General features: G+C 36.6%; 2 protein-coding genes across 11 annotated transcripts; both read left to right on the forward strand.

Moving 5' to 3' along the window:
- Positions 288,775-363,945, forward strand: XIRP2 (xin actin binding repeat containing 2). Of its 3 annotated transcripts, XM_005671902.2 has the most exons (9): positions 288,775-289,047; positions 317,276-317,418; positions 322,514-322,651; positions 344,865-344,975; positions 345,336-345,408; positions 346,335-346,465; positions 347,133-356,487; positions 358,803-358,936; positions 362,078-363,945. In XM_005671902.2, exons 2-8 carry the CDS (start codon positions 317,362-317,364, stop codon positions 358,895-358,897), a joined length of 9,960 nt encoding a protein of 3,319 aa, XP_005671959.1. In that variant the 5' UTR covers positions 288,775-289,047; positions 317,276-317,361; the 3' UTR covers positions 358,898-358,936; positions 362,078-363,945. The 3 variants fall into 3 exon arrangements, with proteins under 3 accessions (XP_005671959.1, XP_020932171.1, XP_013839673.1); XM_021076512.1 differs by lacking the exon at positions 288,775-289,047 and having other exon boundaries at positions 317,272-317,418; XM_013984219.1 differs by lacking the exons at positions 288,775-289,047; positions 347,133-356,487.
- On the forward strand, positions 395,732-962,959 carry B3GALT1 (beta-1,3-galactosyltransferase 1). 8 transcript variants are annotated; one of them, XM_013984223.2, is made up of 5 exons: positions 395,732-395,854; positions 591,720-591,790; positions 921,310-921,429; positions 955,246-955,336; positions 958,011-962,959. In XM_013984223.2, the coding sequence occupies exon 5, from the start codon at positions 958,240-958,242 to the stop codon at positions 959,218-959,220; it is 981 nt and encodes a 326-aa protein (XP_013839677.1). In that variant the 5' UTR covers positions 395,732-395,854; positions 591,720-591,790; positions 921,310-921,429; positions 955,246-955,336; positions 958,011-958,239; the 3' UTR covers positions 959,221-962,959. The 8 variants fall into 8 exon arrangements, with proteins under 8 accessions (XP_013839677.1, XP_013839674.1, XP_020931089.1 ...); XM_013984220.2 differs by lacking the exon at positions 395,732-395,854 and adding an exon at positions 527,031-532,291 and having other exon boundaries at positions 921,310-921,442; XM_021075430.1 differs by lacking the exon at positions 395,732-395,854 and adding an exon at positions 547,839-548,188 and having other exon boundaries at positions 921,310-921,442.

Raw genomic sequence — 1,014,952 nt, forward strand, 5'->3', positions numbered from 1 at the left:
TCTTTCTTTCTTTTTTTTTTTAGTGCTGCACCTGCAGCATATGGAGATTCCCAGGCTAGGGGGTCTAATCGGAGCTACAGCTGCCAGCCTATGCCACAGGCACAGCAATGCCAGATATTTAACCCACTAAGTGAGGCCAGGGATTAAAACTGCAACCCCATGGTTCCTAGTCATGTTTGTTTCTGCTGCACCACGACGGGAACTCCTAGCTCTATTAATATTATCCAATGCAATAAATATAATAAAATAGTATAAATATACAAAGGTGGGAAAATTACTTTTTTTACGTATGGTATAATTGTACTTCTAAAAATCCAAAAGAATAACCTGAAGCCCTATGAAAATAAAGAATATAGTAAAGTAACTGGTTAAAAAATAATACAGCTTTTTAAAATATAGCTAAGAAATATTTAAACTACAGTGTTTATTTTTATCAGGCATATATCCAAAATGTCAGTATACCTTTAAAGATATTTATTTTTATGTACACACATATAAAACATCCTAGATATCATTAAGTAGAAATGCAAGTGTATATAATGTGATTTTATTTTTGAAAAAGAATTTCAGCATTCTTTCATTTTATTTACAAAGAAGTATTCTATGAGTCCTGAAAATCTCTGGCAGAACTCATATTAAATTTTTTAACAGTTGTTCTCTCTAAATAACGTAATGAGAGTACAATTTTTTCTGCTTTAAAAATTCGGATCTATGTATATACTTTCCAGTACATATTTTCACAGACTACAAAATCAAGTTAATATTTTTGTTGCAATTACTAGTGTCATCTTTATAGCCTTTTCCAAATCAATGCTTTAGACATTTAAAACATATTTATGGGAAATATTCAACTCTTCCAGGGTAAAAAATAAGATAATATAAAAAAGAGAATAGTCGTCTGTCTCTACAGGTCTCCCATTCTCATACAGACTTAAAATGATAGCCATTGCCCAAGGAAAAATGAGTTAAATGAAAATTTCTTTGAATTGTTTATGAATAAAACAGTGGAATTTCTTTGAATAAATGGGTCTATGTTATAATGATCTATATTAAAATATCTCCAAGCCTTAGAACTGCCAAAATGCTGCAAGGTCATAGTCTCAAAAGTATTTTGATTAATAGAGATATTTATATGCCCAACTAATTACCTTTCCTAAGTGAACAAAATGTAATGATGGTAATTTTCATGTTTTTCTCACTTTGCCTTTTATTTTAACAATAACTTTTATTGCACTAACTCTTAGTCCAATTGTTCCAGCTTCAGAAACAGCGAAAGAAAAAAAAGCCACATGTTTCTATAAATGAAGCATAAATTTCAATTCAGAACTCATTATTACTTAAAAATTCTATACTTTCAATATAACTATTGGAAATAGCACTTATAGATTTTAACAGGCATTGGGTGCATTATTTCAAAGAAAGTCTTATGTTTGCAATGAAAATTTTATTATCAGTTCATTCAATATTGCACTTAAAATTTTTGAAATTGAATATGTATGTGTTTGTATGCCTCTTGTGTGATTTTAAAGATCTGGTTTAAATTTCTTCCAAGGGATTTATTTTCTAAAGCAAGGAAAACAAAACTAATGACAACCTTAGCCATGGTTTTCAAAGATATTTAATAGCTAATTTATTCTGCCAAACTATATTCTTTTTAAATTATTTGAAGCAGTTATTTTACAATTATTTAATAAGCACATTTTGTCAGAAATCTTTGAACAGTAAAATTTTCCTCCTATAAAATGTGCAAATTATTTGAGAATGCATATTTCTTTCATACCTTGTCATGTGTAAAACTTATTTGCAAAGGACAGGTGTCATATGCAAAATGCATGAATAAATTAAAAGAAAAAATCATCAGATGCAAGTAAGAGCCAAAAAAAGGAAACTCTTTTCTTCCTTATTCAGTTAGTGAACTAAACTCAATAAAATTATTGGAACAGAACCGTCAGCAGTGAAAAAATGAAAAATGTTCTTTGGAATGAAATAGTTCTTTCAAACTGAGAGAACATGCCATAAACTCTTGCCATAAACTCTTGAGCCACTGTCAGTAGATAAAAATTTAATCCAATTTTTCTTTTTAATCAGTAGATGAGAAATATCTTTCATAACATTGATTCTTAAACCAGAGAAGACTTCCTAACTACCATACCATAGGCGAAGGATGGAAATCTCACAAATTACTGAATCTAGATAAGTTATGTGGCTGAACTGCAGAGAAGTATAAAAATATGCACCAGTTACTCTGTTGATACTGTTGCCAAAACTTGGCCTCTGTCCACCAGTGCCAAATAGAAATGGGGAGACAGAGTTTTCGGTGAAGGAGAACTAAACAGCTTTTATTGTTTTTCCAGGCAAAGGAGGGCACAACAGGCTAGTGCTTTAAGACTGTGCCCTCTTGTGGGTAGGAATTGCAGGGAGTCTTATATGGTCTAAAAGTACAAAAACAGGATTTCAAATAGGAATCAGGATAGGGTCAGGGGAAATATGCATTCTTCTTTTTTTAGGGGAATCTTAGTCATCAAAGATGCCATCAGGAGATGTTGGCATGATCCTGGTGGTGGTCTTCTGGGTTTTTGCCTAAAATAACAGTACTTGCAAAAAGGGCGTATTGATCAGAGATTAGAAAAAAAACTAAGAAATTTCCTGAAAATATGATGTGCTAAACTTTACTCCACAGCAGTTGTGCTCAGGGTGCCTAATCTTTAGCTTATAGGCGACCGTGTTTAAGGTGCAATCAAATGAGGGTGAAGCACAAGGAAGGGCTCCACGCTGTTCAATTTTAAAGTATTCATTCCTAAAAGAAGCATAAGGAATATAACTTTTCTTTTAGGTGTGCAAGATACCTACGTCATTATGTGTATCCCTTGAGAAAAAACCTGAATTGTGCCCCGAATTTTTGCTTGACTGTTCCCTCTTGTCTTTGCATCCCCTTTGTTCCCTGATCAGAACTGTCTGAACCCGTCCTTAGGAACTCAGAGAAGGCCAGGGAGGCTGAATGAGGCCCATTTCTTAAAAACAAGAAATGGGGCACACAGAAAGGCTTTTGTGCTCAGGAGACCCACAGGTCCTGTTCAGTTATACAGAAGAAAATAAGCAGAATTGGACAAAGTTTTTGAGTAATACTCATATTCCTCCAATCTAATAAGATATAGTTGGATCCCCATATATAAGGATGTGGAATCTGAGGAAAATTGGAGAGGGGGTCAGACTGTACTGTTTCAGTTTATATAAGAGACTTGAGCATCCTTTGGTTTCGGTATACAGGAGTCCTGAAACCAATCCCCTACAGATATGATGGAACCCCTGTATATTGTTAACATTCACCTTAGTTCTTAAAAAAATACTTCTATTTAGGTTAATAATTATTAGTCATTTTATAATATGACCCTTCTTTCACACTACTTGGTGTGACCTTGGACAGAGAAATTTACCTTTATCAATTTTGGCTTCCTTATTTGTGAAAATGGGGATAATGGCATTTCTGTTTTAGAACATGTAATGATTAAGCAGAATCAAGCATATGAAATCCTTTAACCAGGCACCTGGCAGACAGAAGACAGGAGGCAGGAGGAATAATAAATGGAAGTTACCTTATTTACTTACAGAAATCTTGTGCAATTTAAGTGTTAACACAATTTTGCATTTTCAAAAGAAAATGTATACCCTGTGGAAAAAAAGGTGTGAATGTGTGTATTTCTCAGAGGTTAGGGATAGGTAATGGATGAAGATTTCATGTTCAAAGTCAAATTCCTCTTTTAAAAATCCCCTACACAGTGTTTTTAAGAGTAGGCAGTTATTAGAATGATTATTTGGGAGCTAGGTCAGAGAGTTCAATACAAAGGAGAATAAAGCTTTTCATCCCCAAGTCACTTAGTCAAATATCATTTCATCCTATTAATTGTACCTAAAAAGAAAAAAGACATTGACTGTTGAAAAAAATTCAGGGTCTTCCATTTCCTTTCAGTCTTTCATGCCTAACTTTGCATATTTTGAACCTGAATTATTATTATTGTCAAACTTGAAATTCTTAGAGCTTTTCATAAATGGAAAGATTAACATTTAAAACTACAGTTGATTATGGTCAGAACTGTGGAGGAAATTTAATTCATCATTCCTGACAAATAGAAAAGAAATATACAGTCAGTAACATCATGAAAAGTACATCTCTCTTAAAGAGCGTGAGGAGATGAAGGAGACCCTAAAGTTGAGGCCAGCAAAAAAAAAATGGGAGAAGAGGCATTGGGAGAGGTCAAGTAAGGACAGTGGAAGAAGAAAGGAACCCGGGAAAACAAAGGTCTGTCTGACATGGGCACCTGTAGCTGGAGCGGAGTAGAGGGAAGGGTGAGGTCAGGGGGTGAGCAGAAGGCATAGAAGAGAGCATCAGGTAACTCTCAGCGTGACCCTTGCTCCAGGGAAACCTGAACTCCAGTGGGAGAGCTGTATGTTTAAGGTAGTCCAGGGAACTTAAAAAAAAGGAATTGGATATCAGAAAACATTTTGTGATACTGTAACAAGAGCTCTGTTGATAGATTCATGCCCTAAAGAATACAATGCAAGTCCTGTCATTTGAAACGTGTTGAATTAGAGGGAGAAATCTACTGGAATATTCTCTGTAAGGGGTCACTCATATAATATCGCATCATTTATTTTATGGTTAAATTCATTTTTTAATAAATTCTGTTTCATTTTGTGACTCAGTAGCCCACTAGACAGAGGTACTTGAAGTTAATGAGAGATTATTTGTATAAAACTGGTCTTTTGTTTGTTCACTTTGGGTTTTGTTTTAAGATGTGATAACTCCACATTTCCTTTCTTTATCTAAACTTACCCAACTGTGAACTCAGAATCCCTCAGATTACCAGACCATCCTATCAGGGCACTTAGGTAGGTTGCATAAAGCTCTTGGGTAATTGGCCCTTTAGTAGGACCATGTAAGGGAATGGAGTAAAAATAGGAAATAGACACTCTCGGCTGCTTCTCATTGTTGACTTGTGATTTTCCCAGCTCTCTGTGGTGCCGGCTGTTACTTTGTGCTAGCTGTCATACTAAATCCGGACATGTTTGTCACTCATGGCGGTGAAATATTTCGTCTTCCTAGGGATGCAGAGTTCTCTAGCTTTGCATTAACAAAAGGAAGCATTGTTTGCAAATAACCTAATATTTTTCTATGGAGGAAAAGAAATAGATCAAAGCACCTAAGCAACACTCAATTTTTCTTAGCAAACTGAAGCTACTGTGTTTTATTCTGATAAATGACGTTAATGAAGCTTGGGGACTTTTACAGGTGTGTAATTCTTCATTTCACAACGTTACTGTTTTCCATTATTTTCTGTTAAAGCACCTACATGCTTTTAAACAGTCTGTTAGACAGCCAGCTTGCTCACAGCATTGTTTTTAGCACAATATATTTAGAAAATGAATAATCAAAGATGAATGTATCCCAGATTCCCTTTATTTCCATAGTGCCTCGCATCCTCAATTTTACTGTTGCAGACAATGAAGCAGGGGGCTTTGTCCTATTCCCAAATTGCTGAAATTAGCAAATGTGAATTAGTTTCTTTTAATATTAGCGTCCATGTTTTAGGGTGAGATCGCCTCTATTGGCATACTGGCAAAAAAGAGGAAATGAAAAAATATCCTGTTAGCATAACCTACCATGGCAGTTTAGTCATGAGGGTTATTACTTCTTGAAACTCTATAGTTTATCAGTTTGTGACAGAAACATTTCACAAGGTCAATCTGTAGAGGTCAAATGAGGTTGAGTGTATAACATCTGGGAGTCAACATGGTCTTGATCTTGAAAGGCAGTTTCCCAAATCTTTAGGTCTCTTCATTTTGAAGAAATGGAGAACCTATCAGAAAAGGCTAGCTTAAATTAGCACTTTAGACTTAGAGATTATTCTAAAGATAACCAAGCATATGGACTGGGCCTGAGATAGGGGTTCCATCCCTCTTTTTTTCCTTTGTTTGCATTTCTCGGTCAGATGGAGGATATTCACCACAAATAATACCAAGATATGGCCACATATAAGTGCTATAACTAATCTCTTAAATATGTTTCTTTATGTTGTTTGTGTAGAACTATATGAATATTGCCTACTGATTTAAAAAATTCACGGAGTTGTGACAAGAATGAAAATCACCCATATTTTCTTTTCTGCCCTCTATCTCCACAAAGGTAATTGTTTGGAATATATCCTCTCAGAAATGTTTTAGGACATACATAAGCATTCTATTAGAGACAGTATCATGGTGGTCATATTTTAGCCATATTTAGGTTAATAATGTACTCAGTCTTTCCTTTACCTTCTAATAGATTTCTTTTATAACCTGTCAAATTTTCTCATTCAAAATAGAAATGAGATGAATTTGTCAACTTATTTACACCCCTTGGTGGCAGCTGAACACAGAATAGACCCTGTTACTTTTAAACTACCTTCCAGGTTAGATAATATGCAATCTCCCAGGTGAGGCTGAAAAAGTATGGTGATAGAATTTTGTCTTTTTTTATATTATATAAACCATAGCTTATTTGGTTTATATGTAAAAGTTAGAGTCGGTTCAATATACAAGTTTTTCTTTATTAGATCCTTCGGCATTTCACTGAATCACAGAACAAGAAAGAATTGTAGCAATCATATAATGCAACCTCCTCCTTTTACAAAGGTGAATGCTGAAACACAGAACCATCAGGAGACATGTCTGAGGTTACACAGCTCATTAATGAGAGGTCTGAGATCAGATCACTTAGTCCAAGTGATGTCTAAATACATGTTATTGTCTGAGATGAATTGATAGCTTTCAGATTGATAGTTTGGGGCTATAGTTTGCCAGTATTGCTTTTAAAATCTACTTTTTATCTTTTTTCTTCTTAAAGGAAAATTCCATAAATTTACCTTGCTTCTACAGCAGCTGTCAAGACCAGGTGAAATATCTAGTTCTGCCCACAGTAGACCTTTGATTGCTGATGATAAAGCTTGTCTACAAATCCTATGAAATTTCATTTCTTCTGTGCTTAATTCCCTTGTTGGGATATGATAGTGGCTCATTCTAATCCTACACTTGTCTCTTAGTGTTATTATTCCAACAACTCCCCTTTGTCCCATTGTCAAAATGATACATAAACTTAACCCACAGATTATATAAAATTCATTTCTTCACAAATTCAAAGGATTTAACTTGCTTCAAAAATCTTTATGATCTAATATTTGCCAAGCTCCAAAACTATGTTTTTATAAGAAATGTAATCCTACTTGATAACAGTTTTCTTAAAGTCTCCATGTGTTTCTGGCTCTAGACATCAGGCAATGTGGCTTTCCTTATATAAACAGTATTCAGTGCTTCTGTGGTAATGCCTAGAGTCTGTATATACAGAGGGCACAAGAAAGGAAATTTCCCAAGACCTCATGAAAGCTCCCAGGATATCATGAGTGGACTTTAATGTATCAAAGCTTTCCTCTTTATCTGTAGAAACTGGGTGACATTGTTGGGCTGAGGTCATCTTGAAATAGTGACAAGAATGAGCTGTGTAGATTCTTGTTCTATCAGGTAAGATGTTGGCATTTTGTTTTTCAGAATGTTAAAAAGATTTTACTCTAAAGAGCCTGGGAAGTAAGGTGTATATATTTTATTTTTGTCAATCACAGACTTTTCCTTTCAGGCCTGACTATATGTTTGTACTATTTGCTGGCAAATTACTGAGGCCTGAGGAGTAATGAAGACTGAGGGTATGCAAATCCCTGTTTATCTTTTACCTTTTTTTTTTTTTTTGGTCTTTTTTGTCTTTATAGGGCTACACTCACAGCATGTGGAGGTTCCCAGGGTAGGGGTCTAAGTGGAGCTACAGCTGCCCGCCTATGCCGGAGCCACAGCAATGCCAGATCTGAGCCGTGTCTGTGAGCCATATACCACAGCTCAAGGCAACGCCTGATCCTTAACCCTCTGAGTGAGGCCAGGGATTAAACCTGCAACCTCATGGTTCCTAGTCAGATTCATTTCCACTGCGCCACGATGAGAACTCCTATATTTTACCTGTAAGTATGGATGTTTTATCCATATGTAGTATCATGACTGACAATATCAAGGCAATTGTAGACACCAAACTATTCATAGGCAATTATCCTAAATGGAGACTAACTTGACACCAATTGCTCTTGTTCTTAAGTTTGAATTCTTTTTAATTAATAAAAAATACTTATCATTTAACTCACCTCTGCATATACTTCTGATTTCGTATCTCCAAAACCCATATGGGAAGTTCACCTTCCCAAATGTAATTCCAAGAAATAAAACTGGTTGGTTTAATGCTGTCTATGAGAAGAGATATAGTCTGAGATGTCCTCAGAGGCTGTGTCCTCTTGGCTTCAGCACCAGTTATCCCCAACAAATCTGAGGGGCTTATAATCATGCCTAGAACATCTGGAAGTTTATAAACTGGAAGTAGATTCATTAAGAACACTTGGAGCTTCTCTTTTTTTCCAGTTTCTTATGCATTCAGGTAGTACATACAATACAGGGCATTAAAATATGTACTGGTGTTATTTCCACAAAGAATATAATCATTTTGGAATCAAGTTTATGAACCCAAATTTATAACTTCCATTTCCTGGAAAGTATATCTGTTTTAACACAAAGCAATATCAGTGGAAACTGCAAAGTCAGAAAAACATCAACCTCCTTACAAGGGGATTTGTAAAAGTTTAAAAGACTTTAGAGACAGTGGTGAAGTGCTCAGAGAAGTGAGGTAAGGTGAATAGAAAATCTCAAGAGACTACATATACATGAAGTGAATATGACTCTTGAAGAAGAGGCTCAAAGCAGGACAGTGAATCTGAGGGAGAGAAAGCATCATTTCACTGCTCTTTCCATCAGGTCAATTCTTCCACAGCCATGTAAAGAACAAGATATGAGAGGTCCAGGGAAATATTCCTTTCTTCACTTTTCCTTTTTCTTTTTTATTTCTATCCTTATTTTCTTCTTCATTAGAGTACATATTTGTTTTCAAGGTAAATTTCTCCAAAACCTATTTGGAATAAGCATGATAATCTGAGCATATAAAACTGAGAAGAGGTAGGAACTTAATGATTTGAGAAGAAACCGAGAAACAAATGGTAGGTGGGAAAAGTTACATCTATGCTTCTCCACCCATTCAGCAATTTTGTTGAGGTTCTGCTTGTGTTGTACAGTTCCCTGAGCATCCCAAGGTAGACAATACATTGTCCCCTGTTCTAAATAGTATATAATCTAAAAGGAGGAAGACTGAGATAACCAAGGTCTGTAATTGAGAGATATACCTATTACAGTGATCGGAAGGAGGCAAGATGACATTTTTTTCATGTGGATCAGAGAAAATCTTATTAAAGCTCTCTTAGTAGACAGTACATGGGAACAGGGAGGTAGAGAGAGAGAAAAAAGAATTTATAGAATTTCTTTTTGTAGGAATACCTGCAAATGGAATGGAGTCATGGGCAATTAATAAAATCTTGAGTATTTTTGTATTCCTGGACAGTGGAATCAGAATAGTGTATGAAATGAGATAGGACTGGAGTGTTGCAGGGGCCTTGTAAAGGACCTTGTTAGCAAACCAAGAGTTCGGTATTTATCTTGTGAGTAATAACTGATCATTTTAAGGGAGCAGGATAGAATTATGTCCTAGAAAAAAATCTTTGGCTGCATTATGGAGCATGGGTTGGCACATATGACAGTAGATATTACTGGTAGATAAAATATCCCTCAAGGTGATATAACAATTCCAAAGCAAAAGGAGATGGTGATTTTTAGCTAGGGTAAAAGTTGGGATGTAGCTGTGCAGAACTAACACATAATTAGGAGTTGAGAGGACTAACTTATTATTCAAAAGTGGGAGGTTAAGCAAAGGAGAGAATCAAATATGATATCTAAGACTCTTGACTTGAAAGATTGGGTAGCTTGTGCCTCAATGCCCTGAAACAGAGGTAACAATAATAGAAGTAGGTTTAGCAGAGAAAATCACGGGTTTAATTTTGGATTAATTATTAAGGTATCTGTAGGAGAAGTAAACGTCAGTAAAGATGACTTATAGGCAACTAATACTCCAAAGAGACATTTAGTGTGGAGATAAAAGATTTTGTCATCATCAGCATAGATGTGACTCTGATGTTTTAGGCCAAAATGTGACTGTCAAGGAAGACAGTGTGGAATAAGAAAAGAATTCAGACAAGAGAGGCAAAAGATAGGGGCCATAGAAAAAAGATTTCTAGAATTAATAATCATGTCAATCTGGAAGATGTCATTGCACTTTTTTTTATAGACTTTTCACCACCATGCACATAATTTTAAAAAAGGTCATGAAATTCTCATTCTTATCTATTCAATTATAATATATAGTACAGAAATAAACATAAATTATAAGAAGAACTTGCACTTGAATATCATATCAATGGTATAGGTTATACTGTGCCTCTCTGAGTTCAAAGGCTGAATTTGGTTACTTGGGAAACGTACTCTCAAAGTTGTTTTTCATCTTATTTTATTCTACCTTTCACTTACAAAATGAATGTGTAAATTATAAAAAAATGAATAAACTCGATGGCAGGAAGGCAGATACTGAAAAGAAAGTTGCTCTTTTCAACCTGATCTTAACTCTACAGCTCTTACAGGAAATAAAGATGTGTGAATAGATTCAAAATCCTGAATGAGGAAAATATACCCATATGAAGAACTGAAGAGTAGAATCCAGGTAGGTATCAGTAGCTGAGGGTCTCCTGTGGAGTACATATTGTACTCACATTAGGATTGAGATACTTCTATGGAGACTATAGGACCATCAGGAGTCTGTTTCATGTAAGATTAGGAAGGGTTGTGAGAAAGGAATAAGTCCCAAGTGTGGAAGGAGTTGGACATATAGCCTTGGTACAGGGGACACTGTCTCAGTATTGATAACAGAGAAGATCAGAAGATGAAACTTATCACTCTTGATTCTTCACCTCATCACAAGGGACTACTCTTTGTTTAATAAAGGAAGAAGACTTAAATAAAATTAAAGAAATACATAAAATATTAGAAATATTGAATATAGGAAGCATCATAAAAAAGAGAAACTCAAACATAAAGGATACATACTAAATGACACCACTTATATGAAGAACCAAAAAATAATCAAACTCATGGGAGCAGAGAACAGAATGGTGGCTTCCAGAGGCTGGGGGCAGGATAAGATAGAAGGTATTAGTCACATGTACAAAGTTTCAATTATGTGCAAAGAGTGAGTCCTAGAGAGCTATACATGTTAGAATCTATAGTCAATAGTGCTGTGTTGTATACTTAAAAGTTTGCTGAGAGGGTAAATTTCATGCTGTATGTTCTTATCACCAAATGATAATACTAATAATAAAAGGGCAGGAGGAAACTTAGAGATATGTTTATGGTACAGATTGTGCTTATTATTTCATAGATATATGCTTCCAAGTTGTTTACAAAAATATATTATAGAATTTTACTTGTAACTCATACTTTAATAAAGTGGTTTAAAGGAAAGGAAGAAGAATTCTTATTAATGAAGACCATGGTGCAGGATTTCATCAGAAAACACTTTGGTAGATCTCAGTAGGAATTGCAGCAAAGTGGATACTGTTCATTACATCTAGCAGCCATCCCTCCATTATTGTCAGAAGAATGCCTATATACATTTTTTTTCATTTTAAAAAAATTTATTGAAGTATAGTTTATTTACAAGGTTGTGACAGTTTCTGCTGTACAGCAGAGATTCAGTTATACATGTACATATATCCATTCCCTTTCACATTCTTTTCCCACATAGATTATCACAGAATATTTTTTTAAATAATAAAATACATATATTTGAACACAATTACATTCACAAGATTATTATATCATGGATCTTAAGAAACAGATTAAATATCTCCCTCTGGAGAAGTGGAATGGAAAATATGCTGAGACAAATAGGAAATTTATTCTATGCTTTATCCCATTTTGTATGGCTTTCATCTTTACTATTTAGTATTATCTATTACATTTCAATTTTTCTTTAAAAATTAGCATTATATTAAAATTGTATATATTATGCAACTAAAATTTATAAAGAAGAAAGCCTTATATACCATTAAATATTTTATATAGCATAATAAAAATAATAACTGGTAGGAATAACAAAAATAATACACCCTCTGAAAATAAGTAAAATATAAAATGGATAAATTGGTTAAAAAACAGTGTAACTATATAAATATGTCCTCACAATTTGTTACATCTTATTGATTCTTCAATAAAGGCATTGCACCATTCTAGGTGATGTGATAAAACAAGACTTTATAGACCTTACATTGTACCATGGAGAGAAATGGTTATTAATAACACAATTGTAGAACTGTATTATTTAATTGTACAGTTGCATTATTTAATTATAATTATCATAAATTCTTTGATGGAGAGGAAATCAGAATCAGTTCTAAGAAGAATTCAGCATTCCAAGAATGATGTCAAATAACCCCCTTCATGGTGGATTACGCACTTATTTACTATGAGATATATTTCTTCTGCAGAGATTCCTTGTTTGTATATCAGTTGTAGATTTTTGGTTTGCAGTTATTCTGAAGTTTTGATATGAGTCTATATGCATATGAGATTGTTTTAAGTTGTTGTCCTCTTAATTGCAAGTTCATCTCCAGTGTCCTGCATTTGTACCCACCTCTTCTCATGATTTCTGACTTTGGTGGTATAATTGTGCATGGATGATTTCATATCTTTACTGTATATATACCTTTACTGGTGAGCCTTGTCATTTGTGGAATTTTTGTTTCCTGTTGCTTTCTTTTCTTTTGTGCCTAGAGAAGTTCCTTCAGTAGTTGTTGTAAGGCTGGTTTAGTGTTGCTGAATTCTCTCAGCTTTTGCTTCTCTGTGAAGGTTTTGATTTGCCCCTTCAAATCTGAATGAGAGCCTTGCTGGGTAGAGTAATCTTGGTTGGAGGTGTTTTCCTTTCATCATGTTAAGTATACCATGCCCCTTCCTTCCGGCCTGCAGAGTTTCTGCTGAAAAATCTGCCGATAACCTTATTGGGGTTCCCTGGTATGTTACTTGTTTCTTTTCCCTAGCTGCTTTCAAGATTTTCTCTTGGTCTTTCATTTTGGTCAGTTTGATTAATATGTGTCTCAGTGTATTCCTCCTTGGGTTTAATTTATATGGTACTCATTGTGCTTCCTGGATTTGGATGAGTGGTTCCTTTCCCATGTGAGGGAAGTTTTTGACTATTATCTCTTGGAATATTTTTTCTGTCCCCTTCTCTCTCTCTCCTCCTTCTGGCACCCCTCTAATATGGATGTTGGTGTGTTTCACGTTGTGAGTCCCAGAGTTCTCTGAGACTCTCTTCATTTGTTTTCAATCTTCTTTCTCTTTTCTGTTCTGCATCCGTCATTTCCACTAATCTGTCCTCCACCTCACTTATTCGTTCTTCTGCCTCCTGTATTCCGCTGTTAGCTGCTTCTAGTGAGTTTTTTATTTCAGTGATTGTATTTTGCATCTCTTCTGGTTTAAGTTTTATATCTTGTATCTCTTTGGTCAGTGTTTCCTGTAAGTTATCCATCATTGCCTCCAGTTTATTTCCAATGTCTTGCATCATCTTCAGCTTCAACGATCTAGTCTTTTTCCTAGAGGCTAAGAACCTCCTCATGGCTTAGCTTATTTTCTGGGGTTTTTCCTTTCTCCCTCATCTGAGTTATAGTTCTCTGTCTTTTCATTTTTATCGGTTTTTGGTGTAGTGACCCTTTTACAGATAATAGGGTTGTAGCCTCTCTTACTTCTGGTGTCTGCCCCCCTTGTGGCTGAAGTCGGTATGGCGGGCTTGCTGTAGGCTTCCTGATGGAAGGGGCTGATGCCTGCCCCTGGTAGGTGGAGCTGATTCTAATCCCTCTGGTGGGTGGGGCTTAGTTTCTGGATGGAATTAGAGGCAGCCATGTGCCTAAGGTTTCTTCAGGTAGCCTGTTTACTGAGGGGCAGGGCTGTGATCCCACCTGGGTTGTTGTTTGCCCTGGGGCTTCTCAGCACTGACTGATGGATGGGGCCAGATTTTGCCAAAATGGCCACCTCCAGAGAAAGGCAGCTGCTGAAAATTCCCGAGAGCTTTGCCTTAAATGTCCCTTCCTTACAACAAGCCACTTTCACCCCAGTTTTCCCAGGATGTCCTCCAAGAACTGCAGTCAGGTTTGACCCAGATTCCTATGGAGACCTCACTCTGCCCTGGCACCCCCTGCATATGAAAGTTCATGTGTGCATTTTAGGAATGGGGTTTCCATTTCCCCCAGTCCTGTGGAGCTCCTGCACATGAGCCCCACTGGCCTTCAATGCCAGATGCTCCAGGGGCTCTTTTTCCTGGTACCAGATCCCAGCACATGAAGGTTTGATGTGGAGGTCAGAACTCTCACTCCTGTAGGTGAGTCTCTGTGATCCAGTTAGTTTTCAGTCTATGGAGCTTCCCACCCTGGAGGTATGGGGTTGTTTATATCATGAAATCACCCCTCCTACCTCTTGATGTGGCCTCCTCTTTTTCTTCTGGAGTAGGGTATCTTTTTTAAGGTTTCCGGTCCATTTGGGTGGAGATTGCTCAGCCTTTAGTTGTGAATTTTGTTGTTTTTAGGAGAGAAGTTGAGCTCCAGTCCTTCTATTCTGCCGTCTTCCCTATATACATTTTTATTGGAGCTAAACACAAGCTGGGAAGATAATTCATGATGGACTAAGTCAATCAGTGTTCCTTGTTAGCACCTGCTAATCTAATGTGGTTATATGATCCAGTTCTAGTCCATGGGATGTAATGAGAACTCAGCATAGATTTATGTGAAAGATACTTGTAACAAAAAAAGGCGAAGACCTCTTCTGCCTGGGTGCTTCCTTCTTTTTCTTACCACTGAGAATATTGTAATATGAGGTGGTCTAGCATCCAGGCTGTGACTATATGGAGCAATATTTTCAACACATTGAAATGGACAGAACAGAAACAAACAAGCAAAACTAGGCCCTTGAAGACAGCATTAAGCTACTGCACCACCTTGATATCATTGACTTCAAAACTTTTTGTCATATTAGATAACCTACTCTATTTACTGTTGCAGCTACTGTGAACCAAGTAGTCTTGTTACTTTCAGTCAAATCATTACTGACTGATACATGGTAGCAGAAGTAAGGCACCTTTAAGTGGCTTCACAGGATCAATAACCTGGACAACAGATGTTTCAAGCAAATATTTCAGGAAGCAAAACTAGGTAGAGGGGGATGTATAATGACAGATGACATGTAGTAAGGGAGAGGACCCTGTGAAAACAATCAGGACATCCCTTCTCTTCATATCTCTGCTTCAGTGGCATTTTCAGAAGTGAGATTTCAGGTCTGCTCAGTACTCTGTGCATAACTAAACCTTTTTTTGGTTTGTTCTTATTGTGATATTGTCACATGATGGTTAAAACCTAGAGAAACAAAAGTTATTAATTGAATGGATGAAAATCATAGCAAGCTATTGATGAAATTGTACTGTAATTAGGCTATGAGAAGAAAACAGCATGCCAATGAACCTAGTAAAATGTCTGCCAACTACTCCTTAAATATTTGTTGAATCTCAGCAAAGCCTAAGGTTCCACATTTCCTGAAGAAGGTGCTACTGATAAATGGATCTTACCAAGAAATTAAAAAGAGATTACCCAAAATTATCTCCTAGATGTTAGTGATACAATAATTTCTTCCTTGTTCACTATCTGAATTCTGTCTTAGGGACAGAATTGGAGACATGGACCCCAGTGCATAATAACTTATTTGGGAAATCAAGGTAACTGGTAGTGTGGAAGTGGCTCTGGGGAAGGAAGATAGTCAATAAAATGTACCCAATCAAGCCACCTACCATAGTAGGCTACCAGACCTTAAGCCCATGGGAGAATCCTAGGAAAGGTACAAAACCCTCATCTCAAAATTATCTCATCCAAGAAGACAGGGAGTCATTGTTGAGGAACATTAAGAAGGAAGGAGAGGTGCATTAATTCCTAGATATTTGCAGTTTCGGGAAGAAAAAACCCTCAGGCACTAATGAAGATACCAATAGTTGTCAATCAGCGTGAAAAATCTGAGGGGTGACAGGGGAGAGTCAGTATCTGCTACAAATACCTTTTCATTATATCCTGATCTATCAGCCCTTTGTGCCTTCCCCCACTTCTCTGGAAATATGTGATACATTTGGAAGGAGGAAGTGTTGGAATTGGTACAGAGATGAATGATATTGAGCAGATGCATAGGAAGATTTTTGACAAGTGTACCCATCCTACCTTCTATTGTCTTTCTTCTCGGAAGATTAAAACTTAATGTAGTAGAAGTCATATGCCTTGAACATAACCTCTGCCATCCCCTGATAGATGTAATTTGTGGCTTACAGCTTTCTCATTTTCCCTTTGGCTTTTTTCTTTCACTGCTGGGGAACCTATTTACCTGACTACTGCGTACCTAATGTCCTCATACTGCTCTCTGGCTGCCATTAAGTTTTTTCTGCCAACCTGACCATCTCGGATATTCCCAGTGTTCTAAAATTATGTTGTTTCATGCCTTCTTCCCTCCTCTCTAATCCCCTATTCTATCATTGTCCTCAGCTAAGAAACAAACAAAAAAAACCAGGCTGACTAATATTAAAGTGCAAAGAGACAGCTACGTTAAATCTAAATATCTGCAAACTAACTCTAATCAGTTCTCCTCTGAGACTGTATGAGAGAGCAGAGCAATAAGCCAAGGGAGGAGGTAGTTGGGGAAGAGAAATTGTTCCAGCATCTCTCAAAACATCCCATGAAGCCATAATTCCTATATACTCACACATGATTCTATTTAGTCCTGTATCCTGATATTTGAAAATGGCCTAGGTTAGAATTTCAGGGAGTAAAACATAGGCTCTTGTGCTCTCCATTGTAGAAGTATCTGTTAAAAACCACTTTAGGTAATTTATTTCTTTGTAAAATATTATTATATTCCAGCAGTGCACCCTTGTGAAACTATGCTTTTATAATGTTAATTATTCATTTAAAAATGATTCCTGTGTCCCAGTTTGCCTTATAGTGTAGTTCCCAGAAGGGATAACAAATTCTGTGCTTGAATCTTGCTTAGTCAGCATAGTATGCATGAGGTTCAGTAACTTAACCCTTAAATTTCCATTCTCTTACAAAAAGAGGAAAGGGACATTATTTGCTTTGTAATTTTTAGTTCTCTCAGAGAGAAGTGGCAACTGGAACTACATTGATTCCATCTCCCTGACCTCTGCTATCTTCCTGCTCACTTCTTGTTTCTCCCCCAGAGAGGGAATGTCATACCTTTTCAATCTGGAAAACTTCTCTGTCAATTTTTCTCTTAAGAAAGCATTTAAAGATGAATAGGTAAACACAGGGGAATTTCTAGGGCAGTGAAAGTGTTAGTATGTAATGGCAGGTACATGTCATTTTACATGTGTCAAAACTCACAGAATGTGTAATTCAAAGAGTGAACCCTAATGTAAACCGTGGGCTTTAATTAATAATGATGCATCTATATTGGCTTATCATTTATAATAAAGGCACTACACTAATACAAGATGTTAAAAATAGGGGAAATTGGAGTTCCCATCGTGATGCAGCAGAAACAAATCTGACTAGGAACCAAGAGGTCGTGGGTTCAATCCCTGGCCTCTCTCAGTGGGTTAAGGATCCGATGTTGCCATGAGCTGTGGTGTAGGTCACAGATGCAGCTCAAATCCCACATTGCTGTGGCTGTGGTGTAGGCTGGCATCTGTAGCTCTGATTGGACCTCTAGCCTGGAAACATCCATATGCTGTGGTTGAGGCCCTAAAAAGCCAAAAAAGGGGATGGGTATTGGAGAGGCTGAGAGATATATGAGAACTTTGTATACTTCACTTTTTTTGTGTGTGTGTAAACCTAATAAAATGCTCCCCCCAAATCTGTTATATGTGAACGTTCATAGCAGTTTCATTTCTAATAGCTCATGCTGGAAACAACCCAAATAACCATGAACAGATTTGAAATTGTGAAAAATACAGTGGGATACTACTCAGTAATAAAAAGAAATGAACCATCAGATAAATCTCAGAATAATTACATGGAGTAAAATATACCAAATGAGAAGTTCCCACTGTGGCATAGCAAGTTATCTGGTGTTGTCTCTGCAGGGACTTGGGTCACTGCAGATATTTGGATGGGATCCAGTATTGCCACAGCTGTGGTTTGGGTCACAGCTGCAGCTCAGATTCAGTCCCTGGCCAGGGAATTTCCATATGCTGCAAGTGCACCAAAAAAAAAAAAAAAAAAAAGAGATGAGATGAGAAATCTTTTGGTATTGATGGTTATGTTCACTGCCTAGATTGTTGCGATGGTTTCATGAGCATGTGTATGTGTCCAAATTTATCAGATCATCTACTTTAAATATGTTCAGCTCACTGTATGTTAGTTATATCTCAGTAAAAATATTTAAAAATTCATAGAACGTTACAGTGTTCCTCCACTTTCCCTCCCTACCTTTGTTCTTCCCTATATTTTCATTTTCTACACTTCCCAGACTGTACACTACTGGCTGAGATACAGATGTTGCCTATCAATGTCTGGCTTTATCAATTAGGTAATTAGGTGTTACAAAGCACAGAGAAAGATATCATCCTTTCTTAGCACTTGGGAGTTAAGTGAAGACTTTTACTACCTTTTGAATGTTTTTGACAGTCATTGTTTCACCCTACGATTACTCTGTGAGGTGAGAGAAAGAGGTGCCTGAATGTGCTGCCCTACTCTAAATGTCAACTACCACCTTGCTGCTACATTTAGAGTTTTGTAGACAAAGGAACTCTACCACTCAAGGAAAAGTTCAACAGGAAGATAAACTTAATCAAAGGAGACTTTTTTTCCATAGCACTATGTCTCAGTATAATTTCTTATTGCATATCACTAAGATGTTAATGTTACTGTCCTATCCTTTAGAAATCAAACAATGTAAAATATCTAAGACATCCATCACAATAAATTGCACTATTTTTTTGGAAAGTGACAGCCAGAATAGATCAGTATAAGTCGAGTCTCTTCCTATAAACTAAGCGGGAATTTTAATCTTCTTATTAAATTTTAATCTTCTTATTTTTTAATTAATTCTCACCTTCAGAAGTAATCAATTTCTTTGGATATTACCAGTGAGAAATAACTTGCAGAATCTAACAGCATTGTGGAATTTAATGCTAGTTAATAAAGACACAGTATAGCAGCTAAGAGACCTCTCCGGAAGTAAGCTGCCTGGATTTAAAGAATAGCTGACAGTCACCAGGTTAATATCTTGTCTAAATTTTAGTGTCTTTATCTGCAAAATGGAAAAATTAGTAGACATATCATAATTGTACTGTCCATGTTGTAAGGATTAAATGAGATACTTGGAGCACAGTTTCAGGCACATCATAGCCATAAACATAATATTTAGCTAATGTAATTATTATCTAATCATAATGACACATAACATTTGGCTATTCGTGCTTGAAAGACATAATGAAACTATTTCCTATGATAAAGTGTTGATTAAAGGCATTCATCTCTATTACACAAATGCTAAGCAATAAATAATATAATTTCCCAAGAATTTAAGGTGAAATTATAGTAAAAACCAAATTGCACAATCATAAACTGAGGATTCACACATTCTTTTATGCAAGGTCCAATTTACACAGTTGCAACCTAGCATTACCTGAACTGTGAAACTTGTGATACATCCTAAGCAATCTGCCCACTTATTAGAGACTTGCTGCATAATTGTTCAGTTATTTATTTGTTTAAGAAATAGATTGAGGATGTACTGTATTCCATGAATCATTCTAAAAGCTAAAATGCAGCAGCAACAGCAATGTGTACAGCAAGGAGGGAGGCAATAACAAGTGATTATTTAATTGCAATTGCAGTGAGCCAATGAGAAGTACAGTGTTATAATGGGGTAAGTAATAAGAGATCTGAACCTACTCTGTGAGGGTGATATGGTTAGAAAAGACTTTGCCTCACAAAATGTGCATTTAAAACCTTTACCTCACTAAATCATGTTTAAGACAATACTTTTCAAACTTGGCATCCACTAGCTTTATGATTTTAGCTAGTAGCTTAAATTCTCTGAGCATCAATTTCTTTGTTTATAAGTGGAGATAATATTCATTTTAAAGGGATAATGTAACATTTAGGAAAAAAGTATGTAAATACTGGTCAATACTAATTATTGTGTCTACTTATGTGTCAAAAACATAACTGTTGTCTACCCTTGGAATCATATTTTTAAAATATTGGATGTTATTGTAATTTTTCAAAATTTTATAAAGATAAATATTAGATGCCTGTAAAGTATACTTCTCAGGATGATGAGAATAGAGGTGCCCATTTGTGCATACACATGTGGAGGTGGCTTCTGTTTCCCTTAGTGTAGAAAAGGATTCTAGAATTGAATGTTCTAAATTTTGGCCATAGTAAATGAATTAGCAAATAACAATAAGGTGAAATGTGGTTAAGCTCTTGAACAAGGAGACTTGGTTAATCCTCATGTATATATATACACCTCTCTAGGCTTTCAGCTTACAGGAAATCGAGAAAAACTGTTTTTCCCAGGATGAGCCTTTGTGTCTAAAAGTACACCCAAGACTCTCTTTTATATTTTAAAGATTTATTATCATTATTTTAAATAATAGACACTGATCAGAGCAGTCAACTGGAACAAATAGTATCTACATAAAATAAAATTTGTAGTGTTGCGAGTTATAGGGATATATATTTCTTTCTAGGTGACTAGATCATTATTCATATCTTTGAACATAATATAAGCTTAGGTGAATTGTATATGGGTTATAACTATTAACTAGAAAATCAGATATTAGAGTATCTAGTCCCTATAATTTTAAAATTTAATTTTAGTTAAATAATTATGATATATTTTTCATGAATTCTAAGATATGCCTACCCATCTTTTTTGTTGTCTTACTGAACACTTTCAAATTTTCTTGACTTCCTTTGCCACACCTGAGTCCTTGATTAATATTACTATTTTTTACTTTTCATCTGCTTAAATATAACCAGATATTTTTCCAGATTCTTCTTTTGAGTCCATAATTAAAAAGCCATCAGAAGTTAAGAAAATCCTGATGGCTATGGGAAAAGGCAAATGCTTAAAAAATAAAGTCTATCCATGTATATTTTTTTAAAGGAAAAAAGAGCAAATTTATTTTAAAGTTGTGTTTACTCACTAATGTTTAAAATAATTAGCGGAGCAGAAAGAGTGATTTACATCATTTTACTTTGTTGTAGTGTTTAACTTATAAACATCTTAAAGAAGCTTACCTTAAAATGATATGTAGAAAAGCTCTATCAGAATATTGTTAATCTTCAATTTGTCTTAAAAGTCAAATTTAGAATCATAAGCCATTTATTTGGAAATTAGACACAATGTGGTTACTAGAAGAGCATTAAATGATCCCATTATCAGCCTATTTAGGCAAGTTATCTAGACAAGTCTAGATAAGTCATTTGAATGTAGCAGAATACCTTTATTTATTGCCATATAATTAATTAGGGCATTTGAGCCAATATGAATGAGCCCAATTCATAGAGAGTGTCAATTGCCATTTAAGCATTTGCTGAATCTCAATGTAATATCTAGCAGAAATTATTAGTATCAATAGCTAACGTAGTGATCAACCATTTACAAAATTATTTTACACATGTTACTTTAATTAGTGCTCTGAACAAGTTGATGAGATTGGTACTTTTACCCACCATTGACCTGATGTGGGAATGGGCAATCATTGATATTTAAGGAACTCTTCTAAGAAAATGTTAAACTATCAAGTATCAGAGTTAAGATTCAAAATCACATCTTCTGTTTCTATGCTTAGTGTTTCATCCAGCACAAAAGATCTGACTAGTGTACGAAAATAAGATTTTTTCTTGACAATCTCATAAAAGCAAGAAGATACAAATGAGAAAATTTCTACTACTGTAAGGTTGAGATAGTTCCCATGTCTTAAATTATAGACTAACCAAATATTTGAATGAACTTTAACATGACTTTAATAAAAAGTCTATACAAAATAAAGCCATTTTAAATGTATACTATCTATAATGGTTATATTAGACAAAGAGTAATTATGCTGAAAGTTGTGTGTAGTATTGTAGAGTTTCCACCTGCAGAACCACGAGTTGCTTTCACTTTGCCCCATTTAACTTCTGCATTATAACCTTGCTTTCACCTAGGTACATTTTGAAGATAGATTTTCAAAGTAAGTTGAATGAAAGTGGCAGATACTTCAGTGTGTCGCAGAATTTATGATTCACAGAAATCAGCAAGTGTACCAAAGTGATGGCAGAGCAGAAAGTGTCAGAAAGGATTAAAGTCATTGTAAAAAAAAAAAATCCTTGAACCTATTTGAGAGGAAACATCTTTATTAAGAATATCACCAAAATATAGATCTAGCTTTTTTTGAGGAGATATGAGAATGAGTGGGAAAATTGGAAATTACGCAATCAATGGACAGTAAAAATAAAAATCTAACATTTTTATTTCACTTTAGAACCTTGAGAGCTTCATTGACATAGACATTTCTCAGCTCCTGTAGGGCTAGATCATTTACATCCTTCTTCTTAATATCTTCTGCCAACTAACCATTTCAAAATTACAGCTAAATTAAACACATTGCCTGTTTTTGCTGTATCCTGGAACTCAGATCTCCCCTTGGAGAGCTCTGAGCTCATTCAATGAGGCGTAACACTTAATTTCATTTGCAGGGTTTCTGCTATTCAACTTTCCACAAATTAAATGAGATCATGCATTGCTTCCCCTGTAGGCTAATGAGACTTATATTGTTTGTCCACACTTAATGTCCTAATATCTTAGTTTCATGGTCTAATGTTTAATAACGAATTGGTAATAGGATTGAATGTACTGAAAAAAAAATTCTTCAGTTTATTACCTTCTTATGGCTCTAAGGAATGCCGGACCTCTTCTAGCTCAGAGTTGCCAACTTTGACACCTACAGGGACCAGGCAGGCTTTAAATGTGTGAAATGAACATGACATAAGAGAATAGAATGAGTTGGATCCTATCATAACCTAAAGAAAAAGATTGCTTATTTTAAGGAGTTAAAATTAGCAATAAGAAAAAATAAGGCACACAAACATGTCAAGTGTCTATGGTTGGACTGTGCCCAAAGCTTTACCAGTTTTTAAACCTGACCTAACCCACTTCGCCTATTTTATGTTAGAAAATAATAAACAAAGAAACCAATGTAAAGCTTAAGTAATTGCCAGATTCATTCATGATCCCTAGTATAGAGCCTGAAAAACTAAACCAATATTTTCTGTACCTGAGAGCAATTGCAAATATTCAAAATTATGACCTGAAAGATGCATTAGAGGAAGGAAAGGCTGGCACTGAATTAAGGTAAAGAATCAAACAGCAGGAATCAGAGTGCAAGTATATTAATTAGCAAAATAAGCACCTAATAGAAAGCAAATACATTCATAAGGCTGGTCAAGACAGCAAATATGGTTTAGATGATTGAACTAATTAAGGTAGAAATGTCGACTATATAAAAGAGGCCACGCATATGCTAGTTTGAACACTAGATGGACAGACTTGGTTATTTTATTCTGTCTTGATCTGAAGCCTAAAGGCTTCAGCTTAATCGACATTTTCAGGCAACCAAACTACAAATAGATCTGGTACAGAATGTGTACCTATACACTGCATGTAGCTTCTGTAATTAATTGGAGTCTGAAGTTTCTTTGTAAATTTAGATTTAGAAAAGAGTTACAAGATGCTCATGTAAGTAATCTGAAACAGTGGAAAATATGGGAGACACAGGAAAATACATGATGTATATCAAGTTTCTGTTTCCTAAGCAGGAGAGATGACAAACCCAAGTATGTTAGCTCACATGAGCAAAATGTGAAAAAATAGCAGGGATCCTGGGAATTCACCATAGGTTTACATTCATGGGAAGATTTTGTGTATGTTAGTTCTTCTGGTTTGAAGTTATACCAATTCCTTGTATTTGGTGAAAAGGGAAAAATACTAATAAAATAAGTTGCTTCATATAGTGCTTTTTTTTTTTTTAAGGGCTGCACCCACAGCATATGGAGGTTCCCAGGCTAGGGGTTGAATCAGAGCTTTAGCTTCCAGCCTACACCACAGCAACACTGGATCTGAGCTGCATCTGTGACCTACACCACAGCTCATGGCAGCACTAGATCCTTAACTCACTGAACAAGACCAGGGATCGAACCCACATCCTCATGGATACTAGTCAAGTTCACTAAACACTGAGCCACGAAGGGAGCCCCTAGTGCTGTTTTCGAGTTCTGTGTTTCAGTAAGAGTTAAGAAACCTCTTAGGAAACTTTTCTTTCTTTTTTTTTTTTTTTAACATATTCCCTTTGCTGCTTTAGAAATAATATACTCTTTTGGCCAGTGTAGTACTTCAGCAATTAAAAATGTGTAAAACATTTTAGAAAGGTAACATTTGACTGGATTGATTTTTAACTTGAGATGTTCTGAACAATGTGTTTCTAGTTGTCCTATATGAAACATTTTATTGAATGAAAAACCAAACAGGAAAAACTCTTTCATATCTGACATTGTATAAAGAAGTTTTCTGGGGGCAGATTCATTATGTATGAATGAAGAGACATTTAAAATGGGAAACTCTTGTTTTTTTAATGTAAAGTTGAAGAAAATGAATGAAGTTCTGTTACAAAGCTCGGTAAAGGGAGGCAGGTAGCAGGTGTAGTTTAAATGAGTAACTAATTAAGAAAGAGATGTTTCAGAGGAAAAGAATGTTTCAGATGAAAGAGCTCAAATAGAAGGAATTAAGTGGGGCTGGAATCATAAGTCATATTGTCAATTTCTCCTTCAGAAGGTTGTTCAGAAGGAAGAAAGAAGCAGATTGATCTATCTTAGAAGTAAATGTCCAGGGAGCTGAACTGAAATTCAGAGATTTTAAGAGCTTCTCAAGGGACTTGATATTAAGAATAATGGGGAGAAAAACAACTTTAATATATTCATTATCTACACTTTAACATCTGAATATAAACTTAAAACAAGCTATTTTAAATAAGTGATGAAAGTGACCCCAAGCAAGGCAAAACTGGGAGAAAATTGTGACATTCAGAGTTCCAACACCAGATGCTCTGTTTGAATTTAGGGTTACTGGTGTTTGATTTTTGGTGATACTTGCATGACAAAGATGATTTTCAAGGGCAACTCTTTTCTGTTAACCTGGTGGATTGATTGCTTAATATGCCAGTCCAAGTTCTCCTCTCTTGATCTTTAGCCGAATGAAAGTATTTGATGAGGTAATGCCCTGAAAAATGTCTCAACCCATTTCACACGTTCCCAAAGCACCTTTCCATGCATCTTTTCCCTACATATTTGTTGTTGCAAAAGTAATATTTCCACTATTGAGAAAGTAATTAGATTCCAAAATATGCAATTAATTATCAATAGATTTAAACTTTCTACAATATATTTATACCTTCAACTATTATATTTAAGTTGAATGACTTAGTTGTTCAAATAAGTGAGGAAAGCAAGGAAACACATTTTCAAGGGGAGAAGAAGGAAGGTTTGCTTGTTCAGGACACCATAGTCCATTACAAAAATGCCAGAAGAAATGGGGTCAGTGATTTGGAACAAATCATTTAAAACACTTTTCACATGGGTTTCATACTTTATATTTTAAATTTATTATAAATATATATAAACTTACAGTGAATTGTAAGCACCTCAAAGTCAGATTTCATGTCTTATCTCCCACAGTAGATCTGTTCCTAAGCACAGTCCTTCATAGCTAGAATATTTCCATAAATATATCCTGAATAAGTTAATAATTATATTTTGTAGCAAGAAATGAATTTGGATCAATACACATAATTTTATATATTATCAATTTATAAAATCTGTTAATTAGGTTTGAAGATGTATAGATATAATACATTCAGTAATTACCAGGCTTTCTGGGGCAAATCTAGAAAAATTTACCTAAAATTTCAATATAGTTCAAGTGACAGACACATCAAACTTGGCAGAGATAAATCACCTTGACTCTCTACAACCACTGGGGAAAGGGTAAAGATAAGCAATGGATATTCGTGGTCTCTTCAATGACCTACATAGTAATTTTAAATAATATGTTAATAATTTAATCACATTCCTCCTCCTGAGTGATATTTTACTACAATGGCGATGGTTGCTTTATGTTCTGAGTAGAGATCCATTTTTTTCTGTATTTAAGGGAACAGTTTTTTCTCTATGAAAGTAACACTAAAAATAATTTAAAAAGCCAACAAATACTAATTAAACTCCTACTCTAGATGCCCTGGGGCTACAAAAGAACCTCAATCCTCTTTCTTTAAGATTCTGCCATATGATTGGGAAACCAAGATATACAAATTTACATTGCTAATGAAAGTACTGGGATATACAAAAGACCCATGAAAGAAGAAAGATTTAACAAATATGACTCCTTAGTCTAAATGAGTTTTCTGTTTTTAAAATCAGGTAGAAAGTTCTCATTCCATAATACTGGAATGGAATCAAAGATATGTTACTTGGTTTTTCAAATAGACCATAGCAGACATCAAAATATTTTAGGTAGGAAAAAATTTTTGAAGACAAAAAAATGCCCTACTTAATCTAAGTTAAATATATTTATTGTAATAACTCATATTTAAAAATTTTAAAGAAAAACAAACAACTAGATTTCAGCAAGGCTCGAAAACATGAAGCTCCAGGGAGCTCATCTGTAGAAGTTCAAGGACCTTTACTCTAATGATCTGCCATTACCTCAGCTAGCAATTTATTAGGTTTCCACATATCTTAGTTCACATTCTCAAAAGGGAACCTGATTAATTCAGATTGGTTTATGGATTAGTTCCTCTGGGGTTGGATAGCTCCTCTTGGCTCAATCAGCCATGTCAGGGGAATGACATTGCTAATTAAGGATAAGCAAGAGGAAATGAGATTTCTCTGTAGCAGAGATTTTTACAATGCCTGTAATATTTATTTATACATAAATATATAATAGAAGGCAGACTATATGGATATTAATAAAGTTAGTTATCTTATTCAAAGGAGGCATATTTAATGACTAGTTGTTGGCAGTTCTTAACTCTTGTGTATTCATCAGCAACACATCGCTCACAAGCTACACAATTGCTTAAAACCCAAGTGTCTTTATTGACTGGCCCACTTACCCCACACATCCACTCATCAAAACCTAACTCATCTATATTCTAAACAACATTTTATTCTGAAATCATCTACCTACGGGTGCAACTCTCCCATTTTAAATGTAAAATTAATGGAGGAATGGATTGTGTTCATATTTTTCATATTTCTATCTCTGTACCTAAAACAGTGCTTGGCACCAGCAGCCTTAGCTGATATACTCATGTGGCTTTGTGGAACCGCACAGTAGAGGACTTAGCTAAATAGCACCCAAACTGTGAGATAGTAAACATATCTCGTTCAAGTTGCTAAATTTGTAATAATATTGTTATACAACAACAGATAATATAGCCATTTTTTTCATTCTGCATTATTTAAAATGATTAATGACAAATTATTTTAAATTTTGATCTATGATTTTATTTTCTACAGTGATCTAGTATTTAGCATTTAATAACTATTTTGTATTAAGTTGGCATAGAATCTGACATGGTAGAATGAGTCAGCAAGATGAGGATCAGATGTAGGTAAATCACTAATATTTTTTCTTTGGTTCTTCCTCCTGGCCTCCCCTCCATTGTCTGGGACTGACATTGTAGGCCATGGCCCCAAAGTATTAGGGTGCAAAAGACTTTGTTATTTTAGTTAGGAATAATAGCTGAGTATTTATTTAGCTTCTGTATCAGACCTCTGTACCGCTTAATATTTCCTATAAAATTCCATGAAAGTATCAGGTGCTCTGTTTTTGTCTCAAGTTCAGATCAGTCTGCCATAAGTGTGTCTCTATTTCAGGAACAGAAGTAACATTCTACTCTTATTCAGAAAAGAATATACAGTTATGGTTCTTAATCTATAAAGTTTTATATAACAGGCATAATTCAAAATTATCATTTCTATTCATAGTTCCAGGGACCATGATATCCATCCTGAGACAACTAAGAAATCCTGAAAGAAACCAATTTTAACCAATTAGCTTAATGGTTTGTGTGGAAAAAATGAATTTTACAACTCAAATACTCAAAAGAAATTACAAAACCACATGAAGAATCTTGAAATAAAACTAGAGGAGTGGTCTTTTTACATATATAGCCCTCATGATTATTCATTCATAACTGTTGTTCCTGAGTAGGAACTTTTGAAGCTATGTGTTAATCTTCCCTCCTATCAGGAGACAATAATCTAGTTGGACAAGTTCTTCCTCTTCTTTCTCTCTTCTTGGAGTTACCTAAGTCTACTTTTACATCAAGTTCCCACATGCTTCTAGAATTCCTGCTTCTGGGAGCATTAGGAACCCCTCAGATTGCCCTAGAATATGACTGAGGCTTTGAGGCATCATCACCAAAACCCTTGAGCTTTGTGATATTTGGTCTCTAAAATTAAAGGACTCAGAACACCCAGGAGAATATTTGGCTGTTTAGGATAACACATTCTATTAATTGGAAATTGATTAAAATGGAATAATTCTCTATTCAGATTAAGCCTGGACGGTATAAGACATGAAGGCAGAGGACACATGCTTTAAATTAGGAATCCCAGTCTAAGAGGAGACACTGAGTGGATCCTGAGATTTCAAGATGTATACCTGTAAGCAACTCTGCTTTTACAAGTTAGACAATCTTTGTTTTAGATATTTTTAAAAAAACAAACACAGATTTCTTCCCTTAAAAGTGGCTACAGCTCTGATTCGACCCTTAGCCTGGGAACCTCCATATGCAATGGGAGCAGCCCAAGAAATTGCAAAAACAAGACAAAAAAAAAAAAAAGAAAAAAAAGACACTTTAACTTTTTAAAATTAGTAAGATAGGAGTCTCCTGATGTCCTAGCAGTTAAGAACTTGGCATTGTCACTGCTGTGGCATGGGTCACTGCTGGAATGGGTTTGACCTCTGGCCCAGGAACTTCCACATGCCATGGAGGTGGCCAAAAAAAAAAATAATAATAATAAAGTAAAACAAAATGAGTAAGATAAAATAATGTATCAGAGCAGGATTTTACAAAGTTAAAATTGTGAACATGTGAAATAAATATGTGGATTTTAATATTATTTGAAACAACATAGAAGACAGGATTATTTGGCTCAGCCTGAAGTCATACATATGAATCATGCATATAATCATGCATTTAGCCATGGCAGATAGACCAGATGGTGGCTAAATGAAACACTTTATATAGGGCTTTAGAGATTAAATTGCTGATTTTTTTTTCTTTCCTCATCTCATAAAATAGACTGATAGAGCTGATTCTGCTGCTACCAGAATTTAAATATTAACACCTAAAAATGAAACTTTTGAAGAATATGGAACTGTCATCTGTTGAAATGATAACACCCTCAAAGTTAAATAAACTGCAATAAATTCACAAGTAAATACTGCTGTGGCCATGTAGGATGAGTTATGAATGACTCTAAAACAATGTAAATTGTATACATATGCCTGTAAGAATGCATACTAGAAGCAGAAAGGTCTATAAGGAAACATTGAACTTATTACTTCAGAGTTTTATTTTTATATTAAGTCCATTTTGTTATTATATTTAGATTTAATTATTGTTTATGATTATTTTTCAGAAATATTCAGACTATAAGTAAAAAAAGAGTATAATTATTTTTCCACTTAAAGTTAAATAGAAGTACCATAGTGTTATATAAAAGTATAAATATCAATAGGAAATACTCTTTTAAATAAATCCAAGTGTTTATTTTGTATCTCTGTACACCCAAATGACCTAGGAGCATTGTTTCCCCAGCAACATTAACCACCATTGCTCTTTGATTATGATTTGTAATACCATTGTCAAAAAAAATCCAAGGTGTGTTTGAGCAATGAAAATTCCATTCTGGGTCAGTGATGATACAAGAGTGGGCCCAGTGTGATCACAAGGGTCCTTGGTTTGCTGTCATGACTTCATTTTAGGCCTGTGTTTTTCTATTTAACACTTTGATGTATAGAGGGTAGGTCAGAAGCAAAAGTGACAACTTAGGCAGGTGATTGGAATCTGAATTGTGTGTGTTGGGGGTGAGGGGGCAGTCTTTTATGACTTAACCTTAACCTGTACCCCTTAACCTGTGGAGTCTGATGCTATCTCTTGGTAGACAGTGTCAGGATTAAGTTGATTGTAGAACACCTAGCTGGTGTTGAAGAATTACTTGGTGTGGATGAAATTACCTGCCTCCATGTACTGGAATTGGGTCCAGGAACCCAAAATAATGACATATACGATAGAAGTTTTTGAAATAAAATAATAATATTATAATGCCTCAAAAACTTCCTAGAAGATATATTGCCAAACCTGATGGCAGCTAGATAGACAGATATAAAACTATATATACATAGCTGTGTGTGTGTGTGTGTGTACAGTTCTGACTCCATATATTTTTATATATAGTACATATATATGTCCAGTATTCCATTATTATATTAGTTCTGTTTCTCTGAACAACTCTGATACTAATACCTTCTAGATAGAAAGGGAATATATTTGATTTTTATTGAAAAAAATCAAAATAAAAACACAAAAGTTACCTTAGAGACTTAGGGTCACATAGATGTCATTGTGGACCTTGGTAAGAGCAGAATTGTGGAGTGCTGGGGACAAAAGCATGATTAAAGAGGGTTGAAGGAGAAAAATGAGAGTGAGTAAATGAAAATAGTGACTATGAATAACTTCTTCCCACTGGGTATTTATTCAGTGCATGTGTCTTATCTTTAGTAGGTTTTGCTTGCTGAGGCCAGGATCACATATTTGTATTTTACACAGTGCCTAATAAATCCATTTGAACAGTGTAGATACTATCTAAAATTTGTTAAATAAAATGTCATATGATTTTTGCTGAGAAAAATGAATCCTATTGCCAACTGGTAGAGAGAGAGCCATTCCAAGGTTTGGATAAGGGTGGGGTAAGAACTCTGTATAGGACACATAAGATTTGTTTTGAAAACAGTGGACTAGTACCTCCTGCCCTAGGTTGAATAATGAATCGCCTCTAAAGATAATCACTTCCAAATTCCTCGAACTTGTCAACATTACCTTATGCAGGTCTTTGACAATATAATTAAGAATCCTGAAGATGGTAAGATTTTTCTAGATTACTGAGTGGGTCCAAAAAGCAATCACAAGTTTCTTGTAAGAGGAAAACATAAGGAGACTTTACCAGAATGGATACAACAAAGTGAAGATGGAGATGAGAGAAATTTGAAGATGTGCTGCTAGCCTGGAAGATGGAGGCATGGAAAAATGCATCCCTAGTAGCTGGGAAACTCAAGGAAGCATTTTCTCTCTGAGACCCTTTGAAGGGAGAGGGGTGCTGCTCACACCTTGCTTTTAGCTCCCTAAAGTTCATTTTGTACTACTAGTCTCCAGACAGTAAAATAATACATTTCTGTCATTTTAAGCCACTAAATTTATGGTAATTTGTTCCAGCAGCAATTCTAATACATCCATCTTCCTGGTATCGGGGTTCACACTGAAGTAGACTTAAAGTAAGATTTGATTGACTATGTAGAATGATGGGTTATTTGAGTAATTCTCATTTAGAATTTTGATAGCTTTAAGTCTTGGTCTTAAACTTTGAGTCATATGGGGGAAATAATAGTTTTTACTTGGAAACTTAACTAGCTAAAGAGTGTTCTAGGACATTTTTCTGATAGCAGAAGGAAAAAGAGAATGGGCATGGAATTTTTGGTATTTTGATGAATCCATGTGTGACATGATAAGGATTTAGGTAGGCATAGAGAAAATATCAAACAGAAAAAAGTAATGGTTAAAAGGCATTCTTGAAAATAGGAGTTGTCATGATAACAACTCCTGGGTTGAGTAACTGGGGGTAAAAATAAAAAGCTTAAAATAACTCACCAATGCTGTAAAGAGTAGACTAGAAGGATAGTACTCTTGACAGAATTAATAATTTAAAAAAAACCATTTTGGCAGGGGAGATCAAATGAGCCATGATTTCATTACTGTATTCCGTATTGAAAGGTCCAGTAGACAATAAGAAATCTGAAATTGCTATTTTTTATTTTATTTTATTTTATTTTTTTTTAGGGCTACACTTGTGGTATGTGGAAGTTCCCAGGCTAGAGGTCCAATCAGAGCTGCAGCTGCCAGCCTACACCACAGCCACAGCAGTGTGGGATCCAAGCCGTGTCTGTTATCTACTCCCAGCTCACAGCAATGTTGGATCCTTAACCCACTGAGCGAGACCAGGGATCAAACTCATGTCCTCATGGACACTAGTCAGATTCGTTACCGCTGAGCCACAACAGGAACTCTGAAATTGCTATTTTGATGAATACATTAAGACCACAGATGGATATCTGACTATAGATGAGCTGTCTTAGAATAAAAAGGCAAACAAAGTTGAAAATGTTGATTAGAAGATGAGAGGTGAAAGCAGGAACTAAGGATAAAGAATAGCTTGGGGACTATCTTTCTTAGCAGAGAAGTTTCCAGATGTATGGTATCTGCTTCATTCTGACAGCCAAGGCATGCATCAGATTTCATAGGCAGGTGAGAAGAAATAAACAGGTTACATCTACATGTTTCCTCTTTATGATTTCTTTAGGTCCAAAATAGCTTTCAGACTGCTTAGTTTTAGGGACTTCACAGCTAATGTCATGATGTATTTCCTTCTCCAGGCATGGTCTCTGAAGGCTGGTCATTAACTTTTGTGGCTAATGAACTTTAGGGCTTGGCTCAGTCATTAAAGTGAATTGCAGTGTTGGTGTTTCACGGTCCTAGCTTATCATCTGTGTCTTGGGAGCCCAAAGGACTTACGCATTTTTGCCTGGTTTCCTTTATCCAAACTTTTAGTCAGGGATTACTATTAAGGCTAGATGTGTTGCTATTCCCAATACCTTTGCATTTTATTTGGAACAAAGCACCTGTTGAAGTTAATTTTGGAATTCAAAGATTACAATACAGGCTATAATGAAAGATTCTATTTCCTTCATTTCCATTTCCCTTTGTCTTCTTTTATTCATTTTCTGTTCTTCTCTTTTCTACTTGATTGGAGAAAAAAGTAACACCCATAACATCCTCAAGAAACACTCCACAGTTGGCCAAATCAGATATCTCTAGAAAGGTTAATTTCAGATCTTCTGGAGTCAACAGAAGATGGAGTGATGCTCCATTGACCATCTTTCCATTTGCCAAAATAACAGTTTCATTTTAATTGTGAAACTGCCAGTGTTGGGTAAGGTGCAAAATGAATCACTATGTAGTTTAATGCATTTTTGCATTCTTCTGCTCAAGCAAAAATAGAACAACAGATGGCCATAAATTTAGAAAAGCTTAATGAATTGGCAAGTTATGGCATAAGTAACTTGGAAGGGAGTAACTTAAATGTCTATTAACAAAGGAAGAAAAATCTTCAAACACATTATTTTGGACAACAGAATACATTATCATTTCTGTTTTCTTTTAATTATTTCTTGGATATGATTAACTTAAGAAAATCAGATTCAGACAATTATAACTCCTTTAATTTTTTAAAACATGGTATTTTTTGGCCAAAATTGTTGGTGTTCAGTTATACCTGAACTGCAGATTACCCCTCAACTTTCTAATTTCACTTTCGAGAGGCACAGTGCCATTTACTTTCTAGGCACCCTGGAAAGTTTAGGATTCTGTAATAAACATTGACGAGGAGATCCTCTGGGGCAGAGAACACATTCCCTAGGATTGGACTGAGTCATATAAATTCCCTATTGAATTTTTCTGTATACCATAGAATAACTATAAAACATAATTTTATATGCACATACCAAGTACATAGAAAATAAGAGAGTATTCTTCGAGGATTAGGTGATTTTATTAGGTGATTTTATGAGTATTAATATCTTTTACTATATGCATATATTTTTAATATTATATTTTCTCACATTAAACATACATTATTGGCAGACCTTTCCAATATACAGAGAGACTAAAAAAAATGTGATGTTTGTTCTATAACATATTTTAAGCAAGGTCTTGTATCTTTCTCCATAGCCAATCAAAAGCAGGTTTTTTTTTTTTCAGAGCATGGATATGAATATAATGAAAAAGCAAAGTTGAATAAATTGCCAAGAAATTTGGTGGGGATGTTGCTTATCACAAATCTATGCCAAAGTTGGTGTTAATCCTTCCAATGCAAAGACTCCAAAGAGAAATCAGTAGAGATCATCTTGTTCTTCACATCAGGGCTATATGCTAATACATTTATTTTAAGCATAGATACTTTGCATTGTTTAGTAATTAGCATGAATGACTCAATGCCTGGCAATTTGTAGAGCATTATTCAAAATTATTTTCAAAATAAAAGTAATTAGATCTTAATCACTGAACTTAAAACTGTTCTTTGGTTCTACAGGAATCAAAGTAGAAAAAATTAAGGACTGCAAGCTTCAATAAGATAAAGACTGCAAAGTGTCCATAGGGTAGTAAAGTATAGATATTAGTTTGAATTTGTGAGTCAGTTCAGCGATGTGGCAGGGCCAAAGTACAAAATATGGAGGACTAATGAGAAAATGCCAACAATTTATTGTAGACCATGAACCAGACTGCTTTTTTCAGCGGGCTTAGTAAGAAATGGCAGGAGAAGAAAGAGATGAAAAGACATTTTTGGAATCAGACTTTAGTGTATTTTTTGGTAGAATGAGCTTTTTAAAGGGAAGAGACTATTAGTAAAATAAGATCTCACTTTATGTTATGTATGACTAAAATGCTAAGAAGACTATCACCAATTGCAATCTGGGGAGGGATTCCTTCCCCCAGCTTCCACATTTTCCTTGAGGTCTAATTTTACACATATTCCAACAATGTTAGATACAATATCCTTGAGCTTTTGTAATTGTGAAAAATATTTTATAAATAATTTATAAATCTATTCAGGGCTGGATAAATAAGATAGCCAAGCCCTCTATAAAATATTCACTTTAGAATCTTAGAAATATATTTGACTATTCTCTGGAATTAGAATTAACCAAAATCAAAGTGTCATATGCACCTCCAAACTCTTTTCCCCCACTCAAATAAGGAATCACTTTGTAGATGAACTGTTAAATGTCTAAACTTAAATGGTGTAAAACAGAAGAATAATAATTAGAAAGTGAAATCATTAAGTATATTCATTAGAAAACAATCCCTAATCTACAGAAACCAAAGGAGCAATAATATATAGCTTGTGAGTTTCTAAACATCTTTTAGCCTTTTTTTTTTTTTTTTTAAATGGCCGCACCTGTGGCATACGAGAGGCCCAGGGCCAGGAGATTAATCATAACTACAGCTACAGCTATGCCACAGCCATGGCAACAGGGACCCAAGCTTCATCTATGACTTATGCCGCAGCTTGTGGCAAGGCAGGACCCTTAACCTGCTGAGCAAGGCCAGAGATCGAACCTGCATTCTCACAGAGACAATGTTATATCCTTAACCCACTGAGCCACGGTGGGAATTCCTCTTTTAGGTTCTTAATTGGAAGAAAGTAGATTCTTTTACTTTATTCAACCTTCAGCATAAGTTGGATTTAACTACATATTTTTTTTAAGACTTAGAACTTTCTTATAGTACACAGGACAATGGAAAGTGATTTTTTTTTCATATTTTTCTCTTTGATGTCTGGCTTAAAGATTACAAGGAGATACCAATAAAAATGTATTTTTTAAAAGTTGGAGTTGATCAAACCTCTAAGGATAATATTGGAAAACTTAGAAAAACATACTAAATACTTTTATTTAGGCAAACCTTATTTTAAAAAAAAGAGATTTTAAATTTACAACATTCATCTAAAGATTAAGGTGTAGAATATAACCCTATTAATAAACCATCTAAAGTACATGGTTTTTATTGTTAAACATTCATAGATCTTTTTAAAGTAATATAATACATAATTTCAAACAGTCTTTGCCAAACATTCTCTGTGGCCCTATGATTAAAGCCAAAATAATTGTGTTCTATTCTTTTCCATCTTCTATTATTTGTGTTATAATTAGATATCACTAATTATCACTGTTCTCATCTGCAAAATGGAAGAGAATACATTTTCTTAGAAGGACTGCTGTGAGAATCCAATGAGAAAATATGTGAGAAACATATTTGCAAATTGCACTTGAAATATAAGGCACTACTATTATTACATTTATTATTTTCACACCCCCCTAAAGTTCTTAAATCATTCTCAAATTTATGAAGCAGATCATATTAAAATGGTGGTCTTAAGCATCAGATTTCCATGAAGAAAAACATATATATTGGAAAAAGTTCAAACAAAAACAACCGTCTACACGACAAGTATTCATGGAATGCCAAGAGCTATGCTGGTGACAAAATTGTCAACAAGATACAAATAATCCCTTTCCCTTATCAAGCATGCAATCTAAAACAGAATCTGTAGCAATAATTATTTGATGCATATCAAAATATATATATTTCTGGCCCCACCACAGTTCTACTGAATCAGAATTGCTGATAATGGATCTTGGGAATCTCCACTCTCAAAAGGCATCCTGAGAGGTTTTTAGTCACACTAAAGTTGGATATCAATTACTCTATAGTTTTCAAAGGAGTGCCATGGAGTGTGATTTGTATTACAGTCAACCAAGAGAGTGGTAGCTGTCTTTCTTTTCCCTATTGTATGATAACTTCACTTACCAACTAGAAAGAGTAGGTATCATAGAAACAGATCAAGTCTGAAGATATGGGTTCTGTGAAAGAAATACTGCACCAGGCAAGTTAAATAATCAAGGAAAAATGTATAAAAGACTACCACAATGTGGGAAAGAAATTGGATTCAGCTTCACTAGGGGCAAAAAATGGGAGAGTTTAGGTACTGGCATGAGCTAATACTTAGGACTTGTGTGGGGAGGTTGGTTAGTGTGATTCAGCTATCTGTGTTTACTAAGGGGTGATTTTTGAATTTAGGTTCCTAATCTTTCACAGACACAGGATCACTTAATGATTACATTTCAAAGGGATGGCTCCTAGGTCTTTGAAAAAACTAACATTCCTTGAGGTGTACATCAGGGGAGATGCTGGGAGAAGATTTACATGTCAAAGGGGCAAAGAAATAATTTACAATCACAAATTTTCCAAAGTAAATGTGCTAAGAAATGGGAGGTTAGGGAACTAGAATCAATAAGAAATCTAATGTCTTGTCAAGCTGAGGATAATGTTAAGGCTTTCCTTGGTCAGTTTTGCCACTGTCTCTGTCACTAACTGTGAATTTGAGTAGGCAGTTTCCCCCTTTATGACCAGGACAATGAGAGCTTTTGATTGCAGAGCTTCTATTAAAACCTCTAATGCTGAACGTCTATGTCTCAAGGTCTGTTATTTAGCCACTATCCACTACTTTTGCCTTAAAAGATGTTTAAAATATTGAAATAATTTTGAAATTGTTTTTGAACAGCCTCTGGCCCTCCCCTAGATTCCCAGACCTAATCTAAAGCCAGTGTTTCCAGGACCCTGCTTCAATACAAGGGTTGTGTCCATCTGAAATTATTTATTAAATGTGTTGAATATAATTGACGTTACAGCCTATACTTAGCCAGAAAATGGCTCTAGTAAAAACACAGCATTAGCAAAAAAGGAATTCCTAAGATTTCAGTATGTCATATTTCTCAAAGAATCTATACCAGCCACTATAATTGCTGTATATTCTCAGCAAGTCTATGACATTCTTTTATATTTGTTTTCCAGACATTAAAATGTTTTTCCTTTATGTTTATTTAAAAGCTATTGATTTTGGCCCTGTGTAAAATGTGCAGGAGAATTACAAATGAATCAAAATCTTAACAATATTTTAAGATTTTTCCATCTACTAAACAAAGAGAGATAAGTGATTTATCTACAAAGGGCTAAGAGAATATATGATTAATTCTGATTGTAAGTGATGGATGGATTAGAGCTGAGTGAGATGTTTGGAAGAATTAAGATCATTTCTAGTAAGGTACATTTCGAGATGGTTTGCTTGGATAGAAGATGATTTATGGGGCCTGTTAGAATTTCTTCAAAATTTTAAAGTCTTTTCATGCAGAGGAAGTATTAGCCTTGTTCTTCATGTTCTCAAGTCTTAAAATAGGCTCACTGGGGAGGGGGTTAACACAGGAAATAATTTTTAAAATCAAAATTAATGCAAATGTCCTGCTCTACACTTTCATAGCACCACTACCAGAGCACTTTTAACAGTGAGTTAAGTCTGATTAATTCCTTGTAATCTCTCACCAGGGTCTAAGATTCTAGTCAAGGATAGCATGGGATTTAATCCAATATCTGTTGACTTTTTCAGCACATATCAGTTAGTGTTTGCCAAATGAATGAATTAATTTTAAGAGGGAGTTTTCTTTTAAATAATTGTCCAGCCAATTTTGGAGTGCCTATTCATAGATGCATTTTAAAAGAAATCTACGCATCAAATAGTTGTTTAGATTGGATGAATTAGCACACCCCAACAGAAATAAGTTTTGTTAAAACAAAATGTCCTAAAAGGTCCTGGTTACCTATTCTGCAAATTAGCTTCTTGATTGAGCAACCAGGTAGAGTTACACAAATCAGGTATGAAAATGACATTTAGAAGTCTTTAGTTCATGTGACTTGAGACTTGTGGTTGCCTGATGGGAGGGGGAGGGAGTGGGAGGGATCGGGAGCTTGGGCTTATCAGACACAACCTAGAATAGATTTATAAGGAGATCCTGCTGAATAGCATTGAGAACTATGTCTAGATACTCATGTCGCAACAGAAGAAAGGGTGGGGGAAAAAACTGTAACTGCAATGTATACACCTAAGGATGACCTGACCCCCTTGCTGTACAGTGGGAAAATAATAATAATAATAAAAAAAAAAGAAGTCTTTAGTTCATGTCCTAGTAAACACAGTAGTGCCTAGTTGAAAATGAATAAATGGATATTTAAGAATGATAACTCCCTCTAGACTTATTGTACAATTAAATGTAAATACTATAGTTAATATATGATATAAACATGCAATCTTTCTCAGTATGGGAAGAGGAGAAACTCTTCTACCCCTAACAAATCGAATCGTTAGTACACTTCAGATTCGCTTACTGATCATATCACTCTTTAGAGTAAGCCTAACTGCTACAAATTAGAGTTGTTATATAAGATGAAAATTATTTTCACATTCTGGTCTAAGGACACACTGAGTCTGCTCTGTTCTGAGTCTTGCAACAGTCTCCCATACTGTTATGAACTTAAATTGTCTAGGTTGGGATATAGTGCACTGAAATCAGGTCTTTTAGCACTGTTTCCAAATAGCTACTAATATGATTCCTCCAAATTCACTTTTAAATTGATTTTCTTTTACTAAATGGTTTAATATTTTAATACACATTCAGACTCTGATTTCCTGCTTAGGAACTATTGTTTCCCAAATATAGGACTCTTTCTCTGGTTTGAGAAAACTCTTTTCATTTTGTTAAATATCCTGACTCTTCAGAGATAAGAGGGATGCATTAAACTCTTCTGTGGAAAGAAACCTTTGTGGCCATACATAAAAAACAGATCCCTCACTGGGCAGAAGTAGTGATTCAATGGCACATCTAGTTTCATGCCATTAATCTACTCTACTCTCCTGGGCCTCCAAACCTCAGAGAATGATACCACTGCAACATTATATGGACTTTATGATTCTTTATACTTTCTTATTGCAAATCTTTAACTCAACATTCGTAATTTAACAAAGCGATCAATAAAGTCAAGAGGAGAGGCATGATGATTGAAAAATGTATGATGATTTTTGGAAAAGAAGCAGCAAAATGATGGTGATTTCTATTTGGTTTGAATTCTACTAATACTTTCTAAATCTTTGTAAGAAATTCATCAGAATCATTCCTGTCACAATTTGGTCTTGGATAGTTATATTACTTATCCAAAATTCCAAATGAGTATCATTTCTAGATATATCATTAATATGGGTTCATTAATGAAGTGGCGGCCAACTGTATTTTTTTTCAATATTATATGTAACTATTGCTAAATTTTTACCAAAGTCAGAATATATTTTGTCTATCAAGTTCTCTGTGTCTACTGTTCTTGTCACTTCTGTCATAAACGAAAATTAAGTTGATTTGACAGGATTTATTTTTCACAATGCCAAACAGATTTTACCCGGTAACCCATGATTTTCTAGTGCTCGCAAATTGATTTTTTTGATGATATCTTTCAGTAAGTTTCCAACTAAGTTGTGATGATGACAGGCCTATAATTTTTAGGGTTATCTTTATATTTTTTTTTCAATTTTCACAGGGTGGGAAATGAAACACAGTAAGATAAGTACTGCATTTATTTTTTCCAATTTAGTTGAATCCCCAAGTCCTTTTTAAATTGAAAGATTTGGGGTTAATTTCTCATCATTGACTTTGGCAAACTCCTGAAAAAGATATTAATAAGTCACTAGGACCTGCATTTCAGAATATAACCAGTTTACAAAATTAGTCTTACATTAGAATCTTTATTCTCACCTAAATAGAATATCATAGCTGTTTTATATTTTAAGCTTCCAAATGATGAAACTTATAATTTGAAGACAGGCTAAACTCTGCAACTATTTATGTGATTTATAGTCCTTTTTATGTAACAAAACTCATTAGTTAAACACGTAAGATTTAAGATGCTATGCTAAAATGTATCTCCGCCATTAGATTCATTTATCCAAAAAATAGGTGATATTGTCCTAATTAATATATCACTCTTAGCAATTATATGTGAAATCCCTAGACTGGAATTACATCTATTAGAAAGACCAAATAAAAATCAGATGGTTAATTAGATTTTGTGAATAAAATCTCTGAGAAGAAAGACTTTTAATAAACTGAATTAATGTAACTCACAGTTTAAAGTATATATAAAATAAAATCGAACTATCTTAAAAACTGTGGTATTCCATAGTTTGTAGAAGAAGATATTTTTAAGCACTTTTGGGGTGCCAAGCACTACACTTAAATACTGGTAATAAAAGCCAATATCCACTGAACACTTACTCCATAATAGAAACTATATTAAGTTCTTAATAAACATTATATCACTTACTGTATTAATCTCACAAGAGTTCTGTTGAGAAATATTATTACCACCATATTTTAGGTGAGGAAATTAATGTTTCAGTCTGTAAATATTGAATATCATATAAGTACTAGTGGTTGAGCAGGTATTTGAAGCCAGTTGTTCTGAAAGTGGACTCCATGTGCCTGACCATTTCATAACCTTGCCAAATGTCTCAAACCTTCACTAATGTTTTTGAGTTGGATATTATATTCATTTTTATACACAAGGAACTCAAGACACAGTGATGGTTCATATATAGTTCAGTCATGTAATTCAAAAATGCTACAACCACGATTCAAATTCACACTCCATATTTCTGGAAATCTGCAGGGAAAAAAAATGGCAATAGGTAGCTTGATAATATTCATTAATTTATCTGCAACAGTTTCAACATATTAGTTTCAAAATAATGAAAGAATCTGGTTCTAATGGGGCACAAGGAAAACAGATGCTTCTAGAACTCAGTGTGTCTCCAGTGTATGCAGAAAGGCAGGGTTATTTGGAGTGATCCAGCAGCTTCCTAGGCAGCTAGGAGGAAATATCCCATAGGGAAATTGGAGCACCTAGAAAAAAAGTGAGATCTTCCTAAGATCTTGCAAAAATTTTCTACACAAGCAGAATTCTCTTTGGATACTTATGTCAGGACACTTTATTTTCTCTCTATATATTTCTTTTTAGTAACACACAAATTTAGCATGGAACCACAGCATCATAGATGTATTTGGGCTAAAACATGGTGACAGACATTCCTTCTAGGCTATCCAATTATTCGTTTTTCTTACTAAGAGATTCACAATTTTATTTGGAATATCAATATAGGCAAGAAAAATATTTGATTTCCCAGGCTCCCTTGCATGTTGGACTGGTTATGGGCATAATTCTGGATACTAATAAGTAGCCAGGGGTTTCTGGACGAGCAACCTAATGAAAAACAGCCTCACCAAGAGAACATTTAACTTTTCTGTGTTCTTACTTCTGAAAAAGTGAACCTAATTTTTAGGGGTGGCAGCTTTCTTGTAAACTTGAAGATAAAAGCCACATGCTAAGCATGATGAGGAGAGACTAGTGACATAACCAATCCTGGGCTATTTTTGAATTCATTTGTGTATAAAACTAACATGGTATGGTTTTCTGTTTAAGCCACTGTGTCAGGAATTTCTGTAATTTATAGTCATGTAAAATATTAATAGACTCCTAAAAGTTAAGGAGAGAAAATTTGTTTCCACTAAAAATTCAAATATTTCAATTTTATAAGTTTAAAATTAATTGACAATCTTTGAGGAAAGCTTTAAATATATTTTGATGGGTCTTTGTGTAGTACTCAAAATAATTGTCTCTACTGAATGCCATTATTCTGATACTGAAATACTTTCTAAGTCCCACGTATTTCTTGTAAGACATGATCTATACATCTCAGGTCAGAGAATGTATTATGAGTCCCATTTTATTTCCAAAGGACTGAAGCTCAAGGCCATGTGAATAGAAACACTAGGGCAACAGTCTCTAAGAGCTCAGTCCCAGATCTGCATTCTTTGCTACTACACAAGCTGCATGTCTACATTATCACAACCGTGCTTATTACAGTGTTCAGTCCTCTTGGCATTCACTTACTGAATAAGAAGGTGATTTTGATTTTCTTTTTATTGTTCTTTGTGTCCTTCATTGTCAAAGGATAAAAAGCAAACAAACAAACAAACAAAACCCTTATATATCCAATTCCCTCCTTAAATACAGAATTTAAGCAATGTCTGATTCTATCTTCATGTCTCAGATGGGCTAATCTTTACATTGTAAGATGATTTGCCAAGTTTCCATTTCCCCTTGACATGTTTGCATGTGTTTGGGGAGTGGAGGGTGGTGCACAGAGGGTGGAAGCAACAGGGATTGAGGCCCTTTGCCTTCAACACTATGTGCAAAAATTCTCTTTACCAAGGTTCCTTTTGTGGTTCATCAGGTGAAGGCCCCAGTGTAGTCTTTGTGATGATGTGGGTTTTCTCAGTGGATTAAAGATCTAGCGTTGTATTGCTGGTGGCATAGGCTGTAGCTGTTGCTTGGATTTGACTGCTGGCCAGGAACCACAAGTGCAGTCTTTAAAAAAAAAAAAAAAAACAAAAAACAAAAAAAAAAACTTCTCTTCACCAAGAAGTCTATTTTAATGTATTTTATCAAAACAATCAGTTATTTACCAGTCTACTTTCTACACTTTCTGATTAGTGTTTGCATGATATTCAATGACATATTTTTCTTGATTTTTTTATTGTAGCAAACATATATATATATACACAAAATGTACAATTTAGCATTTTAACAATGTTTTAAAATGCCACAGTTCAGTGGCATTAAGTTCATTCACATTATTGTGCACCATCACCACCATCCATCTCCAGAATTTTTTCATCCTCCTCAAATGAAACTCTGTACCCATGAAACAATAACTTCATTCTCTCAAGCCTTGGTAACCACTATTCAATATTGTCTCCATGAATGTGACTATTCTAGGAGCCTCATAGAATTATATACTATTTGTTCTTTTGTGACTGATTTTTTTTTTCACTTAGTATAAGGTCTTCAAGTTTCATACAAGTAACAGCATATATCCGAATTTCCTTCTTTTTAAAGGCTAATTAATATTCCATTGTATGCATATGCTACATTTTGCTTATCCATTCACCTGTTGATGGATATCTAGTTTGCTTCCACCTTTTGGCTGTTGGGAATATGCTGCTATGAAATAAGTAAACAAAAATCTGTTTGAGTTCCTGCTTTCAATATTTTAGGTATACACTCTGAAGTGGAATTTTTGGATCACATGGTAAATGTACCTTTTTGAGGAACCACCATACTGTCTTCCAGAACAGTTGCTCCATTTTACATACCATCCAGCAATATACAAAGGTTCCAATTCTTCTATACTTTTACTTCTATTTTTATATGTTCTTTTATAAATGCTTTACAACTATTTGTCATTTTACCTTTCCTAAAGTAGGCTATTCATGGGCATTTGTTCTTTAATGTTTCTGTTGATGTATCAACGTATTTTTAAAATTTGGGGTCCATGAGAGTCAGAATCACTTGCGGTGCTTTGTAAAGTTCAGATTTCCAATGCCACATTCTAATCCTATTGACTCTGGAACTCCCCACTTGGGGTTTTAGGACTCTGCAATGTTAACAGCATCTCAGAGGGTGTTGGTACACAATAAACATAAGAGGCAGTGCATTTGACCAGACTGTAGAGGGTAGGACTGATTCTTTCTAACCATTCCCAAAGTAAACTTTAAATCTTTGTTTTTCTTTTTGTTATTGACATTGGCAAATATATGGTAAACCTCACAAGAGCATGTTTTGGATGGTTGTTTTTCTTACAGATGTACTCTGTATGTGAAAGTGGTAAAGCTTCCCTATGTGACAGAACTTCAGCTTTGTGTTAAATAGCAGGTATTGTATGATACCCAGCCTGCTTGGGATAATCCATAAAACATTGAATCTTTGATCTTATTTGAATTAAATACTAATTATCCACATCCTGCAGACAGTTTCCTGGGATGCTGCAAGATGGGTCCTTTGACTGAGGGTGGGTTTTTTTTCTATAGAATTTGGAAACAAAAGCTGCTTCAATCAGCCTTTACCTGGCAAACCTTGTAAGCTGAGTACCCAGCACAAGCAGGGGTTATGGTCGAAAGTGCACTTCTCTCTTCCATGACTTACTAAATAATGTAGCTCCCAGAGCTAGCTGTGAGAGATTTGGTGTCTTGTAACCGCTATCTAGCGACGTATGTCCATCATGCTTGATGTTCATTAGTTAGATGAGATCAGTGAGTTAAAGAACTGTTAAATTTGTGTTTTCCTTTAATGGATATGTAACTGTGGTAGCCGAGTCACAGGACAGGAACTTAACAGAAAAGGACATGGCGGTAAGATAAGCTTATTGTAAATATACAACTTCATAAATTCTTCTAATAATTTGTCTTAGGTGCTTTGTCAATTTGCTTAATAAAATGTGAATGAGGAAATAAAGGAAGGAAAAATAAACAAATGCATTATTTCTATCTTTTTTCTTCACCTATATGAATTATGCATGTATCTTATTAGTGGCAAATTAAGTAATGTACTAATTTGAGGTACATTTTCAGGAGGAAGACTAATTGAAAATTTGTTTGCTAAAGTTAGAATAGCCAAAAAATTTAATGGAATTGGCAACATCTAATATTAAACTTTAGATTTTTTTTAATATTATCTGAAAAATCAATTCATTTCTTTCAAGTTCTTATCAGGGAGACATTCAGCAGCTATTTGCCAAAAAGAATTAAAACTCCCTCTCCAAAATAGATCAATTAATTTTTTGATGAACACTTTTAGTCATTGCCTTTAGGATTTTTTTCCTCTGGGAAAAGTGCAGTCTGAGTATATTTCTTAATCACAATAAAAATACCAAATGCTTGTTAATAGAAATGTAAGCAAAAGAGAAAAACGACACTAATATTAGTGCTATAAACTTAATATGTGGGATATTACCTTTTTTGGAAGGTGCTAATTTAGCATATTTCCCTAACCTTAGCTTACTTTCTACAGTTGCAAGACTGAGAATTTCCTTGGCAGAGAATCTGGCTCAGTGACAACAGAAATTTGGCAGGTTCTCGGAAACCTTTTGTTTTGTAGTTTGAAACTGCAGTTTGCTGATGCTGATACACCTCACAATCTTCTTATGTTCTGTCATCTTATTGGGATCATTAGCTACTGTTTTAAGTGAGGCTAGCATTATATTGCAAAATATTTTCCCCTTCCAGGCATATATTGCTATAGTTACCAAAGACGAGACACCACTAAGAAAAGTTCTATCACACAATATATTTTTATTTCACTCTGATGTCTTTTTAATTCTCAAATTGGTAGAGACTTCATTTTAATTAACAAAAAGTTTCCTAGCTTTGGTGAGTATAAAAATTTCTAAAATATATCTGAGAAATATTTTTATGTTGTAGTCATATTTTAGGCGTTCAGGAGTCATTCTGACCTCTGAAATTCAATGTTCAAGAAGATGTTAGGAGAAGTTTGGGATGTAGAAACCAGTAGAAATGATAGAGTGGAATCAGGCATTCACCAAAAAAGCAACTGATTTATGACAGAAATTGTTGTACGAAACAGCTTTGTCATGTAATCCAGGCCCTCCGCAGCAGGCTATGTTTTCAAAACATCAAATTAACACTTATTAATTGGATAGAGTGAAACAGGGTTTAATAACCCACTGAAAAACTCCACCTTCCTGCATTGGGCTAAAGGCTTTCCATCCAGGTCTCCACAGGAAATATGTTGAAAAAGCCTCTCAAGTTCCTGAAGCCCAGTCTGTATTCTTTTACATAATAACCTTTAGCTGATTATTGACATGGAGTACCAGGACTTTGGAACAGTGGAAATAACATCACTTGCAGTCAAGCTCAAGCATCATTTCATAGAACCAATATCAATATATACACATAACCACCAGAAGGGAAAAAGGATGGGATTGCCTGCTGATTCTGGGGAGGGTTTGGTAGTGCTGTAATTTAAAACAAGAGATGACTGCAGTAAATTGACTCTTGGGTTTAAGTTACCTTCAATGGCTATTCTCTGCTTAGTGAAAACTGAGAATGTTAGAATTTGATGCTATAAATATTAGAGTAATGGGTGGGAAGTTTTTTAACATGTCAGAAAAATCTATAATCGTTTCCAAAGGCATTATTTTTTTTCTTCCGCAGAAGGAGATAGGCAGTCTAAACTTACCCTACTAAAGACAATGTTCTTTTTCTTTGTGTAGGAAAGCCAATTTCCTCAAATCCCATTACACTAACATAATTATTTTCACTTTTAAAAATGCTTTCACTTCTTGAATATATGTAAGTATTTAGAAATAATGAAATATACTTCACTTTCATGTATTATTTGCTTAATGTTATATGGTAAATTTATTTCAGTATTTTGATACTGTCTTGGTATTTACTATTTCAGATGGTCATTGGTAGCTAGATTATAATTTATTAAAACATTCTTCATGCTTTGAAATTTAGCATTTTATTTTTTAATGACTATAAAACTGCTGTAAGAGATATTTGCATATAAAGAGGGTTCTATTAAATTTTTATCTTAGGATAATTTTTTGGGGGGGCCACCCCAGGGCATATAGAGATCCTGGTCCGGGGACCAGTTCTGAGTCTCACTTGTGACCTGTGCCACAGCTGTGACAATGCTGGATCCTTAATCGACTGTGCTAAGCTGAGGGTCAAACCCATGTCCTAGGGCTCCAGAGATGTCTGTGACCCCTTCAAGCCATGGCAGCAGTTCCTAAATTTTCCTTTTTGGAAATATAGGTCAAAATTATCAGCACTTTTGTCAACGTTGCCATATATCAGCCTTGAAAATTTTTCAATTTTTTCTATAATAATCATATGTATCTTAGATCTGGAAATGTGTTTCAAATTGATAAATAACTCTGCTTTGAAATTGAAACACTCTTAGAAGAAAATTATACCAAAGTATGTTTTTAAATACAAGAAACAAGAGTTATGATTTAGAAGAAGTCTCAGTAAATCAACCGTATGAGACTATTTACAAAGCTTGTTTAAAATTTAACTTCAGGGAATTTCAGTGGAGCGGGAAAGCATTTGGTAATTTTTCTTCTCACCAAGAATTACTCAGACTTAATTTTTCTTTGAGCAGATTGGTGTGCTTGACAGGCAAAATCATTGTTGTTGTTTTATGAAATGGGCTTCAAACCTTATGTATTATAATTATAAATAATCTCAATGTTACAATAATAGAGGCAGGAGATAATTCTTACAATTACAGAGATTACAAAGTATAAGAACGCTTTTCTAAGAATCCAGTTTTTAACACATTGACAAACTTAGTTCTCCTTCTACACACCTGATGTTCTTTTACATTATATAGCAGATCACTTGGCAGCAACATGAACTAAAGACTTTGGAATGCTCATGTGAATTTTAGTTCATGTGTACTATATACTAAATTTTGTCAGGTTTTTATCTCTGTGAAGCCATGTAAACAATTACCCTCTTTGTTAGTGTTTCTCAAGTACAGATTTCAGATCATCTTCCTTACAACAAACTCAGATGCTTATTCAATAGTGAGCCACAATATTTTTGATAAGTTAGGGATGATTCTCCTGGAGAGTCATGCCATAAGTTGAAACCAGAAGCATAATAAGGAGGTGGTACCAGGACACATGCAAGAAGAGTACAGAGTCAAAGGGAATAGCATTTGGAAAGGTCTTGTGGGAAGGGAGAAAATAGGAATAAATGAGAAAGGACACAGTGAGTAAAATCTCAGAGAGAAAGGAAGATAGATGGGAATCTTGGTTGAAAATCTACTAAATTATCACTAAAACCATCCCCTAGCCTAGGAAAAATGCAGAGTCCATTTACTGAGGTTAGACCAAACCATTTTATATGTCATATGTGACAGTACAAGACAGCACACATTTCTGTGGAAATCCCAACATCAGATGTGTTATGCCCTACTGGTTTTTTTCAGCTTATCAGTTAGTTGTGATTCTGTACACATTTTTCAGTTTTACTCTACCTCAGTCTCCCTCAGTAAAATCTCGGTCTCAATGACTCAACATAGTGATGCCTAACTTAGGGATGACATTCACTTGACAGAGAAAACCAAAGTCCCAAAATTCTGAATTCAAGCTGTTCTTAAGCCTTGTTCACCTGGGGGATCTAAATAGGTGGCAGATAGGATCCACCACAATCCACAAATAGACGTCTGGATATGTGAATATTAGTAAATCTCATGTGAATCAGAGTTCGCCTCACTGAATATGAAAGAAGAGGATGGTGTGACCAATTGGCAATCTTTGCAGCATAGTCGAAGGGAGATCACCTACATAGCTCCTTGGGATCTTCATTTCAACTCAGTTTTTTAAATTAAATTTTTACTTAATTTTAACTACATTTTAATTCAATGATTTTGTTATTATAAAATATACAATTGTCAGAGTTCCCACTGTGGTTCAACTGTAATGAACCTAACTAGTATCCATGAGAATGTGGGTTTTATCCCTGGCCTCAGTGCATTAAAGGATTCGGCATTGCCGTGAGCTGTGGTGTAGGTCACAGGTGTGGCTTGGATCCTGCATTGCTGTGGCTGTGGTGTAGGCTGGCATCTATAGTTTCGATTGTAGGCGTGGCCCTAAAAAGCAAAAAAAAAAAGAAGAAGAATTATCTTCCTTTGTTCATACATAACCAGATTCTGGTTTATTATACAGTTTACTTACTGCTGAGAATGCCTTCTCAGGTTATACATATATGTTGTAGCTTGTATGGTCTCTAACAGATGCCAGCTATTTTTTAATAAAATAAAGATATAAAAATGTTATTTGTTAAATGTAGTAGTTATTAACACAAATAATTTTTAAAAATTTGTCAATGTCATGACTGAAATGAATAATTAATCAATTTCTATATATACATCTCTATCTTTATACTGAGAAAAAATGTGAGGCTTACTTTATATAGTTAGTGATTATTGCCTTACATCAACATTTTTCAAAATGGTTTTGATGAAAGAAAACACTTGAGGATGTTACAATTTATGAAAGAGCTTCTCATTAAGTAGTTTAGAACAACCCTGAATTACTTGGACTTCTTTTTGTCTCAAGGATTTTTCAGCAACCTTTAATTTGGAACACATGGTGGTTCTCTCAGAATGATTCTCTCAGAATAGTTATACAAATATTAAGTTTTTTATACTTATTTGTTTAGATAATGCTGGCTATAATGTATCTGAAAAATGTTGTGGAAAGACTAGAGTTCAATGGGACACTTTAAGGGAAATGCTGCCCCCCTGCTGTGTTGGTTGTCCTTTCCTGACTGGAGAGTATGAGAAGAAGAGTTATGCCCAGTCACACATCATATATCAGCACACTTGGTAGTGAGGGAAACAGTGATGCATCATCATGACAATACTGAAAACACATAGTCTCATGACCACCTGTTGGAATTGGAGAGTAAACCTCTCTTACTTAGAGTATTATGGCAGTGTGGGATCAATAAACAGAAAACACGTAACAGGTTAAATAGGAGAAGCTTAATATAAAGAATTAACTACTACAATAAGAGTGTAACCATAATATATAAGGAAACATTATAGGGTACCCTCAGGTTGAGGGAGAGTAACCAAGGAAGTACAAACTCACAAAGGGTTCAGACTTCTTTGGAGAAGGTATGGATCAGGCCCTAGAACACAGAGAAGCTTGCTGGCTTAGCCAGGATGGGGTGCTCTGGAGTTTCTAGATAATCAATAGGTTACCCTCCAGGGCACAACCTGAACAAATGACCAACAACTGGTAGCAAGGCCATGCAGTGGAAATCAGAGTGTCTATCTGGGCAAGAAGACTTCAGAGGATAAGGACTATGCAGGGGCTGGCAGAGGGAGCAGCTGATTATGTTTATCTCCTGGGCCACAGGCAGGTATGCAAGCTGCTTAAGGGCTCATAGAATCAACAGCTGCTCCCTGTGTGACCCTCCAGACTACGGGCAGCTATAGGATTTTTTTTTTCCACGTTGAGAGGGCTGTGGAAAGATTATCCCCAGGCCGTGGCTATAAGATCACGAGCAGTGGCATTCCGTGTCTGTGACTGCATAGGTTCCACTGGGTGTTCTTACATTCTTGTAAGCCCTGACACTGCTCCAGGAAGGAAATTGCTCTAAGCCTTTCCTCCTGAAATGTCCCTCTGGTGCCCTCTACTGAAAAAGCTAAACATTGTAAAGGAGAAATGCTTAAATGGATTTAGCCATTTATCAAGGAGCATATGTTGAAGGGTATTTGGAGGTGAGAGGTAGTAAGTTGACAAATGACACAGGCATGTCCCTTACCAGTCATAACGGTGGTCTATGTAGCAGAGTGTGTACCTTATCACCCTCTATCACTGTACAAAGTGAGTGCCGGTACTACTTTCTGCCTCACCCTCCCCTCCAAGAGGAATAAAATCTAGAGGAGTGACTACCAAATCATTGATTTATTTGTTTGATTTTTAACATTTTATTCCGAAATAATTCTAGGATCACAGGAAGTTGCAAACATAGTGCAGAGTGACCTCGTGTACACTTTACCCATTTTCTTCCAGTAGTTACTTCTTACATTACTGTAGAAGATTCTTAAAACCAGGAAACTGACATTGGCACAATGCGTATATATATTTTCCTGCCATTTTATCACATGTGTAGACTGTTGCACTTTCATGGCAGTTTTAATTCTCTACAACCATAGCAATAAAAATACAGGACTTATTCACCCCACACAAATCTCTCTTCATAGTCAAATCTACCTGACCCCCACATATCCATAACTCTTAGCAACCACTAATCTGTTTTGTATATCTATAATTTTGTCCTTCAAGAATGTTATATAAATACAGTCATACAGTATGTGAATGTTTTTGAGGTTACATTTTTCACTCAGAATAATCCCTTTCATATATATATGTATTAGTTAATGATTTTTATCTACTCTACAATCTATGTCTTTTATTTAGTCTTTTTAGACCATTTACATTTTATGTAATAATTGATATTATTGGACCTACCCTTTATATTTTGTTTACCTTTGTTCTCTGTGTTTTTTGTTTCTTTCTTGCCTTCTGTGAGTTATTTGAATATGTCTTAGAATCTATTTTGATTTATCCATAGTGCTTTTTAACTATCTCATGTGATAGATTTTTTTGTGTTCTCTCAAGGTATCACATTTTACATATAAAACATCACAGTCTCTTGGCATCATTATTATGCTATTTTGAGTGAAATGTAGAAACTTTATCTCTTTTATCCCTTTATCATCCCTAGTTTATAATAAATCCTCTGCACATACTGAGTACCACATCAGACAGTGTTGTTCATATTGCATCAAGCAGCAACATAATTTAGAAAATCCAAAAGGATAAACTCTAATGTATTTATCCATAATTTTGCTCTTTTTATTATTCTTCATTTATTCCTGGTATTCAAAAATTCCTTCTTTATAATTTTCTTTGTATTTCAAGAAATCCCTTAGTCATTCTTTTAGGATAAGTTTGGTGGCAGTGGAATTCTCTTAGTTTTTCTTTGAGAATGTTGTCATTTTACCTTCATTCCTGAAAGTTAATTTTGGTAGAAATAGAATTTGAGGTTGACAGTTATTTTCTTTTAGCACTTGAAAAATATTGTGCCACTTCCTTCTGGACTCCATCGTTTCTGATAAGATATCTACTGTCATTCGAATTGTTTTTCCACTATAGGTAAAATGTGTTATCTTTCTCACTGCCTTTGAGATTTCTTTTTTTCCAAAAAAATTTTTTTCTGAAATTTCATTTACATGTGTCATAGGAATTAGCTCAGCTTTTTACTATAATTTCATATCTTTCACTAAATTAAGAAATTTTCAGCTATGATTTTTTTGAATGTTTTTTCAGCACCATCATCTTTTCTTCTGGGATTCCAATGACATGAGTGCTAGATATTTTGTTTATGGTTTCATCAGTCCCTAATATTCTGTTTTTTTCACTGTATTTTCTTTATGTTGTTTACATTTCACAATTTCTGTCATTCCATATTCAAGTTCATTGATCCTTTTTTTTTTCTTTTTGTATTGTCCATGCTGCTGAGACTATATAGTGAGGTTTTTGTTTGTTTGTTTTTGTTTTTTCCTTTCTTTTTTTTTTAATTATATATCTCAATTCTAAAATTGCCATTTTGTTCTTTTTTTTTCTTAAATCTTCTATTTGCTAAGCCTTTTCCATTTAAACATTTTCCCAAGAAGTTTGTAATTGTTCGTTTAGCAATTTTATGACTACTTTTAAAATTCTTGTCAGATAATTCTAAATATCTGAGTCATCTAAATGTTGGTTCTGCTGATTTTTCCTGGCTCATGGTATGACCAGTGATTTTCATTTGTATCCTGAACACTTAAGCAATTAAATCTGTTTCAGAAGATGAGGGGAGGAATTGCTTCATTATTGCCAAGTAGGGCAGAGGTCCAGTTTCTCCAATTAGCATTCTTGGTCTCCCTGAAGAGGGGTGATCCACTGCTGTTAGGTGGAGGTAGGATTTCACTGATATTACACTGGATGGCTAGGCATGGGAGAGCCCCCCCACACACACACTTCATTCTCCACTATTAGTGGCTTCCACTAATACCACTACTGGAAGTGAGGCCTCACCAGTGTGGATGATGGTAAAAGTGCTAGCTGCCAATGCTGGGTCCTCTGATGCAGGCAGTGAAGGGGAGAAATGTCTCATTACCAGATGGTGTAGAGGTGCATGATCCTTACATAGCCTCCACTGGTATCTTAGAGAAAAGTCTTATTGCTATCAAGCGGGCATGAAAATCCTAGCTCTCTACCCTGTTTTCTTTGATACCATGGTTGTGGTGGGAGGGGAGTCAGTGAGGGGCAAATTCACTAGTGTTTGTGATAAATATATATTTGGTCTTTGTCCGTAGTTCCTGGTGCACAGCTGCTAAGCCTCTTGGAATGTATGCTAATGAGATGACTAGTGGCTGAGAGCCCTAGATAGCTTCACAATGAGCATTGCTCACCAGAAATACCAAAGTGTGATTAGAAAGTAGGAACTTTTAACCCCACTCTCTGACATCCAAGGAAAGGAGAGGCCTGGAACTTAAGTTAATCACCAGCAGTCAATGATTTAATCAATCATACATATGTAATCCTTTATTAAGACTCTTTAAATGATGGAATTGGAGCACTTCTTTGTTGGTGAATATATCAAATTGCTGGGAGGATGGCATACCTGGAGAAAGCCTGAAGACTCCACACCCCTTCCCTATACTTGCCCTGTGCATCTCATGCATTTTTCTGTCCACATGTTGTATCCTTTAAAATAAACAGGTAAACTTAAGTAATGTACCTTTCTGAGTTCTGTGATTCTTCCAAATTACCAGACCTGAGTGGGGATATCATAGGATCCTCTAATTTACAGTCAATTGGCTTAGAGGTGGTCACATGGGACCTGCCCCTAGCCTCTGAAGTGGGGGCAGTCTTGTGGGACTGACACCTTCACCTTAGAAATATATGGTAAAGCCAGATAATGTCAGAACTGAATGAATTGTAAACACCCAGTTGGAGTCCAGAGAGTTGGGGAATTGGCATATATGGGGAAGAAACTCACATATATTGTGGGTATATTTCATTATATGTCTGGGGTATGGCAATTATTGTCTAAAAATTTTGTCTTGCTAACTTTCCCCTTACTACTTCTTTGGCTAGAGATCAGACTTTTCTTGGAGAATTGTCTTTGATACCATTGGAGTCTTTGGGTAACTGGCTCATTCAGCAACAAGTTCTAGATGTATAAGGCTAAAAGAAAACCCAGGAATTCACCACCATCTTGCTTCTCAACGCCAAAGTCCCTAGGCTGTCTCTTCTCTCTACCTTTTAAAGTCTTCTTATTTTTTATATTTTTTTTCTAGGAGCTTTAGCTATATTTAGGAAGAGGAATAGAGAAAATTCCTCTATTCCATTTTTATCTAGAGATAGAAGTTACAAATCAGTTTTGAATTTTAGAATCTCCTTTTCTATATGAGAAAAATAGTTTTCCTCCTCCATTTACCAATTTTTTCATCCTACCTTTCCTCCTAGCTGTGCAAGGTTGGCTCAGAAACAATTCTTTCATTAAACAACCTCATGGGGTCACTATTACCAGCTGTGACAATATTTCAACCATTCCCCTGTTAAGATCTTTTCTGAAGTCCATTTACACATGAGACACAGACATTTCCAGCATATGTTGATTAGATTTTCAACATATGCTGATCGGTTTCCTAAAAAGATATTCAGGTCTTGTTGAGTGCTACTGTTTTATTGAGACTTTCTATAATAAGAGATTAATCCAAACTTACTAATTAGCAATATTATTAAAGCCAAATTTTCCAGTCTGTTCAGTCTATGGATTTTTGGCTTAAAATATCCTCTTTCCTCTTGAAAGCTTTCCTATCTAGGAGGCTCCTGATTAGCATAAATAATTGAGTGATTAAAATGATTTAGCCATAGACAGGGTTGGGAGTGGAATTAACAGCTACTGGGGGGTCTAATTCACACTAGAAGTTTTAAGCATTATCTAATTTATTCCTCAAAATAAACCCATAATGTATATAAATCCATTTTAACAATGAAGCTTTTGCAAGGTCACAGAGTTAGTAAAACCCAATCTAGTATTAAACTCTGACTGTATGTATAGAGCCAACCAGCAGTCCATAAACCTTTAGTAGACCATTAAATCAATTTAGTGGATAGTAAACATATTTTTTTAAGTGAAGGATATTAGAGTAAAAAATATAACAAGAGATTTCATATGTAAGGGAAAGAATTATTTAATGAAAATTAAAGTTTGTTTCTTTTATACACACACAAACACACACACATAAATGTTGTATGCAAGCTGAGTCCCAAAGCATAAAATGTTTTTCATAATGTAGTTGGTAGTCAAAGAATTGTAGAGCCATTGTATTAGGTGACCTTTTGAGATACTTTCACTTAATCTAAGTGATGTTATTTACCATACCTGCTTTGCTAATACTTTTCCAGGAAAATGCATTGTCCCTTATGAGCAAAGTTTATTTTTTGAAGTCTCGAATTTGCTGCGTAGAATCCCTGCCTTAGAACGGAAAGTACCTATTTCTATGAAAAAAAATCATACTAGTGTGTAACTCTTGATGCCTATGATTTGTGTGTGTGTTTCTAAACACATTTTGGGATTTGATTTTTTTTTTTTTTTTTTTTTTACTAATCACCATAAAGCTCTAAAACAAAGTTAAAATTTAATCTATTTCATAGTGAAATATGAATTGGACACTTAAGATACAAAAGAGGCATTACACTCAAGTGCTTAAAAGGGAAGATTCTGGAGTCACACAGATGTATTTCAAATCTAGGCTCTATATAACAGAAAGCTGGGAGAATTCTAACATCTCAATTTTCTTGCCTTGCAAATAGTGTTCAAAGTAGCAATTAACTTATTCTGAGAATGGTAAAATTAAAATGAGATATACATATAAAGTTATTATCAAAGAGATTTTCTTACAGCAAAAACTTAATAGCATTTAGCTATTAGTCTTTAACTTTTAAAGTACTGCATTTGTGGAAACCAGTAATTTCAAAGGAAGACCTGAATGGTTACAGGCAGGAAATAAACCCTTTTCTGTTGGACTTGTTTCCTGTTGCTCTTTTCTCAGAATATACTAAATGATAAGTGAATATTGCTAGGTTTTACTTTGTAAATAATTATTGGCTGATTTAACATAGAAAAGCTTATTTTTCTAGTTTTGTCTCTTTATAGTCTCTTTATAGCCAAACATCCACAGCTGTACAAATCAGTCCTCTCCATAACCTGTCTAATTCTAGATTAACAGACATAACTTTGGAGGGTCAAGTCAAGAGCTAAAATTATATAGCAAAGCTGGATTTCTACCCTGAAACACAAACCCCAAGAGCTGGCACTCCTAAACACAGTGCTTAGAAAATGACTCACACACATAGCTTTGATGAAAGGACTTTTGATGTTGCAGGACAACCTGGAATCCTCCATATTCCCGATGCAGAAGGGCTTCCTGAACCTCCTGAGGCAGAAATGGGAGTCCAATGACTACCAGAACAGTGAATGTAATCCTGGAGGTAGTCGTTGCAAGCTCATCCAGCCTCAAGAAAACAAATTGCTTGAACCTGAAGGAGAGGTAGTTTCAACACCTGGCCCTCCAGATCCCCCAAGCCTGCCCTACAGTGTCAGAGAAGAGATGTTAATCCCAGAGCCTGAAGAGAAGTGTTCTGAGGACAAGAGTGACAATTCCAGGGACCACAGACAGCCAGAAGTGCTGAAGGGGGACTCCTTGAGTGGTCGGCGCAGGATTGAACGCTTCTCCATTGCCCTTGATGAGCTGAGGAGTGTGTTTGAAGCTCCTAGAAATGGAAACAGACAAGCTGGACCAGCTGAGCATGGCCAGAAGGTAAGGAACCATTGATTGAGGGTCCAAATTTATAGTTAACAAACTAGGCAGCTTGCCTAACATACCATTTATTTCTAAGCATGTGATTTTTTTTCTTCCATCACCACTATTCTAGACAGATATCCTGAAGCAACCATCTAATACAGTGTGGAATATGGCATCCTCTATTATTGACTTCCTCTGTGGTCTGTTCCAATGGGGACTCAGCCTTCTTTCACTGTTCCCAAAGCAGGTCTGATAGGCCCTTTTATATTGATGTTTCTTTAGGTACGCGCCTTGTTTCTACAACTAGGTTTGTAAGATTCTTAGAGGCAAGGACAATTTCTTACCACTCTTTGTACCTTCACACATCTAACAAATGATGCTGTATTTAGCTAAAGCTCAGTGAGGATTTATCAGTAATGATGGTGAAATGGAGCAAGTGAAAGTTCTGGAACCACAGTGACCTAGATTTTAAACCTGAAACCTTACTTCTCTATCTGCATGATACTCAACCTCGTGAATACAAATGTCTTAATCTGCTACTTTCCAGGGATTTTGTGAGAATTATTGATAATATATTTAAACCACTGAGCATACAGTCTGGAATATTTAGTGATAGACGGTGAATATGCCTCGGTGATTATGGCATGCTATAATGTCACACATAAAATATGTCTGTTAGCTAAAGAGAACATTTAATCAAATGCAGGAAATAGGATTAGCAACATTTTTCATGAAAGCCACATTTATACTTCTGTTGCCAACTAAAAGCAACTACTGTTCAGGCTGGAGTTGCTTGGATTTATTACACTCATTAGGACCCCCTACCATAGATTATAATTGAATTTCATAAAGAATTAATAAATGATCTCAGGTGTTCCATCAGGAAGCAAACTCCATGCTTTGTTTTTTTTTTTTAACCTAATGACAGTTATCAGGGAGGCATAGTCCTATTCTTGTTAATGAATCATTATCCTGCCTAAAAGTCTTCACAGAAATAGAAAAATTTTTTAAATAAATTATTTTGCTAATACTTGTTCCCGGTTTTTGTGTTGGGACATATATAGAAATTATGATGAGACAGTTCTTGTGTATCAAGTAACACAAGAGAATACGGTTTAATGAGAATGGGAATATGAAGTTATATTTCAACTAGCGAATTTCACAATAAATGCTACCACTTGCCAATCTCCAATTTGAGGCCATTGTTTCCCTCTTTTTTTATTCTATAGGTGCAATCATTTTTGTTTATGGCTTTATGATGTCTTTTAGTTGGATATTGCGGTACACAACTTAGATATTTACAATGTCATTTATTTTTATCTTAATTAAGAAAAGTCAAGTCATACCATTTTCCATCCAATCTCTGTTGACATTAGTGTAACAATTTTGAACATTTACCCAAGATAATTGACAAAAGACATGGAGAAAGGTAGAAAAAGTCATCCTTGTAACTTATGTAATGTAACTTATCCTCATTTGGAGCAAATGTAGCTGCTTAAATTCAACAGTAAAAAAATGAAGCATTAATAAGGGTTTCTGGTTGAAATATGAGATTTACTACTATTGGTATGGTATGTGATTTTGGATCTAGTACCTATTAACATAATTATGGAAAGAAGTCAGATATGTGCAATCACCATTTGGCTTGCAAAAACAAAATCGAGTTAACATATTTAATATACTGTGTTCTAAGTCTTCTAGGGTATTATGTCATAGTATGATATTTCCCTAAATGTATGACACATGGATAGTGCATTTAGAAATTTCTCATCTGCAGCAACACACATGAATTTTAGAATCAATTTATATAAATGAAGGTTAAGAGTGTTTGCAGAACTTTCTGTATAAATTCCATATGACTTCTAGAACAAAGAGGAAAAAAGGAAAAGAAAAATGAGAATCCAATGAGGAATTAAACTTCTTCCAATGAATTATTTTGTTATGTTAATAGGCATATGAAAAGAGTCTTAGTTCAACTCAATTTAAAATTATATATTTCATGCCAAAGTTTAGTAATTACATACAATTTAACCCTTAGTCCTTTTTTCTGCATATCCCTTGCTTCTTTCTCCTGTCAATACTTTGTTATTATTATAAATTAATGTCATAATATTTATTTGCATAAATTATCCAAAAATATTCTAGCTACTTTATAACAATGACACATATTTATGGAGACTATTGATATATTGGTGATGTGGGGAAAGATTTCAGTAATTATGATATTTAAAGCAAGGGCAGAAAATAATTTCAGATAAAAATTCTCACAATTAGCAATATGACTCAAGAATAATTAACAATGAACTGCATTTTAATGGTGTTATAGAAAGAAACTCTTTAGCAATAGGCACTTGTTAAGAAAAATTTCATAAAATTATTGAGATTCAAGCTTTGTAGAATTTTTAAAGGCATGGAATCTTTTATATATATGTATATATATATTTATAGATGCACACACATGCATTTATTTGAAGTGCTTTCAGTGAACATAGAAGAAATATGTCTATTAAAAAGTGTCCATTTACAGATCATTAATCAGAAAAAGGAACTATGATTATTTTATATAAGTATGTAAACTCATAAAAGAGAGATACGCTCAACCCCCCAAAATATTTACTGTATGCCAATGCTTTCGTTACAACTTATTCTAATATAGTTGCAATATAAAATTGAGAAATCTTAAAAATAATTTTGCCTGCTGACATTTTATAATTTCTAAAGAGAGACATGACCTATTGTTATCATTTCTAAAACACCTTATAAAATCAACTTAGAATGAGCTTTTAAACTGAAGATTTTTATACTCATGAGGCAGATTGTAATTCAAAGACATAACTTCACACAGGCATTATCCCAATTAAACGGTATGGAACATGGTTTTATTTTTTATTTTTATTTTTTTTATTTATTTTTTGTCTTTTTTCTTTTTAGGGCTGTACCCGCAGCATACAGAGGTTCTCAGACTACGGGTCTAATTGGAGCTGTTGCTGCTAGCCTACACCAGAGCCACAGCAAGACCAGATCTGAGTCACATCTGTGACCTACACCACAGCTCACGGCAACACTGGATCCTTAACCCAGTGAATGAGGCCAGGGATCAAATCCACAACCTCATGGTTCCTAGTCAGATTTGTTTCTGCTGCACCACAACGGGAACTCAGGAACGTGGTTTTAAAAGAGTTTTGAAGAACTTACAAGAATCTAAGATTATAAATTTTGGAGAGAATGGCATACCCACTTATAACACTAAGAAATAAATTGTTACTGTGTAAGACAATATATCCATTAGCAAATGCTGTGTAACAAACATCCCCAAATTAGCAGCTTTAAACAATAAGTCTTTATGATTGATTACAAATATCTGGTAAGCTGGGAAGTTTAGCTAGTGTCTTCTGTGTCTCATTCACACATCTATGATCATCTGCCAGTTCAACAAGGTCTGGCAATTCTAGGATGGTTGCAGAGCTGGGTCAACTCAGCTCCACCCTGTGTGGCCTTTCCTCCTCCAGTAGATTGCCCAGATTTGTGCTCAGGTCATAGAAGTTTCAAAACAGATAGTAGAATTTCCTGAGGCCCCTGAAGTTCTCTTCTTAGAACTTGCACATCACTTCTCCATATTCTGTTGGCCAAAATAATAATGATACAAGCCAGATTTATAATGCACTGACATATACTTCACCTCTTGATGGGAGGAATTACGAACTTATTGCAAAGGAGAGGAATTGGAGCTACTTTGCAAACAATCTACTATAGGTAAGCTTACTTAAATACATTCAAGAATCAGAATGGTTTACTACATGATGAATTAATACAAACATCAGGAAGAGGACCCTACACAAAAGAAATCCTGCTGACAACTATTCGTGGACACAATTCATATCTTATTCTTCTCTTAGATTCAGTTAATTGACTATATGCCTGATGATAATTACTGTGGAAGGCAGAATAATGGCCTCCCGAAAATGTCCACATCCTGATCCCCAGAACCTGTGAATATGTTAACTGATGTGGGAAGAGGACTTTGAAAATGTGATGAAGGATCTTAAGATGCAAAGATTTTCCTAAAGTATACCAGGTAAAAGTAGGTTCTTTATAAGAGAGGCAGGAACATCAGAGTGAGAGATAATGAGAGGAGATATGATGACATAGCAGAGATGGGAGTGGTGCAGGGACATGACCCAAGCAATGTGGGCAGCCTCTAGAAACTGCAAAATGTGGGGAAACCACTTCCCTCCTAGAGCATCCAGAAGAAATGTTTCCCTAAAGACATCTTAACTTTAGCATAGTGAAACTAACTTCAGATTTTGTTCTCCAGTACTATAAGGTCATAAATTTGTGTTGTCACTAAGCTTGTGGTAATTTGTTTCTATATCTGTAGGAAACTAACACAGTTATATTGTAGGCTCTCTGAACATTGTTTAAAATTGATTAGTATATGATTTTATTTTCCTCTGTTCTTCTCTAATGAACATACTCTCATATTTCAAGACCAGATCTTTGACTTTCTTCTATATGTAGTTGATGATATGAATGCTTGTAACTTTAAGTGACCAAGCAACATTAATAAATCTTAGCTCTGGATGATCTATATTTGATATGCAACACATAGTCACCTAAAAGGGTAAACTTCTCAGGAGAGGAACTTTGGCAAATAATAATAATATAAAAGAAAAGAAAGAATATTATAAAAGAGGAAATAAACACAAAGTGCTTGTGAGACACACTTGCTTCAGGTTGTGTTTCTTTTATGGGTGATAGAATTTATGAATGCATTTTTAAATAAAATCAACTTGATCCTGGGTAATAAGTTCTGAATAGCAGTAGTTTTTAGACTAATCTGGAGTGGAACAAGGTCACACAAGTTCTTCCTTGTTTTTTCAAGTTCCTAGTTGCGGTTCATAGAGCTGGGATAGTGATTCAACTGAACAAGCCTGCCTAAAGGATCACTTTAGCCTTCACTATGATCCCAGCATAAATAAAGGGTTTCTTGATTCAGTTCATCTTTAATTGCACTTTTGTTCCATTCATGTCTTTAGATTACAAATAGTAAATGATCTGATTTTCACAGTAGACTACTTAGGACTTACTTATGTTTTTAAGGTACTGTTATGATCTTTCTCAAAAACCCGACAAACTTGTACAATCAGATTGGATTTACCTAATGTTCCAACAGAGACTGTTTCTATAATTTACTTTGGCCATACGTTGACAAAGAGCATTCAAACATGAACTGAACTAGATCAAACCCAGGAAGTACAATCACCCTATTCTAGCTCATGCTGCCTCAAAATGCATTTATTCACTTTATTGTGTGATTGGAGGCTTGGAAAAGGACATGAAGATAGGCTGAGACTATAGACCTGCATGAGCATCAATGATTAAACAGGATATAAATAATTAAATATGGGATATTTTCCAGAATATATGATTTTCACTCCCTCCAATAGTCTAAGCCTCTGGTTTTTCATTTAATGACCAATTTGTCATTTCCTACATTTTAGTTCAGCATAAAATCAGATTTTTTAAACACAGGTGCATCATGGCTTGCAATTTGGCTTCCACTGCAAAATCACTTCATTAGATGCTTGAATTTAGGTTTGCTTCTTAGACTTGGACGTGTGGGGACTCAGGGATTAATTTTTCTCTAATCTCAGAGAGTGGAAGCACTGCTTCTTTGCAGGCAGTTACCTCTATCACAGCCTCCGATCCGCAGTCCCCCACCCTCCTCTCTCATTAATGTTTCTGAAATAATTTCTGTCAAGCATGGTATATTTTGTAAATGCATTTAACAAATTGGAGGTTATTACAATCTTGAAAATTATTGCTGAAAAATCTGTCCATGAACTCTCAAATGTAGAGAGATAAATATATATATATTTTTTCAATAGGAAGAGTTTTAAAGACCTTTGAAGAAAGAAAATATGTTTTTCTTTGCCTGAAAAAAATGGGCAAGTTGTTTTTGTAGAGCTGAAGTAAATAATTTAATGATAAAAATCACTTTTTTTATGGAGGATATGTTATATGGAATCATAATTTTCATTTTAGCATAGCATCTAAGAGCATTGTATTTGGTGACAAAGGGTCAGTTGGAAATCTTGGCTCAGCTACTCCTTCATTGTATGAACTTGAATGAGTTATTTCACCTCATTAATTCTTAATTTTTATATCTATAAAATAAGGAATTAATACACAGGATTTTTATGAAGATAAAATTATATAACATTTATGGAGAAGAGGTATTTAGGAGGTAGCACCAATGGAATTTAAGAAACAACACCAAATTACCAGCAAATGAATATTTCTTCTCTTTTCGTCTATGCCATTTGTGTAACTCAGAACATGTCCTTGGGGAAAATATTTAATCTCATTGGGCTTTTGTTTTCTCATCTACAAAGGCAAAGGCTTATACTCTATGGTTTCTAAAATCAGAAAGTTGCTTTGGGCAAAGAAGCTTTTATTTCAGTCTGACAATACCTCAGTCTTTTACAAAGGCCCCACTTAGAAGGGCCCTTGTTGAATATTCAGTGGAGCAAATGCTAATGAAACTTTCCAATATGAGGTACAATCCCATTTTGCGATGAAAAGACAATTTGTTAAATTACATTTTCAAAGCTTTATTAAGACCCTAGACAGAGATATGTCTGCCGCCTTCCTGTCCTTTTTGATTAACCGAAGTCACTGGTGTTTTGTCAAAATCCAAATCTAAAAGGGATGAAACTTACATAGTATAAGAGTGTTCACTATATTTACACACAGAATAAATTAAATTTAGACTTCAAAGATATCACAAAGATGGGCCATAATGTTTTGTCTCATTTTATGCTGATTTTTCTTAGTAATATAATTTGTTTTTTTCAAATATTGTTAGTATTCTTTGTTTGTTCTTTCCCCTCATTTATATGTTTATTTTACTGCTTCCTGTCCAGTGTTTTATATTAGTTAAAGAAAAAATTGCTCTGTGATGGTGACTTTCCCAACTGAGCACATTTGCATGCTCTTATAGACTTTTCAAGGACACTGCCATAGCATCTCATCTTTGTCTCCCAGTGATACACACAGTCACAATATGACACTGTTAAGAGATTTTAGTGCCAGTAACCACTGAAAGATGTTAAGCAATATTGACTCACCTTCAACTGGGAAAACTGCTGTCAGTTCATGGTTTGGCATTCTTTGACATTTTCCTTGAAAGACTAGTGAGGATTTTCACCCTTGTGTTTAAGAATATTGATACCAGCTCTGCTGCCTCTGTTGTGAACCCACTTATTCTACCCTTTTGTCTTCCCCAGATGCTTATCCAACATTTCTACTTACTGGATTAAGTCTGTGAGTCCCACACATGTTTCTTTTTCCACTTTCCTGTCTTCTCATTGCTGATTTTCATACACTACCAGGTTCTTTTATCATAAGGATAAGCTAAAAGCAGAAATTTAAAAAAAATACCTTTGGAAGGATGGTTATTTAGGGAAATTTTTGGTTTTTATTCAGGGCTTTTGACTGCACCAGGAGCCAGGGGAATGATGTTCCAGTCACTGAACCAGCAGTCCAAAAGCCATCTCTTCCTTGTCTTTTCTCTTTCACCCTAGTCCATATTTGGTCACCTTCAGAGGTTGTCTCAAAGCAGTTTTCTCCAAACTGTGTTCATGAGATGAACACTTGATCTGGCATCTCAATACATGAAGCTAAGTGCTGGCAAGCCCATGATGGACAATTGGTCCACTAGGCATTATAGTGCCTCTTCCAGACTAGTCAGTATGAAGTTTGGTTCAAGTCATTTATCTTTTTGCTTTTTATGGCGGCACCTGTGGCATATGGAGGTTCCCAGGTTAGGGGTCTAATTGGAGCTACACCTGCTGGCCTACTTCCACAGCCACAGCAATACATGATCTGAGACGCAGCTCACAGCAACACTGGATCCTTAGCCCACTCGGTGAGGCCAGGGATTGAACCCACTACCTCATGGTTAATAGTCCAATTTGTTTTCACTGAGCCATATTGGGAACTCTATGGTTCAGGTCATTTATCAAATAAATTCTAGCCCCAACCTCACATTCTGAGTCACACGGCAGTGGTGCCTTGCCCCACGGTTCCTGGCCAGGTGCTGGGAAACTGGCTCTGCAAAATAGGGACCACCCTAAGCCAAAATAGGACAGTGAACTCACACATGAGGGCTGGAAGTCTGTAGCCTTTCAGGAGGAGTGTGGCCCCAGGGCAGCAACTGGGGCTTCTAGCATGGAACCCTATGGCCCCAATCTGACATCTACTATGGTGCACGTCTACAGCATCCTGAATGCACCATTCCATTGCACATCCTTAGGCCCAGTTATTCCTTTTAGCATTTATGAGGTGTCTAGAATTTATCACAGGAAACCAATGATGTCTATTCCTGCATCCTTTGCCTTAAAGACCAGCCTCAGGGCATTGCCTCTCTTTATAACAACACAAGAATTCCTTCTATAACATTCTGAGAGATAAAGTTCCATGTATTATGGAGAAGCCTGGAAAAAGAAAAAAACAACAACTATGAGATCAAAGTTAATATCACCAGTAATAATATTTATTGATATCCTGTAACCCCAGATGTCTCTAAAGGGCAAAACACTACTCCTGTGGTATTCCTGTCAAAAAACACATAATATCAATTTAATCATAAAAAAACATCATTTAAACCCATGTATGCAGGGATGCTGTAAATCAACTGATCATTCATGTTCAAGAGTGATAAGGCCATTTTGGACAAATACTGAGAAACTCCCATAGATTGTAAGAGACTAAAGAGACATGGCGATTAAATTGAGTTTGGGATCTCCTATTAAATCTTGGGCCAGAAAGTAGGGCATTATTGAAAAGTTGGTGAAATTCTAATAAAGTCTAAATATTTCCTGGTTTTGAAATCATACTATGACTAAAAAAAAATGTTAGATTAGGGAAGTTGAACAAATACTATACGGGAATCTCTTATTCTTGCAACTTTTCTATAAATGTGATATTACTTCAAATTAAAAAGATTAAATAATTGTTATGATCATTCTTAAGGCGTTAGCACTGAAGAGTGATTTTCCCAAATCTCATGGATTTATTATTTTTATATCCCTCTATAGAATGTGATTCACAGGTCCCCACCACTACACTTCTAAAACTTTGGAAGTTTCAGCCATTTAATCTCTGTTTATAATCTCAGGTTCTCTGAAATTAATTGATATTCTAGCAAGGGGAATTTAAGGAGCCTAATCAGTAGTTCAGAAACTGAGTATCTAGATCTATGGTTAGAGTAGCTTTAAATTTATAACCCCAGTTCTACTCATTGTGTTTCACTACATTTTCAGAAGCAGAGTGCATTGTTTTTATTGTAGTTGTAGTAGTTGTTGCTGTTATTTAAATTGGTGGTTCTGTCTCTTTTTTTGGCTTTTTTCTGGGCTTTTTTTTTTGGCTTTTCTAGGGCTGCTCCCACGGCATATGGAGATTCCCAGGCTAGGGGTCTAATCGGAGCTGTGGTCGCTGACCTACACCAGAGTCACAACAACGAGGGATCCAAACCGCATCTGTGACCTACACCACAGCTCACGGCATCACCAGATCCTTAACCCACTGAGCAAGGCTGGGGATCAAACCCACAACCTCATGGTTCCTAGTTAGATTCATTAACCACTGAGCCATGACGGGAACTCCTGGTGGTTCTGTCTTGATGAAAGTCCTTCCAAGTCATTGCCTCACATTCAAGAAACTCAAATTATCTCTTAGACTCAAAATTCAGGAGCTATTACTATCCATTGTCCTTCTGATGCTGATTTGACAGCAAGCTTCAATCTTTATAATACATTGCCAGCTCCTCCAAAATGCTCACCCTCCTTTTGGTGGATTTAATATATTATTTTTGATAGATTTCTCAATGCTCCTAAAATTTATTCCTTCTCTTTGGGTCTCACCCCTTTGATGCCAATTTCCTTAACTTCATTGTCTTCCCTATCTGGTCTGTCTTACTGAGTACCAAGCCCCAGTGTTGAAAGAGTAAATCCTTCTTTAATGTAGTTGTACTTTTTAATTCCTGAAATGAAGTTCTTTAATTGAACTTACAAGTCTGTAATCTTTTAACAGGGTTGAAATTCAAGATATTTAGCATGGAGTTCACTGTAGGCCCTGACAATTCAGAATGGATGTTGTTATTACAATAGGTACAGTCATCCTGGTACCCTCTTCCTGGACATCAACCAGTCTTTAGACACCAGACCATACCCTTATTTGAGTATCTGTTTAGAGCTCCCCTTATAGTGTATGGAAAACAAATGGTTAACACATTGGAAAGATATTTCTTTATCTGTTTAATGTGTAGTGGCGAGTGAACACAATGAGTTCCAAACACCTGAAACAAATTCAAGCTCCATTAATGTTTCTCATCTACACCACTACCAAATATGATGATTTGTGGTACTTAATAGTATACTAACTTGTTTTATGTCAATGTAAAGTCATTTGTTGGATGCCATGAGACAAATTGCTTTAAAGCATGGTAATGCATCTTAATGCATGCAGTTCTCCCCACCCTCATTTGTGGAAACATGTTAGGAGCATACATTTAAATTAATCAGAATGTTCTGATTTCAACCTTGATTAGCTATCAGAATCTTTTATTAATGATAAAAATGATATAAAACATTTCCATTTTCTGATCCTAATGATTTTATAATTTAAGATCTAATCTTTTTCCCATTTACCTTATTTTTGAGTGTTAGGAGAAATTTTTTCCTTGTGTCTTGAAATGTGTTTGAAATTCTGATAGGAAATTCAAGATATAAAAAACAACAACAAACAAACAATAACCAGAAGTTCCACAAACATTCTCTCTCTCCCCTAACCCTGTCTCTGTACATATACACACACTAGACTTTAAAAAATAGTACATGTATAAAAGTAAATTTGAAAGGTTCCAGGACCTGTGTCAATGTCTCTAAAAAGGTTTATTTATCCAGGCCTAGCAGTTGTGTTTTCTCTGAGATATTTTTCAAGTTTAACTCTTTGATTTTATAGGTATAGGTCTTTTTTCAGTGTCCATATATTTTTGAGATTATACCTAAATTCTCACTTCATTCTAACATTGGTGTGCCCCTAGATCCCCAGAGGATGAGGCACCGTGCTGTTGTTAATGGCTAGCAAGTAGTAATTTTTGAGCATTAAGTATTTGCCAGGCACTTTGTTGAAGGCTTCTTTTATATTGCTGTCATTTAATAGTCATATCCATCTTAGAAGGTTGAACTATCATTATTCCCATTTTATAGCTGCAGGATGGGGAAGTTAAATAACAATCAACAATCAAACACCATTGGTAAATAATAGAGCCAGGATATGAACCCAAGTCCATATTAATCTTGAACTCACAATATTAAATTACTGCTTTCTGAATCTTCTCTGAATTTGTATTGTCTGTTTTCATACAGCTGCATTTCTGGTATGAATTGATTCTAGCCAGTCATAGAAATCAGAGCAATTCTTAAACTTTGAATGCCATAAGCAGTACTATATACTCAATTCTAAGACATATTTTTTCATGTATTAACATCTTTGATAATGGCATGCGTCTTATAGTCAATGGCATTTCATGGTTTGCCAGGATTTCCCTCATTTCCTAGAGGTACATCAAATAGTGATGTCATCTTGCTTGATAGAGTATGGCATAAATAAAATCTGTACTTTGAACAAATACAGCTGAAAAGTCAGTGAACATTCATTGTGTGCCTTTTAATTTTCATAGTAGCCAATAAGTTAAGTTAGGACAATACCATCATTATTCAGATAAGAAAATAGATGTGTAGTAAAAATAAACCCTTTTTGTCTAAGACTCCTTTGTGAAGAAATGGTTGAAAAAGTAATTGCCCAAAGAGGCTGAGTCCAGGGGCCTTATTCTTAAAGGCTGAGGAAGCTAGTTTTTGTATTATGTCAACTTAGCTAATAGAGTTTAGACTAAGCTGAAATTTTCTTGTCTAATGAACAAGAAACATGCAAAATGACTTTCACTCTAACAAGGACCGTAATAAAGAAGTGAAAGCAATCAACAGTGGCTTACTTGGCAAGAAATATAAGTGTTGTATTTAACTTATTTCCTTCTCCTTCAGGGACTGGGAGTAGAAGCAGAGAGGAATTTAGTACAACTTGACCCAAAGAAAGATGTTTACAGATATTTGAAGGAAAAGAGAGAAAAAAAAGAGAGATTTTTTTCTTTTTTGTTATATTCACTAATTAGTTTTAATTTTTAGATTCCACATATAAGTGATATCATGCAGTATTTGTCTTTCTCCGTCTGACTTACTTCACTTAGAATAATACCCTCCAGTCCTTTCATGTTGCTGCAAATGGCAAAATTTTATTCTTTTATTTTTTTTTTAAAGATGCACCTGCGTCATATGGAAGGTTCTGGGCCAGGGGTCAAATCAGAGCAATAGCTGGGCCCTACACCAGAGTCACAGCAACACTGGATCCGAGCTATATCTGCAGCCTATGCTGCAGCTTATGGCAATGCCAGATCCTTCACCCACTGACCAAGGCTGGTGATTGAACCTGCATCCTCACAGAGACAATGTTGGGTCCTTAACCTACTGAGACACAAAAGGAATTCCCAAAATTTTATTGGTTTTTATGGCTGAGTAGTATTCAAGATATATTTACCACATCTTCTTTATCCATTCATCTGTCAATGGACACTTAGGCTGCTTTCATATCTTGGCAATTGTAGATAATGCTGCTGTAAACATTGGGGTGCATGTAGTATCTTTTTTAATTAGTGTTTTTTTTTGGATAAACATCCAATAATGGAACTTCTGGATCATATAATAGTTCTATTTTTAAGTTTTTGAGAAACAACCATACTGTTTTCCATAGGGCTGTGCCAATTTATATTCCCACTGACAGCGTAGGAGACTTCCTTTCTGAGATTTTTTTTTTTAAGAAAAAATAAACTTTAAGTTTACTTTAATACTCATTAGAAGGCAAATCCTCTAATTGATAAAACCAAAATCTAGGGAAATAGTCTAACTGTGAGGATTTTTAGAAGCCTAAACATTTATGGAGAAGGCAACTAGAGAGGAGAAAGATAGCAGATAAAGACTAAAATAAAATTTTTTAATGTAATAAACAGGAATCTAGTCTGCTTTTTCTGGTTTTGGTGCTTCTTTTTAATTCTCTAATTACTTACTGTGGACAATCATGCAGATTCATTCTTCTCTTTCTGTGATTTCAATTTTTGACCCTAAGTAGATAATACTGACAGTCTTATTTCAGTCTTACTCTATTACATGAGTTCTGTCCCCAGATTTTTAACTCATTCTGAAAACTTCCACCTGGATATTCTTCAACTACCTCAAAGTGTCCAACTCTGAACTCATTATTCTCAACTGAAATCAACTTCTTGCTCAAAGCCCATATATTTTCAATGACAACACCTTGTGTGCAGTGACCAAGAGTTCTGATAGTTTAATTTATCCTGCTCATTCGCCTTCAGCTCCACATTTCTCAATTTTTCTTTTCACTTTTCATTTATCACCTAGCACTTGTCACTTTCTTACCTGGGTTATTAAATTACCTTCCTCTCTGGTATCTTAGTCCTTCTAGAGTAAACCTTTTTTGGCCCACCCTTGATCTCAGTGATATAATCACAGTATACAGCTGTGGGCTTGCATACTATATCATATACTTACATATGTCATGTACACACATTGTTATAGCACTACATAGTCAATTATGGAGTCACTAACCACATGTGGTTATTCTAACTACAATTAATTATAGTTAAATTCAAAATTAATTTCCTTAGTCACACTACCATATTTCAAGTTCTCAGTGGTTAATGTGACTAGTGGTTACTGTATTGGACAGCATGGCTATAAATCATTTCCATCATCTCCAAAAGTTCTCTTGGTCATTGTACTCTAGTAGCTCCTCTACCAGACTCTGATGTCCCCATTAAAGATGCTCCTGGTAGTTTTGTGTATATAGAGTTCTTTTTGTTTATTCTAGTCTGTAGCTGTGCCTTTCCACTTCATACTAATGCTTCAGGTGGACTATGCCTGACTTTCTCTTTTTTAAAATTTTACTCCTGAATGCTCAACACATAGTATTATTGGAACCTGTCCAAGGAGCAATGTCAAGGGAGGAAAAGCCAATGCAACCTGAATCTGCCTACAGTAATCATGAATGCTGAGCATGATATTGGGACTAATTATAAGCCTATATAAGGCACAAAAGAATCTTCTCAAGCATGCTTGGATAAATTTTCTTATTTAAAAAAAACTTTTAAAAATAAACTATTTCATTCCTTCTAGCTCTTCATTCCATGCAGATACCTGTTCACTGATGTTACCTTGGGTCTCTTTATACCTGTAGAAAGGTTCTTCAGTATCCTCCAACTACCCATGTCATAATATTTCAGATGTTGATACTCACTTTTACTTTTAATAATAGACCTTCTGTCTAGAGGAAAATAATGAGTGGAAAATACAGAGTTACTACATCCCCTCTTCCTCCAACCACCAGTGTCCCCTATTATGAACATCTTTAGCATGGTACATTTGTTCAAACTGATGAGCCATTGTTGATACATTATTATTAACTAAAATCTATAGTTTACATTGAGTTTCATTCTTTGTGTTATATGTTGTATGGGTTTTGACAAATGTGTAATGATATGTATTCACCATTATAGTATCATACAGAATAGTTTCTTTGTCCTCTGTGCTCTACTAATTCATACCTCTTTCTCTTCTCTTGATCCTCTGGCAACCTATTTTTTACTGTTTCCATAGTTTTGCCTTTTTCAGAACATCATACAGTTGGAATAATATATTTTGCCTATTGAAGGACATCTTGTCTTTTTCCAAGTTTTTGCAGTTATGAATATAGCTACTATAAACATTTGTGCACAGGATTTTGTGTGGACAAACATTTTCAACTCATTAATAAGGAGTGTAATGGCTCAATTGTATGGTAAGAGCATGCTTAGTTTTTAGAAGATTGCCACACTACCTTCCAAAGTGGCTGTATCATTTTGCATTCCCACCAGCAATGAATGAATGTTTCTGTTTAATCCACATTCTTGCCAGTGTTTGGAGTTCTCAACATTTTGAATTTTAGCCATTGTAATAAGTGTATAGTGAGTGGTTTGATTTTTTTCGTATTTATTATGTCTTGTGTTCATTAGTGCTAAATTGGCATGCTTAATTTTCACTATTCTTGGGTGTTTCTAATTTGGGAGTATAAGCCTTATTTATGACAAGGTACTCTTTTAGTGTTATTTTATATTTTATTTTAATCCATATAATTTCAAATTCCATTTCCCAGATATTTTATTATTTAAGCATGGATTACACATATCTGATCTATATGGCAAACATATGCCCCATACTCTGTAGGAACACTGCTGGTTTATTTATGGTGACCCAACATAATTATTAATAGAATAATGAATCACTTCCATTCTCAAAAGTGTCCCAGTTTGAATGATAAATTATTTCATTACCCTTTGAATATCTACCTGAATTATAAGGCAGGAACACATTCTCTCTTCCTTTTCCTTCACTCCATTGTTTTTAACAGAGTGCCAAGCATTGTTGTGAGTGTACATTAAGTATCCTAGGAATGGGTGATGGAAAACCCTTGTTAAAATGAGCTGACTTCTCCAGGTCATGTGCTTAATCATTTCATCCTTAGCACTCAGATTCATGGTAACCTTATAGCAATTCTTCAGCCTGGACTCCTTACAGGTGTACTCCTTCTGTTCAGTTGACAGTAGGTGTTTGATAACCTCATGTCATTTGTCCCTTGCATATGGTCAACCTACTCTAAGTAATCTTTTCAGTGGATATCTGCCAATTTCTCTGGGCTGGACACCCTATGTTAGTATTCTATGTGCCTTATATAGATGACAGTAGTGAAATTGTGCAAGAAATGGAGATGAAATTAATGCTCCTTTTATTAACCTTTTCTATGCCTGAAGTCTGATGTTGCTTTGACATCAAGCTATGTCTACCAGCCTCCCAAAGGATAAGCCATCATCCTGATTCATATATATTCCATTTTCCTGAATGTGTTATTAGACAGTGGCCTGGGATATGCATCTAATTTCATAGATAGCTTCCATCTCTGTGTTACATAGACTCTCTCTACCTCATAACTGCTGACCTACACCCAACCTGCTGCCATCCCAGCTCGGGAAGCTCCTCATATTGGACCATGGCTTGCTGTTTGACATGTTTTTTCTTTTCTAGAAAGTGTTAAGTAATAATCAGCTATTAACTATACTTTTAAATTATGATATATTTTGGCCATTAGATAAAGGTATATGAAGATATACTACATCTTCCTCAGTAGTACTGAGCATAAAGAGACTCTCATGTACTGGGGTCCTTTAAAGTTTATACCACATGGAGTTCAAAGATATTTTTTGTTACCAAAAAGCTTTATTTTATGATAATATCCAAATTCCTTTTTCCAAAATATTTGAAGATTTCTACATATAACAGGATAAACTTAGCCAACGCAGAACTCAAAATAAATAATAATTATATTCTGCTCCACACACATACATGTGCATACACAACATTAAAGGTAAACCAACTAGAAAACCAGTTACCCTCTATTTTTTTTTTTTTTTGATGAAAGGTAACCATGGGTCTATAGCCCATATACCTAAGTGAAATGGTTTGTAATATTCAAAGTGAAATGTTCATAATTGTGCTGAATCATCATATTTTCTTTCTTATTATTTATCAGCGGGTCAAAAAACAAGGTTTTGGTTCCTGAGATGGTTCAGCATCTAATTTTCGTTGCTGCTAAAAGAACAAAAATGGAGGTTACATTTCTATCATTTAAAAAAAAAAATGAGGGGGTGGAAATGAAGGATGAATAAACTGCTAAGAAGGACCGATCCTATTTTCTTGCAGTGCCACTAATAATAACTTCAGTGTGGTAGCTGGAGTATAGATGCTGTATAAGTAAAAATAAACCTATACTAAATGGTTTTTAATGTTTGAAAGGAAAAAGTAACTGCAAAGTTAAAAATCAGTTTGCTCTATATACCTTCTCCATAGCAATGTATCTTCTCAGAGTTCTCCCTAAAGATTTTTGACATATGGTTTTAAGAGGCCTCAACAGAATATATCTAATGAGATCTTTCACATTCATAATTTTATACTGAGAGATGTCTTTCCAATGTAGAAATTTAAAACTATAAATTATTCCAATTTCAATATGAGCATTACTTATAAGTCCTCTCCCAGGATGAAGAGAGTATACTGATTTTTAACTAACAAGTGCAGTTCCAAAATAAACGATTATTAAAAACAAGACAATCCAGTTTTTATAAAAATATGGCAAAAAGTGATTGAAGTAGAAGGATAAGAATCTTAAAGGAAAAAACTGCCCTCAGATCTCATTGAGTCAAACTTTATACCAAGGTTGGAATCCATGTTATGTCCCTGATGCATGGCAACCCATCTTCCCTTTAAATACTTGAAGTTTCAAGAAGTGCATGCTTTTGCAAAGCAGTCCTTTCATTTGTCAGATGGCTGTCTTTTGTAGAAGGTTAATCCCCATGTTGAGTAGAATGTCTCCTGGGAACATCCACATTTTGAATCAAGTTTTGCCCTTTGAAGCAACATTGAATATTCTTCATTTGTCACTGTGGGAAATGACAGGCTATGTCTACCCTTGGGGACTCATGACCCAGCTTAGCAGTAGGAGGTGAGGTTTAGATATTCCTGAGTGACTTAGGAAGAGTTATGGTCAAACCTGTGTATGACAAGGGCATGATATGACTCAGCAGGTTCAGATGAAGGAAAGACAGATGCCCTGAAAACAAAACCACAAAATATTTGGACATTAATTAAGGAATCTGTACTGCAGATATCAGCCAGTATACTTGAGTATCTTGCTTTGGAGATGTTTAAAAAAATCTTTGGGAGTTTTGTGCTTATTTTTTTAATAGACAAATCAATATTTGTAGACTCACTTGGGAGTGTCAGCAACTATGACAGAGACAAATGTCATTGATTTTTTTTTCTGATCATCGCAACAAGCACTTGGGTTAGGAAGCTAGAGAATTTGACAACTGTGGGATCCATCCAGCATTTTTATTGTATTTCTGGAGTGCAGTACATACTCTTCAGAGCTGTTAGTACTCTGTGGTGGTGATATAATATGTCTCCTTTGAGGCTTTGCTTTTTCTGGTTAGGCTTCAAACCAAGGACGGATAGCAGCTTTATTTGTATAGATAGATACAAAATATGTTCTTTTCATCTTCTTTCCTGCTAATTTTTTATTGAAAAGAAATTTCTTCAATTATAGCTTAGGTCAAAAACATATATACTAATTCTTCTTTTTTTTTTTAAACTGATTATTCTTACAGACAGACTCTTCCTCTTATGATAGTTAGCTCTGTCATTACAAGCACACTAAGGACAGGGATTAAAGAAGAGGGTCCCTAAGTGCTTCTGCCACTAGAATCCTTTTTTTTGGTAGAATGCCACATAATATAACCTTTTCTCCAACCTACCTCAGTTAGCCTGTGCATTCACAACTCTGTCTCAGCATTCATAACTATGATACTTTTTTTCCGGCATTATTGAGGTATAATTGACAAGTTAAATTGTAAAATATTTAAAGTGTACAATTTGATTTGATATATGTATACACTGTAAGAGGATTTTCTTCATTGAATTAATTAATGCATCCATCACCTCACATATTTTTCTTTTTGTTTTTGTAAGAATGCTCAAGTTGTACTTTCTTAAGAAAGTTCTATTGTATGATACAGTGTTATCAACTGTAGTCACCATGTCATACATTATATCCTCAGACCTTATGCATTTCATAACTAAAAGTTTGTATCCTTTTTACCAGTCTCTCCTTATTTTCCCATTCCAGAGCCCCTGACAACCACTTTTCTTCTCTCCATTCCTATGAGTTTGACCTTTAATAAATTCCACATATAAGTGACACCATGGAGTATTTGTCTTTCTCTGTCAGGATTATTTTACTTATCATAATACCCTCCAGTTTCATTCATGTTGTCAAAAATTACAGAATCTCCTTCCTTTTTAAAGCTGAATACACATACACACACACACATACACAAACACAGAAACACGCCCTATGTTTTCTTGATATCTTTATCTGTAGATGGACATTTGTTTCCTTACCTTGACTATTGTGAATATTGCTACAATGAATATGGGAGTACAGAGACATCTTTGAGATAATAGTTTTATTTCCTTTGGATATGTACCTAGAAGTGGGATTGCTAGATCATATGATAGTTCTTTTCATAATTTCTCAGGACACCTCCATACTCCTTTTCCATAATGGCTGCACCAGTTTATATTCCCACCAACAATGACAAAGTGTTTCCTTTTCTACACATTTTTGCTAGCATTTGTTATCCGTTTGTCTTTTTGAAAGTAGCCATCCTAATATGAGCGATACCTCACTGCGGTTTTGATTTGCATTTCCCTGATGATTAGTGATGTTGAGCACCTTTTCGTACCTGTAGGCCATTTATATGTTCTTTGAAAAATGTCTCTTGAGGTCCTTTGCTCATTTTAAATTGGTTCATTTGTTTTTGCTATTGAATTATATGGATTCCTTGTATATTTTGAATATTAAACCCTTATCAGACATGTGCTTTGTCAATATTTTCTTCTATTCCATCAGCTGTCTTTCATTTTGTTGAGCAGAAGCTTTTTAGTTTAATATGGTCTCTTTTATTTATTTTGGTTCCTTTGGTTTTGGTGTCAAAGCCAAAAATCATTGCCAAGACTAATGTCAAGGAGCTTACTCCCTAGGTTTTCTTCAAGGAGTTTTATGGTTTTAGGTCTTAGAGCCAGGTCTTTAATCTATTTGGGGATGATTTTTGTGTATGATAAAAAGATAGTGATCTGGTTTCATTCTTTTGTGTGTAACTGTCCAATTTTCCCAATACCATTTATTGAAGAGACTGTGCTTTTTCCATTGAATATTCTTGGCTCCTTCGTCAAAAATTAATTGACCATATATATATATGAGATTACTTCTGAACTCTCTAATCTGTTCCATTGATCTATGTTATCTACTTTATGCCAATACTAGACTGTTTTGAGTCCTATAGCTTGTAACATAGTTTGAAATCAGGAAGTGGATGACTCCAGATCTTGTTCTCCATCCTCACGATTGCTGTAGCTATTGTGGTTCCATGCAAATTTTAGGATTTAAGAAAATTTCTCTGGAAAGTGCCATTTTGATAGGGATTGCATTGACTCTATAGATAACTTGATATTAGTTGTGGTTTATGATATCAAGTTTAAGAGTGATGGGAGAATAACCTCACTGTAAGATTTAAATGAACCATTTAAACTTCAAAAATTATTGAGGCTTCCACAAAGCTTATATTTAAATGCTGACTTCTTTTATCCTTACTGCAAAAGGCAAGATGATAGTTTATCTTGTTTTGATCAGAAAATAAATCTTCCAGTCTGATTTTTAATATTAAGGATCACTACAACTTTAATAGCATGTAGGCTTTTCTCCCACCTTCCTCCATCCCCAGTAACTTGTTTCAGGTCTGCTTCACTACTTGTGTTTTTCTCTATACTAAAATAATTACAGACTATACTTTCACATATAATTGATAGAAGCTATATTTATCAAAAAGCTTGTCATCTCAGCAGTTAGACAGCTGTCAGCCTATATTCAGTATTGTTCCGTGAAGCATCTGAGGGAGGCTCAATATTAGGCATTTAGTACTTTGTATAAAAGGTTTCTACAGTTTTCATTGCACCATTTAATACAGTTTCTAAGTCAGAATTTCAACTTCTGAGATCACAAATTCACCAGTCCCTGTAATTACTGAATGACTGGGCATGCATTCAGGGATATTATCTTTCCCATTGTTAGGTATGTTCTGCAAATTTCGATCAAAAAGGACACCCAATTTATATTACTTTTTTTGGTTTACGGCAAAATTTTAATTTCTTATCTATTATGAATGAATAGATACTTCACACCTAATCATCTCAATTCATTTGATGTAACTAGCTATCTTTGCATAAATGCATAGCCTGATGTCTATACCAAAAAATATCTGTGTATATGTCTGATCCCTTTCCACTTTTCTCATGGGTAAGGACTGTGTCAAAATTCATCTTGGTGTCCCCAATGCTTAGCAGGGTGATCAGCACAGGACAAGTGTGCCATCAATGTTGATTGAATAAATAAATCCATCTTGAAGCAATTCTGTGCCTTTGACAATTACATGTATAAGATTTGAAGGAAAATTACCCAAACTTACTTGGTTCTCTGAAGAACTTTTCTATTATCCTATTTATTGGAGGGTTATATATTTTCGGATTTAACATGGAAACACAATTCTCAAATTTGTAATTTTTTTTCCTGCCTACCTACCTTCTTCCATTATTACAACAACAATAAAATAATCTATCATTATTGAAATATGGCCAGAACAACAATCTATACATCCATTCCCACCTAAAGTGTAGAAATCTGTTTCAATTTAAAATAGCTACCATTCGGAGTTCCCGTCGTGGCACAGCAGAAACGAATCCAACTAGGAACCATGAAGTTGCAGGTTCGATCCCTGGCCTTGCTCAGTGGGTTAAGGATCCAGTGTTGCCGTGAGCTGTAGTGTAGGTCACAGACACAGGTCAGATCTGGTGTTGCTGAGACTGTGGCATAGGCTGGCAGGCACAACTCTGATTAGACCCCTAGCCTGGGAACCTCCATGTGACGCAGGTGCGGCCCTAAAAAGACAAATAAAATAAAATAAAATAAAATAGCTACCATTCTAATCTGCTGCCACCTATCATTCTCATCATCACTGTTTAAAAGAATTTTGAGCACTAGTGTATACTTTATTGTGCATTTAAAAGGCATAAGAGACCAACCATAATAATCTCTGTTTTCATAACAAATATCCAGATTAATCTGCCTTACATAATAAAGTCATCTTATTTGGTGGCAACTCTGTCTTCTAAATCCCCATTAGCACTAGTGTTGTATTTGGCAAAACAGAGTCATATTTTCAGTTGGCATCCTTTTACTATTCAAGCTTTGTGCAGAATTTTTCCCTGACATGAGTTCTTGAATGTTTACTTTCTGCCAAAGAAATACAATCTCATTGTCTAAGAATTTACTCAGAAGACAGACCATAGAGCAGAGGAAATATCATCCCTGCACAGTGTTTTGCATTCTTAGAATGTAGCCCGGGAGTCTACAAATAAATAAAATAGCAGCTGTCCGTTGACCCAGCAGGCACAATGCACCAGTCATAATATAGGCAGCAGTAGCTCAAAACCCTGATGTCATTGTTTATTTTAGTCAACTCTCATTGTTCCTGGTAATGGGAGACAAAGATGGGCATGGCTCATTGAGTTGAGAATATGGTTTTAAAAGACTCATGTGTACTATTAGTTTGAAATGTTTTCCTCTTCATGTTATTTTTTGGAGTTATTTTCAAATAGGAAGACTAATATTTTAGTCTTTGTGTTGATCTTCCCTAGTCTAGACTTTAAATTTAAGGTTTACAATTATTTATTAAATAAATGATCAGAGTAGAAATGGCAAGGGAAGAAAGGCAACTGAGGGATGCAACAAAAGCTACTTTAGGTTTATCAGTCACATTTCTAATTTAAATAGCAATATTGGTTTCATAATGGCTGCTGTAACAAGTTACCTCAAACTCATTAGCTTAAATAATACAGGTGTATTTGTTTACACTCTATAAGTCAGAAGTCCTACATGAGTCTCATTGGGATAATATCAAAGTATTGGTAGGGCTACAGTCCTTACTGGAGGCTCTAGGGAAGAGTTCACTTATTTTGGCTTTCGCAGACTCGAGAGACAGCCCATATTCTTTGGTTCATGGCCCCTTCTTCCATCTTCAAAGCCAACAACATTGGGTTGAGTCTTTCTCATGTAGCATCATTCTGAAATCCTCTTCTGCCCCCTTTCCACTTTTTTTTCTTTTTTGGCCACACCTGTGGCATATGAAATTTCTCCAGGCCAGGGATTGAATCCAAGCTGCAGCTACAATCTATGCCACAGTTGCATCAACACCAGATCCTAACCCACTGTGCAGGGCTCGGGATCGAATTTGTGCTTCAGCAGTGACCCAAGCCACCACAGAGACAACACTGAGTCCTTAACCTGCTGTGCCACAGCAGGAACTCCCATTTCCACTTTTAAGAGCTCTTTTATGCTGGGACAACCCAAATAACACCAAATAGTCTCTCAATTTGAAGGTCATATGATTAACAACCTTAATTCCACCTGCAACGTTCCTTTTTCCTTTGCAGTGTAGCCTAACATATTCTCAGGTTCTAGGGATTGGAACATGGACATCCTAGGGTTCATTATTCTGCCACCACCATGATATAATAAATACCACATTTCAACTCATGAATGTGCTTTTTTCTTTTATCTTTTCTAATATATTATCTTCTTACCACTTGGCCTCTAGCATTCATCTAGTTATAAAGGAAACTACAAATTTTAAAGAATGCAAAAGAAAGATTTAAAAAAAAAATCCAGCTTCTGACATTCAGAAGTGGAACTGTTGAAAAGAATTTAAAAATTTATTTTATCTCTGCCTTTAGTATATCAACGTCCAACTCTAAAATAACCAGCCCAAGTAGTTCTCTCATATTATAGAGAAGACTCTCCTTATGCCTATGGCAGAAAAGCCATGAGGTGTGTTGGTTAGAGTAGAAGTCTAAAAAAATGAGAGTAGTTAAAGAAAAGTTGTCCATTCCCCAGATCCAAGTGAGGTTGGAAAGAAAAAAGGAAAAGATGAGATACAAAAGTATGGTGAGAAGGTGGCATGTAGGTCACAGAGAGGGCGATTGGGAGCCAAGTCAAATGTTGTTAGCCAGCAGTCACTGGTAAGCTCTGAAATAGCTTCAAGGAGGACAAGAATTTGGATGACACCAACCCCTTGTGGTTAGGGAATAGGATCTAGTGACAAGAGCAGCCAGGGCACACTTTGCTTAAAGAATTTTCTCTGACAGAAAGCTTTATGACACATCCTTTCCTGTGAAGTTAATGCCAAGAAAGTAAAAGAGACTAGAGGAAAAGGAGGCCAAATATTGTCCAGAAGAGACAGCATTACAAAAAGGATACATCGGATTATCCTAACAGACCACTTTAAGTTAAACACTGCTAAGGTGCCTGTGAGGCTTGTCACAAACATCAGATTGGTTAGGGACAAAACAACAACTTGTTTTTTGGTCACACCACATTCATGCCTTCGGAAAAATGTATCTCCCTGAATTTTCCATAACTTATGTAATCTTTATCCCAAGTTCCTGTATCTTGGTTACTGGGAAGAGAAGTAGGCAGAAGAAAGTACAACTTAATTTTAAATCTATTGCTTAAAATTTATCCTGCTCTAATCATGTAAGCAATCTCTCCTGGGACATAAAATTCAGCCTCCTGGGTTCTCACTTCTTAATCCTCCAGTCTCCTTGTCTTCCTTTCAAGATTGTGTCTCTTCTAGAGGGAGAAGAACAACTCATCATGCTTGGTCCTCTCTTTTCCAGAAAACAACCCTATCCTTCCTGATTGCCCTTGAGTGCTCTACTGGTCTCTTGATACCATAGTCTTGGCTGGGTTACTTTACAGTCCATACTTTTTGGCTAAAATAATGCTCAAAGGAAGCAATAGTCACAATTCTCTTTTTGAGTCCACTCACCTCCTAAGATTCTGTTCAACTCAGACGTTTGAGTCTCTTCCTATTTCCATCCAGGCTGTGTGACCAGGTATCTGGGAAAGGATCGTGTTTTTCTCATTACAGAAGTCCTATGGCAAATCCACTGACTTGCAACTAAATATCCATATCTAACTAGAACTAAGAGAAGTTCAGGAGGGCTAACAAAAGCTATTTTACCCCTGTCCATATTCTTCTGCTCCTTAACTTGTTTGATACGTACCAAGTTGGTGCACAATGCTCTATATAATCATCTTCCCTAATGTCTCAATTATGGAACAGTAAAGGGCCCTATGCTGCTATATTTTTCCTCATTTATCTCACACTCACCCATAGGCTTTATCCTAGATGGAGGAAACACACAAATACTACCCTGTTTTCCTCTTACTGTTTTCTTTCTACTTTTCCCCACTATCTCCAAGAGCTTTAACTTAAATGGCTTTCTCTTTTCTAAGCAGCATCCTCTTGACTTAAGCTTAATAACAAGAAAAGCCACTTGAATTAAATTAAATTTCAAGTAATGGCAACCAACTCAAAAAACCTGAGGAAATTGGGTGCAAAGAGAAGGGTTAAAATCATCAGCTAATAATCTGGGAAATTATGCAATTGAACATCATGAACTGCTGTAAATAGATCATTGTACTCTGCTGGGTCTCCTCTCTCATTTCCTACCCCTTCATACCCAAATATTTTTCCTTCCCAATAATGTCAGTTCAATTTTTTATCAGTGCAAACCATCTTCTACCACATGCTGGGGAATATGACATCTACCCTGTTTATCATGACCATCATGCTGGGAAACACAACCTCCTTTTCTCAGCATCTGGGTTTTACATTTTACATTTTCCATCATAGAAAGACTGATTTGCAGTTCCATTTAAAAATCTAGAAATATCTACTGGTCTGACTTTGATTAAGTGTTCACTACAGCACTAATCAGATGTGACTTGGGAGAGCATGAGATAAGAGCATGGCTACCAAAGATCCATTCCTCTTTAATGACAGGCCATTCCCAGAGAAGAAGAAATCATTCTAAGAAAAGTTAACCCAAGATCATTGCTGTCATTTAAGAATCTTGCATAAATCAACTATATCCCAATTTAAAAAACAAACAAAAAAAATCCGGTTGCCCTTGGTTCCATCTCCTCATAGAATTAAAATGATCTTCTGAAATTTTTGCTCTCTCAAATGTTTAACTTATATATTCTATTTACACAAGGAAGAGAAACAACTGATGGTATAGAATACTAGTAAACATAATAATCTTTCATCTTCCAGTCAAATATGAGTACAGGTCAGTAGGACTCTTCATGAATTAGAGCTGCTCTGGATGGTCAGCATAAAGCAGTAGGTTGGGAGGGAGATCACTCCTGGGAGTCTTTATTATCTTGCATCAAGTTCCTTAGAATTGTGGAAGTAAAATAGTAGAAGTCCCTTAGAATTCCACTCTTTAGTATAAAAAGACAGTGGAGAAAGTTGTTCTAGTTCTCAAATACTAGAGATCACCATGAAACCTTTGCAAATACTCTTTATCATGATTCTCATAGTTATTTCCCAACCAGTGGCTACAGATCACATGTGAACTTGTTAGAAATACAAATTCAAATACAAAACATACCTAGATAATATTTAACATAAAATATCTTTTATTTTTAACTTGATACGTAATAGTACATTTCAGTTTCCCACTGCGCATATTTCAGAAGTAAAAGCAGCCTGACCACCACTTATCATCAGTCTTGAATCTACTGATTAGCTGGCCATATTCCCTTCCTAAAATGAAATACTGATCAAAAAAGAACTTTTATTGTCATTGCTGATATATATCTACTGTTGATAAGGGAAATCAATTGCAGACATGTTGGATTTCTCTTTATAGAATATGTTTCAGTAAATTCATGGAAGACACATACTAGGTGCACAATAAATTGTTGAATGAGTAGTTTAACGATTGATACATGTTGATATTGAACTTGTTTTGAAATAGAGAAATTCGATTGCATGAACTTAATGTTGTACTGTTTTGTTGTTTGGATAGATCCATTTTGAATCCATGGAAAAATAATATCTTAATACACTTTTTGACTGACATTAATATAATTTACTGATAATATTAGTAATTCATTTTAATTTCTAAATGTCAGGTTCCATATCTCTAAAATGATGATCTCTTAAAATTGCAGCAGAAATTTTTCCACTTTGCTTATACTACTGTTGCTCTCTTTTATTCTACTCCATACTTTATAAACTAGAGTTGTATTATCTCAGGACCTTACTGTTGAAAAAGATATGTCAAATGAGTTGTGGGTGTTATATATACATTTTGAGGGCAGTTTTCTGTGTTACTTTGTGTTGGTTGTGTAAGCTTTTAGACCTCAAATTTCATAGCTGCTGAGTAGAAAGAATGGAAAAGATGATCAGACGATTGCTAATTTCAGAAGCCAGAAAGGATGTGGGCAACAGGGGCATGGCCAGGATAAAATATAATGCAATGTTTCTTTGCCAGGCAGGGAAAAGCAAATCATAGTATCATGTTATAAACTCAGCAAGGAGAACTGAAATTCAGAAGCTAGCAAAATATTGAAAAAAAGAAGATATTTTAATGAAGGAATAGGACTGGTGCAGGTCAAATAACTACCAATGTGAAGACTAAGCAAAACCCCTGGTTCTTGTAATTGTAATGCAGTGATATTGAAGATAGACATGAATGGACAAAGCCTTGCCCTTGGTGTGCCTCGTATTTTGAGATGGATCATTTACATGCAATAAAGTGTACAACTTTTAGATGTACATTTTGGTTGCTTATTACATGTGTATATTTTCGATTCACTCATTCAATCATCACTCAGACCAAGATTTCAACTCAAAAGCTTCCCTCATACTCCTTAGCAGTCAGTAACACCCTCCCCAGAGTTACCAGCATGCCTATCTGTGGCAACCCAGCATGCCATGCCTAGGTTTGCACCTCAGTTCTCCTTGCTGATACATATCCTGCTAACGAACCCTCATAAACCCTTGGGGCTCTGAGGCTCATCTTCCTCTTATTCTTAAGAGGACATATCATGCTGTGCAAATGGCATGCCTATCTGACCATTGCATTATGTCCTCACTCAGCTGACCATATGAATAACTTATGCCTGTAGGTCTTTGTTCTTAAGCTTAAGTTACTTACTAGCACTGCAACTGGTTTTTAAGCAGGAATATGGGGTAAAGTAAAGCAGGACAAGATAGAGTTTTCAGCATAGAAAATAAAAACGGAGGCTAAGAAAAGATTGTAGAAACATGTCTCCTGACAGACTTCTATCATAATAGGTTAGTTTTCTGTGTTTTTAAACTTCATATAAATAGAATCATACAGTATGTATTATTTTGTGTTTGTATTTTTTCCCTCCACATGTTTTTTCTGAGCTTTGTCCACATTGCTTGTGTAATAGTGGTGCGTAAATTTTTACTGCTGGTTTGCATTCTGTTGTAGAAGTATTCTGCAGCTTGTTTGTCCATTCTCCAAATTGGTGTACATTTAAGTTCTTTTCATTTGTGGTTATTATGTTTTTGAATAAAAAACTGCTATGGATATTTTTATAACATGAATTTTGATAGATATATGCATATTTATCTTAGATAGGTGTGGAAATGTTAGCATATTCACCAGCTTATGTTTAGCTTTAATGAATTCAGCCAAAGAGTTCTTCAAAGTGATTGAACTCATTGACATTTCTACTTTCTAACATATGAGAGTTCTAATTATTCAGTATACTTGCTATCATTTATGTCTTTCAGTATTTTTAATGTTATCCAATCAATGGATGCATACTACTCTAATTATGATGTTATTTGCAATCCTCCAGTGACTAATAATTATGACCACCTTGTCAATGTTGATTGACCATATGGAGATCTTATTTTGTGTAATGTCAATTCAAGCCTGCTGTCCATCATTTTAAGTTGGTTTTTGTATTTTTTATTTATAGCATTGTTTATGTATATACTAACATGTCATTTGTCAGATTACTGTCTCCCATTTCCTATTTGCGCCTTCAATATTTACATTATTAACAATATCATTTGCTCATCACAATTGCTTTATTTTAATGAAATCTAATCTATAAATTCTTACTTTAGTGTTCTGTTCAAGAAATATTTGCCAACCCCAATATTATAATGATGTTCCAATGCTTTCTTCTAGAAGCATTGTCAGTTTCACTTTTAGATACATGTTCAATTTGAATTAATTTTTGTGGTATGAAGTGGAGGTAAAGACATTTTTTTCCATATGGGAATCTATTTGTTCCAACACCACTCCTGCCCCCTCACACACTGAAGTGTTGTGGTACATTAGACAAAAATCAAGTTATCCTCTATATATGAATCTATTTCTGGATTCACTGTTTCATTCCTTTGGCCTATTTGTCTTTCCACACACCAGTATCACTTTCTTCATTTTCATAGCCATACAATAAATATTAGAATCTGGTGAACTTCCTCAAACTAGTTCTTCGATTGTCTTGGCTATATTGATTCCTTTATATTTACTTTAAGTTTACAGAATCAGCTTGTTAATTTATACACACACACACACACACACACACACACACACACACACACGCACCCCTTCTACAATTTTAATTGATATACGTTAAAATTATACATTAACTTCGGGAGAATACATACCTATCAATATTGAATCTTTCAGTTCTATAACATAAAACATCTCTAGTTATTTAGGTCTTTTAAAATTTCTCTCAGTAATATTTTATATTTTTCAATGTAAGGATCTAACATATCATTTGTTAGATTCACTCCTAGGTATTTGATACTTCAAGCTATCTGTGAATGGTACTTCTTAATTTCATTATCATATTGATAAGTATTCCTTTGTTTTAAAGATACAAGTCCCTTTGTTTTGTGTTGTTGTTGTTGTTGTTTTTACTATTTTCATATTTATTGTAGGATTTTAAAATCCCCAAAAAAGTGGGGACAGATCTTAAGGTGACCCACATAATCTCTGTCTTCTGGGGTTCAAACCCTTTGGATGATGGTAGAACCTGTGATTTGCTTCTAATCATTGAATGTGGCAAATGTCAAAGATGTCACTCCCATGATTATGTTATATTAATAAGATGCTATCCTTGGAATTCCCACTGTGGCACAGTGGGTTAATGATCTACCTTGTCTGTGTGGAGGTGCCTATTCAATCCCAGCCCAGCACATTAGGTTAAGGATCCTGTATTGCTGCCGCTGTGGCATAGGTCACAGCTGTGGCTTGGATTCGGTCCCCTGCCTAGAGAACTTCCATATGCCATGGATGTGCCCCCAAAAAAGGAAAAAAAAATAAGATGTTGTCCTTCTAGAAGACTAGTCTGTCTGTTGCTTGAAGAGGAAAGCCATTATGAAGTAAGTGGTCATATCAGAAGAGCCCTATGTGGCAAGGATCGCTGAAAGTCTCAAAGAGGAGGATGGCCTCCAGAAAAAAATCTAAAACCTTCAGTTCTTCAACTTCAAGAAAATGAATTTTGTCAACAAACTAATGGATCTTGAAAGGAGATTTTTTTCTCAGCTGAGTCTCTGATGAGAACGCAGTCCTGACTGACATCCTGATTGCAGTCAAATGAGACCTAGAAGCGGGAACTCAGCTAAGCCTGCCCAGACTTCTAACTTGCATAACTGTGAGATAATAAGTGTGTGCTGCTTTAAGCTTAGAATTTTATGATAATTTGTTATCTAGCAATAAAAAATAAACATAAAGAACATACAAATAAAATATAAATATCAATTCCTTATAATACAGCTTTGTTACCTGAGGCCACAGCTTCTTGCACATTCCTCTTAATAATGCATGAGTTGTGTGTGGATACTTCAAAGTCAGTGTTTATCGAATATGAAATAATAAGTAAGTATCTCAGAGTCAGAAATGTCTCTTTTGAGACATTTTCCCCAAATTACGAAGGGTTATCTTAAGACACTTCCAGAGGAGTTCCATTATAATTGAGGACATGAATGACATTGAAATGATTGTGCTAATGAAGTTTTTTGAATTTATTATGAAATATTAAGAAATGTCTAATAGTAATAGCAACTATTCTAATAAGTAAATGAGTCTGTTATGTGGAGGAATTGTTGAGTACATATGTAGAATGTTACATAAAATAGCATATAATATCTATTTTCAACTATGCAAAATAATGTCAGTAGATAAATAGCAGATGGAAATTCAGATAGCTAGAAAGAGAGAGGGACTGCAAAGAATAATATTGATGTGATAATCATATTCGTGTCTCAGTCTTTGAATGTTGAGATTTTTTTAGTGATTTTTTTTGCTTTTTTAAAGGGCCATACCTGTGGCACATGCAGGTTCCCAGGCTAGGGGTCAAATCAGAACTGCAGCTGCCAGCCTACTCAACAGCCACAGCAAAATGGGATCTGAGCTGTGTCTGAGACCTACATCACAGCTCATGGCAAAACCAGATCCTTAACCCACTGTGTGAGGCCAGGGATAGAACCCACATTCTCTTGGATGCTAGTCAAGTTTGTTACCACTGAGCCACAACGGGAACTCCTCTAGTGATTTTTATATTATTCCTTATGTTTATCAATCTTTAAAAAATTTTAATACATGTTTCTTATATGCCCACATATAATTATTTGAAAAAGAAATGATCAACAGAATCCATATTCCATAAAAAGATGAGATCATGAAAACATACCAGTTTAAATTATTTCAGGACAGTTATATATATATACGGCACTTGTCTGGTGATAAAGATATAATAAAGGAGTGGTAGTAAAACATATTTCTCAGATTCTGCTCTCTGTCTTCTCTGTGAACATTCTAACCCTTCAGTTTCCTCCCAGTTAGTATGGAAATTCTTAAGAAAAATATATCATTCTCTTCAGTGTCGGTAGATCCTCAACTTGCTATATTGAGGCGCCTGTAAAACTGCTGCAAGCTCCCATGCCCTAGCAAAGCTTTCAAAGCCCCATGGACCAAGAAATAGCAAAAAAAAAAAAAAAAAAAAAAGGAGTTCCCATCGTGGCGCAGTGGTTAACGAATCCGACTAGGAACCATGAGGTTGCGGGTTCGATCCCTGCCCTTGCTCAGTGGGTTAACGATCCGGCGTTGCCGTGAGCTGTGGTGTAGGTTGCAGACGCGGCTCGGATCCTGTGTTGCTGTGGCCCTGGCGTAGGCCAGTGGCTACAGCTCCGTTTCGACCCCTAGCCTGGGAACCTCCATATGCCGCGGGAGCGGCCCAAGAAATAGAAAAAAAAAAAACAAAAAAAACAAAAAAAACAACAAAAAAAAAAAAAGCCCCATGGAGATGCCCTAGCAAAGTTTCCAAATCCCTCTTCATATTACTTCTGTTCTACATGAAGCTACCCTGACCCTACTGGGCATTTTAGGACAAACATAGCTTTAGGAGCTATGCAAATAGCCCTGCAACAAAACTGTCTTTAATTTCTCTAGTTCTTAAATTATAAAGAGTGATTTCACAGATACTGTCTTGCTTTGTTTTCATGGAAAACTTCAAAAGGCACAAAAGTGCATTGCCTAATATTATTCTTTCCATCACATATATAAACAAAATGAGGTCCTCTGCAACTATAGTCAGTCCAAGGACACATACTTAGTAAGTGATAGAACCAGAACTCAAATAAACTGCCAAGTTAAAGTGGGTTCATTGTGCTCTTGCTATAAAAATATTGTACAATCTAGCCACAAACATCGAATTCTATGTATTATTTACAAGGCATTGTGATTATGCATATTTCATAAACGGGTACTGGTAAACAATTCCTGAGAGGAGAGAGGAAATGTTAAAATCATTACTTTCAAAATATGATCTTTTCATTGAAAAGTTCTGTTTTTCACTTGTATTAGAAAAGATACTCAGTGTCAGGTGTTTTTAAATTGCAAAATAAGTGCCTTGAAGAGGTATTGTTTTGAATGTTAAACTCTACATCATCAACCAAGTTGCTGACATAAGTGTTAAAAATAATTAGCAACATCAAAATATTACCAATTAAATTGAAATTCTCAAATGACATCCCTTGTGTTATAATGAAAACATCATAATATACATGAATCATGAAGAATAATATCTAAGGAAAATAAATACAGTTAAACAATGTTTTCATTAAATTCAAATTCAGTACCATTATATACAAATTAATGGCTATCAGAAGAATTAAATGGTTATAATTGAAACATTTTTATAGGAAGCACAGTTTCCTTAGTTATTTACCATAAAAATATTTTCTCTTCAAGATTCACAGGAGAAAAGTAACAAAAACATTCTAACTACAGATCTTTACCATAAGACCAGTAGCATAATGTAGATATATTTGTATCACTTTTCTCTGAATATATTTTTTAAGTGAAAGAAAGATGGGAGTTCCCTTCATGGCTCAGCAGTTAATGAACCTTACTAGGATCCATGAGGATGTGGGTCTGATCCCTGGCCTTGCTCAGTGGGTTAAGTGTTGCCATGGGCTGTGGTGTAGGTCACTGTGGCTGTGGCATAGGCTGGCAGCTGTAGCTCCAATTCCACCCCTAGCCTGGGAAATTCCATATGCTGCAAATGCAGCCCTAAAAAGCAAAAAAAAAAATAAAAGTAAAAGAAAGATATCTCAGGAGTTCCCGTCGTGGCGCAGTGGTTAACGAATCTGACTGGGAACCGTGAGGTTGCAGGTTCGATCCCTGCCCTTGCTCAGTGGGTTAATGATCTGGCGTTGCCGTGAGCTGTGGTGTAGGTCACAGACGTGGCTCGGATCCTGCATTGCTGTGGCTCTGGCATAGGCTGGCAGCTACAGCTCCGATTCGACCCCTAGCCTGGGAACCTCCATATGCCATGGGAGTGGCCCAAAGAAATGGCAAAAAGACCAAAAAAAAAAAAAGAAAGAAAGAAAAGATACCTCAGATGATACATAATTCCATTTTAATGTTAAATATAGTAATTCAATATGTTAAAGCTTGAAAGCTGGCCAAAGCTTTGAAAGGTGAAACAGTTTTCAGAAACTGTCATGAAACAACTCTTCCTTTTCTCTGTCCTTGCTCTGCTGAGAGGATTCTTTTGGTTTCCACTCTAAAGCTGTCTGGAAATATTACTGCCTTCATAGGATCAAAGTATTGATTCTTTCTAACGGTGGGCGTGTAGAGGTTTTAGTCACTGCCTAACTACTTGTCTTTATATCCACTTGACTTCTTATGGCAAACAATACTCTTCTACTTCAGTTCACATGAGGCTGGATACCTTCTCAGATGGGTATGTGACTAAGTCTGGAGTGGGGGGGGAAGCATGATTTTCTAATGTCAGAGACTGGCTGGTGGTAGGCACATGACTGGGCCTCACCAGGCCAATCAGATTAGTGGGTACCCTGTATTGTGTGCTTGCAGCTCACATTCGAATACTTAAAAGTCTTTGAATTCCTTCTTTTTCACTTTTTCTCTAGCTGCTATTCCAAGACAAGTTGGGTCATTGATGTGATCTTTAGCCTGGACTTTTCTATCAAGATGATTTTCCTCCAGAGTGTGGACTCCTATTCCATAGTGGGTTTGATTTCATGTCCAGTTCAATTATTTCCAGTTCAGAAATACTCCTCATAAGGAAACCTCACACATAAAATTGTCCTGGTGCATATAATTGGGTAAAATGGCAAATAATGAGAAGTGAAATATGTATAATGGCAGTTTTTCTCTTTGACCCTCTGGATTTTTTTCCAACCAAAAAATGAATAATTGGTACAATTAAAGTTGGCATGAAACTTACTGATAGTTTTTAGGGCACACTTTAACCATTAATTTTTCTTTACTGGGATATTCCAGTTTGTTGGTTTTAATGTATTTTTATTTTCTCTTTTAGTTCAAATCAATGTGTACTACTAATAATTAAAGTTTTTGTTGTATACCTGTCATCAGTTTATTCATATTTCCTCTAAAAAATAAAGAACAATTATATTTGTTACATATTTGGTCAGATCCCCGAAGCAAATAATTTGACCTCCTATCTATAAATTCCATGTGAGAAGTCAATCTGAGGTGGACACCTTGGAATTTTAAAAAAGAATATTTCATACCTGGGCCAGAGATAAGAGTTGCCAGCACCATAGCCATTCTGCAATCTGGGATAGTCACTACATTGCGTTACTTTTCAGAAACAGCTATCTTCCAGGAGAGATAATGGGAGTTAATATCCATGTCATATAGGAGGAGGGACAAAGAAATACCTTTAATAATCACAGCCATGTCCATTGCCTGTTACAAGAGTCTAACTCAAATTAGCTTAAGAAAAACAATGTATTTGTTCATGTAATGATAATTAAAAATAACAACACATATTCAGTATATGCTGGGCACAGTTCTAAGTGCTTTATATGCTATAATTCATGTCATCTTCACAAAAATCCCTATGATCTAGGTGTTACTAGTATTATCATCACCGTCCCCCTTTTAGTTTTGAAGAAATCAAACCATAGAGACATTAGGTAATGTGAATGGGACACAACAGCTAATAAGCAGCAGAGGCAGAGTTTAGTCTCAGGCAACCGGGCTGCAGAGAGCATGTGGTGAATCCCCAGTCTAGAGTGACTCAGAGGCTCCTGGTTTCTGAGGTAGCCCACAGAAATGGAATGCTGTGGGAACTATAACCATAGACTTGACAGCAGGACTCCCTTGTTCATCCCTGTCAACTATGACCATCTCTGCTTCTCTCAGTTTGTTGATCATATTCTCTCCTGCTTAGACTGACCTTTCAACCTAGCAAGGGCTCCATCCTCTAGCAGGTGCAAGTTACTGAGCCCTAGGGATCAAAGCTGTCTGGACCTGGGTTCCCTGCCCACTTCTACAACTTGAAATAAGTTACTTGAGGGAGAAGTATTGGAAAGCTTGACAGACAAAAACAATCAGTGCCCTTTCCCCTGAAATTTCTACCTGTGAAAGGCATGGAGTTTTACTCTGTTTTTACTCAGTAAGTGCTGTCATTCCTGAGAGAGTATAAAAATAGGACTATACGTATTATATGGATTTCAAAATATGTAATAGAATGCTTTAAGAATAAGTTATTCTAAGAATATTATTTAGGATCTATCAGGTGTTCAAGAGTCAAGAAGAGTTCTAAAATCTTTCCCCCAAAAAATGGATTTAAAGTCAAAATGTATAAATATCTAATTAAATGTTTACAAAAGTAACACATTAGAAAGACAATTATAACCCTATTCTCCTCATATACAGATGAATTTTAATAGATTTTGTATAAAAAGGACTAAGTTTTCCACAAGTATGAGGGTCTTGAGCCTGTAAAGGATTTAGGAAGGCACTGTTCCACTAAAGTACATCTTGGATGGCCAGGGTATCCAGAGGGATCAGACAAAAATCAGATGTTTTCACCATCCAGTGAACTTCATTTGCCACCCATGATCCATGTCACCTCAAAACAAATAGAGCTATTTAAGCTTTGGCAATCTTTTTATTTTTTTTTAATGGTTTTTATTTTTTCCAATAATGCCATTTGCAGCAATATGGATGGAACTAGAGACCCTCATACTAAGTAAAGTAAGTCAGAAAGAGAAAGACAAACACCATATGATATCACATACATCTGGAATCTAATATATGCACAGACAAACCTTTCCATTGAAAAGAAATGCGTGGACTTGGTTATCTTTTCTAAGGTTTGTGCCAAAGCCCTCACAAATGAGAAACTCTCATCTTTGTTTGTTCACACAGTATAAAAATGATGATTATGATTTCTAAAGCTATTAACTATATTTATGCTTTTTTACTATTTTATTTTACTTTGTTTTCGACTACACCTGCAGCATATGAAATTTCCTGGGCTAGGGATCGTATCTGAGTCATAGCTGCAATGTACACAACAGCTATAGCAACACCACATCTTTAACTCACTGCATAAGAGAGGGAATTCCCATTTGTGTTTTTAAATGAAAAATCTTGATCTAAAGACAAAGTATCCTGATTATTGTGGTAAAACCTAGAGCTATAGTCTGTACCATTTAAGTAAAACCTAATTTTGAAAACGATGACTTGGTCTTTAGTTGTTGGACATAGTTATGCCATAAAAGCACTCTGTCCTCAGGCCACTAACCACATAAACATCCCTTTGCTTGTCCCTTTTCATACTTAACCTACACAAGGAGAATCTCCTTTTTCTTTTATTGTGATGATTTATTGTGTTACTCTGCTGCAGAATTTTTGCGTGTAGCCTGGATATCTTATTTAACATAGACGTCTACTTCTTCATGGAATTATGAATACAACTAGATATGCAGCAATAATGTGTGAAGTCACATAGTACATGTGGCCCATTTTCATGAAACATAATCTTGGGGCGATTTTTATAAATAAACTCATAAATATTTATCTAGAGAGATGCTTTTCTAAAAAAAGTAAAACCATAATTCTCATACTTATAAAAGGAGTGTAAGCCAAATATTTTATTCACCACATTAATTAAAGGTGAAATCAGTAAGATGTTACAACCAGTTCAAAGAAGAATTTGAAGTACCATATGTTGATAAACAGATTAAATGCTTAAATTAATTTACAAATAGATGCAAAGCTGTTTAATATTCAAGAGACAATACAATGAAAGGCACAGCATTTCCATGGAATCTTGTTAACACTAAAGGGTTTGCTAGATGTCTAGTTTTCGTGGCTCCATTTCAAGTATTTCATAATTTTTATTGGAAACCTATTGTAAATAGATTCATAAATAAAGAAATTATATATTTTAAAGGAAAATATCAAAAATGCCAGTATCATATTAATTTTATTTATAAAATAGGTGACATCTAAAGCATTTGACTTTTGGCCATGACTGTTGCCTCATGTGTGTGACAGTCCCTTTAAAATAGGGGTTCTTAACCCAGGATACATCAGCAACATTTATAAGGAAGAAAACTATTGCTTTCATCACTAAAGCAGTGTTTGATGCACAGTGGTTTGAATTTAGACCTTTAGAAGACAATTCTATAACATGAACTCATCCATTCAAGTTTTCCTCAAATATAGAATACACAGTAGTCTACTTCCTTGGTCTAAAATATCTTCATATGCTTAAAAACAGAATCTTATTTTCAAGAAGAAAGGAGAAAAATGACTTTTGATATTTTTTCATATCTTCAGTTTTGACATTTGTGTTCATTTTGGTTACTTTTCTGTTTTAGTTATTTCAACTTGCACCCTTCCTGAACACATAAGCTTGCTTAAGTGTGGTGTTCAAAAGTCTGCTGTGTATCAGAAGAACACTAGGATACTCATCTGTCTCAGCTTAAAAAAATGAGAGGAAAGGAGTTAAGAATTTGAGAGAAGATGATGTTTCAAGCCCAGTTCAGTTCCCTCAGGCAGGTTATTTTTTTGTAATCCTTTCAATAATTCTTAGGTACAAAGATATTACTCCTTTTATAGACAATGATATTGATATTGAGGCTCAGAGAAGTTACACATTTGCCTGTATCTGTACTTGGTCCCGGGTGGTCTAACTCTAATAACCTGCATATTTTTACTTCTACACTATGATGCCTCTTTGTTTCAAAATTTCCATTTTCTAATCTGCAAAGAGAAATTTATAAAAAATATTTTAAAAATGTAAAAATATATAGTGCCCACATGTCAAAGATTAATTTCACTAATTAGGAAACCAACAAAAAGAGAAAAGAGCTTGTTCCAAGAGTATTTGAAAGACAGTTCTGTGTAATCAGTAAGGAAAGAAATGCCAACCTAAGGTTGTTAAATTAAATACAAAACTAGTTATTTTCCTTCTAGGGAATGAAATGATAACTTTTGGAGGTATCTTTCCTACCAGTCCTCCACCCTAAAAATCATATCTCATAATTTTTTTCCTCTGCTGATTAACCTCTAACTGTACAGGTATATCAAATACTTGGGCTCTTGTTAGTTAAACAGAACTACATCCTCCAAGACAGATGAGCGTTAAACAGGTTTAGTAACAGGTTATGATCCAGCATAACACTAAAAAATCAAAGTCAGCATTTTACTTTATTTCTAATTTTGAAATATTTCACTGAGTATACTGATTTGAGAATGCAGGCTCTGGAGTAGACTGCTTTGATTCAAATGCCATGACCTCCCACTAAGCTTTGTGTCATTGAGCAACTTCAATTCTCTGTTCTCTTATTTTCTAATCTTTAAAATGAGGGAAATAATCATGGTGTTTACCATATATTTATGAGAATTAAGGGAGCTTGTGCATGCCAAGTAACTAACCAGTCATGGTTGATAATTCAAGGTGACTTCTCTTCATCTTTTTCATTGTAGCCATGAGGTGAGTTTTCAACAATCATACTTTTTTCGGGGTATTGCTTTGTTTTGTTTACCATTTTCACTTGTTCCTAGACATTCTTTCATTACCTTGTTTTTATTTCTCCATGTCAATATCACCTTGCACTTAACGCTATTAAATTTTATGAACCATCACTCCATTTGGCCAAATTTATATGCAGTTATGTTCATGTCAGATAGTCTATCAGCAAGTATGATTAATGTAATGTCACTACAAATGGGATAAGCATATTCATGATTCCAGGACCAAGTCATCAATCAAAGATTATAAAAGATTGGTTCAAGAACTAATGCACTAACATAATATGAAATTCCTCCAGTTTCACATTAAAATGTGCCATACATTGTGTTTATATCTAATACACATCTATAGTTTCTTTAAACTATAAAATTACTTCATCTGAAGTGTGTACTTTTAAAGTCTGGATGATTCTGTCTTGAATCTATGCTTTTTATTCTTTTTCATTTTACTTACATTTCTAATTTGCTGTCTTTTAAGGAATATAAACTGAACAGCAGACTTCATGTTTGGATATAAAAGGATATTTCATAAATACCAATAGTAGTTAATTACATACAAATAGTTTTACAAATGTGATGTCTAGCACTACCTTAAAATTCTAAAATATTATTCCACAATGAATAATTTAAATTAGAAATGCAAACCAAATGCTAAAGGTAGCATTTGGCAATGTTCTTGATTAGAATATCTGCATGTAGTATTTGTTTATGCAGCAACTGAAGTGCCCTCCCTGGTTGTTTTGCTATTTGAAGAATCTTCATAGAATCTCAAGTACTTGTTGTCACTGAGGCAAAAACTAATTTGCTTCCCATTATAATATCTGCCTTTCCAGTCGTGTATTTAATTGTGGTAAGGTCTTGGGAGTAGTTTCTGACTTTTATACAAGGAAAAAATGAAAGTAGAGTTGTTACTTTTGACAGCTCACAGATTAAAAAAAAAAAAAATGATGGAAAATAGGTTGAAGGCAGAATTAAACTCAAACTATAAAAGCCTTAATTAGTAGAAGCATAATTACAGGGAGCTACTGTAGAATAAAATCTAAATTGTATTAAAATATTTTCTCAACTGATTCGAAGATGGAAAAAGCATGCTTTATACTACAAGCAATTTCTCTAAATTACTGCCCATCATTGAATTTCATAGATTAAAACTGAGTGCTAAAATAAAAGCTTGTTGGTACCATTCTTTTTGCTTAGTTCAGTTTGGAATGATTTCCTAAGGCATTTTTAGAGCAGTAATATTGTTTTTTCCTTTTGTGTATGGTGAAAGCTGTCCAATCATTTTCAAGGCTAGTGATAACAATGATTATTAAAAAATATAGATGTTATAACTCTCCATCCTTAAGAAGTCATTCAATCATTTGATCAATAATAATTATTATATACATTCAGAGAGCAGAATAGGCACTCAGCATCACTGTTGATATAAGCAAGGATGACTAGGATAGCTAAAAATGATGCTTAGATTTTTTTTTTTAATGTCTCCTTTCTTTGGTCCCAAACACCATCCACATAGTCATAAATAAATAGGGAATACAAAAGAATGAATAGTGGATAAAAGAAAACTAAATATTGTAAGTTATTATTACTATAAAAATTTAAACACAAATATACATATATTTAAATATTTATAATATAATATTAATTAAGCTTAATTATTAAAAATTATCATGTTAGCTTCTAGAGTTCCTTGTCTGTAGTTGAGTCGCCTAGATTTTTAGATTTCATAACATGGTGAAATATCTGTATCTATATCTATTTATATACACACACATATATATGTATATATATTATTTTGACAAATGGTAATGTTAAAAAAACAACTGCAACTCTCTGTTCTCTCCATTGTTTTATAAAATCAGTGTGTTTTTAAAATTTAAGAAGGACATCACTGCAAATGAAGGGAGAGTTCTTGTGTTAGAGAACTCAGGTCCTGCTACTTGCCACTCAAAAATCAGTACCGGAGAGACATCGGTGGAAAGGAAAGGTGCTTTTAATCAGAATGCCAGCAATCTGGGGAGATGGTAGACTCCATGTCCTAAGAAAACAACTCAGAAGATTTTGCTTGGCCGTGAAAGTTTTTAAAGGGAAGAAGGGAGGTAATCAGTTAATCACTGAGATGGGGGATGAGAATCATTGCCACCCCCTCCTGTATGTAGGCTTGTCGACTTCTTGTGACTGTTCTGTAGATTCTATCTTGTTCACAGTTTACTTGTGAGATTACTGAAGGGGAAACTAGGGAAGAGCTCTGGTCGTCTGTTAAATACTTATTCTTCATTTCTGTCTCTTTGATCTATTTAAAGAACCTACAGATTAGGCAAGATATTATGTGCTCAAAAGATATGATAGGTATGGTAGGGCTGCAGATGAGTAGAGCATGGGGGCACCTGACTTTAATTTAGTAACATATAGCTTTGTGAAACTGACAAGAAAAGGAGTTTCCTGCTGGGGGTGGTTTCCTCCAAAGAGCTGCTTACCCTTGAAAGGGGAAATAGTGAGTTGGCAATCGGAATCTGTCGTGTACTGAATATGTTATACTTTTCTATATTTTTTGGTCATTTGTCATGGATTGGTCAACATTCCATAACTGATTAAGGTTTGGGAATTACCAGACCAGCAGTTGAAATATGATGTATGGGCCTTTCACCATGTAGCTCCAACTTACATTTTACTCTCATCTTCCGCACATTTTACCCATGAATTCATTACCAATGATTTTAGAGGTTAAACTTTCTAGGGTTTTTTTTTTTTTTTTCTTTCCCTGACTTGGAAAAATGAAGCTTTGAAAAGAAGTTTTTTCTAAAGTAGGACCTACAATGTCAAGGAGGTAGACTTCCAAGCTTAATTTTGTGGAGAACTAATTCTAAAACATAGTTAAGTATCTTTTGCAGTTTACAATTCACTGTTATACAAAAGATTAAACCACTAAACCATTTACAAAGCCTCTCTTTCCTGCCAATCCCTTATCTTTCTACAAACTTACCTTCCATACCAAACCTCTTTTACACTATTAATGTTCATTCAATTTAAAAGAACAAAATTTAAATTATAGCACATTTTAACTTAGGTATATCTGTACTGCTGAGGTTTTCATATGCCAGTATTTAACTTCATAAAGTAAAAGATTTAAGAAACACCCTGCAGAGACATAAGAAAATCCATTCTATTGGGATTTTTGCAATTAGATCAAACAACATGTCTAGAATTATACAAATTTCACACCTCTTCACATCCAGAGAATAGGTTTTTATCACCATGAACCTCAATTCCCTTAGGTGATTAATATTAATTTTACCATACAAATCCAGAAATAATGAAATGTTATTAGTCTTCCAAAGGTTTAGTTTCTTGCTATACCAACTTTGATCACCTAATCATTTTTTAAAATATAGGAGGTCCCACTCTGGTGCATTGGGTTAAGGACTTGGCATTGTTTCTGTGGTGGTGCAGGTTCAATCCCTGGCCCAGCACAGCAAGTTATGGATCTCAGGTTGCTGCAGATGTGGCATAGGCCATAGCTGTGGTTCAGATTTGATGCCTGGCCCAAGAACTTCCATATGCCATGGGTATGTCAAAAAATTAAATAAACAAACAAATGAAATGATAGCAAGAGCAGTCTGAATAGTGATGGCCTTCTTCTTATCCATGTGTCTTACTTTTATGCCTTGATAAATTGTCATTCTCCCATTCTAAGCCTGAATTCACTTCCAGGATTTTATCCATTGCACTATCAATATCATAAATATTTCTGAGTGTTCATTTAATGTGAATTATTTTGGGGGGGAAGTGGTTCCTAGCACAATTTCCTTTGGGACATCTTTATCCTTTTCATCACAACTGCTTTCCTCATTTACATCCCTAATTTTCTCTTTACTAAGTTCCTCTGGCTGCATATATTGAATGTCTCAAATGGTCGCAATGTCAACATTCCCATGCTCAGTTATTTTTTCTGTAACTTCATTTCCTTTGATAATAGAATTTTACTTCCAGCATTATCTCTCTTCATTTCCATGCTATATTTTTGTTGTTATTGACTAACTTCCTCTTTCCGTATTCATCTTTGAAAAAATGTCACTTGGATTTATCACTGGAAAATAACACAACCATACTCTTTGCTGTCTGTGTGGAAAAAATAACAGATATGTGGTTACTAATAACCCACAGACCTTTGAAGTAATGATGTGATTGGTTATCGATCACAATGAGCATCTGGTTTTTTGAGTGTAGCGATTTGTAGACTGAACAGCTAGTAGTGGAGTTTTTACATACTGCAATAATTCACTGCTAATATTAAGTAGTAACTGGAATTTGAACTGCAGTTTTAGAGAACCAGTGTCATTTAACCAGACTATCGTATTGAAATATACTTATATTGAGACCGTGTAAAGCAAGGTCTGCCTGAATTGCTTTGTGCATGTGTGTGTGTGTGTGTGTGTGTGTGTGTGTGTGTGTGATCAGTTTCATATAATTTATTATGTCAGTTGTAGAAAGCATTTGGGCCCAAGTAACCAAAGCCAAAGAAAGAATGATTTAAACATATTCGTTGTTTTCTTTTTCCCATAAAAAGAAGCCCAGAGCAGATGGTAATCAGGTATCTAGGCTCCTTCTCTCTCTTTTTTTTTTTTTTTTTTTTGCCATTTCTTGGGCCACTCCTGCGGCATATAGAAGTTCCCAGGTGAGGGGTTGAATCGGAGCTGTAGCTGCCAGCCTATGCCAGAGCCACAGCACAGCAGGTTCCCAGCCATGTCTGCAACCTACACCACAGGTCACAGCAACGTCAGATCCTTAACCCACTGAGCAAGGCCAGGGATCGAACTCAACCTCATGGTTCCTAGTTGGATTCGTTAACCACTGCGCCACAACGGGAATTCCTAGGCTCCTTCACTTTACAGTCAGCTGTCCTTACCAGATTTTTTTTTTTTTTTCACAAACCCTGTCTTATGCCTTCATGATGGCTGCTCTGTGTGTAGCATGAGACTGGAGTAGTAGATAAGAAGAAAGAGAAAGGCCAAGGGCCAAGTGTATACAAACAGATTCTGTCCCACTTTAAATGCATGTCCTTGATATAAGTGATATTATATGGTATTTGTCTTTCTGACTTAATTTCACTCAGTGTGAGAGTCTCTGGTTCCATCCATGTTGCCGCAAATGGCATTATTTTGTTCTTTTTTATGGCTGAGTAGTATTCCATTGTGTATATAAAAATACCATATAATATCACTTATATCTGAAATCTAATATATGGCACAAATGAACCTTTTTCACAGAAAAGAAAATCATGGGCTTGGAGAATAGCCTTGTGTTTCCCTAGGGGGAGCGGGAGGGAGTGGGATGGATTGGGAGCTTGGGGTTAGTAGATGCAGACTATTGCCTTTGGAATGGCTTAGCAATGAGATACTGCTGTGTAGCACTGGGAACTATGTCTAGTCCCTTATGATGGAGCATGATAATGTGAGAAAAAAGAACGTATACATGTGTGTGTGACTGGGTCACCATGCTGTACAGTAGAAAATTGACAGAACACTGTAAACCAGCTATAATGGAAAAAAATAAAAATCATTATACAAAAAAAAAAAAAAAAAGTGTGTCCCTGGAAGATCCTCCCTTTGACTTGCACTTACATCTTAGCAGTTGGAAATGTGTCATATGGCCAGCTCTAGCTGCCCAGCTTTATTTATTTTGAGTCTAGTTATATGGTTACTTTTCAGAAACTGGAATTTTTCTATTAAGAAAAAAACTTAGATTGAATATGGAATAGGTAACTAACAATACATAAGTATTTTTGCAAGTTCACTTTGTTATGTCATTAAGCATTTTATACAGTTTAGCTATATTTAAAAGCAATGTGCTGCAATATTCCATAATAGTCCAAATAGCATATATTTTTATTTAGTTGTGTACCCCGTATTTATTGTTGACTTTTCTCTTTATTTAGAGATTTTCCTCAATTATTGCTCAAAGGATATTAATATTTTATGATCTTAAAATTGTCAATTGAAAAAAATCACTATTTATTAAAGTTAAATTATACAAGGGAAAAACGTAGGAAAATGTCCCTCTCAAACTTCATATTTACCTTTTCTTACTCCTTTGATTAAAACAATTTCTTCAAATATCAAGTCACTCAAGATTAAAAAGTATCATTTTATTCCTTTTTTGTTTTTATTTGCTAAAACTTGGAAAGACTCATTTCATACTATTTTCCTAGACAAATATACATTGATTTACATTTATGATTCAATAAATGGTCTAATCTAGGGCTTAACACCAATAATTATCTTTGTTTCTGTGGATTTTATGGTTTCCACATAAAATGAATATTTTTTGCATACATTTAACCATACACAATTTCCAAGGATGAGGGGTAGGATTTTTTTATATAATATAGCTCCTGAATGTAAGCCAAGAGTTGTATTTTATGCTCATTTTATGGATATGGAATTGCGGTCTATTCCTGAGTGAAGGAAACACTAAGCATGTAGACCCTATCGAAAGACAGCTCTGTTTAAAACAAACCATGTAGACAAACAAATGTGAGTGATTTAAGATGTCTTCCAGGATAATTTTTTGTTTAGTTCACTTTCAAGTTAATCACTACCTTTATAACCTAACCCCATGTAAGATACAATTGCCCTGAAAAGTGTTCTGCATCGTATACAGCTGATTTCCTTTTGAAATTTGTTAGAAACTTTCTGTTATATCTTAAATCCTTCTTTTGATGTGATGACAGCTACTTGCTAAGTGTTAATGAAGTTGAATATAATTGCAAAATAATGAAGAAGGAAAAAAAATCTTCAGAATCCAATATGATTGGCAATCTTGGAATCTACGAGTCATTTCTTAGATTAAAGTAATGACAAGTTTCAGTTTGCTGCCTGGGCATTCCCTAGGAATTCACTGACAGACAAGACCCATGGGTTGTGGGTCAGGTGACTAGATACAAATCAGACAGTTGTGGAGGGTAGATATCAAAAATGCTTGAGAAATTATATAAATTAGATATTAAGCAGCAGTCACTAAGCTGACTCAATTGCATAATGAAAGCAGTTATTAGATTTAATAGAGAAACTAGGGCAGATTTTATTTTTCTTTGCTAAATGATTTTCAACTTTATGAAGGGCTATTGAGGGTTCTCCCCATATGAACACAGTCAGACTAGTGATTTTTAAGCAAATATTCTCATGAATGCATATTTGTTAACAGCTGGGATCTGGAGCCATGTTGCTTATATTCCTGTCTCAGCCTTGGCCCTGAAGTGTATGGCCTTGGTGAATTACTGAACCCTCAATGCCTTAGTTTCTCTATGTGCAAAAGAGTAAAAGGTTAATAATAGTAGCTGCTTCATAGGGTTTGAGGATTCAATGATAATACATAGAAAATACTTAGGATAGCGCCTGGAGTTGGATGTGCTCAATAAATGCTAGAAATATTTTTACTGTTATCATTATTATTATTATTAATTTTTACCTTATTGCTTAACAGAGCATCAAGAGTAAGCTATCCATCTTTCTATGATGAAATTGCTTCTTGCTATGTCTTTCTCAATATATATTTTCTTGTCCTGTTATCTTAAAGTTAAATTATCTGCAACATAAATGTATTCCTAACCTTTCAGTCACATCATATGCTCATGGAATTTCAATGGCAACAGGGATTTTAGAGGACATGTATTCCAGAACCTTCTTTGTCACAGAGGATCAGGAAGACTCCTGCATAGGCCCCTCTCCATTTACAGTGATTGTTCCACATCCCAAAATGCTTTGGCAGCAACATCTCCATTTCTTCCAACTTCTTAAAATAGAAACATTCCTGAAAGAAAGTGGAGAGTCTCTGTGGTGACTGTCAGCTCTCTGGACTCAGGAAAAACTATTTTTAATGTATTTTTTCCTGGTTCTTCTCTTGCTGTTGTCTTTAACATATATCAAAATCAGTTTAAAAGCAAGAAAGTGCAAATGTCCCTGTTGTAAAAAATAAATCTAAGCCATTTCCTCTGATCAAACCATGAAAAGTTGCCCCTGGAGAGAACCAGATAAAACAAAGGCTATGGAGACTCTCCATGGTCCAGTGTAATAACTCATTTTTGTGCATTTGTAATGCTGGGCTTTGCTTTGCGGTTCTGCAGGTACAAGCCAAGAGCAGCAGTGTGATTAGATTTTTAATCCCATTAACTCTAATTGCTTCTCAGAAGCTGTATACTTACAGTATGTGTCTGGTTTTAGAAATGCAGGGGAAAGGCAAAATGATGAAATGTTTCCTTCATTCGGGATGGAAAAATCAAAAAGCAAGGAAAACTGCATAGGCAACCAGTTATGGAGCAATGCTGGCAGGGATTTGTGAAGACTGTATTTATGATGATTAGATATGCTTTTGGATATAAAAATCCTCCTGACTGCTCTGAAATTTCAGTGTAGGAGGGCTCATTTCCCTGTGTTCATTCCTTGGGATTGGATTTTCAGACTCTTATTGTGCTTTTGATAGTGTGCCCACAAATTATTGCACTGACGAGAATGAGGCTCTGAGGTTAAACATCTCCTATTTCAGAGGCTATAGTCCCATCGACTGTCTTTGTGATTCCAAACAAGGTCTATTAAACACAAAGCTGACCTAGTGGAACTGATAAACACAATTGCTTTAAGGAAATTGAGATGAATTGTAGCTGAGGTTTAGGAAGATAGGAAAGCATAAATGAGTAAATTAAAAATAATTTTAAATCACAATTATAATAGTGCTTCATTTATTTTTTTACCCTGCCAGTTTTGTGTCTCATGGACTGTAATTTGAGAATGTTTCAGTGTAGCTAGACTTACTGTTGAAAAAATGAGATTATTAACAAGAAAATCCATTTTGTTCTGCAGAATGTCTATTCATCGTGAGAACACTGGGCTAAAAGTGGGGTTGTTTTTTAACTAAGGAGATTACAGCCTTGTAGGATTCAGCAGTTGGTGGAAAGAGGGGGTATGTTAGTTGAATGATGAGAGAAAAGAAATGAAAAATGAGTGGAAAAAGAATGCCAACAACAAAATCCTTCCTACCTAGAGCCCAAAGGGCAAGTAACAGAACAGGAAAATGAGGGGAGAAGGAGGAGAAAAGGTCAAATATGTGAATGTGTCATTTTAGTTAGAACAGTTGTACTTGTGAAAAGGGCATGGGACTGTTTCAAAAATAAAGATACTGGTTCTTCCACCAACATCAGCTTGAACCCATGTTTGCACCCTCCTGATATGATGGTCATATTCCTGGATATTTTTACAAATGCAAAGAATGTTAGAAAGGAATGTGCTTCCTTCATTTTGAGTCTGAGAGTCTCTTGAGAGGACTAATTTACAAGGGTTGAGGATTTGCTTCAAACAGCCTTATGAATCTCAGATTAAAAGCAGCATATATTATTGCGGTAAGCTTAGTGTGGCATCATCGCTTCCTTTGGGACTAAGGTAGTTTATACACACCTATAAATCAGAGAATTGGGATCAATATCACTTATCTCAATGGTAGGAGGCATAAGCATAATTAATATTTGTAAAATTCTTGATAATAAGTCAAGTCAGGAGCTTTTATAAGGACCCTATTAGAGAGACTAGAACTGGCTTTATTCCAAGCCTCCTACTTTGAAGCACTTACTGGCATCTTGTAACCATCCTCGACCTTTAACTTCTTCAGGCGTGGATTAAGCTTATTGGCAGGACACTGACTTGTGCCCTTTGAGACACGTTATTGCTATTAGAAATCTCAGTTTAAGTACCATCATTGCATTAGATGGCTCTACTTGCTTAATTAGCATGACATGAATATGAAGAGTGCTGTTAATGTAAAGTGTCACTGCACAGCCCCCCTCTCTAGGGCTCTCTGTGGTATTCCATGGATTTGCTGGCAAACTTGCAGCCTGGAGAATATTTTGCACAGAGCAGAGTTAACCCTCACTTCTGGGTGAGAGGATCAGAGACATGAACAATGATGATTGAGTCATTTTGTATTAATTGTCATGTAGAGCTTTTTTCTTCCCTTGGACAGAAAGTGACCTGCCCTGCATCAAAAAGAGGTATGCCAGAGAGCATTTAAACATGTTTCATCTAAATTCATCAGAAGGGCATCAGATTAAAGCCTCAGAATATTTCTCAGAGACCTCAAAATTGATGGTCCAGTAAATTTTCAGGGCCATAGGGTTGCTTTAAAGTATCTTAATCACTTTGAGTCTGTGTTATCAGTTTCTTTAAAAAAAACGGGAATAACTTCAAGTCTGACAGCTCAATTATCCTTTAAACAGCTAATATTTCTGTTTATTTATTTTGTATACTATTTAGAAAGCAAGGAAATGAAATGTGCCATATGCCACAAGGGAATGTAACAATAATCTTGATCAAATATATTTCCCTTTTGGTCAATTTTTTCAGGAATAGATATGAGAATTTTACTGTCCCCTTTCCAGGCCCTCACGTCTTAAACTTGAATGATAAAATTCTGTTTTAGATGACTAGATGGTTATCTCCTTCCCACCTTTATTTTCTCTTTTTGCTTTTTTTAGGGCTGCACCTGCAGCATATGGAAGTTCCAGTGCTAGGGGTTGAATCAGAGCTGCAGCTGCTGGCCTATGCCACAGCCACAGCCACAACCACAGCCACACTGGATCCACATCTGCAACGCTGGGTCCTTAAGCCACAGAGCAAGGCCAGGAATTGAATCCCCCTCCTCATGGATACCAGTCAGGTTTGTTACCACTGAATCATGATGGGAACTCCCCATCTTCTCCCTTTTCACCTCCCTAAAAATTATCTTCTCTTTTTCTCATGGAGCAGAACTTTAATCCAACATACCTGACATTTCTACCACTAATTTTGCTATTTTTGGATTAGTTAACAAATATAAATGTGTTGTGGCCAATGAAACACATTAAAATATGTACAATCACCTACATTTTCAAAAAGCATTCATTGAACACTTGTCTGGTAGGGAAGATAAGTATGGATGAGACATACATCCATGGGTCAAGGCATCTTTCGTTTAGTAGAAACATTATAATATTCCCCTGAATGATAAATGGAGGCTGAAAAGGGAAAATGGAGAGCCTTGGGAGTTTAAAGAGGAACAGAGACTTTTAAAAATTTTTTAATGGGGATGCTATCAGCTTCTTGAGCAGAATAACATTGTATTAAGAATCCCTGACTCCCTGTCACCCACCACTCTCATAATTTTAAAAGTAAAAATATCCGCATACTTCCAAAAACCATCTAAACAGCCTGAATCGGCCTTTGTTGAAAATGAAATATTTCTAGAGTATTCAAAGGATATTTTTTGGAAAAGATAGATCTTGGACTGAAGATGTTCTAAGCGTGGAAAAGTGAGAGGAAAAATCCATGTAGGTCTAAGCAAAACCATATAGGCAAAATTCACAGAAACTGTATGTAGGAAACAGTGAGTGGACCATACAAAGGTTTATAGGAGGGTAACATTGTAATGCTATAGGATACATTGAGGGCAAATTTATGTCATTAGGTTTGATTTGTTAATACTAAATCTAAATTATTTGAAGCAGAAACAATGCATCTATAACAAGAAATTCTTAAAGCAATTGATTACAATCATATGTTCAAATTTATTGCAGCATGCTATAAAATCTTAAAAAAATCTATGAAAAAGCAATTTGAAGATTTTTCTTGGCTGAGATAAAGAAAAAAAGATAATACAATAAAGGGCTAGCTTGCTAACGTTTATCAGTTTGTCATGGGGATGATTCAAGGTCAGTACTTTGATGGAAGATAATTCTAACTTCCTAAATGAGGTTCTTAATCTTATTAAATTATATTAAAATTATTCATTTTACCAGGAATATTTGTCACTTTCTAGAAGGAGTTGTAAATTAGAACAACCCCAAAATTCCTGTCTCAGAACCAGTTTATGCCAGTTTTATATCTTACATCTAATGTCCTAATGCAGTGCATTGCCAACCACTCAAAAATAAAAACGTAAAAAAAAATCAATAAAATTTCTTAAGTAATTCATAAGCAACATAACTCTAAACTAGCTGTGAATTCCTATTTGGTTATTTATATTTCATTTAACAGGTTTTCTCCCTTTAACCTCTCATTTATTCATTTGTTCATTCACTCAACCTGCTGGAAACTCATAGATGACAATTCTGTCATTTCTATAGAGTTATACGTTTAGGAAAGAGCAGACTACAGCAAGTAAGTAATTAAGATAATTTTAGATAGCAAGCAATAAATGAAGGCAATAAAAAGTGTTAATGAAGAATAAAGATATGGGGGAGGAGAGAATGTTTTCAGTGGATGGTCAGAGATGACATGTCTAAGGAAGAGATATTTCAACAGATACCTCAAAGATAAGTCATCAATGCAAAGATTTTGGTTAAGAGAATTCTAGGTGGAGGGATAAGTTATGGGATGGCTCTAAAGCAGACGTAGGATGGATTTAGGAGCCTAATGGACAAAGGCCAGCTTGGTTATAGCAGAGCAAAGAAGAGTACACATGGAACCAGAAAGAAGTCAGTACTACATCATGTAGAATTTTGTAACAGACAGTTAGGGGATTTTTACTTTATTTTTAAATCATTGTAAAGTCCTTGTGAACTTCTCAGCAGAGGGAATTTGTGATTATTCTGGCTACTCTAAATAAAATGGAAGCAACAGTGATGGGAGGCAATTGTGACTGTCCAAGTGAAGAGAAGGAATGGTCTAAAGTTAGGGAGAGAGAAGTGGTTGGAGTCAGGATAAGGTTTTTAAAATATATCTGACAGGACTTGCAGATGAAGTGGATGTAGGAACTTAAGGAAGAAATAACAACAACTGGCACGTTGTTCTGAGGACATAAGCAGGTTGAGGTAAAGGTGGACATTGTTAATTACATAGTGGCATTGTAAATACACTGTCTCTAAACACATGGATAAAAATTAATTGGTGTTTGAACTTTTACTACAGCAGCTATTTTAGAGCAATATCATTTAAAATTATATTTTTAACATTTTCAAATATTTAATTATATAACAGTCATGTTATATAAATGTATGGGTAAATTGTACTTCTTATAAAGTAATGTGAGAGGATGTTATAATCAGTGAAAGTTAAAAAGTTGAAATTCTGTTTGACATAATGTTAAGGCCAACTAAGCTACACTTTTTATAAAGAAATGTCAGTGTTATAGACTTAAATATGGATATCTGGTATCAATACTGCCACCTTAAAATATTTTGAATTTTGATTACCATAAATAGAAAGTTTTAAATGACTTTTAATAAAGAGCAAAGCTTACTTACACACCAAAATGCATTGACAAGTCACTTGAGAATGTTTGTTCTTGATCTCTTTTTACCATTTTTTCATCTAAGTGACTGCCTGCCTGTGGCTCTGTCAACCTTCTTTTCACATGTTCATATTTGTAAGCCAGTTGGACTGAGTGAATCTTTTGTCACCTCTGATTTAGCTGATTTAGCTGTGTTTGTTTGGATGTTTACCCTTCATATATATTTCAGGAATGTTGGATGATATTTCGAAGTAAGTTAAGCTTGTTTAGGGCAGCCATCATGAACTCACTGAAGAGGCCTCTTCTTTCTAATAGCCTTTTCTAATCTACAGCTCATCTACCCAAATCATTCAGAGTATATTTAATTGTTATGCCATAGCAAAACCAATTCTTGTAATCTAAAGGTTTGGATTTTGTTCATGGTCATGCTATATATCCACCCTTGGTCACCTGGGAGGTTCTGTTCATTGTAGTCCTTAAGAGGCATGATCTGTCGCATCAGTAACTACCCTAGACCTTGCCAATTGACCATCATGGGAAAAGAATGAGAAAAAGTCTATATAAGTCATTAAGTACTGCAACTCAAAGGTGATGCATGTCACTCCTCCTTACTTCAGCAAACAGAATTAGTCATGTGGCCCAACACAATACTAAGAGATAATTCTAACATGTGCTTAGAAGGCAAAGTCAGTTTTATTGGGTGAATGATTACCACACCTACTAACTCTCTGCTTGAGAAAATAATGGAATTGCTGATGCATGTCTGGAGACACATTTGTCTTTCACAAAATATTACTTTGTGTATGTATGTATGTAGGTATGTATGTATGTAGGTATGTATTTATGTGTCTGTCTATCTAGCTAGCTATCTGTCATCTGCCTACCCACCTACCTATCTAGAGAGATAGAGCCACAATTAACTTTCACATAATTTTACCAGGATATGCCTAAACTTCGCTTGGCATTGACTGTCCCTCACATGTACTCTAGCGGTTTATTCACTTTTCTAATTCTAATTCTTTTCTAATTTCATATAAGCAGAAATGAATGGATTAGGATTTCCAGAAAATATCGACAGCAAAAATAAAAGGCAGTACAGGACTTCATAGGTGCTCAACAATGATAGAAAATGATACTATGTCCCCAGAAATTGCATCATTTTGAATTCTACACAGAACTACTTAGCATCACAAGTTAATGCATTAAAGGTCTCTGATTTATTAATTTTTGGCATTCACAAGTTTGAATGTGTTTTTTAAATACATTTTAAAAGTGGGATAAATAATCTCAAGAATATGGAACTCAAGGAAGGGAGATATGTATATTTTTCAAGAAAAAGAGCCTTCTCCTTTCTTGTGGGATTGTTTAGTCAGTCCTTTACTTAGAAGTCAGTTATTATAGTTTGGGCAGTATATCAGAGGTTCAGGGTTGTATCCTTGATCCTAGCTCAACTCGGAAATATGATACATCAACTGAATAATTTCAAGGTGTACCTTTTGGCTGTATACTCAGATGGTGTTCCTCAGGGTCCTCTGCCTCACAGGTATACCCTTTTTACTTTCCTTTTCTTCCGCTATCTTACTTTTTGATACTTTTAACCCTTTCATTTTCCTCTATCTTATGGTTCCATTCCATGTTCAGCCAACCTCTTGAGTTGGTTATTGGATTTTATTTGTTCTATTTACTTCTGCTTTTGAAAATAGACAGATGTGGGACTTTGGATCAGGAAGGAAGGTGATGGAAGAGTAAAGTTTCTCTAAATGTTCTGATGTCAGGGTAAATTATAGATAATCAGACCATTTGCAAACAAAAGTTTATCTATAGTTTGTATATTTTCTAGCTGGTGTATATTCTAGCACCTTTGTATTCAGAGGGTGGTGTTTGGACCAGCAGCATCAATATCACTTAGAACCCTGTTAGAATCTCAGGCCCATCTCAAATCTACTAACTCTGATCCTGCTTTTTGACAAAGTCCTTGGGAGATTTGTGTGCACCTTGAAGTTTAAGAAGCATTCCTTTTAGTCAGGATATTACACTGCTTTTTGTTTCTCTCCTTTCTATTTTGAGTTGCATTACAAAATGTCACTTTCCATTGCCTCATCCTTGGTAGTTGTCAGAATCCTGATAACTAGGGCAGTGGAAAGAAAAACTTCATTTCATCACCCTAGTTAAGAAATGATTAACAATAAATAAAATGAAATATTTGTAGAAACTTACCCCAGATTTAAGGAAAACAGATTACTTTCACACATTTAAAGTCTCCTTTGGTAGGAAAACTAAAGTTTCTTAAATTATGTGAGATTAGTTCAAAGCAACTTTGATGAATCACTTATTTCATATAGAACCCTTAAAGCACAAGTTATGTATTGCTAAATCATACTGATGCAGATATTGATTCTGATTTTCAGCACAAAGTGGTCTAGGCTCTTCTGAAGAAGTACTGGAGAGATGCTTATATTACTTTCTCTAGCATGACCTTGGACTCTATAAATGATCAAAAAGCTGATGTGAAGGTTATATAGTAAAGGTAGACTCCTCTATTCTATGCAAGGATGACAGGGGCCTTAGGCTCACACATGACATATAAGCCTGAAGTTTCCACTATGAACCACATTACATACTCTTCCCAGGACTATGACTATAACCAGTGAAACATTTCATTTCTGAAAAGAATAGTTTTACAATTTCAACCATATCCCACATAATATATAATAGTAAGTACAAAGTATTTCATACATGTGATTATAAGGACATTGGTGATTTTTTTATTGAAGTATAGTTGATTTACAATGTTGTGTTAATTTCTGCTATGCAGCAAAGCAATATATATCCATGTTATTCATGTTATTTTCCATTATGGTTTATCATAAGGCATTGCATATAGTTCTCTGTGCTCTACAGAAGAGCTTTTGTTGTTTATCCCCTTCATATACAATAGCTAAACCCAACCTCCCATTCTATCCCTTCCCTACCCTCTACCCTTTTACAACCACAAGTCTGTTCTCCTTATCCATGAGCTTAGTCTGTTTCATGGATGGGTTCATTTGTGTCATATTTTAGATTCCACATGTAAGTGATATAATATGATATTTGTCTTTCTCTTTCTGATTTACTTCACTTAGTATGATAATCTCTATTTGCACCCATGTTGCTGTGAGTGGCATTATTTCATTCTATTTTATGACCAAGTAGTAGTCTATTGCATATATGTAGTACATCTTCTTTATCCACTCAGCCATTGATGGACATCTTTGTTGTTTCTATGTCTTGGCTATTGTGAAAAATGCTGCAATGAACATACAGGTACATGTATCTTTTTGAATTAGAGTTTTGTCTGGATATATGCCCAGGAGTGAGATTGTTGGATCATATGGTAACTCCATCCTTAGTTTTCTGAGGAAACTCCATGCTCTTTTCCACAGTGGCTATATCAATTTACATTCCCACCAACAACGTAGGAAGTTTTCCTTTTTCTCCTTATCTTCTCCAGCATTTGTTATTTGTAGACTTTTTAATGATGGCCATTATGACTAGTGTGAAGTGCTACATGACTGTAATTTTGATTTGCATTTTCCTAATAATTAGTAATGTTGAACATTTTTTCATGTGTCTATTGGCCATTTGTATATCTTCTTTGAAGAAATGTCTATTCAAGTCTTCTGCCCATTTTTCAAGTGAGTTTTTTGTTGTTGTTGTTGATGAGTCATGTGAGCTGTTTGTATATTTTGGCAATTAAGCCCATGTCATTTGCATCATTTGCAAATATTCTCTCCCATCCTGTAAATTATCTTTTTTTTTTTTTTTTTTTTTTGTCTTTTTGCTATTTCTTGGGCCGCTCCCGCGGCATATGGAGGTTCCCAGGCTAGGGGTCTAATCGGAGCTGTAGCCACCAGCCTATGCCTGAGCCACAGCAACACAGGATCCAAGCCGCGTCTGTGACCTACACCTCAGCTCACGGCAACGCCAGATCGTTAACCCACTGAGCAAGGGCAGGGACCGAACCCGCAACCTCATGGTTCCTAGTCGGATTCGTTAACCACTGCGCCACGATGGGAACTCCTCTTTTTGTTTTGTTTATTGTTTCCTTTGCTATACAAAACTTGTCTTGGGAGACTGTCCTAAGAAAATATTGGTATGATTTATGTCAGAGAATATTTTGCTTATAATCTCGCCTAGGAATTTTTTTTTTTTTAGGGTCCCACTTGCAGCATATGGAATTTCCCAGGCTAGAGGTTGAATCAGAGCTGCAGTTGCTGGGCTACATCACAGCCACAGCAATTCAGGATCCAAGCCATGTCACCATAGCTCACAGCAACACCAGATCCCTAACCAACTGAGCGAGGCCAGGTATGGAACCCGTGTCCTCATGGATGCTAGTCGGGTTTCTAAACTGCTGAGCCACAACAGGAACTCCCTAGATATTTGAGTATCTACTTCTTTGTTCCTTCCTGGCGCTTACTCAGACTTAATCACTGCAAGACAGTCGCTGGCCACAGACACTGTGTATTATGGGCTGGCTAATATTGTCTACCCAAAATACATATTTTGAAGCCCCAACATCCAATGTGACTGTATGAAGTCTTTAAGGAGGTAAATTATGGTTAAATGAGGTCATAAGGGTGGAGCCCTAATCTGATAGAACTGGAGTCCTTGGAGTTCCCTTGTTGTGCAGTAGAAATGAATCCAACCAGGAACCATGAGGTTGCAATCCCTGGCCTCACTCAGTGGGCCAAGGATCAGGCGTTGCTGTGAGCTGTGGTGTAGGTTGCAGATGCAGCTCAGATCTGGCAATGCTGTGGCTGTGGCATAGGTCTGCAGCTGGAGCTCCAATTCAACCTCCAGCCTGGGAACCTCCATATGCCACAAGTCAGACCCTTTAAAAAAAAAAAAAAAAAAAAAAAAAGAACTGGAGTCCTTATAAGGAGATGAAAAGAGGGAGCTCCCTTCATCATCTTTGTGGCTCAGCAGTAATGAACCTGACGTATCCATGATGATGCCGGTTAGATCCCTTGCCTCACTCAGTGGGTTAAGGATCCAGCATTGCATGAGCTGTGGTATAGGTCGCAGAGGCAGCTTGTATCCTGAGTTGCTGTGACCATGACGTAGGCCATCAACTGCAGCTCTGATTCAACCTCTAGCTTGGGAACTTCCATATACTGCTGGTGTGGCCAAAGAAAAAAGATGACACCAGATGCACAGATGAAATGCCATGGAGGGAGCAGCGGGAATTTGCCACCTGTAAGCTCAGTAGAAAAGCCTCACAGGAAACCAACCCTTGTGGAAACTTGACTTGGACATCCAGCCAAAAGAACTGTGAGAATAGAAATGTCTGTTGTTAAAGTCACCCAGTCTGAGTAGAGAAACATATAACCTTTTAAGGGAAAAAAAAATTAATGAAATGAGATAACTGGCCAGGTTGATAATTCACAGAAAAGTAAATTATCAGTGTCATGTCTTATGTTTAAGACTTTAAGCCATTTTGAGGTTTTTTGGTATGTGTGTATGGTGGGAGGGTGTGGTATAATTTCACTGATCTACATGTGGCTGTCAAGCTTTTCCAACACTACTTGCTGAAGAGACTGTCTTTTTTTTTTTTTTTTTTGGTCTTTTTGCCTTTTCTAGGGCCACATTTCTGTGGCATGTGAGCATGTGGAGGTTCCCAGGCTAGGGGTCAAATCGGAGCCTCAGCTACCGGCCTACTCCAGAGCCACAACAACGCGGGATCCGGATCCGAGCCGTGTCTGCAACCCACACCACAGCTCACTGCAACACTGGATCCTTAACCCACTGAGCAAGGGCAGGGATTGAACCTGCAACCTCATGGTTCCTAGTTGGATTTGTTAACCACTGCGCCACAACGGGAACTCCCATGAAGAGACTGTCTTTTATCCCATTTTTTATTCTTGCCTTCTTTGTCAGGGATTAAGTGACAGGAGGTATGTGGATTTATTTCTAGGCTCTCTATTCTGTTCCACTGATCCATATGTCTTTTTTGTGTGACAATAGACAATGATGATTTTTAAATTTTTGACTGTAGACTGATGAAATAACTTATATAGTCATAAGACACTAACTTCTATGTAAATGATTGCTTGTTTTTAAAATATCTGACAGAAATAGATAAAATTTGATGACCAATATAGCATATTTCTCCAAAATAATATATTTAGCTACAGTTACAATAATATGTCAGATGATGTTTCTAGAATTCCAAGGAGTATATGAAGGTTAAATACATGGATGGCAGTACTATCATTAGAATTGTATGAAAATGGAATGAACTTCTTAGGAGCTAATGAGTTTTTCACCAACAGAGGAATTCCAAAGGAGGTTCAGCGATGACTTGGAGGATATGCTGTAAGGATCCATCCAATATGAGGAACGTTCTCTACTTCTAAACCTTTTAGATTCCAAGTTTTCAAAAGTTTTAACATCAAATCAGTGTTATTTTATTCTTATAATTGGATACATAAAAACAGTTAATAAAGAATATCTGATCATGAAAAATATAAACATTATCATCAGAGTATTTTGTGCAAAACTGTGTAGAGAACAGACACAGAATCTATCCCTTGAGAGCTTAAAGTAGTAAAACAACAAACCGTTTTATAAAGGACAGGAGGATTCCAATTTTCCTGATGATCTCCATGTGCTACATATATCAACCACTTTCCCCTCAAACTCCTAATATGTCTCATTTGCCAAAGAATCATAGGACATTAAAGCTGGAAGGAAAGTTATCAGTCATTTGTTAGAATGTCTTTTTTTTTTTTTTTTTAGGGCTGCACTTGCAGCATGTTTCCATGCTAGGGGTCGAATCAGAGCTGTAGTTGTCAGTGTATGGCAAAGCCACAGCAGCACCAGATTTGAGAAGCATCTGTGACCTATACCACAGCTCACAGCAACACTAGATTCTTAACCCACTCAGCAAGGCCAGGGATCAAACCCTCATCCTCATGGATGCTAGTTGGGTTTGTAACCTACTTACTGAGCCACAATGGGAACTCCCTGGTTAGTTAACTCTTAAAGATAAGAAAATTGATTTAAATTTTTTTCTTTTTTTTCTGAAGAAACTAGATAGCATGTATGAATATTGTTGACTGACAGAAACAAAGCACCCAAGGTGTTATAATAATAACTTTTCAAAGACTGATCAATATCCAACTTTTTGTTATTAACAAGGTGGTTTAGTATTTTAAATGTCAGCTTTAAGGGTCTGAGCTATCAGAATAGTTCATATACATCTAAGCCAAGCAACTAAACAATCTGTGCTTTCAAATGGATAAAATTAGGGCAATGGTACTTGCCAAAGATAGTATATGTCACTCTTAGACTCCATAGTCTTAGTTTCAAAGGAGCTTAAATAATAAACAGAACTTATTTTCTCACATAAGACAAAATCTTGAGGCCACATCACATGTCAAGAAGAGTTTTATGAAGCTTTGGTTCCTCTTCTGTGCAATTTTCACAACTGTACAACTCATTGTGTCCACTTTATCCTTAGTCCTCTTGGTGAGGTAATGGCTTCCAGAAGCATCTGGGCCAGTGCTTTTCCTCATCTCCCTCTAGAAAGTGAATGGAATCATTGAACAGAAGTCTCAAGCATCTCTTTATTTAGAACTAATGGGCTTTGTGCCAACAAAAGTCTTGAACATCGCTTTGATGAGAAAAAATAAGGTGTATGCCAACTTCTGAAAGAATCGCAATAGCAAGGGGATGAGATCAATTCCACCCAAACTCAAAACTATGACACCTTGAGCAGATATTTAATAGAGTTGGGGGACCAGTACAAGTTCACTATGTAAATTTATGTCCAATATTCACCACTTATAGAGATTACATATTTCCACGTGTGAGAGTATTGTATAAGAGCCCACAGCCTCTAAATGTGATAAATAACTACTTATTAATATAAAATGTGATAATCCATTAAAATAATCCAAAAATCCTGCTGGGTTTTTGTAATGTCTTCTGCAGTATGATTGAAAATAAATCATATTGCAATAAAAAAAAACTTCTTTTCAATCATTGTTCCTTTTAAAATGGTTCAAATTTTAAGGCTTTATATATGAATCTTCTAAAACTATTTTAAAGCATCCCAACTGGGAAAGCAATTTCATGCTTGCTTTTTAAAGAATCTATTCAAAGAACTCATTAAAACCATTCATTTAAATAATCTTGTGTATGTTCATTATGCTATGTCCTTTGGGAGGGAAAAAAGAAGTATGAACTGCTGCCAGAAAGCAAATGAAGGGAACAAATGTTAAGTGTAAAAGGTTAGTCCTTCATTAAAATTGTTTAAATAAGCAGCAACTCCCTTATAAATTCTTCCAAGAAACATTTGTACACATTTAGGACAGCAAATTAAAAGCAGAGACAACTAAAAAAATCTGTAAGTCAGTTTCATGAACTGTTAGCAATTGGGTAATTTTTGCTTTTCATTTTTGGTTCTAGGTGACTGCAGGGGACACAGTCTACCCATGTAATGTGAAATGTTCATGGACAACATGAACCTGATTATTATGGGGGTCCTGTAAATAGCAGATTTTAGAAATTTCTGTTTTGAAAAGTGTGTTTTACTTAATTTTTTTGCTTACTGTATAGACTTTCAGGCTTAACTTTTTTACCTTCATTTTTGACCTCATCTTCAGGATTTGAAAAAGTCTTGATGAGGGAGACATGAATAATCTAAAATGACTTGATATACCTTTTAGGTTTATAATATGGCGTTTCTTTTACCCTTGCTTCTTACCTAAGTATGAAAATCTCTATAATTTTACCTGATTGTTACATACGTCTTAAATGACATAAGTTCTTGGCAAGATTTCTTGCTATAATTTTTGTGGTTGTTTTTGTTGTCATCTTCCCACTTGAGTTCAGTTGCATATTTGTAGTTCACAAAGTAACATGACGGGTCGAACTTAGTATCTCATTCTCTAGTCACTTTTTTCTCAAATAATGGGGTGAACTATCCTCTACTCTAGACTAAATCTAACGTAAAGGAGCACATTCTCAGTATGGGTGAAGGACTTATGGAAGACGTGAACAAATGAAAAGATACACAAATTCTGATAGGAATATTTAACCATGGGGAGATGTCAATTCTCCCAAATAAATGTATAAATTTAAATTGATCCCAATACAAATGTCAATAATATTTTCCTCCAATAGCATATAGAACTGATTCTGAAGTTCATATTTTAAAATAAATATCCTGTTACACATACTGTTAAAATATTATAAGGCCTTAATAATGAAAACTGTTCATACATGGAGAAATGAAACCAAATAAAAGCTCTAGAAATAAAGCCAAATATATGTCAAGGTATCATCCATATTTTTAGAGGGAAGATGGATCATTTAATATAAATTTTGGGACAATGCAATGGCTATCTAAAAAATTCAGTAGCCTGAATGAGCAAGGAACTAAGGGGAATAATAAAGTGTATAAGTCTATTGAGATTAGTTTTCCATATCACATACACTCTTTATAGTAAATCTCAGAGTTCCCATAGTGGCACAGTGGAAACAAATCCGACTAGGAACCATGAGGTTGAGGGTTCGATCTCTGGCCTCACTCAGTGGGTTAAGGATCTGGCATTGCAGTGAGCTGTGGTGTAGGTCACAGATGTGGTTCAGATCCTGCATTGCTGTGGCTCTGGTGTAGACTGGCAGCTGTAACTCCGATTGGACCACTAGCCTGGAAACTTCAATGTGCTGCAAGTGCGGCCATAAAAGTGAAAAAACAAAAACAAAAAAGTAAATCTCTAACTATTACCATTTAATACAATTGTAATTTTACATTATTTTTTAAATAGTTCAATAGTCTCTTCTATTGGAGTATATGCTACATCAGGGCAGGAACTGTGCATGCTTTTGCTAATTATTTTTTTATAAACTAATACTCTGCCTGACTCATTGCAGGAAATCATTAAATGTTTGTTGCATAAATGAAAACTAATGTAAAAAAAATCCAAATGCTTCTAGGAGACAGTTTGAAGAGAAAATAAAGTGTATAAATTTAAGTAATGAATTGTGCTCAGATGATATTAATTTGGGGAAGATGTTAAAAATTCAAATATTTTGGTTCATTAGAGCACAACCTGGATTAATTACTTTTGATATTTTGGGTTCCCTCTTCAGCTACTCTCTGCCACAAGCTTGTGATTTACGTGGTAATAAATGAAAAACATTTCACTTGCCAAACATAATTCATTCTCTTTTAAATGTACATTATTATTTTTTTCAAGGTGGCCATTTTGCAGTGGCTTCTCTAAGTCATTGTACAAAATCAGACATTGACCTACAAGATTGAATATAGGACCATATTAGAAAATCTAATGAAAATATTTTGTACCAGAGATATTCTTAGGGAAATGATTTTAGATTTTCTCACCCAAAGGAGGGATATTTGAAGAACATGACATACATAATAATGCATAAATTGTGAACAAATTGGGTGAAGAACATTGCTTCTGTACCCATAATGTACCCATAAGATTTGTGTCCATAATTAGCTTAACATTTGCATAACACTTTTAAATATAGTAACAGAAAAATACATAGTGTAAATGGATGCAAACATAAAGGACACTTGCTATGTACAGAACGTTTTTGTTCTTCCAGAGTTCATATGTTGAAACCCCAGTCCTCAATGTGATGGTATTTGGAAGGGAGGCCTTTGAGAGGTAGACCTTTGGATGAGGTTATGAGAGTGGAGCCCCCAAGATGAGATTAGTGTCCTCATAAGGAGAAGGAGTCAGACCCCTCTCTATCTCTGCCATGTGAGGGTACAGCAAGAAGGGTCTCACCAGACACTGAATCTCCCAGCACCAAGACATTGATCTTGGACTTCTCAGCCTCCAGAACTGTGATTAATAAATGTCTGCTGTTTAAGCCATTGAATCTATGATATTTTGTTACAGCCACCCAACCTGATTTCTATAACTTATTTTCTTACATACTATGTAGCAGGTGGAATAATCTTTTTATGTGTATGAATAGTCAACATCTTAATGATGTTAACAGGAAAGCAGATACTAGTTACTGATTGGTTTAAACTAATCAAGATCTATTCCTGTTAATGGATCACCTTCCCAACTTTGCTTGAAAAAGAGTCTGCTAAGAAGGAAGAGGGAAAAGATGGATTCTGGTAAGATGTTGGAGAGCAAGCAATAAAACACAGTTAATGTTCTATAATCCCCACCTATAAAATATTCTTTGATGAAAAAATATAGATGATAGTAAAATGAAGGCATTTAAAAACTTTATTTAAGTATTAAAGCAAGCAGTTATTACCTGACAGAGAGCTTAAGGACTATAGACAGTCAGAAGAGGTTTTCAATATCAGTTCTAGCATGCTTAATGGGAGTAGGAAACATAGGGACAGCTGTTGCCAGGGGGCTGTTATAATCTTTATTTCACTAGATTGTCATTTAGACTTAAGGTGTAGCTAGTTATAAAGTGGAGGGATACATTCCAGACTAAAACATGACTTGTCAAAGGAGTGGCAATTTTTATAATCAAATAGATCATGTTCCAGATATTTTAATGATTCTTCCTAAATTTACCATCATTTTTCTGACATGATGTGAATTTTGAAAGCACATTTCATGTTCCAAAAAGATTTTGCTTTTTTTTGTTTTAGCTTACCTTTTCCTACCAAATCTTTTGAAGGGATGAGTGAATCTGGCTTGAATTACTGCCTCATATCACATGACTTTCATTTCATAGGCCATTTTCCTTTTCTTTAAATTTGCCATAGTTTGGCAAATGAAAATTTCTTTGGAAAAGTGACAAGTGATTGTGAATTTCACAGGGAATATAGTATCTTAAGAAAGAAATATTAAGTGAAAAGAAACTGTTTATACAGGACTGTGATGTTTATTAGAAAATTTCAGGAAATATATTTCCTCATATATTTGACTAGAAGATCATGATAAGATTTTCTATTCACTGCCTAATTAAGTCACATTTTAAAATAGAAAACAGCATAGATTGAAAGTAAAAATACTGAAAAAATTCACCATACTACCATGAGACAGAAAAAGCTAGTGAAAAAAATGTGTGTGTGTGTGTATATATATACATATATATAATGTATATATTAATGGCAGACAAGACTTCAATATAAGAAGTGTTGGCAGAAAACAAAAGTATAATTTCATAATGATAAAAGGTCAATACATAAGTAAGACATAATAATCATAAATATACATGTACCTAATAAAAGAGCTTCAAAAACATGAGGCAAAGACTGATAGAATTAAAGAAAAAATAGAAAGATCCACAAAAGTTGCAGATTTTAGCACATTTCTGTCAGACATTGATAGGAAAGCTAGAAAAAATTTAGGATTTAAGAAGATTAAACAACACTGTTGAACAGCTTAATCTAATTAGCATTTGTAGAGCAATGCATCAAACTCATACAGAATAAGCATTCTTTTTGAGTGCATATGGTATGTTCAAGATACATCATATAGTGTGGCCTTACTTACATAATATAAATTACCATAACTTCTTCAAAAGCGTAAGAAAATACAACTCTCCTGATATCTATAGTATACATAGAATTTTGTTTGTATCAAAAACCCTTTCCATATATAAGACTTTCAGCTGAGATGCTTTTGTTTGTGAATTCTATCAAACATGTAGTAATAAGATAACAATCAAACAATTTTAGAAGATAAAGAGAAAACATGTATTTTACAAAGCCAGGATGAGCTTTTATTTTAAAACAAATTTGTTCTTTATTGACGTATAACTGATACACAATTACTACATATATTTAAAGTGTATGATTTGATAAATTTTGATATGTGTGTGACCTTTTGTGATTTTTACTCCTCATGACAGCCCTACTCCATCACCCCATGCAACCATTTATTAGCTTTTTGTTGTTATATGTTAGTTTGCATTTTCATGAATTGCATATAAATGGAATCACACAGAATGTACTTCTCTTATTTCACTCTGCATCATTATTTTGAGATGAATCCATATTGTTGCTTGTAGTAATACTTAATTCCTTTCTATTGCTAAGTAATATTCCATTACAGGTTTCCCCGCTATGCTGTCAGAGGTAGAATATTCCTATTAAAGCTTTTGAAAAGTAAATATAGCATAAAGTGAAGAAGCAATTACCTTAGGACACATCTTGCTAATGGATGCACAGAATAAATCAAGATAATGCACAGATGATTACAAACCCAGTTCAAGGCTATGCTGGCTTGGTATTGAGATACAGTGTAATTCCCTTGGGATGTGGAAGCTTGGCTGTGCCACTCTCCCTGCTAGTGGTACACACTGCCTCTTTGACATCTCACTGCAAAACACAGTCTGAACACTATTTTTGCTTTTCACCTTTTTTCTCTTAAAGGAAAACAGTCATCTTTGGATCTCTTTCAGGTAGCCCAAACAGGTATTAATGTAGATCCTTGGAAAGCAAACTTTTGTAAAGCTGAAATATCTGAGTATGAATATACCACTTTGTTTATTCTTTCACCTTTGATAGATATTTGGATGTTTTCCAGTTTTTGACCTTTATAAATAAAGCTGCTGTGAACATTCATGTAGAAGTCTCTGAATATAATCTTTCACCTCTTTTGGGTGAGTAAATAATAGTACACTAGCTAGATCATAAATTAGATGCTTTAAAGAAACTGTTTTCCAAAGTGACTTTGCCATTTTTACATTGCCAACAGAGAGTACAAGAGTTCCATTTCCTCCATAGTCTTGCCAACACTTAATATGGCCAGTCATTTTAATTTAGACATTCAAATAGTGAATATTAATATCATAGTGATCCAATTTCCCAAATGATTAAAGATGTTGAGAAGTTTCCTTAAGGCTCAGCGTTTAAGGATCCTGCATTTGTTACTACTGTGGCTCAGGTTGCTGATGTGGTTTGGTTCCATCCCTGGCATGTGACCCAGGAATTTGTGCATGCCCTGGGTGAGGCCAAAAAAAAAAAAGAAAAGAAAAGAAAAAGAAAAGTGCCCAGGTTTTAAAAAAAAAAAAATGTTGGCGTTCCCATTGTGACTCAGCATAAATGAATCTTACTAGCATCCATGAGGACACAGGTTCAATCCCTGGCCTTACTCAGTGGGTTAAGGATCTGGCATTGCTTGAGCTGTGGTGTAGGTCGCAGACACAGCCCAGACCCCATGTTGCTGTGACTGTGGTGTGGGCCAGCAGCTACAGCTACTATTTGACCCCTAGCCTGGGAACTTCCATATGCTGAGGGTGCGACCCTAAAAAGACAAAAAAAAAAAAAAAAAAAAAAAAAGATATTGAGCATCTTTTCATATGTTTATTTGCCACCTGTGTATTGTTTTTTGTAAAATGGTTTTTCAACTCATTGGCCCAATTTTTAAATTGAGTTGATTGTTTTCTTATTGAATTTTGAGAACTCCTTATATATTCTGGATACACATCTTTTTCAGATAAGTGACTTGAGTTGATTGTTTTCTTATTGCAATTTTGAGACTTCCTTATATAATCTGGATACACATCTTTTTCAGATAAGTGACTTGCAATATTTTTCTCAGTCTGTTTCTCATTTTTTTTCCCTTTAATTGTGTCTTTTGAAAAGCAAATTGTCTTAATTTTGATTAAGTCCATTTTTTTCTCTACCTTGGTATAGGTCAAAATGAAAGTCAAACAATAGATATAAATATAAAAGGCCTTGCATAAAGAGAATAAAAAGGACTTTTGCAAATCAAAAATTGAAGAAAAAACAAGTCAATTAAAAGTGGTGAAAGATTTAAACACATATTTACAAAAGATATTGAGATACAACTATATACTTTCCAGAATGGCTAAAATTGATGACTTAAAATACTAAATGTTAGTAGAGATGTATAGCAACTTGATCAATTACATATACAAAGTTAACCACACACCTTCCCTTAGAAGCAGAAATTCCACTCTTAGGTATTCCACACATCCAAGATAAAGGAAGACGCATGACAACAAAGATATTTATGGAAGCTTTGTTCAAAAGTGTCCCACACTGAAAATAACCCAAATACTGTCAAAATGGAATGAATAAACAAATTGTGGTCTCTTCATATAATTGAATGCTACTCAGCCAAAAACTAAAGTACTGATACACACAGCAACATGAATAAATCATATAACTATTATGCTGAACAAAGGAAGGCAGATTAGAAAGAATATGTATTAAATTACTAGTTTTATATGAAGTATAAAAATAAGCCACATAAAGTTATAGTGATAGAAATCAGAATGGATGTTGCCTTTCGGTCAAGAAAAGATTGTAAGAGGGCAACAGTGAACTTTCTAGAGTGATAGAAATGTCTTACATCATAATTGGTGGTTACATAGGTGTATATATCTATGAAAACTCTGTAAATTCATACTCATGCATTTCAGTGTATACTCAAAGTATTGTTCCATGAGTGTTGTAGACAGAGACTTAGATGTCCCTGGATAGATATACTTGGAATGTGGAAACTGGAAGATAAACTTTCTAATGGTCTATTACTATACTGTGCATAGTAATTTATATTCAATTCTTGGAAAATAGGGGAAAAGGAGTCAATAATTTGTTTAACTTCTCAACTAGAGTAGACATTTATTAAGACATGTATTATTTTTCTGTAACAGACAACAGCCATTCTTTCTTTAAACCTTTCCTGAGAGAAGCAATTTTCTTGACTTTCTGATAAAATCGAGCTGTTGCTTTGAAAGCGTCACTGCATGATGATGAACATATTGGTGAATATAACAGGGAGATTTTCCTAGACCATCATAAAAATAGCACCATTGTTTTGATCTACTATTAACAACTGTTTGGTTGCTTCTCCTCCTCTAAGTCTATAATTACCTCCCATTCTCATATCTGCAATAATGCAGTATTTTCTATCATATAAAACAAATCAATATCCTGATGCTGTCATTGTTCATTTTCTCCCTCTTACCAGTTATCATTTCACCCTCTTTTCTGTTATATTCAAAGGCATGTCAATTGTTTTATTGAAGGCCAACTTCCCAGCTCTGTGGCATTTCTTTTACTCTCACACTCTGTGTTATCAGGTTAAATTTATTTTACCTATACTGTATCTGAATTACTTGGCTACTGCTTTTTGCCTTTTTGGAAGGGGAATGATAATGTTTTCTATTATTAGCTTTTTCCTCAGAACTTTAGCTATAACTCTTTTTTCATATTTTAAAGTTTTATTATAGCTGTTTTACAAGGTAATGATAAATTCTGCCATACAACAAAGTGATCCAGCCAGTTAGCTGGTATCCAGCTGCTTTCTTAGAAGGACACTAATCATATTCATGAGAGCTTCATGCTCATAACCTAATCAGACCAAAATGCCTCACCTTTGAATACCTTCACTTTGGGATTAAGAGTTTCAACATATGCATTTTGGGGGGACACGAACATTCAGCCCATTGCAAAGGTACATTTTGTAACCACTCCAGCAGACACTGAAAATATATTTGAAAGAGGAATGGATAAAAAAGATGTGGTACATATACACAATGGAATATTACTCAGCCATAAAAAAGAATGAGATAATGCCATTTGCAGCAACATGGATGAACCTAGAGATTATCATGCTACATGAAGTTAGTCAGACAGTGAAAAACAAACATTAGATGATGCCATTTATATGTGGAACTGATATCTTTAAAAAAAGACACAAATGAATGTATTTTCAGAATAGAAACAGACTTATAGAGCCTGAAAAACTTATGGTTACAAAAGGAGACAGGTTGAGGGGGAGGGATGGACTGGGGGTTGGCAGTCATATGCACATTGTGGTATATGGCATTATTGGCCAACAGGAACCTGCTGCATAGCACAGAGAACTCTAGTCAATATTCTGTGATAGTCTATGTGGGAAAAGAATCTGAAAGAGAATGGGTGTGACTAACTTTCACTTAGTCATGAATAGGATTAGTGTCCTTCTAAGAAAGCAGCTGGAGACCAGCTAACGCTTTCTGTTTTATGAGGATACAAGGAAAAGTTGGCAGTCTGTGACCCAAAAAAAAGCTCTAACTAGAGCCCATCCTTGCTGGCACTCCGACCTCAGATTTCCAGCTTCATAAATGTGAAAAATAAATTTCTGCTGGTTAAGTCACCATGTGTATATCATTTAGTTATAACAGCCTGAATGGACTGAGACGACCCTAAAAGGTTCACATCCTTAGAATTTTTCACATCCTTAGAATCCATACCTGTACCACTTTCCACTTTTCACCTATTGCCTGACAAACCCCACCTTCCACCTCACAAGTCACTTTTGACAAATATAAGAGCCTAATTATAACATAATTCCATGCATGGCCTCCTAAACTTTGTGCTGTCATTGTCTTACTTTTCATTTCTACATATGTCATAGCCCCCATATTACAGTGGTATTCTTTTTTTAAAAAAAGTCATTTTCCTTGTAAGGAACTCAAGGGAAGAAAAATAATAATCTTCTCTCTATACCCACATATGTATACTTTCTGAGGTTCTCCATTCCTCCCTCACAATTTGAGTTAGAATATTATTTCATTATTTACAAGTTTATTTTCCTTTTGTTTTTGAACTTAGTTAAAATAGCTGCTTTAAAATGCTTGCCTGCTAATTCCACATCTGTATCATCTCCCTATTCCCTTTCCAGTGACTATTCTGTGGTTTTTTTCAAGCCAACAAGACAGTGAATATTCCACTGTAGTTGGAGTCTTTCCTGCATGGCACAGATTGGGCTTTCCTGCTTACTAACCATTATTAAAATATGAAGCTCCTCCAGGGCTATCCCTTCTACCAAGTGCCAACTTACCTCCAGTTTCTGCCTATTTTGATTCACTCTCTGATTCTTCCAGTTAAGTTTTTTCATTGTCACTGTTAATTTGTTAAGTTTTTCTTCTTTGTGTTTATATAGAGGGTATATTTGTTATCTCTAGGAAATCTGATTCAATAGAACTTGCTTGGCCATAATCCAAATTGGGTGGTTTTTTTGTTTGTCGGTTTTTTGGGTTTTTTGGCTGGAGGCCAGCTCCGGTGGCCAGGGAGTGCACACTTTTTCCTGATCAGAGAGGGACATGGTGTCGGCGAATGTACATATGGAGACAGCCTCTTTGTTCCTTCTTTCAGGGCGCTGGACTGCTCAAACTTTATTGGCAACAGTGGTTGATTATATAGACAGTTTTTCACTACAGATTACATCACAGTGTTAAAAGTACATTGGTTAACTACTACATGGTATAGCAGCTATACATCATGTTTTAAGATCTCTGTCTTAACTAAACTTAGTGAGTACTTTGAAGAGGCCATAGACACAAGAATTTGGCATTCACAAACCTTGTTTGTAGACTGGTGCTTATCTTTAAAGCGTTATGGCAGGGAGATAGTATAAGTAAATATAAACCAACTTAACTAAACTAGCTATCACTTAAAAGCTTTTAAAATCAAAGACAAAACTCACAGCTAGGTTTTTTGGATAATACATGTCTAACTTTTATGAACCTCATTAAGATCCTAACTCTAAAGTTTACTATATAACTAGTTAATAGATAAACACTATGTTTTAACTAAGTTGGATTAAAATAGGGGAAAGTCCTTCAGGATGAAATTCTTATTATATTATTGTTGTAACTTTGTTAAATCACAAATCACCACAGGAAAATAAGAATGGAAAATAAGAATAATAAGTAAATAATCAGGAAAGACTGAGGAAAACTGAATAGCAAATAAAACAACAGGAAAGACTAGGTCACCTGAGAAACAATCCATGCTCTCCAGCACAAACACGGAAGTTGTTTTCCCAGGAAAGCCCCAATTCTTCCCCATCAACATCAAAATGAGAGCTGTGTAACCTGAGGCCTGCCCTCAGCTTGTACCATATAGGCAGGCTTTCATCCTGACCAGAAGCCCACCTTTGGCATGTACCATTCAGGTGAGTTCCCTTCCTTGTTTAGGAACCTGCCTTCAGGTTTTTCTGCTGTCAGGCAAGGTCCTTTTTTCGAGTTTCTGCATCTCCTCAGCTCCCCGCTTTTTTTTTTTTTTTTTTTTTTGCTTTTTTTTGTTTTAGTGCTGCACCCACAGCATATGGAGGTTCCCAGGATAAGTGTCAAATTGGAGCTATAGCTGCCAACCTATGCCATAGCCACGCAGGATCCGAGCTGAGTCTGTGACCTACACTACAGCTCATGGCAATGCTGGATCCTTAACCTGCCAAGCAAGGCCAGGGATAGAACCCAAAACCTCATACTTCCTGGTCAGATTTGTTTCTACTGCACCATGATGGGAAATCCCTTGGTTGTTTTTTTGTTTGTTTGTTTGTTTGTTTTTTCAATTTTTTCTCTCAATTTTTCAGATTGGATAATTCTATTGATCTGTTTTTAATTTTATTAATTCTTTTATCTGACCTTTCCAATGTGATTTTTAAATCTCTGGAAAAATTTTACTTCATTTGTTGTCATTTCCCACTCAAGAATTCCATTTGGTTGTTTTCATAGATTCTATTTCTTTCCTGAGGTCCTTTTCTTTGTCATTCATTAAGACTTTAAGATATTGGTCACACTTTTTAATAGCTGCTTTAAATTCTTTGTTAAATCCAACATCCAAGACATCTTTTGATCTGTTTCTGCTGCTGATGGATTGATTGATTGATGATGTATCTAATAAGTTTTTACTGTATAACTAGATATTTTGTTTGGTTGATATACTGTAGATTCTTAATTCTTTTGTCTTCTTCTGAAGAGTATTATTATATTATAGCAGAGAGTCAATTGGCATCTGATCCCCTTGAATTTCTGTTCTCTTGACTTTATTCTTTGCTTGGCTTAAGTCCTGAAGTGTGTACCAATCTCCCTGAATTTGATGGGATTCACTCTAAATTATGTCTTCTCTGTGGAGAAGCTTGTAAATTACCCTAAGACAAAGAGCTAGGCAGACATGAGCCTCTTCTCACGAATTTCCTTCTCACAGATAGTGCAATGTTTTGCCACGTGTTGTAGAATGTCTGTAATCAATTGTTGGAAATATTTTGTACATGACTATAATTGTGTATGACAGGAGATAGTCTAGTGTTAGTTATGACCAGATGAGGAAGTCCTTCTCCTCTTTCTCTCCCAGTTCCTTCCATCAACTTTACATATTGACATGTCTCTTCCAAAAAGAAACTAGCAAGCACAGATCTTAAAATTACAAGTTTCCTTTTACCTACTACCCTGTTTCTTCACTTTACTCTCTGGACAATTTTATTGAAGTATTGTACAGTATGGTCATTTCAACTCTCTCAATTTCTGTTAGTTTATTTTCATACTGTAATCTGACTTCCAACTTCTCCATGAGTCTGCAGGAAGATATTTATTGTTGTCAGTTACTTCCAGATATTTATTGTTGTCAGTTACTTCCTTGTCATTAAATAAGAGGGAAATTATTTCCCCAAATATTAAGAAAGAGAATTTTGACATGTTTGAATCTTTACAAGCTCCCTCGTATTTGGAGGACTTATTTGAATTATTTTATTTAATCAAAAATACTCCCTTTGAAGAAGACACATCAGCCTGAAATAACTCCATTTTATGCCAGTTTTGGAGGCTTCTAGGGATAATGTGATTTAAAAAAACAGTTTAGGAGTTCCTGTCATGGCGCAGTGGTTAACGAATCTGACTAGGAACCATGAGGTTACAGGTTTGATCCCTGGCCTTACTCAGTGGGTTAAGAATCCAGTGTTGCCGTGAGCTGTGGTGTAGGTTGCAGACGCAGCTCGGATCCCGTGTTGCTGTGGCTCTGGTGTAGTCCGGCGGCTACAGCTCCAATTAGACCCCTAGCCTGGGAACCTCCATATGCCATGGGAGCAGCCCTAGAAAAGGCAAAAAGACCAAAAAAACAAAAGTTAAAAAAAGAATAAACATTAATATGATTATTAATTATATTATTAAAGTACTATTTCTGGAGATAGTCTCATAATATTAAACTTGGAATATTTGGAAATGCCTTTTAAGTATTATGAAATAATATTATAAGATAGACTACAGAGATCAGAAATATATATTTACAGGGGGAAAGTTTTTTTTTTCTTTTTAGGACCATAACTGCAGCATATGGAATTTCCTGGGTTAGGGGTCAAACTGGAGCTGTAGCGCCAGCCTATGCCAGAGCACAGAAACAACAGATCTGAGCTGTGTCTGTGACCTACACCACAGGTCATAGCATTGCCAGATCTTTAACCCACTGAGTGAGGCCAGGGGTCTAACGTGCATCCTCATGAATACTAGTCAGATTCCTAACCCTCTGAGCCATGACAAGAACTCCGGGAAAGTTATATTTTTATTTAACACAAATATTACTTTAAAGGTTTTTTTTAAATGAGCATTTGAGCATCATAAACATATTTTTTGTCTTTTTTTTTTTTTTTTTTTTTTTGTCTTCTTAGGGCCTCACAGTGGCATATGGACCTTCCCAGGCAGGGGTTGAATGGGAACTGTAGCTACCTGCCTACACCATAGCCACAGCTACATGGAATCAGAGCCACATCTGTGACCTCTACCATAGTTCACAGCAACTGGGGATCCTTAACCCACTGAACAAGGCCAGGGGTCAAACCTGCGTCCTCATGGATGCTAGTCAGATTTGTTTCCGCTGAGCTCTGATGGGAACTCCCAGAAATATATATATATTTTTATTGTGCTATATCTAAAATAATTCAGAGGGTAAGTATTAGAGAATTCCTTTTTTTTTTTTTTTTTTTTTTTTTTTGTCTTTTTCCAGGGCTGCACCCGTGGCATGTGGAGGTTCCCAGGCTAGGGGTCTAATTGGAGCTGTAGCGCCAGCCTATGCCAGAGCACAGCAATGCAGGATCAGAGCTGCATCTGCAACCTATACCACAGCTCATGGCAAGGCCAGATCCTTAACCCACTGAGCGAGCAGGGATGGAACCCGCAACCTCATGGTTCCCAGTTGGATTCATTAACCACTGAGCCGTGATGGAAACTCTGGGAAGTCTGTTTTATTCAAAGGAAAATGTGGTTCTACGAATATGAAGAAATTGGTGTCAAAGATGCATGTAAAATCTTTGAATAAAATTGTCTTATGAAATTAAATTAAAGTTGGGTTTCTGCTGATCAGCAGGGGTCCTGCCAGTGACATTAAAGAATTAAGCTGAGTCCAAATCTTTCCTCTGCTTTATAGGCTAGTGAAGATTCAACTCAAACTTCACTTTTTAAAAATCAGTTCTAACTGTTGTGCCTTTGACCCACCTATAAACCAGGTGTTCTTGTGTAATCGTACTTATTCTATTTATGCTCTTACTGTACTGAGTTGTAATTATTTGCTTATGTGCTACATGTACCTTTCAGAACTCCTATTGCCAGATGTGTTACATAATCCTTTGTTTTCACAACTTGCATGAAGTTTGGTCCTTTAATAGTGGTTGGATTTAAGAGTTCCCATTATGGCTCAGCAGGTTCAGAACCTGACATAGTGTCTGTGAGGATGCAAGTTCAATCCCTGGCTTTGTTCAGTGGGTTAAGGATCCAGCGTTACTGCAAACCATAGCTGATATGACTACTGATAAGGCTTTGATCCCACATTGCTGAGGCTGTGGCATAGGCTGGCAGCTGAAACTCTGATTCAACCCATAGCCCAGGAACTTCCATATGCCACAGGTGCGGCCCCAAAAAGAGACACGCACACAAAAGTACCGGTTGGATTGATTCTGAACTCATGCTACAACTCTTTTTCCTCCTTTGTCTTCATTAAAAATGGAAATCAATTACAATAGCAATTAAAGCAATTACCAGTACAGCTAAGTGACCCTAGATAATAGCCAGGTGAGAAAAAGAGATAAGAAAAAGGAAAAGTAAGCTATACGGTTACAGGACCTTCTACCTGTGTGTATCTGCTCAAACATGTAATTGTTTTTCAATTACTGGCTAACATTGCCAGAATGTTTTATTTATGAATACTATTTTAATTGTATAATTACTTCAATATCTTTACCTAAAAAACTTGTCTAACAGTTACTCTTATAGTTGGCATGAAAGTGAAGAGATGTTAAGAATTTCTGATCACTCTGGTCTGAAAATAACAGTGGTAATACTCTCAGGGTTCAGTCCACAGTAGACAGAAGCATTGTATTTCTAAATTGGGGAAGAGAAGCAAGATGCCTAATGTTGGCATAGCTTGGTTCTAAATTGAGAGAAGGCACTGATGGAGCTTGGAAGCTACATTCATCTTTCTTATTAAGGCAAGAGGAGAGAGGCAAGGCACCAGGTTGTGCCACAGGGAGATCACTTGTTCTATAAGGCCACTTAGCTTCATCTGTCATGTCTAGATATGATAGAAAAAGCTTGGGGAATAAGAGAGACAGTTTCATATGTTCGAACTGACACGGTTATTTGTAATGACCAGAGGAGTGCTTTGAGATCCCTCCTATGGTATGACATTTTAACTGACCCTGTGATTTTGAAGACACTTACCCTGTGTCCTCAGACCTTTATCAACATAGGGTGGGGGTCTTCATAACTAATACCTTAAAATCCCCATGCCACTAATTTATTTTTGCTCCCGATAGAGGATTACTATGAAATATTTGCACTTCCTTCAAGAGTGAATAAAACACCTATGCTCACTTCAACTGAAACTCATTGCATGGTATTCATTTTGTTGGCAATCACGTATCCATGATAGATAGGTACATGTCAAAAGTGTGAAAAGCACTGCAGCATAAATAGCACCAAACAAGTCACATACACCTTTAGCATCTGCTTCCTCTTGAGATACTCATCTCACCCAGTAGTTACTAGTTAGCAGGGAACTGCAGACTTTGCATCAATTTATCAAAAGGTACTTTATGATATTCTGAATGTAAATATGTGAGACCAGTTGTGAGATTGTTTTTTGTAAAGGCTCATCTGAGGTCTCTGTATTGAATTACTTTAACTTTTTTGTACTGTGAAATGGTGTCATAAAGCATACGTTTAAGTAAATGAGGCTATGCCAGATTCTGCACTGCATAAATATGCTGTACTGGGATTCTGACCCTTTTTTTTTCACATGCTCAAGAAGAAGCAGCATTGTTGGAAGTTAGAATTATGTATTCTGAGGATCTTATAGGAATTATCACCCAAAATATTACCCATGCTTCCCAAAATGTTCCCCCTACTTTATCAACAGGCCTGGAATTCACTGAGTTAATAGTTGGTCTCATTTACACATCAAATAAAATTTGAAACCCTCTATGGAGGGCGGATGTCAATGATACTCAACCTAGTGTGACCATGTTCAACTCCAACATCTTGCCCCTGCTATCAGTTCTGAGAATTCAGAAGCTTTTACTTGGGCAGGAAGAGGACAAAATCATTTAATACTGTGCTGTGAGGCACAGTAAGCTAACCTGAATCACCTCTGTGTTGGTTCTGAGCAGTCAGGAGGCAGCAAGATGACAGCATCTGCCTGAGGTAGGACTAGGAATGGAGTAAGTTAAGAAAAAAGGCCCAGAGATAAACCAATCTTGGTAAAAAGACTCAGGAAACAACAGAAAGATTAACTAAACTGAAATAGGAAGACCAAGGAAATGGCAAGCACCACTGGAGCCATCAATCTCCAGCCATCAAAGCATAGAACATCTCTGCACAGAAGTCTTCATTTGCCAACATCTATACAAACAAAGGGATAACTGAAATAAATATTAACAAAATACTGTAAAAAATGGCATGTGTCTTAAGAACAGGTTCTTTGCATCTGTGAATAATGACTTCTCCTCTGAATGATATATAGATTTTTACAACTGCAAATCTTTATTCTACAAAAGATTTTAAAAGTGTAGATTCAACTGGCACTCAGATCTTTATTTTTAAAACCCATTCTCTGATTAAAGGAATCAGGACTTCTCATAGATATGTTTGGTTCCAGGGTTTGGGAAGGGAAAATACAAGATGTACCTGGAACATTTTGATGTGCCATAAAGTAAATGCTCAAAATGTGATGGGAACATATGTAAAGTATGTAGGACACTATTTGAGGGTGCTCCCAATGTCCAAATAAAAGACAACTTAAACAACAAAATAAGCAACAATAGTAACACATTCCAGTTAATAGAATAAAGCAAATATCCATACATGAGTCCTTATTAATATAAAGAATTGAATATATTAAAATGGAGAGGAATATATTCTTCCGTACAATAAAATTCCAATGAATAGAAAGCATAGTGGAAATGTAAAACAACCATTAGACAAACTCTATAGCAATTGTGGCAGCTAAGAAATATTTATGAGGAGTTCTCTTGTGGCACAGGTGGGTTAAGGATCTGGCATGGTGGCGCAGATTCAATCCCTGGTCTGGAAACTTCCATATGCTACAGGTGCAGCAAAAATAAATTTAAAAAAAAGAAATATCTATGAGTTCTAAAGCCAGTGAGCAAAAGTAATATGAGAAATACTATTGTTTGCTTAGTCTCAAAGCATCTTCCTATAAGATACTGCTTTAATTACAAAGGGAGAACAAAAGGGCAAAAGAATAACTTCACTTCAGCAGTAATAAGACACATGGACATCAAGTACCTCCTGCTATGGCACACTGAAAACAACACTGAACCATCAATTCTGTGGTACTTTTGCCAATTATATGTATATAAACTCAATCTAATCATGAAAAAGCCTCAGACTAACCCACCTTAAGGAACCTTCTACAAAATAGCTGCCAGCATTCTTTAAAAGTGTCAGGTGACAAGGGAAGTCTGAGGGACCATTACATATTGGAGGAGACAGAGGAGATGTGACAACTAACTGCAATGTGGGATCCTAGATTAAATACTGGACCAGAAAAAGAGCATTAACCAAGAAGATGTTAAAGTTTGGATAAAATCTGTAGATTAGTGATTAGTATCCTGTCAATGTTTATGTCCTGGTTTCAATCATTGTACTATGGTTATGTAAAAGATGCTGTCACTAGGGGAAACTGGTTGAAGAGTTTACAGAAATTTTGTACTATATTTACAACTTTTCTTCAAATATATGAATATCATAAATTATAAAGCCTAAAAGTAAGAAAAATGTGTATTTTTTATTTTAATAAAAACTCTATTGCTTCTAGGAAACAATATATATGCAGTGATAGAAGTGACCATCTGGCATTTGGATATATGATTTGTTGCATGGATGAGTTTAAATTATTAAATTTAATTTTTTAGGAAAAAGCATTAATACCTGTTTTCTCTTAATGATGTTTTATCACAAGTTCAGCTTCTCTAAATTACTGGCTATACCCTCAAGAAATCTTGGCCAGAATCAATTAGGATTGATAATCAGTTGTGATATATCTGAAAAGATGCATGATCAATAAGAAATTTTTCTGTGAATTTTGTGACATCATCTATCAGATTCCTGACAAAGACTGAGAAAAGGTCTCTTCTGAGTCGACTATAAAATTAAGGAGACTATTTAGATCCTTCATCTCTTACAATGTGGAGATAAAAGCAGCAGTAAAAACAATTACCATAGAGCAGTTTTGCTGTGAAAGTGATTTTCAAATATAAATTTCTCAGCAGGTGTACCATATTCCTGACCTTTTGGGCTGGTATGAAATTTGTAGCAGACTGAGCATTGAGAATTTCTTCCCATGAATGTTTCCTTGAAGAGAATTGGCATTAGCCCTCAACTCATTGAACTCTGATTCCTATACAGAACCTATGCTTACACTGTCCTGAAGTTTTCATTCCTGTCTTTACCAGACTGACTTGAATCATTCTTTAATTTCCAGCTCATCACCTTCATTAACTCTCCTTGATAATCACCCTTCCTCTCCTACTCTTCTGACCCTCACCTTTTATATGCTCCTTGTATAGTATGATCAAGGGACCAATCACAGTGATTTATAATTACTTCATGTCTTATGCTCCTGCACTAAGTTGTAAGCTCTGACTCTCATTCAAGGACTGACTCTTATTCTTTTAATATCCACTCTCTTTCATATTAAGAGTTGCCTGGTACATAGTAGATATGCAGGAATTATTTGTCAGAGAATTGACTGAACAAGTGAATGACCTGGGAGAAAAAAAGACAGATGGTAACTGTGAGGTGATAGATGTGTTCATTACCTCAATTGTGGTAATCATTTCACACTGTATACATACATCAAATCATTGTGTTGTACACCTTAAATATATGTAATTTTTATTTGTCAATTATACCTCAGGTAAGCTAGAAAAAAAATAAAAATCTGTTCTGCTTTATACAAGCAGTAATTTTAAAAAGAGAGAGAGAGAAGAAAAGACAAATGATTCAAATACAGCAAAGAGTAAACCAAGCCCAAGTTAAAAGCACATAATATTTCTTAACCTAAGCAAAATTCTAAAACATCTCCTTGGGCATATTTTTGAGTATTTTCAGTATTTTCCAAGTCTCTAGTATAATGCAGTAAGATTATAATCAGCCTAATCCAAAATGATTTGTTTTTGTTCTTAGTTTGCCACCCCAGTTTACAGGAAAACACACACACACACACACACACACAGAGAAACTCACCTCTCAAATTTAGGAATTCTCCCAATCTAATTCTGGCCAGATCTCAACTTCATTTTAAAACAAACCTTGCTCCATTCCCAAAATAATAATTAAATTACTTTAAGAAGGAGTAATATTTATCCTTTCTAAATAACCCTTAACCCTTAATAGAAAGGCCATACATAAAAATGCACCTAAGATAAAGTTTCCTAGATATGACGAAAAAAATGAATGAAAGTGAATTTGCTTTGTTTTGCTTGTACTAGGAAGGAGGATGTCTCTTGAACTAAATATAGGCTCATCTCTATCTCTGATGATGATCAGAACATGTTTAACACTGATATATTTCAAGAACATGAGAAGTTATCTTCAAAGGGTTTTGAATAATTTCTAGTTTTCCAAAATTGCCTTTTATTTTTACCACATTCTTAACTTCATTCTCTTCATATTTCTTTGAATTGCATATTGCAACTTATAAGACATTTTTATTTTTTGTTTACTTAAAGATCCTCTGCTTATAATTATGTAACATTTTCCAGGTCCCAGCTTAATCCTTGAGAGCAAATTAATAACCAGTATAGCTTTAAAAAGCTACATAAAAAAGTTTAAATCAGGAAGTAGGTTAGTTGCTAAGAAAATCTAGTTCAATATGTCAGTCACATAGGGAATGGGTTCCATTTAACTACTTATTTCATTTGCAGTTTTTGTCTCTCCATAAATGTAAGTTACTCAGAAATGACATGTTGAGGTGACTTTTGCAGAAAATGTATGCTTTGACTTTGCACAAAATGAATTTCTGTATGAAGTTCAACTGAACAGACTGAAGATTATTGGGAGACTTTTTGGTTTAGATGTTGATTTCCATAGGTCACACAAAAGAGTTTCAGCTTGAGAAATAGGGAGAGATAAAATGTGTTTCATTATGAAGTTCATAAATGGCTTCATGCATTCCTTAATAATTATTTCATCATAGCATTAAATGCATGTGACTCTGAACTCCGTCCTCTAGGATTCACTCAAAACTTAAAATATATTCTTAGTTAACTTCTAGAAAACAACTATAAAATCTCTTTTATATTCAAAATCAATTTTTAAAATTGATTTTGTTTTTTTACTTTCAGTGAATTTTTGAGAAAATGGGCATCTGTTCTAGATTTTAAGTAAATAGGTGATTAAAAGTTACTTAACTATAAAAAAAAAATCAAACCTACACACACACACACACACACACACACACACACACAGTGAAACATGGCTAATTTTTATTATAAACTCAAAGTAAAAAAAATGGTTTATTTTACTCAATTCTGAACATAGCAGTTTTGTGATAGCTACATATATATATATATATATATATATATATATATATATATATAAAATCTCCCATTTAGGTGCTATATTTGCTTGCTCAGGCAAAGTCATATGCTTTACTGAATTGGAAGGACTTAGACACAGAAAACTGTTTTGAAAATATTTAATAGTAAGTTTTAAACATTTAAAATATCTTAAAGATAATGTGGTATTTGAACACATATTGTTCTCAAAGCACAACTCTTCCATCTCTCCCACTGTCACAATGTCAACAAAACTAGTCCAGAAAATGTACATATAAGGGAAAAGTCCAATCTTCCCTTTTAACTAAGGAAAACAGCTATAAAATTATCTACAACATGTCTCTTTGATGCCTTATAGATTACAATAGGTTACAGAAGGGCATTGTCAATTTATAATCTCCTCTTAGACCCTCGTTTTATCAGAAGTAAATAAATGAAACCATGGACCTCTTGAACAATGAATTTGAAATATCAATAGCTAGATTTGGAGTGGATGTGGTTCATTAGATTGGCTGAGAAAGCTCAACTTAAATCATTTTTGTCTCTGTAGATCTCTTTAGTCACAGGACAGCAGCAGTCAGGAACCAGAAAACACTAATGAGCAGAAAACCTAGTGGCCTTGATTTTGGTTTAGAGAGGATTTTTCCCTGAAATAGTGAAGCTCTTTTTGACTGCTTGATTTAAACTTTCCAGTTGATGGGAAACTAATACTGATTGCAGAAACCAATACTGAATACCATATTCACGGCATGGAAAGTTTAGACAGCTGCTGTGGTGGCAGAAGCACTGGGGGAGTAAGATCTCTGGGAATTGCCCATTTGGGGTGATACTGTTATTGACTCCCTTGTGAAATTGAATTTGGATACTGTGCATACAGGCTCTGCACTTATTTTACCTATCATCTAAGTCCAGGCACTTTTAAGGGTGAAAGTGGGTGCTGTTAATATTAGACAGGGTTAGCTGGCATAAACAGAGACTTCTGGGTAACCAAGCTATATTTTCCCTCTATCTATATCAGACTATGGGTCCTGTTCTTTGAGTAGGTCAAGGCATAGTAGCTGCCCTCACAACAAGCAGTCTCCTGAAACACTGAGCTTCTTTGTTCCCTTGAATCTGGTGACATTGTACAAAATATTTTTTTAAAGAACTGTTACTTTTCAATCAAGAAAATTGTGTTATATTGTGTTTGGCACTTTGGACAATGGATTTGCCCAAAGAAGAGAAGAAACTGCACAAAGATGAATTTACTTCCTAAAGATTACTCATGACCTGCCAAATGCATATTCTATTTTATTAGATATTTAATAGATATCATATGTGTTAGATCTCAGAACCAGCAAATATCTGTGAACCTTTGATGCTGAGAGAATGTCTCTAAACCAGTTTTAAACATGAGGGCAAGGGTGATGGGGGAATGCAGGGAAGACAAGAATGCCCAATTTCTGTAATATAATTCTAACTTTAAAACAATTTAAAAATTTCATTTTAGCAATTTTAGGATGAGGTATCAGAAAACAAAAAAAGTGGTATCTATCAATCCATATTCAAAATAGGAATATATATTATATATACATATATGACAAAATTATGTATATACACATATACATAATAAAGGCAAAGGAACAAATTCTTGATGTGTCAGTCTCTTAGTTGTATGAACAACAACCTTTCTCTAGCTGAGAGAAAAGTCTCAGGGTTTTTGAAGGTTATGTGGTTTACAGAACTTGTGAAAATGCTGCAGAACCAGTCCTGGAAAATAGGCAGGAGATCTACCTACTAAGGAAAAAAGAAAAAGAAGAGAAAGGGAAGGCATAGCTTTATATGGAGAGGTGGAGGCTTGTCTCCCACTAAGACCCATAAAAGGTGGATTTCCATTCAAATAGGAAGAATGTTAGGAGTTAGCTTCCAAACCACCAAGGTCTTTATAGCATGCATGCAAGGAAAAAAAAAAAAAAAAAAATGGCTAACTGAAAAAAGAAAAATCAAGTTGACCTCAGAATTTTCTGAAACACAATAGAAGGTAATAAGTATAGAGCTTTGGGATGAAAAGCTTGAAACCCAAGATTTTTATAAACTCAGTCCAAATTGTTATTCACATCAAAGACAGCATAAATAAATTTTAAAGTACGAACCTATCTAGAAACTGTATAACTATGTACCCTTGAGAAACTACTTAGAAAGTACTCTAGCCTAGCAGGAGATTTTAACATTATGAAATGGTATCAGTGCTGAAACTTATGTTAAGCATGGAATTACCTTCCTGATTACCATAAATATAGCCTCAAACATATTCAATTTGATAGTTTTAAAAGACAACACAAATAATGTGCAATACTAAGATAATTTAAGATATATCAGATTATAAGAGAGGTGGGAAACGTGACAGAGTGGTAGGACATGAATTCACCTACACGCACAAATACATCTACAAAACATCTACATGTAGAATGATTCATACAAAAAAACTGCAAAAGACCTCAGGATTCTGATAGAGCAAAAAATCTTCAGGTAACCAGGTAGGACAAAAGATTTATAAGATTATAAAAAGAATAGAATTTGGGAAGCAAGAAGGAAGATGAATGCTAATTTTTTTCAGATAAGACAGGTGGAGTTTAGTTATTTTTGAAGGAGAAAATAAATACATATATAACATATATTTATACTTATTTTTTTGAAAAAAATGAACTTAATGGCTGGAATAAAAACAGATTTTTTTTCAAAAAACTAGAAAATGTAAACAAAACTATAACAGGCAGTGCAAAAGCTAATTGTAAAAAAGAATCAGCAAGATAAATAAAATTTATTACAAAATAAAATTTGCTGCAAAATAAAATTAAATAGACACTCTGAGATTGGGGAAAAAATGAACTCAGTGTTATTTTAGAAACACTGTATGAAGCAACTCAGTATGTTTTTAAATAAAATATAACTCAGCCAAGTTAAAACATAGGTAAGTAGGAGTACAGTATTACTATTAGCAAATCTTTCTTAAACAAAAGAAGTTAATGGAATAGGAATCAACATTTTATATGAGTCAAGTGCATCATTCTCAACATGATGAATTAACATAAAATATATAAAACACATTAAAGAAAAATGACAAAAACTTACTATCAATGTAATTTAATATACCTCTATCATTCCATGGGAAAATAAGTTAGTAAAGAACAAAATATAAAAGATTAAAAATTGAAAAATATAATAGGAATCTGACAGATATTGAACTGTGTCCTAAAAAGAGACATGGCGTCTTATTTTCAATTACCTAAGCAAATATTTTTCAAAAATCACTAATGCGTTAGATCCCATATATATATGGGAAATGATGTTTTATTAAAAGCTAACCATTTTTTTCTTAAAAGATGACCTCTCCTAAATAACTCTTGCTTCAATACTAAAATAATGTGGAATTCCTTTTATAGCTCAGTAGTAACGAATCCAATTAGTATCCATAAGGACTTCAGTTTGATTGCTGGCCTCACTTAATGGGTTAAGGATCCGGTGTTGCATGAGCTGTGGTGTAGATTGGAAATGTGGCTCAGATCTGGTGTTTCCATGGCTGTGATGTAGGCTGGCAGCTGTAGCTCTGATTCAACCCCTAGCCTAGGAACTTCCATCTGCCACAAGTGTGGCCCTAAAAAGCAAAAAAACAAAAACAAAACAAAACAAAACAAAACAAAAAAAACAAAAGTATAAATAACAAAAAAACTAATGTATGATTTATATTTTTATAATAATGGGAGAATTTATCTCCAAAATTTTTGAAAACTTATAGGAAAATTCATAGCCATAAATAGTGCTATTATCAACAGATTATATGACAATATAGTTAGAAGCACAAGAGAAGCAAGTGAAATATTAAGAACTAGTGTGAGATTAGTATAGGAACATGAATTAAATATTATCCTATATGTCAATGATATTCAATACAGTATAGACAGAATCTTTTTATATTCTATTTCTCATTCAATGTTTAAATTCAATGTAAGTGTAGATTTATTATTATCATTTTGATTGACTCAAATTTATAGTAGCTTGTTTCATTTCATTCTTCAAAATTTTTTTAGTAAGGTAATATTTCATTGAATTGATTCTGGAGAATCCTGAGGCAATTGGACTGACAGTATTTTGCTTCAAGTTATTTTGCCTTTTCTTTTTCTATATACCTAAGAATACTATGACTGTCTGGGATTCCTTATATTTATTATTATTATTCTCTGCTTTCTTGCTTACAAAACCCTTCATAGCAGTAATTCATACTTATGCCCACAAGGAGGGAAGCCAACCATTAGAGATCCCAAAGGTCTAGATAGGATTTCTAGTAGGTGTCATTGTCATATAATACTTAGAGTTACAACATACACAAGCACACAATATTTCATAGAAACGAAGGCTCATTTAAAAAAAAATATATAATTGGTAAATTCTATCCCAAATGAAAAATTTTAAATATAAAGAAATAAACATAAAAATAAATATTATGTGTATATGATGTATTTTTTTTTCTTTTTATAGCTACATCTCCAGCACGTGGAAGTTCCTGTGCTAGGGGTCAAATTGGAGCTGCAACTGCACGCCTATGCCACAGTCACAGCAAGAGCAGATCCAAGCCATGTCTACAACTTTTATCGCACTGTGGTATTCCACAGATCCTTAACCCACTGAGTGAGGCCAGGGATCAAACCTGCATTCTTATGGGTATTACTTGGGTTCTTAATCCTCTGAGCCATGAAGGGAACTCCTATGATGAATATTATTGAACTAAATAAAGAATAACCTTGAGAAAGCATGAATATATGGAGTGTAACAGCCATGGCCCTAGATAAGATGTCCCACTATTTCAATGGCGTTATCCTCTGCAAATTAATCTACAAACTATGAATATCAAATTAAGACCTTAAAGAAATTCTTTTTATTGTTGTTATTGTCTTTTTAGGGCCTCATCAGTGGCATATGGAGGTTCCCAGGCTAGGGGTCAAATCAGAGCTATAGCTGCCGGCCTATGCCACAGCCACAGCAACACCAGATCTGAGCTATGTCTGTGACCTACACCACAGCTCATGGCAATGCGGGCTCCTTAACCCAATGAGCAAAGCCAGGTATCGAACCTGTGTCCTCATGGATACTAGCTGGGTTCATTACCGCTGAGCCATGATGGGAACTCCAAGAAGTTCTTAACATTCCAGTAAAACTCACTTTTATTTAGAAGAATAATTAGCATTCAGGAAACTACCAGGAAGAAAGAAAGAAAAGAATGCTGCACAGGGGTTTTACCAAGGATGTAATATACATTACAAAACACATCAAAGGATGTAATATACATTACAAAACACATCAAAGTGAATTTACTAAGTGATAGAATATTTCAGATATATTTAAAGAAAGAAATCTTCAATACATAATGCTTAATTTATTCCTCATTATCAATTATTAGAGACTTAAATGAAAAATGAAACGATAAGCAATAAAAATATTTGAATGTTAACATAGCCACAAGGGTGGAAAATGTACTTCAAAGCATGTTACCCAAGGCAGAAATGATGAAAAAAATGACCAAAAGTTGATTACAAATAAATTCATTTTTCTCTCTGTTACAAATAATAAAATCAAAAGGCAAACAGCATACTAAGAACAAAAATAGGAATAAAGAAAAGTCCATTTAAATACATAGGAAAAAGGAGCTATAAATAGAAAAACTGATGGAGGACATGAATAGCTGATGCATAAAGGAAGGAAAACAAAAGAAAATTATGGAAATATTCAATGAATCATTATGAGAAAGGAGAAATTAATATTTGCATACCTCATGCAAAGCAATATAAACTCAAAAGACAAAGGGGGAGTGGAGGACAATTTGCCAATATATTGTGGAAATTGTATTTTTAAATGTAGCTCGTGATCCAATAATTTGGCTTCTAAGAATTAATAGACATACATAAAAGTGTGTGTAAGAACACTCAAAAGTTTTCAATAACATAGAAAAACTATAAAATACCTAAATGTTTAAACTATAGAATTTGTTAAAAATATAGCACAATACAATGGTATGTGTGAAGCTGTGAAAAATTACATGGATGCATATTTATTTAAATGTAAGGATGTTTAATGTATTTATGTACCAAGAAAAATCAGTTTGAGAGATAGCTTTTCATTGATCCCATGTAATATATGCACATCCCTTGTAAATATGAAAAACCTGAAAACACATAGCCTAATAGAAACCATGGCAATCTTTAAATATAATGACTGTAAGTAATTTTTATTTTTTTCTGCGTATTTTTCTCAAACAGGGAAAATTTTAAATCAAATATATATTACTTTTCTAAGTTAAGAAATGAAAAGTTTTTAAAAGGAAAAGAGTGGTATCTCATGTATAACTGTGTTTAGGTGCTTGTTTCTTTTAACTGTGGCCAAAAGCAAAGATACCATGGCCATTGTGTGTGCAATGTATAGCCAAGTTCTTATATCATATTCTACTTGTAAATTTAAAGTTGTAAAAATGTAAGATATACATTTTTTACTCTTTCAGAATTCATTCAAGAGCCACCACTTCTGTTTCTATCTAACCCAATATTTTAAACTACCATTTAGCCCTCATTTGATTCTCACTTAAATAGATGACTTAATTTCAAATCTACAGTTATAGGGAAACACACAGAATTTGATAAACTTTAGTAAAGGGTAGTTAAGTTGTCAACAATATTTTCTCTTCCAAACACAGGCAACTGAAAATTCAGGAGCATTTCAAATCATATATGGAAGTAACTGTTTTCTTAGAATTTAGTGCTGTTCTTCAAATTGTTATTTTCTTCCTGTACCTGAAAGGAAATTATTTTAAGAAAAAATGTTTATTGTATAGTGAGCTCAAATAGAGCTATAAATGATTTTACATTAACTTAAAATAGAATGTTTGGCATAAAGTAGGCAAATGTCTTGGATAATTAATTCCCAATTGAAATGTGTGATTACAAACACCCAACCCTGATAATAGTGTAAAACGTAAATTGCCCACTGACTTTTCTGTTATTAATAGGAAAGTACTCCAGGATGGAAAGGTAAAAATTATATTTGCTAAGAAATATCAGAGACCATGTTAGAGGAACATCACTGACGAAATTGAAAGTATTGCTTTTGCAACTTTGCTAATTTTTGCTGTCTTTTTCAAAAAGGAAAAAAGGGAATGATTTCAGTTTCTTCTCAGTTTGAGATCCACAAGGCCCACATGTTGTGATTATTTAACGAATTTCATAAGACACTCTGATCTCTTTTGTTTCTTTGCTCATTATTTAGTTGTTTTTGGCTTTGTTTTTGTTTTAATTTTATGGCCGCATCTGCAGCATATGGAAGTTCCCCCAGCCTGGGATTGAATCCAAACCACAGCTGTGACCTAAGCTGTAGCTGTGGCAATGCTGGTTCCATTAACCCAGGCTGAGGATTGAACCTGCACCTCTGCAGGGACCCAAGCCACTGCAGTCAGATTCTTAACCCACTGTGCCACTGTGGGACTCTGTGTTTAGTATTCATCTGTTGAAGAAACAGACAATTTTACTGTAGATTTTCCCTAGCAGTTACATTTTAGTATTGTGTCCACGTTCCTCTGATCTCTGAAAGTCCTTTAAATTTGTAGTTGGGTCTAGGGTTTGGTCAGTCAAGTTTGATTGTTTATTTATTGTTTGTTTTATGGCCAAGACTACTTTTTAAATGGTGTATGTTCTTCTAAGAGGAGAAATATATGTCACTTTTTGTTATGTAAGTGGCCATCAGTGTTCAGCTTCATGAATTCATCACAGGTTGAAAAATTGGATATAAGGAGACACATCTCCTCATGTGTCTGTTTAGACAGAGATATAGTTTCTATAAGAAAGCTGAATGAAATTTCTTTCTTTATTTTTTCCAAAAAAATAAGTTGTTTTCTTAACAACCTTTGATTTTGAATGTAATAGTTAAAATTATTCGCCACAATTTCTCCATCTCCAGTTACCCATGCCCTTTGCCATGTGATTTTATAATTTCTCTCAATAAAAGCAAAGTGTATTCTCTTACACCTTGACTTGACTCTAACCATGGGATTTATTTATTTATTTATTTGTTTGTTCAATAGAATATCAGTAAAATTTAAACAATGCTGAGACCTAAAATGTATGTGCATAGTTGGGCTTTCTTTTTTGCATTTGTCATTATCTTAAGAACATACCCCAAGAACCCAGCTAACCCAAGGAGGCTGAGGAAGATATGAAAAATGCTAAACCAACCTATAGCTTCCAGCTAACCCCAAGCAAGTCCAGACTAGATCAATCATCCTCCTCCAGCCTGAATATATGCAAGAAAGAATAAGTATTGTTTTAATCCACTGAGTTTATATATGATTTTTATGCACAATTTTTCGGCAACAAATAAGCTTGCCAGTAGTTTTTTTTTTTTTTTTTAATTTGTAGTTAAGGACTGTGAATTAAACACACATTATGTGTTTCTGTAATTTGCAGTTGTCTTCTTGAATTAAGTTCCAATTTTCTCCAAGTTGGACATCGGGGGTGCCTTCACATTGATTACTGTGTCCTTTTTACTTAATCCTAATGATTTTTGATAGTCTAATACTTAAAAGATTATGATTTCAATACCATAGCATATTCAAATAATGGAAATAGTAAAGAATGAAAAGAATATAACAAAGTCTAGACAAATTCTTGTTTTCTATGATTACTTCAGTATTTTCTTAAAAATTATAAACTGAATTCTTTCAAAGATATTTTGGTGGGTTGGATGAGTTAGTTTTGGAAATACCCTAAGCATTGCTTTCTGTGCCTACTGGGTAAATAACTTCAACACAAAGCACTATAAGTGCCAAAAAAGTATCATCAATATCTGTGTCAACTCCACATCCCCTCCCCAAACATAAGTGACTACATCCCCCTCAAACAACAAGCATGTACCTCACTTTCCTGAGTCACTTCTAGAAAGCCACAAAAAAAAAGGAAAATTCACTGATTCAGAGAGATTCTAGCCATTGTACTGAGGGTTAGATATCATATTTAATAAGCAGTTATTGTTTCAATTCAAATGATGTCTATAACACACGGTATTCTCAATATATCTTTTATTACTGTTTTATGTGTACAATAAGTCTTATGCTCAGAATATAGAATTAACATAATAGCATAAGATAAACTAGAAAACTAGAAAAAAAATGTGGTATTGGAAATAACACCATCACCCAAAGCTCACCTAATCATTGCTATCAATGAAATCTTTACCAACATAAAATTTTCCTATTGAAAATAACCTGTTAGTTAGTCAACTGTTTAAAATAGAAACAAAATTCATAATGTAAGTATTGAAACATATCTTTTTATTTTCAGGTATATATCTGCTTAGTTTTGATTTATTATGTTTATGATAATTATCTTTTTCTTGAGACTTTAAACTCTCAAAATGTAATGCTAGCTAAAGAATCATGAAGGTAAGGAGTTCCTGTTGTGGCGCAGTGGTTAACGAATCTGACTAGGAACCATGAGGTTGCAGGTTCAGATCCCTGGCCTTGCTCAGTGGGTTAAGGATCCGGTGTTGCCCTGAGCTGCGGTATAGGTTGCAGACACGGCTCAGATCCCATGTTGCTGTGACTCTGGTGTAGGCCGGTGGCTATAGCTCCGATTAGACCCGTAGCCTGGGAACCTCCATATTCCGAAGGAGCAGCCCTAGAAAAGGCAAAAAGACAAAGAAAAAAACACACACAAAAAAAACGTGAAGGTGAGATTGGTGGAGAACATGTCCATTCTTTTTGATATTCCTAAAATGTTATTCAGCACTTTGACATTTTTAAATTTCTTCATTTTACCTTTGTTTAAATCAACTACTGTAAAAAATATTCTTTAATTCCAACTGCTTTATTTAAAATACTTTATTGTTACTTGAAACAGAAAAAATTTTACTAACCTGTTCACTAATGTAATACTCTAATTCTTTGCCAAATAACATTGAGAGAAATACAAATAATTGTCAGAAAACCTTTTTAAGTTCACACAGTCTGTTTAAGGTTGAATGTGGCCCAAATATAATTGGATGCCCATATAGCAATATTATTTTGTGGGATTTGTATTAGATCCCATTTATCTAAAATAATCCAGATAAAAATAACTGAATAGCCCCAGCTAGAGAGAAGATCCAGACATGTCTGGACAAATGTGTTCAAAATCCAATTTTAATAATCCACAGTTAGACAAATCAATTACCCTTTGACTCAACACCTAGTATTCACACAGTTATTTTCATCATGATGTCATAATGTTATTCTTATTGCAATTTAAGTAAGCCTGAAGTGATTATGAGAGTTCCTGCCATGGCTCAGCAGTTAACAAACCCAACTAGCATCCCCCGCCTGGGTCAAGGTGTTAAGGATCAAGTATTGCCGTGAGCTGTGGTGTGGGTCACAGAGGTGGCTCGGATCCCACGTTGTTGTAGCTGTGGTGTAGGCTGGCAGCTACAGCTCCAATTAGACCCCTAGCCTAGGAACCTCCATATGCCGCAGGTGCAGACCTAAAAAGACAAAAGACAAAAAAATAAAGTGATAATGGTAGGCTTTTAATATCAACGCACTTTTCCTTACCAAAAATTTTAAAAAGAACAAACATTGGACAATTGAAAGAATCGTAATTTTCTGTCATCACATGTCCAGATGTTTTAATGTCTTAAGGTACAGCTCAAAATTTTCTTCTCTATTTCTAAAAGAGAATTATCTTTTCTTACATTGAACTTTTATTATATTTCATTATTACATCATATCATTTATCAATATCTGGCTTTTCCATATGCATGTCTTATCTCACCTCCTATATTTTAAATTCTTTGAGAGTAAGAAATATTTTGCAGAGCATCAGGTCTAGTGTCTTGCACATAGTGATATTTGTTAAATATTTGTTGAATGATGAAAAATTAGTTACTGCAATTGCATCAGTAAAATGAAAGATGATAATATTGTCTTTATCTGGTAAATAGTTTCTTAAATATTCAAATGTGTTAAATGTGATGTTAATTTATTTCAGGGCATATTGTGCATCCCATGCGTTGCTTGGATTGTCAGATGCTTGTGGCTTATTAACTCTGTAGCTCACAAAACTTGAAAAAGTCACTAGTGTATTTGCATACAGGCATATCTCAGAGATATTGTGAGCAGGTTCAGTTCAAAACTACTACAATAAAGCAAATATCACAATAATGTGAATTACACAATTTTTTTATTTCCCAGTGCATATAAGTTATGTTTATACTATATTGTAGCCTATTAAGCATGTCATAACATTATATCTAAAAACCCAATGTACATGCCTTAATTAAAAAATACTTTATTGCTGGTAATTCCTGTAGTGGATCAGTGGAAATGAATCTGACTAGCATCCATGAGGATGCAGGTTCAATCCCTGGCCTTGCTCAGTGGGTTAAGATCTGGCATTGCTACGAGCTGTGGTATAGGCTGCAGACGCAGCTCAGATCCAGTGTTGCTGTGGTGTAGGCCAGCGGCTACAGCTCCAATTTGACCTCTAGCCTGGGAAACTCCATATGCCATGGGTGTGGCCTTAAAAAGACCAAAAAAAAAATCTTTATCGCTAAAAATTGCTAACCATCATCTGAGCCTTCAGTGAGTCATAATTTTTTTTGCTGGCTAAAGGTCTTGCTTTATATTGATGGCTGCTGACTGCTGCTTCGTTGTTGCTAAAGGTTGAGGTGGCTGTGTCAGTTTCTTAAATAAGACACTATGAAGTTAGCTACATCATTTTTCTCTTACTTTCACAAATGATTTCTCTGTAGCCTGCACTGCTGTTTGGTAGCATTTTACCCAGAATAGAACTTTTTTCAAACCTGGAGTCAGTTCTCTTAAGTCTGCCACTACTTGATCAACAAAGTTTATGTAATTTTCTAAATTCTTTGTTGTCATGCCGGTAATCTTAACAGTATCTTCACCAGTAGATTCCTTCTCAAGAAACCACTTTCTCTGCTCATCCATAAGAAGCAACTCTTCATCCATTAAGGTTTTTTCATGAGATTGCAAAATTCAGTCACCTTTTCTGGCTCCAATTCTAATTCTAGTTACCTTGCTATTTCTACCATAACTGCAGTTAATACCTCCATTGAAGTCTTGATCCCCTCAAAGGCATCCATGAAGGTTGGAATCAACTTCTTCCAAACTCCTGTTAATGTTGATACTTTGTCCTCTTCCCATGAATCACTAACATTCTCAGTGATGTCTAGAATGGTGAATCCTTTCCAAAAGATTTAATGTTGGGGGAGCTTATATGTCTGAAGCAAGGTCCTAGAGTGACACACCAACATGTGTGGCAAATGGTAGGGCAGGACATGGCATCAGTCTTTGCTCCTGGGAGGAAGGGGAGATTACCAGTTATAGGGGAAATTGATGTCAGGTTGGCTCATTGGTTAGCAGGGAAACTAGCAGAGCAGCACACGCCTCACTGCCCCTTTGTTAAGAACAGTCACTAGCTGGGACCTGGGGAAGGTATGTAGGAAGATCAATCATGTGAGTAGTGTGTAGGTGACAGGCACTGGTTGAGCAGGGGGATGTTCAGAGAGCAAGAAAACATCCATCTTGGGTGGACTGATCACACAGTAAGACTGCAACAGGTAGAAAGGAATGATAAAGAAAACACTTTCTTTGAAGACTTCTCATCAAGCTAGAAGATTAAAATATAAAAACCTAAGTACAAGATTATGAATTAAAAAGTTCTGGAAAGAGATGTCTGGAAAGTGAAAAGGAATACAGAGAAGGACAGAGGCTATTAAAAACAGTTTGTGGGGTGGTCAGTAAACTTCAAAGAAGAGGGGGCATTTGAGCTGAATGTTAAAGCATATGCTACCTTTTATCTAAGTTTCTGTGTGGGGAAAGGCAGTGAAATGTATGCCAGACGTAGAGAGCAGAAGTGCAAATCTATGGAAGTATGAAGTATGAAAGATTTAGGGAACCGGATATAATTCAGTACAGTTGAGGTATTGATTATGAATAAATATTTTGGAGTAGATGGAGAGTTTGCTCTGAAAGAAAGTGACTTAGAGTAGCATCAGAAAAAAAGATTTTAAAAAGTTTCTAAATGTTAGACTTTATCCTCAAGGCAATGGAAAATTGTCAGAGGATTTTAGGTAGCAAATAACAAAATGAAATTTGCACTTAAGCCAGTAATTCCACTTGGTATTACAATTGAAAGCGAAAAACACAAGATTGTGTTTTGATAACACCTTTATCCACACTGGAAAATAGAAATCAAAAAAATTATAAAATGTTTGATTATTGGATTAGCAAAGCCTAAATTAGGATGTTCTTTTTGTTGTTGGAAGGATTTAATTATGATTTTCTAGTTAGGGCCAAGAAATAATTTCTTTGTTCTTTGATTCTTTAATAAAGTTGTTAAATCTCTCCATTTCAAAGACTACATAATAAAAGAAAAAATCCATAGGATACTTTTATTTGTGGAGAATTATTAGGAAAATCAAGACTCTTTTATCTATGGGATATTATGAGAAATGAAAATAGGCAAAGGCCACCATCATTTACTGTGTATTGTGTGTCAGTCACATTTGAGGGCTGCATTTATATACATGAGTTCATTGATTTTCTTTTAAATCTTTGAAATGTGTAGATGTGGAATTTGAGGTCAAGAGAAGTCTGGTATCTTCCTTGATTTCATCACAATACTAGTGGCACTTTCACCTGACATACATACATACATACATACATACATACATACATACACATATTTATTTATTTATTTAGCTTTTTAGAGCAGCATCCACGGCATATGTAAGTTCCTAGGCTAGGGTTTGAATCAGAGCTGCAGCCTACACCACAACCATAGCAAAGCAAGATCTGAGCTGCGTCTGTGATCTATGCTGCAGCTCATAGCAATCCTGGATCCTTAACCCACTGAACGAGGCCAGGGATTGAACCTGCATCCTCATGGACACTAGTTGGGTTCATTACCACTGAGCCACAATGGGAATTTCTCATCTAACCTTTAAAAATATATCAATAAACAATCTTTAACTGACATTTATTTTCAAGACATTCTATTAGTAAATTTTATCTGCTACATGTAAATGCAGCTAAAACATTTATAATATATTAGACTACAAACTGGATAAGAACACAGTATAATTTGTAAAAGGAAAATGACCATTATCTAGAATAAAATGTGCAGATAGATTCTCACAGGAGTAAGAGAATTGAAAGCCCTGAAACTAGCCCTCTACATATAAATCCATTTATAATTAACATCTGGAACAGCGAATCTTTGTTTTACATGTGAATTGAAATGCTCTTATATTACTTAGCATTGATGGAGTTCCTACGTAGCATCCAGAAAAAGTCCTATTGACAAAAAATGATAAAGTCAAAAATGAAATATTTTAAAATAAAAATAATGTTGAAGGGAAATATTTTATCATAATTCCTTATTGTGATACATTTACAGATAAGTTAAAACCAATTTTGGAGCTTTTCCAATTTTTCTGGAGTCATTCTACATATAATATGATAAGGAATTGAGTTACTTTTATCCTAAGTACACATACTCTTCCCATTTACTCTTTAGAAGAAACAACAGTGAATTTTATAGTATTCTTCAGAGACTAGATCAGCCAAGATCTTCTATCTATTTTGTTTGTCAGTGTAGTCACCACAGGTGATGAATCAAGGCTTGTTCAGCAGAAGAGAACCTTTGAGATATTCCTATATTTCAAGCCTGTCATGCACGGGTGAAGGAACTAAGGCATAAATAGCTTAAGGTCACCCAGCAAGTTATATATGTTGAAAATGTTGAGATTTAGAGCAACTGAGAATTGTTTAGAATAATTAAAATTTCTAGGACAATTATAGAGATCACGGATTATTTGAAGTACAGAAGACATTAAAGTAGAGAAGACTTTAGAATGAATGAGAAAACAAGAAACTTCTAGTTCTAAGGATCACTCACTAGAAGTTATGTAGTTGTACTACTTTACCCAGATGTTAGAACAGGATGAATTTAAACTGACAAAGCAGAGCATTTGGAAAGCACTGGCCAAGTTTTATGTCTGGCAGGAAGAATTTCTTTATTGAAACAACTGAGCAGTTATACAACTGGTTATTTCCTAAGCCAAGATTACAATCAGCTAAAAATCTTTGACTTCCTGCTAGCTCTGAGTTGGTGTATATGTGAGGGTAATAGTGCTGTTTATTTTGAATCTATTTGGTCTACTACATGCCACATCAGAATCCTAACTTGTCTCAATTGTAACTTTAGAAGTATTTATGTATCTGTTGTCTTTTTTATCTTTTTAAATTTTTTAAATGATTTTTATTTTTTCCAATATAGCTGGTTTACAGTGTTCTATCAATTTTATACAGTACAGCAAAGGGACCCAGTCACACATACATATATAGTCTTTTTCTCACATTATCCTCCATCGTTCTCTATCATAAGTAACTAGATATAATTCCCAGTGCTATACAGCAGAATCTCAATGCTTATCCATTCCAAAGGCAATAGTTTGCATCTATTAACCACAGATTCCCAGTCCATCCCACTCTCCCCCTCCCCTTTGGCATCCACAATTCTGTTTTCCAAGTCCATGAGTTTCTTTTCTATGGAAAGGTTCATTTGTGCCATATATTAGATTCCATATATAAGTCATACCATATAAAAAGGACACATGCACCCATATGTTCATTGCAGCATTATTCACAAGAGCCAAGACATGGAAACAATCTAAATGTCCATCGACAGATGAATGGATTAAGAAGAGGTCATTTATATACACAATGGAATACTACTCAGCCATAAACAGAACAAAATAATGCCAATTGCAGCAACGTGGATGGAACTAGTGATTGTCATACTAAGTGAAGTAAATCAGAAAGAGAAAGACAAATACCATATGATATCACTTATATCTGGAATATAATATCTATTGTCTTAGTTAGCTAGGTATATAATAACAAAACACTACAGACTTGGTGGCTTGAACAATTATTTTCTCACAATTTTGGTGACTAGAAGTCCAAGATAAGGTGTTGGCAAGTTTGGTTTCTTTTGAGGTTTTCCCCCTTAGATTTCAGATGGGCACCTTCTCACTGTGTTCTCAATTGGTCTTTCTTCTCTGTGGTCACAGTCATGGTATCTCCCTATGTATCCAAATTTCATCTTTTAATTACCACTCAGATTGAATTGGCGTACCCTAAGGGCATCATTTTAACTCATTAAGACCCTGTCTCCAAACATGGTAATGTACTGAGTTATTGGGGGTTATTATGGCTTCAACATAGGAATTTGAGAGGAAAATTTCTGCCTATAACATCTGTCTTCCCTTTAGAATGTAAAATTCATGAGGCTATGTACTATGCTAATTTTATTTCTCACCATATCCCAGGACCTACCACTGTGCCTGGCATGTTTTAAATGTTTAATGTTATTTTTTAATGAATGAATGAATGGAGATACAAAAACATCTTGAGGAGATATTTCAAAGATCTGGCAATAAAAGTGTTGAGAAGCCTGTTACTTATGTTTTCCACAAACTGTGTATGATGTTACAAGCTGTCAAGGATTTTTTTTTTTCTGAGAATTACAAAGGACAGTGTATGTGGCAAATAAATGCACAATCCCATGGCGGCGGCGGGCGGGGCGGGGGGGAAATGAAGGCTGTAGAAGATCTAAATTCTTTGGCAAAAAAGAAGGGAAAAATTGTGGTATTGCTCCTTGTGAAAAGTGAGCTAAAATCTTGTCTATGAACTGCTGCATTATTTTTTTAAAGACACTTTTCACCTATTAACAGAAGAGGAATATTCTTCTCTGGGAATAAAATACGTTTATGTCATTTCTGCTTTTATGCTTTACCGCATGATGTTATCGTGGGGGTGCTCAGCTAGCTGATGGGCAAGACAGTCCCCTCTAAAGTTGAAAATGGCTCAGTGTTTTTAACAGTTAAAGCGAAGTATGTATGATCCTTTGGGTGCAAAGGAGACCAAGCGTCTCAGAATAATGGACATGACTTTCCTGTCAGTAGTTGGATAAAAAAAATCCTTTGGGTAAATTGAAAGCATTGTTAAAATTACATCACATCAGTAATTTTTTATGTTGTTAATATTTTTTCTTTGAATAAGTCTGATCATCATAAAGATTTAAGTTTTATGTGCTTCACCTTTCTCATCCTTCTCATTGTCTCATTTTTTTCCATCCTTCTTTAATGTATTTGCTTAAAGCTGTTTGTATTTCACTAAAGTAATTTAGAAAAGGAAAAAGAAAATCTATAGAAACAATAAAGAAGTCTTGGATTACAGAATTAAAACAACTGAATGCAATATATCAAAGGAAAATCACCTGAAACAACTTAAGAGAAACAATGTTTTACTAAGAACACTTTTTCTCTAATTTGTGGTTCTTTGGATTTTTTTTTTAAAGATGTTGGCAATAATTTCAATGTTACTATAAGAAGTACCTAATTATGATCAAAATAGACTATTTTTTCCATAATAAAGATACACCTGGAAACCATACTCAAGACTAGGAGCTCCAGTGAATTTAGAAGGTATATAGTCACAGATTCAGAAATCTCAGACTTAAAAGAAAAATGGCATTACCAGTAATGAGTTGTGAAGTTAAAGGAAACATTTTTAAATCATCATCTTAAAAATACATTAATCAATATTATCAGAAAAAAATGATTTAATTTCTTTAAAAATTTTTTTTCCATTATAGCTGGTTTACAGTGTTCTGTCAATTTTCATCTGCACAGCATGGTGACCCAGATACACATACCTATATACATTTTTTTCTCACATTATCATGCTACATCACAAGTGACCAGACATAGTTCCCAGTGCTATACAGCAGGATCCCATTGTTTATCCATTACAAAGGCAATAGTTTGTATCTATTAACTACAAATTCTCAGTCCATCCCACTCTCTCCCCCTCCCCTTGGCAACCAAAGTCTGTTCTCCATGTCCACGATTTTCTTTTCTATGGAAAGTTCATTTGTGCCCTATATTAAATTCCAGATATGTGATATCATATGGTATTTGTCTTTCTGAGTTCCTTCACTCAGTATGAGAGTCTCTAGTTCCATCCATGTTACTGCAAATGGCATTATTTTGTTCTCTTTATGGCTGAGTAGTATTCCATTGTGTATATAAATGACCTCTTCTTAATCTATTCATCTGTCGATGGATATTTAGGTTGTTGCCATGTCTTGACTATTATGAATAGTGCTGCAATGAACATGTGGGTTCATGTGTATTTTTCAAGGAAAGCTTTGTCTGGATATATACCCAAGAGTGGGATTTATGGGTCATATGTTAGTTCTCTGAATATTTTTCTAATGTATCTCCATATTGCTTTCCATAGTGGTTGTACCAACTTACATTCCTGCCAACAGTGCAGGAGGGTTCCCTTTTATCCACACCCTCTCCAGCATTCGGTGTTTGTGGACTTATTATTGAAGACCATTCTTACAGATGTGAGGTGGTACCTCATAGTAGTTTTGATTTGCATTTCTCTAATAATCAGGGATGTTGAGCATTTTGTCATGTGTTGTTGGCCATCTGTATATCTTCTTTGGAGAAATGTCTGTTCAGGTCTTTGGCTCATTTTTCAATTGGGTTGTTGGCTTTTTTTGCTGTTGACTTGTATAAGTTGTTTGTATATTCTAGAGATTAAGCCCTTGTCAGTTGGATCACTTGAAATTATTTTTTCCCATTCTGTAAGTTGTCTTTTGGGATATTTTTTATGGTTTCCTTTGCTGTGCAAAAGCTTGTCAATTTGTTTAGGTCCCATTGGTTTATTTTTATTTTTATTTCTGTTGCTTTGGGAGACTGACCTGAGAAAACATTTGTAAGGTTGTCATTGGAGAATGTTTTGCCTATGTTCTGTTCTAGGAGTTTGATGGTGTCTTGTCTTACATTTAAGTCTTTAAGCTATTTTGAGTTTATTTTTGTGCATGGTATGAGGGTGTGTTCTAGTTTCATTGACTTACATGCAGCTGTCCAGTTTTCTCAGCACAACTTGCTGAAAAGACTTTTTCCCATTTTATATTCTTGGCTCCTTTGTTGCAAATTAATTGACCATAGGTATCTGGGTTTATTTCTGGGTTCTCTGTTCTGTTCCATTGATATGCATGTCTGTTTTGGTACCACTACCACAGTGTCTTGATGACTGTGGCTTTGTAATATTGCCTGAAGTCTGGGAGAGTTATGCCTCCTGCTTGGTTTTATTCCTCAGGATTGCTTTGGCTCCATATAAATTTTTGGAATGTTTGTTCCAGTTCCATGAAAAATGTCACGGGTAATTTGATAGGGATTACATTGAATCTGTAGATTACTTTGGGCACTATGGCCATTTTTACAATATTAATTTTTCTAACCCAAGAGCATGGAGTATTTTTCCATTTCTTTGCATCTCTTTAATGTCCTTGATTAATGTTTTATAATTCATAGAATATAAATCTTTCACCTCCTTGATCAGGTTTACTCTTAGGTATTTGATTTGATTTTTTGGGGTGCATTTTAAAAAGTATTATATTTTTGTATTCCTTTCTACCATTTCATTGTTAGTACACAGAAATGTGACTGATTTCTGAATGTTAATCTTATATCTTGCTACTTTGCTGAATTTGTTGATCAGTTCAAGTAATTTTTGGGTTGAGTCCTTAGGGTTTTCTGTTTATAGTATCATGTCATCTGCATACAGTGACAATTTTACCTCTTCTCTTTCAATTGGATAACTTTCATTTCTTTTGTTTGTGTAATTTCTGTGGTTAGGACTTCCAATATTTGTTGAATAACAGTGGTGAGAGTGGGGAATCCTTGTCTTAGTCCAGATTTTAGTGGAAAGGCTTTCAGTTCTTTTCCATTGAGTATTACATTTGCTCTGGGTTTGTCATAAATGGATTTGATAATGTTAAGGTATGTTTCCTCTATACCCACTTTGTTAAGAGTTTTTATCATGAATGGATGTTGCTTTTTGTCAAATGCTTTTTCTGCATTATTGAGATGATCATGTGGTTTTGACTTTTCTTTTTTTTGATGTGGTATATGAAGTTAATTGATTTGTGTATGTCAAACCATCCTTGTGAACCTGGGATGATCTTTTTTAATATGTTGTTGGATTTGGTTGGCTAAAATTTCATTGGGACTTTTTGTGTCTGTATTCATCAAAGATATTGGCTGATAGTTTTCTATTTTGGTGGTGTCTTTGTCTGGTTTTGCTATTAGGGTGATGGTGGTCTCATAGAATTTTTGGGGGAGTGTTCCGTCTTCTTAAACCTTTTGGAAAATTTTAAGAAGGATGGGTATAAATTCCTTTTGTATGTTTTGTAGAATTCGCCTGTGAAGCCATCTGGTCCTGCACTTTCATTTTTAGGGAGTGTTTTTTATTACATATTGAATTTCATTTCTAGTGATCAGTCTGTTCAGTTGATCTGTTTCTTCTTGGTTTAGATTTGGCAGGCTGTAAGTCTCTAGAAAGTTGTCCATTTCTTCTAGATTGTCAAATTTGTTAATATACAGATGTTCCTAGTATTCTCTTATGGTTTTTTGTATTTCTGCAGTATCTGTTGTGATTTCTGTTTTTTCTTTTTGTTTATTTGGGTTTTTTCTTTCCTCTTCTTGGTGAGTCTGGCCAGAGGTTTGTCAATTTTGTTTACCTTTTCAAAGAACCAGCTCTTGATTTTATTGATTTTTTTATGGTTCTTTGAATCTCTATTTTATTGATTTCTTCTCTGATCTTTATGATTTCCTTCCTTCTGCTGACTTTAGGTTTTGTTTGTTCTTCTTTTTCTAATTCATTTAGGTGATTGGTTGTCAATTTGGGATTTTTTTTCTGTTTTGAGGAAGGCCTGTATTGCTATGAACTTCCCTCTGAGCACTGCTTTTGCAGCATCCCATAGATTTGGAGTGGTGGTGTCTTCATTATTATTTATCTTGAGGTATTTTTTAATTTCTTTATCAATTTCCTCGGTGATCCACTGGTTTTTTACTAGCATGTTGTTTAGTCTCCATGTAGTAAGTTTTTTTCTCATTTCTTTTCCTATGGTTGATTTCTAGTTTCATGACATTGTGGTCAGAGGAGATACTTGAAATAATTTCTATATTCTTAAATTTTTTGAGGTTAGCTTTGTGCCCCAGTATGTGATCAATCCTTGAGAATATTCCATGTGCACTTGAGAAGAATGTGCACTCTGATTTTTTTGGATGTAGTGTCCTGAAAATGTCAATTAAGTCTACCTTTTCTATTGTGTCCTTTAGGATCTCTGTTGCCTTGTTGATTTTCTGTCTAGAGGATCTGTCTATTGATGTGAGTGGGAGTTTAAGTCTCCTATGATTATTGTATTCCCATCAATTTCTCCTTTTATGTCTGTTAGTATTTGTTAGAGGTATCTGGGTGCTCTTATATTAGGGATATATATATATATATATATATATATATATATATATATATATAATTTCATCTTTTTTATTACTCAAATTTATCACATCTGTAGTTGTATAATGATCATAACAATCTGATTTCACAGGATTTCCATCCCACAGCCCAAGCACATCCCCCCAATCCCCAAACTGTCTCCTCTGGAGACCATAAGTTTTTCAATGTCTGTGAGTCAGCATCTGTTCTGGTAAGAAGTTCATCTGTCTTTTCAGATTCCACATGTCAGTGAAAGCATTTGATGTTGGTGTCTCATTGTATGGCTGACTTCGCTTAGCATGATAGTTTCTAGTTCCATCCATGTTGCTAAAAATGCTGATATTTCATTCTTTTTAATAGCTGAGTAATATTCCATTGCGTATGTGTACCACACCTTCTTGATCCACTCCTCTGTCAATGGACATTTAGGTTGTTTCCACATCTTGGCTATTGTAAATAGTGCTGCAATGAACATCGGAGCACCTGTGTCTTTGCGAGTCATGGATTTCTCTGGATAGATGCCCAGGAGTGGGATTGCTGGATCAAATGGGAGTTCTATGTTTAGTTTTCTGAGGAATCTCCATACTGTTTTCCACAGTAGTTGCACCAATTTACAATCCCACCAACAGTGTACTAGGGTTCCTTTTTCTCCACACTCTCTCCAGCACTTACTGTTTGTAGACTTTTTGATGATGGCCATTCTGGCTGGTGTAAGGTGGTACCTCATCGTGGTTTTGATTTGCATTTCTCTAATAATGAGTGATGTTGAACATCGCTTCATGTGTTTCTTGGCCATCTGCATGTCTTCTTTGGAGAACTGTCTGTTTAGCTCTTCTGCCCATTTTTTGATGGGGTTGTTTGGGGTTTTTTTGTATGGAGCTTTGTCATGAATCTTTGATTCACTTGCAAAGATTTTCTCCCATTCTGTGGGTTGTCTTTTTGTGTTGTTTAGGGTTTCCTTTGCTGTGCAGAAACTTTTAAGTTTGATTAGGTCCCATTTGTTTATTTTTGTTTTAATTGTCAATACTCTTAAGAGGTGGATCTGAGAAGATGTTGCTGTCATTTATGTCAGAGAGTGTTTGGCCTATGTTTTCCTCTAAGAGTTTTATAGCATTTGGTCTTATATCTAGGTCTTTAATCCATTTGGAGTTTATTTTTGTGTATGGTGTTAGGGAGTGTTCTAACTTCATTCTTTTCCATGTGGCTGTCCAGTTTTCCCAGCACCACTTATTGAACAAGCTGTCCTTTCTTCATTGTATATTCTTGCCTCCTTTGTCATAGATGAGTTGGCTGTAGGTGCGTGGGTTTAATTTTGGGCTTTATATCCTGTTCCACTGATCTATATTTCTGTCTTTGTGCCAGTACCATACAGTTTTGATGACTGTTGCTTTGTAATATAGTGTGAAGTCCAGGAGCCTGATTCCTCCTGCTCCATTTTTCTTTTTCAGGTTGTCTTTGGCTATTCTGGGTCTTTTGTGCTTCCAAACAAACTTTAAAATATTTTGCTCAATTTCTGTGAAAAATGTCCTTGGGAATTTGATAGGGATTGCATTGAATCTGTAGATTGCCTTAGGTAGTATTGTCATTTTGATAATATTAACTCTTCCAATACAAGAGCATGGTATATCTTTCCATCCCTTTGTGTCATCTTTGATTTCTTTCATCAGTGTCATATTTTTCAGAGTATAGGTCTTTTTTCTCTTTAGGTAGGTTTACTCCTAGGTATTTTATTCTTTTGGATGCAGTGGTAAATGGGATTGCATCCCTAATTTCTTTTTCTGCTCTTTCACTGTTAGTGTATAGAAATGCCATCAATTTCTGTGTATTAATTTTGTATCCTGCGACTTTGCCAAATTCATGGATGAGCTCTAACAGTTTTCTGGTAGAGTCTTTAGGATTCTCCAGGTATAGTATCATGTCATCTGCAAATAGTGATAGTTTTACTTCTTCCTTTCCAATTTGGATTCCTTTCATCTCTTTTACTTCTCTGATTGCTGTGGCTAGGACTTCCAAAACTATGTTGAAGAGTAGTGGCAAGAGCAGACATCCTTGTCTTGTTCCTGATCTCAGTCGGAATTCTTTCAGCTTTTCACCATTGAGAATGATGTTAGCTGTGGGTTTGTCATATATGGCCTTTATCATGTCGAGGTAGTTTCCCATTATGCCCACTTTCTGAAGGGTTTTTATCAGAACTCGGTGTTGGATTTTGTCAAATTCTTTTTCTGCATCTATGGAGAGGATCATATGGTTTTTATTCTTCCATTTGTTAATGTGATGTATCACACTGATGGATTTGCAGATATTTAATGCTTGAGTACCTTTCTTCTTGGCTTTTGTGAAGGTAACATTTGGTTTTGATTTGTGGTTGCCCTGTTTTTTAAGTTTGTGATCCCCTTCCTTTATCTGCTTGTTTTAGCCTAATAGTCATATAGGCTCAAACATATTATTAAGAAAAAAAAAAAAAGAGACAGACTATATTTTCTTTGGTTTTCTGTCTGCTGTCCTGATTGGGCAATTTCCATTATTCTATCTTCCAAGTCACTAATTCATTCCTCTGCATTATTCATTCTGCTCTTTAGTGTCTTTAGCACAATTTTCATCTCTGCAAATGAATTTTTTAATTTTTCTATGTTCCTCCTTATATTTTCTAGTTGCTTTCTAAAGGAATATGCATTACTGTTCATATCTGCTCTTAATTCCTGATATTCAGCCTTAATTCCTTCAGTATTTTCACTACTTCCCTTTTGAACTCAATGTCTGTCAGACTGCAAAGTTCTGTTTCATTGTTTGCTGTTTTATGTGAATTCTCCTGTTCCTTTAACTGGGAATGGTTTCTGAGCTTCTTCATCTTGCTTATGTTTTTCTTTTTCTGTGAGTTTGGGGAAGCCAAACTGTAGTCTTGGAGGACTATTTCTGCGCAAGAGCACTCCTTTGTATTCTGTGGGGGGTTACTATTTATTTTTGGCATGGGAGTTTGATTATTAGCTATTTCTTTCTTCAGTGTGAGCAGGGTGTTATCCCCAGGGTGCTGAGTATGTTTCCAGGGAGAAGCAGGAAATGCCTGGTTTCTGGGCACTTAACAGCAGTAAGGACCTGCAGGAGGGTGGTGCAGGCTACTCCTAATGGCAGCAGCATGGCCAGTGTGTTCCCAGGGGTGTGAGAGCAACAACAGGTGGTGTTTGGTCACAAGGCCCTCCTCTGTGGTGCCCTTGAGGTGATTGGGGCTGTGAGTGGTGCTTGTTTAGACCCCTAGTGGTGGAAGGCCACACCCTCCTCTGGAGTCAGAAATATCTGTGGTGTTTTGCCACCACCTCCTGTAGATCATGCAAGGAACACCTTGTCCCACTTAGCCCCCACAGAAAGTGCTGCACCAGCTGCTCCTAGTTGTAGGTTCCTGGGAAGGGACAGTGATCAAGCATCTGGGCACTGCCCAGAGCACTTGTCAGTGGCAGCAGCAGGGCAGGTGTTTTCCCAGGGGAGCAGGAGCAACAATTGGTGGTGTTCTGTCACAGTGTCCTCCTCTGTGGTGCCCTCTAAGGTGGTTGGGCTGCAAGTGGTTCTTGTTCAGGTATCCCCAGTGGCAGTTTGCCATGCCCACCTCTGGGATCAGAGATAACTGCAGTGGTTTGCCCCCACCACTTGCAGACCATGCAAGAAGCATCCTGTCCCACTTAGCCCATGCAGGAGGAGCTGCACCAGCTGCTCCTAGTTGTAGGGTCTTTGAAAGAGAGTGATCAAGCATCTAGATGCTGCCCAGAGGGATTGGCAGTAGCAGCCACAGGGTGGATGTGTTCCTAGGGGAGTGAGAACAACATGTGGTACTTGTTTTCAGTGCCCTCTTTTTTTTTTTTTTTTTTTTTTTGGCAGACCCCTGAGGTGACTGGGGGCTCAGGTGGAGCCCACTCACAGGCCCCAGTGGTGGCAGACCATGCCTCCCTCTGGCCTCCGTGACTACTGTGGCAACCATCCCTGCCACCTATAGCTCATGCAAGAGGTCCATGTCACACTTAGCCCCTGCTGCCCTTAGCCCACACAAGAAGTGCCCAGCCCTCTGAGAGCCTTAGCTGCACAAGAAGCGCCCAGTGTCCTGTAGCCTGAGCAAGTGGCTTCTCACTACCTGTAGCCTGCACCAGAGGTGCCCCATCCTCTGAGAGTTTGTGTGCATGTGCAGGGAGATTCCTATAGAGGTCTGCCCCTCCTCCTCTCACCCTCCCCAACAATGGTACCTCATTTCTCCTGTGGGCCCAGAACTTCTCCCTAGTTCTCTTTTCCATGACATTCCACTCCCCAGCCCATAACACATTGCTTCCCTGCCCATTGCACAGTGCTCCTTAGCTTCTCATGTTGTCTCCACACAGCCAACCCTAGGCCTCTCCCCAGGACTGACCTCTGGAACCCAAGTCTCAGCACTCAGCCCCTGCCCAAGCATCTCAGGCTGTGGTGTCTGGGGCAGTGGTGCAGACGATCTGTGTGGCTCTCACTTTGCTTCGCCCTCCTCAGTCCAGCTGCTGTGCTTTTCTCAACAACTTTGAGGTCCCTCTGCCTCAGCTGATACCCCTGTCAGTTAGGTGGGTTCCCAGGATGTGGGTTCCTTTTCTCTTTCACAGCTCCTTCTCAGGAATGTTGGTCCCATCCCGATTCCTTTTTTCTCTCTCTCTCTTTTTCTTTTGCTCTCCGCGGTTATGTCAAGAGTTTCTTGCCCTTATTGGAGGTTTAAGTTTTTCTGCCAGCATTCAGTTGATGCTCTGTGCGAGTCATTTTACATGTAGATGTGTTTTTTTGATGTGTTTGTGGGAGAAGGTGGGCGAGATGTCTTACTCTTCTGCCATCTTGATCTGCTTCTGATTTTATTTCTGATACCAAGAGAAAATGATATCACAGGATTATTATCCAAAAGATGTTATCCAGAGCTCTCTTGAGGCATAGTGGGTTAAAGGACTCGGCATTATCACTGTAGCAGCTCAGGTCTCTGCTGTGGCATGGCTCGATCTCTGACCCAGGAATTTACACATGCCTTATGTGCAGCCAAAAGAAAAAAAAAAAAAAAAAAGATGTGATCTAAGTATATGCAGTCAAAAATAAAGAGATAAGTTTTATATAAATATATCAGATACTTAACTAATTTAAGTGTTAGGCTTTTTCTGGACTTTGTAAAGTTTGTAGTATTTGATAGCTTTTGAAAATGCGCATTCTGTTGGATATTTTCTCACTTTAAAAATTTACCTCTGCACCTATTTTAACATTGAAATCATATGTTTTTGTTTGTTTTCTTAAAGACAGTCCCCCAAATTGCAAAATCTTCAGTCCCTATAGAGCCAGGAGCCATCCTTGGATTGAACTGACTTTATCTCAAATGCCATCCTGTCACAGGCCATGTTGCTAGAATTTTTTTTTCTTTATGTTTAACTCAAACTCATCAACCTATGTTTCTCCCTATAGACTGAGCTCAGTCCTCACAAATCAAAAACAACAACCTTAATTTTTTGTTTTCCAAACTAGACCTATCATTCTCTATTCTCTTATTTTTGCTGGATAATATCCAGTTTCCTCGATTATTTTTCATATGGAAATAGTACACTGGTCTTTTTTCTGTTTATGCTTCATTTACTCTTAAAGTGTTGCTAAGATTGTGGTAACAAGATATGATATGATAAATTTGTAATAAAGTCATAAAATATTGTTACAGTAGAATTTCTGCTATCTCATTTTTAGATACTATTCATAATATAACTGAAAAAAATCACCTTTTGTTGTTGAGAGATAGCCTCACAATTAACCTCTCTCCAGGGTTATATTAACTAATTAAGCAACATCCTTTTTTGAAAATAACCTTACCCTTATTAAATCAGGTATAAATCCACTATTATATACTATTCAATTTTCTGTGAAGAAATCTTCTAAAATTCAAATATACTGTGCCTGCTAAATTTCTTTGCTCTGCAAAATAAATAAATAAATAAATAAAGCCCTTTCCAAGAGGAAACTCTTAACTCTGTATAGCTTATCATTTTTGTTTTTAATAATCTTTTTGAAGTGCTCATAAAATATATTTTAATAATGCAATATGTAACTTTATCCTGGGATGGCATTGTTCACATTTTTTGGCATTTAACAAAATTTGCTCTGTCCATAATTTGAATGTCAACATGACACTCTTGGTATCCACTCTTCCATGGATCTCTCTTGCTCCTGCACATCTCACTAAGGCTGAGTATATAAAATGTAAGGTCCGAACTGCTTTTACTGAGGTAATTTCTCAGGATTGTGTTTGCAGCAAGTGACTTTTAAAGATGAATTAAGTCTTCTCTTAGAACAAAGAACAGGCTTGCTTGCTGGTGCTATAAAGTAGTATGTTTCTTAGGCTCGGTGTTCCTTACATGTAGCATAATTCACTGTGTGCACTGGAGTACATGCAGGCCTGTCTGCACCTCTGTTGGGAATGGGGCTTGGGAAACTGACACAAGCTTGCATCTGGATACACCTCGTGCTGTTGGTAATCAGGTCTTCTGTCTCTGACCTAGGAAACTCATGTGTTTCACTATGTATAACACTATAGCAGGCTAACTTAACAGCTTGTGAGTAGGTCAAATCTCAGGACCACTAAAGTTTGTGACAGACACCTTTCCTGATATTATCTTCATTTCACAGTTTCTCAAAAAGGTTAATCATCTCAGGCTTCTAGTATAAAATGGCTGCATGAGCCAACACTTTCTTTTTCTTGTGTTCATCCAAGTTGAATATGTATATTTTGATAACTGCTTTTACCTATTGAGTCAGGGGGGGAAACAACTAAAGTTTGATAGTATATTTTCTTGGTTCTGCTATGGGGAAAATGTACATTCTCATGACTTGCTCATGTGACTTCAAGTTGGCACACCCCCATGGAGGGTCATTGAGCAATGTTTAACAAAATTATAAATGTGTATATCATATGACCAATTCAACATTGGGCAATTTATGCTTAATATATATTTGTACATGTGTTAAACACCATATATATATATATATATATTATTTATTATAGCATTACATGGTATAACAAAAGATCAGAAATAACCTGGATGCCCATTGGTGCATCCATTCAAGGGCATTACATTGCCTCTTTTTTAAAAAAGATAACATAGTCAAATGATGAATACAGAAGCATTAAAGTTTTATTTAAAGAATTATGATTACAAGAAAATTAAGATATATAAAAATAATGAGGTCAAAATAACAAAAAATACCCCATCAGTCACTATTGCAGGATGCTGGAACACCAATTCGTTACTACAAAAAAATAATAACTCTCCAGTTTTTCCTGTATATATTTTACAGTACCCAAAAAGTTGATGAATGAAAGTTTGTTTTCAGAGAATTATATAAAATTAAAGAGAGATGATAGAATTATAAAAGTATCATTTTGCAATTCCTTGTAAAAAAAACAAATCTAGGCAAGAATCATCAATGGCTGCTAAAAGCATCAGGGAATCATTGAAGGGGAATTTTGTATTGAATGAACTGGGCTGATATCACCTAGACCTACTGATTAATCACTACAAGTGAACTATCCCATAAGTGCATCCTGCTAAGATGCATTAGGAAGAAGATGGAATCACTTATGAAGGATGCTTGTAAGTAATTACACCTCAATCTAATAAAGCACCTGATGCTACTAAGCCCTCTAGTTCTAACTATCCTTTTATAGGAAGTAGAGTGGAAAAAGGACCATGTTAAATACCAGGAGGATACAGTCAATTAAATCTGAATGTGGAAACTACTAAATCTGAATGTGGGAAATTCTACAAGACAAATGACCCTTAGATTTAAAATAATAATAATGATAATAATAGTAATAATATAATAATAACAAAAGTCCAGAGGGAAAGAGAGGAAAAATGCTGTAGATTAAAAAAGACTTTAAGATTTCCTTTGCTATGCAAAAGCTTGTAAGTTTGATTAGGTCCCATTTGTTTATTTTCTTTTTTATTTCTATTGCCTTGGGAAACTAACCTAAGAAAACATTTGGGGAACTCCCATCATGGCTCAGTGGTTAACGAATCCAACTAGGAACCATGAGGTTGCGGGTTCGATCCCTGCCTTGCTCAAGTGGGTTAAGGATCTGGGGTTGCCGTGAGCTGTGGTATAGGTCACAGACGCGGCTCGGATCCTACACTGCTGTGGCTCTGGCGTAGGCCAGCAGCTATAGCTCCCATTAGACCCCTAGCCTGGGAACCTCCTTATGCCACAGGAGTGGCCGTAGAAAAGGCAAAGACAAAAAAAAAAAATAAAAGAAAAGAAAACATTTGTATAGTTTATCCATTAAAAACACAAAAAGACAATCTATGGAATGGGAGAAAATAGTGCAAACGATGCAGCAAACAAGGGTTTAATCACCAAATTTACTCATAGAACCCATACAACTCAGCAACAAAAAAACAAACAACCCAATTGAAAAATGGGCAGGAGATCTAAACAGACATTTCTCTAAAGAAAACATATGGATGGCCAGCAGGCACATGAAAAAATGCTCATCATTACTAATTATTAGAGAAATACAAATCAAAACGACAATGAGGTACCACCTCAAACCAGTTAATAAGTCTACAAATAGCAAATGCTGGAGAGAGTATAGAGAATGTAAATTGACACAACCACTATAGAAAACAGTGTGGAGATTCCTCGGAAAACTAAATATAGAACTACCATATGATAAATAAAAATTTTAAAAAATAAAAAAAGAACTACCATATGATCCAGTGTTCCCACTTTTGGGCTTATATCCCAACAAAACTACAGTTCAAAAAGATATATGCACCCCTATGTTCATTGCAACACAATTCACATTAACCAAGGCATAAAACAATCTAAATGTCCATAGACAGATGAAAGGATTAAGAAGAAATGTATACCCAATGGAGTACTGCTCAGCCATAAAAAAGAACAAAATAATGCCATTTGCAGCAACATAGATGTAACTAGAGATTCTCATACTAAGTGAAGTAAGTCAGAAAGACAAATACTACATAATGTCACTAATATGTGGAATCCAAAATATGGCACAAATATCCATAAAACAGAACCAGACTCACAGGCATGGAGAACAGACTTATGCTTGCCGAGGGGGAGGGAGAGGGATGGACTGGGGTTAGTAGACACAAACTATTACATTTGGAATCAATAAACAATGGGGTCTTACTCCATTGCACAGGAAACTATATCCAATCAATTGATAGAAGAAAGTATGAGAATAGGAATATATATAGATATAGATAGAGAGATAACACACACACATATATATGACTGGGTCATTTTGTGTACAGAAGAAATTGGCACAACATTGTAAATCAACTATACACTATGGGGAAAAAAAGGAAAGAGACTTTAAGAGACCTATCAACCAAATGCAGTATTAGACTTGCTTATAGCAATTCAAATAAACGAAGTGTGAAAACTAATTTTAAGCAGAGTTGAAGAGAGATTTGAACATGATCTGAATTTTAGCTTATATATGAGTTATTAATTTAGCTGGGTGTGATAGTGGAATTGTGTTTAAATAAATAAATAAATGTATTAGAAATACAGTCACCAATTGAATAATGCAGGTGTTAGGGGCACTGACCCTTTGCGCAACTGAAAATCTGTGTATGACTTACAGGCAGCCCTTCATATACAAGGGTCCTCTGGGTCCGATGTCCCCCATCCTGTGATTTCAACCAACATTGAACCTTGTAGGACTGCAGTATTTAAAAAAAAAAAAAAAAAACTGTGGATAAATAAACTCTCACATGTCAAATCTGTGTTGTTCATTGGTCAACTGTATATACCAAAGTATTCATTGATTAGATAAAACACTTGAGATTTTATTATGTATTATAAGAAAAAATTAAAATGGGGATTTGATAAAACAAGAATATTTATAATTATTGCTGTAATTTACACTATTTCTACCTTTGTTTTGAGAGTTCCTGTAATAAAACGTGAAAACAGACAAAAACAAAAATCTCTTCCTGTACGTATGTGGAAAGATGACCAAAACACAATGAAGTTAGGAGACACCAAATATTGTGCATGCTATGCTACCATTTGTATACAAATGAGGGAAAGAGGAATTAAAACGTAGATTCATATTCATGTAGTGATACATAGAGAAACTATGAAAGGTAACGTAAGAAGCTAATACTGAAAGTGGTTTGCTATGGAAGGGCATAGGGTAGGAACTTAAACACAATATAAATTTTAATTTCATCATCCAAATAAGTAAAAGTAAACAATGATTTATTAATATACACAATTGTGAAAACTGAAAACTAGTTAAACATAATCAACATGAAAAGTATACATTTAATTATGTACCTGGGTACATTCCCATATTTTTACTATGTTCATATAATATCTATTCAAATATAAGCAAGATGTATAGAAAATGGCAATTTGGAGTTATATATTTTGTGTTTTCTAAATCATTTTGGATCCATTTTATCAAGAACAGGATACTTACTTAATAACCTTGCTCTCTGAGTTAAGTAGAACTTCCAATTTACCTAGCTTATAGTTCTATAAAATTCTAAAAAGATTTAGTTATCATAATACATTTTTAAAAATGTAAATAATAATATTTCAAGAGATAACTTTTTTTCTTTTTAGAGCCACACCAGCAGCATCTGGAAGTTCCCAGGCTGGAGGTGGAATGAATCTGAGCTACAACTGCTGGCCTATGCCACAGCCACAATAACATGGGATCTCAGCCATGTCTGTGATCTACACCACAGCTCATGGCAACTCTGGATCCTTAACCCACTGCCACTGAGAAAGGCCAGGGATCAAACCTGTATCCTAATGGATACTGTCAGATTAGTTTCTCTTGCACCACAATGGAAACTTCTGATAATTCCTTTTTTAATAGAAGTTGTTGCAACTCTCTGTTAATCAGTATTTGTTCTTCTTTCATTCAACAGGGTTGACTGAGTTTCTACTTTAATAAATTTCTACTTTATACTCTACTTTGGTAATATCAGAATTAACCAGACTAGTCTCTGTCCTCAACTTATTAAGTGAGACAGATGTGAGAAAATGATTATAATATAAGTAAAAAGAAACAAAGTAAGAGTTGAATTATCTGGTTTCCTTCAAATAGCTATTAAGATTACACCACAATCTCCACATAATAATCTGCACTTAAGGGTCTATGTCTATCTATTTTGAATTTATCCTAACATAACAAAGCCACATGCTCATTCACGTCTCCTCCTCTCTGTCTTCCCCTGTCTTGTAAGACTTTCTGGTCAGCTCCAATGGTTCTTGATGCATCAGCTCTCTTCTTTCTTGCTAAAATTGTGAGTGACTTATTTTGAGTGCCCCTCCTTTGACTATTTTTCTTTTAGAGACTTAGACTCTGGGATCATATCCAACATTCTTTCAAATTTTTTGAAAGTTAACTTTTCATAATCTGGCCTGTCCATCTGGCCATGCCTAAATTTCCCTTATTATCACAAACTCTTTTTTTTTAATTTTTTTATTATAGTTGATTTGCAACATTGCACCAATTTCTGCCGTGCAGCAAAGTGACCTAGTTATGCATATATATGCAATCTTTTTCTGTCATTATTCTCCATCATGTTCCATCACGAGTGAATGGATATAGTTCCCTGTGCTATACAGCAAGATCTCATTTCTTATACACTGCAAATGCAATAGGTTTCATCTACTAACCCCAAACTCCCAGTCCATCCCACTCCCACCACCTTGGTGACCACAAGTCTTTTCTCCATGTCTGTGAGTTTGTTTCTGTTCTGTAGATAGGTTCATTTGTCCCATATATTGGATTCCAAATATAAGTGATACCATATAGTATTTTTCTTGTTTGTTCTGACTTACTTCACCTAGTATGAGAATCTCTAATTCCATCCCTGTTTGCTACAAATGGCATTATTTTGTTCTTTTTTATGGCTGATTAGTATTCCATTGTGTATATATGTACCACATCTTCTTAATCCATTCATCTGTCCTTGGACATTTGGGTTGTTTCCTTATCTTGGCTATTGCAAATAGTGCTGCAGTGAACATAGAAGTGCATGAATACTTTTCCAGTGAAAGTTTTGTCTGGATATATGCTCAGGATTGGGATTGCTGGATCATATGGTAGTTCTATATATAGTTTTCTAAGATACAGCCATACTATTTCTATAGTGGTTGTGCCAATTTACATTCCCACCAACTGTGTATGAGGGTTCCCTTTTCTCCAGCATTTGCTACCTGTAGACTTACTAATGATGGCCATTCTGACTTGTGTAAGGTGGTACCTCACTGTAGTTTTGATTTGCATTTCTCTGATAATTAGTGACATTGAGAATTTTTTCATGTGTCTGTTGGCCATCTGTATGTCTTCTTTGGAGAAATGTCTATTTAGGTCATCCGCCCATTTTTCAATTGAGTTGTTTGTTTTTCTCCTGTTGAATTGTGTAAGTTATTTATATGTTTTGGAGATTAAGCCCTTGTTGGTTGCATCATTTGCACCTATTTTCTACCATTCCATAGGTTGTTGTTGTTGTTGTTTTTATGGTTTCCTTTGCTGTGCAAAAACTTGTAAGTTTGATTAGTTCCCATTTGTTCATTTTTGTTTTTATTTCTTTTGCCTTGGGAGACTGACCTAAGAAAATTTTTGTACAGTTTATATTAGAGAATCTACATTTTGCCTATGAACTTTTCTAGGAGTTTTGTGGTGTCTTGTCTTATGCTTAAGTCTTTAAGCCATTTTGAGTTTATTTTTGTGCACGGTGTGAGGGTATATTTGTTTCATTGGTTTACATGCATCTGTCCAGTTTTCCCAGCACCACTTGCTAAACAGACTTTTTCACATTTTGTACTCTTGCCTCCTTTGTCAAAGATTAATTGATCATAGGTGTCTGGGTTCTCTATTTTTTTCCAGTGGTCTGTATGTCTGTTTTTGTACCAGTACCATACTGTCTTAATTACTGTAGCTTTGCAATATTGTCTGAAGTCTGGGAGAGTTAAACATCCTGCTTGGTTTTATTCTTAAGCATTGCTTTGGCAATTCTGGGTCTTTTATGGTTCCATATAAATTTTAGGATTGTTCTAATTCTATGAAAAATGGCATGTGTAATTTCAAGGGATTGCATTAAATCTGTAGATTGCTTTGAGTAGTATAGCCATTTTAACAATATTAATTCTTTCAATCCAGGGGGTATGGAATGCCTTTCCATTTCTTTGACTCCTCTTTAATCTCCCTGATTAATTTTTTATAATTCTCATTATATAAGTCTTTCACCTCCTTGGTCAGGTTTACTCCTAGGAATTTAATTTTTTGTGTGGAATTTTAAAAGGAATTATAATTTTATATTCCTTTTCTAATATTTTATTGGTAGTATACAGAAATACAACCAATTTCTGAATGTTAATCTTGTATACTGCAACTTTGCTGAATTCATTGATCAGTTCAAGTAGTTTTTTCTGTGGAGTCCTTAGGGTTTTCTATATATAGATAGCATCATGTCATCTAAATACAGTGACAGTTTTACCTCCTCTTTTCCAATTTGGATACCTTTTATTTCTTTTGTTTCCCTGACTGCTGTGGCTAGGACTGCCAATACTATGTTGAATAACAGTGGCGAGAGTAGCATCCTTGTCTTGTTCCAGATTTTAGCAAGTCTTTCAGCTTTTCTCCACTGAGTATTATAATGGCTGTGGGTTTGTCATAAATAGCTTTTATTATGTTAATATATGTTCCCTCTATACCCACTCTGGTAAGAGTTATTACATGAATGGATATTGGATGTTGTCAAATGCTTTTTCTGCATCTATTGAGATGATCATGTAGTTTTTTACTTTTATTTTGTTAATGTGGTGTATGATATTTATTGATTTGCTTATATTGAACCAACCTTGTGAACTTGAGATGAATCACACTTGGTCATGGTGTATGATCTTTTTTATATGTTGTTTGTTTCAGTTAGCTAAAATTTTGTTGAGAATTTTTGTGTCTGTATTCATCAAAGATATTGGCCTGTAATTTTCTTTTTTGGTGGTATCTTTGTCTTGTTTTGGTATTAGGGTGATGGTGGCTTCATAGAATGTTTTGGAGAGTGTTCCAACTTCAACCTTTTGGAAAAGCTTAAGAAGGATGGTTATAAGTTATTCTTTGTATGTTTGGTAGAATTCACCTATGAAGCTGTCTGGCCCTACTCTTGTTTGTAGGGGGTGTTTTTTCACATATTCAATTTCATTTCCAGTGATTGGTCTGTTCAATTGATCTTTCTCTTATTGATTCATTTTGGCGGGCTGTAAGTCTCTAGAAACATCCATTTCTTCTAGATTGTCAAATTTGGCATATAATCATTCATAGTATTCTATTTTTTTTTGTATTTCTGCATTATCCATTGAGATTTCTCCTTTTTCATTTCTTATCTTGTTTAAGTTCTTTCTTCTTGGTGAGTTTGGCCAGAGGTTTGTCAATTTTGTTTATCTTTTCAAAGAACCAGCCCTTGTTTTTACTGATTTTTTTCTGTTGTTTTTCGAATCTCTATTTTATTGATTTCCTCTGTGATCTTTATGATTTCCATCCTTCTGTTGACTTTAGGTTTTGTTTGTTCTTCTTTTTCTAATTTTTTTACGTGGTAGGTTAAGTAGTTGATTTGAGATTTTTCTTCTTTTCTGAGGAAGGCCTATATCTCTATGAAATTCCTTCTAAGAACTAAAACCCATTGATTTTTTTAGTAGCATGTTTAGTCCCCATGTGGATAGTTTCTTCTCGTTTCTCTTCCTGTGATTGATTTCTAGTTTCATGCCATGTGGTCAGAGAAGATGCTTGAAATAATTTCTATACTCTAAATTTTATGGAGGTTAGTTTTGACTTGCCCCAATATGTGGTCAATCCTTGAGAATGTTCCATGTGCACTTTAAAAGATGTATGTTTTAATTTTTTTGTATGTAATGTCCTGGAAATATCAATTAAATCTAACTCTTCTATTGTGTCATGTAGGATCCCTGTTGCCTATTGATTTTCTGTCGAGAGGATGTGTCCTCTGATGTGAGTGGGGTATTAACCTCTCCTACTATTATTGTATTTCCATCAATTTCTCCTTTTAAGTCTGTTAGTATTTGTTGTTTGTATTTGGGTGCTCCTATATTAGGGGCATATATATTGACAGTGTAATATCCTCTTTTCGAATGGATCCTTTTATCATTGAATAATGTCCTGCTTTGTCTTTCTTTATGGCCTTTGTTTTAAAGTCTATTTTGTCTGATATTGAGTATTGCAACTCCTGATTTCTTGTCTTTTCCATTCCATTGAGATATCTTTTTCCATCCCCTCACTTTCAATGTATATGTGCCCTTTTCCCTAAGGTGAGTCTCTTGTAGGCAGCATATTGTAGGCTCTTGTTTTTTTGTCCAGTCTGACACTTTATGTCTTTTGATTACAGCATTCAGTCCATTGACATTTAAGGTAATTATTGATAAATGTGTGTTTATTGACATTTTAAACCTTATTTTTCAGTTGATTTTATGTTTCTCCTTTGTTCCTTTTTTTCTTTTTTCTTTTGGCTCGGTGATTTCCTTTTTTATGCTTGTGTCCTCTTCTTTTTCAGTTTTTGTGGATATATTGTCTGGTTTTCATTTGTGTTTGCCCTATTTTTCAAGCGTATTAACCCCTTCCTATACCTGCTTGCTTTAGCCTGATAGTCATATAGACACAAACACATTAAAAAAAAAAAAAGAGTCTGGATTTTCTTAATGTCCTTCCCCACATTTTATGATTTTGATGTCCTTTTTTAACATCTTCCTGTTTATCCTTTTGCTCTTCCTTGTGCTTATCATCACTTCTACAATAGTTTTTTTTTTTTCCTTTTAGATCTGTATACTAGCTTATTTAAGTGACTACTGCCCAATTGTAATTTCCTCCATCTTGTATCTTCTTACTCCTTTTTATTTAGAGGAGACCTTTCATTGTTTCTTTTAGAATGGGCTTAGTATTGCTGTATTCTTTTAGCTTTTGTTTGTTGGAGAAATTCTTTATTTCTCTTTCTATTTTAAATGATAATCTTGCTGGATAGAGTATTCTAGGCTGCAAATTTTCCCTTTTATAAGTTTGAATATATCTTAACAATCTCTTCTGACCTGTAGTGTTTCTGTAGAGAAATCAGCTGATAGCCTTATGGGAGTTCTCTTATAATTATTTATCTCTTACTGCCTTTAGAAACCTTTTCTTATATTTAACTTTTGCCCTTTTTTTGTAATATGTCTTGGTATGTGCCTGTTTGGGTTCAGCTTGTTTGGGGCCCTATGTGCTTCCTGTATCTTGATATTTGTTTCCTTTAAGTTTTCAGTCATGATTTCTTCAAATATATTTTCAATCCCCTTTTCTTTTTCTTCTCCTTCCAGAATCCCTATGTGTAGATTGGCCTGCTTTATATTATCCCACAGATCTCTTACATTTCTTTCATGATTTTCCATTTGGTTTTCTGTCTGCTGTCCTGATTGGGTGATTTCAATTATTCTATCTCCAAGTCACTTCATTCATTCCTCTGCATTATTCATTCTGCTATTCAGTGACTTTAACTCAGTTTGCATCTCTGCAAATAATTTTCTAATTTTTCTTGGCCCCTCCTTATATTTTCTATTCCTTTCTAAAGTAATATTCATTACTATTCACATCCACTCTTAATTCCTTCATATTCTCTCTTAATTCCTTCAGTATGTTCACTGTCTTCTTTTTTGAACTTGGTATGTGTTAAACTGCAGAGGTCTTTTTCATTGTTTGCTCTTTTAGGGGAATTCTCCTGTTCTTTTAACTGGGAATGGTTCTTGAGCTTTTTCATTTAGCTTATATTTTTCTTATTCTGAGAATTTAGGGAAAACAAATACTATAATCTTAGAGGGCTATTTATATGTGAGAGCACCCCTGGGTAGTTTTATATATAAAACTATATATACACATACACACACATACATACGCACACACACATATAATATATATAATATATTATATATATAGGCATGAGGGTTTGTTTTGGTTTGGGTGCTTGCTGTCTCTTTCCTCAGTGTGTGCAGGCTGTTAGCTCTGTGCTAGTTCACAGCTTGCACTTGTTTACATGGAGATGGAGGCATTGGGCCAGACTAGTAGCCTGGCCTGGTTGCTGGGCCCATGACGGTTGTCAAGACCAACAGGGAGTGGCACAAGCTCCTCCTTGTTGGAGGGTCCTGGAAAGTGGAAGTGACCCTCAGGCAGGTGTTGGCAGTGCCCAGAGCATTAGACAGTGGCAGCAACAGGATGTGTGTGTTCCCAGGGGAGTGAGAACAACAACAGGTGGTGCTCAGTTGCAGTGCCTGCCTCTGTATCACAGACTCTTAAACAGATAACTGTAATTCTCCAATGTCCTATCATTTCCAGTTCATCAATTAGCTCTTCCACGATGGTAAAATTAGGATAATAATAGTAAAACTTCTTGTCACTTGCTTTTCCTTCTCGGTAGAAAAGTCAACATTAAGTCATCAGTTGAAGTGAAAAATTTATCAGCTACCCTGCTTTTGCACTGAATCATCCAGAAACTGTCTACCTAGCTAAAATATCTAGTATCAGTACTGTATCTTCTCTCTTAATCAGTTTGGTCATCTCTAATACGACCTTTCAAGCTATTTTCTCTTTGCCTTTATTTTTACTAGAGTTTTTCAGTATATTTCTTCTGCTGAGTACATGGATTTTCACTGAAATATATGACATTAAATGCTACTCATTACTTTTCTCTAAGCTTCCCCCACCCTGAATGTATTATACCAATGCTTCCAAAATTTTGAAGTAGGATTTTCAGTATAAAGTATATCATAAGGGAAAACTAGTTATCCCGATGAGCATAAAAATCATCTGGGAACCTTATTAAAATGCGGATTTTGATTCAGTAGGTCTGGGAGATTCTGCATTTCTAACAAGGTTCCAGATGATAATACTTTTAGTTTTGTATCTCTCTTTTTGTAGCAAAGCTCCTCCTCATATTAAAAGCATATACAAATACATTGATTTTATAAGGTGCATAAACTAATATAAAGACTGCACATGTGAAAATATAGAATATACTAACTATGATATTATATTTGTTAAAGCAAATTTGTCTGCCATTTTAGTACACATTCCTAAGGTAAAGCTATTACTATTTAGTTAATAGATCAAAAAATCTCTTATAGCCAGAAATACCTGGATATCTTAAATGTTTTACTCCAGCTTATGAATACACACTCAGACACAATCTTTTCACATAGTTTTAAAGTTCATCTTTTGAGGACATTATTTAATGTACTTTCTGACCCCACCACACCCTAAGGCTGTATATGACCAGTCTGTGTATGGACTAAGGCAGTTTCTGTGAAAGAACTAATTTTCATAGAAAAAGAAACCAGTCTTATTGTGCTTAAACAGCATATATGTTTTAGTCTTCAAAGGAGACTGGTGAATGTGCAAAATTACAGTTGATTGGACAATCCACCCAAGTAGATGAGATTAGGAGGCAGTAAAATATGACCTACAGTGTTTTTTTGTATCATAACAATAAAAGTTAATATCTACGTAGTGCTTACCATTCCAGATACCTCATGGTGCCAGTGATTTTGTATGTACATATCTCCTCATTGTCCCCTGGAGGATGTATTTCCCATCACATCTCCATTTCACAAGTGGAAAAACCAGAAACTTAGATTTAGATAGCTTAAACACATTTTCTAAGGTCATAAGAATAGAAAAATCAGGATTAAAATGCAATTATTCCTGTTCCAAATACTGGTACTAATTGATATTATCTCCAGTAAAGTGATTTTTTTTAGATGATTATATCAATATCGTAACATGAAGTGGAACTGTAGGAAGAAAATTTGAGAAGATGTTCTGGGGAATGCTATTTACCCTGGAAAAGGCAGCTGGTCATTTATAAGTATTTCTAAATAGAAACGATACAACTTGTTCCTTTTTTCAGCTATCTTCTCTTCCACTCCATATATATTCCCTGGGTAATCTTAACCACTTTGAGATCATTTATTATCTATATAAGTTAACATTTACTATATTTCTACCAACTCTCTCTTTCCTGATCTTCAACCCATGTTTCTATTTCTTACATAACACTACTTGCATTTTTCCCAAACTCAGAATATCTGATACTCCTCACCTCCTATTCCAACCCTCCATGTTCACTGTCTTCACTATTCTTTTATTTATTTCGTCTTTTGTCTTTTTTGAGGATGGCACTCACAGCATACGGAGGTTCCCAGGCTAGGGGTCAAATCGGAGCTGTAGCCACTGGTCTATGCCGCAGCAACACCGGATCCAAGCCGCATCTGCGACCTATACCACAGCTCGCAGCAAACTGAGCAAGGCCAGGGCTCAAACCTACAACTTCATGGTTCCTAGTAGGATTCATTTCCGCTCTGCCATGACGGGACCTCTGGTCTTCGCTACTCTTTATCAAGTCAATCCATGATTAATCCTTGTCAACTTCTCCTCATCCAACTCATAGTCTGTGATCAATCAAACTAATTTTGGTTAATGATCACATAATATCTGTTACATTTGTCTGTAACATTTCTCTCCATCCTAACAGTTTCACTAGGTACAGACCATCCTCTGGCCTAATTTAACACATCTGTGTCTTTTTCTTGACAAAGCTGAGTGAACCTTCTAAAATACAAATTTTATCTAACAGTCCCCTTTGATGGATCCCCAGCTCCCTATGCAAAGACGTAACTCCTCAATGTGGCAAGACAAAAAATATCTATATATCATAATTCAGCCACATCTCACCCATTTTACTGCCATCTCTTTACAATTCATACTCTCCTACATACTTGCACGTACAGCGTTATAATAAAAGAAAACAATGACTTGGTCAAATAGGCTGTGCTTTTGCTTCTTTAGTCTTTTGAGAAGCAGCTTCCAAGGTAGAATTAGGTGAAAGATATTTATTGGAGTAAATGCCTGTGAAGTATGAAGGGAATGGAGCAGGTGCAGTAGGCAGGCAGAGCCTTCAGGTCTGGCACCTGTGAAATGAGAGAAGTAAGGAGGGAGAATTAAGCAGGACTGTTAGCTTGCAACACAGTTCAAGCAAGTTTCAATCAAGCTGATGGCGAATACTTGAGCCAAAATTACCCATTAAAGGAGTTCAATGACCCTTACAAATGAGAGTTCACTTGTACCCCTATTATGCTCAGTCACTGGCTAGGAATAAAACAGGGGGAATGTGGCCTTGATGTGAACATGGTGGCTAATCCAGCAGGTTGACAGTCCTTCAGCTATATTCTCCACAGTGGGAGAACCAAGCAGTGCATTCTCAAGACTGCCAAAGTCCACGCCTTGTACTACATAGGGCTACTTCACTAAGTGGTTTAGGGATTATCTTCTCCATTACTTCTCCATTGTTACCATGGACTTTCATGAGAACTTTGAAATGGGAAATGGGTGGAACAAATTTCAGCTGCCATTGCTGAAATTGATCTGAAACCTACATGTGGTAGGTAGGCTACAATCTTTTCATTCCTTTACTAACTATTCCAAATCCCCCTTATTCTTCACCTATTAACAGAGCAAGTCTTGGGAGTTTTCATTCCTAAGGTTCTGAACCAAGAGGATAAAAGTGTATCACATGAGTTCCACATGTTTCACAGGCGTTACTTATCCCTGCTGAGGCTTACTCTTCTCACTTGCTCAACTCTAGATCCAAGGAATATGACACTCTGGAAGCATCCATATGTTTCAGGTTAACTGAAAATTTTATGGAAGCCAATTTCAGGAACCTCGAAGAGCTAAGAGTTATGAAGAGAGGAATGACAAAGGACCCCATCATTGGAAAGGAAATTAAGTGGGGCCATTCCTGCTTTTACCTCTTGGTTCCTGGATCATGTACAAGTCCTATGGGGGATGAAATGCATAAAGAGGCCTCTGATTTAATTCATCCTGAATGATGGCCTCCTATATTTTCAGAGCATAACCCCTAAGGGTTGCTTCACCTGGTCATGTAGAAGGCTTTTATGGTGCTCTTATAAAGGCCACTCATTTTTGGAACTGAGCAGCATTTAATGAAATTTACTTATGGTAACCATCTTCAACATTTGCTCTTCCATTCTTCCTTTTTTCTTGTAGATGGCCAGCATCATCCTTATTAACTTCCTGGCTAATTTATCCCACAGTCATCTTGCTCTGTTGAGCATGTCCATGATTCCCTTTTGCATCACCCCCACCCCCGTTTCCTGTTTGACCTTGCATATTTTACATTTATTGCAATCTTCTGAATTCTGGCAGTTATGCACTGCCACCTTGACTCTGATAGAGTGAGGGAAGGGTCAATGTTAATGTTAATGATCCCAGTTCTGTGACGGTCTCCCCTAACATTGTCCTTAACCTGCAGAAGAAATTCAACACTGAACTGCTTGGTGATGCTGGTGCCTCTCTCAGTGCATTCCCAATGGTCATATTATCTGCTGTGTCCTCTGGGCCTTCCTATGGAGCATAATCCCCTGTTGGGTCTTATGACCCTATATGTTTATTCTAACAATTCCCTCACCTCCTTGCTTATTCTTCTACCAGGTGCCAGTGCAACTCAGGTGTTTCCACTTTGCTCAGTGTGGGGCATAGCTTCTTCAGGCCTGTAAGAGCCACCCTAGCAGAAAATTTTCATCACCTAGGGTAATGCTAGAGTGTTAAATTCTGTGTCCCTCCCCCCAAGAAAAAATTGTTCCCAAGTGGATAAATTCTTTATTATCTAACCTTACATTTCACCCCATTGATTAGACACATTCAAAATTCAATCCAAGTTTTACTCCTCTTGCTCCTTTCAGTGCATGCTAACTAACTAATGCTCACATCTCCTTTGGTATATTCTCTTTCTTGTCTTAAGCACATCCTCACCTGGATGATGTGGGGATATAAATCATGTTCTCAGCCTGGCAGCCAGGGGAAGAAGTAGGCACAGCTCCTGAAAGACAAACCTGTTGCCATGAAGGGGAGAAGCCTTTATAGCTTCCTCCAGCACAACAGATGTCTTACCTCTTACTAAGAAGGATTCTGCTCTGCAAGCTGTGATGGCTCAGGGGTTCTTCAGTGCCAGCATCCTCAACAGCATTGATCCAGATATTCCCATCACAAATCTGAAAGTCCAAGGTTTTCTCAGCCAGAGCCTTGAACTCAGCATAAAGGACTTGCTTTGTCTGAACACTGGACATTTTTGGAGGTTTATGAATGAATATATCAGGTCAGCTGAGTTACTGCCTCAGCTGTGTTCATAATTCCACTGAAGAGATAAAATAGTCTTTGTAAGCTACCAAAGAGAACCTCTGGCTCTCTCAGCCTTTCACTGCTTGGTAATGTCCCTCAGTTTCTCATTATCCCTCTGGCAAGAAGTTTATTCAGTGTAGCATTAACCAGCCAACTCCGAGGTGCCTATGTGAATTGTTGCCCCCATAGTTCTAAAGTGCCTGAATTTTAACTAATAAAAAATTATTTTATTTTTAAGTGACATATAATTGATTTATTATATTAGGTTCAGGTATAAACATAGTGATTCAATGTTTTTATACATTATACTTAAAGTTATTATAAAGTATTAGCTATTTTTCCTGTGCTGTAAAATATATCCTTGTAGCTTATTTACTTTATACATAGTATTTTTTTACCTCTTAATCCTCTGCCCCTATCTTTACCCTTCCACCTCCCCTCTCTCCAGTGGTAACCATGAGTTTGTTCTCTATATCTTTGAGTCTGTTTCTGTTGTTGTATTCATTTGTTTTATTTTTTTAAGTCCACATATAAGTGATAGCATATAGTATTTGCCCTTTAATGATTTAACTAAGCATAATACTCTCTAGGTCTGTCCATGTCATTGAGACTACAGAATTTCATTCTTTTTTATGGCTGAGTAGTATTCTATTGCTTATATATATATCTTTTTTATCCACTCATCTGCTGATGGGCACTTATGTGGCTTCCATATTTTGGCCATCATAAATAGTGCTGTGATAAACATCAAGGTGCATATATCTTATTGAATTAGTGTTTTTGTTTCTTTAGCTGTATACTCAGAAGTAAACTTTCTGGATCATATGATAGTTCTGTTTTCAGTTTTTTGTGGAACCCCATATTGTTTTCCACACTGGCTGAACCAATTTACATTCTCACCAGCAGTGTACTAGGGTTCCCCTTTATTCATATCCTCATCAAAATGTGTTGTTTGTAGACTTTTGATGATAATCATTCTGACCAGTGTGATGTGATATGTCCCTGTGGTTTTGATTTGTATGGCTCTAATAACTAGCAATGTTGAGCATCTTTTCATGTGCCTGTTGGCCATCTGTATGTCTTCTTTGGAAAGTGTCTATTTAGGTTTTGTGTTCATTTTTCAATCAGGTTACTTGCTTTTTTTTTGATATTGAGTTGTATGAACCATTTATATATTTTGGATATTAACCCCTTATTGGTCATGTCATTTGAAATACAAAATGGCTCATTCTTTGCAACTGCATGGGACTTTCTCTGTTCCAGGACATTTTCCCAGGTTACCCCGAGTGAAATTTTCAGCAATCAGGCTAAAAATACCCAAATACCATTCAGGATAGTATCTTCTTACTTACCAGCAAGAGAACCAATCCCCAAACCTCATTTTCATTGTACCATTCTTGGTACCACATGTGTTAATTTATATTTAAAAAAAAAAAAAAACTATCCAAAACAGAATTAGTCATGAAAGAGAGATACACATACTGAAGAGAAAAAAGAGGAAATATAGAGAGAAACCATTTAGTTCATGATAAGAAATCTGATCTGAAAAAAGAGAAAAGGAAGGAAGGAGGAGTTGGACAGAAGATTCTCAGACCTCAGCACAATTCTAAGAAAGCTTCATCAGGTGAAGAGGAATGGAACCAAAATTATCCTTTGGAAGAATCTCGCATTCCACAGGAATGGGCCTTTACAAATATCCTGCAGCTCTCAGTTTTTGACCCAAAACAGGCTGGGGGAAGTACAACCTCTGCATGAATAGAGTGGTGAATCCAGCTGGGATTGTCAGTCAACTGTGCTTCCTGCAGCAGGAGACCTGAGTGGTACGTTGTCTCTGCCAACAGAGACCTAAAGTACCATTTTCCCACCACTTGTTGACATTTACAAGTTCAATTAAGCTTGTGTTTATTTCTAGTGCAAAAACTTTCCTATCCTCTTCCCTTTCCTTTCTCTTTATCCTTATGACATGCAAAACTTTAACCTATCCCCCAGGATCCCAGTGTACACCAAATGTCTATTTGCTTTGATCTTTGACGTGAGCACCTGGAAGGCATGGATTTTTTTTTTCCTAATTTTTGTGTTCTGACTGCCTCACACAGTTCTTAGGATGTGGCAAATTCTGAACAAGAGTTTGAAGAGTGAATAAATGCATGCACAAGTGTCCAAAGGAAGTCTACTTAGGTTAGATGTTCAAAAACTGGTATATGACATCAGTGAAACAAAGTGCCAAGATAACTCTACAATGTCTCTGTAAATTGTGAAATATTTTTAACTTACTGGGGTGGTTTGGAGACTTAAAACTGTGAAGTGTTTTAAGAAGTAAATGACTCCTCAAGTTGCCATTTCAGTCTCTGCTGTTATCAAAATCTGTGTTAACCTATTTTTAAAATGTGTGCCTTAAGCTAATAAGATATACATTCTGATTATAATAACTAGTGACTCAAGTAGTAATACCATGAATAAGAAAGGTAAGTAGCTTATATAAGTTATCAAAAAGAGGGTAAGGAATAGCTAATGTTACTGAAAAAGATGAGAATTTAGGAGAAATGTAAATGTAGAGAGAGTTGACCTCTTTGCTACAAATTTAATCTCTGGGGCAGTGTAGTTGTAAAGAATTTTGTCTTCATTAAAGAATATTTTCAGAGTGAAAAAGAACAAGGCAAAAAGGCAAATGTCAAACATGTCCAATTAGCCAGCTAGGGTTAAGACCTACAATCTTGAATTTTAAACTCAGATATTCACTGTTTGCATTCATTTGTTGCCTTTTTTTTTTTTTTTTTTTTTTTTTTACTGCCAATATAGTCAGAAGATTTTTCTATTGATTAAGGGAAATTTAATTTTTAAAAGATTTCCATAGCCTTGAATTTTATCAAGACATTTGGCCAAAATATAAGGAAATGAATTACATACTTCAGGGGTTATGAATTCCTCAGTTTATTGCACTTTCTCCATCTGAGAAAAAGATCACATTTTTAATACCTTAAAACCTAGATATATTCTATAGCAGTCATTTGTATTGCCATTCTAAGTCCTTCTGTTTGTACCAAGGTGACATTTTTAAAGCTTATATTTTTATTTTCTGTTTTCAATAAACATATGGTGTGGCTCACAAATGCATTATTTGCTTTTACAGGGTAGGTGTTAATATCATTCATTTTTTTAGCATAATGAAAATAATAATAAAAAGTCCACTAATTAACTTGTTTCCATCTCTATTAAAGCATTTACTTCAATTTTCATGGCAATTGCATTCATCCAGAATTGAATGTAAAGAGACACATCTAGGATGAAAGAATATGTAGATGATCCTAAAAATTAATACTAAAATCTTCACTTCTATTTCACGTACCCAGATCTTTCAAGTCAAAGTTTATTAACAGATTTTTTATTACTTACATAGTAGCTTTAAAATGTTTATGTAACATTCAAATAATAATGAACATAAATAATAACCAATTAACAGATTTTAAAAGTATATTCTAAATCGATATCCTTCTACCATCAGCAAAGGCCACAGATCATTAATATTTTAAAAATGGATGTGTGTGTACATATGTGTGTAGAGCAATAATATACTATACATATATATATTACATACAATATATACTATTATATATATGGCATCATATATAATATACAGTACCAGGTATTATGTAAATTGTGTGTATGTATTCTAATTGGAATTTATTTTTTATGATTTCTTGAGAGTAGGAATCAAGTCTAGCTCCAAGATTCTCATACTGGCCAATATAAATTTATTCATTGGCTGATGCTTTTTAAGTCTCTTTCTAACTGCCTCAAGTGATGGAATTTTTTTCAGTAGTGAGTGGCTTCTTTTCCTGTCTCATAGTTATTTATCACTGTCTGATATATTTAATATGATCACACCCTCACCTGCCCTAAGAACTAAGTAAGATTTACTATTTTTATTCCTGGACTTTTATTAAAATACCTATGACACAATATAATTTACTTATGAATAGTCAATTAGAAACAATCTGCTATCCCAATGGTTTTCAAAAATCTATTTCCTGGATTCTTCCATTGTCAACAGTTGTCCAAGGGAATGGGCCTCCAGGTTACCCTCTAATTCTCTGAAAGCCCTCGTTCTCACCCTTGGCTGCATGTTAGATTCACTTGGGAAGAATATTATTTTTAATTATCTGTAATGAGGTTTAATCTGCATGTTTTTAAGCCTTCCTAGGTGATTCTTACATATAGTCATTTTAGACATCTATCATTCCAGAGAAGTTATGGTTTCAGACGTGTTTTTAGAGTGATTACTCATAAAGTTTTGCTTAAGTAAATGGTCTCATAAAAATGTTGAATGTTATTCTTTATTGCTCCACTTGAAATCTAGTTCCTTCATCAATAAATTTCATAACTTTTGCAGGAAAATTTTTATGATGGTACAACTATTTAGTTATTATTATCTATGCTTTCAAATGATATTTTAATTATATTGCTATACTTGAAAAATATATTATTAGTAATACTAAACTTTATTAAGACTTTTACTTTTGGAATACCACTTTCAGGCTCCATTTCTTATTTTTTATGGGTGGTTTCTTAAATTCATTGAAGGTTTTTCTTTTAAAAATTGCTATTATGAGTTAATTACTTATGTAAATAAATCTATAAAACTAGTTTCTTAATTATTTTTAAGTTTATTTTCTGTACATCATTACTGCCTTTTAATTTTGAAAGCTATCATTCCCACAAAAGATCCAAAATATGGGATAAAACTAAATTGTAATAACTTATTCACATTAATATGTTTATGACTACTACAAAAGTTTGCAATGCTTGAAGAACTTTTCAAAGCAGCTCTAAAGTTCTGTAGTCAATATTTTAAAATAATCCTTTGATTTTTTTCTCTTAGAACACACACACACAAATGTTCAGGTGGAATATTCTTATAGATAATGGAATACTAACATATGAAATTATGAAGATAGTAGTATTTGGGGTTTCTGAGACAACATTAAAACTTTCCAAGTAGAGTGAGTAATAAGCATCATAAAAATTTAAAAGGAAGTAACCTCAGAATAATTTTTGCAATATATGGAAAAGACATATGTTTTTTATTTAATCAATACCAACTTTTATTTATTGAGTACATGTTGCTGTTTCTTATTCTAATCATTGAATCATTTCATTTTGCTACAAACTATTGATCACACAATCGTCATCCATTTCTATAACTAAGAAAACTGAGTTCTGAAAATGTTAAAAAACAGTTTAATTCAGCTAGTCATTGATGGAGCTGGAGTTTGAACCAACATGCTTTAGTTCATCATAATCCTCAATGCAAGGATAACAGATAATCTAAGAATAGGCATTTAAAAGTAAACATATAAATCTTGAGAAAAGAACTAATGACTCTTAAATTTGGAAAAAAATCCAAATTTAAGTAGTAAGTCACATAATTACAAGTTAAAACACCATGTTTTCGTGTAATAGCAAAGCTGTCTAGCAAATGTTAAAAAATGATGGTAAATGGAGGTTGCGGGTTTGATCCCCGTCCTCTCTCAGTGGGTTAAGGATCTGGCATTGCCACGAGCTGTGGTGTAGTTCACAGATGCAGCTCAGATCCTGAATTGCTATGGCTGTGGCACAGGCCAGCAGCTGTAGCTCCTATTGGACCCCTAGCCTGGGAACCTCCATATGCCGCAGGTGCGGCCCTAAAAAGCCAAAAAAGAAAAAAAAAAAAAAAGATGGTAAATATACAGTGAAATGAACTCTTGCATGCTGCTGGTATGTGAATAAACTGATACAACTTTTCTGGAAAGTCATTTGATACTTTAAAAAAGTTGTATTCTTTCTTACATTAGCTTTACTTCTATAATCATATTTAACATTGTGATAAAACATATTTAAAATAGTTTTAAGATATTAAATGTTTTTAAGGCACAGATGTCCAACAGTAAGGAAATGATTAAGTTATGGTTGCATTTATTTCATGTCAAGCATTTTATTAAGTGCTGTATTTGCAATATCTCATTTATTTTGCTCAATAAACATGACTTACTACAACTGTAGATGAAAAACATAAAACTTCAAGATATGTTGTATAAGTATAAAAATGTGTCAGTGACATAGGTAAATACTATAAACATTATTAAATAAGGAATAAGGATACAAAATTGTAACTCCATGAAAATACAAGAAAATCTTTAATGACTGCAATAAGCAAAATTTTTAATTACATCAAAATAGTAAGGATTGTTATTTCTAATGTTGAAATCATTAATGGTTTTTCTTTTTTATAGAATTTTTCTATATTTAAAAGTTTCCTTCAAGAGTTTCCATTATGGCACAGTGGAAACAAATCCAACTAGGAACCATGAGGTTGCAGATTTGATCCCTGGCCTCGCTCAGTGGGTTGGGGATCTGGCATTGCCATGAGCTGTGGTGTGGATTGCAGACACAGCTCAGATCCTGTGTTGCTGTGGCTGTGGCATAGGCCAGTGGCTACAGCTCAGATTAGACCCCTAGCCTGGAAACCTCCATATGCTGCAGGTGAGGCCCTAAAAAAAAGACAAAAAAAAAGTTTCCTTCAATCACTTATATTTTAATTGTTGGAGCACATAGCAACCAACATTAATAGGACAAAGGCATTCAATATGGACATATGGCAGGATCAAAATGTATTGCTATAGGAGAGATATATGGAGACATCATCTCAGGTTATAGAAAGGGCATGATGAAGTCTAATAAAGGGCAAGAATGATCAAACCAATGACAATAGAAAGGGTGGGATGGTAAAGCGACCAACCCAAAGAAATAATGAGATTATATTGGAAAAATAGGAGATGAGCTCTATTAGAGAAAGATTTAAGTGGTTTATAGATCTTGTAAATAATAACAGCAAAATAGGCCACGTTGAGGAACAGCCTGTGCTGCAAACCCTTTCCTCCTTCACAGAAATCTGAGGAGAGGTTTCTTAGCAGTATTTTTGGAGTACAAAATTTCCTTGGAAATACATCCTTCTATAAATATGAATCAGAGAGAGAAAATGTTTGCTGTGCATCTTGTATGGAAACCATGTATTTCTGCCTAATTATCTATTAGTAGTTCTATATCCACATGTACTAAATAATATGCAATCTTTAAAGAATAATATCCTTCAATCAGATTTATCTTTACTATGGCAGAAAAATAGCAAGGTAAATTAAAATAGAAAAGTGAATGAAACCTTATGTTTGGCAACATAAAGAAAAAAGAGTTTTGCTGAATTGTTTCAATCTTGGTACTTTGTATAGAAGTATTTTATTTATTTATTTATTTATTTATTTTTTTTTTTTTTTTTTTTTTTTTTTTTTTTTTTTTTTTTTTTGCTTTTTAGGGACGCACCAGCAGCATATGGAGGTTCCCAGGCTAGGGATCTAATCGGACCGGATTGGATCCATCTAAGCTGGATCCGAGCTGCATCTTCTACCTACACCATAGCTCACGGCATCGCTGGATCCTTAACCCACTATGTGAGGCCAAGGATCAAACCCGCAACCTCATGGTTCCTCGTCGGATCATTTCCGCTGTGTCACGACAGAAACTCCCCAGAGGTATTTTCGATAACCTTTCCTTTATTTAGTAAATCTCAAGTCATTGATGTCAACCATATGTTTGTATTTTTCGTGTGGTTTTTTTGTTCTTTAAAGTTTTATTGAAGTGTAGTTGATATACAATGTGATAATTTCTGTTGTACAACAAAGTGATTCAGTTATACATGTACACACAATCCCTTTCAGATACTTTTCTCAGACAGATTATCACATAATATTGGGTAGAGTTCTCAGTGCTATACAGCAGGTCCCCATTGGTCAATCATTCCATATACATCAAAGTGACAGTATTTTTTGAGTTATATGAATTTTTTTTTTGGCCACCCCACAGCACATGAAGTTTCCAGGCCAGGGATCAGATCCAGTTGTTACCTATGCCAGAGCTGCAGTGACTCCTGATCCTTAACCCACTGTGACCTGATGCTCCAGAGAAGCCACTGATCCCATTGTGCCCCAGTGGGAACTCCAAGTTTTATGGATTTTCAAAAGAAAAATTTTAATTTCTTGCTTTGGTATCTGTATAGTTCAAAGTTGTTACTTATAAATTTCTTGATTTGGGAATATTTAAATTCAGTAATTTTCTCATTTTTATCATCTCCTCAATTGTTGATGAAGCTTTAAAAGACCATAAAAATTAGTAAAAAATGCCTTACTTAAGCTTACATATAGGCTCTATAGCATATACTTTAATAGTATCTTTTTCTAATCAATAGCCATCAAGATTAAAATTCATTAAATAATCATTAAAACCTGTGAATAATGGATGTAAACATGGTCCTGCATATTGAGTTTAAGCTCTTGACCCAGAAATTCTATTCAGAGCAATTTTAGTTTAGGAATTTTTATCTTCATTATTGAAATAAAATGTAATAATTAGAAAAATCTCCTTCTTTGCTTTTCTTTCATTTTCCACTGTACAAATAGTAAACCTGGAATAATATAGGCTAATATTTGTTATTTAAATTTTTCATACAGTCCTCACTATATTTATGCTAATATCTTTAAATGTGACTTCAGTGATTTATAAATAATTGTGTGGCATGAATCTCATGAGTCTAAATGCTGTTTTTGACTAATCTGGTTATAAAACCAAGAAAATTAAAGCAATAATAAGGGTTTGAGAATTGCATATGTAATTATGTGCAGGCACAGAATAAATCCACATGGGACCACCTAAATAACTATTTTAGTCAAATCCCTAAAAACAAAACTAAAATGTAGTGATGTGTACAATCAAATTTCTAAGACCAAATTAGCTGAACACACCAACTTATTTTCCTAACAAAACTTGTTTTCAGTATAAAAGTATTCATTCCTTTAACCACTTTTGTGTAATACTTCTCCAGAAACTTTACTGTATTATTTGACTTAATTTTGACAAATTTATATCTAATTCAGAAGATACACATATGTACATATCCACCCAACTCTATTGAAGAGGGATTTGTTGCATCATAAAGGCAATTCTAAAGAGCCACAATGAATTTTACTTTGGCAAGGCACAACCTTTGCATGAAAAATACGTTTGTCTCAGTGATTCTACTTTCGTTGTGTATGAAGTCCTCTAATTTTCCTTTATTCATTCATTCACCTAATCAATTATTCACTCATTTATTCAACAGTATTTGCTGTATGCAAGATAGTGCAGGCCATTACTGTGGAAAAAAAATATTAAAAAATGTAGAATCTATGAGTTCTGCAGGAACTTAAGAAAAAATAATAGGAAACAAGGCTTAAAAGGCTTAAGAGGAAACAAGGTCAAGGAAACAAATAATTATGAACAAGGTCAAAAGAAGATTACAGAGAAAACAATAATCAAGTCTGTCTAGATGGAGTCCAGGATGACATCTCATTCCTCTAGCTAAATGGTTATGAAAAGGGGATTCCAAGAAGATAAAACATTGTGAAAGAATACACGAAAAAAATGTGGTATAGGGAGAATTTAGGAAAGGGAAGGAGTAGAATAGTGAAAGTCCAACAGAACAAATGCTGGGGGAAAAATGTAATTGTAATGTATACATGTAAGGATAACCTGACCCCCTTGCTGTACAGTGGGAAAATAAAAAAATTATAAAAAAAAATTCTTCCATTTTGTAAAAAAAAAAAAAAAAAAGAATAGTAAAAGTCAACATTATTCATACTACGGCAGACTTGGATGGGTCTCGTATAATTTCACATTGATTATCTGAGCTTTTTCCAGTAGGTAATTGGAGTTATAAGAAAAAGTATAAACATTTATGTTATATTCTCATTTACATACTTGCATATCTGCTAATTTTAAATTGTAACAAACATATTAGAGAAATTTGAAACTATATATTCAATTGGAAGATGCTCATAACTTGTTACCAAACAGTTTCACGGGTACATATACAGTAAAAACTCTTACTTGCACCTAAAAAGACAAACATAAATGTTAACTACAGCACCCTTTATAGTAGTAACTGTGGAAACAATCTAAATATTTTTCAATAAGTGGATGATGAAGTGTGTTATGTTCTGCGAAATGAATTGTTATCTATCACAGTCAAATACACTACACGGGGATAATCATATTATTATTTAAATAAATTTTAGAAAGCATTTAATAATGTAAAAAACCTATTTAATATTTTTAAAATTCAGCAAACTCTAAACAGAATGGAATTATCTAATTATTGAAGAAACTCAACACTTAATGAAAACTATTAAATTCCTGTGAGACTAGGGAAACATAAGGACATCCACTACTTCAATTTAACATAGTATTAGAAATTTAAACAAATACTCTTTAGAAAAAGAAAAGTAAATCAGAAAAATAGAAAATAAAAAGGAAGTGAAAAACTCATGTCCTGATGATATATGTTCATTTACCTAAAAATATCAATAGAATCAACAAATAAACTAGTAAAGGAATTCAACAAAATTTCAGCATATAAAAATCAGTAACATTTCTCTACACCAGCTTAGTGATTATAATCACTAAGAATATATAATAAAAATGATATAAAGAGAAATACAGGAAATATCTATTAACTCACTTCACCAAGATTGTATTACAAAAGTCTTCTGTGGGAAAAACTTCAAACTTCTAATTAAAGGATGAAAATGTTATCTGAAACAATAGAGAAACATGCTCAGCTGTGTAACGGTATACATCAGTTCTTTTCCAAATAATTTATAAATTCAATGCAATCCAAATAACATTTTAGATGTGATTTGGGGGCCTAATGAAATTACTCAAAAATATAGAGAATTTGAAGTTCATATACATCTAAATAATTCTCTTTAAAAGTAAGAGATTTGGAGTTCCCGTCGTGGCGCAGTGGTTAACGAATCTGACTAGGAACCGTGAGGTTGCAGCAAGTTGGATCCAAGGCCTTGCTCAGTGGGTTAAGGATCTGTCGTTGCTGTGACCTGTGGTGTAGGTTGCAGACGCGGCTCGGATCCCGCGTTGCTGTGGCTCTGGCGTAGGCCGGCGGTCACAGCTCCGATTAGACCCCTAGTCTGGGAACCTCCATATGCCGTGGGAGCAGCCCTAGAAAAGGCAAAAATAAATAAATAAAAAGTAAGAGATCTCTTATTAGACCAATATTTATTACAAAACAGAGCTTAGAGTAGTAATTAGCAGCAGAGCCCTACCACTTATTTATGGCTAAAGTTCTGACTTGCCAGGTATTTATTTTCATAGGTTCATGGCCATGCCAAAGCATTTTGAATTACCGCTAATATGGTTACTCCTAAAAAGTCCAGTAATGAAGGCAGTGGGGTAGAGTGAATTTGGAGAGGTGCATAAGTGTAAACTCAAACCATCATGACTAGAAATGTTCTTTTGTTTAATAGTTTTTAAGGTTAATTTCACATTCCCATCCCTAGATAACCAAACTAAACACATCTTAATACGACTTTACCATAATGATACATTCAGAACTGTAATGTTATGACTCTGAATGCTAAAATTTCTAAGACATTAATTTATACTTTTTATGTTACAAAATTAGCAGATCTTGAGCTCTGATTAAATATAAACTCCAAAATGGAATCATTTTATTGTAGTTAGTGATACCAAATACTTTTATACTATGTCCTTACAAAAAGCACATTTACTTAGTTTTCATCTGGTAATGATTTGATTTTAACGGAGCAAATGCAGCTTACATTGTGGAGCCAGTACTACTACTACTAATAATAAAATAAGCTCTCAAAAATTCTACTGAGCATTAACAGAAAATTAATTCATCATTAAATATTTTTATTGAGCAACTTCTGTTTAAGTAGTATTCTACTGGGTGTTAATGAAAGATACAAAGTAATACAAGATTTGGTCTTTACTATTAAAGGTTGTGTAATTTGAGACAAGCCATATACATCTGAAGAGTTAAGATAAAATGTGCTAAGGTACTCACTGAATGATCCATGTATTAAATTCTGTGGATTTATTGGAAAGAGATTCTTTGTAAGCCAAAGGGGTTGGGGAATAGATGAAACAAAAGAAAACCTTGATCATTATAATAAATACATTGAGTAAACCCTTGAAACATTCCAGTAAGGACACTAATCTGAGTAATATACTTACTCTGAAGATAGAACACTTGAAATACTGAGGACCTTGTTCTACTACTGGACACAATTAAGCTTAACAAAAATATGTGAAATAGGTATTGAAACAGAATAAATTCTGATATAGTCTACCTTCCTACAGGTGTTTTCAACATTTTTTTTTATAAAAGCTTAGAGAAAAAGAGTCTCAGTAGTACATAGGGGCCATAAATTCAGCTGAGTCATTTTTCATAAGTCTCATACTTTTGAAACATTTCTTTAAAAATAATGTAGTATTTTTAATCTAATAAAAGGCTTGAGACATCTCATCTTGTAGATGAAGCAACAAAGAATTTATGTGATTTTCCCAATTTCACTCAAGTATTAAGTGGTAAAATTTGAGTTAGATTGCTATGTATTAACTGTCTAGTGTTGCATAATAAATTGCCTAAAAACATGGTGATTATAAAAAACAAATATTCATTCTCTTTCTCTCTCTCTCTCTCACTCTCTCTCACACACACACACAAACACAAACACATTCACATGACATGATAGGAGTGTTTTGAATATTAAATTTAATCTGTATCAATTTAGTGAGAATTTATATTTTTATACCACATTATAAACATGTATATATTTCCTTTCACTTGAGTGTTCATTTCTTGCAATAATTCTATGCAGTTTTCTCGATATTATGCATATTTTGGTAGAATTATTTCTTGGTATTTGACAATTTAAATGCTATTATAAATGACAAGTTTATTTAAATTTTCTTTTCTAATTGTTTAGAAATTATTATATAATATTAATTTTTGTATATTTTGCATATCTAGAAAGCTAAATTTTAAGCATTAATCCATAGATTTTCATTTTTTCTACATATATAATTGCCTAAGAAAAATTACAGTTTTCTTCAATTCCATTTTTATACATTTTTTCTTGCTTTAAAACCCTGACTAGAACCCCTAACACAACATTGTGTAAAAGCGGTAACTGTCATTCTTATCTCATTCCTGATCTCAAGGAAAGTCTTCAAATATTTCACCATTTAGTGTAATGTTTGCTACAGGCTTTTTGGTAAATACTCATGATTAGTTTATGCTATTTGGTCATTCATTCTTGTTAAGATGTTTTGTCATAAATGGGTTTTTATTATATAATTTTTCTTTTTATATTATTATTTAGTCAACTACATTAATTAATATGTGAGTGCTAATGCCTTTTGCAGCAACATGGATTGAACTAGAGACTCTCACACTGAGTGAAGTAAGTCAGAAAGAGAAAGCCAAATACCATATGATATTACTTATTTCTGGAATCTAATATATGGCACAAATGAACCTTTCCATAGAAAAGAAAGTCATGGACTTGGAGAATAGACTAGTGGTTGCCAAGGGGGAGGGGGAGGGGAAGGGAGTAGTGTGGATTGGGAACTTGGGGTTAATAGATGCAGACTATTGCCTTTGGAATGGATTGGCAATGGGATCCTGCTGTGTAGCACTGGGAACTATGTCTGGTCACTTATGATGGAGCATGATAATGTGAGAAAAAACAATGTATACATTTATGTGTAACTGGGTCCCTTTGCTGTACAGTAGAAAATTGACAGAACACTGTAAACCAGCTATAATGGAAAAAAAATAAAAATCATTATATATAAAAAAAAAGTGAGTGCTAAACCACCATTTAATTCCATGAACTATTTATTATTTTTAACATACTAAGTTTTAACATACATGTATTTTAACACCATGTCACTATTTTTATTGACTTCAACATTAAATATTCTTTTTTTTTCCCTGTTAAACATAAATCTGAACTTTTTCTTTGCATTCTCATGTTTATGTCTAAAATAGTTGTTTTGTTTTTTTTCCCCTGAATAATTTATCTTGGTATCACTTTGGGGTTTGACTCATGGTAACAAATTGTTAGGGTTTTATGGGTGAGGAAGTGTATTTGGGGATATTTTTAATTTTCTTTCATCACTGAAAAACATTTCCCTGTGTATTTATTTCTAGAGTGGCCATTATATCCTTTCAGTATATTAAAGATACTGTTCCACTGCCATCTGTTTTTCATTGTTTTATTGGGAGGTCAGCAAAAATTTAATGAGTCTGTAATTAATCACTTTTTTTAGCTTAATTTAAAACTTAGCATTTGTTTTTAAGTAGTTCTACTGTGATATTCCTAAGTATGGTTTTCTTCTTATTAATACAATTTCAATTTCAGTTTCCAGAATTTCTTAAATCTTTGTTACATCTTTTATCAATTATGGGAAAAATTATCAACTATTTTCTCTCCAAATATTGCTTCTGTGCCATTCCCTCTCTCCTCTCTTGCTGGCACAATTATACAAATGGTGTGCATATTTACTCTGTTAATATGTCTCTTTTGTGTTTTTTCTGCCCTTGGTTATTGTTATTTTCTGTACTCCATTCAGATTATATTATACTTGTCAATACTGATGCAAAACGTAGAAAAGAGGAGTTCCCATCGTGGCTCAGCGGAAACGAATCTGATCAGCATCCATGAGGATGCAGATTCCATCTCTGGCCTCACTCAGTGGTTTGGGGATCCAGTGTTGCCATGAGCTGTGGTATAGGTCACAGACAGGGCTTGGATCCTGTGTTGTTGCAGCTGTGGTGTAAGCCAGCAGCTGGAGCTCCAATTCGACCCCTAGCCTGGGAACCTCCATAAGCTGCAGGTATGGCCCTAAAAAAAGACCAAAAAAAAAACCTAGAAAAGAGCCTTATCTCTATGTGCCTCCCTTTTTTCCCCCATAAGCTTGGCATGAAATGCTGGCTGCTTTTTTATCCCTGAATACCATTTTCTTCCTCCCTAGCATTTTGAGATTTCTGGGGGCCCTATTGATCTCCCAGCCTCTTAGCTGCTTCCCTCTGTTCAGTTTCTCGGCCTCTTGTCCCAGACTAAAAGTAGACAAATGCCTGGAGGGTAAAGTATTGTGCAAAACTGTGTGCTTACTTCAGTGAGTTATTTTTTCCTCTTTCTCTCTTCTTGGGAATTTTCTTTATTTCTGGTTCTTTGTAAGCTCTTAAGATGTTTTCAGGTAGACATTTTTTTTTTTTTTAATGGGTTTGTTAGTTTTTACCAGTTACCTTTATTGATCTGGTATAAACCTTGCCATCTTGGCCAGAAATCAAAGTGCCTTTTGTTTTTTAAATTTTTTATTTTAAAAACTTGCCAAGGGGGAGGAGGGTGGGAGTGGGATGGGCTGGGAGTTTGGGGTTAATAGTTAATAGTTTGGGTTTTACGTTTAGAATAGATAAACTCTGAGGTCCTACTGTATAGCACAGGGAGTGATATTCAATCTCCTGGATGATGGCAATGGTATAAAAAATGTGTATATATTTGTATACATGTGTGTATATATGTATATATATATATATGTATATGTGTATATATTTGTGTGACAGTCACATTGCTTTGTCGCAGAAATTGGCACAGCACTGTAAATCAACTACACTTTAATAAAATAAACAAAATTTCATCTATATTTAGCTTACTAGCAAATGAAAACCAACATTATATTCATCTGAAGAAAAAGATATCCTTTGCTTATGCGTTAGAAAAATAAATCCTTAACAGGAGAGAATTCCATAGTTTGTATTTCTTAACTGCTTTTGTTTGTTTCACAGATATATTTTTCAAATACTGGAGATTCTACCCAGAAAAGTGCACATAATTAAGAAATGTACAATTTAATTTTTTCTTTCCTCAGTTCAAAATCTGTTAAAACCCTTCCATGAATCCTAAATTTATAGCCTCAGTCCATGTATTGAAAATACTTAGCATGGAAATTATCTTAACACATCCACCATATATAAAAGGATATTTGAGTTAGCTTTTTTGCCTTTTTATCTGGTATTTGTGCTGGACATTTTTTTGAAACATAATTCTTTTCAAAGTATCGATTCATTTCAAAGGAAGAGAGAACCAGAATTAGAAGACAAATGAAAAATGATAGTGTGAGATAAAGCAAAAATAGTAATGGAAACTATATGTTAGAGAGTTTCCTGCTGGGAGCCCTGATGAACGAAGTAGTCTTTATTTTGCTTCAGCTCTGGCTGCTATTTACAAGATGAAAGATTGAAGATTTCACCTCCCCTCAGGCTTTGATTCAGAAAAAAAAAATCTCAAGAATGAGTTTGGGATAGTAAGTTGCCACAAATTCCCTGGTTATAGGGAACTTTTCTACCACTTCAGTACTTGGAATTTTAACTGCATCCACGGAGAACAGGATTCTATTCACTTTGAAAGCCCATTGCCAATTTGCTAGATATTTTCTTTTCTTATAGTTCCCCAAAGTAACTAGTGATGGGGTAACTGCTGCAAACCTGAACTGCTGGTTTGAAGTAGAAGCTATCTTTCAGCTGGTATATATGGCAAAGCACACTCCAGTGATGTAGATGGGATTTTAGCAGTGATTCAACCTAAATCTACAAATGTCTCCAGACTATTTTGTTATCACAGATTTACAGGACAGTCTTATGAACTCTATGAACACAGGAGCTCTGATGAATACATATGTGAGAATTTTAAGCAATGTAAATGTAGTTAGTGCCATTATTTATCTTTTTTATTTTTCAAGTGAAACCAAAGCAATATGAAAACCCAGATTATGCAAAGTGAGTAGTGTACCTGGGAAGTCACTAGAAGGCAAAATGGTGTTAGTAAATAATATTTTGGCATAGAGTCTTTGAAATCGAAGTTACACATACGACCTGATGGCATCAAGCAGGGAGCACTTAGAGAGAAATGTCTAAGGGAAGAAAAGTCCTGGGGACTGCTTCCTTTAAGTCATATCTGCAAAGAGAAAAGATTGAGAAACTGGGAAAATTGAACCGAAGATTTGAGTCTGGTAGAGTCTGGTAGAAGTGAATTTTTAGTGGAATCAGAAGGGTTAAGCAGAGGAGGAAGCAGAAAAAGAAGAAACAGCAACAAGCAGATGTAAGTGGAAAAGGAGAATAATGGGTCAAGGCTGACACTATAAATATTGAGCATCTGCCAGCACATTTCTTGTATAATTGCTCTCACTGCCTCATTTGACAGAGGGGAAGAAGCCTAAAGAAGATGCTCAGGGCCACTGAAATGATGCTCTCTTGTCTACCACAATGAGTTCAAGTAAACTATCCTAGAATTCAAACTTCCCCAATATATAGACAAACCTCTTTTGTTTTTCTAAATTCACACCAATCCTCCTCAAGCATCCTAGGCATCATTTAAACTGCATTGTTGTCTGTTCATGGGAAACATCTGCCTTCTTCTTTTAGGGCTGTATGTATTTTATACTGGTCATTTCCCTCATCCTCATATGTGCATGAACCAGATCTCCTTTAAATCCCAAGCAGAATCTCATCTCTTCTACCAGATAATGTGGAAATTTCTCTCACACTAGCCGGAAACAATACATCAGATCCTAGAATCTTTAAGACATTTATTTGTGTCTTTGCATACCTATTCTTCTTCTAAATTGTCTTACCATTAAGAGTGTATGGTAGTGTCCCCTCCCTAACTCCTTGTAAATTCTTTGATAATAGACCCTATCAATTATACATTTTGCATTGCTCATAGTATTTATAAAAGTAACTTGAATCTAGCGGACACTAATGAAATGATTTTCAAATGAATAAATGGACAGTTAAATCAACTAAACACAATAAACTATTTTGTTATGTTTTTTTAAATTACATACATATATACACACACACATATATATATACATTACATTTGCTTTTACAATTTTCTCCTTTCACTTAATATTTTTGAAATGTATCTATTTTTATAAGAACCTTTAAGACAATAAAGCAAAATGTTAATATCTGGATAACTAATGCTAATGGTACATAGGTATATTATGATCCATATCTACCTGTTTGGTCAAAATATTTTGTAACAAAATATTTTTTAAATACACATAAAGGTGTTCTACTTAAAAGACTTTGGCAAACACCTTTGAAGAAATTTTCAGTGATGACCATCTGAGTCATAAATTATACAGTTTTTCTCTAGCAGTGAACTTACCTTTAGTAAGCAAATTGTGACATTAAATATGAAATTAGGCAATCAGGTTAGAATCTATTTCTTAAAAAGTTGTTACTGCAACTTCTTACTCTGAAGTGATTTTATCAGTTTGATTCTTCATAAGATGAAAATTTAGGGGCTATTATTTTATTACTAAGAAATGAAAACTAGAATGACCACTATAAGCTAAGACCATAAAAACACTTCAGAAAAAAAGAGATGAGCAAGATATAAACCCTACCCTCAAGGATATTAGTTTCTAGTAGGGAAAAAATAAATTAGAGTACAATGGGATGACAGAATTGATCCTCAAAAAAGCCTTGGAGTGTAAATTTTCTTATTCTTCTTTTATATAAATAAGAAAATGAAAGCCCAAGTTGTCTGTGGCTTATGCTCTACAACAAAATTCCTAATATTTAAAATTTCTTTTTTTAACATTAGATTTTATTATGTACAAATTTATGTGAACAATTTTTATGTTTTATTTTTTGTCCTTTTTTAAATTAAAGTGTAGTTGATTTTCAATGTTCCTTCCATTTCTGCTGTATAGTAAAGTGACCCAGTCACCCATACATACCCTTTTTATTTTTTTCCATTTTCCATCTACTTCTTACCCAAGAGACTGGATACATTTCCCTGTGCTGGATGCAGGGCCCCCATCCCCCATCCGTTCTGAATTTAACAGTCTGTATCTCTCAACCCCAAACTCTCTTTCAGTCGCCCTCTCTTCCCCCCGCCCCCAGCAAACAAAAGTCTGCCCTCCATGCCCATGATCTGTTTCTGTTTTGTAGATAGATCATTTGTGCTGTATTTTAGACTCCACATATAAGTGATATCATATGGTGTTTGTCCTTCTTTCTGACTTACTTAATCTGAGAGTCTAGCTCCATTCATGTAGCTGCAAATGACATTATTTTGTCCTTTTATGGCTGAATAGTATTCCACTGTATTTTTGTACAAGGTGGACAGTTTTTAAACAATGGAAAGATACTACCTAAATTTTGTCTAATCAAATTAAAATCTGTTAGTTTCTGATGTTGCATATTACTTAATATATTACCCTTGCCCTATGGTACATAGGATGAAGTAGGAAAGAAAACAGATTTGTAACTAAGTCACTGCTTTATGTAAGTGGTTCATTCAACATCCGATCCTATCCAAAAATACAAAAAGATTAACTTGAAGTAGTCTACGAGATCACATTTGGTATAAAACACCTATGACTTTCTTCCATCAATATATATAATATTACCTTTTAATTTATAAAATTATGATTTATTTATTTCTGAATCATAGGGCCAGACAGGAAATTAGAATAAATTGGGGAAAATTCTGTATACCATTATAGAACAAAATAAATACTTAGATCCAAAAGCCATTCTTAAATAAATGATAACGTAAACATTAGAAAACATGTTTTGTGAGGTCCTGAAGATAAAATCATTGTTTCTACCCTGACATGGAAATAACCCAATTACCAGAGATAAGGTATTGAGTGGAGCTAATCTTGTTAAAAGACCTGATCAAAAATTCTCCTTTCCATGCTAGGTTGTTAAATTACATTTTGGTCTAAGTGGCCAAAAATTAGACCAGACATTCTTTTGGTGATGCCCTGGGTCTTATATTTACACATTGAGACCCTGTGTGAAACACCCAGGCTAGCAAAGCTATTGAACAATGGCTCAGAAAGATGCTGCCAGTGATGTTTCTGCTCAGACAGCTTCTCCCTCACCCTGTCTTCTATACCAGCCTTCATCAATCCTTACTGCATTTATACTATCAGTGCTTTTCATGGAAATGGGTGAATTCTCTGTTTTATTTTGTAAATTTTTCCCAAAGTGTGGCTCCTCCTGTATACCTAAGAGATATATCTAAGAGAATCCATGTCTCCAGTGTGGTATAGGGCATATTTAAAGATTTAAAACATTGATGGTTCTTTATTTTCCTCTATGTGTACACATGCGTGTTTATGTCTCTCTCTCTCTCTCTCTCTATATATATATATATATATATATATTTGTGTGTGTGTATTTTATTTAAACTTAATTTTTCTTTAATAAAATGGGATGCTCAATTGTGTTTCAATCTGTCATTTAACATTGGGGTCTTATTGATACGTTTTTTAAATCCAGTCCTTATGAGGACAACACTAATAGATGGTTTTATGAATCTGTCTATGTAAGCATCTTGCAGGAGGCAACTGTGAATATCTAATCAAAAGTGGAATGATGCCCTCTCTGTATCAGAAAACTAAGTGTTAAATTATTTCCTTGGAGATATAAGTCCTACTGCTGTTATATGCAATATGGGAAGAAAAAAATTTTGTGCTTATTTTTTTGTTTCCGCTTATAGTGATATTTCATGCAAATTTTGATAATTTATATTTTATTCTAAGTAATTCTGTATAGTAGTAGGGTCATTAAACATTTAATTTGAAGTTTCCAATTGCCGACCTTTGGCATTTTTTTTACATTTTTCCTAGTTCTCAAAACACCAAACAAAAAAAGCACATTGCTTAAGACATGTTCATGATAATAATAATTTGGAAAGTCAAATGTTCTTGATAGGATTAGGCTGAGTGAAGAGACACCAAAAATTATGACATTTTGAATAGTTTTCTGAAATTGTATTTTAGGGAAGTGTTCTATATTATGGCTTAAGAGTTGCCTTAATTTTGTCTTTAAATTATCCTAAACATATTGAGAATGTTACAGTAGTTTCCACAAAGTTGACAGATGAAAATTCAGTAGTGTTACGACCTCTTAATATAACCAGATGTCCAGCATAATGCTTTGCATAACTACTTTCAAAAACTGGAGTTCCCTGGTAGTGCAACAGGTTAAGGATCTGGTGTTGTCACTGCTGTGGTACAAGTTCAATCCCTGGCCTAGGAACTTCCTTCTACCTGCCGTGGGCAAAGCCAAAAAAAAAAAAAAAAAAAAAAAAAAAAAAAAAAAAAAAAAAAAATTGCTAGTATAGTTTTAATCATAATTTCAACTAAAAAATGCAAAATGCCCAGATAGCTATTCTTATTGTATCTCTATTTTCATCACAGTTGATTTTTTCTACACCAACTACAACAGAGGCTTTGTGTTTTTTGATTGTTGATGATTTGATCTTTAATAGAAGGTACCTAACATCTTTGATTAATGCTTTAGCAAAAATAGTTGTTAGATAATAAAATCAACACACTAGTGATTTGAACATGTGTTCTGAGATCAAAAGAGATCAGGATCAGATTTTATCCTAAAATCAACTTACCATACTGGAATTAACTTGTATTGGCATGTGAATTTAATTTTGTATCATAGCATATGTGATTTTCCAGAGCCAACTGAAAATTTTCTGTCTCTGTCTCTGCCTCTGCCTCTGTCTCCCTCTCTCTCTCATCCATGTGTCCATAGAACCCCAAAGATATTGATATTTAAATTCACCTTCAAAATAGATTATTTTGAACCATAATACTTCGTTTTGGTTACATTAAACAAAGTAGCTCTCCAAAACTTAGTTCTTAAAACAACAATTGTTTATTGAGCTCACAATTCTGTGGGTCAGAATTTTTACCTGAGCTAGTTGTAGGTTCTTCTGATGTCTAGGCTCAGTCAAACTTACTCATACACCTGTGATCCTAAAGGTAAGCTAGTTATGGTTGAGAATGTCATTTTTATTGTACTTTAGAATTGATAAAATCTTTGAAAATTCTTTCCCTTTTCATCCATGCTGAGGACAACAAAGAGAAAAACTCTGTGTCCATTCTTGCATGAGAATTTTAGAAAAAAATTTGCAGTGTGTTTCTAGGGTAATAAGAGTAGGGAATACAAAATTCAAGGCAACATATGTGAAATAATTCAGTCCAACTGCTTTCCTCTACCTAGTTATTATCCTTCTCTGGGTAGAACATTGAGGCTTTTATATGTTTATTTTAAAGGAGGTGATTCTTTTCAAGAAGTTGTTTTTATCGAGAATACTATGTGGCTCACTTTACATAGAAAAAAATCATCAGGGACTTCCCACTGTAGCTCAGTGGTAATGAACCTGATTAGTATCCTTGAAGATGCAGGTTTGATCCCTGACCCCGCTCAGTGGGTTAAGGATCCAGCGTTGCTGTGAGCTGTGGTGTAGTTCACAGAAACCGCTCAGATCTAGCATTGCTGTGGCTGTGGCTGTGGCTGGCAGCTACAGCTTCAATTTGACCCCTAGCCTGGGAAAAGTTTGTGTTTCATTTGCTGAAGTTTATCAGAAATATAAGGCTTTCTTCTTTATGGTTATAAAACGTCATCTTTGTCTTGGTTCAGACGGCTGTAAGAATGTCCCTTAGACTGAGTGGCTTATAAACAGAAATTTATTTCACACATTTCTGGAGGCTGGAAATCTTAGATCAGGGTGCCATCAAGGTTGAGTTCTGATGAGAGCTCTCTTCTGATTTCAAATTACCAAATTCTTATATTCTCATATGGTGGAAAGAGGGCAAGAAACTCTTTGGGGTCCCTTTTATAAGGGCAGTAATCCCATTCAGTAGGGCTCAACACTCATGATCTAATCACCTCCCAAAGGCCTGACTCTTAATACTGTCACACCAGGGAGTTAAGATTTCAACATATGAATTTGAGGGGGGAGAACACAAATATTTAGTCCATTGCACCCCTCCTAGCTAAACAAGTGAAAAGATGAGGCCTCATTTCTGAATATGCTTATTTTACCTAACATTAGGAAACCTAGGAAAATGAATAGATTTACAATACTAGCCTAGTATATTAAAGAAAATATATTGGGAGACTATACAAAAAATTTTAATAAAAATTTAATTAAAATGTTTTTAAAGTGGTCAATTAATATAATCTAAAAATTACTACCTGATCTCAGACTAGATTGCTATCATCTCTTATGAATCTTTATTTATGTATTTTTAGAGGAAAGAATAAAGTTTTATCTGCTGCCTTGGACTGTACTCTCTTAGGATTCAATTTCTATATGAAATGCATCAACACATTAGGCATTTGCCAGTTTTTAAGTAAGACCTAATTTCACAGTTATATAGTGTACCAAAAGCTTTTTCTACAAAAATATCCCAGGTTCAGTAAATACTTTCTATTTCATCTTAATTTATTAGCTTCTATGCTAATTTTATTTTGAAAAGTTAAGATGTTCCTTAATAAGTATATAATAAAAATTAAGCCAGTTCTCCTTAGAGAGAACACAAATCTTACCTGTATTAGAAATATTTTGATATGAAAAATAAGCAACAGCTTGGGTGGTATTTACTAAGGAAATTGAGTACATGCAGTTTTCTCCTGGCATGGGCGTCTAAGTCATTGGGGTGAAATAAGAGAGGGCATTCCTCTCATTTCCTGCTGGAAGCCTGAAGTTATAAAATCAATTTTCGAACATAAATGTGAAATGACTTTTTTTTATGGATATAAATCTGATTGATTTAAGTGGTTACTTGTTCGTGTCTGCATGTTATCTCTCTCTACATTGAACACCTCAACAGAGATCTCTAGCTATTGAAAGTCCCTTCATTCAAATAGATAGCAAGAAATATAAAGTTTCCTCCTAAATAAGTATTAAAGATTCCCAGTTTATGTAAACTCTTTTCTTATTTTCCTAAGGCCTTCTCCAGGAGATATTATGGCAAATTTATTATGGGCTCAGCATCCAATCCTAATCACTTTGCTCCTAATCACATGCTCCCTTTGTAAGCATGGGTGGATTGTTTAAGGGTGCTGAGTGTTAGTTTCCTTAACTATGAACCAGGAACAAGGTTAACCATCTTATATATTTTATTCGTTGTTCAGAATAGAAAGTTAATGCAGGTGTAATGGCTGCTTTGGGTTGACTGAGTGAGATACACATGTTAAAGCAGGCAGCTCCTCCATATCCTCCTTCCCTGTGTATGTTTTCATTCTCTTATAAGGGAAGAGCTTTGGTTACAAAATCAAGGTGGTGGAATTAGGAATGGGCTGAAAGTGCCTGGTGGCCATCAGACCCGGCCAAACAAATAAAATGGTACCTGACACCCATCAAGTTCCTCGAACTGAATTTGTGTTCCCATGATTAGAGGAGTGACAGACAAAAATGGACACAGTTTCTTAGAAACTTGTCTGATCTGGGGCAGTTAACCTCTCTACATCTGCTTATCCAGCTGTGAAATCCTGGTGATAATAATACTATTTCATAGAAGTGCTGAGTGTATTAAATGGAATTGTGGATAGGAAGTAAAGTATTCAGACAATGATTAATAAACACCTATTATTATTGCTTTCATCATCTATGAGACTCTCTATATAAGCTGTCCTGTTTTAGCACCCAGATGACAAGCATGGGAAAGAATTGGGTAGAAAGCTGCTTTCCCACCCAGGATCTTACATCTCAAACCAGTTAGTCCCATATTATGGGAACATAGGGAGACCACAGTCCTGGTGTAGACTGGAATTTTCATGATGGGAAATGACACTATGAGATTTCACCAAGTGGATTTGTGAGCTGAGACATAAATAAGTGAAATCAGAACAGTGGTAGAATAACATGGTAGCTTCTAGATGAGGACCTTCTTTGGTAAGCACAAAATGCTGAGGTCTGGAACACCTGGATTACATATTTAAACATCTTAACACGGTGCAGCAGGCATTCAAAAAATGATTGCTGTAATTATTATCATTGGGTCCATTTTCCACTTATTGCAAGAGCCAGATAGCTGAAAAAGAAAATGAACTCCTGAAAAAGCTTCAATCATCTACAGTAGCAGTTTTCTTGGCATGTCGACAGTTTACAATCACTTGGGTTTAAAATAATAACACAGTGTTGTAGTTTCGCCTGGTTAATGAAAATAGAGACAACCATAAATCCTGGGGGATTTTCTGCTTGGTGAGAAGTAAAGAAAGATAAGCCAAAACATATTAGAAATACAGGATGCTTTTATCACTTTGCTCAATACTTAATATCCCAACATCTTGAAGGATGTGTAGGATTTCAATAGGCAGAGAGGCATACACATTCTAGAGGGAAGTAAAAACATGAGAAAACCATAGAGGAGAAAAAATGAGAAAGAATTTATGGAAAATGTGAGTAGTCCAATTCATCTGTGGATAAAGCTTTCCTTTGTAATGATTCATTGATTTATTGCTACATAGCAGAACACCCCCAAACAGTGTCTTAAAATGTGATTTTTATCTCTTGTGATTATGAGTTTGACTAGTCAGATCTTTTAATCCACAAAAGTAGATCAAGTGACTAGGGTCACTTGAGTAGCTGCATTCACTGGGGAGTCTCCTTGACATGTTCTTTCAATACATGAAGTCTCATCCACCAGGGCCTCTTCATATGACCTCTCTTCAGCAGAATAGCCTAGACTACATTATAGCATGGCCCATAGATTCCATCAAGAACATTTCAAAAGGGTAACTCCCAATGTAAACACACACACACATATATGCTTGAATCATGGTTTCTAATATTCCACTAACCAAAGTAGGTCACGAATCAGACTCTAGAGTAAATATGAGAGGTATAGAAAGATATGAATACTGGGAGATGTGGCTTGTGGGTATATTGAGAATGGGGGAAGCTGGCAGTTCTAGTAGAAAGAATTCAGAGATAGAACCAGCTAGAGGTATTTATTTCCTCAGAACATTATGGTGGACAGAAACTATGCATCTACTTTCAACCATAAATCCTAGAAAAAATGAATAGAAAAGATATTTGGGGAAAAAAGTAATAAAAAACCTATTACAGAAAAGAAAAATGACTGTAAATTTAAAGTTTGAGGGAGTTCCCTTCGTGGCTTAGCAGTTAACGAATCTGACTGTGATCTATGAAAATGTGGGTTCGGTCCCTGGCCTCGCTCAGTGGGTTAAGGATTCAGCATTGCTGTGAGGTTTGGTGTAGGTCACAGACACAGCTTGGATCCTGTGTTGCTGTGGCTGTGGCGTAGGCCAGCAGCTGTAGCTCCGACTTGACCCCTAGCCTGGGAACTTCCATATGCTGCAAGTTGGCCCTAAAAAGCAAAAAATAAAAAATAAAAATAAAGTTTGATAGATATCACTAAAAGATTTAGATATAAATAGGGTTAGATTGACTTGAGAAAACTGTGGTCAAAAGAACCTTGGAAAATATCTCTGCAGAGCAAAAAAAAATCCTTCAGAAAGACTAGAATCCAAGGGAGAACAAGTAGAATTATCAGGATTCACTTTGGGTTAAATTTTCAGGGAAATATCTCCTTTCCTACTGACACAAAATCTAAATAAAACAAGTAGGCAGCAGCAGGAGTCTGATAAAAGAGAACTAATTACTTAGACAGGGCTCCCAAAGTGTGGCAGACTGTTATACTGGAGACCCCCTAATGAAACACATCTCTGGGATAGACATACCTTGTGTCCTCCCCTCAAAACTGAATCTGGTTATGAGATGTCAGCAAAGGTAATACTAACAGAGGCTTTACAACAGCTTACCCAGTGAGGTATATTCACATGGGATAAGCATCCTGCTATAAGCATCCTGCTGCCGTCTAAGGAACTCTTGTCTAAGTATCTAATGATAAGAGACCACATGGAAAGAAGCCGTGAAGCACTAGCAGACATCTCGAACATTTCCTTCCCAACTGAGCTGCCATGTGTGGTGGTCCCAGATGATGTCACATGAAGTCAAGATAACCAGATCCCACCAAATACTCCCAAATTGCAGAATTTTGAGTTACATAGACACTTGATTTATAAACCACTAAATTTTTATTTTATTTATTTATTTATTGCTTTTTAGGGCTGCACATGTAGCATGTGGAGGTTCCCAGGCTAGGGGTCAAATCAGAGCTGCAGCTGCTGGCCTATACCATAGCCACAGCAATGTGGGATCCAAGCCACATCTGCAACCTACACCACAGCTAACAGCAATGATGGATCCTTAATCCAATGAGCGAGGCCAGGGATCAAACCCACTTCCCCATGGTTACTAGTCAGGTTCGTTACCACTGATCCATGATGGGAATTCCTACAAAGCACTTAATTTTTAGATGACATACAATTATATGCATACAGCTTGGTAAGTGAAAACAACAGATGATAAAAAGAGGATAAAAAGACCAGAAATGTATGTAATCCCATATGTATAGAACCTTCATGGTTGGGGCAGGAGGATATAAAGGGGAAAGAAAGAAGGGAAGCTACCTCTATCAGGGAAAAACACCAAAATTCCCACAGTCCCTCCTTAATGTGGAAATTTAGTGGAAGTGGTATTTTTATGCCTCTTTATTCCACAACTAAAGTAAACTCTTCTATAAGTATGTCCTCCCCACTGACAACTAAACCTGTAGAAAGGAGCAGTGTTTTTCCCTAAGTTTTCTTCTTTATGTTTTATTCTTTTAGCACTCATGTTTATGATTTGTGATTACTTATATTTATGATTCATTTTGAGATATTTTTGATATATATAGGATAATGTAGCACTGAGTTTCAGTCTTTTAGATATAAATATTCAATTGGCCCAGCACAATTCATTGGAATCCCGTAACTAATTTCTTTGGAACTTTTCAGAAATCATTGATTATACACATGTGGGTCTAATACAGAGTCTGTTCTGTTTCATTAATCTATATATTTATCTTCATGTTAATAAAACACCACTTTAATTACTGTAGAGTAATAGTACAGTTGACAACAAGGATCCAGTTATATGTGGATTTTTTTCAATAGTAAATACTACAATACTACCCAATGTAGTTTTAGTGCATGGATACTGAACCACAAATATGGAGGAAGCCAGGATATGTAGGTAAGACTATAAATTATACTTGAATTTTCAACTACAGGGGAGGTCTGCACTCCTAACCTGCTCACCATTCAAGGGTCAACTATAATTCTTTAAATCAGATAAAGTCCTTCTTTCAAAATTTTTTTTTCAAATTTGCCTTGATTATCTAGATTTTTCTATTTTCATATAAATGTTAGAATTAGCCTGTCAATTTCCATAGAAAATTTGAAAGAATTTTGATTGCATTGCATTGAATTTTTAGATCACTGAGCAGAATTTACATCTGAACTATATTAACACTTCTGATCTATGTTTCATGCATTCTCTCTTTTGAGGTGTTCTTTAATTTATCACAATATTATTTTGCAGTTTTAAGCATACAATATTGAACATATATTAAATTTAAATGTATCCCCAACTATTTCATGTTTAATATAATTTAAAATTGATTTATTTTATGTAAAGTTCCAATCGTTGCTGGTATATAGAAATACAGTCGACTTTTGTAAATAATCTGGTATCTGATGACAATGCTAACCTCTTAAATTAGCCTTAATAGTTAAGATTTTCTACATGGAAAATCAAGTTTTCTGTGAATAAACACAATTTTATTATTTTTTCCAATTTATATTCCTTTTGTTTCTTTGCTTTATTGCTCAAGTTTGGACTTCAAGTAAAATGTTGAAAAAGTTGTGGGATGGGAAAACTTTGACTTTTTTTCTGATCTTAGGGGGAAAGCATTTGGTCTTTTAAGTTCAAACTTGTAGTAGATTTTTTGTAGATGCCATTTGCCCAACTTTGTTCAGTTTTATCGATTGAATTGAATTTCCCCAAAAAGATATGTTGAAATTGTGACCCCCAGTACCTATGGATGTGACCTTATTTGAAAGTAAGGTCTTTACAGATATAATTAAGATGAAGTCATACCAGGTTAGGGTTGTCCTCATAAGAAGATAAGAGAGACAGAAAGAGACACAGGGAAGGCCATTAAAGATGGAGATAAAGATCAGAGTGATCAACAAGCCAAAGAATGCCAAGGATTTCTGGCAACCACCAAAAGCTGACAAGCTGCAAGGAAGGGTTTCTCTTAGAGGCTCCAGAGAAAGCAGGGCCATAGCAACACCTTGATTTTGGCTTTCTAGCCTCTTGAACTGTGAAACAATAAATGGTTGTTGTTTTAAGCCAGCCAAATTTGTGATTTGTAATAGCTTCCTTAAGAAATTAATATACTCACTTTTTTGATATATTTGTGTTGAATACATTCAAATGATTTTTTTCTGCATCTATTGGAAGGATCATAATTATTTTTGTCTTTTACAGTCTGTTAATATGATGATTTATTTGAATTGATTTTATTTATTTATTTATTTATTTATTTATTTATTTATTTTTGTCTTTTTAGGGCTGCACCCACAGCATATGGAGGGTCCCAGTCTAGGGGTCTAATCGGAGCTGTATTTTTAAATGTTAAACCAGGAGTTCCCCTCGTGGCGCAGTGGAAACGAATCCAACTAGGAACCATGAGGTTGCAGGTTCAATCCCTGGCCTCGCTCAGTGGGTTGGGGATCAGGTGTTGCCTATGAACTGTGGTGTAGGTCGCAGATGCGGCTCGGATCTGGTGTGGCACTGGCTGTGGCGTAGGCCAGCTGCTATAGCTCCAATTAGACCCCCTAGCCTGGGAACCTCCACATGCCTCAGGTGCAGCCCTAAAAAGACAAAAAGACAAAAAAGACAAAAGAAAAACAAAAACCCAAAACAAAACAAAACAAAAGGTTAAACCAGTAGTATCCCGATTGTGTGCATTTTCCAACTCTGCATTCAGTAAAATGAACAGTGAGAGCTGGAAGGAAATTGTCCATGGTGGGAATTACACCAAGAAAATTGGCAAATGCTGCAAACTAGTTTTTCTTTTCCCCTCTTCTGGAACCTGTTGTTATACATACACTGACACATCACTGTTAAATCGACCTAGCATCACTCTGATAAATCTGTTAGTCACAATGTAAGCATGTTTTTGTTTTCTGGAATTCCTAAAAATTTGTTAAGGAGTTTTGTTTATTGTTAGTCTCCCTGTTCATGAGAGTCACTGTTGTACGGTATTCTTGTTACCCATTGTCTGGTTTTGATAACACATAACACAGGCATCCTATAATGTGTTGGGAATTTTCACCTTCTCTTCTATTTCTGGAGAAGATTGTGTAAAATTGCATACTATTTCAGCCTCAAATGTTTGCTGAAATTCACTAGTGAGGATACATGGGCCTCAACTTTTTCTTTGTGGAAAAGTTTATACGATGTTGTCTATATTTTTAATAGATATAAGATTATCCAAATTACCTTTTCCTCTTAGGTGAGTCTGATAGCAGATGACATTTCATCATTGAACTATGCATTTCATCTAACTTGTTGAGTTAGTGGGCATAAGGTTGTTTATAAAATTCCTGTATAATGCTTTCAATGCCTAAAGGTGTGATATATACCTTTCATTCTTATTACTAGTGTCCTCTCTCTTTTTTTCTTCATTAGTCTGGGAAGAAGTTTATCAACTTTATTTTTTCAAAGAAATAGCTGTTGGATTTATTGATTTTTATTGGTTTTCTTGTTTTAACTTTATTGATTTCTGTTATCTTTATTATTTTCTCTTTTTGTTTAATTTTATCTTCTTTTTTTTCTAGTTTGCAGGTAGAAACTTTTAGCCTTGATTGGAGATCTTTCTTATTTTCTAATGTACACATTAATTGCTCTAAATTTCCCTCCAAGAAATGCATTAGCTACATCCTTCAACTATTGTTTTTATTTTCAGTCTTGAAAATACTTCTAATTTTTCTTGTAAATTCTTTTTAGCTAGTTTTTTTTATTTCCAAATGTTTCAGTGTTCTCTAGAAATATCTTTGTTATTGTTTACTATTTAATTGCATTGTGTCAAGAGGCTATATTTTGTGTAATTTTAATCCTCTTATACTTGTTGAAACTTGATTAATGACTTATAGTCTATCTTGGAGAATGTTGGGTATTCACTTGAAAAGAATATGTTTTCTTCTAGTTTGGGATGGACAGCACTATAAATTTCAATTTGGTTGAATGGATTAATAGTGTTATCCAAGTTGCATCCTTATTGATTTTCTTTATACTTATTCAATCAATCATAGAAAGAAGAAGGCTGAATACCCACACTGTAGTTGTGGGTGTCTATGGGTGTGTGTGTGTGTGTGTGAGATATAATTTATCTGCTTCTTTTAATTTTATCAGTGTTTGCTTCACATATATTGAAGTTCTCTTATTAGGCATATACACATTCAAAATTATGTCCTTTTGTAAGTTTTAGAAAATTCTCAGCTATTATTTCTTGAAGTGTGCTCCTGCCCATTTTCTTTCTTTACTCTCTCAAGGATTCTGATTTAAGCTCATTCAATCATGTTTATTCTGCTCTCCATGTCTCAAACACTTCTACATTTTTCACATTTTTCCCTTTATGGCTCAATATGCATAATTTCTAATGTCCTGTATTACACTTCACTAATACTACCCTAATGTTCTTTACCCCAGATTTTCTTAATAAAGATTTCCATCTCTAGAATTTCCATTAGATTCTTTTCTCTGGTGAAAATCTCCAGCTCACCTTTATGGTTCCATCTTTTTCTCTAACTTCTTGACCATATTAATCATAATGATTTTAAAATCTTATTCATATATATCTGAGTCGCCTCTATAATCTGTGCCAATTGTTTGATTTTGTTCTTGTTTTTCAGTCATGTGTCCCTTTCCTTTACAAGAATAGTTTTTAACTGAATGATAAACAGTACGTATAAATAATTATAGGAGATCTAGAGAGGAGAATTGTAAACATTAGGTTGGTGGGCTATGTACATTCTCTATCTCATATTTTTTCTTTTTCTTGCTCTTTCTTTTTGGCAACACTTGAAAAACATTTTAGTTCTTTTGCCCATTTGTCCATTGATTGATTGGCTTTTTTCAATGGAAAAATGGGCAAAAGACCTGAATAGACATTTCTCCAAGGAAGATATACAGATGGCCAGCAAACACAAGAAAAAATGCTCAACATCGCTGATTATAAGAGAAATGCAAGTCAAAACTACCATGAGATAACACCTCACACCAGTCAGAACAGCCATCATTAGTAAGTCCACAAATAACAAGTGCTGGAGGGGGTGTGGAGAAAAGGGAGCCCTCCTGCACTGTTGGTGGGAATGTAAACTGGTACAGCCACTATGGAGAACAGTTTAGAGATACCTTAGAAATCTATACATAGAACTTCCATATGACCCCGCAATCCCACTCTTGGGCATATATCCAGACAAAACTCTACTTAAAAGAGACACAGGCACCCGCATGTTCATTGCAGCACTATTCACAATAGCCAGGACATGGAAACAACCCAAATGTCCATCGACAGAGGATTGGATTTGGAAGAGGTGGTATATATACACAATGGAATACTACTCAGCCATAAAAAAGAATGACATAATGCATTTGCAGCAACATGGATGGAAGTAGAGAATCTCATCCTGAGTGAAATGAGCCAGAAAGACAAAGATAAATACCATATGATATCACTTACAACTGGAATCTAATATCCAGCACAAATGAAGATCTCCACAGAAAAGAAAATCATGGACTTGGAGAATAGACTTGTGGCTGCCTGATGGGAGGGGGAGGGAGGGGGAGGGATTGGGAGTTTGGGCTTATCAGACACAACTTAGAATAGATTTACAAGGAGATCCTGCTGAGTAGCATTGAGAACTATGTCTAGATACTCATGTTGCAACAGAACAAAGGGTGGGGGAAAAAAAAATGTAAATGTAATGTATACATGTAAGGATAACTTGATTTCCTTGCTGTACAGTGGGAAAATAAAATAAAATAAAATAAGAAAAACATTTTAGCTTCTGGGATGTGTAAAAAGAGTCCATCGCAGAGTTGTCTCAGCAGCCATGACTTTCCAAGCCCCTGGTGATAGACACCATATTGGTAATTTGTTCAGTGCTGTGAAATCTTGAGAAGCTAGACTATAGGAGATGGAAATGGTATAGCAAATAGAATGCCAGTGGTACAGATATAGACATCTTTCTAAGAGCAGAGTTAAAGGAGAGGCAAGAAATGAGTTGGTATTAGCTTCTAAACAATTTACTGCTCTCCAGCTTAGACTTTTTTAAAGAAGACAGTCCAGGAAAAGGTCAAAGGTAAAGGTAGGGTTAAACAAAATAAGAATCAGGTTTCATTATTTCTTTGATGAAGGTATCTGAAAAAAAATCTTCTATGACATTTATATTGGGGCAGCAAAGCATAATTTGTAAACAAATTTTCAAACTGCATTCTAGTAGATAGTATATTTGCGACTTACTTGTGAATACCTGACCTACCCTTAGATTAGTACTGAGGAAACAACACCTCTTTCATCATGCTTTGGTACAAAGTCAACCAAATGGTAATATGCATTTTTAAATGATTAAATATATACTTACATTGTAGACTATTCCCAAACATGATAGACTAGTAAATAAGTAATGATGTTCAAAAGTCAAATACACATTCATATAGTTTTATATAGTACAGTGGTATTATCTTCAATAGATTAAATAGTATAACTTCCCAACCATGGTCCTTTAAGCAGTATCTGTAACAGCTTAAATAGATATTTACTAAACCTAATATTGAATATGTATAGAAAAAGTCTTTATCTTTCTTATGTAGTAGTTGTTGTGATTAATACATAGCTGTTTTCTTGGTAAAACATTTTGGCATTGAACACTATTTTAAAATACATTTATTGCCTCACTCGAGAGAGTCTTCCATTACAGAGAATTCACCCTTCCTTCTTGATGGCAGATAGAACAGTGCTTGATTACCTTATATGAACAGGGACTGTGCAGAGTTGAAGCTGGGTGGAAGTCTGATAATGTTATGTTTATCTCTGCTGTGACCAGGGCCATCCAGCATTTTTAATTAAGAGCATGATGTAATCTGTGGGTCCTTCCCTCTAATGTGTCTGACACTCTAATCACTGTCTTGTCAGAATTCCAACATTTATACTCTGCTCTCCAGAAGTTTTCTGCTCAGATTTTTTAGTCTCCCAGTGCAGGTATCCACAGTCTTTGGAAAATGTCCTGAGGAGAAACTGTCCTTGTGCTTGAAACTGCCCAAGCCTTTTCTTTCCACTGCCTGCCCTCCATTCCACAACTGCCTTCCCCGCCACTGGGATTCCATCAAGCTTGGTCTGGATTCTCAGCACCCTGCCCATGCCCAGAATTGGCCCATATGCCCAGGGCAAGCTGGCATAAGTCGGGTCACTTTTTTAGGTTGATTCTTTTTAATGATAGCCTTTCTCTTTATCATTGGCTTCTGTAATTCTCTATCTCCTTCAAACAGATGATTTCTGTATTTTACTTGGCTTTCCTAATTTTTCTGGAAAGGAGTGCTACTCTGCCATGAGCTACCCTATCCCACTGGAAGCAGAGACCTTTACGATGGTTTAATATTTAAGCAGCAAAGAGCATCAGCATAGCCTTCCACAGTTTGACCTTAACTTTTATTCCACTCATATCTCAGCTACATGCCTCAGTGTGAATAATGATTCATTTCTAACCTGCTGGATGCTCCAAATATTCTCTTAATATTACCCATAAAGTTCCTTAATCTAACTTCTCTGAGTCTCTGGTTATAGAAGTCATAACTACTTAACTCTTCTCTATAGACATGTGCTCTTTGAATTTAGGGACTGAGCCTTGCTTATATTTGGATTTTCTGTTGTCTCATGGTTAAGAGCTATACTCATAGCAGGAACAATTAGTATTTGATTTTCTTGGATGAATAGCCTTTATTTAGTTTTTTAATACCCTTTGCCCTTTTTTCCTATGACTCCTAATCTAGGAAAGTTCAGCTCCATGTAAGTCTTTTATTAGCTAGGTTTTTTTCCTTGGTGAAATCATAAAATTTTGAGCTCACCAACTTTCTGGTTAGCCATATAGAACCAGATAAACAGGAAATCCAACATCAAAATGAATTCTAGTAACTGGATAGGCTAGTGAACTTGAAATCTTTATATTTGACATATTCTGAATTTAATGACTAAATATGGTTTGGAATTTAAATTTAGATACATTGTTCTTTAAGATGTCCATAGGACCCCAGATGGCTATTTTTTATCAGCCAAGAAAAGTAGTTTTCTCATCACTGCTTTTGTCTATTCTGTCCCCTTATGAGCTTCTCTTATAGGAACAGACAATATAGTGCCTGGTGGAAATTCTGCCATTAAGACTTTTAAAGATTTAAGATGGAGCAAACTAGGTTAGAAAGTTGTTATATTCATACCATGATTTTGGCATTTTCCTTTAAAAAGTAAGTTCTTCTTGAGGCCCTTTGGTTAAATTTATAGAGAAGGAAAAATATCTTAAAGAAACAAAAATATGCAATGGCAACAACTATTGCTTCTTAGAATTATATTACTTTTGGCATCTCTCTACTAAGCATTTGTCTAGATCATATCTCCTTTAAAATTCACAACAACATCATGAGGTGGGTACCTTTATAACCCTCATTGTGTTATTGAGGTTTGGAATAATTAAGTAGTTTGCCCAAGACCAACGTCTAGCAATAGCCAGTATGAAGGTTTTGCCAAATTTTATCTGAATTCCAGTCTGCACACTTAGCGTATGAGCTATTAGCTCTCTATCAAGATATAGAAAGTCACTATAATGACTTATTAGGGGAAGAGGCACATTAAAATAATGAACATGGCATGAACATGTGTGATTTAAATTGTTGACCTGAATTGGGTTGATAGAATATAAATAATTTGACCATAAACTGGTGTCTATGGCTCCATTTTACCTAGAAAATTTTATGAATTAATAAAACAGAAACATTTTCCTGAAACTATCTCTACCTCTAAAATGCCCATTATTAGGAAGTAATATATGCCACACATATAAGTCCTTGCTGTGATTCTAACATATCTGAGCAAGCATGCCTGAGGAACTGAAGAGGACTGTTCAGAAGTATATTTTATTTAGGATCTAAAATAATCCAATTGGAGCAAACTTATAAGAGAAGCTTGGGGGAGAGTGCCATTAGCCCCATTTCTGCCGGAAGACAGCAGGCCTTCATAATAGGGGTAGCTCCTGAGAATGTGGTACTTTGCCAGAGTCAGTCTCTGATAGGCTTGGCATCTCCCATGAGAAAACAAAGCAACAGCCACTCTCAGGGGGCAGAGTACACAGGTGAAGAATCAGCACCTAGATGAGGAATATCCAGTCACTATCAGCACTGCATTTGGTGAGAAACTTTGCTCATAAATAGTTTTGAAGCATGATATGCAGAAATAATTAACAGGAACTTAGCAGTGAATTGCCATATGCCATGCATAGGATGCAGTATTTAAAATCATGATCATTTAGTATAGCAGCACAAATAAATATTTTTAAAATATATAATATAGATATATTTAGATATACGAATACTATATATACCTATATGTACAGATGTATAGGTGTGTGTGTATATATATATATTTATATATATATGCAGATATACAGATGTGTGTATATATGTGTGGGAAGAGTATCTCTGCACGTGTGAACACATACATACACACATATATACATGCATTCATATTGTCCTATTTATAGAAAGTAACATTTTACTTCACAGAACACTGTTTTATATATAGGTTATTTTCTGAGAAACTGTATATATAAAATAATAATTCATATATCCTATGTTTTGCATATACCTGGCAAAAACTTGAGAATCTTAAATAAGTAAATATTTAATCCCTGACTGGATTGCCCTTTCTGCCTTGTCTACTCTACTTTTTCTTCACATGATAAAATGCTCTCTAGTCTTCATACTAGGTCAGATCTCTTTGTTCTAGGATCCTCTGGTGCTCTGACTTCCTTTGTCATAGTACTGATTACACTTCTTTAATATGGCAATGCTATGTCACACTATTCAGCATACATAGACTAACTGTATATTACTCTATATCCTCAGCCCCAGTAGAGTGACAGGTGCTCAAGAATTGCATTTGAATTACATGTCCTCCCAAATCAAAAGCTTCCCTCAAGATGAGTATTTAACAATGACTTATACATGAGCCTAGTTTATTATCAGGTCACCTTTCCAATCAGTTTTTGCACTATGAACATCATTGCTTATATAAAAATGCTTATATATAAACAATTTAAAATTTTCTATCCTACGAAGCAGAGAGGCGATATTTGAGGATCCAAGAGAGGCTACAGTAGCCTCCTAAGTCAGACCACAGAGAGGGTTATGTACTCTGCATAAATAATATTTACATTTTATAGCATACTTTTAAATATGAATTCTTTGAAGCATTCTGCGTTTTCCACTTGAGTCTTGTAGTTAACCAAAAATGAAAAGGTAAAAGGAAAACAAAAAAAACCTGATTCATTCCAAGAGCCAAAATTGAAGACTATTACAATTCATTTTAAATACATGTCAAGTGATCAATGAATTAAACCTCCCAGACTTGAATCATTACTTCAAAATGGTTTATCTTTTTTTAAGTCAAATTCATTTGTAACATAAAAAAATTATCTTTCATGAACTAGTGAAAATGCTATTAAACAAATAAACTTTAATTCATTCAAGTAGGGTCAATGTTCCTGTTTTATAAGAGAATTTTACTGTAGATTATTGGTGTGTCCCATAATGCATTGTGTCCTTTCACCTACTTTACAAGATCTGTCACTTAACTTTATTTCAGTCTTCATCTTAAGCTTTCAAGTCCTGGCAAGCACATATCAGTGTCATCCCAATTGTTATTTAGTGCCTCATTAAGAACCAGTTCTTTTGTAGCAAATGTCTACCTGTCTAAACCTACTGGTGAAATTAAAGGTTTGAATAAGGAACGAATAGATAAATTAAATATAGAAAAGAATTTCTTTGAATATATCAATCTGAAGCTTTCTATTCTGAAAAATATGGAATACTTCCATGTATATGTGGCTCTAACTAGAGGGGAAGTTTTCCATTTTCTATTTCTAAAACTAAATAATGACTTTTATATCAAGCAGGAAAAAAACCACAAGTTTAAAGAGTAAACATCTTAAATTTAGAACTTCATCTTTGAATATCAAAGTGAGTTTAAGTTTTTAATAGTATAGTTCAGCTTAGCATTTTTTAAATCCTTTCTTCACTTTAAACTTTTGTTTGGCTATTTAGTTAAAAGGTTTATCCTCACTGAAAATCAGCATGCTTTAGGAGAGAAATTAATTGGACCAGGTACCAGAAATCCTAGTTTCTAATACCACATTTTCACCATTTCATTAAAAGAGTGATCTTGGACCTTTAATTTTAAGAGGTTATGAAGTTAGGATTGGATGAATTATATTTATGTTTGCTCCTGGTTTTAACACCTACAATTTGTTCGTGTTTGTGTATGGGTATGTGGTACGCAATATAAATCCTGTCAATATTTTTCATTTCCATAGTACCCAGAATGCTGCCTGATCCCCACTGTTACTGTATTTTTTTTTTCCGCCTAAGAGTAGAAGGTAAAATGGAGGTAGGAAGGAAAAAAGGAAAGGAAGGCAGGAAGTGGGGAGAGAAGGAAGCAGGAAGACAGGCAAAAAGGAAGGAAGGAAGGGGTGTTAAGAAATGTGGCATTAAAAAAAGACTATTGCCTATTTAGTAGAGCTTTCAGCCTAGGCACACAATATCAAAGAAAGACTTGGGGAGATATTCGATTTTTTACAATCTAGCCTTTCCCCCCCACATCTGGAACAATTCACTCACATCCTTTCTAACGGTTTCACAGCTGTTCCATCTAGGTATTGTCATCGTTTCTTAGCAAGGGACAATTTTATGCGCTTGTTAAAGGTTTTGCTTCTTAGTACTCTGGTTTTTATTTTCTCTGTCCGTCTTTTAAAAAATCTTATTTACATCCAGGACCAATATTTTAAAAGAGATTTCAGTCTCATCGCTTTTAGTAATACTTGTCTTTGAATGAGTTCTGATGAATATTCACTTTGCCCATCCTGCAAAGTAGGCAGTTCTTTATTGAGTTCTCTCTGAAGGGAGAATAGGTCCCTAGCATATAATCTTCGTCATATGCAGAGGATGGTATCATGGGAGTGGCAACAGATGTTTACTAATTATAACAGAAAATGGTGGCTCACTTGTCTAGCTTCTATTTTCTGAAATGTAAATTATCTTAAATTATTAGGTGTTCAAATCATAGGTGAAAGTTAAGGTAACATTTCCAAAGAAATTTAGAAGCGATTTATATGGCACCCAGGCAATTTCTGCCTTTGAGTATCCTCAATCTTTTATTTTAATGCTGACACCTCAAGCTGGAAGTCTTTCAGTTACTGTTGAAGTTAAAATAACACAACAGAGGTGGTGAATAAACTGTTATAAAATACATGATGAATGTTCAGAAAACATTATCTATTACTTGCAAGAGAAAACCCATAGAAGAAAAGAAAATGAACTTGCAAAATGAGTGGAAAAAAAAAAGACACAGCTAACATACAGAAAAATGAATGTAGACTGGAGAACAAGGACCACATCTTCTTCCTTAATTACAGTTAATACACTTTAGAAATATCCTTTCTTGACTTTTAGCAGTAGTTTGTTAGACTACTGCTAACAAACAGTAGTTGTTGTTGACTGGTCTAGGTGAATTGATTACATGGTTAAGTTGTGAAAATTATTTTTGAAATGGAAGATTCATTGCGTACATAAACATTGAATATATACTCACCTTGCGGGAGGGGGGGACAGTGGAGGTAAGAAAATGTCCATTTTAAGTAACAGTTACTATGATTATTAATTTATTTGTTTGTGCTCTGTTTTCCTAAATTATTTGGGGTAGAACAATTATTCAATGAAGGAAAACCTTTGGCACAGTAAACAGAATAAATGAGCTTTGTCAGATTACATTTCAAAGCTGGCAATACAGTCATTTTAATGGAAGCATTTGCTTCCCTAGTATACTAATTCTTCCTGGGTGTCTATATTGAATCATTTATTTAACAAATAACTGTTAGGAGCATATTTTGTGGCTGATGCTAGCCTAGACTGAAAATGGAGGAGTTTAAAAAAGGCAAAATTTCCCCCATTTAACCTCTGATTTTTAGGTGAGGAGACATGAAATAAATGCATTCATACATAAGTGTGAATGTATTGCATTCATACATGAATGTATGCCCTAAATGCTATGGAGAGAGAATAATAAATGGTAAGGGCATAGGGATAACAGAGATGGAGAGAGGACTGTGACTTTAAATAATGTGACCCAAGAAAGTCACTGAAATACATCTGAGTAAATATCTGAAAGCCATGAAGAAGTAAGCCATAAAGATAACTGGGGAAACAATGGGTCAGCCATACACACATAAAGTACTAAGTTCTAAAGGCAAGAACACATCTGGAGTGTCACAGAAAAGACCATACACCTCTGTTAGGGTCTGGCTCTTACCCACAGAGAGATGAGAAGCTATGGAAGGTTTTGAGAAAAGCAGTAATAGTCAGTTTTAAGTTTTTGCAGGATTATTTTGGCTGTCCTATGGAAAATACTTGTTGATGTCCAATGAGAATAAAAAGGTGACCAGTTAGGAAGTATTGCAACAATCCAGGCAAGATAGAATGAAGGCTTGGACCAAAGTGGTAGCTGTTTGCTGCAATGGTGACATAGATTATTTAGACTGACTCTAAAATAAAGATATGGGGACACCAAAGTAAAAATGGTTCTGTAAAAGCTTTGAGGAACTGACAGTCTAGCAAAGACTTTCAGAGTAAATAATCCTCAGAAACAGCAAAATCCCAGAGACATTAAACAGGACACTTAAGGTGCATTGGCCCAGAGGGCACTTGCTGATACTGCTAGACTAGTTTATATGGTGATGGCCTCTCAAGCAGAGGGAGAAGAAATGAATGCCAGGGTGTATGAAGGGCAAGAATGCAATGGGATAACATGCATAATAAAGTAGGACCCTAAAGAGAAAGAATCTTATTATGGTAAATTTGGTCTAGAAGTTAAGTCCATCCCTTTCACCCTCTGGGGACTGACTAGAACAGAGATGGAAGGAAGGTAAATGGAAAATTCTGACCTCAATTAAGGAGCTGAAAAATAGAAATATATTTTTGATTAAATGAATTAACTTATGAATGTGTTTACTATATGAATATTAGTTTCTACCTTGGAGGTCTAGAATAAAATAATATCTCTAAGTTAGGATTTCAATGGAAACTTTTCCTGCATGAAAGAATCACTTCTGGAGAATAATTTAGCTGTTTCCATAATCATAATTTTTTATTTAACTCCAAATTATATAAAATTTTAATAAATATAAGTTTAAGAGTATATTAAGGAAATTTTTTAAAATTTCCCAAATTTAGATATGAAAATTTTAAGGTATTAGAACAGCAATATGCCATGACTTTCTGATCTGAGTATATAATATATAATTTAATTACTTTAAAAAAAATAGTGACTTAATTGAGAAATAACATAGGATTTGTTTTGATTCCACTTTTAAATTTATATCAGGGCATGTAGTTCCTGTTTGTAGCTCAGTGGAAACGAAACTGACTAGCATCTATGAGGATGTGGGTTTGATCCCTGTTTCCAGGTGGGTTAAGGGTCCGGTGTTGCTGTGAGCTGTGGTGTGGGTTGCTGATGTGGCTCAGATCCAGTATTGCTGTGGTTGTGGCCTAGGCCAGCAGCTGCAGCACCAATTCTAGCCCTAGCCTGGGAACTTCCATATGCTGCAGGAGCAGCCCTAAATATATATATATATATACACATATATACACACATACATATACCCCAGGGCATATATATATATATATATATACACACATACATATACCCCAGGGCAAAAAAAAGTTCTAAATGAGATAACTACATATAACTTAGATCACTTAGTACTGTTATAGCTTCAGAGAATACCCAAAGAAGCTTCATTCCTTTCAGTTAAAAGGACTCAAAATATATATATATTAAATGGTTACCTTCAGTAAGAAATAGTTTTATATTGTTAAAATAGTCAAATAATGGACTGAAGACTCTTCATGCATAAAGTGTTTTCAGTTTCTGAGAATCTGAGCATTAACCTTTGTTGTTCATCTAAGATTAATAAAATAAGAGATCTCTACTGGGTAAGAAGACAGAAATTATTTAAATATAGACCCTTTAATTTATTATTAGAATAAAGCTATTTAAGAATTCACAGAAACAAGCACACAAAAACATAGACCCTGCTTGGATATATTGTTTCCTTTAAGTGTCAAAAATATTCAAGAGGTATCAAGTCTGGTACCTTATGTGAGAAAGCATAGAAGCTTAGCTAGCTAGGAGGAGTTGAATCATGCAGTTACACCAATTTAATCATGTACTTCGTCAATTAAATTTAGCCACATGAAAAGATATGTTTGTAAATCATGTGTCCTATGAAAATATTTCATTGGGTACTATTACATTTCTGGCAATAGAGACCTTAAAACTCCTCCTTTGGAAAGAATGGGAAATATAGACAAATGAAATCTGGGATGTATGAAAGCATTAAACATTATGAAGTTAGATAAAAAGCACAGAAATTTTTATCTGGGACTTGTTCTATAGCATTTTACTGATGTTCTCTCCCTGCTCCAACCCCCAAAAGGAAAGGTGTTAAGAATTCACTCTATCCTTTATCCTTGCCAATTCCTAGGCATCCTTCAAGTGTCTGCTCAAACCTCACATTCTCACCTTCACTGCCGCTCTGACTAGCTTACCTTTCCCTGTTTTAATACCACTGCCACTGCCCCACTGACCACCACTCCCTCTCTCTCCTCCACTGCTTTATGCCTCTTTACTGAGGCACAGACTTCCAATTCAGGCCCAATCTAATTCATCCCCCACATTACAGCTAGAATGACGTTTCAAAAAAGCTGAACTGAACATATCAACCCCCAACTTTAAAGCCTCAGTCAATTATCATATCTTTGAGGATTAAAGTCTAAAATCTCTAATGTGGTCCTTAACCTAAGATTGCAGGATGACTAACCACTTCTCCAGCCTACATAACAGCCACACATTGTTCTTTATGCTCCAGGCATACTGGCTTCCCTTAACTTTGTACCATGTGTTCTCTCATACATTATCATCAGTTTCCTTTCTGGAATCCCATCCCTATCCTTTATCCTAGCCAGCGCTTACTCAACCTTCAGGTGTGGCTTATACTTCACATTCTCTCAAAAATTCATCCATTGCTTCCCAGGACTACATTACATTTTCATAGAACTCTGTGAATTCTCCTCACACATCTAAGTACAAGTTTATCCTCTGTCTTCCCTATTACAATTTAACTTCTAGGAGATGGAGGACTCTGCCATTTTGCCCTGTACTTGGCATATAATTAGGATTCAATAAATGTTTGGTAAATAAATGGATAAATTAATGACCTGACAAAAGTAGAGTGGTAGCCCTTGTATTACAATCCTGTCAACTCAGTATACCAGTAGTAATTCACTTAAGATACTGTTGGCTTTGTCATCAAGTAAGCTGCTTTCTACCTGATTAGATGTTTGTCACAGTTCTGGGTATCACATGCAGGAAGAATAATGTCCAGTGGAGCAGAAACAAATATTAGGGTGTCTTTTTTAATAGCAAAGACAGCTTTTTTCCACAAACCCCTTGTAAGAGTTACCTTTGTGTCTCATTGGCTAGGCTACCAAATTTCAATATATATATATATATATATAACTATAGTTCATCTGTTAATTGTTCTTTCAAGTAGCAATGGTATTCCATGAAGAAGCAATAAGTTCAGCTCACAAATGATAGTCACATATTTACATTTCCTTAAGACAATCATCATAATTCAGTATGAAGACAATATGCTTTATACTTGCTTCCCATTATGTCACAAAGAATACTAAAAAGATGTGTACACAAGGGTCAAGCTTTAATAAAATCAATAATTTCTACTGCTTCAGCAAAGACATTCCTAAGTAAACCTGTGTGTGTTGTTTTTACACAAATGTGAGTCATAGAACAGAGGTCAGCAAATTGTGGCCCAGAAGTCAAATGTAACCTATAGCTACTTTTTTAAAAAAGAACATTTTATTGGAATAGAGCCATACCCATTTATTTTTTACATTGTCTATAGATGTTTTTGCTTTTAAATTTCACAGTTTAGTAATTAAGATAGAAACTATATGGCCTACAAAGTCTAAAAATTTCCTATCTGGACTTCTACAGAAAAAAAAAAAATTACTGTTGACCCCTATTGCAGAAAAGCAAAATGAAAACTAGTAGAGTTTGGTGTCACTGCCCTAATTTGGGCTAAGAATCCAGCAGTTTTTCTTTTCATGGCTTCTGCATAATCAGATAAAATGCCAACTCAGTGAAAAGGGCAAAGACATCACTATGAAAATAATACTGTTTTCATGGAACCACTAGAAAGTCTCTGGGACCCCTTAGACTGGTATACCACACCTCGAGAATAATTCTCCAGATTACAACATGCATTCTTATCAAAATCTAATATAAATTACTAGTGTTACCTCTTCATAGACAATGCAGAATTCTAGAATATTTGAACTCCATTTCACAATTAATACATTATTGTTTCAATACGAATCCTACCTATATTTAAATTCCATAAGACATTATTATTTTTATTTTAAGCAGATACTGTCTCTCAAATATCTTTTCAAATATTGCTTCCTGAATCTACAGCCTTTCTCAGGGATCACTGGCCATCCATCTGAAAAACACTTTATTTTGTTTCATCTGTGACTGGTGGTAATATATACAGTGCCTGGAAAAGTAACCAAAATAAAATGCTTTATTAATTTCTTATAATAACATGATTGTACAATGGATGTTAAAGCAAAATATATTTGGGTAAATAGTTGTAAAAATGAGAATTGTTTTCTTATTTTTTAGTGTCCCAGCTTTAAAATGTACCAGAAATTTGAGGTCTAATTTAAAGTTTTGGTAATAATAATGTAATATAAAAAATTGATTTAATTAATTAGCATAATAGTTTTATAATAAAATTAATACATTTAATATTAATGAAGTAGTAAATAAATAATTTGATAATATATAAATTTTATATATTTGATAAATATTTAGATCAATGATTTTTTAAATATTTTTAACTCAACGAAACTCTTGTACATATTACTTCATTTACTCCTCATAACACTACAAAGAAATGGGTGGGACTAGGAAAAACGTCACAAAAATGACTCAGCCAGTGAATAGTTGAACTGAGATATAAGCGCAGGGTTATCTGATCCTCCAAACTATATTTTTCTCACTGTACCACATTGTCAACTAGGAAAAAAATGCAAAATGAGACTTCATAATGGTGTTTACAAACATATACATGCATATATATATATATAATTTATTACATATAGTGCAATGACTTTTGGTTATGGTTAGGATGGTTAATTAATGAAAAGTTTTGAGAAATGTTTATTTCTTTAGAATTTTTTCAAATATTTTATCAAAATGCGTAAAGCTCAGGATTTATATGAATAATACATAAGGTAAAGTTGCATGGAAAACATAGAACCACATGTGATATATTAGCCTTTCTAGATTATTATCCTGAGCAGATAAACTCCCATTTAGTAGCACTAAATTCTCTTTCGTAGAGGCAGACCACAAAAAAACTACAGTATTTCCCCTTGGCCTAAAAAGGAAGCTACACATACTGTTAATATTTCCAGCAGACTCTTTTAGCAATTACAGTCTATAATCACTCACCTGGGACTGAACATATGTTGTGCTGAATTGTCATTTGTCTTTCTAGATTAAAAGCAAGTAAGCATCTTGCCTGCAGTAATCACTCAGGAAATAGTGGTTGACATGAGATCAAAGAGCTCCATCTTGTCAGGTCTGTGTGTGCTGCTTTGATCTTCTGTCCTCTACCTCTCTCCTTAGTCCTTCCATCATTATTAATTCCCTACTCCCAAGCTCTGGATAGAATTGTGTTTCAGCTCATCTCCTCATTTCTTACCAGAAAGAGGAAGATAAAGCAGACATTTATTTCTTAGAGGTTCAAATAAGAAAGGATCCTTTTCCCCTACTTTTGGTTTGATTTTACTGTTGTTTTTTATTCTTTTTTTTTTCAAATATCTTTACCCAGGGGCTCAAGGTCACTTGAAGACCAAGGAAAAAAATCTATTGAACACTTCAAGTTTTTAATTTTGCAAAACAGAGATTTACCTTCCCTTCCCTGTAATGCTATAAGTACAATTAAAAAACGTTAATATATTTCATTCACTGGGATACAACCTAGTTATGAAAAAGAATGAAGAAGACCTATATATATATGTGTGATGATATAAATAATTTACAAGAGTTATTGCTAAATAAAAGAGGTATAGGACTGTGTGTATAGAATAATTTTATTTATAAAAATGGTAAAATTGTCCCAATATGTACATATGTACTTTTATATGCATTGATTATGAGTGGAAAGATATATGAGAGTCTTTCTAAGTTCTGTGGTGGGAGGGAGATTTACTTTTTACTCATAATTTTGTACCATTCAAAATTTGATGAAATTCTTCAGGTAATTTCAATTTTAAAAGTTAATACTATGACACAATTCAAGATTTCTCAAAATAAGATTATATAGGATATAATGCATGTGTTCATTCATTCTTTCATCCAAAAACCATTTATTAAACCTCCTTAGTGTGCTGCCTATTAAACTTAAGTTATTGTTGGCAAAGAGGGTAGAAAGTAGGAGAGTCAGTGTGCTTCCAGAGCACAGCAAATAGAGGGGATAGTGTCAACATTTCTGAAAGTTAGAAATGAACAGTTATCTGGCCAAGATGAAATTCATACTCTATTCATATTAGGTTGCCCTAGTAAAGATTAGAGGTCTCAGCTGAAGAGTTTAGTTGCCCCTACAGTAAGTGGTTACCCCTATAGAACTGCTGAACCCTGGTATTAATTGGTTGATTTGGATTAGCTGGGATAGCAATTACTAGGGAGCCATCTAGAAATCTTGGAAACAACTGTCCAAATCAGAGACCTGGAGGGGCACTGAAAAGTTGAGGTGCTAGCAGGAAGCAATCTGAATCCAAAAGCAAAGGAATCCTTGGGGATGGTGGCTTTTAAAGCTCATCCATTCTCAATGACCATCTTTATGTATCTTAACGTGGCCATTTATGAACCACTTTCTAACCAAAAAATAACTGCAAAAGTATGCATATTGGCATTCATACAAACAACATACAAATAAACATTGTAGAGAAGCAATTAGCTTCAAGACAACTAAGAATTATAGTTAAATCTTGAAAGCATGCTGTGTGAAAACTATACTTACTCTATCTAGATTTATTGCTATGAAGTTTCATTGTAAATCTAGCATTTAAAATGATAACAATACCATTGCCTTTAAACAGAATAAAAATTGTAATATATGGTCTCCTTTAATTTTCACAAAATAACTATCTTCAGAAAGATCAAAAAGCTGAAGAGACCAACAACTCAGTTTTCATTGCTCACCTCCTCTACATTGGAACATGGTCTTATCAGTTCCATATCACATTTATCCACATGATTTCCTATTTCTCTACAGCTTATAGCAGTCTTTGTTGGTAGCAAATTGTTTGTTCTATCCCTATTTGGTTTCCAAATGAAAAACTTTTCTCTTTGAGATTCAAGTCTTATTCTTATCTCTTGGGCCATTTTATTACAATATAATCTTTCTAGAACTGGCCTGTCAGGCAAAAGATTAATTGCTATAAATAACAAAGAATAAAAATCCTTTGGAGTTTGCTTATTGCAATCTACCAGATTAATTTTTTACTGTTATTACTTTCAAAGAAGGGATTGTATCCTCTTTTGGTACAGTTCTTGAAGAACTGGCTCTTTTCCAAATTGAAAATCATCAGTTATGATATTTGAAAAGGATAAAGGTCTATCACAAATAAAATTTGATTTAGCATTTTCTTTTTCTTTGTTGTTGCTCTTTGAGATTGGCCTCTTCTGGATTTGCACAGTAAAATCTTTTTTTCCTACCGAAACAGGCTTTTCCTACAAATCTCGAGATTTAGGAAGTCACCGTTGCTTCCAGGAATTTATGTTGCCCAAAGTCAGCAAACAGACTTAGCCGATATTACAGCAATGCTCTAGGCTAGAGGAAAGCTGTTATTTGACCAGATGTTATTATAGAGAAGAAAAACAGATTACTCTTTATATTTTTGGTTCTACAGAAACCTTTCATAGTTATACCTAAGGAAATACAGAAATTCATTTGTCAGAAAACGCTTTAGCTAAATAGAGTCAAACACTAGTTATGTCCTTGCCCAGCTTTATAAAAATGCTTGCTTATGACTTCACTTTATAGAAAAAAAAAATAGTTAAGTGCCAAGGCCAAACTGCAGCTAATTTTAAATGTAGCTACTCTTATCACTAGACTCTATTAAGTTACTGCATTATTACCAGCACCAGTGATTGTTTTTCTGTCCTAATCTGTATTCCCCCTGTTGAAAAAGGAGCCAGCTGTCTGAAGCCTTGCATGTTACAGTTATTGTTAGGGCTTCTTCAGAATTTCTCTTATAAATTGTTCACTTGGATTTTGTATGAGAAAAAAAACTAAACTACCAGAACACCAGTTGATATGAACTAATGATTTTCTGTGATTAAGTCACCTTAACAAGATAGTATTGTCTTTTATTCTCTTAGTCTTTCTCATAAAGTGTTTTAGTATTTTCACTTGGTTGGAATAACTATCTTAATTCTTGCAATAGAATTTATTTGGGTATTTTTCATGCCTTATTTTTATTTTCCATTTTATTCTTTTTAAAATTAGGAAATAAAGAAATTAATATTGGTAAAAAGTTCCAAAATACCAATGTGTGTAGAATAAAGTTTATAAGTTCCCCTTTATACTTTCATCAGCCCTAGATAGCAATTTGATTCCTTCCCCAAAATAACCACTATCTTTGCAGAATATTCTCAATTTACATTTATATACTCTCACAGATTCTAATTTTCCACTTCTAACACATCAAATAACTAAGCTATTTAAATTTTTTTCTGAAGTAAAATTAAATGAATAGAGTAATGACCTGAACCAAATGTGTGTGCTTCATTGTGTGAACTTTGTGACATCACATGGCTTCTTAGAAATATTTACTTGTTTTTATGTGCCTTCCTGAATTCTTAATGGTTAGTAGCCAAATAAGTAACCTCTGGGTGAACCTCAGTTTTCATAGCTTTATTTCAATGTTGCTTAATTTATTTCTTCCCACATAAAATGGAGTTTTGCTGTCATTACTAGTGTTAGATATATTCATGATTCAAATCAATTGCCCCATAGCCATAGTAATGATGGATTTATATCATCAAAGCTACTTTCAATTTCCTTTCTTGATCACGCACGATATCTATATATAATGACATTCAATTATCCTCATTCTATATACACTTTTGAGCTCATTTGAGCCACTACTCCAGATGGTGAAATCATCCAATATAAACATTTACTAAAAGTAAAACCAAGTTCTTCACAATTTTTCTGCTAAATTGATCTATATGTTGTGTTGAATTAATATATTTGAATAGCAAGATCTACCTTTAATTAATAAAACTACCAAATGAGTTAGTTTTTTGATAAAGCTTTATTTTAAGATAATTGTAGGTTTACACACAGTTGTAAGAAATGATAGAGATCCTCCACACCCTTTACGTAGTTTTCCACAAAGTAACGTCTGGTCAAAAGCTAGCACAGTATCACAACCAGGATATTCACAGTGATACAAAATACAGAATATTGGAGTTCCCATCAGGGCTCAGCAGAAATGAATCTGACTAACATCCATGAGGATGCAGGTTCAACCCCTGAACTCGCTCAGTGGGTTAAGGATCCAGTGTTGCCCTGAGCTGTGGTGTAGATCTCAGAAGTGGCTTGGATCCCACGTTGCTGTGGCTGTGGTGTAGACCAGCAGCTATAGCTCCAATTCAGCCCCTAGCCTGGGAACCTCCATATGCCATGGATGCGGTCCTGAAAAGACCAAAAAAAAGTACAGACTATTTCCAACACCATGAAGATCTTTCCTATTCCCTTTCATAGGCACTTCCACTTCCGTTCCAGCCCCACCACTTCCTCAACCTTTGACTACCACTGATCTAGTCTCCTGCTCTATAATTTTGTCATTTCAAGAATATTCTATACATGGAATCATGCAGTTTGTAACCTTCTAAAATTGGCTCTGTACATTCAGTCTAATTTTCTGGTGATTCATTTATGTTGTTGAGGATAGTTGCAAATAGCTGTTTCTTTTTATTGCTGAAGAGTAATTCCATGAGGCACCAGTTTTCAATTCACTCATTGAAGGACAAGTGTTGGTTGCAGTTTGGGGCTATTACAAATAAAGCTATTATGAACATCCATGTACAGGTTCTTGTGTGATCATGAATTTTACTTTTTTTAAGATGAACTCCCCAAGGTGCAGTTGCTGGGTTGCATTTTAGCTTCATGAATAGCTTTTTAAAAAAACTTCCAGATTGTTTTCTAGAGGAGCAATACCATTTTACATTCCCCACCAAGAGTATATAAATGATCCAGTTTATCCATATCCTTGCCTGCATTTTTGGCATTGTCACTATTTTTCTCTTAGCTACTCTAATAGTTATATTATGCTATCTTATTGAATTTAATTTGCACTTCCCTGATGGTTAATGATGCTAAACATCTCTTCATGTGCTTATAAGATAAAATACCTCTTCATGACCTTTTCCCAATTTTAATTACATTTTTGATGTTTTGTTTTTCCTGTTGAGTTTTGAGTGTTCTCTATTCTAGATACCAGTCACTTGACATACATGTGATTAGCAAATACTTCTTCCTAGTTTTTTGCTTACCTTTTCACCTTCTTAATAAAGTCTTTAGCTGAGCAAGTTTTCAACATTGATATAGCCTAATTTAATGATGTTCTTTTTACAGATCTTTTTTTTAATGTTAAGCCTAAGAACTCTTTGTCTAACTCTAGATTCCGAAGAATTTCCCCTATGTTTATTTCCTAAAAGTCTTACAGTTTTACATTTTACACTTAAATTCATGATCCATTTTGATTTAATTTTTGTGTAAGATGTGAGGTTAACGAGTTTATTCTTTGTTGTTGCCTTTGGAGATCTAGCTGCTCCACCAATTGTTGATAAGGCTAAAAAGCTATGCTTCCACTATTGAGTTGCTTTTACACATTTGTCAAAAATTTGTTGAGCATTTTTGCATGTGATTTTTTTTTTAATCTTTTGACTTTTTTGGGGGGGGGCGCTGCACCCATAGCATATGGAGGTTCCCAGGCTACAGGCCTAATCCGAGCTGTTGCTGCTGGCCTACGCAAGAGCCACAGCAATTCGGGATCCGAGTCATGTCTGCAACCTACACCACAGCTCACGGCAATGCCAGATCCTTAACACACTGAGCAAGGCCAGGGATCAAACCCACAACCTCATGGTTCATAGTCGGATTCGTTTCCACTGTGCCACGATGGGAACTCCTGGGTAGTTTTTTTTTTTTAGGTTCTATATTCTGTTCCATAAATCTATGTATGGATCTGTTAATATCACACAGTCTTCATTACTGCAGCTATTTAATCCTTCTTAAAATCAAATTGATTGCTTTGTCCCACTTTATCCTTTTTCTTACAAAATAGTTTTAGCTATTCTAGTTTCTTTGATTTCGTATATATTTTATTTTATTTATTTTATTTTTTTTTATGCTTTTTTTGAAATTTTCTTTTTTTTTGGAAAATAAAATACATACATTTAAACACAATTACATTCACACATATTATTATATCATGGATCTTAAGAAACAGAATGACTCCCTCTGGAGAAGTGGAATGGAAAATATGCTGAGACAAATAGGAAATTTATTCTATGCTTTATCCCATTTTGTATGGCTTCATCTTTACTATTTAGTATTATCTATTACATTTCAATTTTTCTTTAAAAATTAGCATTATATTAAAATTGTGTATATTATGCAACTAAAATTTATAAAGAAGAAAGCCTTATATAGCATTAAATATTTTATATAGCATAATAAACAGAATAAATGGTAAGAATAACAAAAATAATATATCCTCTGAAAATAAGTAAAATATAAAATGCATAAATTGATTAAAAAACAGCATAACTATATAAATACGTCCTCACAATTTGTTACACCTTATTGATTCCTCAATAAAGGCATAACACCATTCTAGGTGATGTGATAAACAAGACATTATAGACCTTACATTGTACCATGGAGAGAAATGGTTATTAATAATACAATCGTAGAACTGTATTATTTAATTGTACAGTTGCATTTTTAATTATAATTATCATAAATTCTTCAATGGAGAGGAAATCAGAATCAGTTCTAAGAAGACTTCAGCATTCCAAGAATGATGTCAAATGACCCCCTTCATGGTGGAGTATGCACTTATTTACTATGAGATATATTTCTTCTCCAGAGATTCCTTGTTTGTGTATCAGTTGTAGATTTTTGGTTTGCAGTTATTCTGAAGTTTTGATATAAGAGTCTATATGTATATGAGATTGTTTTAAGTTGTTGTTCTCTTAATTGCAAGTTCATCTCCAGTGTCCTGCATTTGTATCCACCTCTTCTCATGATTTCTGATTTTGGTGGTATAGTTGTACATGGATGATTTTGCATCTTTACAGTATATATACCTTCACTGGTGAGCCTTGTCGTTTGTGGAATTTTTGTTTCTGATTGTGGCCTTTTCTTTTGTGCCTAAAGAAGTTCCTTCAGTAGTTGTTGTAAGGCTGGTTTAGTGTTGCTGAATTCTCTCAGCTTTTGCTTCTCTGTGAAGGTTTTGCTTTCTCCTTCAAATCTGAATGAGAGCCTTGCTGGGTAGAGTAATCTTGGTTGGAGGTGTTTTCCTTTCATCACATGAAGTATATCATACCACTCCCTTCTGGCCTGCCGAGTTTCTGCTGAAAAATCTGCCAATAACCTTATGGGGGTTCCCTGGTATGTTATTTGTTTCTTTTTCCTAGCTGCTTTCAAGATTTTCTCTTTGTCTTTAATTTTGGTTAGTTTGATTAATATGTGTCTCGGTGTATTCCTCCTTGGGTTTATTTTATATGGTACTCGTTGTGCTTCCTAGATTTGAGTTAGCAATTCCTTTCCCATGTGAGGGAAGTTTTCAGCTTTTATCTCTTGGAATATTTTTTCTGTCCCCTTCTCTCTCTCTTCTCCTTCTGGCACCCCTATAATATGGATGTTGGTGTGTTTAACATTGTCCCAGAGTTCTCTGAGACTCTCTTCATTTTTTTTCAATCTTTTTTCTCTTTTCTGTTCTGCATCCATCATTTCCACTAATCTGTCCTCCACCTCGCTTATTCGTTCTTCTGCCTCCTGTATTCTGCTGTTGGCTGCTTCTAGTGAATTTATTATTTCAGTTATTGTATTTTGCATCTCTTCTTGTTTAAGTTTTATATCTTGTATCTCTTTGGTCAGTGTTTCCTGTAAGTTATCCATCTTTGCCTCCAGTTTATTTCCAATGTCTTACATCATCTTCAACTTCAACAATCTAAAGTCTTTTTCCTAGAGGCTAAGAATCTCCTCATGGCTTAGCTTATTTTCTGGGGTTTTTCCTTTCTCCCTCATCTGAGTTATAGTTCTCTGTCTTTTCATTTTTATAGGTTTTTGGTGTGGTGACCCTTTTACAGATAATAGGGTTGTAGCCTCTCTTACTTCTGGTGTCTGCCCCCCTTGTGGCTGAAGTCAGTATGGGGGCTTGCAGTAGGCTTCCTGATGGGAGGGACTGATGCCTGCCCCCTGGTAGGTGGAGCTGATTCTAATCCCTCTGGTGGGTGGGGCTTAGTCTCTGGATGGAATTAGAGGCAGCAGTGTGCCTGAGGTTTCTTTAGGTAGCCTGTTTACTGAGGGGCAGATCTGTGATCCCACCTGGATTGTTGTTTGCCGTGGGGCTTCTCAGCACTGACTGATGGGTGGGGCCAGATTTTGCCAAAATGGCCACCTCCAGAGAAAGACAGGGCTGCTGAATATTCCCAAGAGCTTTGCCTTAAATGTCCTTCCCTCATAACAAGCCACATTCACTCCTGTTTTCCCAGGATGTCCTCCAAGAACTGCAGTCAGGTTTGACCCAGATTCCTATGGAGACCTTGGTCTGCCCTGAGACCCAGTGCACGTGAAAGTCCGTGTGCACCTTTTAAGAATGGGGTCTCCATTTCCCCCAGTCCTGTGGAGCTCCTGCATACAAGCCCCACTGGCCTTCAATGCCAGATGCTCCAGGGGCTCTTTCTCCCATTGCCAGATCCTCACACATGTGGATTTGATGTGGGGCTGAGAACTCTCACTCCTGTAGGTGAGTCTCTCTCTCTGTGAACCAGTTAGTTTTCAGTCTATGGAGCTTCCCACCCTGAAGGTATGGGGTTGTTTATATCACGAAATCACCCCTCCTACCTCTTGATGTGGCCTCCTCTTTTTCTTCTGGATTAGGGTATCTTTTTTAAGGTTTCCGGTCCATTTGGGTGGAGATTGCTCAGTCTTTAGTTGTGAATTTTGTTGTTTTTAGGAGAGAAGTTGAGCTCCAGTCCTTCTATTCCACCATCTTATTCTGTCTGATTTTGTATATATTTTAGAATAATCTTGTCTATATCTACAAAATTTTGCTGTTATTTTATAGGAATTTGTTAAACCTACACATCAGTTTGAGTAGAATTAGCATCTTTGATGTCTTTTAATCCCTGAACACAATATACTTCTTTGTTTATTTAGATCTTCTTTTATTTATTTAATCGGTGTTTTGTAGTTTTTAGCATATGTACTGTTTTGTTATATTTACATCTAATATTTTATTTTCAAATAATTGTAAATATTATTGTACTTTAATTTCAATATGCAAGTACTCATTACTAGTATAAAAGAATTCAATTTTTTGTGTATATACATATCTTATATCCTGTGACTTTGCTCAACTTGATATTTATTTATTTGTTTGTTTGTTTTTAGGGCTGCACCTGATATTTGATTTTTATTTATTTGTTTGCACTTGATGTTTGTTTGTTTATTTGTTTTTATGTCATATGGAGGTTCCCAGGCTAAGGGTCAAATCAGTTCCATAGCCACTAGCATACACCACAGCCACACCAGCGCCAGATATGAGCCACATCTGCCACCTACACCAGAGATCATGGCAATGCTGGATCCTTAACCCTCTGAGTGAGGCCAGGGATCCTCATGGATGATAGATTCATTTCCACTGAGCCATAAAAGGAACTCCCAACTCAATCTTTAATTCTAGGAAGTTTTTGGTAGATAACCCAGGATTATCTGCCTAGACAATTATTTCATCTCTAAATAGGAACAATTTAATTTTCCCTTTCCAATCCATATCTTCTATTTCCTTTATTTGCCTTATTGCACTGGCTCTAACTAACGGTACTCTGCTGAATCAGACTGGTGATAATAGATATACTTGGTTTGTTCCTAGTCTCAGGAGAAAAATATTCAATCTTCACTATTAAGTACCATGTTAGCTCTGGATTTTTTGAAGATGCTTTTATTAAGTTAAGGAACTTTCCCTCCATTTCTACTTTTCAGAGATTTTTTTTATCTTGAGTAAGTGCTTAATTTTGTCAAATATTTTTTATGTTAAATTGTTTGATCCTGAGATTTTTATTTTTCCATATATTAATGTTGTAGATTTTCTGGGTTGATTTTTATATATTAAACCAGTCTTGCGTCCTTATCATTGCTCATGATGTAAAGTTCTTTTATGTATTATGAACTCTGTTAATATTTGGTGAAGAATTTTCGTTCCTATATTTATGAAGGATATTGGTCTGTAATCATTATTTTTTGTTTTGTTTTGATACTATCTTGTCTGGTTTTGATATCAGTGTAATACTAGTCTCATAAAGTTAATTGGGAGATATTCTCTCTCTCTTTTCTGGAAGAGATTCTATACATCTTGTCCTAATTCTTCATGAAAGATTTGGTAGAGCTCTGCAGTGAAAATATTTTGTGTTCGAGATTTCTTTTTTTGGGAGTTTTAAAATTACAGATTCAATCTCTTTAATAGTTATAGGCTTATGAAAATTATATGTTTTATATTGGGTAAGTTTTGATATTTAGTACATTTCAGAGAATTAATCCTTTTCACCTAACCTATCATATTATGTGTAGAGAGATGAACAGAAGTATTCCTTTTTTATTCTTCTGATGTCTACAAGATCCATAAGGAGTTAAAAATATATAGATAGCCTGATATAGGGAACCATATCTAGTCACTTGTGATGGAACATGATGGAGGATAATGTGAGAAAAAACTGGATATATACGTATGACTGGGTCATTTTGCTGTACAGCAGAAATTGACAGAACATTATAAATCAACTGTAATAAAAAACTTAAAATATATATATAGACAAAGATAGAAATCATGAAGATGAGATTACCTAGAAAAAAAAAATAGAGAGACAGAGAGAAGAGGACTATGACAGAAAAAGAAAGAAAGAAGGCAATAATTGGCCATAGAAATAGGAAAATCAAGAGAGGGAAGTGTCACAGGAGCCCAGGGAGGGAGAGGATTTCCCGTGGAGAAAGGAGCCTAGAGTGTTAATTGAGTAAAAGACTGAGACTTTTCCTCTGATTTTAGCAGCAAGGAGGATATAGGAGCATCGCAAGATCAGTGCAGTGACCCACTGGACAGGTTGAGGAGTACGTGAGAAGTAATGAAGTGAAGGCTTTGGCAGTAAACAGGTCTTTCAAGGATTTTGGACGAGGAGGAGGAAGATAAAGAGCTTTTGAAAGGGAACCAGGAGAGAATTTTGTGGGGGTTTTTTGGTTGTTATTTAATTTTTAACATTAGATAAACATTGGCATCTTGGAATGTTCTTTGAGAGGAGTGTATTAACTGGGGAGAAGTTACAAGTATTTAAATATAATTTTCAAAAAAGTCAAATCATAATAGACAAATGGAAATATAAAGTGAAATCAAAAAGATTTTATATAACTCACTAATTTATGAAGGAAACTGTGATATGGTGACCTGTTTCTTCAGTATCTGAGAAGCTGAGATTTTTATAGGCAATCTAACAAAGATATGTTAGGATAAGATTATTGGATTAGATATAAAATTTGTTCACATCCAACAGGCCATAAGTCACTGGAGTCATCAGTTCCACCAGTCAGAAATTATTTGCATTTCTATTGGACAGGAATAAACATTAAGATGTGTCTTCTCTAAGTCTCACACATTGAACTTCTGATAAGTAGTAAACAGGTGAGATGAATTAAGTACTTCCTCCAAGATAATCACTGTATGCCTTAGCTCCAACATGTTACTGAGATGTGCCACCCACCTTTTTGGCCTTATTTTCACATTTTAGCTAATTTTTTCTGACAAAGTACATAGATAATTATAGAGTAAGATCTTCAAGAAGATAAGAAGACAGTTTTCTCACCCTGGCTGCACATTTCAATCTCCTGGAAAATATTTTAAAAGTTCTTAAATCCTGGCTCTACACTGAGAGATTCTGACTTAACTAGTGCAGAGGGGGGCCCAGAAATATCCGGAGGTGAGAACAATGGCAAAAGGTGTGGTAATGGGGCATAAGTGAGAGAATTAGCCTTAGGAAAAAGGAGGATACCACTTGATCTATAGGTAAGAAACAAGGGTGGACTGGAGATGCAAGCCCATAGATTTGTTTTTGTTTGTTTGTTCTGCTTTTTTTAGAGCACACCCACAGCACATGGAAGTTCCCAGACTAGGGGTTGAATCAGAGCTTACATCTGCTGTCCCTTACTGCAGCCACAGCAATTCAGGATCCCCAACCCATTGAGTGAGGCCAGGGATGAAACCCACATCCTCATGGATACTAGTTGGATTAGTTTCCGCTGCGCCACAATGGGACCATAGATTTGGAAGAAAAAAGAATACCTCTTTCACTTCATCTGGTAGTAAAAATTCTGTGAGAAAGCAGATGCGATTTCTTTGAAATAGACTAATAATTTAATGGGATTGAATAAATTCACCACTCTTTCTTTGTAGTTTCCTTATGTGCATGGACAGAAACAATATTTTAGGGTAAATATAATGGCTCTTATAGAATTTTATTTATTAAATTCACTCTCTTTAATTTAGCTTCTTAGGTGTTCTTCATTGACAAATGTGATTTCTTAAACAACAGCCAGTTTTGAGAACACAACACATCCACTGAGAAATGACTTTTTCAACTCTGTGATGTGAGACTAAGTAGTCTACATGGCCTAATTTCTAAATGTACACAATAGACAGTGGTCATAGGAATGACACATCCTCCTAAATAAACTCGGGGTTTTCTGCTGCAGTGGTTGGGCTTACATCCCCCCACCCTGTTTTTTTCTTTTGGTCTTTTTGTCTTTTTTAGGGCCGCACCCACGACATATGGAGGTTCCCAGGCTAGGGGTCTAATCCAAGCGGTAGCCGCCGACCTATGCCAGAACCACAGCAACGCCAGATCTGAGCCACAGCTCATGGCAACACCAGATCCTTAACCCACTGAGCGCGGCCAGGGATCGAACCCTCAACCTTATGGTTCCTGGTCAGGTTCGTTTCTGCTGTGCCACGATGGGAACTCCAAGAACCCCTTTTTTAATTAAAGTAATGCTGTGAAATGTAGAGAAACAATAGAATACTATGGGGATCATCATGAAACAGAGCAAAGAGGGACTGTATGAGTTTTACTGGCAAAGTTCAGTACTTTGTGGGCACAATCTCATTACTCACTGCCTCTGAGAACAAGGGCACCACCCTAAAGTTGCTTCTGCCAGGCTGGGAGCTCTTAAAGGCCAAGCTTCCAACTCTTCATCTTTCTAAAATTTCAGTATTTGATAAAGATTTTGTCCTTTGATAGGTGCTTAATAATATTTGCTGAATGAACAAATGGATTATACTTATGATGCCCACAATTGTTCCAAAGGCTACAGAGATAATTATAATTCAAAGCACACAGTTTCAGAGTTAAGAAGATTGAAAATTTCTTAATATGGCACATGCTAAAGTTCAGCAGTTTATTTATAGGACAATTTTGTTTCTGCTTCTCTCCCTCATTGCTGCAAATGTTAAACATCAGTCTGTCACGCATGCAAAGTGCTGATCTAATTGGCCTATAAGAGCTCTCTTTTCCCTTTCAGCATCGTAAAAATGTTATATGGATAATCCACTTAGAGCCTCCCCTTCTGTGCTACTATTTTTAAAATAGCTTGTTGTGTTGTTCATGGGGATTTATAAAATGAGTTTCTAAGAGATGAGACATGGTGGAGTGCTAGTATGCTTTCTACTTTTCACGGAGCCTTTGAAAGGATTTACCTCAGTCACAGTGGGGCTGATTTCCCTTGACATTTTTTGACCATCTCTAGTGAAGTAATATAGACACAGGAGCTCTCCCAGGAAAAGCTTTAGGAAAGATGAGGTCCTTTCTGTGCTTCTTCGGTGCCACTCAATGAACTTCTTCTCTCTGGGGCCGCATTTGGCAGCCTTAAGCTCCACAATGTTATTTCTAGCAGAAAGCACAGTCCCCAAGGAGTGAAGGACTTGAGCAAGCTTTCTTTGCCATCTGGTCCTCCATGGTTTGAGTGTTGTATTCCCTGGGAATAGCAAATAACCGTGCTAGGGCGTGTAATACCTGCACAGGTCTCAATATTTCTACCTCTTGGTTCTCAACAAATCAAACTTTGAATGAGAGCACACTGCCTTTGAAGCTTTTAAGGTGTTTTATAGGCGTTGTTTTAAGTAATCATTCTAATCCTCACTACAGCAAGTCTCAGTTTTCCTTGCCTTCAATTTATAGTAACAAAAAATAGTTACAGAGCGTTGATGATGTATCAAGTTCCCATAGATCATAAGAGATGAAAAAAGATAAAAGTCCATCTTTTTCTGATAATTAGATTCTATCTTCTTAAAAACATAGACTGCCAGAAGCTTCATAAGAGCATATATCTCAGGCTCTCTTCTTGATGAAATCTCAACATGGCATAATTAGCCGATGAATATAAATATTTATACCTTATGAGGATCAATTTTTTCTGAATATTCAACTTTGTGTCTAGACAAGAATTCATAGCTAGAAATCACATGCATACCTCAAGAAACCTTCTCCTAAGTGTTTCTTTGACTTTGGAAAACTCAGTTTCCTTCTTAGGATTTCAATAATGATCATCAAAATCGTGTATTGAAATATATGTGGAGTAGCTACCGGGTGTTGGATGTCTACTCTACCCACTGCCATATTTTGTATTTACTTCAAAGGGAGCATTATTGTAATTTTACAGGTGAATTAATGGTAGTGTAAAGAGATGAAATAATTTTGTCAAGTTCACAAAACTATAAAGTGGTGAAGTTGAAATTTAAACGCAGATCTAACTAGCTTCACCATTTTCCACCTTGTCACCCTAACTCCACACAATTGGGTGAATGTTCTGGCTGTCAAGAACTTTGCCCTCCTCAGGAAACATAAATAATTCACTCTGAGCATTGTTAGATCACCATTCACACAAAGATACTTTTTTGCATTTTGTTCTTTTGCATTTTTTAGTATGATCATTTGAATAAAATTTAACTCATTCATGCAACTCTAGGGAATATTGTTGGGTTATCTCATTTTCAAAAAGTTAAGAGGAAATGAAATAACAAATGAATGTTAAGAACAGGGAAAGAAAACACTTTGCATGCGAACACCTAAATCTCAAATGGCACATCAGTTTTAAAATGTTTTAAAGCAGATTAGCTTTAAAGGGTTTCGCCATTAGGGAATTTTTCCATTGCGAGTAATATGGTCAATTGAAAATAGTTAGAATATTTTAATAGAAGTTTTCTTTTCATTAGAATTATTTCAAGCCTGGATATAGTCTCCAACTAATAAAGATAATCATAAAATACATTAGGGGTCTATTTAAGAAAATGAGAGCAACTGGGGCAAGTTGCAGAATTTTATTCTTGACTGAGAAGGAAAAGAAGGCAGTATTTCTGCTTTTTATGGAAAATTAACTGCCTAAATGGGATGCCAGCATGAAAATAAGGGTACATAGCGCTAAAAATCTGCATCTCAGGGGGAATTTGTTTTCTGTTCTCCCTGAGCACAAAATGCCACAGGCTTTCTCAGGCACACAGCAAGTCACATGAACATGGTCTCTAAGGAGTTGAGAAACAAAGGGACATAATGATAGGCACTGCCACTCAAAACTCAAATAACAACACAATTTCTTTTTGCACATGGGGAACTTGAGTGAACTTCGAACATACCTCCTTCAATTTCACAGCATTCTTTCTGTTAGGTCAGTAGCAAATAGCAAAATAATCATGTACATGCCCAGCTTCTAAATGAGATCAGGTAAGCTAAAGAAATGAGGAAACACGCATACAAGACCTGAATTAAGTTATCCCATCCCTGAAGTGTCTTTCTTCCAAGAATATCAAATAATTGTGTGCACACACATGCAGAATATTTTCTTTACAAAGTTGGGACATGGGAGTTTTAATTGTGGACTTAACCAAAAATGGGGTTATGAACCAAGACTATACTTGTACTTAATTTCCTCCACCTAGAAAATGAGGATAATAATGTCTAACTAACCATGTAGGGCACAGCACAAGGTTTCACACCAAGAAAGTAAGTTTTTTATACCCATTTGCACATTCTAGGACAGGGGAGGGGGAACAGGCTCATTCTGCAGAGAAATAACAACAGGCATGGGAAAGGTTGAGGGTCTACCCTTAGTAGATGAAGTCTACCCATAGCAACATTGTTTCCAGCCCCAGAAGTAAAGAGACAGTGTTTACTTGGCTGTGATAGTGTTGGCTTGGCTGTCCAGGCTCACTGCCATCTCTGGCAGAGCACAGGCACCAGAGAGCATCATCTGAAGGGACCTGACTCTGGATGCAAGGAGACCTGAAGTCCCAGTGGCTGAGCTCTCCAGAGTCCTGCAACCGTGTGACTGCCCACTAGTTGCATTTGAGAGCAAAGGCCTCTCTTTGAATTTATATATTTATAAAACTCTTTGATACTATAATGAAGATTGGTAGTTGGATTACATTAGATGATCTACAGAAATTCAAGAGATTCCTATTTTGAGAACATTTCTTACTACACACCTTCTCTATTCCTAGCCCTGTACAGAGCACTCAGAGGAATAGATGGAAGAGACATAACCTTGTTCCTGGGGTCATAGTATCTACTTCAGGAATTCTTTTTTTTATTATTTATTTTTTAATGGTGGCACTCATGGTATATGGAAGTTCCCAATACCAATGTCACAGCTGCAGCAACGCTGGGTTCTCTAACCCATTGCACTGGACAGGGGATCAAACCCATGCCTCCACAGCAACCCCAGTGCTACAGTTGAATTCTTAATGCACTGAGCCATGGTGAGAATGCCCACTCCAGGAATTCTAAAAAAGAAATGTTGGGGGGAATTTTAGTATACTTCCCAAGTTTGGAGATAAAATTCAAGATGCTTTTATTGCTTTTATATCATTCTGGAACTAAAGTCAAAGTGAAGAATGACCTTAAGTGGTGAATCTAGCATTTAAGAAACAAAATTAAATGTAACATAAAACACAGAAGAGTGATCTTGAGGGTCAATGCCATTTATGAATGTATAGTTTTCTGCCTTAGGTCTTTCTGCCAGAGAGTTCTATGGGACCTTGTGCCTTAATTTGTGCTGGCTTTTCAACGGTCGGATCGGGCTTGCATTTATTTCACCTGAGGACCTAAAAATCTGTCTGAATTTAATAACTTTGACTAGAATGCAGACAGAGTCACAGTGGGAACTTATCTGAAAAAGTCAGAATTTCAGTAATAATTCTCACTTTGGTCAGGAGGTTATAAAATAGAAAAACTTTTGCTTGTAGCTTATCTTAGAAGCAAGGCCTACAGACCTTATATCACATGTGAGCCTTACACCCTAGGCGGAATAAACATGGTGAGGTAAACACAGTCAAAAATTGGGGTGCACAACTACTGTGATAGTTGTCTTGTTAATTATATCCAGTAAATGTGGTTGAGAGACCACCTTAGTGTAGCTAGTAAGGAGTTTTCTGTCTGGCTGTAGCAACACAACTAGTTAAATAAATCTATTGTTAAAGCTACTGAGGAACTTACTTTAATAGATATGTTCAATGACCAGTTATATCCTTATTGCTCAAAATGTATTATATTAGTTTGCTGGGGCTGCCATAACAAAATACACATGCTGGGTGGCTTAAACAACAGGAATTTATCTTCTCAAAATTCCGAGGCTGAAATCCAAAATCCACTTGCTTTGCTGACAGGGTTGGTTATCTCCGAGGCCTCTCTCCTTGGCTTGCAGATGGCTGCCCTCTTGCTGCCATTTCACATGGTCATCCCATCCCTCTCCATGTGTGCACCTGATATGGATTAGTGAGTCCGAATCTCTTCTTCTTATAAGGACACTGGTCCGATTGGAATAAGGCCCACTCTACTGCCTCATTTTAACTTAATCACTTCTTTAAAGGCCCTTTCTCCAAAATACTATCACATTCTGAGCTGCAGAGCATTCAGACTTCAACATTTTAATTGGCGAGGAGAGGCAAACAATTCAACCCATAAGAGTAGTTAAGTGAAATGAATTCATTAACATGGCTGGATGTGCTATCCGTGTGGTGGTAGTGGAATAGGAGACCTGACTACTCAGGAAAAAGTCCCTGTAAGAGTGACACGAATGATGTTGATTTTATGGCTGTACAGTCAATAAAGATTGATAAAAGCAATTTGAAAATTATAAAAATTATTGATGCATTTTCTTCCCTGGAAAATGGTAGCTTCTGTTTTGTTATTTAATGTTTAAACCCATTCTGGAAGGAGTAATAGAAATACTGGGAGAACTGGATCCATTTTTTAAAAAATCAGAAATTGTTTTATAGCATTTCAGCAAAAAATGCACATAATCTTGCTTATAGACAATAATGTTAATACTTAATTTATTTCTATTTCATGGACTTTTTTAAAAGTTTTTTAAATTGTGATAAAATTGTTTTGCATTAGGAAAACTTAGATGCTGAGCTGTATCTAAAGGGATATTTTTAAATTATGGGGAGTAAAGTTTAGAGTTAAGTGTAGGGTATAAATTTTATTTTTCCTTCTTTCTCCAAGGGAGTTAATTACCATGTTTTATTTGGTTTTTGTTTGTTTGTTTTTTAATGTCTGCCCTTTCTTTGGACATTTCTAGATTGTATTTAGTTCTGAATTTTTATGTGAATATAAAATTCAAAAATTATTTGAACCCATTCAACAGACATTTAGAAAGCATCTGCAGTGTTCAAGGAAAGCACTGTGTTAGATTCTTTGTGGGCTATATAAATGAATAAAGCATATCCTTAATGAGCTGACAGTGTAATAGGGAAAACAAGATGTGTCAAAAATGACTAGAGTTCAAAGCAGAATGAAAAAAAAAAAAAAGATATTTAGTAGACTGCAAATACTGGAGGAGTTCTGGGAGGGATTGATTTTCACTGGGATGATGGAAAAAGCTTACTACAGCAAGTGCCACTTAACCCTCATGCAAAAAGACAGTTGGAGTCTCTATAGAAAAATGTGAATAGTACGGGCATGGGAGAGAGTGTTCTTTAGACAAACATGGGTGGAGAAGCAGAAGTGCAGAGATGATTTAGGAAATAGCTTTGAGGACAGCCAGAGGATGGCCGAGCACAGGCTAGTGGGATCCAGTGGAGCCATATTAAAAAGTTCTAAATGCCAAATTACTGAGAAGTTACTGGGAAATCATGCAGCCCAGGTAACCCACCTGATAAACCCAGCAATGAAACTGTTTAAGTGTGGTTAAATGAGGGTGCCAGCCACTGTTTCTTTTGACACTTCGCAAGTGGTAGTGTGCAATAGAGTATGATGATGTAACAATTGTCACGTTCACCCATCTAATTATTGAGTTTGTCTATTTCCTTTACTTCTGTTCCAGGATGCTATGTGACTATAAAATGTCATGAGATTTTGAAAATTCAGCTCAGCATTTATTACATGTCTGTAGTGTATAAGGTATAATACTACAAAAGGTATAAGGAAGACTAAGACATGTTTATTGCTGTCAAGGAATTGATATTTCACCTGTCACCCCCTTCTAACCTGTATTATTTCAGTTTCTGGGATTGATTACTGAGTTATACTAGGAAGATAGGTTTATGTAGTAATTTAAAATATCAACTAAGAATCAGACAGATTAGCATTGGAGGCCTAAATCTACCACTTTCCACTGTGTGGGCTTGGGCAACTTACATAAATTGCTTAAGCTCTCTAACATTAGTTTCTTTGCTGTAAAATAAAAGTAACTACCTCAAAGTATTATTTAGTGGATTAAATAAAAATATGCATGTAGAGCAGAGCACTTGGCACAAAGTAATACTCAAGAGACGCTTGCCTTTAAGATTTTCTTTTTTTAATGGCTGCACCTGTGGCATATTGACGTTCCCAAGCCGGGGATTGAATCCAAGCCTCAGTTGCTCTGTAGCTGGGGCAATGCCAGATCCTGTAACCCACTGTACTGGACTGGGGATCAAATCCGTGCCTCTACAGCTACCTGGGCCACTGCATTTGGATTCCTAACCTACTTTGCCACAGCAGGAACTCTAGATTTCTTTAAGTAGTATTTTTTTCTACAGTTTTCTTATTTCTGAATAGAAAAATGAGGGCTACAGAAGCTGAACAATAGGATATATAGTCTGTGAGAATAACATTTTCTGGTTATTTATTACTGTATAACAAGCTAGCCCCCAAATTTGGTGACTTTATACAATTTATTTTTGTCTGTTATGAGTCTTTTGGTTGACTTTACTCAACTGGGAAGCTCTTAGAATCTTTCATATACTTTCAGTCTTCGGTGGGCTGGGGCCGTACTTCTCTGAAGACTCACAGCACTGAACATCCAAGATGCCTCCCACATGCTGCAGCCATTGATAAGTCCACTGTCCCCTGGAAAATCCATGGGAGCTATAGAAGGGAGCACCTACAAATAATCTCTCCAAGTGGTTTGAGCTTCTCAAAGCATAGTGATGGTTTCTGAAAGAAAGCATCCAAAAAGTGAGCATTCCAAGAGACTTGGTTGGAAACTGCAAGATTCTTTACTTGGGTATCTAAGCACTATGCTGCTTGCCATCTCCCTCTCTCCCTCTCTCCCATCTTGTTTTCCAGGGCCTTTTACTCCACCGAATTCTCAGTTATAATCACACCTGCCGTATTCACTGGGAAAACTGCCCCAAGGCCTACCCTGACTCAATGAGACCTTACTTCTTGGCAGGGTTGACCAGGGAGTAGAAGGTAGCATCTCACAGGAGGGATGCTGTTGCTGCTTTGTGGCAGAGTCTTTAAAAGTACAGTAAAAATAATAGGGTAAACAGAAGTTGTCTTTATTCTTCTGATGAGGAACCTGAGACTCAGGGACATTGAGTTACCCAAGGTAACTTCATTCTTAAATGGAACAGCTTGACAGTGAATTTTAGCCTTCTGAATGCAAAATGAGTCTTCTGGGAAAATGGCCCTCTGCTTCTTCTCACACAATCCATCATGAGTTCCTTTCAGAGATGGGAAAGACCACTGGGTCTCCAAGCTGTGATCTCCTTCCAAACCCCTACACACCTACATACCCCCACTTCTGTATCTGTCCCCTACCCTCCACCCTATGAGCCTCAGTTTCATCATCTTTAAAATCATAATTGTACCCTCTCACAGAGTTGAGATGATGATTAACAGACATGAAATGCTTAAAATGTAATGAATGTTCAATACTTTCTAACTATTCTTATAATTGCTATTATTATTATTATTATTATTATTAAAATTCTTCAGGATTAGGATAGAAATTTATATCATGTCACTCTCCTCATTATCAGTTCTTCCCAAACCAACTGTCTTCCTGTCTTCTACCAGAATGGTTTTTACCTAGGCCATCTCCTAATTGCCCCAAACATAAAATATTATTTATTGCTTCTTTTCTCTAAACTCCCTGCTGCATTTAAAATACCCTACTGTTGTTCTTGACTCTCACTCTTCCTTGGCGGCTTCTGGCAGCCACATACAGTTGTGCAGGTTGTAAGCTGTTCAAGGTCACACATCTAAGGGGAAGAAGCGCCCAGCAAAAATAAGATGGTCAGTCATGTATGAATTATGACAGTTTTCCAGCAGGTGGCAGTAACATGCTCTGGTCTAATAAAATTAGTATATCATGACAACTTTCTGACAGGTGTAGTGTCTTAGAGTGGAGGCATCTCTTTTTAATTCACACAAGGTACCCTGTGGACTGGGAGTGGTCCTGCTTCTGACTATTCCTCCTCTCCTGCTTTCTCCAGATCTTCTTTTGCCTATATCCTAAATTCCACTGAGGTTCTTTCTCAGCTATCTGCACTTATTCTACATACTCTAATTGGGTAATTTAATACACTCTTACTAATGTAACTATCACATTCTTGCTAACAAGTCCTAAATCTTTCACTGCAGTACAGACTTCTCTTTTGAGAAATCTAGCTGGCTCCTGGGTATCTTCATCCAGATGTTTCATGTAAAATTCATATTCAATATGTCAAAAACTTAATTCATAGAGGAGACTGAACCTACCAGACCCCTCAAAAATAAAACCCAGGCATCATATTTAAAGCAAGATCATTCTATTTTTTTATAAATATATTCATAGAAAAATTCAACCTTACTTTCATGTGTAAAATGTGTATTGGGAGAAAAAATGGTGTATATTTGTAGGATTTCCCTTGTGGCTTCTATCCAGGGTAATATTGCTTCCAAACTGAGGGGGCGTGGTCTATGCCTGATCCCCAGAATTCCTCCTACATCCCCTCACTTTCTGTTGTAGGTCCAGAAAGAAACTTGAAATTGGCCTTAACCTCTCTGAAGCACTGATTAGTTTGGAGAAGAGATTCATCCTGTTTTATTAATTTCATAGAACCATCCAAATTTAAATATCCGTGAGTTATGCTTGGCTTCATTCACTCATCCAACACCTTTATCTTACAAATTACTTATCTTATGCCTAAATATTTTTAATGTGCTCTCTTTTAACCCCCTTCTCACTATCCTATAGAAGGTGTGTTCTGTCCCTCAAATGGAACTTTTAATAAACTTGTTACTATACTTACTATATGAGATATTGTCATCTTATTCCATTATTACATATTTTTCATATAGCTGACATATATATCTATCTGAAGTATGAATCTGAGAGTTCCCATAGTGGCTCAGTGGTTAACGAGCCTGACTAGTATCCATGAGGACATGGGTTGGATCCCTGGCCGCATTCAGTGGGTTAAGGATCCAGCGTTGCCATGAGCTGTAGTGTAGGTTGTGGATGCAGCTCTGATCTCACGTTGCTGTGGTTGTGGCGTAGGCTGGTAACTGCAGCTCTGATTTGACCCCTAGCCTGGGAACCTCCATGTGCCACGGGTGCAGCCCCAAAAAAAGATAAAAGAAAGAAGGAAAGAAGGAAAGAAAGAAAGAAGGAAGGAAGGAAGGAAGGAAGAAAAGAAAGAAAGAAAGAAAGAAAGAAAGAAAGAAAGAAAGAAAGAAAGAAAGAAAGAAAGAAAGAAAGAGAAAGAAAGAAAGAAAGAGAAAGAAAGAAAGAGAGAGAGAAAGAAAGAAAGAAAGAAAGAAAGAAAGAAAGAGAAAGAGAAAGAAAGAATTTAGTCTTGTCACCTCTATTTCATTCACTTTCCAGGATTCCTGTTACATACAGGATGGAGTTCAATTCCAGCCCATGAATCAACTCTGACACAACCTTCTTTAAGAAGCTTTCTCTGACCATATTTTAAAGGAATCTTTCCTCTGTGTGTGTACAAGGTCCCTTCATTGCTCTATTATTACACACTGCTTTTTGTGTTATAAGGTCCAATTGATGTATTTTCTCTGACACTGACCATGAACTTCTTGAAGGCCCAACCTAATTCTTAATCGTATTGTATTCACTGTGCCTAGAACAGTGCTTGAGACATAGTAAATGTCTCAAGTAATATATATATTATGGTAGAACCTGTAGCATACAGAAATTCCCAGGCCAGGGATTGAAGCTGAGCCATGGTTGTGGCAACATCAGGTTCTTTAATCCACTGTACTGGGCCAGGGATCCAACCCACACCTCCACAGCAACCTGAGCCACTGCATTGGGATTCTTAACCCACTGTGCCACAGCAGGAACTTCCAAAATATTTTGAATGAATGAAAGATGCTTGTTGAATATAACGATTGAAGGAGCTTCATAGAAAATACTGCACTGAGTTTGGTTATAAAAGAAGAGATATTTTTAAGACACAGAGGGAGGAGGTAAAACCTTCCTTGAAAGGGGCTGGGGGAAAAGGGATTATAAACCTTCAAGAGAATTGTTCCTTCATGAAGTCTTCAAACTGTGATTGGAGTTCTCCTTTTCTCTCAAGTCAGAAGAAGTCATCATGAGGTTTCTTGTCTCTTGCATTTGGCCTTTCTGGCCTTTTCTTTATATCAGCATAAAACTTCCTATTTTTATTTCTATAAAAGTAAGAACCCAGTGAGTCTGGGAATGCACATGAGCCAGCTCAGCATTTAAAACAATAGACAAGTCCGAATATTCTTCTTTTATTAGTCTATGCTCATCTTCCACCCCCTCCCACCGTAGTGACCTCTTCACTCATGTATCACACTGAGAGGAAAATATAAAGTAATAGGGCAAACCACTTTCCTTTGAAATGCATGGTAAGATGTTTTGACCATTTTAGGTGATTGTGTATGGTCTCTTGTGAGGTAGTTGCTAGATTGTAATTAAAAGTTGGCATTTCCCATTCTCATATGTTTAAATGTATACATTTTATCTTCTAAGATTATAATCACACACTATATCAAAGAAATAAATGTATATAAATGACAAAAATTTTTCATTCTCTTTTAAGCTTAAATTTCTCCTATTTCCCATAGCATTCCTGTTTTCAAAGTGTTTAAAGATAGAAAAGATTGTAAATATGATTGAATGATTTTGTTTGTTTAGATATTATGTAAACCACAGCTTCCACCACTGTTTATGGTATGCCCTCTCTATAATCAGCAACCTCCTCTGTACCCTTAACTCTACCCTCAACCTCTTCCACAAATGCTTTCTCTACCTTCTTTTTGTTTTATTTTGGTTTTTTTAGGGCTGCACCGGTGGCCTATGGAGGTTCCCAGGCTACGGGTCGAATCAGAGCTGTAGCTGCTGGCCTACGCCACAGCCACAGCAATGACAGATCAGAGCTACGTCTGCAACCCACACCACAGCTCACATCAATGCTGGATCCTCAACCCACTAATCGAGGCCAGGTGTCAAACCTGCATCCTCATGGATGCTAGTCAGATTCGTTTCCACTGATCCATGACAGGAACTCCAACCTTCTTGCCTTAACACAGGTATGGTTCTCCCCTGAAAAACTGCCATTCCTGAATCCTCCTCTTGGATTTTGAGGAAAATGTTCTTTCTGACCACCCCATCCCACTCTCTCGTTAAAAAACCTGTTCATCTCAGGCTCAGGGCAGTCGGGTGTACCCAGTCATCCCCCTTACTCATTATTATTTATTACATTTCATTTAAAGTTCCCTTGGTTATCAGGGATGTTGACCCTGAGCTTACAGTCTTGTTCAGCCTCCCAAGCCCATCCATTAACCTGAGACATCATCATAGCATCTGATTTCCTAGCTTTCCTCCTATTTAACAATTTTCTCCTCCCCTTTAGCTTCCATTTTCATGGTCACAGCTGCATCCTAGCTATTATAACTCTTCTACTTCCCAAATCACTACAGCAAACATCTTGTTCACCTTTCTTTTCCATTTGCTTTACCAAGTATTCATAGTACAAGGGTCCTTTAAACTCACTAGGATCCTAGTTGGTTGATCCTTTTTCTGTCTTCTGATCCACTCTACATTCTTCCTTTTGAATTCGTCTTACATCTCTTGGTGCCTCATTTCAATCACCTTCTTATTTCTCTTGATGGGAAACTAAGTTCCCTTATACCTCTCCCCTCCCAAATCTTTGCCTACCCTACAATGCACACTGTTTATTTTTTCCTCACAAAATCTCTACCTAGCTGAAGTCAGTTATCCATTTTCTCATTGCCTACAGTAGAACCTTGGAGAATTTTTCAAAGTCACTCAACAGGATCTATCAATAGCCCTGCAAACTTGATATTACCAACATCAAATGGGCATCCAGTGCTGCATTATCCATGGTCATCTCTGCTCACCTCATTTCCCTGTTCCCCACAGCAATGAGATTAAACTTCCCACATTCTCTTCCAAACTCCTCCCACTTTTATCAGACCTCACATCCTAACAGAGAAAATAGACGATATCGGACTGGGATGTACTTATCAAGATAGCAAGCATGCAAATCATCTATATGTACATTAATTTCACCTTCCTTCCCCTCAGTAACCATGAAAATGTTTTATATTCTTCTATCTTTGGGTTATTTTTGATTCCATGCTTTCGGTTTCATCTTCTTGCCCCTCTCAGGAATCTTACATCATTGATTTATTTTCCCTTTTCTCTTCAGCAAAGCCAACCTCTGCATCTTACTAATGCTTTCAACTGAATTTTTTTTTCCCACTGTACAGCAAGGGGATCAAGTTATCCTTACATGTATACATTGCATTTTTCCCCACCCTTTGTTCTGTTGCAACATGAGTATCTAGACATAGTTCTCAATGCTACTCAGTAGGATCTCCTTGTAAATCTATTCTAAGTTGTGTCTGATAAGCCCAAGCTCCCGATCCCTCCCACTCCCTCCCCCTCCCATCAGGCAGCCACAAGTCTCTTCTCCAAGTCCATGATTTTCTTTTCTGTGGAGATCTTCATTTGTGCTGGATATTAGATTCCAGTTGTAAGTGATATCATATGGTATTTGTCTTTGTCTTTCTGGCTCATTTCACTCAGGATGAGATTCTCTAGTTCCATCCATGTTGCTGCAAATGGCATTATGTCGTTCTTTTTTATGGCTGAGTAGTATTCCATTGTGTATATATACCACCTCTTCCGAATCCAATCCTCTGTCGATGGACATTTGGGTTGTTTCCATGTCCTGGCTATTGTGAATAGTGCTGCAATGAACATGCGGGTGCACGTGTCTCTTTTAAGTAGAGTTTTGTCTGGATATATGCCCAAGAGTGGGATTGTGGGGTCATATGGAAGTTCTATACATAGATTTCTAAGGTATCTCTAAACTGTTCTCCATAGTGGCTGTACCAGTTTACATTCCCACCAACAGTGCAGGAGGGTTCCCTTTTCTCCACAGCCCCTCCAGCACTTGTTATTTGTGGATTTATGAATGATGGCCATTCTGACTGGTGTGAGGTGGTATCTCATGGTTTTTTTTGATTTGCTTTTCAACAAGTCTCTCTCTTTACACAAAACTAAACAAAACACATCTCTCAAATTACTGCTCTATTTCTCCCCTTCACTTGAAAGTTAAACTTCAAGAAATTGTCTTCACCTGCAACCTCTCAGTCAACCCTTCATTCACTTTAATCTGCCTTCCAATCTTTTGATTTCCACCAAAACAATTTTGCTCAACAGTTTACATCCATGTTGCTAAACTCAAAGGATATATTTAAGTTCTTATCTAATGTATACTCTCAGTAAGAATTTAATATTGTTAAAGATATTCTTCTCTTCTCATTTTCTTCCATCCTTCTTGTCTGCTTTTGCTCCTCTGCCATAATATTAATTGTCAGCATGTTTCAAGGCTTAGTTCTGGCTGTTTTCCTCATCACACTTGAATCAAGTTCATTCACACCTACTGTTTCAATTACCAACCACAATAACACAGATGACTCACAAATTACTTATTCAGTTAAGACCTTCTCTAAGCCTCAGGGCCACAAAACCAACTGCCTTTTGGACATCTTGGTACCTAACTCATCTATATTTTCTCCAAAACTAGGCATCTTCTGGTACTCTGACATTATTTAATCATACTACAACCCATTTAGTTGTGTACACAAGAAAGAAAAATGAAATTCTCTCTCTGTTGTTCTCAAACCTCAGATTCAATCCATTATCTAGCCTTGTTAGTTTTCTATCCTAAATAGCTTTCAGCTTAGTTAACTTGTATCTCCATCACCATCCTTTGTCCAAGATGGTCATCTCTTGCCTAGAGCATTAATTGATCATCTAATTAATCTTCTCATGTATATTTTGTCCTTCCTTCAGTTCAGCCTGCTCTGCAGCAGTGGCTCTCAACCATGCATGACTTTTCTCCCCATGGGAGATTGGGCAATGTCTGAACAACTTGATGGTCACAGCTAGAGCACTGGGCAACTGGCATCTAGTGCACAGAAAGGAGGAAGGATGCTAAACATCCTACAATGCACAGAATAGGCCCCTCTCAACAGAGAATTATCTGGCTCAAAATGTTATGGGCACCAGTGGAGGGCAATACTAATTATTACGGTCTTAACTGAGTGAGGAGTTACTGAAGATTTTTAAGCTATTGTATGTGTGTGTGTGTGTACATGCATGTCTGTGCATGCACACATACATGTGCACACATGACAGAGTCAGTTTTGCAGTGTAAAAAGCTCAGCCTCCCTCTAGAGTATGTTTATCAAAGTAAGATATTTACTCTTCAAATATCAGCTGGAGATCTTCTCCCCACCCTGGTATGAGGGGAGGCTTTGCATGACTTTTCTCACTAGGCTAATTCCTCTATTTTAGACACTCAGAGTTTATTTATCTCTCCTTCATGATCTATACATAGTGGCATATTTACATTGATTTATGTGATTCACCACATTTTCTCTCCCTCACCAGGCGGGAAGCTACAAAAAGTGAATAATACTTCTTTATTTCGTTTTATTTCAAATCAAATTGCTCTATGCGTGGTTGGTTGTTGAACATTAGATGTTCAGGGACTAAATCTCGTCCTATAACATGTGAGAAAACTTAGTCCTAGATATATCAAGTGACCTGAACAAGGCCACATAGCTAATAAGCAGTGAAGGAAGGGCCAGAATCCAAATTCCTCATCATCAAATGCCGTTTCTCCCCCCTCTAAATGGGTGTTGTGTGCATTTGGTTACACCTTTAGATTTTCACTCAGAGTAAATCTTTTGTAGAAACATAATGAATAAAACAGATTTTAAAAGATTAAAGCAGATCACTGCTTTGTATAGAGACAGCTCAATTCAACCTCATCTAAGAAATTCCTTTCTGTCTCTACACAGGCCCTTCCTTGCTACTTACCAGGGTGCTAAGAAACTTGCAGCAGCATGACTTGGATCTGATGATCGAGGCTTGGAAATGAGCCTCCTGTGTTCTTATGTGGACTGGAGGGACCACGGGGTCCCCACTGCTTCAGTATATAATATCCTCTTGCTCTTTGTGAATTCCAGGTTGAGACTACCAATATAGTATATGTTAGTGTCATCACTGGCTGAAATTTGCCTAAACAGTTTCAGCAAATCACCTTTCATGACTCTGTATAAAACAGAGAGGTGGTCCTTTCATATCATTGGTCAACTCCATGGACCATGTTCAGCATTCTGCCCTTTGTGAAATCAAAAATTTTCTGAATAAGAATCACTACTTTTTTTAGACATCTTCTTTTTTCTTTATTTATCCTAGTTTATTCTTGCCAGTGCTAGGAGTTATATTAAACTGCTGAAACAAGAGCAAACAAACATACTGCATCCATTTCCCAGAGCAGTCACTTACTGTGACAGTGGGAGAGGACACCAGAGTAAACTGAGGTAAGGATTCTGTGCCCATCCACTAGCTAAGGAGCTCACATCACATGGCCTGTCTGATGCTGTGTCTCAACAACATAAAACATATTACTGTTATGAACCCTTGGGGTTTTGCCAATAGTTGGAAACACAAATGTTAAAGGCAATGCCTTGAAAAAAAGGAAACTTCTTTCCTTTCGTTTTTCTCCTATAAGTGTTCTTAGTTCCTGTTAAACATTCATAGTAATAAAGATAGTATATCTCATATATTGGGGAAGGCATATAAAGATGAGATGATTAAACACATGCCAGTACTTTCTAATTATATTTTGTATATATGTAGTATATGTACATATATATACTCACTGTTTGTGTGAAAATTAGAAAGCATAGCACACTGAGAAGTTAAGAGGTTATTTTTCCAAAAGCCTTGCATTTCCAACCATATCATAGACAAAGAAAATGTACCTCTTCTAGGAAATGTTTTGAAGTTTTTAATCATCTCTCAAACTTGACTCATTCAAGCCAGTACATTCAAAATGTAACAAAAGTGAAGAGCAATTCATCGCACCTATGAATGGCTGTTGTTTAGAAAATACAATCTCATGTTCAAACACCTAAAACAATGACTAACTACTGAAAATTTTTCAACACATTATTTGATTTAAAAAAAAATACGCTTTTGCTTCTCAAGCTGTCTTGGCTTATTTACTTACTTGTCACAATTTTTTTATTCAAAATAATTAGTCTGACTGACGTGGTTTGTATTATTGGATTTTATTACTCTATCTGTAAAATAAGGAACACTTGACTCCCTATATTCGAAATATCCTTTCTACTTCTTTTCCTTTGGGAAATTTTATCTCTCTAATTTTGAGTTACTATGTGAAAGAAGTAATTTCACAATCTTTATGAATTGCCAAACTATACTTACTGTATGGTGGCTGAATAGGTTTGTAATTTGGGAGCTCTGCAATTACTAAGATTATCATTACAGGGTGAGCATGACATTAAAAAAAAACTCATTTCCTTCTGTCTTAAGCATATAATGTTAATATATTGCTATTTTTCGAAATCCCTCTTGGACATTTCTCAAGGCTTGGAAAGTTTCATCTATTAACATACGTTTTATTTTGACCCTTATTTTCACTCTCTCTTTTATGAGAGAAAAAAAAACATGAAAGAAAAGCTAATTCAGAAGTGAAATTAGTGGCAGAAAAATAAACTAACCATCAGACATGTGTTTGCAGTTCTTGGCTAAGTTGTCAACATTTTACCCAAAGCATCACTCATAGAAACCCCCTCCCTCTCTTACTCCTGCTTTCTAAACCCCTACAAACCACATCTGTTTCCCACTGATAGCTTTTAACACACATCCCTTTAATGTCCTCTAACAGGAAGTGGAAATGGAAAGAAGTTTGTGTTCACCAACATTTAAGAGTCACCCTGGGAGCCAGTCTGATGACTCTGTGAAAGATTCAGACAAGAAAGGCAAGGAAACATCTTTTGACAAGATGTCACCTGAACGTGGTCACAGGCACATCTTTGAAGGTTAGCAACATATTTTGATGTGATTTCTTGGGATCATACCTTGTACAGCATGAGTGGTTAATAAATAAAATCTTAAAAGTTTGTGCTTAAAAATTAGGAAGGAAAAAGATGACTGAAAATAGCTCAAGAAGCACAATTCAGGAAAAATAAAAGTGTATTTAAATACGTCTATCTCTATCATATTTGCTTTCATTTTTAAAACTAAATATATTTTAATTGATTATAACCAATACAAGAAGCATTTTCAATGTTAGGCTTTTTGGAACAATGCATATGACCATCATATGGCTTTTCCTTTTGTGAAAGAGAGGAAAACATATTTGTCTCTCTGTGGGAAATAAAACATAAAATATAAGTAACTGTCAATGGCAAAAAAATTAATGCCTTCAACATCTCTTTTTCAGACAATTAAACTAAATGTGCTTAATGAATTTGGAATAAAAAGTGACATGAGAATGTCATAATTTAGGGGAAAACCTCATAAATTTGATTAATGTTTTGCAAACGTCATTAAAAAGTTAATAGCTCATATGTTAGAAATTACACTCTCAATATAATTTCAACTATGACAGAAGTGCAAAATATGAATAATTTATTGTAAAATACAGATATCATTTATCATTTCTGATTAGTCACATTCTGGGTTTTCCTGTTTTCACCAATGAATGCATATTATAGTATTTGTGATGTTTGTTGACGATCATAATTAGTACAACTTTTAGGACAGTCTTTGATATATCTATTTATATGTATGTCCAACTGTCGAGTTGCCAGTCAGCATGAGCAATGTGGAACAGTCTTCTGGAATTTGATAGATACATCACAATTTGGGAAAGCAAATGATACCCTGCTTTAAAACTTTGCTATTCAAAGTGTGTTCTGGGAATCAGACCATAAGCATCACCTGGAGACATATTAGAAATGCAGAACCTTGGGCTGCATACCAGTCCTACTGAATCAGAATCTGCATGTTAACAAGATCCTCTGATAACTGCGCACACATTAAAGCTATCATCTATGGCAGTACACCCTGAACTTCAGGATAATTCATATATTCCTTAACCCATTCTGTTTCCAATTGGTTGAAGTATGTAATTTGGAGTGTGAGGTGGTGTGGGAAGAATAAAGAGCAGTTCTCTAATGATGGGCTAGGCATGGATTTCTAAATACCTTCAAATTGGGATCTCCACCTCTATTTTTCATTTTCAATTCATTTTGGTATGCCCAATTGATAGCCTAATGTGATTAGTATCAGTCTTGAAGAATTTACTCTGCATATTTCTGGCCTTGTGATTGAGCTTTAGATGCACTTGGCTGAATGCAAAAGAATTAGATTAGCAGAGGCCAAAAAAAGGGAAGCTTTAGGGAATGATTTATGTTCTGATAATGCTGGCCTGTGGAGATCTTAGCTGAGGGCTGCAAATATGATGCTGGTGAACTGATCAAAGTTACTTGAGATAAACAACTCCCTCATCTCACCTTACTTATCCTCTCCTGTGCTTTCTTTGGTCTCCATGCAAAGCTTTTCAAAAAGTGCTTTATTTGACAAGCTTAGAAAAGGTATTCTGGAGGGTAACTATGATTTAGCATTAAGATAGGACTTAAATTTAAGAATGACCACAGTTTTAAATTTCCAAGTATATTGAAAAAACCAAGAGCTAAACTAAAAAAAACAAAAACAAAAAAAAAAAAAAAAAGGGAAGGGAGGTTGTACTAAGGATGAACACAGCAGCTAACTTTGTTTTTATTTTATCTCCTCATTGCATAAGAACTCTAATTCCTATGCATCACTACCAAACAAAAGAAACTTCTTTCATTATGGGATGCTTTAAATTCTTCCATGATGCCCACAATTTTTCTCTCTGATGGAACAAGTCTAAGCCATTTTAATACTTATAATTAATTTGGCAGACTTCGTGTAAGCTTGACAGAACCTATACGACTGAAGGCTGTAGTGATGTTATTGTTCTCCTACAAAGAGATAGAATTTATTCTGAGAAACACAAGTGTCTAAATGAAATGTGATAACTAAAAGTTGTCAGGTATGACTATAATGGCCTTACATATGAGTTAAACCTAAGTAGCCTCAAGTGTTTCAGACTTGAAAGTAGTGTTTATTTATAGCTATTTCATAAAGAGTAGAATCTTTTAAATAAACTAACAATAGATCATTAAAATGTAGCTAACTAATGCCCTGCATTGGTAGAATTTAGTAAAAGGAATGTAAATTGAGAATTCCATCTCAGGATTTAGGAATAGTGTACCTGGTGTGGTGGATAAGTCCCGCCCCTTAACCTCAACTACAGGTCCTAGAGAGCAGCATGGAAGAGCACCAGGATTTCCCTCAGACTGCTTTCAATGCCTGAGGACCCCCTCCCTGGTTGTGTTTAATTGCTCTCGCCATCCCTTCTTAGGTTTGCTCCGATATCCTCACTGATATATTGGTATCAAATAAAACAGTGCAGTGTGTGCACATTCCTGCATTCCATTCACATTTTCTGTGAGATGTACTCTAGTGGTTAGTTGTTCAGTGATTCTGGGAAGACTTGGCTCATTTGAAATTAAATGTCAAGCCTGATGAATCCATAATTTGACAAATTTGGGTGATTTGACAGATATGAGAAAAAAATAAATCCATATAAATGGTTTTGACTGAAGTATTGTAGTCATATAAAAAATCTGATTTGTAGAATTTCCTTTAGATATTTAAAAACCAATGAGTTGGAAAGAGAATACTGAGAGTCTTAGGTACTGATTTACATGGTTTGATTTGCTTAAATTTGATCTGCTTGTACACAGTATAAAATATCTACTTTTTCTGCTGAAAAATTCTGGATCAAGGGATCTGCAAATATCACACATGATTGGGTAATGTTCATCCAGTTAAAATTATTTGGGATTTTTTATATGACAATTACCTGCTTTTCACTTTTATTCTCTAAACCATCATTTTAATATTACTTTTCTAAGTCATCAACATATGAAATGCTAACAGATAAAATATACTTTCTAAAGTCACTCCTTCAAGGCTTTTGTTACAAACCTTAAAAATTACCCACTGTTGGAGTTCCTGTCATGGCTCAGTGGTTAGCGAATCCTACTAGGAACCATGAGGTTGTGGGTTCGATCCCTGGCCTTGCTCAGTGGGTTAAGGATCCAGCGTTGCCCTGAGCTGTGGTGTAGGTTGCAGACGCAGCTCGGATCCCAAGTTGCTGTGGCTCTGGTGCAGGCCAGTGCCTACAGCTCCAATTCAACCCCTAGCCTGGGAACCTCCATATTCCATGGGAGCAGCCCTAGAAAAGGCAAAAAGACAAAAAGACAAAAAAAAAAAATTTACCCACTGTATTTCTCTTTTTATTATGCTCCATTAAAGCTAAATTCATTCTTTATTATTATAATGGCCATTATTTTGTTTGACAGATTTTACAAAACAGACTGAGGGTTCTGATTTTTCAAACTTTCTACTACTCTTTAAGTGGTGGGATGCTTTCAGTTATTAATGTTCCTAAAATATTGATGCATGTGCCATATATATATTTGTATGTGAGTGATTATCATTTATATATCTCACTTTTTGTTTATAATTAGATATTTTAGAGTAATATTTTTGTGATATAAAAGTGTTCCTCATGTGTGCTGTCCAGTGTGGTAACCACTAGCCAATAGCCAATAGCTTAATAGTGGCAATTAAACACCTGAAAAGTAGCTAGTAAGACTGAGCAACTGAATTGTGAATTTTATTGTATTTTAGTTAATTTAAATACAAATAGTCACTGTTTTGGGTGTTATAGTTTTGGTAGATGTCATTTCGCCAGGAAACTCATTGCTACACTTCCCATGGAAGGGATCTAGATAATAGATATTCATTTTAAGTTACCCTTTTTCTGCAAATTCATTCTTACTAAAAGGTATGTGGGTAAGTATAAAGAAAATTCACAGCAGCAAAATGAACAAATAAGTAGCAATCACCCACATAGTAAAAAGATTATCTTCAAGATCTAGTGAGTCTCTTCTGCGCAGTATTTCCCAGTGATAAAATTAAGAAAAACATAGTTTTACCTGTGTTCCCTTTGCAACACACTAACAAAACAATGAATGGTTTTATCCTTGGAACAGAAATACCTACTGTGAGTCTATGCATTTTTCCATAATATATTTTCTAGAGCTTAGTTGTCTTGGGAATATCAATCCTCTCAGGTCAGGAAGCAAACCACCCTCTAAATACCTAGGGTCAGCAAAGTTAAATGAAATGTGGTAACAGGATACTTTAAAATTAACAGAATCATCCCTTTAATAAAAGAGAGCTTCATTTGGAAGCTTATATATAAACTGACTTTAGTCACAGAGCAGTTCCAGCGACAGCCATCAGCACCATTTGTTCTGCTCTGACTGATGTGTTTGCTCTAATAAATCAGAGCACAGACTTTTAGATCTAGTATCTGGACGCACCACAGTGGACCTAAGACAACCAACACTACCTTCTGCTCCCAAGCTTGCTTCCTCACCCACTCTTGCCTTCTTTCAAGGCCCAGGAAATCTCCTGTAAAAGAGCCTTGTGATTTTAATTCACACAGGAGACATTTCATATGTAAAAATCTTGTCAGTGAATCACCATTTAAAATAATCCTGAGGCGACGCCCTTTGCAAAGTGAAGAATCCTTTTGTCATATCTGTTTGATCTGTTTACTCAGTTTGGGCTTGTTTTCTCACTTCCTTGAAATGGGTTTCACCTGCAGTTTTCAATGACTCCCACATGTTCTTTTTAGTCCCTTTTATAGTCAGTGAGTCAAAACAAATTCCAGAGTTAAATCATGGGCTCTGCTGGAAGGGGCAGCTGGGAGTTTGCTATTCTGAGGAAATTGTAATGAAAGGTCTATTCATGAGGTCTTTCACATGGTAGCTATAAATCAGCACCTTGGAATGCTGGAAAATTTCCACTGATTAAAAATTAAAATCCCAGGAAGCCATTTTGAGCTGGTACATGGTCATACTTAATTTTAAAACATGATGCCATCAAAGAAAGAGAACAACAAATATAAATATCCCTCTTGAAAACCATGCATTCATTTTACCTTGGGAAGAACTAAATATTATTTTTAAATATTCTGAGTGTAGAATCAGAAATGTATATCTATCCCTAGAGAACATTTTGATGCACTGTTTTCATTTGTCCATTCTTTCACTCATTCATTCTGCAAATCTCTTTTGAGTGTTTATTTGTGCCAGGTACTATGCTAGGTGTTTGAGAACATCAATGAATAAAACAAAGATGAGAAAAAAAGGGAAAACTCTGCCCTGTACAGCTTGAATTCTAACAGCAAGAAACACATAATGAACACTAAAAATAGAAATAGAGAAGGAGTAAGCTACATATCAGAAGGCAATAAATACTACAGAAAATATAGACAAGGATATAATGGATGAGGTATGGTGAAGGTTTTTGCAGTTTGAATTAGGATGGTTAGAATCAACCACAACAGAAAGCCAACATTTTGAAAGCAGAGACAAATACAATGTTTCCTCTTTTTCTTCATTCTTAATGGTATACAAAGATATTTTTATGTGTTTTAGACAAATATACCTATGAAAATTTGAGGCAGAATCCTCCCTGGGTTGTCCAAGGCCCCATGATCTGAGTTGACTAGATTGCTGGTTTCTATGCAGTTACTTGAAACAGAAGAAAGATATACATGGCAGTAAAACCCTTATATGTACCACTGTCACCAATGCAAAGTGTGTGACTATTCCTCCTTTTGTTCCTCATATACGTTTTTTCTACTTGGGGTACTTATTGCTCTTTTTGGTCTCAGGGGACAGCCCAGATAGGAGGCAAGGGGATCAGGCAGAATCACAGGGCTGGCTGAAAACTTGGAGCCCACATCTGGGAACTGAACCAAGAAGTAGTTATTCCAGGGAAGGGGACATGAGAATTGTGTTACCTAATAGGTTTCAAATTAGATTGTCTGTACAAAGGTGAAACATAAGAACCCTGCATCTTAAACTGAGTTCACGATTCCACGTGTCTCTTCAGGTTGGCATGGCTCAAATGAACAAGCGTCAGTGTTTCAAAATAAAGGCAACGTTAGGGGTTCATGAATGCGAACCCCTAACAGGTGTTGGTGATACATTCCAAGCCAGGTTTAAGCAAAAAAACTAGTCACTAAGGATTAGTACATGACTAAGAAAACTTATTACAGCAGTGATTTTGAAGGAAAGGGAAGAAGGAAAGAAGAATGGGGAAGAAGGAGGGAGGAAGAAAAATGGACAGAAACAGAAGTAGGAATGGAAGGGGAGAGGCAGGGAGAGACAGAAGGGAAAAAGCAGTTCTAAAAAAGCTTTTGAGAAGTAGTTATGATCCAGTTCTTAACTGTTTTTGGTGTCAGAGACAAACACAGATTGGGAGCATCAGTAAGATTCACAGATTCAGCAAATGTTTACTGAACACGTACTATGGACCTGCTCCTGTGTTTGGTACTGGGGAGTGGGGTATGTGAAGACACAGACCGCTCCCGTGTGACTTTTAAAAAAGAAAGGAGGGTCATAAAAAAAAATCAGCATTAAAGGGTGAACAGTTCTACAGTAACCGGACAAACAGAAAGCCATGTGTCCTTGGACCCAAGATGCTTGGTAGAAGTGCTGATTTTCTTTTTTCTCTTCTCTTTTAGTTTTTTTTTTTTTTTTTTTTTTTGGCTGATCTTGAAGTGTAATTGGGATTTGACCAAGAAAAGAAAGAAGGGATGTTTGAGACGGAGGAATAGGAGGAAGGGTGGAAATTCTAGGTAGACCCAGCAAAATCATGAAGGGACATTTGAAGAAAAGAATTTGGGTGTGATAGGGAGCTTCACTACATTTGATACTTAGCAGTTACTTAGTAGTTCATTTCAATGATTGATCTTATACCTCATGAGTTGGGGCCACAGTAGGTTCTAGACTCTAAAATAAAGGTGAAATATTTCAGGTTGAACTTAATTAGACTCAGTTGCTAGGCTGAGAAAGCTGGTTTGAATGAACAAGAAAAACAATTTTTATACTTTCAGAGTTGATTAAAATATTCATTAATAAAAAAAATGTATACATGTATGTGTAACTGGGTCACCATGCTGTATAGTAGAAAATTGACAGAACACTGTAAACCAGCTATAATGGAAAAATATAAAAATCATTATATTAAAAACAAAACAAAACAAAATTCATTGACTTGTTTTAACAATGTTTATAAAATTGAAGGAGTTGAGTATCTATTTTTTACAACAATAAAAAACTAATGTTCTAGGAACCACTCTAAGTTCTAGACATCCTAGATATGGGGAGTGGGTAAAGAGCCACTAAATATAGTAGCTAATTAGTGACCCCAAAAATTCAATTTTCAAAGTATGTACTTTTTTATATATTTGTATTTTTAGGTTTTGAGTCAAATACTTGTATTAAAAATGTATATTTTCTCTACACAGTTTGTTATGAACATTTAATATTAGAAATATCTCATTTATTGGAAATAAAAATTAATTAGAAATATTTAACTTTTAAATTTAATTTCTTATTATTTATGCTTAATGAAGCTTTACATGCCCTTTAAAATATATACTGTCTATGATAAAGTATAAGAATAATAATGTAATAAACATAAAAACAAATAATAGCACATGAACTTTTCTCTTTGCGAAGTTACATTTATGAAGAGCTTCATGTTTCTATATTTGGCTTTTTTTGCACATCTATAAATATGGGGATAGGGCTAAAATAATGTTCTATGAATAAATTTTGCATGTCACCGTTATGTTCTTTATTCGCAACTTCCAAAGTGATGATATACTATATGAGGCCTCAATTAGATGAGTACACAAAGTCCCAGTCAGAGGGTCTCGGGAATCCTTTAAGAATAACGCATCACTTTGTATTGCCTAAGACAAAAGCCAGTTGTACACTTCTTGAAGTTCATCTATTTAAAAAAATAATGAGTTCTTGCCAAATGCAATAGGAAAATCATCCTTTTTAATGGTTTATTAGCTCTAATATTTCAGTATGTATTGTTCTAGTTCCAGATTTGTTGGGGGAGGTTATGTACTGATTCTCTAGTGACTTGGTAAGACAACTGCCTTTCATAAACATCAGGAAGGAATTTGATACACCATCTCCAAATCTATTTTATATCATTATGTCACAGACCTTTTGACTCATTGCTTAAATATCTTCACTCTCCATCCCTAGCAATGACATACTACCCTGTGGGAAGATGGTGTCAGAACATAGTGCCCATTACTTTTAGTTATATTACAGATAGGAAAATATTAAGGAAATTAATATTAATGTATAATTGACCTAGTTTTGTAAACAACTGTTAGGACAAAATATAAATCCTCTCTGAAGGAATGTACTTTCAACTGGGGCCTCAATAAAATCCAGAGAGGAATAGAGTTCCAGTGAACATGAGCTCACAGTCAAAAATCACGATATTGACAAGAAACTAGGCTAAGAGTCAACATGTATAATAAAGCAGAACTATACCTACATAGATATCAGGTATGAATTAAGAGATTTTTATAGACAGAACTCTGTATACTACAGAATCAGTTTGTAATATATCTAGCATTCAGATTCATTGGAAATGAATGGACTAGTCTTGGATAATCATCTGTCATTAAAAACAAAACAGAAGTTCCTGCTGTGGCTTACTGGGTAACGAATCTGACTAGCATCCATGAGGATAAGTGTTCAAACCATGGCCTCACTCAGTGGGTTAAAGGATCCAGCATTGCCGTGAGCTGCGGATGCAGCTCGGATTCCACATTGCTGTGGCTGTGGCATAGGCCAGCGGCTACAGCTCCAATTCAACCCCTAGCCTGGGAACCTACATGTGCCACAGGTATGGACCTAAAAAGACCAAAAAAAAAAAAGCCTCTGTCTTTTATTATACATAAAAGAGCTAAACATAAAACTCAAAACTCTAACAAGCTAAAAAAATTATAGAAAGATATATTTATGACTTTAGAGGGGAAAAGAAACACATACACACAAAACTAGAACCTGAAAGAGAAAACATAAGAGACCTGACATAAAAGTATTTAAACTTATGTTTACTGAAAAAAAAGCACAACCTAAAAGTTGAGAATTCTGTTTTATTTGGAGCATTATTGAGGACTTAAGCCTGGGCTACAGCCTCTCAAATATCTCTGAGGAAATGTTCCAAAGAGGTAAGGGAGGGCCGAGATATATCAGAGTTTTTGAAGAAAAAACAACAACAAAAAGCAGATAGTCAAACATCAAACGATTACTGCTAATTAAAGAAAAAAACAGACATCTTAATTTAGTGAATTTAGCACGTTTTTATGTATGGGAAGTTGCAAAAATCTGGGCTTAATTAAATTATTCCTTTGATATGCATCTAGGCCCCATCTAGAGCCAGCATCCTGTTTTTCTCTATTCTAAATCCCCTCAGTGTGCAACATTGGAGGTGGTTACAGTGGCTGATGACTTAGCCCCGGTGTCCTTTGTATACTGATGGGAAGAAAATAGTCTTTGTCCACAGTTCTATGAACAATATACTAACTAATTAAAAGACTAGAAAAAATAGGGAATATTATAGCACATGTAACCAACAAAATATTAATATCCAGGATGTATAGGAAGCATCTACCAGAGAAGAGACAATCAAATGTAAAACTAGAGAAAGTGTATGAACCAAAGCAAAGCTATAAAAGATAAAAATCATAAAAACATGACCAGCACTACTAACAATTGGGAAATAAAAAGATTAACATGATAATTAGATATAATATTTTCCATCAGACCATCAGAATAAAAAAAAAAAGTTGTGCAACAGTTTTCATTTGTAGGATATATAAAGAAACAGACCCTCTTAGAGTTCCCACTATGGTGCAGTGGGTTAAGAATCCAACTGCAGTGGCTCTGGTTGCTGCAGAGGTGCAGGTTCAATCCCCAGCCTGGTGCATTGGGTTAAAGGATTCGGTGTTGCTGAATCTGCCATGTAGGTGGCAGCTAAGGCTCAGATTCAATCCCTGGCCCAGGAACTTCCATATGCTGTGGGTGTGGCCATAAAATTTAATAAAATGAAATAAACCCTCTCATATATTAGGGGTGGTAGTACAGAAATATATGATCTCTTAGACAACTTAAAATTTTTAAATAAAATTCAAAATCTCAATGAAAAAAATTCCTTATCAACTTTTCTCTATTTATCGAAAAGAAACACTACAGGCAAGTACAATCACCAGTGATGGAGGATATATATTGCATTATTGATTTTATTAGAGAAAATTGGATACAACTTATATGCCTAGCAATAGGGGAATGATTCAATAAATTATAGTTCACTGATATTATGAAAAAGTATATAGAAGTGATAAGAATGAGATAGTTCGGTGGGTACTGACACAACGTTTTCTGAGATGTATTATTAGGTTACTGTTCTGTTTTAATGTTTTACAGCAAGAAATTAATTTTCATTTATGACTAGTATGATTTTTAAAATATAAAAGTCCTTAAGAGTGTGGCAACTATTTTATTAAGTAAAGATATATCCATAGTATTGTGGTTGAAGCCAAGTTTGTATGCCTGACACACAGTGAGGTCGAACTAAATTGTCGGAGTTTAGAGCAGAGAAAGGTTTATTGTGAAGGCTGATCGAGGAGAATGTATGGCTTGCACTCAAAAAGCCCAGGCTCTCTGATGATTTTCCATAAAGAGTTTTGATAGGCAAAATTTGGGGGGAGGTCTGCAGGGTGTGTGTCCTTCATCTGTTGGGTTGTTGGTAAGATTGTTTGGGTGGTGTCGCCAAAATCACAGTCATCAGTCTTCTGGTCCTAGCCAGTGTGGGATCCATGTGCTTGTGTTCAGCCTGATGTTACCATTCTTCACCTGGGCGGGGCCTTAGGTCCTGTAGAAGATGGTTATATATACCCCTTGAGGAGCAACCAGGGCACTGCCCCATCACTGTACTATTGTCTCATGACTCCCTTTCCCTTGTTTCTGCATTCCCTCACTCCTCTAATTAGTAACCATTTGAATTTGCCCTTTGGAACTCAGGGAAGGTCCAGGAGGTTGAAACATTTTTCCTACAAACAAGAAATGGTGGACATGTAAAGTCTTTTGTATCTGGGAGGGCCCCACGAATCCTGCTTGCTTTCAGTACTGTGTGTGGCATATCTATGTGCTTAAGAAGCAGTAAGAAGTTTATAATAGCAATATAAATGAAAAACCATTATATTAAAATATGACAGTTTGGGCACTGAAACTGGCCTTTTGTTGCTTATATGATTCCACATTTTTTTTAAAGCCCACTGTTATTTCAGTTTCTTTCCACTTTGTTGGAAATTTTCTAGAGATTTGAAAGTTTAACAAATATTAGTAATTAGAGCATTTTAGAAAAAGGTTAATATAAAATCCTGTAACTTTAAATAAAATCTGCTTTAGAACACAGCTCAATTTATGACACTACATTGTTTGAAGAACAAAGTCTATCTTCTTTCACAGGCATGCAAAGGAATGAATTCAATGTCTGTCACTTATCACCAAGCAATCTGGATCAAGTCCCAATGGCTACAGGACATTGCTTAAGCCGTTTGCATTTCAACTGGCTCTTAATAAACAATTCTGTTATCTTAAGTGACATTGGAAGTTGTTAGTGGCATAAAAGTCCTCTTTAAATGTAAACCAATAGGCTGAATTCCTGTTGAGGCCAGGCCATAGCACAGGATAAGAAATAATAGGAAATGAATTCTGGGGCAGAAAAAGGTTAACAAAAGAAGACAGATCATGAGAAAATCAATATTCTAGGAAGCATAGGCATCTACACTTTAAGGAGGATGTTAATACCAATTATGTGTCAGGCATAGGCCCTGACAATGTGAACTCTGAAGTCTTACAATTTGCGTTTCTTAAGTCAGCCTGCTAGCATGGTTATTAAAATGCATATTTGGTACATCCTACAGCTTAAAGCAAAATGTATCTTCTCTCTTTGATTGAGACTCTGGATATCAGTGCATTTTAATAAACTCCCCAATTGATTTATTTGCATTCTGGTCTAGTTTGGTAAACTAAATTATCTTGGATTTTTGTTTGGTAAGGGATACCATTGAATTCTAGCAGCTCATCCATTACCAAGATCCATCCTATATTTAGAGAGAAGCAGGAATCAGGCTGTTGGGTTCAAAGTTTTGAGTTTGGGGCAGAGGCCAGTCAACATGAAAATAGCTAACGATACAAGGCACAAGAACACAAAAAGTACTGTAAATTTTAGCCTAGCAAAAATTCCCTGTAGACTGAGAGAAATAGGAAAAACTATTCTCAAGTGGATCCTGGGATCCTCCCTCTCTCCCATTATAGTTACTTAAGGAAATTATATGTCAGAGTTGTTTATATGAGTGGAGCAGTCTTGCAACATCTGGGTTGAATTAAATCATTTAACAAGTGACAGATGAGCATCTCTTATAGACTAGCCTCGGATGACACAAATATGAATTAAGACTATAATCTTGCTGAGCATCTCTTATAGACTAGCCTCGGATGATACAAATATGAATTAAGACTATAATCTTGCTCTCAGGGAGCTCACAGTTTAAAGAAGATGGGTATGGATGTAAATATATTGAGGTATATGCTAATAGAGCAAGATAACTCACTATTCATTTATTCAAGCAACAAATTCGTGGAATGACTCCTGGATACCAGGCACCAGATATATCCTGGTGAACAAAAATGTGGTTCCTGTCCACATGAGTCTTTCATTCTGGTGGAGAAGGTAGAAAATAAATACATAGGAGTTCTCTTCATGGCTCAGTGGTTAACGCAACAGACTAGGATCCATGAGAATGCAGGTTCGATCCCTGGCCTCGCTCAGTGGGTTAAGGATCCTGTGTTGCCATGTGCTGTGGTGTAGGTTGCAGAAATGTCTCCGATCTGCGTTGCTGTGACTGTGGTGTAGGCCCGCAGTTGCAGTTCTGATTCGACCCCTAGCCTGGGAACTTCCATATGCTATGGGTGCTGCCCTAAAAAGCAAAAGCAAAAAAAAAAAAAAAAAAAAAAAAAAAAGGCAGAAAGAAAATAAGTATATAAACACACAACAAAATAGGTAATGGCAAATTATAAGAGTAAAGGAAGAAAACTGGGTGTATGGGGTTGCTAGGGAATCACTAGGGACAAAGGAACCATTTAAACATAATCATTAAAATTCAGTTTCCAACTAGGTTTCAAAAGAATTAGCTCTTGAGTCTGATAAGATATTTTCTGAACTATTTTTGTGTCAGTAGGCTGTCATGATTGTAGAGGTGGTATCAACTCTCTTTTTCCGTTGTCATATTTGTAAATCAATTTACAGTTATTTCTGTGATAGGAATGTTCCAACCATGTATTTTCATTTCATTCAGATTTAGCTTACTTTTTTTTTAGACCAGCTGGATATCATTGCTTATGTTTTTCACAGTCTTCATCCATATATACATAATCATTTACTTCTTCACAACAATAGATTTGCTATGTCTCCTATGCCCAACCTGAAGAGCAAGAAGACAAGTCAAATCAGAGTGGATCAGGACTAGAAAAACAGTATAATAGAAACCTGTGCTTTAGATATGTGAATAGCTATTTCAATAAGAGTAAGCAGACCCATGGAGAATTGTTCACTACATTGATGGCCCCCTGTGTAATCACTTTGAGAAGTACAAGATTCTACCACACATAAAATTCTTATGTGGTATAGTGTTTTGAACCACTGGCAATAGAATAACAGATAAAGTCGGGGAAAAAAAGGAAAATTAGATAACTGATCCCAGGATGTCTTCTTCAGATGATCCCTGACATGCAACCCCCTCCCCCAGTTGCATAGGCCACCTTTGCATACATCTATATGGTGATTCTGGCATGTTCTACACTGTGTTATGATTTATTTGTCTATGTTATTCACAAGTACATAGCAATATGCCCTGTGTGGATTATATATTTGAAATATTTATTGAATTAATTAGTTAATTTTGAAATACTAAAAATCACTGAAAATAATTAGAATTGTGAGCATATGAGAATATGCTCTTTCACATACAGACTCGTGATAAAATAGTTGAACGTGCACTTTGGTGACAGGCAAGTCGATGTTAAATCCTGTTTTTCAGGCACTTTAAAATTGTGGAACCTTGAGAAAGTTGCTTAACTGCTCTAAGCTTTAGTTTCCTACACTTTAACATAGTAAAGTTAATAATAGCTATCTCTTAGGCATGTTGTTGGTATTACCTAGAATATTGTATGAAAATAACATTAGAGTGGATAGCACTCAAAAGTAGCACAGATTTTGTTTGCTAGCTAAAGAAATTGTATCCTATAAGATATATTTATAATTAGAGTGAGTTATTTTAAAGAATCTCTCTTTCCAAGTTCTTTGCATCAATAAACAATTGTAAGTTCACTGATGCAAGGCAAGTTGTTCTTGCATATTCAGTGCCTAGTAGACATTCAAGGAATATTATTTGTGTGAATACATGATTTTTCAGTTTTTGAGAAGGTGGTTGTCTATGGATTGCACTTCTGAGGCATAAATTTAAATGATAAGTTCTGGGGAAAAAAACTTCATATCAAATAGAGTCTGCCATATTCATGTTTTTATGACCTGTCAATAGAAAAATATTTTTTAAACGACTGAGGCTTGAAGAGTAAGAGAAACTGACCTATCAGCCTAAAATGACAATTGAAGCAAAACATAAATGGCTCTTCGGTTAGTCAAAAAAATTGGATGAGGAAACTCAAGTGTCTAAAACTTAAAAGATAATGAAATTGTTCATGATTTTCCTCTTCCAAGCTTCACTGAATCTCTTCTTTTCACATTTTTAATTTTCATCTTGCTTATATTTTTTCCGTTCACAGTCAAAAAATGCCCATACTAAATCATCTTTGTACATTGTCCCAATTCCTAACATAAACAAATCAAATGTTGCCTTAGAAATGTTTACTATGCTCTGTTACTTACAGCAACAAAATGCTTTGAGTGTGACAAAGGCATGGAAGCAAGCATTCCAAACAGACACACAAAGCGGTTTGTGACATCCAAACGGTATTCTTGAAAGTAAAAAGTGGTTGATTCATGAGAAAGCTCAGTGGTCCTGGTTTTGTATTGCTAACTCCATCTGTCGCATCTCAACTTTCATTTATTCATTTGTTCATTCATTTATTTACCTATCTATATTTCATAAGTCAAATTGAAGTTTTGGATGTGCTTTCGATTTAATTCATTATCTTTGCTTAGGATGACATTTGATCCTACTAAGTTCAATGGAATATTCCCATGTCACAAAGTCAGTATCTAATTTATATGAATAGTGTTCATCATTTATATGAAGTAATAAAAGGAAGCTTACATATCCTATACACATGGTATATAGCTTCAGAAGCTATCCTTTTTCTCCATCTTTTTTAGAAACAATAGACACATATGAAGAGAAGGACATCCACTAAAAAATAAGCGATTTTTGTCTTCAGTTTTAGAAAAAGTTTAGGGAATCCACAACCCTTGCCTTTCTTTCCTTTCTATGTTCAAAGCAGCTTGTGAAATGTTATTAATTCCATGTTCTTAGAAAAAAAAAATTAACTTTCTTAACAAGGCTGCTGGAGATCATTATGAAAAATGTTGCTATAGGAGGAACAAACAATGTATGTGTATACAGGTCTATGTACTGATACAAGAAGGAAAAATTGTACACCTTCATCTTGACTGTAGTGGCCTATTTTAGCTTGATTTCTGCCTAGGTTTTTTGGCGAAAATATTGTAGGAGAGACTAATGAGTGAAAAAAAAAAAAAAAAACCGTGAAAGCCATTTCTCTTCTCCCTGAAATTAAAGGGCATCAAATGTGAAGTTATTTATCCACTTAATAAATGCCATAAAACAGTGTTTGAGTTCTGCTGTAACACAGACAATTTGGCATCAGAACCTATAATTTGTTTAAAGATAACAAAAGAAGCATCATAGTCAATTATACGTGTCTTACCAGGTTGCAAAGAGCAAATAGCCTTACAAAAATCAGCTTAGGAGTTCCCGTCATGGCGCAGTGGTTAACGAATCTGACTAGGAACCATGAGGTTGCAAGTTCGATCCCTGCCCTTGCTCAGTGGGTTAACAATCTGGCGTTGCCGTGAGCTGTGGTGTAGGTTGCAGACGTGGCTCGGATCCTGCGTTGCTTGGCTCTGGTGTAGGCCGGTGGTTACAGCTCCGATTCGACCCCTAGCCTGGGAACCTCCATATGCCGAGGGAGCGGCCCAAGAAATGGCAAAAAGACAAAAAAAAAAAAAAAAAAAAAAAAAATTCAGCTTAAAATTGCTAAACAGCACACCACAGTTTTAATCACATTTGTGTTATCCACTTCTTATCATTTGTTTAAACATTTGTGTTAGGTACTTACATAGTTTTCTCCATATTTTCTATCTTACTTACAACTACAAAGTGAGGCAAGAAGCTAGAAGATTTTGAGATATAGTTGAAGGGTACTAAGTATATTCTGTGGTATGACAGTTACTTTTTACAAAGTTGAAAGCTCCAGATTTATTTATCTGACATTTTTGAAATTCAGTTCAAATGGACTTAAACATGAAATGGAGTAATAGAGATGTGTTCATGAATCTGTTTATCAAACCATCATTTATGAAGCACCCATAGTATACCAAGCCTTGTGAAAGGCACTGGATATTCAGGAATGGCAGGACAGAAATGACCTGCCCTCACAGAGTTAACCAAGGAGTAATAACAACTTATATTTCTATTGTGTTTTCACAATATGTAAGGCATTTATATAAACATTTTTGTAATCTACTTCTTATCCTTTGAGATAGATGTTATTATTCCCAGCATATAAATGATATTATTGAACTGGAAAATATTAAGGCTAGGAGGTTCAGAGATAACTACAAATACATATGGAGGATATTCAACCACAAAAATAGCTGTTTATATTTTATTGCACTTAATGGCTCTTTCAGTAAGATTTCAATCAGGAGAAAAGAAACATACAGTAATTTAAACAAGAAAAGTTTAAAAGGAATCATTAACCTATTACAGGAGATGGGAACAACAGGGTGTTGGATATAAAGGGGTAAAGAAAACCCTTAGGTACATGGAAATAGCAGCTATAGGCAACAACCTCTAGGGGTAACACAGATCACTTAATAAAAAAAGAAATATGGAAATGGGCCCCACCTATAACGCTGGGAACCAGACCACACTAGAGAGGGCACTGCTGTGGCCCGCCAGATAGCAGAGAAGTTCATCAAGGGGCTGCACTGGGAAATCTGAAATCACCTTCTGGGATGCTGAGGGAGGTACTAGGGAGAGGTGCCATATCCTGCTGGCCACAGAACATTACAGGAGCCTGCCAGGGGAGAGGATGCACAGAAACCAAGAACTGTTTCTCTTCCAGCATCCCTCCAGGGTCCTCTACTGATGAAGCTTATCATCTTGCCAACTGGCAAGGGAGAAATGTTCCAGTATCACAAGCAGAGCCAGAAGGTAGATTTGGAGCTTAGAGGAATAAAATGATAAATGACACATTGGTAAATCAAAAAACAGTTAGATTAATTACACCAAATCATTTACTTGTCACTATTCACAAAAGGGATACATATTTTATTCTTATATCGTGGGTGAAATCATTTAAAATATATTCTATGGGAGTTCCCGTCGTGGCGCAGTGGTTAACAAATCCGACTAGGAACCATGAGGTTGCGGGTTCGGTCCCTGCCCTTGCTCAGTGGGTTAAGGATCTGGCGTTGCCGTGAGCTGTGGTGTAGGTTGCAGACGCGGCTTGGATCCCGCGTTGCTGTGGCTCTGGCGTAGGCCAGGGGCTACAGCTCTGATTCGACCCCTAGCCTGGGAACCTCCATATGCCGTGGGAGCAGCCCAAGAAATAGCAAAAAGACAAAAATAAAAATAAAAAATAAAATATATTCTATGTCATTACTTCTAAAAAGGCAAGAAATTTTGAGATTAAATATTTTGCCCATCCTTATAGAAGGGTGGAACTTACAACCTGGTAACCAAAAGCTTTGAATTTGGCACCAGACTATTTGGATACAATTTCTGACTGTTAGACTTTGGGCAAATTACATCAGGAAAAGTATTTAACCTCTCTGTATCTCTGTTTCTTCATTATAAAACAAACAAAAAATGGAACTTCATATATTTCTTATGAAGATTATATCAGATGATGTTTGCAATATGTTAGGAATGTAACTGGCACATAAATAATACTCATTTGTAAACTACTGTTGTTATATGTTATTAAGTTACTTCCTCCATTAAAAAATCTCAAATATGTTAAATCAAGCGTAAAAATCTATAATCATCCTGGGAAGAAAATCACCTACAAAGCAGCACTGTCAAGCTGCACTTAGTTTGTCTCCAACCTATGCAATGGTAGAAAACAGTAGAATGGCATGTGCAGATTTGGGGAGAGAAGATTTTTAATAATTCTATAAGCAATCTAGTTGCTTCTAGCATATATAGGCAACAGAAAAACAAGATATTAAAAATAAGATATAAAAAATATGGCTTCAGGAAGTTCTTACACTTGTAAATATGTATTATCCAATGGCAAATGACGACATGTTTCTTATTTGAAAAAAAAATTTAATGGGGTTTATTGTTTTGTTCTTACTGTAAATATAATATGTGATTTTTTCCTTTATGAGATAAAGTTTAAAAAAATTACTGATAATCCTACCCAGAGAGAAACAGATGTGTTTCCTCCTAGTTTTTTTTCTCAGTAGCTGTACATATAAGTAATAAGCATATAGAAATATACAGTTTTAGGAATTGGTGTTCTACTAACTGTGTAGTGGTATTTTACATTTTGTTGGATGTGTGATGGTATTTGATTGTGTTTTTATTAGTTATAATAATTTATGAAGGTTTTTAAATATATAGTAATGCTATTTGAGTAATAATAGTTGGACTTCTTCCTTTCTAATTGTTATACCTCACATTTCTTTTTCTTGCCCTATTACACTGGCAAGATATTCCAGCATGATGGCAAGCGGAAGGGATGAGAGGAGACATCCCTCTCCCTCTCTCTCTCTCTTTTTTTCTTTTCCATTTTTGGCCACTCCATGGCATGTTGAGCTCCTGGACCAGGGATCAGATTCAAGCCTCGGTCATGACCTAAGACACAGCAGTGGCAACACACCATCCTTAACCCACTGTGCAGGCTGGGATGGAACCTGTGTCCCAGAGCTCCCAAAACACCACCAATCCCCTTGTACCACAATGGGAGCTCCCTCTTCTCATTCTTAATAAAGACCTCATTAGTGTAATATTGACTATAGGATTTTTTATACATACTGTTTCTGAAGTATAAAAAGCTTCTTATTATTCTTAGTTTGTTGAAAATTTTTAATCACGAATGGGTATTGAATGTTGTCAGGTATGTTTCTTCAGTTACTGGAAAGACAAACTACTTTAAAATTTTTTAATCTACAAAAATGATGGATGAATTTATTTGCTTTGCTTTGGAGGTGGAAATGGATTTGCATCATTGTTCACTAAAAAATAAAGTAAATGCAGACCATTGGGTATATAATTCTGTTTGTTAAAAAAAAAGGAAAGTTTAGGTATTTATATGTATAGGTATGGATATATATGAACACATGTGTTTTATGCATATATTATCACTCACATATATATCCTTTTATATACAGAGGACATTTCAGGATACATGAAAAACTTAACAGCTATCTGTTGCACATATGAAAAAGGTCTGGATGTCTGGGCTAGGAGAAAGATTTTATTTTGTGCCTACTCTCTTCTGCTATGTGAAATGTTGACTATATGTGACTTTGAAAAACATATAAGCTTCTATTTCTTACAGTTGTTTATTGCATTTAGACTTGTGTTTTATTATCTTGGAATATATTTTGAAGTAAAGTATAAGGTGAAACTTTGAAATAATTTTTCCGATTGTTTAGTTGAGTTCTGTAATCTGGAATACTAATTCCATTTTGTTATGTTACTAAGCACTGTGTTTGATTCAGAATGAGTATTTTTATTCCACTAAAAGTAGAACGTTGACTTCAATGCCAGTTTTACTACATTTGAATTAATGTTGCTTTGTAAATTATAGTTTTTGTCGGAGCTAATGTGCCATATTTGTTTATCAAGTTTTTTTACCTCACTCTTTTGGAAATTTTTGTATTTACTTTTCTGAAGTAATTTGAAATTTTGCCACCACCTTGAGGTGCTTACCTTGACCACGCAAATTAGTTTTTTCATACCACTGATTCATAAATTTATCCCACTTTATATAGTGTACCTTTGTGTATTTATTAAGGCTCGTGGATGTTTTGTTCATCCTATAAACACTATATCTAACATACTACTTGATATACAAGTATTCCATAAATATTTGATGAGTGACCTACTCAATGAATGAGCACATGAGTCATCGAATGTTTATCGAACTTAAAAACAATACACTTGATTTTATTTCCCCTGCTTTTCTCCATTCTTGACATTTAATATCACCCTATTTATTTTAATATGTGATTAGAGCTCTAAATTAGTACATTATTAAGATATCATGGGAAGTTCCCATTGTGGCTCAGTGGTAACAAACCCAGCTAATAACTATGAGAATGCAGGTTCAATCCCTGGCAGTGGGTTAAGTATTCAGTGATGCCATGAGCAGTGGTGTAAGTCACAGATGTGGTTCAGATCCTACGTTCCTGTGCCTATGGTGTAGGCTGGCAGCTGCAGCTCCAATTCAACCCTTGGCCTGGGAACTTCCATGCCAAACATGTGGCCTTAAAAAGCCAAAACAAACAAACAAACAAACAAACAAAAAAAACCCCAGATATCATGAATCCTAAAAATGTATTAATTTTCCATATGCATTTTTAAAATATTGGGGCTTTACATTCAATTTTGTAACTGCAAATAATATTTGCAATATTTGTTTGCTTTTAATTCAAGTAATAAGCCTTTTATACATAAATTTCTCATTCCTTTATTCTTGATTTTGAATCATCTTTTGTAGGCTTGCAGATGTATATTAGTTGCTTCCCCACTGAGTATATATTAACCATTTTCTTTATCTGAGAAATTTTTTATATATTGAAAATCATATCTCTATATGCCTGATACATAAGTAATAGACACTTGTCTATAAAGAGAATTCTTCGTTCAAATCTATGTCCATCATAAAAACAAAGACAAAACCCCTCATATACACATTCCACTCTATCATCATACGTAATGTCTTAGTGTAGAACTCTGATGCCAGCTTGTCTTTTTCTATATTTGTTATTTTTTATCTTTAAAATCCAAATATTTATAAGGGCATATCCAGGTATCTTGATGAGTCTTTGGTTTTGTCCTCTCAGATCTGTCTTCAGAAAACTTTTTCTTTGAAAACATTTTCTTTTCTTTTAAATTTAATTATTCATATCCTTGCTCTTTTTCTCTTTCGTCCTCTGAAAGAGTTGTTTCTTTGATCATACCTCTATCCTTCATATCCATCATTATCTAGGCCATCATTTTCATCTCTTTGATTTTGTTCCTGCATTCCAGAAAAAATTCTCAAATCTTCCCCCACTTCACTGTTTGAATTATTTTTTTTCATATGCGCTCTTTACTATCACAAATGCTGCTTTAATTTTCTGTTGAATTTTGCATTTTCTTGTAACCTATTTTAGCCTTTACTTTTTCCATTCTTTCATGTCATCCTATTCTATCCTTAATAACACCTCTGATGGTTTTGTAGAGACTTATTTTCCTGAATTTTTTGAGCACACTGAAAGTATAAGTGTAAATTTTACAGCTCTTTCAAAAACAAACTAATTTTTTAAACTATGTTATCAGCTGACCTCATTAAGTCAGTGCCCTTTGCTTCCTGCAGCAGTACCTCTTTCTGATATCTTGACTTAATTTACTTGCTATGTATTGAGATTGATTCATGCTTGGCATTTCCTTCAGATAGGGTGGATGAATTTTTCTTATTCTGCCATCTGAACACTTGACACTTAAAATTTCTCCCATATCTTTTTTTTCCTTTATTTCCCTCAACTGTAGCTAAAGTCTTTAATTTTTGGTCCTATCCAAATTAGCTGAAAAGAGATTGAAACTTCTATGCCATACCTTGCAATATTAACTTAGATTATCAGATACAAGAGTGTAAACTTGCTTTGTATGGTGCAAAGCATGAAAAATTACACAAAGTTCCACAATCTGCCCTCTAAAGTGCTTCCTCAGGAAGCTAACAACCCATCCCATCTTCTTTCTTCTGTTCTGAAAGATTAATGTAAATGGAGAGGGGAATGGGTGGAGATGAGTTAGGACTATAGCTTGGTTTGGTGCAGAAGGTATTTTAAATGGTACTGGGGGAAGACCTTCCAGTTTTGGTCAAGGTAACACAAGACCATGGAGTGAGTCAAAAGTCTTTCCCTCTTATCTGGGGAAATTATGTCTTCTTCTGATCCAGAGGCTTCACTATGCAATGTGTCATCCAAAAATGTGATTCATATTTGTCACTCTCAATGATAACACCTCTTAGAAATTCTATAAAAATGTCAACATATTTTCTCCTCTTTCTCCTTTTTTCTTCTTTGTGTTTTTCATCTTCTCCTTTACATAAACATAAAATCACATTGATACTCTCTCATTACTAACAATTCATGATATTTTGTTCTACTTTTCCTTTTTTTTCTTTTTTACTATTTTATTTGATAGTTAATAAGAAGGTTTTTGGGACTGTCTAGACCTCTGTTATTTTTTAATGATAGCTCCCTAATGATAACTTACCTTCTTCTGGATCAAATCTCACTGATGCCCTAGAGTTCTTTAATTCATCCCGGAAACAGTTTAATCCATATTACATTTAAAGAGTAGGGATGATTCACACCATGAAATACGTGGTAAAGAACTTTTTTCTTTTTTCTTTATTATATTAGGAGCCAGGTCACTAGACATGGCCCTGCATGCAGACCCCAATTGTGAGTCATGAGGGCCCATATTTGGCTTATTAGTTGGGTGATCCCACATCCCTGTTTACCCTGGACTGCTCCAGGTTGTGCTGTTGTGTTAGCATAGTTATTAATAGTGCTCCTTTCACTCTATAAATCACCCTGGTTTGCATGATAAATCACATGACCATTCTACATAATGGTACCTTTATAAATGTGAGTCATATATGCCTGAAAACTTTATTTATGCTTCCTTAATATTGTGATGTAGTTTTAATGGAATTAAACTTGGGCAGGTGAAAATTACAGTTAATTAAATTTAGCTACACTTTAGTTACTAATTCCCTAATCCTGCTTGCATGACAACAGAATGGGTCATGCCACCAACAATTGTCCAAAGCAGATTTGTTAAACCCTAATTGGTGGACTGGTACTTCATGTATGCTAGATAACAATGTAGAATTTGAGAGTTTATATATTCAATTTCTTTCATTCTAAAAATTCTAGACTTTTGGAGTTTCTCTCGTGGCTCAGCAATTAACAAACCTGATTAGTATCCATGAGGATGTAGGTTTGATCCCTGACCTCGCTCAGTGGGTTGGGGATCCAGCGTTGTTGTGAGCTGTGGTGTAGGCTGCAGATGTAGCTCAGATCCTGCATTGCTGTGGCTGTGGCGTAAGCCAGCAGCTGCAGCTCTGATTCGAACCCTGGCCTGGGAACTTCCATATGCCATGGTTGCAGCCCTGAGAAGACTGACCAAATAAATAAATAAATAAAAATTCCAGACTTTTTGTTCTTTAATTCTAAATATCTTAGATTGGACCCATTGGTCCAGGGATAATATATCAGGTGACTGAAGTATAGTTGTCCTAGCTTTAAAGTTCTTGCTCATACACTCTTTTTGTCTTTGGAGTATCCACTGATAGTTCACTTTGCTGCCTTGCACAAAAGGGCCTTGCCAGAGCTTACCAGATTTATAGGTATACTCTGTGCCTTAGCTGCAGTTTTTATTAGTATGTGAAAGAGTTGATCCCTCTCAAATCATGTCATCCAGCATATATAATAGTGAGTGGGTGGGATTTTTAGATTAAGGTCAGGATAAATAATGTATCCCAAAGAATGTAAACAAATGAAATCAAAGGAGTTGAGTCCGATCCCCAGTTATGCTGGTTATTAACTTTTGTCTTCGGAAAAGTTACTAAACTTCACACACCCTCAGTTTTCTTCTATGAAATGGTGATAAAACCAAAATCTTGGGGTTGCTTTGAGAATAAAAGAAAATAAATGCAAATCATCCTGGTACAATTCATTTATAAAGTATAGATTTATTATTAAAAGAAAATTAAAAGCAGAAGAAAAATGCAGGGCTCTTCATGGAAAGTTTTCATGTTCATGAATAAGAAAAGAAAGTGGACCAAGTGAAGCCATAGATGGTGTCTATCTATTATGTCAAGGAGAATAGGTTTCAACCAACAAATAGTACCAGCAAACATAGGAAAGAGAAGAAATTCAAGATTACTAATGTTCTAGGAAAAAGCACATTGAATTTTGAAATCCCCAAATCAGATACATTTTTATTTGTAGTTATCAAGAACACTTACAAATGTGGATTCATACGTGGACCTACACTCATACATCAGTTTCCCCTCAGAGGGAGAGCTTTAGCAGGAATATGACTATATATATGTTAGTGACTCCGTTCTGTTAAATATTCTTTATCATTGATTTAGATAAGACATATTGCAGTTGTGAAGAGAACAACTACGCTAGATGGCAGAAGCAAGCTGGAATAATGGAAATACCATTCACAGGCATAAACTAAACAAATATAAGAGAATGTGCATGTGGCTTGTCAGTAACATATGCAGAAAAGACTTAGATTTTATAGGACTGTAGTTTTATGATTCTAAAATGTCATATTGCTGCAGAAAATCTTGTGAGCACACTTTGACATTCAATACAAAATATGCAAACCAGAACTTTCTATATTTTATTCACCTGTCTTCCAGATTACTAATCTTGTTTTTAACTGTCCCCCATCTGCTGTTAAACTATCCCTTGAGATCTTAATTTCTGGTACTGTATTTTTCAATACTGGAATGTCCTTGTCATTATTATTTTGTAGTTTTAATTTTATTGTGAATTCTCCATCTTTTTTATATTCTTTCTATGTTATTTCCTACATTTTCTTAAATTTATGCATCATGCTTAAAGTCTTCATCTGCTAATTCACACATCTACAGCATGTGCTTTTTTTTCCCTGTTTTTTTTTCCCCTCTGCTCTCCTAGTGATAGTGTTCTGTCTCTTTGCATGCTTAGTATTTTTTTTTATTGAAAGTCAAGTATTGTGTTTTAAAAAGCAAAGGAGAAAAATCTCCAGATGACATACTTTCATCGGAGAGGTTCAACTTTTCCTCAGCTAGGCAGATTGAGTCAAGGGGGGTGAGCTGTTGAACACTTAAAGGTTTCATTGAGAATCTGTTGGATCCTAACTCTGCTCTACTACTCAGAGGTCTTCCTCTTAGACATGGAGCCTCACACCTTGTGAAGCTTCAGAATTGGGCAAATGTCTTGAGGGGGAGACTGGCTATGGTTGAGTCTCCCTCAATTTTATCACCCCAGTCCTGATCAGGTCCCCAAATCTTGGCTGTTTCACCTGTCTCCCACCTTCTAAGGGCCAAGACAGGATTCTCACTCAACCTCTAGCTAAATCCACACTATCAGGCACCTCCGAGGACAAAGCAGTTATTACAGATTATTTTTGAGTCAATTCCCCTTTCCTTTGAGAACTTTCAGTTGTTACCTGTCCTCCTAATAGACCTTTATCTCAGAGGTATCATGAAAATGTGGGCTATTTCACTTTACTTTTTGATGTTTGGGCTTTCAACTGTGGCCTGCTATCCTGTGAAATTTTGAAACTTGGCAAATATCTTGGGGAGAAAACTGGATTTGAGGTCCTACTACTCTCCAGTCCCCGCCAGAAGTTTCACTGTTCTTTTGTCCCCCAGCTGCAGTGCTCTTCCTGAGCTGAGCTTGAATTCTCAGCCTCTATCTATAACCATAAATGAGAAGTAACCTCCAGGGACAGTCTCAGTTTCTTAGCTCACATTTGAAAAGTCTTGCATTTCTTTTTTTCTTTAATTTTTCTTTATTTCTTCCTTTCTTTTCTTTTTTTTCTTTTTTCTTTTTTTTTCTTTTTTTTTTTTTGCTTTTTATGGCCACACTTGCAGCATATGGAAGTTCCCAAGCTAGGGGTCAAATCGGGGCTATAGCTGCCAGCCTACACCACAGCTCACAGCAATGCCGGATCCCAAACCCACTGAGCAAGGCCAGGGATTGAACCTGCATCCTCATGGGTACTAGTTGGATTTGTTTCTGCTGTGCCACAGTGGAAACTCCAATGTTGCATTTCTTGAATTGTACTCCCTCTGGTCCTTATAATTTGGCTGATCCTTGATGCCTTATGTATATTGTTTTTGTAATGATTCAGCATTTCCGATTGTACTCAGTGGGAGCATTGGTCTGGTTCTAATTACCCCATCTCCCTAAAAGCAGTAGGCTTATGTAAGTTCCAGCTGAGAACAATACAGATTTTAATAGGTAAAGGTATCTAGGCACTGTGAAGATAATTTCTTTTTTTTCTTTGCTTTTTAGGGCCACACTCATGTCATATAGAGGTTCCCAAGATAGGGGTCCAATCAGAGCTACAGCTGCCAGGCTACGCCACAGCCACAGCCATGCCAGATCCAAGCCATGTCTCCAATCTACACCACAGCTCAAGGCAACATCAGATCCTTAACCCACTGAGCGTGGCCAGGGATCAAACCCGCAACCTCATGGTTCCTAGTCAAATTTGTTTCCACTGCACCACAACAGGAACTCCTCCAAAAATTTCTTTTTTTATTACTCAATGAATTTTATTTTATTTATAGTTGTACAGCTATCATCACAACCAAATTTTATAGCATTTCCATCCAAAACCACCAGCACATCCCTCACCCCCCAACCTGTCTCTTTGGAAACCATAAGTTTTTCAAAGTCTGTGAGTCAGCATCTGTTCTGCAAAGTTCATTGTGTCCTTTTTTTAGATTCCACAGGTAAGTGATAGCATATGATGTTAGTGTCTCACTGTCTGTCTGACTTCACTTAGCATGATATTTTCTAGGTCCATCAATGTTGCTGCAAATGCCGTTATTTCTTTCCTTTTGATGGCTGAGTAATATTCCATTGTGTATATGTACCACATCTTCTTTATCCACTCATCTGTTGATGGACATTTAGGTTGTTTCCATGTCTTGGCTATTTCATATAGTGCTGCAGTGAACACTGGAGTGCATTTATCTTTTTGAGTCATGGTTTTCTATGGATAGATGCCCAGGAGTGGGATTGCTGGATCAAACGGTAATTCTATTTTTAGTTTTCTGAGGAATCTCCATACTATTTCCCACAGTTTTTGCACAAATTTACATTTCCACCAACAGTGTAAGAGGGTTTTATCCACACTCTCTCCAGCATTTATTGTTTGTAGACTTTTTGATGATGACCATTCTGGCTGGTGTAAGGTGGTACCTCATAGTGGTTTTGATTTGCACTTCTCTAATAATAAGTGATGTTGAACATCTTTACATGTGTTTTTTGGCCATCTGTATGTCTTCTTTAGAGAATTGTCTGTTTAGATCTTCTTCCCATTTTTTGACAGGGTTTTTTGTTTTTTTGGTATTGAGCTGCAGAAGGTGTTCATAAATTTTGGAGATGAATCCCTTGTCAGTCACTTCATTTGCAAATATTTTCTCCCATTCCATGGATTGTCTTTTCATTTTGTTTAAGGTTTCCTTTGCTGTGCAGAAACTTTTAGGTTTAATTAAGTCCCATTTGTTTATTTTTGTTTTTATTGTCATTACTCTAGGAGGTAGATCTGAGAAGATAGTGCTGTGGTTTATGTTGGAGAATGTTTGGCCTATGTTGTGAAGATAATTTCAAGTGTGCTTCTGGATTGGATAGGGGACAAAATTTTCCACTTAAACTTTCTAAGATTTTTGATTCAAGTAATAATCATGGATCTTTCTACCTGTCTATCTAGTTAGCTGTAATCCATCTACACACCCATCCATCCATCTTTCAGGGTAATTTCATAGTAATAATTAGATTGTTACTAAACAAAGAATGAAAAATCAATGTCTGAAACAACTAAAATAGCAAATGATGAGAACCTAGGCACTGATATTTTAATTGTCTTCATGACTGAAATGAACAAGCCAACTTGTATGATAGCTAATTAATTCTATAACTGAAAATGTTACTTGATCTTAAATTAGTTAATTAATGCATGCTACTATTATATGTAACATTCATTGCTTTTAATGTATTACCAAATATTTTATAATGTTCCAACAAGGATTTTTGTTCTGTATATTATTGTTTTCTCTTAACAGTGTATATTCACTGAGTTTGGGGGTGATTATAAACATTAGAAAACTTACAATGAGAAAATATGAAAAATTATTTTATTTATGTACATGCAAATCAAGTATTTCTTTCCTGAAAGGGCAAAAACCAGAAAGTTTGTTTACTTTTCTTTTCATGACTGTACCTGTAACATATGGAAGTTCCCAGGCTAGGCGTCTAACTGGAGCTGCGCTGCAGCTGCTAGCCAAATGCCACGGCCACAGCAATGCCAGATTGGAGCTGCATCTGCAACCTATGCCCCAGCTTGCAGCAATGCCAGATCCTTAACCCACTGAGCAAGGCCAGGGATTGAACCCTCATCCTCACAGACACCACGTTGGATTCTTAACATGTTGAGCCACAATGGGAACTCCAAAAACAGAAAGTTTGACAAAAGGTTATCATGAATGAAACTTAGAGAAACAAGTGAAGAAACCTATCATTACATGGAATGAGAAAGCAGGCAGTTTTGAATAAGAAGAGAAAATGTAGAAGCTGCAAGTCATCTCTTTGAGTAATTAACAATATTTTGAAAGACTAAAACCACCATAAGCATCTTTAGCACATATATGCCCATGCAAGAGTAAGGTTGACTATATTTACATTGTAGGATCAGTCTCTTCATGATTTAAACTGAATTATTGTGATTTTTAGATCTAGTGCCATTTTCTTAACCAAATATCAAGATAAAGTAGTAGTTAACAATTATACTAATTTTAAATAAATACTTTGTCCTAGATTTAGACTTTCATGAGTATTATATACATATTATGTTATTTAATCTTAACAGCCACCATTTAAAGTAGATAAACTTAGTCCCTTTTAGTTACAGGGAAATAAAATGAATCATAGACAACATATGAAACTTGTCAAGTCACAGGATTTTTTTTATTAAAGTTGTGTTGAAATCTGTGCTCAAAATCAGCATAGTCCTTTAGAATTTCCTGAATAATGGAATATTCCATCACTGCACTAATATATAGCTACTAGCCACATGTAGAAATTGAGTACTAAAATGTGGCTAGTGCAATTGAGGAACTGAACTTTTAATTTTATGTAGTTTTAATCAAGTAAAAATTAAATGGTCGTGTGTGTCTAGTAGCTACCACACTGGACTACACAGATCTAAAATAGTTAGACTACATTGACTTCTGGCCCTGAAAAATCTCATGGAGTGTACAAGAACACTTTAGAAGCTTTTTCTTAGAGTTAATCAGCTGGAATATCACTCCTTGACCTACATTTAATAGAAATCCATATTATATTTGAAAAAAAAATAGAATGATTTTTAATTATTAATAATATCATAAATATTTTACTTGTAAGCATTTGTATGAAATTAACAGTGTGTAAGTCAGGTGCTTCCCTTGTGTCAATGGGCAATTTTCTGTTTCTTTATTTGGGCTTGCTGTGAGGTGATTAGTATATACTCTTAACCCCTCACCGGGAAAATAATAGAGAGGAAAGACAGGAGAAACTGGTTGTTTTATATTTACTTATGATGTATTTGATGTCAGCATTATGAAGCTAAGTGGCAATTCTAGATGAATTCTCCTACTTCCTCCTGGTCAGATCTGCAGGGTATGCTGAGTAAGGAGGGTGGCAGCAAAGGACACTTAATATGATTCTCTCAGGAGCATGTGAGGTGACTCTTTTCCCTTGCCTGCTGTTCCTCCTGCCAAGTGATTTTAAGCTAATATTAATGGGCAGGAATCACACAGCAGGTGTGCACTTTATTCTCTCTAGAATGCCTTATCACGCCTTCCTCGCTCACTTTTTTGTCCAAAAGAGCACTTTCTTTACTTATATAAACATCACAGTAGAGTTTTGCTTTATATGTGAACCCTCAAAAAAGCAAAGTAGTATTTTCCATACCTAAGGACATTTTGGAAATAAAAGCAGTGTTTCCACTTCCTGAAAACCCAAATACCATCAGAATATATTGGAACATTTTTCTCTGTGATTTATTTTCATATCCTTGACTCTTAGTTTGAAATTATTCAAACAAATGCAAGTACTTCAAGGGCTTTTATTCCTCCTTTTCCTCATTGGTGCTGGTTATTTTTCAGGCTTTGTTCACAAGCTGAGAGTTGGCCTGATGTTCAAGGCTGCAGAAGGGAGTTTGATTGACTGCACATGTGTTAATACCATGCATACATTACTGAGGGTTCTATGAGGCAGAGGGCCCTCAGAGAGACACTTCTGAAAAGAGTAGTTGACTCAGGCCCCACCTATACAGAGCTCATTTCCTAAAAATAGGTGCTAAGTTGCATCCTTTAGACACAGGGCTAAAATAAATTCAGCCGTCCCATCTAATAGCTTGATAGACCCTTCAGTGGAGCTGGCCTCCACTCCACCAATTGCTTTCAGGGGACTGGGAAATTTGCTGTACAGAGGAGGAAACTTAGTCTGTGAAGAACTCTAAAGATACTTGACATTTCCACGAACTTGGGGTTAAGTCTAAACATTACAAAAGGTACGTGTTATATAGTCATTGACAAGTGTCTGCTTCCAGAGTTGTAATGTGTTTTTGCTGGTTGCTTAAAGGTCAATGAAAACTGCAAGTCAGATTGTAATTGTTAGCAAAGTAAATATTCTCAGTCAGATTTTGTTTTTATGATAATAGTTAGCATTACTTAATATTATTAAATTCAGGGCTTCATCTATTAATCTCTTTTGCAGAATAGTTAGCATTTTTCATTTTTAGTGTTGAAGAATAAGGAGCCAAACCTGATAAACTGTCATGACTGAAAATTATATTTGAATTTACAGCTAAAAGGGAGAACTAGGAAAAATTAGTTTATCTTTTATGAGCATACATTGATAATGTGTACAATGAATACGTTTAAAACTCTAAACTATATTTCTTTTTTTTGTTTATAATGATTTTTTTTTTCCATTATAGCTGGTTTACGCTGTTCTGTCAATTTTCTACTGTACAGCAAGGTGACCCAGTTACACATGTATACATTCTTTTTTCTCACATTATTATGCTCCATCATAACTGACTAGATTGCCTTTGGAATGGATAAACTATATTTCTTAAAATTTGCTGAGTTTAAGTCTCAACTGTTGCCACTTGCTCAGAGAAATGGATGAAATGTATTCTTTCTCCAGCCTTCAGTTGATTTTTTACTCCTAGCCCCAGTCACAATCTCATCTCCTCTGGGAGTATTACTGGAGTAAAGATTAAAGAATCAGGTTCTTACATGTTTTGCAGAATTAAGGAAAGCACTGCCAGTTGGATCTGCCAGCCCTAATTATAGTAACTACAAACGTAAAGAGAGAAGACTGAGATTTTACTTTAAAAGTAGCATGCCCTATATACTGTTTCAAATGAATTTTTTTTGTCTTCGATTGCCTGTGAACACTTTAATTTGGTCCTGTTGTGCCTTAAATGTTTAGATGTTAGAGACTGGTGATTTGGAAGAGACATTATAACAGAATCTCAAGACACCAACTGAAAGCAAGGACACTTTAAGATTACATAATACAGGTTTTAAATTTAGCCAGCTGGTGCTGAACTGAAAGATGTTTTATTTTTACCAGAGCTCTATTTGGTCACTGCGAGCTGGAGGTTGTTTGAATTATTTTAAAATTTTATGGGCAGGGTGCCAAAGGACGAGTAAAATATTTACCTCAACTACATTGAGCCATGAATTTTAATATGAAGGTGCACCTGTTTTAAGTTATAGAAGATATTACCATTGAGTGGCAAAACTATTAGATCAAAAATGGGAAAGTCTTGAATTCTATGCTTGAAGATCTCTCTACTTCTATGCCTAATCTTTGAATATTTTACCTTTAGTGCTATTAATATATAAATGAACTAGATCCATTTTTAAAAGTCAGTCAGCATTGAAATGTCTACAATATGGCAAAGTGCCAGCTGTTTGGGGAAAGTGTAATCTGGAGTTTGGAGTAAATCTTTCTGCATGCAGTGCTGGGCACTTTTAAGATACAACTTCCCTCAATCATCTGAAAAATAGAAGTAGACATTGTTTAGTGATCACAGAGGGCTTTGCTTCAGGAAATGTTCATGTAAAAATGTCAGCTGAGCTGGTCCTCAAGTCTTCTGTGATTACAGAGGAAGGGAGGGTTGGTTGTCTTTCCTCAGGTTTACTTTAGGGTAAAAGACTACAAATTTCATGATATTTAGTGTTGCTTACCATTGATGGCTGTCTGCTCTTCAATGATTTCGTCTTTTGCTCCTCACATTTACCACAATTGAAAAACTTCCTCATCACATCAGTATTCTTTTTATTTGTTTGGTAAAATAGTAATTATGATGAGGAAGTTTGGGGTTGGACTCCCCTGGTAACACTGGTTTGGGGAACTGATATTTCCTCTTTTTTCTCTCTGTTTCTCTAGCTCTCTGTCATGTACACACGCAACTCTGGGCAGTAAGAGACCATTTTTTTTAAGACTTGCTTGTTAGCTCAGAGTTGTGTTCAGATTCAGTAATTTATAGACCAGGGTAGACACTTAAAAGTGCCTGTTAGTGTAATTCTAAGATCTCTGATTGAACAGTATGTGTAGGACAGAACTTAATTGACATGACTTTGTCCTTTTTATTTGCTTCCCATCCCCTCTTGGAAAGCCTTCAATTTACACTTTGAAATTTAATTAAATTGTAATTTGTTTTTTCCTGCTTCTGAAACAAACAGTCATTCAAATCACAGGTTTATCCCTTGCAGAGTGTGGTGAACTTCAGACTTTTCTGATTCAGGAATACCTTTTTTAGAACACTGATTTATTTAATATAGGCACATGATCTTCATGGGTCTGTGTGATATGTTGTGTTGTCAGGGTTTCTTCCTGACGCCAAATGCATGGTGTTTTCCAATGCCAACCGATTCTCCAATTCTCTGATACCAACTGGGTATACAACAATTCAGTTTGATTCTCACACTAACTTCCAGAGTTAGAGCAGAACCCACCGATTGCCTCTACTTCAGCTGTTAACTTGGGTTACTACTCAGGAATAGCCAAATAAATGGAAGAGATGCATAGAGCAAGGTGGGCCCATGGCTGGCACAGAGCTTCCATGCCATCTCTAGGCTCACCACTAATTCTCACATTCACCAACCTGGAAGCTCACTAAATCTTGTTGTTTGGGAATTTTATAACTATTTCGTTATGTAGGATGATTGACTGACTCAGTGGCCATTGGTAATGGGATTCAATCTCTAATTTGGTAATGGGGTTCAGTCTCTAATTCCACTCCCCTTTTCTGAAATGGAAAGTGGGGCTGAATATTCTAATTCTCTAACCGCTCAGTTGTTTTTTTCTGGAGACCAACCATCATCCTAAACATATCACTCTTTCCCCCCAGCCCTTACATGAGCCCAAGAGTTATTTTGTTAGCTAGTATACCAAAGACCCATCACTCAGGAGATTCCAAGGATTTTAGGAGCCCCATGCCAGAAACCGGGACAAAGACCAAATACTTATTTTTTATTATATCACGTATGTCCACAATGTTACTTCTCCGTCTGTGAAATGCTACCTATGAACTCCAGAGTAAAAATTTCATACTATATATTTTCCTAATCATTGGGATCCTCCTTTTGCAAATTTAACTAGCTGTTTTTCCATTTGTACAATTGAATCAGTAAAAGCACAAAGAACAAAGACAGTCAGACAGCCAATGAAGAGAGCAAAGGTTTCATTCTCTTTTAAAAAGTTGACAGTCAGAAAATTCAATGAGTTATTTGTATCGGTTTGGATACAACAAATGACAATGTGGCTATATTTAATAACCCTTGGGTTTCATGGGCCTAAATGATGGCATAAAAATAATCTGCCAGTGAGCAGTGCAATAGGTAATCCAAATTCCTGGTAGAGTAGCTGTAGTTCTTAAAATGTCACAAAAGATAAAAGGAATTCATTACATAGATAACACAAAGAACTGCAGTGACTATCTGATTTAACACTTTTAAGTTCTAGATTAAAAAAAAAAAAACTGAGGCACAGAACATTAACTCATAAGATTTAGGCAGAGAGAACTTGAAACAGACTCTCTTATATTTCAGTGCTGTGATGCCATTCTGCAAAACTTCATGCCATAATATCGCCCCAACCCCATACCACCCCTATGATTTGGAATACATTTCAGAGTACACTTTGATAAAGTCTTTTTTCCAGCAGTAGGTTTTTTTTTACTTTTTATTTTGCCTTTTCATGTTTCTCTTAAATTAAGGATAAATGATGGAAAAGGAGATCTGATACACATATTCATTAAAAAAAATTTTTAAATGGTGATTGGTTTATTTTTACCTTGACTCAGCATTTAAGTTTGCTCATCGGTGCTGGAGGGACACTTCCTCCCCCACACCCTCACCAGTACTTTGTCACTGGACACATCATTTTTCACTGCTCTTTTTGGCAGACCTTCAAGTAGGTTTCGTCTTCTACATTTTTCTAATTATATGCAGAATAGCCTGTTGCCTGGTGAGCTGAATACTTCAGATGTGTCTGACTGTTCAAAAGTAAATCATTGCCAAACTGCTCCAGGCATACATATGACTTAAATTAATACTAAGAGAATTTATTTGGGGAAAATTCTGTTTGATAAAGATCCAATAGCATAGCCTCCCCAATTCTGATTGTATCAGCATGTATATTTCTAAATGCATTAACTTGGTAGTTGCCAACATAGAAAAGCTAAAAAGAAAAAAGAAAAAAAAAGTCATATCACCATTCATTTTAAAAGTAAAGTCCAGTATTATAAATGGTTTCAAAACATGTTCTCAATGCTTCTTATGTAAAGTAATAAGCATGAACTGAATATAAAATAATGTTCAAATAATAATCATTTTATTGTATTTTTTTAATTCATAGGAACTTAATTGCATTGAAATAAAATGTGGGCAGACATCACATTATAAAGTTGTGAAGTTTTTTTTAACCATATATATTTAATTTTGATGAATGGAGTCATATTTCCCCATGGAATTGCATTATAAATTCAAGGGTGCTTTATCACCATCTCTGTTGTTGATTCTGTTTGTTTATTTTTAGTCAGCACCATCATAATAAGAATTCAGCTTCATTTTATCTAACCATTAAGCCTTTTGTCAAGTAATTAGATGTTCATAAGTAACTATAGTAAATAAGTGCTCAGGGAAAGAGTGAAAAATCTTTTTGTAAAGTTAAGGATCACTTTTTAATTTATTGGTCTAATAGGTTACAATTTTTGATTATCAACCCAAGGATCTTCCTGTCAAGTTGGAAAATTATGGAAAGGAGATAAGAATAAAGTGAGTTTCTTCAGGTTATTTATGGGTGGTCAATTTCAGTTACAAGCTTTGTTTAACATTCACTGCCTCTACTTCTGTTGGATCCTGAGCTATTCTCCTGAGTGCTGTATACGGTCAATGTCTGATGTTTGGATGCTAGGATGAAGCCCAGCCCAGTTTCCAGATAGAACACAGGGCTAGAGCTAGAAGTGCCAAAGGAAGAGCAACTGAGCAGCTTGGTCAGCTCCTTCTGCCCTCTATGCCATCCCAAGGTGCTCAGAGTGGCAACAGAACTTCATCATACCCTGACTTCTTCAGTAGAAATCATTCTAGCCCTCTGAGTCCCAGAGGACTCTAAGCGTTTATTTTTAAGAATGTAGCTGTATTAACTCATGTGTGCTTCAGTCACTGACTCATTGTGGAATGGGAATAATTTCAGGATTCATCATCCAGTCGTCATCATCATCCAGAGCTGGATAACAGCCCCAAGTTTAACTCTGTAAAATAGAAAGAAATGAAATTTGAAAGGAAGGCACATGTTTGTATTTAAATTGCAATCTTTTTTTATGCAAAGATCTAGTCTAGCTAGATCTTTAGTTGGCAATAGTTAGCTCAAAATTACTATTTATAGTTTCTAATAGTCTACTCTTTAAATAGAGCAACAAACTACCTCAAACTTCAATTTTCACCTCTTTTAATTTAATTCACCATTTCAACCCAACTGATCCCAGCTTCTCAACTATGTCATTATGTTATATTATTACCATCTCTTTCAACTTGTGCTCCTTTATGCCCATATGAATACACTTATATGTTTATGTATATTTGTATACATTATTTTCTATAAAGCACAATTTTACCTATGCCTCCATATTATTCTCCATTTCTTTCATGTTCTCAGAGTCATTTAGATGCTCAAAGAAAAAAGAGTAGTCCTTAACAACAATAATTACAGTATCATCCATAATGGCACTCTTTTTACCTTTTGTATAACATTGTATAAAGGGCCTGACACAGTTTTGTAGATATTTGTATTAAGAAAGTTCCAAGCTACACATTTTTATGATAGAAATAATAAACATTTTCTACAGGATTATTTCCCCATAGATAGCTATATTAAAGGAGTTCCATGAGTTGATACATAAAATTTCACTATTGATCCCATCTCTTTTTTTTCTTTCTTTTCATTTTACAGCCACACCTGCTGCATATGGAAGTTCCCAGGCCAGGGGTGGAATTGGAGGTATAACTGCGGCCTGTACCACAGCTCATAGCAATGCTGGATGCTTAACCAACTGAGCGGGGTTCAATCCCTGGCCTCACTCAGTGGGTTAAGGATCTGGCATTGCCTCGAGCTATGGTGTTAGATCCTAGATGTGGCTTGGATCTGGCATTGCTGTGGCTGTGGCCTAGGCCTCCAGCAGCTGTAGCTCCAATTCAACCCCTAGCCTGGGAACCCCCATATGCAGCAAGTGCAGCCCTAAGAAGCAAAAAAAAGTGAATGGTCAATTAAAAGTGAATAAAACAATTGCTGGGTATTAGCATACATGCAAAACCACAAAGCTTTAAATATATGTATTCAAATATATACACAAATATGTATACATAGGCAGTTGGCTTTTGATGAGGTAGATTTAGCCCAAGAATGAATGAGAAAGTCAGTGAAGGCTCTACTGTTGCATCTGACAATGGGGCCTGGGTAGGAATAGGGTCTTGCATGGTTTCCTTAAGCTTTAGACCCATCTCTGAAGCCTGCAGCCAACAGCCCACCAACACTCCTGAACTGTTCTTGGCCTAGTTTGAAATGTGCGCCCTGGTTTCTCCCAGATTCTTTCCTGTCTTGTTCCTAATTCTCTTTACTTCTGACCTTGTGATTTATTTTCCTGTTAAAGCATGATTTCAGCCCTCAAATCTGATGCACTGTACCATTTCACTGACTCATCCACTTTTGCTTCCTCTTCTACTATTGGATTCTTCTTGGATTTTTCTGCTTTAGAGTCTATTGATAAACAGTCTGGTCCTCACAGCTCCATCTTTCTGTGCCTCCCTGCTAAGTAAGAGTTTTCCTTCCATCTTTACTCTGACACTGTGAGTGGCTCTGAGATGCTGACAGATGAGGCAGAAGAGGCAGAGGGGTTGACAGGCAGGATGTGTTGAGGATGGGAAGACTATGTTGTTGGTCAAGATTAGTTTTAGTTGAAAAGAATGAAAACTGTGATCTAAAGGAGTATTTTGAGGGTCCAAGAACTAAGTCAAAGTATTGACAGAGTCTAATGTGTGGCTATGAGCTGCTCCATCAGAAAAGAGACAGGGTCATTAGGGTTGAGGTGGTTGAAGAGTTCATTTTCTTGAAGTGATGTGATGCCAACATCGCAAAGGATAACTTAACCGAAGGCTATTCATTTCAAGTGTTGGAATGATTATAACAGAAAAAGTGTACTCAATAGCTTTCTACAATTCTGGGGAGGACGGAAACTTAATTTGAGCTCAAGAGTGTACCTCTGAAAGGTATGGATGCCTTTAACAACAGAATAACCTATTAAATCAGGTAGGTAATTTTTTCTCTTAAAGCTTTCATTTAGTACGGTGTTGTTTTGAACCTTAAGCATCTAGGATAACTGGCAACTTTGTATTCTAATCTTGCTATTAGGGTCTGCCTCAGTTGCAAAGAGTTGCCTGGCCCAAGACTGCCTTTCTTGAAGCAACCCACATCAGTCACTGAGTGAGCCAGGGGTATAAAACCATAGTCATTTGGGTCTGACATGAGACAATCTGATGGGCAATACTCATCCCAGAATTTTCTGCTTGGTAGGCTAAGACTTTGCTGGGTTCCTTCACTATTTGTTTTCCTCTTTCCAATACAGTTTGTTCTCCCTCCTTGTTTAATTGCTGATCCCTAATAAGGACCTTACATATCAGACTCCATGTTAGTGTCTCAGAAGTGATGGTTGTTTTCAGGAATAGCCTGAGGAAGTAGGCAGTAAAATTTTCTTTCTTTCTTTCTTTCTTTCTTTCTTTCTTTCTTTCTTTCTTTCTTTCTTTCTTTTCTTTCTTTCTTTCTTCCTTCCTTCCTTCCTTCCTTCCTTCCTTCCTTCCTTCCTTCCTTTCTTTCTTTCTTCCTTTCTTTCTTTCTTTTTTTTTTTTTTTGCTTTTCAAGGCCACACCTTCGGCATATGGAAGTTCCCAGGCTAATGGTCTAATTCTAATCAGAGCTACAGCTGCTGACCTATACCACAGCCATAGCAAGGCAGGATCCCAGCCACATCTGTGACCTACACCACAGATCATAGCAACACTGGATCCTTAACCTGCTGAGCAAGGCCAGGGATTGAACCCTCATCCTCATAGATACTAGGTGGATTCGTAACCTACTGAGCCACAATGGGAACTTCCTGACCATTCGCTTTTAATTGTTACCATTATTCCTGACAATCCCAGATGTTCTGCATTCTAATACACAACTGGAGAATTTGAGGATGGAAACAAGTTTGCAGGAAATAATTTTTTAAAAAGCCGTGTTGAATTTTAAAAGGTTTCACAAGGTAAGATTCGGGCTTAAATAGTTACCACAGATATACATTGATATAATATGGATGAAGTTGAGAACTATGGAATGTATGTGGTTAGACAAATACCAAAGACTGGAAATGAAGCCCTAAAAATATTCATGGCTGGGTGTTTAGAACTGTGTGTGTGTGTGTGTGTGTGTGTTTCAGGAGACTGATCATGATAGATGAATGTTATTTCTGTCTGGTCTAAGCTACTCGGCAACTCCACAGTCAGTTTTGAGATTTTATAAAAAACGCAACGCACAAAACAACAACAACAACAACAACAACAACAACAAAAAAAAAAAGAGTTCCCGTTGTGGTGCAGTGGTTAACGAATCCAACTAGGAACCATGAGGTTGCAGGTTCAGTCCCTGCCCTTGCTCAGTGGGTTAACGATCCGGCGTTGCCGTGAGCTGTGGTGTAGGTTGCAGACGCGGCTCGGATCCTGCGTTGCTGTGGCTCTGGCGTAGGCTGGTGGCTACAGCTCTGATTCGACCCGTAGACTGGGAACCTCCATATGCTGCGAGAGCGGCCGGAGAAATGGCAAAAAGACAAAAAAAAAAAAAAAACCAAACAAAAAAAAAAAACAATGCAGAGAGTGCTACAAAGCATTAGCATTTTTAATTCCTCCGTCTACGATATTTCTTGTAATGGCAAGTGTTAGGCTTGGCATGTTTTATGATATTTTCCTCAAGCCCTGCACTGTTGGTAAATGGGACCCAGAGCTTTCTTCCACATCTGCTTTCCTTGGCAGGCTTCCAACTCAGAACTACACTGGGACACACTGAAAATCCACTGAGGCCTTCCTCCAGGATCTCATAAAACAAATAGGATACTACCTGTGATTAAATAGTCCTCCAAAGAAAAATGTGTGTGTGTGTGTGTGTGTGTGTGTGTGCACACATGTGCATGTGTGTGTTATTAGTGTTTTACATGTTCTATCTGTAGTCCAGTACCTGGCCCACCGGGCTGAGGAAGCTAGTAGTTTTTCTTCGGGGATGAACTGTGATGGAGACATGAACGTATCTGAAATTTTTTAGCTGTAACACTTTTCAAATTTCTTTCTTCAGATATGTAATAACAGAATTTCTGGCAGAAATTAAACTTGGCAGAAAGCCCAAATTTGACTGGTTTCACTTTCCAAACAAACATTTTTGTGCAGCTCTAATTTTCACCTGCTCATGTGGTGTCCTGCTGAGCATTTTTGGTGATGAGCTGGATTTCCTTGTGGGAGACTCACAGGTTCACAGGCAAGCAGTTTATTTTTGCTCCCTCCTGGAGGCTCTAATCCCAAATTTCACATTACTTCTCTGCTTAAATAACTTCTGTTACAGAATTTGGAACTTGTTTTCTACTCTTTAAAAAGAAGGAGCAGAGAGAAGTTAAAATCTTTCAACAGGAATCATAAAAAGATGGGGTAGTGAATTTTGTAGTATTGTTTCAAGGCAAATTCCTTCAATAAATGCCTAATGGGCATCCACTGTGTATAAGTCATGATGTTATATGTTAAATACCTGTGATGTTGGCCATATTAATCTCAACTGTCAGTCTGCTTCTTGATAATCTAAGAATTTTAGTTCCAGGTAGTAATAAAAATTTAATTGCCAGTTCTGCAAAAATGTTAAGAAAGGCTCTGCCATTCATTGTTAGGCAAAGCATAAGCATGTCATTCTTGGAAATGAATTATATTTCTCCTACCCCCACATAAAGGCCCACAAGGAGCATTCCTGTCCAGCCTTTTATATTCACAATGTAGGTGTTGCCATTTTGTAAACTGATGAAGCTTACAGACTGACAGATATCATGGTAGATATGTATGGTTATGTGGGCTACTAGACAACTTAAGAGGTGGAAACTGTTACTGAGTTCCTCACTAGTGGGTGGTAAACTGTAGTTGTAGTTAAGTGACTAAAATTCTTAAAAAGAAACAAGGAGGGAGTTCCTATCATGGCTCAGCAGTAACAAACCAGACTAGTAACCATGAGGATGTGGGTTCTATCCTTAGCCTTGCTCATTGGGTTAAGGATCAAGTGTTGTTTTGAGCTGTGGCTCAGGTCCAGATATGGCTGGGATCCCATGTGGCTGCGGCTGTGGTGTAGCTCAGCTCTGATTGGACTGGGAACCTCCTTATGCTACAGGAGTGCCTCCCCCCCCCAAAAAAAAAGGAAGAAGGAAAGAAACAAGAAGAGGCTCAACTTTATAGTCTGAGATCCCTTTCAGGTAAGTTGTCTTAAACCTAAGGAGGTCACACTAAGTTGAAGTGACTTATACACTGCCTAAGGCTTTTGGTATTTAAAAGGAGTAGTCTTGGAAAGTGATTCCATTTTAAAGCCACAAAAACCTGGCTTAATGTGGAATTTACAAAGAGGCCCAATATATAATTTTTAATTGCCTTTTACATTTCACTGCTCTCCCCCAACTTTCTTTCACCTTCTACCACACTTCATTTTTAAATACCATTGGTCTAGGAAAACATTTGTTTTCAAGTTTTAATTAAATTCTTTGTTGTTCACAGATGTTACTGTCTTAATGCACATGGAAAAGAGCAAGTTTCAATCTGAATAACATTAAAAGACCGATTTTTACACTTTGCCCTTTGCAAACAGGAGGGAAATAAGCAGCATGAATTGAGTTCCTCTGCTTATGGTGCATTTATAGGATTAAGTTTTGAATCTGAGAGAAAAGAAACAAACACTAATGCCAGATTTTTAAAGATAAGTAACTATAAATAAATTAAGGGGTGATGAGATGATGAACAATGTATCCCATGTGTATCTTAAGCAGGCAAGACTATTAAATTACTTCCACTCTTTGGACAGTTCCTAGCACCAGTACATTGTTAGGAAACTGACATCATCTCTTTCTTTTGAACTGGCAGTTTGCATTGCTATGCAGAGGGTATTTAGGGCACGTTAATGGTGACAGGGAGAGTAACCCAGTAAATCAGTAACTCGGCACTAAACATACACACACACACACACACACACACACACACAAAGGAAGGAAGCAAAGGGGAGGAGGGAGGGAAGAAGGAAAGAAAGGCAGTAGCTGTCATAGTACCAACATTTGACAAGTACTGATTACCTTTCATTTGAGAGCATATTATAGAACCTATAGCTTTGGTAAGAAAAACAGTATCCTACATGGATTCTTAACATTTCTGCTTGACATTCACAGTTTCATATTTTTCCCCAAGAAACATTTAAATGATTAAATATCACATCATTTGGAAAGTGTTTACTTTTTTAGGTAGAATTTTTCTCAGTACTACTCCGAAAAAGTGAATTTACTTCCAGAAGCGTGTGTTGTTCGGCAAGCAAAATGTTGCATTATTTAAGCATTTTCACTTTTCTCCTTGATTGCTTAGCTTTTCCAAATAATATTCAGTAAAGAAAGTATATGGAATTAGTGTAGGTTCCTTTCTTTGATCAAGTCTATCAGCCATTATGTTCAAAAGAAAACATATCAATGTATGCTGTTATTTGTGAACTCAGGCAGAGACAGCATTTTAAACAAAGACTTACTTAAGGTCATTGAAAAGAGTTTGTATGAATTCAGAGAGTGAATTTCTCTAAGACAAGAGGAAGATTGAATTAAATACATTTTATCACTCAAAGGAGAAGGATGACTAGTAGGAGAAAAGCTTCCACGGCATCAGTCGTCCAAGTGGACGAGAGTCAGAATTTAATGATTTGGGCTTTCCTTCAATATCCTTTGTCAGAATAAATCTCAGATGCTAACCTTAACAGAGAGGTGAAAGTTGAAACGAAGGTGAAGAATTGGAGTTTTCTTAAACAGATCTGGAAAACTCTGGCTTGTCCAGATCATAGAAGTAGCATAGGATTAATTTAGAATAATAGTAACTTTCCTACCTTGCCTATGCTCCAACAGTTTAGAAGTGGGCACGCTGGAAGATGTTTTACAAAGTTTAAAATTATTAAAGTTTTATCTGCAGTATATTACCGTTGATTTTTTTTTGATCTGTTGAGTTACAATAACATTCTTGAAACTAAACAATAAACAGTTCAGTACACATAGACTAGCTTTGTATGGGATGTTACAAAGCCTATGAGAAACAAAAGAGGGTGATTTAAGACAAATTCTAAGCTAGTATGCAGTAGGAATAAGAAAGAAGTATATGAGGAAATAATGGGCGAGAGAAAGAAGTTATATCAGAGAGGCAACAACTTAGGGAGAGGTGAATAATACAGAATGATACCAACTTTGGGGATTTTCTAGAACAGAAACTTAAGGAAGAAAGGAATGGAAATCAATTTAAATAGAATGAATACTCAGATTAAATAGAAAGAATATTATAATCAAACTAACCAAATATAAAAACACCTCTACCTTTCACAGTTATCAACACCTAGATAAGTTACTTGGTAGAGGTACTAGCATAAGCACCTAGCAATGCAGAGATACTTAGCAGAGCAGCAACAGTGGAATGGATCTTAAGTGAGGAATCCATGGTCCTTCCCTTTGTCTTTGGGAGGCAGAGACAAGGGCAGCAGAGACTTAGGGACTGGACCAGTCGTACAACCTGACTAGTCCAGGCCAGGGTTCACTGCCAAGCCCACTGTTCAGAGCCCCCACAGAAAGATGAAAAATGTGAAGAACTTTGAGTGATGGTTTCATGATTTTGCCTGAGAAACATAGAGTAGGGGAAATCATGAGGAATCATTTGCCAGGAGAAAAGGAGCAGATCCATCCCTGTGATATACTAGGAGCAGATCCATCCCTGTGATATACTAGGGAGATTTTCATGTACTTTACATGTTCAGGGGACTGCCCCCATGCTTTGCTGGTGAAAAATTGATGATTCATTGGCTAATGCCAAAAATACAGATAAACTATTGCTTCAGATACTATGTACTTTGATATTCTTCTCTTTTGTATATTTTCTCCATTCCTGTGGCCAAAAGAGCAGGACTATGTCACCTTATTTGCCCCATCTCTTCCTATAATTATCTATTCTTTCTTACTTCTTTCTTTTTTTATTTTTTTAGTTTTATTTTTAGGTGACACACCTGCGGCACATGGAAGTTCCCAGGCTAGGGGTGGAATCACAGCTACAGCTGCCAGCCTACGCTATAGCTACAGCAACTGTGGTATCCCAGCCACATCTGCAACCTACACCACAGCTCATGGCTATGCCGGATCCCTGACCCACTGAACAAGGGCAGGGATCGAACCCACATACTCATGGATTCTAGTCAGATTAATTTCTGCTGCTCCATGAAGGGAACCATCTATTCATTCATAGTCTTGCTTTCTCTTTGTTTCAAGTGATATGGTAGATACTTGTCTTATCAAGAGGAATGGAATATTCTTATAGCCTTTAGATTCATAGGGGCTGGAGTCAAGTCCTGTCCTTTCTACTTACTAGCTTTGCGATTTGGGAAAATTTCATAAGTTTTATTATTCTCAGATTTGTATCATCTCAAATCATCTGGATAATAGTACCTAGGATGAATAATAATACCTAAGGTGAACATTTAGTATTTACTGTGTGCAAGATGCTTTGGAAAACTTACTTTAACAAGGTCTCCCTCAGTCCTCACAGGCAATCCTTAGGTTCTGATATAATTCTCGTGGTAGAGAAGAAAGAGGCTTCAAGAGGCTAAACAATTTGCTTAAAGTAGCACGTGTCAGAGATAGAATAAATATTGGGCTTTCTGAGTCCAGAGCGGATCATTAATCTCCCTGCAGGGTCTGCATCCTGCAGGATTAAACCAAACAGAACCTGGTGTAGAACAGGTTTTTGGAAGGAGTTTAACTTGGCTCTTTGCTTAAGGAACTTGCATGCAGGTGGAAGGTAAAAGTAGGGAGGATGGAGAGATTCAAAGATATACTAAAGGTAATAAGTATCACAAACAGAAGTGTACTTTTTAAATGTTGGTAGAACACAGCAGAGGGAGCCACTCACGGCCTAGGTTAAGGGGGGGAAATCTGGAGAGAAATCAGACCACTATGGTGATATAAGAAAGGGTCTTTTCAACCCCATCAAATCTGATTAGGTGTGATCCATTTTAACTCATTTTGATCTCAATATAAATGAACATGGTTTGGGGGGTGGGGATGTAAAGTGTGTGCCACCAAATTCCTCAGGATTCCCCACCGAAGGAAAGCTCCATTTGGTGTGTCTTTTGATAAGCCCACTTCCTTAGCAAGGCCAGCCAGCTGGGAATTCCTTTCCTGCATAAGTCAGCATGTTGAAATGATGCAACCAACATTTTGTATTTCTGTTTTTAAAGATAAGGCCAGACCAACACTTCTTAGAATGCTGTATTTCTTGAGGATCTCTCTGGTATTTTTCTTCTCTTTTCGGGTAGAACAAGACTAAATACAACAGTGATTAAATTGTGCCCAGTTCTAGACACTATGTTCAGTCAACAGTAGATGGGCAGTAGATGTTTACTGAATGTTTGCCTAAAGCATTAAGAGGAGAGTTTATCAAATGCCCTTATTATATAGCTGGGATGCAGATCGAAACAAGAGGAAACTTTGATGGAAGCATACTGGGCACCTCCCATGCCCCGAGGCAAAAGCAATCAATAGAAAATGAGAGTAGTGGACATGCTTTGCATTTTCCATCCATTATAGTGAAGTTCATCCCTCTCCCTGCTTGCTTGGATCAATACTTAACCCCATCTCAAGTTTTATCTCTGTAGTGACCGAAGAAATATAACTGAAGAATTTTCTTTGGTTTCTAATTCTAAACTCATGCTTCTAAGGACAAAAAAGGATTCACTTAGAGCCAAAGAAATTCAACTTATTGATTTCCCATTGATCTATCCCTAGATACACTGAAATAAAGGATTTGCATGTAGATTTTTAAGAAGTAGAAAGGAGGAGTCACACCCTTAATTAAGAATTTACTTTATCATGTTTTTTTTAATTGTATTGGAGTATATTTGACTTAGCAATACTATGTTAGTTTCAGGTGTACAGCAAAGTGTATCAGTTATACAAATCCATTCCTTTTTCAGATTCTTTCAACATATAGGTCACTACAGAGTAGTGAGTAGATTTCCCCCTGCTATACAGGAAATCCTTGTTACTATATATAGTAGCATGTATATGTCAATCCCAACCTCTCATTTTATCCCTCCCCTTAACATTTCCCCTTTTATAACCATAAATTTGGTTTTGAAATCATTGAGTCTGTTTCTGTTTTGTGAATAAGTTCTTTTGCATCATTTTTATTAGATTCCATATTTTAGTGTTATCACATGATATTTGTCTTTCTCTGACTTCATTTGGTATGACAATTTCTAAGTCCATTCATGCTGCTACAAATAGCATTATTTCATTCTTCTTTATGGCTAATATTCCATTGTATGTACGTGTGTGTGTATATATTTTATATATAGACATATGTTCCTCTTTATCCATTCCTTTGTCAGTGGATATTTAGGTGGCTTCCATTTCTTGGCTATTGTTAATAGTGCTACAATGAATATTGGGGTGTATGTATCTTTTCAAGTTATGATTTTGTCTCACTATATATATGCCCAGGAGTGGGATAGCTAGATCATATGGTAGTTCTATACTTATTTTTTTTTAAGGAACATCCCTACTGTTCTCCATAGTGGTTGTACCAATTTACATCCCCACCAAAAGTATGGGAGGGTTCTCTTTTCTCCACAACCTCTCCAGTATTTGTTATTTGCAGGCTTTTTGATGATGACCATTCTGACTGGTATGAAGTGATAATCTTATTGTAATTTTGGTTTGCATTTCTCTAATAATTAGTGATGGTGAACACCTTTTTTTTTTTTTTTTAATTTTCCCACTGTACACCAAGGGGGTCAGGTTATCCTTACATGTATACATTACAAGGAGGGAGTGGGAGGGATCGGGAGCTTGGGCTTATCAGACACAACTTAGAATAGATTTACAAGGAGATCCTGCTGAGTAGCATTGAGAACTTTGTCTAGATACTCATGTTGCAACAGAAGAAAGGGTGGGGGAAAAATTAATTGTGAACACCTTTTCATGTGTTTTTGGCCATATGTCTGTCTTTGGAGAACGTCTATTTAGATCTTCCAATCTTTTTTTTTTTTTTTTTTTTTTTTTTTTTTGTCTTTTCTAGAGCTGTACCCACAGCATATGGAGGTTCTCAGACTAGGGGTCTAATCAGAGCTGTAGCCATCGGTGTGCCAGAGCCACAGCAACACGGGATCCAAGCCGCGTCTGCGACCTACACCACAGCTCATGTCAATGCTGGATCCTTAACCCACTGAGCAAGGCCAGGGATCGAACCCACAACCTCATGGTTCCTAGTCGGATTTGTTAACCACTGCACCACGACAGGAACTCCTCGATCATTTTTTGAGTGGGTTTTTTTCTATATAAAGTTGTGTGAGATATTTGTATATTGTGGAAATTAATCCCTCATCAGTTGCTTTGTTTGCAAAGATTTTCTCCCATTCTGTGAGTTGTCTTTCAATTTTTTATGGTTTACTTTGCTGTGCAATCTTTTAAGTTTAATTAGATTCCATTTGTTTACTTTTGTTTTAATTTTCATGACTCTTAGTGGTGGATCCAAAAAGATATTGTTGCAAATTATGTCAAAGAGTGTTCTGCCTATGTTTTCCTCTGAGACTTTTATAGTATCTAGTCTTATGTTTATGTCTTTAATACATTTTGAGTTTATTTTTATATATAGTGTAAGAGAATGGTCTAATGTCCTTCTTTTACATGTAGCTGTCCAGTTTTCCCAGCACCACTTATTGAACAGCCTATCTTTCCTTCATTGTATATTCTTGCCTCCTTTGTCATAGATTAGCTGACCATAGGTACATGTGTTTATCCCTGGGCTTTCTATTCTGTTCCGCTGATTTATATTTCTGTTTTTGTGCCAGTACCATACTCTTTTTATAACTGTAGCTTTGTAGTATGGTCTGAAGTTAGGGAACCTGATTCCTCCAGCTCCATTTTTCAAGATTGCTTTGGCTATTTAGGTTTTTTTGTGTTTCCGCACAGATTTCAATATTTTTTTATTCTAGTTCTGTGAAAAATGCCATTGGTAATTTAATAGGGATTGCCCTGAATCTGCAGATTGCCTTGGGTAGTATAATCATTTTGACAATATTGTTCCTCCAATCCAGGAGCATGATATATCTCTTTATCTATTTGTGCTATCCTCAAAGGAAATTTGAGGAAAGACCTCAATTTCTTTCATGAGGGTTTTATGGTTTTCAGAGTATAGGTCTTTTGCCTCTTTAGGTGGGTTTATTCCTAGGTATTTTATTCTCTTTGATGCAATGGTAAATGGTATTGTTTTCTCAATTTCAGTCATGTTATATATATGTTTGTATGTGTGTGTATATGTATAGATGTGGATGTGCATGTGTACATGTGTATATTTATGCTCACCCATGGGATATGGAAGTTCCTGATCCAAAGATTGAATCCATGCAGCAGCTGCAACCTGTGCTGTAGCTGTGGGAACTCCAGATCCTTTAACCCACTGCAACAGGCCAGGGATCAATCTTGTGGCTCCATAGTGACCTGAGTTACTGCAATCAAATTCTTAACCCACTATAGCACAGTGGGAACTCTCCTATCATGTTAAATTTTAATGAAAAATATTTACATAAGAGACTATGTAGGGTTAAATATCCTTATACCCAGAAATATCTGAACTTATTTCCAGGAGCAGCCACTTACTATATGATTTTATCCTTTAAATGTTACTTTTGTCATCAGTAAAATGGAAATAATACCACCCATCAGATTGGGTTGTTAAAAGATTAGATGTAAAATGTAGATGTATAAGAATACATGTAAAATGATTAACACATAATTGACACTCATTAACAGTTATCATTGTTATAATGTAATTTAAGTCTGTACTAGGGAAACTAGCAAGAGACTTACGTTGTAAAAATATGCATCATCTATAGGCATTTAATAGTTTAAATTTATTTGAACATTTCAAAGAAAATTAATTCTTTTTATTCAATTATTGCATGTTTAATTGGCCAGTTCTTTAACTAAACTAAGCAATTAACTAAAAATAGTTAATAGCAATATTATTAAATCTTCAAATATACCCAAACTAGCACTATTAATGTACTAATGATTATTTAATGTCGATCTAAATTCTATTCATTTATAACTGCTCTCTTACCAGAAGCACTGCTTGTGAGATGATAGAGGCTGCAGAAAACAGGAGACATGTCTAGAAAAGAAGTTATTACAAATAGAGGAAGTTCTGTTACTTGGAGAGATTAGAATCTACATGGCCATTTATGCTGAGTCTTATCTATAAGGTGGACATTTATTCTTTGGGGCAGAAAGAAATTCAAAGATGTTGCTTTCAGTGTGGTTTTTATATATAAATTTATGAGATGTATTTTTGTGCATAAATTTATATAAATTTATTTGAGGGGAGCTGGAACTAAAATATGCCTTTAAAAGAATGAACTGTGTAGTAATTACTGGGTCAAGTGTATGTATGTGTACAGTGGATCCGTGTATTAGTTTCCTATTTCTGCTGTAACAAATTACCCAAGCAATTCCATTATATTATAGTTACAGAAGTTCAAAATCCAAATTGAGAATTGCTGGGGTCCCACTCCTTCTAGAAGCTCTAAGGGGGAACTTGCCTGCTTCCTTTCTTTTCCAATTTTTAGAATCTGCCTACATTCCTTAACTCATGCAACCTTTCCTCTACTTTTGAAGCCAGTAGCTTAGCTTTGATTCTGTGCTGCATATTTCTCTTTCTCTCTCCCTCTCCCTCTTTCTCTCCCTCCCTTTCTCTGTCATTCCCTCAACTTTCTGACTCTGACTCTTGCCTCTCTTTCACTTTTGAGGACTCTTGTGACTACGTTGAACACTTGGACAATCTAGGATAATCTCACCATCTCAAAATCCTTGACTTAGTCAAATCTGCAAAGTCCCTTTTGCCACATAAAATAACATATTCATAGATTCTGGTGATAAGGATATGCACATCTTCAAAGGACCGATATTTTGTTTACCACATTGCTAAATTTTGTCTTTTTCATCTATCAGGCAACTGGGTGTACAGGATGTCTTCCAGGATTTAAGAGAATACTGGTTAGGGAACAGTTAGTAAGGAAGCAAGAACTAATCCTTTTTATTATCCTGAGAAATGATCTGTTTTTGTTAGTGTGTAAATCATGCTAATCAAATCAATGGATGGATTTTTGGAAGATGACAGGTGTGCCCTCAACAGCACAATGCATTTGGGAGGAATGGAACCACGGGGATGTTAGTTTAATAGGTGGAATCTGACTGACTATATTTGTAGGCTAGAGGGATGCCATAGTATAGGGTTTGTGCTGCCATGGCATATGCTTCCACTCATTCCACTCTTTGCCCTTCCTCTCCATGTTTTTTAGAACTATAAATTAATGCAAGATTGTGCTATATAATTGCTCTTTCATTTTGGTCTCCATCTACTTCTTGGCTTTATAATAGTCAAATGAGTGTAAAATATACAAAACAAATTGATTACAGCAGCATTCTGAATGTTTAAAAGAGATACATTTTATTATTAGCTGAGAAATATGCAAATATTAAGAATTACAGAAGACGTATCCATCCTAATGGCTCTAAGTCTGTGGTATGTCCATCAGTATAATATCCTGTACAAAAATCCAAGCTGGGTTATAGAGCATATATTTTCATTTGATAGAATTTAGTTCATCACTTCCCAATTTAGTTCTAAATCAATTTTATGAGTACTAAGCAGTTGACTTCTTTATAATAGGTCCAGGATATAATAGCAAGGCTATCAGTGTGATACCAAAAGCAAGCTTGCCTTCTTGAAGCTAATGTCTGTATTTGTGTCAGCTCTGGGGCTTCCATGTGGCCCCACACTTTGTTCTCTGCCTGGCCTTTAGTCTGTACCAAATAAAGGTGTCTTGAATTGATTTTAGAAAATTTTGTAGAAAAAAATCTGTACATTTTCATTTTTCTGCTCGAGAGTTCAAATTACAATTAAACCTTAGAATTTCTTCAGTCATCACTATACATTGGATTAGCTATCTAGGACTCTTTGTTTATTGTATATATATTTACTGCATGTGCAGTGAATCAGTTAACAACCAAAAATGGCATCTCTGTTCTTTGAATTTTCCTTCATCTGCTTGCTTGGGAAGGTGAATGTTTGAGTATGTCTTTTGGTTTTTAGAAACTTGTACTTCTTGAGATGTAGCATAGAATTGTACTTAAGTCACAGAACCTGAAGCCAGACTGGCTTCCCTTCCAGCTCTGCAATTCACCAGCCACCTGATCTTGAGGAAGTCTTACAATCTTTCTGTATCTGTTTCCTTATCTATATGACAGTAATTAAAAATAAATACAATCTTGGAGTTCCCACTGTGAGGGCACAGGATCAGCAGCATCTCTGCAGTGTCAGGATTCAGGTTTGATCCCCAGCTTGACACAATAGGTTAAAGGATCCAGTGTTGCCACAGCTGTGGCATAGGTCACAACTGCGCTTGGCTCAGATCTGATCCCTGGCCTGGGAACTCCATATGCCGCAGAGCAGCCAAAAAAGAAAAAAATAATAAATAAATAAATAAAGTCTCTACCTCACAAGGTGTTGAGAGCATTAAATAATTAATATCTGACACATAGAAAGTAGTTTAAACATATTTGATTTTTTTTTTACTGTAAATCATTCTTTTGAGTCCTTTATTGGGTTTTTTCAACAATGTTAGGTTTTTTCCCCAACTAGTCAATGTTCTTTACAGAAAATTAATATTTCAGCCTATTTATTGTAATTGTCCTTCTTCTGTTTTCCTCTGTCTTATTTTTTACTTTGAATTTCTATGCTTAGAGGGCAATCATTTTATCAATTACTTATATCTCTCTAAGGATGGTTCATCATTTTTAAAATCATTTAACTCTTTATCTACTACTCCATTTGTAATGTACAGTCTGGTAAGGAAATGATATTTTCCTCAAAATCATTACCTAATTTTCACAACATGATTTGTTGGTTATACTGCTGTTTCCTCTCTTTTCTGCATCTTCCTCTCTTCCACAGTCACATGGCTAACTTCTTCATATTTCAGAGCAGATGTTTCACCTCTTGGGCTGTCTTCCAGCCACCTAGCTCACTGACACACCCACATGGATTATGTTCTGCCCTGTAGGCACCCAACTCACCTGGTGCAAAACCATTAACTCATAGTCTATAATTGCCCATCTCTCTTGTCAACTATTCTGAAAGCTCTGGAGCATAGTGAATGTGTCTTAGTGTATTGTAGATAATAATATTTGTTTAATAATAATGAATAAATATATTAAAATAAACCTTATTAAATATAATTCATATAATTTATTTTTGAAGTTTCATATGGCAAAGATGGAAGAAGGTCAAAGTCATCCACAGCAATTATATACCCATACAATTCTCCTCCTTGCTTCAAATGGTCTTTATGTACTATGCTAGTCAGCTTGTAGAGGCCCACCTTTGTTACAGCTTCAGAGGAGGTGGGCATCTTCTCTCTGTAGAATGGTCCTCTAATTTAATTTTTTAATGCTACTTTGCATGAAAGAAATATAGCCATGGTAACTTCTCTTCAATTATTTTTGACTGGTAGTTTCTTACTCAATATTTTCTTTTTGTCTTTTGTGTCTTAGGTGGCATGTAGTTGGATTTATTTACCTTTGTCTTTTAGTGTGAAGTTTGAGACATGTTTGTTTCTGTAACTATTACATTTGGTTTTATTTGTCAAGTCATTTTGTTTTCTTTTTGGCTGACTTTTGCTACATAGACTGTGCCTGACTTTTTGTTGACTTCTCACATGGGTAACAACTTCAATACTTGCAGACTCTAGTTCACAAAAGTAAAACTTCAGTAACCAGTAATCAGTTCTCTATTTCCTTTTAGTGTTAAGTATTATAAAAGGATCTCTGGATGCCTGAGTTTTATTTCTTCATCACATAAACTCTTCATGTATTTGGATGATTGTAGAACTTTTCCCTCAAATCTGAAACATTTTACCAGGAGTTGCTGATATATTGGCATTTTAAAATTGTTTATTCCTGGAATATAATGTTAAGTATTTTAAAATCTATGCCTAAATTTTTTTCAGCAAATTTTTATTCTGTTTATCTCATTGTTCCCTCATTGGTCATTGTATTTCATTTGTTCTGTCTACTCCCCTACCTTCCCACTGAAATGCTATTATTTTGTAGCTTGAATTTTGCTGTCTGTTGTCTACCTCTGTCATCTTCTTTCACATGTTTGTTAGTATGTTACTGGTTTTCTTCAGCATATATATTATTCTATTAACTGCCTTCAATGTGTATTTTAACTCTACTGAAAATCTCTAATACACTTAATTATTTTCTCACATCTAACTTTCCTTTCTTCTGATTTTACCATAGCTTATAAATCAGACATAATTACTAAAAATCAGACACAACAAATATCACCTTCACAACTCAGACACCAGCAAGTGGTCTCTGAGTAAAATATAGGTCTTAGTAAAATAGGTCAAAAAAATTTTTTTTTACTTTATTCTACAGACTTTCACATAATCCACACTGGGTAGGCAAAAGAGAGAAGTAATGAGGTGGCTCACTAAAAATGTACACAATACTTTTGTAAGCTAATTTTAAAGTACCTGGTGCTTGGGAGTTCACTTTGTGGCACAGTGGAAACAAATCCGACTAGAATCCATGAGGATGCAGGTTTGATCCCTGGCCTCGATCAGTGGGTCAGGGATCCAGCATTGCCGTGAGCTGTGGTGTAGGTTGCAGATGAGGCTTGGATCCCACCGTTACTGTGCCTGTGGCATAGGACAGCAGCTGTAGTTCCTATTTGACCCCTAGCCTGGGAACTTCCATATGCCATAGGTGTGGCCCTAAAAAGCAAAAAAAGGAAAGAAAAAGAGATAAAGTACCTGGTGCTCAATATCTATCTTTCATCCCAAAGCATCCATTGACTCAGTCATCCTTTCCTTAAAGTATTATCCAGGTGTTCCCCAGGTTCAGTGGGTTAAGGACCTGGCATTGTCACTGCTGTAGCTTGGGTTGATACTATAGCACAGGTTCAGTTCCTGACCCAGGAAATTCCATATGCTGCAGGCCCAGCCAAAAAAAAAAAAAAAAAAAAGAAAGAAAGAAAAGAAAAGAAACAAACAAACAAAAAACCATTATCTGCAACAACAGTTTGGGAATGTGCCTCTCATATTTTGAAAATAAGACATTTAAATTTAGAAAATCTTACTTTAGAAATAAGATCACGACAAAGCACTTGGCCTTATAAATCCTGCCATGTTAGCTATTTTCTGAATAAATATTTTTCTGACTTTGACAGTATTTTTGAGTAATGCATTGATCCTAGCACTCTGTATCAATCCATTAACCTTTATTTTCAAATCGTTACTCTAAAAGATTATATTTATAATTTGTTCAGATTTTTAGACAATTATTTGTTTAATGGGGAATGATAAGTTTGTCATCTCTTAATGTTATGGGAACACATCATTTTTATAAACCACTAAATTCCATCTTTGAAATTTCCTGAACAGTTAGTTAGAAGAATAGTCCACAGCAAATGTCTCATTGACCATTTTGAAATGCCTCTTGATAATAGTCTATATATATTTCTAAGAATTCTTCACTGAAAATAGAAACTGTGAAATTAGGAGAAAATTCCCAAGTATATTAATTACATTGACTATTCCTCATTGTTTTCTTTATCTAACACCTGACATCTTAAAGCAATTATTTTATCACCTCAAAGGAAACACAAAAGTGTGACTATGCAATCCCTCTGTGACTGACTAAGGCAGATGAGTAATTGCTCAAGAAAGGAAGGTATTCACAGAGTTCCCATCGTGGCTCAGCAGTTTAAGGACTGGACATAGGGTCTGTGAGGAGGCAGGTTTGATCCCTGTCCTTGCTTAGTGGGTTGAGAATCCAGGGTTGGGGCAAGCTGCATAAGTTGTAGATGCTGTTTGGATCTGGTGTTACTGTAGCTGTGCTGTAGGCTCCAGCTGCAGCTCTGATTTGACCTTTAGCCTGGGAACTTCCATATGCCAGAGGTGCAGCCATAAAAAGAAAAAAAATTAAAAAAGAAAAAAAAGAAAAAGAGGAAGGTCTTCCGCCTGACATTGTAGTACTTTGTTTTTTTTGAACATGCTTTCCTTTTCAACAAAGACTCTCCTCAGAAAGTAAAAATCATAAAGGTATATGAATTTTGTAACCTCCGTAAATTTGATTTTTGATTGATTTAGTCAGTTTCTTCATTTTTAAAAACTGCAGACAAAATGCTTATGTTTGGGGCTCATGAAAAATAGATCTGTAGTTCACGCAAACTCTCATGATTTAAGGAAATAGAAAGTAGACATAAGTTGGATCTATCTGAAGTATGTAACTTCTTATATTACAAAAGATAATATTTTTTTCCCTTGGAACTTCAGAATTCTTTTAAACGACAGAACAGTCTTTTTTTTTTTTTTTTTTTTCTTTTCCTTATTTAGAGCCACACCTGTGGCATATGAAAATTCCCAGGCTAGGGATGGAAATGGGCAGCTGCTGGCCTACGCAGTAACACCCATAGCAAAGCGGGATCCAAGACAGGTTTGGAACCTACACGACAGCTCATGGCAACGTTGGATCCTTAACCCACTGAACGAAGCCAGAGATCAAATCCACATCTTTATTAGATGTAGATTTAGTCAGATTCTTAACCCGCTGAGCCACAACGGAACTCCCTAAAAGACATTCTTATCTTTAGTTTCTAATAGTCTTTGGGGTAACAGCTTATATTTGTTAGTAGTTTATTTTCTTCCAAAGTGCTTCTCTATGTTCTTTATCTGCTTTATTGGGGCTTATTCTACCACACAAAGAATTAATATTTTGTGTGGATTAGCAATTATTTTTTATCAGTAAGTAAAATATCCCATATTATGGGTGCAGTGGATTCTAGGCCAAGCTATGTCATTAACTCTGGAGATTTTGGAGAATTTACTTTTAAAAAATTTTATTTACTCATGTGCACAGTGAATTACCTCTAAACCCCAGAGATAAGTGACTTCTAGTACAATGGTTTTGTGATGTTAATGTTTATAATGCTTTCTAACAGAAATAATCATCTGCAATTTTTTATGTTTCCCTTTCTCTTTTTCACAGATCACTTTACCCTTATAGCATGTTCCTCCATGGTCTGTTTTATATGCTTACAGGTTCTAGTATTCCTTTTTTTCCACAGGTATTTTATGACAGTAGCATCTTTTTTATTCAGTCAATTATTAGCTTTTTAAAAATTTTTATACAGTTTTTAAATGTCATTTTTCACTACAGTTATTTAAAAATAGTAATTATATTCCCCTTATTGTGCAATACATCTGACAGTCTAACACCCAATGCATTCTTCTGTGTTACCTTTCTCTTTAAAGTTACCTTAAACTCGTTTCTCACTCCAGGTCTCCCAAAATAGCACATCATGAGGTCAGGCAACCAATGATCCTATTTCTTCCCCACTCATCCCTGGGAAAGGGGCTGTCTCATCAACCTTACAGCTCACATCAAGTATCATCAGCATCAAGATCAGAGCAGATAGGTACACTGCCCTGTAGTACCATGGGCAGGAAGCCTCACCTTGCCTTTCAGATGAAGAAACTGAGACATTGATTTAGGAGGTTAGGAAAAAATCTGGACACAGTTTGTTAGCTCAAGGTAGGTTTTCTGCTCCATGACCCAACTTTCATAAGCAAAGTTACTTATGGGAAAAAGAGAGGGAGAGATGGAAAAAGAGAGGGAGATATAGAAAAATGTAGAAAAAAGGAGAATGATTAAAATGTAATGTCTTTTCTGTGATCAGAATAAAAAGTCATAAGGAAATGGAATCCAGATCTCTTAATGCTCAGGCAACTGATTTCCTGACCACTAATCTTAGGCATTTCCCAGTACAACAAAAAATGATAAAAATTGAAATATTTGGAAAGTAAACACTGTCTGTAAATTTTCACAAAAATAAACTGCTAACTTTTTGTTAAGATTAATAAAAGAATGACATCTTTATGAATAATGTACAAAATGAAACATATCTTAATATGGAAAAATTTTAGTGGTTCATGTTCAATAAAATTTATATAGTGACCATTTACAACAAAGTAAGAAGAGTACAGCTGAACATAAAAGGAATTCATCTGTGCAAATAGATAATCCTCAGAGAAAAATAAAGATATATTTTCTTCAGCATGCGAAAGACTTTCAGTAGTTTGTGGCAGTCTCTTTTTATCAGGATCAACTGGAGGAGTATACTTTTGTGTGGATATGAGGTTTTGGAAGGCAGCTGAATTTTTAAACATAATTGACATTTATTGTGATAGAACAGTGGTGTACAATCACAGCATTCATATGATACAAAAGTCTTATTCTTTTAAATTTTGTTTCTTTCTGATACATGTGAAAGAAAAGATTAAAAATAAATATTAAAATTTTTTAAAATATATTTGTAACTTTAATTAAAATAAATGAAAATTTAATTGACTAGGAAGTCCTTATGGAAAATGAAATACTCAGGGAATCAAAATACAAATGACATTTAATTTTTCCTGGGTCACAGAAGTTGTGTACATAAACCTTAAAGAAGCTCATAGAAAAGCAAACAATGTAATAAGATGGTTCAGTGTTGAGGCTGGGAGAAACAGGGTAGGAAGGGAATAGCTTGGTGGTCTGTAATGTGGGGTTGTTGGGCCTTGGTTCATTCTAATTAAATCAAACTATTTCAAATCACAAAGTATAGCTAAGACCCCCCTCCCCAACCCTATGAGTCCAAAAAACTACCAGCCCTAAGGTGAAAGGCAGGAGGTATATAAATGAGTGAAACACACACACCACATTGCTTGATCCCAGAAAGAGCCCTTGAAATGATTTTGGAATTACAATTCTTTAAGAGTGAATAGTAAACCAACAAGCATAGAGATAACAACAAAGAATGCTGGATTAAATATAAAAAACTAGCTTTGAGACAAGCACACATAACTAAATGACCATGGAGAATCATGTTAACCAAGGAGGGTCGTTATGTTCCTTGTACATAAGGAAAGATTTAGATGTGTTTCCTTAAACCTCAAAGGAGGTTGTGAGACTAGGTAGACAATAGCATCTCTAAGACCTTTCTATTTCTAACAATTGTTATTTTGTGATCATGCAGTGTTTTGCTCTGTTTGCAAGTACGTAATTCCTAAATACCCTATATTTTTGTCAGGTACAGCTTACATGGGAAAATATCAAACTATCTAAGATGACTGACAGAGCTTTTTTAATGGCACTATTGTTTCTTTTTTTATAGAACACAATCCTCTATGAATAAAGGAAAAAATGCACAGTCTGAAATTCTTATAGTATTCACATGTTTTAGCAAGATCCATATCCTTGAAGAGATAAAGAAGCAGTTTTGGGGCTTGCTAAATATTTAATCAAACCACTTACTAATTGTGTGACTATGGAAAAGTTTTTTAACTACTGTGATGTCTGTTTTCTTATCTATAAATTTTAGAAAATAATAAGACCTACCTAATGAGGCTGTTAGAGAATTAAATGAAATGATGCCTTTACACCACTTGATAAATCCAACAAATAGTCAGTGCTTCAAGAATATTCATTAATATTATGTATCTCTTAATAAATACCTATTGTTTATCATAATAATTCCAAGAGTAGGAGTGGGGACATTATTTTCTTTTGATAGTTGTATAAGCACAGCTTCTATACAGGTATTTTGTAGCTTTGCTTGAAAGTTGGGAAAAAAGAGCATGACCATGAAACATGGAAAATACTGTGAAATGTTATGGTCTGTTTTCTGAGACCAAATATTTTAAGTGCCTTCACTGCTCTTCAGGTGATGATATTTTCTTTTCAAAACCTGAAATATATCTAAGCATGCTACATTTGTTTACAGGGACTGCTGGCCCTAATAAACCTGCGAGTGGATTTGCCGAAGCCAGTGTATCAGACCTCCAAGAGGTGGTGTCCTTGAAGGAGCGGATGGCACGGTACCAGGCTGCTGTAACCAGGGGTGACTGCCGCAGCTTCTCTGCCAACGTAAGCTGCTCCTAGTGGTTCTGAGTTAGGCAGGCTGCTTGTACGCCTTTCACACGCCCTCCTTACATTGCTATCTAAGAATACTGTTAGACAAATACTACTGAAAACTATTGGGATAATGTAGCAAAAGCACAGGAATAGTATCAGATTTAGAGAATCTGAAATTAAACTCAGCTCTGCCACTTATTAGTTGTGTGAACTTGGGCTACTATCTTAACCCCCTCTTTGAACTTCAGTTTCCTTAACCGAAAAATTTAAGGAAACTACAAAGGAGTCTCCGTGAAGAGGCAAAGAGATAATTTATGCATATGCCATAAGGCACCATATAAATGTGTTATTATTGCCGTCATTATCATTTAACCTATAGCCATTCTCCTCAGGAAGATTGGGAATTAATTTCAAATTTTAATAATGTGGGTCTACATGCCCGCCCTCCTTGGTCTCATATATAGTTCATTTAAATTCACTGGCAGTATAATTTCTTTTGCTTTTCTCCTTTCTCTGTGTGCACTAAATCCATTAGGAGTAGCTTAATCAACATAGAAATGAGGGAGATTAGCAATGCAGGCACTCTGCTAAACCAATTATGATTAGAGGAAACAGCAGGATTCAGTAAGACCACCAATTTTTAGAGCCAACGCATCATAAAGTCATATTCAAAAGAATTTGTTGGGTTCCATATTCTGTGGCCTTCAATCCACAGGATTTGATAAGTCATTTTATCAGTAGCAGCTTTATAGCTTAATGGAATGTAAGGATATTACTTTTATAATCTCCAAATTAGAAAAGTTGTTCATTTAACCAAAAGAGAAAGAGAGCAAGAATAGCCAAAAAGGGTGGTATTCTAAAATAGCTACTCTGAACATTTTTCTTTACAAATTATTCAGAGACAAGAATGACTGTGCCAAACTCATTAACAATATTGCAATTCTAGATGACATTTAAGTTTTTACATAGTCATTAAAATACATTTCAGATGCAGCATAGATTTTGAATGAATGTGCAGAAATGCCTTCAGCAACTAGATCATTTCCAAAACACGTAGTATCCCGCCAGTGCCTCCTCCCAATCCTCTTACACAGCACCCCCTGCTGGATTCTTAAGGAACTTTACTACAAGTTAGTGTTCTAAATTAGAGAAATGTTTCTTGAGGAAACAAGCTGACTTTGAAGATACTTAGATAAATATTGTTTATTTCATAAAAAGTCTTTTTTCTTGGAAGTCTCTTATCTTGCCAGGCACTAGGAAAATATACCATAAAGCAAATTTGCATAAGGCATGATCTATATTTATAATGTGCTGAAAGTACAATATTTAAATTGGGTATATAAGGAAACTAAATCATCTCACTATTTAATATAAAATTGTTAAACTTTAATGCTATTCTGAAGAAAGTCTACATATAAGGAATTTAATAATCCTTTTACTTCCTGCCACTTACAGATAAAACAATCTGAGGGGTAGTGATTTATGGGAGATCATGCAATTAGAACGTGGCAAAGCCAGACTAGATTCCAAGTCTCTTGACTCTAGTACTCTTTTATCTATATTCAACCATCTCCTCTCATACACAAAAGCATTTTTGGTTCAAAAAATGTCCTACTATTTGGTTTGGCCCTAAGTTAATGTTGTGAGAAAAATTAGCATATGTATTATCTCAGAGAAATCCTGGTAAATATCTAGAGTAAAGCAAAATAATTTCCTTATTTGGTCAGTTGCATTAAATGCTTGTTCAATGAAAAAATCATGGAAACTGCTTATAACAAAATTTCTGTCTGCACAAATAAATCAAATATTTTATGTGCAAAATTTAGAAGTCACTTATTTGGCCACCAACCAAATCCATTACATTTCAGTCACATTGAGATAGTTTCTCTTTGTTCCAGATCAGCTTCTCTTTGTCTTAGACTCAGACAGATGGCATTTTGTTGAACCTAAAAAAAAGGCTTGCTTGTGAAAAGGTATCAACCCTCAGAAGACACCTAGAGGAGAAAGGAGAAGTAACATTTGCTAAGCAACAAAGCCAACAGATTCTGTTGTGTGCAATTTTATTTCCTTTACCTTGTTTAACACTTGCAAGAAACCTATGAGAAATATATTGCAATTCCCAGTTTATAATAAAGAAAACTGAGGTTTCAGAGACTCTAGCCCAAGGTTTTAAGTGTCAGAAAAGGGATCAGAATCACTGTTTCCAACTCCCCAAATTATGTTATTTCTATTATGTCCTAGAACCCAAGAAGGGTTCTTTGTAAAGGAAATTGGTGATTTTGTATATAATATACTTACTTGGTCTGGCCCAGTCCTGACATAACCCTGGAAGCCTTGAGGCCTGAAAGTAAGTAGATGCCTGAGAGCTGAGGTTAAATGTTAGGCATTTAAAGTAACTTATTAAAATAATGGTAGGTAGGTTCTGTTTTAGGCATTTAAATTAACTTGTTAATAAAATAATTATTATCACATTCCCATTAAATTCCAAATCTTATTTCTGAGTCCAAGAAAAAGTAACATAAAATAAAGATAAACATTTTTAAAAGGTTCAATCCAAAGAAATCTAAGTTATGTGATCATTTAAAATAACATGAATTAGTTGGGACGTTAGCACAAGATAGTAAACAAAGCAGTGATCTCTGTCTAAATGAGGAAACATCACTCCAGCTTGTGGCCAGAGGCTGCTCCTAGAGTAAGTCCTGGCATCTTATATATGTAAACCTGTATCTACAAGCTGAGCTAAACAAGGAAACCTTATCACTTCCACTGAACTACAGCTCAAAGGACTTTCTGCCTTAGCCAGGCAAGCAGCCTCAGGAGTGCTGGGGTAATGATCGAACTACTAGTAAAAATAATCAACTATATGCATTTTTGCATACATGATGTGGTCTGATCCCAAAGAACAGTGCTAAAGGAATGGAATGAATAGAACTATATTTTAATTCATTTAGTAGATAAGAGGTAACCTGTTCAGTATAGGAAATGATACTTTTGGGCAAATGCACATACTAGGAAAGTATCCATTCATTAGCATAATTAATGAGGCTTACAGATTAATCTGCACATGATTTAGACACTTTATGGTTGTTGGAAAGAGTAAGTTTCTTAACAAAATTTGCCTTAATTTCTATAATTTAATATTTATATATTATCTGTATGTATGATTGATTGAAGGCTATTTATGTAAATTAAATGGAAGAGAAGGTAAAAGAAATACTGTAGTCTTAATTCACCCTTCCCTTTCTTTATCTTAAATTTCAAAAGAGATGCCATACTTTCTTATGATTTTAACATGTTTCAAATGACAGTAATTGACTAGGCTTTACACCTGAATTTTGTTGCAGAATGTGATAAATACATCCCTGCTTCTCATAGAGCCAATGTGCATATTCTTATATCTTTGACAATGCGTGTAATTGGGGAAAGGTTATAAACTTGATAAAGCAGCCGCTTGAGTGTTTGCTAGTAATTCAGATAATCCTTCATATTAATTCTATTTCCAATATTTCAGAGTATGAAAAACCCAATATAGTAGTTGTACTTTTAGGACGCTAGTTGTATTTTGAGAAACTACATATTTGGGTAAAGATTTCAGAATCCCAGTATTCCACAGTCCAGGGTATGGGAACCTCAGCTCTCAGGCATCTAGTTACTTTCAGGTCTCAGGCCTTCCAGGGTTATGTCAGGACTGGGCCAGACCTTAGGAGACCTGAGCATGAAGTGTCACTGAGTCTTCTCCCAGTTTCAAATGGATCTGGAAGCTTCCTGGAGGAGAGTGGGTTGGCCTGGAGCCTCTTTGCTTGACAGTTGTCATCCCATCTGGGCTTGAGTGCCCACTGGCTGAGGAGTATACTGAATCATCAAAACCAAAGACTTCAAGTTACTGCACTTCCCACAGAGGCATAACATCTGACAAGACTCCTCAAAGTTATCCAGGTTGTCCTAAATGATACCTACTGAGGTAGACTGTAAAATGCCAATGGTAGTCAAGAATTCTTCTAAATTTAGACCGCCCTGATTCTCACATACCAGTGCTAAGAGCTGAGTCCTAGCATGTGCCAGTCCTGGAGTAGCTGTTTTTCAGCCTGTTTTTTTAAGGCTGGTCATTATACAGACAGCTATGATTAAGACAGACAGATATGAGTTCAAACTCCAGCTCCTACACTCACACCCTAGCTGTGAGAACTTAACAAGTTGCCTTACTTCCCCAAACCTCAATTTCCTCATTTAAAATGAGGATAAGGGAGTTCTCATCATGGCTCAGGGGAAATGAATCCCTCTAGTAACCATGAGGCTGAGGGTTTGATCCTGGGTCTCGCCCAGTGGATTAAGGATCCAGCATTGCCCTGAGCTGTGGTGCAGGTCACAGACACGGCTTGGATCCTGCAGCTGCAGCTCTGATTTGACCCCTAGTCTGGGAACTTAAGTATGTCACATGTGGCCCCCCCAAAAAGAAAAAAATAATACAATAAAATGAGGATGATAAATGTCTGTATCTCACAGAATATGGAAACACATCAAATGACAAAATATATGTAAATATGTAGAAAATCCCTCAGCATATATGTATTAAGTAGTCATTATTTTTACTAATATTAATAATTTTGCACATTAATAAAAATATGCCCCCCAATAGATCCAGAGCTATTCTATTCATCTTTAATTATGTAGATACATTTTGGAATGAATCAGTTCTTAATAATGTCTTATCTATATAGATATTTGGAATTTTAATGACAACTTTATTTTGGGTTAAAATTGAAGTTATTATTTTAATTTCTGCTAGTTCATCTGTGTATTATGAGAGAAATACATATAGACAAGTCTATTCTCCAGATATCAAAATCTATCTGAGATGGGGAAAATTAACTCAATATTTTGAAAATCCTTCTGACTTTATTTTGAAAGACCGATACATGAAAAACAACATGGGGACATTATTTTTATTAAGGTTTGCTGTAATAAGGGGACTACTGAAATAACTGTGGTGTATGTCAATATCTTTTTAATATACCACCCATTAATAATTGTCAACTATTTTTTTAAATAGCTTGAGAATCCCATCCTGAGAAGATGTAAAGTTGAATTTTCCTTTTTCTTGTCTTAGATGATGGAGGAATCAGAAACGTGCACATTGCCTGGTGGTTTGGCCAGAGTGAAGAAGCAATTTGAGAAAGACAAAACTGCCTCTTCCTGTAATACCTTTTCTCAGTATCAATACCAGCACCAGAACAGATCTGAGCAGGTAATATTCCTGTAGGTAAAGGATAATTTGTGTCTGGTTGAAATGCTCTCATTTCAGTGCCAATATAAAACACACACCCCTGGCCCTCTTTGCTGCTATGTTTATTTTCATTACTCATTTGCAAGCATTGTAATTTTTAAATTTTTTTTAATTTAAAACATATTTAGAAAATTATCTTTAAAGCATATCAATGTATCGATTTACTGGAGCATTTCGCCATGTTTCTAGGGAATCATACTGGAATATTTTTCCTCACAGCTTCTAATGTCTCAAACATAGATGAAAATTAAATAGCTTAGGTTAGTCGGCAGGTAAATAGAAATGTTGAGAACAATGTTTATATTGAGCTTCTGCCTTCAGGTTATAATTCATGATAAACTATCTGCTGTTTGTTTGCATAGATTAAATCTGAAACATTATTTAGCTGCTTATTATGGTGAGTTTTCTGTTTTTTTTTAAATCATCAAAAATTGAATAGTAGAACACAGATGTTGTATAAAACTGCACAATGCAACTTCTAGATGCTATCTTATATAAGAATTTTTTTCCCATTTCATTACTCCATTATCATATATCACCAAATATTGTCATGGGTTATAATGATTTTTGAATGTGAAATTCTAAGTAATAAAACTCATTAGACTAAGCCTGGCACTTTGAAAAATAGTAATTGTACTGTAAACAGCTGTACTTAGGCCCATGTTTTCCAGGAGGAAGAAAGTAACTAGGGTAATTCTGAAATGTACTGGGAGATAAAAGTGGGTTTTGTTTTGTTTCATTTTTTCAGAAAAATCCCTAGGATAACTAGAGTCATCTAAGTTTTAAAAATTAAGGTCTTTGGGTGTGTATGATGGTGGTGGCATGGAAGGTATATTAAATAGATTGATTAAAAATATAGTATGTGTGGGAGTTCCCTTTGTGGCTCAGCAGAAAGGAATCTGACTAGTATCCATGAGGATGTGGGTTCGATCCCTGGCTCGCTCAGTGTGTTGGGAATCCAGCATTGCCGTGAGCTGTGATGTAGATCACAGATGTGGCTTAGATCCTGAGTTGCTGTGGCTGTGGTGTAGGCCAGCAGCAGTAGCTCCAATTTAACCGCCAACTCCAACTTCCATATGCCGCAAGTGGGGCCCTAAAAAAATTTTTTTTTAAAAGGCAAAAAAAGTGTAGTATTTGCTTTCTTTTTTTGACTTTGAAAGTAAAAAATTGCAGTATAGGTAGTTCAATAAGTTTATAGTAAGGTTTCTTTTAATTTGGCCTAAAGGAAGTGTAAATAAAGATTGGATGTATCTGTGATCTAATATATAGCTCTTGCAACAAAGGAATCTAAGTGAACCAAGTATAAATGTCTACTTGAAATTGATCAAAACATAGTGTATACTCATCACTAATAATATAAATAACTTCCGTGTAGAAGTATAGGTAAAGTTTTTACAATTCCTTTATTTTGCAGGGAAGCAGCATGATAGAATGTAAGGGCTATAGGGCTTGCAGATCTGAGTTTACACTACCTCTGGCACTTACCAGCTGAGTGACATGGACCCAGGGCCACCTTCTTGGGCCTATATATGGCTTGGGCCATTGTACAGGTCTCCATGCTTAGAAGGGCCCTGTACTTAGTTTCATGCTCTGCTATCATCTTGAAATTCTTAGTAATTTTTGAACAAAGGACCCTGTATTTTCTCTTTTTTTGCTATTTCTTGGGCTGCTCCCTCAGCATATGGAGGTTCCCAGGCTAGGGGTCGAATCGGAGCTGGAGCCGCTGGCCTACACCAGAGCCACTGCAACGTGGGATCTGATCCGCGTCTGCAACCTACACCACAGCTCACGGCAACGCCGGATCCTTAACCCACTGAGCAAGGGCAGGGACCGAACCTGCAACCTCGTGGTTCCTAGTCGGATTCGTTAACCACTGCGCCACGACGGGAACTCTGACCCTGTATTTTCATTTTGCACTGGGTCTGGCAAATTATATAGCCCAGACTACATAGTCCAAACTCATAACACCCTCAAGTCTCAGTTTCTATAAAGATGGGAAAACTGATGAGTGACTCATCTATGTCATAATTGTGGAGGACCGCTATTGACAAGGAGCAATTTCCATAAAAGTATTTCATCATTTGTGAAACTTGGTATCAATTAGGACTCTTTAATATTGCAAAAGACCAAAACCCAACCACAGTTATCTTAAACCAGTCAAAACATTACAGATTCATAAAAATGTGGTCTTGTGGAAGGGAAGTTAGATGTAAGCTCTAGGGATATATTTGAGCAGCTAGCTTGTACCATCTCTTCAATTATTAAATTTTTAGGAATTTTGCAAACCAGATAATGCCATGTTGATAGCTTGAAATCAGCCATATTGAGACTGTTTACACCAAGGGAATGGTAAATGCTATGGATTTATTTATTTATTTATTTTTGATTCTAAAGGTTTTTAAAAATTTTTTTTATTAATTAATTTATTACAATTATAGATTATTTCCTTCCTTCCTCCCTCCCTTCCTCCTTTCCCCCTTCCCCCCTTCCCTTCTCTTCCTTTACCTTTCTTCTTTCCTTCCTTTCTTCCATCCCTCTTTCTTTCCTTTTTCTTTTTTTTGAGAACCCATTGCTAAGTATGTATAACTTCACCATTGATGTAATTAAGACTCAAATTATGTCCCTTACATAGTGGCTAAGAGCACTGGGATGCAGCAAGGTCACTTGGTCCAAATCCCTGCTCCTTCACTTATTAGCTGTGTGGCAATAGGCAAGTTTCTTAACTAACCTGTGCTTCAGTTTCCTCAATTTTAAAATTAAGATTATAATAGTATCCACCTCATGGTTTTGTTAAGAGTATTAGATGTTTTTGTAAAGTGCTTGAGATTGTGCCTGGCCCACTGCAAGCACTTCACAAGTATTTGTTTAAAAAATTGAGTATCACCTTGATCATATCTCTTGCTTTTTCAACCTCTCAGCCTCACTTCCTCTGAGCTGGCCCCATTCCCACCTGGGTTTTCTCCAGAAAGTCATGAAAAAAGATGCAAAGAAAGAGTAAGAATCCTTTTCTCAGAGGTCCCAGGAAAAAGCTTTACCACATCTAATTGGCTCTAATGGAATACACATGCTCCTCGTAGAACTAAACTGCTGTAGCCAGAGGCTGCTGGTTTGCTGAGGCTCTGTATCTGTTTACTTAGGTGGACATTCTCAGTATACCCTTATGAACAAAATAAATGAATGCTGGATAAAAACAAAACTAACCAAGCCAACAAAGAGATACATAGCTATAGCTATATCCACCATAAGCTCCTTGCAAATATAGTTTATTATTATAAACTCTTGTCCTTGCTCTGTGAACCTGAAATGCTAAAGTATGTGAGTAATAAAACACCTTGGTCTTAAGATCTGAATATCTGCATGACTCTGGGCCTGTAGCGACCTGTCTGAACTTGTTTCATCATCTACCTTAGACATACTAATAATACCTGTAATTCCATGAGGGATGATTAAATCTAAGTCATAATGCAATATAAATAAAATATGAAGGAAATACATAGGAGAATAAACTAGTAAATACCATTTATTGAACTATATGCAGAAGCCTGTAGGAAATGAAAGAAGAAAACCAAATGACTAATTTATAATCCTTCATGGAAATTCGAGATACATATCAAATTTGGTTATAGAAAGGAAAAGGTAGAAAAATCATGTCTTAGATATTCACTTAAATGTTCAAATCTATCTGAATGCATTCTAAAAATCACTTCTTTTATCAGCAGGGATTGAGGATGAAACATTACTGGTAGACAGACAGTTAATTCTATCTTACTCAAGGTATGGTCAACTCTGAGAGAGTTTGCAATCTCTTTGTTCAAAGTACTTGAGATTTACCTCTCCACTAAGTCTGCCCCTGGCCAGCAAAATATTTATTTTGCTGACATATAAAAATTAGCATTAACTTAGAAATCAAGTTTAATTAGAGTTAAAAAAGAGAACATTTGTTTTGGATTTCTGACAATATTTAATATCACAATTAGTAATAATTTCATAAGGTATAATAATTAAGTCCATTCTGCCTCTTTTCCTCCTAATGTATTGAAGTCAGATGTTTCAAGTTAATTAGCTATTTGGAAGCAATTTGGGAGATCAGCAACGGGACTAAACAAGTTTTGAAAATTAAACTATCTCTGAGGTGAAATGTCTCTCTGTTTTTAATTGATTATTTTACACCTATTGAAAAACAGGTTCTGAAATAGGGAGGAAAGGAGGTTCAGGATATAGGAATATTCATTGATGCCAAACATTTTAAACTTGGATAATGTCCTACTTATGTACTCTAGACTTACGCTTTGTGGTTTTGCCAGTCTAACAGTTACTACATGGCTTCATGTATCCTATATGAATTAGAAAAAGGAGCCTCTCTGAAGAGTTAGGGCCCCTGGATGAAGGGAGTTTGGGATAAGGGTTCAGCTTCTTAGAAGTTTGGGAAAACATTATTAGGTGGCTTTAGTAGTTTGTACTAACCATTTGTAATATTAACCATTTATATTTTATTTCGAAACAGCTATTACTGATTCCTATAGATATGAATGACATCCAGCCCTCTTTAAAGGATTATAAATCATTCAGCATGAGTCCTGCTGATATTTAGTCCAGCATGAGTCACTACATTGTTTCTGATTTTGTCTTAGGATTGAATTCACAGAATTACATGCCAGTGAAAATGATGAGTAGGTTTTTAATGCTAGGAGGGAAAGGACCACTTAATAGGGATAGTTTTAATCCACTCACTGTAACAGGCACCCATTTAGGAAAAACATTCTGAATAATCCATCCCCTCATCCTTAAAAGAGGATCTTGAAGTATGCTGGGGCAAATAGGATAAATGTGTTTGTTATTGGTACAAAATTGCCACTGTCTCTTTACAGAGTTGATTTTCATTCACCTATGTTTTCTGGGTTGATTTTTTGTTGTTGTTTTTAAGACTTTCTTCTGCTCTTCTTTTTTAACAGCTTTATTAAGGTACTTTGCATACCATAAAATCCACCCATTTTAAGTGTACAATTCAGTGGCTCTTTAATATAGTTACAACATTGTGCAGTGTCACCACAACCTGATTTTCAAACATTCCCGTTCCTCCAAAAAACAAATATTGGACCCATTAGCAGTCTTGAAATATTCCTTCTTTGTGCCATATTCTCACACACGTTTTGATTTTCATCCCCTCATGCTTATTTATTCTTTATTTTCCTTCTCTCATATTTACACAGCACTGAGCAGCTCTTTGCATAGTAATTATGAGGTCCTGAAAGCCTCTTCTCTTCTGGAGTTGCTTTCCCCCTCTCCCCCTGCCCCCATTTTAAGTGGCTTAAGTAGGTAAGAGCAGATGGATCTCCAAAAATCTGGTGAGTAATCAGTGCATTACAGTGCTTAGGTAATTGCTCTCATGTGAAAATGGCTGCACTGAATCTATGTCAAGAGTCTAAAGTATTCCTGACCTTCACTCCCTGCCGCCAAGTCTGATGTGGACCAGTAGGGAGTACAAGTATGTGTCTTCCTGCATATATCTGCTGTTGCAAAAATCCTCCTGTAAACATTAGCCCTTTGTAAGATTATGTGGATTTGGAACAACCTCTGGACAATTTTAGGTTGACAGAAAACATTTTTGACAGCTTGTGACAGATATAATCTGACATCTGTGTGTTTTAGACTCTTTAAAGGTGACCCATAATTATTTTCTAGCAAACGAAATATATTTTTATCAGCTAAATATCTACATTGCAAAGTATTTCCCATATAAGTGTTTTAAACCTACCTTTAGCTTTCTGCCACATACATAATTTTTCAAGGGCAAAGATTGCTATTGACAACCACAGTTTAACCTGGATTTCTATCAGCACACAAGACCATGACCAAAATTGTGTCTTGTTTCATTTTTCAGTTGTGTGCATGGTTTTAAAATGACTATTATGGAGTTCCCGTCGTGGCGCAGTGGTTAACAAATCCAACTAGGAACCATGAGGGTGCAGGTTCGGTCCCTGCCCTTGCTCAGTGGGTTAACGATCCGGCGTTGCCGTGAGCTGTGGTGTAGGTTGCAGACGCGGCTCGGATCCTGCGTTGCTGTGGCTCTGGCGTAGGCCGGTGGCTTCAGCTCCGATTCAACCCCTAGCCTGGGAACCTCCATATGCTGCGGGAGCGGCCCAAGAAATAGCAACAACAACAACAACAAAAAAGACAAAAGACAAAAGACAAAAAAAAAAAAAAAAAAAGACTATTATAACTTAAAGTAACCCCATTCAAAATGAGGCAGTTGAGAGTAATGGTTAGGTTTGTTGACTCCAGAGACACACAACCTGGGTTATGATCCCCTGAGTTAACCACTTAATCTCTTCTGTATATTGAAGATAAAATAATAGGTATGTGCTAAGAATAAAATGAAGTGGTTCATGTAAAACTCTTACTGGAATGCCTGACAGATATTATTCAGTAAACACCAGCTATTATCATTAGTAATATTGCCACTAAAGCATAATCCAGTGCTAATTATTCTCAAAGTAGAATATAATTCCTACGCATTTTATGCATATGTAAAATGACAAAGAAGGATGACATTGTTCTCTGCCTCACACCTTGCCTGTCCTTTTGGTTTTTTGGCCCAAGGACAGAGACTCATGTCCTAGGAGCTCATTAGGTCATTAAAGATTAGTTTAAAATGAACATCCCTATATGTGCTTTGCAACTGGTGACCTCCTGCTACCTGATCTTCCTCTGTGTCTCCCCTCTTCCTACCTGTGTCCACTTTCTTATAGCTCTGTAGGTCTTGGTGGAATCCCATACTTTTTTCTACAGAAACTGAATGGAAAAGAGTTATATTTGGTAAAAATCCCTTGCTTGGACATGAAGTCAATTAACTGTGTGTAGTAATGCTTTTCCCAACTATGAGGAAAACCAAAGCAAAAAAAAAAAAAAAAAAAAAAAAACGCAAACTAAACTCCATGAGAACTTGTATTTCCAGGATGAAAGGAAGAAAACTTTTTTCTACCAGTCCCAACAAACCACTGCTTCTTCCCCTGCTTCCATGAGGCCTGTACGTGTCTGGTTTGTTCATAGTCCTTACAAAGCCCCTCCTACGTGCTTCTACCCCAGGCTTCCCAGGGTTGAGGTACAGGAATGTAATAGGAATGGGTTTCAAACCTCTGTCTGCTGGTTTCCATATCACTCTGGACCTGAAGCAGACCTTTTCAGAGTACCTCACAGGTCTCCTCCTACCTTCTCTCAGACTGGATAAAGGTTTAGAACTACAGGAAATCTCAGTGGGAGCTCTTGTCACCTAAGTCACTTAGGCCCTCAGTCAGGTGGTCCTCAACTCTGGTCATACCTGGGAGTCCCTGGGCAGCACAGGTAATTCTGACTTTTTTGTTCTGGTGTATGGTCAGGGACTTTTATAACTTTCCTGGGGATTCTAATGCACAGCAAAGAATGTGGCAGTGCAGACCTGAGCCAGGATTTGTTAACCCAGAGATGACTGCTCCCTTCCTAGTTTCTCATCTGCAGCTCATTCTTTACTCTGATAGCAAGGCCCTTCTATTTCTATGGAGATTTCTCTTGAGATGCTTATTGCAATCAAAGAACAGAACAGGGGCTGTGGAGAGCAGAGAAAGCAAGGGCTTAAAAAAATCATGGTCAGTATAATAAATGTCAATCAACCAAACAACAAATTTACTGGTACCCCTAAGCCCAGTAAACTCCTTTGGTAATGGCAGACAGTGTTAAAATGGTGGGGGTTTTGCATATATACAAAGATATATTCAAATATTAAAAATAAACTAAATAATGAAATGGTATAAATGAACTAAAGGAAGATATATGAAAATATTTAAAATAGGAGTTCCTGCTGTGGTGCAGTGGGTTAAGGATTAGGCGTTGCCACATCTGCAGCACAGGTTGCAGCTGTAGCTCAGATTTGATCCCTGGCTCAGGAATTTTCACATGCCACAGGTGTGGCCCAAAAAGTTAAAAAAAAAATTAAATAAACCAATTAGAATAAAAAACTAGAAAAAATGATTTATTAGGTTACATTGATATGTCAATAATTAATTAAAACTGAAATTTAACTCCTTATAAATATTGCCATCTTTCATGAAAAACCTTTAATTTTACAGGATTATACAATCTATATACCTAATGTCTCTTGACTGTACCTTTGATATTTTTATACAAATTATATTAATTTCTGAAAGACATAGGACTTGATTATAAAGTGCTAAACCTTAAATCATGGAGTAACAGGCTCATAGACATTTGGATCCTTACCCAACGAATGTGTGGACTCCCCCTGGGATACAAGGTGTGCCCATAAAGCACAATAAGGCTGTCTTCTGAGATCTACTGGCATTAGTCACATTACTTTAGAGCCACAAACTATACCTCTCAACTTCAGCTGTCCCCAGATGATGTTGATGACTGTCTGCTGAGGTGTGACCATAAAGTCTCAGTCCGGGTCCCTTTGCAACTTGCAGTTCCCAGCTTCTTTTGCAGAATCTGTGAATAGATGCTAGAGCACAGAGGGATTCACTCCTCTCTCCCCTGTGACTACACCACAGGCCATTCCTGTGCATCATTATAAAAGGAAATGTATTCCAACCCCACACTGTGAAGCTGTGAGCAAAGCATTTGGTTGGGTCTGTGGTAGAAACCCTATCTTCTTGATGAAATGGCGTAGACCATCCAGTGAGTGCATAACTGCCTGGATTGCTTTTACTGGGCTGAAAATGAGCAAACAGACTCATCTTCTGGGTGGCTTAGAGGGGTTTAGAAACATCATCAAATAAGGAGGCCCTGGCACTGTTCCTTAGGCAGTAAGAGGCTCAGTGGATAGTGCAAACACTCAAGTAAGACAAGTACAGATTCAGTGCTTTCAAAAAGTCTTAAATTGTTTGCTTTTCTTTCTATGATTCATCTTATTCTCCAAAATAAAATTTGTAGGAGCAATATTTACCCCAGTTATTGGGAATATTACACTATAGCTCCTCATCTTCTTAATGGTTCTGTGAATTTTCTGTTTCTGTAAACCTATTTGTTCTAACAGAGCCCATTTTCAATTTCATTTACAGAAGACAACTGCAATTACAGATATACCCTCCACTCCTTTAAAGTAAAAGGAATTGGGATTGCTTTAGGAGAAAAGGAGTGGTATTTTTGTTATCACAGGACCTGGAGTTGTTGAGAGAGTGTCACCTGGATCCTTTCCTCAAAGACACAAAGTCACAGCACAGAGTTTCATGTTCTCGGTACTTCAACAGGCAATCTCAGAAACTTTTTGATGGTGATAAAGATGTAAAACAGATGTTTTAACACACAATCAAATTTTATGTCTTCTTTTATAGGAGGCAGTAGATAAAGTTAGAATTAAAAAAAAATCATTTAGCCCATTTTTCAATCTGAAGTCTCCTATTAGTTTAGAATTATAAATGGACTTTTTGAATAATTACATTTAACAGAATTCTCAAGTATATAGATAATGTTATAGTATACTAATTAAATTTACTTTCTTTAAAATTTTATAATAGAGTGACAAGATACAGAATTATTATTATTATTATTATTATTATTTGTCTTTTTAGGGCTGCACCTGCGGCATGTGGAGGTTCCCAGGCTAGGGATTGAATCAGGGCTGTAGCCGCCCGCCTATGCCACAGCCACAGCAACGCGGGATCCAAACCACATCTGCGACCTACATCAGAGCTCATGGCAATACCGGATCCTTAACCCACTGAGTGAGGCCAGGGATCAAACCCGAAACCTCATGGTTACTAGTCAGGTTCATTAACCACTGAGCCACAACAGGAACTCTAAGATACAGAATTTTAAGTTCTGAGATTTTGCTAGTTTGTGAGGGGCAAAGGAAATTATAACAACAAAAGAAACCATGAACATTACAGAATCATTATGTTTGCAGAACTTAGTAAAATCTGCAAAATGTTTTTTCTACATAGTTACTTTTATGAAAATTGTGTTTTCTATAAGCACTTGACATCAGAGGGTATTATTAGAACTTTCTGCTGCTTCTGGGTCTGATAGTTCTCAAAATAAACCCATCCTCATGGGTCTCTGAAAATAATTGGATTGAGTCAAGCTTGTCTATTCTTTTGAATGTTCATTTCTTTATCAGTTTACTTAATTACAAGTGGATTATAATGCTAAAAAATCCTAGAAGAACGCAAGGTCTGATCAAAGGAAGGGGCAGTAAGAAATTCTGTCCTTAGCACCATGTTTGTGTAGAGATATGTTTAGGAAACTTCATTTTTTTCCAGCTTCTTGATGAATCTCAGAATAAGATTACATCTTATTCAGAACCCAGAATAAGATTACCTCTCTTTCTAACAGCCTCTTCTTAAACTCTGTCCTAAGTGATCTACCCTAAAGACCTAAACAACTCTACTGTATCTCCAACTGCATTAGGACAAGGTGTTATACACCAGCCACCAGATGGATACCAATAGGGGGAGCTAAGTGCTCATTCCATCTTCCTTATCCTTGGGTAAATACCGGAGCCTTCTGAGACAGCTTCCTGCTGGGGCATTTGGAATTCCTTCCTTGAATCCTGCAATTCATCATATTCCACTGTGCATAGAATGTTTGGGGGGAGGTTTGGGGGCTTCAGTGAAGTCAGTCTTTTAGGCTGGGGTTCAGTTTGCCAACCTTTTATAGTAAACATTTTGTATCATTATCCTAAAAATATCAACAGCCCCCCAAAATCATATTTCTTTGTTGTTGTTTTTTTCTTTTGGAGGATCAAAAAAGGAGTTTTACTTTTTTTCCCTTTCCTTTTCCTTCCTGGCTCTATTATTTTCAGGGTTTTCATTACTGGAGAGGGGATTATGAGAATGAGAAAGTGTACCATCAAGTCTGGGGACAGAAAATAGAACAGGAAGGCACTAATGGGGTGGGGTTGGGGGAGGGGCATATGAAGAATCTATGGATAAGGGAATTATAGACACATACAAAATGACTTTTTCTATATCAGGATCAGATGCAAATATGTTCATTTCCTCCTGTAAAAAGAGTGGTGAGAGAGACAATATCATTGCACACAAAATAGAGATTAAATTACTTAAATATAACAATCGTAGGCTCTGTTTTGGGCATCTTGCTCTGTATAATCTCTCAAAATTTTGAGATGTGTGATCAAGTGGTTTTTTTTGTTTGTTTGTTTGTTTTTTACTATTTCATAGACCACTATACTTGAAATAAGTTTTAAAGACTATCACTTTTTCTTAGCAAAGTCTGTTGGAATCTCATCTGCCCTGACCCATCCTTATAGAACAAACTTGATCTTCAGTCATGAGTCTTCAGCAAGTGGTGGGTATTGTGTCCTTTACAGTGCCCTGGAATTGATAAGTGTAATTGAAAGCAAATCCAGTACAGACCAAAGAGTATGTCCCTAAATTTCATTTCATCTGATTTGTTTCTATAAATCTGTAGGAGTTTTGTTTTTTTTTTTTTTTATCAGTTGTTGATGTATATTTTAAGATTAAGTGAAACTATTTAAGTATCTACTTAAAAGCAAATAGTTCTTTGGACTTTTTTTGAAGAACCTTATTTCAATTTTGAGACTCTAGCTTTTGACACTGATTTTTGTATTTCAGAATCGTTGCACGTGATGACCAATATTATATCGATAGAAAAGACATTTCACTGAGTCACCAACCCCAAAAGAAATAAAGAAAATTGTGTAGTTACCTTATACAGTAGTGAAAAACATATTATGGTGAAAGATTCAGTGTTTTTTTTTAAATTATTATACCATAAAACTTACTTCACATGATAATTTTTTTTTTTTTTGAAGGCATTTCTGTGCCTTTCTTCAGCATAGTTAGCTGCTTGAGGATAAGGATAATGACTCACCTTTTTTCTTGTCCCCACTTTAAACTCACTGTAGGTACTCTAGAATTGCATGCTGAGCTCGTCACTTACTGCTTTTAGGTGTTAAAAACATTGATTCAAAACAGCTGGCTAGTGGAATTCTTGTTAATCTCTGTATTTATGGTATACGTTTGGAGTTTTTAGATCTTGTACAGCATTTTTCCTTCAGCTCCTTTTACTGATTAAGTCCATGTGTGATCAACATATTGAATTTAAAAATGGTAGAATTCTAAAGAAATTAGACGTTAAAAAGAGTAAAGGGCTTTGTATATTTCCTGACACATACTAACTCAATCAATGGTAGCCCTTTCTATCTCCTTCAATACTTCCCTGCTCTCTGTTTCAGCAGATTACAAATGAGGAATCTAAGTGCGACTGAAATTAGCTGTGAATCACTTACCTGATTTCTCACTTGAATTGATGATGAACTCCAGCCCATAGCTCAACATTCCTGACTCCACTTCAACCTCTTTCCATTCCCCATGTTACTAGTAGGTACATTCCCTAGTGAAATTGCAATTAATTACCCTTTTATTTTTCCCCAATTTTTCCTCATTTAGAAGAAAACCCGAGTAATCAGAGTAATTAATTTGCAGTCATAATTAATAATTACCCTGAAAAGCTTTGTTTGCACAGATTACCTTAGAATGCTTAGATCAGAGCCAAATATGTTTTATTGTGCTTCTTCCATTTGGATTTTATATGAAGATTTAAAATGTATTGCACTGAGTAAGACTGATGGCCATCAAGATTCAGAGGGACGGTAAAAGAAGGAGCGAGGTTTGTATAACAGGAACTCTTCATAGCCCTCTAAGCAAGCAAATTGTACTGTCTCAGTCTTGCTAGAGGAACTTGTAATGTCACATGGAAACATACATTGCTAAGAAATGTCTCAATTTCATCAGAAGGCACAAAAATAGTGTTTTCTACTATGTTATCTGTTGTCAAAAACAAGTGGCATTCCCTTTATTGTATTTTTAACTGGTTTCAGTGTGGTTAATAAGACCTCAGTGTTCTTAAATGATACTTTCTTAAGAAAGAGAATGTGCACTTTTCATTCTTTTGAACATCTGAACGTCCTTCTATACTTGAGGACTCCACCACCTGATTAGGCAGAACCAGCCTCCACCAGAGAGAAATTGCAAATACCATACACCCATGCCCCTGGCCTTCCTGGTATCTAGGATCTGGGCTTAGGAGCTAGACTGTGTGAATTAGACACCTCCAACTCAGACTTTGCATAAAGAAGTAATGAAATGGCATGAGAATTGGGAACTAGGAAGAATCAATTTTGGTGATAGCTGGTGTACATCAAATTTCAAGAAATGAGCATTCTAGAAGCAATATCCATTATATAGTTTTGATGACTTTGGCAATGACTGTCCAATGTCAACAGCCACGTTTACCAGAAAGTTCTGTAGCTTTATTCAGCACTGTTCCCGGCTACAAAACCTCCAAGTCTTATTCTCTGGGATCCTGGAGAGTCTGTGAAATACACTTCTGTTATGAAATGTCTCTTTAACAAATTATCTTTCCTGTTTAAATCAATTAGACTCTGATGCTTGAAGATAGGAGAGCTGTGACTGATTAAAAGATACATAAATTATAAATATTAACATTCTTTATTTATTATCTAGATGAGAGTCATACAACAGGACCTTTTAGGAAAAAGTGTGAGAATTGTATAAAAGTAGATTAAATCCCTGTTAACTGACTCTTCACTGGGTATCAGTTCATGAAAAGATGAAACAAAGGAAAACTGAATAGGTGAACTTGAAAGCCAGGCTCTGGCTATGCCTCTCTAGAAATTTCCATGTCTTAAGACAGAATGATTTAGAAGGATCATAATATTCACAGACAACTTTTTAATTCTCTTGCTTTGACTAACCCCCATAAATCCATTACTTCTCTGGTGGAAAAAAAATGTAGATAGTGAAATTTGTTTTTTCTTTAGTTTCTGGGCTAATTTTATAATTAAAAATTCATGGCAAAATTCATAGTCACAGACATCTACTTTCATTCAACCTGTTTTTTTTTTTTTTTTTCCTGCTGAGGGGCTTATTTACTATGTATCCTGAGTTACTGGGAAAACAGCTGATGCAGAGTAAATGTGCAATGAATATTTGTCAAGTAAAGATAGGAAATACTAATGTAGCACTTATGAGCCATGTTTTCACATATGTTAACTGACTGCCTCTCTGAGATAACCCTCTGAGATAGGCACTATTATTATCTCCTTCTCTCCCCACTTTTTTTTTTTTTAAACAAGAAATGAACTCATGGAAGATCTAAATAACTTGTCCAAAGAAAGTGAGCAAAGGTGATCCTAATCCAGGCAGGTGACTCCAGAGTCTGTGCCATACACACACCCACACACCCACACACCCACCCACACACACACATATATATTTGTCTTTTGGGGACCGCACCCACAGCATATGGAGTTCCCAGGCTCAGGGTTGAATCAGAGCTGTAGCCACTGGCCTTCACCAAAACCACAGCAGCATGAGATCTGAGCCACGTCTGCAACCTACATGACAGCTCATGGCAACACCAGATCCTTAACCTACTGAGCAAGGACAGGGATAGAACCCAGTTCCTCATGGATACTAGTTGAGTTCACTAACCACTGAGCCAGGACAGGAACTCCCATGTGCCTTATATTTTTTTATCAAGCTGATTGTCATTAAGCTCCAGCCATATGTCAAGCACAAATAATTTAACGATGAGTATGATATTATTTTACCTTCAATAAGCGTACTTTATCAAAAAGATAGACATATCACAATAATTACAAGTGCAATATGTTAGATTCTATGATAGAAAAATATGAGGACGTTAGGACAGAAGGAGGTTGTGATAAACTTTACTCTGGATGAAGAATGGTCGAGAAGGATTTCTGAGGATGGAGAATGCTTCAGCTGAGACTTGAAATAATTTTTCATACACGCAGAATGACATTCTAGGTGAAAGGAACTACTTATATGAAAGGTAAAATAGCATGATATGTCTGTGAATATAGTAGGGCATAATTGAGGCATAAAGCTGGAGATGTAGCCAATGGCTGGACAGTAGGAAAAAAAAATATGTTATCATAAAGACACTGTACTTTATTCTAAAGCAATCAAAAACCATTGAAGAAACAAACAAGGGAGTAAGAGGAATAGATATGCATTAAAGAAAGGTTTTTCTGGCTGTAAAGGATTGATATCACGGGGGTCAAGTTTAGATGGAAGAAGACTACTAAAATAGCAGATTAAATACATGAGGACTTGGGTCAGAAATTCTAGAGTAAAGAGGACATTGACTCAAAAGATAATTAAAGATAGAATTGGCTGGGCTTATAAATCAATTGGATATTGATGAGGGAGGAGTAACTCTGAAGAAGTAGAATTCTTCTGTTTCTCTAATTTGGTTTGCATTAATTAACATAAGATACATGGCACTCCTGGTTTTTTCTTGAAAATATTTTCATTCTTTTGCAAGGTTTTTATTTGCAATTTCACTGCTCCTTGAGACTCTAAGTTTTAGACTCTTTTATTGTAGTTTTGTGTTTATTTATATCTAAGTGCCTCTTTGGTTTTAAAATGCCTTATGTCTATGTTAGGTTGAAATGTTGCATGCATATATTGTATGTGTATATATATGTGTGTGTGTATACATGTTATATATTTAACATACATCTACATAAAATTTCTAGAAGGTGTTCTTTACCAAAAAATTGAATGTTTTTATCTATCCTGTTTTTTTTCAGTTTGTCAAATAAATATTGTTATTTATATAACTAATATGTTTTGATGGCCTAGTTGAGAGTGCATCTTTTATATGTTCTTTTTATGAATCTTCAGCATTCTTGGACACTGGGCTATATAGCTCTATAAATAGCACTTTGGGAAAAATAGAGAACAGTTTTAGCAGTTAAAGCTGGCATTACTTATTCAGAAACCTCTTTTTTTGAAGTCAAATATTCCTGCTTTTAAATTAAGTATTTTTATTAAAAAATGATGTTTTGCTCTTTAACGCTAAACATGACCAAAGCTTAATTATTTTGAGTCAAGAAAGTTGAAATTAACTGAATGATAGCACTTCTCTCAGAGATTTATAGAACAAACTAGTATAATTCATATATGTGTATATATTACAAATCTTGTCTCAAGAGAATTTCAAGCTAAGTAAGCTGTTTTTATTCCATTAGAAATATATAGCAGATATTTTAATATATTGCATAGATATAGAAATAAATGAATAGTTGATTGGTAGGTGGATAAAACTTTTATCAAAATAATACCGACAATGCCTAGAAAAATGCTACAGAAATAACTGGTGCTTCATAGCTGTTGGTTGAATAAATAAATGTATAGGTGAAGCTATATAAATTAAATTTAGGGGCACAGTGATTTCAAAGGAAAAAGTTACTGCCTTAATTTTTCTCCAAATGTTTTGCATTATTAGTCTCATAGGATCCAGCAGACCAACTAGGACATGCTCATAGTTCTAGTTGTACAATGACTTTAGGCAGCACTGCTACTGAACCAAGTAAAACTGGAGTCTTTATTTCTGGGTACATTGGGTTATACAAAGGATCATGACTTACATTTCCCTTGATTCTTCTTCCCCCTTGATATCAAAAATAAGGATAAAATACTCTCTTTCACTGTCATCATAAATATCTCAACTTAATTTTTTGATGTCATAGTAATTTTTCCCAGTGCATTCTACTGCTATTTCTACATGATGCCTGACAACACATCAGATTAACCAACTAAATGAATAATAATTTACTTTTTTAAAAAAGAACATATAAACTAGTTTGTTTAGCCTCATGAAGATCTTTTATAAAAAGACCACTTAAAAATAAAACTTCCTATTTTGAAAGGTTCTTTACCTTTTTGTATGAGTTTGTTGCCATTGTGTATTTTCTTTTCTTGGTACAGGCTTCTCCTCCCTCCAGCTACTCTTTACAGCATCATAGCACTGCCCATATTCTCCCATAAATGTTCTGATCACTTGCAATGTTATCAAGAGGCCTCTTCTGAGTACACTGTCAGTGATTGACTTGTATGTGCAGCAGCTTCAGTAACTCCAGCTCCCATTCATTATGAAATGTTCACTATCAAAGACAGTCAGCCAAAATACCAAAAAATTAAAACCATAGGATTATGTGGGAAAAATAGAATCTTATTCTTAAACTATATTTTTACAAAATCTTAAAATTTTCACAAAATCATAAAATTTTCATACTCCTAGTAAAAGAGTGACTATTTTCCCATGTATTCAACTTTTGATGTTTTGAGAGGCATCTACTGTCTACTAGGAATCTAGACACTGGGAGTGAGAAGTAAAGGAGAGGGTGATATTATCAAATTATGACTGTGAAATGTGATAGGGTAGATAATAGTGATGTCTACTGACACTATAGGAATACAACAAAGGAAATAGGATAAGGTAACTCTGTATAGAAAAATCAGGAAAGGATTCAAAGAGCAGAATTTTCAGCCAAGACTCAAAAGTGTGTAACAAATGAGGAAAAGCCCTAACCTGAAGCTGAAACCCTAGGGATGTCAAATTTTATATTGTAGAATTTTAAAGTAGATTTTTTTTTTTTTTGTCTTTTTTTTTTTTTGCTATTTTTTGGGCCGCTCCCGCAGCACATGGAGGTTCCCAGGCTAGGGGTCGAATCGGAGCTGTAGCCACTGGCCTACACCAGAGCTACAGCAACGCTGGATCCGAGCCGCCTCTGCAACCTACACCACAGCTCACGGCAACGCCGGATCGTTAACCCACTGAGCAGGGGCAGGGATCGAACCCGCCACCTCATGGTTCCTAGTCGGATTCGTTAACCACTGCGCCACGACGGGAACTCCAAAGTAGATTTTTTTAAAGTGCAGAGAGAAAACTCAGGGCAAAAAAGTAAATATGTTTGAATTTAAAGATGTCCAATTCTAGACCAACACAATATATCAACTATGAATTTTTATGTTCATCCCTTAAAAGAAAGAAATGATTATTCTTTCAAACCTTGAATCAATTGACATTTTTGCTAACATAAATAGCACATTTTTGGTATTGTTTCTGTCTGTTTAACAAAGATGCAAATAACATTAATACATCATCACCCTTTCTAGTTTTATTAAAAATGAGTTTAGTGATGGGTAAAATTGCTGAATTACTGGTATTGAGCATGAGCTGTTTTTTCCACTCCAGTAAGGCAGCTATCATTTACTATTCTGCCTGTCTTTCATCACATTTTTTTCTATTGGATGTACTTCTAAGAATCACCATAGAGCAAAATATAAAAGTCTGTCCTTTTCTTTCCTTACTCATTATACTAGAATGAGTTTGGATTTTTATCAGTAGAAATGCACCATGTCTTATCCTATAATGGAATTAACAATGGTAAACTGGGTACGCAGAATGTGGATTCTTTCTCCTCAGAAGTGCATCAGTGATAGGCTTTTGTAATATACTTGAGTAATCTATGAGTTGGCATCTGATTAGTATTGAGTAATCTAAACCTGGCATCATATTGGTGTGAGCTAACAAACATTATAACGTTGTTTTGTGGTTGTGCCATATTTGCTCCTTTAGATTCCAAAATTAGAGCATGTATATCAACTATGTTTCTTTCTCTTAATGGTTGGATGGTATTTTAAAAAAAGTTTAAGTATAATTTAGTAACTTACCCAAGATTATGGCATATCTAGTATAAAAGAAGTGAGTACTAATCCCCATTCTTGACTTTGGTTAATCCACCAGTGAACTAAACTGCATTTATCTTCTTGCAACCTGATCTATATATGAATTTATTTTTTTTAAGTACAATTCCATGAATTGTTTCATGTGAATTTATGTATGGTGTTCTGGCCAGAATTCTTTTTATTATATATAAAATCACATTTTATTTGTGTAATTCGATTTTTTTTTCCTGAGCATTCTAATGATCTATTCTTTTATCTAACCCTACACTCTATAGACATCAACAACTGGGAAGAATGAAAGCTTTAAAATTCAACTAAACTAGGTGCAAAATATGAAACACAGTAAATGATGGAAATGAAATCCTGGAGTATTTTAAGACAGGCTTTATGTAAATTGCAGAGAACCAGGGGCAATGAAATTGATGCATTGATACTGACATACCAAAGTAGTGTAGCAATTACAGTTCTATTTAGTAATAGCACATAAGTGCTGGAAGTAAAAACTTGTAACTCCAAACTAAGTTTATGCACACTTGTACTGTTTATGTTGTGTCATCTCACACAAGAAAATATATTTAGAGATGATAGTCATGGATTGTTTTTATCCAAGTAGATACATATTAAATATAAAATGCTTGCCTCAGAACATGACAATTTTTAAAATGCATGTCAAAATACTTTTATTTACTATTTTTCTACTCCCAATATTTTGCATTTGTCTTTCTCAAAACACAGATTCACATTACTAACTATTCTTTCAGCCTGACAATTAGCAGTAAGTATCAGAAACTCACATTTCTATGGTTCCAGGTCTTTGTTCATTTTTTTTTTAATATCAACTCAGTGTTAAATATTAATGAGGGGAACAGTGATCAACTGAAAAATATATGCCCCAGCTAAGATGGTTGGCCACCACTTTGTTCCAGCAAGCCACTGCCATGGCGGAATGTGAACCCAGTGTTGCCAGATAGTCAAAGTGCTCAATTATAAGCAGAAATCTTAATTTTTGTAGGTGGCAATTAGTTCAAAATTTTAAAAACATTTCTGGGTCAAATAAGCTTCATATGGCCTCTAGATAGAGACATGATTCTATAGTAATGATCACAGTGCCCTCAGGAAGGATCTTGGTATTGGTCAGCTTCCCGCTGTCTTTTGCTCTTTCACTATCTGTTTAATCAGTACCTCCTATTTCTCAATGTGTCATAGGAAAGCCATAAAAAATTCCTATTATATTCCTATAGCTAGAAAGACTTGGCAGCGTTGTAAACAGTTACAATGTCAGGAGTTGTTATTTTTGCCTATACAGTTGTTCCATCTGTGGTCTTCAAGGACTATAACTGTTCCCTCAGCCTAATGTTATTTATATCCTAAAATAAAACATGATAATGCAAAACTTCTTATTACATAGGATGATGATTCTTGGAACTTAAAGAATGTGGATTATTTATTTTTATACTTCCTCTTGAGAAAGTAAAATAAGCATTCAGCTCATGGTTCTATCCCTAGTTTCTAGAACATTTCAGGCAAATTAAAAGTTGAATGAAATTAATTTATTAATAGGAGTTTGCTATTCTAGTCATTCATTCATTAAGTAAACATTTCCTTAGCACAAACTGCATGTCAAGCATGTTAATAAATATGATTTGATACATGTGGATCATTAGCTAGGGCTAGAAGTCCATTCTTCTTGGGAAAAAATTACACTGGCCTTTAATTTAATGAGATAAAATTTATATTTTTTCAGTTTTATTGAAGTATAATTGAAAAAAATTTAAGATTATTAGGGTGTACATTGTGATGATTTGATATACATATACATTTATGAAAGGGTTCATTCCATCCAGTTATTTAACACATCTAATAAAATATAATCTACATTTTAAACTGAAAACCTATATTTTGGCCTCGATTCTCTGTAGGACTTTTGTGAGGGTGCCAACTTTTTTTCTTATTTCTCCCTCCTTGATAATGTAATATGATCAGATCACTTAAAGACTGTATATCTTTAAGCAAATGTCTAACTGCCACTTGTTTAATCAGAACTTTTACCTGTATACCAAATACCCTTGGGGGAAAAAAGATAGACACTACAAATCTGCTAGAAAAAAAAAATTACAAGTCAAGATCTCATGAATTAATTTTAAACTTATTCTTGGTTTAAAAGATTAGAATTTGATAACTTAAAACTATTTAACTCCATGTCAAAAAAAAAAACTTTAGTGCTCCTATTTGATTAATAATAATAATATATCTTTGGTCACCTGACTATTCTCACTAAAACAAAATTTTTAAATCCTATATCAAAAACAGTAACTGTTAGATATCAAAAGTAAAACACCCAACTAAAAGAGAGTTCAAACAGATATGTTCTTGGAGAATCATCTGTCTGTATTCTTATTTTTTGATGTTAGGATTTTTAGCAGTATGCCAACTGCTTCATCATAGCAATCAATCAATCACCTACTTGTGTCAGATGACATTCCATAGTAACAACGGGGCTCAGTCACCAAAATTAACAGAAGCTTCGACTTTCCAATTCTGCCAGGATCACCTGTGCTAACTTAACCCAAATCAAAAGTAGTCCCATGTGTGAAGACAGCGATACACACTAGCATAATATGGTCTTTTTATATTGACTATTATTAGTGGTTATATGCTTCAACTGAACTCTGGCTATGTCATCAAGCCAGATGGCCAACTTGAAGACAAGAGTGTCTTTCTGTAACATGAAAATGTGGTTTGTAAACAACAAAATTTATTTCCTTTTCATCAAGGATTTGCATTTTTTTTGAGGTTCATCTTTCTCATATTAGGTCCGAGAGGCCTCAACTTTTGTTGATTTCTGAGAGTAGTAGCTGGAATAATGGCTTCTCAGAATTTGTGAATATGTTCAGATAAGTGACAAGGAAGAATTAAGGTTGCAGATGAAATCACAAATGTTAAGTAGCTAACTTTTTGACAAGGACATAATCCTAGATTCTCTGGATTACTCCAGTATAATCGCAGAGTCCTTAAAAGTGAAAGAGGGGATCCTAAGAGAGAATCAGAGAGATAGCAGAGAAAAAGTTCAGCGTGATAGAAGAAGGGGGCCATGAACAAATGAAAGTGGGTAGCCTCTAGAACTGCAAGAGGCATGGGAATAGATTCCCCCCTAGAGCCTGTAGAAAGGAATGCATACCTTCTAACATGCGCCAACACCCAGGGAGACCCATTAAGGGCTTACTGCACTGTAAGATATTAAGTTTGTAGTAATTTGTTATAACTGTGGAGAAAACCAATATACTGAGGAAACTTAATTTTTTTCAAAAGTTTCTGTCACTGAAATTGCATTCATTAAAAAATATTAGGGAGTTCCCACTGTGGCATGGGTCTGGATGCAACTTGGATCCTGCATTGCTGTGGCTATGGCATAGGGCCGGCAGCTGTAGATCCAATTCAACCCTAGCCTGGGAGCTTCCATTGCACAGGAGCAGCCCTAAATGACAGCCAAAAAAAAAAAAAAAAAAAAAAAAAAAGAAAGAGTTAAAATTGCAGACTTTTCTTAGGGCATTGTCTATTCATTCATTCACTCACTTATTAATTCATTTATTCATCCATTCATTCATTTTCAGGAGGTAATCCGTAGCAGCCAGGTCGACATTTCAAGAAGTAGCCAGGAAATGGAAAGAAATGAACAAGAAATTTCCAAAGCACAAAAAACTGATGTTCTTGGAACAGAAATGGTAACTACTTAGAAATATAACACTTTCCACAGTTTCCAGAACTGTGTAGAAATTCTATCCTTGTTTAAGCAATTGATTTTATTGTCCTTTATGTTTTAAAACTGATACACATTAGTGTTTCTTTTCCTACTTTGGAGTTAATGTTCTTTGAAAAATAAAATGAGTACCCTAAAAACAACTCATATATGTTCTGTTATCACATGAGCCCAAGCAATAAAATTAGTGATTGCACTTGAAGTCCTCTCAGTGCGCACTGAAATCTTGAATGATGATGACTGTGAAGTGAAGAATATGTGTGCTGTCCTCAAACAATTGACTTCTTAAAAACAATTATTTATTTACAATTATCTTTAAATATAGGCCTCTCATCTTGAAAAGCATAGCAAGGAAATAAACCAAGCTTCACGGCTCCATCAATATGTTCAAGAAACAGGTAAGAATCTGGTAGTATTTGACCCCCTTATCCTCTTGATGTTTCTGTGTTTGAATGGAGGACTTTCAAAGCACAATCCCTCCCACTTAGTAAAGTTAGTAACTATGACTCATGATAGCAAATGGGAGAGGGCAGTATTTCTATACATAATTAGATCTCTGTGGTAATAGATGCAATAAGCTTCTAAAATAGCTTCAACCCTATGATGTACTCATCCTAAAAGCCTAGAAGGTGATAAGCCAGTTATCTTTGCACTGCTTTTTGCCTCAGGGATCTAGCATAAAACTTGGTTTTTATCAAGCTTCCTGAGAACAGAAAAGTCATCTAGATTGTATTACTTTTAATAACAGATTTAAGTACTTTTAAGTCTAAATCTCCAGCCTACAGATATGAGATTAGACTACAGGTAAATCTGTGCAAATTTTGCACAAGGTGGGTACAGGGTATCTTGCCTATAAAAAGGAAATGAGAAGTTTGGCTAACCCAGAATGCTCAAAGGGAATATTTAAGCCAACTAGGACCCAAGCTTTACTTGACTATTTCTGGGTTTGGTTTTATTTTAGTTTTGCTTAAGGAAGTAGATCTTCCTTTTCTGCTCTTCTGCTATTCTTTCCTTGTTTTATAACTTTTACTATTTTTTTTTTCCTGAGCACAAAAGTAAAACATGCTTGTAGAAAATTTGGAAAATATATGCAATTAAAATGAACAACAATTTCATCACTATGACTTTCCATCTAGAGATAACCACCAGCATTTTTCTTCCTATATTTCTTGACATATACTAACTTACATAATGAAATAGTGCCATATGTATACATTTATTTACCTAATTTACATTATGAGAAGTTTTCCATGCATTATTAAATCTTCTCGAACATCATGTTTATTAGTTATATAATATCTGTGGCATGCCTTTCTGTTTATAGTCATAGATACACCCAAGGATGAAGAGATCCCAAAGGTTTCAACTAAGTTTTTAAAGGAGCAGTTTGAAAAGTCTGCCCAGGAAAAGGTCCTTTATTCTGACAAAGAGATGACCCCAGCCAAGCAGATTAAGGTAAGATAATTTGTCTACACAGAGACATAATAAGAGTAAAACCAGACATAAATACATAACATTTTCAAATTATTGAATGTTTGAGTTAAGTTTTTCAAAAACGACAAAAAATACCCTGAACTGGTACTTATTGTATTCCATAGAAGAATATTATTCTACATGAGAAAACCAGTAGAGAGAATTAAAACTTTTCTCACTAGAGAAAATTATGGGAGAAAAAAATTATGTATGTGCTAAAGTTTAATAATTAACATTAGATAAAGTAATAAAGCCATTTAAAAATGTCAGCTACTTACTCCGTTCTGTTTAAAATTCTAAGGAAAACAAAACAACCCTCAAAAGTACTTTAAGACTTTTATTGTTTCCCTCTAGATTACTCTGCATAGCACATTAAGTAAAGGAAAAAATAATCAAGATTATGTGTAAATGTTAAAATATGGAGTCGCTGATATATTGAATGCGGAATATAACTCTAAAAGTGCAAATGGATTACAGGAAAGATAGTAACAAGCCCTGAATATTGTTCCTAGGTAGGTCTCCCAATGGAGTCTATCACCTGTTGTTCCCAATGGAGATGTTATAGCAAGTGGCCAGGTGAAGGGCAGTGCCTAGAAAGTCTCCACCATTATACTCATCTTTATAAGATTTGATTTTTTCTCCCTTAAAGATTACTGAAAGTGAATATGAAGAGACTTTAAAGCCATCATCACTTGTGGCTACCTCTTCCACTTCTTGCACGTCAACCAGCCAAAGGAAGGAAACATCAGCCACAAGATACAGTGACCACAGAGCCACTTCCTCAATTCTGGCACAAGTTAAGGCCACTCCTTCAGGAAAGATAGAAGAATTTCCTCCTCCCCCACCTGATCTACTTCAAACTCCAATAGATGTGACAGCATTTTCCCAGTCCCCTGAACTCCCCAATCCTCCTAGAATACCACCAGTTCCCAAAGAATTATATTCCAAGCAAAGAAATTTGTATGAATTAAACCGTTTATACAAACACATCCATCCTGAGTTAAGAAAAAACTTAGAAAAAGATTATATCAGTGAGGTTTCTGAGATTGTTTCACATCAAGTGAACCCAGGAAGCTCAGCTTCAGCAGATGTGCAACAAGCCCGGTATGTTTTTGAAAATGTGAATGACAGTTCTCAAAAAGATCTGAACTCTGGAAGAGAACACTTGGAATGGGATGAAATTCTGAAGGGGGAGGTGCAGTCCATGAGATGGATATTTGAGAATCAGCCTCTAGACTCTATTAACAATGGCTCGCCAGATGAAGATAACATCTCCAAAGGCATTGCCGATCAAGAAATCATTGCTGGTGGTGATGTGAAATATACCACATGGATGTTTGAAACTCAACCCATTGATACTCTGGGGGATCATTCTTCTGGCACTGAAGAAAATGCTGAGAAAATTCCGGAACTAGCCAGAGGAGATGTCCGCACAGCTCGGTGGATGTTTGAAACAAAGCCATTAGACTCAATGAACAAAATGCATCAAACTCAAGAAGAATCAGTAGTAACTGCCATAAAGGACATAACGGGGGGGGATGTCAAGACTGTGAGATACATGTTTGAAACTCAACATCTGGATCAACTTGGACAGCTCCACTCAGTAGACGAGGGACACCTACTGCAACTCAGGTCTGAGCTCAAAGAAATTAAGGGAAATGTTAAGAGAAGTATAAAATGTTTTGAAACTCAACCATTATATGTTATTAGAGATGGCTCAGGTCAAATGCTAGAAATTAAAACTGTTCACAGAGAAGATATTGAAAAGGGGGATGTAAGAACAGCACGTTGGATGTTTGAAACACAACCCTTAGACACAATTAACAAGAACATAACAGAAATTAAAGTCATCAGAGGAATATCCATGGAAGAAAATATCAAAGGTGGGGTGAGTAGGGCAAAGTGGTTATTTGAAACTCAACCTTTGGAGAAAATCAAAGAAGAGTCAGAAGAGGTCATCACTGAAAAGGAAACAATAATAGGTACTGATGTCTCTAGAAAGTGTTGGATGTTTGAAACACAACCATTAGATATTCTAAAAGAAGTTCCTAACACAGACCCTATAAGATCTGAAGAGATAATAGGGGGTGATGTACAAACTACTAAGCATCTATTTGAAACACTTCCAATAGAGGCTTTAAAAGACAGCCCTGATGTAGGAAAACTTGAAAAAATTACTGCTTCTGAAAAAGAAAAGGGGGATGTTAAGCACCAAAAATGGATTTTTGAAACCCAACCTCTGGAAGAGATTAGAGAAGACAAAAAAGAGTATGTAAAAACAGTGAAACTAGAAGAAGTTGACAGAGGAGATGTAAGGAATTACACACATATCTTTGAATCAAACAACTTAATGAAATTCGATGCATCACATAAAATAGAGGTGGAAGGCATCACAAGAGGTGCTGTAGAGTTAAATAAATCACTCTTTGAAACCACACCATTATATGCCATTCAAGATCACCTTGGAAAATATCATCAAGTAAAGACAGTGCAGCAAGAAGAAATCCTAAGAGGTGATGTAAGAAGCTGTAGGTGGCTTTTTGAAACAAGGCCCATTGACCAGTTTGATGAAAGCATTCATAAATATCAGATTATTAGAGGAATCTCTGCTCAAGAAATACAGGCTGGGAATGTGAAATCTGCTAAATGGCTGTTTGAAACCCAACCTCTTGATTCAATTAAATATTTTAGTAATATGGAAGAAGTAGAAAGTAAAACTGAACAAGCTACAGATATTGTTAAAGGGGATGTCAAAACCTGTAGATGGCTTTTTGAAACCCAGCCAATGGAGTCTCTTTATGAAAAAGTTTCGTTAATGACTGGCAATGAAGAAATTCATAAGGGAGATGTCAAAGCCTGTACTTGGCTCTTTGAAACACAGCCACTTGATACCATAAAAGATGACTCTGAAGCAACAGTCAAATTGCAAACTGTAAAACAAGAGGAAATCCATGGTGGAGATGTACGTACAGCATGTTTTCTTTTTGAGACAGAAAACTTGGACAGCATACAAGGAGAAGAAGGAAAGGCAATCAAGGCCGTGGAAATAGATATCCAAGCTGGGGATGTCTCCAGCATACGGCATAAATTTGAAAATCAGTCCTTAGATTCTATAAGTTCCAGTTCAGAAGAAGTTTTGAAAAAGATCAAAACCCTGAAGACTGAAGATATTCAAAAAGGCAATGTTTTAAATTGTAGGTGGCTTTTTGAAAACCAACCAATTGATATGATAAAAGAAAGCCAAGAAGGGGCTGAATTAGTTAAGACAGTGACAGACATACAAGGTGGAGATGTAAGAAAGGGGTGCTTTATTTTTGAGACTTTTTCTTTGGATGAGATTAAAGAAGAATCTGACTACATTAGCACCAAGAAAACAATTACTGAGGAAGTAATGAAGGGTGATGTAAAAAGCTACAGAATGCTCTTTGAAACCCAGCCACTTTATGCAATTCAAGATAGAGAAGGGTTTTATCATGAAGTGACAACAGTTAAAAAGGAAGAGGTAATTCATGGAGATGTACGAGGGACAAGGTGGCTTTTTGAAACAAAGCCATTAGACTCAATTAATGAATCAGAGACTGTGTATATTATTAAATCTGTCACACAGGAAGACATTCAGAAGGGAGACGTTAGTTCTGTTAGATACAGATTTGAAACCCAGCCACTGGATCAGATTTCAGAAGAATCACATGCTATTGCGCCCACCGTGGACTCTATTCAAGGTGGGGATGTAAAGACAAGTAAAAAGTTTTTTGAGTCTGAAAATGTGGATAAAAATACGTATATAAGAACAGTAAGCGTCAATGAAATACAAAAGGGCAATGTTAAAACATCTACTTGGCTATTTGAGACCCATACTCTAGATGAGCTGAGAGGAGAAGGATCAGAATATGAAAATATCAAAACTGTCACCCAGGAAGATATGCAGAAAGGTGATGTGAAGCAGGCAGTATGGCTTTTTGAAAATCAAACCTTGGATTCCATTAAAGAAGCAGATGAAAGCATCACAAAAATCACCAAGGAAGAAATCCCTCCTTCTGATGTTAAGACAACTACGTGGCTCTTTGAAACTACACCCCTTCATGAATTTACTGAAAACAGGGTAGAAAAGGTGGAAATTATTGGCAAGAGCATTAAAGAAACCTTAGAAGAACTTTACTCGCAAAAAGTTATTGAGGCTCCTGGCATCATCATTGAAGCGGACGAGGTTGGGGACGTTCGAATGGCAAAATATAAGCTCATGAATCAAGCATCTCCTGAGGTACAGAAAGAAGAAATTATCAGAGTTGATATCAAAAATATAATGGTGAACCTACTTTCCAAAAGAGACTGTACAAAAAGAGAGATTTTGGTTAGTGAGGAAGAGAAGGGAAATGTTAATTTGACCAAAACTCAATTATTAAACAGATCAACAGAGTTTCATGCCGAAAAAGAAGAGATAGTGAGTGGTGATGTACAACAAGCAATAAAAAATCTGTTCTCCCAGAAAAGTTCTGTAAAGAAAGGCATTTTAATTCAGGAAGATGAAAGAGGAGATATTAACATGACTATCTATTGCCTCCTTCATGAAAATGCTGGTGACACAACTGAGCGTGAAGAAGTAATAGGGGGTGATGTAAAACGTACCATTCATAACTTGCTATCTTCCATATCAAACAATAAGATATATGAAAGGGCTAAAATTGATGCCTCTGAGAGGGGGAATGTTCAGTTTTTTACAACATGCATAGAAACAGGAGCTTTGGATTATCTCAGACAACTCCAGACAGGATCAAATGAAACACTAACAGCTGGGAAACAAGAAAAAGAGGAAGAAATCATTGGTGGTGATGTAGAAGGCACAAAACTATTATTAAAGAAAAGGCAATCTCAGGTTGAACGTACTGTTAATGAAACTGACATCATCCCAGGAGATGTGCATAATACAGTTAAGGTTTTTATGACAGAGCCTCCGAGTACATCTAGTAAGATATCCAAAGAAGAAATTTTAAGAGGTGATTTGAAATCAACCCTAAATTCCCTCAGCCAGGCTATCAGTCAGAAAACAACAGCTAAAACAGAAGAAATTATAAAAGGTGACATGCTGGCTACACTCAAGTCACTTAATGAATCAAGCCAGAAATGGAAAGGATCTAAGCAGCCTGATGTTGTCCCTGGGGATATCGAGAAAACCATCGAATACCTTGAAAAGACTGCAAATACGAGGACAGAAATCCTGAAAAAGGAGCTTATCCGAGATGACCTTGAAGCATCGTTAAGGAATCTAAAAGACACACACAAAGCTTTCAAAGAAGTAAATAAAAAATGTATAATCAAAGAAGATGTGCAATCTGTGATGGTAGGATCTAAAGAAGAGCAGAAAACTGAAATTCATCAGGAGGCTGTCCAGAGGGACAAAAAAAGCATTCTTCAGCCAAGACCAGGACCATTTGAGCCAGCATCCAGATGGCAGGGGGAAAAGGACATTCCCAATCGTACTACAGGTAGATCTGGTCATGGGGATTTAACAGAAGAAAGAACCGAGGCAAGTCTTCCCAAAGCCCCCAAAGGCACTGTCAAGATTGTCGTAGATCGTGAACAAAACAATGATGCTCTTGAGAAAAACCTGAGAAGGCTATCTAATTCACACCACAAATCAACTAAAAAGGTGCTGGAATCAGGGGACAGAATGGGTGTCTGGACTGATAATACAGCAGAGCAACACCTTAGGGATGAACATGTGAGCAGACAATTGACTTCAACTGCGTCACATAGGGAAAATCTAAAAACCAAGGAATCAGAGACAGTGAGAGAACAGAAGGATTCTGTCTCTAACTCTGCGCAATCTATTGATAAAACCATGGGAAAGCAATGGACTCAAACTTGGGAACTGAGGAATGACCACCAGAAGACTGAGGCTCTCTCTGTTAAGAGTACTAAAGATACAAAAAACATGAACATATCAACAAGCACACAAAGCTCTAAGCCCAGTTTTACCCAGGGTACAGTCAACAAGATGGTTGGAGAAACATGTGACGTTTCAGGAGACTTTCAGAAGCAGACTTTGTTAAAGCAAGAAATGCAGTATTCTAATAAAGATATAAAGAAAAAGAATGTGAACACTCAACCAGTGTGGCAGACTTTGCCTACAGATCAAGACATGTCAAATTTAACAGAAGTGAAATTCTCCCCAAAAAGCCACAATAAATTTAAGGCAACTGACCAAAAGCAGACAGATATTCATCTGAAGAACCAGGATTTTCTAATGAGGACAAATACTTCCACAGATTTAAAAATGGCAATGGAAATGTCCTTTAATCCAACCAAATTTAACCCTGAAAATAATGCCAAAGATAGTGAGTTCCCTCTTCCACCTCCATCTCCACCACCTCCTCCACCTTCCAATGCATCATCTGAAATTGAATTTCCCCTTCCTCCTCCACCTCCTTTACTGATGTTGCCTGAAAAAAATGTGTTTCCTCCTTCACTGTCCACAGAAAAGATAAAGGCTGAATTTGAAAACTTCCCAGGCCTCCCTCTTCCTCCACCACCAGAAGATGAGAAATCTGAAAGAGAATGTCTATCAATGTTTCCACCACCTCCTCCTCCTCTGACTCCTTCTCTAAAACCAGCACATCTCCCTTCCTCTTCTATTCAAGAAAAGCACAGTGGAACATTCATACAATATTCCCAAGAAGAAGCCTCAAGCACTCAGGCTAAAATCATGACAGAAAAATCAGGAGGACATTTGCCACCTCCCACACTCCCCAAACCCAAATTTCCAAAGTGGATAGAAGACAAAAAGAATCATAGTCCCCCACAAATTGAATTAGAAAACTCACTGCCAGGTATGGAATGTAAAATGACTTCCTCAAAGGATCAGAAAAGAGTAATAATGGCAACTGGCAGTGAACACAGAGAAACAAAACAGAATGTATCTAGAAAAAGTCTTGATAAAAGAAAACAATTATCTATGGACTCTACAAGGTCTTTCTCACAGACAGTTCCAGAAACTTCACCACCCAAGGAAAAACTGATAACACCTCTGATAAAATCTCATTCATTTCCAGCGGGTTCAGGACAGCAAAGTCCAAAACCTTATATGAGAAAATTTAAGACACCTTTAATGATTGCTGAGGAAAAATACAGACAACAAAGAGAAGAGCTTGAGAAACAGAAACAGGAGAGTTCTTGCTACAACATAATCAAAAGAGAAAGCCTAAATAGAAACATATCAGAGTTGAACAGGGAAGTGCTGTTACAGGAAACAAAGGAGGAGGTTCCCCTATCTGGAATGGATTTAGGGGTCACTGTGGCCCAAACCAACCCAGTACCTCAAAATCTTTCTCCGGTGCTAGAAATGTATACTGATAACCAGATCTCCACAACACCAACAGTGACAGTTGCTGCCAAGAGGCTCCAAATTGTTCCAGCAGCTTTGGAAGACAAAGATACCATGAAAAAGGAAGTTTTGCAGAGCTCAAGGGACATGATCCAATCTAAAGCATCTTGTGAAATTATACAGAGTCACCAAGACTGTAGTACACAACAAACACAACAGAACTATCTGGAGCAACTGCACTTGCCCCAAAGCAAACCAATTTCCCCCAGTTTCAAAGTGAAAACCATCAAGCTTCCAACTCTAGATCATAAGTTGGGTGAAACAAACCACAGCTATGAAAACAATAAAATCCATGACATTGATGTTCAAACCATTACCAAACAACAGTACCAGGAGACCGAGAAAACAGAAGCAAGGACTGAATGTAGCAATAAGCAATCTGTGGCTGAAAAATATTATCAGTTACCTAAGAAGGAGAAAAGAGTAACAATAAAGTTGCCTACAGAATCCACAGAGAAAACCCATGAGAGTAAGCTCCATCTAGCTCATGAGGCACATAAAGAATTTAGAGAATCTGAGAATAGGAAACTTCCAGGATGTGAAGAAACAATTCAGGGACCACCAGTGATTGGTCCCAAGAAAGAGAGACTGATAGTCGAGCAAAAACAAGAAAATTTGAATAAATCAGCCCAGAAGGTAGTCAAACAAAAGGTTACTGATGCACATCTTGATTCACAGACTCAGAATTCTCAGCAAATACAAATACCCACTTCTGAAAGTCAAGTTGAACATAAAAAATTGCCCCAGCCATATAATAATCTGCAGGAAGAAAAATGTCTTAGCATCAAGGGCATGCAACAGAAGCAAGTCTTTTCTAATACTAAAGATTCAAAGCAAGAGATTACACAGAACAAATCTTTATTTTCCTCTGTGAAAGAATCCCAGCAAGATGATGGAAAATGTGCTGTAAATATATTGGAATTCTTAAGAAAACGTGAAGAACTACAACAGATTTTGTCTAGGGTAAAAGAGTTTGAAGCAGAGCCAGATAAAAATGGCCTTACAACATTTCAGACACTGTTAAATATTATTCCAGTATGGCTATTAAGTGAAGAAAAAAGAGAATATGGAATTCGCATCGCTATGGAGAACAACATAGAAAAAATCAAAGAAGAAATAACGCATATTAAAACTCAGGCAGAGGATATGCTTGTGTCCTGTGAAAATATAATTCAAACAGCCATGATATCCTCTAAAGCAGAAAAGCAGACAAATAAAGCTACCAGTCTTAATGAAACATTATGTAAAGTCTCTAATGCTAATGCCAGCTGTAATAAAAACACTGAGCAGAAGGAAAATACGATTGCAGAAAAAACGGAGCAGCACCAAGTAGCAACACATCAAGAAGCAACTACTCATCATCACGTGAAAACCCATCAGGAAATTAAACTAGATGATATCAAGGTTTCTCCTCCCTCTTTAAAAACACGGCCACCATCACCAACTTTCATAACCATCGAGTCTACTGCCCGGCGAACAGAAACCTCGACAAAGGATGAGCTTTCCCAGTCCCCTAAAAAGGACAGTTTTGCTGAACCAAGACCCATGTCACAACCCTCTAGAATTCACAGAACAAATACCTCCCCTTCTCCACCCAAGAGTCGCTCTGAACAACTCATCAAACTCAAAGACACCACGGCGAAGTTATCCAGAGGGACCGTCCCGTGTTCATCGACAACCCCGGTTCCTATAATGGAGAAGAGATCTGAGATCATCACGTCTCCTGCAACACTTCGTCGTCAAATTAAGATTGAGACTCGTGGTAGGGACTCTCCACCTACAATCACAATACCTATAGGCGTAAATCACACTGATAGTGGTTCCTTCAGAGAATCCGTGGAAGCTCAAGAAGAAGTTAGGAAAGTGGAGAAAAGGGCGACTTATGTTCACAAAGACGGAGTAAGTTCCACTAAACACATAGTGCCGGATACTGAGAGCTATGACGCGGTCGAAATCATCCGCAAAGTCGAAGGGCCTCACTTGTCCGAGCACACTCAGAGATACGAAGCGGCCAACCGGACTGTTCAGATGGGTGAAAACTTCATGAATGGCCATGAGAATGAAATAAACAGATGGTTCAGGGGATTTGAGGATGACCCAGTTTTTGAAGCAAAGTCGAATACAAGAGTTTATGCAAATGGAGAAGCAAACCATAATATGAAACAAGAAAGTCATACATTTTCCAAGGAGGAATATGGATTAACGTCCTTAGAAAACACTAGCTTTACTGGCTTTTCTTGTAATCGTCTGAGAGAGCTGCAAACAACGATTCCTGTTAAGCACCCCAGCCTACACTCTGAAACAAGGTCTCGAAGTGAACATTTCTCAGGTGTGGACGCATTTGAGAGTCAAGTTGTTGGGTCGAAGATGACAGTCTCTTCATCACATAGTTCAGAAACTGGCAGATCTGGCTTTGACTTCAAGCATGCCCCACCAACTTATGAAGATGTCATTGCGGGACATATCTTAGATGTTTCTGATTCGCCTAAAGAACTCAGGAGGAATTTTCAACAGAAATGGCAGGAGAGTGAAAGAGTTTTTAAAAACCTGGGATATGCCAGTTCAGGTTCTTCTGGGACTGAGATAAACACCACCTTCCAGGAGGAATCTGCATTTCTAAGTGGTAAATGAGCTTGCAAACAGTGAAGTAAGATTAACCCACTTAAAGGCACATGTTCCATAACTAAGAGGATTTGCAGTTAAAAGAGTACATGGAAAGAACTAAACAACCTAACCTAAAACTAACAGCTTTCCCTGGTTGTTGATATCCTTCCCTTTATAATGCTTGCTCCTAACTGCTTTCTCTTTACAAATGTATTCAACATGGTTCATCTGCACTGTGTGAGACTAACAAATACAGCAGTAGATTTCTGAGAGCTGTGTTTGGCAAGGTAAATAAGGCTTTGGATAAAGTAGCAGGTATAATAATCATTGTTATAGTGATAGGATTATTATGTTAATAATTGCATACCATTACCACATAATGGAGATTTCTTATTAAAAGCTATTATTTCATCCACTTATTAAAGACAATATTAGGTAATATTCCTTGACCTACCATTGACGTATTTTTAACTGCCAGACTCAGGTATTTGCATTAGAATTCAATACAACCTGGTAATAATCCAAGAAACAATTTACACTCTTCATATGTACTTTAAGGATTTTTATTTATTGGGATCTTGGGGCAAAGTGTAGGTATGGAATTAGACCTTTTGCATCTTTAATTATTGTCACTGAGATGGATGGATTAGAGAAAGCTAATGCCACTGGTTTTTTTCTTTTTCCCCTATAACTGAATTTTTCACCTTTCTTAAACCCCAAATTACAGCTGATTTGGTCTCATTCACAGATGAATGTGGACAATAATTTCAAAATGGGGCTATATTTGGAAGGAGGGAGATTTAAAACATTTGCCCTTAGTACAAATTTTTTAACATCAGAGAACAGCTCATTTCTATTTTCCTACTTTTTACAATTAATGAGGCTTCACAATAAAAAAATTTGACATCATGTTGTCCATTCTTTCAGATAGATCAAAAGAAATAGCAAGCTTAAAATAAAATTTAAAAAAACTGCTGAAACTAATAATTATTCTTCTGTCATATTTGCAACATATGTGTCTAGCTTATCAGGTTAATATGATGTCTTAATGTATTTGCTTCTGGCATAATTAGACAAAGCTGTCTAATTTCAAATGCTCAATTTCTGTTAGGATAACTAAAAACATAAAAAACACAAGGGGAAACTGGCATTAAATATAGAATATGTTTCCTATTAGAACCAAATAAAAAAAGACTTCTCAGTACCCAAATTGAGCATCAAAGCATTAATCTATATATATATCAATTTATATAAAGAACATCAAGGAGTTCCTATCATGGCTCAGTGGAAACGACTCTGACTAGTATCCATGAGGACTCAGGTTTGATCCCTGGCCTCTCTCAGTGGGTTAAGGATCCAGCGTTGCCATGAGCTGTGGTATAGGTCACAGATGCAACTTAGATCTGGCATTGCTGTGACTGTGGCATAGGCCAGCAGCTACAACTCTGATTCACCTCCTAGCTAGGGAACCTCCATATTCCACAGGTGTGGCCCTAAAGAGACAAAAAAAAAAATTGAGTGTATATGCTTTTATATATAACTACTATGAAAGCTTAGCTATTCTCATAGGATCATTGTGAGGATTAAAACACAGGTGAAAGTCCTGTATTAGTTTTGAACCACCATGCAAACACAGGTTAATAATATAATTACTATGATTCATAGAAGCTGGCTTTCACATGCCACAGCAGCATGTGGTAGTAGGTAGAGCGAGGGAAGTAAAAAGATCATATGAGGCAACTATAAGAATCCCCAAAGCCTTAAAATCTTAAACTATTTAGATTGAGGACAAACAGGCCTTAACATTACAATGTATTTAGGAGTCTCTTTGCCTTGAAGTTAGGAATTGAGGTCCATAGAGCCAACACTAAGACAGCAAGAAAATATTTAAACAAATACAATTATCAGCTGAAAAAGTACATACATATTTTAGAAAAATCTCTTCAGAATGCTTTAAAAATGAAAATTTTGGACCAAGTGAGGCGTAAACATTTATAGGGAAAATTTGGTTATTTAGAATGGTAAGTACTTTCAGGACTTCTCACGGCTGAGTTTCCTGTATATTCTGTTTAATGTATTAGAGTTAATGAACACATTTTACTCATGTATGTTTCCTTAAATAATAAAAAAAAATCACCTTGCACAACGAATAAATAGTAGAGACCCCAGACCAAAAGTGATTGTACCAGAGCCTCAAGTCTGATGGCAATATCTAGGGCAGTAGTTTTCTACTCTTAACTGCATGGCCCATTAATATGCTATTGTTGTTTGTTTTGTTTTTACAATGTGAATGAAGACAATATTACATAAGTTTTTCTAAATTTTTATTTTTAGAAACTGCAACACCAGGACAAGGAAACATGTATACTTTGTCAAAAGACAGTTTATCCAATGGAGTGCCTAGTAGCAGACAGGCAGAGTTTTCATAAATCCTGCTTCCGCTGCCACCATTGCAACAGTAAACTGAGGTAAAATGGTTTGTGGTCTGGGGCACAAATATTCAAAGAGCCTGAAGTGTACTTATAACATCATGTGTCTAGAAAGATGTCTCCCAGTGATAAGAAACCATCATGTAAATTAATTAAATTTACATGATGGTTTAATTAATTTAATTAATTAATGTGATGGTTTCTTATCATTTGGAAATAACCATTTTAAAATATCTTAATATTTTCATAAACCCACAGATTTATACATATTTGATTGATTTCAATCAGATGCAGTTATTATCATTACTGAAGCTCAAATTTTTCTATCCCTGGCCAGGGGAAGCCACTTCAAGTTTTCTCTGAATCCTTTTGACAAGACTGTAGTCATCTTTCAGAGCTTCCTCGTTATCTGATAGGACTAGGTGTCTCATGCTTGTACCTTTAGTGGCCCAGAATCAGTCACTTCTCCAAGCCTTGGTTTCCTTTAGTAAGAAGTGACATTTCAAGACTGCAATCTTGATGCTCTTTCTCCCGGGTTGGTCACTATTTCTAAGCCTTTTTAGTGTTAAGAACTAGTAAATATTTATATATAAAGAAAAAATATATCATGAATTCATAGTGATGCTTCCAAATTGAATTCAAAATGGCATTGCTTTTGCTTCACCTTTTCTCTATTACATCTGTATTTCCTTTCTTCCACTTCAGGACTTCTGGTTCTGAAAAACAGAGGAGATAATAGAACTAGAACATCCTGTATTGATTTGGACAACAGTTTTAGGATAACAAAACTATCCGCACCACAATTTGATTATCAAAGCATTCAAAAATTGCATTTGCTCCCCTGATCACCCACATCCCATTTTTTTAAGTTGATGCATTATGTTTTTGGTATAATAGTATAGAGACATTACATGTCATCTCTTTCTGTTCTTATTTTATCTTAGTTTATAGGTAACAATTTATTTACTGCTTATCAAGAATCTTTACGTTGATGTTTCCATAGTCATTCTGGTTGTTCAAGCTTATTTTCAAGTAGATTCCTCAGAAATGGCTCATGGAAACTTTATTCCTTGGGCTCTTACATGCTGATAACATTTTGTGAGCTTTACAATGAAGGTAAGCTTTGCTGATAGTAAAATCCTTGGCTTACATTTCCTTTCATTGAGTATTTTCAATCCACTATTTCATTTTCTTCTGCCATGAAGTGTTGGAAAGACCTGATAATTAATTTTCCTCTCTTATAACCAAAATGCTCTTTTTTTTCTTTTTAGATACATAGAGGTTTTTTTTCAAACCAATGTGCTCTTTGAATATATAATTTCACTTCATACTCTTTTTTCATTTATGATTAGAATTTTTATCTTTTTATTTTTCTTGTTTTCTTAAGATGTTTTCTATTGGTTTGCTCTTGTATTTCTTTATCCTTTTCTTTTTCTTTTTTTTTTTTTTTCTTTTCAGGGCCACACCCACGGCATATGGAAGTTCCCAGTCTAGGGGTCGAATCAGAGCTTCAGCTACCAGCCTACAACACAGACACAGCAATGTGGAATCCAAGCCATGTCTGTGACCTACACCACACTTCATGGCAATGCTAGATCCTTAACCCACTGAGCAGGGCCAGGGCTCGAATTGGAGTACTCATAGCTGCTTATTGGATTCATTACCGCTGAGCCACAATGGGAACTCCATTCTCTTATTATTTCTTTTAGTTTAGTTCTTATTGCTGACATGTTTGTTTTTTTTCCTATTATTTCTGTATTTTCCCTCATCTCTGACACCTTGTTTATGACTTTTTCTAATTACAGTTCATGCTGTTCTTTCAGGTCTTTTATCATTTTCTTAATGTCTTTTAGCTCATTTTCAAATACTAGGTTGAAATTTTGATGTTTTGAGAACGTGTTTTTGTAGCATGTTTTCATTGTCTGCAGTGATGTAATGTTCTTTATTCTTTTATTTCTTATAGTAACTTTGTGTAATATTTGGTCTTGATTCTTTTCTGTTGCTCATTTTTATGTGGAAAGAAGCAAAATTCAGGATAGTTTTCCCAACTTCACAGAGCTACCTCTTCTAGTTTTCACAAATTGTTCAAAAAACTATGATGGAAAAAAAATGATGGCTTGATTTCTGGGACCTCCTGCCTTGGTTCCTCTCCCTCATGTTGATTAGGACCTTCTTTTTCATTTCTGTCATCATTCTCTATCTCAGTTTTGATTCCACTCCCAAATTGTTTTTAACAAGGGAGGGTCTTGTTCTGAGAGGAGATCTCAGTGGGTCAGTTTTGCGTTTGGCTTCTCTAGCTTTTTCAGCCTTTCCTACCACAGGACCCTTGTACTCATTGGCTATTGGAAAGGAGAAAATCCCTCCCAAAGTCAACTGCTGTTCTAATTGGTATGTAGCACTTTCCAAAAAATATGATTGGCTATTTCGTGGTCTCATATTGTCAGATTCATCAGATACTTTCCTTCCTCACTCTGCTGTCACCCATACAGATGCTACTCTTAAGCTAGTCTTATAGTTGCTGATGGTTTGTCCTTTATTCCTTATATTTTGGGGTTGGTGGAGATTCCTTGTCACTTTAGTTGTGTTATAATCTTATGCTTATGTTTTAAATTTTGCTCTCTATTTTTAGGTGGAGATTCAGAGATATTCAAAAATAATGCTGCCGCCTTTGACTAAATTTGATCTTAATTTTAACAGGCACTCTATTTGTTGATCTCTCCAAAGAGACCAGATGAAAAATTGCATAGGCAAGCTTTCCAGTTCATTCAAAATCCAGTTAACAAGGACATTCAAATAGTTGATTTTTGCATGTGTGCAAGTCAGGATTTATTGAAAATTGCAACCCCTTGCATAAATCACTGAGTTAGCAAAGATTTAGTGCTATGATTTTACACCATCTATAACTACATATGCATTACACTATCACACCTATTATACCAATACCTGATATACAGCCTGAAATCCTAAATACTGAAAGACAAGTATCATGTAATGCATTAGTGGTGACTATTACCTGATAGGAATGTTCAATTAATGAGCACATTTCTATTGTCAGTAAGTTAATAGCACTGAATCTCTGACTCATTCTTGAAATAATTAATTCCCTAATTCCCTGTGAATTTGTAGTATATGTGTATATGTATATATATAGAATGTTAAATTTTTTTTTCTTTTTGGCAGTTTGGGAAATTATGCATCACTTCATGGACAAATATATTGTAAACCTCACTTTAAACAGCTTTTCAAATCTAAAGGAAATTATGATGAAGGTTTTGGACACAAACAGCATAAAGATCGATGGAATTGCAAAAAGCAAAGCAGCTCAGTTGACTTTACTCCTAATGAAAAACCAAATATGTGTAAAAACAGTGCGGAAAATACCCCCCTGCTTGGAGAGCTTAATACACATTTAGATGCTGGTAACAGTGAAGGGCAAAGGGATGATTTGAGAAAATGTGGGGAAAGGGGAAAATTAAACATCATTTGGCCCCCTTCCAAGGAGATGCCTAAGAAAACCTTCCCCCTTGAGGAAGAGCTCAAAATGTGTAAGCCTAAATGGCCACCAGAAATGACAACCCTTACATCTGCTGAATTTGAAAGTGAGTCGCTGATAGACCACTTGAAAACTGTGGAAAATAAAGGCCAGGAGCAAGATAACACTTCTTTCCTGCAGCCATATCTGCAACCCATCCACCTAAGTCAGAAAGAGGATGTTACAGGAATCAAAGAAGTGGAAATGTATGAAGCAAGAAAAGATGAGAAGAAAGAAGGAAATAAGAATGTGCAAGATAAGCTGAATGAGACCGAAGATACAAAGAGTAAGAGGAAAAGTGAAATGGATCTTAATGACAACAATAATGTGCAGAGTGCTGAGAAGGGGAAAAATGAAAAAACTAATGAACCTGATGGTGCAGACGTTTTACAGGTTCCTAACACTGATGATGAGGTGGTGGCAGAAGATCATAAAGAGAATTTGAATAAGAATAATAATAACAATTATGTAGCAGTCTCATATCTGAATAATTGCAGGCAGAAGACATCTATTTTAGAATTTCCACTGTCAAGTGAAGCACACTACACTGCAAATGAATACCAAATTGAAACCTTAGAAAATGCTTCTAGAATCTCAGAGTTACTTGGTATATTTGAATCAGAAAAGACTTACTCCAGTAATGTCCTAGCTATGGCTCTTGAAGAACAGACGGACAGAGCTACTGCTGGCAGTCCTGTACAGTCTGTCCCCAAGCCAGGCCTCAGTGGTGGGATCATAGAAAAGGGGAAAAGTGCAATGCCCTCTTCAGATACAAATACGTTAAACATTAAAGGAAACCACTCAAATAACAAAAACCTACACTTCTTGTTTTCTAACACTGTGAAAATCGCTGCTTTTTCCAAGAAGAATGAGAAGATTTTTGAGCCTAATTTAATAGGTTCTGTAGAGCAAATTAAAACTATGCCATGTTATTTAAGAGAACTGGGGAAGGGAGTGAGACACTGGCATGGTGAAACACTAGGAGCAGCACACACTAATGGAAACCAAAGTGCCGATGCTCCAAGAAGTGAATTTACAACTAAGTCTCCATTTCCCAGAGTTGACGTCCAGTCGGAACAGCTCACTGTGGAAGAGCAAATTAAAAGGAATAGGTGCTACAGTGACACTGAGTAAAACATCTCTGGCCACCTGTAGTCCACACTCAGACACCAAGAAATATCGATGTCCTGAAATAGGACTTTGGGGATTTTGATAACCTTTTGTTGAACTTGTAAACATAATGTTTGAAATCTTGTGTCTATCACAATGGGATGTTCCTTGTATTACACTGTGATGTTTTTCATAATTTTAAATCTACTTTTATTCTGAATGGAATGAAGAGATGAAACAACATGGCTATGTTTTCCTATCAAATGACACTTAAGTGTATTGCTTTGATTTCAACATGACAGATAACATCATTGGTGACATTCTGTACTGCTGATATCATGACTCTTAAACTTTCTCTATAATTTCTGCTGAAATAAAACTAAATCACCTGGGGTGCAAACCAAAATACTTGTGTTACTTTTTTATTTATTTCTATACATATTATCAAAGTATATATGTTTTCCATGATTTAGGAAGTCTTGGGGCAGGTGCTTATTGCACACACATACATACTCCTGGAAAAATTAAGTACTAAACCAAAGTCACAGTATTATTAGAAAATATAAACTAGTCTTTCTTTTTTATCTCTTTTTTAAAGATATGAGGAAAATTAATTAACCTATATTAAACTATATTGGGACATTCTATAAACAGTTAATTAAAAATATCAGTTTTCTTCAAAATGATGTGGAGTCTATATGCAGAAATCAACTGACCTGGATAAGTTTTAGAAGTTACTTAAATAAATTATGCCAATTGCCTTTTAATTGCTTACTATGTGCAACTGAGAAACATACAAACTGTTTCACCACATTTTGTTTGTCAAGGTTTTTATCAAACTTAATGGATACTGATTTTTTTCTGTTAGGAAAACATTGTCTTTTGAAAATTTGGCTTCTGAATTGTCTGCTAAATTTGCCTTTCTTCAAATGTATTTGATGATTCTGAGGAGAAAAAAATAACATGAATATGAATGAGCTGCTTCACACTGATTTGGAGTGTACACATATGAAACCAGCCTATCCCATACTTGATGACATGAGCATAAACCATTGCCTTTTTATCAAGTATGAAACCAAAATGCTGTATTTTAAACTAGTTTCTTTTTAGAAATTATAACAATTCTCTCTTGTAAGTGTGTTCTCAACAAATACCTAACACCTACTTTATTAGTTTGCTAGGGCTGCCATACAAAGTACTACAGGCTGGAGAGTTTAAACAACAGACCTTTACGTTCTCACAGTTCTAGAGGCTGGATGTTCAAGATCATGATCCCAGCAGGACTGTTTTCTCCTGAGGCCTGTCTCCTTGACTTGGCAGACAGTCGCCCTCCCACTGTATCCTCACGTGGCCTTTCCTCTGTACGGGCACACTGCTGATGTCACTTCCTCTTCCTATAAAGGCACAAGTAGTACCAGATTAGGGGCCCAACCCTATGGTCTCATCTAACCTTAATTACCTCTATAAAAAATTTAACTCTATACCTATCTCCAAATATAGTCACACTGGAGGACACGGCTTCAAAATATAAATTTGTGGGGACAATTTTACCCAATTTAATTGAATATTGTGAAGGTCTGCCTAGAAAATAGCAAGCTATGGGGCTAAAATAGCAAATTTTTTGCTTAAATTGAATTATTGCATTTTTGCACTACTCTTCATATATTATTAATGACCCAGAATTATTTCCATAACCATTTATGCTAAGATTATGCAGTAAGTTTCCATAGAGAAAAAATAGTTTATGAATGACTGTGACATAACATCTTAATGTACAGTTTCTTAATGTCAGTACTGTTACAAAAGTGCCTTGCTTTACAAAATTTCTCACTTGGGACTCTGCCCCCTTAGTCTTGGTAGCCCATACCACTGTTCAATTGTTTTAAAACTTAGGATTAAAATAAGCTAATATACCCAGCAGGGAAAACAATAGAATATATGAATTATCCTTCTGCTTATTTTTCGTTCAATCAATAAAGTATTGTTTTAAAATAGTCTTTTATCAGAAATAGTATTATAATTATTGTTTACATTACTTTCCTTGGGTGACATGTAGGAGTTTTAAAAAACTCACATATGCTTAGAAATCCAAATATTGTTTTATTTAGTGATGACTATTGGTTCACTCTAATTATGACAAAATCTTTCAGTTAAATAAATAGCAAGCTTTTGGAGCCGAAGTATAGATAAACACAAAAATCCAAAATTCATCAAATTTTCTTTTTGTTGCAGACACGGCTTTAGTTTGCTAGGGCTGTCACGACAAAGTAGCACAGACTGAATAGTTTAAACAATAGCAATTTATTTTATCACAATTCTGGAGGCTGAAGTCCAAGACCAGATTGGCAAATTGGTTTCTTTTGAGGCCTCTCTACTTGGCTTAGTCATGATCATCTTCTCTCTATACATGGTCTTTCTTTTGTAGGGATCTGTATCCAGATTTCTTCCTCTTATAATGACACCAGTCATATAGGATTAGGGTCCACCTTAATGATCCCATTTTACATTAATTACCACTTTAAAGACTCAGCCTCCAAATATTGTCATGTTCCAAGATACTGAGGGTTAGGACTTCAACATGTTAATTATAGGGGACACAGCAGTCCATAACAGCAGTAATTACATTTTATCTTGAGTATTTTTTAATATGCCTATAATATTTCAAGCAACTTTCCAATAATTTTTCACTTGGGATTTATATCACAGAACTATGTCATATATAGATTGATGCTGTAAAAACGAATATTTCCAGGAACATAATTCTCTTTCAAAGGACTCAAGATGGGCTCACGATAGAACAAATTCTTAACCAGAGGAGGCTGTATAATGGCAGAGTTTAGTGGGTAAGGGGTTCTGCATTATTTTTTCATGACTGAGCTTTCCGGTGAATCTTATAAAAATGTTCTGGTACCCAGAAAACTATGCTAAATTACCTTTTGCAGCTTCCATACAATCAATCCTGGTGACAGGTTTGGAACTCTGGGCAGCACATTCTTTGGCTTGGGACAATGGTTTTCCCACAATGCAATAAACCTGCAGAATGCACACCTACATTCAGTCCCTGATATGCAACCAACATATGCTTTTGGCATATCTTTTTCCAGACTAACAGTTTTCTGTGGACATCTCTAGAGTAATTTTTAAAGAAACATTCTTTTTTTTTAAGGAACTGGAATATAGAAAAAGAATGCTTACTCCACTGTGTTTTAATAGTCACTGACTGCTAATTACAATCCAGTTGAGGAGGGGAAAAGTTTTCCCATTACTGAGAAAATGAACTTATAGAAAGGCAATCACAGATGTTGCAGTGAAAGAGAAGTGCAATACATTTTTTTTTTCTCTCTGGAAATGCTGTTGAGAACCAAGGGTGATTTCCAAATCTAATGTAAAAGTTTTAAAATCTGCAGGTATTAACAGTAATATAAAATCTTATTTTAGAAAAATTGAATTTACCTTGAGATCAGAAATGGGCCATGAACATAATACTCAGATTCAAAATAAGAGCTGTGAGAGCATGTGAGAGGTGCTGAAGAGTTCAGAGTCTCAATCCCCTGGAAATGATCTTTAATAGAAGACAAGAAATATTTTTTGGATAAATACAATCTAAAAGTAATTTAATCTCAGCTTTGATGGAGTCCTTTGGAAAGGCTAATTTAAGCTATCTAACAAGGTTCATTTACCATGGATATTTTCCCCATAAAATATTATGAGAAATCTAAAAACTTTAGGTGTTTATATGAAAATGAAGTAAAGTGACAGTGTGTAGAATGTCTACAATGTGGCCATTGTCTTTTAATATAGTACCTCTTTGTAGAAAGTGAAAAATGGATACTGATGGATAGGAAGCCTGACAAATACACACTGTGGTGTCATCCAGTCAACAATCATTCCACAAATATTATGGAATTTTTGGTATGTGTTGGCAGAGTAATTTTTTTGGGAAAAAAAAAAGAATAAATCATGGTATCTTTCATACATTATAGGCTCTCAGACTAGGGGAAAAAAGTCATTCAAAAAAAAAAGAAAGAAATTCAAAACAGAACAAATTACAGCTGATGTTTATGGATATAAAGGGAACCAACCCAGGAAAATATATAACCACAAGTTCTCTTAAATTGGAAGACTTCAAAATAATAGTAAATAAACAGGTGGGGAATTTGGGGCTTTGGAAGAAAAACAGTCTTCATTTGCCATAATCATAAATTACTTTGATGTAATTACATGGTTGTGGGCTCTTATACAGAGCCAAGATTCTTCCATCAGGAATGAATGGTTTGATTTCCCAGATAATAAAATTGCTGCCCACAGAAAGCCCTCAACTTTTAGTCCCCTGCTAGGATTGCTTTAGCCAAAGAAAGCCATCTTCAGCATGGGCTGTATTTAGTAGGTGATCAGTTAAAGGATAACTCAGCATAATTCTGAAGGGTCATTCCAGTGTCAGTCTCCCTGTGGGGCTAAGTCCTCCAGTGAGCCTGTATCACAAGTTCTCCCATCCAATCCTCCTTCTTCCCCATCCCTTCCCTTCCCTTGATACCAACAGCACAGCCTGATAAACCATCCCCACGTTAATCTGAGACTCAGAATCAACTTCCTTGAGAACCCGACCTGGACCAGCTGGTGATCCAAGTGGCCCCAGAAAGCAGACAGTGGGATGATATTTTGGAACTCAAATATTTGCTGCCTGACTGGCAGTGGGCACAAGATGGCAGTGCAATTGTTAAAAATCCCAGCATTGTTGAACTGGAATAGTTATACTGATTGAAGCAAATGTGTAGCTGACACCATATATCAGATATTTGAGAGTTTAGGAGAAATATCAACTACTACAGTGAAAATGGAACTGGATGGCCATTGTTAAAGTCTGTCACTTGGCAGGGGGATGAGAATTAACAAAAAGCTGAAAGTATTCATCAAAAGTTAAAGGCCAAATGTGGTTTAATTGTAAGAATAACTGAACTCTATGGCAGGGTTAAGTTTTTGCCAAGATCAGAGACTTGTTTGGAAAAGAATGGGATCCAGAACATGGGTGGAGATAAACTGGCTAATGCCACCAAAAATGTTGACACCCCAGATTCCTCTGAACCACCTGATCCTACAGAAGTGTCCCATTCCTCCCTGTTAAATGTCAACACATATTCTCATTCAAAGATGATGCAGGTGCCTCTCCTCAATTCATTTGGGTGCTTCTTCTGGTCTTGGCTGGCCTCACTCAAGCATCAGCAAGTCTTCTGGAAACTGTGTTCTAGGGAGAGCTCTGACCCAGCTGATTCATACTTCTCCTGTGACCTGGGCACATGATTCTGAGCACGCCCTTCACACGGCATTGGCAGAAGTAAAAGAAGGGGAGACCATGGCATATCATTTACTTCTGCTTCATTCTATTGGCTGAAGCAAGTCTTATATTCAGAGTCAGAATGGGAGTACTGCAAGGCTCTAGTTGTATAATGTTTACTTATAGCAAGAGGAGAGAGTGTGCAAGATCCAGCCTCTTACCATATGTTGGTCCCCATGGCAAATGAATCCATCCCATGGCCAATGTGAGCAGTGTCACCTCACTTCACACTGCAGTAGAAGGACCCTGATCCTTGACCCATGGAGTCTGAAATACAGGAAGCAAGGGGTGTTCCCAAGAGTCACTGACACACCATAGCTATCTAAGCATGTGCTCGATACAGAGGTATAGAAGTTCAGGCTATGCCCTGAGTGTTGCATGCAGTGTGATTGTGACCTTACCAGTATGTCTTTAGAAGCACAAAGTTCTTTGGGAGAACAAAGAAGAGGTGTCTGACTTCACTTGGACTCATCCCACACATTGTCGTAGTGACATCATTTATGAGGAGTGAAGATTTAAAAGGTTCATAGAGGCAATAATTGGCAGAGTAAATTACTATATCCACCCTCTAATTTACTGCATGTTTTGTAATGTGGTAGCAGATGTTTATTTACTAATTTTCATGGTGTTTCTTTCATCCCCATTAACTCTTTACTTTAGGATCAGGACAGACTTGTTAAAGGATATTTCTGGTGAGCACACTTTTTTATATTGTCTTTATTTTCCTGTATAGAAATATCCCCAAATATATTAGTTAAAAAGCCAATTCCAAAATATTTCATTATTTCCTAAACTCTATCTGACCTAAAGTATTTGTTTTTCAATAAAAGTTTCAGAGATTTTGTAACTGAGATGATATATAAAACACAAGCTGAAAGTGTCTAAGAACAAATAAGGAAAACAAAAATTCTTAAATGCTGTACCCTAGTTCTTTTAAAAACTTAAAAATCTTACAGTTCGCACTGAGGTGCAGCAAGTTAATGATTCAATGTTGTCTCTGTAGTGGTGCAGGTTCAATCCCCCGTTCCAGGACTGGGGATTAAGGACCTGGCATTACCACAGCTGTGGTATAGCTCACAGATGTGCCTCAGATTTGATCCCTGGTCTGGGAACTTCCATGTGCTGTGAGTATAGCCAAAAAAGGGGAAAAAATGAATTTCGTACTGTACATGTGTATGTGTGTGTGAATTGAGTGTATGATTAGGTGTTTAATAGTTAATGTCCAAATTACAAAAACATCAGTATCAGCACTTTACAATGCTGTTCAGCCTGTTTTTAGAAAGCCAATATGTTCAAAATGCTGTCAAAGTCACCAACTCTGAATACCTATATGTTAATGATAATGTTAGTTGCATAAATATTTATTACCAAATGGATAACATTTATATTACCAATTGTAATATTCCTATTTTGTATTTTACTTCTCTTTTTTTTTTTGTTAACACCTGCACTGGTTTGTTGTGATGTAGTTATAGGACTTGTGAGCAAAGGCACACCCATTAACACATTTCTTATAACTATATTATAGCTACTCAAAATGCTTTTCTAATCTCTTTTATTTCCTCATCTACATGATTCCTAGCAATTTTATCCCTGCCCAAGGCTTCAATTATCTCCTTAATATTGATGACTCCCAAATTTATATCACTTTCCCTGAGCTCTCCTTTGAACACTAGATTCATAGAGACAACTGCCTGTTAGACAATTTTTCTTGGGGGTTTCAATGGCACCTTAAATCCAGCACATCCACATCTGAATTAGAGTGTCGCCCACTCCTCACCCCTCACCTCAAACTTAGGTCTCTTTCATTATTTCCTATCTCAGACTCTGTTATCCCTCCACTTGTTGAAACCAAAAATATAGGACTCATTTTATACTCTTACATCTTTCACCTATTCACAATTAAAAATCTTTCACCAAATCCAAGTGATTTATACTGCTTAAATAACTCTTTCACCTTTTCTTCCTAGCACAAATCACATTTGTAGTTTTACATGTTTTTAATAAATTATTTGATTAGTGCACTGCAGCACTCCACCCCATCTTTCCCATACTGACTGGAAGCTTTGCCAAGACAGGATTGGATCCAATTCTACTTTCCACTTTTCCTCAAATGCCAGCAAAAAGTCTAGCATATGGTAGGAATTTAATAATCTTTGAAAATAATTGAAAGACCCAATCACTGTATAAATCTAAAACTTGAGACACTGGACACACTGTCTTAGAATACCATAAGGAAATGGATAAGGATGTCTTCTGGAATAATTTTTAGATTATATGCAAAGTATCAACCACAGACCACGTTGATAATATTTAAAAGCCATACTTGCAAGAGAACTGCAATTATACTCCCAGATTGCATATCTAAATGTCAATGGCACCCTTGGGTACTTTTCTAGAACAATGGACGAATGGGTAGATTTCATTATTATAAATAAAGCTAGGCAGATAGACAAATTCATTCATTAAATACACACATATGTATCTATGAGATATGTGTTACTATTCACTATAATAGTCTTAAATTGTATTTTTTTCCAGTATTAGTCATAAACTTCTTCTGTACAATAATATATAGAACATTTTGGTTGGATGGTTAAAGGCTAGAATGATGGTAAGTCTTTTGTTTGGAGATCACATTTCAAAAAACATACCCACTTATAAACAAAGTGATTTTAAGATGAAAATTTTAAAGGAACTGTTTAGGGTGTTCCTGTTGTGGTGCAGCAGAAAACAAATCCAACTAGTAACCATGAGGTTGCAGGTTCAATCCCTGCCCTTGTTCAGTGGGTCAAGGATCTGGCGTTGCCATGAACTGTGGTGTAGGTCACAGACACAGCTCGGATCCTGCGTTGCTGTGGCTGTGGTGAAGGTCAGCTGCTACAGCTGCAATTTGACCCCTAGCCTGAGAACTTCCATATACGTGGGTGTGGCCCTGAAAATAGAAAAAATAAATAAAAAATAAAAAAATAAAGGAACTACATAAATTTACTTAAGGTATAAGGATTCACTTGTATTCTTACTAGCTATTGTAGATTACATAGCTCTTTGTAATTTATAAAACATGTCAATATGACTTAACTTTACTCAATCATCACAAAAAAACCTTATACCATATATAAAGCCTTACCTCATTTGATATAGAAGGAAACTGGGGCTCAGAGAGGTTATTTATCCCAAGATAACTCAGTAAGTTATAAATGGAAGAGATTTTAGTGTTCCTAGTCTGTATTTGAGAAAAACAAGATTTAAAGGTATTGAGCTGCCCAAGATCACACACTTAAGTACTGTGACACATAGACATGAAAAATAGTTATTTTCTCAAGTCCTATACCCGTTCCTCCATCCAGTCTCTGTGAAAGTACTGCGATTTTGCTACCAAGCATTTAATTTTTATTCCTGATTTTATTTTTTGTTCATGCATTTATCATTGTATATATTGCACTATGTATATATTATATACTATGTATACATAGTATAAGTATATACAATGATATATATATATATATGGTGTGTGTGTATCAGACATGTAAATGCACATCTGTGTATACTAATGCATGTATATGTACATATACTAATGTTCTAATGTTCTAGAACCAACTAAGACATCTATTGCTCCATCAAGGTCCAACATATGATTTAGCTGAAAAAGCAATCTTTTAGTTTTTCCGTAAACACTAATAACTTAAATATATCTAGAAACTGAGCATGTGGATTGTTTTAATGAACACAGTTTGTGGAGTCCAAGATTTTTCACAAAAATTGAAAAGAAGGGAGTTCCCATTGTGGCACAATAGAAATAAATCTGACTAGTATCCATAAGGATGCAGGTAGAATCCCTGGCCTCACTCAGTGGGTTGGGGTCTGGTTTTGCCATGAGCTATGGTGTAGGTCGCAGACGTGCCTTGGATCTCCACAGTGTTGTGGCTGTGGTGGTGTAGGCTGACAGCTGCAGCTCCAATTTGACCTCTGCCTGGCAACTTCCATATGTTACGGGTGCAGCCCTCAAAAAGAAAAAAGAAAAAAAAATTGAAAATAAAAGGTCTGTATTAACCATTATTTAACCAGAAATTACAAGGAACCAATTGCCACTAATTAGAGAAAACAGCCATGCATATCCATACAAAAATAATGTAAAGTAGTAGCTGGTAGCATACATCATCTTTTGCTATACTCGGAGCTCACAAACGCAGATGAGCACTATGGCCCCTGATTTCATTTAATCCTCTCAAATATTCCATAGGTATGACATGAGATAGTCTCATTTCTCCTGGTCAAAGGACTAGGGAGGTTAAATTTCTTGACTGAGTTTAACCAAGTTATCTAGCTTGTGAATGCTGAGGCACAGACTGAAATTCATTCCTAGTTGACTAAAAAGTCCATTAACCATGGCTTTCCTACATCCATCGGGCCTCTCCACACTTCACTGTGTGTATAAAATATATACAAGAAATGTTCACATCTATACACATAAATACAAGTATGTATCAGTAATGTGCCTGTAACTATATAAATTTATATAATGTGAAGTTCCCGTCGTAGCCCAGTGGTTAACAAACCCAACTAGCATCCATGAGGACACGGGTTCAACCCCTGGCCTCGCTCAGTGGGTTAAGGATCCAGTGTTGCTGTGAGTTGTAGTGAAGGTCACAGACACGGCTCAGATCCTGAGTTGCTGTGGCTGTGGCGTAGGCCGGTGGCTACAGCTCCAATTCAACCCCTAGCCTGAGACCCTCCATATGTCACAGGTGTGGCCCTAAAAAGACAAAAAAGCAAAAAAAATTATATAAGGCAACAGAGATACATATGCATAATGTACACACACACCTTGTAATGTGTGTGTATGAGTGTATGTATGTGCATTTGTGTGTTTGAACACACATGTATTAGTACATAACTACGGCCAAGTACTTAGGCCTACACATTCCAAAGACACATGTATAATGCAAAGTAGAGGAAAAAAATAAGATTACTTATTGAAAATGTCATCCACCTCAGGGAATGGAAGTGAAGGAAATACATCAATCCTCCCGCCTACCTTAAAGGCGAGCAGCAAGCAGAACTGCTCTTTTTAAATCGATGAAATTAACACAAGAAATTGAATGTGGCAGAGAGAAGATGTCAGGTAGGAATCAGCACATGTGGGACCTGAAGTCTGTGAATAACTTAGAGAAAGACATCAGTGCCCCTGCTGCTAGTGAGGTAAAGAGCAGTTCTGCTTGCTGCATTTGTCCCTGTGCCAGGAAATGTCAGGACGTGAAAGGTTCAGCCCTGGTTATGTGAAACAGGACAGGAACTATTTGCCCTAAATACTGAAGCTTTTAATTTTCAAAGTTCTGAAATATTTAAGCTAGAAAGACTTCCGACACTGGAAGATGTGTAAATGGCTACTTTATAAAGAAGAAAGGAAGAGCATGTGCCTATTTTTTAATTCATAAGAAAGTTATTAAATCACTAGCATTTCAAAGAGCCCACTTTCAATTACCCATGAAGAGATTGCCTACAGAATATGTTCAATTCCAGGCTGGTGTCTCCAACCTGCTCAGACCACTGCCTCCCTTCCACCTTCAGTTGTGTCCTCAGGGAATAAGAACGAACTTCAATATCAGCAGAAGTAAAACATAATGGCCACATTTACAGAATAATTTCCCCTGATATTTTTATTCCAAGGCTGGAGGAAGGGAATAGTGAGCATAAATGACATAGCCTAGATTTCTGCTGCTTCTGCTTTCAATGGCAATCTTCTATAAGATACAGCTAAAGACTTCCCCCATGGTCCTCCTTTTCATCTTTCTTATTTTCTCACAGTATGCAGCCAGTAACTCCCATGCCACCTTTTCTAGCTTTTTTCATTAGCTATGGTATCCTGCTTCTATCTTCCTTAATACTAACATATGCATACTCTATAAATACTTGGTAGATGAATGAATGAATGAATGACTGTCGTGGGTTCCTGTGGGTGGCAAATGGTGGCATGTTGCAGAAGCATTTTTAAGTGTTTGTTCCCAACTGCTGCTAATAATAGAGAATAAGGGGATCAGGAAGAAGGAAAGAATGGCAGACACCCATGTGGAATACCTACATTTTGCCATACTTCAGGTTTTTCAAACTGAAGATCTATTAATATCCACCTGATACTTATGTTAAAACATATGACACATATTTTAGTGTAATGCTTTTATAATTAAGGTAACTGACGTTCATTTAGTATTAACAATATACTTCTGAGATAAGGTATTATTGTCTCTTCGTGAAGAACTTATGTCTTAAAGACATTAAAATTACTTTCCCTCTGTCACTCATCTAGAAGATGGCAGATCACAGTAAATTATGAACATGGGCCAAAATTTAGTGTGCCAAATCTAATCTGGGAGATCTGGGAAGCAGAGCTGGCTGGGAAAGAGTGAAAGAGAAAATAATCCATGGGAACACCTTACAAGTATGTTTTTATTTTTTGTTTGTATTTATGCTTTTCAAATAAATCCAGGTGATAATGAACAGATGAAGGAAAAGTAAAGAGTATAACAGAATAGCTGGAGTTCTATTGGTGATGACCCTTTGAAACAGATTGGTTCAGATTCTAGGACTGAAGCCCCATAAGATAAGAAGACAGAAGAAGGCATTGGCCAGCATCAGCAGTTCCAGGTATAACAGATAAAGTTATATAAACAGAATTCTAAGTGTGTTAAAATAAGACTGTTTTAACCCTTGCTCCTATCACAATCCACTGTGGGTTGGTGAGGAAGAAACACTGCCCTGTAAAGTCCTTTAGGAACTCACTCTTTCTGCATCTGGCTCTGCCCTCCTCCAAGGTCTGGGAGTCTCCTGAAGTGGCAGACAGAGAGGTAAAGGGGGAATGAGGCTCAACAGTGGGAAGTTCCTATGGGGCAGGCCTAGAAATGGAGTGCATCACGTTGGCCTACATTTTTTTATCCAGAATTCAATGAGATAGCCACACCCACCTGGAAGGGAGGCTGGGAAATGTAGACAACTTGGGGCTAAGAAATAAAATAAAAACACATATACCTGAAACTTTGCCGTAATGAGATAAAAGGAAGTCCAGACTTTCAGGCATCCAATCACATCTATGTTTCAGAAATTTTGTACTAAATATTATTCTTTAAAATTCGTACTTTTATGGGTTATAGCCTTTACTTTGGAAGGCTTCTATAGATATTTTTGATATGTACGGATGAATCTAAGTCAAAGCAGACATGCAGGACACTTTTGGGAGGTAGAGATACCTCAAAAAGCCAGTAGGGCACAGATTCAGGGGTTAAGAGTGGGCAAAGTGGAGAGTAGGCAGGCAGGCAGGCACCCACGTTGGCTCAGAGAACCTAAGGTAGGGACACAGGCTGCAGGATTTCAATCAAACCTGGGTCTTTGGAAGACCTAAGAGTTCAAAGCAGTCCCCAAGCACAGAAGGGTTAGGAGGCTGCCCAGGTGGTGAGAGGCAATAATGATTCAGCCCTGAGAGCCAAGAGCCAAAGCAGAGTGTCACTCATGAAGAACAAACTGAGGGCCCAGGTGCAAGCCCTGGGATATGATGGACTCAGTCACTGTTCTCAGCCTTGCTTGCAGGAGTTTTTCAAAATGCCCTGCCAGAGACTGGAGAACTTCTGCTAAACCTACAAGAATGTAAACGGCAGAAGAATAATGAGAATAATGATTACAAATGGGTCGGCAAAGATGTAGCTCCAGCTTCCATTTCTGAAGGAAAAGGGGAGAATTTCCAAAGTCAGTTATGAGTGTTTTTAGATAGATGTGCTGGGAAGAAAGAATTCTAAATCCAAAAACGAATGGCTTTGGCATTGGCGTTGTCTACTGATTTGCATTATCTGTGACTTCCGCTTTTGAGCTGGAGTAGATTATGGGAGATTCCCAACTTTTGGATGGCAGGCAATGGCAAATGACAAACCCAGGGGTCACATGACAAGTTACTGCAGTTGCCACCAGTTGCTGTGACTCTGCCCCTCCTCCTTCTGTACAGGTACCTCTTGGTATATGGCTATCTAAGACAATTTAGTTTAGTTTCATAGTTATCCTTGTGTGTTTTGTATGTTCCTTCATTTTTTTCCCTTGCAATTACTCAAATGGGTGCCTATTTAAGCTTTATGAATGTAGAAATACATTTGGCAGGTGTAGTGTTTACTTTCAAGCCAGGGCTTCATGTGTGTTGAATGAAGATTCATGCTCTGTTCTTTCTTTTTTTTTTTTTTTTTTTTGCCTTTTCTAGGGCCGCTCCGGCAGCATATGGAGGTTCCCAGGCTAGGGGTCGAATCGGAGCTGTAGCCACTGGCCTACACCAGAGCCACAGCAACACGGGATCCGAGCCTCATCTGCAACCCACACCACAGCTCACGGCAATGCCAGATCCTTAACCCACTGAGCAAGGCCAGGGATCGAACCCGCAACCTCATGGTTCCCTGTCGGATTCGTTAACCACTGCACCACGACGGGAACTCCCATACTCTGTTCTTAAGAGAACAAGAAAGTGGCCTTTTAGAACTTGAGTGCACAGAGCAAAATACAGATATTGTGTGTATGTGTGTGGGTGGTAGGTATATACACACACATATATGGATAAATTGTTTTTCTTTCAAGTATTAAAATGAAGTTATATTTACAGAGATCCCTGGCTTCCATACCTAATCAGTCACAGGTGTTTTCTAAAGCTTACTTGAACTCTAATTCCTGAAATACACTTCAAACATATTCACTAACAGGTTGACTCAGTTCTATTGGATGTAAAATTACTAGCACCTACTATGAGTTATTGGTGGATCTAGGGAAACAAAGGAATAAATTCTGCCTGTTAAAGAAGAGTTGTTTATAGTTCCCTGTAAAATAAATGACTTAGGATGCACAAGTAGCATATAGCTAATAGATTCAGGTGTCACCTTATTATAGAGTTGACTTTTTCTATGCTGATTTTAAAAATAAACTGTCGATCTGTCAAATTGAATAAACTTAGATTTTTGAAAAATGTGCTGAACTGTAGCCACAGGTATAAATATATTGTGCATAAGGGGTGTGACAAGGCTTTCATACTATGCTTTTACATTTTACTTTATTTCATCATTGTTATGGACCAAAGAGAGGAAATGAACATTTTTTTTTCTCTTCTCCCCCCATATCAAAAATCTCAGAAGCTAAATTATGGCTAAATTTCCCTCCTCTCTTCTGGGTTTCATCTTCCTGCCTCTTCAGAGACCTTGTTCCACCAATTATACTTCCTGTTTCCCAGAACTTCTCCCTGTTCTTTGTCACATCCATCTCAAAGGAAAACAACACTTTCTAAGTCATGCATCCTCCCACAGCTATGCTGTGTCTCTTCTTCTGTACAATGAAGTTGTCTGAAAACATAATTTTTTTTAAGTTATAGTTAATTCTCCCTCATTTTTTTACCCATCCCTTACTAGTGACACTCTAGTCATAGAACTTGAGAACCAGATTCAATCTGTTTGACTCTGGCTATTTAAGCTCTGTTTCCAGGTCCTATGAATGCTTTTCCTTGTCCTCCAGGAAATGTAGCTATATTTTCATACATTCTGTTGATTGCCCTGGACCTAGTAATTTTTTCATTCTTTTCTTAATATTTGGAAACCTTATGGGGTTTTCTCTCTCTCTCTCTTTCTCTCTCTCTCTCTCTCTCTCTCTCTCTCTCTCTCTGTGTGTGTGTGTGTGTGTGTGTGTGTGTGTGTGATCTTTGCTTAAACCTCATTTTTGTGTTGAAGATGTTTCCTTCATGAGGGATCTCTGATTTGGCAATAGCCACTGAAATAGCAGCATTTGTTCAATCCACTTCAATGTTCTACATAAAATATCTGACAGTGTTGACTACTCCCTCCTTGAAACCATCACCTACCTTGGGTCCCTTTGTATACATCTCTCCTGGTTCTGTTCCAAAACTCTAGGTTTTCATTCTCAGCCTTTCCCCGGGCTGCTTCTTCTCTATCTCTTGCTCAAATGTCTATTCTCCAGATTTCTCTTTTCAGCCCTTTCCTCTATTTCTCATGATACATTCTGCCTGGGTCATTATCCCCATCCATATCCACTTCATATGAATAAATCCTGCTCCTCTGTCTCTAGCTCTTGAGACTGGACCTTCCTCCTGAACTCTGGCTCTTTGTCCCTAATTGCTTGCTCTTCCACCAGGACCTTAAACATAGCAGGTTGAAGTGTTCTCCACAATGACCTCACGTGGATGTGTTTGTGTGTGTGTTTTATGATGTGTTAATTGAGTGGGATGGCCATGGACAACACTTAATTAAGAAAGCTGGTGATTATCTTTAATTTCTTTCTCTCTTTGTTCCTCCTCTGTCTTGTCTGTCTATCTCCCTCTTCCTCAAGTTGTCCTTTCTCCCTGGAGGCCCTTTCTCTTTCTTTGGTTAACTCATATCTCACCAAGATGAATGAAAGCATCACTTCTTTTTGGAAACATTCTTACTGCCTTAGACTGATTTAGGTGCCTATCCTCTATACTTCCTATTGTTTCCGTGCAAGGAATTACAATAAGCTATCAACATCTTGAGGTTGGAAAAATGTGTCTTTATCCTGTCTGGATTCTCAATTATAGGAATAAAGTAAGTCAAGGCTAGAACACCAGAGGCATCAAATTGGGATTCATCCACAAAAAATGAATATGGATATGGATGAAATTGCCAAGGCAGAATACATAAGGACTGATGAATTGAAAACATTAGAATTGTTCAAGAGCATGAAAATATACTTAGTATGCCAAATAAATGATTGAGCTTTACATGTAGTACTTATGAGGGCAGGATTTAAGACAAACTACACTGGATGCTGAGGGACTACTAAATGACCACAACCAAATAAAACAGAAGCATGAAAATACATGTTCAATGAGTAACATAAATCATAAAGAATAAGAGCAAGCCAAAGTCTTTTAGAGATGGCTACTCTGGTTTCACTCTGAAAAAGTAAGAAGCAAGATTTAAGGAAATACTTGGATAAATGAAGGAGAGGACAATACGATAAGATACTGGAGAGGGGAAATAATGCCAGCAATAGAATGTTGATTATGAAAAATTGGAGTAGGATAATCAGATGCACATCACTGCATATAAAGTAGATGACCAACAAGGACCTACTGTGTAGCACAGCGAACTAACTATACTTAACATTTTGTAATAATCTATAAGGGAAAAGAATCTGAAACTGTATATCACCTCTCTCTCCTTATATATACAATATATATGTGTGTGTGGGTGTATATATAATATATATACACATATATGTATGTAAATATAACCAAGTTTTTTTTTTGTTTTTTTTTTTTTGTCTTTTTGCCATTTCTTGGGCCGCTCCGGCGGCATATGGAGGTTCCCAGGCTAGGGGTCGAATCAGAGCTGTAGCCACCGGCCTACGCCAGAGCCACAGCAACGTGGGATCCAAGCCGCGTCTGCAACCTACACCACAGCTCACGGCAACGCTGGATAGTTAACCCACTGAGCAAAGGGCAAGGACCGAACCCGCAACTTCATGGTTCCTAGTCGGATTTGTTAACCACTGCGCCACGACGGAAGCTCCCAAATCATTTTGCTATACACTTGAAAGTAACACAATACTGTAAATCAACTTTACTTCCATAAAAAAAAATTTTAAAAATCAGATTAAAAAAAAGTATTCTGAAATTAATGTGCCTAAAGTGTGTGGGACTAAGATTAGAAAAACAGTAATGAGATTGCTAAATAATATAAGATAGAAGATATTGTTGGCATTCCTGCTGTGGTGCAGAGGGTTAATGATCCAGCTTGTCTCTGGGGAGGTGCCAGTTTGATCCCTGGCCCAGTGCACTGGGTTTAGTATTCAGCATTGCTGCAGCTGTGGTGTAGGTCACAGCTCCAGCTCAGGGCAGCTGAGGAAAAAAAAAAAAAAAGAAAAAAAAAGAAAAAAAAAAAGAAGAAAAGGTATTGTTTGTGTTGTGACACTCTCATTTTTAATGTTTAGACTCTGAATGCTGTGAGGATGTGTTAACTTCCTATTGCTGCTATAACAAATAACCACAAACTTAAAACAATGCAAATTTATAATTTTTATTTCTGGAGGTCAGAAGTCTGCAAATCAAGATATTGACAGGACTGTGTTCCTTCCAGTGGCTCTAGAAGAGAGTCAGTTTCCTTGCTTTCCTAGCTTCTAGAGCCTCCTGCAATCCTGGGCTCATTATGCCAGCAGAGTGTCAACCTAGGCTTATCACACCATCTCAATATTTTTAACTTATATTCACCTGCAAATTTGCCTTAGCCATGTAAATATGATATTCACAGGGTCTGAAGATGAAGATGTGTATATTTTTGAGGGGACATTTTTCTAACATAGATAGTCAAAAGAATATAAAAATTCAGCAATTATCTGAATTTCATTTCTTTCTTCACATTTGAGGGTCTATTTTCCATTTAAAAACAATCCCTTACATTAACAACCTCATGCTTCTTAAGGCATTTTCATGCTCATAATCATACTTGAGCCTTAAAACAGCTCCATGAAAGAGACAGGAGAGACATTATATCCATTTTATGCATGAGTTTCTGCATGTGTTCTTACGAGTTTAGTAGTTTTCCCCCAGGCACATAGGCACCAGATTTAAAAATACAATATCATTTTCTAACTATAAATCTTTCCCCTGATCTATAACTTTTCCTTGTGAGTAAAAAAAAAAAAAAAAAAAGAGAGAGAGAGAGAAAAATTCCTGGATCCACCAGACATTTCACAGCAGAAAGAAACAAACAAGGTAATTTAGACGTTGCTCCATCGTTATATCTTTCCTAAATACATTCCTCATTGTGAATGAAAGTGAGAAAGTTGAATACATTTCTATCCCTTTCAAATTTAGATTTAAGACTGAAGCACAGAGTGGTCTTGAGGCACAGGACATAGAAACTGTACAGACTTAGTTCACTGCTTGTCTTTCTCTTACAGGTCCAAAAATGCACAATAAGGAATAGCAAGCACAAGTGCCCATGGAGTCAAGCAGGATTTCTAAATATGACAAGCAGATTGCGTGCAGAAAGCAAGCTCAATTCTACAGAGTACCTATTACTCACCTGCCATGACAGGGACAAGAGGGAGCAGTGGGGCCTGTGGCAAACTAGATCAGTTTGAAACCATTGTTTCTTGGCCTGAGTAGATGAACATATCAAGCTTGTGATAAAAGCATATGAGATAATGTTTTTTACATGCAATAGGTATAGGCTGCTTTTGTAGCTGTCAAAGTTGGTTATTATAATTGGTAAAATTAGTATGAATAGTGTAATTAGTGTAGAGCAGGTTAATAGATTTATTTACTTTGAGTTACATCAGTTTTTTTTTTTTAAGTTTCTAAGACCAAATGATTATTTCTATCCTTTAAAAGTTTGAAAAAGCTACATTGTTATATATGGAGGCATATGAATGAACAGTTCTTGCATACTTTTTCAGTAAACAAGAAATTTTGGGCTTTTGTCCTTAAATTGAATGTCTTATTAAGCTATATTTACAGAATAAAGACCCCAAGATAACTTGGGTGTTAAGTTTAGAAGCAGAAGAGTTGTAGGTGGAGGGTTATGAGGGCGTTTTCTCCTGTGAATGGTGGTGTCATGTTACTGATATAATATATATACTAATTTCATTATGTTATGGTTAAAGTAATGATATTGATTCCTCTTAGGATAAGGGTAATGCTGGATCATAAGAATAATGACTTCAAATCATTCTTTAAGTTATTTGTTAGGGGTAAGTCTAGGTTTGTGAGGTTTGCTAACAATCATGCTGCTCTTAGTGGGCGGAATATGTACAGATTAAAAACTTGCCCTCACTCATCAGAAGGGGCAGCTTCTTCTCAGGACCAGGTCACTTGCTTTGGACACATGGCTGACCTTTTAAAAAGGGGTAAGCCAGAAATTTGGATTTTGATATTAAAATTTCCAAATTTGATGGGTTAGCATTTTAAATTGTTTTAAGATACTGAGTGGCCAGAGAAACCGTGTGTAAAAACCAGAAAGTGTCCACAATGTGTTGCCAGTTTATGATTTCTAATCTAAGGACATTGATTGAACTAGGCTTATCTGTCCTAGATTATCTATAAATAAAGGCATGAGAGGTTTTAAGAGGTTACCAAGGAGAGGTAGAGAATGGGATATTATCTAGATTGTTCTTTGCATGCTCCCCCCACCCCAAAATGATACCTGCTCCTTCATACCTCCTTTTAAAATTTTTATTTGTGGAGACTTTGATGGTAGCATTAACAATTATTTCAATATGGGAAAATAATATAGAAAGGAATGAATATATGCATATATATATATATATGTAAAACTGATTTACTTTGCTGTACACCTGAAACTAACACAATTTTGTAAGTCAGCTATACTCCCAAAAAATTGCAAAAAAAATCATTTCAAACAAAACAAATAAAAGAAAGAGGAGGTAGTTGCAACAATGATACACATTTTTTCCTTGATAGTTTTCTAAAAATACACTCACACAGAATGATGGAATCACAAAAAAAGACTAGTTTTAAAGAAGTGATGAGTGATTCTGGAGCAACAGATCCCTCAGTAATAACTAGAGTGTATTCTACCATTCCAAACTGAAAATCTCCATTATTGTTAAGAGCTAAGAATAAAGCAGAAGAAAAATCAAGTGAATACTATATATTCTGAGCTAAGAGGACTGCTCTGCCAAAAGCATCTGGGCAGTTAGGAAAAATCAAAGCAGGGAGCTGTCCAGCAGGTCAGGCACCAAGGAAAGCATGGATGACCTTGGCAACAGCTGTTTGCTGCTATGCAGCAGAAGCAAGCTGGCAGCCTAGAAAGAACATACTTCGTAGATGAGTGACAATGACCCCAGGTGGTGAGAGTAAGCAACACACAGGAGGAAGACCATTTCTTGTTTTATATTTTTTGAAGTTGTGGATAGAAGTGAATGGGGTAAGCAGTACCAGAAGTGATTGTGGAAATCACTTTGTGTGTGCTGTGTTATTCTTGGTGAGGAAGATGTAAAACCATTATAATACCACACAGAATAGTTTCCCTAGCCTAAAAAAATCCCCTGTGCCTCACCTATTTGACACCCTCCACCTTGAACCCCTGGTGACCACTAAACCCTGTAATGTCCTTATAGTTTTTCCTTTTCTAGAGTGTCACACAAATGGAATAACATGGTATATAACCTTTTTTTTTTCACTTAGCATTAGGCATTTGTCTCTGTGTATCTTGATAGTCTATTACTTGTACTTTTCCTTTCTGAATGATATTCCATTGTACAGATTACTACATTTTATGTATCCATTCACCTCTTGTAGGACATCTTGATTGCTTTCAGTTTTTGTGATTATGAGTAAAGTTACTATTGACAGTTGTATGTGGGCATTAACATTTTGTGTGATCTTATCATACCATCTAACAAAGCATAGCAATGTTTAGCTTTGTCAGAAACTGCAAAACTTGCACCATTTTAAATCTCCTCTAGCAATGAAATAGAGTTCCTGTTGCTCCACATCTTCACCAGCCATTGGTTTTGGGATTTTAGCCATTTGTAGTATGTATGTATTGGCATCTCAGTATAGTTTTGATTTATAATTTCTCAGTGATGTATGATTTGAGCATATTTCCATATCCTTATTGGCAGTTTGTATATCTTCCTTGGTGAGATGTCTGATCAGACCTTTTGTCCATTTTAAAACTGGATTGTTAATTTATTATTGAGGTTTAAGAGTTCTTTGTATATTTTGCATATAAATCCTTTATCAGGTATGTATTTGACAAATGTTTTCTCCCAGTGTATAGCTTGTCTTTTCATGTTCTTTACAGGGTCTTTCACAGAGCCGAGTTTTAATGAAGTCCAACATCAATTTTTCTCTTTCATGGAGCAAGCTTATTGCTTTTGACCCGCTCTTTCCACTTAACAATATATTTCAAGAATATTCCTTGCTAATAAATATATTCTTATAGTTTCAAAAAGCAGAAAAAAAAAACATTTTCAGACACAGAAAGAAAGAAGGGAGGAAGATATGTTTTCTAAATTCATTAAGTAGAAAATTAGTGCAAAATAGTTATTTTTGGTTTTAGGAATAAATAAATGTGTTATCTGAAACTCAGCTCCTGATAATATTCTCTGTATTTTTCTGATTATGCTTTCTTAATTTAATTTCTGTTCTGCTGTTACCACTGTTGCACTGTCAAGGTAGATGCTTAAATATAATCAGAATGTCAACATATCTCTGGTTATGCTACTAAAATATAACCTAGTTCTTTGTGATGTAAAATAAAAGGCTCTAAAATCTAAGAATGAGACTTCAGAGAGGAAAAACTTGGAAGTGAATTTGAATCATAATCACTTAATCATTTCTATCTTTAAAAAATAATGTTTACAAGCAAGATCAAAGCTATGAGTCTTTTGAATCCCTTGGATCATCCTTGATTGATAATAATCGGGACAAGGATATACTATAAATTAAAGACTTGCATTTATTTTTCCATTATAGAAAGCTGCCTTTCAATTCACATAACATGAATCGAGTAAATTAGTATGTAATATGTACCCTGGAAAAAAGATACTTTATCTTATGCCATTATATCCTTCAATCTTCCCAATTTCTCTGCAAAGTAGCTACTATTATTCTCATTTTATACATGAGAAAACTGACACTCTGGGATGTGCAGTAACCCAAGGGCGAACAGCTAATTCGTGGTGGAGGTGGATATTGAACCTAGCACTGATTGATTCAAAAGCCCAAGCTTTCTCAACTACCAATACAGAAATGAGAACCCAGTGTATGTTAATTTGTATCTAAGTACTTCTCATTTGGATAGGAGATGAAGCAGCATTGACACAGACACAGCACCTGGTATGATGAAAAATAATCTTCAATGCTGTCATAGTTAGTATAATGAAAGATCAGTAAACTGAAATAAATAAAGAACTAGTGAGCTGTCTAACAAACTATTTCCCTTCCTTCTGCACAGATAGACCACATTTCTCAGACTGTCTTACAGTTAGTCTGGCTATGACAGAATATCACCTCCAAGCCTGGTCCATAAAAATCACCTATATAATCTTCTTCCCTTTCTTTTCTTGGGCTTCTATCAGCCTGATTCTTAAATACATTCAGTACTACACACCCCTAATTGAACTTTATATGAGGCAAAAATGAACATCCAATAATTTAAGCCAATAACATTTTTAGATTTATCTGTCATGGAAGCTGGTGCTTCCTTGACTAACAGTTATTAGCTCAGTATTAGAAGTGGAATACCACAAAACAAAAACTTAAAATAAGTGGCACTGGTTTATTAACTGGGCAGCAGGACAAGAAAATTAATATTATGAGTTGGAAATATGTAGAATGATGCCATGTGTGGACAAAATGTTTGGAAAAATTGTTGTTGTCAACAAAGAGAAAAGTACTGGTATCCACTGAGCCCTTCTTTAAAGCTAGGAGAAGTTGAAAAATGCAATTGTAACAATGTGTATTGTTTGTTAATAGGTAAATTTAGCAAAGTACTAAAAGAGACATGAGGTCAGATAAGAATTGTTTTATATGTAGAAATGAAAAGGAATGGTGAAAGACCAAAAAATTGGTGACTTAAAGCTTTGACAAATTTGATTCTGGTCCTCACATATTAGGAAAGACAATTTAAAAACAGATCGAGCAACTTGGTCCATTAACTGGGTTTAAGAGTGTATCCAATCCACCCATTTCTTAAGTTGATCACAATGAAACTCTGTTAAGCGAAGGGCAAGAGACAGAAGTGCAAAAATAAAAACAAATAAATTAAGTTCGAGGAGTTCCCACTGTGGATTGGTGGCATCTTGGGAGTGCTGGGACACAGGTTCACTCCCTGGGCAAGCACAGTGAATGAAGGATCCAGTATTGCTGCAGCTGCAGCTTAGGTCACAACTGTGGCTTGGATCTGATCCCTGGACTGGGAACCTCATATGCCGTGGGGTGGCCAAAAATGATTTAAAAATTAAATAAATTAGGTTTGAGAATTATGTCTAAGAAAGAACTTATAAATATGTGAATACTAGCATATAGTGCTATCTGGAAACAAATAGGACAGGAGGCTATTAAATATTTTGACGAATTGTATTAGTAAAGACATCAGAAGTCCAGGGTTTTAAAACGACTACATCAACAACAAAACAACTTCAGCTCTTCAGGGTTTGAAACAGTTATCGAGTTTCCAAACTTGCACCAGCAAGAAGCAGGTTGCAAAAGGACAGCATCTTCCTCATCACTAGCTTCATATGAGATCATGAAGAATAATTAACAAAAGAGAATCCTTTCCATAGATACAAACAGGGACAGAAAAAAATATGTGCAAGAGTTCGTCCTACAAATTAGAATCAGGGCATCACTGGGGAACTTTCCCTCACCTGGACTGGGGGCTTTCACAAAGCCCAGGATAAAGGTTTCTTGATTGCTATGGACCGGTGTCTCCTTGGCTTCTCCCGTTATTCTCATTCCTAAGAAGATGGTTTTTAATCGCTGCTCTATTTACCATTGTTCATTGGGAAGGGGGTAGGTAGATAAGTAGTTTACATTTAGTTTAAGTTAGCTTATAGTTTATGAGGAAGCACACCAGATTCTGATGGAGAAGAGGGAGCAGCACACAAATATCTTGGTTTTGAGCCAGATGCAGTATCTAGCTCGGAACTGGTTTATCTTTCAGAACATAGTGGAGGTCAAGTGAAATTTAAAAAGGGTAGCCTGTGGTAGAAACAGATGAGCTGTTCACTGAAAGCATTTCTCTTTCCTCCTGGTGCAGTTAGACTGGGGTGCCCAGACACCCTTGCAGTTGATGTGGCCATGTCTTTGAGTTTGGGCCAACAACATGTCAGCAGAAATGGCACCTGAACAATCCTTGTCTCATATTCCATCTTCATCTGGATATTGATTCCCAGAAACATTTTGAAAGCTATGTGTTGATGATAAAATAAAAGCCTTAATGATCCTGTGGAACACATCCCTTTTCTTGTCCTCCTTACTAAACCCAACAGAACAAGAATGAGTGAGAAATAAATGTCTATTTGGTTAAGCCATTGATACATTGTGTTTTGTTTGTTGCAAGGTAGCTATCACAACAACTACTTGAGGGAAGATTTACCAGGAAAAAAGCCAAAGTAAAATGGCACCTGAAATTTACTTGTAATGAAGAAATATAATTCTTTAGTGGGAAAGGCTTGAGTAAAAATAATAAGACCAAATGGTTCTTTAAGAGACTGGTTAAAAGTTGAGGCAAGACAACTACATTAAATTTATGATTACCCTTGCTCTAATATATTGCTCAATAATAATGGAAATTATTTACATAGCTTATGTATATTGAGCAGTTATTTCTAGGTACTGAATTTAGCACTTAGAACATTCAGCAGTTAGAACTTACTTAAATTTCAAAGTCCCCCTGAGGACAAGATTCTCTTATTATCTCTATTTTACACAAGTGAGGAAACTAAGGCACTGAGTTATAAGTAACTTGCCTGGTCGTACATCTCATAAGAGGTGGACCTAGAATATTAACTCAAATTAATCTGCCCCCCCTGAATCCTCATTCTTTTTTTATTTCAAATTTATTTATTTACTTTGGCCACACCTGCAGCATTTGGAAGTTCCCAGGCCATGTATTGAATCTGAGCCACAGCTATGACCAACACCATAGCTGCAGCAATGCCCGATCCTTAACCTACTGTGCCAGGCTGGGATCCAACCCTTGCCTCTGCAGCAGCTAGAGCTGCTAACAGTCGGGTCCTTAACCCACTGTACAGAAGTGGGTACTCCAGAATCCCCATTCTTAATTACTTCATTCTATTGCTTAGAAAGCAAAACACTTTTAAAGTTCCCCATGTTACCCATTCGATGTAAATGAAAATGTGCCTGGGAGGATTTAGGTTTTGTGATGGAGTTTTCCAAAATGATTCAAACCACACTTGTCTTAAATACATTTTAAGTTGATCACCAAAACCAGCACTCATCTCATTGTATCACTGTCACTCAGTTAATGTCCAGAAAATCCCATAAAATATATACCTTACTTGTGTTGATATATAGCCACTCCATTCCAATGAATATAGACATTACATATTATTGAATTAGGGGTTAAATTTAATTAGTTTCTCATTAAAAGCCAAAAAAAAAAAAGAATACTTGTACAGTTTTTGATCTCTATTTTCTTCTTGTGGCTGATTTGAAATTGTGCTTCATGCAATTATCCTATTACTCTTCAGAAAATTATGATGTTCTTGCCCCCAGAGGCTAAAGCCCAACAAAGAGTATCTATGGTCTGGTGCCAGTACCAGCTGTGGGAAATTATCTTTCAGCTCAAATTCTGTCTGTTGCTTTTTAAATTCTAGGGTCTCCTGTTCAATCCTCAGAAACAACAATGTTTCAAAGACTAAAAAGACGCTAATTAGTTAAATTAAAATACCTGATTTAAATGTTCTGTTAAGGGAATTCCAAGTTGCTAAAACTGCTGGTGACTTTATAAAATATCAAATGGGTTGTACTCTTAGAAGATCTTTGGTTTGTTGGACTGGGGGATGTAATGCTGCGGTGCTGTTAGAAGGGATTTTGAGATTGCATATGGCTGAACACTGGATTAATTCAGGAAGATTTACACTGAAGATTTTCAATCCACAGGGCAGTGGCTTTATGAGAACTGACCATCCAGGAGGCAGTGGGGGCAGATGGTTAAATACAAGCAAATTAAAATGCCTTGTCATCTATCTTTCTTATACATATTAACACTAATTTCAATTTAACAAAATCATAGAGTACCTAAAGCCTGGTAGAGATGTTACAAATGTATCCCATTGGGAATCTGACTTATCTTATCTTGTGCAGCTATGTTTTGCAATGTCCTTGTTGTAAATATTTATAATTAATGTTTCAATTGAAAAGTGCTTGATAATAATCAGAATTGCTTCTCTAAGAATGAAGTGCTCAAGTCAAGTACTCTATAGGTCTAACTGGTGAGTATAATTAAGGGGAAAAAAGCTGAATGCAGTGTATACACATAAAATCTCAGTCAAAACAATGAAGGATACAAAAAAATAGAAGCCATGATTCTTGAAAGTTTAAAATTAAATAAAATAATGAATTTTTTTTCAGAGACATTCACATAAACTCAAGAATTTACATCTCGTGGGAAAGAAAAATCATCTATAGAGGAATAGAGTTCTAAGAATTTAGAGAGGATTGTAAGCTGGGACATGAAGATGTAGACTCTAAGATTTCTAATATTCTAGTTTACATAAGATAGTTTAAGAAAATTCTAAAATGTGAAACCGGGCTTTGATTTTGTGATTAAAATAATGCTATTAAGAAAGTTAGGTTTTTCTATCATTAAAAAAATTGACTTCCACTTTCTCTCTCTAACCACATCTAAAAGTCCACTCTGCTAGCAGCTAAAGGCAAGTGGGCAGGCCTGAGTTGATGTGCAAAGTAATTTACATTCTATGGTATTAAGCTCATAAACACATGCTCTCAATTCCCTGGTTTATCTTAAAGCCTCAGAAATTCTTGACATAGCAAGGGCATAAAATATTTTGTTGGCTATTTTATTTAAGGCCTTCAACACTGAGATATGCAAGTCTATTATATTTTTCCCTGTGAATGTAAAAGTGTACCATAGTGTTCACTGGGTCTCTGTGCAGTCAACATGCAATAAAACAGAAACAGCAATGGCTTGCACGCTTCACTTACCAACAAAACAACAGAGCCCACCAAACCCCTAGCACTGCCAGGTCATCAGTCAGAACACAGATTACAAACCAAGTACTTGAATATGCTTGTGACTTGATGCTATAGATATTCAGTGAAGTGGATTTTAAAAAAATCAATCCTGTGATGAAATATCAGGCCACTGTTAAATAGACACCAAAGGTTACTACATATAAAGTAAATATGCAGCCAACCTCCAAAGTAATGCAACATCAAAAAAGAATTTTAAAAAAATGGCTGAAGGAAAATACTACAGGTTTTCTATAGGTACAGAAGCTAAGGCAGGCCTTCAGAACAGAGAATAATTTTTTTAAGGATAAAAAAAGCTTCACAAACTTAATTTCTAAAAAGTAATTATCAAGCTGCATGGTAGCATAAAGTCCTATTGATCCAAATTTCTCTTTCTCTATGAACACCACAGACTTGCATGACTTGGCATCAGTAAAAGCTAATGATGATTCATGCTATTAGCTTCAGCTGCCCCTGTCCCTAGGAACTCAGATTTGACCTTTTATTAGCGCTTTTCTTTCAAGCAGGTAGGATCATTCTCCAGGCACACTTCCTAATCACCTAAAAACACCTGGAGAATGAGTTAAAAGCCTGACTGGGTGAGGGGCTGGGAAGCCAAGGGAAAATTAAGATTCAGAGAGAAGCCATCCCATTGTGTGATCTGACCAGCAATCCTGTGAAACCCTGGAAAGTAAAATTACATGTTGAGATTTTACATCTGAAAACTTAAAAGAGCCATAATTGCAAGATGTATGTTAAATGTTACCAGCTGGTTTCAATTATTAACAGCAACCTTTCCCCTCTCAAACCCATGCAATATTTATAAATTTATTTGTTCTTGATCAAACATTTATTGTGCTCCTAGCACTATGCTAGGCACTTAAATAGCATTCTGTTGTGGCCATACAGAAGTCATTAATTTTTTAAAACTAATTTTTTAGTGTCCTCTGCCTAAAGTAGCTTCTGCAAGAAGTATTGATTAATGAAGCCATGGAAAACTGCTACACAATTACCTAAAAAACAACTCTCTCGTTCCTACTCTGCCCACCCCCCACTGCTCCTCCTTCACCTGCCTTCTCTTCCTCCGCCCCCAAAGCGTGCGCACACACACACACACACACACCTCCTTTCCACTTTTCTACTTCATGCTGCACCAATGTAATATGCAGCTGCTCTTTAGTGATTAAAGCTACAAGAAAGAAAAAAAAAAAAAAAGAAACTTACTATTAAGAGAGATTGGATTCTCTTATTCAAGCAAATAACCCAATTCTAAATTATAGAAATAGAAGATAATCTGTAACGTGGTTAAAGAAATATCTTTTCTTCAACTTTGACTTCTATAAAATACACTCATTTATATTAAAAACTAAATGAAGGGTTGCATATCTTCATAAATGATTTTCTTTCAATAAAAACACTATTGTCCATAATTTAAGCCTTTGTGAAACTTTGTCAGAGTTCACTATATAGCCTTCCACATAAATCATAACTCTACCTTTATTTCAAAATATTGAACCTAGAATAACATAACTCTTTTCTGATAAAATAGAAACATACTCACTTGAACTATCCTTTTCCCTTTCAATGTGCATGAAATGGTTTACACTGTAATCAGACTACCATAGATGTCCTTTCAAAAGAAACCAAACATAATCCACCATCTCTTGTCAATACTTATGGTTGAGAATTGATATAATTCACTTTCCATCCTTTAACAACTTTGTCTTTCCTTGGATCCCACAATACAAAATTACTTTTTAATTTATTCCCAGATTTCAGATAAAATACATCCCCCCCCCCAAAAAAAGCCCACCATCCTTACTCTTAATTATAAGTGGTCTTCTAGGCTTGTTGCTGTGTTTCCGCTTTGTCCTTGTATATCTTTTACATTCTCTTAGTTTGTGCTTCCCTCTCTGTTGACAACTCCCAAATCAGGAGAAAAGTATGAAGAGGGAGAGAGAGTGTTAGGCTAGGAGTTGGAAAATTTACATCAAAATAAAATTTTGATGAGTGTCTCTATTGTGTTCCTGTGTGTGTGTGTGTGTGTGTGTGTGTGTGTGTGTGTGTGTGTGTGAGGGAGAGGGAGAGAGAGAGAGAGAGAGAGAGAAGGAGGGAGAGAGAAGGAGAGCAAGAACAAGGGGGTAAGGAGAGAGAGGGAGGAGAGGGATAGAGAGAGAAAGGAACATTTTTTTTTTTAAGGGCCACACCTGATGCATATGGAAGTTCCCAGGCTATGGGTTGAATTGGAGCTGCAACTGCTGGCCTCCCCAACAGCCATAACAATGCAGGATCCCAGCCACATCTGTGACCCATGCCAGCAGCTTGCAGCAACACTGGATCCTTAACCCACTGGGAAGGCCAGGGATAAAACCTGCATCCTCATGGATACTAGTCTGGTTCTCAACCTGCTGAGCTACAACAGGAACTCTTTCCTTAATCTTTTTATACAAGAAAACTATATAATAACCTTTCAACATGAGCATGACATCCATTGGTACGGATGTTTCAGAGCTTTAAATGTGAAAACAGAAGTTTTATGTATTTGAAGTTATCTATTTACATTATTTGTCGAATTAGCTTTATTCCAGGTGCAACTGACATTCCATATTAAACGAAATGGGTGGGCTTTCATTGAAATTAAGGTGCCAGCCTTTAAACTTGTATATTTCAATTATATTGGAAATGGTGTAGCAAGGGAACCATGGGAAAAACACTCTTCCTGGATGACATCAACAAATAAAATATACCTGATACTCAATTTATCATAAAATTGGTGAAAGAGCCTCTTTGAAACTTAATATATTCACCTGTGGAAAGAGGTATTACGTATCCACAATAAACAGGGCTGTTGTGAGAATTAAATCGTCACATTCAAAAGAAGGTAATATTATCATTACATTCCAGTGCTCTACCTTTTTTGGAAAGTCTTTTCTGCAACAAGCCCATTGTGGCTTGCAGTTCCAATTATAAGTTAATCCTCACATCTGAGAAAGGCAGCTATAGGTTTACTTTGTTTTTAATCTCTATTTTACAGATAAGGAATGCTGGGGAAGTTTAGGTGACTCTGCCCTGCAATTACTCACCCAGTCATAACCAGGGCTGGGACTAGACTGATTTCTTTCCTTTTTATTCAATTTTCTGCCTGCTCCATGTAGTTTCTATCTCCATGCAGTTTCTGACACCGATGAAGTATTCATATTCTTGATAAATGTAGATTTTTTGCAGCAATTAACATGAAATTATTTTACATATTTAGATTTAAGTAGTGCCCAAGAAAATTTCTTTTTCCATTAATGAGTTGTGTGGAGAGGAAAATGGACATGTTTAAGAAGGCCAAAAAAAAAAAAGAGGAACGCCAGTCATTTAATTAAATGTAATTAGTTTATAAATAGTCATATAGTTAAATAACACTGGACTTTCTGCCCAACACAGCACATGAAACCTAGCATCAGGGTGAAATCTTTTCATCTACTTAAACTTTTTTCTTAAATTTTCCATCTTCATTGACTTTAAATATTTCATGGTTTTCACTCTCAGTAGGTTGTTGGTTGTGCACATTTGTTTTGCTCAGAGCTGTTTATGCATAACATTAGTGATGGGAGATGTTACTGTTAAATCTGTATGCATGATGTTGATTTTCTTTTAACTTTTTTGCTTTTATTTTGGTATCACAGGTTACATGGAGTTATCTTAAAAGGATAGTAAATGAAGAAAGGGGTGATTATTGCAAAAAGAAAAAGATCACTTAAGTAGAAATAGCAGCAGCACAGCTCACACACACTGAATCCCAACTATTTGTCAGACAACTATGTAGTTGATTCATACACTTGATTTTTGACCTTCATAACCCTTTAAGATAGAGAAGGTCAGTCTCTAGAGAAGATCCCCACATATTAAGGTTTTCACTTAGAACTTAGTTTACTGCAACACGGATTATAGACTTATTAAAACTCTGGACCATTCAGACGTTATTTACACTGAAGTGATGGAAAATGCTGCACAAGGAAAGATCATCACAGTTTGGGGGAGAGAGTGGTGTGGAGAAAGCGTTTACCATTTTGCTTTTCTTTTTCTGTCCTTATTAAATAACATCACTTTGGTGTTTGTGTATCGCGGCGCGCGCGCGCGCGCGCGCACACACACACACACACACTCCTATATTATTATTCAGAAGCGATTCTCCAAAGGGGGGGCGGGCAGGCAAACCAATTAGGTTGCCTGTTTAAATTCTTTCTCATTGCTACTTGAGATGTTTTATTTGGGTGAGATGGGGTGAAGGTGGGGAAGTCTATTTGGAAGGGAAGTTCTGCAAGGTCCCTCCACCTACAACTTTGAGAACATTTATTAGGTGGCTCTTTCGTAGCTCGGGCAGACTTCTGGATTGATTACTATGAGTGGTTCCGAGGCTCAGAAGTACCACTCTGTTCAGATGCCAAAGCTGCCAAAGGGAGAAGGACGGGGGCGCTGTCTGGTGACTGTTCGCGTGATTCCTTCCAGGCGGCGACCACCTCCAGGGATTCGCTCTCCTACAATGCCGTTCGTACTCTGGTCCCACGACCGCTATACAGGGATGCCAGGACGCTGAACCTCCCCGCCGAGGTTCTGGGGACAGAGGCACCGAGGGGCGCCCTGTTCTGCCAAGCCACCGGCTTCTGGGAATCTGAACACGCCCCAGGCCCACCTCGGTGGGCCCGACCGTCTGGCCACACCTAAGGCTACCGAATCTAGAGTCCCCTCACCCTGCGCCCCTACCGCGCCTCCCCCACCCTAAAAGCCAGCAGCCCCGCCGCCTCTCCCGGAAACGAGCCTGCTGAGCAAAGGCGGAGGAAAACCTTGGGCCTTCCGCTCTGATTGGTTTCCCCCCGCCGCGCGGGGCGAGGCAGCGATTGGCTGCCGGGCGTTGTCAGTCGCCGAGGCCAGAGCCTTCGCCGGGGAAACGCAGCCGGGCTCGGGTGATTCGGCTGCCGCCGCGGCTGCTCAAGCCGGTGCAGCTGGGCGAGCTCGCACGGACGCCGCCGCCTCCGCTGCTGCCCACCCCGCCGCGCCGCCGGCGCCGCTGGTCTTGCGGGCGGCCGCCGGGGAGGGGCGGCCGGGAGAACGGAGCGTGAGGAGGCGGAGGCGGCGAAGTGATGCTGGCGCCGGGGATCGGGGCAGCGGCAGCGGAGCAGCAACATCTTCGGGACCCCGGCTACAGCGTCCGTGTGGCCCGCGGGCCAACCGAGCAGCGGGAGACCACGCGCCCCGCGGGTAAGGTCCGGACTGGCAGTACTCGCACCGCCCCGGGACCATTAGGGTTATCTTTGGGGGTTATGAGGCTTGTTGTGCCCGGGGCATTAAGACAAGGGTGTTTGGGATCCGGACACCGAGTCCGGACACACAGCTAGGCTGATGCTGGCTCTGGTGCCTGTGCTGCTCGTGCGTTCTTCGCTCCGCACTGACAGACTTTGATAGCACGGGGATGGCATTGTGTGTGTATATGCGTGTGTGGGCGCGCGGTTTGGGGCACTTTGCAGGGAGCACGGTGGGTCCCCTCTCGCGTAAACCGACGTCCTTCAGAGATCCAGGCTGGAATGGAATGAATAGGACGCTCTTGGCTCGGTGGGAGGGAGAGCGCTCGAAACGCACGGGGAAGTCCACCGTGGCTCGTTAAGAACAAGGCAAATTGAACTTTATTGCCTTAATGAAAAGAGGGAGCTGCGGATCCAGCGCGCTAGGGAACCGGGGCATTCTCTGAGGCTCCCCAAAGTCTTCGCTGGGGACTTCGGAAGGGAGGAGAGCAGATGGGAGGGGAAAGTAACGGTTGGTCTGCCTTGAGGGAGAAAAGACGGACAGAGAAGTGGGAGTGGAACTAGGCTTGGGGAATAGAACTAGGCTTGGAGAGTGGTGACTTTTTTTGTGTTTGACGCCCCAGGTAGGAAGCTCGCCACACTTTTCAGGAGCGCATTTTGGGGAATGGAGAAAGTCCCGCTTTGAGGGGCTGATAGAGGTTGTTCCTAGTCCGCGCCAGTTTGGGGCACGGGTGTCAGAGACCCGAACTGGCGGTTGAAACGGGGCGGGGCTCCAGTGCGCGTTCAGGTAGAGCCCCTGTGTGTCCGGGATACCTTGGCCCAATACCTCCCAGGGTAGGGACCCGGCCGGGCGGCCCCGGGCAGCTGTGGGCTGCCGGGTGACTCCGCCCTCCGAGAAAGTTACAGCTCGCCCGGGTCTGGACAACCAGACCTAGAACATGTTAACCGTCAAGTGTAACCAGGTTTACGTACGCAGCTTCCTCCAGTGCCTACGGTGCTTTTATTTTATATTAAATTATTTTATTTTGTAAAGAAAACGGGAGTTCCACCTGCGCTGCAAACCTTTCCGCAGAAGGCGGATTTTATGCGCTGCTGCAAACGGAAGGTGCTGCGGGGCTAAGTCTGATATCTCCGTAGCTCAGTGCGGTGGCTTCTCCATCCCTCTTCAGGACGCACAAACTTACTCTAGGTGATTGTTTTGTGTTTAGCCCGTTGTTTCCTAGCAATCTTTGCTAGGAAAGTTCTTGAAATATCTCGGCACTAACAAACTGCCCCCTCCATGACACAGATGGAGAGGCTGTGGTCTGTTACTGAGGTGGTGGGATTGCAGCGGGAAATGGGAGTGGAGAGGACAACTCCCTGCTTACTAGCTAGAACGTTTGGGAAAATAAAAATTGGTTCAATACAGGGAGCCAGATCTTGAACTGAAAACGGCACTTTCCCGGTTATGTAGCTCCTTAATCTCTTTCATTGGAGGAATTTTTTGCTCCCAAACACAAGGCAACACAAGAAAAATAAAACTCAAACCCAAGAGGCAAAAACCACTTTGAGTTTATTTCTGATTTGGCAAATCTGAAAAAATGAAAGTAAGACACGTAATAGAAATACTGTAGAAAAATCAGGAAGGAGCTGTCCAAAATGTCTATTTTTTTGGTTTGCGTTTCCCCCCAATTTGGTAATATAAAATAATTCTGAAGCAGATGAATAACTTACTGGTAAACTAGGAGAGATGTTTGTTTTATATCTGAGAATGGTTGCACATTTTTTATCACTTCACGACTTGTAAATGGAATTTTTAGTACTATTTTAGTTGAACACTTATCACATTGCATTTGAGTTAGTAGAACATTGATAGTAAATATTTCTCCTTAGAAGTCATCACATCTGGTTTAAAAATCTTGTTTTCTGGTTATCATTAAAGAGAGTATAGCTTGTGGTTGTCCCATTTCAGTAAAACATTTACCTGTTGCCAGGTAATTATTTGAATGTTGCAGTATTTAGTTGTAACTTTCAGAACTTTATTAAGATTGCTAAACACGCTAGGCTGTTGATTTAAGTTTTGTGTTTCATTTCTGCAGTGTTATATGCTGATGAAACTATTTTTTTTCTATTTTTTTATTTTTTCTATTAGTGAATATGTGGAAATAGGTGTGCAATGTATTTTACATTACTAATCAATAATTTTTAAATAAGCTTAAATTAAAACCCAAGCTATTTACCAATAACACTCAATAATAAAAGTGTAACTTTTAAGGAAAATTTTAACTACTTGGCTAAGAATGTGGTTTTTCATGTTGCTAACAAGTAATATCTTATCCACTGCATTGTATATTGGGGAAAGCTGTATTTTTTAGACAGAAACAGAGCCTTTGTACTCAACTCAATGTATTTTTTTTGGGGGGGGGAAGGGACTTCTACGTTGAGAATATTTTTTCAGATAATTAAATATATTTTCAAAGCCACCAGGCCAAAATGTAATAAAGTGCAGAAAAATTTGTCGATAAGCAGATATATTAAGATAATGCAGCAGCCTCTATGTGTGACAGAGCAGAATTGGCACAGGGTGTATGTGGGGCAGAGGAGGCGCTCAGGCTTAGGGGAGGTAAGTGAGTGCTAGCCACTTAGTTTGTTCAAGCAATTCAAGTTTTGCCATTTCTGCAGATTCACTTCGATTTTGACTTGTTTTGCCGCAGGGCAACCCATGAGCCCAGACTGCCATATTTTCTAGATGGATTTTAGTAACAAAAGTAAATGTCAACTTGTCAAGGCTCTAGGGCACTAAATTCACTTTTTGACCTATACCAGATTTTAATTTCAATACTGTGTAACTTTTCTTAAAAGATCACATTTACTGTGAATAGCAATGCAATAAATACCATGATCTTATTAATATTAAATAAAACAATTTATCAAATAGTCATGATTAGGGTTTCTACATTTTTAAGATAGTGAAGTTTAATTTACTTAATAGTAAAATTTGTTTTCATTTAATTAATGATGAAATAATTCAGTTTTTTTGAGCCTGAACATGTTTCAGGAAATTCAAAACCTCAACGTGGTTCACCAAATTAGAAATTCACTTGTATTCTTTCTCTCTATCTCTGTCCCTGTCTTTCCCTGTCTCTCCCCCCCACCCCCCACACGCACACGCACATGAGCGCAGGCACATGTACTGGAAAGGCTGGAAAGGCTCTCAGGAATAATATAACTATTCTTGCATTTGAAACAAATTCACCAACCCATCCTAAGTGATGACTATACTTCATAAGGCAAAATTCCTATCCTCTTAGGTAATCTGTTACTAATTAATTATGATACTGGCTTATTCAAGTAAAATGTAGCAAATTATACTGCATTCCTACTATGTGAAAACACCCTCGTGGTTGCTTTGATTACATCAGAGAATAAATCAAAGACATTTGCCCTCACAAAGCTTACATTTTCTTGGCAGTAAAATAGATCATAGACAAAAAAAGATAAGTAAATAACTTATGATTTATCTCTTACCAACCTATTTTTTTCTAAATCTATGCCTTGGCTCAGTCTCCTTCCATTTACTTTTCTCTCTGGTTAATACACGTCTACCCACACAAATATACTCAAATTAATCTAAGAAGTGGAATGTAATCTTGGTGAATATCTGATACATATTACTTCTGAAGATATGTATTCAAAAACAGCATCACATACAGTGAAGGTTAAAGCTAAGAGAGGGATTCAGAGATGATTAAACAGTAAAATGACAGGATTTCCATCCTTTAAACAATTCTTTTAAATCAAATGATAATATTTTTCAGAGGAACTAGAGTGGGGAATATCCTTTAGCATATGTCATTCAAATTAGCTTTTTTTTTTTTTTTTCTTTTGTCTTTTTGCTATTTCTTTGGGCCGCTCCCGCAGCATATGGAGGTTCCCAGACTAGGGGTTGAATCAGAGCTGTAGCCCCTGGCCTACGCCAGAGCCACAGCAACGCGGGATCTGAGCTGCGTCTGCAACCTACACCACAGCTCACGGCAACGCCAGATCCTTAACCCACTGAGCAAGGCCAGGGACTGAACCAGCAACCTCATGGTTCCTTGTGGGATTCATTAACCACTGTGCCATGACGGGAACTCCTCAAATTAACATTTTAAAAAGCATTTTTGACTATCCAAGGTCAAATCTACATAACCGCATTTAAAGGGATTGAGTGAATTAGAAGTTGCAAAAAAAAAAAAAAATCTGAAAGCATAATTTTAATGAAAAACATTTACTTCTTTCACATTGAGAGTTACATACTCATGTACCTCTGTGAAAGTTGATCAAAAACCCTAGAGTTTGAGGTCAAAGTTTATGCATCAAAAAAAAAAAAAAAAAAAGACTCATGATCTGATCATCTAATAAGAAATGCCAAAGCATTTCAAAAATTTCAAAATAAGATTTTCTTTAATTCAGAATTGTCTTTGTTTCAGTACAATTGCAGATAAAACCTTGTAATATTTTTCTAAGTTCTGTGCTCTTGGGCATAAAAAAATTGTAATTATGATTTCAGTTTCACTTTTTGTGCTTTCCATTTCGTTATTTTCTTTAGGGTGGTTAGCCTACATCTCAAAATAATTTAGTTTTTTTTTTTTAAACTTTCATGTGAAGAATGGAACCTAGCAAAAGTTGGTTTGTCTTTTCTTATTAGAGGAAAACTGAAATTGTACTCCCAAGAAGCCATATCACACAGTGAATTAATGCCACCTTATTCACAGGCTCTATGTATATAAGACATTAATGCAGGACACACAATTGTAGTCATTTCTGAATGGATTTTCATCACTCAAGAAAAATCTTCAAGATTACTGCCATAAAGTTCAGTTTTGGGAGATGGATGAAATATTCTGATTATACCATTTAAATATTTATTCAGACTCAAGAATGTGTATACCACCCATTTAAGTTTTTACCTTTTTTGCCTTGGGTTTTCTCCTTTCTGCCTAAAACACAAAACTTGAGGGAAACAGTGTTTTAAAAAAGCGAGTAAACCTACGAACAGCTATCATTCTTACACACTAAATCAGCCCTGACTAATTATGAAACGATTAGATGAAAGCTAAGCAGAAATAAAATATTAAGACCTGAGAAGAACCCAGAGCATTAGTCCACCCTCCCCTATGTATATGGGAGAACTTCACTCCAAAAAGTTAATAACTGCCAAAAGTCAACTGAAAATAGAACCAGGTCTAGAAACATTGTTAACTACTACTTGTATGAGTTAATTCCGTGCCAGATGCTCATTGTACAGCCCTGCATTTTGTAACATGGTAACATAAGTAGTGATCACATCTACCAATCTGTGTATCTGAGTATTTTAATACCTGAAATAATAATATTATATTGGGATCAACAAAATAATAAATTGGGAGGCATTTAGAGATGTCATCTAAGATTTATAGGGCTAGAGGTATGTTTGCATACAAAATATTTGCATTTAATTCAGTCACTTTGTCTATAGAATTCCTTTTTCATTTACTAGCCTCTCTAAAACAGAATTCCTTATTTCCAGAGGTCTTTGGGCTTCAAAGTGTTCAGTAGGTGAACTTCACAGACACCTGGAACACCAAAATTGTTTGCAAGCTTTTTCCATTCTCAGATGTTCCAAGTGAGGAAACATGGTTAAGGAAAGCTTAAGAGCCACTGCTCTAAGTTAGATTAAAACCAAAACAAAACATGGCAGATAGAGGAAACCTGCATGGATAAGGAGAACATTTCAAAGAACTGGTACCTCTCTCATATCACTCAAGGAAAAGAAAAAAAAAAAAAAAAATGCTGGATTCTATCAGGAAACAATACCCACAGTAGACCGAAGAGGCAGTTCTCTGTGGTAAGATGCACTTTTGGAAATGAAGAGATAGTTTATAACTGATAGACTACACTTGGTTCTGAGTTATTGCAGTTAGCATTTTGTTTGGCCTTTGACTATGAAATGTTTTTCTGACATACACAGATGATGGCAGGGCTGAATCAATTCCTCACTGAACAGCAAAATTTGTGGGTGACTTCCCCAGGGCCCTGGCACTCAATCAAAGACAATTGCCAGAGGTATAGTTTGGTTGTATACAATTGGTTGTAAATTTAAATGCTACTAGATAAGAAAAATTGCACTAAATGTGCAGACATGCACGGTGGCTGCATGTGTAGGGCACATGAACTAATAGTTAGAGTCCTCCGTCACTGGTGAGTTCCTGTCACAGTCCATCCCCACGACTTCAGTTTCTAGGTCTATTAAGTGATAGTAGCATTGCCGATTACTTGAATTTCAACTTTTGAGGAGTTAGATGAATTGAATGTGAGTAACAGATATTGATTTCTCTGAGTGAACATAGTCCTCTAATTATAGACAGAAGAGGTGCTGTATTTTATAAGCAACAACTAAAAAATATGAATTACACTGATAAAGTTATTTTAGTGATTATTTTGGCCTAATTCTCTTTATTCAAAGACGTAAAAGATAATCTAGTTTCTAACTATGCTGAATAAAATAAAAAATAGGTCAATCTTGAAACTTGAAGGCAGCTAAAGTAGTCATTTTTCCACCGTCTTGATTGGTTTTTTTCCCTCTTTCTGTCTTTTGATAAATAGATATTTTTTATTTTAAATAGCATTAAGGAGTTATTTCAAAGCTGCCTGAAATTTTATCTTGCTTTTTTGTTATAGTAAGACAAGGAACAGAGGATAAAACGCAAACCTTTACTAATGGATATTTACAATGAATGTGAAATAATAGAGACATTCCAAAATAGAAATACTGAATGTGTATGTGTATGTGTATACATTCATCCATACATATATATAGACGTATGTATATTTAGGCAATACAAATTAAACTCCAAATAAATTGTTGTAAAATTTAGAGATTCTAAAATTCATTTGGTATAGCAATTAAGTTATAATAGTAAAAGAATGTTTAAATAGAAGAAGCAGAGACAATGTTGCACTATTATCTATTTAAAGAGATTAAAATGATGGTGATTAATACAGTACATTAACATATGGATAAGCAAGAAAAAGAAATTAAAAGAACCCTAGACACAAACTCTGAAAATAAAGCATAATATGCAAAATCACAAATCTGTGGGAAAACAAAAAATGATCAATATGTGGTGCTGGAAAAATTGAGTATAAAATGTACACTTCCTATCTTACATTGCATTCCAAAATAAATGTCAGATGAAGGAGTTAGTAAAAAGAAATACTAAATCAAGTAGAAGAAAATTGAGATTTCATAAGCACAAATATAATGTGAAAAATACAAAGATTTTACCTCATAAATTGTAAGGGTTTTTTTTTTTGTTTATTTTTTTGTTTATGGCTACACCTATGGCATATGGAAGTTCCCCGGGCCACGGATCAAATCTGAGCCACAGCTGCAAGCTATGCCACAATGGCAACACCGCATCCTTAATCCACTGCTCCACAGCAGAAACCCCAAATGTAATAGTTTTAGCTCAGAAATGCCAGAAGTAAGTCAAGGAAATATTTTCAGCACAAATTACTAATAACAGTTTAATATTACTCTTAGAAAAACCTTTCAGTGTTTTCTCCCATTAGAAAACTTATCTCAAAATATTGTGAATCACAGTTTATATTCAGTAGAATGGAAACCTCTTGGAATTGCCATTGTGGCTCAGTGGTAACAAACCCAACTAGTAACCATGAATATGCTTGTTTGATCCCTGGCCTTGCTCAGTGGGCTGGGGATCTGTCCTTGCTGTGAACTGTGGTGTAGGTCTCAGATGTGGCTGAGATCTGGCATTGCTATATCTGTAGCCTAGGGCAGCAGCTACAGCTCTGATACAACCCCTAGCCTGGGCACCTCCATATGCTGCACATGTGGCCCTAAAAAGAAAAAGAAAAAAAAAAGAATGAAAACTTCTTAAAGAGAGAAACTGATCTGATCATCATTTTATCCCTAGTGCCTTGAGCATAATTGAGAACAATAGGCACAGTTTTTGGCTATGAAAAAATTTCCAAATATACGAATAGAAAAATGGACAGGAGTTCCTGTTATGGCGCAGTGGTTAACGAATCCGACTAGGGACCATGAGGTTGCGGGTTCGATCCCTGCCCTTGCCCAGTGGGTTAAGGATCTGGCGTTGCAGTGAGCTGTGGTGTAGGTCGCAGATGGGGCTTGGATCCCACTTGCTATGGCTGTGGTGTAGGCCAGCAGCTACCGCCCCAATTAGACCCCTAGCCTGGGAACCTCCATATGCCGCGGGAGCAGCCCAAGAAATGGCAAAAAGACAAAAAAAAAAAAAGGAATAAATTGATAATCAAATGATAATCTACAAAATGGATACATAAGGCCAATAAGCATCTAAAATTTTAACTTGGTGATAACGTGTAAAGGAAAAAATTTTAAATGATAACACTTTTTAGCTTATCAAAGTAGCAAAGTTTGTAGGTGAAGGTTGATTCATTTGTAAAAGTTGTTGGAGATGTTGAAAATGGAGCAAACCGCAAATTCCCCTAAACTTCTGTTAAGGCTTTTTGTGATGTCTACAGAATTTTCTTGCATACTACAGAAATGAATTATGAGTAGCTTAAGGAATAAGATCCATAGCCAAAGGAAGATACTGTATAGATTATGAGTCAAAAGAAAAGAAGAGAAAACAGAGTAGCTACAGAAAGCATGTGAGAAACTGATGAAATCTTTGCCAGTGGGATGAATCAGCATCCATCCTTTCAGTCCAATGTCAGTTTGCTCCAGGCCATACTCCTAGAATGAGAAGTATGGCTGACCTAGCTCAAGAGTATGCCTATGCTTTTGTCAGTGGATCAGTGGGCACCTTGATTGCCAGTTCTATCATGAACACATTCAAAGGAAAATCAAGGCACTCTTAACTGAGGAGGTAACATGGTTGCTTGCTGGACAGGTAAAAACAACAGATACCCACCATGTGTATCAAAAGCTTTAAAAATGTTGCCTTTGTTTTAGTAATACCACTTCTAGGAATTAATTCCATAAAATTAATCAGAAATGACACATGATTTCATTAAAATGCCATTTGTAGTAGTTTGATAGTAAAATAATCTATTTGGCCAATAATATGGAAATAATGAAGTTATGGTATATACCATTAAATTATGACTTTGAAAGCTTGGTAATAACATTGGGAAGATACTAATAAAATAGTAGTGAAATGAGTTCCCTTTGTGGCTCAGCAGAAACAAACCCAGCTAGTGTCCATGAGGATGCAGGTTTTATCACTGGCCTTGCTCAGTGGGTTAATGATCTGGTGTTGCCGAGAGGTGTGGTTTAGGTCACAGATGCAGCTTGGATCTGGCATTGCTGTGGCTGTGGCATAGGCGGGCAGCTGTAGCTCCAATTCGACCCCTACCCTGGGAACTTCCATATGCCACACCTACAGTCCGAAAAAGGAAAAAAAAAAAAGTAGTGAAAAAAGAATACAAATTTTAATATGAAGGAGGAACTTACATTCATATATACAAAAAGGCTTAAATAAAATATTAACATTTGTTTTTGGTGGTAGTAGGATTATGGGGATTTTTTTTTTTTTTGGTCTTTTTAGCTATTTCTTGGGCCGCTGGAGGTTCCCAGGCTAGGGGTTGAATTGAAGCTGTAGCCACCAGCCTACGCCAGAGCCACAGCAATGCGGGATCCGAGCCGCGTCTGCAACCTACACCACAGCTTACGGCAACGCCGGATCGTTAACCCACTGAGCAAGGGCAGGGACCGAACCTGCAACCTCATGGTTCCTAGTCGGACTCGTTAACCACTGCACCACGACGGGAACTCCGGGATTTTTTTCTTTTTTTTTTTTGCCTTTTTTAAAAAATTTTATTGGATATCATTGACTTACAATGTTGTATTAATTTCAGGTGTAAAGCAGAGTGATTAAGTTAATGCATATACATATATCCATTCTTTTTCAGATTCCTTTCCCATATAGGTTATTACAGAATATTGACTAGATTTTCCTGTGCTAGATTTCCCTGTGCTATACAGTAGGTCTTTGTTAGTTATTTACTTATATATAGTAGTGTGCATATGTTATCCCAAAGGTCTAATTTATCCCCTCCTCTACCATGGTTTTCCCTTTGGTAACCATAAGTTTGATTTCAGAATTTGTGAGTCTGTTTTTGTTTTGTAAATAAGTTCTTTTGCATTATTTTTATTAGATTCCACATATAAGTGATAATCATACACTATTTGTCTTTATCTGACATACTTCACTCAGTATAATAATCTCTAGTTCCATCCATGTTGCTGAAAATGGCATTATTTTGTTCCTTTTTATGGCTGAGTAATATCCCATTGTATTTATGTACCACATCTTCTTTATCCATTCCTCTGCTTATGGATATGTAGGTTGATTCCACATGCTGGCCATTGTAAATAGTGCTACAGTGAACATTGGGGTGCATGTGTCTTTTCAAATTATGTTTTTTCTCCAGATATATGCCCAGGAGTGGGATTGCCAGGGCCTATGATAGTTCTATATTTGGTATTTATATTTAGTTTTTAAAGGATCCTCCTTTCTGTTCTCCATAGTGATTGTACCAATTTACATTCCCACCAACAGGGTAAGAGGGTTCCCTTTTCTCCACACCTTCTTCAGCATTTGTTATTTGTAGACTTTTTAATGGTGGCTATTCTAACTGGAGTGAGGTAATACCTCATTGTGGTTTTGATTTGCATTTCTCTGATAGTGATGTTGAGCATCTTTTCATGTGGTTTTTGGCCATCTGTCTGTCAGTCTTTGGAGAAATGTCTATTTTGCTCTTTGCCCATTTTTTGATTGGGTTGTTTTTGTGATATAAAGCTGCATAAGATGTTTGTGCATTTTGGAGATTAATCCTTTGTCAGTTGCTTAATTTGCAAAGATTGTCTCCCATTCTGTGTATTGTCTTCATGTGAAAATATTTTTTGGCAGGAACAGGCACTACTTTAATAATCATACAAAAATCTATACTAAAAAAAATAAAAGAGTAATTGGAAAAATAACAGTGGCTTTGAGCTTCCAGACAAGTATACTGGCAGCAAAACATTGGACTGATGTGGTTAATTTTGTAAGGAAAGAAGCTAATTGTACAATATTCCCCTTTTCACGTTGTTAGTTACTTTATATCAAGTGAAATTTTGTTAGTTTCCTATTTGAATAACTTTTCAAGATCCATCTTGGACTTTGCTTTTTAAATCTTTCTCTCAGTGTAATGGAATTTTAAATGTATTCATATTTTATGGTTCAAATAAGAATTTTTACTAGCACAGGAAGTTAAAAAATTATAAAATAATTTATTTTAATAATAATAATATGTATTGATATGTGTGTATAGCTCATCATTGACCCCACCAATTCCCACTGGCTCATGCTTGAATTGAGACAGTATGAGCTATTATATCTTAAGAACGTACACTATCTTCTGGCCCAGTTATTTATTAAATATAATTAAAGATACTGCAAAATTTGATTGTAACAAAGCAGAAAATGATGCCTCCTTATAAAAATCAGAAAGCAAATATGGCTGAATATTTTGAATATTATTTTCCACTTGTTCATATCTACAGCTCAGAAATTATAATTTCTAAAGAAGAACAAAGGGATCTGGATATCAGGGTGGTTGGAATTTTCCTCAAACTGTAAATGTGTTGCTATTGTAATACATTTTTTAGTAGCAGTTTATTCTGATGTTTTTGGCTGAGGTCTGTATGCAGTGATTTTGATGATCTAATTAATTGTACTTGAACAAATAATGCAGTTATTGGAAAAGAATAGAAGAAAATTGGGAGTTCCCGTTATGGCTCAGAGGAAATGTAACTGACTAGTATCCATGAAGACAAAGGGTCAATCCCTGCCCTCACTCAGTGGGCTAAGGATCTGGGATTGCCATGAGCTGTGGTGTAGGTTGCAGACATTGCTTGGATCCTGCATTGCTGTGGCTGTGGTGTAGGCCAGTGGCTATAGCTGATTCCACCCCTAGCCTGGGGACCTCCACATGCCACAAGTGTGGCCCTGAAAAGACCAAAAAAAGAAGAAAAAAATTGGTTGATCATTTGGTTCTCTCTAATAACCACTGCCGCCTTATAGCTTGTGGGGTTATGCAAAGTGACAGCTAGTACCATTCCAGGGCATTGAATAGGATCATTTTGGTGTTGTTATTTTCTTTTGTTAAGTTAATGTATATACTTTTTGAAAGGATAATATACTCATGGTTCGAAAGACACTTGTAAAAGTTCTCCCTCTCATAAACCTCCCGCATTACACCCAGAACTCATCTTCCCCAGGTAGGTAATCACTCTTAACTAGTTTCTTGGTATCTTTTCAGAGATTGCTTACCACATGCAAATAAACATTACACTTTAAAACTTTTTTTCTTTTTTCCACCAATTTTTATACAAATGCTAACATTATATGTGTGTGTGTATGTATGTATGTATAAATGTTTTGCTTCCTGCTTTTTAAATTTCACAATCTTCGAAGGACTATCAAAGTTGATGTATAGCTTCTACATTCAGTTTTAAACTTCATAGTATTTCAATTATTGAAAGTACCATCATAATTTATTTATTATTAGGAGTCCCTTCCTGATGAATTATTGTATTTGGCAAATTTTTTGGCTAACACAATCCATGCGATTGTGGAAAACCGTGTACAAATTATTTCATATGTGCAAGAATCTTCATGACCTAGAAGTAGAGTCACTGAATTAAAATGTGAGAGTTTACTTTGAAAGTGTGTGGGTAATTGTTGATTTTCACTTTTGATTACTTTGCTTTCCTTATCTTTAGTCGCATGATTAATAGTGCTGATTGATCTGGACCAAGGACCTGGATTCATGAGATGTCCCTAGAGACCCCTACCTAGGTTAACACTTAGCTACCAGTGTGCTTTGTGCATTTGCAATTTTTTTTCTTTTCTTTCTTTCTTTCTTTTTTATTTCCCCAATACATTATCATTTTTTTTCTACCGTACAGCATGGTGACCCAGTTACACATACATATATACATTCTTTCTTCTCACATTATCATGCTCCATCATAAGTGACTAGATATAGTTCCCAGTGCTACATAGCAGGATCTCATTGCTAATCCATTCCAAAGGCAATTGTCTGCGTCTGTTAACCCCAAGCTCCCAATCCATCCACTCCCTCCTCCTCCCCCTTGGTAACCACAAGTGTATTCTCCAAGTCCATGATTTTCTTTTCTGTGGAAAGGTTCATTTGTGCTGTAGGTTAGATTCCAGGCATACGTGATATCATACGGTATTTGAATTTTTCTTTCTGACTTACTTCACTCCGGATGAGAGTCTCTAGTTCCATCCGTGTTGCTGCAAATGGCATTCTTTGGTTCTTTTTTATGGCTGAGTAGTATTCCATCGTGTATATATACCACATCTTCCTAATCCAGTCATCTGTTGATGGACATTTGGGTTGTTTCCATGTGTTGGCTATTGTGAATAGTGCTTCAATGAACCTGCGGGTGCATGTGTCTTTTCCAAGGAACATTTTGTCCGGATATATGCCCGAGAGAGGGATTGCTGGGTCACATGGCAGTTCTGTGTGTAGTTTTCTAAGGTACCTCCATACTGTTCTCCACGGTGGTTGTACCAGCTTACATTCCCAGCAACAATGCAGGAGGGTTCCCTTTTCTCCACACTGCCTCCAGCACTTGTTATTTGTGGACTTACTAATGATGGCCATTTTGACTGGCGTGATGTGGTAACTCATGGTAGTTTTGTTTTGTTTTTTTTTTTTTGTCTTTCCGCCATTTCTTGGGCCACTCCTGTGGCATATGGAGGTTCCCAGGCTAGGGGTCGAATCGGAGCTGTAGCCACCAGCCTACGCCAGAGCCACAGCAACGCAGGATCCGAGCCGCGTCTGCAACCTACACCACAGCTCACGGCAACGCCGGATCGTTAACCCACTGAGCAAGGGCAGGGATCGAACCCACAACCTCATGGTTCCTAGTCGGATTCGTTAACCACTGCGCCATGACGGGAACTCCCTCATGGTAGTTTTGATTTGCATTTCTCTAATAATCAGTGATGTGGAGCATTTTTTTTTCAATTGCTTGTTGGCCATCTATATGTCTTCCTTGGAGAAAATGTCTATTTGGGTCTTTTGCCCATTTTTCCATTGGGTTGTTTGCTTTTTTGCTGTTGAGTTGTGTAAGTTGTTTGTATATTTTAGAGATTAAGCCCTTGTCAGTTGCATCATTTGAAATTGTTTTCTCCCATTCCATTAATGCAATCCCTATCAAATTACCCATGACATTTTTCACAGAACTAGAACAATCTTTTTGTTTTTATATGGAACCACAAAAGACCAAAGCAATTCTGAGGAACAAAAACCAAGCAGGAGGCATAACTCTCCCAGACTTCAGGCAATAGTACAAAGCCACAGTCATCAGGATAGTGTGCTACTGGTACCAAAACAGACATACAGACCAATGGAACAAAACAGAGAACCCAGAAATAAACCCAGACACCTGCGGTCAATTAATCTGAGAAAGGAGGCAAGAACGTAAAATGGGAAAAAGACAGTCTTTTCAGCAGGTGTTGCTGGGAAACCCGGACAGCTGCATGCAAATCAATGGAACTAGAACATACCCTCACACCATGCACAAAAATAAAGTGGCTTAAAGACTTAAATATAAGACAAGACACCATCAAATTCCTGGAAGAGAACACAGGCAAAACATTCTGTGTGTGTGTGTGCAGTTTATTGTGAACTAATCTTGCTTGGCGATTCTGCAGCATCTGCACAACCATCTTGATCACATTGATAGGCACTAGATAGGCAGATTTTGTGAAATTTTTCCACAATTTCACATATTTTCCTTTTTCATCCTTTGGTTTTTTAGACTAAGTTAATTATATGAGCAATATGAGGACTCATTATTTACCTACTAAGTGATAATATTTAAAATAATCATGGCCCATGATGGCAAGGATGCAGTGAATCTAGTGCTTTTAGAAGCTGTTCATTGCAATTGAAATTGGCCCAACCCTTTTGAACACATTTTGGCAATATATATATTGGGAAAAAGTATAAAAATATTCATACTGTCGGACTATCAGTTTTCCTTCTTGGAATCTATCCTAAGGAAATAGTACAAAATACAGAAAAGGTCATATGTTTGAAAATGTGGAGGGATATATTATGTGAAATAAAATCAAAAGCAACCCAAATGGCCAATAATACACGTAGGCGCATACATTTGAGGAGAATATACAACCATTAAAAGTAAATATGAGGATTATAATAAAATAAAAATACATAAGCTATAATAGTTCTTGGGGAAAATAGGGTACAGAATTATATGTAAATTCTACTTTAGCTAGATAAAACCTACACTTGTGAATCCTGAAATTATGAACATGTCATAAAATGGTGGGAGCATAGGTGATTCCTTCCCTGTCTTTTTATTTCCAGTTTTCTAGAACATTTTACATTTTAAATTTTAAAATGAAAAAAGCACTAAATTTTCCCTTTTGCTTTTAATATTTTGTACTGAACGTGAGTTACAGCTTTCGATGGTACTAACTTCTTTGCTACTATTCAGTGAGGTGAAATTTTTCATCTTTTCTTTTTTCTGCACCTGAGTTTGCAGTGCGAGTTTTATTGTCTTCAAAAGTGCTCTCTCACCCCTCTTCTGTGTATCCAAAGATATGTTAATCATTCAACTTCCTTTCACTTATAATAGATTCCCCCCACCCCAAGGACAAATTCAAATATTTTAAACACACCTAGACTTGCCTCTAACCTACTTTTTGGGCTTAACCTCCTACTGTCCTCTCCTGTGCTCATCAAACTCTTACCATGCCGATCTTTCTCTGTCTCAAACACTCTAAGCCAAATTAGACTGTTTCCTCATTTTCTATTAGATTCTACACATTTCATTGAAATACTTGGAGAAAGTTAGTAACATAGCATGTATATCATGCTGTAAATCTACCTACTGCATGAAATAGATGGATGGCTAGGTAAGATTGCCCATGATAGTAGTATGTCTTTTTTTTTTTTTTTTTAATGGCCACATCCTTGGCATATGAAAGTTCTTGGGCCATGTATTGTATCCAAGATGCAGATGTGACATATACCACAGCTGCAGCAATGCCTAATCTGGGCTGGCGATCGAACCCACACCCTCTCAGTGACCTGAGCTGCTGCAGTCAGATTTTTAACCTGCTTTGCTATAGCAGGAACTCTGATAATCATATATCTTTATGAAAAGCAAATAACTAAAATATAATGAGAAAAATACCATTTTTCATATGAGTTAATTTGTTAACTTGAAGTGAAGTAGGAAAAGAATAGTGTGAAGTACACATTTTTTTTCCCCACTAATTCTTTGGGAAATGAATACAGGGGCATTATGTCTCTTTATTGAAATGCATTTTTTATATCCTTAGCCTGTCTTATCTTTGCCCAGTTGATTATCACATTATCTTCAAAGTATTCAGCGCAGTCAAATAGACTGCAGTGAGAAGAGTGTCATCTCATGTTTGAAGGACTATATTTTACAGTTCTATCTACTAATCTTTCTTGTCAAGTGAACTGATTCTGAATTTCTCCAATAGTAGAGATGTTAATTTCTGAGACAATGCACCAGTGAGTAGCAGGAATCATTTTGAAGTCATAGTAGAAGACAGTGGCATAGCTGCCTAAAGGACTTGCTTCAGACAAGCCCTGTCAGTGGTCTGCCAGGACTGTTGTCTGAGACTGGGGCAGATTTTTAAAAATCCATCTGTCTTGCTTATGTAGTGCTAGCATTCTTCTTTCTCTCTTCACTATAGCCTTTAGGGGTTTCACTGCCAAGATCATCCCTTTCCTTATCTTTTTCTAGTCAAGCTCAGAAATTTTACTCTTGGCTATTACAAGTCTCTCCTCTCCCTCACCTGTTAATAGTTTAAAAATTTGTGGTATCTTCATTAAAAAGACCTTCAACAGCTTCTCAAGCTCTGAAAACATAGTCATTTAAAGTTGTATCTATAGTTAAAAGTTCATCCTCTGATTAGGAGTAAGGATGACATCATGAAATTTGAAAATAAAGTTAAAATATCATTTTAGTACATGGGACAATAGTTCCGTAGCTCACTAAGCTTTTTATTGGGAATAATAGCAATAATAATTTTTGGAATGTTACTTTGTATTTGATGTAGAATTGCTTATCCTTTTACAGGAATTATATAATTTAATACTTAGCAAACCTGAGGAGGTAGTTGTCATTAATATTGTCATTTTATAGATGTTGAAACTAAGAACTCATTTTCAAGACGCAAAAATTAGTTTTTGAGGGAGCCAAGAATTTAACACCAAAGCCTCAAACAGAAAATGAACTACTTTTGTTCATTGAGTTTTGATGTAGAGTGACTACATAGTAGCTTTTCCCCCTCTGCTGAACAATCTCAATAAAGGAGGTGAGATTTCAAATATACATACATCTGTACATGCACATGCCTATGTATATGTATTTATATTTCTGTGTTTATCAGACCCAGGGTATTCTAATAACTGGATAAACATCCCATCTTTCTCAGACATTGGCTGTAACTTCTGTCTGTATTATTCATATCCTCTGTCATATATTTACTGTGCTATTTTATTATTTCACATTCCAGTTTAAAATTGAGCAGTCCAGTAAGTGATATTTTAAAATTAAATTTGAAAAACTCTCCAATAAGATTCCCTCCATGTAGTCAGTTTAAAATTGAAATCAAGATATGTGGCTTCTAATCAAAAGCTTTTTCTGCGAGGTGGGAATGGGAGTGGAAAGTTGAGGCCATTTCTACTAACAGACATTTTACAGTCTCCTTTTAAAGTTGATAGTTTATTTCTCTTTTTTAGTTGGTGATGGGAAAATGGCATCCTATACTTAATTTTTTCTTATAACTCAGGACGTGAGAACTATATTATGCCATCAGTGGCTTGACAAATATTTATGATGGCTGATCTTTTTCATCTATATAAAATCCTGAAAAATGACCCCCAGATAGCTAAAGTAATGATTTCAGTGTACAAGAAACTCAGTGATTAACTCCTGTTTGAACTGGAGGCTTACACCCGAAGCCTTGTTTCTTAGCTATTTTAAAGTCATATACATTGTCATATTTATATCTATAACTTTACCAGTTGGAAAAGTAATTTACCAAGCAGGAACTGGCTTAACATCCAAGGGGCCATGAATCACAATCATGAGATTTTTTTCATTAAATATATTAATGTTATATTTCAAGAAACCAACTTCTCATAGCTTATGATTGAAGAAGACTATTAAATATACCTTGGTGTGTATTTGATGCTGGATGCTCCAGAGTAGAAAAGTTAGATCTGGTATTAATCCTATTACCAACTTTTTCTTTTTCTCACATTTGCTTTGCTTTCTTTTCCATTACTTTGTATACATCCTGTGCTAGCTCTAGCCTAATGTACTGTAAAAATTCAAATAAATAGCAAGATTTCAGAGCTTCTAAGAATGAAGAAATAGATAATCCATGAACATAGGAAAGATGGAAACTTAGAGTTTATGTACCTTAAAATTATATATCCACTTCTTTGGCATTCATGAATGATTTTTTGTGTGTGGCAGAGTTAGTTTATGTGGTGCATGTGATTATATGTTACAGTAGGACTCCATAGCCACATTGCCTTACATGATGAGAATCTTAGGCTGTTTTTTAATCTCAGTCATCTTATGATTTAGAAAATGTCCTAGTGTCCATGCCTGTCAAATCATATGATAATTCCAAAACCCCAATCATTGATAGTAAAGGGTAAGATAATAAACTAATTTGTAAAAGAGAGAGAAAGAATTAGGAGGAGGGATGAGTATAGAGGAGGGTAAGATAGGCAAAAAGCAGGTAAGGAATATACCATAATACAGTATGTCAGGTAATGTGAGTGCTATGGATGGGAACATGGCAGAGGAGGGCGAAAAGCCTAATGGGAGCGTGGGCAGTATGTTCTTGGTGGGGTAGTAAAGAAAGGTTGCTCAGAAGGTTTGATATTTGAGCAGAGACCTGAATTAAAGGAAGGACCGAGCCATTTGAACACTATCTGGAGAAGAATCCTCCAGACAGAGACTCTGCAGAAAGAATGAACCTGGTGTGGTAGGGGTGCCTCAGGCAACCCACTGCTAGTGGAAACAATGAATGAGGAATAGGGCAGGAGATAAAGATGGGGAGGTAGCCAGCCAGTGCCTGTGAGGAAGCCCTCTGTAGGCTTTCAGGAAGGAGTGTAGAGCGTGTTTGAAGTGTCAAGGATTGCAGGGTTTTGATTGGGAAGGTACAGTGACATGTTTTCTGGCTGCCATATGTCGAATTGGCAACAGGGGAAAAAAGAACCCAGTAGGAAATGAGTTAGAGCCTATTTTAGAGACATAGTCAAGAAATAATGGTGGCCTTGGAGGCATGGAATAGAAATGCCACAACTGTATTCAAGCACCTCTGAAAATGATTTATCTTGTTTGCTAATGTCTCACTTTTGATTCTACACATTATATAAGGATAATGGCAGAAGTCAAGGTGTGGTGGACTTATTTGGGAATGGTATTCTTTACTTATCATGCGTGTGCATTTTATTTTTCCTAAGGCAACTTATCAATAATAAAGAACCTAAAAGATTTGACTACATGAAGATTAAATGTGCTGATTAGCATTTCTGTCTCCTCTTTAAATTCCTGCTACATTAGTTGTCATTTTACATGCCTTCTCCTTCTCATTTGGTTATTGCTTACTGACCTGGATGAGAGGAGAGAGGCTTTGTAGTTATACACATCATGTTATTGTCTATGTCGCTTTTAAAACTTTTTAATCAGTCTGGACTCTGAGTTGCAAAATTGAAACCCAATTCAAAATAGCTTAGAATAATTTATTGGCTTGAATAACTGAGCGTTCCAAGGGGTAGATTCAGGTGTTTCAGGATCAAGGGTTTCAATCAGCAGTAAAGGGATATTTTCTTTGGATTCTGGCTAGCTTCCGCTTGGCTTCATTCTCACAATTTCTTTCCCTTCCCCTCTCTTTTATCCAACCTCCTCCACCTTCTCCCTCTCACCCTTTAACCCCAAACTAGCAATCTCTAAAGAAAGCAAAGAGTGAGGTTCTTTTCTGGTAACTCTGGGGAAAGTCATTTAGGTCATGTGACCAAATAAATGTGACCAGGACAAGCAGGTGCTGACCCACATGTCTACACATTGCTTTTCTGGAACTCCTCGTAAGGGCTAATTGTGACCCTAAGAAAAATTGATGGGAAGACAAAATGTAATTATGTCAACTTCAATTGACTTATGTCAAATACATTTGAGGCTTTCTGGGTTCCTTAGAAGCTGTCACTCTATATTTTTGGGTTACTTTATGTAAGAAAAGATTTTTAAGGTCTCAGGTAACAGAACAAAATTCATTGGGTGAATACAAAATTGGCCCAGTAGCCATTAGATAACAATGGTTGGATCATACTCTGTCAAACATTGCTTCTGATTATGATACACACATTAGTTTGAACCACCCTTTTTACTAAGAGCAACGAGAAAAGTTGCATGGAACTTAAAACCTTCTTAAAACCAACAAAAATTGGAGTTCCTGTCATGGCGCAGTGGTTAATGAATCTGACCAGGAACCATGAGGTTGTGGGTTTGATCCCTGGCCTTCTCAGTGGGTTAAGGATCTGGCGTTGCCGTGAGCTGTGGTGTGGGTCACAGACGTGGCTCGGATCCCGCATTGCCGTGGTTCTGGCGTAGGCCTGTGGCTACAGCTCCGATTCGACTCCTAGCCTGGGAACCTCCATATGCTGTGGGAGTGGCTCAAGAAAAGGCAAAAAGACACACACACACACACACACACAAAAAGCAACAAAGATTACAAAGAATTACAGTGTTGAAATTTGGGAGAAGGAAGAATCCATAGAAGTGAATTCAACATTCAAGAATATTTTTATCAGGAGGAAATATCTGAGGGATGAGTTGCACTTTTGGTGGTCTCGTGGGTCTGGGTGAAATCCCAAGAACTTCTGAAGGGGGGATTCACTGGCTCACCATCTTCCATTTGGGACTGGACTTGTAAAGACCTGCAGCTTAGGCGTAAGTATATTGGAAGCAAACTGTCTCTCACAACTTTGCAACTCACCTCCATGTTGTATGTGTGGCCTTGGAAGACCACAAGCCTTGAAATCAGATGGAACCAGGTCAAGCTGGTTAGTATTTCAAGTTCCTAGCAGAAGAATATGAAAAGCTTGTCTGGAGGAAAAGTCATCATTCTAGCTTTGAAATGCTTTAGCAAATAATTTTTCATTTGTAATAGCCAATATGCATTTAAAACACACAGACATTGACAAAGTAATTGAAAATTACACCATCAGTGCAGGGAAGATGGTCATCATGTGCTTCAAGATATGATATCCTGAGAAGGAGATAGTATCATTGGCATAGTATTAGGGTTGGAAGAATATACAACTTGAATCTAACCATTGGAAAACAACAGATAGACTTTAATGAGGTCATTTTATTTAAAAAAGGGAGAGCCAAGATAACACTGTTTAAATATGTCTATGTCATAAAAGACAAGGTGTAGAAATGTTCCAAATTTAAGGAGATCAAAGAGACATGATAATTGAATGCTATACATAATCCTATATTGAAGTCCCTATGGGAGGGAAAATGTGCTTTAAAAAATGATGTTATTGGCTCAATTCATGAAATAGGATATTGGATGGAGGACTAGATTAAAATATTTGTCTTAATCAGTTTGGGCTGCTACAACAAAATGCCATAGACTGGGTGGCTTATAAACAACAGAAATGTAGTTCACACAGTTCTGGAGGCTGGAAGTCTGAGATCAGAGTACCAGTGTAGTCAGGTTCTGGTGAGAGACCTCTTCCAGATTCCAGGCAGCTAACTTCTTGTATCCTCACATGGTGGAAAGAGCTAGCTGGTTCTCTGGCTTCTTATAAGGGCACTAATCCCGTTCATGAGGGCTCTACCCTTAATACTTAATTCCTTCCCAGAGGCCATGACATTGAGTTTAGGGTTTCAACATATAAATTTTAGGGGAATACAAACATTCAGTGCAAACAGTTTTATAACAGTGTTAAATTAAGAGAAGTTGGTAACTATTTTATACTTATATAAAGTAATACCTTATCTTAGAAACGACACAGGAAAGATTTTATGAGTAAACAATCTTATAACTTATTTTTTTATATTTTTTCAATAGCTTTATTTTCTTTTGGTTTCCCATCATGAATTTCTTTATTTTTATTTTATTTTATTTTTTTGTTATTTCCCCAATACATTATCATTTTTCTTCTACCGTACAGCATGGTGACCCAGTTACACATACATATATACATTCTTTCTTCTCACATTATCATGCTCCATCATAAGTGACTAGATATAGTTCCCAGTGCTACATAGCAGGATCTCATTGCTAATCCATTCCAAAGGCAATTGTCTGCGTCTGTTAACCCCAAGCTCCCAATCCATCCACTCCCTCCTCCTCCCCCTTGGTAACCACAAGTGTATTCTCCAAGTCCATGATTTTCTTTTCTGTGGAAAGGTTCATTTGTGCTGTAGGTTAGATTCCAGGCATACGTGATATCATACGGTATTTGAATTTTTCTTTCTGACTTACTTCACTCCGGATGAGAGTCTCTAGTTCCATCCGTGTTGCTGCAAATGGCATTCTTTGGTTCTTTTTTATGGCTGAGTAGTATTCCATCGTGTATATATACCACATCTTCCTAATCCAGTCATCTGTTGATGGACATTTGGGTTGTTTCCATGTGTTGGCTATTGTGAATAGTGCTTCAATGAACCTGCGGGTGCATGTGTCTTTTCCAAGGAACATTTTGTCCGGATATATGCCCGAGAGAGGGATTGCTGGGTCACATGGCAGTTCTGTGTGTAGTTTTCTAAGGTACCTCCATACTGTTCTCCACGGTGGTTGTACCAGCTTACATTCCCAGCAACAATGCAGGAGGGTTCCCTTTTCTCCACACCGCCTCCAGCACTTGTTATTTGTGGACTTACTAATGATGGCCATTTTGACTGGCGTGATGTGGTATCTCATGGTAGTTTTGATTTGCATTTCTCTAATAATCAGTGATGTGGAGTATTTTTTTCAATTGCTTTTTGGCCATCTGTATGTCTTCCTTGGAGGAAATGTCTATTCGGGTCTTTTGCCCATTTTTCCATTGGGTTGTTTGCTTTTTTGCTGTTGAGTTGTGTAAGTTGTTTGTATATTTTAGAAATTAAGCCCTTGTCAGTTGCATCCTTTGAAACTATTTTCTCCCCATTCTGTAAGTTGTCTTTTTGTTTTCTTTTTGGTTTCCTTTGCTGTGCAAAAGCTTTTCAGTTTGATTAGGTCCCATTGGTTTATTTTTGCTCTTATTTCTGTTGCTTTGGGAGACTGACCTGAGAAAATATTGGTAAGATTGATGTCAGAGAATGTTTTGCCTATGTTCTCTTCCAGGGGTTTGATGGCATCTTGTCTTATATTTAAGTCTTGAAGCCATTTTGACTTTATTTTTGTGTGTGGTGTGAGGGTGTGTTCTAGTTCCACTGATTTGCAAGCAGCTGTCCAGGTTTCCCAGCTTTGCTTGCTGAAAAGACTGTCTTTTTCCCACTTTATGTTCTTGCTTCCTTTTTCAAAGATTAATTGACAACAGGTGTCTGGATTTATTTCTGGGTTCTCTATTTTGTTCCATTGGTCTGTATGTCTGTTTTGGTACCAATAGCACACTGTCTTGATGACTGCGGCTTTGTACTATTGCCTGAAGTCTGGGAGAGTTATGCCTCCTGCTTGGTTTTTATTCTTCAGAATTGCTTTGGCAATTCTGGGTCTTTTGTGGTTCCATATAAATTTTTGGATTGTTTGTTCTAGTTCTGTGAAAAATGTCGTGGGTCATTTGGTAGGGATTGCATTGAATCTGTAGATTGCTTTGGGTAGTATGGCCATTTTTACAATGTTAATTTTTCCAACCCAGGAGCATGGAATATCCTTCCATTTCTTTACATCTTCTTTAATTTCCTTGATTGATGTTTTATACTTCTCGGCATATAATATAGTCTTTTACCTCCTTGGTCAGGTGTATTCCCAGGTATTTGATTTTTTGGGGTGCAATTTCAAAAGGTATTGTATTTTCGTATTCCTTTTCTACTGTTTCATTTTTAGTATACAGAAATGAGACTGATTTCTGAATGTTAATCTTATATCCTGCTACTTTGCTGAATTTGTTGATCAGTTTGAGTAGTTTTGGGGTTGTGTCATTAGGGTTTTCTCTATATAGTATCATGTCATCTGCAATTAGTGACAGTTTTACCTCTTCTCTTCCTATTTTTGTTTCTTTTGTTTGTCTGATTTCTGTGGCTAGGACTTCCAGGACTATGTTGAATAACAGTGGTGAGAGTGGACATCCTTGTCTTGTTCCAGATTTTAGTGGATAATGTTCAGCTTTTCTCCATTGCGTATTATATTTCCTGTGGGAAATATTATAATTTATTCTTAAATGGTTTAGGGAAGACTTATACACACACATATATAAAGAGAATGATATATATATATATATATATATATAATAGAGAGAATTAGATATATATGCATATAGATAGAATAATAAAGCAAAGGAGAAAAATATTAACAATATTTGAATCAAGAAACTCTTATATGGACATTCTTTGTACTGTTTTTATTCTTGGAAATTTCCTGTAATTTTGAAATTATTTCCAAATGAAAAGCTAAAAAGAAAAAAGGGAAGTTCCCTCTCTAGGAAAATAGAATCAGTGGTGTCTCCACAGTGTCAGGACTCAGGTTGAATCCCTGGTCAGGCACAGTGTGCAAAACGATCCAGTGTTGATGCAGCTGTAGCATAGGTCACAACTGTGGCTTGGATCGAGTCCTGGCCTGGGAACTCCATATGCTGTGGGGCAGTGAAAAAAGAAAAAGAGAAAAATAAAAAGAAATAAGGGCTCATCAGCTTCTGAGGTTATTAGCCACAGCCTGTAATATCTTTCCAAATAAAAATAAATCAGTGTTTATTATTTTTAGTGCTTTAAAAAAGCCAAATTTGAAAATTTAAGCAAAGGTAACACTGCAGCTTTCAGAAAGAATCATATTGAAATTATGAATTGAAAACAAAAATAATAAAACTAAGAATTTACTGGAGTAAGTGTAAAAGTAAATTAGATATGAAAGAGTAGGGATTTCCCATGCTGACACATGGGGCAGAAGAAACAATGATGATTATAAGATGAAGATGTAAAAGGAAATAAGAGAAAGACAGTGGGTGGATCTTACGTGCATCTAATTGGAGTTCCAGAGGAAAGGAAAGGAGACAGAAGCAATATTTGTATAACAGTGCCTGAACATTTTCCAGAACCGATTAAAAATTTAAATTCAAAGATATAAGGAATCCAAAGAGTCCCAAGTAATTTTTTTTAAGTAAACCATAATTAACACTTCATAATGTACATGTAAAAATAGTAACACAGGCAAAAGACTTATCTTTCAATTGTTAGGTTAGAACAATATCTAGAACACCAGTGGAAGAGAAAACAGTAAAATATTATATTCAGCATATTGGCTAAACATGACTGCTTCCCAATAAATTTATACTCAGTGGAAATATTCTTTAAGCAAATAAAAATTGAATAAAACTAGATTTTCAGACAAAAAAAGACAAAAACTTACTCTGTCACTGGCAAACGTGCAGTAAAACCATTTCCTTATTTTGTGTAAAAGGAAAATGATCCCATAGGTACAGGAAACAAAAAGATCAAAGAGAATGATAAGTTTTAAATAAATCTTAATGTAATTTGGCATTATAAAATAATTATGAAATTGAATAAATTGAATTGAGAGAAGTAAAATACACAACAACAACAGAACTATCATATGAGTCAAGGGGGGATTTCAATTTAAGTTGGTTCTTTTGGTCCTTGAATTGACTGAGGGACATAAGACTTTGACAAATTGAGGATTTATGCTATAAATTCTAGAGTAAATCTGGGAGAATAAAAAAGTGTGGTATAATAGAGGGAAAGTGAAATTCTAATTAAAAGAACATTCAATCTAAAAGGAAGCCAAAAAATGAGAGAAATTGGAAATATACATTGGTGAGGTCATAACTAATGACATAAGATGTAAATTGATAAAATGATCTCAATTTCAAAGATTGTTGTACTGTATTAAAAAGTTTATACACTGTTTTCAAAGGAGTGTCTAAAGGACATGTGTCAAAATTGTTTGAAGGACAAAGTATTGGAAAAACTTATCATTACTCACTGATTCTGTGTGGGTAGTAATGACTTTTTTCCAGATACACAGCAGGAGATACTGCTGTGGTGCTGTGGGATGGGAAGCATCTCTGGAGCACCTAGACACATGTTCAGTCCCAGGCATGGCGTGGTGGGTTAAGGATCCAGTGTTGCCACCACAGCATAGGTCACAACTGCAGCTCAAATATGATCTCTAGCCTCGGAACTCCATATGCTTCATGGTGGCAACAAAAAAAATAGCACAACAATTTTGGTGTGGCTAATTGTAAGGATTACAGATCTATAATTCAGAGAGAAGTATAACGTAAGTATTAATTTTTAAAAATTATTTGTGATATAACCATCAAAGAAATGCATATCAAAACTATAATGAGATGTCACCTCAAACCTGTTAGAGTGGCTGACATAAAAAGAAAACAGATAACAAGTCTTGGTGAAGATGTGGAGAAGAGGGAACCCTCATGCACTGTTGGTGGAATTGTCTATTGCTACAGTCACTATGGAAAACAGTACAGAGATTCTTCTAAAAAAATTAAAAATGAAACTATCATATGATCCAGCAATCCCAATTCTGATACATGTCCAAAGGAGATGAAAACAGGCTATTGAAGAGATATCTGCCCCCCCTCATGCTTATTGCAGCATTATTGACCATAGCCAAGATGGATAAAGGAAAAAATGGTGTTAAGTATACACAATGGAATATTATTCAGCCATGGAAAGGAAGGAAATCCCACCAGTTGCAACAACATGGATGGATCTTGAAAGCATTACATTAAGTGAAATAAGTCAGAGAAAGAAAAATACTATATGATCTTCTTTATATGTGGAACCTAGAAAAAAATGAATTCATGCAAACAGGAAGTAGAATGTTGGTTGCTAGGGGTATGGGGTCAGGGAAATGGAGAGATGTTGGTCAAAGGGTACAGACTTCTATGTATAACATGAGTAAGTTCTGCAGCTGTAATGTACAGCATGGTGACTATAGTTCACAATACTATATTACATACTTGAAAGTTCCTTAGGGAGTAGAGATCTGTTCTCACCACACACAAGAAAGGTAACTATGCAAGGTGATGCAGGTGTTAACTAACCCTCTTGTTGTAATCATTTTGCAGTACATACATGTATCAAATCATCACTTTGTACACCTCAGATTTCCACAATATTATATTACCAGAACAATTACTTGTGATAAAACATAAGATTCCAGATTCCTGTCATGTCTCACCGGAAACTAGTATCCATATGACGCAGGTTTGATCCCTGGCCTTGCTCAGTGGGTGAAGGATCCAGCATTGCCTTGAGCTGTAGTTTAAGTCACAGATGCAGCTCGGATCTGGTGTTGCTGTGGCTGTGGCTTAAGCTGGCAGCTGCAGCCCTGATTCGACCTCTAGCCTGGGAACCTCTATATGCTGCAGGTGTCGCCCTAAAAAGACAAAACAAAAACAAAAAACATAAGATTTCATTCACATAATATGCATATAGATTAATTTTAAAGTATTACAAATAACAGATATAAGTATGTGCCATTAAACTATTGCTATAGTTCTAGTTTTATGCCATTTGTCTGAGATGTGTTTTTCTTTCTCCCTCACTTCCTCAAGGTATAGTGAATTAAAGCAAACAATGTAATGATCTAGCAGAGTAAATAGCTTGCTAAATGCTATAATATCTTGGTTTACTAAGTGGTGCTTTTCCTCTTTATTCATGGAAAAGCCCATGTACCATCATTTTTGCTATTTTCTCTGGGTATCTTACTAAACTTGCTATATATTTTTGCCTGCTATTTTCTACTCTTTATAGGGAAAGACATAGGGGAATATTTTGAAGTTTATATCCCAATCCCTACACTATCTTTTAGTAAATGACTTGGTATGGTTTAAAAACATTACCTGAAAAAATTGACAGACTATTTTTGACTATGATAAACATGTTAAATGGTTGAATATAACTTTACACATAAATAGATGCTCGTATGTAGAAAGTTTAAGAATATTTTTAGGAACTAAATCCAGGCTGGATTGCCTCATCTAAGGGACTTTAAGTACTCTGGTCCTTTAATGAACCTAATTTAACAAGTCAGATAAAATTCCCCTCTAATACAAATTATTCATTTAGTGTTTTGACTTGGTTGAGACAAGGAGAGAAAACAGGTCCCTGTTTAGCCCAGTGTTTAGATGCTGTGACAGGGAATTTCTTGATTTGGGAATCTGTGAAAGGTGGTCTCTAGTTCTGTTTCTGTCGATCAGTTATGGAGAGGATAATTGATTTATTAATAATTATCAGATGATAATTGTGCATCTCATGGATACACAGTGGTTTAGTACACCTAACAAAAATGTCTTTCCTTTTTAGATTTTGTGAAAGTCCCAGTGACTTGTAGTCACTTAGATTTTCTTTACCATTGCTTCCTTTTAACACCCCCCCCCACAACAAAAAAAAGTGCCCTTATATCTTCTCATTGCATTTTCAGAGTCCTGAAGTGTATTAAGAGTATCTCTTCTCATGTTGCACCCACCAGGAGTAACATGGCTTTGTCATTGGGTTCAAATCCTGATTAAGATCATATATAAGCATCACTGGTTAGGAAATTGAAGGGTCTTAATCTTTTACCAAAAAATTACTGTCGACAGTATTAGCCTGTTGTGGTTTTGAACTGAGCTCAGCAGTGAACATTTTAAAATATTCCCTACTCATATTTGTATAAATGCTGTTTTTTGGCATTGGTTTCTGGATTTTAAATAGGGAAGAATAAATTTATTAAAAAAGACGTTTGGGGAAGATTGGCCTAGGTGCTCAGGAATCTGAGAATCCCTTGGGAAGGGCAAGAAAGTTGTTTATATAATGTCTTTGCCCTATAAGAATGTAACCTGCCTACCTGGTAGCCACCAGACTCAGTCTGTCACTGTGACTAGCATATACAATTTTACTTCAGTTATGTGAACATTATAAGCTAATTGATGCATTGCCAATGTGTTCTTTAACAAGTGTTCCCCTGTCCTATATGTTCACCAGCTCTTATAATAAAGATGATAATTTATGCCAAGAGTTGATAGTGTCATTTGTGGTTTTACCAAATTAATTTTGTGCTCTCCAACTGTAGACTTATATTGTTGTTTTAAATGCCAAATATTCAAAACCACTAATAGTGATTTATGTATCATTTTAAATTGTCATCCTCATTAAGAATCCGTGTTTTGTCTTGGCTGGAATACGTTTTTATATGAAAACATATTATTTTCTGAGTGTGATAACGCTGTTAACGTAGGCTGCTGAAATGTTTTGGTACATTTATACAGACTAAAATAATGCTTCTGTTTTGTATTTTAACGTCTTTCAAGATTCTGGACCTTCCATTTCTCAAAAATAAAGGTCGTAAGTGATAGTCTGCATAAATTCTATGTATGTATTATCTTATATCCTAATAAAAGCTTCAGATTTACATAAATGGGTTGATACATATTGACTATCCCTTTCTAATTAGAGAGCTATTTAATAATTCAGTTCAGTTGTGTCCATTAGTTTGCCAAATATCTCCAGAACAGGAATACTTAATAAGTTATGTCTCTAAAATGTTATTAAAATAAATCATGCATATTTACTAAAAGCTCTGTTAAAGCAGTGATGGTGATGTACATCTATCAAGTCCTGAAACTTAATTGAAATATTAGTTAAACCTTTTAAAAACGAAGAGTCTGTTCTACAATAAAATAGAAAGCAGAAAATAATAAGCCTTGTTTTTTGCTCCATGCCAACCTGTATTTAAAATCCCTGCTTAATCCATAGTGACTAAGTATAAAGCCACCTACTCTGAAGCATCTAGACTACTTGTCAATCTAGATACAATTTTTTTTTCTTATAGACTTGTGTTCTGTTTATATGGCAGAAAGAAACTCTGAACTTTTTCAGTCTTTTTTTTTTTTTGCCTTTTCTAGGGCTGCTCCCGCGGCATATGGAGGTTCACAGGCTAGGGGTCGAATCGGAGCTGTAGCTGCCGGCCTACGCCAGAGCCACAGCAACACGGGATCCGAGCCGTGTCTGCAACCTACACCACAGCTCACGGCAATGCCGGACCCTTAACCTGCTGAGCAAGGTCAGGGATCAAACCCGCAACCTCATGATTCCTAGTCAGATGCATTAACCACTGTGCCACGACAGGAACTCCCCGTGAACTTTTTCAGTCTTGGCTACGACTTTTTCAGAGTGTTACCCAGCGGACTGTGGCATGATATTTCTTTCTTTGTGACAACGGTACCAGAAGCAATAGCAGCTACCACCAGCTTCATCATCGCCTACCCTGCGTTTCCTATTTTCAGGGCTGCCAGGAAGATCTTCAATGAAAAACAAAGGGAAGTAGGGCCTTGCCTAGCTTAGAAAAGTTTTCTGAGGATAAAATGAGATATTTCTACCTTGAAAGTTCAGACTGACTTACTACTTTATAATTACCATGAAATTCACAATGTTTCTTCACCCCCTCTTCACCTCCATTGCCAAACATAGTCCCATTTTAGCTCAGTAAGTTGAGCAGAATGAATTTCTCTCTCCAGACTTGACTTCACAGTCTTTCTGTGTACTTTTCAGGCAACAGGTTTATGCTGAGAGAAGATCCTTTGAATATCAAATGAGTTTTGTTTCCACAAGGTAAAGAAAGTGTTCTACTTGCTTAACATGATAGGACATGTTGTGAAGCATTTCTATCTTTTATATCAAATTTACAAGTATTTTTACTGTATTTTTATCTATTAATAAAATGGAAGGGTGTTTTCAATACCCAGTCTTTTACATATTTGCATAATTCCACATAGCATGAGAAGGAATACTAGACATTTGATCCAGATTTTCCTTCCTGTTTATTCAGGCTTTGGAAATAGAAATTTAAAAAATCCTGCCGAATTTTTAGCCTAGTTGTTCTTCTACCAAGATTGTGAGAACTGCTAGACCTGAATGGGAGATTGGGAGAGGGTATTTGGTGTAAATGATGCCATACCAACCTCTCAGAACTTTTTTTTTCCCTTGGGAGGAGATGGTAAGGAATGCTTTATGCACAATGAAAATATGAAGATGCATTTGTAACAAGAACAACAAAAACTAGATGAGGGTGGGCATCTGATTGTCAAAAAACTTCCCTTAGGATTCTTGTATAGCACAGTGCTTCCTGGTCTGGAGTAAGCAGCTGAGAAAAATAATTATTGCATAACTCAATTCTTGGTAATATCATTTAAAGTATGACATTTCAGCATCATGCCTCCTATGTAAAGAAAAGTGCTCTCTACCCTTTGTTTTATTTCTGCTCATAACCTGCTCAGCATTAATATACTGCCTCATGCCATTGCTGCCAGTCTTGTAGTTCTCCAACTGAGGGCTTTCAGACCCCAGTGGGGCAGGTTGGACAAATCCGGAGGTTTGTCCCCAGGAACATCCTTAGCTAATAACATCTTGAAGTTGGAAGTAAATATACACCTATATGCTCCAGGGGAGTGGGGGTGGGTGGGTGCTAAGCCCAAGGTATATTCTGTCTTGTCTCCCAACATTCCCTAGCAGAACGGTCATCTAAAGCAGGAACCTACTCAACCACATACCCTTTATTGGCTTCTAAACCTTCTTAATCTGACCTCTTCCTTTACTGGTACTTCCTGAGATCATCTCCTGACTAAACTACATGCACTCAAATACTCCTCCTAAGATCTGATTCTAGGAGAATCCAAACTAGCATAAACCACCTTCCACAAAATTCTGAGGACACTAACAAGGTAGATAATAGTGCAGAAACTGAAGGCATACATTAGCTAATTTTTGTTTGTTTCTTTTACCAGTTTTCAGGTTGTGTTAATCCTCTGAGACTTGGTTATGTAACTATGCCACTTTCCTAGGCTACTGGGATTAAAGGGGGATGGATATTTTAGGATGAAAGAAATAAAAAGATAAGGAGAACAGCTCTAATTATTTCACTGTGAAGCAGTGTAGGAAATAGAGGGCTACATAAATAATGTGTTTGTGTCAGAAGACAGACTGAAATGTGTAGGCTGTTCCAGCATTGATCAAAACATAAATGAACATTGCAGATGGTGTTAGGGAAACCAGATAATCAGCTCAGTTAGCTGGGGTGTCAGTGGAACAGCAAGTGGATGGAGAAGTCATGTAGAAGTCAAGCTTTAAAGAACTCAGCCAGCCTCCAGGGCTCTTCAGGTGTGGAGAAGAAAAAGCCAGGATGCTTTAGCTCTGCCAGCACAGTACTGTCACATTGTTCCTGGGAGTGACTTGAGGACGAATATAAAACTATGTGAACCTCTCGTCACACAGATCAAGGTGGTTGGGTACACTTTCCCACAGCATAATAAAGACGCTTACCCTCTTATTTGAATTTCCAAATATTTGTGTTTGCAGTGTTCTCCTTGTGTAATGACATTACCAATCTGAATGGATATATATTTCCTATTTGCAATCCAGCATATTTGCGAATTTCCTTCAAAAAATCAAGTCAGGAGTTCCCGTCGTGGCGCAGTGGTTAACGAATCCAACTAGGAACCTTGAGGTTGTGGGTTCTGTCCCTGCCCTTGCTCAGTGGGTTAACGATCTGGCGTTGCCGTGAGCTGTGGTGTAGGTTGCAGACGCGGCTCGGATCTGGCATTGCTGTGGCTCTGGCGTAGGCCAGTGGCTACAGCTCTGATTCGACCCCTAGCCTGGGAACCTCCATATGCCGCGGGAGCGGCCCAAGAAATAGCAAAAAAAAGACACACACACACACACAAAAATCAAGTCAGATTATTCAGGATTACTCCTCCTTACAACAATTATGTTAAAAGAAATCAATGCATCATATGATTTTTATGCAGAAGGTTACTTCTTTTTGTGCATAAAGAGAATGATAGGATTTGTTTTCTAAACAAATTGCAGAATTTAACTCCTGAGCTTATTTCACGTAAAAAATGATGAAACTTCTTTTCAGAATTTCTGCAAATAGACCCAATTCTAACATAAAGACCTAAAATGCATTATTAGAAAGTGAAACAAACTTGATAAAAGTTTTGTGAGTACATATATATTCAAAAGCACTTGATTAGTTATGAAAAATACCAAAATTATTCTCCTGTGTGTTTTAACTTTTTGTAGTACATATTCTAATGCTTATATTTAAAAAATGCTGTGAAATCCAAATCATAGCAGACATTTACCCAAGTTTCGTTCCATAAGCAAGTCTGGGTATAAAATAGGACTTCCAGAAGTTCCCACTGTGTCTTAGCAGTAACGAGCCCAACTAGTAGTGGGTTTGATCCCTGCCCTAACTCAGGGGTTAAGTATCCGGCATTGCTGTGAGCTGTGGTGTACGTTGCAGATGTGGCTTAGATCTGGCATTGCTGTGGCTATGGTGTCAGGCAGATGCAGCTCCAATTCGACCACTAGACAGGGAATTTACATATGCCACAGTTATGCCATAAAAAAGCAAAAAGCAAAAAAAAAAACACTTCCTTATGATTTTCATTATTATTTTTTTTTTTTTTTGGCCACATTAGAGGCATGTTAAAGTTCCCAGGCCAGGGATTGAAACTGCACCACAGTTTCGACCTGCACCACAACTGCAGCAAGGCCAAATCCTTAACCAACTGTGCCATGAGGGAACTTCCGCCTTATTATTTTTTATGAGACAAATAAGTGATTCAGGTTTATATTCTTGGTTCCTCTCTCCACCTAGGTCTTGATCTTGCTCAGAAATTTGATATTTAGAAGAGGTTAAAAAAAAAAAAAAAAAACCGAAAACCTACAATTTGTGTTTTCTGCAGTTATTTTTTATAAAAGTTAATTTTAAGAAATAGTTGATTAAGATTTTGTAGTTTTTTAAGTTTAATATTGGTTGAACTTAATTATCTAATTTGAATTCAGAAATGCAAGTCAATGGTATTTCTTGGCTGAGAAGAGGAAAAAAATGCCTTGTCCCATCTCCTGGATTCCCTGAGGTGCCTGGGCTTCCCGCCAGCCTCCCTGGGACATATACTCAGCTGCTGTGGCCTGGAGACTCCTGTCTGCACAGAGGCTGAAAAAAAAAGTCTCTCTGAAAATCTGAAAATCAGCCACAGAAAGCCAGCTGCAAACAGGCCAGTGGGGTCCCTGAGAGGGTCTGGCCTTTTGGAGCCTGCAGGGTGCCATTTGCTGTCAAGAACACCTTTTTTATCACCTTTGCTCTCAGAGGAGTTTGAGCCCCTTCCATTTATAGCTGGTTGTGAGAATGACTTAGATGAGTCAAACTGGCCTTAGAGAATTCATCATGAGACACCATTGCCTTGCTTGTGATGGGCTTTAGGACTCTTTGTGAGGAATAATAATGGTTAGGGCACACTGGAGGGTGACCTCTTTTTGCGCATGATGTCTGTTTGGAGCATATTAGGAGTGAAGTTGCCATTAATCTCCATGCCCTTGATCTCATTTCTGCAATAGGCAAGTCTGCATTCAGCCATCTCTGAACTTTGAAGGCAGCTCTTCTAAACCTTTCATCTTTCCCTCACTTTGGTTTACCTTTTGTAATTTTCTTCCCTGAAGCCAAAGTTCTTTTCCAGAAAGCCTAAGATGGTGGCTTCTGACCTATTGGTCTGAAGATGGTACTTGTGCACCAATGCAGCAACAGCTTTCAGACTATGGCCTTTGGAATGGATTAGTAATGAGATCCTGTGTGTAGCACTGAGAACTATGTCTGGTCACTTATGATGGAGCATGATATTGTGAGAAAAAAGAGTGTACACATATATGTGTAACTGGGTCACCATGCTGTACAGTAGGAAATTGACAAAACACTGTTAACCAGCTATAATGGAAAAAGAATAAAAATCATTATATATAAAAGAAATGGTTTTCAGTGACCAAATACCTGTGCAAAGATATGTGATAATAAAATGTCTATAAACTGTGGTTACTATAATTAGCAAAGCATGGAGCGTGCTTTAGAAGAGCATGGAGAATCTCTAGAAGTCACACATTGGACCTTCTAAGAATTCTCTTATAAGAAAAATACCATTGCCCTAATTACTTTTGACATGAAGGGCCAAAAAAACTGCATACGCTCCTTTGTTGGAACTCAGATGAAGAAACTTATCTCATTCTTTAAAAGAAAGGCATACAAAGTCATAATAATATGACTTTTATAATTTCTTAGACATGGGTACTTAATCATACATTAAAAAGTTTATTAATGATTAATAATAATAATAATGGCTAATGTCACTGAATGTTTATTGTGCTAACCCCTTTGTTATGGGTACCCAATGGATCTCAACAGGCTCAGATGAAGATGCTTTAACTCCATTTTCAGATGAAAACACTGTGGTGCAGTAGTTAAGTGACTTGGTTACTCACACACCTTAAGATCCACAGCGTAGCAGTGATCGTGTTATGATTTGAACTAATATCTGTTAGAATCCTATGTTGGTGTGATTAATTGCTATCTGACATTTCCTGCCTTTTTTTAAAGCATACAACCTGATGATTAATATACATATACATTGTGAAATGATTACCATGATCAAGTTAATTACTACATCCATCACCTCACATTCATACCACTTTAAGATCTGCTTTCTTAGCAGATTTCAAGTATATAATATGGTGTTACTGACTATAGTCACCATTAGATCCCTAGAACCTACCCGTCTTGTCACTGAAAGTTTGTAATCTTTGGTTTGTCTTCTTTTTGAAAAGCAATGAAACCTGCCTTTTCTAGTTAGCTTGAAGAAAGCTTTGAGTTTTATGAATGTTTAAGTGGTTATTTATGCACTTCGACATCTTGGACTATTTTTTTTAAGACTTTGCCTCTACATCTAGTTTTCCAGGCTCATCATAGAGTTGGATTTTTCTATGTTTGTATAAACAGTAAAGTTCATTTTCCACTCTTATCTCTTTGTTCTTCCTCTCCAAAATTTCCTCACCCCAAATACATATATACAAGCATTAAAATGTTTCAAGGCATGTTAAGTTAATGTTTCCTGTATAGATAATAAACTGATATTATTTGGCTATATTTTTAGAAAACAACATGTTTCTAAAAAAATCATTGTAATCACCCAAAGTTCATAGTTTACATTATGATTCACTCATAATGATATATATCCATCATTGTAATATCATGAAGACTACTTTCTCTGCCCTAAAATCTTCTTTGCTTATTAATCTCTTACCCCCCCCAACAGATCTTTTTATTGTCTCCGTAGCTTTTTCTTTTCCAGAATGGCATATAGTTGAAATCATAAACTATGTAGTCTTCTCAGATTGGCTTCTTTCATTTAGTAATATGCATGTAAGTTTCCTTTTTGTCTTTTCGTGTCTTGATAGTCCATTTCTTCTCCGTGCTGAATAATAGTCTATTATCTGGATGTACCACAGTTGTTTATTCGCTTAATGAAGGACACCTTGATTTGCTTCCAACTTTTGGCAGTTTGGAATAAAGATTCTATAAATATGCATGTGCAGGTTTTTGTTTGAACATAAGTTTCCAGTATCTTTAGGCAAACACCAAGGAGCATGATCACTGGGTCATGTAGTAAGAGAATGTTTAGTTTTGTAAACAAAAAACAAAAACCTGCTAAATTATCATCCCAAATAGCTATATATTTTCGTATTCCCACTAGTAATAAATGAGAATTCTTGTTGCTCTATATCCTTACCAGCACTGGTTTGTGTTCTAGATTTTGGCTGTTCAAATAGGTATGTGATGCAACCTCACTGTTGTTTTAATTTATATTTCCCTGTGATAGTTTACTTTGCATTTACCCTAATGACATACAATGTGGTTGTGTTCTAGATTTTGGCTGTTCAAATAGGTATGTGATGCAACCTCACTGTTGTTTTAATTTATATTTCCCTGTGATATTTTACTTTGCATTTACCCTAATGACATACAATGTGGGACATCTTTTGGCTTAATTATCATTTGTATGTCTTCTCTGGTGAGATGTCTGTTATGGGCTTTGTATCATTTTTTTTAATCGAGTTTGTGTTCTTTTTGTTGAGTTATGAGTTCTTCATATATTTTGGGTAACTGTCCTTTGTTGGATGTGTCTTTTGCAAATGGTTTCTCTCAGTCTGTAGCTTATCCTTTAACTTACTTGATCATTAATTTTCTCCAGCTTTATTGAGATATGATTGACCTATAACATTGAATAACTTTAAGATATACAACATGTTAATTTGATATACTTATATATTGCAATATGACCATCAACAGTGTTAGCTAATACCTTTTATCATATCACATAATTATCACGTCTTTGTTGTGGTAAGAATATATAAAATCTAGACTCTTAGATGGTGTTAAGTACATAGCACAGTATTACCCATAATAACAACCTATACATCAAAAGCTATTCATCTTGCCACTGGAAATTTGTACCCTTTGAGCATATCTCCCAATTTTTCCCACTCTCAGCCTCTGGTAACCATCACTCTTTCTGTGTTTTATGAATTTAGCTATTTTAGATTCTACCTAAAAGTGGGACAAACAGTGTTTATCTTTCTGTCTCTCATTTCACTTAGTATAATATCCTCAAGGACTATCCATATTGTCACAAATGGCATCTTTCTTATAGCTGAATAATATTCCATCATTATATTATGTTATATGATATCATTTGTATCTTCTTTATCCATTCATCTATGACCAACACTTAGGTTGTTTCCATGTCTTGGCAATTGTGAATAATGCTTCAATAAACATGGAAGTGCAGATAACTTTGTGATATCCTATTTTCATTTCCTTTGCTTATATATCCAAGAAGCGTGATTGCTGAATGATATGGGAGTTCTATTTTTATTTTTATTTTTTATTTTTAGGTCTGCAAGTGCAGCATATGGAAGTTCTCAGGCTAGGGGTCAAATCAGAGCTATCGCTACTGGCCTATGCCACAGCCACAGCAATGCCAGATCCAAGCCGCCTCTGCAACCTACGCCTCAGTTCGTGGCAACGCCAGATCCTCAACTCACTGAGCAGGGCTAGGGGTGAACCCTCATCCTCATGGATACTAGTTGGGTTCATTTCTGCTGAGCCACGATGGGAACTACCGGCAGTTCTATTTTCAGATTTTTCAGGGAGCTCCATACAGGTGTGAGGTGCTGTCTCCTTGTAGTTTTTATTTGCATTTCCTTGATGATTAGTGCTGTGGAGCATCTTTTTGTGTACCTGTTGGCCATTTTTATGTCTTCTTTGTTAAAATGGCTATTCAGTTCCTCTGTCCATTTAAAATCAGATTGATTCATTTTTTGTTACTGATTTATATGGGTTCTTTATATATTTTGGATATTAGCCCCTTATCAGATGTATGGTTTGCAATTTTTTCTCCCATTCTGTTGGTTGCCTTCTCACCTTGTTGATTGTTCATTTTGCTGTGTACAAACTTTTTAGTTTATTGTAGTCCCACTTGTTGTCTTTGTTGCTTGTGCTTTTGGTGTCATATCTAAACAACTATTGCCAAAACCTATGTCAAGGAGATTTTTCTCTGTGTTTTCTTAGGAATTTTATGATTTCAGGTCTCTCATTTAAGTCTTTAATTCATTCTGAGTGGTGTAAGATAGGATCTAATTTCATTTTTCTGTATGTGTTTATGCAGTTTTCCAGCTCTATTTACTGAGGAGACTATTACATGTTATATTCAATATACTGAATATGAGTCTCATTGTTAAATATTAGTTGACTTATATGTGTGAGTATTTCTGTGCTCTCAAGTCTGTTCTATTAGTTTCTGTGTCTGCTTTTAAGCCAGTACCATACTGCTTTGGTTTCTGTAGCTTCATAGTATGGTTTCAATTGAGGATTATGTGATGTCTCCAGCTTTGTTCTTCTTTAATCAGGATTGCTTTAGTTATTCAGGGGTATATGTAGTTCTTTATAAGTTTAAGGATCGTTTTTTCCATTTCTGTAAAAAATGCCATTGGAATTGTTTATGGCCACATCCAAAGCATAGGAAGTTCCTGGGCCAGGGATCATGCTGTTGCACAGTGTATTAGGATCTGACATTGCCACAGATGTGGCATAGGTTGCAGTTGTGACTTGGATTTGATGCCTGTTCCAGGAACTTCCATATGCTGTGAGTAGTAGGGTCAAAAATGGAAAAAAAAAAAAAAAGAAAGAAAGAAACACACTATGTCAAGCTGGGGATCAAACCCGCACCTTTGCAGAGCCTGAAGCCACTACAATCGTATTCTTAACCCACTGCACCATAGTAGGAACTCCACCATTGGAATTTTGATAAGAATTGCATTAAATCTATAGCTAACCTGTATTGTATAGATATTTTAACAATGTTAATTATACTTATCCATGCATATGGACTATCTTTTCATTTGTTCCTTTTCAGTTTCTTATGTCAAAGTCTTATAGTTTTCAGAGTATAGATCTTTCCCCTCCTTGTTTAACTTTATCCTAAGTATTTTTTTTTGATGCATCCTTTTAAATATTGGGATTCTATGTTAATATAATGTGACCCTCAAAATCTGTTAAAGTATACTATACTCATAAAGTTGAAGAAAAATATAAGAAAGGATACTTATTGAAGTGAATAAATGCTGAAAATTAAATATTTATAAACTAAGAATATAAATCTCTGAGCATTTTCATTTACAGAAAACAGTCTTAGAAAAAAAGTTCCATCATATAAAGCTTTTGGCTTTAGCATATCAACTATTAGATTGTCTTACCATTAACTAAATATTAGCTATATATGATGATGTTTGTTTTTTCTCCTATACCACTTTCTTAATACAGCATTGAATTCCACCTTCCTACTACACTCAGCTTCTGACATCTGTTGAGGGGCATAGAAAATCAAAATCAGGAACAGGCTGACATGCAAAACCTCAATATCCAAACTCAATTTTTAAACACCATCTAGTGAGACGCCTGCATTCTCATTGATGCATTGATCCTTTTATCATGTCCAGGTGGAAGAAACATCCCTCCACTTGGCTCTCAAGATTTTTCCTTCATAGTTTCTTGGGAATTTTCTTTCTTTATTGGTACCCCTCAATGTGCATTTAAATTTTTCTTTATATCTTGAAAACAATAATAGAAACAAAGTGCCAGCCCATATCTTATTTTTACTGCTACTTCCACTTGTAAACTTAGTCTGTTTTTCTAATTTCCATTTACTACTCAACCAGTTGAAATCCAACTCAAGTATTTGGTTGCTTAATCCCAGTCTCTTTTGTAGCTTCTTTCTCATCAGTTCTTTAAATGACTGAAATGATATTTGCATTCTTTATTCATTCTTTCATTCTACTAATATTTAAATATCTGCCCCATAATCAGAAAATTTTCTGTGGCTTTGTGGTATATAAATTCCTTGAAGCATTAGGATGGTTTATTTATTTCTTCCTCCCTCCCTCTTTCTCTCTCTCCTTCCTTCTTTTTTCTTTCCTTTTCTCTTCCTTCCTTTCTTTTTTCTCTTTCTCTTTCATTCCTTTTCCCCACATCTTACCTGAAGTCTGACTCAAAATCTGACATTCCAGAATTTATGCATCAATATGCTATATTTTTCCCTGTTAACATGCTGGATAATTTAACATATATACACATTAACATTGACTAGGTGGTAGATGATTGAAGAAATAACAGACCTAAAGTGGAGAAACTAAAGTTGTATCCTTGTGCTTTTAAGGTCATGGCATTTTTTTTCTCCTTGCATAGTTTTATGGTAGGCATTTACAATGTTAAAAGATGATAAAATGCCATTTTATAAGATTGGGTTTTCTGCAAGAGGACTGGCATGTGAAGCTATTAAGCTATTTTATTGTAATAGTCTTAAAAACAATAAAAGAAGCACACTTTTAGAATAAAATATTGAGGAAATCGTTAATTCTTTTCAAAAATTAACTTGAATTCTTTCAAATTAAAATTTTGCGTGTACTGAAAAAATTATCTAATTATTAACTCTCACTCCATCCCCCCTTCCCCCACCATGGGCAGAAATACACTCAGCATCTTGATATGTTTGCTCTTAAAAACAGATGGTTACATAAAACAGTTCATAAAGAACTAGGAATGTCTTTCAAAGACTTCAATGTGATAAAGACCTATAATAAATTCCATTAGAGTGAGGTACCCAGGGATAACTTAATATATTTAACAGGTTCAAATATATGTGCTATCTAATATTTATAAGCTTTTTAAGGAAAAAAGAGAGCACTAATATTGAGAGAAAAATTACAGGGGTATTTCATTTGAGAAATGAACTATTTCTGAGACAGGGGAGTCTAATTTTTAAAGTGTTAAATTTTTGAATGGCTTCAAGTATCTAGCCAATGACTTGGTGAGACTTTCTTATCTTGTGTATTACCTATGAGAAATAAAGACACATTCTTAGGAAAGTTAGAATCTGGGTATTTTGAACATCTAAACAAATTAATGTAGTGGCTAAATGTGTTGCTTAATTTCTATGAAGAGAAATACTTGTTATCAAATTTCTAATTTCTATGAAAAGTTTTCCCTAACATATATATATATTTTTCTTTTTTCAGCCACACCTGCAGCATATGGAAATTCCTGGACTAGTGGTTGAATCAGAGCTGCTGCAGCTGCTACACCATAGCCACAGCAACGTGGGATCCAACCTGCATCTGCGACCTACTGCACGGCTCATGGAAACACCAGATCCTTAACCCTGAGCAAGATCAGGGATCAAACCCACATCCTCATGGATACTAATCAGGTTCTTAACCCGCTGAGCCATGATGGAAACTCCACCCAACACATTTTTAAAGGGATTTTCCTGATACAAGCTGTTCCCTATGAAAACTTTCCTGAAAAACAGTAGAATATCACCAATGGGATTCAACTCCTAGGAAATTTTAAAAGAGATACAAATACTGAAATTTTATGAGATATAGTTTGTAACATAAAAAAATTAAAACCTGGATTAAACACTAAATATAAAGAAATCTGGGTCTAAGATAACTTACCTGATCTACTTCTCTAAAGGCCAGAATGTGCCAGATTTTTCCTATAAAATGCTAGGTAACTTCACATTACTTGAAGGACGTTTTGGAAGATTAAAATAAGTGATTTGGATATGGAGAAGTATTTGATTATTTTGCAAAGGAAAGAGTAAGAGATTCTGCTGTTGACTTTGATGACTTCTTATCAACTTCCTTGTAGAATTTCTCAAAACAAATGTAAACTCCACGTTTTCTTCTCTTGGTAAAGGACCATGTGACAACATTTCTGCTGCAGCTCTGCAGGATGGCAAAACCGTCTCTGAATTCCGATTACTGACAAGCTTTTGAACCTTGATTTTTAAACTTATAATTTAAAATGCTTATTTATTTAATCTATCACTTAATGGAGGCTTTTAGACAAAATCTTCACTGATAGAAATCAGGCAGTTCCTTTTCATGATTTAGAATTGTGTTATTTTTTTCCCTCACAATTGAAAACACAGTCAATCAGCTTAGGATTCATCACTTTTGACATGACTAACCATTTCCATTTTGTCTCAATTGTGTTATCTTCAAAACAATGCCTTCATTTTCTATTTTCTGTTCATTTTTTATGAAATAAAGGCAAAGCACAATCAAACATTATTACGATTGTTCAAACAATCATTGCTGCAGAGACAAAGTGTATTGTATGTGAGAGCACAGCCATGCAAAGCAGACAGGCAGGTAGCCTCACTGTTCAATAGCCTAAAGTATTTGTGCACCAGTTGGTGTTGTATAAGTCATAATTTAGCAAAGGAAAGAAAATTTAAGTGTGTGAGTGTATAAGGTGTGAGATTGTATGTGGCATGCATGTTGGCAGTGAAAGATTCATTTTAGGAAAGTATATCCTGAATACAAGTTGGTTTCTGTTTTGGGGAATTCTTGATCAAGGCCTCTGTATTCTTACCTGTACATGGGACTTTATTTCTTCTCTCACTTTGATTAGATTGGTGCTCAGAAAATGTTTCTGTCATATATGTATGATGAATGAATGAAAGTGAATGAATGAATGCCAGTAACTGAGCAAGATAGGCAGCTGTATTGAACTAGGAAAATGCAGAGGGGATTACTTACTGTGAATTAGTACAATAGAAGATGGAAGAGTCATAGAGCTTTTTTAGGAGAGAACATGATGTAGCAGAAAGTGCATTGCAGCAATGCACATCTGTGTTCAGGTTCAGCTTTATGACATTTCAAGCATTGAGATTGTCAGCCAGTTACTTACACTCTGTTTTCTCATTCATAAAACTGAGTCTTTGTTTCCTTATTGATAAAATGGGAATGGTTATGTTTTCTTCCCGGGGTTTTGTCTGTAAAACCCTTAGCTCAAGCCCATCTTATTGGGTAGATATCCAAAAACTCTGTTTAAAAAAAATTCTTTTGACAAGTTGTATTTGTTTTTTGCTTTCAACTTTGGGGTCTCATGCTCCAAAGTTACACTGCGAGTCCAGGATTTAGCACTGGCTCAGATTCTTGGTTCCTTTTTGAAATATGGCCAATGATACAGTCTTGCTAGTGGGAGTTTGATAGAAACAGTCCCGGCCACCAACAATCCCCATGATGGCTTATTGCTACTCGGCTCACATGTAACTGTGATTGATGAGTAGGGTTTCAGCAGGTGCAAGATTTGGCTACACTGTTTTGGCTGGAAATGCACTAGTACCCTGCTTCACAGTGAACATGAATGTTGATTCAAAATTCAATTCAAGTGATCACGATGGGTTTTGAAATTCCTATAGGATATGGGCCAGAATTATCATACTTACGGCTCTTTTTACTTTTTATGAGCGTAATAGGTGAAATTAACAGTAGCAGTTCTCTAAAAATTTCTTGGTATGTGGATAGAAAATCTGTATCTTTGGAATTCCTTGTTTGTTTTGATTGCTTCCATTCATGACATTCAGTTCACAGTGCAAGGCACATTACTTTGTGATAGATGATGGAGTGTCAGGATGATAAAGATGAGTTATCAATTATTTGTTGCCTGTCCACATGGCACCAAAAAAATGTGCCTAAGTTTGCTGCCTAGTGCTGGCTTATATTTGCTATTGTTTATAAAGTTTCTATTTGTTTTAAGGATCCCTAATGGTATGTTTTAATTTACCTCTACCTGAAGCTTTTATTAGGACCAGAAGCCAATGAGAATGATTTTTACCTAGTAAATATAGCATACTAATTTGTTGTGCAGAAATTACTGAAGCAATATTATGAAAGTGCAAAATTATATGGTTACCTATTGCACTCACAGGGACAGTTGAAGAGCTTAAGAAAAGTCACACAAGGAAACTCCCTTCTAGCACCGCAGGTTAAGGATCCTGTGTCACTACAACAGCTTGAGTTGCTGCTGTGGCACAGGTTTGATCCCTGGCCCCAGGGAACTTCCACATGTCGCAGCAAGGCCAAAAAGAAAAAGAAAAAGAAAGTCACAGGATCCAAAATGGCAGTGGAAGCACATCTGCAAGTTATTGTAGGAGAATGATAAAATACTGCAACTGCATTTAATTAAGGATACACATCACATCCCAAAGCTGTTTTACAGCAAGGGCTCCAGAAAGGGTAGGTACAAGCTCCAATAGCTCTCCTTAATAATGACTGCACTAGATGCACTTTCTCTCTGGGATCAGGAACCACACACAGGTGCACAAAATTCCTCAGAGCCAGGGAGCCCCAAATGGAGTCTGACCCCAGGTTGCTCTGCTGGTCATGTAGTCAGATCTTTGCTATATAATCAACCCCAACAGCAGGCCCTTTACATGTCTCATGGAGACCAAATGCAAATCATCAGTCTTACTGTTGCCAATAAACAATCCTGACAAGATGGTACAACCCTCCCCCATCATCTCTGGACCTATGGTTATACAGAAAACACTATTAATCAGTACATTTCATGCCTTGACCAGGTGCCGGTACTATGCAGGTCCCTTTCTTATTTCAAGCAACACAGCCGAGGCCCATTCCAGGTCTGCTGGAATTAGCCTTCACCACATACCTTTTTTGAAACAAGCTGAAGGAAAAATCATTCCAAGAAATGATGACAGATTGAACATGTACATTTACTTTCACCCTTTCCTGAAATCCTGTAAAAATGATAGGACAGATGACTTTTTTAAAGGCATGAATCCACAAGAACAAAAAAAAAAAAAAAAAAAAAAAAGAGTAGGTGACAGCAATTAATTTTGGAAGCCAAAAAGTAGATGGACAAGTGGTAGCTAACCTAACCGTCCTAAAAAAATTTCGACATAAGGTAATTGCACAGGAAGCTGAGAAACCACACAGCTTAATTCATAGATCTCTGAAAGGCTTCAGGTGGTGTTACAAGGTACTGCTGGGGGTAAGTGTAAAGCAGAGCTAAAACCAGGAGAACTGGTCACAGTTCTGTTTACGAATAAGTACTCAGATCTGCTACTGCTTTCTGCTTGCTGTAAGGAGTTTATAACCCAAAAGTCGGTGTTAGATTGGTGTTTGAATCATGAGCCTAAAGGGGCCTTCCTAGAGCTCAAATAGCTAGTTAGTGACTATGGCTTTATTAGAACTAGGTTTTGAATTTCTTTCTACCCACATGGAAATCACCTCATAACCCAGAATGATTCTGTAAGGGAATGCTTTGGAGCTTAGGCATAGCCTTTAATAGGATATACCGCTGAAGATTTGGAACTGGATGATGTTGTGAGAAATAATTGGTTGGGGGTTTATAGAATGCACCGGATTGGATTTGGATGGTAAGGAGGGACATCATGTAAGTTACTGCAGTATTTCACGGGAGAAGTGAGCTAGGTTAGTCCAACTGTGGTGAAATTGCTGGGAAAGGAAGGATGAGGATGTATTGAAAAGACTTAACCTCTCTTTTCAGAGTTTTGTTTTATGGCACTGGGAAATCTTCCTGTTTAGCTTTAAGGAGCTTTTTAAAAATCTTTATAGTGTGAGAGCATTGTACTTTTGTCTCATCATTTTCTTACTTTCCAGATAATAGCTTAATGAAACTTTTATTCAGGTACTTATTTTTTATTTTATGACTATGTCAATTAACATCAGTTATTATATTATAGTTGAGTACAGTTTAGGACATGACCCTATTTATATAGGATAATAAACATAATACAGTGCAATTCAACAAGTATTTTAGCTCCTTACCATGATTAGTCTATGAGTGACCCTCCACAATGACTTATACACTATGCACTGAAGAACTTAATGATAGTACGGCTCATTTGACTTTTGACTATCTTAGGATTAGTATGGATGGACAACTAACCATCTGGTATCTCCTCCTAATCTTCCTCAAAGAGGAATAATAAGTTAGAAAGGAAAGGGACTTTATGCACTTTTAAATAGTCCCTTCAAGGTGATTTAACCATGCTTTATAATTTATTATGTTAAAGACAGTTGATGAAGCATGAAGCAGTCATTTGTGAAGTTAGTTTGAAAGGAGGTCATGAGATGATTTATTCAGGTGTGTGGTTCCCTGTGAAACCATCTTTGAACCAAAGATGTTCTCTCTCTCTCTCTCTCTCTCTCTCACACACACACACACACACACACACACACACACACACACACACATGATCATTCTCTACTGTTAACCTTGGATACTACTTCAGGAAGGATGGTGAAATGGGCAATAAAAAGAGGTTTGCAGTCCTTAAGTTAAATATAATAGTATAAGTTTCTCTTCCTTAAGGAAAAGGAGAGTATTTTAGGGTGCTATTCATTATGAGGAGTTTAAAATTTTATTTACAAAAGAGATGAAATATGGCAAATCAGGTGAATGCAGAGATATTTTAACAACCAAGAATTCTTCAACATAACCAAAAGTTTTTATTGGTATAGACTCATTCTGGAATCATCTCTAAAGAAATGTATGTCAGAGATATGATTGCTTTCCTTCAGTTTGACAAAATAATTTTCTTAGGTCTGTTTTCTCATATATTCCAAGTGATTGTATTCTATACATTTCTTTTTTTAGTCTTTGTCCTTAGTTCATATTTTTCTTTATTTTTCAGATTTTATGCTGAAGCTCTGCTACTGTTGCTCTCTTGCTAGGATAGTCAAGCTTTTTATTTCCTCATATATTTCAAATGTAGGTATAAGTTTTGGCTTTGCTTACATAGCTAGGTCTCTAGGTTAAGCTCTATTCTCTTTAAAAGCCAAAAATACTTCTCTTTACCTCTCAGTTCTTGGCCTGTTTTCTTCAAAACCTTCTCACAAGGAAAAATTGCAGCACAGCTTATTTAATTATAAAAAGTACTGTGATTTATCTGTCTTTCTAAAGTCCACAGGTGTGTGTATGTGTATAAATATATACTACCATCTATTCATTTAATGTGAAGTCTTACTTGTAGAAGGATAACCACTTCTTATGCTGTCTACCTTCTCCAGCCCAACATCTTAGAAGTATCCACTGATAAACATTCTCTACTTAGCCAAAAATTACTTACAGTTTAAATAAATAGGCAAAATAGAAAGCATATAGTTCCACTTTGTCTCCAAGAACCATAGTTTAGTGCTGTATTGATTTTTAGAAATCATCTAATGATTTAACACCTTCATTTTAGAGAAGAGAAAACGAGGACCTATTTTGGAATTTTAGCCAGAGCTCCCTACCTAAATGGTAGCAAACTCTAATTTATTTGTTAGTTTATTGGTGATGACATTTTTGGGAGAAAATAAAAAGTTTTGGTTAAAAACCAAAACCTAGATGTTTTGCATGTCTTCTTGCTAGTTCTTGCCTTATCTGAATTACATTTGCCAGGCAATGGACTCTTCGCTAATACAGTCATCCCATGGTAGCTGCAAGGGGATTGATTCCAGGGCCACCATCTCCCACCCCCACCCCCAGGGGATACCAGAATCCACAGATCCTTAAGTGCCTGATATAAGGTGAAGTAGTATTTGCATATAACCTATGCACATGTTCTCTTATACTTTTTTCTAATATTCTTAAATGATTTTTATTTTTTTTATTATAGTTTGTTTACAGTGTTCTTTCAATTTTCTACTGTACAGCAAAGTGACCCAGTCACACATACATATATACATTCTTTTTCTCAACCCATATACTGTAAATTATCTCCAGATTACTTATAATACCTAATATAATGAAAATGCTACGTAGATAGTTGCCAGTATGTGACAAATTTGAGTTTTGCCTTTTGAAACTTTCTGGAACTTTTTTTCAATTTTTTTTTTTTGTCTACAGTTGGTTTAATCCACAGATGTGAGACCCATAGATATGGAGAGCCTGCTCTAGCTCATTGATAAGAACCCCAGAGGAAAGGCTGAAGGAGTTTTGCTCTGCTTCCACAAATTTGCAGTTGTAGTGACTTACAGATTAAAGCAGTTTTCTACATGTCAACTCAGATCTTTTGTTTTAGGCCATCTGATCTATTAAAGTGAACATCATAAAGTGGAGTCCTTAAAAAAAAATACATGTATTTTCCCAAGGGATGAGAATTGGGATTCATGCTTGGTAATTCTTTTAGGGTTTACCCAGAAAGACTAGTTTACTACCCAGAAGGTACTTGCTCTATTGGTCATCAACGAAGGTGCTGATCAGACTAGACAATTATTTAGCATTCAAATTAATCTGTGAAGCTGCGGCTCCTCCAGTACCATAAGCCCAGTTTTTGACCGACTAGGGCATTCTTACATAAAAATAGCTTGGTTTAGTCTAGCAAGACAGGTTGATGATTATTCTCAGTTTCATTCTTTTTTAGGTACTCGACAATTGGTTGGAGATTATTTTATCTAGTCCTTTTTATAGGTGTAGAAGTTAAGTTAGATGTCTCCATTTCCTAGGTTCATTCTTTATCTCCTTTAAAATATGGATTTTTTTTAGTAATTAATTCTCTTTAAAAATATTGTTTAGCTCTTTAACAGGCTACCACAAAGTCTCTGACATGGTAGATACAAACTTTGTAGTACTTTCTGATGTCCTTAAATCAATAAATGGTGAACAATAATTTTTAAAGTTTTAAACCTTTTCACTCAAGGGTCCATATCATCACAGTTATCCTGAATTGGGCGCAGCAGGCCCAGCCAATTGCCACCTCAGCTTGTAGGGCTAGGTGGCTGCAACAGGACTTTCATAGTTCCCCTCCAGTTCTCCAAGGTTTACTTTCCCCCTTAACTTCCAGGTCCTTCTTACATAGGAGGAATTAGGAGGTAGAGAAGCCAGGGCTGGTTAGAGCAGGACCAGAGTGTTGAACGGTACCAGCATTACACGAGGGCCAGCTTAAAACTATCATTGGAGGTTAATTTATCCTTTAATTTTAACTGAAATTTACCCTCACTACAGGAAAGGCATAGGATAACATTTTTGTGGCTTCTTATTGTACAGGTGCTTACCAGGAGATAAAATTAATATGCTGTGAGGATTGCAGTACATAGTCATTTCTGGGGAGGGATTATCCATCTCTCCTCCATTCCTTTGCTACACTCTTCAAACACACACGCATATACCCCACTCACACCCCACTCACACTTACACACATATGCACATACACACCCAACAATAAAACTTTTCCCAAAATACATTTCCTTTGTGAAGAAATATCTGACCAGCTGGGTTTCCTGTGTAATTTATTTTCTAGCAGTAACTTTCACATTTGGGGTATATAATTAATTCTTTCAGGCTACTGTAATAGACTTGAGTATTTATTTGGTAGCTGTCATCCTAACAGTTTAAAAAAAAATAAAGAGTGCACCTCCTTTACTTCCAAATGTCTTCTTTGAGTAATTTATTCCTAGAAACAATGTTGTTAGTTGCATAGTTGCTGCATGTGATAACTGTATTTGAATTTGAACTTTAGGTATTAATAGCTGTGTAAAACTAATATACCTTTGTATTTGATGGCTTCATATGTTGGAAGAGTCCCACTGGACCACACTTTCTGGTAGAAGTGGAAGTCATCAGAGGGGGGCCTGAATTTCATAGGCAGACCCCAGGAAGAGGTGATGCTGTTGACATGGAGGCCACTTATAGTGTTCAGGAAGAAGATAGAAGGAGGCCATGAACTTGCTTGAGAGATAAGGGTGAGGCCAGAGAGTGTGACCTGATTCCTGAGAAGGATCAGGAAGAGGGGGAGTTCTCATCATGGTGCAGTGGAAACAAATCCAACTAGGAACTATGAGGTTGCATGTTCGATCCCTGGCCTCCCTCAGTGGGTTAAGGATCTGGCGTTTCCATGAGCTTTGGTGTAGGTCGTAGACACAGCTCAGGACTGGCATGGCTGGGGCTGTGGCATAGGCCAGTGGTTATAGCTCTGATTCAACCCCTAGCCTGGGAACTTCCATATGCTTCTGGTGCGGCCCTTAAAAGACAATATAATAATAATAATAATAATTCTTTTAAAATTTATGCATTCAATGAAATAGAATTAAAGTAACAATGGGTTTTGCATGAATATAGCAGAAACTGCACACCTCTACATTTTCCAGCTTCTTGTATAGTTAGTTTGGCTAAGTGATTAGCACTAGCCAGTAGAACATGATTGAAAGTGATGTACATCAAGGTGATCTTCAATCCACTGAAATGGCCATGAGGTCACAGATGAAGTAGCCTAAATCCCTCATTCACTTCTTGGAGGAGAGACAACTTTTTTTAAGCAACTAAAATTTTTGTGGGGATTTTTTTTTTTTTTTGCTTGTAAATCATATTCTCACCTATCTAGATGAATAAAACTAATACAAAAATTTTATTCAAAGGAGAAAAATGCCAAGAATAGGTAGCTAATTTTTAGCACAAATAAAGTGAGAAAGCAAATAGATGAATAGAATTGAATAGATATTCAGAAAACAATGCACACATGCATAAAAAATTAGGTGATATAGTTAGCATTGCAAATCACTAAAGGAATGTAGTCCTTTGGCTAAATATATGAAGCAAAATTGGATACTTACCTTTACACATAATTCAGATGTTAATTATAGATGGATTTAAAACCAAAATGTGTCAAGAAAGGATTTAAGACATTTAGGAGAAAGTTTAGAGACGGAATTTCTTTCCTAGTTGAGACAAGAAAATATATAAGCCATAAAGAAAAAGAAGTGATGTAAATGAATACATTGAAGTTTTAAATGTCCGTACACATTTAAATCAAAGCCCATAAAGAAAGATGAAGAAGGACACTAATCATAAAAGGATCAATTTAAGGAGATATTATACTCATCAACATATATGCCCCTAATATAGCAGCATCCAAATACATAAAACAAATACTAACAGACATAAAAGGAGAAATTGATAGGATTACAATAATAGTAGGAGACTTTAACACCCCACTCTTGCATCACATCAATGGACACGTCTTCTAGACAGAAAATCGTTAAGGTAATAGAGATCCTAAATGACACAATAGAACAGATAGATTTAATTGATATTTTTAGGACACTACATCCAAAAAACCCTGCAATATACATTCGTTTCAAATGCTCATGGAGCATTCTGAAGAATTGACCACATACTGGGGCACAAAACTAACCCAAGCAAATTTAAGAGTGTAGAAATTATTTCAAGCATCTTCTCTGACCATAATGGCATGAAACTAGAAATCAGCCATGGGAAACGAAATGAGAAAAACAACTGACTATATGGAGACTAAATAATCTGCTCCTAAAAAAAAAAAGAAAAAAAAAAGAAAAAAAAAAAGTGGGTCAATGAGGAAATCAAAAAGGAAATTAAAAATACCTTGGAGTTCCTGTCATGGCGCAGTGGTTAACGAATCCGACTAGGAACCATGAGGTTGCGGGTTCGGTCCCTGCCCTTGCTCAGTGGGTTAAGGATCTGGCGTTGCCGTGAGCTGTGGTGTAGGTTGCAGACGCGGCTCGGATCCCGTGTTGCTGTGGCTCTGGCGTAGGCCAGTGGCTACAGCTCCAATTCGACCCCTAGCCTGGGAACCTCCATATGCCGTGGGAGTGGCCCAAAGAAATAGCAAAAAGACAAAAAAAAAATAAATAAATAAAAATAAAAATACCTGGAGACAAATGACAATGGAAACACAACCATACAAAATCAAGGAGATGCTGCAAAATCAATTCTAAGAGGGAAGTTCATAGTAATACAGGCCTTCCTCAAAAAACAAGAAAAATCTCAAATCAATAACCTAATCTACCACCTAAAAGAATTATAAAAAGAACAAAGAAAAGATAGAGTCAATAGAAGGAAGGAAATCATAAAGATTGGAGAGTTAATCAATAAAATACAGATTAAAAAATAGAAAAAATTCAATTAACCAAGCACTGGGTCTTTGAAAGGGTAAACAAAATTGATCTTTGACCAGACTGACCAAGAAGTGAAAGATAACCCAAATAAATAAAACGAGAAATGAAAAAGAAATATCAACAGATACTGCAAAAATAAAAAACAAAAACAAAAACAAAGAGAATACTCTGAACAATTGTATGCTAACACATTTAACAACCTAGAAGAAATGGACAACTTTCTAGAAACACAAAGCCCACCAAAACTGAATTAAGAGGAAATAGATAATATGAATATACCAATCACTAAAAGTAAAATGGGTATGTAATAAAAAAAATACCTCTCTACCAACAAAATTCCAGGATCAGATGGCTTCACAGGTGAATTCTACCAGACATACAAAGAGGAACTTATTCTGAGACTTTTAAACTCTTTAAAAAGATTGAAGAAGAAGGAGCACTCATAATGACATTCTATGAAGTAACCATCACCTTAATATTAAAACTAGTCAAAGATACTACCAAAATAGAAAATTGTAGGCCAATATCTTTGGTGACTATAGTTGCAAAAATTATCAACACAATTTTAGCAAACCGAATCCAACAACACATAAAAAGGATCAGATCACACGACCAAGTGGGGCTCATCCCAAGTTTATAAGGATGCTTCAGCATCTTCAATCAATCAGTGTAACACACCACATTAACAAAAGAAAAGTCAAAAACCACATGATCATCTCAATAGATGCAGAAAAATCATTTGACAAAATCCAACATCCATTCATGACAAAAACTCTCACCAAAGTGGGTATAGAGGGAACATATCTCAACGTTATAAAAGCTGTTTATGTCAAACACACAGCCAATATAATACTCAACAGAGAAAAGCTGAAAGCCTTCTTGCTAAAATCTGCAACAAGACAAGGATGCCCATTCTCACCACTTTTATTCAATATAGTATAGGAAATCTTAGCCACAGCAATCAAACAAACAAAAGAAATAAAAGATACCCAAATTGTAAGGGAAGAGGTAAAATTGTCACTATATGCAGATGATATGATACTATATAGAGAAAAATCTAAGGACTCCACATAAAAACTACTTGAACTGATCAACGAATTCAACAGAGTAGCAGGATATAAGATTAACATTCAGAAATCAGTTGCATTTCTGTATACTAAAAATGAAATATTAGAAAATAATATAAAAAATACCTTTTAAAACCATACCCCCAAAAATAAAATAAAAATGTAGGAACAAACCTGACTGAGGAGGTGAAAAACTTATACACTGAGAACTATAAAACATTAATAAAGGAAATTAAAGATGATTCAAAGAAATGGAAAGATATCCTATGCTCCTGGATTGGAAGAATTAATCTTATTAAAATGTTCATACTACCCAAAGCAATCTACAGATTTAATGAGAGCCCTATCAGATTGCCCATCACATTTTTCACAGAACTAGAACAAATAACCCAAAAATTTATTTGGAACTATAAAAGACCCAGAATTGCCAAAGCAATCCTAAGGAAAAAGGACAAAACAGGAGGATAACCATCCCAGACCTCAGACAATACTTCAAAGCTACAGTAATCAAAACAGCATGGTATTGGTACAAAAACAGACATAAGGATCAAAGGAGCAGAATAAAAAACCCAGAAACAAGCCCGCATGCCTACAGTCAATTACTTTTTGACAGAGGTGGCAAGAATATATAATGAAAAAAAGACAGTCCTTTTAGCAAGTGGTATTGGGAAAACTGTCCAGATGCATGTAAATGAATGAAAACCTCAAAATGGCTTAAGGATTTGAACATAAGACATGACTCCATAAAACTCCTAGAAGAGAACATAGGCAAAACATTCTCTGGCATAAACCATACTGATGTTTTCTTAGGTCAATCTGCTAAGAAATCATTTTTATTTCTATTAATAAAAGCAAAAGTTAACCAGTGGGACCTAATTGAACTTAGAAGCTTTTGCACAACAAAGGAAACCATAAACAAAAAGACAACATATGGAATGGGAGAAAATATTTGCAAGTGATGCAATGGTAAGGGCTTAACTACCAGAATACACCAACAACTCTTCCAACTCAACAACAGAAAAATCAAACAACCCAGTTGAAAAATGGGCAGAAGACATTTCTCCAAAGACATTTAGATGGCCAGTAGCCACATGACAGAAATACTCAGCCTCATTAGTTATTAGAGAAATGCACATCAAAACTGCAATCAGGTACCACCTCACATAGGTCAGAGTGGTCATCATTAAAAAGTCTGCAAATAACAAATGCTGGAGAGACTATAGAGAAAAGAGAAGCCTCCATGGTGGGCATGCAATTTGGTACAGCCACTATGGAGAATAGTATGGAGGCTCCTTAGAAAACTAAAAATAGATCTACCATATGATCCAGCAGTCCTACTCCTGGGCATATATGCAGACAAAACTATAATTCAAAAAGATATATGAACTCCAGTGTTCATAGAAGCACTATTCACAATAGCCAAGATATGGAAACAATCTAAATGTCCATCAGTAGAGGAATGGGTACAAAAGATGTGGTATGTATGTATAGTGGAATACTACTCAGCCATAAAAAGAATGAAATCATGCCATTTGCAACAACATTGATGCAGCTAGAGATTATCCTACTAAATCAAGTCAGAAGAAGAAGGACAGATACCATTTGATATCAATTATATGTGGAATCTAAAACATGGTAAAAATGAACCTGTCTACAAAACAGAAATAGACTCACAGACATGGAAAACAGACTTGTTGCCAGTGGGGAAGGGGAAGAGGAAGGGGAAGGGAGTGGGATGACCTGGAGGTTTGGGGTTAATAGGTGCAAACTATTACATTTAGAATAGATAGACAGTAAGGTCTTACTGTATAGCACAGGGAGCTAATCCAATCCCCTGAGATAAACCATGATGCAAAATAATATTTTTGAAAGTAAAAAATAAATAAAAAGTAATGTATACATATGTGTAACTGAGGCACTTTGCAGTACAGCAGAAATTGACACAACTTTGTAAAACAACTATAATTTTTTTTTAAAAAAAGTCTTTTAATGTACATTAGAAGACCCAATAAACAGGAGTGCCCATTGTGGCTCAGCGGTAATGAACCTGACTAGTGTCCACTGAGGATGCCAGTTCCATCCCTGCCTAGCCTCTCTCAATGGGTTAAGTATTTGGTGTTACCGTGAACTGTGGTGTAGGTAATAGATATGGCTCAGATCTGGCATTGCTCTGGCTATGGCAAAGGCCAGCAGCTGCAGCTCCAATTTGATCCTTAGCCTGGGAACTTCCATATGCTGCAGTGCGACCCTAAAAAGCAAAATAAATGCATAAATAAAAAGACCCAATAAACAAAGCCAAAAAGAAGCAGCATTGACTGAGAAGAGGTTTTACAAAACATACATTAAAAATTAATATTTAGCGTATATAAAAATTCCTTCAATAAATAGGACAATAGAAATTTTTAAAAATAATAGGAGATACTAGTTTATATCATCAGATTGTCAAAATTATAAAGTAAATAATCTATGTATTATTGAAAATGTAGAGGAACAGAAACTCCCATAAAATGTGGATGGCATTTAAATTAGCATTGTCACATTGAAGAGCAATTTGCTTACTTTGAAGATGTGCGTAAACTTTGACCCACCAATTCTCCTTCTAGGTATATACTCTACAGAAATTCTTATGCCTGTGAAAGAAGAAACTGCATAAAAATATTCATAGCTGTATATCGATTACAGTGGCAAAAGAACAGAAAAATTCAAATTCTCAGTGAAAGCATGTAACAGAAACTACATGTATCAAGACACATTTAAAAGTAAGAAAGTTGAATTTTTCAAAAGCAAGTTACACAAGGGAATATAATGTATGATACCATTGATACACGGTTTAGAAATGTAAAATAAATTTCTAAATAGTACATTATGAATTTAAGTGCATGTGTGTGGAGGTTTGGGAGTATTTGGATGTCATTATGGGTGGGTGTAAAAAGGACATGAAGAGGTATGTACGAATGATAGGGACAATGAATACTTTTTAAGAGGGAACTATAGACAGAGACTCTATTGTAATCATAGTGGTTGTTTATTACGTTGGAAATGGGCTGATTGCTGACATTTTCTCCTTAATCTGGGTGGAGGATACACCAGTGTTTGAAATCCTGTCTTTTGCTGGTTTTAAAATACTTCGTAAGTAAATGAGGGTTTCAATTGAGGAATGGAAATTCAAAACAGTGGGAGCCCTCCATTTCCAGGAAGGATGAAATAGTTCACAGTTGGCCAAGACTCTCACTAAAAACAGATAAAGAAGCCAATAAATTACAAAATATGTATATATGCACACATATATACACATGTATATACACATACACACACACACACACACACGTACATGTAAAGGCACTGAAGAGCAATGAAGGCAATGAGAACTAAAAAGAGTAAAATTACAGACAGGGAGAACTTTTCAGAAGTGAGCTGAGGGTCTGCACTAGTCCTTGTGGACATTTACTGAATCAACTCATAGGCTACAAATTGCAGATATTGGCTGGGCCCAGACAAAAAGTCTCTGCTCAAAGCAGAGAATCTAGCAGAACTTTTTACATCTTGCTGGGCTAGAGTAACAAAAATGGAACTTGAGGAGTCTCAAATAGGTCTGGTTTCCAAGTCTGACATTTGCTGTACTCTGAAGCTACACAAGCTTTGAGCAAAAACTTTGTATAAGAATAATAAATTCCTTACAACCATGTTTGGGAAATAAATTCCTTCATGGAAGCAAGGAGAGGCGCATGAGAACAACAGGAGAGAGTTGAATGTACTTGAAGGAGTGGCAAATTGACTTTGATGCTCCCCTCAACCTCTTAATCCCTAGGGTTCTTTACAAATCCTGACATAGAAGTTGATAATCCAGCTTTGACACCTGACAGAAGACCACTGATGTGGGATAGGAAACAAAGAAATAAAAATAGAGATTTTGGCAAGGAGCGGGACTGGTGTTACAAAATCAAGGACGTCAGAGTCCTCAAAACAACATGCAATCCCTATTTCTGCACATTGGTCAAAATCTGAAGTTACTTATGCAGGAACAAAAAAGCTAGATCATAAAAACCTTTTTTAAAAAGGTGAAGTTTTTGCTGTCTTTTAGTGCTGAGGAGACAAAGAGTCACAAAGATTTCTAAGGAGAGTCATGAAGGACCATCCTGCAAGAACAGAGGAAACCAGAAAGGAGCCAGCGCCTTAGCAAAGTAGCCTCCTCACCTTGACATAATGCTTGACTGAATTAAGGTTAATAGCATCACCCCACCCCCCGACTCCATCTTCTCTATACGAAGATAGCATCATCTGGAGCCTCTACCATTTTTTAAAAATATGCAGTATCTTCCATTCAAAAAAAAAAAAATTACTGGGTAGGCATGGACAGAAAAGATAGAGCCATGAAATTTATCATGAAAATAGACAATAGGTCAATTATATTTGTCTTGGCAGGTATTCTCTTAGAAATAACCATGTTTAATGTGTTCAAGATAGCAGAGGAAAATAGTAAAATACAAAAGATGGAGAACTGTAACAAAATAGGAATCTATCAGTAGAATCAAGCAGAAACTTAACAACTGAAAACTGACATGGAGAACTCAATGGGGAGTCCCCTTGTGGTGCATCAGGTTAAGGATTTGGCATTGTCAATCCAGAGGCCTGGATCGCTTCTGTGGCCTGGGTTCATCCCTGGCTTGGGAACTTCCATGTGACAGAGGCAAGCCCAAAACAAACAAACAAATGAACAGAACTGAATGGATTGAATCAAAGATAGGATCATAGAACTTAATACAGGACATTAGAAAATATCCAAATTGAGTAACAGATAAAATAATATGGATAAACAGGAAAGGCAGTTCTGGAATATGGAAATAGTTACATGAACCCCAAAATTATCTAACTAGGGCACAGGAACAATGTTTGTTTTTGGTTGAGTGCTTTACTCTGGGGCTTCCCTGAGCTGTAACGATGTTCTGATCAGACCAGTGATTTGAAGTCTGGTGCATGTCATGTATTTGCTCACCATTTATTTAGAAAAGAGACCAATGTTGGAATAAGGCAAACATTAGCCTTTTCTCTTCCCAGCCTTTTCTCTCTCATAGGGAATAACTCAGCTCTACTTCCAAATATGCATTCTCCACTCCACCCTGTAAATGTCCTCCATCAGACGCACTTTTATTGGAAGGATATCAGCCAACCCAGTTGTTCCTTGAAACTGATTTTTATAATATCACCACTTAGTCAAGAGTTGATCAAAATAGTCATTCCAACCACATGGAATATTCTTTCAGAGAGGAGTTATGAGATATTAGGATTTTCTTTGCCTTGTTAAATTTCTAGTAAATTTGGAATTTTTCTTTGTTAATAAATTGAGGGATGACACTTGTCTGGTTGGATCATCACCTCTGAGTCCAGTTTTTCTTGAATTCAATAATATATGGTCAAGTCACATACAAGTTATATTGAGTCTTAGAAATAACTAATCAAAGTCAGAAAGTCACTGAAAGTATCTGAAAGAAATTGCTTTAAGCAAGAGAGAACTGTAAAGTTTTAAAACAGAAAGCTGGATCCAAGAAGAGATAAACTGAACAACATGAAATAAATATCAACAAAAAAGAGACACATTTTGAAAATGTTTAAGAAAGGACAGGGAGTTCCGTCGTGGCGCAGTGGTTAACGAATCCGACTAGGAACCATGAGGTTGCGGGTTCGGTCCCTGCCCTTGCTCAGTGGGTTAACGATCCAGCGTTGCCGTGAGCTGTAGTGTAGGTCACAGACGCGGCTCGGATCCCGCGTTGCTGTGGCTCTGGCATAGGCCGGAGACTACAGCTCCGATTAGACCCCTAGCCTGGGAACCTCCATATGCCGTGAGAGCGGCCCAAGAAATAGCAAAAAAAAAAAAAAAAAAAAAAGAAAGGACAAAAGGTCTTGGGATCAATATTTCTTAATATGAGATGAAGTTTGTCAACAGGAAAAAAAAAAAAAAAAAAAACTTGTTACATGCTGCTAGAAATGAGTTTTGTCTTCTCTGGTTATTTAGCCTCTTTTTTGTTTTTCTCCCTTTGTGATCTCTGTTTCCTGTTCCTTTAACTACCATTACAGTTCTAGAGTACATAGCCTGCTATGTATACTGAACATAAAGGATTGGAGTGGTCATGGGATTCCTTTTTTCTGTGGCCCTTGTCACAGTGTTTAACACCTGTTTTCACTGATTGCTTTTTCATCATCTTGAACATTACGCTGTGCTTCGAGGCTCCCAAGAATTTGCTCAAAGGAGAAAGAATAACCAAAGCAAATGAGCTCTAAAGGTGGTCCACACACATGTCACCTCAAGGGGGCATTCAGGATTTACTCATTTTTCCTTCTCGAAAGAAATTCCTTGTCCTGCTCACTGATTTGAGTGTCTGTGAATATCATGAAATTGGAAAATCCTGTGGTCATAAGAAGTAGCTTCATATTTTTGTCCCATCTTTTCTCTGATAGTGTTTGAATCCTGACACCCTAAGTGTGAAGCAGGTTGAGTGAAAAATGCAATCCGTATCCAGGGGATGAGCAACGTTGCTATATGGAATCACACAGAGACAGTCTGTCAATCATTACCCTAGTCATCTCCCCACCACCCCAGTCGTTTTTTAATTTTGGTGCATTTCATTAGTAGTTAAAGGAGGGAGAAAAAGCCATGGATTAATGTATATGGTCCCCCTTCTGTCCTTCATCGTTATGATTGCAAGATGACTTCTGTATTTTTTGGCCTCTATTCTCTTTTTCAGGCTGAATTAGAAGGAGTTAGGTGGAAGAAGCTAAAAGGCAGAGGATAAGAGAGGCATACTTTAAAAAGTGCTTGCCCACGTCCTCCCCTCTCATACACCCCATGATTTCTACTTACTTAGCATTGGCCAAAATGGGATTACGTTGCTAAATCTTGTCTCTATAGCAGGGGAAGATGGGAAGAAGAGAGTACTGGATGGCTTTTGTGTGGGTGGTTTACAATGTCCACCAATTATGTCTATCTTTCTTGATTTTCAAAAATCATTATAAACAGTATACATAAAATTATAATTGATGAATATAATGAATAAAATAACAACATAACAGAATGTGATCTGTGAATATAATTGAGATACAATGATAATTTAACCTATTAAAATAAGATGAGCTATTGAGCTGTTTTTTCCTATATTATCAGAAAGAATCTTGTCTGGTAATCACTTTTCAGTTTATAAATACATTCAAATCAACATTGTGCATATCAAACTTACACAATGTAATGTGTCAATTATGTCTGAATAAAGCTGGTAAAAAAAGAGAAAAAAGAACCTCGTCCACTCACCCTCAAAACAAACACACCTCACTTCCAAAAGTGAAGAAAATTAACAAGAAATGCACCATAGTTGAGGAACTATGTTATGTCATCTTTTGTAACCACTATCTATCAGTAGACATTTAGGTTGCTTCCATGTCTTAGCTATTGTGAATAGTGCTGCAGTGAACATTGGGGTGCATATATTTTTCTGAATTATAGATTTGTCTGGATATAGCCCAGAAGTGGGATTGCTGGATCATATGGTAGATGTATATTTAGTTTACTAAGGTACCTCCATACTATTCTCCATAGTGGCTGCACCAACTTGCATGCCCATTAACTGGGAGGGTTCCCTTTTTCTCCACACCCTCTCCAGCATTTATTTGCACACCTTTTTATGATGGCCATTCTGACTGATGTGAGGTGGTACCTGATTGCAGTTTTGATTTGCATTTCTCTGATAATTAGTGATGTTGAGAATCTTTTCATGTGCCTACTGGCCATCCATATGTCTTCTTTGGAGAAATGTCTACTTAGGTTTTCTGCCCATTTTTGATTGATTTTGTTTGTTTGTTTTATTGAGTTGGATGAGCCATTTGTATATTTTAGAAATTTAAGTCCTTGTCGGTCACATCATTTGCAAGTATTTTCTCCCACTCTGTGGGTTGTTCTTTCTTTCCTTCCTTCCTCCCTCCCTCCCTCCTTTCTTTGTTTCATTTCTTTTCTTTCCTTCCTTCCTGTGGTATATGGGAGTTCCCAGGATAGGGTTCAAATCTGAGCTGCAGGTGCTGGCCTATACCACAGCCACAGCAATGCCAGATCCGAGCTGCATCTGTGACCTACACAACACAGCTCACTACGATGCTGGATACTTAACCCACTGAGCAAGGCTATGGATGGAACCCCCATCCTCATGGATACTAGTCAGGTTCTTAATCCCCTGAGCCACAGCAGAAACTCATGTTCTCCTTTTTTATTTATGGTTTCCTTTGCTGTGCAAAAGCTCATGAGTTTGATTAGGTTCCATTTGTTTACATTTGTTTTTATTTCTGTTGCTTTGGGAGACTGACCTAAAAAAAACATTGGCTGTCTTTATGACAGCGAATGTTTTACCTGTGTTCTCGTCTTTAATCCATTTTGAGTTTATTTTTATGTATAATGTGAGGATTTGTTCTAACATCATTAATTTACATGCTTGTGCTGGTATTTTATTTTGATCATGTGCTTATAATCAACTCCTTTTTTTTTTTTCCTCTTCATACTAATCAAACATTCCTACATTAAATTTGGAGCTTTGGGTATATGAATGACAATTGACAAGCTCTGGGGATATTAATCCATCTAGGTGAAGAGCAACATTCTAAGTAGAGAAAAAAAATTTTTTTGATCCTCATAGATATCATAATAAATCTTAAAAAAAAAGAGGCCCTGATATTAAGTGAAAGAATACTTGGGGGTCAAGTTAAATGCTTCGCTCTTTAACTGTGTTAGGGGGAGTTATTACTTCCTTTAAGTGGAATCAAATCTTAACAAGATTAACTATAAGCTTTGACATGAAACCTCAGTAGGGGACATAGAAATATCATAAAATTGATTAAAAAGAACACATGGTAAGTTAAAGATTTATTAAAGTACTTTATAGAATTATCTCAAAAATTGTGTGATAAATGCGAATGGAAAGGAATGAAAACCTCAATATTTTACTTGGAAGATCCTGAAAAGATTAAGCTATAATTTTAAGCTTAACTTCAATGAAACATCTAAATCAATTTAAATAAGCTAGTTGTCAATTTTTATAAGAAAGTAGTAATATAACATAATTAAAAAATACAAATTTCCCACAATACCTTAGGACTTAACCAAAAGACCTTCCCTGAGCATTGGAAGTCTTTAAAATGAACCTTCTAAGTTATCTAAAATCGAAGTCTAAATCACTCTCTCCTTATGATAGGAAATATAGTCTAGACACTAATATTGTTAATTATACAATTTTTGCAGTAAGAATGCTAGTTGGGAGATGTCTTTGTATTTCAGTCCCAGCCAGGAATAAGTCACTATGCCAAAATCCTTGGAGATCCTCCAGTTATAATATAAATAATGTAGTCACTCTGATTGTGAATGATTTGTCCTATGTCAGTATATTTGGGCTACTATAAACAAAAATGCTATAGACTGAGTGGCTTATAAAGAACAGAAATTTATTTCCCACAATTCTTGAGGTTGAGAAGTCCAAATCAATATGCTGGTAGTTTTAGTATCTGGTGAGAGTGTAATGTTTCCTAGTCCTAGACAGCTGTCCTCTTGCTGTGTCCTCGTGAGGTAGAAGAAGCGAGAGAGCTCTCTGGCATTTCTTCTTAGAAGGGCACTAATCCCATTCTTGAGGGACCCACCCTCATAACCCAAATAACTTCCAATGGCCTCACCTCCAAATACCAACACTAATAGATTAGGAGCCTAGAGCTCAAGAGGGTGAGTCTGACTGGGTGAAATTATATGAAAACTCTTTTACCTAATAACCATAAGGCATCTCTAAGGCAAATTCAGTTCTGCAAGAAATGTCCTTTGCCAAGGGGGCCTTCTGACCAGTATTTTCTCCCTGATTATCTTCCTGACTGGTTTCTAGGAATTGTTCTATAAATTTCTGCATCAGCAGGGTTATTTTTTAATATAGGAAAATTAAAGTTTATGTGTACTCTATCACTCTTCAAGCTCCATGTGACTTGGGATTCACAAGAACTGATTTACTTGAAATTACTTTGAAATTTTTTAACACCAGTAGCAGTTCCAGTAGAGTTTGTATAAAAGTGTGGATAGGAGTTCCCATCGTGGCACAGCGGAAATTAATCCAACTAGGAACCATGAGATTGTGGGTTCAATCCCTGGCTTTGCTCAGTGGGTTAAGGATCTAGCATTGCCGTCAGCTGTGGTGTAGGTTGCAGACACGGCTCGCAGCTATAGCTCCGATTAGACCCCTAGCCTGGGAGCCTCCATATGCCATCGTGTAGCCCTAAAAAGACAAAACACACACACACACACACACACACACACACACACACACACACACACACACAAAAGTGTGGATAGAATGGATTCTTACAAAATCTGTAATTCTTTCTTGTCTTCACTTTAGTATCCATGGCTTTGCTATTCCTTAAAGACAACCTTTTTTTGTGTGTGTGATTTGGTAAAAGAAGAAAATAGGAAGTAATTCACTTATTTTTTTCATCCTAGAAGAGTTGTATTAGTATCTAGAAAAACCCAAATATATTAATATCATCAGAAATCAGATTTACTTTTAGAAATACTAGTTTGGTGTTTGAGATAGCAAAAAGAAGTGACGTTAGTTTTGTAGGTAGGCTGATCTGTATAGTCATCCCATGTCCAGAACTTATTTTACTGTGTGATCTTGGGCATTTCTGAACCTTAATTTCATACTTTATAAAATAGCTTTAGTAATACCCAAATTACAGAGTTCTGTGATGGTCAAAGATAGTATAATGAAAACCCAGATTTTACATGGCAATGGCATGTAATATACATTTTTTAAAAGTTGACTTATTATTAGAGATTGTAATTGATTTTTAAGACAAAAATTTCAATAAACTTAATAAAGTTTTAAGTCACATTGGCCTGCAATCATACATTTAACCAGTTTTCTTCCTGATGCCTTTTCTTTTTTTCTTTTTTTTTTGTCTTTTCTAGGACCTCACCCACAGCATATGGAGGTTCCCAGGCTGGGGGTAGAAATGGAGCCGTAGCCACAGGCCTACACCAGAGCCACAGGAACTCAGATCCGAGCTGCGTCTGCTACCTACGCCACAGCTCACAGCAACACCAGATCCTTAACCCACTGAGTGAGGCCAGGGATTGAACCTGCAACCTCATGGCTCTTAGTCGGATTCGTTAACCACAGAGCCACAACAGGAACTCCCTGATGCATTTTCAATAAATTATTTCATCTATGTTATATGAAACATGAGATGGCCTTGAGATAATATTTTGGCAATAAATTCATTTCTTTATATTCTTAATGGATACTGCTACCTTTATTTTTTTCTTATTTCTTTGTAATGATTTTTATTTTTTCCATTATAGCTGGTTTACAGTGGTCTGTCAATTTTCTACTGCACAGCAGGGTGACCCAGTCACACATATGTGTATACATTCTTTTTTCTCACATTATCGTGCTCCATCATCAGTGCTATACAGCGGGACCTCATGGCTTATCCATTCCAAAGGCAATGCTTTGCTTTTATTAACCCCAAATTCCCAGTCCATCCCACCCCCTCCCCTCTCCCCCTCCCCCTTGGCAGAAACAAGTCTGTTCTCCATGTCCATGATTTTCTTTTCTGTGGAGAGGTTCATTTGTGCCATATATTAGATTCCAGGTATAGGTGATATCATATGGTATTTGTCTTTCTCTTTCTGACTTACTTCATTCAGTATGAGAGTCTCTAGTTCCATCCATGTTGCTGCAAATGGCTTATTTTGTTCTTTTTTATGGCTGAGTAGTATTCCATTGTGTATATATATGACATCATCTTAATCCGTTCATCTGTCAATAGCCATTTAGGTTGTTTCCATGTGTTGACTACTGTGAATAGTGCTGCAATGAACATCCAGGTGCATGTGTCTTTTTCAAGGAAGGTTTTATCCAGATATAGCCCAAGAGTGGGATTTCTGGGTCATGTGGTAGTTCTATGTATATTTTTCTGAGGTACCTCCTTACTGTTTTCCACAGTGCTTGTGCCAATTTACATTCCCATCAATAGTGCAGGAGGGTTCCCTTTTCTCCACACCCCCTCCAGCATTTGTTATTTGTGAACTTATTAATGATGGCCATTTTGACTGGAATGAGGTGGTACCTCATGGTAGCTTTGATTTTCATTTCTCTAATAATGAGTAATATTGAACATTTTGTCATGTGCTTGTTGGCCATTTGTATATCTTCCTTGGAGAAATGTAAGTTCAGGTCTTTTGCCCATTTTTCTCTTTGGTTGTTGGCTTTTTTGCTGTTGAGTTGTATAAGTTGTTTGTATATTTTAGAGATTAAGCCCTTGTCAGTTGCATTATTTGAAAATATTTTCTCCCATTCTGTAAATTATCATTTTTTTTTTTATGGTTTCCTTTGCTATACAAAAGCTTTTCAGTTTGATTAGGTCCCATTAGTTTATTTTTTGTTTTGTTTCTTTTGCCTTGGGCGATTGATCTGATAAAACATTTGTAAGGTTGATGTCAGAGAATGTTTGGCCTATGTTTTCTAGGAATTTGATGGTGTCTTGTCTTAATGTTTAAGTCTTTAAGCCATTTTGAGTTTACTTTCGTGCATGGTGTAAGGGTGTGTTGCAGTTTCATTGACTTACATGCGGCTGCCCAGTTTTTCCAGCAAGACTTGCTGAAAAGACTGTCTTTTTTCCCATTTTATATTCCTGCCTCCTTTGTTGAAAATTAATTGACCATAGATGTCTCTCTTTATTTCTGGGTTCTCTATGTTATTCCATTGGTCGGTATGTCTGTTTTGGTATCAGTACCACACTATCTTCATTACTGTGGCTCTATAATATTGCCTAAAGTCTGGGAGAGTTATGCCTCCTGCTTGGTTTTTGTTCCCCAGGATTGCTTTGGCAATTCTGGGTCTTTTGTGGTTCCATATACATTTTTGGATTGTTTGTTCTAGTTCTGTGAAAAATGTCATGGGTAATTTGATTGCATTGAATCTGTAGATTGCTTTGGGTAGTATGCATTGAATACTGTATATTGCTTTGTGTAGTATGGCCATTTTTACAATATTAATTTTTCCAATCCAGGAACATGGAATATCTTTCCATTTCTTTGCTTCCTCTTTAAATTCAGTGGTTAATGTTTTATAGTTCTCAGCATATAAGTCCTTTATCTCCTTGGTCAGATTTATTCCCAGGTATTTGATTTTTTGGGGTGCAATTTCAAAAGGTATTGTATTTTTGTAATCCTTTTCTACTATTTCATTGTTAGTATACAGAAATGAGACTGATTTCTGAATGTTGATCTTATATCCTGCTACTTTGCTGAATTTGTTGATCAGTTCGAGTAGTTTTGGGGTTGTGTCATTAGGGTTTTCTATATATAGTATCATGTCATCTGCAATTAGTGACAGTTTTACCTCTTCTCTTCCTATTTGGATGCCTTTTATTTCTTTTGTTTGTCTGATTTCTGTGGCTAGGACTTCCAGGACTATGTTGAATAACAGTGATGAGAGTGGACATCCTTGTCTTGTTCCAGATTTCAGTGGGAAGGTGTTCAGCTTTTCTCCATTGAGTATTATATTTGCTGTGGGTTTGTCATAAATGGCTTTAATTATGTTAAGGTATATTCCCTCTATAACCACTTTGGTAAGAGTTTTTTGCTTTTTTTGTTTGTTTGTTTGTTTGTTTTTGTCTTTTTGCCATTTCTTGGGCTGCTCCCCTGGCATATGGAGGTTCCCAGGCTAGTGGTTGAATCAGAGCTTTGCTTTTCCCTTGCTGCCTTTAGAATCCTCTCTTTAACTTTTGCCATTTTTATTATAATATGGCTTGGTATTGGCCTATTTGGGTTTAACTTGTTTGGAGCCCTCTGTGCTTCCTGTATCTTGATATCAATATGCTTTAGATTTGGAGAGTTTTCAGCCATAATTGCTTCAAATATATATTCAATCCTCTTTTCTTTGTCTTCTTCTTCTGGAATTCCTATTATAGATTGACCCATTTTATATTATTCCATTGATATCTTACTTTGCTTTTGTGTTTTTTCATTTTGTTTTCTGTCACCCTGATTAGGTGATTTCCATTATTCTATCTTCCCAGTCACTAATTTGTTCCTCTGCATTATTCATTCTGCTCTTTAGTGCCTTTAGGTCAGTTTGTGTCTCTGCAAATGAATTTTATAATTTTTTTTATGTTCTTCCATATACTTTCTAGTTCCTTTCTAAAGGAATATGCATTATTGTTCATATCTGCTCTTAATTCCTTGATATTTAGCCTTAATTCCTTCAGTATTTTCACTAACTCCCTTTTGAGCTCAGTGTCTTTCAGACTGCAGAGGTCTGTTCCATTGTTTGCTGCTTCTCCTTTTCCTTTAACTGGGAATGGTTTCTGAGCTTCTTCATCTTGCTTATGTTTTTTCTGTGAGTTTGGGGAAGCCAAACTATAGTCTTGAAGGGCTACTTCTATGCAAGAGCACTTCTGCATATTCTGTGGGGGGTTACTATTTATTTTTGGTGTGGGAATTTGAATATTAGCAGTCTCTTTCTTTGATGTGAACAGGCTTTATCCCCAGGGTGCTGAGTGTGTTTCCAGCAACAAGGAGGCAGTGGGTAGGGTCAGCAGTCACTGCCTAGTTGCTAGGCTCTTAACAGCATCAGGGACCTCCAGGAAGGTGGCTCAGGCTACTCCTAGTTGCAGGGCCCTGGGAAGTGGTAATGAGCCTTAGGCAGATTGACAAGGTGCCCAGAGCATTTGGCAGTGGCAAGAGCAGGGTGTGTGAGTTCCCAGGGGAGTGAGAGCAACAACAGAGTGTTCAATTGCAGTGCCCCCCTCTGACATGATTGGAGCCACAAGTGATGCCTGTTCAGGGACCTCTAGTGGTAGCGGGCCATGCCCACCTGTGGAGTTAGAGATGACTGTAGTGGTTTCCCCCAGCACCTGTAGGCTATAAAAGAAGCACCTCAACCTGCTTAGCCCCCACAGGAGGTGCTGCACCAGCTGCTACTAGTTGTATATTCTTGGGAAGGGACAGTGATCAAGCATCAGGGCACTGCCCAGAGCATGTGGCAGTGGCTGCTACAGGGCAGGTGTGCTCCCAGGGGAGTGACAGTGGCATGCTGTCACACTCTCCTCCTCTGTGGTACCCTCTGAGTGGTTAGGGCTACAAGTGGTTCTTGTTCCGGAATCCCCAGTGGTGGTGAGCCATGCCCACCTTTGGAGTCACAGATAACTGTGGTGGTTTGCCCCCTGCCACTTGCAAACCCCTCAAGAAGCACCCTGTCCTGCCTAGCCCACACAAGAGGTGCTGCATCAGCTGCTCCTAGTTGTAGGGTTTGGGAAGGGACAGTGATCAAGCATCTGGGCACTGGCCAGAGCATTTGGCAGTAGCAGTGCAAGGCAGGTATGTTCCCAGGGGAGTGAGAGTAACATGTGGTGCTTGGTTGCAGTGCCCCCTTTTTTTTGCCGACCCCTAAGGTGACAAGGGCCTTAGGTGGAGCCCACTCACAGACTTCCAGTGCTGGCAGGCCATGCCTCCCTTGGGCCTCCAAGATGATCACCACCATCCATCCCTGCAGTCTGTAGATCACCAAGAGGTACCATGTCGCACTTAGTCCCCCGCTGCCCTTAGCCCACACAAGAGGTGCCAAGCCACCCATAGCCTGCACAAGAAGCACCCAGTCTCCTGTAGCCTGAGCAAATGGTTTCTTGCCACCCTTAGCCTGCACCAGAGGCGCTCTGCCCTCTTAGAGCCCACATGTTTGTGTGCAGGGGGATTCTTGTGGTGGTCCACGCCTCCTCCTTTCACCCTCCCCAACAATGGCACCTTGCTTCTCCTTTGGGCCCAGACCTTCTCCTGGGTTTTCTCTTCTGTGATGTTCTGCTCCCCGGCCTGAAGCACACCACTCCCCTGCCCATGGTGCACTGCTCCTTAGCCTCTCAGGCTGTCCTCACAAAGCCAACCCTAGTCCTCTCCCCAGAACTGAATTCTGGAGCCTCTCAACACTTAGCACCTGCCCCAGCATCTCAGGCTGCGGTGTCTGGGGCAGTGGTACAAATGATCTGTGCAGCTCTCACTCTACTTTGCCCTCCTCAGTCCAGCTGCTGTGCTTTTTTCAGCGACTTTGAGGTCCCTCCATCTTGGCTGATCTCCCCATCGGTTAGGTGGCTTCCCAGGATGTGGATTCCTTTTCTCTTTCACAGCTGCCTCTCATGAATGCTAGTCCCTGATTCCTTTTCTCTTTCTTTCTTTTTTTCTTTTGTTCTACCCAGTTATGTCAAGAGTTTCTTGCCCTTTTTGGAGATTTAAGTTCTGCCATCATTCAGTAAATGTTCTCTGTGACTCATTTTACATGTAGATGTGTTTTTTTGATGTGTTTGTGGGAGGAGGTGAACATGACGTCTTACTCCTCCACCATCTTGATCTGCCCCCCTCCACACTACTACCTTTAATTGCACACTACTACCTTAATTGCATGGAATATCTTTGTGAGTAGATAGAACTCAGTAGGACAAATTTTACTGATGAAGGTCCTAGGGGTTAAGATTTGCTAGAGAATTGAAGCAATTGTTAGATCCTAATATGATAAGTCTGAACTTCTTAGTTGTTCCAATTTTCTGTGACTTGGTCCCTTCTTCTCCAAACTTATCTTCTACTAATCGACTTATTATGTAGGCTGAATTTCATTTTCTGGCATTGTAAATTATTTTTATTCACTTAAAATATAAAGCATTTCCACTACACTCAATATGTTCACATTTCATTCTTTCTAAAAGACTTTTTGCAAAGTCACTTATTCCAGGAAGCCTTCCCAGATTCACTTACTAAAAGTCTGTGCTGGGAGTTCCCGTCGTGGTGCAGTGGTTAACGAATCTGACTAGGAACCATGAGGTTGCGGGTTCGGTCCCTGCCCTTGCCCAGTGGGTTAACGATCCGGCATTGCCGTGAGCTGTGGTGTAGGTTGCAGACACGGCTTGGATCCCTCGTTGCTGTGGCTCTGGCCTAGGCCTGTGGCTACAGTTCCGATTTGATCCCTAGCCTGGGAACCCTCCATATGCCACGGGAGCAGCCCAAGAAATAGTAAAAAGACAAAAAAAAAAAAAAAAAAGTCTGTGCTATTCCTCTAATGCCCATTATTATTCTTCTAGAGGTTTTATAGTACCTGTCTTTCTTCGTTGTGATATAATCATATTCCCACATCATATCTTTCTTTTTCTTTTAAAAGCTCCTTGAAAGTAGGATCCATGCTCAATTAATCTTTGTGTCTCTGCAGAAGTGAGCAGAGGGCATTCCATCTAGTAGGCTAATCCATATTTGTTGAACTTGTCATAATTCATATTTATGTATTGAAATATACTAATTGTTAAGTGATGTGGTGATAACTATATACTCGGTATCCCTTAAAGACACAGACTGTAACTTGTATGAATTTTTAATGTAGCATACCTATATCCATAACAGTTTAAGCTTGAAAACTCTTTTCATGTTCTTCTATTAATAATATTGAAAAACGTGAAGTTTACAATTAAGCCATAGTTTCAATCCGTGTATTCTGTGTTTGGATTATAAAAATGGAACTCCGTTTATAAAATGCTTTTTATAAAAGATCTCATGTTGATGCAAAGAACTTTAGTTGTACCCTCATAGCTTTAATTGCCAATAAAGGATAAATTAGTGTTTTCCCAGGGATAGCAAACCATTATTGTTTCCAATCTTTTAAACCTTAAGTAAAACATGGCAATTGATAAAAGATTTTGAATGTGTGTAAAACTGGCCAGAAACTCTAAGTAATTCATCCACTCATTTACAGTGGGCTTTTGGGTAGATTCCTAAATCTCTTTGAATTACAGTTTATTCCTCATTTGAAAAAGAGGATAATGGCACAAGACCTCCTACTCTGTGGGTTGTTCAGAAGATCAACCATGATTATATAAGCAAAGGAATTTTTAGTCTCTGACTTGCTTATGCTATATAAATAGTGTAATTGATTATAGTACATATTTTTAGATTTTTTGAAAGAAGAGTTTATATCATTGTGGGAAGGGTCCAAGTGCAACTGGACACCTCTTCTCTGTTCCTAAGAGTCTGTGAACTTTGTGCTCAATAAATGTCAGTCTGGCAGGTTTGCAAATTGCACTGTATGTGGAGAACTTAGAGCTCAGCCAGTACATACATCTCTCGTCCCTCTATATCCGGCTCTGGCAAACTTTTCTTGGAACTGTCTAGCTATGCATATTTCTATGACCTGTGATTACACCTCCAGCTTTCTGTATTTCACACCCCAGAGGGTTACAGCTGCAGTCCTTCTACTGCAGCATGACGTGGGGTTCATGTAACTTCACCTGCAGAGTGGAACTGGAGGCTCTTGGGGAACCAGTGCCTTGCAAGGGGCTGGGTCTTGTCTACTGTCTTCCCTATTTCTGTAAATCCTGTATCACTGGAACCCGATGTGTGTGCTCTCTATTCCAAGGGACGTCTCTTCCCTGGGTGGCGCTTACCTGCATTTTAACCTTGCCTGCACTTGTTATATTCTCTCCTGGGACACAGCTTGACCACATAGTGAAACAATAACATTTTATTTATTGTCACACTGGAGGTGTTTTTGTACAGTCTGTGTTAACAATTTCTCCATGTATTAAGAGTAAGATAGGCATTCATAAAATTTCTTCTCTTGACAATAAAAATCAGCCTTTGTAGTTTTGCATTAATTCCTATTGATGGCATGAAAAATAAAAAGCACTTTTGCACCCAAAAGCAGAATTGGCTTTGTTATGAGAGATTTGGTATGGCAAACCAAAATATACAAGTGTGTGTGGAGGAATGGTCAAGATGGAAGGTTTGTCTGGTGTTCAGGAATATTTTTATATTCCTGAATTTTGCATGTGTAAAAAGGAACACATAGGTAAAAGAAAACAAGATAAAGGCCAATGGGACTGAAAACTTTGAGGTATATGAAATGATCCACTTTGAGGTATATGAAATGATCCACTTACTTTCCATGCCTTCCTCCATTGTTTTAAAGTGTTACTTATGTTCATTAACATGGGTACAAAGGCACAATCACCACTCTATTTGACTTTTGACTTCAGTGCAATAATAAGCTGATGTGGTTATGAATAATAGCTCTAACTAGAGGTGACTGGCAGAATCTCCCAGTAGTGTGAAACGAGCAGGCTTTTTTTTTTTTTTTTTTGAATTATTTTAAATGTCCATTGCTCTTTGATTCTCTAAATTGTCAATTTATTCAGAGACATATGAGTAGTTCCTCTGCTTGGCACAAACATTTCTATAGCGTTTATGTAAGTAGATTGGGAGTATGTGTGATAGGTCAGGAAATGTAGAAACTGTACCAAGAAAAGGAAGGACTAATGGAATAAGAAACACCAGTGGTCACATTTAATAACCTGGCATAGGGAGACTGAAAGAAATGTCTGATAATGATGGATTACCCAATAGTCTCAAAAGGAGAACTGATTATGGGAACAGATATCTCCCTTCTTCTGGGAGAGTGAATCTTAGGATAATACCAATAATTATAATATCCTGATAATGAGGCATAATATTGTAAATAGTGAACTCAGGGGCATTTTGGGTACCAAGGAATTACTGAATATGGAGATTGAAGAAAGAAGCCTTATGGGGAGCAGTTAAGGGTGAGGAAGCAAACATGACAGAGACTGTGTCTCCATATTGTAAGTATGCCAGATTTTCATTGGTTTATTGATCTTGATCTATTTCAAAAAGTAGATTTCTTTCAGAGGCTAGGGTTTCACTGTGTGGTAATAAGGTAAATGTAGTTCCTCCTCCTTTATTTCCTCTCTCAACTGGGAGAAGAAAGCTGATTGTATAGGAGATAACTGGGAAATAGTCTTTTCCTAGAATTTTATTTTGGGCTGATGATTTGAGATCTTGAGGTGGTGTATTTTAGGTGTAAGATTATTGGCCAGGGTTCCAAGTGTAGAGTCAACAATTTGTTCAGCAGTGTTCACTAAAACTCAAGCCATTTTGCAAGTTAGGTGACCTGTGACTTACTGCTTCACAGCTTTCTCAAATATTGCTTGAAGTTGAACCTTAACGGTATTTGTTCCAGCGATAAGTTTTTCAGGTGGACAAATGCACCTGTTTTGTGATGTCCACCTATTTTTATATAAGCATTGCTCAAATGTTGCTAGGTAGAATATTTCCCAAGGTCTTGGAGTGTCTTATCCATTCAACATATATATGCAGTGCAGCTAACAGAGCAAATATGAATATCAAGAAGGATACTGTTTTTTTATTACTGCAGCTTGTATCATTGCAAAATCCAAGTACCTTGTATACATAATTATCAGTATGAAATATTTATTGAATTCTGAGATCATACTGAAATATATCAGTTTAGGAGACTAGCATGATTTTTCAGTTCTTTGTGTTTTCACTATATTGTAGTTGGCTGAGTCGATTGGAATACCTAATACCTGCCTAACAGGTGCTGTGTTTGTTGGTTATGTGATGATACCTCCTAAGAAATTTGAGGAAAGAATTTAGTGTTGCAGTTTTGTTTGTTCATTTGCTTGTTGTGGCTGTGCCCATGGCATGTGGAAGTTCCCCGTTCAGGGATGGAACCTTTGCTGTAGCAGTGACCCACACCACTGCAGTGACAATGCCAGATCCTTAATCCACTGCTCCACAAGAAACTGCTAGTATTGCAGTTTTGAATGATGAAATTTCAAGCCTCCTATTTCTAATGATAATAAAAGATGATATAACCATAAATATGGTTCATCAATGATAGTAGTGAAATTTTACAGAGCTAATTCAATTCATAAAGCATGAGATGTGGATACTTATACAGATTTTAGTATTTTTCTTCTTCCAGAAAGATGGTACAATTTTGTCATACTATCTAAGCATGATGCATCTTCCACCACCTGTGGTATGTCAGTTCCTTTGTCTGATAGGCACATTCTAGAACAATGCCCTTCCCAAGTTGCCATGTTGTATAATGGAATTCGGTTTTGTATATCTATTTTCTTGACTTATCATGCCATTTTCTCACTAAAACAGCTAAAGCCACTTGCCCACTTTTCTTATCTCCTTCCCTCTCATGGTAGTGTATCCACAGATATAGTTGTTTCTTCCTTTGTTAAATCTTCTGTGCCTTTCTTTTTCCTTATACTTGGCCACTCATTAAACTAAGATCCTTATGACTTATTACTCAATTAATTAAGAGCCCATTAACAGGACTTTATGCTTCAGTCTATGACAGTATTCCATGCAAGTTATTCCCTGCTTCACAGTCTTTCAGTTGTCTTACATTGCTTGTACCACCTTGACTGTCCACTTGCCCAGTCTAAGTTATTTTCCCATCTTTCTCTCTCATAATGTTATTACATCAACCATCAAATTAGTTTGCTAGAACATGCCATGCAGAATCTAGACTGTCACCATGCTTTTGCACATTCAATACCTCCTTTCCTTCTTCCTAAAAAATATCTTAATTTTCCCTGTCTTCCATGGCTAACCTCAAGATGTACTTCCTCTGTGAAGTCTTGCTAAGGTCACCAGTGCTGGCCCAACAAAAGCTGCATTCGTAGTAGGCTTTAAATAAAGCAATGCAGGGGAAAAGTTGAATTTACTACATAGAGAGATAGTAATCAATAAAAACATGTATTTTACTCTGCTCTTTGCAACATGTCTCAGGATGATGATGCATTTCTAGTTTAACCTTGTAAGTAACTACCTCAAGGACTTTTGAAGGCTCTCAGAGACCTAAAGTAATTTGTAAATTACAGTTAGTCTAAAAGTGGAAACTTGATTGATTAAAATTGCATTACATGGGTGAGGAAGTGAGCGCTGAGTGGACTCAGTGCTCTTGTGGGGTATGGTGGGTGATTCTAACTTAAAAATTTGAATTTGATGAGTAACTACCAAATACATACCTAAGTATTACATACAACTTTACAGAGTCACTAAATACAGAATATTATCTAGAAGTATCAGTCTCTTGCTTTCAATTAATCTGAGCTGTAAGTGATATTTAAACGTAATACTATTATATACACACTCCTAAATTTGATGTTCAGTGTTAGCCTAGTATTAGTTTATCTTTCATGAAAAAAAGTCCATTAAAATGGGCCCTTGTCCTTTATTTTTATATTTCTGAGATTCAGAGGACTTTTTCTTTATAATGGATTTTTTAAAAATTGTCTTTTTTAGAAAAAATGATTTTTCTCAAGCATTAAGTTTAAAGTGTGTGCAGTTAGTTTGAAAATTATACAAATATCAGCCCAGATGTCAATGATGGACATTTTTAATGTAATAAAACATAGAAAGTGAACATTCCTAGCTCTCCTTTTCTTCACAAAGGATTATTCATGGTAAATACACTGAAATGTGTAGCTTGGGTGATAAAGGTAGGAAAGTATTTTTGCCTTCAGTGAAAGGAAGAGGTCAAATCCTAGTACTAAGAATGATTCCTATGGTACAGAGTTGCCACGTATACCCCAGTAATGTTTATGGCAACTGAGTATATAAGTTTTCCCAGGAAAATGAGAAACTAAGCACAGCTAGGAGAGTGTGAAGCCCAAGATTAGTTAAATCTCCAGCAAGAGAGTTAATACTCTAACTCCTCTCCCTTGGTCACTGCAGAAATTGCTCTCCATTTGGTGTTAAAGTCGATACCTCATTTATAATACATTATGAACAGTGGTATCTGAAATGGGGACATTGTGCGCATAGCTCTGTACTTGTTGTGACTTTGCTTTTATACAGACTACATCAATTCATGACGATGAACTAGACCCTCAACACACACATGTGTCCTTGACCAAATTTGCAGAATGAAGGAATGGATGAGGATATAGGCCACAGTGATGCTTTTTTTTTTTTTTTTTTTAAGTATTATTGCCTTGAAACTGAGGTGTATACTATTTTTCATAGTGGATAAAAATGTATTAATATAATTGAGCTAAATAACATGCCTTGCTTCTATCATTCTAATTATAAATTTTTGTGTGTGCAACACTGTGAATAGGTAGTGGTATATAAACAAATACTACATACTGTTGGGAGCCATCTTTAAAGAAAGCTACTTTTGAATCCTTTTATAAAGTGAAAATTTTGGTAATCTAAAACATATACCTTTATTTAATATGTTCTAAGATTTCAGTCTTTTTAATAGATTTGCATAAACCTCGACTCTGTGGTAATTGCTAAGGTTGGTTTTAATAAAATTTACCTAATTATATATGTATATAATTATATGAATAGTAGCAGCATATTGCTAGTTGCCAAATAATAACTTGCATGAGTCAAGCATCATTAGGGTGGCATTGCAGTACACTGATAATACAACAGATAACTCCCAAATGGATCCATAATTTAAATTTATGTAAAGATGTCATGAAAATTCTAAACAAAAAAAATAGACACACCCTTAACTTTAACATGACTCTTGCAAATAGTTTCCCCAGTTTAAATTGTGTGCATATATACACAACATGACCATAAACATATACCTGTGAACATACATGTACACAGAATTAATTTTCTAGTGCTTTCTAGAACTTTGCTTTATAGGCAAGTTATATAAAAAGTGTATAATAAGTACGTAATTGATTTATATTTAATACCACTTAAAATGTGTTCTTAAGTATTTATCTTAGGAGTTTTTTGTATTTTCCAAGTTTCTGCAATTAACCTGCATTTCTTTTAAGATAAAAAATTTTTTTAAATACAATAGGTATAGAATGTTTAATGAATTCATGTTAAAAATTCAGGAGTAAAACTTGTCATTTTAGAAAGAAAACTAAACATTTAATTACCTTTTTTTTCTTTTTCGGGGGGGGTGAGGGCTGTGCCTGAGGCATATGAAAGTTCCTGGCCAGGGATCAGTTCTGAGCCACAGCTGCAACCTATACCACAGCTATTGCAACACAAGATCCTTAACCCACTGCGCCAAGCTTGGGATGGAATCTGTGCCTCCACAGAGGCAAGCCAGACCATTAACCCACTGTGCCACAGTGGAAACTCCTCTGTTACCTTTTAAACATATTTTTCTTTTGGAAATGTGTGTAAGTGTTATTGCTATTATCTTAAATGCCAAAAGATAATAGTGCTGGTATTTATCTTAGCTTCACTTTAAAATAAACATTTGGTATATTGAGTTACATTTGGATAGAGTTCATCACATCAGTAGTTTGTTAAAAGGGAATTTTCTTCTTCTTTAATCCTTGACACTACAGCTTTGTGTCAGAAAGCCAATCAATTCTGTCAGGGACTAGGATGATGCTTAAGAAATTGAAAACATTTCTGCTGGCAGGTTCTGTATTCATTTTTGACACCCGGCTGGTACAATATTGAGCACTTTAATTTATTGAAGTTGCTATTTGGAAAATAAAAGCCATACATTCTCCTACATGGAACCTATTTCAACATTTCTTTATATCTGTTTGGACACAGTTCATAGCTTTTTAATAAAACATTGCACATTCATCTCTTTAAACTGCAAAATAAATGATAGGTAAAACTATTGACTAATTTGAGTACAAGATTCACTTTTAACATTTGAAGAAATCATGGGATATCAGACTAAAAGCATTTTGCTGTATCGTAAAGGGAATTTTTTTGTTTTGTTTTGTTTTGGTTTATTTATATCCTCAAACTTTGGGTATTTTGAATAGCATTTAAAATATAGACTCCTGTTTTTAAAAGGCACTTATTTGATATCAAAATTACTGTCTACTTTTTTTTTTTTTTTTTGCATGATATGAAGTAAAACCTATACTTGATTGATTGCTGGGAACCAGAGTAAAGATTGTTAGAAATCAAGTCTGAACCATTACTTTAGAAAGAGCCAGGGTCAAGGCAGGGGAACCAAGATAAGTTCATAAACCCCAAGCCCTAGAGATGAAAGCATGTATGAGGAGCAAGTACAGATTTAAACAAAGGGAAGGAAGAATGTTCTGGGTTATTTTAATGCATGGCATCAAAGTTTAGGGCTTACCTCCATGAGCTATTCATTAGATGTACATGGATAGATTGAGCTGCCATAGTGGTAAAACCTCGGGCACATTCTGTTTGGTACGTTTTTTTTTTTTGTGGAGACAGTATGCACAAAGATTTTTTTTTTCATCACAATTTCCTAATCATGAATAAAGCTAAGAAAAACTACCCAGTTTTGGAGAGCACGTTGATAAACGTCTTTTCAGTAATAACTCGAGAATGTTACAAAAGGCTCAATTTGAAATTGTCAAACTTTATACTCATTAAATAATACACTCACAATATTTTATTTTGATGTGATATCTGAGTCATTAACACCATACACTATTATGTGACAGGATTTTAATAAATTTTACTTATACTAATTTCTAGTAAATTAGATACTACAATTCTTATTAACTATATAAGGTAGCTAATAATTGTCTAGCAACAATCACATAATTGTAATTCATACTGTACATGCAAAGATCTATTACAAATATTATCGCTGTAAATGAAGTAAAGTAGCTCAATAAGTTCTGCTGTTGTTGCCATTATTGTCATCTTTAAATGTTCACTGGTCTACATAACAGATTTTAGAATATGTGAGGGCAAAAACATAATCTCCTGAATTTTTACGTAAAACACTCCCACAATACAGAATTCTGGTCACGTACTGTTCCCTTCTGCGGTACCCACAGTAAATCTCCTCTGCCATTACCTCTAGCTGTGTGACTCTGAAATTTAGGGTGCAGATTTTCAGATATAGTTTAAAAATCTCCAGGGAGTTCTTTTGTGGCACCAAGGGTTGAGGATCTGGCATTGTCACTGCAGTGGCCTCGGTTGCTGCTCTGGCATGGGTTCCAGCCCTGGCCTGGGAACTTCCACATGCCATAGGCTCGGCCAAAAAATAAATCAGTAAATAAAAATGTCCATTTCTGACACAATATCTCTTGTACATACACATTGTTTACATGCCTCCTGGGTGATTCTGATACAGACCATCCACAGACCACATTTTGAGAACATCATAGTACTGTGAACAGTATGAAAATGGGAAACATTAACCTAAGTTTGAACACTTAACACCTTTTTCTTTTTGCTCATTCAGAATACCATTTGTACAGACTCTCAAAAGAGTTTGCCCAAATTTGTCTTAAGAAATACACTTACTAGTTTATAAACCTTTTTCCTTTGTCTTTTCCTGCTTGGTTTACCTTGTTAAACCAAGAAAACATTGCCTTCTAACTTCATTATCAAAAAAGAAGCAACCCTTACCCCAACTGAAACATAAGAAGCAGTGTTATTATTAAAATTTATTAGGAAAAAGGGAATCCTGTGTTTTGAAATGTAAGATACAATAATCAACTGCTGCCAGAAAGAAGCATTCAAAATTCTCTTTCACATTTCCATGAAGGTTTGTACCTTCTCCACTTACAGCTGCCCATTTATAATTGTAGATAACAGAAAATACCGTCCAAACAAGGATTCACATTTAATATATAAAAGTTTATCTCTTTTATTTAAGGAAAAATCAACTGGAGTAGTCCAAGGTTGTATATGAGGATATGTATTGTGAGGTGCAAAACGTTGATTTTTGCACACTCTCATGTACAGAATTTGTAGGTTAGGAACTGTTGTGTTCTGCCAGAATCAAATAGGTATGTAGTAAACAACTATTTTGCTGTTGTTAGGGGCAAGGAGTATTTTAAACATTCTTCTCAATTCATTTTATGTACAGAGAACATCGTTGTGAATCAAGGGACCTTAAGTTCACTTGCTGTCATTAGAGATAGAAGACTAAGTCTTTTGAGAAATTCTAGTAGTATTGCTCTTTATCAGTGGCTCCCAAAATGTGGTCCCCTAGACTATTAGCATCAGCATCACCATGAACTTCTTAGAAATGCAGACTTCTGGGCCTGACTTTGGTCTCACTGTGTGGCTAACTGTAGGTGAGGCCTGGTGACTCATGCATGTTTTAAGTTAGTAAACCATTGATCTGCTTAAATGGAGATGTCATTTATGACAGTAAGTGTAGGGCCTGTGATACCATAAGAGAGTAAGAAAATTCTCCATGACTCATCTCTGCTAAAGAATCCAGAGGAAATCCTTCATTAAGGAAAAAATCGAGAGATCCAGCAAAAAGTGAAGAAAGGTACTGAGAACATGAAGGTTTCCATGTGCCAGTGTGGAAAGCTCCAGGGGCACATGGAGCAGAGATTGAAGTCAGGTGGTAAGCAAGGGGCTGGGTGCAGCAGTGCTTTCCACACACACAGCACATTGCCATCTGTGAAAAAAAATCCAAAAGGGCAAATCAGAAGGAAAAAACATCTCTCGGCTTTTCCTTTGTCAGAGCGTCTTACTGCTTAGCATTCTTGGTGACTATTCATCTGTTTCCTTCTTGTCAACATACTGACAACTAGCACCAATCAACACTTATTCCTGTTTCCTTGTTTTTCTCCCTCTTTTGTTTTTCATTCTAAAACCTTCTTTGTCCCAAATCAGAGTTTTAGATTCCAAGAAAATTACCTGTCACTGTAGCGGAGATGTTTTAAAAAATAAATATATATTCTACAGTTCAAAGCTATATAATATATGGCAAAGCCTCTGAATAGACTCTTATTTTTCCACTTTAGATGTTAAAAAGTCTTTGGACATTGCATAAGTGACAAAGATGTAGTGATGCAGAAGAAAAGGAATAAAATGTAGTTTGTGCCATGAAATATGGTGTTATTTTCCCCTTTTGCTGTGCTTGCTTTTATTCTCTTTTCTCCCTTTCTTCATGTGTGCCTGTCCACACACATTTACTTCTTGTAACTCCAGGGTGTTATCTTTCGTTTTCACATCACTATCCTATGTCCTTTGTTCCTCCTTTTTCCAACTTTTCTGTTTCCTAATGAACAGTTTTTTTTTCTCAATTCTTTTTTGATGCATTGTCTCATTCACTCATTCACATATTCATTATTTCTTCAGGTCCCTGTTCCCTCGCCCCCATGCCTTTGACCACCCTGCTGGCAGTCTGTCCTCTTTCAGCCGGGCTTTACTTAACTGCCTTTTGATCTCACCCTTCTGTGCACCTTCTGCATTTCAATTTTTTTTCTTTTTTTTTTTTCATTTTCTCCTTTTCAATAAAATCATTAGTGCTCTGATAAAAATGCCTGCCGTCTGCAAAGCTCAAAATGTATACTCATCATAGCAAGATGAATAGTTGTGGTTCTTACTTACAAAGAAGGCAGAATTCACAGTGACTTGTCACTCAGGCCGCTGACAGCCATCCTGTCCATTGTCAGCTGAGCCCTCAATACTGGGTGATAATGAGTTTATTCATTCTTATTTCATACTTGCCTCCTTTTCTTTTTTTCCCTCAAGCCCAGTCTCAGTTCTCTACTGTTGAAAGATGGCCTTCCCTCCAGATTCACAAAAAAAGAGACCTCCACGGACCATTTTCTCAATTTTTCAACTCCTTCCACTTCCCCTTCTGAAGCCCTCACTTCACCTGGTACACTTTTAAGTCCATTGAAAATTGGAAGAATTCCTACTCCATTTTCTGTTTTTTCGTCAGCCATGACCTACTTGCTATCCTGAGTCATACTTGTTTTTTAATGCCCGATGCCTGACTCACAAGTGGAACTTCATAAAGTACGTTTTCCCTAGCCACTTTGTCCTGTGCACTAACTCTTGCCCAGTTGTTGTTTATTGGACTGTTATTTGCCTTAGTTTTTGAGGGCAGGGTTTTCATCTCTGATGCTCAACATCTTAGTAGCTAGTACATAGCAGAAATTCTCTAAACAGTTTTGCTCAATGAAAAAATAAACATTAAGGGAAACATTATTTTGCCAACTATGAAAACTGAAAGTGGTCTCCCCAGTACCACTCATACCACTTCAACCATTTTGCACATTTCACCAAGGGGACTGGGAGTGATGCTGAGGGGCTGTTTGCACAGGCCTGGAGCCTGGAATCCAGGTATATCGGGGTGTTCTCTTATTGTTCTCACATACACATGCACTTGGACAGCACTGCGCTTTATATTTAGCATGTGTTGATAATCGCTCATGTCTTCATTTTTTTACTTTGTCCTTTCCAGTTTGCAACCCATGTATATTATTAAACTAGATGGGATCAAAATATGCATGAGATTCTTAAAACCCACTAATATTTCTGGGAATGTTTTATATTGTTTGATGAACAATCTAGATGGCCTTAAATTACTTTTTGTGAATGTCTACTGGTAGGTGGAAATTTTTCTTTGGACTTTCAATGCCTGAAATGTAACAGCAACAGCAATACAATGTGAATTATGAGTGCTTTCCTAATGGGCATTGCACTGTGCCTGGTTTTTTGATACTAGTTCCTGAACATATTCCAAAACAGTTTTGGAATTTCTTGACTAAGGTAGTTTCTGGGGCTTTAGAGAATGAATTATACTTAAGGAATTCGACAGCCTTGCATCTAGGATCTTTTTCCCCCCACCTCCTTTCATAGAGCAGGAACTGAGGTTTAGGGACAGTCCCTGAGTGGGATCAATAAGAATTATGTTCTTCCTGCCCTTTCAGTTTTGAGCATTTGATAAAGCTGCCTGGAACCCTGGCTTTAAAATCTAGGCAGAAGACTTCAGGTTATGTTTCATTTATTCTCACTAAATTATCCAGAGCTTGTTCTACTGTGAAAGGATCAGAAATACTGGCTCTTGAATATCTGTTCTTGTTGTTGTTTTTGCTGCTGCTTCTGTCATCATGATATTTTTCTTAATCACCACTAGTTTGCAAGATGCTGAGCAGAAGATATAAGAAAATCATATCTCCTTCCTTAGGGAGCTCATATTCATAATAAGCGATAAACACACACATACACACTCTCTGAGACATAAAATGCCTTTTGCCAAATTCTCAGAGAGGGAAAAAACCTGATTTATTTTTGTTATTTTTAAATCTTTTGTTTTGGGGATATAAAAATAGATTGCCCTAAAATCTCCAAGCCATGAAAATGAAGGCATATAAACCACTATGACATACAAAAGAAATCAGGGTGATAATAGTGACAATAATTATCGACTAGCATTTATTGAATGCCTTTGTATTGCCTCTGTTAGCAAGTACTCACACGAAACAGCAAGGCAGAAATAGTTAACCCTAATTTATGTAGAATAAAACTGAATCTCTGAATGATTAAATGACTGGCCAAAGGCTACACACATGTAATACTCCTGTATTCCTTTTGTTTAGGTATTTGGAAAAGATCAGAAAAAAAGAGCAGAATGGCTGTCAGAGAACAATATTGGGGAATGCCCTTTCAATTGTTGCAAAAAATGTGTCCTCTTTAGCCCCTAAACTTTACTTTTATATTGGGAGTATAAAATATCAGAATTGAGAGTTAAAGGTAATATACTGACAGTGAATATATTCATATGTATAGGATAGTTTAGAAAGCCCTGTAATGTGTTTTGCGTCACTCAATTTGTAAAAGAACTCCTGTGAGATAACTAGGATTTATACATGTGGAAATTGAGAATATGAGTAGCCAAATGGTCAGACCATAAATGATGGACCTGGAACAAGAATACAGATCCTTTGATGTTCAGTGTTAGGCTTTCAAAAACTATGATGACCATGAGCCATTTATAAAAGATCAAACACAGTATTGTTATCCCAAAACTTAGCATCTTGGAATAACAGCAATCAGTTATTTGCTCACACAGTTATTTTGCCTCTGTATCCCATGATGTTAGCTGGCTCCAGTCAGCTAGGCTGGAGGATCCATTTATAAGGTGGTTCATTCTTAGGTCTGACAAGTTGGTTCTGGCCATTGGCTCATCTGGCACTGTCAGCCAGGGACCTCAGACCTCCTAACTGCAGGCTCTCCATGAGGCTCAGGGTGATTGGACTTCTTATGGGATGCCTGGCTTCCTCTACAGCAGAAGCTACTGGACCTTGTTAAGTGTTAGGTCTACAGTGAGCACAATATCATGTTTGCCACATTCTGGTGGATAAGCCAGTCACAGAGTGAGACCACACTTAATAGGAAGCTAACACAAATGCACAAACAAATAACGGGGGGTACAATCTGTTGGCGGCCACTGATGTAACTGACCACTTAATCACATACAATTTAGACTATTCAATTAAGATGGAAGGGAGCAAGATGTCGGAGGAGTAAGAGGTTGTGCTCACCTTCTCCCACAAACACATCAAAAAAACACATCTACATGTAAAACTACTCACACAGAACATCAATTGAATGCTGGCAGAAGAACTTAAACCTCCAAAAAGGGCAAGAAACTCTTGACATAACTGGGTAGAACAAAAGAAAAAAAAGAGAAAAGGAATCAGGATGGGACTAGCATTCCCGAGAGGGAGCTGTGCAGGAGAAAAGGAACCCACCTCCTGGGAAGCCATCTAACTGACATAAGATCGGCTGAGTAGGTGGGACCTCAAAGTCACCAAGAAAAGCGTAACAGCTGGACTGAGAACAGCAAAGCAGAGTGAGAGCTATGGGACCTCAAAGTCCCCGAGAAAAACACAGTAGCTGGACTGAGAACAGCAAAGCAGAGTGAGAGCCTCACAGATCTTGTGAACCACTGGCTGGGACACCAGTCTGAGATACTTGGGCAGGGGCTGGGCGCTGAGACTCAGACTCTGGAAATCAGTCCCAGGGAGAGAACTGGGGATGCATGAGGGGCTAAGGAGCAGTATGCCACGGGCTAAGGAAGGGAACACCACAGCAGAGGGAACCCGGGAGAAGGTCCAGACCTATAGGAAGGCAAGGCATCATTGTTGGGGAGGGGAGAAGAGGAGAGGCAAGCTGCCATGGGAAACTCCTGGTGCTGGAGCATGCACATGCCCGCAGGCTTAGAGGGTGGGGCAGCTCTGCAGAGGCTACAGGTGGTGAGAAGCCTCTTGCTCTTTTAAGGGAAATTAGGCGCTTCTTATGCAGGCAACTGGTGGCCAGGCAGCTATTGTGTGGGCTGAGGGCATAAGGGGGCTAAGTGCACTGTGGTGCCCCTTGCACAATCTACAGGTGGCAGGGACAGACTGCGGTGGTTGTCTCAGAGGCCAGAGGGAGGCATTGCTTGCCACCACTGTGGGCCTATGAGTGGGCTCCACCAGTGACCCCAGTCACCTCAGGGGTTCCCAAAAAAGAAAAAAAGAGGGCATTGCAACCAAGCGTCAAACGCTGTTGCTCTCACTCCCCTGGGAACATACCCATCATGCAGCTGCCACTGCCAAACGCTATGGGTGACCCCCAGACACTTGGTCACTGTCCCTTCTCAAGATCCTACAACTAGGAGCAACTGGTGCAGCACTTCCTATGTGGGCTAAGTGGGACAGGGTGCTTCTTGTGTGGTCTGTAGGCAGTAGGGGCAAACCGCTACAGTTATCCCTGATTCCAGAGTTGGGCATGGCCCACTGCCATTGGAGATATCTGAACAAAAATCACTTGCAGCCCCATTCACCTAAAAGGCACCACAGAGGAGGGCATTGTGACCAAATACCACCTGTTGGTGCTCTCGCACCCCCGGGTACACACCTGCCCTGCTGTTGCCACTGCCAAACATTCCAGGCAGTACCCACATGCCTTTTCTCTGTCACTTTTCAGGATCCTGCAACTAGGAGCACCCATTACGATACCTCTTATGTGGGCTAAGTGAGATGGGTTTCTTCATGCATGGTCTACAGGTGGGGGGGCAAACCAGCACAGTTATCACTGACTCTAGAGATGGTCATGGCCTGCTCCCAATAGGGGTCCATGAACAAGCACCACCTGTGGTTCCAATCACCTCAGAGGAGGGCATTGCAATCAAACACAAGCTGTTGTTGCTCTCACTCCCCTGGGAACTCACACACCCTGCTGTTGCTACTGCCAAATGCTCTGGTAACCTTGAAGATCTGCCTAGAGCTCATTACCACTTCCCAAGGCCCTGCAACTAGGAGGAGCCTATGCCACCATCTTGCAGGTCCTTGCTGCTATTGAGAGCCCAATGACCAGGCACTGACTGCTGGCCCTACCCATTGCCTCCTTCTCCCTGAAAACACGCTGAGCATCCTGGGAACAACAGCCTGCTCACACTGAAGAAAGAGACAGAAAATATTCAAACTTCCACACCAAAAATAAATAGTAACCCCCCCCCAAAAAAAAAAATACAAAGGGCTATTCTTGCATAGAAGTAGCCTTATAAAACTACAGTTTGGTTTCCATGAACTCACAGAAGAAGAAAAACACAAGCAAGATGAATAAGCGCAGAAACCATTCTCAGTTAAAGGAACAGAATTCAGCTAAAGCAGACAATGATGAAAGAGACCTTTGCAGTCTGAGACATTGAGTTCAAAAGGGAGGTATTGAAAAATACTGAAGGAATTAAGAGAGGATATGAACAGTAATGCAGATTCCTTTAGAAAGGAACTAGAAAATCTAAGGAGGAGACAAGAAAAACTAGAAAATTCATTTGCAGAGATACAAGCCGAGCTTAAGGTAATAAAGAGCAGAATAAATAATGCAGAGGAACAAATTAGTGATGTAGGAGATAAAATAATGGAAATCACCCAATCAGGACCACAGACAGAAAACCAAATGAAAAAACACGAAAGCCAAGTTAGATATCAATGGAATAATACAAAGTGGGCCAATCTCCGCATAATAGAAATTCCAGAAGGAAAAGAAGAAAAGGAGATTGAAACTATATTTGAAGAAATTATGGCTGAAAACTTTCCAAATCTAAAGCATATTGATATCAAGATACAGGAAGCACAGAGGGTCCCAAACAAGCTGAACCCAAACAGGCCCACAACAAGCCATATTATAATAAAAGTGGCAAAAGTTAAAGAGAGGATTCTAAAGGCAGCAAGAGAAAAGCAAAGCATTAATTATAAGGGAACCCCCCATAAGGCTATCAGCTGATTTCACTACAGAAACACTACAGCCCAGAAGGGAGTAGCAAGATATATTTAAAGTGCTGAAAGGAAAAAGGTTGCATCCTAGAATACTCTATCCAGCAAGAGTATCATTTAAATCAGAAGGGGAAATAAAGAATTTCTCCAACAAACAAAAGCTAAAAGAATACAGCAATGCTAAACCCATTCTAAAAGAAATACTGAAAGGGCTTTTCTAAATTAAAAAGAGAGAGAAAAGAGAAAAAGAAGAATTAAGATGGAGGAAACCATAATTGGAAAGCAATCACTTAAATAAGCCAATATACAGATCTAAACATGAAAATGTTAAAAAAAAAAGACATCAAAATCATACAATGTGGGGAAGGAAAATAAGAAAATGTAGTTTTTTTTTTTTTTTTTTTTTTTATTTTAACGATGTGTCTGAGCCTATATGACTATCAGGCAAAAGCAAGCAGATATAGGAAGGGCTTAACGTGCTTAAAAAACAGGGCAACTGCAAATCAAAACCAAACATTACATTCACTAAAACTGAAAATAAAAGTACTCAGGCATGAAATAAATGGATGTCATCCAGCCAAAAAAAGAAAAGATAAACGTAGAATCAACTGGAAAACAAGGTATAAAATGGCAATAAATACGTATCTATCAATAATCCCCTTAAATGTCAATAGACTAAATGCTCCATTCAAAAGACACAGAGCTGCAGATTGGATAAAAAACCAAAAACCTTCAATCTGCTGCCTACAAGAAACTCAACTTAGAGCAAAGGACATATATAGATTGAAAGTAAGGGGATGGGAAAAGATATTTCATGCCAATAGACAAGACAGGAAAGCAGGAGATGTAATACTCAGACAAAATAGACTTTAAAATGATGGCCACAAAGAAAGACAAAGAAGAACACTATTTAATGATAAAAGGATCTGTTTGAGAAAGGAATATTACAATCATCAATACACATGCCCCTAATATAGGAACACCCAGATACCTACAACAAGTACTAACAGGCATAAAAGGGAAAATTGATGGGAATACAATCATAGTAGGAGACTTTAACATTCCACTCATATCAATGGACAGATCCTCTAGACAGAAAATCAGCAAGGCAACAGAGATCCTAAAGATAGACTTAATTGACATTTTCGGGACATTACATCCAAAAAAATCAGAATATACCTTTTTCTCAGGTGCACATGGAACATTCTCAAGAATTGATCACATACTGGGGCACAGAGCTAACCTTAAAAAATTTAAGAATATAGAAATTATTTCAAGTATTTTTTCTTACTACAATGGCATGAAACTAGAAATCAACCACAGGAAAAGAAATGAGAAAAAAATAACTACATGGAGACTAAACAACATGCTACTAAAAAACCAATGGGTCAATGAGGAGATTAGGAAAGAAATTAAAAAAATACCTCGAGACAAATGATAAAAAATACACATCCACTCAAAATCTGTGGGATGCTGCAAAAGCAGTGCTCAGAGGGAAATTCATAGCACTATAGGCCTTCCTCAAAAAAGAAAAATCTCAAATCGACAACTTAACTCGGCACTTAAATGAATTAGAAAAAGAAGAACAAACAAAACCTAAAGTCAGCAGAAGGAAGGAAATCATAAAAATCAAAGAGGAAATCAATAAAAGATTCAAAAAAACTATTGAAGAAATCAATAAAACCAAGAGCTGGTTCTTTGAAAAAGTAAACAAAATTGACAAACCTCTGGCTAGACTCACCAAGAAGAGGAAAGAAAAAACCCAAATAAACAAAATCAGAAATGAAAAAAGAGAAGTCACAATGGATACTACAGAAATACTAAAACCCATGAGAGAATACTATGAACAATTGTATGCCAACAAATTTGACAACCTGGAAGAAATGGACAATTTTCTAGAGACTTATAGCCTGCCAAAACTGAATCAAGAAATAGATCAACCAAACAGACTGATCACTAGAAATGAAATTGAATGTCATCAAACACTCCCTACAAATACAAGTCCAGGACCAGATGGCTTCATGGGTGAATTCTACCAAACATACAAAGAGGAACTTCCTCCTTAGTACTTTTTCAAAAGGTTGAAGAAGAAGGAACACTTCCAAACACATTCTATGATTCCACCATCACCCTAATTCCAAAACCAGATGAAGATACCACCAAAAAAGCAAACTATCAGCCAATATCTTTGATGAATATAGGCACATAAATTCTCAAGAAAATTTTAGCCATCCGAATCCAATGACATATCAAAAAGATCATACACCATGACCAATTGGGATTCATCACAGCTGCACAAGGCTGGTTCAACATATGCAAATCAATCAACATCATACACCACATTAACGAAAAAAAAGTCAAAAACCACATGATCATCTCAATAGATGCAGAAAAAGCATTTGACAAATCCGACATCCATTCATGATAAAAACTCTTACCAAAGTGGGTATAGAGGGAACATACCTTAACATAATTAAAGCCATTTATGACAAACCCACAGCAAATATAATACTCGATGGAGAAAAGCTGAACACCTTCCCACTGAAATCTGGAACAAGACAAGGATGTCCACTCTCACCACTGTTATTCAACATAGTCCTGGAAGTCCTAGCCACAGAAATCAGACAAACAAAAGAAATAAAAATAGGAAGAGAAGAGGTAAAACTGTCACTAATTGCAGATGACATGATACTATATATAGAAAACCCTAATGACACAACCCCAAAACTACTCAAACTGATCAACAAATTCAGCAAAGTAGCAGGATATAAGATTAACATTCAGAAATCAGTCTCATTTCTGTATACTAACAATGAAATAGTAGAAAAGGAATACGAAAATACAATACCTTTTGAAATTGCACCCCAAAAAATCAAATACCTGGGAATACACCTGACCAAGGAGGTAAAAGACTATATTATATGCCAAGAAGTATAAAACATCAATCAAGGAAATTAAAGAAGATGTAAAGAAATGGAAAGATATTCCATGCTCCTGGGTTGGAAAAATTAACATTGTAAAAATGGCCATACTACCCAAAGCAATCTACAGATTCAATGCAATCCCTACCAAATGACCCACGACATTTTTCACAGAACTAGAACAAACAATCCAAAAATTTATATGGAACCACAAAAGACCCAGAATTGCCAAAGCAATTCTGAAGAATAAACACCAAGCAGGAGGCATAACTCTCCCAGACTTCAGGCAATAGTACAAAGCCGCAGTCATCAAGACAGTGTGCTATTGGTACCAAAACAGACATACAGACCAATGGAACAAAATAGAGAACCCAGAAATAAATCCAGACACCTGTTGTCAATTAATCTGTGAAAAAGGAAGCAAGAACATAAAATGGGAAAAAGACAGTCTTTTCAGCAAGCATTGCTGGGAAACCTGGACAGCTGCTTGCAAATCAGTGAAACTAGAACACACCCTCACACCACACACAAAAATAAACTCAAAATGGCTTCAAGACTTAAATATAAGACAAGACACCATCAAACCCCTGGAAGAGAACAGAGGCAAAACATTCTCTGACATCAATCTTACCAATATTTTCTCAGGTCAGTCTCCCAAAGCAACAGAAATAAGAGCAAAAATAAACCAATGGGACCTAATCAAACTGAAAAGCTTTTGCACAGCAAAGGAAACCAAAAAGAAAACAGAAAGACAACTTACAGAATGGGTGAAAATAGTTTCAAAGGATGCAGCTGACAAGGGCTTAATCTCTAGAATGCGCATAAAAGCCAACAATCCAATTGAAAAATGTGCAAAAGACCTGAATAGACATTTTTCCAAGGAAGACATACAGATGGCCAACAAGCACATGAAAAAATGCTCCACATCACTTATTATTAGAGAAATGCAAATCAGGGGGTGTGGAGAAAAGGGAACCCTCCTGCATTGTTGCTGGGAATGTAAGCTAGTACAGCCTCTGTGGAGTTCAGCTGGAGGAGGTGTGGGAAACGGGAACCCTCCTGCACTGTTGCTGGGAAGGTAAGCATGTACTACCATTATGGAATGGAGGTACCTTAGAAAACTATGCATATAACTACCATATGACCCAGCAATCTCACTCTTGGGCATGTATCTGGACAAAACTTTCCTTAAGAGCAATGAACCCACATGTTCATTGCAGCTCTGTTCACAATAGTCAAGATATGGAACCAACCCAAATGTCCATCAACAGATGATTGGATTAGGAAACTGTGGTATATACACACAATGGAATACTACTCAGCCATAAAAATGAACGAAATAATGCCATTTTCAGCAACATGGATGGAAGTAGAGACTCTCATACTAAGCGAACTAAGTCAGAAAGAGAAGGACAAATACCATGTAGTATCACTTATATCTGGAATCTAATATAAGGCACATATGAACCTTTCCACAGAAAAGAAAATCATGGACTTGGAGAACAGACTTGTGGTTGCCAAGGGGAAGGAAGAGGGAGTGGGGTGGTTGGGGAGCTTGTGGTTAATAGATACAAACTATTGCTTTTGGAATGGATTAGCAATGAGATCTGCTGTGTAGCACTGGGAATTATGTCTAGTCATTTATGATAGAGCAAGATAATGTGCAAAAATAGAATGTGTACGTGTATGTGCAACTGAGTCACATCTGTACAGTAGAAAAAATTGTTTTGGGGAAATAACTATTAAAAAATATTAAGAGACTATTCAATTAAGAAGGACAGAGATGGGAGTTCCCTGGTGGTCTAGCTGTAAAGAACTTAACATTGCCACTGCTCTGGCTCAGGTTACTGCTGTGGCTCGGTCTCATCCCTGGCCCAGGAACTTCCTTGTGGCATGGGGTATGGCAAAAAAATAAATAAATAAAATAAAAAATACAGAGATACAGTGTACAGGTTTTGAGTTTCAAGCAGTCAAGTATTTACAAAAATAAACTTTAGTTAATAAGAAGTATTCTTTACTTCTTCCATGAGCCGGGTAAGATAATACACTATAATTTGAAAAAGATTCTAAAATACATAACTATTTTTTTTCCTTTTAGCGATTTGGTAATCTGACTTTAACTAGATCTTTTCAGTGAGGATGTAATGGATTACCCATTGCTTAGTGCTGGATCTTCTTTGGGAAAGTGTCTAATATTTTCCCACATTCTCTACTGGACATAGAAACACAAGAATAGACTCTCATTCATATTTCTATGTTACCTTGAAGAAACCACTTATATTTCATAGAGGATGTATTTTTGAATAACAAGCAATAAGATACCTTAAAGATGAGATGTGGATTGTATTATGTATTCAGCTATTCAGAAAGAGGAGCCTGCAGTTATATTAAGAATTAAAAAATCAACTATTTCCACAAATTTTACATCTGGGAAAGGCAATGAAAGTCTTTACAGTTAAATATACAGACTGGCCCTAAAGGAGTTTAATCGAGAACTTGAACATTTATTTGCCAACTAAATAAAAAACCACCCTACTCCACCCTGAGTAAGACTGGCCTCCTTCATGGGATATTTATCAAATGTGATGGCTCCCTTCTGACATCTCCTTATGCTAGTCTAGTCATTCTTTAAATCATGAATAAGAATCTCTGGAGTATTTCAAGCCATGGCAAATCAAATACAACAGGACTTCAAATGCAAGAATTTTCCCATTTATTCTTCTACCAACCTGGTGCGTAGGAGAAGGAATTTTCTGTCAGTTGACACTAAATGGGAGCACTCTGCTAGAAATGGTTCTTCCTTTAGCAGCCAGGCTAAAAAGCAAGAGGACCAAAGAGCTGTGAGGAACACTTTTTTTTTTCCCCCCCAAAGAATGAGAAAACTAGTAATCTGTAGACCAGGAAATGTGAAAATTCTGGAAACTGGTTAAATGGGAGCCAAGAAAAAACAAATTTGAGGGGAAAATTTTCTTCTGGGGTGTGTGACCGGCGTGCTTAAGTTCATATGTTTCATCTTTGAGTATTCTTGAGTTTTGTCCCAACCTTTTTTTTTTTTTTTTAGGAAAAAAAAAATTCTGTTCAATTGTTATTGGTGCTGACACAAGTGCTGAGCATCGTATTTTAATTTTAGGAGCCTTAAGTCCCACTGTCCCCACCTCATGATTTCCAATTGTCCCTTGTCTCCATGCCCTTTGCTTGGCTCCCTAGATGGCAAGAGAAGCCAAGACTGCTCTGACACTTCCTGGTTATACAGAGATTAGGTAAGTAAAATAAAATTCTCAGCCACTGTTTGTTGCACATGATTTGCCCGCCTTGCCAGGGCTGCAAAGGTCTGGCACTTTTGTTACTCCTGTTTAGGCAATTTGCAGAGAGGAATCACGTTCACCTGAAACATCTGATTAGGAAATGTTAATTAAGGCTTTATAGGATTCACAATTAAGCCTCTAAATTTAACCTCATGCATGTCTAAATAAACGTTATCCTTACTGGCTTGCCTTACTATTGATAGGTCTGCTGTAAATCCTTGCTCTTCCCTGCATCTCCTTCAGCCCAAATGCAAAATGTTAGAGTATTTTAGTGTACTGCTTAATTATTGCTTCTCCCCTTAACCCTATCCTAATCTGGATCCTTTTCGTTTCTTCTTGCTGCAACATATATGCGAACAATTCTTTTTATAAAGTTTCTGTGGGTAGTGAAATTTCTGAGTCTGAGAGTGATCGAGAATCACTACCTCATTTAAAATTTCTGTTAAGTCTTAACACCGTGCGGACATAGATAAGAGTTATTTTCCCTCAGCAAAAATAATGCACTGATTTTGAGCATTTAAATGGAAAAATTAGATGCACAATACTTATTTGCACATTTCTTTTCCTGGAAGCTGTCAATGGAGAGTTTTTACTTTGTTTTGTTTGCCACTTAATGAACTCTTTACATTTTTGATATATGCTTTTCTCCAATTATGTATTGATGTATTGTTTTCAAGTAGCATTTCTTAGAATTGTTCATACCCTTTCCCTTTTCCTATTCTGCTTAAACTCCTTTTATAATGGTTTTGATTCATTAATTGATTCTCTAAATTCTATAGCTTTTCATTCATATTTTCCACTATTCAGTTTTTTGCCACATTATTAGTAAATTACTCATGTGGTGTTCCAAACTATTTGTTACCATTGTTCTGTGTCTAGTTGATTATGCAGACTATCAGTTAAATGTTTTTATTGTTTAGTAATAGACACATTTTACAGTATTATGTCAGTAGTCTTAAGATGATAGACGGGGATGTAAAGCAGCCAGTTTAAAATGAGAAATTTAATCAGTGAATCAATAATTTATAAGGCATTAGCTTGACTCTGTTTTTGTATAAAATATACTCTTTCAATCCAAAGTAGTAAGATGTTTTTGTATTAGACAGATGCTATTCGTATCTTGTGTGTGCGTGTATTGAGTATCTTTGGAGAGAGACTAGTCTGTTTTTGGATGTGCCTAGCTTTGCACACAGTGGGGGCTCTGTGCTGATGTGTGTATGACACAGCATAGTGAAGTTGTTTTGGAGGCCTTGCCTTTTACTGTCTTCATATTCAGAACAGTGGGAAAGAGTAAGGAGTAGGATGTTCCATGATTTCCAACCTTAGTGTGGGAAAATCACATCAAATGTTGCTAAGAATGAGAGCATTTGCAGTATTTTGTATTTACTATTTGTGTGAAAGTTGGAAGAGGTTTTTGAGGAAGGGGCTGTAAGGTAGATGTTTTGAATGATAAAAGACAAGATTAAAGTTTGAAGTATTGCATTGAGTAAACTAGGGATTGGAAAATATTTGACATCAATTCACTACCAAATTGACTGAACTGTAAAACAGCTGAGTAAAAATATATACCTTACAAAGGTAGTGATAGTAATACTCAATTTTATTTTAACCACCCAAGCATAGATTGGAGTACATTAAGTGGAGGAAATGAGGCTAGGATGATTTCATGGGTCTGGAACAGGATTGCTTTTAGCTTCGATACTATATGTACAGCAGCCAACAAGGAAAGGAATATGTGATATTAAGGACAGTAGTGGTTGTGACTAAATAAAAACCACATTATAGAGAGTATCCTAACAGAATCACATTGGCCTAAGGAGCAAAGTGAAATTCAGCAGCATAGTGCAGACAAAAATATTACCCTTCTTAGTGGTTTTAAAATTTTATTTATTTATTTTTGGAAGGTGCTGATTTTTTTTTTTTTTTAACACCAGTCCAATTAATAAACCAAGAGACTTAGTTCCATTATGGAGACTCAGTAATCCTCTATGGGTTTTGTTTGTTTGTTTTTTGTTTTTTAATAATGGAAGTGCTGATGTTTGAAATTAACTGTAATTAAATGCAAAGCAGGTTAGTGTTAGTTTTTTTTCTTAAGCTGAAGTTTCTATTGCTGTGCAAATGTTAGCAAATTTCCAAAGCTTGTATTATGAGATTTTAATATACTTTACAATGATTATGCAAATACCTCATTACTATATATACACATATAGGAGTTTAGTTTAGATTCCAGACTCTTAAAAGGCCATGACTGTATCCATTTAACTGCTAAGTCTGTGCAAATGATGGTTCATTTTTGGTAAGCATATTTCCTGCAGAGGCAATATATTAAACCTAATGGCAATGTCCTCAAGCACTGAATGACAGAACCAGTAGTTCCTATACTGCTTTCACTCAGCAAACATTAACTAAACACATATTCTATGCCCACTTAGTGCTGCACCCTGAGGGAAGAAAATGAAGATACAGCAGGCCCTCCAGTAGACTATACACATACTCCAGGTTTTGATGCCTCTAAAATGGAGAGACTGGTCTATGGGAGGAATTAGAGGGTTAAAGGATGGCTGCTTCTGGTGGAGGAGCATTGAGGGTGGTGTAGGGGAGTAGAAAACATAGGTAGATATTATTGGTAATATTCTAATTATTTGGGTTGGGCACCATTCCCATAGTGTTCATTATTTGTTAAAATAAAACACCTAATTGATCACTTGCATGAAACAATAATGAAGTGGTATCATCAGTGGTGATTTACAGAATTTCAGTTTTGCACACAAAATATCTTCATCAGCAAGTGGGGCTGCGGTGATGCAGGAGAGATGGAAGGAGAAAGAAGATACAGCAGCAGTCAATGCAAAGAGCTCTGCAAAGTTTATACTGTGAGTCTAGAAGGTCCAAGCTAATTCAGTGGTCTTACTCTTCTTATTTGCATTACAGGAATATTCTCTCTATGAGGGGAGGGTTTTCTGTGTATTTTTATTTACAGCTGTATTTTTGGTGCCTTTAACATAGTATGAACTCAAAAATATTTCTTGAATGTTTACATAATACGTCATAAAATCCTTAAGTCAGACATTTTTACTTACTTTCAAAATTTAATACAAATGTTCCTGACAAAGAGTATATATTTCTAAAAGAGCAACATTTAGATCTTAAAGATCTTGTTTGGCTTTTGACAGCAGTGTGTTTAAATAGATAGTAGTGATACTCAACCTCATTTTTAATGATAGAAGTCCAAAATTGCCAAAAATGTTCTTGTGAAGTACTTTAGAAACTTTCAAAAATAGATTTAATTAAGATTACTGGCAAGCTAAATTTATTCAAACTTTAGGTAAAACACTTAATATTTTATCTGAAGAAGGTAATAGCATAATTTGAAATTAACAGGCTATTATAGATGGGTGAACTCTTAGAAAGTATCCAATCTAGTCCCCTCATTTTGTAAATTAGGAAATTCAAAATGAGGGTAGAATTTATGAATTGTTCAAATTACATTTATTCTTAAGGGAAGAAATAAATTAATTCTTTTAAATAAATTCTTATGGCTTAATTATGAATATCTAATAAGAGAAGAAATATTTAAACAATATTATCACTATATCAATTCTAAAATTTCTAATCAGAGATGAAAATTTTTAGAAAACTACTTTAAAACATTTGCTAACATAGGGTGGATTTGATCATCCCACTTTTAGATTATAAATATATTCACAGCTTTTTTCAAAGTTGGCAGTCTATTAAAATGGTTAAAAGATAACATTTAATTTCAGAGTAGCATTGAATAGAACTGTATCTATTAAAGGAATTAATTTTTATGATTAAAAAGTATTCCCACAGTTTGGATTATCTCATTGGTAATTCTCTAGTTGTACTGATTTTACACATCTCTTTCACTCTTTAATGAGGAAAGCATAAGTCTTGTAACAAACCATAACCAAGCCATCAAAAGAAAGGAAAATTATAAACCAATATGTCTTGTGAATGTAGATGGAAAACTCCATAACAAAATGGTAGCAAATTGAGTTCAATAATGCATAAAAACATAAAACATCCTAACCAAGTGGGATTCATTCCAGAAATGAAAAGCTGATTTAACATTAAGAAAATAACTTGCTGTAGGAGTTCCTGCTGTGGCACAATAAGATTAGCGGTGTCTTAGGAGCACTGGAACACAGGTTTGATCCCCTGCCCTGCACAGTGGGTTAAGGATCCAGCATTGCTGCAGCTGTGGCTTAGGTTTCAATTGTAGCTCAGACTTGATTCCTAGCCTGGGAATTCCATATGTGGCAAAAAACAAACAAACAAACAAACAAACAAAAAAACAAACTTGCTATAGTTTACTATATTTACAGAATAAAGAGGAAAAACAGTTTTGATTATTTTGACAAGTACCAAAAAAGCATTTGACCAAATTTAATGCCTATTTATGATTAAAATAACTATTGTAAAACCGAAACTAGATAGACATGTCCTCAATCTTATAAATGGAATCTATGAAATATCTGTAACTAAACATTATACTGAATGGTGAAATGCTAAATGGTTTTCCTAAGTTGGGGAGAAAACAAAGGAGCTCCTCTTAATCCTGTTGTAACTTTTGTGAAGGCTCAGGCCAGTACAATAAGGGGAGAAATAATAATAAAAGACCTACAGATTGGAAATAAATAAAGAAATAACAAAAACATGATTATTTATTTAGAATATCCTAAAGAATCTAAAAAGTAACTTCTAAATTTAATGAATTAATTTAACAAAATTACACTTTAAATAGTAAATAAACAAAATCAGTTATATTTTTACACATCAAAAGCAAACAATGAGAAAATGAAATTTTAAAAAGTCATTTACAAGAGTGGGATTCCTAGGTCATATGGGAGTTGTATGTATAGTTTTCTAAGGTACCTCCATACTGTTTTCCATAGTGGTTGTACCAGCTTACATTCCCAGCAATAGTGCAGGAGGGTTCCCTTTTCTCCATACCCCCTCCAGCATTTGTTATTTGTTGTTCTTTCCTTAAAAAAGACACATGCAACCATGTGTTCATTGCAGCACTATTCGCAATAGCCAAGACATGGAAACAACCCATATGTCCATCGACAGGTGATTGGATTAGGAAACTGTGGTATATACACACAATGGAATACTACTCAGCCATAAAAATGAATGAAATAATGCCATTTTCAGCAACATGGATGGAACTAGAGACTCTCATACTAAGTGAACTAAGTCAGAAAGAGAAAGACAAATACCATATGGTATCACTTATATCTGGAATCTAATATAAGGCACAAATGAACTTTTCCACAGAAAAGAAAATCAAGGATTTGGAGAATGCACTTGTGGTTCCCTAGGGAGAAGGGGAGGGAGTGGGATGAATTGGGAGCTTGTGGTTAATAGATGCAAACTATTGCTTTTTGAGTGGATTAGCAGTGAGATCCTGCTGTTAAGCACTGAGAACTATGTCTAGTCACTTATGATGGAGCGTGATAATGTGAGAAAAAAGAATGTATACATGTATGTGTAACTGGGTCACTATGCTGTACAGTAGGAAAAAATTGTATTGGGAAATAACAATAAAAATAAAAAATTAAAAGTCACAATAATATCAAAGCAAAAATCTAGTTAGGAAACATATAACAGAAGACATGAAAGGCATATAAACTAAAGACTATAAAACATGTCTGAAAGAAATTATAGAAGACCTAAATAAATGGAGAGCTATGTCATGTTCATGGATTAAAGACTCAGTATATTTAAGATGTCTGTTATCTCTAAATTGATTTATAGATTCAACACAATTGCAGCCATAATCCCACCCTATTGGTTTGTAGAAATTTATAAATGTCTAAAATTTATACAAATACAAATGATATATAAATGACTTGATCTAAAATAGCCAAAACAATTTTGCAGAAGAAGTTGTGAGACTCATACTACCTGATTTCAAGATTTATTTAAAGATAAAATAATTAGAGTGGTATTAGCACAGAGATAGAAAAATACATCAGCTGAATATTATATCGAGCCAGAAATTTATACCTTCTCATATATGGCCAGTTGATAAGATTCCAAGGTAATTTCATCGGAGAAAGGAATTCTTTTCAAGAAATAGTTTTGAAACAATTCAGTAGGTTTATGGGGAAAAAAAAAATGAGCTTCAGCTCTGCTACACATCATGTTCAAAAACTAATTCAAGATGGATTATAGACCTAAATTTAAAAGCTAACTAATTTGAGTCTTCTAGAAGAAACATAGAAGAATATGTTTAAAACCTCTGAGATAAACAGGACACAAAGCCCACTATGTAAGAACATGATTAATAAATTGAACTTCATCTAAATTTAAAACATCTGCTTTTTGAAAGTTACCATTAAGAAATTTAAAAAAAAAAAAAAAAAGTAAGCCACAGGCTGGGAGAAAAATATTCTCAATACAGAATATTCTCAAAGAACTCAATAGATACATCAAAGAAAGGACTGGTATCCATAATACACAAATAATTCCTACAAGTCACTAAGAAAAACAGGCAAAAATGGAGCAAAAGAGTTGAAGAGACATGAAAAAGGAGGAGCTTAATATCATGATTTGAGAAAGAAAGATGATATTAAAACTGGCATTCAAGTGTTGACTTCTAAATGCTTTCGTTTTAATGTAATTTTTTCTGAATTATACTCTGATTTTATAGAAATATCCAAACTAGTGATTTTCAATGCTGGCTCCATATAAGAATCACTTGGGAGCCTTCAAAAGCACCAATGCTGAGGCTCCATCCCAGACCAGTATCACTGGCTTGAAGGTGCTTGGGATATTGGTATTACTTGGAAACTTTTGGTGATTGTAATACATAGGCAGAGTAGAGAACCAGTGCTCTGGTACTCACATAATGTACACTTCTGACTCGAGGATTGAGGGAAGCTTACATAAACTATGCTGCATTTGTGCCACAAAAATCTGATTTACCATTGCCAACTTTATGAAGATGTATTGAGCATTATACAACAGGAACCTATGGAGAGCAAGTAATCCCAGCTGTTAACCAGAGAGGGACTGTTGTTGTAAGGATCATATAAAAGCCTTTGTGGTGTGGTGGTTGCAAAATTGGCAACCAGCATCGCATTTAATGGTTTATTTACCTACAATTTTGATCAATTTATCTCTCTTACTCTGAGGATGTAGACAGTAGGGTCTTTTTAAATTTGGATCATGTATGTTGGGCATAGCCTGTTATTTCAGTAACCAGTGCTGCCAACTGTGTTTTATTGGAGGTTGATGGTGTGAGCCAAAGGTGGCTGGTTGTAACAACAGTAGCAGGACTGAGTTACTGGGCTTAAATTGAGGATCTTCATTTTACAGTTGCAGGATGTCATTTTTCCATATCTCTGTTTACAGATTTATCAAGTCACTTTTGAGTCTTCGTTACATATTGTCAGTGATACCACCATTAAATAATTTTCTCTCACATGGCAAAACTTCATTGGCATTGTTTAGGTTTGGTTCTCCAATCTGAATTTTGGCCCCAAAGCACTTCACATCTTTTATCTACCCTGCTGCATGAGTTTTCTCTCCCTTCTATGTTTTTATTTCCCTAAACATTTTAAATAAACTCTCTCTTAGCCTCTTCACTAACTTTGCATTATTTTTTTCCTTTAGTTAAGGATGTCAGTTGGGGTTAAACACTGTATTTGACCTGAGTTCCTGCCTCTCCCTCTTTTCCTTCTTCCTTTCCTTCTTCTCTCCATCCCTGCACATATTTATCAAGACCTCCTTCATGATAATTATTCAAGGAGTGGTAAGGGTTTTGCCTTAGAGTGGAAGCCAGTAGTTTTAAGAACAATCACTGTTAGAAATATAACAGGTAGTTTACTATAGTTTACTGTAGTAAACTACACACCTAGAAATTATACTTGGTGAGCAAGACTGGCCAACCTTCTTTGCATGTGAAATGAAGGAATGGTGGGTCTGCAGGTAGAGCTGGGGAGCAAATCAGACCTTAATTTGCATATGTGCCAAATGCTACTTTATAAATCACCAGGGAGTATTGAATCTACCTTAAATTAGATGCTGTATTCTATACCTCATTTATAAATACCTTTCCATTCTGAGATTCCTTGTAAATACCCTAAAAGAGTTGGAGTTGATTCCCTTCTAACTCTAGCAATTTATAATTCTGTAATTAGCAGGACAGGGGCAACTATGATTTAGTTCTGAGTAATTTTTTTTCTTTTTAGTGCTGCACCCTCAGCATATGGAAGTTCCTGGGCTAGGGGTCCAGTTGGAGCTGTAGCTGCCAGCCTATGCAACAGACACAGCAATGCAGGATACAGGTTGCATCTGCAACCTACACCACAGCTCATGGCAAAGCTGGATCCTTAACCCACTGAGAGAGGCCAGGGATCAAACCCACATACTCACAGATAATATTTGGATTCTTTTACTGCTAAGCCACGATGGGAACTCCCCCTCTGAGCAATTTCTAATCACAGGAGAAACAGTTGTTCAAAAAAAAAGGAGCAACATTATAAATCAACTATACTTAGATTTTTAAAAAAAGGAAAAAGTTTTACAAAAAAAAAAAAAAGAAAGAAAGAAAAAAGAAAAGAAGGAGTTCCAGAGTAGTCAATATGAAGGGTCAAAGTCAGAGATAGTTCTGGAAAGCAGAAAGCTTCCATATAATGGGAAGGAGGCCTAAACAGTTCCCATAGTATAACAGTAGGCTTGCCCAGCTTTTATCCTAGTTAACTCCTACATAGCCCTTGATTCAGGTCACCTCGCCTGCAAGCCTGCTTTAGTTCTAGAGGCCAGGTTAAGAACCACTCCTCTGTAACACATGATGTTACAAGAATAACTTCTTGTGTACTTTTCTGACTGCTCCACTGGACTGGGGTCAGGGATCATATTTTTTAGAATTGAAACACTGGCATATAATACATATACACATATATCATATATAATATATGCATAATATTTCTATTGCATACTTACATATCTGTTAAAAGAAGAGCTGTGGTTAGTGTGGTTGTATAAAGAGGAGCAACTCCTTCAACAGTCAGCTATTTGGACCCCAGCAAACCTTTCCATTTCAATTTTGAAAGAGCAGCAAAATCAGATCCCTATAATGGTGGGATGTGGTGCAGCTTGAATGAGGATGAAGGTGGAAGAATTTGAAAACCATGAAGACCACATTGTGTTGGTGAAAGGAAATGGGCTATCTTTGCTGGATTTGAAACAGAACTAGAAAGAATCTCCCTACCTAGATGGTGCGGATACGTGCTGGGTAAGTTTGTTGACTGACACACTGCAGTTTTCCCCGAAGAAGCTAACATATGTGGCGAACATGTGTGCTCTCTCAGGGCATGCTCCAGGGGTCCTCTGGGAATCTTGGGCACTTTAAATTCTAGACTCCTACTCTTGAAAACCTCTCTTGAACTCCACCCATTCATTCCCTCCTGCACAGGCCTGTGTTCCCTGATTTATTTGTCAGAAATCATTTTCCAGTCAGCTGCCCAATCTGGAAACTTCTGATTTGTCTCTCCTCCCTCCTCATTGGCTGCCACTCCTCCGGTTTCTCCAAAATGTCTGCCATCATGTCTTACCCTTGCCATTCTTTCTGCCTTTGTTCTCCAGCCAACCCCTGCATTTCTTTCCTGCCATAGGCCCTGTTCAGCATTCCTCTCAGCAGCTGGCTTTTCCTTTCTCTCATCTGCCCTCATCTACCCTTCACCTCTCACCCGTGTATAAAACCCCTATCTTACTAGTTTCGATGGGCTAAAAGCTCATTCTCTATCTGGACCAGAAGTTCCCAAAAGAAGGTGGTTGGCCCCCCACCTTTTGCTTTCTTCAGCCCAGTCTTCAGGCAAATCACCAGTAGTATCTTCGGTGTCATCATCATCATTCCCCACCCCCATCACCCCCACAGTAACAGTTTACCTTGTGCTGAGCACTGTGCTGAGAACCAGAGTCATCTCATGTGTTTTTTTTTTTTGCCAGAAACAAGTCTAGTGGTGGTGTGGAGGAGGAAACTAGGGCTTGGGGAAGCTCAGAAAAAGCTGGGAAGCAAAACTCCTGTATAGGGCCACTAAGACCTCAGAGCCAGAGCTTTACACCACTCCTTCCTTGCCCGTTCTCCCCAAAGAGCAGGCAGTCTCCCCTCACCCTGTCCATCCATGTTGTCCTTTCTGCCCCAAATGCTTTCCTTTCCACCACCTATCAATTTCCAGCTCATCCCTTAAGATTCTTCCCAAACTCCACCCTTTTCATGATGCCAAAATTTCAGCTGCCTCTGTACACCTTGCCTCTGATGCCAAATAGAAACGTGGAGACCAGAGTTGGAGGAAACCGAAAAAGTAGCTTTAATTACCAAAGAGGGAACATAGAAGGCTAGAGCCTCAAGGACTGTGCTCCCCCACTCCCTTTGGAGGGGCTAGTGAGGAGTCTTACAGTGTTCAAGGAGCAGGCTGTGATCAGCTCATGGACATTTTCCTGATTGGTTGCTGGTGAGGTAATTAGGAGTTAGTGTCATCAAGCTCTGGTTCCAACCAGTTTGGGGTCTTTGTGCTTGTGGGCAGGCAGCATACAGTTGACTTCTTCTACCTGGTGAGGGCTTTTGCACATGAAAACTAGCTCCAAGGACAATGGCTCAGAATATTATCTATAGTCCTTGAGGAAGAACCAAAAGTCCCTGACTTTTTTGGATGGCTAAACTGTTATTATTCTGTCTTGCTTGACTGTTTTCCTTTTTCTCTGTATTTTCTCACTTCTGTGATTAAATTGATTCTTTGACTACAGTTTTTCTTTAGGTAAAAAGGCAGGTGGAGGACACGAGGTGTGGTCCATTCTGGCGAAGCCTCACAGGGTCCTGCTTGGTTACACTCATGGCAGAGGGGTTGTGGAATATTCCAAAGGCCATGCTGCTAGGAAATAACATAATTGAGATTGTGAGACAACATAAATACAGCTTTCCTTTCATCGTAATAGTGCCTTGCTGAATACCGCTAGCACAAATTTGAAAATCTATTCAAGGCAACTTGTTGACCACCATTTTATTCCACTTTGCAACCTGATCTCAGACTTCTTGGAGGATGAACATTAAAAGAGTTCTATCAAGCCATTTCCCAAATTTTCCATCCTACAAACACAGTAATGTTTGGAAGGAGAACTGTTTATAGACTTATATTCTTGAGAACACATTCCAGGTAAAACAAATAATACCCAGTTGCTTAGGTCTCTTCTTTGCTTTCTTATTTGTCTTGCAGGATGCAGCTGTTAAGCCAAAGCAGGTTGGTTTCCTACACTGAGATTCTGAGCCTTTAGTGACTTTCACTAACTGACATAGGTTAGATTGAAATAGATGTACAGTGGGAAATCCAGTTCTCTCTTCTTCAGCAGAACCCTAATGCTATTGTTCCTAAGAAGATGTTAATAAAGTTCAGCTAGGTTTTGCAAGCTGGACAGGCCATTTTGTTTAAGACTGCATTGCTCTCTCTTAAGAAAGTTCTTTAGTGTAAAATGAAAATACTTCCCCTTATCTATGAAATAGAAACAGGCTCACAGGCAGAGAACAGACTTGCGGTTGCCAAGGGGGAAGCAGGGTGAGGGAAGGATGGATTGGGAGTTTGGGCTTAGCAGATGCAAACAATTATATACAGGATAGATAAACCACAAGATCATACTATATAACACAGGGAACTATATTCACTATCCTGTAATAAACCATAATGGAAAATAATATGAAAAAGAATATTGTGTGTGCATATATGTATATATACATATATATAAAACTGAATCACTTTGCTGTGCAGTAGAAAGAAACACAACGTTGTAGATCAACCTTGCTTCAATAAAATAAATTTTGAAAAAAAAATTCTGATTCCCCAACCTAGTTGATGAGATTGGTACACATCGTGGTATTAATTTTATGGTGGGAAATAAAATGGAAAACTAAGGAATAAAAACATATAAAACAATAGTATAAATAATGGTTTTAAATTGAGATGAGCAGCAGAACAACTTGGGAACGTGTTTTCTGAATACACACCAATACAGCCATCCCCCATTTTCTCCAGCCTCTGACTCAGTACGCCTGGGATATTGCCACATATTGAATTTTTTTCCGAAAAGCTTTTTGAGTAATTCTGATACTGAATTATAAATAGGAGTGATAGTCTCAAACCATGTTACTAGCCTTACACAGCCTTAAGATTTCATCCTCTAATATCAAAGTCTAGTATAATATCACTGAGATGCAAATTCAAATTTCCAATCAGAGGCTTAGGAGCTTAAATCCTGTGGTAAAGCATTCTTCCACTTCTCAGATTGGACAAGACTTTGGCCAATGTTTATTTTAATGGTGTTTCAAGCTGGCTTTAGAAAGTAAAGCTTTTTACTTAATGAAAGCAGTCCTAACTATATAATAGATGAATGAGGAGACCAGTTGAATGAAGTAGGGGCTACATAAATACCTTCTTCCTCTAGATCTTTTTTTTTTTTTTCTTTTTCTTTATAGGGCTCTACCCATGGCATATGGAAGTTCCCAAGCTAGAGGTCAAATCAGAGATGCCTCTGCCTGCTTACACCACAGCCATAGCAATTCAGGATCTGAGCTGTGTCTGTGACCTACACCACAGCTCACAGCAACGCCAGATTCTTAACCTATTGGGAGAGGCCAGGGATTGAACCTGCATTCTCATGGATTCTAGTCAGATTTCCACTGAGCCATGTCAGGAACTCCTCCTTCCTCTAGATCTTGGATGACCTTCTTGATTCCTTTAGTGCTCCACAGTTTTAACCACTGGTAGACCATCTATCCCATGTCACAGGTAAGAAAACTGAGGCTTAGTGAAGAAACCTGCCTCAAAAACCACTGTTAGAACATAAGAGTCCTCACTTCACTCTAATACACTTTACATTATTATTTTTCTTGACTCCTGCCAAGAGAGGGCATTAAAAGATATAGTGGGCTGCCATTGTCCTTACTAACATTTTTATCAACAACATGCCTTTCCTAAAACTCAAATTTATGATTGCTAAAATAAATGGAAAAATACATGTAAAGTTAAATTAGATTTATTATCCCATTTAAGGAATCATTTGATTTTATCAGTTGGGAAAAATATTATAAAATCAAATGTGGTATTAATTACGTAGAGTAATACAATTAAACTTCAAAATTGTAAAATTGGATCTAGATAGGGCCCTGTAGTAGAGGTAATGTTATCTCATTATATGAAATCTTGGGGGGGGGTTCTGTTGTCTACATTCAACTAAAAAATGTAGAAAATAGTTGAATCCCCATCCCTCCAGTCAAAAAAAGACTAATAGGCATTACAAAAGGAATCATGAAGGTAAAGAAAAGTGAACCATTTAATTTACACTTCCAAAGAGAGGCTCATTCAGTTTGTCAGAAAACTTGCACCTTTTATTTTTATTTATTTTATTTTATTTTATTTATTTATTTATTTATTTTTTGGTCTTTTTGCCATTTCTTGGGCCGCTCCTGTGGCATATGGAGGTTCCCAGGCTAGGGATCCAATCCGAGCTGTAGCCCCCAGCCTACACCAGAGCCACAGCAACGTGGGATCCGAGCTGCGTCTGCAACCTACACCACAGCTCACGGCAACCCCAGATCCTTTAACCCACTGAGCAAGGGCAGGGACCGAACCCGCAACCTCATGGTTCTCAGTTGGATTCGTTAACCACTGCGCCACGACGGGAACTTCCCCTTTTATTTTTAAATACACCTATTTACTAGTTAAATCATCAAATGTGTCGATTTACATGCATTTGATTTAGTCTGAATAACTCCAAACCATATAATACTGTAAACATTTTATTTGGAAAGGGGGAAAAAAATAACATGAACCTCCACTGCCAACCCTCTCCCAAAAGGCTAATAATGCCTTCTTTTGCAGGTAGCAGGCTACAGAATATTGCATCTCAATATTCACTTTTCTTTATTTCATGATAGCATTGAAGCATATTTGAAAGGAACACACGTATCTTAATGAAGCCACCCATTTCATCACTAGTGGCATTTCCTAAAGAGCAAAACTTGAATAAAAATGTAAAACAAATATTGAATATTTTTGAATACCAGGTGACAAGGGACAGAGACACACAGCTCTCCTGTCAGTGGCATTAAATATAATTTTTAAGGGTGCATTCTAGATGGAGGAGACTGAAGCATTAGGATACTAAATCCTGCATTTATTGGAGGATGCAAAATGATGAGATAAATAGATATCACAAGATATAGGGTGAATGGACTGGGTGCTCTGTAATTCACTCAGGAGGATAGAATAACCTTTACCTGGTAGGATTTCAGATTGCCTTGCAACCACTGAAGGCTTCTGTGCAATCTGAGGGAGGAATCTGGCCTGAAATCACCAAACAAATTAAAAATAGCAAAATGTTTTGTTAAGACAAACCATCTGTTCCAAAGCATCAGAAGGAGAGAGACTGGGGAAATCTCCAGGAAGGCTCCTGGATTTAGGAGTAGAATAGTCACTCTGAGCTCATGCTCCTCTGGACCTCACTGAAGTTCATTATAGATCCCAGCCTCACTAGACTTGAAGACGATACCTGGGAATTAGAAAGTGAAAACACCTGAGGTCAGTATTCTGTTCAGATAACCAAGATTCCAGTGCACAGTTACAAGGAAAAACAGACATACTGACCCTGCAGCCATGGTTCTCAACCTCTGGCTGCACAGCAGAATTGCCTGGGAAGCTTTGAAAGAATTCCCAGTGCTGTGTCCCATCTTGGGTCATTTAAATCTGGATTTGTTAAAAACTCTGCAGGTGACTTAACATGCAGCCAGCCTTGAGAACTTCTGTTCTGTAGTAAGAAGACAATAGCAATGCTTCTGGTAGAAACAAGGAGGGCTATCTCCCTGATAAAACCATCCTGATATTTGGCAAAATCGGCTTCTGTAAATACAACAGAAGGACAGGGAAGTCTTGTCCCTTAAGGGTGAATGCATCTGTTTCTTTTGTGGACAAAATAATTTCCTAGAGTGTAAATTATCTTTTTTTTTTTAAAATTCTGGGAGAGACATTTCCAAGAATATACCAGCTTTTGGCTGGCAGGAAGAAGTCACAATCTGGTTACAGAGAGAGCCAGTATATTATATAAGAAGAACATCTTGTCATAGTCTTAATTCTGTGATTCTCGTGTGCCCATGAATATTTTTGATCAGGAGACAAGTCTTGGATTTTTTTCCCCAGCATATAAGCATGGGATATGAGGAATTTGAGATTTTATCTTTATTAAGCATTCTAGTTCTTCTATTTGCAAGTCAGAGAAAAAATTCAGATGTATAGACCTTAGCAGTTTCATTTGGTAGAAAGCAGAGAAAAATGAAAGTGTCAGTGAACCAATGACTGATAGGACCCAGGTGATTTTCAGTAACTTGGTACCATTTTATTATTTCAGTGTCAGTTTAAGTAAATTGCATGCCTGTAGGAAACAACTACCTTAAGAATAGGAAGAGCCACCATCAAGAACATTTGCTCTAGATTGTGTGAATTAACCAGCTTGTGGGTGCTACCTTGAGTGAGGTCATCCAAATATTTGAAGGCATGATAGAGTGTAGCACAAATGTCTCATGCATGAATATGGCCCTGAAGTGGGAAAATCTAGGTGGTTATAAGTGAACTAGAGTTGCATGGTGGTTATAGGAACCCACCTTACTTATGAAAGGGCCCTAGTCAGAGACCAGTGGTATGAGAAGCAAAGTCCAGCCACCTGCAAGAAAAGGCTGTCGTCAGATGAGTTATCAAGAGGACAACCCCATGAGAAGAGGTTCTGGAAAGGATCCCCTTCTGAGAGGCATCTCAGCCATATTAAAGAAGAATCAAGGCAGAAGCCCAGACCTACATGTTGAGCCTTTGGTGAAAGAAAGGCCCTGGGATTAAATCATTGCTACTCTCTTGCTAGTCTCCAAGACCCAGTGGAAGGTGAAACTAAGACTGTTCAAATACTTGCTGTTCCAGCTAGGATTGATCGCGTGCCCCAGAGCTAAACTGGTGTGTAGGTGGGACTAAATAGGTAGCTGACATTTAGCAGGGTGCTGGTGGTGGCTACACAGATATAGAAGAAATGAGGAAAGAGCTAATGGATTTGCACCAGTGTACACGATCCTGATCTTGCCACTTCCAGAAATTGCCAGGTGGAATGCCAACACACTTCTTTAAAGAAAATGAGCTCGTTTGCACCTGTCAAAATAATTTACTTCTATCCTATTCTCTGCATTGCCAATAGAAATGGAACACTGGCCATATTGGGGGAAAGTTCTCTGTAAAGCTCTTGGACTTGACCTAGGCTCCAGGTGGAGGCTGTCAATTGGAGTATGCATAGTAGCATCATTTTTTTGGATCTTTTCCAAACTAAACTTGCCACTACCTTTTCTTTATCTCTACATTTTCCTGGAAATTCTGATTATGTCCTCTCCCTCCATCCCTCAGCCCCCTACCCAGGTTCTGGACAAAGTGCAGAAATCTTCTTTGTTTAAGATCCTTCTTCCATGTCATTCATGATACTTGTAATTATGTATTCATTCTTTGCTAATATGTGAGCCTTGCTACTGATTTCTCTGAGGAAAGAATCCCTGTCTGAAGTAGAGAAAGCATTTGGTCCAAATCCAAATGAATGAGTGATGAGTGAATCTACTTATCTATTCACTGTTAATTCAGCACATTCATTGATCTTCCTTCCTGCTTTAACCAACCACAACACAGAGAATGTTTCAAGTCTTTTTACTTTTTAAATTATCTTCCCTCTTGACTGTCACTCTCATTCTAATTGGCTCTAGACATAGGAGGATGGAACGGGTCTATTTTTTTTCTGAAATATACTATGAAACATGCTTTGAGAGAAAATTTCTCACCTCTATTACCTCAAATTGTTGAAGGGAGAAGAATGTGGATACTATGGGAAGGAATCTGGTTTATTGGCTTGTATCATACAACATCATCTAGTCTTACAGCCTTAGAGAAATCCTGTCTCCTCAGAACATAGCAATGCCATGCAGATGAGTGAGTACACTCATAACAGTACCCTCATGTGGCAACTTTAATTATCGTGGTTCCATGGTTTCATGGTTACTCTATCATGATTTTTTTCTTTCAGAGCTCCCTGGAATTTGTTTATTGTTCCTTTATCATCATTCACTTGTTATTCCAATTATATAACAGCTTTTTAAATAGCAATTTATTATATAACAGTTTCATGGTTTGGTAAGACTTAGAATTACCTTACAATACTGGATGTTAGGCCTAATAAATTGGTTGATGAAGAATGCTTGCATGAATCATGGGACTAACTGTTCAAAGAATAATGAATGCTCTTACACCCACTGCTAGTTGCTTTAATGATAACTTTCGTTAAGTAGGGGTAATTTTGTAAAAGCTTCATCTGGATTAACCTGGTCTAATAGATTTTTATGGAAAATGTGAGCTTTCCATGTTTCTTGTTTGTAGAGGGCCAATAATACATGAGGATTGTCCTCTCAACTTCCATTACATTTTTTGGTTCTTTGTCAATGAAAACTTAATTCTCCTTTCCCCCTTCAATCCCAGCTTTTATAATTTATTTTTCATCAGACTATAAATAGACTGTAACTTCTATAAGGAAAACAGAATGTCTAATGCATCTCAGCTTTTGCTCTCTAGCACCTAAAGTAGAGCTTAAGAAGGAAAGCATGCAATAAATGCAATAAAGCATTCAGTGTAAAGTTACATACATTACATTGAATGGTAACTTGACCATCCCACTTTGAATAGTGTGAGGGTGAATCTGATTAGGAAGTGCACACATTTTTAAAGTGACTGTTGACCCTCCTCTATGGCTTTTTCACGACTTCTTCGTCTCCGGGGAGCTCCACAGTCCTCCAGTCTATGGAAAGAATATTCTTCTTTGGTATTTGCACTGTGCAGGCAGACCACTGTTGTTCCTTTTCTATGACCTTATTCCTCTCTTCTTCCTGAATCCTGCAGATAAACTAGACCAGAAATAGCTCTTCTTTCTTCTTCTACATGTGGTTCCTTCAAATCACTTCTATAAGCTTTTTAACAATTATGTAATCTGGGAAGCTGTCTCTCAAGGACAAAGGGATTGAGAATATGGAAGAATCTGAAAAAAAAAAAAAAAGATCATGACTAAAAACCCCCAAATAAAAATAAATTCCCGAATATGATGCTCTCCTAATTTAGGGATATGTCCATTTGTTCAGCCTGTTAATTTTCTTCTTTCATCTCTTTTACTTGGAATTTAAACCCATTGGGCATAAGAGTGTAATAATCCACTATACGTCAAACTGCTCCAGGTAATTCGATGTTCAACTCCTAGTAGAAACAATACAGTCTCAATCATCATGCTTTTTGTATTATTCATGGTAGCAAAGGTCAGCGTTAACAGAATCATTATATATTTAAGTTTTTGAAAATTATTCTGATGCATCATTGCTGTTTTAAAGTTGAACTATTTTAAAAATCAAATAAGATATAATTAAAGTTTTTAAGTAGCTACTCTGTCTTAGACAACTTTAGCTTTTTAGAAGACAGCATGAGATAGCACAAAAGAACATTAAAACTTAAGATAATGACAGAGATTTTTTTTTTTTTTTTTTTTTTTTTTTGTCTTTTTTTGCCATTTCTTGGGCCACTCTCACGGCATATGGAGGTTCCCAGGCTAGGGATCGAATCAGAGCCATAGCCGCCGGCCTATGTCAGAGCCACAGCAACATGGGATACGAGCCGCTGCAACCTACACCACGGCTCCCGGCAATGCCGCATCCTTAACCCACTTAGCAAGGCCAGGGATTGAACCCGCAACCTCATGGTTCCCAGTTGGATTCCTTAACCACTGAGCCACGACGGGAACTCCAGAGATAGTATTTTAATACATTTATTGACTCAATATATTATCTTTTATTTGAATGCAACAATAATCAGTCTTGCCAAAACCAATTTATAATCCATACGATATCAATGGATAGATCATAACACTCTCTCCTTTAGAACGAACACTTCTGAAAACTCCATTCATTTCTGGGCTGAAAATAAACCATTGATAAATATTTCTATTGTCAGTGGGCTTTTAAAAAATGTTTCATTTGTTTTAGAATCATATCTGTGATCTGGTGAAAGCACCAAGATTCATTAAGTCAGATTTGGACAAGACGAAGATGTTCAAGGGCAAGGAGAGTTTTATGCTAAGAGTGAGAATTCTGGGGTTGCAGGCAGCATGGATCTGTTTCACATTGTGTTCCGCTCCAAGCAGAAACCCAACGTGAAACAAAGACGTGGTAGCAAACAAAACAACCAAAAGTCAATCTACGTAGCCCTTAACTTCTTTTCTTAAAAATAAATGCAATTGCACAAGTCTTTTTAAAAAAGTAAATGGTTTTGAAAATGATTTAACTTTCTACATTCCTCTTTTTGAAATTAATAATTATTCTCTCTCTCTGAGTAAAGATGCCCTGCTTTCAATGAGACACAAATCTACTGTGTGATATTTTGGAGGTCATCTCAAAAAAATGTTTCAACATAATGTTGTATTTTCTCAACTACAGGCCTCCATATGTCACCCTTAATATTCATAACACAGGGGAGAAATTTAAGGCCATAAATGGACCAGACATGCCTCATGTTTTAGGTCCTTTTATCTACTTGTCTTTGTTCTAATTTATTCTAAAATTGAAAATGGAATGAATGATATTGTCCTTTATTGTTATATTTAAATATGATAATTTACTTTTTCCAACTTATTTTTCTGCATGTATTATATAGCCAACCCCCCCCCCAACTTGATTGGAGCTGGTTTGTTTAAAGTAGAGGCAGAAATGGCTCACATTCCAGAGACATCACAATTTTGTTCTAGTTAGAGTTCTTATCTAAAATAAACAAGCCATTCTTCATATTCAATTTAGCTGTGAAATTAATCCAAAGTAAACATCAAAATAAATTGCTGCCTTAGTGTGTACCTTTTAATAATGGGTTTACTCCATCTACTTCCAAATTATAAATATTTCCAAGGAGGTTATATCCAGCAAAAACTGGGGATCAGGAAAAAGTTTAAAACTATTATTTCTTCTTCTGATTTAAACACTCACAATTCTAGGTCAAACCTACTTTGTTTTCACTATCTAGGCAGAAGAGATTTGGCAGTGCTTCTGAATTTCATCTGTCATTGCAAAAGCCAGATTATCCCAAAGTAATCATTGTACTTGGTTCCGAAACAAAAGTGCCATAACCAAATTTTTCATTACATAAGATTACTCTGCTATTTTTCTGAAACAATATAGATAATTGTGGCGATGTAATTTTTTCTATGTTACTCTAGATGTGTACATGATATTTTGATACTGCAGCTTTGATGCAGCTCTATTGAGCAAAAACCTTTTTTTTTTAATTTTGAGGAGAATTTGAAGTTGCCTTCTTGCTAGAAGCAATTTGATATGAGGACCTTTTTAATAAGTCATCCATTTAAAAAAAAAAAAATAACAATTTTCTGCATTTCATTACAAAGTACTAAGCAAAATAGACATTTTCTCTCCTATTCTGAGACACACTTCACCAAATACTACTCCTCAGCTATGGAAATGGAGAATGAGGCAGTTTAGGGCTGGAATAAGGTCCTAGAGAGGAGAGCTGTAAACCATAGAGGGTAATTCCCAGGCATTTGAAACCTGATGGTGTTCACCTAGTTGAATGTGACATTGCTTCTGACCAGTGATTCCTGTCTTCCTCTGTTTTCTTCCCTTTGGAATGGTGATGTCTTTTAACTATGATCCTATCCTGTATCACTATGGTATTTTGGAAGCAGATCTCTTATTCTCTAATTTCACAAGTCCACAGAGAGAGCAGAATTTTGCCCTAGAATGACTCATACCCAGAGTCTCATCTACACCTGTTTTAGGTGATGACATTTGGGACTTTTGAGCTGATGACTTTTAGATGAGTTTTCACTTTGAGTTGATGCTATAGTAGTTGAAACTCTGGAGGATACTGGGATGGGATGAAAGTATCTTGTAGGATGGATATGACTCTCTGAGGGCCAGAAGGTGGACTATAGTAGGCTGAATATTGACAGATATGTCCAGGCCCTCATCCCTGAAACTTGGGGAGGCTGGTTTATAAGGCAAAAAGAGTTTTTGTAGTTAATCAAATTAAAGATTTTGAGATTTTGAGATTTTCTGGATTATCTGGTTGGGTCTGAAGTAATCACCAGAGTTCATTATAGAAGGGAAATGGGATGAGTCAGAGTTAGAAGAGAAAGTGATGTGATGATCATAGCAGAAATTGGAATTATGTTTTGAAGATGGAGGAAGAGACCATAAACCAAGGAATACAAGTGACAGTAAGAAGCTGGAAAAGGCGAGGAAACCAATACCCCCAGAGCCTCCAGAAAAATGCAGTCCTGCTGATAGCTGAACTTCAACCCAGTGAAACTGATTTCAGTATTCTGACCTCTGGAATTCAAAGATAAATCCATGTTGTTTTTGTTGTTTTAAGCCACTCAGTTTATAGGAATTTGCAACAACAGCAACAGGAAACTAGTAATACAGAGGGTCCATATGTAAGCGCTTTATAATGATGCATTCTATTAGAAAACTGATGATTCCTTGGATGTTAATTTTATACTTCTTGGAGAAAAATCAAACAAATGGAGGAAATAACACTCGATATAATGGGGGTGGGAGTTGCAGATGAAGTAAAGTTCAGGAATGTCGGCTGCATGCATTAGTGGGTAATAAAGAAGAGGAATTTTACAGTTCAACAAGGCTGTTTTGACTAGTATCCAAAAAAACTGCACTAAAACCCATTTTCATCTTGGTTTTCCTGAATGTTTTCTCTCCAGTGTCCCACCCCCACTCCTCCAGAGCATTTCAAGTCAGACCTGCAGAGACCCTTTTGAAGGTTAAATGAAGTTCAAGGGCTTCAATTCTTAGTCTCCCTGCTGAGACAAAAGATACACTAATTAATGGCTTTTATGTAGACTTGGCTTTTACTGGAAATAAAACCAAATAATTCCTCTGAAGAGTTTATTACTAATTGCTGTTTAGCATAATTTGATTTGAATTTCTCATGGAAAACAGTTGAATGGAAACAGAGTTGATTATTATGAATCCAAAAATTTCTTCATCTGAAGATCAGTCATGCGAAAAGCCAGTATATCATTTATACGTTTTTATTCTGCAGTACATTTCCTGATTTGCTGTACTCTCTGTGTTGGAATGCTTATTAAATAGAATGAAACTTGGAGGAACAAGGAGCTTACTTGATTAAGGAGACCAAAGCTTTTAGTACCTGGAACTCCTAGAAAAATAAGCTTCTGACTGAAACTTTTTGTTTTTTGATAGAATTTTTCCTTTTAATCAAAAAAGCCATATACATATACCTAATATTATATATATATTTCCATGCATGAATTTGAGCACTCTGTAAGGAAACTCTTGTAATATATAAATCATATTTATTTGTGATTTTTAAGTAACATGTGGGATATAAATTAACATTTCCTCCATGGTATTGTATTAGCAATAAGATGCTATTTTTCTGAACTGAAGAACACACGAATAAGCTTGTTGAGATGATTAAAATATGACTGTACATGAGATCTAGGGTATTTCAAGGAGGATCACAGGTATGGCTGTGACTATTCCAAAAAGTAGTGCAAAATAGGGTATCATTACTTATATGATTTAATATATGTGAAGAAAAGGGAAAATATGACTTGTAATAAATCAAAAAACTCCTGCAGATTTTCATTAAATGATCTAATCTCATGCAACTAACAAAGGCCTAAACAGCATTCTTAGGTTTATTACTACAATGATTTTTTTAGGTTTTTTTTTTTTCCCCAATAAAGAGCCTTCATATTTGACTAAATTGGCAAAGGTGAAAAGCCAAAGTAAACTCTGAATAAAATAGTCTTAATCAGACTCCTCCAGGTCTTCAAATGTAAGACTTCCTAAAAGGAATTGTACTCCTTTAAAGAAAATATGATGTTTAGAATAAGATTTGTATTTCTCACAATCCTAGGTGAAATCTGATTTTTGATTAGTCACCTTTTACTGAGATTGAATATTTTTCCTTCCTTATTGCATCTCTTTCTCTTTCTCTCTTCCTTTTGTTTTCCTTCTTTTATCCTCCCTCCTACTCAAGCTCCCCTTTTCCTTTTCTTCCTGCTTTGTTCTTCCCCTTCCTCATTCTCTCCTTTCATCCTTTTTTTCCTTTCTTCCAGCCCTCCTTCCTTTTACTATAGCTAGTAGGACAAGTCAAGTTGAATATAACATGCTGAGCCTATATTCTGAAACAAATACATTCTAGGACAAATTTTTAAATGAATCTCAAGTTATTGAAGAGGTGTGAGGAAAACAGTTTTCCTCTTAACTCAGAAGGGACTGTACTGGAATGTCATTAATATACTTTGAAAACCTCTTAGAACATCTTATTTTTCACTGTCTTCCTGATTGTATGGACCAGTCCTCAATGCAAACAGACTCTTAGACAATTAAGAAAGGGATTAGAAGAGAATGAATAGGGAGTGGTCATTTTCTACTCACATGTTCCATTTTGCTTATGTAGCAGGTGAATTATTAAGAGATATATTGGTGTCCTGTCTCTTCTTGATATTATAGATTTGTCACCTAAAGAATGAAAAGTTGTTTTCCCCTGTATGCCTTTGTGTTGTAGGTTTCTGGATTTGTTGTCCCATGTGTGGATGGAGCTTTACTCTCATTCTGTCCAGAAACAGCTTCATCCATTAAAGACAGCAGATCAATGAGCAAAATATTTCTCTCCCCCATTCTCCAGGCAGGGTAGTCCTAGTTCTGCCACAGTCTAAGAAAGAAGGCAGTTGACTCTGAGATTGGGTGTCTTATTAAGCTAGTTGAATGGCTTCAGTCCTAGCTTTGATTTGATTTGTACAAAAGCAAAGTGCTAAGACATTTCTTGCACCTTGAGTATTACGGAGTGAGTAATTGTTATTGCCTGTGCAAAATAATAACAGGGAACATTCTTATATACTCCTGTGTTTGAAATCTGATCCACTAGTTTATAACTATAAATAGTGTGTTTTATTTACTAATTTGAACAAAATTTATGGTTCATTCTTCAAGAATATATTCAAACTCGGTTCAAGACAGTAGTTAGCAATTATTCAGGTGAATGGGTCAAGGTCCAAGGAATGACCAAAAGTCTTAGATCTTCGCTCTGTTCGTCCAGACTTGGCCGTTAGAAGTTTCGTTTCTACAAGGAGAACCTGCTGAGTAGCTTTGAGAACTATGTCTAGATATTCATATTGCAACAGAATAAAGGGTGGGGGGAAAAATGTATACATGTAAGGATAACTTGATCCCCTTGCTGTACAGTGGGAAAAAATTTTTCATTAGGTAGTGAGAGAAACATTTGATGTGATTTTGCCTTTCTATTCTCTCCCTCCTCTCTCCCTTCTTCCATTTTCCCTCTATTGGTTGGGTTGTACCTCTCCATCTCCCTTTCTATTTCTATCTCTCTGTTAGTCCTCAACCCTTAAAACATAATAATAGTTAACAGCGAATCTTTACTGAGTTTTTAAATGTGTTCCTAATATAAATTTTACATGAATATTTAGATATAAATGAATGGTAAAATGGAAGACAAAGCAATTGTACTTTGAAGTGTTATGAAAAATAAACTTCAGTACACATTTTAAAGTATTAAACATTCATGAGAGGAATACCCACTAATGATACGCATGAGAGAAATATCCACTAAGGTTATATAGGTCTGACTAAACTAATGGGTCAGCATATCATTTACTAAATTAGTCCTTTCATTTGTCCCTTACTCTCTTTATTCACCAAGCATATCTTATTTATACTAATGGTTGTAGCTACAAAACAAAGGAAACTTAGTTTTCATCCACCACAACCTATGTTCTGTAGTGACTGTTGCATTTCCATGGTGGAGCTCTGTCTCAGAGGTCGCCAACCTGACATCAGTATATCTAATGCCAAGGTGACATCTGCCAGCACAGACCTTCACAGCTAAGACTTTACTGACTGCAGTCAATCAACAGGGTTCACAACTCCCCATAATTCTGAGCAACTCTGGATGTGCCAAACTGCCATGGCCATGTCTGGCTGAAATATTTTTATACCCATGACAGGGCAGATGTCTCATTTAATTGAGATGCCTTGGATAGAAATGGTGCAGGTGGCTTCAATTAGGTGGGTTCCAGAATGCAGTCAGCCACAGGCCTCTGGAATTCTAGAAACACATGGGCCAGTAGGAACAGCACACACTAATAATTGAGTTGAAAGCCCTCCTATCAGGAATCATCTTCAAAATAAGGAGTAAGTGTCACTTAAAATGTATCAAATGTCTTCTGTTTCTTAGAGGTCAGAATAGTTGGACATAAAATTATAAATCTAATCATTTCCTTTAATATTTGAATATGTCACGCTAGTATTATCTAACATTTGTTTAGGCTCACCAGAAATCTGATAACAGAATGATTCTTATTCTATTATAAGAGGTCTGATTTTTAAGTCTCTGTAAGTTTTGGGGATTTTCTTCTCCTTGGAGCTGTGAAATTTCATAAAATGTGTTAGAACTTATCTAGTCTTCTTGGAAGTAGATGAGCCATTTCAGTATAAGGACTTATTTTCTTCAGGGTGGTGCAGTTTTTTGTAACATCTTTGATTTTCTTCTCTCTTTTATTAGATCTATTTTATATTTTGCTTACATTTTAATCTGCTTTTACATTTTTATACAAATTTTCATGATGTTTTATCCATCAGCATGTCTCTACCCACTTCCTCTCTGCTTTTCCAGTTGAATCTCTGTTAGGACATTTTTTATTGATTATCTATAGTTGATTTACTCCATTGCTATTAGTTTCTAGTGTATAGCAAAGCGATTCAGTTATACATATATACACATATTCTTTTTCATATTCTTCCATTATCATTTATTACAGGATATGTTCCCTGTGTTATACAGTGGGAACCTATTGTTTATTTACTTTATTTACACTCATTTGTATCTACTAGTCCCAAACTCCTAATTTATCCCTCCCCCATCCCTTTTCCCCTTCAGTAACTCTAAGTTTTTTTTTCTGTCTGTTTTTCTTTTTGTAAATACATTCACTTATGTCATTTTAGATTCCGCATTTAAGTAATATCATATGGTATGGGTCTTTCTCTTTCTGACTTACATGATAATCTCTAGTTGCATCCATGTTGCTGCAACTGGCATTATTACAGTCTTCTTTTTACAGCTGAGTAGTATTCTTGTGTGTGTGTGTGTGTGTGTGTGTGTGTGTGTGTGAGAGATGCGCATACCACATCTTTATCCGTTCATCTATCAGTGGACATTTAGGTTGCTTCCATGTCTTGGCTATTGCGAATAGGGCTACTCTGAACAGAGGGGTCATGTATCTTTTGAATTAGAGTTTTCTCCAGATATATGCCTAAGCGTGAGATTGCTGGATCATGTGGAAGCTTTTTTTTTTTTTTTTTAGTTTTTGTTAAGAGACCTCCATACTGTTTTACAGAGTGGCGGCACCAATTTATATTCCCACCAACAATGTAGGAGGATTTCCTTTTCTCCACACCTTCTCCAGCATTTGTTATTTGTAGACTTTTTAATGATGGCCTTTCTGACTAGTATAAGGTGGTACCTCATTGTAGTTTTGATTTGCATTTCTCTAGTAATTAGTGATGTTGATTATCTTTTCATGAGCCTATTGGCCATCTGTATGTCTTCTTTGGAGAAAAGTCTGTTTAGGTATTCTGCCCATTTTTTATTGGGTCATTTTGTTGTTGTTACTGAGTTATATGAGCTGTTTGTATATTTTGGAGATTAAGCCCTTGTCATTTGTATTATTTACAAATATTTTCTCCCAAACTGTAGTTTGTCTTTTTGTTTTGCTTATGGTTCCCTTTGCTGTGCAAAAGCTTGTAAGGTTGATCAGGTCCCATTCATTTATTTTTTCCTTTATTTCTATTGCCTCAGGAGATTGACCTAAGAAAATATTGGTATGATTTACATCAGAGAATGTTTTGCCAATGCTCTCTTCTAGGAGTTTTACAGTATCATGTCTTATGTCCAAGCCTTTAAGCTGTTTTGAGGTTTTTTGTATGTGTATGGTGTGAGGATGTGTTCTTACTTCATTGATTTATGAGTATCTGTCCAGTTTTCCCAATACCATTTGCTGAATAGACATTTTTCCACTCTGTATTTTTGCCTCCCTTATCAAAGATTAATTGACCTTAGGTATGAGTTTATTTCACTGATCCATATGTCTGTTTTGTACCAATACCATGACATTTTAATTACTCCAGCTTAGTAGTATTGTCTGAAGCCTGGGAGGATTATGCTCCTGCTTTGTTCTTTTTCCTTATGGTTGTTTTGGCAATTCTGGGTCTTTTATAGTTCCATCTAAATTTTTGGATTATTTGTGCTATATCTGTGAAAAATGTGATGGGTAATTTGATAGGGATTGCATTAAATATGTAGATTGCTTTGGGTAGTATGGCCATTCTAACAATATTAATTCTTCCAATTCAGGAGCATGGGCTATCTTTCCATTTCCTTGAATTTTCTGTTAATTTCCTTTATTAATGTTTAATAGTTCTCAGTTTATAAATCTTTCACTTCCTTGGTCAGATTTATTTCTAAGTATTTTTTGGTGCAATATTAAAAGGGATTTTTAAATTTTCCCTCTTGAATATGTCATTTTTAATGTAAAGGCAATGTACTTCTAGGATTTTTCACTTGGGATTGGTGGGGGAGTCAGCTATAGTTTCCTGAACCCTGACTAGCCACTTGAGATATACCATTCTCAGAAATTTGTTATAAACCCATTCACTACAGATCTCTTTCTTTATTCTATTTTCGTCATTATTACAGATTTATACTCTTCCTTGCACACCTTTACTGTCAATTCAGTGGGATTTGGAAAGGGCTGGAGGGGGATCTTGTATAGCAATTTTGCCATCTTGAACAAAACAGGATATGCATTTTCAATAACTTAATTGGATGAAAATCCTGCTAGAAAATCTGGCTTTCTGTCTGAAATATATCCCAAAAGATCACCATCAGAGATAGGAAACAGAAACTACAACCTAAACTTCCACAGAACTGAATTAAATAGGAAATTCTTCTATTCAATCCAATAACTAGAACTTCTAGCAGACCTGCCAATAGCTAATATAGGGTGAGAATTTTATTTTGCTTCAGCTTAGTTTTTAGTTCTCTCTTTTAATGAACATATATAATCAGTTTGAGTAGGCAGGTTTTATAGGATATAATTAGAAATCATAATTATTTCTGTCTTCCACTCTCTCCTTAAATCTGCTTGGTGAGGGACTCTGTGTTGTGCCAAAAAAAAAAAAAAAAAAAAAAAAAAAAAAGCCCAGGCCAAATCCAGAGTGACTTGAAGTTGCTAAAAGAATCTTGATTAAATCATTGAAATTGCTTGGTCCCAGATAACATAAAAAAATTCCAAACTTTATGTAAAAGTAGTCTTCCATTGTTCCTCTGTTTTCAGCAGGATAACTTCAGTTTTCAGCCCAACTGGAGTTAGAAGACAGCACAGGAAGGATGGTCATGTGTTTTCCGAGCTTAGCAGATATTTAAAACTGACTCTCTCAGGGGCTTTTGCGAATTCTGTGAAGAATCCCCTATTGGGGTCTTCTCTCCACAACTGCCTTGAGGTGGGCATTGCCCCTTCTTGGCCTGACTTCTCCTGAGCTCCCAGCCTCAGTGCCCACAGTGTCACCAACAGACTTCTACAGTTGCAGTCCTCTTGTCCAGGGAGGCTGCCTTCTTTGGAAGGATTCTTTTAAGAAGAATCTTCTAACTAATCCTCATTCACAACTGCAGGTATGGACACCAAGTTCTCTGAATGTCCCCTTAGAATTCTCTGTCACTTTCGCTTGAGGTTAGGTACAGCACCTCCTTGACCCTTCTGCCTCAAGGAGATGTCTTCCCAGACCACTTCTCTTCAAATAAATCTTTTTCTCAAACTTGAGCAGGCATGGTGCTTGCTCTCAGAATTCTCCTTGGCTAGTATCACCTATAGCCTTCACACCTCAGCTAAAACTGAGGAAAGGAAAGTTACATTTTAAAAACACAAGTTAATACTTCTTGGGTCACATTAGTGAGGCAAATTTGAATTACCTTTGGAAAACTCTGAGAACTGAGGAAGATTACGCAGGCTTGAACTCTGTAACTAAGTGTATAATCTTATAAAAAGGAAAGAATTCAGTAGAAATGAGTTGCTACAAATAAATGGTTTGATAGAGTCACTAATTTGGAAGTAAAAGGTTCTGAGTGAAAGTTGAAAATTGACTGCCTCTTAAGAAATTCAGACAGTACATATTTGAGTAAGAATTGATTCAAAGTTAAATTACATAGTAAAAATGCAAACAGTTTCATTAAGGGAGCTAAGTGGAAAGAATTGTTAAAATACCTACTAATTAATTTTATCACAAGTTGATAAAATAGTTTTAATTCCTAGAAAAAAATTCTTAACTGTGCTTGATTTTGATCTTCATGAAAAATGGAAAATCATCAACTTAAATAGTTCAAGAGTTTAACAAAATTTTTTCTGTTGATTGTCTTATGTACTTGCGCACCCTGCTTTCAAAAAGAAATGTCAGGAGTTCCCGTCGTGGCACAGTGGTTAACGAATCCGACTAGGAACCATGAGGTTGCGGGTTCGGTCCCTGCCCTTGCTCAGTGGGTTAACGATCCGGCGTTGCCGTGAGCTGTGCTGTAGGTTGCAGACGCGGCTCGGATCCTGTGTTGCTGTGGCTCTGGTGTAGGCCGGTGGCTACAGCTCCGATTCGACCCCTAGCCTGGGAACCTCCATATGCCGAGGGAGCGGCCCAAGAAATAGCAAAAAAAAAAAAAAGACAAAAAATAAAACAAAACAAAACAAAAACCAAAAAAAAAAACCCAAAAAGAAATGTCAGAAGACCTAAATCAGGTGGAACCTGGAAATAAGTATCTACACAGGGTGATTAGTAAGCATAATAATTTCTATAAGTCTATATTGTCTTATAGAACACATAACTGGACCACTGTTCTTGTCTCAATTCTGACAAATTGCTTGCAAGTTAATAGTTAAACACCTCCTAAGGCTTTTATGTACAAGGTGCTTTCTTAGTGACTCATATATTTTAATTAAATGAAACCTCACAAGAAAAACCTATGAGGTGGGTATTATTATTATTATATCATTTCCACACTTCAGATGAAGAAATAAGGCATGAGGAGTTTAAATAGCTCTTCATGATCACACAACTTCAATTATGGATCAGGACGTCTGGTGGCAGAGCTCTGCTCTTAATCATCATGCTGCTGAAGTGACCAGACCCATGTGAACAATAGAAATTATCATGATGTTTGAGTAGGCTAACACATAGGAGTCATAAAGCAGATTTCCAAAGTCCCAAAGTAAGTCACATTTCCATGTCATCAGATTTTTGGAAGAAGATTGGAAGGTATTGGGGAATAACTTTGCAGTACAATTCTGACAGTGTAATAAAATTCAAAAAATTTCTAAGGAGCACAATAAAGAATAATGAAAAGACCTCCCAGTTGTTGCATTTGCTGGTAAGTCATGAGATTGAGTTAAATAGAAGAATTTAAAAAAAAGGACTTAGAGATTTGTTTCCACAAATATGGCTTTGGTTGAGTCAGGCCAGAGAGTTATGTGATCAGTGTTATATGGCTGATGAACTTTTGATGATGTTTGTAGGAAGAGTGACTGGGACCACAGAATAGAAGCAGGGCATAGAGGTCCTGCTCTAATCTGAGCTGGAATGACCAAACCAATTATGTGCGGAACTGGACACGTTCACGAGGGAGACAACTTAGTGTGAAAAGAACCTGAAACTAAGTTGAGGAGAATAGTTGACTATTATCTTAGAAAGACAGACAGGGAGAATATGATTTTATTTTATATGTAATGGCTAAGATCTATTCATGAAAAGGGACTCACATTGTTTTGTTTTGTTTTGTTTTGCTTGATCCTAAGAGGTGAGGATTCAAATAAAAGGTTTCAGAATAATATAAGGAAATTGTTTGTCACTGAGTTGAAAAAAATTAAACAGGCTGCTTTGAGATCAGTGATTGTTCAAGTATTAAACTGTAGAAATTTCAGTTAATTAAGAGGTGGTTCTGTTTTGTTTTTTGTTTCATCATTGTTCAGTACAACTTGTTTTCCTGGTAGTTTTGGCTGATATGCCCAACTTGAGTAATTATTTTGAAAATGTGAAGGTGCGTGAAGGTGCATCACAGTTAGTATAAATATGTTCACTATAATTTAAGTCCTCTTTTCATAGTGTAAATTGTTGGCACACTCAGTGTAATTTGCTCAAAGACCTTTTCATGAACCAAGGATGTCGTACCTTAACACAGATTTCAAATCCTTTGGTGATTCTTTCCCTATGCTTATTAAATAAAGCACATCCTGGCATGAAAATGAATGAATGCCTCCTGGCACTCTGTTCATGTATTCCTCTGAGTTTATGATAATTAGGATGCTTGTTTAATTGCTGTCCTTTTATTTCCACTGGGTTGTGGCAGTTAAAGAGCAGATTTCAAACCATGTGTGTTACATACACAGGTAATTTATAAACTCATTTTTGCTATTATGAACGCAGTAAAAACATCTTGAATGTCAATAAGTCAACACTTTAATCATTTTGTGCCCACTATTACTAAAGGTATATTTAGTCCCCTTCTTAGAAAGGATTCTTTTGGGTGACTGCATTTTATGACCAAGATAAGTGAGCATCATATCACTATAATTATTTTTAGAGACTAAAAACTCTTGAGATGCCTTATAGGTGCAACCAGTTTTCAAATGAAGTTATTTAAATATCTGTAAGTATAAAGTACCTTTCAATTATATCAGGAGAAAATATTTTATTCTATTCAGTATTATTAAGTAATTATTATTAACTTCAAAGGACTATATTTTACTAATGCCTTTAGTGATTCTAAATATATCCAATTTATTACATTAGGAATACTTAAAAGATATTGAGTTTCTAAGGGTTGTTAATGTTAACTATTACAGTGCAATAATTATTTTCCAAATACTCTTCTTATTATGGCACTCATTTTTTAAGTTATATTAAACCCAGTTTCCTGGGGTGTTGTAATTGGTTCAGAATGGGTTGGAAGCTGAGGTGGTTTAACTCCTTATAAGGAAGTAATTTAAAAGTTTATGTGAAAGGCAGAATGAGAATCTGCGCATCTTTGTGACATTATCAAATGATTTATTTCACAGATAGATATTTAGAGCTGCAGAAATACTTACTAGATTCTTCATGCTTTCCCTTTTTATGTGAAATGTACAATATTAAATATATTGTGTAGTTTGACTCAGTCTCATTTATTTGAAATGTTATTTTGACTGTGATTTAAATTGAACTTCCCCATGGAGAATCATGAAGTAAATATATTTTCCAAAGATGATCAAGAAGCCATAATGAATTAAATACCCTAAGGAATCAAAGAGTAGTGTCATACAGGCATACTTCAGAGATACTGCAGATCTTTCCAGCTCATCTCAGTAAAGGGAATATCACAGTAAAATGAGTCACACAAGGATAAGTACAAGCAGCCCTTGTATTTGCAAGTTTCACATCCTCAGATTCAACCAACTTCATATCACAGATATTTGGGAAAGAAGATTCTGGAAAGCTCCAAAGAGTAAAACTTTAATTTGGTCCAGAGGCAACTATTTACATAGCATTTACATTGTGTTGGGTACTATAAGTAATCTAGAGATGATTTAAATATACAGAGGGTTGTACATAGATTATGTGCAAATACTACCCCATTTTATACAAGAGACTTGAGCATACTTTGATTTTCTGACCTAATGGGACCTGTCACCAATCCGCTGTGGACACCAAGGGATGGTTGTAAAGCAAAGAAAGAAAAATAGTAGAAAGAGACACCGGGAAATAAGGATGATATTTGGGGAAATATTTTTGTTTTGTTAAATGTTAATATAATTGAAATATTTTAAAGCAATCATTTAAAATGGGCCCCCAGTGTCATTTCTTTTCCTTAAGCAAGGTGGCATAAAAAAATTCAGGGAGGGAAAAGGTGTGAACTGAAAGGAAAGATCTTAGGGAGGACCTGGGATCCAAAAAAACCACACGTTATGGCTGAGGAGAGTGGTATCCCAAAAAAGATTTGCTTCAATTTTGACAGCTGTGGTAGATGAATGATCACCCATTTCCAGTCCAACATAGTACAGTAAGTCATTGTTCAAAGAACACTGAATTTTATAAGATAATTTCTAGGTTTCAGCTATTTTAAAGTTATTTCATATTGGGATTTACATCAAAACTGAATGTAATACTTAAAGCTATACCCAACTTCAGAAAATGTAAGAGGCGTATTGACTCTACCTTGCAGAAGATACAAACTGCAACTCCAGATTTTAGAAATAAATGTGAAAGGCAAAACAATAAGGCTTTTTAAAAGAAATCGTCAGGGAAGCTTTTCATGATGTGTTGTTGGCAAAGAAAGCTTAAATAGCATAGAAAAAGTACTGACCATGTAAGAAAAAAATGAAAAATAAAGAAGTAAACTAAGTTATATTTTAACTAGAAATTTTTGTTCATGAAATTATATCATTACATAGTGAAAAAACCCAGCCATAAAATTGTAGAACATACTTGCAATAAGCTTATCTACTTAAGGACTTATATCTAGAATATGTGAAGAATGTCTATAAATTTATAAAACACAGACAATCAAATATAGAAACAGCAAAAGTTGTAAACAAGCACTTTGAAAGAAAAGATATGCAAGTGAACAATAGAAATTAAAATCCTTCATTATTATAGAAACAAAAATTGAACTTGCAACATAATAACATATATACTAACCAAATGGCTGCTAGAAGAAAGAAAAAACACACTAAGTGTTGGCAAGGCTATGAAGCAACCAAAACTCTCATACATTGGTAACCAATGTGTAAACTGGTACAGCCACCTTGGAAAACTGTTTAGAATTATTTAATTAAGTTTAACAGCTGCATACTTTATTACCCCACAATTGCCTACCTAGTATATAGCCAAGAGAAATGTTTACATCTCCTCATCAAAGGGCATGGACAAATGTATTTTGTGGAAACATTGAATCTGGAAATAGCTATAAAGAATTCAGATGTCCACGAATATACTGTGGCATATTGAAATACTTTACAAATATGAAGAGAGGAGTCCTTATGTGGCATGGCAGGTTAAGAATCCTGTGTTGTCACTGCAGTGGTTTGGGTTGCTGCTATGGCATGGGTTCAATCACTGGCCCAGGAACTTGCACTTGTTCCAGGTATAGCCAAAAACAAACAACCCCCCTCCAAATAAAAAAAAAAATGTGAGAAGAATAAAAATCTATAAACTGGATGGATCTCAGCATAATATTGAACAAAAGACATCATATGGAAATGTATTACATGATTCCATCTCTTGGATGGGAAATCAGGATACTCCTTGCAGAAGGGTAACTTCTAGAAGAGGGTAAGAAAGGGGCTTCTTGGAATCTAGTAATATTCTATTTCTTGCTTGGAAGACTAATTACACCAATCTGTTCATTTTGTGAACATTAATTGAGTTCAAATCATGATTTGTACTCTTGTTCATATGTAGATTGAACCACAGTGGAACTTACAGATAAGAGTGAGGGTGGGAGGGATAGAGGGCCTGAGGAAGGGAGAGAAAAGGAGAATAGGTGAAAATGGGGAAAAAAAATGGAGGATGTAGTCAGCATTATGTTCATCCTTTGGAAGTTATTGAAGCTTCTATTTTGAACTAATAAGTGGCCAATTTTGTAAAAATTTTATATTTACTCAAACAGATTATATATTCCAATTTAAGAGACAGAATTTCTCCTAGGTCTACTAGCTTAAATCTAGCAATGGTCATAAAGTTGTTTGGCTGAGGTTTTCTATATCATTGCACTTCTTTTTTCACATGATCTATGTTTTCTGAGAGGGTCATGAAAAATCTTCAATCCAAATTTTTATATTTGTCACTACCTTTCTCCTGTTTTGTCAGTTAATCCTTCATATATTTTGAAGTTGTATTATTGGATGCATATGTATTTATGATGAATTTATCTTGTTTATCTATTGTTGTTTTTTAAGGTGCATAACCTCTTTCTTTGTACTGAAATTTTTGGCTTAAATTCTGTATCTTCAAATGTCAATATTACCAGCGATTTTAAGGTGGTTCACAGTTGCATGATAAATCTTTTTCAGTCCTATTAATATTATACTTTCTATGTTTTTTTGTTTTATATCATTTACACATATTGTAATTGCTTTTTAATTAGGTCTTTTTTCTTTTTTTTTTTTTGCATTTTTTTTTTTTTGCCTTTTTTAGGGCTGTACCTGTGGCATAGGGAAATTCCCAGATCAGGGGTCAAGTCAGAGCTGAAGCTCCTGGCCTACACCACAGCCACAGTGACTCGTGATTGAAGCCACATCTGCAACCTGCACCACAGCTCACAGCAACACCAGATCCTTAACCTACTGAGCAAGGCCAGGAATCAAACCTGCATCCTCATGGATCCTAGCTGGGTTCATTTCTGCCAAGCTGCAGTGGAACTCCTGTTTTATTAGGTCTTAGCTTTGTTTTCTTGTTCATATTTTCAACTTTCTCTGCAATCATTTTGTTTCCCTTTAATTTGTTTTTACTTTCTTATAGTAGCCCAAGTTGTTGGGTTTTTTTCCCTGATGATTTAAGAGTAATTCATTCTCATTATGTTCATTATTGTAGTTGCCATAAGCTTAAGAATCTTATTCAGTTTATTTACCCTTACTATTATAATTAACATATCAATATTTCCCCCTACTAAGACAAGCCTAAGTAGATGAGGAAAGTATTGTTTGATGATTTAATATTGATGTATGTGTGTGTTGGATCAAGATGTGAGATGTGTTTCTTTTGTGGCCGATAATCAAAAATGGAAAGCGATGAGTCTACTCTACAGGCCTTTTTTTAATAAAAGGTCAGCATATTTCTTTTAGGTAGTCAGTTTATTTCTCTGCCCCAGCACATTACCAAAGTCATTTATATGCAGGTATTTACTGCAACACACATCCAGCAGGGAGTGGTTCTCAGAATGACTGAAGAGCAGTCAGGTATAAAACTTATAATAGGAATGTTTCAAGCATCCATCGCCTATATTTCGTTAACTGTGCTCAAGACATTCCAAGAATAATGACAAGTTATTTTAATCTTTGGAAATTTTTCCAAAGGAGACAAAGAAAGAAGAATTATTAAAAATTAAAATGGTTTTACTTATTATGTTTATTTTGAAAAAAAGAAGCCTCTATATCAATAGTCTGTACGGTAGAAAAGATATAGCCAATCTCCTCCTGTCTAATCAGTAATTGTTAATGGAAGTAAGAGGCCATTCAGGCTAGAGGGTAATTTCCATGAAAGAGGAATGAGAATGACTTAATACTGATATCTAAGCATTATGCTTACATTGATTTCCCATTTTGCAACATGATTTTAAAATCTTATCTTTATCTACCTAACAGGTTATTGAATTACATATAATTCATTGACTTTAGGAAATAGTAACACTAATTAAAAGATGGAACAAGCAAAGTTTTTGTGGACAGGCAATCACATTTTATTCACTCTAGGGCTTATTATGTACTGCCAATATCTATTTAATTGGTCAGTATTTCCTCTTGTACATGTTTTAAGATATCTTTTTAACATGAGTTTTTCAAAGTTGCCTGTAAAAATTAATTTCAAAATACTCCATAATATAGGTTAAATTGTAAAACTCCACCTTCTAAATAAAGGAACTGAAAAGGGAAAAGATTCAAGTTTTCAAAGCACAGCCTTGCTTTTCTTATAGATGATACACACAGTGAAGACAATTTTTTTTTGCCCACACTTGGAGTCAATAAGTCCTGGCAATTTCCATGAAAATACACAACATCACTGGTTTCTTCTTACTCTTTCTTGAAAGAATACAATGAAAGGAATGAATATGAAATTCAAATCAAGAAGACTTGAGCTTAAATCTTAACTTGGCTATTGACTGACCATGTAATTCTGGCCAAGCGGTGTAACAACTCTGAGATGCAAAAATTTCTTTTTCCTAATTAGCTCTAATTTATAAAGTCCAAGAAACCAATTAGGTTGTAATGTTCACTTTATGGAAGTCATTTTTGTTCCCTGTGTGTTACATTCCTCCTAAAGTGGCATACAATTAACCATGTGTCCTCTTCTTGGTTTGATGCTTTTTGTAAGATCCACAGTAAATTAAAGATGCCAGATTATAGATTTCAACGCAGAAGAGTAAAATGGGCTTTCTCCATGAAAGCTGTTTAGGTGAACTGTGGAATCTTAAAAAGATAAGTTATGGGAGTTCCCGTCGTGGCGCAGTGGTTAACGAATCCGACTAGAAACCATGAGGTTGCGGGTTCGATCCCTGCCCTTGCTCAGTGGGTTAAGGATCTGGCGTTGCCGTAAGCTGTGGTGTAGGTAGCAGACACGGCTTGGATCCCGCGTTGCTGTGGCTCTGGCATAGGCCGGTGGCTACAGCTCCAATTCAACCCCTAGCCTGGGAACCTCCATATGCCATGGGAATGGCCCCAGAAAAGTCAAAAAGACACACACACACACACAAAAATGTTATGTTACAGATTTATTGCCTTTGAAATCAATGCATACTCACCCTTATGAACGAACCTAGGTTAATGCCCACTGTAAATACCATTGGAAACTTTAGATTAGCAACTTCTTTAATGCCAAGGTAACAGTGATATGGGCTTATTCAGATATGCTTTCATCTCTCACTGGGCTTTCACAAATACTGTGCTATCAATCTTGTCAGCCATAGATGTGAGGAGTACGAGGTATATTCCCTTAATGCTTGACCCAGACTGTTTTGATTTTTTAACAGACGTTTTTCAAATTAATATACGTTAATGCTTTTCAAGTGAGAAGGAAATCCACATTTACTGCTTATTACATGTCTTACATGCATTATCTTGTTTAATGTTGTAGTAACTCAATGAGGTAGATATATTTTACCCCCTCCCTGCCCCTTTGGCAAATTAGAAAATGCACCTCAGAGTGGTTACATCACTTGGCCAGATTCACATAGTCAACTACCAAGTCAGTATCTGTGCTTTCTTAAGAAGTAAGGAAAGGAAACTAGCATTATTTAGGGTTTCCCTGGAAATCACTAGGACTTATTGGTCCACTCTAGAAAGTGGCCTTGGGAATAATGGTCAGTCCACAAGCGAATAATTACATGATTTTACCTAACCCGTAGGGCCCAATGAATCACAAATTATCATAGTCACGGTTATTGAAAGTATTACCTGCTTAAACAAGTACTAAGTTCTCTGGCAAATTGGCAGTATTCCTGTTGCAATGGCTGAGATACTATAATGAGCATTGTGTAGATCTTGGTCCAGTACAAAGTGAATTTCATGGCATAATTAGTCCAATGTATTGCCATTGCAGTTTCTGATACTTTTTTGATGTTAAGCACTATTTATTGTGTTGCAACAGTCTCATGGTGTTTAAAAGAGTTTTTAGCTCTGGAAAAAATGGCAAATTTTTGTCATAGGTAATATTCACTTTGAATTTGTATGTGGCTTATTTCCACTTTGGACGTCCACTTTGTGGCCACTATGTTCTTTTGATTAAAGAACACTTTAGAAATCACTCATATTTGTTTCAGTTGTGCCACTGACTCCCAAAGGGGCACACAACTCTCAGGCCCTGTGCTTTTTAAGTGCTTCTGGAAAGTTCAGATCTTCAAAAATCTGTGATTGAAACCTCTGACTACTCCTATTTTCTTTTACTTTCTCTCCTGCTATGTAAGTGTAAAAGCAGTGACTTAAATTGGGAAAACAGCTTGATGCAAGTCTAACATTGCCCTCAAACCTTTGGGGAAGGTAAAGGTAGGGGGTGAGTGAGGGAAAATAAGAACTGGTGTTTTTTCTATGGTAGTTAAAGAGTACTTACCAGAAGAGAAGCCAGTTGCTTCAGTGCCAGAGAAAACTAATTTTTCATTGTCTTACATGATACTGCAGAGCTTCCATGGACCCCAGCAACCCTAAAGGCAGTTGTGGAGTAGAGTTTGTACTTTGTAATGATACCCCAAACTTCTCTCATATTATGAAACTAAGATTTTATCAAAAACTATAGCTGAAACTACTTTCCTAGTTTCTTCCTTTCTTCTTCCTCCTTCTCTCTTTCCCACCCACCTGAGCTTGGAGATGCAGGATATTTGATTGGGAAAATTTGTTGGCATGGTTGTTCTTAGTTTAAAAGTATTGGACTAAATATTGGAGAGTACTGTGTGTTTGCTTTTGATGAGCAGCAGATACCACCCAGCCCCTGGATACTGTGGTTACCTCTGTCAGTGTCACACTGTAGGAATGAGATGGTTCTATGTGTTAAATGGTTTTCTTACTTTGCCAGAAAAAAAAAAATAGGAAAATGACTGGGTACTGTCTAGTTTAAGAAAACTACAGTGAAATGAAAAAACAGCTTGACCACAACTCAAGAGAATATATCTAAATGAAAAAGAGCTCTATAGTCTTATTTTTAAAACTCTAAATAAGTTTGTTACTGTGCTTTCAGATATGATCACACACAAAAAAATTGCAAGATACTTAAAGTGTAAGGTAAAGAGTACCTTACCTGAGTAAATGAGGTGTGAGTGCTTAACCTCTACCCATAAAATATGACAATCTTTAAGTCTAGTTCCTTCTTCCCAAGAATGTCTAGCATCACACAGTTATTTATTATGTGCCTTCTAATTGCTTAACATGATACGAGGTACTATGAAATATACAGAAAATATGTGAGACATGTTCCCCTGTCCATAAACAGAGTCTGTGTGTGAGAGGTAATAGCAAAAGATATCATTAAATTGCCAAAATGTGTAATAGCAGCAGGTACCATAAGAATTTAGACTATGTTGAAGACTGATACAAGGCAAAACATCTGGGATGATCTTTACAGAGAAGTTGGGATAGAAAACCGTTATTCATATCATCATTCATACTCAAAGAATGAAGAATTTTAAACCATTCCTGAGTTAATCTGCTGTAATGCACCAAGATACATCTGATAGCCTCAACTCTGAAACGACACAAGAATGATCACATTTGCTATTTTCAGTGGCTGTTGACTTTTTTCACCATCTTTAGTCAGAAACGGAATCATGGGCCTGATGGTATCAAAACCAGTAAGTCTAATAGTAATGTTATTTCCCAAGGATTCCAACAATGCTTCATCATGTGAGGTTATCAGAGTGGACTAAAACCACTGCTGTTATCACAACAGTTGGCATTAAATAAACCACATTTTTTCCCTTTGGAATTTGCTCTGAGGATTTAAAGAGTATTAAATATCAGCTTAATGGTATACCTTCTGTTAAAATTAGTTCTAGCAAACTGATACCTGATTTTCCTCTATCACTTTCTCTATCACAGCATAACTCCAATTGAAACTCTAGAGCAAACTGAACATTTTTGCAGTAGTCTAAAGAGCTGTAGATACTAGAGATTTAGAAACGATTCAAAATTCACATAAGACTTCTATGCATCAACATCAGCTTTACCTCTGTACCATCCATTGTTTCAAATGGCAGGATTAGTAAGCCAAGAAATCCTGGTGTGTGCCCCTAGCTTACTTACTGAAAGTTGGCGTCAATGATGTTCTGCTTAAACCAGTAAATGGATTGAAGCTGGATGGTTTTGCAAACTAATGAGTGGTAACCACAAAAGTTAACAAAAAGCAAAATACTGTAAATTTACTAGATGAACTGAAAGTAATGGGTGAACTTCTGGTAGAGCTGTAGGAGTATCTAGTTGAACATAAGTAGAGTTATCAGAGTTGGTAAAGTTTTGTTTGTATAAAGACATTGTACATTTCAAAAAACAAGGACTGACTCATAAAGTAGAAAAACTCACAGCACACTGGGGTGAACCCCCAAAAAGACTAGTGCGCACTACATGACTTAAGCATGTCCTTTGCATCTCTAAAATATTTTGAAATAAATATAAATTACCTCTTGCTCAACATGGCCATTGCAGTCCATATCTTCCATGATGACTGGCTTTGGAAACCATATGAACCATCTTATCTGCATCCATTCTGTCAATTCTACATAGACATAGTCTCAGAACATATATAGTCATTACTCTGAAGATTTTTGAAGGACAAAAAACTGTGTAAAGTCTTACCTTCCAAAATTTCTTTGTAGCATGAAGTATAAGAACAGTACCGGCATAATTATAGTAGCAAATAGAAGGGGACATCATTTGGTGTTAGAATGTTATCAAAAGCAACTTACACTAGTATCACCAACTAGGCAGATTTAAGTGCTAATCTTTGCTAGTGTGAAAACGATGAAATAATGGAGTTATTCAGTGTATATGAGTAAAATCATATAATGGACCAAAAGTAAGACATCATTCTGGGTATTGTTATGCAAAGGAAGAGAATTATAGGTCAAGATCCTAATTGTGTGATGCTGTACAATGTGATATGGTAGGTACCTAGCACACGTGTAGAGCCAAGAGTACTACTCTGGAAATGGCCTACCCTTCCAGAGACTGGATGAAGGGAGCACGATGTGGACTCCACAGAAGGGAGTCAGGTCTAGGTCATCTTGAAGTGGACTCCAGCCAAGAGTCATGGGGTGGATCCCGTTTGGGGGTCAGATGATTTACTAGATAGTGATTGATGTGGGATAAAGTACTGCAAAACAGGGCTGAGGAAAGACACAAAGGCATTAGCCAGAGGAGACAGCACCTATGCCAGAAGATTACAGCTGGAAAAACCACCAAAACAGCAATCCAAAAAAGCCCTCAAAAGCATTTCTGGGAGAGAAAAAGTAGCATTTGGACATTGAAATCCATAGGGCACCAATATTAGGTTATGCATGTACCAGTTAAGTAAGACCTATCAGTTTTTTGCTTCTACTTTGTCTCCCCACTCCAATCTGGGGTATCGAGAGACAGCTGAGTAACATGGATAAAAAGCCTAGAAGAGTGAGGGGTGGGGAATAAAGAAGTTGACTGTCCATCTTGGGTGTTGAGTCCAGGCTTCATCTGAGAGAAAGGAGAAAATTTCAACTGGATGAGTGATAACATTAAACTGGGCTGATCTTTGAAAAACCAGAAAGCAACTTTAAAAAGCAGAAGAAAAGAAGAAAGGTGTTTAGAGGTTTTCAAAGGGGACTTGGTGAGAAATAACCTATTTTCTTTCTACTCACAACCAACCAGGACCAGTTTGGGCAATAAACCAGATACAGATACCAAAAGTCTTTTTCCCTAATGCAATTAATAATTTTAAATCTTTTAATATAAAGGGTCCTTTAAAAGTAGTGTACATGATGTGTTGTCCAGCACAAACTGAGGATTTCCATTCAAATTAACAAACTAAATATATCTGCTCAAAATTTGTCACCATCCTTCTTTGCAGCAATTAGTCCCAGTCGGAAGAGGGTTATGAGTAACCCTGGAACCACAAGCAGATCCCAGAAGACCTGATGACTAGTTGGGTCCCTGCTAGGATTCTTGATACTTCTCTTTCCACATTTGCAGATTGCAATGATAGTCTCTAGAATATAACCCCCCCTCCTTTAAAATAGTAGTGTTTCATTTATCTCTCCCTCTGTTCCTAGTGCCACGAACAGTGCCTGGCACATATGAGATAATAAACATTGAGGAATGCCATTCCTGCCAAACTCACAAGAATACTGTGAAGATCAGATGAGGTGGTAGATGTGACAGCATGTTGTAAGCACGACACCAAAGCCAAAGGTACACACAGAGTGGAAATATTCTGAAATGTCCAGATGCCATCTTTCCCAGGCTAATCACTCAAGGACAATTTATTAAGTGCCTGATAGGTTCAAGTTTTTACTTTGATATGTCTATTCCAGTCTGTCTCGAGTACTACACAAGCCCTTAGTGAAAGGGTCTTAAATGGAATCAAAGAGGGAAAGAAAAACTTTGTAACAATAACAACAAAAAAAAAAGTCTCTCTAGGAATAAAGTATAAGAGAATGTGGGATAACTCTCATGCTACAAAATGTATAAAGGTGCCATAAGACCTGGTTTTCATAGGCATCTAAAAATGATGGTGACAATAATGTAATTCTAGATCAGTGGACTGGCAGACTAGCAAAATAAACAAGGATGCGCAGATGCCGAAGCTTCATTGATCACTGAAATGCCACCTGCTAAAATGCCAGAAGGAAGACATGATTAAAATTATGTAATCCGAGGAAGAGTCTTTTTTTTTCAACTTGAAACTTTCAAAAGTGTTCTCTCCAGCAGCATGTGTGTGTGTGTGTATATATGTGTAGTGATTTCCAAAATGATGAAGCAAAAATAGTTTGCAAGCCATATTTAGATAGAGGCAAGCCAAGTCTGTAAGTCCTAGGGCTCTTTCATCCCCTGCTCATTTTTCTATAGCTGACAGGGAAAATATACACTTTTGTAACAGCCATTCCCTTTTATAGCCAAGGGGGTTGTCGTGAAGGATTGTGGACTTACAGCAATAATAGAAGACTTACATATATACACCTGATTTCCAACAGCAGACAGACAATGAAATCTGAAAGTATTCTGTTTAGATTCTGTGCCTTGGGGTAAGCATAGGAGAGGGAAGAGAATTCATTTCCCATCATTTTGAAGTCAACGTTGCATTTTAACCAAATGCACACACATATGCCTGCACTTCTTTCCCCAGCTGCTCCTTCTGGTTAATTTGTTTACTTCTACAAGCTACATCTTGCCAGTGGTTTTATCAGCTTCTCCTGCTACTATAAATCTACCCTATTACTTAATATGCTACAGTAAATAATTTGTATTTGTGACCGTAAACGGTGCTGGCAACCTCTCTGAATGATAGGCACTTGACAAAGCCTGCAGAGTCTATTTGTCCATGGCAGACAGAACCCTGCTGTTTGTGTCCTGTATTGAGTGTAGCTCCAAAACTGGGAGCTTTATACATTCTGTTGGCAGTTGCCATTTACCACTTTAAACTAAATTTGAAGGCTACAACTGCTTTGATTGTTATTTTGTGCATGATTCAGACTTTTTTTTTTTTAAAGTAATGCAGTGACAAGTTGCATAAATAACCAGGAAATTCTGCCCAGGTTTAAATGCCACCGTGGAATATTAAAGGACGAAGCCCACCAAAGGGGAAAAAAAAAAAAAAAGCTATTTCAAAGAAGCATTTATCTCAAATAATATGAGTTTTAAAGGATTAAGAACAGTGTGGAAATATGGTTGAGAAAAATCACTTTTTCATACATCTTAAGGTGATAAATAATTCTCCAAATGCATGCTGTGCAGACCACTGCCAGACTTGGGTTATCAGAATTAACTCCTCTGGCAAATTAGTGTGGGAATAAGAGACTTGCTCTGCTGCAGTCTTTTACTTGATATTCAGTACCAGATTTTCTCAGGTTCTTTTTCATTTTTCATTCTGCATGTATGCACACAAATGTATATTTGAATCTGAATACCAAAACTATAATGATTCAGTGCCTTGTACATGATTTATATGCACTAATTTTGTAATTTTTATGAGCACAGTAGGTACATGTGCAAAAACAGAGGCACTCAGAAAAGTATATCCACTGAGTTTAAATAAAATTAGAATTCATATTTAAAAGCTGAACTGATTATTGTTCTGACATGAAGCATTATATACCACTTGTTGCTGCTTTGAGGCATCTTTTCTTCATTCCATCTATAATTTGTCAAGCTAAGACATGCAACCTCTAATCTCCCAGGAACTGTTTCCTGTAACATGAAAGAAATATATTTTGTATACCATATATAAAGTATATATGGTATACATAATATATATTATGTATATTAAATGTAATATAATGTATCTCAAACCAATAGAAGTGAAGCAACTTGAACTGCTTTTGAATATGATGTTAATCATATGCTGTTTAATATGATGCATTAGAAATTTTACCTCTTTAGTAGAACTCTTTCCTGAAAAATCATGTTCATGGTTTATTTTCTATCAGCACTCCAGTGCTGAATAAAATTTAAATCCTGAGGAGCATGCAGCCTTTGTTAATCATTATTTCAGTTTATAATGGACACAGTGAAAGAGTGTCTGTTGTAGTCACCTTTGGGTTCCTAGTTCCTAGCACACTGATGGGGGCATAGAAAATCTTAAAAGTTATTGAATGAATGGATGGATGGATGGGTAAATGATTATAATAGCTTAAGTAATATGACAAGTTCACACAATTAGGTTAGTGACAGAGCTCTCAGGAATGCTCATGTACTGACAATAAGTACATAAATTGGCAAAACTACTTTGCAGAATGGTGTGAAAGTATTAGTTAAGTTGAAGATATGCATACCCTGTGATCCTGCATTCCACTCCTAGATCCGTATCCCAGAGAAATGCATGGTTATGTGTTGCAGGGTGCAAGGAAAAATACATTTGTGGCATAATGGTGTAATATGTCCTCAAACTGGATTCAATCTAAATGTTCCTCAGTAGTAGAGTGGATAACTTAAGTGTGATATGGTCATATAATAGAATATTATACAGCAATTATGGTGAAAGATCTTCTGTTGCTAAACTTTCTAAATATTATATTGGATAAAACTGAAAAACACAAAGGAACATAAAATACAATTCCCCTTATAAAGATCTCAAAAATGGGCAAAACTAAACTATATTATTTAGATAAAGTATACAGGGACAACATGATAAAGGTGACAAGGAAATGAGTACTATAACGTCAAGACAGTGGTTACCTGCATGGGAAAGAAAGAGGTGTGATTGGAAAAGGATACCTGGATTTGGGATCTGGATGTCAGTGATGTTCTGTTTCTTGATCTGATTGATGATTACACTGGTGATTGCTTTATAGTTATGGATTAACTCTCTATGAAGGTTTTATGTACTCTTCAATAAATATATTTCATAGTTAAAGGGTAAAACAAGTAGTAGTAAGTTAAATCCAATTAATATTAACCAGAAATTATTTAAAGTATTTATATAGTATATTGATCATGAGCTCCCCCTACAAGGAACTGTTGGCAAAAAGTAGCATTTTTTTCCTCCAGCTTTATTGAGATATAATTGACATATAATAGTGGGTATGTTTCATGTGTATAACATGATTTTATATAGATTCTGTTTACCATGATAAGTTTAGTGAGCACATTCATCACTTAACATATAGTACTTTTCTTATGATGAGAACATTTAAGGTCTTATCTCTTAACACTCAAATATACAATACAGTATAGTTAACTCTAATAGGTCACTAACAGATCACTAGTGACTTTCTCTTGATAATTACTATTACACTTACTAAGTTATTATGATCACCTTTAGTGATAGAATCCTAAAATATTAATGTCAGCAGACAGATACTCAGATGTAGTCATTGAGACCAAAAGAATTGGCTAAGTTTAGGTAAATCTGAATGCTAAATAGCCCAGAAGTTCCAGTCTTGTTTCTCTCCATTATTGAAGCATGTCACCCCTAAATTTCTCTACTGTCAATAAAGTTAATGGGAAAATGCCCTGTCCTTACCAGTCTAAATCCAGACTTCTTCTCTTTGAAGCTATGCTGTTATTATTTTTCCAACTATCTTCTCTCTGTAGTCTAGCTGCAGTAGAGTGAGTAGAATAGGTCATGGCTTAATAGAATTTACTGATTCTCCTATGAGCTAAATTGTGTGTAAAATAAATCACTAGTGTTTTGGCACAGAAGGACTTCGGGTGCAGATTTCAATGAAAGATTGAGATTAATGTAAAAGTTCTTCACCATCAGGAACCCTATTTGACTAAAAACCTAAGGCTTGAATTAGTAGATTGAGATTAGACCTACAACCTTCCTTCTTAACAAATGTCCGTAGGATTCTGATGTCGTGGCCCAAGGGAAACAAAGAGGATTAGTTGGCATGAAACATTTGGTTGCACCCACCATGAACAAAAGCTTGTCAGTCTCTGAGTTATTGAAAATTTTACCAGAAACTTTTGTGAGGTTACAGATTGACCTTAACCTAAAAAATTCAGCTTTTTCTTTTTCAGTGTGAATTTTGAGTTATTTTTGAATATCAAATATATATATAATATGACATTATAAATGTTAACATCTATAAAAGGCACATACCATGAAAACTACAAATAGAAATGCCATTTTCCACTGCAGTAGTTCCTCCAGAATGTCTATAAATGAATAAATAAAAGAGTTTAAGCCTAAATTTTAACCACTTTGGATGTTCTTAAAAACCTTTATAGAACATTAATTAATTTTTTAGTTCAGCTGTTTAATTAAAGAAAACTAAACTTTGAAATGACACAATCAACTCTGTGTGAAAGACTATTCCAATATGCTTTATAAACGGAATTCAATATAGGATATTTCACAATTACAGCATAAGACAACAGATCTCAATTTTCTTTAAAGAGAATTTTGGACACTGGTAAGAGGATAGTACCATAATAACTATGTTTTCGTATCCCACATTCCAACCACATCTCAAGGAGCAAAGGCAGATTATTATGATAAAACCAGTGGGAAAAGCAGATTTAACATGTGACCCACCATTCTGGGACTTTACTTTTCCTACTTAATGGATGTGATCCAAATTTCAGACATAACATCCCAGAATTCCACTGGAAGTGATTTGGAAAGTTCCTAGAAAGGCTATAATGAGTTCATAAGATGTGTTTATTCTATACATACAGAAGATCAACATTAATGTGATTAATAGTAAAATGTACATTAACTTGGAACATGATATAATCATCATTATTCAGTTCCCCATTTGCTGTAACCAGTCTTTAATTTTTTTTCTAAATTAACGAATGAAGGAGAATAAGTGCCTGAGACCATGTTTGAAAATTCAGAGTACAGAAATGAAAATACATAATTAATAATAGTAACAACTATTTACAAAGGACTTAGACTAATAAAATACTTTCCATGAAATTATTGGTTGTGGTGTTTGGGTAACTGAGAGTAACCTGGAACAGCCTACTTTTGCCCCATCCCCCTGATCCTTACAATACCACCCACTGTGGAGAATGTCTTTTAGGCTCATGTGACCAGAATGGCTGACAACAATTCCTAGAAGCTAAGGGAGCCCCGTGGTACTCAAACAGCAGAGGTGCATGAGCAGAGCTGATCACCCCTAGAGCAAAGCCAGTAATGCATGTACTGGGCATGGTATGTTCCCATGCTACACACAGGTAGGGGAATAATTCAGAGCCAAGACTGAAGATAGATGTCGGCCCCTCCCAAATGCAGAGCCAGTTTGAGAAATTGAGAGTAGCCTAGAAAGGTCCCTCACCTTCCCACTCTTGGAAGGGAGCAGTGACATAGTCCCAACCACAGTGAAGGTTGACTTTTAACTCCCTCTTCCAGAAGGACTGGCAACAATTCCTGAAAGCTGTGCAGTCCAGCAGTGGTTGAGCCAAGAGGTGGGCAGGCATAGCTGATATTTGTAGAACAAAGCAGTGGCCCTGTTTAAGCAGGGAACTTAAGATGTAGGTCAGCTTGAGGTAAGACAACACAGCTTTACCAGCTTTAGAGCCACTTCTCCTTCTGTGCTTGGGCAAGGAATCTAATTCATAGCCCTGCTCATCACAGAATGCAGTCTTCAGCCTGTTTGACTAGAGAACCCAGTCAGAGAACACAGGAAGCTGCACAGCCCATACAGCAGTCCTGTGTAGACTGGCACTTGAACAGAGAGCATAGCCCATGACTTCCCTCATCTGCCAAGCAGAACCAGTGGCCACATCTGACCAGGGAATTCCGTGTACTCTCTGGCCTAATGCAAGCCCCCAAACAATGAATTCTACAAGCACTTTGTCATACCTTATTCCCCTGCCAGAGCAGGGAAGCTAATTCATAGCCTCATATACTACAAAATATAGTACCCAGTCCTAACCATGTAGTGAGCCTGATCAGAGAATCCAAGCAAGAATCCTAGAGCTTTACCTGGGTAGGAAACTAAGCCAGCAGTCTATCAAACTGTTCTTAGCCAGTGGTAGCACCCATCTTCACCCGCATCCTCAGAGCTCAAAAAATTGCCCCCCAAATAGATCATAATAGCAGGGCCTATCTTCCCAAAAACATTACCAGCAGAATCCCAAACTGAGTTGACTGGTGAAGAATTGTTTCTGCCAAAGAAAACCTATAAGGTCTGGAAATGGAGCCTGACTATTCAAATGCACAGATACTGATTTAAGGAATCAAGGATCATAAAAAATAAGGTAAATATGACACCACCAAAGAAATCTATAAAGGAGTTCCCTATGGTGCAGCAGATTAAGGATCCAGCATTGTTACTGCAGTGGCTTGTGTTGCTGCTGTGGCGTAGGTTCGATCCCTGGCCCAGGAACTTCTACATGCTATAGATGCAGCCTAACAAAGAAAAAAAGATCTATGCACTGTTAGACAAATAATTTAGAATAATCCTCTTAAGAAAGTTTAGCAAACTACAAGAAAATTGACAACTAATTGAAATTTGGAAAACAATGCATAAAACAGTAAGTTTGACAAGGGAAATAACAATCATCCAAAAAAAAATTCTAGAGTTGTAAAATACAATAATTGAACTGAAGAATTCAGTAGAGAGTTTCAAAAATAGACTCAACCATGGAGAAGAAAGAATCAACCACCTGGAGAATAGGACATTGGAAATTACCTGGTCAGAGGAACAAAGAGAGAATGAAGAATGAAAGAGTCAAGAAAGACTAAGGGAATATGGGACAAAATGAAAAGAAACAATATTTGCATTATGGAAATTCCATTAGGAGATATTAAAGAGAAAGGGACAGAAAATATATTTAAAGCAATAATGGCTGAAAGTCTCACATCCTGGAGAGAGAATGGATATCCAGATCCACAAGGCTCAAAGGATCCCAAATAGGTTGAATTTGAATAGAGCTACACCAAGATATATTATAATTAAACTGGCAAAAGTCAAAGACAAAGAGCAGCAAGAAAAAAGAGAAAAGTTATGTATGAGAGAACCCCTATAAGACTAAAGGCAGACTTCCCAACAGAAACTTTTCAGGCCAGGAGAAAATGGGATGAAATATTCTACTTATTGAAAGAAAATAATTGTCAACCAAGAATTCTATACATGACAAAGTTATCCTTCAGAAATGGAGGAAGGATAAAGACTTTCTTGAACAAGCAAAAACTGGAGTATATTACCACCAGACTTGCGTTACAAGAAATGTTAAAGAGAGTTGAGTGGAATAAGAACATGAATTAACATCATAAAAAAACATAAAAATGTAGTGTAAATGGTAATGGTAAATATATAGCCATAATGAAATTCTACATTATGGCAAGAGTGATGCATTATTCACTTACAACTCTACTTAAAATTGTAAAAAAATTGTAAAAGAATGTAGTAAAAAATAATCATAACTAAAACATGTTGTTAATTACACAATATTAAAAAATGTAAATTGTAACAGCAATAACCTAACCATCATAGTAATAGAATTAAAGAGAAGAATAACTATCTCAGTAGAATGCAGAAAAAGCAATTGACAAAATTTAGCATCGATTCATGGTAAAAACTCAATGAAATAGGCATAGAAGTAACATATATCTCAAAATAATAAGTGCCATGTATTACAAGCCCACAGCTAACATCATACTCAATGGTGAAATGTTAAAAGAATTTCCTCAAAGATCAGGAGCAATACAAGAATGCCCACCCTCACCACTCCTGACATAGAGAAGTGCTGGCTAGATCAACCAGGCAAGGAGAAGAAAAACATTAGAGTTGGAAAAGAAGTAAGATAATCTCTTTTTGCAGATAATATGGTTTTTTTTTTTTTTTTTTTTTTTTTTGAGGGCTGCACCAGTGGCATATGGAGGTTCCCAGGCTAGGGATCTAATAGGAGCTGGAGCCGCCAGCCTATGCCAGAGCCACAGCAACAAAGGATCCAAGCCATGTCTGCGACCTACACCACAGCTCATGGCAACCTACACCACAGACGGGAACTCCCAATAATATGGTTTTATATGCAGAAAATTCTAAAAACTCAACCAAAAAGTTTTAGATGCTAATAATGAATTAAGTAAAGTTATATAATACAAAATTAACATACAAAATTCAGTACCATTTCTCTACACTAACAAGGAATTTTCTGAAAAAAAAACTTGATCCCATTTACAGCACCTTCAAAACCAATGAAATACTTAGGAATAAATTTAAATGAGGTGAAAGATCTCTATTCCAAAATGACAAAACATTGATGAAAAAATTGAATATACAAATAAATGGAAAGATAACCCATGTTCATTGATTAGAATAATTAATATTGTAGTATTGATATTTTAATAATATTAATGGGCAAAGGAGCTGAATAGACATTTCTCCAGAGAAGATATGTGGAATGCCAACAGGTATGTGAAAAAATGCCAACTATCACTAGTCATTAGGGAAGTGAAAATTAAAACCACAAGGAGATAATTACCTCATGCCTGTTAGAATGACCATCATCAAAAAGTTGAGATTACAAATTCTGGCATGGATATGGAGGAAAGGGAACCCTTATGCACTGCTGGTTGGATTGTAATTGGTATCGCCAATATGGAAAAAGCAGCAGAGGATCCTCAAACCATATGATCAAGAAACTCACTTCTGGGAATATATCTAAAGGAAACAAAAACACTAACTTGAAAAGATATCTGCATCCTCATGTTCATAGCAAGCATTATTTACAATAACCAAGCCATGGAAACAATATAAGTATCCATCAGTAGGTGAATGGATGAAGAAGATGTGGTATACACATATACACACATGCACATATATAATCCCACAGAAGAGGATATTATTCAGCCATACAAACATGAGGAAATTCTATCACTTGTGATAACATGGATGGACTTGAAGGGATTATGCTAAGTGAAATAAGGCAGACAAAGACATATACTTCCTCTGTATGATTATAATATCACTTATATATGGAATGTTAAATAACATGACACTCATCGAAAAAAAATTAGACTGTGGTTACCAAAGGATGGGGTGAGGGGGGACTTGGAGAAATATGGTCAAAAGGTAGACTCCCAGTTAGAAGATAAATAGATACTTGGGATATGATGTACAACACGGTTATAACTAACACTGTCACATAATATATAGGACATTTTAGAAGAGTAAATCCTTAAAATTCTCCTCACAAGGAAAACATTTTTCCTTATTTTCTTTTTTCTTTCTTTTCTTTTTATTGTATCTATGTAAGAAGATGCATGTTAGTTGAACCTATTGTGGTACTTATTTCACAGTATGTGTAAATCAACCATCATGCTGTATGCCTTAAAGTTATACAGTTATGTATATCAGTTATTTCTCAATAAAACTGAAAAAGCTGTTGGTTGTTCCTTATAACTACATGAAGATATGTAATGAAACTGTATAATATATCTTGCAGAAAAGAGAAATTTGATAGAAGAGATTTTAATTCAGCCTTCAGGATACTCAATAGCAAGATCATTTAAATATCATTTAGAGATTATACTTCAAGCCTTGAAACTAATGTAATTCTAACTCCAAATTCTTTATCTACCATTCATATCACTTTATTTGCATGTTTTCTTCTTGATTTATGTACTTATTCATTGTTGGGTTTATTAGTTGAGCTATTCCTGGTTCCAAAAGAAACTAAACAGCTAACATATATGTAGGTCTACATTTCAGGGTTGCAAACTATCACTTAATTTTTCTTTTTTTTTTTTTCTCTCACTTACCTCAGTTATTGACCCTGGACCCCCAGGAGCTGGTAGAAAAATTGACCCCAGTTCTTCTTGCCTTCTAACTCTTCCCTGGGATGTTTCCACACCTCTGGTGTCTTTCAGAGTGTCATGGTCATTCTTTTTTAGGTCATCATCTAAACATATGGCTTCAAGAAAGCTCCATTGCCCTGGGTGTATAATCTCTCAGCTCTCCATCGATTCTGGGCTAACTTAGGGACCCTGGAGTTTTCTCTGAGGCTGGCTATGTATAATTCCCATAGCCTCTCAAAGGCTACTTTTCAGTGGTGCTGACAGAGGCAGGACCCTCTCTGTTGCTCTGTTTCTCATTGGCTGGTCTCTGGTTACCCCCATCTCCTTCTCTCCATCCACAAAAGCCTTCCCCCTTTACTTGCTCTCTTTTGCAAACCCCTTTATGTTCTTTTAAGGATATAGGCATGGAAAACAAAAGCAAGAAGTACTTCGATGCTATTTTTGTTTCATAATTACTCCTTATAATATCTCACCCATGGTATAATTCAAGAACACAACAGTAAAGGAAAATTGAGAAATAGGTGATTTTATAAGATCAAAGCAGTTTAGTATGAGAATGCAACACTTTGATTTAATTTACATAAATAAATATATTTATCTCCATGCCATTTCATCCCAAAGGGGATTTGGGAAGTTTGCACAAACACCATAGACTATAAAGATAAAATGCGACAAGGGAGGTTGGAACATGTATGGGAATGAGGGCTTTTAGGAAGAAATATAATGCAAAGGTTAAGATGAGCATCTAACATTGCATGCTAAGACTTAGCACCGATTTTTCTCTCTGAGTTTCCTAATGTGCTGAGACCAGCTCAGCAGGATGGGGCTGAAAAAAGGGTGCTGTGAAACTTAAGGAAAAAAGTTAACATAAAACAAGACACAGAGACCTTTATCTTAAGTAAAGGTGGGAATCCAGGGACTCAAGGTCTCAGGGACCAAGAGCACCCCCTCAAGAAACCACACTGCTTTTGTTGTGCTCTTGAGGATGACGTCAAGTGAGGAGGGAGCTATAGGTGTAGGATATAGGGTTTGTTTATTATATTATAAGTTCTTTTATTATTTTAAAAGTCACTTAGCTGGTAGATGGTTAAGCTTTTACTCTGACCTTTAGGCACATAACAATCATTAGCATTTGAGTTCCATTAGCATTCCAGAGAATCCTCACTGTGCTTCCGCAAATGGCATGCCTATTTGCGGCAACCCGGTGTGCCTAGGTTTGCACCTTTGTTCTCTTTGCTAATGCATATTCTGCTAATGACTGCTCATAAACTACTTGGCCATGAGGTTCCTCTTTCTCTCATTCTTTAGAGGACATATCATGCTTGTTCAAATGGCCTGCCAATCTGCACAGATCTGGCGTGCCTAGACCAACGCATTATGTCCTCATTCAGTTGACCCTATGAATAGCTTATGCTTTTAGGTCTTTGTTCTTAAGCTTAAGTCATTTATCATCACTGTGACTGTTTTTCAAGCAGGAAGATGGGATAAAGTAAAGAGGACAAGATGGAGTTTTCAGTGAAGAGGCTAAGAAAATATTGCAGATACATGTCTCATGACACTAATGAACAACCCAGGTGGAACCATGAACATTTAGAAACTTCATGTTGTCCAAGAGATAAAAATGGGTCAAGTATCTAGAGAAACATAGCTTATCTTTTCTTGAGAACTGAGAGAAATTGCCTCCATGGATCTTCATAAAGGAGAAGCTTTCTCAAATAATGAACGATGTCCTCTACTTAAAACACACACACACACACACACACACACACACACACACACACACACACACACACACACACACATCTCAAATGAATTTCTAATGAAAGCAAGTACAATGCTGCGGTTAGAAAGTGGAGACTTAGAGGACAAAGAGTTGGGGTTTAGATTCAGCTCTGGCACTGCCACCTATGTGACCTCATTTAAGTGTTTCTTATGGAGGACCTCAGTTTCCTTCCATGGAGAAAAGAAAATCACTAAGTTCATAGGACTGTGAATATGAATAATTCCTGTAAAGATGAGGCTTGGCCAACACACACAAAAGGGCAATTTCTGTCAGCCTTTAACATTGTAATTTTTCTTCATAATCAGGTATTCAACCCATATTTATTGAATGCTTGCTATATGCAAGGCACTATTTCTAGACACTGGAGATGCAGCAGTGAACAAAACAGATCCAAATCCCTATCCACAGAGAGCTTGGAGGAGGCAGGCAACTATCAAAATATTTAAGTAAAATGAATAATATGGTAGGAGACCATAAATGCTGTGGGAAAAAATAGAAATGAGGATTAACAATGCCAAAGGTGAGTGAGGGTAGTAGTCTTAGTTTCAAATAAGGTAGCTGGGAAGGCATCTCCTGAAGGTCAGGTTAGAAGGCATGTGTGTATCTGGAGGAAGCCATGCTGGACAGAGGAGCAGAGTGGCTATTCTCAGAATGTTTGAGGAATAAGGAAACCAGTTTGGGGTAAAATATAATGAGGAGAGTGACAGAAGATATGGACAGGGAGCTAATGAGGGACAAGAGCCATTTGGACCATGTAATCCCTTGTTGCTGATTGGAGAGTAAAAGCAGAGAATGATAGGATGTGACTTAACATTTGCATAGGGTCTGCTGATTCTTCTACCAGGAGGGTTTCAGACTTGTCCACATGAGGCAGTAGCAATAAAACCTTGCATCAGGGTGGAAGCCATGGAGGTGGTGAAAACTAATAGACATCTATAAATATTTTTGGAGTTGGAGGCCACAAGATGTAAAGGATTACATGTGGGATATCATAGGAAAAGAGGAAGCAGTGATGGCTTCAAAGCTTTTGGTTTGAGCAGATGGAGGGACGGAGTTGGTACCACTTGGGTAAGGTCAGAGAGGTACTTGGGAAAGATTGTGGGACTAGCCAGTTTCAGGGAGAATAATATCAGCATCAACATTATCATTGTTACTTTTAAGAGTATTACTATTTTTCTCAGAACAAAGTGATGGCATGCCACCAGCATACAATTCAGAGAAAGCACTTCAGTGAGGATCTGAGGGGATATAGTGTAAGTATGCAGCTTTTTGATGGTTTAATAACTAAAACAAGGAATTAATGAACTGCTTATCCTTCAGGCATTCTCCCATATTATTTCTTACAACTGAAATGTTGACAGTATTTGGACCACAGAATTCTTTGGCAAGAAACTGTCATGTTTATGCAACTGCCTAGGGAAAAACCCATGGGCTTTGATAGTCAAGTGGATAGTATAATTAATTAACTACAATGAGAATGGAAAGAGTTGTGGCTAAAGAGGAGATAATCACTCCACCATCACGTAGAGGACGCTGAGGGAATAAATGGTCAGGAATAAATACTTTTGTCAGAAAACAATACTTTAGACAAATGGGGAAATAAAGGCCCCCAGAATCTTTTCCATAGAGCATTTCCCTAATAATTGTAGCCTAGAAAAATTTCAAAGTGATATTACCTATAACCTACCATAGAAAAATTTCATCAATGGACCCTTGAGGGTTGTTGTTTTAAAGTAATAGAACTTTTGGATGAATTCTGTAGGACTAATTAAGTTGCAGAACTACCCCTCTGAATACCTAAGTGGATTAACCTGTAAGACGTTACGGTTGCAGGATGACTGTAGGAGGACGTCTCCCTTGTATAGAGATTTTTTTTGCTTTTAGAATATTAGTCTTTAAATCATTTTTCTTGACAGTAGTTGGATATCATAGTCAGTTGTTCACTGAGACATCTTTTACTTTGAGATAATAAAAGTACATCATTAGCAAACTTCTACTTAGTGTGGTAGAAGTACATGCATCCAAATCAACCAGAACCAGTTTCAATTCATGAGGATACCTGTTAAGAAAAGACGGACAAAACACACGGCTTTTTCAGACCATTCAAAATTATTCTCCGAAATTTTGTCAGTATCTCCAGAAAAGATGATTGCTTGAGAATTTTTAGGGGGAGAATAACTCCTAAGAAAAATATCTAGAAAAATATAATAATAGGGGAAATCTGCAGCAATACTAGAAACTAGGGAATAAACAATAAAACTGCCACTAACTTGAAATGCTTTGTACTAGAATCAGTGTAGATGGGACAAGGATAAAGATGAGATTACTTGTAAGTCACTGGCCCAGAAGAAAAGTTTATCTTATCTGAAGTATGCAATCAATATTCTGGAGGACTTAAGGCTTCCTGGACTTGAAGGAGTGAACTTAGAGACTGACCAGGCAAACCCCATATAGGGCCCTAATGAGTCATATGGATCAAAAGAAATCTCATAAGTTGTCCCTGGGAACTCAGTAAAGGGAACAGAAGATCTTCAGTAATAATGACAGCAATGAGTTGACTCAACACTTCATCAACTTCCATGATGAAATTGAATTGGAACACAGGGAACTGTTGACCTGGAATAATGTTATCCTGCTATCGAGTGGGAGGTTCTGTTGACTAGAAGGTTAATAAGATTGGTCCAAAGTAATGCAACATTGGTACACTTGGAAGAAAGCTAGGTCTCACCAAATCTAGCTACTGACCCAGAACCTTCTGCAAACACAGAGGAGAAAGCATGCAGAGGTGCAGCTGACTCACTGGGATATTCACTCCTCTTAACCACTATGTCAAACACATGAGCAGTAAGCCCTCCACAGAGCTTTAAAAGAATTTCTCTAACAGCATGCCAGTGGAAAATGAGAAAGCCTAAGAAGAATCCCTTTGCCCTGATTTTGTGGGGAAATACCAGGCATGAATAGCCTTGCCAATTTTGACAAGTAGCAAAAGAAATCAAAGGGGCTTATGAAAAGATTATATAATAAAATGAAGCATAAAGCCCACAAGAGGCAGAGGGAAATCATTTTTTTAAAGAAATAGGCTATTTTTAGAGCAGCAGAAATTGAGAAGTTACAGACTATGCTCCCACACATGCGTAGTCTCCCCCATTATCAGTACCCCTTGACCAGAGTGATACACTTGTCACAATCAATGAATCTACATCTACACATTATTATCACCCAAAGCCCATAGTTTACATTCCACTATACTCTTGGTGTAAATTCTGTGGGTTTGGAGAAATATATGGCATATATCAGATTATTTAACCTGCCCTAAAAGTCCTTTGCTCTCTGCCTATTCATCCTTCTCACTCTCTTTCAGCCCCTGATAAGCATTTTCTTCTTTACTGTTTCCACAATTTTGCCTTTTCGAAACTTTCATAAAGTTGGAATCATAAAATACGTAGCCTTTTTAGATTGGCTTCTTTCACTTAGTAAAATGCATTTAAATTTCCTTCTTTTTGTGGCTTGATAACTTATTTTCTTTCATGTGTGTGTGTGTCTGTGTGTGTTTAGGGCAGCACCCATGGCATATGGAGGTTCCCAGCCTAGGGGTCGAATTGGACCTATAGCTGCCGGCCTACACCTCAGCCACAGCAATGCCAGATCTGAGCCGCATCTGCGACCTACACCACAGCCCACGCCAACACCAGATCCTTAACCCACTGAATGAGGCCAGCGATCGAACATGCATCCTCATGAATGCTAGTCAGATTTGTTTCTGCTGAGCCATGATGGGAACTCCAGATAGCTCATTTTCTTTTAGTGCTGAATAATATTCCATGTTCTGGATGTACCATTGTTTATCCATTCACCTTCAAAGGACATCGTCATTGCTTCCTGGTTTTGGCAGTTATGTATAGGACTGCAAGAAGCAACCAGAAACATATTCTTGAAAAAACATTTTATATATACACCAGGAAATTTCATATTCTATTTGCTTTTGTCATTTTTGACAGAAGAAAACATAGACTGTCTAAGAAGAGAGATAAAAGGTGAAAGAAAAGAAATTATTAAAATGGAGCTGTCTGGGTGGCGAACAAGTTTGAAGAGAAATCAGTAATACAAGAAAGTAAGTTTATGAAGTTATAGAAGAGTTTTTAAATGTTTTTAAGGCAATTAAGAGCAGAAACTATTCAGCAGACAACTGAACAAAGTGTTATAGATCTCACAATGTGGATAATAACAACAAACATTTAACTAAGCAGAAAAGAAAAAGATAAATGACTTGGAAAACAACATAGAACTGCAAGAGAAATTGGAACATATTAAAAATGATATTAGGAGTTCTTGCTGTGGCTCAGCAGTAACAAACCCAACTAGAATACTTGAGGGTGCGGGTTTGATCCCTGGCCTCACTCAGTGGGTTAGGGATCTGGTGTTGCCGTGAGCAGTGTCATAGGTTGCAGATGTGGCTCGGACCTGGCATTGCTGTGACTGTGGCTGTGGGGCTGGCAGCTACAGCTCCAATTGGATCCCTAGGCAGGGAACTCCCATATGCCACAGGTGTAGCCCTAAAAAGACAAAAAAAAAAAAAAATGAAACAAAACAAAAAAGATGTTAAAACACATAATAGAAGAAAACATTTCATAGCTAAAGATATAATTTTATGTTTAATAAAATTTATACAATTATCTTTGAGTGGATATAGTAAGACATGGATATAGTAAAGATATTGAAATTTAAGAAAAAGAAATTTAGCAAGCATTCCAGCTGGAAATAGTGAATAAATAACACCTTTCTTGCCAAGGAGACTGTATTTTTAGGTATTTCTTCGACAGTTATAGAAAAAAATAAACAACTAGCCCTTTTCTTCCCCATTTTTCTATTATGGGAATTTTCAAATACATACAAAAGTAGGGAAACCTGTCTAATAAACCCATATGTATCCATTCCCCAGCTCAACAGTTATTAACTCATTGCCAGCCTGGTTTCATCTATTTCTCCACCCACTCTCGCTCAATATTGGAAGCAATTCCAAGTTGTCGTATCACTTCTTTCATAAATACTTCAGTACCTATCTCTAAAATGTAAGGATTCTTTTTAAAAAATGTAATTACAAGCCATTATTCTGCCTTAAAAAAAAAAAAAACCTCTGTAATATCATTCAGTAAGCAATCAGTATATGTCTTCCCTAATTTTACATATTTGCTTTTGATTTATGCAAATCAGTATCCTGAATACATTTATAAATTGTTTGGCTGACAAATCTTTAAAGTATAATTTAATCTATAAATGTCTTCTCCCTCTGTTTTGTCTTACAACTTATTCATCAAAGAAGTATTTATTTTTCCATTCTGCAGAGTTTGAGGGAAAATACTGTGATTTAAAAATTCTAAATTTAGTCAACTAGTCACTTATTTGTCCACGAAATTAGAAAATGTATCATCTATGTACCTTTCCTGAAATGTAAGCAAACAACCAAATCTGTGAAAATAAAGACTCTCAGTCTGGGGATGTTATGATATAGAACTGGTAATAAAAATAGGATTAAGTCTTAAAATTGCAAGTTTACCTTACGGAGTAGAATGAGAATATCACAACTGGTTCGTAAAAGCAAAGATTCATAAGGCATGAGTTTGTAATCCTAGATGATTTTAAAAAAACATTTTAAATTAATTTTTTTCCTCCACAGTGTCTACTCAACACATTTTTTCTTTAGACTTTAAGTGGATAATTAGAAAAGCAAATTTTAGGAAACTAAAAGCAAATTTGAAGAAATGGATACTTTTTAAAAAGTTTTTTCAACAACTTTTGCTTCATTTTAATGGCAAATATAAATATACTAAAGAGGATCTATCTAGTCGTTTATTGTTGCCAAATTCTGGACTCAACTTTTGAAGCGTACTACATCTTTATTCTATATTTTTTTCTTAGGTCATTCAGCAAATCTAAATTTTTGGCTCACTTGGGTGTTAAAGAATTCCTTATTGAATATCTTCCTGATATGAATGTTCTGATGATGTGAACTCCAAGTATACCTTTTTTTTTTTTTCCTTTTCCTTTAGAACTGATATATCCTCCCTGTGATATATTTACTGTGGACTAAGAATTAAGAGCATTAAAACATCCCTTCATTCATGACAGTGTTTTGTAAAATGTGAATCCTCATGTGTTCTATGTCCTAAGTGTTGCTCTATGAATAATGGATTTCCAGTGTTTACTTCACTGAATTGCTTCTTCAGATGAATTATATGGCATTCCCCTAGAGGATTCCCTTTCCTGGTAAAGGGAACTCACATGTGGAGTTCCCTCTGTGGTGCAGCAGACTAGGGACTCAGCATTGTCTCTGCCAAGGCACAGGTTTGATCCCTGGCTTGGCATAGTGTTTTAAGGATCTGGTGTTGCTGCAAGTGTAGCATAGGTCACACCTGTGGCTCCAATTTGATCTCTGGTCTGGGAATTTCAATATACCAGATTTGCAGTGGGGTGGGAAGGGGTGGGGGACAACTCACACAGGAGAGAAGGCTTATGTCTATCATCAAGGTGGTAGAGCCTTTAGTAATCACCCATCTTTCAGGTGCCAAAAGTGAGTTCATACCAAGGGAAAACATACAGGTCTCTATATGGAAAGCCCTTAGTGCATATTCTGTTCCTCATCAAATTTACAAACTTCACACTAGATAAAAACCCTATAAATGAATGTGGAAAAGCCATCTTCCAGAGTGTATACTTACATAGACACCAGAGATTCATATAAGGAGGAAAGATATAATGAATGTGGGGAAGATGTCAGCCATGGAACTAACCTTTATTCACACAAAGAACACATGGTTGAAAAACTGTAGTCATCTTGGAAAGGCCTTCACTGATAATTTATCCTTGACAAATCATGAGCAGATTCACACAACAGTGTAGCCTCAGTTCTGTAATCTCTGTGGTGGGGCCTGCAGTCAAGCTCCAGCCTTGGTGTGCACAGGAAAACTCAGAATTGGAGTAACAAGAGGAAGAAAGTAGAAAGGCTTTGCCAAGAGATAGACATTTTAAAATTGTATACTTAACACACAAAAAGAGATGTATACTTTTAAAAACACTGGGAGGTAGAGTGTGGGGAGAAATCACAAGAAGTCCTGAACTTGGAAAAAAAGTTATTCTGAGATGTGTAGCTGAGAGATGCAAGCCTCCCAGTTTTATAGTCTTCCTCCATGCCTGGGCAAACAAGAGGACAGGCCGCATGGATAAGGACAGTCAGCCAATAAGCTAAAAGTTGCACAGAGGACTTTTAAATTTTTCCAGTGGGTTAGATTTGTTGTCTAGTCCATCAGTGTTAATACTGAGTTTAGTTTCATTGTGATCAAAGGCTGTTGCTGGTTGCTCTTCTACTTGTTAGAATTGGTTGTTTTATTGATATCCTAGTAAATGATTCATTTGTATAAATGTCTCATAGTTTCTTGAAAAAGAATATGTAGTCTGTGTTTAATGGGTATAAATTATTCTTCCTTTCTGTCTTGGTCTCTGATTCTACCCATCCCCCCCACACACACACACTCTTAATCCAAGTCTCCATTATGCCCCATCTTGACTACTACGATAACACTTAAACTGATCTCTCTATCCAACCCTTGACCGCCTGTATTCTCCACAGAATAATCCGTTAGAACCTGACTCATGCCAGGTCACTCCTCTGCTCAAAACCTGTGTCAAAATAAAATTCAAAGTGCTCACCAAAGCCTGAAATGGCTTTTACCATCTGGCCCCTGATGACTCCTATTACTCTTCTTCTTTTGCTAACCATTCCACTCAGGTTGGCCTCCTTGCCCTTCCTTCATCCTGCCAAGAATAGTCTCATTTCAGGTGTTTGGCATGTACTGCTCCCTCTCTGCTGCCCTCATCCTCATATGCGTATGACTTGCTCTCTCATTACTTCCAGGCCTCTACTAATCTGTGTCCTTATTCAAGGGTCATTCTTCAACCAACCAAATAAAAATAACATTTATCCATTCCCTTACCAGGGTTTAATTTCCATCGTTGCTCTTAATCACCACTCACAACACTGTATTCTTGTTTATAATCTGTATATTTACTATATATTTAATATATTTGCTCAATCTCTATCTCCTGCCACTGCAGTGTAAACTACATTGCTATGTCCACAGGTCCTAGAACAGGGCATTTTCTCAATAAATACTTGGTTAATGAATGTGACCCACTTTTATCCTTCACTTTGCATGCAGGGAAAATCTGCACCACCCCAATATCAGATATGAGCTTCTACAAGTCATCCATTTTGCATTTACCCTGCCATCCCTGATTCAGAAGTGGTAGTTAGTTACCACTGTTAACTAGCCTACACTTTACCTGGATACTTAAAGATATTCTTCCTGAAATTTGTCCCTGAGATTTGCTACATACTGGTTTCTGATTGTATACTCTCTTATCACTTATACCATAGAGACAAATGACAACTGAGTTCTGCTCCCCAATATGATAAAAGAAATAAAAACAATGGCATTGTTCTGGTGGCATTATGAAACAACACTCTGTGCTATATATCCAATATATTTAATTGATTTCCATGAAATCCCTCTTGTTGAGGGATGGAAGGTTCTAGATTTCTGAACTCCTACTGGGTGGAGCACTTTCCACACCAAAGGGACTGGAAATCGTCCCCTAACTGAGCCAGAAGCTCTCGTATTGTTTACTAGAATAAATGAGCATCTGTTTGTGCCTTCTGATCTTGGGTAGGAGAAGTTGGGCCTAAAATGTGAAGTGTTTAGTTGCTGCAAATATATTCCCTGGTTAAGCACAAAGATCTATGCACACCAATTCCAGTGCTTCTTGGTGCTAGAAGCACCAAGCAGAAGTTTTTCATTTGGATCTGATAACTTCTACAGTTTGGATGATGGGGGTTTGGGGAGAATAAGTGCCTAGATTATTTTTAAAATTTGTGTCCCCATTCAGATATCCAAAATCATCATTCCTGTTCATCAGGGAGATATTCATGGAGTAAATTCAGTTGACCTTGAACTGATAAAACCATGCCTTATTTATGAATTCACTATCAAACTTAGATTTTAAGGCTTGGAGTTGGTCATGATCCATGTATTTAAATAGTTTTTTTGTTTTTGTTTTTTTACTTTCTCTTTATTACCTGAAGTAATGGAAGCAATGGTAATTTTCCCAGTGTCAGGTATTTCTTAACCATAGTTAAATCTCCAAATGCTCAGCCATTCCTTCTTTAAGAGTATCGTATGCCATCATTGAGTTCGAGATTTCTTCCACTGTCATGGAAAACAGCTTCCATGACCTGAGCTGGAGAAATTCACATCTTCATGGCTGATGTCTGATCTGTGATAGACACTGGAAAATTACAGTCTACAGTGCCAACTCCTTGTGTAACAGGATGTTAAATGGGGTAATAATCTTAGTTTCTAGTGAACCATAATGATAGAGTAAGAAACAATGGGTGACAACTTCTTCCATGCCTTGCAAAGGTTTTCAACTTCCAGTTGACTGACTACCTATAAAAGAAGATAGAAAGGGTGAAAGGGAATTGGAGATTGGAAAGAGAATTTCTTTAAGAGTTGTTGGAATGCTAATGGGTGGGGGAAGGGAACTGCAAGTAACACCACAAGTAGATGGAGGGTGGTTTCAAAGAAACCATTGAGAAAGTGTGATATTTTCTCTGGAAGTTTGAACAATGCATTTCTATTAGTACCTAATATGCCTAGAAGAACCAAAGTACAAAAATGGAAGCTGCTTGTGGCAGCCCAGTAGAAGACTAATTTGGAGTATAACTGCTTTTTCAAAGATTGATTAAAAATTCATGTTTCCTATGGATGTATGTACAGAGAGAGTTCCTTGGGGCTTTCTTATTGGGATTATTTATAAGAGTGCAACCTGGAAAGTTAGTGGAATTCTGAAAGAGAGCTCCTTGGATGGGCTTAACTATTGAGAACCAAGATCTAAATTTAGGACAGGGAGAGGTCATCATGAGTAGCCAGCTGGAAAGTACACCAAGGAATTTCAGTGAGAGACTCCAAGCAATGAATATTCTTCATGGAATCCACAAAGCACGCACTGAGGAATGAAGTTCAACATTCAGCATAAACCAAGCTGAGAGAGTACTGTTTCCAACTAACAGTTCTTTCACTTTAGGAAGCTGTTCTCTGCTCCTTACTTCTCACCACCTTTCCAACTTCAAAGAGCATTGGCAGTCTAGTGAATTGCAATAGGGAAGAGAGACAGCAGCTTCAAGTGGGGTCAATAGAGAACTAACTATGCCACCCTATGGCCTTTCCATCTTTAGCACACAGAAGGATATTTTATTATCATAAGGTGACCAAAGGAGAGAGAGAATCTGTTTTAGATTTTATCTGAGAACAAGGGAAGACCAAGACTCACAGAGTGAATTTTCAAAGGCAGTCATAAAAAAAAAATTCCTTTATTTTGCCACTTTCTTCTGCCCTTTGAATATAGCACGTTATATATTTACTCACATTGTAATACATATAATATATTATGTATTATATACTGTTTGCTATATATAGTATACATATAGTATATATACATACGTATATGTATATAATGTTGATGTGTATATCAACATTGTTCAGTTTGTTATTCAGACATTTTACATCTTAAATAGGGTTTTACTTTCCTGTTTGGATACCTGAAATAGTAGTGTAAAATTCAATATAGTTGTTGTTTTGTCAACTTTATTCTACACCGGTTTTGCTTTTATGTTGATTTTATGTTTGATGCATGAAGGCTTGTGGTTATTATATCTTCTTAGACTAATTCGTTTGAATCCTGATTTTTTTTATATCAATATTATAAACTCTGCTTGTTTTCTACTTATATTTTCCTAGTATATTGTTTTATATTTTCATTTTTTGTCTTCATAGGGCCACACTGGCTGCATATGGAGGTTCCCAGACTAGGAGTCAAATTGGAGTTGTAGCCGCCGGCCTATACCACAGCCATAGCAATGCCAGATCTGAGCTACATCTGCAACCTATACCATAGCTCACAGCAATACCCAATCATTAACCCACTGAGTGAGGCCAGGGATTGAAACTGTGTCATCATGGATGCTAGTCAGATTCATTTTAGCTGAGCCACAATGGGAACTCCTACATTTTCTTATTTTCTAGTTTATGTTATTCTGTTTTAGTTTGCTGAATTTGGGTATATATGTATATTCCTTCTCCAATTTTAGAATTACTATTTAATATATCTATATTTTTATTAATATAGATTGTTGATTTATTTAATTATCTATAGTAATAAAATTAAAGATGTATTTTGGTTTTATTAATGTCATCATATTCTAGTTTCTTTACTAGTAAAAATTACCCTTAATTTTTAATAGATAATATTTATATATATTTTGCTGTCAGTGGAAACATCCAAACTATATCTCTAACCTCACTTGTAAATGAGAGAAAACACCTAGCAAAAATTTTACCTATTTATTTTCCTCACTTACTTACCTTTCAGATTTTGTGGTAATTATAATTTTAGTTCTATAGTTGAAATAATTATATTATGTTTTTACATTATGCCTCTTTCATGAATCTTTATGTAATAAAAGCAGTATATATAACTACAAAATAAATAATTATTTGGAGTTAAATACACATTTTTCTGAGCTTTTGGCTTATCTTTCTTTTATCTTTTATACTCTTCTTTGGATTTTTGTTATTTTCTCAGACATTGGCAAGAAAAATTTTTAAGGCACATAAATAAAAATATTTTGAGGTTTTGAATACATTATGAATATGAATTCAAAGCACTAGTTTAACTGGACACAAGAGCTGAAGTTTGCATTTGTTGCTCCTGTGCCTTATAAATATTACACTATTTTCAGATCCTTAACCTGATCTTTTGGGTTTTGTTTTGTTTTTGTCTTTTTTCTCTGATTTTTCCCTCTAGCCATAGCCATTATTTTATCCAAAATTCCAATTGAGTCTTTAAAAATAATGATCATAGAGTTCCTGTCATGGCTCAGTGGAAATGAATCTGACTAGTATCTGTGAGGACACAGGTTCGATCCCTGGCCTCTCTCAGTGGGTTAAGGACCTGGCATTGCCGTGAGCTGTGGTGTAGGTTGCACATCCGAGGTGAGGCTTGGATCTGGCATTGCTGTGTCTGCGGCATAGGCCAGCAGCTAGAGCGCCACCTCGACCCCTAGACTGGAAACCTCCATATGCCACAGGTGCAGCCCTAAAAAGACAGTAAATAAAATTATGATCATGATTAATTTTTAAGGTTTCTAATTAAACATAATTGGTCATTGATATAAAGGATACAGTCTAGATTGATCCATACTAGTTGCCAAACTGGTTTATTTACCTCTAATGGTCCTCAAGGATAATGAATCTACATTCTGATTACAGGATCCCTCATTGTCACAAGCTGAATTGGGCATATGACAGGTCACATGTACTCTAGTATTAATACTGTAAGTATTTGGAGTTCAAGGTTCATGCAGAGATAGAGAACTTTCTGGTCCATGACTCCACATTTAGCTCCGGTCCTAATACCCATAGTCTGAATCTCTGATGGCAGGTTTACTTTAAAGGGCTGTTCTTTCCTCTTTAGCTCAATCAGACTCTGGAGCCAGTGATTCTGAAAGCAAGGGAATGAAACATGCTTGTACAACCTTTTTGTCATTGGGCCCACTTATTGCCTACCTTTCAGTCTTGCTCTCAGTCCTTGCTGTCCCAAGTCCTATGTTTTTTTTTTGTCATTGGGCCCACTTATTGCCTACCTTTCAGTCTTGCTCTCAGTCCTTGCTGTCCCAAGTCCTATGTTTCTTCTTAGAAAGTCATTTTTTGGCAGTTCTGTTTTTATTTTACTGTGATTTCTTAAATTTTGTGTGGTTTTTCTACCAATCTTATATCATACTTAACATTCTACCAATCTTATTATTTTCCAGAAAACCTTCAAGATTTGATTTGATGGCACCCTTTTTTGTTCATTATTAGTATGCTGGATTCTTTTTTTTTTATTTTTATTTTTTTATTTTCCCACTGTACAGCAAGGGGGTCAGGTCATCCTTAGATGTATACATTGCAGTTACAGTTTTTTCCCCCACCCTTTCTTCTGTTGCGACATGAGTATCTAGACATAGTTCTCAATGCTATTCAGCAGGATCTCCTTATAAATCTATTCTAGGTTGTGTCTGATAAGCCCAAGCTCCCGATCCCTCCCACTCCCTCCCCCTCCCATCAGGCAACCACAAGATTCTTACTGTACTTACATTTTAACATCTCATTGGAGTTGAGAAGAACAAATATTGTCAGATGCCAGTTTGGTTTTGATGACCCCAGATTACTGGATGTAGATGTCTGATTATTAAAAACCAGATACTTTTTGTAAGCTTTTTTAATGTAAGGTGTTTTGTAATATTTATAAAATAACCTTGTGGGACAATTGTGATTCTAATATCTAGTTCTCTAAGTTATTTTACTTATACATAGTTCAAGTAGATTGTTTTCCTATTTATGGCTTCTCTTTCTTACATTTGGTAATTTTTACTGGGGAGATACATTGAAAATCTGCCAAGATAACACATTCAGTTGCAGATACTCAGGAAGAATATCAGCTGCATTGCCTTTGCTTCCTGAATTCAGATCAAAATATTCAGTCAGATGCTTTCATCCTACGTGAACAAGAGAGGTTGCCAGGGTGTGCAAGGTGGAGAGAATCATGCTTCTTTTGATAGTTCTAGCAAATAATGGCAATGCCCTCTCCTCATAGCTGCATCTTATAATTCATTAAAACAAACATTAAAAATATGATTTAAGATGGGAACTCTGTTGGCAAATGGCCATGGCTTGGCATCCTAATCATAGTTATTCTGTTATCAAGCAATTGTGTTTAGGGACTCATATCTGCAAAGCTTGTTTTCAAATCGTTCTCCAGTGGTAGTTCTTTTTGTTCTGAGGCCCATGGTTCAAGATCATGGACTCTTATTAATGGCCAGGTATTTTCCACCTTTAACATTTCCCTTAAATGATAGAAGAATCCTTTATCCCCTTGCTCTACAACAGAATGAGTATTTAGGGATTTGTTATCCATCAAAGAAGAAAGAAAAATAAATGTGCCCTGGGTAGTTTCTAACGTACGTCATCCTTTTCCTGGGAGAGATTCCCAGCCATGCAACCTTCAGAATGTAAACAAAAATGAATGAATGATTTAGCAATAATATTGTTTTCAATTTTGATGTAAGTTAAAAAGTGAAAGTTATTCAGAATATTCTTTCATTCAAATTAATCTTCCTTGGATCCCTCATGCATTATTCAGAATGCTGTGGTAGAATGACCAATTCCATATGAATGCTGGATGGTTTATTTTCTTCTAAATAGAGCCTCTGCCAGCTGCATGAATAACCATAACTCAATGACAAAATTATTTAATGGAAAATATATTCTAAAAAATATTCTTTCTAATCCTTTTTTAGTAACTACTCTTATTGTCATTCTGGTTTCAAAGTGGCTGAATGAAAGCATGGATTCATCCAAGAGAGAAATACCTCTCTTTTAGTAATTTTTGGCTATTTTGATTAATTATAAAAAAGTTCATATTTTGGAAACAATGCATGATCATAGTTATCTGTCTCTTTAAGGAATATTTGAAATACTTATTGATGATGAAAGAGAAAGATGACAGAGTAGTCTCTGTGAAAAGCTGCCTGTTTGAAGAGTCTAGGGGGCTCACTGTGTGTTCATTCTGGATGCCACTCAGGAATGTGCAATTGTAGTGTCATTCAGATATACAGGGGTAAGAATTGTACTTTAAGAAAAATTAATGTGCAGTTCTACTTACACTTTAATAGGAAAAAGAGTTCCCTCATGGTCTATTGGTTAGGACTTGACACTTTCACCACTGTGATCTGGAAACTAAGATCCCACATCAAACCACTGTGTACTGCAGCCAGGAAACCAAAACAAAACAAAAACAAAAATAAAAAACCTAAAAGGTTTAATAGGAAAAAAATTCAACTAAATATCTTGTTAAAAATGCAGATCTGGGAGTTTGCCTCATGGCTCAGCATTAATGAACCTGACTAGTATGCATGAGGATGCTGGTTTGATCCCTGGCCCCACTCAGTGGGTTAAGGATCCATCTTTGCCATGAGCTGTGGTGTAGGTTGCAGATGAAGCTCGGATCTGGCATTGCTGTGCTGTGGCATAGGCCAGCAGCTGCATCTCCAATTTGACCCCAAGCCTGGGAATTTCCACATGCCGTGGGTGCAGCCCTAAGGGGGCAGAAAAAAAAAAAAAAAAAGCAGATTCTGATGCAGTAGGTCTTGGATTTGCCCTGAAATTCTGAATTTCTAAAAATCTCCCAAATAGAGTCAACACTGCTGATCTGGGTAAACCACACTTTGTGTACCAAATTGAGACCAGTTGATACTGGTCTTCAACTTTGCAAATCCAAAAAAAAAAAAAAAAATCTCATTTTTGTCAATTTATACTGAATTTGATCATGAAAACCCAACACACAATAACCAAAGCGACAGGAGGCTGATGTAGAAACCAAACTGCCAGTTTAATTTTGCCACTGCTTCTTAACCCTGAGTGCCATGAGTATCACATATAGAATGCCAGTACTTAGACACAACTCCAGGGAATCCTTTTTGTGTGTATATTTGTGTCTTTTTAGGGCCATACCCGAGGCATATGGAGGTTCTCAGGCTAGGGGTCCAATCGGAGCTGTAGCCACTGGCCTACACCACAGCCACAGCAACACAGGATCCAAGCCAGCAGTGTCTGTGACCTACACCACAGCTCACAGCAAAGCGGGATCCATAACCCACTGAGTGAGGCCAGGGATCAAACCTGCATCTTCATGGATGCTAGTCTGGTTTTTTAACTGCTGAGCCACAACGGAATTCCAACAATGCCAGGGAATCTGATTTAACTGGTTTAGAATGGTTTTGAACTAGGTAGTTAAAATTTTCCAGGTGATTCCAATATGCAGCCATATTGAGGAGCACTGATTTACAATGAGACTTGTAATGCCAGCTGATCAACTAGCAATGTTAGTTGATCAGCACATCCTCTCTCCTAAAGAGATGTCTACATAGGGTGCCAGAATGAAGTTGGTAGGTTGCTTGGGGAACATAAATCACAAGGGAAGAGGTTGAATAACTTGAGTCTCATCAAGCCTGGCAAGTACACCTTCACCATTGGATATGCTTGCCAAGGATGTGTATGTGCAGCTGGACCTTTAGTGCCCTTCTCCAATTGATATAATCTTGCATTCTGAGTTCCCATTTTCTATAACACATTTTCAACATTATTTCACACAGACTTTCACTTAGTCACTTATTCCTGTTTACTTTAATCACCTCTTTGCAGCTTCCTAAAATTCTTGCCTCCCTTGATTAAAAATAGATGTCCTAACATCTCCATGGTTCACTTCTTAGTTCATGCCTTACACTGAATTTTCTTTATATAGGTCTGATATTTCCTGTTGCATTTCCTACTTTTTAGTTTCTTTCTCAGAAAGTAAGCCTTATTTCCAAATTGCTGGATAGCCTCACCAACTTTATGTTTCCTAAATCATTTGTTCAGGATCAATTAGATGAATGTATGGAATGCAATGTATACATTCTGCTGATTTTCACCAAGATAATGCAAGAGCTATAGTATTTGAAGACAAAGATGACGTGAAATTGAGTAGAAGATAGTTAAGTTTAGATTCATAGAACAAATTCTACATTTTTCTGTCACTTAGGGGAAACTGTTCAACATAAAATTGAAATCATATGTACAAAGGCACTTTCCTACAAAGGCATTTTAGCCTGAAAACTGGACAAGTGCCAATGAAGTTTAACTGACTTTCTATTTAAGTGGGAAAAATGGTTGACCTAGAATTATTCTTTTCGAGGGGGTAAACTTTTACTATCTTAAACTCAACGGAAATTTTAACAACAGATCATTTTGAAAACATGTGAAAGGAAGGAGGCAGTAATCAGAAATTCTTTGTGAAGTTCTGTCAGACTAATTGAATTTTCCTCTCTGTCAGAATGATAGGCCTGATATATCAGTTGAAGTAACAGCTGTAATTTACCTTGACTTTAAATGAGCTTCAGCTCCTACTTGTTTGGAATACAAATTATAATTTTTTTTTAAGTAATCTAGACTAGAATCTTGCATGGCTAGAGTTTTGTTTTCCTACACCAGAGGCTTATCCAAAATTATCTAGGGTTTTTGTGTATGTGCACTGAATTTTTATCGTCATAACTGCGTCTATGTTATATTTGTATATTCTCAACCTAAAACTGAGGATGAACTGCAGTAATAAGATACAGTAATAACAAAAATGTTTGTGTTTGTGTGTGTGTAAACCACAGACAAAGCCAGTGATCAGCAAGTGGAATATTAGCTTGGCTTGGAATAGCAGGACTGACCTTCTGGATAAGCCATACCATAAAGCAACCCAGCTGGAATGTAAATCTGATGTCTCCAGAGAACAAACCAAACCATTAACACATACATATGGTGGAGCAATGGTATTGTTATTTTGCTCTGCTATCTTGAAGCCCACCAAAATCTAGAAAACAAAAATATGTGGCACCTTGGGGGTGGAGGAGGCCTGGACATTGCCTGGAAAGTGGCAGGCATTCAATATATGTACATTAAATTGATTGCTTTTAGCAAAATGAAGATTGTGTGTGTGTGTGTGTGTGTGTGTGTGTGTGGTGTGTGATGTGTGTGTGTGCCTAGGAATTGGCTCATGTGATGATTGCAGAGGCTGAAAAGTTCAATGATATGCTGTCTGCAAGCTGGAGATCCAGGAAAACCAAGGGTGTGGTTCAGTCCAAATCTGAGGGCCTGAGAACTAGGAGAGCAAACAGCATAAGGCCACTCAGAGGGCAGGAGAAGACTGATGGCACAGCTCAAACAACTTGAGAGAACAAACTTTCTCTTCCTTCACCTTTTGGTTCTCTTCAGGCCCTCGATGGACTAGATGCTGCCCATCCATGTCAGGGAAGGCAGTCTGCTTTACTCAGTCCGATTCAAATGCTAATCTCATCTGATAATACCCTCAGGACACAAAACTGGAAATCATGTTTACCCAAATATCTGTACACCTCCTAGCCCAGTCACGTTAACACAACATTTAACCATCATGGCCTCTTCTATCCCAGCCCTCCCCAGTGTCCTTGCACTCCATTCCCCAGGGGCCCAGGGTGACCAAAAATCACATCATCATTTCAGAAAAAAATGAGGAATCTGGGGAGTTAGATGGAAGGAAAATGCTTTAAAATTTCCTGGACCAATTTCTCAAATACATTTGATACAGCAGGAAAGATGTGGTTCAGTCTTATGCCTTATGTAAATATCATCTGCTTATTTAATCGTCAACCTTGTTCTCTTGGAAAACTGAATATGCTAAGAGAGGAAAGCAATATTAGAAATGATAACCCGGAGTTCCCGTTGTGGCGCAGTGGTTAACGAATCCGACTAGGAACTGTGAGGTTGCGGGTTCAGTCCCTGCCCTTGCTCAGTGGGTTGACGATCCGGCGTTGCCGTGAGCTGTGGTGTAGGTTGCAGACGCAGCTCGGATCCCGCGTTGCTGTGGCTCTGGCGTAGGCTAGTGGCTACAGCTCCGATTCAACCCCTAGCCTGGGAGCCTCCATATGCTGCAGGAGTGGCCCAAAGAAATAGCAAAAAGACAAAAAAAAAAAAAAAAAAAAAAGTGATAACCCCTTTGAATAGAATTTTTTAGTGGTAAACATAAAGTCCATTGTTATCTTATTTGTGCTAAGAACATCCCTCTGGAAATGTGCTTCAGATACTTCAGAGAGAAGCTAAAACAGAGGATATGAGAGAAGAGCCTGTCTTGGGAAGACCCCAGAGGGTCCTGCTTGGTTACAGAATCACTGGGGCACATGGCCTAGAGTGACCCTGAGTAACTTGGCTCAACAGTGTATCCTTGAAAAGGCAGCATCGGTAGCACCTGAGAATTTACTTTTAGTGTAGTTTCCTTGGTCTTGTTCTAGACCAACCTAGTTAGAAACTCTGATGAAGAGCCCCAGCAATCTCTATTTTTGGAGCCCTCTGAGAGATCTTCTGCAAACTTAAACTTGAGAAACACTTTTTGACTAATCAGAGGCTATGTCTAGAACGGGAGTGAAACTCTCAAACTACACAGATACTAACTAATTGAAAAGGTGTGAAGTGTATTGTAGATAGAGCCATAGTGTCAACCACCAACAAAATATATAAAGCATGTTTTATTTTGTATTGAATAATTTTCAAAAACTTTTCGGCAATTAAGGTTGTAAAATGTCCTCTTTTGGAGTCTATTTTAAATGTGGTAAACTCTTATTTATTTGGATTGGTATATTTTTCAGATTTTGGATTGTGATGCTTTTTGGTGATTATAGAAGTTAATGTATTTAATTCTGAACAGATTTTTAGTGTATTATATTTAATATAGAGAAAAATAAAAAGTAGAGTAAAGCAATGTGCAATTTTGATTCAAATGTATATCTACATGTATAAATATGTATGTGCTACTAGGCTATAATAGAACATGCTTAACAACTAGCTGTCTGGGTGCAAAACACTGTGGTTTATAATTTGTCAGTTTCCCTTGGTATAACTACTACACTCCCTCCACCCATGACAGATGTCAGGCTACCAATGTGACATGTTGAAGGTGAGGTTGGGCCAAATGCACAGTGTATACTACTACATAGTATAAAATAGGGTTAAAAACCCTAAAGATACATGTATGTAACTTCAAGAGCCTATAGTGAAATGTAGTAAAATAATTAGAAATTGGTACATTTTTGAGTGTTAGCCTTATTTTTAATATAATGTCTTTAAATTATATAATTTAAAGTTTAATAATGACCATCTTCAAGCACACAATTGAACTACACCAGAAAGTTTGAAAGCCTCTGGTTTAGGCCAATTCCCTATGCTTGCTGCTGACTAAAAATTTATGAGAGAAAATGACAAATGTAATAAGCCATATCAAGACCTTTTTTCTTTCTCTGGCCTACCTAAGATTCTCTATTAAAAGAGGAAAATCTGATTTCCATCCACTCCTCTTTTCCATAATCGAATTATTTTCTCCCTAAAAATCAGCAACCATATCCATCTTTGTCCTAAATCACTGATGAATTGGATTTCAGTACTGAAGGGAAGAGAGCAGTTGAATGAAAACCATCTGATATCCAAAGGCTGGTATAATTTTGTTGTGTAAATTTCAGTGAGGAGACAGGAATAAGAATAATTTAAATACAATTAGCTTCTGTTTTCTGGATTATGTTCATTCTAAGGATTTCTTCAATATAAGCTTTTTTCATAGTAATCTTTAGCTCATGACAATATATTATAAAAATAAACAAATACTAACTAAACCCAATCTGCCTACATATTGTCTGCAATATTTCATGTAAAGAATATCAAAGGAAGGACCTTATCCAGGGAACAGAATTTCAAATATGACAACAAGCTAAGTGTCATATAAGTTTGTTCTATGTCACTTTTCCTCAGAGTTTTTTGAGTATGTTAATAATAAAATGTGAATTTATTTGTGGATAAAATTTTATTTCCACATAAGCCCCTGGAAAAACATCATAGGCCTTTCCCTCAAGACACAACTTAAGTCCTATCTTCTTTACACAATCTTTCCTAATGACTTTCCCTAGTTTATTTTTTAATTTTCTAATATCTATTACACTTATTTTCTTTGTGGCAAAATTAGAACTCCATGTTTTCTCATTACTATCTTCACTAAATTTTATGATTTATAAGAGCAGAATCTTTTGCTTATTTTTACCCCCTATTAGCATCAGGAACACGGTAGCAAGCAGTGCCTTTAAAGATTATTAGAAAGAAGCGTGAGGTTCTGCACACAGGTCTATATAGTCATAGCTCCCTAATATTATTATTAATAACATGTTAGTAGTATTATTTAGTGCTTAACAATCCTAAGCACTATGCCAAATATTTTGCATGGATTATTCCTATAATTCCACAAAACTAAGTAAAAGATCACATAGTTTAAGGACTGGCAACCTGGGAACCCTGACTCTAAAATCTGGAACCATAATCACTCACTGTACCACCTCCTATACAGATATGATTAAGCAGTAGCCACATGTTTCAAATATCTGCCAACACATAGTCCAATACTGATGGGTTTCAGTACTTTTAAGATGATGTAAAAATGGACTTAAGAGTTTTGGAACTTCTCTAAGTTTCATTCAGTGAAAGATACGAAAATGGCAAATACAAGAGGAGGATGAGAATATACTCTGAGTAATATAGACATTTGACTTGAGTGAGAAACAAAGATATAGTAATCTGCTGAAAATGTATTATAAAGACAGCATTTATAGGATCACACCTGACACTTTAGAGCTATAGCTCATGTCTTTGGCAAGCTCTGTCTAACCCAGAGCACTGGAGCAAGAGCTCAGACAAACTGAGCTTTGGGCTGGGCCAGCTTTTCAAAGCTCTGCCTTTGTCAGGTCTGTGAAATGTAGTTATTCCATCTTTAATCTTTAATTTAATTTCTAAGAAAAGTCAAATTGAAAGAGACGGGCTTTCTGAAACATAGATACCTTAAATGATTTATTTGAGGAATTCATTACTAGAAACCAAGAGTCTTATGTGATTTTTCTTTAAAAAAGACCTCTTTTTATTTAAAATAATGATTTGAAAAATCCAAAGTTATCAGGAGGATAATCATACAATGCCTTTATTGTCCTGTTTTGGCTATTTCTTAAAGGAGAAAACCTGAAAATAAAGACAATTGAAATTCAAATGTTTAGCTTCAATGAAGTAATCATTCTTCCTTTCAGATAAGAATAAAATTTGTACTGTATCAAGAAGGCCATATTTTTCCTCATAAGAAGATAAAATTGTTTCCTACAGCAGATTTTATTTGTCCATCTGAAAGTTCTATGACATTCCAATTAAGAAAAACATAATCTAACCTCTTTCTAGAAAAAATTTTTTTCTTGAGTGTTAATGGTGGCAAGTCCTTATCTGCTTAGCAGAATCAGAATTCATCCCATATAAACATGAATAAGGAAGACATCACAGGATAGTGTCTGTGAGCATCAGGAGTGAGTCAGATAATCTTAAATTAGAAACTCAACTTTTCTGATTATTAGTTGAGAGACTTGAAATTACCTAATTTTTCCCAACCTCTACTTCCAGATCTCTGACATGGATATGAATGGAAATACTGACTCAAAAGATCATTGCAGGAAATAGATGATCTAATAGGTATGGGGTGTCAAGTGAGATAAATGGAAATTACAGTGTTTTAATATAAACTCAACATTCTGCCTTTCATGCATGTATTATTCACAGCATAATTGGTCACAGAACATTTTTCAAATTTGCATTGGCATTGTGGTCCATTGTGCTCAGTTCTTTGTATTGACGTAAATAAGATACTATTTCAAAGTATCCAAATTGTTCTTGAGATGGAGGATCTTTTAAGCATAAATAAAAAAATAAACATACATACATACATAAATATATACATACATACATACGTATGTACATAGGACCTTGTCTTTTCAGACAAGGCATTCCTACACTTATTTTGGAGGTGCCTGCTAACTGCTCTATTTCAGTCCTTTGTATAAATCTAAGATTTTGTTTCCAGCCTGGAATATGAAGAGGGAAGTATTTAAGAAATATTTAAGTATTAAGAAAGCAAAAAGTATTTGAGAAGAAAATCATTCCATTGAACTTGTTTGGGCGTGTTTTTAATACGGCTTAAAGTATTCATAATAAGATCAAAGATGTGTGTATTCAAATGTATTTCAAAAAGAATTCCAAAGAGCAAATATTACATTATTTTCATTACCTAAAACATTGTTCAGTAATTGAGATTGAACTGTAAAAAGGAATGGTGCCAAGTGATAAAGAAATAACTTCATATCACCTAAAGGGAAAGTGGCAATTTAATGAAGATGCAACTGGACTTTTTTTTCTCTTCCTCTCAGTAAGGTTATTTCATTCCATCTCCAAAGGCCTTTCTCACAATGACCTTTGTGAAAGAAAAGCTCAATGACATTGCCTGCAGAAATCATCTGCTGCTTCTAAGTCAGTCACAGGTTTAGCTTCAAGGCAAGGAAACACTTTGCTCCCAATCATACCTCAGTGAGCTGTCTTCAGAAAGCTCACTCTCCTTTAAATGCAACCCCCTCTCCTATAGTCAGATGGAAATATTTCAATGAATTCCTCAAAGGAAATGTTAACCTATGGCCCAGTTTCATTGATATATCCAGGAGCTGTGGGTTTCTTTTTCCTCTTTTTATGGAAAAGGAATAAGATGCCAAATTATCAGAAAAGGAAGCATTAATTTAATAATAAAATATAGATATATTCAGCATATATTAAGGCAAAATTAGCATATTATTTATGAATATCCCAAGCAGTATGGTCTTGGAAAAAATGCTACTACCATGTCCCTTTACATTAAAACAAGATACCTCTATGCGTAGCGTTTGACTTTTGGATGGATGCAGATTCATCATCTGTTCCCTTTAGTGAATCTAATGACCAACAGGAATAGCAGTCACTTACATTTCGGAGAAGAGAGGATAGAGCTGAAGGGAGGGGAGGCATGCTTAACATGGAAAAGAGCAAAGGTGACTGGCCCACTCAGGGCCTCATTAATTTCGTGTGTTTTTATCTGAGCTAATCTTGAACTATTTTCTTTTTATCTCCTGGGATGAAAGTAAAAAGAAAAGTACAGAAACCCAGGTAGTCCCTTGGCGTTACTTAATGCAGGGCCTCCCCAGGTATTGCTTTTGATAACACATAGCTCAGCAGCTATACCATATTGAGCTATAGAGTTACTTAGTGGTACAAACAGTAAAGAGCAAAAATATCCCATTAGGATTCTTAAGAGAAGACTGCCATATTTCTTTGAGTGATGTTTCCTGCATGTTTGTAAACCCGATATTATAACTGTTGGCTGATTATTCTTTGTTTTGTCCTGTCAGCCAGAGTTTTGACATGATGACATATGACTGGCAGGGCTGTGTTCCTTATAGAGGATGGGAGCAGAAGGCCATTCGGTGGTAAAGATAATGAGGAGATAAATAAATTGGCTTTTAACTCCAAATGCCATTTTGCATGGCATTTGTATTTTGTTTGTCAAAAATATTTGTTTTCTGCAGTGGGAAAAAAAGCAATCAATTAAGCAAATTAATTCAGCATACACATTATAAGCTTGATACAATACACATACATATAGAATATCTAGAGTTATGTAGTATGATTAGTGTATTCATTCATTCAACAAGAGTCTAGCAGGTGACAGACACTGTTTAAGGCACTGGGGTAAAACAGAGAGCCTGCTCCACACAGTTTATATTCTTGCAGAGCAAAATAGACAATTACTAAACATGCAAACGAAGATACATGGTTAGTTGGTGATATGTACTTGGATGACATATAAAGCACGGTAAGGGGGTTGAAAAGGACAGATAGCGATGCCATTTCTTGTTCAGTGGTAGACTTAAGGGCATAGCTTTCTAGCATGATGATAATCTTGGGAAAATTCCATAGTCTACTGATTTTCACAATCTGAAGGACTATAATATTATAGACAAATATTTTATGACTTTAGGTCTATGATAAACAATTTTCAATATAACTTACTTTTGAGAGTAGACTACAGAGTTTTGTTGTTTTTTTTTTAATCAAATCTAATCAAAATCTTTTTGGTTTCCTTTGCTGTGCAAAAGCTTTTCAGTTTGATTAGGTCCCATTGGTTTATTTTTGCTCTTATTTCTACTGCTTTGGGAGACTGACCTGAGAAAATATTCATGATGTTGATGTCAGAGAGTGTTTTGCCTATGTTTTCTTCTAGGAGTTTGATGGTGTCCTGTCTTATATTTAAGTCTTTCAGCCATTTTGAATTTATTTTTGTGCTTGGTGTGAGAGTGTGTTCTAATTTCATTGCTTTGAACAACTTACAGAATGGGAAAAAATAGTGTCAAATGATGCAACCGACAAGGGCTTAATCTCTAGAATATATAAACAACTTATACAACCCAACAGCAAAAAAGCCAATCAATCAATGGAAAAATAGGCAAAAGACCTGAATAGACTGTTCTCCAAGGAAGATATACAGATGGCCAGCAAACACATGAAAAAATGCTCAACATCACTGATTATAAGAGAAATGCAAGTCAAAACTACCATGAGATACCACCTCACACCAGTCAGAATGGCCATCATTCATAAGTCCACAAATAACAAGTGCTAGAGGGGTTGTGGAGAAAAGGGAACCCTCCTGCACTGTTGGTGGGAATGTAAACTGGTACAGCCACTATGGAGAACAGTTTGGAGATACCTTAGAAATCTATACGTAGAACTTCCATATGACCCCACAATCCCACTCTTGGGCATCTATCTGGACAAAACTCTACTTAAAAGAGACACATGCACCCGCATGTTCATTGCAGCACTATTCACAATAGCCAGGACATGGAAACAACCCAAATGTCCATCGACAGATGATTGGATTCGGAAGATGTAGTATGTATACACAATGGAATACTACTCAGTCATAAAAAATGACATAATGCCATTTGCAGCAACATGGATGGAAGTAGAGAATCTCATACTGAGTGAAATGAGCCAGAAAGACAAAGACAAATACCATAGGATATCACTTATAAATGGAATCTGATATCCAGCACAAATGAACATCTCCACAGAAAAGAAAATCATGGACTTGGAAAATAGACTTGTGGCTGACGGGATGGGAGAGGGAGGGAGCGGGAGGGATCGGGAGCTTGGGGTTATCAGACACAACTTAGAATAGATTTACAAGGAGATCCTACTGAGTAGCATTGAGAACTATGTCTAGATACTCATACTGCAACAGAACAAAGGGTGGGGGAAAAAATATATGCATGTAAGGATAACTTGCTGTACAGTGGGATAAAAAAATTAATAAAAAGCTAGAAAAAAAATCTAATCAAAATCTGACAAGGGCATTATAAGAAAAGGTAATTACAGACCACTCCTTCTCATAATATAAATGCAAAATATTTATTCCAAATATTAGCAAGCCAAATTCCATGATATATAGTAATTATAATGCATGATTATCAGATCAAATTAATCCAGTGATGCAAGATTAAAAAATTAAACAATAGTATTTGCTACATTTGCAAAATACAAGAAATGAGATGTTCATCTCAATAAATACAGAAAAGTAGTGTGATAAAATTCAACATTTCTTCATGAATTTAAAAAGAAACCTTAGTCATAGGAAAGATTTTCCCAATTTGACAGAGCATTTCTCACATTATACTTAATGATGGAATTCTTACTATTTACCCCATAATATCAGAAACAAGACAAGAATACCACTATAGCCACTTCTTTCCAATATTTTGCTGGAGGACCTATGCAGTGAACAAAGTGAAAAGAAACAAATGTTAAAGGATTCAAAGAAAAGACGATGTTTGTATATGAAGACAGAGCAAAAGAATCTATGAAAAAATTATTAAATTAATAAGTGAATTAAGATCTATCGGACCTGAAGTCAGCATTTAAAAAATGTATTTTATATAACACTGTGGTGGATTTGAAAAGATGGTCTCTCTCTATATATATGTATATTTATAATTATATATGTGTGTATATATATGTGTGTATCTGTGTAAAATGGCATGTACAAAAATCTTATTGGTTGGGTTCTATCTCATTAAAAAAAAATGAACTCCTAGGCCCTAATACCTCAGATTGTGACTTCGTTTGAAAATAAAGTCTTTAAAAAATAAATATTAAAAAAGAAAGAAAATAAGATCTTTGCACAGTAATCAAGTTAAAGTCAAGTCATAAATTGGGCCTTATGCAATATGATTAATGTCCTTTTAAAAAAGGGGAGATTTGCACATAGCGACAGACACACACAGAAGGGAAATGGTATGACTACACACAGGCGGAAAAGATGGCCATGTGGCTGGAGTGATGCATCTACAAGCTAAGGAACATCAAAGATTGCCAACAAACCACCAAAAGCTAGGAAGAGGCAAGAAAGAAATCCCTTATAGGTATCAAAAGGAGCATGGCCCTATTGATGGCCTTCAAAACTGAGAGATAATAAACTTGTGTTTCCAGCCACACATTTAGGGGGTACTTTGTTACAGTAACCCTAGTAAACTAATAAAATTCATAGAAACATTATTTGTTATAAATAAAACATTTGGAAACAACCCACATATCCATCAGCAGTAGCATGGACTTTTTTTAAGGTGGTATGTTCACATATTGGAATTGATATGTTCACACATTGGAGTAGGAATAAAAATGAGAAGAATACTTCCACAACCAGACACAGAAAGATAGATGATAGTAGGTGGATATGATAGATCCATATATGAAGTAAAAGCACAGTTAAACTAATCCCTGGTGTTGTCAGAATAATGATTACCTGTTTGGAAGAAGAAGATAAAGAGTGATTTGAGGAGATATAAAGAGGTTTACTGTGGTGCTGCCATTCCTGAAATGGTCTGAAACACTCGTTCTACAACCCAGATAATTGTGGAAGCCAGATCTGTAAGGTAATCGTGGTATCCTGAGAAGCAGTAGTGTTGTCGTTAAAACTGTGGACTCTGGGAGTTTCCGTTGTGACTCAGTGGTAATGAACCTGACTAGTATCCATGAGGATGTGGGTTCCATCTCTGGCCTCACTCAGTGGGTTAAAGGATCCGGCATTGCCGTGACTTGTGCTATAGGTTGCAGACGTGGCTTGGATCCCATGTTGCTATGACTGTGGTGGCTGGCAGCTGGAGCTCCAATAAGACCCCTAGGCTGAGACCTTCCATATGCTGTAGACGTGGCCCTAAAACCAAATAACTAAATAACTAAATAAATAAAATTGCGGACTCTGGAGCCAGCCATCCAAAGTGTAAAAGCCCAGCCCTACTACTTGTTACCAATTGATTCCGTGTAACTTACTTCTCCTTGTTTTAGTTTCTCATCTGTGAAATGGGGATAACATTATCTATTTTAGGGGATTGTTTTGAGGATTAAATTCATGAATACTTCTAAAACATTTAGAATAGTGCCTAAATATTAAATTGATATGTATTGATTTAGCATACATTTATTACATAAATATTCATATGTATTTCAATTTAGTATAAATTATTATGTGTGTACTTGCTGCATATTTAGTATACATTTATTTAATGATATCATGGAAAAATAAAATTTGAACTACGAAATTTTGAAATCTCACCTTTAGAATTAAATTGGTTTTCTCCAATTTCAAAGTCTGTACAAACTAGCAAGTAGTACATGGTACATTTGTGGCAGTAGATGTGAGGAGCTGTGTTCATGATAAAAATACATTTTAAATTTTAATAAAGTGCATCTTAAGTCACCATTAATATACTGAAAATGTGATCTAATAGATATTTGCAATCATTATAAAATAGTTAAAAATATTATCTATGTGGAACTAAGAGACTTAGATAACATGCTGTCAAACTATAGTTATCTCCCTAAAAGATGAAACTATATATTTTTTTTGACTGTGCCCACAGCATGTTGAAGTTCCCAGGTCAGGGATCAAATCCAGGCCACAGCAAAGACCCAAGCCCCTACAGTGATGTGGAATCCTTAACCTGCTGTGCTATGAGAGAACTCCAAGATGAAATTGTATTGAAAAGCAATTTCTAATTATAATTCATGTTTTTAGACTTCAACACATGATTTTAATACATATAATCATTAAAAATTCAAAGCAAGTAAGAAAAAACTATTGCTAGCATTTAAAAGCAACTAGCCTTTTTATATCTCCGACACCTATACAAATTGTCTGCTTTTCTCTATTTCCTTATTAATGGTAAAATGTATAAAATTATTTCTGTAGGATTTCTAACAAAAGGCCTTCTTTCCATAGTATTGATTCTTAAGAATAGCATTGTTATTTTTTTCCCTGAATACTCATTTTTTCCACTTTAAAAAATAAACTCCCAATGAAAAGAATCTGAAAATGAATAGAGACATATATATATATATATATGTATAACTGATTTATTTTGCTGTATGCCTGAGATTAATACAACTTTGTGAGTTAATTATATTCCAATAAAAATTTTAAAAAATAAAATAAAAATAAACTCCCATCACAACAGCTTTCCCCTAAACTATAATCTGATGTATATTCAAGAGTTCCAGGATGAACCAAAAGTTCAGCAGTACACCTTCTGTCTTCAAACTCAGTGTCTCTCTACCTAATTCCTGCTCTATCCCAAAGGGAGTTTATTTGATATCATTAAATTTCATAATACCAAGAAGTTCCACTAAGTTCACTGGTATAGTCATCCCTGATAATGGGCCCAATAATCATTTTCTGCTGTCACATCAATCCAAAAAATAATAAAAATTTATTGGTTATCTCAATCTTAAGTGTTCAGACAATTATAAATAAATAGAAATAGTAGTCTGAATATGTTCTATCTTCTTTTTCTTTTATTAAGAAATAGATTTTGGAGTTCCCTGGTGGCTAAGCAGATTAAAGAAAGAAGAAAAGGAAAGAAGAAACAGATTTTAGTATCAGCATCCTAACCTTAGTTATAGATATATAGATAGATTTATAATCCTATATATATAGATATAAATATAGATATATAAGATACATCGATATGTTTGTAATCCATGGTATTTCATTGGAATGTTGTAAAGATTTGGATTCTAAATAATACTCCTAGAGTGGTGTGAGATTATTTTAAAAATTATAACAGCTATTAAATATTCTGCTTTCTTTAAAAAAATGCTGATATCTAAATTTCAGTTGGAAACAGAAGGATCTGGAAAGGGATTGAAAATCATCCTTATGAGCTGAGGTTGTCATCACCCCCAGCGTTACTAAAGCCCACTCCTACTTCACTTGACTATACGGTAGCATGGTCCACTCCACCCAAGTTGAAGATTTTATGGTGTTGCTTCATGTTATAGTCACCTAATATTATAGTCATTTAGTTTTCCTTTGTAAAATGGGGTAGGCCAGTTTCTAGGAGCTAATTTCTATTTAAGGAACTTTGAAAAACATTGAAAAAATCTAAAATTTAAAATAAAACATGTTCTTACTTTTCCAGGTAGCTTGATCAATTTCATACAGCTATTTATTGTAAGGGAACATTCAGAGCCTCTGTCCTAAGGATTTATTTACTCTACATAGAAAATAGGCTTTGTGGCTTTTGGCAGCTTGATATTTTGTTATCCTTTATACAGGTAGGGAAGAGCAGGCTGATTGAAGAGATTCATTATAATGTAGTTTCAGCTTCTTGATCCTGTCCAATGGGGAAAAGTGAAGAAGGAACTGCTAAAAATAGATAAGCAGAAAGCAGGATAAACAAAATGAGGAGACCCTTTCTTGTTTAGGTTTCTTTCCTGAAAAAGCCTCTGGGAACTGTTATTTCTGAACAGGGCCCGCTAACTAATTAGCACACATTAAATATATGTGCATTTTGAAAATAAAAATTGGCATTTGGTTCATTTGTCCCACAAGAATAGAACTAAGACTTGGTGGGAAGACATATTCCTATATACAAATTATCCTTTCATAGATGGAATAGTTTTATCCCTTCAAAGTTAGCTGAGAAGGAAAAAAAAAATCAATATACCAAACCCATCTTCTAAATCACTCCCACTGAAAATGAAAGATGGGTTTTGGAGTTGAAGATTTAGAAAAGCAGATGTAGAAACTGAGATTTCTGGCAGCCACTGTCAGAAACTAATGATCTTTGGGGAAATCCCGCTGATAACAGAGTTTGGGTATGTTACTATCAAAACTCTGGGGTGTCTAACACCTACAGTGAACTGGCACATGGAAACTGACCAGAGGTAGCCTTTCCACATTCCATACAGGATTATTCTCCTTTACAAAAAACTGCCTAATGTAGTACCATTCAATATATCTAGAATTTACATCCCTCAATATACATAATGTGTGCTCCTTTTGAAGCTGGAGGTAAAGTACATACTGCTTACTTTAAACTCTTGGTGGGTGCGTTTCATGGTCCATTAGTCACCACAAAGCTATGGATGGTCTTTATTTCATGGTGGCTCTTGCGGCCAAGCCTGTGGATTCTGTTCAGTTCAAGGCTCTCAGTGAGACACTCAGTGAGTGCCTCATTGAGACACTGAGAGCCTTCAGCCAAATGTCAGAAGAGCACAGGAATCCTTCGAACCACCATAGTGGGAGGAAGGGCTAGCAGACCATGAAAGCTCAGAGTTCTGATACTTGGGAGTAAGGAACTCCCTTTCTGTAATTGGTTCTCCTAATTGTTTTGTTGTTCACTTCCTTGCTGTGACTGGCTATATATAAACTAGCTAATTTCAGTTCGTTCACCATTTCAATGTATGTGTCAGCATGTTTTAAGTGTGTAAATGTAATTAGGGCATGTTTGGCTATGCTCTTCCTGCACACCTGCTTGTAGGTTTTACAGGTTATACAAATGAGGCACTCTTTATGTGTTGATGCTGCTAAGATGCTGTCGTGGGACCGCAAGTCAGAATTCACCCATACACATTTTTCAGTTATTGAGTCTTACTTTCTCAATATGTGTAGTTGGAAGAGTGTGGAATAAAAGTAAAGGTGGGAGATGCTAACAAAAATAAATAGGAATCTCTTTGTGAAAGATTGTAGCCCTCAAGTATACCAGGGGCTTTCCAGACCAGCCCAGTACCCTCCCAATTCGTAAGACTAACCCAGTGTTTCCTGTAAAATCCATCCTCACCGTAGCCTCTACCCCTTGGGTCCAGTGGATCCAGCTAGGTGATTCACACCCTGCTGAACATTCAGTGACTTCCCATGAAATATTAGAATAAAATTCAAACCTCTGATCATAGTTCAAAAGATCCTACCCAAATCCCTGTCTGCCAAACTCTCACTATTGTTGAGAAACACTCAGGTAGCCTTTCTCTTCTCTGAATTTTGCAAGTTCCTCCTATTTCAAAGACTTTGCCTTATTCCCCCTGCTCTCTGTGCTCTTCCTTACTCTTCATTTTTGTAACTGAAGTATAGTCTTTATTTGGCAGCATCAAAGGAGCAGAGCTGTCAAATGCTAAGTGAAACATGGTGAAAAATGGCAGCTGCCTGCAGTGATGTTGAAATTTCAATATTTTTGGAAGTCTTTATGATAAATGGCTGTATACCTGTGCTCTAAATGTCCTTTCTGTTTTCTTGTGAAAAAAAAAGTGAAGAAATGTAAAGTCACTTTCTATGTGGAACATTAAAGTTGCCAAAAGCAAATTTAGCCTGAATTTGACTACTTAATTGTATAATTATTTAAGTAATCTATATTGGGCACAGTCCCTATTCAGAAGTCTGTAAGGAGTTCTACTTAGGACCTTAAAATGTATTTGTAGAAGTTAATTGTTCACAGGTGCAAATCTTATAAATTCATTCTTACAGTCAATAAATATTTATTGACTAGCTACTGTATGCACTCACTCTAAAAGTTAGCATACTACATTTCCAGTTATCATGTAAATTCTAAAGAAACATGACCGAAAGGAATAGCCACACCGGGAATAACCAGTAAAGATAGTTCATGTTTCTGCCAGCATTACCTGAGTATTTATTTTGTGCTCACCACTGTGCTTGGCTCTGAGAATATAAAGTCCCTGATTTCAAGAAGTCCACACTGTGTCAGAAACAGACTTAAAAAAAATTCAATATACATTATATACATTATCAATACATTACAATAACAAACATGTTAAAGGTATAGTGGTGGTTAAAAAAACAACAACAACAGGAAAGTGGAATAATCAATTAATGATGAGAGGTGGCAGTGAGTCAACAGGGAGGTTTTCCTAGAGTATCTGAGAGTATTTGAGTTTCGGAAAGAAAAGAAGCATGTATTATCAACATGAAATGTTCCCAGCCTTTCCCTTCCACCTGGAGCTAAAGGTGGTTTTCTTAGTTTCTTTCCCTTCACCGCCTTCTAGAAAGGTTCTTCTTTGACTGATCAGTTCTTTGATTATGCAAATTGAATAAAGGAAGAAGGGAATTACAGGAGAGAACCAGGACTGGGAAAGGCATTTAGGGATAATTTAGAAGAAAGATGTGTAGAGGTTGCTGTTATATGTGAGGAAAATAAACAGGAGATAAAAGTGGAAGCTGTAAAAGTGTGGTTCTTCTTAGAGTATGTATCACATTTGCGGGTTCACAAAATATCCTGGCATAATGTAGAGTAATGCATAGTAGTGGAGCTTAACCCATTATTGTAAGGTCTGGGACTAAACCATATGAGACACAGAAAGGTAAGTAGATGTTTACTGGGAAGACAAAGAGGGAGGGCATCGGAATAGAGAAACCAGAATGGACAGAGACATGAACACGTGAAATAGCATAGGGTCTTGAGTGACTCTTAAAAAGCTTGGTACTGAATATTCAACAAGGAGAAAGGGAATGTGACAAAGTGGGGATGTGTTGGTATATGAAGCTGTGTCTGTGGGTTATGCCACTAGAGTATGAAAAATTTCAGTCAGTTGGTTGACACTTCAATAGCTGTTTTGACTTTCTGCATTAAATTACCAACCTAGCCATCTAATTTGCCTTCTCATTGAGATGGTCTCACTCATTGCTGATATAGCACAGTTGCTTGTTGAGAAATGCTGACATGAGATTAGACTGGATTTATCTGTCTAGAACTTTTGCAGTATGTTTTGGCATCTTCTTTCTTTTCCCTTGTGTTTTACTTCTCTTTACTTCAGGCTATAGTCTAGCAAACTTGTGTTGACTTAAGCATAACCCGCCCACCACTGAGAAACTGGTTGTGTTGTCTCTTGGCTATATTGTTACTTTCTGCTCTCCAGAGGTGTTTGGAAAGTGAAATAAACCAAGGCTAATGTTCAAGGCCTGTCACTCACATGAGCCCATTAACTATGAATCTAATTTTTGCCCTGTAATCTTGTCTTCACTTTTTAGATAGGGCTCTCAAAGTGGTATAAGATTCAGAACCCAGAAAACCTGGGTCTGCTCCTTCAGTTATTCCAGATACAAGTGATGGGGCCCAAGTTGAAATAGTTGTCAACAGTACTTTAATTAGTTCTCAAAGCTACACTGTAGATTTTTATTATCAGTATTGGGTAGACTCGTAAAATGTGATGTGATTTTGACCCAGAAGTTAAAATGTAAATTATTCATCATGTGGTTTGCTCTCCAAAAGGAGTGCATAAACGTGATTCTGAAGTGATTCTAAAAATTTCACATTGCCAATTCAGATATAATTACTGGATGATTGAAGATTTTATCTTTTCATAATGGCAAATAAATACACATGCTATGCATTGTAAATATCACATCAGATCTTATGTATCTTCTACTAAACAACTATATTAGTTTACTAGGGCTGCCATAAGAAAATACTACAAATTGGGTGGCTCAGACAACAAAAGTTAATTGCCTCACAATTAATGAGGGGCTAGAAGACAGAGATCAAGTTTTCAGCAGGACTCTTTCTTCGGAAGACTGTGAGGAAGAATCTGTTCCATGCCTCTATCTGAGCTTCTGGTGGTTTTCTGGCCATCTCTATTGTTCCTTGGCTTCTGCGGTGTCCCCCTGATCCTGCTGATCTTCACAGGGCTTTCTCCTTCTATGTGTGTCTGTGTCCAGTTTTTCCCATTTTACAAGGACAGCAGTCATATTGGATTAGGAGCCCATCCTGCTCCAGTATGACCTCATCTTAACTAATTACATGGGCACTAGCCCTATTTCCAATAAGGTCACATTCTGAGGTAGTAGGAGTTTGGACTTCAGCATGTGGGTTCTGAGGGAACCCATAACAACACGAGATAGTAAATGGATGAGAAAGAAAAGTATGATGTTCATGCACTTGGCTTGCTTCTATTGTGGAGAGTGCTTAGAATTCAAGTTAGCATCTCCAGGCATTTATCTTCAGGAGCACAGCCAGAGTCAGGAGAGCTAAAAGTATTGATCATTTTTCTAATGTCAATGGGCGTAGTTACAAGTATTTATTATTTTTATGGTCCAGAGTTCAGAAAATATCATATCTTGCCCATTAGATTGAGGCCTCAAGTCACATTTCAATTCTAGGGCCTGCAGCTTTATAAAAGCAACTGATGTTGAAAGATACAAAACATGATTCTTCTTGTCCTCTTAAACCTTGATAGCTTCTTGGGGTTTTTTTCTTTAAGGGGAAATGCTTTTAACAGTCTTGACATTCTGTTGACTGTTTTAGGGTTTTAGTATGTTAATAAATATTCTGGGTAAAAGTCTACTTCCTCATTTCAAAATATAGGTAACCCATTCAAAATAAAATTTTGGAATTTTATCCTCTACACCTCTCACTGAAATGATGGCTTCCTTAAATTTTTGAGCAAAGTGGAGCAATTGATTTCATCATGCACAACACATATTTAATTTTAATTTATGAAATGGAATCATTAAAAACAAATTAAGAAATAGGAAGTAAAGAAGGAAAAAAAAAAAGAAAAAGAGAGAAAGGGAGATAACCAAGTGTGAAGAAAAGGAAAAAAGAAAAAAAGACTTTCTTCTGACTTTTCAGAAAGTCTTTCTTAAGTAAGTATTGTAGTTTTGTAAATAATTCTGTCTGCGGAAGATAAAAGGAGCAGATTGGCCAATTACTTTCAAACTGTTTGATCCCATTCATGTATTCATTAAGTATTCAACCTTTGAGATGGGATTAAGATGGCAGAACAGAATGACTGGAGTTCAACTTCTCTCATAAAAACAAAAAAATTACAACCAAATGCTGAACAACCTTCAACCAAATGGGCTGGAAACTTTCAAAAAGAAATCCTACTCCAGAAGACAAAGAGGAGACCACATTAAGAGGTAGGAGGGGCGATTATGTAATATAAACAACCCTATACCTCCTTGGTGAGAAGCCCCACAGACTGGAAAGTAATTGTATCACAGAGACTCACCTACAGGAGTGAGAGTTCTGGGCCCCACATCAAATCCCCACACCAGGGGATCTGTCACTGGGAGAAAGAGCCCCCGGATCATCTGGCATTGAAGGCCAGTGGAGCTTCTGTGCAGGAACTGCATAGGACTGGGGAAAACAGAGACCCTATTCTTGAAAGGCCCACACAGACTTTCATGTGTACTGGGTCCCAGGGCAAAGCAGATTCTCCATAGGAATCTGGGTCAGAGCTGACTGCAGTTTTTGGTGGATCTCCTGGGAAAACAGGGGTGAATGTGGTTTGTTGTGGGGGAAAGGCATTGGAGGCAAAGCTCTTGGGAATATTCATCAGTGTGTGTTTCTCTGGAGGTGGCCATTTTGGGAAAATCTGGCCCCACCCATCAGCCCTGAGAAGGCCCAGGCCAAAGAACAATCCAGGTGGGATCACAGCCCCACCCATCAGTAAACAGGCTGCCTAAAGACCCCCCAGACACACAGCTGTCTCTAATCTCATCCAGAGACAAAGCCCCTCCTACCAGTGGGCAGGCACCAGTCCCTCCCATCAGGAAGCCCCCTACCAACTTCAGCCACAAGGGGGGCAGACACCAGAAGTAAGAGAGGCTACAACTCTACTGTTGGCAAAAAAGGTCACAACACCAAAAACCTATAAAAATGAAAAGACAGAGAACTATAATTCAGATAAAGAAGAAAGAGAAAAAACCCAGAAAAACAGCCAATTGATCAGGAGATTCTCAGCCTCCAAGAAAAAAACTTTAGACTGTCAATGCCAAAGATGATGCAAGACATTGGAAATAAACTGGAGGCAAAGATGGATAACTTACAGGAAACACTGACCAAAGATATACAAGATATAAAACTTACACAAGAAGAGATGCAAAATACAATAACTGAAATAAAAAATTCATTAGAAGTGGCCAATAGCAGAATACAGGAGGCAGAAGAACGAATGAGCAAGGTGGAGAACAGACTAGTGGAAATCACAGATGCAGAACAGAAAAGAGAAAAAAGATTGAAAAGAAATTAAGAAAGTCTCAGAGAACTCTGGGACAACGTTAAAGGCACCAACATCCATATTATACAGGTGTCAGAAGAGGAGAGAGATAGAAAGGGACAGAAAGAATATTTGAAGAGATAATAGTTGAAAACTTCCCTAACATGGGAAAGGAACCACTCACTCAAATCCAGGAAGCAAAATGAGTACCATATAAAATAAACCCAAGAAGGAACACCCCCAAGACATATGTTAATCAAACTGACCAAAATTAAAGACAAAGAGAAAATACTGAAGGCAGCTAGGGAAAAGAAATACCTAACATCCAAGGGAACCCTGATAAGGTTATCAGCAGATTTTTTAGCAGAAACTCTTCAGGCCAGAAGGGAGTGACATGATATATACTCAATGTGATGAAAGGAAAAAAGCCTCCAACCAAAATTACTTTACCCAGCAAGGCTTTCATTCAGATTTGAAGAAGAAATCAAAAGTTTCACAGATAAGGAAAAGCTAAGAGAATTCAGCAACACTAAACCAGCTTTACAACAAATACTAAAGAAACTTCTCTAGGCAGAAAAGAAAAGGCTGCAACCAGAAACAAAAATACCACAAATGACAAGGCTCACCAGTAAAGGCATACATGCAGTAAAGATACAAAGTCATCCATGCACAATTATGCCACCAGAATCAGAAATCATGAGAAGAGGAGGGTACAAATGCAGGACACTGGAAGTGCACTTGCAATTAAGAGACAAACAACTTAAAACAATCTTGTGTGTGTGTATATATGTATATATGTATGTATATATGTGTGTGTGTGTGTGTGTGTGTGTATACTCCTATGTCAAAGCTTCAGGGCAACTGTGAACCAAACTGATATGCAAACAAATAAGAAAAAATCACCTCAAATACAAAACTAAAGAGAGTCATCAAACCATAGAGGAGAGAACAAGAGAAGAAGGGAAGAAAAAAGAGCCAAAAAAAAAAAAAAATCCCAAACAGTTAATTATTCCAGCTTTAGGAGTCATCCAAGAATTCTAGTGCTGACTCAATAGGAGGAGCAAAAGCTAAGAAGTTGGCAGATGCTTTTTACGTTTAAGATTTTTGCCCATTTATGAGCGTGTGTGCTTTTGAGCATTGGGTGATTTAAACTCTGTATGTGGGAAGGAGGCGATAGTTTTGCCTTTTAGAAAAAGAGGAACAAGGACATAAATTAAAGGCGCCTAAAGAGTCATGTCAGCAAATAGATCTAGAGGTGCAGGATGAAATGACACCCTTGACATTACCTGACCCACTCTCAGTTTGTCCCCATTGCACCCACATCCTTGGTCCAGCTGCAGCTTTGTTGCTCCAGGCCAAGCAGTGATTGAATGTATACAGTAATAGAACCTGAATCTTCAAATAAAAACTAGCTATAAGATCAGTTTAAGGATTATAAGAAGAAAGAAATGAGATGACTAGACAAAAGAAAGAGGCAGGATGATTCAGTGAGATGCTGTAGTAACGTGAAAGTGAGTTCCAAAGAAACATTTTTACGAAGTCTGTAATGTATTACTTTAGGTTTATCCCGATTGTAAGTTATCAGACCATTTTATGGGCACTGTAATGGCACTAAAAGTGCATGTGTAACAAAATAATAGAGTACATTACCAATGCTCCTGTGATGACCACTGCTGAGAAACTATTAGACTCTTTTGTCAATGTACCCTGGTGTCTTATAGTAGTTTGCAAGAATGGATGGTTGTGAAAACTGTTCAACATTTTAAAGATATCATTTCTCATATACATTCCATGGAATCATCAGTTTTGAGTACATCTAAATGTTTGCCCATGACTTTTCTGTAAGCTGACTAAGAAGTAAACAATAGAAACACATTTTGAGAGACAGAATAGAAAATATTAGCAACATGTGAATGGCATTTGGAAGGTCTATTTATTGTTTCAAACAGAGTTGATACTTAGTTACATTTTGAGTATTGTGCAAGCTGGTCCAAAACTTTAAAAATAGAACTTCAAAATAGGAAAATCTGCTCTGCAATAAAATAGCTTAGAGATCTGAGATAGTAGTATTCATGACACTCTGAAGAACTCCATTACAATGAACAGATTTAACAAGCCCTTAAAAAGCACAGCCTTAAATATTGTTTATAGCAATGTAGGCATACCTCTGAGATACTGTCCTAGAGTCAGGACTGTCCTGTCTATGGTTGCACCTCCATCCTCTGCAGTCTTGGTTGTATTTGAGGTCTATCTTGCAGGCATTGACAACATAGATGTTGCTCTGCAGGTTCATGGAGTTCTGCCTCTGAAGACCTAGGCCCTTGTAGGGCTTTTACTGATTTTGTGGTCCTCTGGGATTTAGCAGCACCCTTCATCTGACCCTCAGCTATAGATGCCCAGACTGCAAACTTTGTTCAACTGTGGAATCCCTTTGCATCAAACTAGAGTAACCCTTTAGGCTCATGGAATCTCAACTCGTAACTTTTAAGTTCTACAGTTACAGTCTTGAGAATTTCTCTTATTTCTTCCATCACAAGATAGCTAGTTATCTTTAGCTAGAACCACTTGGCTGACTTTCTACCTAACTGCAGCTGACCTGTTTGATGAAGGGTAACCAGCAAAGTTATTTTCTTCTCAACTTCCAGAGTCACCAGTACAAGAGTTACTGAATACTTGGGGGAGTTTCTGTCACCCCACTCTCCAGTTTCAACCCCAAATTTCAGGGAATAGAGCCACTATACTGTCTGTACTCTTTTTGTTCTCCTTTTCCTATCTCTTTCTCCTTTTCTAGTCCAGAAAGATTTTTATTTTTATCACCTTGCTGTTTTGCGGGAAACTGCACCAATGGTATCTTATTTTTTTTCCCCACCCTCTCTATGGCCTAAACCCTCACTCCAGGTTCTCCAGGATTTGACACATGATACTTAAATCCAAGCTTTTGAATTGTTTTCCTCTCCAGCTACTAGTACTTGCAATGCAAAGCCATGGTTTTAAGACTTCTGCACTTACAAAGGTCAAATTAATTGTTCAAAGGCCAAAATTGTGATTCTTTGTTCTCTCTGAATCAACTATACCCTGAGGCATAGAGAAAGTCCATCTTTGCTACTTAAATACTGTAGAAAAGTATAACTAAAAGAAATTGAAACTTAATTTAATAGCAAAATACCCCACTACAGAAGGAAATCCACAATGGAATAGAAGATAGGTGTGCTGTATTCATCTATGTTTACCTGCTTCCATTAGCCAAAACAAAAACAAAACAATAAATGTGCTGGTTATATGTCTTTGTAGTCTAACTTAATGTTCTCCAATTAAAATGCAATTAATGTGAAAATGCTTTTGCTCTAATAGAACTGCACTGCTCTCACTAGAATATATTTTAAATTTTTTTTTTTTTTTTTTTTTTTTTTAGCTTTTTAGGGCTATAGGTGCAGCATATGGAAGTTCCCAGGCTAGGGGTGGAATTGGAGCTGCAGCTGCTGGCCGATGCCACAGCCACAACAGCACCAGATCTGAGCCACGTTTGCAGTCTACACCACAACTCATGGCAACACCGTATCCTTAACCCACTGAGTGGGGCCAGGGATTGAACCCATATCCTCATGGATACTAGTCAGGTTCATAATCCACTGAGCCATAATGGGAAGCTCCCTATTTTTTGAAATCTTTTAACATGAGCATGCTATCCTGATTGAACCCTCTTAGCTATAGACATCACTGATTCATTTCCTTGGTCAATACATAAGTAGCAAAAGTCCTCAGGCTTACACGTCACATAGTAGAACTTCCAAACCCTACCTTTCCAAGAAGTTAAAGACCACCAGGCCTAGAATCTTCCCTTGTTCTGTCTGGTGGAAGAGTTATCTATGTATTGGCATTTCCTTCTCCATCATTAAAAAGAACACTGTTAGAGCCCCAAAAGAGTTAACTCAAGATATGCAGTGTAAGGCTGAGTTCTATAAGGTATGCTTTTAAATGAATAATATACAGAAAGAAATGTGTTTTTAAAATATTAAAACACACCTCTCACTTAATACCTACCATTTCACAAGATACAACTGGTTTTTGGAAGAGAAAACAATGACTCCATCAGTTTAAACAACACAAATTTGGTGTATTTCCTTTCTTCTTGGGTTTAAAATGGACACAGCATAAATCCATCACTCTTTGCAGTCCTCTGCTAATAAAATAATCTCATAGTCTGATTCCAATATTACTAAACTGAAAATATATCAAAATCTGAAGAAATGAGTAATATTTTACACTTTCATGGGGATCTTTCAAAGCTTCATTAGGACTCCTTTTTTTTTTAAGTGACATTTATTTAAAGCCTTCTTTATTCTTTATAGTACATAATGTGATGGGAACAGGATGAATTAAAGATGATTGTAAGGAGTTCCCATTGTGCCTCAGCAGTAGTGAATCTGACTAGTATCTGTTAAGGACACAGGTTCAATCCCTGGCCTCCCTCAGTGGATTAAGGATCCAGTGTTGCCATGAGCTGTGGTGTAGGTCTCAGATGCATCTCAGAACCCAATTTGCTGTGGCTGTGGTGTAAGCTGGCAGCTACCGCTCCAGTTTGACCCCTAGCCTGGGAAGTTCCATATGCCATGGGTGAGGCCCTAAAAAGACCAAAAGAAAAAGAGATGATCTTAAGATTGGAATAATTAACACTTTTGGAATACCAGAGCTTTGTCTATTAGAGACTAAATTTCCACAAATGCACAATTTGAAATATACATTTTCCACAATCCTTTAGGCCAGTGTTTCTTAAACTTATATAATATGTAGAGACTTTTTAAGGGAAAAACAAAAGCAAGGACAAAAAAATTCTTTTTGAACCCCAGTATTAAATCATTTTTGTAAGAATGTTACTTAAAAATATGCAAACATAAAACTGGGCAAAAATGCCTTACGCATATACCTCTTACAAGTCATAATTACAAATGAATACAAACAAATCTACAAATCTGAGAAATTCAGTTTCACAAAATTGGTTTTTAATGTAATAGGACATGTTTTGTGGAAATTGAAATATCTGTTCAGCATGTAAAAAATTCTTGCTATAGATAGAGTCTTGTGTCCAGTGTGACAGTACAGTGTGCAGTATAGTGACAGTTCTCAAATATGTGTGTGTATATATATATAGTGTGTGTGTGTGTGTGTGTGTGGAAACTCTGTACAGTGTCATTATTGGCCTTTTTCTATCTCTGTTCCTATTAATACTTCTTGGTGCCAAAATGATTGTATTTACAAACATGAACTCTGTGTTCATATAAGAGTACATGTGTATAACATGGTGGTCCAGAGGACCCAGAAATCACTTAGATTATTTTTGAATTATTATGGGAAATCAAAGTACAAATATAGTAAATATAGTACTGAAAGATAACTTTTAAAAAGTTAAATTCAACATTTTTATATAAATGTGAAAAAGCTATGAAAATTTTATTTAACTCAGTTATCAACTATGAAACTAGTAAGATGTTATCAATTGACTCAGTAGAGAATTCAAAATACCACACACACATAGTTAAGAATGTCAAAATGAATCTACAAATAGATGCAAAACTGGCGTTTTTACATAGGGTTGGAATAATAGAAATCAGTTTTCCCTCCAAAATCCAAAGGAATTTGTGTACCTTTGGATAAGCACCATTTTAACTTCTATCCATTATCTATAATTTACAGCTTTGTAAAATAGCTCAAACTGCCCTGAAAAGAATTAGATAACCAAGAAAAGTGTGCCAGATAATGCCTTCTTTGCATTAAAGATACTCAGCCTTCTTTTGATCTATCTCAGTCTCTCAAAGTTTGACTATCCAATATATTTAGGAGAAATATACAGGCCCTGTAGAATCTATCCATAGATCTCTATGAAAACCTATAAGATCTCCTCAGCTCAGCTGTCTCTCTTGAGACCTCATCTCTAGCTGCAGATAGATGCCTCGTGTGAGCATTCGTCTTAGAGGAGTATACAACTCTCCCCTCAGATATAAATACTCAGCAACCTGTTTGGATGTATTAGATATTTTCTGAGGAAAGAGCTGTGATAACCAACGCAGATCTTTTACATATGAAAAATTTGCCCAGGAGTAGAGAGTTACAATGAATGGCAGGCCAGATCTTCAGTAAGGATGATTCAGCATTGTTTTCTTTTTTCTTTCTTTCCATCTTTCCTTTTTTTATTACTTCATTAAATATTATAATAAGCCTTCTTTTCTCATTTTGTGAGAAAATTCAGCCTGAACTAGCCACATCGCAAATATTGAATAAAAGGTTATTAAATGAAAAACAAGGCGAATCCAAGAGTGTTAAGTATTTAATTAAATCTGCAGCTAGTAATGAGGACAGTATCTTAAGGACTGGTTTAGATGACATATGTTGTTGTCCCAAAGTTAGATGCTCAGTCGGTGTTTACAGAACACATCAGAGTCCTTCCCGTCTCCTCTGGAGAATTGAGCATCCAACCTACATTTTTTTTTCATAGCTCTGTGTATACATTTGTCATAGTACTTGCCAAATAGCACTAAATTATCTTTTTATGTATTTATGTCTCCTTACCTTAACTAAAACTATGAGCTTCTTTAGCAGAAGGGCCATGTATTATTCATGTGTCCTTGGTGCCTTGCAGAGTGACAGACACATACCAGGAGCTAATTATATACTTTGGAACTTATCTAAAGTACAGTAAAGCTAATTCCTAAAATTGAACCTCTGGAAAAATTCAGTCAAAAATCACTAGTTTCAAAAATTTTATTTCCTCTTTCTAAATGTTTCAGTGCTGTTAGATTTTGGCTGTTAATAGATTTGTTAAATTTGGAGCTGCTTGAAATTTGTTCTAAGGACACAGGACAGGATTATCTTATTGTATCCAAGCTTGCAGACAGAATGTCATTATGTGACATCTTTGAGAGTTACTAGGGCAAGAAGCTATGACAATGCAAAAATCATTAGCAATCATCTAGAATTTTGCAGCACAATTATGTATCCAATGGATAGAGATTGAGAAACTCTTAAATACCCATACTTTTAAGTTTCCTCCAAATCTCACATAGTGAGTGCCACATTTTACCTTAAAGTATTTCTTAGAATACCAGTGAGTATCAAAGAATGGCTCAGGAACTGGGAAGGCAGAGAGCTGATATTCACATTGGCAGAAAGAAAGAATAGAAACCAAAACTAAGGTGAGATCAAGAGTGACTATTGGAAAAATGGTAGGAAAATTTATACTAAAATGCTAGGAAAGGGTTCCATTGTTATCACCAGCTATTTGGCTGAAGCATAAAAATAAAACATGAGATTTTAAAAACATATTACTTGGTCAAAATATATACATTTCTTAAATACTAAGTAGGTTGAAGTATAGAAACTGGGATTATAATTCCTTAATCAACAATAGAGCATTCATTTTCAATTTATCACTGACCAGATTAATAAGAAAGTAATTAAAGTGTCATTTCACAGTTTCCATCACTATCTGATAGTATTTTCTGAGGATGCATAGAATGGCTGTCATGACTGAGAGTTACATAGTGTCTCATTATTTTAGGGTTTTTGTGGCCATTTTCTTTCCTACAATTAGAATGTAACCAAAATGCTAAGTTGTGTGGTCAGAGACTGGGAAGGACAGTGGAGATCAGTTGAAAGGTAATGTTTAGGTGTATGGTTGATTAAATACAAAGCATTCATTATCCATTATGGCCTTGGTTTAAAGTAAGAGTCTTATTCCAATGATAACTTGAATTACTGTTTCTCGCATGTTTCGCTGAAAGTAATATTTTGAAAAATCATGTTGGGGAGGTCCCTACTGGCCTGGCAGTTAAAGAATCTGGTGTTGTCACACTTGTGACATGGGTTATTGCTGTGGTGTGGGTTCAATCCCTGGCCCAAGAACTTCTGCATGCCATGGGTGTGGCCAAAAAAAAATTAACTTTAAAAAATCATGTTGGTTTTCTTCTGGATAATTTCATAAAATAAGTAGGATAGCCCTCCTTAGACACTTGGAAATTCAGTAATTTAATTATATCATTCATGTTTTATTTTTTCACTTCTTAGTTATATCCTTTCATCTTTTTCATCTTATACATGGCTCTTCCCATTTTCGAGAGAATTTTGGACAAATACATTAGGAAGCCCTAAAAAAGAACAAGGTGATTTTTTTTGTGTGCCAGTTAACCTAAGGAAAATTTCCATATGCTTTAAAAATTGCATTTCCCACAGAAGGACTTCGTTTAAAAGTACTGGGGTGGGGGGAGGGGGGAGGCGATATATTTACCTGAAAGCATTTTATATTTGAATGCTGATCTATTCATGTTGTACTTTGTATATCAAATACCACACCTGTCACAAGCTTGCATTTATTGTGAGTATGCATAATGCTTGTTGTAGGGAGAGCCTGCAAATCCCTCATTGGCAGTAGAGTCACCAGAAGTAGATGCACCTGTCTTCCCAGCTGGGATTTGCTCGTGGGAAAGAGGGTCATTTAACACCACGTTATCCTCATGGACAGCTGTATAGATAAGCTGCCGTAGGGTAGAGAAGACCTAAATATTTGTTTTGGTTTTGGTACTTTTTAAAAAGAGACTTCAATGTCAAAATGAAATTTGACATGAAAAATATTTTGACGTTTGGATTCAGTAGATTTAAAGAATATATAGGCTTGATTTATAGAAAATCATTATTTGGTTTGCTTTGGCTTGATTGCTCTAACAGCTTTTAATGATTCAGCAAACACTGATATTTTCAGCTCAGATTAGCTCAGGGTTTAGCACAAAATAGTTCATTCTGTTTTGATGCAAGTCCTTAGTTATAACATGGGCCTTGTCTCAATGCTACAACCATAACTCTTTGTGCATTTTAATTGTCTATTTTTCCCCAACAGATTCTAAACTCCATAATAGGGGCTGTGTCTATTTTGCTTACCATTATTTTCTCTAGCTCATTGCTACTGTATTAGCTCTGGACATATTTGTGCTTAATAAATCTTTGTTAAGTGGGTTCTTGAATGAATGAATGAGGAATTTTTTTTTGCTGATCAGGAAGGAGGTCCTTCTTAAAGATTCTCTGATTCAAAAGTCATTCCACAACTGAGAGATCTCTTTGAGTCCCATTTTTTTTTAAATAAAGGTATAATTTACTTACAATAAAATGTAGATTTTATGGGCATGCCTCCATAGAGGTTTTTTCAAATCAATCAACTTATATAGCTACTATCTCAACCAAATATAGAATTTCCCCATTATTCGAGAAAGTTCCCTCCTGCTACTTTCCAGTTAATCTCTCACAAACACTTCTCTGATCATCACCATAATCTCTCTCTTTTTTTTTGTTTTTTTCTAGAACTTCATTTAAATATAAACATAAAATCTATACTTTTTATGTCAGTAATAATAAGATTAATAAGGAAGGACTGTGTTATTTAAAAAATTACTGTATGCCTCTTCTTGGAAGATATATTGGTCTGACCTTCCCTAGTCTCAAACCATTTGCTCTTAAGAATTACAAAGATATACAGAATAATATTATTATGAGTTCAGAAATACCACTCAACTTATATTATTGTACTATGAGCTTCCATTTGACAAATGAAGCCCATCAATAATAATCTAAATAACCTGAATTTCCTAATCTAATCTATTATCTGAATTATATAATATATAATATATATTAATAACTATGGGATTTATTATTATAATAAATAATCTAAATAACGCTAACATTTTAGCTGGGAACACAGCCCCTCTTCCTGACTTCTCTGAGCTGGACACAACACCGTTGGTTTCATTTATCCTCAAGACAGTTCTGTGGATAAGCAACATGTGCCCAAAAGGTTATAGAGGTTGAGAGAGAGCTCCAAAATTAGACATTTTCACTAAAAGCCTTCCTTACAATATATTTTCAATGACATAACTCTTTGGGATGTAAAAAGTGGTTTTTGGGTAAAATTGCAAAGGAGGTTTGCAAAGAACTGTAGGCAGTTTGCAGGCAGTGGAAAGAGGCTTGCCAAGTAAAGCCTGTAGAAAATGGATTCATCGAATTAGAGCAGTCCATGATCGACTGCCAAAGCTAGCTTATTTTCTTTGCCTGTTCCAAAAAAGAATGCCTGAAACTTTGTGGTGATGGAAAGCTATCTTACAGAACATGCTGGCAGAGCACACTTTTTCACTGGCTCAGGTCAATGTTGTTATAGACTTGATGGGGTACTTAGGGCTCTGATAGGGATTTTTAGGTCAGAAAAAAAGTTAGACTTAGAGATTAGGGACCAAAATGGGTTAGTTTATTTCACAGCGGAGTAAAGCAATAGAATGGTCTAAGCAGAGCCACAGGCAGGACTTGCATAAGTGTAGCACTTTTCAACTACTCTTGCAGAGATATTTGCCATTACTAATGAGACCAAAGCATAAAATTGTGATCTAGGGAAAGTAAGTAAATAGTCATTGGAAAATAGTTAATACAATGTTTTAACAGACAAAGAAGCCATTCTTTTAAAAATAGTTGAGGAGTTTACAAATGATTTAAAGGAAGAAAATTCCCCCTTCAAATTAAGTGTTCTGTAAAGCCCGTTATTTTGAACAAGATAGTTTGATGCAAGACATTGGAAGTTTTATGAGACAGCAAAAAGAGAATCTGAACAATTGAAACAGTGTATTAGAGTTAGCTGAAGCACACCAAGAAGATTATTTACATATTTTTCTTTCTCCTTTGACCCAGGAGAGACCCTTCAAGAACTGCTCAGTCCAGAAGAGGTGGGATTATTGGAAGCATCGATGCTTTACCCTGAGGTGAGTGCAGAAGTTTTCATTAAAAGGCAAACAGCTGATTCCTACTTTTGGTCTTGAGGTGTTTGAAAATTCATGAAACTGTGGTGTAAAATTAGGCCATATTATTGTAAGTATTAAGGATCCTCCAAATTGGTTTATAGCTTTGTAGTAGTTCATGCTTTATACCTTTCATGTGAGGTATGTGCAGAAATAATTCCTAGGCAGATATTATCCTTATGTTTGAAGTTGGCTGATAGGTAGAAACAGTGGGAATTGCAAAGCACCAATCTGGTCATTTTGGGTTAAAATATTGTGAGCAAAGATTCTCTCTCGTGGTGCTTCTCAGCCTTTTTCTTGTCGTGTGCACATAGAAAATGGTAATATTTCTATGATATACCGCCGAGGCTGCTCACTCGCAGAGATGGCTGGCACTGGTAATCAGCTCCAGAGCAGCCAGTAGGATCTCATCTTAGTACATCTGAAAACCAATGTTTGGAAGAGCTTTGTGGGAGAGCAACAGATGCTTTCCTTTTGGAAAATCCTGAAGTATCCCCTGCTTTTTATGCATCCATGTGATTGTAGTCTGGGTTTAGAGAAGCTTTTCTTAGAGGAAAAAAAATGATCCTTTGGGTTCTAATTTTTCACTTGAAGTTAATTTTATCTAAAGTTCAACCAGTATCCCTGATTTTAAAATATTTTCCTTCCCCCTCTATCTGCACAATGGCAAAGAAGCCCTCCCCAGAGGACCCCCCCCCCGCCCCCCGCCAGGGACATGTCAGTTCTGTCAGGATTCATTGTCCTGGGGCTCTGGGCAAGTTCACAGAAGATAAAAATCTAGCTCAAGGGTCAGGAGGACATCCCCTAGTCTGGGGTCATTGTAGAGTTTAGGCCTCACTTCAGAATTAGGTCTAGTCTGAGTAAGATTTAGTTACCTCAGTAGTCATCTCAAAAATGCTGAGGGGTTCAGCAGATTTGGGTCCTGTTTCAAAGCCAGACTGAATATCACAGAATTGTAGACTTCAGCTAATGGGGCTTGGATGCTTTGGTGTGTCATCTGTGTCTCATTTAGTTACCATCCCACGTACTGCCATAGTTACCACCTCAAGGATAAGAGGTAACAACTGGGATGACAGTGGTGTCATCATGAAAGACTGGCACAGATACCCTTTGGTCTCAGTTCTAGAAGCTGTCTTATCTTACCAGAATTTTATCTTGTTTTGGTTTGATTTTATAACCTCTGTGTCTTAAATTTTGCTTTAAAAAAATATAATCGAAAGATTTTTTTTTTTTAGAGCAGTTTAAGTTTTTTTTTGTTTGGTTTTTTTTTGTTTGGTTTTTTTTTTTTTTTTTTTTTTAAGATAGTATACTACTTTATTCCAGATATACCAAGGACATAGGCTCACTAATCTAGACATGCAGTTAATTCAAACAAAACCAAAATTTGGCCTAAGCATTCATGTTATTAAATACCACATTTCCTAAACTGTATAATTGGTATAATTCTTTCTCCCTAAAAATGCTACAATAAATAAAGGAAGAATGATTTCTTAGCTAACACTGACAGTGCATCCTTTTCCTGTAATGTCACTTACATGAGATCTTATAAAAATCTGAGATAGCTGAATTTAGGGGTGTTGGAGTTCATACAAATCATAAAGAGGGGAAATCCTTTAATCCTTGGCTCTCCTCAGAGTCTGTATTTTCATTCAAGGGAAAATGGAACTGAAAAGATGTAACAAAGGCCATCTCTAGATCTCTGGAAGCAAAGTGGGTCTTTCTCAGTAGTTTTCCAATATTTGAACTTGTTTTTGATCGTACTCCATTTTCCTTTTTTGTGGAATTCTCCACTGGATATGGTGCCCACGTCCTACTGAGAATGCAATCAGATCCTCCTCTCTTCACCTTCCCGTTTCAGTCGGGCACAGCCCAACAGAGCAGTTTAAGGTTTACAGAAAAATTAATTGAAAACTGCAGTGAGTTACTACATACTCTCCCCCCAAAGCACCCTTAATTTCCTTTGTATCTGTGCAGTACATTTTTTACAACTGATGGACCAGTATTGATATATTTTTCATTAACTAAAGTGCATTATGTCATAGTTCATTCTTTGTATTGTACATTCTTTGGGTTTTGAAAAATGAATGACAACATATTTCCATCATTACTATATCCTGAAGAATATTTTCACTGCCCTAAAAAGTCCATGTGCTCCCTTCATTTGCCCTTCCCTCGCCTTGCTGAAACCCTCCCAACCCTGGTTCCTTTTACGGCTTCCATTGTTTGCTTTTTCAGGAATGTCACATAGTGGGAGTCATACAGCAGATAGCATTTTCAGATTGGCTTCTTTCACTTAGTAATAGCTTTGAAGGTTCTTCCATGTCTTTTTGTACCTGGACAGCTCATTGCCTTTTATTGTTGACTAATAATTGATCATACAGATGTACCACAGTTTGTTTTTCCATTCCCTTATTGCTGAACATTTTGGTTACTTCCAGGTTTGACAGTTAGGAAAAAGCTGCTAGAACCGTTTCTCTGCAGACTTTTGAGTGGACATTTTTTAGTTCATTTGGGTGTATACCAAGGAGTGCCATTAATAGATTGTATGGTCTGAGCATGTTTAGTTTGTAAAAAACCTCCACACTGTATTCCAAAGTGGCTGTATCATTTTGCATTCCCAGGGAATGACAGTTCCTGTTCCTCCACATCCTTAATAGCATTTGGTGTTGTCAGTGTTTGCAATTTTAGCCATTTTGGTAGATGTGTAGTGTTTTGTGCCTTAGGTTTTTAATAGTATTAAAAAAAAGAGTGTGATTACCCAGAAGACTCTTGATACTTAGATCCTAGAAATTTTTTCATCATTTACATGGTGATGACATTGATTAAGAATCTTAGATTGGAGTTCCTGGCATGGTACAGTGAAAATGAATCCGACTAGGAACCATGAGGTTGCGGATTTGATCCCTGGCCTCGCTCAGTGGGTTAAGGATCCCATGTTGCCGTGAGCTGTGGTGTAGGTTGCAGACATGGCTCGGATCTGGCATTGCTGTGGCTGTGGTGTAGGCCGGCATCTACAGCTCTGATTAGACCCCTAGCCTGGGGACCTCCATATGCCACAGGTGCAGCCCTAAAAAAAAAAAAAAAAAAAAAAAAAAAGGAATCTGAGATTTCCTCTGGTACATCCACTGTAGTAATGTATTGTGTAGTAATGTATTTTTATAAGTGTGTATGTAAATCTAAGAGTATATGTATGTATGTTTGTGAATACATGCTATTCTCTATATAGAATATGATAGAAAGAATATTATAGAAAGAGGTTATTATAGGTAAAGATTTATCCAATAATACATCATCAAAATGAAAATATGAAGAGTTTATCAATGGTAATTTTATTTGTTTCTAAAATTGAAATATGAGTTTCTACAGATCCTTGTGTTAAAATAGGCCATGCTTAGTGTTATTTATAACTAGTTTTCTGACATAAATAAGTGTTTCTATAAGCCACATCTATTTAGGCATTCTTAATTTTTGTCTGTGGTTAAATTCAACTATGCAGATATAGCCACAGGATTCTTCAAGGTCTTTTCACGTTCTAGTAATTTTCTAGCAAAGCAAGTACGTATTCCTGCTTTAGATTTGATGTACTACTGTACTACTTTGTAAATATTTCTGATGAGATAAACTTCCATACCAGAATGTTACTTTCTCTAGTGTAAGTACTATTCCCTTGATATTTTTGTCTTTAAAGCATGGCACAGTGCCTATGATAAAGAAAAAAATTTAAATGACACTTGTTAAAGACAGTAAGGCTTTATTCACGAGGGACTGCTACAGTGGCATTTTGCAGCAGGAAAGAGAAATAGGGATCATGTCCACATACAACAAGGACAAGTGGAGATTTATACCCAGGGGACAAAGTGGGGAGCAATGGTTGGATGGAAAACTACCAAGGGTAGGGGAATTCTTGCCAGACTGTCTCAACAGGATGCTTGCTGAAGGCAGGCCAGCTAGGTAAGATATGGAGAGTGGGGGGTGAGGATATTTGATCTAATATCAAAGATAATTCAATGCCAAGGAAAGAGGATGTTGACTAAACTAACTCAACAGAATTCTTACTAAAACTGAATTACGCAGGCCAAGGAGAGAACTCAAGGTCAGAGCCTAGTTGAGAAGAGGAGTCAGAGGATCCTGACCCAGATTTAGTCAAGGAGAGAGTCTTTTTCACCTGACATATGGTAAAATTTCAGTGAGTCAGTATTGTGTTATGTAGATACCGTTACTTCAGATACTGTAGAAATTTGATAACAAAGTCCTACAGATACCAAGGAAGCATTGTAATTTAAGGAAAATATAGAAAAATAAATTTAAATTGTACAAATAATTTTGTGTAATGTTGAAGACTAACCTACTTAACAGAGCACAGATCTGTTAAAAAATTAAACAATTCACATACATGAGCAGTTTTATGTGCAAAATAGTATCTCAACAGTGACAGAAATGTGAAGATAAAATAGACATGTTCTCCAATTTCTAAAAAAGATGAACTCTAGTGGAGAAGGGTTTGGGGGAGGGAAAGAGAACTATGTTGTATTAGTGATCACAGAATAAAGATATATACAAACAGTATGGATTTCCTGCTGTCATGCCGTGAGTTAAGAATCCAACTGCAGTGGCTCCAGTCGCTGTGGAGGCGCAGGTTTGATCCCTGGCCCAGTGCAATGGGTTAAAGGATCCACATTGCTGCTCCACTGTGTGGATTGCAGCCGTGGCTTGAATTCAGTCCCTGGCCTGGGAACTTCTATGTGCTATGAGTGTGGCCATTAAAAAAAAAAATAAAAAAAGTAAAAATAAAACAGAGAGAGAGGGAGAGAGAGGGAGATACAAATTGTGTAGAGAAGTAGAATAAGAGATATGTTGGCAATGAGTATACCTTATTAACTCTAGACTGCAGTCACTGATATTGTGGTTTATGGAAGAATGGTTTTTCAAACATTAGTATGCATAAAAATTACCTGGAGTCTTTTTAAATTTCATTCTCTTAAACTCCATGCCTAAATGTCTGAATAACTTGAAGGGTCCACAATTCTTCACTTGTAACAAGTACCGGAGGTTACCCTGTTATAGGGGACCTATAACCATGTTTTAAAAACAGCGGTCTGTACTATTTACAATTTTCCTCCCTGTAGTATGTTTGATATTAGAAAGTACCCACTGAAAACAGAATAGGGAAATCAAGCCCAAATAGAGGATCCACACAAGTGTGCCAACAAGATTGAATGACTTCATGGCCCCTTTCACTATGTTATTCATGGAGGATTGTCCCAAGAGTCTGAAAATAAGAAAACACACAACTTAAGAGATACGAGCACAAAAATTGTATTCAATATTAGAGCATTTTAAAAAAGAATGATGTGCATATTTTATGAATAAGTATTTCTAAATACAAGACCATACATTTACGTACATATTCAATGAATTGTTTATTTCAAAGGTATCAGTTATGATATTTAAAATTATAAGGGAATAAAAAATACCCAAGAAGTCCAAAAGTGGGGAAATTATTAAGTCAATTAGTACTCTTATCCCAGGGGAATATTATTTTTATTGATTTTAATAATGATGAGGGCATTCCTGTTGTGGCTCAGGGAGTTACAAACTCACATCCATGAGGATGTGGGTTCAATCCCTGGCCTCGCTCAGTGGGTCAAGAATCTGGCGTTGCTATGAGCTGGGGCATAGGTTGCAGATGTATCTCGGATCTGGCATTGCTTCATCTCATCTAGGCTTTAGATTCTTGGCATATGGAAGTTCCCAGACTAGGGGTTGAATCAGAGCTACAGCTGCTGGCCTATGCAGCTCTGATTCAACCCCTAGTCTGGGAACTTCCATATGCCAAGAATCTAAAGCCTAGATGAGATGAAACAATAATATCCAGAATCAGAAGCTTTGGTCATGAATTTTTAATAGTTAACAGTAAATTCTTGTCAAGTCAAAAGGTGATTTGAGATTATACTACTAAGAGCTCCAGGAATATTATATAAATCAGTGATACCCAGATCTGGGTGGTTATAAGAATTATTATTTTTTTAATATATACATCTTAGAATCTAGACAAGAGATTCAATTTTTACAGATCTGAGTTGGCCCCTGGAATCTAATTTTTTTTTAATGTTCTACTGATGGCCTTATTGATTAGCAAATGTTGGCATGGAGAAGACAATTTCCGCAATTGCTCAATATGTGACCAAAAAAGGCAAAATAAAGTCAAATTCTACTACAGTAAATTCTAACATAGTAAATAGAAGTTCAGATGCAGGGAAGAATAACAGGAGAAAGATTATTTGGGAGGGCCTTCTAGAACAAGAACCTCATCAGCGTTAGTGGAGAGGTAGAGTAATGCTGCAGAAACCAGAAGCTTCATCATCTTCTTAACAATCCCCATGTTAAGAGGAGAAGTGGTGAGACTGTGACACATTTAGAGATGGCAGTAAAAAAGTGGCATCATTTGGGGATGGCAGCTTTCTTACTAATCCAAATACAAGTCCTGACCCCTCTCCTAGAGGCTCAGGTCCCTTCCCAGGCTTTTCCTCCCAAGAAGGATCCTGGCATGGAGGAAGAGACACCTCCTGGGAGGAGCAGCTCCTCAGCCCTTTGTCATGGGAACACCTGTTTGGTCTATCAATCAGCCTTTCATAAAGGGAGGGCAAGGAAGGTGAGGAAAGGTACATCAGAATATTTGCGGAGGACAAAACATTTAGTGCGTATGATTACTAAAAGGAATTATGGTGTTTAAAAGGCAGAGAATCAATCACAGAGTAAGTTCAACTTGAACCTTAACAAATAGGTACCAGTTGTTTTCCCAGAACATAAAATGCAGTGGTGAGAGGCATTTCAGTGATGGGGACCACTATACTTAAGTCAGCCAAGTGTCTTTCTTCGGTGGACTCAATTTCTTCTTAAATACAAATGCTATTGTTTAAACTTACATTCCTCTAGCTCATGTTGCCTAAACTGACAGTAACTTCATCTTATGCCACATAGTACCTAGGACTAGGAGGTAAACAAATATCTCTTAAATGAAAACAGCCAGTACCAGCTTGACTAGAGTTGATTGAGGTGCGGGCATAGATGAAGCTGAATGGAATTGGTACTCATACTGGGCAGGGACTCAAATCCTAGAAGGAATTTTGACTTGGCCTTACAGTGGAGGTTTCTGAGAAGGATAATGAGAAGATGAATGTGAGTTTTGAAGAAGAAAATCAGCCAACAGTAAAGGAGATGGATTAAAGAGGGGGGAATAGGAAATGCAATTAGCATGCTAATTAGCTAATTACCATGAGAGGAAACCTGGACAAGGCTGTTGGCTGTGAAAAGAGAAAGAAAAAAAAAAAAGGGGTAGTGGATAATGTAGGGAAGTTTTCCAACTCAATTAGAGTAATATTGATTAATCACCTACTAAGTGCCAGTCACCCTTCTCCAGGCTACTGGGACATCTGTGAACAAAGTAGAGTATATATTCTATAAGGATAAAATAGACATAATGAAAAACAACTAATAAATATAAGTAAGGTATATAATGTGTTGGAAGTTGGAAATGATATAGAAAAATACAAATTTGAACAGAGTAAGAAGAATCAAGAGGGAGAAGGGCAGCAGTTTGCAGTATTATGGAGGATGGTTAGGGGAGGTGTTCTTGAGAAAGAGCAAATATTTGAGGAAGGTCAAAGAGTGAGCCAGTACCCTGAGGGAGACCATTCCTAGCAGAAGGAAGAGAAAAAGCAAAGACCCTACATGAAAGTGTGCCTAAGGTATTCTAAGAACAGCTACAGGAGTTCCTGTTGTGCTCAGCAGGTTACAAATCCAACTAGGAAATATGAGGTTGTGGGTTTGATCCCTGGCCTTGCTCAGCTGGGTTAAGAACCCAGCGTTGCTGTGAGCTGTGGTGTAGGTCTCAGACATGGCTCAGATCTGGCGTGGCTATGCCTGTGGCTGGCAGCTGCAGCTCAGATCAGACCCGAGCTGTTGCAATGACAATGCCAGATCCTTAAACAGCTGCACCACAAGAGAACTCCAAGAACAGTCACATTTTGAATTTAAAATCTATTTCAAGGCAAGATGCTCAGCAACAATCACTAACTACAGAAAGGGAGGATTTGGCTGCAGAAAAGAATCTTCCTTCTTTGCAGTTCTGCTTCAGCCTAGGTGGGATTAAATTTCTCAAGGACAAAAGAGATGGAAAGAAGCAGAGTGAATTAAGGAGTCAGCCTTGGGCCATGCCCGGAGTTAAAGTCAGAGTGAAGTCAGAGAAAAACCCTTAAAGCTGTATAAGCGTTTCTTCTTGGCTAAGAAAATGTGGCTTCCCAGTGCCAAATGTAACAACAACAACAACGATGAAAAAAATTTAAGCAGACTCAAGACTGCAGAAAGAAAAGACTAATCGAGTTGGGAGAAGGGTCAGTGGGTAATGAAGGCCACTGATGACCCTGGAGAGAGCAGTTTGCATTGACTGATATCTCACAGGATTACAGAGCATCCTACTCATCCTGTTTCCTCCACTGGGTACAGTGACAGTCTGCGCTGGTAAGAATTACTTAATAGCGTCCTGGACAAATTGCGTTTTTCAACTGTCCCTTAAAGGTACTTAAATAATGTTTTGAAATCTATCTTTGATAAGAAGTGTTGACAAGCTTGAAAAACTGAGATTCAATGTGGGAGGCTTCACCCTGAGGCTGTGAGAAGTTACTTTCTCCTTCCTCTTTGCTCTTCCTGCTGCTCTGATTTCAGAACGAGCCCTCCGCATTGACCTGTTGAAAAACTCAGGGCTCCATGCACTTTGGTGGAGCGATGTTGCAGTTTTGCTCAATTTGCAGAAATTCTCTGGCCTGAAGTAGAGTTTTCTTCAGGTCATCACTAAAACTTGTTTTTTATTAATGCATCAAACCTTTTTCTAGGGCACAGTGATGTTCCTGTTTCAAAAGGCCAGCAGAAATACTTGGTTGTCCTAGGGTGAAGAGTGGAGCCTGTCAATATTTGATAGTCTCTTCAATAGCTCCCTTAATGGATTTTTTTTAAGTTCATATGAATTAAAACAGCATATGTAGTGATTCGGTATACGCCTGTTAAAATGTTAATAAAAAGATGCATTGAAGTCAGGGCTTTATAAAATTGGTGCAGTTGGCTCTGGTTCCTTCTCCCTCTGTCATGACCTAGAATTCATTTTTTTAAACATCTTTTTATGTTATGTAGTGAGCCTATCGGAAAAAGTGCTTTGAAAGCAATGGGAGATTATAGACATTCAAAGAACAGGAAGATATCTTAATATAGGAAAAGAGATGAGGTCGTTATTCTGGAAAACAAATAAGGGAAATATGTTAAACTTGCTGGGATAGGTGGTGGGAGTTACAAGGAATTTCAAGATTGATTGTAAGGGGCTTTCTGAAGGAGATCAAATTCCTATTTAAGGCCAGTCTCTTGCCCCCTGTTCCCTTTTTCCCGCTTCCAGTTTCCCATTATTTTGCACCTATTAAAACCTGCTCTCATGAAAGGATACACCATCAGTTTATTATAATTTCATGTGAATTTAAATCAATGCGTTACTTCTTCTAAGTATATGCACACTTTAAACAGGAAAGGAAGGTTGTGTCTCCACTTAAAATAATTACAAATCAGCCTGCTCAATCTGCGTGTAAGACTGGGGATCTTTAAGGGAATTTTGACTTGGTGGTTGCACTTTTGTATTTGTTTTTGCCTCCCTTTTATATTAAAGGAACTTTGTAGTTCCCACAATTGCAACATGATGAAATTGCCTTTTTTTTTTTTTTTTTTTTTTTTTTTTTTGGTCTTTCTGTCTTTTTTAGGGCCGTACCCACGGCATATGGAGTTTCCTGGGCTAGGGGTTTAATTGGAGCTGCGGCTGCCGGCCTACACCAGAGCCACGGCAACACCAGATCCAAGCCAAGTCTGTGACCCACACCACAGCTCACAGCAACGCTGGATCCTCAACCCACTGAACAAGGCCTGGGATCAAACCCGCAACCTCACGGTTCTTAGTTGGGCTCGTTTCCCCTGTGCCGTGGCAGGAACTCCCAGATTGCCATTGCTTTTAATTTGCCTGCTTTTTTCTTTCTCAGTGCCACAATTTGGCAAAACTTGTTAACAAATAAAAAAGTTGTAGCTGCATGAGTTCATGTTGCTTTTACTGTTAACTGTTTGATGTTTCCATCATTATGTTTCAAATGAGAACAGCCTTGAAATCTAGTTATTATGTCCTGTGATAAAAGTCACCACTTTTTTCCTTGAAGGTATTGTCTCTCAGAAATGATTTTTTAAAAGGTAGCACTCTTAGTTTCATTTTTTTGGAAGAGAAAAAACATCAGTCAGAGTAGTAAGATAGGAATCTAGTATATTTAGTATTATGAGACTCAAGGAACTTAGCAGTAAAAAGAAATCTTTACTGAAGAAAAATTGGCATATTTTGTTAAGAGGAAGAGGGTAGAATTGTTATATTTGACTGTGAATCTGGCAACACTGGAAGTGGTTACTTAGAAATAAAAGCTTTTCTAAAGCTTGTGATTTGAATTAGTCTTTGTAATTGCGTCAATAACAAGATTCTTAATTTTTATAAGCACAGAGATATGCATCATATTTTAAATCCTTTAGTATTCAAAATTACATAAGATATGCTGTATAGAAGCAGAATAAGAGAGAAAATAGCATTTTATCAAAGCATCTCAAAGTTCTACCTTTAAAGGTGAAAGAACTTATGTTTTTCTTTCCCCAGCAAAGAACAGCAAGAGAACAATTTGGGTGGAGGAACTAAGGGAAACAAGTGAGAAAATACGACCAGCTGGCACTTGGAAATTCCATAGTTAACTTGGTTATCTGCTCTACTATTTGTGTAGTATAAGTAAGATCCTGAGGATGGTGGGGAGGGATAGGGAGTGTGTGCATGCGTGCATGCGTGTGTGTGTGTGTGTGTAAGAGAGACTGTACAAGAGATGGACACAGCACAAGCTCAAAGGGAAGAGTTTGAGTTTCAAGCAGAAGGAAATATTTCATTATATTTCAAGTTTATGGTTTGACAATTGCAATGACTTTTGCTGCTTTGGAAGCATCATTTCACCTTCTTGCACTGGAACTTTTCTGAGAAAAGCATCCACTTAATATCACAATAGCCTCACAGAAACAATTTAATAGTTTCTGCTAAAAGCCTTTAAGAACTCTTGGGATAGAAGAAGAAGTTTTGCAAAGGCATTCTCAACCGCTGTCAATCTTAACAGATTGAGAATTTGATGAGTTTATTTACCAAACCATTAGTTGTAGAGAATAAAAGGCAAGCATAAGTTTTTTTAGAAATTGTTAAAATGCTCATTAAATAATGACCATAAAATGGCAAGTTAACCTTCTTCAGTGGTACTTCTAAAACCTGGCTTTAATATGCTCTGTTTTGGAGTTCCTGCTGCGCTACAGCAGGATCAGTGGGGTCTCTGAAGCACTGGGAAGCATGTTGGATCCCTGGCCCAGCACAATGGATCAAGGATCTGGTCTTGTTGCAGCTGCGATCTGATCCCTGGTCCTAGAACTCCATATGCTGCAAGACAGACAAAGTGGGGGGAAAATACGTTTAATATGCTCGGTTTTATTTCACCACTTTAAATGATAGCTAGTAAGGAAAAAATCCCCCAGGGTGCCATTGAGATGATCTTAGGAGAAAATTCTCTTCCTCTATGTTCGTGTTATGAGTTGTGGGATCTTCTCTCGATTTGACTGTATCTGGATGATCTGGCATTATCCATCACTAGAGTAACTGCAAGCATCCGAAGGCTTTCTGTCACAGTAGGACACCAGATAGAGCTTGACTTAGGAGGAAAACAGAAGGCCCATTTTGTGCTTCCTGTAAAGGCAGGAGTGTTTGTGTATAGCTACTTTTTTTTTTTTTTTTTGAGAATTAGTAAATCTTGAATACACTTCTAGTGCATAGATCTGAAAATGAATTGGCTCATCCTCTTGGCTAACGTTATTGAAACTTTCAATTCACTTTCTGATTCTAACTTATCCTTGGGGCAAGAATAAAAGAATCTTTTGAAAAGTGATTCATAGGAAGAGATTATCCCAATGAGGTAATTATAGGCCCTTTGATAGTGGATTTTTTGAACTGCAATCCGCCATTGATAGTAGGTCCATTATACAGTCTGGATAGTGAAACCATTAACTATAAGTTGAATAATTAGGTTATTTCATTCATTTGTTGCTAAATTCCTAAATTAGAAGAATGGAATACCCTTTAAAAATCGACAGTAAGGAGCAAATGATGTAAACTTCATAATATATTTTAATGAAGTATAATAATGATAAAATTACTGTCCTTTTAACTAACTTTTTAAGATACTGTATGGTGAAAGCAAATGGAAATAGGCTTTCAATTTATAAAACTACAAAATGCCTTAAAGTGGTTATCTTGATCTAATTTGTTTTTTCTTTCTGAAAACATATCTATCAAATAATAAAGCAAATAGAAAAATGTTTAACTTAAAATTCAAAAATATCTATCTAATATTACCTTATTATTAATAATATAATGTAAAACTATTAGTCAAATATTTCTAGTTTTCAAATCTCAGTTTCAGCTTTTTCCACTTAATCTTTTAAATGTTAAAAAAAAAAAATTCCAAATTTTAGCTTGAAGTTCAAGCTTAAAAGAGAGCCGTTAACCAAAATAAAAACCACTAATACATTTTATTTACAAAACAAAACCAATGATTTAAATATTACGAAGCAGTTTATAGTTGCCTCTTAGTTGTAATGTAAATATAAAATCAATTAGATCTTTTCCAAATTTGGATACCCTTTTGCCCCTGAAGACAGCTCTTAGGAATATTAATTCACTCATCAGAAGCAACAAAAGAATGTCAATGAAGTTGAGCCACCACTGGGCTGCTCTTGCAGTAATTAAATACCTTAGATTTTACCTTGAAGTGTCTGCTTCTTTCCTGGCATTTGGCCTTCAAAGTAGTGTTAAGTTTGAGAGGAGTACATGAATGAATTACACATGACATTTATGGCAAGACTCTAGAGTCTCATTTTGGCTCTGAACTCTTCTTAAAGCGTTAATTCCTTTGAAGTTGTAAGCATCCTAGTAAAATAAACTTGTCCTACCATTTCTGTATCCCATTTTTCTTATGATAGAAGGAAAAGATAAAGGATCATGTATGGTTCATTCATTCATTCAAGGAACATTTACTTAAATTCTCCCTTATGTTATATAGTGAACAAGGTGATGAATGAAGGCTTATATTTTATTAGTGGAGATACACACTAAACAAAACATTTAGCCAGTCTTTCCATGGGTACAATTCTGAGAAATGCCATAAAGAAAAGAACAGGTCGAATGAAATGCCTCAACATAGAGGGTCAGGAATCTCCAGGAGAAAGACAGGTGAAGACAAAGGGAACATCTCAGGAAAAGCAACCAGAATATTCTAGGGATATATTATATTCATCAGGATATTTCCTGGATAAAACTGCAGCAACACAAATGTAATTGTATAGGATTTTAATGAATACTTTATAACATATAGATTATTTCAGGATACTCTTAAATTAAGGTTATTAACAAACTGCACACTGAAACTTAAATTTCTTTTCATAATCATTCCTTTTATCCAATTTCATGGATTGACACAACTGTTACAAATGTGTTTACAAAGAGTGACTAGCCCTGATGGTGTTCATGGGTGATTATTTGTGGAAAATTCAGGGGCACATGTACTTCAAATCAAGATCTGCAGGGTATCTGAGTGCCGTGAGGTTTCTCTTCATCCGTCTATCACCCAGGATATTCCTGAACACTTGCAAAAAGTAAAAAAGCTTAGTATTAAGTTTTTATAATGTTAGATTCTTTAAAGCTTTCAATAGCTGATGCATTTTATGTGATAATGTCAAAATATAGTAGCTTGGCACTAAAAACTCTTTACAGTCAACTTACATTTCCAGCATCATCCCCCACTACTTCCCGACACAAATTCTATGCTTTGGCCAAACAGTTCATTTACTTTTCCCCTAATGTACCTTAAGTTATCTCACTTCCAAGAAATTTACCCCATCCAAAACACCTCCCCCCATTTTCTCTTCTTCAAAAGCCTACTCAGTCTTTATAATATCATCACCGATTACACCCACAGTGCTTTTTTTATTTGAGTCCCAATTTTCAAAATCATGGGGGCTCTCTAATGCCATGTTTCTGGATGCCCATCTGCTTTGTGATCACCTCCCTTGTGTTAAAATGTCAAGTGCACTGTGTTTTCTTATTTTATGCATAGGTCCTATTTACAAAACAGAGCTACATATTGTCCTAGATTCTAGGCATCCTTTTTATGTTGCAAATTTATCTTTTTTAGCTTATCTTTAAAGCCTTAAAGTCAGGATGCGCTTTGCTCATATTCACTGTTCAATAAATGCACATTGCTCGTTGATGAAAAAGAACAGAGATTTAGCAGTAACCAGCAAGCAGAAGAACTGACACATCATCACCAGGAACTTTCTGGCTCCCTGGATTAATATGCAGTAGGTACAATTCCATAACAGATTAATTGCTACCAATCATGTAGAAGTTAAAATACTCTCAGAATTTAGAAGCTATACTTGAATCATAATGAAGTTTCTTAATTTTGTGGCAAGCCTGTAGATTGAGTGTCTACTATTATTTAGCTGGCCTTATTTATTTAGTGGTAATCATTTCCAGAGACTGCAGAACACTAAATTGGAATGGATACAATTCTAACCCGGAGTCCATATCCTACTATTCATTATAAGTCGCTCAAGATTAGGTATGTACCCAATTATAGATCAACCATGAAAATAAGTACTAGCCAGTTTTCAGAATCTCAGAATATAACAACTCAGATTTAAGATGCTGCTTTTTTCTGTTTTCATTGTGATTGGTTTTCATAGAAAGGCAAATTTTAGGACTGTTTGCCACATGCAGATGCCTCTTTTCCTTTTACACTAGTCATAAAGAAAAAATGGAAAACGACTTATCAGAAAGGAGTAGTTTCCTGCAATTTCCATTGATAGCTAGCCACTTAATTACACGAAGGTACATCTAGGCAACGAAATACATACAGCCATAAAAAAGGAGTATATGTTTCCCTATATATTAATATAGAGATATTTCCAAAATATATGAAGTGAAAAAGCCAGGTGCAGATCAGTGTGCGTGATATGCTATAATCTGTATAAATATAAATAAAAAGGAATATGGGTGGACCTACATGCATGTGTAAAGGATATGTCAGGAAGATTTTTCCAGTGACTTTAGAAGAGGTGATTAAAACAAAATGAGAGGGAAACTTTTCACCAAACACACTTTGTATTTTTTAAATTTTGAACCATGTGATGGTATTAACCATTAGAAAATAAACACTTTAAATTTTCAAATGGAAACGCCAGAGAAGAAGCAAAAGAATGATTTTTTGAGAGTGATGGAGTTGATAAAAGTTATCTAAACACAGTAGACTTTTATCCAGCCTGTAAACATATGAGAAAGATCTTTGAAGCTCCTCTTTTGGATATTGTTAACACTCACGAATGCCTCAATGTCAGGCTCAAGAAATGTCATTAGAGATTTCACGAGAGGAAGTGGAGTAAAATCTCGGGACTCCCTGTGGAAGAACATGGAAGTAGTCACATGTAAAGCTGATGTGTTTGGTCCTGAGGTGTTCAGTCAGCTTGGAGTTTGAGCATATATTCAAGGCTCAATGCAGAGCTACCCAGAACTCATCAACTCCCCCTTTCTTAAGACTGCACTTTGATCCAAGTATGTTGACTACTGCTATGTATCAGGCACTTTTTTGATATCTGAAAATAACACAAAATAATACAGCAAACAACAAATAAAAATCCATGTTTTCAGGAAGCTTACAGTGTTGTGGGTGGGAGAGGTATAACAATGATATGTAAGGAAAATGTATATTAAAGAGTGCTGAGGATTTAAAAAAAGCAAGGATAGTGGATAGGAAATATTGAAGATGGAATTGCAGTTTTACTAAGATGGAGAGAAGGGCTTTTTGAGAAGGAAATATTTAATCAAAGTCCTGAAGGATGTGACAGTAAGCAAGCCATGGAGAAATCAAGCTAAAAGCATTAGTAATTGCAAAGACCTTGATATGAGAAAATACTGGTATACTCAACAGTCAGACCAGTATGGTTGGAGCAGAGTGAGTCTGGGCAAGAGCAACAGAAAATGAGGTCAGAAAAGTGAAGGGGAGAAAAGGTGAAGATCAGATAGGGCTTTGTAGTTTTTTGAAAAGAATTTGGATTTACTCTGAGAGAGATGAACAGCATTTGGAAGGTTTAGAACAAAGGATTGAAGTGATCCATTTACATTTTTTAAGGATTATGACTCTGAATGCAATGTATAGAATAGAATGAAAGAGGTTGAAAGCAGAAGTAAGGATGCCCCTGAGAAAATGAAGTTGTCCAGGATACAGATGATGGGTATATACTGGAAAGTGGAGAGCAATAGAATAGCTGATGTATTTTGAAGGTAGATCCAGTAGAATGTGTTGACTGTCAGATGTGGAGAATAAGATAAAATTAAGAGTCCAGATTGTCAAATAAGACTCAAGGAGAATTACAGGTCTTACCCAGTATCAAATTTACTAATAATTCATGGGTACAGATAGTAGCTAAACACAAGGCAAGCATTCTTCCCTTGGAGAGGTGTGAAACCATCAGTGCAGATCTCCATAAAATGATCTTTTCGTGCATAAGGACATGCTCTGGTTCAAATTTAACATGAAAGATTTAAATAATGTTTAGGATGCAGTGCTTGCACAGGAGTCACTTCACTTATGAAGCATCTTCTTTTTATATCTCTTTAATTACACGTGTGATTTTTTTCATGGAGCTTTGCCTTATAAATTCATAAATTCCAGGTTTGTTTTTGTTTTGTTATTGTGATTTTTTTCCACATAAACAATCTGGGATAGTCCAGGAACATCCTAATAAAAATCATTCCATAGGTAAAGACTTTCCCACGAGTAAATAATACTGTTTGAATAATTGTTGGGATTGTCATTGACATGTCTACAAAGGTCAACTGGATCATAGCTTTCTTTGACACATGGATTAAGGTGACAAGAGATTGCACACAGATTGCAAGCCTGCTACTAACCCTTGTTCTCCTAGAGAGTCCCAGGAGTTCTCCTGGACAAGGACAGAGTTGTTAGCTATGATGAGGAAGAGAGTGAGAAGAGCAGTCACTATGGAATAAAGCTGTAATAGCTCAATTTTGCACATTCTCACTTGAAGATGTGAATTAGGCATTTAGATAGAAATGTCAGTTAGTCAATTAACTACATGAATGTGGAATTCAGGGAGAAATGTAGAGTATAGATACAAATTTGGGAATCCTTGGCGGGTATACAGTAAAGTCATAAGATGTAATCATCTGAGGAATGAGAATGGATAGAAAAGCAAAACTTAAAATAGGAACATTAGAATCACTAAAAGAGAGATGGAAAAATATTGTTGAGAGCCTTGTGATGAGCAACATTATCAAATCTGTATTTTTTTTAAAAAGTCAATTCAGGAGTTCCCGTTGTGGCGCAGTGGTTAACGAATCCAACTAGGAACCATGAGGTTGCGGGTTCAGTCCCTGCCCTTGCTCAGTGGGTTAACGATCCGGCGTTGCCGTGAGCTGTGGTGTAGGTTGCAGACGTGGCTCGGATCCCGCGTTGCTGTGGCTCTGGTGTAGGCCAGTGGCTACAGCTCGGATTCGACCCCTAGCCTGGGAACCTCCATATGCCGCGGGAGAGGCCCAAAAAATAGCAAAAAAAAAAAAAGATCTGTTGGGACGTGATAGGCACTATAAAGACAAGTGAAGCAGGATACAGAGAAAGTTGTCAAACTAATGACACACTTTGAACTGAAAGTACAATTTGAAATTGAAGCTGTAACAGTAAGTGCTATTTTCTCATTCCCCATATTAGGTGAAAATTTTCAATATTTCACTATTAAATATGATGATACAGATATTTTTGTAGAAAAATTTTATTGGTTATAGAGTATCTCCCATATTTTTAGTATTCTGTAACTTGTTATCATGAATAAATTTGGAATTTTATCACATTCTTTTTGTGCTTTTCTTGAGAAAATCATATTTTTCTTTTCTAGTCAGTGTGATGAAATTCATTAAATAAGTTTTAAATATTAAAGCAACAATGCATTCATGTAATAAACCTGCTTTGGTGTATATTTATTACATAAATTTATATAATATTTTATGTATATGTCTATAAATATGTAATGTTTACATAAACATATTTATATTTTTAATTTTTAATATGTTTCTGTTCAGTGGGAAAAAAATTGAGCACAATTGCTATTATTTCTTTGTTAAATGTTTGGAAGCATTCATAGCACCATCTATGAAGTATTCTTGCAAAAATAAAAGAAAGAAAGAAAAGAAGATATAAAAATTAAAGTAGCATCTATTCAGGTCTCTAAATCTAATGACCAGTTTCATTGGCAATTCTGAGTCTTTAATGGTTCTGTATAAATTTTAGGATCATTTGTTCTAGTTCTGGGAAAAATGTCATGAGTAATTTGATAGATATGGCATTAAATTTGTAGTATTTTGGGTGGTATGGCTATTTTAACCATATTAAGTCTTCCAATCCAAGAGCATGGGATATCTTTCAACTTGTTTGAATTGTCTTTAATTTCATTTAGTAATGTTTTATAGCCCTCAAACATAAGTCACCTCCTTAGTCAGGTTTATTCCTAAGTATTTTTTAATTTTGGTGCAATTTTAAAAGGTATTGTTGGACATCCCTAGTGGTGCAGTGGGTTAAGGATCTGGTTTTTTACTGCAGTGGCCCAAGTAACTGCTGTGGTATGGGTTCTGTCTTTGGCCCAGGAACTTCCAAATGCTACAGGCATGGCCAAAATTAAAAAATTTAAAAAAAAGAAATTTTTTTTTTGATATTCCATTTCTGATATTTCATTGTTAGTGTAAAGAAATGCCACCAATTTTTGTATGTTAATCTCGTATTTGGCTACCTTGCTAAATTCATTTATCAGTTTTAATAGTTTTTGTATGAAGTCTTTAGGGTTTTCTATATATTCTGTGATGTCATCTGCATATAATGACACTTTTACCTTTTCCCTTTCAATTTGAATATCTTTTATTTCTTTTTCTTGTATGTTTGCTATGGCTAGACCTTCTGATACTATGTTGAATAGAAATGGTGAGAGTGGGCATCCTTGTCTTGTTCTAGATTTTTTTTTTTCTTTTTATAGCCACAACCATGACATTCAGAAGTTCCTGAGCTAGGGATCAAATTGGAGCTGCTGCTGTGGACTACAGCATAGCCATGGCACATGGTAACACCAGATCTGAGCCACGTCTGTGACCTAAGACATACCTTGCAGCAATGCCAGATAATCCACTGAGCGAGGCCAGGGATCAAATCTGCATCCTTGCAGAGACAACATTAGGTCCTTAACCCACTAATCCACAGCTGGAATTCCTTGTTCCAGTTTTTAGTGGGAAGGTTTACAGCTTTTCATCATTCACTGTTATATTGGCTGTGGGTTTGTCATAAATAGTTTTTTATTATGCTGAGATATGTTCCCTTATACCCACTTTGGTAAAAGTTTTTCTCATGAATGGATGTTGAATTTTGTTAAATGCTTTTTCTGCATCTGTTGAAATGACCATGTAGTTTTTGTCTTTTCTTCTGTTGATGTGGTGTATCATACTGATGGATTTGTCTATGTTGAACTATCTTTGTAAACTTGAGATAAATCCCACTTGGTCATGGTATATAGTCTTATTAATGTGTTGTTGGATTTAGTTTGCTAATATTTTATTGAGAATTTTTGTATCTATATTCATCAAAAATATTGGCCTGTAATTTTCTTTTTTTGTGGTATCTTTGGTTTTAGTATTGGGGAGATGGTGGCTTCATAAAATGTCTTTGGGAGTGTCTCCTCCTCTTCAATCTTTTGGAAGGGTTTGAAAAGTATTGGTAAAAGTTCTTCCTTATATGTTTGGTGAAATTTGCCTATGAAGCCATCGGATCCTGGACATTCACAGGGAGTTCTTTAAAATTATAGATTCCATTTAACTTCCTGTGATCAATATGTTCAAATTATCTGTTTATTCTGTAGGCTGCTTTTGGTGGGCCATATGTTTCTAGAAATTTGACCATATCTTCTAGGTTGTCAAATTTGTTGGCACTTAATTGCTTATAGTATTCTCTTATTTATTTATTTTTTATTTCTGCAGTATCAGTTGAGACTTCTCCTTTTTCACTTCTTATTTTGTTAATTTTGGTTCTCTCTCACTCTTTCTTTTCTTCTTGGTGAGCCTGACTAGAGGTTTGTCCATGTTTACCCTTTCAAAGAACCAGCTGTTGGTTTTATTGATTTTTTTTCTATCATTTTCTGAATCTCTATTGTATTTAGTTCCTCTCTGATCTTTATGATTTCCTCTCTTGTGCTGACTTAGGTTTTGTTATTCTTTTTCTAATTCTTTTAGGTGGTAGGTTAGGTTGTTGATTTGACTTTTTTCTTGTTTTTTGAGGAAGGCCTTTATTGCTATGAACTTCCCTCTAAGAACTACTTTTGCTACATCCCATAGATTTTGTGTGGTTGTGTTTTCATTGTTGTTTGTGTCAAGGTATTTTTAAATTCCTTTTTGATTTCCTCGTTGACCCATTGGTATTTTTGTAGTGTGTTGTTTATTCTCCATATAGTCAGGTTTTTCTCATTTCTTCTCCTGTGGTTGATTTTCAGTTTCATGCCATTGTGGTCAAAGAAGATACTTGAAATAATTTCTGTACTCTTAAATTTGTTGTAATTTTCGCACCCCAGTATGTGGTCAATCCTAAAGAATTTTCACATGCACTTGAAAGAATGTATACTCTTGGTTTTTTGGATGTAATGTCCTGAAAATATCAAGTAAGTCTAACCGTTCTTTTGTGTCATCTAGGATCTCTATTTCATTATTGATTTTCTGTCTAGATCTGTCATTGATGTAAGTTGGGCGTTAAAGTCTCCTACTATCATTGTATTCCCATCAATTTCCTCTTTATGTCTGTTAGTATTTGTTTTATGTATTTGGGTATTCCTATATTCAGTGCATACATGTTGAGATTATAAAAATCCTCTTCTTATATTGATCCTTTTATCATTATACAGTATCCTTTATTTTTCTCTATTGCCTTTATTTTAAAGTCTGTTTTGTCAAATATGAGTGGTGTAACTCCTGCTTTCTTTTCATTTCTGCTTGCATGAAATATCTTTTTTCCATCTCCTCATTTTCAGTCTATGCGTATCCTTTACCCTAAGCTAGGTCTCTTATAGGCAGCATCTTGTAGGCTGTTGTTTTTTTCATCCAGGCTGCTCCCCTATATCTTTTGATTGGATCATTCAGCCTACTGACATTTAAGGTAATTATTGAAATACATGTCCTTATTGCCATTTTAAGCTTATTTTCCATTTGATTCTATGTTTCTCCTTTTTTTTTTTTTTCTTTCTCTCTCTCTTTTTGTGGCTTGATGATTTCTTTTTAGTTTATCCTTGTTTCTCTTCTTTTCGATTTTTGTGAGTCTATTGTATGTTTTTGATTTGTGGTTGCCTTCTTTTCAAGTATACTAACCCCTTCCTATATCTGCTTGCTTTAGACGAATGCTCATTTAGGCTCACATACTCTCTCTTTAAAAAAAAAAAAAAAAAGTCTTGATTTTCTTACTCTCCTTCCCCACATTTTATGATTTTCATGACCTTTTTTACATCTTCATGTTTATCCTTTTGCTATTCCTTGTGCCTATCACTGCTTCCACAAATAGGGTTTGTTTGTTTGTTTGTTTGTTTTTAATCAGTATACTGGCTTATTTAAGTGATTACTGGCTTTCTTTCTCTTTAGAAGAGATCTTTCAATATTTTTTTAGAATAGGTTTAGTATTCCTGTATTCTTTTAGTTTTTGCTTGTCTGAGGAATTGTTTATTTTTAATCCTATTCTAAATGATAATCTTGATGGGTAAAGCATCCTGTGTTGCAGATTTTTCACATTCAGACCTTTGAATATATCTTGCCACTCCCCTCTGGCTTGTTGGGTTTCTGTAGCGAAATCAACTGATAGCCTTAAAGAGCTTCCCTTGTAATTAACTCTTTGTTTTTCTCTTGCTGCCTTTAGAATCTTCTCCTTATCTTTAAAATTTCCCATTTTTGTTATAATATGTTTTGGCATTAGTCTGTTTAGGTTTATCTTGTTTGGGACCTCTGTCCTTCCTATATCTAGATATCTGTTTCTATCTTTAGATTTGGAAATTTTTCAGCCATAGTTTCTTCAAATATATTTTCAATCCCCTTTTCTCTTTCTTCTCCTGGAGTCCCTATTATGCATAGATTGTCACACTGTATTATCCCATAGATCTTTTATTTTCATATTTTTTCATTTGGCTTTGTACCTGCTGCCCTGATTGGGTGATTTCCATTATTCTATCTTCCAAGTAATTTATTTGTTACTATACACCATTCATTATGCTATATGTTGCCTTTAGCTTAGCTATTGTCTCAGCAAATGAATTTTCGATTTCCTTGGCGCCTTCTTATAGTTTCTAGTTCCTTTTTACATTTATCTGCATTTCTGTTGATAGCCTTTCTTAAAACCTTCAGTATTTTCATTATCTCCTTTTCAACTCTGTGTCTATTAGACTGAAGAGGTCTCTTTTATTGTTATCTACTTTAGGGGGATTTTTCTGTTCTTTTAACTGGGAATGGTTTCTCTGCTTCTCTGTTTTGCTTATATTTCTCTTACTCTGTGAGTTTAGGAGAAACCATTATCTACTGTAGTTTTGGAGGGCTATTTGTTTGCAGGAGTATCCTGGGTAGCTTGTGTAGGATTTTACTGGTCTGTGTGTGTGTGTGTCTGTGTGTGTGTGCGTGCGTGCACGCATGCTGCTTTTAGTATGGATACTGTTTTTCCTCAGCATGTGCTAGGCATAATCCCCTTGAAAGATATGGCAGCCTATACATGTTACCTTGGCCTGCAAGGGTGGGGGAGGTGACCAGTGCCTGCTTGTGGATCTCTCAGTGTTGATGGCAGCCCATGCCCACCTTTTGAGCCAGGATGACTGCAGCAGCTCGCCCTCATCTCTAGAGCTCATGTAGATGGTGTCCTGTTGCCTGAGAGCACAGGCACAGGGAAAGAAAATCCTAAGGTGATCCCACACCACCCCTTGAGTGCCCCCCTCCCCTCATCAATGATCCCTTGCCTTTCTGGCAGGCCCAGGCTTCTTCCAGTTACACCCTCGGTTGTGGCTGCTCCACACTCCAGCCTCTTTGAGTTCTCTCCAGGCAGCCAACCCTTATCCTCTCTGCAGTCTGACCTCTGAAACCCAAGCTTCAGCCACCCAGCCCCAAGCCATACCAGCAGAGGACCATTTCAGGTTGGGGAATGCAGGGCAGTGGCAGTGTCCATCTGTGCTGATCTCTCTCCATTTTGCCCTCCACAAAGTTGTTGCCACACTCTAAGTCACTAAAGCTCCCCCTCCTTCCTGGCTGATTTCCCTGCCAGTGAGGGGACTTCCAGGTGCTGTGGGAGCCTTTCCTCTTTCACAGCTCCCTCCCAGGGGCACAGGTTCTGTCTGATTCCTTTCTCTTCTTTTTTAATTTCTTTTTTCTTTTGTCCTACTTGGTTAGATGGAGATTTTCTTGCCCTTTCAGAAGTCTGAGATCTTCTGCCAATATGCAGTAGATATTTTGTGAGAATTTTTCCAGATGTAGACGTATTTTTGATGTATTTGTGGGAGGTGAGGAGGTGAGCTCTATGTTCTATTCCTCTGCTATCTTGATCCATCTCCATATGTGTGTTTTAATTTGAGCAAATCAACATCAGAAGCTATTTTGAGACAATGTAGAAATTTTGCCATCAATTGGATAGTAGAAGACATTAAGAAATTATGATTAATTTAATTAGGTATTTTAAGGTACCATAGTTTTAAAAAAATGATTGTCTTTTAACAACACATATTGATGGATTTCAAGTGAACTTACATGATTTCTGAGATAAAAAAATTTTAGAGAAAAAGTAAAGTAAAATAAAAAGTGAAGTGGAATAGCTAAATCAAAATTTGTAAAGTTGTTGAAACTAGATTATGTGTAATTAACGTGTAGGGTATTTATACTATTTTTTCTTTTTGTGCATATTTAAAACGTCTGTCATAAAGAATTAATTTTTTATAAAAGAAAAATAAAATGATATTGTTAGCTTGTAAATGTACTCTTTTTGCTTCAGTATAATTTCTACTGTACTATAAATTAATGTACTTTGTTCTTCCTCATTGTGCATTGTTTACTTTAAACTGAGAAATTTTTCAAAATTGATACTTATTTTCTGGCTACTTTTTATAGACATCTTTATCACTTTTAGAGAGGACCTAAATTATCCTATTTTGTAAAAGAAACAGAAATGTTTGGAACTTAATGGGCAAAATCATGGCAGTTGTCAAAAACACCTATTTTTGAACATTAAATGATGGTCAGTCAGTGACAATTCCCTGCAGGAAGCAGAACCAAGGATTGTCTTTCCTGTCTTCTTCTTGCCTTCCCATCTCTCTTTAATGTCCTCTATTGAAAGAGTCTAACTGGGAGTCATGTGGTGGAGAAATAAAGTTTGGAGTCCTGGCCCCAGCTTCATATAGCTGCATATAACTGAGTAAATTTGGGGCTGAGACATAGTAACAATAACAATAAGAATCCTAGCTGTCATTTTATGTGCTTAAGTTTGGTAATTTTTTGTTTATAGTCAAAAGTGTAAACTGAATAGAAAAATGACTAATAAACTAGACTGTTTTAAAGCAGCCAAATCCTGGCTCTTACCTGCGGAAATATGGGTAAAGTACTGAAACTCTCCAGGCCATAGTCTTTTTTTTTTTTTTTTTTTTTTTTTGTCTTTTTGCCATTTCTTGGGCCGCTCCCGCGGCATATGGAGGTTCCCAGGCTAGGGGTCCAATCAGAGCTGTAGCTGCCAGCCTATGCCAGAGCCACAGCAACGTGGGATCCGAGCCGCGTCTGCAACCTACACCACAGCTCACGGCAACGCAGGATCGTTAACCCACTGAGCAAGGGCAGGGATCGAACCCACAACCTCATGGTTCCTAGTCGGATTCGTTAACCACTGCGCCACGACGGGAACTCCCAGGCCATAGTCTTTTTATTCATAACATGGAGCTAATAATCACATATACTTCATAATGTTGTTGTGAAGAAAAGATAAAATGTAAAATGAGAAGCCTGTGTAAGTAGGGCCTTGTGAATAAATGTTAACTGCTATGATTCTTTTGTAATTATCATCTTGCAATCATTATCATCATTGGGATGTCTAATTTTAACTTAAAAATACAGCAAAAATTTAAGTGAAAACAGCATGAATATTTTGATAATTTAGTAATTAATCTGAGTATTTTTAATATCATCATTCATACATTCATGCTATAAGTTATCACCTTTAAGGATATTGCATTTAACATTCAAAATAATACTGAGTAGCAAAAATGATTAATGTCGTCAGCCTGACCTAACCTTATATAGCCTGGAAAATCTGGATATACATAAGATATTTTTTTTCCTTTGGAGGTAAGGAGATTCATTTGTTCAGCCCAGTATGTCTAGATTTGATGGCCATATATCTACTGCAAATGTTATTTCATTTGTTATGTTTAAGGCTAATCAAGCATCCTTCAAGAGATGCACTTGAGATGGAGAAGGTGATCACATTAAATTGTCCTCATATTAATGTTGGAATTTACAAAAGAATTCTTATGATGTGTCACTGAATAATGATAGTTTACATAGTCCTAAAGATTAAACATCAATTGAGGAACCAGATAATTACAGTGAAGCATAAGTCAAAGTGCTGAGAAGTGCCTCTCTGAACAGATTATTGTTTCAAGGATGATGCACAGCTATTCATTGTTTTGTCTTCACACAGAGTATAAAGCCACCCCAAGATTGTTTATTAGTATGGGATATTTATGTTGGTTTTTAACACCATTATTGTTTATTAAGATGGGATATTGATGTTGGTTTTGTTTTTGGTCTTATTACTTTCAATGATTTTATTTTCCGAGAGAACGTAAACCCATCATAAAGCAAGTTCATCTAAAAATTTTATTCTAAAATTCGTGATGACTTAAATTTCAGACCTGCTTCAAGTTCTGTATATCTAGTGAGGCTCCTGAGCCTTACTGGACAGTTAAAATACTTTTAGTATAAAGTGACTTTTATGTTAAATGGATAAAGAATATTCCAGTGAAACAAGTGACTTTTTAAACTCAAATTGTGTAAGTCACAAGATAAACTACACAATTTTTTTAAGCCTACTGTGTATTTAGCATATCTAACAATACTTATTCTGAAGCAAAGGGCCTTGTTTTTTTTTCATGTCACAGCCCTATCAAGCCCACGTACAAACACATGTTATGCTGCAGCCAGAGTGACCTGATCATACTCCCTCAGCACTCCTTTGTCTCTGTTGCTCCTACTTGCTCTTTACAATTTACTTCATTTTTCAATCCTGTGACCACTCTGTACATGTTACCTCTTTGTCCTTGATGCCGTCTAAGTATTTCTTTACATATGTAAACTTTAACTTCCTTGACTAGCTATATCACAAGACTATAAATACTTGCAAGGCAGGAATTTGTTGTTCTGGTTTTCTTTTAAATTATTAAAAGAATGGAGGCCAGTATATAATAAGTGTTTGATAAATAATTGAATGATCGTGTTTGTGAAATAGAGGCAAAGAGTAAAGTTTTCCTCAAATAGATTTTCTTCTCTTTATTAAAACATGAAGGAATTTATCACTTTCTACATTGAGGTGTTATTATTGATTTATTTTCTGTGCATTTAAAGAAATAAAATAACCTAATATACAGAAGCCAGCTCTTCCTTTTTGAACTAACAGATTAGTAGCAGCAGCCCTAGGTCATCTAAAAGGCAAGCTTTTATCTTTTCTAATGGAGATGCTATTTGTTTATAAGAGTTATAAGAATCTTCTCAAAATAGTTTTCAGTTTGGAAAGAGTTTAAAATTTTGCAATATTATACTGATGTAAATTCTGTCAATTACTTCTAGCCAGTGTCAACTGAAAAGAAAAATGCACAACCTAAAAGTTGAGAATTATGTTTTATTTGACAGTTACTGAGGACTTAAAGCTTAGAGACACACTCTCACATAGCTTTGAAGAACTGTTCTGAAGAGGTAAGGGAAGAGTCAGGATATCAGGAGTTTCTGCAAAAAAAAAAAAAAAAATCCAGAAAAAAATAGTCACGACATCAAAAATTAATGTTTTTAATACTGGGGAGTTCCCATTGTGGCTCAGCGGTAACAAACCCAACTAGTATCCCTGCAGACACGGGTTCAATCCCTTGCTTGCTCAGTGGGTTAAGGATCTGGTGTTGCCGTGAGCTGTGTGTAGGTCTGCAGGCCGCAGATGAGGCTCAGATCCTGTGTTGCTGTGACTGTGATGTAGGCTGGCAGCTGTAACTCTGATTAGACCCCTGGCCTGGGAACTTCCATATGCCATGGGTGTGGCCCTAAAAAGAGAAAAAAAAACAAAAACAACAACAACAAAAAACCCTGACTATCCCAAGTTAAGGAATTTAATGCTTTTCTGTGTAAGGGGAGATGCAAGATGCGAGAGTCTGGACTCATTGAAATCCTTCCTTTGATATACACCTTAGCTATATAGGGCCAGTTTCCAACTTTCCCCATCCTGATGCACTTGTCTCAGCCAGCTGCAGTGGCTGATGGCTTGATGACCACAATATCCTGTGCTTATCCGGGGTTTACTGAAATGGCAGGTGACATTCTTTGTCCACACCAGTTGGTATACTCCATGTATAATCAAGAAATGCTCTTCTGAAAATGTTTATGTATTTTTTATTTCCTATTTTAAGTAAGCCTTTTACTTTTTCATTGATTTCCACTTTACTGAGAAGTGCAGTGGTCTGGAAACAACCCATGGGTTATATTATCTAATTTAATTAAAGTGAACTGGAAATTTCTCTGAAGATTCAGCAGTTACCAGACAACTAAAAGTGAAACTTTAAACTAGCTTTGTAGTGGACATAAGCGTCTGCCATTTACCATCATTATGTACTCTTACATTCCTTGACAGGAGCTTATGAATAATTCCACAGACACCACAATGCTGGATTTACATAAGCAAAGCAGGTGTTTGCAAGTGTTAGTCTTTTGCTTAGTCCCAAACAATCCTAGGAGAAAATCCTTACCTCTAATTTCATGAAGCATACCTCTGATTGTGTGGCACTCAAGTCTATAAAAATTTTTTATTATACCAACATAATCCCATTTGATCCAAGTATCTGTGAACTCCCCTTGCCATGGAGTTTCCTGATCAGAGGATGCAATGTGATTCCATCAGTAGAACTTTGATCATATGTGGCTTTCCTAGAAAAGATAAGTTCCTGGGGCAAGGAAAAAGGTTAAGACTGTAAGAAGAGAAAAGATCAGGCATTAACTATTTTCCTTCAAGTGCATAGTGGCAAGTGAGCACACCTGGAAAATCCTAACAAATGAAAAGTGAGAAGTTGATTGACTGACTACAAATCATGAGATTTTGTCCTAGATTTTCATCTGAGTATGACAGACACTCATTTTTCAGTCAGAGATAAACCATTGTGAAAACAATTCCCAAGTTGATGTTGATATCAGCTAAGGAATGCTGAATTCTTAACCAATCTTTTGTTTTCTTTTATCTACCTAGAGTGAGTACTCAATATTTAGTACTTATTTGTATTACCTTTGCTGCATTTTACCCTAATATTCCAAAGATTTTTCTTGCTTTTTCATTTGTCCTCTAAATCAATTTTTACATTATGTTTTGTAAGATCCAAACTGCAAATGAATGGATCTGGTAACTTCAGTATGTTTCATTATCATAAGCCGTTTGCTGGAAAGAATAAAATGAGTGCTGTGAATTTACATTAAGCTTAAGAAAATAATTTTCCATTTGCTGGTTTTTTAATAAGTAATTGGAGTCAGCTAAATTGGTCAGAATATGGTGCTAATGAGATTAAAATTGCAGGTTTGATTCCCGTATAAGGTAATTAGTCTTATGTGGAGGAAAGCTATACAAAAGCCATAATTTTGATCCCCAATGGAATTCTGAAAGGAAGACCAGGAAATGAGTTGTAAAGAGATTGTGGCAAAGCAAGCTTTCCTCTTTGTGTGAAAAATGACAGATACAAAAATTTTAAATAATTGGGAGCATGTAGTATGCCAACTGGCCAAGTGCATCACTTTATATGAGATTCCATATCATCATGTAAATGGGCACTTAAATGGAGCACAGACGACACACTCATTTCTCCTTTAGCTCCACACCATTGGAAATCATTTAGAATCAGTGGGACCAAGCACAGACCAGAGCTTCAGAATGCAAAGAATAATTGAGACATGGCCCCCTGCTAGAACAGTTATTAAGAACAATTCTTTCATTGCTATAAATGTTCTATCAAGATGAATATTACTAACTTGAAAAATATTTATATTTTCATTAGCTACATATACTCAGATAAGCAATTATATTGTCATTTTACCCTTTGTTTCTGATATGGCAAATCTTAGCTAATCAACATAGATACTGTAAATATATTTTACATGTGCCATATGTTTTCTGCATATTAGCCAGCTGCTGGGATATTAAAAATAAAATTGAATATCTCAACCTCAGTTTAGACTTGTTGAATGTATTAAATTACTTTTCAATTATTTAATTTTTTAAATCAGAATCTCAGGGGTTTTTTAATAGAAATATTTGGTCATTGTAGGGAATTTGGAAAATATATAACAAGTTCAAATAAACTGAACATATGCGGTATTCCTAATTCCAACCAATAAATATAATTATGTAATTGTATTTCCTTTTTTTCCTTTTATAATAAAAATGTGTTAATATGAAAAATAGAATCAAATATACATGCAAATAGTAGCCTATCTTTTTTTCCAAATTTCCTAGCAGCCGTTCCTCAAAAACACTGCTCTGACTGTTATATTCCCTCTTAGGTTTATGCTATAATTTGTTTAACTACAATCCAAATCCTGGAATTTATGGTTATTTATATTTTTTCATTATTAGAAATAACGCTTCAGTGAACATTTTTGTCTACAGAACTGACCAGTTTGTAGGTAGGACAGTCTATCTTGGTTCTTTAAATAGTCTTAGAACTGAGGTTGTTTGGTAAAAAGATTTGAATATTTTTGAGTCCTTTATCAGAAGCTTCCAGATTTCTTCTCTCCACCATCCATATTGCCCCAGTTTATCCTGCCACCACCAGATTACAAGGGCCCTTGATTCTTCAGTTTCCCTGTACCTACTATCACCATTTTGAAGTCACAATTGTTAAAATTTTATGTAATTCCTAGAATTTGCTTTCCATAACTCCCTTTATTTTTAGAGAAATTTATGTTTTAAAAGACATATAACTCATGCACATTTATTTTATTACAACAAAACCATACAGGTGTTATTTAGAAAGAACTATTGTAGCCACAAAGCGATCCTAGATTTTTGTAAATTGATGAATATAGACAAATTGTCAATAGGTTCTTTTTTTGTTTTTTTCTATCAACTCATATATATATATGAGTTTTGAAAGGTAAAATTAAATATTGACCAAGATAAACTATTATTAACATGACCATAATATTACCATAGTGACATTATAATGTGACTTCTGCTATAAAATTTCTAAAAAGGAAATAGCAATCTAACTTTTATAAGATAAGCTTTTGGTATTTTTACTAAGTAGTGACTGAATACCTCACCTCTAATAGGGCAGGTCAGAGAAATCTGTTGAGATTCATTGAGGGGGAAACTAAATATATAACTTCTTCTCCAGAGTTGGTCAATCACATATTCCTCAAGTTTGCCTCTTCTCCCAGTTGTGTTTGCTTGCAGTTAAAAGCCTCCTTGATTAAAAATGTTTAATTAGCAGTATATTGGCCAATTTTCCAGATTTCTCTAGCATTTTTCATAGCCATGCCCCGAGATTTTCATGAAAATTTCCATGTTGGGCCAATTTTTCCCTATTCAGACACATACTTGATCAGAACGAAGAAAGATTACTCAGTAATATGTTTTCCAGTGTTTCTTATATACTAAATTCACAAATTAAAATACATTGCTAATTAGCAATTTTTTAAAAGTTTCTTTCAAGTGAAAACTAAACAGATTTGAAGTAGAAAAACGTAGTGCACATTAGCAAGAAGAGATTAAGTCTTACCTGATCTTCCTAAGTTCAAAATGCTGTGTGTTCCTATCAGTTGTTATTGATGTGGAATGTTAAATGGTTTTCTATGTTTTTCAAATTAAAGAATGAGTTTCCTTTGTCAAGAATGAAGTTTGTAAATCAAAGCTACCATGAGATACCACCTCACACCAGTCAAAATGGCCATCATTAAGTCCACAAATAACAAGTGCTGGAGGGAGTGTGGAAAAAAGGGAACCCTCCTGCACTGTTGGTAATGTAAGATGGTACAACCACTATGGAGAACAGTGTGGAGGTTCCTTAGAAAACTATACATAGAACTACCATATGACCCAGCAGTCCCACTCTTGGGCATATATCCAGACAAAACTTTCCTTAAAAAAGACACATGCCCCTGCATGTTCATTGCAGCTCTATTCACAATAGCTGAGACATGGAAACAACCCAAATGTCCATTAACAGACGATTGGATTAGGAAGATGTGGTATATATACACAATGGAATACTACTCAGCCATAAAAAAGAACAAAATAATGCCATTTGCAGCAACCTGGATAGAACTAGAGACTCTCATACTGAGTGAAATAAGTCAGAAATAGAAAGACAAATACCATATGATATCACTCATATCTGGTATCTAATATAAAGCACAAATGAACCTTTCCACAGAAAAGAAAATCATGATCTTGGAAAATAGACTTGTGGCTGACAAGGTGGAGGGGGAGGGAGTGGGGTGGTTGGGGAGCTTGGGGTTAAGTGATGCAAACTATTGTTTTTAGAATTGATTAATGAGATCCTGCTGTGTAGCACTGAGAACTATGTCTAGATACTTACAATGTACCATGACAATGGGAGAAAAAATTATGTATACATTTGTGTAACTGGGTCCCCATGCTGTACAGTGGGGGGGAAAATAAGTGTGTTGGGGGAAATAACAATTGGAAAAAAAAGAATGAAGTTTACTCTATAGCAGAATTGACAGAACATTGTAAATCAACTATAATAAAATTTTTTTTTAAATAGAAAAATGATAATGTTCACTGGAGTCCTTCACATATGCCTTGACCTTCCTGCAGGATGTATGGTAAACTTATTGTAAAGTAAGGAAGTCCTACCTTCCTATAGGAGCAACTCTATAAACCCTTTAGAGAGATTTTCAGTCTAGGATTAGCCCAAAGCAAAATAGTAAACAAGAGATGTTTGTGTTGGTGATCCCTTGGCCCTTCTCCCTTTGGATGCTATTGAATCCCCATGACTCCCCTCCAAAAGCACCTACTTTCCCACAAGTGCCCATATACCATACCTCTTCTGTTTTACTCCAGGCTTAACCTTCATCCCAATTTAATCTCATTTATTGTTTCCTGCTATTAAAAATAAGATTGTCTTAGATTTTTAGAAAGGACATCCTATCCCCAGAAGAATGACTTCTCTGATGAAAATAATAACCTCATATTTGAAGATATGCTTTGAACCAATACTTCAGATCACACCTATTACAAAAGAGTGTATAAGTAGAAAGTAACTCTCCCATTCCTATCCACCAGTCACTCAGTTTTCTTCCCCAAGAACAACCACTGTTAGAAGTTTCTTGTATATATTTCTAGAAATAAGCCATTCATCTATAGGCATTTATGTGAATTCCTTATAACTTTTACATAAATTAGACCAGAATATATAGGATCTGTACTTTCCTAGTTAAAAATGTAACAGTATCACAAAGATATTTTATTTTATTATGTATAAAGCTGCTTCATTCTTTGTAATGGCCTCATGGCACATTGTATGAGTACAGTGTCATTGATTGAATCACTCACTATTATTGAGAATTTTAAGGTATTTCCAAACTTTTATAAATAATACTGCAGTGAGCACTCCTACACATATGAAGTATTTTCTTGATCACAGGATGTGAATAGTTTTTAAACGTTTACTATAGAATGCCAAATTGCCCTCCACAGAGAATGTACTAAGAGATCACCAAAGTTAGTCTTTACCCACACCAAATTAGCACATCAAACAGTTTGATTTTTGCCAGTGACAAGCTAAACTTATATCTCAAAGAATGAATTTCTTCTTATGAGAGGTTGGACAAATTTCTGTTATTTATCACCTTCAGATCACACCTGTTTTAAAACTAATCTCATCTATTCACCCTGAGAAGAAAATTCCATGACTTTTTTGGAATCCAGGACCCATTAAGCACCATCTAAAGAATGCAGATCTATTGTGCACATCAGAGTAACCATTGTTTAGTGATTCCTGTGTAACACGAAAATACTGTGACAACATTTTCGTATCCAGGGTAGATGATTGCTTTCCCAATGACTATAAACTGCTAATTTAATTAGTTCATAGCTAATTAATTACTCGAGGCTGTTAAAACCTCTGACTGAGATGTAAAAAATGTCTACTTGTTTAACTTGTTGGCAGAGTACTAAACAAAACTTTATTTACTTTATGAAATAATTTGATTATATTTTTTGGAGAGATTGTGTTGATCCCGGCGGTCAGGGGATTTCCCGAAGAAGAAGGGCGGCAGGCGCAGGAAGAATAACGGAGATGCAGACACTCTCCAGAAGTGCACAAGCAGTCTCAAATTTATTGGTGAACAGCAGCAGCTTATATAGGGAAAAAACTTAAAACTGACATCAGCAAAAAAGATCAATATCTTGTAACTGTTCCAGGGTTACGGATTAAGTGTAAAGATAGAAAAAGACACCTGGATGGAGGAAAGTACACCATAAACCCATTATAGAGTAAACAAGCAGAAAGCTAGAGGCACGTACAGATCACAGACAACCTTGTAAATGTCACGTACATCTTATTGTCCTTTAACACAAATGTCTATTTACTACCTAGCAACAATCCTACTTTAACTTCTAACATTATGATAGACTTTTATACTTATACAATAAAGTAATAATAATCATCAATTCCTAATGCCTACATACTATATTGTAAAAACTAAATAATTGTGCTGCCTAAATAAAGCATGCCAATATTATCTAAGATCATTTGAAAAAACAGAAACCTCCCCAGAAGCTATTATTTTGGAAGTAGACAGCACAGAGCCATAGCTCCAAAGATAAACTAAAGGCTAACAAACAAAAATAGGTTGAAGCTTAATTAGAGAATAATAAATTCCTTTCTTAAGGCAAAAAAAAAAAAAAAAAAAAAAAAAAACCGCAGAGTTAAGGCACAATAAGCAAGGCATGGATCAATTATTAAAAACAAAAAAAACGGAAGCCAAAGGTATGTATCTCCAGGCACTGGTCTCTAATGCCTGGTGGATATGCTGTTTTGCAGAGCCTTCTTGAGAATCTCCTGGACTTTGTCATCAGGCAGATTCCTTTCTTCAGAGTCCCCTGGATTTTGTCATCAGGTGGACTCCTGTCTTCTGAATCCCCTGGACTTTGTCATCAGGTGGATTCCATTCTTGAAACTCAGCTCCCAGCAACGGTCCTTGCACATTTTTCTAAATTCAAGTAAACAACAGTGTACAGTGAAAGCGACTTGCCTATATTTCTCCATCCCTCATCAGCCAGGTTTTACAGAAGACACTTTTATCCAGTTTCTTATAAAAGGATGTGCACAAACACACTCACATGTGTGTGTGTGTGTGTGTGTGTGTAAGAAAGAGAGTATATACTGTTGTCAAGCCAAATAGACAGTCAGCAACTTGCTTTTGTTCCCCTAGACAGTGTATTTTGGAGAAGTTTTTATATGAGCATATATATATAAAGTCATATCCTTCTTTTTAATAGCTATGTAATATTCTACTGGATGGATATACTCTAGTCCATAATGTTGGGTATTTAGGTTACTTGCAAACATTGGATATTACCAAAATCACTGCAGTGAATTTTCATGTGCATATGCCATTTCCCACATATATAAGAATCTCTGTAGGATAAATTATTAGGAGAGTTCCTGGATAAAATAATAAGTGCATTTTCAGTTGTTAAATATTGCCATCTCACATCTTGCCAATTACACTTCTACCTCCACATGTCTCTGTGAGACTGCTTCTCCATACCCTGAACAACTCAGAATTTTTGATATTTTGGCATTTATCAGTCATAGAGAAAAGAACTTATGTTGTGAGGCAGGTTTGGGGTTTATTTCAGTATATTTTCATTTTCATTTTCATTTTTGTAATTTGGTCATATTATTTATTCAATATTTCCATATACTTTTATCCACTTGGCAAAACATTGAGAATATTTCCTATATATTAAGTAGTCTTTATAAACATTAGTTTTAATAAACTTGTTATTTTGAAATAATTTTAAGTTCATAGAAAAATTGCAAAAATAGTACATTTGTCTTTTGTTCTTCATTTATTTATTTATTCAGCCCTTTATTTATATCACTATGGATTCATATGTATTTTATATTTTGAGATATAATCCAGCACTATGTTAATTTATTTATTTATTTTTACTCAGATTCTTTCAGATTTAGTGATTGGGATGTCTTTCAGGTTGGCTTCCCTGTCCCCTCAACTCAGACCCAACTTTTTCTTAGTTGAGCATATCCTTATTTCTGGTACAAGACGCTCCAGGATCATCTTACCTTTTCCTTGCCCAGGGCTAGATCAGCCATTTCTTCAAGGACTCTCCATTCTTTCAGTGCCAAATAAGATTTAGAAATGAGGATCTAGGCACTCCATACATTTGCTGCTTTTCCAGGGTTAATGCTTCAAGGCCCTCTCAGTGGACAGAATTGAGTAATACATATGTATCTCTAATTATTTCTTTATCTCTCCTTCTGTACTTATATGAAGGTAAATGTGTATTTGTATTCATGTCTCTGAATCTAAGTCAGTAGCGAAGAGTTCATTCTGGTCTTCTTATCTTGGTTATCTGTAACTCCCCTCTCCAGCAGTGTGAATAAACAGGCTGCCACCATCTACCATCTGATTTACTTATTTGTTCAAACCCCAGAACACATGTAAAGCAGTTTTGAAATTACTAACTGATCTCCATGTGAGAAACAAATTTGTCAACTAAAATTTTGGTTGTAATTCTAATTTGCATTTTTATATTACCCATGAGCTTGAACTTCTTTTCATAGTTTAAGAAACATTTGCTTTTTTTCCTGTTAAGTATTTGTTGTATTCTTGGGGCATTGAAAAATCATTAGCTTATTCTTATTCATTTGCACATACATTTTACACTAAGGAAATTAGCCTTGGATCCATGATGTGAATTACAAATGGTTTTCCAGTTTGTCATTTGACTGTATATGTTTATATATAGGTATATGTATGTATGTGTGTATGTGTGTATATAGATATATAAAACATTTTTTTAACTTGGCTTTTTTTTTTCCACTTAGAGTGTATTTATATAAACAATGCTATGAATGGTTGAATGAAACAACCATATAAAATAATTTATTTTGAAGACTAAATAATATAAAAGGATGATTTCATCTCTTGTATATATCCAGATCTTATATTTTCATGTATGTGTCTAAAAATCCCACTATGTAAATAAAAACTGGTCTTTGTCTGATTTGTAGTTTAGTTTTTATTGACTCTGTTCCTAGCATAGTATATCCTAGTAATAGTACAAGTTACAGCAAAATTCTTTTAAAGAAATGTTCAACCAATGTTATAACTGACTTAAGGCATGTAATGTGAGTTTCATTTCTAGGGGTAAAACATCTGACAGTCTTTATTTGACAAGTTTTCTTCTACACATTACTAATTAGTAATCAGGGCTAATCACAGCATATTCTGCAGAATAATTGTTCCTCAATCACATACAGCAGTTACTATGCTTTACAGCACAAATTATGTTCCTGCTAGGACAGGACTGAGCATGAGGAGATTAATTGTTTGAAAAGCATCTTCATATTATGGATGTATCTTCTATGTTTATCACTCCCGTAGATTTTTGCTTGTTTGTTTTTTCAGAGCTGCACTTGCAGCATATGGAGGTTCCCAGGCTAGGGGTGGAATCAGAGCTACAGCTGCCAGCCTACATCACAGCCACAGCAACACAGGATCTAAGCTGCATCTGCGACCTACACCACAGCTCACAATGCTGGATCCTTAACCCACTGAATGAGGCCAGAGATAGAACCTTGGTCCTCAAGGATACTAGTCAGAATCATTTCCACTGAGCCACGGCAGGAACTCCAGATTTTTAAACTTAGTTTATACAAAATAAGGAAATCCCTACTCTTATACATGAAATACATAGTTTTTTTTTTTACCTTAAATAACAAAGCTATGCTTCTGTCAAGTGTTCATTTAAGGTTGAAATACCGAACTGTAGATCCTAGGAAAATAATTAGAAAGTTAATTGCTGATCGTGAGTTATCTATTATCTTTATTCCCCTTGTCTTTTTTTAAACATGAACTTATATAGTACACAGTCCTTAAAGGATTCCAATATAGACACTTAATTTAAATTCCTATATTTCCCCTCATGAATAAAACTTATTAATTAGCTAGCATGAAGTCATTTAATTCTCTAAACTAATTATTTAATATGCAGCTATTTCATTTTTAGTCTACTGTTTAATTTCTAAAAATCAACTTTGCTTTTTAATTTATAGGCTATGGTGCAAAATGGATGTTTTTGATGCTTATGCCATGAATTTTATTTGTATAATGAATTTAACATTTTCTCCATTGTGAAAGGAAAATATTTTCATTATGATATATTTGAGAAAATTACCCAAACTTAGGAAAAAAGAGAAAGATAATCACTCATATTCTCACCTCTCAAAAATAAGCACTATTAATATTTTGATATATTTTATTTACATCTTTTATTATTCATAAGGTTATCATTATCTTTTGATTCTGTTATATACACAATTTTATATTAGCTTTTTTCACTTAATATTATATAAATATTTCTCTTGTTAAATATTCATGACTTTTCAGCTAATGCAATATCATCAGTTTTTAATTAGGATATATTATAGTTCTCTTAGACTGTTAGACCAAGAGTTAGAAAACATTTTATGCAAAGGGCAAGATAGTAGGTATTTTAAAATTTGCTGGCTATAAGGTCTTTGTCACAGCTGTTGAGCTGTGCTGTAGTAGTGCGAAGGTAGACACAGACAATATATAAATAAATAAGCTATGGGCCACATTTAGTTCATGGGCCATAGTTTACCAACCCCTGTATTATTAAGTGATTAGACAAACTCAGTACACAGAAGTTGAGATATTTGTGTTTATAAAAAAGAATTAAGCCTATTTTCTTGATTTAAGAGCCTATAAATATGCATTGTGTCATGTTACTGGAATCTTGGTTCTTGTTCTCGGAGCCAAAGAATGAACTTCACAAACACACTTACACAGGCAGCAAGGAAAAGACTTCATTACAGAAAGCAAATAGCTCCCAGCACAGACACTGGGAAGGGGAGAAAGAGTCCCCCCTTCCTCTTGTTCTATGGAGATTTTTATATTTTAAGGCTATACAAGGGTACCAATGTGGGGTTTAGACATCATTCCTTTTTCCCGTTGGCCTTATCTAGAAACCTGTATCAGGCCTTATCCAGTAGGGGTCTTAGAGATGGATATGTCCCATAAATTTTACGGCTACTTTGTTTTTCTTTCCCTTAGACTGGAAGTTGCCACTCTTTACATTTTTTTTGCTAACAGTCAAATGTATAGGTCAGGGGTTAATGTCTACCTTGACGTAAAACAAATGTACTTTAAAAAGTTAATTTTCCAACAAGCAAGGTCCGTTTGTCTAGATTTGTTTTTACAAATCTTAAGGCATGGAATATATCAAAGCCCGTATTTCTACATTAAACACCTGAATTATTATTCTGCCTCAATAACATATCATTGTGTCACGCACACTGTGTGTGAGTGTTTGTGTGTGTGTGTGTGTGTGTGTGTGTGTATCATAGGCACATGTACCCAAGGACTAATGTACCTATGACTGCACATGGAGACATAATTTGCATTTTTATCTTTAGGGCTCTTCAGATGCAAGAATTCAGTATGGCCAGTTTATGTCTTGAAACTTCAAGTATTTTTGGCTGCTTCACTTTATTTTATAACTTGTAATCATATACTTTTTCTCCCTGATTACGAAAACAATTCATGGTTTTTGTAAATATTTTAGGAAAAAACATAATACATATTACCAAAATTTCTACTACTTGGAGGTAACCATTATTAACATTTTGTTGTATTTCCTCCCCAAATTTTTCTATGGATATATATTAAGATACATTTCATTACATTATAAAATTTGCCTCCAGCTGAATATATAGTTTGTACAGACTATTTCCAATAGGTGGTAGATAAAGAACGATTCTGTTTTCTTCAACTGTATTTCTTTAATATTTGGATTTTATTATAGCTTATGAATCTATCATTATTTATTTAATCATGTCCTATGATATGATGTTTACTTTCCTTCCACTTTTTTTTTTCCCATTTCTGATTTCTTTGGGGGAAATTTTTAAGTATGAAATTACCATGATCAATTGCATAAAAGATTTATGTCCTTTGATATTATGAACTTGAAACAATCTATGTCTTTTGCCCATTTTTTTCCTACTACGGCTTCAGTTTTTACTTGATTTTTAATCCTTTTTCCTTATATCAAGGATATTAAATCTTTATCTACTCAATTTGATATAAATAAGTTTTCCCATTTCATGATTTATACTTTCATTTTATAGGAATGGAAAAAGGCTAATAAATTTATGATTACTTTCCCTGACTAAAACCGAAGACCATATTTTGTACTTTAGTTGTAAAAGATTCATTTATTCAGATGACTTTGACTTGTAAATTCATTGACTTTCTTTTCACAAAATCACAAATTAGACTTTGTTTCCAAACTCAAGTGTATTCATCCAGAATAATAGATTTGACCCCATATTACATGGTGCTTTATAGCACAATAGTATTTTAATAGTGTATATTTGTATATAAGTTTTAAAATATTTAAAATCATAATCCTATTCTATCCCCCTACAACCATGTGCTTCTCTTTTCTAAGAACTAAAGAAATCGAGACATTAAATGGTCAAGTGGCTTTTAGGATTAGCTACATACTACCTATGTAGTAGCAAGAGCAAATTTAGAACCTAGAGTCTGTCCACTCTTACCAGAGAAAAAAATATTTTCAAAGATATTTGTATTAATTATTCCCAGAATTGTTTTTAAAAAAAAGCAATTCGAGAAATCGGTTCTCTTTTTTGGCTTTTTAAGGAGGAAATTGGATAAGTAAGAAAGTTAATATTAAGGCTCTAAAAGAAAAAATAATGATGCAACATACTATATACCTTAGAGAGATGAGCCATACATTTTGTTTTCAGCTTTGAAGCTGCAGCGCCAATAGGTAAATGTTATCTCTCACCTATGCTGGGAATATAAGCCATACTGCCAACGAGGCCCCTTGATCTCAAACCAGTATCTCAAACCTGGTTATACCAGTCTCTCCCTAGACAGTCATTGTTCTCCAAGCTCCCTGAGCTGGCCTCTGCTCTATTTCAAGCAGACCTGGGCTTTTTTCCTGCCTCTGGGACTTTACATTTGCATTTCTTTTATCTGGAGAACTCTACCCACAGGCTCCTTTTTGTCTTTAGGTTTCCATTGTGCCTCTGGAGTCATTGCCCACCTTATTCAAGGGAGTCTTTCGTTCATTAATTCAATGTCACATTGCCCTGCTTCTCTCCTTTATGGTACTCTCCGTGATCAGTTGGGGAGGGACCATGTTCACTCCTTCAGGGAGACAATAATGATTAATGTCAAGAGAGTACACTCAAGCCAGACAACCCAGAGTGAATTCTACTTTGCAATTTATGGTTTATGACATTAGACACATCACTTTCTCTGTGCCTGAGTTTTCTCACATATGAAATGCCTTTAAATATTCTTATATGAAACAGAGCTACAGTCTCTCTCTCTCTCTCTCTCTCTCTCTCTATATATATATATATATATATATATATATATATATATATGTATATATGTTTTGGTTAATTCTCCTCTAGTTAATGCAGGTCTGTGGAATAATGGGAAAGTACAAAAGAGAAACCTGTTCTATTTTATATTGAATAAGCCAGTAGTTTTTACAAAATCTTGTGTTTTGTTTTCTAAATGTAAAAAAGCCCTAGGATTCCTAAGAGATCTCCTGTTTTCCAGCTTTGTGATCAGACTCTCAATCTACTTGTCTCTTCTCTGACCCCTTTTACAGTAAGACTCTTCCAAAGGGTTGTCTACACTCATCGTTCACTTGCTTTTATATTGAGAAATAAAATATTGCCGCCAATTTCAGTAAACAAAGGATGTCACAGTCCTCAGTGATTGCAACCATCTCCCAAGGATGAGCCTGTGAGCCTGAGGGAACTCAGGAAGGAAATAAAGAATCCCTGCCATCTAGCAGCCATCAGACTGCAGCCACTCCTAATGGTGAGCCCTAAGGCAGTGAAAACACAGGATACTGGCCCCAGACAGTTGAGGTGCGTGTCAAAGGAATTCCAATGAGCCCTGATTCTTGCATCTTCCCATGAGGAGAAAAGCACTAAATTCCTTAACTTGAGATGCCTAGTTTTCCTTTATTAAGAGTAATCTTTTGTTCCTACTATTTGCCCTTTGTTATAAAACTCCTCTATATCTTGGCTTCCCCTTTACCTCTTCAGAGCAGTTTTCTCAGAGTTACTGGAAATTCTGCCTCCTGGGCTTAAGGCATCTTAATAAAATGTAACTCTCAAATTTTTAGGTTGTGCATGTTTTTTAGTCGATGGTGTCTTGATCCCATTTCAATTGGACTGGGTTTTTTTGTTTGTTTTGTTTTGTTTTGTTTTTTTCTACCACTCCATTGAAACCACTCTAGTCAATGTCTCCAGTGGTCTCCACCTGTTGAAACTCATGTAATTTATCATTTTTCTTTGTACTTGACCTGTCAACTGGATTCGGCATATTGGTCACTTGATCTTTATTGAACAAATCCTTTACCAAGTCTCCAGGACTTGTACCCTCTTGGTTTTTCTCCTACTTCATTTGTTGTTCCTTTTCCATTTTTATTGCTAGTTTCTCCTGATCTCCCTAACTCTAAATGCTGGCATATCTCAAGAGTGAACTTTTGATTCCATTTATATCTATACTCACTTGCTAGGTGATGTCCTTGTCACACATCTCAAAATACTGTCTATACAGTGGCAACCTCCAAATTAATACTTCTAGCCCAAACTGCTACACTGATGCCACATTCTTGACATTTACCTCCTTGACATCTCCAGTAAGACATCTAATAGAGATCTCAAAGCCAGTATATCTAAAACTTAGTTCTATATCCAAATGAGCATCAACAATAGCCACCCCCATTTCAGTTAATAGCAACTCCATCTTTCTGGCAGCTCAAGCCAAAATAATGGGACTAATCCTTGGCTCCTTTTTCTCATCTGATCTTTAAATAAAGTCTGTTGTTTATATCTTTTTTTTTTCTTTTTAGGGCCGCACCTGCGGCATATGGAGGTACTTGGGCTAGCATCAAATTGGAGCTGCAGGTGCTGGCCTTCGCCACAGTAACACCATATCTGAGCTGCATCTGCTGCCGGATCCCTTAATGCACTGAGTGAGGCCAGGGATTGAACCTGCATCTTCATGGATTCTGGTCAGATTCTTAACCCACTGAGCCACAAGGGGAACTCCTGTTGGTTATATCTTAAAACGTATCTAGAATCTAAGCACTTCTCATCTACTTTGTTGCCATTACTCTCACCATTTTGTTGCTACCACTTTGATATAAGCCACCACCATTTTTCACCTATAGCATTTCAGTAGCCACTTATATGGTCTCCCAGTTTCCACCCTTACCGTCAAGTTTATTCTTCATATAGTAGCTAAGGCAACTCTTAAATTATCAATCAGATCATGTTACTTTTCTCTGACAGCTCTCTAGTGGAGTCCCATTGCATTATAAAATAGTATTCAGAATCTTTACTGTGGCCCATGAGACTTTTCTTGATCTAGCTGCTGTTTACTTTTGTGAGCTTACTTCCTACAGCCTCCCCTTGTTCCTTCTTTCCTTGAACATGAAAGTTATTTGATCTCTGTGATGTTGATCTTGCTCTTCTCTCCACTTGGAGGTGTCTTCCTTCAGATAGATGCATAGCTTGCTCACTCTTTTTATTTAGGTCTCTGCTCAAATATCACCTTCTCAAAGGTGCTTAGAACCCAAAATGTGCTCATTAAACAGCTAAAGGAAAGAAAGAATGCATGGTCTCTGTACAAATATATTTTTATGTTATATACATGCTGCTATTATAATTCCTTAAAATTTTAATGCTCTTTTTGGATTGGACTGAATGATCCATTTTCTTTGATATCTGATGTTAGTTTTTAGTGAGGCCATGAAATAGCTACTAAAAAGTGTGAGAATCAAGGATGAAAGAGAAACCAAAAGTTCATCAGCTACCACCTTCTAGCTGTTACCAAACTCAGGAATGGCTGGTCACTGTTCAAAAGCCAATAATTCAAAAGTTCCCAGTGTGATGCAGTGGGTTATGGATCCAGCATTGCTATAGCTATGGCGTAGGTTGCAACAGTGGCTTAAATTTGATCCCTGGCCTGGTAGCTTCCAGATGCTGAGGGTGTGGCAGAAAAAGGAAAAAAAAAAAAGCCAATAATTTGAGAAGCAAGTGTCAGTTGAAAGGAAAAGTGTTTTAATCAGAAAAGCTGGCAATCAGGGGAGAAGGTAGGCTCACGTCCAGAGACCTGAAGATTCTGCTTAGACCAACTCTGAAGATTCTGCTTAGCCATGACAGTTTTTAAAGGGAAACAGGAGAAAGAGAATAATCAAGGCAGGAGATTGGATTCTGCATCATTCTCCCTGGCTGCAGACTAGCCCTACCCTCTCTTCAGTTATTATCTTGCTAATGAGGGGTCCACCTGGAGGGTTCCTTAGAGGGCTGCTGGGGGATAGAGAGCTAATCATTCTTTAACTATTTAATTCTTCATTCTTTTTTGTTTTTTTGCCATGTCTTGAGGCATGTGGGAGTTCTCTGGCCAGGGATCGAACTTGCACCATAGCAGCCATCCAAGCCACTGCAGTGACAGCGCTAGATGCTTAACCCACTGCACCATAAGAGAACTTCCTAATTTTTCCTTCTTATTTCCTTTCATCTAGGAAAAGAATCAACAGATGAGACAAGGCGTGGTGTGCATTCCTGAAGAGCATAAGTTAGGAGTTAGGTTTAATTGCCTAATGATCTTATAATTAGTTTCTTTTTAGGTTGGGGGCGGGGACAGAAATGAGCAAACCAGTTAGAAGCAAAAGAGCTGCCTAAACAACATTCAGGTAACATCCATCTTTATTGAATGATTGTCTTACTTTTACAACTCTTTCAACATTTCACAATCTTGATAGGATATCTTTTCTACTATTTAATTGTTCTTTCAGTTGAATACCTATTTTTTTTAAGGCAAATCAGATTTGATCACAACAGTTTAAACTCATTTCTTTTGGAGATCTTCTGGTGAAAGAGAAAACTAATTTTTTCTTTCACAAAATGCTTAGGTAGGTTAGCCTGAATATTCAGTCCAGGGGTACATTTTAGGAGCACTAATGCCTGTTGAACATTACCGGTTAAACAATTAAAGAAAGAATTTTTAGCCATTTTAAGTTTTTATCAGGAGACCTATTTTTCTTCATGTAATAGTTTTTGTGGTTTACCTTTACGTAGTCTTTCTCCTACCAAACGCAGACACCAAAAGTGCATAGAGAAAATGAACACTAACTATAAAATAATAATCCCATGGTCTTGCATGTCAAGGAAATAGTTCATCTCAGTGTCATGTTATAGTTTTAGATAATAGCTTTCCTATGTGGCTCGTGGAAGCACTCAGCATAAATCTGTCTGGGAATGGGTTAGAGTGTAGATGGCAGGGGAAATGGAAGGGGAGAAAAGGAAAAAGATCATGTTTGGAAATTGGATGATCACCTTCAATGTTATGTTTGTTACCTTGGAAAAGATTAAGGGGAACTGGGGCCTCTTTATAATTCTGTGGGGTTTTTTTCATAATGTGGTAAGAATAACACATCGAGTAATTGATCAGCCATCAGGTATGAAGATTTAAGTTAGCACTGAGAGTAGGGTTATTCTTTGGGGACTGCGTTATTAAAGCCGGTCACAAGGCAGATTTCCAGAATAGGAAAGTCTAATGCACCTTTTTTCTTTAAATACTTCATGGCTTACTTTTGATAAATAACAAATGTACTAAAATAAGAATAATACATGTTGTAAGAAAGTAAAAACAGTCTTGTAAAAAGGAACTAAAACACCATGATGCCACTAGCTAGATAGAATCATTATTATCTTTGTACTTCCTTCCTGTCTTTCTTCTGTGTATGTTTTAACATGTTAATGAGTGTGGTATTAATTATACTCTATAAATATGTATCATGACTTTTAGTTAGTATTACAGTACATGCCCATTCCTTGAAAATGCCTAATTTTAGGTATGTTAAGTTATTTAACCATTTACTTTTTGTGAATATTTTGGTCACTTCTAAGATTGAATGTTATACTTTTTTGCACAAAACCTGTAATTATTTGGAAGATAAGTTCCTTTTTAAAAAGAAGAACATAGGCAAGTGTTCCAAAAACTTCCCTTCTTACTGTAGTGGATGTTTTAGGCTCATACGGTCCTTATAATTTTTGTTTTAGATTGCTAAATTGAATATATAAATTGTTAATTGCCTATCATTGTTATTTTAATTTGTTTAGCTTTGCTTACTACTGATGTTGAACATTTTATCATATTTATTAGCCATTTATGTTACTTCTTTAGTGACTTTTTCATATAACAGTTTATTTGGGTCTTAGTATTTATATTATTCTATAAACAGTTTCTGTAGTCAGGACAAGATTAGTCTGCCATACTTTTTTTTTTTTTCTGCTTATTGGTTTAACTTAATACTAAAGAATGGTAAAAGACCATGTTGCACATAATGGCTTAGAAAATATTATTTTCTTGTTCAAATATTTTCTAAATAAAGTATCACAAATCATTTTATTTATAGTCAATACTGTTTTACCTAGATTTATTTTTTAGGATAAATCTTTTTTTGCTTGTGTTTGAAATCAAGTTAAACATGCTTCTCTGTCCACACATTTATATATTTTCTTAATTCACTCTTCACCCCCCCCACACACACACATACGCTTCCCATTTATTATCTTTTTGGAAAAGGGGAAAATTAAAATAATATTCCTCTTTATATATATGTTATGCTTATATATAAAACAAATATGTTTAGTACTCTTTCTTTTTTAGGGCCGCACCCATAACATATGGAGGTTCTAATTGGAGGCTAGGGGTCTAATTGGAGGCTGGGGGTCTAATTGGAGCTGTAGCTGCCAGCCTATGCCAGAGCCACAGCAACACCAGATCCAAGCTGCATCTGCCACCTACACCACAGCTCACAGCAATGCTGGATCCTTAATCCACTGAGTGAGGTCAGGGTTCAAACCCGCAACGTCATGATTCCTAGTCTGATCGGTTTCTGCTGTGCCACAGTGGAAACTCCTGTTTAGTGCTCTTTTTAAAATGAACAAATGCGACATTTTGAAGGGCAAGAGTGAGTAAAGATGTTGAAATTTTGGAGGATTAGAGAATAGAAATAAATTGCCTGGTTTCTACATGTATATATTGTTACAAAGGATTTTCTGATATGTAAATATATTGGCTGGAAATATTTAACATGGATGAGCATTTTCAATAGAAAAATCCTTTGTAAGCCATAGTAAAATTAAAAATCTTGTTCTAAATGAGGAGATACAAATATGATGAGTATCATAGAGAATGGATCTAAGGACCATCAGTCTTTCTGTCAAGCAATCTATGAATACAAACAGAAAATACATCTGTATGTAGCTATTTGTATTTTGTATTTATATTAGTATTTCTTTTCCTATAATTTTGGTTATCAAATCTGGACTAGTAAATATCAGAAAGAAGGAAATCAATATTTATTAAGCATTTATGATGTTTTGGATTAAGCGTTATATATACATAACCTTTACAGTGGTCCAGAAGAGGTTTTGTCATCTTCATTTTACAAAAGAAGAAACTCAGCTCAGAGGAGTATATATATACTCACGATTACAAAGCTAACAATTGGTAGATCTGGATTCAAACCCAAGTCTGGCTGAAGGACCATGGTCTTTCATAAAACCAAGCTGTTTTATCATAAGTTCTATTCCACAAGTCATCAAGGAAACAGAAGAAAAAAAAAAAAAAGATTATCCTATTATTCTAAAATAAGTAGCTGGAGAGCATAAAGAACCAAAACAGTAAATCAAAGAATTATATTGGAGGAGAACTCCATTTATGGTAGGGATGAATTGGCAATAAGGCCACAGAGCCTGGCTGTACACGTTGAACTCTGTACATCCTAGGGATGTGATGAAAATGGTGCCCCTTTGAGTTCTCTAGTCTATAACCTACACATGCAGCAGCCCCTTATGGGAAAACCATGGCCATAGGGTCTTCCTGGCTGTAAGGCGTGACCTACAGTGTAATTTCAGAAATGCATTAGAGGTGGGAGACTGAATCTCAGGGAAAATCAAGTTTGGTTAATTTAGTACTTCATCATTTTACTGCCCAGGTCTTGCAGAAAAAAAAAGTGCCTCTATCCTTTGAAACTGTTCAATCTAGGAAGAAGGCAAAAAATAAAAATAACAAGGGATAAGATGGAGAGGCATACTTTCTTTTTTTTTTTTTTTTTTTTTTGCCAACTCATGGCTTTTATTTACTATTTTTTACTTCTTTGTACATACAGGGGATACATCAAACTCATTGGAATTTTACTTCAAACTTATTGGAAGCAAGATATGCTAGGACAGTCATTTCTAAGCACAAAAAGTAATCATAAATATTTTAGCCCTCCCAGGCTGTAATTTGTTGTTTGTTTCAAGCCATCTATAGCCTCTCCCATAAATCCCCCAAGGCTCCAGCCCTGAGAATGTCAGAGCTGATGGTTTTCCATCAGGAGAGGCATACTTTCATCCACCTAAATTTAAATAAGGCCAAGCTACTTCTCAGGAATAAGTGGCTGTCATAAATTGTTTTCAAAACAATTAGATTAGAGAATTTTTTATCTATATTTTTAAAAAAAAGATAGTGTTTATATCATTCTGTTAGACAAGTCATTATATAGAATACAATAATAGGGGCCATTATGAGTCAAAGTATATTTTGCATTTAAGTGTGGTGCAAGGTCAAAAAGTCCAGTTTCCAAAATGTCTTGCTCAACAAAATTTGTTCAGTGAGGCAGCACTACAATTAGATATTGCAATTCACACTAGATATGCAGTTTCTAAAATGTTGGAAAGGAAGGAGGGAGAGAAAAAGAAGGAGAAAGAGAGATAAAAATAAGAAGGAAATGAGGGAGAAAAGGAAAGATAGATGGAGGGAAAGAAGAAATAAAAGAAAAAAAGAACATGATAATAATCAAAGAATTTTTAAATGGTATCAAATAAACTGAGTTATTTGTCATTAAAAAAGACATCATTTTTTTTAATAAAGGAGACCACAAAACATTTTATTTGTCCTAAGCACTAAGTGTGCAAAAAAAAAGATAAATGTACAATCTCATTCATCATTGCTCTGTAAAGTCTTGTGACCTGTATTTGATGGCCCTTCAGGATAACTCACTGCCCTCCCTTTCCTGCCTCCCTATCTCCACAACTCTCAAGAAAAACAATTCTAGGATTGAAGACAAGGATGTGTTTGTGATGTTGAAAGGCGGGGAAAGAAAAAGGAGACTATGCAAGAAATAGAAAACATTTCTGGTCTCTTTTATATAGGGAGGACTCCAGGAGCATTAAGAGTACTGTAGGACCCAAAATACCCAGGCCCTTCCTCCCAGCTACCCTAACTGCAGGGACTAAGGAACTGGGAACCCACCCACCAAAGCTGCAGAAATAAATGAAAGTCTCAGCTGCCCTTTTACCTCAATATTGTGAGCACCCTGTTTTGGCAGGTAGTCTTGCTCTGCCTACTTTTTGATGAACTTGGGTTTCTAAAAGCCTGCTAAAGTCCCAGATCCCTGATGCAAATAATGGAAGGCTGACATGGTGGTCAAGAACACAGGAAAAAAATTACACTATCTGTATATGCAGTGTATCTATCAGAGAACCAAATGAAGTTAGAATAGGAAGGGATACCATCATGAAAAGAACTTAAAAAATCTAGAGACAGTGGCTAAATATGCCTATGTTCTTCCTTCAGTTCTCCTTTCTCCTCTTTCCATAAATAGAACAATGATCCACCCTGTGGCTCAAATCAAAACATAGGAGCCCTTCTAATTCCCCTCCTTTCCTGTGTCTAGCCCCTCCCCCACCCATCATCAAACATCAGCAAATTCTCTCAACTCTCCCTCAGCCTTTCTGACCTCTTCCTTGCTCCCTGTCTGAATTGTTTCCCTGCTTCTGCTCCTATTGACAGTACAGAGTAACCCCAAATCTGTGGTATCTGGGAATCAGAAGTCCTTTCCAAACATGTTTCTTTAGGCGTTACCATTGTGGCTCAGCAGTAAGGAACCAACTAGTATCCATGAGGATGCAGCTTCCATCCCTGGCCTCACCCAGTGGGTTAAGGATCTGGCGTTGCTGTGAGCTTTGTTGTAGGTCACAGACACAGCTCAGATCTGTGGCATAGGCCAGCAGCTGCAGCTCTGATTCAACCCCTCGCCTGGGAACCTACATATGCCGTGGCTGCAGCCCTAAAATGAAAAAAAAAAAAAAAAAATGTGTTTCTTTAAATTCCTAGATGCTTGTTCTTGTTCTAAAGTCACTTGTACTCCCAGGTTCTTGCTTTCTGAAGTCTTCCTTTGATCCATGTCATATTAATGCAGATCCCAAGATTTAGTCTCTGTCTGGATACTGGAGAATCAGCAAAACAAAAGATTTTTAAAACTGTAAATCAAAAAGATTGATGTGGGATTTCAAAGGTTGATGTGGTGCCGTGGGTTAAAGATCTTGCATTGTCACTGGCGCAGCTTGGGTCACTGCTGTGGCACAGGTTCAATCCCTTGCCAGTGAACTTCCAAATGCTGTGGATATGACCAAAAAAAGAAAAAAGGTAAAAAAAAGCCCCTTGATATAGCTGAGGAAACCACACACACATTTGCATATGTATATATATGTGTGTGTCTGTATCTGTATGTGTGTCTGTGTATGTTTTTAAAGTGTGCATGTATCTGTATATTTTCTAGTCTTTCAATTAGTACAATGGGTGAGGATATAATACCTGCAGTATTGGTGAGAATACATTAGGGTTCATTTCCTCCTTTGTAAGCACTCTTTCACTCTTTGTTCCCCTGTAATAGAGTTGACGGCTTAAGACTTTGACTCATTAGTGAGCACATCCCTGAGTCACCCCCAATGGAGTGGTGATCTTATCACACTATTAAGCAGAGCAGTTTGGGTTATTTTCCAAACTGGGTTTGTTTTTCTCACCAACATGAAAAACTTTAAAAGAAAATAACTCAGTTCATTCTTGTCTAACTTAAATAGTACTTTAGAACATTATGTAAATCATAGAAACTGCTGAATTAAATATGAAACCGAAGAGATTTTTAGCAGGAACTTCTTAAAAATACTTAACTGAGGCGTTTTTAGCTTTCACAAAAATTCTATACCAGCTTCGAGAGCACTGATAACACAGTTGATGCTAGACTAAAGAATGTGAGTAAATTTATCCGTCAGGCCTAACTGTACCTCAAAATCTATGTGACGAATATTTCTTGTATTCCGAACTATTACCTTACTACTACGTTAAAAAGAATTCAAAGACGACAGATCAGATTATACTTACTTTATAAAAATAGTTAATGTAAAAGTGGCAACAAGATAAGTATACTGCTTTTTTGTTAATTGTTAAAGACTGTGCTAAAAATTAACGACAAATGAAAGCTGTCCAATAAGAGTAACAAAAGTAGGTTAATCTCCTAAAGCTCATCCAAATTATTCAGCCTCTATTCTTTCCCCAATAGTATAAACATGATTAGAATTCTCAAAAAGAGCTTAAGTAGAATATTGTCACTTCTTTTTCTATTTAAAAAAGATTTGGACTAGGCTAGAGTTAGCTTTATCAATGAAAAAAAAAAACTTCGTAATTCCTACAAAGCAGCCAAATGAGACCTCCAAGGACACTCACAAAAAATCCAAATATGCAAATATTTGTAATTTCCCAGAGTGATACAGGGGAACACTTCAAGCAAAGGTTAAACAAAAATTGTTCATTATCTCAAGTAAACCAGAACAATGCATGCCTTTGCAAAAAGAGATTGAGCTATTTAAAAAAAAAAAAGTGATGTATTTTGAACTTAATGTGATATGATTTATGGTATTAATATACTTTGTGAGAGGACAGAATAGTGCTGAATATTCCTTGACAGGAAAGCATAAACTGCAGATCATACACACATGCAGAAATTGAATGATGGTAAAATCACTTTCGGAACTATACCTATTCTGTTCTCACACAACTGTTTGTAGTTAAGGAAAAAAAATAGCCTTTATTCTGTTTTCACAGCTTTATTTTTTAGGTAATCAGAAGGTGAGATGAAGCACAGATAACATAATTGATTTTCACAACATATTAGTGAAAATGGTAAATAACTTGACATAATTTTAAATGTATGTCAAATACCTTTTTTGGAAAATCTTTAATTATTTTTTTGTTTTCTGCACCTTGGCTAATAATCAAATCAGTACGGAATTTCTCTTTCTCCAACAGTTAAAAAAACAATTATATCTTTTAAAGGAGAAAGGGCATATTGAATATGATGCAGATTTTCTTTATTAGGAACAAGTAAGATCCATTAGAACACATTCATCTAAAGCAGTCATTTCCCCAGTCATGTGTGTATGGAACACTACTCCTCTTTTTTGTTTTTAAAAAAATCGTCCTGACTCTGTGCTTGTCTCTTCCCTAGTGGCCCATCACCCTAGGGTGATATCAGTAAGAATGAAAACCGTTTAGGCCAGATTTTGCCTCAGTCTCAAATTAGCTCCTTGAGCTAATGGACCAGAAAAGCATCTGCCCCTTTTCCTCCTCCAGCCACTCAACATGGCTTCCTGACCAGCAGCATCCTTCTTCCTGGAAGCTCCTTGGAGGTAGAAATCCTAGGGTCCACCCAAGACCTACTGAAGGTGAATCTACATTTTTACAAAATCCTGAGCTGACTCATATGTGCATTAATGTTTGAGAGGAGCTGGTCTAGGCTGCTTTGTACCTTTCTGTAATGGCACTCATGCACATTGGTTTTCTTTTAAATAGTAAAACCATGGATCATGCTTTTTTGATCCCAGTTGTGTGAAGAACCAGATCCTTACTTTCTCTTTTGTCTTAATGATGCCAGTCAGTATTAAAGTAACTGGCTTTTGTGGTTGTTTTCTTGTCCTTATGTTATTGGCTCTATCCCATGAGCAAGTGTGTTTCACCTCACATGTGTTTATGAATTTCTAAAGTGCCATGAAATCTTCTTTTACGTTTTTATCTCATTCCTTATTAAATCTAATTTTGAAAAATTAAATTATTTTCTCTGTTAGATCTTGATAAAGAGGAAGTGGGATATTACAAACATGAACTGACCTCATGCAAATGAGGCTACAAACCAAATGGCAGCAATGGGTATTAATATTAAATCATTGAAATGATCACGCTTCAGTCTTGGCACATGTAAATCAGTCATTAAAACAACTCAAAATAAAAGCTTAGTCATGTTTTGTTTGGGTGAAATTCTGAAATCACTTTAAAACAGAATTATTTGTTCTTGCCAGGCACTAGCATTTTTATAATTAATGACTTACTCTTACTTTGTTAATAGTCTCTTCATACATGGGCTTTTACTGAAGATCGTGTTCTGAGGCCTTAGTTTTAAATATGCTACCCATTTTGCCTTTTATCCTGTATCTTCCCTTTAAGGTAGAAAAAAAATAATCCCCTTTCTGATTTTACTCTGATTATATGATCAGAAGGATGGACTGTCAGTTTTAGCTTTTCTGGCACATTTTGATGAAAGATGCTGCTGCTTGTTTCTTTCACTTTTTATTCTGTGTTTCTTTCATTTTTATTCTCCTCCTCACCTCCAAGTACTAATTTATTTTAGAACAACCAACTTATATATAAACAATAAAAAATTAGAATTTCAAACTCTTTTTCGGTAACATGAAGTTGTAAAAGTTCTGTGGGTGGCCTTTTCCCTGTTCCACCTCTTTTTTGTAGGTGTTTGAAGATGTCTCACACAGGATTTCAACTATCTACACCCAGTGAAGATTTGAAGTAATTCAGGATTTTCTAGAGTAATCTGGATATTTTAGTTGTGACTTCTGGAAAAGCCTGAAAGATTTAGAAATCAGCTCATTCCTTTTTTTTTTTTTTTTTTTTTTTCCCCCATATCTCTGCAGACAGATTTTTCTCCAATCACTGCAGTGGTCCTAGAGAACATTTATTATGGTCTTTTCAGATTTTTACAAGTGATGATTATATCATTCTCCATTAATGTTTCCCAATGCACCAAATTCCTATTTGTGGCTATATAAGGCTGTACTTATTTAACTCATTATTTCTAATTATCCAATACTTTGAATTTCCATAGTGGTTAACCTCTTTAATATGACCCATTCCCTTAAAAGACAAATTACCTAGTGGAAATAGAATTAAGTTCAGAGGTCACAACATGAGGCTTTTTGTCCTGAATCTGCTGTTCACTGACTGTTGTCCTAGAAGAAACAACTTATGCTCCTTTTTTTTTTTCTTTTCTTTTTTTCTTTTTTTTTTTAATGGCAATATAACACTGACACTGAATTTAGAGAGATAGTTTGAAAAGACATTAAATGCTTCTTTGTAAGTCCTGGACCCATGTTCAAATTAATCCAAAGTATTAACTGTTTTTCTATTGCTTTTATTGCTTTCCATTTTCCTCTATGTCCTTTTAAAATGTGAAACAAATATGTCTCGCTTGTTATCTTGTATAAATATAGATGTTAGATGATTTTTTTCCTGCTCCAATAAAAGAGAAAGGAAAAGATCTGCCTTTCATAATTTATCTGTATTCCATTTGTGTTTTCAATAATTCCTCTCAGTGATATTCAATTTTCTTTTCTAAGATAAGTTTCAAAATTTAAAACAATGCTTAAGAAGTGATTCTTGTGTGAGGTGCCCTGCAAAACATATGGGCATCACATAGCTCTCTGATGGAGAATCCAGATAGTGGTTTTGCTGTGTTTCTTCTGTTAAAATGTGGGCAAGTCAGGGACTATCTTTTTCCACCTGAAGATATTCGTATTTGGAAGAGGAAAAAAGCACTGGCACAGTTTCTTGTTATGGACAAAACTATATATAGTGACTTAGAAGCTTTTACTTATTTTTACGCCAATAAAATTAGTTATAAATTCAGCAGAAGGCTTTTACAAAAGCATGGAAGAGTATTTGGAAAGACTCTAGTAATCACTGGTCCACCTGTGTAAATGTACTTTATTCTTAAGGATGTAGCCAGGATGTTGATGGAAAGTCAAGTCCACAAAATGGAATTCTGCTTCTTCTATCTTGTTTTTGAAATGCATGGGTTACATAGGGTAGGGGGAATCTTTTCAGTACTGTAATATTCTAGAGTTCTGTATATAATTTGGTGTTAAGCCATTTTCTTTTATAATATGAAAGGAAAGAAAGTCAGACAGATTCTAATATTGACAGTGACATTCTTTACATACATAGTGTCTCTTAAATTTTACACTCTACATTTAAAAAATACTCCAAAGTAGAATATTTTGAAGTGTGAACTTAAAGTTCTCAGTGTGGAAGTGTAGCTATAAATAGTCTCATAAGAGGTTTTTTTTTTTTAAATTAAACCTTATTATTAAGAAATTAGAGAGATGGAAAAGTAATTGATTTGGTTGTTATTTAGTTTAAACATTTTGGAAGCAAGTTATATACTAAGGATGCTCTCAGCAAGATCAGTAACAGAAAGAAATTTTCATTTGTGGAATTGATCCTCTAGAATGGGAGTTTCTGTTTCTGTAAAAAAAAAAAAATAGAACATGGTCATGGAAATGTATTTATTAAGTACTTAGAAATTCAGTGAGTTTAATATCTTAAATAAGACACAAATTAATTTTGAATAAGGGCTACATAGATACATTGTAAGCAAGAGGTACATAGATTAATTTTGAGCAAAGTCCACTGAGATCAGATTAATAAAATTTTTCAAGTTCTTTAAAAGTATTAATGTTTTGGTGGATGGTGGGTGGTGGTTTTAGTACAAATGGATATAACATGATTATGTACCACATATGAATATATAAGGCATGATGAGCTGGAAGCTAATAAAAGTCAAGAGAAAAAAACGCATTTAAAAAATAAGGAAATTATGGAGTTTCCATTGTGTGTAGCACAACAGAAACAAACCTGACTAGTATTCATGAGAATGCAGGTTCAATACCTGGCCTCACTCATTGGTTAAGGATCTGGTGTTGCTGTGAGCTGTGGTGTAGATTGCACAGGAGGCTTGGATTCTGCATTGCTGTGGCTGTGGTGTAGGCCAGCAGCTGTAGCTCTGATTAGACCCCTAGCCTGAGAACTTCCATATGCCGCTAGGGTGGCCCTAAAAAGAAAATAATAATAATAATTACGTAAGGAAATTAAAATTATGAAAACAAATTGATCATTGAGTTTAAGTTGTTGCTTTGAGGGTCTGGCAATGGGGCACTGAGCTGGATATAACTTTAAATAAGTTCCTGTACCTGAAAGGTTATGTCATTTACTATACAAAATATGTTGAACATTAATTTCATTATCATTCATTGGATAAGAGACAAAAGAAAAATGAAAAAAAAAAGGAGTATTAGGAAAGGTGCTGGGTGGAAGTCAGGAGGATAGGGCATAGTCTTGGTGCAACCTATGACTTTGAACACAAAACTTCACCTCTTTCTTCTTTCTGTGGGGACTGTACCTATTTGACTATCAGCAGTAGAGGACCAGATACATGCTGGCTATCAAAATGCAAGTTTATTTTTCTTACCTAGCAAGAAAACCCTCAAATATCCCAAGGCCAGTTGTGGTGGCTCAAAAATATCATTAGTGGCTCAGGCTCAATCCACCTCTCTTGACCTTGTTGACTTACAGTCTGTCTTCCAGGCACTATGTCACATTCAAGGCAGACAAACCAGCAACAGAAGAAAAGCTATATGTATCCTCTAATCAGGAAGAAAAAAACTTCCCCAGAAGACATCACCCCCTGCAGAAATCTGTTTAGGGCTCAGTGACCAGAATTGGTCACATGGAGACTGAGAGATTAAAATGAGAACAAAACAGAATTGTCATGCTTGACTTTGACCAGGTTTGATCCAACACCTGGCCAGATGGGTATATTGGCTACCCTTAAAAATGTCAAGAAAAGGAAAGTGGATTTCAAATGGCCAATTCAAAGTGTCAACCACAAGGATCCAGTAGACCCCAGTCTTGAGATTGTAGATGAGAGGTGCCTGGAGTTATTCAAACTCAAAGTTAAGGGCACAGGCTTCCAGACTCCCAACCAAGAAAAGACAAGTGATATCAACTTGAATAAATTTGCTAAACAGCTAGTCTAACAGAACAGTCCTCCACAAGCCTGCTCTCATTTCTGAACTGGCCACAAGTTTAGAGGCCACCCTCACGTCAGCCAAGCTGGCTACAAATTCAGGGTCCCCCAGACTCCCTGGGCTTCAGTAATTCACTAGAATAACTCACAGAACTCAAAAAAGTGAAATAGTTAAAATTACTGTTTTATTACAACAAAAGGATACAAACTAGAACCATGCACAGGAAGAGACACACGGGGAAAATTGGGAGAGGGGTCCGAACACAGAGCTTGCACTCATCTTCTGCCCTGGGGTAACAGACGACATTCCTGCCTTCCACCTATATTGTGAGACTCAGCAACTCCACTGAACATTCAGAGTATTGCCAGCCAGGAAAGCTCACATTAGCCTTTGGTGACTGGAGTATTTATTGAGACACAATCGCATACTGCTACATGGCTAACATTTTTAAAAAGAATTTTTTTTTTTTTTATTAGAGTATAGTTGGTTTGCTATCTTGTGCCATTTTCTTCTGTACTGCAAGGTGACCCAGTCACATATGTATTCCCTTTCTTATTTTACCTTCCATCATGGTCTACCCCAAGAGTCTGGATACAGTTCCCTATGTAATAAAGTAAGACCTCATTGCTAACTTTTAGTCTCTAATCCCTCCCAGAGACTTTGGATAATACCTTTAGTTTCCAGTTCCTCCAGAGGTCAAAACTGCTGTGGTTCCTAAGCCCTCATCATATATCACATTGTTACACTATCTGGTAACCAAAGCCCCCAGGCAAACAAAGACCCTCCTGTCAAGGCAGAGATCACTTCCCACTAGCTGAGGGCAAGGAAAAGATCTCTGTTGGGTTAAAGTCAATCCTTCATCTCAGAAAAGGAATTGAAATAAAGGTCAGATGCAGCTCCCTTATTAATTCTGGCATTCAAATGCATCACCAATTTATATAGTGTTGGATTCTTACTTAATATAGAGCACCCCTGTCCCAGGCACTGCTATAATTTTTTGTGACCTTGAACTTTTCCTACCACTCTCATCTTTCCCTGTGGTGCGATAAGTATCTTCCAACAACAGCAGCCTGGAGGAGTACAAAGCCTTCTTGGCACCTAAAAGCAAGTGTCATTTCACCAGCACGTTTCTGCATTGAGCCAAGCCTATTCAGGGTGAAGATGAATCCTCATTTTTTACCCCACCATGGCCCCTGCCCACTCCCCAGCATTCAGCAACTCATCCCAGATTCTGCCACTTGGCCTCCATGAACGGGGCACACAGGCCACAGGAAATGATCCCTTACTAACTCAGAAAGCTGAGCTTTAGCTGTGCTGGCTCAGTCCTAGAGTACATCCCTATTCTTCTCAATGCCATTCAGAGCTGCTCTGCCTCAGATGCTGTCCTGCTGCTGCTGCTGCTGCTGCTGCTGCTGCTGCTGCTGCTGCTGTTGCTGCTGCTGCTGTTGTTCTTGCTATGATGGAAACTTCCTTCTGGGGAGCTGCCACAAGTTTCCCTAGATCATTCAGTGGTCATTTTGTTTCCTACGTGGCCAGTATGATACTTCTCCACATTGAAATCTTTGTCAATGAGTAGGAAGGAGAGAGCCTTGTGGTTCTCTACATTATTCTCTTGGAATTTTTACAAAAAAAAAATGCATTTAGGAAAATTGAGACCCAAAGAAGTTAAATGATTGGGTGGAAGTTCCAGAGGTAGTGAGTGGCCAAGCCAGGATAGGAATCAAAGTACTGCCCTGCCTGCTTTCCCTAGGCTGCCTGCCAAAAAGAATTGGATCCAGCAGTCTTTGCTGGGTGAAATTTTCTTCTTGCAAAGGCTCATGAAGCATCAAATCAACAACCTCTAAATGACAATTTTCACTAACTGTGTGTACCAGGACCAAAATCCCTGTGGAAGGGGACCCCTCTCTTCATGACTCTGAGTCTGTAAACCTTTCTCTAGATCAATGACCTAATCTAATCTTTGAAGTGTTAAACTCTTGAACCTGTTCCATTTTATAAAGTTACTGGGTCCAGCTCCACCAGTCTGCTTTTACCCATGATGGAATAACAGAGTTTTAGTTCAGTTAAAGGAGCTAGTACTCATTTTAGAGCTGAGAAAAGGAAGCAGAGAGAGAAGCAGTAACTGTACCTAATTAGTGAGAAAGCTAGAATGGGAACCCAGATCTCCTTTCTCTCTACTCGCTGTATTCTGGGGGCACATTTTAATTTTTTGCCTAGAGAAGGAAAAAGAAAATAGAAACCAAGCTTTGCAGAAACTCACCATCCCTCCTACACCCACCAGAGACCCAATATTTATTCTCCTTTTTTGCTTTAACAAATCCTTAAAGACTCCAGTTCCTAGCAGCCTATGGCCACATGAATAAGTTTTAAAAATGAGAAGTAAATGGAATTGGCTGTCTTCTTAAAGGAGGTAGAGTGGGCCCTTCTTGGCCCTTTCCTTTTTCCTGCTGCCTGTAAGGCTGATATATGACTGAAGCTGCACCCAACAGGGCCTTGGAAATGGAGGGATCAAGTTAGGAAGAAGCTAGAGTCTGACACTGAGAAGATGTCATACCAAACCTGGATTGCTGTGCACACGTGTGTGTGTTTGTGTGTGTAAGAGAGAAAGAGTGAGAGAGAAGTGGGGGGGGGGCTGTCTGAAATCTGAAATTAATTTACTCTTATTTAAGGATTTTCTGCTACAAGCAGCCGAACCTATCCAACCAAATTTCTAGGATGAAGGTAAATGTTAAAGAACGTAACTTGAACGGAATTTGGGTTTTTTATTTTTGTTTTTTGTTTTGTCTTTTGTTTTGGGGAGGGTTTCTTTGGCCACTCAGGTGGCATGCAGAAGTTCCCAGGCCAGGGATAGAACCCACACCACTATAATGACCACAGCTATGGCAGTGACAACACCATATTCTTAACCCACTGAGCCGCAAGGGTACTCTGAATGGGCTTTTATATTATTATCAGTATTATTTGTCTTTTGTTTCCTAACTAACATTTACTATCTTCTGTTCAGGAATGTATTTCACCAGTCCAAGTCCTACCTCTCATCTTGCGTTATTTCATCATCTGCATCCATGCAACATAGGATTTTGTGTTAATATTTGTTTCCTGAGGGTGTAAATCCCCAATAGTTGTAATCTCTTTGATTTCAATGTCCAAGTGCTTCTTAGAATCATTTACAGTTTCTAACTTGATACTAAGACATTAAGTCTTTCAGTAAATACTTAGAGAATTGTATTAAATGAATCATTAATGTTTGTTATCAATGTAAGTTGTTTAGAATAGTTAAACAGTGTGTGAGTGTGTGTTTGTGTGTGTGTGTGTATGCACGCTCGCCACTCACAAAGTTATGCAGCAGGTTATTGGAATCCCTTTTTCACACAGAAGGAAGCAGAATCAGGGGGGTTCATAATCTGTGTAATGACCTGCCAAGGATGCTCATCTTGGAAGAGATAGAACTGGAACTGAAACCTGGTCTTCAGAATATGAATAGATCTTCCACTGCCCTCTGCTGCCTCAAATCCACAAATAATCCTTTAACGTATACTCAGTACAGCATACCTTAGGTAGGACTCCGGCCATCAGGAGCTAACCATTAAAGTCATTCATGTGATCACTCCGTTGTATTAGCAAATAACTGTCCCCTTCCTTTACTGTGTTCCCCTCAGCCTTATCCCTAGAGATGGATGGTGCAGAGTGACTTACCCAAACACAGCATGCATGCTTCCCCTACCTCTAGTGTAAAGTGGTCACTGGCAAGTGGTGACCAGCTTCTTTCCTTGCCTGTGATGTCATCCAGTCACTAGGGTTTCATTTCTTACACTAAGTGGTCTGGAGTCCAAAAGTTTCCCTGAACCTCACATAGACATAAGTGCCAATCAGTGAGTATTTTATATAGTCAGAGGATGTGAATCTGTATGATTTGAAAAACCTTACAGCTCCCTCTCCCAATGAATTTTAGCCTCAAATATTATTAGCATTAAAAACCTATAATTCATTTTTTTCTTTTACTATTTGTATTACGTTAGAACAGAAAGGGTTCCAAAGGAGAAGCACCTCAAAAATACTCTTCTGTACTCTTAATCTTTGATCTGATGAGCAGCTGTACCAGACCTGCCTTGCAACTGGATATATTCTCAGTATTTTTTAAGATTTTGGATTTTCAGATCTCAATTTTCAGCTCTATAATTATCTGTAGGAATAGTTTCTTCCTTTTTCCTCTTTGTTATGAACCTATATATCTTACCATCTACTCAAAATTAATCATAACAGGTGGTTGAAACCTCAGAAGTAAACATTCTTCCCATCTCTTTGCATTACTGTCCATGGAGGAAGTGAAAAAAAGCAGATGGACTATAAGGTTAATCAGATAATGCAGTAATTGTGTGTAGTACATACATTTTCAAAAAATTAACTGCATTTGCTATCCTTTAGATGAAAGTCCTGGTTGCAGAGTGGCATTGGAGGGGGGGAGTCACAGAGTTTAACGGTGGCCCCACTCAAAATTAGGTGTGGCTTGGACCAGACTAAAGCAGATGTATGAGAAGTGTGCCTCCCCTGTATGGGAGTCTGGGAACAGGCTGGAAGGGACACTGAAGAAGGGTTTTTAAATCTCCAGATCTGCATCCTTACATTGTAACTTTGCTATTTTTATTTTTTGAGTTACTCTTTTTTCTGATATTTTAGACAGACTGTGGAACTGCCATGTCCTAGGGTTTTGAAGACATATCGTAAGGAGGTTTTTCTTCTTAAAACCTTAACTTCGCTGCTAGTTACTGCTAGGAGCTTGAAGCTATGTGAATTTTGCTGGTAGTGGAAGATTTTTAGTGCTGGAAGCAAATAGAAGTGGATCAAACTTTGCCCCTAACTAGATGACCTTGAGAGTCTTTTCACATCTTTGAACCCCCTTGCGTTAGCTGTAAAATGCTCTCATTTTGTTAGTGCTAATGATTCCTTGAGAACATGAGTACCAACGTTCCCTTCAGTCCTGACATTTCTAGATTCTAGGGTACACAGTAAGCATGACAGTTTAGACAAAGATATTTTCATATGAAAATTTAGAAAACCCAGAAATGTACAACCTTGCATATTTAAGTTTTAATTCAAATAAACTTATTTACAATGCAAAAATAAATATCTTTGTGGAACTTTTGTAAACTACCTAATAGCATGATTATAAAGCAGATAAATAGTTAAATAAATTTGCAATGTGAAACAATCTGTGAATATGTATATGTTTATATATTCACACAGTGCTTGTCACACAGTAAACACAATATAGGTATATATTATTATCATTATCATTTTTACTCTTATCAATACATTTTTCTCACTGGGACCAATATTATAGAATAAATAGTCCAACTGTAATAAAAAATGTCTTCAAAATGTTTAGTGGGGATTAGAATGTGTTTCTAGGCACCTTCAGTCTGATATGCATTGAGCCTTCTACAAGGACAGTAATGAGCTCTTATGAAATTTTTCCTTTGGGAAAACCATTTAGAATGACAAAGAATGTTAACATGGGACTGGTTTGCAGGCAAGATAGTCTATGTTTTAGTCATATCACAGTTTAATCTTTTTAAATATCTGCTTCGAGTCCTTGAGTTTCTCCACTGGTCACCTTTATCTTTCATTTCTTATTCCTTAATAACAATCCTAATCAAGCCTTCAGCCCTTGAATGTGTTGCTAAACATCTTTAGGGGAGTACTATTTTATCCCTGATTATGTGACCAAAACATATCATCAAATGTTTATTGTATCATCATTATTAAGATATTTAATCCCTATGCAGAGAACTTTTAAGCTACTCCAGTAAAAAATTTTTAAAGGTTCCAAGGATAACCAAATCCAAAACAAAATGTGGATCTTAGCATAAAAGCTATTCATATCAGAAAGACAAATGAGAGCAGTATGTGGATTCTGAATCAGAATGGTGGTAGGCTAAAGCCTGAGTGACTATTAACAATGTCTGACATCACCAAATTGACCATGATGTAATGAAATTCAGAATAAAAAAAAAAGTTAGAGTTAGACACAAACTGAGAGGTCGAATAGTAAGAAATCTTTCTTTTCACATGAGGAAAATGAGGCCCAAAGAGAGTAAGTGACCTGCTAAAGAGAACACAGCTGTTTAGTAGCAGAACCTGGTCTTAGGGGACCCTTGACTACTGGTCAGACTTTCTTTCTGTTGTATGTACCTCCAAGAAAACATGTGGAATCCTAAGGCTGCATTCCATTCTCTGGTGCACTGAACAGTGGGCCTGGAAACAGTCAAGGAACGCTTGCTTGTCTTTGGTCCTCATCTGTGAAATAATAAGGCTGAACAAGACAAGGGCCTAGATCTTTTTTAGCCTGAAATTGCTCAAATTCCCAGCCATCATTCATTTTTCTTGGCAATATAAACCAGATATTTTTCTCTGGTGCAGTTTAAACTTGTAATTTCAGAACTATAACTATGGGTATGAGGCTTTTAGTCATCAAGGCATTTTTTCTAAACACTTAAGCTGATGCAATTTTCAGAAATTCAGAAAACAAATTTTGCAATCAGTTTTTCTAGTGATTGAAAAGAAGGTAAAAGGACAAATAGGAGAGGTATAATTATGTGGTACATTTAGTCAACAACTGTGCAGACAAAATGTCAAAAATTAGGGCCACCATCAGGCATTTTAAGGGTACCATGAGTCACCATATTTGTGGATTTTCCTCCATGAGATCTGTGTTGATTAGGAATGCGACCTCTGGGGAAAAAAAAAAAAAAGGAGTGTGACCTCTGGCCACTGGCCTAGATTCTAATCCTGGCCCTCCTGCCTGCAAATGATATTACTTTGATGAAATCATATCTCTAAACCTCAGTTTTCTCACGTGTGAAATGGGAATAAGTGTAGTATTTATTCCCATAGTGGTTAAGGGAATAAATAACCATAATGTACATAAACGTTTGTATCATCCTAAATATATAGTAAACACTTAAGAAGTTATTCTTTTCTGAATAGTTAGTTGCTACCTTGAGAAGTAAATGAATTGAACATCGCCCCCTGTCTGAGAGGAAGAATGGTTGGGAAGAGCAGTAACATCATCTAGCAGAGAAGTACCTGGCTTGCTGCCAGCTCACTGAGGGAGTGCTTGGTAGGTAGTGACTGCATGACGCAATGGTTAGATGGCCCCTTAACAGATACTAAGGATCATTCCAAAACCAGTACTCTTTTAGGAACCAATATTCTGCAGATACGCTGCCTATTCCCCTTTAATATAGATACTCTTAGTTTTATTATTTTTCCCTCCCCTTCAGTTACAGGGCTGGTATGAAGAAAAATGAGCACATTAAATGAGAATGTATAATGTTTTATAAATTTAGATTTCACGCTTGATTTTCATTGCTAATCCATAAGAGTCCTAGCAAATCTTTGATAGAAGATTTTATTGCTTCTTTGCCTGAAGATTACTTTAAGCCTACCCTTTATTTTCCCTTACCAAAGTATAAAACTGTACAGCCAGGAAAATTATCCTTTGAATTACTTGCATGGTGTTAGTACCTTTAGTCACCTGAGCTAATTTCTTACGTTCTTTCATAGAATTTCTTTACATCTTATCATTTGTTACCATACAAAATATCATGTGATTTGTTGTATAACTTTTATTAATTAATCACATACAGGATAAAAGGCAATGAAATGCAAAGTAACCGTAGGCCTACTTTCTGAGTTTTCTCCCATAAAATAGATGAGACAGAGATGACTTACTATGTTGAATGATATACAAATCCAAATTTGTATGATGGATTTATATTTCAACTAAATTATGCCAAGACAATGTATAAAAGACTTCTATTATGTGTATGGTTCATTTTTAAAAAAACTTTATTGGCGTACAGTTGACTGATAATGTTATCTTAGTTTTAGGTGTAGGGCAAAAGTGAATCAGTTATACACATACATAAATCCATTTTTATTTCCCATATAGGATATTACAGACTATTGGGTAGCCTTCCCTGTGCTATACGGTAGTCCTTTTTATTTTTTTATAATGATTTTTTTTCTATTATAGCTGTTTTACAGTGTTCTGTCAAATTTCTACTGTATAGCAAGGTGACCTGGTCACTCATACATGTATACATTCTTTTTTCTCATATTTACATGCTCCATCATAAGTGATTAGATATAGTTCCCACTGCCATACAGCAAGATGTCATTGCTTATTCATTCCAAAGGCAATAGCATCCATTAACCCCAAATTCCCAGGCATCCCACTCCCTCCCCAGTAGCATCCATTAACCATAAATTCATCCATTAACCCCAAATTCCCAGGCATCCCACTCCCTCCCCAGTAGCATCCATTAACCACAAATTCATCCATTAACTCCAAATTCCCAGGCCATCCCCCTCCCCCTCGGCAACCACAAGTCTGTTCTCTATGTCCATGAGTTTCTTTTCTATGGAAAGTTTCATTTGTGCCATATATTAGATTCCAGATATGTTATATCATATGGTATTTGTCTTTCTCTTTCTGACCTACTTCACTTAGTATGAGTCTCTAGTTCCATCTTTTTACCTTTTTTATATCCCATGTTCCTAATTTATTCCTCCCCTCTACAGTTGGCCCTATAGTAATCATAAGTTTGACTTTGAAATCTGAGTTTGTTTCTGCTTTATGAATAAATTATTTTATATTGTTTTATTAGATTCCACTTAGAAGTAATATCATGTGATATTTGTCTTTCTCTGTCTTACTTCATATAGTTTTCTAATTTCTAGATCGATTGATATTGCTATAAATGGCATTATTTCATTCATTTTCATGGCTGAGTAGTATTCCCTTGCATACATGTACCATATCTTCTGTATCCAATCCTCTCTTGATAGACATTTCAGTTGCTTGCCTATTGTAAATAGTGCTACAATGAACATTGGGGTTCATGTATTCCAATTATGGTTTTCTCTGGATAGATGCCCAGGAATGGGATTTCTGGATCTTCTGGTAGTTCTATATTTAGTTTTTTGAGGAACCTCCATACTGTTCTCCATAGTGGGTTCACCAATTTACATTTCCACCAACAGTGTAGGAGGGTTCCCTTTGCTCCACATCTTCTCTAGCATTTATTGTTTGTAGACCTTTCGATGATGGCCATTCTGACCAGTGTGAGGTTAATACTTCATCATTGTTTTGATTTTCATTTCTCCAATAATTAGTAATGTTGAGTATCTTTTCATGTGCTTTTTGGCCTTCTGTCTGTCTTCTTTGGAGAAATGCCTATGTAGATCTTTTGCCCACTTTTTGATTGGTTCATCTGCTTTTTGATGTAAAGCTACATGAAATGTTTGCATATTTTTGAGATGAATCCCTTGTCAGTTGCTTCATTTGCAAAGACTCTCCCATTGTGTGGGTTTTCTTTTCATTTTGTTAATGGTTTCTGTTGCTGGGCAAAATTTTTTAAGTTTAATTAGGTCCCATTTATTTATTTTTGTTTTTATTTTTATTGTTCTATGAAGTAGATCCAAGAAGATATTGATGCCATTTATGTCAAAGAGTATTCTGCCTATGTTTTCCTCTAAGACTTGTATAGTATCCAGCCTTATGTATAGTTTATAATGTTAGAGAATGTTATGGTTTAATTCTTTTACATGTAACTGTCTAGTTTTCCCAGCACCACTTATTGAAGAGACTGTCTTACTGCCATTGTATATTCTTCCTTCCTTTGGCATACATTAGTTGACCATAGGTAAATGGGTTTATCTCTGGGCTCTTTTTTTTTTTTTTTTTTTTTTTTTTGACTTTTTGGGCCACACCTGCGACATATGGAGGTTCCCAGTCTAGGGATCTAATTAGAACTACATTGGCCAGCCTACCCCACAAACACAGCAATATTAGATCCAAGCTGCGACTGTGACCTATACCACAGCTCACAGCAATGCTGGATCCTTAACCCACTGAGCAAGGCCAGGGATCGAACCTGCAGCCTCATGGTTCCAAGTCAGATTCATTTCCACTGCACCACAGTGGGAACTTCTATCTCTGGCCTTTCTATCCTGTTCCACTGATCTGTATTTCTGTTTTTGTACCAGTACCATATTGTTTTGGTTACTGTAGCTTTGCAATATAGTCTAAATTATAAGGAGCTTAATTCCTCCATCTCTATTTTACTTTTTTAAGATTGCTTTGGCAGTTGGGGGTCTTTTGTGATTCCATACACATTTGAAATTTTTTCTAGTTCTGTGAAGGATGCCATTGGTAATTTGATAGGGATTATACTGAATCTGTAGATTGCCTTGAGTAGTATAGTCCTTTTGACAGTATTGATTCTTCTACTCAAGAGCATGGTATATCATGCCATCTTATTGTTTCATCTTTGGTTTCTTTCATCAGCATCTTATAGTTTTCAGAGTACAGGTCTTTTGTCTCTTTAAGTAGGTTAATTCTTAAGTACTTTATTCTCTTTAATATAATGGTAAATGGGATTGTTTCTTTAATTTCTTGCTTATCTTTCGTTGTTAGTGTGTAGCAATGCAAGAGATATCTGTGTATTCATTTTTTATCCTGCAACTTTATAAATCATTGATGAGCTCTAACATTTTTCTTAAGTTTTATTGTAGTTGATTTACATGGTTGTGATAATTTCTTCTGTATAGCAAAGTAATTCAGTTATACATGTACACACCTCCATTCTCCTTCAGATTCTTTTCCCACATAGATGATCACAGAGTTTTGGGTAGAGTTCTCTGTGCTCCATAAGTCCCCATTGGCCAACCACTCCATATACCTCAGTGTTGATATGCCATTCCCAACCCCCAGTCCATCCCTCCCCTACACTTGTACACCAACAGTTTTCTGATGGCATCTTAAGGATTTTCTATGAATAGTATCGTGTCATCTGCAAACAGAGACAGTTTGGTTCAGTCATAAAGTTATAGTTTCTACCTGATCTATTTGGAAAATCTCAGGAGAGAATTAGGGAGTGGAGAAGATATGTGAATAGATAGCTCTTCTATTGCTCTAGAATGCTGTGCCATAGGACTGTGCTCTGAGAATTTTGCACACATAATCATGCATAAATCTCACCACATTGTTATGAAGTGGATGTTCTTATTTCTCCAAGTGCAGAATTAACTTTCCCCAAGGTCACACAGAAGTCTTAAGCTAAGAAAGAACTGCAAAGCCCCTGTTGTTCCCAGTCTACTGTGTTTCTAGGATAAAGTAAAATTCAATCTTTTATGGGCATTTTCTTCTTACCAGTGTATAGCTCAGCTACTTGTCACTGAATTGCCACATCTGGAGCTATTTCATCTTTTTGCTTACATTTTACTTTTATACACTGTTGTAAAAAAGCTGCATTTCAGGAAGAAACACAGGCTTCTATTCTGACATAAAAATAGGCTAATAGCAATGACAGGGATGACTGTGACAGGGGAAGAAAAGCAAGTGATATTGCCAGATCTTTATTAGGAGTTCTAGTGTTAATCAGCAAAGAACATGAGCATGTCATGGTGTGAAATAACATATGAGAGAAGATGCAATGTGATGCTATGACTGATTCCATTTACCATATGTTGTGTCGATATGCCCAGTTTCCTTGGGGAATACACTGAAGATGAAGAGAGAAAGGAATCCTTCAAAAGTGTATTGAATAGTTATCTAAGTCTGAATGTATTCTGATTATACCAGCATGCACAATGACTCCATGAGGATAATGAAATATAGGCCCTTTGAAGGCATGTTGCACTGTTCTCCAGCTATTGACATCCCTCAAATATGAGTTATTTCAACAGGATGGAATCTCCAAGGATTATTCCATAGATCCTGGGGACAATGTGGAAGGGACCAAGGCCAACTGCTGCTTATTTGTGAATTTCTGTTTTTGTAATTATAATAAAATTAAGCCTCACATTTTCACTGATAATCAGAGGGACAAGTAATGAAAAGAAAAATCTCTCCATATAGAAGGAGTCAGCAACATTATTGAGAATATATTTAAAATCATAATTATGGAACATTCATCTATTCAAAAGTTAGATTAAAAGAATACTGATTTAATCTTGATGCTTAAAATTCAGTATAAAGGAATAGAAGAGGCTAAACGTCTTCTAAGAACTGAATGAAACAAAATTTTCATAATGTGAAGAAGCTCTATTTATCTATCTGTAGTGCATAGTAGTGGGCATGTACATTTTTTTTGAAACAAGTATTGTCAAGCATCAAGATGAAGTATTGAAAATGTAATATGGGAGTTCCCATTGTGGCTCAGTGGGTTAAGAACATGAAATAGTCTCCACGAGGAAGTGGGTTCAATCTCTGGCCTTGCTTAGTGGGTTAAGGATCCAGCATTGCTGTGAGCCGCAGTGTGGGTCACAGATGAGGCTCCAATTCAGTCTGCAGCCTGAGAACTTCCATGTGCTGCAGGTGTGACTGTACAAAAGAAAAATAAATTAAAGAAAGAGAAAGTAAGGAAGGGAAGGGAAGGAAAGGAAGGAAAAAGTAATAGGAAGGATATGACGAGGAGATTAAAGTAACATAAGGAGGTCTTTTGGGGATCTTTCATAAATTTGACTCTTTTTAAAATTTATTTCAATAAAAGTGGTTTTATTTTTATCAAAATATTTCAAACTTGAGAACCTCATGCTTTCTTAAAGTCTGGAGCTAAGACATGAGGGCTTATTCATCAGAGCGCTACAGAAACATAATCGTGAGTAGACTCACGTCTTTCATCTTCACTAGTCAGTGCCCTTGGTCAGAACATTTTCCTTCACTACAACTTCAGTAAAGTATGTACATTCTAAGGATGCTTCTCTCTTTAGGATACCATTTAGGGATAATTGTTCTCTTGTGGAAAAGCTGATTCACTCCTTCCTATATAAAAAGTTCCTATAGGTAATCATGTGCCTCTTTTACAGTTGATGCTTAGGGAGGCAAAAAGACTTGGAGAAACGAGGAATTGTGCCCTTGGGTCAGGCCTCCACCCATCTATAATCCTAGAGTCCATCCCTAAAAATAAGCCATTTGTCTACCCATTGTAGATCATTCTACATTGTGCAGTAATAATATGTACTTACTAACAGAATTAATAATGATATAAGGTAGTTAATTTATATAACACACAATTCTTTTTTAAGAAAATTCTATTCACATACCACACAATAAATTATAAAATGGATTTGAAGATGGATGTGTGAACAAAGACATTTTCATCTAAACACCTTATTTGTATCTTTTATGAATTACAAATACTGACCAATGAGTAGCTTGGTTGCCAAGAATTTCACCTTTCATAATAAAAAGCTATGGACATTTTTACCTTCTCAACCAAAACCGCATCATCTTAATGCACAGTAATAAAATTCTTGGCTAGAGAGTGGAAGTTACTCTACCTGATTGAAATTTTATGTTTGTTATATATTATTTAATATCTAAATTGTTTGGCTTTATATGTTTCCATGGAACAGAAAAATACTTTATCTTGACTTTTAAGAACAAACCAATATTTTGCCCGGACACAGGGCAGCCCCAGTTTTTTCTTTCTTCTCTTTAGAGGGTAAGATATAAGAGCTGAGGACCTGTGTTCAAGCCCTTGCTCTGACTCTGACAACGAAGGTGACTTGGTCAGCATACCCCTCAGCCCACAGACGCCTGCTGTTTTTCCTTGGTGGCTGGTGGAGGAGACAAAAGGCAGGTGTTGGTTTAAATCATCCCAAGCAAATGACCATTATATACTTCTCTGTTCCATGTGAACAGACATCACTGGCTTGACTGGAAACCAAAAAGGGTATGCATTGAACTTTGATCCTTAGAGAGGAAGAATCAAACCTATTGGCTGGCTTACTTTCACAGTAGTTTTATATTCAGTCTAAATTTTTTCCAAACTATGAAGTTATGCCTACATTCCATTACTTTGCCTATTCAAGGAAGGGGAGGTGGATAGCCTCAGTGTATTCAATCACTTTTTAAAAATATTTATTGTTTCCTGCTTCAGAATGTAAACCTTTTTATCTGGCCCAGTGGACTTACTATGTTATTTATGAGTCCACTTGGGTTCAAGAGGCATAATACTGAGTTCTGATTAAAGTCAACAATGCTCCCTAATTTTTTTAATTATTTTTTTCTATATTTTACTCTTAAAAGAAAACGGAGACAGTGTGTGCTCTAGTGTTACAGAGAGAAGTCTTAGGTTCAGAAAAAAACTGCCTTTGAAGCTCATTTTGAAAATATATGGCTTGGATAAAATAACAGAAAATGAACAGAAGGAGTTCCCACTGCGGTGCAGCAGGTTAAGGATCCAGCATTGCCTCTGCAGCAGTGAGTTAGATCCTCGGACTGGTGCAGTGGGTTAAGGATCCAGCAACTGTGGTGTAGATCACAGCTGCCACTTGGATTCGATCCTTGGCCTGGGAACCTCCATGAACCACAGGTGCAGCCAAAAAAAAGGAAAGGAAATGAAAGGAAAAATCAAAGTTTAAATGTGATTCACTGAACCTAGAAGGTGATTGTGATTTTTGAAATGGGGTAATCCAGTCTATTATTTGAATAACATGAGGTTTAGTAAAGTCACAGGATTTGCTAATTGAGCCATACAATTATTTAACAGTGTTACTGGGACTGGAACCCACATTTACAGTGGCTGAGTGTGGATGGCATAAGAGCTAGAAGGGCTTGTGAAGGAAGGAAGGGTGGGCATTTCTGTGCTGAATTTCAGAGTGACCCATAAGTCCTTTCTCAAGCCAGGCCAGTGGCTATGCCCTCTTGCAGTGGGAGGACAGCTGAGTTAATACAACTAAAATTGGTCTCTGCTGGCTACATGCTTTTCAACAGCAATTTTTTTTTTTTTTTAGGGCTGCACCTGCAGTATATGGAAGTTCCCAGGCTAGGGTTCAGTCAGAGCTGCAGCTGCTGGCCTACATCATAGTCACAGCAACATCAGATCTGAACTGCATCTGTGACCTACACTGCAGGTCACGGTAACACTGGATCCTTAACACACTGATTGGGGCCAAGAATTGAACCCACATCCTCATGGATACTAGCCAAGTTTGTTAGCACTGAGCCACAAGGGGAACTCCTCAACAGCAATTTTTGAATATTACTCCATGGACCACCCTCTGAATCACCTGGGGCATTTCTCAAAGATGGAGATTCCAGGACCTCATGCAGTCTTACTGAGTCAATATCTCTGGGAAATGACCCAGAGAATCTGCATTTTAGACAAACTCAAACTCTTTTGTGATTTGTATAGACGTAGGTTTGAAAAATCACATGTGAAGAAGCTAAGTTAAAGGGGAATGATGTTCTCCTTACTGAATGGGTCTGAATATATTTTTCCAATGAATATATATGCTTTTCAATACATATATACTATATATTCTCTTTCTATATATATTCAATATGTATTTTATATCTACCTATCTATATATAGAAACTGAAGAGACCATGGCTACATTAAATTGATATTGGGGCAGGGCCTTTGGTAGTTAGGAAGCTTTATTTTAAAACTTAAAAAAAAGAAATAGAATTAATCTGTAAGACTATGGATAATAATATCTGATTATTTTTCAAATAGTGTTCAAATGAATATAATCCTTTGATTTAAATATAGGAGTTGTCTTTTATTATGCATGGAATTTTTATTTGGTTTTGATAATCCAAGGCCATCTCAAGGATGTATTAAGCATTCTGCATCATTTGAACAAAGTGATCATTCTTGAAGTTTTATATTTGAAATAAAGTGAAATGATAGTGATAATGATGAGTAGATTGATTTTTGAAAATAAATCTGTTACTATGCATTTTTTTGTAGTGTTTTCAATAATGCTATAAATGTTTTTAAAGTTTCATGTATTTATACCCAATTTTCTTCTGAGATGTCGTGGTAGAGAATAATAAAAGTGCTGTAATTTTAATGTAATGTAATTATTTTAACTAAAGAGATAGTTTGGATACTCTGGTTTATTTAGTTTTGTGCTTCTTAGCAGTTAAGTCAAAAAAAGGAATGCAAAAAAAAAATGACATTCTAGAATACAAAACCATGTTCTTTAGATTTTTCTTCAATTCTTTAATTATTTAGAGAGATTTTAATAGTGCTCTAAAAACAAGAGTTATCTTCCAGTGAGCTTGAGAAATGTGACTGTTAAAAAACTCCTTCTTGGAGGCTCACAGTTCACATTAGCAAGTCAAAGTCTCCAAGACATCCTACAGTTAAAAAGAAACCTGCTCAATTTTTGAATCTTAGTTCAATTGTTAAACAAATTTAGTTTCACAGGTAGAGACTTTACTTTTCACACATAATAACATCCTCCACAATAATTTTCCTTTAAAACTATTTTGGAAACTGTTCAGTTACATAATTCTCATTCTGGAGAAAGGAAGCATTCTGTTTCTTCAAGAGATCCATTTCTCCAAGACACTAATTCACCACTGGGGAAAGATTTTTTTTATAAGGGCATTAAACAACACAGCAGATAGGAACTTCAGCAGAAAACACAGAAGAATTCTTTGTATAATCATGCCCTGTATCTGCTCCCAATGAATGTCTCCACATGAATATTAACATATAATTCTGTACTGGTGATTCCATACATAGGAGGGAGATCTCACGTCCTTTAGATGTGCACTTTCCCAATCATGAAACTTGACACAAGACTAGAGCTCAGCCCACCTAGGGGCAAGATTTTCTGATTTTCCTTAACTGTCTTTAATATCACTTGTGGTAGCCTGATGTTTGATAGGCTTGAAGAGGCAAAGAGAAGATATTCTGCAAGTGCTCTGTGTTTTGGCAGAAGGACAGCCAGCACACAAAGGCAAGATTGGTGCTAAATTAGGAAAGAAGATAAAGTTTGCTTGAATCTTGCCCAGAGCACGTGACACAGAGAGGAGCTGCAAAGTTTCGCTTAGGAGCACGTGGGATCTGATCTGGTGCCTAAGTTAGGGCTCAGTGAAGACCCCAAAGTTCCAAGCTACAGAACAAGATTTTTTTCAACTGGTCTTTTTGGAGGTCAAGAGTAACTAGCAATTTATAATCAACCATAGCAATTTCAGTACTACTCCTGTGACACTATGCTGAATTTCAGCAAGTTTTCTTTGCAGTATACCTACCAGCATGAGCTAGCCAAAACATACAACTCCAGACAACTAAAAATAATCGATTGCTATTTGAGTCATTCAGACACTTATAATCTTATAAAATTACAATTATAAACAGAATAGGAGATAAAGAATAAGAGAAAGAAAATAATCCAAAATCGGAGTAGAACTTGATTTTGAATGCAACAAATAAAAAGATACCATAACCTACTTTGTCAGAATCATAACAAAATAGAAAAAGTCGTATTATATTAATGCAGTTTGAAAAGAGTCTGGAATCTAAGTCTTGACCATTACCTCATTATGTTATTACAAGTCAATAATGAATATAAATGCAATTAGTAGAAACAGAAGTAAGGAGAGAAACAGAATAATTAAAATGAAGGTCATTTCATTTACATTATTAATAAGTATAGGCAATTAGTATAATGTTCTTTCCTTCTCAGTGCCATTAAGTCTCTCCAATTTAATAAAATTTTATGAAAAATACACAAATGCTGTGCATTTAAAAATATTTCTAAATAAGGAACTTTACTGTGTCTACTCAAGATTTTTAATTATAGAGCACAAATTCTATTTTACATTTAAGTTGTTGGCATTTTCAGCTTTATGGAAAACCCTTCCAGAAAACACTTTTCAGATTCAGAATTTAGAGTGAACAGATGCTTCACTTCCTTTCTTAGTTTGTTGAGAATTAACTCTCCCAGTATAATAAACTACCATAAAATCTAAGCTTATAAAATGAAACAAGATTTTGTCTTTATAGTCAGGTCTCACCAACCAACCAAGAATTGGGATTCATGAATATTTAAGTAAAGCCTCTGTGTCTGCTTGAATATCTGGTACACATCCACCTAGTGAGGTCACAACCTCCACTTTGCACAGAGTGTTTCATTTGTCTGGGATTGGATCTTTTTTTTATTAACACTGCTCTTTATGTGATCATCTGGTAGGTGACCTAGCTCAGTTTACAACGAATACATTCATTTATTTCACCCTTAATGTCACAGTCTTAAGGTCACAGCCTCGGTGCCAAAAGGAGCCACCCAGTAACTTTTGAACAGACTTGGTCAGTTGGTGAATGATGCTGTTGTGTGCATGCCTCAGGTTAGAGAGAAGGAACATCACTAGTTGCCCTGTTAATTAGAAATAATGAGGGAAAGGAAATTAAATCTTGCTGCATCCTTGCCCCGATTCAAAGGGACATTGATCAATTGAGCTTCTCAAAGTTCACCATCGAATTACCTCAAGTCCTTAATGATGCTTACTCAAGTTCCTGCTCTCAGAGATTCTTCTCCATGTGCAATTTCGGCTATGTTGAAGGGTGAACGATGAGTCAAAAAGATGTGCTGAGTTAAGGCAGGTAGGAGGTTAGATGAGGTGCTTTTATTAGTCTGCAAAGATACAGATTTACCCTGAAAATAATTTTCAAAGGAAAAGAAAAGCTTTTTTAAACTAAGAAATACAGTGTTCATATTTTACTTAAATATACTTTGGATGTTGCTTGATTATCTCAGGAAGCTGCTTTTGATTTCCATTAGGCAAATTGAAACATAAAAGGTATAAACTTTTAAAAACTATTTAGAATATTATTGAATTTTGTTTGACACCAGAGATGACAGCAAATGTGATTAATTGCCACTCATAATTGCAGTTTCATTCCAGTGGTTATTGCTTGTCAGTATCAATTAATAGCTCAACCAAAACCTCATTCATTCCAGAATATTAAAGATGATGATGGCTTGTGGGAATTATGCTAAACTAGCACTTTCAATTAGATTTTGAATTTTATAGGGTACTGAATAATAGGTTATGAGTTTATAATAGTAAGTACCAGTGAGTTATTGTTGAATTGTAATTACTATAATTATGTATGTTTATCTGGAGAATTGTAATTAGCATTGTCTTCATGTTTAAAAATAGGCAGTTGTACTTAATTTTTCACTTAATGTATAGTTTCTGAAGTTCATTGTATAAGGAAATAGGATTCAAAAATAATCAGTTCCAATAATCTGGAAGAAGTATTGTTGAGCATGACTATTGGCTTCTCAGGGAGGGAAAAAAAATTGAAGGTAAACAACCTGACAAGGTGCAGGTCAAGAGATGAAGCTTCTTTGTATTCTATACGCAGCCTGAGCTCTGTGTTAAGAGTTTTTATTTTTACTGTATAAATCATTGGACATACAACTTATAAAAATAAAGATATGTCTCACCACCCACTGAGTATATCGGTGGCTTGATCTTGGACTTCTGAGCCTGTAGAACTGTGAGAAATAAGTTTCCATTGTCTATAAGTGACAAAAAAAAATTAAAAATAAGGGTATATGTATATAAGAATAGCATAGTAGAATGCAGTACAACTTCCTAGTTGAAAGGATTACTTGAATTTTATTTTGCTTCCAGAATCTTTTTGCATTTGCTTTCAGTATTATTTTGTTTCTAGAATTCAAGCTTTCATCAGTCCTCAGAATATTAGAGAAAGCATATAAATTTCAAATTTGATGTCATAAAATATGAGCCTTGGCCTTTCATAGTAATATTGCATAACCAGTCTATGAAGGCCTTTAGCATTTAAATAATATCTTCAGAAAGAGAATTAAGCAATCCAGTCTTGAATTTAAAATTCAAAACTAAAATCTGCTAAAATTGTTAAAAGGGAATATTCAGAGTGTATTGAAGCCAACAAAATGTAGGTCCAAATCTTTTTTTCTTAGTATAATTGTACCAGTAGCATTCAACTAAAAAGAGTTAAAAATTATGGGCTCTGTATTCAAATGAAGTAAATGTTGAAGGCAAGTCTGGTTATTTGGGAAATGTAAAGATTGGCATGAAACATGAAAACTTGCTTAATTAAAAAAAAACTTGTGTATTTCAGCTCAAATTATGCTGTATTTTGTTTTATATTATTGTTTCTTCATTAATGAGTTAAATACCTTTATCAGTGTCAATACAAATGGAGGAAGTGTGTGGAGAATAAAGTTAGATTATGAGTGAATTTCAAGCAGGATGACACCATATGGAAGAACAGGAATGTTATCTGTCTTGTTCTAGATGCATTTCTTCCACGAAAGCTGCCAGAGATGCCATTAACCATTCTGGCAACACTGATGCCTCATGTTGAACTCTCCATCAAAGATAGCTTTCACTTATGGGCTGTTAAACAGGGGAGCCTAGCAAACTATGCTATATATTTGGTTTTTGAAAACCTAAATGCAAAATTTATGACAGTGCTTCTTGAATTAGTTGCCTTGTGGTCTATTCTCACCTCTTCTTTACTTATAGAGTAACCCTCTTAGGCTCTGTGACATAACACAAAGTAGCTTTACTTCTCTTTGCTTTGGTTTTCTCATCTGTAAAATGGGAATGGCAGTAACTATCTCATAGCCCTGTTTTGAGGATTAAACGTACAGGAAAACATGTAGAAGAGTACTTATACATAGTAAGGGCTTAAATAAAAGTTGGCATTGTTAATATTGTCTTTATTCTTTTTATAGAAGGGATCGGATTGTTAATCCTGTACAGTCATGGTTTAAACATGGATGTGGTTTACCTCAGAATCTGATATATTTCTGTTCATTTCAGCCAGTCATTCCCAGTCTGTCAGTTTGCTTTAGATGCTGATACTGCCTTATAGTTTTTAGCTATGTGAGATCTGCAAATATGACAGTATTGCCTTTACATCTTCTTACAAGTCATTCATAATAAAGTTCAGTGAGACATAGCCGAGTACAGGGCTCTTTGGCGCACCAGCAGGGGTCTCCTTGCCAGGGTGAAACTGATCCACTAATCTCACACTCTTTATACAGTGGTTCAACCAACTTTACATCTGCTTAACCAGATTATCATTCCACACACACACATCTCTATCTTATGTATGACAATATCATGACAGATATTGTGGAATGGCTTCCTGAAATACATTTTTGTGAAATTAACAATGCTTTTCTCTAAACACCTCTTAATTCAAGTTTTGTATAGGCAATTTGCAGGCTTACTCAGTTATCTCACTCATATGTCTATATTCACCATGTGCAAAGAACAAAGGAGGATAAACTAATGTAATACATTAACTATTATAATTATTATAACTTGGCTTTCATAGCTTCCCAAATGTTTTAAAAACAGGGGTTCACATTTTTGATTTCCAGGTTACACATGAAATATATCTGTGTATCTTTGTTTTGCAGTATTTCCTCACATGGATTATAGCTTTAAGGATTACAATCATTGAAATGAATTTCCTACCAATCCTACTTTTTTTAGAAGAAATGGCAAGCAGCATGCTATGTTACCTCATTTATATGCATCCTTTACATATATATATATATATAAAGAAACCCTTAAATATATTGTGTACAACATTATAATTTGACATCTGAATACATCGCAAAGTGATCATCCACAAGTCTAGATACCATCTCTCATCATGCAGTTGACTCCTGCCACCCCTTTTTCCCACCTCTCATCCTCCTTCCCCTCTAGTTGTCATTGATTTGTTCTCTGTACTTGAGAGTTTATTTCTGTTTTGTATCTTTAGTTCATTTTGATTTGTTTTTGTTTCTAGATTCCACATATAGGTAAAATCATACAGTGTTTATGTTCTTCCTTATTTCCCTTTTTTTTTTCACTTACCATGATTCTGTCAAGATCCATTCATGTTGTTGGAAATGGCAATATTTTACTTTTTTTGACTAAGTAGTATGCCGTTGTACATACATAACACGTCCTTCACCCATCAATGGTTGTTTCCATATCTTGGTTATTGCAAATAATGCTGCAGTGAGCGTAAGAGCACATATATCTTTTTGAATCAGTGTCTTCATATTCTTCAGATAAATCCTAAGAAGTGGAATAGCTGGATCACATGGTAGTTATATTCTTAATTTTTTGAAGAATCTCACAAATATTTTCCATTAGTGACTGTGCCAGTTTACAATCCCACCAGCAGTATAAGCATTTTCTTTTCTCCACATCCTAACACTTGTTACTTCTTGTCTTTTGATAATATCCATTCTACAGATGTAAGGTGATAGCTCATAATTTTTTTTTCTTTTTACATCCATGCCTATGGCTTATGGTAGTTCCTGGGATAGGGATCAAATCAGAGCTACAGCTGCTCGCCTACACCACAGCCACAGCAAAGCAGGATCTGAGCTGCATCTGCAACCTACACCATAGCTCATGGCAATACTAGATCCTTAACCCACTAAGCAAGGCCAGGTTTAGAACCTGCATCCTCATGGATACTAGTTGGGTCCTTTACCCACTGAGCCATGACAGGAACTCTGATATGTCATAATTTTGATTTGTACTTTTCTAGTAATTTGAGATATTGAACATCTTTTCGTGTGCCTGTTGGCTATATGTATATCTTCTCTGGAAAAATGTCTATTTAAGGCCTCTACTCATTTTTTAATTGGATTGCACTTTTGTTCTTGAGTTGTTTGTGTTCTTTACATATGTTGGATATTAATTCCTTAGCAAATATATGACTTGCAAATATATTCTCCCATTCAATGGGTTGCCTTTTCATTTTGATGATGGTTTCCTTTACTACATAGAAGCTTTTTAGTTTGATTTAGTTTATTTTTGCTTTTGTAACCCTTGCTTTTGGAGTCAGAGCCACAAAACCATCACTAACACTGAGGTCATGAAGGTTATCACCTATGTCTTCATCTAGGAATTTTTCAGTTATTACATTTTAATCCATTTTGACTTAATTTTTGTCAGTTATTTAAGGTAGTGGTCTAGTTTCTTTTTGTCTTCCTTCCTTCCTCCCTTCCTCCCTCCCTTCCTTAGTTCCTTCCTTCTTTTCCCTGTGGCTGTCCAGATGGTCCCACCACTATTTATTGAAGAAACTGTCATTTCTCCATTATATGTTCTTGTTCCTTTGTTGTAGATTAATGGGTTGTTTATTTCCAGGCTCTTAATTCTGTTTCATTGATCTTTATGTCAATCCCATACTGTTTGGCTTACTATAGCTTTGTAGTATAGTTTTAAACACAAGAGCATGATACTTCAAGTTTTGTTCTTCTTAAGTTTTTTTTTTTTTTTTTTGTTTTTTTTTTTGCTATTTGGAGTCATTCATGGTTCAGTACAAATTTTAGAATTATTTGTTTTACTTTTGTGAAATATGCCATTGGCATTTTGATAGGGATTATATTGAATTTATAGATTACTTTGGGTAGTATGGACATTTTTACAATTTTAATTCTTCTAATCCATGAGCATAGAATATCTTTTCATTTTTTTGTTCTCTTCTTCTTCTCAGTTTTTTTAAATTAGTTTCTTAATTTTCAAAGACCAGGCCCTTAACTTTCTTGGTTAAATTTACTCCTTTATATTTTATTCTTTTTGATGTAATTGTAAACAGAATTTTTTTTCTTAATTTCTTTCTTTTTCCTTTTTTTTTTTTTTTTTTTTTTTTTTGTCTTTTGTCTTTTTAGGGCTGCACCCATGGTATATGAAGGTTCCCAGGCTAGGGGTCAAATTGGAGCTGTAGCCACCAGCCTATACCATGGCCACAGCAATGCAGGATCCAAGCCACATCTGCAACCCACACTATAGTTCATAGCAATGCAAGATCCTTAACCCACTGAGTGAGGCCAGGGATTGAACCCTCATCCTCATGGATACTAGTCAGTTTTGTTAACCACTGAGACATGATGGGAACTCCTTAACTTCTTTCTGATAATTCATTATTAGCACAAAGAAATGTCACAGGTTTTTGTATACTTATTTTTTATCCTATGACTCTACCAAATTCATTTATTTATTCCAACAGTTATAGTGGAGTCTTTAGGGTTTTCTATATATAATATCATGTTAGCTACTAATAGTGATGATTTTACTTCTTAATTTCCAATTTGTGTGATTTTTATTTCTTTTTCTTGCCTAATTGCTATGGCTAGGACTTCCAATAGCATGTTGAATAAAAGAGGCAAGGGTGAGTATCCTTGTCTATTTTATGACCCTTAGAGAAAAATCTATAAGCTTTTCACCATTATGATGTTAGCTGTGGATGTGTCATTTATGATCTCTATTATGTTGAGGCATATTCCCTATTTTCATAACATTGTTGAAAGTTTTTATCATAAATGAATGTTAAATTTTAAGTGCTTTTTTGTGTGTTGAGATGGTTTTATTATTTTATTCCTTGTTAAAGTAGTATATTACATTGATTTATAAATGTTGAACCATCCTTGCATACTCAGAATATATTCCACTTGATTGTGGTTTATGATCTTTTTAATAAATTGTTGAATATGGTTTGCTAATATTTTATTGAGGATTTTACATCTATTTTCATCATGGATATTTATGTGCTGTCTTTGTCTGGTTTTGGTATCAGGGTAATACTGGCTTTGTAAAATATGTTTAAAAGCATTCCCTCATCTTCAGATTTTTGGAAAAATTTAAGAAGGATGAGTAGTAAATTATCTCCAAATGTTTGGAAGAATTTACCAGTGAAGCCATCTGGTCCTGGACTTTTTTTTGTTGGGAGGTTTTTGATTACTGACTCAATCTCTTTGCTAGTAATCAGTATATTTGAGTTTTCTATTTCTTCATAATTCAGTCTTGGTAGATTGTATATTTCTAGAAATTTTTTCTATGTTGTCTGATTGTGGGCATAAAATCTCATATTGTGTCTTGGTGTGGTTCTTTGGGAGTTTATTTTGTTTGGGACCCTGTGTGATTCCTGGACCAGGATGTCTGTTTCCTTTCCCAGATTAAGGAAGTTTTCTGTCATTATTTCTTCAAATAACTTTCTTGGCCCTTTTTTCTCTCTTTTCCTTCTGAGATCCCTGTAGTGCAAATGTTCTCCCACTTCATATTGTCTCAAAGGTGCCTTAAGATATCTTTACTTAAACAAACAAACAAACAAAACCTTTTTTTCTTAATTTTGCTGCTCTGTCTAGGTGATTTTCATTGCTTTTTCTTCTACTTTGCTGATTAATTCTATTTCATCCAGTCTGCTGTTGAAACCCTCAAGTCTATTTTTCTGTTCACTTATAAATTCTGTGTGGTACTTTCTTATATTTTTTATCTCTCTGTTGAAGTTCTCACTGTGTTCATCCATTCGTTTCCTGAGTTCAGTGAACCTCTTTATAATCATTATTTTAAACTCTTTATTGAGTAGGTTGCTAATCTCCATTCTATTACACCTTTTTTTTTTCTCAGATATGTCTTGTTCTTTAGTTTGGAACATATTCCTCTTTCTCCTTATTTTGCCATATTATCTACCATAGACCTTAAGCAATAGAAATATTAGTGTTTAGCATTATATTGGCACATGAGCAATCACTCTTGTATGCTTATAAAGTACAGCCTTATGGAAGGGGCCATTCAGATATTACCTAGCCAAGCATCCTGGCCAAAAGAACATAGCCAAATCATCTTAAAGAAATAATAGGAAGATTTGCCCATTATAGATGTGAAAACTTAGTTAATGAAAAACTCTAAGTATATCCAAGGACAAATTAAAATGTAGTGGTAGCGATAGGTTGTATTCATGCTTGGGTCCCCTGGACCCACATTTTCTCCATTAACATTATTTCTCTAATAAGAAATTGAATTTTATTTATTTTTAATTTTTATTTTTTTATTAAAGTGTAGTTGATTTACAATGCTGTGCCAATTTCTGCTGTACAGTAAAGTGACTCAACCCATTTGTGTGTGTATATATATATGTGTGTGTGTTTGCATATATATATGCATTCTTTTTTAATGTTATTTTCCATTATGGTCTATCCCAGGGATTGGATTTAGTTCCCTGTACTATAGAATACAGTAGGACCTTATTGTCTATCCATTCAAAATGTAATAGTTTCCATCCATTAACCCCAAACTCCTACTCCATCCCACTCCTTTCCCCCTCTCTGAGAAATTGAATTTTAAAATGCCACCAGAATGGTGTCTAAATAAGCATCAAGCCAAAATTTTCCCTTTTTGCATCAATATATTCAAACAAAATTTTTTTTTCTTGCAGTTTTTCAGAGCAGAAAAAACTCACATTTGAAAAGCAAGCACAGCTTCTTTAATAAATATATTTTCTCCAGAGAAGGGAGCAACTGAAATCAGATGTTCTAATAAAAGTTCTCTTAAAATCATAACAGGTATTCTGATAGAGGTGAAGAAACAAAAATATCCTAGATCAGAATGTAGGTATGCTCATGAGCTTTAACATAATCTTTTTTCTCATTTCAGCATGTTTAAAGGAAATCCCAGAAGTTGAAAATCAGGGATGCTATGGAAGTTAACAAGTACTGAGAGTTGTGGTGACATTTGGAGGGCAAAAATGCTGCTTTTTACTTGCAAAACTATGACATTCAAGCCACAGGATGGAATGTGTATAATAGGAAACCTAATAATATAGTGGAAAGCATTTCCCTTCAGCAGAAAGAGAAGAACATACTAAAGGAACAGATGGTGATAAGTTTGTAGTAATAGGGCGAAGCACTAAATAGTCTTTGACAGAGCTGGCCCCTAGATAGAATGGCAATGGCGGGGCTTAAATCATTTTTTACATTGCTCATTGACTTTCTTTGCCTACTAATAAGTCTTCAGAGAATGAATTTGGTTTGCAGAATGACTTTGCTTTCCTCTGTTAATGTTACATGTCCTATGGTGAATTTGTTTAACCCTCTGACCCCAATTTTGGTTTCAGGACCCTCTTTTCAATCTTTTCCTGACTTAAAATGAAATTTTATAGAAAGCAACAATTGCCCTGAACTATTCTCTTTAAAAGTGTTGCATAATAACCAGAGAAACCTGGAGAAGGAGGTGGTTCTCAGCCTTAACTGCACAGCAGAATCAGTTGGGGAATTGTTTGTTCTTTCATTTAAATGTTGATGCTATCTTTACCCCAAAACAATTTAATCTTTAGAAACCTCTTGATTTCTCTCTAGCCTGAACAGTCTGGATATAGGCGTGTTTTCAGAATGTTCTCAACTGATGCTGATGGTCAATCAGAATTGATATGCTCTGGGTTAAAGTCCTCAAAAATAGGAAGCTTTCAACACAAACTGTTGTTAACTAGACATTTGCCACACTGCTGAGGAAAGGGGAATTTACCTAAATTGGAAGCCCTTCTTTACTGACCCTATAATATTTTGAGCTCTTTTTATCATGGTGCTTATCCTCTTTCATCATTATTATTGATTTCTTTGTCTCTTTTTCCCACTCATAGAGGTCAGAGATTGGATTTTAATATCTCAGTCTTTTAAGTTCCTACCCTTTACATATTGCAGGGCTGGGTCTAGGGTTTATATACATATATATTTCAAATTCCTAATTTTTAATAGATGATTGATAGCAAGTGATTGAAAAATAGTGGTGTTCAATTTTTTTAATTAAGTTTTTACAAGCAACAAATTAGATCAGTTATTCACAAATTTCCATCATTCTTTTTTTTTAATTTTGTGATTTTTATTTTTTCTGTTACAGTTGATTTACAGTGTTCTGTCAATTTCTACTGTACAGCAAAGTGACCCAGTCATATATATATATATATATATACACATTCACATATATTCTTTTTCTCACATTATACTCCATCATGCTCCATCACAAGTGACTAGGTATAGTTCCCTGTGCTATACAGCAGGATTTCATTGCTTATCCACTCCAAATGATTTCAGTCATTCTTGCGTCATCTTTACAATTTAGAGAAACAAGGTATTGAGTAAATAAATTTGTGTTGATATAGTTCCTCAGTAATATATTGCAAATTATTGTGCAGCCAGCCACGTCCTATGGTAAGCCACAAATGGGCTCAAGAGAGGATAAGTTCTAAAATATATTTCTGTTTTTACTTAGATAAAGTAGAATACTAAAATCTGTGATCTTTTTAGATGATGAAATTGAAATAACAATGCTTTTAGAACCATATATTGTTTTAATTTATCTCAAATAAATCCAAATCATTAAAACAAAAGCAGGTCATTAATCCAAGACTGCCTCCTTTCCCTGACCTCTCTTATCTAATGAGCATTTCACTGCCCCATTCTTTCCTTCTCTTGATCTTAGAAGCAAAGACCCAACTTCTCTCCTATATTAATAAGCTTTTACAAATCTCACCACTTTTCAATTACAGTAGTTTCATTTCAACTGATAACAAATATTTACTGGGCGGGGCTAGGGCAAACTTGGATTTTGTTCATCAAATCTCTGTGGTCTTGTTTGAGTATACGTTAATGGTCCCAGATGAAAATAGAGTAGGAGGTCTTTCCAGGCACCTTCTAGCCTTGCATTAATGGGGCGGCATGCAAGAAGAGGCTTCAGGGATATAAAGAGGAACGTCTGTAGAGATACAGATGTATAGTCACAGTTTCAATTTTTATATATCTTGTTTTAAAAAATGGGGAGGCATAGAAAGGCCTCTTAAATCTCTCGTTGTACATTGTATTCACTTTCCCCATCCACCCCATTCTAGGCTCAATATAAGATATATCCTATTTATCCCCAAACATTTCATCCTTATGCACTTTTAAAATTATTCCATAATATTTCAGTTTGATTCCTCTTAAAGGCTTTTCCATTCCTACAGAGTAAAGGATCATTTGTTATCATTTAATAGCGTTGACTCAATGCCAGCACTGTAATAAGATTTTAAAACAGTTCCTGTCCAAAACATGCCTACATTTACTTATGGAAACCACTATGTAAATAAGTGGTTTCAATATAATATATTACATGCTGTGGTACAGGTACCCAGAAAGTGTCTGAGGGCATTTATGCCTTAGAAATGTTAGAATAAATTGCTAATAATCATTAGAATCATGCTTCTCCAACTGACTGCTCTATTATTAATTTAGCCAACAGTTTATAATCATTCCCTTATGCTTCCTCTGAGATTTTTTAATACACTGGAAAATATGCTTGCCTTGAATACACTGAAACAGACTAAATAGCTCTGCTGGATTTTCTGTTGCTTTAAAGTATTTCTTAAGCAGATGCATTTGGACATCATTTAGATCTCATAGTTCTTGAAAACCAGGTGTTTTCTGATTCCAGCCCTGCCAAGCCTCTTGTGTCATTCATGCAATTATAGCAAGTGAAAGTCATGATTAACAAACTAATGGCAGAGAGCTATATTGCAAAACCAACATAGTATCTATGAAATCAGAACATTAATTTCAGGAACAAAGAGGCTTTGGCAAAACCAGAAAGAGGTTTGTAAGTTGTTTGAGGAGCCACACTCCAAATATTTCTAGGAGTGTAAGTTCATGAACTGGCCTCTGTACACGGAGGGCAAAGAGAAATCAAAGAAAGAGGCAGCCACTCCAAATGGGCAGGTGGCAGATTTAATTATCAAGGGAACTTACTTTTGAGGTTTTTCTTGGGTGACCACGAAATGATATAGATCATCATACCTGCCTACCAGAATCTTTACAAGTTTAGAAAGAGGCTTTAACTTAACTAGGTTCAGTCAAACCTTAACTGGATCCAGTCCAGATGGATCCACCCTACTCTCTCAAGCTTCTGTCTTTGGAATAGCTCCTGCTATAGGAACAGTAGGCAAAGTGTACATTCCAAGGACAAGGGAGAGAGTAGGGAGCCTCCCATTGCCCAGGTCTAGCTCGAGGGTCATGCAGGGGTCACATCTTCTCTATTACCTGCTCCAACAAGAAGGTAGCTGTCCTTTCTATTTATGTATTTGTTGGTTGGGAGTCATGTGGCCCCAGCAAATGAGAATGCCCAGAAATAACTTCTTAGGTCTATGTTATGTTTGTGTTTGTTAATATCCATCAAACACCATGTGCTTTCTCCTCTGTCACAGTGATAGAGTGGGGTTCCCTCTCTGCCAGAGGTTATCAGCAGCTTACAGAGCAATGGTACCAAGAGAGAAGGATAGCTCTTCTCCACTGAACTGATTGAAAATGAAAGGAAAACCAAGGCTTTTGGTCAATCTCCCAGATTATAGAAACAGACTATCCCATTAGTGATGAAAACAGCAGCTGTTAATGTGTTGGAGCTGACCGACCAGCTTAATTTTCTTGGAATCTGGCTAGATTCCTCTTCCTCTAGCCAATGTGGGGATGTTGTTCTCGTGAAACTCACCCAAAGCAAACAAATTTCAAATGGTCCTGAAAAGTGAGTGTTGTTGCCTGCCTTGGGTTTTTGGACTGGGAATGCTGTAGTAGTAGTAGTAGTAAGTGTTGTGCAATTGACTTTGTGGTTGATACTGCAGAGGCATCATACATTTACTCACACTAGACTCAAGTGTGCCAAGAAAACCTAGTGCCATTGTTTTGTAAAATGGCTCTAATCTCTTTCATGAACCTCTAAATAGTAGAAAGTGGAGACATACTAAAGTTCATCCCAAACATACCCTGAGCCGATAGTTTCTCCAGATTTAACTGTTTCTTTTGAAAAATTCTGTAGTTTCACCGTTTTCTGTTTTCCTTATTTGATTCTTCCTCAGATGGTATCGGAGCTACAGGATGTTAGGTAATCTAGTTCATTGGCAAGGAGTCTTCCAGGCACCCTGCTGATCCTTGGGTTTGTGCTGGCAAGTGTCTGCAAATGACGCATCCAGGCCCATCTCTGGTCATTCTACAGGGATGTTTACTGAATTTAGAGATGGCTCACCCATTCTCTAAATTCTCCTGTGTGTATCCAAGCCCAGGAATGATCCCTGGCTAGCTCTCATGTTCACGTATTCATGTTGGGCTTTTGTCATGTACTCTATGCCTGGCCATTCCCTCCCACCCTGCTGACCTGATTGAGACAGTTCCCACACTGTGTTCTTTCCATTATGGAGAGAGAGAGGAATTCCTCTGCTCTCAGTGTTGCCTTGAACTTCTGCATCACACCTGTATGTTCAGCTAAAAAAGCAAGGTTATGGCTCCAGAGTCAGACACTCTACCACGTTTATCACTGGTTTTCTACTTTTTTCCCCCCACTATCACTTAAATAGCAAGAAGCAAGCTTTTCTTTTACTTTCCCGTGTTGTTTCTTCCTTCTACCATGATGAAAAACTTCATGATGTAGTTGCAAAAGGAGAATCTTCTCTACATTAAAGGAAAAATCCTATGATCCATCAATCACTTTCAGGAGAAGATGTTCTAGCTGAAGAAATTTAAGAAGTCCATTCTCTCTTTCTCTCCCTCCTTACTATCCCTTTCTCCACTCTCTCTCTTTCTTGCTTGTCAAGGCCTTTTTTATTGTTGTTAAAAATGATCAAGTACCCCTTCTTTAGATGATTGAAGGCTGAGGGAATGTTTTTTGAAGGCTAACTTACAATATACTCATATATATTTACAAATATTATATGTTACCATACTTTCAACATCCATCTTAATAAAAACTTGATAATCAGTGTACTTGAAAAAAAATGTCCTTGGTATTATAGGGGAAGAAAAATTTCCCCCTCTACCCTACTGAGTTCTTCATCTGAGGCTCTGGAAATTAGACTCATAAAAATAGACTAAGAAGAGAAAACCCGTTTTATTGATGTGTGCAGTGTGCGTACATGTGGAAGAACTCAGTGATGAATAACTCAAAGTGGTGGTTAGGATTTGGGGTTAATATAACATCTGAACAAAGGACAGTAAACTTTTAGAGAAATGACAAGACAAAGGGAAAAGGGTTTAAGTTCTTAGGGGTAACAAACTGTGGAAAGATAAATATACAGAGAAACTAATGGGAGATAAGGGCCGTTTTAATAAGGTTTGCTATGTAGATTCTTCTCAGAGCTGTCCTGGGGCTGATAAGAATCTAGAGTTGTCTGTCATGATTAAGAATCATCCTCGCTTTTCTAGTAGAGGGGGAGAAGACAGGATTTCTCGTGTCTCTGATTCTTTTCTTTTTTTTTTTTTTTTTTTTTTTTTAAGTGGCCGCACCTGCAGCATATGGAAGTTCCCAGGCTAGGGGTCGAGCCGCAGCCACTGTAGAAGCAACACGAGTAATTATGTTTTGAGCCACGCGGGAAGTCCTCTGATTCTTTTCAATTGCCTTTAGCTCAAGATAATCCTTATGTCAGAGTATCATATTTTCACTCCCCATTTGAAATTTTAAGTTTCATATATTAAAAATCATGTTGGTAGCTAGGGAAAGAGATTTGAGTTAGAAGCTGTGAGATAAGAGATCTGTGAAGGATGAGAAAAATGTGGATTGGAAAAAGCAGAAAAGAACAAATCTAAGCACATTGCTCTGTATCTTATTGAATCAGTCTCTCAATCCTGGGAATAAGACTGTCCAGATAAACAGTGGTGTCTCATTTCTGGAGGCAGTGGTGCAGTTGGGAATAGGGAATCCACTTAAGTTAGTCTTCTATATGGTGTGCGCATTCAGGCATTTAATGAGGTGTGTTTCTGTGGAAACAAAAGAAAAACAAAGTTTAATGATTAAAACAAACTTTTAACCCAGTTTCTGAATCCATAGTGCAGTCCTGATTTCTAGATGTTGGGCTTGAAATGTGCTTAGGTAGCAGAGTGGGAACATGCGGTGGTAATTCAATGAATTTCCCATTTTATAGTTTGAATGTCTCTGCTGATGGCACATATATCATTGTCACATTCATGGTTTCATGGTTATTTTTCAGAACAGAGCATAGAAGCATCTGACTTAAATTTGCAGAGCTTTTTAAAGTAGTCACAATAAGGACCTGGGCAGGCAGATTTTTAGTTCTTAGTGACTTCATGTCAAGAGGGTGAGAGAAAAATGGGAAACCTTCATTACCGGCAGAGTTCTCAAAAATACAAGATTCAGTTTACAAAGAGATAAAAATAGCTCAAAGATAATGAACATATATAAAGGTAGGTTATGATTTTTTATTGAAATGTAAAATTTCTCCCTACCAGTCAACCCCCATTTCTATCAAAGATAATCAAAATAGGACTAATTTGTTTATAGAATAACTCTAGCCTCATTAAGCTTGGCTTGATAAATAATCAATCAATAAATAATATAAGTTTAGTAAGAATAGTAATTGACCATACAGACTACTTTACCAAAAAATTTAATAAGGGATCTCAGATTAGACTTTTAAAAGCCTCTTGAGGCTGGGAAGTCAACATAAGAATCTGCCATTAGATTTTCCTTCAATATCTTTTGAGTTGGTGAATTTCTCTCTTGATGAGGTTCTCAAAATATTTTAAGATTCCTGGGCCTGCCAGGAAGTGATGTTTCTTACCCACCTGTGAGTTTAGGAACTCTGTAAGCCTGATACCAGATCAGTTTTTTCAAGGAGCTTTGTAAGCATTGGCACTATAAATTCAACTCACTTTCTTAAATCTGTCTGGTCATATCTGATTCTATTCAAATCATTCTCAAATATGACATTCCAGTCAAAGTCTTGGTAAAATAACCAATGTTTTTAATTGTATCCTGTTACTTGGAGAACAGATTTTTTTTGAACTTATACAAATAACATTATTACTATGAAAATAAGAATATTCAATAAAAGTTTTCCAAATTTTGGAGGGGTCAGGTAAGGAGAAAAGTAAATGTTTCATTCTTATTTACAAAAGTATAATTCACTGGTTATTGCAAGCCATAGTTAGTGACAGCTTAAGAGGAATAAGAAAAAGGCATCTTTAAATATGGCAAACAAAACATCAAAGAGCCAATAATGTTTCAAACAAAAAGTTACAGAATTGTAATCATCCTTATCAGTTCATCATGTAATTCATTTTTGTTCTACTTGATCTTAACTTAGCAGTTTTAGAAACCCATCAGTTTCTCCATCAGGTTTATGGAAATTTTTACCTAGTTCAGTGGCATCATCTTAAAAGTTATCAGAAATCTGTACTCCAGAGTACTTATCAGAGTTTTCTCGTGAATTTCTTTGAAGACAAGCCCTTTGGGACTATAGCTGATTGCATATGCTTTCAGAGAATAATCAAAGTAAAACCATAACCACAACAAAAGACTTAACAACAGTCATGGTTAAAAATCTGATGAGAGTTTATTATAATGCAATTGAGTAGGTAATTTAGTTGTTTTTGTGACACAACATTTTAAGATAATCAGAATTATGACCGATAGCATTAAATCAGGACATATGGACTCATAGGTACAGTAAGTTAAACTGCACAAGTCAGATTGGGACTTGAAACCATGGGATGGGATGCAAACCCAGCCAAGACCCAAATTGGGGCTTGAACTCACTGTCTTTTAATTACAATCATACACCTGGGCTCAGTGACTTACTGAAGTCCAAGTTCTTTATGTCTTAGCACTGAAGGAATTCAGTAAGAGGAGAATGATATGTAGATTTATCGATAGTTAGAGTGTGGGCCATCTCAAAAGGCCAGAGTGGCCTGGAAGATACACATTCCATAGACAGAATGTGGTCCATCTCAAAAGACAAGAGAGTGGCCCCAGGAAAAACACACTCCTTAGACAGAAGGTGGGCCATCTCAGAAGGCAAGAGGCCCGGAAATATTGGGTGGTGAGTTTTTACGGGTGTTGCTGAGACTCCATTGTCTCTGTTCACCACTGCCGAATAGAAATGTGGAGACAGAGTTTTGGGTGAAGAAGAAAAAGATAGCTTTGATTGTTTTGCCAGGCAAAGGAGGCCACAGCAGGCTAATGCCTTAAAGACTGTGCATCCTTTGGGAGATGTTCAGGAAGTTTTATAGTAAAAAGCAGAAAAAAAGAGCTTTCAGATAGGAATCAAGATTGGGGAAAACATGCATTCTTCTTTCTTTAGGGGAATCTTAGTCATCAAAGCTGGTGTCACGTGATCTCAGCATGATCGTGATGGTGGTCTTCTGGGTTACTGCCTAGAATAACAGTACTTGGGGAAAGGGCATATTGATCAGAGATTAGTACAAACTAGGAAAATTCCTGAAAAACAGCAAGTGCTAATAATCTTTAACCCATAGGCAATTGTGCTTGTGGTGTATAATTTTTAGTTTACGGGCAATTGTGTTTAGGATGCAATTAAGCCAAGGAGGAGGACAAGGAAGGACTCTAAACTTTTCAGTTTTAAAGTATTCACTTCAAAAAGAAGGTGTATAAGATGCCTATGTTATTATGCGTATCCCTTGAAAGGGAACCAGGATCCTGCCCCAAAGCTGCACTATTGTTTCTTGCCTGCTCCTTCCTTGTCTTTGCACCCCCAGACTTCCCTGATCAGCAACTGTCTGAACCTGACCCTCGGAACTCAGAGAAGGTCATGGAGGTTGTATGAGGCCCATTTCCAAAAAAAAAAAAAGCAAGAAGTGCTAGACCCAGAAAGGCTTTTGCACCCAGGAGCTCCAAAGAGCCCTGCTTGGTTTCATGGGCTGGGTAATTTCATAGGCTAATGAGTGGGAGGAATATTCCAACCATTTTAGGGAAGTGAAGGGAAGGGGAATTTTTAGGAATTAGGCCACTGCCTTTTATGGTCAGCTTTATGATAGCCTCTGAACTGCATGCTGATTTATTACATGAGCATATAATGAGGCCCAGAGTCTATTGGTAGTCAAATCTTCCACCATCTTGGATCAAGTTGGTTCTAACCAATTTTTGTCATATCCTCAATGGCTGTGTCATTTTTTTTTTTTTTAAGGTTTGCCCTATTCCCTTATCTCCTGTTTCATAGGGGCATTAACAAATGTCTAGAAGTTTCATAAGATTTTTTGAGCACTTCTATTAATGACAAATATTCATAAAAGTATAACCTAAAGAGGGTTAAATATCACTTCTTACTTGATAATGTTTCCTATGTAATTTAATATACCGAATAAACCTTATCAATTTAACATCTCTCTTGTTATAAGATGAAAGAACAAATCTTTTGAGATTTCAGGGACCCTCAGGGGAATCTCAAAGTTGGTTCAAGATCAAAAAAACCATTTAGAATTTGATTTTTTCAAAATTTAGAAGTTTGACAAAAGTTTGAAAACATGATTAAAGAGAATCATAAATCGCTATTGTCGGGGAGATGGCTCAGATCATCAGTGTTGGAAAATGAGACACATGAACATGGGGAGATCTCGACAAGGCTTTTCTGCAGAAGGACATGAGTGCTCAAAAAGTGCAGGCAAAGAAGAAAAGATTCTCCCTATTTATCCCTACCGCAGGTGATGTACCTGTCCCCTAACCCATTGGTCAGGTCAGGGTGCACATTCTTCTTGGTTGGCTAATTTGAAACAAATTATTACTGGGAGAAGAGAGAAAGAGGAGGGGGGGGGGTTGCAGGAAGGCGTTTCAGCTGAAACCAGAGCAAAATGGAGTAACCAAGATTTCTTTGATGGAAAAGACATTATGTTACTTTCCACACTATGAAACAATACTTGTTAATTTAGCAAAACTGACAATAAAAGAGTTCAAATGCCAATATAGTAAGTGACATACCTGGAAATAAAAACAAAACAAAATAAGAAAACAAGACCTTATCTATTTCAATATTAAGAAGACTTGATTTTCTTAAGTAATCAAAAACCTGATAAAGATGACGTGAAACACAGGTAATCATTCTGATAAGACACAGAATTTTTTTTCTAGTCAGATTATAAAGAAAAGCATCAAATTATATTTCTGGCGGATGGAACAATTTAGGCAGTTAACAAATCAGCTTTTTGGTGAATGCTAAAAGTTTTTAGTGCTATTTGTGAATAAGACTTTTAAGAATTTTTCGTTTTCCCTGATATGTGGTTTTATGAAAACTGTGGACTAAATTTTGGGGTAAGGACTCATTGGAAATACTGAGCAGCAGTTTGTTTTCAAAAACCTCTTTTTTCCCTTTTTCTTCTTTCCATCTCTGCTTGCTGGTAGGTGCTTTAGCTAGCTGTTATCTCTTGGGATATTTAAATTTTAAAGACTTGGTAAGGTTTACATCTTAAAGGGACAGAGAGTGGATTTAGGTCCCCCCCCCCCAAGAAGGTGTCTAGGGGCATATTTGCTATTATCAGAAATCCAGGGCAGTGCCTATTAAAATTTTTTTTTCCTTAAGTGTAGACTGTCCAATGAATTCTTTGCAGTGGGGCACCCAGAATACATTCTCAAAGAGCTTTGTATGGGAAGGCCTGAAGTTCTTGTCTGATAGTAAAGGACAGTAAAGACCAAGCATCCTCTGTGTTCCCAGAACCTTTGTTAAGGAACATATTTCCTAGCTATCAGTATTGACTTAAGTCTCACAATTGCCTGAGTGTCTTTCATATCTTGATGTCTTTTCTAAGTTTTACCTCTACTTCCTAATCTGGTTAAGAACTAGGAAATAACTCTCCTGTTCTTTCCCTCTCTTTTTTATTTTCCTTCTTTTAATCCAATCTTCCCCTAGGTATCACTAAGATATTTATTTAGGATGAGTGCTCTCTAAAAATCTTTTTATGTATTTTCCAAATGGAATATTTATCATCAGGCATTCAACAAGTGTGATCTTCAAAGGTATATATCCTTTCCAAATGTGGCCCAAACTAGAAAGCCTCGTTATGGATAGACCAACAGGCCACGTTCCTGGCTTAGAGTAAATTTTTATCATGGAGGCAAGAGGTGTCCCTGGAGTGAGAACAGAAGATATAGCCCCCTTGATCCAAAAAGGCCACTCACATCCCAAGACAGTAAAAGAAAGCAGAAACTTTTATTGCCACAGGCAGTTAGAAATCTCTGGCCTCCCACAAAAATGAGGTACCTTCCATTCTAGACCCATTAGTCTATGATGCCTGGTAGGCTATACAGGGATGAGATTTTCCAAGCACCAACAAGACAGTGCAAGGAAAAGATACCAGTTGCCCCTTATATGTTGGGGTCCCTTATTTAGACAAATTCCCCTGAGAATTTGCACAGATGGTAGGAGTATGTTTCAGATCCCCAGCTTGACGGATGGCCACCTGAATATGCAAACCCTACACCCTGCGCGTCCCAGCAAGCAGAAAAAGGGAGAGTGCACTTTCACTGGATCCCAGCCAACCTCCCTCAAGACACAGAACAAGACAGAGGAAGGATTTCATCTCTTTTTTAAAAATTGGTGACCCACAGCAAAGTTTGTCTAAATAGACTCTGGTCTGGTGAGAACCATGGACTTGCCAGTTTGTGAGGCTGACTCAAGCAACAAGCTTCTAGGATCATGCCTGTGTTTTACTTTGTGACTCTCCTCTTATGACAAGTGACACAAAAGATAGTGAAAAGGGGAAATTGTGGCTACCCTAGAGAGAATGGGTCAATAACAAATGTCCAAAGCCATAAACGCCCAAAATAGTTCACACAAATGTTTTCTCCTTTTAATCTAAATTTGGAAAGCATAAATTATTATCACCTTTTTTCAATTGATTCTACAGATAGCAATCTGGGAGGCTGTTTTGGTAAGAATTCTTCCCTTTGGCTACTTTGGTCAGTTGTTCTAGGTGGTAGCCTCTGGGGTAGGTGGAATGTACTAGGCATCCTATCTTGCTCATCAAAACTATAGGGGAGGAGTTCTCACTACTGCGCAACAGGATCCCGGGAACACTGGGACACAGCACACAGCATAGTGGGTTAAGGATCCAGTACTGCTGCAGCTGCAACTTACTTAGGTCACAACTGTGGCTTGGATCTGATCCCTGGCCTAGGAACTCCATATGCCTTGGGGCAGCCAAAAAAGAAAACAAAAAAACAAAAAAATTTTCTCTATTCCCTTAGGTTCAGTGGCTGTGCCCTCTAAATAAACTGATGAAACACATATTAACAAGAGGAAGAAAGACACGGTTCATTAAGACGTGTGTTAGACATGCACCTAGGAGAATTCGTGATGGATATATCAAAGGGAAGGTTAGAACTCAGGGTTTATATAGCACATGAACAAAGAACAAAAAATTCTGAGAGAATTGACCAGACAGAAGAAAAGGGGTTTAGGTTCTTAGGACTGACAAACTGTGGAAAGATAAATATATAGGGAAACAAATGGAAGATAAGGGTTGTTTTAGTAAGGTTTGCTATGTACATTCTTTTCCACGCTGTCTCTTGGCTGAGAAGAATCTAGAGTTGTTTCAGGTGATGAGGAATCATCCTGCTTGTTCTGGTAGGAAGGAGGACAGCGAGTGTGTGTGTGTGTGTGTGTGTGTGTGTGTGTGTGTGTGTGTGTGTTTGCTTCTTTTCAGTTGCCTTTAGCTCAAAATAATGTCAGAGTGGCAATTTTGAACACCTTTAGTATTGATCATATCTATTCAATTTGTGAGATCTTAATGAGTTACTTTAAGTATCCACAGCAATAATTCCTTTTTTTTCACCCTCACCTCCTGCCAATCTTCCAGCTTTTTTTAATCCTCTCTTGGGCTCCTAGAAATTACAGCAATAATTCTTAATATTTTGATGTCATATGTTTTTTTAAAAATTGGGTGAAAAATTATGGATTTTTCTGCTCCCTCTTTGAAATATTTTCACACTCACACAGGTCTGCTAAAATTTAAGAAGTAAATCCTGATTGTAAGTTCTACATCTAGAGTCAGCTCCCAACCATGACAGAATAGCTTTCCTTAAACTAACCATCTCTCTAAAAAACAGCTGCAATAGCAAAATAGTAAAATTTTAAAAAGCCAGGTGTCTGAAGGCATTGGAGACATCCAGAAACAGGGGTACTAAGAGCCTGTGAAGATGGGAAATGCACTCAAGTGAACTTAGAACTTTTTCACACTTTTCAACTCAAGATATTTGCCATTTCTTAAGTGTCATGGGCTTAGAGGCTGAGCAGAATGTGGTGATCTGAGGCTTTCAAAAGCTTTATAAGGCTAGGGAAATGAAAATTGGAATTAAGAGTAACAGCAATGCCAGGATTTAGGAAACCAAAGGAGATGGGACCCCTTTTCCCACTGAGGCATCTGCTAATAATTAAGCTGAAAGACTAAGCAGAGCTCCTGGGAGTATCATGGTTCTAAAAAAACAGAAATTGTTATTCATAGTCCATATTCAGATGGACAGAGAATTCATGTCCAAAATATATTAGTAGGTTCCCCCAAATTAATTAAGCCAAAACAATAGAAAACCTCTTCAAACACTGGGCAACTAACTTGACCAGGCACTTCACCAAAGGGGCTATCCAAATGGTTCATAAACATAGGAGAAGATGCTCACTTCATTACTTAACTGGTCATTGGGAATTTGCAAATTAGTCCAAACTAGATACAACTACACACCCAGCAGAAGGGCTATGACTAATGACAAAAATGACAACATGATAAATCCTCAGATTTAGAGCAAGTTGCACACTTGTACACTACTGGTGGGGATGTAAATTTGTGTATCCACTTTGAAAAACCTGTTTTGCCAAATCTACCAAAACTGAATATTCATTTTGTATGACCCATTATTTCTACTACTAGATTTGTACCCCAGAGCAATGAATAGCTCCAAGGGACAGATATAAAAAGTTCATCAAGCCTTATTTGTAATATTTAAAAAATTGGAAACAAATATCCATCAATTATACAGCAGATAAGTACATTTTGGCATATTCATACTATGAAAGAATATATAAAAATAAAAATAATATTGATGCTGGTCTTGAGCATATTGTTGTTCAAATTAAGCAGGCACAAAAGAATGTGTACTGTATGTACGTATGAAGAACTCAAAAACATGCAAAATTGATCTATGGTGAGAGGCCAAAATAGTGCTTATGTTTGGGGAAGAGTACACCTCGCATGGCACAAGGGAAGTATCCAGTTTATAGACTATTTCTTGAAGTGGATGATAGTTACATGGCACATTCACTTGTAGTCTTCTGTAACGAAGCTGTGTACTTGTGGTTTGTGCATTTTTTTGTGTGTTAATATTATTCTTTAGTTTTTAAAATGTTTGCTTTAAAGGATGGAATTGGAGAGTCTCGTACCAAGTGAAGTAAGTCAGAAAGAGAAAGACAAATACCATATGATATCCCTTATATCTGAAATCTAATATATGGCACAAGTGAACCTTTCTACAGAAAAGAAACTCATGGACTTGGAGAACAGACTTGTGGTTGCCAAGGAGGGGGAGAGGGAGTGGGATGGACTGGGAGTTTGCAGTTAATAGATGCAAACTATTGCATTTGGAGTGGACAAGCAGTGAGATCCTGCTGTATAGCACAGGGAACTGTATTTAGTCACTTGTGATGGAACATGATGGAGGATAATATGAGAAAAAGAATATATATGTATGCGTGACTGGGTCACTTTGCTGTACAACAGAAATTGACAGAACACTGTAAATCAACCATAATGAAAAAAATTAAAATCTTAAAAATAAATAAATAAATAAATAGTTCTTCAGTTTCTGAGAGACTATGTGTTTTGAACAAAATCCTCTAATCCTTAACTTATTTCAAGAAGAGATGAGCAAAATCCAGAAGGCCCTTTGGGGAGCATCCTGAACAATAATGAGAAAAAGACATATTTTCATGGATGCCTCTCCAATACTCATTGAAAGCTGGTCACTACGAAGAAACCAGCGTTTGAAGTTATATGCTAATCAGTGCATTACATGGAATAAGAATGGCAGAATGTTGATAACCAGTTTAAAGCTGAGTTAAGGAAGATGGGAATTCATGATATTACTTTTCTACTCGTGTGTGTATTTGATATTTTTCATAAGTTTTTTTAAAAGAGGAAAAGCACATGCATCTGCCTCTTCAATAACAGAAAATGAATTATATCACAAATAGAGTCAGAAAAAGAAAGCCTATATAAAATTGGATGCTAAAATTTTGTTTACCTCAGCTACAAATTTTAAACATCTTGTACTCCCTCTTTCCTTCTAGTAAATTGAATCCTATTCCTGTTTCTAGGGCTTATTTTAACCCCACATTTTTCCAGGAGTCTTAATTACTACTCTTACTTCCAAACTCCAGTTACTCAAATATTGTTACCCCTTAATTGATCCTTATTGTATTACATACTGGTCTGTCCCAGTTGTTAAGTTTTATGCATGGATTTTTTTTTTAAATATTTTACTGCAATTCTGAGAAACTTGTCCTATCTGGGATATATTAAATATTCAATATATTCTAATTTAAATTTGATCAAACTTTTACCATTTTATTGATAATTTACTTATTGAATACTTTGTCACAGTTTTTTCAAACATGGACTGTTCGTCTTAGATGCAACATATTAAATATGCTCAGTAATGTATTTAGTCCTTATAAAATGCTTATAAACTTGCTGTATTAGCATCTCTATTTTATGAATCAGATAACTGAGGCACACAGAAAAGGTTCCAGGATATCACACAGTAAGCATAGGGGCTCCAGACCTAAATTCTTAAATCTACCTAATGATGCCTCTTGATTGTACCTAGATTGTACCTAGGAAAAGAAACTTCCCAAGGAGGGATGGACTGGGACTTTGGGGTTAATAGATACAGACTATCACATTTGGTGTGGATATGTATAGCACAAGGAACTATATCTAGTCACTTATGATGGAATGTGATGAAGGATAATGTTAAGAAAAAGAATGTATGTATTTGTGTGATTGGGTCACTTTGCTATACAGCAGAAATTGACAAAACACTATAAACCAACTACAATGGAAAAAAAATGAAAATCATATAAAAATTTTTTAAAAAAAGAAGAAACTTCCCAAGGGTCTTCAAGAATCTAAAGAATTTTCTTTCCAGTGTTGACTTTTTCTTAATTAAAGCAAAATTATCTTTACTTTAGAAGCTATGGGACATAAAGTCTGTTCTCTTTGAATACTAAATTTGTATTGTCTTCATAAGAGTATTTGAATCATATTATTAAAATTTAGGCCCAAATTTCTGCAACTAATGTTTAACTGTTTACCAATAATTATTGTATTTGCAGATTCTCTGATCTAGTACTTCAATATATTTATGTTATCTTAGAAAAACAATTCAACAACCTTGTGAGTATAATTGAAGAAGGAGTCTTAACAAATTCTGTTACTATCCTTTGGAAATTATGGAGTCAGAGAAATACAGGCTTGTTATATCACAGAGGCTCATTAGATGGAAGTTAGGTTCACTGTTAAATATTTGAGAACCAGAAATTGACTGACACTGATGAGAATCTGCTAACTGATGCTGATCGTGGTCATTGCACTGCTTTACACATGCTTTGCTCTTTTTTTTTTTTTTTTTAATCGCTGCACCCATGGCATATGGAAGTTCCCACGCTAGGGGTCAAATCAGAGCTGTTGCTGCCGGCCTACACCACAGCCACAGCAATGGTGGGATCCGAGCCTCCTCTGCGATCTACACCACAGCTAATGGCAATGCCGAATTCTTAACCCACTGAGCAAGGCCAGAGAGCATACCTGAGTCCTCGTGAACACTGGTTGGGTTCATTACCACTGAGCCACAACAGGAACTCCCATGTTGCTTTTCTTAGCTGCCACATAGTAAATATTCTCAGGAAACCCACTATGCTTCTCAAAATAACCATCTCAGGACTATATCAGAGATGTGTGACTCTTGTTTTCACATAGGGTTTCTAGTCAAAACATACGGGAACACAAATAGAAACCTAATCTAAGTTACCTGAGATCTCAAAACCCCATCATTAATACTAACAACATTGTGATGTATACTTCCTATCTCATTTTCCTACACAAATGTTAATTTTTATATGAATTAAACTAAAAGAAAAAAGATACTACCATAGATTCCACGTCTTCATAATGGACAAATCACTGGTATATGAAATGCTATAAAACTTGCTAGAACCAATGCAATTTTAGACTTTTCATACAGACTGTTAAATTGCTTTCTTGAAATTTTGAACCAGTTTACACTGCCCACAATAGCATATAAGAGCACCAGTTTCCAATGTCCATACCAACAATGGTTATTACTTTTCAAGCTTTGTCAGATTCAGTGGCATTTTAATATTTTTCTTTGTCTTTATTTAACTACCATGGTACTTGAATGTTTCCATGTGTTGACTGACATTTGAATTTCTTTGGGGAATAATTAGAATTGTTGTTTCATGCCACTTTTTTTCCTGTTTTGCAATTAAGGTTTTTCTTACTAGTTTATCAGCTCACTTTCACTTCCTGCTTGCTCTCTCTCTTTCTCTCTCTCCTCTTCCCCACACCACTGTGCGTGTATCTATTTATATGTGTATCTATAAATATATCCATATATATACATATATCCATTTTCTAAATGTTTTTTATGTAGAGATGTTTTGATTCTGTAAATAATTAGATCTATCAGCCTTTTCTTTTACAAATTTCACCTTGATTGTTATGCTTAGGAGAGCTTTCCCTACCCCAAGTTTTAATAAAAGTACACATTACTTGTAATTGCTTTATGATTTTATTTCAAAATTTAACCTAATTTATTTTGTTACAAGGTGTAAGGTAGGGATTGAAAACTTTAGTTTTTAAAAACTATCTACTTATTCTAATACCATTGTTTTATAAACAATATTTTGTCTACAAATTTAATCACAATTTTATCATACACTTCTGATATAATTGTGTCTCTTTCTAAACTTTTATTTCATTACATCAATTTGTCTTCCTCCTCTGACACTAGTACCACTCACTGGGATTTTTATTAGATTGCATTAAAATTATATATTATTTTGGAAAAAAATTGCAGTAACCTAGTTTAAATTTTATTGTAGATACCATAAAATACTGACAGTTTTCTAATAGCACAGAATAAAGAATTTTATTCTCATTTCATTTGTATTGAAAGCCGTAATTCTCTGAATAATAAGAAACTCAGCAATAAAAACTTAAGTCCATCTCCAATCAACTCTATGGAGCTTGAAGGTATACATTTTGTACATCAACCACATCCTTAACTTCACCATTTTCCCCATCTTTATCTCCATCTCCATTGCCTAATTTAATTTTTTTTTTAACTTTTAGGATTGTGTTTACAGCTGCTCACTACCTTATTCCTGTTTTGAAATGATTTGGAAGTAAAACAATTTAATAGATTCTCAAAGGAATTCATGACCATGAAGATTAAAAACCACTGTTCTAGACCATTTAAAGTAACTCATAAGTAGCCAAAACTGAATGCAATTTTACATATTTCTTGACACCATACTTTTTCTTCTTCTTCTTTTTTTTTTTTTTAATGGCAGGACCCACAGCATATGGAAGTTCCCAAGCCAGGTATTGAATCTGAGCCACAGCTGTGACCCATGCCACAGCTGCAGCAATACTGAATCCTTTACCCAACTGTGCTTGGCCAGGGATTGAACCCATGCTTCTGCAGTGACCCAACCTGCTGCAGTCGAGTTTTTAATCCACTGCACCACAGTAGGAACCTTGACACCGTGCTATTTTTAAAAATCCATATGACCTAAATGGAACTGGCATTGTTTGAAGAAATATATGTGAAATTAAAATGTTAATGTCCAGAAGGCTGATGCTATAATCAAGTACCATCCACAAAGTCTATAGCATAATGCTTATATTTCAGGATAACTGCAATAAAACATTCAACTATAAAAAAGGAGAAGATAAAACAACAGAGATTGGGATATGGTCTATACATACACCCTAACCTGGTTGACAGGACTTCATTCATTCATTCTTCCATGCATACATACATAAAACTTATTGAGCCCTAAACATGTCAGGTACTATAGTGGGCATCGGATTTATGGCATTGAGTAAAACAGACAAAAAGCTCTGCCTCCTTGGAGTCTACATTTTTATGGGAGGACACAAACAATTAAAAAGATAAATAAATAGAGTAAGTAAGTTAGATGTTGTGAAATACACTGGAAAATTGGGAAGTTAATAGGAAGTGTGTATAGAAGGGTAGAAATGTTAGACTTGGTGGCCTAGAAAGTCTCACTGTGAAGTGAGATTTGAGTTAATCCTTGATGTCCAAAAGTCCTGACTTGGAAATATTCCAAACATGGAGGGGAACAGCAAGGAGGGGGTATGGGTAGAGGAAAGTGAGGTAGGGAGGGAGAATAAGAGGTGATGAGGTTAAATAGAGTGAGGGGTACCAAAGACCATGGTAAACCATCTACATCTTACAGACACACTAGAGGTTACTGAACAGAGGAGTGATTTGATCTGACCCATATGTCACCTTTTTTGATACATTTGAAAATTTTAAAAAGGACAGTAAATTAATATGTGCTTGGATGATTTAAGATTAGTCAGAAATAGAGTGAATGACATAAATTGATGACAGTAGAAAAGAAGAAATGGGTAGAAGAAGCAGTTTAAATCAGAATGCACTAGCACAAGGTGATGTGGATGAAGAAGGGGATAAATCAAGGGCAGCACCAAGGTCCTTGTGAATTTGGGAGGAGGAGCCAACTCAGCAAGGGAGCTTTCAGGAATGATGGATTTAAAGTACCAGAGGAGGAGTTCCCATCGTGGCACAGTGGTTAACCAATCTGACTAGGAACCATGAGGTTGGGGGTTCGATCCCTGGCCTTGCTCAGTGGGTTAAGGATCTGGCGTTGCTGTGAGCTGTGGTGTAGGATGCAGATGCGGCTCAGATCCCGTGTTGCTGTGGTTGTGGCATAGGCCAGTGGCTACAGCTCTGATTCGACCCCTAGCCTGGGAACCTCCATGTGCCACGGGAAGCAGCCCTAGAAAAAGGCAAAAAGACAAAAATAAAATAAAGTACCCGAGGAAAACTGAAGTTGAATGAAAGGGAGGAAAGTACCAGACATATAAACTGGGAAGTTATTAAGGGGAAATAGACTGAAACAATGAGAATGGATGAACCATTCCATGAATAGAATTGTAAGTACGTGAATAAAAAATCAAATTCTCCACTTGCTTTTTAAAAAAAAATCATGTGTATACATTTACAAGATGAAAATGAACACTGGAGTTCCTGCTGTGACACAGTGGGTTAAGAATCTGACTGTGGCAGCTTGGGTCTCTGTGGAAGTGGAGTACGTGAATAAAAAATCAAATTCTCCACTTGCTTTTAAAAAAAAAAATCATGTGTATACATTTACAAGATGAAAATGAACACTGGAGTTCCTGCTGTGACACAGTGGGTTAAGAATCTGACTGTGGAAGCTTGGGTCTATGTGGAAGTGGAGGTTTGATCCGCATCCCAGCTGTGGTATAGATCACAGCTGCAAGTTCGATTCAGTCCCTGGCTGGGGAACTTCCATATGTCACAGGCACAGCCATTAAAAGAAAGAGAAAGAAAGAAAAGAAGGAAGGGAGGGAGGGAGGAAGGAAGGAAGGAAGGAAGGAAGGAAGGAAGGAAGGAAGGAAGGAAGGAGAAAGAAAAAAGAAAAAGAAAGAAAGAAAGAAAGAAAGAAAGAAAGAAAGAAAGAAAGAAAGAAAGAAAGAAAGAAAGAAAGAAAAGAAAGAAAGAAAGAAAGAAAGGAAGGAAGGAAGAAAGGGCACTTGTTATGTACCTGGTTGACAAAAAAAATACCCATTTAATTAAGACGTAAACCACAAGAAGATTAGGATAGAACACAATAATAATGGTTAGCTTGGGTGAAGATAAACTTTTCCTTTGGGAAGTGTGTAGTATAGATGTCAAAATCATAGACTTTATAACTTCCTACTTGGGTGGCATTAGACAAGTGGATGCAAAACAATCCATTTAATGAGCATTTATTATGTTATTAATGCTCAATAAATGATAGATTATTTGCTTTTACTGGATATATTTACTGGATATATAACTTGGAAGTTAGAGGCAAGTTTCTATTTCCATCAAGAATAGTATTATGAATAATATTCTGGATTAATTGTTGGCTAAAATACTATGACCACATAGTAAAATAATGCATGTTTCCTAATATGAGGCATGAGCAAACTGTGATTTGATATATTTCCTAGAACCTGATTTGTCATCACATCAAAACAGTTTCTTTCATCATTGTTGTTAGTGGAATGTATTGACTCACCTAGAAGTCATAAATGTGAACTGTTTACTTAGAGCTTTTCAATACTTTCAGGAATATATTGGGATAGTGGCTATTTTTAGTGTACATGAAGATACATTCTTTTTAATAAGCAGATAGAATTATAGTTTTACTCTTAGATAAAATGATTGATGAGACCTTATAAAAACAGCTTTGGAAAGGAAAAATAAATGACTTTCTTGGGGAAAAAAAAGCTTCTTTCAGTGTTTTATAAGCTTTCTAAAATCAAGTAGCCAGTTAATCTCTTATGGCTTCACAGCTTTGCATTACAAATGAAAAACTTGGATAAGGAACATACATTTAGGCAGCTGCTTGCTCTGAACTTTAAAAGTGGAGCTGAACATCCGGCATACGGGAGAGGACATAGCAGCTTGGAAGTTAGAGGCAAAGCAGAGCTATCTACTATCTCAACAGGATGCCCAAAGTCATGGAGATGACAATGAAAGATTAATACTCAGAGGCCAAAACTGGTTTTAAAGCTCTCTTCAGGTAAGAGGGCAAAAATGTACAAAATAAGTCATTATGACTGGCTGCTCTAGTCAACCCACCTATATCATGTGTTGTCTTATTAATCTGTTTTGCTATAATAATTCTTCTTGAAGGTAACACCAATTACAGTACAGATGGTCCTTTTACATCATAGTTAAGGAAAGCCTTCAGATTGCCTGAAAATATTTTGAAATGTTTTACTTTCATCCATGTAAATATTTTGAAATGTTTTACTTTCATCCAGACACACATGTCTGAGACCTAAACCACCATACTTCAATATGCCACAGGTGTGGCCCTAAAAAGAAGAAAAAAAAAAAGGTAAAGTCAAGAAACTCTGCATCCCAAACTCCTGACAATGGCCAATGTCTTTCCCTGATGACTTCATCATTGGGAAGAAGAAAAAGATTAAATTACTCACTTTATATTTTGTTTTGTTTTGGTTTTGGTTTTGGCTTTTCTAGGGCCACACCCACGGCACATGGAGATTCCCAGGCTAGGGGACTAATCAGAGCTGTAGCCACTGGTCTATGCCACAGCCACAGCAATGCAGGATCTGAGCTGTGTCTGCGACCTACACCACAGCTTACGGCAACACTGGATCCTTAACCCACTGAGCAAGGCCAGGGATCAAACTCACAACCTCATGGTTCCTAGTTGGATTCGTTAACCACTGCGCCATGACAGGAACTCCAAAATTCCTCACTTTAGAAATATAGTTTCCAATATTAATCCTACAAAAATGTGATTAGCACACAATTCATTACTTATGTGAATTGAAATATAAGCTTATGCATTTTGATAGAATAAAAATGAAGGTTGTTTCCCTGTTTTAAAGTATCAGAGACCTGTGCTAGAGAGACTGAGGGCTGCTTTGTCTCTTTCTATGTTGGTATATGCATGTAATGCTTATTCTCATTCATTCCAGAGGTATTTAAGCTTTTCAATTCTTATGACTTTATCTTCTTACCTTCTAATACTGCTGTTTTGTAAGAGAAAGAAAAGCTCCAAGGAGTCTTCCTAGAAGAGATAATTGTGCAGGACTCCTGGTCTCTTTCTTCAGCCCAGTAACATATATCAGTTGGTAATGGTTAATTAGTGTGTGCACTTTGAGTTTGGTCTCCTGAGGAGGGAAATTAAAATTCTTCCTTTTAGCCTAGAAGAGCATAGAATTTTATGACTGTTCATCTTACTTAGACTTTAGGGCCATGCCTAAAGTGCTTATTGAGGGAAATGGAATGGAAACAATCTAAGATCAGAGAAAAACAGGCCATTTGCTGAACACATCAGCTGTGATAGGAACTACCTAGGGTGTCTTGTGTCTTATTTAACTGCACCTGTTGGATTTAACAGTGGAGTGTACATGTGGTTGCATTTTTCACATACCTGTTCATATCCCTTTTTTTTTTTTTTTTTTTTTTAGGGCCACAGGTGCGGCATATGGAAGTTCCCAGGCTTGGGGTTGAATTGGAGCTGCAGCTGCCAGCTTACACCACAGCCACAGCAACGCCAGGTCTGCGCCAGGTCTGAGACCTAAACCACAGCTCATGGCAATGCCAGATCCTTAACCCACTAAGCAAGGCCAGGGATCAAACCCACATCCTCATGGATACTTGTAGAGTTTGTTACCACCGAGCCACAATGGGAATCCCTGTTCATATTCTTGAAAACGAGAGGAACTGTGTTGTAGTTGAGACAACACCGGCCTGGGAGTCATTTGGATCTCAGTTCTAAGCATGTCTCGACCACTTACTAATTGCACACCTTTTGATGTACTTATGTTCCAAATCTCATTTTTCTCATCTGCAAAACGAGGATAATATTGCCAAACCCTTGAAGGATAGTTGAATTAGAAATAATCTGTGTATAACCCTTAGTATATGCCACATGGTAAATTTTCAATAAATGATAGAATTTTTATTGTTATTATTATGGAGACCCACCTAATTTCTCTGCTTTTTAGTTTTCTTACCCTTTGATATACCAAAATTAACAGAATATTGTCAAAAACCATAGTATACTTAAATAATATGCATTAAAATAACCACATTAGTATCTACAACAATTGGTAATTTTAAAGGAAACTTGGGTGACACATTTAATATAAGGTTTTCTTAGGGTAGGGCTCAATGTGGTTATTTATGAAATAGGAATGGGACAATTTATTAGAGAACATCTAAAAAAATTAGAGAACATCTGACTTACTCAAGCACACATAATTAGTTAGTGGCAGAGCAAAACTCTAGCATTAGTGACCAGTATTTCAGAGCATCACCCACTAGTATTGATAATGTGTGTTCATTGTCATGTTTCAGTAAGCTATTAATATCCTCCTCGCTTCCAAATATTCCATTGCTATAGCTGCCATTCAGGTACAGAATATGTAAAATGTGTAAAATCAGTGTGAAATAGTGCTGCCAACTGACGCTGAGGAAGATCTGGTCCTGCCTGAGAGAAATGAGCACTCCATGGGATTTCCCCATCTTGCCACATCACCTGTCTTCCCTGAATTAGTTCCAGTTTGCAAAGCTATTACCATGTATTGTCTGGCACTGTTTTAGAGCAAGGCATTATTGAAGCTAAAGCCCTGTGGTTCTGTTGTTTCATTCAGGAGAAATATTTGATTCCAAATAAAGGCAGCCATTTGTAAATATATGTTGAGGTCACTCTTCTGGGAAAAAAAAAATGCATGCAAATAGAAGCCCAATAACGCCATCTTTCAGTATTAAAAACAACTTTGCTTCCACCCCGAATAGTTAGCATTCCCAATCTATGTTCAGAAACTCGTCTCATCATATTTCTTGATATTTATATGAAAGAGTGAGTAGTGGTAAGAAGATAGGATATAAGATAGACCTGCTTATGGCGAGCTGCCTACACAAACTAGACAATGCTAACAGATTGCATTTGGATGTAGACTGACAGATGGAATCTCATTTATTTCATTACTGGAAAATTGCAGCAAAACTGAAATAGATGGCCAAAGAAATCAAGTCAATCAATGTAAGCCAGCTTTATATTAAAAATGCTCTATTCTGGTTTTGCACACATATTTTCTTTCTCTGTTTTTGTATGTGTATGTGTGTGTGTGTGTGTAATGGATGTATATACTCCATATCTAATATCTATTTATTTTAATGTATCTACTATATATTATATATTTATTTGTTTTTATATTCCAAGGAATTGTATAAATAAATTATTAGTTCATCAAAGTTAGGGAGAGACAGCCAGTGTGACCAGCAAAAAGAGTCAATGTAAATTGCCTCAGATAGCAGGTATTATGAAGAATTTAGATTTTATCATTAATGAAGAACACTATTCTTAAAATGGAAAAGGAAAATTGTACCAAAAAAACCCCTCAAAATCAATATTTGGAAGATTTTTACATCATAAACTCAGATATAGAGTCAAGTATAATTAACTTAGTCTATCTTGAAGAACTAAAGTCAACCGGTTCTCTCTAACACATTCTCAGGTGGTCAATCCAGTGTTATTGTCTTGTAGAATCGGGTTTTCTTTATTATCTTTGGGTGTTTATTACATGTATAATAGGCTTTCTTGCAGTAATACTTGAACTGGCTTCAGTTATTCCACTTTAATGGCTTAAAATCATAACTGCTTAACAGAAAGAAAACTGTATTATCAAGGTGGCTTAATTCAAATGTGGTAGAAAAGGACATATATCTTAGTCTTTCTGTTAATCTTTTGGACTAATCTTTAGTCCATGGACTGTATCACAGAATCACAGACTGCCAAAGCTTTTTAAAAATGCATTATAGATAGAAGCCATCTGGTCCAAATGGCTTTTTTTGCCTTTTTTTTTTTTTTTTTTTTTTTCTAAATAGGAAGAATGAGGCTCAGAGAGTGACGCCTTGTTCAGAGTGTGCCACAAGCAGGTAAAATTAGGGTCTCTCAGCTCCCCAGTCTCACTATTACCCCAAGTTGCCTCTATCTGCATTTCCTCTTGATACTGTTCTTAGCTGTGAAATATCCAGCTCTCTCTGATTCGGAAATTACTATAACTAATAATGTTTTATGATGAACAGATTTCATGCTTTTTCATTATGTTTTGTTTGACTTTTAGAGTCTGGAGTATAACTCATCCATAAGTGGAGGATAAAATAATCAAAGAAGTGAAAAATAATGAGATTCCATTTTATGACGATAACAAATTCAAAACCAGACAGACCATATTTCTGCTTTTGGTTTTCAGTGGTATTATCAAAACCTCCATCTGTACAGCACATTTAAGAGCCCATTACAAGTTGTGTTATATATTAGACTTCACATTGCCTAGGTGGCAAAAGATGGACAATTTTTTTGTGATGCATGTGTTGGAGAAAGCTGTGATTTTTGTGGGTGTTTTTTCCCACTTGTCAAAAGAATATCCCCAAATTAAATATTTTTGTTATGTGTCACCAAACTATGTGTCAGTTTGTAGTAGAACATTTTGTTTTACATCTTATATAGTCCTGATTTTAGATAAACATAAACTAAAATCAGGTTCTTTATCATAGTGTATACTGCTTTACTGCTCAAATTGTTATTGCTAGAGAATTGAACAATTGCATTGCACTGTAACTGCACACATGTTTTTGGTTTTTCATATTTCTGACAGGTTATTTATGTGGGAAAGTTAGTGGTATTCAGGATATTAAACACATGACTGTTGATCATTAATTATAGATATGGGAAAAGACAGCAATAAGCAAAAATAGGGCACTTATCTCATTTTTATCTGGGTATAGCAGACATGTGTCTCCATATGATGTATATCTTTGTAAGCAGTTGATGGTATATATTACCAATCTACTTTTGTGTTACTTGATGTATTATTTATTTCTCTTCTGTGTGGAAAGAGCCAATTGAGGATAATAAAAATCCTTAAAGAAGGCAGATTCTACAAGTATGATCAAGAGTGAAATGACCTTCAAAACCCAGATAGGACAAAATTCAACAAAAACCTAAGAAAAACCTATGGTTACGGTGGCAACATCCCAGAATCAGTCATCATCCCTCTTTTCCAACTCTAAGTTGTTATTGAGAGAGACCAGCCCCCCAAATATTAAGGTTTCAGAGGCTTTTGTAGCCTTTGCCGATGTTTAGCCACTGTTTTTTGTGACTTTGTTGAAATAGAATTCACATATCAGATAATTCACTCATTAAAGGGTACAACTCAATAGTTTATGGTACTTACAGAGTAGTATGGTATCGCCATAATTTTCAATCATTTTTATCACCTAACAATGGAACCTGTCCCATTTCAAATCTACTTTTATCTCAAGAGATTTGCCTATTTGGGGCATTTCATGTAAATGAAATAATGTAATACATGTTTTTTTGTGACTGACTTCTTTCACTTAGCATAATTTTTTTCATGTTTCTTGTGGTAGCATGAATCAGTTATGTCATTCCTTTTTATAGCCAAATAATACTCCATTATATGGATATACCAGATTTTGGTTATCTAATCCATTGTTTGTCCACCATTCAAAATGTGTCATTTCCAACTTTTAGCTATTATAAGTAATGCTACTATAAACATTCATGTACAAATTTCTATGCAAACTTACATTTCCACTTCTCTTGAGTATTTATATATACCTAGAATTGGAAAAAATTTTCCACTTTTTAATTTTTTGTAAAATTTATTTTTATATCTAACCAGATTCTCTTACTGTCAGATTATTTTGTTTTGACCTCTAGAAGACGGCTAGATGGTTGACACTAAAGTTATAGAAAAGATTATTTAACTCTTTTGCATATTAAACAAGTTGACACTAAAGTTATAGAAAAGATTATTTAACTCTTTTGCATATTAAACAAGTTGAAATCAGAGGGTTTTTTTTTTCTTTCTTTCTTTCTTTTTTTTGTCTTTTTAGGGCCACACCCGAGGCATATGAAGGTTCCCAGGCTAGGGGTTGAATTGGAGCTCCAGATGCCAGCCTATACCACAGCCACAGCAACACAGGATCTGAGCCGTGTCTGTGACCTATTCCACAGCTCACAGCAACACCAGATCCCCAACCCACTGAGAAAGGCCAGGGATGGAACCCGCATCCTCATGGATACTAGTTGGGTTCATTAATCACTGCACCACGACAGGAACTCCTTTCATTCACAATTCTTATCCAATTGTTTCAATGGTTCACTTCAACATAGATACCCACAACAGTGAGCATGAAAATCTAAAGAGTAAAAGCTCAAATATCTGCCAGTAGTTGGATACTTAAATAGTTTATACATTAAAGTAACTTATACATTAAATAAATAAAAGAGTAATTTCAAAGATGTTTTCATCATGATCTAAAATAAGAAGTGTGTCATATGTCAAAACCCAGTTATCACTCATTAAAAATTTTTCAAGCAGGGATTCATATTCTTTGCAGATTTCAGGACCCATAGGTCTCTAACCACAACCTTTAAAACCTTAGCACAGAGTATCTGCAGTGAGGCAGACTATTTTTTTTTATCACAGACTAATCTGCAAATTACTCCTCTTTTCTTGAAAATAGCCAGGAACTGCGAAAATCTTTCCCATTACCATAGGGCTGTGAGGCAGCTGAGTAGAAGATAGCAGGCAGATTGGAGAAACAGCAGTTTATAGAGGCTACAGCTAGCATTTCCAGAGCTAAAGGGGCTCCCAGCAAAGAGCATACAGAGAGACACAGAGCCACAGGGCCACCCAAATGGAGAGTTCTGGAGTAAAGAAAAACAAATCATCAGCGATTTCTAAAGCATGTTGAAGGAAAGAAAATCCCTTTAGACATTAGCTAAGACTCTATTTTCAAACTGGTGCAAACTTGAAAACAAAGAATTGTAAAATAATCTGCAATTCATGGTAAACTGCAAATTTAGAAGCAAAGAATTGCAGGATAATCTGCAATTAATGGTAAAGGCCTTGATAAAAGGACATGACCTTCAACTGTGGATCAGTGGGGGCTGATCATAAGAGAAATGATCCATGATCAAAGATAAAAGTATAGTGTTGATATTATTCCTGATGAGAAATATTTCTATTGGGTATGTTTCTTTAAAAGTTTCCATAATTTCCACAGAGAATAGTATTTTACCCTTGCCATATACATGTTACCTGTAGCTTGTTGTAGACTCAAATCAGATTTAACTCTTCACTATAATTCTCAGCCCATAGTTATCACTTATCTTTCTCAGTTTTTCTGTTGCCTTTACAAAAACCTGGATTCAAAAAAAAAAAAATCAGTGTATTTTTAGAGATGGCTGTTAGGTTGGGGTGGTTCCAAAATAGGTCAGATAAGGCAAGCAGCACCTCTTGTATAATATTCCTTTGGCAAGAATTATTCTTGTTTGGCTATGCACCATATCCACATGGAGGAGGTCACCACATTACCCCATAATTAGCTTGAGCAAATAAGGTACTATTGCCAGATCTCCTGTTTGGAGAGCTTCCTTAGCTTTCCTCTTGACAGTAACCAGGGATTGCACACATGAACTTTTCAGTGTATATGTATGTCATAAAGACTTTAATAAAGAAGTATTTACAAAACCAACTCCTCATTAAAATAACCAGTTCTACTTCTTCCTTTGCATTGGACAGATAGAATCTTTCATGTGATTTCTAAACTTTATCCATCTCCACTCACAACTTTATGCATCTCAATAAATTCAAGCCACAGAAGGATAAAGCAGAAGAACTAGAGCTTAGGAGTCAGAAGACACAGAAAAATTCTAGCTCTATCTTATCAGCCATGTCTCAGGTTTTCTCCTAGTGAAAGTAATAATATTCAGAAAGCCAGCAATCTTTTAGAACCTCAGTTTCCTCATAGGTGGAAAAGGGAAAACATTATTATCCTGGCTTCATTCACAGGGCTGTTGTAAGAACTGAATGAGAAAGGCTATGGAAGTCCTTTATAAGTTCAACATTTCTACTCAGACGAAAAGTCAGTTATCTACTATTTCTGCCCATAATACTAACATTGTTAGCACTGCTTTCTTTGCCTGCATGTTCAAGTCTATAGTTGACAGCTATTGCCTCTAACTGTGATCCTTACCTCTTTGGTTTTCTGGATCTCAGCTCCAATCCCCTTTCTTTGCAGTTTGATTTGTGCTCACTGGTAGATGTGCTACTGTAAAATGCAAAAGACTGCCATCCTGTCACCACTTAGACCTCGGCAGCTGAGAAACAGGTGGTTGAGGAGGAAATACGAAGAACATTTCTTGGAGATTTTAAAAGAAAAAAGAATGTTTTTTTTCAACTCCATGTAGAACAAAAACTGCTACAATTTTGCATAATTTAAAATTTCTATGGCCTAATTGAGTTATCTCAATTAAAAACACAATGAGAAAATTTCAATAGAAAAATTGCCAGAGAAGAAATAATTAAAATAATTACTATGTTTAAGAGGAAATTTTCTGAACTGAGCATATTGTTCACATTAAAAATCTCAAATCATTATAATCTACAGTAATCATTTCCTTCACATTGCAAATACACAATAACTACTCTGTTCCTAAATTGGATGTGGCCTCTTTTGGTAAAGGAATGGTAGCTCCCCCAAACAGGACAGCTTGAATGTACTGATGCCAAGCATGCCATGGTAATTGTTCAGCTGCCCCCAGTTATTATATTTGATTACAAACCCTACCAAAGATGGCAAGAATTTTCTCCCCTGGAGGTAGGAACTTTCAAAGGATTCAGGAGCTTGGCCTTATATCAAAGAGTATGATTGGTTACTAAATACACAGTTGTTATATATTTTGATATTATCACCTCTATTAGGAAATTTACATAGAATCACATAAGCATTTTGTTTCATAACTTGCTCTAATTTTCATTCATTTGTGTCCTAGGAAAGAAAAAGGACATTGTGCATTTATGATAATATCACATCTAGTACTACACTGGGCATAGCAACAGTGATTCACAGTAAGGCAAGAAAGGCCAAGACTGGACATCTAAAAGTAGTGTCCATTGGATGTAATAGATATAGGGACATGGCTAGAATCAAGGCTGGGGAAGGAAGAGAGACAGTGAGCCAAGGGAGAGGTTTAAAAAATCTCAGCCATAAAAAAGAACAACGTAATGCCATTTGCAGCAACATGGATGGAACTAGAGACTCTCATACTGAGTGAAATAAGTAAGAAAGAGAAAGACAAATACCGTATGATATCACTTATAACTGGAATGTAATATATAGCACGAACAAATGTTTTCACAGAAAAGAAAATCATAGACTTGGAGAATAGACTTGTGGCTGCCCAGGAGGAGAGGGAGGGAGTGGGAGGGATCAGGAGCTTGGGGTTAGCGGATGCAAACTATTGCTCTTGGAATGGATTTGCAATGAGATCCTGCTGTGTAGCATTGAGGACTATGTCTAGATACTTACATCGCAACACAACAATGGGAGGAAAAAGTATGTATACATGTATGTGTGACTTGGCCTCCATGCTGTACAGTGGGAAAAAATTAATAAATAATACTGTAAGGATGATATAGGGGGTCTACAAAGGTAGGAAATGAGGACAGATAGGCAAGTTTGGTGCTAAGTCTATGATGGCCACAAAAAGAGATGGGACAAGGCACAGAAAGGCAAAAAGAATGTAAATCTGCAAAGGTCATAAGCAAAGAACAAGTGAGTCTTTAAGAGCTATATCCTTTAAAGAGGTCACAATACCTGATTTTAGGGCAAATATATCCTCAGTCCTGTGGTGATATAGTCATGTAAAAACTAACAGGTGCAAGATATAATGAGAGGATATGCACTGCAGTGAAGCTTACAATGAAAAGAAAGCACTAGTTCCTCTAAAGATCTTTTATATAGGTGAAATTTTCCTTTTCCCTTTTTTGGGGGGTGGGGGAAAATCCCTACTTATTATTTCCCAATGTTTTGGCATTGAGCAACAGCAGTACAAGATATATTGACCTTGAAGTCTCTAAGTAGAGCAAAGAAGCCCCAGTGTATATTATTTTCCCTCATCGTGAGAGAAAAATAATCACTGCATTTGTTGAGCACTGTTTTGGTTATCAATTACTATGTAATAAATTACCCCAAACTTAAAATCATAGTGGCTTACCTTAAAACTTTGTGGCTTAAGAAAACCATTATCTCTCGAATTGACCTGGCACACTTGAGTGGGGGATTCTTCTCTTCCATGTAGAGTTGACTAGGGCTGCAGTTCTCTGGAGGTTTGACTGGCCTGCAGTATTCAAGATAGCTCACTCCCATGGTGCTTGGTACTGCCTATTAGCTGAGATGGGACTGTCAAACCAAGTACCTTGGGTTTCCTCCACATAACCTTAGTATCTGGCTTGGGCTTCTCATGGCTCAGTGGCTGGACTGAAAGAAGGAACGTTTCCAGCTGAGAGTGAAAGCTGAATATCTCCTAAGGCCCAGCCTTGGAGATTATACAGCAACATAGCTGCTGCATTCTTTTGGCCTAAGCAAGTCACAGGAGTGGCTCAGATTCAAGGGGGGGAGAAATAGACTCCATTGTTCGATGAGAGGCATGGCAAAGAATGTTGTAGCCATCTTTATTTCACTGAGACTACCTACTATGTTCTTAGCATTCTGGTAAGCGCTTTATCCACTATAAATTATATAAACCTCAGAACCACAGACCTTGTTAAATACCATTATCCTCAGTTGGTCAATTAGGAAATTTGATGATTGGAGATACTCATCTGTAGAGTTAATAAATAGGTGAAATAGGATTTGGATCCAAGTCTGTCTCCACAGCCCCAGTAAGCGATAGAGTATAGAGATGACAACTGCTTATACATTTATTAAGAATGTTGTATGGTTCTATTAGTAGATCCCAAACTGTTGAGTCCTCTTCCCCAGTCCTTTTAAGATTATTGTTTTGTTTTGTTTTTTAAAGTTATAAAGGCTACATTGGCTAAATTGTCCAAAAATTTCCAAAATAACAATTTTCTATACTAGTTCACTTTGCTTCTCCTGGTTCTTCCCAGTAAATGTGTGTGCAGAGTTCTTGCCACTCAGAAAATTACAAAGAAAGATTAGGGAAAATTACATGCCTCTACATTTTTCAGTCATGGCCAGTTCTGGCCTGATCAAATATACTTAATGATAGAGCCCTATAGAAATGTGCCTAGCTGAATTGAAAGTAACTATTATTATGATTAATTTAAATCCAAATGAATTGTCCTATAAAATATGCATAGACATCTAAAATTTGAAGCCCATAAAAATGATTCCCTTAAATCATTTTCTTTGAGTATTTTGTCCATTTCTGATTCTGTTTTTAAGACTAGAAAAACTGTGTGAAGAAAAGGAGCCTTCAGTCAAAAGTAGTTTTGTTCATAGAAACAGCTGGCTGACTGGGTATCTTTTCTGCATCAGTTTACATTTCCACCATATAGATCAATTATGTGACTGTCACTTATGAAAGAGAGTTACAGAAAAGTTGGAACCGTTTGAAGCTTTGAAACTCATTTGCAAGGAAAGATTAAAAGACTAGTGTGATTTAGTTTCACCTTGAGAAGAAAAGATTGGGGGGGGGGGAAGTACTTCCACTGAGAGGAAGAATATCTACATTCTGTTGCAAGACAGACATATTTGAATGTGTTGAAATGATAGTGGGATGGTTAGACTCCTATACAGGTAAACTTTACCAGGAGCAATAGTGTGAAGTGCTGGACTAGACTTTGAAATAAGGAGGTACTCTTACCACTAGCTCTTTTACAAACAATGAAGATTCTCATATTATTTGTGATGTTGAGGGAACGGATTCTGCATGAAGGCATGGAATTGGAGGCATTTGTCTGCAAAAGTTCTGGTGGCTTATGATTTTATGAAATGTTTTTGAGTATGTATCTTTGGGTGACTGCTTGGGAATATGAAAGCCAGCAAAATTAGCTAGATTCCTCAAGGCCATTGGCTGAATCTGTGATAATAAAACAGAGGGTACTAGAAGATGACCTCTTCCTTCTTTCTTTAGGAGATTCTACCCTTTGTAGAAGGATAAAAGGAAAAAGGAAATGAAGAAAGAATAGAAAGTCAGGATGATCTAACTGCATTCAGTAATCCATCCAAGCTCTTTAGAAATGTAGCAGTATAATTTTCCTGTTTTTGGTCAAGAATAGTTCAGTGCAGATATTCAGCAAATATCAGGCTTTGGAGTCCTCTCCTGAGTCTTCTGTTTCATGCAGGGAGAATGGAGGAGGACATACAGAATTGTGGAGCAGATCTATATGAGTCCTGACTTCTGCCAAACATTCATTAGTCTGAATTCAGTCATATGACTATATCTTATCACAAGAGAGACTAGTACATGTAAACTGAACTGTGTGCCCAGGATGTGTGTGTGTGTGTGTACACGTGCATGTGTGCACACTCATGCACAAGTGGGAGAAAAAGTGACAAAGCAAAGAACAGATTTAAACAGACTTTCTTTCAAGGTACTTGTTAAGCATGAGCTTTGGCACTGCCAGTGTAATACTAGAATGGATTAGTACTTCAAGCACAAGACCATTTTTTAATTCTTTAAAAATATACTCTAGGAGTTCCCATCGTGGCGCAGCGGTTAACGAATATGACTAGGAACCATGAGGTTGCGGGTTGGGTCCCTGCCCTTGCTCAGTGGGTTAACGATCCGGCCTTGCCTTGAGCTGTGGTGAAGCTTGCAGACGCAGCTCAGATCCAGCGTTGCTGTGGCTCTGGTGTAGGCTGGAAGCTATAGCTCAGATTAGACCCCCTAGCCTGGGAACCTCCATATGCCGCAGGAGCGGCCCAAGAAATAGCAAAAAGCCAAAAAGCCAAAAAAAAAAAAATATATATATATACATATATATATATATACACACACTGTAAGAACAAATGTTGAATTTTTTGGTGTGGACTTCTATTTTATGTCACTTGAAAATTCAAACTTGCTATGAATTCTACTAGAAATTCTTAGGGCTGAGCAATGAAATAGTGTGATTTTTAGCAAGTGCCAACAATTTCCATGTGAATGGGGCCTTTATGAAACATATTTTAACACTCTTGTGGATTAATAATATGTTAGCAGAAAAAGGCATGTTGAGCTTAGTGCAATTATCCTTCCATCCCAATTATACTGTGACATTAAATCTTGTGACATTTAATAAGAAAGGCCATTTCACCCATGGCTACCTCTAGTGCAGACGATTTATGCAACAGTGTTCCCATAGACAAAATTATGAAAAGAAGGCATTCCAACATGCTGATGTGTCTAACTGCCCATGTAAATTAAATAAGGTGTAGCAAAATATATAAATTGTTAATATTATGATTACCTGGTACCTGAGACAAAGGGGAGAGAAATTAACAACACTGGTTTTTAATCAATAAAAATTAAACAGATGAAAATGGATAACTCGCAGGAGATGAAGTTGCTTAGTAAAAAGGGATTCAGGAAGTTATTTTTCCCCATGGGAAAAATTGAAAGTGTTTTTCATAATGTATATCCATCTGGCATATTTGGCCTATAACATAGCTTAATATTTGTTGAGACTTAAATTAATTTGACTTTGGAGTTTTAAGATGCATTGATTACCTTAGAGAGCTGAAATTCTTATATCTAAGGTTGAATTCTTAAACTTTCGAATTAAGATGTTTTGATATCTTAAGTGTCTAAATTTTATTTTTACATGTGTTTAATCTACCAGTGATTGTACAACATTATAACATATTCCCTTCCAAAGTGTTAGTTTATCTAACATTGACTGAATTTACTGTGAGGTTTTACTGCTGAACTATTCATTTGGCGTTAAGTAATAGAGAAGAAGAAAGTATAAGAGGTGCTGATTAAATATTTGTTAGGGTACATATTTACTTTTATTTCCAATTATTACACTGTTGAAATAATGGAAAATATCTAATGTGATAGAAAAAAATCATCAAATCAGACATTTAGAGGACTACATTAGATCTCAAATGACCAGAATGAATTTTTAGTTTGAATAAATAAATGTTCCAGTTGTTTGGGGCTTTAAATCAGAAACAAAGTTTTCAAGAGAAAATGCTAGAGTTACAAAGAGACATATTTTTGTCTCAAGCTGAGAGGTCTGGGAAGGAAAAAATTTTTCTTCTGCCCTTTTAGGTCCTATGACTGGGCCTGAGAATTAAACTGACAAAAGACAGGCAAAAAGCATTCAAATTTTGCTTGATGTTAATATTATTATATATATACTTCATATATATATATTAAAAAATGAAGGTCCAAATAAGCAGGGAAATACATGGGAGAAACAAATGTAAAATAAGGTTTGATTTAGTAGGTTTATATGACAGATTCACCTCAGTGTCAACTCTCTGCCTCCAGTGATAAGAATACTCTCCTCTTCCAGAGTTTCTGTTGTGGTTCATTGAGTTATGAACCTGACTAGTATCAATGAGGATGTGGTTTGATCCCTGGCCTCACTCAGTGGATTAAGGATCCGGCATTCCTGTGGCTGTGGTGTAGGTTGGCAGCTGCAGCTCCAATTTGACCCCTAGCCTGGGAACTTCCATATGCCACAGTGCTGCTCTAAAAAGCAACAAACAAACAAACAAACAAACAAATGGAATATTCTCCTCTTCCTGTGCAGGCAGGGCATCTTTCTCATGGGAAATTTGTGCCCTGCTTTTAGGTAGGAAGGGGGAGTTCAGAGAGCCCTTCCTGCATTTCAGTCACCTTCTACTCCAAATAATCAATATACTTGGGGATGGCATGTTCTGATCTCCTTTAGGGTTTTGTATTATTATTTAATTAGTATTCGTGTGTTTGTAATTATACATGCATATAAATGGATAAATAGGAACAACAACTAGCTGAATGAAGGCATATCTCAATCAAATGGTCTCAAAATTGCTATTGTGGAATTTCAGATCTTTAAGACTTTTAGTGCTCAGATCCATAGATAAGAAATGACAGAATATTAAAATTGAAATAACCCTGATAGTCTCAAGGATATCGACCATGTCAGCCATTCTGAAGACAGCTCACATCTATGCTAGAAGTAGATTTAAAGGACAATAATCTTGAGATTAAAAACTACCCATAATATCATTTCCCTAGAATCCCTCCCTTACATAAATATAGGTCCTCTAGATGGATTTGACCTCATCTGGCAGGTAAATGGCCCTCACTGACTTGCATCAGTTGCATCAAGTGATGCAATTGGCTTCTAAGGATCCTAGAGCAATTTCTCATTAGAGGCTGGATATTATACTTATTGATGTATCTGTTGCCCATTCCCATCCTAAGTGTCCCTATTGAAAACAGGACTATGACTTTACTATCTTGATAACATCACAGCTACTGTCTAGATTATTACTGTTGCCCTAACAAATGATCATACTGTATTTTTGTATATTTTTATCAAAAATAAATAACTGCTCAGACATAGAGACCAATAATAATCTACTTTCTTCTGTGTTTTATGACTTCGATTTTAAAGGGAAACTATAAAGAAGTAAAACCTTAGCTGACATTGGGGACAACCTTCAGCAGTGTGACAGATTTTACTGGTCTCATTAGAAATATGTGGAGTGACGTGTGTTAATTTGGGTCCTTTGAACTACCAATCCAGGCAGATTTTATCAGTAAGAAAGCAGAGTGTAAAATTAGCAGTGAGTCCAGGGGCTCAAGAATGATTTCAGGTTCTAAAGTTTGTATCCCTCTCTGCTCTCCATCCAGAATATTGTTGTTCTCCTGAAGCTGGTTCCCCTTTGGAGTAGAATGACTTTCAAGGGCTGCTATAATACCCCTTTGTTCAAGTCAAAAGGGATGAACTTGAACTGTTCTCTGTAAGAGGTGGAGAGAACATTCTCAGACGTTACCAGCATGTACTTCTTTATATCTCATTGTCCTTTATTGTGTCACATGCTTTTCTTGAACGTATTACTGACAAAGAGGATGGAATGCCCAAAGACTGACCACAATAAGGTTAATTCTCCCAGTTGCAGGTTTACTTCTCCATAGGAAAGAAATGGAATAGACGTTGAGTGACCAATGACAATGTTTACCATAATGGGATAAGTGCACAGAAAATAAGGAGGAAGATGATGGAGAAACAGTTGTTGAAGGAAGGCACTAGAGGCCCAATGGGACTATCCTTTTACTAGAGAAAGAGTCAGTGCAAGCCAAACAAAACAGAGAAGATAAAAGAGGAAGAGAAATAACAAATCAAAAGTAGCTAAGAACTACTTCATTTTTTAAAAAGCGAAGTATTAAGCGTGTTCAAAAAATGTGTGTTTATTCATAGAGATAGTTTATTCTTCTGAGAAGATAAGAATATACTTAAAAAATAAAGGAAAAATAAGGAGACAGTGCTGTCTTTTAGTTAATGTTAATTCACGATTTGGAAAAGGTTTACATGTGAGAAAGACTACCCTAATTGATCCTATTTCTATGGATGTATTTTGTTTATATGGGAAGATTTAACCACATAAATGTTGACATTTTGGATAGTTTGTTGTAAGTGGGCAGAGTGTAGATAATGAGAAATTCAACTGTGCTTAAAATCAATGGGCTTGTCTTTGTGATGGGCTGTAATGAGCCTCCTCCCCTGTAGGTTGGAAAATGTGTGTTTTTTAGAGAACACCTATCTCCACATCTTTTCCTGGATTTGTGTTTCCAGGGAGAGATTTACCATTCCATAGTCAAAATTATGTGCAAGTACCACCTCTAAAATGTCCACTATCGCTATCCAAACATGTCAATATGTAGCTCTACAGGACTGACAAATTTCCTTGCCCCAGGGAGGAACTGTCACTAAGGCAAGGCCATGGGTAAATACTGGTAACCACAAGGTTTCCTCCAGTAGCATTTCAAGTGGGCAATAAGAACCAAACCTGGCAGTAGCAGTCATTCCAAAATGTCTGTTTCTTTAACAGTTTTAATCCTGAACCAACTCAGATCTCAAAATCTAGGCAACAGGCCAGATCTCTAGGTTTGGAACAAGTGTCTTTGGTGAGTGATGGGGCCAGAGAGGAAACCACATCTGCATCCATGATAGAAGGTCGGAACCAAAATCTGTGTCACAAGCCAAGCCAACTGTGGGATACCAGGGGTCATAGGGCCAAATTTAGGGCAATAAGTAGTTTTAGGATACTTTCTTCCTGGTTTATTTGGGCAAAACAGGGACACCTACTGTTGAGACCTCAGTTGTCTGATTACTTTGTATGTTGATTGGGTTTGTTCTATAAGTGCTTTACCTATTGTATTGCCTGTGTAGAATCATCCTGCACATATGTAGAGTTTCTCAAAATACCGTGTTTTTTTTTTTAAATGACTTTTAGGATATAACATTGTATCCCTGTTAAAATATGGCCACCTAGCCTTTCTGGAGGTTGCCTTCCATCATTTTCTTTCATTTTCTCAGAATCTCCTTCTGGCCAAACCCAGGCTTCACCTTGGAATTTCACTTATGAAAGTACTGAAAAGTTATATATGGTCATTTTGCATTAAGGCCCTGGCAAGATAGCTGGTTATTGTAGGGGAAAATATGTATATATATGTGTGTGTGTGTATATATAATTTATGGTATAAACAGACATTGACAGGGAGTTGTAGTAAAGAAATGGTGTGGCCTGCTGTGCTCCGTAAGAGGCATATTTGTGAGAATTTCAGTGCATCAAGCAAATGTAAGGTGGAGGAGTGCCCTGGGATCAGGCAGTTCCACTTTGGCCAAACAAACTATGCAGTTTACCATAGTTCAATTGTCTTTATGTAGTAAAGCCTGATCTCATGTTTGAATCCCATGGTTTCTAAAATGAGCATCTAATATCCATTCACCTATTGATTATCTCTCATTTTACTGCTGCAGTAGGAAAACCGGGCTCATATACCTGCACTGCATCCACTTTAACCTTTAGGACGGCATCACCTTCTGAAAAGGCGCTTGTCAAGTCTAAGCGGAAACATTTCAGACATGGAGAGTCAAAAATTATTTACATTCTGGGAAATAGAATCCATATTTCTTCTCTGATGGAAAAGAATATCCTAACAGATTGTTTAATTCAAAAAAAGGAAACAAATGGCTTATTGATGAATTGCTTTAGTTCCAAGCATTACTGAGAGAAGGCTGATACAAATGTCTTTATCTATAATCATTAACAGTGGGACTGTTAGATGATAGCCTGTGGGTAAACAGAAGAATCAACTTACCTCATTCTAAGGCAGTATGCAAATCCATCTTCCATTGTTAAGAAAATAACCAATTTCTGTGAATGATCTTGTTTGTAGCTTTTATCACTAGATAGTTAATTTATGAATAGTGGACCTAAAAAATTCAATATTTTCTTCCCTGTGGTAATATGTTTGCAATAAATGAGACATTAAGTTTTACAAATCTTTGCCTGAAACCAGGAGTCAAATGGTTTTAACAGACACTATTAGGGCTTTTTGTTTTTTTTTTTTGTTTTTCTTTTTTTGGAGTGATAAAGAATGCTTTCTATCACAGCTTGATGGCAATGCTTTTGCATTATGAATCAGCATTGAATTCTATAATGCAAACTGACCCTTCTCTGATAATCCTATTGATTCTACCTTGTGCTACATTGGTTTTCCATAGGGCAAGTGATCTGATAAATATTAGATCTTTAGGTCTAATATTGAAATATACTACATTCTTTTTATTTGCTTTTCAAAAATATTAAATAAATTTTGCTACTTTTCAGATATTCTGTAGTATTTTATAATGGGAAATTTTTTCAATTCTTTTTTTTGCCTTGAAGAATATCATGTTGATGTTGAAAACAGTGCCAGACTCTAAGAGTGGGTCATAGGAAAATTTATGAAGATTTACCAGTTTGAGCAATTCTAAACCTTCTTTTTATACTTTCTACAATAACTCCTATTTTTTTTATCCTATTTAGAAAGCAGGATATAAAAGATATTCTATTTTTAATGTATTTTATACACATATATTAGAAAGAAGAAAGAAAACATATATAAAAAACCAAGTACGCAATATTGACTAGTAATTATCTATGTTTATTAGTATATGAGTTTTTATGAATTTTTTACTTTTATTTATATCTTTAATTTTTTTAAACAATGTTACTTCTATTTCTAAAATGTTTAAAAAATATTTTTAGAGTTCCCATTGTTGCTCAGCAAGTTAAGGACCCAAGATAGTGTCTGTGAGGATGTAAGATCAATCGCCAGCCTTGCTCAGTAGGTTAAGGATCCAGCATTGCTGCAGGCTGCAGTTTAGGTCACAGATGTGGCTTGGATCCCACATTGTTGTGGCTATGGCATAGGCCAGCAGCTGCAGCTTTGATTCGACTCCACGCCCAGGAACTTCCATAGACTGCAGGGGCAGCCGTAAAAAGACAAAAAAATATTCTTAGCAGATCTCCTTGGAGGTTATCTGTCCAGATATGTTGAAAGGGAAACCCAGATTTGACAGAACTAGTAACTGACAATTAACTTATTTATTTTAGGGAATTCTTTTGGGAGGCACAACCAAAAATAAGTTAAGATATTATAAAGCTTCTATATAATTTCTATTTTATAGATATTTACTATATTAAAAAGACCTAAAAATTAACATCAAGAATATTTTAAATTAATTTAAGAAAATCAACATCCATTTCCAGTAAATTTCTTAGTAAATGAAACTAAATATGCTTTTTCTTGAAATTATAATCTGCCAGAAACTCAGAACCAGGAAAATATTAAAACCATGTTTGCCTAAGATGAAGATAAGACCAAACCCCCACTAAAACTATTATTCTGTATTTTTCTAGAAATTCTAGCAAATGAAATAAAACAGCAAAAGATAAATGTATACATTGGAAAAGAAGAGGCAAAATTATCAAAATTATTTTTATATCGATGACACAATTATTCACTGAGGAAAACCTAAGTAAATCAGCAAATAAATACTTTATAAAAATAAATTAATAAATTGGCTATACTTGATTACACAAAAATTCAGTATATATTTGTATGTCATGCATAATATCAGTATCAAAGAGAATGAAAAAGAAAAGTTTCCCATTTAAAATAACTACTATAGGAGTTCCTACTGTGGCACAACGGGATCAGTGGTGTCTTGGGAGCACTGGGATGCAGGTTTGATCCCCTGCACAGTGGTTAAGGATCCAGCACTGCTGCAGCTTCGACTTAGGTTGCAACTACAGCTCACATATGATCCTTGGCCTGAGAACTCCACATGCATAGGTTGGACAAAAAAGAAAAAATAACTACAATATATATGAAAAGTCTAGCAGGAGACTTAAAACAAAGCCTCTGTGAAGAAAATGACAAAATCGTGGACGTAGACATCTAAAAACGAAACTGGGTGGGAAATCTAAATATTTAAGTGTTACCAATTCACCTTGCATCTAATTGTTAATATAAAGAAGGCTTCATGGACATCTAGTAGGATTATGGGGAGATGCAGAGTTCTTAGGAAAAAATGTGAATCTAAAATCTATCCAGCAAAATAAATATTAAAATCATTTAAAAATATAAAAACAAGATTAACGCATATGATCTTGTTAAGATATATTTTAGAATTCTAATAATTACAACAATATGGAACTTATAAGTGTTCAAGGAATTTATATAATTCAGTGGGGTCTAATGCAGTGTCCAAAAGCTGAAGGAAGTTCATACAAATTGACAATGTGAGAAGCATATTTTAAACCCATTAGAAAAGGATGAACTATTTGGTATATCAAACTAAGACAATTGGCCAAAAATTGATAGATAGCTAGATAATAGATGGATGGATAGATAGTTATAGATATAGTTGAATCCACAGATTACTCTTAAATAAGTTCCAGATTAATTTAAATGTGAAAAATAAGAATATATAAATACTAAAAGAAAACATAAAAGTTTAAAAATAAGTATTGGTGGAGTTCCCGTTGTGGCACAACGAAACGAATCTGACTAGGAACCATGAGGTTGCAGGTTAGATCCCTGGCCTTGCTCAGTGGGTTGAGGATCCAGCGTTGCCATGAGCTGTGGTGTAGGTCGCAGATGTGGCTCGGATCTGGCATTGCTGTGGCTCTGGCGAAGGCCGGCAGCTATAGCTCCGATTAGACCTCTAGCCTGGAACCTCCATATGCCACAGGTGCGGCCCTAAAAAGACGAAAGAGACAAAAAAAAATTAAAAAAATAAAAAATAAAAATAACTATTGGACTAAGAATGAACTTCCTAAGCATCATACCAAAGTCAGAGATGGTAAATGCAAAGATGAATTTACCCACCCCAAAATGTAAAGTGTTGTGTCACATATGACTTTTTTTTTCATTTTTAAAAAAATTTTTTGAAGTGTATTTTGATTTGCAGGGTTGTATTAATTTCTGCTACATAGCAGAGTGATTCAGTTATACATCTACACCTATCCATTCTTTTTCTGATTATTTTCCCATAGAGGTTATCACAGAATATTGAGTAGATTTCCCTGTGCTATATAGCAGGTCCCTGTCAATCAACCATCCATTCCATATACAATGCTATGCATTTGCCAATCCCAGACTCCCAATCTATCACTCCCCCCATCTTTCCTCTTTGGTAACCATAAGTTTGTTTTCTAAGTTTGCGAGTGTGTTTCTGTTTTGTTACTAAGTTCATTTGTATCAGCTTTTTAGATTCCACATATAAATGATATTATATATCTGTCTTTGTCTAACTTACTTCACTTAGTATGATAAACTCTAGGTCCATCCATGTTGCTGCAAATGGCATCATTCATTCTTATTTATGCCTGAGTAATGTTCCATTGTGCAAACGTACCACATCTTCTGTATCTGTATCTCTGTCGATGGACACTTAGGTTGCTTCCATGTCGTGGCTATTATAAATACCACTGCAGTGAACATTGGGGTATGTATCTTTTCAAATTATGTTTTTCTCTCTATAGGTACACACAGTAATGGGATTGCTAGATCTATATTTAGTTTTTTGAGGAACCTCCCTACTGTTCTCCATTGTGATTGTACCAATTTACATTCCCACCAAAGTGTAAGAGGGTTCCCTTTTCTCCATACCTTCTTCAGCATTTACACATTCTTTTACTCATATTACCTCCCAGCATGTTCCATCACATGTGATTGGATATAGTTCCCTGATACAGTAGGACCTCATTGCTTATCCACTCCAAATCCACATATAAATATTGTGAAAATGCAAACATTCAGTCCATATTATCAGCCATTTTCTGTTTTTCTACATCCCACTCTCAGCATGTTGGCTTTTCCATTTTCAGCTTAAGGCTTCATGGTCATAAGATGGTTGCCTTAGCTCTAACCATCACATTCATCACATAATCATATTAAATGCAGGAAAAATAATGAGATGGGGGAATGCATGTTTCCACCTTATGTCTTTCCCTCTTTTCATCTGCAAAGACAATATCTCTTAGAGGCCCCCAGTCTCAGCAAACTTGCCTTTATTGTCTTGCCAAAACTGTCATGTCCACCTTTAAATCTATCCTTGGCAAAGAGGCATGGGGTTCCTGCTGTTTGCTTTTTCCCATTTGACAGTTATGAGTCATCCCCACCCACCCTCGCCCCTGGGGTTGGAAGAGAATCCACTCTAACTGTAAGAAAGGGATAACCCTTTATCCCACCCACAACTATACAAAATTAGGGTTCTGTTCCAGTGAAAAAAAAAGGTGAAGGCTGTTAGCACAAGTAGTATCTGCCATTAAAACAATCTTATTGTTAATATAGTAAAACAAAACAGAGCAAAACCTGTGTTGAGAGGGTTTTTTTTTTTTTGGAGAAATAGGCTAGTCCACCTTTCAAGTTAACCGTATTCTTTTATCATTTGTAATTTGAGAGATACAAAATCATAGAAATTTATAATTAGAAGGGAACTTAAAAATTACCCAGCCTAATTCACTTAATTAATGAGGTAAGTGGGGTCCAGCAGGTTATAATCTACTCCACATCACTTGGATTTATAATTAAGGAGCCAGCCCAGCCTCCTGATTTCCTCTTCAACACATGGCCTCCCCTGTTTTTGCCTGTAGCGTGCTTGAATCTGGATAATAATAGCAATGTTATGATGGACTTCTCTTCATTTATTGTGATTTCCCAGATTTTTTGCTCTTGGATTTAGATTTTTTATTTACCATTTCATAGTTTTGTTTAGTCTTCATTTAAATACAATGAAATGAAAACCCGTCACATTTTACCACATCAACAAATAAACAGAAGCAAATTATGAAGCACTTTGGAACTTCCTTTCTTCTTTGTTACCTGTCCCACCATGAAAAGCTCTTCATTGAACCTCTATTCCAACTCTTTGCTTGAGATATTTCCTCACTTTCAGATTCTTAATAGTTGACTCCATGATTTTCTCTAACACAAAATCTCCAAAGACATGCTTGACCTCAGCATATATTTTTAAGTTTGTTTTAAGTTCAAACTTGCAGGAAGACTGAAAGTAGCAGAAGGAATTTCAATGTATGCTATACCCGTATGACCAAAATATCAACATCTTAACACCTTTGCTCTATGTATGTATTTGTGTGTATATATAAACTTTTCTGAGCCTTTTGAGAGTAAGTTATAGACATGGTACCCCCTTATGCCAAAATATTCCAGTACATATTTCCTAAAACAAGGGCATTTTCTTACATAAACACACACACAAAATGATTGAAATCAGAAAAATAAGATTGGTACAATATCATTATCTAACCTTCAGAGCTTTTAAAAATTTCAACAGTTATTCCACTAATGTTCTTCGTAACAAAAGAAATGTTTTCTACCCTAGATCACTGCAGAATCACATGTTATATTTGGTTGTCACGTTTCTTTAATCTTCTTTTATCCAAAGCAGTTTCCTATGGCTTACAGTTTTGAAGCATATAGGTCCTTTGAGAGAGAGAATATCTCTCAATCTGGTTTGCTCATGTTACTCGTGATTGTTCAAGGCAAGCATTCTCAGTGCTTCAGGAAGCAAATGCTGTCAACTTTCTCCTTTATGGATGATGTTAATATTGATCATTTAATTAAGAAGGTGTCATGCCAGATTTTTCCACTCTAAAGTTGCTTTCTTTTTTCTTCGTAATTAATAAATACCTTATGGGGAGACAAGTTGAGACTATGTAATTATTCTGTTTCTCACCTGTTACACCCACTACTTTTGCCTGAAGCATTATTATGATAGTGGTTGTCAAATGATTTTCTAACTCCATTATTCCTAGTAAATTCTTTGGTTGACATTCAACCACAAGAAACAGTTTCCCTTCTCTTCCATTTATTTATTTATTTACTTGCTATTTATATCACTATGGATGCATGGGTTTTGGTTTGTACAATTTATATTATTATTTTTTATTTTGACACTCAATTTTCCCAGATTTTGCCAGTTGAAACCCCTTCAAGCTGACTTCTGTGTCCTGTCTATGATCAGTCTTTGATCATTGCCCTCTCAACCTCCAGCTCTGAAAACAGACATTTTTCAAAATTCCTTGTTCTTTTCAGCAGAGAACAGTATTTAGAAAACTATCCGGTCACTAGGTTTGTTCATTGTTACTTGGGTATTATTGCTCATCGAACAATTTTGAAGTACACTGTACCAATGGAAGAAAACCAACTAGAGTTCTTAGAATAGTATGCATGCTTGAATTAAAATGCACAAGTGAGGAGAAGTTCTCATCGTGGCTCAGTGGTTAACAAACCTGACTAGCATCCGTGAGGACATGAGTTTGATCCCTGGCCTTCCTCGGTAGATTAAGGATCCAGCGTTGCCGTGAGCTGTGGTGTAGATCACAGACAGGGCTCAGATCCTGCATTGCTTTGGCTCTGGCATAGGCCAGCAGCTACAGCTCCTATTCTACCCCTAGCCTGGGAACCTCCATATGCTGCGGGTGTGGCTCCAGAAAGACAAAAAGACAAAAAAAAAAAAAAAAAAAAAAAAAGCAGCACAAGTAAAAACCCTTAATGATTAATTTAGGAAAGTAGTGTTCAGAGTCTTAGTCATATAAGTATCTATGGCATGACAATTTAAATTCCACAAATTCTGTAGAATCAAATCATGGGATAGAGGATAGAATAATGGAAAGAGGAATAGAAGGATGAATGATGGATATAGTTTTAAACTTTATTATTACTTCCATCTCAAAAACTAAACCAGTGAGACACTTTTCAGTTCTTCCCCTTTCCTTCATGTGAGGATCAAACTGATAAAACTTTCTGTCTTAATGTCTCTCTTTTTTTTCTCTATTTCCCCAGTGTTGGTTTAGAATTCATTGCTTCTTCTCACTTCTAAAAATTAAATAAGTAAAATTGTTTTTAAAGCTTGAATGTTAAAATGCATAATGACGCAGGTGAAAAATCTTTTTCTCTGTGCTTTTCATTATGATAAATGATCCAGCAATGACTTCAAATATAGTAGGCTCTAAATTCCAAGCTAGTAGGAGTGCACCTATATGTTAATTAAGCATTTATTGTGTAATGTCAGGAAAAATAAAATTTTATGAATAGTTGAAACACTTTTGTATGCCTCAGGAAAAAAAAAAAAAAAAAACCTTATATAGACGCCATCTCTCTACAGATAATTTTACAGTAATATCTTTTAGAACTGATTTTGGGGGTTTTGCAATTTCGTTTAAATCCTTTACCTTAGAGCTACTGAATTGTAGCTTTAAAAATGTGATTCCTTTGTAATGCTTTATATTAAAAACCTCAATTTCATAACATTTGATGACATGTTGACAGCTGTAATTCTGCACATCTGCATGCGCACGCGCACACGCACACACATAACTTCCCAATAAGAAAATGGCAGGAAAAGCTCAGCGTTCAGATGATTAATAATTTATTACAGTTACTGAAGAGTGTGGGTTGTAGGATCTGCAAGAGATAGACCCTCATCTCAGCCAGCCCTGCCCTTTACTGGCTGTGTGACCTGGGGATATATTACTTAACTTCTCTGCCCTTCAGAGTCCTTATCCAAATGGTAGAATGATTCAGATAGCACCCAACACTATGGCAAAGTATCTCACAAAAATAGCACAACCATATGAGATAATGCCTATGAAAGGTTGGTTCTACCCTGGCTTGACACAAATTTTCAAGCATCTCCATTATTACTGTTTATTAGGATATTTCTCTAGAAATGGGACTGGGATTAATGAAAATTCAGCTTAAAGGTGAGAATGCTAATTTTTTTTTCTTCCTCCCCAGACCCTGTATGTTTTCTATGTTTTCAATTTTAGAACAAGATAGTGTTGTAATTCAGTTGCTGGATGCTTAGCAACATCTTCTCTTGGGTACCTGTGAGAATTTTTTGCCTTAATTCTATTATATCCAACCTATATTTATTGAGAACCTACACTCTCCTGTAGTTTTAAAGCCCACCTGGATTTTGGTGATTCTTACAAGTACCATTTCCACTCAAGTATTTTTGGTTTCCTCTGCTCCTTCTCCTTTGACTGCTCATTTAGAACCTTGACTTCACTCTCCAACACTTAGCAGTTTGCAGTTATATATTTATATGCAATCATTTGTCTAATAACTGCCCCATCCTCACACGAGATACTAAATTGCATAAGGGTAGGGACCAGATGTGTTTCACACACTGAAGGTCCATCAGAGTGCCTATTCAATATAGTCGCTTTTTGAAACATTTCTATCCTTGGAAATAGGAAAGTATTTTAGGGATGTAAACCCACATGTACATTGTCCTGTGCTTTTTTCTTCCTGTCATTTTACTGAGAAAGCTTAGCTCAAGGGATAAAGAAACGAATTAAGAAGTAATATTAAGTGATTCCATCTATGGATAAGGTGAAATCTTCCAGATATTTTGTGGAAGTTCTGCCATATATTTTTATGTGTTGAGAGCTCCATGTATATAAAAACAATAACATTGTTTCTTGTAATAGTGCAAAGTGATTATTTAGTGCAAACTAAATAATTAGTGCAAAGTAATGATTTAATAAATTATTTATATTGTGTGCTATCCTCAAGACAGCTCAGGGTCTAGAAGTGGATCGTGCTCAGTTAATATTTGTTAAATGCCTCAATTTGCCCATGAAGCTGAAAAAATTTTTGGATAAATGGCAAAAGCAAGCAAATATGTGTGACTTCCTTTAAAATAAGTATTTGGTATTAGATAATTTTACTCTTTCATATTCTGTCTGTACATCTTATTCTCCAGCTTGGAGCAGTGGTAGTTTTTTCCATTTGTAAAAGTGTTGTAGAGCAAACTAGGTGTCTGTGTGGTGACATCCTTCTGCCAACAGTATTTGTGTTACAGTGTTATATGTTGCAGACAGATGTCACCAGCTCAAACTTCTGGAATAAGTGTAGGACTGATGAATGGATTAAGTCTTATAAAAGTAAGTTTTGCCAAGCCACCAGTGAGTTTTTCCCAGCCACTAGTCAATTACCAGATTTTTGTGTAGTGAAAAGTAATTGATCCTTTAACATACTGTTCATTTGCTGAATCAGTCAGTTGGTCAGCTGGTGTTTATTAAAGGTCTGCAGTGGCCAAACCCAACATTAGGGATAGGTATATACCAATCATCAAGAAGGCTGCTTCAAGGAGCTTGCAGTCTAGTGAGAGTGATAAGCATTAAGCAAATAAATACCTAACTACTAATTGTCCTGAGCTATTTATTAAAAAGCACAGAAAGAATGTTAAGAGGAATAATAACAAGAGAGCCCTACTTTAAATTAGATGGTTAGGAAAATCCTTTCTGAGGAGGAGATATATTAGCTGAGATCTGATGGACCAGAAAAAAGCAAATGTATAAGGAGAAAAGGGTGTGTATGTGTGTGTAGTGTGTGTGTGTGTACCTGTAGGAGGAGAGGAAGAAAAAAAGAGCATTCCATAGGAGGTAAAAATATAGAAGTATGTGTGAGCTTCAGGTGGGGAAATATTGGGATGTCCAGAGAACTGATAAATACCCTGTGGCTAAATGCCAGTATGCAAGAGGGAAAATGGCTGGAGAAGAGTTAGAAAGAGAGGCTGGAGTTAAGCTAGCGAGTCCTTGTAGGCAGTGGTTAAGGATGTGGGATTTTTTTCTTTTTATCTGAGTCAAACAAGAAGTCATTAAAGGTTTCAAGTAGGGCATCACATGATTCAAAGTACAGTCAATCCTCATTATTCACAGATTCTGTATTTTGGAATTCACTGACTTGCTGACATTTATTTGTACCACAAAATCAATACGTGAGGAGCTTTCATGGTTATTAGTGGAAATGTGCAGAGTGGTGAAAAATTCGACTCACCCGACCCACAGGTTCTCAACTGAGGTTAAACAAGGTGATGCTACTTTCTTTCTGCAGCTCTCATACTGTAAACAAATGGTTTTTTTCACAGTTTATTTAGTACATTCTGTTCATTTTTGTGCCTTTTATTGGTGATTTTGCTGTTTAAAATAGCCCCTAAACAAAGTGTTGAAATGTTGTCTAGCGTTTTCAAGTGCAAGAAAGCTCTGATGTGCCATTTGCAAAAAATACATGTGATAAATATACTTCATTCAGGAGTAAGTTATAGTGCTGTATCTATGAGTTCAATATTAGTGAACCAATAGCATATATTAAATAAGAGGTCTTTAAACAGAAACATACATAAAATAAGGTTATGTATCAATTGGTTGAAAAATATGTTGTGAGCAGAGGCTTGCAGGAACCTCACCCTGTAGGTCCTCTAAGAGCAAATGTTCAGTATTTATTAAATGTTTGCAGCACCTTTATAGACCTTAACTACTATGACTATCATGAATCAATTCCATCAGGTTTTTTTAATGATTTTTACTTTTTCTATTATAGTTGGTTTACAGTGTTCTGTCAATTTCTACTGTACAGCAAAGTGACCCAGTCACACACACACACACACATATATACATTCTTTTTCTCACATTATCCTCCATCGTGTTCCATCATAAGTGACTAGATGCAGTTTGTTGTGCAATACAGTAAGTTCTCATTGCTTATCTAGTCCAATAGATGCAGTAGTTTGCATCTATTAACCTCAGATTCCCAGTCCATCCAACCTCCTCACACTCCCTCTTGGCAACCACAAGTCTATTCTCCAATTCCATGATTTTATTTTCTGTGGAAAAGTTCATTTGTGCTGTATATTAGATTCCAGATTTGTGATATCATATGGTGCTTGTCTCTTTTTGACTTACTTCACTTAGTATGAGAGTCTCTAGTTCCATCCATGTTGCTGCAAATGGCGTTATTTTTTCCTTTTTTATGACTAAGTAGTAATCCATTGTGTATATATACCACATCTTCTCTTTTTTTTTTCTTTAGGGCCATACCCATGGCATATGGAGGTTCCCAGGCTAGGGGTCTAATTGGAGCTGTTGCTTCCGGCCTACACCAGAGCCAGAGAAACACCAGATCCAAGCCAAATCTGCAGCCTACACCACAGCTCATGGCAACACCAGATCCTTAACCCACTGAGAGAGGCCAGGGATTGAACCCACAACCTTATGGTTCCTAGTCAGATTCATTTCTGCTGCACCATGATAGGAACTCCAATATATCACATCTTAATCCATTCATCTGTCGATGGACATTTGGTTTGTTTCCATGTCTTGACTATTGTCAATAGCACTGCAATGAACATATGGGTGCATGTGTCTCTTTTAAGGAAAGTTTTGTCCAGATATATGTTTAAGAGTGGGATTGTTGGGTCATATGGTAGTTCTATATTTAGTTTTTTGAGATACCTCCATACTGTTTTCCATAGTGGTTGTCCCAATTTACATTCCCACCAACAGCATAGGAGGGTTCCCTTTTCTCCACACTCGCTCCAGCCTTTATTATTTGTCAACTTGTTAATAATGGCCATTCTGACTGGTGTGAGGTGGTACCTCATAGTATTTTTGATTTGCATTTCTCTAATAATTAGGGATATTGAGCATTTTTTCATGTGCCTATTGGCCATCCGTATATCTTCTTTGGAGAAATGTCTATTCAGCTCTTTTGCCCATTTTTCAATTGGGTTGTTGGTTTTTTTGCTCTTGAGTTGTAAAAGTTGTTTGTATATATTACAGATTAAGCCCTTGTCAGCTGCATCGTTTGAAACTATTTTCTCCCATTCCATAGGTTGACCTTTTTTTATATGATTTCCTTTGCTGTGCAAAAGCTTGTCAGTTTGATTAGGTCCCATTGGCTTATTTTTGCTTTTATTTCTGTTACCCTGGGAGACTGACCTAAGAAATCATTTGTATAGTTGACTGTTGGGATATATGTTTCTACAATCTTTTCTCAGCCTCTCTGCTTCTATTTTCTATGCTGAAAATTCCGTCTTGTCCTGCTTTACCTTTACCCTATATTTCTGCTTGAAAAACAGTCACAGTGCTGGTAAATAACTTAAGCTTAAGAACAAAGGCCAAAAGACATAAGTTGTTCATGTGGTCAGCTGAATAAGGACATAATACGTTGGTCTAGGCATGCTGAAACTGTGCAGATAGTCACGCTATTTGCACAGCATCATATGTCCTGTTGAAATAATAGGAAGAGGAGCCTGAAAGCCCCAGGGGGTTTATGAGGTAGGAGTCCTTAGCAGGATATGCATCAGCAAGGAGAATGAGGTGCAAACCTAGGCACTCCAGGTTGCCACAGATGTTGTCAGAGAAAGCTTTGCCTATGTTCTTTTCTAGGAATTTAATGGTGTCTCATCTTTAAGTCTTTAAGCCATTTTGAGTTTATTTCTGTGCATGTTGTGAAAATGTGCTCTAGTTTCATTGATCTACTTGCAGCTGTCCAGTTTTCCCAGCACCACTTGCTGAAAAGACTGTCTTTTCCCCATTTTATATTCTTGCCTCCTTTGTTGAAGATTGATTGACCATAGGTGTCTGGGTTTTTTTCTGGGTTCTCTATTCTCTTCCATCAGTTTTTGAATATTCTTCTTTACAAGGTGTGGAGAATGGACAGGAGTGAAAGTAAAAAGCCCCATGAAATATTTCAGTAGAAGTGTAGAAGATCTAGGCAACCTAAACTGGGAATATAGAGGATAGGGTCATGAGGTGACAAATTTGAGACTAGGCGGTAAAGATCCAGAGTAATGTCTCTCTGGAGCTCTCTCTGACCTAGTCAGTTTCTATGAAGCCGGAAACCAGAGCACTTAGTCATCTACCATCCCATTCTCTCAAGGGCTTCATTATCTAATAGTATCTGTTATGATCTAACTAGTTTCAAGCTTATAACTTAATATTTAACTTAGTATTTAAATATGATTCTTTAAAAAAATCTTCCAAAGAATGATACTGATGTGGACTATAACATACAGATTATGATTGATATTATTTTTTAATTTGCATGGGCCTACTTAATTTATTCTTTTGGCATATAGTTAATAGGCCTTCAATGACTATAAAATCACTCTCTGTGAGAGAATGTCTTCTTCACCAACTTGTAGTACTTATACTAATCAGCCTTTAAAAGCAAATTTTTACCTTATCATCATCTAGAGAGCCTCAGAAAGGTTTCCCCTCCCCTCATCATCAAGTTGAAGGGAATTTTCTTCCCTTAGAGGATGGTTTAGCATATTAAGCAAAATAGTTAATGTTAACTGCAATTGTGACATTTATGAAGTGTCCACCTTTTTATACTTTTATGAATTATCAATCAATTCACTTAACTTTTAAATTTAATTTACTTTACCAGGGGAGTTTCTAAGAAGAAAATGGTCATTGATGTGTCTTTCTACTACAAATCATGAGACTTTATTTATTGAAATATAGTTGATTTACAATACTGTATTAGTTTCAGGTATACAGCATAGTGAGTCAGTTTTTTTCTGATTTAATAATGATTAAATTCCATTATAGGTTATTACAGGATATTGAATGTATTTCTCTGTCCTATATAGTAGATTCTTATTGCTTATCTAATTTATGTGTAATCGTTTGTATCTGTTAATCTCATACTCCTAATTTTCCCTTCCCCCAGGAGACTTTTTTTAATTTCAAATAAAATCCAAGAGCTTCCAGTATAAAGATAAACAATTCAAGCAAACATATTACTTTATAAAACGATTGGCTTTAGAAATGTATACATGAGCAGAGACATAAGTAAACAAAATGCAATGTGTTTATTGGTATCTAGTTAAATAGATACCCCCTCCATTCTTGTTAGCAACACCTTGATGTCATACACATGGTCTTTTCCTCATGTCCATGCTCTCAAGAAAGATGCCCTATCATCAGCCCCAGAGGTTTGGAACTTGAACCTCTTTAGCCAGTGGTGACAATTTCATCCCCTCATCCAGAGAATGACTTAGGAAAAGGCATATGATTCACATCTGCCCAAAGATCTCTCAGGAGAGGTCTACTGGGGTAATTTCTGAGAAAGGTTTTCTATTGATAAAAAGAGACATGTGAAAAGCAACAGGTATCTGAGTGTAGGGCTCAGTGAACCACTGGTGCCAGATGTGTAAGATGTTAAGCTATCTTACAGCTATAGTAGCTCAAGCTTGAGGCCAAAAGCTAAGGTCCTGAGGAAATATGTTAAAAACCTGGGTATGTGATGTCACTGCTGAGATGTTTCATTAACCAAACGTACAGAGGAATTTTTTTATCAGTAGTTTATCATTATTAGTGTTTAAGCCATTATGATTTTTAATCATTGTCTCAGCTTTAATTATTATTGTTTTTAATAGTTATTTCCCCAGTACAATTTTTTTTCCTACTGTACAGCAATGGTGACCCAGTTACACATACACATTCTATTTTTGCACATTATCATGCTCCATCATAAGTGATTAGACATAGTTTCCAGTGCTACACAGAAGGATCTCATTGCTAATCCATTCCAAAGGCAATAGTTTGTATCTACTAACCCCAAGCTCCCCAACCACCCCACTCCCTCCCCCTCCACCTTAGCAAGCGCAAGTCTGTTCTCCAAGTCCATGATTTTCTTTTCTGTGGAAAGGTTCATTTGTGCCTTATATTAGATTCCAGATATAAGTGATATCATATGGTATTTGTCTTTCTCTTTCTGACTTACTTCATTCAGTAGGAAAGTCTCTAGTTCCATCCATGTTGCTGCAAATGGCATTATTTCATTCTTTTTTATGGCCGAGTAGTATTCCATTGTGTATATATACCACATCTTCCTAATTCAGTCACCTGTCGATAGACATTTGGGTTGTTTCCATGTCTTGACTACTGTGAATAGAGCTACAAAGAACATGCAGGTGCATGTGTCTTTTTTAAAGAAAGTTTTGTCTGGATATACGACCAAGAGTGGGATTGCTGGGTCATATGGTAGTTCTATGTATAGATTTCTAAGGTGCCTCCATACTATTTTCCATAGTGGTTGTACCAGCATACATTCCCACCAACAGTGCAGGAGGGTTCGCTTTTCTCCACACCCCCTCCATCATTTGTTATACATGGACTTATTAATGATGGCCATTCTGACTGGTGTGAGGTGGTATTTCAGGGTAGTTTTGATTTGCATTTCTCTAATAATCAGTGATGTTGAGCATTTTTTTCATGTGCTTGTTGGCCATCTGTACATCTTCCTTGGAAAAAATGTCTATTCAGGTCTTTTGCCCATTTTTCCGTTGGGTTGTTGGCTTTTTTGCTGTTGAGTTGTGTAAGTTACTTGTATATTCTAGAGATTAAGCCCATGTCAGTTGCACCATTTGAAACTATTTTCTCCCATTCTGTAAGTTGTCTTTTTGTTTTCTTTTTGGTGTCCTTTGCTGTGCAAACCTTGTCAATTTGATTAGGTCCCATTGGTTTATTTTTTATCTTATTTCTGTTGCTTTGGGAGACTGACCTGAGAAAACATTTGTAAGGTTGATGTCAGAGAATGTTTTGCCTATGTTCTCTTCCAGGGGTTTGATAGTGTCTTGTCTTATAATTAAGACTTTAAGTCATTTTGAGTTTATTTTCATGCATGGTGTGTGGTGTGTTCTAGTTTCATTGATTTGCATGCAGCTGTCCAGGTTTCCCAGCAGTGCTTGCTGAAAAGACTGTATAATACTCAATAGAGAAAAGCTGAAAGCCTTTCCACTAAAATCTGGAACAAGACAAGGATGTCCACTCTCACCACTGTTATTCAACATAGTAGTGGAAGTCCTAGCCACAGCAATCAGACAAACAAAAGAAATAAAAGGTATCCAAATAGGTAGAGAAGAGGTAAAACTCTCACTGTATGCAGATATGATACTATATATAGAAAGCCCTGAGGACTCAACCCACAAACTACTTGAACTGATCAACAAATTCAGCAAAGTAGCAGCATATAAGATTAACATTCAATAATCAGTCACATTTCTGTATACTAACAATGAAATATTAGAATAGGAATACAAAAATACAATACCTTTTAAAATTGCATCCCAAAAAATCAAATACCTGGTAATACACCTGACCAAGGAGGTAAAGAACTTACATGCCGAGAACTATAAAACATTAATCAAGGAAATAAAGAAGACGTAAAGAAATGTAAAGATATTCCATGCTCCTGGGTTGGAAAAATTAATATTGTAAAAATGGCTATACTACACAAAGCAATCTACAGGTTCAAAGCAATCGCTATAAAATTACCCATGACATTTTGCACAGAACTAAAACAAACAATCCAAAAATGTATATGGCTCCACAAAAGACCCAGAATTGCCAAAGCAACTCTGAGGAACAAAAACCAAGCAGGGGGCATAACTCTCCCAGACTTCAAAGCCACAGTCATCAAGACAGTGTGGTACTGGTACCAAAACAGACATGTAGACCAATGGAACAGAATAGATCACTCAGAAATGAACCCAGACACCTGTGGTCAATTAATCTTTGACAAAGGAGGCAAGAACATAAAATGGGAATAAGCCGTTATGATTTGAATCTTCTGTAACTTACAACCCAAAGCATCCTAATGTGGACCACCATTAATCATTTCATACTTCATCAATTACAAGATGCATATATTTGCATATTTTAATATATCTGAAAAAAGATATGCCTTACAATTGACAGTACCTTGAATTAATGAAGTAAAGAAAAAAAATTTTTGCTTAGTTTGATGTTCAGCATTCAAATGTACAAAAGCACTGTGTTAAAGAAAAGTGTCCTGGGAGTTCCAATCATGGCTCAGTAGTAATGAACCCAGCTAGTATCCATGAAGACATGGGTTTGCTCCCTGGTCTAGTTCAATGGGTTAAGGATCTGGTGTTGCCATGAGCTGTGCTGTGCTCGGATCCCGAATTTCAGTGGTTGTGGTGTAGGCCAGCAGCTACAGCTCCAATTGGACCCCTAGCCTGGGAATCCATATGCTGCAGGTATGGCCCTAACAAGACGAAAGAGAGAAAGAGAAAGGAAGAAAGGAAGGAAGGAAGGAAGCAAGGAAGGAAGCAAGGAAGGGAAGAAAAGTGTCATGGTGACATTTTAAGGAATCTAATCTTAGGATAGAACCTAAGATAGTCAATATTAACCTGATGCAAAAATGAAATAATGCATCACCCATTACATTAGTTACAAAATATGACTGTAGAGCATGAACTATAGTAGTGGACTCAAATAAAATAGTTAAGTATCTTTTGATTCTTCCAAAATATATTTTTACATTTAACTAGCATTACTTCTGCTGAAAAATATAGCTATTTGTTTTGAGAGTACAGTCCTTTCTGATTAACTGATCATAAATTATTAAATGCCAACTATTAAATGCCAATTATAAATGCTATTATGTAACAGGAAAATTTCACTGAGCATAGGGATGAAATCTACTAACTGATAACATTTTGGGAAAAATAAGACATGCCAACAAGTAACAGTAACACATAGCAATGTTTCAGTGATGGTTAACTGCTATCAAAATACCAATGACATAAAAATGGATACTCTACAAGAGAATTGGGAAGTATTTAGGCACAAGAATAATTTGAGCTTAATTCTGAAGTATGCACATAATTTAGACATGTCAAGATGCAGTGTGGCAAGGATACTCCAAACAAAGAAAGCTGTCCAAACAATATCATAAAACCTGTAATTGATGGAGTATTTTCCGGGAAAAGTGAGGCCTAACACTAAAATGGACAGAATAATGGGAGACAGGGTGACAGGTAGGCTGCAAATAGTTGTGTGCTCATCACCACATTCTTTTTCTTTTTCTTTTTTTAAGTATAGTTGATTTAACAATGTTTCTTCAATTGCTCTTGTACAGCAAAGTGACCCAATCATACACAGTTCCCTGTGCTGTACAGTAGGACCCCGTTGCCCATTCATTCTAAATCTCACAGTTTATCCTGTGTCTGCTAAAAAGACCTAACATAATAATGAAATTCTAATCTTTGACCTCTGCCCATTGCTAGCTCCCCTCTGTCATTTATGTTGGAATCCCTCAAAAGCAAAAACTGGACCTTCAACTTTCTTTAATTTTATTCCATATGGTTTTCTCAAGAAACACGACAGTGCAATGCAGAACTGGAGAGGAAACTGCAACTAAACACTCATAGTAATTGTAAGTAAAATGAAAATCAGAGCAGAAATTCTCTTCTGTTCTGTGCCAGCACTGTGTTAAGTATTTTACATATAATTTTATTTAATGTTCAAAACAACCTTACAGCTGAGATATGATATTCATTTTATTGGTGAGAAAATTGAGTGTCAGTACCTTGCCAAGATCAGACAACTATTAAATAACAGTAACAATTTGACTCCAGGTCTGTCCAACCCTAACATTTAAATTTATGTTTACTGTATCCATGTGTCATACTGTCTTCCAGTCTCTTTTTCAAGCCTGGCTTTAAATAGGTGCAGTTTGCTCTTTGGTTTGCCATATTGGAAAAGGGATTTGGAAGAATTTTTCTCCTTGAGTTAGGTGTTTGGAGGTATTTTTCTATTTCTTCTATTTTATTTGTTCTTCCTGCAAAGCCCTGTTTGCTTTAGCTTGCTATTTGCATGAAACCATATGAAGAATGTTCATGAAGAACATCTAGTATTTATTACTAGGAAATAACCTATAATTACCCATTTCATTAAAAAATTACTGAATAGCTGTCTAAAGATTGGTCAATCTCAACTGATCAACCAGCTAGTGATTTTCTATCAGCATAAAGTATTTAGCATTCCCGTGGCCAATTTCATTCCATAAGGAACAGAGGGCCAAGTCTAATTGGAGAATAAATCTCAGACATGCATCATGAGGAATATAGATTTTCTTTTCTTTTCTACAAATAACTTGTTGGGGAGGTGCCTTGAGCTTCAGAAAAATTTTGGATTCTGTAGACTTAAAGTGCAAATAAAATGGAAAATATTAACCCTTCCACCTTTTTCTTTTAAACAATTTAAAATCCAAGTTGTGTAATTTTTTTTTTTTTTAAGTATAGACCAGTTTGGAATTCCAAAGGCTGCAAAATGTCATAGAAATAAAAATGGACTAACCTTGAGTCAGTACCAGCCTGGCCACAATCATTCTGACTTTCACTATTTTAATCCCTTTTTAACAGCTTTGCTACTTAGAAATGTTTTAAATATTAAAATATTTGAGTATTTTAATCCATTCCAAAGGCAAGAGTCTGCATCTATTAATCCTGCTGTATAGCACTGGGAATTATGCCTAGTCACTTATGATGGAGCATGTTAATGTGAGAAAAAAGAATGTATACATATATGTGTAACTGGGTCACCATGCTGTACAGTGGAAAAAAATTGGAGAAATAAAATTTAAAAATAAATTTAAAAAAATCTCTGGAGAGGAATTAAAAGAGATATTTGCATTTGAAAAAAAATTAATTATTTTAAATATTACATAATAGGCTAAAACATTTTTTTTAACCAAGCATCAGTATTTAATAGAGCAGTACAAAGCAGATATCTGTGCTTATATAATGTGATTATTTGATCAATCAAATAAAAATATAAAAGGCTAAATACCAAAGAAAGACATTGGATATTAAACATTAAACCAAACCAACCCACACAACTGATTTATATTTTCACATTCAGAAGGCAAAATCCACTTACACCCATCTATTTTCCATGTCAAAGGAGAGTTTAGATTAGTGTTATAATTAACTGTATAATATGATTCATTTCAAACTATAGTTTTTCTACATTTTGCTTGTAATTAATTTTCTTCTTTTTTTAATCTTTGGAAATGGGCTTTGTTTCCTTCCCCCACTTAATTTCACCATCTTATGTAATGCCTGCCTGTTGATTTCAAAATTATCTCTGGGTGTGACAAATTAAGGTGAGGCTGTAGAAAACAGTGAGTATAAAGATATTTGTTTGCTTTTGCTTGAAGCCAGGTCATATGAATTAGAAGCCACTGTGATGACAGAAAAATCAACTTCTTGTTATATACTTTTAACTGCTTGTTATATACTTTTTTTTTTCACATCAGGAATTTTAAAAATCTACACCATGGCAGTGGTTGCTGAAAACTCCAAACAATTTCACTTTGAAGGGAACAATTTTCAGCTAAACCAAAGCTACAATAGGCTAAGAAAAGGAAAAAGAAAAGAAACATAAAGTTGGTCCTGAGTAGAATAAAAATTATTTTTGTAAATATTGTATTTTCCCTTATTTTTTAAAGTGACAGTAAGTAGCCTTTAACTATGTCAAGAAATTTTTTAAAATTAGAAATGTATAATGATAGCTCTAATTTGAATCAAGCTCCCTATAGGAATTTCTCTGCCATCTCCCATTAAGTATTTGTATCTTCTTTATCCCACAGCAAGAATCTTTGCATTTAGCAATATTAATATATTAGCTCATTTTTTTTCATCCTGCAATATACCATAACAACAAAACTATTAAGTACAAATCAAGATTTCTTTATGGTTCTGTGTCAAGAAATCCAGTCTGGATATTCTCTTGAAGTTGAAAATGTGGGTAAACAGGAAGTTTTCATCAGAAACAGATCTGGAGAAAGCACACAGTTCTTTTTAGTTCTTGATTCATTCTCATATACAAACACCAAAAGATTGGGAAATATTGAACAAAGCTATATTTTTTCTTCCCTGGTAGTTTTGGCTTGCCTGTTATCTTTCCGTTAATATCCATTTGGTGAAGAAGATGAGAATAGTTGGAAAACATGATTACGTAGTCCTGTGTCTCCTTACAAATAGTATTCTATGAGATGCTAGTAGGAAAATCATTCCACAGCCAAATACACTGGGTAAATATTCAAGTAAATGTATTTCTAGCCACTGTGGAGACTCTTGGGGTTCTCAATGTGTTGATAATTAATAAGCAGGGAGCAGAAAGGTGTGCGTATAGTGTACAAGGTCCCCCAGACGTATTTGATCACAGAACCCTTTCCTCATGCAGTTTTCTTTAAAACACAAAGCAGTTATAACAGTATATGGTCTCACATTTATACAGTTATTTAATTAATATCTCCCCTCATCTAGGCAAATGCTCCAGAACAGCGAGAACCATGTCTATATTGTTCCTTGTCATTTCATCTCCAGTGCCCAACATAACACTGGCTCTCCCTACTCCTCTTCTCTGCTTTTTCTGTTTTCTCCATTGCACATAAGACCTCTGACATAAGGTACATACTACCTAGATCACTGTTTATTTTTATCTTCTCTGGCTAAAGCCATGCCCAGGAGAGCAGAGGTTTTTGTCTGTTGTGTTCATTCTGCCAACTAGCATTAAATCAGAGCCTGGCACATAGTAGGTCCTCAATAAATATTTGTTTAGTTAATAGTACATCCTCAGTTGTCATCCATTTGGCCATAAAAAGAACCTTAGGAGTTCCCGTCGTGGCGCAGTGGTTAACGAATCTGACCAGGAACCATGAGGTTGCGGGTTCGGTCCCTGCTCTTGCTCAGTGGGTTGACAATCCGGCGTTGCCGTGAGCTGTGGTATAGGTTGCAGACTCGGCTCGGATCCCGCGTTGCTGTGGCTCTGGCGTAGGCCGGTGGCTACAACTCCGATTGGACCCCTAGCGCCTGGGAACCTCCATATGCCACGGGAGCGGCCCAAAGAAATAGCAAAAAGACAAAAGACAAAAAAAAAAAGAAAAGAACCTTAAATATTAGTAATATTCTCTCAGTTTCTTTCCTAACATTAAACAATACCTCCTCCATCAGAAAACATTCAGTCTCAAGCCAAAAATGATGTAGATGCTATTGTTCTAGTTTAGAGACAACAAGGCTCTGATCTCAATAAGGCAAGTATATCCATCTGTGGGATGTGTGTGTGTATTTGTCAGGGGTTTTAGGTATATTTTACCTATGATACTACAGTTGACCCTTTAACAACATGTGTTTGTGCTTCATGGGTTCACTCACAAGCAGATTTTCTTCAATAAACACATCCAACAATACTACACAATCCAAAGTTGGTTGAATCCTCAGATGTGGAGGAACTGCAGATACAGAGGGCTGATGGTAAAGTTATACGTGAATTTTCAACAGTGTGGAAGTTTAGCATCCCTAACGCCCACATTGTTCAAGAGCCAGCTGCAGTTTTCTTTTTCTAATATGTAGTTTTCTGAGTTTTGACAAATCTATACAGTTGTATAGTTATCACCAGAATCAAGATGTGGACTATTGCTTTCACCCTAAAAAGTTCTCTTGTATTCCTTTTTTTTTAAATGATTTTTATTTTTTCCATTATAGTTGGTTTACTGTGCTGTGTCAGTTTTCTACTGTACAGCAAAGTGATCCAGTCACACATACATATATATATATTCTTTTTCTCACATTATCCTCCATCATGCTCCATCATAAGTGACTAGATATAGTTCCTGGTGCTATTCAGCAGGATCTCATTGCTTATCCATTCCAAATACAATAGTTTGCATTTGTTAACCCCAGATTCCCAGTCCATCCAACCCCCTCCTCCTTCCCCTTGGCCAACACAAGTCTGTTCTCCAAGTCCATGAGTTTTTTTTTTTCTGTGGAAAGGTTCATTTCTACAGATATAAGTGATATCATGTGGTATTTGTCCACATGATATAAGTGATATGTGATATCATGTGGTATTTGTCTTTCTCTTTCTGACTTACTTCACTTAGTATGAGAATCTCTAGTTCCATCCATGTTGCTGTAAGTGGCATTATTTTGTTCTTTTTTATGTCTGACTCTCATACTCCTTTATTGTCAATCTCTTCCTCCTTTCTCCAACGTCTCTTCCAGACAAACAACCAGTAATTGATCTCTGTCCCTCTGGTTTTGCCTTATTCCAGAATGACGATGTGAATGGAATCATGCAGGATGTAGCCTTTTGCGTTTGGCTTCTTTCTTCCAGCATGATGCTCTCAAGACTGGTTTGTGGCTGCGTGTATCAGCGATTTATCCTTTGTGTTTTGAGTAGTATACCATTCTGTGAAAATACCACAATTTGTTTAGCCTTTCACCAGTAGATGGCATTTGAATTGTTTCCAGTTTGGAGCAATTATGAATAAAACTACTATTAACATTTGTGTATAGGTTTTGTATGGATGTATGTCTTTATTTTTCTTCCATCCATACCTGAGAGGGAATGGCTGGGTCTTATGATAAGTATGTGTTTAACTTTTAAAATAAACTACCAAACCATTTTATAACATAGCTGTACCAATTTATATTCAAAGTTCTAGTTGCTTTGCGTCCTTTTCAGCATTTGGTATTGTCAGAATTTTTAATTTGAGGCTTTCTAATAAGTGCATAGTGGTACTTTGTGATTTGAATTTGTATTCCTTTAATGACTGATAATTTTGAGAAACTTTTCATGTGATTATTTTCAATCTGAATCTATTCTTTGGTGAATTTTCTTTTTAACTTATTTGCCCTTTTTTAAAAAAAAAATTGGGATGGTTGTTTCCTTATTATTGAGATTTGAGTGTCCTTTACACATTCTGGTCAGCAGTCCTTTATCATATATGTGATTTCCAAAAATTTTCTCCAAGTGTGTGGATTGTCTTTTTATTCTCTCAGAGTATGCATTGCATGTGACCCCAGATGATTTTTCTAACATGCTATCCTGTTGTGACTTGGAGATGATAAACTAAAACTGTTTTTTTTTTTTTTTTAACTTTTTTTTTTTTTTTTTTTTTTTTTGTCTTTTTGCTATTTCTTGGGCCGCTTCCGCGGCATATGGAGATTCCCAGGCTAGGGGTCCAATTGGAGCTGTAGCCACCGGCCTACGCCAGAGCCATAGCAACGCGGGATCCGAGCCGCGTCTGCAACCTACACCACAGCTCACGGCAACGCCGGATCCTTAACCCACTGAACAAGGGCAGGGATCGAACCCGCAACCTCATGGTTTCTAGTCGGATTCGTTAACCACTGCGCCACGACGGGAACTCCTGATAAACTAAAACTGTTTTAATGGAGGTGGCCCTTTGTACATCAGTATACATTTTGATTCCACTTTAGCTCCATTTAAGTCTGTGAGAATAAACTTTTGGGGAATAGAGTTGGACATTGCTTTTAAAATCATTCCCCTTATTTAGAAATGCATCTTGCTATACCATTCAATCCAATCTCAGGTTGTATCTGAAACCCTACTCTAAACATAGGTGGATATGTGACCAGCCTTTGAAGATGCAAACTTTGAAGACGGACTCACCTAGCCTCCAGCTTTCATCTGGATCCACAGCTACTGGCAGGATATATCTAAAATGGTGCAAATAAAAGACAAATTAGCCCAGTTCTCACTTCTAGAGCCATTGAATCAGTACTAATAGTTGTCAGAATTCACTCAAAATACTCTTCTTTCTCTAATATCACTGTATCAGGTAAAAGCAACCAAAAAGTAAAAAAAATGGAAGAAGGAAAGATAACTGGGGGAAATTATTTAAATTTTGTAAGATTTTGGTAGCAAGTTACCATGTTTTCATTTATTGTATTAACTATAAACAGTAAGGGCTTATATTTTACCTACTATATGTTTTTCTTATTATAAATGTGTTCAGAGGAGTGAGGTGGTAATCTATCATATTGGGGATTTTATAGCTTTCCGATCCCTTAGTACGGAAAATCGTATTTATTCTGAGAAAATTACTTGGATGGTGCTAAGTGAAATAGAAGAAAACGCACAGGGTAAGGAGACAAGAAGCCAACAATCAAAGCCAAGCTCAGTACTCACAATTGCTGGTGTTTGGGGACTCCTATGAATTGACATAAAAGAAATAAAAATAACCTCCCTCTCTGAGTTATACCACACATACAACAGATGGTAGATTGGAGCAGAGAAATGTTGATTCCTTTAAAAGGCAAACTGTCTTCCCAGGCACGCTTTCCAGTAACCATATTGGATGTGAGCATATCTAATCAACCAGAAGAGAGAATTGGTCATCTTGTTCTAAGCAATAGGAAATTTGAGGCAGTTGGGTGGAAAGGACCCAGTGTCAAGGCCAGCCATGTTCTGAAATGAATAAACTCGGTCTATTTGACGTGAAGTTATTAAACTGAAGAATTATTTAAATAGCTTTCCTTGCTTTTATTTTAAGATCTGCCTACAGGCCGATGATTTGCAGATCCCATAGATGTGAGTTACAGTGCGCACAAGTGTTCTATTTCTCGCCATGACTTAATAAATATACACTCTGGTTTCATACATGAATTAGGTTAATATGAGCTCACCCAAGAAGACAGAGCTCTTCTATGGAGCCATTTCCCTCTATCTCATGATTTTTTAACTCTAACTATATACCCTCTGTACCACTATTTTCTTAACATTTTCCTTTAAATTGACTTTAGCTCATTTTTGTTTTTAACTGAGCCTCGGGCTAAAGAAAAATATCTGGTGTTCATTATATTATTTCCCTAGGATGGATTAAAACAAATAACTACAATAATTAAAAACAGTTTGAACGTGGACCTAAAATTACCTTGCACGTCGTGCTTTGTAAACATTGCTCTGTGCCTTGCAGATTTACAAATGTTAATACCGCCCTGTGAGAAGCCAACTGACCTTCCGCAATGACACCAGCTTATTAAGTGCTTTTTACGTTTGAAGATTATGTACTGAATAATTACATGAGTAGGCGAATCACACATCTGGTCTCTCTGGGCCTCTTTTCCTTTTATGTAAAAGTAAGCCTTTTCTAACTCTAAATATTATGGTATTCAATGAAATTATGTGAGATGTATGTGAGACATACGAAGAACAAGGATATTTTCTTATTATTAAAATGGATGTACTAGTATGTTAATGTCTTAGGGTTATTGTAAGAATTAAGATTAAATGCATGAAATACACTTGAGGCAGTTCATGAAAGGCACACACAGCAAGTAGTTAGTCATGAAGAAGATTAGAGAGTAGAGTAATAAGTTAAACCATACCCTGAGGAAACAACCAATTTGATCTCTTCATGACATCAGTGTAATTTTTTTTTTTAAAAAAAAAGGGTGGAGAGGAGTATTGTTCTAGATTATAAGCAATTTAAAATTCAAAGTGTGATTCATAATTAAATAGCAGTCCTCTCCCCCCAAAGTCTATTGATAATATTTGGAAATATTTTAGTCATTGTGGATATTAGAATACGTTTGAGAATTATTATTGATTTGGTTAAATATTAAAATGGGCTGTACCAGATAATGTTCTTAACCTGGACCATTCAGAAATGATATGTCATGTAAGCTGCAATTTACTTAGAAATAATTCAGTAAAAAGAAAAAAAAATGAGATATATAATTTACAGATAAAATAAGCACAGTATAAGCTATCTTATTCAAGTCATGGCTATATGGGTGCTTATTGCACCAAGCTTTATAACTTTTCTGTATATTTGAGAATTCTTGTAATAAAAACTTTGAAAAAATTATCTAAAATAAAGGGTTCCAAGATATGCAATAGGGAAAATAAAGCCAAATACTAAGGATTGTAGAGAATAATTCCATTTCACACATCTTTCTTCTTCTTCCCTTCTTTCCATTTTTATTTCTTTATGCTGGAAGAATAAACAAGACACTTTAAATTATGATGTATTTTTCAGAAGAGTACTGAAACTCAGGAGAGGAGATTTTACCTTTTATTTCTTCCAGTATTGTTTGAATTTGTATTATATTTCATATATCAACTTTTGAAATATTTAAATAAAATAAAATCATGGCCAAAAATGTTTAAGTTAATTATTACGAACTGTTTAACCAAAATTATTAGGGTTTCTCTGAACTAGAATCTTCTCTAAAGTATATCAGGGGACCATATTCTGAAACCAGTGCTTTTGTGGAAAGTAACAGCTGAAGTACTGATTTGACCATAAAGAAAATGGGGGTTTAATCAGGGCTCAAATACCTGAGGAAGAGAAACTGTTGGAGCCACAGCACTTGTCATTTATGTGAATAGAAGACATATCCAGACACCTTGCTCTTTATTTTCTATAATTTGCCTTTAAAAATATGGATTGTTTGAATAGTTATTTTACTGTTAAAATGCAATTTTTAAAATTTCCCTTGGTGTATAGCTTCCTGATTTCCTGGTCTAATAATACTGTCCTAACATCCTATGGTAGTATTTTTTAATTCCATCAACCTGCCTGTGGTGAGAGCAAGGAGTTACAGTTAATATTCTCACAAGTCAAAACTTCTAAGTAAGACATAAATTTTACATATGATTATAAACGATTACAGGTAAGAAGTATCCACAGGAACCCAGATAAGAAGTCTGCATGGATTATCTTCTTCCAGGGCATATGTTATCTCTGGGAGATATAAAGATAGAAAGTTTCATACTATAAACCTTGATGAGTCATTGTATATAACATTATACCTAAGAAATGTCATGTTGCAAACTTCTTTTCACAATACTGTACTACATGATGAATACTTGGTTTATCTATGAGAATTAATCTACATTTTAGTAAGCAGTTTGCATTCTTAATTTGAACTTTGAGGCTTATTGAAATTATCCATTTTTAAATATCAGGTTGCAAACCTATAAACATTATTCAGTTAAAATGGAAATACATTAAAGAAAGCCTGTTCTTTTGGGAACTTCACATTGCATGTTCATAATAAAACTGTGAGGAAATTGCAATTCTGTATTTATTTGCTCATGTACTGTTATTAGCTAATAATTTAGGAACTATGTATTAAACAATTACTGTAGACTTAGAGGGATAAGTAAACAATACTATGGTTAATCAGCATCTTACAAGCTTACTTTCATGCAAATGAAGTACCCTTGCAGCACCAATGCACTTTAAAAACTCAATACTGATATTTTTTAAAGGATATATAGTCTTTCTTTGGCCTCTATGCAAATGATATATCGTTGTGTGGATCCAAACAACAAAGCACTATGCTACGTTATTGATCAAAAGAAATAATTTAGCTGACAGCCAAACCATTCATTGAAGAAGTAGCTGGCCCCTGCACCTAACACTTCAGTTCCATGCTTCCTTGATGTCAGACACCAAAAACCCCACCAGGAAAAAATAGTGTGACATGTGAAAGTGGATGAAAGGAAAATTTTTTTGAGGTTATCTGGGAGACATTATAATTTAAGATGTTAAAAAAATCGTTTAAGACTAAATGATAGATTAGAATATTTTTTGTCAGCATTGCAGCAGGCAATAGTTTTGTGTAATGTGATGTTCCAAGTAAATACAGTCTTTTGATATAAGCATTAGGCTATGTGGTCTGCCAAGCAGTTATGAAATTTTTACCTAACTATAGAAGACATTTTTTCCTCATAAAAAGTTAATCTCATACCCTCCACTTCTGTAAATGCACCTAAGGCTATCAGCTCAACTGGGGAGAGGTATAATATACTGCACCCTGTAGAGCAATCCTCAAAGCCATACCCATGTATTGGATTTTCCTTAGATCACATAGCTTTGCAGTCAGATCTGTTTTAAATAGTAATTATGAGAGTTCCCACTGTGGCACAGTGGATTAAGGATCCAGTGTTGTCTCTGTGGCAGCATGGGTTCCATCCTTGAAATGATGCTGTGGGTTAAGGATCAGGCATTTCTACAACTATGGCATAGGTCACAGCTGCAGCTCAGATTTGATCCCTGGCCCAGGAACTTCCACATATCACAGGTGCAGTCAATAAAGAAATAAATAGTAATTATGATCTATGCTTTTCTGTTCTCATTGAAGGCCTTGAAATATATATTTTCTCCTCTGGCTTTTATTTTTAAAGTTTCAGCTGTCCTGCTATCTAAAAGTATGATGTGTCAAAAAGTTCTGCAGTTTACTTGTTTTACTCTTGTTTGACTGATTTTCCCTTATCATCAGCTCTCATTAGCTGTGTTGACATTTTACAGATCAGAAACCATAAATTAGTGCCCCTTGGGCCAGTATATTCCACAGGTATGTTCTATTTACACTGAACAGTATTATCAAAAATTGAATTAGATGCCAACATTTAAAATTGGGGATTTCATTTCCTTCTTTTTTTTTTTTTTTTTTTTTTTTGCCATTTCTTTGGGCCGCTCCCGCGGCATATGGAGGTTCCCAGGCTAGGGGTCTAATCGGAGCTGTAGCCACTGGCCTACGCCAGGGCCACAGCAACGCAGGATCCGAGCTGCGTCTGCAACCTACACCACAGCTCACGGCAACGCCGGATCGTCAACCCACTGAGCAAGGCCAGGGACCGAACCCGCAACCTCATGGTTCCTAGTCGGATTCGTTAACCACTGCACCACGACGGGAACTCCAAAATTGGGGATTTCATATAAAAATTCTCAATTTATGGCATCTTTCCAGAATGTCCTTATTTTCTTATTCCAAAACTTACAACTGGTTTCTTTCACTCATTTCCATTGCAGCGTGGTCTCTATAAGATTTTGAGCTTTGGACCTCTGATCTAGAAAGAATGATCATCCCATAAATGAACATTTTGGACAAATTATTGACTTAACATTTCATAAAATTTTACATATTGAGCTCAGCAATGGTCTGAGCATCTTTTGTGATGTTACACTTGACCTTTCTATCTATTCAAACTCTACCTATCTATGAAGCCATCCAAAAATGAATTTCTTCCACTAACTTCTTCCTTATCCTTATCCTGCTTGAACACTGAACAGATGAGAGTAGCTGTGGTAAAGGCTAAATAACAGATAAAAATAAAAAAAAATACAAAGTGTGCCCTCAGAGTGCGTAGTTCAGTAGGAAAGACCGTTATCTGAAAGAATAACTACAATAAAATGTTATCAGCACTATTTTAATAATAGCCATCAATTACTGAATAGTCAAGGTGCTAGGCCTAGTAATGTGTGCATGTCTAGACCCACAGTTACTGCTTTCTCACTTCCCATTTGTTCTGAAAACTCCTCCAGATTCTGTGCTGCCTTACTGAAACAGCTCTGTTTAAGGTCATCAATTGTCTCCATCTTCCTAAATCCATTAATGATACTGCACGACCATGACCAAGTTACTAATGATCTATTCCACAGTCTCTTTATCTGTAAAATTATAACTATACCTACCACACGCAAGTATTGTGAGTATTATATGGGATAATCCATGTAAACCCTTAAAATAATATCTGGCAGATAATAAAATAATACATATGTATTATTATTATTTTACCGTAGTTATTATACTAATATCATGGGTACTCATTTTTGTAACAGTGCTTAACACAAGTGGGCATTCCTCTCTTCTTGAGACATTGTCCTACCTTGGTTTGCTTTCCCTGGCATCACATTCTCCTGGTCTTCTGCAATCTGACTTGCCTTGGTTTTTCTTTGCTGACGCTTTTTCCTTGTCAAACCTGCTAATATTGGGAGTGCACCAGAGTGTGGTCATGGGCCTCCTTCTCTTTTCTATCTACTATTTCTCCATAGTAGCCATATCTAAGCCATGGCTTTAGAGACCATTTATGCTCTCATGACTATGCAATTTGTATCTCCAGCCTGATGTTTTCCATACATTTTAGTCTTGCATATCCAAGTGATTCTTAACATATTTATCAGGTATCTCCAACTGGAACTCCTGATTCCCTTCATGCATCTGTTACTCCCATTTTGACTCTTTCTCCAGAGAGCCCATACTCCATAAAGCAGCAGGATGATTTATTTTTAAGTTTCATATCACTCAACACATCTCTGTGGGTTGACGATTGCTGTGAGCACCATCTAGTTTGCTGACATCCCTGCTGGTGCATGACAGCTACTTACTCTCACTGCAGACTTGGGGAGACAGAATTCAACAGCAGTCACTGTTTCCAGCCACCCTCTGGGCTTATCACTTGGTGCTGGAATTCTAGAATAAAAAAGAGTGATAATCACTAAAAATGATTTACCATTATTGGTTCCACCCAGGGATTTTATTTTTCCCAAGAATCAGTGACACTAAAGCTTTGTGTTTAGATCTTTGTGTTCATGTATCAGAAAAATAGCTCATGTAAAGAGTGAAAAATTCATACCACAAACCACATGTTTTGTCCATGCTTATTAGATCAAATAGTTGATTTAATTTTATTTGTTGATTGCCTTGTTGGATTAGTGTTGTGTAAATACAACCCATTAGAAGATAAACATTCTTCTCTGATGATCAAGCTTGTCCTTCCTGAGACCTTCATTCAAGTCTCTTCTCAAATGTTGCCCTCTTAGGTAAACTGTCCCTGAAAACCCAATTGGAAATGGCAGCCATCTCCCTGTGCTCAATCTTTCTGTTTTATTTGTTTTCTAATATATTATATATTATTTATTAAGTTGTTTGTCACTGAGGTTGTGGTAGTTGTTGTTGTTATCTCTTTCCTCAAAAATAGGAGATCCACAAGAAAGGCTTCATATTTTGAGTTCCTGTTACATTCTTAGTACCTAAAATATTGGCTCATATTAGGCATACAATATAATAAATAGGTATGAAAATGTACAAGTGAATAAATACTATTAATGTGCAAAATACATAATCAAATAAGTGCTCTTAGAGGCTCACCATGTATCATTTCACCACATAAGAATCTAAGGCTATAGTTATGTGTAAGAATATGAGGAACCTACCCATTTTAGAGTTGGTAGGGGCTGCAATTTACTTTGAAGTATTTTTTAAACTTATAACCCTGGAATGAGTCAGGTTGTATGAAAATAATCCTTTGTATAGTAAGCTTTGTGCAATACCACTTCTAAAATTCTGTTACAAATATATATATAAACTAATGTACACTAAATGTCTTAGAGATTTACAAGGAAATGATTTATCTACATTAAGAATGAGAAATTCAGGAGTTCCCGCTGTGGCTCAGCTGTAACAAACCTGACTGATATCCATGAGGACACAGATTCAATCCCTGGCCTTGCTCAGCAGGTTAAGGTTCTGGCGTTGCCGTGAGCTGTGGTGTAGGTCACAGATGTGGCTCAGATCCAGTGATGCTGCGGCTGTGGTGTAGGCTGGCAGCTACTGTTCTGATTCGAACCCTAGCCTGGGAACTTCCATGTGCCTTAAAAAGACCAAAAAGCGAAAAATTTAGAGCTTTTCCTTTATTCCTCGTTAATTACTCAAATATGATTGTTGTGTTGTCTCTTTATCTCTGCTGCCACTAATCACATTTGTACATGGTATGTAATACAGACTGGGGCTGGATCAAAATCCAGGACATCCATCCATGGTTTACATCGTTGACCACTTATTAGCATGGCCAGCCATGGAGATGCACTGGCATGACTTGCAACCTCATGCCCCCTTCTCTTGAGAATAGTAGAAGTAGGAAAGAGAAAGAACATAAAATTAAAGTTGCTGGTGTGAAATTGAGGTGATCATACTGAAGCCTGAATTTGAAATGCTGACCCAAATTCACCAAGCAGCTTGGTGACAGCAACAGAGAGAGGAAGAAAAAATACAATATAGCCAGATTTCCCAAGACTTAAACAAACATGACTGTGCCCCTCCTCCACAGTCATTATGTTAAATGGAAGAGATCTCCAGTATGTATCTAACTCTTCCAAATAAAACATTCTCCCTCTCATGAGGTTCACTTGAATTGAACTTTGTTTACAAATGTATAAGGTTCAGGTATCTGGCAGTATGATTAACATAGGTCTGAGAGGAATTCCCGCCGTGGCTCAGTGGTTAACCAATCCGACTAGGAACTATGAGGTTGCAGGTTCATCCCTGGCCTTGCTCAGTGGGTTGACAATCCGGCGTTGCCCTGAGCTGAGGTGTAGGTTGCAGACGTGGCTCGGATCCCGCGTTGCTATGGCTCTGGCGTAGGCCAGTGGCTACAGCTCCGATTAGACCCCTACCTTGGGAACCTCCATATGCTGCAGGAGCAGCCCAAGAAATGGCAAAAAGACACACACACACAAAAAAAAAAAAAAAAAAAAAAAAAAACAAAAAAAAAAACATAGGTCTGAAAACCTCAGGCACCATATGCAGACTGCTCAGGTATCATCAGAGATGATATTAATGGTTACAAAGTGAAGTAAAAGACTGAAGCAGTTGTTTTGAACTGTCTTTCCATTATCTCCATGTCTCTTTTATGTATAGACATTGTCAATGTCTGTAAATTGAGTGAGATTATCTATGTGAAAAGAAGAAAGGAGAGGAGCAAATTACAAAGTGAAACCAAATTGTAAAGTAAGATAAACAAGCACAAAATAACTGCTATAGACCCGTGTTTACAGTTATGAAGGTGGGGTTTAGAAATGTTAGCAATAATTATTTTTATCATGTTGATTATTTGTTTTGATACTGGCAGAAGGGGGCAGTCATAGGCATGCCAATTTGGGAGTGAATGGTCAAAAGTCATTTACTGTTTGGATCTAAAGAATGTGTATGAATGAGTTTGAGATATTTCAGATGAGAGAGAACAATTCTTACTGGTAGGAGTATAAACCAACCGAAAAACTCATTATCTGGTTTTAAAGGCTATTTTCAGAAAGCTTAAGATGTGTGTGCCATCATTGATTTGACTGACATCAATCTCCAATAAAAATCCCTGAAACCCCTGTACACAGAATAATTAAAAGAAGTATCATTTAGATCATCAATTGAACTAATTTTAAAAATATTTTACCAGTTTTTTTCTGACATATATTCCTTTTTCAAAAATGATTTTTATTTTTTCCATTATAGTTGGTTTACAGTGTTCTGTCAATTTTCTGCTGTACAGCAAAGTGATCCAGTCATACATACATATATACATTGTTTTTCTCACATTATCCTCTATCATGCTTCATCATAAGTGACTAGATATAGTTCCCAGTGCTATACAGCAGGATTTCATTGCTTATGCATTCCAAATGCAATAGTTTGCATCTATTAATCCCAGATTCCCAGTCCATCCTACTCCCTCTGCCTCCCTCTTGGCAACCACAAGCCTGTTCTCCAAGTCCATGAGTTTCTTTTCTGTGCAAAGGTTCATTTATGTCATATATTAGATTCCAGATATAAGTGATATCATATGGTACTTGTCTTTCTCTTTCTGACTTACTTCACTTAGTGTGAGAGTCTCTAGCTCCATCCGTGCTGCTGCAAATGGCATTATTTTGTTCTTTTTTATGGCTGAGTAGTATTCCATTGTATATATATATACCACATCTTAATCCATTCATCTGTCGATGGACATTTTTAGGTTGTTTCCATGTCTTGGCTATTATGAATAGTGTTGCAATTAACATGTGGGTGCATGTGCCTTTTTCAAGGAAAGTTTTGACTAATATATTCTTAATAGATTTTCTTTGCACTTCCAAACAGGATTCTTCTTTCCCAAATTTACCATATTGATTTTGTTATCTAAGCTTTAGCACCATTCACACCCGGAGCCATGTTTACCTAAAATGTCTAATTGCAACTGAATATTTACTGGAGAGAGTTTGAAACTTCACTTTCAGAATATTTTCCAATATGTTTTCCATTTATTCTGAGTACAGTACTATAGAGAGTACTAGGCCAAGAGCTTTCTTTATCTTCACTCTAATCCTCTCCTCTTGTTATCTTTAAGCAAGACTCCTATTGAAGCAGGCAAGGCTTAAGGAGCTGACTTGAATTGGACTCAGCCATCCACAGCTATTTAGGAAAGGCTGCCTGCAGAACCGGCCACCATATTCTCATAACCCTGATTTATTTTTCACAGCTCTTCCGGATCTTTTCTAGCAGTGCTTTTTAAAAAAGAATTACTATTATGAAACATAATGTTGAAAATCTTTGACAATATTTTGTATAAGTTTTTCCCTAAAAAGTCACTAACAGCTTTTTGGAAAAGAAGGGTGATGCAGACAAAATATAAAATTTAAATGTCCAATGATGAACCCAGGAGGAAAAAGCTGTGGCGTTACCAGAAATAAGAGGCACTGTTACACTGAGTGGTATGCTGAGTGATCAACAAGTTTCATAATGCTTCAGTAGTTTTAGAAGGGTTTGCACCTGTTCTACCCTTGGCCACTACCAGTAAACATTTATAACTGGGGACTAGCAGTTGTGAAATATCTGAGTTTACCATCAGGAGAATGGCTTCAAAAACTGAATGAAAACGTAGAAATGACTTGTACATAAATTATATCTGCCTTTCCCTATGAACAGTTTTCTGTATCTTTTCTGAAATCGTGGAAGGTTAAACTTGGAAAAAAAGCTTAGAGATTATCTCTTTTGATCCCTTCTTTTTACATAAAGGCACCAGAGGCTCAGTGAAAAGAAATGATTTGATACAAAAAGTGAATTAAATTTCTCAAAGAAATATATTGTGAAAGTCTACCACAATGTCAGTAAGAGTCACCCCAGGACTAGTAAAGATCTGAGAGCAGTTCTAAGTAGATCAGGCAAGTTGGGTAAAGAAATAGAAGGCCTCCTTGCTTTAGACTCTTTGGTCTCTCATGGGCAGGACCTGAGATTTCTGCCAAGCATATCTAAGTTTTCCTGAGCAGAAAGGAGCTCTTCCCTGGGGTGAAGGAAGCAAGAAAGAACTATTTTATTATTAGTGTGTCCTCTCCTGTCTTCTTCTGGTTGCTGCCTACCTGCCATTCTCTTTGTCTCACCCCTTATTATAGCTGCTAACACAGCTGAAGCTACCTTTTTGTGAGTTTCTTGTTGCTATTTTTTCTTTGTTTTTCACCTTGACCTCATCCACCATTGCATGATCCACTTAAACCTGTAGCCACAGCAGTGGAAAATCAGATACTTGTAAAAATGCATTCAGCATGCAAATATGAATTGGCATAGTTCTGAAGCTATTCATTCACTGAGGGTGAGTGAGGACACACTTAGCCTTGTGAGAAGAAAAGGAAAGAAAAATGGCGAGGAAAGAAAGGAGTAACCTTAGGCTGGTCAGTGATCATTTGTTAGCTAAATGTAGATAACATTTTTCTTGCAATTACTTTTGAAATCCAGCAGATTTTATTAACAGATTTGTGTGGGTTTGCTTTGCATTGTTTATAAAAATCTGAACCTAAAAGTTTGAATTTTAATTCAGTAGGCATCATTGTGTCATTGGATCTTCAAAAGTATTCTAGAGATCTCTTCTTTGAAAGCATATGTGTAAAATGTATTTGTATTAGTCGAGTTTGCTTTGTTGTGTTTGCTTTTGGTTCTCAGTGGTCTCATTTTACCTTCTAAACTGGAAAACTGCCTATTTAGAATATATTTTTCTCCAGACTCATGCGAAATAAACCAGCTTACTATTGGCCATGAACTTCCTCAACTACATGCAATGTTTATCTCAGAGGGAAAAAAGTTTCTCAGAGGGAAAGTGGCAACATCCCTATGAAGGCACCACACACAGCTAGCATAATGGGACACGTAGGACCCTAAACACACTCATAAATTTTCCTGAAAACCCAACTAGATTATACACATCTGCATTTGTATTTCGTGCATAGCTTGTTTTGTCTTACAGCACCAAGTACTATCTTACACAAAAGTATTTTCCCAGGTTTTCAAAATGGAGCTGAGGATGAAAAGCAAAGAAAGGAAGCCCAAGAAAATAACCCTTTAGGAAAGAAGTAGTTTACTCTCTTGGTTGTACTGTCTGGCCAAATTCCTCTTCACCTCATGACACAACTCTTTTTCTTCATCATTCTAGATGGCATTCACAAATGCAAGAGGCAAGGCAGAGTCCCTTCATTAAATAACGATGCAGTATATACTGTTTAAATCATTCATCCAGAGGATATTTAAAATTTGAAACCCCTTGAGAGGGTACTAGAAGTGTCCAAACAATGACTTTCAAATCTGTATCTCCTGAGCTGGATTCTTTCTTTCTTTACTTCCTGTCCACAATGTTTGCTCTACAGGGAATCTCCACCCCAGTATGTGTCTGGGATCTCAAATTCTGAGATGCATAGTTCATGCCCCTAAATCTAGCTCTTCTTTCCAGTCAGTCCATTTTTTATAGTGTTTTCACTGTCCTTCTAGTTTTTTATCTTACAGACTATGGAATCACCTAAGAATTTAGTCTAGTTCTGCCCTTATAGTTATTGGTTACTAAATTTCATGTCCATATAATCCTTTCTTTCAATCTCTGTGTAACTGTCATAGCCCCATGATAATGCTGCCTGGATTGCCATCACAACCTCCTAATCAGTCATCTCCCTCGTGATCACCCATGTTTTCAATTCGTCCTGAATACAATTACATTTGCTTCTAAAATTCTGCTTTTGTAGTATCATAGCCTCGCTCAAAATCCTCTAATAGACCCCATCTGCTTATAGGATAATGTCCAAACCCTTCACATCAGCATTTGAGGACTTGATTTGTCTAGTCCTAAAATGTATATCCAAACTCAATTTATTTCCCTGTACAATATAAAATATTACACATAACAAAGTCCCCTGTCTCATCTATCTTCCCTGCCATGTCCATTCTGATCCTTACTTGCAAGCAGTGCCTCTTACCCATTCCAACTGTGACCAGTTCCTACCCATTCTTTAGGATACAGTAAAAATCCTATTTACCATGTGAAATATTCTCACCTATCTTTATTCTATGCTAATCTGTCCATCTCTCTTCTATTCACCAGTGTAGACATATAGTTTTAGACTTTTCTTTGTTGGGAAGTTTTTGACTGCTGATTCAATCTGTTTACTTGTGATAGATGTGTTCAGATTTTCTGTTCTTCCTTAAGCCAGCTTGGTAGTTTCCATGTTTCTTGGCTCTCTTAAGCACATTTTATTTTTCTTTCCATTTTTGAGATTAAACCAAGATGAAGTCAATGGAAAGCTGTTGTTCCTTTTAAAGTAAATCTAAACGAAAGAACATTAACTAGAGTTAAGCCAGTTTCCTCACCAAAACTAACTAAATGAGATAAGACAATGTCTCCCTTCCATGTAATAAATGACCCTTAATTTTATGTTTTCCATGTCTTTAAACAAAATTCCTAAGGAAAAAATGGTGATACCCTTGATCTCCCAAAGCTTTTTGTTGACCCAGTTTTTTCCGGAAAGGTGAACTGTCCTGAGATTCTGAGAATAGTACTCTAGTATTTTATGCAGTGAACTTTTACAAGAGAACTTACAATACAGTTGTTCCATTTTTTCTTTTTTTGTGGTTTCTCCTAGAAGTTGCATATCAGCTTTATATGCATATCCAAACATATTCCTGGAAAAGCAGAAAAGATCTCTGTGTGTGTGTGTGTGTGTGTGTGTGTGTGTGTGTAAGAAAGAGAAAAGTAAAATGGGTAAAATAGCTACTTTGTGATTCCTAGTTGCTCTGAAAGGAGGTAGAGTTTAGTCAAGATAGTATACTTCACACCATAAAATGTCCTCTGATTTAACCTACATCTTCATTACCTTCCCTATGCACTGAATACCTCTTTTAATAGGAGCCACTTAAATTATCTTTCAGTCTATGCAGTCAGCATAAATAATTATGCTTCTTCATTCAGGGGGGAAAAAAAGGAGATAGCTGCTGAAACACACATACACACACACACCAGCTGCTTCTCCAAGTTTATTTATTCAGTCAACTTGTATTGAACACCTACTATGTGCTATGCATGTATCATGTTGGATTTGGTACACAGTATAAATGGAACAGATATGTTTTATCAAAAATTTAGGTCATGATTCCTTTTGTCAAAGATCTAGTTCATAAGAATCTTACTTTTATGACATGTAGAGTTCAATAGTGCAGTGGAACAAAACAGCTGAAGGCTCACATACTAGTGGAAGTTAAATGGTAATTCAGCAATGACCCCAGAGCTTCTGCTGCCCAGGAAGCATTTAATGGCATTACCCAGGAAGTATCATGACACCATACAAAGGGGCATCTGTTTGTAACTCTAACCTCAACAAAGACACAATTCTTCTTGCCAAAAAGAGTAGAATAAACCCCTTCCCTTTGCCCCAGCATGCCCCACACCACTGAACCGGCAGAGAATGCTGAATGCTTACAATAGACACAAGGCTGTAGGGTCAACCAAACCAACAGGAGCCACGCCAGGGGTTAACAAGGAAAGCAGGAAGCCAACACTGTGCCGAGCATATTGGGGGGGAAGCAAAACCTTGAAGCCATTGATAGAAGCTGTATCCAGTACAATCGCTATAGCCAAGAGTGAGATAATCTACCAACAGCTCAGAGTACAGAAATGAGGAAGCAGCCAATCTCAGAACAGACAGCCTGCGGAGAAGAAAAAAAAAAAAGTGGTCCTGGCTGCAGAACAGAGGATCGTCAGAGCCAAGGCCAGGCAGGCCTGTTCTTACTTTAATGGTGTGGAATTGTGGTGAGACCTACGACTGAATTCCAGCTTTGTCACTATCCTGCTGTGACATTGTGTGATTTCCTGAACCCCTCTGAAGCTTAGATTTTTTTTGTGTATGAAACAAGTTGCCAAGATTGCAAGAATTAGGGAAACTGAATGTAAAGTAGGCATTCAATAAATGGCAGCTACTTTTATTTTGAAGTGTGTATTCAGTCATTACAGATGAACCCCTTGATAGTTCCAGCATATCTTTTGTTCTGCAAAGTCTGGTGTCAGATGAGGGTTCCTGCCTTACAGATGACTTTTAAATGGCTTATTTGTGCCCAAATGTGATTCACCTGATGATGCTCTTAGTCCATACTACTTACGTATTTATCTGTCTCTCCCACATCTCCTGCCTTCTGTCCTCTCCATACTGGAAGCCCTTTGGGGTTAGACCCATGCCTCATTGATATTTGTCCCCAGTGACCGTCATAGTTTTTACACATGGCAGGTACTCAATAAAATTTAACTCTACGTAGGCCTCTTTTTCATCCCTTTGTGCCACACTGCCATGCATTTTTGGCTTGAAAAGTCAGATCATCAGAAAAATGAAGTATTTTATGTGTGTGTGCACATATGGACATGTTTATATGTGCATATGTAGTACCTGTGTGTAGTCTCAAACATGCTAAGGATTTGTGACGAATACCTTTGCTATTTATTGACAGGAATACCCACAAATGGGACTTCTAAAAATCTTTGTATTTATAAGCACTAATAACAGTAAAAGTATGTGAAGAGGACGCCCCTGCTGTTCTTCAAAAATAAAATCTAGTCACTTAATCTGTGTAACTATTTGTATATTTATGTCTTGAGAAGTATTTAATACAAGAAAATGTAAAAAGATTAGGATTCAAAACAGCAGGCAGGCCATTACCCACTTGGGCCAGTGTGGACATTGTGCCTCATTTGCGATTCATGGTTGCTAATTTTAGTCTTCAGGCTCACATATAGCAGTTTTAAAATCCTGAAAATTCCATGAGCTCTTTCATTAAAACCCAGCCTCGCCTGTGTGATCTCACTGTTAATTATTTTTTAATAAGTAGCTTCACTCCAGCATCCTAGAACCTGTTTGAGCTGCCAACATTAAAAGAGAAACTGCAGAAAGAGCAGCAATATCTCCCTGGAATCGCAGAATCCTCAAGCCTCTGAAATGCAAGGGCTTTAGCAGTCTGCAGGCTCATCTTCCCTCCTCCCCTGCCTCCCCTTGCTCCCACATCTCTCCCGGGTTATTTACAGGAGGTGCTGCAGTTCAGCCTCCAAATTGGTGTTCCCATTTGCTGAGCATTGCCTGCATCCAGGATTTGGCATGGGAAGTGGGGGGAGAGTCTATGCTTAAGTCTCCTTGAAACCACAAGAATTGAAGGGTCAAAACTATTTTAGTAACCAAAAGCTGCGAATGCCACTACTGCTACTGCCCTAGTGGGAGTTTATCATTTGGTTTCATTTTAGTCATAATGTAACCCAGTTCATTACGAATCCCAGCTATCCAAGGTCCCACCATGCATTCTTTGGGGCTTATGAGTGATGATCCTGGGTCCCTGAAATAAGAACAGTCTATACGCAGCATATCTGTGGGGTGTCTGCAAAGTCTTGGGTATCATTCCTGTTAGATGGTAAACAGATGGCACATGGGCTGATTACCTAAATGGACCATCCTCAAAGGGCACTAGAGTCGTGGTCAAGAGTGTGGCCTCTAAAGTCAAGTTGGCTGGTTGACATTCTAGCTTCAGCTCTTATTAGCTGGGTGATCTTGGACATGTCACTTTTTGTGCTTCTGCTGCCCCTTGTGTAAAATGGCAATAATAATAATAATACTTGCCATTGGATTCTTGTGAGAATTAAATTAATTAATACTCATCACACACTTAGATGGAATGTTATTTACTTAATTGTTATTTTAAAATAAAAAATGTTATTTTATTAACCTCATCAAATGGAACTGAGAACAGTCTTTATAGCCCCTATCACCAACTTCTGTTCAACTGGTAAGCTATGATGCTGGCTCATCAAGCTAAAGTCTGAAGTCATACCCTATGAAATCATCTTTTCCAGTTTTCCTACTTCCCACCTCTCCAAGCCAAAGAGAGGTGGGCTGGGAGGTCTCACTTCTTCCATTAGAAGTGGGAGCTAAAAGCTTATTTGGCAAATCTGCATCAGAATTTTCTGTCTTCCACCTAGACCCTAGACCAACTCTTTTTTTTTTTTTTTTTTTTTTTTAAATTTAAGGCTTTGTCATCTTGACTTTCAGGTTCTATAATGAAACCTTTCATGTACTTTCTACCCCAGGTAACTACCTACTAAATTAGCAATCAGTTCCTCTGCCTAATAGGACAAGAGAAGGCCTCTTAATAAACAAATTCTGTGAGTAAAGGGAGCCGAACGGAATTAATTAATATTCTTGGAAACAGGAGTTCCCGTTGTGGTGCAGCAGAAATGAATCTGACTAGTATCCCTGAGGATGCAGATTTGAACCCTGGCTTTGCTCAGTGGGTTAGGGATCAGATGCTGCCCTGGCACTGTGGTGTAGGTTGAAGACTGGCTCAGATCCCATGTTTCTGTGGCTGTGGTGTAGGCCACCAGCTGTAGCTCCAATTTGACCCCTAGCTTGGGAACCTCCATATGCCACAGGTGTGGCCTTAAAAAGCAAAATATATATGTTTTCTTGGAAACACTATTCTGTCATGTAAATCTGGAACTATGCTTCTTACCCAGAGACTTATACTGGTATCTTATCTAAACCTACTTAATCTTAATCAATTTTTACAATGCTAAATTAGATACTCAAATCCCATTTGAGTGCCAGCAAAAATGATTGACTATACATGTTTTTAAGTTGGGACTTAAAACAGGTAAGTTTAACAGCAAGACTGCTGTAATCTAGTGCCTCACATTAAACAACATTCAAGCCTAAGGCATGTGGATGCATATTACGATTCCATAGTAAAACTTAAGAGAGTAGAACTTATAAACTCAATGAAAGAAGGCAAGCATTCAAGAAATCAGTAGGGGAAAAAAAAAGAAAAAAAGCAAAAAACTGAAGAAATATCCCATGCATGTGACCTGACCAAATCATTGTATTTTGTTTCTCAACCCCAAACAAAACTGACTAAATTTTATAATGCAGTCTTAAAAAAAAAATAATTCAGGTCCCGAAAATCAACATAATGAGACACATATATAGAAATGATGGAATCACGTGGAAATAAAATACCACCTTAACTCAGGAACTCAGAAAATATATCTGGGGCACTGGAAATTTTATTTTGGGATAAGAACATGAGAATACATTTAAAATTGTTTGTTGACAGTTGGTAAATCATTTTTTTTCCCATTTTTTTCCCTGTGTGGTGCAGATGGGAGACTAACGTCTTCCAAATTCATTTCTCAGTTATACATATGTGTAAATTAGCCTGTGAAAATTACAAGCTCTTTTGTGTGCTTTATTAAATCTTGTCAAAGCTGTTATTAAGATTGATTTTTATATTATCTAGTACTTAGGAAAATTGACAGTGTAGGTTTGTGAGTTAGTCACTCCAAAAGACTTTAAAATACCTGATCAAATGCTAGCAAACTAATAAAAATGCCTGAGTGTATAAATATCCATTCTCACACATGGATTTTCATTCATATAAGTACAATACTCAGTTTAGAAAGAGTCAAAATATTCTCTCCATTGGGCCAGCCACTCTGGAGCATCTCTCCCCCTGATGGCACAGACAGTGGGTCTCACTGTCTGTTTAGATGTTAGTCTCATGGGCTGAAATAATCTTGATGCTGTCCTCTTTTCCCAGTACAGGCACCTCCTAGATTTATGTAAGGGAAGAACGTTAGGCTTTCTAAGACAGTAGAGCTGCCAAACTACCAGGATTCTTCCTCCTGTCCCTAATTTTCCCATTCAAATGCGTCCTCTCACCCCTTACAGATGAAGATAGAGCCCAGTTTCAGTCTGAGAAGCTGATCACTCAGAGGTCTTCCGAGTGGTTCAACACTTGGGTTTAATCACACACTGGATACATGGAGGCTTTATGACAAAGAGCAAACAAAGCAAAGTAACCACAACAAATTTAAGTAAAAACCTCACTGTTGAATAGGGAAATGTCCAGGTTCTATGTTTTTTTTTTTTTTTCTTTTAGAATTACTCTTAGCAGAGTTGACTTTTCTTGTGAAGTATGAGCAGCTTTTTCAATCCTCTTCTAATAGGCATTTCACTTAAAACTCTAAGGAATCTAAATTTACACCACTATGATATTAAAAAAGAAGAATTATACTTCAGTGTGTTGTGCTTCAAGCATGTAATTGGAAAGAAAAGGCATCAAGAATGAGAATAATGACAAGGCATTCAAGCATTGAATTGGCATATTTGAAAGTTGTGACTTATACTGGATTAGCCATCCTAAAGCTTATTGTTGGTGCAGCAAAGGGAAAACTGATTATAGTGTATCATCTGTACAGAACCTGACCACATTCATGTAATAAATACTCAATTTTGGCACTTCCCTAATAGATGTAATGTTAGGATTTTAGAGAGGGATAAAAGCTTAAAGGGATCCATAGATCTTTTCTCTAATACCTTAGAGAAAAATAAGATTAAATTTTGATCGATATTTACTATGAACTTAACATTTGTTAAATTACAGTGCTGGGTGCCAGAGATACCACGGTGAAGATAGGGCTCACTCCCTACTGAGGGAGAAAGTAAGGAAAGAGGTAACTCAGAATGAGTGTGACAAAGCTTTATGCTAAGGGAAAAAATGGTTCTTCAACTGGATGGAGGGTGGTATTAGTCTCTGAGAGAGGCAAAATTGGAAGACAGAAGAGGGCTTAGGGGGATTTGGAGAAAGTTATGTTCAGTTTGGAACCTGATCCTCTGAGATATCTGCATTATATTCAAATGGAGATATCTGGTGGACAATTGACTTTGCAAATTTTGAGGCTCAAGAGAGATTTGGGCTGGAGATTAGGATGGGAGGAATTGTCGGCTTTTCATCATTGAAAAGTCAAGACTGGCTGAAATCAACAGAGGAGAATGTACAGAGAGAAAAAAAAGCAGAGATGCAAACCTAAACCTAATACAACATTGTAAATCAACTATACCCCAATGAAATTTTTAAAAGCAGAGAGCCCTGGGAAGAAACCTTAAGGGTCATTAATATTTAAGGGTGGGCTGGAGCAGGGAATCCTGTACCACTGCCTGATAGGGGACAATATCAATGCTGAAAAATGTGTGTTTGTCTGTGGCAAGAGGGAGCCGGATCATTTTGATGAGTTATGTGATCATCTAATGCCAAAATGTTTAAGAATGGCCATCTGCTTGGAATCTATGTAAAAATCTTCTTAGTTAAATTTACTTTCTAATGTGAAAATATATGACTTTTAGTTTGGATATCTCCTAATTCATTTATTAGGAGTTATAACAAAGGAACAAGTAATAAGGTTTTTTTTTAATCCTTCCTTAACATTAATAGGAAGGATACTTATCAATAAACAATTTAAATGAAGGTGGTATACTTTATAAGAATGTGTAATACAAGGATAGGTAAGATAAAGTATCTTATTACATTCAAAGTGGTTTGAGTCCCTTAAATAATTGGTTAAAATATTTGATGATTCATGCATGCTCTGTAGAAAATCAGCACGCAAACTATTCTTTTGTCTTGATAAACATATTTGAAACTGGTAGCATTAGAAGGCTCATTCCCACCAACATAAAGAAGAAATTTCTAACAGTGCTTTCAAAAGCAAAAGGCTGTACTCTGCAGTTCCCTATTGTTTCCATAAATTAGTAACTATTTGTTGAGTATGTGCCTAGACTTCTCATAAGTTCTGGAGATAAGTCTGTGAGCAAGCCAAAGAAGGCCCCTGAACAGGAAAGACTCCCCTTTTAATTGAGGGAGATAATTTGAATACAATTAAAATTTTAAAATTACAGAACTATCAAGTAGCAGTGAGTCCTATTTAAAGAACAAAAGAGAAGGCTGTGATCATACATATCATGCTGTATGCTGGTAGGAAAATTCCTTCATAAATAGATAAATTGATGATTTAGGAGAGAGGATGTTTATCTGTGAATGAAGTTTTGAGAAAATAAGAGGGGACTGGATCCAGAACTAAAATTGAGGGATTGGCCTTTGACAGAACACCCTTATCAGAGTAACAAAAGGGAAGGACTCTGCTCGTGAGAACAGATAATGTGTATCTCTTCGGAAATCAGCTATCAGAGAACTTGACTAGGTATTTTCACCATGGGTATCAACAAATGATACAGATCAAGGCTTTTATTTTCATGGACTCCTGTTTGCAGAACATTTACCAGCACATCACTAGCAAAGTGAATGAATGGGGGGATGTATTTCATCATAGGAAGATAAGGCATTTCCTGCCTGATGACATCTATTTACTTCTATGAAGTATGAAGCAAGGACAATCAATAGAATGGTATATAGAAGATCTGATTTTTTAAAAAAGTAAAATCTGGCATAGTGGAAATGAATCCAACTAGGAACCATGAGGTTGCGGATTCGATCCCTGGCCTTGATCAGTGGGTTGAGGATCCAGCATTGCCATGCGCTGTGGTGTAGGTAGCAGATACAGCTCAGATCCTGCGTTGTTGTGGTGTAGGCCAGCAGCTATAGCTCCGATTGGACCCCTAGCCTGGGAACCTCCATATGCCATGGGTATGGCCCTAAAAAAAATAAAATAAAATAAAATCTGAATGGCTGCTGTCACTGGATGCTATATAGATGTAGGCATCTAATTAAAGTTTGAACTAGATGATCCCCAAAGTCCTACCCAACCCTAAGAATATATGATAATATTATAAAACTGACTGCTAAGGAGCAGCAAATTCTAATTCACTTTTATCTTTTTAAACTAGTTTTCCAAATTTTCACCCATAGTTGTTGATGTAAATATATAAATCACTAGTCATTTTTCTTCTTGAGTTAATTTTTATGAGTACTGTTCAGTTGTTCACTGTTTCATTTGAAAAGTCCATAATTCTGTGATTTAGAACTTGTTAGCAATTTGGAAAAACAAAAGAACCAAATCAGAGATAGAGACAAAAGTTATATCAGAAGGATTGAAATCATGTAACTGGTATAAAAGCTTTAATTAGAAAATATCTTGGGCTAGTTAAATAAATTTTTGGTTTATAATTTTTTAAAATATCTTAATATTTGACCTTTGTCAATGGTTGTTCTGCTTCTTTGACTCAGAATTGCAATACAAGTACTATGAAGTATTTCAATATGAGTGGTTGTACAGAAGCCTTCTGGCAAGTGACCAGTCAGGTGAAAACTTCAACTTTGAAATCTTTAGATAAAAGCACTGAAATTAAAAACAAAAGAAATTTATTGCAGTATGGTTGACATACAATGTTACATAAGTCTCAGATGTACAAAACAGTGATTCATAACTTTTGAAAGTTATACTCCATTTATAGTTATTACAAAGTATTGGCTTTATTCCCTTTGCTCTATGATATAACCTTGTAGCTTATTTATTTTATACATAATAATTTGTAGCTCTTATCCCCTAGCTCTGTCTTGTTATTTCCACCTTCCCTCTCCCTGTGGTAACCACTAGTTTGGTCTCTGTCTGTGAGTATGTTTCTGTTTTGTTACACTAACTGGTTTATTTTACAGATTTTTGCATATAAGGAATATCATGCAGTGTCTGTCTTTGACTTATTTCATGTAAATAATGCCCTCCAAATCCATCCAGGTTGTTGCAAATAACAAAATCTTATTCTTTTTTATAGCTGCGTAGTAGACCACGTCTATGTATATGTATATATAATATCTTCTTTATCCATCTATCTGTTGATGGACAGTTAGATTGCTTCAGTATCTTGGCAATTGTAAATTGCAGATGTTACTATGAACAATGGTGTGCATGTACCTCTTCAAATTAGTTTTTTTTCTGGATGTATGCCCAGGAATGGGAATGCTGGATCATATGGCAGTTCTATTTTTAGTTTTTTAAGGAACCTCCATACTCTTTTCCATAGTGGCTGCCCAATATACAGTCCTATCAACAGTGTAGAAAACTTCCTTTTTCTCCACATTCTCTCCAGGATTTAAACTTTTTAATGATGCCCATTCTGACTGGTGGGAGGTGATACCTCAATGTAGATTTGCATTTCTCTAATAATTAATGATATTGAGCATCTTTTCATGTGCCTCTTGGTCATCTGTATGTCTTCTTTGGAAAAATGTCTATTCAGGTCTTCTTCAAATTTTTTAATCCAGATGTTTGCTTTTTGATAAGTTGTATGAGTTTATATATTTTGGATATTAACCCCTTGTCAGTCATGTCATTTGTAAATATTTTCTCCCATTCAGTAGGTTTGTTTTTTTTTTCTTTGTCAATGGTTTCCTTTGCCATGCAAAAGATTTTTTTTTTTTTTTGAGGATAACCTTTCTATTTTTATTTTATTTTTTTATTTATTTTTGTCTTTTTGCTGTTATTTCTTTGGGCCACTCCCGTGGCATATGGAGGTTCCCAGGCTAGGGGTGGAATCGGAGCTGTAGCTGCCGGCCTACACCACAGCTCACGGCAGCGCCGGATCGTTAACCCACTGAGCAAGGGCAGGGACCCAACCCGCAACCTCATGGTTCCCAGTCAGATTCGTTAACCACTGCGCCACAACGGGAACTCCCAATGCAAAAGATTTTAAGTTTATATCTCATTTGTTTATTTTGCCTTTATTTCCCTTAGGAGATAAATTCAAAAACAACATTGCTACAATTTATGTCAGTATTCCATCTAGGTTTCCCTATAGTTTTATGCTTTCTGTTCTTACATTTAGGACTTTAATATATGTTAAGTTTTTTTATGTAATCTGAAAAAATATTATAATTTCATTCTTTTATATGTAGCTGTCCATTTTCCCCAGCACCACTTATTGAAGAGACTTTCTCTCCATCGTCTTTTCTCCATTGTGTATCCTTACCTCCTTCATTATATTAGTTGACCGTAAGTGGGTGGGTTTATTCCTGGACTTTCTGTTTTGTTGATCTGTGTCTCTTTTTGTGCTAGTTCCATACTCTTCTGAAGACTGTAGCTTTGTAGGTCTGAGGTCAGGAAGTGTGATACCTCCAGCTCTGTCCTTCCCTCTCAAGAATGTTTTGGCTGGTCAGGGTCTTTCATGTTTCCACACAAATTTTAAAATTATTTGTTCTCATTCTGTGAAAAACACCATTGGTTTTGTGACTGAGATTGCATTGAATCTGTAGAGTGCTTGGGTAATAAAATTATTTTAAAAATACTAGCTCTTCCAATCCATGAACATGGTATATCTTTCCAACTGTGTCCTCTTCAATTTCTTTCTTAAGTGTCTTATAGTTTTCTGAATACAAGTATTTACCTCCTTAGGTTGGTTTATTCCTAGGTATTTTATTCTTTTTGATGCAATGGTAAATGGGATTATTTCCTTAATTTCTCTTTCTGATAGGTCATTGTTAGTGTACAGAAACGTTACATATTTCTGTATATTAATCTTGTATCCTACAACTTTACCAAATTCATTTCTGAGCTCTAGTAGTTTTTTTGGTGGTGTCTTTAGGATTTTTGATGTATAGTGTCATGTCATCTGCAAGAAATGAGTTTTACTACTTCCTTTCCAATTCAGATTTCTTTTCTTTTTCTTGTCTGATTGCTATGGCTAGGGCTTCCAATAGTTGAATAAAAATAAAAAAATAGTTGAATAAAAATGGTAAGAGTGTGCAATCTTGTTTTATTTCTGATCTTAGAGGAAATACCTTTAGCTTTCCACTATTGAATATGATGTTAGCTGTGGGATTGTTATATAGCCCTTATATTCCCTTTACACCCACTTTCTGAAAAGTTTTTATCATAAATGGATGTTGAATTTTGACAAAAGCTTTTTCTCTGTCGAGATGATCATATGATTCTTATTCTTTAATGTGTTAATGTGGTATATCACATTGATTTGAACGTATTGAAAAATCCTTGCATCCCTGGAATAAATTCCACTTGATCATGGTGTATGATCCTTTCAATATATTGTTGGATTCAGTTTGCTAATATTTTATTGAGAATATTTGCATCTGTGTTCATCATTTAAATTGACCTGTAATTTTCTATCCTTTCTTTCTTTTTTTTGTAATATCTTTGTCTGGTTTTGGTGTAGGGTGATACTGGCTTCATAGAATGTATTTAGAAGCATTCTTTCCACTACAATTTTTTTTTTGAAATTTTATTTTTATTTTATTTTCTTACAGAATAAAAAACATATTTAAACAAAATTACATTCACACAGATTATTATATCATGGATCTTAAGAAAGAGATTAAGTGACTCCCTCTAGGGAAGTGAAATGGAAAATAAGCTGAAACAAATAGGAAATTTATTCTATACTTTACCCCATTTTGTATGTCTTTCATCTTTACTATTTAGTATTATCTATTACATTTCAATATTTCTTTAAAAATTAGCATTATATTAAAATATTAGCATTATATTAAAATATTTAGTTGCATTGTGTATATTATGCAACTAAAATTTATAAAGAAGAAAGCCTTATATACTATTAAATATTTTATATAGCATAATAAAAAGAATAACTTAACTGGTAAGAATAACAAAAATAATATACCCTCTGAAAATAAATAAAATATAAAATGCATAAGTTGGTTAAAAAAAAACTGTAACTATATAAATATATCCTCACAACTTGTTATATCTTATTGATTCTTCAATATAGGCATTACACCATTCTAGGTGATGTGATAAACAAGACATTATAGACCTTACATTGTACCATGGAAAGAAATGATTATTAATAATACAATTGTAGAACTGTATTATTTAATTGTACAGTTGCATTATTTAGTTACAATTATAATAAATTCTTTGATGGAGAGGAAACCAGAATCAGATCTAAGAAGACTTCAGCATTCCAAGAATGATGTCAAATGACCCCCTTCATGGTGGATTATGCACTTATTTACTATGAGATATATTTCTTCTCCAGAGATTCCTTGTTTGTGTATCAACTGTACATTTTTGGTTTGTAGTTATTCTGAAGTTTTGATATGAGTCTATGTATGAGATTGTTTTAAGTTGTTGTTCTCTTAATTGCAAGTTCATCTCCAGTGTCCTGCATTTGTACCCACCTCTTCTCATGATTTCTGATTTTGGTGGTATAATTGTGCATGGATGATTTCATATCTTTACTGTATATATACCTTTACTGGTGAGCCTTGTCATTTGTGGAATTTTTGTTTCCTGTTGCTGCCATTTCTTTTCTGCCTAGAGAAGTTCCTTTAGTAGTTGTTGTAAGGCTGGTTTAGTGTTGCTGAATTCTCTCAGCTTTAGCTTCTCTGTGAAGGTTTTGATTTCTCCTTCAAATCTGAATGAGAGCCTTGCTGGGTAGTGTAATCTTGGTTGAAGGTTTTTTCCTTTCATCACATTGAGTATATCATGCCACTCCCTTCTGGCCTGAAGAGTTTCTTCTGAAAAATCTGCTGATAACCTTATTTGGGTTCCCTTGGATGTTCTTTGTTTCTTTTCCCTAGCTGCTTTCAAGATTTTCTCTTTGTCTTTAATTTTGGTTAGTTTGATTAATATGTGTCTCGGTGTATTCTTCCTTGGGTTGATTTTACATGGTACTCGTTGTGCTTCCTGGATTTGAGTGAGTGGTTCCTTTCCCATGTGAGGGAAGTTTTCGGCTATTATCTCTTGGAATATTTTTTCTGTCCCCTTCTCTCTCTCTTCTCCTTCTGGCACCCCTATAATATGGACATTGGAGCATTTAACATTGTCCCAGAGTTCTCTGAGACTCTCTTCATTTTTTTTCAATCTTTTTTCTCTTTTCTGTTCTGCATCCATCATTTCCACTAATCTGTCCTCCACCTTGCTTATTCATTCTGTTGCCTCCTGTATTCTGCTGTTAGCTGCTTCTAGTGAGTTTTTTATTTCATTTATTGTATTTTGCATGTCTTCTTGTTTAAGTTTTATATCTTGTATCTCTTTGGTCAGTGTTTCCTGTAAGTTATCCATCATTGCCTCCAGTTTATTTCCAATGTCTTGCATCATCTTCAGCATCAACAATCCAAAGTCTTTTTCTTGGAGGCTAAGAATCTCCTCATCACTTAGCTGATTTTCTGGGGTTTTTCCTTTCTCCCTCATCTGAGTTATAGTTCTCTGTCTTTTCATTTTTATAGGTTTTTGGTGTGGTGACCTTTTTATAGATAATAGAGTTGTAGCCTCTCTTACTTCTGGTGTCTGCCCCCCTTGTGGCTGAAGTCAGTATGGGGGATTGCTGTAGGCTTCCTGATGAGAGGGACTGATGTCTGCCCCCTGGTAGGTGGAGCTGATTCTAATCCCTCTGGTGGGTGGGGCTTAGTCTCTGGATGGGATTAGAGGAAGCTGTGTGCCTGAGGAGTCTTTAGGTAGCCTGTTTACTGAGGGGTGGGGCTGTGATCCCACCTGGGTTGTTGTTTGCCCTGGGGCTTCTCAGCACTGACTGATGAGTGGAGCCAGATTTTCCCAAAATGGCCACCTCCAGAGAAAGGCAGCTGCTGAATATCAAAATGGGACCAGAGAAGTGACCAATATAGGCAGACTTTATATTTTTTAGACAAAAAAACCATAAATAAGTGAGGAATTAACAGGGCAAAGAAACTTAGGCTTTGTGTGCTCAATTAATGAAGAATCTAAGGAGAGTTTGGGCTTGGAGTAGTAAATTAAAGAAATAATAAAGGTTGTTTACCCAGGCTTCTTTGTCCCAAATTCCCTATCTCTGGTGATAAGGATGTCCTTCTTCCTCCATATGTAGGGGTGCACCTTTCAAATGAGAGGATTATATCCCACTGTCTATGAGACAGAGAGAAGGGTCAAAGTGTCCCTCTTGCATCAGCTCTTTCTTAAGTAACTTTATTTTTTAATTTTTTTATTAAAGTGTAATTGATTTACAGTGTTCCCTCAATTTCTGCTGTACACACACACATTCTTTTTTTTAATTTTTTTAATTACTCAAATGAATTTATCACATCTGTAGTTGTATAATGATCATCACAATCCAATTTCACAGGATTTCCATCCCACAGCCCAGGCATCCCCCCACTCACCAAACTGTCTCCTCTGGAGACCATACGTTTTTCAATGTCTGTAAGTCAGCATCTGTTCTGCAAAGAAGTTCAGTCTGTCCTTTTTTCAGATTCCACATGTCAGTGAAAGCATTTGATGTTGGTGTCTCATTGTATGGCTGACTTCACAAAGCATGATAATTTCTAGGTCCATCCATGTTGCTAAAAATGCTGATATTTCGTTCATTTTAATGGCTGAGTAATATTCTGTTGTGTATATGTACCACATCTTCTTGATCCACTCCTCTGTTGATGGACATTTAGGTTGTTTCCATGTCTTGGCTGTTGCAAAAAGTGCTGCAATGAACATTGGAGTACATGTGTCTTTGTGAGTCATGATTTTCTCTGGATAGATGCCCAGGAGTGGGATTGCTGGATCAAATGGGAGTTCTATTTTTAGTTTTCTGAGGAATCTCCATACCGTTTTCCACAGTGGTTGCACCAATTTACAATCCCACCAACAGTGTACTAGGGTTCCTTTTTCTCCACACCCTCTCCAGCACTTATTGTTTGTAAACTTTTGGATGATGGCCATTCTGGCTGGTGTAAGGTGGCACCTCATAGTGGTTTTGATTTGCATTTCTCTAATAATGCGTGATGTTGAACATCTTTTCATGTGTTTTTTGGCCATCTGCATGTCTTCTTTGGAGAACTGTCTGTTTAGATCTTCTGCCCATTTTTCAATGGGGTTGTTTGTTTTTTTGGTATGGAGCTGCAGAAGATGTTTATAAATTTTGTCAGTTGATTCACTTGCAAAGATTTTCTCCCATTCTGTGGGTTGTCTTTTCATTTCGTTTAGGGTTTCTTTTGCTGTGCAGAAACTTTTAAGTTTGATTAGGTCCCATTTGTTTATTTTTGTTTTTATTGTCAATACTCTAAGAGGTGGATCTGAGAAGATGTTGTTGTTTACGTCAGAGAGTGTTTGGCCTATGTTTTCATCTAAGAGTTTTATAGTGTCTGGTCTTATATGTAGGTCTTTAATCCATTTGGAGTTTATTTTTGTGTATGGTGTTAGGGAGTGTTCTAATTTCATTCTTTTCCATGTGGCTGTCCCACATTCTTTTTTTTTTTTTTTTTTCATACTATCTTACATCATGTTCTAACCCAAGAGACTGTACACAGTTCCCTGTGTTGTATGGCAGGACCCCACTACTTATCCATTCTAAAGGTAATAGTTTGCATCTACCAACCCCAAAACTCCCTATCCATCCCCTTCTTTCCCCAGTACCACCTGTTAAAACACAAGTCTGTTCTCCATGTCTATGATCTGTTTGCAGATAGGATCATTTTTGCCATATTTAAGATTCCACATATAAGTGATAACACATGGGATTTGTCTTTCTCTTTCTGATTTCACTTTGTATGGGTATCTCTAGTTCCATTCATGTTGCTGCAAATGGCATTATTTAATCCTCTTTTACAGCTTAGTAGTATTCCAATGTGTATCTGTACCACATCTTCTTAATCCATTCATCTGTTTGATGGATATTTAGTTTGTCTCCATATCTTAGCTATTGTGAATAGTGCTGCAATGAACATAGGGGTACATGTATCTCTTTGAATGAAAGTTTTGTCTGAATATATGCCCAGGAATGGGATTGCTGGATCATGTGGTAGCTCTATACTTAGTTTTATGAGGAACCTCCATACTGTTTAATTCAAACTAATCGATATGCCATTGAGGCATATATGAGGGGAGGCCTGCCCTGGGCCCCAGCAATCCCTTGGCATACAACTGCCCTACATATCATTGGCCCAACTCCAAATAGAAGGTCTTTTTATTTGTAAAGTAACTAACATTTCATAAACAATAGCAGTACTCTTTGGCATAGAAATTTTAAGTGTATGCAGCATGTTTGATAAGTGGATTTCGTCACTTGAGCATTTGGAGTTCTGTCTTATAGCTGTTCCTAAGTCATAACAAAGATGCAAACTTTGGAAATTATTATAAGGAGTAACTGTAACTGTTGTTGTGTCTTCTGTTCTACTTTGTGGTTCTCTATGGGAATGTGAATAATGATGGGTACTGTGGTGTGTGGCTGGTCTGTGTTTAAAGGGACAGCCCAGTAGGTCAGGGAAGAATGTTAGTGTAGTTCAGATAAGTTCAAGTGAGATTTAGTAGAAGAAACAGTTTGCTATTCTCTGCTATGATGGCAAAGGTTGCCTTGAGGGAAGATTCTATTTGTGATTTGACTTTTCAGGCCTCAGGGGCCTGAATGCTTTCCATATTCTAATTACTTGCATACTATTTCTAGAATAATTCATGAAGAGACTCTGAATTAATATCTACAAACTATCTCTCAAAACACAATTTGTGAGGGTGTGGATCATCCTTTCATTAGCCATATAAGTCTTATTGTGGCCAGAAACTATTAGCTATGCCTCTGCTTGCAGAGTTTCAGGGAACCAAACTTATTTTATCAAATGAAGGACACACTGATGGTGACATTTTCGTTATCTTATCAGAAGGTTTTTACTTAACTACAGCATGACTGCTGCCTGGCCTATAGTGATTGCATGACATATTGCATTGTAAGATAAACCTTGTTTCAGAAAGGTTGAAAAATGAAAATATGGTGTATCTGAGAATTGATGAAATAAGGTAATAAGGGGGAATTTTCTGGAGTGCCTCATCACATTTACAAATTTGATACATAGCCTTTGAAGAATTGTTCCTGATAGTTTGTCATTGTTAATGCAATTTGTAGTTTTCAGATGTGTGTTTGATCAACTGGAATGAAAAGAAAGAAGGACATCATCTCTGGGTTTTCTTCATTGCGCATTGGAGCTTAAATCCTCAATACAAGATGCACATTTACCATCATCACATGGGCTACAAAAGAAATTAATTGAATAAGTGGGAAAATATCCCTTTAAATCTGGGAAGCGATGTCACCTTCTTATCCCTCAATTACAATGTGCAAAATCTCGTTAGTATTTTATTAAAGATGTTTTTATAGCTCTTCGTGTTTCATTAAAGCCCAAAGCAATTTTTGTAATACAATATGGCAGGTGCTGAACTACTGCTTGAGTTACTCTATGGAAAAGCCCATTGTGGAGGAACATTAATTCTCTCTAGCCCCCAAAGGACCAGTCTATACAGTTTGATGTCTAAAACTGATGAAAAGTTCTGTCTGCTTGGAATGCCATCCACCTCATTCAAGTGCTTCTCAGCCATTCTTCTAGAACAGGGTTTCTCAGAGTTCCTGTCATGGTTCAGTGGTAACAAACCTGACTAGTATCCATGAGGATGCGAGTTCAATCCCTGGCCTCACTCAGTGGGTTAACAATACTGTCCTGCTGTGAACTGTGGTATAGGTCGCAGACTTGGCACAGATCTGGCATTGCTGTGGCTATGGCTGGCAGCTGCAGCTCCAGTTTGACCACTACCCTGGGAATTTCCATATGCTGTGGGTGCAGCCCTAAAAAAGACAATAACAATAACAAAAAAATAGAACAGGGTTTCTCACTCTCAGCACTGTTGACATTAGGGATTAGGTAATTCTTTTTCTATGGGAGCTATCCAGTGCCCCATAAGATGTTTAGCAGAATTCCTAGCTGCTTGGTACCAGAAGCATCCTCTCTCCAAAACTGATAGTTTAAAATGCCTCCAGGGAGTCCCCTGGTGATCTAATGGTTAGGATTCAGCACTTTCACTGCTGTGGCTGGGGTTCAGTCCTTGGTCTAGGAACTGAGATCCCACATCAAGCTACTGCATGCTGTGGCCGAAAATAAATAAATAAATATAATAAAATACAAACTTAGAAAATAAAAAAATAAAATAGAATGTCTCCAGGCTTTGCCAGTTGTCCTCTGGGGCACAAACTGCTCTGATTGAGAACCATTGTTCTAGAGTGCTCTTTTTCTCAAGCCAGAGAGGCCCTGGAAGGGCAGGAATCAGATGCTTTGAGTGTAAGTTCTCATTCATGTTATTGTGATGACCAAACATGAAACCAAAGGATGAATCAACTAGGGTTTATATAAAAGCCCCCAAAGCAGTAAAACAGCTGCTTCCAGCATATGGAATCAATACTGTGACATGAAGCTACACAGTGATCATTTAGTGTTAGGGGTGAGTTTGAAGACAAGAAGGATGACATACACCTCTCTCCTTCTCTCACATTTTCTGTAAAGGAAAAGCTAAAACTTTCAGAAGTATAAGGAAACTGCCAAAACTATCCAAAATCAGCTCTATTCCGTGTAGACTTGGTCCTATATTTTCTTTTAGAGACAGTAAAAAACTTTTTCATAAGGATAAATAATGAAAACAATGAAAAATAAGAGACTCTGAGGTATGATTCAAATGTAAATGTTATAGTAACACTTCTCTCACCCATTAGTGCTTTGTTCCCACCCCGTTCCTGCTTTGACCATCCTCTTAAAAATATGTGTCACCTAGATGCTTGCCCAGAAGGGTATCTTTTTGTATATAAAGGGCTTATTTTTAGTATTCTTTAGTAATTCACCATGTCAACATCATAGCCATAATTGATTGTGGTTTCTTTTCTTTTCTTTTTTTTTAATTGCTGCACTTGTGGCATATGGAAGTTCCTGGGCCAGCGATTGAATCTGAGCCATGTTTGTAACCTATGCCACAACTGTGGCAACGCCAGATCCTTTAACCCACTGTACCAGGCCAGGGATCAAACCCATATCTCCTCAGCAACCAGTTATGGCTTCTTTTCAAAACAATTATTTTAAAAGTATGCCAAAAAAAATTCACTCTATTTTGCACATTATGAAAAAATTCTACAGGAGCTTGCCTCAGCAAAGTAGGCAGTGGTTCCCCTAGGGCTGTAGTATGAAAAACAAAGTGCATCATATCTGAAGATTAGTGCTCACTTGGCACAGGTGTGGAAAGGCATCCTGTCTCACATAGTTTATTACAATAGCCCATCAATTAGTCTCTTCACTTCTGCCTTAACTTCTTTATTTTTTTTCTTTTTAGGGTTGCACCTGCAACAATTGGAAGTTCCCAGGCTGGGGGTGGAATTGGAGCTGCAGCAGCTGGCCTACACTACAGCCACAGCGATGCCAGATCTGTTCCCAGTCTGTGACCTATACCACGCCTCACGGCAACCCCAGATCCTTAACCCACTGAGTGAAGCCAGAATCAAACCTGAATCCACATGGATACTAGTTGGGTTCATTACCACTGAGCCACGATGGGAACTTCCTGCCTTAACTTCTTAATGTCTGTTCTCTCTACTGTAACAAACAGAGCATTCCTGTCAAACAGCTTTGAGACTGTGTAAATTCTTCACTCAAAGCCCTTCAGTGGCTCCCCATATTACTTAGAGTAAAAGCTAAAGACTGTAGAATGGTCTGCAAGGCCCCACTATCTAGTTTCATCTCCTATGACTCCCCCCCTTGCTCACCCAATCCCAGCTACTCTGGCCTCCTCAGTGTTCTGAGAACGTACCAGCTCTGTCTCAGAAATGTTGTACTGCTGTTCCTTTGCCTTTGATGCTCTTCTAAGGATGTAGACATGCCTCACTCCCTCATCTCCTTTAAGTCTGCTTTAAAATCATCTCTTCAATGAGGCCTCTTCTGACTATTTAAATCTGCTGTCTCACCTCCATCCCCCACTCCATTGCCCTTCTTCTTCTTCTCTTTATGTGTTACCATGACATGTATCTTTATAATATATTAATTCCTTTATGTTTCGATCTGTAGTCTCCATTTCTCTAAAGAACAAAAATTCAATGCAGGCAAAAATGTTTTATGGTTTGAACCTCTATTATGTCATCAGGTCCTAATAAGGGATGGTGATAATTGTATTTTTTGAATGGATCTATAATCAATTAAGTAATAGATATTATAAGCAAAAAAATATTTTTTTTTGTCTTTTCTAGGGCCGCACCTGTGGCATAATGGAGGTTCCCAGGCTAGGGGTCTAATTGGAGCTGTAGCCACCAGCCTACACCAGAGCCACAGCAATGCCAGATTTGAGCAGCATCTGCTACCTATACCACAGCTCATGGCAACTCCAGATCCTTAACCCACTGAGTGAGGCCAGGGATTGAACCTGCAATATCATGGTTCCTAGTCGAATTCGTTAACCACTGAGCCACGACGGGAACGCCCAGCAAAAGTCATTTTGAAAGTGTAAATTCAGAGTTCAGGAAGCTTCAAGATTATCTTGATATTTATTAGTTTTTTGAGGAATCAACTTTCAAATTATATTGGATATAGTCATTTATTTTTTTACTTTTTCAAAAATGTTTGAAATGTAGTTTATTTACAGTATTATATTGGTTCAGGTGTATAACATAGTGATTCAGTATTCAATATTCATTATAAAATGATGTCTGTATTTCCCTGTGCTGTATGATATATCTTTGTCACTTATTTATTTTATACATTGTAGTTAGTATTTCTTAATTCCCTACCCTTATCTTGTCCCCCAGCCCACTTCCTTTTCTCCGTTGGTAACTACTTATTTGTTCTTTGTATCTCTGTGTCTGTTTCTGTTTTGTTATATACATTCCTTTGTTTTATTTTTTTTTTTATTTTACATGTAAGTGATAACATTTAGTATTTGTCTCCCCTGACTTATTTCACTAAGGATAATACTCACTAGGTCCATCCATGTTATTGCAAATGGCAGAATTTTATTCATGACTAGGTGATATTCCATTGTGTGTGTTTGTGTATGTGTGTGTGTGCGCGTGCATGCACGCATACATGATGTGGTCTTTTAAAAATCCCTATTGCCCTAAAAAATAAAGTAGTTGTGGAAAGGATTCATTTACAAGTCAAGAATTTTGCATTATGAAATATGAAATCTATGAACTTATTTTAAAATCATACTGATTTTGAAGTGCATATAAATTTGGTGGGGAAATGTCAATGATTAGATTATTATAATTCACCTTGAATCTAGTTGAGGAAAAAGAGGTGGACCTATAATTTATTGTTTTAAATACTCTATTTATTGAAATAAACATTATGAGGATGACTAACAATTTAACCTATAAAGTAAATATATATATATGTGTGTGTATATATATGTGTGTGTGTGTGTGTGTGTGTATATATGTAATCAAATGATTTTTAAACACTAAGTTAGATGATAATTCAAGGGCTTTTCTATCAATGGTCCCAAATTTTAATTTATATTGTATGTATTAATTAAGGTTCTCTAGAGAACAAGTTGTATACATGTGTATATGTCCTCCCATAGTAATATTTATATTTACAGTTATAGAGAGATTTACTGTAGGGATTTGGCTCAGGCAGTTACGAAGGCTGAGAAGTCTTAAGAGCTGCAGTCAGTAAGTTGGAAACCCAGGAAGTCAATGGTATAATTTCCATTTAGAAGCCAACAGGCTGGAGACACAAGAAAAATGTATGTTTCAGTTCAAATCACAAAGCAGGAAATGATCAGTGTGTCAGCTAAAGTTAGGTAGGAGAAATTACCTCCTACTTGAAGACAGTCAGCCCTTTTGTTCCATTCAGGCCTTCACCTGATTGGATGTGGCCCACCTACATTAAGGATTGCACCAATCTGCTTTATTCAGTCTATAGATTGAAATAGTATTCTTATCCAAAAACACTTTCTCAGACACACCCACAGCATTTGACTAAATATCTAGGCACCTTGTGGTCCAGTCCATTTGACACATAAAATATACCATCACAGTGTGTTCCAAACTTTTTTACAGTTTCTTAAATATTAAACATTTTTCTAGTAATGATTCTGGAATAAAACTATATACATCTTTATTGTCCTCCAAAGTAAGGTAATGTATTATTATTTAAGAGAAATGATTAATATTTCAAAAACTATTGAGATAATGTCAAAAACTTATATTTTCAAAAATCTCTAAGTGTTTTCAATTGAAACCCTCCATTTAAAGAAGAATGCAAATTCTTAGGGGAAGGATTATAACAACTTTAAGATTACATTTCTCTCTATTTCATTGTGAAAGCAATGCAAATGTAGCATTTCTTATCAAAGTGGGGGCTTCCATATTACTTATTTTCATGTTAATGCAATGATTGAAAGGAAATGAAACAAATTTCAGAATTAATTTTTAAAGTAATGACAGCGAAATATGTGAAAGAATACAATGCCCCCCAGACAAATATATTCCCACAGCTTTGATTTTCTTAGAACTAAACAAAACTCAACTTCATCTATGAACATATTCTCTTCAGTGTACTTCCTGTTTGTTCATTTGATACAGATTTTTTTTTTTCATGAAATCCCTTGATCTTAGAGTCACTGTAAGCTGCTTTGGCTCAGTTTACCATGCAGATAGAACTGGATGCTCATTTTTCTCTTTGTGCTGCCCAATAACATAGTCAAATAAATAAATAACATTATAGTGGGGAAAAGAGACCCCCGTGTACTGGCCCTGAAGCAAGAGTTGATCTAGATGAGGTAGTATTCAAAATAGTTAACAAATGGTAAGACATAGGTACCAGTCAATAAGACCACATGCTATAAATGTCACTCACTGGAATATACCTAAATTTCTCATTGGAACTTTGGAAACTATTGTCCCATAAGAAACCAATGATGTTTATTAATCTAATCATCCTATACAGATCTTAAACTTTCTTTGGTATGTTGTCCCATTTTTGTATTTCAAACTCTCATCTATAGGCCCTAAAGCTTTCTGGGGATGTAATAGTTTGAAGTATGGTGCTGGCATTGTTTTTATCATGGAAATTGGGATTTTATGAAAATACCCTGTATTAAATGCATCTGAAAATAACTTAAAACTTCTCAGAAAGATTCATTAAAGCATCAATAGGTTTTATTGAGAAAGGGCCGGGAGTGAGTGTTTTGCCTGAATGTGTATGTAATTGGAGGAGAGAGTCTGATAAGATTCACACACAAAAAGCACAGTCCTCAGAAACAGGACAGTCAGGAGTTGGGAAATATAGATACATAAAGAGTTAGAAAACTAAAGCAAATATGGTGGTTCTGATGAAGAGGCATAAGAGAATCTCATAGAGCATCAAAGGGGAAAGATCCCTTTGTACTAGAAGACCTTAGAGAAGGCTTCATGGAGAAGGTGATGGCTTAGAGTATGCGAAAAGAGAAAAATGAATGAAAAAGCAGATTTTGAATTATTTCATTCCTAGTCAAAAATGGTAAACTAAGGCACTATACTTGTTAATGTAGGGTATAAAGAAAGTTGAAAGATAGAAAAAATGCTCTCCCAGGCAGAAAATAATTAGTTCTTGAGATAAGAGAAGCTAACTTTTATCAAAGAGGGAGATGATGCTTCTTAGAATCTGTGATCTTTAGAAAGAGTAAGTACTGTTAATCAGATTAAATTCTATAGTTCTTCTCACTGACTCCCAGTAAGCCCAACATTGAGAGCTGCACTTGAACAAGATTAGAACCTTGCGCAAGACCTTTTTCAGAGTGAATAAATATTTTAAAATACATATTTCTAAGATTAAGACCACAATTCTTTTATTGAGAGCTCAGAAAGAGTCTAACAAATATTTTTTTCAAGATATGAAATTGCCTGATTAGAATTCTTAAGAGTCACAAGAATTATCTACCTCAGAATTATTTCATTAGGTATTTAGGCTATAATTAGAATATATAGTTAGATATTATGATCTAGTTATCTAGAAAAGCCTTTGGGGGTGAACCAGTTTTAAGGACATCTGAATAATCAGAAAAATTGTCCACCTCATTACATTGCTAAAGAAAGATTAAAAAGTAATGAATGATTATTGTAGCATTTACTTTGCACAATTAATCCTAATAGTTAGATAAATTGGAAGTAGGATATTAACTAGTTCTGCATTAAGCTTTGCTATTTTACTTATCCATGGAAATTATTGTTTTAATTAAAGACACAACCCCAGTAAATAGCAATAAGTAGTCTCAGGATCTACATAAACTACCAATTACTAGGATTGAGTATATATTAGATACAACTATTGGTATTAAAAGAGGAAGGAAATTTACATTCATATTCAGGGCCTGTAGGACTGTGAATCAAATATTTTTACTTGTTATTAAGATGGTGGCTGCCAACAAGCTGTTCAGAAATACCCATTAGAGTCATAAAGCAAGAATTTATCTGAGTTTATTAATGGAAAGTTAATGAGTAGAAAGCATGGTTTCTATCTCTCTTTCTCCCTGCTTCTTATCCCGTTATAGATATACATCTTTTCTTCATTCTCTTTGGGAAAAAAAATTTAGTATTCCAATTTATTTTATGAAAGCAAAACATTAACACTTAGAAATGTACCTGTAACATAAAATGACCAGTTAGTAAGCAGGCGGCAATATCTGGACTAAAAAGTGTTTTGATTCAGCCTCCGTGGAGACTTTGTTGGGGGTTTTTTTGTTTGTTTGTTTGTTTGTTTGTTTTTTGGTCTTTTTAGGCCCACACCTGTGGCATATGGAGGGTCCCAGGCTAGGGTTGAATTGGAACTGTAGCCGCCAGCCTACACCACAGACACAGCAACACCAGATCCAAGCTGCATCTGTGACCTACACCACAGCTCATGGCAATGCCGGATCCTTAACTCGCTGAGCGAGGCCAGGAATCGAACCCAAGCATATGAAGTAACCAAATAGTCCATTCTAAGTTCAAGAGATGTAGAGACCCAGGTTGACTTAAATGAATTGACAACATCCTGCTTTGGACAGATATAAACAACATACTAGCAAATATATTATTGACAAACTGGCACAATTTGATAAAAATAGTAGACTAAAGAGATGAAGGACCAAAGAAGAATATCAAGATTTTTCTGGTTTTTAAGACACGGTAATTTTTTTTAAAGAATTTATATTTGGACTCTTTTTAAATGCTAGGCAATTTGACCCGTAATGCATAGTTGTTAATTTGTGATCATAAGTCTATAATACACATTAACAAATTATTAAAAAGTATTAGCCTCCAACAAAGGAACAATGTTATAGGTCGCTTCCTGAAATTACTTTTGAATGGTTGTCAAGACAAACAGCTGGCATTGAACCAAATGCTGGAAGTGTATTTTCTCAAATTATAGACGTACGATGACTTGAAGCGTCTTGCCCAGGACTGTGGTCTGGACTTGGCAAATGAACCACTCTGCACCTTGTAGCTGGGCCCTTGTGTGACATGCACACAGGGATCTTTTTGCCTTTGAAGGGCGTTATCATCCTCCAATATTTTCTACAGTGTGTGAATAAAAATAGCCTCTGCTTGGGAAAGGTAAAGTCAAATTGAGAAATGAACTTGATTCCCATTCCACTGTAGTATAAGAGAAACTGAGTGGTTTGAAAATGCTTTTGTGTTACTTTGACACATTGGCTGTCCACCCTGTCATACTCCAAGCCCCATTTTTATGGCAAATATTTTATGGGACATCTTTATTTGCCTCAAAGAAATTCCAAGATAAACTGCCTGCACAGACTATTTAAAGAAACAAATATAATGTCCTGCATGTAATAGAAGGGAAAACACATGAATGCCCTGGAGCACAACTGTGGTAAGTGCATAATGAAGTAATCAGACACTTGCATCTGTCTGGAGGTAGACTCACTAGAGGCTCATAGTGAATGTGGCAGTTACAAAGGCTGACTGATAGGGGTGAGTGTATTGGGAACTCAAATGCCTTGTGATATTATTTTCCAAAATAATGAACAACTCCTAGCAAATTAAAAAAAAAAAACTGAACAAAATAGAGTATTTACTCCATTCACATAGAAGTTCTATTCTTGAGAAATTCCGTATATACTAAAACCATGCCAAAAATACTTTGTGTTTTACTTTGTGTCAAAAAATTAGGTTATAGGCTTCTGTAATTATACGCAGGTGTTTTACCTCCATACATATGTGGAAGCCGGGGACTGCTGTGAATATTGCGGAGTGTCTAGCATCCCTGGCCTCTACCCACAAAATGTCAGTAGCACCATCTCCATCTTTTTATGATAACCAAAGTTATACCATAGTTATTCTGAAATTCAAGTCTGGTCATATTTCTTCCTTGATCGAAACCTTCAGTAGATCATTTTTTTAATCCAATAAAAATCTTACATGAGAACACACTATATGAAAGAGGTAAAAGCAGTTCTGCTCTGCTTAAAACTAGGGAGGGGACTTGACACCATACCCACCCAAGCCTCTTCTTAGCAGTGTCTCAGACAGTCTCACAAAACCTGTCAACATAAAGGCTCTAAGGTACACTGTGTGAAAAGCACTGACTTATAGGATTCAAACTGACTGTTAGTATGCCCCTATAAGGCTTCCAGGCTCTGGCCCCAGAACCCCTCCCTCCCTGTAAACACCTTCTCACTATAGCATCCAACCGTATCTGCCGGAAGCCATTCACTAAATGCCTCCAAATGTCTCCTGCCTTTGCCTTTGTTTTCACTATTCCTTCTCCCCTGAACCCATCTTATCACAAAGCTTACCCATCTTCTATCAGCTCTCATCTTTCTGGGATGTTTTCCTCCATACAGCTAGGTAATCAGGCTCTTTATTCTTTGTATTTCCTACTCTGTTCTGCCATTCATCACAGGTATAGTAGTGGCAGCTTGCAATGTACCAGAGGCTTTTCTAATCCCTTTCCTATTTTTAACACAAGTCTTCCTCATAACAACCCTCTGATACAGGTATAACAGCGTCCCCATTGTACAGATGAGGAAACTGAAGCCCAGAAAAGTTAAAAACAAAACTTTCCCGAAGTTGTTCATGACTGGAAAGTGGAGAAACCATAATCTAAATTTGGGTAGTCTTGGGAGTTCCTGTCATGGCTCAGTGGTTAACGAATCCAACTAGGAACCATGAGGTTGCAGGTTCGATCCCTGGTCTTGCTCAGTGGGTTAAGGATCCGGCATTGCTGTGAACTGTGGTGTAGGTTGCAGATGCGACTTGGATCCCACATGGCTGTGGCTCTGGCGTAGGCCAGTGGCTACAGCTCCGATTAGACCTCTAGCCTGGGAACTGCCATATGCCATAGGAGCGGCCCTAGAAAAGGGCAAAAAGAAGGAAGGAAGGAAGGAAGGAAGGAAGGAAGGAAGGAAGACTGTGTGATCTGACTATCATGCCTTTTTTTTTCCCCATTCACTATCTTCTTCTATAGTGGAAATTCTCTGAAGCATCCCTCCTGTTGTCCTCATCTTGCTGACCCAGCACTCAATAAGCCTCAATAGCACTGGGAACTATATCTAGTCAGTTGTGATGGAGCATGATGGAGGAAAATGTGAGAAAAAGAATATATGTATGTGTGTGTGACTGGGTCACTTTGTTGTACAGTAGAAAATTGACAAAACACTGTAAAACAACTACAGTGGAAAAAAATAAAAATCATTTTTTTAAATACTATTGAAAGAATAAAAATAAGTGCTTTTTTCCTGGACTCAGCCCAGTGAGATACTCTAGCTCAAAAATTCATAAATTGTTTACCAGCCTTCTTATAATGATTTTTTCCCACTTTCATTACTTTCTTATAAGCCGATAAAAGTAACAATGTTAAATCACAGTACCGCAAGCAGCTCAAATGGCAAGAGAAATAGAAAATATTTAAAAGAAAATTCAATTAGTAGCTTTATGTATGTTCTTTGAACAAACTTATGTTAATATATTAAATGTGCTTATTCAGTAGGGAATCTGTTTCACGTAACATATAGTTACTATATTAACTAGGTTTGTTTCCTATCCTAAGGTAAGGAATAAATGTATTTCTTCTTTAGGGGGTGGGCTCTCCATATTTTTTAATTTTTAAAAATTGAGATATAATTGACTTATACTAGTTTCAGGTATACCACATAATAGTTCAATATATGTATGTATTGAAAATTTATCACCACAGTAAGCCTAGTTAACATCCATCACCACAAATAGTTACATACATTTTTTTTCTTGTGATGAGAACTTTTAAGATTTACTCTCATAGCAACTTTCAGATGTACAATACAGTATTATTAACTGGAGTCACCAAGCTGTACATCACATCCCTATACCTTATTTATTTTAGGACTGGAAGTTTGTACCTTTTGATCACTTTAGCCCATAATAATTCATAGGAATATAGTCATGGGAATGAATGTATTTCTATTTCTATTGTTCTAAACAAGACTTCTAAAGGCTTATTTTTGTTTTTATTAATTACATGTCATTTCAAACCTTTCCGACCATTTTTATACCTGTTTATTTACTCACCCATTTATGCAATTACATTTCTTTTCCCCAGTAGAATTCTTAATTCAGGCCTTCATAGAACTCCCTAAGAATTTTCTAGATATTGAGATTTCTGAGTTTCCAGCAGATTAGACCATGGGTCTCAGAATCTGTCAGACTTGGCTCTGCCTTTTACTAGCTGGGTGACACTGAGCAGAGTTACTCATCATCTGTGATCAGCAGTTTCTTCATTTGTGAAACCGGATGATGATTGTTCCTGCCTCCATGTCTTAAAATGCTTCACTCAGTGAGTGGCTCATAATGTATGCTCAGTAAATGTGAGTTATTTTTAACTTTCATGTTTATCTTAGGGGGAGGAGCTGCTTTTTTAAAATAAGTGTCTCAACTTTCTCTTAGACCGAGCACCCCTACTTACTTCCCTCGTGGCAAGTAGCATAGATTTCTTTCTGTTTACCTTTATTGGTAGAATGTCATCGGACATTGGTCTTGTGAACTCATAAACATATGAGTTCTTTCTACTCAATAAACCATATCAATGCCTGATTTACTGTGTGTGTGTGTCTGTGTGTGCTTTTTAGGGCCACACCTGAGGCATATGGAGGTTCCCAGGTTAAGAGTCAAATCGGAGATAACAGCTACCGGTCAACACCACAGCCACAGCAATGCAGGATCCAAGCCGCATCTGTGACCTACACCACAGCTCATGGCAATACCAATCCTTAACCCACTGAGCGAGGTCAGGGATCGAACCTGCAACCTCATGGTTCCAGGTTAGATTCATTTCTGCTGCCCCATGACAGCAACTCCAATTTACTTTTTTTTAAAACTACTCTTTGGTGAAACCTTGGAGCCTGGCATTTTTAAAATGCTAATTGCCTATTCACAATAGCCAAGACATGGAAACAACCCAAATGTCCATCGACAGATGATTGGATTAGGAAGATGTGATATATATACACAATGGAATACTACTCAGCCATAAAAAAGAATGAAATAATGCCATTTTTAGCAACATGGATGGAACTAGAGACTCTCATACTGAGTGAAGTAAGTCAGAAATAGAAAGACAAATACCATATGATATCACTTATACCTGGAATCTAACTTACAGCACAAATGAACCTTTCCACAGAAAAGAAAATCATGGACTTGGAGAACAGACTTGTGGTTGCCAAGGTGAAGGGGGAGGGAGTGGGGTGGTTGGGAGCTTGGGGGTTAATGGATACAAACTATTACCTTTGGAATGGATTAGCAATGAGATCTTTCTGTGTAGCACTGGGAACTATGTCTAGTCACTTATAATGGAGCATGATAATGTGCAAAATAGAATGTGTACATGTATGTGTAACTGGGTCATCATGCTGTATAGCAGAAAAAAAATTGTATTGGCAAAATAACTATTAAAAAATAATAATAAATAAATAAATATATAATACTAATTGCTTTCTTTTCTCACTCTGGTAATTCATTTCAAACACACACTTTTGATGAAGGATTAGTTCTACAGAAGTATATTTTGAATGAAAAATATCATGTGAAAAGTTAAACTTTTATTTTGGATGCAGGGGAGATTGATAAGTACACATCAAATTTAGAGTTGCCATATTGTTAAAAACCCAGGAAGAGGGCATTTCTCTTTTTACAGTTCAGGAGGCTGATATAAAGTCATTCACAACAAGTCAGTCTATTTAGATGTTTTAAGTTAAAATCTAGAAATAGACTCCCCCCAACACCCACACACAATATTGCTTTCCGTGCCTTCGTAAGCACACATGAAAATCTGCTAGTGATTTGTGTGATGCACCGGGGTGGATGGGTAGGTAACCTTTCTAATGATTGAATAACTAAATAACTAGGTTTCTAAAACATTCAGGTCAGTGGATGAGAATTTAAGGCAGTAGAGATAAACCTATTCCCTCCATTTTCATCCAATGTTATTATGTAGTGAAAATGTTTTTTTCCCCAGTATTCTCTAAGTTCATAGGATTCATGTGGTTTTCAGGGAGTGAAGAGCTAGGCAGTTAGGATTCATGTGGTTTTCAGGGAGTGAAGTAGGCATTTCAAGAGGTTCAGAGATTTGTCTCAGCCAAGGCCGCAGAAAATGTCAGTGCAGAGCCAGAATGTAGACTTTAAGACATTTCTTATATCTTCCCTGATTTTTGGTGCAGAATTTACTGTTTTTTCAAAGCACTGAGAGCATTAAGAGATCTTTCTTATTATACCTCTTGTGAAATAAAATATGTAAACTTATAGTGAAATAGAATGCAAAAGTAAGCTGCACATAGTTGCAGAAGTCTGATCTAATAGATAAAATAAAGTATTTTTATGATTTTTCTATGAATGTTTTCAGTTATTTAAAAATTCTAAAGATAAATAATTTTAAATTAATAATTAATAAGAATTTTAGTTAAATTAAGGTGATTGCTGTTGTTTAAGCTGAGGCATAAAACATGACAGCAAAGGCTGCAGCAAGAAGCCTTGCATTACCAGAAGTCATCAGAAAGGTAGAGGATGGAATGAAAAGGAGAGGGCAGGTCCAGTTATCTGCACTGTGGTTGGCACACAGCTTGGGGGAGGGCCATGAGATGTAGAAATATTAACCCCCATCATAGTGTTTTGCTTTCAAGGAGTGAAGTTTCAACCTCCAGATGCAATATTTTCCCATCCATCCTAAAAATCTGCATTAGTAGGCATTTTCTGCTGGATAAAACAAAGAGTTTGAATCAAATTATTTTTTCTTATTTCAATTTTAATGAACCAAATAGGTCTGTGAAACCACCTCCATTGTGCTGACCCTCCATTCTTGTTGGCTCTCTGAAAAAAGATTCACATGGCAGCCCACAGGCTTCTCAGGAGTTTCCATGATGGGTAAGGGTGGGGTCCACCAAGTGACAGAGATTCAGATCCCAAACCATCATATTTTTATCAGTGCAACCTTGGAAAGTTATATTTCTGAGCTTCAGTTTATTAATTTGTAAAGGGTAGATAGTCTTATTTGCCCGCCATAAGGATTAAATATGAAGATATATGTGAAAGGCTTAGCACAGTACTGACGTTTAAATAAGTGGTAGCTACAAATGTTTTCCACTAACTCAAGATCGGACCTACTGAGGAGTCATTTTCATTGAGCCATAGCAGTTTCTTTCACAGTTTCACTCTACACCATGGAAATAATTGATTTACATGGAAATGGACATCGTGTTCACCAAATAACCAATAATGATATTTGCTGGTTTATATTAGAGTCACTCCGTTTGAACTCTGTTAACCACAGATCATCAGAAAATAAAGAGAGATGAGCACAAAGAAATAGAAGGACTTTAAGAAGAAAGGGACATCAGGTATAAAATGAGAAAGTAAAACAAGCACTTAAGTAAGGCTAAATCAGGATCCTTGTACATTAGACAAACTCCTGTAAGAACTAGATTCTAAACCTCTGCACCTGTGATTCATAAACCTTATACATCTTACCCAGCTTGGGTGGAAGTGAGATTCCTCATTTATAAGATATGGATTGAGCTAAATCAATGTCTGCATCTCTTTCAGCTGTAGTATTCTAGAATTGTCTTGAACTGGAGGATGTTAGCAACTTACCTTTTAGACGCAAATCCAAAGCTTTAAAAACTTCCTATTTCTTTAAATTCTATGAAGCAAATATAACCATAATCTTTACAACTAGCAGTCCTTTCCCTCTTTTATGCAAAAGCTTTGCAGAAGCCAATCTGAAAGACCAGGCCCAGGTCATTTCTCCAAAGTCAAACTGGTGGTGGCTATTGACCAAGAAAAACATCTGGAAAGCCATCTGCTGCCATTCACACAGAAGCTTTCAGACTGAAAATATTTCCTGAGAGGACATAAAGTATCCTAAATGAGTCTGCCCAGAGCACCTTCCATGTGGATTTTCCAGAATAAGGATATTGCCAGAGGACAGTGCATTTTGGGATGGACTTGTTGGGAATCAGAGGCATACGTATGTGTGTACTGGGGAGGGAGGGGTCCTCTGTAAGTTATTTTAAGCCAGAAAGTACCACTTCCAATCAACACCACAATGAATTAATCAGTTTTTGTATTCTCAAGCCAAAATTTGAGGGCCTACGGTGTGCACATCACATTAGCATCAGAAGAAGAGCATGGGTTCTACTGCTGAGGGGCTCAGAGCACAGCACGAGAGGCATGTACATAAGCATACAACTGTTGCATGGCACGCTGAGGTCCAAAGCAGAGGAGCCATCCCAACATTCAAGGCTGATGCACGAACTCTGACATCAGTGCAGAACAGTAAAGGATGATGCTGAGCTGTACTTTCTTTTGTCCTGCTGGCCATTGACCCATTCTACAAAGTGATCTCCTTAAGGTGACTCATATTGAATCAGTTCCATTGGGAGCTCCCGTTGTGGCGCAGTGGAAACAAATCCAACTAGGAACCATGAGGTTGCAGGTTCAATCCCTGGCCTTGCTCAGTGGGTTAAGGATCTGGCGTTGGCATGAGCTGTGGTTTAGGTCACAGATGTGGCTCGTATCTGGCATTGCTGTGGCTCTGGTGAAGGCTGGCAGCCACAGCTCCGATTAGACCCCTAGCCTGGAAACCTCCATACACCGTGGGTGCGGCTCTAAAAGGACAAAAGACAAAAAAAATAGTAATAATAAGAATTAGTTCCATATTCGAATAATTCCTGAACATTGATATATTTTTTTTAAGCCACAGCTGTTTTGCTTCCAGTCTTTCCCATCCAATTGGAGGCCAAGTCCTTTAATCTTTCTCTTGTTGTTAATATGACTCTCTTCTTCTCATCCTGTTTTTGTTGCCCTGGATTTTATCCTCTTTGTCTCTTGCTTTGACTATTGCGACTTCTCTGTCTTTGCTTGCCTAGCTCCAGTTCATCATCACCTTTGTTTTCTGATATTTTAACTAAACTGTTTTGACCCAATAGAATAAGCTTTCACTAAAAACAAAACAAATGAAATATTAAACTTTCAGCTAGTTAAAATTACCAAACAAGGTGTGAAACTAATTCTTCATCTGCGTCCTAAGTATTAGTTCATCTCTGTGAATCACCACATCCTTCTTTCCATGATTGATGCTGATCAGAATGGTCCATTGTGCACAGTGAGTGACATTAAGATGACCTGCCTCCTTCTACATGGCTCAGAGCACTCCTCCTAAAATACTTAAGCCTTCATCCTGCCTGTTGGCTTAAAACTCTTCAACAACTTCTGATACTGCCAAAGAAAAGATTTTAAAACTTGAACATGTGTGGGAATAACCTGAAGAGTTTTTTAATTTTTATTTCATTTTACTTTATTTTTGCCTTTTGTATTTTTAGGCCCACACCCACAGCATATGGAGGTTCCCAGGTTAGGGGTCTAATTGGAGCTGTAGCTGCCAGCCTACACCACAGCCACAGCAACGCCAGATCTGACACGCATCTGCAACCTACACCACAGCTCACGGCAAATCACTGAGCAAGGTGAGGGATCGAACCCACGTCCTTGTAGATACTAGTGAGTGCCATGAAGGGAACTCCCTGAAGAGTTTTTTTAAATGCATATTTAGTAGTTCTGAGGTATAGAGCCTAAAGGATCCAGCCCACTATAGCATAGGTGTCCTCTTTCCTGACAGCTTCTCCACTTCTGCTCTCCTCTTGCTGTAAAATTCCTTGCAGATTGGAACCCACACTGACCCCATACCTAGCAGAAAATGGATGGCTCAGGAAATGGATGGCTTTCCGTAATTACTTTTAAATGAAGGAAAGAAGCAATATGTATACTCAGAATTATTCTGCCTGATGTGATCAACGCAGAAACATGTGAGATTTTGACAAATAGCTGAAATGAATGCACCGATTGGTCAAAGATTGAAAGAAAACATACGGAGCATTCAGCTTTGGTTTTGATTAACATCTCTTTCTGAGTATCCTTAGGGGAGAAAATTCTTAATTTATGACGATTGTGATTATTGTAAAGATGATTTATAAACATGTAGATTTTGAGAAAAACAATTCACTAGCTTTTCATTCTCAGGGTGGTTAATTTACGAAGGCACAGGTTCCCTAAATGCTTTAAGGCAGTTGGAACAAGAATAAAATTATGTTGCTCTTCTGTGACAGTGTATTAATGATGGCAGGCACACTACCTCTTGGATGTGCTAATTTGTAATTACAGGGAGGTAGTAGACACCCCAGACTTTCTCAGGAAGGTGTGAGGTGATTCAGATGAAGGTGAACCTGGCCTTCTTCAAAGTCCATAAAACCCTGCTCCTGTGCAATTTCAACTGGGGAAATCTTGCCATAACCCACTTTGCCAGGCTGCTGAATCTGTCCCAAAGTGATAGTGCCAGTGAAAATACTTCTAAGGCTAAGATACCATGTGTGATTCCACACAAGGAACCGTGGTTTCACAAGATCACAGAAGAGTAAAAAGAATGGTTATTTTAGTGTTTTGGATGTGGTGAATGGAAAGATATATTAATTCATCCCCACTGATGTGCATGTTCTTCTCTCTGCCTGGAACATTTTCCCTTTTCACACAACTCCTTCTTGCTTATTCTTTAGAGCTCAGCTTGGAAGCATTTTTTCCTGGGAACCCCTCCTGGCTGCCACCACCTAGGTTTCCTGCCATCTATCTGTGATCCCCACTGCTGGTCTTTATCATAACACCCAGTATAGTCATTGAAATTACACATTTATGGAGTAGTGTGAATCACCAGGTTAAGAACCCAACTAGTATTCACGAGGATGCGGGTTCGATCCTTGGCCTCACTCAGTGGGTTAAGGATCTGGCGTTGCCTCAAGCTGTTGTGTAGGTTGCAGATGCGGCTCAGATCTGGTGTTGCTGTGGCTGTGGTGTAGGCTGGCAACTGCAGCTCTGATTCAACCTCTAGCCTGGGAACTTCCATATGTCACAGGTACAGCTCTGAAAAAAGAAAAAAAGATTTAATTAAAAAAAAAGAAATTATACATTTACTGGTTGGGCTCCCCATTTGCTCATAAGAAAGAAATGCTATCATATTCTCCATTGTACCCCCAGTGTCTAGAAGAACCTACAATAAAACAGACATGGAATAAACATTTATCCAGTGAATCAATAATTTATGTGTGAATCAAAAATTTAATTTTTTTAGATTTAAATCACTGAGTATCATCACAGCCTAAACATAACTTCAATTTTTATCTTGCACTCCTTTTTTTTGTACTTCTAGGCCATAAAAAATGACCTAGTGTCTGATTTAATTTCAGAAGAGGCATAAATTGTATAAAGTAAAAAGTCTAAGAGGGCTACAGTCTTCACTCAGTCCAGATCACTTTTACAGATCACTATTCCTTTCTGTTCTTTGTTTTCCTCACCTAGAAGAGCTGATTTCCAGCCGAAAGATTCAGTGAATCCAAAAAAGAAAATCTTCATATTTTAGGCAAAAGACCTACTGAAATGATAAGTATAAGCCTTGCTTGTTCTCTCCTCTGTGTGATAGATGCTTTCATGATGATATTTTGTAACATTAAGAAAGATCCAGTGGCTTTAATTAAGCACATGGCATTTTTAAAGTGTTTTAATCAGAATAAATACAAAAGAAGGAAAAGGTGACTTTGTGCCTAGTGGTGGTGGCAGCATCTTGGTGGTCAGACCAGGTAGCATGAATGCCTAATGTGGATAGATTTGTTAAGAGTCGGCACAGCCATCTGTGGGACATGTATTACTATCCCGTCATTTAATCATAACCATCTGGGGCTTATGAAAAGTGGACAAATGACAGTGAAAGGCGTGAAATCAACATCAACCACACCACAGGAGTCACAACATAGCCACTTCCTCCTCTTAACTGTAGAAATTAAGATAACCAAACCTTATCTTCATTTCCTCTCAGTTTGTGTAAGGGTCTAAGACTATAACAAGATATTATATGTGAAAATCATGGTAAGTTGTAGAATTATGATATACATGTTCTTAGAATCAGACTGTCACAGAGGTTTCATTGAAACACCCTGAGAGTCAGTCTGTAAATATTTATTGAGCACATAATACATGTCAGACACAACTCTAGACACGGTACCAAAAGAGCCTTATCCATCATTCTAGTTAGTATAAAACAGAAAACAAACACATAGAAAAATAATTAAGCAGACAAGCAGAGGAGCAAATTATAAAAATAGTTTTTAGAGCATCTGGAGAGGATTAGTTTAGCAAGATGGTCAGGAAAGATCTGAAAAATATCATTTGAATTGAGAGCTGTTCAGATCTGAGGAAGATCATATGAAGCAGGTACAAAGGCCCCGATGCAGGAATGAGCTTGGTTAAAGAACGGAAATAGGCTGCTGAGGCTAGAAAACAGAGAATGATGCACAGAGGTAGAATATGAGAAAGAGAGAGGTGGGAGCCAAGGGAAAGAGGTTAGGTTTTAGTCTATGCAGTGTTATGCTATTGGAAAATTCTACAGCAGTGTAGCCATACACCCAGTGGCCTCAAACTGCTGCTCTCTAAGCTACTTTTTCCCCTTCAGAGGGAAGGGCTAGACAGACAAGCAGCTTCTCAGGCAAATTTAAACCAATTAAGAGCACACACTGTTTTGTTTGCTTTCTGAAACCTGTTAAATATTTCATTCCACCTGCTTCACTTAAATGAAAAGGTCACTTTTAATTATTTTATTGTTGATTTGCTTTACTGAAAATAAAAATAAGATCAGGAGTCATTTGCAATAAGTAGTGACTGTCAGATTATGATCCTGAAATTCAAAGTGAAGGATTATTAGAATTCTTTCCCTACTTTGACTTGTTAATTATTTTTAATATTCTGTTTTGGGAGAAATTGGAGGTAGGAAGATTAGACAGTGCCTTAGGATTTATGAACAGCCCATTTTAATAAAACTTTTAATACTTTATGCAAAATTAGGTTTACTAATAAAAACATATGCTGCATGTTATTCCTAATATTCCCATATATTTATCCACAATTATTTATTGGGCCTTGTAGTCTTAGATTTCATTTAGAATCTGATCTTATAGTTTTCACCCAAGCAAAAATCCATCTATTTAAATTTAAAATTTTAATAATCAGAAAAATGAAATATGATATAAACTTCAGTAATGCTTTGTTAATTCATGTGTCTATCAGTTTGGCCATTAGAAGAATGTAGATTTGTGTGTGTGTGTTTTAATTCCATTAAATTTTTAAAGAGTGTGATTTTAAAGATCAAATCTGAATTACTGGGATCAGACCAATTCTTTCTCCTTGTTAGATTGTTACCTATTAAAAGATTTTATTGTTTTTAATTGGAAAGGACAATATTTGAATAAAATTAAACTCCTCTTCAAAGCTAGTCAAGTCTTTAGAAAATAGTGTTTAAGTAGTATGGAGTGTGTAAAATCTTATGTTGGTCCTTTACCTGCTCATTCCAACATGGCTGCACACACACAGTAAATTGCTATCTTCATTCCCTAATATATGAGGTGCCTCGAAAAGAGGGGGCCAAGTGTAAATTTTTGGGTGCTGACTTCTCCATTCGGGGCTACTGCTTCCTCTCTTCCTATCCTGAGCAGCAGGTCAGCACGGGCTCCCTGCAGTGTGTAACAATCACACCTTCATAAAGAGAGGCTGAAGTGGTGCTGTGTCTAGACAGACATTTTTAAATCAGCCAGGAAGAGACCCTTGTTAGCATTTGAGCATGTTTCAATATTCTGATGTGGGTGTGCTTAAGAGGTCTCAATATCAATCCAGACATCTTGGAATTTAGAAAAAGCTTTCTGGTTCATTTAATGACATTCATAAATTTTGCTCTATATCTGAGTGACAAAATCTTGTACAGAATTTGAAAAGCTCTCTTAGACAAGTGTCAGCCTTTTCTTTTTTTTCCAAACTGCCTTTGGAGGTATTAGGAAACAGAATAGCCAGCAACTCTCTGCACTATTCTTTTGAAAGAGTGAACTTAAGACATCATATAACCAATGTTTTAAGCAAAAATTATAGAGTATCCTGAATTGCTTAAGCTACATCTCTAATTTAACAGTGAACATATTTAAATGAAGATGAGCTAAAGGGTTTGGTAGTCATGGCAACATGATATGAAAATATACCATGTCATTCAAGTCTATTAGAAAAAAATACATTATCATTCAAAAGGTTTTTGTTGCTACTTTAAATACTGACTGTAGAAAAGAGGAGGATGAGAGAATATATGAGCCATGAAATATATTTAATTTTTTTATTACAAAAATGCTTGTTTGAAAATAATGTGATCTAAACTTTAAATAATTTGACTATAAATAAAATTGATATTAAAAATAAAGCATATGAGAAAAATAAACAGATATCAAGTTTGCTACTTGACAAAAATGTGTTAAATCTACTTCCTACAAGTAAGATTCTAGAAATGAAGACTAATTTTGATTTTTAAGATTTAAATGAGTTGCTTTTAGAGCACATAATTTGTGACTATTCATATCAGAAAGAAAAACCTCAGAAACACAACTTTATATGAGTATAAACAAACTGAGATATTCAGAGCTTTATTCAAAATCAGGTGATTAAATTGAGATTATTGTAGATAATTTAAGGCATAGAAAGAAAAAAAATGTGACTCATTCAAATATTATGTTCATAAAAAATTCCAGCTAATTTTTTGAGGTCTACTCTTAAATTTTTTCTAAGCTAGAAATATCTAGCTGTACATTTTTTCTTACAAAATTAGAAGTACACTGTACATATTTATCTATAATTTGAGATTCTAAGAGCCTTACTTCAGTGTGAGACACACTTGGATTGTAGTTGCACCTCTCAATCCCATTTCCAAAGGTGTGTTTTGACGCCTGTCTGAGTGTCCATTTCCTTATGTGAAAAACAAATAGAATGAAAGCCTCTAGCAAGGGACAATTTTAGACCAGGAGATAGCTTTTGAAAAAAGACACAATAGATGCCTAAACAGATCTGACAGAACATTAGGATTTTGTGTCAAAGATTTTAATGCAGCCATGATAAAAATGCTTCAACAAGCAATTATGAACACATTTAAAACAAATGAAAAAATGAAATAGAATCTTAGCCAAGAAATACAAATGTAAAGAAAAAAAAAACAAATGGAAATTTTAGAACTGAAAAATACAATAACTGCAATTGTTTAATAAGTAGATGGACTCAATAGTAGAATAAAAAGGATGAGAAGGAAAAAGAAATCAGTGAACTAAAAGACAAGGCAACAGAAATTATCCAATGTGAACAATAGAGAAGAAATTGACTACAAAAAAAAAAAAAAAAAACAGAGGCTCAGCGACCTGTGGTTAATACAAAAGATCTAATACCTATATCATCACATTCCTGAAAGGAGAAGAGAAAGAAAGCAGGACTCAAAAAAATATTCAAAGGAATAGTGGCTGAAATTTTCTGACATTTGACAAAAAAAAAAAAAAAAGTCTAGTAAACCTGTAGATTTAAGAAGCTGAACAAATCCCAAATAGAATAAGAGTAAAGAAATACACACCTAGAAACATTACAGTCAAATGTTTATCCACATAGAAGCAAAAAAAAAAAAAAAGGAATCTTCAAAGTAGCAAGAGAGACCCACATAGAAGCAAAAAAAAAAAAAAAAGGAATCTTCAAAGTAGCAAGAGAGACCCACCTTACTTGTTGAGTAAGGGGAAAGCCATTTGAGAGACAGTGCATTTCTCACCAGAAACTATGGAGGCCCAAAGTAAGTGGCACAGTATTTAAAAAAAAAAAAAAAAAAAATCAACTATCAACCCACAATCTTATATTCAGCCAAGCATATTCTTCAGGAATAAATGGGAAATGAAAACATTGTCAGATGAGAGAAAAATAAGAAACTTGCCACTGTAGACCTACCTTAAGAGAATAGCTATAGGAAGTTCTCTAAGCAGAAAGGAAACAGTAAAAAGGAGGAATTGTAGGACATCAAGAAGGAGGAAAGAACATGGTAAATAAAAATATGGGCACACACAGCAGACTTTCCTTTTTCTTCCTGAGTCTTCAGCAAGGGGTGAAGGCTAATTTCCCTGTAAGGACTTCTAGACTCCGAAAGTCCCGAGGACTCAATGGAGGTCTGGTACAGAGGGTTGATGTGATCTTATCTGTCACTTAAGAGGCTCTTTCCCACTGCTGTATGGACAGCAGAGTGAAAGTAGGGAGACCAGGACACAGTAATCCAGGAGATGATGGAGACCTAGATCAGGGTGTCTGCACAGAAAGTGATGGGAAAGATCTATTTCTGGATATGTTTTGAAGGTGATGTGAGCAGGATTTGCTATTGATAACTGGAGAGCAAAAGGGAAGGAGCAACTTTCTCAAGGACGATGCCAGGATTTTTTTGTTTTCAACAACTGGAAGCATAAGATTGCTAACAACTAATGGAAAATGTTGTGAGTGGGGCAGACAATGGGAGAAGATCATGTGTTTAGTAATAAGCCAATGGGAATTAAAATTTGAGAATATTTGAATTCCCTGATTATCTTCTCATACAAACATCCAAAGAGCAACATTTATCTGTTTGGGCATTAGTGCCACTGTCAGATTTAGAGATGTGGAAATGCTCAAGACCATTAAGTAGGACTCGAGCAATATATATACAATAATGCTATACAAGATAAAAATAACAAAATTATAACTTGAGTGTACGGAATTCATGATTTTGAAAAACAGTGGAAATAAATATTTAATATACTTGAAATGTGAAAATGAATAAACATTGCAAAATTCCAATTAGAAATGATCTATAAAATATGAATAGGAATACCTTAATAGTCTAATGAAAATAATTACTAGGTAAAAATAATTATAATATATTGTTCAAAAATAACAAACTATAGTGTGGAAATGAATAAAATTCAACCAATAATTTTTAAAAGAAAATGAAATAACAATTATTTTTTTAAAAGTTAAATCTTTAAAAAACAAAGTATAATCGTATTGTAAAATTTCAAGTATATTTTTGGTGCACATTTTCTAGCTCTTGCATAAAAGTCTTTGAGTATAATAAGGTTTTGGAAAGAGTGAGAACATAATTATAAACCAACTCCAAATGCTTTCCTTTGACTCATTTTCAAACAACTTTGTACCTTGATACTTTGGAGATTGTTTCAACAACTTTTTGTTATTTGCAAGAGCTGAGGTTTTTTTCTGTTGAGTGAAAGCTGCAATTTGTGTTTCAAAGAATATATTACCAATTTACCTTTCTTTAGTTTCATCATTTACAGACAGAGATTTCACTTTTCAGAAAGACTTTGAACTAAAGCAAAAATTATTTGTGCAATAGAAGCCTTGCTCAGTTGATTTTCATTGTTTTCTTCCTTTTGGAAATGATTTACATATGGAAGAATGGTTCCTCAGCAGGTGCACCTTTGTTTTTATAAAAATTTAATCATCTTAAAACTGACTAAAGTGCAAGATAAAAATGATTCAAAGTTCAGGTTTTTTAAAAGGTCTGAAATAACAATTAAGAATACCAACCAAAATATCAGTACTTAAATTTTTTAAAATAGCGCAAAATACCAGAATATCTGAGGAAATAATTGATATATAAATTCACTAATAAATAACTTTTTGTTCTAGGGTCTTTTTAAAGTAATTACAGGTAAATTCTAAAAAAAAAAAATTAAAGTTCTCACAAATAGTTGGAGCTTGTTCTTTTTCCCTCTACAGAGCTAGTCAGAACTTTATATTTGCATCAGTATCACTTTTGTTCTAAAGTGTTTTGAATTTAAGCCAGCTTTGACTTATTTAATTCTTCACACACAGGATGGAGGCTCTTTTCTAACCACAGCTAAACATACCATGTGCAAGTGTTAACCTTTACTGATATTGCTTATAGGAGTCCAGTTGAAAAGTTACATTTTAATGCAGTCTTTGTTTTCAGCATGAAAACTTAGTCAAAACGTAATTATAGACTCACTTGTATTTTCTCACATCCAACAAAATTAATACCAACAAAATCAAGATCATTACATGAAAATATTTTTTAAAATAGCATGTAGCATGTAGCATCACCATAAATAGAAAGTTTTGACCACACAATTTATTAGAAGATTTTGTTTCTTTATTCTCTGTTGAACAAGCAGAATTTTTTTGTCTATTTTGTTCTTTGCTGTGTTACCAGCACTTCAGTTTTGCTTGGTACATAGTAAATGTTCAGTACACATTTGCTAAATAAATGTTTAATATGAGTTTCCTGTATTTGAGAATATTTAATTCGGCTGTGGAAGACAAGAAAATAAGATGGATATGAATAACTTAGTATCTTATAAGAAATAGGCAAAATTCATAAGCCGTGTTAAGTAAAGGTAATAAATAAGCAAGTAGCGTGTGAAATATAAGCAAAAACCATAGGACCTATAGATGTGGATATGGATATAGATGTTAGTTACCTATGAGACTGAAATGGTCATGGATAAAGTAATTAAAGTATTACTAAGTACCTATGTATGTATCATATGCTAAATACATGTACGGTGTGTGGGATATGGGTAATTAAATTGACCAACTTTTAATAACATATGTCCTGGCAGATAAAACATATTGCTATTCATCGGGTTAAACCTTTAATTGTGGCCAGGAATACTTTCCTCTATTGCAAAGTATATACGTTGTCCTAGGGGCCTTCCCTATACTCAAAAATCACCCTTGGTCCTCATAACCACACCATAAGCACCAAGATGAAGACAGGACGTATAATGTTACATAAGCCAGAATTGAGGTAGAAAACTCCTGGTTCGCTTACACTTTTCCTGTCACATTTTTTGCCTCTTTCTTCTTGCTATGTCTTTAAATTGATTTAATGAACCGAGTAATTCAAGCATCTTAATTTGGTCTGTGAGCCTTTCTGTTCCCTGGCCTTTGGGTAATTTGCTTAATCATGCACTTAGAGTCTACCTTGCATCATATCCATATGGCATAATTTCCATAATATCAGTATATACATGAATATATATTACTTTATAAAAAAAGAGCATGCATACTCATTTAAAAATATTTAGAGCTCATCATAATCCTCACTTTTTCTTTCCTACAAGATGGTTTGAGAACCAAAGTTTGCTTATTATTAACATAGTTGGTGTAAGCTTTTTAAGTACCCTGTAGTTTAAATTTTATGTCTTTTTTCGCACTTACACAGACATTTTCGCTGTAATGAATTTGGATCTATTTCTGATTAATAAATTTTAAAATAATAAAACTTTTCAAGAGTTTAAAAATTACCCCAATTCATAACAAACGCCAAGTGTCATCTAGTTGATAATAGAACTATAAATAAATTATTCTAAAAGAAAATAATGTTTTTTTTAATGATTGGACTCTGCTGTTTTAACTCAGTGAAAACTTCATAGCCTGTGGGTAATCCAGGAGAAAACTGATGAGATGGGCTCTTCTTTCAAGTTCCTTAGATAGCAATTCAGGCCAATTTCCAACAAGTTTGATGAGCCAAGAAAAGGAAAGAAGTCTGCAAGAGGGCCGACTGACAGCATGATAAGTAAAATTATAGCTCTTAAGGAAGCAAAAGCAGCATAAGGGGTTGCTGAACTTGTGATTGAATCATCTGAGGCTCTCAGTGGGAGCATTGAGATGTTGATAAACCAAATGAGAATTCACAACCCATGAATGCTCAAGGTCCTGGTGCAAAACGTTGTAGTAAGTTTGGCTAAATGACTATCTAATCTCAGTCACTTCAAAAGGCTTTATTTTTAAAGAGCCAGACTCACAATTGAATACCTACTTGAAAATCAGTGGGAGATAGGGGAAAAAAATATATTAGTAGATGCTGCACCAGATGCTAATGAGCATGGTAGTCTCTCTAAGCATAGGAAGCAGAGACCTGATATCTAAAAGGCACAGACCCTTGGATTCATCCCTTCTTTAAGCCCCTTAGAGGAAAATTCTGAGTAAGTTTGAGTAACCTTGTAAAGACAAGGAAATCAGTAGAACTTTAGGCTTCATCCAGCTTTATGAAGAGTGGCAAATCATGTCGCAGAGAGAAAGACAAATACCATATGATATCACTTATATGTGGAATCTAAAATAGAGCACAAATGATCCTAACTATGAAACAAAGACAGACTCACAGACATGGAGAACAGACTTGTGGTTGCCAAAGGGAAGGAAATGGGAGGAAAGGATGCAATAGGCGTTTGTGGTTAGCAGAGGCAAACTGTTATATATAGGATGGATAAACAATAAGCTTCTACTCTAGAGCACAGGGAACTATAGTCAGTATCCTGTGATAAACCATAATGGAACAGAATATGAAAAAGAGTATTATATTTGTATAACAATCACTTTGCTGTATAGCAGAAATTAACACAATATTGTAAATCAACTATACTTCAATAAAATAATATTTTTTTTTTTGTCTTTTTGCTATTTCTTTGGGCCGCTCCTGTGGCATATGGAGGTTCCCAGGCTAGGGGTCCAATCGGAGTTGTAGCCACCGGCCTACTCCAGAGCCACAGCAATGCGGGATCCGATCCGCGTCTGGAAACTACACCACAGCTCACGGCAACGCCGGATCGTTAACCCACTGAGCAAGGTCAGAGACCAAACCCACAACCTCATGGTTCCTAGTCGGATTCGTTAACCACCGCACCAATGGGAACTCCAGTAAAATAATTTTTTAGAAAGAGTAGCAAATAATGAAAAGGACTATCTGCTTTATTGTGCTCTATCTACATATATTGTCCTTTGAAACCAGCCAACTTGGAGGAAGGAATTTTCACAGTGATGCTTCATTCAGTAGGTTGAAAAAAGAATGCTTCTTTTATAGACTGAATATACTAATAGCAAGTTCAGAGATTTCGCTTTGCTAATTGTCACTACAGATAATGCCTATATTATCTAAATATAAGATGCTATCTGATTTCTTTACAACATTTGATACTATAGATTATCCCCTACTTGAAATGGTCTCTTTCTTCCGCTTCTATATTCTACATAATGCCAATCTATTTCCAGCTGTTCTAGATTTGTTTCTTCTGCTGTATTAGTTAGCTATTGCTGCATAACAAAACACCCTACAACAGAGAAACTTAAAACAATTTATTCTCAATACTTTGGATTGGCTGGTCTAAGCTGATTAATTCTCCTTTTCTATGTGAGTTGCCCTCACTCACATCTTTGGAGTCTCATCTATGGTAACTAGAACTGGTTAAGGTCGGCCAGGCATTTCTTTCCATCAGGGTATCAGGCAAGTTGGTGCAAGCCTCCAAGATGACAAAAATGGAAACTGCAAGACCTTCTAAGATCTAAGTCTGAAAATGCTCCAGTGTCATTTCTACCACATTCTGTTAGTAAAAGCAACTCACCAATTTCAAGGGACAGCCAAGATGCAGGGTGAGTGGCCACAGACTGTACCTTTCAAGGAGAAGAATGGCAGAGAATTTGCAGCCCTCTTTAATGCAGCACATCCAACTATTCCTCTTTATCTTCCCAATCAATAAGTATTTCTGTTGCTGAAGACTTGGAACTTAACTCTCTACTTCTCTCTTTAAAAATTTCTTCATTCAGAGAACTTCATCTGAAAGCTCTTCAAGTGTCCCCCAACACTTTTTCATTTTGACAATACTGATTACTTTTGTCCCCAGAATGAGCCATGCTGTCTCACGTGACCTCACTCAAAATATTCTCTACCATATTGCTCTTCTCTCCCCATCTGATTTATTCCTGATCACTCTGTAGGTCTCAAACTAAGCATCAATTTTTGTAAAATCTGCTCTTGGATCATCCAAGTCAGAATTAAGTTGTATCCTATGCACTACAATAACCTTTTTTTTTTTAAGGAGGCATATAGAGGTTCCCAGGCTAAGGGTTGAAATGGAGCTGCAGCTACTGGCCTACACCACAGCCACAGCAATGTGGGATCTGAGCCGCATCTTTGGCCTACACTGCAGCTCACAGCAATGCCAGATCCTTAACCCACTGAGCAGGGCCAGGGGTCAAACCTGCATCCTCATAGATACTAGTCAGGTTCCTTACTACTGAGCCACAATGGGAACTCCCTATCTGTCTTATTATTGAGTTCAGTTCATTCTATGGTGAAAGTTTCTAATTTGTATATCACTCTCTAGTAGATCTCATTTGTATCCAGGTTATTAAATATTCTCCTAACCTTTATTTCTATTTCCTGACTAGTTCTTACCAGTCATTCCCCAAATGATTAATTATTTATTATCTTTAATAGCTAATCTTTAAGAACAGTTCTTATTATATCACATAGGAAGTATAGATAATCAACATTTATGTACTGAACTGGGGAAATGATGAATCAATCAATAAATATACAAACCCTCACTCAAAACCCTTCAATTGTTCTTGTTTACTAAAAGGTACTGCCTGACCAAGGAAATCCATTCACAACCTGACTTTTCTATATATCTAAGAATGTTTCAGCTGTTTATCAAATACACTCTTGGTCTTATTTTTATTTTTTTTTTTTTTTACCAAGCACATGCAGTGTGTTTATTACTGCTTCTGCCTCTTATGCTTTTTTGGTCTACTTAGTGAGTTATTTCAGACACAGATCCATACAGTATTATGGTCTGAAGTGACAATGACTTAAGCAAGTTAAAAGCTATTTCTTTTGTACATAATAACAAAACATAATGATTACTAGGCTGATATTGCAACTGGATGATGTTGGAAACGTCTCTCCCTCTCAATGTGCAGCTTTCATCTCACAACCTAAGATGGGTTCCCTAGTTCCCACCAAAAGTCCACGCTCCAGACAGAGGGAAGGAGACAGAGGAAGGGAAGGTTGTGTATGTTCTCTTTTAGGAAGTTGCACACATCTTTTAGCTTGTCTTGATGTCTGAAATACAGCTACATGTCCAAGTCTAGCTCTAAGGAGAGAGGACAGAAAATAGATATTAAGTGGCATGCTGTGCCCAACTACAATTTGAGGATTCTATTCCTAAAGGAGAAAAGGACATTGGGAATAAAAAGTTGTCTCTGCCACACTCTTATCTACATATTTCAAAACCTAACCTATGTTCTGAAGTTGGACAGAGCATTGTTCAAATCCCAGATCTACCTCTTACTGGTTGTGTGATCATAGACAAATTATTTAATCCTTCTAGTCTCATTGGCAAATGTGAAAAACAGTACATCTCTTTCAGGGCTAGTGAGAGGAATGTGCATATAAAAAACAGCATTGGAGTTCCTATTGTGGCTTAGCAGGTTAAGAACCCGACATAGTGTCCGTGAGGATGTGGGTTCAATCCCTGGCCTGACTCAGTGGATTAAGGATCCAACATTACTGCAAGCTGCAGCATAGGTTGCAGACGCAGCTCGGATCTAGCATTGCTATGGCTCTGGCGCTGCAGATGTGGCCCTAAAAAGGGAAACAAAAACCAAAAAAAAAAAACTGAGCATTGCATTTGACATGTAGTAGGTGCTCAGTAAATGATAGTTACCGTAGTGATTATGTCATTCCACTTAACTTCATTAAAACTTGCTCACTGCCTCAGCCCTCAGGGAATCCCTGGTCTTTACATCCAGTTTTCCACAGTTGTAACAATCATGTTCCATGCCATCAAATTTGCCCTTGTTTCCTATGTTACATTTGTCTCTCTAAGAATAGAAACCATGTCATATTTTTGTTCTAGAAAATCTGCCTATATCACCCAACCCCACGTATAGTAAAATAATTGGTCAAATGATTTTATAATCAAGGTTAATGTAGAACACCCTAAAGCTGGGATCAAGAGACAAGACTCGGACTTGGAGAAGAGACTTGTGGTTGCCTGATGGGAGGGGGAGGGAGTGGGAGGGATCGGGAGCTTGGGCTTATCAGTCACAACGTAGAATAGATTTACAAGGAGATCCCGCTGAATAGCATTGAGAACTATGTCTAGATACTCATGTTGCAACAGAAGAAATGGTGGGGGAAAAACTGTAATTGTAATGTATACATGTAAGGATAACCTGACCCCCTTGCTGTACAGTGGGAAAATAAAATTAAAAAAAAAAAAAAAAAAAAAAAAAAAAAGAGACAAGACTCATCAACATTATAGGTTTTCTGTGGTATACTAAGACACATGTTGACACCATGATATAAATGGCAACACAAGAAAGAGCAGGTTGTATAGCAGTGTTTTATAGATATTAACACTTTTGAGAGGACTTGTCCATCTCTTATTAAGAGATAAGAGGAGTTCCCGTGGCCCAGTAGTTAACGAATCCAACTAGGAGCCATGAGGTTGCGGGTTTGATCCCTGGTCTTGCTCAGTGGGTTGAGGATCCAGCGTTGCCGGGAGCTGTGGTGTAGGTTGCAGATGTGGCTCGGATCCTGCGTTGCTGTGGCTGTGGCGTAGGTCAGCAGCTGTAGCTCCGATTAGACCCCTAGCCTGGGAATCTCCATATGTTGCGTGGGAGCAGCCCTAGAAAAGGCAAAAAAAATAAATAAATAAATTTAAAAAAAGAGAGATAAGCAATGATGGCAACAGTGACCTTTGATTTACTTATTCTGAGTTTAATACAGTTAGTATGTATAACAGTGGGGATTCAGTTAATATCTCTGGGCCTCTGTTTTATAATCTACAAAATCAGGTCTAGTGAGTCATAATGCATGAGTTTATTGTGAGGATTAAATGAGATAATGCACATAATTACTTTGTAGGGTGCCTTGAACATAGTAAGGCCTTAATGATATTGATCAATTATTACTGCTGGTAGGGGTCTTCGTGCATTTTTATCATGACAGTGCAGTAATAGAGTGATTCAGGTATGATAGCTTCCAAAATACTGGAGAATTGTCCTGGATCAAATCAAATTGAATGCATAACATGTAAAAAGTATATTAGGAAATTAAAGAGTGGTAGCATGTATATGCCCATTTTTAAAGCTGAAATATGATCACTGAATTTGCACATGATCAAAGGGTTGCTGGAGAAGAGTAAACAAGGACTCATCAGTTAAGGGAAGCAATCATTGCCTTGAGAGGCCACATGGTTGTGGGGCTCACTGTTCCATCCTAGCACCAGAGCTCTACACATGGGCAGTGATGGCTGTTCCCACTCCAATGTGATGGCCGTACTGAGCAATCTTGGGTCCTGATCAGTAACATAACCCACTGTCTCTGCTTTCCTGCTTGAGAAATGTACTGAGTCCCCTACATGGACAGATTCTTCCAAACAACTTGCTAGCTCTCAGAATGTGTTTCTTAGTGAGGCCTACTTGATCTGCCTGTCTGGGTAAGAGAGGTTCTATTTGCCATTACACTTAAGACTTAATTCCTGCTCCCAGGGAACCTGTAGATGGTAAGAGAGTTAACCAGATAATCAAGTAATATGATAGTGTTACAACAGAAGTAGATACTTGGTATTGGGGGAGAGTATCAGAGGTGTTATTTAGAAGAGTATTGGAAAGGCGAGGTACCCCAACTTTTTTCTGGGAGAGCTTAGCTCAAGAAGGAGATGCATGAAGGCTTGATTCGATTGACAGTGGAAAACTAACAAACCTACCTTCCCACCCCTCAAAAAGATTAGAAACTAGCTTGGAGGTCACTAGGAAGACATAGTTTTACTAATTGAATTGATATTTCACCTATAATATCAATAAATTTGCTTCAGAAATAAGTTGTATGATTTCAGTCTTGTTTTATTTTCTAGGGAAAAGCTTTAAAATCATTAGTTTACGTAGTATTGAACCTAAATACATAGTATTAAAAATTTATTTATTTGCTGGGTATTGTCATGGTTACACCTTTAACCAGATTTTTTTTTATCTCTCATCTTTATTTTTTTACCTTTTATTTTTTTTTCTACTCTACAGATGGTGACCCAGTTACACATACCTGTATACATTCTTTTTTCTCACATTATCATGTTCCATCATAAGTGACTAGACATAGTTCCCAGTGCTACACAGCAGGATCTCATTGCTAATCCATTCCAAAGGCAATAGTCTGCATCTATTAACCCCAAGCTCCAATCCATCCCACTCCCTCCCCCTCGGCAATTTATATGACTATCAGGCTAAATAAAGCAAGCAGATATATAACCAGAGATTTTAAAGGCCATGTTTATTTATTGCTGCTTTGTTTATCCTGGGCTGCTCTTAGAAAGCCTCGCAGTTTTCAAAGGGTTTAGTGATATTATTTAATCATGGGGTTTTGGTAAATTTTTTCTTTATGGAAAAAATTATTTCTTTATGTAAATAAGGAGAGTGCCTGGAACCATCTTGGTCACTGTGGGTGTTTTGTTTATAAGCAACACAAAGTTTTGTGGTTTGAAGTTTATTTATGGCTCATTAAGCCATCCTTTCAGCTCTAAAAAAGTTCCGAGAAATAAACTTAGTGAGAAAAAAATAGAAAATGATTTTTAAAGCACTTATTTCAGGTCATCTGCTTTCTACTCTGCAATCCATTAGTGTGTAAATGGATTTAGATTTTTAAAAGATACAAAAAAAGGGGGGCATTAGAGATTATGTACATGTCAGTCCCTCATTTTACAAATTATCTCAGCAATTCAAAGTCAATCCAGGCAGAGGCAGGAGGAGCTGTACCATCAAGATCACTGACTCCCTGTCTTCAGGGCTTTTCTTCACAACAAATTGTCATTCCTGATTAGGGAGGAAAGACAAGTAAAGCGGACTCTTTGGCTTTTATTTTAGAGCTTCTGAAAGTTATATGAAAGATAGGACTTTGACAAGTTCATTCAAGGGTAAATCACTCTAAGAAAAGCTTATAGACACAAATTTTAGAGGGTGATTATTCATACACATTAAAAAAAATAACAAAACTTCTGTCAATAAATCTTTGCCCTTTGGGAGCTTAATATTTGTATTTTTGACCCTGTAGGCCCATAACATGGTCTACAGCAAGAACTGTGTCTATTCAATATGGCTATACTTTTCTCTACTTATCTTTGAATACACAATTAATCTTCTAAGAATATTATTTGTGGAATTTCGAACCCCAAAGAGGATCCATCTTTTAATGTTCAGAGTGAAAATGAAAAGAGGGTAAGGGGATCTAAAAAATAATTCTTTTTAGCATTAAAATATTTTTAAATTATTTTATTCTGATTTTTTAATTCATCAGAAGCCAAGTGGTATTTCTAACATTTTTAGTTATGGGGGAAATAATATGCCATAAAGTTATTGTGAATTTGCCAAGATCCGAATCTTTTTCTCCCTCTTAAATATAAACATTCATTATTTTTATAATAGTAATGAGATAATTTTTTGTTTTTCACACAATTAAAAGATAATGACTGTTTAATAGAGGCAGATCTGTATAAAGATAGATCTGCAAAGCACCGTTTATAGAATATCATCTTACTGAAGCAGTTGCCGGGATGGGCATAAAACATGCAATTTTTTGTTGTTGTTTGCCATTATTCTTAATTTAAAAAAAATTTTTTTTAACTGAGGCTAAAACCACAATTAACCAGAATGTTATCCCACTCTGCTTTTAGGTGAAAGGGTAAAATGACGAAAAAAGGTGAATAGGCAATGTTTGCAAATATTCAAGTAAATTTCTTAAATATACCATCCCAAGCATGTATTTAATCTCTTATAATTTGCATGCACATATCTTTAAAAGTAGGATTGAATTTCATGAAAAAAATTACTTTTAGTCACTGTAGCATCTTGATTATCAGTAAAATATTCAGTACACTTAATGCAAGCTATAAACCAATGCATTTTAGACAAAATTTTAATTATAATTTAATATAGCTTTTTGTCGTATAATGTTTTATCAAAAATAACATTAGCCAGTATAAAAATAATATGGGAAATGTTAGATTTTCTTGATCACGTAGAGATTTTTAATAGTTTGTCATCACTATAGAAATAATCTAGAAAAATAATTCCTCTTCATTTAAAAGGAAAAGTATTATCTTTATTGTTGTTCATGTGAAACATATAATCTCCTTTTGAACTAACTTTGGGAACTGAAGAAAAAAGAAAAACTTCTAGAAAAAAAATGTGTTTTTTTTTCTGAGACAATGTTAATTTTCAGTGAGTGAGTTTCTAAATTTTATTTCGGTCAGAAAAATTTATCCATTCTAAGAGAAACAGAGAGAATAAATTAATGGAACATTTTTTTACTATTGTAACTCACATGGGTTCAAAAAGCACGTTGGCTTTGGAATTCCCGTTCAGGCTCAGTGGAAACATACCCAACTAGTATCCGTGAGGATGCAGGTTCTATCCCTGGCCCTGCTCAGTGGTTTGAAGATCTGAAGTTGCCTTGAGCTGTGGTGTACGTCCTAGATGCTGCTCAGACCTGGTGTTGCTGTGGCTGTGGCATAGACTGGCAGCTGCAGCTTGGATTTGAAACCTAGGTTGGAAACTTCCATATCCTGCAGCTGCAGTCCTTAAAAAAAAAAATGTTGGCTTCAGCAGAGAGTGGAAAAGGACATTGACCCATGGGCTAAATCAGGAACCCAGCCTGGGTTCAGGTTGGCGCTGATATCCCAGAGGGTCACCAAGGACTTGGGGATAAAGGGAGAGGGGTTCAGAAGAAAGTATCTCCAAGAGAGCATGGCATTTGTAGTCACATAGACCATACCTGTTTGTTTTAGAGTAAAAATTCCTTATTCTTTATTCAGCAGACGCTTAAAACTTTTCAGTTACATACATCATAAAAACAATTGACCTCATATATGATTGTCTAACTGCTCAGTGTAACATAATCTTTTTTGAGATGATGATAAACTTTAAAAGTTACAGTGACTGCCATAGTAAAAAGAATTCAGGAAAATGGTTCTGAAAGAAGCAAAATACTATATAGCACCGTGATTCAACAAATTGTCCTTTCTCAGAATCAGAATCCTAGCATCTGCTTTTGCCTTTATCATTATAATTTCTTGAATGCTTGCCATGTACCATGGATTATACCTAGTAGCATTTATAGGAATTTCATATTCACAACTTTATGAGGCAAGCCCTGTTGTTGTATTAATTATACAGATGATGGAAAAGAAACCAGAGAGACAAGGAACCACCATTAGGAAAAGGAGCAAGCAGAGGTCACAGAGCTTGGCAAGGTCCCCCTAGTGCAACAAGTTCTGCCAGGACTGAAGCTGGATGGAGATTCAGGAGTGTCTAGAGCCAGGTGGGGCAAATGCTCACTGATTCCTCACCCTTCTCTAGGAAAATGGGGAATGTGGCTTCCTGCGATGGTAAGCAAGAGGAAATAGACCAGGAATAACTTTGGCACTCCATGTGGTAGAGTGACTAACTGAAGGTTTCCAATGCAGCAGCCGATAGGGGAAGAGACCACAGGCACTCAGGCTTGAAGTAGTCAAAGCCATCAACATTTTAAGAAAATGAAGCATTTCCTATGAATTTATCTATAATAGTCATAAAATTTCCTAAATGAATTGACATAGTCATAAATGCTGGTTTGATAACAATGAAATAAGTTAGTTCACGAATCTGATTTTTTCCCTAAAGGTTGTTAAATTGGAAAGAGATTTATGATCTTCTGACTTCTTTATGTTCCTTTGTTTTCACTGAAGCAGGTATCCTTGATCAAAAATTGATTGGTTATAATATAAATCTGTGGGTTTTGATAATTGCTGATAACATGCCATATACAAGGCTATCTTTTTCTTTGACTCAAATTCAGATATGCTTTTAATTTCATATAAAATTTTTCTGGCCAGGCATTTTTGAGGACAGATGCTATTTGGCAGGCATCAACACGTCGTATCAAGCCTCCTTCAACTGAGAGCTTCAGTGCTTTACTATTGCATTGCATTTGGACCGTTAACACCTGTGATAATTTCTCATCCATTTCAAATTATCCCCACTAAAATTTGGCATGTCACCTACCAGCCTGAGTTATGACTGAGTTTTAAAGGGGTTCAGGCTTTTGGGAATTCTTTAGGGAACAACCATGATACATTCATAATGTTAAGACCTATGATTCTTTGAACAAAATTCTATTGAAGTAACTTATCAGAATCATGTGTGATGCAGTCTTCTCTTTGCTAGAAGTTCCCTCTTGGTGGCTCCCTGAGGGGCTCTTAGCCCACGTACTATCCCAGCATGCCATAAGCCAAAAATCTTCTTTTGGTCACTCACCAGTAACTCCGTGAAAAAGCAACCAGAGCAAAAAAGAAAAGATTGCTGTTGTTATATCTAAGTCAGATCCATTCCTGCATCTTCCAAATATTGTATAATATCTCTGCATTATGTTGTTTTTTTCTGAGAAACATTCTGCTCAATGAAGCAGTATCCGTCCCTCTTCAATTTCCGTAAGGGTGTGATTAAAATAATGTGCAGATATGGTGAAGGGCAAAGGAAGGGATTGCATATTATAGATGAAATAGTCATTGGTTTGTTTTACAGTCTATGCATTTTTAATGAGCAAGTCCCAATTACAGGAATTAAATGTTCCAGATACTGATTTCAGAGGGATAACATATAATATGAAAATAAAATTTGGTAACACTATGTGATGATGTGCAGTTCAATATAGCTATAACCCTGGAAAGTGAAAAATGATGCTCTTCATATTGAAATATTCCAAAAAATTAAATTAATTCCCTGAAGCACATTATAATAACATTGAAAAATGTTACATGATTTATATCTTTTAAATCTGGTTTTTAAAGTCATGTCAAAAATGAGGAGTCCTTGACCCTTTTATTCAATCACATATATATTCTGTAACAACATATGAAAAAAGTCTGCAAAAGAAGCATTATAAAGCAGAAGTTTCCCCAAATTTGTTCCTGTTTCACTCCTGTGTATGCGAAATACTCATATAAATTATGTAAGTGGATCTGGCTTATATCCCGGTCACATATGGGTTTTCTCACAAAGTAAAATATTATACTTGATCCTCTCCTTTTCTTTTTATTGAAGTGTAGTTCATTTACAACAATGTGTTACTTTCAGATGTACAGCAAAATGATTCAGTTATACATACATATTTTTTACCTTTCAGGTTATTGCAAGATATTGAGTATATTCCTTGTGCTACACAGTAGGTCCTTGTTGGTTATCTATTTTATATATAGTAGCATTTATATGTTAATCTCAAACTACTTATTTTTAGAGAGTAAAGATTCACCTAGGAGATTTGTACTAATCCTTTCAGAGTATTAGGCGGACAGTTAATTAGTGGAGAAGCATTAGAAGGTAAAGCTTTATTGGGCACCCCTAAAAGCCAGGCATTGTTCTAAATGCTTTCACGTGCCCTTTTACTTCATCCTCACAGGACCCAGTGAGGTCAGTTTCATCTTTATCCTCACTTTGCAAGAGGGAAAAACGAGGCTCAGTAAGGCTTTAGTTACTTGCCCGAGGTTATACAACATTGTGATGGAGAGCCATGTTTCAGACATGGCCTGCTCTAACCTCTGGACCACTCTCCTCACCCTCAGATGTGCAGAAGGTATGCAAATGGACGGAGCAGGGGGACCGACTTCCACAAATGGTCATAAAATTGATTTCTGAAACCATAACACATTCTAGAGTAATCCAGGAGGATCTTGGTCCTGGGAAATTTGTGTTTTGTATTTTCTCTTTGAGAGTTGGTACTGAAGATTGAGATTAAGTTAAGGTAGAAACAGGAATGTTTGAGTGATGCAGATAGAAGCTTTTGCTGTTAGAAGAGATGACACCCATTGCCTGGCCACAGTTCATTTTAAGACAATACAGAGTGATGCTACAGATACCACAGTGCTTTCATAAGAAAACAGAAACTCTGGGTAACTTTTACTGTAAGTGATGTCCTGTATGGGAAACTGAGCTCAACCTGGAGTGCCTAGAAAGATTGCAAGAGCAGATCATTTTAGACTAAGAGATATTTAGAAATCAAGGACTAAAGAAAAGGTCAATTGGAACTAGGGAAAAACAAGATAAAATCCCCAACTGAACTGTAAAAATCCTTCTGAGCTCTCAGAAGCACCCGCAAGTCTTTCTCTCCTCCTCTAAAAAGGTAACTCAAAATTAGCAACTTGTAAATAATGGAAATAAGAAGTTTCTATCCTGCCACCTATGACAGCCTGTCAAAATATTCCAAGGTATAATGATATGGTTTTTATTTTTAACAACTTTTTGTCATAAAAATAATACTTGCTTACTGAATAATGATCTAATGATATGATAGCTTATATAGGATACAGTGAAAATGAGACATCAGCACCTCTCTCCAGAGGTAACCTAGCCTTCCTGATCCCTTCTAAGCACATATATACACAAACATTTACTTATTCAAATAGTATATTCTCTGTCTACCATCTATCTTATTATATAACTTACTTTAAAAAATAGCAATATATCATTAATATTAAAGAGTTGGGGAGTTCCCGTCGTGGCGCAGTGGTTAACGAATCCGACTAGGAACCATGAGGTTGCGGGTTCGGTCCCTGCCCTTGGTCAGTGGGTTAACGATCCGGCGTTGCCATGAGCTGTGGTGTAGGTTGCAGACGCGGCTCTGATCCCACGTTGCTGTGGCTCTGGCATAGGCCAGTGGCTACAGCTCCGATTCGACGCCTAGCCTGGGAACCTCCATATGCTGCAGGAGCAGCCCAAAGAAATAGCAAAAGGGAAAAAAAAAAAAAAAAAAAAAAGAGTTGGCTTCTAAAATTTTTGAATGGTTTAGACTAACCTGGAATTGTTTTAGACAGATGCTATAGAGCTCTAAGTGGGATAGCTTCAGAGAGATTGGGTACAAAATTTGTTGGTTTTTAACTAAATGACAATAAAGAGCTTTAGGAAAAAGAGGGAAAAGATTTTTAAAAATTGATGCATTAAGACTAATTCTATGTGTAATTCTATCACATCATACTTAGACTATCAAAAAGTTATCAAAGATCACAATTATTAAACTGGTTTCAATATAACTAAATTTACTAATGTATTCACCATTTAAAAAAAATGTGATTTTAAAAATTTTCACAAAGATGGAAGTAAAAAAAGAGAGGCAAAGCATTGCCTTACCATGCATACAAAGGGTGTTTTTTTTAAAAAGCATTGATGTCATTATCACTACCAGAAAAGTGTGTGTGTGTATACATGTGTGTGAGACAGAGTTGCAGACAGGTAGACATAAATGGAGAAAGAGTGAGTCTGATGTAGGTGTGAATGCTGCTCCTAATTCCTCACTCTCTCATAGCAGTGTTCTTCTATGAGAATGTATATTCTCCAGGGCCTTATAGTGGGAAGAGTATATCTCTCACTCTTTGACTTGTGGCTTTTCTATGTAGCTTGCTTTGACCAATGGAAAGTTAGCCTATGTGATTTGAGCAGGCTTGTAGTGTGCTTGCAAGCCTGGGTTTTCTCTCTGATCTTCTACTCTCTCCATGAGAATATGTCCTGAAATACATAGAGCCGACCTGAGCCTGTCCTGTAGTCTGAAGGCAAGCTGTACTCAGCCTAGATTACCTAAACTCAACCAAGCTGTACTTGTTTGTGCTGTAAGTCACTGAATCTTGGGGGGTAATTTGTAACACAGCATTGTTATTGCAATTGCTAACTTACTGGGAGTTGTAATTGACCCAAAATAAAAACTTGTCTCAGCTTTAAGCCCTGAAGTACTCTTTTTTTGGACTCTGCTGAGCTGGTCATCATGTTTAAAAAATTAACAGAAAGGTGGTGCAAGCCTGAGGCAGACTTTGCCAGTATCAAAGCAAGATTTGGGGAGCCTTTGAAGAGGATTCAGGATGCTTTTTCTAGTGAAAGTGGCCAGGAGATCTATGACCACAAGGTGATTGGCATAGCTATGTCTTTGTGGTCTTAGAAGGTAAAACTGCTCATAGATAAAGCCAGAGTCCATTTGAACTCTTCAAGCCTTCACATTTAATGGCACTACTAGAATTTTAACCATATGTAAATACTCCCAATTCTTACTGGGGCTCTGATTGCTTCAGACTTCCTTTTCTCCTATGAAGGAGCTTTCAGACTAAGGACCTGGAAGTCACACTAAGATTCCATGATTTAAAGTTAGACTAGGGTCATATGGTCACTACTACCACAGATGGCTGTTTAACTTTAAATTAAATGAAATTAATTCGACTGTTCACACTAGCCACATTCCAAATGCCTAATAGACACGTGTGGCTAATGGTTACCATATTGTACAGCTCATATATAGAACATATTCATCACTGAAAAAAATTTCTATTGGACAGTATTGAGCAGGCAAGAGGACCCATTCCTTAGTCATCTTCTATAGTCAGGAGGCTGAAGCCCTTTGGGGTTGGGGCCAAAATTGTGTAGGCCCTTGTTTGAAAAAGAAAAGCCCAAAAGCAGGGGGTAGTTATAAATTATGGGACCTTCAAATGGAAGCTACTTTAACTGATAGAAAATTTAACATGTGGTTTTACCTATTTTATCTATCATTCAACCGAGATTATTCTCAAGATAAAAAAGATAGAAATAAAGATATTGAGGCAAAGAAAGCAGAGGAGACCTTCATTACTGCAATTGCTAATCTGCTAAGACTATGTGGGATTATATGCCTTGAGCAGTTAAAATTTTCAAAGGCTATCTGAATCTTAATTCTTTTATTGTTAGTCTGAACCTAATATACTTACTTTGGAGTACAGTTAGGTCTTGACTTGCTTATTCCATTTGCATAAAGGGCTGGGGAGCTTCTTAAAGAAATAATGTCCTATTTGGGTATTCCTTAATAGTGTGACACCGAAAGCAGGGAGCAAAAGTTGTCATTCCTCTCACGTACAGCCTAACATATGCATTTGGTTCCTAAGATCTGTAGTGCAGTGGGAATAACAAACCTTCCATTATCCAGAAGACATAGCTGTACTCAGAAATAGGAATTGGAAGCCAGAGAAGAGAAATAAAACTGCATACATTAGGTGCTAAATACACAGCTTACTTTTAAACATACATTAGAAATACACTGTGGTCTTTCAGAAATAATTTTGGAAGGTGGTACCAAAAGGGCTGAGATTTCACATGTGAGCTTTGCAGACTGTATCTTTAAAACATAGTCTCACTCATATCTCCTATCTCCAAACTCTACTGGGAATGTGCCACTTCCTATTAAGAGGTCCCCTCCCCTTGAGCCTGAACAGGCCAGTAGAAAACAGTAAAAGCAAAATCATGTTTCCTCTGAAAATATCATGCTCTTCTGCCTTGTCCTTCTCCCTTGTTCTCTTGAGTTGCTTGATCTTGCAGCCCTCTTTCATCATGCTGCGAGGAAGCCCGAATAGCCAGTGGAGAGACACATGTAGGAAGGGAATGAGTTCCTAATCCCATAGCTCCACCTGAGCTCCCTGCCATGGTCCCAGTCAACAGCTGATACTTATTCAGATATGAGAGTGACCCTTCTTGAGAGTAGACTCCCCTTTCCTCAAATGAAGCACCAAGTTGGAAGTTCCAATTGTGGCGTAGTGGTAACAAACCTGACCAGTATCCATGAGGACATGGATTCGATCTCTGGCCTCACTTAGTGGCTTAAGGATCAGGCATGAGCTGTGGTATAGGTCACAGATGTGACTTGGATCCCTCGTTGCTGTGGCTGTGGTGCAGGCCGGCAGCTGTAGCTCAGATTCAACCCCTAGCCTGGTAATTTCCATAGGCTGCAGGTGTGGCCCTGAAAAAGAAAAAAAAGACAAAAGAAAAGTTGATGGTGTGTAGAATTGAGTCACATTGCCCTACTGAGTCCTGGCCAAATTTCAGGTTCACAAGCGAAATGAATGATTATTGTTATTTAGCTCACTGCATTTTCAGGTGGTTTATTATGTGGCCAGAGATAACGGATACAGATATACCTTTGCTGCCATAACAAACTTAGTGGCTTAAAACAACACAAATTTATCTTACCTTTCTGAAGGTTTGAAATTCTACAAGAGTCTCATTGGGCTAAAATCATGATGTTGGCAGCACTGAGATCCTTTCTGGAAGCTCTAGGGGAGACTCCATATCCTTGCTTTTTCCACCTTCTAGAGGTCGCCTGCATTCCTTAGTTCATGTTTCCCTCATGTTTCCCTTTCTTCACCTTGGAAACCGGAAATGGTGTGGAGTCCTTCTCTTATAGCATCACCCTTACTCTTGCTTCTGCCTCCCTCTCCCACTTTTAAGGACCCTTTTGATTACATTGGGCCCACCCAGATAATCCACCCAGATAATCTAGGATAATCTCCCTATTCTGAAGTCAGGTCAGCCGATTAGCAACCTCAATTCTACTTGAAAATTTAAATCTCCTCTGTCATCTAACCCAACATATCCACAGGTTCCATAGATTAGGATATGGGCATCTTTGGGAAGCTATCACTCTGCTGCCACAACACATATGGACATGAATCAATGAAATCTGAATTACGGTGTTAACATAGTAGTTACATTGGTTAATGGCTTCTAGAGACCAGCTAGCATCCCATCCATTGAGATTTAAGTGCAGTTGGTTCAAACATCACATTCAGTGAAGGCCTCACATTCTTTCCAGTCATGCCAGGAATTCTGGTGGAGGAGAGGGTGGCTTACATTGTTCACAGTCACCTTTATTTTTATACTCCCATATCCCCTAAATTTGTTAAGTTTATGAATTTCTCACCATCCCACACAGCATGTCCTTGCTTTGTACTATATCTCGCTTTGATATAACATCCCTCCTTTCCTGGATTGCCGCAAAAGAGCAAATCAAATCAAACCAAAAACAATAAAAAATAAAGCACATAGAAAGATTTTACTAAAGGTGTGAGGAGATGGAAAGGGCACACATCACAAGAGAAATTTTAAGTTACACTTCAAATATTTTGGTCAAATGCCAGTTCTACCAACTCAGGCATAGATAGCTCTTTTTTCTGGAACAAAACAGAAGAACATGGAACCATCTTACTACCTCATGCAGAACAAGGCAACTCCCTCCAGTCTGAATCCCGAGCTCGAACGGTTCCAGGCCTCCCATTAGATACAGAAAGTTCGTTGATGGGCTCCATCCTCATGTCTCCTTCCCTCATCAGTGTCTGTGAGAAAAAGAGAAAAAGAGAGAAAAAGGGATTTATCTCAGAGTAATATAAGCAATATCACTACTTCTCTCTACCCCCTTAGAAGGCAGCAAAGGTTACTGTCTATTTTGCTTTAAAATATTTTTTCTCCTCCATTCAGTTATAGGAAACTAAAGAAAATATTTATGTCACACTGATATTTATCAAATCCTATGAATTCAAGGATTTAGGAACCCCAGGATGTATTTTTCTGTTTTGTTTTGTTTTTTCCCCCTCATGACCACCTTATACCCTTCTGGGACCTGGAGACCAAAAAGCAGACAAAGCAAGCCAGGCAAGGAAACTGCTAATCAACACGGCCAAGTGTCTGGTAATGTGTGTTTGAGAAACAAAAGGAGCTGTTCTTGCCAGGAGCTGGCCTCAGCCCAGAGCAGCGTGGTGCCCCCGGCAGGAAGGCTAACAAGCCCAGGTGTGACCCAGAGTCTGCTGGAGCACTTCAGACTTTCCAAGGAAAATTAAAAACTAATAACCAGATAATACATTCTGAGCTCTGTGCCCTGTGGACTTCCGCTGAATTTTTGGATACGGTGAGAGAGAGAGGGAAGAATGACTTAAGAGAGAAACCAGCCTCTCACAAAGGCCACGGGTAGAGTGTAAACTTCTCTTCTAATGGGCGCCCGAGGACTCAGGAAGTCACTGGGGGTTGGCATATGCTGAAATTGTGTTAATATTTGTTTAGGAAGATGTACTCAGCTTTGATAGAAAATTTTAGTGGGGCAGACTTATGAATAATTTGAAAAAAAAAATTTAGAAAGACCTCAACCTCTCCTAGCATAAAAGGCATGGTAATGGCTGCACAGGAAGATGCTGCTGGGAACAGCTGATAGAGGCTGCCTGGGGGGGTTGGCAAGTGAGCCTGCGCCAAAGAGGGGGCGGAACAGGCCCGAAATCCTGGCTCTGTCACCTGCTAAGTTCAAGTACCTCGTGTGAAGTGGGATAAATATACCAGCCACTTCTCATTCTAAGAATTAAATACATTCACATGTGAAAATCACATATGACAATGCAGGTTTGACCCACAGGTCCTGCTCAGTAATGTTACAGGTCTATGTGAGTAAGTGTAGACAGTATGTATTTTCCACTCAGAGTGGGGATCCTACAAGAACAAAAATTGCTTATTAGAATAAAGGGAAGCATTCCCACTAGGGTTTATGTACCTCTAAAGAAAATAGTTTTGTCCCAGGTGTAAAGGGTAGATTTCATGTTTAAGCATAAAGAACTTTACTGGCTCTCCCTTAGGAAAACTGTAAGTGCTAAACAAAAATTCATTTTTAAAAATCCAGGAGTGCAGGAATGTAACAATAAAAAACACCTGAAGAATCTTTATTACTATTACTTATGTATGTGTACGACTTAGATGGTCAAGATCCCTGGATTATACCCAGTGGTTTTAAAACACATAATTTTAAATTTTAAATATGGAAGTTACCTAAGAGAACATCTAATTTAAAACTTCTTACTTGGAGTTCTGTGGTGCAGCAGGTTAAGGACCTGGCATTGTCATTTTAGCAGCTCAGGTTCTCGTCCAGGAACTTCCATATGCCACAGGTATGGCCAAAAAGAAAAAATAATAAAATTTCTTACTTGACAGATAAAGATACTGTGGCTCTTTAACAGCGACATTCCTAGCTGTGCTCCAGAGGGTAGCAAAACTGCTGACGAAGTTTCTGTCAGGAACTGGCCTTGCCTGCCTTTTACAATTGGCTGTGCTGCTCAAAGCATCATCTGTGGGTCCTCCACCACAGATGACAGACCAGCCTTCTGGGTATTCACGTCCAAAATGAAATGCATGCACCTCATGTAATCTAATCACTTCATTGGAATTTCAGCAAGTGCAGCTGTTTCCCATTCTTTTTGGAAAGGTGGGAATATTTTTGCTGATTTTATAATGTTATTTAACGTGATCATCCTTGATTCCTCTCTTCCTCTTACCCTTCACCCCATCAAATCAACCAACAAGCTCCATTGAATCTGTCTCTAAAACATATAGTGCGGTTCCATCCACTCCTTACCCATCTTCTTGGGCATCAGCCACCCAAGCTGAAGATTCCATCATCTCTCACCCGGGCTAAGGCAATAGCCTCCCAGCTGCTCTCCATACTTGCATTTCATCTCCACAAAGGCAGGAGTGTTCTAAGTGCAGATCAGATCCTAGTGGCCCTGCTGAGTGAAGCCCTCTGTGCTTTCTCACAGCCTTCAGAATAATACCTAGATGCCCCACACTGCCTAACAGGCTTCATGTGAAGGGGTCCCTGTCTCCCTCATCCAACCCATCTCTTTCCCATCTTCCACTTGGTCCTACACTCCAGCCCTGCTTGCCTTTAATTTCTTCCTTGAATACCCCCAGTTTATTTCCACCTTATAGCCCCAGCACTGTCTTTCTTCCGCTTGGAATGCTGTTCCACCCAAGTCTCCCATATCTAATTACTTGTCAATCACATTTCCACTTACATGTCATCTCCTTAAAGATTCCTTCCCCAACTATCCAGTCCAAACAAGACCCTAGTCACACTTTGTCACATCCTTTTATTTTCATTGTAGCATTCGATATCTTGATGTTTTATTCATCTATTTGGTTTATCATTGTAATCCCAGCACCTACTTCAATGTCTGACAATAGCAGGTGCTCAGTAAATGTTTGTAATGAAAGAAACAATGAATGAATGAATGGAAGTACAGGTAGAAAAGGTGATACTGGGAAGTCCTCTTAATAACTGAAGGGGTTTGCAGACTGACAAGAACGTGTGAAAGAGAGACTTGGAGCACTAAATGGTATTTTGATGTAAAGGCCGAAATAAAATTACTCAGTACTTTTTTCTAAGCCTAATAAACCTTACAAAATTTCCAAGTGGTAAGAAGTTTCATCACCATCAATTCTAGAATAAATAATGTATTGGAGAAATAAAAAAATAGCCTAAATCTTGTTAATAAAAATAATAAATTTTAAATATGTGTAACATGTCCTTGTAAAACTTATTAGCTCTTCCATATAGATCTCTTTCCCAATGTTCATTTTATTTTTATGTTTTTGTCTTTCATCTCTTATTTCTTTTAAGCCTTTCAGAAGCATTCCTTTCTGAATATTTATGGCTTTCAATTGTAGGTTGATTCCCAACTCTCAATCCAAACTTTTAATAACGGGTTAGTGGGAAAACAGAAAGAGATCAAGGAAATAGAATCCCAAACATGGATTCACCTCTTTGATTTGACCTACTACTTGTATGTTATACCTCCAATATGCTGCAGAATGAAATGATACCTACCAGATGGTTTCTGAAGTACAAACCAACACGTGGTTAAGTAATGAGAATAAAAATGTTATGTAATCCAGTAAGTCCACCTGCCTGCAAATAGCACCTCACATTCAGAATTTCACAACCAGCTCTACCATAAACTGCAGCCAGCCAACTGCCTTGCAGAAAGCAAAACCCAGCATTTCCTTTTAGAAGCCTGAACTTCAGCTTGTCTGATAATTGAAAAATACCTCCTTAGTCTTAAATTTTGCAAATTTTCTTTCTGCTTTTTTTTTAAAAATTACATTTTTTTTTTAAGGGCCATATGGGCTTTAGGGCTTTACTCAGTGGGTTAAGGATCCCATATTGCCACAAGCTGTGACTTAGGTATTGTCTTGAATGTGGCGTAGGCCGGCAGCTGCAGCTCCAATTCAACCCCTAGCCTAGGAAATTTCATATACTGTGGGAGCTGCCCTAAAAAGACAAAAGCATAGGGACTTTCACATGCCACAGGTGTGGCCCTAAAAAGAAAAAAAAAAATTGAGAGGAAGGATCAGAGATTTCTGGCAAATTCCCCACGCCCAAACATGTGCAGCCTCCCCCATTATCAACATCCCCCATCAGAGCGATACATTTGTTGCAATTGATGACCCTATATTGATATATCATAATCAAAAAGTCCATAGTTTACGTTATGGTTCACTCTCACTGCCATACCTTATATGGGTTTAGACAAATCTATAATGTCATATATACAGTATGACAGTATCATACAGAGTGGTTTTGCTGCCCTAAAAAATCCTCCATGCTCTGTCTATTTATCCCTACCTCTAACCCAGCTTCTGGCAACCACTGACCTTTTTATTGTCTCCACAGTTTTGCCTTTTCTAGAACGTCCTATAATTGGAATCATATAACGTAAGTTTTCAGATTGGTTTCTCTTAGTAATGTGTATTTACCTTTCCTCTATGTATTTTCATGGCTTGATAGCTCATTTTTTTTTAGTACTGAAAAATATTCCATTGTCTGGTTGTGCCACAGTTTACTGATCCATTCACCTACTGAAGGACATCTTGGTTGCTTCTAAGTTTTGGTAATTATGAGTAAAGCTGTTACAAACATCTGTGTGTAGGTTTTTGTATGCATACAACATTTCGACTCTTGGGTAAATACCAAGGAGTGTGATTGCTGAACCATAAGGTAAGAGTTTGTTCAGAAATTACCAAATTGTCTTCCAAAGTGGCTGTACCATTTTGCATTTTCATTGGCAATTAATGAGTTACTATTGCTCCACATCTTCCCCTGCATTAGGTGTTGTCAGTGTTCTGAATTTTGGCCGTTCTAATAGGTGTTAGAGATATCTCACTGTTGTTTTAATTTGCATTTCACTGATGACATGTGATATGGAGCATTTTTTCATAAGCTTACTTTCCATCTGTATTTTTTCATTGGTATGGTAAAGTCTTTGGCCCATTTTTTAAATCAGAATGTTTATTTTTATTAAGACTTTTTTTCATATATTTTGGATAACAGTCCTTTATCAGATGTCTTTTGCAAATATTTTCTCATCCAGTCTGTGGCTTGTCTTCTCAGTCTCCTGACAGTGTCTTTTGCAGAGAGTTTTTAACTTTTATGAAGCTCAGTTTATGAGTTATTTCTTTCATGGATCGTACATATGGTATTATATCTAAAAAGTCATCAGCATACCCAAGATCATTTAGATTTTCCCCTGGGTGACCTTCTAGGTGTTTTTTAGTTTTACATATTGCATTTAGGTCTATGATCTATTTTGAGTTAATTTTTTGTGATAGGTATAAGGTCCGTGTCTAGATTTATTTTTTTATAATTGTAATGATTTTTATTTTTTCCATTATAGCTGGTTTACAGGGTTCTGTCAATTTTATACTGTACAGTAAGATGACCTAGTTACACATACATGTATACATTCTTTTTTCTCACATTATCATGCTCCATCATAAGTAACTAGATATAGTTCTCAGCGCTATACAGCAGGATCTCATTGCTTATCCATTCCAAACAATAGTTTGCATCTCTTATCCCCAAATTGAGGTACCACCTCACACCAGTCAGAATGGCCATCATTAGTAAGGTCTACAAATAACAAATGCTGGAGAGGGTGTAGAGAAAAGGGAACCCTCCTGCACTGTTGGTGGGAGTGTAAATTGGTACAAGCACTGTGGAAAACAGTATGAAGGTACCTTAGAAAACTATGCATAGAACTACCATATGACCCAACAATCCCACTTTTGGGCATATATCCAGACAAAACTTTCCTTCAAATAGAGTTATATTTTTGAATGTGGATGTCCAGTTGTTCAGTCAGCATTTGTTGAAAAAAAGCTGTCTTTGTGCCCATTGTATTACTATTGCTCCTTTGTCAAAAATCAGTTGACCATACTTATGTCGGTCTGTTTCTGGGCTCTCTGTTCTGTTCCATTTATCTATTTGTCCTTTCTCTTGCTAACACTACACTGCCTTGATTACTGCAGCTATATAGTAAGTCTTTTTTTTTTTTTTTTTGGTCTTCTTTTTCTAGTGCTGCACCCACGGTATATGGGGGTTCCCAGGCTAATTGGAGCTGTTGCTGCCAGCCTTCACCAGAGCCACAGCAACGCGGGATCCAAGCCATGTCTGCAACCTACACCACAGCTCATGGCAACACTGGATCCTTAACCCACTGAGTGACGCCAGGGAACAAACCCGCAACATCATGATTCCTAGTTGGATTTGTTAACCACTGAGCCATGATGGCAACTCCTATAATAAGTCTTGAAACCAGATGTCAGCCCTCTGACTTTGTTCTTCCCTTAGATGTTATGTTAGCTATTCTGGGTTTTTTAACCTTTCATATAAATTTTAGGATCAGTTTATCTTTACCCACAGAATAATTTCTTGGGATTTTTATTGGATTACATGGACTCGATAGATTGAGTTAGGAAGAACTGATATTTTGACAATAGTAAGCCATCCTATCTATAAACATAGATTATCTCTCCATTAATTTAGTTCTTTGATTTTGTTCATCAGAGTATGAATATTCATCATATAGATCTTGCATGTATTTTGTTAAATTTATACCTAAGTATTTCAGTTTTGTAGTGCTAATGTATATAGTATTGTGTTTTTAATTTCACATTCCACTTTTGTATTGTTGGTATATAGGAATGCAATTGACTTCTGTATAATAACCTCATATCCTACAAGTTTGCTGTAATCACTTCGTTCTAGCAGAATTTTTTGTCAGTTCCTTCAGGTAGTCTATATAGATGATCATGCCATCTGACAACAAAGACAGTTTTCTTTCTTCTGTTTAGATATGTATAACTTTTTTCTTTATCTTATTGCATTAGCTAGAACATCCAGTACAGTATCAAAAAGGAGAGAGAGGTAAAAGGGGGCACCTTTGTCTTCACCTGATCTTAGAAGTTTTCAAGTTTCTTATTATTAAGTATGATGCTAGCTGTAGGTTTATCGTGGATATTCTTTTATCAAGCTGAGGAAGTTACTCTCTATTCCTAGTTTCCTGAGAGTTTTTATCATTAGCTTGGGCTGGACTTTATCAGTTTTTTTTTCCTGTATCTATTGATGTGATTTTTCTTTTTTAGGCTGTTGATGTGAATTACATTAATTGATTTTCAAATGTCAAACCAGTCTTGCATACCTGGGATAAATTTCACTTGGTCATTGTGTATAATTCATTTTAGTCTAAATGTTTGCTGAATACAAACTCACTAGCCATGTCAGACTAAATCCTAGGAAATTCGATTACTCTGTGCTTACTTGGGAATATTTGGCCTTGAATCAGGGGCCTTTCCCTTTTTTTTTTCTTCTAGATCCTGTTGTAGTTTCTATTACATGTGTCTTTCTTTGAGCTTTGAAGATTGTGTGGTTGAGGGCTGAGGTTCCATTTCAAACTCTAGGAGAAAGTCTTACTTCCTGTTGGGAGTGACCTCATCTCTAGTAGAAAAGATTTAGGAAAATACTATGTTCAAAATTTGTTTAGGAGTTCCCGTAGTGGCTCAGCAGAAACGAATCTGACTATTATCCATGGGGATGCAGGTTTGATCCCTGGCCTCACTCAGTGGGTTAAGGATCTGGCGTTGCTGTGAGCTGCGGTGTAGGTTGCAGATGCGTCTCAGATGCCACATTGCTGTGGCTGCGACATAAGCTGGCTTTACAGCTCTGATTTGACCTCTAGCCTGGGATACTCCATAAGCCATGGGTGTAACCCTAAAAAGAAAAAAAAAAGTTTGTTTAAATAACTTCAGTGAATAATTATTCTGCTGTCAATAGAAAAAAAATGACATCAAAGGATGAAATTAATAACTGTTTTGAATATAAAGAATATCCATATGAAAATATTAAATAATAGTTGTTCAGTTGGAGGCAGCCCCATGAATTTTGCAGATGTACATATGGCAATTGTCATCCCTCCTGAACAGAATAGAAGAACAAGTGTACACATCCCCAAATTTTAGTCATCGTACTTACATGGCACCCAGAAATCATTTATGAATTCTTGAGTTCTTTCCCAAAATCTAGGACCAAATTATTGTAAAGCTTATTAACTTATTACAAGCAAACAGATAACTATAAAGCTAGAACATATATAAATTCTAAAAATAAGATATAAATAAGGTATTATGAAAGTTTTCTTGGAAGGAGGGCTATTTGAACTGGGAAATTTTTTTTTTAATATTATTAGAGTATAGCTGACTTACAATGTTGTGTTAGTTTCATGTGTACAGCAAAGTGAATCAGTTATACATATACATATATCAATTCTTTTTCAGATTCTTTACCCATATAGGTTATTACACAGTATTGAATAGATTTCCATGTGCTCTGCAGTAAGTCCTTGTTACTTACCTATTTTATATATTGTATGAACTGGGAATTTTAAAATGATCTCCAATTATTATAATTCATTATTGTTATTATAAAATGACACAAAATATTATAGACTGTTTAGAAAATACATTGCAAAACACATGATTCCATCATCCTAACAAACCTGTTATCTATGTTATATGTCTTTCAAGCATATTTTTATGTGTGTGTGTGTGTGTATATATATATATATATATATATATATATACATTTTATATAGATTATCACTACCAAAGCATCCCTACTCAGAGGAAGTCTGAAATTATCCCAAGCTCCATGACTTTCATTTAACTCAATTTTACTCATTTTCTCTTTTTTCTCCAGTGTGTGTGGGGGGGGGGTTGATGTTTTTAAAATAACTTTTAAGTTTTGCTACTTTATTTATTCTTTCAAATAATGTACTGTTTGATGTACAGGTGGATTGAGTGAATTTGTCCTTGGTGTGATACAACAGTAACAATAAACACAAAATGAATACAAGTTTGTTTTTTGCATACAAGTTTATATCATATAATTTAACATAAGCTTATCAAATCTAAGGAAAATAGGATTCATTTCTGTGATTATCATCTGCTATAGCAAAATCCTAGTCCCTACCTCTTACTTCTAGAGGAACACTAAACACAACTGCTTTGTTTGAGAGGCCTGCTTCTTATCAGAACAATGAGCAATAAAGGTGATAAGAAAGTATAAGAAATCTGGCTCAGTGATAGTTTCCTTAGTGAATGGGAAGAAGTAGCCACAGTTGTTGAGCAAAGTAAATTGTACTTGATTTGCCTGATGAATTGTGCATCAATACAGCTGCATTCCTGAAACTCATGCATGAAAACCAGCAATGTTACTCCTTGTCTAAACTTCTAGCACACTAATTTCCCTTTTCCATCTGATATTGTGGTGAAAATGTGATTTTTAAAATGAGTTTTCTTGGTAGTGCATCTCTGGAGATGTAACAGGATGAATCATTTTGATAAAAGCAATACTGCTTTTATCTCAACATTTGCTATTTAGGAATTGACTTTTTATTGGTAAAATCACTTCTTGTTTGTTTATTTTGTGGTTTTATATTGGTTATTTATTAATTTACTCAATTACTTGTTTTTTGCTGGCAGAGGGTATATAACAGACACACAAGCTCAAACATCAGGATGGAAGTTAAATATTTAGTTATCTGAATGCATCACCTACATCAGGCCCAACATCTGGGCACTGGAAAGTGTTCTTAATTTCTGTTTAGATGACTGTAAGTGGTCCAGTCAGACACCGCTTGCATTAAAATAGGGGAGTCATTCAACTTGCAGGCATCGATGAAGTGAATCCCAGTTGGGGAGTTCAACACAAAGAAGGCTTACACAGTGGCATAGTCACCAAGGAAGAATTCCAGGGATGGACATAGAATTCCTATGAATTCTTGGCTCTCATGCTATTCACTTACTCACTTGCTCATTCACTCACACACTTACTTGCTCACTTATCTGATAAGTATATGCAATGCTATTGAAACCAGACTTTGGTCTTGGAAAGTCTGATGCATTAGAGTGGCATTATTTAAATTTCCTCCTGGAGAAAATTCCTCCTCTGCTGCCCATTTTATCCTCCTTACTGACATTCGTGAACTTTCGGTTTGGTTAGTTTTTGACTGAATATACTATATGGGATTTTCTGAATGGAAGGTTCCTGTCCTTTATGCACTGAGAGTCCATTCTTCTAAAGTTACCCCTAAAGAGGAGGAGCAAAGTATGCTCCATCCATTGGAGATTGTATTGAGGACTCATACGAGCCATCCTGTAGGATTAACTTTCTCTTTTTGTTTTGATATTATTGGGCATTCCCTCTCTCTCTCTCTCTCTCTCTCTCTCTCTCTCTCTCTCTCTCTCTCTCTCTCTCTCTCTCTCTCTCTCGCACACACACAAACACACACATCTCATCTCAGCCATAGAATGCTCTGCAGGCATTATTCATCATTGAAAATACTCTCTGTTACAGACAATTTAGTTTATGTGCTAGAGCAAATAGACAGTTACAGACAATTTATTTCATGCAACCAGCAAGTTTTGGTATCTGATCATAGCTCCTGCTTGGAGGAGCTAAGGAAACAGGAAAGGATTTAGCAAGGTTTACATACAGTTAAAGCAGAGGAAAGGGAAACAATTTGTGAGCAGCTGAAGCATTGCAGAAAAGGGCGAGTTTGTCTCTCACTGTCTGCAGTGCTTTTGATCATTCTCTGTCACAGACATTCGTTTTGTGGACAAACAACGGCAGAAGCAGAAAATAACAACATAAATTACAAATTTTTTCCCCTGTCGGAAAATGACAGGTGTATCTTAAGAGGAGTATAGTAGTGAGTGTTTTGTGGATGAGCAGTAGCCTATGGGAACCAGGATCCAGACAGTAGCTAGGAGTTAGGAGGACAAGAGTCAGACCTCAAAATGGGGAAGGGAGGAAAAAATTGGGGAAAGCTTTGCAGAGTGCCACGGGGGCGCCAAGCCAAGGATTTAAGACCTTAAAGATCCTACTTAGGACAGAAGGAAAAATGGCAGGACATCCTAAGGGCTCCACCTATGGCTGACACTTCTCAAGACTTTTAGCTGCCCGGGCTCCACATACACACTGCCCATCAGGCAGCAGAGGCTCTGAACCAGGGCAAGGCTGGTCCTGGAGCAGGCAGACGAAATCCAGTCCTACAGTAAAATACAGGTTGAGAGCAGGCTGGCATGGTGTTTGTCATATTAGTTGCATGATTTTCTTGCGAACTTCTGATATCTTTGGGGGTAAGCTTAGTGCCCCCTTTCTTTTGCTAATTATGAATTCTGGGTTTTTTTGTTATTTTGATTGTTTCTTCAGAAATATTGGCTTTGGGTGTTGTATTCTCTCTGTGTTGCTTTTGTTGAAAAAAAGGAAATTTGTTTTGTTTAAAAAGGATAAAGGAGTCAACTAATTACTCTTCTCAAATGTTAATTGTAGTACCAGTACTTGTTTACTTGGAATCTTTGCATAGTAATCACAGGCTTTGATGTAGGCTACAGTATTAATTTACTATAATGTAAATATAAATTCCATTTGTATTAAAGAATTCCCTGCACAGCCACTCTGAAATTAATGAATCTTTGCAGTACATTGCAGACTGAGTACTCCTTCCTCCTTTTGATATGATGTGAGTGGATTATATTACATAAAAAATTGACCCCTCTTCTCAAACAAAGTCAAGAAGCTAAAATTACCCCAAGAGAAAGACTTTGGTGTCTTTTACTTGACATTGACCACAGTTTTCAACTTTCCAGATGTACTGAATAAGTAGAGAATATCAGATATTTGAAATTTTTCATTCCTTTTAATTAGCTTTCTATGCCCTTTAATGAAAATTCAAGTTCTTTGTAATCATAGAGAGTTCATGACTTCTGCATTTCTTTAGTGCCACTAAATTTAGAATTTTAAATAATAATTGGTTACTTAAAATGCAATAGCATGGTAGACAAGCTATAAGCTGATGACTTTGAATTAGCTTGGTCTTTGATAAGATTTTTATTCCACAGCCTTGGGAACCAGAAAATTTGAAAAAGAGTTGTTTAAGGTTGGATAGAACTTAAAAGTAGTGAAAACTGAAATTCTTAAATCAAGTGACACAAATTTTAGTGAACTTGATAAATGAAAATTGAATTGGCCCAAGGATTATTCTTTTTCCTCACCTGTATCTCCGCTCCGTCGCCACCACCCCCAAGCTAGCCCAGCAAATGCGCAAAGGAAAAAAATGTCCAATGATCAAGTGAGTCCAAAAAATTTTTATTGATAAACCTAAGTTCCTTAAAGGTGAAAATTCTACTCTTGCCTGAAGTATCATAATTTTCTGTAAAGATGCTATTGAGGTGTTCTATAAAATGTCACTGAACTGATGTCACTATTTTGTAATGACTGATCTAAGGTTCTGATGAATCCTGCCTTTGAACCTTATAGTAAAAATAGTTTATAGGGTAAATAAAAAGAATTATAAGACAGCAAGTGACATGTTTCACTACTGGAGAGAACAAAATATACTTAAGAAACCTATTCATCTGACATATTAATGAGTGTAGAGCTGACAATTATTGATGCATTCTCTTTATTTAGTAAACGTGAAAACTAGAAAGCTACATGACTTGTTCAAAATTGCAAAGCAAGAGTTTTGTTTTCATTAAAGTAAGTCCAGTAATATATGTATTTTTTAAGTTCCATTATGTGTTAGCTAGAAATATGAAATATATTCCAAAGCATTAAAATTTCATCTTTTAATATTTTATTTGAAAGTATTTCCATTCTAAATTCATTTCCATATATTTAGTTTGGACTTCATGTCAATTAGCCTAGTTTATACTGAGGTTTGCCCAGAGTCATAAATCTTTTTGCTCCAGAGATAAAGCTTAACAGTGTTGTTTACCGTTTCCTATAAACGACACTCCAGTGAAATATTGAGAGAGATTTTTACGTTTGATACATTTAAGTGATAAAACTTCAACCAGTTACCTAAAGATAATATTTTAAAATGTAGTATTTCTCACTAACAGCAATAGAGAGCTTTTCCTTGCATTTATCCTGTTTTTCCTCATTCAGTCCAGTCACGCCTGGTTGCAGGACACTATCATCACGGGGTTATTTTAGAGGCTGAATGTAGGTGAAGAGTGTGATGCCCCCTAGTATTATCTCTCAAGGCTCACTCCCAAGTTCAAAGCCAGGTCTCTCCAAGACCTCATATGCCTATGGATCAGCCCACATTAAACCAAGGAAATATCTAAATAACCATATCTCCCAGACAATTTAACATCTCCTAGAAACTTAAAAACCAAGCGTCTTTGGTCACTTTTACTGTTATCAAAAGATTAATTACCTGTTCAGAAACACTCAAATTTTCATGCTTCTGAAATTAGTGGTTGGCAAACATTTTGATCTCTTTATGCTCTTAAAAGTTATTGAAGCCTCCCAAAGGACCTTTTATTACACAGGTTAATTTCTTAGTAGTAGTACTATTGTTATTATTTAAATTTATTATTTTATTATTAATTAAAGTATTATTATTATTTGCTATTATGTAGGTTTATTTACCATATTAGGTATTAAAACTGAGAGATTTATAACATCTTTGTTTCATTTTAAGGAGCCATAACGTCATTACATTAAAAATAAGTAGCATCTTTTTGTATGGCATTTGCAGCAACATGGATAAACCTAGAAATTATCTTACAAAGTGAAGTTAGTCAGTGAAAGACAAACATCAAATACCATCTTTTTAAAAGAAAATAACAATTTCCCAAAGAAAATTAGTGAAGAGATGGCACAGTTTTATGTTTTAACAAATCTCAGTACTTACTGTCTGGCCCAACCGAGTAGATGCTTATATCTGCTATTGCTGTCAGTCTACTGCGATTTGTTATTTTTGTTGTTGCTTAAGAAGAAAATCAAGCCACATGGAGATATGCAGTTGGAAAGGAAAGGGTATTATAGACCTCCCAAAATGATATCAGAGACACACTGGAATCCAAGGACCACACTTTGAGAATCTCTGTTCTAGAAAATACCAGGTCTTATTCCATCCAGTGAATGGAGAACCTGACAACTGAGGAGACCCAGTTTCATTATTCAGAAATTGCAATGGGACTCCTTTTGCCAACAAAAACGTAAAAGACCATCATGGAGTTCCCATCATGGTTCAGCACTGGACTAGGATCCATGAGCATGTGGGTTTGATCCCTGGCCTCACTCAGTGGGTCAGGGATCCGGCAATGCTGTGAGCTGTGGTGTAGGTTGCAGATGAAGCTCAGATCCTGAGTCGCTGTGCCTATGGTGTAGGCCAGCAGCTATATCTCCAATACAACCTCTAGCCTAGGAACTTCCACATGCCATGGGTGCAGCCCTAAAAAAAGACCAAAAAAAAAAAAAAAAAAAAAAAAAGCCCATCAACCAAATATTGCCTTGTCAGAGGGGTTCCTATAATTCAAAACCTATGTGTCCTAGCAGGATCATTTTAACCCACAGCCCTCCCTTATATTCTGATGCACTACCCTTCAGACATTTTAGACTTTATAAAACCATGCATTCTGTCATCCCAAAGCCTTGAAACTCAGAGGACAACTGTCAATTCAAAACTACAAAGTAAAACCTTGATATTTCCACCAATTCCTGGTGTAGAAGATCTGAGAAGAGCTTGTCCCTGTTCTAAGACTCTGTATTGCTTTGCAACCAAACACGTTATGGTACTTTCATCCTGCTGCCAATGATACTTTAACTTTTTGTGGTTCTGGAAGTGCTGGGTTTAATCTTGATTCTATGTATCTACTTTTGAAGCATTTCTCTTTTTCCTGTGGGGTATATTTTGTATCTCTGGAGGCTCTGAACCAAATCATTTTTAAACCAAATTACCTCATCTTTTATAATGGAACTTTTTATCTCCCTTATGATATTATAATTCAATTCCTTGATCTTTTAGATAGGAGAATAAACTCTAAGAAAGACCAAATGACTTTCCTAGGGGTACAGAGAAAATTAAGCAGAATTTATATCTACCCCTTTATGAACACTTAGCAACAATGTGGCTAGACTATCTAATGGACTTGAATAAATATGGCCCCAGAATGGGAGCCCTCACCCACACTCATGATTCACCAGTGTCGAAACGTTCTATAAGTTGACCCACTTCTAACCCTAAATGCCACCATTATATTAGTGTTAACAGAGGTAGAGACCTTCTTGATAGAACTGTAAATTGTTTAGAATCTCCAAGAATGAAGAGCAACCCTAAGTCAAACCATTTAAGATTGCAACAGATCTCCTCTCCAAATGAGAACCAGTTCTGAACAGTTCTGTGCAGATAATATGCTATTGGTGACTTATATTTAGAAATATTGAATGAGTAAAAATTTCCTTTGATGTTGGGGGATCTAATATGCCTTAACAGATCTTGGTTCTTTAAGGCAGAGAGATATTGGCTTCTCCATAAAATTGGTTTGAATAATCCTTGAATAATCCTGAGTTGCCTCCTTTTCGGGGAGGAAGAAATGGCTTACCTTGGAGCTATCCATGGTGCTCATCTCAGGGTATTATTTTTCCTCTTGCTTGGCCAGCCTAAGGTCTGCCCTACTTCCAAGAATTTCTAGAATATCAAGCTTCTTTGTGACTCTTGTGATTATTTCTTGACCCAGTGCCTATGTCTTTCATACCTAGAGGCCTTAGGCTGCAAGTTAATATTGCCAGCCCTACTCTTTACCTGTTCCTCTCTTTCTTTGTGGCAGCCTTATCTTTTCAGCAATCTGCACACCTACCTCTGCTCCTAAACTTGGCCTCAACTAGTTTCAGACACATTGACCTTCCTGAGACAAAGAACCAGCCAAGACTCACCTTAAGAGTAAACATTAAACATGATTTAATGATAACAGGAGAAATCATCCTGACCCAGAACATCCTTCCCTTATAGACATGCAGTTTGACAAAGTTCACACTTGGGGATGTAGCATCAAAGAACAATAGTGGCTGGAGTTACAAAGGGCACTGGATTAAATGCTTTAGATAGCTTCATCTAATTAACATTTATAACATCACCATGAAATAGATATCATTATCCCCCAACTTATAGCCAAGAGAACCAAGACTCCAAGAAGTTAATTACATGTCCAATTTAGTGCTAGTACGTGGCAGAAGCAGTTTCATCTCTAGGTCTATCTGACTCTACATCTAGTACATTCTGCAAGGCAGAATGCAGTCCAAAGGAATTTCTGGCATCTTTAAATTCATTGCTGTTTATGTGGTGTTGGCAACATTTGGTATTTGGTCTTTAGTATCTTTGATTTTAGGCACACTATTATTTTTTTACCCATGTTCATTCACCTTTGACTGAGGGTAGAGAAAGATGTATGTTTTATTACAAACCAACTGATTGAATGCAGGTATAGAGGTATGTCATTATGAACATCTAACCCCTTTCTCTGTACCAGGTAACAGGCAATTAAAACAGAGTGATTTGCTACAGGCCAAAAGCTCATTGACCAGCACAAAGCATCTGTACTTTTTTGAGCTTAAGAGATGTCATTAACAACACAAAGCCCCACAGCCAGAGTGAAGGAAAGTTTTGCAAGTGATAGATTTAAGCTTTGTCCTCTGGGAGCTGGATGTGATTATCTCCATCAGCTTGTGTTCACACTTTTAGAGCTCATTTTCTAGTTTCACTTAATCTTCAGCCTCTTCAAAGTCCTGTGGCTCAGAGAACTAACTCTGGGCTAAGCACTTACTTCACCAGCCAACTAATATTTTACGAATGATGCGATGTCAATGATGAAGAGTTTTCCTTGTTCTCCTTTTAAAATATTTGATAGATAGATAGATAGAGAGAGAGAGAGAGAGTCCCCTTTTACCTCATTTTATAGGGCTTTTATTTTACTGTTTTTCTTATTTTAAAAGTATTATATCCACTGTAAAAAAAAAAATGTGAAAGAGAACAGTCATCTTCCTCTATCCCAAGTTGAGGACCTCATTTTAACTGCCAGGTACAGCAGTCAAAAGTTGTCCTTACTATCCCAGCAATGCCAGAAGGTCCTCTTTACTTTAAAAGTATCTGGGTGTGTCCTAAGGTCACTGGATAATGGTAGGACAGGGACTTTTGGTATTTGCCAGGCATGGCTCCCACTCCTGTGGTCCAGTGCCTACCCAAGGAGCTTGCAGCCTGCTCTCTAGACATCTCCAGAGTGTTTCTGGGGCCCTAAAAGAGTGCCCCTTTGTAAGTATTGGCCATGCCTTTAGCACACTGGTTCAGCATTGTAACCTGGCAATGGCCATTGTCGCACCACTTGCCCTGTTGTGACTCCCCTCTCCCTTTACCCTTTTCCCTCTGCTTCCCCTTCTCTTCATACGTTCATCCCTTTATTCTCATCCCATCAAAGTCCTATTCCCTTATCATTAGTGATTCTTGGATTATCTGGAAATATTTGGAACTCTATTAAACCCAGAGTTCTCATCATTAAAAAACATTTTTAAAAATGTTTTCCCTTCTCAAGGGCAATGAATTCTTTTTTCAGAACATAACCTTTAATCCTTGTGAAGTAAGAATTGCCTGTATTCTTTCCTGGAGAGCATTGCATTCCTGACCCATTTGTATTTCTTTTTTGAATGAGTCTAATGATCAATTCAAAGTTAAGAGCTACTTTCATACACATATGAAAGAATATGATTAAATATAACCTAAACTCTCATTTGCCAGAAATACCATGTTATGTGGTATTATGGACTGAATGTTTGTGTATCCCCCAAACCTGAAATATGATGGTATTAGGAGGTGAGGACATTAAGTTTAGGTGAGGTCATGAGGGTGAAGCCCTCCTAATGAGATTAGTGTCTTCATTAGGAGAGAAAGACATCAGAACTCTCTTATCTTTCCTCCACATTCGAGGACCCAGTAAGCAAACTGTAGGTCAGGAAGAGAACACCTACCAGAAACCAACCACGCTGCACCCTGATCTCTAACTTTGAGTCTCCAGAGCTGTGAGAAAAAAATTTCTGTTGTTTAAACCACCCATTCTAGAGTACTTTGTTATGGCAGCCCAAGCCGACTAAGCCATACTGTCTTCCACGTGAATTTCTTTTCTTTCTTTTATTTAAATATATTTATTTATTCATTCATTCTACTTTTAAGTTAAGATAGTATTTATACTCCAGTGTATTTTAAACCTTTTTTTACTTGGTTAGTCCTGATAATGCCATATCATACTATTATATATCCCTGTCTTCTGCATTAGTTTCCTGGGTCTACTTAAACAAATTACCACAAACCTGATAATTTACAACAACAGAAATTTATTACCTCACAGTTCTAGAGGCCAGAAGTCGAAAATCCTGGTTTTGAGAAAACCAAACTCTCTCCTGAGGTTCTAGGCAGAAACTGTTCCTCGCCTCTTCACTTAGAGACATTACCACTCCAAAAGGGAAAAAAGGAAAGACCCACGGACTGTGTCATTCACAGTCATAAGTTTTTGCTTGTTACACTGGCCACCAACAGTTCTGTGTTGCTTTTCAGTGATATGTCACTTCTTATAATACAGAATCTTTATCTTGACATCTTTTTACCTTCAGGGTTGATTTTTAAATTTTGAGGCAAATCAAAGTACTCCAAAAGCCTCATAGGCTACTTTTATTTTTTTCTCTCTCTATTTAGTTTTATTTTTTGCTTAATTGTATTATAAATGGATGAAAGTTAAACAGCTTCTCTTGTAAGTCAGCCAGAAGCTTTTGACATGTTAGTGCCTGAGTGAGATATGAATCAGCTACACTAGCTTCTCCTGGCTTTGAAAATCCTGTAATCTATTGCTGGAGATTTGGCTATTTCTAGTTCTTTCAATTGCATTGTCTGGTATGCAGCTGAAACAGTCTTCAGCATACGCAATATTTCTCTTGTCAAAGCTGTTTCAAAATGTATTTTAAGACAATTAAAATGACAACAAAATGGCAGTCAGAAGTACAAGCTTAAGTTAAAATTCAACGCATATGGTGGTACCATTACAAATAGCTCAACTGAGGTGGCACACAGATAAATACAAACTCCTCTTTCTATATACAGCTGAATTTGCAAATACAGGCGACATAGATCACAACTTATTCATCTGCTTAGTAACTGTTGAATCATTTCAAGATTGGTTGTAAGATACTTCCAAATTTTAGAAATATTATAAAGTAAACCATGTGTATCTTGGACTTAATATAAGGTGATGTGATATTTTCATGTAATAAATATTCTTTTATGGAATCATTTTTAATGGCTGCATATTATGTTATTGTATGGATGTATGCAACTGGTCTCTTACTGGACATGTAACTTATTTTTAATATCTGCCTAATTGAGGTTTGCTATAAATATCCTGGTATGGAAATGGAGCTCAGATATTTAACGTTTATTCCAGAAAATATCTTAATGGGAATTAGGTATCCTAGATTAATATGCAAACAAACTTCCATTTTTAAATCTCCATTCCTTATTTGTTTTCATTACCCTTATTTTAAATCACCAGTATATTCTTTGTTTGAATAAATTGACTAGTTAGCCCATCAGTCATTAACACCTTATCTGTATACTTGTTAGATTAGTTCCAAAGACCCAAGGAAAGAAGCTTGGACATGAGGGCTGTGGGAGAAGAAAGATTAAAGGGAAAGTCTGGGACCATAACGGAGGGTCACTGAAGGCCAGTCCTGCCCACACAGAAGGCCGCCCAAGAATCCTTAGGGGATGGGCTTGTTGAATGGGCAGGTGGTGACAGATGCTATGGTGATGTAGGATGGTATCATAATAGATTCCAGGGATTCAGCCGATCAGCGCATATAGTCTGACACCTTCACCGCCAGTCTTTCTCTGCTGTAAAATGACAGGTGCAAATAGTGAACATAAGGGTGAGGCCAGGGAATTAGGGAAGAGCTATGGAAAAATGAGGGGAGTGTGTGGGCTTGGCTCAGTGATTATATTCATAAGTATAAGAGGAGGGTGACTCCGCTGAGACTGAAAATCATCTGATTCATATATTTTTCCCTCTCCCTAGTATTTAAGGCTCTTCTTTAAATCTTTAGTAAATGAAGTCTGGGTTTATTTTTTAACATGCTGCCAAACCAAATAGTTTGGTTCATTTTGATCAATCACCATATCCTTCCATCCTTTCTAATGTATTCTCAATGGTCTCTTCTTTCTGACCTGCTTACCGTACACTTGGATCAGATTCACGCAAATCCAAAAGAATCACACACAGAGGTGAAGTGGCAGAATCCCTTTGAGAAAAGCATGAAAAGAGCTAAGGGTTGTTCCAGTGACCTGCAGAGCTTCAGGAGGTAGCCAAGCCTCCCCAGACCTTCCTCATCCAATTAGATCCATTTCTTCTTTATAGACATACTCCGAGGGGTGTGTGGTGTGGTGTGTGTGTGTGTGTGTTGTGCATGCGTGCACCCATGTGTGTGTTGAATGAGGCCTCCTGGCCTTATCGCTGACCTGCAGTGCCCAGAAGGGTGCCAGGCCAGCATTGTTCAGGTTCCAAAAGGAAGAAAGGAGTCATTGTCTCTTGATAAAGGCTTAAAATAGAACTGCCCTTTTAAATGCTGCATGACATTGGAAAAGCTCACATCTATTTTCTGATTTACTGTAACCACTGGGTCTCTGGTCCATAATATTGCTCTCTAGGTTTCTCTGAATCTGTTTCAGAGTCCTTTCTTTGTGTATAACGAGATATATCTTTTTCAAGGTTGAATCACGTTTTTTGGTTTGTTTTAAGCTAAGTTTAGTACAGCATATCTCAGTCCCCAAATTAGAAAACTCTTCAAACTTCACCGGCAACGTGTTGTTTTCTTGCTTTTTGCAAACCTTCTCACAGTATTAACATAATAACTAATATTTGTACAGTGCTTTACAGTTTACAAAATACTTTCAAATCCATTACTGCGTGACAGGGAATTCTATCACCAAGGCGGGGACTAAGGCTTAAAGAGAATTGGCTTGTGAAAGGCTACACAACTCCTCATGGAGCTGAGACTGAAGCAGGTCTTCTGGTTCCAAACTCTGGCCCCTTTGTATCACACAACACTGCCTCCCCAGTGTCCACCCCTGGGTTTCCACACAAGAAATTCTGGATAACAAATATAAGTGTTATTATTTAACATGTAAGGGCATATCTCATCATCTAAAAAGATGTTCGGTCCCACTGTCAGTTTTAGTCAAAAATGTGTCATTTTGCTCCTGTTAACATGAAAGCAATACACACAAAAGCTGTAGCTGGTGTTTTTAAAGATATTAATAGCTCACATTTATTGAGTACTTACAATACGCCATACTTTCTACTCAGTGCTTTCCCAATAATTAATCTTCCTAGCAATCCCCTGAAAGGAAGTGCTAGAGTTTTAACTCAGGTTGCTGCAACAGAATCCTATAGACTGGGTGGTTTAAACAAACGGTTTCTCAGTTCTGGAGGCTGGGTGTCTAAGATCAGGGTACCACTATAATTGAGTTCTTAGTGAGAATCCTCTTCCTACTTCACATACAGATGTCTTCTGTATTCTCACATGGTGGAGAGGGGTCCCTTCCTCTTCTCATAAGGACAGCAGTCCTATCTTTGGGGCTCCATCTTAATGACTGGATCCATACTTAGTCACCTCCCCAGGGCCATATCCCTAAATAATATCACATTGATGTTTGGGGCTTCAACATATGAATTTGGGAAAGGAACACAGTCCATGGCCACTAGTATCACCCCATTTTGTAGATGATAAAACAGAGTTGTTAAAGATTATGTAAGTCACCCAAGCTAGTAAGTGGTAGGGTGGGGACTTGAACCTAGGACAAATGGCCAGTGAGCACCATCTTGACCACAAAACCATAAGGATTAAGACGTCTGGTTTTGTAATCAAACTCAGGTTAGAATGTCAGCTGTACCAGTGGCTAGCAGCATTAAATTAGACAAATATTTAATCTCTCTGAAGCTCAGTTTTTTTTTTCATTTGTCAAATGACAAAGTTAAAAATTGGGCACCTAATAAGTAGTCAATAAACGTGAGCTAGTATTGTTCTACTGATGCCACGCACAGCTTCATTTATTTCTCTATTTCTGAAATATATATTAAATACCTGCCAGGTGTGCCAGACTCTGTCTTTCTCTGCACACTCAGTCTTTAGATGCTCCATCTCTTCAATGCCCCCAAGGTCACCAACACCCAAGACTAACCAGGAACCTTCCCTTCTTTCCCCATATGGTGTCAAAGTTACTCACTTTCAGCTTGGTGCTGCCATTGTTGCAGATGAGCTGGTAACTCCCCCATCTTTTGTTTTGCAACATCACTACCGTTGTATCTCCACCTTACATTTCCTTCTTTAAAATGTCAGTATTCATTTGCTCAAGCTGTGGGGGACACCCTCTCTTGTGCACGAAGCAAACCCATCTGTTTCACTACAGCCATATCCCATTTATACAACATGATTTACAATCAAAGACTTCCATATTAAGGCCCTCTCTCTTTTTCCGTTCTACTTTTCTTCTTATAGAAAACCATGGGCTAATACCTCAGAGTCAGAAGAGTGGTGCTTAATGGTTCTCTAGCCTTAAGTGGATTCATTCTCAGGCCTCTTCACCCTGACTGTCAAATGTCTTTTCCCAAGACTTTTCCCCACTCCTTAGCCCTTAAAACTTACTTAACAAACTTTCATTTTCCATTTGACTTATGATGATTTGGTGAAAGACTCATTAAATTTTGCTGTATTCTCTTGGAAGGGCAGTGTTTTATACATAGCATTGCGACTTGCATAATGTTTTTCTATATGAATATGGCCAGGAATAAAAACTCAAACTCAAATAAAGTTCAGTGTCAAACCTGATACCATTGTCATAAAACAAATGCAAAATGCCTTTAATTGGAACAGACGTTTTATGATCTGAATATTTCTGTAAATTCAGTCCACACAGCCAATGCAGACAGAAGTAGAATACATTAAGAGGCATAAAATTGTAAATTGGACATGTGGAGACGCTTTATTGATATTGTAAAATATTATGGTAAAACTCTCTGTCAAATCTCCTCATTTTGGGGTACCACATAAAAAAGTAAGCAAAACAGTGAGAGTTGTAAGTAGCACTGAGGTAGTTAGACCTCGAACCTATTTAGATTCACAGCACTCACTCCAGACAATTACACTGTTAAACTTTTAGCAGATGGCCAGAATTAAGTCCTGGTGAGCTTTCCCCCAACATTGAAGCTGATATGCAGTAAGATCTACCATTGGCAAGGATTTAACTTCACCTGGAAATAAGATACCAGGGTGGAAACTACTGAATCTGATAGTGGTGTGGCTTTAGGAGAACAGCTGCTTCCATTGTAAATCCCTAGTGCTTCTGTGTAGAAATAAAACTGTTCATTTTGCTGGGAAACCCATAATTGAATGAAGTAGGGGTACAGAGATAGAAAAGGGAGGCAAATGAATCAGTTGAATTGGTTATTTGCTTTGTGTTGGCAAAACAAAATGTCCTTTAAATAGATGGTATTACTCTTATACATGTAGTCTTGGTACACTCAGTTAACATAACTCTGTCATGGCCCGACATTGAAGATAATTGAATGAAAGGAAAAAGGGAAAAAAGGTTATTCTCTGAGAGATTCATGAAAACTGTGCAATGGTAATAGCTGACACTTTTTGAATATGTACTGAATGTTGAATATGATATAAGCTCTTTAAATATAAATGTTTTAGGCCTCATAATACCTTGTGAGATAGATAATTGAGTTTCTTTTATTTTTAATGGATTTTTTTAGAGCAGTTTGAGATTCACAGCAAAGCAGAATATATTGATTTTCCATAGACACCCTGCCCCTACACGTGCATAGCCTCCGCCAATGTCAACATCCCCTACCAGAGTGGTGCCTTTGTTACAGTTGATGAACCCACAGTGACACAAGGTTATCATCCAAAATCCACTAAACATCAGGTTTCACTTGTAATGTTGTGCATTCTGTGGGCTTGGACAGATGTATAATGGCATGCACCCACCATTACTGGAAACTATTTTTATTCCCATTTTATACTGGAAAAGAGTAAAACAAAGAGAAGTCACACAGCCTGTAAATGGCAAAGTGGGACTGAAAAGTGTCTGCTGGATCTAGCCATAAGAAGGCTTATCTGTGACCCCAGCAAGGGCAAGGTTTTTTATTTTGTTTTGTTTTGTTTTTTGCTTTTATGGCTGCACCCTCAGCAAATGGAAGTTCCCAGACTAGGGGAGGAATCAGAGCTACAGCTGCCGGCCTATATACCACAGCCACAGCAACATGGGATCTGAGGTGCATTATGACCTACACCACAACTCACAGCAATGCTGGATCTTTAACCCACTGATCGAAGCCAGAGATCGAACCCGCATCCTCATGGATCCTAGTCTGGTTCATTAACTGCTGATCCATGAAGGGAACTCAAAGGCAGTAGTAAGAGAGTTGTTGGGGGTGGGTGGAAAGAGAATCTTATTTTCTTATTATCAGGGTCTCTCAGAACGTGCACATGAGGGGAGCCTATGGGCACCTATATATTCACTCACATGGGTGATACCCTGCATGTTTCTCATCTAGAAATTTTGGCTCCAGTGTACTCTTAACCTCTATAGTGTTACTGAATGCAGGTTTATGTGCTCAATGCACAGTGAGCCCAAACAGTCCAAAACGTCTAAATTTACAGCAGAGAAGGATTTATAGCAGGGTCAAGCAAGGCAAACAGGGAGGGGGGCTCATACCCCCAAAAACCTTGAACTCCCCAAAGGGTTTCAGCAAAGCATATTTATTTATTTTTCTTTTTAAGGTCACACCCATGGCATATGGAGATTCCCAGGCTTGGATCCAAATCAGAACTATAGCCGCTGGCCCATGCCACAGGCACAGCAACACAGGATCCAAGCCACATCTGCGACCTACACTACAGCTCACAGCAATGCAGGATCCTTAACCCATTGAGTGAGGCCAGGGATTGAACCTGCCTCCTCATGGATGCTAGTCAGATTTCTGCTGAGCCACGCAAAGCATTTTTAAAGGCAACGTGAGAGAGGGGCATGTTTGGTTGTTGCAAACTTCTTGGTGTAGGAATCCTTTATTCTTGCAGCAATCCACATAGGTCAGGTCACAATGTTCCTGTAAACCTTCAACAAGACAAATGTTACTCTGTTCTGCAACTTTTTATCTCTATATTCATGAGAAAGTGTTACACCTTTAAAGGTCAGAATGAGGTATCCTGTATTTCAGGCTATAGGCAACATTCTTAACTGGAAGCAAAAGCAATGGAATTCAAAGGTTAAAGTAAAAGAAACTGATTTAATGTGGAGTCGGATTTGTTCTTCCCTCTTAGAACAGTAACCTACCTCTTGGTGCCCCATTTGTTTAAATAGTTCCTAACCTTCCCAACCCCTTTCAACCAAATACAATTTGATTGCCACAATCCTGTAAGACATACTGTTTTCATTTTACAGACTAACAGCAGAGGCCCATAGAGATTTCAAATGATTTGCCAAGAATGCAAAGCTAGTTGCTGGTAAAGTCAATATGAGAACTCAGGAACAGCATTCTACTCTTGAGCTCAACATTCTTTAGAGCCATTAACTTTTAGCTTAGGTTTCCACAAACAAAGCTGATGGGGATGCTTCACTGTGTCTCTGATGGTCTTAAGGAGGACTTTTGTGGTGACCGATAGATCGGTAAGAACCTGTCATTCTCACCTCTCATCAGCGTGGTAGGCAAAGTCCACTGACGTGGTGGTGTCATTGGACTAAATTCACTTGAGGGCACCAGGCACTCTGCCATTTCCTGGTTTAACCTAAGTGATATTGTTCAGCTTGTAAGGCCAGGAAGGTAAAAAGAAGGCAGTGTGAGTCCAAGGTCATAGACTGAGTCAGAAAAGAGCCTAGGCTGCTCAAATCCTTAAGCAAAGTTACCTCCACCCCCACCGACACTTTTGCACAAGCAGGACATTTAACCGACATCTGAGAGTCATATTTATGGGCCTATAAAAATTATTGTTCACTACAAAGATTCAGAAACATGAGCCCAGGGAGTGTTCTGCAAAATAAACTCCCCTGTGATATTTTCTAGAGCCAGTCAGTAAAGGAGTAAACATGTGTTGGTCCAGTCATTATTCACCCAAGCAGAGATGTAAAGGGGGGGAAAAAGGGAATGGTGGTCTTTGATCTCATTTTCTACCAGTTTACAAGTTTATTTGCTTGTGGCTGCTGCTATAACATTAAGTTAACACAATTTCCAGGCCATTATTGCTCTAAGGCAATAACAACTTTTCAGTTACTGTCAATGTGGCCTGAATATGTGACAGAACTTCAGAGATTACTCTGACATCAGCCAAAAAACTAATTCTCTGAGTAAGAGTCCCATAAACCATGTGAGTCCTTGGTCAGGAAATCAACAGCACAATCCATTCATTTCTGAGGGCACTGAAAGTTATACTTCCTAACAGCCATGATGATCCCTCTTTAAAAGTATTCAAATAAGGATCTTAAGAGAACTGAATTATGATTTATGAAAGGCTCTTTTTAAAGTGTTCTTATCTTTAACAACCTAGTTCCTCCAATATCATTCCTGGACCTCTTTTGTATTAAATCAAGCAGATAAGATAAAGAGAAGACAGATGATGTATTCAAAGTCAGTTGACTTCTTTTCATTGTATTGTTTCTGCATCTTTGATTCTTGCAATTTTTCTTTTTTATATGTGTTTTTCCATCCATCTTTCTTTGCTTACTTTTCAACTATTCTCAAATATCTCATTAACAATTGCCATTTTCCTGCCCCTTCTATTTTTAATATGTGAAGTATATTACAGCTCTTCCCTTTCTGCTTATGCTGGCATCTTCTCCTCAGTCTCTCTTCAAGTAACTGAGTTTGCACATGACTTTATGTTTTTGAGCAATCAGTCCAACAATGTTCCAACTGTCTCTGTAGAAATGAATACAATCTTAAATATAAATCAGCCTGAGCCAAGTGAAAGCATGCTCAAGCAAGGCATTAAGTCCCCCCTTCTGATTTCCAAAACCACACTAAAAAATAGCTTAGGTCAGCTAGAGAGAATGTGGCAAAGGTGAAAAATGATAGTATGAAGAGCCTCTGGTTATATCAGATTTTGTTTTTTTATTACTTTGGATTTGCCAATAAATTCTGGGAGTCATGCCTTTTTAATATATTTCCTTGGTCTCTGCTACTCCAGCATTTGGCAGATGAAATTCCAATAGGCTGTCTAGAGACCTCTTGCTCCAGTAGCAGTTAAACATCTCAATGGGCCAATCACAGAGAAAGAGCAATGAGAGTTGAATTCCAATCTGTTTATACTTTTGCTGCCTTTGTAGAGACTGTTTATTTTTGACAATATGTGGTATAATTTTGAGAAACATTTTCACTGACTAAAAACTAGTTGTGTAAAAACAGGGAAACATCTTTCCTACGGATATGCCTGTAGATGGAAATAGATGCAGATATAGATATAGATATAGATCAGTGAAGAATGAAAGAAGGGCTGAGGACAGGAAGGGAAAAAAGTAATATATGATAATTAAGTGAGCCTTTACTCTGTCCCAAGAGTTTTAGTTGTATTATCTCATTTACTTGTACACATATCCATGAAGTATTTACAACTACAGCTTTTGAAAACGTAAGAAAATGGAGGAGTAGGATGGTTAAGTAACTTCCAGTGTTCATCTAGCAAGTGTTAGAATCATCTGTGAATCCAGATGATGACACTAATAGTGATAAGGGAAGAGGAGAAGGAGAAGAAGTTTTCATTGAGCCAGACTCTGTACTAAGCATTTTGATACATTATTTAATTTATAGCCACTCTCTGAATTAGGTAATATTATTACTTCCATTTCATTGATGAGACACCATGAGTAGCATAGGAAAAATAATTTGTCCAAGTCACAGAGCTAGAGGATAGAAGCTCCAGAATTTGAATGATAGCCAACTGAAATATCCCACACTGGCAGCCCCAAATTCACATAGTTTTCACTCTATACCTATGTCTCTTGAGACATTTGAAATGGAACTGCAACACAAAAACTATATTTTGGTGCCATATTTTTAAAAAAATTAAAATTCTGTATCATTCCAGATATGTAGCCCAAGCACTTGCGTTATCTCAAAAGATAATTCAACATGCCTGGAAAGTGTTCACCAAGATCTTGTCTTCATGGCAGTACCTATAGGACTCTTTCTTCAGAATGCATTGGGGGTTCAAGGTAGTATTGATGAGAGAAAGGGAGAGGAGACTAAAATCCAGTTAACTCTTATTGCTCATGCAAAATTAGTAGATTATTGTTGGAACTGGATTAGTAAATTCAAAGAATTGCACATACTTAATTAAAATAAATTCCAGATGTTAGGACTCCAAACTGAATAAAACCAAGAAACTCATTCTAATGAATACAGGGTTAAAGGCAGTTAAGGATATCTACTCTTTCCTCTGATAGAATTATCCTTATAAGCAATGTGGATAAAAAGGTCTATTATTCCAAAAATTATTTTCCTCTTTAACTCTTTAGATCTCTTTGTCTCTCGCAATGGCAATTTTGGATAGATGAGAAAATATGGACTTACAAATACTTACATTAATTCAGTATTTATTGTGCCAGGCATTGTGCTAAACTTTACTTGCATTATGTTATGTGAGGCAAATGCTATGTAATCTGTATTAAATAAGTAGGAAACAATGGCTTAATAGAATTAGTTAATTTCCATGTGTTACATGACTAAAAAGATCTTGGCTTTATTTTTTTTTCTTTTAAAAATTTTTTTCCATTGTACTTGGTTTACAGTGTCCTATCAATTTTCTTCTGTATGGAAAAGTGAACCAATCACACACACACACACACACACACACACATTCTTTTTCTCACATTATCCTCCATCATGTTCCATCACAAGTGACTAAATAAAGTTCCCTGTGCTATACAGCAGGATCTCATTGCTTATCCACTCCAAATGCAATAGTTTGCATCTATTAACCCCAAACTCTCAGTCCATCCCACTCCCTCCCTCTCCCCCTTGGCAACTACAAGTCAGTTCTCCAAGTCCATGAGTTTCTTTTCTGTGGAAAGGTTCATTTGTGCTGTATATTAGATTCCAGATGTAAGTAATATCATACGGTATTTGTCTTTCTCTTCTGACTTAACTTCATTCAGTATGAGTCTCTAGTTCCATCCATGTTGTGCAATTGGCATTATTTCGTTCTTTTTTATGGCGAGTAGTATTCCATTGCATATATACACCACGTCTTCTTAATCCATTCATCTGTCAATGACATTTAGGTTGTTGTTTTCATGTCTTGGCTATTGTGAATAGTGCAGCAAAGAACATAAGAATGCATGTATCTTTTGCAAGTTTTGTCCAGATATATGCCCCAAAGTGGGATTTCTGGGTCATATGGTAGTTCTATATTTAGTTTTCTGAGGTACTGCCATACTGTTTTCCATAGTGGTTGTACCAACTTACATTCCCACCAACAGCATAGGAGGGTTCCCTTTTCTCCATACCCTCTCCAGCATTTGTTATTTGTTGACTTGTTAATGATGGTCATTCTTACAGGTGTGAGGTGGTACCTCATAGTAGTTTTGAGTTGCATTTCTCTAATAATTAGTGATGTTGAGCATTTTTTCCTGTGCCTATTTGCCATCCATATATCTTCTTTGGAGAAATGCCTATTCAGGTCTTTTGCCCATTTTTCAATTGGGTTTTTGTTTTGTTTTGTTTTGGCGGGGTTTTTTGGTTTGTTTGTTTGTTTGTTTGCTGTTCAGTTGTATAAGTTGTTTGTATATTTTAGAGATTAAGCCTTTGTCAGTCGCTTCAAAGAAATGGAAAGATATTCCATGCTCCTGGGTTGGAAGAATTAATATTGTAAAAATGGCCCAAAGCAATCTACAGATTCAATGCAATCCCTATCAAATTACCCATGACATTTTGTACAGAACTAGAACAAACCATCCAAAAATTTATATGGAACCATAAAAGACCCAGAATTGCCAAAGCAATCCTGAGGAACAAAAACCAAGCAGGAGGCATAACTCTTCCAGACATCAGGCAATATTACAGAGCCACAGGAATCAAGAGAGTGTGGTATTGATATCAAAACAGACATACAGACCAATGGAACAAACAGAATAGAGAACCCAGAAATAAACCCTGACACGTATGGTCAATTAATCTTCAAAAAGGGAGTCAAGAATATAAAATGGGAAAAAGACAGTCTTTTCAGCAAGCAGTACTGGGAAAACTGGACAGCTGCATGTAGATCACACCCTCACACCATGCACAAAAATACTCAAAATGGCTTAAAGACTTAAATGTAAGACAAGACACCATCAAACTCCTGGAAGGGAACATAGGAAAAACATTCTCTGACATCAACTGTACAAATGTTTTCTTAGATCAGTCTCCCAAGGCAACAGAAATAAAAGCAAAAATAAACCAATGGGACCTAAAGAAAAAAATCCTACAGAATGGGAGAAAATAGTTTCGAATGAGCTTGGCTTTAAATCCAGGTCTTCCTGACCACAGAGCCTGAGCTTCTTATCAGTACTCACTCAATTCATAGCTGGTCAAATGATCATATTCAAAAAGTATGGATTAGTAGATCATTGTCAGAATGAAGGGCTATGTATTGTCCTGTTCTGGGTCTTACAGAAATAAAAGTCACTTGAAGTATGCTCAGAAAAGAACAACTTGAAGGGCAGTTGAAGAGGGAGCTTAAGAGTCAGCAGTGTTAAAGAAAAAAAAAAAGAGTCAGCATTGTTTAGCCAGAAGAAAGGTTTAATATAGTCCTGTCTTCAGAGATTTGAAGAGATGCCCCTAAATAAATAAAATGGGCCTCTCTTCAGGGGGGCCTGGAAGAGACCATTTCCAGGGTTCTTTGACATTCTGTGGTTCTATGATATGTTCTTCATGAATCCAAAGAGTAAGTCTTAGTTGAGGCAGCTATAACAAGACACCATAGACTAGGTGGCTTAAAGAATAAACATTTGGGAGTTCTCCCTATGGTGCAGCAGTTAGGGATCAGGCATTTCTCTGTGGCAGTGTGGGTTTGATCCCAGCCTGCCGCAGTAGGGTAAGGGTTTAGCATTGCCACAGGTGTGGCACAGGTCACAGCTATAGCTCTGATTCCATCCCTGGCCTGGGGAATTTTTTGCCATGGATGAGGCTGGAAGAAAAAAAAAAGAATAAAAATTTATTTTATTTATTTATTTTTGTCTTTTTAGGGCCACACCCAAGGCATATGGAGGTTCCCAGGCTAGGGATCAAATGGGAGCTGTAGCCACCAGCCTACACCATAGCCACAGCAACACGGGATCCAAGCTGTGTCTGCAACCAACACCACAGCTCACAGCAACACCAGATCCTTAACCCACTGAGCAAGGCCAAGGATTGGACCTGCATCCTCATGGATGCTAGTTGGGTTGATTAACTGCTGAGCCAAGAATAAACATTTATTTCTCATGGTTCTTGAGACTGGAAAGTACAAGATCAAGGTGCTAGCATACCTGGTTTCCAGTGAAGACATATGATTTGTTTTGCTGCTAGCTGTCTTCTCCCTGTATCTTCACATGGCAGAGAGCAGAGAGGGCTAGCTATCATTTTCTTCTTATAAGGACTCTAGTCCCACCATGAGAACTCCACCCTCATGATCTAATCACCTCCCAAAGGCCCCGTCTCTGAATACCATCTCATTAAAGTTTGAATGTATGAATGAGGCTGAGGGACCACAAATACTCATTCCATAACAGGTTAGAGCTAATTGAAGCTGCATGTCAGATTAGCTTGAGGACGAGTTCTCTGCTAGAGCAATCAAATGGTGGCAGGTGTGCTTCAGACTTAATCCATCACTACAATTCCCAGCATGGGTCAGAAAAACACTTGACAGGAGTTTGGGAAAGGAAATTTAAGTATAGGGCAATTGATTAAACTGGATGCCGTTCCAAGACTGGAGTCCTTGAATTAACACATAAAAGCTTCAGGATTACAAACCTCCAAAGCATTGTGCTAAGATACCTGAGCCTGGGATTCCGTGTTTGCTCTGTTTATCTCCAGAAGCCTTTAGTAAAAGGGAAGACTAGAGAGAAGAATTTATAAGGACAGTAGCATAAGCTCTCAGCTCTTGCACTTGATTTCTAAAATGACATAGACAGGGTGGTAAGAAAATCTGTGTAGTTATTCTCAATGATCAAGGGGTTAAAGCAACCTAAATGTACACCATCAGATGAACGGATAAGTAAAACATGGTACATATACAATGAAATATTATTCAGCCTTAAAAATGAATGGAATATTGACCAAAGCTACAACATGGATGAACCTTGAGGACAGTATGCTAAATGAAATAAGCCAGTCACAAAAAGATAAATACAACATGATTCCACTCATATGCATCATCTAAAGAAGCCAAACTTTTAGAAACAGAAAGTAGAATGGTGGTTGCCAGAATTTGAGGGGAAAAGGAATAGAGAAGTTTTTATTCAATGAGTACAGAGTTTCAGTGTCCAAGATGAAAAGTTCTAGAGATGTCACACAACAATATGAATAGACAACACTACTGAACTGTTCACTGAAAAAAAAAGGTTAAGGGGGTAAATTTAAAGTTATGTGTCATTTTTTTTACCATAATAAAAAAAATAAAAGAAAATCCATGCAGGAACTAGTGAGATAACTCCTAAGAAAATGTTTTAAAAAGAACAAATCTCCATTCATGTTAGGAAATATAGATAATACCAACAAATTAGAGAGGCAGTATTCCTAACTGACAGGGAACCTGTCTTGGCTAAATGTAATTATAAATGGATGTGGATTAATGAGTGAAAAATTGATTAAGATCTTTTTGATGAGATCAAATTCATATATAAAATGCAGTAAAATCAGACTTTATGGTGAACCCAATGAGAAAGATAGGACCTACTCAGCAAATATCCTGAAGCAGGAGTCAATTTCATCTTTAGCTTTTCTCAAGTGATATTTTCCTTAAAAAGAACTTACTGCAGTGATGTTCTTTTATTTTTCTTCTTTCAGTCTCGAATACCCCTGATAGCTTCTATGTGAAACACACATATATGGATACACAAAGAAAAATAGTTTTGTTTGTGTATCCATATAGAATGGATATAAAAATAGAATCCCTTTCCAGACAGACAGGGTTACAATTCTAACCTCTGAAAAGAGAGATTTCAAATAATAGCTCAAGACTCCTTGGCCCTTCAGAATAGCTAGAAGCTTCAGAGGAAAGTCAGACTCTCCCTTCTGATTGCCTTGCTGTTTGTGGACTTTCCATTGTGGGACCAATTCTTGCCTATATTTGAAACCAAGGAACAATTGCCTTTGAACACATGTATCCTTGACATCTTCCATTTGCTGACATTCACTGTCTTTCCAGTTTCCCTTGATTCCTCTTGGATTGAAATGTATAACATGTAAGACAGTATTATGAACAGTCATTCCTTTATGGTTAGACATAAAATAGACTGTCTCCCTAAGCTCAACCTACCCTATTTTTCAGTTTCTTGATGGTTAATTCCCATCCAGATTGTATTCTGCCTGCCCTTCTTACTCAAGGTTGGATTGATTTTTTTTTTTTCGTTCAGCTGCCAAAGCTGTAACAATTGAAGGTGTATGATAAAGGATAAACTAGCTATGATTATAAATCGAACCCTAGCAAATGGGGAGTTTTTTTATTATTAAATTTTTGTGCTTAAATTTTTTCCAAACAATTGTAATTTCAAGTCCTATGACTCAATTATAGCTTGGTGTAACTTACAGGACAGCTTGATGAAGTGATGAAACATTTAAATAATTCCCTAAGATCAGAAAGCCATCCATAAGTTGTAGTTGCTTCTTGGTCCAGAGAAGGAAAGCACAGGGGAAGATGGTAGAGATGAGAATCAGGAAACATTTACCCATAGTGTCAAGGCCAAGGATTCTTCCTGAAAGCTGCTATTGAAAGGATTGTGGTCCAGATGGCTTTATTTCCCATACTTAGAAAAGTATAAAGAAGTGATTTATATTCCCTTCCATCACATATTTTTCAGGTATCTTAGCATTTTTCTACCTTCTTTATGGTTCTTACCTACTTGTTTTCTCCATAATGCTTTTCTCTATTTAACATATATTTTTATTACTGGCTTCCATATTGCTAGGCCATAAGCTTCCCATAGTTCCAAAGAATAGCCCAGAGTAGGAGTTAAATATTTCTGAAATAAAGGAATGAATGTGTGGTGAAACAGCCTTTTTTATAGTCCATATTGCATTAAAAGTAGTTCTACTGGGGAATCTTTTATAAAGCAATGTGCTTGGGACTATTCAGATTAGGGTAAATGGAACACATTTCATAGCTTCTTTAAGGAGTCCACTTTTTGCAACAGTAAAGATGGATGGTATGTATAGCCTCCCTAACTTCATACTAGGAAGTGAAGCATGATGTATTAATATAGAATTTTCAGAGCTCTTTTCCCTAATTTTTTTCAGGAATGTTAGTACTTCTAATTCTTGAACATCAGTGAAAATGCCTTATAGTGAGATGTCTTTGGCCTCTCTGGCATTCTTAACTTGGGTGGGTCAACAAAAAGAATCAATAAAAAATCTATAATGAGAATAGAAAAGAGTTTTATTTGAGCCAAACTTGGGACTACAGCCCAGAAGTCAGCTTCCCAAATTACTCAGAGAAACTGCTCCAGAGAGCATGGTTTTCAGCACAGTTTTGTCTTGTCAGAACAAAGAACATTAAACAAGGCAAGGATACATTTCTTCAAGGTTTAAAAAAAAAGGCCAGCACATACCCAGTAAGTCAGTATGGCCTTGGCACTCAGGAAGGGAGTCTTATCATCAAATGAGTATCAGCATTGGTGTTCTAGGAAGGGAGGTGTTTAATCTTTATTTTTAACATGGACAACTTTACTTCTGGTCATGTGCCCCTTTCTTTAATAATTAAAGCAATTATACAATGTATGTTTGATAGGCCACAAGCAGGCTGTTTTAGTTACAGGATACCTCATGTATATGCCAGAATAACTTCCCTATATCTCAGTAAATGTAAATTTCTTGTATCACTTGGTTGCAAAATAATACTGAATAAAACTTTTGTGGAATTCTTTTTAATCAAAGCCAAATATGGCAGGTAAAACAACATTATTATAGCATGATAATGACTAACTTTTTAAATTTTTAAGATATTTGCAATTGCATTACAGGACTAGCCCTCTTAGTAAACTGGAATAAAAAAAAAAGTATCTTGTCTGGCTGCCCTGCTGAATAATAACAAGGAACAGATAAGATCATCTTTATGCAAAGATTCTGAAAAGTAAAGTATCAGCAATACAAATAATACAAATAATCAAATATGTAAACAATTAAAAATTTTATAGGAATGGTTTATGTACGTTGGGTTATTTTTAGATTTTTCCCAGTATCAGCTCTGTTCCAAGCAACAATCTGCCTTCACACCCCCCTATATAACCAGGTATACTTTATTCCTTTGACAGGCATTGTGGTGACCTCTCAGCTCCAGTCCCCACTTCACCTGGTAAATATTCCATTCTTTCGTTTAGTTTCATAGAGAAGCTTCCTTCTTTCCTGGCTCTAGGAGTCATTGATTCACATAATCCAGGCCAGGGCAAAGAGAATAGAGAAAAAGATTTGGAAAACAAGCTTCCTTTCACTTATGAGGATGCTTCTGGAATTACTCTTCCTGATTACTCCAGTTATACATGAGGACTTCTGTAGCCTTTGGAGTTATTGACAACCAGCTTGTGTCTATATGGGTGATGTGACACCCCAGAAAGTAGGGTGGAGAGGCAAAAGAAAGTGGGTGTTTGATAACATTGTTGAGTCACTGAACCAAGTTTTTCTCATGATTCAATGTATCTGCTTTGTTGTTGATATCAGGATAAATTGGATGCTTGGTTACTTTTCACCAAGTACATCTTAACAAATGAGATTCCTTTCTTCAAGCATATACTAAGAATCCACTCGGTGTTAGGCTTTGTAATCCAAGGGTAATTTAGATCTCTTTCATGACCTCAAAGAAGTTACAGTCTGGTAGAAGAAACAAAAAGTAAATGGCTAAGGTGTGGTAGTAACATGGTGAGAATGTCCATCACAGATGTGGTTGGTAAGGGGGTGCATTGTTTAAAGAGAACTTTGAAAATAATAAACTTGACTAAAATTTAGTCTTCTTTTTATTCTTACCACATACTGTCAATTCTAAATAATGCCAGTGCAGTGATAAAAAATACTCCCCCCTGCCAGGGTTGGCCATTCCCACTGCCTCAGGCCCCCAAACCATGATATGCCTCTGAATCACAGTAAATCATCTTTGTAGTTTGAAGCTCATCCTTATAATAGAAATAAGGCTCATAAAAAACCACTCTTTGATCACATGGGAACCAAAATCTGGATTGATTGCAATAACAGAATAGAGGTATCTAACTCTAACAAGGCTGGCAACGGAGAGTATTTAATTCAATACTGTGTGAAGGCGACTTAGAAATGTATTGAAACTATATGAAGGTACATAATGGGATAAGGAAAATTATATGCCACAAAATATTAATGTTAAAGAGCTGATATATACTTCCAATTTGTCCTTACTGAGAAACTGATAATACCTCTCAGCCAGATGAGGCTAAGAGAACAGACTCTGTAATGACTATAGAAGTTCCTACTAACATCATTCAGTCTATTGATGCTGTTCTGTGTGTCTCCCATTCTGGCTGTGATCTTACTGCAGAAAGAAATCTGTTCTACCATTGCAGAAAGATGACTGAATGTAACTGAATGGAGTACTTTATACTTTCACTTTCTGATGAATGTTTGCTCTAAGGTTGCTTTTAGTATAGTCTTTATCCATTTTAGTACTAATTTTAGTACAACAAACAGTTGCTTCACCATTATGGCTTGGCTATTTCCTACCTGATGGATATAGATTGCACTGTGTTGACCTAAAACAATAGACGACCACTTATTTCTCTAGCAGGAATGGCTTTATTTGGGATCAGCAAAAAATTTCACTTTGGAGTATGCAAATATGGGAAACCATGTGTTAGTCCCTGCACAGCAAAGAGAGGAGGACTCTTTTTAAAGACAGGAAAAGGAAGTTGAGGGGGCTAGAGTAAACAAAGAATCTATTGGAGGAACTGAAAGTTCAAAATATAGTGGCTTTTTATTGGCTGAATTGTGACCGTCTCTCATTGCCTGATCTCTTGCCAGGCAAGGATAACACACTGTCTTCTTCCTGTTGGACTTTACTATCATCGTAGGGTCTAAGCGCTTCCCTTTCTGGCTTCCCAACTATTTGCTTTGAGCTTTCTGTTTATTCATTTTCACAATTGCAATGGAAGTTCAAGTAACCTGGAGTGGGTGACCTGATGATGATGGAGTCAGTCCTCACTGGGGAGATGAGGAAATGCGGGGCCCTGACAAATGGGAAAGGTTTGTATAAGCAGAAGTGGAAAGTGAAGACCTTGAAAGCTGAGAAAATAGCTTGATAAAAAGTACACGAGTATAAAAACATACTGCATATCCTCATTAAATAACAGTAAAGCAGCAAGACTAAACCTATGAGTGTGTAGGAGTAATATGAGGGAAAGAAATCTGTTCTAACACTGCAAAAAGATGATCAAAAATAGCAGGTAGAAGTTGCCTATAAACCATTATGCTTATTACTTACAACTTTATTTGGTAAATATTAAGGAGCCCTAAGAAACATGTGACCATAGGACTGGTATATTTCTGTTTTTCAATTTTATGTTCTGTATTTGCTTGTTTTCCAAAAACTCATCTTTATCATCTCTTGTTCTGCTTTCTTGATACTTACTCTGTTTTTCTAATTTCTTAAATTGGTGGTTTAGCCACAAGCATATAAGGTTGCAGTGTTTCATTGAGAACTACTTAAATATAACGTCATTATTCCATTTAAATATTTTAATTACCATTAATATATTTTGACTTAAGTGTTGTTCAGAAATGTGTGTTTAATTTCAAACTATGTGGAGATTTGTATTAATCCTTTGGTTATTATCTTCTAATGTATTTGAACTTGTTCTATATGTACTGATTTTTCAATGCTGAAACTTGCCTAATGGCTTAGCATGTGAATTTTTTAAAATATCCCATGTTTCTTGATAAGAATGAAACATCTCTAGTTGTATGAAGAGTTCCATAAATCAATTTGTTAATTGTCCTGATCAAATCTTTTATATATTCATTATTTGTGTTTGATTTATTAGTAATTGAAAGGATTGTATTGAAATTTTTCATAATAATAAGAATTTTTTCTTTGCAGTTCTAACTAGAACTGTAGCACTAACTAGAACTGTAGTTTTAGTTTTTTTGTTGTTGTTTTCATTTTATTAGATACATAAACATTTACAACTATTGTCATAATTCTCTAGTGAATTGACCCTTTTTATCATTATATACTAACACTTTCTATTTTCAAAGGCTTGTTTACTTTAAGAATATTTTATATTCACCAGTCTTTTCTTGGTTAGCATTTACGTGGTGTGTTTTTCCCACCCTTTTATTTTTCATTTTTCTGTTTTCTTGTAGGCATGCCTCTTCACACAAAACATGGCTTATTTTGTTTTTCTATTCAATCTAATAATCTCTACTTTTAATTGGCAATTTAAGATCATTTAAATTTATTGTGATCTAATGTGCTTGGACTCATATTTTATCATTTCACTTTACCCTTTGCTTATGCCTCATATTTCCCCTCTTTTTGCCCCTTTATGTTTTAACTTGACAGAGGGTTTTTTCTCTATTCCGTTGTCTTCCAGCTCCTGTTAGAAAGCTATCTTCTTTCTATTATTTTAGTGATAGCCCTAGAAATTTTACCCTGCACACTTAATGAGGTCTAATGTTAATCAATGTATTAATCCTATCCTAAAACTATACAAGAATCCTAGGCTATTTATTGCTAACCCCTCTCTTAACTTTCACATTATGGTCTTTTTTCCTCCCCACATTAAAGATGATTATAGTTATTTATATAATCAGTATTTACTTAGATTCGTCTGCTTATTAGGCATTTTGTTCTCACCATTCTTCTTGCTTTTCAGGCTGTCTTTTTGAGGCCATTTTCCTTCTTCTAAGAAGCATATAACTTCAGTATTCTTTTAGTGACCACTTATTATCAGAAACTCTATTTTGTTGATTGTTTTGTTTTTTAATGAAAATACCTCTATTTTATCCTTATTCTTAAGAAGTAGTTTTGATATTTCTTTTGAAAATTATTTTCCCTCAGCACTTTGAAGATTTTGTTCTTTTGGCTTATAAGTTCCATTTTGTTGCTGAGAATCTTTTTATTTTTAAATTACAATATTATATTAGTCTCAGGTGAACAGCATCATGATTCAATATTTTTACAGGTCATACTCCACTGAAAGTTATTACAAGATAATGGCTATAATGCCCTGTAATACACACTGTATACTTGTTCCTTATCTATTTTATACATAGTATTTTGTACCTCTTAATTCCGTAACTGTATCTCACCTCTCCCCACTTTCTTTTCCCCACTGCTTACCAATAGCTTGTTTTCTATACCTATGAGTCTATTTCTCTTTTCCTACATACATTCATTTGCTTTATATTTTATATTCTACATGTAGATGATATCATTTAGTATTTATCTTTTTTGTCTGATTTATTTCACTAAGCATAATATTCTCTGGGTTCAACCACATTGCTGCAAGTAGCAAAATTTTATTCTTCTTATGGCTAGGGAATATATACAATTGTATGTATCTCTCACATCATTTTATCCATTCTTCTGTTGATGGACACTCCAGTTGTTTCCATATTTTGACTGTTGTAAACAGTGTTGCTATGAACATTGCTGTGAAAATGTATCTTACTTAATTAGTGTTTTCAATTTTTCTAGATATATATTCAAGAGTGGGATTGCTGGATCATATAGTAGCTCTTGATTTTTTTTTTTTTTTTTTGAGGAACCTACATACTGTTTTTCATAGTAGCTATACCAATTTACATTCCCACCTTCTCCACATCCTTGCCAACATTTGTTATTTGTAGACATTTGATGAAAGCCAATCTGTGAGGCACGAAGTGATATCCCATTGTGGTTTGATTTGCATTTCTCTAATTATTAGTGTTATTGAACAGTGATGTTCAACATCTTTTCATGATCCTGTTAGCCATCTTGGTATCTTCTATGGAAATATATCTATTTATGTATTCTACCCATTCTTTGATTGAGTCATTTGTTTTTTTGATATTTAGATGAACTATTTCTATATTTTAGATATTAACCTCTTGTTGGTCATAGCATTTGCAAATATTTTTCTCATTCCATAGGTTATTTTTTTGTTTTCTCTGTGGCTTTCTTTGCTGTGCAAAATCTTTTGAGTTTAAATAGGTCTCATTTGTTTATTTTTACTTTTTTTTTTTTTTTTAGCTTAAAGAGGCAGATCCAAAAAAGTATTGCTACAATTTATGTCAAAGAGTGTTGTGCATATGTTCAAGTCTAGGAGTTTAATGGTTTCAGGTCTTCCATTAGGTCTTTAATCCATTTTGAGTTTATTTTTGTATACAGCATGAGGGAATGTTCTAATCTCATTGTTTTACGTATAGCTGTCCACTTCTTCCTGTGCCACTTATTGAAGATATTGGCTTTTCTCCATTGTGTAGTCTTGCCTTTATAAAAGATTATTCGACCGTAAATGTGTGTATTTATTTCTGGGCTCTCTGTTCCATTAATCTATATGTCTGTTTTTCTGTCAGTACCACGCTGTTTTGATTACTGTAGCTTTGTAGTATAGTCTGAAGTCTGGGCGCTCCAGCTTTATTCTTTTTTCTCAAGATTGCTTTGGCAATTTAGGGTAGTTTGTGATTCCATATGAATTTGTTAGTATTATTCATTCTAGTTCTATGGGAAAATGTCTAGTCTCTTTCAACTGGACAAAAAAATGCATATATGTATCTATTCTCATATTATTCTCCATGTCTCTTAACTTCTCTTGTGCCTCCATTATTTACATTCTCTTGTGCTTACATAATTGTATCAGATCGAAGTCTTAATCTGTGTCTAATCTGCTAAATCTCATAAATTGGTTAAGGATGATAATAGAGAATTAGAGTAAAGGATAATTTAGGAGTTCCCGTTGTGGCGCAGTGGTTAATGAATCCGACTAGGAACCATGAGGTTGCGGGTTCGATCCCTGCCCTTGCTCAGTGGGTTAAGGATCCAGCGTTGCTGTGAGCTGTGGTGAAGTTTGCAGACGCAGCTCTGATCGTGCATTGCTGTGGCTCTGGCATAGGCCGGTGGCTCCAGCTCCGATACAACCCCTAGCCTGGGAACTTCCATATGCCGTGGGAGCGGCCCAAGAAATGGCAAAAGACCAAAAAAAAAAAAAAAATGATAATTTAGGAAGTGGTAGGGTCATTTCAGAGATAGAGGAGACAGATTAAGTCCTTTCTTAAATAACACACATTAGTAAACATTATTGTTCTGTTTGATTTAGAACATCTATAATATCCATGCTATAGAATTAACTAAAATTTTTACTTTAAAAGAAATTTTAACTCATTTTTCCAATTGTTACATTAATTTTTCTTTTTAAAAGGCAAATAAAATGATATATTTATTAAGTGTCAAAGGTCAGATAAGAAACTGGAGTCAGTACAATAACATGCATTTGCAAACTCACTGTATAGATTTATTTGGTGTGGGGTCGCCTTCCAAGCCCTCTCAAGCCTTGCCCACATGTGTAAGAAGGTAAGCATGACCTAACTCAAGACCAGCCCCATATTCTGTGCGTATGTGATTTATTGTTTTCCAAAAAGTTCCTAAAAAGTCATGAGTTCAACAATGCAGCTTAATTCTCCTGCAATTGGGCAAATCCATTTCTTATCGACTCTCTTCAAAAATATATGGCTTTGGAGTTCCTGTTATGGCTCAGCAGTAACAAACCCAACTGGTAACCACGGGGATATGGGTTTGGTCCCTGGCCCTGCTCAATGGGTTAAGGATCCAGCATTTGCCGTGAGCTGTGGTGTAGGTCACAGACGCGGCTCAGATCCCTTGCTGCTGTGGCTGTGGCAAAGGCCGGCAGCTGCAGCTTTGATTCAAGCCCTAGCCTGGCAACTTCCATATGCCACACAGGTGGCCCTAAAAAAAAAGAAACAAAAAAAAATGTGACTACAGAATTGCTTCTCCACTATTCTTATCTATGACAAATTGGTCATACATGTCAATTAAAAATAATTTTGTAAATGGCCTGAGGTGCCTGTTTGTCAAAATTAGTATTCCTTATTAGACACTAACCTAAGATACAGAGGTTTAATTATGAAATTTATTTTTCAGTTTTTACACATTGCATTAATAGCCCCTAAATTTGTTGTGTCATTTAAGTCCCCCTTCTCCACAGATTGTGAATCAGCTTCTTCTTTTTTTTTTTTTTTTTTTTTTTTAATGGCTGCTCCTACATAGGCCTGTGACCTATGCCATAGCTTGTGACAATGCCAGATCCTTAATCCACTAAGCGAGGCCAGGGATCAAACCCATATCCTCACAGATACTACATCAGGTTCTTAACCCACTGAGCCACAACAGGAACTCTTAAACTTCTTTTTTATTTTATAAAAAATTAGATTAACACATGCACTCATCTCAGAAGTGGCATTAAAATACATGCATTCTGTGTATCTAATAGTTAGTTTGGTATAACATTCAGAATAAAGAGATATTTCTTTCATTCCATGTGTAAACAGTCTTCCTTTCCTTCCTCCCTTCTTTTTTTCCTTTCTTCTCCCTTCCCCTCCTACCAAATCCAGAATTATTTGAAGCCACTGTGTTGACATTTTTCTTTTATAGTGAGTTCAATATTTGTCAATGTCAGCCTTTAGACTTATATAGAAAATAACTTCTTGATTATTTATGATAGTAAAGGGGGGACAGCATGGTGGGAGTGGAAGTTCTCTCCACTATTAGAGCTGGCAGCCAATATGATGGGGTTTGAATGCTTTCTGACCCTTGATGCCATCCCCAAAGACGTAAATTCCACCATTAGCAATTTGATCCTTGGGGTTAGGGCATTGCCCCTTATCAAAATGCAAATCCCTCTGGGCCAAAAAATGCCTTAAGCTGCTATCATTCATTAACATCTTATGACTAATTCATATATTGGAATCTTTCCAGCAGAACTCAGCTGAGAGCAGATTTTGTAAGGAGAACTAGAGTGGTTCACTTTGAGAGAGAGTCAGAACTAAATGAGGTCACAGAATATCCAAAGAACAGTAGGCCATTGCAGGCAGAGAGAAAGAACAGCTAGTACCCATCCTTACCCCTATGTGTGAATATATTTTAAATAAAAAAAAAATCCACACAAACACTCTATAAACTTAGAGCAGGGGACATAGTTTCCTGCATAATTTCACTTGGGGTCACATTAGGCAGGAATCATGGAGGTGGTAAGCATCAGTAGAAATAATATCTAGGTGATCAAAGCATGAAGGGTAGTTAGAAGTTATTAGTTACATTTGTAGGATTTTAGAACACATCTGTAATTCTGATAATGACTATTAAAGTCAGACACAAAAACTGGTCATAAGCTTCATTTCAATCTAATACTTAAATATTTGTTTCATGAACTTGGATTCGGGTATATTTGTATATGCTTCCCTTTTCTCTTCTTACATTTAGTGAGCATTTCTAGTGTCCTTATTTGTGCATATTTTCTTAGCTTAGCTACCAAAGTATTACCAAAAAACAAACAAACAAAAAAAAATTAAGCAGCAAATACAGTACAAGGTAAACTCTGATGTGAGTTCTTTGGGAAGAACAGAGGAAGCACTATGTGGTATACAGAAAGTGTTAAACAATGCTCAATCCTTTGGTTATAAATAAGCCTTTGCTATAAAGACTGGCAGTTGGGGGGGGTGACAGTTATGTTTATGCAAATCACCTAAGGCAAGCCAGCAGTTATTCACTGAGATGAGTATTAACCAGAAAATCCTAGGAATTCATCATTGATGAAAAGAGCTTCTGCTCCCTCATTTGTTGGAAATTCTCAAAGATCCATAAGGCTTCAAGAAAGGAAATAAAATTAAAATATCTCCCCAGAGCTGCTTCTGAGGTTATTCCTTCCAGGTCGGAATCCCTCCTTGTCAGGGTAGAGTAGGGTTGGGTGTTGCTGAAGTGTTAGAGGTTAGAGCAGGAACTTCATGAGGTAGCAGAAAGCATCAAGGCTAAGGGAAGGTTAACGGTGGACAGCTATGTGGAAGGCTATGATCCAGAATTTCAGAAGGGACCACAAGCTTGAAGGAGCCAGAGGCAGGTATTGAAGTCAAGTTGTGAGGCTAGAATTCTATAACTTAGTCATATTGGACCCCACAATAAACAGCAATGTTTGTGACTTACTTTGGTGGAGTATGTGGGAGAAAGAAAACTTATCGGGCTAGGGGCTGAGTGAATATTGCCAGCCAAAGCCAGGCTTACTTGGACAGGTCAGCATCTCTATCCTTGTATTCTCCCACTGCTTAATAATAAGTGATAAGAATCATTCTTGCTTTCATTTATTCCACATGAATTTATTAAGCAAATACTGTATTCCAGGCTCCATGTTCTGAGTGCATGGAAAAACAAGTGAAAGGAGTCGATGCTTCAGAGCCTAGAGTCCCAAGGGCATGTGTAAAATACCAGCAAGTCAGACAGAGCTAAGTTGCATGTATTTTTGTGAGGCTGGCCAAGGGCTGATCTTAGAACCCTAGCTTCAACATGTAAATAGTCATGATTAAGCTTCCCACAGAACTCACATTATTAATCGTAAAAATCCTTTGGATCACAACCTTTTCATGGATTGAGGTACTATAAAATGTTGACCATGAAGATATATGCCTTTAACGGATTGATGAACACAAAATAGGTAAGATCTTTTCAGGTAACACTCAGGAAACTTTGGGATTGTCGTATCTGTTTTCTTGCACCTACAGTCCCACCGTCCTGCCCATCTGTTCCTTTCACTCAGGATCCCGGAATCCTACACCATGGGCAGGATTTTCACTTCTCAATATAGAACCGTGTACCTTACCTCATGGTCCAACTGACGTCCTGAGAATAAATCATTGTCCTTGTATTTCATAAGGGACAACAAACACTGATATTGTTTTTAATGTATGCGAGCCTACATTCCTTCAGTATACTCTATCACCAAGAGTCCTAAAATTCTGGATTATAATGCTCTGAAAAATCAACTTTTAATCAGTTCTCGATTACAATTTGAGGAGCCTTGTGTCCAGACCAGGTGTGGTGTGACATCCTATGGTAAGTGAATCCTCTTCATTTGAAGTCTTGAAGTTGTTTTTGATGTCTTAAACAAAGTTTCTCCAACAGCAATGTCAGAATTGTGACATTTTATGCTAGTTTTACAGTGAAAGGGATTCTTTAGCAATGTGTTGAAAGTAATGTGAGTTCACTCTGAGTCTTTGATTATGTTTAATAGCTTTGCTGTCAGACAGTGAGTCATGATCTTTCTCTTCTACTTTACAGTTTGTGTTTACACCTCTTTGCATTTGATAAAAGCAATGTAGCAGGCTCTGCCCATTGACAATGATGACTCCTTTATTTTAATCAGTGCAGGGCGAAAAATAAAAACTTGGCACAATAGGGTGTAAAACCTCTTCCTTCTGCCATTTTAAATGTTAGTAGTTATATGTGTAACCTTGTAGGAAGACTACTTTGTGAAATGAAATGTCAGCATGTATCCAGCATTTGATTTACATGACAAATTTTGCTTTCTTTCTATCAGGTTCAGTTTAGCAAATGTGGTCAAGAAAAAAAAAATTGTCTTCTCTTGCAAGCCTTGGTGATGTAACCATTTATAAGCATACCTGTATAATATTTCATATAATGGGAAAAAAAATCAATGCTACTTTTCTCTTCAATCCAGTGAGGCTGAACGTCTAGCAGTAGGGTATGGTGAGAGTAAACTACAAAGAGAACGCTTACTAAAGGATAGGATTGGTATTTCTGAATCCCTACTGGACTACAATAATTAGTAATTTCTTTCAAGTTTGCACAACTCTAGGCTGAATTTTTTTTTCTTTTTTTTTAGGGTCACACTCTAGGCATATGGAGTGGAATTGGCCATGGCATATGGGGTGGAATTGGAGCTGTAGCTGCTGGCCTATGCCACAGCCACAGCAACGTGGGATCCTTAACCCACTGAGCAATGCCAGGGCTCAAACTTGCTTCCTCATGGATACTAGTCAGATTTGTTTCCACTGAGCCACTGTGGGAACTCCCTAGCCTTCATTTTTTAAAGCAAATTCTTCTAGAAGTCTTTGAGCTTGGCTCTGCAGGCTTCCCACCCCTACATATGTTAATGTCTTTAGTCAGATGTCACTAATTTGAAGATATGTTTTGTTCCTTTTAGTAAAAATAATTTGGAGTTCAACAAAGTAGGTATCTAGGTACCTGGATACTAGCCCATCAGGTGGAAATCTTTTTAGGATCCAAACAAAGAGATGAAGTAATTGAATATAAGGTGGAGGTTGGCAGACTTTATATAAAGGGTCATATAGTAATTATTTTTGCTTTGTGAACTAGGCAGTCTCTGTTACAGCTATTCAACACTACCAGTGTAGGATGAAAAAAGACATAAACAACAAATAAATGAATGCACAGTGATCATTGTTGTGTTCGAATAAAACTTTATTTAAAACAATGAGGAGCAATATAGCTTTGGCCTATGCTAATCCCTAGTATAAGATATCAGCCATCTGGGGATTATATTTTGCACATTACAAAAGAAATAGTGACCATGTAAATTTTTTTTACATGTTCATACAGAGAAAGTGTTGGGATTCCTTGAGACACTGACAGGTTCTTTAAAACATGGCCTAATACTAGCAAGGCCCAGTGCAACAAGTACTTGAGTGAAGGGCAGAAAAGCACTAGATGAGACCTGGGCAGAGGAACCAGGCAGTCATATCTACCTCGTGTGTCTTCCCAGGTATTAATAATGGGGGGGGGGGGAGGACATGGAAGTGGGCATAGAGGAGGGATCCTCGTCATGGGAGAAGCTCGGACCAGGGACTATTCTTGGCAGTATGTCCATTGCAAGTGAGAATCCACCTGAGGCCTTAAGGAAGCAGAATTTACCAAGATAATGGGGCCCTCGTTTAGTAGACAGTTCAGAGAAGAGAGCAATGGCAGTAGAGGTCTTGGACTGCTTGGTAGGGTACCACTGTGGACTAATCCAAGGTATCTGTGTTGGGGGAGCTGATGGAGGTGAAGGCATGGGAGGAAGCAAGGAGTGGTTGATGAGATGTTAAGAAAATGGAAACTTGTGGTTTCAGCAGCCTAGACACCCCAATTTTTCCCCAGATGACCTAATTTCTAGGCTAGCACAAGATTTAATTAAGGCACTGATGGAAGTGTGACTGAATTTCTGACCTACAAGTCAGGCAAGTGTCTGCAGAGAACACAGCAAAGGCTGCAGAAGAGGACCATCAAGACCCAGGAACTCGGCAGCAGCTGACCAAATTAGGGTGATGTGCATTATGCTCACATAGGACCAAAACTAGGAGGGCCAGAAATGAACTTCCTCTTTACCAAGTCCCATTTTTACCTCTGCAGGAAAATCAGACACTATGCCTAATACTGCATTGTTCCATGAGAGTCTCAGCTACTGAAAGTCATATTGTCTATCCCTTTTTTTTTTTTTAACACGTAAAGAAGTTTTACATTGTAAAAGGATTTTAAAAGATGCTGTGAGAATTTAACTTGAAAATAGAAGCGTTTTCGAGATGAAGAGTAGAAACAAAGAACAGCATAACAGGAATTATGTTCAGTAGACATTTCAAGTTAAGATGAGTTTTTGTATTGCAGGCATTTTTTAAAATACAGAGAACAATGCTTTTAATCTTTATGTATATATTTAAACACTCATAAAACATTTCTACTTTTTATGACAAAAATTTCAGTGTACTTACAAATGAAAGTAAAGAAGAAAGCCTGATGTTAACTGCATAAAGGTGTTGTAAATATGAAGCTCATTGCTTTCATAGCCATGAGGAACCTGTGTGACTTTATATACCATTTGAGTAGGTTTACTGTAAATATCCCATAAAGCAATATTCGATTTGCCCTTTAATAAAAGGCAGACTTTGCTTCAGTGGAGAATAATAACCACTCTTTAATGTCATAATTAGCAACTTCTCTCTTGATAAGATTTGCCTGAGAGGAAAAGTGGATTTCAGTTCTGAGAAATTAACATTTCCTAGGTGAACAGGGCTCTAAAAAGAACAAAACCAAATGCACCTCATCTCAGAACCTCACAAGTGTTGGAAACAACAGGCCTGATACCTCAGTCACTCAGCTTTTTGGCAACCACATTTGGGAAGCTGCTGTGACTAACAGAATAGAGGAGCTGAATAGAGATAAGGAGAACTGAGACGCTTCCGATGTGAGCCAAGAGAGATGAGGCAGTCAAATGCACGCAGCACTGACTCAACACACCCTGGACTCCCAGGGTAGATCTCTGTGTGAAAAGTGGGGTCTGGGCTGGAACCACATAAGAAAATCTACCTACCTCTGCGTCCAAGCCTGATTCTGGAAAATGACCTTGTGCCAGGCAGCCCACTGATTGGTATAGGTCCTACTGTGTGCAGAGCAGTAGAGAGAGGGGCCATTTCATGGAACCTGAGAACCCCAATGCAACTAGACACTTAAGTTTGAAACTTGCGAATGTGAGGAGCAGTCATTTTAAGTGAGGGGGGGAATATAGGAAAACTAAGGTAGTAACAAAGACTATTACTCACTCTCATCCAGACTTGAGGAATACTGGGAGTGATGCCCCTCTGCAGAAACATGATGAGTCCCACATCCCTCGGTGTGCATTGGTTGTTGGTTTCAAGCCATGCAAAGCTAGGTGAGTCACTACCATCAGGGGAAACCAAACCATGCCAGCTGCTAAGAAGTGAAATCTTGGATCTGACTTTGAGGTTCCTTTTCCATAAGTCACTTGTTTAAGCTCCCACTTTCCATGCAGAGAATTGAGTTCAGACACTAAAAATGCCCTCATGAAGCTTTTTTTTAATAGTGAATTTATAATGTTATGCCAAGTTCTGCTGTACAGCAAAGTGACTCAGTTATATATTCCTCAAACTATTTTCCATAGTGTTCTATCCCAAGAAATTGGATATAGTTCTCTGTGTTATACTGTAGGACTTAATTGCTTTTTTAACTTCCAGGAATACGTTTGTCTCTACTGAGCCAGCTCTCCTTGGAAAGTTCTGAAATGTACTCTGTTTCTGCCCCACCCCCCTCCGTAATCCTCCCACTGCCGTTCCCTTCCCATGAAAATGTCGAAATTTCCCTTATTCACCAAGTGGCTTGTCTTGATCCCAAACAACTTACTTGGCAGTTGGTTCAATTGTAATACATTTGCTTATCAATGATTTCAGGAGAGTTAAGTATTGCAGACCTTCTCCGCTCAAACTGCTTCCCACACGCCAACCAGGGGCTCTTAGAGAACTCTCCTGGTTGCTAATCTGAGGGGGAACCCAGCAGATCGAATTCACTTAGCTTCTCCATTCAATTCGCCCTGTAATAAACTGGGCTTTGCTAGTTTTGTGCCTGCTTTATACAATGGGGATAATGGAAATAAAATGAATACTTCAGCACAAACGCAATAAAGTATTAGGAAGGCTAATGAAGGAATGATTTGTTTTGAATGTCAGTTGCTTAGAGGCAAGGATTTTGTAACAATCAAATAATAAATGGTTACCATATTGGCAATATAAATATCCCCTTATTGATCTTATACGGAAATAAGTTTTCAGATAGAAAAAATGCCTGACACACTTCAGAATAGATTCTAGAGCAAGTATCTATGATGAATGATCAAGTTCCTGTATTGCTTGCATTACATTTTCAGAAGCACCTTGATATTTCGGTTTATAACTTTTCTTACATTACTTTGATTTCTAGATTCTATAGGGTAATAAAACTGAAGTGAAAGTTTCATGAGTTAAAACAATCAGAACTAGGTTATGATGCAGTAGTTCTCTTAAGCCTGTGCTAGACTTCCTTGGAGTGTTTATTTAAAAGAGTGAAGATCAAGCAGGACCTAGGAATCAGCATTCACACTAAAGAGCCAATGTGTTCCTGTGCTTGTGGCCTTTGATCGTATTTTGAGAAAAAGTGCAATAGAGTACATCCTGCTTTTGAATCAGGTTTCACCGGATACACATAAGAAAGAGGACAGAAAGTTAAGAGGCTTAAAATAGCTGAAATCGAGCTGAGATCAAGCCTCTGGTTCAGAGTAGAGTGCCAAAAGGGAGGAAAAGGATAAAAAGGAATTTATATAGCCAGGCCATTCACCTTGTTCCCCTTTTCCTGATCCACACCAAGTCTACATCTTACAAAAGAACCCAGAGCTAATCCCCCCACAGTCTCTAATGCACCTACTGAGTTCAAGACCCCCTGCCTCTCTGGAATAAAGGTAGGTTTTAGTGAGCAACATCACAGTTACAAAGACTAGGGCTACTCAATGCAAAAAAAAAAAAAAAAAAAAAAAAAAAAAAGAGGGGGGGAAGAGGTAAAAATGTCAATCATAGAAATGTAACTGCCTGCCCTACTAATTATTTTAAAACATCTGGATAGCATACTTCGTCTATAGTTCATCCAGATGTTTCAGCTTTGTGTAGAGAGCTATGCTATGCATTCAAGCCATCTGTTTGGAGATGCATTTCCATGCTTGAACAGTCAGTGTCTGATGAGTATATTGTGGGGTGAAGGGAGAAGAGACAGCCTGAAGCCATGCACACGTGCTCCCCAATTTCAAATAGATTCTGTCCCAAAGATTGGTTTGTAACCTGGACATTCAATATTCAGAGCATGGTTTCCTTTGGAAACCATGTTCCACGCAGTAGTTAACTGCTCAAGCCAGTCCGCAGAAGGCACTTTAATCCATAACATGGCTCAGGTAAGGAATGGATTGTATTACCCAGTTGATTTGTGGAAGTTGGATGTCCCCAGGAAGCCCTCGGGAAGAGGAGGAGAGGAAGAATTTTTTTCTCTTTCCTAGATTCAAGGTGACCCTGAACTACAAAATGTACTGCCTCCTTCCCCCACCCCCCGTCAAAACTCACATTCCTAAATTGAATTTCTCTAATAAGTGGGATAAAAAGAAATTTGGACACAGTTGATTAAGTAGATAAATGGCTGATGCCCCCCTAACTTTTGAGGAGATATTTGCCTTTTAAAAGAGTCCTGATATTTACTTTTTAATGAATTTCTAATGGTTGAAGTGACAGACGTTGTAGAATGATATTAGTTCACATAAAAGTAAAAGAGAACTATTCAGATTCTTTTGGAGGAATGGAGATTATAGGCAGGTTGAACCTGTCTAAGAATCCTGTCTTAGTCTGTCCACCGGATGCTTCTTACATTTATGCCAACAACTTCTATTTCTTCACTTCCTAATATTCACATTCTCCAAAAGCTAAACAGTATGTTTTGAAACAGCCAGTATGGAAGCAATTAGGCCACCAAGGTGTGTGTGGTGGGCAGGGTTTGGGTAGAGGAAAAAGGACAAGCTTTTAAACATATGGGTCATTTCTGAGATGAGTTCTGCCACTACTAAAAAATGTATTAGTCTATGTAGACAAATACCTGTGCTGATTGTATATAAATATACCAAATGTGATGCTGAATCATGTTAATTAACACAGACCAACATTTCTTAGTGATATGCTATGATCAATACTGTCCCATTATGATATTCATCTCTAATTAATTTTGGCTCAGCAGGCCAAAACTGCAAACTGTGGCTACTCAGAGGATGGTATTTGAAATATGCATCAATTTACTTATGGACTAAACTAGTGAATGGCTAAGCCTGGGCAGCGGAAGAAATTATTTCACATCACTGCTTTCTGCTGATGTGTTTCAACCGGAGAACCTCTGTAGTGATGAAAAAAATCACTACAGGAGAATTCCAGAGGTGGAAAGAGAAAGAAACCAGATAGATATCTAAGAGAATCTTAGGGCTTGAGTAGAAATCATCCAGCCAGAAGGATTGGCCAATTTATTGGCATTTCCTGCAGAAGCTGTACACTCATTGGTGCCACGCCATTCTCTTGTAAGAGGGTGAGATACCCCAGAGTTCCCATCATGGCTCAGTGGGTCAAGAACTCAACTTACTAGTCGAGTAAGTATCCATGAGGATGCGGGGTTTGTTCCCAGGCCTCGTTCAGTGGGTTAAGGATCTGGTGTTGCCATGAGCTGCGGCATAGGTCACAGATATAGCTTGGATCTGGTGTTGCTGTGCCTGTGTGTTGTAGACTGGCAGCTGCAGTTCCCACTTGACCCCTAATCCCAGAACTTCCAAGTGCCACAGATGGCCCTAAAAAGAAAAAAAAGTGAGATACTTCCATCTATTGTTGGGAAGCAGTGTATCAGGATGATAGAGGGGCTTCTCAAGTCCAAATCTCATGTCTTCACCACTAACCAGCCATGTTGTTTGGGACAAAGTACTTATTAAGTCTACCACTCCTCATTTGTAGTGTCAGACTAATTATTGTCATTTACTCTTTCCAAGGAAGTGGGAAAGAAGACACAGCTTCAAGGGCCCTGGCACTCTGTAAGCATTTACAAAGTTAAGATATTAGGCTGAGGGACAGAGTTTGCTTTCGTGGTCATTCGGTTCAGGGTAATAATGAACGGTGTGTGGTAGTCTCCTAGTCTACCCATCCAGACAAAGTCATTACACTGTAGGCCAACTCTACAACCCCCTCCCCCCGTCCCTGATGCTGAAGTCTAGAGTGGCAAAATGTACTATTTCTCAGAGCTGCCCCTTCAGTGACCTCCGATTCCTGACTCTATAGGTAGCTTGGTCACAGGCTAGAAAAGAATGACCAGTTAAATTTGGGGAAGGATGTGGCTTTCTCCATCATAATCTTAGGATTGTACTGATCACAGTCTGAACACAAAAAAAAGAGGGGGCCCCTTTCTTACCCAGGCTTCGTACATGCAAAGGTCAGCCTATGGTGAATGTAACTTGCTTCCCTGTCCACTTTGTTACCACTGGGCAGGTTCAGCACTGGGACATCCAGGGTGCTTAATTCAGTGTGTGTGTTCAGAGTCGTCAGATAACGGAGAGGAGCAAATGCCCCAGCTCCGACTTGAAGGAGTAGCCCCCTGGTTCCCTCTTCATGAGAGAGAGGTAACTGATTCACTACTTGTCCCTCATGCTAATGAGCACTAAACTTACTCAAAATATACTAAGAGAGAATTTTTATGAAATAAGACATTAAGAAAAAGGTTAGGTTCTCTTTTAGCACTGCGGGCAATTACTGAAATACATGAATTCAAATGGGAGCAGAATTATAATGGGTTTTTGCTTGTTTCATCTTCCCAGGTCCCACCCTTTCCCTTCCTCTTCTTTCCTTCCATTCTCAGCTCTGCCAAATAGGACTGTAATGAGAGCATCTAGCCATGTCCCAGAAGCTCATTTTAGAGCACCCTTTGATGTACAGTCCAGTCCATCCAAGCAGATTTAGTCTTGAACATCTAATTTAGTATATAATCACCTATGAACATCTCTATCTGCCTCATTAGATCATAGCTCCTTAAAGATAAGGATCATGTGTTTTCATCCTTTTTTTTTTTTTTTTTTTTTTTTTTTTTTATGCTGTGCTCCACCCCTCCCTGCCTCAGCAACTGGGTCTGAGACATTCTGAGATAAGCTCAGTGATAGGGATAGTGATAAGGAAGGAAGCCCAGGAGGTGGGCTCAACAGCCTGCTTCCTAGTGCTTTCTGCAGAGCAGGCTGGTCACTGGGGACATGCCAGTAACTCTGGTGGGCAAAGCAGCGACTCCAGCCTCTTGGTTGCCTTGTTGCCTCTGCTTCAGCCCCTGGCACGGCTCTGTCCTCACCCAAACCCCAGGTCCTTCGTATCTTCTCTTGTATCCTGACCTCTGGTGAGTGTTTTTTTTTTCCTTCTGTGTGTCTTTTGGTATTAGAGCCTTTTTTGTGTGTGTCTCACATCTATTCTCTTGGGGAGAGGATTTGATTAGTTTAATTACAACAAAGGTTCTCACAGTAAGTTGTCTCATACACCACAGGCTGGTCTACAGATGGCTACACTCAGATCCATACCCAGTCAGCTGTGGCCCAGAGTAACTGTGTTACCTGAGATAAGCATGTCCACCTGGGCCCAGGGCACTTGTGGGTCCTCTACAGAGGGAAGCTTTAGGTGTGGTAGGTCCTCAGCCTTGCAACACCTTTCCTCCAAAAAAAGAAGACGCCCTCCAAATAGGTCTCCTGAATGGCCAACTGGTTCGGGGGACTGGGCCTTTGCTGTAGGCAGAGAGAAAAACAGATATTTTTTGAAAAGAGGAGCACAAGCCTGAATTCCAACATTGTACAAGACACAAAGGAGAGAATGATGACTAAAATGTGGTGCCCACTCTCAAGGTGCCCACAGACTAGAGGCAAAAGACAGATCTCTGAGCCACTAAGCTCAGCAGCATATGACAGTGGCTAAGAGTATGGTCTTTGGATACTAGTTCAAATGACAGATTGTCTGTTTAGAATCTGTGTGACCATAACTTCCCCAACCTTCAATCTCCTGATTTATAAAGTAGACCTTTGTTCTGGGAATACACAGGAAGGGAAGAATGCCCAGGAAGTGGACTCAACAGCCGCAAAGCCTGGAGCTTTGTGAAGAATTAGAATGTGGGGATATTAATTCCTTACTTTCATGAGGTTATGATAAATACACATGTACATAAATCACTTAGCCCAGTGCCTAGCATTCAGGGAAATTTTACTGAAGAATAGCCATCTGTTTTTCTAATGCGATGTAAATGTTAAAATAGAAATATCCATTAAGGACCATGGAAAGGAAAACAGGAAAAAATGGAGGTCAAAGAAGCGCCCTACTGAGAGCTAGTTGTTTGGAGCAAGCCTGTAGTGGGCAGGGTCGAGGCTGAAACGAGGAGCACAGAGGTTGGTTTTTCCCACTAACCATCCGCAGCAGATTCTCTCCAACCAGATGGGAAGCAAGAGACAACCACGTGGGGAAAACTGAGGCATGCCAGTATGCTCAGGACACGGGCAGCCCCATCTGTAATAAGCTACTCCATTATCCCTCAAAATGCATATTCTATGATAATGGGAGAGCTCAAAATGTCTGTAGGTTTGCATTGATTTTGTGTCCATATAGGCCTACTAGGGTCTTATTTTAGCTGAGGCACAATTTTGAGGGCTTGTTTATTTAAGTTGAACTGCTCCTGGGAAAGCATAGTATGAAAAATACATGACTGCGCTCTTGGATTTACTTAGCTTGAGTTTTTCTCTCATCACTAGAGTCTCAACCCAAAGACTTCTAGTTTGAAAGTCTAATTAACAGCCAAGAGGTCATTATAGAAGGACTTGAGAGTTCATTTAGGGATCCAGCCATACTTAGTTTATATCATATGAAAAATTAAACACAAATTAATAGTCACAAAGATTTGTTTTTCCTATGTGGTTGTCTTAGACCAGAGGGGGGAGATTTATACTTGTTTAAGCTTCTGATTAAAGAAAAAGATCCCCTTTCATAATAAAATGAGGAGAACTATTTTTTGACTAGAGGTCACAATTTATAAGATTAACATGCCTGGAATTATGATAACAGTGGCACTTTTGAGAGTCACTGAGAAGGACCCTGAGGGTGGGAAAGTGAATTGTTGTGATGGATGTGGGAAGCTGATAACACAGCAGCATTTGTCCTCTGCTACCTGCAACATGGTGAACAGTGCTGTGCATTAACAGGACAAGAAGGACCTGTTAAAAATCAAGCCCGCACCATCACAGACACCCTTTTTTTCTGAGATGAAAATGAAATGCTGAATTTTTCTCCATTCTTGTCATCTTCCTTTTTAGACATTTGGAAATTATCTTCTATTAGCAGATTAATCTTACTTTATAAATGTATTAAGCCTATTGTAAGTAGACTCATCTAAAGAATAGCGGTTGATACTTGTGCCTTTGGCTTCTCCAATAGTTTCTTAAAGCTACCTAATAACTCTTATTTCTTATCATCTGTAAATTGGGATGCTTAATAAATTTCATATATGATCATTTAACATTCTACAAAACAAAAAGGTTTTGTAGAATCAAGATGTCACCCTTATCTTTGGCACTCATGATACAGTGTTTTGAACTGTAAAAACGCTGAATAAAGAGTTAATTCCATGCACCAGAGACAGGATTTTGGTTGCAGCATATTTAAACCTGGAGTGCAGCAGGGTGCTTTATAATTCAATGTCATATGTGCCTATGTGACCTTGAATTACTTGAGAACAGCCTCTGGTTGGTGGTGCATTCCTCAGAAACCTTGTTCTCAGGCTCTAGATAACTTCCAAATATAAAGAAATAGAAAATAACCTAAAATAGTGAAACAGTGGTCATCTAGTGACCAATTTGCCTGTTTTCAGCACCCTCTTTGTAATAATAAAAATGAGTTCAAGTTTGAATTTCAGTAGCAGTTTTTTCTTCTGCAACAAAAGATAGATTTTCATATGATGATGCTGGACTGATACAAAACACCATTTCCCTTAGAACAGTGTTGCTATTGTCACTATCAGGCCCTCCTGCCTTGGGGAAACAGCATACACTAAAAAATAAATAAGTAAATAAATAAATAAATAAATAGTACATTTATCAACATTAGAAATAAAATTACATGTTGGATGATTGTTCCTAGGAAGAAGGCATTTAAAGTCAGTAGATTCACATTTTTCTTTTTTTTTCCTGTATGTATTTATTTAACTTTACCCATTATGTTGTTTGCTGATTCTGTAAATTAAGGTATTTTTTTCCATTTGTGCACTAGATGTTTAAGGGGACATAGAAACATCAGAAGAGGAAGGATGTTTAAAAGAGATCTTATATGGTAACCCAAGGCAGTGAACCAATACTTTATAGGTTTGTAACTGGCCAGGGCAAGCAAAAGTCCTGTTATTTCATAAGCATTCTTCTGGTTCTTTGTTCAGAAGTTCCAAGTCTTTTCCAAGCAATAAAGTTCAACATCTGGAAATAAACATAAGGAATTGATTCTCTCTATACCAAACATCACAGGTTAAAAAGTCTCCAACTCCTACAAATGCATTCAACCAAGACATTTAATTGGCGCATATTTAAGAACAGGATCAGATCTTATGGGCTCTCATGTCTGTTAAATATCCAGGTTTTAAACAATCCATTGATGACTCCCTACCACAATGCCTTGCACATGGTGGGTACACAAACATGTTGGTTGAATCAACTTGAGACTTTGAGTGAGTGAGGAAGGCCAGATGTGAAAGGGAAATTATCAGATTTCAACTTCTCTTTTTTTTTTTGTTTTTTAATTTTTTAAATTTTGGAGGGGGGGTGTTTTTTTGTTTTGTTTTGTTTTGTTTTTTTATTATTTTCCCACTGTACAGCAAGGGGGTCAGATCATCCTTAGATGTATACATTGCAGTTACAGTTTTTTCCCCCACCCTTTCTTCTGTTGCGACATGAGTATCTAGACAAAGTTCTCAATGCTATTCAGCAGGGTCTCCTTATAAATCTATTCTAGGTTGTGTCTGATAAGCCCAAGCTCCCGATCCCTCCCACTCCCTCCCCCTCCCATCAGGCAACCACAAGTCTCTTTTTTTTCTTTACTAATTCAAATAACAAATGCTAGAGAGGGTGTGGAGAAAAGGGAAACCTCCTCCATGTTGGTGGAAATGTAAATTGGTACAACCACTATGGAAAACAGTATGGAGGCACCTCAGAAAACTAAATTTAGGCCTACCTATGATCCAGCAATCCCACTCCTAGGCATATATCCAAAGCATTCATTGAAAAAGATACATGCATCCCTATGTTCATTGCAGCACTATTAACAATAGCCAAGACACAGAAACAACCTATATGTCCAATGACAGATGCATGGAAGAAGATGTGGTACATATACACAATGGTATACTACTTACCCATAAAAAAGGACAAAATAAAAATGCCATTTGCAGCAGCTTGGAACTAGAGATTCTCATACTAAGTGAAGTAAGTCAGAAGGGGAAAAACAACTACCATATGATGTCACTTATACCTGGAATCTAATATGTGGCACAGACAAACCTATCTAGAAACAAACAAGCTCATGGACATGGAGAACAGACTTGTGGTTGCCAAGAGGAGGGAGGAGGGAGCAGGAGGAATTGGTAGTTTGGGGTTAGTAGGTGCAAACTATTACATTTGAAATGGATAGCAATGAGATTCTGCTGTATAGCCAAGGAACTATATCTGAACACTTGCAATGGAACAGGATGGAGGATGATGTGCAAAAAAGAATGTATATTTATGTATAACTGGGTTACTTTGCTGAACAGCTGAAATTGACAGAACATTGTAACTCAACTATAATAAAAAAATTTGAAATTAATTATAATGTAAAAAAATACATGTACCTTAGGGAAGGATCCAGTTTAACAGGTACATAAAAAGCAAACACATCTGTAATCTCCATCCAGTAGTTTTCAACTTCTTTGTTCTGGATTCAAAGTGGTTTATTTATAGTCCCTACAGTTCTTAGCGCAGTAATATGTCACTTGATATTTAATTCAAATGAAAATCAAGATTTAAAATATTTTCATGTAAATCCATTAAAACATTGTCAGTGTTTATCAGTACTTGAAATTCATGTTACTCAGTCATGAATATGGCATTTCAAAAGAGAAACACTCCATTCCTTCTGCCACACCATTCTTTTGTAGTTGCTATTATCTTTTGAGAGAAAATGTATTATCCCACAACAGGCTGAGACTATAACTTTAGACATGTCCAAAGAAATGAAAATGGGTCTTTTTCCTTTGGAATAGGCCACTTCTCCTGCCACTCAGGTCAACCAAATGCCCTAGGAGTCTTAAGACACTTTTAAAGAAAGAAGTTGCTTTGTGCATATAAGAAGAGTCTAAACTGAAGAAAACGTAATGAAGAGGTACAGTTGAAGAAAACGGCTAGTTCTTGTTTAATGATTTGTTTATGTGCTGATTGAGCTGATACTCTGTCACATTTAGAGTTGGGGATGTCTCCAGGCTCCTTTGTGAAGAAGTAACTACACCAAATCTTCCCTGAGAGGCAAGAGAAGAATTTAGGTTGAGCATTTTGAAGGATTTCAGAAGGGGATCAATTTAGCTAACTTAAAGATGAAATAGTGAGAATACCAATAATATCCCAAAGGCAAAATTCTTTCTTTGGTAAAAACTCATCTTTTGCCAAAAACGCCTGCTTTAGAACACAAAAAACACTCTCAGAGCTGTGATTGTAGAGCAATTGTTACCGTTCTTGCCCAGAGGTCGAATGAACCTGAAACTCATCAACCACATAGTAAAATTGCATCTGTCCATACAATGAATTTTTTTCATAGAAAGTACTAATATATATTCTTTGAGTGATCTCTAAGTTTCATAATAATTAAGCTGCATTTATGGTTAAAACAATTAAAAACAGTGAACACTTATCAAGTGTCTAGATTGGTTACAGAATGATACTAGGGATTATGAAAATACCGTTAAGTGGATAACTATACAGACTCCATCTTGAAATAGAAAATAAATGCTGAAAATATAAAAGAAAGATCATGGAAACTAATACTTTCTTTCCACTTTTAGTTGGCTTTTTTTATTATAAGTGATAGGAAGGATATAAAGGAACAACTTTGGTTTAATAAGCAAAATGTAAACGCTGAAATGCTGCATGTTTTAAACAAAGCGTAGAGTGGATAGCATCTCCTGAGACAAGAGAGAAGACCAATTATGGTTTCTTCTTCTTTCTCAATAGTCTGTAACCAACAGAGGCATTTTGAGAGCTCTCATAAACTATTCAGGTATGAAAATAGAAACTAGCGTATTCATGTTTAAAAAAAAAAGACATTTGACCACTGGATTCACCTCTCTCCCAGAAAGAAAAACACTAAATAGTTTTAAGAGGAACGAAGGAAAGCATGATCTGCAAGCACATCCTTGAAGACAAAGGAGCCTGGTCCTAATGAGTTTTCATATAAGACCAAAGGTTTGGGATAGAATGCAGCCAAGAGTCATTTACATGGTAGTAGAGGAGATGCTTTTGAAATGAAATCACTCTAGCTTTAAAGTTATGGAATATAAAAGACTTATTTTTTAAGTGTTGTGGGAAGAGATACCCTGCATTTATATATACAATTACTTCAATTTTCAACAGCAAGATTTGTTCCAAAGGAAAAGTTCCCTTTTTTAGGTGTAAGAGCTCCAAATGGCACTGTAGTCTACATTAAATGTCACGTACTCTTTTCCTTTACAAAACTCCTCTGGTATATTCAACTCATTGAATTCCAAATAATCTTCACTGGGGTACCAGTGTTAGTCCTTGTCATCATATCCATATATTAATTCTAAACAGATAACAGTATGTCAAAGTTATCATCTCATTTTTCCCTTTTAATTATATAGTTCATACTTTTCACTAGAATTATTAATAATATAAAAATGTTGAGTAGCAATTGCCTGCACAGGTGTCGGTATGCAGATGCGTACTGAAACACAAAGACTTGATTGGTTTGGCCTCAGAAATAATCCTACCTTATTATTGTTTTATAGAGGTCTAAATTAGGCTGGCATAAATACAAAAAAAGCATTAATTTCTGTTTATGCATCTTGAATATGCTCTTATAAATATGTAAAATGAACACATTTTGAGAGTTTAATGAGTTTTATAATTCTATTCCTAGATAAACATACTTTTTGAGAAAAAAAAAGAAAAATAATTATTTCTTGATTCCTTCCAAATTAGCTAAAGGGCCCAAAACATAACAGAGCAAATAATGAATGCAAATAGGGAAAGACTCCACATATTGCTTTCCTTCAGCCTCAAATTTATTGGAACATGAGGTTATGAAAATAAGTAATGGCTTTCTACACTGGATCTTGATCCAGGCTGGTAAACTGACTGCTCAGGTGTTCCCCCAGGGAAGCCTGGGTAGTCTGAGCTTTACAAAAACCAGATAAAAGCAAGTAGGGACATAGTTATATGGGTTCTCTCTTTGGGTATTGCCGCACTCGCTGCCTTTGAGTGACCGATCACACAATAATGTGTAGGCAAGAACCTGGACCCACGTCAGAAAACACTTTCCACTGGCATTTTGAAAGGAATGGGGCTCCAGTTCTGAGGTCTCCTGACTTGGCTTAATATCTTTCTTGGATCATTATGACTGTGCAAAGTGACAACTAAAAATGCAGCCTGGAGACCCAGCTCAGTGTGAGGGTGATTCCTGCCTGGGACTGGACTGCCTCATGATTCATGATGGAATTACTATGTGGCTGAGTGTAATCACTGTTATTTGTATGGGTGTATGAAAAATGAACAGTGATACTGAAGAGAAACAGAGGCCCAAGTAGAAAGTGTAATGAGAACTGCTTCTCCTCTCATTCTACTTGAAATTTTGGCAAATTTGTGAGTCCAGAGGAAGTGGAGGGTCACTAGGTATAAGGTTTATTTAAGATGGTTTGAACAAATGACATGTTGCCAGTGGGAAAATAGAAGCTATCAGTAGGTCTCTTGTTCTTTATTTAAGGTAATTCAGAATAGGTTTCATTTCAAAACAATTGGGATTATTACCAGAATTTACCTGTTAGCCAAATGAACATTATTTTTTTCTTATTTGGCTTGCATCTGTTGTGTCAAATGTAACTTATCAAAGTTCCTACTGTGGCACAATGGGTTAAGGATCTGGTGTTGCTGCAGCAGCTGTGGTGCAGGTTGCAGCCGTGGCTTGGATTCAGTCCCCGGCTTGGGAATTTCCACATGCTGTAGGTATGGCCAAAAAAAAAAAAAAAAAAATCATGTGTACGAGGAGCAAAAAATCATTTGCACATTTTCATAGCAATGTAATAGGATGCCAAATTTTACTATATAATACATACACCTAAAAATTCTATAGACCCTAAGTTTAAAGTCAAGCAATGCTTGATCTGTACTGAATGAAAATAGAATTAACAAGCCATGGTCATTGATTCTCTAGTCTAAAATGTGTTGTATACCAACAAGCCTTGTAGCGGCGTGATAAGTTTACACCTCCTTGATGCCCTCCTCATAACCTCTCTAAGGATCTTTCAGAAACATTCAAGCATTGTGGCCATATGTACCCACATTTATTTGTGGATGACATCTTCATGATCAAGTGAAAGCCCGCTTCCTTTACCAGTCTGCCAGCTGGTTTGTTTGCCCCTCTGCCCAATAATGGGCAGTGGGGTGAGAAGGGATTATTGAATAAGATCTTCCCAGACATTCCAAGGTATTTTAAATGACCCAACACACACACACACACACACACACACATGCTGGGTGCAAAGTGGTTTGACTCCCTTAGGTTACTGGTGCTCTAAAGATCTTTCTATTTACCTGGTTTTATATCCAAAGAAGGAAGGAAGGTGCATGTGTGACACACCTATTAATGGGACATCAAAATTGGAACCAGTGTCAAGGAAGAGATTTATATTTGATGGGGGGGTCATTTAAAATCCAGCAATATGAATACACTAATGGTACATGAGTCTCCTAGCATTTATTCTATTTGTTACTCACAGGAAATGAGATAAAATTCATGGAAATAAACTTTCCTCCAAAAACCTTAGCCATGTAGTAAAATCACATGTATTTGTTAATTTGTAAGGTTGAGAAGAAAAATGAATAATTCAGTTATACTTAGCCTTAGGTAAATTTCTTTTTTTAAGTTGTAGTTGATTTACAGTGTTTCTTCAATTTCTGTTGTACATCAAATTGATCCTATCACACACAGTTCCCCATGCTGTACAGTAGGACCCCCTTGCCCATCCATTCCAAATGTAACAGTTTGCATCCACCAACTCCTAACTCCCCATCCATTCTACTCTCCCTCCCCCAACCCCTGGCAACCATAAGTTTGCTCTCCATAGGTAAATTTCATTTATAGTATCTTTTCAAAAGGAGAATTGTATGAAAAAAGTTTATGAATCATTACAACTCTAACGAGGAAGACATTTATTAAATCTACGAAGAAACTTCTATATGCTATAGTAATATGCTCCATGTTTCCCAAAACCAAAATATTTCTCTATTCTGAAGAGTAGGATTGGGTTTCTTTGCATCTGGATGGAAGTGTTTTGTTTTGCTTTTTTTTCCTTAAATGAAATAGTTATCATGGTCTGAAATTGGTGGGCAAAAAGACCTCCCCATCAATACTAATGACATTAACCTTCTGATGAAAGCCTACTAATGTGGGTGGTATAGCCACTCTAGGTTAGAAGGTATGGAATGATGATGCAATTATATATGCTGTTAATAGGAGAGGCAATTATTTTGATGACAGGAACATGTTTATTCTCAAATATATCAGAACATAAATTAAAATGTTAGATACTCAAGCTAACACCTGGAAGAATAAAGGTTATTCCCAGTGTGTAAAGTAGATATTTGCTTCTGACAAGTTCATAAAATTCATCATTTTCTTGGTGTTGTCACCAGCAAATCTCCCAGATACCTAGAATTTCCCTATTTTTAAAATGCACTTAAGGTTTCCTGAAGTATATGAGAGACACTTGGAAATTACAAGGTTTGGCCGTGCTTGATAGCAATTGTGGGAAGAATCTTACAGTCGCCAAGGTGCCTTTGGATCCGATTTGCTTTTACTAATGCCTTGATCGTAAATTAAAGTCTTGTTACATTTGCTATTCCATTTAGGAAATTATTGCTTTACAGGATCCTCGTCTTCTTAGAAGTGTAATATACTTCCAGAATTGCCTAATTTTCTCACCTTTTAGGATTAGCTAATGTAAGAACTTTTTCTATTGAATCTATCTTTAAAGAGCTAGGTGGCAGCAGAAAAAAAAGATTGTATTTGGAATTCAGTGAATTAGTCGGATTCTCCTGAGGGCACCTGGTGCCCATGGCTGGCAATCCAGCAGCTCTGGGGACCCCACACCAGCTCCGGTAGTGCAAAGAGGCCTCTGAGCTCTGAGACCCTGTAAACTGTCACTTTAGCCTGCACAAATCCTGGAGAGCTCAGATGTGAGGTACTGCAAGAAATAAGCCTGAAGCCAAAGTGCAGCCCCTGCACCTGCTTTCCACTCTCCCCTGAGGCTAAGGAGGGAAGAATAGTCTTGTGCTGAATTTTCTAAATCTCAATTGTCTTCTTTTTTGCCCATTTTGAATTTTAATTTTCATCTTTTAAAAAGTTGTGTACAGTAAGGTTCATTCTCTAGCATATATGAGTTTTGACAAATACAGACTCTTATAACCTCTACCACGATTATATTATGATACAGAATAGTTCCATCATTTTACCCCACCAGAAAATCCATTATGCTACCCCTTTGTAGTTAAACTCTTTCTCCATCCTTAACAGAGAACAGAACTATTCTCTATTTCTATAGCTTTATCATTTCTAGAATATCATGAATGGATTCATATACTATATAGCCTTTTGAGTCTGTCTTCTTTTGCTTAGCATAATGCATTTTAGATTCATCCAAATGCACCGTATATGATATAGATGTTCTTGCATATATCAATAGTTTATTCCTTTTTATTGCCGAGTTATTATTCCATTACATGGATGTACCACAGTTCATCTATTCCTTAGCTGAGGAACATTGGGTGGTTGCCAGATTTGGGCAGATATGAGCAATACATTCAGGGTTTTGTGCAAACATGGACTTTTCTTTCACCGTAAATACCTAGGAGTAGAATTTTGGAGTCATATGGTAAGTATATGTTTAGCTTTGTAGGCAACTGCCGAACTGTTTTGCAGGGTGGCTTGAACTATTTGGTGTTTCCACTGGCAATACATAAAACTTCTAGTTGGCCTGTGTCCTCCTTCACACTCAGTATTTTCAGGTAGTTTTTGTTTTTGCTCTTGTTTTTTGGGGGGTGTTTGTTGTTTGTTTTTGCTTGTTTTGTTTTTATTTTAGCTATTCTAATAGGGATAAAGTGATATCTCATTGTGGGTTTAATTTGCATTTCCTTTAAGACTAGTGAGATTGAATATTCTTTAATGTACTTATTTTCCATTTGTATATCCTCTTTGGCCAAATGTTCATTCAAATCTTTTGTTTATTTTTAATTACATTATTTACTGTCAAGTTTTGAGAGTTCTTTATGTATTCTGGATATAAGCTATTTGTCAGATTTGTGGTTTGGAGACATTTTCTTCCAGTATATGGCTGGCCTTTTCATTCCCTTAGCAGTGTCTTTCTCAGAAACTTTTACCTTGATAAAGTCCAGTTTATCATCTTTCATCTTTCATGGATTGTGCTATTAGTACTAAATCTAAGAAAACTTTGCTTAACCCAAGGTCACAAAGATTTCTTCTTCTGTTTTACTCTAAAATATGTATACAGTATTTTTGTATCAGTGCCTCTTTTAATTAGGCCATTAATTACATTCTGAGCACTGTACATTCTGAGCACTGTAATCGGACATAGAAAATTTAAGATGCCAGAGAAATTTTTAAATTCCCAATTAGATTTTTAGCTCCTTGAGTCAGAGGCTACATCCCAGTAACATCACTGTGCCCTGCCCCATCTTCGTTGGCAGGTGGGTATACAATAAACACTTATTAAGAATTGATAAATCCTCTTGGATAAGTGACCTTATTATTTCAGCTTTTAATACCAGAAGAATAGGCTTTGCAGTCAGTTCTGTATTCACCTTACGGCTCCGTGCCTTGGTGGTTCTAGGACCATGGGAAGGCATGTTACTTCAGTTCTTCATGCAGGGTTTCCTGACTCAAAAATATGGACTAATAATTACTTCCAAGATCTTTATAAGAATGAAGTGTGGTAACATGTGAAAGTGTCTTCATAGTGCCTGGCATATACTGGAAACTGTAGAGTTATTTTCTCCCCCTTTTTTTTTTCTTTTTTCTTCCAGTCCTAAATTCCTATGTTTTATGGTCAAGAGTTCTGGTTCTAAATAACTGAAATACCCAACATGCTATGAATCAACATACCTGCCATTTGGATGTATTCTCTCCTGTAGGCATGAATTTTTAGCAAAGATGACTAAAATGATTCCATATAGCCAATTTTAACAGGTTTTCTTCTTAGAACAACTCTTATTATACACAAGTAGAGGAAATGAAAAGGGGCAAGATTGCAAAGGGAAAACCCTGGAACCATTCATAGGGAAGTCCCCTCTCACTCATATTTGGAATTTGGCCAGGCTGTTTTAATCAGGACCTGGCCATCAATAAGTAAACCAATAATTAACAAACATGAAAAGTGGTTCTGCTTGTGATTTGCTTACCAGATCATTACTGACAACCTACCAAATATGTCACGCCATATTTTATTAATATCTCAACTTTTTCTTAAACCAAAGGTTTTTTCTATGTAAAATTGCTCATCAGTGTGTGACTGAGGGAAACAAAAATGCTGCTATAGTTTCTAGTCACAAAAATTGGGTTGGCAAGCTGGATAATCATAATCATGTTGCTTGATTGACAAGTTACATAGTAAGCCTCCATTGCAGTATCTTGCAGAGCAGTGCACCATCTTGAGGTGCTCTTAAAATTGGTTGTTTTGAGAAATGATCTGAAAAGAAAGTCATGATAAATTAATAAACACCAATTTATTAAGCATTTCTTAAGCATTCGCTCAATGCTAGGAAGTGCCACTGAGGTTGTTTGTACATTATCTCATTCAATTAGCATAATAACCCTGTGAAGTGGGTGTTATATATTACAGGCCTAAGTTAAATATCTGCCCTAGGTCACACTATTAATAAATGACTAACTCAGAATTTGAATTCAACTCTGTGTAACTGGAAAGCCCTGTTTTTAACTGCTATACGTTATCAACTTACCCTGCATGGTTTACAACTTATTAAAGGAGAAATGGCTCTCTAAAACATACAGTCTTGATTTTGGAGACCCAGAGAATCAGTAAGGTACCTAACTTTTAGATATGCAGCACAAGGCTTTTTGATTAGGTGCATATGTATTTCCATTTGCAATTACAAGATTAAAGGTCACTCTAGTCTTCTGTTTCCTTATTAATCTTCTAAACATTTTCTCACTGAGAAATGCATAACATACCAACTCTGTTACTCTTCTCAAGCTCATCTAAACATATGCAGTGATACTGACTAAATTTTATTGATACCTGTCAAGAGATAATTATCATTTCATAGAGCAGTACAAATGTTTCCTAATTTCCTAAATGCAGAATTTCCCCAACCAAAAGAAAACATTCCTTTAACTCCTTAGGCAGAGAAAATCTGGAGCCTCTATTATCCCTTTTACCAAAAACGTCTATGAACTAATTAGGAAAAGGACAATATCCTACTCACATAGCATAGTGCATTACTTTGAGAAGAAAATCAATTAATGTTAGTTGTATCGAATGAATGAATTAGTGAATGAATGAATGGGTCTATTGGCAATTTTTAACTCAGTGTTTTCAGGATGGACAAATTAATCTGTTTACAAATTTTAGCTTTTAGAGCAATAGCTTTAGAAGCAACTTTTGATACTGTATATATTATATTTGATGGTGTAAACACAAATATATAATATTTATATATATGTCTATAATGGTACATATCTACATATTTTTAAGGAAGACATTAGTATCAACTTCACTTTGCCCTAATTTATTATGGCATTTTCTGATATTAAGTTTATATAGCTCAGGAATATGTCTCCATGACTGACACTTTTCAAAGGTTTACTAAAAACTAGATCACCTCTACAAATACCTGCAAAGAAGATGCATGAAATGATAGAAGTTATAAACACCAGACATATGTTAGATTTGGGACTTTGAATAGGCCAAATGATAAGTAAAAAATAGGAGGTCCAAATCCATGCCTGGAAGTATGTTAATGAGCAAATTGAAAGGTTAAACTGATAGCTAGCTATTCTGAGTGCTCAATTTATTTATTTATTTATTTATTTTTTATAAGGGGGCCCAGTTTCTAAGTTAGGGACCAACAGCCCTTCTGCGTACTTCCTAAGCCTGTGCTTTTAAAAAAAACATGTTGTATAAATGCATTATACCAGTTTTAAAGGCTGCAGTTCTTCAAAACGTTTTCTTTTTTAAAATCTTTTTATTAAAGCAGAGTTTATTTATAATGTTGTGCCAATTTCTGCTGTACAGCAAAGTGACCCAGTTATACAAATATATATTCTTTTTCTCATATCATCTTCCATCATAATCTATTACAAGAGATAGGATATAGCTCCCTCCTGGGCTGTAGAGTTGTATCTCATTGCTTATCCATTCTAAATGTAATAGATTACATCTATTAAATCCAAACTTCCAGTTCATCCCATTCTCTCCCCCTTCCCCCTCAGCAACTACAAGTCTGTTTTCTATGTATGTGAGTCTATCTCTGTTTTGTAGATAGGTTCATTTGTGCCATCTCTTAGATTTCACATATAAGTGATATTATATGGTATTTGCCTTTTTCTTTCTGACTTACTTCACTTAGTATGATAATCTCTAGTTACATCCATGCTGCTGCAAATGGCATTATATTGTTATTTTTTATGGCTAAGTAGTATTCCATTGTGTATATGTACCACATCTTCTTAATCCATTTAACCTGTTGATGGACATTTTTCCATGTCTTGGCTATTGTGAATAGTGCTGCAATGAACACAGGAGTGAATGTATTTTTGAATTGTAGTTTTGTCTGGATATATGCCCAGGAGAGGAATTGCTGGATCATATGGTAGTTCTATATTTAGTTTTCTGAGGAACCTCCATGCTGTTTTCTACAGCAGTTGTACCAGAATACATTCCTACCAACAAGGTAGGAGGGTTCCCTTTTCTCCACACTCTCTCCAGCATTTGTTATTTGTAGATTTATTAACGATAGCCTTCTGATCAGTGTGAGGTGGTACCCTCATTGTAGTTTTGATTTGCATTTCTCTAATAATTAGTTATGTGGAGCATTTTTTCGTGTGCCTAGACTGTGCTTTTTTCTTTCATTTTTAAAAAAAATTTATTGAAGTATAGTTGATTTACAAGGTTATGATAATTTCTGCTGTACAACAAAGAGATTCAGTTATACATGTACATATATCCATTCCCTTTCACATTCTTTTCCCACATAGACTATCACAGAATATTTTTTTACAGAATAAAATACATATATTTAAACACAATTACATTCACATTATTATTATATCATGGATCTTAAGAAACAGATTAAGTGTCTCCCTCTGGAGAAGTGGAATGGAAAATATGCTGAGACAAATAGGAAATTTATTCTATGCTTTATCTCATTTTGTATGGCTTTCATCTTTACTATTTAGTACTATCTATTACATTTCAATTTTTCTTTAAAAATTAGCATTATATTAAAATTCTGTATATTATGCAACTAAAATTTATAAAGAAGAAAGCCTTATATACCATTAAATATTTTATATAGCATAACAAAAAGAATAACTTAACTGGTAAGAATAACAAAAATAATATACCCTCTGAAAATAAGTAAAATATAAAATGCATAAATTGGTTAAAATACAGTGTAACTATATAAATACGTCCTCACAATTTGTTACATCTTATTGATTCTTCAATAAAGGCATTACACCATTCTAGGTGATGTGATAAACAAGACATTATAGATCTTACATTGTACCATGGAGAGAAGTGGTTATTAATAATACAATTGTAGAACTGTTTTATTTAATTGTACAGTTGCATTATTTAATTATAATTATCATAAATTCTTTGATGGAAAGGAAATCAGAATCAGATCTAAGAAGACTTCAGCATTCCAAGAATGATGTCAAATAACCCCCTTCATGGTGGATTACACACTTATTTACTATGAGATATATTTCTTCTCCAGAGATTCCTTGTTTGTATATCAATTGTAGATTTTTGGTTTGATATAAGAGTCTATATGTATATGAGATTGTTTTAAGTTGTTGGTCTCTTAATTGTAAGTTCATCTCCAGTATCCTGCATTTGTACCCACCTCTTCTTCTGATTTCTGATTTTGGTGGTATACTTGTGCATGGATGATTTCATATCTTTACTGTATTATACCTCTGAGTGCTCAATTTAAAGATCGTGCTTCAGATTGAAATTGAAATGGTGTCCCATTTTTTAAATTATTGAAAGACTATTGTTTACACCTAGACTCACACAGGACCTTTTTTCATAACCTAATGTTCATTTGTTTATTTGTTTAACCATCATATGACCGTTAAGCAGGTAATAATACAACCACTGAAAAAGTAATTTCTAATCTGTTCAAGAATCCCATGTTACCATAAACCAACCACATGACCCAGTATGTTCAAACTTTTTAACAATCATCATTTGAATTTACTGTTAGCATTACAATAAATATGCATTAAAGAGCCAAAGTCCCATACCTTCATCATCCCAGCAAGCACTTTTAGCCCCTATCAAAATGAGAATATTACTGAAAAAATTGAATAACCATTTTCCTTGCCCTTGTTATTCAGTTTTATTTTTCTAAGTGAACCTAGAAAAACCACTATCTTTTGGATGTTTTCTTCTGTAGCTTCCTTTTGTTTATTCTTAAAACTTGAACTTACAATCAAAAGAATGCAAATTAAAGTAGCAATAGGATATTATCATTTTCTCCTTAGAACAGAAGCACTAATTTTTCAATGATATTGTTTAATGTTGATGGCATTACTTTAGATAATAATTCCCGTGTGCCACTTGGCAAGAGTAAATTTAAGCTTCCCTGGGAAGCCTAAAATATTTCTGCCTTTCACAAATAATTTGAGTTTTAGAACCCTTTAAGAAAGGAGATAGCTATACATGCAGGTGAAGATTTAGGAATAAGGAAATTCTTTATATTGTCATTTGATACAAAAAATTTAAGCTAGTTAAATAGTTAAGTTATAGTACGTACACATGATGGCATATCTTCTATCCAATAAAAGGTATATTTACAAAAAGTGATGAAATACTCGTGATATGATGTTACATAAAAATATAAACTGTAAAGAATATAATTTCAATTTACTTTTTAAAGTATACAGAGAGAGGGAGAGACAGAGACCAACACACAGACACATACAAGGTAGTCAGGGAAGAGGGATGGTAGCTGTTGTACCTGCATATGCAGATGGAAACCATACTCTCAGACAAACCACCCAAAACCAGGGATTTAGTTGTTATCTCTGAGCTACAAAAGATACTCTTTTCTTTCTTACACTTTTCTATATTTTCTGGTTTTCCTACAATAACACGTGGTCATTGGGAACTAATTATCTTTAATTAGCTCATGAGACCCTAGCATTATGTAAATGAATGACATGGAGGATAAGATTATCAAAACAAAAAAGTAGGAAGATAATCAACTTCTGTGAGACACACTATTAAGCAGAACTATTTTATAATTTTTAAGAGCATCTTCTCTCCTAGTGAATGATTTTTCACTCTGATTAAAGCACTGTTTAACAAAAGGAATTTTTAAACAGTATATTGCAAGCATTTTCTAAGTTTCCCACAGTTTATACTGCAAATGAGATAGGGCAACATTGGGTTTTTTAAATTCAAGGTGTCCGCAGAGATCTTAGGAAACCTAAACAGCTGCCTCCATACCCAAATACATGAGGAAATAATCTTGTGTGTAATATCAATCTTTACACGACTGATTGCTTTGAATGGCCACCAGTGTCTTTATATAAATCAGATAATAATAGAAAATGTGCTTTTATTACATGCAGAGCTCTGCTCTAGGTACTGTCAATAGACCCAAGAGTCGGAGTTCCCGTCGTTCCCGTCGCGGCTCAGTGGTTAACAAATCTGACAAAGAACCATGAGGTTGCGGGTTCAATCCCTGGCCTTTATCAGTGGGTTAAGGATCCAGCATTGCCGTGAGCTGTCGTTGAGGTCGCAGATGTGACTCGGATCCCACATTGCTGTGGCTGTGGTGTAGGCCAGCAACTACAGCTCTGATTTGACCCCTAGCCTGGGAACCTCCATATGCCGTGGGAGCAGCCCTAGAAAAGGCAAAAAGACAAAAAAGACAAAAAAAAAAAAAAAAAGAAGACCCAAGAGAAACAATCTACAGAGTCTTTACCCTTCAAGGGTCTGTAATCAAATAAAAGAAACCCAGAATATGAAGAGAACATCAGAAAGCATGGTAGGTAAGTGTACAAAAAGCTGGCTATGTAACTGTGGACACACACACCTGTAATTACAGCTACCTGGGATGCTCTCCCACCTCCACAGAGGCCTTCCTGATCCCTGGACTCAGCCCCAGCATGTGCAGATGTAACTGTTCTCTCTCGCTTCTATTTACATCACCTGCACGGCTAGAACAGAGATACGAAGGATGAGGGATTCCAGAGATGTCAACTCTGTGAGCGAATGTTTTGTGGGGAAAATTTCACACCATTTTCTCCCAACCATCCCTCTGTGGAAATTAACCTGATGTAGAGGAAAAGCCCTAATCTTAGAATGAGAAGACCCTGCCCTTATCCCCAGTGCTGATACTCACTGAGATTCTTGAACATGGAAGATGACTTCACCTTACTAAACCTTTCTCCTCTTCTCTCAAGTGTGGATGACAGAACTGATGACACAAGGTTTTCTGAGCCGTAAATTAGAGAACCCAGGTGAATGAGCTTGTGCAGCACTCACCCCATCTTAGGCACTCAATAAGCTTAGCTGAAATTGGATTCAGAGCCAAGATGTGGATTAACCAGCCATGCTTCTCTGTATCTGACATACTCTTTGGCAAACATGTCACAAGAATTTATTTTCATCAGCTCCCTCCCTTGGTTTCCTAGTCTGTGAAATGGGACATTATATGACTTCAGTTTCTGCTTTCTACATATCTAAGGGACTATAGTGAAACATATGATTTTATATCGTAAGACAATTGGGAGTAACCTTTAGAAAAACTTTCTGAATTCCTCTTGTATTGTGCACCTTGTGTTTGGTATTATTTGGTTCATTTTGTCCTTGAAAAAAAATCCCTTAAAACTCTGTCTTTTGGTTTTGGTCTCCACTTATATGTGTTTCTTCTCTTTGTATGCACTGACAAAGGTTTTTTGTTTTGGTTTTTTGTTTTGTTTTGTTTTTTAAAGTCAAGTAGAGATCTACTTATATGGAGTGGAAGTGGATTATAGTAACTTCCCAGTGACTACTGGAGAAAAGAACAGTAAGAGACAATTAAAATCACATTGAATTTTTCTGAGTATCAGGCACATACCAGATTTAACTTGGAACTAAAAAATATACAATCCCATTGTTTAGTAGAATTGGGGGGAAATAGAGTTTAAAATAGTGTTTCTGGAATAACAGAAATGTAAAATGAACAAGTAAACAAGCTACATATATAATAAGGACATGACACTTGATGACAATTATCAGTAGACCAACTAATAATGATCATTACAAATCATCATATCTACTGGTTAAACAATTTTCTTTAGGGAAAACAAAAACCTCCTATAACATTGTCAGAGTATTCCTCCAAAGGAGACATATGCAATCTCCTGAAAGCAATTACCTCTAGTAATTTCTCAACTACAAGCAATATGACATATTTTTATCTTGATGTCTGCACAGTGTATTGTCATTAATAACCAAGCACGTTTCAAGCACTGAGTAGGTATATTTTAATGTGTCCATAAGCTAGAACGGTGGTGATTCACAACTAGGGGTGATTTTGCAATTGCATTTTGGCAATGACAGAAGATATTTTTGTTTGTCATTTGACTGGGAGCATGTAGCAGGTAGAGGCCAGAGATGCTGCTAAACATCTTACAAGTCATAAGTCAACCTCCACAACAAATAATTATCTGGCCCAAATTGTCAATAGTTCTGAGATTGAAAAACATTGGCCTAGAATAAGCATGAATTTAGGGATGATCTGTAACAAATCCATTCATCCAATCCACATGGGTTTTTTTTTTTGTTTGTTTGCTTGTTTGTTTTTGCTTTTTAGGGCCGCCGCACCTGCAGCATAGGGAGGTTCCCAGGCTAGGGGTCCAGTCAGAGCTACAGCTGCTGGCCTACACCACAGCCACAGCAACGTAGGATCCCAACCATGTCTGCAACCTACACCACAGCTCACAGCAGCACCGGATTGCAAACCCCCTGAGCGAGGCCAGGGCCTCAGTGTTTCTAGCTGGATTTGTTTCCGCTGCACTACGAAGGGAACTCCCAATCCACATGTTTTGAATATCAATGCACATCACAAAGAGCATAGACACTTGGTGGATGAATATTTGTAGTTGGATAATAAACTGGGAAACAGATTTTCCTCCTTTTGCACAGTCTTCTCTATCAATGCATGAATTGTATGGATACACAGAACTAGTCTTTATTTATAGTGGGCACAAGAAGAGGCTGTATGCTTCTTCCATTAGCAGGTAAAATAAACCCAACAGCTATTTTAATATTTTGCCTTTTCTCTCATGTTAGGATTTAGAGAAAACTTTGAAATTAAAAGGAACTTAAGTCATTATGTCCTTTCAATAAGCAGAATCTTGTGTTTTCTTGTGGACCACATTTTCACAAGGAAAAAAGAACTTGTGAAGCAGTATCAGCCTGCACAAATGGGTGGGGTGGCAAATCCTTTAGAGTGAAATTCCCTAGGGATTGATAAAAATGTCAACGAAACCATCTTTTTCTAACTTCTCTCTGCTGGATCAAGGGGGTGAGCCAGTCACAGCCACTCTCTAGTACCTCCTTTGGAAGGTCAGGCTACCTGGGCTGATTCTTACACCCGTCTTCTGATTACCTCCTGAGGAGACACCTGTCAATGTACAATGACATCTAATGCAAAGATTTTGGCCACAGAATTGAAGGGGAGGCTAGATCTTGGCAGGGCTATTCTCACCTGAGAGTCCACAAGAGCATGAAGAAGGATTTACCCAGCAAAAATGTATCTTTTTTCATTCGTTCACTTTTTTCATCCCTTCATTGAATGTTACTAGATGCCAGACGTAAGTATTGGACAGCATATCCAGGTTGTTTTTTTTCCTCTTTCTCTCCACACATTTTTTCCAGGCTTTTTAAATAAGCCACATAGCAGAAGAGAGACATTTAGAGCCACTTGGAATTGCTCGCCATGTGTAGATAATCTGAATTTAATGATCTGCATGATGAGAAGGGAATGGCAGACTCATCAGGAAGATAGTAGAAATGGTTCAGGTTGGTAAATATTTTAAAACTGACAGATTTCTTTAAGTTACCTGCTACAGTGGGTCCATTTTCTTTCTATTGTGGAAAGGCCCTGAGTTGCATAAAATATATCCACAGTGATTTCCTGTTTTTCTGATTCAGTTAGCCGTGATCAATGTGCATTTTTTTTTCCATTGCTTGGTATTTATTGATCAGAGCTACTACACTGAGAATGACTGTTGAAATATAAGTCCCTTGGTTTGCACGCTTGGAGAGGCTATTAGTGCTTCTCACTAATTTGTAGGTACTGGTCATGTCATGTGTCCAGCTGCTCTGTGGTCTGGTGCCTAGCAGGAAGGACCAAATATGAATGTCTCTTTATGAAAACAGCCATCAAAAAGAACAGTGAGAAACAGAGCATCACATATTGTATTGTTCTCACAGTGCCACTCAAACTCATAACTGTTATTAATTTCAGAGTAATCACTGGATGAGAGCATTTTATCCATCTGTTCAGAGAATTGTGGAAAACTATTAAAAGAATTTGCCACATATGTGGTCCCTTCCACTTAATATCACACATCCTAGAGACATTCAACTTTTTAGAATGTATATCAAAATGTCAATGTGAATGTCAGGAAAATTACTTGCTTGCTAACTGCCTAGGTAGATCTCACTACATGGATCACAGATCTCAGGCAAGTTTCAAAGAGACTCAGGAAAACATCACACAAGGGTTCATTTTTTTTATCTTTGCTGTGTTAGGTCCACCATGTTCAAGACAGTGAATCAGGTTTTCAAAGCAGTTTTTGCAAACACAGGCTTTCTGTGACTAAAAGACTCTTGAATAACAAATGTTTATGGATAATATCACATTGCACACAATGGTTTAGATCAGAGCCTCCAAGCTGGTGTGCTGAAATACTGAACTCTGAGCCCTAAGGATGGCTCGTGGGGCCTGGAGTGGCCGGAACCCCAATCCAGTCACCTCTAGGCGTGATCAGCTTTGACCATTGACCCTCATGTGCTGCTCTAAAATCTTTTCTCGTGTGTGTGTGTGTGTGTGTGTGTGCACGCATGTGTGTGTGTTGGCATAGAAAAGGTTGAGAGCACTGCTTTCAAAAGTCAGCTTTAGTAAGCATGCTTAAGGAAGGCATTCTCTACTCTGCCAGGCCCACTAAAATTGTAAAAACTCGCTAACAAAGAGAAGGCATCCATTATGATGCCATCTCTACACAGCTGTCCATTGTCAAGCACTTTCAAATAAGCAGTCAATTCCAACAACAGACCTCTGCCTAGAAAGCTTCCAGGGACTCTTTCACATCTTTCTGTTAGTGCATCTTGACACACTGTTACAGATGCACACTTAGTTGATAAAGACTGACTTATTGACTAAATGGCTTTACTTTAGAAGTGTGGCTGTGCCCCAGTGTGTGTGTTCCTTGACACTACCAAATGCCACTTTTCTGAAACCAGAGAAGTGAGGCATGCCAAAGTTTCAACTCTATTTCAGCTCTGCAGGTGTTACTGTACCTGAAAGGCAGCCTGAGTTTGCATAGAGGTGTCAGTCTATGGTCATTGACAGAATGCAGCAAAAGGGACAAGGGAAAGGCTTTTCAGAATTAACTACAAATGCTGCTATCAATCTCATGACTGAAGATTTAATTTGGAAAGTTCTTCCAAATTAAAAAAAAAAAAAGGCATTTCAAAGATGAAGATTTCCAATGGGCTATAGGCAATTCATCTCTTTCAGCAACACCAGGAATGGCCCAATAAATGGAGAATGTCACATGATGGAGGGAGGCATCCCTCAGCTCTTATGTAAACCTGTGTGCTCTGATTTTCTAGAATTTGAATGTAAAACACAACCCCATGGATTTGTTATCTTTGCCCTTATTTTTCAAGCTGTGTCTAGAAAACATTATAGACACATGTTATTAAAAATACAAGTTCCCCTTGAGGCTCAGCAGTAATAAACCAAGACTAGCATCCATGAGGATGTGGGTTCAATCCCTGGCCTTGCTCAGTGGGTTAAGGATCCAACATTGCCATAAGCTGTAGTATAGATTACAGACTCAACTCAGATCCCATGTGTCTGTGGCTGGGGCGTAGGGTGGTGCCTACAGCTCCAATTCGACCCCTGTATGACAAGGATGCGACCCTTAAAAAGAAAACACACACACACACACACACACACACACACACACACACACACACACGGCGGAGTTCCCATTGTGACTCAGCAAGTTAGGAACCTGACTAGTATACAAGAGGATGTAGGTTTGATCCCTGGCCTTGCTCAGTGGGTTAAGGATCCAGTGTCGCCACAAGCTGCAGCATAGGTCACAGACACAGCTTGAATCTGGTATGGCTGTGGTTGTGGTGTTGGCTAGCAGCTGCAGCTCCAATTTGACCCTTAGCCTGGGAACTTCCACATGCCAGAAGTACTGCCCTAAAAAGAAAAATTAAACAAACACACATGGGTATGAAGTGCTGACACATGCCTCAATGTAGACGAAGCTTGACATCATCTTGCTAAGTGAAAGAAGCCAGGCATGGAGGGTCACATATTGTATGATGCCATCTATATGTAGTTTTAGAATAGGTCAGTCCCTAGGAACAGAAAGCCAATTGGTGGTTCCAGAGGCTGGAGGGAGGCAAGGATGGAGAGTGACTGCTCATGGGTCCGGGGCTTCCTTCTGGGGTGATGTAAATAGTTTGGAAGTCAGTAGAAGTGGTGGTGCTAAACATGGTCAGTGTACTAAATGCCGCTTTGCTGTTCACTTTAAAATGCTTAATTTTATCTTATGTGAATTTCACCTCAATTAAGAAAATTAAAAATACACATACAATATGAGTATCTACACATAGTTCTCAATGCTACTCATGTATGCATGTAATGATAACTTGATCCCCTTGCTGTACAGTGGAGGGAAAAAAAGAATAAAAAACAATACACATACACTTGGAATCAGAGAACTGTAATACTAGTTCCTATAACCACACAATGAAAGGGTCTGCTCATCTGAATGAATGTAGTGTGTCATCTCAATTATTCCATAAATAAAATAAGTAATCATGCACCCTTCCAACTCCTGGAGAGACAGTTATTTACTAGAGCACGCATTTTAAGATTCTCAGTAGAAAAGCATGCAAGTATTTTTCTATACATAATTTTTTAAAACATGGAATTATTTGTGAAGCCTTCCTAAATATGTGAGTATAATTATATTATCCACCAAAGTCCCTTCAAAAGCTATACTTACAAGGTCATGAAATAATCTTAGTAAGAATAAACAGAGAACAATAAGAATACATTAAAGAAATAAACATTTTAGATGAAATAATAGACACAGCTTATGACTGTATGAGTCATGTGACTATTGGAGAATTCTCCCAAATGTATGGGCATAGAGTCTGCTGGGACAATTAAGTTATGGTGGTTTGGCAGAGAACATGAAACGAGCTGTGTGCTGCAGGTCAGTACTCATGGCAGAACAAGGTAGACTATTTAAAATATACAATTTCTGGGAGTTCCCATGGTGGCTCAGTGGAAATGAATCTGACTAGTAACCATGAGGATGCAGGTTTGATCCTTGGCTTTGCTCAGTGGATTAAGGATCCATAGTTGCTGTGAGCTGTGGTAGGTCAAAGACGTGGCTCGGATCCCACATTTGCTGTGACTGTGGTGTAGGCCAGCAGCTGCAGCTCCAGTTCAGCCCCTAGCCTGGGAACTTCCATATGCTCCAGGTACAGCCCTAAAAAGCAAAATAAAATAAATAAAATAAACCATTTCTGCCTTCTGTTATGCCCCCCTTCTCACACCGACCCAGTAAAGTTTGAGGGAAAAGGAAAAATGATTAGAAAGAATAAAGAGAGTACAAAAAGTGTAATACCTTTTTCAATGAGGTTTAATCATTGAACTCAACAGGAGTACACAGGGGAAAAAATGCCAAATGTTAGTGGCCCACCAGGGGACATTTTTCTGTTTATCTTCGTGTCAACTACATTTGATGGTGGTGAGAGAGAAGAGGTAACGCTGAGAGTCCATGCAATTATTATTTCCTTGAGCCAAGTGAGGTGCAAGATCCATTATACTCCCTTCCCACTTCCCCCTAACGCCTGACTCTGAGTCACTATGTGATGCAGAGTGGGAGTTATTTTTCTGGAATCTGAAGGGGAAAAAAAAGTTTAGTCATTTTCCACACATTTTCTTACTGTGAAGCTCACTGGGAATTTATTTTCTTATCCCCCACAGAGCTGATGCTTTTAAGAGCAAATACTAAGGGAGGGTGAGGTGACTACTTAGCATGGGGTGGAGAAGATGGGGAAGAAACTCTGTGATCCTGTCCAGATGGCTCCCCAGAGACGGGGGAGGGCAGGAATAGAGGTCAAAGAGACAATGTGCCCCTCGAGCTAATCTTGGTTTCAAAGGCCATGTCCTGCAGTCAGGTGAAATGAAATTCAGCAAAGTCTCTGTGGTCATTAACTTCCTCTGTCTTGAGGACAACACCCATCTCATTAGAATAAAAAGCAGTTTTTCCAGGCCAGTCACCTCTAGCAGAAGCTAGGGCTGATGGCTACATAGAACAGAAATAAGCATGACCATTAGTAATAGCAACAGCAGGAAGGTAGATCTGGGGAAAAACCACCAGTGGTAGGTGGAAATGGGTGTGAGAGATGGCAAGGTGGCGGTCCTTGGAGAATTCCAAGCCACCTTATCTAGCCTGTTTCCTTCTCAAACTCCAAACCATTGCTTCCAGACTCTGTTCCCCAAGTTGTCCCAAAGGACTGAGTTCCAGCAGGCCAGCTCAAAGGCACTGAGGCCATGAGGCTAAGTGAGCAGCAGGCACTGTGGCCCCTGTCACTGGGCCCGCAGATGGGAGGCCAACCATAAGGAGATGTAGGCACCTTGCAGGAGTCCTGTGGGCACCCTTGGCTGTAGAAAATGTTGTTTACAGCCTATTGTTTTTGTAGAGATCTGAAGCCACATCATTTTTTTCATGACACTATAAACATTCCTGGAGGTAAGAAAAGATAGAGTCGCCTGGGTGCCTTCTTCCTTTGACAGTGGCACTGCTAATTAGCATGTTATTTGTAGAGAGCATCCAGACACTGTCCAGCTAAATGAAATGATCATGGTCTTTGAGCTAGTATCCCCACCTTGGGGAAATATCTGAAGAAAGTAGCTTTTAAGCCTATGAATTCAACAGTGTTTATAACCATCTTGTGGTAATAACACATAACTAGAAACAATCTAAATGCTCAACAATTAGGAGTGATTAAACAAACTTTGGGACTTTAACATGGTGATAAAGTCTATGCCAAGGAAAATTATGACTATCTGGACTATGTAAATATTTAGAAAGCTCAGGTAAAACAATGTCATATTAAAAAGGAGAGTACACAAGATTCCGACAATGACAAAAGTTTAGCAATAACAATGTGAACAATGAAAACAGTAGAGGCCACCCTCTCATATCAAACTAGTGCTTAGAGTAACTGAGAATTTTGTGTTTTTATGGTAGTTTAGGGGGGTTTTTAATATAAAACTGTAAAGCTTTTTAAAATACAATATTTAAAAGTAATATTTATAGAGTGGTAGGAAAAGCCTTGAAACCATCCACATATATTAGTCTGCCCATTCATTTGGTGTGCACTTCTGACTTACACCACTAGATCAGCATAAATTGGTGGCCCTGGGGAAAGTCAGTGCATTAAAACAATATATAATTGGCCTTACCTAAAACTAAGCATTAATTTTGCTGTCAGTAATGGTCACCAGTTGGTATAAGTCAAGAATTCTGTAGCTAAATAATAAACCAAAGGGAGAATCCAAGCTAGAAGACCAGATCTAGGTTAGAAGCACAGGTGAGGGGTCTGTGGGAAGATGGTCAGGGTCTTAGGAGCATAAAACAGAGCAAGAACCACTAGGTCAGAGTAGAAAGTCCACTGAGAAGCTCTGTGTACCAGGTTATCATCCTAGGGCTGCTTTTATTCTCCTTAGTCCTTGTTTTCAGATTTCAGATGACAATGACACAGCCCCCCATGGACCTGCTCTTAGGTTTCTAGAAAGAGTTCACATGCCATTCCAATCAGGTTCTTAACTGTGTGGCAGTTAAGAAGCCATGTGATGTTGCAACAGAAGAAAGGGTGGGGGAAAAAATGTAATTGTAATGTATACATGTAAGGATAACCTGACCCCCTTGCTGTACAGTGGGAAAATAAAAAAAATTATTAAAAAAAAAGAAGCCATGTGAATGCTGACTTTCAAATAAACAGTACAATTTTCATGGATGGACATGACAAAGCAATGGTCTATGTCATATTATTAGAAATACTTTCTTTCCTATTGCTGGAATAAATCAACAAGCTAATCGGAACAAAATGCATAAAATTCTTGAATGTTCTGCTTCCCTGAACACTTAACAGGAGTGCTTGGATCTAGAATTATTCATGTAAAGATTTCCTTATGAATTCAGAGGCCAAACCTCAGATTCCCTCTTGCTGCTGAGTTCTCACTTAGGAAGTGGCTTCTCTTTTCACCCTGCTCACTGTTCATGCAGTCAAATGAGAAGATAAAAGCCCTCTCTGAAGGCTGACAAAGCTCTGCTCAGCCTCAGGGCTTTTCTACAACTGCTTTTCCGATTTCATATCAGTAAACTTCTTCCAACTGTTCAAATCAGCAAGAACCATTGATTCATGGGTGATACATTGAAAGCAATTTCCACTGCTCATTTCCAATCATTCCCACTAGTCAGCTTTTCTGAATCACTATAGCTATTAAATCAACTCAGATGCAAATGGCAGGTCTGCCTCTTACTCTGAATTTGGATGGGCTTTGACATCATGAAAGATCAGTTGAATCTAGATCATTCCTGTTAGTGCAAACTAGTGGAAAGAGGGCAGTTTTCAGCCAGGAAATCTAGCTGTCTGTCCACCTTTAGTTAGTTGTTCTCACACAGCATCTCAAGTTCCTCTCCTATTACACAGGAATTATGGCATCACAGGGATGTTATAAGGATCAAATTAAATAAAAATGGAGAAGTGGTAATGAAGCACTACAGTGGTGATTCTCTTTAAAGGAATAGTGCTTTGGTGACTAATGTGTTCATTTTCTATGTTGGCTGCATTCTTACTACCCTTGTTAAGGTCTTATTTAATAATGTGACCTCAGGTATTACCAGAAAAATATTCCTTCTGTTTTTAATCTTCTATGTTATAATAAGCATTTTAGTAAGTTACATGGTAACTTGAAATTAAGTAGCAGGTGATAATAAACATAATAATTAAATGTGTATCTTCATTCCTTTATCACATATCTGAGCACAGAGCGGCATTTAGGAATAGGGAATATTTATTACTGGAATATCAAGGATACGCTGTCTTTTAACTTCCCTTTTGTTTATGTAGAAGTACCTGCTGGCATTTCCTTATCAAAACTTCTTACCTACAAATATTTTCTTAGAGATGATGATTCTCACCTACAACCCAGGCAGCTACTTAAGGTAAGCATTATCTCTGTGTAAATGGGCAGTTCTTAGCCCTGGCTGCAATTAGAAACACCTGGAGAGCTTGGAAACAATGCAAATATAAGGCCATTCCCAGACAGAGATTCTGACTTCATTGGTTTGGGGTGGGTCTCGAGCACATCTTTTTATTAAGATCCCCACATGATTACACATACATGATTTAAGACTGAGAATCACTGCTTTATATTTCAATTATAAATAAGAAATCCTTGGCCTATGATTATGATCTAACCGGTCTATATTTTGGCCAGCTGCAAGACCAGATATGGTATCCAAATTCAGCCTTCAACATACAATGTGAAATATCAAGAAAAGCAATGACTTTGGAGCCAGCATGGGGCAAAATCTGGCTATGCCCCATTCTAATTATTACCATGGGTGAGTGGTCTGACTTCTATGTCCCCAACTATCACATCGAGATAAGAGCACCTATCTTATATGGCTATTGTGAGATTTGTAAGAAGTATGTATACTATCAGGTACTCAAAAATGATAGTGATGTTGATAATTAATACAATGAATAAGCTCCCTATTTCTTCATCAGAAGTAAACTAACTAGTTAAGGAGGTCAGAAAAATTACCTTGATGCTAAAATTGGAGAGTTGGGTCTACCAGCCCAATCAAATGAATACTTTCTGGTTCAATATATCTGATTGTATTTCTCTTTTTTATTTTTATTTTTTATTATAGTTGATTTACAATGTTCTGTCAATTTCTGCTATACAGCAAAGTGACCCAGTTAAACATATATTTTCTCATATTACCCTCTGCCGTGTTCTATCACTAGTGATTAGATATAGCTCCCTGTGCTATGCAACAGGATCTCATTGCTTATCCACTCCAAATGAAATAGTTTGCGTGTACTAACCCTAACCCCAAACTTCCAATCCATCCCACTCCCTCCCCTTCCCCTTTGGCAACTACAAGTCTGTTCTCTATGTCCATGAGTTTATTTTCTTCTGTAGATAAGTTCATTTGTGCCATATAGTAGATTCCAGATTTAAGTGATATCATATGGCATTTGTCTTTCTCTTTCTGACTTACTTTGCTTAGTATGAGAGTCTCTAGTTCCATCCATATTGTTGCAAATGGCATTATTTTGTTCTTTTTATGGCTGAGTGGTATTCCATTGTGTCTATGTACCACATCTTCTTAATCTGTTCATCAGTCGATGGACATTTAGGTTGTTTCCATGTCTTCACTATTGTGAATAGCGCTGCAATGAACATATGGGTGCATGCGTCTTTTTGAATGAAAGTTTTTTCCAGATATATGCCCAGGAGTGGGATTGCTGGATCATATGGTAGCTCTATATTTAGTTTTCTGTTGTACCTCCATACACTTTTCCATAGTGATTGTATCAATTTACGTTCCCACCAACAAAAAAGACAAACTAATACCATTTGCAGCAACATGGATGGGGATGGATCTAGAGTCTTTCATACTAAGTAAAGTAAGCCAGAAAGAAAAATACAAATAGCACATGATGTCACTTATTTGTGGAATCTAAAGTATGGAACAGATGATCCTATCTAAAAATAACAAACAAAACAGAAACAGATCATGGGCAAGAAGAGCAGACTTGGGGTTCTAAGGATGAAAAGGAGGGGAATGGGATGGATGGGCATTTGGTGGGGGGGGGTTGGATGCAAACTGTTGTATTTGGAATGGATGGGCAATGGGATCCTTCTGTGTAGCACAAGGAAATGGGTGTGATTGGGTCACTTTGTCGTACAACAGAACTTGATGAAACTGGTCGTGTTTCTCTCAGGAGATTAAATTCTCTCACTGTCATAAGTATCTGCTGAAGTCTCAAACCTGACCTATTAGGAATCACATACCATCACATTTCAATGATAGCTGCTTTTCTACCCACGCAAGGCATGCCAAGGTGTAGTAAACTTGATTCTGTGACCCTTTACCCCATCACCTGTTCCAGAACAGGGCATGTTGCTAAATGTTGCTTGACTAGCATCATTTAAAGCATCTTTCCCATGAGGTTCCTTTAAGCCCAAAGATCAGGAGCTAAGAGGTCAGTAGAGAGTATATCACCTATGTCAGTGAGGGCTTGTGCCAGGAGGTCCTAGGGGTAGTAGGCAGAGACCTGAAGAAATCATGAACGTGCCCCCTGAGACACTTGGGCATCTGCCCTTACAAGGAATCTCGATGCCAGATTACAGTGATCCCATGCAAGTGAGAGCTTACTGTCTTACTCTCATCCCTCACCTTCATAGTGAGTGTGGTGCAGAGGAGAGGAGAAAGTAGAAAATGAAAGTGAAGTAGTCATGCAGAAGCCTATGTCTCCAGTCCTGCCATGTGGCCTTCCAGGTCTGAGTGAGGAAGTAGTTTCTTTAAATTGAATAAGAGATTGGAGTTTTGATTTGGATGACAATTGACGTCTCAGTAACTTGAACATGAAACTCTTCTAACACCCCCCAAAGGGGCCCCAAAAACCTGTGGAATGAAGCCAAGACTGTGATCAAGGGAAGAAAGGGGGAAACCAATGAAACCGATATGGGTAAATTATGTGAGAAAAATGAATGGTATTTCATGACCTCCTCCTACCCAGCCCAGTCCATATCATATTCCTGTGTCCATTTCCCCCCTGCCTCAGGCTTGGTTCCATGCTCCTTTGCCAGTGCAGAGTCTAAGTGCACAGATGACTTGAAATGACATCAGAGCTCTTCTGATACAGATTGTTCTAGTCCTGTAACAGCTCTCCTGGTTTCTTTCAAGCTAAAGTGTTTCCTGACATTTTTTAAACTGGTGCCAGCCATTAGCTCACATGTCATGTAACTTATTCAATTCTTATTGATGCATCAGGAGTCAGAGCACTGGATAACTTCTGGTTCTTCCTCAGCCTCAGGAAGATAGCACCATGTCTTTGTGGCTTTGTTGATTAATGCATTCCTCTCAATGGGCCTGACACCCTAATGTACATACATAAATGTAGAGAATGTTAGCAGCACAAGCTTAGGGGTCAGATTGATCTGAGTTTTAATCCTGGTTCTGTTACTAACTATGCAACTCAAGTGTGTTTCTTAACCTTTCTGGCCTTGATTTTCTCACCAACAAAATGAGCATAATATTTTAAGGATTACAAAGCCTTTGGCACAGTGTCTGGCACATAAGTGCTCAATAATGGCAGATTCCAAATAATACTAATAATGGTGATGATTATAATAATAACCATCATTATTGAAAAGGTCTTATCAAAGAAAACTCTTCTGTATTTTTTATTGGATAATTATACATGTTATTACCCCAACATGAAAAAGACCCTCTCCTCTAAGATATATTGGGGAAGGTGAATGTTGCAGATCCCTCCTGAGTTTTCCATCCTTGCTTCTCTACATTCTCCATTCCTCTTGCAACTCCCAGCTCCACAGTCTAACAAGAATCACTCCATGTGCAGTGGTTACAGTAAGGAAATTATAGACACGGTCCCCTTGGAACAAAGTTATCAAACCTGCACAAATGCAAACAGAAGGGCAAAGGTGGGACAGGCCCCTCCCCTTGCCTCATTCCTTTATCCTAGACAAGCACCACCACACAAAAGTGGACAAGTGGTTCAGACTTGTCTGGAGTTAGCAGTAAGTAAAGAGAACTCCAAAGAGGCAGGGATTTCATTCTAAGTGTACACTTCATGAGACTATCTCCTACTACAATAAAAGCACTAGCAGAAATTAGTCCCTTCACAGCTGTCCCCTTGGAGGCACACTCAGGTTCCCAGGTTTGCTCCCTTGCACTCAGGCTTGCCCCCACCCTGCTCCTTTTGCACATCGACTAAGGCCATTTCACCCCACCAATTGGGGAATCTAATTCTACCCAGTGAGTTGGTCTCAATGGAGATTTTAGCACCTAATTTTCTGAAGGAATAGTTCTCCAAGGCTGAGTTGTTCATTCTAGACTAACACTCCACTGGGGCTCAACTCAGGCAGCGGGAGTGACTTTGGAGGTCTCTGGCCCCTGGCACCATCAGGCCGGGATAAGCTCTGAGCGTCTGGTCTCATTTGTGATGACTCCACCTGGATAAGCTGTGGCCATCTTCCCTGTTCCTCGGGGTCTCTAACACGCAACTGTTGGACCATCCATCCCTACCACCATCTCCACCCCCCACCCCCATACAACCACCTGCTTCTCAAGCACAAATTCAGAGGCAGGAATTGAAAACTGATGCCGAGGCAGAAAAGCATTTCTCTAGCAGAAAGACTCCCATCTCTGTTACCCCCTCCACAGAATGGGGTCAGTGTCCACATTCTGCAAAACCTGCTGGGCTCCTTCCATTAACCCTCTGTCCCCCCTTTTCCTGTTTAACTGTGCAAATCCTTATTCTATCAGGATTTGTTTAAAATAGAAATATTTCTCCCTTTTAGTGGTTGTTCCCTTAATTACAAAAATGCCTGCCCCAAGCTTTGAAATTACCATTTGTATTGACCCAAGTACGTTCTTAAGCAAGATACTTCCCTTTACTCCTAGTTACATTATTACATTATTTTCATCTAGTTGCCCTTTTGTGTAGATGCCAAGATCTCCACTTTAGAGTTTTATTTGCTGGAACTGTGTCAGAAGATGAATACAAATGACTGTTTATCCACCAGACACTTGCATAGCACTTCCCATGTGCCAGGCGGTGTTCTAAGTGTTTTACAAATAGTAACACATTTAAATCCTCATGACAACCCTATAGATAGGCATTATTATCGCCCCACATCCCCCATGTGGGGAAATGAAAGCTCAGAGAGGGTAAGGAACTCCAGCCAGGACACACAGCTAGTGAGTAGTAGAATTACTATCCTGGCCCCCTTGCTCTGGGGAACATGCTTTAATCAATAGGCCATCCTGCCTGGTTGTGCCATAGAAGCTGTTTTCTCATTCTTCATCTCAATAAAAAAAAATGAAAATAAAAATAAAATCCTGATATAGGTGATTTTTATCATCATTTTTAGATATGGAAGAAAACTGGGCTCTAAATGGCTGTGTGCCTTTTCCAAGTCAAAATTAGGCAGATCTCAAATTCAGAGACATCTTGTAATCCAAAATCCAGCTTCAGCATACTCCTTTCTGCCTGAACTGAGTCTACCTGGATAGACTCTGAAGGATGATCACTAGGAATTTTTGCTACAGAATGTTATTCCCTCACTTGACTGTGCTGTCAATATAATCATTTGATTGAGTCTTTAATAGAGAGCACATGTGCCCAGAGAGTCATATAATGAATCCATTTCGTTCATTTTGTGGAGAAAGCCATAAATTATCTCTACATAAAGTAAGCATGGACCAAGGCTGTCATATTCCTATAAACACTATGATACGCCCTTAACTAAAATTGTACTTTCTCCTTGTAAATAGGGATAAAAGTTACATTGTTTTGACTTTTGGGTCATTGGATCTTGTACAGATAATTACTACTTCTTTATGGATTGATCTGTTGACAAATCACATTTTTGATCATTATTTAATGTAGTTTTTGACTTCTGAGAGGCCATTTATCAATAGGTCCTGAATGATTTTCCAAAAGAAATGCCAATCAAAAAAAAAAAAAGAAAAGAAAAAAACAGCAGGTTACTCTTTGATGGGTTCCTGGTTCTTACACAGCACTGGTCTCCTTCATATCATGACATAGGCATTATTAGTTCAAGGTAAAGACAGAAAAGATGTGAGATAACTGAAAGTTCATCTCTCTTGAGTTAAAATGTCCCACTTTTGCACTGTAGACCTCCCTCTAGAATCCAGCACAATATACTCATTATGCACCTAGTGTGAGGAAATCACTGGATGGAGCATAAGAGATTCCAAAATAAATAAGGCATGACCCCTGACTTCAAAGGGTTTGTGGTTTATTGAAGAGGGCAGACTTACAAACAAACACAAAAAATATTGTAAGAAAAGTATTGATAAAATTACCTATGAGATACTGAGGTGACATGAAGAGGGAGTGATCCATTGACCAGAATGGGTCAGCAATACTGCAGGGTGGACTTGCTTGAAGAATGAATAGGAGCCAGTTCAACAAAGCCTAATAAAGAATATTTCATAATAGAAAACTTGGCAAGAACCAGATTATAGAATACCTTGTAAACCTGAAAATAGTTTGGACTTCTATTCACCATTCCCAACAGAGAGACACATTAAAAAGTTTAAATGAAAGAATAATGTAATTTAGTTTCTCTTCTAAAAAGAGCGGGTTGGCCACAGTCTGCCAGATGTATCCAGAGACCAGTGCTATAGAAAGAGAGATCAAAGAGAAATTATTGTAAGAGCCCCCAAGAAAGACTTTTAGGAACAAAACCAAGAGAGGAGGACAGGAGAGAGAGAGAGAGAGTTGGAGGATGATAACAAAGAAGTGGAAGCTGTGTACTCACTTATGTGGTTGAGGAGACTAGAAATTGATCAGTTAAGGTGCTTTCAGAGAATTTAGTATTTCTTATAATCACAGGTGTGAAAGTCAGATAAGCCCGGGATTATTCAATTCAACCAGGTCCATTGGAACCCGGTTTCCTATTCCTTCCATCTTTCCACTGCCACCCCCATCACAGGCACCATGGAGTACTCACTCAGGGTTCCAGGCAGGCATTGCTTGAGGACGCTTCAGCATGTGGCAGCGCAAAAGGGAGGATGGATCCTTTCCCAGAGTGAGGGAAGCCTTCTGCAGATCTCCTTTCTAGCCTCAGAGCCAGAATTGAGTCAAAGGCACCTGCATAATCCAATCACTGACAGAGGATGTGAAGCAACCATGGACCATCTTAGATCAATGACTCAGTTGGGACTGGGGTCTAGCTTTCCTGGAGTATGAGAAGGGTACTGATGGGAACAAAATCCTGGTACTCAGGAAAAGTGAGAAAAGAATAGGAACCAGGTAGGAACTAAGCTTGTCTGCTGCAGGGGAGATGATTAGTTTGTCTTTTCTTCCTGTCTAGTTCTAATCTTGGAGGCAAGGCATGTAGAGGAGAGACAAACTATAAAAGTAAGGTGGTAAGTGAAATCTTCCCAGTATAAAAAACCCATTTGGTTGGTGTTTTGGAGATGCTGCAGATAAAGCAGACATCTTCCATCTTTTTTTTATTTTTAGAAATGAAAAATTCAACTCCCAACCTGACGTTTGACCTGCATGGCATCTAGTTAACAAACATATGAATGATGGATATTCATTTGCTTGTTTGTTTGTTTGTTTGTTTGTTTTTTCAAATGTTAGGATTTACAGGCTACAGACTGTCTCTCTCTCTCTCTCTAAAAACTCACTTCCTCTTTTAAGTACAATTCCTTCACTCCCATCCTACAGGGCATAGATGAGGAAGTCAGCCTGAGACTTTACCTCTCAGCTGATTCATGGTTTACTTCAAAATCAGTCCATTTTTCAAATGTGATTTTTCCCAAAAAGAGGAGTTCTGAAGATACTCCTCCACCAGATATTTCAGTAGGAATATGGTGCCTCCGCGGGTATATTCTGCAGTTTTTTCTACTGAAAGCGCCTGTCCTCTGAGTCCTTCTCATATTCTGGAAGTCTGTCTCTAACTGCCGAGAAATACTTCTAATGTTTCTTGAAATATAAATTTGTTCTCCTGTGTTTAACACTCCTCTGACTCAATTATTTTCAGCTCTGTTATCACTGAATACACTAAAACCTTACAGTGAGCCTAATGAATGTATGTCTTACTCAGATAAGTCTGGTTGAATTTGGTGTTTTTAATAAAGAAACACACACGTTGGAATACATTGCCTTAGTCAATAAAGTAAAGGATAAAATTTTTTCTGTTGCTGTCACCATTGCATTAAAAACCTCGCTGGAGTGCCAGCTCCTTTATTATAGTTTTTGTAACATTAACTAGAGCATTTGATAAAGAAACTAGATGTTGAAAATTCCCTCATTTAGCAGGCACCCAATTTAACTGATAGTTTAAGATTTGGGGCCTTCTCTAAATAAGCTAACAGAAAAAAAAACAAAAACAAAAAACAAAGTTTTGCTGTGTAGCAGTTATTTCCCTCAACCTTGAAATTTATCCATAAGGCTCTTAATAAGCCTCCTTTGATGTAACAGAAAGGTCAACTTCATTGTCACTGTTTTTCTAACCTGCTGTTTGTTGAACACATCCTTTTTTATTTCCTGCTTTTTAAAAAGTTTACGAGGGAGCGCACTAATGTGATAAACTGTTGACTTTCATCCTAGCCACCCAGTTCCACAAAGTCAAAGTGATCAAAGTCTTTGCTGTTCTTCACCTTGCTTTAATCTCATGGCCTCCATGGAAGATGGAAGGTAAACAGCTATGTAGAGCTCCAGTTACCAACACCAAGAGAAAGAAAAAGCAGCTTTCCTTTTCCATCTTTGAAATTATATATGGATTGATGTAAAATAAACATCAGCGCCTCAAGGACTTGCTTTCTGATTGCAAACAATGGGTTCCGAACAAGAACAAATAAATGGAGGAAGTGGGAGAGGTTACCTGGTAACCAAGCAGGCTCGGTCCACACTGTAACAGCACAGCTGGGTTTGCGCCATCAAACTCAGCTTTCCTTAGCTTTTCGAGTGTTTAGATTAAAATTCTACTGGAAAACTATAATTTGAATTTTCCCAAGAACCTCTGTAGCATATATATGGTTAAGAGAATTAAAAGAGATGAAAAATGATAAAGAAAGGAAGAAACAATTCGATATTATATGGTTGCAGAACAGAAGCCTAAGGGGAGGAATATTCTAGGACCATATGACACAAATGCTCCCTTTTGAAAATTTTAATTAAAAGGAAAAAGGCCTCTGAAGAGCCCTTTTTTACAAGTGGGTTGCTTTCTTTTTGTCATGCTTACAGTCATCATTGCTTTTGTGGCTGAATTGCCCTGATATCTGCCTGAATTAATTAAAGTAATTTGTTATTTTATAATATGTGTCTCAAAAATAATTCTCCCCAAAACCATTTTGTCTCTGTTCTCTGTTAATATGTGGGATACTTATTCAAGTCTTAGACTCAGTCCAGTGCTGTATCTCTGGAGAATCCTGATTCTGTTAGCTCATTTCTATGTTAAGATGGAATGTCTTCCATATCCTGTTCAAGCAAAGATCCGTGCTGGTTTGTTTTCTCATCTTTCATGGTAAACTTACAATTCTACCACTGGTTGATTTAAATTTCAAAGCTTTTAGGCCCATCTATCTACCATCAGGCAGCGTTATGGAACCAGCTCTCCAAGGTTTTTTCCTAAGAATTAACCTTGCATTGTCAACGATGCAGCTATTTCTGATGCCAGATGAAAGAGTGCTTTGAGGGAAAATGGAGGGCAATTGATCTATCCATATATTCATATCCCGAGCCATGTGTTTATATCATAATGATCTGCTTCCTTCTGGAACTGCCTTCACTAAATTTGCTTTAATATTTGTCCTTGGATTTTATTGGACTTGATTTAACAACTGGTTGTATGAAATATGCTTCATCATTTGGATAGTGGCCATTATGTAATCTAATCTTCTTTCTCTTGTGAAAAAGCTATTCTAGACTTTGTCAGAATAACTTGATCTTCCCTTAAAAACTCACATGATTATCCCTTCACTTTTTTTTTAATTATGTAACTAATTTGTCACATTCTCATCTTTGCACTGGCTGCCAGGAAGCTCAAGTGCAAACCCTCCAGCTATTAGTGACAATAAGTCTTATGATTAATTTAACTGATTGCTTATAACTTGGGTATATTTCTATTTCTTTTTTATTTGCCTTATGATTATATTTTCTACCTTATGCTCATAAAATCTTTGCTGGAAAGAGATGGTATTTAAGCAAATGCAACAATTAAAATATTTTTATTTTGATCTAATAATTTTCTGACTTTAAAACACATGAAGGGTTTTAAAAAGAAATTGCAATCAGATATTTTAAATTTTTCCTCTGAGAACAGAGTAAAACAAATGAAACTGGTGGATCATTTCAGATATATTAAGTGGAAATTAGTAAAAATAGACCTTTTTCTCTAGTGAGTAAGTTTTATGAGGGAGACTGCAGGAATATTTTTGAGAGGCCATGGATTACAAGAGAGGCCTTAGCATTTTTTTTTACATAGCCTTAAATATGCCATCATTATAACACTGAGTTATATTTAGTTTGTATTTCTGACTCCCCTATTTGCTGTTGGCTTCTTGAGTATCACCTATGATTTAGTAATTCCCAGTATATATTATAATATCTGACCCATAGTAGGACTTCAGTAAATATTTTTGAATGTCAAATGAGTTTTTATCTGGTGTGAAGAAATATTTCAAGTGGGTTTCCAATCCTTTGATTTCAATGAATACATTCTCATTTATGTTGCCATAGCTATCATTTCCTTAATATGGCACTCGATGTAGGCTCTTGATTCTATAACAATTTCCTATGTGAATGGAACATCTAAGCATTTGTCTTGCTGTTGACGAAATATATCAAAATCACCTCTCCAAAACAGACCATCATTTTCAGAAACCAAGAAAAATAGAATAATATATTGAGAAGATTTGTTGTAACTTACTGTCCAGCAAACATAGAGAGTTTAAAAAATTATTTCCATCAAAATCATTAAACTTGATTTTAAGGTTTGAGAAGTCACGCTTTCTAGAACAGTCTAAATGGCTCTTCACGGTTTTATCCCTTGTGCCTGGTGCCTGCTTTTATCAAACTGTGAAGAGACTGTAATCTCATTAAGAATTGAGGGAGAAAGTTTAAAGCAAATGTTAAAGGGCAATTTAATTACTTTATGAAATCTGAAGTGTGTACAAGACCCGCAGACAAAGGTTCTTAGTTTTAATAAAATTTCTGTCTGACTTCAATGAAAGTGCTGTTAATGCAGTATGTATGTACACAAGGTGTGTGTGCATATAGTTTCTTCCCCCAGAACGTGAGCTTCCCCAGAGCAGTGATTTTTCTGCTTCGTGCACTGATGTATTTCCAAGTGTCTAGAATAGTGCCCCATACAAATATTTTCTCATTAGACATTTATTGAATGAATAGAAAAAGGTCATGTTGAGGGAATGATAGCATTTCATCATTAGCTCTCTTTCCACCCTGCTGAAATTTTTTCCCAGTATTTTATTTCATAGACGTCAAACCATTGAGACAGGAAGCCCAGAAAGAAATACATGGAGCATATAATCAGCTCCCAGGACAGTCCACACTGAGCATCCTGTGTGATGCCTTCTAAAATTTGAGACTCGAGATTATTTATTCCCATGATCAAACAACCTCTGGAGTCTTTTCTTACCATTAAGTTAGATGTTTAGAAAGGAAAAACGGCCTCTTGCATCATCCCCCCATGACTCGTTATCACCCACCCTATTCACCACCCTCCCCTAAGTCCTCCTCCTCCTCAACAGAGCAAAATCAAAACAAAACATAAAGACACATAAATACAAGTTCCAAACTAAAATGAAAGCAGCAAATACACTAAAAGCATTATCAGCAACTTGGCTTCCCTACCTAATCATAGGTCTTTAAGACTTTGGGGGAGTTCCCATCGTGGCGCAGTGGTTAACAAATCCTACTAGGAACCATGAGGTTGCGGGTTCGATTCCCTGGCCTTGCTCAGTGGGTTAAGGATCCGGCATTGCTGTGAGCTGTGGTGTAGGTTGCAGACACGGCTCGGATCCTGCGTTGCTGTGGCTCTGAAGTAGGCCGGTGGCTACAGCTCCGATTAGACCCCTAGCCTGGGAACCTCCATATGCCGCGGGAGCGGCCCAAGAAATGGCAAAAAAAAAAAAAAAAAAAAAAAAGACTTTGGAATTATTGCTTAGTATTGAAAAGCCCTCTGGAAACAACTTGGCCTTACATTCTATTGAAGCTTTATCTTTTTATCCTCACAAAAGAGAAGTTTCTGTTGAGGTACCAAAAGGAAAGAGTCTGTTGATCCTCATCTCATGCCTAGGAATGGGTGATTCTGTGAAGGAGACCTGACTTTGATGAGTTCCCCCAGACCATAAAGAGCTTAGATGCACAGCTTTTATGTCCTAACCTGGGAGTTCAGCTCACTTAGCTTTGAGAGGTGGCGTCTGGAGAAAGCATTTGCAGAAAGGAGGCATGCTCTGGACCTGAATTTAGAAACCATACATGAAAAACTATTTCAAAAGTGCCATTCACTGAATATGTTCATTGAGGGTTTTTTCCATGTGACAAAAATCTATCAGGGTGAAAGGTGAAAAAAGGTGAAGTAGCCAATCAAACATATGAGTAATGAGTTGACACCCTGGCTACTTGACAGTGCATGTGTCGTCTGAAAAAAAAAAAAAATGTGCAACTTAAAACTTGAGAACTATGCTTTATTTGAGCACCTTACTGAAAACTATAGCCTGGGATACAGCCTCACAAGTTTCTGGAGGGCTGTTCTAAAGCGGTTAGGGAGAAGCTAAGCTATATAGGAATTTTTGCCAACAGCAACAACAACAAAAAAAAGGTAGTTGAACATCAAAAGAGTACTACTAATTAAAGAGAAACCAGATATTTCAAGTTAATGAATTTAGTGCTTTTCTATATGTGGGGAGATGCAAGAGTCTGAGCTTAATGAAGTTACTCCTTTGATATGCACCTTAATTACCCAGGGCCAATATCATTTTTATCCCCATTCTGAGTTCCTCTCAGGGTGTACCATCAGCAGTGGTTGAAGTGGCTGAAGGCTAGATGACCTCAACACCCTTTGTTCACTGAAATGGCAGGTGATATTCTTTGTCTATACATGCTGGGCTAGATTATATAGAAACATTCTGAATGTGTGTGTATGTATGTGTTTTGTGTGTGGAGAGAAGGAAGGAGAGAATTGGAAGCAGTAAAGTAATAAAAAGTATGTATATATATTAATACATATGTATTTGTCTTATTAGCATATAATGTGTGTATAACATATATACTATATGCAGTACTTAAAACAGCCAGTTTTTTATATATGTGTGATATATAATGAAAAATTCCATCAACCAGGAAAATCACCCCATCTTGTTTGTCTTCCTCTTGAATGAATAAGGAAAATCTCTGTAGATATGACAGACAGAAGTGAAATGTAAACCTTAGATTTAAATAATTCACTTCCCCTGTATTATACTTAAAATTTATAGGTCTATTTTATGTATAAAAAAAAAGCCAGAATCTTTTATTTGTAATGTTTTATCCACTTCACATATGCATTACTAAAATTGTACTAAACTCCTTAGAAAAAATACAGTGCATCTGCTTTCCATGACATGTCCCTAAAGGATATAAATATTTTTATTTGCTACAGTGAGCTACCTGAGTGTCATGCCATAATACAACATGACATTACTTAACTTGGGGAAATTTAGTATGGTGGCGTTTTGAGGGGATTTAAAGTATTTTAGATTAACTTACCATATTAGCAAGTGTGCCTGGAATTTGTTACAGCTTTTGGAATCTAAAGTCATTAAACATCACATGATCCATGTGTATCCCTAACACCGACTATCAGCCCTCCTAGAGTTATTGTGGGAAGAAGTCACCATGGATAAATCAGCTGTAATCTCTTCCTGGTGTCAGACAGAGTAGGATTTCATATATGCTCCCAGGGGTGTGCCAACACATGTCTGGTAGCAAGAGGCAAGAATCATTCTTTCTGTCTGCACCCATAGGCATCTACACAACAAAACACAGTTGGGTGGGAATATGCCACAGTCCTCTAGCCCCCAAACACGTGGACATGTTGATATGAAGCTTGCTCTGCAGTCCTTGCTGGGAGCTCAGACTTCATGGGAAGTGAGCAGCCCAGGGTGCAGCATGTGGTGAAAATGACTATCAAGTTGGGAGCATCCTCCAAAGTTATAAGGAGTGAGAAGCAATTGTTCAGCTTCCCAGTGCAAGCAGTAAGAGGGAATGGGGGTGCAGGAAAGGAAGTCAGCACTTCACTGGGCCCCCAAGAGACTGTAAATTTCATTTTGTGTGGTTGCTTTCCTTTTAATTATTTTTAAAACTATAAAAGGGATGTTTGAATTCATGCTTGTAAACAATTCAGACAATATAGATGCATAGAGAATAGAAAGAAGGCCTTTGCACTGGCTGCTCACACAAGTCCACTCGCTGTCTGTTCATTGTTTTCTGTTTTATTTTGGGGCTAGTCCTAAACATTTAGACTTAATTTAACCACATGGCCTTATGATTCTTATAATGTGACTCATTCATAATTGAAAATCCATTAGGTCTCTCATATCACCATTACATTATATATTTCTAGTAAGTGCCTATTACAACTATTTTATAGGTAAGTCTTGAGAAACACTATCACAGCACAGCTACTCCAAGAAGAAGAACTTCTTAACATTTAAAATAATTGTGGGTGCCCATAGGTAATTGCTAGGTTTTTATAATCCATGTAATTGAAAAACAGTAATAACAAAAATCTACGATGAAATAGATTGTAGATAACACTTCAAAATGACTGAGCATTTTTCTTGGCACGAGAGCATCTGTACACATTTGAAAAAATAATGGTACCTACATATACAAGATATTATTTATTTAGGCTGCAAGTGATTGCAGATGGATTTTCAGATCAGATCACTTGGAATTAATTCATCACTGCTGACCACATCCACCCACCCCCTAACACACACACACACACACACACACACACACACACACACACACATCCCAGGTTGGGAAATGTCAATATTATACTATAGAAACTTTTCATCAAGCAGGGACATTCTCTTAAAATGTATCCTTAAAAAATTGCAGTGAGGCAATTCTGTTCTAAATGGGTCATTGTTTAATTTCTAGATATTTATATGTTCTGAAGAGCAAATAGGCTTTCTATTCCAAAATAGCTCAATTATGTTTTGATTGCAACATCAGATTTTTCCAAGGATCTTGGATCTCAAATACTGTAATCATTTATGCATAAGTTGATAATTGCTTTACAAAAATAAAAACTGTTGCTGTGGTGGTGGTATAGTGCGGACATATGTGGTGTCTTCTCCCATTCTGGAGATTTCACAGAAGGATTAGCTCTATCAGTTTTGAAAAATTGTTTGATTCTGCGTGATTCCAAATATCTGCCTCCTTCTAGGTCTTGAAGAGGAGTAAAGGGTTGGTGTCTGTGGCTTTGGCAGGGCCTGGTCCAGGTGTTGGAGGTAGAGGCCAGGGGTGGGGTCTGGCAGCAGTTTGCCCATCTCTTTGACCTTGAAGAGATGGTTTTATTCTGCATATTTGGTTTCATTGCCTTCCTGAGCAAAGGCCTCAGGGATGAAATAACATTCAGTCCATTATCAAAAACTTCCCTCGAGGAATATATTTTTAAAAAATAAAATATACTCTGCATGACCCACTTACACTCTCACTCCATCATGTGTATCACAATTCCATGAGTAGTAAACAGTTCTAGATATGCATTTAGCCCCATGAAAGAGTTGTGTTTTACTTTAATGGAAGCATCTTTCACAGGTCCTTTTGTATTTATTACCATTTTTACCCAGGGGAAAATGTATTACAAGTATATACAGAGTGGTCCTGATATGTAACTTTTCTCGATTTTTTTTTTAATTTTTCACTCAGTGAGAAAAGTGAACTTATTGGTTTTTAGAAGCTGGACCAAGAAGGTTTTAATAGTGGGAACAGATGGACTACATAAGGTACTGTATCTTTGGGGCTCCTGTTGCACCAAGGTTAATGAATATAGGCAGAACCAGGTAATTCTTAATGTAACTTTCAACTCTAAAATTGATCATTCCAGCCATCTGTGCACTATAGGGCACATCTTTGTTTATTGCCTGAAGTTTAAGTAACGTCCAGCTAAGCTTGCTAAGCCTAGTAGATCCCACTTCTTGCCCCCCACAAAGAAAACAACACAGTGAACCAAAGGCAGTTTATCAGATAATTTTTAATGGAATTCCAGAAAACTCTGCAAATATTGCCCAAAGTCATTGATTGTTATCTTGGGAGAAAAAAATGTTTCTTTTCCTCATATCTTTTGGTTAAAATGTACAGCTTCCTCCTGGGAAGAAATCAGGCAAAAATAGTAACACAAAAAGAAAACATGAGGATGTAGCTCACTCACCCTATTCTCAATGTTAGGGTGGGCTGTGTAAACATCAGAGAAGTTCAAGGCCACAGAGAATGGCAAGCAGACCAGGTGATATTGTTGTCAAAGGAGTGTAAGTGGCTTCCAGGACCCTTAGTGAGCAGGAGAGTCTAGATTTTTAAAAACTTGAAAAATAATAGTGTTAAAGTACTAGAATAGCAGGTATAAAATTGTATGCATGCAGCATAATTGCAGTAAAAAACTATAAGCTGTTACCAAACCAAACTTGGGCTTGCTCACCAGTGCACCGTAAAGCCAATCTACTGACACTGGGTTGTTAACAAAGGAAAGTTCAGCATTTATTGCAGGCACCCTACAAGGAGTCTGGGAGAGCTAGTGATCAAAATGCTTAAACTCCTCAATTACTTTCAGCGAAGTTTGTTTTTGTTTTGTTTTGTTTGCTTTTTAGGGCCGCACATGCGGCATCAGGAAGTTCCCAGGCTAGGGTAGCTGCCAGCCTACACCACAGCCACAGCAACATGGGATCTGAGCCCCATCTGGGGCCTACACCACAGTTCAGAGCTGGACCCCTGACCCACTGAGTGAAGCCAGGGCTTGAACCCACATCCTCATGGATATTAGTCAGATTTGCTTCTGATGCGCCACAATGGGAGCTCCTCGTCAAGGTATTTTAAAGACAAGGTGAGGGAGGGGCATCGCCAGGGTTTGTGATCAGCTCATGCACAGTTCATATGGGTTGATGGTGACAGGGCAATGTCACCGGCGCTAACGTTATTAATCCTGAGACAGCAATGGATCTGGGGGCTATGCACTCGTGGTCATGAAGTAGTTAATGGAGTAAACTACTCCATTTGGTGGGAGTTTTATCATCTATAAAGCAACTCAGGAGATGTATACCACATACTCTATCTAGGTACTTCAGAGAGAATATTGGAGAGAGGTCTGTCCCAGGAAGTCCTCATAGGGTCCTGCTCAGTTACAAAGCTGCTTCTTATGAACCTATTTCTTGTGTGTCTTATGTTCAGATTTAGACCTTCTATGAGATCATTAGTCTACAGGCTTCACCTATCTTTGTAAATGAAAGGACTTGTGATTTTTTTTTTTAACATGAGTTCTGTTTCCCTATTTACTCAAGACATTTCTAAACCAATTTCTTTCTCAACTTAGCCAAGGCGTGGAAAACACTTTCACAGGGTCAGGTTTAACTCCCCATTCTTTTGGAAGGTCTACAGACGAAAAGGTTCCCAGTTTGGAAGTATCAGATGTGCATTTTCTTTTCACATCTCTTAATAAAAACCTAGAGTGAAAACATAGGGTGAAGCTTTCTATTTCAGTGGAAAAGATGTACTTGTTCCCATACTGGACCTATTGCTTACCGTGCCATAATTTCAACAAGTTGTACTGATTTTGGAATATAGAGCTCCCCATTCAGTATGATCCATAAGGGCAAAGGGGGCTTCTCTGCAAGTACTCACTTCCCAACCTCCCACCTTCTGCAGGAGCTGTTGCAGGCTCTCTGTCATGCCTCTCTCTGGTCAGTATGGCCAAGAGCATCTGTACCATATGTACCTGGTACGATGCAGAACCACTTAAGTAAGGAGGAGGATCATTCTACAGGTACATGTCAGATCAAGATGCTACTCTTTGAATTAAAGGGCTGCTGTTGCTCCTTCAACCACCTGTAGGGTGTGCACTTTAAGCTGTGGGGTTTGTTTTGCTCTTCTTTAATGGTGATGATATATTTGCACAGGTGCTGGCCTATTATCTCACTTATTATCTCTAGTGGCAGATGCCATGTCTATTTCTAAAAACACTGATCTAGAATAAAGTGCCTATAGAGAAAAGAAAAAAAAAGTGATGCAGTTACCTACAGATGGGTCACACTCAAGTCTCATTTTTGCTAACTAGCTATAGAGAGTCTGTGTCAAAATCAGAAGACATGTTCAAATTCCATGAGCTTATATGGAATGATTTACTATAACACTGTATGCATGACCTGAAAAGTCCAGCTAAGGCAATAGTTGACTCAACCAAAATGCAAGCTTTGCAAAATTCCTTTGCACATATGCCCTATAATGGTCTTAATTTTCAGAACCAGCTTCTGCCATCAATAAAGCAGAGACCTAAATCTGTAGCTAAAAAAACAAACAAAAACAAAAATCTACCCCATTGTTCTGTTTTGATTTGTTGTAAAGGCAAATGCATGTTCTATGTGGAAATCATTTGTAAAGCAGCTCATTTATGCAAGCTAAAACTTCATAGGTAGACGTAAATTAGAACATTTGTATTCTTGATAAATATCATGAAATTATGTCAAACATTTAAAAGGGTCATAACATATCAGATATTTGCAAAGCCAACTGAATTTTCTATACTATTCTTTAAATCCCTAGGGATTAGTATGTGAATTGTACTTAAGAGAAAAATAAAAATATTTTTGAATGGTTGAAAGACTAGCTCAGATACATTCCAGCTGAAAATCAGGAAAAATAGGCCAGATTATTTGTAAGGCTCTAGCTCCATAGCACATTCCTTCCACCTCACAATATTCCCTGTTTGTTTAATAGAACATTAGTTGCATTCATATTTTTTAGTCAGAACAAGTGGAGTTATTACTCTTTTTTATTTTTTATTAAAGTATAGTTGACCTACAATGTTGTGCCAATTTCTGCTGAATAGCAAAATGACCCAGTCATACATATATATACATTCCTTTTTTATATTATCTTCCATCATGGCCTGTCCAAAGCAATCCAACATAGTCCCTGTGCTATGCAGTAGGACCTCATTGCTTATCCATTCTAAATGTAATAGTTTGCATCTACTAACCCCAGACTCCCAGTCCATCCCACTCCCTCCCACTCCCCCTTAGCACCCACAGTCTGTTCTGCATGTCAGTGAATTGAAGTTATTGCTCTTAATTATATTTTGAACATCTCATTGAAGAGAAAAATTCATTTGGTCACACAAGATACACACGCACAGATCCAGTTTGGGGTTTCTCTTCTGTGGTTTAGAATCTCATTACTATATTTTATTGTCTGAATTTCATCTATCTCAAGAAAGATATGTGTTCCTCTATATTTTCAACTTCTTCTAGAATATCACAATATAGAAAATATTTAACATAGTTTTTCTGAATGAAACAATGGATATTATAGGGAAGGAATTAAGTAGCTGATTAGAGAATCCAAATGAGGCCCAAGATATCTTTGACCAATTCTCCTAAGAGCATGGTGTTGAGAGTCACTAAGCCCCTACCTTGTGCCAGACCCTGTGCTAAGTTGTGATGTATAAGACAGGGTATGTGCCCCATGATTTTAGGTCATGAAAAGACATTTGTTGGAAACCTCACTTCCTCTCTGCTTTGATGCCTGCTACAGAAATGTGAGAGGTGATAGAAGAATAGATGCCATCAATACTGAGTCACCTTTCAATCACTGAATTTCAGAATCATCTGCACTTTTCTGAGTTTCCTAATTCTAGCCCCATGTAGTGAAATCATGACAAGTTCTTCTCCATGTGATGGCTACTGTTTTTCTCCCCCAAAGTTGGATGCCTAAGTGGTGTTTCTGCAAGTGCTGAATTTCCAGGATTTAGTGGGTGTGCAGGATATAAGGGGCAAAGCTAAGAAGAGTTTCTGTATCATCTGTCTCTGTCAAATATCAAGTCTCCCCTTATGGTCTTTCTCTACGAAATGAAGGACTCAAAAGAAGAAAGAACTGTATAGATGTGAAGCTTTGTTCAGAGTGGTCCCTCTAATTTTTTCTGCTAACCCAGATAATGGAGAACTCTCTCATACCAACTCTTTGAGTTTCAGGAGAGAAAAAAAATGGTGTTTGCAGACAGAAATTGGATTGTTCATTTTTGGCATTAAGTTTTTAAAAAACTGGAATGTGAAAAAAAAAAGAATGTATACTTATATGTGTGACTGGGTCATCTTGCTGTGTAGTAGAAAATTGACAGGACACTGTAAACCAGTTATAGCAATGAGATCCTGCTGTGTAGCACTGGGAGCTATGCCTAGTCACTTATGATGGAGCATAATAATGTTAGAAAAAGAATGTATACATGTATGTGTAACTGGGTCACCATGCTATACAGTGGACAAAAAAATAATAATGTATTGGGGAAATTTTTTTTAAAGTGAAAATAAAAATGGAAAAAATAAAAATCATTATAAATAAGAAAAAGCAAACTGGAATGATTTTAATCCAAAATCTTTGTGTGACTTGATTAATATATTTAAAATCTTCTCCCACCTTAGGGTGTACATGCTAAACTAGCTCTAGAAATATTTTATGACTTCATTGAACAAAGACATGGGGCAGTAATTATCACTGTACTTTCCTGGTAGCAATAGCCATGTTTACAACTAAAGACATGGCAGTACTTAGAAATAAAATCATTTCAGCTGGCTTTTTTCTGAGTTTTATATCCAGGATGTTCTTTGATCATTGCCAGAACTTACTCCTTTAATAACTCTCGCTTGGGCCTTGGCGGTCATATCATACCACCTTGTAGCTCATAAGGATGTTTCTATTTCCACAGGAGCTGGTTGCCTCTTTCAAACAGGCAGTAATAAAGATCACTGACAACACAGCAGGGCAAGAAATCCTGGGATTGAATAATCCTCTGTGTAGAACAGAGAGCTAGCCTGGAGAAGTTTCCACAATCCAAAACCTAGGAGTATAGTATATCAGGCCCTCGGTGTAGCACCATGTGGGATTAAGAATTTATCACATGCATTTGAGCAAAGAGATGTGCAAATCAGTCTTTCTTAACTGGTGGTTGGCTGGTAAACCAGTTGTCTGGAGGTTGAAGACTTGTGAGTAGGGAGTGATAGAGTTTTGATTTCCAGCATTAGCCCATTACTGTATTGTAAATAGCTCACACACATGCCTCCCCAATTTCAAGGTATCAACATGATGTCATTGACCATGCAGTTAAGAAGGGAGGTGAAAAGCCAGCCCCACCCAAGTCCATGTGAATGGGACCCAGTACCCAGTGGACCTGTGCAGCCAAGCTCAGCTTAAGCCTCTGCCGTGACTGCATCATGGTTCAATCTCTTCCTCCCCTTCCTCTGTCTCCTCTCATCCCTGAAGAGATGTTGCTCCTGAGAACATGTTCTGACCAGCTTCCAGCCTGGGGGTCTCAGAGTCTCAAAGTCTGTTTCCCAGGGACTCTATCTGTAAGAAGAGAAATGGTAAATTCAACTCATTATCATTGAAACTTAAAGAATGAAAACCCTCTGTTCTCTCTTCTAAGTTCATTAGCGAAGCAGATCAACTATTACCTCTAACTGGTTTCCTCAGGAATCACAGAATTTATCTTGATAAGCTAATAAATGGGCAACTTAGTGGTGCTTTCTGTTGTGTTCTGTCAGTCTTTATTCAAGTCCTTGATTGCAGACAGACCACACACAGACCAGAATCAAATGTGGCCCAGTGTTGACATTAGAGATTCACATTGCAAATTCCTTTGTTGCCATAAAGGGGGCTATAGTAATACTGGGATGTCCAGATATTTTACTCTTATTTGGCCTATTCTTTCACTAAAATGCTTCATAGGTAACTAGTGTAGAGGCAAAACAAAATGAATGGACTACTTGGAATAAATGGCATTGGCACAATTCCTTTTTGCTACATGAATTTAAAAAGAAGAAAAGATATTAATGAGGTATAATAGAAAAAATGTACCAGAGTAGCTATAATTTTTCGACCTGGTAAAATTATAACTTAGATTAAAATGTGGGTGACAAATTTTTGAGTCGAGGCTATTTTCCCAGAAAAACAACAGCAATTTGTATAGTCAATTTTCAATTATCTGCCCAAGGAGAAATAGCAATAATGGCAATTATCCAAAAGAGTAGATAATGAACAAATTCATTTCTATTTGACTTTGAAATATTGTTTTGTATTCTAAAACCAATGTTTGAATGTGGATGCATTTTATATTCTGGAAAGTCATGCTCTAACTTAAAGCAACGAATTTGTGCTTTAGAAATCAGACTAAAGAAAGTGGCTTTTATTTTTCATCTTGCACAATACATTCCTGTTTTCTATATTATTACTGAGCATAGATATCATTAACTCTTAGGATAATGTTAAGTTCATCCAAAAGCAGACAAAATTTGCATCTATATGTTTCCCATAGTTTATATTTTTCCAGAACGGATTTTGATCGGAAAAAAACCCTCCTTCCTTGCCCTTGTTTGGCTAAAACTAATTTTTAAAATTTTTGCCAAAAAAATTAAGCATTATGTATAGTCAGGGTAAGGAATTACTTCTCAGTAAGAGTTAAGGTTTAAACTGAAATATCTGCCCCTGAAAAATTGAGTTGGGCTGCACATATATTTTGCACATGTATTTTGTCCCTGGTTTGGTTGTTTTTCACTCAGTAAATGCTATAACAATACCTGGTGTAGGATCGGGCTCATGTCAGCAGTCAGTAACTGCTCATTTTTTTTATTCCTTGTTTCCTTCCTTTCTTCACTCGATAATATTCTAAGATGTTTCATATTAATGCTTCATACACTTTAATAAATAAACATTTATGTCTTATTCTATTCTTTCTTTGTATCGAAGAAACTTCTGTAAAAGCAATGACTTTTAGAAAATATCTTCCAGGTCTTATTTTCCCAGTGTTGACCTTCCATACATGCTTCAATTTGTAAAAGCTACGTCCATGGAAATTGCTTTATCGATAGTAAGGAAATAATCTATTAAGAGCCATAGCATTTTACAGGGTAAGAATGAGGGTTGACACAGACGGAAAATGGAGCACGTGTTCTCATGCCTTATTCACAGTCGTGTGGCACCCCTCCCATTCTAGAACAACACATTTTTACATAAGGCAGAAAGTTACCAAAGCACTGCAGTGTTTTTGATTGTTTGCTTTGAGACTCCTTTGCTTTGGCTTTTGACTTATTAAGTATTTGCCGTTTGAGCAGAGCTGATTATCTCTCTCTCTTTAAAGATCTGAGTAGTATGTGCAATGGAACACTGCAAAGGCATTAGAGAAGTAAGTTAAGAAAAGAGCTAGGCTGAGTAGACCTATGACCAAACACTCCACTCATCCTAGAGTGACATGAGCCAAAAAGCTGGCTCTCCCACTGTCATGGTTTTCTTATTATTAAAATGAAGGTAATAATATAAAACAAGCTTACAGTGATGATTACAGATAATAAATGTAAGCAAATTAGCATATAGCAGGCATTCGGTAAAATGTTGGTACTTGTTACAAATCGTAGAAACCATTTACTGAGTTCCTACTTTGTCTAGGTACCATTCTAAACATTTTCTATTCACTGATTCATTTAAACCTCAGTGCCATTCTATGATCCAGGTACTGTCGTTATCACTATTTCACACATGGGACTTGGAGGGTTTAAATCACAGTAAGCAGTTGAGTCAATATTTAAACCCATCCCATGCACTTAACCATCACACAATGCTACCTCTTATATAAACAGAGCAGGCTTTTAGCAGAAACTGGAACGAGCAGATGGATCCAGTGGGACCCAATCTCGCCTCTGCCCACACCCCTCCTTCCCAGTCTTCACATCTGGCCATGCCGTGGTACCATCGTATTTTAGGCACTTGGCTTTACTCTGAACTCCTTCCATAATATGAAGGAGAACAGAATGAAAAGAACAGAAAATCATACCTCTCGTTGTGAGGTTTTGTGTAAATACAGCTTGACATCCAAGGATCAGATCAACTGAAGGCAGCTTCTAAATGGCTTCCAACCTGTTGTTTAAACAGGTCTGATCAGATTCAGCCAGTCTCACAGAGATCACAAGTCGTAAGTGAAAGGGAGGATGCTCAGGCCTAGAAAGGTGCAGCTCTAACACTAATTAGCTGAGTGTCTTTGCTCAAGTGGCTTCAGCTCTCTGCATCCTCTGTCATCATTGGGAATTAAAGTTGTTGCCCTTGATCTTAGATCTCATGGCCACTCAGGAATGTGGGCTTTGACTTTAGCTTTGTTTGACCTGCACAAACATTTGTTTTGTTTTATTGAATTCTAAAATACAATTCAGAAGGTTTCACATAAAAATCTGTGTTTCTCTTCTCCCTTGTGAAGCTGAAGGTGCAGCGTTATTGAGCCTGCTTCTCCTTATGACATCAGTGGGAGCCGTCAGGCATGCCAAGCTGAGCCATGGCCGCCTACTCACCAGTTCAGTGAGCTCTCCCACTCCCTCTTGTCTCACACCCAGTCTGCTCCCTCATTTGCCCTACTTGCCCAGTCTTGTAATCATATGGATTTGCAGACCTAGGACCAGCTCTGACTGTCATTATTCATTTATTCATTCTTTTCTTCATTTTATCAGTGTCTAGTCAGTGCTTACTTACTTGCCATTCTGTGTATTGTACTTAGAGCCTAAACAATGAAATTTTCTTTTAAAGTGACAGCATTCTGCCTTTGTTTCTCAGAGCCCAATTAATTTACATTGTTTTTAAAGAGTTCTTTCTTCTTCTTATCCACTCAGGAGCCTGCAGTTTGCTAAACAGAAGCTTCTCCTGGCATGAGCCACTGCACATCTCATCAGACAGACTGAGCCCTTGCTCTGTGCCCTGCACCCAGAGTAAGGAGAAGGAGCCACAGCAAGGTTGGTGCAACAGGTAGGAGAAGGATGCACTGCTCAGCTAGGTAGCCCATCACTGTGGGAAGATAACGGCAGTTCTATAAAATCAGAAATCAGCATCTAAGAACTAATGAGTAGAAAGAAAAGTTTAGTTTTTTCTTTAATTAATGTTTACCTATTATGGCATATAAAATAACTTTGCTATTCCCTGTATCATTCCTTCCTGAATGGTGCGGAAGGAAAAAAAATTGATAGCTCAAAAAAGTGTCCTTTATGAAAAAATTCATGTTTACAAGGGTCTGTGAAACCTTGGACTAATTTCAAAGATGGCCTCTTTTAAGATGAAATATTAGAAAACTAAAGATATGCCTTTGGTGACCTGAGACAATGCCTATTTAAAAATCCATTTCTCCAAGGCCATTGCTAATTGATTCTTGAAACTTCTTTGCTGAAATAACCTTGTCCCACAGGTGATTGTACTTCAATCATTTCTTATTTCTCCTGAAAATAATAGTATTTCATATAGAAAATGAAGCTATTCTTATAAAAAAGTGTCTAAACTAACAAGCAGTCATTAAAATGTTTTTATTTAAAGTGATAAAAGCAAAGACAAGCATTCAAACTATTCCTTTATACACTAACTTTTTGCTCTAACTAACACGCTTAGTTTATTTAAAAAATGACTGCAGCCTTCCCAGAGTGTAATTCAGGAAAAGAAGCACCACACTGACAAGAGGAGACTTGAATCATACTTTTACCTTTCCCAACCTCACCTCTGTGATTTGCACCAATAACTTTATCTCTCTAAACTACAGTTTCCTGGCCCATGAAGTAGACAGAGTGCCTTCTAAACACACAGGTTCACTTTGACAGTGAAACACAACCGTGAGTGGAGGGCCAGGGCATAGCTCTGAGCTAATTCCCTGCAAGGTGATTTGCCAAAAGTAAACTCAACCAAATCTCACCTCACCAAATTCCTTTCTTCTTTTCAACATTTGCAAAGCTTACAGCAAGGTGCATTCCATATACTTGTTTTCACCACCTTTGGAGATTCCTGTGAGGCTTTAGTTCAGTTCCTCACAGCATTTGAAGGAGGGCCCCTTTTGTCTTTGCCTTGGCCTCAGCCGTTGTGTAGAGAGAGGAACTTCTGACAAGCAGTGATAGAGAGGCGTTGGCACACAGCCAGAAAGGGCATTGACAGAGTCAGGACGTTATTGCCGTAAGGCTTCTCCAAAGTCAAGGCAAATATATTCAGTATTTAAATATATCAGGTTGATGAACCATTTTTAAGAATGGGTTTCCTGGAATTAGCCTGCTAACAGGTCCTTCCTCTTAGGGATCTTATAGTTCAATATGGAGGAAAACAACTGATAAATACATAAATCATTAATACAATGACAAGTTGGGATAAGCACTATGAAAAGCAAAAGGGATGCCAAGGCAATGGAGAGGTAGAACCTGCTTCATAAAAGGTGGTTACAAGTGGTGTGAGAGTCAGGAGTTCCATTTCCGTCCCTTTCCAGGCATGTGATAGGACTCCATGGCCTTGGTCTCCCTGGGGTTCCAGGGCCATGGGATTTGGGCCACCCGTCATTTGTGCAGAGAAAAGATATGTGTCACTTCCACACTGAAGCATCTAATTGTTGCTGCTGTAGCTCCCTTTGCCTCTGGCAGTCTGACAAGTGATATGGTCCAAGATGGGGCTGCGCCCTTAGCCTGGAACTGTTGTGACTTCAAAGAACAGAACTCCTTCAGCCGAACCACACTGTGTCATGTCATATAAAGAAAAAACAAACTTTTATTGTCTTAAGCCACTGCGATGTGGAAACTAGTTGTTAACGCAGCTTAACGGAGACAATTCTGACTATTACAACAGGCATCTCTGAAGAGGCAGCAGGATGATTTACATAGCCTTTAAGACCAGAGAGCTGGTTCACAGAATTAAAAGAAGGCCAACATGCCTGATTTAGAGTAAATCAGGAAAAAGTAGCAAATAATCTTTAGAGTTCCTTCTACCCTCTCCACTCTTGCCTGATACGGCTCCAAGCCTGTTGTGGTATTTATATTTCTGGCAATACTTTAAGATAGATTAAGTAGTTTGATTCTAAATGCCTTTGATTTGTTTACACAAATCAAACTCTCATATTTTATCTCTCGCCTCTGGATTATTATCATTTTTATCAAGAACGTGGCATGTGGGTTATTGATATGATAATGCAATCCTAATGGCATCTCTCAGAAATGGAGGGCCTCCATCCTTTCAGTCGATACTGAGCGGCACTTGGGTATATAGGCCATTCGTAGCTGAGCTGAGATGCGAGGTGGGCAGCCCACAGAATTTTGCATTTGAATAATACATAATATTGTGCAGCTTTTTAGCTCTTGGCTTTTCATATCGATTTCTAATATTCCAGCAGCAGAATCTAGAGAAAAGTCCCCATTTTCATGGGACTCAGCTTAACCCATTTAATGTATAGGTGGGAGAGATTGTCTTTAGCACTGAAGATCTTGTTTGGAAACAAAACAAGGATCCCCTCACAAAAATCAAATTGCAGGAGTTACAGTTTATCTTCTTTGGAAGAAAAGAAGAGCTGAGTCAACCCTCTTGGGCTTTGACGACTAAGATAGTTCTTTATCCTTGACACTGCTCAGAGCCACTGATATAACTGCCTTTATTGAAGTTTGGGAGACTTAGAGGAAGTACATCCACCTGATATTACAGTCATTCTAGTACAGTTCTTAAAGTCTTAAGGATTTTTATTGAGTGAATGAAATCCTGCTTAAGAAAGAGTAGGATAAGCGAAGGGAAATAGAAGAAAAATGGGGTCCTTAATATAGTCCGGGCTCAGTGCTAAGTGCTTTTGTACATATGATTATCTCCATACAGTGAGGAAGTGCCCAGAAAGGTTGGGATCACCCAGCCAGTGACTGGCAGACCAAGGAAGGAACAGAGGTCTTCTCCCTCTCAAGAACCTTCTCTTTCCTCTCTACCACTAGAGGTAAAAGTCTAGAGTATAAAATCTCCCTGTACCATCACCATTATTAAATGTAAAATGGCCATGTCCTGAAATTGTATAATCTCCAGACTTATTTTCTAAAAGATATATATACTAGATCACTGCTGATTTATTACATACCTGGGTTCAGAAGAGCCTGTAAACAGAGATGGTGGTAATAAGCTGTGCTCCGCTAACTGTACATCTTTCCTTTGTTCAGCCTTATCCTGTATAATTAGCACAGTCTTGAAAATAGAAGTTTTCCATGACATTAAATTTCTTACACAGCACACCCTCTAATTATTTCATATCTTCACATTAGGGACTAAGATACTCATGGTGGAGGTGGTAATTCTGTTTGTTATTTAATTAGTTAGAGAGGAATTCAGGAAAACCAGGAAAAGAGATTATTAAAATAATTTCTGCTTGATTCTGAGATATGAACACATATCCCAGGTATACATTTTTTTTTCTCACAGCCCTTACTTGCTTCTGCTTCCGACTTCACCATTTTTGGTACCAGTGTCAGTTATGCCTATTAGAATCTCTTTGTTTTAAAAACTTACCTATTCTTCAAGATCCATTCAAAATCTCCTCCTTCACAGGCCTTTCCAAATGTGCACTATTAAAATTAAGCTCCATCTTCCATACCTCAGGGCACTAATCTTATAGCAACTCTTGCTTTGTGTTATAGAGGTGGGAAGTAGGGCAGAGATGTTGACTTACTCATATATGTTTCTCTTTTCTTCCTGGCCATATAACTAGAGAGCATTTCCTTGACTGACTTAGAGTTGGGTGCTATCAGATGATGAATTTCTAGCAATGGAATGAATATGAGTGGAAGTGACATGTGTCCTTTTGGGGCATTTTTAGGAGGTAGGTTGCTTAACGCATGCTCTCCCCTATTGACATCTGTGTGAGAGAAGTCTAATGCCCTCACAGACAGAGGGAGGCAGGGCTCCTAGATCACCGGGAGGGAAAGTTGTCTGGCCAAACAGGAACAGCCTCAGGAGGTTGAATAAGAAATAAGCATCTATTGTGTTCAGGTCAAAAATTTAGAGTTTATTCCTTACAGCAGCTGGTATGGATGTACCTAACATGGTAGGTGTGTGTCTATGTGTGTTTGTCTCCCTCTACTTCAGAAGACCAGGAAGGACTGGAACAAACAAACAAATAAGCAAATCATTCTGTACTGTGGGCAAACTGAAACCATGTATCTGCCTTATTTGGAAATGGAGCCGAAGGTCATCAAAATCAAGAGTGGAGGGGACTCTAAAACATCTCCAGTATTGATAATGCCATTTTCTCATTTGCAAGCAACTGCCTAGAATTTTATAATTAATCTCGTAGGTGACTAACTTAGGGTAGAGAATGAAGATACCCAGTGAGTTTCCACATTAAAATGTGTCCTAGTTCATTACTCATGCAAATATTCATCATTATTTCAATCAACAATTAGGCATTGACCACATTCTACATGCCAGGCAGATTACAGTATTGATCAATCACTCCAAATGCACAATCCAAATATCCACCAAGTCATCACACCACTGATAATTGCACTCAGCTTCCCACTCAGGTTCTCAGGTTCCTCATCTATAAAAGAGAAGAATAATATTATCTACTTCTCAGATTTTGTTATATTTTTAATTACATATTGATGTAAGTATAACAGTTGTCAAGTTTTTAGCACTGTGCTTCACACTTGAACTTGATAAGCACTCAGTAAATCCTAGCTATTATTATTCCTATGAATTTAGATTAGCATTGAGATTATATAACAAAAAGAAAATCTAATTAGATTGAAGAACGGTGTGTGTAATACAGCAATTTCCCCTTCAAAGTGACTCCCGTTATGAATGTTGAGAGGTTAGGAATAATGCCCTGCATTAAAAAAATAGATGAAAAAACGTATGTGCAAAGTCCAGGTGATAGAGCATTTTTGAGAAATTGAACAAAGTGAGAGTAACCAGAGTACAGAGAACAAGGGGGAAAGTGCTTTAGGATGAGACCATGCAGAGCCTTGAAAACCACCACGTAGCCCTGCTAAGAACTTAGCCTTCTTCCTATGCACAAGAGAAAGTCATTGAATGGTTTTAAACAGGTAGAGGCAAAGGGTGATATCAGATCATTTTTATTTCTTGGAAAGATCACTGTGGTTGAAATGTGAAGAAAAAAGATCAGAGGGGAAACAGAAACTATATATTAGACCACTTGCAAAGTTACCATAGAAGTCAAGATAAGAAATACCCACAAGCTGGGTACAGCGATGGTAGTAGAGATGGAGAGAAGTCAGGAGGTGTGAGAAATTTCTCAAAAAAAAAAAAAAAAAAAAAAAAAAAGGAGTTCCCATCATGGTGCAGCAGAAACGAATCTGACTAGGAACCATGAGGTTGCAGGTTCGATCCCTTGCCTCATTCAGTGGGTTAAGGATCCGGCATTGCTATGAGCTGTGGTGTAGGTCGCAGATGCGGCTTGGATCTGGCATTGCTGTGGCTCTGGTGTAGGCTGGCTGCTGTAGCTCTGACTAGACCCCTAGCCTGGGAACCTCCATATGCCGCAGGTGTGGCCCTAAAAAGACAAAAGACAAAAAAAAAAAAATTCTGAAGTGACATTGGCAGGACATGGTGATGGGTTAAGTGCAGAGATGAAGGGAAGAGAGCTGCTAAGAATGGCTCCTGATCGCTCAGATACGGGTACATGTCACAAAGATAGAGAATCCTGAAGGAGGATCAGAGTTGCAAGATCATGGGTTTACGTTTGTTCATCCTGACTTCAAGTGCTCCTCCGATCCAAGAACACACACCAAGTAACACAGCTGGATACATGGGTCGGGTGCTCCATAGATACATCTGATACTTAGAAAGTGACTTTAAGAATTACCAACAAATAGATAACAACTGAGACCAAGGACAGTAGAAATTTGCTTAGAAAACAGACCAAACTGGAAGTTCCCATTGTGGCTCAGTGGGTTAAGAACCTGACATAGTGTCTGTGAGGATGTGGGTTCAATCCCGATCCTCTTCCAGTGGGTTAAGGATCCGGTGGTGCCGCATGCTGCAGCGTAGTTTCCAGACACAGTTAGGATTTGGCGTTGCAGTGGCTGTGGTGTAGGCTGGCAGCTGCACCTCTGATTCAAGCCCTAGCCTGGGAACTTCCATATATTGCAGGTATGGCCAGGAAGGAAGGAAAGAAGGAAGGGAGGAAGGAAGATAAGTAAAACTAGTGTTCCTGCTCTGGCACAATGGGTTGATGTTCCCGCTTGTCTCTGTGGCATAGCCTATTCCATCCCCAGCCCAGCACAGTGGGTTAAGGATCTGGCATTGCCACAGCTGTGGTATAGCTCGCCCTGGGGGAATAAAACAAACAAACAAAAAAAACCGAAGGAAGAGAGGGAGGGTGGGAATACGCAACATAAACTGAGGAGGAAAGGGGGCCTAGGACCTAGCATTGAGAAACTTGTTAGTAAAAGAGACTATTTTTTTGTTGTTGTTGTTTTGCCTTTTCTAGGGCTGCTTCCTGCGGCATATGGAGGTCCCCAGGCTAGGGTTCTAATCAAAGCTGTAGCCACGGGCCTATGCCAGAGCCACAGCAACGCAGGATCCGAGCCGTGTCTGCAACCTACACCACAGCACACGGCAACACCGGATCCTTAACCCACTGAGCCAGGCCAGGGATCAAACCTGCTACCTCATGGTTCCTAGTCGGACTCATTAACCACTGTGCCACGGTGGGAAGTCCAAAGGAGACTATTTTAGGTGTAGTGCTCAAGACAAACAGAATAACAGGATGTGCAAGAAGAGTGTTATAAGGGATTGGCTCACACAATTGTGTAAACTTTAAGGTTCCAAAATCTGAAGCCAGCAGCATGGAGACTTAGGAAAGGGTTGTGTTTGGAGTCCAAAATCAGTCTTCCAGAGAATTCCCTCTTGCTCGGGGTAAGTCAGCCTTCTATTCTATTCAGGACTTCATCTAATTGAATGAGCACTCCCCCCATGCATGGATAACAATTTGCTTTCCTCAAAGTCCAGTGATTTAGGAGTTCCTGTCATGGCACAGTGGAAACGAATCCAACTAAGAACCATGCATGAGGTTGTGGGTTCAATCCCTGGCCTTTCTCAGTGGGTTAAGGATCCAGCGTTGCCGTGAGCTATGGTGAAGGTTGCAGACGAGGCTCAGATCTGATGTTGCTGTGGTGTAGGCCAGCAGCTGTAGCTCCGATTGGACCCCTATCCTGGGAACCTTCATATGCTAAGGTGCAGCCCAAAAAAACAAAAGCAACAACAACAACAACAACAAGCCCAGTGATTTAAATGTAAATCACATCCAAGACACCCTCACAGGAACATCCAGAATAATATTTCATGAAGTATCTGGGCATCATGATCCAGCCAAGTTGACACATAAAATTTAAACATCACAAGGAACAAAAGGAAAAGCAGAAATAATGATTGCTGCCCAGGCACTATACTAGGTGCTGAGAATACAGCCTACATGATGGTTTACAAAGTGAGTCAGGGGTCAGACAGCTGGGTTTGAATACTAACTTTGTCAGATACCTGCCCTGTGGCCTTAGGTAAATTGTTCAATGACCCCATGCCTCATTTTTAAAATCGTCACACCATTACCCACCTGTGAGGGTTGTAAAAACTAAATCAGTTAATAGGGCTTAGAATATTGACCAAACATAGTACGTGCTCAATAAACATTTGCTCTTATTTTTAAAACAGACATGGTCTCTTACCCATGGAGTTACAGTCCAGCAGACAGCATCACAAACAGATGACAATGTCCAGGAGGGCAAATGCAGCAGAAATACCCAAACTTATCTCAGGTGAGGGCTTGATCTATAGAGGGGGGAGGCAGCTGTCCCCGCTGCCGTGCTTTAGGGAGTTCTGGAACTTGCCCATCCTTTTTCTCCACACGGAGACATGTGCCATGTGAGTGACATGTGAACTTGTGAAATAACCCCCTTCCTTCAGTCTTTTCTGATAAGGCCCTAAAGGACTGCCTGTTAAAATACAGATGTTACCTAAAGGACCATCAGTATCCACCTCGAATAGCTTTAAGTGAATTCCTTCTCAGATAAACTACTCAGGTTCTAAAGGGACACTGGCTTCATTCTGCTGAGGCAGGATGGAAGAGGCTCTTGGAATCTAGGAAGTCTTTGGGGAGGCAGAAGAAGGCAGAGAGGAAGGAACAAGGAGGGTGTTAAGAGAAAGTCAGAGGACAGCAGGGCCCTTCTTGTTACCCACCTGTGGGGTTTCCTTGATGTTCACTCTCTTCCAGGCCTCGCACCCACACGTGCCTGGGGCCCTTGGGAATATTTTCCCAAATCCTTTATCTCCTTGCTTAAATACGTATTAATTTTAAGGTTTGTGTTTTGGATTTTCCCTCCCGTGGGCCAAAGTCATTTTCCAGAGATAGGCTGCCAGTACAAGACAAGTCTTTTGCTAATTCCACGTTAGCATATCCAGATGATACCATAGATAATTTTTCCCTTAGGACATCCTTTTCCTTTCTGCTTCTGAACTGCAATCCAGCCCCTCTCTCTGCCCTACTCAGGGTGGTTGTTTAGGAAGCACAGCGTCCTTGACCCCAGCCTCGGCAGCACCTGGAGAGGTGGCAGTGGTGCATTTGCTCCTCTGACATTGTCCTGGGCTTGGGCAGAGGGTCTGGGCATAGAACTTGGACCCACTCTCTAATCTTTTTAGACATCACTTAGGTCTTTGATGTATCATCCACCTTGTAATTTGGTATCCACTGTGAGATTGGCATGATGTTGATGTTTTATTCTTCTTCCTAAATAAAACATTAGGAAAGGAGTTCCCATTGTTGTACAAAGGAAATGAATCTGACTAGGAACCATGAGGTTGCAGGTTCAATCCCTGGCCTTGCTCAGTGGGTTAAGGATCCAGCGTTGCCGTGACCTGTGGTGTAGGTCACAGACACAGCTTGGATCTGATGTTTCTGTGACTGTGGCATAGGCTGGCAGCTATAGCTCTGATTGGACCCCTAGCCTGGGAGCCTCCATATGCCATGGGTATGACCGTAAAAAGCAAAAATAAATAAATAAATAAATAATAAATAAAGGAAATATTAGGAAAGATCTTGGACCATGACTAATTCAGAGCTAATTTCAAACATTTTCCCTCTGATTCCTTCTCTTTCAGTCCTGCAAGCTAAGACGTTAAATTCGGCACTTCTTTTTATTTAGACAGAGAATGGGGCCATGCAATTTCCCTCAAGATGGGCTTTTCTTGACATTCTTCAGCTGGGCAGAGCCGCAGGCCCATCTGCATTTGATGCCTGCGTTTCTCACTCACACTCCTCGGGTGCGCTGCGGGGGAGGCCTGGGTCACACATCTGGGGATGGGTCATCCTTGACTCCCAGACTTGTGCTCTGCCTACTCCACCACTCTGCCCTCCAGGGCTGGCAGCATGCTCTTCTCATGCCTAAAAACCAGTAAGATTTCCCCTCAGGCCTCCAGAGCCCCGAGAAGAGGAACTGACAGGAAGGGCAGGAGCCAGCATCCTCTGGTCTCTGATGGATATCTACCAGGACAGCTCCCCAGGCAGCTGAGCCAGAGCTGAGGAGGAGGAGACCCAGGGGATACTGCGGTACCCACACTCTAGCTCAGCAGCCTAGTGCCTCCCTCTGTCCCTGTGGAGGTGTCTGAGTCCCAAACCCTCAGAGAACCCCAAGGACACTGATTAGGAGCCACCCTATCAAGAATGAGGTAAGGATAAGAAATGAAGCAATGGTCTGGTATTACACGAGGCTCAGAGAATGGATGAAGGTCAGGGATGGTGTGAGAATCGGAGATGCCAGGTAGCTCACAGGAATACTGGTCAGTAAAACACATAGTTTTGGGAGTTCCCATTGTGGCTCATTGGGTTAAGGATCTGCCGTTGTCTCTGTGAGGATGCAGGTTCCATCCCTGGCCTTGTTCGGTGGCTTAAGGATCTGGCACTGCTGTGGTATGGTGTAGGCTGGCAGCTGTAGCTACAATGCAACCCCTGGCCCAGGAACTTCCATATGCCATAAGTGCAGCTATTTAAAACAAAAAACAAAACAAAACCAAAAAAGCATAGTTTTACACTGGCCTACTAAGTGTCCTCCATACTAGAATAATGATGCTTAGTGTTCAGAGGCACAACTCCAGGCCCCAAGGTCCCGACGTGACAAAATGTAGAGATCTAGACACAGACACCAGCAAGTTCCCTGTTTCTAGGAAGCCTCACAGGTCATCTCATTCATTGCTCAAGATGGCCCTTCAAGTATGTGTTTACTCGTTCACCTGACAGTCAAGGACAGTCAAAAACGAGGCTCCAGAGAATGAGGTATGCAGAACCACACCAATGCCACTTTCAGGGAGCAGGATGCACAATGGCCCGTTTAATCACAAAGAATAAAACAGAATATGGTGCTTCCCTCCTAAAGGCTGATCACACGGTCAGTAGGGACTCTGCCGAGCTCCTCAGCCACTGTGTTCTTGGCCACATGTCGCCTCAGTTCCCCTAATTTGGGAGCTGGATTGGCCTGGACTGGTACCTGGTGAGACTGAAGGGCAAGAGGAGGCAGGCAGCATCCGCCATGTGCAGTGTGGGGCTGAGGAGGAGGGAGCCAGGCCTGTGTCTGCAAAAACACTCACCCTACCCTAGCTGTGACCACAGACCTGGCATTTCCCCTCCACTGCATGGGTGCAGTCCAGGACTTGGCTTTTCTGATGCTGTGTTTGTTGTCATAGGCCTACAGCTGCATCTCCAGTTTGACCCCTAGCCTGGGAACTTCCACATGCTATGGGTGTGGCCCTAAAAAGCAAAACAAAACAAAACAAAACAAAACAAAAAAAAAAGGAAAATAAAAGAAAGGAAAGGAAAAAAAAAGAAGTACCCCAGGGTGGGAGTTGGGGTTAGGACTGGCCACATCATGGGGTTTCCCTGTCCTGGGACTTTGCAGCAGGTATTTTCAGTGGATGTCACTGAGCCCTGGAGAGACAGCACAGAGGAACCCTTGAGCACAGTAAAGGCTGCTCCAGGCAGCGGTGGTATCACAGCCCAGAGCAGTAGTTCCTTGCTCCTAGCTTACTACTGCATTTGTACAAAGGACCTACTTCTGGATCACCTCAACGAACAGTTATTCAGCAGTGTCCATGCTTTCTCACGGGCTGGCTGTGACATGTCCAGTGTATGACTCCCTGGCACCCAGCCTAGGGCCAGATGGTATTGGGTGCCCTATAGATGTTAGTCAAATAAATTAGCATAAACAATACAGTTCCAGGATTGAGAAAATGTCCTATATGATGAAATGGTCAACAAATCCTCTGTTGCCAGTAAAATATACCTGGAAGCCCACAGATGGCTTTTCCTATCTTCCTAATGGCACAGAATATCCCTTGGACTCCAGTGAAAAAAGTCCTATATACAACAAACTGCCTTATGAATTAATGTTGAAAAATGGTCTAGGGGCATTTGAAATGGCCAGAAATATGACAGGCAGTGGTCGTATAGTTGATGCGAAAGGAGCCATAGTGGTTCCTGATACTTTCCTATCACAGTCCACGTAGGAGATGAATTTCTCAGGGGTCACCCACTCACAAGGGAATAGCCAAGCCACACTTTCTTTGTCTTACAGGGATGTAAATCAGAAGGCAAGTGAGTAAAATCAATGTCTTTACAAGAATAAACTTGGGTCTGATCTAATTTTTAAAATTGAAACTCAGCAATGGAAGTTCCTGTTGTAGCACAGAAGGTTAAGAACTCAACTAGTATCCATGAGGATGCAGTTTCCGTCCCTGGCCTCACTCAGAGGGTTAAGGATCCAGCATTGCCGTGAGCTGTGGTGTAGATCGCAGATGCAGCTCAGATCCAGTGTTGCCGTGGCTATGATGCAGGCCAGCAGCTGCAGCTCCAATTCGACCCCTAGCCTGTGAACTTCCATATGCCGTGGGTGCGGCCATAAAGAAGAAAAAATAAAATTAAAAAATAAAAAAAATAAACTCAGTAATGGACAGCTTTTATGAGTGCAACTACATTCTGAGCACTTTCCACAAGCTTTGCTTTTATGATCCTATTTGAGCAAGGAACAACCCTGCCCAGTTGGTTCTATAGTATCTTCATCTTGTAGCTCAGAAAATAGGGCAGTGGAACTTACAGAATGTTTCCAGGACTAATCCATGGCTAGGACTAGAATCCAAGTCTTTACATTTACACTTGCCGGTCTCCAGAACCATCAAACTCAAATTTCACCACTTGGTGACTATTGCTATAAATTTCCTGTGACGTTCCCTCACAAATAACTACCACAATCTGTATATTATAACATAGAGAACCTTTTACCAAGAATACTTGCTGCTTTTATCAAAACTGGATTTTGGTCTTATCAGACACAACCTAGAATAGATTTACAAGGAGATCCTGCTGAATAGCATTGAGAACTATGTCTAGATACTCATGTCGCAACAGAAGAAAGGGTGGGGGAAAAAACTGTAACTGCAATGTATACATCTAAGGATAACCTGACCCCCTTGCTGTACAGTGGGAAAATAAAAAAAATAAAATAAAAAAAAAACTGGATTTTGCTGCATGATTTGAACCCAATTCAATTATTGGAGTCACTTTGAGTCTTAAAAAGCAGTAAGGTAATAACTGTCTTTTACTGAGTGCCTATTGTGTCTTACAAAGTCAGAGGTTTTGCAGAAATTATTTCTAATAGTATAGCCACTATTTCTAATACATTAATTACTATATTTATAGTGCATTATATTAATTAATATTAGGTTTCTAATATAACAGATATAGAAAGTGTTATATGTGAAGTTAGAGCCAGACAGAAAAGTCAGGGTTTTAAAAAAAAATGCCAATGTATTCAAATTTAATTTTTAATTGATTTTTAATTTTATTTGAGTATAGTTGACTTACAATGTTGTGTTAGTTTCAGGCGTACAGCAAAGTGAATCAGTTATACATATACATATATCCATTCTTTTTCAGATTCTTTTCCATACAGGTTATTAGAGTATTGAGTAGATTTCCCTGTACTGTACAGTAGGTCCTTATCACTTATCCATTTTCTACATCTACTGGGCATATGTTAATCCCAGCCTCCTAATTGATCTCTGCCCCCAACATTTCCTCTTTGGTAACTGTAAGTTTAATTTTGAAACTTTTGAGTCTATTTCTATTTTGTGAATAAGTTCTTTTGTAACTTTTTAAAGTAAATTCCACAGATTAGTGATCTCATATAATATTTGTCTTTCTCTTTCTTACTTTACTTAGTATAATTTCTGCATCCATCCATGCTGCTACAAATTGCATTATTTTATTCTTTTTTATGGCTGAGTAATTTTCCATTGCATATATGTAACACATCTTCTTTTTATCCATTCCTCTGTTGGTGGACATTTAGGTTGCTTTCACGTCTAGGCTATTGTAAATAGTGCTTCAGTGAACATTGGGTTTTCTCTGCATATATGCCCAGGAGTGGGATTGCTAGATCATATGGTAGTTCTATATTTAGTTTTTTAAGGAACCTCCATACTGTTCTTCATAGTGGTTGCACCAATTTCCACCAGCAGTGTAAGAAGCTTCTCTTTTTTCCACACCCTCCCCAGCATTTATTGTTTGTAGATTCTCTGTTGAAATGCCATTCTGATTGGCATTTCTCTAATAATTAGTGATGTTGCATTTCTCTAATAATTAGTGATGTTGATCATCTTTTCATGTGCTTTTTGGTCCCACTTAGTTTCATTTTCAGGCTCCAGGGGCCTCTGATCTCCCCTTCTCCCACTCTCTGCACATCTCATTTAATGCCTTTCTTCCCCCTTTATTTTCTCCACCAGCCTCCTCTCTACCTCTGCCCTCAGCTGAAACTCAAGCTTTGGCTTACTAATGGGCCATGATGAGAGTCTGGGAGAACCACCCTCAGACATGTAGGAGGAAAGGGAGATAATAGGACAGGAAATGTTAGAAAGAGAAGCCCTAGAAGGGGGAGTGTTCCAAAGAAGGGCACAAATCGCAAACAGGAGAGAGGAAAATGGAGTAAGAGGGGCAGAGAGAGAGCATGGTGGGGGTGGGGCAGCCATCGTTCTTGTGAGAAAGTGGAGGAGATAGGGAGGGGATTGTGAACCACAACAGAGTCTTTGGAAAAAAGAGGAAAAGGAAGATAACTCTCTAGAGAGCACTGATGATTTTTTAGGAAGAAGAACTGCACAGAAGGAGAAATAGCAGCTTTTCCCAGCCCAGACTGACATTTGTGTGGGAGTCTTAGTGACAGACAATCCAATCATCCCCCTGTCATTCTCACCAGTCACCACCTGTGTCTGGAAGTCATGCCCCAGGGTAATGTCTTCAAGGACTAAGCAAAAGTGAATTCTCTGGAGCCCTCCCCACTCAAGCAGCCTTCTGAATGAGGAGTCTCACTAAGGCCAGGCCAGTTTCACAGACCAGGGAGAGGGTGAGGTCAGCAGTGGGCAGGCTATTGGGCAGACATTACCTTGTCCAGATTTGGATGAGGAAAGACAATAAGTTGGAATGAGAAGGAATATGGATCAATTCATGCTAAAAACATCAAAGTCTTGGTCAGAGAGGAAAAATCAAGGACATAGGCAAGTTTTCGCCTGCCTTCAGTGAAATGTTACCAAGAGTTCAACTGAGTAGTTTGTACGTTCTTTTATTTCAATCTTGTCCATAATTTCAAACCATCACTATCAATATAGCTATTGTTTTACATATGTGGAGATGATGCTACCAGTGGTGATACTCGAGCATGTGTATAGATTTAGCTGAAAAGAGTGGTTCGTGCCTAGATGTCTTCTATGCTGCACAAAACATGGTTTTCATACTGTAGCTGTTTGAAAGTAGATACTGCCAAAACCAAGAGAGTGATGTAAAAATAAACAAAGACTTCTTAATCATTATTTTCACAAACAACTGATTTAATCATGTTGCTTTTAAACTAACAAATTAAAGGGTCGGTCGGTTTGATTAAAAACACACACACAGTCTAATTCATCTATAGACTGAACTGACTATTTTCTTGAAGAAGCAGTGGTGTGATGGTAGGAGAAGTGGCTTGGGAGTCAGGCAGCCTAAGCTCTGATTTGGGCTCTGCTTACATCCCTTGTAAGAAGCTGGGTGACCTCTAAGCCTCAGGACACTTGTACCTACATCCTGGATCAGGTGATAATCAAATGAGATAACATAGTTAGAAATAATTTCATACACTGGAAAATCCTCTCCAAAGTTTAGTCATTTCTATAGATAACTGCCACATAACCCCAAAGCCGAATATTCAACAATCCTTTGAAATGCTGATACTATATTGGATACACTTATTCATGGGAACTTTCCTATGTTTGACAACTTCTGTCCCTTTCATGAATGAATCATACTTCTTCCTAACAGTGCCCTCTATTAGCAATTTAATTCAGTACCACTGACAATAATAAGCCCAACTACTGTAGTTAATAGAAATTCTCCTTTCAATGTGATACATCTGCTGTGACATCTGTTTAAAAGCATGGAGAGGATTCAGTGTTTTCCAGCAAATTGAGTAATTACTATGTAATTACGCTATAAATTGTGCAGGCATTGATTTTCTCTCCAAATTTATCTTTTGGACATACTCAATATGAAAACCACCTGGGTTCTTCCATGATGTGTGGATCTGGTCTCAAAATGGTCAATACAAGGCCAAAAAATTAGGGTATTATCTCTAGAAAAGAGAATGGGTTGGAGAGGGAAGAAATAAAAGTGTGGAAAGGAGATGTGAATCAAGTGAGAAAGAAAGGGGAAGGATATTTTGAAGGTGGATTATCTAAGTGCTTTCTCAGTCATTTCATAAAACCTGTAAAACTGCTAACCCTTGCTGGCAGGAGAATACACAAGAGAGAGAGAGAGATCAGAAATGCAGGATTTCACCTGCTCCATGAGGGGATCCTCACTAGTCCTAGGTGTTTGAACTTTGGGAAACTTACATACGTATAGAGTAGAGGATTAATGACTTAAGAGATAGTATCTTATTAGATGCTATTAATGATCATTGTCCTTGATAACCACCCAGCTTTACAGTGGTTAAAAACTGAGACCTAACCCTTCGCTAAACGGTTACAAAGCATAGATCTGTGGTACTTCCTCTCTATCCATTTTTTCAAAGCCAATCAACAAGCATTTATTATCCACATTGTATTGAGTATGTAATGCATACAAGGCTAAATTCTTGGAAAACTCAGAATATAAATAAATAAGGCAGCAGCATGGCACGGTAGAAGAAAGGCTAGCTTTCCATTCTTCCTGACTTGAGTTTGAATCCTGGCTCTCCTGGAAAGCTGTTGGGTTGAGCCATATAAAACTTCAGGTTGAACCATATTTAAGCTGCATACATGTCAGTTTTGTATGATTCCACCAGAAGGAATTAGAAATGTTTCTTCAATATTTGAGAATTAGAAAAAAAAAGTTTATAAAATGTTCATCCAAAATGTATGTATAAATGTTTAGAAGATGTTTGTGGTGGAAGGGTAGAAACCTCCTACCCTTGGTCTCCAGAGAATATACTAAACAACACCATTACATACAGTGGAACTAGGACAAGTAAGACAGTGTCACAAAAGTCAAAGCCATGAAAGTCTCCCCTTTGACCAATGTATAATTAAAAATACAAGTTCCACTAAATATTTAAAGATAGGAATTTTATTAAAATGAGAGGACAAAGGCATTTGCTACTACATGAATATGCCAACATATATGTCCAGTTTTTAAAAGCAAAATTCTATGCCAAACACCCACCTTCAACAACTTATTAAAATCAGTTATTCTTCAGTTACATTAACATCAAGTGATGTGATTTTAAGAGCACAGCATTTTCTGAACATGTATGTCCCTCTCAGCCTTCAAAAGATAAGTCCCATTTAGGAGTGGGCTGGATTTTACAAAAATAAACCAAAAAAAGTACACACCAAATAACTTGTTACATTTATGTTGGTTCCTTTTCTTTGCGTGAGAGGAGTGGTGGCCTTCAGCAGCATCAGAGGCAACAGCATCACAAGCAGCAGCAGAGGAAGAGCTAGTACCATTTGTCAGTTTGCTAAGTAGAGACAAGAAACATGTTTAATGGCACAGAACGGTCCCTGCCTCTGTGGAATTGATGGAGAGAAGGGAATGTGATTGTTTCTTAAGGGGCAGGCAGAAGGGTGATGGGTAATTTTGCCTCCCCTCACTAAACATGCCTGTCTATCAGAGATGAATCAACACCTTAGATTACACACATTATGCAAATGACAGTGGCAGTTTGGCACCTAATGGTCTCCTACCAGAGTTTAGAGGCAGTCCCACTGTTGTCTGTGAAACGTGAAAACAAACAGACCCCTTCCCCTCCTTGCTTCTTTGTCCTTGAAATATAGTTTCCTCCATGACCAAAGCTCAGAGCTAAGCTATACGGCAATGGTGATGTCTCCTTGCAGAGGTTACAAGCGCCAAAACTCCCAGACTAGGAAATGCATTTATCAAAAACAAAAATAGAGGTACCAGTGACTCTTACAGATCATACAGTGACTCCCTCAAGGAAATTCAGTTCCTTAAACTAAATTCAGAAAGATCCTGAAGATGTTTCAGTGCCAGTGAGTCAAAAGAAAACCACTACCCAAAGGTAGCTATTTCCTGATTTGCTCACAGAAAAATGACTTCTGGCAACAACAGAACAACTATATGTAATGTTAACTCTTCTTTGCTCCCACCATTGAAAGGGGCATGTCTTAATCTGGACAGAGGAAAGCTGAAAATTACTAATCTATCCTGATATTAGTGCTATAAAAGAGAATTGACTTGACTATCCCCCATGAAGTCCCAGGGTAAAACTAGAAGACAGGTGCTGAAATTATAGGAATAGCTAGTCTGTACGTGAAATATGACGTATTTAAGTAAGCGTGATCAGATCCTAGTACAAATTCCCAAAGGAAGTTCTGGGAAATCTTCCATATCTCCTAAGATACATTCATACCTAAGATGTGATTTATCCCTGGGGTAGATGTCTTAAATTATCTTTTAAGACTACTCCCAACATTGAAATTTAGACTCTAAGGATGAAAATAGGAATTGTTGACAAAATAAGCTCAATGTTATACTTCTGTATGAGTGGAGAGTTGAACTCTATTGTAGAGTGGATTATTAACTAAAAAGAGAACTCTTCTGGACAAAATAGAGAGTGTTGGTTGCTATTTCAAGAATACGCTCTGATACAGATCAGAATTCAAAAAAAAATGAGAGAGAGAGAATCAGTTCAAAGCAATGGTGTTCTCTTGGGTCAAAGGATCATTATAACTACTCAGACTAAAAAGAGCTGCCAGTTTGTATAATGACAGTGTGTGCAACTGTCTTCTGTATAAACACTTGTGCCCAGAGTGAAAAACTTAAGTTTGAAGTCAATAAGTAGCACCCAATTGGAGTCTAAATTTTTCTTTATAGAAAGTCAGCCTGTCTGAATAATGGTCTTCTTAGTGTACATCCTTTGTAGTGGCATAAGGTGGCAGATGATGAAAGACCAGCTTACCTTGGCTTCTCCAATCTTGAAAGGTACAGTGTGGTCTCTTCCAGAAGAAAACAAGATTCTTCATGGGCTCAGAGACCTGAGTTCTAGCTTTAGGTTGCACTGGTTCTTTTACTGGTATCACAAATGGTTAATGTCTCAACAGACTTTCTCTCCGTAAAATGTAGTAATGAAGTTACTAAACATTGAAATCCTTATTATGCAAGCTAAGAAACTCCACCACTGCCTTTCATGCTGTCATTCATTTCATCAAGAATGACAGGTTGATAAGTACAATTGACCCTTGAGCAACACAGGTTTGAACTGCATAGGTCCACTTACATGTGGATATTTTTCATTAAAGATAGTACCTGTATTTTTATTTTACAGATCTTTCAGTATATGGGAAAGTTTGCATTCAATTATAGATGATGATATGTGGAATCACAAGAACTGTGGTTTGAGTCCTGATTCTATCCAAATTGTTTGTCAGTTCCTTTGGTTTTGAGGCAGAGATAGCGGTGCATGAATTTTGGAGTGCTCTGGGGTTGGTGCCCTCACCTCCGAGTTGTTCAAGGGTCAACTATATAGCTATGTCATAGTCGGAACCTCCTTGAACAACTTTTTTAAAAAGCTTTTCAAAAAAGCTACTCCAGAGCAATCTCCTCCATCCAGTGTTAGAACACAATATGGATCTTCACCCTTAAGACAAAGTCAGCTTCTCTGGTTGATTCACATCTGACCTGTGATTGTTGTCAGCCTCATTTGTGTCTGAATGGACATGAAAAATTTGAGACAGTGTCTTTCTATGCCTTTAGGGTAAGAAAGGCAATGGGATGAAACCTCCCATTTGGCAAATTCCCCAGAGACCCTGAGATTATGTGGGTAGTTTTTCACATTCTCCTGTTAGCACACCTGGCCTCCGTGGCAGTGCCCCACTTGCTGAGTAGCTTCTGCAAAATGTGCAAGTAGAACGTATCCTCCATCTAATGAGGACTAGGGGCCCATTCCAGCCTCCCTCTCTTCCTAGCAGCAGGTGAGAACCCGTACCAGGCTGTTTTTGAGCCAACAGCCACTGAAGCCCTGTTCCTAATTAGGAAAATAAAATGCCCCTGACAAAGATACAAGAAATCCAAATGTCTACAGTGAATACCGATCTTGAGATTCTGTATTTGCTGCCAAGAGATATCTCAGTAGGAAAAATATGGGAAACCACAGGAAATAAGAATGGAAGGCTAATTTATTTAAGTAATTTTCCCTGCCCTAATGTGGTTCCTTTAAAATATGATTGTCTCCTTTTTTGGCTTGTTTTTGCTTAATTAAACACTAGAAACTATTAACTTGATTTGGTCCAGGTTTTTAAACACTTGAGTAGAATGTGGTTTGGCGTAAATGGTAAAGAAGCTGAAAAAAGCCTAAATGAATTAAAATGTATTCCCTGCACTGAGCTATATAAAGATACATAATATTGCAAAAGTTGTTTTGTACATAGACTAGCCAGGACTTGTTTCATCACATCTTCTATAAGACAATAAAAGCCAGTGGGTACAACAAAACAAAACATAAGAGAAACTCTTGAGGTCTCTCCAGTTCTTTTGATTTAAGCCTGAGTGGAAAGCTCCAGAGGAAAGCAGCAACCACGACATTTCAGTAACTCATGCTGATGCCTGGCAAATAACACTGCACTGCCCATGCCACGTGACTCCGCTGTCTCTCCTATATCCATCTGCACTGAGCAATGCACCTCCATATCTCATGCATACATTTATGCCACATGTATTTCATCACAACACTATATTGAAATAAATTGCAAGTAACTGCTCTCTAGACTCTAGCTCCTTCTATCCCCAGGAACCAGCAGAGCACCTGTGCACAGCAGTAACAATAATGGCATCCTTATTGAAAATAAATCATATTAAAATATTTAAAGAGATTTATAATTTTTTAAATATTAAAACTAGTAACACTGTCTATTAAATACATGTTTGCCAAGACTGATATTGAGAGCTTTCCTGATATTCATTTCATTTAATCTTCATGAATTTGAAATAGGCCACTTTTCCTGTATTTCAGCTGAGAAAATAATTACAGAACAGTGATACAGGTGGTAAATGGCAGAATTTGAACTCAAGTTATCTGACTACACTATAGTTTTAACCCGTCACAGTACTATCTCATGGTACAAATCCCTTAACAACTGCTTTTCAAATTACCAACAAAATCCAAAATCCTGGGAATTAAAAACTAAAAGCTTATAGCTGCAAATTTTCATAAATATTTTACTGTAGAGATAGCCAAGACATTTATAGTCCAATATGACCTCCTTTGTATGAAAGATTTCTTCAAGGTGCTTCAGTGGAGTTCCCACTGTTGCTCAGTGGGTTAAGAACCCAACATATTGTCCCTGAGGATGTGGGTTTAATCCCTGGCCTCACTCAGTGGATTAAGGATCCGGCGTTGTCATGAGCTGTGGTGTAGGTCACAGACATGGCTCGGATCTGACATTGCTGTGGTTGTAGATTAAGCCAGCGGCTGCATTTCAGATTTGACCCCTAGCCTGGGAATTTCCACATGCTGCAGGTGCGGCCACAAAAAAACAAACAAACAAAAAAAAAGGTGCTTCTCTTAGGGAAAGGAGGATGACAGGCAATCAGAATGTGATGATTTCAGCCTTTTGATAACCATTTCTATTTTGGTGCAGAAGTTATTATCTATGTTGTAAGTGATATGGGCATTCATTTCAGAACAAGCTCTGAGAAAAATAACCTGGGAGACTTCGCACAAAACAGGCAACCATCCTAAAGGCCCCTAGATCCCATACTGTTCTCATCCCAAGAGCCAGAGGGTTGAGTTAGTGCTATTCTGTAGAGTTGACCCATAAATTGCAGGTTTCAATGGCATGTATTGTTCCTCTGAGATATTAGTTGCTGGAGAGTAAGTTGTAGCTGCAGATTGATGAGTGAGCTCGGGGAGTTATAACCATGAGTATGACTTCAGGGACTCCAAGCAGCAGATCATTGTTGGTTCCTTTGTTCTCTGACAACAAAATTGAGACATGTGACATTTCTAGGACATGGCTTTATAGAACCAAGAACACTATCATCTGTTCTAATATTCACATCACTGAAATCTCTGAGAATGCTAACAGGAAACTTGAGGAGAGCAGGAAGCCTGTTAAGACTAAATATGCAACAGTGGAAGGATGATTACATAAATGAAATATGGCAGTCATTGAAAATGAAGTGGCATGAGACTAGGTAATAGCATGCAAAAGTGTCAATGCTGCTTGCTAAGTGGAAAAAAAGCCCATGAAAATGTCCACATAACATGATCCTATATTTATAAATGAAAATATATAAAATGCAAAGAAAAGATCTACATCTGCTTGTCAACAGTGCTTAGATCTGCTTGATGAGATTATGGGTGATTTTTATTGTCTTTGTGTTTATTTTGATCCTCTAAATTTTCTGCCTTGAGTGTGCATCCTTTTTGTACTACTAAAACAAAAGCTTTCTCTAAAGCTTAAGCCTTAAAATACACTGTTAGAAAGAGAAAAGTTAAGAAAGTTAAGAGTAATAAGGTACTTGGCTAACAAGAATTTTTTTAAATGGATACTCTAGTAGGATTATATTCACCTCACAAAGTAATCAAGAGACCGTGACCAGCTTGCCTTTTTTTAAGCTGTTTTTTAAGAAACAAGAAATACTATAACAAAAAAGTGATTATCATTTTACAATTCCAGAAGGGAAGTCATGGTGCATCTTAACTGTCCAGTAGACCACAACATCCCAAACTGTATTCTCAAGATGCTCCTAATAATAGCAGAATTCATTGAGCCATGTTATAGCTCTGTATTGTGATTTCCAGAGGAATAGATCATATTAAAGGCCCTGAGCCATCCTGCAGTAAGTATGTCTGAAAAACATTCATTTAACCCAGTATTTCTCGCAACCCAAAATAATAAGAATGTGGTATAACTCTAGCTAAAAGCACTTTGGAAAAACCTCCTTCTTCAAATTAGAGGAATACATTATTCCTATTGGGAATTTACTTACTTGCTTAGTTGGCTCTCTGACACAAGTGGAAAATAAATAATAATCTTGATTTTTTATAATTGTCCCAGAAACCATGCTCTAAGCTCCCTAGGGACCCAGAGGCATTGACACTTCTCTATTGGTCTGGAATTGACATAGGCCCAGGGAACCATGGAGCCCATTATTGCTGTTGTACATTATGCCTTGAAAACCTTCCAGTTAGTAGAGGGTTTATTCTTCTTTCCTTTCCTATTACCCAAAATGTGAAGTATCCTCTTGAATCTGGCAACATATTGTCTCTATAAAGAATTTCCAAGCATACTAATATCAACCTAACAATGGCACTGAAGATAATTTTCTGAAAGGGCAAATTTGGCAGTGAAATTATGTCATCTCCAAGCTTTTCAATGTATATATTCTTAGCAGCAGCTCAGATATGACATGAGGTGAAGCATCTTGTTATGGGATTTCATAGAAGAACACAGCACAGTAGAGATTGCAAATAATGACTGTGGCTATGGTAACCCAAGGTGAAAAGCACGATTTGCATCACTTTATCACTCCTTAGAGATCCAATTTACACGTTACTGCTGTAACTGGACAAGATGGATATAATCACAAATGACCCACCACAACAGCAAGCCAGATAATTTATAAAAAATCGGTTCAGAAAGACATTCAGGAAAGAATAATTTGAGGATTTGACTGTTGACAACTTGTGAAAAACTTTGAAAAATATCCACCTCAGAAAATTTGCGAATTCTATATTATGTTTCCTGAATTTCTCTTATTAATGCTGAGTTACTGTGTGTATATGGGTGCATTTTATTGTCACCCATAGAAACTTTATTTCTTACTCAGAAAATGTATTTTTAATCTGGAATCATTATAACTAGGCCACGAGTTCAGGCATTAAAATAAGGCAAAATTTTGCCTGGAATGGTATAGTGAAAATGGCCAGGCATAAGAAAAGTTATCATACATTCAGACTACAAAGTACTTTTTGGTGTATCTTTCCAGCACATCACACAAATAGTTCATGTAGAATATGGTTTACTTATCTATGGTATCTCAGCAAAAGGCTCTTGTTGATGCTGCTCTTGGATGATGGATTACTGTTTATGGCTATCTAAAAGCCATTTACTCAGCAATTATTTATTCATCAACTACAGCATTTCTTGTACTATGCTATCATGCTTAGGCATAAGGATAAAGATAGCCATAATAATGAGAGTAATAAAAATAGTTATAAAGCCAGATAAAATCTTTGCCCTTATAGAAGTTACAATTTATCAAAGAGAAACAGTTAAAAGTGGTTAAGGAAACTAGCCTATTGATTGAGGCGTTTTTCTGTATGACATACAATCAACCTAAAATGAAATCAGAGGTGAAGTTAGGAAAGTATCTTGAAGATGAAGAAATGATGAAAGGTATGATGAAGAAGATAAGCAATGACTCCCTTTGCATTCTCAATTATAATCACACTCTTACCAAGAATCCAAGAGTTTGCTGTACTGGACAGCTGCCTATTCTTGGGGAAAAAAAATCAAACAATTTAACACGTTTGTTTCTTTGCAAGTGCTTTCCTCTTATTGACTGTCTCTTCCCCACAAGCAATTGTTATCCTACTGAGATTTCATTTTTAAAATTTGGAAATCTAAGTCAAATTTTCTCTCTTCCATGAATTTAACCCAGTCATACCCATCAACAATTAACTATTTCAGTTATAGTAGCATAATTAAGTCTTCCTTATTTCTTCTCAAATAAATTATGATTAATATAACTATAAGCTCCTTAAAGGCAGGGAATTTTCATTTCAATTTGTATATTTAGTGTAGTATTTATAAATTTTAATCATGAGGTTGTCAAATAGAATGAGTGAATAAGTACAAACAAAAATGTAGTGGTCCATTTCAGTATCACAAAAAGGACAGAGAGTAAGTTGTCAGCCTGTCTCCAGAATTGAGAGAGGCACATGTATGATGCCATGTATAATTGTATAAGTAAATTGACACATCATCGCAAAAAAGAACCAAATGAATTCTCAGCAACTTTTTGAGAGTGTATTTTTGGAGTCCTATCCCTAAAGGAAAGCTGTGTGGTTTTTAGTGAATTCATCTTGGAGAATGGGGCATAAGAGTTACCTGAAAGAAATAATCAGTTGTCATTCAGGGCATCTTGCCCCAAGCAAGATCACAGTAAGAGAGCCAGGTGACATGCAGTCCAAAGACACATGCTATACGTTCTCACATTCCATGGAGAGAGAAAACAGAGTTTCAAACATAATCCTTATTTCAAAAGGCTGCACCTCACATGGGCAGTGCTATGTAGCATTTTACAAAATGAGTACAGCAGGGACTTATTTATTTTATGGTGCTTGGTAGTTCTCTCAAGTAATGTTTAAGTGGCCAGCAATTAATAATAATAGAAATTAAATTTTATATTCCATTTTAAGTCTTACCACGTACCCCCCACACACCTGCCAACCAGCCTAAAAATTAGATCGTCATCTCATTTTATACTTCAAGAAGTAGAGCGAATGGTGTATGCCCTGGGGTTCTCAGCTACAAACAACAGAATCCACTCTCTCAGGTTAAGGAGAAAGGTCCTTATCCAAAGGTGTTAGTTAGTTCATGGACTCTCTGAGAGGACAAGACCCAGGTTTGGTTACTAACCTGTTAGAGCAGCATGGCTATGAACAACATAGCTCACACAGTGCCTGACAATTATTTGGAGCTGTTTTGGAGGACACATCATTGCTTCTACTGCCTCTATTCACCCCTACAGTGTTCGCATTTGGAGGCTGGAAATTCCATCACAGAAGTTCTGGAAGAGACAGGTACCTCTGTCAGTCCATGGGCTTTCCAGTTAATCCAAATGACCAGAAAGCACCTGCCATCTTATGTTGCTTACTCCTGCATCTTTGTCTTGCCCAGAGGCTTCTGATTGGTGGAAACTAGGTCATATGACTTTATCCTAGTTGTAAAGGGACCTGGGAAATTAGTGTGGACTTTAGCTTCTTTTACAGCTGGCCCATTTCCTGGAAGAAAAGCTGTAGCTTTGGAATAGGAAATCAGTTAGCTTATCTACCAAATCTGCCGTAACTAGAGATTTACTTGATTACAGGCACATAGCTAGTAAGTGGCAGAGCCTCAGATGCCAAGTCTTACACTCTTCCCAAAATAAAAATGACTGCTTCATTATGGTAGAGATGAGTAGCTCATCTGGCCTTCAGAACTTAATTAAAATATCCCTTAAGAGCCACTGTTTCCTTTTGACATAGAATTGCATGAGCTCTCAGCATCATTATTGGTTTGGCTTTCTGGATATCTTAATATTGTGAAGGGAGTAGCCTTGCAAACAAAGATGAGCCCTTCATCCTTTCTTCAGTTCTCATTAAAAAATAATAACTTCACATCTACATTATGAAATTATAGATCTCAGGGCCAGAAAGATTCTCAAAGCCATGATAAGAGTCACAGAAGCTATAAGTCAATTTTCTCTGTTTCTCAGATTACTCTATGGGTAATTTTTTATTAGAGGAAATAAGAAAAATAAACATGTAGATTTGTGTTTCAATCCAGGTTTAATCACTCACTAGCTATAAAATATTGGGGCAAATTGCTTAATCTCTTTGGGTCTATTTCCTCTTCTATAAAATGGGAACAAGGAGGCCTGTTTATTAACATTGTTAGCAAGATCTTAAGTAAATTCTAGAGAACAGTATAGATGTGAGCAGAGGCAGGGGAAGCAATGGTGTGTCTTTTAAATATGTAAAATGGGAGTTCCCGTCGTGACGCAGTGGTTAACGAATCCGACTAGGAACCATGAGGTTGCGGGTTCGGTCCCTGCCCTTGCTCAGTGGGTTAACGATCCGGCGTTGCCGTGAGCTGTGGTGTAGGTCGCAGATGCGGCTTGGATCCCGCGTTGCTGTGCCTCTGGCGTAGGCCGGTGGCTACAGCTCCGATTAGACCCCTAGCCTGGGAACCTCCATATGCCGCGGGAGCGGCCCAAGAAATAGCAACAACAACAACAACAAAAGACAAAAGACAAAAAAATAAATAAATAAATAAATAAATATGTAAAATGTATGAATAAATAGTTATTTGTAAAGTGCTTTATATAGTCCTAACAAATAGTAAGTAATGGTTAAATAGAAACTATTATTTAAAATATTATTTCAATACTTAAGGTGATAATCTTGATTTCATAACTGTTAATAACCATGTGCCAGGATAATCTATCCAGTCATAAAAATGGTTACAGTATTTACCGAAGAAACATAATGTAGAACAGCAAGTGAGATTTTTCTCCTCTGGTTTCTGATGGTTTTACATTTGTATGGTTCCATGTGTTTTTTTTTTTTTTTTTTTTAAAAAGACTCCTTTTACAACTGACCTGTTTCCAATTATACTTAAAGATCTTTCCCAAATTCTACTTTTACAAAACTTCCAAACTGTCTGATGGGTTTTCAAATTATATAATAAGGGGAAAGGAAAGCAAATAGCTTGAAATCTCTTAGAAAAGTCACCTGTACCATCTGTCTATGACTTACTGAAAAATATAACTATAAAATGCAGTCTTTAAACAAAAAATAGCCTCAGAATTTCATGGAAAGTCATCTCTAATGGGCCAAGTAAAAACATGCTTTGAATAGGACTTTACAACATTTTAACAGTTGCAGAAACAGCCTGACATTGCAAATATAATGAAAAGTAAAACCTCTCATATGCATTGGTGAACAAAAAGCACAGAATCATTTTTTAATTTTTTGTGTTATTAGCAAAACCTGTCCTATACGCCTTTTGAGTTTGTCTATTATGCAAACATCCCTGTTTAAGAAACTGGACTTAAATGCTTGTGTTCTGAAATACATTATCTACAACAGGGATAAAAAGCAAAAAGCAGCAGGAAGGCAAATGTGTCCCTGCTTTTGTACAGATTTACATGTTTATCCTGCCTGAGAGAGAGAGAATAGTGCTGAAAATGGGAAGAGATGTCAAGGTTGTAGGTCTCTGTGCCACCTTTCTGGTGAATACTGTTGGAAAGTTAACAGCAGAAGCCTTTTCTCAAAAGAATGGCTCCTCACATGATGAGACTGACAGAGGGCACTGAGTCCTGCTTTGAAGTATGTACAGAGCAGGCAGAAGAGGGATGGAGAGAAGAACAAAGGACCACCAGGAAGGTGAGCAGAGAAACAGGAGAATGCAGGAGGAAGAAATCCTAGGCTAGAGCTGAAAGAGGAGAGGGAGCAAGTGTATGAAAAGCAGCCAAGAACAGAGAGAACATCACATGGCATCTTGAGAACCTACAAGAGTTAAATGGCTGAGGAAATGGAGAAAAGCAGGAGGAAGCAGTCAGTTAGGGGCTCTGGATATGAAACAAACGAGAAAAACATGACTCTAATTGAATGTGCTGCCAGGATCAAGAAGAGATTTTCTTGTTACTCTTGTCATTTCTCTAAGCAAAGGCAGATAAGCACTTGTGAAGACAGAAGAGGAGCTGGTGGAAATGGAAAGGCTGCAAACACCAAACCTAGAAGAGGCCATACTCAAGGGTGTTGAGAAGATATGGACCAGTGGCAACATTTCTGATTAGTGAGGATTAATGCAGTTTTGTTTGTTTGTTTTCTTTTTTGGCCACACCCACTGCTTGTAGAAGTTCCCAGGCCAGAGATCAAATCAGAGCCACAGCTGTGGCAATACCAGGTCCTTAACCCACTGTGCCACAGCAAGAACTCCTAATGGAGTTTTTAAACTAAGAGAGATTTTTAGGGGGCATGAGGGAATGTTTCCAAAGAGATTTCATGGCAGAGCTACAACTTCTCTTGTCCCGGAGACAAATTGTCTTAGTCCCTCTGAAAAGGAGACCTTACCCCAGAACATTTAAAGGCACAGGGGTAAAGAAGAAAGATGACAGGCAACAGTGGGGGGGTTAGGCAGTGGGGAGAGAGAATGGAGAAATGACACACAAATGAGAATTGAACCCAAAGCCCATGGGAGAGATTAATATTGTAATCCCTGCCCGTGGAATCCAAGCTAGAGGTGTTCAGGGCAGGCTCATACAGATTCAAGAGCTATGTGAGGTTGATTGAAGTGCTTCAAGGCACCAGTAGGGTAAAAATTGGCAGGCTGGGTCTAACCATTGGGGAAGTAAGAATATTTAGCAAAAAAAAAAAGGAAGTTGTAAACAGTAGTCAGTTTACCAATTATTTTCAAATTTTTGAGATTTGACCCTTGCACTGACCCTGCAAAGTATGTCCAGATGTTCTCATTCTCATTTTATAGATAAGGAAACAAGGCAGAGAGATGTACTGAGTTCAGAACCCATGACTAAAAACTGGAAGTTGAATCCAGTTCTTCCAGTGCCATAAGATTGACTGCCTATGGAATAATTTCCACCGAGCATACACATGAAATTATTTAGGGCTCTTATGTATTCCAACAAAGTGATATTGTATAAAGGGGCATTCGAGTTAGAAAGGGAAAATAAAAATTGCAAGTTCTCATCCATATATTATCAGTCACTGCATGGTACTTACATCATTCTTTGAAATAGGACCTAAAATAATATAACATCTCCCTGATGAGCCATCAAAGAACTATCTCTCGTTAGTCTTTCTATATTTTAGATAGTACATAAACTAACATCTTTCTGGTTTCTATAAGCAGCTGTCTATATCAGCCGCCATCCCCAAAAAAATAGTGGGCCAAGTGAAAACTCTTTTTGGTATCATATAGCTCATCATTTTTAAATTCTCCCAGCTGCTGTTTGTATTAGTAGGATGTCTTTCCTCGCATGCTCTTCCACAATTGTAATAAAACATCCTGGCATTTCCTTTCCCAGTGGAGAAGCCCTAACAGAGACCCGACCACATTACCAGGCTCCCAAGCTCCTGTGATTAAATAAGTGATTGCTCTGCCCATCTTTAAAAATGTATCTCATATAAGGCCACCAAGACACAGTATCCATCATTGCAAAGGAAGCCAAGCATTTATTTTAAATAATGAGATATCCTCGTTCTCATTTTTCCCTGAGAGGATTGTAGCCATGTTTAAAAATTCCCTGAATTCTAGAACTAGGGCAACGCATTGATTTGAAGAAAGCTATAATCTTTCCTTCTAATTTGAAGTGCACGTTTTCTGCAATGAAAGAGAGTGTAGCTTGCAGAATAGCAAGAGCCCTAAGCCCACACAAAGGCATCCTCATCCCAACCACTCCTCTCTCGAGTTGGCTCCATTCTTCTGGATGCAGGGATTTACAAAGACCTTTTCAATAAATTTCAAGGTATATTGAACTGAAAGGAGAAAGGTTCAAATAATTTCTTCCAGATGGGGGAGGGAAGTGATTTCAACTGCCAAGTCAATTTCAACGCATATTACTTTTTGCTTTTTGCCACTTTCTCGTTGCAAGTGATCCGCGGGGTAAGTTCAATTATGGGATCTCTTTGAAAGGATTCACAATTAAATTTTTTAAAAGGAACATATTAGCTCTTTGTCTTTCTGAGCCGGAGGAGTCAGAACACCTACTTCTACAAGCATTCAGGGATTTCAGCATCTGTGGGTACGGTACCTTCTATGGCCAACGAGGCTTACTTCAAAGAAAGGCTGGGAGAGAAAGCCAGCCCTCTGTGATTTGGAGAGATAATAAGTTAGCAAGCTGTATCACATAATGGTTTATGAAATTCTTCCTTCAAGGACCATTATCTAGTGTTAATAGCGCTTTATTTCTTCCTCTCCCGTGCTTATTTAGAGCATAATTACAAGAGAGCAAGAGGAAAGGAGGGAGTTAGCCGTCAAAATAACCGTTCACCAAATTAATGCAGCTGAGTAGACTCTCTGGCCTGTGGGGCTCCTTTATCAATTAGTTCTGTTGCGGACTGAGTTCCCATATTTCCCCACAGAATGAAGGTTCTTTGATTTCACTGATTCACCAGCTCTGAGGAAATCATTTGAGAAAAAAACATTTTTCAGAACGAATCTCTTTGACCGCTCTCACTCTCGTGATGTGCTGTATAGCCAGCTTCTCATTCATTTAAAAAGCATTTCATAAGGACTAGTATTAAGCCCTTTCTCTCTCTCTCCCTTTCTAAATTTTGGTCTTCTTTTCATCCCTCTCTTTTAACTGGTTAAGAATGGGCTTATTTATTTCAACCGGTTTATCTTTCTACACCATGGTTTTAAAATTAACTATGTGGGGAGTTCCCGTCATGGCGCAGTGGTTAACGAATCCAACTAGGAACCATGAGGTTGCGGGTTCGGTCCCTGCCCTTGCTCAGTGGGTTAACGATCCGGCGTTGCTGTGAGCTGTGGTGTAGGTTGCAGACGCGGCTCGGATCCCGTGTTGCTGTGGCTCTGGCGTAGGCCGGTGGCTACAGCTCCGATTCGACCCCCTAGCCTGGGAACCTCCATATGCCGCGGGAGCGGCCCAAGAAATAGCAACAACAACAACAACAACAAAAGACAAAAGAAAAAAAAAAAAAAAAAAGACAAAAAAAATAAAATTAAATTAAATTAAATTAACTATGTGGGAGTTCCCATTGTGACTCAGTGGGTTAAGAACCCAATATAGTGTCCATGAAGATGAAGGTTCAATCCCTGGCCTCGTTCAGTGAGTTAAGGATCTGGCATTGCCGTGGCTGTGGTGTAGGCCTCAGCTGGAGCTTCAATTCGACCCCTAGCCTAGAAACTTCCATATGCCATAGATACAGCTGTTAAAAAAAAAAATTAAACTAAAATAAATAAAAATAAAAATAAATTAACTCTGTGGCTTTTAATGTTAAAACCATTTTTGTAGTGCCCTGTAGAATCCTAATATTCAAATTGGCTCTTAATAATAGAAATTCTGGTAATTTGAGGTGACCCAGGAGAACTGTCCTTATTCTCTAAAAACCAAGTCAGTAGTTCATGAAAACTTGCCACAGCCCTGACATAGCTTTCTCAACTAACTAGCATTTTTAAGAGGTAGGGCATACTCAAAGGAAGGAGAAGTGGCCAGGGCAAAGGGCTGCTTGAATAAAATAACTAAGCTGTGCCATATTTTTCACAGGGTCTTAAAAATAATCTGAACTAGGCTTTAAAAAAAAAATGTAAAACCAAACCAAACTTTGTGTGCCATTTCACATGCTTGTGTCATCCTCCTTTGCGTTGCTAATTACAAATTGTTCTTCCTTTAAAAGCTAATTTACCAAAACCAAAGAATTTACCTGCTTAAATTAAGGAAATGTGTGGAGGAGTGAAGTCTTCTAGGGCCAAGTAGTTCCTTTTGTTTCTAACCAGGGAAGTAGTTGTTATGGATGGGATGATGTCTCTCCAAAAAGACACGCTGAGGTCCTAGCCCTTGAACCTCAGAATGTGACTTTATTAAGAAAGACGGTTTTTAAATGAGGTCATTGGGGGGGGCCCTAATCTAATATGACTGGTGTCCATATAAAAGGGGGACATATGGACATGGAGACACATACAGGGAGAACGCCAAGTAAAGATGAAGGCAGAAATCAGGGTGAGGCAGCTACAACCCAGAAGCAGCAAAGATGGCCAGCAAACCCCCAGAAGCTCAGATTGAGTCATGGTACAGAGTCCTCCTGCAGAGTCCCCAAAGGAAGCCAATCCTGCCAACATCTGCTCAGACTTCGAGCTTTTAGGACCAAGAAACAATACATTTACATCATGTAAGCTCCCCACTTTGTGTTACTTTGTCACAGGAGCCCTAGCCAACTAGTGCAGTGGATAACTGACATCTCTAGAAGCTGAGGGCATTTGCAGGAGTGGATGGAATGGCCATAGCTGAGAAACATAAAGCTCAGAAAATCAAAAAAATAAGAGAGGGTCAGAGGTCAAAAACCAAAGGAATGCTTCTAAGGAAGCATTAATCCCAAAGAGCCAAAGAAACAAAAACTTAGTAAAAGATTCAAGGCTAAACCAGAAAGAGCAAGACATCCTATTCTCAGCTCAAATGTCACCCTCTCAGAGAGTGACCACTTTTCTAAAGTAGACCCTCCCCCTTCCACCTCTGTTCAGTCTCCCCTTTGCGTGACTTTATTTACATCAAACAGCACTTACCGCCACCTGAAAGCATTCTCTTGCATTCATTTATCATGTGTTTAATTTCTCCTGAAAAATAAGCCCCCCATCTGTCTTACCAGCTTGTAGACCAGTGTCTAGCATCAGCAGGTGTTCAGTGCATCTCTGACGAGCAAATGAAGGAGGTGTTGTACTCCTTGAGACACCGGAGTGTGGAAGCTGGCCATTTACCCTGGCCATTTGCCTGCAGCCTTGCCCGGGGGTGTAGGGCAGCTGGAATAATTGTCAAGCTAACTCAGTGGTAACCCACTAAAGCCTAGGAAATCAGGGTCGACTCATGTCTGCCTGAACCATGATGGAGAAGGACAGGAATTTGACACCCAAACTATGCACAGGTCACCCAAGGGACACTACGTACTTGCTTCTAAGACTGACCTCTGGCCATACAATGGAACTTTTAGCAAATTTAGGGGCTTTTAAAAAGAATTAATTACTCAAAATAACAGTCTATCCATCATGTGATTTCTAGGAGAAACATGTGCTTCTTAAATTGAAAATTCTGCTCCATTAACTTCCTGAAAGGTGAAGGTGGGTGGTTACTGAAGGGTTCTGTAATGAGGAAATCTGTGATACAGCAGTGCCCCTTGGTGGAGGGGAGGGAGGAATATTTCAGATGTTCTAGTTGAATGTTTCTATGTGAAGTGATGTCATGGATGACATGTTAATGTGTCATCAGTGTCTGTGGCCGTGGTAGGGCGCTAAAAGGAATAACAAATGCTATATGTGCAACTTTCTCTTTTACTGGTACATTAATATGTCTGTTAAATAGTTTTTTTTTTTCCCAGTCTTGTAAAACTGGAAGAACCCTCTGGAGGATTCTGTTTTGTGACACTCCGCTTCTTCTCCAGAACTTCTCAGCTGACCGATTTTCTTAACTTTTTCAGTGGACCTTTGGTTCTAAGTTTTCCAGAAAGAAAATAGAATTCTCTAACAGGAAAATCTGAACAGTGTAGTCACTAAACCAAAAACATGTAGTCACTAAAGCAATCCTATGTTTTAGAAGAATCGATGGCGTATGTGCCTGGATATCAAATCATGAACTGATAAACTGACAGTCTTCTTGCTAATCACCATCAGAACCTGCTCTTTGTATCCTAATACCATCTGCCCATGTAATGCTCCTTCCCTGGAAATACAAACAATTAAAACCTATAATGTATTGGAAGTAAAGCAGATGTAATTTTTTTCCCTTATTTTATACTAAGGCTACTGAGGCACAGAAACCACAGTGCAAGTTAAAAGCACTCAAGGCATTGAAACATGGACATCTGGCCCAGCAACTACTTCATGCAACAGGTAGGAGATTGCTCTTTTGAGTTAAATGCACCAGTCTACCCTCTCCTGTCTTTTCCTATGTTACTGGTCCACAGGCATATTTTTGTGCTCGTTTGGCCACCTGAGAAATCTGCTTGGTTGTGGGCAAAAAGGACATTTGTTTGAGCACCCCTTGCTGTAGACCCACATTATCCTTGGCTGCTCTTTAGATTCAGGCTGGTTTCTCTTCCTATTTCAAATCCTCTCTCTTTATTGGTGATAACTTGTATTTATTAGTGACTGAGATGTAACACTGTGTCTACATTTTGTTCTTGTCTGAAAAAAAAAGTCAATAGAAAGTGTGATTCTTTCAGTGTGTGTGTGTGTGTAAGTGTGTGTGTGAGAGAGAGATTTGCAGGACTTCAGAGAAAACAGACTATAAAATATTTCTGTATCTCTTCAGCAGTTGCAGCTCCCCTCTTGCCCTCAGCACCTTCAAGCATTAATGTGCTCTTTGCAAATCATCATTTTTTGATGATCAGGGATCCCCACAGAATTGGTATACCGTGGTGTCTAGCAAACCAAAATGAATTTGAAAAAAAATTCAAGCAATGGACATGTATCTAAGAAAATAAACCTGTGGATGACTGGGAAAATAGCAGCCTGAAATGCCCCTTCCACCCTGGATTTTCCCATGCACAATTTTGCCTGTCATCCTGAAAGGCCTTAGGATAATTGGGTTGACTGCTTACCTAGTCACTTACCTGCTGTGCGCAGTCGGCAGAACTGTACCTAGCTCTCCCAACCCTCTCCGCCAGCCCACGTCTCCTGTGTGCTCCATTAGCCTCATGACGAAAATGTCTATCCTCCTGTTTAAATCATTTACTAGAAGTCTTTCCTCAACTGTGAGTTCCTGAGGTGGCCTGTGGGTTCCATTTCTATTGTTCCAATACTTTGCACATACCATTAACCCCCCATCAATAGTGTGACCAGTGGCTCCAGAAGGGAACTTGACATGAGCCTGTTCCAGGTGATGTTTTGGAAGAATCCCTTAACAGCTCAGTAATAGGTGACTCACAGTTTAGTAGGGAAGCATGAAAGGTGACAAGGGCTATACGATGATAAAGGTGGGCTCATAAGGCTCAAATACTTGGCTAGGATAATGGTGGAGAAAGTTTGAATTCTAGTACCATCTTAAGACCCACTCACATCCCTTTGGAATTCAAATGGACTCCATGTCTGTGTATCCCAAGGTAAGAAACCCTTTTCTAAACTCTCCACTGCTGATTCCTCTCACTCCCTTTGGCTTATTTTGTAAAGTTTCAAAGCTTGCTGCACGTCACATCCTTTTTATCAGCTTCAGTGCACATTAGAGTAGAAATCCCCTCCAGAAGACCAAAGATACTGGAGCCTGTATTTAGAGAGTCCTGGCTATGCCTAGAGTCATGCTGCTTGAAGCCATTCTAATATTCATTTAGTTAGAACCATAACTATGCTGAGTTATCGCTAGTCTCATATGGATCATATATTCACAGTCAGCTCTTGCTCAGACAAGAAGATGTGAATTATCTCTGCTGTTGGCCATCATGTTTCTTCATTTCATTATGACAGTTGTGCTTTTCAATCTATAATCCAGCTAAATTCTTTCAGCACAGTCTATACACGTAAGTGCATAGGTTTCTTTGAAGAAACTAATACCCATTATCTCTATCTTTCAAGATACATTTTGCACATTTTGATCTAAGAAGGAAAAGACCATTTTTGACATGAATGGATATTGTAACCAGGCATATTTATTTTAACTGACATGATAGCAGCTGAAGTTCTAGAAAGGATTAGGGTTCTGAAGAACAACTTTTTAATTTGAACACCAAATAAAGCACTCCGTCACATCTCCATTGAATTTGTGCCCCCCAGCTCAATGATCTCTTTTATTATACTCCTGTCATGTTTATATGCAAGTGTAACAAAGTAAAAAGATTTAAAAGGGGACAGTATAATTTCACCAAGGGAACATTGTTCAATTGTTGAAAACCATTTAGGTCAGCTCCAGAATGAATGCTGCCCCTGTCTGGAGGGCCCTGGTCTCCATGCACCGGGAATAAGGTTATTCTCCAATACAAAGCATCACAGAAAACTGAAAAGTGAACTAACACTTGTGAAAACTTAAGGGAAAGTGAGGAAAAGCTGGGAACTACTTCTAAGTCAGAGCCAAGGGAGACAATTTCAGCCAAAATTTTTCAGTGGTGATCAGCATGTTTTCAAGTATAAGGCTAGGAAAGCAAGGAGATATTGAGAACTGATTACTTCAACAGAGTGAAACACAAAAGCTTAGACTTGGGAAAAATGGAAGATATGAGGCCATGTGTCAGACTTTCCTGGTTGAAAGAAGACTTTAGGGTCAGAAAGTATTGAACTACAAAGGAGGCCTCTTGTGAAGAGGAGGAAACTTTTTTAATATTCAATTTCCCTTATATTCATCTAGAGTTTATCCTCTGTAGGATATTTGCTAATCGGGTATGAATATCCATAAACAACTTCCATCAAAGGGAGAAAAAGTAGGAAGCATGTGTCAGGGAGTTTTCAGTCCTGATGGAAGTGAATGCCTATGTTTATTTTAATCATTATGAGTAATTCTTATACCCTTATTATGTTTATTTGAGGATGTGAAATGACTGGATAAATCTGAACAAGTGTACTTTGTTGATTTTTGCAGAGTTAAGAGGAAGATTTAAGAGGCATGGACCCTTGCATCAGGTTTGGAGGAAAGTAGAGTGAACACAGAGAGGCCAGACGACCACTGAGACCCATGGACAGTCCCACACTCACACTTCCCTATCGAACTTTAAGATTTCCCAGTAATATGCTGCCTTTGCCAAATGAAAAGAAACTAATGCCAAGAAGGCACACTCTTCAGTATTGGGAATAGAAGTGCTCTCAGGACAATGGCTTCAAAGGTGTCCTGCTTATATGTTTTGACAGTTGTGTGCTGGGCCAGCGCTCTCTGGTACTTGAGTGTAACTCGCCCTACTTCTTCCTACACTGGCTCCAAGCCGTTCAGCCATCTAACGGTTGCTAGGAAAAATTTCACCTTTGGCAACATAAGAACTCGACCCATAAACCCCCATTCTTTTGAGTTTCTTATCAATGAGCCCAACAAATGTGAGAAAAACATTCCTTTCCTCGTCATCCTCATCAGCACCACCCATAAAGAATTTGATGCCCGCCAGGCAATCCGGGAGACCTGGGGGGATGAGAACAACTTTAAGGGGATCAAGATCGCCACCCTCTTCCTCCTGGGCAAGAACGCGGATCCTGTGCTCAACCAGATGGTGGAGCAAGAGAGCCAAATCTTTCACGACATTATTGTGGAGGACTTCATTGATTCCTACCATAACCTGACCCTCAAAACATTAATGGGCATGAGATGGGTGGCCACTTTCTGTTCGAAAGCCAAGTACGTCATGAAGACTGATAGTGACATTTTTGTCAACATGGACAACCTTATTTATAAGCTGCTAAAGCCCTCCACCAAGCCAAGAAGAAGGTATTTCACCGGCTATGTCATCAACGGAGGGCCCATCCGGGACGTCCGCAGTAAGTGGTACATGCCCAGGGATTTGTACCCCGACAGTAACTACCCACCCTTCTGTTCGGGGACCGGCTATATCTTTTCAGCTGATGTGGCTGAACTCATTTACAAGACCTCCCTCCACACAAGGCTGCTTCACCTTGAAGACGTCTATGTGGGATTGTGTCTTCGAAAGCTGGGCATACATCCTTTCCAGAACAGTGGCTTCAATCACTGGAAAATGGCCTACAGTTTGTGTAGGTATCGCCGAGTTATCACCGTGCATCAGATCTCTCCAGAAGAAATGCACAGAATCTGGAATGACATGTCAAGCAAGAAACATCTCCGATGTTAGGATTTTTACCAATGTAAATACATTTTCTTTTCTTTTTTAAGAAACGAGGCCTAGAGTATAGGTGTTTTACAGGTGTCACTGGGGAAATGAACTGGTGAAGGGGTTTTGTAAAAAGAGTTTTTCTTCCCACTCCGAGTTCCTTTCTTAGATTCCCAATTTACACATGCTAAGCTCTGATCATAGAAATAATACATGAGTTTAAAGGGCCAGATTTCACTCTCAGGTCCTAAGGTAAATTGCATTTATCTCAAAAAGCAACTTCCTAACAACTGCTAGGATTTACATACTTTGCATCTGAGATAAAAATCTGGTTCTGGGAAACCAGAACTCATGGCAGTGTCTTCATATTCTCTCTGCAAAAGTGAATACATAAGTAAATAACACTATATCCAAAAACAATTTAGAAATAATGCACAGTCAGGGAGACACACTGGATGTGATCACTAATATTGTACCTGCTGTTCCATTGACTTTCTATGTATGTTGCCATGTAATGTGTACAGTGTTTGCAGTTACACCAAGAAATGAACTTAGTACTGGCAGGGAGGCTGCAGTTAAATGGGAATATAAACTTGAGAATCAAACATTCTTTATGTTTGGAAGACAGCTTTGCTTACTCATCTAAGAATTAAACCTGGTCAGTGGGTGGAATGTATATAAAATGCCACTTAACAAAATAAACAGGGGAATTTTTTTTTTTTCACTCTTTCAGAACAAACATGACCTGGTGCCTCCAAGGAGACTTTGCCAAATGTAATCTCATCTGCTTCCCTCCATATAGCGTCGCTAAGTACATTTTACAGTTTCTGGCTCAGGCAGGCCCGTGTATAGAAATAAGTTGGTAGGGGGCCAGAAGGACAATAAATAACAAAGAGAAAATACAAATTTATGTATGCATTATAATTAACATAACCTTAGCACTAGTGTCAGATGCCCCTTCCTCATAGTTGCAAAGCATGTGAGAAAACCATTTGAACAGGTAGCAATGTTATTGAAGGTTTTATCCCAACTGTTGATAGATGTCACTCCCCAACATCCAAAATATCCAAGTACCTCTAACAGCAGTGCTGTTTGAGGGGGTATTCTAGAAGCTTTGTGCTTGAGGTTTATAGGAAGGAAGGGCAGGGAAGCTTGGGTTCAAGTTCTGTTGCTGCCATCATGTGGGTCATGTAAGCAGGCATCATCACCTTACTGTGCTTCAACATTCTCATTGATAAAATAGCTGGAAAAACACCTACCTCACAGGTACTGTGAGAGCAAATCACATTTGCTAAGTATTTTGAGATCTTTAGTTTCAAAGGTGCTACATAATGCAGTGTGCCATGCATTATGCTAAATGCTAAAATAATTAAATAATTACAGTGATGGTCACCAGTAGTAATAACATCATCTTAGTATAAGATCTGCCAAAATCAAGATCAAATATAAACGATGAGTGTACCTGATTCTTCTAAGACTTTGAGTCTTCCTTGAATATGTTAGGTGTTTTGGGAAGCTTCAATTGCTCTGTCATTTCTTCTGGTTTCCATGAAGAAGTTGTTACTTCAGTGCATTGCCTTGATAGCCCTGGTGCCAAAACGGAAGGCAGCTGCCTTTCTCTGGGGAAAAGCCTCTGGCAGGGGTGTATTACAGTCATTGAAGCACATGCTTTGTAAAATGTTTCACATCAGCTTAGATCTCAGGAAACATTTGATCTGAATTCTCACTAAGAACTTTGAGGACTGGTAGAGCTCATCTACCTCTGGCAGAAGAAGAATAGACACTCAGCAAATCCACACACTGCACATTTCTATCATTCATTAGAAAGCTTCTGTTTGTTTTCGTTCAAAGAAAGCTCCACACCTGAAAGAGTATACCTTTTTTTTCTTTCTTTAACCCTGACCTTTGCAAGCCCCCCTAGGTGTTGATAGCAAACAGGTAGACAAAAATGTACAAACGGAACTCATGGCTTATTTCTGAAAACACTGCAACTCTGATCTCCAGCCCAAGAGAACCCAATAGGAGACAGGCCTTCCTATTCCTTAATACATCTTCATCTTAAGTCAGCAGGACTGCTGAGTTTTACTAGAAAATAGCACTAGGTAGCCCGGGGAGAGATGGAGCAGGCCAAATCGAGCCACCATCCAATCCCCAATGCTCAACTGCTGTGAATTCCAGTCACTGGAAAGGTCTCACGACTTTGAACTTGGTTCACCTGTCAATCACATAGTCGAATCAAGGATCAGTCTCCTACTGACATCTTGCATTTCCCTCACGATCAGTCGAGCCACCTTTGGTGTCAAGGACTTGCACATTAAAAACATAATATGTGTACATCTGTGAATTGTTTTATATATGTGTGTGCGTGTGTACATAATGAATAGAGCCCTAATCTTTAAGAGGAGCAAAAATCACAGAATCACATCTTAAAGAACTATTTCCTAACTTTTTTATGCTAGGTAGTACCCATGTGACAAACATGTAAATATTCATCAAAGACCACATGTATATATTTTAAAGGCATTTTTTCTTCTCCCCAGCTGTACGTATAACTAGAATCTGCTTGCTGTGTACATTTTCTTCTGCATGAAGTTTGGTGAGGCGAGGCCATTTGTCCAGTATTTCAATATCCTAAAGCATGTTTGCCCTTTGTTTTTTGAATGTTCCAAAATGTTTAATTGATCAGGAAAAAGCCCTAATTTTCTGCTTTTCTTAACTTCATGACACTGACCAAATTATGATTTCAGTGATTTGTTAAGCCATTTTTAAATTTATCATCTCTTTGACATAAAATAGTTTCAGACAACATTGTACCGAGAGTCATTCAGACAATTTTTACAAAAACTTTTTGACTGTCCCCTCACATGTTTTGTTCATTATGCATTGGATAACAAAAGGTATTCAACACTTTGTGTCTACACTCTTAAATTTTCATTTAAAATTTTATTTTTCAAAAAAAAACTTTTAATTTTTGGTGGCTAGTTTGTGTGGCTTTGTGTCTTCTTATATTGGAACAAATGCTCTTTTCAATATACATTATTGTATTTTAAATAACCAGAATCAAACAATGAAGATCATTTTTGATTTGGAATAAATTCAGAAGAACAAAACCCCTTTGCGTGATGTGATATGGGGGAAAGAAACTCTTTACGGAGAAGCTAAGGAAGGAGTTTTTTTCAATCAAATCTCTTCTATCAAAAGACAATGGAATATTTACATAATGCATCTGGGATTCATTTTCTACCTTTCCTAATACGTGGGTTTAGTGGGGGAATTGATTACATCATTTCTTCTGTAAAGGTGAAGATAGTTTTTATAAGCAACAAAGTAACTTGTGAATGAAAGAAGTAATTTACTAGAAACGCTTGTTGATAATAATTGACATTTAGGTATATCATTATATATGAGTGATTGTATTTATGTATTTATTTGTCAAAATTGTACATACTATTTCACCAAACGTAATTGTCTGTAAAAGTGCACTCTCCAGGTTTGTAGTACTACTTAGGGTTACATGGGTTGCCAATCAAGCTGCTAATCAGAATATTATTTTTTGTATCAATGTTATAAAACTGAAAAGTGACAAATAGATGCTGAAAAACGCCTTTACATTCAGTTTCTTCACTTTCCTCATGAAATGTAAACTGTTGATTGAAAGCACGATGCTAATGTATAAGCCCATCTGTCATGAGGAAGATTATGGTTCCATAAAGCTGATTTTTTTTAAGCCACTGGGACAAATAAACAGAAGGAGAACATATTTTTCACTTTGCTTCTTTTCTGAAAGAATCTCTTTGGTGAGCTGTGATTACTGTAATTAACCAATGCCCTGTCATATCATTAACCTTCCCTGAAACCTCAGGATTGGTGAGAGTTCAAACCATTTGGATCTCATCTCCCAGAGCCTAGAACAAATTAGCAGTCAACTCAGAGGTGACTTTGTTTAGTAGATTATGTGCTACTCAAGGATTTAGGAAACTATTATTTCCCTTTCCCCTTGGCAGCCTCACAAACTTCTCCATGTTAAATTCTATGGGTTGAACACGCCAACAAACTCCAGTCCAGAGGGTATTATATTGATAATGTGCTTGGCGAATTAGGATATGGCAAATCTAAGACAAAATTCCCATTCTCATGTTTCATCCACATGTATCCTTTGGAATATTACATACTCTTTAAAAGTTTGATGGGACTAGAAAAGTGCTGGCCAGGCATTCTTTATGGCTGACAGGTAGATGCTGATTGCTAATGGCTGCCTTTGCATGTATGAGACTAATAGGTATTTTAGAGACAAAAGTTCAGAAGTTGCTTTTATTATCAATCCTGATCTAAATAGGTTTTCACTTTTTAATGGAAATTTTACTTTGGATAGGCTACCCCTGTACCTTGGAATTAAAAAAGGTGAAGCCTATCAGGTGAGTTGAAATGTGAGTAAAATGATGGAAACATGAAATGATAGATTTATTCAGTGTGACTTTTTAAAAGAACCAGCATCAAGAGCACTGTTCTAAAAGTATGGTCCCCAGAGTTCCCTCTGTGGCTCAGCAGATTAAGAACCCTACATAGTCTCTGTGAGGATTCAGGTTTGATCCCTGGCCTCACTCAGTGGATTAAGGAACCAGCATTGCCACAAGCTGCAGCGTAGGTCTCAGGTGTGGCTCAGGTCTGGTGTTGCTGTGGCTTATGGTGTAGGTCTCAGGTACTGCTCTGATTCAGCTCCTAGCCTGGGACCTTCCAAATGCCACAGGTGCAGTCTTAGAAAGAGAAAAAAATTTATTAATTAAAAAAAATAATAAAAGTATGGTCTCAAACAATGAGCAACTGTGTCAAGTGGGAATTTGTTAGCAATGCAAATTCTTGGGCCACTTCAGAAACTTAGAGGTGTGGCTCAGTATTTTAACAAGCCCTTTAGGTGATACTGATGTGCCCTAAATGTGAGAACATTTATCAAGAGCAGGGATTGGCATCCTGCCCGCTGCAAACCACATCTAGTTAAGGATGGGTTCCCGATGAACATCTGCAATAACTCGATGATAGCAGACACTAACATTGAACCCCAATTAAGCAAAATATTTCCCAACAGGAGGAATTCTGATTTTCTCATTGGTAGATGTGTACTGCCAAAAAAAAAAAAAAAAAAATTCTGCTCAATTACTATTTTATTATATTTTTAATCTCATCAATGAGAAATTGCCAAAATGTGTTGCTTGTTGTATATGTACTTATGTACTTTTCTCTATCTTCAGCTTCGCCTCTTGACCTGCAAAACTTAAAAGATTTATTATCCGGTCCTTTACAGGAAAAGTTTCCCAACCTCGACTTAGAGAAACAGGAAAACATCTGAAAAAGGAGCTACAGACAAAATTCCCCCAGCTGGAAATAAGTCACATGGATAAAGCATACTGGAATTGTCTCCATGCAGCCAGGGACATGACAATAGAGTCAGGATAATGAATTGCATTAAAAACCGACAGCTGCATGTATTTTTAAAATATTTCCTCTTTCTCTCTCAGAGTGATTCTTTAAAATTATAAAACTTGATTCTAATTGTAACAATTACTCAAAGCTTAATTAATATATTGCTTAAAGATGTGTGGGTATTAGACCTAAGAGGGTGGGTTTCATATAGCTTGATTATCATAATTATAAGCATTCTATTTTCTCATTTACTTAATTGATTGTCATAGCTTTCCAGATGAATTCATGCTGCTGGAAGAGAATTGAATACATTTCTAAGAAAAAAAAAAAGTGGGCTATTTAGAAAAGCGAGATGTCCCCGAATGTAATCCATGTGAGCATGAAAAATTGCCCTCGATAATATCTCCTTAGCTCTTTGCTGGTTAAAATAGGCATTTTTGTGAAATGAAAACGAAATGAATGAAAAAGCGTTATTGATTCAACTACATCTATAATAACACTGGCGCCACTGTCTCTTCAGCCAGAGGTGCTCAGCGCTCAAGAAAAATTTTCCATTTAGTTTTCCTTATAGAATCTATTAGTTTGGTACATTATGTCGACTATTTGTTATGCCTCTTGCCATGACCTCAGTCCTCACCTGGAGGGAGCGTGGCATGAGAGGTGATTTATTCTCTCTCCGAAGTTTATTCCAGAGCATTTACTCAGCTGGGGCTGCCTGATGTGGCAGGCTGGGCAGACTTACGTGTGGGGGGTTTGTGATGAAGACTATTTTTCAGCAGAGACAAGGATGACCTCACCAAGCATGAGGTGAGGAAAGAGAAACAGCGGAGACTTTCTCCCATTGTAAAGCCTTCAATTTTCAGAGCCCATTCTTCTATTTTGTCTTTCTTTGTTGTTTAATCCTAACAATAGCCCCCATGAGGTAGATGCCGCTATTACCTCAACTGATATATTAAGGAACTAAGGATACAGAATTTTGTAACTTCAAGGGTGAACTCAGACCCTCTGGTATTCAAGACCATGTCCTTAACCAAGGCAGCTGCCTCTAAAAGGTAAGACATATACACCCACACCTAACCACATCCTATGCAACTTGGTGCAATTATTTTAATTTTTAAATTTTTTTTTAAGATGGTTAATTTACAATGTTGTGTCAATTTCTGCTGTATATATGGAATCTAAAATATGACACAAATGAACCTATCTACAGAACAGAAACAGACTCAGAAACATGGAGTACAGATTTGTGGTTGCCAAGTGTGGGGAGGGGGGAGTGGGATGTAGGGTTAGTAAATGAAAACTATTACATTTAGAATGAATATTTTAATTTTTTAATTTGTTTTTAGATTGGATCTTCCCCCCTTTCTTTTTGTGTTATGACTTTTATACTTTAAAATTTTCTGTTTTAAAGTATACTGTTCTATGGGTTTTAATAAATGTGTCTGTTCCAGTAACCACTACTATAGTCCACTATAAAACGGTTCTATCACCCTCCCAAATTCTCTCATGCCCCTTTATAATCAGTCCCCTTCTCCACCCTCTAACTATAACTTATCTGTTTTCAGCCTTCTATTTTACATGATATTTGCATTTCATTGAGTAGCCATCATATATAATATTTAATGTTGTCAATCCTACTTTTCTCTAAGGTAATGTGTCTATCAATTCACATTCTCTTGTGGATCAACTTGATTTTTTGCTTGTATATTTGTTTTGCTTTGCTTAATTTTGCTTTAGAAAAAGTTTTGTTTAGAAAAAGTTTCCTTCCATAAGCCATTATGACAACTTCGTACAAAGAAAAGGAAAAATCTAAAAAGGAAGAGAATAGAAAGAGACCAAAAAAATCTTAACATAATAGTTAAACAACATGAAAGTACAGGTAAAATATTCAGGAATCTTAAAATACGTCACCATTGATCCAATAATATCCAAATCTAATGAATATGAATAAGAAGATAAGTCAAAAAAATCCGTAACTCCACTCATTCTGATCTAGTCCAACTGATGGGGAACTTTAACAGAGCTTCTACCTTTCAGAGCTCACACACACATTTCTGTGGAATAGAAAGAGTGATCTATAAGTTCAATTATACTTTCTTCCCTCTTGGAAGCAAAGGATCCTCTGGAGAGGCATCCATCACTCACGAGCTCATTAAAAAGGCAAGCCCTCTCTGCACTCGGGTGTCTCAAACCACACGCAGAGGAGCTCCACTTCTGTACCTGCCTGTGCTTCCTTTCTATGAGTTTCTTCAACACATGCTAGTTCTAATTTCCTTTAGGAAAAGATAACTTCACAACTACAAGCATCTCTTCAAACTGTATCGACAGAAGTATCTGCATTAACTTGGAGAGTCCACCATTTGTAACCATAAGCTCCTCAGTCTTGGGAGGCCATCCAAGCTACAGGCAGCAGGGCCGTGGGAGCAAAAAGGACATGTATAAGCTATAGCAATCATTCTCAGACTGTAACGTGCCTGGTCATTATCTCAGACTCCAGCGTGCCTGTAATGCTTGTTTAACATGCGGATGAATGGAATGGATATAACCCAAGTTTCTGATTTTTCCTATAAGCTCTCAGACAACACTGATGCTGTTGTACACAGATTGCCCTTAGAAGTAAGACTCTTGTCTTTGGGGTTTTGGTTTTTTGGTTTTTGGTTTTATTATTTTGTTTTGGGGGGTTTTTTGGTCTTTTTAGGGCCGCATGTACGGCATACAGAAATTCCCAGGCTAGGGTTCGAATCAGAGCTGCAGCTGCTGGCTTACATTACACCACAGCCACAGAAATGCAGGATCCAAGCCACATCTGCAACCTACACCACAGCTTATGGCAATGCCAGATCCTTAACCCACTGAGCGGGACCAGGGATCGAACCCACGTTCTCATGGATACTAGTTGGGTTCATTACCATTGAGCCACAGTGGGAACTCTAAGACTCTAGTATTCAAGACTAGATACTAGACAGAGATAGTAGCACTCAGGAAGCATCTATTATGGACCATACCAGGGGCTTTTGGATATATATTGCCTTCTTAAATCTCCACAAAACTTGACGGAAGGTATGAAGGATTAAGAACAGGTTTGAGTTTCTGGCATAGTCTTAGGTTAGAAACTTGTTCTTTGTATATGGCTTTCTCAAGTCCTTATGGGAGAAGATTGAGGTACTAGAGGAAACAACATACCCAAGAATAAAAAAAAAAAAAAAAAAAAAAAAAAAGGAAAGCAAAATACCACAACCTATTATTTTGCTGGCTTGGTGCCCTGTGCCCCAATACAGGATTCTATGGTAAAACCAAGCTGAAACTCACAAGGTAGGTCCAGGTCAAAGATGACTTCATCTTCCCACCAACCATCGAAAGTTTACTAAGCCTAAAAGTAGGAATACTACATAGTAAGTACAGGAGAAAGGGAGGAGAGGCACTCATGGCCAGGCTACAGGCCTCCTGGAACTAGTGCCTGCAGACAATCAGAGCAGAAGGAAAGCAGAAGAAAGAGAAAAATGCACAGATGTCATCTGTCAACAAACAGTGATCCCGAATAAGCATAAATGTGGCCTAATCATCATTTTAGAATATGAATGTTAGGATTAGTAATGTGACCTCTTGGGGAGGAAAAATGATGGGGAGGATTGAAAGGAAGATTTGGGGCATGAAATCAAAAATTAGGTGGTCCCTCCTAAATAAGGAATCCAACATTTATTATTGGTACCACTTTGGAGTTGAGGAATCCAGGAGTCCGACAAAGTAAGTGTCTTTTCCAGTGTCAAAAGTCGATAACCAGGATGATAGTATTGAAACACTAGGTCTTTTGGCTGGAGCCCTCATGTGTTTTCTATTATATCATACTTGTCAATTCCATTTGCATTTTGGAAACAACAGAGAGGGAAACTCTGGTTTTAAAGGTTAGAAGTAGCCTTATATCCAAGACCAAATGGGCAGTCAGTGCTCGAAGTCACAAGTTTGGAAAGTGATCATAAAAAAAGATTCAGAGTCCAGGTATGCAGCCCAAAGAGAAAATAGCCTCAGAATCTAGGCAAGAGTCAGAGAAATAGGTTCAGAACATCCATCAGAATTACTTAATATTAGGAGTTCCCACCATGGTGCAATGGGTTAAGAATCCAAGAGCAGCGGCTTGGGTCCCTGCAGAAGTTCAGGTTCAATCCCCAGTGCAGTGGGTTAAAGGATCCAGTGTTGCTGCAGATGGGGTTCGGATTTAGTCCCTGGCCCAGGAACTTCCACATGCTGCAGGTTCGACCATTAAAAAAAAAAGAATCACTTAATGCTAAATGGCAAAACACAAGAGAACCACCGGATCTTTCAGGTGAAAACCCTCATCCAGGAATACCTGTAATTGCCATGCGCTATTGGCATCAGGCACCTCAGAGGAGCCTTGCAGATTCCTTTGAATCTTGAAATAACCTTGAGCACATGGAGCCACAAATAAATGCTTTTCAACACAAAGCCATTTTGCAAAGTCTTCGCACACACTTTTTTGTATTTCCAAGACAAATGAAGGGAGGAGCAAAAGACGGACCAGGAAGAGTCAGCGACATGAGAAGGTTAAAGGAGACCATCTGGGAGCAAAGAGTGGGAGGCAAGGGGACTGAGAGAACAGAGCAGTAACTCAGGTGAGGTGGAAGGTGAGGGAAGAGTCACGCCTGTTTTCCTTTTATGTGGCCTAATGCTGCCTTGCTTTTGGTAGTGTGAAAAATATCTAAGTGTCATAGGTTTTAATCCATTTGCCAGCAAATTCTCTTCCAGCTAGAGAAGTAGAGAAAAAGCAGGGGAGCGTGAAGGTTCCCCAGAGGCAGTTGTCAATCCTGCTTTTCTCTAAGGTAATGTGTTTGTCAATTCACATTCTCTTGTGTATCAGCTTGATTTTTTGCTTGTGTGGGTTTTTTTTGTTTAGCTTACTTTTGCCTCATAGTTATTCTCGGTTGGTTCTGATGCCTGTACCAGAAATGCTACATTCTTCTGCATTAAATTTTGTAGGAGGGCTGTGGGCTGGAACCCAGAGATTAGGCCTGCTTGGATTTCCATGGGCCTCAATTAAGCAATAAGTGAAATCGCTAACATTTTAAGTGGAGAAAGAGTTAGATACTTTTCTCTCCACGTTAGAAGGCATGTCATAACCTAGAGCAACCTAGATTTAAAGTCAAAGAAAAGGGATTCATGTTGTATCTGATAAACTGTAAAACCAGTGCCAGTTGAGAAAGCTGTCATTTTGCTCTGTTCCTCTTGGGGAGATGGCAGAATGTTGATGGAAGTCCCTGGAGGTATATTCATTGACGAAATCATTCAGTCAATGTGTGTTTCTTGAAGGTTAACTAAAGACCAGATGCAATGTTAGCACCAGATGCAGTGTTACATTTGAGGAGCAGATTTCCAATGTTCTTTACAGTTCAAGCTTCTTTGTTATTCAGAATTAGAATATTCTTCTTAGAATTCCTTATCCTTTAGGGCTTAGTAGGAGGTCCTTCCCTTTAAAAGAACTTGTGATCCCATGATCACCAAGGCAGAATTGTTTATAGCTTGGTTTATGGAATTTTACTCTTTCATGAATAAACCCTAATGGATTAGAATAAAGCTTAGATTAGTGCCTGTCAACCAGAAAAGAAACATAGTAATGCATTTGTAGTCCTCTATGTTTGCTTCCCAAATAGTAAACCTATTCTCATTGCAACCTAAATTACCTTTGAGCCCCAGACCCAAATAAGAACCAGTAGGTTTAATTTACACTATGTGCTGATACGTTGTTTCTTCAAACCAATGGAAGATTATCAGAACTCTAAAACAGGTTTCATCTGTACCTCTGTGAAATCAGAAGAAGCAGATTGCACAACAGGCAATAGAATTTGCTGAAAAGCTTTGGAGAAGCAGACCCTGTGTCCTGAGTCAGCAACCATGCCCAGTCTGTATTCATAGCTACGTATGTGCAACTGGACATGATTTGAAATCTGCAGACCATTCAGCAGTTGCCCCACTGTGATGGAGGCACCTCTCACCTAGTTTACTGAACTCCACATAAATACTAATCGAGTCCTTGTTTTCAGTCTTCTCTCTTGCAGTAAGCTAGCTACTCCCTGCTCTGGGCTGATCTCCCCACCCCAAACCTCTATTTTACCCAAACTTCAAGACTCGGGTCAAATGTTACACATTGATATTCTTGATTGCCCTTCCAAAAGTCAAAGAAAGCATGCAGGTGGGGGTGATCATATGAGAGTCGTGGGTTTTCTCAAAATATGAATCCTTCAGAAGTGCATTTGATGACACCATGTAATCTCCATAATATGAGGTTCACCTGATTTAATGCTGAAGTTACAAATTGCCACTACTATCAATCCAGTAAGTAAGAGGGAGATTTCCTGTTTCATTGCCCTTCATGTTTAAAGAGCTGATGAGAATGGATTTAGAATGGATCAAAGCAAAGATTACCAACTTTATTTTCGGACATTATTTATCTTCTCCCCAAATCTGCTCTTTTTTTCCCCCAATGTTCCCATCTCAGTAATTGGGCCCTCTAGCCCCAGTTGCTCTGGTTAGAAATCTGGAACCAGCCTCAACCATCTGCTTCTCTCTGGGCCATAGCTTGAATCCATCACCAGGTCTCTAATTCTATCACTACAGTATGTGTTGACTACGCTAGTAGCTTGCTTGCTTATCTCTCTCATCCCCTTTTCCTTTCTCCAATCCTTTATCCACATAGTAGCCAGAGAGGCTTTTTAAAAAAACAAAAATTGGACCATGTTGTTTCTCTACTTAAAACACTTCATTGGTTTTCCAATGTAACTTAAATAAAATATAAAATCCTTATTATGGTCTGCCAGGTCTTACAGGATAAGATTTCTGCCTACATCAGGGATCCCATTCCATACCATCACAGCCACATCCTCCTCCTGTTTCAGCCACACCGACCTTCTTTAATTTCTGTGAACCTTCCCAGTCCTCTCCTTCCTCAGGACCTACTCTCGGTTCTGCCCCTAGTCTTGTCTCTAACTCTTCTTTCATCCAGCCCTCTCCCCCTGCCCCAACTTCAAAAACTCTGCTCCTCCATCACTTGGTGTGGGTATCATTCCTCAGAATGACATCCCTGATTCCTTCATCTGATATTTGTTCCTCTGTCACTCACTTGCTTAACAACTTATTCTGTTCCTTCATCAACTGTATCAACATTTATAGCTGTTCATTTATTCAAGAATCTATGTACTTCCAATTTAGCCACCCCACCTTCCACCTCCCTGGACCACAATCTCCATGAAGGCAGAGACTGTGTTTGCTTTGTCCACACTGTATGTCCAGCCCCAGACACAGAGTCAAAGAAAGTGCTCCATGAGCAACTGTTGAATAAACTTCCTGCTTTCTTGATAGAAATTCCAAACTTGCAAACAGCTCTTAAAACAAAGTGAATTTTCCCTTATTCTGATTTTCCTTTTAACTTTTTCTATCCATGAGTCATAAAATCTAAAGTTGTTAGAAGAGCCTTTTATGCCCTCATCCAAGAATTTTCAATATCAGTATGAATGCTCATGCACTTTTGATTTACTTAACTCCAGATGCAGGAGCTCACTTGTTCCTAAAGTCACTCATTCCCTTTCCAGGCAGATCACTGGACATCCTCTAGCTATTAGGAAATAATTACCTTTTTTTTTTTCCTTAGCCTTCTCTTTTTCCCATTAACTTCCTCCTGTGACCTGTAATCCTTGTAACACTCAGAGGTCTGATCATGTTATTTCCTCCCAGTTTAAGGTTTTCTATGGCTGCAGAATGGTGGTCAAATGCTGTAACAGGTTTTAACATGTTTTAACCTGGCCTTTTGGGAGCAAGATTCTGTTTTCCTCTCTCACTTCTTCATCGTCTCTCACCCCTCCGTACTCTGTAACTACAGCAAAAGTGGTCATGAGCTATATGGCCTTTGGTGTCTGGCTTCTTTCATTCCACATAAAGTTTACAAAGTTCATCCTTGTTATAGCACAAGGATGCTTTTCACTGCATGTAGCACTTCATTCTTTTGTGGTTGAATAAATATCCCATTGTGTTGATATGCCATTTGGGCACAAAATTTTCATATTCTTACCTATAATCCTTTCTAATTTTTGTAGTTTTTGTAGTGATGTTCCTTCTTTTATTCTCGATTTTGGTCATTTGTGTCTGTTCCCTTTTTTCTTAGTCAATCTAGGTTGTTGATTTTGTTGCTCTTTACAAAGAACTAAATCGGGGTTCATTTACTTTTCTCTATGGTTTTTATTTTCCTGTTTTATTGATTTCCACCCCAGTCTAAATTATTTCCATCCTTATGCTTACTTTTGGTTTAATTTTTTGTTTTTTCTTCATTTTGTCTTTTTTTACGTTTCTTTTGATGAAGCTTAAATGATTTATGCTCTACCTTCCTTCTTTTTTAATTTTTTAATTTAAATTTATTTTTATTGAAGTATAATTTATTTTCTTTTTTCTTAATTTTATTGCATTTATAGGTGTACAACAATATTACACTGTTGGTAGGAATGTAAATTGGTACAGCCACTGTGGAAAACAGTGTGGAGATTCCTCAGAAAACTAATTTTTTTAAAATTTTTTTATTTTTTTGCTTTTTAGGGCCACACCCACGGCATATGGAGGTTCCCAGGCTAGGGGTCCAATCAGAGCTACAGCTGCTGGCCTACACCACAGTCACAGCAGTGTCAGATCCAAACCATGTCTGCAACCTATACTACAGCTCACAGCAATGCCAGATCCTAACCCACTGAGTGACGCCAGGGATCAAACCCGAAACCTTATGGTTCCTAGTTGGATTCACTTCTGCTGTGCCATGATGGGAACTCCCCTTCTTTTCTGGTAAAGGCTTCTTTGGATTATTTATTTCCCCTAAATCATTGTGTTAGCTGTATCCCATAAATTTTGATATGTTTTTGTTTTGTTTTCACTGAGTTCAAAATATTTTCTAATATCCCTTTTGATTTTTTTGGACTTTATTATTTAGAGGTATATTTAATTTTCAGTGTCTTTATATTTTTGATTTCCAATTAAGTTTTATCATGGTTGACAAACATACTTTGAATGATTTCATTTATTTACAATCTATTGTGATTTGTTTTATATTTAAGCACATAGTCTATCCCGGAAAATGTTTCATGTACATTACATTTCATGTAGTATTCCTTTGTGTATATATACCACATCTTCTTAATCCGTTTATCTGTCAATGTACATTTAGGTTGTTTCCATGTCTTAGCTATTGTGAATAGTGCTTCAATGAACATAGGGGTGAATGTATATTTTTCGATGAAAGTTTTGTATGGATATGTGCTCAAGAGTGGGATTGCTGGGTCATATGGTAGTTCTATATTTAGTTTTCTGAGGTATAATAGCAGATTTAAAGTCTTTGTCTAGTCTTCACCTGGGCTTCCTTGGGGACAGTTTCCATTGACTTTTTTGGTCCTCTAAATTGGTGATACTTCCCTGTTTATTGGTATGTCTCATAATTTTCTGTTGCAAATTGGAAATTTTAAATAATACAGTGTGCTAATTCTGGAAATTAGATCTCTCCCTCCTCCTCAGGATTTGTTGTCATTGCTTTTCGTTGTGGTTATTAACTATTTCTTTAGTGATTTTCCTGAACGAACTTTGTAAGTTTATATTCTTTATTATAGTGGCCATTGAAGTCTCTAATTAGTAAGGTTGGTGGCTAGTTAGTTATTGGATAGAGATTTCCTTAAATGCCTTGAACCAATATGTCTTCCAGCCTTTGAAAAGGGGCTGTGTGTCTGCATGCTTGGCCATGCTTTCAATGCTCTGGCAAGCTCTTTACTTCTCATGTCTTTCCTGGGCATTTGCATAGCGTGGTACATATGTATGGCTTTTGACTCCCAGGAATATGCTAGAACTATTTTTCAAAAGTCCCCTATGGACATCTCATTCTCCAGGTTTTCTCTGAGAGTTTAATCAGCCTCTTGTTAATCCTACTGGTAACATTGCCTCAGGCAGCTGTGATGTTAAACAATTGCAACTGACTCTATTTGACAAATGCTCTGTTGGTGGGACTGTTTGCACAGAGTTAAGATCTGTGTCAGTAGCAATAAAGGCAAGCCCTGAGAATGGAACCCATCAGTAAGTTGCCAGGCAGGTCAAATATGACAGTTCTCTGGTTATGGGGTATTTGGGGAGTTCCAAACCCTTCATGCCTCCTGCAGTGGGTTCGGGGCTGCTGGTTCCCACAACTACCTTAGTTGTTTTCAAAACTACTGCAGAGCTAGGGAGAGGTGGATAAGATTGGCAAATTAAAACCACACAAAGCTTGCTGTGCTTATAAAGATCCAGCCATATTTCTTAAATAAACATGCCTTAGATGGTTGCAAGGCATTATTTAATTTACAGAGCTCTGATAAACTTTATTTTGACAATTGACAATTTTTTCCAATATTCTTATTGCTTTTTTTGGAAGAACAGATTTTCAGAGATCCTTATTCTAGTGTTCTGGAAAATGATTGTTGACTGTTCATTGATTCATTCACTCATTCATATAGTAACTGATAAAGGAGAGCTTTTTCATTCAATGAATGTTTATTGTTATTTAATGTATATCAAAAATTATGCTAGGAATATCTGAAACATAGTGTTAGAAAGTGGCTGCTGTAGAATCATGGAGTAACTGAAAGATTTTAAAACACTTAGAGTTCCCATCATGGTTCAGCAGTTAGTAAACCCCACTACCATCCATGAGAACGTGGGTTTGATCCCAGGCCTCATTCAGTGGGTTAAGGATCTGGTGTTGCTGTGAGCGGTAGTGTAGGCTGCAGATGCAGCTCAGATTTGACCCCTAGCCTTGGAACCTCCATATGCCCCAGGTGCAGCCCTAAAAAAGCAAAAAAAGCCAAAAAACAAACAAAAACACACAATGGAATATTCAACGGAGTAGCCTTGGAGATTGGATTAGACTGAAAAGCCATGTTTGGACTCAAATAGAAGAGGTATAGATGACCACTTAAGTGCAAGATGGGCAAAGCATGTAGAACAACATTTTCAGCATTCATTTGTCAGAGTTCTTCCTTTTTAGTATCCTTTGTAACACAGATGCTCTCGTATTCAGTACAATAGTCCAGCTGTGCTCAGTGGTCCATCCTCCCTAATCACCTAAACTTGGGACAGCTAGTCTCGTATTAAGCCGGCAATCAACACAAACCCCTACCTCTTTTTCCCATATATGAATCCTTGCCCTTTCCCTTATTACTCTGACTGAAGGAATGTGTGGGGAAGGGAAGACAAGGAGGTTGAAATAGCAGTTCAGATGATTTTCATTCAATAGCATTTATTCTTAATCACAGTAATAATTTTTAAAAATCAACTTATGGACAGTATGAAAAAGGAAAAAATCAGCTATTAATCACACTGTTCTAATACACTCATTATTATTCTATACATTCCCTTTAGATAATTTTTCCTGTGCCTCTTTTTACATATGAATAATATTTTCCATGCTATCTTGAATCTTATCTTGTTACTAAAAGTTATAAACATTTTTTGTGTGTGGTCCTGCTCTTTGTATATATTATTCTTAGTGAATACATGATGTTTCTGCTGGGGAACATATTATACTTTAATTAAAATGTCTGTTACTCTCAGACAAAGTGGCTCATCATTCCAAGAAGATTGTGAATCACTGGGTTGGTCAATTTTATATTAAAATTGCTTATTGTTTTCAACTTTCTAAATAGAATTGCTCCAAGTGCACTAAGATCCATGAAGAGGGAACAGAGCCTGTGCTTCTCTTGTAGATCAGCACACTTCTCTGGTACTTTGGGAGCAGCTATTCTACCACACACTCAGGCTTCCCCAGTGAGAGCCTAACTCAGTAAATATTGGGTTTTAGCATCTAGCAGAAACACTCTCTTTTAGCAACAGAGACAAGGCCAGCACTCTCAGATCATCACACTGAGCTCAGCTTTCCTCTCAGGGATCTAGGTGGGTCTATTCTTCTCACAGAGAAAAAGGAAGCAAACGCCTGTGTTGGAGCAGGAAGGTCTACGTGGTCTAGGCAGCTATCTGCCACACTTTCCTCTAAGTTTATTTCCTTCTATTCCCAGGAGAACAAACTGTTGAATTTGTTAAGTGCAGTACTGTTCACAATACCCAGCACACCCTTTTTGCATGCAAAGTCTTATTTGATTTATTTTGAAATAAGCTCATGCTGGGAAAGTCTGCTTTTCTAAAAGTTGGGAAGTGAAAGAGATAATAGCAGATGCTCACTTTCAGGATCAGAATCAAGTGATCAAAATACCCTGCCAGGCTCACTTATTAGATAATTAGCTGTTCTCTTCCTATGTCCATTGTCAATCAGCCAAAAGAGGTTTGAGTTTCCTTTCTCCAATTCCCGTTTCACACACACCTGTTTTGTATGACTACACAAAAACAAGCCAGAAGCTTCCTTTTGCCTGAATAAACCACATCTTCAAAGACTTCACCCTCCCACAGAGAGGTTTGGGGGTGATCCTGGGTGCATAACCCGAAGAGAGTTTCACTTTTATGGAGCGGAATGGAAGAGAGTCAGTTCAGGACTGCAAGGGGCCTTTGAGATCATCTCGTCCAGTGATTCTCAAATGCTATCCATTTACCAGTCAAGCTGACTACAAAAAACTTACCACTGGAGCTTTTAATAATACAGGTCATCATACCTCAACCCTGGGGATTCCAACAATGAGATTATTCTGCTCAGCCATGTTTGCAAACCAATGAAATGCAGTCCAAGTTCTCACTTTAAATGAGATAATGGACGCCCAAGGAAAATGACGTTCAATCAGTTATCTGTCAACCAGTCACTGAGAGAGAAGAATCTAAATTCCCAGTCCTAGTTTTTCCATTCTATTACACTGTCTTCCTAAAATTATAACTACAGGCTAAGTGCCTTCAAAAACAAGTTGAGGTTTCATGGAATAAAATTCTAATGAGCTAAACAATCCCTCGTTTTGAAAGCAAAGCAGCACTTTCCTAAAATGACCCCCCAGTGACTAATTATTTAGCCATAGAGTTCTAGTTAAAATGCCTTCTATATTTTCTAAACTCCTTCCTATTACCTCAGCACAGCCTCACTTACTCGTGATGAGCAACAGGGTAGGGGAAATTTACTCATTTACCTTGAAAATACTTTAAAGTATTTCTAAGCACTTCTTAATATTTGATTGTGCTTGACATATTCATCAGACTGTGGTGAACAAAACTACCATACTGGAGTTTACAGGTTAGTGAGGGTTAAGAATAATTATACAGAAAATTTGGAATTTGCTTATATGGTGAGTGTTACGGCGAGCAGATTACAGGGAGTTACCAAAATTTGAAAGTTATCCAAAACTTATTGGATAAATAGCATTCCTTTGCTATTTACCCAATAGCAAAGGAAAGATTTTGACCAACAGGCATTTATTTATTCAAAGTAGTCAAAGAACATGAAGGATATAAATATATTCATAAGTGGATAATTATAGCAGTTCACATCACCCAACCGGTGCCTACAGAAGAGTGAAGAGGTTGGCAAATCCTTTTCTCAAAAAATAACTACAAAACTCAATCAAATTCTCATAAGCATCCATTTCAGGGCTCTTGAAATTGACTAAAATTAAAGGGAAACAACCAATTGAGGAAAGCTAATTCACAAAAAGCTGCTGGAGCTCTGCATAAGAACAAGGGATCTAAAGTTTCCTTTCCTGGGACAGTTTGCATTCTCCCCTCCCTTTCCTGTTTGGTCAAGCAATAGGACTTGAGGACAAATGTCCACAGCCATAGTTCAGCTGCCACATGGCAGAAAGAGGAAAAGCAGAGGGAGAGAGAAGCTGAGAGAGAAAGGAGTGAGGGCTGAATCTCCACCCCAGGCAAAGTGGGCCAGGGCCCCAACCATGGTGAAGAAAAAGGCAAAGTCCAGGGAAATTTAGCCACAACAGCAGAGGGCAGCCAGGCCCCCCACCCCTCAAAGCAGACAACTGGGGCAGCTGCAGGGAGAGGAGAGACAGCAAGGTGCCAGAGCCTACTCATGATGGAGAATTGGTCTTGAAAAGACAAACCAGGAAAGAGGCACCCCGTGAACTGGTCTTTCAACAGCTGTGATTCTATCTCCTCTTTAAAGGGGTCAGCATTCCTCTGCCTTACAGAGAGTGGGAGCAACTCTTTTCCCAGATGTATACAACTTTAGAGATGATTATTAAGCCATGGATGTGTGTCAAGTGAGGGAAGTGGAGAAGAGAAATGGAGGAAGATAGAGACGGGCCCAGGATTGATCCTGGAGGAACCCCAACCTCTAAGGGAAAGGTAGGCTTTCTTTTTCTTTGAAGGTTTTGGCTTTTAGAGTCCTTGAAGGTTAACAGCAGGCTGGACACAGGCTTGTCCCTTAATCCCTGATTAGCAAACCAGGGAGGACTCGGGCTTGCCCTTGACATGTATAGAGGTTTGGTAAGTGAGGTGAATTGTCTTACGTGTTCAGCAGCTGAATCTTACATGTTCAGCAACCGAAGTTATCTCAGACAGCTAAAATAGAGCACCATTTGCATTTTCTGGGCTTGAGGGGAAGTGTTTTCTTTTTTGAAGTCTGGTTTGGCCATTGCAAAGCTCTTAATAATGGAAAACTTTGAGAAACTTACCAATTAAATTCTTGCCAGAATCCTTGACACAGATTTCCAAGTTAGCAGGCATCGTGAAGGGCTAGGGGAGCAGCTATAAAAAGAGAAAGGCAGGAAAGAAGCATCTGGAGTCTAAGGATTTAGTGCCAGCAGGGCCAGGGAACCTCCAGAAGTGAGGTGTCAGAGCTGAATGAATTTCCAAAGGGGACATGGTGTCTGATCAGAAATAAGACATTGGGGATGAAAACCGATTGCTTCTCAAATCCAGAGTCAATGACATGGAGACAGATCATACTGTGGGAATCTTCTGTTTGAAATCCCGGGGCAAATTATTTTGAGGCTAGAAAGCCAGGTGAAAAGAAATTTGGTAAAAAACCCACAAGTCTTGCTAATAGCACTTTGCATTTATTACCTCACTGAGTTCCCATTAAAATCCTACAAAGAAAGGGCTATTGTCATTCCTGCTTTACAGAAAGGCACAGGGAAATTACATAGCCTGGTAGAGATTAGAACCCAGGCAGTTCTGGTTTGCAGAATTGAAACCTGAAACCACTGTGCTAAGCAAACCTGAGGTTTGTTAAGGGCTTATATCAAACCTAGTATCAGAGAGGCTGCCCACCTGCCCACACCCAGCAAATTGCTTCCAGTTGGATGCAGAGTTCAGGTAACCTGGTGCAGCTTGCCAGAGAGTGACAGATTGTTGGAGAAGGAGTTTCGTGGAGTGAGGTGAGGTCATATAGGGTAAGGAGAGGAAGGAAGAGAATGATCCCAGCTTTGAAGAAGAGGATGCATTTCACAGAGGACATAAGGAAATCAGACCTCGGTCTTGTTTTCAAGATCCGTTTTCCCCTCACTGAGCAAGCTTAAAGAGGAGAAAATGAATTCTGCCCATTGAAAAAGGGCAGACTATAATGAAAAACAACTTTAAAGACACTTCAGCCCATAAAGTCTTTGAGCTACATCACTGACAATGGTTTACAAGTTTATTTTCCATTTGTGGTTATGCTGAGCAAACATTTTGGGAAGTGCAGCAGTAACTCAGCCTGCAGCATCGTCTGCTGGGCGTCCATCTGTACAGGAGCGGCTTGTCACAGACGATCAGGTGCAGATTTATCCAGACACATCATCCGCAAAATGGCCAGCCAGGAGAGATTTCAAAATTCCTTTCCTCACCATTTTTGTTAAATATACAGTTCTAAGAAAGCAGATTTCTTAGCAAGGACTTTTTTTCCCCTGGAGAGAAAAAAACCCAAAAAACTAAAGACTCTACTTTGAACAGCACAAAGACAGCACAGGCTTTAGGTCCATTTTTGAATTCCAGCTCTGGCACTTGTTGATTGGCAACCTTGAGCAAGTAATGCAAATCCTCTGATTTGATATCCTTATGTATTACTTGGGGAGAAGACTTCATTTATTAAAAAGGGGCTCTGGAGGAAATTAGAAATGATGCCATTATCTTTTTAAGCTGCATAAAAACAGATAATATTTTTGGTTCACTCTTCTGAGCAGCACTTAACATAGCAGTGGCACATAATAGGTGCTTAGCAAATAAGTGTTACATGAATAAATGTGTAAATAACACTATCCATTAAAAATGACATCTAGGGACATATCAGAGTAATTTCTTCTTAATTATTTCTCCCAAAGGGAAAAAAAGAATAAAAACAAGCTTTCCCTTTCAGCCTCTTCTCCATTCTAAGGTAATATCTTTACATAACTGTTTTCATGTCTACTTTCCTAAGAATTTCCTCAAAGATTTTTGGTTTGGGTTTTGGTTTCCTACATCTTGTGTCTTCTGCTTCATTATCTTATTCCCTTGTTTTGCAATAAATCAGTCTCACTGAGCTTTCTAAAAGAACAAATTCAAGATAAATTTTGTGGTAGTTTCATGTCTAATATATCTGCTATTGATCATTAATTGGATTGGTAGAGAATTTGAGGCTGAAAATTTTTCCCATTGGAATTTTACAAGTGATTCTCCAGTGTTTCCTATAATCTGGTATTGCTTATTAAAGAAAATTTAAGGGTAAGAAAGAAGATTAAAAGCAACAGTAATCCTACCACCCAGAGACAACCCCATTAACTTTGTGATGTCTCCCTTTTCCAACGTACACATACACCCCCCTACACACACACACAAGGCCAAACTGTATACATAATTTCACATGATGGCTATTAAATGTTAATGTCATGTTATCCTCATGTTACTGTATATACCCAAATTAATTTTAAGATCCTTTTCAACCCTAAGGATCAATGATTCACTGACTTGTTAAGAAGAGATTGTGACATATAGATGGTTTCAGTAAAAGGAACAATTTAGAAGTTGGTTTCATTGACCCAGGCATGTAACAGAACTGTGGCAAAGGAAGATAAGGTTAACTACCTGCCAAGCGCTTTTCAGTTAGGGACACATAGGTTTCCCCGTGAGAATAGGGGACTTAAAGACACATTAGAGATGAGGTTCCATAAATCATCTGAGTATTACCTACAGTCAGGAAAAGCATGTTATGATGGAGAAAAGGGCACAGCAGAACCTCCTGGAAACAACATTTTGTGCAGCCTTTAGGATGAAAGGAGGCTACCTATAAGCCATATGCTCAAGATCCTGAATGGGAGACAGAGAACTGGTGCCAGTTTCAAAGGCCTGCAATTAAAGATGACAAGAAATAGCTAATAAAATAGGGTTACCACTTGAACACAGAAAGGCTTTGGTGCTATAAGAGGACATAGCCTAGGTGGGCTTCAGGAAGAAGTGGAAGAGAGGGAAAGAAGAGGAAGACAGGAGTTCTGTTGTGATGCAGCAGAAACGAATCCAACTAATATCTATGAGTACCCAGGTTTGATCCCTGGCTCAGACGGTTAAGGATCCAGTGTTGCTGTGAGCTGTAGGGTAGGTCACAGATGTGGCTCAGATCCTGCATTGCTGTGGCTATGGTATAGGCCGTCAGCTATAGCTCTGATTCGACCACTAGCCTGGGAACTTCTCAGGTGCAGCCCTAAAAAAGCAAAAACAAACAAACAAAAAAACAAACAAAAAAGCAGGGACAATACAAGAAAATAGAGCAAGTAGCTAGGGATGGAAAAGTGGTATGCAGATTATAGCTTCCACTGAGGATGACAACAAGAAGCACTTACACAGCAAAAGTATCTTCGCAGAGATGATTTCTGGGTTATGGGAATGGTACCAATTCACTCTTCTTGCCTTTCTCGTTGTAGTAGCAATGAAAGGATACAGGGAGTTACAAAGTTGTGACAACACTGAGGAGCAGAAGTGAATATCAACAATTTGATACCCTGTAAGGAATTTCTACTAGAGCAAGCCAAGATGAGGTCAGGTAGTAAAAGTAACAGTGGAAAGAAAATGCTGCATCCTGTGAGACAGGATAGCAGGTCCTTGCAGAAGAGAAGGTGGAAGGAGAGGGAGTGAAAGAGTCTCCCCCCTCCATGCCCTTGTTCTACATGGATCCTTACTTCAAAGATGTACGTCCTAAGACAAACAGTAAAGCATGCACACAACTGTGTCCATTTATAGAAACTTCATTGCTCCCTCTTTCCCCACATCCTGAAAGATATCCTACTGGGCAATTAGGCAATAGTACAAGCAGACAGGTAGTCAATGACATTGTAGTATGAGAAGTAGGCTTCACTAAGGAATGTAAACAGGAAGCTTTGGGGATTAATGCACCCTGGGGATTGTATTTTTCAGGCTTCTGCTTAAAATTTTGAGAAAATTCCAGAGAGAAATGTCAAACAGCTTCTAATATGAAAAGATAAAATTTCTTTGCACTGAATCAGAAGAGTAGGAAACAGTAAACAATCTTTGCTTTGCTCAGAAAAGCTACATTTGATAGTGTGGTTCAGAATCAGCACTGAATAATCCCAAGTCAAGATCCACCAGGGAGATGCAATTAGGCTCCACGTGGAAGGTGAGGGAACTCTTAGTTCCTAATATTTTATACTGACAGAGCTGTTAGTCGCTAACATTTTGGCATGTAGAACCCAAGAAGAGTGAAACGATGACATGGATTTGAAGGGGCAGGATAGGGTAGAATCTGTCATAGAAAATAGAAGAAAAAGTTAGAAAACATTTACTTCATGTTTTTACTTTGTGTTTTTCTATGTGTTTCTATGAATCGAGATGAAAGAAATTAAGTACAAACATAGAATTATTTTAAATGGTTAGCCTTAAAAAAAAAAAGCCAAACTCACACACACACACACACACACACACACATACACAAGAACACTAAAAAGTATAATGACCTATTAAAATCTACATTGAAAGTAGTAAAGAGTAGAGGTGATATTAGAAAAATAGGGATCAGTGATTTGAAAGAGAGAGTGTGAAGGCAGAAGATAACATGATGAACTCAATGGATGAGAAAAAGTTCTTAGGGAAAGGCCAGGGGCTACTGAAGCAAGATACGAAGGGTGATGACTCTGAAGAAGAGTCAAGAGGAAAGGAAGCTGAGCAGCAGAGTAGGGAGCCTCAGTGCTTGAGAACGTGAGCCCTTGAAAAACTCTTAAAACTTAACAACAACAAAAAAAAAACAATCCAATTGAAAAATGGGCAAGACCTAAATAGACACATCTCCAAAAATGACATAAGGGTGGCCAGTAGGCACATGAAAAATGTTCAACATCACTAATTATTAGAGAAATGCAAATCAAAATTACGATGAGGTACCACCTCAAACAAGTCAAAATGCCATCATTAATAAGTCTATCAATAACAAATGCTGTAGAGGGTGTGGAGAAAAGGGAACACTTTTACACTGCTGGTGGGAATGTAAATTGGTACAACCACAATGGAAAACAGTATGGAATTTCCTCAGGAAACTAAATAAAGAACTACCATATGACCCAGCAATTCCAATCCTGGACATATATCCTGACAAAATTGTAATGCAAATAGATACATGTACCCCTATGTTCATTACAGTACTATTCACAATCGCCAAGACATGAAAATCTATGTGTCCACTGACAGATGAATGGATGAAGCAGATGTGGTGCATATATACTACTCAGCCATAAAAAAGAATGAAATAATGCCATTTGCAGCAACATGGATGGAACTAGAGATTCTCATACTAAGTGATGTAAGTCAGAAAGAGAAAAATACCATAAAATATCACTTATATGTGGAGTCTAAAATATGTCACAAATAAACCTATCAACAAAACAAACTCACAGACATGGAGAAGATACTTGTAATTGCCAAGGGGAAAGGAAGAGGGAATGGGAAGGACTGGGAGTTTGGGATTACTAAATGTAAAATATTATATTTAGAATGGATAGTCAATCAGGGACTACTGTATAGCACACGGAACTATATTTAATCTCCTGGGATAGACCGTGATGGAAAATAATTTTTTTAATGCAAAAAACAACCAAAAAAATGTGGGTCCTTGAGTCAAGAGACATGGATTCAAAACTGATTAGCTCAGAAAAATTACTCAACTGTTTTATACTTTGGGTTTATCATCAATAAAAGGATATTAATCATATTAATCATACCTACTTGACATGGTTTTCAGAATTAAAGCATTGTGCCTGATACCAAGGAAGAACTGCAAAATAGTTAAATCTGTGAAGAAAGATCCCACCTAAATGTGTCATGATTTGTGTTTAATTTCAAGAGTAATTATAGTTCCTTTGTAATTACACATTTTTTTCTTCACGGATGAAGGGAGAGGGAAGGATTCCCAATGAGGAAAATAAGAAAATATATTACTTTCAAAGGAAGAGAATCACTCAACAAAGGCTTCTTTCCTACATTAAAGAATAAATGTTGATATGCCAGTATCCATGGTTTTTTTTTTTTTCTTATTCATCTTTAGCTAAATGTAATTCATAAAATGAATAAACACTTAGGTTTTTGGAGAGACTCTTTGGAGCTGGATTATTTTGTTCCCTCAGCCCACTCCACAGTCTCTGCCTCCTCTGACTGCTGTCATAGAATACCACAGTCTCAGCAGCTTAAAACAATATGAATTTATTATCTTATGCCCCCCTAGGACAAAACTCCTACACAGATCTCATTGGGCTAAAATCTACATTGGTAGGTGTGTGTTCCTCCTGGAAACTCTAGAGAAAAATCCACTTCCTCACCTTTTTCTGGTTTCTAAAGGCTTCCCACATTCCTTGGATTGTGGCCTTCTTCCTCCATCTTCAAAGTCAGCAACAGCAGGTAGAGTCTTATATCCTATCTCCCTGACTTCCTCTCCTGCCTCTTTTCCCCTTTTTAAGGGTCTCTATGATGGTATCAAGACTGAATAAACTCTGTATTTTAAAGTCAGCTGATTAAGGCCTTAATGCCATCTACAACTTTAATTCCCCCTTGCCATGGAAAGGTTCCAGAGAGTAGGATGAGGACATCATTGTTGGGGAGTGGGCATTATTCTGCACACTGTCCATAAAAAGGTTCTATCAGTAAAAAGAAACACTTTCCATCCTGAGAATGGAGGCTTCAGAAAGCATTACCTTCTATCAGATATATAGCCTCTTTTACTGAGTAGGGGGTAATTGAGAATAAACACTAACACCATCTACTTACTGTTTGGATTTGTTCACTTTATTTTTAATGAATTACTAATACATTCTTTTGGTTTAAAAAATAGAATATAAATGCAACTACCAGTGGAAATGCTGAATGATGATTTGCGTATCTACATGTTCCAAATCTCTGCACTTATAAATACAATTGATGTATTCCTGTGTATACTATACTATACTGATTGTGCATACTTAATTACAAATACATCAATATTGTTAAATTTCTTATTAAAATGTAGTTGATTTACAATATGCCAATTTCTGCTGTAAAGTGACTCAATTATACTCAATTATTTCTGCTATACAGTAAAGTGACTCAATTACACACACACACACACACACATTTTTTTTTCCATCATGGTCTATTCTAGGAGACTGGACTTAGTTCCCTGTGCTCTGCAGTAGAACCCTGTTGTTTATTCTTTCTTAATGTAACAGTTTGCATTTATTAACCCCAAACTCCAAGTCCATCCCTCTCCCTCCCTTCTCACCCTTGGCAACCACAAGGCTATTCTCTATGTCCTTGAATCTGTTTCTGCTTTATAGATAGATTCATTTGTGCCATACTTATATAAGTGATATCATATGGTGTTTGTCCTCTTAATGACTGACTTCACTTAGTATGATAACCTCTAGTTGCATCCATGTTGCGGCAAATGGCATTAATTCATTCTTTATAGGGTTGAATAATACTCTGTTGTATATCTGTACCACATCTTCTTTAACAATTCATCTGTTAATGGACATTTATGTGGTCTCCATGTCTTGACTATTGGGAATACTGCTGTAATGAACATTAGGGGTGCGTCTATCTTTTTGTATTATAGTTTTGGCAGAGTGTGGGCCCAGGAGTGGGATTGCTGGGTCATATGGTAGTTCTACATTTAGTTTCTTGAAGAACCGCCATATTATTTCCCATAGTAGTTGTACCAATTTACGTTCCCACCAACAGTGTAAGAGTGTTCCCTTTTCTCCACACCTTCTCCAGCATTTGTTATTGGTAGACTTATTAATGATGGCATTTTGACCTGTTTGAGGTTGTACCCCATCATAATTTTGATTTGCATTTCTCTAGTAATTAGTGATGTTGAGCATTTTTCATGTGCCTACTGGGCCATTCATATATCATTTTTGGGGAAATGTCTATTTAGGTCTCCTGCCCAATTTTTTATTGGGTTGTTTGATTTTTTTGTTGTTGAGTTGTTTTTCTGTTTTGGAGATTAAGCCTTTATCAGTTGCATTGGTTGAAACAATTTTCTCCCACTCTGTTTCTTTTAGTTTTATGGTTTCTTTGCTGTGCAAAAGCTTGCACATTTGATTAAAACCCATTGGTTTATTTTAGTTTCTAATCTCTATTGCCCTGGAAGATTGAACTAATAAAACACTTGTACAGTTTATGTCAGAGAATACTTTACCTGTGCTCTATTCTAGCAGTTTTATGCTATCATGCATTATGTTTAAGTTTTTTTTTTTTTTTGTCTTTTTGCCATTTCTTGGGCTGCTCTGGCGGCATATGGAGGTTCCCAGGCTAGGAGTCTAATTGGAGCTGTAGCACCAGCCTACGCCAGAGCCACAGCAACACCAGATCCGAGCCACATCTGCAACCTACACCACAGCTCACCACAATGCCGGATCCTTAACCCACTGAGCAAGGCCAGGGGTCAAACCCACAACCCCTTGGTTCCTAGTCAGAGTTGTTAACCACTGAGTTATGATGGGAACTCCTATGTTTAAGTCTTTAAGCCATGCTGAGGTTATTTTTGTGCATGATGTGCATGTATGTTATAATTTCATTGATTTATAAGCAGCTGTCCAACTTTCCCAGCAATTGCTAAAGAGACTGTCTTTTTTCTTATTGTATATTCTTGCCTCTTTTGTTGAAGATTAATTGACTGCAGGTGTGTAGGTTTATTCCTGGGCTTTCTGTTCTGTTCCATTGATCTGTGTGTCCATTTTTGTACTGACACCACACTGTTTTGCTTACTATAGCTTTGTAATATTGTCATAAGCCTGGGAAAATTATGCCTCCTGCTTTGTTTTTTTTTTTCCTCTCAGGGTTTCCTTGGCAATCTGGGTCTCCTATGGTTCCATATAAATTTCAGGACTATTTGCTCTAGTTCTGTGAAAAGTATGGGTAATTTGATAGGGATCACATAAATTTATAATTGTTTTGAGTAATATTGCCATTTTAAAATTATCAATTCTTCCAATCCAAGAGCTTGTGATATCTTTCCATTTCTTTGAATTCTCTTTAATTTCCTTTATTAATGTTTTATACTTCTTAGTCCATAAGTCTTTTATCGCCTTGGTCCTGTTTATCCCAAGGTATTTTTTGGGGGGGGGTGCTATTTTATTTTATTTTATTATAACTCAATGAATTTTATTACATTTATACTTGTACAATGATCATAACAGCCAAAATTTATATCATTCCCATCCCAAACCCTCAGTTCATTCCTCCCAACCCGCAACCTGTCTCATTTGGAAACCACGTTTTTGAATTCTGTAAGTCAATATCTATTCTACAAAGAAGTTCATTGTGTCCCATTTTTAGATTCCACATGTAAGTGATAGCATTTGATGTTGGTGTCTTACTGTCTGACTGGCTTCACTTAGCATGATAATTTCTAGGTCCATTCATGTTGCTGCAAATAACATTATTTCTTTCCTTTTAATGGCTGAGTAATATTCCATTGTGTATATGTACCACATCTTCTTGATCCACTCCTCTGTCGATGGACATTTAGGTTGTTTCCAAGTCTTGAATATTGTATATAGTTCTGCAATGAACATTGGAGTATATGTATTTTTTCAAGTCATGGTTTTCTCTGGATAGATGCCCAGGAGTGGGGTTGCTGGATCAAATGGTAATTCTATTTTTAGTGTTCTGATGGATCTCCATACTATTTTCCACAGTGGTTGCACCAATGTACATACCCACCAACAGTGTAAGAGGGTTCTCTTGTCTCCACACCCTCTCCAGCATTTATTGTTTGTAGACAAGTTGATGATGGTCATTCTGGTCAGTGTAAAGTGGTACCTCATAGTGGTTTTGATTTGTGTCTCTCTAATAACGAGTGATATTGAACATCTTTTCATATGTTTTTTGGCCATCTGTATGTCTTCGTTGGAGAATTATCTGTTTAGATCTTCTGCCCATTTTTTGATGGAGTTGGGTTTTTTTAACTATTGAGTGGTAGGAGTTATGTATAAATTTTGGAAATTAATCCCTTGTCAGTCACTTCATTTGCAAATAATTTCTCCCATTCTGTGGGTTGACTTTTTGTTTCCTTTAGAGTTTCATCTGCTGTGCAGAAACTTTTTTTTTTTTTTTTTTTTTTGCATTTCTTGGGCCACTCCCATGGCATATGGAGGTTCCCAGGCTAGGGATTTAATCAGATCTGTAGCCGCCAGTCTACAGCAGAGCCACAGCAATGCGGGTTCCGAGCCACATCTGCAACCTACACCACAGCTTACAGCAACACCAGATCCTTAACCCACTGAGCAAGGACAGGGATCAACCCCGCAACCTCATGGTTACTAGTCGGATTCATTAACCACTGAGCCATGATGAGAACTCCGAAACATTTAAGTCCCATTTGTTTGTTTTTGTTTTTATTGTCAATACTCTAAGAGGTAGATCTCAGAAGATGTTGCTATCATTTATGTCAGAGAGTGTTTGGCCTATATTTTCCTCTCAGATTTTTATAGTGTCTGGTCTTATATCTAGGTCTTTAATCCATTTTGAGTTTATTTCTGTGTATGGTGTTTAGAAGTGATCTAATTTCATTCTTTTCCATGTGGCTGTCTAGTTTTCCCAGCACCACTTATTGAACAGGCTCTCTTTTCTCCATTGTATATTCTTGCCTCCCTTGTCAGAGATTAGCTGGCTGTAGGTGGGTGGGTTTAATTCTGGGCTTTCTATCCTGTTCCACTGATCTATGTTTCTGTCTTTGTGCCAGTACCATACGGTTTTGATGACTGTTGCTTTGCAGTATAGTCGGAATCCAAGGAGCCTGATTCCTCCAGCTCCATTTTCCTTTCTCAGGATGGCTTTGGCTATTCTGGGTCTTTTGTGCTTCCAAACAAACTCTAAAATATTTTGCTCGAGTTCTGTGAAAAACGTCCTTGGTAATTGAATCTGTAGATTGCCTTGGGTATTGTAGTCATTTTGATAATATTGACTCTTCCAGTCCAAGAGCATGGTATGTCTTTCCATCAGTTTGTGTCATCTTGGATTTCTTTCATCAGTGTCTTACAGTTTTCAGAGTACAGGTCTTTTGTCTCTTTAGGTAGGTTTACTTCTAGGTATTTTATTCTTTTGGATGTGATGGTAAACAGGATTGCTTTCCTAATGTCTCTTTCTGATCTTTCATTATTAGTATATAGAAATGCAGTCAATTTCTGTGTATTAATTTTGTATCCTGCGACTTTGCCAAATTCATGGATGAGCTCTAATTGTTTTCTGGTAGAGTCTTTAGGATTCTCTAGGTATAGTATCATGTCATCTGCAAACAGTGATAGTTTAACCTTTTCCTTTCCAATCTGGATTCCTCTTATTTCTTTTACTTCTCTGATTGCCATGGCCTAGGACAACCAAAACTATGTTGAAGAGTAGTGGGAAGGGCAAACATCCTTGTCCTGTTCCTGATCTCAGCAGGAATTCTTTCAGCTTCTCACCATTGAGAATGACATTGGCTCTGGGTTTGTCATATATGGCTTCCCTTATCTTGAGGTAGGTTCCCTCTATGCCCATTTTCTGAAGGGTTTTTATCAGAAATGAGTGGTGGATTTTTGTAAAAGGATTTTTCTGCGTCTATTGAAAGGATCATATGGTTTTTATTCTTCAGTTTGTTAATGTGGTGTATCACACTGATTGATTTGTGGATATTGAAGAATCCTTGCATCCCTGGGATAAATCCCACTTGATCATGATGTACAATCCTTTTAATGTATTGTTGGATTCAGTTTGCTTGTTGAGGATTTTTGCATCGATGTTCATCAGTGAAATTGGCCTGTAGTTTTCTTTTTTTGTGGTATCTTTGTCTGGTTTTGGTATCAGGGTGATGGTGGCCTCATAAAATGAGCTTGGGAGTATTCTTTCCTCTGCAATTTTTTGGAATAGTTTCAGAAGGAGAGGTGTTAGCTCTTCTCTGAATGTTTGATAGAGTTTGCCTGTGAAGCTATCTGGTCCTGGACTTTGGTTTGTTGGAAGATTTTAATCACAGTTTCTATTTCAGTACTTGTGATGGGTCCATTCATCTTTTCTATTTCATCTTGGTTTAGTCTTGGAAGATTGTGCTTTCCTAAGAATTTGTCCATGTCTTCTAGGTTTTCCATTTTATTGGCATATACTTGCATGTAGTAGTCCCTTACAATCCTTTGTATTTCTGTGATGTCCATCGTAACTTCTCCTTTTTCATTTCTAATTTTATTCATTTGAGTCCTCTCTCTTTTTTTTCTTGATGAGTCTGGTTAAGGGTTTATCAATTTTGTTGATCTTATCAAAGAACCAGTTTTCAATTTCATTGATCTTTTCTATGGTTTTATTTGTTTCTATTTCATTGATTTCTGCCCTGATCTTTATGATTTCTTTCCTTCTGCTAACTTTAGGTCTTGTCTGTTCTTCTCTCTTGAGCTGCTTTAGATGTAAAGTTAGCTTGTTTATTTGAGCTTTTTCTTGTTTCCTGAGGTGGGCTTGTATTGCTATAAACTTTCCTCTTAGAACAGCTTTTGCTGCATCTCATAGGTTTTGGACTGTCATATCTTTGTTGTCATTTGCTTCTATGTATTTTTTAATTTCCTCTTTGATTTCTTCAGTGATCCATTTGTTGTTTAGTATCATGATGTTGTTTAGTCTCCACGGATTTGTAGGTTTTGCAGTTCTTTTCTTGTTGTTGATTTCCAGTTGTATAGCGTTGTGGTCAGAAAAGATGCTTGATATGATTTCTATGTTCTTAAAGTTACCAAGGCTTGATTTGTAGCCCAGGATGTGATTAATCTTAGTGAATGTTCTGTGTGCACTTGAGAAGAATGTGTATTCTGTTGCTTTTGGATGGAATGTCCTATAAATATCTATTAAGTCCATCTGGTCTAATGCTTCATTCAGGGCCTGTTTCCTTATTGATTATCTGTCTGGATGATCTGTCCATTGCTGTAAGTGGGGTATTAAAATATCCCACTATTATTGTGTTATTGTCAATTTCTCCTTTTAAGGTTGCTAGAAGTTGCCTTGTATTTTGTGGTATCCAATGTTGGGTGCATATATATTTAAAATTGTTATATCTTCTTCTTGGATTGATCCTTTGATCATTATGTGCTGTCCTTCCTTGTCTCTTAAGATATTTTTCATTTTAAGGTTTGTTTTATCTGATATGACTATTGCTACTCCAGCTTTCTTTTCATTCCCCTTTACATGGAATATTTTCTTCCATCCTTTCACTTTCAATTTGTATGTATCCTAGAAGTAAAGTGGGTCTCTTGAAGACAGCATATATATGGGGCTTGTTTTCCATTCTGCCAGTCCATATCTTTTGGTTGGGGTATTTAGTCCATTTACATTTAAGATAATTATTGATATATGTGTTCTTATTGCCATTTTATTAAGTGTTTTGGATTTGTTTTTGTTGCTCTTTTTTCTTCTCTTCTTCTCTTGTTCTTTCCTCTTTTGGTTTGATGACTACCTTTAGTGTTGTATTTGAGTTGATTTTTCTTATTTGTGTATCAATTGTAGATTTTTTGGTTTGCAGTTGCCCTAAAGTTTTGATATAGGAATATATATATATGAGATTGTTTTAAGTTGTTGCTCTCTTAATTGCAAGTACATCTCCAGTATTCTGCATTTCTATCCTCCTCTTTTCATGATTTCTGATTTTGGTAGCATAATTGTGTGTGGATGATTTTGTGTCTTTATATATGCTTTTACTGGTGAGCCTTGTCATTTGTGGTATTTTTGTTTCGGGTTGCAGCCTTTTCTTTTCTGCCTAGAGAAGCTCCTTTAGTATTTGTTGTAAAGCTGGTTTAGTGTTGCTGAATTCTCTTAGCTTTTGCATATCTGTAAAGCTTTTGATTTCTCCTTCAAGTCTGAGAGAACCTTGCTGGGTAAAGTAATCTTGGTTGGAGGTTTTTTCCATTCTTTACTTTAAGTATATCATGCCACTCCCCTCTGCTGAAAAATCTGCTGATGACCTTATCTGGGTTCCCTTGTTTGTCATTTGTTTCTTTTGCCTAGCTGCTTTCAATACTTTCTCTGTCTTTAATTTTGGTCAGTTTGATGAATATGTTTCTCAGGGTGTTCCTCATAGGGTTTATTTTATATGGTACTCATTGTGCTTTCTGGATTTGAGTGAGTGGTTCCTTTCCCATGTTAGGGAACTTTTCAGCTATTATCTCTTCAAATATTTCTTCTGTCCCTTTCTCTCTCTCCTCTTCTGACACCTGTATAATATGGATGTTGGTGCATTTAATGTCCCAGAGTTGTCTGAAACTCTCTTTATTTCTTTTCCATCTTTTTTCTATTTTCTGTTTCACATCAGTGATTTCCACTAGTCTGTCCTCCACCTCAATTATTCATTCTGCCTGCTGTATTCTGCTGTTGGCTCTTCTAATGAATTTTTTCCAGTTATTGTATTTTGCATCTCTGTTTACTTAAGTTTTAAATCTTGTATTTCTTTGCTCACTGTTTCCTGTAAATTATCAGTCTTTACCTCCAATTTATTTCCAGTGTTTTGTATCATCTTCAATCTAAATTTTGTATCATCATCAATCTAAAGTCTTTTCCCTGGAGGCTGAGAATCTCCTGATCACTTAGCTGTTTTTCTGGGGTTTTTTCTTTCTGCCTTATCTGAGTTATAGTTCTCTGTCTTTTCATTTTTAAAGGGTATCTATGTGGTCTCCTTTTTGCAGACATTACTTCTGGTGTCTGCCCCCTTGTGGCTGACATTGGTAAGGGGGACTGCTGCTGGCTTCCAGATGGGAGGGAATGGTACCTTCCCACTGGGAGGTGGGACTGATTCTTATCCCTCTTGTCGGTGGAACTTTGTGTCTGGGTGAGATTAGAGACTGCTATGTGCCTGCACGCCTTTAGGAAGCCTGTTTACTGATGGGTAGGGCTGTGATCCCACCTAGATTATTGTATAGCCTGAGCCTTCTCAGCCCTGATGGGTGGGGCCAGATTTTCCCAAAATGCCCACCTCCAGAGACACACATGCTGATGAATATTTCAGAGAACTTTGTCTTCAATGTCCCTTCCCCACAATGAGCCATAGTCACCTCCTGTTTTCCCAGGAGATCCTCCAAGAACTGCAGTCAGGCCTGACTCAGAGTCCTATGAAGCCTTTGTTTTGCCCTGGGACCCAGTGCACATGGAACTCCATGTGGGCCTTTTAAGAATAGGGTCTCCATTTCCCCCAGTTCTGTGGGGCTCCTGAGCACAAGTCCACCTGGCCTTCAATGCCAGATGCTTCAGGGACCTCTTTCTCCCAGTTCCAGATCCCCAGGCATGGGGACTTGACGTGGGGCTCAGAACTCTCACTCCTGTAGGTGATACAGTAACTTTACAGTCTGTGGGCTTCCCACATGGCAGGTAGGGGGTTGCTTATATCACATAATTCCCCCTCCTACCTCTTGATGTGGCCTCTTTTTTGTATTCTGGAGTAGGATATCTTTTTAAGTTTCCAGTCCATTTGGTTGAAGGTTTTTCACCATTTGGTTATAATTTTGTTGTTTTTATGAGAGAAGGTGAGCTCCAGCCCTTCTATTCTGCCATCTTAATCCCATCTAATATGCCAAAGTAGCACACTTTTGGGGCCTTTGGTGTGAGGCTTGTTTTAAACACTTTGATTCCTCAATAAGGATTTAAAAATGAAACTGGCCAGAGGTCTCTGATGTGATGGCAGCAATCAAAAGTGGTGGTTCTGGTGTCTGGACTTACCGAGGTTCAGGTTCTTTTTCTTTGGTGCTATTTTAAAAGGATTTGTCTGTTTTTTACATTCCTTTCTAACATTTAATTGTTGGTATACAATTAAATGCAGCTGATTTCTGAATGTTAATCTTGTATCCTGCTCCTTTGCTGAATTTACTTATCAGATCAAATAGTCTTTGTGTGGAGTCCTTAAGGTTTCCATATATATTATCATGCCAGCTGCATACAGTTCTAATTTTACTTCTTCCCTAACTATTTGGATATCTTTTATTTCCTTTTCATGTTTGATTGCTGTGGCTAGGACTTCCAATACTCTGTTGAACAGAAATGGTAAGGATGGGCATCTTTGTCTCGTTCCAGACTTTAGTGGGAAACCTTTCAGCTTTTCTCTGTTGAGTATTATATTGGCTCTGGGTCTGTCATAAATGGTTTCTATTATGTTGAGATATGTTCCCTCTATATCCACTTTAGTAAAAGTTTTTAATTATAAATGGATATTGCATTTTGTCTAATACATATACTGCATCTACTGAGATGACCAGCTGGTTTTGACTTTTCTTTTATTAATGTGGTCTCTGACATTGATTGATTTGCCTATGTTGAACCATCCTTGTGAACTTGGAATGAATCCCACTAGGTCTTGGTATATGATCTTTTTTGTGTGTTGTTGGATTTGGTTTGCTAGAATTTTGTTGAGAATTTTTGCAATTGTATTCATCAAAGATATTGACCTATAATTTCCTTTTTGGGGGTATTTTCGTCTGGTTTTTATATTAGGGTGATGTTGACTTTATGGAATGTCTTTGTGACATTCTTCAATCTTTTAGAAGAGCTTGAGAAAGATCAGCATACATTCTTCTTTATATATTTGGTAGAATTGACCTGTGAAGCCACTGGTCTTGTAGGGAGTATTTTTTTATTTGTCTGTTTGTTTGTTTGTTGTTTTTCTTTTTGTTTTTGTCATTACAGATTCTATTTCACTTTTAGTGATTTGTCTGTACAAATTATCTGTTTCTTCTTGATTCAGTTTTGGTGGGCTGTATGTTTCTAGAAAATTGTCCAATCTTCTAGGTTGATAAATATGTTGCCATATAATTGTTCAAAGTGTTCCTTATTTTTTTTTCTTCATCTGCAATATAATTTGAGATTTATCCTTTTTCATTTCTTATTTTGTTTATTTGGGTTTTCTCTTTTCTCCTTGGTGAAACTGGTCAGAGGTTTGTCACTTTTGTTCATGCTTTCAACCAAGAAGCTCTTGGTTTTATTGATTATTTTTCTTTTTCCTCTCTCTCTCTCTCTCTCTTTTTTTTTTTTTTTTTTTAATGGCTGCACCTGCAGAATATGGAAGTTAGGGGGTCAAAGCAGACCTCCAACTGCAGGCCTACACCACAGCCCCAGCAACGCAGATCTGAGCCACATCTGAGACCACCACAACTTGCAGCAATGCTGGATCCTTAATCCGCTGAGTGAGGCCAGTGATCGAACCTGCATCCTCATGAATTCTATTTGGGTTCTTAACCTGCTGAGCCACAATGGGGACTCTGTCTATTATTTTTTGAATCTCTATTTTGTATATTTCATCTCTGATCTTTATTATTTCCTTCCTTCTGCTAACTTTAGGTTTTGTTTGTTATACTCTTTCTAGTTCTTTTTGGTGGTAGGCTGCATTGTTGATTTGTGATTTTTGTTGTTTTTTGAGGAAGGCTTCTATCGCTATGAACTTCCTTCTAAGGATTCCTTTCGAAGTATCCTGTAGATTTTGCATGGTTGTGTTTTCATTGTCATTTGTCTCAAGGTATTTTCGGTTTCTTTTTTGATTTCCTCATTGACCCATATGTTTTTTTAGTAGTGTGTTGTTTTTTCTCCATACAGTCAGTTTTTTCTCATTTCTTTTCCTGTGGTTGATTTCTAATTGCATGCCACTGTGGTCAAAGATACTTTGAAATAATTCCTATCCTCTTAAATTTGTTGAGGTTAGTTTTGCGCCCCAGTTTGTGGTCAGTCCTAGAGAATGTTCCATGTACACTTGAAAAGAATGTATATTCTGGTTTTTTTGGATGCAATATTCTGAAAATATCAATTAAGTCTAACTGTTCTATTGCATTATTTAGGATTTCTGTTGCCTTATTGATTTTATGCCTAGAAGATTTGACCATTGATGTGATTGGGATATTATTCTATTTCCACCACTTTCTCCCTTTATGCCTGTTAGTATTTATTTTACATATCTGGATACTTCTATATTATATGCATATACATTGACAAGTGTAAAATCCTTCCTTCTACTGATCCATTTAGCATTATATTATGTCTTTCTTTTATTTCTTTATGGACTTTTTTTTAAGTCTATTTTGTCTGATATGAATATTGCACTTCCTGTTTTCTTATTTCCATTTTCATGGAATATCTTTTCCCATCCCCTCACTTTCAATCTATGTGTGTCTTTTGCCCTAAGGTGGGTCTCTTGTAGGCAGTGTATTGTAGGTTCTTGTTTTTCAATTCAATCTGCCCATCTTTTGATTGGAACATTCAGTCCATTGACATTTAAATAAATTATTGATACATATATATTTGTTGTCATTTAATACCTTGTATTCTAGTTGATGCTATGTTTCTTATTTGTTGCATTCTTTTTCTTTTTGTGTTTTAATGATTTCCTTTTATCTTATGCTTATGTTCTCTTCCTTTTGTTTTTTGATTTGTGGTTGCTCTCTTTTTCAAGTGTGTTACTTCCTGTTTCTGCTTGCTTTTGACTAATAGGCACATAGGCTCAAACACATTCTTTTAAAAAAGTCTGCATTTTCTTAACACTCCATCCCCACATTTTATGATTTTGATGACCATTTTTACATCTTTGTCTTTATCCTTCTGCTTTTCCTTGTGTTTTTCATTGCTTTCACAAATAGTTGTTTGGGTTTTTTTTTCTTTTTGATTTGTATACTGGCTTATTTTAGTGATTACTTTCCAGTTGTGATTTCCTCTTCCTATGTCCTCTTGCTTCTTTCCTCTTTAGAGGAGTCCTTTCAATATTTCATTTATGATAGGTTTATAAATATAAATCAAAACATATCAATATAAAGATTACTTGTAATAGAATTTAAGATTATATGGATGTATTATAAATTAGCAGAGAATAATGAAGTATTTCCACTCAAAATTCATGTGGGAGAAAGAAAAGGCAAGACCACTGAAAAAAAAATCAAAGAAAATGGAAATAGGGTAGACCATAAAGGAAATTCAAACACAAGAGAAGGGAATAACACAGTACCTACAATAAGGCAAAGAGTTAGAACTCAAGGAGTCAAGATAAAGCATGAATTGGAGCTCCTGCTGTGGCACAACAGGATTGACAGTGTCTTCAGAGTGCTGGGATTCAGGTTCGATCCCTGGCCTGGGAGCTCCATATGCTGTGGGGCAGCCAAAAATAAATAAATAAACAAACAAACAAATAAACAGTGAAGTTAAAAGGAACCATGGCCAACTAAATAAAAATTACCTAAATTGTAAAAATAATACAAACAGTGTAACAAAACTCACAATGTTTATCAGACCATGAGAAAAGAAAATAGCAAGTGTCATATATGTGAAAAGAGACAGAAAATTTTACTGAATACAAGAGGACCAGGATTTGTACCTCTCCAGAAAAAAGAAAGATTATTTCTGGGTGAAGTTTTGGATTATCAGTCAAATATTGGAATATCCATGAGATCTATATTGGAAAGAGAATGTGTTGATATGAATTGGGAAGGGCACAAGATCATATTTGTAAAATGTGTGTGCTTCCAAAAGAAATGTGAAAAGGAAGTTTTTAAAGGCTCTTCTATACTTTCCTCATACAAGAAAAATGGCATGAGGATTCTACCACCTTGGGAAAAGCTGGATGGGAATAAAAGTAACCCCCAACATTAAATATTTAAAATCAGTGTGTAAGATACATTTTCAAGAAGGGATACATTTTTAGGTATTCACTTTAAAAGTCTAGAATAAAATCACATAAAAAGAAATTGGCTAGTAGCTTTGATACAATTAATTTGCAAGGTAGAAGAGATTATAAAATATAAAGTGAAAGTCAGGTCTCTTTTTTTTTCTTGATGATGCCATGAAACAATCAATATTAATTTCTTAAAAAGTGAGGATTCACTCAAAATTAATGAAGAAGAGCAAGTTCCCTATAATCATATTTCAGAACTAACGGCAACCTTAAAAAACATTCCACACAACTTCTATATTAGAAAATGCAAATAAGATGATCTCTGAGAAATAATGAAAAAGGCAAAAACAAACCAAAGAATCCCATGGTGGTTGACCATCCCATTTTCTTGAAGACTGAAAATGAAGACTTGAAGATCTGGGAGTTCCTGTCATGGCTCAGCATAAACAAATCTGACTGGTATCCCTGAGGACACACATTCAATCCCTGACCCCACCCAGTGGGTTAGGGATCTGGCATTGCTGTGAGTGCTTGTTGTAGGTTGCAAACACAGCTCAGATCTGGTGTTGGTGTGGCTGTGGTGTAGGCCAGCAGTTACAGCTCTGATTTGACCTCTAGGCTGGGAACCTCTGTATGCCGTGGGTGCAGCCCTAAAAAGACACACACACACACACACACATACACACAAAGACTTGGAGATCTGAATTATATATTCTTATTTGCAAATGAATTTTATGTGTATTAGTAGAAACAATAGATGAAAAAATTTGAGGAGAAATATAGAAAAATATGTTTACAGTAGGAAGTATTCTTGTTTATAGATGGTGGCAAAAGAGAAAAGGAAAGAAAGCAAACAAAAAAACTTTTACATTTAGACATTTGAGAATAAGAATAAAAAGCTATGAGCCAAAAAAGAAATAAAAACAAATGCTTTTGCATGGAACAGAAGGAGAATCCACAGATAACATGGGAAGTTAGCATCAGCAGGTGAGAGGAAGGAGGTGAGGCTGGAGCTCTTAAGAGGAACATTGTGGCTTATGTGATGAGCCAGGGCAGAGGCACAGGTGAGTTGAGCCTGAAATTTTAATGATCTGATCTTGCAATTCATTATCTTTTATTCCTGGTAATGCTCTGAGGCCCAGAATCTGGAGTTGAGAGAAATCAGGATGAGTTGCCAACATGCCACTGGGATTTCCCCCAGAATAGGAGGATCTCAAAATAATTTTTGCCACTCCTCCCTTGTGCAACTCACTTCATTAGGACTGATGGATCAGGTTGCCAGGACTGAAGTCTCCTTCTTTCCTGGCTCTGTTCCCTGCAATATTAGAAACAATCAGCCTCAGAAGTCATCAGAATAGACACCTGGCTCCTTGGAATGATGACTGGGCTGTATCCCAATCTGAAATATTTCCCACAGTCTCTCAAATCCCCATCAGAGATTAATATTTTAGATCCAGAAAGCTGCTTTGCCTAGCTTCATGTACCTTCTTCTTATGACCTAAGAAGCTTCCTTTCCTCCCTAATCTGACCAAGGACTAGTTCTATAGATTAGCTTGATATCATTCTTCAAGGAAACCATAGGGAATACTCTTCATAGCACCATCACAGCTGTGATTATATAGAGAGAGGACACAGACTCAAATGCCTATAGGAGTAATGAAAGTGGCATAAATGGGTGACATATAAAGAACAGATGTAAAACAACAGGTGGTGGGAACTGTATCAAAATAGAGAACAAGAACACATGTCAGCCTAAGAAGTGACCTACAAATGACATCAGCTAGATGGCAGAATAGGAGACCCCACCCCAGTCCCCCCACAAAGAACAGCAATCAGCTATCCATGAATGCAAATAGTTCTGGGAGAGCCCAGGTTCCACAGTGGAGCAAAAACGTGAATAACTGCACAAAATAAATGGGAAGAACAGTTTCATTTTGCCTATGTCATCCTATCCCCAAGGCTGGCACAGTTTAGCACCAAAAGGGAATTCCTTTCCCTGGGAAAAGAAAAACAGGGGGTTTGGGGTGTACTTTACTAAGGACCCACTTCAGTTTCACCCCACCCAGAGACTGGAATAGCTGAGGCATCTAGAGATGGCTAGGAACAAAAGAAGGGCAGGGCTATCAGAATCAGCCATTTAGTGGAAATGACCAGTGGCCTGCTCTGCAGGGGGCCTGATCAGCCTTCACTGCTGAGAAGCTCAACAGCCTTTGTGGATGCTGTGACCCCCACAGCTTTCATCACTTAGAATCTTGACAAAAGACCCCAGGAGACTGCTCTGCAGAGGATCCCAACAGCTTTTGCCACTGAAGAAACTGGCAAGCCAGCATGGCTGATGCAAACACCATAAAGTTTTCACTGCTGAAGGCCCCATAGGTTTTGGCATTCACAGACTTCACCTGCTAGAATTCCTCCTACCCTTCACCAGGGCCTAAGCCTGGGATCCAGCATAATCACCCCACCTGCAGCTAGCCTCAGCTGTGTGTGTGCACAATGCCAGCCCAGGAGCACACATGTGCTTCAGTGCTCAGAGTCAGTCAGTCTTGTCACTGGCCTGCACTTCCACATGTGCCCATGTCTAACTCCTGAAGCCATGCACCTGCATGCCACCAGCCCCAAGTCCTGTCATTTGCCTCCACTGCCATGTATGCACCTGGGGCCAGCCATTGTAGCCCTCCAAGTGCACATAGACAGCCCAGGCCCCCCTTGAGTCTGTAGTTGACCTCTGTCCCTGCTGCTGGCCACAGCCCTTGCCACTATGTGTGTGCCTGCTGCCAATCCTGCCACCACAGTGGCACCTACATCCAGTGTCTGAAGCTGAATGTATGCATACCACCAGCTCCAGCCGTCACTACGGCCTGCCCAATCCTGCAGTACAGAACCTGGAGGTGCTGCTTAGGACCCCAGCAAACCTTGCAGCCATGGTGCACACCCTGCAACTCTCACTGACAATGATCAAGCAGTTATTGATATTGTGGACCTCAGCTCTCCATTCCAAGACACTATACCTTCCTGGACCCAGAGCCACCACTCACCCCCACATTCAGCACCCTTCACAACCAGACCTGGGGCCACAACACATTCCGGCATGGCCCCACCCACCAAGGAAGGTTTTTCCTTACCAAAGTAAGTTTGTAATGTTTAGAAGAGATGACTCTTCTTCAAATGAGCAAACACCTATACAAGGCTACAGAGATCACGAAGAATTGGGAAAATGACACCACCATAGGAAAACAATAAATTTTCAGCAACTGACCACAAAAAAATGGAGCTCCACAAATTGCCTAACAAATATTTCAAAATAATTGTCCCAAAAGAGCTCAGAGAGCTACAAAAGAACAGGTAAAATTTTAACAAAATTAAGAAAACAATATAGAACAAATTAGAATTTCAACAAAGATAAAACATAAAAAAATAACAAAACAAATTTTGGACCTGAAGAATACAATGACTGAACTAAAAAATACAATAATGAGCTTCAATAGGAGACTCATTCAAGGAGAAGAAAGAATAGTGAGCTTGAAAACAGGTATTTTGAGATTATTCAGTCACAGGAGTAAAAAGAAAAAAAGAATGAAAAGGAATGAAGCAGGCCCATAGGACTTATGGAACATAATCAAGCAAAGCAATATTCACATTATGAAAGTCCAGAATGATGTAGAGAGAGAAAGGGCTGAAAAGTTTATTTAAAGAAATAATGTCTGAAAACTCCCCAAATCTGGGGAATGATATCCGCATATGGTTATATGAAGCTTAAATATCTCTAATCAGGTTTAACTAAAGAAGACTTCACTGAGGCACATTATTATAAAACTGTCAAAAATCAAAGACAGAATCTTGAAAGCAGAAAGAGAAAAGAAGCTCATCAAGAAGTTCCCATTGTGGCTCAGTGGAAACAAATCTGACTAGTATCCATGAGGATGCAGGTTTGATCCTGGCCTTGCTCAGTGGGTTAAGGATCCGGCATTGCTATGAGCTGTGGCGTAGATCACAGACATGGCTCAGATTTGGTATTGCTGTGGCTGTGGCACAGCCCAGCAGCTAAAGCTCCGATTCAACCACTAGCCTGGGAACCTCCATATGCCACAGGTGTGGTCCTAAAAAGACAGAAAAAAAAGAAAGAAAAAGAGAAAAGAAGCTCATAACATATAAGAGAACCCTCCATGAGTCTCCCAGATGATTTCTCACACTCAACTTGCAGGCCAGCAATAGAATATGCATTCTTCTCAAGTGCAGATGAAACATTCCCCAGGGCAGATAATATGTTAGACCACAAAACAAATCAATAAATTTAAGAAGATTGATTGAAATCATATTATGTATCTTTCCCCAATACAATTGTATGAAGCTAGAAATCAAAAATAGGAGAAAATATGGAAAATTCACAAACGTGAAAATTCACAACGTGCTTCTGAACAAGCTATGAGTCAAGGTGTCGAAAGGGAAGTTTTTATGATTGTTGCTTTGTAGTATAGTCTGAAGTCCAGGAGCCTGATTCCTCCAGCTCCATTTTTCTTTTTCAGTATGTCATTGGCTATTCTGGGTCTTTTGTGCTTCCAAACAAACTTTAAAATATTTTGTTTGAGTTCTGTGAAAAATGTCCTTGGTAATTTGATAGGGACTGCACTGAATCTGTATATTGCCTTAGGTAGTAGACACGTGTACTCCGATGTTCATTGCAGCACTATTTACAATAGCCAAGACATGGAAACAACCTAAATGCCCCTCAACAGAGGAGTGGATCAAGAAGATGTTGTACATATACACAATGGAATACTACTTAGCCATTAAAATGAATGAAATATCAGCATTTTTAGCAACATGGATGGACCTAGAAATTATCATGCTTCGTGAAGTCAGCCATACAATGAGACACCAACATCAAATGCTTTCACTGACATGTGGAATCGAAAAAAGGACAGACTGAACTTCTTTGCAGAACAGATGCTGACTCACAGACATTGAAAAACTTATGGTTTCTGGAGGAGACAGTTTGGGGGGGTGAGGGGACATGCTTGGGTTATGGGATGGAAATCCTGTGAAATTGGATTGTTATGATCATTATACAACTACAGATGTGATAAATTCATTTGAGTAATAAAAAAAGGAAATTTTTAAACATTAAGACAAAAATGGAAACACAATATATCAAAACTTATAAGATGCAACAAAAGCAGCTCCAAGAGGAAAGTTTAAAATAAATGCTTACATTAAGAAAAAGAAAGATCTCAAATAAACAAGCTAGCTTTACACCTAAGGAACTAGAAAAAGAATAGTCTAAACCCAAAGTTAGTAGAAGGAAGGAAGTATCAAAATCAGAGCAGAAATAAATGAAATGGAGGCTAGCAAGACAATAGAAAAAAATTAATAAAATGAAGAGCTGATTTTTTGAAGAGATAAACAAAATTGACGAACTTCTTGTATCATTTTTATTAGCGTCCACATATTAGTGATCTCATATGGTATTTATCTTTGACTTCCTTCACTTAGTGTGATAATCTCTAGGTCCACCTGTGTTGCTGCAATTATTTTATTCTTTTTTATGGCTGAGTATTCAATTATATATTCACAAAACAGAAATAGACTCAAATATTTTGAAACAAAACTTATGGTTACCAATGGGTAAACACTGGGGGGAGGGATGGATAGGGTAATTGGGATTGGCATGTATAACACTACTATATACAAAATTGATCAGTAACAAGGGCCTATTGTATAGCATGGAGAAATATATTCAATTCTCTGTGATGGCCTATGCAGAGAAAGAATCCCCCCAAAAAAATGGATATATATGTGTATATATGGCTGATTTGCTTTGCTGTATACCTGAAACTAACACAACATTGTAAGTCACTTATACTCAAATAAAATTCATTTTAAAAGAGAGAGGGACATTTACATGTTAAAAAAATGGATAAGCCTTTAGGTAAACTATTAAGATAGGAGAAAAGAATCAAATCAAATAAAAAATAAAACAGGAGACATAACTGATACCACAGAAATACTAAGAATCATAAGGCATTACTATGAACAATTACATACCAACATATTGGATAACCTAGAAGAAATAGATTCCTAGAAACACACAACATATCAGGACTGAAACATGAAGAAATATAAAATTTGAAGAGTAAAACCAATGACAAGATTAAATTAGTAATCAGAAATCTCTCAACAAAGAAAAGTCCAGGACCAGGGGGCTTCACATGGTGGATTCTACCAAAAATTTAAAGAAAAATTAATCCCAATCTTTCTCAAATTCTTCAAAAATTACTGAAGAGGAGGCAACACTTACACCCTCATCTTACAAATCCAATATTACCCTCATACCAGAGCCAGGCAAGGACTACAAGGAAAAAAAAATGACAAGCCAATATGCCTGATGAACATAGATGGAAAAATCCCCACCAGATTACTAGCAAACAAAATTTAACATCACATTAAAAGGATAATATGCCATGATCAAGTGGAATTTATTCTTGTGATGCAAGGATAGTTCAAAATATACAAACTAGTAAATATGCACATCATATTAATAGAATAAAAGGTAAAAATCATATGATCATCTCCATATATACAGAAAAAGCATTTGACAAAATAAAACATCCTTTCATGATAAAACCTCTCAAAAAGTGGGTAAAAATGAATATGATTCAGCATAAATAAAGGCCATATATGACAAGCCAACAACCAACATCACACTAAATGGTAAAATGCTGAAAGCTTTTCCTCAGGAACAGGACAAGGGTGCCAACCCACATCACTCCTATCAACATAGTACTGGAAGTCCTAGCCAGAGCAATTAGGAAAGATAAAGAAATAAAAGGCATCCAATTAGAAAAGAAGTAAAATTGTCTCATTTTGCAGAGGACGTGATCTTGTATATAGAATACTCTAAATACTCCAGCAAAAAAACTATTAAAACTGATAAATGAATTCAGTAAAGTTGCAGGATACAAGAGCAACATACAAAAAGTTTGCTTTATTTCTATACCCTAACAATGAACTATACAAAAATACATAAGAAGAACCTCATTGGATTTCCCACTGTGGCACAGGGGGTTAAGAATCTGACTACAGGAGTTCCTGTCATGGCTCAGTGGTTAACATGAATCCAACTAGGCACCATGAGGTTGCGAGTTCAATCTCTGGCCTTGCTCAGTGGGTTAAGGATCCAGCATGGCTGTGAGCTGTGGTGTAGGTCACAGACACAGCTCGGATATGGCATTGCTGTAACTCTGGCGTAGGTCAGCAGCTACAGCTCAAATTGGACCCTTAGCCTGGGAACCTCCATATGCCACAGGTGTGGCCCTATAAAAGACTAAATAAATAAATAAATAAAATAAAAAAAAAAAAATCTGGAGTTCCCGTCGTGGCGCAGTGGTTAACGAATCCGACTAGGAACCATGAGGTTGCGGGTTCGGTCCTTGCCCTTGCTCGGTGGGTTAGGGATCCGGCTTTGCCGTGAGCTGTGGTGTAGGTTGCAGACGCGGCTCGGATCCCGCATTGCTGTGGCTCTGGTGTAGGCCGGTGGCTACAGCTCCGATTCGACCCCTAGCCTGGGAACCTCCATATGCTGCGGGAGCAGCCCAAGAAATAGCAAAAAGACAAAAAAAAAAAAAAAAAATCTGACTACGTAGCTCAAGTCACTGTGGAGGTACTAGTTCGATCCCTGGCTCAGTACAGTGGGTTAAAGATCTGGCATTGCCACAGCGGCAGCGTAGGTCACAGCTGTGGCTCAGATTCAATCACTGGTCCAGGAACTTCAATATGCTATGGGTGCAGCCATAAAAATAGAAAAAAGAAAAACAATCCCATTCACAGGAGCATAAAAAGAATAAGATACTTAGAAAAATTAAATTAAGGAGGTGAAAGATCTGGACATTGAAAACTTTATAAAACACTGATGAAGGAAATCAAAGACGACAAAAATAAATGGAAATAGTCAGTGTTCAGAATTGGAAGAAATAATATTGTTAATTGTACCCAAAGTGATCTGTATATTCATTGCAATCCCCATCAAAATTCCAATGACCTTTTTCACAGAAACAGAACAAGCCATCTTAAATTTTGTATAGAACCACAAAATACTCCAAATAGCTAAAGCAATTTTGAGAAAGAAGAACAAAGCTGGAAGCATTATGCTTCCTGATTTTAATCTATATTACAAAGCTGTAGTAATCAAAACAGTATAGTACTGGCATAAAAACAGATGCAAAGATCAAAGGAACAGAAGAGAGAGCCTAGAAATAAGCCTAAATATTTATTGTCAACTAATTTTCAACAAAAGTGCTGAGAATATACAATGGAGAAATTTTAGTGCTTTCAATGAATATTTGGAAAAATTGATGGCCACATGCAAAAGAATGAAATTGGACCCCTCTTTTACACCAAAATACATAAAAATTAACTCAAAATGGATTAAAGGCTTAAAATAATACCCAAAACAACACACCCAGAGGAGAACATAGGGAAAAACTCCTACACATTGGTCTTGGTAATGATTTTTTTTTTTTAATTGACATCAAAAGCACAAGCCATGAAAGCAAAAATAAACAAGGGGACTACATCAAAGTGAAAAGTTTCTACACAGCAAAGGAAACAATCAACCAAAGGAAAAGAAAACCTACAGAATGGGAAAAAATAATTCCAAATTCATACTTGTAGGTTAATATCCAAAATATAAAAGTAACTTATATGGCTCAACAGCACAAAAACAAATAATCAGATTTTTAAAAAACAGGCAATGAACTTGAAAAGACATCTTTCCAAAGAAGACTTACAAATGGTCAATATCAGTAACTGTCAGCGAAATGCAAATCACAACTACAATGAGGTATCACCTCACACTTGTTAGGATTGTTATTATCAAAAAGTCAAAAGATAACATGTGTTGGTTAGAATAAGGATTGTTATTATCAAAAAGTCAAAAGATAACATGTGTTGGTTAGAATATGGAGAAAGGGGAAGGTTTGTGCACTATTGGTGGGAACATAAATTGGTACAGCCATTACAGATAATATTGTCAAGCTTCCACAAAAAATTAAAAACTGAATTACCATATGATCCAGCAATCCCACTTTTGGGTATAGCTCTGAAAGAAAAGAAATTACTATCTTGAAGAGATAGCGGGACTCCCAGGTACACTGCAGCATTATTCTCTGTAACCAAGATGTAGAAACAACCTATATGTCCCTCAACAGATGAATAGATACAGAAAATACACAATGAAACATTATTCAACCTTAAAAAGGAAGGAAATTTGCCATTTGCAACAACATGAATGAACCTGGGGGACAAGTTCTAAATGAAATAAACCAGACGCAGAAGACAAATATTGCATGATCTCAAAGGGTTCAAACTTTCTGTAATAAGATGAATAAATTCTGGAGACCTAATGTACAATAATTCGGTGTCTATAATTAATAGTACTTGAATACTTGCAATTTGCTAAGAGAGTAGATCGCAAGTGCTCCCATCACACACACATAGAAGAGGTAACTATGGGAGATGATGGATATGTTAATTAGTTTCATTGTGGCAATAATTTTACAGTGTGTTCATGTACAAGAGCATCGCATTGTATATTAAATATATAAATTTTATTTGCCCAAAATAAATATATAAAAATTTTTAAAAAATCAAAAAGTGAGCCATTATCCTGCAAGATACTAAGTTCTGTAGGCCATTTTTTTTTAGTTTTCTAAGAGATTCTGATAGTTGAATTTTGATGTGACATTTACCAACTGGTAGCTGTATATAGGCCTCACAATGTATATCTGCCAGGCAAATGCAACCTGCGGGCAGTGTTTGCTTTAGGGGGTCCTCCAGGGCAAAACAGACATTTGGAGTTTATCGCTGGAGACCCCAAGGAAGGACCGAAACAGGAGGAGAGATGGTAATCCTCTGTGCCTACTTGACATTTTTTTTTTTTCTAGGGTTGACCAAATACAAAGAAGTATTTGGTTTTGACAGCTTGGTCAGTTTTATCTCAGATTTGATATAAAAACCTAATCAATAAGTACTTACTTGAAGAATTGGATACAGAAATTTAACAAGAGGAAGATGTATAATACACTTACAACAAAATTACAGGGTTTTACTCTGAATATCACCTCGGTCCCAGATTATACTGTGAGAAGTTGAAATTAATGGTTTGAGAGATTGCATTTTGTTTTGTCTAGTTTTGTTTTTAGACAATTCTTCTTTAGTGGTTATGTAATTGCCCAAACCTTTGTGGAAATAGCTGCATCTTTAAAAAGAACAACAACAACAACAACAAAAGAAGCAAAAATCAACCAAAGAACAAAAGCCGCACATTTTAAGTGCTTTCCTGACATCCATCCCACACCGAAGATATCACCAAAGCTCTAAGAAATTTCATTTCAGCCTCGGAAGCTGACAAATGAAGGATTTAATCAGAGTCCTGCCTAAGATGTAAAACACAAATCCTGGGAGTTTGTTATGGAGACTGTTTCAGAGAAATGGTTTTAATTTCTTAAGAGGCTCTATAATGACAGCTTGTGTCTCCACATCAACTGGTAAAAGGGCAACAAAAACTCAAAGGGATTCTAGTAAAATCCACACGTTAAAAACACTAATGAGACAGTTAAATTACCCATTGAAGGAGCTGAAAAGCAAAATTGACAGGTTTTTATCAAAGGAATGTTCTTTTCTCTGAAGTAAACAAAGAGCAGTGAGTGAATAATAGGAAAAGAACATCCTGTCCCTCTGGGAGCTTTTCTGTGAGGAATTCTAAGCAGCTACAGAACCCTGGAGGTAGAATAAAGCTACATGCACTGGACCTGAAGGCCAACAGGGACCCTAGGAGAGAAGTAAGCGGCCCTCCCCATTTCACTCCATCAGCCTGAAGAGAGAGAGTGAGAGAGGGAGAGAACCACATAATTTCAATGACTCCTCTCAGAATGCTGGGGGAGTAAGGCAGGTAATAAGGAGACCTATCATTAATTGATGCCAGGATTTTCATGTCAAATTATTAGTGACATTTTTTGTCATATTTCTTTTTAGAAAAAAATCACAGATTTAGATACTATAAAAATAAAAATATTAAAACTTCAGAAAATATAGAAAAGTACAAAGAAGAAAATTATAGATACTATAAAATACTATAGTACTACTATTTAGATATAACAGCTTAACATTTTATACACATTGTCCAGTTTCTGTATAGCCATCTTATGTAAATATATAGGTTTGATTAATGATATCAGAATGGATATTTATGTTGGGATCAAACTACGCAATCTATTTGGTAACTGACTTTATCAGAAAATATTTTATAAAGCATATGAAATGTCTATATTTTAAGTCATCAAGTATTTTTATTCAGTCTTATTTTAATATTTACATTATTACATATTTTGAATGTAAAATAATTTACTCAACCTCTTCTTTTAATAATTATCCTTGCACATGAATCTTTGTAAATACTTCTGATTCTTTTTTTAGTGGATTAATCATTCAAATTGGAACTGCTAAACCAAGCTCTATGCTGAAAATTCAAGAGATACTTCTTTAAAAAAAAAATCATGCCGTTAGATTGAAAATGAAAGTAGAGTTAGAGCACCAGGGTAGAGCAAACAAAAAGAAAGCAAGGTTAAAACCTCAATATCAGAAATGGTATCATTCAGAACCAAAAGCAATAAACAGGACACAAACCAGACATGATATTAAAGGCATGTAATAAAGGTGTAATAAGTATGACATATCTATGAAGCAAATAACTTGGTAGCAATTTATGTAAATCACAAACTTTACTAATTAAAGAAGATAATGGGAGAAATATATATATATAAGAGAAAACTTTAATGTATTTCTCAGGCAAGGACTCAGGAAGTAGATAAAACAGTAAAAAAATGGATATCAAATGCTGTATTCAGGAAACAGAACATTTCTACTTTTCAAGAATCTATTTAGGAGTTCCCGTCGTGGCACAGTGGTTAATGAATCTGACTAGGAGCCATGAGGTTGCGGGTTCAGTCCCTGCCCTTGCTCAGTAGGTTAACGATCCAGCGTTGCCTTGAGCTGTGGTGTAGGTTGCAGACGTGGCTCGGATCCCGCATTGCTGTGGCTCTGGCATAGGCCGGTGGCTACAGCTCCGATTAGACCCCCAGCCTGGGAACCTCCATATGCCGTGGGAGCCGCCCAAGAAATAGCAAAAAAAAAAAAAAAAAAAAAAAAAAAGAATCTATTTAATGGTCATAAAGACTTAACTAAGTTACACACACAAAGAAAACCTCTTTATGTTCCAAAGATTTTAGAAATAGTATAATCATTGACCATACTGTATTAAAACCAAAAAACTACACGGAGATTCAAACATGTTCTCTTAACCAACTATTGAGGAAAGAGGAACTCCAAAACAAATTTTAGAATAGCTGGGGAAAAAATAATAAAAATGCTCCATATCAGAACCTATGTGATTGGGTACAGCAGCACTCAGAAGAAAGTGCAAAAACTTCAGTAGCTATTAATAAAAATAAAATGAAAACAAGTCCACTAAAAATCCAACATAAGAATTTGGAAGAAGAGCACCAAAATGAAATAAAGAAAAGGAAAGCAGAACAAAACAGTCAATAAACACAAAGTAATAAATCAAGAAATAGACAAATAATAGACTAATAAATAAATACAAAATCCAGTTTGGGAAATGTAAAATAGGTAAGCCCCTAACAAATGTAAGAAAAATAGGAAGCATAAATATACTAAGAAATAATAAGGGAGAAGTCATTATATTTATAGAAATAAACATAATTTTATTTAATTTCAATGAACTAAATTTTAAAATCCTGATAAAATAATTTTCTAAGTAAATATATTTTTTATATCAGAACAGATTCAATACAAATGAAATACATAAACATATCAGTAGAAGAAATAGAGAACTTTTTCAAAGAGCTGTCCCTACCTCGCTCCCAAAAAACCACAAAGATCAAATGGTTTTGTGGTGGATTTCCTATAAATCTTGAAAGAACAAATAATTCTATAGTATAGAAAAAAATAAGAGGAGTTTGAATGTTTTCTTTCATGAAGCAAGAATTAATACGTACATTCAACAAAAATTTCCAAAAAGAAAATCTTTATAAGCCAATCTCTCTTATGATTATCAATGCAAAATACTTCTAAATAAAATATTAGACCTAAGCGCCACCTTAAAAGAAAAGGACATACCAACTAAGTAAAATGTTTCCAGTCATGTGAGAATTTTCAGTATTAGGAAAGCTATTTATGTAATTTGCTCTAGTAATAGATGTAAGAGAGGATAAATCACATAAACACCCCCAGGCTTTGGTAAGTTTCAAAGTACATTTGTGGAGTTCCCACAGTGGCTCAGCAGTAACGAACCCAACTAGCGTCCATGGGGACGCAGATTCGATCCCTGGCCTTGATCAGTGGGTGAAGGATCTGATGTTGCCAGGAGCTGCAGTGTAGGTCACAGACACAGCTTGGGTCTGGTGTTGCTGTGGCTGTGGCATAGGCAGGCAACTGCGGTTCCAATTTGACCCATAGCCTGGGAACTTCCACATGCTGTGGTTGTGGCCCTACAAAGACAAAAAATAAAAAGTAAAAGTCCATTTATGATGCTGAAGAATCCTAATCAACAAGAAATGGATGAATATTTACTTAACTAGTTAAAATACATTTATCGTTGTCAATAGGGAAATGCTAAAATCATCCACATTAAATTTAGTACTAAAATAAATGCTTTCATCATCACTATTATTTAAGATTTTCTGTATGCCAAATGAAATTAGAGGTGAAAAATAAATTAGAATATAAGAAATAGACAGAGATAAAACTAAATATAAATTAAGTAATTTCTATACTTGGAATAGTCAAGAGAATAAACTGAAAAATGCCTACAAACAATAAGATTCAGTAAGATGTCTGTAAAATTAGCATATAGAAATTAACAGCCTTTAGATAATAAACAAGAAGTAGGTACAAAATATAATAGACGAAGAGATCCCATTTATAACTTCAACTGAAAATTAAAATTAAACACAAAATTAAAGCTGAAAATAATTAGAAGTGAAATTAACAATCTATAACATCTCTATGAATAAAACTTGAAATTTTTCTTAAAAGCAAATAAAATTTTTTTGAACTGGTAGAAAAATAGAACTTATTTTTGGATAGAAGAATCGACGTCATAACTAATGATATCCATTCTACCTAAATTAATTAATAAATTTAATATGATTTTAACAATTTGTGGGAGAGCAAAATAGGGAATAAACCCATTTTTATATAAAGTTCAAATGTAAAAATGAAGAAGGCAGGGTATTATGGAAGTTTCTAGGGGAAGCAGCAACAAAAGGATTCGTGAAGGAAGACTGGTGCTACCAGACAAGTAATTACAAAAAGTAAACTAATGAAAAAATATGGTACACGTGTCCAGATCAAAATAATAGGAGTCCAGTAAAAGAAGCAAATATGTAAAGAGAGTTCATATATTACAAAAGTGGCTCTCAAATCAATAGAGGAGAGAGATAGTTTTCATTAAATGTTATTTGAATAGCTGGTAAACCATCTGAAAAACAATAGACATAAAATAATACCTTTTACTTTATACTAGGATAGCTTTGAAAAGCAAAAACAATTTTTTTTTAAGTGAAACTAAACAATCAATATAGGAAACTATGGAATATTTGGAAGATGTAATTTCGTAATTGGAATACCTTTCCAATTAAACAAAACTCAAAATCTAAAAGGACTGATAGGAGTTCCCCTCGTGGCGCAGTGGTTAATGAATCCAACTAGCAACCATGAGGTTGCGGGTTCGGTCCCTGCCCTTGCTCAGTGGGTTAACGATCCGGCATTGCCTTGAGCTGTGGTGTAGGTTGCAGACGCGGCTCGGATCCTGCGTTGCTGTGGCTCTGGCATAGGCCGGAGACTACAGCTCCGATTCGACCCCTAGCCTGGGAACCTCCATATGCCACGGGAGTGGCCCAAGGAATAGCAAAAAGACCAAAAAATAAAAATAAAAAAATAAAAAATAAATAAAAGGACTGATAAATTTGGCTGCATAAAAATCAGAAATGTCTATATGGGAAGTGAAGGTTTTTTTAAAGTCAAAAGATAAATTTGGAAAACCAGGCAGAAGAATCATCTTCCCTGATAAACAAAAATCTCACCAATCCCTTGTTAAAAAGATGCCATGAAAATATAAAAGAACTCACAGGAAAAAATCCAAATTGAGTATAGAAAAAGATGCTCAACCTTACTTGTAATAAGAGCCTGGGCTCTGGAAGCAAACTTTCTTTTTTTTTGTTGTTTTGTTTTTTGTTTTTGTTTTTATTTTTTATTACTCAAATGAATTTATCACATCTCTAGTTGTATAATGATCATTCACAGGAAGTAAACATTCTTTTTTAAAATTTATTTATTTTTATTTTTTTATTTTTTCCCACTGTACAGCAAGGGGATCAAGTTACCCTTACATGTATACATTTTTTTTCCCCACCCTTTGTTCTGTTGCAGTATGAGTATCTAGACAAAGTTCTCAATGCTATTCAGCAGGATCTCCTTGTAAATCTATTCTAAATTGTGTCTGATAAGCCCAAGCTCCCGATCCCTCCCACTCCCTCCCTCTCCTATCGGGCAGCCACAACTCTATTTTCCAAGTCCATGATTTTCTTTTCTGTGGAGATGTTCATTTGTGCTGGATATTAGATTCCAGTTATAAGTGATATCATATGGTATTTGTCTTTTTCTGACTCATTCCACTCAGTATGAGAGTCTCTAGTTTCATCCATGTTGCTGCAAATGGCATTATGTCGTTATTTTTTATGGCTGAGTAGTATTCCATTGTGTATATATACCACCGCTTCTGAATCCAATCATCTGTTGTTGGACATTTGGGTTGTTTCCATGTCCTGGCTATTGTGAATAGTTCTGCAATGAACATGTGGGTGCATGTGTCTCTTTTAAGTAGAGTTTTGTCCGGATAGATGCCCAAGAGTGGGATTGTGGGGTCATACGGAAGTTCTATGTATAGATTTCTAAGGTATCTCCAAACTGTTCTCCATAGTGGCTGTACCAGTTTACATTCCCACCAACAGTGCAGGAGGGTTCCCTTTTCTCCACAGCCCCTCCAGCACTTGTTATTTGTGGACTTATTAATGATGGCCATTCTGACTGGTGTGAGGTGGTATCTCATGGTAGTTTTGATTTGCATTTCTCTTATAATCAGCGATGTTGAGCATTTTTTCATGCGTTTGCTGGCCATCTGTATATCTTCCTTGGAGAACAGTCTATTCAGGTCTTTTGCCCATTTTTCCATTGGGTGATTGGCTTTTT

Source organism: Sus scrofa, chromosome 15 (genome assembly GCF_000003025.6).
Source record: "Sus scrofa isolate TJ Tabasco breed Duroc chromosome 15, Sscrofa11.1, whole genome shotgun sequence".
NCBI lineage: Eukaryota > Metazoa > Chordata > Mammalia > Artiodactyla > Suidae > Sus > Sus scrofa.

Coding starts and splice junctions, on each gene's coding strand:
- XIRP2 (XM_005671902.2), top strand. CDS start 317,362: ATGGCACGGTACCAGGCTGCTGTAACCAGGGGTGACTGCCGCAGCTTC. Junction 345,409..346,334: donor TCAATATGTTCAAGAAACAG/GTAAGAATCTGG, acceptor TTCTGTTTATAG/TCATAGATACACCCAAGGAT. Junction 356,488..358,802: donor GGAATCTGCATTTCTAAGTG/GTAAATGAGCTT, acceptor TTTTATTTTTAG/AAACTGCAACACCAGGACAA.
- B3GALT1 (XM_013984223.2), top strand. CDS start 958,240: ATGGCTTCAAAGGTGTCCTGCTTATATGTTTTGACAGTTGTGTGCTGG.